The sequence below is a fragment of the Anomalospiza imberbis genome, chromosome 3 (assembly GCF_031753505.1).
Source record: "Anomalospiza imberbis isolate Cuckoo-Finch-1a 21T00152 chromosome 3, ASM3175350v1, whole genome shotgun sequence".
NCBI lineage: Eukaryota > Metazoa > Chordata > Aves > Passeriformes > Viduidae > Anomalospiza > Anomalospiza imberbis.
This window is the reverse complement of record NC_089683.1, coordinates 51,711,777-52,865,209: the sequence shown is the minus strand read 5'-3', so window position 1 is coordinate 52,865,209 and position 1,153,433 is coordinate 51,711,777. Positions and strand designations below refer to the sequence as shown.

The following is a 1,153,433-nucleotide window of genomic DNA, read 5'->3' as shown; positions in this document are numbered from 1 at the left end:
ATTGTCTGATAGCACAAATGTATCTGAGCTGTGCCCCACAATCTGCTGTGCTTAGGCAGGACAGTGAAGCTATGTCCAAAAAATCATAAAATTACCCTCCAGGTTCCTGCAGACCAAGCCCTATTCAGACAAATAAAGAGAAGTCCGTACATGGTGGTTGTAGAATTGTGTCTTTCATTGTTTTCTTTGAGTACAGCCCTTCAATAGAAGGGATGGTCACAGTCTCTTTAAACAGCAGAAATGCTCTAGTAAGAATACATAAAAGATACCATCAAAAAAAAAAACAAACCAAATTACAGAAGACTTTCCTTTAACCCAATTACCTACAGAAAATTAATTACCTACAGAAAAATTACTGAGAAAGTAAAGCAATGGAAAAAACCCTTGAGATTTAGTGTGATCACTTTATGACTGGGGAAAAATCCCAAGAACTTAATCAACAAAAAATACTGATATATTGACTAATGTGTTAATGAATTCAATTTTTGTTAAATATATCAGCATGTTAGATATTAAATGGAAAAGAAACAGGGATGAATAGATGGCCAAATAGTCAATTGAGCCTATTTTTTTCCATGGTGAATGCAAAGTGTGTGGCCTTTGTTCAACAGAATGGCTGGGAGATGAGGTTTGGGACTGTGTTAAGTTACCATGAATGGCAGAATCCAGGCAGGGCAGATGTGATTAGTGGCCTAAACTTGACTGTGGATATATTCCTGTGAACCTTTTCTCATCCTGTTCCATGCAGCAACATTCTAATAGCTAAATATTTACTATAATGATTTAAAAATGTGGATGAATGTGCTGATTTGTAAAAATAGATATCTTGAGGTTAAGCAGAGCCCTTGGGTTCAATGAGTATGAATATGTTATATATGCTTCACTTTGTGCATTAACTATATGTATTTCTAGTTGTTAAGGTGGTTTGTTGACATTAAAGCTCCGAACAGCCAAAATGTCTCTTTTGAAGTGGTAGAATTATAAACCAGTAGGATTGTGTACAGTATGCAAGTTACACTTAAGTGTAACTCTTGTTCAAGGCTTTTGTATAAAACGAAGACCTTATTTACATGGGAAAAACAAAACCACCAAAGGCCTTGCAGTGAGAGTTGTACAGTTGTTCAAGACACTGAAGTAGTTTATTAATATAGGTTTTTAAAGCAATGCTGATGTAATTTCTAATGTAATTTTAGGTAACACCCACCTCCTGAAACTTTGCTGTCTCTGAGAAAGGAGATAGACTACACTGAAAAACTGAGGACACACATGGAGTAAGATGAACAATGTACACATGTACAATGTACATATGTGCATGTACTGAAAAGGTAGGTAGTCTTTAGTGAGATCATTGCCTCCTCTTTTTCAGAAAAATAATGTTTTCATTATGTGGAGACATCTGCAAGGGCTTCAAAGAGAAATTGGTGAGGATATTGGTCAGATGGATCAGAATATTTTGCCTGTACTAGTCCAGGGAGGTTTGAAGGAGAAGTAGAACTGAGGTAGAGTTAGGGTTTTTTTCTTTATTTATTCTTCTTTTTTTTTTTTTTTTTTTTATTCTGAGACCAGAATTAGTTTACTTTTCTTCATATTGAAGCGGTTTTGTACAAAATACTTTAATTATAGCCTACTTAGTAGGAAGAACAGCCTCTTCATAGCAATGAGTAAACTTCTGGAGACAAAATGATGCTTGTAATCTCCTTACTTCAGGACGAGGTGCATTTTTGGGGTTCTTCAAAATTCACTCTTTCATTGATGTTTTCATTTTTCTTTTAAGCCATCATGATAATGCATAAAAATTAGACAGTACTGAGATTTTAACTTTTTTATTTCAGTCCCCTAATAATAGAGATATTGCAGCATGTAAGACAAAACAATTCTCAGAAGATACAAATTTAATTGACTGCTACCTCTTATCAAGCTGTGTACTAATTCAGATATTGGAATTCATGCAGATTTTAATGGGGAATCTCAGTTTTCAAACCTTTTTTTAAGTAGCCTGAGAGGAACAGTAATAATGATTTAAAATTGTTATCTAACTTGATCTATGTGGGAACTCCTTAGAAAAACTCACTGTGTGTAGTTTAGACACATTCTTGAGTGGTTTGTTGTCCCAGGGCCTCTCAGACCATGCTGAATGTTCTAGGGGATCATGTGATTTCCTTGCTGCAAACCTTGAATAATGAAATCAGGGACACAGTAAAGTTGGAACCCATCTTTCCATGGCTTTGTCGTCAACTTTCTTTTCTGTATAAACTTATTCTTTGAAGTACTGATGAGAAAATTCGTGGTTCTGCTGCCTTCCCTGCATTCTGGAAATGACTGTCAGGTTGGTAAGTTATATATCCAGTGGAAATATTGAAAGAATTAAGCTATCAAGACTGAATTTAATTTTCTTGTACTTCTAGAAAGGATTTAATTACATTAGTGACAGTTTCACGTTTGAATTTTCATTTGCAGAGTTGTAGGGACAACATGTGAAGGACTTTTTGTTAATGAAATACTCACTTAACTGTTTGTGTTTCCAGATTTTCCTCTGTTAGTCCTCATTAAATGCACAAACTGGTTAAAATTCACCTCTTTGTGTTTAGATATTTGGCCCCATGTTGACTGTTTTTCTGAGTGTAAGACCTTTTGTAAGGAAAAAAAGAAGACCCTGAAGAATGTGAAGCTACTTTATGGAAGGCAAATCTTCTATTTCTACCCTGACATGAAACTCCTAAAGGTGAACAAAGAGGGAGACATGTCTAGAAATGCACAAAGAAGCTGAGCTAATTAAGAGAGCACCCACTGCCTCCCTTCATGAAAGCTGCTATGCTTTTGAAACCCAGGAGATGATTTCACTGTGGATTCGTGAGGTTAGGAATACAGCTGGGATGCTGAGACTGTGGGCTGGGTGGTATGTATAGAATGTGTTTGATCAGTTTGCCTGGTTGTATTAGAACGAGATGGCATAAAACAAATGGGGTGGAAATAGGCAGAAAGGATGAGGAGCTCCCTCTGGGATAGGTCTGAACTGATTTAGATTGTGGGAAATTTGTGTGCTTATGTGTGTGTACTAAATGTATTTTTCCTGGAGATTTCAGTGACATTTTTTTTTTCTTCTAATCTTTATCAATGTTACGGAAAATGTATTTGAGCCTTCAGAAACATGAGGTTCAAACCTTGCAGTTCATTCCTGCAGATGTTTGCATGGCATGCTACAGCCCTGCTTTCTGTATGCTGACATGCAAATAGCTTGTCAGTCTCATCTTGCACCATTACTATGATTCTTTATTTGGTTCCTGTCACTTCCAGGTATTCAACACTGTAAAAATACTTTCCTTGTCTGAAGCATCATCACAGACAGTGTACTTGAACAATGCTGTCTCTGGGATAAATATATGTGATTGTGGCATTTTGGATAAATAGAAGCTGGGTGATGCAGGACACACTGCCTCTGTTCACAAGCCACTGAGGATCAGTAATGAATATTCACTGCACCACATTAAATCCACCAACGTTAAGGCTACCCAGGAGATCACAACACGCTGGTGAGGAGATTCACATGGCAGTCAGTCCTTTTGGTCATATTCACAGGCAACAGCTCCTTCACTCTTATACTTTGATAAGAATATAAACAAGACCTTTACACTGTTTTGAAATGCATCAAAAATCCTTGTGTCTCCTCTTCCCTGGTGAACCTAACTCTGATCATCTGATTCCTGTATCAGCAGAAGGATTTCCTCACTTGACAGGAGCATGGATAAACTTGGCAGAAAGTAAAGAGTATTAATAATAGCAGATGTTGTAATGTTCTTCTGTGTTTACAATAAGCCTGTATGCTCCATGTATAATTTGAAATTATATTGAAGTTATTGATTTTTATTTAATTACTACAAGATAAAACATTTTCAGAACAGCTTGAAGGTTTTTATTTTTAAATAAAAAAAACCAGAGTCTGTCTGAGAATTTCTGTGCTTGAACCTGACTCCACCCATTAAAAACAGGTACTTAGTTAAATGGAAAAATATAATTTTGCTTTGGTTTTGTTTCTTTTCTATTGTAAAGATGAGAGCTGCACTGAAATTCTACTGGGAAATCAATACCAATAAAACATCAGAATTAAAGGGGAAACAATTTTAAAGTTTGCTTGAAAATTTTATGCGATCATATATATATATGTCTGCCTAATCTTTCAATCTATCTTCCTTTTGTCTTTTATTCAGCAAGCTGTTTAAGCCTATGTCTCACCTTAAGCAGGCAGCAGGTTAAAATCCTTGTTGAACTGGGGTAGGCACAGTTACATGTTAGTTCAGCTCAGAATGATAAATATTTGCTCATATTAGTGTTATGCAAACCTGATTTTTTCCTCATGGAAACTCTGTGACATGAGCAAATTACTTGGAGAGCTGCACAAGCCTCTTGAGGAGAAGTCCCCCATACACACAATGCTTGAAGGACACCTTTATTCAGAAGCAGCCATGGGTTTGTAGATCTGTGATGATTCATTGAGCAATTTCTAGTGGTCCTGGAAACCTGAGTTTCCTGAGGCAGCAGAAGGACTACTAACCCACTTGACAAAGGAAATGGACTAACTTTGCTTTTTCTGCCAACCAGGGTACACTGCAATCTCCCTTAGGGTGTCAGCAGAGGGTCTAGCAGTCAGCCTTTGAGTCCAAGATCCTTCCTGCTTTCCCACATGATGCTTGGCAGGACATGAGTGATGGGGCACTAGGGTAAGGTATATCCACTACAAGCAAATATTAATTGAGTTTGCAGTTTTCATGAAGTGAATAGAATAATTTCATTTGAGTTGTAAAACTTTGGTTGTAAAAGACAGAAAACACTCCACAGCCCAAAGCCAAAATTCTGACCAGAATGCAGTGATCAGGAGCACTCTATAGAGTTGCTGGTTTTGCAGATTTGGCCCTGGTGAGCCAATTCCCCCAAGACGCAGAGCTTCCCATTGCCTACCCTGTGAGAAGCTGAAGTGATGGAGCCTCCTGTGTCAGCCCTGAGAAGCCTGGGCAGTGCCAGCACTGTCCCTGCATTGGGATGATGTGTGCCACAGCTACTTGGATGCCACTTTTAGCAAAAGGCTAGGAAATTCAACTTAGTGAGGAATTAAAACCTGTGCTCTGCAGTCCTACTTACGCAAATACCCTCTTCAAGATGGATAACCACTCTGTGTACCCCTTTTTAAGTACACCCTTCTAAGTGGCAGAAATCTTCTCTTTCCTTTTTAGCAACTGGAAGATTTTTAAAAACGCTTTCCTGGCATCAGGCTTTGAGCAGACTCAAAGTAGTTGAACCATACTTCTCACAGGGCAATAAAAGCTTGCTCTGGTTCAGCTGTTCTGCTGTTCAGCATATATCAAAGCCCTTTATTGTTTTTTGTTTTTTTTGTCCTCCCTGTCCTAGACATATTCAACCACCATTTCCAAAACTGCTTCTTGCCTACACTGCTGAGAAGCCTTGATCTGGCTTTACATTAAAAAATACTGAAGTCAGATGAGTACTTAGGAATGTGGAGGCTGTGGAAAATTTGAATCATAAGCAACAGTATTGTTTGGATGAGACTCTGAATTTGAAAGAAATACTCTGACATTTTAGGTATGGGGTAATTTTAATTTTTTTTTCACTCTTCTGTCCCAAGGTTGCAATTTTATGGCTTAGTCCTTGTATGTCCCTAAATCCATATGCCAGTTTGTCATCCATAACAAACTCTTGCTTCCTTTGAATGTGGCTGGGTGCTCCTTATAGGTGGTGCCTCAGTCTTGAGGTGCCTCAATCCAAATCTCAACTACAGCAACAACACTGAGGTGAAGCAGTGTTGACAGATTTGGGATCTGTTGGGTTGCTACTCTGAGCTTTGTGGGAATCCAAGACACATTGTGGTATTTTGGAGTAAACATTTCAAAGTGAAAGGACAATTTTTGGTAAACTGTAGGGAATGTGGGAGAGCGGCTTTGCTCTTAGAATAGGAAGCTGGAAATAAATGTTTTTGTTTATTCCTGCATAGAGAGGTCACTCAGTGTCTCTGAACTTCCAGTTAACTCCAATTAAAAATATTACGGCTGTTAATGTGAACCATTGTAGTGCCCAAGTACAAAACTGGACAAACTAAATGGCAGAGCTGGGCTTTGGGAGTTTTTTTTCTGTTTGTTTGGAGGGCGGTTTTGTTTTGGCTTTTTTGTTTGGTTTTTTGTTTGTTTTGATTTTGGGGGTTGTTTGTTGGAGTTTTTGTTGTTTTTGTTTTTGTGGTTTTTTTTTAATCATCTGTAAAGAAGAAAAAAAGAATAAAATAAGTGCAAATTATAAAGCCTTTTCTCTCATTTTTAAAGTGTTGTAATGAAAAAGGCCAATATATAACAGCCATACGGAGAAAAACACAGGAGGGGAAAGGAATTGTAAGGTTAAGAAGTAGAGCTCATTAGTCTGGGTGCAGTATGGCATTAATCATAGGATCATAGAATCATTTAGGCTGGAAAAGAAAGACCTCTAAGATCTTTGAGTCAAGCCATTTACCCAGCACTGCCAAACCCATCACTAAACCACGTCTGCAAGTGCCATATCTACATGTCTTTTAAGTACCTCTGGGGATGCTGACTCAAGCCCTTCCCTGGGCAGCCTGTTCCAGTGCCTGACAAGACTTTCCATGAAGAAATTTTTCCTAATATCCAGTCTAAACCTCCCCTGCAGGATTAAATCTCCCTCCCTGCAGTAGCTAATTTTTAAGTGATTTGAGGATCTCTGCAGGCTGTTACCAGTCCTGTGCCTTGGGATACCTGCTTCCTATGTCTGTACCCCTGCTCCTGGGAAGTGCTCAGCTGAGAGCAGCCCCTTTCACATCACAGTTCTGCAGCTGGGGGCAGAACTAGCCCAGTCAACTTGGCACTTCCCCACAGATCCCTGGGCTGGGAAGATGAGGGCCAAGGAAATGTATGCACTCCTGGAACAATTCTGGCCATCTGTTCCTGATTAGCCTCTGTTTTCAAGGGACTGCTAGGCAGTCCCTTCAGGCATGGGTCTGTCTGTCCCCCAAATTGGGTGACAAACCCAGCTGTGGAGTTAGAGGGAAGAGAAGGAGGCAGCAGGGTGAAACTGCTTCTCCTGGGCAACCCAGCTGGGTTATATATGCTCCTAACTGCCTAACAAAGAGGTGGGAAATAGAGGATATAACTTGTTTCCTGCATACCCAATGCCTCTGCACAAGCACAAGCACCTTGGTCGGGCATTATATTTTCTCTGGAGTCCTCTATTTCTCTGGCAAGCTGGCATTGTCATGGCATTTGCTGACAGCCAGCTGTACTGCTTGGAAAGCAGCACTTTGCTTCTGCTTTCTGGTTTGCCAATCTGCCCCAGCCACAGAGAAATCCTGTGGAAAAAAGTCGAATATCAGGTTTGTATCAGAATAAATGTATACGAGGATCTCAAATTAACATTGTGTGGGGAATCATAGTTTTATGCTTCCTAAATTTTAAGTACCTGACTTTGCACCTTATCAATATTCACAGCATTTTTCGTCTTTTACATTTTTTTGTCATGGGGAGTTCTTGGCTGGTGATTAAGTACTGTGAGCAGTCCCGAAGAAATCCGCAGACTATTGGGAAATATATTAATTTGTTCCAGATCTCACTTTACTTATCATCATTGGTTTTGGAAGCCAATAACTTTAAAGCAGACTTGCAAATCATTTCAGCATGTTAAAACCCACAGTGATGTGTAAGTTCATGTGTGTATGTCATGTCTTAAACACAGATGTACATTTTTTGTCAAATGACCATGTAAAAAATGGGATTTTTTTTAAATTTTGGCTGCTTAGTGTTTGATTACATTTCTACTATATAATAATGACATCAAGAGCTTTGTTAAATTAACCACAAGATCAATATGTATTTCCTATGGCTTTCTCAGGGGACATCCAGTACCCAAATCCTTCCAAAAGGCAACATGCTAAAATATTGCAGGGACTGAGTGCATGCAGAGCAAGACTGCAGCTGACAAGTGACTGTCAGGTGCTAAAGTCCAGTGTAGATCTATGTAATTTAGGATTATTGCTGCTGTTCTGGAATGTGAAATAAATATAACACCAGTTTAATGTCAGCCCTTTGGGGTGAATGGATCACTGGAATGTGTAGCTGAGGATTCTCTGCCCATGCTGGGAACTTCATGGCACATCTGTTTTCCTATCTCTTGTGTCCTATATCATTGGGTTTCAGTACTGAAAACTGCTGCCCAAGGCCATGCACACATTGGCTGCTGTTTTTTGTATGTGTGAATAAGTCTGTCTTTTCTCAAAGATTCAATTAGAAATGACTGCTTCAGTTCCACTGTCTGTTGATGAATGGTTTCTGTTTCTGGTTGTAGAAATAATATCCTATGACTCAGGTATAAAACAAATAGCATATTCCTCAATAAAGTGTTGCAGTGAATTTTCTGCAAGTGAGGAAGCACAATAACTGTCACTAGAAACATGCAGTTTACACAGACATACAATGACAATGATGACACCTGGAAACACCCATAGCATGTGTGCAGAGTGTGGAAAAGCCAGGTTTTTGTATTGTACCTGCATCATATATTGGTAATAATGGTAGGGTTCAATTAAGTTTTGTGGAAATACCTAAAAAAAATTACAAAATGACTAGGCTTCCAACAAGTCATTCCTTCACGGTCCTTAGACATATGTATCAGTGGTACATCATCTAGATTTTGGTGAGTTCCTAGTGAACAAAATGGAATAGTGATGCCTTGCCCTAAAGTATCAGCATTTTAAAAGATGAATTATCCCAGAATCAGAGAGTCAGCTAGGCTGGAAAAGACCTTTGAGATCATTGAGTCCAGCCTATGACTTAATACCACCTTATCAACTAGACCATGGCACCAAGAGGCACACCACTCTTTTCTTAAACACCTTCAGGGGTGGTGGCACAACTTCAGGTTCTGCTCACCTTCCTGGGCAGCCCATTTCAATGCCCAATCTCTCTTTCTGCGAAAAAAAATTCTTCCCTAAGCCTCACACTTCAAAAGACAGATGCTGTTGGGTTGCCATTACCTAGCTGACTGAGCTAATTGAGCTTGCAAAAGTGGTAATTGTCTATGTAGTCTCCTTCTGTGAAGGCGAACATTTACACCCTGGATAATCAGCAGCTGCTGATGTTCCCCTTGGCAGAGTCATCAATACATCAGTTAGGCAGGTGTAGCACAGGCTGGGCATCACTGCTGTAGGGTAAGCCCTTGACACACAAAAAGCTGCCTCCACACTCACTGGTCAAGTATCCAAGCCAGTCAGAGGTGTGTCCCGCTGTAGAAACCATTCTGGTTATGTATTCATTATCACTATCAGTGTACCACAGTTAGTAAAGTCATAATTTTTTTACGTATTGGAAATGCAAGGGAATAAATCTCTATGCCCAAGTGACTCCCTAGATTATCATCTTCTGTGGTAGCAAGGTGTGCTCATTCCTAAGGTCTTAGCAGAGTGCCCAGGACAACTGTGCTGTAATACAAGATCATGATAAAGTGATTTTGGGACGCTTACTTTGTATTGCCTGTTTAACCATGAAACACCAAATACCAGTCCACTCCATGAACAATTGCAAGCGAGGGAAGACCACATTTGTACTGACAGGGGACTGTTTCTGGTATTTGTCCACTAGATGGCTGCAATTGTTGAAGGTAAGTACCTTACATGCTTGAAAGGGGCTTCAGATGCCAAAATTGACATTCCATTCTCTCCTGAGCTGCTGTCCTTCCTTTCATTGCTTAGAGAACACAAAGAACTGAGAGGCAGCAGTGGGCTGGAATTTCTCGATTCAGAGGTGTAATATTTATATCTATGTGTAAAACATATATAATCTACCTCAAAGATGTAAAACCTATTTCATCTTTGGTAAGGGGCAACTTGCAGAAAGGGTCCCATTTGTGGCCTAATGATTTGTTGTGTCAAACAAGAACTTATGAATGAAACTTGAGGGCTAAAAGAAATGGAAAAAAAGACTGATCATGAAATAAACCTTTTACTGATCTAGAAAATGTAGGGACAAAGTGAGAATTTCCAGAAAAGAAGAAATTACAAAAAATGACAGCAGGTAAAGCAAGTAATGTAAAGAAAAAAAAAAAAAAAAAGAGAATGTTTATCTAATGTGCCCTAAGGATATTGCAAGGTTTACAATAATCTGTATAGCCTGTAAAAGCTGAGCAAACACTTTGTCTCAGCTTTCAGTAGTGATGATATTGGCCATGAGGTAAAAAGTGGGGAAGTGAATGGGAGTAGTTACTGTAGAATGAGTGTAGCGGAAATAAGACTCAGTCAGGAAATAAGGAAGTGTCAGGAAATAAGACAGTCAAGTAAGATATAGTAGATTACATAAGTATATGAGTCAGTTTACTGGGTTTGTTTGAAAATTCATCTCACCATGCTTCCCAATACAGTATTAGTTTCTGAGCCTCCTGCAGTTTGTGGCCCAGGGACTCACGTACCTAGTGTAAATGTGGGGAGGGTCATAGGTGCTGTCCTTCAGTTGTTTCCTCTTTCATTTACTTGTTCATGTACCCTCTCCCCTGTTTTTATCTTTAACCATTCACAACATCTCATGACAAGGAATTCCAGAGGTTGCCTGCAGCTTGATTGAAGTACAACCTTCTTCTGTTTGCTTCAAATGTGTCTTCTGCTCCTCAGATTGGAAGACACAGTGAAGAACATGTGGTCTCTAAAGCCTCTCCATGTACTCCAGTTAAGGCACTGGACAATCTTCACCCATGAGACCAGATGGAGAAGTGTTAGTACTATTTGCAAGGATTTTTTGTACAGTTTACCGCTGACAAACAGAATAATTAAGCAAATTGAGATAAATAGAAAGCATGATTAAAAATTATCTTGGTTGAATAAAGCATCACAAAGTGTCTCTTTGAGATAAGTAAGTGATTTTCTAACTGAAGAAAATATAATGAAATCATGGAATCGTTTTGGTTGGAGAAGATCTTTAAATCACTGAGTCCAATGTTAACCCAGTGCTGCCAAGCCCATCACTAAATCATGTCCCCACATCTTTTAAATTCCTCCAGGGCTGTTGACTCCCAAAACTTTCCTGAGCAGACAGTTTGATTATTCCTGGTCTGTACTGAAATATTTTATATTGTACCTGCTGAGAAGCTGTCAGATTGGAAACAACAGAGATTAATATGAGAAACCCGAGTTGCACATAAAAGTGACGGGACAACATGTTGTGCTGGAAAGAAACATGTCAGGCTGCAAGGAGGTGTCTTGAGACCCTGTCTTGGCACTAGTGTCATTCAGTATGTTTGTTTTGTGAGTTTGGAATAAAATACAGGAATAAGTTGATGAAAATTACCAGTGATAAATAAAAAGAGAAGCATGTCAATACAGAAGAAAATCAGACCATTGCATGAATATGACTCTGAAGACTACTTTGTTGATGACTTGAGCAGAATTGAGAGGGAATTTAATAGTACAAATAGATAATCATTGCATTTAGGAGGTCATTGAAACATCTGTTATAAGCTGGATCTCTGTAAGAGGTAATAGAAATGGGAAACATTAATGTGATTTGGAAGTGAAAAATGCTTACGCTCAGAGGTTTTATCAGGTCTGGCAACTCCGGTGGAGGTAGAGAAGTATTATTTTGCAAGGTGCTTGTGAGCTAGTATTTGAAGTTTCATTCTCACTCTGTTTACCCTACTTCAAGAGAAACTAGATTAGACCAGAATAGATGCAGAAGTGTAAAAGGAGAATGGTCACAAAATAGAAGATCTTGTATACAATAAGAAAATAGCAGAGGCTGGTGTATTAGCTTAGTGGGGGGGGGGGGGGGATATGGTTACTCTCTGTAAACACTGGAGAGGAGAAGATAAGCTAAGTAAAGCTAATTTAGAAAGAAACTAAATACCAATGTAAGCATAAGAACAAATGGCTATAAACTTACTGTAAGTAGGCAGCAAAAAAAAGCCAAACTTTTTTTTTTCCTGGAGTTAGATAAATGCATAAAAATATGCTTCTGTCAGTTCCTCTGGTGATAAGGGAGAGTTCAGAAAAGTCTTTGTTTTATCATTTTTCTGTCGCAGGCTGATGAGCCATTTGCCTCTTTGATGAGTTTGAACTGGAAAAGCATGTCCCAGAGAAGGGCACTGACTACTTGGTGATACCTTTCCTGGTATGGATTATGTGCCAGCCTTGAGCAAAATGCCAACAAAATGTACAAGAGTCTTGGCACATTTGTTTGTGGTTGGTCACACTAGTTTCCAGAACACAGTGTCCTTCCTGCTCTCTTTTGGAGAGTCCTGTCTCATGCTGCCTATTTTTAGATCCCTTTTTGCCCACTGTCTGTGGTGGGGGGTTTGCCTTCAACCTTCAACCTCTTAAAATGCTCTTCGTGTTCTCCTTCCATTTCCTTAATTTCGTGTTGTTTTTTTTTTTTGTTTTTTTTTTTTTTTTTTTTTTTTTTTGCAATCCTCTTTTCCCCTCACTAATTGTGAAGCCTGCACAAGGCTGTCTTTGAGATATTTCAAAAGGGCACAACACTCCCTAAACAGAAGGTTTTCAAATGCCTTTCTCCTTTCTGTCCAAGGCCATATGATCAGGTACATCTACATTTTGTCAGATCAGCTTGGTTGCTTGCTGGTCCTTCCTTTAAGATTCTGAGATTCTTTTTTTTTTTTTTTAATGGGATTATAGGGCTGGTTTTGTGGTGTCTTTTAAATGACCGTTGAAGAGAGGGATGCCTGTGTACAGAATAATCTCTCTTCCTTTTCTATCCTGGTCTGCTAGTTCATGAAACATGGGATCTGTTGGAAAATGCTGGAGCTGTCTTCTGCAAATACATGTGCCTTTCCTCACCTTGGGACTTTAGGGCATGAGGAAGGAAAGGAGGCTCCACTTCTCAGTCTTGTTTTGGCTGCCCCCACAGTCAGAGTAAGGATTGTGGGCTTGCCTCAGGCATGGAGCTGGTGCTGGGGGACTGGTCAAATAGCATAGCCTGGTGCTATGTAAGTTCTCACCTGTGAGTAGAGTCAGTTCATCTTGTGTTTGTTTAGATTTGTTCAGTTCATTTTAAGGGAGGAGCACCAGAAGCACGGAGAAAACAGCTATTTTACCCAAAGCTGTAGTGGGTCTGGTGAAAGACATAAGGAAACTTTAACCCCAGATCTAGAATTAAAGTCAGATAAGCAATGAACTCATCAACATCACATTTGATATTGAGATTTTTTTCCATATTCTTCCCTTTGTATGACCAAGCATGCAATCTCCCCACTCTTCATTTTTGTATGTTGCATGCTACATGATGAAAACACACACATGGATTTCAGAAAAAGAAAGGCTTACCATTATTAGGGAGGCATATGAAAATATGCCCTTGGTTGTTGGACTGTTTCTCATTGTATCACATAGATTAGCTAATGTGATGTTTTAGCGGGGCTAATGAGGAAGAGTACCTATGTAAAGTAATAGGTGACAAGCTGGCCCATGGTCAGTGTTATGTCACTCTTCTGTGAAATGCTTTGCACATCACACTTTAAATGACAAATGGTGACTCTACCAAATTATTCCATTTTCTATGCAAGATATACAAATTTAAATCAAAGAAGTCTTTTGGAAGCTGGCTCTTATTTTCCGCATTTCTTGCAACAAAGGACCTGTCTCAAATGTCTGTGGGACATCTATTCCAACACAAATACACCATGGTTAATGCTTGATTTGAAATCCATTATAGACATCTGAGACTAGAAAACATCCATCGTTTGTTTCTTAGTTTTTGTGCCAGTTTGCTAAAAGCCCTCCCAAAATTTTCTATAATCCTCTTCTTTTCTATCTCTGTGGAAGGGAACATTCTGAGAAAAATATTCTTTTCCCAAGCTTCAAGCTGTGTCACTGCTGCAGGCTGCAGGATGTAGACAGATACCTGGGAGTGTTTCTGTTTAACTGATTGTTGTTAGGTAATTTTAGTGGAAATGGATAAACTATGCTGAGTTACAAATAACAGCAACAGCTGTGAGCTGGGAAAGATGTGGAAGGAACTGAATTAAACTACCAACTTGGTATCTCCAAAATGCACAGAGATTGGGGAAATATTTCTTGAACTATTTAAAGGAATGTATGGACATTTTGAACGTATGCCACCAATCACTAGTGAGCAGATGACCCTGGGTCACAATGACAATCAGGGGGACACCAGAGAGATACTGTTAAGGGGCACTGTTCTGCTTTGGCATAGCTGATGCTTTTCCAGAACAATGAGAATATTACTTTGAACAACCTTCCTGAAACTCTGCATTGATACTTGATATTCTCCAATATAGGGCAGTGGCTGTTCTGAGATTGATTTCTTGTATTGAACTTCCTGCATGACTTCTCCCAGCAAAGCTCCCCCCAGTGACTCAGAGTGCTGGCTAGCGCAATACTGGGCTCATGGCAAGGAAAATACCACTCCCTTTTTGTGACTGAGTCCTTGTAGGCTCCCCTTAGTGCATCTCCTGGCAATGATTAGGAACATCTACTTATTTTTTTAAAGGCTACTCCCCCTCCCATAGACTTCAGTCCTGTGAAGTCCTTAGGAAACATACCAAGATCTGAAAAGCTATTGTTTGGTATTTCAAATCCTGGTCCCTTTATGTCCAGCTGGTGGGAAAAGAGGAGAGAGAGACAGAAAGAAAATAGGAAGGCGGCAGCAGGGAATGCGGGGGAGAGTTAGAAGTGTAGCGCAAAATGGAAAGAACTAGGGATAAATGGATCCAAGGGACAGAGAAAGTGGGACAAAAGTTGAGGAAAGTATGCTTAGTCCTGGTCCTGCTGGATGTTTCAGTAGAGACTTTATGCAGCCGCTGGAGGTTTTCTCTTACGAAATAGCCTGTAGGAAGAGGTAGTTAAAAATATAGGCACCTCAATAAATGACGTGAAGATTAAAAAAATGAAAATCAAACTGAATACTAGCAAGAAAAAAAGCAAAAATATCTAAGAAGCATGTGGATTATAAAGGCAGGAGTAAAAAGTGAACAAAAAGCAAGTATTCTGTAGGTGGCTTCCTGCCAAGGACAGATGATTTTATCTCTCTGTGCCATGGTCCTTCCCACTGCAGAATGGAGCTATGAATGCTCTTCCAATTTTTCAGAAATATTTGAAGTCTAGGAGTTGTTTGGATTGCTACTAACACTGGATAATGTAGAGTGGGAGAGGCTTGCTGCAGAGATGGAGTAATTTTGGGACTATCAAGACAAAGGAAACACCAGTATGTGACAGTGCTACTGAGCTTTAGGGACGAAAATTAGGACATACTTAATGAAGAGGAAGAAAGCATTAACAACATGTATTAATAAGAATAATATTTGAATGCAAAAGCCTGATTTGACATGTAACTTTAGCATTTTCCCCTCTCATATTTAGAGAATTTTTTTTTAACAGTTTGAAGTTTAATACAAACTTTTGTTTTGCTTTGACTTACTCCTCCCATTCCCATCTCCAAGCTGGAGGTCATCAGCTTTGTTTACCATCTATGACAGAAAAATCTTCAGAATAAAATATTGTCTCTGGCTGTTTGGGCAGTACATTTTAGGGAGTCTGATATTCTGTGGCAAAGGCAATCACCATCTGTCTGATAATCTCGCATTGTGCTTCCAGTAGACACATATAGAGATGTACACACTACATAGGAAGCTTTGTATGGAATCATTTGGCACATGTTTGTGTCCTTTCCTGAGCTGAAATAAGTTTGTGAAATGGCTTCCACTACTAACAGCTGAAAATCATAAAAATTTCTTTCATCTCTGACACCACTGAAAACCACATGACTATTCTTCATTGCAAAACTCTGATGGTCTCTGTCAGTTTCTTGAAACTTTGGCTGTGGTTGTATCTTTCTTTCTGACCGTGCACTATCTAATTTCATATTTACCTCATATATTCATGTTTACCTCAAACTCTTGGATGATGCCTTATTTTTTGTTCAGCACCAGTATGTCTTAAACTTCACTGGAGTCATGGCAAAGTTTGGGCCATGCTTGGAAAAACAATGTCAAAAGAAGTTTGGATGCACTTCAGATCTCTCATATTTCAAACAGTACTTGGCTGCAATAAGGACAACAAATTGTGACCAAAGGATTTTATTTTCAATGCTTAGGAAACGAAAAAAGATAAAACAGATAAGAAGAAGGATAAAACCATAAGGTTATAGTTGCATTTGTGCATGAGCAGCAAAGAATTGAAATACCCATATTTTTGGAGGAATGAAGATCTGTTTCTTTGTCTCACAGATAAGTATGTGCAGAACTGTAATTAAGGATGGAATTTCTTCTGAACTCCACTCTTTTGGCTGCATGGGGAGACCTGCTGGTGGTTTTGTTTAATGAGGATAGTCCCACAGAGTTTCTGTCTTCAAAACTCTGGGATTAAAAAATAAATAATGCAAAAGCTATGAACACTGAGGAGGCTAACGTTTTTCTTATTCCACTGATTTACAAACCAAGTGTGACTACTTGTTGTTTGGAGCTGGCCTATGGAACTGTCCCACCAGTATGAGGTTTTGAATTAAGAAGTTGATGACAGTGTTTTCTGATGGTCTGCATGGCTGCCTGACTTCGGGATCTACTCATAGGTTTGACATCGATTTTTATGTATCACTCACAGTAAGAAACACCCGGGTGTCTTCTGGTGATGCTTAAGAGTATCTGTACAGCTGCAGCATGTGGCTCATCACATTCTTCTTTAACAGAGCTCCATCTTAGTATGACTGAATTCAGGATACTGCATAGTTCTCATCAATGAAAACAAGGACACTTTTCCTTTTCTCTGGAAGTATAAAGAGTTGATGGAAACAAAAGTAGTAGTCCTTTCTATAGGATGACAAAATAGCTACCAAGTGCTTTTAAGTATTGTTCCTCCATAATGAAGAAGTTAGGTCATGCTTCATGAGCTATGCTGTGAAGGGCTGAGCAAAAATGATGGCTTTTATGAACACTGGGTTCCCTCCACAAGTTTTACCTCTAGCTTTGTGATCCTTGTGATCATTTTACTGGTAGAACTTATGGTCAAGCCAGGAATGAAAGGATTGCCAAGATGCACAACGTAAGATAATTTCAGGTTTGATTGACATGTCAGAATCTGTATTGTGGTGTTAGGGATTGCTATAATGTTACTTTCAGTAAACTAACTACGACCCCATGGCCAGAGATTTTAGGGTAGAAAAAGATTTATTAAAAGGGCAAAGTGCTGTCAGGCTGTCATGCTGTCATGTCAAAGTGCTTCATTGGCAGAAGAGAAATTTGAGAGGTAACTGTTCATAGTTGTACACGTGCTTGGAATTTAACAGAAGTATATTCTTGTAGCAAAGACTTCATTTTTGTGCTCCAAGACATTCTGCTCAAGGTTGCTGCAGAGATCCCATTTCTGGGGTCTCTGTTGCAGTGGACTGAACTATGGTTAGGTGATGGTAAGAAACACCTTGCAGTGGGATATAGCACACAGGGCAGGGGTACCTTCCTCACCTCTTCCACCCCTCAGGGAAGCTGGGACACCAAGTAAAAGAGTAATGCTCACAAAGTAGTCTAAGCAAGAAAATAAGATGGTCTTCCAAGGACTAGAGACAGACTTGCCAAGAGAAACCTGGGCTGCTGCCCTGCCTGGACATGGTCTGTGAGAGATGGTGAACCTGGTATGGCTGTGGGACAACATTCAACTCAAGGGAAAAGGGAGACAGAGAAGTCCTTACCAAGGGCATTAAAAAGATAAGAAAGGTATGAGAGAGATACTTTTTTTCCCTTACTTGCTGTGTTTCAGTAGGGTGTCTGTTTGATTTTTTCCTTGGCCTGAGTTCATGATTGTATTCCCCCCATCATCTTCTTAGGACTTTGTTTCTAAGTCTTTGTGTACTGGAATGTGAGAATTGATGTGGGGAATAGTCCAAGGGGAGAAACACTGTATTTCCCCATATTTATGAATTAGTCCAAGCCTACAATCTATCAGCAGAAACCCCCACGGGTGCCAACATCTAAAGGGCTCATGGGAGCCTGAGGGTGGCCCGCTGCAGACTGGTAGCAGTGCAGCTGGGGGACGCTCAGGCAGCTCTTTCTCTTCCCAGACTGTTCAGTGTGGCACAGTCTCCAGACAGCATCCCTGGGCTTATCTCAGGGACTGGCAACACCAGGTTTAGTGCAGCTCTTCTAAATCATTGTCTTCTTTTGGGGTGAAACTTCACAAACTAGCTAAAGACCTGAAGTGGAAAGAGAGAGCATTTCAGGAAATATACTGATTCTGTTTTTTTCCTCTCCTTGCATTCCTACCAGCAACTCAGATGGGACCTGATGACTGCTTTCTGCTTCCTCCATGGAGTGAGGGTGCTCTCTGTGCCACAGTAAACTTTGTCTCTGTTAAATCAACCTTAGAGGCTTAAAATACCCTTCTAAAGGATCTTTTGTCTCACTGGTGCAATGTCCTGTATCCCTGGTGCCAATCACATTATGTTGGTTTTGCTTGCCACTTTTGGGCTATCTTAACAGCATTTTATTTCTGAAATCCTTTGCCAACAATACAATCACACTGTTACCTCCCTATTGGAACTGTGAAAAAATATTTTTAAAGTATTATTACTCTCTCTTTAAACCCAAGATTTTCTGCAGTACTTTCAAGAATGGGAGAAACTAGTGAACTGACAAGATCTAGTTGTTTTAGATGAGAAGGTTTCACCAAAGTTTTAAATGGGCAGGAAACACAGCTTGTGGGATATAAACATGTGTTATCTCAATAAGCTCTGGCTTTCTCCATCAAAGTACAAGAGAGAATGTTGGGAGGGTTTAGTTGAAACCCAAAATACAGAGTAGCTCTCCAGTGATGGCAAGGTACTAAAGTAGAACTTAATACATAAAGTATATATAATATATATGTATATACTATATTGATTTTTAATATAAAATTATTCATACATCTGTATTTGCTCATCTATTTATTTTTTAACTTGACCACTTTCTGGGAAAGAAAAAGAAAAGCTCAGTTTCTAGTAGAAGAAAACCCACAGTTAACAGAAAAAGTTATCTATCCCATTCTTCAGTATAATGAGATTTAACAATGCTTCTCCACCACCTATTAGTGTACAAAAACTTCCTTTTTACTCTAGTCATGTGGGGGAAACACTGATGGCTCTGTACATAAAAACTGGAAAAGTGAATGCTGTATTTCACTACCCTCTACCCTGTACATTCTTGTATCTGTTGCAATGATATTTTCTTTGAAGTTCAAGGTGTTGTATATTCAAAACGAATGCTGGAGGTATATATATAAGTCAGCATGTGCCTTTCATAGCTTTAAATGTAATCTATGCCCTGTTTTCTCTAGGGAATATTTGACCTGACACTGCACAAATTTAAGAGATTGAAATCCCTTCATAAAGGCAAGGGCTGAAAATTTATTACATCTGTTTCACCTTTTGGGAAAATTATGTGGTTTACAGAAGATCTAAAAAACTAAATTAAAACACACAACATGCTGGAAGCAGGTTGCTTCTGATGTACTTGGAGTATTTTCTTCTGCAACTGCACAGCAGCATGCCTGGCCAAAATATGACTGAAAATAAAAGAATCTGAAAAGTATAGGCAGAAGGAATAGAAAAGTAATTTAAGTTCCAAAGTTAGCGCTGGAAAAAAGGGTATCAAACAAAGCCAGCCACTAATTTTATCTACAATCAGAGCAATTTTAACACAGCTATGACAGTATTAGGTGGCTTACATAGGTACCATATCAAAACATTAGGATGAAGTGAACAATCATGAGCATTTAATGCAGCTGCTGCTCAGGAAAGGTCTGAATAAGAGACAGTATGGTTGCTGTATATTTTTTTTTCCTATGACACCACTCATACTATTCCTTGGCAGAAGTATCACTTCTTTTACTCCCTGTGTTTCAGCTCTCAGCGTCTTTGCCCCATCCACTGCCGTGCCTGAGCTCTTTCTCATGCAGCCAAACAGCGAGATAAATTTCTTCAGCCAAAAACCAAGGAGGGGTGAAAATGAGCTGGCTGCCTGAGAGGAGGTGTTACAGCAGCACCACCAGCACTGTCCTCCCTCCAGCTGGTCGCTGCTCCCTCTTCCCCTAACTTCTAATGTATGGCACTGGGGACAGAGGAGACTGCTCAAGCAGGCACCAGGGAGTCCCTGGGTACCAAAAGGGCTGCCTGCACATCCAGCTGCTGCTGCGACCCATTCACAAATTGCCCTCAGTTAGAGCACGTGGAAAATAGTTCTTAGTCTCTTACTGTAGATGCAAAGTGAAATACCAGGATGGGCTGAGAAAACCTGTCTCACAGCAGGCTGTACCCAGCAGCCACAGTACTCTCTGCAAAGGTTTGAAATCCAAATTGACTGTGCACTTTTCCTCATTACCCAGCAGTGACTCACAAATAATTTATTTGGTTCTTCATTCTAGTGGTTTTCCTACAATGAAGATAATGTGATTTCCCTACAATCCCATAACTTTTCCATTTCCTGAAGGTATAAAGGCAATTCAGGTTACATGATGTGAGATATTGGAGCACTGGAAGATGTCCAATTTAAAAATGTCCAATTTAAAATAGTTGTCAAAGATTCCTCTGTAATTATGGGATAGATGGGTGCCTCAATTGACTCATTTTAGGAACCATTTTAAGATGAGGAAATTGCATTCCAGAGAAGATGTTTATCTCCAATGACTGTGCAATGTAGGTTGTTAATGATGTGTGACTTTCGGATGATCCTCACTGGGTGGCATGAATGTCCTTTCTGTGTTTGCCCATCTGAGTCCTGTGAATGTTCAAGGTTAGTTTCAGCTAATTCTTTAAATATCAGAGGATAAAATTAATTGGGAATCTGATTTGGAAAACAACAAAAGTAAACAGCTAACTTTTCTACATATTCTCTACCCAGTATCAAGCTGTGATCTTAGCCTGAGAGCTGAGTTCTGATGTGGCTTTTGTTATTTGCCTGATTGCACCCAATATTTGAATTGAAGGCTGATGCAAAGGTTCAATATTTTGCCTTTGTGCGGTCAAATGGTGTAGTTCCTTCCACACAGCATGGTGGTCCAGCTCTTTTCCTGTCTTCTTCCTACTAATCTAACTGGAGTATGTATTTTTGTTGTCTTTTATGTCTATTGGTGTGTGTATGCTGTAGAATTGTAATTTCAGCCATGTAATAATCTTTTGTATGATTATTGCATAGCTGCCTTTTAAATTCTGACATGACAAATGTTTTAAGAACAACATAGTGAGATTAATTCACATAATAGACTAATCTGCTGCCAATGTCCTTTTAAAAAGTCTTTTATATCACTCACCAAAGAGGGCATCAGGCAATAGAAGAAGAAAAACAACAGAGACAAAACCGAGAAGAAATGGGGCTCTTCTTAACATTACATGGTGTTAACAGATTTTTTCCCCATATTTCTAGACTGACACTGTTTGGCATATATGTTCCAGAACAAATTTGTATTGTGATCATGCAAGCAGGCTGTTTTGCGCCAATGATCTCAAACAAGTAATTTTTTCACTGCAATATGGTGATAGTTAACAAAGTGACTTTAAAGAAATAACATGAATGCTCTGATACAAGATCTACTGCATATATATCTAAGCAGTATAAAGGCAATCATAAATAAACTGACATCATCATATCCTAGCCATGTAGGAAAGTTCTACTGCCAAAAATACTTCTCTGGCTAATGGAGTTGTATCTGGAGGTTTTACCATACTACAACAGCTTAAGTACTGGAGCTTGTGTGTGCACAAAGGCAGTGCACGTCCTTCGTTCTGTCGGTGCCCCTTGCATTTCCAGGAACTTCTCACGTGCATCGGGCTGTGTGTCTGTGCAGCTGCTACGTGTGCTGCTGAAAGCAAATGAGACAGATGCTGTGTGTGAGGCTAAGCACACAGCTGTGAAACATATCGTGCTATCAATTTTAAAGCACTGTTGAAGAAGTGATGGCACAGAATGGCTTTTAAAAATAAGTGCAAAGGATTAAGTGTCCTAAGTGGAAGGCAACAACAGGAGTAATAACAGTGACAAAACTTTTTATGACATTTTCTAACTGCTAGGCAGCCTTTTCCCCATGTCCAAGATAGCCAGGCTGTGACATTTTTGCAAGCTAAGCATGGCTTTTGGCATGGGACAACTTGCAGGAAGACTAAATGCTACATAAGGAATAACGCTTTCCTGGTAGTTAATTAAGGAAGAGGTCATTCCTCCCTGCAAGTGAGGAATGCCAGTGTCCTGGCATGAAGCTCAGGGTTCCAGATCTCCGTGCTTGTTGACAGAGCTTCAGTACAGCTTCAGTACAGCTTTTTGTAACACTTAGTTTCTCTACATTTCAAACTGAGAAATTATGCTCTGGTTGTCTGTTTTGCTACACTGGTTTTATTTGGGCATGATATAATCATTGTCTGTAGCTGTTGCAGTGTTGCTGTTTGTTCTCATAGCACACAAAATGTTCCACCTCAGAAGCAGCTGCTTTTCAGGGTAAATACTGCCAGCATATGCAGCACATAAAGTCCTTTAAAATTCCATACAATGAAATGTCCTGTATTTTGAGGAGCTGTGTTCTTGTTCTTTTAGGCCTCAAACAGGAAATGTTTAAGCACATTTTCAATTAAGTTGCAATGAAGTTAGTTTAATTGATGTCCATGTTTTTAGCATGTGTTTCTAATTAAATACATCCATAGATGCTGTCCTGATCTGAGGTCTTTTAGCCTGCAAAGCGTGAAAGCTGAAGCATTCATGTTTGGCTGCTCTGGGTGTTTGCATACAGACATTTGAAAGCAATCATCGTATTCCATCCTTCCTTAGCACTAGATCTTAGACCTGAACTGGGAACTGCAGTTGTACCTATAGAGTTCCAGTCTCAAGGCTATGGGTTGCTCAAAGCAGTACTGGAATGTATGGTTCTTGTATGTTACACAGACAGTAGTCAAGCACACACATAAAAAAAAAAAACCAAACTGAAGAAGCACTGGAGTGGAAGGTTTCACAAATTAATTTAATGTTCCTGACATGCTGGTTTGAAAGGGCACACCACACTCTACAGGACAGAGAGCCGGTTTAAGCCATCGCTAGTTTACTTTGTCTGGAAAAACAGGAAAAAAACATTCACAATAAAGCACTGATTTGGGCTAAGCAATGGTAAAATGTTTTTGCAGCATAAACCAGAGGTACTTTGAACTTGTCATTTAACACTACACCAGGAGGAAAAAGAGCAGGGTGCTCACACATTAGGCATTGGTTTCAATTGCCTGTTCATTACAGTGTTGGGTCTCTGTGACAGCCCTGCTGCATGAAGGAGATTTTGAACTTTTACAGCTTGTGATCACTAAAAGAAAAGCTGAATCAAGGACTAGATCCACCTAGATATATATTCTGAGGTACCTGGCTGGTTGGATAAAAATGTTTCTAAGTGCAAGCTGCATGCTTGAATTGACTTTTATTATTTAGTCTATTACGTCAAGTAAGGAATATGGCACTGTTTCTAACCTTTTTTCACAGGTTTGCATAAGAACTGATTTTCTTCATCATCTATAGCTAATGAGAGCAGAAATTCTTTTTCAAAAAGAAAGGCAGGATCTGATTGTGTTTTTTGTGAAAATAACCTGACAGTCATTTCCTGGCTTCTTTTACTGTGCTATTCATCTCAAGTTTTGAAGAGCTCATCAACTTGTAAAAAAATCCCCCAAGAACAGAAGGAGATTTCGGCATCTTTTTCTGAGATTTTGGCATCTTTCTCCATCTCTGTTTTTTTAGAGAAATTTTCTCTTGCTTTTTTAATTCTGAGCTCTGAATAGCTGTAGTATTAAGGGTTTACCATATTTCTACATTTTCTTCTCAAAAGGTGTGAATGTTGATGTTTGAAGCCATTCTGCAGTTGCTGACAATCACATACTGCAGCTGAAGCCTGAATGTTGCAGTGCTGCCAGACAGGCACAAGGCTTGAACTTGTAGATCTTGACAGCTCCACTGTGCCCAGGAAAGACGGTGCCATAAGAAGCAGCTGCCCTCTAGCTTGGCCCACAGGTGATCTTGATAGGTCTTACATAGGGTTTTGACACAGAGGACAAAACCGAGAGGCTATTGAAGGATGTGCCTGTAAAATGTCAAAGAACAGACAGTAAAATATGACAATAGCACTACTGAGGACATTCAGGGAAATGTTTGCTCAATGATTAAGCAAACCAAATACTAACTCTCTGATTTTGTCTTAACAAAGCAGAATATGATGTTTGTCACTTTACTGGAGAATGAGCACACTGCAGGATCCCAACATGTTTTGGCTTCTGACCATATAAAGAACACCATGTTTGTTAACCTTGCAAAAAATCTTGCTCTGGTTTCTCAGGGTAGTGGCAGCCTTAGTTTATGTACTGTAGTCCCATGCACACTGCTACTGGAGCTCCAACTTGTCCCTCTGCATAATTTTCATAACAGGGCTGAGTTATCAAATACTGCCTCACTGGCACTCGACCCTTCCTCATGACATCCTTTGTCACCTTTTGCCTTCCATCCTCAGTTCTTTTGAGATCAGTTCTGTGATTTTTTTCCCTTTCGTTTTCTTTGCTATCAGCTGTAGACTTCAGCTTTTCTTCCTTTTCTTCAGCCAAGCTAAAGCATCATATAAGCAGTTATCTATAAACATACTCTTGGGAATGCTCCAGGGTTTGTGATCTTGCTTGCAGCAGGAGGAACATATTTGCAATGCCTCCATTTCAGAGAAGCTGAACAAGCTTCCAGCAATTATTACATGACCTTAAACCTTGTAGGAGTTATTTAATATTGTAATTATTTTCTTAACACATGCCACAATGCTGTAGTTCTTATTTAAAAATTTTCTGCTAAAAAAGGTCATTGTTTATGAATTAATTTGATAATACTTGTATAAATAGAGTAGTGACTTTGCCTGTAAACTATTTAGCCTTTTTCGTAGGAGATCTTAGTGTTAAAGACTCCTACCCACCACATAAATCAGTTTCAGTAGTTCCTCACCAGAGAAGATGACCCAAGGAATATCAGCTTGTTGTATAAAGTCATATCAAGTATTTGCACTTTTTGAACATGTGAAGTGGCAAATTCTTTGCAAGCAGAGATATCATTGTTCATTTCTGCTGTCTATCTCTTCCACCCAAAGCTTGTGACATTAGTCTCAAATCTGTTAGTCTCAAATTATTTACTGAGTGGTTGTATATATGTACTTCATAAAGTTTTACACTTCCAAGAGGTGACATTACAGATCTACCTTTAATTGGCTAAATATTCCACATTAGACATGTAAGGATGCCATCTGCTCTGTAGAAGTCTCCTTTGACAGAATGGGTGGAGCTCTTTTTCCTGGCTTGAGATGGTCAGGTTTCCCTATCTCCTATAACATGTACTGTAATTTTATCATCTTGATAGTCTTGATGAGAATCCTGTACACCTCAGTGTCCTGAGATATATCTCTTAGGCATGTTTTATAGTGCCTAATTAATGTGAGTCTTTCAGTAACTTTCAGAGCTCCACCATGTGCCCTTTTGTTTGGTGGGTAACATCAGTGTGCAGAGAGTTGGCTCCTGAAGGTGGATGAGCTGAGGAGTGAAGGAGATCCCAGAGTGGATCGTGTCCTCACCAGTGGGTGCTGTCCCAATGTCTGATCATGGTGGGCAGGTCTGGAGACTGTGACAGACCCATCAACAGATCTTGACATGGGAAGTGACAAAACAGGGCCAGGACCCATCCAGGCACTTCTGTCAGAAGCAAGAGGAGATGGAACTAGCCTAATGCATGGCTCCAAAATCCATCCAGACCCAGAGACAGGACTGGAGACAAGCTGCCATACACATCCAGGAGACAGGCTATTTATGGCATAGGTCTAGATCTTTCAGAAGATGGGGTTGGAAGCCAGCATTGCTGTGGCACCATTGGGGCAGGGACTGACCACCCCAGGCTGAACTGGAACAGGGCCCTGGGATGTGTGCCGTATAGGGGTAGTCCTAAGAGAGGCTGGTTGGGAGCAGTAAGGCTTGTGGGTGACCTTAGCACCATGACAGGTATGGGGGCAGCTGACACTACTGCCAACAACATTACTTGTGATTTTGCTTTATTTACTAGCTGGGTTTTCTAGGAAATAAGGCTCCCGCCATACCACTCAATGTGGCATGCACGTGTTTGTTCATATTCACACCCCTTGATAATTTTCAAACCAGCTGGCAACTGGCCAGCTAAAGTTGGGAGGAATCACAAGGTGTTAATGACATTCCTGCAAGCTTCATGAAATCACACAGGCCTGTTGCATAACACCAGCTGAGAGAAACACTGCTGGGGGAACACAGCTCTAGTAGACACTTGAGAATCCGCTGGAGACAGAGTTTTCCAAAGAAGAAACTTTACTCCTCTCAGGACACTGGCTTTGAAATAGAATTCTGTGGGAAACCATGTGCCCTTTGAGCTGGCACCTGGAGTGACGCATTTGGTGGGCACTTCAGTTTTCTCCCCTTGCCCCTGGTTTGGCAGCAGCTGACTGGGAGCAGCCAACTGGTCTGGTCAGCCCACATTGTTCTTGCTTTTCCCTCGAACATAAAGGTACATTCATTATTCATTAATGTCTGCAGCTCGTACTTTTTGTGCATTTACTTATTAGGAAAGGAATAAGTGGCAGCAACAGGTTTTATTGAGAAATGAGGAAGAGGAAGCAATCTATGCGGGTAATGCAGGATGCCAAAGGAGCAGCTACAAACCTTCACATTCAAACTTGTGCTTGACAAGGAAAGCAGCTCTTACACAGCACAGTTCGTCTTCTGAAGGGGGCACAAAATTCTCCGTCCTCTCACCACACGAGGGTAAGAAGCATTATTGATAGTTTAAAAAAAATCCATAAGACATCAGGACAATACATGCAGAAAGACACACAAGAAGTAGCAGTGCCCCAGTGTACAGGAGGAATGAAAAAGAAATGCTGCCCTCTTTTTTTGTGGGCTCCCATGAGGCTGGGCTTGTATCATGGAGAAGAACAATCCATCCGGTGTCCAGCTGGATTCTCAAATAACCATCTCATTTTTCTTTTCCAGTAACAGGGCCAGTTTTGTGGCAAAAAAGTAGACATAGAGGTCCAGAGAGAGAAGAATTGTTAAACCCATGTGTAAGTGCAATTGCATTTGGCAAAAAAATTAAAATGAGTTTTCTTGAAGTAGGAGAATACTTGAATATAGAAGTTGAAGGCTGAAGATGTTTCCAGGGACAACTTCTGTACCTCATTCCCACTGGCACCTTTATGTTTTTATGAATATGTCTCATAATGGACAAACATAATATTTGAAGAGTGCAAAAAATATTTTACAAATGTGCCTAAAAGGTTTTTGACTGATGTGGTACAGTTTGGTTTGTCCGCAAAATGAGATTTTATGCACTCTGCCATCAGCTTACAATTGAGATGATTTGCACCTCTGAGGACGTCTTCTCTATGGTTTTTAATACCTAATAATAAACTAAAAAGTCATAACTAGCTCTGGTACAGTGCCCTTCTCTGTTCCTTGTCACTCAACCACTGAGCTTTGGGAAGCCTTCCAAGTCCCTGACAGCAGCTTCTTCTTGTGGGAGCAGAACTGCACAGTTTGATGAAGGGGAAGAGACAGAGTTTTCATATTTTACTCGGATGTCAGCAACAGAAACCTTCAAAGTGGACGACTACTCCCCAGCTGTGGGCTGAGTTGCTCAGGAGGTACCACTCCTGTTACACTGTCAACTTGATCAGGGTAGGAGAGAGCTCTTTTTCCAGGCTGGGTGCACTGAAGAGGCGCCAGGGCCTCCCACCCACAGTCCTCATTAAAGAAAAATAACAACAGCACAAAGCCCAAGGATTGTTTACTTATTTGTAGTATCTCAGCAACGGCTACTCTCTATCATCTGTTTTTGCTTTGGTGATTTCTTTTTTTATTAAAAAGAAATGCCACATGTTGCCACACAAGTAGCTAACCTCCTGCAGCCGGTCAGAGGCTGCCCGCAGTGCCCAGAGCATGAGCTCTGCTCCCCAGCTGTTCGACCTGGCTTAGAAGGAGCTGCCACAGACCAGGACTTTGCAATTGTTCTCTTTTCCCCAATAAATCGAGCATGTGCCCAAAAACTCAGGCTTGTGACACTGGGTCAAGCAGGACAGCTACTTTTGGCTGAAGCAAAAATGAACAAAGTTAGGTCTGGAAATGCCCAACTGGTTCATTTCGACATTTTCAGAAGGAAACATTGAATTTTGGAAGGCTCGATCCTTGGGGCAACTTAGCAACTTCCACAATGCAGAGAAGAGGGAGAAGGTTGCACATCCCTCCCTTGCAACTATATTTTGGTGTTTACAGCACTTGTCTGAGTGGGTAATTAATTACTTTCTATAATTTGGTATGAAGCTTCAGTTAGGAATACTAGGTGAGCTGCACTCCACCTTTTCTGAGTGTTGGGACAAGTTCCTAAGAGGTAAACTGCCCAAATTCAAGCATGTTGCTCTCTGCAGTAGAGTCACAAGGAGGAGTGTTGAATTTTTTTCTCCTTGGTAAATACTGCAACAAGAAAACTTTGCTGATTAGGGATATAGGCTCAGGGAACATGTTCTTGAGATTTTTAAATTAGTTTGGTAAATCCAGCCTTAAATTTCATAATTTCTTTATATTAAAGTCCTTTAAAATCAAATAATGTTTCTGGGAAAAAAAAAAAAGTCAAAATAGCTCTGAGTCAAACATTGAATTTAAAATAATTTCCAAGGAAGCTGTAGTACAGGTTAGCAGAGGCAAGGGTGAGCACTGTATGAAGGGTGAGCTACCAGGTTCTTTGAGATTAAAATAATGTTACTGCATTTCTATCTGCAACAGATGGCACCTCACTGGTGTAAAGCTCTGTGTGAGTGCTGGGCAACTATTTTGCAGTAAAACAGTGTAAAACCTTAATGAGTTGTGGAGGATGTTTCTGGCCTATGGAAAAAGCTGTACTTCTGCCTGTGATGGTGAGTCTGCCAAACTCCTGTGGAGGAAACCAAAGGAATCCAAACCAAACAAAAAAGAAGTAGGAGAGCGCTGTCTCATAGCAAGCGATTGTCCAGAGAGGATGGCAGCACAGTGTGATAATGCTGAGCTCAGTAGCAATTATTGTTAAAAGATAAAACATGTAAGTTTTATGTGGGCATCTCTCTGGCTGTTTTTTTTTTGGACTCCCATGCAGCCCTCAGAGATGTTGCTGTCCCTGGGGAAGGTACTGCATAAACATAGGGAAAGGCACTCCTAGCCTGGGGACCCACAGCTATGACACACAGTGGCATAGATACTGGGTGGTTTCATTCCTCTTGTGTTAGATTTCTTGTCTCACCCAGCATTTCACTTAACCTCTAGCTGAGGCAGAGACTGAGTTTAAAGCACCTGGGCATCAATGCTCTGACCTGCAGCCATGTGTCAGGAAGATTCAGAGGAACACCAGGACAGCAAGAATGACTGAATGAAAAGTCTCTCCACAGGCAATTTCTGTCCCAGCCACCAGAGCACAGGGGATTATTCCTCTCCCTCCCACACTCCACCACACAACTTGCTCACAGGCTCCTTTGTACTTGCTCCCTTTGGTTAAGGGACTGCCCTGATCAGGCTGGTGGGACAAGCTCTGCATGTACTGGTGTAATTGAAAATGGTAAGGAGCACAGCATGAATTGTTCCTGAGTACTGGAAACAATACTTACAAAATCACTTCACAGTAGTTGTAACTCAACTTGCTGGAACTCAAACAGTTTTGAAGACCAATGGCTACTTAAAAACCACTCTGAACAAAGAAGTGTTTATGCCTTGCCACATTCAAGTCTACCTGTATTTCTGATCTGCAGCAAAGTGTTTTAAGAGAAAAGGAAGGTGTCAGTGCATTCTCTAAGGAGATACATGAGTGCCTCTCCCAAGGGAGATGGTGTGAATATATGTGATGATTTTACAAAGGCCAAGAAAACTGAGGGCTCAAATTTTTATTATCAGCCCACTTTAAGGAGCATCAAGGAGGAAAATTATTTAGTAACACATTTAACCCTCTGGCTACTGATTTTCTCATGCAATATAGATCTTTAGTACAATCTCAGGTGGCCTCCAGGGCTGAAAATCCTCAGGATATCCACACCATCCCTTTACACTAGCAGTCTGGAAATGATGCTGAACGCTCTCTACTTTTCTGTATTTTCCAAGCAAAGTTGGGGGGAAAAAACTAAACAAAAACCAAAATCCAAAACAAAAACATTTGGTGCCCTCGCAGCCCCAAGTGCTGAACTTGTCTTTCTGAAATGCTGTGTCAACAGCTCTTCACTCACAAGCCCATTATTTTTATTGGCCACAGCTCTTAGGCTGGTGTTGACAGGTTAATTTACAGTAACAGTGAGAGTCACCTTTACTGACTATACCCAAAAGCGCAACCCACACTGTACTTGAATGCCACACTCTCGAGAGCAGGAATGTTGAGGGGCAGAGAGAGAGAAAGAGCCTTGAAGCCTCGTGCAGGCGCTCGGGGAGTTGTACAAAAGAATGCTCTTTTGGTGAAATAATTTTTGCCAGCATATGCAACTTTAGCAGGAATGGTTGCAATTATTTCTTACCGTGCTTGTTAGAGAGGACATATGGGAAGATTAGCCTCAAGAATGTCATTCTTGGACATGGTCTTCTCATGGGGATTATGCCACAGGGTTTTTTTCCTATTCCTTTTCCTCTTTTCTTTTTCCCCTTCTTTTCAATACATCAAAGTTCACTGAGAGGAATTTCCCTTGGTAACATGTACAGATAAGCAGGTCTCAGAAGATATGTTTCATGGGGTATACTTTAAGGACTTGTTTCCCTTTTGCTCTTCTCTCCTATCTTACTATATTATCTCCCCTCCTCTCGTGTCTTCTCTTCTTTTTTTCCCTTTTATTTTAATGTCTTCCTAAAAGAGTCTTAAAAGAGCAATCTTAGCCATGCGTAAGGAAGATATAGGTTGGGAGAAAGGCCTTTTCTCTAGTTTGTAAGGTTGTAGTGCTGCTGACACGGTACAGATGGTGAAGACTCCATGACAAAGCCAACGGAGAACACATACATTGAAGAAGTAGGAGGAATTCAGAGCAGCTAAGTGAGAGGGGTAAGTGCTGCCAAGAGGCAAATTATACCAGGTTGCAAACTGACAGACCTTTCATCACAGGGGAACTGAAAAAAGAAAAAGCCAAACAGCATCTTTCTAAATGGTTTATGTTTTTATAGTACTGCTTCGTTTTGTTTAGTTTGATATTTGTTTTTTTTTTTAATAGGACTGCCATGTAAAACCTTGTGAATTTTTTGATTGTAGAACTACCAAATACCAAAACTCTTGCAGTATTCTTCAGTCTAACCCTAAAAATTCATCATGTTCTGGGATTACTTACCAGCACAAGGCACCACCAAGGCTGGATTAGATACAGTCTTTCTCTACTTTCAACACTGGTGGACAGAGTGCTGCTGAACCTACGGCCCTCAGGTTAATATTCTATTTTGTCTACATGACCATTATAGAATCCAGAAGACATGCCTCTGAGGTTGTGACCATAATGGAATTTAGGGTGTTTACACTCTGCTGAAGTGGTCCTATGAGTTTGAAATACACTCTTTTTCCAGACTAGCCATCAGTCTGACTTTTATGGTCTCCTGACACACTGAGTACAAATGTAAAAGCAATATATATATTTAGTCTGCAAATCACAGAATCACAGAATGGGTCAGGTTGGAAGTGACCACAGTGGGCCAACTTCCCTGCTCAAGCACACTCATGCTAGAGCTCATGTCACAGGATTGCATCCAGACAGTTCTTGACTATCTCCAGTGAGGGAGACTGCACGACCTCTCTGGGCAACCTGTTCCAGGGCTGAGTAGAGGGGCAGGATCCCATCCCTCGACCTGTTGGGAATGCTTTTTTACTGCACGCCAGGATATCACCAGCCTTCTTGGCCTCAAGAGCATACTGCTGACTCACAGATGCTTGTTGTCCCCCAGGACCCACAGGTCCTTCTCTGCAGAATTGTTTCCCAGCAGATCAGTCCCCAGCCTCTACAGGTGCCCAGGATTATTCATCCTAAGGTGCAGGACCCCCCATTTACCTTTGATGAATTTCAGGCAGCTTCTCTCTGCTCATCTCTCTGACCTGTTGTGGTCCTTCTGAAGGGCTGCATAGCCCCTGGGGGACTGGCCACTCCTCCCAACTTAGTGTCATCAGCAAACTTGCTGAGGAAGCATCTGCCCCTTCATCCAAGCCATTGATGAATAAATTAAACAATACTGGGCCCAGTATTGAACCTTAAGGAACACCACTAGTGACAGGCCTCAGTAAAACCTCCTCCTTGAAAATCAGGCTGCTTTAATATATTTTAACATAGACACCACAAAACTGCGGCCCACTTGAAGCCATGCCACAGAAAGAAGTGATATGTGAGAAACCAGATTAGGAAGAAAGGACAAAACCTTGGTCTCCTGGGGTAGTGTCATGAAAGCAAGAAGGCCAGGACTAATGGCATGACATGTCATGTATAACAGCTGCTGCAGAGCCTGTCTGGGCTTGTAAAGGCAGAGGGTTCCTTTGCTGATCTATATCACTTCTGTAGCTCTGGTTAGAGGGGCCCTCTGTTTCCATGGCCAGTGGATGGAGATGTTCTCACAGTCTCCTTTGCACTGCTGTAACTCAATCTCTGTGTGATAACAGACAAAGGCAGACACAGAGACACTGAATCAGAAAACCTCTTCTCTTTTGAGCCCCAGTCTCTGCTACACCATCTCTCTTGCCCACAGCAAGAATGCCAGGGAGACAGAGTTAAAGACACACCAGCACATCAGCACAGGAGGATGCTCCCCTGATGTTGAGACTGTCCAAACTGAAGGCAAAGGCAGTAACAGAGTTCTCTTATGCAAGGCAATAGCCCTTATAGTTTTAGGATGAAAATTCCACTCAACATATGTGTTCCATGACCTACTATGGCAAAAGGATGTAATAAAATTAGACAAGCTTTGTCTGCTCTCAGACTGACAGTGAGCCAAGCAGGATCTGCCACTGTCCCTACTGTCATTGCTGCTTCCATGTAAGTATCTGGGGAAGAGCATAGAAGGGACAGATTACATGCTCCAAGCAGAGCAGCCCATCATGCTGCTGCTGGGATGTTCCTGTGCTGCTGTAGAACCTGTCACCTTCCACGTGAAAGGCCATGGGGGGTGATCAGTTTAACAGCAGCCTAGGATGATCCCAATAGCCCCTTGAGCAGAAGAAGGCACCTCTAGCCTTGCAGAGAGGGCTCCAGCCTAGCTGAGTCCTCCCAGGGCTGCCAGCCATGGTTGCAAGAGGTTTAGCGGCTGCCTTGAAATGGGAATGTGCAGCTAGAGGGAAACCCATGTTTGAGCAAAGTGTGTTAGGCCCAAAATGTTTTTGTCACTGATCTCATGACCAGCCTTGGGTTGGAGGGCTGAGATATTTAGCATCCTGTCATTCTGACACACATCCAAATGCTCTGTTCAAATTCAGAGCAGAAGTCTCTGACGGAGCTGAAAATGGTTATAATTTTGAGTTTGGTCTCCCCACGTTGAAGGCTACACCCCTGTTATGCCTTTTTCCTGAGGAGAGGAGCAGTAGTCTGATTAGTGCTAGACAAGATAACTAAAGTATTTCTGTGAACTGAAAAACAGACTTCACAGAATCACAGAATCACAGAATAATGAGGTTGGAAGAGACCTCTAAGATCATCAAGTCCAACCTATGCCCTAATACCTCAACTAGACTATAACACCAAGTGACATGTCCAGTCTTTTTTTAAACACATCCAGAGATGGTGATTCTACCACCTCCCTGGGAAGACAATTCCAGTGCTTTATTATTCTTTCAGTGAAAATTTTTTTCCTAATATCTAACCTATACCTTCCCTCACGTAGCTTGAGACTGTGTCCTCTTGTTCTGTCAGTGGCTGCCCGGTGGAAGAGACCGACCCCCACCTGTCTACAACCTCCCTTCAGGAAGTTGTAGAGAGCAATAAGGTCACCTCTAAACCTCCTCTTCTCCAGGCTAAACAACCCCAGTTCCTTCAAACGTTCCTCATAGGGCTTGTGTTCCAAGCCCCTCATCAGCCTCGTTGCCCTCCTCTGGACACGCTCAAGCATCTCAACGTCCTTCCTAAACTGAGAGGCCCAGAACTGGACACGGTACTCAAGATGTGGTCTCACCAGCACCGAGTACAGGGGGAGAATGACCTCCCTGCTCCTGCTGGTCACACAATTCCTAATGCAGGCCAGGATGCCGTTGGCCTTCTTAGCTACCAAGGCACACTGCTGGCTCATGTACAACCGGCTGTCAACCAGCACCCCCAGGTCCCTTTCTGCCTGAACACTGTCCAGCCACACTGTCCCCAGCTTGTAACGCTGTAGGGGATTTTTGTGGCCAAAATGCAGAACTCGGCACTTAGACTTATTAAACTTCATACTTATTATATAGACTTATTAATATAGACTTATTAAACTTCATAGCCAAGTCCCTAGTTTAGCAATCTCTAACATCCGTGACAGATTGTTAAAATTAATATCTCTGCCCTGGTGGCTTTCAAGCAGCAGGAAAGTTACATTTTGCCTTGCACTTTGGATTAATCACCTTCTGAAACCCAAAAAACCATCCATGACTCACACCATGCTGGAATCTGTAACTGTTGCCCAGTGAAGAAAGAAAAATGTGATCAATATTCCCTTCTTGGATTATGGCTGGGGCTCTTCCACAGCAACAGTTTCATCTACAGGTAAGGTGAGGCCCAAAGTGTTGTTACAAAGTCATGTTGGAAAGTATTGTGGCAGTCTTTTAGAACCTGCTCAGGAGTCTCTCATTCCCACAGTCAACAAGCCCAAAGAGCCAAAAGAAAGTTTTCCATCATCTAGAAACCTGGTGTTACTCAGTACCCCTCTCAGTAATGCTGGGGCACATGTAGGGAACTCTTTGATGCCAGTTTCAAGAAACCTTTCAGTATCTTTGCTGTTATTGCTGCTGGACAAGGGCTTGCTCTGATCTCTTGCACCACTATTCCACCCCTGTGACACCTATGTTGTGACTCAGGGGTAAGAGAAGCCATTTTTTCTTTATTAAACCTCTTACTTTCTCCAGAGTAACATAGTGATTTTAGTGGAAGCTTCAGACAAAGAAGACAGAAAGCACTGCAGCCTTCATTTAGATAAGCACTCCAGGTGACATAGCAGGTCTAACTAAACAACAAAAGAAAAGTACAAGAAGAGAAAAGTTACAGTGAGTGAAAGCAGTTGGGAAAGACTGCAAGGATCTGACCTCTTGACCAAATCAGTGGGACTGCCTTTTTCCCTTCTGATCAGGCCCACATTGCTCCCTGCCCCTGCTTGCTGCTGTTCCTGCCGTGCTGGAGGTAAAATCCCTGGCTTCAGGAGGCCAGAGGCTGAGCTACCCTGCTTTCCAAGCTTCTCTCTGCTCCTGGCAGAATCAGAAGATAGTGTAGCCATTACTTTGAAATATGTCTGCACATAATTGACTGAGAGATTCAAATGTCAATGGCAATTGAAGCTCTCCTCTCAGATGTCATTACTGTCCTTAAAAAACTCTTACAATCTTCTTCATTACTCTAGGAGTGTAAAAGCCCCAAACTCCCAAATTTTTGTAAGAGGCTATTACTTGTCACAGTCATATATCTCATATGTCTTTACTCTTAATACAATTATTTTAAGGGCTAGTTTGTTTATAAGGGACACAAAAGAAAACCAGAAATGTATGACTTATGTTCTTCAAAAGCAGTTATTTATAACTATACTAATTGTTTTGTTTCCTTAAAAGCTGTGGGTCATGGCAACACAGCTGCTTTTGGTCTGGCTAATAAGCCTTAGTTTAGGACTAATGTCAGGGAAGTAAGTTTTCAAGCCTGCTACACACAGCCCACCAGTAGTGACACAAAACCTTAATCTGCCTGCTGTGATCTGCTGAGAGACTGCAAAGGTAGAAATTTATTTGTGCTTTGAATCACACCTACTCTTTTTCTTCCAAGTATTTAATGACACATCTTCCCTTTATTATACCAGTCACACGCAGGAGAGGATGAATTTGTTAACCGATACCAGGATTCCTCTGTAACCTTTCAAAAAGGCTCTGCCCTATCCTGCAGGAGTCAGTAATGCCTGTCAAAGGCATTTGTAAGGATTAAAAAATCAACCTAGTATCTCAGTGTCATTAAAGGAAAAATATTTAATTATTTAATGCAAAAAAAGTCTTCAACTGATATTTTCCTGTTAGACACTCAAACATGTATACATTAATGAGTGATCACCAAGTGAATGAGTGTGCAAGCTGTGTCTGGCTCCTGACTTGGTTATGGAGCAGAGACAAAAAACCATTTGCTGGATACTAAATGTAGCTCACAGTTCACTGACAGAACAAATGGCGTTTTAGGCCAAATAAACTAGACAAAACCCAAGGATTTGGGGAAATTGTGGTTGCTGTAACTATAGGACAGTGTAGTGACTTACATCAGAAGTGGTAAAGGCAGGGGTCCTACTTTTATTTTTCTAAGGGATCCTGCACACAGAGTCTTGTGGAGTCAGAGATATGGCCAGGAAAATCTTCTCATGGCTGGGGAGCACACAGGTGTCATGGGAGTTGGATACTGTAATTAAAATCTAAAGCCTGAAATGTAGTGCTGAAGTGTTGCAGCTCAACTAGTAGAAAGAATAAGTTAGTGAATGAGATTAGCAGTGACCACCCCTGCTAAATATTTTTGTTCCAGATGTGATGGTGAAAAGGGAAAAGATGTTACCTTGAGTCTGATTTTAGAATGATTCCAATATCTCTTCCTTTTGAGGTCATGGTGGTTCTCAGGCCAGTACGTGGCTCATCCTGTTCCCTATCCTACCTTAAAAAACACAGTCAGCAGAAGACACTTGGTGACAAAACCTTGCCTTACACAGGCAGACAGATTTGTGTTTCCCCTCTTCAGGTTTATTCCTTACCACCAATATTCAAAGCCATCTAAATCCAAAAGTAAAGGGTTTAATGTCTCATTTGGATTTTTTCAGCATTTCCTCTTATATTTTTATTCTTCACATAGCTGTTCAATCTCTTTTTCATAGTTTGAAATTTCAACAGTTTGAATTTGTCTCTGAGGAACATGAAATAGATACTTTTACTGAAGCCCTCCAAAATTTACCTGAATCTTCTTTCTGGTCATTAAAATAAGTGTTACACTTCTTGGATGCTAGGTAGGAATTAAAATTTGCTCTGCCTTTCCTGTGTCACTACTTTGCAATTATCTCAAGGAAACATCAAATCCACTGATTTGAGAAGACAGAATTTTGGAGAACATTGTTAATATCACCACATTGAAAAGTAACTTTTTATGGATCTTAGATTTTTCCTCTCTCTGCAGTTTTTAATTTGTAACTGGATTCCATGTAGTACCAGGAGAATAACCATATGCAAAAATGTTCTATTTTATTATTTTTATTTTTTTCAGTTTAAATTACTTTTTTTGATTATTATTGACCTCAATTCAGACTGAGAGAGATCCATGTGGTTGTCTGATATGCAAAGTTCATTGCCCACTGTCTTGGTACCCAGTTACTGTAATTGAAATAAATGTTGGACGTTTCCTTTTCCAACTCCCTCCTGCTTGCACTTCGAAAAGGGCCAGTGCTTTTAAAACAATAGTGATAGAAGTGTATCACAGCACTCACAAAAGGGAGTCCTACAATTAGAATTTGGCTAGGCAAAATGCTGCGAGTAATGGAGCATATTCCAGCTTTAATCTCACCATCCTGGAGCTGTTAGGAGGGAAGATGGACCTGACTGGACATATTCATTGTAAGGATAAAGGCAGACCAATTGAAAATGCTAAAGTGTAATGCATTTTGCTTTCCAGAAGAATGTGATGCATGCATACCAAACAGTAATAAAGGAGATTGGGGTAGATCTTAGAAATGATTTTTAATGTGCAGTCAGCTACGCACCGAATTATGTTATCTGGGGAAACTGAAGAATCTCCATCATTTGAGATCTTAAAGACAAGATTCCATAAACATACCTGGAATAGTTTAGGCATAACTGGTCCTTCCTTGGAGACAAGTCAGAAAACCTTTACAAGTCCTATAGTCTGTCTGTTGTTTAAAGATCTCCTCTTGATTCTCTTGTGATGCCACCGTCACAAAATCCTGTTTGCTACTTGCTTGTAAACTGCTTAGTTTCGAACAAGTCCCCTCTGTTACTGCTGTGACAAGAAATTCTTTCAATGGTGCTGTTTCCTGACACCAGCCCTGAATTGTTCATATACAAAATATATTGCTATAAAATTATTTTTCTGTGTAACAGGTCATGATGACACCTATTTTGTGATTCTTTTGTTTCTCTATTAGTCTTTGATATGGAACCAGCCCCATCCCTCTGAGAAGCTGGCTTTGCTGCTCTCTATTCTCCAGAAAACTTGGCTTACTTTGAACACCAGTGTATTTGGCCTTTGAAAGTTGGCTTGCAGTTAGCAGACAGAAGCAGGGTCAGAATTAGTTCAAAATAAATTAATAGTCAGAAGTTCTAACTTGCTAAGCTGCATGCAATCCACCCTTCAAAGGATATTCACCAATTGCTGTAATTGCTTTCTTCAAGGGCTTCCAAAAATCCTTGGACATGCTAATTAATGCTGTTTTAGATATATGTTAAGGTATTTGACCTGAGAGTTTAATTCTACAGTTTAATTCTATAATGACTGTAAATAGTAGGACTGCTGCATATTTAAAAGAACATTAGTGTGAATTTAACTAGCTGTTGGCAGTTTAACAGTGACTAACAGATATTAAATAAGCATGAAATTCTGGTGGTGAATGACACTTTTACAGGGGCAAGGGCTGGGAGTTGAAGGTAGGAGAAAATATTGTAACCATCCATGGTGACCTTCCCTTTTCCCTGGATATTCCAGAATCTTTATACAACTTTCCCATCATCGGGACAAACCCGAGTTGGTGGAAGGGCCTTGTCCTTGCAGGCTTGGACAGCACATGATGAACTTGGTGGAATTGGAACTTGTTGATATGCTGAAGTCATTGACAATCCCTTGCTAATGTCACTGACACCAGGATTTCCCCAAATAACTGAATATTTCAGCCACTCACAGATAATCACATCTTCCAGTGTCAAGAAAGAAGTGTGTAAATTCTATCCCTTCTTCTGCCAAATTTTCTTTTTTTTTTTTTTCTTTTTTCAAAGTGGGTGTCAGAAGAAATCAATTGTTAGAGAAACAAAAAGAAAACAAGTTGATCCTTTTATTGTTACTGTTCAAAAGTGTCTCTTTGTTTTAGGAGCAAAAATGGTAGCAAGTGACTTTTTTCCACCCCTCAGTGGCTACATAAATTTCTGCTACTAAGGGACAAACATCATTGATTTGACCAACATATTCAAAATAGGTCATGGAGCTACAGCTTGTTGTGTCAATTTTCATCATAGACTGATGTGGCAGGTTTTATGAATAAAATATGGGCAGTTGCTGTCTGGGAGGATGCCACATCTTAGCTACCCAAAACCCTCTGTCCTTGAAAAGCAAAGCTTTGAAAAATTAGGACCACGTTTCAATCCAAGCTGTACAATATGCTTTTCAATGAAGTGTAATATATTGTTTTTAGCTGAATAACTTTCTTCTCCTCTTCTCCCCTCCCCCTGTCCCTCCCCTACTTAGGGAGAAAAAAAAAAGCCATGCCATCTTAAACTAAAGCACACTTCAGTCAGTCTCCCTGTGTGTGCTCTGTGCCAGCAGCCACAGCAATTCTTTCATCTTGGCTTCAAAGTGCTGAGAGGGGGAGGGGGGCATCTAATGAAAGAAGGGAAAACAAACAAACAAACAAACAAGCACAAAACGGGGGAGGAAATGAAAAATAGCAGTCTACCTTTCAAATCTGAGTTTTGCCTGCAGGCACGCTCATGCTCTGCAGTGGATGTTGCACTCAGCTTCAGCCCCTTGTATATTTTTTTTTGTTATTGCCACTTCCCATGCTGGGAAGATTCTTGTCATCCCTCACATATTTTATGTGCAGAAAAGGCTGCCCTGCCCTATGCTTGGTGATTGAGGCTGTGCCCCTGGTGTGCCACACTATCAGTGGTTCCCAAGGCTGCCTAGCCTGGGAAAAGCTGCATGGAAACGGTCCAAAATCAGCATTACATGCATTATTGTTCTTACTCTCTCTGATTAGAGTGCACACAATGAAAACAACAGCAACAGCCTCGTTTTCCAGCTCTCCTCCCAACACAGGGCTGTTCTTAGGCTGTTTTTTTTTTCTCGGAGTCTTCATAGAAATTAACTGCTTCTGTGCTGGTAGTTCCCAGGCATCCCAGCAGCTTCTCTGGGGGGAAGCCCAAAGAGTTTAGTCTGTCTGGGAGTAATTTCCAAAAGTGCCTAGCTGACTTGTGAAATCCCGTTTTTTAAAAACAGGTCTAGCGGTAGGCTGCCTTGTGGACCACTGGAAACACACTGCTTGGAGTCTGTGGTAAAATGCAAGGCACAGTAATCCCTATGAAACAAAACAGAATAGGCTGAATTTAGGCATTGGTCCCTTGAATACTTATGCTTTGTGTTAAATGCTGGAGGCAACACACACAATGTTCTAGCAGTGTATCACAGCACCTGGGTCTCCCCCAGCCCAGCCACCATAATTTTTTCTCTTACTCCCTGGTCAAAGAGGTCCTGGCTGAGGAGTGCCAGAACGGACTAGCACTGCTCTAGTGGCTAAGCAGTCATTTGGCACACAACAGTTTGAATTTCATGAGGCTTGTTCCAAGTCCTGGTGTAGCCAATTTGGGATGGGATAAAGTTCAGCTTGTTTTATGAAGAAATGGTATCCAATACTTATCCCAAGCACAAGGAAATGCCACTTATGCGTCACTGGGTGAGACGTGGCATTTCAGGCTTAATCTGATTTCATATTTCCTGAAATATATTAGGTGGCATATCAAACAAAGGAGGCAAAGAATTTTCTTCCCACTTAACAGATTATACATATTCTAGAGCGTCAAGTACCTGAACCTTGAATGTGCACAAGTTTTGATAGGAGGTGAACTCTTAAAGCTGCTCAAGAAGAGAGCAGTAGATAGACTTGGTACTAAAGATGAGAGAGAAAGACTGTGTTTTTAGACATAAAAATCCCACAGGGTACATTTTTGTTTGGTTGTAATAGGTGTTAATCTTTCTTTTTTTTTTTTTTTTTAAAAGCAGGTCTATCTTGACGACACTATTGGGAACACAAGTAGGAACAGACATATACTGTAAGTGATGTTTTGTTTTAGGACCTTTTTATGACTTTTTTCATATGCCCCAGCTGTATTGCAGAAAGGGATCCTTGATGCTGTATTCTCTTCTTCACAGAAAGAGAGCTGGATGCTCTGGGTTACTCTGCAGCCAAGGACTACCAAGAGCTCCAAGCATCTCTTGCTATGAGGGACCTCAAATCTGCAGAGGTGCCTGGGGGGTTAATGGTAGATGTTCTTAAATTGCCATCCAGCAGATGAAAGACAGATGTTTACTTTAAAGACATTTTCAGACCAGGGAAAAAAGCACTTTGAAATTTGAAGAAAAAGAAACAGCTCTCTAGTCAATGCCTTGTATAGTCTTCTGCTTGTGGAAGGAATTAAACTGAATCATAGAAAACAAAAATGTAAAGTTGCAGAGTTCTGGTCTGCCACTTGTTTCAGTGTCACAGTGGTTAAATCTAAAACTTTTTTTCCAGGAATTTTAGGTTCAGCTTGAAATTTCATAATCTTTTGAGAAGGCTTTTTTGTGCCTTGTACATCACTCATGGTAAAGAGTGTGAGAGGAAAACCAGTTCACTATTTTTCTAAGATTGTAATGCACAATGAAGGAAAAGATTTTGTTTATTCTTCAAGAGCTCTACTGACATCATATTTCTCTGAAAAATAATGTCTCTTTTTATGCTAACAAAGTCCTTATGGTCTAAAGGCAAAGCTGAGTAAAAAACTGCTCGTCTTAGCTGACTAATATATGTTTGGGCAGGATTGACCCTTTGGTTATCTTACATGTTATAACTCTTTTAACTTTCAGGGGCTGCATAAAGAAAAAGGTGACTAGAAGGCTGTAAGAAATAATTTTAATCAGCTTTTCTGTACTTTTCCATGTTTGAAAAAGAACTTGTGTTACTTCATATGTGAACTTAAATACGACTGGGATGGGACTTCTGTATCAAAAACATTTCCTCAGTTAAAAACCTGGAAACTGGCTGTCATTACTCTTGCTTCTCTTTCTTCCCAAATCAAATAGTTGTGCCAACTGCTTGTTTTGTTTAACAGTCCCAGTCAGAGAGATATCATGGCTAATCACAGTATCATTTTCTAATGTTCACTGGAAGGAAATCTCAAATTGTTCTTGAGAACCTAAATATTAGGCTTATTATAAATCTGATTAAGCAGGGGCACCAATCCTTGAAGGCAGGATGAATACGACTCCTAGGAAATTGTGGGAAAGAAAACCAAGCGTTGCTGAACCATACTGTTCACAGATTGTTGCTGGAGACTGGTCTTCCAAAATGTGTGTATTTTCTCTGCTTTGATTAATAAATTTATTTTTAGGTTTCTTTTTCATTAGTTATAAAAGATCAAAATTTAAAGAGTACTGGCAAAACTGGTCCCTGCACTCTTTGCTAATATGCCCAGCATGAACTGAAGCTCTTATTTTCTCCTGTGTGCCAGGCAGTGACATAGGACTCAGGCAGTGCCCTGCAGTGCCTGTGACCTTGTGTTCCTGTCTTCATTGCCATATGCCAAACAGAAGGGATATCCATGGATCGAGATGTGCAAAGCCCCGCCACATGTGAAGTGATCCAACCAGCTTGGAGAAGCTATTAGCCTGACAAAGAGCTAGAGGGAGGCAGGCCCTAAGGTAACTTTGAAAAATGATGTTTAGATTATAACTCAAACAGGTTCTTTATAAAAAAAAAAATGCCACTTGAAATATACCAAGACCAAAGCTATTTCTACATCTACATGAGATTCACATGGGACATCATATCTGCCTGTGGTATTGTTTGTGCCATGTTACCATGTTGGAAAAACATCTGAATGAACTCATGAGCATGCGTTATGGCCCAAAAGAAGCTCCCTTGGCATTGATTTGGAGTCCTGCTGAGGTACGTAGGAGCTGGATGTGACAGAGATGCCACCTGGGTTAAACTGTTATGTAACTCTGGTGACCCCCTTTCAGCAGCTGTGGAGGCTGAGAGGGCTGTTTCTACCTCCAGGGCAAGAAGGACTGATGCAGCCAACAGCTCCCTGCTGTGGGGGGACAGCAGGTCTGGGATAAATTGCTGAAGTGTGCCTGCATGTCAGCCAGGCCCCTGACCTCCGCCTTGCTGCAGGGCCATCCCATTGTCACGGTGCCCTTCACCTGACCATTGTCTGAGCTCATTTGTCATAATTTCTTGTTTCCACAACAGCCAAGGAGTTTGTCCCAGTCACTCTGCTTGAGTACCTCAAGATGGGAGAAATCCTGGCAGTAAACAGGCGAGCAGACAGTTTTCTTTCTTTCTTAATACTTTATTTATGGGGAAGAGGCCACACGAATAATTGAAGATGCCTGTTTGCACCCACTGCAATCTGTGAGTGGTTTGCAATGTAAACATGTCAACTCACAACTGGAGCTTGAGAAACACATGTGCCAAAGAGCCTCGGGCCCTTTGTCTGTCAGTCACACTCACCTTCCCAGCAGTGCCCTCCTCTCACGAAGGGCAAGCCCAGTGTGGGGAGCTCCTGTCCTGTGTGACGCTGGTGCAAGTTTCCATGGAAAAATTGATGCGGAGGGGAACGGGAACACGCACATGGCGTGAGGTGAACTTATGGTGTATTTTACGCAGTAAAAAGCAAATGGGATTTCAGACTGGTTTTATTTTTTTTTTTTTTTCTTTCTTGTGTAACATACAAATTGAGATCAGCTGAGGCACCAATAGGGTTGCCTTTAAAGAAACTGAAATGCTGTGCAGAAATACTTGACAGAAACAGCAGACAAAAGGCCAAGAGGAAGAAGGAAAGAGGTGGAGAGGCCTGGAGCATTGCAGGGGGATGCTAACAATCCTGCTTGCATAGAACTAGTAAGGGGAAACAGGAGATAGAAGTATTGCTTAATAAGGGGCTACAGGAAAACAGAAATAATGCAAAAGACCAGAATTCTCTAAGAAGTGGCAAGATCTCCAAAATCTTCTAAATCTGATTTTGCTACATAAGGGCCAGATGCTGAATGGATGAGGTCCTCAATACAGTTCTTGACCTGGAGTGCTTTATGAACACAAGTGTAAACTCGGTAGTAAGGGTGTCGTGTAATGAATAAATTCCTATAAATATTAAAGAAAGATTGAAATTTAAAACTTCTGCTATCCTAAAACCCTAGAGCACACAGGAGACAGCATTTCATCCCCTCCAAGCCTAGTACTTGGAGGAGAGTTGTTTTTTAGATGCATTGGAGTAAAACTGAAGAATTTGGAAAAAATCAGGAGAATATTTTCCATACACATGATGGTGAATTAAAAAAAAAAAGTGAGCATGTCAGACCCAAGAAAACTTATGCAGGAGACTGTTATCAGTGTACAGAAGAAATATTAGAAAAGTCTCTGTGACAGAAATATTCAGACAGTCTTGATTGCTTCTTTCCTCTTTGCAAAAAGTGGAATGTGAGTGAATAGACTTTCATAGAAATTTGTGTTAAAGTTTACTGAATTGAGTCAAGTCAAGAAATGTATTCTACCAGAAGCTTCAAAAATATGTATATATATTTTTAAAAATGAGGTGTAAGTGAGCAACAGCACTATGTTAAGAACAAAGTTGATGCAAAAAAAGAGCTCTGGTGTGGATTTTTCACCAACTTTGCACTGACGTCACATTGTTGGCTATAGTGGACCCAGCCCTGATTAATTGTGCTTGTCAGTCACATCCTGGGAAAGAGTCTTGAAGGCAGACTGATACTCTAAGGGCACGTCAGATGTGAGGTTATTTGATTAGTCTCTTAGCTGAGAGCAGACTTAAAGTGTTTTGAGTTGCTGGGCATGTATACAGGTTCAGCCTCCTATTTCTTCATGCAGCTGAAGGCCTCCCTCCAAAATGTGTGCATATCTCCTGCTAAAAACAGTGGGGCTTCTGTGAAATTGTTGGAGGATGATATTATTGAGGATTGTTTTCTGCAGCTTAAAGCTTTTATATTAGAGATAATAATCCTTAAGATATTTTCTTGCGCTTTCCTAAATTAGGACATGCATCACTTGTACCTAAATTTAGTTTGGATATGACTGCTGTAATATTTTTTCTTATTTTATATTCATCTCTGTTCTGTCTGCTGGCTTAAATTCAGACAAAGAAAGTCAATATTTTCTCTGCAAGTTATTTCATTTTGTTGGTCTATGATATCATAGCAAATGTCAGCTGATCTTATGTAATATAGAGTTGAAGTCTGTTATCCTTCCTTTTACAAATAAACAGATCTAAATAACATAGGTTCATGGTCAAATAGAGTATTTTTAGAGCTATTAAAAGAGCAAAATAATTTTCTCTGCTGATGAGAAAGTCTGCCTCTTGTCCTGGTGGTCTCTTGTTTCTCCCCTGCTTGCATTTGATCTCTAACACTGTGACACTGTACCATTTTTCCTGTAACAAAGTCATCATTCACTCATTATTTAGCAAGTCTGAGCACATTTTATGGTTGATAGCTGGATTGCCAGCATGGTTCAAAATTAAACTCTCTCTGCTTATTTTTGCTGAGCTGTAGGGCCAAGGCAGTACAAAACTCCACATATGGCAGGAGGCAGCACGTAATAGCCTCTGTATTTTGCTAAACTGAAGGGGCTAAGTCCTCCACTCTTGAGCGCAGGTAAGTCTGTGGTCAGCAGAAGGAATTAATGCCCAACAACACTGAGAACCTCACCATTCCCTTAGTCTGTGATTTGGGTAGGAGATGGATGTCTGAGTTTACAACTGCAAGGCAGCCGTAAAATGTCCACAATACATAGGCACAACAGCTTCTTGCCTGCCCAGGGAGTGGAAATAAGTGAGTAGGATCCCTAGGAGGATCAGTGTTTGCACTGTGTTGCCCTTTTCCTTGGTGGCCACAGCTGCGGGGAGCAAGAGCCGAGAGGGTTCCTCGGCCAGATGCAAACTGCCGGGAGATGCTGGAGAGCCCCAGCCATCAGCACATGGAGCTTTTTCTCTCCCAGCACATTGGATTAATTCCTGCTGTTGGCAAAAGGGCAACACAAATGTATTTTAAAATCCCTTCCTCTGCATAATCAAAAGGAAAGGAACACGACACGAAAGCTGCCGAACAAAGAGCAGACAAGCGCTCCCACCCCTCGAGCCTCCCTTTCAGTCACCCGTGTGCCGGCTGGCTCTCAAGGCCTGTCTAGGTCGTATTATGACTCCTTTATTAGTGTTTAAGGTCACCAGGAGACATGCAAGTGCATCCTATATCAGGAAGTGTAGTATGTCTCTAGAGTGAAATATTTGGCTGTTAGCAGGAGCTGTGGCTGCGGCTCGGAAATCCCGGGACGCGCCTGCGGGGCGGGCGGGCTCCCGGCGCCGCGCTGCCTCCCAGCAGACAGAGCCGCCGGGAAGCGGGGCGGCTTTCCTGCCATTCTCCGCACGGGGCTGCCTTCCTCCCAGACTTCCCCACCGAGCCCCGACAGCTCCTTTGCCACTCTGGCCAGCTGCCTGTGGGCTGCAATTCCAAGGAAAAGGCCTCCACTAAGGCAGGTACCCAGCACAAAAATGCGCCGCCGTCTGCCCCGGCAGCGTCGCTCCTGCAGGAAGACTGATTAGGAGCACGCCAAGCGGGCCGGGAGGCGGTGGGTGCCAGCCCTTGGTCCTGTGTGAGCGAGCAGCAGATTAATGCTGCGCTGTGAGCGCCGGGACGCGGGCAGACGCGGCTGCCGCGCGGAGCCGCGCTGCCCTGCGGCACGCACCGCCGGCGGCAGCAGCGGGACTAAGCAGGAGCTCCGGGGCTGGCACCTGTTCCACGACCTGCTTAAAGTCAAAGCTGGACGCCTTTCTGGCGCTGCAGGTCCCGCGGCCAAGGTTAGATGGCAAGTGAGGAGATCCTTGGAGTGTCTTGGGTGACAGAGAGTGTCACAGCTGCCTTCGCTGTACCCACATCCGATCTGCCAGTCTTTTGCTCTAACGTCACTCGAGCATAAGCTCCACTCAGAGCATACGCATTTTTTTATGCATCATGCCTGACAATAGCTAAATGAAGCAGCTGTTGGCAAAATGTGATGCAGAAAGGGAGGCAGAAACAGAAACATTTTTATCTTAGCTACGTGAGTAACTTCAAAATATTTATGTTGTATCAGTATGTGCAAGGATAATATCCCCTTTCTCTTTATTGTCCTGATGTAGAAGAGGGATGCAGACAAGGTTGTGTGTCAATAAAAACAATTCAAACACTGAAGTGCTTTTCATCGCCTTTAGCTCTGGTCTTGTAATAGGGTGGAGGATCCTCTTAAAAATATACCCAACTACAAATAAATAAATAACTCACTAAAAAAGTGAGTATGTTTCCCCCAACAGAGGAAGAGACTATCAAGAAATCATTGTCTCAGTCTAATAAATTGGAATTACAACAGCATCTCCAGGTCCTTCTAGAATGTTAATTGCAATTAGATGGAGAAAGCAAACTCCTGGTAACATTGATGCCTATTGTAGCTACAGAGTTATTCCACCAGAGATCACCATTTTCAGGCATTTCTGACTTTTTGTTTATCCGAATTGGCCTTGAACAAATAGTATACGTGTGTGTGTGTGTGTGTGTGTGTGTGTGTGTATTTGTATATGTTTTTACATATATATATGTGTGCAGACACAGCAAAAGTATCTTACTGTCTGATTTTTTAGCTTCAGTGAAATGGACAGTCAGCAATAAATAAGAGAGTGAAGCATAGAAAGTGTTGAGGCTGATTTGAAATGGCAAGGATTCTGTTCTGAAATATTTTTCATTTCCCAAAAATGTATTTGACATTTTAAAGGGATATTGTCATTGAAATTTCATTAAAAATCACACTTGAAACACAATTTCAAAGGAAACAAACCAAATAACCATCTTAAAAAAAGCTTAGTAAGGCAAAAAATTGGCAAATTATTTAAGTGTTAATAATACTTAGATTAAATGTCTGACCTTGAAGGAAAAACTCCAATAACATCACCAATGTGTGGCCAACAGTCATCTTCCAAAATGCCAGTTTTTCATGACGCATGTGTTTTGAAGTGTGTTTTGGTCAGCTGCAGATTAATTTCCTTTTTACTAATTTTTTTTTTAGCACAATAAAAAGAGGAGAAAGGTCACATTTTAAAAATGCTCAAGCCTCGCTGTTAAGGGTGTAGTTTTACCTTCTTGGCTCTGAGTAAATCTTCACACAACCAGAGACATTTTATTAATATAGTTCATGTAGGTAAAAAGTGTGCGTACATGCAAGAAAAGATTACACTGGAGGGTCAGCTTTCCCTGAAGGGTTTTATCCCATTTCAAAAAAAAAAAAAAAATCCAGTGCTAGGCTGTGTGTACGACACATGGTGATGTGCACTAGCAATTAAGTACTGTCCTTCACTCTCCTCTGTCCTATGGGACACCCGCCTGTCCTCACAGGGCACCTCTGAGCATCATCTTTGCTCTGGGTAGCCGAGACAGGCATGCACAATTGGGCCCCTGAGCACCTTGGGCGTTCAGCTCACAGATGGAGATTTTCTTGCGTGCTGATTTTGGCAGTCAGATCAGATTAGTCAGTCTAACTTTATGCCAGCTGGTTTTGACAGGTTCATTTATTACATTGTTTTTAATTATTTATGGCTGTGCTGCAATAAAGCCCGTCCATGCCTCATATTGTTGCCTTTAGAAGATCATCTAGCACTAACATTACTGATAGCACCCAGAAGGTCAGATGGAGACTTTTTGGAAAAGTTAATCTCATCAGGTGTCATATGTGCTTTGCCCTGCTTCTTCTTACCTCTCCCTGGAAAGATGTCTCTATGGTGGAGGGAGTAATGATACCTACATAAGGAGGTCGTGGTGATGGGCTGAAGGTTGTCTCCTTTCCTCTTCCACTGGAGGAATGCTGTTCTTCAGCATAGGACGTGCAAGCCTTCACAGGCCTGGAGGAGCTACAAAGGGTTGTGTGCAATCTGTTTTTCTCACAGAGATCTGAGATCCACAGCGTGACAAACCTGGCTGTGTCATACATGGCAGGCTCAGGACATTAATAAGCACTTTTCTTAACTGTTGCTGTAAGAGAAGTCTCTGCTCGGTGAATCTTTTGAAAGATATTTACTGCTTGAATAATAAAAAAAAGAGCAAATGTTGGACAGATGAATCTAATTAAAGACTTCATTTTACTAACTAAAATTTCATATTTCCCTCCACATAAGCTATTGTAAATTGCATGATGACTAACCTAAACATTATCACACGGCATGCTGTCATCTTTCATGAATAATAAAAGGATTGCTGTAATCCTGCATAAACCCAGCTTTGGATGTTGAGAAATATTACACAAGTGTCCAACATGAAAAGAATCATGTTTCTTATTCCACCACTCTGGCCAAATATCATGTTGTCTTTACTGGAAAACTGTGTTCATCAAACAAGTTTAAAGCTGAGTGGGAGAGGGTGGGACATTACATTCCTGAGAAATGACACTATAAACAATACGGTACCGCTTTGTGCTGTCAGTAAATTGGGGATATTCTAGAGTAAACAGGGAGAGCACGCCATGGTGTGCTTGGGCTCCATCTTTGCTTTTTTCTTCACAGAACTCACAGACTACAAAAGATGATCTGCGCTCACTGGGGCTTCCCACTCCCTTCTTCACTTCCCTTCTGCTTCACTCTCTTTATGCTTAAAGCTCTGGATCAAGAGATATGAATGTTTTAACCCATAACTGAAAACAAGAAAGACGGGGAGGGGGTTGGAATAGGAAAGACAATTCAGCATGGCTTTGCTTTTATTTCTATACAAAAAAAAAAAATGTTGTTGAGGAAGGACAAGGATTTTTAGAGGCTGTAACATGCAAGTGTTGAGGTATAAGCATTTTTTTCTGCATGTTACTGGCTTGCTGTGGGCTACAAGTCCTCAAATCATAAGCATTGACACATTTTAAAGGTGCCATTTTTAATCCATTATTCACAACTTTCTTGATGTAGAGTTTTATGCATGGGAAATGAGTAGACTCCTCTTTTCAAAAAAGGATCAGGACTTTTCCATTTAATTTCTATAATAGAGAGTATTGTATTGTGTGTTTACTGTTCACTGCATAAAATTAGCTTTCACTCTGCAGCCTTGGAGGCCTGCCGTACCAGCAAATGCTGCGTGCTTTGGGAGTTTTGAGGAATATATCAGTCTCACGTGGACATGGTCCTGATGCGTGCTCTCATACACAGGAACTGGGTGGAAGCTATTCAGCTGAAAGATGCTAATAGCCTCCTTTATCAGAGGAAACAAGAGGCAAAACAGCAAGTGTTTTATTAATCTGTTGTATATGCTTCTTGTTTTAATAATTTCTTATATGGTTTTCTATGTCTCCCATGGAAACTGGATTCCAGAAATCCTGGAAATTATCTGGGTATAACAACAGTAAAAATAAGAGGTTTTTAGAAGTTTAAATCCCTTTTTTGTGGGAGCATTTTCTGAATGGTCTAACAAGTTGTTGAAGCTTGCAACTGAAAAAAGTGTGACTAGGCTGCACCAAGTCCTAAGGGTATGCAAGGCCCTTCTCCCCCTTCCATATTTTATCTCTTGCCATTTAGCTCTCTCCTCCCCTCTTTCCATTTTGTCTTCCCTCCCTCTCCTTTTTCTCCCACCAGTACACAGCTTTTGGGAAGGAAAGAAAAAGACTGCTCTGTCTCCCACCTTGGTAGGCACAGGGAGAACAGTGAGAAGGACCTTTGCTCATCATGTCTATAATACACTGTCCTGCTGCAACCTCTACACTTAAAAACCTGGTAGATCATTGGAGCACTACAGATGACACAGAAACAGCAGTTAACCACGACTGTAATGAAGAGAGAAAAAGGGCAAACAGTTTTTCTCCTTCCTTTTTACTTAACAGTGAGGAGAGGAACTGAGTAGATAAATTGGAGACAAGGAATTGGTAAAGCAGAATCAAGGTGCTCTCGAGCCAGTGCTGGCTGGCAAAGGATGCACTCTCATCCTGCAGAGTGAGGGATATGTGCATGGCCTGGTGCTGGCCCCAGCCCCAGCTGTTTTCTTGATAGCTTTGTAAATGCTATTGATATTTGAGACAGGTTTGAGTAAACACTAATAGCTTAAAAAGCAGAGTATAGAGCTTTGTGTTTCTCTCTGGGGAAATTCCTGGTCAGGTTCTAGCAACATTGGGCAGAAGAGCGCACTGAGACATGTTTGGGAGAGATTGCTAAAAGAGCTTGGAAGTGGGCTGGGCATTTGCTTATGAGCTTATCTTTATTTTGTAAGCATGCAGTATAGAGATATGAATGAGAAGACAATGGGCTGTGGTTTCTATTCCCTGAGAAGCACAAGATAGACAGCTCCTATTCATCTACGTATTTGTTAGGCTCATGTAAGGTAGTGAATGACTCAATCCTGACTAATAAATATCTGCTAATGAATACTGCTCCCAAACACTCATATATCAGTGGTGAATATCAAAAGCTCAGGCCAGCTTTCCTATGCTGGTCCGGCCTATCATTCAAAAAGCTCTTGGAATTCTTTCCTGAGTCTAAAACCTTTTATCTAAACTTTCACTGAAAATACTTTTCTGTGGATCTGTGCTGTATTTTTGTCACTGATCTGAGTCTGTGGTCTCAGTGGACAAAACTGCATCTGCAATTCTGCTTATTTACTACAACTGCATGCCAGAAACCCTCATCTAATTCTGGGTAAAAAAGCTGTATGCCAACAAAGTATAGGATTAGAAAAATATTGAAGAGCAATAGCTATTTTGTATAAATATAAGGTGAACCTGTAAAAGAAAAAAGATATTATCTGAGAATAAGTAATAAGTTTTAAGTCTGGGAGCATTTTCTTGCTTCTTCTAATCTCATATATTCTTGAACATATTGGGTTTTTTTTAGCTCTTGATACTAAACATAAGCATTAGGGTCAAATTTGTAGTGCAAAATACAATCTAAACATCAAAAGTAGAAAGACATAACTTCTTTTTACAGCTGCTTATGAACAGAAACAGTTTAAAAGTGTTCAGAAACAGTTTAAATGTAAACAGATCAATAGGTAAAGTGTTCTGGTTTAATTTATAAACAAATTATTTCCCCAGTCTACAATAGCCCTGAATAAAACTATTTTGGCTGCAGTCTCCTCCTGAAATGCCTCCCAGCTACCCCTGTGGCAAACACAGAAGTGAAGGCTTTGGGTCACTCTTGCAATACTCTTGGGTCACTGTGCCATACTGGGAGCAGAAGAAAGTTTACTTCCTTCAGCTGTCTCATCCAGTCTGTCACAGGACAGTTTTGAGAAAAAAAAACAACAAAAGGCTTTCTGATATCTTACCAGTGTTTTGTGCAGCAAAACTTATGCAATCAGTCCTGGTTTTTTCCTGGGAAATAATAAATATAATGTGGAATAATAAATGTACTGATGAATTCTGCAATTCCTTCATAATAATAGATATTTCAAAGGAATATAAGATGGAGTGTGGAATATATAATCTCTTTTTTGGAAAGCTTCATTAAATTATTTGGATTAGTATTTAATGATATTAATTCTTGCAAGCTGAGCATTTTTTCATGACAGATCATGAAGAAAGACTACAGAACTATCGAAAAACTACAGAAAGAAGAGGATGCCCGAAATGCATCAGACAGAATTTTGGCCTCATTTTCTCAGGGTCTCAAGTTGTTAGCAGGGCAATACTGATAATATTCCCACTAATAATTCCAGGGTGCTATCTCATTACTTGACAATCTGGGGGCATGTAATGGGTGTACCTCATAGGCTGTCCATTGCCAGGATAGACTCTTACTTGTCACTAGAATTTTTTAAGCCATGATGGGTCATGATGGGTCTTTCCAATAGATTTTCTGGAAATGAGTGGGATCCTGGTGGAAGAGATGAAATTCTGATGTCATTAATAAAGGGTAAATTCTCATCTTAAAAAAAATTAAGCCAGAAATATATAGAAATCTAAAATGAATAGTGCAGAACTATGTATCAACCTTCAAAAACTATGTTGTTTTCTTACTCTGTGGTAGTTAAAAATATGGTTTAAAATGCATTTTATGTATTTCCACATTGTATGTTTGTAGCTTCCACAGTTGGTAAATTTGTTAACAGCCTGGCATAGTTGCTTAATTAAGACTATAGATGTAGTTTCGACTTCATATTTGAGATAAACTCTTCTGTTTTCAAGTCATGCAGACAGACAAAACAGTCCTTGATCCATGCTTTTGTTTTGTTTTCATTTGTGTGCAGCAAATTGTTTTCTCTAAAGTGCCTGTATGGAGATTTACATGAATAGAACTGCAGCAGAGAATTTTAGCAGAACTCTATGAAAAAAAAATAGAGCAATACAATGAAAAGCATTACAAATACTTGCTGTTCTGCAGAGAACTTAGATATTAAGCTGCAAGAGAAAGAGACTATGAGGACCTTTATGCACAAATACAATCAAATGCTCACTTCTGCTTTGCATCTCTTTATGCTAATGTGACTTCAGTGAAATGTTTCTTTAAAATAGTGGGGTTATCCTGCAGGAGAGAACCTGTTCCAGAAAGCACCACAATACATTGTGAGCTCTCTCTAACTTATTGACCATAGAAAATATCTGTGACCATTTGTATTTTGCATCTCCATGCAAACTGAAAATACAAGGCAGAGATAAAGCACTAAGCATTTTGGGAGATGAAACCTGTTGTACATTATGCCAAAAATAATAGCAGTGGAAGTAACTAAAAAACATTCTCTGAGGCAAACCCAGCTTTAGTGCAAAGAAAAGCTGCACCCGTGATCATATCAGAATTTGTTCTCCCCCCTGGAGCCAATAACATGGTTTCCATGAACTAATGATATTCAGGTTTCTGTCCTTCAATTTATACTGGGTGGCTTTGAAGTATTACCTCCAGTTCCACAAAACGAGAGAAATTTTCTCTGCAAGAGAGATAAAAGAGATACATCTTCTGGCAAAGACCTAAAAGTAGGTAGTCAAGGGTCTAGAGGGCCTTAATCTTTTCCCCTCTAAGGCAAACTAATTTTAAAAATATACTATCAGACTTACAGCAGATCATAGAAACTCTTGAGGGCACATTTGGGTAGTAGATCAAGAACATTAGTGGTGTAAAATTGATTAAAAGAGCTGTGCAATCGGAAACATAGAGAAAGGTTATGGTGAAGGTCCTGCCAGAAGTAACTTGTTATTAACCCATTCAAAAACGCCATACTAGTATATAAAAATTTAGAAAGCACCTTTTTCTGTGAGATACTGACTCTTGCACTCTAAAAACTGTCAGTGGTAAACTCCAGCAAAGAACTCTCAGAGTTCCCCTACTAGAGAGTAACTTCCCTGTTTTTCCCCAGCTGCACAACACGAAGGCAGGGTAACTGGACTGTATTGCAAATCAGTTCTGCTCCCATCCAAATCTAGGGACAGGATGCTGAAGGCTCCTCTGCATATAAAGTTCAGTATTATGTTCCTGGCCTAGGTTACCAAAAATATAAGACACAAAAGGGAAATGTGAAAAAGAAAGCTAGATAGTGATAAAATACAAATTATAAATATTTAGTTAATGTTCTGGGCAATATGTTATGGATAATCTCTGAGAAACTTTTACTGTAGGATGCTAAAGTTGCTGTATCATGTGGAATGAGTCATGTAATATGTCTCTGCTCTTGAAAAATGTTTTGCAAATTGATCTCTGAACAGATGAGGACCTATAATTTAATTAGTAAGATCTGTGAAGATGGAATCCATCCCAAAATGACACATGCTACTGTGATAACTGTGATCTCCTGCTTGAATACGCCAGGGGAGTAAGAGTCAGAATGTGTCAGAACATGTTGAAGTAAACAAAAAAACTGCTATAGATTGAGCTGGATTCCTGAAGAGTTAAAGAGCAAACATGGATGCAGGGTGCTTTGCAGAAACTTACTGCTTCCCTAAGCCCACAGCCCAGCTTCTGATGTCATTTAAAAGAAGCCAAGAGTCAATCTGGACTGATAGAACAATAGCATAAGTAAAACTGTGTTGGTCAGGTGTTGGCCAAAGCTGTCTACACTCTAGGCAAAAATCCATTCATTGTTAGCATGCGGTTTCCCACCCTCCCAGCTCAGCCCCACCTCTTCTTTTCCATGGAGAACAGCAGCTAAGGCACCTGTGTAGTTTCCCCTCATAACAGAGAAACCCTCACCTGGTGTTTGTTTCTTTATTCCTGCTTCATTTCTTTCAGTTAAGATCTAATGTCTTTGAATGCTCTCCATAGTGTCACTCACTGCAACCTTGCATCCTGCAACTGGGGGAGCTTTGTATTTTGCTAGGAATGGAATTGCCTCAAGGTAACTGGCATTTCCTTCCAGGAGCAGGATTCAGACTTTGACTGTTGCTTGGTCATATGATACCACTCATGATGAGTGAAATCAGTCGAGTTGCTAACTCTCTATTGGATTTCATTCACATTTCAAAGAGGTTTAAGAACAATAGGTGTTATATTATCTACTGCCAGACATACTGCCAAATTGTCTGAGTCCTCTAGAGCTTGTGCATTTAAAAGAAAACATTTTTCTCAAATGGTATCTACTTCCAATCTGCAGAGTAACAGCACTGAATATTAAATTAGGAATTTTCTTCATTTACATAAAGGTGAGAATTGTGTTATAATATTCATTGATAAGCAGATTGAGTAATTTCCAGTATTTTATTTTCCTAAACTAGAATGAGGCATCATCAAGAAATGTTACTAACTTGGCCGTTCTGTGCAACACATACTTTTCATTTGCCTGTTATCCAGTTTAAAAGCATGTGATGACTTCGAAATATTCAATAGATAAAGATTTATAGCATGATATTAATTCCTGAGAAAACTGGGACAAGAAAATGTAAGTAAATATAGAAATGCAGAAAATGCTCCCATTTTGACAGCTGTGCTATACATTTTTGTGGTGAGAAATCAAGTGACTAAAGATGACAGGGAACTAATAGATTTGCCTACAAGGACTAGAAATATGCAGTGTCAAGAATCATTCCAGGATGAAGATGGTTACACTAAGGATCTCCTTCCACAGGTAACAATCAATAAGTGAAAAGAAAACGACCTCAAGTTTTGCCAAGAAAGTTTGGATTGACTATTTGGAAATATTTCTTCATTAAAAGGGTGTTCAAGCATTGGGACAGACTGCTCAGGGAAGATTTTGAGTTGCCAACCCTGGAGGTATTTAAAAGATGCGTAGAGGAGGCATTTATGTTCAGAGTTCATTGGTGGACCTGGCAGTGCTGGGTTCATGATCTTATAGATCTTTTCCAGCTTCAATGATTCTATAATCCTGTGATGATAAGCTTTAGTTATAAAAATTCTTACATAATAGGAAATAAATTTACATGGCAAATTTCTGTTATTAAATGGAAAAGAAAGCCTTGCATTGAAGGTAGTAAATTGAAAAGTACCTTAGTAGAAAGTGATATAAAATGTTACAGGAGTTGCTCTTAGTTTGGAGAATTTGCTACACTGGATAATTCATTACTATTTTCTTGCTAGCAGGACACAAGAATACAGTTAATTATTGCCTCTTCCATTCTCAGTTTTGTAGTTTTCTGCAGAAGTAGAAAATAAGGCCAATATCTCCTAGAACATCTTCTTTGGAGACCCTATGATCCATGGGGTCTCAGAGGAAAGTGTCCACACATGGTAGGAAATCACTGCATCACTTGAGTGGAGCTAACAAAATAACCCATATAAAAAACCAGCTGCTTCTTTCCAAATGGAAGAGGAGCACAGACTAGAAGGATGCATGAGGAGCAATGTTACTGGTTCTGCTGTTGTCATCTGCACTTCACCATCTATCTCGCAAATTGTATGTTATAACAATTGCTATCTGAGCAGTAATAGAGAAATGGAAGTGTGAAAGAAGATGTAATGATTTGCAATTACTCCAAAGAATAGAATTACAGGCCTACAATTTGTGTGTTACTAGATACAAAAAGAATGCAAAATATTGTTTCCTGCAACAGGCCATTCTAAGAACAAACATGGCAAGGATAATAAATCTAAAGGCTTCCAAAGACAAACTTGTTAAAAAGTTTGTTTCAGCAAGGAACCACAGTCAAACCACTAAGAACAGAGAGATCCAAGTCTCTTCACATTGCAGTTAGTGGCTACACATCGTGCTCCTGATTTGGAGTCAAGCTTTCACAGTAATGATTTAGGAGCCAAGTCCCATGAACATTCCCTGTGGCCACCCTTGGGTTAGAAGCAACAAGCAAATGCATTTCTTTCAGGGCTGTGAGGAAAGCTGAAGAAACCCCTCTTCAGCTGCTCCCAGCCAACCCTGTTAACCTGAACTGGTTTAGGCTGTGAGGCAGATGGCAGCTGAGTCTGAGTGCAGGGGTGGAGAGATCCTGGGGACAATAACCTGTTAGGAGTTTTCATCCCACAATTCCCAGAGCTTCTGAAAGGACAGTTGGAGAGGGACAAGCAAGCAACAGAAAATCCTAAACATCACAGAGAACAGATAGAAATATCTTAGCCAGAAATGTTAGACCAAATTGATTTCTCTGTATGTGCTCTTTTATCTCTTTTCTTTTTCTGTTTTAAGGAGAGATTTGTGATTAGTTAGATGTGATTAAAGAAGGCTGTAAAATTGACATCTGGATATTTATTTTATAGTACGCTGTTATTACTTTAGTGTATTAGAGTAAGATGCAATTTGCTATCTATTATTTCACTGCCTTTGGGTGAAGTTCTTCAAGAAATGCCACCATGGACACCCAGGGTTACACCTACATCAGTAAACAAAAAGGACCAGGGATTTCTTTCAGCCCTTGAAGTTAGTGACTCAATCACCTTCCTGGGGAGCCTGTTCCAGTGCTTGGCGAACTTTTTGGTGAAGACATTTTTCCTGATATTTAATCTAAACTTCCCCTGGGGTAACTTGAGGCCATTTCCTCTTGTGCCTGTCCATGCTGTCCAGACACTGCCCTGGGACCTCCTGCATGGGCACTAGATGTTCAGTGATACCCGGACTGCTCACACTCCTGGTCCAGAGCACACAGGTCCCACCTGCCTCCCACTCTGTCTTCAGTGTCCTGGGGGCTCCATGATCTTTCTGTGCTTGTGGGCAGGCATCCACGGGCATCCCTCACAGGGATCTTCTTCTCCCTAAAGTCCCTTACACCCAGGGTGGGTAAGGGAGCCTGGGGGCCCTGCACCTCTCCCAGAGCTCTATAATCATGCCAGATGGCAGTTAAGTTGCTAAAGGTAGCTGGGAAAGTGAGAGTTTTTCTAAGTACTCCTCCTCTTCCACTTAAACAGGTTAGAAATAGTCTCATTTGTATAAAGTGGCTTGAAGGGACTGTATTTGGGAAGCAACTTTGACTAGACACACCCACTGTATTCTTTTAATCTGAAACAAGTTTTTATGGTGAAATAGTGCCACCATTCACACCAACCATCATTCAGGCTTTTGGACTGAATATGATAATATTAAGGAACTGATTAATTAGCTCTGTGTTGGCTTGTAAAAGATCATCAGATACTGTACAGCAGTTTCCTTTTTATTTGGTCTAAGTGGTATTCTTGCAGACATCTTGGGACTCGAACCAGGATTTTCCATGTTGGGCAAAAGAATATTCACTTAATAGGGGGCAGTATTGCATTGAATTTTCATGTACCATGGGCATATACAGCAAATAGATCTCAGATGACTTTACTTCAATTAGTACTGCTGTGAATAAACATTTTAGCTTTTGTTTCACACAGTTAGAGTTCTCCTTTCTGAGTGCTGAAGGGGATTGTACAGGGGTGTGCAAAGGTCAGGAAGAACAATGTTACCAAGCCCGTTTGTGAAAAAAAAAGCATGTAAAAACCTTGGAGTACTTAAGAGCGATTTATGGAGCCATCTAGATAATGTTACAGGAGTTACTGTTATGCCAAGGGCATAATACTGTGTTAGTCCTGCTTATCTCGTTTCATTTACTTGACAGACAGTTCTTGTACCAGACCAATTCATGCTTGTGTGAAATAAGAAGAGTTGCACAGTTGGTCTTATTTTAATGTTTTTACCACCTGGAGACAGCAATGGGCTTTCAGTGCAAGGAACAAGGACACTCCTTTCCTATTATCCTAATGAGCTCATGCTCCCCTGTTTGACATCATGATGCACACAGCATGTTTTTCAACAGATGTTGTAGAGCCTATTGATGAGTATCTGCTTTTTTTTTAAAGCTGAGAAGGTATTCTGCTGCCCAGAAGTGCAAATAGAGATGAGAAGTGAACTCTCTGTAAGTAAGGATGTGCATAATACCCTTTATTCACTTTTTTGAATGTGAGTTTATCTACTGGAGTCTTGTTCTCTAATAACATTGATGACCCATTTTAAACACTGAAAAAATTCCACCCAAAACTTGCTGTGGGAGGCTAATGTAAGAAGCCTGTATCAGTAGGGGTGCATGAGCAGCAGAGGGACCAGCAGAGCAGTGAATGCTCTGGAAGACCAATAAGACCCATAATTCAGAAAAGGTAAAGAACACAATTAAGAGTTGGATGAAACTAAGAGTGCCCCCTCACGACACTGTACATGTATTCTTCATCCCTGAGATAATGGCAGTGGCAGCTTTTGGAAGTAAACTGATGTGCTTGCTTTCAAATTTACCTTGTCTCAAAGTAAATATGAGTTCAGAGATTGTGAAATTGTTAAAAGTTTTCCTTTTGATTTTGGAACTTCATCCATAAGACATTTAAAACATCTCATTCACGCAGAATATCAGAAAAAGAAATACCATATTAGACTGTGTTGCATTAAATCATGGAAAGGAAGACAATATGTTGCTAAGAATGTAGAACGTCAATCATTCTTTTTATATAAGTGGCAGTGAAACCATCAAATCCCCCACACAACTGAAAATCAAGCATTAAAATGGAACTTGCATCACAATCCTAGCTAAAATAGGGATTTATTGAGTTAATAATTCTGTAAACTTTAATCCTCTGTCATTCTCTTTCTGCCAGTTACTATCAGGGTGTCTTTCTAACTCTTCATGGATAATATAAGGATTTTCTTGACAAGAAAAAACCCACCACTAGGGTCATATGATGTAAAACACTGATTAAGAAGATATTCACATCATCAGCATAAGTGTGGCAAAACCCATTGACCACCCAACTTTGCACCAGGAGGATTTATGCCAGATCTTGTATTATCTTCCTGTGCTGCTCTAGCTTTGTGCTGGTTCAACTATTTTAAGTCCTCTTAAAGTCAGAACAAAACAGGCAGAAAAAGGCCTAAAACTGGCATAGACTCTGTAGTGAGCTCTGGTTAATCAGACAGAGATGAGGATGGAGCTTGGGCTTCACAGGTGATCTGATAGTGTGCATATCTCTGAGCACTGTTGAGCACAGAATGCAGAAAATTTGAAGTTGGAATTGAGAAGAAAACTTTCATGGGCCAAACCATATCCTTAGGCTGGAGTTCCTGTCAAACATGCAAAGTGCCTTGGCCAGACTCCAAAAGTCATTGCATGAACCTGTTCCTTGCAGGGATGAGAGAAACAGACAGCTAACACCTAGCACTGGCACTGGAGAATAAGAGGATGCACCAGAGATACCAGAAAATTATTCCTCAGATGATCAGGTTAGCCCTGATCATTTCCTGAAATGATCAGCTCTTCTGAAAGAGTAAATACAATTTGAAATAATTTTATCAGAAATATTTTTCTTTTAGCAGAGAAGGGGTCGTTCCTTGCCCCCATGAACTCTCAGTAATTTTATTTATTACTTTATTTAAGGTCCCTTCAAAGGGACTACATACAGACATCAGGCAGTCTTTGCTGGAAGTACATTTGAATGGGTTCTGTGAGAATAAGAGAAAACTCTGTTAGCAACTTAATAACAATTTTTTTTTTTCAAGGAAGGAGTAAAGGTATGAAAATACTTTTAATCTGGTCTCAGGAGTGTCTTCTATGGCCTTTGGTATGGAGATAAAAGAGTCTGTGTGATGTTTACACAGCCTCCCGCAGAGTAATTGCCATAGCAGCTCGTATAAAAGCGACAGTAGAAAGGTGTAAAAGTCATTTGCTGGGAAGAAATAGGAAGCAATCAGCAACACTTTAAACAAATTATTGCCATGAAATCACTCTCTCAGCTTGAGATAAACACTCGGGGTCTGTTAAAGCTATAACAGGACTGTGGCTTCTTCTCCTGAGACATTTCACTGTTAAGTTTTTTCATCAAATGAGGGGATGCAGTGGAGTTATGCTTTAAGCCAGCGTTGAATGCAGCTGTTAACCCCACCGTTTGTGAGTGCGCGAGGGTCCATGTGTGTGCAAGCACTTTTCAAATGTGCAGTTAAGTGCGATGTCCTTTTCCAGCAAAGCAAAAATCTGTACGGCTTAAGCTGTTTGGAAGTAGCTGTTTGCAGAGGAGCCTCTGCAGATGTCTGTGGCAGGCAGCAGGGCTCTGAGCTGCCCTGAGAGAGAAGCACTTGGCATAGGTGAGCTGGGAAAGGAATATCCTTTCTGTAGAAACATAAAGGACTGGAGGATTTTTGAGGCTGCCTATGAACCTGGGCCAGCTCTGTGGCCACCCTGGCTCCCAAGGAGAGAGATGTTCCTGGTGCTCTGCCTTCAGAGAGAGAAAGTGTGGCTCTTGTGAATCTCCTACCCTGCCCTTGGCGAGAGGCCACATCCGCACTGAGCGTTTGGCTGCTTGTTCCAGCTCCTGGTTACCACATCCAAAGGGTGCTTGAACTGTGAATCCAGTTTGTTGTTACGGGAAATTCAGAAGTGTTTGCTTTTTGATTCTGCCATATTTCTGTGTGTGCACGTCTTTTTGCTATTGTTTCTTAGTCTCTTTTTTTTTTTAAACTTCTTTCTCTGCTTTTTTTTGAAAACAGATGGGTGTGGGTGGATACAATGAATATAAGACCACTCACTTTTGCCTTTTACTGAAAATTCAAATGTCTGCCCATTCCCACTGATGTCACTGGTAGGATTAGGAGTGCAGGTGGGGACTAAACAGATGAGCTCTTGAGAAGGAAATTCTCATTTTGTAAATCTTCTTTCTGAAAGAAACTTGGCTGCCTAGAGCTGCAGGGCTCCAGGGTTATGATTCAAAGGAAAAAACAGGGATAGCAGTGGACTGTGGTATTACACTGTGTGAATATATACAGACCAATATGTTAACATGAAAGTAATCATGAATGAGGTGCAGTGGTCCTTGAATATGGGGAAGGGGCAGTGACTGAGAAGGATGGGAGGTTACAGGGCTACCTTTAGTGTGAGAAAATGGTTCTTGGCATTTGCTAGCCATGCCCAAGCAATGCAAGCAGGCTCAGAGGCAGCTGTGGGCACGGCTCCCAGGAGCCTGCTGACAGCCAAATGTCAGAGGCAGTCATGGGCTGGTGCTTAAGCCTTTTGCTTTGTCTTGCTGAATTCACCGGGGCAGGCATAGCCAGAGCAAAACTGGCATGCAGGAGCTAGTTTGAAAAAGAGAGATCTCTGTCATGAAGAGGAGAAACAATCACAGTATTTCCAGTAGGAACTCTGATATTGCAGATAAGTCTTAAATCAATGAGAAGAAAATGGTAATGGAAAGGAAAAGTGCCAATCAATCCACAGCTGCCTGGTTTTAGGTATCAGTTTTTTAATTTAGGTGCCCAGGTGTGGTTGCAGGGATAGCCCCTTCAAAACACTTCTGTTTGAAGAGATTTGTAGGTGCTAGAGAGCATAGTTCATGGACTTTGTTACATAGCATTTAGCAAAGTTCATAGACTTTGGTATAAACAAGCTGTGGTGGACTCTGGTTATTATTCTGTGCCTTTCTGACCAGCTCAGCACCACCTGCATTGCAGCACTCACATACTTTCCAGGAGGTAAATAGACTCAGAGGGGAAGTGTGAAAGAAGGATGCTGTTGGTCTTTGTTGCTGCTTTGCTACCAGCCTGGGAACTTTCTCATACTGAAAGGTGCTGCTACTTGTGTTACTGTAATTTTCCTTTTCTTAACCACATAAAAGTTTCTGAATGTCTTACTTGCATCTAAGTATGTGACATATCAGGCTCATTTTTAGTTTTGAAGTATTACTGAAGTTGGATTCTGTAGAGAGCGTGGGACTCCAGGACGGTTTGGATGGATGAGAGATCTCTGAAGTCAGGTCTTAGATGATGTGGTTTATTAAAAGGGGTGAAAGGCCCTGCTTGGAGTTGCCAGGCACAACTCGTGGCAGACCCAGGGGGAGAGGGAGAGGGAGAGAGAGGGAGCGAGGGTTCCAGGTGAGGGTCCCAGGGGAAGGTCCAAGAGAGTGTCCGGTCCCTCGGGCACACCTTATCAGGGGGCTTCAAGGTGGGCTGGAACAGGACTTGGGCCAATGGCGTCACAGATACCTGATACTTCAGGGGAGAGTTACAGGTGTGGGATAAACCATACATTGGGGGGTGAGACAGAGCATTCCATTTGACCTTTGGACCTATCTGCAGGTAAAGGGCATTGTTTAATCAGAAGGGGGGATTGCTTTCGACCTGGCTATACTATTGTTTTCTAGTTATTCAGTAGTCAAGGTTTGTTATTTCAAATCTAGTTCTCATCTCAATGTCTGTATTTTCCAAATCTTTTGCCGGGCAATCATATTTATAAGGTTTTCCTATTTCATCTTCCCCAACAGGATTCATTTGACATTTTCTTACCAGTCACTGGTTGTGTTCTGCATTTTCTTCAAGCTACTTTATATTCCTTGCTAAGGATTTGACTTCTGTTAATATTAAGTGAAGATGAGTCCAGATCACAAAGATTGAATCCATCCAACTCTGGATTCAAACTTCTCCAAAAGTCAGGAACAGTGCAAGATAGAGTTTGTTCAGGCTCATGCCTGAATGTAAAATATTCAAGCCTGTCTCAAGGTTTGTTTACATGGTTTTTGATTTTAATATTATATGAAACAACTACTGTTTAATTACTGAGGCATTGTAGAAATTCTTCTTACAGGTGTAATTTCCTTTGATCTCTTGTCTGAGGAAGGAGTTTAGTAATGGAATCACTACTCCTTCCTATTACAAGCACACATAATTGTAGTTGCTTTGTCCTGGTTATGGACTAGGTTATTTCTCGACTGCTTTTTAAATATTGCTTCTTCCTCTCACATAATTTTTCTTTCAGGAGCTAGCCACACATCTCTTGCTTCTTTACTAGTCCATGATGGTGTAGTCTTCATGCTTCATGCTGCCATTGCTTTTTCTATTAGGGTCTTTTGACTAAGAAAGTGATTAGTGAACATCTTTTGTAAGCTGTATGCATAACCTCATGGGATGCTTCACATTTATTTTACATTTTTTTACATCTGTGTGGAGAATGAGCAACATCCAACAATTCTTACCTATGCAATTAACAAACTTAGAAGAGTTGCACATGTGCAGTTATTTACTTGTTATGATGGCACTGCCACTTTGGGGCTTTCTGGGGCACCTATCCTGCTGACCTCTTTGGTATTAGGTGGCCCGAACCCTGTGCATGACACCCTGTAAATGTGTTTACTCTGGCAGGAAGCAGTCTGCCTGGACATGCTGTCAAGCAGAGTGCAGGAGGTGAGTCTGGCCTCTTTCCTTCAGGAGAAACAGCTGGGCTGGAGGCAGGCAGGGAGGAGAGGTCAGCAGGTCAGCCTCAGGTCAGGGATGCAAAAACCTGAATTTGAGTAAAGTCCTAGTTTCCTCAGACACAGCAAATTTTCCCTCCCACCTTTTCATCTTTCATCTCTTCCCTCTCCTCCCCAGCCTTGGCATCTGTGGGGCCATGTAGCTCATCTTTCAGCACCAATCAGAGGAGCTGTTGACATCCTCACTCTGTATGCCTTTTGCAAGCTTGGCAGTAAAAATAATCTCCATAGGTAGACCAGACTACAGCATAAGGTGACCCCAAAAGAGAGGCTTGAACCAGCAGCTGAAAGGGCAGAGCAGGCTCTAACCCTTTAGCAAGGTGTACCTAGTTGCATAAAAAAGGAAAGGAAGGCTGCAAGAGACAGAGAGAGGCAAAAGAGTTCCTCCTGTCCCTGTCCACCATCTCTGCTGAAGGGATGTGTGTGTGGGAAAATTTCTCCTGCACCTGTTTATGGTACAAACTGTGGGGGATATGGAGTGGACCATATGTGTTCACTTGGGGTGATTTCACCACTGACCTGAACAAGTTTTTTTCCCCCTGTAGATTATCATGCACTCTTTTCCATCACTTTCTGAGAGCCTGGACTGGGACCTTCAGCTGCTCCCCCAAATAAATGCTTAGCTACAGCAAAGCATGGCAAGAAATCACCATTCAGTCAATGCCAGAGCTTCCTTTTTTTCTCCTCTTTACTTGCTTCTTTCTGTGCCCACTGCCTCTGAAGTTTAGCATCCACTCTTGCTTTTAGGAAGAGCAAACTAACAGATGGAAGAGAGCTGGTGAAACAGAAGAAAGCTCCTTGCATGGTGCTGTCTCTCAGCACAGTCTGTACCTCACATTCACACCTGTAAAATGGGATTGAAACTTCCTTGCTAAACAGAGTGACTGTAGAAATGAGACTATGTCAAGTAAGCAGAAAGACAACAGGATATCATGTCTGAGGAAGAAAACAGGGCTGAGCTAGTCTTCTTGGCAAAGCAAGATTGAAGCCTTGATTTAATAAAGTAGGATGACGCCATGTACCTAAATGAGCTGGCAGCTGTGAGAAAGAGGGTAAACCCCACTTGGTGTGCATTTATGAGCAGAGCTTTTGCAGCATCCTGCTAGCACATATTGCTGTGTCCTTCTTAGCTTCTTGCTGAGCTCAGACTTCAACCAGGCCCTCCTGACATCTGGACAGGGACCTCACTCTTCTCATCACACAAAGAGCTAAGCAAGCTGCCCAACTCATCTTTTGAAGAAATATAACATTTTCTGCAGGTCCAGTGTTCTCATTCTGCATGTAGATATATTTGAAAAAGCCCATACAGGCTTTGGTATGGTTATTATTACAGTCTGGACCTCTTGGTTGGCACACACTCTAGGAACATGTGGCAGGAGTTTGCAAACTAAGTATCTGTGCTGCAACACTATATTGTAAAGCTTCCTGATTATTGGTGGAACAGAAAATAAATAAACTTCATTGTGTCCCAGGTGTATTTTGGCCTGAAGTCAGCAATGAGACACTCAAACCCCTGTGAGGCTGTCAGCAAAGACATGGTCAGGCAGGGGTTGAAGAGCTGGTGAAGGGCAGAACGGGGATGAAATGAGGGTATGCTGAAGGCAGCTGTCCTCTTCTGCCAGTGCCTGCAATACAAATGTGCCCAGAGTTATCTGAGAGCAAGTGCTTGAGATGAAGGGAAATAGAGAGTAAAAGAAGGTATGAAGGTAGAACATGGATAGCCTTTAAAATTCCACAACTTGAGGAAGGAGATAAAAAAGATATATTTCTCAAATGGCTAAGGTATAACAATGGGGGAGATAGGAACCAGTGGGAAAGGATTTCTTTTTCTCTTTGTCCCTTTGTTGCCCTTTTCTGTCCTACAACCTCTTGCTTGACACAGTGAGTCACAATATGTGGCAGAGGGATGAGAAACCGAGCCATAGAGCCTCTCTGTCACAGCCACACTTCCGACCCAAACTCCTGCTGAACTCAACTCCACAAAGCACTCCTGCAGCTGCTTTCAAAGCAGTGCTCACCACCTGGCTGCCTCCAGACATGCATTTTTTGGGACACCCACACCAATAATTTACATTGTGGTAAGACCTCAGTCGCATCATGGCTCCTGTTTAGCTGTAAAAGTGAGGTAAAAGGAAGAGCCCATACTTTAATCTTTCCCAGACTGTGGATCTTTTTCTGTTCATTAGAATCACCACGGGACATTATTTAGGCAAATGCAGGCCTGTTAAAGGCTAGCATTTAAAATGGCTATTCAAACACATCAGAAAAAGACAACAGGGTGCTGAGACTATCACAGCAGAGCTGCTGTCCCTGCTCAGCTGGTGTCCCCTGCAAGGTCTTTCTGGCCCTGGGCTGTTCTTCAGATTACTCTTCAACTTCAGGGGCAGCCAGGTACCTCACCAGGCAGAGCAGACTTGTGTAGTATCAGGCTCATTTTGAACATGGGGAACCAGACCAGATAGGTATCAACAATACTGAAAATCCAGTTTAGACAAAATCCTCCCTCACACTCACATCCTCAGTCAGGATTTCAACAATTAAGTAATAAACTGGGGAATAATTAGTAGTCACCGTTGTCACATTCAGAAGTGAAACAAACCCAGGCTACATGTGATAGCTATTGATGCTGGAGAGAAGTGTGTCAATTAGTTAAGAAGGAGTTGACAGGTTTTTCTTTAGACTAGGAAAATTTGCACTTTCCCTTGTAGTTGCACAACAATCTGTTTTATCAACATATACAATTATGAATATTTACAAACAATGAATATTTACAAATAATGTGTACCTAAAAATGCATGGTGATAACATATTAAATCCTGGAATCCTTGCCTCAAGGCCTTGACGTTTGATAAAAATGTTTTGGGAAAAATGGAGGATAATTTAGTTATTTCATAGGCCATAACAAATATTAAGAATATGAAATTTATGAAAGTATATAAGGAAAATAAATTTTCTTAGAAGCAAATATACAAACATTTTCTGGAAGTTTAGAGAGCATTCCAATTTTAAGTCTCTTAATTCTATTACATATATTAGGCTTCAAAGCTTTAATTCATTCAAACATGCAAGTAAAAAGCAACACCTGAAATAACCCAGATTTATAAAAAATGGCCTTTAGCATTGTCCTGTTCTTTATTAAAGACAAGCCTTTTTTTTAATATAATCAGCAGCTTGTGAAGGTATAAATGCAAATGACAGTAGGCCTGACTGGGGGGAAATTTTCTGCAGCATCACATCTATCCCATAGAGCAGAAGAAACTCTGATATCTCACCTGGTTAAGGCATCTACAACAATTTCTCTCTTGTCTTTTGCTCTTTGCTGAAAAAACATCTCCCCCTCTTGTGGCTGCATTTCACCCCAGGTTTTTCCTTTCCACTTTCAAGTTGTGTAACAAGTCACAGCAAGGGCATCTAATCACGTCTAGCATGTGATAACATTTGGTTCAGATTCCCTTATCAGCATCACCTTTCCTTCTGTCCCTGCCCCATCCTTAAAGAAGACCAGGCAGTGGGCCTTGGAGATCAGTCACACGTTGACTGCTTCTTCAAACACTTCATGTGGGAAACCATTCAGGGGCACGGCTGCTGAGCTGCAGACCTGGAAAACAGCTGTCATCAAGACCTTTGCATCTGTCAAAGGAATTTCAGCTCAGTGACACAGCTTTGCCTCTATTTTGTTGTTTGATTTTTTTTCTTTTAACTCCTGAAAGCCCTTGGATTCTCTGTGACTTAAAACTACCACTGTGGGGCATTACTATGGGAAGAACTCTTACTTCACACACAGATATTAGCCAAGATTTACTTACACACATTTAAGATGAAAGAGGTCTTTGTGGCGTATTTTGCTCTGACTTAGATGAAACCATATGCTTTGTTTCCATTGTTCCTGTCAATCTGTGGAAAATCCTGTGCTCCTGCAGTCCTTTAAAGCCAATTGCAGCTGGGTCTGAGCTGGCGGGGCTGCATGAAGGGCAGGGCAATCTCCCCTGCCTTGCTGCCCCATGGCCCCAGACAGCATCTGTAGAGGGCATGGGCTGACCTGGGCTCCTGGCTGCCCTCCATGGTGAGCCAAAGGAGGTTCCAGCCCTTTGCCTGAGGACCAACATCAGCCAGCAGGGCTGGGGCAGGCAGGGAGATAGTTCCAACCCCAGCCATACAAGGTGAGGAAGGGTTGCTCTGATCCTGAATACATCGCCTTAGCCTGAGCTTGACTCTAAATATAAGGTGAAAACCTCCTGAGTGTGGTGTGACTGAAGCTTGACTTGGTGGGTTCTGCTAGATACCAAAATTCAGGTATGTTATCACAGATTTTGTTGAACCAGGACCTGATTGTGCTGAAACATGTCTCACTGCAGAAATATGAAGTGCTGCTGCATTTACTATATATGTGCATTATAAAGTATAAAACCTGTTGGAAACTGACCTCTATTTCACTTTCTTATATCTTAAAAGATGCCACCTGCTTCCTACATTAATGTTTTTACATGCAATGGCATTGGAATATAATGACATTTAGAGCCTTACAGCCAATTTGGAGATTTGTGCATAAATTTTTTTAGTTCTTCAACTGTGATCATTTAGGAGTGGCTTTTGTGAGTCCTACTTAAATCTCAGTTCAAAAACCCCTTTTGAAAGCTGTGCGCATATATTCTAAAACTTTGAAAAAAATGTAAATTACATGTTTTGAATACACTTAAACACATCAGTATTGGCTTGCTGCTATCACTGTATATGGAAGCCAGGAAGCATTTTGCTCTCTTACACAATTTGCATTTAAATTCTGTTGAACCTTTTCATCAAGCAATCTTTTATTTTTGCTTTAGTTGAATACAAAATCACATCCAAATATTGAAAGTGATGTGCTTTGAAAACAAATAATATCTTGCGATTTCTTCCCTGGTTGATCATAGCAACCTTAAGAAGACTTGTTAACGTTCATGGGGCTATGTCCTTTTCTTTGTAGAATACAAGGCAGAATGTCTAGTAAGTCTTAATAAAAACATAAAACCTAAATCAAGTTTCAGCTTTGACCTAAGCATCCTCCTCACAGTATGATCCTTTGTATACTAGTTAATGAGTTATGCTTTGAATTCACATGACTCCTTTTTCGTGACGATCACACAGAACTTGAAATAATTATCCACCAGAAAGAACTGCAACTATTTACACATGTCTCTTAGCTTAATTTAGATATTATTTCCCTGACAATGTAAGTGTTGTTGTGATATTTTTGCCTCCACGTAGACCAGAAGAGTAGCCAAGCTTAGCTGGAGAGGGTCAACACCATCAGCCTTCCTGTGAGGTGCTCTGGCAAGAGGAGGTTGGTTCTGAATGTGGTTACACCTCTTCAAGCAGACAATGAACACAAAAAGGATATTTTTAAAGATAGTATTTGTATTTCCTTCCTTCCTTCCTTCCTTCCTTCCTTCCTTCCTTCCTTCCTTCCTTCCTTCCTTCCTTCCTTCCTTCCTTCCTTCCTTCCTTCCTTCCTTCCTTCCTTCCTTCCTTCCTTCCTTCCTTCCTTCCTTCCTTCCTTCCTTCCTTCCTTCCTTCCTTCCTTCCTTCCTTCCTTCCTTCCTTCCTTCCTTCCTTCCTTCCTCCCTCCCTCCCTCCCTCCCTCCCTCCCTCCCTCCCAGATAAAGTATATTACTTCCATTCCCTAAAAGATTTCAGTGATGTTTCACTGCCACATATGCAACTCTGTCATAACTTTAATCCAAAAAGTTCATATTTGCATCTGTTTGTTACTCATAAACCATTCCTTTTTAGCTTGCATGGGGACATATGGCTTTTCTGGGAAGGTTATTTTAGGCTGTTGGGGTTACAGTCAGACCATGATGAGGAAATGCAGAGGATGGGTCAGATCCGGAGGATAGCCCCTGCATTCTGGGTTGAATACAAGGGAACTGGATTAGGAGAAGATGAGCCTTTTAGTGGAAGAAAAAGTCAGCTGCTCATAGTTGGCTCAGCCTGTCAGTCACCAGCTGTGGCTATGGGGCTATCAGTTTGTGTTTCTGCTGAAGATGAGGAGATAGTAGCTTATTCTCAAGATACCTTTAATTTGCTTTAGTCTGGTAGCACAGAGCGCTGATAAGTTATCAACCCTTTCTAATCAGACACTAGTTCTGTTCTCCAGCACACAGCTAGACCAATTTAGGTAGTGGTCATGTGCCTATATGTGGAAGCAGCTGCTGCAACAAGAAGTTATGTTTAAAAGTATGTCAGTGAGTGGCTGAAAAACTGTCCTTCACCAAATAAAAAAAAAATCACATCAGAGGAAAGAAGACACATTCCCAAAGGGGATGTGCTTTGTTTGTGTACATTGCAATGTGGCAGCCTTTCTAATTATCACCTAGTCAAAGAGGATGTTTTCTGTTTTGTGCGTATGGCGGCATGTTACTCATTCCTGGCTGAATTCTCAATCCTGTATTTTCAGCACTCATCTGGACTGCTGGAATGCATGCCCAAAGAAGAAAGCCCATGAGAAACAGATTTGTGAGAAAAAAGAAAGCAAATCCCCTCCTCCTTGAAATCTGTAACAACACCCCCCTTGTATGGATATGAGACACTTCAAAAAGATGGGTGTAGTAGAAAATTAAAAACATGCTTTGGCTTCATGTTTCGGAAGCGCTAGTTCAAGTAGCAGCAGGTATCTTGCTTTTTCTGCTCTCAGTTTCCCCACATCAGATTTATAATCTATTCCCAAACACGCACTAGAAGTGCATACCAAGCAGATACTTTTACTTTCAACACAGATGCATCCCATCTCCTTTGTACAAGACTGTGACCATAGACAGAAGTCTCTTGCAGGGACTCTATTATTAGTAGTAATCTCATTAGTTTCCTCTTTGTTCCTCCATTTTTTTTCTCTTTCAGTTGAAACACTGACAGAATAGTGAATATATTTAATAATCCAAGGAACATATTTGTTGTAGAAATCTCTTACAGAAATTTGGAGTATAAATTATGCAAAAGCTCTCTGCTTCTTTCTTTCACTGCAGACATATGACAGGGTCTTCTCTGTTTGCATAGTTCTGAATTCAGGTGTTAACAGGCAACTTCAGGAAAGAAAAAATGCCTCATATACACTGTGTTGTAAAATTAAGGTGTCATGTTCAAAAGCATGGAGTTATTGAAATCTGAGATAATCTATTTCTGTATTTCTTTAGTGTGAGCTGCACATACCTGCTTACTATGATACATTGCAAAGCCCCAGTTCACCTATCATTCAGAAGCTATCTCAGCTCAAAATTCGGTGGTTAAAGCATGCTGCACATCCTGGCCCACTTGCAGACCTGCTTTTCCTCAACGCAGGAACCACAGTATGCAGAGAGGTGGAGAGCAGATCTCTATTTAGAATCCCCAAGTAGCCACCTATTCTCTTTTGCCTGCCTGAAGTGAGAAAAGGGGATGTTGCAACAGCATATATGCAGCCCCAGCATCTGAGCACCTTGGTCATTCAGGAAACTTGTGTGACTTGAATATTCAGATAGATGGATTTGTCCCAGCCTCACACAAAACCCTCTTCTTCTTTGAGAGAGTGGACAAAGAATTGCACTACCTATACTTCTGACTCATTCCTGTATTACCAACTTGCTTTTCTTCCCGTCTCTTTAGGAGATAACAGAACTGCAGGTTCAACCCCATCCCCTGTCTGTCTTGAGTGGCTCATTCCTGAGCTTTTGCTCCTCTTTTCCCCAGGCTTGTTTGCAACGTGTCAGTGATGGTGACAAAAGTCAGCTGAACTGAAGGCAATGTTAACAGCCAAGTACTGTCTTCACGCTGTCCCTCTGAAGTGCCTCCCAGAAAGTCTGGGAAAAGGGATGTAAATAGATTATTAAGGACAGTATGTTAAGGACATAACTACCTTTTTGGTAGCCTCTCTGGAGACTTGTAACAAGGTTGCTCATTCCTTCCATGACAACAGATCATTTGAGTGTCCCTTGTCTGAGAAGTGGAACAAGGCTAAATTAAATACAAGGCACAGCTTAGTCTTCTGACAGCAAGGCTTCAGCTGCAGCTTGTGATGGCCGACGTCCATCTATGCTGGAGAGGAAGGAGCTGCTCAGTGCCTCAGGAGACCAGGCAGCCCCTGTGGCCTCAGGATGCTCATATTCCTATCAGATGGGCTCCTTTAAATCTGCATCTTTACTTTCAATTTATTCTTGGGAAACAACAGGCCCTGCAGGAAAAAAAAAAAACAAAAACCCAAAACAAAAAAAAAAAAAGGAAAAGAAAAAAGCTTTCAATTCAAAGCACATAGTTGTGAAAAAGCCATGCTTGAACCAGGGTGAGAGAAAGCAGCTCAAGGCATATATTCTACCCCAGCCTGTATTTAATTATGTGTTTTGAATTGAAAACAAACATATTTAAAATGGCTACTGAGACGCACTTCTCGAATGAATCCAAGATGGTGGCAGATGTTACGGCTTCTGTGATAAATGATTTCAAAGGCACACAGGCCGATCACCATTTTAAAGTGACAGCACTTGGGTCTTTACAGCCACTTTCCAGCTCTCCAGAAGTTTCTTCACTTGACGGTTTTGGGATGCTTTTCCACCCTGTTTCACAACATTGCCACATCATTCAAGTGGGATGAAACTGAGCCGTTTCTGTGACATTCGTGCATAAGGACGGCCACTGTGATCCTAAAGAATGTGGCACCCACAAGCAGACACATGGCTTTGATATTTTTTATTTTATTCAGAGCCCTCTAATTTAGAAAGCCATGTGTCACCAGGCAAAACCGAATGCTTGCTCGCAGTGATCACAGCCTCCTGCCTCTCTCCCCTGCAGCAGTTAATGACTCAAGAAGTTGCTAGAAGAGTTCCTCAGGAAAGTCCTCCATTTTTAAGAAATTTTGCTCACTGGCGGCCAGTTAGCCAAGAGGCTGGAAGACACAACTGGCCCAGCACAAGCCTTAAGAAATAGTGTGCTCCATAAAAAGCTCAGAAGGTCATAACCAAAATTAAACTATCAGCTTTCCCTTAGAATAATGGAATACTGGGTAGTGGCAGTGGGAAGAATCAATACGTTCAGCTACAACAAAAGAGTTCTGAAAAATGAATGTATTCTAAACACCATTCTACGACTGCCACATATAGAATATATGGAAAATTAGTAACATAGCAGTATGGGAGAGGAAGAAGAAGACATAATTTTGGCCCAAAATACAGTGTATTGGACAAACAAAAAAAATGTCATCTATCTCATATTTCCTCTTAGGATGGAAGACAAGTCTCCTCTCAAACAACTTGTAATTTTACACTATGTCCCTTCCCTTCTTTTCTGCAACTTGCCAGTGTTTTGGGAGAAGGCTTTTCTTCCTGGTTTCCCTAGCACAAGCAGTGTTGCTGGCTGTAGGATGCCCTGGGAAGGAATATTCCGTTACCTGTATAACATTATTTTGAAAAGATCAAATTTGGAAAAGAGAGCAGGAGGACAAATTTACTTGCATTCAATGAAATAAGTAATTATTTAGCTACTAAATTTTATTTTGGTGGTCCTTTTACACTGATAGCACCTAGAGCCTCTGTGGCTGGGAAGACCCATGAAACATGCTGAGCCTCACCCAGTTAGTTCTGCTTGACCTCCCACTTGACTCTGTTACACCTCGCCTGTGATGGAGACCATGACCTGCTCTCAGGTTTCCCACTTGTGAGCGTTGAAGTGTTAGTCCCATAATCCACTTTGTAAGTGGGCTGTAAGATGGGTGCATGAGGCACAGGCAAATTCCTCCTGCGAGAGATAAGTCTCCAGCAGTTGTAGGCATGTGGATCAAATGGTGCAGGCAGGGGTCAAGGATCCAGATAAGCAGAAGGTGAGGACCAGGAGCATCCAGCTCCCTTGTCATGAGGATAGCCTTGTAGTCCATTTTCCTTGTTATTTCAACTTGTCGCAGCCCAGAAATGTCTTCAAATATCAGCTCAGTCTTGGAGTTTCTGAGTATCAGTTCCCATGATAGTAATACTGTGATTGGTAAACAGAGGTGCTTTTTGTATCAAATTCTTTATTCTTTGGATACAGAACCTACTGGAATACAAGGACTAAGCAGCAGTGGTTCTCAGGAAATCTAGGAGAGATTAATCCCAGCATAGCCATCAACCAAGATGAAATTTATCTTCATCAGTATTGTAAGTTATTCAGAAAAACTTATTTACTGTTAAAAAAAATTAAAAAAGAAGAGAGATATGGAGCTCTTGTACACCTTACTAATCTCTGCCATTCTGCCAGGAAGAGCCTTTTGGAGGATGAAACACATCGCTACATATATGTAATGGCTCTAGGCTTATGCTGGGGTCTTGAATGATGTTTAAGAAAAAAATAATAATGAAAAAAAAACCTTAAAAATTTGTTAAGTAGAAAACACACCCAAACATCACTTCTCTGCAGGCGGACTTTGCAGTGTTCTGACACTTCATACCTCCTGCAGTGTGTGTGTTCTTGTGCCCGTACCTGCTGCTTGTGCATACATGTTCAGCCATGCACACAATGGTCACCTGTCTTCCAAAATATCTTGGTGTTACTGCTCAGTTGTGCTGTATTATAAGCACACGTTCTTTCCTGTTGGTTTCTTGACCTGGGCTAGCTGTGGAGACAGCAGTCATAAGGCAGCAATTCCATTAATATCTGTGTTATTTCTTTCCTTCTGTGACTTTTAGCTCTCTGAATTGTATTTCACAGTTAGTAGCTGTTTGGAGCTAGGTCCAAGAAAAAGACAACACAACTACAAACTGTGTACTTGGCCCCCAGAATGTAATTTGAAGGTGAGAGTTACATCTCTCTATCGCTTTAGCAAAGTGTCCTGAGTACCCTGACTGTAAAGCCATCTATGGTCAGCTAATAGAAAACAAAAAATGTGGAATTGCATTGGAAATCCTGTCCAGTTCCAGCTGCCAGAGACAATGTTAAGGTTGCAAAGATGTCTTCCTCCAGAGAGGAGAGAGAATCTGTCCCTTCGTGGGACATTTTCTATGCTCAAAATGAGATGGGCACATTGTGGCTACTGCTGCATTAGATCTGATGTTCTATTGCTTAAATGATCCTCTTACTCAGACTGCTTAGAGAAAAGAAACCAGGGGACTCATTCCACAGTGGGAAGGGATTCAAGGCATTTGAAACTGGACATACCATCCTGGCAGCCTGCTGTATTTGTGCCCAGAGGATATTTTGCACTGCCCTGCTGATGCTGTGACTGTGCAGAAGAGCAAACTATGTAAGGAAGGACAGAGACCCGCTTCTTGCCTTACAGAGACTTTGGATGAAAAAACGGAAAGCCAGAAAAAAGGCTGACAGCAGAGATCAAGACCCATCCCATCTTAAGTGTGGCAGCATCATGGGAAATCCCTGCACAGGAAAGGGAACAACACCAAACACCAGGCAGAGCTGCATTCCTTCCTCCCCATTCCCACTTGTGGGGCCGTAAGTCAGCGCTTATGAACTGTGATGAGGAGAAAGGAAAGCCCCTTCCACAGATGCCACAGTGTAAAATGATGGTGGGAGAGGAAACACCAGAGACAGAGGAAGTAGGAAAGGACAGTGCAACTTGCACAAACTGGCAGATAGGAAAGCACAACAGGGAAAACAAATAAGCTGTCAGGGAAAATAACAAATTAATAGAGAGAAAATACCTAGGAAAGAGACAACCTGATTTAGGATTTGTAAGCAGGGAGTTTCCCTCAGCAGTATTATTTCAGGGAAAGGTTAATCAGGAAAACACTGAGAGGCTTTTTTAAAGCCATTGGCTGAACTAAACAGCCCTTTGTCTGGCTCCAAAGTTGGAGAAACAGCCTGGCTACATCTGTAGCTATTGAACTCTCTTAACCCCCAAAGCAGGGTGTCCATGGGTAGGCTGCCTGTTGGGAACAGACCCCATGTGAGCTGTGACCAGGAATGCCTTGGGAGAATTGCTAACTGGCACGACTAAACTGTGCCAGGAACATTTCAGAAAGTTAAAAATGTTCACGATTAAGAATAAGGTCCCAGATCTTAGCATGTGTTGTCATCACAGATACAGTCATGGGTGCCACTGCATTTTGCACTCCCATTAGAAGCATCAGCTTCTGGGTTGATGGTGGGTTGCAAGGACAGAATTTGAGTTGGGAAAAGTATGATGCAAAGATGTTGGGGACATGGGAAATGGCAAAAGTTCTCTCTGTGATCCAACATCCTGTATTGAAGAGTAGGCAAAGACCAGAACTTTGAGAGGAGGTTGGACAAGCTTATAAGAGAATAGGTGACCCATGGACCAATAAAGCTCTGAGAGTGCACAAGTGTCTGTCACTTTCTGCTGTAATTCTGTAATTCTGAATGCGTTACCTTACAAATCAGTTTTTTAAAAAGTAGTTCATATGTCTTCTGCCTTAAAGAGATTCTAAAATGCAAAACATCTTTAATATTTATCAGCCCATTGTATTTTTATCATTATTTTGTCTGTTCACTCACTGGCTTGGTCACTTGGAGCATCCTATGATTCTCTTTGATGTGAATACCATTGACTTTTTTGTCATCAGTGTGGTTGCTGCTTTCTTTCCACCTCTATGGTATAGCAAGACAGCAAAGAAAAATGTCTCAAGAAGTTAAGTTAGTGGGCAATCTATTTTTTTTTTTTTGTATAATCACAGAATTACAGAATAATTAGAGTTGGAAGGAGATAATCTAGTCAAACACCCATGCCAAGGCAGGGTTATCTAGAGCGGGTTACACAGGAGCGAGTCCAGGCGGGTTTTGAATTTCTCCAGAGAGGGAGATTTCATGACCTCCCTGGGCAGGCTGTTTCAGTGCTCTGCTACCCTCAATGCAAAGAAGTTCTTCCTTATGTTAAGGTGGAAGTTCTTGTGTTTTAGTTTATGACCATTACTCCTCATCCTGTTGCTGTGCACCACTGAAGAGACTGGAATCATCCTCCTGGCACTTACCTTTGAGATATTTATATGCATTGATAGGATCCCCTTTCAGTCTTCTCCAGACTACATAGGTCCATTTCACTCAGTGTCTCCTTGTGAGAGACAAAGTCCAGAACCCTAATCATCTTTATGGACCTCTGTTTTGTGACCTTCCATTGGATCCTCTCCAGTAGCTCTTTGTCTTTCTTGAACTATTGAGACCAGAATTTAATCCAATACTCCAAATGTGGCCTCACTATGGCTCAGTAGAGGGGAAGGATCACATTTGTTCTGAGAGAAATTGCTTTAGATTATATCCAGGTGTATCAGATTTGCTGTTGAACTTGCAAGCACCACAGAAAAATAAACCACAAATGGTACCTGCTAGCAGTGTATTTAAAATGGTCTTTTGAAGATGATGACTCTTCTGAACTAATTAGGCTTCACTGGAAGCAAGATAGGAACTGTTTTACCTGTAGGAATATTTGTGTTACTACTTGACAATGCCAGACCAAAGCTGACAGAGGATTTCTGTCTGCTACAGATGCAAATCAGAAGGCGTTTTAAAATCCAAATTCCATTGATTACCTTTAGCAAGTATTCCTGTTTTTCAGAAGTGAAAATCAGAGTCAAATCTGCTGTATTTTACACGTTGAACCCATCATAAACTAATGGATGGATCAGAGGTTATTGGACAGTCAGAATGAAAAGGAACATGCTTCCTTCTTGCCCAGGTCCTTTTGGTGAACCTCAGCTTTCCAGTCACCTCCTTTTACTGTGAGTGCAGTTCTCTCCACCCTACTGAAGAAAGATTACACTACTGCTACTCATAGTTGGGGTTATTTTGGTTAAGTCAAACTTTTTATATAAATGACTTGGACAACAGTGAAGTCTTTGCAGGGCAGTGAGGAAATAGAGTTTTCCTTGCATGCAGAGCTGGAATGCAGTCTCCAGTGCACTTGCAAGAAAGCATGGTAACATCACTAACTGCAATACAACTTTAGTCCAGTAAAAGATACAGTCTGGCCACACTGACCTTTTCTTTTTTTCCAGTCTGGACAGGCTCAAGCTCCTTAATTGAAAGAAAATAATGAGCCCTGAGGTCAGTTTTGTTATTTTGGGTAGAGTTCCTTCTTTCAAGCAAGCTTCTGCGTAGCACATGAGAACAATTTCCAGACCCTTATCAGAGCACCAGCCAAGGAGTGTCTAGCCCACTATCTGCACCTTCCGAGAGAAACAATGAGAACCCGAAGGCAGACAGCGAGGCGAGCGCCAGTACACCCTCCCTGGAGAGTGGCAGCAGGGGTGGGAAGGAGGGGCAATCATCGCCCTGTTGGGAACATAATAGCCCCTGGGTAGGCCACTGCAAACAGGAAGGGTGTGGACAGGATCTGAGTGCAGCTGCTGCTCTGCTAACAGCATCTGTTCCCACCAGCTTTGATCCGGGGGCATGCGGCATTCTGTGCCGTGAGATAAACACTCTTGGAGTGGGGTTTGTTTGCCTTACACGTATCTTCCTAATGAGGTGTGTGCCCAGGCAGCCACACACTCTGCATCCAGGAGCAATGAGACCGAGCCTTTCTGGGAGGATTGCCACAGGTCCTTGCAACCTTTTCACGTGTCTGGGAAAGGTGACATCATATGAAAACTTCTGGCCAGCCCCAGGTTTCTCACAGACCAGCACAATCACAGCCCTTAGTGTTGCTCGTGCCAAACCAGCCAGACTTCTCTCGCTCTCATCTCTGTGATTGAATCCCTAAGAGCAGGGCACCCAATTTAACCTAATTAGTTCTCATGAAGAAAATTATTCTAGTTTGCTTCTTGGCATGGCTCAAGCACTTTGTCTGCCATAGCTGGAGCTCTTAGGTTTGGAAAAAAGCAGGGAATCCCAAATTACCTATTTACAGGGACCAGAAACACTCCCTCACTGGGGATAGATTTGGAGTTGTACCTGCAAGCCCAATCCAACACCCACTGAAGGCAATGGCAAGCTGTTCAGAAACTTCAAGGTGTGTTTGTGAGTCCCTGGCAAATGAGGAGGGAAACTGAGTGTCACAATGCCAGAAATCTTCAAGATCTCTTACCTTCCCAATAGTCCAAAGGTTTGCACAGAGGAGAAGGGAGAACAGCTGAGCTTAGCTGCCTCATTCCCTTTTTCAGAGGTGAAGGATACCATTGCAAATAGGGATGTTTGCATTTGTACAAGGCATTTTAGAAATATGGGAGTTCTTCTTCACCAGGAGTGTACTTGAGACAACGACAAGCTACCTTCAGATTCTTTGCTGGAAGAAAGGGCGGGGAAAAAGTTAGTAGGTCAATGTTTTCTGATGAATCATACTTGGATCTGCTGGAAAGTTATCTGTAGCCAAAGGGCAGTGAGTCCTGCCTGTCCTCTTTAAGAGTCCCCCTCAATTCCTGAATTCTCTGTAGAGAGCAACCTGTTGCAGAAATCCATCTGGAGTTGTCTTCTTCCTGCACTCAACAAGAAGCAGTGATATGTATGATGTGAAGATACTATATATGGGCAGGAGAGCAGCTGTGAAAATGCTGGAATTTGGGGACAACCACAAGGAACTTTTATATTCCTTCTATTGACATTCAAGGCAAGCATGTGATGGTATTACAAGGTGATGTCCAGATTAGTTGCACTCCTGGGAATAACCATCAAACTGAACTCTGTACAGTAGCATTTGCTGAAAGCTTGGTTGAACTGAGAAGAAAGACTTTCCAGATGTGAAAGATGAGTCAGGTGGACACTAAGGGCTTTGATTATGGTGCATTTTGAAAATAATTTGTATCTCTGGGAATTTAAATGAGATTTTCATTAAGGAAAACAAACCAGCAAAATTCTAATTTGCAGCTGCCCAAACACATTTGGCCAGATAATTATGTGGTAGAGGGCTGCTTGTAAGCTACAACAGACCAAGTCCTTCAGTTTCTACCTTTGATTAATTTCATTACACTTTTCCAGAGCTGAAAATGAACTAAAACCTTAGTATATGGTTCAATATAATTAACACCCTGCCATTATTTTGTGGAGTGTGTAAACCAATGACTAAATAGATCATGAGCTGTCAGTGTTCACAAGTTTGTGGCTCCTTCCAGTGAACAGCTGCAGGCAAATACTTGTTTCTGTCTCCATCAAGGATTAGACTTTTATTTTTTTTTGACTGTGGAATTTAAGCTTTCCTCCCATTCTCTGGAATTTGTTCTGTGAACTGCAATGGTGCTGCATCTTAGTAGATTTTGTGCCTTCTATGGCAACCATTATGGCTATTTCAAAATACTTTTCTTATATCTGACTTTACTGACATTCACTGAAGTCAGGGGAAAGACACCCTCTTTTGTCCTTATGGAAGAAGTTTAACATGAAGTGCACAGGCCTGTCAGGACCCAATGCACTGTGCTAATCAACGCCTTGAAAACACCGAGTGTAGCCACTCTGCATGGGCAGCCACGGTGGGCAGCTAAACCTGGAACACCAGGAGCACCTATAGGGCTCAGACAAAAGCTCCACAGCACATTTTCTCTTCATCTTCAGAGAGGTTTGGATCAAACTCCTCAAGCACTTATTTCAGAAACACAAGACTGTGGGAAATAGAAGAAAAAACATTGGAACAACTTTTTGCTTTGTTTTGTATTGTTTTGTCTTGTCATTTTTTGAAGTTCCTTTTATCTCTGACTGGCCTAGTGCACTTTCAAAAGATTATTCCTTCAATATGTGGACGGAATTCAATATCAATAATTTTACAATAACCATATTTCTCTGATTAATAGCAACATTATTAAACATAGTACTTTTTAGATAACAATTTAGAAAAAACTTATTAGATAAGCATTAAAAAAACTTTACCTTTGAGATATATATATATACATATATATATATGTATGTATGTATATATGTATATGTATATATCTTTCAAAGTTTATAGCAAAAATCTCACCAAAACCACTGACTAAAGTAACTGAAAATATTGTAAGAGTCTCTGGGTTTTTAAAGAGAGGTCAGAGATCATATATTTTGATCACAGCAGAAGGCTATTTTTTAACTCTGTCTAGTGGTGGAAAGTATCTGCCTCCTCTGCACCAAAGAGGAAAAAGCACAGAGAGAGCTTCAACATCTTGGAAGATAAAAACAATTATTTGGTGAAGTTTTATTGCATGTAGGATGTTTCAGACATTATGAGGAATAAATATAAGTTCCTCTGTATGTTTAACTTGGTGGATGGGATACTCAAATCTCAGAAAAATAATAATTTATTTCATATTTCCAGAGGCATGCAATTTATTTGACATCTTTTCACTTACTAAGTATTTGTGGAAGCTTCATTTTATGCAGGAAATAGCTATAATCACCAGCAAATGTGACTTTAATAACTAAGGTACTGGGAGCCATTTTTGGTTGGCACTAAACCTCACACACACTAAAACCTTGTGATAAAATGGTCTATTTTCTTATCTAAAGTTGAAAGTCAGGACAAATCCAACTGATTAGGAAAATCTTCAAGCATGATACCATATTTCCTTTCTAAAATTAAACTCTGGCTGAAGATTCTCTTACTTGTGCTAGATGTCCTCAAAATGCAAATATTGGCAAAAAAATCTAAAGAATATTTTTGTTTTAAAGTAATAGTCTTTATCTTATATGACAAGTAAAATAATATAAAACACAGCTTGGAAAAACAAATTTGTGAACCAGTACAGACAGTTGATTACCAATAGCTTTCACTTTGTAACTTAAATACCAGTAGAATGGTTTTGATATTTTTGTTCTTCCAGCCTCAGCAGGGCTTGTGTGAAAATATACATGCATGTGCAGGTTAGGACAGACAGTGACCGTACTTCCATGGACATGAATGGAGACACTTCTGTCATTGGGGCATTAGACTTTAAATAGGATAATGGAAATGTTATGGAAAAGACTGAAGCCCCTTGCGAATAGAAGCCTTGGTGGATTTATTTCTCACCCATCCCCACTGCCTGTGGGACACATGACCTCCGGCTCCCTAACCAGACAGTCAGACACACAGTAAATGTAATGCTGGTCCTGGGAATCATAAGGGGGGAAAAGGACATGTCCATAAACAGGGACAAACATCTTTCCCTAAGCAAAGCTGTCAGATCCATTTAAACAGAGACCTGCTCAATCTTTTCCTCTGGGGCCACTTTTTCCTGTCTGGGAACGTCTGTGGTATTGCCTGTCTGCTCCCGAGTGACCATCACTGAGAGGTTTAGATAAGGCAAGAAATTGCACTCAACAGTCTACTGATCCCAGGCTCCAAGGAAAAATGGGAAGGCTGTACTTTTGCTACCACTCTTTTGGTGAAAAAAAAAAACACCCAACAAAACCCAAGCACATATCAACTGAACAAAGGCTATATTGTCTGCTGAGAAACACAGATCCTTAGCAATTGTCCTCATTTGTATTTGTGCTCGAGAAGTGCTTTTAGGTGGTCTAGCTCAAGTATTAGTCTGTGGGTGGCAGCTACAGGCTTAAGCTATGTAGCTGACTCTAGAATAAAATAGATGAGGCAAAGGAAAAAAAAATTACTACCTGTGACAACATTAAGTTGTAAATACCTTGGAGCAAAACTCATGTCCTGTGTTAGAATACAGGGCAGAACACCATAACTGCAGACTGCAAATATTATTAATTATACCTTCAGGAGCCCAAAATTTGATGGTTTACCTTTAAGCAAGAAACAAACCCATTAATTCATCTTAATACATACACAGTCAAATTCATCAAACATTTACATATGAAATTATATTAATAACTGAATAAATATAAGCATGTCCTATGCCCAAGCACTTGTCTTCAAGTGCAGCTCAGATATAGGTAGGAGATTCTTGTGCCTTTTGTGTGCAGTACAATGGTCAGAACCCCCTGTGTACCAAATACCTGTGTATGAGGAACTGAAGGGAGCAGCTTTCTGCATCTTTTAGAGTTTAGAAGGATGCCAGATTACTTGGACCAAACCACCTCTGACATGCAAAAACACTGCATGGATCTAATGCATTTTTTTAATTTGCACTGGGAAAGGGCCCAGAAACCTTAATCACATAATGGTGTCTGATTCTGAAAGACCCTGTAAAATAATTGTAATGAGAAAACTGCCTGTGCTCCACAAACCTTGAGAGGCAGGAATCTCTTTCTGTTTTTAGAATATGTAGCAGCTGTTGATAAAGGACTGCAGCACAAAGATACTGATGCAGAGTATTGCGGGCCATGCCTTTGGCTGGTATATATTGGCACAGCTCCAGAACATCACATTATGTGCCATTCCTTCAACTGGTATATACTGGCACAGGTCCAGTGACTTCACAGAGTGCTGCTAATTTACACCAAACTTATCTGGCTTTATATCCGTAATTATTTCCAGAAACAATACATAGTTATAAAGGAGAATTATTGTTTGAAACCTTGAATGAGAGCAGACGAGATGCTTTCTGTCTCCCAGGAGAAGACACATGCTTTTTTTTTCCCTTTTTCATCATTCAGGAAAATTGCCAAAAAAGGCTCAGGCCAGCACAGGATGAAGTCAGTAGAAAGTTTCCCTATAATACCCCGAGATTTTTGCTCTTGGATGTGACACCACTTCAGTGGTGGGATGAGTTTGGCTTGGTGTAGGTTCAGATAAACAAGTACTTTTGATAGATATATAAAATGACATTGGAAATATCTATCAGAAGCAGGCAATTTTTGCTCTTTGGATAAGATTAGACTAGACATTTAATCAAAATCAAAGTCCAGGTCTGAGCCATACCTGTCCTCTTTAAACTGTTAAATTCTAATGTGAGGTTCACCTGGAAGAAATTTTCTTACCTTTAAAGTGTGATGTGAATGGAAAGAAAGCCATGGGAGTCACGGGGGGTATTTGCGAAACCACAAAAACCTAGAGGGACTTCTTTCCTTCATGTGGTTTCTTTTCAGGAGCACCAGGACAACCACGAGCGCCTCAGTTACAAGAGAAGGTTTTCAGCCTAGAGCTCTCAGCAGTATGTTGTGTGGCCTTGCACATGTTGCAAGAACTGGATCTGTTGGCATGGAGAATTGATGCCATATGTGAGTGCATTTAGATGTGCTCTGGTGGGAATCTGGGACCAGCACCAGTGGATGGGCATGGTGTGTTTCTGGTTGTGCTTTAGCAACCAGCACTGGCTGGCATTCCCAGAGGGCAGTAGGACAAGCTTTACTTGGAATGTCCTTTCCTGTCCTGTGTTCCTGGCTATTACTCTGGCCCTGTTAAGAAGTGACAAGGGTAGGTGTAGCTGCACATAACATCCCACCATAATGAGAGAGAATCCCTGAGCTAACTGGAGAAAGCAAATAGCATCATTTGAATACTATTTTTGACTGGTTGAATGAGATAGTTTGTAGCAGTTAGAACAGCAAGCATATTAAACATTGAGTGAAAATACTTGCTATTTGGTAAAATGCAAAGGATATGATTGCACTGCCAATGAGAACTAACTTTATACTTGTTTAGTGGAAGGAAGGGTGAAACTTAATCTTTTAATAGCATGCAACTGAACCAGAGGTTTAAATTTCCTTTGAATCATGAACGGTGTAGTGGAGCTGAGCAATGCACATAGCTGACCACTACTAAATAAGCTAAATTTCCAAATTAACTTAATCTAACATCACTGTTGTGGCTCCATGTAAATCAAGAGAGGATTGCACTCAGTTATTCTACCCTTGGCTAAAAAAAAGTGCTGTTTTTGGAGTTGTCCATGGCGACTACTGAAATAACTCTGAATATAAACATCAGTATGGAAGTGGACAATGCTCTCTGATTAAAAAAAAAGTGCATTCAGGTTAACCAAAATCTTTAATGAATTATTATTTATGTTGTTAACTTGTTTCAGTATGAATCCTCCCTCTCTGATTCTATAAAGTTCATCTGTTTTGTTCAGTTAGCTTCAATCTAGATTTGTGTTTCAGCCTGATTAAACTGTCTTCAAATTTTTTGTAAAGGAAAGATCTCAATTTCCTTTAAAAATATTATATCAAGCCAAAACAGTGCTTTGAATGTGGTTGTTTGCTGGAAACTTTTAAAGCCATTTGAAGCTACTTTTTCTAGAATTATCTCAAAAAATTAAAAAAAAAAAAAGATGGCTGTGAACTTTAGGAGAATACCTCACTGAGTCGCAAAGGAGATTTTGAATTAATTTCCAGTATAAGTGATTGTAATTTATTCTTCTTTTCATTTTGACCTTGGCGTCACAGCACAACATCATTGTGCTGATATGAGTGATCAATGAGTGATAAAAGAAAACTAACTTGTGTCAAGATTGTCTTTGATCCATGCTAACAAAAGTCAAAAAGGACAAAAGGGCTTCAGAGCTACAGTACCTATATCCCATCCACAGTGAGCTCATAAGATTATAGAAACTAGGATCTTAAGATAAATATTGTGCTGTCTTGGGAGTTTTTCTACTGATGAGCTCTGTCCAAGATTTCACCCAGGACTGTGATGTTCTGTCTACAGTGACTCTGAAACAGATCAGTAATTCACAGGAATTTCTTGATTCATGCTGCAGAACTAAAAATGAAGGAAAGCATTACAGTGCTGATATTACAAGATGAAGATGCCTGCTATTTTAATAGTAGTTATTCCTTTAAGCAAGAGTTATATAATCTGCTTTATAGACATGACACGGCGATGTCAGCCTTTGGAGACCCGGATGAGTTGAGCCTGTCACTGGGACTGTGAAATTTTAGAAATTGCAGAAGAATATCTGTCCAGTTTTCATGTTTAAACAGCATTAGTAGGAGGGATTTTTATGAGTTTCTTCAGAAAAGGGAAACTGTGCTTCATTGTCGTGCTCTAGGGCGAAACAGGTGCAAACAGCAGGCTGGGGTCACTTGGGAGGTAACTGCTCACAAGAAACACCATTTGGCTTCTATAGTCCAACAGGTATATTCTTGAAGAGCAGAAAAAAGACTTTGTTTTCCACAGCTTTAAGTCAACCTTTTCAGATTCCTGAGTTTAATGGGCATCTTTCAAATGCAGGCTGCTGCAAGACATGCTGTGATAACTGATGGTCTGTCTACCTTGAGAGCGTTTTTCTGACTCTGGCAACTAAGTGGGCAGGTTCTGATGTGGGTGCATTTTTGAATATATTCTCCATTGCTGCAGTTTCCTAGTTCTGAGATATAATGGGAAAAGACAGAATACCTTCATGTCATAAATCTCATGGCCACCAACCTAAACAGATGAGTATGAACACCAGGGAGCAAACTGAGTCCATTATGTCAGGAGAAGCTGCTAGATTTCCAGTAGATATTTGGGAGCATTATTTTGGAGAAGATTGTTGTATAGTATGCTTATAATTAGCACTAATTTCTTTCTTATTGTCAAGGTGGTTATTTTTAAATGACCCACCACTTTCTAATTTGATGTTTGGAAAGCATACCATGCTTGACAATTTAGATTTTTCTCCCTGTTGTTTTAAAATATCCAGGAAGGACTTGCCAGAGGTATTTTTAAGTTAATTAAGGAATCAGTCGGGTTACAAAAAAAAAAAACAAAAAAAACCAAAAAAAACCCAAAAAAAACCCCAAAAACAAACAAACAAAACAAAAACAGATGATGTTGTCAAGCAAATTATATTTTTGGTAGAAGCAGTCCCTAGTGTTTTTCACTGTGATGATTCTCAGATCTCCAAGATCTCCAAGATCCTTGTCCAAAGAGTACTGATGTTACTCACATTGGCACTGAAGGAGACAGTAAAATCTAACACCAGTACATTCACTTTGGTAGAGGAATGCAGTGGCTGTTTTTCCTTAAAGCACATGAGTTGAAGCTTCCAAGCAATACTTAAAATAAGAGAATTGAATTTCAAGTAATACAGTAGCTAGTCTACTAACAGAAAGATGTATCATGCAGTGATGCAGGTTATTCCTATGGAAAGCATGAATGATTTGGGGAGAACCCTAATCAAAGCTCTGGAGCTGACTGATGAAAGCAAACAAGGGCTGACTGCTGCCTCCCAGGCACTGGTGTCTCCTGTGATTCTGTGCACAATAGCAGCCCCCATGCCAAGCTTCACAGGAAGCTGAAGGGTGAACTTCATCCACAGATTTCACAGGATCAGGTTACTTGCATTCATCAAAAACCCATAGGTACAATTAACTTCTCAGCTAGCCTTCATTAAAAGGCAAACAATCCCACACTGCAGGTTGCTTTCCCTCCTTCCCACACAGGTTTTGTGTCATCCTAGCTTCCAGAAATGACACATTACTAGCGTTACAGGCACTGAGATCAGCATCTTAAATTACAAAGCAGCTCACTGGATTTGGGGTTTCCTGCTTTACTCAGACATGTTGCTGCACTGCTGCTGGCTCCCTATGCCAAATTTCAATCCACAGTGTTTCTCATTTTATAAACTCCATTTCTTTTTGTTTAGGGTCTTTTGATTGGTTTTCTTTTCTCTTCTTTTATTTCATGTCCAGAAGGGTGGTTATATAATTATTAAAGGCTATATACTTATTTCTCTTCTATTTCACCAAAAATACAGAGTTAACGCACTGAGAGATAAATCACAAATTATTTTGTGTGGGATTCATCTAGAGTTAATTAAGTTTCCAAGGAAAATGTTTCCAATAATAAGATGTCCCTGCTCTCTTCCCACCTATTTTAATTGTCACACTTCCTTATGCCATTCTTTTTTAATTTATTATTTTTCTTCTTGTATAAGGTACAAATTAAGGCTCTAAGAGCAGGCTTGTAAGCCTGATCAACTTTAAGCATGTCCTTTGCATATAATTTGTGTCATTAAAATGAACCATTTGCCCTTATATTACAGGGAGGAAACTACAAATTATAGCCTGCCAATGAAGTGATTCATGTAGAAAAAGAAAAGGAAAGGAAGAAGTGAATGACAAAAAGCTGACTTTTTTTACAGCATGTAAGAGAATAGGCTTGGCCCCACATATATATCCTAAATTTAGTCAGGAGCACATAATGTATCTTGGGGTCTTAGAAACGTGGGAAGGTTTGAAGAAAAAAATTATGGAACTGGAAGTAGCTTTAGAAATGAAAGAAAACCCGCTAAACAAAGGGTAGTTGATCCCAAAACAAAAAACCAGGCAAGTACTAGGCCACTCTCCAAAACATCCCAAACTCTGAAAAGTCAAGATCCTTGTTGTACAACATATTTTTAAGTCTCATATGACAACAGTTTCCAGACCCCTGCCATGTTCCTTAACAAAAATGACCTTCTTTCAGACTTGAAAACATATCACAGAACTGTAAAGTTCTTTTGCATTTAATATTGCATTAGCTGGGACAAGGGTATTTGTATCAGTTCCTCTGTAACAGAGTGTTCCTGGCTTGCTGGAAGTGTTTGACTGACCAGTAGTGACAAATGGTCTAAAAAAGGAAAATACTCAAAACAAGAACCACTTGCTAAACAATTCCATAAAGACAGATTTTCATTGACTTGAGAGGAACTTCACCCGTTTACCCACAGCAAGAAACTTGCTTGCTTTCATGGGAAAGCTGTGGAGACTCTTACCATGAGAAAAGTTCTTGTTCTCAAACTACAGAGGATACTGGCTCCCACCTTGCTCAGTATTTAGCATTAAGCAGCAGGAAACTTGATTAAGAATTTAAAGGAAAAAACAGATACTTTACCCCACCCCCATTCCTCAAGTAATATATTCCCAGCCTGGACATCTTATAATTACAGGCAAAAGAAGCCACCCTCAGCCTTGGATATTAACTACAATGATTGAAATCTTATTTACAAAAATATAATAATAACAAACAAAAAAAAATTCAAAAAGGAAAAAAAAAAAAAGAAAATCTTCCCAACCCATGGAGCATTAACATTGTCAGAATTTGTTGGTGGTATGCACAGTATTGAAGACACTTGCAGACCTCTGGCCACACTTCTGTCTGACAGCCAGCCCAGGTAGGAATGTGACAGCCTGGCAGTCCTGGCACTTAGGCAATGTTTCTTGCTCTCCAGATTACTCTTGCTACAGCGCTTCAACTCTTGAGTCTCTTAGCATATTCAAACTCCTGAAGCACAAAGTAAGAGATAATAAGCCTCACTTTATCTGTTCAGTATTTGTAGCTCTTTCATGCATCAAACACAGTCCTCTGCTACTTGTTGTTCATATTTTTTCATGTGGGAATGTCTTGTTCTTCTGTGTTAGCAGCTTTCTCTATCAACCGCTGCAGTCCAGATACAGGAAAAAATTTGAAGGATTTAACAATTCTGTTTATTACAACACTTGAAGAACATAATGCAGCCTCTTGCATTACATGATCAAAATATCCTGTTTAGCACTGTAGCTAAAATGTAGAAAACTAATTATATAAATAAAACCACTACTGCTGATTTATTATTATTATTATTATTTTTTTTTTTTTATTTTTATTTTTATTTTTATATTTTAGCTATAGATATTTTAGCTAAGATGGTTTGATCAGGTAGTTAGACAACAATTCTTCCAAGTCTTTTCATCACCAGTAAAGTAGTCACTAATCAAGGGCTGCTGAAGACAGCAACAAGGTTTATAGGGCTGCAGTTGTAAGAAAGAGCAGTGCAGGGATAGATCCTTTTTTCATATCTCTGCAATAGCACTGAAAACCCAAAGAAGGTTTAGGGAAGCTTTTGGCCCAGGATTACATGTGGGCACAAGACAAAATATCTTCCATAATTATTACACACTAAACCAGTTCATTTTCTGTAGGAGGTTCATTTGCTTCATTCAATGGTATGTTGGTTTCCTTAATTAAATACCAGATTTTATGTCAGTGTGGTCTAGGAGAAGATATTTGCTGTTAGTATCCCTATTCCTTTCCTCTTTTGGCACAGTCTAATTATTCCAATCCTGCTGCTTTCTTCTGAAAATAGAGGTTCCAAGCTCAAAATCTTCATTTCATTGTATTATTATTATTACTACCCCATATACAAACTGCTGGCAAACGCTAATGTTTATTAGTGATTTTGAGCTCCTGTGCAGAACAAGTGGTGCCAAAGAGATGAAGAAATGAAACAGGAAACATCACAAATCACGGTAACCTGGACAGTCAACTCCATCTTACTAACAGGGAAAGTAAGCGACTAAAGGCTTATTAACTAAATATCTGATTAATTCTATTAACCATAAATTACAGTAATAGTATTATTACTGTGAGCAGGATAATATTATAAAGCTCCAATGAATCTCTGGACCACTGGCAGTTTTTTAAAAAGGCATCAGAAAAGGGCTATGGAACTTAATCCAGTTTAAAACCTCAGATCAGGCACTGCTGTTGCATGTATACTAAAAGTTCACTTGCTTTCTTTTTGCATACTTTCTCCAAAGCTGTTGTGATGTGAAGAAATTTAGCTGTATAAATGAAAACAAACAACAGGTATAAAGCTACTCAGAAAAAGGAAAAATATTTTGAGTACCAAAAGAACTTGTACTCCTAAAACTCTGTATGGGACAATCAGGAACTGTCTCCTTCTGCTCATGGGGAATGAAGGGGAAAACAAAGGTAAGAGGCAAGGAAGGAAGAGCTACAAAATGGGCTCAGTCTGAGATGCCATTAGAAATCAGGAATTGTTTTGCTTCTGTGGTGTCTATACAGCAATTACTGGACTCTGTGTTAAATTTGATAGCCTGTATCTTAGTGATGCAAAAAGATCAAGAAAAATAAAACTATTAGACAATACTAACATTTTCATAGTCCTTTTTTTTGTATGGCAACCTCAACTCACACTTGTGGTCCATAGGCATCCTATGGACATAAAATTATTCAGAATATTCACTCTGCACTTGTGGCACAGCTGCTAAAGTAGGCATTGCAGAGCTTAGAGCAAATCTAATATCTCACTGCATGCAAACTTAATCAACAGAATTTACAATTGCTCTTGTGTTACTGGAATGAAGGACTGATTTTTTTGTGAGTTGGAAGATGGCTTCTCTAATCCTTATTGCCTTGAAAGGCTGTATTGTTGTTTTCATCACTTGACCCATTACTCTTTTCATAATTTAATTAAATTATAAACTCTCTTGCTGATGCCAATTGCTTGGATATTTTCCCAACCTTCTTTGTATGAACTCCTGTCCACCTACTGCTTTTTCAATTTTTTAATCTGCTTTGCCACTAACATCTCTGCTGGAATTTAAAAGCTGTCACACAAATTAATTTAAAGTAAAGTCTGGGTGTATTTTTGATCTGAAACATATAAAAAAAAAGCCTTATGAAATTGTACCATTTCCTCTACTTTAAGCAAGTGTAAGAAGAATAAATACTTGTCTGTTCTCTCATGATGTGTAGGAGGTGACCTGGGCTGCATTGTAAATGAGCAGAGTTGATAGGCTTTTGGAGGTATGCTGTAAAACAGTCACAGCTCTCCACAAAAGGAACACATTTTCTCCTTCTTTCAGAAAAATCAGAATAATTTTTGCAGATTAAAACCAGCTCAGCAACTTTCCACTGACATGTCAAGGAAAACGTTTGCAATATTTTAATTTTAATTTTAATGCCTGTTCAATGTATTACATCGCCAAGCTCCCCTCATAAGAGGAGAGAAATCTATCCCCAAAGACTTAGCTGATACCCTTTCTGCAGAATGAGAACTTCAATAAAGCTGATATTTGTCAATGCAGCAGAAAGCCTTGCTTCTTGCAGAGCTCTGGATTCGCACACAAGGCAAATGAAGTAATTTGGCTTGTGTTTGTCTGTTCCAGTGCTACCATGCTGACAACTTGCATGTTCAGTGCACTATGCAGTGCTCACTACAAATTATCAAAAAAGTTTGTAAAGGGAAGTGCTTTAGCTGATCACAGAATCAGCTTCCTACTGTCTTTAGACCTAAGCAGGTCTAAAGTCTCATCTGTATTTATTTCACTGTATTGCTGAAGGGGAATCAGGTTCTCTGTTTCTCACACACAGATCTAAGAATTGCCAAACTGGCAGGCATGTGCAGATGCATCAAAATAATTTTCTGCAGTTAGAACTATTAGATATGGTCCACCTGCATCACCACTATTTGTACTGGTAAGAAGTTTCTTCCCTTAAAACTTTGGTTGAAGTTGAATGCTTTCATTATTAGCTGTGATCACCCAGGCTGTACTCCTGTATCATTACTCTTTCATCTGGTTTCACCTTTGCTTGCTGAGAACAGCACCTTCTGTACCATTTGTGTTATATATAGCAGAAGCCTTTTGTAACTGAGCTGATTACTGCAATCAAGGCCAATCTGTTAACACTGAATGTCAGAGAATTTTAAATGAGGGTGTTTGCAAATCAGGTAAGGTAATATTACTTTTTCCTATAAACACTCTACTTGCATTGAAATGTCTTCATTGGCTGCTTATCCCACTTGTGAATTTCTTGAATGATAAAATAATAGGTATTTTTCTTCTAACAGGCAATTACTTTTCAAGCCTGGAATCAGACCCTGTAAGTGTTCAATATAAGATATTCAGTCTGTTTGCATCACTGTCCCCTTTCTATCATTGCCTCATTTAACATACAGTACTGTATTTCCAGGATGATATTTTCTCATAAAAATTCATCACTACAGAATGCATTGAGATAATTATTTCATTTTAAAAAATAGTTTATAATTAATTTTTCTACCTATAGCTGTATTATTATTTGTGCTGCTGTGTCCTTCATGAACAGACCTCACAATCCTAGGAGATGTCTACTCATCTAACAAAAAGTATGTACCAATAATCTGCTGAAAGAAGTTTAGCCTTGAATAATGGTGAGACACAGTAATTGAAATGTACCGGTTGCTGAAGGAATAGAAGACAACAAATTTTATATAATAATCCAAAATGTCAGCCTACCAATTGCTCTGCAGGGTGTTAATGCACAAAACACAGGAGAAAACTGCCCTTTTTTCTCAGCTCTTTTGTTGTGGACAGTTATTTTGTTGGCTATGTGGTTTGGATAACTGTGGTGTCATGATGTATTTACATTCAGTATTTCTTACCTGTTTTAAGCCTGCTGACTGTTAGGAAATACATCAGTTACTGGAGTTTTTCCCACAGTGGCTTTCTTCTATCCATGCTCCTGTCCATGCATGCACCAGTTCAGACAGGTTTCCAGAGGTCCCCACCTCTGGAAGATCTCTTTTATAGTTGTAATGAAAATACCACCCTTGTGAGAAAAACAACAAAGGTAAAAACATTATTAATTCCCTTGGACTGGAAATTTGCATCTGGCCACCCTACTCAAGGCCATTCTTTCTCTCTTCTTGCTTCTCTGATTTTTCAGATTGCACAAACTTGTACCACTTTCCTCCCTCATGCTTTCCCTAGCCCAGGTTCTGGCAAACATCAGGGGTGGCTCTGATGTTTTGGTTTAGTGTAACAGCCAGCTTTCCAATTTGGTATGACTGAATGGAAAGGTGACAGGCTGAGTAACTGATTGCAGCCAACCTGTATCTTTCTCAGCTAAGTGGAAAAAAAAGCACTTTTAGAAAAATCCTGTGCCAGTCTGCTGTAGAAACTCAGATATCACAACAGACTGAAAAAACACATGTATTCTGCTCCACACGCCTCCCTAAGGAGATTTTTAAACATAAAAAATAAATTAATGAAAATCTAACTGTTTTGAGTCATAAAACAATAGTTGTGCTTACACTGTAGAGACAGCTAGATCAACATTATATCAACATGTCTATAAGCTTTCTGCGTCTCCAGGGTAACATTGGAAACCAGTTCCATTCATCTTGGTCTCTCTCTGTATTAAGCTACTGTAAAATGAATGCCCTTTCCCCATGCTGTTTGTCTTCCAAATCTCCTCCACTGACACAGGTGTGCGATGCCAAACAGCAGCAGGACAGAGGTGTGGAGGGAGGGCTCACCCTCCTGGGCTGTGTTTAGGCTCCAGCCTGTTATCAACAGGCAAAGGAAATTCTTCAGTATGAGCACTGAGGGGAGACAGCCTTGAAAACCACTTGCAGCAGCTAAACTGCTGTCCCAGCAGTAGCACAGGGAGGAAATCCATGCACACAGACTGTCTCAAAAAGCAATAAGAAAGTAAGGATCAAATCAAACCAAATCAAAGGCCTGCCTTGCCCAGGGTCATGCCTTTGACAGCCATCAGTGGAAGGTGTGTAGGAAAAGTATAAGATCAAAATAAGTATGCAGTGGTACATCACCTGATGTTCTCCTAGCTTCCAGCGATTTGCTGTTCTTAAAGGAAAGGTTGCATTTTTACATTTAACAAACTCTTAGAGAACTATCTGAACTCTGTCCAATTGGTTTTGAACCTGTATAAACTTTAATTGCCCACAGCATCCTGTGTCAAGGGAACTCACAGCTCAGCTACCTGGAATGTGAAACAGTATAACTCTCTCTATATAAATAAATATATATATAAAATAATGATTCTAGAATATTTGGGTCTTGTCTTGAAGCTACTCTGCACTGCTAATCATCTTTGTTCTTCCTCTCTATGTCTTTTCTGACATAAAAAGGCCAGAACAAAGAAAAAGGCCTCAGCAGAACAGTACTGAGCACTGAGATGATAATTTCACATATCTGTTTGTTATGAGATAAATACTTTATTCCTCAGCATTAACAGCAACTTGGAACTTATCCTAGTAGGTGTAAGGAATGGAGTTTGTATTTATATGTGTTGAATTCCACCTGCCAGTGGCTATGACAAGGTTCTCCTGCAATTTCGCATAATTTTTAGCACCAATTTGAAGCAAATCATCAGCTGCATCCCGTGTAAAGAAGCATACTAGTGTAATAACATTCCCAAGGTGCTGCAATGGAAATGTAATTTTGCACTTGTCTTCTTAAAGAGGATGGTTTTTGGCCCTTATGACTAAAATAATCTCTTGCCCTACAGATTCTCTGGCAAGATGCCTGTTCCTAAAACATTTAGAAAATGATTTATTGTGTACGTCCATGTCTTTTGCAAGTGGTTTCTCAAAATTCCTGCCTTTGGGTGAATTCTGTTTATCCTTCCAGATTGAATGATGTTTTCTCAGAGGGATCTTCTGATCTCTGAGATCTTCCTCAATGAGTTGCCATCATACCTGCTTTCTTCTGGTCTTTATATGATTTTTTAAGGGTCTGGTATGTATTTTCTCTGTGCTCCTAATACACCATTATTGTGGTATAACCCAGCAGGCAGCTAAGCACCACACAGCCATTCACTCACTCCCTTCACTGGGCTGGGGGACAGAACTGGAAAAAAAAGGTAGAACTCCTGGCTTGAGATAAAGACAGTTTAGTACAACAGAAAATAAATGGATAAGAAGAATAAGAAGAAGTATAGATGAATATACAAAACAAGTGATGCACAACACAATTGCTGCTCACCACCTGATCGATGCCCAGCTGGTCCCCAAGCAGGAACAGCCACTCCCTGGCCATCACCCCCAAGCTCTATGTGCTGAACATGCTGCCAGGCAGTCTGGAATGGCCCTTTGGCCAGTAAGGGTCAGCTGTCCTGGTTGTGTCCCCTCCCAGCTTCCTCTCGTTCAGTATGAGAAGCTGAAATTTCCGTGAGTCTGTGAAAGCGCTGCTCAACAACAACTAAAACATCAGTGTGTTATCAACATTATTCTCATCCTAAATCCAAAACACAGCACTGTACCAGCTAATAGGAAGACAATTATCCCAGTCAAAACAAGGACAACTATCTTTGAATTATCTGCATGCCATCTATACTTTACTCTTCAAAAGCTGGAGGTTTTCTTTTTTATGCAATCCTACATGTTTTTAAACATATTTTTACTTTATTACCTTTTGAAATTAGGCCTGATGGCATAGATATCGTGTGGTTTTATTGCTCTGTTAGTATGTTGGATATGAGCCTAATTTGGTCCCTGTTATGGAGTGCCTGTTCCACAACAGCATGTATGGACCAAGTCCAGTGATGCTCAGAGCAAAGTAAAGAGCTGATCATTCCATCTAAGATTCTCTGAGTCCTTGTTCCAGGAAGAAGTCATTAAGAATAACTAAATACTTTACTCTGATGCCCCATCCCAGCAGAGCATTAGCCAATGCACCAGGAGTGTTTGCAGTGTCCTGCCACAGCCACGTTTCCTGATCTGGGGTTCTCATCTCCATCAGCATGTCACAGGCACTGCTGCATTCCAGGGATCACGGGGTTGTGTAGATATACTATGGGGGACAGAGGAAGGGCAGACACACTAAGCATTGCCGAAAGTAACGCAAATGACAAGAGGACAAAAATATTGCCAATTTGCTTAGAAAAGTCAGTGAAATTTCAAGGTTTGAAACGAGCAGACTGATGAGTATAGAAATATAGAGCTTGTGTTTGAACTAATACCAAAGAAGTTCAAATACCTATGAGGGTTTTGCCCACTGTAAGTAGCTAATTTGTAGGCAGCTTTGAATATATCACCCAAGGGACTGTATCCATGTCTTTGCACTGCATTACCCTATAAAGAGATGCAAGCAGACATCTGTTGATTAAGGTGGTCTTATTACAGTAGTGGGATCCTCAGAGTCTGATATTCTTTAATTAAACTAAAATAATTCATGCACAAGTCAGACTATCTACAACAGCTAGTGAAGGTAAGGATAGCTGAACAGAATGAAAGGGTATTTAAAGAAATGGTACAACAAAAAGAGGGATAAACATAAATAAATCATTTGTCTTGCTAATCTTGAAACATTCATGCGCTTGTTCAGAAAAAGTTGCCCAAGACAAGTAGGCTATTGTACTGAAAAATATTGGCTGCCTGATGATTTTGGAAAAAAATATGCCGTATTCACAAATACCTCCCCTGACCTGTTTATTAAAAAGTACAATAAATGGCTGAGCAGTAAATATTCAGAGCCTGGGAGATTTTATCAGCATAATGTTTCTGAAAAAAATTGTGTGATAGAGTTGGCTGTGGGAAGAACTACAAGTTCAGATCTTTCTCAGGTCAGCTGATTCTGTTCATTTTCTAATTCCATGTACAGTTGCTATTTAACATTTTGCCAATCTTCTGGGAAAGTTTGTCAAACAAAGGTTTTGAACGTGACTTGCACAGATTGCTGACTGCCTTTCACAGCCTGGACGTTTTATGAAGTCCTTCACGGGTGACTGTGTTTTGTTTTATTTTTAAATGTATTCCATAAAGGAAGAATTCTGAACTAAGCCACTGTGATTGCACTTAATCAGCTTGCAAACAAAACACAGAAAAGAATTCATTATATTACTATAGTGCTTTCCTGCTATTTAAGGACAGTGTCATTATGAATAGAGCTTATTGGAACAAAAATGCCTGAATTTATTTATAGATCTTCTGTACAAATGAAAGAAGCAAAGTAGTTTTAAAACAGACAATACACTTGCTGTGATATTGGCTTTCTTAAAAGTTAGCTGCAATAGAGGCAAGTCACCAAGGGTGAGACTTTTTGCTCAGTATTTGCCTCTACCTGCTGCTGTTGAAGATTGCAGGAAATCTTCATTTACATCACAGGAAACAGAATCATGCCAATGATAAGCTCTTCTGAAAATAAGTGCTTCTAAGAAATGCAGAAGGCTGCAGCTAATGTGACTCCAGTGTTTCACTAGCACTCGGAAGCAGCATATGAAAATGCTAAGCATTTCTTCCTTGAAACTCCAGAAATGCTTTAGAAACCAGTGCCAGGAGTTCAGGGAGGTTGATTCCAGAATAAATAACCTCCAAATAACATCTTCTCCCTGTGCTATGTTCCTTAAAGGTACTTCTCAGAAAGCCCCAATATCATAACAAAATATGTTATTAAGCTAGGATTCTTTTTATTTGCCTGGCAAAAAGTGGCAGCCTAAATAAATTACAAAGAGAAATTTTTAGACCATATTTAATCCAATGGAAGAAAGATGAGCCACTTAGTGGTTTCAAATATTTTATACCACTGTGGTGATATCTGGTGCCAGCATCCTAACAACATCTGTACTGTTTCTCAGAAAGGAATGCTACAGGCACTGCATATGCTACCAAACACTCACAGCTTACAATGAAGTAAGCTTGCTCCACTGCACTGATGTTAGTCAAGAAGAACCCCACAGGAGCCAGTTGAGTTACCCCAGCAGATAAGAGTTAGATCAGAATCAGACTTTGTATCATAATGTGTAATTCATTAATCTCTTGAAAATAGCTAGTAGCCTAATTCCACCTCTTTCATAATCAGGGAGTTAAGCATTTCCTGGTTCTGTCCCCATATATATAGCATGTCAATTTATTGGAAGATCTGCACATATTGACTTCTGACAACTGTTGTTGTGGTTGTTGCTTACTTATGATAATCAGCACACACACAGCCTGCTAGTCACGGTCCCAAAGAGCTTACCAAAAGAGCTTAGTCCCTTGCCCATGGACCTCCAAGGGACATGAATTGAAGCCAAGCAGAGTTGCAAGATGTTTTCAGTTGAGGGTCATATCCTAGCATGGAATCTATTTTCAGCCGAGCTGACTAGGAATTTGGCTCACTTGCATGGTGGTGTTGCCCATCAGGTTCACGATGACAAGTGAACAGGAAATTTCACCACTGCGTCATCAGGATGTTTCAGATTGCTCCAGGTGCAGCATGGAGCCAGCCTCTCTGTAGAAATCCTGAGATGTGAGACACAATGAAATCACTGTCTCTTGCTCTCCAAACAGTGTGCCTGAATAGGCTGTGGCGAAATCTCCCCAGGGAGACAACGGAAGCCCGATCACTTCGGTCATTTAGAGCTGCATAGTAGGAAACACATGAATGTACTGTAGGGAGCAATTCTTCTTGGCAGAGTCTGTGTTAAGTGATGTAAGAGGTGGCTTTTCAGCTCTTATTTCTATGCCTTTGAGGATATAGTGTTGCTATTTCCCTTTTTAAGCAGAGGCCTGAGCCTCAGAAGGAATGATACAGAAGAGGAGATAATCAAATAACTGATTTCCTTGCATGCTTTCTTTGAAGTGTTCAGAAGTGAGATGCTGGGCTAAAGGCAAACACTGATAAGAGTTACAAGGAGCTGAGAAGCAGAGTGTTTATTGGTGTCCCTTTGGGTTTGCTTTCCATGTTGCCACCTTCATATTTTCTGCTACGCCACCATGCAGAGATACTGTCCTTGAATAACACTGGAAGTTTTCAAATCCATGCCCAAGACTTTTATGTGCTGGGACATCTACAAAGAACTGGCAGATAATCATGGCTTTGCAGATTCAAAATGGGAATAATGCAATTAAAAAAACTGGAGACAAAATATTTGTTACTAATCAGATGGTGTTCAATGATAAATATACAAATGCTGAAATCATGTTCATGCTAGTTCTTGCTAATCTTCTATCAGTCTTTTTTTCAGACTGTTTTTTTCCTCTTCGACAAGTTTTTCATTAAGTAGATGGAGCTCTGCCAGAGTCAGCTTTCATTCATGTTATTTTAAATCATGGTTGAAACCTGTGGTATTATTCCTGTTTTCTCCACGTACAACTTAGATGAGCTTTTAGGCTGTTGCCTTAGGGCTCAATACATCTTGATACTTTTTGAAAAACATCTGAATAGTGAAAGAACAGTTTTGAAGCTTCTTTCTTTCTTTCTTTCTTTCTTTCTTTCTTTCTTTCTTTCTTTCTTTCTTTCTTTCTCTCTTTCTCTCTTTCTTTCTTTCTTTCTTTTTCTTTCTTTCTTTCTTTCTTTCTTTCTTTCTTTCTTTCTTTCTTTCTTTCTTTCTTTCTTTCTTTTTTCTTTTCTTTTCTTTTCTTTTCTTTTCTTTTCTTTTCTTTTCTTTTCTTTTCTTTTCTTTTCTTTTCTTTTCTTTTCTTTTCTTTCATTCTTTCTTTCTTTTCTTTTATTCTCTCTCTCTCCCCCTGTCTCCACACCCCTTTCCCATCTGTGTCTTTCCCCTCTTTCTTGTCTACTGCCCTAGGCTCATGTCATCTTCCCCGACTTTTTAAAAATGTAATTGTGATGAGCTAGTGAGGTAATTTGGAACATCTCCCAGCACTTCAGCAATGTTGTGGTAAAAATCTGAAATACCCACAGTTCACAGTTGCTACAATAGCATACCTGCCATCTGTTTGTAGTCTCACCTGCAAGCCTGTTCACATATTAAAATCCTCTCATGTCTAAAATCATGCACACTGTTAAGCTTCATAAAGGCATGAAATATGAGACACAAGTAATAGCAGCCTACTTATATAACAGCATTTGCACTAAGATTTTCTTGTTGCCTTTGGAGGAGTTCAAGTATTTGCTTTTGTATCTCTGTCTTTAGGGAAAAAATTATTGAATTTTTGCCTTTTTGGTTGACTCAGAATCTGAAGTTAGTGTTATTCAAGTATCCTGAATATAATTTTGAAGTGTCTCAGACTTTTGATAGCTGGACAATTTTATGCTAAAGTTGTGTTATACTGAAAGAATTCAGGAGCATGGTCAGTGGAGCACTAGGCTACTCAATGAATTATGAAGACAGATGTGCTGTGGAAATACCTAAGTGATTGCATAGAATAGATATAGTAGGTGACACATTATCCCCTGACTGAAACTGGCTTCCAGTCCTAATTAAGTTGCAAGTGAATAATTCTAAATTTCCAATTCAATGTGTCATAAGTGCACAAAATAATTGCCATAGATGGCAATTTCTGCTCTGTAGCTGCTGAAGGTGCAGTCACTGGACTCAGAACAATGATGTTCCCTAGCACTCCAATTGAGCTTACAAAGGTGAAGCACCTCCAGCATGTACAGGTGCTCAGTATTTAGCCTGGCACAAATTTGCACCATTTATAAGGCACTGTGCTAACAGGGTGCCCCAGAGTATTTTGCTCCTAAGAAATTATTTCTTCCTCTTTCCTTTCTGCTTTCTTCATGTCACCCTACTAAATCAGCTCCACTACACACCTCAAAATAGTCGCTACAAGTCTTGCTTGTAACAGGGCAGCAAAACTTTGCCAGGGACAGAACCTTGGAAAGCCAGGAGGAAGACGGTGCTGAAGAGCAAGGCAGTTTCTGCTTTCAATTCTAGCATCCCTGGAAGCTGTTCCTATCTTGCTCCTCCTGGTTTCTTCCTGCACCTCTGTTCTTTCTCTGACCATGGGTGAAAAAATCAGACCCTGCCTAGCAAAAACCCTCGTGTCTGGGGAAGCAGACATCAACTTTGTCTACGCTATAGGTGAGTTTTGAACTCATTCTTGTTACGTAGTCATGAACATCAAGTTTTATCTCAAAAAGTATGATTTATTTCAGTTCTCTCTGCATCTTCCTCCGCAGATAGCACTGTCCCTTAGTTCACTACGCTTTCATAAACCAAGTATTGCTTGAGATGGGAGATCACACAGTGAGTATATGCATTCCTTAAGGACTAATTATTTGAAATTGGTTTCCAGCACTTTTTGTTCATATAGTCTGGGGCCAAAAGATATATCTGTCCTTAGTGTTTAGAAGATGCTAGATAAGGAGAAGCTGAAAAAAGAGTGCTATATTGAGTCCTCTAATTGCTGACACATTCTTGTGGTATACTTGATCATTAGAACAGCTCACTTGAAACAATATTTTCTTTATAGAAAGGAAATTGGTAATCGAGTTGTTGCGCTTATCTGCTTTGCATTTTCAGTTTAAATATTCAGCTGTCATACAGTGTAAGGTTACTGGTTACCAGAGTGTGTTGATTCAAATTTTCATTACCCAACTGCAAGCTGATTTTGTTGAATGATGCTTAAGCACATGATTGCTGCAGATTTTCATGTATGGGCCTTTTGGATTTTAGTTGTGAATATGTGCCATTTAAAAATGCTGTAATCTATAATTGGCTGTAACACAGATTTGGATTTGGTCAAGTCTATCTTCAAACCACAGTGACCAAAATGAACTGGTTGTAAAACCCATACAAGCAGATACATTATATAAAGTGCAAATCCAGCCCTGAATTATATCAGGCTAAGTGGACTCTTGCCAAAACATCCCATTTTACTGTCTGGGGATGACCTAAACCTGTGCTATTGGTAAATTTCATGTGTTTGTGGCCAGAGTGTAAAGTGGTATAGGGAAACAGTAGTCCTACACAAGTCCTACTCTAAGCCCTTTCCCTCTAAGATGATAACCAAGTTGTTCCTACTATGGTCTTGTCACTCCCCATCACTCAGTGTCATTCTGGTGGCCCAATCATTCTCAGTCTCAGCTGTGAAATGCCATCATCCCACTGTTGCCCTCGCTGCACAACAGTGTGTGAGTCTCACCTGAATCCCAGGCTCTTCTCTCTGAGCTAGTGTCTCTGCTCAGGCTGCCTGTGCCCATACCACCTTTCTTCAACTCTTTTTGGGCACAGTGGAAACCACCAGAATGCATTCAGAGGGGTTTATGAGATGGAAACAAAATGAAGAGTAAGGGGAAAAGATCATCTCTATACTGTGAAACAGTGTTGTTCCAGTAGAAAGGGCTTTTCTCAAAAAAGCCTCGAGGTAGTTAGCATCTTCCATGAAACTTCTTTGAACAAGATCCTGCTCCAAGAAAATATAGAATATGGGCTTCCTTGTCTTGGAGTTCATTCGATCTCTCTTCAAGTTAGGTGTCTTGTCCACATTTGCTGCCTCTGCTCCTTTGGAAGGAAGGATACCCACACCTGAGGAAAGTATTTCAGTGCACTTATCTGAAACATCTGCTTTAAGATGGGATTACCTGTGTCTCTGGAAGTTGCATAGACAATTAGCTAAGGCAAGGTGCTAACCTTTTATGTCTTGGTTTAGGTCAGCTGAATTCTGCACAAAAGAGTAATTACAGAAGCTACTGAGTGTGTTGGACAGGAGAGGGTTGCATTTCTAAGCAGGAATTAAAAAAACTATTTACTATGAGATCAATATTTTTCAACACATACAATAAAAAGTTAAGAAGTCACCCTGAAATGAAGTCCTACTGGATGAGTTAAACCTATGTGCCTTACTTCATAAAAATCACTGTCTTTTCTATTACAGAAATAGAAAATGAATACCACAAGACAGTGCTGGAAAATCCCGAAATATTTAATGCAGATGTAAGTTGCCTGGGCACGTCAGTTAAAACTTTAAATCCTGCATACTTTATTTAAAAGACAAGTTAAATCTCACAAAACTACTGAGATCCATTAAAAGAGATGTGTGCTCATAAAAGTCATCTAGCCTGTGGACTAGAACTTTTGTCAGTAGTGACTCCCATGACTCCCTGTGCTCCCTGGTGTTGTTGATTGAAATGCATATCCCTGCCATGAAGCATTGAGTTCACACCATACGCAGATTTTTTTGGTGAGGTCTGTACTCTTTTAATATTACTTGAGAACACTTTTTAAGCAGTATTCCAAGTCCCATGAGATCTGATGCAATACGAGTCTTCCATTAATGAACATTGAAATAATAGGTATGTTTGGACTGATCACCTTACTTCCTTTGTACATCAACAGAAAGAAAAATTCACATCTTATCTAGAAAAAGCACACAAACAATTGGCAAGCTCTTTCTACAAAGGATACAGGGGTACATATTTAGGTTAATAACATTTTGTTAGTCTAATGTCAGGGAAGATGTGCAGAATACTCTTCAGGTTAGTAGAACACAATACTTGCAAAGCAAACATCTAATCAGTCAGCTGGAAATTGTGCAGCAGCACCGTGTCTGACTCCTTGCTTCAAGTTTTAGCATGTGAAACTATTTCTAAGAAATCTAATTAAAAGAGGATTAAAAATTTCAGCTGATATTTACAGATGTTACCGTATTGCCCTACTTCCAGAGACATACACCTCTGCTTGCAACACCTTTTGTTGTTTGAAATCTATTTTTAATCCAAGTGTTCTTAGAAATTCTTCATACTGTGGAATATTTAACTGCACTGGCAGCTCAGGAAGAACAACAGTGAAAAATGTCCAACACAGATTTCTTGAAGCTCCAGTTTTCTTTTAGACACTGTTATAGGACTATTGGATTGGTTTTCAAGCCAGGCTTCAGAAGAGTAATCCAGTAACAAAACTGCTTAAGATTTAATTGTTAAGTGGAACAATTATTACATAATGTGAATGTCTCAAGTTCAGCCTTCCAGTACTTTTTGAGCTTGAAATGCATTGCACCAACAAATGGCCTCACAATTTAATGTAAGCAAAACCTTTTAGTGGCATAAATTTTTCTGTAGTCACCACGAGGGAAAGAAAAAGGGAAGGATGGTGTTGATTCTCCCTCTCCTATGTCTCAGATATTGTTTATTCTGCAATGCATTATTTATTTTAGCTTGGTATTTCTTTTTAAAATGTCTACACTAGACTAGACCGCTATGATTTTAAGCCTCACAGGGAAACTTTAGCGAGTTATGAATAACCAGGGAGTGGGATTTCAATGTAATTCAGGAATGAGAACTAAGCAAAGAAGAATATTCAACCTTTTCATGGAAGGATTGAGTATTCTTTTCAAAGTCATATATCAAAAAGCCACATACAATGGAAACATTCTCTCTCCCTAGAACATAAAAGAAGAGGGAACTGCCTGTTATGTATTCTGAAATGATCCCTTTTCATTACAACTTCAGAATTTTTCTCTCTGGGGATCGCTGACTTCAAACCATGAAGAAAGGGAGAAACGACATCATACTATTTCCATTAAAAGCAGCCATGTGTAACCTATATTTTTTCCTTTTCCTTTTTTGTCCCCCATTTCACAATAATATTTGCATTCCAAAAAACTTCATCTCTTTTTTTTAATGCACTGAGGTTAAACAAATGAGGTTGCTGCTGACAGTGTTGTTCATACCACTTGCGTGCTCCTTGTTTTAAGCCAGTACGAGAGAAACTGCTACGTCTGTGTGAAATTAATTAGAAAACAAAACATTCCATCTTTCTTCATTTGTCCTGCTCCTTCTTGTTTACCATAATTAAGTTATGGGAAAATCATCTTACACACTAGGAATACAAAATTCTCTGACTCTTGTAAATGCATAAGCTAGAACTGACTTGATTTTTTTGAGTGGTCCTACATAGTGCATATTGAGAAAACTCTTGTTTTCAGTCAGAAAAGAAATAAGAATAAATGATTCAGAGAAAAGAGAAGAAATCTGAAGAAAAGGGAATAAATATTATGAGGCAAAGGTTTCATCTGGCTTTTAATAGCGTGAAGAAATATAAAATTAACAGACAGTATAACACAAGGAATATAAAAGAAAAATCAACATAGTCCCATAGAAGGATTTTTCTAGGTTCAATAAGACTGACTCAAGAAGCTGACTTTGGATTTATCAATAATAGAAATATAAAATAACTGTAGGAAGAGTTTAGAGAAAAGAGGTAAAATCTGAGTGTGAGACATAGCCTAAAAAATGAAAGAGAAAGCAGCTCTTACAAGTCACACATTGTTCTTTAGATGTTCAAAGCAGTGTACAGACATTATCAATTAACTCCCATATAATATCAGTTTAACACAAATAGGTTTTTAATTCTCTTTTTACAAATCAGGACACTGATTTGCAAAAATGTAAAATAGCTTGACTAGGGACCCCGTAATAGGATGAGACCATTTGAGTCTCATTCTTCTATTCTTCCCCCCAGATGATAAGACTACTAATCAAAAGACCTGGGTAAAGCATACTGTATAATGCACACTTTCTATTTTCCACAGTCAAATCACAGCAATTACAGGGGCCATGCTTTATGAATTTCTGAAATGTGAGCTATCAGAAGAAAAAAAAAACATAATGAGATAATGGCATAAAAATATTAAAATGTCAAAAAAAAGCTATATTAAAGAGTATATGTTTTGTAAATCAAAGGCAGTATGAAAACATTCAGATGGATTTGTCTGGAGGCCTGAGCTGGTTTCTCAAAGCATGTTTTACCAATTCTGTTGCTGTGCTAACTTAAGCCTGGACTCTTCCAACTCTAAGCATTCTGACAAGATGGTGCTAATACTATCTAAAGCAATTCATGGGCTACAAGCAAAATTAGCAAGTATATTTAAAATCTGCATGTTGATGAAGGTCCATGATGTTTGATGTAACTTGCTGGAAGCTTCAAATTACTGATCTTTGCAACACACACAGGGCAATTGCCTTTCTGAAGTCACACAGAGATTTGTATACGTAGCTGGAATTGCTAGTGAATATAAGGAAAAACTGCTTTGAGTTCATTAGAAAAAATCCTCTTCTCTGAGGGTGAAGACTAATTCTTGCTATGGGGGTTGATATTAAAAGGCACTCTACAGATGTTCATTGTTACCATCAGTGGCACTTACAATACAGTGTGTTTGTACAGGGTATCAGATTGTTATTATCACATCCTGTTTGCTAGAATAACAACACAGTACTACAGCACTAATTTTGCTAAAGACTAGTATTATCCTTTCTGGAGTTTAGGAGAATAAGATTGGATACTGAAAATACTTCTGTTTCTTCCTGGTGCTTCCAATAGGCATGAGTGTATTTCTTAATTGTTATTGAATCATTCTCTCATGTGTATTGGTTTTCAAAATGTTTTGAAAAATGCTTGCTGAGTAGCTGTGGGAAGTGAACTGAATGTCCAGTATGCTCCAAGTGATGTTAGATTTTTCCTTTGTTTTATGAAAACTGTGTTCTGTATTATCCCCAGCCTTTAAGTGGTTTATGATCTTTTCCCACTGCAAATCATCTGCAAAATTGATTAATATGCTTTCTTTCAATCATTCCTGAAACTACTGCACACAGAAAACCCCCAGAAGGCACTGTCTCCCAATTAGCACTGGGGTTTTTTGAAGGTATTTCTCTGCATTCCCATACTACAGATTATAACATCAAAAAATTGAGATTAGGATCAGCGTCTGAACAAGCAGGAAGGACATATGTTCTTAGGGGAAAAGATCTCACACACAGAGATATTTTCAGTAAATAGCAGATTATAAAAGCTCAGAAAAAGCCCAGGCTTTAAATTGGCTTATTTTAAATGCTGTTCATTCCTCTGCCACTTTTAAAGCAACATTTGGTCCTTATGAAGACAGAAAACCAATAGCATGTGACCCAGCCAGCCCTGCTGGAGTAGGCACCTCTTACTCATATGGAAGCTTTTGCCAGAAACCCAAGCACATTACTGCCAGCTTTTGCCATGTTTTCCTGAGAAACTGAGGCGACTTGCTCTTGATTTAGACCTCAAGCAGTTCTAAGACGGCCAAGAAGAGCCCTTTGTTATGGTTCATCTCTTTTGTTTCTGCCTCCAGAGGAAGAATAAACCAGGCACAGGCAGAGGCAGGAGATGACAAAAGGCATTTCCTGAGGGAAGGCAAGTTGAATCTGACCATTCAAGTTGTCTTTTCTTCTTGTGTGAGTAAAGGTGGGAGGAGGAGAGACATTTGGGAGTCCCACCCAGCCCCACACCTCTCCTTCCCAGGGCTGATGAGGAAGCAAGGAGGTGAAATAAAGGCTAAATTCCCCAAAACACTAGTTGCTTTGTGGTTTTTTTGATCCTTTTTAGGTCTACCAAGGCACTTAGTGTAGGAGACTTGTCATTGTTCTGGAGTTCCTGCTTTATTGAAAGCCCCATATTTTCTTGGGTATGGAGCACTGTGATAAGAAGAAAAGTAACTGCAGTTCTTGTCACTGGGGTGGTTCTTTTATTTTCTGCAGGGTTTTGCATAGTGCCATGGTCAAAGACAGGCTTCCAGACAGACGCCAAGCTCCTCATGCTGAAAGTTTATTTTTTAATAAAAAACTGATCAATATGGGTCATGATTAATAAGTGATGAGATCTGATATATTATTCTATAGGTAATTTTTAACATTATATGATTTTTAGGTTGATGGCAACATAAAAGTATGTTTGATGATACAGAGTAGCACAAATTAGTAGAAAGGTTGCCTCACCATGTAGATCTCAAAAATGTTTTTTGGGTTCAGATATCTTGATTTTGAGGACTCATTTGCCTTCTTGTTATCTATTTAAAACAGGCACAAACTCATTGAAACACAAGTGTGATGACATTATAAATTAGGGCCTGTATTTTGAGAGGGAATTATATTAAACAAGTTTTTTTTATAAATGAAAAATTCTAAAATTTTAGGATCCCTTTGGTCTCCCCAAGCCAGTACCTCCTGGGCATTTTCCTCAGGGATGTACCTTTGTCCAATTAAAAAAAAAAAGCTAAGCAAGTGGTGAGATTAATTTGAGCATTCATTATTTCCGTGGCCGATAACACAAGAGTGGCATGTCAATGGAAGCATCAAAACAATTTAACTTCTCCACATTATTAGGAAAGCGCTGTTTGTCCAGACCCAGTACATTAAAATGTGGATGTTATTGCCTCAAATCACAGCTATCCCTGACTGAAACTGTAAGAGAGTGGAACCATCCAGGAGAGAGTAGTGACAAGTGTATTTTAAACTTTTCTTCTTGTCACTTGAACAATTTTCTGTTTTCTACAAAAAATTTAAGACAGTGTGTATTTTTAGGGTTTTTATTTTTAAATTACAGTGTTTGCACTGCCAACATAAAAGGACATTTTATTACTTGACTTGACATTTTGCACGAAACTCCAAGCACATTGTGACCTTCCTTATAAGCACTAATTTTTAGAATGTGTTTTAATCAATCTAAAGCTTAAAGAGTGATCAGATGAAAATGTTTGTTTCTTAATACCAGTAAACTGTATGCTTAACCACTTAATTATCTTTTACTATAATTCAAAGGAAACAATTTATCTGATCCAAATGTTTATTCATACTCAGAGAAGAAAGCTATCTTAAGACAAAGAAAATACTTTAATTCTGTGGTCTGGTCTTATATTGTCTGGATATCTGAAAATATCATTCTAACATTTCCTCTGAAAGGGATTCTTTCATACAGAAAACCAAAAGAAAAGGAAGTGGGAAGTTTGTTGGGCAATGCTTATGTTTTGTGAACCTTCAAACCCAGGCTACAGTTGGTTTATTGGGTCAGATGATACTTCATCACATGAAAAAACATCTTTAAGAAATTAAGTACATCCTAGTGGATTAGTATATGCATTCCATTTGTTTTTGAAAGAATTAAACAATGCGTTTTCTTGAGAGGCAAAAGGAAACTTTCTTTCCCTTACTCTTCTGATGTTCAATTTTAAAGTTTTCCAACCACATATGGTTGATGTGCTGGAGCAATGAAACCGAGAATAAGAATTTAGTGCTATAATTTCATGAACACTAGCAGACATAAGAGCCCACTGTTAAGTGGTTCAGCCAGAAATCAATCTCTTGATTATAGATGCTTACTAGTTAAAAAAATATTATTTGATTGATTACAGCAGCCTCCATTATGCCAAGGATTAGAAGCTGATTATTGTGCTAATTACTGCGCAAGAATAGGTGTGATACAAATGAGAGAGTTAAGAAATCATATGGAAAAACAAAAGACAAATTTGATTGTATACATGTTCACTACCACCTGGAAAAAGAGTAACACAATTTTGGTAAAATAGGACTTTTTCCTGGAAGCACAAAAAGTGGACAGCACTTTTGAGGACAACCCTAAACTAAGTGTACTGATGTCTAAGAAGCTTGGGAGTGTTAAAAGGAAGAAATAAAAGGAAGATGAAAATAAGATATAATTCCTATGCTTCTACAACGTAATGGCCCAGTAAAAGAAAGGGAAAGACATCAGCATAGGAGTGCTTGAATTCAAACAGATACATTTATCTGATTGTTTTTTTTTTACTCCTGGGACTTACAGAAAATTCAGGAAAGAATTAAAAATGGTAGGCTAATTTGGTAGCTGTCTTTTCAAAATCGAAGTCTTTCTTCAAAGGCCAAATGCTAATTTCTACCTCTTTGGCTGGGAAAATTTGCAGAAAACTCTTGAAAAGTTCCACTTTCCTAACTTTAGCTTGTAGATATTTCATATAAATTGATCTGTAGGAATGATAATAAAGGCAAAATTTGGAAGAAGAGAACTGAATTGTGCTTAAGCCAAGGGCTGAATACAGAGTGAGGCAAAAGTGAATTAAAAGAATTAGCAGTCGATTTGAGTTCTGTGGGCAGAGAGATAGTAAGTGAAAAAAGTTAAGGGATATGAAGATTCTTAGCAAACACTATATGATCTGATTGCAGTTTTCTCGGTACTTTGAAGTTCAGTGAGTATGGCTTCAGGAGTCCATTAAAATGAGAGTTACAGTAGCTGATGCAGGAAATAATTATGATGTGACCATGAAGGATTTTTACAGAGATGGAACCTGGTAACATTTCAGAAAAAGTATCAGAAATTCAGATAAAGATTTTTTTATTATATTTTAATATAAGGATTTTAAGACAAGGATTTCCTATTATATTTTAAAATAATTTGTGGTTTCAGAAGTTCAAAACTGAGATACAAAGAGCAGAATTGGTGTCTCAGTGATTGAAAATTTTACTGAGAAAATAGCTTCATTCAAAAAAAATAAAGTACACAGAGAAGCTGAAAATCCAGGCAGCATTTCCGTTCCTGGTTAAGGCTTTACTTCTCCTTGTCTTTCCCTTGAGAGAGTGTGCAAGGTGCTTCTTTATCTTTCTCATGGTGAGTCATGGCTAGTGTCAGCCCTAGTCATCCTTTGCACACAGAAAACAAAATTATATTAACCTTTAATCATCTTGTTCTTCTCTTAAAATACTTAACTCACAGAAGCAAAGCTCCTAAAACACATGCCAACTCATCCAAAAGTATGATTTTTATTTGCACCTTGTCTGTGGAAAAACATTTGAATAAAGCAAGAAATGCAGATGTATTCAGTTTACATACACCACTGACAAATACCACTAAAAGCAAGGTTGACAAATAGAGTATGATGGCATTTTCATTATTGTCACCTCCTTCTATATAGCCTAGAACTTTATACAAGTTCTAATGGAATCTAGTGGCAGCTTGGCAGTACATTCACCAAATTTTAAAACTTTAAAATTTAAAGAAAACATTATTTCTGTGAAATAGCACTTTTGTATTAAATGTATTCAAATATTGATTAGCAAATATTGTTGTCCTAACCGTAACAAAGCTTGTGGGTTTCTACCTTGTTTTTGTTTTAAAAAATTTCACATTTTTAGGATAATACACTTTTTATGTGCAACTTTGTACTTATCATTCCATTTTTCAATTAAAATAATGATGGAAAATTTCCAGTTGCTCTATCACCTCTAGATGGCCCAGTCATATGAAGGGTAAAACATTTTTGAAACTGTGCTCTTTCTCCACACCTTGACAGCACTTTATTTTTCAACCTAAATAAATTGGATGCATCAAAAGATTTTATGCTGCTCTTCCTGTTTCATCCTGTGTCAGTCTCATTACTTCAAGATACACAGCTCTTCCTTCCTTCAACAGTTCCCTTCAACATTTCTACAGTACTTTCTGACTGTAGCAGGTCCCTGTTTTTGAGATATGTTGATATAATTTGGTGGTCCTAAAAACTTATCCTTTTGTACTCGTGTTTACTGAAACCCCATTTTCAATGCCTCTTTTGACATTATTTCTATGAGACCACATGGGAGAACACTAAATACGCTTCATAAATTCCCATGCTTAAGCATCAAAGAATCTACATCAGCCCTACTGGCATTGCAAGTCATGTTACAGCTTTTGTAGATTGATACACATCTGTGGGGGGCAAGGTCTTTCTCATATATCTTTAAAACTGTGGCTTAAAACTTAAAAAAGAGGAGCTAATGTTTTAATACAAACAGAAGAACATAATTTGCTTGTGAAAATGCACTGAAGTCATCCAGAACAGCATACTCCAAACAGAAGTACACCACATAAAACACTCCTCCCTCTGTGGCTGCAACTCTTTGTTTCATGTACACAGATGTTAGTGTGGACAGTATAGGGAACATCTCATGTTGCACTCTGATGACTACAGAGAAATACTACTGACAGTCTCTTCTTCTGACCTCTCTCCCTCTGCATTCAGCTCAGCTCTCTGCTCTGCTGCAGGGAGTTTACAGTATACATTACAGGGACACTAGAAACTTCTGGAGGAGTGTTTAAGAGGACCCACAGAGGCCCAGGGCTCTTTGCAGAAAAGGAGGTGTTTATGCCAAAATTCCTGGTTCTCGGTGACTTAAGTGGGAGCCACAGGGCTGTATTAGTCTGGAAGGTGAGGGCAGAAGGCTGTGTGGCTGAATGACAAAACCTCAGAGTATACCAGGCAATGCTGGTGGATCACCCATCCTCACAGGAAATATTAAACTGCCCTTCGAGTTAGGTCGTTGTAACTGAGTCCTGTCCTTACGTACACAAAAATCTGAGCCTCACAATGCCTATATTTTCTACAACACAGAGGAATTTCAGAATCCCTGTTTGGCGCCTCAGATTCCCTGTACTGTACTTATTCAGCATTAGCCTTGGAGCAAGACACTTTTGAGTAGCACCTTGGTTTCCCCACCCTGTGGCACCCAAAGAAAGGATCAACCTAAAGTTAGCATGCTAACCTTGCCTGCATCTGCAACTAGAAGAGAGAGGGCCTGCCTTGGAAGATCCGTTCCAAAAAATATAATTTTTGAAGCAGCAACCAGCAGCTGTTCCCCAATTGTTCTTTGTTTTTTTCCTGCCTTCTGAATCCAGCATCAACATAAAGGCAGAGACAGCCCCTTTCACACTAAGATATAGTCTGGCAGTCAGAACAGTTTTGTAGGATGTGGGGATTTGAAAGGAAAAAGGCAGGCTCAGGTCCCCTACTGTCTAGCAGCATAATCAAATGGTGAAATTATTATTTAAAGGGATTGATACAAACCAAACCAAAGCAAACAAACCCTGAAAATCAGTGATGCTGTCTTAAAGTAGTTTGTTCATAGCAGATATTTGAGACTGTTCCAATAAAACTGTTTGATTGAACATCTCTCAGGACCTAAATGTCTAGACCTTGATCATGTTTGGAAGTCAATTGGAACTTGGCTGCCTTTTGTTAAGATATAAAGTTTCTCTAAGTTTAGGAGTCCCCTGGATTAGGCTGAAAATGCAAAAACACATTTTTTATCTTTTCATTTGGTTGATCAATTTTGTATCAACTTTTATTTTCTTCCTCTAGATCTGGCAACTTTAGATTTGTTCACTGAATGAGGAAGGACTGTGATATGCCTTGCAGAAGGAATGAATTTTGCAGAGTTCATCCATTGTGCCATTTTTCTTCCAGGTAATGGAAAGGTTTCATGTATTTCTATTTTTTATGTGAACAGTTTTTCTGCATTCTCTTTTATGGAGAGTAATTGCACTGTTAGTTGAAGAGATGTTCATCAAGAAGAATTGGTCATGGGAAAACATGCACTTTGACATGAACCAGAGCAGGAAATGGAGAGAAGAGGAAAGTGTCTTAAGGAATAGGAGTAAGGAATTTGATTTTTTTTTTTTCCTGAGAACATGAGGGCATGAAAAGTAAGCAGCGTTGTTCATTAAAAGAGCACAACATTGTTCAGGCATGACCTTGCTCCTTCCCAATAAAGACTGTATTGACATCTGATCTGATCTGGGGAAAAAAGGCTGATGAGAAAAAGGATTTCAGTGAATAGATTTTCATTTAAACCTACTGACAGCAGTACAATAGGGAGATATAAGCAGTTTCCTTAGACCTAGTTCAGTAAATGTTGAAGGAAACAGGCTCTCAGAAGGCTGATGCCGTCCAGTGGCAGGTCATAGAGGGCCTCCAGCGCTTCTGCAGTAGATCTGTTACTACTTAAAAATAGCAGATACTTGTTAAAATGTAGCTATTTCTCATCAGCTTTAGACTGGTACTATTTATTAGTTCAGACGCCACTGATTCCAAAAGGCCAAGGCAGTTCCTTACACAATTAGAAGAAAAATATGCTTTTGACTCCCAGTAAAGTTTCCCTCCCAGCTCCCAGTTTCCCGCTCAGGCTCTTTTGTGAGGCGAGTGGTGAGACTGGCTTTTGTGAAGAAGAACCACACATGCAACCCAGACTCTTCGGACAAGGCGCCATCATTCATGTTGCTCGCATGCTGACAAACACTTTGGTTGTGTTGCTAAGGCAATGGTGCTGGTGTAGCAAACACATCACTGTTAAATACCCCTCCAGGGCAATGGGGACGGAGGGCAGCAGAACCAGATGGTTCCACTCATTCCCAGCAGTTGGCCACCGCTCTGTGCGGGGCTGACTGGGAGCTGCTTTCCAGAAGGACAGCCAGTTCAGAAAGCTTGTGGGCTGCTTTTCTTTAATTACCTCTTTTCGAGAAACATATCAAAGGACATTTTCTTCTTCTAAGCAACACATTCAGTCACTCGAAACATTTCCAGGCAGCGCGGGCTGCAGCAGCAGTGTGAGGGACCACTGGAGTGTTGAAACACAGATGTGCGAGGGGCAGGAGCAAGAGGCAGGCAGTGTCTTGGGCTTGCAGCCATAAAGGGTTGCTGCCCTACCCTCTTTGGTGTTTGCCAGTGGCTTTCTATATGGGACACCTCTCCCAAAAACCCCTAGGTATTCTCACATGTCTGTGGTGACGGCATAGGAGCTGTCACAGGAATGGGAACAGGAGAGCATGCTGATGCCAGAAAAAAATGCGATTAGATGCTTTCCTTTCTTTTCCTTTTTTTTTTTCCCCACACAACAGTTAGAAAAAAAATAGTAATGTGTACCTGCTTTTATTCCATTCCTTTTATTTTCATTTCTCATTGCTTGGAGGTAGGAGAGGGAGGTGGAGCACTTTGATTGAGGGGGGTTGCCACAAAACATGAGTTTCTCATCTCGCCTGTGTGTGCGGATCCAGTTTCCTGTCCTTGATCCCAGATTATTTTCTCCCGTCAGGAGACAGCTGGTTTGGCAGAGCTGAGCAAGGAGCGGCTCTGCTGGCAGTGCTGGGGTGCGGGGCAGGGGAGGGCTGCCATGGCCGGGCAGTGGGAGCAGCGCTTGAGGCCACGTGCGGGTGACCGGTGGCAGCGAGAGGTCCTGTGAAAGCTGGCGGGACAGCCTCCTCTGGCTGTCCTCCAACCCACGCTGTTCACAGGCTGTTCTCAGCCTCGCCTCGTCCACAGGATCCAGCCAGGAACAGAACGTGAATCCTTTCTTTATCGGCCTCAAAAGGCTCCTTTGATGGGCAGGCCCACGCCTGCCATCGCTGTTTGATCCCCCGCTGCTGAGCCAACTCTTTGCCAGTAGCAGGTGACATTCCATCATCCCACAGGTGCCCTGAGGGGGTCTGAGCCCCGAGAAGGGGCACAGCCAGGTCACAGCACCTCCACTGGTACTGTGCTCAGGGCTGAGCTCTGCCTCCCGCACAGAAGCAGCTTGTTAGAGCTTGTCTGCTGTTCACAATGTGTTTGCCTGGTGCGATTTTTGTCTTTCACCCCACTACTGCCCTAAAAGACTGCAGTTTTTTGGAGTGCCTGCCTGCCTCTCTAGAAGGCACAGTAGCTGATTTCCCCAGGCAATCATGGCAATTTTGGGCCCCTGGAGCAACCATCAGGGAGGCAGACATCCCCCCAGTGCCACAGCACAGGCGAGCCCACACAGAAGTGGTGCAAAGAGGTTCTTTGGCATCGTGTCGTGTCTGGGTTCTGTGGTTGGGCTTTGGAGAACATATATCCCAGCTTTTGTGCACCTCAGCAAAGGAGCAGGAATTGACTCAAGGAAAATAAATAAGGACTTTTAAAGACATGTTTGTTTATGGACAGGCTTCCATGCATGCATCTTATGGCACTTGGCATAAAATATAATTAAAACAAGCATCACACTGAATATGACTCAGAAAATAAAAATGTCTTTAAATACAATTTAGCTGCCAGCAGCTGAACATTCTTCATTCCTCTGGGGAAGGAGTAAGGGAGACATGAAGTTATGTGTCTACAGAAGTCATAAGACATGGGTATTTTTAGAGGAAGTACAACTGGGGAAACAACTGACCTGTGACGAGGGTTTAATACCAGAAACGCTCCTGAAGCCACCTAGCTCCTAAGGGCAGTTGGGCAGCCTTGGTCAGGCCCTTGGGAGAAGGATGGAGAGGGAGGTCAAGACCCACCAGCTCAGCTCCTGCAGCTGGTCTCAGGCACCCCATGGAGGCTTACCTCCACCCAAACATATCTTCAAACACTTCTATTGACAGGCTTGGCTGAAGGCTGGTTAACATCAGTAAAACAGTGTGAGATCCTGAATGCCTGCCACCAGTTTTCTAAGGTTTCTGCCTTTTTTTTTTTTCTCTGTTCCCATTCAGGTCTTCAGGCGGAGAGGCAAGTAAAGCTGTCTTGGGAATACCCTGCAATATCACGCAACTAGAGATGCTGGGGGTGCTTCCTCAGTTCCACACCACACCTTCCAGTGCCTGCTACCATCCCAGGACAGTCAGAGCTTGGTCACAACCCTGAAAAAATGGAGATGCTTTTCTGCATTTGTCACCTTTTTTGCCACCAGCATTGAGATGAACCAACACATTTGCTCACAGTCTCTATTGAGAAATCAAGGATGAACACATGCAGAGGCTGAGGAAAACTCAAACTGTAGATGGAACTTTTTTCTTTCCTCATCATGCTCATATTAACAAAGTCAGAAGAGTACTTTTCTGAAAGCAAAGACCTGTCATGCTGCGGAGCTGAAAAGGAGGGTATTTATTGGGTCTCACACAGTTTTTTTACCTATAGATATTTTACCACTTGTGTGACTTTTCAAAGACATTTGCCAGCATTCTTTCCACTAAACATACAAGGACAAGGGTGTTTCTCAAGGAGGACTTTATTTTCAATACCTCTGGAAAATAATATGTCAGTCTAGAAGTGTCTGTGATTTTCCCACATTCTTCACAGCAAAATAGGGAAACTTCAACCTTTCTTCCCTGTTAGTTTCATATTTTATGTTTATTATCTGAATGTTTTCTAGTGGAAGACCCTCAAATTCATTTTCATAGAAATGTTGTTTTAAACCTGATGCAAGAGTATGCAAATATTGTGAGGTTGTTTCATGAACAAATTAATTAATAATTGTAGGTTTAGGTTTTTTCCTTCTTATGTATTAGAAGTCATCTCAATATAAGAAACATAATAGATGCCTGTTTTGGATTTCCCCCTTCTGCTTGCAAAAGAAAATGCAATTATGCTACAGTTCCCGTTGCAAATGAGGGCAATACCAAAAACCCAAAAGAACATGAAAAGAGTGAGGAAGAAACTTGTTTAACTGCAGAATCTACAGGGTAAAGTTGCTCTTAAGAAAATCCAGTTTGAGATTACAGATTTATGAAATCAAAGATCTGAAGTGATTTATGCTTATAATTAAAAATTCTTGAAAATCAGATATTCCTATTTTTTGTCAAAAAAAACTAGATACTGTACCTGCATAATTGTAATTTTACTGCTGTAGCTCAATGTCTTCTAGAAAATGAAAACTGCATATAGAAGATTGATGTATGTTCTCACTATTTCATTTTAAATGTGTTTTCCAAGAGGTTAGATCCTACTCTGAGCTGCTTTTTCTTAAATGAAGTGTTCAAATTTATTTCTAAATGCATGTATATGGTATATGGGTCCTCTACTTTGATGGATATCCTTTCTATTCTGCATGCATGTAACTGGACAAAAGATTATTCAGACATCAGAAAATGAAGCCAACTCAAAACTGTGTATTATTGTGTTATACAAATACAGGGGCTTTAAACACAGTATTTTTAGTCTTGAACTTCATCTTCCCATTGCATCCTGAGAGAATAGTAACAGGTAAGGAACTGAAGAGTCAGCCTTGGAGCAAGGATTTCTCTGCTGAATTGACTGGAACTTTGCCCCTGATTTTGCAAGCAACATGTTTGAACCCTTCTACTGCACAGATTTAGCTCTGCCACATATTCCAAGTTATACACAGTCCAGTGGTTTGCATCATGGGGCAATAGATAGTGACTAGGCCAATGCATTTGGTGTAGGCAATGCATGTACTAACCTCCGTTTCCACGAATATACAGACAAATACATAAACTGCAAGAAGACAAACAGACAAACCCATAAAGCTCATAAACAGACTGTGTGTGGTCGTATATTTAGGTACACAAATACACCAGTAGTCAGGGCACCAGGGCACTGCCCAGGTGCTAGCTGCTTGGTGTGCATCTGCAGGTTTGGAAGAGGAAAGGAGTCAAACAGTGCAGCAGGATGGGAAATCTGAAAGGTGCTACAGTGATGCAGGAAAGTATTCAGACTATTGTGCATAACAGACATTCTCTTTCAACTTGCTACATTTGAAGAACTTCCCTGGTGTTTTTTTTTTTTTTTCCTGTCTGTCCATTTATCTGCAGTTTGGTGGTCTGAATAGAGAAGAGAAAAGGAAAAAATGGCACTTGCAAACAAAACAGCAATGTTGAACATCCTTTATAACGCTTGCAGATATAATTTTGTCTCCTTGGAGACCTTAGACTCTGCCACATATTAACTTAATCTACAGAACAGAATCTCGTGACCAGTGTAAAACCTACAGGCAAAAATATCTCAGAGTGCTGTAAATGGGCTCTGATATTATCCAACTGCTTTTTTCAGGTACCTGAATGCAAGTTTGTTAAAATTACATCTTGGCTCTCAAGGTTAAAAAAAGGATTTGGTGTTCCTTACTGATCACCAGACATCTCAGCTCTGTCCAAATGCATGGTGGCATTTTCCCATGCACCAGGAGGAAATGGAGCATCTCATTGCCCTACAGCTGTGACTCCACCAGCAGTGAATAGGCGATGACAGATGGGATGTTGGGTTTGGAATTCACATGATTTCTGAAATCCCATGTGCTTGCTGGTGGGCATGGCAGTGTTTCTTCTCATCATTTTACACCCAAAATTTCCCTCTACTGGTTTATCTTAGAACAGATAAAGACAATTACTCTATGTATATGTATACATTACTATTATTTGGAAAAAACCCTCAGATATTTCCTGCTCCTTTTCCACTCCTGCCTCCCACCATAGACCAGCCCAGCCCACCCTGGGGAAACACTCTTCATGCTGAGGGCATGCATTGTGTGGGTGCTGGCAAGTGCTCAGGGGTTACGCCAGGAGGGAGACAGCAGCTGAGTCAGAAGCGCTACAGCAGCGCTGGGCTGGGGGCAGTCAGCAAAGAAAGAGCAGAGAGACAATTCTTCTGTTTCTGGCTGCTAATGAGCTTTCGGGTGGCAGTGTTGTTCTCATCAGGACTATTTGTTTTTACAGGCTGCTCTTTGTTGACTTTAGGCTTGTTTTCCTTGCCATGCAATACAAATATTCTCAGGCGTTAAGCTTTCCTTGCCCCTACTGCCTTCTTTTCATGTGGGACCATGTAGGACCTAAATTTAAACTTGATTGATAGCATTTAATCCAGGGAGGGTCAGAGTGCTATTTTCCTGTTAAATATTCTCTGGTTTGCTTCTTCTGTTTACAATCATGTCTTTAAAGTACTGTAGTCAATCCTCCTTCCCAATGAAATCTTTTCTGCTTTCCTTGCCGCTGTGGGATAGTTGCTCTTAATTATGTGGAGCCTCATGCCGCTTTGTCTGATCCTAGATGGAAAAGAACAACAGCTATGGGCCTTTAAACCAGATGATGCCATGACTTACATACTCACTCCCACTATAATAGATCGCAGGCCCTGAATTCCACTGCTGTAAACCACTAAACATGGAAATACGAAAGCAGTCCTGGTTGTGTTTTCCCTTTCCTGACAGTCTTTGAGAAACATCTTCCTTGAGCAACCACATGCTCAGCATAACCATATGAGTGCATTTTATAGCTCTGAAGACAGCAACCTTAGTGTCTGTGTCAGTACTGGATTTAAGTAAAAATTTTCTCTCTAACAGATGTCTGTGCAATCTTATACTTTTAATTTCACATATTTTGAGCGTGATAGCTCTTGCTGATGTCAGCTAACTACATGCATAGACTTTTAATGACTCTACCTAGTTTATACTGTCATTGCCTTTGTGGCAAAACTCTGACATTCTTAGTAAGGTGGAGAGGTTTAGCACTAGAGAAGGAAAGGGAGGGCACCCCCATTTAATGCTCTACACATTTTTTTTTCCCCTGGAAAATACATGTTATTTTATTGACAACTTGCAGTATTCTGTTTTCAAAAAGTTCCTCCAGTACTGATGAAATATGCATACATGCATGCACACAAGAGCAAAGGAAAGAAAACCCCCTGAACTACTATGTGAAGTTGGAGTAATTTTGAATTTTTTAAAAGCCTTTTCCATTTGTTTGCCGCTATAGTCATGTCATATTCTTCAAGACCTACCTGCAGGGTTCCCTAAAGTACATTGACAGTACTCTGCCTACACATGTGTACAAAGTTAACTCATTGGTGCTTTTCCACTGTATAGTTCATCAGGGTTAGGAATTACATTTTATAGGCTGTTGACAAATCTAGCCTAAATAACACATGTCCTGACTGACACTGTTTGAGCAGCTGGTATTTTCTGTTCAGACAACCTGTGAGAAAAATGTCTTTAATACACAGAATTTTGTGTACAACGTATATTTAAAATATATAATGGCAGAGAGCTATCTCACAGTCTACAACCTTGACATTTTGTACAGATGGTTCTGCATCTGGAGGAACATATTCAAACAAGCACACCACTTGAACTATGCTGTTAGGATCTTTAGGGCTTAACTGATAGGAAACCAACAGCACTAGACTTGCTTATGTGTAAAAAAGATATTGGATGAAATATTATTTCTCAAGTGGAAGTGGAAAATTTGGAAACGGAAAATTGGTCTCCTGAGAAATCCAAAAACAAAACACCACACTCATCACCCACCCCTCCAAAAGGGTGACAAGAATCCCTCCAAAAGCCTGACAAGAAAACATGAGGAAAGTACTTAGGAAGAACTAGGGATCAGTATTTGTCTAAGACCCTGTGAGCCCATGAACTGCTTGAAAATGGAAGAAGGGTCAACTAGTTTATCAAGAAAGAATCACAAGAAAAAAAGCTAAGTGCCTCTCTGCATCTCACGAATTTAAGAACAGACACCTTACCTAGTGTGGTAAAATAAAAAATTAAAAATAAAAAATTCTTTGTCTATCTGGAGTTCATTCATCTGACTTTACAATCATGGGAGGCAGGAGCAGCCACAGGAATGTCTGTACTAGTTGAGAGCAAATGGTCCTTTTAGTTGGTCTTCCTTCTCCCTAAGTGTCCATATATGGATGATAAAGGGTAAATACGGACAGGACAAGAATGCGTGGTTCTTCCCTCTTTAGGTCTTCTGACATGTCCAACTTTTTTTGAGTGACTAGAACTTTTGGGGACCTGATGCAATGTTATTGTTCAACAGCCTTCAATGGATCCTTGCTCCTACTACTTCTCCAGTCTGTGCCCATATGAACTCTCTCCTCAGACACAAACAGCTGCATATCTTTGTCCCATGAAGAACCATCCCCTTTTGATTACTCCAACTCTGGATCTCACAGCCTTGGTATGATGGTTAGTACTTCATACATGGGAGTAGACGATAAAAAGTTAAATCCTTTTTTAGACAACTCATTATTTTGTAGAGATCTATCATATCTCACTCAAATTGTCTCTTTTTGAGTCTGAGGGCTACTACTGCTACTTAGTTGTACCTCTTGGAGGAGGTGTTTTGCACCATTCTCATCTTTATTGCATTCTCACTGTTTTAATAAATCCTTTTCAAAAGAAGGAGACCAATACATCACACACTGATAGAGCATTTAGTTTCTGGACTGTCTAGAGGGAATTTTGCAACTTCCTAATGGGCTACAGTAATTTAGACTTGGTTTTGGGTACTTCAGCATTTGCTTCTTGTTCTTGGCTTACTTAAGTTTTTGTATTTGATCTACTAGAATGCGTATTACAGTGTATGTTCCTTGCCTGGATACAACTTCATCTTTTCAGAATATCCTGTGTCTATAACAAAGAGCCCAATTTTGCTATTTAATCACATAAGCGTCCCTTTAACCTTTTTCAAGGCTTACCTAATAGATGAAAATTAAGGAACCAATAGCAAGATTTCAGCAGCATCTTCTATCTTCTTTTTTAACAAGCCTCTTTCAAAAAACCAAACAAACCAACAGCCAAAATCAAAACCAAAGCAACAAAGCCAACCAACCAACTGAAAAAAACCCCTAACTGCCTTGGAAAACACAAAAGAGACCCCAGAAACCCACTGTTATCCTTTGTAAGGCAAGCACAATGTTTTGGACTTTTTGATCTTGATGTTCTGAAAGACATTCAGAATAAACACACCAGAATCATGATACATGGAGAAGACTTGCAGCCCCAAAGGGATTTTATAGAATCATAGAATGTTAAGGGGTTGGAATTGATCTTAAAGATCATCAAGTCCCAAGCCCCTTGCCATGGGCAGGGACACCTCCCACTAGACCAGGTTGTTCAAGGTCTTATCCAACCTGGCTTTGAACACAACCTCCCCAGGCAACCTGTTCCAGTGCATCACCACCCTCACAGTAAAAAAATTCTTCCTAATTTCTAACCTAAATTCCCCCTCTTTCAGTTTGTACCCATTACTCCTTGTCCAGTCATTACAGATCCCAATGAAGGGTCCCTCTCTGCTTTCCCTGTAGGCCCTCTTCAGATACTGGAATGTTGCTATGAGGTCTGCACACAACTTTCTCTTCTCCAGGCTGAACAGCCCCAGAGCAGCCCAACAGAAGGTTGCCAGGTTTGCTCACAGACCGGGCACAGCCAGTCATGAAACCTCACCCTTGATTTATAAACACTAATTATCTTTTAATGTTACCATTGTAATTAATACTCTAGTCCAAGTTCTTTGTTTATATCTCTCCCTGGGGGAATAATTTATATTTTCATTGTGTTTCTTCATAGACAAAAGACTAAGAACTGCATTTTAAAAATGCATGAAAGCCTAGTAGTCCCTTCATACCCTATTTTAAATCAGTTGGTGTTAAATGTCTCTCAATAACATTACCTTAAATCTTAGTAACTGCATTATGTCTGTGGCTAACGCAAAATTGCCTAAGTCTGAACACCAGTGTTTCCTTTGTGCAAATGTAATGAATGTGGAAGGAAACCTGAACATAGCATTGAAACTCAGGTTCACACCTTTGCTATCCTACATGAAAATGTGAATTTCTGATAAAACAGTGATGATGTATATGTGGGGTTCTAGCAAAAAGCAGCTGAATTTACTGGGCTCCTGCTGGGTGTGCTGGCTTCTTTAGGAGAGCATCAAGGGGAAACTTGTCTACTAATAAATAGCATTTATGAGAAACATCATGATAGCACATATAAAAGGCTAACATAGAATAAAGTGGGAAATGTCTTTGACTTCGAAGTGAAGACTCAGATCATGACACTGCATGAATTTTGCTTTCACAGAGCAACTTATACAGAGGACAAAACAATGCAACCTCCTTTGAATGCCTTATCTTTAGTATCTCAACTCTCATATCTTTTAAATGAAGGCCTTTCTGAAGTTAGGTCACAAATGCCTGAGTTTCCAGGAAGTGCTTCTAATGAAAAGCAATGGTGCCAGATTAGATAGCACTCAATAATTTACAGCTTTCAGATCGTCCTCTTTCCATCCTGTTTAATGTACCTATTACACATAGGCTTTGCCCAAGTTCAGAATTATGGAATAATCATTCTCTCCCTCTCTTATTACTAATGGCAATGACAAAGCTATTATTCGTTTCAGTGTTGTAGAGCTAAAACCAAAATTACTGAAGGTTCTCAAAGCAGCTAATCATGAACAAGATGTAAAAACCCCTCTTCCTCCATCAATGTGTTGCTGGGGTTAGTTAGTTCACAGTTTGAAATTTTGTAGGTCACACATTAAGTAAAATCTGTGTCGGTGTGCTCAGGACAAGACCCAGTATCAACTGCACTAAGTGGGCATCATCCTATGCATTTTAATATGTTGCTTTTGAAACAGGTTTTCCTGGCATTTCTGGGGTACTTTCCTGCTACTTTAAGATACTCTGCTTAGAGTATCTGTCTCCTCTCCCTCCTTCCCTCCTTCCCTCCCTCTTTTTCATATTCATTGAACCAAAATGTCCAAAATTAAAATAACAGATATGGACACTACACAGATGCCAGGGCAGAATGTCAAACACTTCCTGTTTTTACACCAAGACTTAAAAAGTGTTTCTTCTCTCTTTCTCTGCTTCTGTGTCTACCAGCTGCTTCAGGGTTGTCATTTTACTAGACTTTGACAGCCAGTAACTGAACAACCAACTTCAGTTGTAACAGCATGGCCATAGATAAGGTAACTTCTGTAATACTTGTGATGGTCTGAAACAAATTACTTGGCAAAAAAAATCTTTCATTAAATGGGAAGACAAGGCGTCCTTTGAGGTCTCAAAAAGTCCAAAATTTACAACTTTTGTCTTGGATCTCTCCATTTCATCCTGGATAGTAAAGGAACAGAATAGTACAAAAATAACCCACCCAAAACTTCTGAATTTCTTTCAATCCACAGCAACTGCCTCAGGGACAGTTTTGTCTATTATGTGCTTTTCTCATAGGCTGTTTCTGGTAAACAGTTTGCTTTAAAAATGTCTGTCATTATTATCCCTGCACTTACAGGGAATGCTTTTATTCTAAATGCACAAAGTACACTGCTGAGACAGCCATGTAATCGATATAAGACTGCCTGATGATGTTCTGAAAAATATTACTTGAGGATCTTTCCTTGTAGCTATATCTTGAACTTGCTTCCTGTGGTAGAGTGTAATTGCCTGGATTTTTCCAATAGAGAAACCTTTATCAAAACATAAATCCTGTATAAGTAGCCTGGTGAGATGCATAAAGACTAGAAACTTTGCACGGGTTTTTCTTTGCAGAAGTCCTTTTTCTTTTTTTATGGTGCTACTTAGTTACTCTGAAAGATCAGTGGCCATTTCTTAGTCTTTCACACATGAGCTTTCTGAAAATTAAAGCCCACAATGCGTGTCATTCCTGTCTTAATTGACAGACAGATTGCATTTCTCTCTGTTAAATTTACTGATGGAGAGAACAGGTAAAAAATCAAAATCACTGCAAATCTAGGTTTACGATGGTGGTGTATAGGATAGGATAGTATAATAAGAAGCATGGAAACAGGCTTCCCTAGGAAGTGGTGGAGTCAGTCTTTTGGGAAATGTTAAAAAACTGAGCAGAGGTGGTACTGTGTGATATGGTTCAGTGGGCACAGTGGCATTTGTTCAAAGACTGGATCAGATGATTTTGGAGATGTTTTCCATCCTTAATAATTCTATGATTCTAAGTAATACAAGACTGACTGACTTTGTCAAAGTACTACAAGTCTATCCTTCTACCATCTTGTCCCATCTGGAGGCAAAAATATTTTTACAGTACAGCTCTGTTCATCAACCAAAACTGAAGATCAGTCATAAAAAAATTAATTTGACCAGTATATATTATACAGTTACAGTTCAGTTTGAGGAGAGTCCACCAAGATCCTTACATCCACCAGCAAGGTGAAGGAGGACCTTGGGATTCCCACCTACATTTTATTTTTAGTTATTGTAGATGAACATTGTAACAGAAAAGAAGAAAGACTTCTGGAGTGCAGCTTCAGAGCTTTCATTTGTAAAATGCAGGAGGTTATTGTCTCCTCTTCCCCTGAAGAGAAGTAGTCCAAGCCTTACCTAGGGAAGTAAAGTGACCTCATGTGAAGTATGCACTAAGAAGAATAGAAGGAAGAAGGAGCTGAGGGTAGGGAAATTTGACTGATGAGAATGGTCAGAGGAAGTGAGTTTGTTTAGTCTAGAAGGCTTGAAAATGAGGGAGGACATGGTGGCAGTTTTCTAATATGTAAACAGTTATAAAAAAGATTAATTTGTTGTTCATTATGTTCACTAGTCTTAGGACAAGAAATATTCAGATTAAGTAAAGAGCATTTAAGTTATGTATTGGGAAAAAGCAATTCTTATTAAAGAAATGTTGCAACAGGTGGTTCAGGCAGCCTAGGCTGAATAGAAGTCTTCCTTCACTGGAGATTTTTGGAAGATAGATAATCCTCCCAGTCAGATCATCTTGGCAAGTATCATCCCACCTCTGAGTAAAAGGAGGGCATAGATGATATTCTGTGGTACTTTGCAGTTTTGTACTTCTGTGATTCTAGGATCCATTTTTGGAAACATGTAAAGTTTCTAGCAGCAGCCTGCTCTTTCCAAAGCTGCTCAGGAGCCTTCTCACCTCTCTGGAAAACCCATGGCACATGTGGTGCTAGATCAAATACCCTTTTCCATCTTGGCCACTGCCCAGAATCTTCCTATGCCTACTGGATGCAGAGAGACGGTGTTAATAGGTAACCAGTATACTCTACTTCACCCTGGAAGAGCCTGGTTTTGTCTTATGTTAACCACCTACAAAAGGCTACATACAAAAAATCCACAGACTGCATGGGGATAGAAGAGCAAGACAATCAACCAGAACCTTACAGTTTTAATATACAAATGTCATGGCTGGACACAATTTAAGAACAAAGTTACGTTTTCTGTCTTGGAAACCTTAGCAATTCCTCTTGAGGCCTTGACCAGATTTGTCTGGTCAAGATTTCCCTGCTGCTTTTTGCCAAGCTTCTGCCTTAAATTAGAGCGGGTTTTTTCTGCTGTCTTATCAATCCTTTGTCTTCTTGCCAGAAAACATCAGAAGTGCCCTGTAGAAAGGAGGAATCTTATCTGTCTCTGCTTACTGCATAGCTAGAAGCATCTAAATTGGGAGCCAAATTGTCTATTAAATTCTGAGGGTTGAACATGAAGATGGTTCTTAAAAATTGTGTCTTTTCTTGCTAGAAATTCATTGGTTCTATTAGCCTCTCAAATCAGACCTGTCCTGTACTTAGCAAAATCTAAAGCAATTGTAATGCTGCTCAAAAAGAGAAAGGCAAAAGTGGAAAAGAAATGTTTTGTTACTAGTGCAGCTCTCTTAAAATCCTTCAGCTGTCTTCCATGCTTAGAGGTCCCTGCTGAGTTGCATAATCAGAGAAGTTCCTCAGATTCCTTGTGAATGTGACTGATTCCAACTTTCTAATTCAAAATTAAGCCTTGTATAGCCTTTCCATCACCATCTTTGAGAGCAACCTCTGATGAGTCTGTGAGGATGCCTCAAAAGTCTCTGCAGTCCCACACTGTAACAAAGCATATATGAATGCCCTGTGAGAAGGAATGCAAGCTCTGCTTCATCAATTTGCACCATCCCATTGGGGAGAATAAAACTCTTACATTTTTTTTTTGTTCTATAGAGTTGTCTTTACTCTTCTAATTACAACTGCATTGTTGAGCAATCAAGTATGTGATTTCTAACAACCCCAGACAAGAGCCATTGACCCAGCCTCTTAAATCTGGCTTGGAGCAAGCTCTTTATGTTGCTCAACTCCTCATCTGATCACGATATACACAGGCAGTTCCATGAAATACCTGCTTGTCCTCTTAAATGCAAAATTCATTGCTTTTCTTCAAAACTGGCATCCCAGTACATTTTGTTGCTCTTTGTCATGGCATGCTATATTTAAGACATTTCATTTTTAAAATTTCTTATTGTGTTGCTGTTTTGCTGCCATCTCACTGTAGCTAAAAAATTACTCCCAGTAACAGCAAGTCATGTTCTCCTTGATTTTCTTTCTTTGTTTTTTTCCTCGGGGTGTGTTGTCATATATGAAAATGGGCATGTCAAGCTGAAAAATTGCCTGTAATCCACCCATTCATCTTTAGTGCTTCAAATTCCTGCACACTTTCCCTGTGGAAGTTTCTTCCCATATTACTCTTTGTTTTCTTGATCAACAGCTTGTAAATCTTCTCCACTTTAGCACTATTCAGGGCTCTTCATTGCCTCCTTGCTCTCTGTCCCCTACTCTCTTCTTCAGCAGCATTCACAGTTTATTGTATCTGCAAAAGTCCTCTCCTCCAAGTTTGACACATCTCGTTCAAAATGTGACCATGACCAAGAGTTGCAGTTTGCTCATTAATTGGTCACCTGCAACTATAGCAATGATCCTTATGCAGTCAATGATGAAAATTATTATCTGTTTTTGTCTGCATGTATTCCTCTCATCTCCATTTCAATATTTATTATCAAATGCAGCTCTCCTGGTCTCCACTTACAGGCAACAAAACAAGTACCCTTTGCTCTAGCTCATCCTTTCCCTTCTTCTCAGTCCTCCTGGTTCCCTTGCTCCTTGGTCTCCCTGAGTTCCTACTCACCACAGGGTACAGGGTTGCTGCCTGTTGAAGCAACAGTGCTCTTAACTTTGGTTGGTAAATCTTTGAGTTTGGCTGTCTTTGGGTAGCAATTTTAGCCTCCAGGTGCAAGGAAGGAGCACCAGGTCACCAAGATGCTTAGAACAGAACCTCTCTGCTCTCCCCCATGGGAGGCTGCATCCATCTCAACAGGGATGTGAGGGAAAAGTGAGATCTTTTCTCTCCCTCTAATTCAAATATCCTCAAAATCAGACACTGCCTTCCTCAGCAAGTAGGGGTGTACAGCCCACTCTGGTGGTTCTTAGCAATGAAAGTCAAATAATTTTTTTTGATTTTTCAGGCATCAGCCAAGCCCAATCCTCTAAGTGTGGAGCTGGCATGTACATGAGTGGCTGATGAGCTGCATCAGAAAAGCTTGACCAGGACACAGAGATGTGGCTGTGGGTAAGTCTGATGCAATGGTATGATAAGACCAGACCACAGGTCCCAAACTGGCAAAGGAAATGCAATGGGAGTGAAAGTTTGTAATGTAAGGGGAAATGTCTTATCCCTTCCACCAAGGGATGAGCTCACATGGAAGGAGGAGCATTGCTGCTGCCCTCAGCATAGACATGCTGAGTTACAGTGGTCTGATTTAGACATCTGTGGAACAGAAGATTCAAGAGAAAAAGCTGTGAGTGGATCACTCATATAAAATTAATTTGTTACAGAATACAGACTTACTAAAATTGTAGCTGAAATCCAAAACACAGGGTGTCTGAGTCTGCATCCCAGTTAAGTATCATATATATCATATACATCATACATGCCTTTAAAAGATGCAAACTAGTAAAAATCTGAAGGCAGAGTGACAGAATTTACTCTGCACATATGGAAATTTAAAGAAAGAAATTATCCATTGTGAATATTACAATACAGCATTTGCCAATATGGTGGGCATATCCTCTTAGCATTTAGAGTAACAAAAATAATGAAACAACCCTACACTTAAATTCCATTCTGAGTGTTTAATTATATTAAATTTGAATTTATTTTTTCCTGCTTTGAATTCCTTGACCCAGATAAAAATTCCAGTAACCAGTTTCACAAAGGCCTGAGTAAGGCATGGAGAACGGGAACCATTGTTTTTATATGATAGTTTCACAAATAGATGGGCATGTCTTTGAATGGGAAACTAATGGGAATAATAAGCATTGCCTTCTGGGAATATTTAACATGGAGATTTTAAGCTGATCTCCAAGAACACAGCTATGTGTCAGGTGCTATTTTCTCTGTTTCTACACATAATTCTGCAAATGTGTGTTGGGCTACCGTGGAATAATTTACTCTCATACTCCCTTATCTAAAATGGTACTTAGTAGTTTAGATCAGGACCAGTTCTGTAACGTCATCATTCTTTTTTATCTTAGGATTCAGTTTTAATAAAAGGTTTGCAGAGGTGGAGGCACCTGGGGTGTGTAAGGCAATGTGGGAGAGGAAGCTGGAAGGGAGCATGTAGACCATTTTTGGTTTCTCCTAGGAGCAGAGATGACAGCTGGGATTTGTGTGCCTAAGCAGCGTCTAATGTGGGAATGCTCACCAGCAAAGTGCCATGCCACAGGCTACGGCATAAGACATTGAGAAATGAAAGGAATAAAACCATGTAAAATCTGCAAGTTACTTAAAATGTAAGGAAAGAAAACTTTGCCTGTCTTACACAAAATACTTACAAAAACAAGCCTTAAACAAAAGGATTTTTGGAAGTATTCTCAATAGATTCAAATGGCATGCTTCCAAAGTGTCTTTTGAAAATAAGGAAGGGCAGATTTATTGAAAGGTGCCTGTAGGGGGAGATGGTTGCCCGGGAGATTGGCAGTAAACATTTCATCTCCAGGTCACCAGCTCAAGCCAGCTCGGCTTACTAGTGGTCAAAAGCCTACTGTATTATTGTCATTGGGAAAGGACATGAATCATTCCCGAGTCTGTGGAGACATGAAAATGTCTGGTTCAATAACATATATAAATTATTTTCTTAGAATGCTTCTGGGGATGAATAAGCAGTGCCAGGACTTGGACTTAATGATCCTTGTGGGTTCCTTCCCACAGGATCCAGTATATTCGGTGATTTTGTGACTTTCTGGATGTTTAGAAAAATACTAGTCTAGAAAATACTAGTAATTTTTATTTCAAACAAATCAACCCATTAACTACATAAAATATACATAAGTTTTCCCTTCCCTTCCCTTCCCTTCCCTTCCCTTCCCTTCCCTTCCCTTCCCTTCCCTTCCCTTCCCTTCCCTTCCCTTCCCTTCCCTTCCCTTCCCTTCCCTTCCCTTCCCTTCCCTTCCCTTCCCTTCCCTTCCCTTCCCTTCCCTTCCCTTCCCTTCCCTTCCCTTCCCTTCCCTTCCCTTCCCTTCCCTTCCCTTCCCTTCCCTTCCCTTCCCTTCCCTTCCCTTCCCTTCCCTTCCCTTCCCTTCCCTTCCCTTCCCTTCCCTTCCCACATTCTTTCATTTGCTCATTCTTTCTCTTATTCTCTTTTCCCTCCTGTCTTTTTTCTTTCTTTCCTTTTAAAGAATAATTTCAATTTACTTACGAAGTCACTAAAAGAAGACATAAAATTTTAAAGGAAGATTTTATCATCTGTTTTCTTTCAAAGTATTGGAATTTTAGGAAAAAAAATACATTTGGGACCATTTGTCTACTAGAAAAACAATAATAAACAAGGTACTAAACAAAATGTTTTGCAGCAGCCACTGTCTGAAGTGTGCGGCAGCAAGGCATGATATGCTAAAAGGAAACTTGATCACATTTGATTCAGGGTGATGTCTTTCATTAATCCACTGGAGAAGGGAACAAAGCTTGAATGATTTTTATTTAATAACAAACAGACAATAATATCAACAGTGCTTCCCATTTAACTTTTGGCAACCATTAATAAGTGCTGTGCACATACCCGAGAAAAAGAGACATTTTCCCCATTTGGTTGGTTTCATCTTTTGAAGCATGTCTCCACCAAAAAGCAGATTTCAATTTCCTTTGGGGACCACAAAATACCCAGCTCTTTTCCTCTCCCTCACTGTGGTTAGAAGTTTATTTTTCAGTTGTGGTAAGTGCTTTGCACCATATTTATCTGCATGTTGTTTGTTTTAGGAGTGGAGCACAGAACATACAGACTTCTACCAGGGGAAAGACTAACAAGCAAAAGACTGCACAGAAATAGTTTAATGAAATTGTTATGGGTAACCATACTGGTTGAATCAGAAAGTCTGCAAGAGTCTCTAGACCGTAGCTGAGGAGCTGCTTCGGCAAAAAATATGTGTCTGAGGCTTGCACACAGGCCCAACCAGCAGTGAAGCTGGGCTGTCCTTGTTTTTTTTTACCTAACCCCAGGCAAGTCACTTCCCTTTACAGAAGCTTTGTCCTCATAAGGCAGATTTGCTGTATAATTTCTGACCTTGCTTCTCCCAGTGGCCTTTCACATACACACTGGTCTTGCAGTTTTATACTGGTGCAATGGCAAATAATTGACATTGACGGTTAAAGTGCTAAATCTCATGGAAAGCAGGCAAGGTGTCCTAGGAGAACTCTCAACTTCTGTAATTTGTGTGGTGATTCTACCAGCAATTTTAATAATTACAATACATTTCTAATTGATTTGCAGTTATGTAAGGCTTAATTGGATTTGGCCTTCTTTTGGAGGACATCAGAGAGATGTGGAAGTGATCTCTGTGTAGTGAGATTAAGAGGTTTGTCATCTTTTACTCTATGTAGTCTGAGGCAAAGAGAGAAAATTATAGTTAAATCAACATGAAATTGTTTGTTAAGTATGTTTGCTTGCATATGCCCATTTTTCACATTACTATATTTTTCTTCCTGAAGATTTATCTGCACGAATGGAGAATAAATATTGTAAGGTTTCTCTAAGTAAAGGCTCAGCAGTTTGGGAAAGAGGATTTTTATCAACTGTGTATATTTATTTATTATTAACATCTCTTCAGTGCAGACACTCCATAAACAGTTGAATGAGATGACCCAGAAGATGTTTCTATATGGAAGCAGGAAAGAAGCAGAAAAAAATACATCCATGTAAAACTCACAAGGAAAGATGCACATGTTTCTTGTTTGTATGTAGAAAACTTACTTTTCTTAATTCTTTTATTTGCTTTATACATTTTTGCCTTGAATTTGCTCCCTCAGTTACTGGCCTTTATTTTCCATGTAAACACTGGCAAATTTTGCAGCTGTAGTAATTTTCATCCCAGTTTCCTTCGAGTATCACTCTCCCATCTTCTGTAATATTACGCTGAATCAGAATAAAATCAGTGTGTCTCAGTCTTTTCACAGCATCCCTCTTATACATCGCTACTCTTTTTCTGAAGTGCTGTATTCCAAATGTATTTTTATGAAAATGCATTTTTGTATCTTTTTCTAGAAATCCTGCCCTGTTTTGTTGTTGAAGTCATCTTTCATCCTTTCATCTTTACCTTTTCTGCCCTCCCTGAGTTATTTCACCTGTGATGCAAACAGTACAAAAGATTCTTTGCCTTCTATAGTTGCCTGTAAGGGTGTTGTCCTCATGCAGACCTGCTTTAGGCAGCATCACCAGCAGGGCAAGGGAGGTGATTCTTCATCTCTGCTCAACTCTGATGAGTGCTGCCTCCAGTTCCAGACTGCCCTCTACATGAGAGACAGGAGCATCCCGCAGCCAGCCCAACAGCGGGCACCAAACTGGCTGTGGGCTGTTGCACAGGACTTTGGAGGAGAGGCTGAGGGAGGCTGGACAGCCCAATGTTTCACCATCCTCACAGGAAGGAATTTCTTCCTAATATCTAATCGAATTCTGTCCTCTTTCAGCTTAAAGATATTGCCCCTCATCTTACCCTTACACTCCCTGGCAAAGAGTTTCTTCCCATCTTTCCTGCATATCCCCTTTAAGTACTGGAAGGCTGCTGTAATGGCTTTCCAACAAAACGTGAATTTGTTCCATTGAAAATGGGGTCTCTTTGTCCATAGCTGAGAAATCTTTGGCTTTCATTAGTTTTTGGCACATGGAACATTTTGGAAGAAAACATTCTATTTAATTAAATAGAATAAATGGATAGAGAGCCTGAACAACGAATAAAATATATTAATGAAAATGGATGGGAAAATAAATGGACATTAACTGACAGGGCTACTCTGTGGCATTTTTCAAATCTCCAATCCAGTTCATTTTCCCTGCATTGTTTTTTGGCTTGAGTTTTGGGGGTTTGTTTCATTTTTTTCCCCCATGTACTTGCATGTGTGTATTGGTACTTAATATAAGCCTGCAAAGAAATGTCATTTTTAAAATGGAAAGAATGGAATTTTAACAGCTCTACTTACCCTGACAAAAGCCATATTCCACAAAGCACTTTCATCTAGATCCCTGTTTAAGCAGCATTGAGAAGTACTAAAGGTTTATGGAGGCAAAGATGAAATTAACTGATTTTTTGGAGGGGAGGGTGTAACTAAAAATGAATCACATAAAACAGCCTTTACAGGTTTTGCAAAATCACTTTGCAGGAAAACTCCCACTGATATCAGTGAAAGCCTTGACTGAGTGTAGACTGAATTAATATTAAGAAATGCCTGCAGTAATGGCAGGAGTGTTTTACTGCAAGCCTATAACACACTGTAGAACATACTGGTTTAGAGCCATTTCCAAGTTTTTAAAACCCGCATTTAAAATAGTGATTATTTTGCAATACCTAGTTTCATGTCAGAGGGATTTTAGGAAAGTTTCGTGCTAAATTGTGACACATCATTATTAACGCGAAAACTGAACCCCCTTTCTTTCTTTCACTTTGTTATGTAAACATGGACCACTGTACTTCTTAGTCATAATATGAAAAAAAGTTCCCTGACAAAGTGAAGCTTCACCGAACCATTCAGAGCAGTGGCTCTTGCACGATTCCGGCTTACTGAGCCTCCCCCCAGCTTCCCGGCTGCTGATCCGGGGTACCCATCGGCGCAGAGCCGCCGGCTGCAGCGCTGCCCTCGGCTGCGGGCTCGTCGCCAGCAGCGCTCAGCTTCGGCTGCAAGGCTGGTGTGGGAGGCTCGGCAGGAGCACGGCGCTTCCCCGCAGGAGTGGGTGGCAGGAGCAGGCAGCAGAAGCGCTGCTGACCTGCCCCGAGATGAGAGCACTTCCCCCAGGGCAGAGACGTCTACAGAGAGCAGCGGCCGATGCCAGGCACGATGAGGCTGTCCCGTGCTATGCTCCAGCTCTGCGTGAAATGGCAACGTGGGTTTCAAATAGCACGGCTTTGGGTTTTCATCCAGGGTGTGTTTACACACAACCCCCCAGCTCGTTACAACACCAGTTGGGACATAACCTGGGGCTTTCTTGCTCAGGAAAACAGTACATGGCTTCCAGCCCGGAACCCGTCAGCTGCTATAAACTCTGCATTAAGCAAAGATGCTGAATAATATAAGTACTGTCAATGATGACAGGCCAACAAAAGCAAGTGGTCTACAACCTAGCTAGCCTAAAGAGACCTGTAACTTTAGCTGGAAATGCCTGCAAGCAGGAAGAGCTTCAATAGCAATGATGGGGATATTTTGGTATTCAGCTATTTTTGCAGCATAGTGGTTATTATATACACATCTAAATTGTTTACACCGTTTACATAGCATTTTAACAAACACGTGATACTATATCTTAGAAGTACTTTTGCATAGAGAAATTGACTAGTGAGTTCTGGATCTTAGCTGCAGGGTGCTATACCCCATTGCTTGATGTTTGGCCAGTATTCTGCTGCCTGCCACGCTGCCTGAATGAAGAAAACTTGAGTAATGAGTCTGATATCAAGTCAAATTTGTAGCAAGGGGGAGGTCTTATGTCTCCAGTTAATGGGAATGTTAGCCCTGGGAGAAAAAGTCATTTCCCTCTCCTAGGAATCCTAACTCTATGCCAATGCCTTCTCTGCAAGACCAGCATTGTCTCAAGCCCTGATTCTAATCAGAGACCAACGCAGAGTCTCCCTTGTTCATGCCCAGCTCCCTTTCTCCAGCAGCTCTCTTAAAGCAGCTAACAGTGTCAATAGCATGTGCTGCTAGCATGGAGCTTTTGCCTGCACAAAGGCCCTGTGTAGGGTGTACATTGGGAACAGACCTTTTGCCTAAAGGACCCTAGATCTCTCTTGTGGGCATCTAGGGCTTTCTACCATGACAATAGCAGTCACTATTGTCAGTCAAAGCTATTTAGCTCGTTTTGACATTGCTTCAGGACTCTGCAATGAGAAGATAGGATGCCATATGCTTCCCAACAGAACAAAGGAAAATTTAAACATAGACCACTGATTGAGTAGAGTGTGTTATAAAGTTGTGAGTTTCAGTACACTCCACATTACTTCTCTGACTTAATGGTCCTGGGAGAAAAGTTTCCTGAGACTCTTTCAGCAAAACAAACAGCCAATTCACTGAAGTCAGAAGAAAGTATTACAGATTGAAACCTGCTGAGGGTATGGGGATATTCCCCTCATCTGACTGAGAGGAAGCAGCTATTAAGCAGCATTAGGAAAGAGTTAGAAGAGCCAAGTAAAGATGTGATTGCCTCATATGATTCTTTTCTACTTCTGGAGTGCTGGGGTAAACATGATGTCAAAGGGCAATATTCGACATCCTCCCTGTATAAAGAGAGCAACTACCTAAAATATAAAGCAGCAGCACCACGTTCAGTATTTTCTGCTAAAATTGAGAGAAAATTAGGTTTATCCAACTTTTGTTACTTATTCTGGAATTTGGCCAAGTTAACAAGGTTAATCTCACTCTTGCCAAGTCTATGTCACAGGGTATGCATGTGGTCAGCACCTTGGCAGCTACAATGTACACAGCCTCTGTTTAGATAATTCTTTTCATACACATACTGTAAAAGGGCCTGGCTTTTACGTACAAAGTAATTGTGAACCGGAATGTACTTATTGCATGAGTGCAGCAAAATATTTCTGGAAAATTATTTTCTTCCTCCCTGCTAATCGGTTAAAATCACATGGGATAGCCAGGGTGTAGTGCAGATGGAAATAATCAGGAAAATATTCAGTTTCCATAGGAGATTTATTTTTTTTCCTCAAAGCTTAGAGTTTGACTACTCTTATTTTCATGTTCGCCAATCTCTTACAGCAAAAGGTTATCCTCTTCTCCTAAGAGCATATTGATTACAAGTTTTGGACTTTGGGTTTGAATTCAATAGAATTGTTGACTTTTTTAGGAAGAAAACCCATGTCCTGCCCAAAGTGAACTCTTCACAGACTTCAACTTACAATCAGTGGAATGAAAGTTGCTCCTCCTGCCAATGATTCACAGCTCCCACTTCAAGCTCCTACTTTGAATCTGGGGCAATGACACTAAAGTAGGTGTGTAAGGTGAGGCCAAATGAATTCTTTCCTTTGGTTCTTTCTGGTGACTAATGAGCCATCTTGTAGGAGATTTGCTGAAGCATCTGCTTGTTTTCAGAGATAACAGTTAATATCCAGATAAATGGTTTAGACATGTACAAATAAAGCAGGAAAGTACCATTCCTCATTGCCACTTTATGCCTGATTGACCCCTGCCTTTTGGCAAGAAAAAATATCAAAAATACCACAAATCTCCCTGACTATTCCTTGTACCAAAAGGCTGTCCTCATGCTAACCCACAAACAGAGTGTTCCAGAAAGAAGGCATTTTGGGGCAAGCTGAGGAAGAGAGACAAAATGCCTACAGGAATTTCATATGCTGGTGATTTTGTAGAGGGTCATTCCAAAAGGGAAGCCAGCTGGGGTTACTGGTACTGTACCAAGTTGATGCCTATCAGTCCTTAAAAAAAATAATGTCATTATCCTTGGCAGAGGGATATATTTCCCTCTTATCTTTAACATAAGCCAGTATAGAGGAAAATGTACATAAGGGAAGGCATGACAGATGTGAATCACCTCTATTAACTTGCAAAAGTCATGCACATGTGTCAAAACAGCATATTAAAATGGATTAGCCATTCATACAAATAAGAACAACATGTGCATTTGTTTTAGCTAGGATAAAAATCACAAAGGCAATCAATTCTTGTACAGCACATGTGAAAAAAATTCTTGGTGCAAACGACAGCGTACCCCAAGTGTTCAGACATGTGTTTCAAGTACGCAGATTTTTTTTTTTTTTTTTATCTTTCAGGTTACTAGTTTGCTCCAGAAGGCCATGAGAAACCACAGCTTGAAGGGAGACATAATGACTTTACACTCCCAATGTATTCTCTAAAGTCACTATTTTTTGTCTTGAGCTTTTTTCCATGTGGATTTGAATCCTACTCACAGAGCCATGCCAAAATGACTTTAAACTACAGTACAGTAAATACAGTTGTTTGGATAATAAATTTGTATTGGGGCATGTTTTTTCTCCCTGACTCTTTTTAGCTAGACTTTCACCATACACAGAGCTGCCACTTAGCATGCACAGAGCACATTTTCTACCAGTTGGACTCCCACTGTCAGCCATGCATGACAGCCATATTGACAGATGGACTATATTTATTTGGTAGGTTTTGGGCCAAAGAAGGATATTACACCTTAGATGAGCATAAGTATTTTGTTATTAGCACATAATATTCCCAATATTTTTCCCCCTTATTGGTGTTTTGTTTCAGAGGTGACAAGAAGCATAATTTGCTCATTGGTTTTCATATGCAGCAAAAAATTTTTGGTTGTCCAAGAGTATGCAGCATTGTCACGTGAAAAAAATCCCAAAACACCGGGGTAGAAGAGCATTATATCTCTTGGTAAAGATATAAACTCCAAAATCACTTTCATAAACTCAGCCCCCTCCCCTTGCCTTACAGCCTTCTGAAAAGTTGTCAGATAAAAAATGGGTAGACAAAATCAAAGTGGTCAGTTCTCCCTCAGTTCCTCTGGCAGCTCAGCACATCTACACATTGCCCACTCTTAAATTAGACCCCAGTGATCTGCTTATTTCAATGTCAATGACAACCTTACCGAACTACACTGTTGCTCTGGAAAACAATTCAAAAAGCCTGAGATATTTTGGTCACACATTGGGTTGGTGTCCTTGCAACTGCAAAGATGCTGCCACAGCTGTCCCATGTTTTCAGCATAGAAGTGCCCTAGTTTCTCTTCTGAAGTAGAAGCACTTATGCATTGTGCAAATTCCACTGACACACAGCTCTGACAGGTCATGCTGTCTGCTGGTGGAGACAGGCTGCGTGTCAAGGGGAGAGGGAAGCCTCAGGAGTTACTGGTGGTTTTTGTTGAAAGTTGGCTCTATTTAGCCCAGGGTAAACTGTGGGAATGAGATGTAACCACAGTGGCAGCTATCAGGTTATGGCCATGTGCAGATTGCTGCCCACTGCTGTTGAGCCAAATCAGCTTTGCCACTGGTATCAACAGCAAAGGACTTGATTCTCAGGCACCTGCTGATAATTCACTTGAAATATTTGACTTGTTTTCAAATAATGTCTCTTTTCAAATATACTTAAGTCGATCACTTTCATGTTTCCCTTTAAATGCCAGAACTTAAATGAAATAAAAACTACCTCAGCCATCCCTGAGCTTCTTTGCTTTCACATCGTTCAAGGGTGGAAAGAGTTTTCTGTTTTAATTAACTGGAGAATAAAAATCAGTATCCAGCTGAGATGTAGGGTCTCTTTTTTCCTGTGGAATCAATTCTCCCACAAAAAGTAGATGTTTGTGCTGGAAATGCTGACTCACATGAAATCAGAAGACTGATCAGGGATGTCATGACCACCAGAGATTAATATTGCATTAATTCCTTGAGGCTGAAAAGAAGGCACAACAGTCAAGCCCCTTGTCCTTGGACATGTGCTGCACTTCACTGCTCCCCAGTTTCTCCCTTCTTTCTCATATTTCACTATGTGAGTATATATGTGTGTGTGCATACACATATGTGGGGGGGGGCAAACTGTGCTCTCATTGTGCTCTGTTTCCTCTGGCAGTCCTGGCCTCTTCTCTGCTGCCTGCGCTGCTGTGCGTGCCAGCAACATCGATGCACACTCAGTGAATTATGCGGAGTCGCCTCCGAAGCCAAAGGAGGAGGTGACAATTGGTGGACATCTTTCTCTGCCTGACAACATATGTAGAAACAATCCAGCTGAACAGATTTGTGTCTGTGCTAAGGGGACCAGCAGATTATTTTTGCCATTTATTGGCTTGAAAGATCAGTATTTCAATGCCTCCCTGACTAGAAAGCTATTGGGCTCAAAATCCTGAGAACATAAGAACTGATCTTGGAAAGTGGTGTTTGTGCCTCCTATTTTTCCATCTTTCTCTTCAGCAGGCAAAGAGTATGGGCAATGTTGAAAGGAGAGGTGCAATAATGCTGATAATTTATAAACTGGCAATGGGATGCAATTTATAAATCAAGCAATTGCCATTGAAGTTTCTGGAAATCCCTGTAACAAGTATAATTCTATATGAAATTTTGTCTTCCTCCTGTCTCAGAGAAATCTCAGCTGGTAATAAACAGAAGTGGGCTGTAGTTCACAGAGGTGTCCCCTTCATTTCAGGTGGAACCACAAGGGCAAGAAAGGGGCAAAAAGGAAATACTGCTGCTTCAGTAGTCATAGCTACAATTCTCTGGTGTCAGTATCAGATAATGTCACATCTTTCAGGATCTGGATTATTTTTCAACTCTTACAAGTGTTGAAAGGTTACAGGTATTTTGTCTAAAGCAGGATGTGCAGGGGGTAGGAGGAAGAAGCTGTCCTTCTGCCAGCCCCTGGTGTGGGAGCAGACTGCTTGTTCAGGTACTGGCCAGTGAGTTTCCTGTCAAAGGCACTCATTTTGCTCTAAAGGTCTCTCAGTTTGCAGGGGAATAATGTTATTGGGGTGGACTTCTACATGTGATAGCCTGCACTGTGCCTCTGAGGCCCTGCCTTCTCTAGGAAAAAAATAATTAGTCCTCTGGGCTCCCTGCCTTAGATTAAGCATCCCTAGGGGAGTAACCTTCATGCTGGCCACAGGGTCTCCACAGAATCACAACTAGCACTATCAGTAATGGTATTGCCAAAAGGCCCTCATCACTAACCCTAATGCCAACCCCCAAAGCAGCAGAGATGCTACAAACCTCTCCTGGGCTGCTCTTGCAGAATTTTGAGCACCCCTAGGTGGTGTGGAAAGACCAGCAGACAGGTTTTCACTCCAACTGCCTTTGCAGGGGAATTGTGTTAGAAAGCAATTGTTCTCCCCAAACCTTGGGGAATAGTCTTTTTCCATTACAATCATTGTAAAGGCACTGACCTAAATGCAGTGGTGCTTGCACACTGAATGCACAAGCAGCTCTCCAGTATCTCCTTGTTTTTGAAAAAGAAGCTGCATTTTGAAGCAGCATGTCTGGGTACAGGCTTTTTGGGCAATTAAAGGATATGTAATATACAAATGATATTTTCTTTGATAGAATAAATCCTGGTGCTTTTAGGAGAGCCAGGAGAAGTTATTTTTAATTTCTGCATTTGGCCAAACACCAAATCTTATGAACCTGACAGCTCCATATGAATGTTTGACTTGCCATGTGATTACTCAAGTGCTTCAGCTGGGACATGCTTCACCATTTTCCTGAATTTGGTGTCATACAGGCAATTACCACGTCCCCGGCTGCCATGGAAAATATAAACTTTCTGCTGCCCAGATCAAACTGGAGTCTCTCAACTGTGGGATGGCACAGATTTGAATTCCTCTTTGCCTGAACTGTGAGCGAGTTGTAATCACAGGGGTTCGTATGATGTCATTAGTGTGCATTTTGTAGGGCAAAGAGCATGGTTTTGGTTATCTCTTAACATGTGAAACATCACTCTCCCCACTGTTACAATGTTATAATCACTCATCACATCTGTCCCAGAAATGTTTGTACATAGAAATTTAATCTTGATATTTTTTCACTAGTAGGCAGTTTCATGTCTGCAATATGCAGATTTTATACAGAATGGGAAATCTTGAAAAAAAATCCCATAACAGAAAGTAAAAAACAGAGAGATAAAGAATATAAGAAAGCTTGGTGCTGTAAAATAAAGTGTTTTTTGAGGTAATCATGCTCCTTGTAGTAAAATAAAAGTTCTTTACCTCTGACAAGTAGAATGACACTTTTTTTTTATTATTATTCAATTTTCTCTTTTATCATTCTTCTTTCAAAAGGAGTCACACTAAAAAAAAAATTTCACAGAAAAAAAAAGACTTGGATATAAATAAAGATGAGGTACAACAGATCGGGGACACATTAACTTCCAAATGTAGAAAAGAAACAACCACAAAAAGTTCAAAATATTTTATGTTAACATATCAATGAAAGGAAGTTCTAGACTATGATCTTTTTCAAGATGCTTCCTAAACCCGGCCTGGAGCTCAAATTAAGTCACATTGTGTACTTGCTTGGAATTTTTAAATCCAGGTAACTAAGAGGGCTTCAAAACACCTTTTTATTCATGTCTTTTTAGTGTTAATTTAGAAATAGAAGGCATTACTTTTCCAAGACAAGAAAAATTTTCTAAAGCAAACAAAGTTTTACTGCTCCAAACATTACTTATTAACCATCCTACAGGAATCAAAAATGGTAAGTAGGTGTAGTAAAAAATCCTGCTTGTTTTGTCTATTCACTTGAGGTTATTTGGGTATATAACTGCAAAGCTATTTTATTAATCTAGCCTGGGTATGATGTACATGCCAGACAATTCTTAGAGCAGGAGGCACGTGCAGCTACACTGGGGGATCTCTGCCACCATCAGGGAGAGGCAATTTCTGCTTCTTGCTGCTATTGCCACTTCTTTCACAGAGCATCCCCTGCAGCATTCACACACAGGCTTCACACCTTCCAGACACACAGCCATAGCCGCACACAGATACAGACGTAGGCAATGTACAGCCCACAGATCATTGCCAGTACCCAACCCATTCTGACTGGAAAGGTCATTACTACATATGGAAGGCTCAACTAGACTGAGCAAGAAGTGATTTATTAGCCCCATATTTAAATTTAATCATCATAATCTAGGAAAAAAGTGCTGTCATTCTTTTCAACAAGGTTGCTCTGGGTTTCTCTGACAACAATCTTAGCTTTGCAACACACCTGCCTGCAGAGAAACTCCTATGGTCACTTCTGATGGCATCTTGAACTCTGGCACAATTTCTTTTGTCATAGATTATTCAACAATTGTAATTATTTACTGCCAGTCATATTATTCCTGCACTTTCCATGGATCCTACAAACAACATTTGGTTTTTTTAGGCACCAGTGGTTCATCTGACATTAACTGAAGTCAGATGAAATTAAGTTTGTTGTTAAGAAGTATCCAGAATGGATACTGGGCTGGGCTTTTTCTGAAATTTAGTGCAACTGCTAGAATGACAGGTCAGTGCTTGATATTTCAGAAAACCTCAGAAATAAATTCTGCAGAGCTTTCTGCAAGTCTTCTTAGTTTTGAAGACAATGGAAACTTGAATGCTTGATATTTTTGAGCAAATGGAGACAGGTCAGCTCAGTGAAACCTTTCCAAGTAAATTAAATTCCTTCAAAAACATTCTGACAAAGTCAGGGTAAGAGACAGACCACAGTCCCATCCTCAGTCTGTAGAACTGGGGCCCACATCACATGGTGCAGGAGCATGTGCCCCCACCAGTTAAAGAATGGAAGGAGCCAAGCTCTCATAGCCTGCCTCTGGTTAACCTCCTCTTGTCTCAGACACATCTGTTACATTTTGATCACAACTTCTATCTTCCTCTGCCATGTTTCTGTATTTTCCAGTAGCCTAGATAAAAGTAACCAATCAGTCTGAAAATGTCTCCTAGCCTTACACAGTGTGAAGGCAGGGAGAACATTAGTGCCAGCCACTGCAACAGTGATTTCAGTGATTTTTTTGTCCATGTTACTCCAATGGCTGCTATCATCCAACCCCTCCACAAGCCTCTTTCTGCTTTAGCCCATGCCCCTAACTGCACTCACAAGGCTCTGGAGGGTCTCCAGGAAGGCTTTCAGCAGTGCTTTTTCTTCCTTTCTTTTTCTTTCTTCTTTCTCCTTCATTGTCGTACTCAGATAGTGCACTGTGTGCCAAGTCTCAAGGTGGGAGCGAAGAACAAGGAGAAAAGGGAAAAGAAAGGAGAGAGATGAGTGAGCATATAGAATCCAGGAAACATATTTTGAAACTAAATATGAAAGCAAGACACACTGGGGCAGCTACTGGGTTCATCTCTGCCTGCTGCCCTTGTGTGGTGTGTGGCAGGAGGTCACGCTGCCACACTGAGAGCAGTTGTAGGAACCAGCTGTGACATCTGGCTTCCATTGAGGAATCTGAACACTGGACCCAGACAATGTTTGTTTTTTCTTGCTTGAGCACGAATCAAAGTTTTAATTAAAGAAATCTCAGAGATGCTTTCAGCAAGACTGCCCAGGGTCAGTGTGCAGAGGGTGCTTTTTCAGGGATATGAGCTGGTCGTGGTCCAACCCACTCCCTGAGGTTCTGGGTGTGTTTTGGGGTGAGGGAGAAGTTGCAGAGCCTAAAGCAAAAGGGATCAATGACACTCAGAAAGACCCTATCATTGTCTTTGTGTACATGGAGGCCCAGACTCCAAGGAACAACCATTGCCTCCTCTGTGCCTTCTCGTTTTGCCAGCAGCTATTCCCATGGCTGATCAGCCTCACTGCCCTTCTCTTTGCAAAATCATTCAATCCTTCCTGTGGTTCTTCCATCCTTTAAAGCCAATCTTAGGACCTCCTCTCCCCATTCCCAACAGAGCCCACCAGAGCTATGCCCTCTGACACTACTGGCTGCAGCTCTGTTGGTGCTTGGCTACCACTGTAAACTATTAGTTCTCCAGCTTTTGTATTAGGCAATATTTTTTTCAAATAATTGTTTTTCAGACTGTTAGTAATCCTTTAGGATAATTTCTGAAATAGAACAATACTATTCCCACTTCTGATTAGTCAGTGCCAGCACAATAAAATATTTCAAACATATCAGATCTCTAGAAACCCCTTAAATTGGTTTCCAATCCCCATTAAAATTGCAGCAGCAGTTCATCTCTCCAGGGCTATGCTGGTTTGGAAAAACACCTGGCACACATCCTATTCCTTCAGTGCAAAGCACACCCTGTACAGCTGCAGTTTAGGCAACAACTGAGAGTCACAGTCAATCTGTAGCAACAACTGAGAAACAGAAACCCAAAGCAGAGGAGGAGTAGGTTCGTGGGATCCCTTTCTACAAAGAATGGTATTAAAAGGCATTAGTCTGTTTGATATAGCTGAGACTTCTAGAGTGGCTGCTGGCTCACAGCCACCCATGTGCCCTATAAATCTATTTTTTCTTTTTATGTGTAAATGATGTAATGCTCACAAACTTCCTCAGTCAGGGTTCATTATTTAATTTCTCAGGTGGCTGAAGTCATAGGCTTTGTGGCGTCTATGACCACCCACAATGTGGTCTCACTGCCCAGAAATGAACTTCCTCTTAGACCTTGGATTCTAACTGGTATCTGCAGAATTATAAGTCCACTGACCACTTCATGTCATGGGAACATTTTGGAAAGCATGTCTGGAATGATAAAACCATTTTGATCCCGAAATAATATGTGTGCTTAAACTAAGACCTTTTCTGATAGAAAAAAGACAACTAAAGCCAAGTTTTGACATGATACCATGTTAAGATAAACCCAGCTTTCATAAGCAAGTATCTACTTGGAAAATAAAATCCACCAAGCATGATAAAATCCTTGCTTCACTTAATCTAATATTCCAGATTATCAGAATTTTATCCCAGATTTTCTTTACTAAATGAAAGTGCATCTTTACTAAAGTCACTGGGCTCCTAAATAATTCCTGGGGGTAGTTATCATCAGTGGAGTAATGAGGATTTATCTGTCTCCTTTGCCCTACCTATTAGTAATAATCATATCTCATGCTTTCTTTTAATACTGCTAACTCACATCCTTGGTGTTGTTTTACCTAAATATAAATCCAAGAAGTAACCATGCATGAAAAACAGTTTCCTGGGCACAGAGACTTCCCTACACTGGTCCAGTTGGGCCTGAGAAATTAGTCTTCTCCATAATACTGCCTAGTGTCATGGTACTGAACCCCGTCGTTTTCTGATAATATCTGCAATCATTCCCTTTTTGTGAAATTGAAATAATGTGCCTTATTAGCAGTTAAAATAAATTTAATGGAGTGGTATAAAGGACAAATTATTACTGTATAAACACTGATCAGCATTCCCCAAACTGCATAAATCCTTAAGGTCTGAAAGGGTAATCTTCACAAATTTTTCATGAATCTAGAATCAAGTACTTTAAAAAAAATAGATGAGTGTGGTCCAAAACACAGCAAAATCTATAAAGATTAACTGCATCTCAAAGACATAACTTCCTCACTGCTAGAGTTGGGATTCTTACTGAAGAAAAAGAATACAAACAACAGTAGATAAAAGTATGTATTTACATAGGAACACAAATATATTTGCAAATACATTACATGTTTGCAGGCAAGTACATCAATTATTCCCATCTCTAAGAAGGGTCAGAAGGAAGATCTGGGAACTACAGGTCTCTCAGCCTGAACTGAGTGCCAGGGAAGCTCATGGAGCAGAACAGATTGAGTGCAGTCCCATGGCATGTGCAGGCCAGCCAGGGGATCAGGCCCAGCCAGTGTGGATTTGTAAAAGTCAGTACCAACCTGATCTCCTTCTATGACAAAGTGGCCCAGTTAGCTGATGCAAGAAAGATTGGCTTGTATCAGAAATCCCGTGGCCAGAAGGACCAGGACCATGACCATCCCCATGTTCCTCAGTTCTGGTGAGGCCACACCTTGAATCTTGTGTTCAATTTTCAACACTTTATTGCTAGAGAGAAACTGAGGCACTGAAGTAAGCCCAGAGAAGGGCAATGAAGATGGTGAAGGGTCTGGAGCACAAGTCCTATGAGGAGCGGCTGAGGGAGCTGGAGTTGTTTAGCCTGGAGAAAAGGAGAGTCAGTGAGACTTTATCGCTCACTACGGCTGCCTGAAAGGAGGCTGTAGCCAGGTGAGGGTCACCCTCTTCTCCCAGGTAATGAGCAATGTAAGTAGAAATGGCCTCAAGTTGCACCAGGGGAGGTTTGTATTGGATATTTGAAGAAATTTCTCCCATCAAAGGAGTTGTCAAGCATTGGAACAGGCTGCCAGGGGAGCTGCTGGAGTCACCATCCCAGGAGTATTTTAAAAGACATGTAGATATGGCACTGAGGGACATGATTTAGTGGAGGACTTGGCAGTGCTGGGTTAGGGCTTGGACTCAATGATCCTAGAGGTCTTTTACAACCTATACAGTTCTATGATTCTATGATTCATTCTACAACAGCAGTAGAGTAATATGAGAGAATCTTCAGATAGTGGTTATTTAATTTAAGCTTATATGCATCATAAATATTAAAAGAAGAAAAACCAAACCATTTTCTCACGGAAGAAAATCTGATTAAGTGATTCTTTCATTTACAAGGTTCTGAGTGACTAAAACATATTTTTTATTTTCTTCAAGAATTTCAGTAAAAAGCTAGCGCCATGAGAAAAATGGATGTTCAGGCTGTAGACAATAAAAGTGGCTCCTATCTTTTCTCAGGATGAAAATGCTCAAAGAATATTTTTGGACAGAATGTTTCCATCAAAGAGTCTCAAACCAACCTTTTATTTTTCCTCTGTTGAATATAAAACAGAAATTAAAATTAAAGGAAATTTTTGTCCTCAGCAGCACCTTTTGACTCAGAATTTTAGCTGTGGAAGAAGAGGAAAGATCAAAGGTTTATTTGGCATGTGAAAGCAGATTAAATTATTTGCTCCCAAATATTTCTTCATGTATTTTTATTCAGTCTTTTCTACATTGGATGGCTATTTTCCAGGGTTTCATCACTGTAAACCTGTTCCAAATATTGCAAAATCCATTTCCACAAAGGGCATGAACAGCGACTTTGAAAAGAGACACATGCTCTGCAGGAGGGCAGGTACCTAGGGAGGTCATCCCTGTGCCCAGGTCCCAGATTCAATGGCAACACCTGGCCAGCTGGAAAAGTCACCTCACTTCAGAGATCTGCAGCTGACATCCAGAAAGCTGCACTGTGATGACAGCCAGGCCCAAACCCTCTCCTGCACACACACAGGGTCTGCTGCTTCCCAAGTCTTGAGATGTTAGCCTGGACCCCAAGGGTTTCATTGTGCAGGCCAAAAACTCAACAGCCAAGTATTGCAGGCTGCTGCCGGGCACCCTGCATTCCCATGAGAAACTCGCAAAGTCGGATGAACTGCGTCACAGCAGCCTGCAAAGCGGAGGCCTGGTTTAAAAATACTGCCTAGTGCTGATTTCCCAGGCCATATATAGTTCACACATCTCAGGGTAGCAGGAAGGAGCTGCAAAGACACACAGAGACACAGAGAAGGAAGAAGGCAATGAGAGACGCGACTGCCAGTGAGCAACAAAAACAGGTTAAAAATAGCTTGGGCTGCAACAGCTCCCTCCTATCCTGGGAGTATGTGGGCCACTGGTCCTCCCTGGCCTCTCTGACCTGTCTCTCAGCTGCCTATTTTCTGCCAGGAGGAAAGGGCAGGAAGGAAATTTTTGGTTCCTGTAGGCAGAAGAAGAGAAAATGACAGCCCTGCTTGTTTTGACACTGAGCAGGGTCCCCTGGGCTTGCACAGACACCTGGCCAGTGCTGTAAGCTTGCCCTGAGAGCATGTGGAGAGCACAGGATTGGAATGCCTCTCTCACATCCCGCAGCAGCAGCAGGCATAACCCCACGGGTGCCACGCTGCTGAGATGAGGTGCCAGCAGAAAAATACACTTTGATAAGGGCTTTGAAACAGGTCTCATCTTCCCCCCACCATCATTTGAACATTGAGTCCTGTTATGGAGTCAAAGCTAAGCTGGCCAAGCCTACTCTAGTAAATTAAGTAAAAAGCAAAAAACCCACTTGTTCTGTCCATTGCCTCTTCTCCTCCAAAGCCATTGCCAAGGGAAAGCAGCCATGTGCCAAATGGAGTTATCCATCTGCAAAGATCTTCCCCCTTACTTCTCCTATACCAGTCCTTTAAAAGGAAAGCATGAATATGAAGGTGTGTGCCATCCAGGATAGGATGTGTGACCCTAGACTCGTGGAATCTCCTTGCTTGTTGAGATTTCCAGTAGCCAGGTGAGCACTGCCTGACCTGTGGCTTGTGTGGGAAGAAAGATATGTTGGTATGTCTCCAGGGCCCAGGCAATTCCTCATGGGGCCAGCTTAAATTAGAGGGCTAGACTTTCTTTATTTTATTCCTGGTCATTTGCATCTTGTAGATCTGGCTGCCTCAGCTGCAAACAACTTCTGTCAACTCCTAGATGCTGACACGAGGCACTGAGAGGGGTCCAAGCCAGAAGTCCAGATTCCAAACATCACTGAACTTTGGTGAAGTTCAAATCAGAGCACACATCTTTAGTGAGAAGAGGAAAGCTGTAACATGATCCTAGCCCTGGGCAATAGAGGTAACACTCCAGTGTGGTCTGAAGGTGACTTCCAGAGTATGTGGTGTGGAGCAGAGCAGAGGAGGAGAGGGAAAAACAAGAAGGAATTTTTCATATGTTTAAAAAAAAAGTTCTAAGGGGGAACTAGATGTCTGTTGTCTGTGGGAGGGTGAGGAAGGTTGCTGACAGAGTAAAGGGGGTTAAGAGAGGTGGATGAACTCTGAATGGAATAAGGAGTGATACCAAAGAGCTCTGTAGGCTGTCAGAGAGGTGTCTGTGAAGGACCAGAAAGACCAAGAATGCCAGCATTCCAGGAGAAGCCCATCATAGTACATCTGCATAGCTATGAGATCTTGAGACTAAAGATGCATTCAGGCTCATACACATCTCTGCAGTGCTCTCTGCCTGCCTTTCATGTGGATCAAAATCATCTTAATGCCTCACCTCCAGCTCTGTTTGCAGGGGAAGAATGCCTTCAGTGAGAAGGGCAGGGCTGGGCACTGCTTGTGTCCTTGTGGGGGACTGCGAGCAGCATCAGCCTCTCTGCATGCTGCCAGCAGCACCCACACCAGCATTTCCAGCTTGTGGGGCAGTGTGGATCTTTCCCTCTGGAGCACAAGGAGCTGTGTTCTGCTCATCTAGCTCTCCGTGGGCTTGTGCCTCAATTTAGCACTTGGGCTTGCAAGAATCAAAGTTGGGCACTAACCACACCAGGGTGCAGAAGTAGAGATGCCTTTGTCACTCCACGTCCAAATATGGACTCTTTGATCCTTATTCCCAGAAAGGCTCCCTGGATGGCCAAAGAGAAGCAGCAAGCAGCCTAACTGGGTTCCCCTAATTCTGTATCAGTGTGCTGTGTGTGATTAGATACACCAGTCTCTGTGCATCAGAGGAACCAGTTTTAACCTGAATTTAGAGGGCACCAGTCTGCAGGACTGGGAAGCCAGCCCCATCAGATTACACAGGGTTAAGGTTTAAGGTCAGAGCAGCGCACAGCTTAAGGCAGCAGCAGCTCAGGCCTTGCTTGCAGGAAGGTGGGATGACAACCCCAAATGTGACCATGGATGGGGTGTGCATGCAAGGGTGACTCTGTGTGCCATGCCTCTCCCATGGGCCAGAGGAACAAACTCCTTTTCAATATCTAACCTCCCTTCAGCCAGCTGATGGTGGCCGGTTAGATGGCTTTTGTGCCATGCTGTGACACTGGCCACAAAGAGTAAAGGGTTGCTTCCTGGCTCTCGCTTCCTCAGTTAATGAATAACACCACTAATTAACTGACAGTAACATGGAGCTATTCTTGGCCATAGGTAGATCTTACTGAGGTCATACTGGTTGTGGGTAATGTAATTTATTACCTTATGAGACACTTTGGGATACAGAATGAGAAGGCCACTTGGAAAGTGCCAAAGCAATAATCCAAGTCAGAATTTTCCCAGCAAGGTAATATGTTCCATACTTGGTCTGCCTCTGAGAAATAAAGCATCAAAGTTGCATTGGCTCTAGTGGAATGCTGTAAAGATTTCCAAATACATTGGTGAAAACAGAGGACTACTGTGCTCATGAGGTGGGTCCCTCTTTGGAGCAAAAGAAGTGCAAGGCATTTTGTTTTTCTTAAAGCAGCTCTGAAGACAGAAATCCCACATGATGGAAAGGCAATTGTCTGCCAAAGGGAAGTGCTGTGCTTTGGGCAGGCGGACAGCGCAGCACGAGGTCACGCCATCTGGCCTCTGTTAGGGCTGGAGCTGTACTCTAGCTGAACTCTACCAAATTAGCTGTACATGATGCTGCATTCCCTCCTTTCTCAGAGGATCAAAGTAGCTGGATCCATTCCCAGCTTTCTGCAGATAAGCAGGTCACAGGACTAGTTTGCACCTCTATGCTGCTTGTAATACACTGTGTTACAGATTCCTCTGGATTTCCTAGTTTGTGCCCATATACACTACATACTGCTGGTCACATTTTTTTCCTTTTAGTCCTGAGCTAATCTAGGGACCTCGGATAATTCTAGAGCCGCTTCCCTGTACAGCTCTCTGGCAGTGCTACATCTGGTTATAAACTACTACCACTGTTCTTGCTCAAATGTTTTTTACATTTTCTTGTTTTACCTAAAACGTTCATTCTTTCCTTCAAAAGGCTTCTCCCACCAGCAGTGTGAGGGCAGGCACAGCAGCTCAGCAGCCTGGCTTGGATTAAACCCTTGCTGAAGGGTGGAGAGAGAAAGGGAGAAATACAAGACTATCTGGTTTGGTAAACCATGAGGCATCCCTCATGCCTAAGAAAAATGCAAGTGGAGAAGAGGGGGGAGGGGGGAGATAGCAGTAATTGGAAATCTATTTCACTTGTATAAAAGTGCTAATTAGTTGTTTATCTGTAGGCACACTGCTGGATTCACAAAGGCACACACAAGTTACAGCGATTAATTACCAGCAGGGCCTGGAAGATTGTCTCCATAATTCAAATTTGTGATCAAGCAGCAGTCATGGGTGATTCAAAAGAAAACAGCAGAACATATATATATATATATATATATATATATATATATATATATTTAAAAAGATAATGTGGTATTCTTTCATAGGATTGGGTGATAAATTTATTGTAATTTTAACCATTGCTGTTGTTCAAGCAACAGATATTTATCTAATATGCAAGTAGTACCTTTGGAGCAAGTAAATTTTTTTACCTACATAGCTTATCTGTCAATAGAAGGGATGCAGGTTGAAATTATGCAAGGATTTATGTCAAATTTGAAAAGAGTTTTGGATGAAAAAATATAACTAAAATGTAGAAAAAATATTTTCAGAAAGATTTATTTAAATTTTGAATGATAGTTCATGACTTGGTATTCCTATTTTAATTTAAAAAATGAAAACAAATTACTGATTTGTCCAGATTACTCTGTTGATTTGAAGATAAGTATTTTTTCCCAGTACTCACACTCAGTATAACAAGCAATTGATAGCACATGCTTGCATTGTCTATCCTCCCCGGAACATAAAAAGGTTTTAAGGACTGAATGAGGAAGAAATTTAAACAGAGGCATCCTCTGAGGAAAGAAAAATACATGAAAATGCATTAGATAAAGAATTTACCCATTTATCAATATACTTTGGATAAAACATTTAAATGTTTTATTTCATTTGTTTAAAATACATTGATTATGATAATCGAACAGCACTGAATTAAACTCACACAACTCCAGTGGGATTGGAAGAATCCCAACTATTTTGGCATGAGATCATTTTTTTACAACATATTTTTGAAAATATCTGATACTGGAGCAGTAAATATAATTCCCTAAATAAAAGTGCTTTTCATAATTATTTTGGTAGGCTATTTTTGACAGGTTTGCTTATTTGCAAATGATTCCCAATTAGTGTATTTTAAAAGTGACACATTTGCATTTTCTTGTTGTGAAAAGTTGAAGTCATGAAAATATTTAACATTAAAAATTACTCATAACCTCTTTAGCAAAATATTTTTTGGCCAGAAAGCTGTTTAAGAAAAGCCTAGAGTGTTGTCCAGCCTGTATCTCAGCTGTGTTCCTCACAGACAGTATGAATGTGGCATTTTCTGTGCTCTGCTGGGTGACCAAAAAACACCTGCAAACAAGATTTTGGAGGCATCACTTCCAACCACTCATTAAAACTCCCATTTCCATGTTTTGTAGGTCACAAAAATTCTCCTTTTTTTTTTCCCCAGGGATACTGCAGCCAAGAAGCCAACAGAAAGGTTTACTGAAATGTTTAAATGCAGAAAAGAGAAAAAAAACCCAGCAGAATAAAGTTCAAGCTGATGCCAACAAACTGTATTTGGTACAGTACAGCCTGTTGCTCACAGCTGCTTTCAGAGGTGAACAAAACATTTTGCTGGGTCCAAGGACTCCCTGCTCAGGAATGGGCTTCCCGCAGGGATGATGCACAGTGCCGCGTGAGCACTTCACTGCTCGCAAGTGAAATAGGGGATCATGTGGCAGCTGCTCACTGTTGGTCTTCCCTTTTAATGTGCATGTGGTAAGTCACAAATTCAAAGCAAAAAGTTGCACGAAATGGAGCTGTAACTTTATATCTAAATCTGTAATTGAGCATCTTGGCCATCAGCCACAAAACATCTGATTAATCTGTCTAAAAAAAAGGAGCTCATATTTCAAAAATGAGATGTTAAAATCCAAGACCAGCCCATAATTACCAAGCAATGACCACAAAAAACCTTACAAATCCCAAATTCAATTAAGTGAAATATTATTACTCGATAGTACTTTAGTCTTCTAATTTGGACATTAAAACATTCCTTAGTAAGAACAGGGAAGGGCGAGACCAACACTTTTTCCTCTGCCAACAAACTGAGTCTTGCAGCTTTTGTTGAGCAAAACACTTTTTATTTCAGATTAATACCTACTTAGACTACTTAACCTTATAAAATAGCTGCCAGGAGCTATGTTATGAGGGATCAGGAAACTGGAAAAAAAATTGAAAAGAAAAAGAATTGAAGAAAAAACTGAAATAAAAAAGAAATCAAACAACTGTTCAATCATGGAAAATAAGTTCTGTGGCTTTGTGAGAAAGGAAGAATTTCTCTTTCACCTTTCTGCACATGCTTATTATTTTTTAAATTTTTATACCAAAATGTCCACCAGAGAAAGTGAAGTAACAGTGATGAATAATGGACACATTCCAGGGTAAAAAAAAAAAACCTCAAAAATATTTACGAAATTGGGTATTTGAGGGGGATTTATACCTATCCCTTTCAAAAAGAAGAAAAAATGCTTACCATTAGTAGAATCACAATCCATATCAGGAAAGATAAAACCTATAAGATATGAACAAACGCTGAGCTAAAAGTCATTAATAAATTAAAAGAGCCAAATTTCAGTCAACCAAGTAGAAGACTCCCCTTTGTACCAGTTAGTTTAGACAACCAGTTCTATCCAGCTCAAAAGCCATCTGCACGTCTTTAAGTTGTCATATTTAGTTTGATTGAAATGCTCACACAGAAAAAGAAAATACAGAACTTTGAGAGATCAAGAATCTTACTGACTAGCTCTGTAAAAAATCAAACATTTTAACAAAACAAAACAAAACAAAACAAAACAAGAAAAAACCCCAAAAAAAGCAGCCAAAGAAACCAGCAGACAAACATTTTATTGGGGTAGCTTTTGTTGTGAATTGTGAATTGCTCAGTTTACAAGTTTACCAGTTTACAAAGTCCAGCCAGATACCTTATCCAAGACAATCAGAATTTTTGCTTCAACAATTTTATAATGCACTTCTTCTGTGTCATTAATTTGAACGACCCACTGAACAGTCAAAAAGCAGGGAGTATTTTCTTGTGGAATCATCATTCCAGCATCGCTGTCATCCTCCTAATGTCGCTGCACCAACCTGTCAGTGCACTGGAACACTTTTGCACAGCAGTTTGTCAGGGCACCTGGCACAGGGGTGCAACTTCCAGCAGTCTTGAAATGCTTTCTTCAGTCTTTGTATGCGTGCTGTGCTGCTCTCACACTCTGAGAGCTCTCTGGCAGGGATCTCACTCCTCTGCTTGTGAAAACATTCAGTAATTTTACTCTTAGCAAACCAATAAAAAACTAAATACTCAATTCTCACAGAGAAGATATACAACTCCACCTAGGAAGGCATGTGTGGATGGTGTCTGTCAATGCACTTGGCCAGAAAGCCAAACTGAGATACCCACTTCATAAAAAAGTGAGTCTTCTGTTTAGATATGTCCATACAACTCACAAACTGATGAAAAATTTGCATTAAAACATAAAATACATTCAAGATCAAGTGTCCAAAATAAGTCTTTCTCCAAAAACAAAAACAAAACTAAACAAAAAACCCAAAAAAACCAAAACAAAACAAACCAAACAAAACAAAAAATAAACACTCTAAATAGTTGACTAATCTAAAGAAACATTGTTTAAAAGGCAGGTAAGTTAAAATCACTATTTTTATGCACAGAAGAAATTCAGGTTGATATTGCTGTATTAGATTTCCCATACGAAAAACACAGGATATGAAAAGCTGTGGTACCTCAGAAGACGATTTGTAATAATGAAAAATCCATGGGAACTTTGAAGGCATATGGCTGCATGCTTTAGCTTCAAAAATTTTTTGGGATTTATGATCCACTTTCAAAGAAACACTAAAGTTGTGGGTAAAAAGTCACTTAATAAAATCCTTGTGTAAATTTTTCATATAACTAAAGACTGTGGAGTCAGCAAAGGAAAACCTGGAAATGTTAACATCTTTTTAATTCTCATGTTAGTGTATCCTTTTTTTCCACTTAAACAGATGCTGATGGGAAGTTCCTTTCCTTTTAAGGCTGGCACAAAGGGATGATATTTTGTCGCTGAAGATGACAAATAAAGATTGCAGAGTCTTCATCCTTGGAGATAGTCAGAAACGGTATGGCCATGGTCCTGGATCACCTGTCCTTGCTGACCTGGCTTGGGCAAGCGGTTGGACCAGATGACCTGCAGAGGTCCGTTCCAACCTCAACCATTCTGCCATTCTGCGATCTTCACTAAAAAGAATGATTTGTGATGTTGCAAGTATGTGCTACTAATCACTTACAACTGAATACTGTGAATGTGATGTACAATAAAAAAGGAAGCTAAGTATTTTTAACAAGGGAAAAAAACCTCAAAGAGATAATTGTGATTGTTTAAATAATATTTACTTATTAAATTTTGATTTCCTAAGAAATGTCTTTCAGCTGAATGCCTGAATGTATTTTAAATGTTGTAATACTGAAGAAAATATTCTCTTGCCTGAGTTCTCTAAGTTGTTATTTGATGATGAGCAGACAAAACAAAAGTTGGTAGCTTACATCTTTAAACATTGCATTTAATTGATGGTTCATCGTGGTATACATGATCTCACTTGTAACTGGTAACAAAATTGCCATTGCTCACCCCTACTCTGCTCTGTGTTTTACGAGGAAAAACTCAACAACTCAAGGATGTAAACTCATATTTATAAAGTTTCTATCGCAATCATCAATGGGGCCTTTCCTTTTCCCTGGCTAGTGAATCTGTGTAAGATCCCAAATCACAGCATTTGTTTTTCAGTGCATACCATTTCTCGTGCTTTCTCAGGAATGCTCACTCACTCTTGGCTCCTCTAGTTCCATTTTATTCTTTGTACTGGCAAAGTGTGTTAAACAGGGACAAGTGGCTGGACTTCGAATGTGTGGTCATTCCAACTAAATTTACTGTGCAGTGCATATATTCCATCACTCTGTTTCTTCCTTGCCCATCTCCTCGCCAGAAAGAGCTCTCCAAAAGCCCCAGAGTGACTCCCCACAGCTTGCATGCAATGGAAACCAGTCACCCTCACATTGGTAGTTGAGCAAAGGCACAGCCATTCCCACCAAACTGTGCCTGTAAGAAAAAGGGTTGCTGATACAAACTTGAGGTATGACAAAAGTCACATCTGGGTTAAGGAATGTTGGATGGTTGTAAAGAAAAGGTTAACTTTTCCTACCTCTTGGAGACTGTAGTATTTTACCCAACACCCCCTTCATAGTGCCCCATAGTTTGCCACTGTATTTGATAAAAGCTTACCTTCCACAGCCTGAATGTGGAAGAGATTTGTTTTTCTGTCATGTTCATTATTATGGGATCAGACAGTAGCAACCAACTGCTGTAACTATGATGTGAAATGTGGAACGTGTTTAAGATTTACTGCCCACTGTCTAAATGCAGCTAGGAAATATATTCCTACAGGAATAAATTTGCTTTTCAATTTAAAAAGTATAGTATACAGCTTGCTTAGGGAGAGAGGAAAATCAACATCGCAGGAAATCCCCATGTTGACACACTCAGGTTGGTGCCACTGTTCTGACCTAATCAGGAAAGGAAATGACTTACAACAGACCTACAAGCAGGGGTCAGCAGCCTCTGTGAAGCCACAGCCAGGGGTGTTCAAGGCTTGGGCTCAGTTCTCATGGTAACATTTAGTCACATCTATAGCACCTTCTCAGACTGTCACTCTAGAAATAATAGAGCCAGAGATCAAATTAGATGAAAAAGGCTACAGTGGAAGCAAAGAAAGCCTGGCTTCCTCCCTGCTAAACTGCTGTTGACAAACTGCTTTATTTCCTCATGAGTTTATTTTCTTCCCAAAAGATCACGCACTCTTATTCATCTTTGTAGATCTCTTTTGTTTTGCCTCCTACAAGTGCTTCACAATCTACCGATCCACCTTCTGATTACAGATGTCCCTTGCCACAAAAGAAACTGGTGATAATCCCCAGGAGAGCTTGTGGGGCAAAGACAAAACTGCAGGTGGGCAGCATTGCACATGTTTTGGGTTTTGGGACAGTGGGTCTGAGTGGTAGGATGCAAGTATTCCTTTCAGCCATTTTTGGGGTGGAGGGTAAAGACATAAACACTTCAGCCTCATCACAGGGTGCTCTGACCCAGCGTCAGTCAGTGCTAATGGGGGACCAGGACCTGGGGAATACTGCTGTGCTCTCTGGCAAGCCATTGCTGTGCCCCATGGGGATGCTAGCTCCTCCTTAGGGTAGGGCAGGATGCCAGAGTCTCAGTGAAACCATATCAAAGTCTTTTCCAACCTAAATGATTCTGTGATTCTATATGGAGACTGTAACACACAAAATGAGGCCTATGAGAGAGGAAGCAAGTCTGGCATCGCTTCTCCATGGTCCATGTCCTACACAGGCTGGTTCAGACACAGAGACAAATTTAAGGAGTGGTATCAGGGAATCCAAAAACCCTGACATTTTCTGCTGTCAGAGATTGTTAGGATTTTACCTACATGCCTTCTCGCAGCAATAGAATCCCAGCAGCACAGTGCCTCACTACACAGTATCAGGCCCAAAACTGCTGAGGGTTAGGTGCCCCCTGGGCCACCCAACCCCCTCACAGCTACATCAAAGCTGTGAGTCCTCCCCAGAACTTATTTGTGAGTTTTCTTTAGAGTCTGCCCAGCTGAAAAGTACAGTGGCATTAAAATGTATACACAATTTTTTTTTTTTTAAACAAACAAAGCCTCCAAGCCTGACAGGCAAGGGCAGGGATGGGATTAGGCAAACATCCTATACAGACGGTTCCCCTTTCTGCCTGTCAGCTTGTAAGTGCTTTCTCTTCTGGAACTATACAGTACTAACTGAGCCGGAAACAGCTATTTAAAAAGTGATTATAGTGTGACATTTTTGTTTGACCTAACATCAAGCCATGTGCAGTTAAATGTCAGCAAAGCTATTTACTACAGGGAAAGACAGGCCCGAGCATGCTTAAATCTACCCAGCATCTTAAAAGTGGTTGCTGTCTCCACTCAGTGCACATGAATGACACCGAAGCCAAGATGTGAAGTATAGCGCTCTGTAAGCTGTGATGATTGACTAATATGCAGGGTGGCACAATGCATTCAGCAAGAGGCTCACAGGGAGGAAGGCAAAATAATGGATAATTAAAGTCAATCACAGGTTAGAAAGCAGAGGCCCATGCAAAAGGCTCCCTTGGAACAGAAAGGGCATGCCTAAGGCTGGTGTGTTTTGTTCAGCGATGTGTGAAGGGCTCAAATATTGGGATGAAAATAGAAAAGCAGAGATTTTCTATTAGTGTAGCAGCTGTATTGGTCGCATGAGAGATGAGGGACTAGCACCTCCATCAGTGCCCAGCAAGCCTGCCCTTAGAAGACCCCGTGAAGCCCATGCAGCGAAGCACCACAGCCTCAGGATTTTTCCCCTGCTCCCCCAACAAAAACCCTAACCCTAACACTAAACCTAAACCCCAACCCTAACTTTAACCCTAACCCAAACCCTAAACCCTAACCCTAACCCTAAACCATAACTCTAACCCTTAATCCTAACCCTAACCCTTTGTGCAGGGCACAAATCAGGCTGCCCAGCTGCAGCTGCCAGGCAGGGTGACAGAGGGGAAGGGAGGCTCCAGAACCATCACCAGAGGTCAAAATAATAGCTGAGCAGTGTGAGAGGGGGGCAGGAAGCTAAGGCAGCTAATTACGGGCATCTGTCCCTGTGTGAGAACCAACAGGAGCGCAGCGGCTTCAGGTCGCACCAGGCTGCAAAAGCATGCACAGCCATAAAGTGATGGACAGAGCTGGGCAGTGTCAGGAGCTCTCTCTGGAAGACAATGCACTGGTGTGCAACGGATGGAGATAAGTACGTTCATAGGTCCTTAATGGGACTAGAGGCATATATTTGGACAGGGTTCCAGTCTGACCTGCTTCTCAGAGCCTAAAACAACAAACAAATCAGTGTGCCTTTATTTTGAGAAAACATTGCTCACAGTAATAAGGGAGGGTGGGGGCACCCAAAAGGAAGCAGACTTGTGATAAAACTTCCATTTCGTTCTTTCTTGCATGTCAGGGAAAAAAAATGTACATTATAATTCAGAGTGCCTTTCAGGGTTTATTTTTCTTTACATTGTTACATGCCTGATCACGTCTGATTTTGGAAGCTCAGCAGGGTCTGACTTGGCTGACATTTGGGAGATGGCTGAAAAGCAAGAGTCTGAGCAGGATCTGTGCGCTCATTATATGAATGTGCAATGCTTAAAGGCATGACTGGGGGAATAACAAGAATATTCACAGCTTTTCTGTATCTTAAAATACTGTTTTTCTCCATCTCTAGCAACTGAAATAACACAAGGATGGAAAATAATATGATGAATATTGAATGAGCATTTTTTTAAAATAATAAAAATACACTGCTTGTGAATACTGGTTAGTACTTTACAAAAAGCACAGAAAAATCCTTTGAGCAAACTGATCATCAGATCATTAGAAATAGGAAATAAATTATTTTATTTCTGTTTGCTTGCTGTTTACCAAGTGCTGACAGTGGCAGGTGATTGTTAAAATCCCGTCAAAACTCATTTAAGTACAATTAAGTGAAAACAATATAAGCTTTTTAACAGAAATTATATGAGAGGTAGCCAGAGGATTTTTTTACATGGGATTTATTCTTGTTCTTGGTGTTTCCAGTGGCAAAAGGCTTAATTATATAACAGAATGGTTCCCCCATTGTTGCTTTACCACAGAAAATTTCAGAAGACCAAGGCTGCTCTGCTACAATTTTACTCTGAGGCTCACAAGAAAGAGGTATCATCTTAAGGAAAGCTTCTTTGGTTAAACATGTTCCTTAGTTAAAACAAATTCAGTTTTAAAAACAATAAAAATTGTAACCAGAACTCCTTCTCTTGCTCTCTTATCAAATGTCATCAGCAGGTACCTCTCAGATTCTGAGTGGGCTCTGTGGGCCAAGGTGAGCTTCTTTTTTTTTTTTTTTTTTCTTTTTTTCTTTTTTTTTTTTTGTTACTTCCTACCTCAGACAAAATTAAAAAGGCAAAACCAACAGGGAATGCATAATAAAGAAAACAAACATGAAACAGAATTTGAGTATCTGTGTTCCACCTTTAAATAAGAAATAAATATGATATGGCAAAGCGAGGCAAGATTCACATGCTGTGAGCCTCTCCCACATAGTGCCCAAGATGGCCTCATTCAGTTTTCCAGTCCTTCTTTGTTATAGCAAAATGTGAGGGATTTCTAAATCCTGATTTGGATGCATCCCCCTACAGCAGAGACAAACCAACAATTACTGAAGCAAGACAAGTTGTTTTCAGTTTAGCAGGATTTTTCTAAGCCAGGCTTGTGGTGTCATTTAAAGTTTGAATGCTTCCATTCTCTGAGAAGACCAGTGGCTTTTCAATAGCAAAAGATCAAATGATGTTAATCAGGCAGTGTGACCTAATCCTCTAATTCAGCTGCCTTTTTACATTAAAAATGTTCTGCTCATGTAAGATTGATTTGCTCTTAAATTGACGGGTTTTTCTCCCAAAATATGCTAGTCTAAAGTTCTACTCTTGGCCCTGCAGATCCATTACACATATAAGATAAAACAACTTTTTCTTCATTTTGAAGGTTTAGATAGGCTAATCCTACAGGTTGATAGAAAATCTCTTGTGAATCACAGAAAGCCCATGATGTTATGCAACAGCAGCAAGAACATTTTTCTTTTGGGTAGTGATGCCACTGGTTAGCTACACCGAACAGGGACACACTGGACAGTTATTGCTGACTTCTGGAATGCTACCATAAGTGTATGTTCTCCTCAGCCTTCTAATACAGAGAGGGATGTTTTACAAGGGCACGTAGTGATGGGACAAGATGGAACAGCTTTAAACTGAAAGAGACTACGTTTAGGTTAGATATTAGGAAGAAATGCTCTCCTGTGAGTGTGGTGAGACACTGGAACAGGTTGCCCAGAGAAGCTGGGGATGTCCAATCCCTGCCAGTGTTCCAGGCCAGGTTGGATGGGGCTTTGAGAAAATTGCTAAAATGGAAGCAGTCCCAAGTCCCCACCCATGGCAGTGTGGTGGAACTAGATGATCTTTAAGGTCTTTTCCAACCCAAACCATTCTGTGATTCTATGAAGTCTCAGCAGGATATGTCCAGCCCTTGGCACAGATTACAGTGCACAGTACCTCCCTCAGGTGTCTCTCACCAGCTTTGAGAGCCCACATAGGGGAGAGTGGGGGTCCCTGGGGACAAGGACACACAGTCTAGCATTGTGAGGTGCATGGCAGAGTGAAGGGAGCCACATGGCACACATGTACTCTCACCCTAGAGGTTTGCATTTCTGTACTCTTACTGGAGAATTCTTGCAACAGATTTTCACTAGCTAACTCTATATAGTTGCTAAGATTGCCTCAGACAAAGGAAGATATTACAGTCTGGAGAGCTAAAATGACCATTTATAGTGTCTGGCAGGTGCTCATCAATCATTTTGCTACTAGGAAGGGCATCAAGGCTGCTATTCCTTCCTGATGGGTCTGTGATACACAACCATTTTGTCCTGTCCACTGAATCACACAACATTTTCTTTTCCTTTTTTCTTTTCCTGTCAGATAGTAATGAATGAATCCCATCAATTAATTACTTTTCCTGAAGATATTTTGCCAATACAAGGTTTACTGTGCACATGCTAGCAGAATACGTAAGTGTATTATCATTGGTGCTATGTTATATAAACCACAAACTGATTATGATCCACCTTAGGAGTAATTACCGGGTCTGCTCCCAGCCACCTGGCATTTAGGGAGGTGATTTTCACATTACTGCACCAAGTGTGCAAAGCAACTCCTCAACCCCAGCGCTATTTCTTAAAGAAATGGAAGCACAATTTCAGTCTGGCATTGGGTAACAGCAAATGCGGTTGAAGCAGAAATCTGTGGGCAGAGAGCGCCATCTCCAGCTTATAAATCATAATTACTCTGCGGTAACCAGCTTAATTGGGATTTTTTTTTTTAATTGCCATCTGTTCTGGCAAAAGATGGAGAAGAAAGCCAGCTGAGACTGATGAAAGATTGAGGCTTAAGCCTTAGCACTACCCTAATATCCTGTAGGGAGACTTTGCTAATCCTTGCTGAAGTTTCTGAATTACATAAAAAACCTGCTTAAAATTGTATGGAGGTGATTTGTTTCTGTTTTCAGGCTAGTTACTCAGGAGTAAAATCGTGGCAGAGCTAATATTTGTACTATGCTGGGGTCCTCCGGCCTACTGAGAGTCCATGCATTTTACACTACACATGATGCATTTGATAGGTACTTGGAAAAGCACATAAATGGTACCTCTAGGTACTGTCGAAGAACGACTGGGCAGAAAACCATTGTCAATAAGCACAGTGCAGAAACAGCATACAAAGTGCATGCAGAGGAATTACATACATATAAATGTTACAAAATTGACAAATATTACAAAACATTACACTGAGGCCAGTGCCTGTGAGTCCAGCCTCGTGGTTATCGCTGAAGTGTTCATTCTAAAGGAGGTCCAAAGAGGACATTATGAAACAAATTACTCACATGGAAGGCAGACAGCCTGGACAAAGTATGAAATTCTTATTATGGATGGTTTCAAGAGCTGTCAAGACAACAACAACAGATGCGTGATTCACTTCAACCAGGAAAGCTGTACTGCAACACCCAACGCATCTGTGATTGTGTACACAGGTGTAAAGGTGATGATTTTCCTGGTCCTTATTGTTTTTTATTGTGGGAAAACAGCCTTAAAGTGGTCACTAAAATGTTGTCTGGACTTTATTGTTAATTTAAGAGTTTAAATATTTGCACAAACGAAAGTAAAATACTCTCCCATCTGTTGATAGCTGGCAAAACTGCAGATGTTCTTTCCTGAAATTATTTCATCAACACATTGAAACCATTATCCGCTATTTCAGTTGGCAAGATAAAAGTAGCAAAGAAATGCAATGTATTTTGAAAATCCACCAACTCTCAGGTAAGTCACCGTCATTTATTCAACTCATAAAAGTGACGGATGTGCTTGTACCAAGATGCCAGGAGTCCACAGAATAATTTAAAACTCATCAGCAACTCTGACAACTCTGATAACTATTCGCTCTTCTCTGAACAATAAATGCGAGTTTTTTTGTTGTTGGTTTTTTTGTTTTGTTTTGTTTTATTTCATGGTAAAGGTCACCGAGATGCTCGGTTTTGACAGAAGTGTGAGCTATTCCTACCTTCGAGGCTGCCTTTCGCTCCGCCCTGCTGGACCCCAGCGGAAGAGAGGAAAGGACACGCCTGCCACCTCCCCTTGCCCAGTCCACAGCGCGCATACCCGTGAGCAGCCCGGCTTGTTTTGCCGCTTTTGTCGTTCTTTTTTGTGGTTAATGAACCCCGAGGAGCCAGCGCTTTGGGGACGCGGTTCCCCCACTGACGCTTTCCCCACACGCCTGCGCCCGGGCCCCCCTGCGGACGCGTCCCGGCAAGAGGAGGAGGAGGAGGAGCCGCGGTCGAGGCCGTGCTGCCGGCGGCCGATGGCGGCGGGCGGCGGGGTCGGGCTGCTGCCCTTCCTGCGGCTGCTTGGGCAGCTCAAGGTGGGCGCGGGGCAAGGGCCAGGCGCGGGGGCTGGGGCCGGGCCGGGCCGGGCCGGGCCGCGTTCCCTCGGCAGTGCCCGGGCTGGCAGCGGGGCCGGGGCTGGCAGCGGGGCGGCGGCTGCCGGAGGCCGGCGTGAGCCGGGGCTTCCGCCCGCGTTGTGCCGGCGCAGCGGGCCCGGCCGGGCCGGGGCTGCGGCGGGCACTCGTGGGTGCCGCCGGGTCCCGGCCCTTCGGCTGCGGCCGGGCCGTGCTCCTGGCCGGGGACAGCCTTGGGGGGCCGGGCTGGGCCTTGGGCAGGTGCTCGCTGCGAGCATCAAAGCTCTCCGGAGCGTGGAGGCCATGGTGGGGCGCAGTTTCTGCCGGGGTCTTTGAAACGAGGGCCTGCAAAACCGAGGGTTTAACCTTTACAGTGCCGTGGTCTGGCGCTGTACTACCAGCACGGTGGTATCCGCCCAGAGGTTGGACTCGATGATCTCTGCGGCCTTTTGCAGCCTAACTGATTCTGTGGTTCTGTGACACGGGCGCAGAGAGTACCGCGGACAGGATGGGTGTACAGGAACGTGGCAAAGCCAGAGAGCGTCTCCGACCATATGTACAGGATGGCGATGATGGCTTTGGTGACTGAAGACAAAAGCCTTAACAAGGACAGGTGAGACTGCCTCTGCTTATCACGACCATATGTTAATGTTGTGGGAGAGCTGCAAACAAAATGCTAAAAGCTGTCGTCCCGAGTAAGAGCTTTTAAATCACACTGAAGGAATTTGAAATACTTTCTCCTCTTCTTTTTCCTCTGTCCTTTGGACAGGGTCCTGTTTACCTGGTCATTTGAAAGGGACTAAAAACTTTATTGCTTAACTGTGAGTGTTGAGGCAAGTCCTTAGTGCAGACGCTCAAAGCTGGTCTTCTTTCAAGGAGTAAATGAACAGGCTGACGACCCTTGTTAAAAACCACCGTCAAGCAACAGCCAGCCATGTCAGAGCCATAGACCATGTTGATTTTGACAGGCTGAAGGAGCAGTCAGCAGCAGTAAGGAGCCACAGAAATCCTCTAGGATCGCAGAGAAAGCTCTAGGAGCTGATATGAAGGCTTTTTTTGACTATTCTACTGCAGACTGGCATAGTTGCAGAGCTGTGAGTGACGGATTATATACTGAATTTAGGATTGCTCCAATGAGATTAGCTTCTGCCTGTTGCAGGAATAATGTGAAGTGTATAAGGTAGTTAATTACCACAACATTTCCAAAAGCCAGGTATACAAAAGCTAAGTACATTACTTTTTAATATTATGCTCTGGTACACAGTGTATTTATACTTAAATCTACATTTACAAGCAGTAGGGATTATAAATCAAAAATCAAAATCATGTCTAGGTGGAAAGTACTTCCCTTAACAAAAAAGTGAAAAAATGTTATATAAAGTTTAAGAAAGGCTCCAGCTAACCTTTAGAGTATATGAAGGGGGATAAATTCTGCAGTGTCTTAGCCTATTGGATAGGTTTTCAATTTTAAATGCTGAAAAACTAATTATTCTGTCCCTCCTTCTTGTCAGATGCATACGATTAGCTTTGGTTCATGATATGGCTGAATGCATTGTTGGAGATATTGCTCCTGCAGATAATATCCCAAAAGAGGAGAAACACAGGAGAGAAGAGGTATGAATATAAGGTGTGAAGCCACAGCTACAGAGCATTCTGTGTGTTTTGATGTTCTGGTGGTGGTGAAGGAACACTCCAAGCAATATTAGAGTGTCACTGGCATTGGACAAGCCTGCCACAACCAAGTAGGGTTTTCAACTCATTGAGATTTTTGTACCTGTAACATTACCAAGTACAAAGTAATGGAAGAATCTTTGAAATAATCTTCACTTTGGACATTTATTCCTGAACAAGCTGCAGTTTTGGTAAGCCTGAATTAGTCATGTTCAGCAGCCTTACCAAGAGTTGAGGAGCTGGGTGTAGGTGCACTGAGTAGGATGGATGACAGTTCATGTCAGATCATGTGTGTGTGGTGTCAGATCATGAGGTTGACAGAGACTTCATTTAAACCTTCTGCACAAAACCTCAGATGCAGGTGTCTCTTTTGTTGTTGTGATTCTTTGAGTGCAGCATGCCTAGAGTCACTTTATTTTTGGCCTTGCAGTTATCCAAACTGTTGGTTTGTGGCATTATTTGAAGAAAATGTAAACCATTTCTGTAGCCACAGCTAGAGGGCAATGTCATACCTCAGAAACTCTGCAGAGGCTTTTTTCATTCAGTGAAAGAACACAGTAGGAAGTATATTAAAAAAGAAACACCAAAATTACAGTCAGTAAAGATAGTACTTCAAGAATGCCAAATGCACCTTAGATCTTCAATTTCCACTTTCTTGGCAAAGAGCTTACTTGTAGAGTTAGTAATGGCCCCCCAGCCCCTAGTTTTAACCAGATAATCATAAAAGGGCCCCCCTTTTTGGGTGATGAATAATCACTGGAGTGTTTGTTACACTCTTCAAAGAGCTTCAAAACACTGAACAGAAGAAACCTCTTTACTGGAAGCCTTTAAAGGTTGTTGCGTCACTGAGGATCAGACTTCAACTTTGGTCTCGTTTGAATTTAGGCAAGGAAAAAGAGATTTCAATGCCTAGGAATGTTTAAGAAGTTTTCTTAAGTATTTGCAGCTCCTTCTGCTCCCATTTCAGTCAGTGAGGACTTTCTTTTGACTCTGTGAGAAGGAAAGTAAAGCATTAAACATTTGGGATGACTCTGAAATACTTGGTTGTAAAAATAGACCATGAGTAGCCACTTCAGGAGGTGGCTTGAGGTGAGTTATCAATATTCTGCTTCCACTGCAGAGTTCTCCTTTTTTCTGTTTACTCTACAGCTGACACTGAGCTGGCTCCTTGTACAGTAACTTTAACCAGTGAGTCTCACCAACACTAAGGCAGCAGAAGATGAACCTGATTAATAAAAGAAGTTTTGGGGTTTTTTTTGGAGGAGGGAGGATGTAGTTTGGAGTAGGAATTTTTTACAGATAAGTCATTTTAGCCACCTAACCTTAAAATCTGATGAGTTCCAGAGCCGGAAAGAGGTGAGAAGGAATGAGACCTTGATGCTTCAGTGGTGGCAAGCAATTTGGAACCATATTGTGACACTATATCCTGTATATGAAGTGGAGAAACAATCATGGCATGAAACCTTTGTCTTGCCTGTGATGTTGGTTGTTTTAGAAGCAGCCCCTCATGTCACTGGGCAAACAGTAGAGACAGCACAGAAATGAGACTGATCAACTGGGAGAACACAAAGAACATGCAGAACATGTTTCTGGAGTCACAGGTTCTGTCGGGAGCCTGCTCCAGTGCAGGCTTCCTACAGGGTCACAACCTCCTTTGGGTATCCCCCTGCTTTGAATCCTCCATGGGCCCCGGGTGGATATCTGCTCCATCATGGACCTCCAGGTGCTGCAAGTGGATCTCTGCTCCTCTGTAGGGCTGCACGGGCACAGCTGCCTCACCATGATCTTCCTCATGGGCTGCAGGGGAATCTGCTCTGGCATCTAAAGCACCTCTTCCTTCTTCACTAACCCTGGTATCTGCAGATACCTTCTTCCTCTCTCTTCTCACTCCTCCTCCTGGGTGGAGTTGCACAGGGATTTCCCCTCCCCTTAAATATGTTATCCCAGAGGTGCTACCACCTGGGCCTTGGCCAGAGCTGTAGCCAAACCTTGCCATGCCAATACAATACAGTAATATCCTGTGTAGTGGATGTTTCTGCTAGCTTGGTAATAACTAGATATTTATTCAGAAAAGATAATGCTAAAAGTGTTGCTCAGAAAATAGATAAATGGAAATAGCGTATTTTTTTTCAGACAGCTATGCAACAACTGACCCACCTTCTATCAGAGGACCTCAGAAAAGAGATCTATGAACTCTGGGAAGTAAGTTGGCATTCTTTTAATCCTATGTTGAAATTCAGGGTGACCCATTCTCTTCTTCCCATGTACCTGTGAAATTGTGCCATCTCTTATTTTGACCTCAAGAAAGTGAGATTTATTTGCTTAGAAGATAAAGCTTAACAGTATGAGTCAAGGTCATTTTAGGGTCCTTTTCAAACAGAAACCCTGGGCATCTGTAAAATTACCATCTTTTGCCCCTAGCCTCTCAGAGTTCCAGATCAACCTGTCTAGGGCTTGGTTTGTACAGCTTGGTTTGTCCTCTACATCCAGCCCTCTGGATATAAATCTGATTTTTTATTACATTATCACTTTCGTCTATATCTGGCCATTTGCAGCTTTTAATACAGGAAAAAAAATAATGGTAGGTGATGGTGCTGTGGTTTATCTTCTGCTTTTAATGCAAGTAATTTCTGTGGCTTTCATTTCTTTCTAATAAAGTCCATTAGACCAAGATATTTAGTAGTAATTTAAAATGATTAAGTAAACTAACATTTAAAATTAAATGTGACAAAAAACCACACTTTTCTACAAACGCTGGAGATTTCTGGTCTTGGGCTCTTTAACAGTTTCTATTAGAAAATATTTTTTGTGTTTGAAGGTGATTTAACCATTTTTATGTGAACCCATGCTGTTAATTAATATGATCTTTTATACTTGCAAATGAGGGATGATTAGATTATTTCCAAACAATTCAGGTTTATAATTACTGTGCTTTATCTCCTCCTGACATACGGTCACATGGGGGGAAACTGTATCCACAAAGTCTAGTCCAAGCAGTCTGTGTTTCTTGGACTATATGATCTGGATCTGTATCTTACATTCATATATTTTTCTACTTAGAGTATATTTAAATTCCAAATATTTGCATCCAATTTCTGTCTTTTGCTTACCCTATTTGTGGTTTTGTTTTAGGTTTAAGGTTATTTTTGGGGTTTTTTTTCCTCGTTGTAGTTGTGTGGTTGAACAGGCAGTGGGAATGAGATCTCAGAGCTATATTTTAAGGTAAAGAAGGTAAACCAACATCATCAGATATAGGAAATAATATGTATGTATTTTTTTAGGGAGCATTGGTTCCTTCTCCCTTGAGAAACTCCTTTCTCCCTTGAGAAATTCCTCAATTATTTGAGGAAAATGAGGTTTTGACAGATAAGGTTAGTTCTGTATAATTGTTTTTTTTTTCTTTGCTGGTCTCAGTCTTCTTCAGTGACATTGTAAGAGCTGATTCAGTATGGAGTCAGTTCTTTAGCATGTTAGCTTTGCATCATTCTCATTAACCATAATTTAATATATGCACACTTTTGATAATTTGGTCTTTGTTTCTATCTTCAGGATTATTTATTGGCACTGTGTCTGCAATTCATTAGCATGAATGCAACCAACCTGGCAGAGAGGGTACCCTAAAAATCTACTCTTCACATGTAGTCCCTCTAGTGTTGTTTTAAGTGGAACAATTAGTTGCTCCTTAAAAAGAAGAAGAAAAAAGAGATAAAGAAAATAGGAAGTCTCTGATAACTTGGTGTGCTGCTCTGCTCTGAGCTAGCCAGAGACATTTCCCTATGATTTTTTTTTGTCAGTGAAGGTGGTTATGGACCAGAGCTGAACAGTGCTGAGCAGTACAAGATTTCTTGACACTCTTATCAGGTCCTTCCTGCTCTGCCCTGCTCTTGTCTCTGTCTCTCTTCGCTTTTCAGCTTTACAAGGACTGCTGCCTTGGATGGTGTTGGGTACTTGGCGAGTGTTGTGTAGGGGAGAGGCAGCAGAAAGATGCCTCAGATATATTTTCACTTTATAACTTAATCCCAAATATGTTTGAAAAAACTGTAAAGTAAATGAGTCAGCACATTTCGGCTCTGTCCTGCTTTTTTATTCTCAAGTGCAAAAAGCATGGGAATGATTTTTAAAAGACAACCTGTGGTGTTGGAGAGACCAGTTAGTGTTTTGCCAAAATACACTGTTATTTCAGAGTCTTAACCACCTGTGGGGAGGAAACAGTAAGTGTTTGTTTCAGCACTGTGCACAGTTGCACATGTAATAGCTGATGTTTCTTGAGGGCAATGTGAGCTGAGGTGTGAATAACATCGGGTGTATAGCACAGAGGTTGGCAACAGATTGATACTCCCACCTAATTGTTGGAGGTGAGACCGACTTTTACAGGTGAACAGCCCTACTTCTTCATTTCTTGAAGTTCTCCTTTATAATGCTGCCAAAAGTTTGTTGTCTTTGAGGAGCCCTTCCCCCACAAAAGAGATTATAAAAAAATAGAGTAGAAATAAATAGATTAAAGAAAATAAGTAGTACTTAAACAGCTTAAAAATGAGGCAAATCTCAGGTTGAATAGAGAAAAAAACAAGATAAAAACACTGAAATGAAATTTATTATTAAAATAATTATGAAGATGTAACTGAAAATTCAAAGTACCATTGAAATCTAAATAGAATAGTAAACCACTCAATCATGGCTATCCAGAAATCTGAATTTCTGACCTCAAAGGTAAAGTAATAAGCCTAAGAAAAGGCTCCTAATAGTATTCAAGACAAGGAAATTACTGTCACACTTAACCTGAGCATCAGTGTGCTGGAATTATAAAGCCGGGGTCTTTTCACTGTGAATGACACTCACACCACAGTTGTTGTCTTAAGATGCACAAAGAAATGCCAGGTTCTGTGGTCAGTAGGCAAACCTCTTCCTGCACTCATGTTGCTCTTCTCTGCAGAAGTGCTATGATCCACAGGTTCTGTGGATCTGGGAGCTTAGATGGTCCCAGTGTGTACTTTGGTGTGATTAATGGTGGTGGGGATGATGAACAGGGTCAGACTTGCCAATGGTGTCAAGGTAACCTGCACAGAAAAAACCCCTTTTTATGGGGTTGGTTTTGGAAGTCAGGAGAGTCAGGAAGACCTGCTCATGAGACATCTCATAGAATGCAGTGGATTTGGAAAAGAGAAAATGCAATGCCAAATCTCTCTGCAGCCATCACTGGAAGCAAATGACAGCAAAATTGTTCAAGTTGAGTAGAAATGTGAATCACTCATAAATATATACTGATGATGACTGTAGAGAGGGGAAAGATAGCAGAGAGATTAAAGGACTTAAATTCTGAAGGGGAGGAAACCCCTTAACCACTCCCTATCTCCTAGGAGAGACATAAGGACATAAGCAGCTCAGACAGATTAGAGCAAAAAGATTAGTCAGGAATGACAGGAGAAATACAAAGAACAACTCCATATAGAAACAGTAAGTGACGAGAAAAGTGCAAAATAGGTCTTAAAAATAGGTGGTGATAGTGCATAGGCACACACTGTGGTAATTAATAGCCTTAGCCAGGCCTGAAATTATCTTTCTACGTAAAATTCAGTTAAATCAAACCTATTGTTTAACTTGTATGTCACGCAGAGTGGCTTCCATATCATCCCTGATTCAGCCAAAACAATTGGTATATTTAGAGTTAGATTATGCAAAAGACTGTATTTTACATTCCACTGCATTTAATATAAAATTGGCACATATTTGAAGTGTGTTGCTGACCATTGTGTGTTTGTAAAAACAAAGTGAAAGATGTAATTGTGCTGAATATTTCTGGAGTGGCTTGTACTAATGAAGAAAATACTAGATATATAAAGAGATTTTAATGTTATGTTTAAGGGTAACAAAATTATTTTCTTGTAACTGCAAATATTTTCAGGAATACGAAAACCAGTCTACTGCAGAGGCCAGGTTTGTAAAGCAGTTGGATCAGTGTGAGATGATACTGCAAGCATTTGAGTATGAAGAATTGGAAAAGACACCTGGCAGATTGCAGGATTTTTTTGATTCAACTGCTGGTATGACATTTGGGCTTTTTTTTTACTCTGTCATAAATGAAATATTAATTTCATAAATAAAATATTTCATAAATGAAATATATAAATTCCCTTTTTTTCCCTGACATTCAGAGCAAGTGAGAACTAGTTATTTTACTCAGTGCTCAAGTCCCCTAATATTTCTGGGGAAACTTGATGCATTGTGAACCTACCTGACATTTATCTGTAGGTATTAAACCTGAATTTAATTTTTGCCAAATTTCTTTTACATCACTTTTTACCTTAGAGAGAGGCTGAGCTTTCATTACACTTGCATGTGTGTAAGGATCTCCCTGAAACATCGGAGTCTTCAGTGTTCACCCATGCTTTGACAGCAGCTTGTTAGCTTGTTTGTACTTTGTCAATATTTCAGGAACCAGTGAAGTAGGATTTGTTATCCCCAAGTGAGCTGAGTGACCAGCCTAAGGTTCCTGTGAAAACCACCTCAGCGAAATGATTAAGTTGCAACTGTGTTACTTTTTATTCTATCCACTGCTTTTCATCATCTGCAAAATACACTGGTAGTTAAAGCAGAGATAGGTAAAATAATAATCTTTATCATTTTGGCAAGGTAGTTGAACACCAGAGGAGGACTGTAACTAACTCATCCTGTCCTGGGAAAAAAAATAGGGATAGACAAACTCTAGGGATAAGAGGACCAGCAGTCACCCAACAGAGTCCCTGACAAGTCCTATTTATACTTTGGTGATTCCCCAGGGAAATAATAATCTCTCTGTAAGACTTTGATTAGCGAAGGAAAAAAAAAAGGACAGTGTGAACGAAGCTTATAATGCTTTATTTTCTAACTGACATCTTTGCTCCCCTACCAGAATTCAACAACTTAAATTGATCTGGTATCTGAATAGAGCCTACAGCATATATCCCAAGTGCACCTATAACTGGAGTGGTTTCCGTAGTGTCAGATTTTCTTGGCCAGGGTGCATCCCGTTTTCAGCTCTAAAATGTCTTAATAGAGCACAAAATCCAAGCTTTTTGTGAAGAAGGGCTGTAGCTACACTTACTCCATAGTTGGATTGAACTGGGAGCATTCACTTTCTTAAAAGAATAATTTGACATTTATTCTGAGCCTAAAGTGACATCTCTGCTATTGTTCCATTTCCAGCCTTTCACACATGGCAAAATGAGAGCATTTTTCATTAATCTTCCCATTCTTTTGTTTTGCAGGGAAGTTTGTTCACCCAGAAATACTTCAGCTTGTATCTCTGATTAACACAGAAAGGAAAAAAAGAATAGCTGCCACATCTCATTCACATTCCTGAGGTGCTCTTAAATCCTGTAGCCATAATAAATACTTTGGTTTATATTCTGGTTGTTATTTTTTCTCCTCTAACATCACTGATTCTGCTAGCAGATGTTTTTTCCTGTGCATTCACTGCTGAGAATCCCAGGATCACTTAGAGAGGACCAGGTAATGTAGTTGCCTCCCAGATCAGAGATTGTGTCAGGGAATGAAGAATTAGTATATTTGCGAATATAGAATAAGTATAGAATAGAATAAGTATATCCTTCTTTTTAATCAGCCTCTGATTAATGCAGTCTCAGTTACAAATAGATTCTCCACTGGGGAAATCCATGTACATTTAAAAATTAGTTGATTGCAATCTAATCTGTTCATGTAATGCACTGTGTGGGGCAGGTGGTCTTGTTCTTTGAATTTCTAAATATGTATGGATTTAAGTACCTTCAAAATGGGTTAATATCCACTCAGTGCTACACAGAAATGAGACCAATGAGCATGTGTCTGTAGGAGCTCTTGACTGAGCTTAGAGATGAGATTTCTTTGGAGTGCATAAGCCTTAAGTGATGGTGCATAAAACTGGTAATCTCATTAATTATATTTTCTCAGTATCTTCTTTGTTTCATACAGCTTTTCCCCTGTTCATTTGTTCATTTGTTGTATCAGGGAATGGTGCCAATATTTCCATAAGGTCTGTATTCCTCACTCCCCCTCACCCCAGACTGGCAGTTTTACAGATTCCTTCACAGGTAATTAATAATCACAGAATACCTGAGGTTGGGAGGGACCTTTGCAGTTTGTGCAATCTAATGCAGAAGCCTTCATATCCATGTAGAGCTGGTTCCCTTCTCCAGGCTGTCACATGCTGGTAGCAGTTCTGTCATAAATAAGTTTCTGGAAGAAGTAGACACTAATGTAGAAGTACAGAATGATTGTGACGTAAAGCTGTAGTGGTGGTAAATGCCATAATGAGGCCAGTGTCTGCACACCCAACAACTGCTGAAGTGTGTGCAGCTGGAGATGAGGGCAATGCCATGATTACCAAATAAGCAAAATTTGCACCTGTAAAAATTACATGGTAGAGACTTGGCGTTCTCTGTCTTCTACCTCATGTCAAATGAAGCAGCATAAAACTAAATTCAATTGTCATATCCTTTAAAGGTAGTTAATGTATCTGAACACACATTTTCAGGCACCATGACTCAGGAAATGCTTTCTTTACACAAACCTCAGGGGCCTGACTGAAGCTCACAAAGTGTTCTGTGGCTGGTGCCTTTCCTAGAGCAGAGAGTGCTGTGCAGAGATGCTGGGAGCTTCTTGCCTCAATGGCTGGCACAGTGCTCAAAATCTGCGGAGTGTATTGGTGTGGTTCAGAGGAGATGCGAGGTGCCTGCTCTGCTCAGGAACCCCCTGGGGCAGCAGTCATGCCCCGTGGCAACCCTGGAAGAACAGGTTGCACTTTGCTGAGCTGATTAGTGGTTCCTGGCAACAGACTGTCATACTGCAGAGGGGGATGGAGTGGGGGTCACCGAGCTTTTGTCAGCATTTTTATTCCACCTAGATGCACACAAATCATAGTGTCTTATTAGTTTGCATTGAATGCTGTGTGTAAAAGCTACAGATGCATAGAAGGGCAGAATTGAGAACGTTCTTGACAAACTAGCAAAGTGGCCTTGAAGAGATGTTTGGTAGAAACACACGCAGCACAAATACTACCCTAAGCAGGAACAGTCCATTCATGCAGCATAGCAGGAGTCTTCCCCATTCCGCAGGGGACTGAGCGGACAGCATGGAACACCATGCACAGTAATCATAGAGTGGTTTGAGTTGGAAGGGACCTTAAAGATCATCTAGTTTCAACTCCCTTGCCAGTGGCAGGGATATCTTCCACTAGGTTGCTCAGTACTACTGGTAAACAGAATTAAAACATCACAAAGGGTAGAAGAGAGAAATTTATTTTTAATAAGAATATCAATAACTTAATTTACACAAACTAAGTTGTCAATATCTTCCATTTATAATAAATTCACATTTATGCACAAAACCACATAAAATAAGCTAGAAAATTGTCACAAGAATACTAGAAAAACAATTAGATTTGCTTCCATGCTAAAAATCACACTAAAGAGGCATTTGATATAAATGTCCAAAGTTAGCCTAGACAAAGTTAGTTGTCCAGTAGAACATTACAAAAGGACTTTCAACTTTGTAAAAACTAACAAAAGCCAAGAAAAAATGAAAATCACTTAAAGCCACATTTTCTCACAAAATTTTAAGCAGTCTGTAATGTCAAACTCACTAATACTGATTTGAAGCTTTGGCGTATGCTCAAAAAATTCATCCACTCTTAAAGTAGCCAGGCTCTTTTCCATCCTGTTTACTGATAACGTTGTGCCCACCTCTGTGTGTGGTGAGCTGAGCAACGCAACATGCGGACTGACACGTGCTCACTACACAGCAAGACAGTGTCACAAATGTGCTGCTCTTTCTTGAGAAAACATGTTAAAAGAATGCAATTCAGAAAACATGCTGAATCAAAGCTGAGAGATGTCTGGCTCTTGGTGACTGAGCAGAGATAATGCAGTTGGTGGAATTAACATCCTGGAGCAAAGCACAACAAATTTTGACACCAGAAGTGAAGTTCTAACTCATCCTGTGCATTGTCAGGTGACAGGGTCTACGCTAGCAACTGAAGGCATGGGCTCTCTCACCTATGGCACATCTGAAGCCAAATGTTGGGTTTGTATTCTTTCACTTAAGGCTGTATCTTGACAGAGGCTCATAAATATATTTTCCCGTGGTTTTGAGGGGAAGATAAGGAGGCAGAAATACTAGAGGTTCCCTCCACTCCACTTGATTTTTCTAATTAAACTCACTGCCAAATCTTACCAAATCAAAGAGAGCAACTAATGGTGCACATTTTGAAACTGAAACCTTTCCAGCCAAAATGACAATCTGAACTCAGCAGCTGTGATAGGTTGTTTCTGTATGAATAATCAGATGTCTCTTCCTGCCCTCCTTAACTGCTGCCTACTGGGTGTAGCGCAATGCCAGGCCGTACCACTGAAAGAGAAACAGCTTTTTGTGACAGTAAGTGATTTTAATTCTGTTAGGAAATAGATGATGTACAGACACTCCTGAGCAAAGGGCACCTGGTATGGATGGTAGACAGCTGGTGTATGGGCTACTGCTGGCAACTGAATGCTTTGCACAGCTCTAGGTCCATCTGTCTGATGTGGCACTGGAGGGAGGCCAGAAACCAACAGATATAAAAAGGTAAACCAAAATAAATAAGAAACAGAGACTAGGAGATTGTTAGAGGGAAGTTACATGTAACTGAAAACTATTTAGTCACTTAACACAGAAGTTAGTGCATTATAGCCAATGACTTGTGTGTGGTTTTGATGATGTACAAAGTACCTGGTGATAAAATGGCCCATCTAAAATAGAAACAGGGAGAGAAAACACTTCTCCAACACAAGAGCATGATGGCAGTTTTCCAAAGCTGACCAAACCTTGTTGCGCAAGTTGTGTGGTGAGGGAGAGCTGAAAATCATTGTCTGGGCAAGTCTCTGAAGAGAGGCATGTGGGGCTCAGGAGGGCCTGTTGTTTAACACTGAAGCTCTTCTTCACTTTCAGGGAGTCGGGTGCCAGCAAGGGAGCTCTGAGCACTAGCATGGGCTGTAGAGCTGAGAACTTCTTCAAAACTGCCTCCCGTGTGGCTTGTCCCACCAACCTTGGTCTGAAATAAGGCAAACAGAGAACAGCAAGATCCTCTGCTCACACTGAAGCAAATCCCATTTCCAATCCACCCCATGACCAAGGAGAACAGGGAACTCTTCAGGCAGAGAATGCATAGGAATGGTTCCTTAGAACAACAGCTATAAAACCAGTCAAATAAAGCGACTTCTTTACTCCACAATTTCTAAACTAGGCTGCCATCTGACAGTGGCATGTCTCATATGCTTAAAGGAGACAGTCCCTAAGTAGATCCCAGGTAGGATCCTAGACCTTAGCAGTAAGCCCAATGTGGTTGTTTACCTGAGTAGCTCACACTGGTTTCACTGCTTTTTTTTCCAATTCTTTGTAGGCTGGATAAGAGATGGATACTAAAATGAACTGGTTTATTTGCTGTGTGGTCCACATGCCAGCTATAGCAACACAGCTGCTCGCAAAATTCATAAACCATACTGGGATTTTGGACAGCAGAAGGAATATAGTAACCAAAGGACCTGAATCCCTTCAGGCACTTGTAGCTGCCTAGATACTGGAATATAAAACTGCCAGTGGCATTTTCATAGGGGAAGGCAGAGAAGAAATACCAAAATACATTAATCAAACATATCCAGTGTGCTTGCACATCCACTTCCAGAATGCTTCAAGTCACTGAATTTGTAATAAGTATTAAAAATAAAAATCAGTAAGACTAAATCTCTGAAAAAGAAGTTTCCTAACAAAGATAGAGCTGCATCTAAGCATTCAGAAATGATAAGACTAAGTGATGAAGAGACAAAGCTATTGTGACTTGGTTGTCTTGGTAAGAGAACATTCTTTTGTGGCTTTGCTTGCTGATATGCTTGCTCCAAGTTGATTCAAGCCTGAAAATAGGGCAAAACCTTTTACTCCATCCTAGAATTGCAGCAGAATCCAAAGACAACCTGACATTTTTTCAACCTCTCAGCCACTAAATGCTTAGGAAGATTATTTTAATTAAATGAACCTTGTGTTCTAAGTTTCCAAAGGGTTAATCCTACGTAATCCTGTTTCTTTAGCTAGCACAGCAGTTTACCTAGCTTGAAAGTCCAATAAAACATTTAATTTGTGAGAGTTCAGATTTTCAGAAAAATTGAGAAGAATGAGGCACCCTGGTCCTGTTTGATTTCCAAGGGAAAATGAACTAGTATACTCTCCCAAGAAAGCTGCAACCCAAAGTCCAGACTCCAAGAGCAAATAAAATCTAATTTGAAATTTGACTTCTAAATGTTATGAAACCTGAACATCAGTTTTGGCAAACTGCAGAACACTAGGATCACTGAAGATTTGTTGCTGATATGGGGGTTGGAAAGATGATAAGACTACTGCTGTTCTTTTTTCAGGGGCGTCGCTGGGTTGTTCTCCATTTTTGAGACCACAACAAAACCCTAGAATTGAAGGGTAACTCCATGATTTCTTCCCCCATCCCCTGTCTTCCTAATCTTGCAAGCCTTGGAACAGAGGTAGGAAAAAGGAGGAGCAATGCTGAAACATTCCCGTTTGTCTGCAGTCTACCCTGGTGGCACCCTAAATCTATGACTACAGCTTCCCTTCCCCATTTGCATAAGGAAATGAAAGAGAAAGAAAGAAAGGAAAGAAAGAAAGGAAAGAAAGAAAGGAAAGGAAGGAAAGGAAGGAAGGAAGAAAGAAAGGAAGGAAGGAAGAAAAGGAAGAAAGGAAGAAAGGAAGAAAAGGAAGAAAGGAAGAAAGGAAGAAAGGAAAGAAAGAAAGAAAAGAAAGAAAGAATAGAAAGAAAGAAAAGAAAGAAAAGAAAGAAAAGAAAGAAAGAAAGAAAGAAAGAAAGAAAGAAAGAAAGAAAGAAAGAAAGAAAGAAAGAAAAAGAAAGAAAAGAAAGAAAGAAGAAAGAAAGAAAGAAAGAAAGAAAGAAAGAAAGAAAGAAAGAAAGAAAGAAAGGAGAGAAAGAAAGAAAGAGAAAAAAAGGAGAAAGAAGAGAAAGAGAAAATATTTTGAGAAAATGTCAATGAGTTTCTCAGTAAAGATAGACAATGAAGATTTCATGAGATATGGAGGACTATTTCTGACTCAGAACTTACTGTATTGCCTGCTTAATTACAGATTTCTTAAAGGATGATCTAAGAGCACTCTGAACACAACAGGCTGAGCTGGCATGACAAATACTCTCCTCTAGAACACCTTTGCTTAATCAACAAAATAAGATCAGGCTTCCCAAGCAGATCACTGTGAACGGAAATGGTCTTCAGAGCTGTGCAGTTTGAATTACCTTTTTCTATTTCTGAATGCCACATTGGGACTGACTGGGAACAGACACTCCTTACCACCACTATTTTTGGCATTTCTGAGACCACTTGCTTACTTTGGTAGGCATCAGAAATAATTTCTTAGCAACAAAGCAAAGGAAAACAATTTCTTTGCATATTGCCTTCATTTTCCATTAGTGCTCAATGAAATTCTTGATGGAACAACAAATTAAATCAGTCTCCTGTACAAATGATAAGGACAACTAAGCTGTTACACTTTAACACACACAGGCATGCAAACTCTGCCCCTAACCTTTACCTTAAGGCTTGTGACAGTGGTTTCAACCTTCTCCTCAAACGATTTGAATGTTGGAGAATTCCTAGGAGAAATAAAGTTGAAGGGAGGAAAAATAGTCAGTTGCCAACATCATGGGATAATTCCACAATTTGATCAGTTCTTACCAGGCAACACTGCCAGCACAGAATGAAGGTTGGCTGGCAGCACAAGGCTATGAACACTCGCTTGTGCTCTGTCAGTCAAACCCAATTATGGCAATTGGGTGAGTACTTTTTAGCTACAAATTTTCAAAAGTAGAACCTGCCTAGTAATTGAAACCAAATTATAACTGGCCTGCCTACTCTATGATACATTGTCATGTTCTCAGAAGAACAACCAGACAATGCTGCCTGTAATGCTGCTTTTCTATGGTTTTATCAATTTGTATTGTTGCTGTAAAGAAATAAACAAAATTTTCAGGTGACGAGCAAGTTCGTAACCTACATTATTAAAAAGATTCCAATTTTAATGTCCTAAGGTTGGGAAGAGGGAGATTAGAACCACATGGGAAGTGGGTCCCAAATGTCTTTGAGGAATCCTACCCCCCTGTCCCTTTCCTGTGATTTTGTGACTGCTGCTTTCAAAGACAAAGACTTTAGAAAGACTGTGTTCCTAAGGTACCTCTCTGACTAAGCTAAGCTTTTCTCTGTGTTCACCCAACACAATGGAGACTTGGACAAGTCTACAGTGGGTGAAGGGGACCTTCTTCTGGTTCTCTGCTCCTTGCTTGGCACCTGAGAGCTCATTTAAAGCATACATTGTGCTTCGTTATTAGTGAATACTCTGAAGCTCAGGCACTGTTGTCCAGCACAGTTCCTCATTCTGCAAATACATTTTATATCATATCCCCCATCAGGCTGAGTTAAAATTACTCCAATTTAAGGGAAGGGCAAACAGAAGCCAGTTGAAAAAATAGTGCAAATTTAGTTTCTGTTATTTAGATGACAGATTTTTTCATAGGGTAAGAAGGATCAAAATGAGAAACTGAGTTTTATAACACATATTTGATCCGTAGGTCACATCGGTGAATTCTTGCCTTAAACTACCCACTGCTGAAGTTGAATGAATTAGCATCTATCATTTAGTTGTGAGTGTTTTTCATGCATGCTTGGCACAGAGTGGGGACAGTCATGTATTTAGAGGCCAAGGGAGTAAAAAGAAACATGGATACTAATTTTATTGAAAACAGAGCTTTACTTGAACAGACGTCAATATTTGGCTGCAGTCAAGTAAAGCGTGATTATAGCCATTAAAATATGAAAGCACTCATGTAAAATCCCTCCATAGGAGCATGATCCAAGCCTATTGGAGTGGAAAGCATCTCTGACATTAATGGGCGTTGGATGATGTTCTAGAGACAGCAAAACAACTGAATTTCAGATTCAGTAATACAAACCTGATAACAATCAGCTACCCAAATAAATCTCAGAACTGTTTCATTTACTCAAAGGCTTGTACAAGAGATTAAGCAGTTAATACAATTAAAATGAAAAAAAAAAAGGCTGAAACTGCAGCTCTCCTGCAGCCCTCATCTACATGAATAACCTTAATTGATTGAAGTGAGACTTTTCATCCAACTAAAAACTGCAGGATCAGGATCAAAGTATGCAAATTCCTCCTCATTACTCTGTTCAACATCACCATCGCAAATACAACATGGGTAGCACATTACCTCATTGCAGGCATGCTTATGGAATGGCGAATAGAATAGCTGTGGGATGAAAGCAAAAGATAAGAAAAAAAATCTGTAAAATCTGATTTCCAAGATGGTTATAATGTATTTTTTAAACTTAGCTTTAAATGTACATATACATATAGTCAAGAGAGCTGGTATTCCTCCTCTTCTGGTGGCAAGGGCTTGTCAAACTCTCAGCACTAAAGATCTTACCGCCACATTCTCATGTCAACTGACCAGCAATGGGGCTCAAAAGAATGATGCAAAACAGCTCCTGGCAAAATCCCTTTAAATGGTGCAGACCCCGACTACAGAGACACATGAGAGGGACACAGAGAGCCACCTCCATGTCCTGCAGTGACAGAGGACGAGCTCTGTGTTGGGCAGGAAGGATACACCCCAGGATTGTGCGCATCAGCTGAGCTGGTTCAGCTGACTCTCAATCTGAAAAGGCTCCTGCACAAGTGCTTACCTAAACAAGAGGTTTCTTCAACCAGACAGGCAGCGCTCTCACATATCTGCACCTCTCCAGGACATTTCACTTCCTCCTTCACTCCTCAACTTTACCAAAGGTACAGAGCTATTTTCCACAGCTCTCATCCAGCTCTCTTTGTGACACTTCCCTCCTCAGACTTCCCAGAAGCAGGAGTATTGGAAGGTTGTGAGCAGAGGATGGCGCCTCTGCATTACTCAAATATCCCCAAATCATGCTGCACACCTTTAGACCTCCAGATGCCACCCACACTGACTGCTTGACTTACATGAGCCAAATTCTCCCACCTGAGACACCAACTCTGTTTTCATAGCATCACCTGTTCCCTGCTGCAGGGAAGCATCATGCTTGGTCCAAATAGGACCAAATAGGTCCAAATATTTGAAGCTTAAGAACTTTCCATAAACACATTTAGATCTGAGCACTTTAAGTAAAGTGTGTGATGCAAGAGTGTGGCTTTTTCCAAAAATTCCTGCATTGCTACTTTCAGTGTTGACTGACAGCTGCAGCCTGGTCTGACTGAGAACAGGGAGAGCTTTACTGTAAGCATCACCAACACTTGCCTGCAAGCAAAGCACGATTATAGCATTAAAAAAATGAAAGCTCTCATACAAACAGCACATGTGTTTGTTATAAGCTATACAAAATCAGAGCATCACTGAGTCTATATACAGATTTGTTTTTCCAGATTAGAGATTCAGAAATGGGGGTGGGGAAGGGAGGGAAGAGATATTTGGCAAGCATGTGGAATAGCGAGATCTAATACAAACTGTTTGCTGTAGTATATATTTTAAGGCTTCTGCTAAGATCAGATAGACAAGAACTGACTACAGACAATGCTAATGCTTCATGTTTAATTTTTCATATAATTTTTAAGACTTATGAAAGATTAGCCCAAACATTTCACAAGTGCAGCAAATCTTTAACAGTCCTCATTAAATTAAGCAAGCATCCTTGCCATTTTAGTTTTGCAACCTACAACAAATAGACAAAAAGAGAGTTTCGAAGTATTTCAGCATAGACTGCACCTCTTTTAATAGCAAAACATTCCAAATATAAAGGTTTAAATCAGAAGATTAAATTCATATACCTAAGAGATGGCACATGACAGACAATCAAAATACTAAATGCTTATTTTTTTGAGTTCATATTTTAATTTCTCTAAAGAGTTAAGAATGCAACTTATAGAAACAGCACAAAATCTTCTATAAGTACAAGCCTAAAATATTAAACTTTTTTTAAAGACATTAATGACTGTGATAGTTATCATTGCAGAGAACAGGGATCCTTCCTGACAGAGGTCAGTAAATATTATATTTTAGTTTCACATCAGAGTGAATTTAGAAGTTCAATCTATGCTGTACTTTGAAGTTTACTCAGTGAATTAGAGTCCTTGTTAAGATAACTAAGCTGAATGGAAAAAATGCTCTTGAGCTTTTCAGTGCTTTTCAGTGAGATACTACAAGGCCAGAGCGACTGGCAAGGCATTCAGGGCTGTTCAGCCTCTCTTCAGGGTGAACTGACATAAAGCCCGACTACTTATAGAATCTATGAGAACACAAAAAATTGTTTTCTAACAACTTTTTTCATCATATATTCAAGTGCTTTACAGAATCAATAAACTCAAACTCTAATTATAAAGAACTCTTTTATCATCTTCTGAACTTGGAAATTTCTGCAAGACTCAAGACTTTTAAAGAATCATGACTAAGATACTTTTCCTCTATTGAAGACGAGGTAATTAAATACTTCATATAATCTTTACAAAACTCAGCTGAATAGAATTTTTACTGTTTGTTGCTCATGTCCAAACCTCTGACAGAAATAATATGGTTGAGAGAATGGGATTATATATAAGCAGGTTTTCCCAAGACCAATGTCTTTTGAATGTGTCCATTATTTGAATTTAAGACTAATCTACTCAAGGCAAACAGTCCACTTTTCTTACACTGACCATGCTGTAAAAATGAGACATAACAGTTTAAGCAGCATATAATGATGCTGAAAGGAAAGAGGTAACTGCATTACAGCCCATAAAACAAATCCTGTCAAATACAAAGGCAGTATTCAAGGAGAGTAATGTGTCTTACCCAATTGAATGCGATCTGGGGTGGATGCACAAGGAAAGAAAAGCAAGAGTTAAAAGTATTAGGAAAAGGTAACAAAAATAGACATACACATCTGTAGCATGTCAAACTGTCCAAGGAGAAAAATAAAATCATTTGCATTCAAATCTTGATGCTGGAATTCACAGTAGAATGTGGATCAGTTCAGATACCTCCAAAGCAAACATTTTCACACAGTCCTTCACTATGCAGTCACCTATTCTGTATGCATTGAAAAACAGAAATTTTATCTTTAAAAACTAAATTTTCTGTTCTCTTCATTAGTACATATTTAAACAATGCTAACTGGCTTCTCTTCCCATAGCCTCCCTTAATATCATTAAAGAGAAAGTATAGGTGAACTGGAATTGTACAGGTACATAAGAGCAAATTATTTTCCCCCCTCTGAATTCCTTAATCATCTCTCAGTTAAAAAAGGTTATGGAAAAAATAAGGAGATTTTAATTCCTAAAATGACATTTTCTAAAATACTTGCTCCTTGTTGAAAACAATACTTGAAACACTTTGACACTGTGTTCCACCTCACAGCAAACTTAATTAAGGCGGAATTGGGAGAGACACACTGATATACAATATTCAAAGGATGCCATTAATGTTCCAAAGTTGAGAAATGATGAGGCAGACAAGCCTCTCCTTCATCTGTGTTACTGATGTAGTCTTTAATTACAGACCACTTCAAGGGAACACCTGCCTCATGCAGTGAGCCAGAGAAGTAGTGCACACTTAATGAACATCTCTTCAAATACTTATTTTTCACATCCTTTCTCAATGTGTGGTGTGATGCATTATTTACTGTGCAATGTTCATACTTTGCTCCAAAGAAAAGCATTGATTTCTTCAGTTTTTTTTACAAGGTTATACACATCATCATGTATACTGATGCTTTTCAAACATTCAAGGGTTTGTCTTCACAAGGCATTTCTGCTTAGACCCTTTTAAGTAATAATTTTACTACCTGCTGGCTCCCAGTAACAGCCACCCCCTTCTCCATGCCAATACAGATACCTGCACAGACAGGTATCTTTTGCTGCAGACCGCTAAAAAACAGCACAAATTAAGGGGCAAATGTCCACGGAAGTGAGAGAAAACAACTTCCTCATCCATCAGCAAAAGAAACGCTTATGAACTTATGTTCTGAAGCAAGGTAGTATTGCTATTTCCTTTATAGGGTTATCAAAAGAAAAAAGGTTTACGAGTGGTAGTTTCAGGCATGACAGCTACAGCATTTGAAGGAATTCTGATCTGACAGCAGTTTTAAGTGGCCAGAACATCCCTACATCACAGAAATCCTAAAAGACTGCGCAAAAACTCTGTCACCACAAACAACAACAATAAAACCCCTGAACGGCACAACAATAAAGGCACAGCAAAAATCAACTCCCAAAGTGCTAAATCAGATTAATCACACCTGAAACATCACAAAAAGGTTTTGGGCCCACCCGCTTCTAAAAACTTTAAATAACAGAGATTTCACAGCCTTCAGAAATAAGCCCTGTTCAGCTGTACTCATAAACCACAAGGCTAGACTTGCTAGCCCTTCTGTGCAGAGCTGCCTGGTCAGTGCTCCCCATCTCTGCTTTTGAATATTCCCCCATTTGGCAATAAAGCATGCTACACTTTCCTACACTTAATTTTATTTTATTTTATCATTTAAAATAATGTGGATTTCTAATCCTGGTGCCTAAAGTGCTTGCATACTCTGCCACTGCAGTCATATGGGAATGCTAAGTGATGCCATCCTGGCACTTTCATCTAGCCCAGCAATGAAAATGCTGATGAGTAACAGACTCAGGACAGATGCCTACATTATGGTCAGCTACTGAGACCTATTCTTTGGATACAGTTTTCAATTCCCTATGCTCTCTCCCTGCTAAAGCAATAACACCTAAGCTGTATTTCTCTAGTTCTGCAAGAAACAGTACAGACAGCCTTATCAAAGTCAAGCTCTATCACATCTCCTACCTTCCATCTATCCTCTATGACAGGTGCTGTCAGTTCAAGTAATTGTTCTTGACAAATCCTTTTATGTTTTTGTTATCATGCTATCTTAGAGATGCTTAGAAAATAACAGGCTAATGTATTCCTCCAGTATCTGCTTTGTAGTTCCCAGAACCCCCCTTGCACCTCCGGAGAGGAATTAACTTTGCCTTCCTCCACCCCTCTGGTGCCGCCTATACCTTCTGTGCAGATCTCTGAGGGACACAGTCAACTGCCACAGTCATGCCCCCAGGCTGTCCCTCTCTGCAGTCTTTTCTGTCTTTCCACCTGTGCCTTCCAACTCCTGGCAGGAATGAGGCATTATATTACCTTCATTCATCTTGAGAGCTGGCTCATCCCAGGCACTGAATTTGAAAGGGGTCTGTGTGATCATGTAATTAAAGAAAATGTACCAGACAGCTGAATGAAGGAGCTATACAAAATGTAACTGCTGACATCTTAATTTGCATGCATACCTTTGTTAGCTTAATCTTTAAATACCTTTACTTGAGTAGCAGCAATGTATGTGGTAGTGTGCATATAGTAGTGTAGTGTACATAGTTTATTTTTTCTTTCTTTCATTTTTTTTAAAGCAGCCCAAAATCCAGAAAATCTCTCACTTAGTATCACAACTTGTTTCTAAAAAGGTCATCAGCAGGGATGAAACATAGATCCATATGAAGAACTGCAGAGTAGTCCAGCAGTATAGCATGAAAATATTCAAACTTTAGCAGAAAGCAAAGGAGAAGAGGATAAAGACCCTCAACTCTATCACATCTGTGCTCTTCTTAGCAAGAGCCACATTAAAATGTCGGTGCAATCTCTAATACCAAGAGATCTGAGCCTCTGATCAATGCCCTGCGAGTGACCTGTGACTACCTCCTTCCTCTCAACTTTCTATAGCAGATAAATGTTAAAAGAGACAACATGAGCTGGACATGGAGGAGCAAAAAAAAAAAAAAAACCATGAGGGCATATCATTGATCCCAAGGCCTATTAATGAAGAATCTATTATCTTTACTATATTGCTAGTGTCTGGTTTGTATCCTAAAGCAGAAGTATCTGTACACTGGTTTTATATGCATTTCTTGTATATCTAGAAACACAATATTAAATAGGATACATTATGACTGCAAAGAGCCCTTACAAGCTTAATATAAAATTCAGAAAATGTAAAACGTTAGTGATTATTCATGCACAAAATGAATTAGAGTTGCAACACTGGGAAGATGGGGTGGGGATAAAAGAGAAGCCCAGCAGCTGCAAGAAATGTACTCGGTCCCTTAAGGGTGTCATCTGTTCTTTCAGAAACACAGAATTTTGTCATTTTTCTTACAGATTTTATCTTCTTGAATGCTAACACAGCAAAATAGCACATTTGGGTGGGTCTATCTGGCCTGTTTTTATATGATATGTTAGTAATATTTTTAGAGATAAAACAAAATTAAAATTAAGACTCAGCAACTTCAGAACAGAAACATGTTTTTCATGTAGTGCTCTATATAGTTGACATAGCAGGTAACATGGAAAACAGAATTTTGTTTCATAAAGAAGACAGGTTTCAGTATTTAGTCAGTCTGTCTACGAACCCTTTCAAAATCACCATCACCAGGGGGTAAGGCTGCTGAACATACTGGGAATTATGATGACATCTGGATTTTAGAAATCATTTTCAAGTGTCTGCTCTGAGTGAAAGCAGAACAGGGATTTGCATCTGGATGTCATTGGTGACTATCAGCCTTAATGCCTAACCAAGAGAATTAAGCTAGAGTCTGATGTTTGTTTAAAACGGCAGTATGGGAGGGGGTGGTGATAATCCATACACTAGATCACTGGAATAAAATTATTTGGATTATCAAAAAAAGCAAGCCAACAATGACACAGAAAATTCCTGCCTCTTTACAGTTTACTTCCCCAAACACAAGTGAGATTGGAAAGGGAGGGGGAAGACTTTTAATAATCAGGTTATTTAAGTGATAAGGTTTGTAATGTGACCCCACAGAGAACTACACCTGGCCAAGCTGAACTAAGAATTTAGGCCAGCTTTGTTGTTGAGGGAAGCATACTGACCATCACTCCAGATTTAGGATGCACATCAGATGCAGAAGGTCCAAGTCACGCCACTCTCTGTTTATAACTATGGGAACCTGGCTAGACCACTTGCTGCTTCATCATCAAGCATCAAGAAAACTCTCCTGAGAACTTAAGTGAAAACAGCAAGTATCCACAAAAAAGGCAGCACTGGTAGCTCATATTTTCCTGAAAATTTCCCAACCAGGTTCAAGGTAATAATTTCAAAGAAAGCTACTAGAAATCCTCTTTTTGATTAATCAAAATGCTTTTAGACTCAGCCTCTGCTTTGAGCCCTTAGCTAAAGGGCTAATGGGATAAACACCTCCCATCTGCCATGTCAGAAGCATGACTGTCATGGGCATGAGGGCTGATACTGATAGGTAAGACAAAGGCATTTGATAACAGTGATGGATTAAGGGAAATATTAAAGGCTGAACATGCTGTATTTCAGTGAAGATATTTCTGCCTTTGCAGTTAATCTCGCATCATGTGCAAAGCACAAGTAATAGGACCTGAGAAATCCTGAACCACTAAGTCATCCTTCCCTCTATAATCCAGAGCCAGTGCTCAAGGTATTCGCACAGAAACTCTTCGGTCACTGCTGAAACTCTTTGGTCACTGATCTAAACCATGGACCTGTTTGATGAGCTGTGGGCTTGTCTTTTTTGGAAGAGGAAGTGTTAAGAAAACATAAAATAAAACAGGGAATATGTTGGTGCCACATGCATCACATGCATCTTATACTTTTCTCAAGAATATAGAATACAACTATAAATGCAGGGAAGGAAGAAAGAATTAACAAAGATAACAAAAAGGCTCGTGAAAGTGATTCATCCAGCAAGAGACTGGAAAGAGGGAACTGAAGTGAAATACAATAAACCCACAAGAAATAATGAGTGAAATGAAGGTCACAAGATTAACTCACTCACTGTTTCTCATAATGGAAGAGCCAGAAGGCACCAAAGGAAAGACCAGGGAGACTCCAAATAAGGAATGAATGAACGAACAAATAAACCACAGACTCCACATAAATTTCTATTCCTCCAGGGAGACATGAGGTGTTATGAATTTCAAAAGCTCATATAAGTTAAAATAAATTCTAAATAATGATAAATTTATGAAGAAAAACCTTCAAGAAACTTTTAAATGAAGGCTCAAATTTATGTTTTAGAAAGTTTTCAGCTCTTAGATTTCTGAACACTAAAAAAAATACACTAAGAAAATATAATTGCATGCCTGCTTATTCTTCTGTCCTTTGATAGGCATATACTACTCATGAATGTTTAACTTTATCGAGTAAAAAATTCTTAGTTATGCAAGTTAGCAAGTCATTCACTAAATTTCCATTTTGAACTGCAGTGTGTAAAAGACACTGTAAAGCAGATGATACAGTAATGAAGATTTTCCTTTTTCAGTTTCACCTAGAAAAACATTAGTACTTCTTCAGAGGATTTATTAAGCTGTATTTAAAAGGTAGATATTAAGGGGGGGACTCTAAAGATTTAAGATCCAGAATAAAAAGGGGAAAAAAGGTTTTATTGCCATGAACTAAGCTTCAGTCATTTGCAGCACACACAGATCTTAGGATATTGTTACCTCAAACATTACAAAATAAGAAAAAAGTGAGTACATACCAATAGGATAATATACACTATTAATAAATGAGCCTCTAATTACACAATTGTAGAGTTATCCATGTCCACTCATAACAAAAAAATCAACTCCTTCAAGCACTCAAGAAGTTCTGTAATTCTACTACCTAATGAAAACTGGAATGCTGGTTTACAGTATGCAATTTCTGCTCTCATACTGAGGAACTTTAAAGCCAACACTTTAAAAGATACATCAACATATGAAACCTGACACTGAAGTTGCCTTTAAGAGATAGCTCTACTGACCTCAATTCCTGTTACTTCTATCATATCTATTTTTATACTTCTGTCATATCTATTTTTTTACAACTGCAGAACAAAACTTTGCAGTATATCTTCAATTAAAACTGATTAAAAATAGCCTGAAATATCTTTTGTTTTAACACAAGCTGCTGCTAGGTAGGCTTCTTTTCTTCAGATGATATTTTTCTCCAGCATCCACATACGAATAAAATGGGGTTAATAAAGATCTAACAGCAATTTTTGGTTCTATTTTACTTATATATTTCCTTGAGTTTGTAAACTCATTACAAAAGGATTTCTGACTGTATTTAAAAAAAAAACCGACAGGACTAAAATAAAAATTCTATCTTTGGTCATCATTATGCCTTCTTTTCAGTTAAAAACATGAATGTTATTAAATACTCTTACTACAAACTACTTGAACCTTTAAAACACTAATGTAGAAGGAAATGAAGAGCTGACAAATGATTTATACATTTATTCCTCTAAATAATAAAACCAGAGAAGCAGCAGATGCCAATACCTCATATCTCCAAACTTCTTGCTGATAGCTGTTCCTACATTGCTGATAGCTGCTGTTGCTTTTTGCCCCGCATGGCTCAGGGTCTCATGTGTTTTCTTGTAACTGGAAACAAAAAATAGGACAGAAATAGTGATAAGTATTAAAAAAGAGAGACTAGAATCTCTGCAACTAATTTCCCTTAAAGTCCCATCCACTGAAATGTTAATAAACATAGCAACTGTGGCTCAAAATATACATGGGTGAGGATGCCCATTTCTGCACACCTTCCTAAGTGCAGTGTTCTTCAGAGCAATCCTTAACTTAGCAATCCTCTCTTTCCCCCTTGCAGATCACATCCCCTAGATGGGCCAGTGCATGCTGGTTAAAAGCAGAATGCAGTGATTTGTTGAATACTTACTTGATACAACTTCTGTTTACAGAAAATCATATTTATATCAAGTAATATTCTTTCACCAGACACTGACCTTCTGGCAAAATCTGCTGTCTGAAGCACAGAAAAGAATCAGGACAAATGCAACTCTGCTCTTTCAAGCATATACATATTAGGTACCTTTAACAGATACACTTCAAAATGATTCTGTGATATTTAAAATAGAAAAAAAAGTCTTCAAATCTGTTTCCACATTCCACGATTTTCCTTTTTTTTCACTTTTTAAAATTTCTTTAAAGGAAGAAGGTTTGGGGAAGGACAGAAAAAGAAAGATGAAGAAACCTATAGAGTGAATGCATATTCTTAGTAGGACTGAATTATTTTAAAAGATGTCGCTAATTTCACTTACAGCATGTGGATTCAAACACAATCATCTTAATTTACTGATTCAGAATACATGCTCTGACCCATACAGACCCTTTAGTAGAGGTAACTTGCACTCAGAGAGTAATCAGTAAGCTTTTCTGCACAAATGATTTTCTGCTGACTAAACTAATTCTGAGCATGTCAGAGGCTTCCTTCTGATTAGTGGCACTCTCAGTGATGCAGACAAGCTTGGAATTAGAAGTACTGACCTAGTAACAAAAGGAGAGCACACTATAATCAGTCTTCTATCCTGTGGTGTGTGTTGGCAGACAATAAGAAATGATCATGAAAAATTCAAAAATAAAATTCCACTGGTTCTCATTCTCCTATGAACAAAAACTATAGGATTACGAGCATGTACCAAAATACACTGGAATTTGATTAAAAAAGTCCTTGATTTTATGTTCCTAAGCCACAACATTCTACTGACCTAACAAGTTCTTAAACTGCCAAGTGAAAGGGCTCCTTCTATGAAGGTGCTTGTCTCTGTTTCTACTGACTAACAAAGCAATCCACAGGAAGCAACTGAAGACTAGGGTACAGAATCTCTAGCAGTTTCCAGTTAGATAAGCTGAACCAAACACATTCACAATGTTGAATGACAAGGGCTAAAACATTGCAACATTGACAGAAGGGACACACATTATAATTAGAAAGGAAGAAGCAATGGTTATGCTTGCTTTATTTATTCTAGTATAATACAGAGAAGATGGAAAATATTGTCTTTTACTGAATCTCCTTTCTTCTTAGCCAGTCGTCCTTGGACATAGCAAGAATGCAATACTCTTATTTCACTGAGCCCTCAACCTCTAGCTTAACTAGTTTAATAGCTAGGTCAGTCTCTTGCTGACAGTAGATATACTCTCATAAACTAGAATGGGATGAGACCCTAAAATAAGGATGGTACTGTCAAACTATAAGCACATAGCTTTTTGGTAAGAGTTGCCTATAAAAAAAAAAAAATCAAATATTCTATTGCCTGTGGCATATAATTCTTAAAGAATTTGCTAACAGAAAAGCTTCCTAAGCTATTCAGCACAAGTGGAATTTTGCTGATGACAACATGAAGGCCAAGATTTGACTTCCAAGTCTAAAAGGTCCTCTGTAGCGCAACCTATTTATGTACAGGTTGAATGTACATAGTAAAAATACTTTTCTGATATCCCTCTAAACTGATTTTTTGAAATGACACCTTGGAGTTATTTTTATTTATAGGCACATTTAACTTTATGAGAAAATATCTCTATGTCTTACCTTTCCACTCCAAGTTCTTCACACCGTGTAAAACTACTTAGAGAACAGCCCAAAATGCGCCCTACAGCAGAGACGCAAAGTTCACTGAGAAACATTAGAGTCCCCTACATATTTCTGAACATTACATTGGCCAGAACATATCTTTGGGGAAGTGGCTGAAACGACATTGATTTTGACATTCCAGCAATATTGTGTTTTCTCTGTAAATCCCATAAACCAAACATCCTCCAGTATTTCCACTAGCGAGGAAGACATGGAGACTGCATTTTTGTTCCTAATACTTTTGACATTACATAAGAGCATAAATCCAGCTAAAACTGTTACACAACTAGTCTTTTTTCAGCACCAACTTCAGCAAAAATGACCTATGACATGCCCCCTCCTCTCTTCAGCAATGCTGAACAAGAGCTTTAAGGAACAACGAAATAACAAAGGTGAAAATGGAGCACAACACGCAATACCTGTCAGCAGAGACAAGAAAAAATTATTTGCATCTCAACAGAGCTCTCTGATAGTTTAAAAATCAACACCCCTGCCCATTACCACCTCTCCATCATTACATGTTTCACTATGTTTCACTAATGTTTCCACAGAGCACATTGCCTCCCTGTAGTTAGTTATGTGCTGTTTTGATATTTGGATGTATGATGCACTGTATTTTGGCTCAGATATATTTATTCTCATAGTTATTTCATATTTACAGCATCCATTTGATATCTCATCAAGTACTCTGGTAACAATGAGCTCTTCAACATATTCTCTCTGTCATCTGGGAATCTGCTCAGTTGTATTGCATATTAATCATCTGACCAAACATTTTTCATCATCTCATGTAACTCATAGCAGTTTGTACTTTTGTTTTAATGCACTAAACAGCTTACATAATTTTCAGAAACCTTTTCCTGCAGAAATAAAGTTGGATATTCCAGGTAAGAATGACAAACAGTTATTAACTGGAAAAAGTGCTCTATGTATGGTTTAAGTCCTCCTTGCACCACCAAGTGCTTTGCATGCTAAGTCATCGACAACACCTGGGCACTCTCATCCTTTCAGCAGCCACTGCTGACAATCAGTGAGTGCTTAGATGCATAGGTGAGTGCTGACCACTAGCTCACAGAGACAGCTGACAGCATCTTAGGAATCAGTCAGCCAGCAGCTCAGGCCAACCAGTGACCCCAAAACTTACAGGCAGAAGTGCTCCAGCAAAACCACAGATAATTTAGGATACAGGGATTCAAGAAAGACCACCTTCCGTCCAAGCCATTGAGTGCATTTTTACACAAATACATCATTACACTCATACAAAGGCACCATCAGCAGTACACCAAGTAGCATCAGCAAAAGTAGAAACAGCCTACTCAGTTTTTTCATTTAGAGTAGGAATTCCTGCTCTGATTTTCTCAGATCTGAAAATACTCCATAGCACAGAAGAATTGCTGGTAATGGTTAACAAGGATCATATTCTGGGCTTTCACTCAGCACTTAGCACTAAATATTCATAATGTATTTCATAGACAAGAGCGATTAAACAAGTAAGTTATATCAACTGCTGTCTCAATTGTAAACTTGTAAATAACACTCACCTCTGAACATTTGAACATTACCTTTATATATGACATTAACCTAAGAATTTCACCCATCAACTTCTGATTATAATTTTGTTTTTAAAATACGGTATTTCTTTAACAGAAGAAATTATTTATAAAAGTGATTATCAGAGGTTATCACAAAACATGCTGATATTGCAGATATATTCTGATAACATGCTCAACATAATTAAAAGGAGCTTTAAAGATAACTCATGTCTTCAGTGCTGTAACATACTATTTAGACAAAGTAGATTTGCAGCATATTTTGACTGCACTTTCACTTGACGGTGTCATATACTACATTTAGGTTATGCTATCTTGTGACAACCAGATCTCACTATATATATATATCTCACTGTGATTTTTACAGACAGTGAAAGGAAATATAAGGAGATACTGTTTCCTAAAACACAACATGTGAAGGAACGAGTGCTTTATAGAAAGAACAGGCAAGCAGCAGCCATAGAGAACTAGATATTTAAGAGGCCAACATCATCTGCAGGATATGACAGGACAATCATACTCATCTCAGTACAGAATTGCCCTTCACCTGGCAGAGTTAAATGTATTCTTCATTCACAGGTGCAATACAGAGCGTACTGACAGAAGTAGGCTACACATATAATATTTATATTTTGCATGTCATGCTGCACGTCTGATGTACTGCAGTAAATGATAAAGAATTTTAATTCAGCTTCTGTAAAATTAGTTCATTTGCTAATTAGTACATCTTCATTCATCATTATGCCTCTCCATCAATCCTTGCCGGCAAAATTAATCCATTTGAGAAACTCTCGCCTCTGATAAGGCTCACAGAAGATGCAACGGAATGTAAACAATTAACAACAAACCGTACAGTAGAGCAGAGCCTGGTAGCACAAGCTGTGCCCTATGGAGCTTACTTCTTTTCAGTTCTCAAACCATTAGTCATCTTAAGAATGACTCTTCTGGAACTGATCGAAAGCATCTGGATCCCTAAGAAACTCTCAGCTACAAAACTCTTTTTCTGTTGATTTTCTGGGAGAAACAGGGTTCAGCATCAACTAAATTATGCTAATGCTCAAGTGAGATAAATGCATACATGACAGATAAAAGGTACATAAAACATTCTCTAAGAGCATTCTTATTGTCATTTTTTTGCCACAAATTAACTCTAAGCTGTTGTGCATTATTTTGGGTTTTTGTTTTGGTAGGTTTTTTTTTAGTACTCTCCTGAAATTCATTCCAACTTCAAAACCAAATGACAGACGTACTTTTTGTCATCCTTCCCATTGCTAGGAATGTTAAGAATTAACTGAAACAGTGCTGGCATATGCCTAAATCTAAGGAAGTATGCCCCAAGTAGCTCCTCTTCCACAGAGAGAGGAAGGAGAGAACTGAGGGAACTGAACCTCTGCAGGCTGCAGCAGGAATCTGTGTGCAGCACTTGGAAGGTGACTTGAACGTTCAAAAGGCTGGAGAGAGTCACAGATCAGGAAAGGTGCCAGACAAAGGTGACAAATGTTCTGGGCTGTACTGCCCTGTAATCTTCAAACATGTGGGAAAAATATGGGATACAGTTGTTAGAAATGCATTATTTGTGCAATGCATCATAGAATTGGGAGGGCAGGGGGAGGGAGGGGGAAGTGTGCTACAGCTACACTCCATGTAGAAAAGCCAAAAAATGTTTGCTGAAGCACAGATGATCTTGAGACATTAGAGGCAATTCATCCCACCTTAAACTGTATAAGTAACACTCTCTGTGGGCTATGTACTGTACATTATATTAAAAAAATTATGCAAGATTAAACACATCCCAGTCTCTCTTTTCCTTTCTTCCCCTCCCTTTCTCCTTTCCACACTTTCATTTCTTTTCCCTTCCCTTTCCCCTTCTTTTGACTAACTCTTTCCTGGATATTTTTAATCCTTGTAATTTCAGATAACTCAATTTACCTTCAGGCCTCCCTTCCCATCCTTACAGCTAGATATACACACATAAAGATCTCTATAATACACATGTATATATATATTTTCTGGTGCCCCATGATAATTACAATGGGTTTTTCCCTGAGAAACTAACATCTGGAACAGATCACCTGACCTTGCTGTGGAATTTCCATTAGCTGAAGGTCCTCGTGCAAAAAAATGGACATACACCTTTTGGACAAAGAACAATGAGAACAGACTAAGTTAACTTCTTGAAGTCCTTTCTCCTTATTACTCTACCCTTTAAAATTAAAGGCCAGAGACACATGTGGAAAAGCAGCAAAATAATTTTCTTTGAAGACAGCATGAATGTTGCCTGATCTGAACCAAAGGAAGCAAAGGCAGTGGAAGGGAGAGGCTCCTTTTACTTCCATATAGCACAGACTCACACACAGGTAATGTATGTGCTAAAGCCAACACACAATTTCTTCACTTACAGAACTGTTACATTTACTTGCAAATTTAGAGAATAAAATGTCAAAAGGTGATTACATAGTGCAATGAACAGAAACACCCACATTTCTTTTACTACCACTCACAAGAAATACGTGTGTGGGAACACAGTTTACTTAATTCCTAGAAGTCACAGTAGGACTGTGGCTGTCCACAAATTATATCTGACTTACTGAAAAAAGTTCTGAAACTTTGGAACACATTACTATATATTTAAAGTTACAATAACAAAGACTGCCTGTACCATAGATTGTAAGCCTAAAACACATGCAGTGCAACTATTACCTTCTATTTTCCTATGACCTGGCAGACATTTGAACTATAAAACAGTAAGTTCCCAATGGTTGTTGAAACCTATGCAGTTGTCCTCAGGTTTCCTATCAGCAGAACTAAGCTTGCTCACATAATTCAGCCAGTACTCAATGAATAGATCTTTATTCTAACTCTGGAGGAAAAGGCCAAGTCCATGTTGAATGTTCTTGTCCCAAATCTTAATTAAATATCACATGTAATAACAGAGAAACACTGAAATCTTCCTAAAAAGGCTTTAAAAGGCAGTCACTATCAATAAAAGCCCAGGGCCCTGTCTAGGAAACATGCTGTTGGGAGCCAGCACTTAGAGTTCTCTTGATTTTGGCCTATAATTCATGAGCTTTTCCCTTTCTACAAGTGAAAATTTCTATCTGAGGTCAAAATATGAAAAGCCATTTTGAAAACAGCTGTTTTTAGATTCCTATCCTGAGTATTAGCCTTGTGTGGGTCTACTTTCCATCACACCAAAGGCTTCCCAGTCCCCCTGTTGGAATCACTAAGCATATTGACTTTGAAACAGTTCACAACATTTCACTACTGCAGCCCTTGAAGATAGAATGGGTTTCCTCTAATTCTCTAGCTCTTCTAATAATTTATTTGCCATGGCGGTACTGATGTTTACAGTGGTCTGAATGTCTGGAGTATTTCTTTTTTTGGAGAGGTTTAGTAGCAAACCAAGCTTTTTCATCTCCCTAGAAGCTCTCTCCATAGTTATTATTCTGTCCATGGGTTGAAAGGTTAACCATTTAAAACAGAGGAGGTTTATGTTTTATAACAGTTGATAACATTTTAAGAAAGGATGGCATAGAAGTTTGTGGGAGCTATTAGGCTGGAGTGAGTTTATTGGTGGGTAAACTGATAAAACTGCTCCTTAGAAACTCAGTAGAATTTAAATATCTCCCAAGAAGACAGAACTACAATTTCTTATGTGTTTTTTTCCAAAGAACTACAGAAAAGCACCAAATGAAAAGCTGAGAGACAAAGCTGAGCATGGTTGCAACATAAATGCTCAGCAAAGGGCAAGACATCTTGTGGATCTATGTCTTTAGTGCTTAATATGAGTGACTCGTGAAAGGCTAAAGTAACCCTTGCAACCTTCTCCATATATAATGAAATGCAATTCTGTAATTGCATTGAAGAATACAATTACTTGGGACTTGGTCTGAAAAAAACCCGAGGCAACAGGAGTCTCGGTAAATTCAACAAAGGGCAATGCAGAGTCCTGCAGGTTGGGATTAATAACCAAGTAGAGGCTAGGGATCAAGCAGCTGAAAGCAGCCTTGCAGAAAAAGGCCTGGAATCCTGGTAGAGAACAAATTGGACATGAGTCAGCAATGTGCCTTTGCAGCAAAGGTTGTGTGAAGTGATCCTTCCCCTGTCAGCCCTGGTTATGGCCACACCTGGGTCCTGTTCTGTGCTTCCCAGTACAAGGCAGACATGGATAAACTGGAACAAGTCCAGCAAAGGTGCATAAAGATGGTAAAGGACTGGAACACCTCTCATATGAGGAGGCTGGGAAAGCTGGGACTGGTCACGTTAGGGAAGGATCATGGAAGGATCTCATCAATGCGTATAAATAACCTAATGAAAGGAGGAAAGAAGGTAGAGGCAAGCCCTTTTGAGTGGTATTTAGTGAAAGTGCAAGAGGCAACCAGCACAAATTCAATGCAAGACATATTAAAATATATTGATATTTTAATATTTAAGGAAAATGTTTTTCACAGCAAGGGTACTTGAACACGGAACAGGTTGCCCAGAGAGGCTGTAGAATCTCCATCCTTGGAGATATTCAAAACCTGACTGAACATAGTCCTGAGCATTCTGCTCTAGCTGGTCCTGACTGAAAGAGTCAGTTGGACTAGACAGTCTCGTGACATTGCTGTCAACACCTCAAATATTCTGTGATTCTGCATAAAACCAGGTTAATTTTCATAAATACTATATTCTACCTTAATCCTCTATATGGTGAAAATCTGAAGTAATGGAAGGTAAGGAGAGCTGTGAGAACTTTACAGAAGCACTACCAAAAAGCTTCAACTGAATACAATGCATTCAGGTTATATAAAACCTTTCTTTTGTAGCAGAACAATAATTAGAAAAGTTCAATTATGGTCTTTACAAATATCCATGTAAAGACATTTGCAATTATTTCTTAACCTAAAATAAATAACCTCAAAATCCACCAACATGACCCTGCTTCTAGCATCTAAATAAGAATGAATTATCTATTTTTAAAATATAAAAACCCTGCATTGCTAGAAGTTGAATATCCACGCACCTCTATTCACTGAAAATCCAATCATTAAAAAGGTGTGTGTGGGAAGTAATTCCAGTTGAATGCCTTACCACCATGAAACCAAACCAAACTCAAAGCATTTGCTCTCTAGTTACTGATGTCGTCTATAGCAGAACCTTTTGCCTCCCCCAACACATAATATTACAATATAATAGATTATACTAAACATCAGTTCACTGAATAGAATAGTAAATTAACAAGGAACTTGTGACCAACCATTTAAAATATAAATGCTTTAAAATAGTCAAAATCTCAAGTTTAAATTTACTCAGTAGAGGTGCCATGCATCCTATAAGTTAGGTCATGACTCTTAATTAGTGGTCAAACACAGTTTACAGGACTGTTACTGAGAGAAGTCCTCCCCTCTTCCTCTAAGTCCACTCTAAATCTAAGAATGCATCCCTAAATGGAGAGCTTAAAAACATTAACAATAAGTGGACAAAAACTTTGGTGCTCTGTGGGTTTGAAAAGTTCCTTGCTAGAGAAAAGTAGTTTTAACTTACAGAAAAGCACATTAGCTAAGTGAAAGAAAATTTCACCTCTTAAACCCAGGAAATTTTAAAATTTAATACGAATAATTGTAGATTTAGAAACCTAAAGTACAAGCATGTAAATATTTAGAACTACTTTTTTTTTTAAACAAGCTTTTCATTCTTCCTAAATCAGAGAATCTTGGTGAATAATGCTGTCCCACTGCTATTTTGGTACAGCAACAATGACTCACCTCCATTACCCAACACATCCATTCTTCAGAATGCTGGATTATGATTTGTACCAGCACTGGTGTTCTGGCATGAGAGTCTAACAGAATTATACAGTATTTGGACCATAAACATGAGATTTTTCTGTGGCACAAATGGGACTCCGTCTGCTCAGTTCCACGTAACAACTTCTGGTCACCACCTAATGGACTGTAGTTTCTGAAACTCATCTCAAATAAAAAGTAGCAGCTATCACATTGAAAAAGTCTCCTAAGTCTATCTTTGTGGAAAATGTCAATGGGGAGGAAAAATGAAAACCTATCTGGGAACTTGCTACCAAATTTCAAGTGAGAATGAAAGTTTCTGCTTCAAAATTTTGCTAGTCTCTCCCAGTAATTCTAGTTCAGATGTCTTGTGCCCCTCCTCTCTTCTAAAGCTTAGTGTCTCTAGACTATTCTCTCCTAGCACATGCCAGACATCCTCACCAAGGCAACAGTGATACCCCTGCTAATGACATGTCACGGGAAGTAGGGCCTAGATGAGAAACTGTCCAACAGTGAGAGACAGGAGACATACAAACTGTATTTTTATTAAGGGGTTTATGCCTTGACTTCTCATGAAAATAAAAATAATAGTTCTTTCAATGTACATTTTAACATATTTTACCAAGTCTCTGTCAGCACCTTGAATGCACCGAGAGGAACTGTTAATGCTTTTTCCCCCACGCCCCTGAACTTGGCAGCTCAAGGCGAGATCTGGCACTGGACAGCTGTGAAACCTTGAGTAAGATTGTGATGAAAATGTTGTGCAAGAGTTGGGAGAACCCTTGTTAAGAACCTTTTCCCTTCATTTGGGACCTATATTAAAGCCTAGACTGAATTTAAGGTCAAGTCATATTACTGACATGCCTGTATCTGGCCAGGTACCTCACAGATCTTGAACTCACAGATTTGACTCTCTGGCTTGACCTGGACTTGGCTCATCAGTACAGAGGCACTTGGAGATCTGAATTCTTGGCTTGACCCTCTTTGCTGTCATTGGACCTGCTCTGCTCTCTTTGTTCAGGTATTGTGAGACTGCTCCTTCATGGATGATGCACGCCACTGCCCCCCTGCCTTCCTTACTGTCAACTCCCAGCTCAGCTGAGTTGCAGAGAAGCTCACTTTTCCTTCTCCTTAAGTGTCAAATTCAGTTGTCAAATGAAAAGGGAAAAAAAAGCAAATGACTTTTCAGACAGCACTTGATGAAGGTGGGTGGTTCTTTCTACCAATGTTGCTATTAATTCAGCCCAAAAACTTTTAGAAAAACATGGTATGTTCATATGTGTAGGTATAAAGATCAGTACTCACGCAGAAGTTGTCTGCATATCATGCCAGCTTTTGCTAAAGTTCTGCTTCAGTTCATTCATCAGACTTATGCCAAGTTTTTGTTTAATTTCAACCAGGTGCTTCTCTTTGGCTGCTAGCACTTGCCGCAAAGTTGAAATTTCATCCTCTAGCTGAGGGAAACAAGGAGAAAGGAGTTAGCCTGTTCCCACAGAATGATAAACACATACGGTGTTAAGAGGCTAAATGAATGTCACAAACTGGTGCTTTTCGTAGGCACCTAGAGAGATTGAGTCAAGTGCTTGTGGAGGTCACAAAGGCATGCCCAGAACAGAGCTGATACTATGTTAAATTAATGCCTCTGTGTCATCTATGTTCACCATCACACACACGCATCTGATAAGAGAGAGAATTATCCAGTAAGGAAGCAAGTTCATCCAAATCTGCCTTAGGGCATTAGGAGTCTCAAATACCAGCTTTTCATTCACTAGTAAAATGGGAATTGACAGGACAAGAGAAAACTGGAAAATTCAAGCAAATATCTTTCTTTGAATGCACAGGCTTTTAACTCCATACTTGCAGGTTTTTAGTCTTTGGTCTCAAAAAAAAAATGCAAACTCTTAGGAGCAGGTAAAAAAAATAGAAAAAGTTGCATGATAATATATGACTTGAGAGTACCATCAAATGTTATATCCTTGTCATATGAGTTTTATTTATGTATTTTAGGCCCTACATATTTCAAAATTGTAACATAAGGATTTATAGTTGAACTATTAACATGAGTGATCAGTACCTAAAGCATAAAAGCACTCAGAAGACAGAGCAGATTAGTCTTTCCAGAGATCCTAGTATTTAACCAAACGCTGCAATTTCAAGCTCTAAGGATATCATCCAGCCCAAACAGAGGAATATAATTCTCCCTGCAGTTTTTTGAAACATTTAATCAAAGCCAGTGTTTTATCAAGGCAAGAACCAGAAGATAGGACTGTAAGAAGAGAGACTCCAGAATGGTCCTGCCACTGGCTCAGAATCCTTCTCCTTGGGCAGCACTCCTGCAAGTGAGCAGGGTTTGCATTTTTCACCTGGAAGCCTCCCAAGCCAATCTATACAAGCAGCACACTGCTGTGAGATACTGAAGCTAACAAGGGCAAGTGACACCAGAGCAGCTGCCTTTCACTTCAGGTTTAGACATTCCCCTACCAACTGTGTTCCTTCCTCCATATGTTAGTACGTTAACATATGGCAACTTATCTGATTGCCATATGCTAAGTTCCCTGGAAACACAGTCTCCTTCTGATTTAACTCCATTGGCTGCAGGGAATGATGCAAGCACCAGCTGAAGCAGTACTGACCTCCAAAGCTATATTTAGGATATCAGCACCAGCATTATTTTATTTTACACATTTATGCATTCTGCCTCACTGTAAAACTGGCTGCAAGCTCACTGTTCTTGGAAAAGTCTCATCCTTGAATCCCCCAGCTACCAGTTTCTTTTGTCATTACCTGCTATTTCAATATACAAGCAGCTCAGGAATTAAGCAGCAAGACTATGAACACAAAGCAAAATCATGACCTGAGTGAAGCAGATTTTAGTATTCACCAATGCCTGTGATGCCAACACCTCAGCAGTACTGCTGTAAGATACATGGCAATCCAAATTGCTTTGTTCCTCCCCATGTCCTTTACGCTCCACTATATTCCTAACCTGCAAATGGCATACTGTCAAGAGGCAGGTGTCAAGAGGCTCTCTTCTGAGAAGGTAATTGGTTATATGCTTATAGAAAGAAAGCACAAATGTCAGCATTCCTCAGGCAGCAGTTCAGAGCTCCTTTTGGTTGTTTCTCACCAAGACCAAACCCCTTAGTGTACGACTATCTGTGCATCACTGCTAAAGAACTTTACTTAAACTGATGCCAGGACACTTATGGGCCAGCACTAGGTTGATCATCAGGTACTTGGATACATAAATATTTCAGGTCTTCTATTAAAATTACTTTCCATCTGTTCCATTGAATAGACATCTTAAAGCTGTGATAACCTAAGCAAGCATTAGCCATGTGCTTAATGGCAGAAGTATGAGCAACATTTTTGATTAAAGAAAACTAATTTATTATTAATAACACAGAAATTAGTTTTGAATTGACAAAATCCTCCTCAACTTCCATCATTTTGAAATAATGACAGATACAAAGCCACCCTCAAGTGCTCAAGCATCAGTGACGACTCTGAAGTAGATAAGAAAGGATTAGGGACTTACAGTAGGATCTTGAAAAGCATTTAAGCATGTTACATACCTAACTCTCATGGAAGTCAGGCATCACCTGTTTAGGAATTTTTTAAATCCACTTTTGTAAATGTTTATAACTCCATCATTAAACTAGGGCTTCAGTCAACAGAATTACAAGCTTCTAGTTCTCATGTTTCCCTTCTTTCAAAGTGCAGCAGAGTGAGAAGAATATAGGTATATCATACAGAGGCAAAGTTCCCTTAGGCACATCATACAGAGGCAAAGTTCCCTTTTCCCATAAGTTTGCAGAAAAAGGTATTATTATAATCTTTCCTCAAACTGGGAACAAACATGCAGTAACACACACTGATGCTGTGCATCAGCTAGATCAAACCAGATAGCTCCTTCTGGGAAGGTGTGGGAGGGGGAAGACACCAAAGAGTAAATGACTACTTTGATGAGTGTAATGGAAGGACAACTGACAGCAGTGAGCAAGGTAGCTCAAAATCTCAGCCCCCAGCATGACTCAAGAGTCATTGTACAATGCTCCTCACAGTGGGGGTGGGGCGGAGGGAATCTGTTCTGCTAACAATCTTCTGGCCTTATGTAAAGCTTTTGGGCTACAATTTTCTGCTGTTATTCTGAAAAGTCAGACTGACCTCTGTAAATTCAAATGACTGTTAGAAGTTTCTGTAAGAGTTACTAATTTTAGTTGCATTGTAGAAATCCTAAGGCTTGATTAGTCAGAGCCCTGCTGTGTTAGCTAGGCTACAAATACAAGAACAGAGCAAGTCCAAGCTCTGAGAAGCTTCCAGTAAAAAGAGATTATTAGCACGAGAATAGGAATAGAGGATACAAAAAAATCCTGCCAGAAAACCAGTAGTTCTTGTTCCTCTCCTAATGTCAGAGTGAGAAGGAGGAAGAAAACAAAGAATATATATATTAGATACACAACACAGAGATGAAACACATATTTTCTGCTTAAATAAATGCACAACAGGTGCTCACAAACAGATCTCCATTTTATCAACTATTGATAGAAGGATTAAGGATGATTTTTACCCATCAGAACAGTAAGAGAGGTTCTTGTTCCTACAGGCTCAAAGAGATATTACTTAGCACGTAAGGACATGGAAGAAAACAAAACAATCATTGGTGAAGCAGAAAGGGCTTGTAAGTAAAGACTAACAGATTTTCAAAAGGAAACATTACCCAATTCCCACATTAGCAAATTTTTATTTCTGAAGGAGGCAATGTCACACATTTTTTGCAGTCTTTCATAAGAGTCATAAGCCTCATTTAACTTTAGACTTTGTTCAGACTTCATTCACTCTACATTCAAGTTTTCCAAACCTTTCTTAGCATAATTATCAGTTTTATTTTGCTTTTAAGCATCAGCTGCATGCCAGTAAACTGCTGTGAGGAATTCGGAAAATAATTCCTAGGTCGGTCAAGATCATAATATTTGACAGGCAATCTCTCACTTGCATGTTAGTACAGGAATTAAAGCATTTCCAGAATGAGCTAATGAGAATTCTCTCTCCTGTGGCAATCAGTAAGCAGAAGGGATACCCAGAAACATTTGAGATTAATTCTGTTGAGAGAGGCGTATCATTCTCAGATGATTGCAGGAAGTTCTGGCCTTTTTTTCTTCCTTGTTTCTACCTGCCTGTGAATTCCCTTTTACCAGAGAAGAGAATCACAGAATGGCTGAGGCTTGAAGGGACCAGTGTAGGACATCTGGTTCAAGCCCTACCTAGAGCATGTTTCCCAGGACTCTACCCAGACAGCTTTTAAATATCTTCAAGGATGGAGACTCCAAAATGTCTTGGGGTGCACTGCTCAGTCACATACACATTAAAAACATGCTTCCTGATGTTCAGGGGAACCTTCTGTGTTTCAGTGTGTGCCCACTGCTTTTGGTCCTCATAAAAAGCCAGTAATGAATATGCCAACTCTTAACTAATTTGATAAACTGAACATGTAAACTTTCAGCTTCCTTCTGATAATTTACAGATGTGACATGATCAGCAAAGAAGCAAAAGTTAACTAGCAACTCAGAAACACAAAGATTAATAAAATATTAAAGTGAAAAAAAAGTATTCTGTTTCACTTGAAAATCCTGAATCTGCACTGCAGGTAAATTACTTGAAAGTCATTATAGATATTACTTCTTAGAGTACTTTGTAAGTACTCTAAGCACTACAACTTAATATCAATTTCAGTGTTCCAGTTAAGGCAAAACCAACTCCTCACATTCATATGGCTGTGATTTCTGTTATTTGACTCATATTTCAAAAAAATTAAACCCACAGTTTTCCCCATTCTCTCATTTTCCATTCTGGAATTTCACTTTTCTTCAGTATTCCACAGCAATAATTAAAACTGAATCCATCCTTCCATGGTAGACAAAATATAGACAATCTCTTTAATCTTTGTAATAAAGAGATCATGTAGTTCACACCTTTTTTCTCCCATCTCCTTATTATTTTTAAGCCTCTTCACAGTGTCCTGAGTTCCAGACTCCTGAAAAAAGATACTACCTTCTCAAAACACATCAGTGCCAGAAGAAACAAAAATATGATAAAATTAGTGTGCTTGTTATCATCAGCCTCTTCTGTAACCATCATCATTACCTTTTCCTCTGAGCAACACAAAAAGAAATTTTTCTATCAGGTGGCACAGCCACTGTAACAACAATACCACAGATCTAATGAGAACACCTTTCATTCTTTTTCAAGGAACATTTATAGATAAAGACACGTCTTGACTAAGATGGGAACGTGCATTAGACTTTCGCAGTACAATCACCAAGTAGAAGATATTTAACCTTCAAAAATAGGTATATAAGAAAGTTATAGGCTACATTATTGTTGCCTAGAATAATTTTACCAAAAAGGAAAGGCATGCCTTTATGATGTATACTTCATCCTAAAATTAATAGCTTCCAGTTTAAGGAAGTAGAAACAGTAACACTCACAGAAATTCAAATTCATTACCTTGGCCAGCTCAGTCTTTAACTCTTCTTTTTCTTCTTCAGAAATCATATTGGTGAAATCAACATCAGTGACCACATCTTCATCTGCTTCATGGAACGACTGAGTTTCTAACAGGCCTTAAAATGTCAAAAGGTGAAGACAACCATTATTAATTATTTCCATTATTGTATTGGCCTCCCCTAAAATCTAAGAATTATATAGTATTTACCCATTAGGAAAAAAAAACCACAAAGAAAAACCATCCTTTTCCTGCCACAATCATTTGCGTTTGGCTTCTCTTCGCTTCTGAAAAGCTATTGGAAGTATCACACGGTAGTGTCTCCACAGGAACAATTTAATATGTGTAAGCACCACTTATTCCCAGAAATTAATCACCTTGGACCCTACTAATCCCTGATAAGGCATTTTCTTGCTTCTAACAATACAGAAGAAAAAAAAAAAGAAAGCTTTTTCTTCAAAATAAGAAAGCTGCCTAATGTGGATCACTGATGTGAAGAGTAGCAATAATACACTGAATAATAAAGGAAGTCTATTACAGAGCCAAGTTTTCTCTAAAAGTACCTCTGATTGCAGCAACCTGAAACCTTACAGATGCATAGAGTTTGCAGAAGCAAATGCCACACCTATTGTTTGAATTTTCTGAATGTTAGTGAGAAGCATTCCTTGATTGCTCAATCTAAGCCTGTGAAGGGGGGACAAATACACTGGACCTTGTTACTTTCTTCTTCTGCATGCCCAAGATCAGGGTCAGTATCTATAATAAGCAAGATAAGTGTATACATAAATGCTTGCAAGACCAGGGCCTGCCTGGCATAATAGGTACTAATGAAACAAAATATTTCCTATCCCCCAATCATTCAGTGAAGAGAAGATTGCTGGGGCTCCAGCCACTAAGAGCCTCTCACTCTTTATGGCCTGCAGAAAAAACAATGCAAACCATGCGATAATAGAAAACATTCTAGTTACTTTAGAACTCTTTTTAAATTCTAGATCTTCTTCTGTTGTGGAACAAAAATCTCCTCCAGCTTATACCTGGGACAGCACTTTTCCCTTTATTTCAGGTCCCTAGCAGGGTAATAAGCCATCTCTGCTGACTCCTGAGACCTGTATACTGCTTAATATGGAAGATAAAAATTTCTTTCCTAGCTCCACAGAGGCCTGTATACTCTATTATACGGAGATTAAAATACAGCCTAGTTAAGTTTGGGCATTAAACAACAGAGATTACAAGGAACAAGTCTGTTGAAATTGAGTACTTTACATTTTCATTCAGAAAACTAAATTCCCTCCAGCTTTCTGCCATTTCCTTCACCTAGAGTACCCCAGTGTACCTGGATTTCCTTCTATTTAACAGAACTGATTCAATTCATACCATCAACTTCCCTGGAACATGATGGAGTGAATTCAGCCTTGTTAATAACAATCTTCCCTGAGTGGGAAGATAAAGAGCAGTAACACAGGTGCTGAACCCCTGCCTGGCACTGTGTGCAGAAATAGATCACCACCTTAGGACAAAACCTTTTTAAAACCTGACAGCATACAGAAATAGTTGAAATCTTAGCTATTACCCAAAAAGCAGCTTGCCAGGAAAACCTAGATTGCTGAAATGAGGACAAAGGAAAGCATATTTATTCAGTAGGAACACTCCCAAATCACCTTTATTAACACCCCTACATCTCTAAACACAATTGTTATTTGGTATTTGTTTGAGGATTAATAGTGTTGCTATGGGACTCAAGATAAACTCGGTCTGCACAGTCTTGAAAGCAGTCTATTTTTTCATGGATGGAGGAGCAGTGGTAGAGGGCAGCTGTTGGAAATGCTGGGAAGGATCTAAGGGGCAAGAGGGTTGAAAACCCTTAAGGGAAGCCTTGGGATAGATGTTGAGATGAGGTGATCTCAGAGCAACTGATCCTTAAGCCAAAAAGAAGGCAGATCCATGCTCAAGAGACAAAATTAGTTTTGGAATGGCTACGTAAGAGATGGAAGCCAACATGGACAAAATCACCAGAAACAACTGAATAACACTTAACACTTGGCCCAATGGCCAAGTTTAAACTTCAAGCCTGGACTGAAATTACAATCCATTCCAGAACAACAAACACATGTTGATCTTCTCTATGATACTTTGCAAACTCATCCAATTTCTCTCCCAGTTTTTGTCCTTTGCTTCTTGTTTAAGTCCTCTAAAATCAAGTCTGATCCTTCAGTCTCTACTCTCTTGTTCAAGCTACTAGAGTCCTCCATAATGGTCATTGCCCCTCTGCAAATGTTTCACTTTGGTCATCTCACAGTTCCAGTCTGAACATCTCTTCAGCATACCGTGGGTCACAGCCTTCTTTAGGCCAGTCTGAGTTCTGAAACTTCCTCATGTGAGAATACTTAGATTCTAGCAGCAACAATAGCAGAGTGGTTACAATTAGAACATTATATTTAAAATGGAGCACAGTGGAGGTCAGTATCCACCAGCTCAGACTCATACTGTACTAGCTCTCCACTGGAGTTACAGAGCTCATCAGCCCAGGTGTGCTGATAACCTAGCACAGTGCTTTGGATCACAGGTGTACCTACTGCTCAGGATTTGTGGGTGTCTCTGCACTGTGTGACACTGCAAGGGCAGCAGAACATTTCCTCCAGTCATTGTATTCTATCTCTAGATACTGCCATCTCTCACATGCTGGTCACCAGACTGAAGGAAGTTCTGTGATTCCCTGATCATGCAGGAGACAGAGCAGCCTAGCACTCTCCAGTACAACTGATGGGATATAAGCCCTGCAAGTTCTGATCTTGTACAGTCTCAAAATCCTGGGTGGGCATGGAATAGAAGCATAGAATCAGAGACTATTCTGAGTTGGAGGAGACCCACAAGGATCACCAAGGCCCAGCTTCTGACCCTGCACAGGCCAAACCCTAGAATCATACCATGTGTTTCAGAGTGCCCAAGCACTTAATGAACTCTGTCAGGATTAGAGCTGTGACCACTTTCCCAGGAAACTTCTTCAGTGTCCAACCACCCTCTCGGTGAAAAACCTTTCCTTAATATCCAAGCTAAACCTCCCCTGAAACAGCTTCAGGCTCTTCCCTTAGGTCCTGTCCACTGGTCATGAGAGAAGAGATCAGTGTCAGCCTCTACACTTCCCCTCATGAGAAAGTTGTAGACTGCTATGAGGTCTCCTCTCAGTACTGAAGAAGACTGAGGCATTTTCCTCTCCTGCCCAGATACATAACCTGACAACACACAGGAATTGCTCTGGGGAAAGACAGTCTTTTTGCTTAAAGATGCATAGGTATTAGTTATGAGCCATGAAGGCTTGATCACTCTGGGAAGGGAGTTGTACAAGTACCTGAGTTGTTTTCAAAATTAACATAAGGTCATTCGTAGCAGGAAAAAAAATTGCCTTCAAGTTGCATTCCCTTTCCTCTTAGCCATTCCTCTCAGAAATACTGAAGTTCATGCCTTGCTTCCAGCTGTAGTCAGATCTGGAAAATCTGGGATTGTGGTTAAATTGTTATTAATTGTTCAGATGCAGAGCTGCTATTATTTCCAAATTGCACTAATATCCAGGTATGGAATTGGAAATTAACTTTGCACCCTTTTAGAAGAGCAATCCAGTTGTCGGGTGGTTGAATAACTTTTGCTTTACCTTGTATAGGTGTTACAAGCTGAGTGAATTAGGAGCTCATCAAGCAGTTTACCAGCCATTTACAAGAACCTGTGGCATTGGTGATGTCCTGTATTTCTTATGTCCTTTACTAACAGCACAGTATTTTAGGCATTGATCTCCACATATTGATCTAAAGCACAGGTTTTCCAAGTTTCATTCAAGCAGGCCACTAACAGGTAAGGCATGAGCATAGAGCCTAGACACTACCACTAACTAACATCTGTTTTCTTCTTCTACTATATCTTATACTTAATTATGTTGCTCGTGAATTTAATTTCAGTTGCTGTGCCTGCCCAGCAGTTCTATTACACTATTAAAAAACAAAATCACACAAGAGGCATCAATGGAACAGAAGCTGTCTTAGAACCTGTTCTTTGAACTTCCCCTCCCTCATTCTCCATGGTCAGCTAAGGAGTTCTCATTACCTATCCCCTTCTCTCCACTTCTCCATTTGCAATGAAGCTCAATCCAGAGCTTAATCTATTAATCAACAATTAGCTCTGAGATATGCTGTCACAACATTCTGACCAGAGACAGATGCAAGACCCAGCCCACCTCCCTCATTATGTCTTCCAGACAGCCTTGTCTTGCATTGTAGGATTACTGGAGACAAGACTGCAGGCCCTATGGTCTCATACAACCTCCTGTTACTACAGCAAATTACACTAATAATATACTCATGTTGAACTCATTTATCCTCCACAAACAGGCAAACTAGTGATTTTCTGGACATATGTTACTTCAAAATAACAAAAAACCTTGCCACCATAAAGTGTGGGAAATCATATAATAGGTTAGAATCAATGCAAAACACTGTTTGGCTTCTAGTTTAAAGAAAGTTTAAGTACTTACTGTCACATATATCATTAGATAAAATATGAATGATACATTAAAAGTATGGGATTATCAGTAATTATGAACTGCAAGTCATACAGAAGGACCCAAGCTGAAACAAATGAGCAGAAAACCCTTTGTATTAGGAGATTTATGTAGAAAGAAGTAGGAGGAGGTGAATAGCTGGGGAAGCACATTTATTGTGTTCTTCTGAAAGGTTCATACAACAAAATAATACAACAACCATGCAAGTAGTTCCATTGTGCTGAAATGGGCATTTTTGATTTTTCCCCCAAAGTTCATGGTAGTTGTGGCTAAGACTAGTGACCCTAATTCTACAGTCTGCTGTTAAATCTGATTTAATGCAAGGGACTGTTTCAGCATCGATCAATGCCTGTGCATAGGTTTGCCAGTAGAATTGTAGGGATGACAAATTTAATAAGCCACTTTGAATCTAGAAGATCTATAACTATTCTACAAAATTTAAAATAACCAAATAATACAATGATAAAATCCATGACAGATTTTTTTTACTTACTCAGGTATCTAAAGATTAACTACATAAAGATATTTTAGTTAGCGCTTTTTATATATTTTCTCTGTATTCATCTCAGACCCATGTTCTAGAGTAGTACGTATCAGACTATTTCTTGTTTGTTGACTGTTTAAAAAAGAAAAACAACCCCAAACTCCCCCCAGAAAAACGAACAAAAGAAAAAGCTTACACTATAGGCACTGATTCTGTTGAATTAACCATAATGACAGCAAAATTAAGGCAAAAACCATCAAATTTCTGTTTATGTACATTTTCTAACATTCATTCAAGGAAATATATCGATGATCCTTTATGTCAACAAAGCATTTAAGAATCGAAATGGTTTTATTGCTCTGCCTTTTGTTTTCCAACTAATTAAAAATACCATATCTATCTTGTTATCTAGCATTCACATCAAATAGTGAGAAAACAAATTACATAACCCTTCTAGTAAGCAAAATGACTTGCTACAGCTTCTTTTGCCATGTCATTAGAGTTTCTTATTTAAATTTGGAAAACACTTGTTCACAAATTTAAATTGCAATTAAATCTTCAAAGGGATGAAATGGTAAGCAGAACAAAGGAACTGTCCAGACACTGCATTAGTGTCTTTGATCTTCTTTATAATGTAGTCTTAATGCCAGATATAGAGATTAAGGTGGGGGGAGAAGGGGGACTAGAAACATGTACTAAATAACTAAATTGATCAGAAAAAACTATTAGAAGTTGCAAGGATTTCCATACCATTTTTTCCACTACAAAGTTATTACTGGAAGATCAAAATAGGAAAATATGTTATCATTTAATTCATCTAGAAAACAAACTACTGAAGGAAGGTCTTCCCTTCTTTGTCTGGTTCCAACTGTGGACAAGTCTGAACTTGTCTTGAACTTGCTTAGGCTTGAGCCCAACAATTACATACAGACTGCCACTCTCCTAAAGGACTTAGAACTGAAAATATAAGGTTGATTTTGAAGTTATGATTGAAAAACAAGCTCAGAGGCTGGATTCACCTTGGCTAAGAGAGGGAAATATTCAAGATACACAGGTGATGTAGACTAAAAATGTAAACATTACAGAAAAATGTAGGTTCTACTTTCTGCAACCATGTGGGCTCAGTCTTCTTTTTGCTCTGAGTATGTTCCTTTGAAGAGAGAGAGGGATGGGCAAGTGTCTTCATTCCCTCTCTCAACTGAGCTTTAGGCTGGCAGTAATGTCAAGGATAGGGAGAGACTACTTTTGGGTATTCAAGAGTTCTAGGATGTAGTCTAAAATCTCAGAGTAGGTGTCCCTGGTCATCCTGGAGCATCTTAGTACTGACTTTGTTAAAAATTTGCCTTCCATCTCTTAACCCTTGCAAACCCATGCAGTAAGAAAATCTATCCATAGCTATGAGACAGATTGGCAGATTTCCAAACAAAGGAAAACTTTTATTTGGAGCTCCTGGATAAATAGCCAGTTTTACTGTGCTGATTCTTTTCTCTGTTTTAGTATAAAAAAAAGAAATTAATCATACTTTGAGGCTGTCTCTACCTTCTTTTTCTCCCAGAAACCACTGACACAACTGCCAATCTATGCCAGTGAAAAGAGACAATCTACATACAAAAAACTGGCAGAAAAGAGGCTCAACAGCTTGACCACTGCACCAAGAAACCATACACATTGATAAGGAGTTTTATAATCATGGAAACACAATGGGTAAAAGTGAGAACCATTTTAAGAATGGTTAAAAAAATACATATCACTTACTTCAACCTAAGATTTCAACATGGGAACTGATCTTCCAAGCAAAATAATTATCTGAAATGTCCAGGAATGCAAGGATGATCTTGCACATTTTACTCTATAGCAAGATCTCTTTACATAGAATAATAATTCTAAATGCCTGGACAAGACAAGGGTAACAAGTTCAAGATGTAGCTATGGAAAAAAAAAAGCAATTGTTGTGAAATGTAATAGTTTAAAGACAGTAGAAGGTTCCTTCTATTATGTCAAACTGAAAGTAATGACAGCACTGTACCACTTTCTGTGCTTTCTATTGATCATCCTGCACACCTTCCTGTGAAGTCAATGATAAGAAAAAAATGCCTCAAGTGGAAGAGTTGTCATCTCTTTTTCTTTAGGAAGAACAGGGAAAAAGAAGGAAAAAGATGAAGTCACAATGGAATAATATGGAATGAGAAAGTGGATAACACTGCATCACAAAAGGGACTAGTTCTCTACAAATAAGGTACTCTAGAAACTGTAACACAAATAAAGCAAATGAAGGAATAATGCATGTATAATCAAACTAGAGAAAAAGCAGTGTAGGGGAAGATAAGAGCTATGACAGAGCAGTGCAGGTAGTCAGAGGTGGAAGTTGTCAGTCACATTTCTTAAACCCACCCTTTCATACTAAAAATACATGACAGTACATTTTTCTCATCTCTGAACAGAGAGGCTCCTGGGGTCCCATCCTCAGCTGGTAGAAGTGACGGCAATCCCATCAATTGTATAATTAAGATCATGCATCTGCTTCACTGAATCAAAATCACTGAAACTTAATGGCAGGATTTAATAACCTTTCTCTCCTAAGAATGAATCAGTTTATTGTACTTTTCTAAAGCCAGCTCCAAAAAAATATAATTAGATAGCAATCTAACTGCAGCATAATTAAACTCAAAAGCCTCCTCAATTAACTTCCAACAATGTATCTTTACTGCAAGAAGTAATAAAATTATATACTTTAATTACAAAATAAATTCTTCGTGTAGTCATATTTTATGTCCTTTAGATCACAAAACACATAACCAACAAGATCTTTAAAAGTGTAATTTAAAAATGTACAAAATCGTGCTGCAGCCAGCAGGTTGTCTGCTTTTCTTACACCCCCTTTCAGACATTTCAACATGTAAGACAGATGTGTCACTTTTGGTCCTGTAAATGTGCTAGGGAAAATACACAGGAAGCAATTATACTTGGGTATAGGATAGATTCTGTATCCTCTTCAGGCTCAAATTCATTACTTCCATTGTTTTAATACAGAATAAATGTCTCTACATTGTTACATATACTGAAGTTCACATTTAGGAATGCTGGGAGAAAAGGGACAAATGATCTTTCCCCTCTGTGATCAATCTCTTATACTGGGAGAGTAAAGATCAGTTTTAAAGGGCCAGGACTGCCTTATTGCGTACTGCTTCGCACAAAATATCTGTGATCTGTGACTAAGCTTTGTAGGCAGCATAATTATAAATTAGCAACAAGAAATCATAGAATAGTTTGAGTTGGAAGGGACCTAAAAGATCACCTAGTTCCAACCACCCTGCCATGAGCAGGGACACCTTCCATTAGACCAGGCTGCTCAAAGCCCCATCCAACCAGGCCTTGGGCACTTCCAAGGATGGGGCATCCACAACTTCTCTGGGCAACCTGTTCTTTTGTCTCACTACCCTCACTGTAAATATTTTCTTCATGGTATTAAATCTAAACCTACTCTATCAATTTAAAGCCATTTCCCCTTGTCCTGCCACTACACACCCTTGAAAGAAGTCCCTCCAGTTCTCTTGTAGACCCCTTCACGTATTGGAAGGTGCTGTAAGGTCTCCTCAAAGCCTTTTCTTCTCCAAGCTGAACAACACTAACTCTCTCAACCTGTTTTCTTAGAACAGGTTCTCCAGCTTTCTCATTATCTCTGTGGCCCTCCATGCCTTTCTTAAGTTGGAGGCCCCAGAGCTGACATCACTCCCTAAGCTGGGACAAAGGTACAGTTCCTTTTCCCAGAGTTTTTCTTAATTTTTTATGTTACATTATGTAAAAGCTCATGGCCACCAAAATGAGGCACTATATCAAACACTTCTCAGAGCCTACATGTCTTGTGTGTTGTGTCCTCCTCCCTCCCAGCCCCCCATTTTTTAAGCACCACATGCTTCACCCTTTAATCCCTTGGTAATTAAAACTAGCTACTTTGTACCAGGGCACTTTTGCCTTCCTAATAGGGTGGGGGGGGAGTGGGGAGGGGAGGTTGTGTCATATGACAGTGGAAACTTCACCTAGTCTTCCCTAAATAGACTTGACCTACTTTTGGATGCATCTACCTGCAATACAATTTATTTGAAACCGATAAAAACAAAGCTAATTTATATTAATATTATTTGAAAACAACACATTTTAATAGAGACAATGGCCATGTTCAGTTGCACAGGCCCTCTATTCAAGGTGAAACGATTTTTTATTTTTTAAAGGAAATACTCCAAATATATTGACAAACAGCTCACTTGAGTACCACGGCACCTCCTGCAGATATACTGCTTTTCAGCCAGGATGTCTTGCTGCAGTGGTTTGCCCTGATAAACCTGGAATTTGGAATTAGTGTAACAGTTATTCTCTGCACACAGGCCACACAAAACACTTCTCAGTCAGAACAGCACCACCTATCTGGGACTGTCCACCACCAAGTTTCACTTGTTTTTCCCACAAGCTTTTTTGCCAGCATCCTGAGGTGTGAAATGAAGCACTTACTATTCTGCTCCTTGTGTTAAGCTCCATGTTAAGGCCTTCAGAGTTTTTGGCATTGTTAACTTTGTGGCTTTGCCTACTCAGTGTTGTGTAAAATGCCCTTACAAAGAAATGTGTTTGTTTAGTGGGCCTCTGAGTGGAGGCCCCTGGGGTTTAGGGCCCTGGCTATCTGTGTAGAAACAGATGGCATGCCCCATGCAGCCATCCTAGTGACACAAAGACCATGCTTCAGGAAGAGGGGCTATTGATTGGACCTGGACGAAGAGACGGGCACATCCAGCCGCACCATACAGCCTCAATGTTTGAGGTTCCCAATTCACCCTCAAATACCAGCAGAAAATGGCAGCTGACACATGAGCTGCCATTTTTTTTTTTTTCCTCCTTGAAGATCAGCTGAGAAGATAAGCCCTGAACAAAGAGGGTGAGCTTCTATGACAGCTGCTGTGGGCACAGGCAATGGCAAGCCAATGGGCAAGAGATGGATGGGGTTTAGATAAGTACATGGCATGAGTTGCCATGCTGCTGAGGTTGCATTGACCACACTCAAGTGGCAAGAATATAATTCAAAACTCCAATCTAGAATCTTTACAGATCACCCAGTGTGAAATAATGCCTGTTTTAACTTCAGTACCTTAAAAAAAGTCTAGAAAATGAGCACAAGACAGTCCTTGTTTTCTCTTCACTCTTCTACTACCTTAAGTAGTAATATTTTACTGAGAACTTGTTGCAAGGGGAACATAACACAACATACTTTTCTGAAATAAACCAGAACTCCAATACTTGCATCTCTGCTAATAGCTTTCATTCACATCTTCATCCCTACTCAACTTAATTGTTGAGTATCCTCTTCTTACCCTCCCTGTCCTTGACTCCTATGCACAGCACATAACCATGACCAAAATACTGCTGCTCCTTTTTCAGGACATGTCCATGCTCCATATTTCTGTGCAGAACTGGACACAGCTGAGAAACCTTCTAATTCTGGATCTAGGTCTAAATCTGGTTCCTATCTTTGAGCCTCTCCCAAATAGGTAAAAACTATTATCATTCCATACTCTTCTTTATTCCTTGTGCTTACTGCAGACTTCATCTATATTGCTGATTATCTGTGCTTCTCTGTTTTCTGAAGCAATTTAAAACCAAGAGAACACATTTTTCCTCCACCTGTAGTATTTGACTTCCAGTTTCCTGATAAAATCTGTTATTTAGCTCTGCAAAGACCTTATTTAAGTCTTCAAGTCTGCATTGTGATTCAGTTTATATGAATGTCTGAATGACATTATTCTGCAGCCTTTTTTTCTTTTTAATCAGTCAGGCTATTCAAGTAATTGCTCCTTCTTCACCGTCATCTTTTCTTTCCTATCAAGAGTTCTGAACCACCTATCTCACTACATGACTAAAGGATTTTCTCTTGCAAGAGCACATGGCTTAACTAGTTCTTCATACGCACATAATAGTGCACAGCACTGGTTAGGTAATGACATGGCAAACATCATTCTCTCTGATTATGACTTTGATTCCTTCCTCCCACAATAATAAGTTAATAGCTGCTATCTACCTAAAATACTTTGAGCACAAGATAATCTTCTGTGCCTGGCATAATTGCCCTTCTAACTCTGTAATGTACATATATTTTACTCGTCTCTAAGGAAAATCTCGATGTGTTTAAATACAACTATCTCTGATCACTTTTAAATGAAACTTTAGCCTGCAACAGCCCAGCATGCACCAGAGAAAGAATATAAAGTATCTACTGCTATATAAACACTTGGTGCAAACACTTTTCACTGGGAAAATCAACACCATATCTATAGGCACTTCACACTTGTATGAGTATCAAAAGTATTTTCCGAATGTAGCTTTAGGTCTCTCTCTGCCTAAAGCACCACTAGTGTTCTAGTTTCTGTGTACTTTTATTATGTTCTTGGTGGACAGCAAGGATAATTGCTGGCTAGAGTACATTAGTGGTGAGAGCAGGACAACTTTACAGAAACCAAATCCTAGAAGACCAACAAAAAAAACCCCAGAAGTATGCATTCTTCTGGACAGCCCTTCTTGCTTCAGAAGGAACTGACTGCTCAAGACATACCATTGCCTTCCATTTCTGGAAATGACACAAGTCATTAGACCTCCATCTGTTCTTTATACCCCCCAGCCAGGTTCTCCGAGCTCCCTGGATTCTCCTTCAGTGACTAGAAATGCAATGATGTAAAAAAAAAAAAAAAAAAAAAATCCAAGAACTGGATTCCTGACTACATAGCTCCTAAGCATCTGGAAGCCTGTTAGTTGGAGAGCAGACTAAATGAGAGAAGCTATTTTATCGGGATACACACACATAACCATGACTTTTCCTTTTCTCTGTAAACATGTCTTTACAAATTTTACTGCTGTATTATTATTTGGTTGCTGTAAAAGACTGGGGGTTTACCTACAAGCATGAGATATTTTTCAACAACCAGCTTACATAAGAAAAAATGACAGGTAATGTGAAGAGAATACAGAAATTCCTAGTATTTTATGCAACTATTTGCAGTGGAATCTTTCTTGTCTGCTTGGGGATCCAATAGTGGGTCCTTCACTTCATCATGCCATTAACCACATGCCATTAATATATGCACAATAATATTTTGGTGGAATAAGTAACAAATGATAAAATAGTTCAAGAAATCTTACACTGAAGTAATTAATTAACAAGAGCAGCCTTTTAGGAGCCCTTTTTATTATCCGGTGATTTAAAATCCTAAAAGCGCAGAAAAGGTTAAATGTACCCAAGCAGGAAAGAGAAAATTGAAGACACTGCAAGAGCTTTATCATCACGGTAGGATGGCACTTCAGGAAGTATCACTTTGTAGTTGTTGCACATTCTTGCACTTGTTTTACACTTTTCAATAAGAACATTTGCAACAAGATCCTCACTGCTGCCATTCTATTTCTCTGTATGAAGTGAAAGAGGGACTGAGAGACAGCACAAGAGAAAGAAAAGGGAGATTCACTGCTAAAGTACAATATAAGCACTTGCTAAATATGTGGTTTGCAATTACTCACCTGCAACACTTAACCACATAATGGATGCAGAAGTATAATCATGATAGATATGATTTTGATCCACGGACCTCAAAGACGGCTAAGTATTATTACCTATGTCCTAAAGAATGAAACAAATCCACTTATATAGTTTTGAAGGGTTTTGAAGAAGGTCAGTGTGACATGATACTAAAATACATATTTGTCAGTCCCTTCTCACCATTTCTCACACAAGATGGGTTTAGAGCATGCAGCAGCCAAAACGCCCATTTTAGACAGTAGTGACATGACTATAGCATACTACATATATAAAATTTGGCATTGAAACTGTGCATTTCTATGAGATACAAATAAAATCAGATAAAACTAGCCTGCCCGATCTCATTGTTATTTATTACCTCAAGAGGTATTTTCTAATTAGAAAGCAAGAATTAATCCTACCCTGACACTTTCTGAGTCAAGGGTTGAGTACATTTATTCTAAATCCAAATTCCAGGATTGCACTAAAACAAGCTACCAATTGATGCATATTTTTTTAATATGGCAACATTCCTTCAAACCCTTTGCAATCTTCAGTCAAGGTTGTGCCACATTCTTCAAGCAGCACATGGCTTAAGCAAAGCACCTCAAAAGTTCCACTCATTTCTCTACTGTACTAGTCAGTGAGGCACATCAGGACAGCATCAGCATACTCATCTTTCCACTAACGCACTTTAGTACACAAAGCAGACTCAGATTATACTTGTGCTGCTTTCTAGAGTTCATACCATCAGACTTTTGAAAATAAGACACAGGAGAAAAAAATAGAGCAAGAATTTTAAAACATGATTTTGGGTTAGATGTCTCTGTTTCAGCATGTTCTACATTTTATGTCCTCATGGCTGCAAAACTGTCAAAGTTAAAAACACTTATAAGATTGGTCCTAGATTTTAGATGAGGTCTCTTTTTTATATCTCATTTCTGAATCCCACAGTACACAGTATGCTATTTTCAGTTCTCAGGTATAGCATGAAACCAAATTTTCTCAGCCTCAGCAAATGGAATTTCAACCTGTGACAAGAGTAATGAAGCTGAAAACAATACAGGTACAAAAATATAAGAGAAGCACTGCATTTGATTTCAGACATTTACTTACTTAAAATCTGATCTACCAAATAACTCATTCCACACGTGCATTTTCTCTCCTTGTAGTATAAAAACCATGAAAGAGCTATTATTTTGAGCTTTGTGCACTGTTATTAAATATTTAAGAATCCTATCATAAATTATAACCCTGCCTTTTTCACTAGACCTCCTCTACATGTGGTCTTTTTAACACAGCAGATGAAACTTCCATCATGCAGTGAAATAAGCAGGTTATCATTGGTTGATTCAATTACTCCAATATCCCCCTGCCCCTTTGCAAAGCCCTCTCTCCTCTCTCCATTGCCCCTCCACAGTGGGGCAATGCTGAGCTCTAGAAGGCAGTACAGAGACAGCACAAACCCCTGGAAAACTGGAGTGAATCCTGATGCCTCAAAATGCACAGGTGGACAGGCACTTCCAATAAAAGTTAACACTAAATCAGCTCCAAACCAGTAGTGGTACTCTGTCCTTAGGGAAAAGGTGAACAATGTAGATCAAAACAATCAGTGCTCCTTGGTAAAGCACCAGACCCAAACACAAGGATAGGGAAGATGCTGTCCTCTCCATCATGACACTGCTTTGGTTGATGGCTACAGCACTGCTGCTGCAGTAAGGTAGCATCACCATGTGCTCTCTATCCCCACCTTCCCACTGCAAGACTGACTCTATCCAGATTCCTATCTGGATTAGTAACCACATGAGTAGCTAGCAAGGAAAGATAATGCTGACCAAGCTGCCAATGCCATTTTAGCAAGTCTTGAACACTGTATCAAGGTAACACAAGTCCTCCTCACCACTGCCTCCCACCACGGAGACTTCAGACCACCTGACTGGCAGGTGCATAGAAGGCAGGTGCCACTGTGGCAGAGAGAGGGCACTGGGCTAATGCTGTGACTTCTGATGATATTCCTCTGATCACAAGCTCCACTCAAATGCATGTGCCAAGGTGCTGCCTCTCTGCTCTGTTACACAGGACAGATGCAGCTGGCTTGAGGATCCCAAAAGGAGTGTGCCAGCTGCACACAGCAGAGGGAAGAAGCGAGGTGCTGCAAGCCTACAAGATAAGGCCTTGAGAAGGAGTCATACAACATCTGAACTAACCACAGCTCTCTCCACAATACCTGGCAGGGGTGAGTGTAGCAACTGCAAGCTATTATGGCTACAATGAACAACTGACTGGGGATGCAGAACATCTGTCAAGAATAGCTCTAAGGAAAAATGCTAGGACAGAGTCATGCCTCTGGGAGTCTGGCCTCCCTTCAGAGGCCAGGAGTGCAAGCAGCTGGCTGAGCTACCTGTGTAGGGAAAAAGGGAGCAGAAAGCTGCACATCAAAGCTTTTTATCAGAGTAAGAATCAAGAGAGGATGTGACAGGGAAAGAGGGTACAACTATATCTGGATGCATGAATAAATGGAGAATTATTGCAAAATAAGAGAAATGTGTAATGAGCAAAGCTCCAGTATTAAAAAGTCACATGGGATCCTCAGATGGGAGACAGAGTAAGATATCCACGGTACTGTCTTTATTACAAGACATTGACAGTTTTAAACTGGAAAGCAGGACTACATGTGATAGTCAGTTAATCTGCATCTGGAGTAGAATGAGTATGATGAGAGGCAAATAGCTTGGATCTTCCTCCCTTTCAAAGAGAAACACTGTTCTTCAGATTTCCAAACTTTTCACTTGAGAAATGACTGGCAGCCATAGCAAGGAAAACAAATATGCTCTTATGAAATTTTTAGCACCTAGTACAAGCCTAGCTGGTGTGTTCCCAAATCAGCTCTTACATTAAGAACAAGAAGTAATCAAAGAGAAAAACACCTAGAGGCTTAAAGATAAAGTTTATATAAAATATTTTTTAAATTGCACATATAAATTTGTTTACATGGAAGATGTGGTTATTTATTTTGAAAATAATTTTAAGATTAATTACTATTACCCTCTGTCTAATTGACTGTCTTATCTAGTTCATCCACATAATGGTGCCAGACACATTCAAAATGTTTAAGTAAAACAGTAATTCTGTTTCAGTCCAAGAACTCTCTCTACTACTTTAAAGTAAGTATCAGAGCAGTTAATTTTCACAGTCTTCGGGGCATGGACAGATACTACGTTGTGCCTTGAACCACCCAGAAACTCATGGAATGTAGCTGTAACCTCTACCCAGTACTTTGATACATTTACATGTAATACTTTTCTTTTGTCCACAGCTGCATTAAGACTCAGGAAGTTAATTTATGCTGCTATATAAAAATGCTGACAAAAAATATTTTTCTGCTGTGGAGAAATCTGTTTTTTATACTTGCATGCATTTCTTGAACATAAAATTGCTCTACTCAGGCATAGCCTGCCTTAAGGACAATATAAAATGGCACAAACAACACAATTATGCTTTAAAATGCATAGCTTTTTCTTTATGTTTTCAGTTGGAATACAATACCCCAGCAGAGCATACTGGAACAAACCATTCAGGATTCATTTCTCTGTGGCCATCTGAAAGTTCTTTAGAAGCAATTAATAAACTCATTCAAAAGTATACACATTTCTCCTCCTGTTTAAGGAGATATTGGAAGTAAAGCAGTCTTTCAAGGAAATTGCTACTGTTTTGTTAGTAAAGTGCTATAACTGTTCTCAGCAAAATGTATAACTGGGATTGAAAAGTTCAGACTTCTGGCTAGTGCTTAGATGTACTTAACTGAATTTGACAGCATTAGACACATACAGGTCAAATTCCTTTTACCAGGAAGTCTCCATAACTGCAGTAGCATGCACTAAATTAAGTCTAGTAGGAAAGGGAGGGTAAAAACAAAGGTTTGCTGGCATGCAAATAGCTACCACAAAAATCTTGGATTGTACTGCTTGTTTAACAAAGCAATACTCTTTTTTTTTTTTCCTCTTAGTAATGGGAGACTGTAGAAATAAAACACACAGGTGAGAAACTGAAGAAAAAAGTGACTCAAGAATTGAATACAGGTAAAATTTTACATTCTCTCACTAGCCAATAGTCATCCAGAAGAAGAATTCATTCAAGACTTTGGGAAATAACAGAGCTGCTGGCCTGAATACACATTAGCAAAACACATTTATTGACCTAAATTTTAACACACACTGAGAACACGTGTGTTTACTCATCTTACTAGTCAGAGAAGGCAAAACATTCACGTGTACATACATCACTATCCAGCTAAGCAGAATCCAATACTGTTTTCCATCAGCTCTACAAAACAAGAAATTATCCAAATTCTGTATCATATGGAGGTCCTGTTTAATGAACAGGAGCTCCCATCATAGTAGCTATACCGATGTATTCAGAAAATTAGTTTAAGTAACAGTCCTATGCTGTAGTCTTAGACTTCTGAAAATCCTGAGAACTGGCCACAGATCTATTTATTTTAGCAGGCAGCTACAGCCATGCATCCATTGGGACAGCACATGCACAATGCTTGCCAGAAAGGCTCTCATTCACAAGCATCATGAACTCCAATTTCCCACTGTATTCCTTTATGTAAAGGAACGCATTTGCAGCCAACATTGCCTCTTTTAAGTGTATTTGTTTAAGGCAGATTTTAACTATACTATTAGGAATTAGGAAGCCTATTTTTTCAGTTAGTTTCAATGAGCATATGTCTCCTGCTTATTTCATCTCCATGTTTTATAGATGACATGAAATGTTTACTAAACATTCTGATTTTGCAGAAATATTTGTACCACCTGCTTAGTCCTGTGTGACAAAGCCACGAGGTTCTTTAGAAAACAGAAGGAAGATTATAAAGGTGAGCAAGACCTGTCTGTGCTAAATCTCTTTGGCTGACACAAACATAATTTGTAACTTGCACGAAAAGTTTCTTCCCTTCTTTGGCCGGCAATTAACTTTATCCAGAGAGAGATGTGAACAGCTAAGTAAGCCGTAACTGTTGCAATAGAATATGCTCACTTAAGATGAATGAATGTCGTGTTTGCAAAGCTGCAGAAATATTTTAGCGGATCCGATTTTAAGCGGCTCTCGGTGGATCCAGAGCTCTGCTGGAAGCCGAATCCCAGGGTCTCTGACGCTGGAGGCGGCTCCCGCCCTCCGGCTGTCTCCGGGACAGGGGTGGTGATGCTGGTCCGGCTCGCACCGTCCCGCTTGTCTCCGGGAGGCAGCGGCTGCAGCCCGACCGGGAGAAGGGGACGGCCAGCAGAGCAAGACACACAAAAACACCTCAACCAACCAACAAACCTCGACGGCACTAACTTAACACAGAGCTGTCAGTCTGATCAGACCTGACCGCGAAACGTCATAAGCCAGCAGGAGGAAAAAGCGGCCGCCAACATCCCAGCCGTAAGGAAAGCCAAGGGCATGCCGGCTCGGGATGGAGGACGGGGCGCAGGGCGAGGACGCCCCGCCGGCCGGGCCGGGTCACGCCGCGTTCCTCGGCCGAGCCTGGGGCTGCCACAGGCGGCGAGCGCCGGGCAGCGCTCACGGGGAGCCGCTCACCGCGCTCCTCTCACCGCCCGTGCCCCGGGCCGCGGCTCCCTCGGGCTGTCCCCGCCCCGGGCACCCCCCGCCCCAGTTCGCGCTGTCCCCGCTTCGGCTCGGCCCTCCCCGAGGGGTGAGCGCAGCTCCGGGCGGCACGGACGGGACCCCGCGCTGCCCCGGAGGGCTCTGTCCCGACGAGACTCACCGCGTGCCTGCGGCTCCATGGCAGCGCGGGGGCTCAGCCGTGCGTGCGGCGCGGAGCCCGCTCGCAGCCCGGCTCGGGCGGCGCTGACAGCCACAGCCGCGGCCGCGCCGCCACCGCCCCCCGCCCCTGCTGCTCCCGCCGCTCCCGCCTCCGCGCCGCGCCCCCTGGCGGCCAGGCCCGGGCGGCGCCGCTCCCGGCCCAGCCGCGTGCCCGCGCCCCTTCCGCCCCGCGCCCGCCCCGGGCCGGGCCGGGCCGGGCCGGCCCCTCGGCGCCTCCGCCGTTCCGCGCCGGCGCCTCCGCACAGCGCCTCCGGCTGGCACGGCTGGGCCCCGCTGAGGGGCGGCGCTCGGCGCTTCCCCCCAGGGGAAGCCAGGAGCCGCAAGGCGCCGGCGGCACGGGCTCCCCACCTGAGCAAAGGCGTACCTGGTGTGTCAGCGGCACAGTGCAGTGAGCGGTCAAGTGCCTGACATGAACGAGTTCATGGCTTATCTGAGTACCTGTGGATGTCAAGTTCTGCTACCTCTTATGGCAGAAGCATGGGAACACATGCAAAATAATGACAGAGCCTACACTATCATGTATACTTAGCAGCTTAAGTAAAAATTATATTTTTTCCCAGCACAAAGGTCTGTATCCTGCTATTACTGTGTGTCGTGACCACACACAGTTCACACTGCAGCACTGATTTACTCTAGGTTTGCCCGTGCCATCATAACTTCCACACTTTGCTACCAGTCCACCTTCGCTCCTGGAAGGGTCCAGGATATTGTTTTAGCAAGGCTGCCTTCTCCATGGCTGATTATCCATGTATTTATCAGTCAGACACTGTATCTAATTTGAGTGTATGATGCAACTTAATGCCTCCAGGACACACTGAGGATGCATAGCTTCTGAAGGCCTGTGCTACTAAAAATTACAAAGCTAGAGAGTAAGGGCACATGAAAGAAGTATTAGGCATTTGTTTGTGAAATTATACAAATGGGTTATACTCTGATTGAAGAAAATTATCTGAAAGAAAATGATTATGTGGTTTGGTCAAAGAAAAAAGACCATTTATAGCTAGAAAATAAGAGTTTATTTTTCCCTTAAAATTCTGTAGCAAAGCATCAAAATTATTTATTTCCCAACTTCTTTTTTTTTTTTTTCAAAAAAAAAGTTAGAAAAATAAGGCCAAAGCAGCTTTAATTTGTACTTATCTAATGAGGTTTTCCTTTAATACACACACACTTGTGGGTTTGAATTTTAATTTCTGTAAGGCATGAATTATCTTTTTTTTCCTAGGCAAACCTCTCTTCATTGTGATTTGACATCTCCTTGAGGTGGAATTTACCACTGACAAAAGCAGAACAGAGGTTGTCAGAAGAATGAATTCCTGCACTCATGTCATTTCAAATGCAGAGACATCTTACCGTGACAAGATTTGAGCTCAGAAATGCTAGCAACTTTACATGAAAAAAACACAAAGCCAAGTCCAGCCACGAATGCATGAAATCCCTGAGAAATTTCTCAGGGAAAAACTGTGAAATTATCAGCATAATTAGAAAATGTACTTTCCTGCAAATATAGGCAGGGCTTTCTAAAGCAGCCTAAGCAGTTCCTATGAAGCATGATGAAAACTCAGCACCCAATCTACTTACAGGGCTACAACCATATTAACAATACTGTTTATGTACAAGCCTAATTATAAATCTTACAGTAGCACATGCTATTCAAATTACTGAACAACAGAAAATTTTACCAGATGCTTATATGCTGAGTTTGATTTATCCTTTACATTTAGATACATGACTTCTTTTTCCACACCAGGAATGCCCTCTACTGTAAAGAAAATCCAACCAGTGTTTTACCTAACAAGTTATGGGGAACAACAAAACCAGTCCTGCATTTAAGAGAGCTATAAATAGGAAAACAAACCTGTAAGTCTTGAGTTCCACAGTAATATGTTCATCGCGTGGCATGTTTGACAGGAAAAAGAAACCAGTCTTTAAAAATATCCTCCTGCAACATGCAGCTAGGAAATCAGCATTTCAAAGGCAGATTTTATTAGGAAATTACTATCCCATTGAAATGATGCAATTTAGTTGTAAAATAGATGATTAATTTTCTACCTACAGTACAACAGGATGCATTTTCATACTGTCCCACATATATCACTGATTTAGTGATATTCCTCATCAAATTTGCCTTGCAAGAGATTTTGTTTCACTTCTATGTCTGAAGAGACTGGCATAATTCAGACTTTGTTTTCTGTCTTGAAAGGGCTCAATCAAGTTGTAGGAGCTTAGTTGTTGCTTGAGAAAGGTCATTGTCTCTCCCATCATGCTGAAATTAAAAACAGTTGTGTTTTGTTTGGTTTTTAAGAGGTCAGACAGAATAAAACAAAAGCCAGATTATTTTGGTTTTGAAACAATTATGTATTATCACACACTTCAGATTACACAATTTTCACAATAAAACAGCAATAGGCTTGAAACAAATGTATCATGTTTATGTCATTGCACTGACTGGTTCTTGTCCTCTAACACAAAAGTGACAACATCTAATCTCGTGCCAGCCTTCAGTAGATGTCTCTCTTCTTGGAGGGAGTAATTATATGCATTTTGGAGATGGGGATTAAGGCAGGATTCTGCATAATAATGAGTATCCTAAACTCTTACTGATTTTCCATGGAAAATAATGGGGAAAAACTACTGAATAATTCACAGGAGTGCAAACCATCTAAATACTGTGAAATACCAGTGGAATTTGTTGGTCCTAAAGGCCAATGATTGTTTAACAGGATGGGCTATGGCATGTGCATACATGCACTTTGCAGAAAAGATGGCAGGCTGCAGTGAAGCACAGCATTCCAGTAGTGATACAAAGTTAGATCTCCAGCAGCAGGTTAAATCTTTGTAAGAATATGCCATGGATGGAAAAACCAAGGGTATGCTCTGTGCCTTCTTCTACAAGGTTCAAAAACCATGTGTTCACACAAGACATTACAATTTATTTCCTTCCATTCAGATGTCATTGAGTTATTTGCCAAATGCTCTATGCTAAATGTTCGGTTCTCAGAATATTGTGGGTTCTGATATTTGAAAGAAATACTGAAAATTAAAATAGAATATGCTCAATCTTTTTAAGAGTTTTTCTTTAACCTTTAGTAAGTTCTTTTGATTTTCCTCTCTTATTCTTTGTATACTTAATGCCTAGGGCAATGTTGCAATTTAGAACATGAAGTGTGAAATGAAGTGTTACTGCAGTGTACAACAGTGACATGTTACTTGCATTGTGTATTTTACAGACAGGGATTGTAGTTTAGCCTACAGTTTCATACAGTGGGGTTTTGGCTCCATGGGTCAAAAGGTACTAGAAAAATACTAGAAAGATGCTAGTAACACTATAAAAAATAACACTGAGCTAAATTATAAAAGTACATTATTAAAGAACAATATTGCACACACTAGACCTTACCATTTAACAGTAACTAAAACTTTTAACTCCATTTTCCACTGGTGCTAGAGTGAGAGGAAACGTGCCTAAAGCATTCCATAAGCTCATGAAGGTAAACTCTGATGAGGACTCAACCACATTCCTCAGGAGATTGTTCCAGTGAATAATTACTCTCATTGTAAAAAATGTCTTATATCAAGATGAAACTGCTCCTGGAATCTCTTCCAAAATCTCTCTCCTTTACCTTCTTTCGTAAACCTAAAAAAATAATGTGTAGCAGAGGACAGGGCTGGGTCTGAGAACATAATGGAAATAAGAAGCATTAAATTAATTTTATCACATATGTGACTACCATAGGACAATATTTTCCTTTACACATGTATCTGATCCATAAGATTATATGAAATCAGAAAAACAGAATTTTGATATTGGTTTAGGAGACATTCTTAAGTTTTCTTACATGCTGTAAGGATGCATATACTAGGACCATGCAAAATTATTTGGAATACAATATAAGCATGTATTTATTTTACCATCATTTATATCATACTACCTGTAACTGGATGTCATGCCAGGCCTGCAGAAGAAGACAAGTTTAACAAAAAAAAAAAAAAAAAAAAAAAAAAGGCTGAACAGGTTGCTCTTTAGTGATTTAATCTGAACTTGAAATTTTAAATTTACATTTTTTTCAGCAGATTTTCATTATTGTCCTAATGGTTCTGAAACTAATTCCTCAATTATCTAAATGGTCTGATGATAAAATAGTTTCATTTTTTCTTTTCCTACCATGAAATGTTTTTTTTTCCTCCATCTGTAACTAACAGAATGTAAGAATGAACATACAAACCTTGTGTGGTATTTTTGAGTGTGCTTAACTTTGTATGAAACATACTCTGTGACAGAATAATGAGCAGAAAATTATTTTATTATTATTGATATGAATTAAAAATATCTGCCTGATTTTTAGACAGCTCTGTTTTCCTTCAAACATCCTGACTTCTCATAAATGGGATTAGTGGAACCGAACTTCGCATCAGCGATCCAGCATTGATCACTATGCTCCTAATGTCAGAGAACCTGAATCAAGATCCTTTTCTGATGCCAACGTCTCTATTAAAATAATAAAGTTCTGTTCATTCATTGAAGTGTCTTTGATAAATATGTAACAAGACTACCAGTGACAGTATTACTCTGTGTTTTTACAATTCACAGAGGTTATTTAGAATATTTTTGAGATGTGAAATACTTTTTTCCCCCATTACTCAACAGATTTCTGGCTATCCTATCAATGGAGTCTTTTCTCCTCTCTCTCAAATGTTTTTCCAGTTTGGCTGGGATGAAAATGGATACTGTGAAGTGAAAAATGGAGGATGAGCAAGTGGGAAGGCACATCAAACTCTTCACCACAATCCAATAAAAAAGAGAGAGAGAGAGACTGAAAATAAAAGTTGGTTCAGACTAGAATTTATACATGAAGTGATTACAAACTGCTGACACATATCCTGGGGCTTGTGGATACCACAGTGTGAGTATGTGTTGTCATTAGGCTTTCAGAACTTTCTAAAAGATATATATACTGCCATAAAATTAATTCCTATAACTTGTGAGATTAAATATTCTATTTTTCAATGTAAAGGCTCATCTCTCATGTTAAAATACAAAAAAACCCCAGCATTTCTAGGCGTAAGTTCATGCCACCTTGACACACAGCTTTAGAGTGATTCAGATGAACTGCAATGGCGAGAGCTCAGAGCTGATTCCCTCATGGCATCTTTCAACACCAGATGGCACACGACTAAACTTAGCTGCCTGAATGGAGGAAGGCAATTAAATGTCTAAACACACATACATAGAACCATTATAGATGTCCAGAAGACCCGAGATACCCACATGAGCTGGCATGTATCACATAGGATCTGTGGGATTTCTCTGAAATGTCATATTGGGACAGCCAGGATACCCTAGGACTTCTAAAATACTAGTGGATATTTAACTTTAAGCACTTGAAATATTCAGTATGGAAGGCATTCAGTTACCTACAGACAAACATCCAATGCCACTTGGGAGTTCCTGGACAGTCTCGGATGCCTTGATAGAGCAGAGATGTGCAGCCCAACCCCAATGTGAACCCTGAACTCTCTGGAGCAGCAGCAGCTCCAGACCAGATGAGACTCCTTGCAATATCTGAAGTGCTCTTCATAAAACTGAATCCTGCTTTGTGCAGCTAGGTGTGGGCTAAATGTCTGTAGGTTGAGTCTCTGTTAAGATGTACTTAATGTCATGTTGTGTTTGTAGAATTGTTGCATGTTCAGCAGGTCTGCCTGACAATGTGCATCCACCCCTGCCAGAATCACCTCATTCCTTTCAAAGAATATCCTTGTCACTATGTAAGCTCTAAGTATCCTGGTTTGTAAGTGAGGTTGCCACTAGGTTTTTGTTCAGATCAGCCGCTAACCTTGCACAACTTCATTGGTGGTGTATGGAGTTTAAAATTTGCTGGGTTTTTAATCCTGAAGCTGTCCACCTCTCCAAGAACATAGTCAACAGCCCTCCTTCAGAAGTAGGGCATGGACATTGCTGCTATACATGTCAGAAACTAAACACCAGGCAATCAGTTTAACTTGCGCAGATGAAAACTTTGTAGAAAGCCATTAACCTGAGGAAAAGGAAACCCACACGGCCCAAGCCTGCACACTGGGATAGACTCACAGGCAGCTGTGAGTCTCCCATGGCTGTGGGAGAGGGAGGTCCTTCCTCAAGTCACCCTCTGTGAAACCTGGAGTGCAATTTATGATTCAGAGGCACATCATCTGATTCTCCTGGTTCATATAGTCTGTTTTTGGAATCCTTTTTGGAGCTCCTCTTTGTTGTACCCATGCACGTCCTTTGGTGAAATTTTGTTCAGGTTTTCCATTTTTTCAGACAGCATTGCCTCTGTGTTCACCAGCACAAGACAAAGCCCAGGGGCTGCCCCAGTGATACTGCAAGCATCAAGTATTTATACCCAGTGATGAGATTCCTCCTGAGCCTTCAAGCTGAACAATTCCAGCCTTCTCAGCCTTTCCTCAAATAACAATCTCTCAATCATCTTCATCATCCGTTGCTCCAATATGTCCATGTTTGCCCAGAACTGGACTCAGCACTCCATGCATGACCTCACCTGTACTAAGCAGAGGGAAGATCAACCCACTTGGCTTGCTGGCACCACTCTACCTGTTGCAGACCAGTGCACCCCAAGTAACTGGCCTCCAGCTGGGCTTGGGCTACTCTCTTTGAACCCTGTCTTTCAGTGAGTTTTGGATCCACCTCTCTGTCCATTGATCTAGCAATGTGCCAATCCTGCTGTGTAACAAACTGTACAATAAACTTCCAAGTTTGGCAAATGATGCAAAATGAAGCTATATTAAGCAAGTTGGCTTGGTGAATCTATATTATAACAATTAAATTTTTAATGGATCAAAATCTATCTTTAATACAGGTAAAATAATCATGATAGATGTGATTTAGTTTTCACTTAGCAGAACAGATGTGGTTTCTCCTGTCTTCTTAAAATGTTTTCTTTACACCCAAAATATAAGAAGCCATTGTAAAAGCAAGGACAGAATTTAGTTTTCACACGTAGCTCAGAAGCAGATTTCTATTGGTTTAGAAAGCACTCATTTCTGTATATGTGCACTGGGAATCTGGTACAAAAGCTATCGCTGAAAAGCATTTAATTCAACTTCTTAAAGGAGGTTCTTCTTTGAAGTGCTATTGATACCGATGGAATGTCTAGCACATGGAATTATTGCTGCATTGCTGGATGCAATACCCATTACTGGGGTTTAAATCCTACATCTCCAGAAGTGGAAGTGCATCCTGCCGTGTGACTGGGAGTGACTGAACCAACCTGGCAACATCCCTGACTATTATCCATATCACCAGGAGAAAAACGTAACATCTCTAAAAAATCGCAGACAGAAACAGATAAGTACTCTATTGTAATGTCCTTACATAGGTATCCATTTAGCATCATGATGCAAAGATATGAATCACACTTCACTGAAAAGTTAGGTTTTAAAAAAAAATTCCAATTTATGTAAAACCCTTAAGATGGATCCTTCTAAAAATGGGAAAAAAACCCTAAGATTTCTTTAAAAGGAGTTCACAGTAAAAAGGACGCCTCTTAAGGATCAATCATAGAATCAGCAAACATGAGAATAAAGTATCATTTCCTTTTCTCTTAAAGAATAAAAGTTAATAAGGAAGAACTGCCATCAATCTATCACAATGAGCAAAGTGTATTCAGAGAATTGGATGCCCAGTTAGAATGACTTCAACCTCCATAAGAGCACAACTGATTCCCAAAATTAGAATGCATTTAAAACTGAGTCCTGTCTCTTTAAAATCTCAACTACTATAAGACAAATCACTTGATATCACATGTTATCTACTCTTGTGCTATCACTCTTTAAAAAAAATTTCTTCCTCTGTGTCAGGTACAGCCATTGCAATTTCAGAATCTCTCTCCTCTTTTTAGAAAGTGGCTGCTCTGCAGCTGTTTGTTGTTCTGCACTTCGCTTTAGCTTGGTAAACATATACTTATAAGAAAGCAGAACAACATCAACACGAAGATTCAAATTGTAGTTAACTGGCAGCTTACCTGTAAGCCATAATTTGGGATGCCACTATTCTGGGATAAGAGGTAGCTTGCTTATTGAAAATCTGCAACATATTCTGACTTCATCTTTTGCTAAGTAATGAGTGGTGGGAAACAGAGGAAATACTGAATAGCTCCTCATTTTTTACCTAATTTATTAAAACAATTAAATCATAGACTCCATATTCTTTTTTGACGTGTCTTTGTACATTGCAGTGTTTTTTTTTAAGCACTTGTTAAGCCACGGCTTTATCCATGTGACAAAGTGGCATCCCTGCATGCTCTTTTGGTTTGGCAAATTCTAAATTCAGGGAGAGTCAAGATGACATGAGGGTCAAGCTGAAGGATGTGTGATCTACAGAACAGATTCCTCTCAAAGGTGTGAAATGAAACACCCTGTTACTCAGACTGCCTACAAAAGCTTCCCGAGGCTCACACGAAGCGGTTTTCAGTGCAGCCTGCCTGTGCTCCAGCTCAGAGGGACTCGAGCCAGTCCTGCACTGAGCCCCAGCCAAACAGCTGAGCTGGAGGCAAGGTCCATTAGCTTGGACTCAGGGCTGTGCCAGCGTGGGGATCCATGGCTCCTGCTTGCGAGTCTGGCGTTTGGGTGGAGCTGAGACACCGCTGTTGGCAGAGCAGCGCTGCCATTGCTCAGATCATCTTCCCTGCTGATAACAAAGCCTGCAGCAAGCCTACCTCTTCCCCACCAAACGTGGTGTTTGGGAGGATGACAGCAGAGTGCTGCTATCAATCACTCTCTTATGAGTAGTGGCAAGGCCTCTACAAGGGAATTACACCAAAATATTATTGAAGACTTCATGAAGCTCAATGCATCTCCCTTGTCTCTCTCCCCATTATTCCCTCATAAATGTCTTTTTTTTCTTCTATGATACTTTGACACGGCACTTGTGTATTTTGGTCCCGATTAATCATTAAGGAGTAACGTTTTGTTAACTACCACACTTCTCTGCATTTGTACTTGGGATTCTAGGACCTAACACTGGGACAAACAGTGAGAGGGTTTAGTGCACTTCTGCATACTGCTGGAATCACTTTCCTATTTCTCTTTGAGCACATTATTTCCCGAAGCTGGACAAGCTACTACAATCAAGTGCATCCAGTACTTAAAAAAAAAAAAAAAAAAAAACGACAATTTGGGAAAAAAATTTCTGCATGTAACATCCTAAAATTTGGTCAAGATGGCACAAAAGGCTCTTCAAATTTCCCTTCCCCTTTTTTGGAAGTCCAAGACGTATACAAAAAGCATAATGTTACAAGCTATGGATACAGGAAGATGCTGGGCATCCTGATTTTCAAGGAGTCTGCTGCCGTCTGCAAATGCTCTACCCTTCCCATTATGAGAATCCCGGTTTGGGCTTTTGGTTGGTTTGTGGGTTCTTTGGTTAGTTATTTGGTTTGGTTTGATTTAGGATTTTTTAAGAAGAAGAAGGTCTTTTTTAAATCTTTACTTGATAAGCACACACTGACCAAATTAAAAACATTTATGTGACAATCAACCAGAATAATTATAGATCATTTTACCCCAGAGGTAGGTCTATTATTTATTTGATCAAGTATGCTTATATTAAGTTTTATCTGTACTAAAGCTGGTACTAATTGAAATGATGCATGATTGCAGCATAATTTAAAATCTCTTCAGATTTCAGAATTGGGTTTGGCCTAGCAAAAAACATTGTTGCTGTTATTATTTTAGAACCAAATGAATTGTGCTCTTTTAAATTCTGTATTTGATTTTTACTCAATTTACCTGCCTACAGTAGCCTCTTTTGCAGACTGCTTTTAACACTGGCTGGCCTCATTCAATCCTATTCAATGGCCAGAAAGAAAAAGCTAAGCAAGTCTCATAACAATGCAGGTTACTACTTCTGCTTCCATTTTATAGAACAATTGTTTTAAGACATCACCAAGGAGAATAATAAAAAAGTTCATACTAGCTTCTGTGCTAAAGTGAACATTATTTCTATGCTGATCGCATGTAAATAGCCTCAACTTCAGTAATTTAGACTGAAAAATACTGAAACTGATTGCCATGATATATTAGTGGAAACAATGACAGATCCAACTTGATTTGCTGGAAATAAAAACATTTAATTCAGTACTTTTCCTGATAAAACCTCAAAAACTTTTTTTAATAACCTTGATAAAATATATTCAAAAGTCTCTTTAGGCTCCTTTCTAATACACAATTACATCATTGTTCCCTTTTTTATTACTGAGACTGCTATGAAGGAGCAATCCACCGTTTTACCACTTGATGGTGCCAAGTGTTTTGCACAATCAAAGATAATAACACTTTAAAACCAGGCCATCTTCTGAAAGAGTTTAAGTAAAAGTTTGAATTGTATTTGCTGTTCATGGGAAACATGAATTTATCATTTGATATCAGGGCTATTTAAAGATTAGGCATTATCATTCACTTACTGTAAATTCAGCACTGAAAATTGTTTTTAAATGTGTGTATCTTGTGTATATTTTGTATGTGTTTGTCTGTGTGTGTCTTAAATATCAGCACAATCTGCCAGCAATTTCTCTAGCCTCCGTCTCTGTGACGTTGAGCTATTTGGTGTTTACATCCTCTAGGTAAGGACAACTAGGCATGTACAGATCTCCAGCGTGCTCCTTTTTCCCATACACATCCCTGCAGTGTGTCTACTCCATAGTCACCTCCTTTCACGAATCACCATCATGTCCTTGTCATTTGCAGCACTCTCATTTATATTTGAGTCCAGGATAAAATTAGCTGAGCAGGTTGACTCAGCAGTGAAATGTGACTGACTCATAGGGCTTGGCATAGGATCACCATGAGCAGAATTTGGCAAGAGCAAGCACAAGATTGTTCAGGGGGCTCTTAGCTTTGGTTTGCATAGAGAATTTTGGTAGGATTGATTTGATATTTAGGACAGTGAGCTATGATAATGCTTAGCAGCAATTCAGCATCAGAAGATGAAAAATAATTAGAAAGGATATGGGTGGAGGTCTGTGCTTGTTCTTTAGGACTTGGGTGTAGTGAAAGACAGTGGGGTGAGAGAAGGCACTTGTACGCACTTGTGCCAAGGAGGCTGCAGGCAGAATTTACAGGCAAGTTGACATTTTGGTGTAGTGTGGCTGACTTTGAAGAGGTTATAGGAAGGAGATTACCAAGGTGCTGCTACTGCTAACCTTTTGCACATAGCATTTTTTAGGGCACAGAGGAAAGACCTCCACTGGCTTGCTCTGCTTCAGGATGGATGTGAACAACATGCTGTATGTTTATAAACTCCTCTTGAATACTAATTTCCCTAAGGGAAATGAAGTTAATTATGAAGTTGCAGTAAACATTCTGTGCAGGTCTCCTTTACAGCCCACAAGGATGGGCTGTATGCTTATGGAGGCTATATGCTTAAAAAGGTCTGTGGGTTCCTTCTTGAGAGTATGAAAGAGGGAGAAAATCCAGGTTGACTTGCAAAGGGAAACTGAAACGTATGATAAACGTAGGATGAAAAAGTGTAAGGAGGGAAACTGCAGAAGGCATCTGTCTCAAGGACACCTTGTATATGTTAGGAAGCTGTTTAGTTGCAAGAGAGTTACACCCAGGTGCAAGATGAGGTGTTGAGTGGGCACCATTCCATGCACTTGGGCAATTACTACCAGTCCTGTGAAAGATGTCATATGACTTACTGCAGTTGGGCAAAGGGATTTAGCTACACTTTCTGACATCTGTGCTATAGTAGAAGTGTCTCAGCCATGTCTCTGCAATCATCTTCACTCTTGCTTAATTTCTGATCTCCTGGTTAGCTTCTGATCAGAGTGAGATGCTGGTGTCAGAAGCTATGTTCAAAAATGCAAAAAACTTATACAATTTTTAGAGTATTTGCAAAAGCTGTTTGCATAATAATCTCATTACTATTATGCACGGCATCTATCTGCTACTTTTGTATTTTTAATTTGATTCACAAAAGTCTAATTGAATCATATTAAACAGTGCCTGTCCTCAGCCAGTGCTCCAACCCAAGAACTTGAATACATAAGCTTGTTAGAGCACAATTAGAATCAAATTGTGAAATCACACATCTGCCTCTCCAACTCCAACATGCTCACAAAAGCACTTTTCAAGGCAGGTTTTTCCTGGAAAACAGTTCATGCTTCCAGCTGCTCAGTTCCAGTTTTTCAGCTGTTGTGCTGAAAAGAGAACATAGTAATTAAAAGTTCAATTCACACTATTCTATTGAAAGAACATTTCTGTCTTCTGTGGCAAGACCTCAACTGTTACCACTCCTCTTTCCAATTCTCACTTTTAGCACCCATCTGTTTAGCTGGGATGGGCTCCTGGTTTCAGCCTAGCACTGCTGACACGCCCTGACATGTAAACGTGCATTCCCAGCTAATAAACAGACATGTCCTAATCTTAGGTCAGCTATGGTGGGAAGGATTTATTAGCATACATTGCCACACCACAGTTGCACATACAGTTCAATACAGCATTGTTGCCAGTGCTGCTACTTAAATGTGTGTGAGAATTAATGCATGAGACTGCAATCAGATGAACATGATTAAAAATTGGCAATACTTAACAGGATTCAAATTATACACATACATATATATATAAAATGTACATAGCAATATATGCTTTAATATAATAACTAGTACTGCAATTTGTAATAATGAGTATTTGTTTATGTGTATATATGTATATAAGCTAGAGGGAAAATAATTTGCATATAAAAATACATAATTTGATTATTTTACTGTTTTACATATATGTGAAAACCAACCAAGTGAAACAAACCACTCAATCTAGAAGCTTGGCTATACATATATGTCCACAATGTCAATAAGCAGGCTGAATTTTTTTCTGATGAGTTAACTTACTAGTGTGGGTGGAGAAAACGATAGGATAGGAATTTTCCTTGTGAAAAAAAATCTGCTGTTTAGTTTTCAAGGTGCATAAGAAGTCAGTGAATGGGTGAAAGTGGAACATTTTGAGTCATTTAACAAGTAGGATTTGAAAACTGATTGAATAGAGACGAACACCAGAACTGTGAAAAAGGCCTAAGAAGGACCCAAGCCCTTTCCCAGCTGGGCATATATCAGAAGTTCACTTTCTGGTATTTAGAGGGAAGATTCTTTTCTCTTACCAGAATATTTAGCTTCTGTCTGGTGCATAGTTTCTTGCAACTCTTTTGGAAGCAATAATCAAGAGGGCTCTTCACTGCTGGAGATGGTAGACTAAAATAGAAAGAGTAACTGCTATAATTAGAGCTATTCCTCAGATTATTGTATTGAGGAGACAGGACATATCTATATATAAGCTTAAAAAGTGAAAGTAAAGTCTATAGTTGAGGAAACATGGAGCAATAAAGAATCTAAAAAAAAAAAAAGAAAAAAGAAAATTGCATCAGAACTAAATTTATTTTCCAGAAGGAAGAAAAAAGTTAATCAGGAAGAAATTGAAACAATCTCCTAGATTCTAGAGTCTCTTCACCCTGTCTGGCAACCTATCCAGATCTCAATTCAGTACAGACTAACTAGCACTCAGGAATGAGACCTTGGTGTTTGAGTGGGACTTTCAAAGAACTTTCACTTTCTAACTCAGTAGCAGTCAAAAAAGCCAGCCATGCATGAAAAACAAGAAAGCCATTATAAGAGTCCATAATTTCCCAGATATTCAGGACCTTGTGTGTGTCTCATCTATGTTCTGTACCACCTATCTCAAAAACAAACAAAAAAAAAGTAGAACTGGAAAAGGACCAGAGAACAGCAATGAGAACAGTCAAAGTATTGGAAGCATTGCTGCTGTGTGAGCAGCTCACCGGCTAAGGCTCTTTAGCTTGGAAAAGAGATGTTGGGTGAGGGAGAACAGGGAGAATTTTACATAATGTTATATGAGCAGGGGCATACAAGTCTCTCAACATGGAGGCAGTGGGCAGGGGCTGACAGTTCACTGTCTCTTCCTATACAGTGCATATTGGATTCTAGTGGTAATTCCAAATTAAAAGAAAATACTGATTCAGGTAATGTGTGCTAACTTTGCACCTCCCTTGCTGTGGAATATTGTGATTAATAAAAATCTGCATTTATTTAAAAGTTATTGGGAAATTTCATTTAAAAATACCTGTAAGGCAAACAAAACACAAAAAATACCACTTCTTCCCCAGCAGATCCTGCAGAGCCTCAAAGAGTGCTTAAAAGCCCTGACACTATTCAAGTTTTGTGTTACCACATTTTGTTTGATCCAGCACAGCTGCTGTCACAAGTTCCCAAGGACCAAGTATTGATTCAGGAACACTGTTGTGAGCTACTAGGAGAACATTACAGGGTCTGGAGGATCAGAAATCTGCCTCACTGTTCTCTTTGTGCTGTCCTAACATTCACAGTCTGATGCGAAATATTTGACACTTCCAACTGAAAGGTAGAAAGGGACTGAAAATCTGTTAGAAAAATGACATGTGAGAGACCAAGAATTAGAAGCAAATATGTTGCCGTCTGGTAGCAAAACAGAGGATATTTATGATCAGTGGAGAGATCAGTTTACTAAAATGTAAGTGGTCTGTCAAATTGTGTGTGGGAGAGGGAGATAATGAAAAAAGGCATTTGTGAGACTGAAAAAAGTATTTATCATCTACAATTTCCGTCTGGCTATTAACACACTCTTTTTGGTGTTTTTTCTGCTGAAAACCACACTCCTTTTGCTTTAGTTCCAAATGGAAGTTGTCAGCTTGAGATCATAGTGCCTAGAAGAAAATATTTAGTGTTTTATGGTGGAAGTTTAATTCATCTCATTAACTGAATGTTTCCATGCAAGAAGTCAGCCATCTGCCTTATTGTCTCTGAGGTCAATATATTAATAATCTTAAAAATTATATCATAGTGATTAAAAATGCATTCAGAAAGAAATTTGCACACTTGGTGTCTGATAGCATTCCACAAAGTCAGCCTCAGACTGCTATCACCTTCTTGCTGAAAGCAGTATGTCCAGACATGCTTTCATCTACATCAGACATGTATAATTTACCTAAAAATATAATTTTAGACATAACATCAGAACATATCACTCTAAAAAAATCTGTCTGCCAAGACAATTTTTTAGAATGGATAATGGAATGCTACATAATTTGCTTTTTCACCTTCTAAAAATGCTGGGCCATTTTCAGCTGGCCTTGACTGTTATGCTTGTTTATTCCTAGTTGCTGCTACATAACTCCTATCTAAAAACCTCTCCTGGCTCCTAGTAGTCCCTCTAGAAAGATCCTGATTATTCAGGGTGAATTGGATTGGGACTCATTTACATTCCATGGGAGGTAATGCTAACTTCAAGTACCTTTGAACACATGAACAATAAAATGGAGAGTATGCATCAGGCTAAACTCAATTTTGAAAATATAATTATAGCCCATTATTTTGCAAAAAATCTTTCAAAGATGTGCGCTTTACCACCCACTTTCAAGCAGTTCTTTGCCCTTTAATACGGAAGTTTGGGCAGCATTTTTCAAACACATAAGGCTGATGCTAGGCTCCCAAGTACATGGCATCTTTTCAAAAATAGTTTGCATCCATCAAATCCACTGAGATCAGTCATATAGTGACCCTACCCCATTTCAATGCCTTTCTGAACAGCACTCTAGTCACCATGTGTAGTCCAATTTAGTTTTCTGTTCATGAGAAAAGTGTACAATATTCTTAAGTGAAATGGCTGCATTTTTTCCTTTTCATTACATGAAAAACATCTCATAAAAATGCCTTAATTTGATTTATAATAATGAATATGCTTGATGTGCTGTTCTTCTCCAAGATAATTTGTTAACAGCAAAAATTTCTTAAATGCCTGGTCACAGAAGAGCATGTCCTACAATATTGTTTTAATGTGATGTAAACCACTAAAACACAATAAATGTAATGCCACATCTCTTAACCCAGTTGATCAAGTCCCTCTTCTGGCATGGTGGGCTGTCAATAAAATAAGCAGGTATGAATGTGAGAGATTTAGCAAAATGAAGTGCTTTGTCTCCTAAGGCTTCATATATTTGCGAATATAACCAGACTGAATAAGAAAGCTTTTCCCACATTTAGTTTATATCAAACTATATATGGAATATATAATGATAATGATGATCATTATAATGATAATAATAATTTATATGGAATATATAATGTACCTATATACAGAAAAAGGGCTTTGAAAGTGAACTCTTATCTTACTGGTTTTAGCATCTATCTAGGTAAGAAGACAGACTTTGGTGAACTGCATGGCCTAAACAAAATGATAAACTGAAGGATAAAAGCACACAGTTAAGCTTAGCAGACATGCAATAATTTGAAACTATTTTAATAAGTTCTTAGAATTAGACATCCTTTTAAAGCAACTTTTTTACCATTAAAAAATATCCAAAACATCACAACTCAAATATTTTAGGCTAGACCATTTACAGAATAAATCTAACCAACACAAGAGTAGATCCATGGCTTTTTTATTCTGCACAACTGTGATGATTTAAAGTTAAGTTTGCTAATTATTTTTTCACTTGTTATATAAATGCCACATTTTTTTTAAATGTAAAAATAAAGAAAATTTATTGCATTGAATAAAAAATGAAAAAAAAAATTATTTATTTTTATTAGCAGTTTTCTATACCCTTCCCTAGCAATTGTTTGGCTGGTGGCACACACAGCACCAGAAGGAGATTTGAAAATTCCAGTTACAGGAAATTTTTGCTGGAAATTCATTGTAGTTTCAGACTCAAAACTTGAAGAAATATAGTCTCCAATAGTCAGGAAATATCTGGTCAAAATATCAGTATCTCTATCAGTACTTTTTCATTTCTCTTCCTAGCTTCAGAATTTGTTCTGTGTTTGTCCATGCACCTCTTCTCATCTTTATACTTTTTCATACCTGCTTCAAGTAGCCTTATCCAACATACAGGTCGTTCACTTTCCATGAAGCAATTACCATTGCTGTGCTTTAATATTAATGTTCAAAAAATGAAATCTCACATTGAAATTAAAGGGAAAACCTTACATCTGCACATATGAAAATCTCCATTTTTTCCTGGGATTCCAAAGAAATGAGGCTTAGAACACTACATTGTGCGATGGCCTAGAGCAACCACGCTCAAACAGGATGTTTGAAAATCAGTACCTGGACAAAGGCAACTGAAGTAGGAGTGCTTCAGCTGGGAAAAAGAGTGAAGCACCCAGTCACCACTTCCTGATGGGCAGCCAGCCTATCTGACAGCTCCTGGAAATTGGTCTGGCAACCACCACAGTTCTAGAAGATGATCAACTGGCACCTATGTGATTTGGAAAAAGGTAGAGCATGTGATAATTCTTGCTTAGATAGAGATGGGGAGAAGGCACTGTGTCAGAATTTAGGGAACACTGGGCAGAGCAGAGACATTTAACAGAGAGAGGTAAGTTCATATAGGCTGTACCAGCTGAAGATAGGTTATAATAGAAGGGCACAGAAAATAAATTCACAAGGAAACAGACTTCTAGTTTTCCTATTCATGGAACAGCTAATTTTAATTTTAAATATGGTATGCCTAACAAGCTCAGTAGCCAGCAGAAGCAATGACAGGACTCTGCTTTTAATCACTGAGTTGTATAAAAGTTTTTGTGCACATCAGTCTAATGTGGTCAGTCTTTAAGCTAAACAATGTACATTTCTTGTCAGATGTGCCTTCACGTCAGCAGTTTTCCTTTATCTGGTACTCCTATTTTTCTATCATCTTTATAACTGAGAAAACTTTTTTTAGTTCTTGTTTCACTTTTTAATATACACAAATTCAAATCAACAACCACCTTCCAGGACCTTGTTCTTATCTTAAAGGAGGTAGACAATCATTATATAAAAAGGCAATTACTAAAGCAAAGAAATACATTTGCACATTGGAATGCAGATAATTCAGTGCCAAAGAATGCCATTGAGATAAGCAAATTAGCAAAAGAGTAATAATAAAAAATCCCTAGAGGTGTACACGAACAATAAAATAGGCAGGTAAATTATTTTACTGCAGTTCTTTTGTTATGCAGCATGACAAACCAGCAAGGAATGAATAATGCTGTTGGTTTGCTGTTATTATCTACCCATAGATGAGAAGATATCACAGAATAACAGAATGGGTCAGATTGGAAGGGACTACAATGGGTCATCTGGTCCAACCTCTCTGCTAAAGCAGGGCCATCCTAGCGCACACGGCACAGGATCGTGTCCTGATGGTTCTTGAACATCTCCAGTGGGGAAGACTCCACAACCTCTCTGGTCAACCTGTTCCAGTGCACGGCCACCTGCACAGTGAATAAATGCTTCCTAATATTCAAGTGAAAGCGCCTATGAATCTGGTTTTGCCTGTTACCTCTTGCCCCGTTGCTTGGCACCACCAAGAGCTTGGTTCCATTCTCTTGGCACGCTCCCTGCAGATACTGACAGACGTTGATGAGGTCCCTCCTTCTCACTTGTCTCTTCTCAAGGCTGAACAGGCCCAGTTCCCTCAGCCTGTCCTTATAAGAGAGATGCTCCAGTCCCTTAATCCCCTTTGTAGCCCTCAGCTTCACCTGCTGCAGGAGCTTCAGCTCCTCAGCTTGTGCTGAGGAGGCCAGAATTGCACACAGCACTCCAGATGTGGCCTCACCAGGGCTGAATACAGGGGGGGATCATCTCCCTCAACCTGCTGGGAATGCTCTCACCGCAGGATACCACTGACCACTTGGGAACAGTGCTGGTTCATAGGCAGCTTGTTGTCCACCCGGACATCCAGGTCCTTCTTTGCAGAGCTGCTTTCCCATCAGTTCAGCCCTCTGCCTATACTGGTGTCTGGGGTTATTCCTCCCCAGGCGCAGGACCCTGCATTCACCATTGTTGAATTTCAGATGGTTAAAAAAAAAAATATATATATATCAGTACATTATAACATAAATTGCTACATATTACATACATACTTTAAAAAAGTAAGAGAGCAAAAGCTTTCATAACATATGCATACACATAATAAACTGAAACATGTAAATGTATTTTTCTAAATTCTGTCTTAACATAGGAAATATTTGTTGCCTGCATTTACAGTAGGCAGAGAAACTCTGTGCTGAAGGATGTTGATAGGTCTATGAAAAGATGTTAGTTAAAAAAATTACCCTTAGTAACAGGTTACCTTTATGCACATTGACAGGACTGGGTCCTGTCATGTCTTCCAGTAGCAAGACTGGGATGTGCAGGGCTCTGTTATGACTTGGCTGGACCAGTGGCTCAGGAGGGCCAGCACCCTACACATCAAATCCAGCGCCCTGGGACCTGCTGAAGTTCCCATGCACACACCCCACACTTACCCAAACAGCTGGAGAAAATGGCAGCTCAGGACAGGCTGCCACCAAAGCAACAACCACAGTTCCCATTCAGCCCCTTTTTTTCTGAGGAGAATTCATCTGACAGGCTGTCAGGTGAATGAACAGAGACAGCTGCTCCACTTATCCACCATCTGGATCCACCATCTCCACCAGTGGAGCAGCAGCAGAGACAGCTGCTCCACTTATCCACCATCAGCCTGACAAGGGGTCCCCACAAAGGTTGATTTTTGTGAAGTACAATTCTGACAGCCACGTTTAGTCCCTGAATGCTCCTTTGTGGGAGAGGAAAAGTCAGCCTTTGTCTATCTTGTCTCCTTTTACTGCTACGGGAGAGATAACATCGCTACAATCATCTCTAAGGTTCAAAGCCATAAAGGAGCTAACTCAAGATTACAATACATAAATAAATGATAGCTAAATGGAGGCTTAATGTTGCCTGAAATCTAAGAAATCTGTTTGTTAAAAATAGCATCAAAAAGGGAGTGGTGACATAGAGTGCTTGTTGTAAAGGAATTTGAGAAAAAAGCAAAAACAGACACAGAAGGTCTGAAACACTGAAGGCGTTACTGGAAAGCTCTGTTGAATTAAAGTTTGTTTGATTTGGCAAAGGTTTGCCACTAAGCCTTTTATTATTAGCTCTCACTTGTCCATCATCTCATAAAAGTCAAATGAAATTAAAATGAAGCCATGTCTTTGAAAGTATTTTTTAATAAACAATAAACATATGATCAAAATAAAGGTAAAAATAGACATAGTTTGAAAATAAGAAAGTTAAAAGCAAGAAGCAGGGAGAGCTGTGGAGAGATGCCTGGAGCAGGCTGGGGCAGAGGGAGACAGGTGCCACACCATACTGTCCCTGCAGACATGTGTCCTTCCCACCACTCCTCCCAGACACTATTTTCTGCTCCGTGTTCTGGGCTGATGTACCAATGACTGGAGCCTGCCATTACTGTTATTCGACAAGGTATGAGTTAAAAGAAGAGAATCTACAAGGCAGTTCTTAGGCAAGAAAGGGCTGAACAGTCAGGGACATGAACTGGCCATGCTCCTGCCCCAGGGAATGAAGGCAGCAAAAGGTGCCAGGCCCGGCACCATTGGGTGGATGCTTTATCCATCAGACTCTGTGTGACTTGGGAAGCTGTGCATCACCATCAAAACCCTCTCTCAGCTGGCTTCAGCCTCAGGCTTCAGCCTCAGGGAAGGGCGATACCCCATCAGCCAGTAGATGCTTACAGATTCCTTCACAAAAACCAAACAAAAAAACACCCCAGCCCCATGGTCCCCTCATCCCCCCAAAAAACCCCAACAAAAACAAAAACAAACCAAACCCAAACACCCAAAACAGGTTCACAGGTAACATTTTAGATGTGTCATGCACATGCTAAAAAAAAAAAAAAAAAAAAAAAAAAAAAAAAAAAAAAAAAAAAAAAAAATTAAAAATGTGGAGTGTACAATTATCAGGCAGGGGAATCTCTACAGAGTCCCATTTAATCACAGAGTGCTGCTTTTCTGCCATTGTAATTTTATTTTGATTTGCTGCACTTTTTCTCTTACCTGCTTGGAGTTTTGAGAGACTGTCCAACAGTTATTTAGTATAAAAGAGAACAAAAGAGAAAACATAATTCACTAAATAAAATGGGATTAATGAAATAGAAGGCAGACAAAAGTGGGTAAGGGACGCCTAAAATGGCATGCCATTTAGAAAAAAATATTTCTAGAGAAGTAGTGTTATTCATTTATGTCCAAACTGGTCAAGGAGTCTAAGTCTGGGTCAGCATAGAACACAGATCTGGATGCATACAACACTCTTAAAAGCAGATCTTAGCTTATTATTTCAGTATTCCAGTAAGGGAACTATTAAGGAAGAGGAAAACAGCCTGGGAAAGGATGAGATGATCGTGAAAACATCCCAGAGAGAGTAAGAGGACAAGCTAGGTGGGAATTAGGTTGAGGCAAGAACATTGCAGAATAGGTGGAAATAATTAGCTGATGGTGAGAACAGTACACAAAGGTGCCAAGGGGACACATTTGCACCACTTCACTACTTTGCAAACCCCTATCAGCCCATCAGCATCTCATCCATGGTAGAGTGTTTTCTATGGTGAAGTAGGATGGAAGAGGCCATATCCCTCCCATTCTCATTGGATCACTGCTGGGATCCACTACAACATTATCCCTACCTAGGGAATTCCAATTAAAGGAAAATGACCTAAAAATACTGGGACAGAGCAATGCTTCAGGAAGCCCAATAGTCTCTCAGACAGTAAATAAAACCAGGTATCTGGGGGCAAATGCAAAATACTGCAAACAAATACTACCATCTACTACAGTTCAGGCTTTCAAAGATTTTTTACTCATAAGACTTGCTGAGTTAAACTGGGTATTCTATACATTTAGTGACTTGCCACCACTTTCTCTCCTGTAGTTGCTCCAGTTTTCATGTCAGCTCTCAGCATTTACAATATCCTTTGGCACAAGACTTCACCAGTCTTTCATTGTTTCATTAAGATTCACCCTCCTTTTTTGTTACAGATCCCATCTGATGACTATTTTGTCTTTCCTGTATCACTTAGAGACCTTTGGTACAAGCACAATAACCAATATCCATCAGTCATATAATTCCATGCAAAGAACCTACCTACTTCTATTTTGCTGTTGTCCAAACCCCATTTATTTGATTACTGTAACTAACTCTTATCTCTACAATCCCAGGTAACCCAAGATTGTTTATTACCCCATTGCTTACCTTTTTCTTACATAATTTGCCAATATATTCAAGAGCAAAGCCAAACAAAAATCTCTGCAGAATTCAAGCAAAATCCTCCCTTCATGGCAAAAGCTACTTACTACAATCAATTTGTATGTTTCAATCATACTATACCCACCTCGTCCATGTGAGATCCTCCTTCCTAGCCCATGTCTAGGGCAATTTGAGACTATTGCTAGGAATTACAGAACTTGCTGACCTGTCAATAAACTTTGTGGTTGATAAGACAGGACTCCTTCATAAAAGCTGTACTGACCTTTTATAAGCATAACAGGTTTACATGGTTGCTAATTCTAATTCACTATTTCACATACCCCACAGTGATTCATTTCACTGCTCAAGCCAAACTACTAAGTAAATTATGAAAACCCTCAAAAGGACATGTCAATCAGCTGAAGGGGAGCATCTAGAGATTGCAATTCTGTATCTGTAATCTCTGCGGAGCACATTAGTCCTATTTACTTGGGGAAATACCATACTTATAATCAAAGTCTGCCTTCTGTCTTTTGTCAAACAGTTTGAGATTGCATTTGAGAAGTTTAGTTTAACTTCAGTTTCAGCTCTAGGGCTATCGATTTCTTTGGCCTACGGACTATCCTTCCATTGCTGCACACTGCACGCTAGAAATCCTGCAGATAAGGAACCTCTGCTATGATGTCCTTGACATTTTGTTGCAAATCTTGACTGTTTTGAAGGGGCCTCGGGAGAGGGCTGAAAGGTTTTTTCTCCACCAGAGGGACAAAGCCTCAAGATTTTTGCTGAGTATTTCTCGGCAGGGAATTGGTTTTCAGCTTTATTTCCTAGAGAAACAAAGTGTAGGCAATGGTAATACCTTATATGCCTGCTCATGAATGTGCAAAAATCCCCAACACATTAGAAAACACATTCCATCAATACTGACAGCTCATCTACTAAGGAAACTGAACACAGCTCCTTTCCAGAGAAAAGAGGCAACTCTTTCAATTAATGAGTTACCTATTTTCAAGTTTACAGCTACAGACTGCTTTCTCTGAAACCCTTTGAAAGTGATAAAGCTTTATGAAGTAGTCATAAAAAGGGAATGGAAAAATTGGATTCCAGCAATCTTCTCCTCATTTTGTGTTTGATTATTTTAAGCTAACATTTTAACATTTCATGAGAAGGTAAAATTCTGTATTAGGATGCTTTTAAAACTGAAAGCAGTAGCCAGAGATGACACCACACAACACGGAGCATTTCATATTAAAAAATTCACCACAGTAAACTGGCTTTTTACCTCTGCTTTCATTTTCAGTGTTACAGCACCTAAAGAGTGAAGTGACTCTAATACAATGTAAAGGATTTGAGAATACGAAGATTCTGAAGTTTAAATTATTTAGTGTGATTATTTTTAAAGATTATATAAATATCATAATAAGTATTACAAATTTAAGCAAGACTCCTTGGAGATCATCAACTATCCTTCACGCATAGAATTGCTTAAAGAAAGAGTTAAACATTCAGGCAATTTAATTTTTCTTTTTCAAAACTTTATTAGGTAGACATTACTAGATGACATTGTAAAACCCCTTGTGTGCAAGTGAACGAACTCTACAATGTAGGTCTCCCCACAATTAATCAAATCCACTGCCCCCCACCCCCATTTCTGAATATTGATTCTAAGATGGGTGGAGTGCATTTGAATACTACTTTACATTCTTCCATTTCATCATGGGGAAGCACTTTTTCAGTCTGTTGCTAACAGGGGCTTGGATGTCAGCGTAAGTGAAAGGAATGCCTTTAAAGGAAACAAAGTACCGTAAGTTTTGTCTTACGAAATTCAATCTCATACGAACACCAGATTCATCGCAGAGTCTTTTAAAAATTAAACTGCCAACTGTGATTGTATTTAGCAAAGTGAAGCAATACAGAGACATATCTACTACTGAATACTAGTGAGGTAACATTTTGAAAATAAAACTGTTAAAAAATTCACTTACTTTCGAAAGGTCCTGTCCAGCAGGACAAACATTGGCAGAATACCTTCCCTTGTATCCATGCATGTACATGTGCATATACAACCTGTGTCTACTACAGCTTTTTAAAGAACAAGATTTTAGTTATACATTCATCAGGACAAGTTTAAAGATCAGACATTACTATGGTAGATTCAACAGAAGACTTCAATGAACCATCTTTCTAGACCTCCTAAAGGCACTCTGAAGAGGGCAGCAAGAAATAATCCTTACAAAACATTGACATGAACTAAAGCAGCCACATAGGTAGCACACTCAACAGTGATTATTGGTATACATTTAAAATACCAACTTGAAGATGAATTATTTGTAAAATATTGCCCAAGACTACTGAATATTTTATCAAATTATTACAGCATAAAGACCATTGTTGCAATACTAGGCAACAGAAAATATAGTTTTAGCTAAATTCAAGACAAAGACAATGGGGAAATCTTATCAGCATTTTGGTTGTGTGAATGCTGGTTCTAGGAGAGAAGAGAAAAATAATTCATTTAAGGAAATAACTAGTAAAAAAAACCTAACTCTTAAGGTTGAAGGAGTATTTTGACACATGGCATCTTCCATGTAATGGATTATAGAAGGATCAGATTTTTAAATTTTCAGATAATGCTGAAATAGAGTCATTAAGATATGTAATAAGTCACTTATAATTTTATTGCAGTGGCTCTAAATTTTATGGCTCTAAATCAAATTCCTTATCACCAAAACCTTTAGATATGCAAGCTGAATCCTGACTAAATAGTTACAGTTAGTGTTCATAGTATGTGACAGCTATATTACCAATTAGTAACTCTAGGGTGGAAAAAAAGCCCCTCGTACAGTTCTGAAAAACTCAAGAGTTTCAGGAAAATAAAAGGTTCAAAGGGATACCAATTTCTCCTGCTTTCCTTTACAAATGCTCAGTGGAGGAAATTGAACATATTAAAACCATCTTGTGATCATGAATCTACAAAAAATAAGACCTTCTAAGCATAATTTTTCTTCTTACCCTGCCATTAACTCAATTTCCTTCTGATAATTACCTTTTACACTTCATTTTTTGACAGATAATTGCTATCATGAGCTCATGAAATTCAAGACAGTTTTAGAAATTAGCTTATTCCTGACTTCAATAACAGATGCACAACAGTGGCATCAATATTAGTAAGAACAAACAGATCCTTTAGTAAGTTTAGAACCTAAAGGGTGAAATTCCACTGTCTTCTGGAAAACCAAGTAACAAGAAATAAACCCCACAACACCCATTTTGAAGCTATCAGAAGATGGCAAAATGAGTAATACTTTTTCAGATCACACTTCCCACCCTGCAGTGAAGGGCTGGGCAGAGATCCCAGAGCTGCGCCACCATCTTGATTGATGGTTTTGTCCACCGAGATACCCAACCAAGAGGAGTTACCAACTTGTATTAACAGGATACGTTAGTTCCAGTTGGATAACAGTGAAATGCTCTCAACCTGTTTTAAGTCCCAGCCTAGTTGCAGTGGACCTCCATGTGCCATATTCCTTGGTGCTTCCACCTCCAACAATTAGTGTTAACAAGGCATGAGTGAGCCCCCAAGCTGGCAGGTACAGCCACAACAGGCTGTGCTTAATCCTCCTCTCCAACAGGCTGCATTTCTTTCAGTGGCTGAAAACTCATGGCTTCTTGTGTTGGAGGAGCCAGACTTATTCTAACAACTTATGATGCATTTCTGCAGAAGTCTAAAGGAAGATGGAAGTCAGGGGGAGGGATGGGGGCAAAGAGCAATTTAAAAAAAACACAGAAATGAGATAATCAGAATTAAAATAAGCATGCCAGATTACTTTTATGATAGGCTAACTTCTTCCCTAATATAACATTCGTCAACTTTCTCAACAAACCAATACTCATTACTTTGGCTTAATGTAACTGTAGGAGTCCACGGAACAGGAATTCCCACATTGCTCTGTTGAGGGGTATGAACACCTTTCATTTGTTTCACACAATAAGGCACTTACATATTTAAAATCCCTCATTATACAAAACACTAAATACTGGAATTCAAGTGTTGATTTCATGGGCATTGCCTTCTTCCAGTTTTTATAAGTTCTTAGTCATCCCATAAATATACTACAAAAAGTTCCAATTACTGATGTATCTAGCTTGTATGCTGCCTAAATGCAGAACTAGAAATTGCTTTCTTAATGAATCCACAGTGTCTGGCCAGCACCCTAGTTGTGCCAGAAGCCTGTACACTAAAAAGAATACGATCTATTATCTCACTACCCTTACCCCTTGCCATTCAAATTAAACCTATTTTAAAGGGAACCCTTCACCCTAACATACACAAGAGATGGGGGCAAGGGAAGACATCTCATTGAACTGTCATGGAATTAAATTCAGCTTGTACTCCTCAGAGATAATTTTTTCTTTTTTTCAACACTATTCTCATCTCTACCATAGTGACAAGAATTAACAAATACCCGAAAATGTTATTTTGTACTCAGATGGTTAGTTATGTAACAAAGATGACTGTGCTGTTTAAGTAAGTTTTTAAAAATTCAAAATTAAAAGCCCTGAAGAAAAATAGATTTCAGCATCTTGCTCTTAAGTAATGTAAATATAACAAAATTAATATTTTGCTTATATCTCAGCAAAGCATTAATGAACCAACTTCTTATGAGATCACATTTTACAGGTCAAATTTGATCATCAGCCTTTTTCACAAGTCAGTTTCAAATTATGGAATTTAGAATGAGAAGGAGCGCATAGAAACAAAGTGTGTAAGAATGGAAATATGGTAAACAATTTATTATGAGATGGTAAACAGTGAAATGTAAATCTACCCCTGTCCTTGCAATTTCTGGACACAAAGCAGCAGGATGCAAATTGACATGAAAAACTCTTAAGAGTGCATTTTTTATGTAAAAACATAGTTCATGACTAAAGACTGAATCCATCTGCTCATCCAGAGCTTGCATAAGGCATGAAGATGTTTTCTGACTGCATCATAGTTTTACAGGACGGGTTTAAAACACCTGAACAGCTTCTCCGAATTCTGTAAATATATTTCCTTCTAAAAATGAGGTAAATGTGGCATTGTGTTAGTAACATCAAGCTCTGTGACAGTAAGTTAAAAATTTCAAAAATACTGTTTCCAGTCTGACAAATTTTCAACAAGGTGAAAACTGAACGGGGTTGGCATGCAATTGTGTTTAAGATGTGCAAAATTCACATTAATGCTAAACAAATATTTTTACACAATAAGCTTCTCTTCTGACTTTAATCTATCCAAACACTTCAGATTAATTTCTCATGTTTTGATAAGCCAAATAAGCACCAAAAAAGGTTTCCTTTTGCACAATATGCATATTTTAATAAATGCATCACTATTATGACTATTGTGTTATACAGATAGATTTACAAATTAACAGCTGGAATTATGTTTCAGAATGTATGTATTTATTTTTTGCTATGGAGTAATTAAAACTTATTACACATTTTTAACTTTGAAATCAGAGCATGCACTCTTAAGATCAGTTTTCATTTCCCTACCTTATGGCATTTCACTACTAGGCCAAGAGAAGAGAAGCATCAGTGATTAACTGCCTAATATGTGCAGTCCATTCCTTACTGCAGAGAGAACATATGGTTCCTGAACTCTTATGCACAGAAAGGTAAGGAAGAATCAGCGAGGAAGCTTCAGTCTGCAAGCAACTGCATTTGTTAGTTTTATTACAAAAATGTTTTGGAGCGTTAAGTACTCAAGCTGTAACAACAGTGAAAACACATTGAAAGACTTCAATTGAATCAAGGCTCAGCTGGTTTTTCATGTAACAGTAGCAAGATAAACTACCAAATAGATCAGCAACATAACTTTTTAGATGTTATGCACCCTCAAGTTTGTGTGTTAAGTCCTAAAAAAACTGAACAGCTGCAATTCCATTTCTTGCAGTGTGCTGCTATTTGTTACACTGAAGAAAGCAGAATCTGAAGATATGTTATTTAACACTGTCTTTGGGTTTTGTTTCTAATTTTATTAGTGACTGAAAGCATTAAGGTTTCTTTATTATATTAAAAGCTAATATCCCCTCTCCTGACAATCTGCTCTAATGAGAATGTTGTTTGGAAATTCTTCCCAACTCCTTCCCTCTCCTGTGCTTACTAAACACATTGGCATCATTCTGCAATGAGAGGAATGGCTCCATAGTAGTTCACACTTCTTAAGAAGTGAACCAGGTTTTCCATGGCTATCAACATGCTTCCAGATGTTTTTATAAAAATACTTGTGACCAAATTCCACACTGGCATAAAAATAGTTTTCTCTGGTTTAATGGGGCTGTGACTGATGTCAGGAATGAAGCTGACTCACTGCAAGTATAAGGCTTAAAAATTAAAAGAAAACAAGAAATTATCTAATAGTTTCCTCATGTAGGATTCTTTCCATCAGCAGAGATCTAATATAGATTATAACAGTAACAGCAATCTGTGGTTCTTATCCACAACTTGAACCTATACAATTAGCATACCAAAAATTATGATGTAAGGTTTGCTCAAGAAACAAAGTAACACAACTGAATAAAAAAAAAAAAAACAAAAACAAAAAAACCAAAACAAAACCTAACAAACCAACCAAGAATTTACATGACAATCTATTTGGCCACTGAATATTAAACAGTTTCTCAAATCTAATGTGCGTAAGAAACCATTCCATCACTGGTGAATTTGTATCCTCTGGTAGAATTACTGCCCCACCTACACGCCATTTAACATCACACAAACTGTGACAGTCTTTGGAAGAGCAAAAAGCCTCTTGGCTAAAAAGAATACCTGACAGTGATCCTAAATGTTTTCTAGTTAAAATTGGCAGTAGTCCCTGCAAATTAATATTTTTAATAAAGTAAAACTTTTATAATGAATAAATAGGCATAAATTACAAAAACCCCTAGCACATCAGGAAGAGTTACGAAGTCAGCATTAGGAGCATCAAAACCAAACACAGAATCTTACCTTACACATTTGCACTGCCTCAAAGGAAGATAATAGATCACTCAAAGTGCACTGTACTTTAGTGACACTGAACAGGTAGGAATATGCTGTTTATTATAGAGGTGGTGAGAACTGAAGACTCACTGACTTTTGTAGAGAACTAAGCCTGATGGGTCAGCTCAGCACAAAGCTACTTGGAACTGTTTTTCTGCTTCTTGCTTGTATTCCCACTCAGACTATTAGTCTCACTGGCTAATAGACTAACATAAGGAAAAGCACAATTATTTTCTAGTCATAAGCTCCTGGATAAACTCTGTACATATACCTAACTACGCTCTGAGATGCCACAGGACAGAAAAGGATCCTGCTGCTGATATGGCTAAATAGCCCTGGGACTTGACCCCACTACTGAAATACAACTGAATTCTGCATAGTGGAGAAAGGGAGAACAGCTCCTGTGGGGTGGTGTGTCCAGCCAGCCCTCCCAGCAGGAGCAGGATGGGGAACACACAGCCACAGCACCATGGGGAGAGCCCCATCTCTGACTGCGTGCCTGCACACAGGACTGAGCACACAGGCATATCCAGCCCCAGTGAGCTTGTAACAGAAGGCTAGTGTAGAACGGATTTAAGCATTTCCTAGTCTGAACACAGGCATTGATGAGCAACATCCTTGCACACAGATAAATAATCTTAAATATCAACTGTCGTGAAAGCGAACACAATGACCATGATGATCAGCATACAGTAGTGTGGAATCTGCCTTAGCAGGTAAATATAGCTGCCTGATGAAGTTTTTTGCTAATAAACATGGAGTAGAACAGCCTGATGGTTTCTTTCGAGTAGTTACAAAAAACACAAAACACTTACATAATTTCCTTCTAAAGTTCATTCAGTTTCTTTCCAATGAATAAATTAATGTTTTAAAACAAATGACATGGCTTTGATACAGATAAGGTTTGCTGTGACGAGTTTCTTAAAAGCTAATGTTTAACTAAATGAAGCTTTGTACTGAGCTACTTCTCATGCTTTAGTAGGTTATATTATATAATATTGATAATAATTGTATTTATGTACTTTTCAAGTGGAAGTATTTTTATACAGATGGAAGAAGACTTCCATATCCGTATTATGCCTGGTTCTTGAACATTTATCCTGTTCTACAGAACAAAGCATTGTAATTCCTTGCAATTACAAAATTATTAATTGCAAAAATTATTGTAATTCCTTTTTTTTCTCTACAGAAAAAGCACAGACTCACTCATCTTTACAAGGTCAAAGATGTCTCTGCTCTGTATAGAAAATGAAGAACCATTTCCCTTTGATTTAATCTGTTCTGATAAAATCAAAATGGCCTAGATGAAATGATAATGTAGAAGCTGAGTTGTATGTTCCTCTTCTCCTCCACAAGGACATACTGTCTGAATAGAAGTGCAGATCTATTATCTTCCCTTTTATGTTCTTTATTCTAGTATCTTAGTTTCAGATCTTACTGAACTCTAGTTAAAAACTGAAAAAGGCAAACATGGCAGAGTGAAAACAGCTACAAAGACTTTAAGAATATCTCTCACATTTATACAGAACCAGGAAAATAAAGGAAATTAATCCACTGCGTAGTTAAGATAATCTCAAGTACTAAAATATTCTCAAGGGGAACAGTTTGACACCAAGTTATAGACTGCATTGCAAACCCAAATATATCTATATATATCTTGCTCTCTGAGGTCTGAAGGTTTTTCTAACTAATACAAAAATATCTTCATTATTTGACATTTAAAGAGAGGAATAAAAATCCCTGAGTAAGCCAAGACAACTGATATGTATAGCCTCAGAAAACACTCAAAACCAAGACCAATTTTAAGGCAGCTTCCAGCTTCAGACAGAACACAAATAGAAAACTGATGTGTCTCAGAAGAAAGTAAGTCTAAATAAGAGGTGAATTTGCATTGACAATAGGCTTTTGAATTTTATTTCTAGACATCATTGCTTCCCTTCTTAATTTGAAAATCTTTGAAACATACTATTTCTACTGTTAGGATAACAGGGTAAACATGCCCTTAAATTCAAATGGAAATTATTAAATAGTTATGGACTACTATGGTGTGCTTGAAGAAAAAAAACGCAAGAAAACAAAACCAGAAGCTGACAGAAAACAAGCATACTATAGCCAACTATGGTAAACTGATATTTCTGTTTCCAGGTAAACAAAAGTTATCAGCTTCTTCCACTGAGGCTTTGAAGTCAAAGTATCTTGCAACAGTATTATGTTGGTGGGGCAGAACACTATTTGCTTAAAAATTACAACTGGATTCAGATTTAATAACAATTTTCAAAGAAAGCGGTACAAAGTATATCCTTTTAAATGATATGTCTTTTGCAAGCCTAAATTTTGAAGTCAGTGGACTCTTAAGGACCTTTCCCATCTTCCTGCTTCCCCTTTTCCCATATATACACAAACATATAAATAAAAATATATGTGTATCTTCAAACACACAAACTGAAAAGAAGTACCTTCACAGTACAAATCCAATCTTCTTTTCTTTAAGATTAGCTTGTATTTTTACAGTATGAAGTAGATTTTTTTTTATTCAGCTCCTTTATTGTTTCAGTGTTATGTCTAAACAAATTTATTCTCGCTTTTAAGTTATACTTGTATGATAGATTTGGATTAAAATTAGAAGTGTAAAAATTCTCACTAATTGACTCCTTATGCTGAATTACATTGCTTTTGTCATGATGTACTGACGTTTGGTAGCAAACAGTCCAACTTAAGGAAAAAAGAGCAAAGATAGCTATTTTCTTCAGAACTGTCACGTGCCAGGAAGAGAAACACTGGAAGCAGAAAGAATGAAGTGGTCTCCTAAGAATTTATGATTGCTTCCCTTACCCTGGATTCACAAATTTTCCTCATAAGACATCAGTGGATACTCCAAGACTTATGTAGTAGTAGCCTACTCAAGGGAACAAACAAACAAAATGTGCTATTTATGTTATAAAATTTCATCAAGTCAATCCTCACACAGGTAGTGTGTAGCATGTGTTACCATATTCCAAGTCAGGAAAAAAAAAAGCAGGTTTCCAGCTGCTTTTCAATGAAGACACATTTCTGGGATATCTTGGGACAGATTAGGCCACTGACACATCTTGTTATCTAAACCCTTCAAATTTTTTCTGTACTGTGAGAATTTAAAAATGAAGTCCTGTTGTAAGAAAACTTGTCACACCCTCTGCCATTAATATTAATAGACTGTCATAAATAAATTACTGAAGTGAAACCAATCACCATATTCTTAAGTATCACGGCGCTTCAGTACTAAGGGTATTTCCCTCTGAGGCACTGCAGTTTGGCGGTGGCAATGTGCACTCCACTAGCAGGAGGACTCAGAAGATAACCAGCTGTCATGCTCTGGTATGTGATGGGGTTTCGTTATGCTGAACAGAATGCTGTGTGATGGAAGTTATTTACAGAAGTAGTTTTTAATACCAAAAGTAGTATGCTCAGTATACAGTAAGAGTCCAAACACTTCTAAGCATTTCCACCTTAAAGGCCGACACTGAAGTTAAACAAGCAACATGTTAGCAATTAAACGCTTTCTTCACAGGCCAAATCGGTAGTAGAGTTGTGGCTACAATACAGACTTGGATTGTCTGGTTCAGAAACTCAGACTCAAAAAAAAAAAAACCCCAAAGTAATAGCTAAAAAAAAAACCACAACCAAAAAAGTTTAAAAAGCAGCAGCCAGGGGGCCCATCTTGTTGAGAGTGCACCAGAGCAAAGAGGCTTTCTGGTCTGCAGTAGTGTTTTCAGCTGAGGGAAGATGGCAGGAGAGCCCCCATCCTTCTTCCAGGGCGGAGGCTTTGATGCTGTAACCAGCACTGTATTGCTCTGTTGCACAAAACACGGATAGCCCTTGCAGGACCAGCTCAGTTCAGGCGAGTAATGTCCGTCCTCACCAGGGCATACCTGTCCGTGACCTTTTCCTCTGCTTTTTACAAAGGCAATAGATAGGAAATACAAATAAACCTGCCAAAAGAAGGAAACACGAAAAAACACATAATTAAATGCAATCCTTTGTGCATGTGTTATGTTCTTTAGATATATGTAATCAGATAGAGCTTTTCATGTCTGAGGAGAATTTAGACCAGGCATTTGGATAAGCAGAAAAAAATACTAGCTTGCAACAACCAGTGTCTTTGATAATGAGTTAAGCTACACTTACTCTTTCCATTACAACAAATTCCTGCTAACCCTACACTCACCTCTGACAAATTAAATTCCGAATCATGCTGTTTGGTATATGGTGCAAACATAAAACTATTAAAAGCACTCTGGAAATTCTTAGATCTAAACTCAAAGCTGATGTAATTAAGCTAGTTTTCAATCAGATTCATATGCAATAGAGACACAGCATGTAATAGTTTTACTTTCTATTTATTTTTACAAGCATCCTTATCTACGATGAAGTAATACCAAACGTTTATCTTTAATAATATCAAGTGTTTATCCTTGCCTGGACAGGGAACTATTTATTCTTAGGTCTTTTGAGAGAAAGTTGTAAAAACAAAAATAAATAAATACATCACAATCATTCAGGTGAAAAAAAGTTTGTCAAATAGTCTGTACGCTTTCAAACCCAAATGAGAAGCATCTTCCTCCTTCTCTTGCCACCAGCTGACTGAAATGGCTGAAGATTTTCTTTTCAAACACCACTGCAATAACAACATAGAACAAAAGACTACTACAATCACAGGGTTGTTGTTTTGCTTAATAGCCTTGTAAATAGTGCAGTATGGTTTTCAGCTATGCAACTGAAATTACTCTAATAGTGGTTGGCAGCAAATATTGCTCTAATTACCTCAAAATCAAAACTTTTCGAAAAATAATCAATGTTTTTGGAACTGCTCATACTGCTGGCCTTGATCATATCTTATCCAGCCAAGCCTAGGATGAGACTTCAATGGCATTCTGATTATTATTGCAAATGTTGTTACTATATTACTGCAAAACCCTCTTGATTTTTAGTATATTATAAAAAGTGGGTTCCCCCCCTTCCCCCATAGATTATACCAGATTGCAGACCAAAATAAGATTAACTGGCACTAAGAAGCCTTTATTGTTTAAAATTTTGGCATAAAAATGCTATTGAATAGAAAAAATATTTAAAATAAGCACCGCTCACTCTCTTCAGAAAAGATGGTTGGTCTAAATACAGAAATTACAGCAATATTCCTAACTTGGCCAGATGTAGTCTAGAAAAGCTGTAACAGTATTTTGGTTATAGGTTGATTGGTTACTTCCAACCTTATTAATATAGCTATACTGGTGTATTTTGGCTTTGTTATATCAAAATAAAGAAGCCACATCCCAATATACCTCAGGGCTGGGCATGCACTGCAAGTTCTCAGTGGAATAAGCAGTTTGATGAAAAGCTGTGAAGCAGCATGATCCCTCAATGATATATTGCTGCCAACATAAAGAGTGGATATGCACTCACATGAGCAAAATTATACCTTGTCGTCACAGCTAATCTCCTTTCTGTGGGAAAACTCAGTTAAGCCAGGCAAAGAGCAGCTATGCTAAAATATCTGTCCACATTAATACAACCACATTAACAGAGCTCTGATACTGTAATCAAGTGAGTACAGAGTACCAGTTTTTGTTACAGAATACAATTTGGCAGCCTTCACACTGGATCATGTTTTGAGACTGACTCATCCCAATTTGCTGCTTTGTTGCTATTGCATCTTCAAGCTGAGTTCTTGGGATTAAGCCTTAGTTCCCTAAAAATCTTGTCATACACATGACCAAGATTATAAAATTGTGATTCAATGGGGTGATTATAAGGCTGGGTCCAAGTCAGTCAGCCCCCAGGATTACGTTTAAATTACTCCGGACTTTTTTGCTAGTTTATCTACAGCAGTTAAAGACATTTATTTGAAAAATTAAATAAATGGGAACAAAAATAAAGCTAGCAAGCATAAATTTAAAAAAACCCTCTTTTTAGAAAAAGGTCATGTGCTTAATCTGTGAAATCTGTACTTTGTCTGCATGTCTTTGAGAAGTCATATAGAGAAAATCACTGCATAATCAGGATTAGTTTCATTCACATATGTAACTCTTACCTATTACAACAGCTACAGCTCCCAGTGCCAGTCCTAGAACCAATATTAGGGGTGTAATGAGTAGTTTTCCAGCTGAAATGCAAAATTCATTAAATAGTTTAAAGAAGGTTTTATTTTTATCTTTACAACAATTCATAAATATTTCAATATCAGAAAATATTTTAATCTTTTATTTTAAAAATAATATTTTTTACCTCTAAAAATAGGATTCCTGTCTGTAATTTCATCCTACAAATTCACCCAGGAACTACCACAACACAGTCAGCTCCCTATACACATTTCTCTCTGCCCTGTTCACCCACAACAACTCTCTGAGCACAGCTTATTTCATACATTAACAGCTTGCATTTATTTCTGTTTCCATTCTGAAATCCCTCAAGCATCGACAGGAACATGATAGCTATAAAGTTACTATAATTTGGCTTCTCTGGAATCCTACTGCACAGCAACCAGCCTGGAGAGATGCCAAGCAAATTAGCATCTTGGAAAGTTTAGGTTAGCTCAAGGTGATGAGACCATCACCTTTAAATACATATCTGCTCACTTTAAAAGGTTACAGTGAAGTGCTCATGTACAGCTGTGATTTAGGTCTAAGTCAAACCACAGCCAAGTCTATTTTGGATCCACATTTATAAGGATATTTATAAGGATATTTTTATAAGGATATTTTGTGGCTCTTACATGAGTAGGGCAGTGGAGTGGCATACTTGCTAGAGCGTAAGACCACAAACAAATAAAGCATGTTCATATTTTTTACTTTCTGATGAGTTCATGATTTGTAGAAGTTCACATAGTGAAGGCAGAGGTCTTGCTGAAAAAGTGAATTTGAAACTGAATCAGAACACAAGCTATCTTCCTTGCACTGCACGCTTTCAATGGAAGAATCTCCCTGGCTCTGTTTGCTGAGCAGTTGGGTCAAAGACATCCCTTAACTGAGCTGTCTGAAAATGCAGTAGGGCAGGCATTTTTACTGATACACCAGAAGTCTGAGCAGGGACTTGAAATTCTGCAATTCTCTAAGTTAGGTATGTGTTTGAAAGGTCACCTCTAGAATGGGAGAAAAATTGAGTTTGTTACCTCTCTCTTCCCTCCCTCAAGTCACTCATATCAGATTTCAGTAAGTGGATTACTACATTCAATAATGATGTAAACCCTTCCATAACCTGAGACACTAATTTGAGCAGTCTGAAGGAAAAATGAGATATTTTGGAAATATTTACAGCAGTTAAATGAACTGGTCCTTTTCTTGCTCTGTTTTGATAGCTTTTAAATTTCATGGGAGCGCAGTGGGTGGGAAACATTAATTCCTAGAAGAAAAAAAATTGGCAAATATTTGTATTACTCTAGTTGCTAGGCATCCTAATGGAATGCCTTCCTGGGACTCCACTGAGCTGTGTTCTACACACACAGAACTTGTCAAATACATTATTCAAGTGTAGACAGAAGAATGAATGTAACATGATGGAAAACCTCAAGAAGGGTCCAAAAATAAGAAATTAAAAGCATTTTAAAACATTACCAGAGTCTTCAACAATTTCAAGTAAAGCCTGTGAAAGATTAGAGGCTTAAGGTATGAACTCCTGGTGACTTAGTATGCAGAAACAGAGTCTATGGGAAGGGCTAAGCTAGACTTCGATTGGAATAAATTCTTTTCAGACACAAAGAACAGTTCCTGAGCTAATTCAAGAACTTGTTCTCTTACATTTGACAAACTCAAAGCTGAAATAAAGCATGAGTAGTGTCTTTCCTTCTGCCTGTGAATATGAAGTTATGAGTACTGTGTAGTTATCTTTTATAATTTATCTCATAGAATAAAATGAATTCATCATTGTGAGACCATATCTTCTTTTGGTTAGCATTTCTAAAGACCAAATTTCAAAACAAATACATTTTCTACTTAAATATCTGTCACATTCAAATCCTTAATATTTCTCTGCCTTTGTAAACTAAAATTAACAAACAACACAAGGTGAAAAAGGCTTGCAAATGTTGCCATCAGGAAAAGTACAATCAGCAGCAATCACTGGTAAAGCAGCAGGTATGTACTACTTGTTCCAATGGTTTTTATCTGCATTCTATAAAACAATTACAAAATGCTCAGTTTTACATGTCAGAATTGAAAACTAATTTATATCTAATTCCAGTTTGATAAACATTGTTTGTCATAGTGCAAAAGATTATGAGGCTCTTTATCATAGAGGGAATCATGACACACCAAGAAATGTCACTGAAACTAAGGCTGCTTGCTGCAGGCACTAAACTGTCCTATGTCTGTTAGCTCTGACACTGAGAGCACAGAGAGCAAATGTAATGCCTGTTTCAGAGCTGAATAAAATCTTGGGTCATTAGCCCATGTGGTCATGTCAGCAGTAGGCTACGACAGCCAGTTTTTGCTGTTGTCCCAAGTTAGCTTTTAAGGATAACTTAACAAAAAGCAATTGAAACAGAGCCTTTTTACAATTTAATTCAAAGTAATTGCAAACAATTTCTCTACTGGGTGGCCCAGCATGAAGATGCAGACATTTGTGGTACTACAGCAACTGTATTTGCAGGTGTCTCAGAGGGTTTGCCTTATTTGTGATACAGAGAACCACATTCTTCTGCAAAATAATGAAGCATTTCAGGAAACATGAGGGAATACTTTTCCTTTGCGTAACTTTGGGTTTAGTTACAGTTTAATATAGGGTAATATATCCACTGTACTGGTCACAGAACAGTTTCCCTAAAAACCATGCTGGCTAAAGGGAAAGAATGTCAGAGATCACTTTTGCTCTCAGATTTTCTTCTCCCCGTGATTACTATCACCTTTACATAACAGCTGGTTTATGAAGAAAAAGTATGTTTAAAGTTATGCTGCCATAGATATCTTTCCCTTATTTTTTACTGTAGAGCAGTTTGTGACTGTATGCACTTCCTCCTCAACAGAAATCATGACAGCATGCCAGCCTGCCATTCAGTGATCTTTCTGCACACTCCACCTAGCCGGATTTTAGGAACAACCCAAAAAACCTTCACTCCACATGGCTACAAAACCACATTTATTAAATTATTTCTTCTCCATAGCAATAAAGTAAAAAGTCATACAAAACCCCCACATATCTAACAACTTCTCACCAGTCTCCCACATAGCCAAGATAACATTCCTTTAGTTTCCACTACTTAGCTAACTAGCAGAGGCGTTTTTCTACTGGAAATCCAACCTTTGTTTCTCAGTACATGTTACTAAAATTTAGAGTCTATGCTTTTAATGGCATCTCTGCTACCATCTCTTCTGCTGACTTGCAGAGCAGAACCAAAACCCAGGTTTGTGCAGTAATACCTACTGATGATAATGCTCCTCTTTTGCCTGATAAAGTATTTACATATTTATATTTTCAGATCTAGCTACTGGGACCTCCCTGAGCCTGGTTGGGATCCTTCACTGGAATTCAACCTTTTTGGGTTTTAAATTTGATCTTAAGTGATTAAGAGTAGAAAGCTTCAGCTCAGCATAGAAAACACAAACAAAACAAAAAAATAAATCAAGTATCATGACAAAGTAGAATCTGATGGACGGTCCATGAGAGAACAATATGTAAAGGCCAGCAAGCTATTATTATTTACTCAGTTCCAGGATAACAAAAGTAGCCAGTGAAATTATCAGGAATCAATAAAAAAAAATCCAGGACATCTTCCGCATGACACATAGTGAAATCCTACAGCCTCTACCAGAAATGTTGGGAAAATTTAAATTTAAATACTGTTAAAACTAGTGAAGGATCCATCCACTGAGGGTTATAAAGCAAAGTTTCAGATACAAACCTTAACTAAGAAAGTATCTAAAGAAATGATTAGTGGAAACAAACAGGGAGTGAGATCTTATTTCTAACTGACCACTGCTGGGGACAGACTCATTAGGCAGACCTTTAGGCAAGCCCAATTAACAGCCACAGATCAATTCTGTTGAATTCTGTTTTACAAAGATAGATGATCCTAGCAAATTTCCAGCATTGAAAATGGCATAATCCACAAACAAACTGTATCACAGTTTAGGATTATATCTTCTTCAAAAGGTCAGGAAAAAGGTCAGGAGATACAATCTTACAGCAATATAACACATTTTTAAAAACCAATGTGAAAATCCACACGTACACTTGTGTAGAAAAGAGTACAAAAACCTAGACTGGTTCACACATGCAAGGCATAGCCAAAACCTACTGCAATGGTAGAAGAGTTGTGAGCACAATTCCCAAATTCAAATCTGATGCAAATTTCTGAAGATTTTCATTTTTTTTATTTTCATGTATGAGTTCTGTCAGGTCTCTGGAGTATTTTGGTAGTTATTCATAAAGTGTATCAGAATCAATATTCAAATCTAGAGCTGTAGAAATGACAGAGACTTAAGGTCATAAGTACCGATGAAGAATTTTCTGAATTCTTGTCAACTTGAGTGTTAACAAGCTATTGTAAAAATGTGGGCACTTACTACATGTGCTGACAGATTCAGGTACCTTTGTCTCTATTCAGATGATGACTATTCTTGTGAAAAACCACATCACATGACATAGGGAGTTTTGGAGAGAATTTTTAACAGAAAACCCTATAAGAAATGTAATCTGAGGCTTTGAGCTTTGCTAATCATTCTTGGATTATTAATTAATGCCGTGGTTTGACATGAAAGTGAATTCTTTCAGGAAGTTGGGTCAAACCAATCAGTGGTCAAGTTTGGATATTGGCACCTGAAGTGACCACTGAAGATAGGGATACGCCTCTGAGAACACAGGGGGTTAAAAGCAAGAACTCCCAAGAGCTCGCTCTCTTTGGTTCCGGTCAAGGTGCTGTGCAGACCTCCCCTGCCCAGCCATGGGGCTGGGTGGGGGAGGGGAAGCCATGCGGCCTGGTTGAGGTGAGCTGAGGGGTAGAAGGACTGGAACCGAGCCAGCTCCTGTGGACGGAAGGGTGGATAGAAGCAGAGATGCCCTTTGTTGTCCCCCCACCAGAGGGAAGAGACAGAGAGTCCGGACGGCACCTGTAACTTTGCCAGACGGCACCTGTAACTTTGCCGGTGGAGGAGAAGGAGAGGGGGGGAGGAAGGTGCCCAGCCTTGGCCTTGGGAATCGGCTGCTGGGCAGAGATTTCAGCCGTCCAGGGAGTCTGAGCTTTTAACCCTTTCCTGAGAAATGAAGGCTTTGTAAAATATTACTCCTCCTTGATTTGAAGTAGAATGGAGACAGTCTGGGATTCGAGATGATGGAAGAGGAAATTTTTGAGTTGGAAGGAGATGATGGAGTGGCTTGTGGCTGGACTTCTCTTGTTAACCACAGACTGAACCAAATTCTCCTGACAGAGGCTGCATTTAGGGGGTTGCGTTGATGGGCCAAGAGACCTGTTTCAGTGATTACAAACAGCGGAGTGGAGAGAACAGAGGAGAGTTGAAGAGGGTGTGGAGAGGCCCTCTGTCTTCAGAGAAGAAGAAGACCTTTGTTCTTGGACTCTCGGCCCCAGGGGGAAATGGGGGGGACTGTAGTCCTGAGATGAGAAACTGAACTGTTGTTTCTTTTGGTCCATGGCAAAGCATCCTTAAAAGAGACCTATGAGCAGTCTGTCCATGCACGGTGGTGAGAGCACTGTGACATGGAAAGGAGAGTGTCACACCGGCAGATTTTCTCCGGGCGGTTGCCATGTGTGACATGGAGACACAAGGGTGGCAATTGTGTTTCCTGGCAGGGTCTGTGGCACAGGAGAGACTCCTGTCTCCCTTGATGGACTGAGTATTGATTATCTGAAGGGTGGCAACTTGGTCAGGATCCTGGGTGGTGTCTCATCATGGGTTTGTTTGGAAATTAGGTGGGAGGAGGGGGAGTGTTTTGGGAGGTCTTCATCCTGGGTTTAGTGTTTGTAGTTTTTATAGTAGTAGTAGTTTAATAAAGTTTTTTTCTTTTGTTATTAAGCTTGGGCCTGCTCTGCTCTGTTCCTGATCACATCTCACAGAAATTAGTTGGGAAGGTGCATTTTCATGAGGGCGCTGGCATTGCGCCAGTGTCAAACCATGACAAAACCACAAGTACACTTGCAAATAGGAGTTGAAAATAAAAATATCTTATGTGTGATCCTGTAAATATGAGCATACACATATTTACCATGGAGCTTTAATATCCAAGACCAGGCTGAATAGGGCTCTTAGCAACCTGATTTAGTTGAAGATGCCCCTGCTCATTGCAGGGGGCCTTTAAAGGTCCCTCTCAGCCCAAACTAGTCTATGATTCTAATAAGGTTACCCATGACTCTGCATGTGAACAGCACTGATTTGGTAATGTCTCTGAGTACAATCTGTTGCTACAGCAGATATTCATTACACCAAATATAACAAGATCTATTTAAAAAAATGCTTACATTGTTTGTCATTGTGGCTATTACTGAAAGCTCTTCTGAAATATTACTAAGTGCTTTGAAATAGTTCTTGAAGTTTAAGCCTAAATTTTTAATAAACGTTTATATTCATGTGCCCTAATGCCAGCATTGTCTTTCATCTAGACTAGATCTTCTGTTGTGTTGCAATTCATCTCTACAAAATGTTCAGAGTCGGCACCTCCAATCATCTTCAATTTTTATCTCCTTTCTAGTTATTTCTGTATCTTTAAATCACTTCTTTCAAAGTTTGTTACCAAAGCCTTACAAGTTCCTAAGATCAGACTAATGGGCTTGGATGACATATTGCCACTTTTTTAAAACAAGCATTCCAGGTTTGCAAATCCCCCACAATGCAGAACAGCAAGACTGGCATTTTCATTACCAGGTCTACGAGTTTGTGTGTCAATTCTTATGTTACTCTAGAAACCACCTAGTTTTCTTACTGGAACATTTCTGGCTCAGGAGTAATGCTTTCACTCAGGCTTGCTTTTTCCCACATGTTCTGTCTCTTGCCTTTACCTCTACAATCAAGCTCAAAGCATTTCCTCATACTAGGTGAACTACAAGTCATCTCCAATTTCTATGCCTTAATTCAAAGTACGTAAAGTTCTATTTTCCTTGACAGGTACCCATTTTTTGACAGTCAATACATCCGTTTCTTGTAACATTATAGGTTGCCTTACATGCTGTAAACTCACTACAATGACTGAACTTCACATATATGAAAGACATCACAAAATATAAGAGTCTACTTTATTATCTTGTGCTTCTGTAGGTTGAGACAGATATCTAGCTGGCTCAAAAGCAAATTATGAGTGCCTTTTGGTTTAATAAAAATACATTTTCAGCATCATACTTTTGTGAGCAAAATTAATATATAAAAGTTGTATTTTGTTTCAAGCTGATTTTATCTGAACTAAAGCTAATAGTTAAAATAGTGTCCTCCTATTTATATGGGAAAACCTTGAGTTTTTCTACTCAGATCAGGTTCAAATCCAAAGAGCACTTTATTCAAACGGACTTACAGCAAGGTTAATTTAAATAAGGTTTCTCCTCTGACCCATTTCTCCAATATACCTTGAGAATAATGAACACAGCCAGCGACATGCATATTGACAGCACTTTTACAGTTTGTTTATGTATTATTAAAAAAATTAAGGAAACAAGCTATCAGAAGAGGACACAATACTTAATCTTACACAGTCCATCTAAAAAGGGAGGGCAAGTGCCATATATTTTAGTATACTTAATAAGCCATCTTTTGAAGAACTAAAAAACAACCCACCCAGCCAATCCTTTAAACCACTAGTTTTAATTTAACTCTAATTGCCCTATCCCCCCATCACTTCATTGTGCAGCTCTCCACAAGGAGCATTAATCCACTCACCACAGACAGAGCCTCGCACTAATCTCCTTAAATGTGGTCTCTCGGGGAGGTAGCGGTATTTGCATCCAAAGATACTGAGGTTTGACGTGTGGTCTCCAAAGAAGCGGAGCTGGCGGTATCTCTCCCCACAACGATAACAGAAATTAGTGTTACACTGCGAACAGGTCATGTGGTCACACCCTTCGGTTCTCTGGATGTGGATCTGTATGAGCAAAAGGAAAGAAGAAGTGTTATTTTTCCCCCCTTCCTAAGCACAGGAAAGCGGGAGCTACCCAGGGCACTTCATGTGCCAGATGAAAAGAAGCTGCAAGCAACCCCCTGCAAAGTCAGTGCTTGCATTCGTACTGCAGCTGGCTTAAGACAATAATGGTTTTCTTAAGCATGTTTCAGAGCATTAAATGTGACTTCTACTGTTTCCAGATTACCATTTCCTACATAATCCTCCTTTTTTTGTTTGAATGCTCTTCATATCAGATGAGAATTCTTGCCCTTACTGAAATTTTGGTTTTACTGCTGAAGTAGATATGTTAGCACCAAACTTTATTAAAAATAAAAGCAACACAGTAAATATAGTTATGAACTCTGTTTGACCCGTCCCCAGACGGGTTTCCCTCTTAGGCCACCTGTGGCTCTACTCCCTTTTCCATCACAAATTGATTAGGCATTTTGTAATAAACACCAGAAAGACACTGCTGTTACAGTACATGATTTGAGAAGTATGGATACTTTCTCCTTCTTGAAAAAACAAACAAAAAAAATTCCACAAACTATATGTGGAATAAAAACTTACACCAAGCTTTCATGATACCCACAGCACAGCATGAAACAGGGCTGCCCTAGTTCTATAGCCATCTTTCTACTCATTGCCTGCACAAATAACTCCCCATCCAGCATTCCAAGACCACGTTCCACAGTGGAATTGTAGATAGCCTAATAATTGAGGTTGAAAGTGATGCTCAGGGGTCATCTATTTTAACCCCTAACTCCAAGCTGGGATAACTCCAGACAGATCACATTGCTCCAGGTCTCATCTCATTAGACTTAGAAAATTTCCAAGCATGGGTATATTGCAGCCTCTGAGCATTTTATACCACACTTCACCATCCTCCCTGGTAATACTTTTTTCCATTACATCCAATTTGAATTTCACCTGTTGAAATTTGCAACAGATAAATCAATGCCTCCTGAAACCTTCTATACTTACCTACATGTATTTATTTTGCAGGGAATTACACGCAAAGACATGGCATGACCACGCAGTGGCCCTGCATGAATCAGAGGCACTGAAAGCTCAGTGAGCTCCAGAGAAGCTCATGACTCCTGGGGTATCTGACATTCTCGAGAGGGTCAAATGCATTTGTTCTTTGGTGTTGATCAGGGGTGATCTGGGCTTACCTTGCTCACCCAAGCATCTACGGACACTGGCGCTTTATCCACGTAACAAAGTGATGCCTTCCACCTGCAACACTCGTGGTGAAAGTTACAAGGGTAACACTAGTTCCAGCTACACCTGCCAGCATTCCTGTGCCACAGTAGTGATCTCAGGATTTGCTTTTCTATGATTTCAAACACTGCTTTTATACAAAAGAGGGGAAAACATTCGCAAAAGAGAGAACTGGGCTATTAAAAAAAAAAAAAAGCTTTCTTGGGCAAATATTCTAGTATACTTTAAAATTTGTCTGACTGAGCAAACATACCCCTTTACCCCAAGGAATTCTGCTGTATTACAGGTGTCCTGCTTTCCAGAAGCATCTGAAAAAACACCATTGCTGATGAGCTTTACAAGCCACTTGACTTCAAAACTTTCACAGTTTAGCACTGATAGCAGGCAAAGCAGAAAGAGGGGACATTATATTGTCAGTTTGAATTCTTACTTCTCAGGTTACATGTGAACAAAGATGTTACTCCAGTTCTGGAGCCATAGTTTATTTACTGTAATTCCCCAGATTAACTTGAACTGAAACAAAGGTATTTTAATAGTGACTTAAAAGTATTTTGACAAATTAACTTTAAAATTTAATTCAAATTAATTTTTCAGGGGACCAACTCAGACAGCAACTACAGAGACTTTTGTAAGTTAAAGGTTAATTTCCCTCTCCTGCTGATTCTATCTTAAAAATGTAAATGAGGGAACTAGATTTTGTGACTAATAAGAATTAAATGGTTGCTTTATTTTTTTTTTTTTTTTGAATCAAGACTGTTGAATTCTCCTCTCTCTTCTCTAATTTACCAGCCCAATTACATTATCATTCATCCTAATGGTAATTCTGTAGAATCGTGGAACCTATAAAAATCCTAGATTCAAACCAAAATTACTTCACATTCCAAAAATAAGTTAATTTTTATTGGTAGTAAGAACTTCAAGGAGATGCTAGCAATAGCCTTTTATGTTCTACCATTCATATCAGAAATATCCACCTCTTAGAAACTGCCTGCCATCCTTCTACCCATGCTTTCCTAGAAGCCTCCCAGCTCCAGTTAGTCATGAATTACACCTGAATCATTTTGTCCATCTACCTGTTCCTGCTCCAAATTCTCCAGACATACTGTCCTCTTGAAACATGAAAGAAGTTGATAAGGATTTATTATCTTACAGACAAATGCTGCAACTACATGCACTTCATATTTGCTTCTTCAAAAAGCAAACCATGAAAACATTTTAGTCAATCCTCATCTGCACATATAACTGTCTTCAAATGCTGCAAATCTGGAACAACCAGCTGTATTCGCCTAGACATTTTTATTGCAAAAACTTTTTTTTTTCCAGTGAGTAAAGACTTGATTAGAAAAAAACAAAGTAAAAGGGCTTGAACTCCCTATCACATGCTTTGCAGACTGACAATGCCAGGTGAACTTTGTATCATTTGGTCAGGCTGCTTTCAAGCCTAAGACATGACATCTCACCAGATCAGCTTCATCTCCAGTTCACACGGGCATGCCTCCGTGCCCTCCAGATAATCCACTGACAGAGATGGATTACAAATCTATAGGTTGAGAAAACGATCACCGATGGCTCGGATATCACGAGTGTTCCTGCCCCACTGATAGCACCACGGCACACAGGAGGCAGCTGGGGGAACACGTGGGGCCAGGAATGCCACTGGCTGTGGGAAGCTGAGGCCGTGCGGGGCCCGGTGCTGTGTGACTGCAAGCTCCCCTGCAGCATGGCCACTGCAAGCCCAGTTTCTGCCTCCAAGCATTCAGTCAAAGCTACAGGCTTCATTCTGCACCCACGGCCTGTTCAGAACCAAAGATGTACACCCACCTTACAGGGGAAGGTTAGCCATTCAGAAACCCAAGAATAGCTTCCAGAACAACAGGGGTAAAAACTACACACCAAGGGCAAACACATCCAGTTTGGAGTCTTAAGGAGGACAACTGATGTAGCACAGTGGCTATTTCAGACCCTCCTTTTACCCCCTCTGCATATTACATGCCCTCTCATAGAAATCTTCTAGGGAAATCACTGCCAAGAGTTCTGAGGATGAGTGGCCATGTCTCCTCCACCTCTGAAAAAAACCTGCACAGCTTTATCACTTTGTATACAAATAAGGACTCTCCTCCCTCCAGAGGATGAGGATTAATTTGCAGAGTGCTTCCAAAAACTATGCCCTGAATTATTTGATAATGCTTATATGAATCAGAACAGATAAGAAGTACACACTCCTTTATTTGCATTGACATGCTTGCTCTTAAATTTCCGCTGCTGTTCAAAGCTTTCTGAGCTAGAGCAGCTACGTGGGGCTTCCTCAGATAGTGCTGCTTTTGAAATCTGTGGTAAGATAACACCAACATGGAGTATTTCCTTGGTTTGCTGTACTGTAAAAACACTTGTGTAAACAAAAGCGTTTTGTTGCCAACATACCAAGAAACTGTAAAAAATAATCCCTTGAAACAGTACTGGGGAAAGACAAATAATGCTATAAATTTTGGTAAATAACATCCAATAACATAGTAAATTTGCACTTATTAGCCAACTTACTCTAGAACAAGACCAGCACTTTTTGGACAAGTCTTGTTGAGAAAAATGGTCTATACTGACTCTCAAAATAGTGTATAGTAAATTTGAAAAAGGCTGTATTAAGAAAAAAAAGTCAAAATAAATTACGGATACAGTTAAAAAGTAGCATTTCTTCAATATTTCCATACTGACACACAGTCACAACATGAATCTACAATTAAGTATTTGGACTGTGTGTAACAATTTGATTATTTTACGTAAACACATCTTGGAGAGACCAGGTAAATATAAGTGATTCCTATGAGATGTGCTAAAGGTTGTATCCTACTACAGGAAAAAGTAATCAAGTTTAAGCTAACAGTCCCTGCTATATTGAACTCACAAAGGATTATATTCTTTCAAATTACTTACCCAAACCACTGAAATACTCATATTTGCCTGAGGATCTGCCTCTTTTGTCACCTGCATGCCCAGAGAAGATAATGCACTTGATTTCTCCATGGTACAGCTAAAAAGAGTCAGTGTGTGTATGTATCTGTAGGTATAAATAATTATCTCCAGAAGCCATCTGCACAATGTGGTCACAGTTTACACTGTAATCAGTATCACACTTGGGAAGTTACCAGTAATATTACATATTACTTCAGTAAAGAAACTACCTCTACTTAAGTTTCTACCTTTAATTTCTATTCATTTCAGTTTTAGTGTAGAGATAAAATACTAATATCTTTAGACACAATTTAATATTGACTTTCCTCAATCTGTTTGTCAATTTTGGCTGCTGCAAATTTTCAACCAAAATATGAAAGATGTTAAAAATAAAGTATGTTTTCATCAGAAACATTGCTTCTGTGGACCTAGAACATGGATAAATCAAATAGTGTGTTAGAAATTATTTTTTTGTCACTCTTTATTCTATTTGGAAATAGGTTTCTCATCTGATTCAATGTTATTTTATATACAGGTTTTGGAGGGAGGGAGGGAGGGATGGGAGAGAGAGGCAGAAAAGTATTATAGCTAATCCCCCTGACTTCAAATTGTTAACTGTTGGAATGCTTATCCCTACATGCCCAGACAACTACTGAAGATTTGATGAAGAATACTGCTTAAGATGTTTTTTTTTTTTAACTACCCAAAGATGTATTTTTTGAACTAACTGCCAGCTAAGTGATACTTTTGATTATTTGCAGGTTATAGATTTGATTTAAAAATAAAGTATGATGAGAGAAACATTTTGGACATTGTAGGCAGGAAGAACGTTTCTTCTGAAGAAAAAAGTATCAAGAGTTGGGGTAAAAACACAGTTTAATACAAGGTTGAAATCCCTCTTCAATATTCACTTACAGTGCCACATTACCAGGAAGGACTTAACAGAGGTTCTTTTTCTGTGCCAGTTTCATAAGTTTCCATACTGCCTCCCACCAGGTAGGAGGTTTTATTTTCCTTTGATTAAGAAAAGAAACCTCATGTATTTTTTAAATTAGCAGTCAAACTCATGCAAACTCATGCTTCAGAATTAGTAACACGCCATGTAAGTTTTAAGTGTCCAGCCTTTTCTTTTGAAGATGGTGAAAATAGTTGAATATTTAAACATGGCATTTTAAATTTTAACTTATTCATGCTGAATGTTAGACTTAGCAGTTTTAATTCCTTTCTCTTTCCAGCTATCAGCCTTCTCACCACTCCTGGTTTTCCACATTCATGTATTTTTTTGGTCGGTCCACTTTCTTAATCTTTTGGACAGTTTATTTAAGTTACATCATTCCCATTGTCATACAATCTGACAAGTCAAACAAATCAAAACAGATTGTTCCTTTCAGAGTCAGAAGTAGTAAGTATTTTACTTTAAGACTTCCCAGAAAGTGAATATTTTTAGAACTGACTCAAATCTATCAACTCTTACCAAAAAGCAAGCTCCAAAAACTCTGTTAAAAGGTCACGTGTGCAGGACAAAGGTTAAACAATCAGCTGCTGTTTTCAGAGCTTTACAATTTTGTTCTGTGTTTTGAAATCTTTCAATTTTAAGCTATGGCATCACAGGCATTTCCTTCTCAAAGACCAAAATATGACACTTAGTGAACTGATGAACATTTTCTTATTTGCACAGTGCAAGGCTCCAAGTATTACATATACTTTGTATGTTTATAAGTAAATCTTCCCATTCAGTATTAATTTTCTACTAAACAGTCCAGTTTTGACTTACTACTCTGTTGGTAGCTGTGAAAAAAATTGTGAACAAATTTAAGAGTGGCCTTCATTAAGGGCAACTGGGGCAGGGATGTGCAGGTCTGTTGCACCTCATCTGAGTAGTGGGAAATTCTTCTCATCTCCAAAGGGATCTATGGCATTTTTAGGGTGTGGAACTGCATTTCAGTGTTGAAAACTAATAATGAGAAAGACTTCAGAGAAGGATCCACATTGGAAAAGACCTCTGAGATCATCACCTCCAACCTCCGATCACCATCTTGTCACCTGACCATGGCACTGTCACATGCAGTCATTTCTTGAACATCTCCATGGCTGGTGACTCCATCACCTCCCTGGCAGCCCATTCCAGTGTTTAACAACCCCTTCTGCAAGGAAATTCCTCCTGATGTCCAGTCTGAACCTTCCCTGCAGTTTGATGCTATATCCTCTTGTCCTGCCACTGGCTGTCTGGGAGAAGAGGCCAACCCCCACCTGCCTACATCCCCCTTTCAGGAGGTTTAGAGAATGAAGAGGTGCCCCCTGAGCTTCATTTTCTCCAGGTTAAAAAGGAGGCTCAGGGGAGACCTCAGCCACCTCAGCCACTCCTCACAGGACTTGTGCTCCAGACCCCTCACCAGCTCTGTTGCCCTTCTCTAGACTCACTCCAGCACCTCCAACGTCCTTCTTGAAGTGAAGGGCCCAGAACTGGACACAGCACTCGAGGTGTGCCCTGTGAAGTCCCACCTCAAGGTACAGCTTATGAAGTAGTAACATTCGATCCTACAAAACTTACAGTTTTGCCAAGTCTTAGTTTCCCTTAGTTAACTTGTTGACAGAGTATTTCCAGCCTTACTCAGACACTGAATACACACTCAAACTCTCTGGAAAACCTGACAAAGGGCACTGAATTTCCCTAAAGCTTTCCATTTCTTTAAAGCTTTATTTTAGGATTAATTTATTTTTTAATTAATTAACCCAAACATTTCTATGATTCATCAAAGCCCCCTCTTAATAATTTCCATAATATTTCTTTACATGCAGATACTCTGCAGAATCAGTGCAGGAACCAGCAAAAAAATCTGACCTGTTTTTCTCAATGGGTCATTAACAAGAAACTGCACAGCAAATGTGAATTTCATTTCCAATGCTGAGCAGAAGCTACAAGTATTTGTTTTAAATGTATATTTGAACAGTTTGAAGCCACTACCTGCAAGCCAAGGGAGAGCAGCTCACCTTGCATTTTGGACACTTCTGGGCATTCCTCTGCCCGTGTTCGATTTCGTTGGCCCAGTGACGTAACAGCTTGTCTCCCTTCTTGTATTCTTTGCAGTTAACGCCTTCATGCCAGGGAGAGTGGCACTTGAAACACCAGACAAATTGGCAAGATGGACACTGGATCTGTATGAATGAGAAAACACCACACGTTTGCAAGCTGGGTGCTGATACAACTAGAAGGCCTGTTTTAAAACCACTGCCTTTCAATTAGGAGAGCAGCTGCCCAGCAAAGATCTAAGATCTTTTGAAAGCTCTGTTTTAAAAACACAAGAAGTTGTGGAAGCTAGCTTGTTCTTTTCCTTTTTAAAAAAGAGAAAATACAGAAGTAATTGCTAAAGCTGGGAAAGGCCTCCATCAAATGAAGCACAAGTAGCTTGGCTTAATCACAGCCACTACTTCCCAAAGTGATTGTGTGGGTCAACTGACAAAAGGCAGGGTCCAGAAAGCTTATTCAATTGCCTCCAAGACATTTGTGAAAACACCTGAAAATTAGCTGACAGTTTTCAGTGCAGTGGATCTGTCTTTCTCTAGGAATAAACTGCACTGCCAAGGCTATTACAGAAAGTACTTGGTTTTCTGAAGGGGCGCTACAGACCTCAGCACAGGTTATGATGCTTATATTAGAAATGGTCCTGGGAAAAGGAGCCATGAGCAAGGCTCTCATCCAAGAGCCACAACTACCAAAGGGAAGTCAGGCATCTCCTTTTGCTTTTGATTGCGTCAAGGCAAGCTGAGCCTGTGCCAAACAGCCCACTTGCTACAGACCACACCTAATGGCAAAACCCACAAGCCATACTCAAACTGAGAAAGGATCTATTCTTTCCACTCCCTCAGTTTTAAATAATTGTGTCAAACAGGTATCTCATCATCACATCTTATTCCACAGCCTGCTTATTTTTTTAATGAAAAGCTAAGGCAGCTGCTGTGTTTGCAGGATAATAAACAGAGGCACATTGCAGCTGCTTATCTGACAAAAGACAGACCTCCATCCTGGATCATAACTAAGGACAGCAAGTACTAGAAGACACCTTAATCTCAGGCACATCCAGGCTTCTGACATATGCTCACTTCGGCTGTGTTCAGCAGCAAAAACATCTCAGCCGCTCAAGTGACTGCTGAGCCCTGTCCACCATCTCCAGCTGCAGTCCATGTCTGGCACTGCCCTGGATTTGTACCCAGCAGATGGATGGATCTGAGGAATTCAACCAGCCAAACCAAGCATTTTTGGTTATATCTGTGTCCAGACCAGATATAACCAAAACCACAGAAAAACCAAATCAAACCACCAAACCACAGAAACATTTGTGCTGCATGGTATGGGGGTGCTTCTCAAGAAACTACATCATGCGAAGTCCCCAAAACATATTTCTCAAGTTCTCACTCCCACCAGGTGCTGTGCCCTCCTGTTGAGTCATGACAACTGGTGTTATGTTTCCTTGACTACAATTAAGAGTCCAAAGTAGGTGCTCTGATCTCCCTTACATATTTTGCTGAGGCTAGCCAAAATTATTTACACATGCAATCACTACATCTCATTTAAAGAGAAACAACACATTAGAACTGAAACATGTGGATTACAAACATTGTTAGTTTTTACCTGAAAACTCATCCAAGGTCATATTAAACAAAAGCAACACAAAATAGTGCCCTTTCTCAAAATCTAATGAGCCAGTGGCCAATATACTGGATCAACGAAAATATACTAACTTGTATCTCTGCTTCCCAGATGAATTCTCCTAATAAAACCAGCTTAACAAAAAAGAAATTTCCTGATCTGAGGAGCCTAAAGAATGATATATATATATTTCTACTAACCAAACTAACAGAGAGCACTGAAAAATATTTACACAATACATTAAAAACCAATAAGCACAAGACAGTCATCTAACCTATCCTAACCCATATCTCTGTATCTTTTTCCCTTTTTCTCTTCCACTCCCTCCCTGCATTGAAATAATGTCTTTCAACAACGCAAGTCACTGTCCTACTGCTGGGAAGACAGATTATAGCAAGCCTCATATTGAAGGGCTCAGTATTTGTTATGCCTCAGCCAAAGATGGAGCTTGTAGCCACAAGTCAATGTTCTACAACCTGAAAAGTTTTATCAGTTGCAGTATTCAGACATTTGAGACAGAACATGGTTGTTAACAAGTACAAACCCAAATCAACAGGTCAGGAAGTTAAAGCTTCTTCCTTAAAAAAAAGGCAACGTAATTTAAAGCACAAGTTCCGTGGGTTGGTTTTTTGTTTGGTTTGTTTTTTTTGATGAATATCTGACAAATTATTTGTATACTCTATCTTTCTATTATAGCATGTACATAAGTGAAAGTAATGCAGCAGCCACCAGGATATGTATTTAAACTTAAACACACACACTGACATCAGGTGTTTCCAAATACATTAATCAGAAAGTACTGAAATACAGGATGAGGCTGTAACCGCAGGAACTCAAAATAACATTTCTTACCACAAATGGCCCTAACTGAACTAGTGAGAACTCTATGTTTCATCATTACAAGTTTCCTCTTCACCTGTGACCCTGACAGCACGTTCCTCAAAACTGAACTTGTAAATAGTTTTTGTATTTTGAATGGGCCATTGCACTTCTCTGTGGGTTCAATGCTTCCTGAGCATAACTGAAGGAAGCAAAGAAAACTGTATGCTTTAAGTACTTATGAACCTTATTTTTCTTGGAACTAGTAGCTGCAAAACAAACCCCTAAAACCATTCAAACTTGGATGCAATGTGATGCCCTTTAAGAAACAAAGGGAACAGGACAATAAAAGCAGTCTTTCACATTCTTATTCAACTTTTTCTCTGTTTTTCTGAAATGAAAGTCAAATGTTATTTGATTCATGCTTCAGTAGTTTTGCATGAAATCACCATAGCAAGGACACAGAAATGCTATCTACATATGATTTTAAACCAGTACAATATATTATAGTCCAGCAAAGACAAACTACATCTGCAAAATGAAACATTAACCTTGTGTTTTTTCAAATATGTTTTTTCTCACACAAACATTTTCCCACTTATTTTATGATTTCTATTTCTGTTGATTAAAATTGAGAGAATGGACATATACACAAACTTCTATGCCACCTGGGGATCAGCCTCCCTTGAAATAGAAAAGATTACACAATTCTGTGTTCTAACTCTTTTGGTTCTCAGCTTTCTGAAACACTGACCTTTGAGGCTAACATTTTTCATTTTCTTAGCAAGCCTCTTTACTGCAAGCTCCTTTATCTATTAGTTTCCTCACCTCACAGGAGAAGACTTTTCAAAACTGATAGATAATTTCAACACAAAACACTACTCAATTGTGACCTGATGATAGCAAAACTGACTGCTCATAAAAATATTCCTATAACCTGAAGGTAAAAAAAGCTTAGTGGGATTTTATAGTGCTTGATGGAACAGTAGTTATATAACAGAGTGGCCAAATTAATTATGCTATTAACTGATTACATGAATTAGTCTCTAGCTGCAGACACTGTCACTTGATTTGAAAATAAATATGGGCTCCAGCCAAAACATATTCCTTCTCTTCATCATCAACCCATCCCCTCTCTTGAAAAAGCTGAAAATAAACAACAACAAACCAAACAAATTTGTACCCCATTAGGGCTGATCTTTGATCCAGCTCCCAGTGTGACACCAAAACATCAACATAAACAAAAGCAGGCTGGCAGGATTGAGCTACTGAGAGAAGGAGGGAGAGCACAGCAAAATCACATCAGCAGCAGCTGAGGCTCAAGGTAGACTGAAGCTATGTATAGCCATGAAGACATCTGCCACTTAAAGTTAAATTCTGATCCAAAAGTGGGGAGCTAACAGATCAAAGCATCTCTGCTGGTACAAATTCCTGCTAGTTCTAGAACAACTTTCAGAAACTCTTTAGTAGTTAAAAAAAAAAAAAAAGATAGTTTGTGTAACAATTGCATTGAAAAAACATTTACATTTGCAAACCCAAGCACTCAAGTCCTCATTTATGTAATGTGTATCTCTTGACAAAAGTGAACAAGAAAACTCCATTATGAATCTCACAGAGCAGAGTATTGCTTCTCCATGGCAAGTAACAGGTCAAAAAACTAACTGGCAAAAGCCAGAGCTTCTTCACAAAACAAGACTTCTTACTCACTCTTGTGAAACCTTTACCTGTTCCATGCACAGGAACTCAACCAGCAATTTTTCAATTTTTGCCCATTTCCACTGCTCTTTTGCATAACAGCTCTGAGCAAAGGTCTGTTAGGGTCTTGCCTGCAACCACATTACACTCTCAATTCAGGATGTATGAGAGGGGGCAAGGAAATTTTCAGAGTTAATGCTGGATCCATTTGTGATAAAAATATTTTATATAGAAAATTAAATAGTTCTATTGCTGTTCTGTATGGCTATAAGTGGCACTAATGGTAGAAGAAAGGTTTGGATAAGCAAGCTCTCCTTTTCTTCCCCTCCTTCTTCCTCAACATACATGTTAACTTTCTAGGCTTAGTACACCAAGACTTGAATCTCAGCCAATTGAACTGCTGGACCTAGCTAAATCAGCTTAGCTGACACAAATCAGCCAAAATAAGAAAAATTACTTTATAACTTTGCTGCCTCTTTAAATTTCCATGTTAAAATTTTAAATACTGTATAAAATTTTAGAAATGGCATTAGCATTTTTAAAGCATCAGTTCAAATAAACTTCAATTTCAGAGTGCTTTCTCCTTGCAGTGTATAGGAGAGTGAGTGTACTGGCTGTGCTGTGATCCCACCAACAGGCTTGTGCATACGTGTTCCCCACACGACTCAGATCTCCTGAAGCCAACACTTGCAGTGCTGGTGCAGAATTCATCTGGTGCAACTGCTGCTTATATTACTGGCATATGAATAGGGCAGCCTCAAAAGCCTCCAGTCAGATATCTTCTATGCTAAACACAAAAGAAAATGCATCTTCGCCTCCAAACAGGCTAAAATACAAGACACAATGTGTACATGAAATCACATGAGAACCTAAGAAAACAGGTAATATTGGTCCACAGCTATGTGTGTATGTAAATTACCCACATATACTCCATGTCATATACAGTCATCTTTTTAAACTTACTCCCTGCAACAAAACTTCTCCTTGTGCTAATTCTTAAATCACTAAAACTGTACTTACATTAGAAAACAGTTGAGGTTCAAGGAGTATGCTGAAGCCCTGTGGACCGCAATCATCCATACTTCTTGTCAGCATTTTCCCAATTATATTTCTGACTAGCATCAACTAGACATTCTTGCACACAACAACGGGGCTCAGCTCAAAGGATACATTTTGCCCGAGTCTGTTGCCAGGAAATTTAAACTCTGCACATCACAGGTACACACACTGAACCACCACATGACCAGTGAACTGCTCCTGGCTTGCACTATGCATCACACAGTCTCCCATTCTTTCCCATTGTGGTTTGTAGGGCAGTTGGGAACATTTTAACTGCAGCATTTTAACGCATAAAAGAGCACTGATTGTGCCCTGAGGAATGTTCTCAGATCTGGCAGGCCTGTGATACAACAGCTGCACCACCAATGACCCACACTTGTGGGACCCTAACAGCCTCTGACGCCTTAAGACAGAAGGCTGCCAAAGCATCACAAGCTCTGATCTACCCTGGGTTACACCTGATGTGTGTTGATGATGAAGCAAATGGGTGAAGGAGAATAACTTTGGGCAGAAGGAATTTTACTTGCAGTTTCAGATTTTTTTTCACCTCAATGTAAGATAACAAAAATTTGAAAACACTGAGTCCAACAGAGTGTGGCATGTAATTCATGCCCTACACAGATATGCACAAATAGCTCATAACTTAGAATTAGCTTTACCAACCTTTTAACTCCAATGAATACACAGCCTTCCACCTTTTAATCTTCATACTGGGCTGAATCTTACGCTGTGTAATTAGGGCTATCTAAACAGTCATCTAAACTCCTACTGAGAAGAACTGGTTTGTCCAGGAAAGGTCAGCTCAATCATGAAATTAACCACAACAAATCTAATAACCAGATGGAAAACTATCACAGAACATGGTGCTGTAGACCACTGTTGTCTTTTGGAATTTAGATGGCCTTTCAGCAGCTCAAAGCTTATTCCAAATTCTTGCTTTATATCTTTGATTAAAATCACAGTAAAAGCAACTCTTCTATGAAAAGAAATGCTGCAGAAATGGCTTTCCCCCCGCCACCCCTCTATTTCTCCAAATTCTGCATTGTGAATGATGAGACTACAGTAATGTATAACCTCTGGTAAGGGAGTGGAGAAATCAGAATCAACAAGCAGGACAGACAACAGCTCTATTACTAAGGAAGAAGCAAAGCCAACAGCCTAACATCATAGATGCCCAGAATTCACTCACCCAGAGTTTCAGGGAAAACTTAAAAGTTGTGTGTCTAAAATTATCGGTTGTAGTGGTAACTCCGCATTCCCAGCCTCTTCTGACTGTGACCATATTGTTTGCATGTCAGAAAGAAAACACTCCTTAAATTAAAATGTATGTTAGGACAAAATTATGCCACCTACCAAAAAAAAAAAATACAGCAGCTGAAGAGTTCAGCTGCTTGAATTGTTAGAAGTCATTTAAGTATTTAATCAGTGATGTACTACAGGTTCATATTCCTAATTACAGCTTGCACACAGCTCCAGTGAAACAAAAAAGTTCATTTAATGCTCACCAAATGCTGTCCTACTTTTGCAGTGCCATCTAACCCACAGCCCCGGCAAGCATGCTCACTTTGTATTTGTTCTCCAATTTGGCAGGGGTAGGAATGTGGCCTCTCCTCCGGAAGGTTGTAAAGTGCTTGCACTGAGGGCATGGCTTGGTGCTGGAGTCAATGCGGCTGAGTTCCAGGAAGTATTTATACTTGATGATGTCATCATGGGGCAGGTTATAGAGGACAGTTGTTTCATCCAGGTGTTCGCTGCACTCTGTGATGGGGCATTTTATATCCGCTTGTCCCAGCTGCACCTACATATGACAAAAAAAGAGCTGTATGACCTTCTGACTGGGAAAGTTAAGCAAGCACTGGTCAATTTTGTGAGGAAAATTAACTTCAAGTACTGTAACAATTCAGAGACCACCCAGCATACCGTCTTCAAATTATTTAATTTGTCCTTGGTGGAGTTACACCAAGCACACTGCAATTTTTCCAGAGAGCATTTTCAAATCCAAACAGAAAAGCTAATTACCCTGACAAGTGCATTTATTATACATATTCTCTCAGTGTATGTACCATGGCTACATACACCACAAGACCAAACACAAGTCCTAACTAACGATGTCCACCCCAGACTTTGGGTGTAATGGTTAGTGCACCACAGTCAAGGCTCACAAAGGCTGTGAGAAAGCAGACAAGGGAAACATTTGCATACTGTTGCACTGCAAAATGACCTGAGAATCACAACACAGAGAAATTAAATTCGATTTAGGATCAGCAGCTCTGACTCCAGAACCCTGAGCTGGTTCCTGTTCAGTACTCTCAGCGCCTCTACAGTCTGCTTTCAAGAAGCTCCTTACATGCCGTACTGCACATGCAGAAAGTTTTAGTTGAGCTTGGGGCTGATCAAGCCAATACATTTCCCCAGAACTCATGAGTTGAGAGTTTTAAAAAACACCCACCCCAACAACAATATTAAAAAACCTTAATAAAAACCAAACTAAAACCAGACAAACAAACAAGCTTGAGGTTAACAGGGCAGAAACTTTTGCCAATCTAATGAGTCCTGATGGTCCCAAGCTGATCCATATGTTCAGATATCCACGTGTTTCTTGAGCTCCTGCATCCAAGAACTGCACTGGACTCAGATCTGCACCCTTCACGCTTGGCAGGCTTTAACTGCTCGGACTCCATGCCAAAACAGAAGATCCTACTCGGTCTGGGAGCACCACAGTTGCATTTGCTTGGCAGTGAGCCCAAGTTAATAAATGCTGCTGGGTCTTGAGAATCTGCAATGACCCAGCTAGAGCATGTTTGTGTCTACCACAAGTGATTTTGAACGAGTGAGTTTTGACTGCACAAATGCAGCTGACCACCAATTTAACTCCTTCCTTATTGAGCACCTCCATGAAGAGACAAAGGGTGCAACCAGCATCTCTTTCCAGGAATTACTATTTGAAGGTTGGCAAGTTTGATTTCCCCACACTGCTTCTTCTTTAACATCCTCAATTAGAGAAACCTGCTGAACAATACACTAAAGACAGAAACGCCTCAGATTTGGATGCAGATCTTGTTACTGCACAGTGGTACCAGAAGACACAAGGACTCTAATGCAGTATTTAAGCTAAAAAAGGAGGGCAAAACCCTAAAAGTAACACAACACAACCCTGTCATTGTTGCTTCAGCAACTGAGCCACATGAACTCTACTGAATGATAATTCAGTCAGGAACCAGAGGATTAGAAGAGTCATAACAACATGGTATCAAACCTAAGATTTATACTGATTAAAAAAAAAAAAATCCTACTGCACCACCTCTGTTGTCTCAGCAACATAGCTAAAACTCAGGAAAGTAAAGAGATTAGGTACATGTTAGAGATAGAAATGCAGGGTGTGGATGGTGGCAGCGAGTCTCAGACCAGACAGAGCAAGGTGGAGAACACCTCAGAAAGCGTTGGTGCCCTGAGCAGCCTTGGCTCATGGCACAGGCAGGTCAGGATGGAGGCAAATGTGTCTGCAGTACGGAGAGGCAGCTCCCCAGTAATACACCCATTCTTAGGAGGGAAATTCCCCACATTTCATTGCCAGCTCTAAAAGGTGAGCAGAGCTCTGCCACATGCAAACAATGCCAGGCTCAGTTTGGCTTTTACACAGACAAGTACAAGAGGAGTGTGTATTCAAAGACATTAAAAAAAAACAACCTAAAATCCCCCAAACCTCACATACTACATGCTGGGGAATGCCAGCATTTTATACCTGTAGGACACTGATTCACCTGCAGCAGGATGTAAAACTGTAACCAAGCATACGGACCACTGGACTGTTCTCAGAAGAATCACCCAGTGCATCAAGGAGCTGTACTTAAAAAGCAGATGACAATCAGTACAGCACTACAGAACACAAGCATGCTGAACTAAGAGAACAGTTTGCTACAGAAACACAAAAAGCATTAGGATTAGCATCAGCTTTTGTTTTGACAATTATAGGTACACTTTAGAATCGAAAAGTCTCAAATTAATCCTACCTATGTCTACTACATCATCAAAAAAAAAAAAAAAATTAAATATGGGAGGTATTAGAAGAGCCATATCTTTTTGCCAGGAGTAAACCAAGCTACAACGGAGTAGCACTACATAATGAGCAGATGCATTATATCTGACAGTACTAAGGCATTGCTTATATATTAAATGCTAGTTAGAACAAACCTGCATTTACAAAACCAAGGAATATAAAGCTCAACATTTTCTGTACTTCATGCACACACAGAATATGATTAATATATGTGGTAAGAGTGAGGTGTGGTTTCAGTGTTAATTTTGAAAATATGTTTTACACCCACTTGAAATAAATAATTTTTAAGCTCTGTAATAGTTTCAGCTTTTCAAGTTTGGCAAAGACTGAGCCTTTTCCTGTGTTTTGAATGGGACTGAAATGAACAGAGTTGGCCTGCTTATTAGTAGTAATTTCAATGGAGCCTTGTCCTACCAAAACAGTCCATCTTTGTGCACTAACATCAGCAATTGACGGAAATATAGCTTTAGAAGTAGCCTGTCAGGCTACCTGCTGCCATGGACTCAAGACATGCTACAGAACGAGAAAGGAAAAACAAAATAAAACAATCTCTTATGACACTGGTACAAATAACTAGTTTTATTATTTTCCTTAATTTTCTTTTTGTTTTGCAGAGTCTTATCCCTTCAATATCAGCTTCTCACAATGCCAACTCCCCAAGTTTTAAGAAAACCACTGTGTATTAAGAACTTTAGAGCCCTCAGTATATAGAACAGCATGGTGTACTTTCACAGCATGAGGAAGGACCCATGTCTAAGAGCAGCTGAACTGCAGCAGTGTTAAATGTCAAGCAGCATCTAGCTCTTATACTCAGTTGTGTTTCACTTCTGTAAAGCATCTCAGGGGGGGATACTCTGCTTACAGTTCAGAAGAAGAAAGCAGGCTCTAGCTCCTTTCATCCTACAGAAAGATAACATTTAAATTATCAGGAGAACAGTATGTACCTCCTCCTGTCAATTCCTGACATTTTATTTTAAAAGTATTTTTATTGGCGGGTGGCAGGGAGGAGAAAGGGCTGGGGGAACACAGACAGGACACACACATGGACTGTACACTGATTTACTTACAGCCCAAGAACGCAATGATACCACCAACAGGAAACAGAAACAGATGGCATGACACTTTAAGTGAAAAAAAGAAAATAAATTCCACAACCTGAGCCTTCTTTTAAAGGAAATCTTTGTTTCACATTTTGCACAGAAAGCAAAGTTCAAACTAAACCAGAAAGCACTGATTTATTCCTGTCATTTGGCCTGCCCCAGGCTGGATGTAATGTGACATTTGCAGGCTGTACTTGCGCTGCTGCACTGCAGCTATATTCCTTAAATAAGGGGCCATTCTATTTAAAAACATATATCTACAAACAAGCATTTTCTAACTGAAGCTTCACTCTTAGTTCAGAGATGCACATGCTTAATTGCTCTTAATTCTTAAGGCTAAAAGTGAACACGGCCATGCCAAAAACACACTTCTGTAGAGAAATTTAATTTCTATCAGTGCGGCCACATTGTTCCTTGTAAATTACCAAGAAAGTTATGCGTTAAAAAAAATATTCTGGAAATGTGCAGATGCAAGGGAAGGGACAGTCTAGTCTAGAGGACTTTTATATTCTAGGTAAAGAAACAGCTGGATTAAAATTCCCTTTATTTATAAGCCAAATCCTATTCCTTTCTAGTTCACTGGAAACATTTCTTTCATTTTCATTGGCAAGTTATAGAGCAGTGAAGAATTACTTTTCTTGTACGTCTGGAAAGTGTGTCATTGTCAATTTATTTTCTTTAAAAAAACAATAGTAGTTTATGGAAAATACTTGAAGGAATCACCACTTTCTGGGTGATTCAGAACTCCACAGTGGCAGGTGCTAGCCAAATGAAATCCAAGTAGACATGATTCAAGAAGTGCAAACCAAAGACAGTTCAAACTTTTATTATACATTCTGCACCTGCCTTTATGGCATTTTAGTGTTTTTAGTACTAACTTCATCAGTCTGGATCCCTGATTTGTGCCAGTGATATCCTGGCATTCTCCACCAAAATTCTTTAAAAAAAAAAAAAAAAACAAGAAACCTGTAAAATACATTCTCTTTTTCAGTTCATTCATCCTCCCTCCTTGTTCTCAAACATACAGATCCCCAGTGGTGCTGCAAGACAAGCAAGAATAAACTGCTAGAACTTAGAGTAATTAGATCAGCAGCTATTTAGGTTGTATCACTACCACATAGAAAAACATCTTCTGTTTTGTGTGTGTCACCTCCTTCACAGAACATTTTCACACAACTTCTTGCCTGTTGTTCATTACTTCACAAACTATACTCCATAGGGTGTTTCACTTTTACTCCCTCTTTAATTCATTTCTCAACAGACTTGCAATAAATTACTTCCTGAATGCCTGTCTCATTCCGTTGCTCCACCATCTTCTCTGACAACCATCTGTAACATCACTCAAGAGTCATCACTCCTCTCCTCAGGAGGGAAAGGCTTCACTAGCCTTTATCAGGGCATGTATCACTGACCTCAAAAGAATCCCGAAGGCGTTCAAAATAATATATTTGATCTGTCATTAAGATCATCTAAAGGCTATTTGCTATTAATAAAAGTTGAACCAGAGTCTTTTCTATTGTGTCACCAGCTCAGGTTCATGAGGATGCTCCCCTTCACACGTCCTCCGAGTCTTTGTTCTCCTTTCACAAGTATGGCAATTGCGGATGCAGCCATGACAATGACATGGTGATTCCTGCTCCACATAACATTCAGAGAGAGAGTCACTAAAGTACAAACACTGCAGGCTTAAGCAGACACCACATCTTCTAGTTTTCACAATAATTTGTTCTGAATGAGTTCTGCATTACTTACTACACTGTCAACACTAAAAAAGACACAAAAAAAAAAGCAAAGTCTCAGGGCCTTTGAAGTACTTGCTAGTCCCTCATCCTTCAGGTGAAAGGCACTCAGAAGTGAGAAGCTGGGAGAGAATCTAAGTGTACATAACTGCATCCAACCACCACCAGCACATCAAAGGTCTGACCTTTCTGCTCCAAAAGCAAGTCTTCTGAATGCTTTAAAAAGCATATTTGAACACAGCATCAACTTTAATTCTCAAAGGTTATCCAGTTTTTACAACTGGCCAGAGGCCGAGATTCCAGTTCCGTTCATAACTCTGAGGACCACTGTCAGGAGCACACTTACACACATCCATGTCCCCAGCAGCACTGTGGAATGGTGCAACTACACACCAGCGAGGGTCACAGCCAGCACCACCTGTGTGGGAAGAGACCAGAGTGGCTTTAGCCCCAGAAACAACCCAAAACTTTAACTGGCAAAACTCTCCTAGGCTGCCTGGAGCAAAATCCCACACCATTTTGTTTGCCACCTGTTCAAACTTCTTTTTCACTCCACAGTCACATCTACAACTCTCCTAAAAAAACTCTGAGGATAAACTAGAAAGATATTCTTCAGAATGGACCTAAACTCCACTAAACCCATTTCTTAAATGCCTCCTTATTTGCTTTCTCATTTCATGACATGGCGACACATAGCTCTACTCCTTTTTTCTTCCACAGAACTAGATGTTACCTGCTCACATGGATCTGGTAGTAACAGAAACATTCAGATTTTACTTGTCCTCACCACACAGGAATAGGATTTACAGAAAATTACTTCTAGAAAAACAAATACTGAGATTCTCCTTTGCAAGAAGCGAACAATTATCAACATGGAGAACTCTCCCTGTCTGTTCATCTCATGTTACTTCACTGAGTGAATTAAAAAAGGAAACAATTTTATCTCAGCAATGCATTTAGAAAAACTGCACTGCATTAAATCATGCCTCTGCCTGCTACTACTCATCAATCCTAGTGCACATCACCAGCAAGCATGGGGAGGTTATCTGCTTTCTCTTCTAGTGTTCTGAAACCCACAACGAGCTGAAACCCAGAGCAGAGGTAAAGCTTAGTCCCATGCCTGGACAAAACTAGGGCTGGTACACCTGGAATGGCTGCCCATTGAGCTGGGTCACTCTCTGGCAAAGAGGCATGCCAGAGTTAGACCGACTGACTAGCTAGAGACTGACTAACAGAATGCTTCATCTTGCACTCTCCAGAGCTCCCAGAAGTTGTGAAAGTTATCTTTCACCTCTCCTCCCCACACGTGTGTGAGGGCAGAGGGAGGGGGAAATCCCAGTGGAGGAAATTAACCTGGGAACAATAATGGCAGAAACCGTAAACTTTGGAAGAATCTAACCCAAACCCACAGCCCTCTCAGCATTCATTAAGGGAAGAAGGAAAAGCTTTCTGATTTTGCCCAGGTGTGCTTATTACCTATGTAAGTATGCTTATGCTGGTTTTTCTATTCCTTAGAACACATATTCACTTTTAATAAAAGATCCAAAGATGCTCTTGAAAGAAGAGCTTTGAGGACAGCAGAACAAGCCAGATACCTGCCCTTTCTCAGCTGGAAAAGAGAGGCAGTTGCTCCTGCCTAGGAGAACAAAAAAACCCATATTAAAGGGAGCATGGTGCAGGAATGGATTTCAGAATAGAAGCAAGGGCCAGGAGACCATTCATGTACCATGATAAATTTAAATAACCTGGGCATTTCAGGAGTGAGCCCCGCTTGGAGGATCTCAGTAACATTAGCAGATAAAAGTAGCAAAGAAGTGATACTTTTGTTGCAATGGTAATGGTTTGTTAGGCTTCCAGGATGGTATAAAAACATCACAGCCAAATAACACAGAACTACAACAAGCCAAGTCTCACAGCTGATTTTTGTAAAATAAGATAAAAAGCTATCAGTTACCTCTTTAATTAACAGTCTTAAATTCAGAGGGGGACAGCCTGTTCTCCTATAGCCAGCATAAGACTTGTAGAAACTGTCATCTGTGTTTGAATTTGCTACCAGCCAAACCTAACCCAGGTATATTCTGCTCATCTGAGTTCTCTGTTAAGGCATAAACTGCAAGAGCCCATGCTTATACAATGGGAAAGTGAGGAGGGTACAGGTTGAACACAATGGGATACAGACACCATAGCAGCCACTGACCACTCGCCTTCCCCTGCCACTGGGCAGCAACCCTCACTTTCAGCACACCTGAGCTCCCAAAAGCAAAAAAGTCATGATGTGTTCACTATAATTCATTTAAATATTTACCCCAGAAAATAAATTAGAAAGAAAACAAAATAACCTAACTCCCCCAAAATCAAAATCCAATTTTCCCAATTAAGGATATTAAACCTAAGTATGCTCAGTTAGTTCAGCAGGTAATTTTTATGTCTATGACACTCTCCCACAGGAACAATGCTTAAAAAAGTACATAGCTGTTTCCTTGTCTTGCTTAAAACAGAAAATCATCTACAGTCAAACTCCAACCTCCACCAGGTTCAAGCTGGATTAACCCAGGTTAAAATCTATTCCAATGGAATAATACGGTTAACTATTAACAATAACCAGTATCACAATCAAAACCTCTCACGTGCCTTTCTTAAAGATGGACAGAAAGTTAATGTCTGCAAGATGACCAGCAGGCTGGAGTACCTCTCTGATAAAGGTAGGCTGAGGAAGTTGTTCAGCCTGCAGAAAAGAAGGTTCCAGGGAGACCCTAGGGCAGACTTACAGTTCCTAAAAAGGGCCTGTAAGAGAGCTGGAGATTTCCTACAACTGCATGGAATTACAGGACAAAGGGCAATTGGCCTTAAAACAGAAAGAAGGTACGTTTAGATCAGATGTTAGGAGGAAATCCTTTACTGAGAGGGTGGGGAGATACTGGCACAGCTTGCCCAGAGAAGTTGTCAGTGTTCCATCCCAGGAAGTCTTGAAGGCCAAGTTGGACCAGATACTGGGCAAACTGGTCTAGTGAGTGGCATCCGTGCCCACAGCAGAGGGCTTGGAACTGGATGATCTTAAATGTCCCTCTCAATCCAAACTATTCTATGATAAACTGTTATAGAACAATGAAAAAACATGGTCCCAAGCTTCACTTGGAATCACCACTTTGGTCTTCAGCTGGAGACAAGAAAAATCCATAAACTGTGAAAATGTATCCTACAGTTATTTATATTGAAAAAGACAAGATCAAAAGTTCATTCTTCTACTATTCTGCTATGTAGTAGTCAGGTTCCCCACGAGACATGAAACCTGGAATAGGCTCCTGAGCTCCCATTTGCTAAGCAGTATTTTATTTATTTCAAATAAAATAGGGTAAATCACTGCATATTTGCACAGCCTATTCACTAAACTGTATTACTGAACCTCTAATACAGATAAGCCCAACTGATATCATCAGCAATAAGCAATCAAGCCTTGGTTTCTCCAACAACAGCTGTTATGTTTTATTGTTGTACCTACAGAAACACTTCATGATGTTTGATATTCTTCCAACAGAAAGTGGCACTTAGCATAAAATAAGAAAAGCTCTCATAATCAAGTAAAGGAGGTAAGAGAAGTACATTCTTGCTTATCTCATTATTACATCTCAAAAGACGACTACAAAACCTGACAGTTGGCATGGATGTGGGTGAATACTTAAAAACAGCAAGAACTTTTAACACAAATGTCTCAACTATTCTCTTCACCAACCTGATCATCTACATTCCCCAGTCCATAGAAAAAAGGACACATTTTATAGCTGTTCCTAAACTGTCCTGCTTTCCTTCAGAAAGACACCTACAACTAGTTTCCATGCCTTTGCTAGTTTTGAGTTTTCTTGTGCATGTAGTAATAATCAGTATTTTCATGCTTGACTATCAGACACAAAGCCAAATTGTGTCCTCTTTACATGATGAATTTAATAAAGAAACAGCAGAGTTGCATAGGTACAAGCAAAAGCAGAAGAAAGCCTGAAAAGTATTTTTCAACTGGCAGGTCATTGTCAGGAGTAATAGTAGACATTTCTCAGATTCAAGGTATAATGTATGAAAAGGTATAATGTAATAATAAAATACCAGCACTTGTCTTCCCCTACAAACAAGGTAACATGAATAAACTTCTTTGTATGATCAAGTTGTTACAAAAGAGCTAAGTTTTGATTTATAAATAATTATTTTGGTCTGCCTTTTCAAAAAGTAACCCATCTCATTGTACCAGTACCAAACACAGCTGGTTTTGATGAAAAGCTGTGCTAATAAAAAGTACCATGAAGTGACAGAAATTGGTAACTTTTACATGGCTTCAATGATGCATGTGCATGCTGACCCATTTGCAGGAATAAATCTAGGAAAGGCTAATGCAGTACAAACTTTCAAGCTTCTCCCCACATGCCATCACTTGGACAAACTGTAGATACTGTGCTATAACTCCAGTGTCACACTACTTCATCAAGTTTTCTCACAGTGCATTTTAAGTTGAAACCACATTTCGATTCACATTTAGTGCAATGATGGATACAGCCACCACAGGGAGCAAACACACAAGATAAACAAGTGCAAACAGTACCGCCTTCTCCAGGGAGCTGAAGCAAAAGCTTAAACAGTGATTCTGATCCATACTTGAGGAAGCAGAACTGAAGTCAAGTGTCACCCCAGCTGGGAGCAAATTACCCATCACCAAGGAGTTAAACTGTTACCTAAGATACCTCAGCAGAAACCTATAGCACAGAAGGAAAAAATTATCTTATGAAAGTTGAAAGTACAATTCTGTCCCATAATTGATCTAATCCTATACAGTGCTGCACTCACCTGGTGCACAGTAATTTTTAACAGCTTATTAAACAGCCAAGCTGTCAGAATTAATTCTCCTGATGATCAAACTCTGCCTGTAATTCTGAGGTTGTTATTGTGTCAGGTCAGTCTACCCAAGAATCTGACAGAACAGGGTCCCCACTGAAGATGGAACTTCAGCTTGATTAAAGGACAGTTTGTGTATTAATTGCTGCAGGCCTTTTTTTCAAAAGCAGCTAGAATCTTTATATCATAAAGCCATTAGAAACAGCAAAACAAGGGGAGAAGCAGACAATACAGGTGTTGTATACTAGGAAAATCAATCTGTGACTGTGTTTAGAACAATATATTACACTTACCACTTTTCTCCTAAAGCAGAGAAAACATGAAGCAAGTTCATTTAAATTCCTAAAGGCAGTACTATCAGCTGACAAGGCTATTAACATACTCATTTTTGCATCAGGTTTACAACAGGAGGAGAAACTACAACTTCCTATTTTTTACAAATTCTCTTTAGAAAGACAAAACAAACCCACTTCTAGTTATCTCAGCTGCTGTTTATAAATATAAATCTATGTTTAACAGAAAAGGATAATATAACATGACCTTTACTACAAACCTTTCACTATTTCAAAATATTGATATGTATTTGACAAAGATGTTGCAAGGTAGTGTTGTGCTCCAAAAGCCTGCTTTTATGATGAGGCAAAAATGAACAAAGGTAGAGTATATCAAGTGCCCTGGGAGACTCAGGGCTAAAATTGCAGTGTTGACAGTGAGAAGGAGATTTGATTTGTGCAAAAGTACCACTGTGATCAGATAAGGCTGTGGAAATACTTGCATGCAGGGAAAAAAAAAACAACAAAAACACCGCAAGATAAAGAGAAGTTTCCTTTCCCTGCCTTAAGTTTTTATTCACTTTGAGAGTAACAGCAGTCCCAAAGAGTGAATGAATATGGAAAGGTGGATAACTGTTGTTATCACTGAGTTCAGATCCCTGCAATCATACTTTTTGGTTGGCTAGAAAGAATCACCTGGAATAGAAAGGCAAAAGAGGACTCCTACCCACACAGACTTCTCTTTCTGGATGATATGCCAGGCTTACTCTGTATCACCAGTTTAACCCAATGGCTCCAGTTAAGCCATCAAACACCTACATGGACCTGAAAGGTTTGGGGTGCAGGTCCACACAGACCTCTCCCATACCGGCTGTTGCCAGTATCCCTCCCCTGGTCTCAGACCCCTTCAGCCACTCCATCAGGTCACAGTCAGCCAAGACTGATATTATCTCAGACTCCACCATGACTAAAGGACAAAAAATTATGGAAGAAGTCAATGTAGATTTCCCTTCTTCCTCTCTCTTTTAGAGAGCGATTTCAAGGCTGCAAGGAGAGAAGTTTCAGTTAGCTAACACAGGAGACTGAAGTGTTTTTAAATTAAGTTTGCTAATTGATGAAGCAGCTGAATTAATTCCCCCTGTGACACATGATCACTAGTCCACAACCCAAGAGAAAAGTGGGAAGCACACAGACAAGGAGAGACTCTTGCAGAGGTAGCAGGCAACCAGTTATCTTACCTGTCATGTCAATCTACACCTTCAGATCAAGTACCAAGCACATCTCGTGTTAACTGCATTTACTTTTAGGAAGCTATAAGCCCAAAATATGTTTAGCAGCTCCTCTCAGTAGAAAAGAAAAACTTAATGGCAACTACAGCACCAGGGTTGGAGGAGTGCACTTGATCACTGCCTCCATGACAGCCTAAGCAGCAATGTTTTCTGCACAGGCGCCAGAATTTCTGTTCTTCAGAAAGCAGCCTGTATTTTGTTATAGCTAGGTGATTATTAGGTTTATGAGTGCTGAAGTATATTTTCCCATTTTGCACAAGTACTTAATATGCTCAGCAACATGCACTAACATCCTTCACTGAGCTTCAGGTCTTAGCTCAGCATCTGCCCTAATATTCACCCCACAGCCCTTCAGATAGTTTTCAAGCTTTTCACTTTTGTAGGCACAATTCCTGCTCTCCTCTCAGCTGTCTCCCTGAAGGATACAAGAGTCTTGTCTGTAAAGCTAAAGCAAGAGGAATTGTTATGAAGTAAGTAGGTTTTTCAGTATGAAGAAATACATGACTTGTAATGAAACAACTCAAGTTAATAGGTAACCTCAGCAACTTTGGACCAAGAAGCAGAAAGGAACTCTACCAGTAATTGTCTCATATGCTACAAAACACGGTGAAGTAGCCAATCAGAATAAAACAATGATTATTAAAAGATCTACTGTGAAGAGGACATCTCATTAACTTGACATATACTGCAAGAAGTTTTTACTAAATATGTTTCACTTTTCTATTCCAAGAGTAAATATGTTACCTCTGGAGACTCCAAGTTAAAAATGGTTATGGTAGGAGAAACTGCTTACAATCAAAAGAAAACCACTATTTTTTATTTCTGTAAGTACTGCTTACCTCTTTATAAACAAAAGCAGTTCAACCTTGTCTCAACATCACCCCCTGCAATAAACCAAAACCCAAAACCAGAATAATCAAGGATTATTGAGTACAAAGGTTTGAAAAATGATGAACAGGTCATTAGGCACCTGGATACTCCACATCTGCCAGTGTTAAACTTTTGTGGGGCTGCAGAAACTGGTTTGTCATACTGAATTTTTATAGAAGCATTTTTGCAGTACGAAAAGGTAACAGTTTTCAAAGCAGCACCAGAAAGGACTGGGAACCAGGAGATGGGCAGGTGAAGTGAGGTGAAGAAGGTATCAAGTCAACTTACATGCATCTCCACTTTTGAAGCTACAGACTCTAGTAGTAATTGAATTCAATACCAGTTCAGGAAATTCTAGTTTCATTAATTATTTCCAAAGAATTTATAGTCCTAAATAGTACTCAGTTGGAGAAAAGCCACTAATTAGGAACTGAAGCAGCACAGCAGTAGATGTTACAAAGCACAGTAACAGAACACAAGAGGGTCTGTACACAAGGACATCTCCAACTCCAGATTTTGCCAGACCAAAAAGAAAGGATCAACAGATTTTGTAACAAAGAGACAAGCAGATAAACAGAATGATAGTTTTTAAAAGTTTTCTCCTCTTTGCTAACAATCTGATTTACATTTAATTGGCATTTTCATTTAAATGGAAAAACCCCACATGAAGTCAAACACTGACCGGTCTAGCCAAAATACTAGTTTTGTTTCAGATGGGATAAGAATACAGTTTTTTAGAAAAAGAACCCAATAGTTCTTCTAGATCTGCCCAGTGTGATTATTTCCTATGGTTAAGTAATTACCATTTACCACCAAAACAAGCTTCTCTAGAGGCCTGGGTAGCTGCAGTGTTTCACCTTAGAAAGGGGAAAGAAGCTGCAGCTTTGATAGCTTGTTTGGGAGAGGAGGAAGAGAAGAAAAGAAAATTCAGGAAAAAGAAAGAAAAGGGACTCATATCAGCTTTTCCTAGGAAATCCTGCTTTTCCCGTAAATTGCATCTTTTCTCTCCTGCAATTTTCCCCTGGAAAATAACATGCTCTTGCCTGACACTCATGGGGGGAAAAAGTCTAATCTTCAAAATTTTCTGAATCCACCTACTTTTCCTGACTTTTAATAATACACATACAGGCTGGCTCACCTCTGAACTGTTCCAGTTGCTCCACATTTTCATCCAGTGATGACTCTGCATTTGTAAAGTCTCTTTTTAGCCAGCACCAAACAGCAGAAGCTGCCACTAAAAGCTGCTGCTGTTGCTATGCAGGAAACTGCTGTCCGAAAGCACACTGACTTTCTGCACAAAATAAAGGCAGGAATATTTGTATTTGTGACTAAAGTAATAATTAGCTGTATTTTTATGCATAGGGTAACCTAATTATAAAGCCATTTTAAATAAGGAGTTCTTTGGAGTCTTCTTTCAACCTGTACTGAAATACCTGTCTAGTAAAACATTTTAATGTAACTATGGTAAGAATTATAGAAGACCAAAGAAAACACTAACATATAGTTCGAGGGGAATAGAAAAGTACCTGAGCCTTTCAACTGATCAATGATTCCCCCAAATGATCACTTACATATCATGTTTTCATATGCAGAATAATTATGAAAACTTTGCACAATAAACAACTTAATACGTATGAGAAAGTCTGACAAAACTATGTAACTCAAGAAAGCAATAAACATTTTAAAAATCAGGAAAAAAAAATGAAACCCCGTACCAGTGCTAATTTCCATACACTTGCAACATTTTGTGTCTCTAAAGTACAAACAATTATGCTTAAAAGTGCAAATTACAGTTCTGTTTGATTTCTCATTTGCAAAACTGTAATCAGTAAGAAAGAACAGGCTAGCAAGTCTACACAAAGAAAGATAAATTATGAGAACATTTTTTAATGTGCCCCTTCAGCAATTTCTGCACACCAAACCTCTAAAGAAAATTATTCATTTCTCACAACAGAATATAGATGTCTTGCAAGTAAGAATGTATTTTTCCTAACACCAGCTTGATTGACCTCAAAGCACAGCTCCTAGTGATTCTGAGTGCCAAAGGCGAGTTCACAAACTGAGTCACTGCACTAAGTGGTCATCTGTGAGAAACCCCCAGGGACTCCACTGTGATCATCCTGGAGGGCTCTAATAGTACCAGGAAGGGGAAAAACTGACAACACAGTTCTTTTACCTTCACTATTACATTATTCTCTCTCATCTGATTGCTCCTAGTCTCATGAAAGTTGTTAATAATCCTCTACTCCTCAAAAACATTTCTATGGACGACTATCAGCTTCTACATACTTTTGTCAGCAAGGTAGAAATTATCACATACAGAGGAAAAAAAACCGTAACTCTTGATCAAAGGGAATAACTACTAGGAGTAGCAGGCAGTTACCTCATGCCGAGCAGCTGCTAGGGAGATATGTTCCAGGAGAGATCACATCCCAGGCAGAGCAAATGAAGGGAGTAAGCAGAGCCCTGCAGCCTGCAAGCACCCAGCCTCTCCTCTGCCCTGCTCTGCTGTCTCTGTTCCCCACATCTCCTCTTGTCTCTGTGCCAGGATTCCCACACACCACACTGGTTTCATTCCTCACCAAGCCAGACAGCCTTCATCCTCTGCATCAGAAGCCTTACTGGATGTCCATTGGAACTGGCTGCCTTCAGGGACCATGCTGTGGCACAGCATCCAGAAACAAGGAGCCCTGTCCCATGCAATTTAATCCACCACAGCATATTATACAGATGTAAAATTGCCAGCATGGACAAAAAGTGCATCTAGTTTAAGTCCCACAGGACTGGGATACCTCCATGCTGTAAGAATTAGTGAGTTAAGCCACCTAATGAAAATATCTGCAGCTAATACATGGTGAAAAACTGCAGTTAAATATTTCATTCCCTGTGTACAGCATTTGTAAACATGATGACGACATCCTGCAATACTGAGTTCCTCACTCAGTCACTGAAACACTAAAGATTTTTAGAAAAATAACCTAAATGTGATTGGTTGGAGTGGGGATTGTGTGCAATTTTTTCTTTTTTCTTTCTTTCTTTTTTTTTTTTAATTTTGTTGTTTTGTTTTTTTAACCACAGGAGCAACCAAGTAAGTGGGTTTCTCCAAAGTTCATGCTAAGACTTAGATTCAAGTAGGATGGAACATTTCCATGTGGAAGAAACCAAGAAAATCTGTAAGTCTGTGTTAGGACTCTTAAATTCTAACAGCAGACAATAAATTACACCTGTGATGCAAAAATGATAATTTTAGTAACTTAAAAATACACTTGCTGAATTCTCAAGGGACTTCACACGATTTTCCTCCTTAACTATGACCGCAGACAAGTATCTTAGGATAGAAGACCTCGGATTCACATCCTACATGAGACTAGACAAACTGCATATATGCAGTACTGAATACCACAGAACAGAAGTACTTTTAAGAGACCCTTGGAAAGACCCATTAAACTGCAAATTTGAGTGCAATACAGCAAAGAAAACCTGGCCAACCTGCAGAAACTGCTTGAGATATAACCAGAAAAGTGGAATAAAAAGCAACAATAAAAGTCCACAAGAGTAGACTAGAACTTTTATTTAGACCCCACTAAAGATGGGAGCACCACAATTCTGCCTATATTCCAGGAACTTTACATTTACTAAGGTGTGCAAATTCAGAGAGCAGAGTAGACCTAACAGCGGGAGTTCAAATGCAAAAATCCAAAAGAGAACATGAAAGGAGAAAGGAAGTTATGCAAAATGTATATATTTCCACTTTTATTAGATGAGATGTAATTTAATTTTAGTATGAGAGTTTAATTATCATCATATTCATATTATTACCATGTTTACCAGATTCAAGGAAATTTCAACAATCAGGTACCAGTTCCCCAAATTTACAGTTTTTGTGGGGAAAAAAAAAAAGTTTGGAATTTTACAAGTTTGCGGCTAGTTTCACACAAAACAAAACCAAAAAGCAACATGTTTTTCCCAAAGAGTTAAGGCAAAACTGTTTTTTAAAGTAGCTTGAACTGGATCTGCTATTACGCATGATTCCAAGGATTTTTCACTGAGGTCACCACAGGACAAGTATGACTGAACTGCTCTCACTTGTTTGCTTGGGTTTGCACCATGTAGTATTAGCACCACTAATTTATCTCTTATACAACCTGAGACATAATATATGCAGATAATTCCTCTAAAACCTACACCCCCAAAAAATTTTTCTAAAATGTGAGTATGTAGTGAAAGCAACAGTATGCCAAAACAACACTAAATTTCTTGATGCTATGTGATGTGTTCTGTAAGTTGGATAGTGACAGCTTCTCTGTTATTAAAAAAAGCCCCCTTTTTTTTTTTCTGTCTCATTAGTGGAGCCCTACCTGCCCAGCTGTATTAGTCACTTCCTGCACAAGGACATTTGGACACCTACATGGCATTAAAACACCTCTTAGTCCATCCAACACAGTACAATACAGGTTTAACTGAAACATTACAGGTGCAATTGGAGTAAACCTGTCTCTTGTGACATCACACACAAGAACTCTACTGCTTCAGAAAGATTAGATCTTTTTCTCAATGCCCTCCCACCCCAATCAAATTTTGTTCAATGAGAAAGAGAGGAAGAGGAAAAAAGAAAGGGAAAGAAGATAAATGAAGTCTTAATCGCATGGTTATTCCATTATCTTCTCCTTACTTATAGAGCTTGACAGGTAAGAAAAGGGAGAACAAAATCTATCTCTTCTACTACTTCAAGGAGATGGGAAGGTATCTTACAAAACTTTTGGTAAAAAACAGTGCAACAGTAAGATAACTACTACATGATTTTATACTTACAAATTTCACAATCGTTCCACTTTGGAACCAGAACTATTTGTGTAATAGAAGCAAAGCTATTGAGCTCTGCCTTCAAAACCTGTGTGCTGGAATCACAGTTGAGTTACAGAGTAACACAGGCTAGCCCAGAACTTCTGCAAGCTACAAGGAACAACATTTCCCATGACCATTCACTGCTTTGAACATAGCGGCGTACACCATAGCAAGGAACAGAGAAGCCAGCTGTAAATGATGTGTCATGAAGGTTCAACCTTGTCTTAAGTGTCTTAGCTAAACACAACAGAGTTGCAACAGCAGTGCAAAGCATGGACAGCTCTCAGGGAAATCCACTACCTGCTCTAAAGCTTTCATGAGACAAAAGGATGTGACATATAATTACAAAGATACTCCTGCAAGGAAGTCTCTCTCCTGGTCAATTAAACATTGCCAGGAAGAAAAACAAAACAAACACTTCAAGACAACAGAAATAAGAAAAGTTCACAATTGAGTAATTTTCACTTGAACGGCATTGATGAGCTATCTATAATGTGATCAAGTTTGTCTTCAATTCTGTAAACCTTTTCAGAGTGCTACTACAAACCGTATGCAAAAGGATCACTGTGAAAAGTAAACTGCATTTTAAAAAGCTCCTGACAGGGGAAAGGAAACTTATCCAGGAAAGGGAAGAAGAAAGAGAGCAAAAGTTGGAAACTTGTGAGAACAGAGGTCACTCTCCAGGATCTTCACAGCACTCACTAGATAAGCATATATCTTTGAAGAAGCTCAACTTCCTGACATAAATAAAGGTTTTATAACCCACTCAAAATATGTACCAGCCAGGCATTTACTTCTTTTCATCCATCTTATTACTTGGGCAGTAGCATTGCATTTTTCAGGTACTTCAACAGATCATTACGCAAGATATACTATTATCTGATGTATTCCAGAAAGAGTTCCCATCAGTTTTTCCACCATGGCTTACATATATGAAGAAATCCATTAAAACTATATAACTCTCAGAAATATTTTCAATGTTTCAACACCTGCTGGTGTCAGCATATGTCAGTTTTCATGTTTGTGCAAGCTTTGTTCAAATCCAGAAGTAGGCTTGTTGTGATCCAACTGGTGGCCATACTCATTGCAGAGTCAAAAATGGCATCTATCAGTGCTTCCATTAAATTTGTCTTACCAGACAGACTTCACTGGTGAACTCGGAGACATTAAGTGATATAACCCTGCAGGAGACCAGTTTAGTCTCATATAAACCTAACTTAACAAGAACTGAATAAAAAAAATTCATGTTGCGCAGCCTTCAAAGGTGCAAACACATACAGAACATTAAAAACATAAGGAATGTATGCACGGCCACCGAGCCTCTAACTCTATGCAATATTTATTGATGTTCCCTGCGGATCTAGCTTCTACACAAAGCAGCTATAAAGAGCACAACAGCTTCAACAAGTTCATCTAGATAGTTTGCAGATGTATTTAATGACAAGTACAGAAACTCAATGTTTATTGCATCTCAGCAGCAAAGCCCTCCCTATGTACACCAGGTCAGGCATGCAGGCAGGATGGATTCAACCTAATCCCCAATGCCTCACCTTGCAAGCACCCTGAGCTTCCAAAGGACTAGCCGGCAGCCAAGATAAGTACTCTAAGAATGCCAAAATCTTTCCAACAAACTTGACAGATATTGGTATTAAAAACTAGAAGAAAAAAAAAATAAAAGAGAAAAAGAGAAAACAACAATTTAGAATGAGATACCAGGAGATAAATCCAGAATGATAATGCTGCAGTCTGTCAACTGAAGCACACAGCTAACTAACAGAAAGACAAGGACATTCAACAACCAGCTACTTCCTTCCAGTAATTTACAGCAAAATTGCCCAGGTGGTAACAGTTTCACAAAAAAAATTTCTTTTTCAAAACAGACCCCACACCCAAACCACATGACTTCAGAGATTGTTTTTCAGTGTTACATAGCTCTTCCACCTTAACCATCTGTTCTGTTCATTGTTTTAATGTAAAAGCAATCAGTGGAAACTAAAACAATCACTGGTCTTTGCTAAATGTTCTCTCTCACAAGTTTCATTATACAACAGCCTGCATGCATTCCCTTGGAGAGTTATTTCACAAAGGCATCCTCTATAGCCTAGGTCAACTCGGGTAACACCGATGCAGTCTCTCCTCTGCCAGCAGAGGGAAGGAATCGTTTGGAAATTGCTCTGATTCAGCCAAACAGTCTCATCAGAAACTGCCTCAAAAACTCAGGTTTGAAATTTGAGAGTTATTTCTCCTAAAACCAGTGTGAGATACTTGACTTTACCTTCCATACGAACAACATAACGCCAGATACAGAGCACTGTTTGAAGCCTGCTGCAAACAGGTACCCATTGGATATTACAAAGCATTTTACTGTTTTCAATGGTCAAGAAGAAAGTAGTCCCAGAAATAATATTCTTCTACCATTTCCTCATTGGACTCCAGCTTCTCAACAAAGTGCACCGAGAAGCACCGGCAGCCTTACCATCCAACTGGACCAAATTCAGCACATGGAAAGCCTTCTTTTGAGAGTACTGAAGGTGGTGTGCTGGCTTTGCAAACTGCTCTGATACTGCACCTTTCTTCCCAATTTCAGAGACTGGAAAGATGCTCCCAGTAGAGGCTCCATTGCAATTTTTAGAGTTTTGTGTTGTGCCAAAAATTCTTCAGAAGTGCCTACCCGAATTACAACCTCTTGCTTTTAGACAGAACAGTTATTTCTTCTCCCAGTTCTGCTTATGCTCAAGTAAAGAGTTCTGCATCTGCACAACAGCTTTTTTCTCCTTGCAGTCCTCCTTGGTTCCATTTTTCTTAAACCAGATTTATTTGGGTTACATTGCCTGGTTTGTCAGGGGTGGTGGCGGGGGAGGGATTACAGGGGTGGCCTCTGTGAGAAGCTGCCAGAAGCTTCCTCCATGTCCAGCAAAGCCAGTCCCTGGTGGCTCTGAAGACGGATGTGCTGCTTGCCAAGGCTGGGCCCATCAGAAATGGTGGTAACACCTCTGGGGTAACAGATGTAAACAAGAGAAAAAAATTGTTGTGCAGATGTAGCTGTGGCCAGAGAAGAGCAGGGTGAGAATATGTGGGAGGAACAGCCCTGCAGACACCAAGGTCAGTGCAGAAGGAGGGGCAGGAGGTGCTCCAGGCACCAGAGCTGGGATTTCTTTGCAGCCCACGCAGCAGACCATGGTGGGGCAGCTGTGCCCCTGCAGCCCATGGAGTTCCACAGCGATGCAGAAATCCACCTGCAGCCCACGGAGGAGATCCACGCTGGAGCAGGTGGATGCCTGAGAGGAGGCTGTAACCTGGTGGGAGACCCATGGAGAGAGAGGCCCATGCTGCAGCAGCTTGTCCTTGAGGGACAGTACCCTGTGGAAGTGTGACCCACACTGAGCAGTTTGAGGAGGACTGTTGCCTGTGAGATGGACTCATGTTGGAGAAGTTTGTAGAGAACTGTCTCCTATTGGGAGGGACCCCACGGTGCAGCAGGGGAAGGACTCCTCACCCTGAGCAGCAGGAGAAACTCCTGATGTGATGAACTGACCATAATCCCCATTTCCTGTCTCCTAGCACCCTAGGGTAGGAGGTGGAGCTGGGAAGGAGGGAGGGGTGGGGAGATGGTGTTTTAAGGGTTTATTTTACTTATTATCCTACTCTGATTTTGTTAGCAATAAATTTAATTAATATCACTAATTTGATTCAGTTTTTCCCATGATGGTATTTGGTGAGTGATCTCTCTCTGTCCTTATCTCAACCCATGAACCCCAAGTTTTTTCTCTCTCCTGTCCAGCTGCAGAGGAGAGACAGAGAGAGGCTTTGGTGGGTGTCTGGCATCCGGCCAGCATCAACCAACTACACCCGAGACTCCAAATGAAGCCTCACCAGATACAAGTGTCTCACTGCTCTCCTCTCTGTACTAGAGCCTCAAATTGCATTCAGATTTTTAGTGGTTTCATCATTACCAGCCATTTACATCATCTGTCATCATTCACCCATATCTGCTGTCTCCTACTCACATTCCACAGCTGGACAAGCTAGTACTTGAAAAATAAAAATAATCAAAGACCTCTTCCTTGCCCCTTTTCACCATAAGGACAGATAAAATTCTCCTACATGGAAACTCAATACAGAAGCAAAACGATAAGCTAGTATCATAAAACTTATCATCTGGTGCCAGTTTATTACTGATGTTATGACATGGGACTCCTCCTTTCTCCAAACATCTCAAAGCTGCTCACTAAAAGACATGGTTCTAGCCTGTGAAAGCTGTAGTCACAGCCCAGTGCACATGCTAGAACTTTTCTAAAAAATCTAGATTAATTTTTAAAAGAGGATTAAAATTTTTATGGGTCAGTACACCTACAGAAACATTTAAAAAATCGATTAGAGTGGAAAAGAATATGCTGGAATAGTCATTATTTTGGTTGTCTTCTTCAACAGAGATGTTAGGTTTGTTACTTATACCAACAGACTGTATGACCAAGCTCAGAAGAACCTTCACTATCAAAATCTAATTACGCATACTAGTTCTTCCATGACAGTGGCATACCTTGCTTTGTTGTACGTTTTTAAATGTCATATTCAATACCAACATGCATTTTGTGTCTTTGCAGAAAAAAAAATCCAAACAAAACACCAAAAAACCTAACACCCCTATCCCCATCCACCAAAAAACCCCCAAAAACACAACATAACCCGCACAATAAAATCCCCAAATTCTTCTATAATTTTAAGTTGTGCATCTTTTCACTTGTTATTCAAATGGATTAGGAACAACAAGAAACTTCCTTTGAGAGCTCTGTGGTGCAGAAAAACATTTCTCTCAAGAAAATAACAACCATACTTGGCATTGCTTGGCTGCAGCAAACTAAAGCTGTTGAAACAAGCAAGATCAAGAGAGAGGTTCCTCATTTGCAATGATATTCACATGAAAAATTTAACCTGTAAGACTATCTTCAGAATAATCTATGTTACAAAATACATGAGGATGCTTTATAATTCAGATAGTTGAAAGCTCATATGTAATGATGCCACAGGCAGTGGAGACAGGACCAGTGGGTACCAGCCTGGGCTTGACTGGGCACCTCGGAGCCGTGAGCAGCTTGAATAACTCCCTGGACCCTGCCTGTCCAAGAACTGTGGGTGCAGATGCACCTTCAGGCGCTGGATAAGCCGTAACTTCCGTCTGGATTGTGAAAGAGGAAATGATGCAGCAAAAGGACCAAATTGCACTTTTGATTTCATCGAGCTACGATGAAAACCCCCATCTGCCACCTTTGTGAACATGTCATTTTCAAATGTTTTGGTTTGACAGGCTGCCACGGTTGCCAAGATAAACTGCTCGGCTTAGCACTTTATTCACATCTTATGGTGAAATAAACATTTGTATATTGTGCATAACACAATTAGAAGCTTGGTAAGAATAAAAGCAAAAAATGACTGTGAAAGGTTACTTTTTAAACCAGATCTTTTTTTCATTTGATGATGGATCAAATGATGCACAAATAGTAGGGAACAAGTAGCAGACTGGGGTAAGCAGCACTGCTAGCTAAAATCACTGTATACCAATCAGCTTTAGACAAGTTTTCTTTTCTTGTCATGGAGAGAAAATAGAATGAGATCCAGAACTCATTTTAGATCCTTAATTTACCAGAAGCGATAGCCTGGCCTTGTCTAACTACCTATCATGGCTTGGGTGAGGTTCTCATGAAGCATTACACTCTGGGATAATTCAGGTAGGATTTGATGAGTTGCTTTCACTGAAAGAACAACAAATCAAGCCTTGACATGAAATACCTACTTTGCTGAGACAAAAGCACTCAGCAATGTCCATCAGTAACAGCTGCAACTCACTGCAAGGAAGATTTATATCTTACTGACTGGGAAGGTGCTAGTAATTTAATATAAAGTTAGAACTCCAAATAACGTTTTGAAAGAATAGATATCTTCAGAAGTTTGAAACTCAATGTTTACTCTTTAAATGTTACTAAGAAATACAACAAAAGCAAGGCTGAATTTACTTTCCATTATACAAATGAGTGAAAATTTGTGAGTCTGCTTGAATTCCACTTCCCTTATGTAAGCTAAATGGGGGCCACCAGATATGTGACTACTTTGAAATATCCAGATTTTAATACTGTATTTCACTTTGGCCACTTTGAGGTCTAGGTGCACCTGTCTATGTCAATATGCATAAATGTCTTAACAGAAACAACGCTTAGACTGAACTCCAGTGCTTCACAACTCATTTTCTAACCTCCATATGGATTAGTTAATCACAAAAAAAAACCCCATATTAACATGCACATTTTGTACTTGGTATGCAACACTAGGCATCTACATACTGTGGGCTATCTTTGCTCTTCTGCAGATCCGTCCATTCCAAAAAAGTCTGAAGTTGCGCATTCTTTCCCATTTTTAACCTGCATGCTAATGCCATAAAGTTAACTAAACAGAGTTTCCAAGCTATTGCACAACTGAACTGCACACACATGTAAAAAAGCACTGAGCAATTTATATGCTTGCTCCTGTGAGGTTTCTAAGCGGACAAACTTTACCCGGCACTGCACAGGTGCACTGGAATGCAAAGACATAAGATGTCCTCTCCCCAGTAAACATTCTCATAGTGAACAACATTAAAATGGCTGAAAGGTTAAGAAGCCCTTCCCCACATTTCTCTGCCCTGCTACAGCAGCAATAGTACTGACTACAGTGAAGGACCCTATATTCTTTTTGCTTCTGCAGGGAAATGGCACCTCATAGGCACTCTGTAATCGTGTCACAGATGGGACACTTTACCTACCTACTCTACCCACCCTGCTGCCAATGGGGTAGAGAAGTCTTCCAGCAGCTCAGTAAAACACTAACCCATTATTTTCCTGGAAGTTCTATACTTTAAACTGTGTTTAGAATCCTTACTATTTTTTTTTCTTTTTTAAGGCTAGATTTATTTCCTGCCTACCTCCATCCAACAGGAAACCAGAAAAAGAGCTAGTCCTATTTCACTTTCTGGCCACCATTTACCAGAATAACTGGCCAGTATTCAGCTGCAGCTTTAAATAGAGGCCAAGGATCCACCCTATATGGAGGCTGTCAGTCTTCACAATTCCCTTTTGTTTTATGAAAGCTTACCCTGAGCAAGTCCACCTTCTGGAGCAAACCAATTCCTACATGATCATCATGCCCTTTCCATCCCAACAATCTTCTTCTCCCTTTTCTTCCTTCCTTGTATTGTGTGAGCAACCCCACAGAGCCATGTCACAGCTGAAATAGTTTGGATAGGACTTCCCTTTCCTACAAGTTAAAGGGATAGAGTCACTCAGATCCCCATCCCACACCCCCAAGCTGATACATCACCATTCCTACAAGATCAGGAAGCCAAACCAAGTAAACCAGAGAGGTACCTGCCTTTGCTGCCATCCATATCATGTTAGTGGTAAAAAACAACACACAATGGCATCAGAATGACTAAACTTGAGAAAATAAAAGTTTGCCCCTTCTATTTTTCAGTGCAAAATCTTAAACATCACTGGGAAAAATGAGTCCTCTGCGGTCCACTTAGCAAGATCGTAAGGAAATGGAAGTGTGATAGACTTGGAAATTTCTTTACCTTTTCATGGAATTTTAATCTTGAAACTGCACATCCTTTCTCACAATTAATAAGTAAATGAGAGCAACAGTACATCCCAACAAGGCTGTCAATGAAAAGATACCTCAATCTCAAATCAAAGCAGTGAGGTAGTGTCTAAGGTAAACGTGGACTTGAACATGGAATCTAAGCCATTTCTGATTTAATTCCAAATCCGGCCTAAACTACTGTTAAACTTCTGACCTTCCACACTGAAATCCATAAAATTTTCTTCTGAGTAAAGTCTTGAATGTTTCACTCTAATTTTTAACTTCCAAGTAAAATTAATTTCTTTGCCTTACCAAAATTTTTCAAGTACTTAAAAATGGACCCAAAAATTAAATAGCCTCTTCACCACTAGGCAAATTAGTCACTTTTTCTAGTGTAGAAAGAGTAGTATTTGGCTAATAAAATCCTATAGACAAGAACTTTTTTACTTTTAAAATATAATTAATCAAAAAAGTACTTGATAAAAAAAGGAGCAAGAGAAACATAAGCACAAGCAGATAAAGCATACAGAAAGATGAGCCTGGGTGGGTAAGTAATGTACTTCTTTCAGGGGGAAGCCTCCAGTTTGAATTCTTTTAAAGAAATTACATCCCTTACACCTCTTAATCATTTTGACAATGTACTGACATCCTAGCCATTTAAAATACATACTTTCCTCGAGCCTGGCTGGTTTAGACAGCAGGAAGCAAGATATTTGTACAAGAAGAAAAGAGGAATGAAGGGCCAAGAGGCCCCAGAGCAGTTGGAAGAACAGTTGCTCTGGGTGGAGAAGCAGTTATGGGGCAGAGGTGAGCTGAAGGCCTTCCCAACCCTCATTTAACTCCTTCATTTCTTTTTGTTTGGGCAACTACACAGCAACAGTTCAGTTTTCAACTCATTTATTTTACATTCCCTGGACTGATTCCATACCTGTGCCTGGTAGCACCTGTGAAGAGCTGGTGGGAGCAGTGGGAGGGAGGGCATGCAGCAGATGATCTCCTGATGGCTCAGCCTGTCTGTGGTCTCCAGTGTCAACACCACCCACAGACCAGCAAGGTGCAACACACTGGCTGTGAGAGACAGCTGACAAGGAGGGCTTCTGCTTCACAGAAATAACACATTTTCATAATTAAGTCTCAACCCCAGCTAAAACAAAACTGGTTCTCCATCTCCCACTGCAATTTCCCATTCATAGGAAAACTTTATGCCTCAAAATCAACTTTACTACCAACATCAGCTGAGTCACGATATCACCGTTGGACCCTCCATTTACCCATACCACTTGCTACCAACATCAACAATTTCATGATGCCATTTATCCTCCACTCAGGAACTCAGGCCTTTTTCCATCAGCAAAACCCTTCCTGCAACTGTTCAAACGTGACAGCATCTTTTCTATTCTCAGCATATTAGATCCCAGAGTTTTACTGAAAATGTTCTTAGCTGTAAGAACAGCCACTGTCTTACGCTTCACTTCACAACAGCATGGCTAAGAAATAACAGCCACAATTCCAGCTCTACACCTGCCAAAGACTTATCCAAACAAGAGGAAGTCATAGCTAGCCACGTAGAGTGAGCTTGAAGCTACTCCTGCACAAGGAACAAACATAACACATGCAGTGCTCATATGCTGACAGAGTACCTAGGCCTACACACAGTGGGATAACCAGGCAGTATTATCATTCAAGATCATTTCTCAAAACTAGTTTACTTTAAAATTAATTTCAAAGCACTTTCATCAATGCTGGATTTTGTAAACTGTTCCAAACTTAAGTTTTGGCACAAACTGGTTTCACCAAGAAGCATATAAGATGGACTTAAAGTCTGCCATGTATCTTGTCAACTTGAAAGACTAACTCTCACAATCTTAGGGGTACTTGGGTATCATCCTGCACTGTGACATTTGCATACGCAGCAGCATTTTGATGCTGGTAATGCATACAACACATCAGGAGAACACGACCAACTTTCAGAAGTCGCTTGCTGAAAATGTCAGAGAAGTAGTTTAGGTGCTCCAGCAGCTTACAGGCTGCTTGCATCTGATGGACCAAGTCTATCTGCCTTCTTCTCCTCGGGAACACAGCCAGCTTACAGAGGCTGAGGCTGCTGATTTGGTTTAGAAAGCTTTTAAACCAGCAAGTTCTTTTCTCCTCCTGCACCACTCTTCCTCCTTTTGAAACTTCTGCATTCTTGCTGGAGGGGTGGTTCCTCACCCTGCCATCACCTCCTGGTAAGCAGTGTGCAGCTGTCCCAGCAACTCAGTAGCTGGTGCTAGAGCAAGGTTTTAGATTAATTACCCTTGCAAACACAGAGCTGCTTCTGCACTGAATGACAGTGGCCTTTCTGAGCTCTGGTTTGACTCAGGGCACAAGCAGCTCATTAACCATCAGATGATTCAGCACTTGGTGCCTACATTTCTGCTGGCTGGTTTTCATCAGCAGACTACAGCTCTGAAGATTTATCATCTATGTGATACTACCAGACACCTGACGAGACACAAGGTGTCAAGGCCCTCCAGCTCCAAGCCAGTACTAGTTTTATGTGATGCAGACTGCTCCTCAATTTTCCTCTTCACTATGCATGTTTATAATCACATTCCCCACAAAAATCCTGACTGTAACAGTTAGCAGCTTTTTTTTTTCTCCAGTTCTTTCAGAAAAAAAATTATGCACAGAAAAGAGAAGGGTCAAAAAAAAAACAAAAACTCAGGGACAAAAGGACTGAGGTCCTGAGCAGAGGGAGGATGATCTATATATTTCATGTTCAGAAGAAAGCAGGATTCTTGTCCCACCAAAGCTAACCATGCACAAAACGCTGTCAGATGCAGTCCTTCCCCACCGGCAACTATCCCTTCTGATTTACTCATGGCTACTAATCTCATTAGAGTTCCTATAATTAAAGCACCATAAAATCTGATGAAGAATACAGCATGGTGCTTAAATTAACTCACCTGAAGTATTTTACTATAAGAATGACTACTCTAACAGAGTTACATGATTTACAAAATAAAGCATCACTAATGAGCACAGGATCAAAACTGGATTATCAAGTTTCCCTATTTGCATGTAGAAAAAGCAGGCACTGAGGTTTCAATAAAACTTTTGCAGCCATTTTATAGGAAAAGGGAAATGCTCCCTCTGACATAAAAAAACAAGCAGCCAAGAGTGGTTAGGAAGTGAATCACTTTTTTAGCAAACCTCGGTATGCACAGTTTCTGAAATAACCTGGGTTTGGCGCCATGTTTAATGGAGAGAAAGATGGGAGGTGAAGGAGATACGGATGCAATATTACACCTGTGAGATTAAGTGTCCTGGTTTTTGCTTCCCTGTCCCAAGTCTGTATCCTGGATGAAAGAGTGCAGAAACCCGCAGCTTCCAGGTGAAGGGGAAATGGTTCTTCCACACTTTTGATCCCAACCTCACTCAACATATACCTTAAAGTCCATGGAGGGAGAATACTGGCCTTTCAGACAATCAAACTATTCAACCTCACCCATTAAGCATAACAAACAACCTCTCTGGGCTGTCTCAACTCCTGGAGAAAGGGCTTGCTGGGACCTGAGTCAGGCTCTGTGGGATCCACACCAGATCCTGAGCTGCAAAAGCCACAACCTCTTCCATGACAACCCATCACCCATACCTATCAATTACCATAACATCAATTTCTTTGAGTCCAAACATATGGTCACAACATTTTTTTGTGAATGGTAGATCAACTGGTCATACTCAGACCCTGAAGAGTCCCAAGTGCTCTGTGACTCGCATGTGAAAGAGAATAGCTAAATGAGGCAGAAGTAACATTACGTGATTTTCCAAAGTCAGGCTCCAGATCAGCCTGGGCATTCCAGGCTCGCCTGCTAAACTTCTCCTCCAGCACTAAGCCTTTGAAAGGGATTATGCAGCAAGGTGCCAGTGATAAGAAAGACTGGACTTGACCTCTAAGGACCTTCAAATGTTACCCTCATTTTCCAGCACGATAAGCAACAACTCTGCAGTTGGAGTATTTTCATCTGGCATTCCTTTTAAGAATGCCTGAAACTTCAGTTGATTTTCTGATCTATAAAGGGCTTGAAGGCAGAAGTTCTGATGCTCTCATATATTTGCATAGAAGAAAGCAGGGTGCATTAACAGAGATTTTGCTTTGCTACTCCATTAAACATCATTTCAGGAATCACAATGAAGCTATCATGAAGAATACAGCTTTCTTCAGGGAGAGAACACACACAGACATCAAAGGCTACACAAATTACTTTAAGTGCTATACTTCTGCCAATATATTCCACATTTTCAGCATGAGAGACTACTCCTTCAGAGATGTAGAGTCAGCCAGGGCAGAGATTACTATTTCTCTGACAAGAAAACCAGACCTAAACTATTCACAACGCTGTTTGGGGTTTTGTTTTTCAGTAGTTTTTTGTTTGTTTTCAATCTTAGGTACATTCTTAAATCAGGCTGATCATATCCCAAAGCAAGACCTTTTAACATTTTCAAACAAAACCAGCTTTTCAGCATTTATACCTTTCTCATAAATTTTCTTTTTAATTTCCTATAAAAATGCAAAGTCTCAAAGATGAAAGGTAACTTGATTTCTAACCTATACTGGCATTTCACACATCCTTCCCAGAAATTCTCCTCATATAACTGACATGGAGATGCCTTTCTCTCTCCCCAGGATGACTCACAGGGTCCTTCCAAAGCACAAAGGAAAGACAGATCACTTCTTGTTCTTCTTGAAGAAATAACACTTTCTTGTCCTTTTCAAAAAGGAAGATAAGGGAAGGACACATTGGACTGTTATTGGTTGCATTTTGTTTCACTTTTCCCTAACAAATTTATCAAGCAGCTAAAATTCTGCCTGGTCATAACAGCATTTGTAACAACATGTCCACAGAAGTGGTATGTGAATCTCACTCCTCATGATCAGTATCCCTGCCCCACCTTTAAAGTACAGGAGTTAAGTACCCATATGGCTATGTGCCATATGGATACCTTTCAACAGCTGCTGGGAGCAGCTTTGCAGGTGCTTAGCAATAGTAGTGGCTTCCTTGAAGGGCATTCCTGCACACACATCCAACACCTGGCCAATGCTAAACCCAATTCATAGCACATGTACCTGCTTCCTAGGCCAGCCGGCTATTTCAGCCACCAAGCTGCTGTTTCCTTCTCCAAGGGTTCAGCCTAAACCAGACAGAAGAGTTCTTCAGTATGGCTTTAGATATCAGACCATGTAAGTTCCATTACATCACTGTAAACTGCAGGCACCTGCAGAACATGGGGAAGATCACTGTGACATCACAATACTTGTCAATTTCCAGCTTAAATGAAAGTCAATATTCTCACATATGACCTTGGTGGCAGATTATCAAAAAGGCACAAATGTGCACTGACAATATAATCTAAAAACTTAGTGAGAATTTGCAGTCTACCACTTACCTACAAATCAAATCATTCTGTGCATGAAGTCTCGAGAAGGCTTATTAAGTGTTCCTGAGTTTCAGTGTTACAGGAAACACAGAAAACATTAACTCTGGCCATCCAATCCATCAGTTCCCAAGTAAAGCCATTCGCTATTATCTAAACATATCCAAACAAGATAACGAAAATGCTACTGAGTTTACTATTAGCCAGAACAAATGGTACCGGTACCAGCACCAGCAAATGCTACATAGGCCACCAGGGCCCAGAGAGGAGCATGTACTTGACTTCTGGTAACACGTGCAATTTCCAAACAGTGAAATGTACTCTGGCCAGAAGAAGCCTGTCAACTATTTATGGAGTGCAGGGGTAGCTGTAATGATCCATTCCTTCCCTACAAACACAGCCCAGCAGGAGGACAAACTGCCCCAGCACTGCATGAACCCCCAACAGGTGTAAAAAATCATTCCACCACCAAACTAGCACATTTCCACCAGGCACATCCTAAATGCTTCTGCTGAATAAAAGCATAAAGGCGGTAAGCAAAGGGTTTAGTTGGTTTTGTTTTTCCCACATACACCATACTTCTCCCATTGTTCTTCGTGTTTAGGGTATTACTACACTAGGGTAGTCACAGGGTAGTTTAGGGTATGACCACACAAATATTCTGTAGAGCTAAATTAACTATAGATTGCATTAGCCAAGACAGAGCTTAGTTATCAAGCTGCTGATTTCGGTTTGAAACAGCAGCTCTGACTGACAAAACAACGACGAACATGTAAGCATCATATATGCCAGCTATCGGCCAGGATAAGCAGTCGCCTGCTCAGGATTTAAAAGCTGTGCTTTCAAATGTTTTCCTCCAAAGTAGTTATTGTTTACTGTTGTTAACTGCAATTGTTCACCAACAGTCACACAAACACACTTTTAATCTAGCATAACACCAAACGCGATGTGTCCTGCGAGGAGCAGGCCGAGCGGCTGCACCAAGGGCCCGAACATAAAGCGGCAGCGGGCAAAACCCCCGGCTCCAGGAGCCGCTTCGGAGGCGGCTGCCAACGCTCCCAAACTCTGCTCCTTATCGCTCCTTGGCCTCCTCTTAAAAGAAAACTGGTGCCGCCGGTCAGGTAACAGCAAGAGTTTGAGATTTCAAAGCGAAAATTCTTATAAAGACTGGAAGAACCTAAAGACGCATTAGCGACCAGCCCGACCAGCCGCGTACGAACGCGCAGAGCAGCGCTTCGAGAACGGGCGGTCGCTGAATCCGCAGCTCGCACGCAGGTGGCGGCCGAACGCGTTCCGTACCGGACGGGAAAGGCTTCTTCTCACTCCGCACTCCGTGGCCCTGCCCGGCTCGCCGGGCCCGGAGCAGCGCTCAGCCCGCCAGGCTGCCCGAGCATGCTGCGGCCACAGGCCCCCCAGCACACCCCGGCTGCACCCGCTGGGAAGTACCTGGGAGCTGAGGTACCGCCGGAGGCACTCCTCGCACACCGCCTTCTTGCAGCAGGACAGGGGCTTGATGGGCTTCTCCTCCAGGCACACGCGGCAGCTCAGCACCAGCAGCGGCCCGAACTCGCCCGCGATCAGCCCGGAGAAGGGCTCGGGCAGCAGGTACAAGTCCACCACCTCGATGCTGCCGCCGGACGACAGCGGGTCGTCGCCCGACACCACCCCGCGCCGCGCGGGGGGCTGCCCCACGCCCGGGCCGCCGCGGGGGGAGCCGGGGGCCGCCACCGGCCGGTCGTTCTCCACGCAGTAGACGGTGCAGTACACGTGCCGCCGGGGGGGGCGGCGGCGACCGCTGCCTCCCTCCGGCCCCTCCTCCGCCGGGGCCGCCGGCTCCCCCGAGCCCGGCGGCTGCTCCGGCCCGGCCGCCGCCTCCGCCTCCCCTTCGGCTCCTCGCCGCTCGGGGACGGCGGCGGTCGGCAGCAGCTCCTCGCCTCTCCCCGGCCCGGCCGCCCCGCCGCCCGGGACCGCCTCTCGCGGCGAAGGCGGTTCGTCCGGGCCGGGCTCCCGCGGGTCCCCGGCCGGGCTCGGCGGCGCGGCGGCCCCTCGCGGGGTGCTCAGCGAGCTCTGCTGCTCTCCCATCGCAGCCCGCCGCCGCTCCTTCCCATCCAGCCGCCTCCCGGCCCCGCTTCTGCTTCCGGGTCCCGAGCCCCGCTGCGCCGAACCCTGCGCTGCCTGCCTGCTCGCCCGCCGGCCCGCGGGCGCCGGCCGCCGCCGCCCGGCCTCCCCGCCGAGGGGCTGCGGGCGCGGGGGAGGGAGCGGCGGCAGCGGCGGGTGCCGCTCCGGTCAGCGCCGCCCGCGGGGTGCCGGCCCGAGCCCGACCCCCATGCCGGGGAGGACGCGGGCAGCCTCCCCCGGTGCCGCGGGGCAGCGCGCCCGGCCCGCCCCGCACGTCACCGCCCCCCGCCCGCGGCGGCCGCCCCGCCGGGCGCGCCCGCCTTCCTCGCCCCGGCCCGCCCCCGCCCGCGCTGACGCGGCTCCTCGGCTGCGCCCCTCACTCTGCCGTAAACATTGCGTGGCTGCCCGCACGCCAGTGCCTGGCATCGGCACCGCGAGCCGTTGTTGTGATCCCCAGGTTCCCTCCGCCGTGCTCTGGTACCTGCGGCCCGGCCGCAGAGTAATGTCTTCTGAATAAACTGTGAGCGTCCGATTAAAAATTATCCCTGAAGGAAAAAAAGTGTGTTGAGCATCATCAACTCCCCTGTGAGAGCCACTCACTAACATCAGGGCAATATAGTGACATTCACAAAAACAATTGAAACTGTTAACAACAGGAGTATCCACAGAGGTCCAAAACAGTGTTTTCTTCTTCATGTACTCAAGGGGATTAGGGGGATGCACATTCTGCTTCGAGAGTTGGCCAGTATGCCAGTGCCTCTGCTTGAAGATGGTATCTCCAGGCCTTGGTGTCATCATTTACATCATCATGTAGGGAAGATGTCATGGAACTGATGCTGCAGCAACTGAGTACCTTAATATGGATTGTGCAGCTTCCATCACGAACGTTGTGTTACTCAGAGGTTAATTAGTTGCTCTGCTTGAGAGGACATGGTGTTTGGCTTAACTAGAGTTGAGAGGAGGAGTCTGCAAGTCGGGAGATGACAGTCAGGAACATCATGTCTGTGTGCATGCAGTACCCTCAACCCCAGTGAGCTCATGAGCTCAGGCTCATGCAGAGAGCAGCTCTGTGCCTTTGCCTGGCTTTTGTTTGAGCTCAGCAGCACAGCTGCTCAGCCACAGTGTCCCAGAGTGCAGGGCATCGAGGACACTGTATGTGGCCAGTCCAGCTTTTGGTTCCTGTGCGGCACTGAAGTATATGTGCACTCTGGGAAGGAGCTGAGCCTCCCAGAAATCCACACAGGGTGGCTGCTGAAGGTTGGCAATGGAGGCACCACAGGCTCTGTGTAGCAACTGGAAACAGCTGCTGGCTTGGGGGGGCTCTTCGCCTTGAAAATGCTGAATTTCTTGCAGACCCAATTAGATGTGAAATTTGGTGGGTATCAATTTGTGCAATGTCAGACTACAGTTACCCCTCCAGGAAAACAATGTAGAGGAAGTATTTCTTTTAAACAATATGTATAACTTTTCTTACTTGAGCCTTTAGGGATTATGATCCCAAAGCTTACTTTGAAAATATGAAGTATAGAACTTCTAATGATTGAATAAACATTAGAATTTCCTACAGGTCTACCACTTAAGAACTTGTAACTTAAAGCTAGAAAGATAGCATCATTACGAGAACCAGAATGCTCCACTGTTTATTTGGAAATGTGCGTGTTAAAGCACAGCAGGGGAAAAGCGTCCTTTGGGAATTCAGGATAGCAATGATAATCATACTTAGCTGAGGGGAAGCATGAAGCAAATAGGAGTTACAGAATTGCCTGTGCCCTACCAGCCAATGGTCCAAGGATGGGTAGTTCAGTGGCCTGTTCACTGACCCCAGCCATGGGTTCTCGTGGAGAAGAGTGAGCAGATGTGCCAGCCGAGCTGTTCCCAGGGTCCCCCATTGTCTGGGATTGCAGGATTGACCCCGGCCCTGGCTGGTGAGCAGCCCCCAAGGGGGCTCTCCCACTCTTTGACAAACATATTGACCAAGTCTTTGCAACAAGTCTTTGCCATATTCTGTATATCTTCTCTCAGACATATTGAAAAAGTATGAAATTATACAGTAGTAGACAGAAAAAAATATAGGCTTGAGGTAATCATAACATGACCTGCTAGTATGTACTGATGGCCTTTCCCACTGTGCCTTCACACAGACTCATATTTGAATGACATTAAGGGAGAATTTTCCCAAAAAGACCACCCTAGCCTCCCACCAGCGCCCAACAATCTGACAGAATAAGATTTTGTGTTGCATGACCCTTGCTTATTCTGCAGGAGAGCTGGTGGGAGAAGGAGTGGTCAGTGACTGGTTCTGTTGCACTGCTGGTTGGTGCCTGGGTGCACGAAGCAGGGGATGAATGTGTGGATCCCAAAGAGGCTGCTGTTGACAGGCTGCATGATGTGTCTTAGGCTGGCTGTTGCCCAGGTTTTGAGAAACCATGAGTCAGATTTGCATCCAGAATGAGTCTTGGTTTAAAAATGTGATTTCTTGGTTTAAAATGTGATTTTAGATCCACACATTTTACACTCTTTGTAAAGCATGTCTAGCCTTACGGAAGATATTAGAAAGATAGCAGCACTGCTGGATTTGCATAAAATAACAGATTAAAATAAATTATCCTACAGAGATAAACCTTTTTATCACCAAACTGTTTGATTTACAAGAACTTCATTATGTTTGAGCACAGTTGTGTAGAACTGAGCCTAGTTGCTTAAAAATCGCTTTTCTCCCTGTGATGTACTGCCAAGTCAAACTCCACAGAGATTCACACATTTGAACTCTGCAAATGAAGTATGAAGAAGCAGCTGGCAGGGCATTAATTATTTGTGAGACATCCCTGGTTTTGGAAAGCTCTAGTCAATGTTGTCCACCAGAACCTGGATTTGCTTATCTTTGGGGACGTAGCAAATTCCATAATACTTTTCTTCTCTGTTGAAAAAATTGGAGGGCTTGGTTTGAATAGGTATGTTTATGGCTGGTCTTTTTACTCATGCCTGATTTTAAGGTTCCACAGCTTAGAACCAGGGGAGACACTTGTATTTTCAAACAATTAAAGTAATTGGCTGCCACTGTTCTAGTAATGCCCAAATTTGGGATTGTTTTGGGGTTTTTATTATTATTGTTATTAATTATTCACACTGAACAAAGAAGTTGTGATGGCTCTTGCATCAATTAATTACATTTTTTCCAAATTTGTAAGATTTTCCAGAGTATTGCCTGAGAATCTCCGTCCTTGTTTCCTCTCAGTTCCTTCCTTTCTTTCCTTTAATCAAAGAGCACAAGATAACATAAAATTTCAGCAATAGAGAGTACTGGGCTATGCAGCATATAGGCAAACTGCAGAACTCATTGCTACACACAGTCACGAAAGCAGTTCTATAATGAATTACAAAACTGATTAGATACTTTCAGCAATACAACAGAGCTAAAGCAGTCTGTGCTGTTTGTGTCATATATCTATCTGTCTGTATGCTTATATGTGAAAAGAGGATTTAATTTCCCAGGGCTGTAATTCCTGAGACTTCTTGAAAATTACTTTTACTAAAAATAATTAATGTTTTTAGGATAAGTAATTAACATTCATTCTTCTGGGTTTATGCTGATAGCCTCTGAGGAAATGTGAAGCCTTCTTTTTCTATGTAGTAAGTAACTGGCAGTATGGTACTGGGTCATTGGGTGCAGAACTTACATTTTGAGGGGGATTCTTGGGCTTGTGTTCATCTTGTGAGGTGGAAGATTCACGTATATTTTACAGAAAGTGTAGGTTAGAAAAAGGCATGCACTAGAATAATTTCTGATGAGCATCCTAATTAGATCAGGAAGAATGACTGTGTGCCTTGTTTACTTGTTACAATATTTTTTTTTGAAAACAGTCTGTGCCATTATTTTTAGCTAGCACTATGGAAACAACCTTCAAAACATAACTGTGTATTTTACACATAGCTTAAACAGATCAAACCCTTTGTACTACCTATGGTACTTACTGCCCACATCTGGGCTAAGGAGAGAAAATGTTTTCTAGAATTTATGCATCTTTCCAAACAGATCTTATCAATGTCTCAAGTCATATTTTAAAGGGCACTTAAATCTTGATGCATCCTCCTTAATTGCTTCTCTTGTTTTGGAATTATTTATTCTACACACTTCTTCAAAGTCCTTTTTTCACTTGAAACGCTGTTTTTATTTTCTTGGTTTTCTGCCTGCATCACTAATTTTTAGTATGTTTATCCTTTTTCCTATCTCATCTTCACTTCCTAAAATTGTCACAAAGATCTGTATTTAGCATACAGCTTTGTAGAGAGACTCACGCCTTTCTTTTTGTTCTGGATATTGCTGAATCCAGTTTCCCACTGAAGGCTAGACCAACCAGAAACTTAAGCTGATGGAAATTACTTCCCTCTCCTCATCATTCAAATCTTTTATTTTCCCAAGATTTTCTGACCACATTATGTCCCTTATGTCATCCAGGTTCATTAATCAGGAATCACTTTCATCTTCAACAAATGCAAAGAACCATTTGAGTGAAGTAGGAAACTTACTTTTTGTAGAGCAGGAGTATATATTTTCAAGTTCTTGAGGTTAAAACTGAGAAACTGAGCTAGGAATCTCATGACCATGGCTTGCTTTCCCAAGTGAACTTATTCACTATTAGTCCCAGAAGCACACCGGACTCAAGCTACACTCCATGTATCCCACAATCACTGTTTTTTTTTTTCCTTAACAAAAGGCAACACCCAAATAATTTATCAGCATTAATCTGGAATGAAATGCCTCGATGCACAGCCTGGGTGCAATGCAGTCATTTTGGGGAAGCAGGAGTTATTTACCACCATCAGCTGCAGTACAGCCATGAGACCATGCTAAATTACATCAGCATTTTAAGATTCTATCAAAGAATCCTTCATCAATGCATTATTTTTATTAGTATTTCTTTCAATTTATTTTTGTAGTAGTAGTTGGCCACAGGATTACCTGACAATACCACAATGAGAGTAAATTCTGCTGAAGGGCAGTATATTTTATAGCTATTATTGCTTTAATTAACTATGCAGAAGGACACACAAATAGAATGTTTTGTAGAATAAAGACTTAGCATCTTGTTTTTGAAAATATTGTGAGTCATTCTCTGATGTGCAAATTGCTATCTTTTCCTTCTTAGCTTCAGGCCTGAAAAGCAGTTGAACATTTGTTAAAACAATTGTCTACCCTTATTACTGGATTATCAAATTGTGCTTTTCTCATTTTGTACTAGAGGGTTTTTTTACAATGCAAATAATTTAAAGGGATTTCAGAAAAAAAAAAAAAAGCAGCGAAATTAAGTAATTAACCTGATCAGATGTTGGGGATACACAGAGCTATTCAAACTAGTTATTTTTTAATTATGCTGCTTTGCTTCTTAAAGCCAAATTTCAGAATACTTTTGAAGACCTCCTTAAATTCATCTCTGTAATTCAACAACCCCCACTGTTATCAGCAGAGACTCCCATTACACGCTTTGTGACTCCATGGAGACTCACCACGTCTGCACAGGAAGCTGCTGTAACAAGTGGAGCTGCTTTTGCCAGCCAGGCAGGGATGTGCAGTGAGTTCTTGTGGTGAGGGCACAGGAGTGGGGACCTGGGGGGCCCCTTTTCTAATCTCAGCTCTGTTACTGACCAGTCGTGTGACCTTGGATGAGATACTCCTATATCTCTCTTTCCCCTTTTACCCTTTGCCTGTCTCCATTATTTAGACTGTAAGCCATATGTGACAAGGAGTGTTGGCAGCTGCAGCACTGTGTAACCCAGTGAATCCTCTGGTCTTGGCTGATGCTGGAGGTACTACTACTGTATTACAGACAAAACACAGTCATTTCCTCATCCAGAGTGCCATGTGAAATTCGCTCATTAATAGCACATTTTATAGTTAAAAGTAAAATTACATATGTTCAGATACTTCTCTCTATTTTTAATTCATTTGACTGCAGAACACCACAGTCACAAGAATTTTTCTGCTGGGCTGTAGTCATTACTGAATAGCACTGTGTGCACTGTGACGGTTTTATTTGCATAAGCTAACACCAGGAACTTAACTCACCTTCAGCCTCATGCTCTTTTTGTGTAAGAATGCAGGGAACTAAACATGTTCCCTTGCTCAGATCATGTGTCCAGATTTCCAGTGGGATTTTATCTAGTATTCCAAAATGGGTATTTAGTAGGATATGCATGATAGTTACACCAAGGAAAGAAAGGCCGGAATAAAACCTAATGCACTAGCAGGATCGAAATACTGTAATTTCTCTCCACAAATTAATTTTTGTTACTGCCACAAGAAGTAATGTCTGACTACACTCACTAAGTCATTCTGCAGAGTGAGATGATGCTGGTTTCATAACATCACAGGTCAAAATACGGATTTACTTTATGGCTTTGTCCCTAATTTGCAAGTCCCTGTGCTTTCCAGCCTGTAGAGCTGGCTTCACTGTGGAGGTGCCATGATTAGAAAATTTTCTCAACTGGATGGAAAAAAGGAGTCTGAATTATGAGTCTGCAGAATTAAAGTGGTGATATATTGATTATATGCTCGATTGACTATTCTATAGATAGCTTGACTGCAGTGGGGATTGAGAAGCATCAAAAATGGAAACAGGCAAGACAGCAAATTGCCTTAACAAAACTTAATACTGAAAACTTAATAATTGCTGCTACACAGATCCAGTGTGTGACACAAAGCAATGTCAGGAGCCATGTCTTTTCTGAATTGCTGCTCAGACACAGCAATTAACAAGGAATCAGTTAAATTATTCCTTGAAAGGTAATTTAAATATTTTTGCTATGGGCTGTTTGTTTTTATGGAGCATTCTTGGCTTGTCCACGCTTTAATCTAAAGGTTGATTCTTGAAGCCTTCATTGCATACATTGAAAAAGTTGTTGGTAAATGGCACGTATTTTACCTTAGGAATTGCTGTATACAACTGAAGACACACTCTTGTTCATGCATGAGTAATGAGTCTGCACACAACCTTGTGAATCTTTTTGCACGTAGTACTCAGCAATGTCGAAAAAACTGTTCCTATAAGTCTTTTCCTATATTCTGTTATCAAACATGTCTTGTTTGAAAACAGGCCCTAATGATACTATTAGAGATGCTGGCCAACTAGAACAATCTACAGACTGCAATGCAAAGCTGTTTTGAAAGAGAAGTTCAGCTAGGAGCCTGATAAATATAGGTGAAAAATGGTTTGCACTCTCCCTTCAGAAGTTGTTTCTTAGTAGCCATTTTAGACACAACGTTGCTACATCATGCCCTAACAACAAGGTTAGCTGTGTGGTTTGCAGATTAAGTCCTGGATGGAAATGTCAGAACAATCCCTGGTGTAATAAAAGGGCATCAGTAACCTTCTTATCCTAGGGAAGCCTGACTTGGGGGAAAAAATGTAACATTTGAAGACACTGTCTGGGCAGAAAACAAAATCCTTCGATTGTCAGAGTGGAATATGAGACTGCTGGCAAGCCAAAGCTTGCACTTTGTTTTGTAGTTCTGGTATGCTTATCAGCAACATTAAAAAAAAAAAAAAAGTCAGAAATGCCAAGCTATCACAGGAGCCTTCCCAAGAAGCCACTCACGTGGCTGTCTGCTGGGAAATCAGCTGTTATGATGGGTTCTTGTTACATGATTTGTGAGAACGAGAACCAAGCCTAACTTATTTGATGCAGCTGTGGAGCACTAAGATAAAAAATGTTGATTTCACTTTAAACCTTAGACAAACTTGAAGTGGATTAGTGGAGAAAATTCTCAGCATCATGTTCTTCATAAGTTTCACTTTCATATGAACAGTGGCAGATTTTATAAAGAAATAGTAAATATAATTGCAACAGTGTTCTTTCTATTAATTAGATCAGGCGATATCCGGCAACTTATGATTGCTTTATTTAGTGTGATCTCACCTGCTACTTGGAGTGATTTGATCTGCTTATAAGAGAGAGCATAAAAATAAAGAGGGCAACTGTGTAGTTGCCATCAGATTTGTCTTTTAAGTTTTTGTTGCTGATAAACTTTTTGGCATGTGAAAAAGTCTAATGCTAGCAGACTACTGGTTAAGCAATTAATATGTGAAACAGTTGTAGGCTTGCTTTATTCTGAGGACGCTAATGAAGTGCATTTATTGAGTACTTCTTATTTTCCAGTGAAAACATTTATCAGTTGTTCCTTTGGGACACAACTATAAAGTAAATGGAATATTTTTTTCAGCTAAGAGTTGATCTGAACATAGCACTAACAGCATGATTTTAGATCTGTGAAATTAAAATGGTGCAATTCAGAGGTAGTCAAGGTAAACTGGCTTAGCTTGCACCAATGCCAATGAAAAAATATCTAAACCAAGATGTGTTTATTTAAATAAATCAGTTAGTAGTGTATGTTAACATAATGTTCTTCTAGATAGTGTCTTCTCAGCTTCTTTAGTAATCACATCTACAGTACAATAAATTGGTCTAAAATATCTAAAATTGACTAAGTATGCACATATTGAAAAATGAGTAAAACATTTACCTTATTGTTGTGTAATATTATTGTTTAAAGCACATTACATTGCAACAGAAGTAGTATACATGTAAAATAGATGAAAAAACGGGTAAATTAATTCAAGAAGTAACTATAAGTAGGGAAGGATCATCAGGTGGGGCTGTTTCCAGTAGAGTTCAATGGGGATTTGTGCGAGTTCTGGCATTGCTCAATTATTTCATGAACAGGAAGAAAATATATGGAGTGACTAAAAGCTAGTGAGTAATAGCAACAAAAGCCAGCACATTTTTACAAAAGAGTTTAACTTGACTGTGTTAGACTTGTTTCAATAAAATGCCTTAATGTAAGAAAAAATAAACTGGTATGTTTCAACATAAAAATCTAGTTTGTAACAGACTTTGTAGTGCCTAGTCCCCAAGAATAGATGCTTTTCTAGAAATTATCTTTCCATCAAAGATATATTAAGTGTACTCTCTATATATTGAATAAGTAGAAAATGAGACTAAAATCTACTAGAAAAGTAATTTTTTTTTGTTTTTATGGATCTGTTTGTTAACAGCAAAACTCCTGCACATTTATCAGAGCTGGTAAAAGGAGCTGTTTATTGTCACCTGAGTGTTTAGGTATAGTGCTGCTGCAGGAGTCTGGGATTTTTCTGTGCAGCTGTGTCAAGCATGAGTTAGGGTCCCAACTCTGCTGGAGCACTGGAACACACAGTCTTACTGGGAACAATCACAGCAATTCCTGCAAACAAACAATTAAGGAAGCTTTTTCCTGGTTAATAACTTCACTTGCAGTGCAATTTTTTTCCCTGGGAGTTATACCAGGGAAAAATGTTTGCTTTCACATTTGTGGATGCTAGCAAAATTTCAGCTTATGAGCTTCTTCTAGGACATTTTGAAATCTTTATACCTTTATTAAATACCAATGAAGAATTGAAAGTGCAGAATAGTAAAGCTTAATATTTTCCACATATTTTTTATTATTAATATATAAAGTGTGTGTGACAGAAAAGGATTACAGATGAATAGCACCACTTCCCCTGTAATCTTTATCCTTTTCCTGACTAAGTGCTTTCTGCTAATACAAATCCCCAAGATCCTGACCTTTTTTTTTGCTTTCCTTCCCTGCAAGCAGGGTGGAGGAAATGATTCCTGTCACGTAGCCAAAGGGGGCATATTTACATGGCTCCACATGATGTGATGAGGAAATCCTGTTGCAGAGAATTCAGGAGGGGAAACAAGTAGGTTGCCAGTTTGTTGTTTTTTTTTTTTTTTTTAAAGTCCTGCCTCCACTCCTCTACAAGTTTGCTTCCTGAAAAGCCACTTCTGTGACTTTATCAGTACAGATCTCTTTGTTTCTCAGTTTGCTTTCTCCATTTTTGTACATGGATGTTTCCAGCACAATAGTCTCCTGCCAGATATCTTGCCATGTATTAAGTGATTGTGGTGTTATCTGGTATGGATTTTTGCTTTGCAGATTTTGCTTTTAGTACTTGTATTTTTATTATTCCTCCATTAAATATCTCTAAGTTCTGCACAAAGTAAGGGACCACTGTAAGTGCTTTAATTCTGGTCTCTTCTAGGTTAGGGGAAAAAAGCCTTCACTACATACAGGAGGATATTGTAATTTCAAATCCTAAAGCATTCAAACAGCTTTGGCTGTATCCTAGAGGAAATCAAACATTAAAGGTTTTTATTATAAAATGCATTTAGTACATATGAAGTTCTATAGTTAATATTTTCTAGATAATATTATAAATTATATATGAAAACTCGGTGTGAGAGCTTTCCTTCACCTAGGCTAAATTCACCAAGGCTGAATTTCCTTTCCTACTGACTTTGAGACCTGCAATCAAAAAACCAGTGAAATGCATCAGCTGACTAGAAGATAAACCTTTCATGTATGTAGAACCTGGTGTAAAATCAACATGGAACATATGCAAAAAAGCAATTTTACTAAATGCATGAGGCACTGAAATCTAAAGAGTGATTGTTGAGAGAGCATGATGGATGTGAGTATCATTCTGCCATTTCAGACTAGGAACACGCTCCAGGGCTAACTATGCCTTCAGCTGGCATCCAGGTCATGTGTGTGTACTGGATCTGATCAGAGTTTAAGAACAAAAACACTTTCCCATGGTAGCATAAGTTTTGATCCACAGTGCTGTCCATTAAAAGCTTTAAGCTTTGGGAACATTTGGATCTGGACCCAAATGTTCCCCACTTCATGCCTCAGAGCCACTGCTACTTTTGTTCAACAGACCATAGACTATTTAAAAAAAATATCTGATTTCAGAGAGGAGATTTTCTAAACAGAAAGATTTTTATGTTTTATTCCAACCCCATAATTCTGCTTACTTACTTTGGTCTGTCTCTTGTCTTTCAGAAGGACACAGAAGAGACACAGTAGTCCTTCAGTGATCAAATAAAATTTACCAAGATCAAATAAAATTTACCAAGATCAAATGATGGTGCTATGTTTTGCCTTTTGCCAATCTCATAATATGGAGTGTGAGATCCAATTCCCTAGTCTGGCATCTCCAGCATGGCACTAATTTAGAAGCACCAGGAACTAATGGTCTTATTATACCAGTTAAAGCGACTGTGCAACCATTGCTTATTTTTTTAGTGATTTTTCTTCTTTCCGGTGATACTGGAATTTATCCAATGCCAAGAACATTTATTACTTGCTTAGAGATATTTGGGCTGAAAACCTGACATCTTGTGTTAAAGAGAAGAACTACTAGGACAATACTGTCAAGCAACACCCATCAGACTTCCACAGTACAGAAGTGCACAACTCTTGGATTAGAAAGCTGTAGAATATCATAAACACTTTAGGAGAAAAAGCAATATTTTCCATAAATATAATAAAAGCATTGCACTACTCAGATTAGGAAGAGCAAAAATATAAAGACCTCTCATTCTGAAGTCTAGCTCTTTCACCTCTCTTCTTCAGAATGCAATGTAAAAAAATTTAGATGTGGAGTACAAGGAAGAAGGCAAGAAATATTAAATGTATAAATATTCTTTGGATTTTCCCTACTTTATTGGGGAAAAAGCCACAACAAAACACTCAAGAAATTTAAATTCCTGTTGCATTTTTTTTATTAACAGATCTCTTTATCTCAGAAGGTTAAAGAACCCTGGAGATGAGGAGACAATTTAAAAAGACAAGAGATACAGTTCTAGTGCTGCCTTAGATTTTTAAAGGGGATGAAACACTACTATAATGATAGACTATTAAGTTTCAGCTTCTGTAAGATCAGGGTTTTCCCCCTTGCAATTTTCTTTCAGCAAGTGTGTAGGGAATGGTGACCACCCCTAAAAGGCCCGAATTGAATGAGAAGGTGGCACTATGAAAAAGTTCACCAGGGCTGCTCATAAAGACCAAAAGTACCTTGGCTATTGGGCCTGTGATTTGGAGAGGTTTACCACATGCTCCTGGGACATGGGACCAGGGCTGAGCAGCCGCATTGTCTATGTGGCACCTGCCCCACGTGTGGCCCTCAGTTCGCTCAGCAATGCTGTGGGACAACAGTGTATGCACTGGCCCTGCTCTGGTGACAGGACACTGCAGGACACACCACCTACATGCAGTGGGATGAAAGCTGACAGTGTGTGCTGCTGATGTTTTAAAGTGAAGTAGGATTTCTTCTAAAGATTTGCTGAAATGCAACTTCAGCATGTTTGACTGCTACTTTATGAAGCCATCAATTTTTAAGAGGGTTTTATGATGTCTTGATCTGGGCAAACATAGTTTTTAGATAGCTTCTGTCTAGTTTTAAGAAGAAAATAAAAACTACAAATAAAATAATGAAGATGTGTAATAATAAAAACCCGTAAAGATTTTGTGTATGTGAGGTGAAGATTTAGGTTTGAAGTTGACTGACAGAAAGAAAGGGAACTGTAGATTTCTAAGATGAATCATTGTCCCTTGTTCTTCATAAAGTTTAATTTTCAAGTAGTTTAGCAATAATAAAAACCCTTAAGGATTTTGTGTGTGAGGTGGAGATTTAGATTTAGTTTTGACTGACAGAAAGAGAGGGAACTTAGATTTCTAACATGAATCATTGTTCCTTGCTCATCATAGAATTTAATTTTCAAGTAATTTAGCCTCAGATTACTGGAAACAATTTCTGGTTCCACTCTAGATAATGTCAATGAGACAGCTGTAGATTTAAGGGTCATTAAAGAATTCTTATTCATAAAAGTATGCACTTACCTTTAATCACATATTTAAGTCTTATTGAAGCTAATGGGGTTTAAAAATATTCTTCATTCCTTTCCTTTTGCTTTCAATGGAACTTCAACATTTTTTTCAACTCTAGATTCCCTTTAATATTTTTCTTAATTGGGGACTTTTCCATCTTCCTGCTTTGAAGAGTCAGCCTCTAGGTCATTCCTCTTGGCAGGCACCAGCCTCCCTGGTACAGGGAAGGGCAGAGAGAACCAGGATCTAAGTGGGAAGCAGGGCAAGGCTCTACCAACTCCCTCTACTATGTAATGGAAGACATTCTATGGGCACCACAGGCTCTGCTGTGTGCCTGTATAGTGGACGCTCTGGAGCCTCTCTGGTAAATCCACTCCTGAGTTCCTGCTCATGTGACTCAGGCAACAAGTACTGCACCTTATTTTTCCTGCTGCAGGTAAAATTGAAGAGGGCTTTCCCTGAGTTTTTACAGATCTAGAAAGATGGAGGTGGTTTCCATTTTTATTTTTCTGGTATAAGTGCATTTTATGATGAAGTATCAATTAGGTAGTTGATATTCAGTCATTTATCCTTAGGATTTCTTTAGCCCTGATGTGTTTTCTGCTCTGTGGGGGATTTCCCACTTCATACATCCAGCAAAACATCCCCAACAGTACACAAGAGAGTAAAACCTTAATATTTAATTTTAGAAGATTTTATAAAGAACCATAATGATGATTATTGTTTACTATTTTATTTGAAGGAGAAACTCCATTCAGGGACAAAGAAAACAACCAGTTTAACAGAGCTAGTCAAATGACTTTCCAGGAATGTTAACATCAGTGGAGGCCCTGAGTGACTGATACTTCAAAACATTTGGCTTCTGTGGTCATTTGGTGACAGAAATATTGAACCCTTCTGCAAAATTATTTGGAAGAGACCTAGCAGTGAATAATCTGTTTTTTCTGTCAGTTTTTCCATTCCCTCTGAAATTCCGTAAAGCTCTTAACTCAGGCATGGTGTAGTTCTACCCACAGAATAAGAAAAAAAAAGGTTAATAATAAATATGCCTGAATATATTTTGACTAGAAGGCCAAGATGGAGACCCATGGGGCTGTCAAGGAGAAACATGGGTAAATGGATTTTATCTACTCTGCAGAACAATAAAGAAATTATTTCTTTTTTGCTATCCATCAAACAGGCATGTTTGCCTAAGTTTTTATTTACCAAATAACTAGCGTGTCTTTTAAATTAATTTTTAATTTATCACTATGTCACTGGAAAGAAAGAGCATAGTTTCATTTCATTTTTCTTTGCTATCTAGTAGATATGTCCTGATTTGTTTTCTTAAAACCTGGAAAGAAAGAGATATAATAATACAGTTCTTTATTATATTACTTAAGCATTTGAAAGAGCTTAACTTACTAATTGAGTCCAAGAGGTAGTTATGCCATGTTTCAATTTGTACCAGTAGTACAAATATCCAAAGGACACTAGTTCCAATGCCCCAAATAATTTTTGCTAAGCTATGCTGCTATTTTATTTAAAAATTAACAAAAATTGGCTTTGCAATTCAAAGTTTCGCCAAGACTTTGAATATAATCACTGTCAATAAATCCCAAATTATTTTATGAACTTAGGCAAATGGCGTAATCCATGTCCCATATCTATCTGGGCACAAGCATCTGTGTCTGTCCTACAATCTTTATGCTGCATTAAAATGTCCAGTTGGAATCACAGTGCTGTTGTGGCTACCTGCTGTTCCTCTCAACCTGGTTAAAAATATCCCTGTTATCACTGGGAGACCCTTTTCTTTACTGAAAACAGCCCATACCTGAATGTGCCACTTACAGAACTGGCTCTGCTTGTCCTCTGTCAGTACCCGCCTGTCTTGGCACTGGTAGAAGAAACCTGGGGTCTCAGGAGTTTTTCTCAGGGCTTGTTTGTGCTCCCACATGGTTTGTGCTCCCATCAAAACCCAAGGACCAGAGAACTGTGGTGTCCCTCTTTGTTTCCCAGGAACCCCTCCTTGTACCACACCTAAAAGTTTATAATTTCTTGGACCAGCAGAACTGACCAGAGCCAGGAATGTGGCTGTGAATACCTCCCTTGGGTTTATGGGCAGGGTAAGCATAGGATGGCTGGGACTCTGAGCACAAGTCCTCTTCTCAAGAAACCAGTCAGGGTACAAATGCTGTGCACTATTTCTGGCAAAAGACTGTCATGGTTTAACCCCAGCCAGCAACTAAGCACTACGCAGCCACTCACTCACTCCCTGTTGTTGTTACTCAGTTCCCAAAATGAACTTTTTTACCACAGAGGTTGAGGTGAAGATGTCCCCGATGCTGCAGAGAGTAGCCTCCCTGCAGGCTCTGTGCCCCACAACAGCTGCTTTTGACAAAAGAGCTCCTGAGTAACTCTAGAATAGCCTGAAGCAGATCATTTCACAAGAAAATAGAGCAGGCCTTAGGCTTAGCGCTGTTTCTGGGTTTGTGCCCCTGAAGAAGCCTCATTCATCTGCAGGGACAGTGCGATCCTCTTCTCCAACTCACCCAGTCACACCCTGGAGCTGTGGGTGAGCTCTGCCTGGGCACCCACTCCCCTCAGCTGCCTCCAGCAGCACCACAGGGTCTGCTAAGAAAACCAGCACCGGTTATGCCTCCTTAAGGACCTCCTCAACCTGCTGTGTCTTTATTCTAGTCCAGTAGGAGTTTTCAACCCTCAGCTGCACAGAGTGTTTAGAGGAATACCAAGGCAAGGGTTCTGCTCTCTGTTTCAACAGTGTTTACAGAAGCAAAAAAATAAAAGCTAAGTAAGATTGCTGATGACACAATTTGAAATTGGAAGCAACTACTGACTCTCTCAAGGGCAGAGTGGCCCTGTGGAGAGATCTCAACAAATTACAGAGAGGGACAGTCACCAACTGCATGAAGTTTAACAAGGGTGAGTACTGGATTCTGCACAGGGCAGCCCTGGTTGTGTTTATAGACTGGGGAATGAGAGGCTGGAGAGCAGCCCATGGAAAGGGGTCTATTGGTCCTCATCAGTGGAAGCTGAACATGAATCAACAGTGCCCTGGCAGCCGGAGGACCAAACTTGTCCTGAGGTGCATCAGGCACAGCATCACCAGCCAGGCAAGGAAGGGGATGGTCCTGCTCTGCTCTGAGCTGGGGCTGCCTCACCTCGAGTGCTGGGGGCAGTTTGGGTGCCACAACATAAAAAAGACATTTTGCTATTAGACAGTGTCCAAAGGAGGGCCATGAGGATGGTGAAGGGCCTTGAGGGGAAGACTTATGAGGACTGAACTTTGTCTGTTCAGCCTGGAGAACAGGAAACTGAAGGGTGACCTCATTATGGTCTTCAACTTTCTCATGAGGGGAAGCAGCTGGGCAGATGCAAATCTCTTCACTTTCATGACCAGTGACAGATCTTGAGGAAATGGCATGAAGCTGAGTTAGGGGAGGATTCGATTAGATAACAGGAAAAGGTTTTGCACTGGAACAGGCCCTCCAGGGAAGTAATCACAACACCAGGCCTGACAGAGTTCAAGAAGCGCTTGAACAATGATCTCAAGTACATGGTATGATTCTTGGGGTGCCCTGTGCAGAGGTAGGAGTTGGACTTGATGATCCTGATAGGTCCCTTCCAACTGAGCATATTCCAAAGATTCCCCTGCAACCCCCATATTCTCTATATATCTTCTTTACATCTTTGCACTCCAGAAGATTTCCTGAGAGGACTCCCTTCTCCAGTCTAATGGTTGGCCCAGGAAAAGAGGACTTTACCATGACTAGGATCCATGCCAAAGCCCAATGGAGGAGGAGGAAGGTGGTGAGGATGAGGAGAGAGCACTTGCTAGTAGGTGGCACTTATCCTTGGTTGCAGTAGAGTGGAGCAGTGGGGCAGAGAGAATACAAGGATGTTAGGCTTGTTCCTGTGTAAGTATTCGTGCATCTGGGCTATGAGCAGAGCTGGTGTCTGTTTACAGTGACCAGCTGGCCTAAAATAAGTTTCAGTGACTTTTGTTTTCTTTCAGACTGGGGGTGAGAAGCAAAGGAAAACAAGGTGCTGCCTGGGAACAAAATTAGAGTCAGAAACACACACTTGTGGGATGCCAGCCAGTGAGGCATGATATTATCTAGAGCTTTTCCAATTCTGCTGAAACTGGCTGCCTGAGCGATTTTATCAGCTGATAATCACCAGTAAGAGAGAAGAGCTCTGGATGGAGAATGGAGGGGAGATGCTGTAAGTGTGAGGCAAGAAGCCATGGGAGAGTCCAGACATTGCAACCACGCTACCCTGGAAGGTCACTGCCAGAGTGGTGTGAGAGAGTCATCTTTTGATTCTAACCTTAGCCCATCCCTGGTGAGAAGAGCATGTTGGCTCAGCAGGGCATCTCTGCACAGCTATTCTCCTGCAGCTGCATGTGGCGGGGAATTGGGACTCTGCTGGCTGCACTAAGAGGGTCAGCAGCTCAGCACATGTGCAAGCATTGTGAGTGCCAGTGAGGCTGTGCTGCTTTGTGGATCCTTCAACAAACCTAAACTTTCTATGTCTCCTTAGGCCTAGAGAGTGTGCAGACCACCTCAGTAGGTGGACATCTAGGGCCCTATGGGTTTTTTTCCCCCCAGTAATCAAGGCAGAATATTCTTTCTCTGACTCTGCTTAGATGCAGTCAGAAGTTGCAGAAGTTAATTTTCTGTAGAAAACAGTAGGAGGGACAGCCTAGGAAATCATATTAACCTTATTGTCACACCTTGCTCTCATGTTTCCAAACCTGGTTGCATACTATTTGCTTTTACTTTGACCATCATATGTATTCTGGTTTAGCAGCAGACCAAATGTCTAAAATGCAGTAATTAACTAGCAACCATGGAAGTGAAGATGTAAAAACCTTGTTTAGGAGTAGGAAACATAAATTTCAAGTCAGTCCTTGAAGGCAAAAAGACTTGACCAATGTAGTTCAGATCCATCCAGATATCTGTTCTGTTTAACATATTCATAAACAACCATAATTAAGACAATGTCAAAGATTGAAGATGACCCTAATTTGTTTAAGGAAGTAGGGCTAATTGTGGGTTGCAGGAAGAATTCTGAGACTGACTGAGCTGGCAGCAAAAAGGCAGATGAAATTCAGAGTATGTGTAAAGTAAGAAAGTGATTCTTTCCACTGTGAGACATGAACCCAACTTCTCTACCAAAGGAGGTGAATGTTAAAAAGTGAGCTGGAGCAAATTGACAGATTGTAAAGAAAGTATATCGAGCCCTGAAAGTCCCCAAGCTGGAAATAATTGATGTCTGGAAGAGCTTTAAATGTGTGCTTTGCATATACTTGTTCTGTTCTTACTCTTTGCTGAGCAATTTTTTATGGCTACTTTTGGCAAGAGCACAATGGGCTAGATGGACTCTTACACAGCACACATTATACAAAATAAACCATGAGCATGTGTAGCATAATGCTTATTGTTCCTCCCTGCCTTCCTACCTCCCTACTATCCTCCTCTCCCTAATGCAGGAATTATGTAAAAATGCTGATGGTTAAAATTTTCAGCAGCTGCTCTTTGCAGGAGGGAGGGAAACAAACCCAGGTGTTTCCAAAAGGAAACTTTCTAATTTCTCATGATGCTCTCTTAGCATCCATTGCATGCAGATGCAGGCAAGGAACAGGGTTGCCTTCACTGAGAGACAAAAGATGACCAAGACAGAGAACAAATTTCTTCCCGTTAGTGTAATGATTTAAGGTTTTATCCTATACAAATAGAAACACTGATGTAATTGTGATAGTCTAAGGATGTAGATGCAGCAATATTTGAAGAAGAAATAATAGCTTTAGTTAGGCTGGCTGACACATCAGCAAAAGCCATTGGGCAGTGCTGGTGCACAGGCTCTGTGGCCTTGGGCACACAGCCCTTCCCCCGGGCAGGGACAGATGCCTCTGTCTGGGACACACCGGCCTTTCTTTACCCTGAATCGGGAGCAGTCCTCTGAGACGGGAAGAAAGGCTTCTGTGCTCTGTTTTCTGTAGCACTACCAGCTGGCCTGATACAGGAGCTTATACCTCACTTAACTTGCTGCTATATATGTTAGGGATCTCACAGATGAGGTGCCAGAGATTTCTGCACCATTTTTGAGTATTGCAAGGCTATTTAGATTTTTTTTTTTTGCATATGTCTTCTGTTTACATTGGACTTTATCATAGGGATTATATTAAAATCAAGAATAAGGCACCAGAGATGAGTAACTGACAACAAAAATGCTGGTATATACAGTAGCCAGTCATTGATTATGAAGACTTCCCTTCAGAGAGACACCTGCCCAGCTCGGGCTCAGGCAAGCTAGCATGTGCCTATAGGAGCCCCCTGGGATGAGCAGTGCTGCTGGCTGTCTTGGAAAGTGGGGATGAAATGTGGCAAGAGCCACAGGTTGTCATGTCCTCAGTTGTCTGAAGTTTACTTTTTCAAGTGGTGTAAGTGTAGCCAGGATGGTGCCATATTCGCAAAAGCACTTTGCAAACTGAGGAATGCAGACAGAAGAATCAAGGGATTTACTTACCCTGATGTAGAAAGGTAAGTCACAGCTCACGGCGGCACCAAAGTCCTTAGTTATGTCCAAGAGCAAATAATGAAAAAAGATCTTTATCTTTGTGTGTGTATCCTATTGTGGCGGGGTCGATTGTCTCAATCATACTCTGATCACTCGGCCTCATTGAAACTGCAGCATAAGAGAGCTGTACTCACAGTCATCACACTGCCAGGGATGGCAGCTTCGGCTGCCTGCTTCTCTACTGAATTGCTTTGATATGGATCTCCTACATCTTGAGTGAGCTATCTATTAAGTCACCTACTGTGTAAAGCCTGGATATAGTTCCCCCTCCCACTGTATTTTTTAATGAAAATAACTGTGACATCTGCTTTAGCCAGGCTTTCAGGTGCATAGCTTGTCTCATCTCACAATGGGGCCTGGGAAGAAAATAAGAGCCAAAATGTACCTAGCTTACTGAAAGAGTATGTAGGGAATTTTTCAATCCAAGCAAGGTTTGATTTGGCCTTGGCTAGGGATTTAATTTCATCTAGCATCAGTCACCTAAAAGGGAGGCATCTGGTCTGGTTCTGACATTCTTTCAAGCAATGGAGAAAGTGCCTTGCAACAGTTATTCCCTCTCATCTAAGTCTATTTTTAGGGATGGGGTAGGAGGAGCCCACTTCTCTTCACTTCTGTGGGTCTCTACAGCAAATCCAGGTTTACCTTGCTATGCACAGAATTTCACAAATATCCATTACTTTGTCTCACAATTACACATTGTGTGTTATAAGTATGCACAGGCTGAAAAATGTAATGGTCAGCTAAAAAGCAAACATAAGTCATTACTATTCTCTAAGAAAAAAGGTAAAAAACCCTATCAAGTATTCCCTCTGAGGTAGAACAAAAATCTAAAATACTTCCATGAATTAGCTGTTGTCCAGCTGCTTCAATCTAAAGCACCAGTTTCTCATTACCATATAAGATAAAGTGATAAAACCTGCAAAAAAAAAAAAAAAAAAAAAAAAAAAAAAAAAAAAAAAAAAAAAGATTCTATAGGGTTGGTTTCCTGGGGAAAAAGACATATATATTTCTTTCTTTTCTGATTTAAAAGACAGAGTGTCTTTGCTTGGAGTGTGCTGGTCCAAACACATCATAAGTATTGACAAAAGGGATCTGTAGTATGGGTTTTAACTCTGGTAATGGCACCAGAGACATCTGAAATGCTCTGCCATAGTTGCATTAGTCTCTAAGTTGTGCACTGCAGAAGACATAGGCTCCCAAAGGTCAGTTTAAGAAAACAAACTGTCTGAACTAGATGAAGTACCCTGCATGTGGGAAACAAAACATCAGCACATATGTTACAGTTTTGGAAAACTGTAAAGACATGATAAATACTCCAGGTAAACATTGTTGGGAACTTTCTTTTATACACAAGGAAGACTTTATAATAGATTCTTGTGTTTAAATCTGCTGAAGTAATCTTTTTGGTTCAGTTTTTAGAATATATTTCCGAAAATTATCTCATGGTGCAAAGTTTAAGCCACTGTAATCAGATGGGGGGTAGTGTTAAGAAAATGATAACTTCTGGGGGATGCAGCCATTATTGCTACACCACTTGCAAATAAAGTTGTAGAAAGTCTAAAGAGAAGCAACTTGGAACAGATCTTGTGCATGCAATAAAGGGACAAGGACATATTAAGGCAGGAAATCTGTTTTTCTTTTTTACCTCTAAACTCCATGCTTCTCCTGAACAAATGTAAAATTATCCTGATTGCTCTCCAATTCCCGTTTTTCAAGCTGACCTATCTCAGCAATTCCAGGAGCCTGTTTTCCACCTGACTTCCTCTTCTGCATGGACTAACACATGCCATGCTGATCTCATAATCCTAGAAGGCATTTTATGTTACACAAAGCAGTCAAGAATCTTTGTAAGATATATTTCTGTAGCTGGAATATACAGGCAAGATTAAGAGCATCCATTGATGTTGGAGGGCTGTAGGGCTAGCTACAAAACTATTTAGAGACATTTTAAAAAATAGCTGACATTAAAGCTGTTTTCTCATTATTCCTATAATCCTTTAGTCATCATCCTGTGTTCAGCTTTGCAAGTTTCCTTTAGTGAAAATCAGTCTAGTCCTACAGCCCCCTCTCCTGTGCATTTATCATCAGTGCAAGAAATTCAGCAATTTAGTCAGCTCTATAACATTTGTTTCTTGCATAGTTATGTAGGGACTTAAAAGTTTCCTCAGTATTTCAAGTTTGAACAATATGTAGCGAATAGTGAATTTATAGTTGTTGCACTTCAGTGTGTTAGGGGAGTACTATTAAAGAGAGCAGCTAAAAAGGAGGCAGAAATAGCTACATTTATTAAAATACTTATGAAGATATAGATCATCACCTGCTATGTTATTCAGAAATGCCTGAGCAAGCTAAGTACTTAATTTTCAAAGGGAGTTTATTAGAACCTGTTTATGCTTATTTGTCTGTCTACCAAATGCCAGCACTCACCCTGGGGTTTCTAAACACCTTTGAAAGTCTGCTTGGAGAAGAGCTGAATGTCTAGTCTGTGGTGGCAGCATTAAAACAGCTGAGATCAGGATTTAATTTCTCAGTGTCACTCCAAGGTAATTCAGAACTTTCCTAGTAGAACTAGAGATTAAACCAGGGATTTAATAATGAAGCTATCATTCCTCAGGTAAAAACTGAAACTGAAATGCTTGCATTTACTATACTGATGGCTCTTCCTCAGAAGCCACCTCTGCCCTCTTTGTCGCCTATGGACACTGTGGCTTCCGTCACCCAGGCAGTGCAATAAGCAGCACAATCATGGCAAACTCCTGGCCAGCCAATAATTGGTGGAGTCTTCTGTTCCCTGGATGAAGCTTTTCTTATGTGCACATTTCATTCCAGTGTGCTACACTCCTGATTGTCCCACTGGTTTTGTGAGATATCCTTGTGTGACATACAGATACATGCAGAAGATCTGCTGCCATGTGCCTTCTCAGGTCTTGCAAACAGCTGTTAGAACTAACAATATATGCTACTACTACAGCACTACCTTAACTCTTAGCTTGGTAGCCTCAGCTTTGCTTAGCACTGTTCAATACTACTCAGCCCAAAACACAGCGATAGACTTCTAACCTATAGTTATGTATGCTTCTCATAACAAGGGTGTCACTCCCCTTCACAGCACCGTCCCTTACGCTGAGCTGAGGAAACAAAAGAGTGGAAGAAGAACAAATGTGTAAGAAAGTATATGGAAAAGACACGTGAAATAACATCTTTTATCTTGTGTATCACAAAATCCTTGCAGAGGGACTGCAAAGAAACTGCAGAGAGAATATAATTCTGTTGCCATATCCCAAAATGGGAAAAAGGTTTTCCATTCTGAGGACATTTTTAAAATAATCTGGTAAGTAGGGAAAAGCCACAAGAAGATATGATGTAACTGCTGCAGGTGGAGTATTCATATTATTTGGTTTAAAATAGTCTTTGCTGTACTTGTGAGTTTGTGATGGTCTTATAATTTGGCCAAGTTTGGGGGAATTTTTCACATAAATTATCAATGTTGATAATTTGATGTTAATACATGTTGAGACCGGTCTTCACTTGAGCTGTAAGCATCATTACTGTCTCTATAGTCAGAAAGTCATAAACAAATTGTCACTACCAACTACTTGCTATAATGTTTGTTTGTTTGTTTTTCCTTTCTTCTTCCTGAGAATGCTGCAGATATCAAGCAGAGTTTTGCAGATCCTGGCCAGAGCCCAGCATGGTGTTGTCAATTGTGCCACTATGGAATAGCCACAACATTTGTTTTTCAAAAATCTATCAATTCATCATCATCCTGTCATTGTTTGGGAGTGAAGTTCCATACCATTGGGCTGAGAAGTTCTCTAGATACTTGCCCATATTCTTCCACATGCTATGCACCCCATGATCATCTTCTCACGGAGACTGAGTCCTACTCCTAAATTGCTCATTAATCTTAGACAAAATCAAAGCAATATTCCCAGGAAATGCCAGTATAGCTATTTTAATTATCCAATGATGTTCAAGACGCTGGCAATTTGTTGTAATGAAAGAGAAAACATCACAGAAGAAGGTAGGGAAGGTGCCACTCTGTATTTCCTTCACAAAAGCCTCATAGAGGAATGAATATAATTGTCAATTGTCTCCAGGAGATGGTACCGAAAGTACAGTAATGACTTCTTATAGGGCCCAAAATTAAGCATACCAGATTAAGCTCAAGGCCAGTGTTTTAATTTAAAAAAAAACCAAAAAACTTCCAGTCAAAATATCACTACTCACTACAAAGCACAGCAAACTGAAAAAGCCAACTCCAAGCTTTAATATCTACAGCAAAAAAATTGCATGGCACAGATCTGATAAACTAATATTGAGAACATATGAATCAATGTTGTGACCTGCAATTGTCAATAGATAGAAATCGTTTCTAGTGCACTCTGGTAATCTGCTATAATCTCAAACTCTTTGAGCTTTATGTTGGGCACCAAAAGAACTGTCATGGTTTAATTTGAGCCACCACACAGCTGCTTACGCACTCCCCTGCCCCAGCCCTCAGCAAGTTGGGGGTAAAAGAAAAAGGTAAAAGGGAGAAAATCTGTGAGTTTAGATAAAAGGAGGTTAATAATGGCAAAATAATAATAATGAAAAAGAAAGTAAAATAGGAAAGATAAGAGGTGCAAACAAAAACAATTTCTCACCACCAACCAACTAATGCTCAGCAAGTCCCCAGGGAGTGTCCTCTGCCCAAGCTTCCCAATAGCTTTTTGCTGAGCATGATTTCAGATGGTGTGGAATATCCCTTTGGTCAGCTGGTGTCAGCTATCCTGGCTGTGTCCCTTCCCGTCTTGTCCACCTCCTTCATGGTGGGATGGGGTGAGGAGCAAAAAAGGCCTTGGCTCTAGGAAGGTACTGCTCAGCAGTAACTAGAGCATCATGTGTTATTAACACCATTTCCAGCACAAGTCCAAATCATAGCCCCATAGCAGCCACTATAAAGAAAATGAACTCCAGCCAGAATCAGCACAAAACCCCTTCTCTGCCCCTGCCATCACAGTTTCCCTTCTTTTTTTTCCTGTTCCTGGAGTAGAGCAGTGCCATTCTGCTGAGGCTGCAGCATCACATGTGACTGCAAAGAAGAGAATGTCATGCTTTGAAATAGGAAGGTGTTAACCTACATCAAGACTGAGTGTAGGACACCCCAAAAGTGACTCCATGATTAGCACATGTGGATCTGTATGAAAAGCTGCAAAGAGACCTTTCAGGAAGCACTGATGTAGAGGTTGTGAAGAAGTTGTCATGTACTGCCTGTTGTTGGTAACTGGTTTATCACTGCTGCTGACCCATGCATTGTCCCGAATGCCAATGGTGACTATCAAATCGAATGGCTGATTTGAAATGAAAGCTAATTTGATCCTAATAGCCAGTGCTGGCAACCAGGAGCAAGCTGCTATGACTGGAAGCTGTTGTTCTGATAGGTGACCTGACACTTCTGCTGCCCGCTTGTGACAGTGGAAGTGTCCCCAAACTCAGTTTTGCTGAGTAGCTGGCCAGTCTGCCAGCCACAAAGCTCCCAGATAGGGGATCCTCCTACTGCTCCCTGCCAGGACCCAGCCCTATTCTGTACCATGTACCCTGAGAATCCTGTCTGGAGCTCGGAGATGTTCTGGTTAATATTTGGAGTAAAAAATGTTTTGGAGAACGTGATTTAAATTAATAGTTTTTAAGCAAAAACTTGGTATGAACTCTTGAGTTTCCTGGAATGGAGTTTTTAATTTCCCATCTCATCTATCAACATCTGGCCCAGGTTGTGGAGTGGTAGCATAATGGTGATAACAATCTAAATACCTCCTGCTGAAATTACTCTTTTTACCCTGAAATAAAAACTGCTTCACGAGAATCAGAAAATAAAGAGACCATTCTTGCAGTTGAATAGCTGGGATAACCCTATGTTTTCCCTTCTTGGCTCCAAGGGCTGCTCACCGACTTCATACTGTGTAACATGCAGGCATGAATGACATGAATAGAGATGGCTCAGAGGAAGGATAGGAACTCAGGGATTCCTCTGTCAATATAAATTCCTATCATATTTCTTATGGTTTTCCTTCCCATCTTTCCACAATGTTTTCTTCTCGTTTTCTATGCTGTAACTGAACAAAAAGTAGATAGGATACATGAAAATAAAATTTCAGTTTTAGTGAAGGCACGGTACTTTGGGAGGCTGGAGTTGTTCAAATATTGCTTTCAAATATCCCTTACTGGGAGAAAAAACATGGTAAACTCAAAAATTACAGTGTCATTTAAATGTTTATAACCAATTTAACTAGTAATTCAGGTATATAAAGAAAGTGATATTTTTATACATTATTTTTTTATTTAATGGAATTAATTAAAAATAATAATATTCAAAAAAGTGCATAACAATGAAATGTAGCATTAGAAACACCTTAAAGACTATTTCATTTGCCACATAAGTACTGCAGGGTTCTTGTGGAGGCTAAAAATTCTACTAACCCCTCCTGATATTTATGAGATTGGGATGGGGTGGGGGGAAGGGTAGAGCAAATATGTATTTTTATCCTTCTTGTTTTTATTTTCTTATGAGTCATTACTCTCCTCTTCTTAGTGCTCCTTATGAGAGTCTACATGACTCTACGTATTCTCTTGGCTTATTTATGGATGCATTAAGTATTTTTCAAAGTTCAATGCATTCTCAACCCTCCAAGCTACTCAAGTCCTTTTATTACTTTGTTTTTCTGAATCACTAACAATATTTTACTCTGATCATTACACAAAAGTAGCTATTATATGGGAAGAGAGATATGAGGAATCACTTTCACTTATTTTCCTGGAATGAAAGCCTCATTAGCAAGACTAATTCTGCTTTGGCAACTGCTTGTTTTAACCCTGGTCTGAGAAAATATATAATGTTGTGTGCAGCACATCACTATACCTTGGAGACAGGGTTTTGTTGTGTATGGTCCCAGTGGGGTGTCTATCTCAACGGGACACTCATACCTGCTGAGAGTCTCTAATGTGATTCAAAGACAGGAGCAAGGTTAAAAGCTCAGAAAAGAAGTATCAGTTGTATTTTATCACTGTACACAATCAGATTGTGTGGGAATAAGGTAGCCATGAATAGATTACAGTTTTCAATTAGTAGAAAAGGTCTAACTATGTGAGAGAAAAGGTTCAGAGACAGCATGTTTTGGCAGCAACACAATCTGACCAGGTTTTTTTTATCACTTGGGTTATTGAAGGACAAGGAGAGCTCATCTGCTACGCTGTTCCTGCTCTGAGGATGCTTGGTTTAGCTATTGCAGAGTTTTAGCTGACTGTGCCCTTGCCTTATTTCTCCTGCCTCCATGCTGATTTTCTACATGGATTTAGATACTGCAGTGGGAAGGTTAAGCTGTTCCTCTGATCTTTCTTGGTCTCTCAGGCTGCATTCCCTGTTCAATGTCTATCACTATCTTTCTTTCACAGGAGACTTGCACTGCTCTCTCAGATCCTGCCCTGAATTGCTGCCTCCTGTGCCTCTGTGGTTACCTGAGAGGTCTAACTTATTTGACAACACTCTGGGAGCAATAGCTTTGCTTCAGAAAGAAAAGTTATGCACAGAAGCACAGACATTAGAACAGCAGAGTCATGCACATTCACTCCCAGTTAACAACTTTCCAAAGCATTGAGTCCCTGAATGCTGCCTTATGTAATGGCAAAACTGTCTCTTTGCTCTGAAATTTATAATTAAAAATCCAGACCGGTTCCTTGATCTCTTCACTTAGATCAAACCACGACTGTTTACCTGTCTATAGCCTTCTGATGCCAATGACTACCTCCAGCAACAGTAAACTGGTCCTGCAACATGTTGGAGACAGAATAGAACAGCTGTGAATTGAATAGCTCCTAACACTGTTTTACAAATGTAAACCAGAAATCCCACAGCCTTAATGTTTATTTTTGCAAACCTTTTATTTTCTCTCTTGTTTCTAGGTAAGTAAAACCTTTCAGATGGGAAGTTTTAACAATTTCATGGAGGTTTGCATTGGTTTTCATCAGAGACAGGGCAACAATCACATCGAGGTGTCAAGGAAAGAATTTAATGGAAGTGTTGAACAGGTGGCATTACATTGAGTGACTGGATGGTATTCAAACATGTGAGCTAAGGCTCAGATCCCGATGGAGGCATCTAAATTCAATATCACATGAGCTTGGTGCCTAGACTTTCACTGTTGTCAGAGTTATTTTGGATGCCATTGAATAGAACAAAGACAGGTGTCTTGTTTGGAGAAAAAGTCAACCAAAATTTCCATGCATGATATGATCTAGTGCCTTGATTCAGCTGTCTGATTACAGGAATCCAGTGTCACTTGAGATGCCCTCAATGGTTTGGCGAATATGACATTTGAGCTTCAGAAGCCCATGCCCTTCTGGAAGAACAGCTGGAGGCCAGTGGGACATTTCTGGTTGCATTGCTTGACTCTTGTGCTTGAATATTTCAACAAAAGTACTGAACCCTTAAATTCCACTGAAAGCCAGCTCACATGCAGAGGTTTAAATAGGTTTCCTGTTTTCAGGAACTGAATCATATCCGTAAGTGGCTTTCCTGGCTATGAGAATACTGGGTGAGAAATTAGGCATAGCTAGATGGCTACAGGTCTTTCTAGTGTCCGGCGAGGAAAGCCTCCTGCCATCTGATGTGGATCCTGGGGGACTCCTCCATTCCCTATTGACATTGAGTATAAGGGAGAACTGCTACCAAGAATCCAGTGGAGAATGAGACTAAACAAAGGCATACGGTGAGCACAAGAACCGCTCCTGCCTCTTGCAGCTCCCAGGAAATCTTCAGAGTCCGGGAGGAGGGACAGACATAAAGCCCAAGCTCAGCAGAAGTACCACAGAGGCTCTGCGGTGGTTTCTCTCTCCTGTGCTGGCTAGCTGAAGGTCGTTGCAAGAAATGCTTTCAGCTTCTACTTTCTTGACAGTAGATGGCACTCAGCAGTTAGCAAGAACCACGGCTGTTTATGTCATTTTTGATCAGTAAGTAGATGGTTTCTGTACTCAGTGCTATGCACTTTTTATGTCTTAAGATCACATTTTCACAGATTCTACCACTCTTTCAAAATTTTCTTAGTTATTAAGAATGAATGATATAACAAGAAGCTGGCAGATCTGACAAGGTGCATCAGTAATAGCAGGCACTAAGATTCTTTAATTAAAATTATAAATATGGCCTGCAATGTCAATTTTCTCTGTGAAAACTCTGATCCAATCATGATTTGCCTTGATTTTGTTTATAACCATGATTTCAGATCAAGCTCTTTAGCACTATTCTGAGCTGAAAAGGACACCTCGATTGAGGCTATTGACAGGATACATTTTCTACTTTAATCGTGTATATGGGAATATACCTTATAAAGAATGAGATGGAGAAAGGAAAAGGTGGCAGTGGGAGAATCCCAGGAATTACTGATCCTATGAATAATGTGAAGCTATCACATGCAATCAGAAAGGTGAGCAGACTTGATATCTCTTTTGAGAAGAGACAGGTATTACAATCTTACCTGTAATGCTACAGCTTTTTCCCTCAGGTCAAAGTAGTTAATCCCTCTGCTGCATGTCTCATTCCCTTTGTAACTGTGTGATTGTTAGAGAAAAGCAAGGAGAGAGTTGATAAGGTACTTTTAGCTCTTGTAAAAAAAAAAAAAAAAAAAAAAAAAAAGGTTAGGGACCATAGGGACCAGGATTAAGATTTTTAAGAAGGTACAAGATGACCAACAGGAGCAGATCCTTCTATTTGTGCCCAATACACAAGGTACAAATGGCTGATTAGACTATTTTGCAGGGCACTCTTAATGGCTTTTGCTTATACTTGCTGGGTCTGGCTCCTCCCTTCTTCTTTTATAAAAAATAGATAAGCTACAAGAAACCTTATTTTGGAAGGAATACAGTCTGCCACAGTCATTAACTGCTTTTAAAAATAGAATTGCAACATTCATGAGTGAAGGAAAATCTGTAGATGTCTGTGTTTGGATTGCACTCACACCTTTAATTACAGCGTCGCACAAAATTGTAATCTCAAAATTAATTCAAATTGAGTTGGAAAGGGAAGCTTGTCATGCAGATTGAAAGCTGACTGCAATGCCGTAATGAAAGGGTGATAGTAAATATGGATGTACCTCATTCAGACCCAAAGGCTCATGGTGATTCTGCAGACTGATATCATTTAACAACTTAGTGAATAATCTAAAGTGAGAAGCAAAGGTTGTAAATGTCTCTTGGCTGAAACTCAGGACTGGAACAGAGCCCCTAAAACTTGAGATTGATACACAGCCTGAACTGTTGATTTGGGCTGGAAAACAACTTTTGTGCTCCACAAATTGAAGCACCAGGGGAGTTTTTTCTCTTCCATGCAGCAATGGGATTGATAGCATAAATACTGTTGAGATATGTAGGTACAGGGAATAAATGTAAATACCTAGGAAAACAAAGAAAAATGACAAAAAATAATAACAACCTGATCTCAAATCTCAGAAAAATAAAGGAGATACCCATCGGGAGTATCTACATTTGTTTAGGTTTTTTCTTTTTGTTTTTTGTAATATCCTTTGTTGGTTCAGGTTAGGCAAACAACAGAATAGAATTCAGAATAAGACATTGAGGAAGAGGCTGGCTGCAATAAAAAAAGCATGTTCAGTGGAACGGAGGAATGTAGAAACACTACAACTGAAAGAGAAAAATGGATGATGGCAGACAGCAAAACTGTACTGATCTGAGGGCTTCTATAAGCATCTTGTCATACTATTGCTGTGAGGAATCAAATCATCACTGGGAAACAATGTCCTCAATAATATTTTATTGAAATAAGCATGCAAACTGTGGAAATATAAAAAACTTACATAATGTATTTTGCAATGAGTGCTTACCACTCTTGTGCTTATCACAATACAGTGTCCAGATACAGAGATCTGCCACAGATACAGTCTCCAGCTGTATCTTTCAGGCACTACATAATGTCTAGTGTCTCAGGCATCCAGAGAGTTGATCATTGCTCTCTGAGCAATGATGAAACCTGGTTTTAGTGTCTGTCTTCAGTGCAGATGCCAAATTGAAAGGTGGTGTTAGCCACTCCCTCAATTTATTTTCAATCCTACTCAGCTATCTATAAATGCCTCCAACCCAAACCCCGCCTATCCACTTGACAGGAATCAAGTAGAACTGTGATCTCTTCCCACTGGCCAGTTTATTTCAAACAAATTCAGAAGTTTTCATAAGAAGACTTTTACTTCTGCCTTTCATAAGAAGGCAGAAGTAAAAGTAGATCACAACTATGTAGTCTTTGTTCAGAAAATTCAGAACTCATGCAGAGCCAAGGAGTATGACAGAGGCCTGCTTGGTCAGATACCTGACTGGTTTGTGTTACTTAACCTGAGCTGAAACACGAAATGGCAGCTCTTTCCTACTGAGGTATGCCTAAGCCCTTTAAAAACTGAGGTCTTCAAGGGCTCTATAAGCTGCAGAATAATCATGTATAAAATAGTGAGGAGCCATTGCTTGAAAGTGTGTTAAAGGGTGGAGTATCAGGAGGTACTAATTTCAGAACATCTGAACATGATGCATTTGTAAGCAGGCTGTTAGATTACTCCTAAAAGAACAATTATTTTCTTCCAATTATATTACAACTTGCAGATGTGCAGGCCAGAGTAAATGTGGCATTGCAGTGTAAATCCAGCAGACTAAGTACAGAGCTTTCCTCTGTACTCTTGCCCAAAGTATCTTCCCTTTCACCAAGGGAAGAGGGGAGACTGGGTGATTAAGGAGGGTTGGAGGGTTGTGAGGTGACACTGGGCACAATGGAGTCTGTAGATGTTCCTCACTGGAGCTGCTGCAGAGTTTATGGGAGAGCAGAGATTATGGGAGCTGCTCCTCCAGAGGCTGATGGCATGGTGGCATTGAACCAGCATGTCCCACATTCACCCTGTGCTTGCCATGTGGATGGATGATTCAGAAAAGTCCAAGAAAGCTCTCTTCTCCCTGCCACAATATCCCAAGTGGTTAAATAAATCTGATATCAAACCATTGAGCAAGTCTTGAAATGATGGCCTGCCTTCTCCTGCTAAACAGATTTACAGATAAGTACCGTTTCCTTTGCAAATCAAACTCCTTAACACTAAGCAAAGTAGTTGTAGTGGGTCTTCAGTGAATTAAATGTATTTACTGCTGATGTTGTTTTTAAAATAGTTGTTTACAGGGCGTCAGATAGTATGGCTGTGTATAATTCATAGCAAATGACTGCACGCCAGAATTTTTAACTCTCCTTGCATGGTGACTTGCCCAGTGGCCTGCTTGGGTGGAAGGAGAATACTTAGCTTTCTGCTGTAAATATACTTTACAATTAGCACTCTTAAAATGGAAAATGGGAAATGCAGCATAGCAAGCTCTGTTAACATTCTTATAAACACCATTCATCAAGACCCTTCTGTATTGTATTCCTCTTGCACTTATGTTCCAAATTGACCATTCTTTTCATCTTAGAAAACATTTTCTGTTACGACATCTTCTCTATTTTTCAAAATTGTTTGAATTCCATTTTGATGACACTGATAGACATCTGGGACATTTTCAAATATGTACAACCAATTACTTCATTATTCATTACACTGTAACTGCCTAGAAATGAATGGAGGACTCTGCTCCACTTGCTATTATACAGTTGATGTAGAACCTGATTAAACCTGCTAATGTGATGCATACATGGCTGGACATCTGCTCTGATTTTTTGGGTCCTTATAGAAACTGCTTAGGTGCCGGGTGGCAGCTCTTTTGAGCAGTTTAGACAAAGGCAAAACTAATTTTTGTAGGCCATTTATTTTACCAATTGGAATGAATGATATCTTCTGCATATAGAAAATAGTGCCACATATTCTTTGTAGGACTACTCAGCTGCTTCCAAGAATGTTTTCTATCTTCAAATCAGATCCACAATGGTAGAGGTAGTCTAGGAAGGTCTGAGAGAAGGTATCTGTCCTTGCTACCTGGTCAGTGGCATCATCAAAGGACCAATAAAGCAGGTGTTGGTTAACTGGTGTAGATAGCTTAAGCTTTCCTATAGACAAAATCTACTTTACTTATTATTCCAGGGGCTAGAAGAGAGACACTGGATCTATATCCATGCTCAGGATAAGTTTTTTCATTTTGCCAACCTTCAAAAGATCTGTACACTTGAATGAGTATGAGATCTGTACACTTGAATGAATGTCTCACTGAGGTGAGACATGAGTTGTACTCTTGATAGACAAGTCATCTGCAATATTTTCATGAATTAACTCTCTCCCACAACATACATACACATGCACAAACAGACAAACACACATTCACTCAATTTCTGCAACTATTTCCTAAATCTTTAGGTGTAGATGTTATTCTTTGAATCCTGCACTGAGCTTCTTTATTCAGCCTTCTGAGATGAAAATACCTCCATGATACCAGAAATAGATTTGACTAAATTTTGCTTTAAAATTCTTCTGCAAATCAGCACTGAGGTTTGTGCTTGGATGATGATAAATTCTGACCTCAAGACAGACTTGTAGATCTCCAAGGCATACATCATTCCCACAAAATTAGCATACTATGGACTATGCTGGAACTCAGAATAATGACATTTATCCAAAACTCATTAGGTGAAATGTTGGGTATGTCATTCTGTTTAACAGCTACATTTAGCAGAAGTTCATTTGTTTGCTTCTTTTCATAATGAAAAAAATGCAGAAAGATAGCTTTAAAACTGGTACATAAAACACTAAGGGGAATACACCATGGGCTACTTTTTCTGCTATTGTACTTATAAATCTTAGAGTAATGAAAGTTTTTTTTTCATTACATTAATTTATTTCCATGTTTTTTCTCTTTTCATCTCTCATCCCAATTATTATTTTCTTTTGTAATGCTCTTGTTAAGTACTTACAATCCTGCTGTAATCTGTTGCTGCAGCATTTGCACAGCTGAAAAGAAAACATTACAGAATTGTCAGCATGTTTTCAACTTCATTAAAGTTGACAACCTGGAAATCAGCTGTACAGACTGTACTACTACAGCTACAGGGAAATCTGAGCTACTTTCCTGCCATTACATCATCTTAACAGCAAGCATCATACTCCAGAGTGAAGTTGCTCAGCTCACACTTCCATATTTCCTAAATAAGCTACATTGAGAGAATTTGAAATTTGTCTCATCCATCTCTCTGGAAAAAAAGCTGCTCCTTAATCACTGTTTGAACTAGTGATAAATTGTTGGTTTAGCTGTGATGAGTTTACTGGGGACAACTGGTTTTGAGATTAAGTTTGAGCTGCTTTTACTCTTATTTTAAGAACTGAAATTTTAAGGAACCAAAAGTCCTGTTAAAAGAGAACTGACTTGCTACATCTAGCAAACTACATCTTCATTTCACTAAATTGTGTTATTTTGGAAATGTCATGTGTAGACAAGTAGGTTGTTTTTTATTTTTTCATAATCTGGCAATTCGAACCATACTACTTTCTTTCAGGAATGTTTTGAAAGAGTGCAAACACTAAACTTGGCACAAATGAAAAACAGTACAGCCAAGGAGGATTCTTTTCCCTAAAATAGGAAGAAGAAACTAATTAGTGATGCATGACTAGTCCTTCAGGATTAGGACAAAAGTATTTCAGGATTTGGTAGAAGAAATTAAATTACTTGATGCTAAGTTTGCAGTGTCCATGCAAAGCTTGAAGGTTAGTATGGAAGAAAATAGAAAGGTGCTACTTAGAGAAAAGTCTAATCAGAGTTCATCAAGATGGGCAGAATTGAACTGTGGGAAAAGAGACAAATTTTTTCTCAGACACAGGCAAGGTCATAGTTTCTATAGGAAATAGGAAACAATCTGAAAGTGATACAAAGGGACTTAATAGAACAATTTTAGAGACAGGCACAAAGATATATGCAAAATAAATGGTTCTTGGGCATCAGATGAATTCAAATCAAGAAATATAAATAGAAGGAACAAAATGACAGCAGCTGCAGTAGTCAGATGAAACTCTCTAAGAGAAAAATGAGAGCAATTTCAGACAGGGGAGGACACAACACGGGTGAACAAAGACAGGAAAGGAGCCAAAAATTACTTCCTGGGTCAAAATAACCATTCATGATATATATGTGATGGAAAGCCATATAACCAGAAATAAATGAAAAGAAAAAAAAAAAAAGAAGTATGGAAGCAACAGCAAGGTACAAAAAGCAGTTGAAGGAATGCTTGTGGCAGAGCACAATCACAGGAAGCATGTAGTGTCTGTTGTTGGATAAGGAAATTAATGAATATAGCAGAAGCAAAGGCTTCTGCATGGAATAGGCAGAGAGAAAAACACAGTTAAGGTCCTTGCAGGAGGGGATGGAAGATTTAGCAATAGTGCAGCCACTTTCACTTTTGCTGCAATGCAGTATGAGAAAATGTACGTAAGCCTCATGGTTGTTACCTGAACTGCCCTGCCAGAATGGGCAGAATAACACAGAATATTGAATCTAAGCCTCAACATCCATATAGCTTTTGTCAGCAAGGCTGATAATGTCATAAAGGCCTACTGGGGAAATGCAGGTTTAGATGTAAGCATTTGGACAAGTCTTAATGCCTGTGTGATAGCTGTGACAAAAGAGCCATTCCTAAGAATATTTGTCTTAGCTTCAGGAAGAATGATAACAATTTTATAGTCTATGATGCCTGAGAATTTGGCTTCCAGCAGAAAAGATTGAGGAACCTTTTCTTGGTGTGTTTAAGTGATGTCTGATGGCCCCCCGACTCCAGGGATTCAGATACTTCTAAATGCAGGGGACAGCCAGCAGCATATGGCTGAGCATAAGTCAAAAAGGGGGAACCTCAGCAGTTGGGATATCCAACACTGGTGTGAGATAAGGGAATACGGGCCTTTTGTAGCTACCAAAATCAAGTATCAGAACTAAGAGTCTCTGCTGAGCCTGATCTACTGTCCAGCATCCAGACTTCTCCCTTTTTCTGCTAGATTATGTGATTTTACAGGATCTCATCCTTGGGCCAAATGTCTCACTTCTCCTTTCTTCTTCCCTACATCCCAGCTATGGTCTAACCAGCCTAAAGGACATCACATACGTGTCCACTTCAGCAATTAAAATCTGCTTTGGGACACCATGTCAGATTGGACAATCTGAAGAAGAAGGAATTGAAGCACACACTTTTGTCAGTCTGGAAGACAACTCTCCCAGAATATACCTTTTCCTACACTCATATAACACAAGTCCAGAAAAGGTACAGTGAAATATTAAGTGGAATAGAAGTCCTTGCTGTTGACAACCTAGTATACAGAGACACTCAACAAAAACCTCTTAAGATGGAGTGCCATCTAAAACTGAATCACAGCAGAATAAAAGTAGGTGTTGTGTGAGTTACTTTGGCCAAAACTTAGGATAAAATACCTCTGGACCTGTTCAAACAACATGAAGACAATAAAGCATTCTCAAATCTCTTTTTGCTAGAAAAAATAGAATCCATAATAAACACGATAGTTTACCCGTAACAGATTTATACAGATCCTTATTATGAAGCCCAAAATAGAAAGAATATCTTATTGGGAAAAATGATGAGAACTTTGAGAACACAGGGGCTGCATCATTTTTAAACTACGGCAACAAACAAATAAATGGCAGCAACGAACTCACTGGATGTGTTCCAGGGTATGTTCCTAGAAATTCAGGTCACAACACTGAAAAGGTAGATAAGCCATAAATAGTGGACAAAACAGTATTTTACAGGAGGCATTTTGGGGGCATAAGGATTGAGAACATAGAACTATCACAGGAAAATTATACTCAAATAGAAAAAAATTTACCACTGTCACTGGATGTCAGTACATACTGTGCAGTATAGCTGAAATAGATTACAAACCTTAGGGGATATTTTTGACAAATCTTAAGCTTCTGAACCATCTAGACTTTGTATATGATCATAAACCTACAGAGGCATGACTTCAAAGTGAAGCACAGGTCCAGAAGATAAATTCCTGTAGCAACATGAGCTGGTGTCTGCAAAAAAAAAAAAAAAAAACCCACCACAAAAAACCCCACAAAAAACCCACCAAAACAAAAAAAAAAAAAAAAAGAACCAAACCCACAAAAAAACCAACAACAAAAAACTGCAGAAATTCTAAAGAAAAATAGAGAACATTAATATGATGAATCATTTAAAGAAATAGGTCAGGATGTCATGATTTTGTCCAAAACCAAGTTCTCCTTTTCTATCAGGACCTCAGGATTATGAAAAAACAAAGTTAAGCTTGAATATGAATGTAAAGAAAGCAGTGACACCTAAGAAAGATTATTCCAGGCATCTGCAAACATTTATGGATCAGACAATGATGTTATGGGAAGTATGAGGATCAGACATACTTTGCCAGTTTCAAATGTACATGAAAGACAAAACATGGTTAGGACTGCTGATGATTTTTAGATTTTTTTCATATGACAATAATATGTGCATAACAGCATCTGAAACATTTGAATAAGTTGATCTGCATTAGTGAATTAATAGATACTTCCATTATGAAAACTGCTAGAAGCAGAAGCAGAGGCTCTTATACTAACAGATGATGTACTTTAGAGAGCCCAAGAGCAATGGATAACTGATTTAGAGGATATCCTTAGCCTGATTATTATGACAAAAATATGCTTGAGGCAGCTCCAATAGACAATATACTAATGATCTCTGGACTGGGTGACACAAAGGAGATGTTAATGAGCTAAAGCAGCAATAACAACCTCCCTTCACACAATGAACCACAGGGTATATTTGAAAAATTTCCAAGCATTGGTGTTTGGTTTATGTGCAGGCACACACAGACCAAGAAGGGCAGAGGCAGCCACTGGCTCTCCTCACCCTCCCTGGGGCTGGCTGAAGGGCACACAACTCTGCCAGCAGATCCTGATACTGTTCAAGGTGGTCAAGAATGCTACATCTTTTGTTTTATCAAGCTGCTAAAACACACTTCTGGAGTCAAACATTTCATCTTCACAGGCAAGCAGAAAGTACAAAACTGTAACCCCTGTGAAAAGCCTGTGTTTTCCTTCCTGAAACCTTACACCAGGATGAAATAAAACAGCTGAGTGAACAGAGGGAAAAAAGTAGGAATACTACTGGTGATGAAAGTGCCAGTATACAAAATTCCTTCCAAAAGAGGATTGTAAGAAACAGTGCCACTCCAGTGAGATAACTGAGCACCCTGGGCTGGGTGTTTCTGAGCCAAAGGAGGGGCTCTTCTCTGTGTGAAATGGCAGATGCTTAAGACCCACTTGTGTCTGTATGAGTATGGTAGGTGTTGACCACACAGGCTCTGTTATGTGTGGAAGGTGATTCCCATCAAGTCATCTACCTCTGGGAGAAAGCAAACAACATAGCTCACAGCCTTGTTTAACCTTAATATATCAGAATGGGCAGAACAAACCATAATACAGATGTGGGAAAATTACAAACTTAAAAATTAGGGGACTTTTACAGCATCTGCTGAAGTGTCTCCCTCCTTGGTTTAACCATATTAATTCCTAGCATCCTTATCCTGATTAAGATCCTGTGGTTTCCTTGAGTTTCATCTTCCCTATGGAAATATGTATAAAGAGCTTCTGGTCAGAGACCCCCAAAGATACATTCACTCACAACATGAGACATTTACTCTACACAGCAAGTTTCCTAAATGCATGTCCCATGCCTGGGCTTGTATTCTTGTATTCCCCATGGAAGGAGTGAACTGCATTGTTATACAGACTCAGATGGAAACTGTGTCCCTCTGCATCTGGGTAAGAAGTGGGGGAACTAACTTGTGGTTTGATCTTGTAAAAACTAACCAGTTTTTTTCTTGATATGAAATATTCTCATCTGTGTCTCCACCTGATCTAAAGCTCCCTCACTCTTTTGGGCTCTTCCTCTGCCATGCATATGTCCCATTCCTAGTACTTGCCTTCCTGTCTAAGGTCTTGACGAACTTGTAGTACCCTTCATAAGAACAGCACCAACCACCTCCTCAGGGTGTCTAGGAGAATTCATCCTACACAGGAGCTCAGCATCTAGCAATTCACTGTGATAAGGTCCTCCAAATCTCACAGGCAGCATTTGGGGTACTCTCTATTCCAGACACCTTACTGTCCTACATCTTGAATTGTTTCCTATTGCCATTTATGCATTCAAGGCAGGTACTGAGCTGCATGCTGATTTAAGTATTCTACAAGCTGTGATTCTGGAACAGCATGTTTTTCACTTTTGCATGCTTAATTTTATGTAACAGAGAAGTATAGAGACACTGAGTTTGTAAGAAGGGCCATGCTTGCCTTATGTGAAAAGTTCTGTTTACTGTCTGACAAGAATGGCTGCTGCAGCTCAGCAAGAAGCCACATTTGCCTGAGTTACAGGATGGCTGAGATAGGAAGGCACCTCTGGAGATAGGCTACTCCAACGTATGGCTGAGCAGGGACACTGAGCAGGTTGCCTAGGGCTCTTTCTCATTTGGTTTCTGAAATGCCTTTACATATCAGAGGCCAGCATTGTGACAAACAGCCTTTCACTGACAAGAAACTTCAGGGCTTCTATCACTATTTTAAATTTAGTACCAAAATTACAAATGATGGGATGAAAGAACAATGCACTTCCAGTCCAAGGGATCATTTGCAAATAAAAAGACACAGTAGCAGATTTTTTTACATCAGTTTACAGTCTTATTTGGAAAGACAACACCCAAGAGAGGTGATCTGTCTAAGGAATTAGGCCCTAATTCTGATGAGTGTGAAACTGTCATGTCAGATTTGCCAGTTGAGCAAACCAAACAACACAGCCCAAACTCAGTCAGCACATGAAGCAGTTTTAAGTTGTGTTACCATTTCATTTCTTTGTACTGAGTTTCAAAGCCAATAAGTAGTTCCCCGACTTTTTTCCATCAATTTAGGGAAAATGTCTCCTCGTGAAGTTTTCTTCCATTTCAGAGGCTATTTCAGGCTGGTCTCATAAATATTAACCATTTTCCTCTTCAGGTTTTGAAAGGTTCCTGGAAGATGCTGATTGTAGCTAGGACATTTCTCTGCTAACCAATCAAAACAGGTAACAAGGGCTACCAAGGTGGTGGCTAGAAACAGCCCCTGCTCTCAGCCAAACACAGAGATCAGGCATAGATGGCCTGGAAGCTGAGTGCTGTACTGACTCTGACACCTGATTACCAGCTGACAGCATGACTCACTGGTGTGACTCAGACCTGCAAACTCATCATGGATGTGTGAAGACTGCAAATTCCTCAGGGAGAGAATGCCCCAAACTCCCATGTGCTGGATTAAGATTCTCCAACTCCCCAGCTAATACGTGCCACTGGAGTTCATCTACAGCAATGTAGGTGGCATCTGCAGACCTCGTGTGACAGAATGCAGTTGTATTGCAGCAATGCCAGACATTACATATCTGTAACACTACTTTTTCAAGAGAATAATTGTGAGTAACCCTTAAGTAATGCTTCTTGGTCACTATCAGCATGTGGCAAGCCTGCGTTCCTTCTAAAAGAAGGTCTCTTAAGTTGTCATTCATCTGAAATCCTGTTACACTTCTTTCAGGCTAATCTGATCCTAGATCACTTGTTCCAGATGCCAGTGCAGTAGGACAGCACTGTCAGCTGTCACAGCCAAGAGAAATAGGAAGGGGACCTTTATTCTGAGTCTGTCATTGCATGGGTTAGTAATTTGTTCCTATGTAACACTGTTGATTTCCATTATATTCAGAGCAGTTAAGACCAAAGCCTTACACTAATCTGGATGGAAGTTAAAATGAAGTTAGGCTGTTCAAGATGAGAAATAAAACAGAAAAGACTCTGGAATTTTCACTCAGACAGCTATTAAATGACTTGGTACCTGATATTAAATGGTAGCTGCTACTTGGGAAAAAAATACTATAAATGCTGTAAAAAAAAGTTGAAGGATTCTGAAGTTGCTTATTTAAATTTTGATTCTGTAAAAGCTGTCTGGTCTTCTTTGAGAAAGAAAAAAATAATCCTATTGTTGTAAAATCAGTTTAGGCTCTCTATCTTCAATTTTAACTCCCCATACCATGCTACAGCTGCAGTACATACTACCAGATACCTTGAAACCAACTTCTCCAGGCCACCAGAGAACCATGCACATACCATGACCCTAGATTTAGGTCCTATTGCCAAGTTTGTGGGCAATCTATACCTCCTCACTGATTTTTCCCTCTTTAACAGAAAGTGTCAGCAGCAAACAAGCCATGTGCTGGAAGCATTTCTGCAGATAGCTGTGCACAAAATCCAAAACCTGACAGTTACCTTGGGATTATCTCATTAAGCTTTTAATGAATATACTGCATTCTTCAATGTCTGTTAATCTTTTTTTATTCTTCTGCCTCTCCTCCTCTTCTCTTGCCCTCTGTGCAGGAATGTGAATTATATCAAACCCCAGAAAGGGTAAGGGAGCTGCTCTGTCACCCAGCAGAGTGGTTCCATGGTTGCATTTGGCTTGAAAAATCCCATCTTTCAAACCCTCTCCAAAAAGGCATTGCTGTGTATTTTGGAAAAAAGAAAACAGCTACTGCACCTGTTGTTACTTATGAATAATAATAAAAAGCCCTGAAGAAGGAGGATACTTAACCTGCTCTCCTACTGAGAATTGGATCAGGTTCTTGTTTTCCCTAAGCTGCTTTTGTATTCTTTTAGCAAGTGCAGGGATCTTCAGATGGGTGTGTTTTACAGTTGCTCCTGTGAAGGGCTATTTACTCTTCCAGAGAGGCACAAGAGGGTCCCAGTAGCAAAGGTGGTTATTATTTAATGAGAAGCAGTCCTTTCTGGTTTGCACATGTGCCCTGTGTGACCAGGATAGCAGGAATGGTCTCTAGGGAAGACTTGGCTCTATGGAAATATTAACAGCATCTGGTGTTTCAGCAGAAAGATTTCAGTTCTTTTGGATTAAACAGAGAACATATACACCCAGTATACCCAAACTGCCAGGGAGGCTGGTGCCACATTTTAATGCACACCCTTTTTTACTTAAGGGGTTTTCTTCCTCCTTAGCTCCTCAGGTAAAAGAGCCTGAGTGACAGATTTTCCCCACTGTTGTCCAAATCTCCAGTATATTCCAGACCTGTCAAGAAGACTGTCAGCTATTGCATTACTCTCCTGCTATGGATGTGCCTGTTTGGAGACAGCTGCTAGCCTGGGTCAGGCTGCCTGCACTGGTCCCAGGTGTTCCGTGGGCTGCAGCACTGAGCTGCTGCTGCTGCGAGCCCGCAGTAGGTTTTAGAGAGCTGGGGAGGGAATTATGGTGACTTGCTGCTGGCACATTCCTGTTAATGTGTTTACTCACTTTCTTCAGGATCTTATGAGAATTGCCAGTGAATTCAGATAACTGACAGAATCTTAGATATAATTAGTAGCAACTTCCATTCTGACACATGGGAAGGACTAACAGCATTTTTCTTAAGGCAGAGTTGTTATGCTGTCCTCCAGAGAGGTATTTAAAAAAGTACATTTTCTAGCAAAAAGCCTCTCCCACTTGTTTAGGACAGATGGGAGAGGAAGGGATTCTGAAGTGATGGAGTTTGAGGGTAAAAAATTATTGTACAAACTGTCACAGAGCGTGGGCTTTCACACATCAGCTATTTTTGTTATTACAGACATGCATCCATTATATCAGGAACTCAGCATCAGAGCAGATGTGGATGAAGTTTATATTTCTTTGTTCATAAAAACTGTGAAAAATCACAGGGAAATTAACAGAGTGTAATACATGTGGAGACCTGAAACTCAAGGGCTGAGTCAAATTACTAAATTTATTTTGCCTGATGAGCAAAGTGTACCTGTCCACAGGGTCTAATCACAAGGCACTGATTTTCAAAGGTCCTTTTGTTACACTTCAGAGGAATTTGAAAATAAAAATAAACATTAGTGGGCATTCAAAAAGGCTCAAGAAGCTAAATACCCAAGAAGAGTTTAAGATCTGCTGCCTTTCAGTGAAACAACAGAGCAGAATATGGGTTGTATCAGTGGCTGTCAGGGTGGGAGTCTCACTCAGACAGTTTTGTCAGGAACTGCATTTCAGGCTGTAAGTTAATGAACAAGAAGCATTTTGCACAGGAGAAACTCCAGACTGAGAAATGCCTTTGGCAAAAGTATTGGATTTCTAGAAGCACTGGATATTATTAGACTGTCTTTTGAGTTGGTGCTTTATCTTTCTGTTTATGTGAAAAAAATTCCCTACTGCTGAATTTGCTCAATGGAAATCTTATCAAGTCTGATGAGCTCTATGCAACTGAGCAAGAAGCTAGAAGTATGTGAAATACTTATACTGAGAATTCTGGGTTACAACTAATATTTAACATGTATTTATAAAGGGAAAAGAGGTTATGTAGCAGATTCCTACTATCACATTGGCCAAATAGCTATGCAAATGTCTTTTGATTTCTCCCTAATGCTCATATTTTGCAGAAAGCCTCCCAGGGTGTTAATAACCTGGGTGATATTCATTCACATGAAATGAAATACACAGAGGAGTGGGAAATATAGAAAGATTTTACTGGCATAAATATGGCAATGAGCAAGTTATATGGGTCACCACAAGTGAGTACAGATAAAATTTTTATATCACCAGGCCATGTATTTCACAAATGCTGGACATGAAAAGGGAAAAAAAAAATCTCATTTTTTGTAGAGCATTTAAAATGATTGAGGATAATGGCAGTGGGTTTTTGTTTTTCAAGGAAAGCAAATATTCAGGCATCTTCATCACAAAGTATGAGATTTTGAAATCTCATTGAAAGAATCAGCAAGATTTTCACTAGCCCTAATGGAGCTGGGATTTCATCCAACTGGCCAACTATAGGAGACTCAAATAAGGGAAAAATAATAACCAATGCATTTCAGAAACTGATGGGGTTTTTTTCTCTTTTAATATGCAGACCTGTTATTTTCACTCCAAAGGTTAATTCTGAGACTACCTCGGACCAAAAAGGAAGATTTTTGCATCCTTTTGAGATGCTAGGAGTATTTCCAATGGGGGAAAAATATAACTTGAATGAGAGGTGAATCACAGAATCAGAGAATGGTTGAGGCTGGAAGGTGCATCTGGTAACTATTGACTCCAGCAGCCCTACTCATGCAGGGCCACCTACAGAACGTTGCCCAGGACCAAGTCCAGTCAAGATTTGACAGTCTCCAAGAATGGAGACCCCACAACCTCCCTGGGCAATCTGTGGCTCGGTGACTCTGACAGTAAGAAAGCGTTTGATGACGTTCAGAGGGAACGTCCTGTGTTTCCATGTGTGTCACCTGCTATCACTGAGAGGTGTCTGTCTCCATCTGTCTATTATCGTAGGTTTAATAGGTAGGGTGGAGTTTTCTAAATCCACATGATGCAGACAGACTGCAAGGGCTTTTGTTACTGGGTCTGTGATCTTTCAGTCTTCCTGAGAAGTTGTTCCTAGCCACCTAAAAGTGAACTAAGAATTTGACCACTGCTGAAGATGCCTGGAAATCTCACCCATGCTCAGATATGCATGCAATGAATATGTTAATTAAAAAAAATAGCAGTTCAGTGTTCCTGAGAGTTTAAAATAAAAATATTTGCCCAAATGAGACTCAACACTTAAAAAGAATGGGTTTTCTTCAGTTTCAATTCTCCATCTTTCACAGACATCTGTTGTGCCCAGTATCTGCCATTTTGAAATCTGTGACTTGTCCTAATTTGGCCATTTCTATGTGTTGACTTTGAAGCACATGCTGTGACAGTATTAAACCAGAAAATCATAGAATCATGAAATGATTTGAGTTTGAAGGGACCTTAAAGATCATCTAGTTCCAAAACCCCTGCCACGAATAGGGAGACTTTTCACTAGACCACATTGCTGCTACCTGCTGGGATAAACTAAGCAGGCTGGAGCCTGTGTCCCTGCGTGTCTCTGCTGCTCAGCATTGTAAGCAAGGCAATGAAATAAATGCAGTCTGCATATAAGCTGTGGTTTGATGGTTGCCTTTTGGTTCCTGTATGTGCTGATTTGCTCACCATTCAACCTGGTCCTGAACACTTTCAGAAATGGGGAATCCATCACTTCTCCAGGCAACTTGTTCCAGTGCCTCACCATCCTCAAAGGAAAGCATTTTTTCCTAATATCTAACCTAAGCTTCTCTCTTTCAGCTTTAAAACCATTCCCCCATGTCCTATGACTTCTCACCCTTGTAAAAACTTATCTAAACTTATGGAAAACATTGTGAAACTGCTGACATTCTTGCACTGTTTTCCTGGATTTGAACTACAAAATATAAGGAAAAACCAAAGAGGGAACAGTTATTCTATTTACCATCAAGAGTGTTCAAAATGCTTTTCATAGTAAGTTTCTGTCTAAAGTTTAAGCAGGAGGTTATGCTAGACAAAAGCTTACATCTTTGCCATGTAGAGCAGACACTAAAAGCAAAGATTAAATGGAAAACACATCTTTATATTAATTATAGATGGCTAGTGTTTCTCAGGACCCGAGGGAAATAAACAAAAGTTCTCAGCTCCTGAGAGTTTGGAGTGTACTGCTTTAAATCCATAAATGTGGACAATTTACATGCCTAACGTGCCACATATCAGCATGAAAAGATTTGGCAGAAACTGATGAATGAAACAAGAAGAATAATGAAGAAAAATGACAGTATACAAACCGTCCAGAGAGCAAAATAAACAATGTAAGTGTTTGGTAAATAAATCCCTGCAGAACTCTTAGAAATGAGTCACTGATTAATTGAATCAATCCATCAACCTTTTGTGATGACATCAATATGCAGTCCCTTTGATGTTTGTTCTTCTTCCATAGCTATGTTTAAAATTACTTTAAAATGTAAGATAAAATATAAATGTCCATATGGAGCTACCATAAATTAATTGGATACCCTAGTAAGATATAATTGGCTGATTCTTTTACTTAATTCTTATATGTAATGCTGTAAATAACCATATCACCTTCTCCTTTTTCTGAATTTTTTTTGTCACCCACTTCTTCAACTAACTGAAATTTAACAGCAGAGTGGGACTGTGAGATCGTATTTTTCTTTTTTTTTTTTTTTTTTTTATTTCCTAATTGAAATGTTCTCATTAACTTTATTTATCACATAAACCCTTTGTAAAAAGGACTGTCTTATTTACTCTATTCACATGTTGGACCATGCTTGTATATCCAGTAATTATCAGAAATAATAATTTTTGTGTACTAAATGCCTGTCTAGAAAAGAAACACTTAGGACTTTGAATGTCTTGAGAGGAGGGATAGGAAAAGCTAAGCAGAAAAGAAGACAGACTGTGTGTGGTTATGTATCTCCACCATAAAATATAGCCACCTAACAGGTGTGTGTATGTGTGCATGTATGTGTGACCGAGTGAACTGAGCCAACATTTAGCACAAATGCACACAGATGCATCAATATGGAGAACCCTATGCAAATTAAAGCAATTGCACATACTTACATGCTCTCCTAGGAACAAAATATTCACCTGCATGCATAGAAATCAACTATGTAAATGTTTGCAAGGGGAAAAAACACAATCCTGAGAAAATTCTTGAAGAAAATGAAACATGAATCTAATCCAGTAAATGTGTTCACAAACATTTTTTATCAATTTCTTCTAATTCACCTGTGCCTTTTGTAGCTCTGGATATTTATGACTTTACTCAGTGAGCTATAGCTTTAGCAAATGTAATTGCACATGTGCTAATGATTCCTACCAGGGAAGCTGTGACTCATGGCTTCTGTAATGCTGCCAACCTTTACCATTCAACTATATGTCTCCTTGTCTGGGACTTTTTGAGAATGTGCATAACCTTGTCCTTCCTCTTCTTATCATTTTGCACACATCCTTAGTGACACTATCCTCTCCAGCTGCCATCACTACCTTTATGTGAGCTGGAAACAATGGGCATGACAAAGAGCAGTATGTAATTTTGGGAGGGTATTTGGGGTTGTGTTCAGGAAGAGAGACAGTGAGAATGGGACAAGAAGATGGTGACAGAGAGAAAGAAATTAATTAGATGTAAAACATCTGTGTGGCAGAACTGGAGGCTGTTGGAGAGCACATGCTGAATGTGAACATACTTCTTCATCCTAAGCTCCCCATAACCTATTTCCCATCAGGACAAAGGCAAAGCTGGGAAAATGATAAGGTACCAGATGGCAGGAAAGATCCTTTTCCATTGGTGGATGGAGAAGCATGGCTTTTGTAGAGATTTAATTTTGAATCAGAGATGACCACAAGCATTATTTATTTTTTAGTTCTCATGTTTCATAGTGCTTCTATCTATCCAAAATAATAATCCCAAGGCATTTGGAAGTCCCAAGAGCTAAGTCTTCTACTCAACAGAGAGCAGAAAAACTGTTGTTTTTATTGGATCTTTTATTAAAAAATGTCTTTCATGATCTTGGCAGGATTTTGGAAGACACTTGTAAAAGACTTAATCTGTTTCAATCTGTTTCTTTATCTGAGAGATAAAGGAAAAGCACATTTTTAAAAGACCTTTCTTTTGTACATATGGAGAGAGAAGTGCAACAAATATATGTATGGTGCTACTTAGAACTTAATATTTAGTTCAATATCTTCCTAAACCACTCAGCTATGCCAAGGTCTCAGCTTTAACTAGCTGTAATTGCTTCTCTTGTTGAAGATGTGAACAGAGGGACTTGTCAGGACATGAGATCAAACAGAGCTGATTTCTCCAATCCATGTCAGGAGATGAAGCATATTGGTGACTACAGGAGGAAAATCTCTTTTACTGGTTGATTCTGTGCTGTGCCACTTCTGTATGTGAATGAGTAATTGCAGTCTAAAGGGCGGTTTCATTTGTGCATTGTAATTGCATTTAATACTGCACATAGCTTGAAGCAGACCAATTAGCTTAACAACTGTCTTAATCTTTCTCCAGGGAGCAGTGCTATCTGCAGTGTTGCTGTGCATTGGTTCTTCAATAACACCTGGCTTACCTTTTGTATCTGCTGTCAATCCACATGCTCTGGGAAGAAGCCAGATTCAGAATAGCTAGAAAACAAACTCAAGAAGTCCATCACTGTCATCTCAGCTACTCATCGGTAGCATGTCAGCAAGAAATACATATACATAGACTATTCATGGTGCTTTCCATCTTTGTGAGAAAAGTCCTCCTCCTCTTAGTGTTTGCATTTAAAAATAAAACAGAGGACTGGAAATGAAAATATTACAAGGTGAAGTGATTCACGGAGTGTGCAGTTTTGCTTTGGCTACTATCAATTTGCTCAAATGGAAGGTGAGCATGCAAGTGATGAAAGGCTTCAGACACTGAGTTAATGGCCATTCCTATCTGGAGACATCCAGCAATCAATACCTAACTGTGCCAGACTTTGTCAAAATGCTGTGCAGCAGTGGAGTATTATAAACAGTACTTAGATTAAGCAAGTGGAGCACAAACCACTTCTCCATATCTGACTGAAAAGTATCACTTGCAATATTATGAAGACCTGAAAAATCCTAACGAAAGAACTCTCTTTCTAAGGAGTCATCCTAAGAGAGCATGACCGAGTATCTCAAAATATATATCATTCTGCTCCACCTTTATTAAATGACCTCAGGCAAGCTGTCAATATATGTGAGCTCTATAAACATTTTGCCTAAGACAGGATTCTATCATTTTTGTGTAGGGACAATAAATAGCATATAAAAGAATACAAATTCAGAGGAAATATCCATGTTACATAGCTCCTTCTTAACAAGTATTATTTTTGCAATACTTAACACTGGTGGCAACTCTATAACTATCATGGGCTTAAAATTCCTGATGAGTGGGCAAAACGAGCCCTGTTTTCTAAGTAAAGAGTCTGTTGCAGTCAGCCTTGTAAAAGAAACCTTTTAGTGTCAGTGATAATGAAAATACCTGGTACATATGACAGCGTTAAAATGGTGTCATGACCTGGCAATTTCTATTCAGTGCTGTCACATCCATGCACTGCACAGATCGGGATTGTCATCATGTAAATGTAATAGGATTCTTTATCCTGCATTGTTGCTCAGCTGGGAAGAGTAATTCTGAGTTTCCTGTAAGTTCTGAATAGCAGCAGGGGGCCATGAATAGCTTGGAAACCTATATTTTTCCATTTATTTTTTTTAAATGCAAATTACACTAGTAAGTCAAAAAAATCACTTTTGTTAAAAATACATTCAGAATTAACAAATGCCAAAAAGAAAAGGAAAAAAAAAACACATTTGGATTGTATCTCTTGCCTTTTGAATATTTTAGTTTATAACAAAAGCCCAGCCTAGAAAAATAACATTCTTTACTGGATTTTGAGGAGGATACAGCTGTACAAATCAAAAATGCCATCCAGATATTCTCACATTACTGTGCTCTAAACTGCTTCCAGAAGAGATCTGTCCATTAATCATTTAGTTGAGTAGTCAACAGTCCTAAGTTTTTTAATGGTGGTGCTGCTCTAACTGCAACTTAAGCAGGGTTATGAATACCAACTTCATATAGGTATGTATGTGTGTGTGTATATATATATATACATATATATATATATACACACACTGTGTGTATGTGAGTGTGTGTATCTACTCTATATGTATTATATGAATACACATTTATATTGCAATCCATAGTAATTAGATGTGCTTCCTATTTCCTAAGCATTTTACAAACATTAACAATTCAGGCCTCACAAAAAACCTGTGAGGCACATATTATTCCCGTATTATGGATGGGAAGACTAAGACACAGAGAAATTAAGGCCAAAAATTTCTAATTTAAAATCAGGCCTATAAGCTACGTGTAGACACTTCATTAAATTGTCTGACTTCTAAAATTGCTAACTACCAGTAGCCACTGTTCCATGGGAAATCACTGAAAGGTATGAAAAATTATCTTCTGAAAATTGGATTGCTGCTTAGGTGCCTAAACTGGTTTCTTTTCATGTTAAAAAATGATTTTTATAGAAATATCATTTTGATTAACTGGTATACAGGGAAAGATAAAATAACCTGTTATGACATTTTCATCCCATTGAAACCTCTTCATTGTGTTTAATGCTATACATCTGCTATATTTAATACTACATAAAAGTAGAAACTTTTTTAGTTTTGCAAGTTATGGGAAATTTCAGCCTGTCACTTTGAAGTTGCATGGGGTTTCCAGGGGGTGAAAAGCATCTCTATCCAGTAGGAACTCATATTTTCAGGTACTCAAGTATGAAAATTTAAAATTGAGATCCAAATCAGCAATGAATGCTTCACAGGATCAGGCCTAGGGGACATTCATGTTTCCTGCATGAAATTCCCAGCAGTATCTGAGACGGGAACCCTTGGTCCACTGCATCAGAATCTTCCTGGGTGATGCAGCCCCCAAAAATAGTTAGTCCTGTGTATTTTATATACATAGACATACACACACCTTCACACACTTACATATATATATATCTATCTATATCTATATAAATCTCACTGAATCAATGTAGGTATAGTTCCTGACCATGTCCTGTATCTTGTTTTCACAGGTGAATGCCTTTTCCTCTGTCATTGTCCAGAGCTGCTGCTTGTGACACTGTACATCCATGCAGACACAGCAAAGGGCACTGGCTTGTACAGGGATGGGTGAGTGGTGTGAGCACAAAGGCCTCTGGAGCAAGGGTTTGGCCAGCAGGGAAAAGGGAGCTGCCCAGGGGTGCCTCGGACATTTCCAAGAGCTGACCTTCCCTCTTGCCCTGAAAAGCTACGTGGTCACCTCAGGTGTGGTAGGTGCGTGCGTTTGTCTATGCAAGGTCTGAGCAAAGAAACAATGACAATCCAAGTTTCTGAAAAACCTGAGCAAAATATTGGGTCTTCCTAGTGAAAGCCATCTACGTTCTTGAAAATACAGATCAGATGTAGAATAAAACATATGTTCCTAGGAGTTCAGAGTATTTCATATACACATTGACCTACTAGCAAAATTCCCAAAGGCATCTTGTTGCCAACTACGTAACAGCACAGAGAGTTTTTTCAGCCACAATAATACAGGAAGATAAAATACACGTTCTAACACACAACAGATCCCCCAAATATACCACAAAAGGTCTTCAGTATTTCTTCAACTCAACTAGTCCCTCCCTGCCCTCTCCAACCAAAATTGAGAAATAAAATATGTGGATCCCTTATGGTGCAATTAAAAAAAAAAAAGCTCACTTTCAGAGAGTTTTTAGTCAAAATCAGATATAAAAGAGTAAACATAGCTAGTACATATTCAGTTGGCCTTTGTTCATAGAAATCTGCAGATGTCTCTGTAGTTAGTAAAAGATGTTTAGAGATAGCTATAAAAGCACCTACACTGCGATAAATAAAACCAGCGGGATTAAGAAGCACTGTTTCTGCTGCTTATGTCCAGTAGGTTCAATTATTAGTTTCTGTTACCCCTTTCCCCACCCTGACCCCCAAAAGGTCTCATTTATTTCTTTCTTTATTTTTCTTTTTAATCATTATAAACTGCTTCTTGACCACTGTGGAGCCCCAAAAGTAAAGCACTTATCAGACAGCTGGCAGTTTTCTACTTGGTTGCTCTGGAGCCATGGAGCAACAGAGCCTTATTCCCTGACATGAAAACAAAGCAAAACCAAACAGAAGAAAACCACTGACTTAGAAATCGTTCAGAATTAACAGCAGCATGTTAACTTCAGAAAGCTTGCACGTAGTTTCTCTAATGTGCAACGCAGTTGGGTTAAGGCAAGTATGAACTGTACAGCCTTCAGGGCAAACAATGCGCTGTCTATTGACTTCTGCTGCAAGGTCATCCTGGTATTTCAGAGTTGTGTTGACTGAGGAGACTCAACATGGCCCGCAGTGTGGAGGAGGCTCCCACAGCACTGACTAGGCTGAGTTCATGTCTTAATCCAGATGGGCCATGCTGGCGGTGGCCAGGGAAAGAAAGGGACAAAAGGTGCCACCAATGCCTCTGCTGTGTCCCTCTGGTGCTGAGAGGCAGGAGGTTCAAGGAGGGAGTCTGGGGCATCTCCTTTAGTATCTGTTAGAAAGAGAGGCTGAAGGTCTCTGTTGTTTTCTGTCTCACTGTTCAATCAGCTGTTATACATTATTTTTAGCACAAAAATTGGATTTCTTTTCTCTTTGAAGAACCAGGAGGCCATCCTGAAAGAGATTTTTGAACAGGTCCTCCAGCCCACCTTGAGCAGTCCCCATATTTACTTCGACCTAGAAGAAAGAGAAAGAACAACACTTATAATCCAACATATGCTTTTCTGATCCCTGCCCTGCTGCTCTGGTGCCCTTTTGCAAGCAAGTGTAATCCACAAACCAGTAACAGTTCAGATACACATGGGATGAAGAGGACAGAAAGACAAAGTGTTTACTCAAGTAACTGCCTGACTCTCTCTGGAACATTGTCAGAGAAGTCAGCACAGTTTTTCTAAACAATCTTAGGCAGGAGTTATATCTAATTATAATCTTAACTGTATGTCCATGGGTCAACTGGAATATGACCTGATTTATATAATCCATCAGATACATAGCTGTCATTGTAAAGCCAAGAAGTGACATAGTATGAGGACAGAAGGGCTGGATTGCAGGTGCAGGGGAAAGCTGCCCATGGCTCACTCACAAAGCAGAGACCCTGTGCAAGTGCCATAGCCTGGCCACCTTAACAGTGTTGTCCCAAACCCATGTTTTGTAACTAAAGCTTTCAGTCTAAAATGGACAAGATGTTGTTTGCTGATAGCGAAAACTTAGGTGGTAGGTTATTTAAATGTGTCTGAATCTCAAAACATGAGGAGATAATCACACAGAAGATTTGTACCGCATGAACTTGCAAAGTGTCATGGTGGTTACTCAAGGTGCTAGTTTTAGTGTCTTTTTTTTTGTGTTTCATTTATACTTTAAGTGAATGGTGAAGTAGGTAGCACTTTCAGTATGTGCAATTATCTGGACAAATGCCTATGTGTGTGTGTGTGTGCATGGGAGTGCAGATACTACAAATATTCTTAGGCTTCACAATAGGAGGAAAGAATGCTTCACTTCAGGGCTGCACTGCTTTTGAGCAATTTCTCCAGTGCATTAGGCATCAACATCAGACATGCATGGGTTTTTTTGCTTCACTTCTTCTTTTCTCGAACAAACAAGTTCAGTGTGAAGAACATAAAGAAAGATCTCTCTCCCCTCCCTCCTTCCTACTGTTTTTAGAGCAGTGATCATGCAGTGCAGTCTTGTTCCACAACTACAACTGTTTTTTTTCATGTGCAGCAGAATCAGTGTCAGGGAGTGTTTAGTCACCTTCCTCCGTCATCTCCCAAGAGGAGAATTTTGTCTTGACAATTGATTTCCGCCATCTTATTGTATCCTTCTCCCATGGTCTGGAAATGAGCACTGGCATCTCCGGCACAGAATGCCAGGAAGCTGCTTTTGAGTACATCAGCTGTGGCCACACTGCAAGGAGGTACATGAGCATCGGTTCTGTCCCGTTCTGTTCAAAAAGCGTATTCGTTTTGAAGGGACTGTCTAGGCTTCTTGGCTTGTACAGCATAGAGCACACTGTTGGCACTTAAATAATAAAAAAATCCCATTTATAACAGGTAGAGAAATGTCACCATAAGAATTCTTCCCCAAAACATCAGTGTTTTATTTAAAACATAGTTTTAAATTGCATATATTTTTCACTTTAAAAAGTAAACTGATTTAAGTTAAATATTAACTTGGAAGAGGGGATAAGGAAAACTGTGATTGGAATTTAAAGCCTAAAACATAGAGAAAAAAACTTCAATGTGAGCCTGAATCTAGTAGTTCTAGACTATTAAAGGTAACAGTAGCCAGAGATAGTCACTCAATTAACTACCTAAAGATATTTCTTTTTCAGAAACCAAGGTTTTGCTTTTCCTTAGATATCCTGTTCATTTAAAGTAGTTTTGCATAACTGCTGAAACACCACACAAAGTGACTATGTGTGTTTAAACTGAATTAGAATAGCATTCTTAGAAGTAGAGCTTGATTGATGAAAATTGAAAATGAAAAGTAATAAATCTTTAGATTAAATAGTCCTGACACAATAGAAATGTAAATATGAGAAGCCTGAATAAATCAATATAATTTGCACATGGAAGTTGGTGTAGGTTCAATATAACCTCCACATTAACAAAATGAAGTCCTAAATTTAGCACACAGGAAGAAACTGGTTACAAAACAGTATGTTTTAACAGTTAGCAATGAGTAAACCCAGCATTCCTTCAGAGGAATAGTCAAATAGTGAATGTATAAAGGAGTTAAAATTGATTTCAATAACTTGGATGAAAAACTGTCTGACTTCCAAAGAAATAAATTTCTGTTGATGGACTTCTGTCATTGCAATCCACTAAATCAATTCACGTCAGCAAGCAGTATGTGGATAATGACTGAGACCTAAAATAAAATTCTGTATGTCTTTAAGATTTGTACTAGTTCTGTATATGAACCAATCTGGCAAATACATAGGGGCTTGTCTGTTCTGTATTACTGAACTACATGTTGAAATTTGTATTTTGAAAGAATCTGAACAGCCATTAGAAGCTGATATTGTTTTGGTGAGCTCTGCAAAGAGGAGGCATGTGCTCTCCTTCCATTTTGCAGCATGCCCAGCACACCACAGCACAGAGAAGAAACTGCTGTTGTGCCTCTGCATATAGTTAGCAATCAGATGATTTAAAGGCACCTGTCTCCTGTTCAATTTCTCTAATAAATCCAGAGCTCCGTATGAGATGTGCCCAGTGCGAGTCTGAATAGGACAGGATGCAGTGGTAACAAAAAGTGATCTCTGTATTTTCTTGACCTTCTGCAGGAATTAGATGGGATGATGCTTAATATATCTTCTGTTGCCTATGAATCCAAAGGCATTTTGTAGCAACTGATAAAGTTATAGAAATGATTATATGACTACAGATATATGGACATATATAGGTATAGCTGTATCCAGGATGGACATGATTACGGCTTGGAAAGTGGTGAGAGCATGGCAAGGGATTGTGTAAAGCAGAAGGTCTCTCCTCTCCTCTCCTCTCCTCTCCTCTCCTCTCCTCTCCTCTCCTCTCCTCTCCTCTCCTCTCCTCTCCTCTCCTCTCCTCTCCTCTCCTCTCCTCTCCTCTCCTCTCCTCTCCTCTCCTCTCCTCTCCTCTCCTCTCCTCTCCTCTCCTCTCCTCTCCTCTCCTCTCCTCTCCTCTCCTCTCCTCTCCTCTCCTCTCCTCTCCTCTCCTCTCCTCTCCTCTCCTCTCCTCTCCTCTCCTCCTTGGTTGTGTTTTTTTTTCTTTCTTTCCTTGAATACTGTAAAGGCTTACATTGGTGATATTTGGGGAACAAACTCTATAGGGAACCAAATCTTTCCTCCCAATAAATAAAGCTTTAAAATACCAAGTATGGCCTGCTGTTATAATATCAGCATGTTTTGATTTCTAATACATAATATTGCTGTAAATAGTGCTACAAGCAGATCAAACCTTGACTTGATTAACTTGACATTCGAATTTGTCACTCTACTACCTAATGGACTGCCTATGTTTACAGAGCAGCTGCAATGTGAATACATATGCATGTGTTACTAGTGTGCCTCAGCTGTAAATAAAAAAAGGTATTACTAAATGCTGTAAAAGCTTCTTAAGGACAGATTGCAGCAATCCTAGAGAACCCTGTCAAACACTATACAGTCAGAGGGAAACATGAAGTGTCTTTATTTGACTGTGGCTGGGACATGGCAATACTTTTGCAGGTTGATTGGACAAAATGTCCACTCACATTCTGATGTCTGTCTCTTGGTTAAGACAGCTAAATCACCTATACTCCAGTGAGCATGCAGCATTGAAATAAAAGAGAACACAGTTTACATGGATTAATCATCTATCTCTTCATCTAAGCTGCAGGCTTGAAACTATTGCCTTCTTTTTTTTTTGTTTTTTTCTTTTTTTCTTTTTTTTTTTTTTTTTCACAGGTCTATCTTTCTTTACAGTCAGTATGAAGATGCATAGTAAATGCAATCTGCTGTTCTGGAAGAAATACCGAGAGCATAAAGAGAATGGGATAATAGCTAGAGGGCTCCATATGTTGATGACAAGGTAAGGTATACTGAGAAAGAGATAGGATTAGAATTGTTCTAAGTAGCTATGTGCCTCATATAATACTATGAAGGAAATAACATTTTCTAAATGTGCAGCACTGTGCCAAAAGTGCAGGTGAAAATTATTTACTTGAGCACAGACAGATGGGAAGCTGAAGTTAAGTCGACATTGGAGATATGCACTATTGTAATTTGAGATTATTAAAAAGCTCCTAGCAAAGCTCCTGAAGGTCCCAGTTCCAAACACCACCACAGAACAGACTGTACCACTGATAAAGGAGTAAATACAAGATTCAATGCAAAAATACACAAATCCATTAGTAGATTTGATTCCACTAATCAGAAGAAATGAAAATGCATTCAAAGGTGAGTGGAATTGTGTGTTGGGATGGCTACTGTTTGTTGAACTTAGTTCCTTACCACAAAAGAAATGTTCAGAAGAGAAACAAAGGAAAAACCATAACTGTTGCCCCTTTATGAGTTGTGTGGTGCTGTGCTTTTAGTGTGTAGGGCAATTGATGGCAAACAAAAAATATTTCCAAAGGCTGCAGCAGTGAGGTAAGATTTATCTGGGCAGTCAGGACTGTTCTGCATTTCAGTTGACATTAGTACAAGAAATATTGGGAGACGATTGTTCCTGGGCTGGTCTATGGTTCTGCGTCAGCTCTAGTGTGAATATACTCCAGCTGCAGGTATGAGCTGAGATTTGTTTATCCATTTCATACCCAAATATATCAGACTGCACTCTAATATGGAGTGGTCACTCAATGGTTAGGTAAAATACTGTCTTCTATTCAAACTAGTTTTAAAAGCCATATGTTATTACATTTGTTTTGGCTTTTTTAAATGTGGAAACTGGAAATGAGGTACAGAGGTGCCTTGGTAAACAGATGCTCTGGTATGACAAATGCTAAATGCATCCGCTAAATTATCAAGTTGCTGAACTTTTGATAAAACTTCATAAAAATCCACTTTTTTGTCACAGCCAAGGTTTGTCATATATGATTAGTGTTTTTTCTGCACCAAATTGTCACTGTCTTTGAGTGGCATCTGCTTGAATGAAAATAGGGAAAGATCAGGTGAGAGTTGGATGCTGTTTGAACAACTGTGACACATGATCTCCTGCCCCAAGGAATCATTATAATTCAACACAAGAGTAATGTTGGTTCCTAAGTGTAACTTAAATTTAGTCCATCAAAAAAGGCTTCTGACTATTCTGAATTTTTAAGTCACACTATCTTTCAGCTTAATGATCCTTCAATATCAGGCTGCCACTCTGCTGAATATCCTAGAAGTTAAATACTTACATATACATGGGCTGTAGCTGTAAATGAGATGTCTTCTGTGGGCCTTGATAGCCGTAAGAGTCAAATCCACCTATGAAATCAACTGAAAGGGGAGAAATTGCTTTCATTAGCAACATCTTTTCAGAACTGATAGGCACTATCATTCAAGAAGCACCTAGCACACAGATTATTTTTTACAGGTCCTCTAATAATCTATTAGCATTACACCAGCTAATTGGGAAGATACAAAAAAAAAAACAGTAAAAAAGTAAAGAAAGGCAAAGTACCCCTTTTTTCCCTTACTTTTGAAATCAATTAAATTTTAAAACCACATAAAAACAGTAAAGGATTTATAACAGCCATCTTTCCATCAGAAATAACTACACATCCCTCTTTTTCAAGTAGACCACCTCACTAAAACAAAAGAACATGCAATTTAGACATTACAAATGCTGAAAACCAGTTATTTATTGGCATGAATGCATTGCTTCTGACTGTGATTACTGTGTCTGGCTTGCTGTCATACCATGGCTCAGTAGAGGATGTAGAGGAGGGAGTACATTGATCCAACTCCATCTGAGAGACAGAAGTTTCTTGACTCCCTGTTTTGACATTTGGATTGAAATGCATGAACAGAGAGTTGGAACAATTTATCTGAACTTCAGAGATGAAACTTCATGGATGTAAGGAAACCTGCATTTCTCTCAAGATGCTAAAGGTCTGCGAGAAGGTTAAGAAGGTTGTAGGGTGGGAGTTATTTATTAATTCACACAATTGCCAGTTCCTGATGGCCTTCTTATGTTTGTTTTAAACAATTTCCAGGAAAATTCAATCTCATCTGAGCCCAAGACCCCTATATTTCTGCTAAAACACTTTCTTTGCACAGGTAAAAGGGTGCCCTTTCCTTCCTTTGTCCCAGGAGACTCAGCTAGGTTATCTGGGGGCATTTCTCATCCCTGAAATATTATCTCTTACATTGCAGATCTGAATTGGACTTTACTTTGATAGAAAAGGGCCAAAGAGCTCAGGTATGGAAGTGCATTTTTCACATGTCTGGTCACTGCTACTGACAGGCTGATTCTGTGTACATTAAAAGCAAAAAGAAAAAAAAAAGAAAAAACCAAGGCTATTTGATAGACAACAACTTCTTGTAGATCTAAAATGCAGTTACAGTCACAAACAACAAAAAAGTAAATTTATATGGTTTGAGAACTTCCACAATGGTTGGACTCCTTAAGACTTGCATTTATAAAGTTGTTTTCATACTAAGGTACCCCTCAATTTGTGCCACACTTAGTCACACTTATCAATACAGTTTCAGCCATTCCAGACATTTACCAAAGAATCAAATTCTTGTACGCCTCCATTCACCACTCTGCAAGCAAAGAGCTACCAAAACACTGGGACTGGCTGGCTACAGTATGTCTCCATTGAAAATGCACACATGTTAAATCTGTTATAAAGTCATTCTTTGCTGGCAAGAATGGCCCCTGCAGAAATAATTTAGCCAATTCTGTGCCCTGTTGCAGCATAATGTGTATTCCTATCCCAGAAAGATATGTTACTAAATTAATCCCTGACATCTCTAATGAAGGAGGTTCTATAGCCTTTCTGTGTTGCTTTTCTCTGTGCCTAATTTCCTAATGTCTAATTTAAATGTAATTTCCTGCAAATTTACTTATCTATATTTTGGGCTTTTCTCCCCATGGATATGAAGAAAAATGAGCCTTTTTTTTTTCTCTTATAACTGTTTTAAAACCTTTTAAAAAAGTATTTCATGCTATCCATTGTTTTCAGGCTTAAGTAAACCTAGTTATTTGAAATTTTTCTCACACCTCATGTTGAGACCATCTACATTTTGAAGCCTGAAGATCCTTCCTCAGTTTACTTATGTTTTTCTTACAGTGGGGTGCACAAATCAGGACTAACTGGGACAACTGCCATACAGTCTTCTGTTCATTACCTGAAATAATTCAGTAGGTTTTAGGATTTTATATGTTTGGTTGGGATTTTTTTTTCTTGTTTTTATTGTTCTTGTTTTGTGTCATTTGGGTTTGGTTTCAAATTTCTTTTTTCAACAGCATCATACAAATGCTTAATAATCAGCTCTTTATTTTTGTTTTGACACTAACTGTAGCCTAGCCTAGTCCGTATTTTATTTGAAGATGATTGATTCTTCCCCACAGGAGTTCTTTTGCACTTGTCTGTACTGAATTTCACCTCCTTGATTTCAAGCCACTTCTCCAGATTATTTTGCCTTCTAACCCTATATTCACAAGTGCTTGTACCCTTCCCAGTCTAGTTAATCTTAAATTTTTTACAAACGCTCTCTCTTCTTCCTCATTGTTGTTAATAAAAATAATGAAGATAATTATTTCCCTAGCTGAGGTTCCAGTGGGATCCCATCTGAAATGTCCCATCTGCTTTATAACTACATTTCAAATGGAGTTTTAAACATTTCTGCTCCCCACCTGTGCTGACTACATCTGGACAGTACTTTCCTGAACTTCTTACAAACCTTTTATAATGTCAAAATCTTGCTAAAATCAAAGCAAATGCTATTTGTTGCTTTCCACTTAATCAATGTCTGTAACCATCAGAATACCTTTATCAAAATGTTATCATGTCTTTGGGAACATACTAAATTTACAGGCAGAAAATCAAGAATATTGTTTAGTGAAATTCTAGGCTGGGAGGAACACTTCCCCCCATTCAAATACAGAGATTGCAGAAAAAAAAAGATGGATGTATGGTTTGCTGCAGGTATGGTTTATTGTTTGCTTGCCCAATTTTCTTTTCTTTTTGTTACTCTTGATCCCTGACAACAAAAGTCAGAAAATGCCTGTGTTGGATCAAGTGCCTCACTGTTGTCAACGCATGTCACATTAGGGATATTGCTTGTACTCATTTGTCCAGATTTGCATTTCTTCCATACTTACCTAGAATATTTTTTAAAGCAACCTATGAAGCATTATTAGTAGGCTGCAGGCATAGACACTCTGCTTCGCAGATGTGGGGCAAAATCTTGTCTTCAGGGCTGTTTTTAGAAAGCTAAACCAATGTATTAAGAAAAAGATTTATTTGAGCAAAATTATTTTGTGTGAGCATGAGGGAAAGATGCGTACTGAATATCTCTTCATGCATTGTGGCTTTGCCCTGCTGTACAGAGCAAGCACAGAGTGTTAGTAAGCCAGATTGCCAAGTTACAAACAAAGCAAGGTCGTAGAGACATTTCTGTGCTCAGCTCACTATAGAAGTTCCCATGTGTGTAACCAAATGATGGCAGGGCAGTGAGTACAACCATGACCTCACTGGAGACATACAGTGGCTTCTTACAGGCAACAACAAGCTTTGCAAGGTAGGTGAAGGCAGGTAATAGAAAGTGAACTCCAATACAAAAGAATTTCATCAAATTGTTTATAGCAAGGTTTCTTCATGGCAGCTGCTTCTCAGCACTGCAAACCCTGTGGTGTCCAGACTGTGCTAAAAGCTCCCTGTGGACTCTAAGCTAGTTTCTTAAAGCATGCAGCAGGCTGCCCTTTCTGCAGGCATTTTATCCTGGCTGTGCCTGAAAGGTCACTAAAATGTCATACAACTGATATATTCCTGGCAGCCATAACATCAGATGCAGAAAACAAGGCTCATTAGCTGAATCAGTACCAAGGTGTCCATCCTTAGCCTCATACATCAAACACTTTTTTTGACTCTTCTATCTTACATTCATCTTACATGTCACTGTTATTACAAGAGGCTCATGTTGTGTTTCACTTTAGTAAAAGCACACATTAACAGACAAACATAATCCAATTCCTTTTGTGGTGGGTTGACCTTGGATGAACATCCATTGTCCACCAAAGCTGCTCTGTTGCTCCCCTCCTCAGCTGAACAGGAAAGAGAAAACATAACAAAAGGTTCATGGCTCCAGACAAAGACAGGGAGAGATCACTCAGCAATTACCATCACAGGCAAGATAGCCTTGAATTATTACCAAAGAAGAGCAGCATAATGAGAAATAGAGCCAAATATTAAACCTTCTTCCCAGGCTTAACTCCTGATTCTCTGCCTTCTCCACCCCAGTGACATCAGGGAATGAGGAATGGGGGTTGTGGTCAGTTCATTACATCTCTCTGCTGTTCCTTCCTCCTCAGCGGGAAGACTCCTTACATGCTTCCTCTGCTCCAATGGCAGGTCCCTCCTATAGGAGACAGTCCTCCACAAACTTCTCCAATGTGAATTCTTCCCATGGGCTACAATTCTTCATGAACTGCTTCAGTGGGTCCCTTCCTTGGGGTGCAGTCCTTCAGGAACAGACTGCTCCAGTGTCTTGCCAGCAAACCTGGTGTGGTGTGGGCTCCTCTCTCCATGGGTCCACAGATCCTTACAGGAGCCTGCTCCAGCACAGGCTTCCCACAGGGTCACAGCCTCCTTTGGGCACCCACTTCTTCTGCCCTGGGGTCCTCCATGGGCTGTGGTGGATCTCTGCTTCCCCATGGACTGCCCTGGGCTGCAGGGGCACAGCTGCCTCACCACGGTCTGCACCAGGGGCTGCAGGGCAATCTCTGCTCCGGTGCCTGGAGCAGCTCCTCTTCCTTCTTCATTGGTCTTGGGGTGTGCAGAGTTGTTGCTCTCATTCCCATTCCACTCTTCAGCTGAAGTTGTTGTGCAGATTTTCCCCCCTTCTTTAATCTATTATCCCACAGGCACTACCCCTGTCACTGGTAGGCTGAGCCTTGGCCAGCAGTAGGCCCATCTTGGAGCTGTCTGGCATTGGCTGTATCAGAAGCCACAGGAGAAGCTTCTAGTAGCTCTTCACAGAACACAACCCTGTAGCCCCCTCAAAACCACCTTTGAAATATTATGTGTTGAAATTTTTATTTTCCTGGCTGGACTTAAACAGGATAATAGCAGTATTACTTATCTGTAAAATGTATTATAAAAAGTTCAGAGCATTTTCTTCTTTTGTTTGTATTAAGGGTCTTGTCAGACATATGACAGTTACAAGTGTAACACAGGACATATGGCTCAAAGTAGGGACATATTTTCTACCAATAATTACCCACAGGAATGTGAAGTTTCAACTTCTGCTCATGGTCAGAGTCCCCACTGTTTCTGCTGTACATCAGGACAGGATGAGAGGCATAAATGGGTTTCTCATTTTTCATTTCTGGAAGTCTGCAGTATATAGAAGGGCCACTAAAATGCGATGCACAAAAAAGACCCAGTGCTTGGCATTACGGTAGTCCTTAAATGTATTAATGAATCTACTAAAAAATATAAAAAAACCTAGAATTACCCATGAAAAAGATGATATTTAACAAAAGAGCTCACAACCATGGATGTGTAGGTGCATGTGCACATGGATGCTCCTTGCATGAGCATGCAATGACTGGACATATTTCCTGTGTGGTATAGCAGAGAGACAACACATGATGCTCATATTCTACATCTGACCTACAAGGTCTTAAATTTATCTGCCCTCTCTCCAGAGGCCAAAGACTTGGCTTCCTGGACTCAGGTTTTTGAAATTCTGAAATTGAGCTTCACCGCCACAGCAAGGCACATCACTGCAGGTGTAGCTGGAAGGAAGGAGAGATGCCAAACCAAGTACAGCTAATAACATTACTGAAAGCACTGCTGGTGCAGAAGTGAGTACGTGAGGCAAGAGAGAGCGATGCACAAATAGTGGTAGCTAAAACCTGGCCAAATTGAGAAAAATATATAAATGGAGGGGAGTAAAATTAAGTTTCATTTTAATACCTTAGAAACGACATATGGGGCAAAAATATAAAAGAACATATGGGACACCTTTGCTCTTGCAGCTTTGCCAGTATCCTGCTACCCAGCTCTCCGTTTAGTGAAGACACTTCCAAACAATTCAGTGCTGATGTCTTTTTATGGTGTGAGCATGGTCTGGTGGCAGTTCCACTGAATAGCACACAGGAGGAGATTTGCTTGAATGTGATCTCCATAAAGTTTGTTTACAATGATAATCAAACATTATTGGTCTTTGTGCTGAGTACACAGTGATTTAGGCTCTCAAACCACAGTAGAGCCAAACACCGGGGAAACATGGGGAAGGAGACATCTGCCAGCACATGAGGCTGTGCCCTTTCTACTGTCACAGGAGGATTCAGGAATGGCACAAGAACTTGGACATGAGGTCCATTTCTTGTGGTGCAATGAGCAGCATTTCTGCCAAGCAGTCAATAATGAAGGGCCTGTGAGTGCTCTCAGCTCAGCCATTTGCAAGGTGAATATAAAACCTCAGATTTTGAAACTGTAACTTCATGGCATTTGTGAGCTCTACGATGGCCACTGTAGCTGCAAAGGGAAGCCCTTACACAAATTTGGATGGAGTTCCTCAGCTCAGACTTTGCTCCACTGCCACTATTTTCATGCTGTTTACTTGTATAATAATAAAAATTATTCAATAATTTTTTGCTTCACAAGGCCTTGTCCTCCACTTTTTTCTCCTCTTATCATATTTCTTGTTGGTGTAAGGCAGCATCTTCTGTTTCTGCTGATCCCCTGGCTGAGTCTTTTATCAGCTTTTCTGAGACAAGAGGTAAGAGTGGGGAGGTACTCTGGTTTGTGAAGTCTAATAAACATGATCTGGTGTTTCTGCCCTCACAGAAATACAGGCAGGGATCTCTGCCTGCTGCTCCTTAAAATTAGGAAGCAACAGGTATGCAGATATTGCTTTCCAGATGTACCCAGCAGAAAATACCAAGATGAATCGTGCTGTGGGTCTAGAAATTAGAACAAAAAATTAGACCAAAGTCACAATTTATCTCAGATTTGCAGGTGGAGAAGGCGTCTGGTTGGTAGCAGATTCTTGGACCATGACATGAGGAAGACCATGCTCTGGAGCAAGGCCTTTGCAAGGCAGGGCTGGCCAACAGTGGGAACCATGTTGAGAGGATGGGAGCCAAGGTCCTTGCTGTGCAGAGAGGAGCCAGGATGAAAGTAGTCAGGAATAGCCAAGCAAGAGCTGGAGGCATGAGTAAGTCTTCAGTAGCTGAAGGCAGAAACTGAGACCAGGGATAAGGCAAGCAGGAATAAGGACCAAAGGGTAGGCGGAAACAACTGGAGCATAGCTGCAGCAATGAGAAATACTGGACTGAAATGGTCAGCACTGCCTTTTATACCTGACAAATACAGCAAGCCACCTGTCAACCTGTACACCTGGAAATAGGGTTGCTGCCTGACCTCTGCAAGGTTTTGCAAGGATTGTCTCTAAACTTGCAGAGGGGATTGTCTGATGCTTAGTAAAGAAAGAATCAGTAAAAGACTTCCACTCAGCTAAGAGAACAAGAGAACAATAATAAGCTAAGAGAGCAGTCATAGTCTGAACAATATATTTTTCTAGACCTGAACATTGCTGGATAATAGCCATTTGCTTTCCAATTTTCATCCCTAAGTGCTGAGCAAAAAAATAGAGCCTTGCAATATAGATTTTGACTGACAAATCATTCTAAGAATTAAATACGTGGTAGACTGAATTATTGTAGAAGTTATCAAATGAGTCGTTTGGAAAAATTGTTCTTAGCCAAATCACTGCTAGGGGCGAGCAATAAAGAGAAGAAAAAGAAAAAGGAAAAAGAAAATGCCTGGGGCAGTGGCCTCCAAATGTGACTGCCACACTAATAAATGAGAAAAAGAGTCATTAGTAGGTGCAACAAAGGGGAGAATTAAGGCCCAAATCTATGAAAGTTAACAATCCAATGCTAATGAAGACCTATCTAGATATTTGAAAGGAAAAGTAATAAGGAAAACTTTAACAGGAGTCATGCTGATAAAAATAATTTAGTACAAAGCTATGTTCATGGCATGTAGGAGACTGCAAGGAGTTCACACTGACTGTCTCAGCAGGAAGGACACTAAGGCTATGGGCAGGTGTCCTTCTCAGGGCCACTGGAAATAATTAATTAGTCTGGTTCACCCACAGCAGCTCATCACCATTCCTCTGAAGACTCTGCTATCTGTCAGCCTGGAGTGAGCTTGGATGGCCGTTCACCCACTAATTTTGGCTGAAACTCTAAGGTGGCAGCCAGCTGCCCTCAAAGGGTGGGACACCAGGGTGGGAAAGGGAGCCAGCAGCCCCACGTGGCCACTTGCAGGCTGTTCCTCTTCAGAATCCAAGCTGCCTCTCCTCTGCCTCAGGGGATGACAGAGGAGATGCTCCCCATTGGAGGGTCTTTCAAAGACAGCCCTTCATGTTCAGTGCAAAGTAGCAGGAAAGGACTGATATTGAAAGGGAGTCTTTCACCAGCACCAGAACAAAACATGCCTGAAAGTATTTTGCAGGCAATTTTCAGCTTGTGGAGAGTTTCAGGTTTTGCTAATTTTTTCCTGATTTTGAATATGAGCTTTGTCTATTTTTCAATGTCAAAACATTTCCATGTCCAGGAAGACCACACCCTATTCAGCTGCATCAACAACCTGAGCATTGCTTCAAATGAACTGTAGCTTTTGTTATCAGAACCATCACTAGTTACTACCTCATTTCAGCTAATGGCTTGACACAACTGCCTGGGACATTGTTTCATCATCTGAATGCCTTTGTGTTCCTCTCCTGAAATAAATAATTAATGACAAGTAATATTTTCCCAATGGTTTGGTATGAAATGTATCTTTCTTCAAAAAAAATACGTTAGCAGTTCATTCACTATTGACGTGTGCAGATCTTCTCCAACACTTCTGCAATGTCATTCTTGAATAGATAAAAATTGTGTGGTCTATAATTAAAAAAAAAAAAAGTAAAGTAAATATATTTCCCTGGCTGTTACAATGCATTGATTTTATTAAGCAGTATTGCATTGTGATAAGCTGCTGGAATGGAAATGTTACTTCTTTGAAGCTTTACGTTATATTATTTAGACATTTTTAAACTTGAGGTTGACAATCCCCACAGGATGTGGTGATGGATGCAAGGGGAGTGGCAGGGAAGACAAGCGAGGGAGAAAAGAAATTATCATAGATGAAGCTTGCAATGCCACCATTTTCTCTTGTGTGATTTTATTTATATATTTTTCTCATAGCACAATCCTATCTCCTAGGGATTCCTTGAACATCAACTTCATTAGTTACAAAGGCAGCAATCCATAACCAATTTTCTTTTCATGTCAAGCTTGTTCATGTATAAACCCAGCCCTTTTGTTGGAAACATTTGCAATTAATCCCACAAACAAAGAAAATGCAAATCATACAGTCTACCCTGAGCAACCCTTCTGACTCAAGGCCCTGACCACCATCTATTATACACTAAAATGAATTGAAATTCCCACTTTGAGTCTAACCTAATTTTCTAGTGATAATAGGCATGGATTCCCAGAAGCATTCTATGCATCTAGATAGTAACATCCTAATTTCCCTTCCTGGTAAATGTTTTAAATAAGACTTTAGCACCAAAGGAAATTAACCTTTAAATTAATTGTAATTATAAAATGCCATGACTGATTTTGTCTTCAGACTAATTACTTGCCATTATTTAAACAAACTGCACCTCCTCAGAGCTTTTAAGTTTGTTTCCCTCTGCAGTGCTGTGCCAAATGATCACAGAACAGGCTGTGTAATGTCTGCCAAGCCCTGTGACACCTTTGACTGCTCAGGTCCATTTGCATCTCAAATGCAGCTGGTCTCACTTGTCATATCTTCCTGCCATGAACGTGTTCCCCTGTGTTTCAGCCTCGAACTCTGCAGCTCAGACGTTTTCAGCCTGTGCCTTGGAAGCAGCGAGCATGCCTTAGGGGGCAAAGATTGCCTGTGCTCTGTGCTGAGGAGAATGAGACGCTCAACACCAGCCTTCTGCTCTGTGAGGGGCCCCCTCCAAGACAGGACATGACTGGAAATAATAACACTGGAACCAGCTATTGATATGTGCAAAAGATTGATGTTGTACAGGCATGTCAGGGAATTTCCTAAATGGTCCTGATGGCACCATGGCTCTCCAAGACAGCTGTCCTTAGCATGACAAACATGAAGTAGTGCCTTGGGATTTCAAAGGCTTCTCTCCCTCCTCACTTCTATCAGCATCCTGACAGCCAAAGGCATCCCATTTTCCTGCCTCTGCTTTACTTAGATCATGTAGCAGTCACCACACTAAATGAAACAAGTAAATGGAAGAAGCTTCTAATTGAGCTGCAGGCTGTAAATTGAAGAGCACAGCTGAGCAAAAACAAGCTTAAGCTTCAAAATTGTGTATTCCTTGCATTCCCATTCACAATGACCTGTTCAACAGTTTGGAGAACAACTGTGTTTTAAATATTGTCTTTTATTTGTTCCTATTATTATTTGTTGCTGTGCTATCTCTGCAGGCTGTCTAAGCTGTCCCTAGCACCAACCAAACAAGTTAGACCAGTGATTCCCCCTTTCCTGAGAGAGGTGTCTACCACAGATAGGGCAGATTGCTCCTTGGAGTTACATCCCAAAGCCTCCACTGACTGTGGTGGAAATCTTGATTGTTAATTTAAGCTACAGGCATACTTACATGTGGCTGTAGGAGTGTGAGATGGATGCCACGTGTGACAGCATGGAAAAGGTGAAGATGGAACCACTGGTGTTTTCCAGAGAAAGACTCGGAACACACTACACAAATGGTAGGTGCAAAACTAATGAAGTGTGTAACTGAGTTATTGGATCTCCTTTTCTCAGGAGGCTGTTTTATAAAATCTTTCTTGGTTCAAAAATAGTTGGACACTTTCAGGAAGAAAAGACCACTGTGGGAAACTAAATACAGCTAGACCTTTTGTGGCTAAGAAAGTCCATGAACAGCAAATGACTGTCAAGAATTTCAGGGAACCACAAACTTGGGATGGGAAACAAAGAAGCAGAATTAATACTTGAATGTTTGCTACCAACAAACTCTTGTTGGTAGAGTTTCTCTTTGTTTCTCTTTCTCTTTGTTTTAGATATTTTTTTCTAAGCAGGAATGGAAGCTGAGGTATTATTTCTCCGTAATGTCTTGCTAAGCAGATTGTGAAAAGCATTTGGCACAGAAATAAAGCGATACCTGAGCATATTCTGCACTTCAATAGTGCCTTTCATCCCAGACGCTCAAAGTTACAAAGCAACACGCCTGTGAGTTTGTCCCTGTAATTATTTCCCATTTTAAATATGGGAAACAGAAGTATGGAGAGGTTAAACAACCTGCTCAAAGGTGGAAGGTTGCCTGTAACAGAGATAAAAAGAAAATGTTTTTCTATCTATCCCATATGCATGTCAAAATTTCACATCTCTCACATATAATGAATTTAATACTATCTTTTAAAAGAAAATCTTTGTCATCGCTTTTTGTACTTCCCAGGTCAGGCCTAGGATCCCAGAGTGGACCATTGTTTGGCACCAAGTTTATTGGCACATAATACTGTATTGCTCACCAGAAGATATTTCCTATCTAGGGTATTACTGTCTTGCTGAACATTTTCAGTAATTCAAATGGAGTCTTTAATACAAATTTTTACTGGAGGGGGAGAAGTGAAATAATTTTAAAGGGTTATATAGAGCTTCACTTCTGTGCCAAGACATCCCCAGTAGCAAGATTCCAGGGACTATGCAGCAAAAATCTTCTAGACAAAACTGCAATTTCTTTTGCTTTGCAGTTTAACTGGAAACAATGCCAAGAGAAAAGAAGAAAGTGCATGTGCAGGTTGGATCCCTGCTAGCATCAGATGGTGCAAAGGTTGTACCTCATGGTACGCAAGGGAACATTCAAAGGGGCCATATTTGTTCTCTGATTGCCTTGCCATTGCCTAATAGTAGGTAAACACTATTTCTGCTCCCTCTCTGGGTCAGCAAGAGAGCCTTCTAGGTTAGGATTTTACTCTGAGACACAGACTAAATTAGAGATTTTCTCTTAGCTGGGATTCATTTCTAGCCAAAGCTGTCCCTCTAATAACAAGCAAGTCTTCTTACTCTCAACAGAACCTGTAAGGTGAGTGCAGAATTCCCATTCCAGTAACCCAGGTTTCTTTCTTAATTGCTTAGAGATAAAAAGCCCTGGGAGGATGCTGCTTGACTGCTTATATTCCAGTCTTCCTCACAAAATGTTTATACAGTTAATGAAGTTTTCAGAAACACATTGAATTTTCTTTTAGTAAGGCAGTAGCAGCTTATAGCAGAGAGCCAAATTGCTAGTGAGCAAATGCACATTAAAGGAACATTTCAATGTTATTAAAAATAATGTGCAGCCTTTAAAAAATGCAGGCCTAACATGATTTTCGGAGACAAATGAGGAGCGCCAATAAATTCACAGTCACTGAATGCCTCCAAGTAATGGTTGTTGCTGACATTTTCATGTTTTATTTTTAATTGCTGCAGCTAATAATGCTAATGAGCTAAAATGGCAATGGCTTAGGCATTCCAATGGCAGTGGTGAAGAGGAGAGTGTGAAGTTGGCAGCGGTGCTGCTGGGGACCCATCCTCCCTTGTCTTTCCCAGAAAAAGACCTGAGGCACTCCAACCTTCAGAGTTCCTCCTTCCTATGCAGCCATGGGCAGAATGTTTGGGAGTGGCAAACCTCCACTGAGAGAAGCAGCCATGGAAAAGCTGCTCTTGTCTGCCCTTTAAGCACGGGTGCTGAAGTTTGACTCTGGGGCACCCCGTGTTAGAGCACTTCTGGGACTGTACCAGGACAGAAAGCAACTTCTCTTTAATCCTTGGTCCAGAATTAACCCAAAGCAGATTGTTCTCATGAAAGATAGCACAGACTTGAGCTTTGATTTAGGGGGCCTGTGGCTGGATTTATTTCATGTGTGAGTAATTAAAACCTCTAGATTTGCTGATTCAGTCCTAGTTATGACCATGATTTGATCACTGTATTGTTCCCTTCCTAACCCTTTAGTGAGGTTAGAGCAGGTTAATCTTAGTGAAATGTTTGCTTAATACTACCCTCATTTGTTCTCTTAATAAAATCTGCATAAAGGATGGAGAAATAGTAATTCTTTGAGCTTGTTCCAATTACTCTGAGAGCAAAGCTAAATCAGCTGAAGCAGCTTAAGAGTAACTTGACTGTGTTTTTACAGTTGAGGCTCTGTGCCAACAGGAGATAAGACATGTTCTATACTGCAGAGCAGTGTCAATATCTTCATCTGGTTAAAATCTGGAACATGCCCAGGTTTGGCTCTTGGATGTTGCATGGCTTTTTCTCCTGTCTTATGCCTTGCTGCTCAGTTCTGCCAGGTTCAGTGTTTCTGCCTCTTTTGCTCCTCTTTTGGACTGCTGGTGTTCCCATGGCCCATTAGCAAAGCGGAAGAAATGGAATTGAGTGTATGCTTGTTCACTTTGTCCATCGTGAAAAGCAAAGACTTTTTCTATTGGTTCTGTCTCATCAGAAGGGATTTGTGGCTAAATGACACTTTGGTATAACCCAATACGTTTATCCTTATAAATACTAAATAACGTGACATCCATAAGGGAGACACTACTCAGAAGAGCATGATAGAGGTATGTGTTGCCAAAAGGCATGGAAAAAGTGAGAAAATGTATCTAAGAAAATAAAAGAATTTTAAATTAAACCTGAACAGGAAGTATTTGTATAGACTGCAGGCCCCGGCTCTCGCAGTGAACACTTGGTACATGGCAGAGTGGATGTCTGAGCAGAGAGAGAAATAGAATCATTCTTACTTGCTACTTCATGAGGCCTCTCAGCAGAAACTAAAGCTGTTTTAATTTTGTGATACCTTGAGGGGCCAGATCCAATCTGAGCATTATTACACTGTTGGCACAACTCAGCCACAGAAGTTCCCGTTCCCTTTTTTTGCCAGCCAAGCTTCCAAACCTCAGCAGAGGGGAAGCTGCAGCACCTGAGCTTGTGCTGGCTTCACTGCACTGGGTGGGAGTTCACCCTGGTGCCTCAGAGAGGTGCTGGCAGACAGGTGAGATGCTCTTTGACTAGATGAGGAGACCTGGCTGGGTGTTCACAGTAGTAATGAAATCTAAATGACAAAAGTAATGACAAAATAGTCAAGGTGATGGCAAGAAAATGTTCAAAGAAGCATGACAATCTGTGGGTGCTGAACAACAGGGAGCTCTTGGTGAAGAGAGAAGAAAACAATACCATGTTGGCCGTGGCACTTTGCTGCCAGGAATGCCACTTTATGAACCATGGGAGAAATCTCACAAATGTGCTTTGACTTCTGTGCTTGATTGGTGAGCCAAGTCTCAAGTCCCTCCCTCGCTTTTTACTTATGTCATGCCTGAAAGCATTACAGAATAGTGAAAAAAATATTTAAGCCCTTAGAAGAGAGGGCAGAACAGTATTGAATGGGATTTCATTTTGGGGGACAAGGAATAACTCTCTTCCAGCTCTGTGGATAAAGAATGCACTTAATGGGAAAGCAGGAGAAAACACATATGACTGAGTACTTCCTTAAACAGAAAAGTCTATTTGTGACAAACCTTGCTCCACACAGTTTCCCAAACCCTTTGTACTCTTTATACCTTCCTCACTTCCACAGAAACACAAAGACAACTGAAATGAGCATAGTTGAAATGACCTCCAAAGTGTGGTGGTTTGATTTCAGCATTAAATCTCCCCTTGATGGTTCACAGTGACACTGTATTGCCAATAGATTACAGGGTTGTAGCTATTTTCCACGCAGGAGAACACACAAAGGAACCCCCGCCAGCCCTAGCAGTGCTCTCAATCAAATAAAAACCCTTTAGCTTCCTGTTGCGGAGCTCTCCCTAGGATTCATGTATATTTTATCAAAGTTACATGCAGTTCTGATACTTGTTTCTAAAGTGCTTTAGTATGAATCCCAAGATGTACTGAAATGATGCAGTGGATCTTTTTAAAAAAATCCAGGTTAGAGTAGAGAATAAAAATGAAATGGCTTGACTCTACAGCATGCAATAACAGCAAATTTTGCTCAACAGGCTTCTATTGATATAAATAAGCAGAAGAAACACAAATCTTCATCTATATGAAATCATTTCACTTCATGTAAGTGCAACCTGGGAGCAGCAGGAACAAAGAGGAGCTCCACTGTTTAACCTCTCATAAATTAAAGTCCTGTGATGATCTAAAGCTATTTTTTTTGCCAGAATTGCTCTTACAAGACAACATACATGCCAACACAAAAGAATTATAACTTCAGGTGTAACCAATTACTCTGAAAATAGTTAATACCAGCCTGAAGCATGGGAAAAAAAAAGCTTTTATTTACTAATTAGGACTTTTTTTCTTTTATTTTATTAAAAAAAACAACAACAACAAAAAAAAAACCACCCTTGTTTTATGTCTTAAGCTATGTTATGAGATAAAGAGTTGCAGTGATCTTTCCAGATGAAAGGTGTATGTAAATTTAAACCAGTATTTCTCTCCTCCTTTGTCTCTCAGACATTTCCAGATTTTTAGACCAAGAAGGATGGACAGAAAATATGATCTGGCCACAGTATAATAAGGCATTTAGGTTGATGTCAGAATGGCATTTAGGTAGATGTCAGCATAGTGGAGAGGTGATAAAAAAAAATCATTTTGTATGTAATAAAGCTTTAGTACTTACAGCTGTCCTCTTCTTCAGTAATACACTTCACAACATAACAGGCATAGATGAAGCCTGCCAGCTGAAACAAAATGTAATAGTGTTAGATGTAAGACTGATACCATAGAGAAACAAGAGATGGCTTTAGAAAAGCGACTACAGAAACAACAAAATTCAACAGACTTTCTTTGAGGAGGTAAAGACAATTCTCCACAACAGTTTAATAATTTTAATTAGAAATAGGGGAATTCTGCATCTTTCTTGAAAAACACATCCTTCAATAAAACTTCCAAAAACTGACCAAAATTTTTCCAGTATGTAGTTGACTTCTTTTCAATTATTGAAAAAATAGAAGAGTGAATGAGTACTTGGATGAATGAGCTATTAGCTACTGAAATTGTAAATATTTCTGTCAAAATCAGATTTGCTATCCAACAAACCTGACCCTCTAGCAGAACTTTTTTTAAAATCAGATCTGTGCCAACTAAATCAAGGACAAATTCAGTGCACTTGTAAACCAGCTTTATAATGATATTTTATCAGTTGAAATTAGGGCTGTGGATTAATGGAACTTGTTCCCTTATCTGCAGTAGTCCCCAAGCCTCATTACAAGTCACTTTGGATAGTTCTGGATGTGTTTATATCAACATCTCACACAACAGCTGGCAAATTTGTATCTTATTCCCTACAATCCTCTCTGCTGATCATGCCCAGAATTGAATTGTAAACAGGAGCAATGGGATTTAAAGAAAATGAAAATCTGGAGTAGTTATTGAAGTACCACCTGAAACAAATGATAATAAAGAAGGAATAAATGGCCAATATCACACATGCAACAGGCCAAGTATCATGTGAGTCAGCTGCTGCTCCCTCCAGCAAGTTCTGTTGTTGTTAAGTTAGACCAGAATTAAAAGAACAAATACTGGAGCAGCAACACGTGTCACATGTTGCCTGCTTTACACAACTTCCTTACATACAGGTCTGGAGAGTTTTCTCTACTCCATTACAAGAAATCATTTTTCATCCTTTAGCTCATTACTGAAGTTTGCATGGTAGGACGTCAAAAGAATTCCAGGTATTCGATCTCTGTGTAGTGAAAAGTGAGCCGTGCTGCCAAAATGTGTTATTCTGCACAGGCCACCTCACAGAGATATTGTATGGGCTACAAAACCATCTGTACACTTTGGGAATTTGTTATTTATATGGATAATAAAAATGCCTAGCGGCTTCAGCCAGGACTGGGCTCTCTGTGAATGGTGCAAAACCCATAATCTCCGGCTGAGGGAGATAATGATCTTAACTTCAGTTTGGGTAATCAGTGGGTTGGACAGTAGAAGAAGTGAAATTTGAGAGACCATGTATTATGAATGCTGGTTAGTGAAAATGGATTTTTTTTTCATTAATCCAAGGCATATGCACAATCACTGCAATATTGTGGGTTCTTAGAGCCCTTAATATTACCCATTTATAAATTAAATGCAAACAAATCCATTCTATTTCATAGTGCCTTCATACCTGAGGCAGTAACTATGCCTAGTTTATTCCAGCTCTTACACAGATATTCCTGGCATTTCTGTCAGTTTTCTATGTAGAAAGCTACCTATACCCACAAATGCTATCTTCTAATATCTGTATTGGTAAGAGATGGCAAAAGCGGAAAAAAAAAGGTCAGCCTCAAGGCTTTCCTAAACAAATCAAAACTTGATTTGGAGATCACACTGAAGCCAGCACAGGTGCTATCTGCGTACAGTTTAAATTCCTGTTGGAAGCCCAGAAGCTGCATTACAACGCAACTAAACCATTAATTTTGTCATTTATTATAAATCTGCCTTACAGTGCTGCTGGGAAGATTTTACACCTGGGAAGGATGAAATATTCACTGCTGGACACAAAGAACGCACTGTACCAAGGAGTGGTATTCAGCTAATATCAGCATTTCATCTCTCCTTTATTGGATCACTCTTCCCTTTTGTTTCTTGGCTTCAAGACAGAGGGCTAATTTGCTCCACTGACTTATGCCCTGCATAACCCCATTGACTTCAGTGACATTACTTGAGGATTAATTCAGCAACGAATTAGGCCCAGAAAGGTTGTTCATAAATGATTCCATTCTTGGATGTGAGCCTTGGCTTAGTAGTTTCTCTGTTCTCTTTTTACAGACCATCAGATCCAAGATAGCTGGATAGTTGTATCTCTAGCAGGCTCCTATGGTAATCCTTTTCTTGCACTATAGTTCAATACTTTACTGTCTTGTAAACCACCACAAGTTCATGTGTTATTAACTGAACTTATCTTGCAAAGCACAGCAAACAAACTGTATCACAAATGGTGTTTACAACGGATCTTTTAATTGTATTCAGTTACATCGCTTAAATCTCTAGGGAACTCCTTTGATATATAAGCAAATCCTACAGCATTTCATCAGATGAGCTTGTTGATTAAAAGAATGCCTTAAAGCTCAAATTGTTGTCATTGAAGTAAGAATGTCAGGGTTTTTTCCCATGAGATAATCAGAGTTCATAAAAGAAACCTCCCCTTCTCCCACATTTATCCAACCCTTTGCTTGGTAAACATAATAATTTTGTTCTTATTTGAATCTCACATTAGTTTTTTCTTCTTTCTCTTTTTTTTTTTTTTTAACCAAGTAATTTATCAGTTCTGATACAGTGACAATCATTCAAGATTTACCTTCTAATTGCATCAGCAGCAGTGGGCACACACTGCGAGCTGAGGCTCAGAACCAAAAGTGGCAGTTTTCACTTTGATGATACTCAATGACCTGAGCCCATGGTAACTGCAGAGATCCCCAAGATAGAGATTAGGAACATGTTTCCTCCCCTGTGGACTAGGACTTCCCATAAAAAGGGTATAGCTCATCTATGCAGATAGCAGAGATTTCCTGGGGACTTTAGTCAACTAAAATATTTTATGAATTCCCACGTGGATTGATAGGTCTCCCAAAATTTACCACCTTTATTATAGTGCAAGATACACTTCTTTAACAAAAGAATACTTTTCTCTCTAACAAAAGCATACCAAAATATACCTTTGTATCACAAAAAAAACTCCCCAAAACCCCCAACAAATCCAAACAAAACACTGAATAACTCCTCATCCTGGAGAAGAATATGAGAGAAGAAACCCAAACCAAAGCAAATGATAGAAGTTAGTCACACTGCTTAATATATTCCTGAGACGTCCTCAAACACAGCAGTGCTCAGTTCAGTATGAGAATTACACAGAGCAAAGTCTTCCTGATTCAGTATCTCCAAAAGATTTTTTGTCATACATAAGAAGGAAGGAAATTAGTCCTCAGAGATAAAGAAGAGAAGGAGTCTGACTGTCTCAGAAAATCATTTTAAAACTGGGAAAGTTAGCTTGAAAAATCTTGTTGCTTTGCATTCCTACCTTTTTTTTTTTTTTTTTTTTTTTTAATTAACTGAGCTTTGTTTTTTTATAAGCCATGCAGTGATAAAAAGAAATAGGTGTAATGAGCAGAAGATAATTTCTGGATCCCAGCCCCATCAAGCTCAGGTGTCTACATCTGTCCCACTCACATTTTAATGCTGTGGTATGGGCCTCTAGAGGAGAAGGAACCATTAACAACATTCCTGCTCATTTAAACATAGAGTGATTAGTGAATGCATGTTTTTATGAACCTCATTTTCTGCACCTTGAAAAAACCTGCTCTTTACAACTTTCTCTGATATGTCCATATGAGAGCATAAATGAGTACTACTCTTTCTAAAAGTGACACATTATCCATGCCTGCACCAGCTCCGTGGATGTACTTTGACAGCATCTGATGACCTTAATTTTAGAAACAATTATCTCAAACACTTAATAATTTTGTGGGGTGTTTTTTTAATTGGCTTTTGCTTGTTTGTTTTTTTAACTCTATAAGCATGTTGATAATATCATTTTCCTTCTGTCAAGAAAAAAAAAAGAAAACAAGCAAAGCCTAAAATAAATCACCAATAAAACAGCATTACTGAAGCTTTGGTAATAAGATTACCTACAAAATGAAGTTAATGCATTTTATTGCCTTATCATAACTGTATAAGGAAAACAAAAAAGTAGAATATTCCCACCTAAGTCAATGATGTCCCATTACATCTCTAAAGACTCTCGGCAGATCCTGAGTCACTGTGAGTGTACTTCCAGACTTGCTCAAAATGTCAAGTGCTGTGATCAAACTTAATCAGAATCAGTATTGATTAAAATCCTATCGTGCTATTTTTTCTCACTTTCATGGAGATGAATGTTTTTATATACTGCAAAGAGCACCAGACTTGGAAAAAAGGCTATCATATAAGAAAACATAATTCCTGGTCAAGGTTCCCACACTTCCCTCTTCTAAAGCGATATCTACATAGGTAATTACTACAAGTTATGTTTATTAAGCTGGGAACTTGAAACAAAAGAGTGACAGCAAGGAGGAAACAAAAACTAAAAGGGGATCTAATTGCAATAGGGTGGTGAGGAGCAGGCTTGAGATGAGGATTAATGAGTTAAGGGTTGTGGAAATAATACATAGTCTTGGTTTCTTTGAATGAATGTTATTATTCTATAACCATAATTGGTCTAGTGAAATGGACCTTAGACTTAAAACCCACAAACCTATTGTGTTTTCCAATGAAAAAATGTTTCAGTATCTCTGAAACAGCTAAGGCTTGTGCATTTGCTTTTCATTATTAAGTTTTTGCAGGTGTCTATAAACACTCTGCTTTTAAGACTTAAGCAAAATATGGGCTAATTCAAGTGATAATATGGCAGAAATACATGGATGTAATTTTGGCCCTGGGAATGCTCTATTGCAAAGCTGTGATGTTACATGTCCAGCCATGTTCAGATTAATCATATTTCTTAAGCATACAGTGGTCTGCACACATAAAACATTTCTGGTGATGTGCATTTAAGGGGCAATGTTTCTTTAAAATGGATTTTTGGAGTCTGGAGATATATTGCTATATACACACACACACACACACACACATAATGAGCAACTGAAGAACTGGAGAATTGCTGTCTAGAAAGCTTCCAGTGTATTGATTCTCAGAAGAATCATACTCATTATTTACCAGGAAAGGTGAGGCAGAGACCTTTCTCTCAATATCTGTAGATTTAAGTTGGTGTCATGGGGGTTCTAAAGCTGCCCCCTGCAAAAACCCTTTCAAGCTTGATTTCACTGCCTTCAGCAGTGCCGCACCAGTGAGTGAACATCATTGCTGGAGTTTAATATAAAAATCAAGCTGCGTTTCATGGAAACTACTCTGTTGAGGTATGCTTTTATTTGTGCTTGCATTTAACATTATGAGAACCCTGTCATTCCTCCAAGTTTAAATCTCTTTCATCATAATAGGAGAGAATAGGAAAACTATTGGTATAAGGACAGATTCCTGATAGGGAAGGTAGACCGTGTGGCCTTGCTGTCATTCTTTTACAGAATTAACTATGTACTATCCAGAAAGAAGATTTCATTACTATGCCCAAGTAGGTTTATTCTGTACAACAAAATAATTATTTAAAAGAGCTAATGTCAAACTGACATGTCCACAATAATATCTAGTGGGCACTTAAAAAATTTAAAAGCCAGCCAAAATGATAATTTCTTAGCCTGTGTAGTCATCAAATTATTTTTCTTTCCTCTCTTGAGCTGAAAACTCAGCCCCAAAGGTTTTTGTTTTTTTCTTTTTAGCGGACACAGTAAAACCATGAATCATAAATTCAGATAAATCTAGGCACATTGGAAAAGAGAAGTGTGATAAAAATTGCATTTATTTCAACTAGTGCATCATAATCTTTTTTTATATCAGCTGTCTAGAAGGTGCTTAACATAAAATCTTCCTTTATTTCTCAGTGGACTCTTCAGTTTTCTAGAGATTTCCTTTTTGTATAAGCATTTGAAGATCCCCATGAAGACCTGCTAGAAAGCTTTTGTTTGAAATGCTGCTGGGTGCTTGAGAGCAGTTCTATCTTGTTCAGGGATCCCTGAGCATCTTCCCTGGCAAGCTTCTGCACCTGATGAATTGAAGAGACTACAGGGGCACTGAAAAACCACAGCACTGTGTCTTGTCACAAAAGAACAGTGCAAACCTTTAACAACAGCAGAAAGCAAGAGATACTTACCTGTTTTGTGGCTGTATTACAGACATTTGGCTTGACCCAAATTTCCAGAAAGTTTAAACTTTAGCAAGAGTTTTCTCCAATTTTGACCTAAAACTTTCTACAAGTCTTCACTCTTCCTAGGTATTTCAGTGATTGATGCTTTTGATAACCGCATGATATTTGGCACTTTTCCATGATTTCATCTCACCGCTAAGGAGTAGCATATCCTTTTTTCCTGCCTCAGACTTGAAAGGTAACCTAAAATACAGGGGCTACCAACTCACATAAAGTAGACATGGGAATCACTTACTGCTGACCTCTGTATTAGCTGAACTGTGGAGTATCTTGTAGATTCAGGCTTAACACTGACTTTCACATTACTGCTCCCACAGGTGAAATGCCCCAGCCAGGATTCTGCTGTATTCCCTCAAGGAGCTGAGGCAGGCACATCTCATTGGACAGAGGGTAGGCTCACCTGTGCAGATCCCCAGGTGACAGCTTAGAGCAAGGATGGGGCTGAGAGGCCAGGAACAAATTCCCCACCTGCATTCAGCAGGTACTAGGTGCAGCTCAAATGTGCATTGTTCAGGGCAGGCTGAAGGCATTAGTGATGCCAAAAATATGTTAAACCTTGAGAAATTTTAATTTTATATTTTCTGCTCTTTTGAATTGTTTATTTTTGTTAATTCTATCCAATCCAAGTGTACAGGAAGTCCTGAAGATGGAAAAGTCTATTGCTCTGTTTCCTTTCATAGTGTAGCTCTGTAGTGCAACTTGTCATTGAAGGAACAGAGTTTTGATTGTACAGGGGTCAAGTGTGTGTTGTGTATGGTGCCTGCTCTTCTAAAAATTATTTAGCTATTAGAGTTGTGTAGATTGCGCAAACCAATCCCATTTATTTTTAAACAAAACTGCCTCTGTCCTCTTGGCAACAGAAAAAAAAAAACAACAAAAAATTAAGCTCAATCAAACAAAAAACTAAAGTTAAAGGTTTTAAAACACACATCACCCCTTTTTTTTCTGTAAATAGTAAGAATGGGTTATTAAAGCAAAAGTGTATATGTGTCTCTATATGGTCTTTGCTCTGAAGGTTTTATAGCATGATAACTTCTATGAAAAAAACTTTGGACCTTTGCCTCGTCTTGTCTTCTGGGAAAGCTTTGGAATGGTTTAATCATCTGGCTTTGGTATCTTCCTGCCTTTGGCAGCACTAGCTTTTCTTATCATTATGTGTAACTGTGTGTCACTTTTTTCAGACAGCCATAGGATTAGGATAAGAAAAATTGGTTCTTTATGCTGCAGATCTAACAAAGCCACAGACTCCTTTCAGCCCACTAAATGAATGTCTAGCATTTTAAATTGAACTCTGTTAGAAGAGACAGTTGATTATAATGCTACTCTCTCTTCTGAGGAGCTGTAGGAAAAAAAAATTAAAATTTGTGCATATTGTATAGGGGAAAATATTTGAAGGTGCAAGAGAGCTTTGAGTTTCTGATAAACAAACACATATGAGAGTGTCTGTTCAGTGAAAATTCATCCCTCCATGTTGAGGCACCCATATGGCAAATAAACTTCAATCCTTTGAGTGTGAACACCAGGCCTTTGGATCCGGGAAAAAGAAACATTCAGAAGACAGTGAGTAGAAGATGAGAAGGAGAATAATATGTTTTGTCTGACAGTTTCTCAGGACTGTGGACAACCACAAACATTGTATAGAGTAAAAGTTTAGAAAGAAAGCACAGGTAATTTTCTCTTCTCCAACATCACATGTTAGATTAAATTAGATCATTGCTGTCACACAAATGACAAGAGCCAGAACATTTCATCAGAGGTAAGAGACTTTTCAGTAACATCCAACTCTTTCTCTGTGATGATATTTCTTTTCGCTGTGATGAGTTGCTGTTTATTTGAAGGCTCTGATGATGGTCACAGGGTCACGAAACTTTATGGAACGTGACAGCTTTTGCACTGCACTGACTTCATGGTGGTGGTTATGTTGTAGCAGCCTAATAATGCTCTGATCAAAGTGTTCCTACAACAGCTGGTGATGGTGGTGCTGACAAGGCAGACGGATGCACGGTATGCAAAGTGCACAGCTCAGCTGAGGCAGCTCTTCAGCAGCAAGAATAGTCAGGCTCATTACTTTAACACACAGAAAGAAAAACAAATAAGGCATTCATAGGAACAGCTCTAAAGAGTGTGATCAAGATGAATAGGGCTTGAACTTATGAAACCTGAATGCTGATGGATTATCAAAATACAATAATAGTTATTCAGCAGCTCAGTAGGAATTGTGGACTAACAGCAGAGGAATTGACAGATCTCCTTGACAGTGCCAGCAGCAGCAGAGCTGCCAGGAAGGTGACTGTCAGGTGGAGGCTTTGCCTGAGCCCCCTGGCTGTTCGTACCTGTGCACAATATGGAAAAGTGGGATACCTGACAAGACAGCCTCTGTCTCTGGAAATGCATGTAAGGAAGAAGAGGATAAATGAACTTATCTTAACTGAATAACTCCCTTAAGGCTCATGATCAGGAGTAAAGAAATAGAGGTATCTCAGGAAGGTACAAAGCAGCGTGCATAGGGTGCTCCACATCATTCCATCTCCTTAGAGTCCATACATCTAGCAAGTGCATTGCTTAGCACAAACATTTTGCTCCAGGTGCACAATATAACAGCATCGAGTGTCAGGGGGGTTTCAAAGTCAATAAAACCTCTTCCTGTGGTGTCTAATGTTTAAAGTAACTGAGCTCAGCTAATGTTTCAATGTTATTTTTCCTCTCAGCCTTAGCCTACTGCAGGCTTTTTCCACCTTTGAAAACTATAATAAAAGATATGTTTTAGGGCTACCTTTTTCATTCAGCAAAATCAGCTAAGCAGGCTTCAAAAAGCAAATGCCAAAGTGCTTTGTGAAAACCCTTCCTGCAAAAGGAGAACCACTGGAGAGTTTAAATGAATATCACACCATGCAGTCTAGGCTGGTACAAAGAGAGATTACACTCTAGAGGCTCCAAGCAGAACGACAGATTGAATTCTGTGGTCAAAGGCACCTTTCCCCTTACAGACCTTCTGCTTAAGGGCAGGGGATCACTCTCTTGTTTATTCAGCATGAAAAATAGTGATCTCCTTGCTCCGAACGGAAATAGTTTGATGGCAGACACCCCAGTCACCACCTGGGGTGGCAGAATACATATGAATACATTCTGCAATATGTGTGACCAAAAAAAAATTGAACCTTTTAGCTGAAGATTCCAGTAACATCATATTACATGAGGCATTTTGGGGGAATGACGAATTACAAAGAGAGAACATTCTCGGAAAGGCCACGTCCTCAGAGTCTGTGCCTCATTGCAGAGAGTTTAGTGGATGAGTTATATCTCTGACAGTTTATGAACCTTGTTAATATAATGCAGTACCTGGGACTGTGCCAGCCACGGTGATCAAGGAAGTCTGAATTAGACCTCTGCCATCGACAGACATCACATGCCCATTTAAAAATAAATGTTTCATCTGAACTGGGCACATTTCTCTCTAAAGCAGTGATCACCAGCTTGAAGTTCTGAAGACCTGTGCGGCTCTCAGTAACACAGCACACATCTCTTCCCTAGGTTTCAGTAACAGGCTGTTTAACGTGCTGATGCAGAAGCTTCTTGGTAGGAAGAGCACAAGTGGCAGCAGTACTATGACATGTTAGTCTCTATGAAAAATGTGAGGTTTGTGTTTTCTTTAACCCACATGTGGTGCAGGCTGCAGCTCTGTCACCTGTTCCAGGCATGGGTCACTCAGGGCAGCCCATCCAGTGGCAGATTAGGTTGCCTTGGCCCCAGCAGGAGAGGTGAGGGAAAGCTTCTGCACTGACAGAGAAGGCCAGTCTCCATAGAGCCTGCACACTGGCAATGGACTGCATGAAGTGAGAGCAAAAGCCACAGACCTTTTCCTTCTGCTCTGACAACTGCACACAAGTAGCCACCATGCTGGTAGAGAAGCTGTGTTTCTTCTTTGTCCCTGGAAATACTCTGCTTTTCTTGCCTCCAGAAAGTCCCACTTCTGTGATGCAGATCCCTAACATGAATATGAAAACAGCATAATCAATCACGTTTTGGTAATTATTTTTCCCTCTCAAAATCTGTAACATTGAGATAAAGGTGCCTGTTTTTCCAGGGCATTGCAAAGTTCCTGTAAATGTTATAACTTTTGGTGTCAGTTTTTGCATGGAAGGCATGAAAAGTGCTACAGCAACATGTACTACTCTATGTTGTTATATATAATAATAATACTCTCTGCTATAATAATACTCTGTTCAGAATATCAGCAATGTGTTAATGCTTTATTTTTAATGTTGTTTTTATTTAATTTGTGTATTCCAACTGTTTATGGCATCACTTGCAATTTTCTGTCATAAATATATATTTAGTAGATAGAAATTGAACAGATGCACCAAGTCTTTGAAAAATGAAAGACGATGTTATTTCCTACTGAATGTTAGAGAAAATTTTATTTTTAGATGTTTGGTTCCTCTACTTCATCAGTTCATTGCCAGGATGGAAAAATATTTCATCTGGCTGTATTGAATTGGAAGAATAAAGGGTAGAAGGATAATTTAATTGAAGAGACATGAGAGAACACAGCACAGCAATGTGCAATGAGATCCATAGCCATCTTTGCAGACCACTGAGCTGTGTAGCTGCATAGCAGCAAGAAACATAGGGTAAAGTTTTAGTGAGTGTTTTCTGCCCCCTGGTTTCTCATATAACTGAAATAAGTGGAAAAATTTCAATTGAAATATTTAGAAGTTAATTTAAATTGAAATCTTTAGAAGAGTTTTTAGGGACAGTGTGCATAAAGTTGAGTTTGACTTCTCAAAAGACGGAAAAAAATTCTGTTTTCAGAGGTCATGTTTTCTATGATCTAGCCTATTTTCAAATATCAAGATACATGATGCTAGTCAGCGGCAAAGTTGTATCTACTAGGAAACATCAGGAGAATGTTGCAAAGGAAGAAGAAAAACATTATTTGCAGTATAATGTGCCGGAGAGCTGCTTAGAGTTGTCAGAGGGGAAAAAAGAGTGCCAGCACAGATGGAAAGTGGGACCAGGTACTCAAGTGCATATGGGCATGCTGACCTACCTTTCACTGGTATTTTTCTCTGGTGCCCTAATAAATTTCATAAACTCAGATTTATTTGGTTTTTCACATTTAGGGCAGTAAAACACTAGTACTATCTTTAAATAGAAGATACTTGGAAGTCCTTGGAAAATGAATAACAGTATCAGTGGGCAAGAAATCATGAATCTGTAGGAACATAAGATTGCAGCATGAACCCAGAAATGTACAGGTATAACACATTAGGTATGAAAGCCCAGTGGAACACCAGAGACATTGCAGAATAAATTCAGAGCTATAGAAAATGGAGGAAGAACAGAGTCTGAAAACCCCCCAGATATTTTATGCCAAGACAAAATAAACAGCAGCCAAAAGTTCAGTGAACAGGAACTGGAGTGGCAGCAGTTATTAGAGATAAAAGATTTGCAAGGTTTGCCATATGAATGTGCTACCCAAATAAAATAGATCCTTTGCTTGGTTGTATGTGAACCAGAGTAGATACAGGTCCAATAAGCAGGTCTCTTTTCCCAAAAATCTGAAACATATCAAACACATTAATAATACTAAAGAAATAAGTTAAAATTTAGTTGAAAATACCAAAAGCCTTCACACACAAAATTCATTAGGGCAGAAAAATCCAATTTCCAAAATTGTTGTAAGTAGTGTCTAAATGACAACTTTAGCTCTAATCTGATGGTTTTGGTCCCTTTGCTTGAATTACGGGGGCCTGGTTGGACAAGCACCGCTTCTGCTTAGCATGTGTATCCAGATATTTTTTCCTGTGGAAACTTTGGGATCAGGAAGGAGGAGATAAGTGAGCTCAGTCTGGGCTTGTGAGAGTGGAGATCTTTTACAAACTTCACAGTCCTTTGTTCAGATTTGCAGAGGCCTGCTGTTCCTCTGCAATGGAAAGGAGATTTGCAGAGGCAGGTGGCTGCTTATGTGCCCAGAAAGTCTGTGTGCTCACAAGTTTTTTATGAAAACTCTGCAAAATTGTCAGTGAAGACAAAATTCCACAACAAGGTGTTAGACCTCATGCTTAATATGTGCCTAATTAGTAGGTGCTTGTCTCTGAATTTCACAGTGGTCTTCAGCATGCATCAATGTAGATACGAAGGAAGACTTTACAGAAGTGGGCAGCAAACGGATGTGAAGCCCTACTGGTATTCAGAGACATGTTAGTTGCATAATTCATGAAGATGTCTATTTTATCTGGAGGATGGCATGTAGCACAAAAACCTGCCTTGGGATCCTTTAGCTTCTCATGCTGATCATTCAGCCAAGCCACCTCATTCAGCTTCAACACAAAATCTGGATAATGATCCCTCATCCATCTGACTTGAATCTGACAGAGCCATCCTAAAATTCTTCTGTGTTCTTTTGGAGATATCCTTCCAAATTCTTTTTAGGTCATTGCATTTTGTACCAAATACAAAATGATGATGTCCTGATGATGGCATTTTTTTTTTTCATCATTCTGATATTGATTTACTTGATTTTGAGCTCTTACTGAGCCCACTAAGTACTGCAGTTGTCTTCATTGCCCTTGTTGCTGCTTCAGTCAGGCAAACTTTCATTACTGATAGCAATATTTTTTCAATCAATTTAGAGTCATCTTTTGCATCTCTCACATGCACCCTTTTGCATGCTTTCATTATTTATGGCTTCTTCACACTGATACTGTGTGTGTCATGGGGAGATTCTGTACTCTAATAAAATGTCTTTTGTCTTCCATATGTCAACTAGTCTGTTTCCTGCTGTCAAGAAACAAAAATTGTGGCCTTATAGTTTCTATTAACCATCTAGTGACTTCTTGTGCTATTTCCACCAACTCTGTTTTTCCCCTAGTCAGCCTCTATATCACACATGAGAAGATGTAAACAAGTACACTTGTATGCAGGTATACAAATAAAGATGGAAAGGTGTCACAAGTACACTGTAATGTTGGATTAGCAGCAGCATTTACAACTAACCTTAGAGTAACATTGTTTGAATGTAATGACTGGGTTATGCTTATCAACTTTGAAATACTTTCCAGTTAGACCATCTTTGTCATGAATTATTCACTTTTCCAAAATGAACAATGTAATATCAAGGAAATCCCTGTGCTTAATGAGAGATAATTGGAATACCAATACACTGATACTCCTTCTAAGAGCCAAAAATTCTTGCTTGATGCTTTACTCTCTGTGACATAGGAGAATGGTCATGATAAAAATGTCACAATTAGAGTTTTGCCTTCAAGTTTTACTTGTCTTGCAGGTTCCAAAGTTTTCACCTCAAAAAATACTTGGTGACAAATATAATTATCTCCCTTTTTACCCCATAAATGTGAAAACAAATGCCAACTAGCTTTCATTCATAGTCACTGGAGAGTCAGGCAGCTATAGAAAGAACAAAAGTTCCCACCTGTCTCATGTATCTAAATTATCCAAAATAGGTTTGGATGAATCTCTGCTGAGATGTCTCTTTTGTTTCATGTCTGGGAAAGAAGCCCCATTGCTGTCTAGCTTCAGCTAGATGCCAGCTTTTAGAAGACTGAAGCCTGATGATTTGAATGAAGCCTATTCTAGCAGAACAAAGTAAGATGTTCAGAGTTTCTATAAGCCTACAACAATCTTAAAAATCAACTGAATTTAGAATATGCAGACTGGAGGACTGACACTCCTTCAGAACAATCTGGACATCTTGATACTGCAAGTACAAGCAAATAAAGTGTTTGAACACATCGAGGCAGGAAAGCCTGACTCACAGATGGGTTGTCTGTGGAGTAGTGACTCCAGACCTGTGGTTCATAATGCATAATTAGCACTAGAATTAGAATGTGGATTCCCAGTTTAACACAGCTGTTGAGGAATAGATTTAGTGCCTTTAGCTTGGTGTGGAGCTGTAGTGTAAGCTGCAGGGGCTCTGTGGGGCCGGAGTCTGAGGCAAGAGACCACAGAGTGGCTCCTGGTAGTCAGACAGGAACATTCCCTTAGCAAAGTAGCTAAACAGATTGTGTAGTTATTTAAAAGGGAACTGTGAGTCTAAACAAGGATGTTATATTTTATCTGTTCTAAACAGCGGTACTATACATGCTAATTTTCAAATTATTATTTTTAAGTCCACACTCGAGGAAGGATTTTGAAACAATGGAGGAGGTTCAGAGAAGAGTTCTGAGAGTGATTAGAGGGCTAGGAGGAGATAAAGCAGTTTGACTGCTCAAAGGAAATTAACTGTCATCATAAAAACAGCTAGTGAAATATTGCCGATAACAGGATGATGTACTTTTGCAGATAACTGCATTGTAAGCACCTGGACAGAAAGCTAGATATTTAGACAAGTTAAAGGTAATTTTTTACAAGAATTGTGGTGAACTTTCAATTGTGGGACACTTTGAGATCAATGTTAAATGTTTTATAACTTGAGACAGGAATTAATTCAGGCAATATCTATGCCCTGTGTAATCTAGGACATCAGACTAGGTAATTGCAGCATTGTCCTCTGTCTTCATGGTTTTCTACTATAATATGGTGTATGTAATATTGCCATATAAGGATTTTAGTATATAAAAGTCATTGTGAAAGAAATTAATTCTGAAAACTGGGAAAAATGAGCATTGCTTTAGTGGAAGAATAACAGTGAAACTTGTAGTGATAGTAAAATATTTGTAATTAGTATCTAGCTCTCTCTGGTACAGTGGAGTACAATTACCCTCAACTGTATTATGATTTCTTTTACTTTTTTCTTCTTGAGTAAATTAACTTCAATTTGCAGACTGAGTAATAAGTAGCACGGTGCATATTACACCATTATTACAACACCTAATTCATTAGATATGTAATTTACATTGCTATTTATGTAAGTGCTGAATTAAATCCAAAGAATCTCAGGAGAAGGATAACCAGCTTGTTCCAGATCTCAGCTTAATATTTAATATGGAAATATGGGGAAAGAGGGCACACCTCAAAAGCTTCAACCCTTATGTCAGGAACTTCATGTGAGTTTCCAGAAAGGAAGAAAGTAGTGTCTTAAAATATACATCCAAAACAAAATGCAGAGGATTTAAAGAAGGTAAGGATCACTTGGGAATATGCCAAAGAGAAAACTGAGGAAATATATCACCTTGACTCACTCTTTCACTTCCTTTTTTTAATTTTTCATTTTTTATGGAGCAAATTATTTCTGACTAGTCTATTCTACAGAGGGCTGTGGATTAGTATGAAATGTGCAGAGGGACAAAATTTCAAAATAGACATTGTACCACTGGCAGGCAGTTGCCTGAGGCAAACACAGCTCCTCTCTGCTGATCACCACACAACCACAGTGTCAGACATTTCCTCTTATGAAATGATCAGGTGCAGAAATTTCAAGGCTACAAGAACACTGGGGCAGCCCATGGATGGTGGAGCCCTCCCTTGTCAGCAAGTAGCCTTCATGAAACATATTAAGAGAAGTGAACTGTAGAGCCAGCAATGACAGGGAGCTGTACAGTTGTGTAAATCAAGTATATTACAGAATAGGGCCCTACTCATGAAGCAGAAATGCTGCAGAACTGAAAATATTTTATCTTTGTAAAGCACAGTACATTCTTGGGACCTGGTAAATTAATGATGCAGGGAAAGATACTCTGGATATGGCTATGTTGCTAAAGAAGAAAGGGCCAAGAGCCAATCTCTGTTTCCCAAGCCAAATTTTGTAGACTGGCTTTTGACAATACTGCTTTGGTTCAGCTCTAGCTAAAGCACAGGAGCCATGCACAGACTGCACAGCACCTAAATGAGACTCCTGTGAGTTCAGAGTGGTAGAGACTTACAGCTCTGAGGCAATGCCATCTTCTCTGAGGTGTTACGTTTCCCATTCAAAGTGTCTGAAACAATGAGGGCTGTGTCACAGCCCAGCAGAGGGTTACTTTGCACTTAGTTTACTGTTGCTGTACTGTAAAATGGCTGTCTCAGTCCATCCAAATTTTTCTCATAGTGAAAGTGGCAGGACAGAGGAGAGACAGCAGAAAATATTCGATATTGATGTCTACATTGAGATGGTTCCTCAGTTTTGTCTTTAACTCTGTAAACTACGCTTGGATGCATGACTGAGGATTGTGTCATACCTCTTGGAAGTAACAGGAGAGTATGCAGGGGTGCTTGGGGTTTCAAAGCATCTGAGATAACACTGTGTAAACTTGAAGGAACAAAGAATGGTCCTGTCTTATCCATTCTGCCTTCTGGGAGAGTTCTCTGAAAGGAGCTATCTCCAGAAACGTATTTATGTACTGTCATAGAAAATGTTCATGGGAGTACTCCAAACAGAGGCAGGGTGTAAACTGAAAAATAAGTAATGTCATTTATCAGAAGGCCAGTGCTTGAGTTTTCTCTCTGGTCCTGTCTCACAACCAACACAAATATTCCCTTTGAGGACACTTGCATTTTAAGCATTTCAACATCTGTGATCCAAAGGGTTGCCAAAATACTTGAAACACATATTGTTACTGTGATTATTATTATTCTGTAAATCTCCACAGTCACAGTAGTATTTACTTCCCTCAGACAGCCTTGCTGAGATTAATGGTCTCCTGAATATTAATGCAAACTAGTGCAAGTAAGAGCTTCACAACTGGAACCAGTCAGACTGATTAAAAATGGAGTTTCCCTTCAATTTTTTCTACTGACCATGTTTAGGATCTTCCTTGTATCTGTGTGAGGATGTACCACATCTCTCAGCTGGAAGTTCGGTCTCCAGCATTTGCATTCACATTACTCTGTGAGCTGTTTGCCCATTTGTACAGTGCATAAAATGGTGCACCTTAGTAATTTTAATTTTTTTTTTTTCTGGGATGCTTAGATTTACTTTCAGACATGATTTCCCTTCCTCCTCTATGACATCTTTTAATAAAAGATATAAAAATGATTAAAGTAATTGCTAGACATTAGCTGATTTAAAATCTTTTTCTGCAATGAGTATGTGCTTATGCCTCTGTGCACACATGCATATGAGGACATGTATGACAAAGAGGGAGGAAAGATTTTGGTGCAAAGGGACAGGCTGTACTTGTTGCTCCATTTTAGCTACTTCTTACAGTTTATGAATTTCTAAATGCGGGGACTATATTTTGTTTCTCAGACTGACCACAGTGAAAAAGATGTCATGTGAAACACAGTCTGGCAGCCTCCCAACATCATTCTTCAAAGGCTTTGATATCATAGCATACCGACACCAAGTATTAACGTCATCCAGGCTTTAAGTCCAGCTTTCGTTTAGTAACTGCTTAAGTAAATATTAAAGTACATGGTCAATGAAAGCTGAGAGCTGACAATAGCATAAAAAATAATATATTCTGCCATGTCTGTTTAACCTTTCTGTCCTCACTATGAGAAAAATGCATATGGATGTGACATGGTATTTTATGGCAGTGAAAGAGTGCGCCAGCAGAAATCAGAACACTCAAAATAATACTGCAGCTTCTTGAGCCAATTTTGAGATTTAGATTAAATACAGTAAAACCTGCCCAGCAGAAGCTTTCAGCATGTAACACCACTTGTCCATCTCTCCACCAGAATTGATGAATCTGAACAGTCTTTCCCACATTCACCTTAAAGCCAGCAAAAACAAGTAATTCCAATATAGTTCTTTTTTCTCCCTCCATAAAAGCCAAGGAATTTACAATGTTATAACAAAGTAGCAGGCAACTCATTACCTCTGTTTTCAAGTGCAGAATGGGAGATAACAATGAAATGGTTTACCAGGCCGTCACTGTGTATTTATACTCTGAGCAGAATTTAGGAACACAGGCTTCAATCCTGACTCAAAGGCTGAATTTCTGTGCAATTTCAGGTATAGATAAAACTTCTCTACAAGCAGAATTTGAACTCCTTAGTAATTGACTCCTGGACAATATTTAATTCATCAGATCTGAAGGAAAAGAAGGTTTTCCTAGGGAAAACTTGGAATATTTTAGAAATAATTTGGCAGCTGATGCCTCTACTCGGCCAAGTTTTCTGCCGCACATGTACACACAGAGTTTGCAGCAGCTTTTTCTCATTCTGGTTTGAGCTTCATGTGCTCACCACCACCACCTGTGTTTTACCACTTAACACCCAGTTCCGCCCATAGCATCATATGACATCACACCTCCTGTGACTCTGTGTTCATTATATTCTGTAATAGCCATTTCCAGAAGGAATTAGAAATGAAAAAGTAAGTCACTTCTCTGGCCTGTCAACCACTGCCTTTTACAGTCCCAATCCTTTCCATATTCTGATATTATTTCCTGATAAATCTTTTTATCTCACAAGCCTCTCTTCCTCATTTTTACTCTTACTTTAATGGTTTTACATTAGATCTATGCACTAAAAGGAAAGCATTTTGAAAACACTTGACCTATTTTCATAACACCTACACAGCAGTCTGCTGTAACACCTAAATTTTTCTTTCACCTTGTCTTAAAGCACCGTAGGTTTTTTTTTTTTTTTCTTGGCACTCTTGCATGTTTTGGTTTCTTCCTTATTTTGTGCTAAGCTGTTTCTTGATAAGGTTCAGCTGGAAAAACTCATCTCTCTGAGGACCCAATCAGGGTTTTACATCAATTAGGCTAATTGACAGAAGGCTTAACATATTTCTTCATTACGATAGCAAATACCTTCTTGGAAGAAACCCCAAAGCGCAGGAGTTAAAAAATAATAATGAAAAAGACACCAACCTATTTTCTAGTAAGATAATTTTGGAAATATTTTGGAGGTAAAACACCAGGAAGGAAGTTTCCTAAGGGATGGCTACTTCACCATGGTTAAAACTGCTTTCAGCCAGAAAGTTTATGCCACTCCAAAACTATCACTCTATGCCTGATGGTGAAAATGTAAATAATCACATAAATAATCACAGAGAAAGAGAGAGTAAGGTGAATATAAGGGAAATACAAGAAGACAGAAAATATATAACTAGCCACCAATCTACCAAAAAGCCTCCAAAACTAAATAAAACTTCTAATTCTTCAAAAATCTACTGGACTTTTTTTCTGAATTTATAACAGGACATCTGAAATAATTTGTGTTTATTTACATAAGCTGTCTTGATTTCTTTTTAACTTATGCTAAACCTCATTAAACTAAACCTCATAACTGAGACATCGAGCTTAAGAGACAGTTTACATTATAATTCAATATTGTGTGTTAAATTAATCTTTACCCCCTGTTTGGGATTCTAGTCTTTTATATTAATAGAAATGATATGGTGTTTACGAAAGGTAAGGAACTGTGCTTTCTCAATATTTCTGTTACTGTGTTTGTCATTCTGCCTGTTTCTCTGTGCTCTATGTGAAGCTGTGGGAAGGCAACAGAAAAAGGCAATTCAATACTTTTCAGAATAACTTACAGTCATAAAATATTTTCAGAAAAGGAACCCCTGCAGAAGGTATTTAACCTTAGTCAGTGCTGGTGTTTTTGAACATCTGGCCACCCTACTTGATAAACATGATAGCAGTGTTGGGGTTATTGGAATGTCTGTGCTGCACAAACCCCAAACAAGCAGTTCAGAGAATAAGAGCCTTTAGAGAAGGGTATTTAAAGGAGTACAGAGGAGTTCTGTACATAAATCCTGTGGATATATTTTCTGTGTGGTACACTCCAACCCGACACTCTATTACTTAAAATTTCTTCACTGCAGTTGGAATCAGTATCAGCTGCAGCAGTGTTTTGAACTAAATGGGCCATGTTGCAGTTCTTGTGTGTATGTGTGAACACGGAGGAAGAAGGTCATGACGTCTCTAAGTGCATATGCTCCACACTGAATCCAATTGCCAAAATGCCATTTCCTATTCTAGCTACACTGCAGCATCACCATCTTTTCCCTTTAGCATGGGATATGTCCCACATCCATACTCCTGAAAGCTTTTTTCCTAGAGCTTCCCTCAAAAGTATTACAGCAAGCAATTCTCCCCTTTCAAGCCCCTAATTCTGAATAATGGGAAAGATGAAACTTTTCCCTCTAGAAAGTACCCCCAACACAGCAACAACTAATTTATGCTGGAATAAAATAATATAATTTTTCTCATATGTTTTCTATCTCTCAGGTGGGAATTCACTAGCCCTAAGGAGGGAAAGGACAGAAAGATGTCATGGTGCTTTATTTCCTTTTAGTTGGTTTGGAGCTTGTCAGGACTGGAGTTGGTAGTTGGGGCATGTAGCAAGAGCTTGGGGTCCTAGGCTTTTCACCACAGGCACTACTTCATGTAGGATTTGCTCTAGATTAATTCAGTGCAATTTAAATTGTAGAAAGCTTCAGCCCTCCTTTTAATATATGTGAGGCCTCTCCCTCCCTGTGGAAATAGGCAGGCTGCTCTGTGAAGATCCTGGTGTATGACAACATATTCCATTGAAAGGCGAGGACTCCTCTTCCCTTCTTTCATTCCAGCCTAGATACTTATCTCATTTTCCCTTAACAGCTCTAAACATTTCTGCTCCTTACTCTATATTGTCCTCAGCAGAAAGGCAGTATATTTTTCTAGGACAGGTTTGTCAACTCATGAGGTTTGGCAGCATGGAAGTATGGAGAGGTGTTAGTAGCAAATCTGTCTCTTTGCGACTTCCAATGCTTTTCTTTATGTTTTCTTTAATGCAGGTCAAAGGGCAATGCTGCATAGTGGATTAAGCTCCATTCAGTAGCCTTTCAGTGCTACTTCTGTCTCTTCAACTCAAGTTAGATTCTGTGCACGGAATGAGTACAGCCATGGTGCACAATCTGTTTTGCAGGCAGCCTCTCTCCAAATCCACCCTGTGAATCCCCTCTCTTGTCTTAGTCTCTCTTGGTCTATTATCCCACACCCCAACCCCTGATTAATAGTGAATTAATGGGGGACAGAAACCAGGCAAAAAAGACTCAGAACTATTATGCTTCATTATGGGTCTTCACCTATGCACTGCCCAGATCCCAGTACCTGAAGGTAACATGCTGTGTCCAAAAATGCTGTGGAAGGGAAGCCCAACATCACAAGCTTGGAGAAAGTGTCCAGTGAAGCAATAATAGGAACTCAGGGCCTGTCTTAGAAGAAGGATGGAAACCACTGTATTAAGCCCTTTTTTCTCTCCTCTGATGTAGTGATATAAGATTTTTCCTTGTCTAATCATATATACATTTCCTTCTCTTTCACATGTGTGTGTGTGTGTGTGTGTGTTTGTGTGTGTGCGTGTATGTGTGTGCAGAATTACTTCCTGGATCACACTTCTCATGATTACAATCCATTTTTAAAGAACACTTGGGATCATATGAAAGAAGGGAGAAAAGCACATTTACACATATCTGACTTTTCCAACCTCAAGGCAGAGTTAGCTCTACCTATACTCTTCCTGATAGATGTTTTGCTGGATGAGTGAAAAATGCCTCAGAAACCTCTCCTGCAAAAAATCCTTTGATTAGCCCAGTTGATCCATATCAGTAACTCTCCACTTCTATGCTCAGCACAGAACTATGGTGCTTCTGTATTTTCTTCATTGCAATTTAAACCCAAGGTTTGCTGCCCTAGAAAATCTAGATGATGAGAAATGTATTCCTGTTTTCCTTTCTAGAGTTCATTTCTGAAACAAAAATTTTCTAAGCGCAGTTTCCCATGGCATCCCCACACTGCCTTCCCCAGGGGCACATCCCACTGGTGGGAGAGGGTAGAGTCCAGAGTTCTGATCTCTTCAAGAAGCTGTTTGCAAGGCCCCTAGTGCAGATCCTGGCCTCTAGCTGGGTTTGGGCTCACATCCTCTGCCTCTAGCATGACTGCCATCAAGCTTGTTGCAGCCTTTTTGCCCCCAGCTTTAGCCAGAACTGAAATTGTGAAGTCAGAAACAAACACACCACTATTTTGTCTTTGCAGGATCAGTTTTCAGCCCTTGTCTTGTTTCTAAGCTGTGTGGCTCTTAAGTGCCCTTCATGGGCACTGTGGGGTCAGTAGATCATCAGAGCCATGTTTCACATCCAGGCATCACCTCCAGTTAATTGTAAAATCAGAGCAACTGCAAAATCAGAGATCGGGGGCACAGACTTTTTACAGTTACCTAATGTTCAGTGACAAGGAAGACTGATACTTCTGAGCCAGTCCAAAACATTAGATGTTAAAGGAAGTCTACTGGTGAAAACTCAGTAGGCTCCAGGCACTCACAGGGTGAGATGTCTTTGCACCTCAGCCAAGCAAAGGCAGCAAATAGTTAATCATGCTATGTAGTAATGGACATCTGACTGATGCTCTGAATCACCTCTGAGCCTACTCTACACTATAGAAAGGATTTTAAATTTCATTTGACATAGCCTGAATCTCACTAATCAAATGTGAATAGCCCTACTCTGCCAGAGCCCTCTTTTAGATGATTAGGCTCTTTGTAGATCTAACTGCCAGCGCTAGTCCTATGAAAATAGCAGTAATAGCGAAAGCAGCAAAACAGAAATTCATGTTTCTTTTTGTTGTTGTTTGCCTGCTGTTGACTGCAGAATTCATATTTGTACTTCAAAATGGTTTTGTGGAATACATTGCATAATAATTTATTGAGTAGTTGATAGTTGTTGTTTATCAGACTTGCTGATGGCAACTACAAATCTACTCTGTTAGGCAAAAAGAAAACTGATTGGTTTTGAGGTTTTTACAGACTTTCTGAAATGCTTCATCTCTTCATCAACGCATACTGTTCCCCAGCACAGCATTACCTTTACAGCAGGATTTGAGCATGGCACAGACAGAATATCAGTATTTGAATCTGTTTACTGAAAACCAGTATTCTGTAATATGTGGCTTGAGAGCATGCAATATTTATTTTTTTTTTTCTGTTGCTTGCCACTGGTGCCCAAGAACTGGTGTCAATTAAATTGTAGATGAGGGGGCCTGCAATCATCCTGATATGCTTCAGCAGCTGTAATTTGGTTAAGGCTCAAATCAATGTTCTGGTTTTTAACATTTCTTGAATGTGTTGAAAATCTAACTTAATTGTGAGAAGCAGTTGTCCTGTCTCTGGGAAGTAAACAAAAGGCTTCATTTAGGCTTGAATGATAATGTACACAACTGAATTTTACTATCTTTTTGATTTCAAATTTTATATTTTTTCTTATATATGTTTTGCAAATAATCATCTAATTTCTTCATTATATCTGTAATTAGATAGTGGATATACCTTTTTTCTGTTTTCAGCTATACATGATAAACATATAAAAAATAAAATGTTAAAAAACTGAGGATGAAGATGCAAAGTTAAACTCAAAGGGAAGAAACTGGATGTGAATAGAAAAATGTAGCAGATAACAATATCACCCTACGATATCATCTAAGATGTTGAATTACATTTAAAGAGTACTCGAGTACCCTCATGAACAGAAGATTTTACAAAGGCAATATGCCTTTCTGCCCCAATATTTGGCATGTCTTGTCTTGTTTTCCTCCACTATAAACCAGCTATCACTGATTTAAGTGCTGATATAATGACTTGTTTCCTTGATCAACAGCTGTTCACAATTAGTTATTGCAGATTATTTCCTCTCTGAACTTCTACTGAGGGTCTAGAGTGCCTTAGACCTTTTTGCTTAGAATGTTAAAAATAATAATTTATCCACATTATTCATATTCATTTATCTCTGAGACTGTGCCATTCTAACACACTTAAGAAAGAGGTGTGAAGTCTGACAGTGATTTTTCTGAGTGTTAGATTTGCAGGCTGTAAATGAAAAATTGTGGCAGGCACCACTACTGAAAGCCTATTAGAAAACGTGACAGAAGGAATGTTTTAGGCATGATAATCATGCTATATTTAAAAACACAAGAACAGGGATAGCAGTCAAACTTTCATGCAATTATTTTTCAATTTTCAGATAAATTTCCATATGGGTTAATGAAAATCAAAGCAAAGTGCAAATGATAGAGAACCAATAGAGTATCTCACAATGCTTTTGGATTTCTAAGCTGTTGGATGCTAAGGAAATTATTCATGTCACAAAAACATTTCTTAGAGGAATAAATGAAACATATAAACTATGATGTCATGAGACCACTTGCTGGACCAGATAAATATTATTTATTCTTTCCAGTCATCACAAAAGGTGACTGTATGCACACTAAAGATAAAACCCAAGTAGAACTACTTACTCTGCTTCCTTATTATGCTAGAGGACAGCTAACCTGGGAATAAGTGCAATTGATGTACATCCTGATTCTACTTGATAGTCTAGAAACAGAAAAATGCAGCTGTTCCAGGAGGATAGCTTGTTCAAAGATCAAAAGAACTACTACTTTAAACTGAGCCCAGCTACAGAAGTAGAGAGAATCACAACCGATGGTGTGTGTGTGCTATTAAAAATCCCCTCTTATACCAGAAAATAAGATTTCAGTTTTGTACTTCGTAAACTAAGAGTAAATGAAAGAAGTAAAACTTTTTTTGAGATGATGAGGAATTACGAGGCCTCCAACAGAAGGCTCTTGCAGAGTGCCCAGATGATTTATCAGCTCATTGAGAAACTCTTTAATATAACAGAGAAATTTCTTTTTTTTGGTTTTGTTGGTTGTGGTGCTTGTGGTTTTTGTATTTTTTTTTTTTTAATTTTTTACACTGTGGGTAAAATGAGAGCAACTAACAGTGCTGTATTGGCAACTGGAAAGCAGATAAATTTTTTTTTAATATTACTGAAAGGTGGCATATTTACAGAACACATTAGCTTCCATTTGTTTTCTTGAAATAAGAGCAAGCATTGGTGATAGGGAAATTTCTCATATTATTTTTCTGTGTTCCAAAAGACAGCCCTCCTTAAAGAATGCAATTTTTCAAGACTTAATTTCCCATGGTTAGAAAAGCATAAATCCATGGAAGAAAAAACCAAAAATGGCAGGTTCTTGAGGCTGTTTTGCCAAGGACCTTGGTTTATCAGCACATTAGGAAGCGTCTCTAACTTCTTTAAAGATTTTAAATATCCAGACCATGGGACTTGATATGCAGATACTAATGACCTACACCAGACACCAGGTAATATGTTTCCATGCATGGGCTGGACCAAATTGTCAAAAAATGAATGACTTTGACTAGAAATAAATTAATAGTAGCTTACCACAAATTGCATAAGCCAATAATAAAATCAGTTAAGGAACTGTTTGCTCTCACCAGATGTGTGCCTGGCATCCTTTGTACTCATATAGATTTCAGTATAATTTTTCAGACTCTTTTTCTTTTCCTTCCTAACTTACAGAAAAGCATAAACTCACATGGATGGCACTTATTTTCTGGTCTGGTCTTGCAAGTGCCTTTCAGAGCAATGCAGAAAGAACCTGCTGTACTACAGGATGTGACAAGTTATTATACTCCAGTCAGCCCTATGGAGAATTAGTAAATAGTGGCAATACAAAAGCAAGTCAGGGCAAATCAGACCAGAGTTTTTTTTTTAAACCTGAATAAAACCTGGAAAACAATGCCAATACACAGCTTACCACTGCGTGTGGTATATGTCTAATTAAAAAGGTAACACAGAAATAAGACACAATAAATTACCTGCGGTAGGGTGCAAATTGGCATCAGACAGAAATCACATCATTGTGAACTCAGATTTTAAAAGAACAAAGCAAATTGTCCCATTTGGAACTGTAATTCCATGTATACTTCATCATTGCACAAAAGGAATTGTGAACATCAAGAATGGACGTAGATGTGATCCTATTAAAGCATTGCATGTAGGGTTTATTGTAGCACTCCCAGCATCCCCTGATGCACTTACATTCTTGTAATTCCAATTATTTACCTATCCTTTAAGACTCTTCATAATTCATACTGTCACGTGTTGTAGCCTATTATGTCACTGTGATACCATAAGGATTTGATCAGTGACTGAGATGCTTTAACTCAATTAAATATACTTGACAAACTGTGTGATTCTCTAAGTTTTACAGAATTATTTTTAACCATGACAAGATGACATCATTGTCTCTTGACTGCTAACCTGGATTGGATGATACCAGCTGATAGTGGAGGCTATCTCAGATGACATGTGTACGCAGCAGTAATCGAGAATGCATCATGCTATTAAGCTCCTACAATTGCTTTACTGCTGTTATAAATGTCAGTTCCAACCTACAATAGCAAAATTTTCACAGCACGACTCTTACTCACACTTTTTTGGACATTGAGACTCATTTTTCTAGCAGCCTGAGCATTCAGAAAATCTACAAAGATGAGAGAGTCTGAATTTCTTCTAAGTCTTACCCAACAAGTTTAGACACAAACTGAGATCTATCTTGCAGTCCTGAAAAGTGCACATTTACATTGCTTCTATAGAAATTGCATTTAGGTGTTGCCTGTACAAATCACTGAACAGAAACACCTGGTTATTTTATTTATATATATTTTTAATGAAGACTAGAATGTAAGTATCCTGTAACTTACATTTCAGTTCTGTCTCTTCCATGGACAAGACCATATTTCTGGCTCTACACCTTGCCCCCATGCTTGCAGTGATGCTTATGGCCTTTGAGTATGCAGGTGTTTACCTATTCAGCAAGCAAACCAGGTGGTATATTTTCTAACTAGGTGTGTGATGGTTTGAAAATGGTACATCCAAAGGACTTCCCAGTCCTGCAGTGTGGGGGCAAGTCTTGTAAGCAACAACACTTGCTGAGGTGAGTGCAGAAATCTTTACCATGATCTGAAGGTGTGTACCCATTAGCCCTCAGGTGGTGTCAGTGGGGACAGCCAGAGTAGGAATGAGAAGAAGCTCGTAATGCAGATGTCTTAGTGTGAGCAAACCTAAGGAGAGAATAGTTATGTGGACAACCTACATCTTTGATAACTCTCTATGGTATTTGATTTCTGTGTTTTGATACAGTTTACAATTTCAGGTGTCTTAGTGCCAGACCTATATATGCTAATGATAGAGATGAATGGCAGTGTAAACATCTTTGTTGCATTTTAAAGAATGTCAAATTTTCTTCATTTTTATTTTCACATAAATAACATATTTTAGTAATGAGTTTTTTCCTCAGCTTTCTTCATTCTTGCCTTTTCTATCTTTTCTTTCATCAGAGGAAAATAGGATAAGAGGAAATATTTTCCCTCTAGTAGGCTGTGATAAATGGGTATCTCTGAAAAAAAAGAAAGTATATTGGGAATAAGCATAACTCTTTCGATCATCTTTCAGTATTTCCAAGGTATTTAATTATAAAGCCTGTCTTTTCAACAGCAGGAAGGCATACTGCATTTCAGTTACCCGTCTTTCAGACTGTGATAACATACAAGTAAAACTGACATCACAGCCTTAAACCTAGAAGAAGACTGAAAGGATGAATGTAACACCACAGAAAGAGGTACATACTGGAAAGTTTTTGCATATTCAGACCTTCTAATAACTGGATAGACTAGACTATTAGTATCATTGTAATTTGACTAGTTACAATTGTTGTGTTTTGATAGGATTGTTAAATCATTAATTGGTCTCAATAAACTCTTAGCTGCACATATCAAGCATGTAGTACTTCAAGTTTGACAACTGTGCAATTTAATGTGCATTGTAACTGAGCTAAAAAAATCGTTGTCTCACAGGCAGATAAATTAAGACAGAGCACAATGTTTCCAGCCTATATACCAGCTGCTCACGGTATTTTCTGGGTATTTCTGGGTGGTTTCTGTTGTGTGAGGTAGATGTACTTTTTCTTTAAATGTCCTCATTTCCTTCTTACAGCTCCCTTAACACTGGACTGATGATCACTGTGTTATTATAAATGAGAATAAAAAGAGATGCAGGTACATTAATCTAACTCAAGCAACATTAGTTGTTTTTTGTTCACACTGTTAAAAAGTCTTTTGAGGTTCAGTACAAATAAGAAATACTCTGATCATGAAGAAAGAATCATTGTCATCTTCCAAATTAACAACAGATGCTGCAATACAACAGGAGTCAGAGAATCACAAAATCACAGAATAAGCTGAGTTAGAAGGGATCCTCAAGGATCATCGAGTCCAACCCCTGACCTTGCATAGGACCATCCCCAAGAGTCCCACCATGTGCCTGTAAGTATTGCACAGACACTTGAACTCTGTCAGGCTTGGTGCTGTGACCACTTCCCTGGGGAGCCTGTTTCAGTGCCCAACCACCCTCTGGGTGAAGAACCTTTTCTTGATATCCAGCCTAAAGCACTCCTGACACAACTGAGGCCATTTCCTCAGGTCCTGTCACTAGTCAGAGATCAGTGCCTGCCCCACCCCATGCCCACCACCCCCCCACCCCCAGGCAAAAGGGCCACAGAGAGAAATGAAATAATAATTTTAAGGGCAATGGGTGCAATATGCATTTTTTCATATCTGGTATATATATTGGGACTGCTGGAGCAGGGTAGAATGGCTGTCAAACCCTATCAGCCCATCCAGGAGGATTCATCATTTGGTTGTGGGATAGCCAGCTGACCCTGTTCTCGGTTGCTGCTACAACTACACTGGTGGCCAGGCTCTCCAGTCTCAGTTAGGGCTGGGAACAAGCTGGTTCTGGACCACAGAAGAGTTACACAGATACTTGTGTACATGGGATGACTTTACTCTCAAATGTGTTTGATCAGTCATTTTTCTTTTCTGTGTCCAATGAATGTTTTTCTTCCTGAGCAGATATTCTGACACAGGAACAAGACTGAAATGTGCCCCTACAAGGTTTACTGATACCAGCTACAACTGGATGTTGATATCTGCTCCAGCCAGTTAGAGATACCAGCTATTTCCCAGAGGATTTGGAGTGGCAGTGGACACTGGTGGAAGTTTGGTTGGAGATGATCATTATAAAGTTTGGTTTGTTTGGACACATTAGTCTGTACTAATACACTGCTCTGTTAGTGAGGGTGTATGGGCAAATGAATGTGGGAACAACTTGAGATATGTGATGTCATTCTGCATAATAAAAATAAATGAAACTTTAGTCTTTGGTGCAGTTGTGTAATCTCAGCTGTGGGGCTCCCTCCACTGCCCTTTTAGCCCATGTAAAGCTATGTGTGTCGTTAATCAAATGGCTGATAAACCCATTTCCAACCCAGCTGTAACACTTGTCTGTCTAAATTCCTGCCTTGATGTGGCACAAAGTGAGTGTGTCTAAGCTAAAACAAAAGGGATACATTCTGTACAGCTGGCTCTGATGGTGTGTGCCCACAGCTCAGTAAGCAGTACCAGGGCAATGTGAAAGACTGTCACAAATAGGTTTATGCTACTTCAAAACTACAAATGAAGAGAAATTGAGTTCACATGCTGCAGTGAAGCAAATCAAACCCCATAACGTTTGTATTAATTGCCAGAAGCAGATAGTGCCTGGGAAGCAGAATAGAGGGTGGAAATGCAATAAATCCTGAAGCTTAAATCTGGAAATGAGCCCAGGTTTTGGGGAGTTAGAGTCTAGTCAAACTTACTTTTAAAAGTATAAATCTATCAGAAAAAAAAATCAATCTGAGAAGTATATTTTAGATCTTTGGTTATTTTTCTTTGGCTTTTAGCCAAATATTAATTGAAACTGTAAGAAAGAAATGGTCTTTTTCAGAACAACCAAATGCTCTCAGACCCTTTGTTATATCTAATATATTCATTTTATATTCTATTTAGGATAAAAATACACATAAACCATTATATTAACAGTACAGTGATTTGGAACTATTCTAGGCTTTTACTAATGAAAAAAGAGTTGAAATGAAACCTATAGCATTGCTGTGCAGTGATGCAGTAAAAATTTCCTTTTCTGCAGAAGAAGCAGCAACAGAATTCCTGAGTTCATGACAATTCTGAGTCAGGTGAGGAAGCTCACAAACACAACCATAAGCCTAGAGGAGACAGCCTTGACCAGAAATTGTTTATCAATACAATACAGGTGATGCCCTCCAGAATCAAATAAATATTGGAGACCTGAGAGAAGTTCATGCTCTGGGAGGTAATCTTACTGCTCTGAACTTGATGAAAGGTTGAATGTTTTCTCACATAAATGAGGTGAAGATTTGACTGCACATGTTAGGCAGCTGCTGTATTCTTCTGTTAAATTGGCAACGAGAGGAAAGTGAAGAGGAACTGACAAGATTTGGGTGATGCTAACAGCAAAGGGATAAAACAAAGAAAGGGAACTAAGAGCAGTAGAAAGAAATTTTGCTTATTCCACTGCTAGTACTTGACCTTTTCTTTTCCCATTCTTTTTTTCTGACATCTAGGGCTCACTGCATTTTGTCTTAAGTAACATCCTGCTGCCTACAGGTCATTAGTTGGATGGCTTTATTTATAGTAATTATATCAATGAAGTCACAAAATATATTTTGCAGGACATTCTAGTGCTGCTAAAATTTATTTATTTATGCTCTAAAAAAAAGGTTTCTTTTATTGAGTGGAAAGGCAAAGGATTGTGTTGCTTGCACTGAAGCATTTACTCAACATTTTTTGCCTACAAGCCAACAAAGTAAGGAAAAAGCAGCGGTATAACATTAAAATGGAAGCATATATCTGCACTGAGAATCAATACAGCCACACAAGCAAAGGTTTCTAAAAGAGATGTAGAATATATTGGCAAATCTAGTTTTCTGCTGCTATAGTTTAAGTTGTTTTCACTACTGGATTTCAGATTTATTTTAATACAATAACATAAACATCTATGTTTTTGCTGGTAAAGTTATACAGCTGGGAGCAGGAAAATAAAATAATACCACAGACATTCATAATGGCATTCCACGAATTTTCATATCCTTATTCCAAGGAAATCCACATAGTCTTTTCTCCTACTTCACACACCCCCATCCTTGGAAAAGTTTCACCTATATAGATGAAACATTATTTGCTTGCCATACTTTTCAAATAATTTCTGACACAAATCCATGCAAGTTTAATGGAATTCAAACATATCAGGGCTTAAACCAAAACAACTTTCTGATATAGTTATTCACTAGTTCTGATAGCTGTCAGTCCCACCTAATTTGCTTGGGTTCCTTTCTGGTAGCTTATGCACAGTTTTTTTAGCCTGAGAGACAGACAGAATGGGGGAATAAAAAATATTTTCTGGGTGACAGCACACATAAACAGAGACTTGTCAAATGCTAGATCAGGTAAGATGTCCCTGGTGAGTCCATAGCACTCTAGTAAGGAGAAGCAGTTGTGCTGGTGTTTTCACAGAGATACTGTTGGGATTTTCTTTTCCTGCCTCTTTCTGTGAAGGCATTTGACATAAGGTTCTATGCTGTTCAATTACACATTTATTTTCCAGCCCAGATAGGTTTTTTCATTTATTTGTCATTTCCCATTCTTAACTAGAATTATACTTCATTCATCCTTCCACATAGTCTTATGTTATTAATTTTTATCAGGGATTGGAAAAATTTAGTCTGAAGAAGAAGTTTAATCAGCACAGAGCATGGCTTAGAATAAATTTCCCATTTTAAATGGGCTGGGGGTTAGTCACTAACATAGTTTTTTCCATGCACTGAAAATGTGTTTAAAACGATGTCATTTGATTATCTTGTAAAGTCTGAGAGTAGCTAGCAGATTCAATTATGGATTCAAATTATGCAACTAAATTGGTCTAATTTTTAAAAGTGATGAATGGAGTGCATTAAAAGAAAGGGATAATAAAGGTCTAAAGAGGAATTGGCAAGGATTCTATTAATTAAAACTCAATGAACAAACGCATACCCTTACGTGAATGGGTGCACAGCTATAAATACATTGATTTGCATCAAAAATCCAACTTGACATAATGTTTACATTACATTGGGTTTAATTTCCTACATATCTGAAATCCATTTAAATACATGTTAATGATGACAGGAGATATTAGAAATCTGCTCCTAATATTGCAACAAGTAATAACTCTATTAACTATATTAGGGTGAAGTGTCTTTCCTGGAAGACAGCTGCTAAAAAACATATTGAAAATCTCTACAAGATATAATATTGTCTGACAAGACATAAAGCTGTCTGACCCTAATTACAACTCTTGGTTGTGTTCAGCAAGGCACAATGATAAAGTTGCTATCTAAGAATCCCGAAGAGAGGATGAGTCACAGAGTTGTAAGTGCTGCGCCCATAGACCAGCTCTCAGAGGCACCCATGCCATCAGCAGTGTTTCCATGGGGGTCACATCAGCCCCTGCCACAGCCCATGAAGAAATGAGGAACATGAAGACAGGAGGACACTTAAAAGCTGCAGAATCACCTCATGGCCTCTGCTACAACTTTCACTTCTTGGGATCAGGCCATGTTTAGATCCACCTGTGTTGGTGATGTTCTAATTCCATCTCCCTTTTTTCAAGGATGGAAAGCACCTTTTCCAAGACAATTGTTTGAAATGACCACTTGTTCCAATGTGGATTTTCACACCTCCCTTGTAGACAAGACCTCAATCTCTGCAGGTCCTTTCCTGCACTGAGAAAGAGCCCAAACACATTGTCTTGCAGGTGAACCATGGCCCAAACCTATATCTGCATTTCCAGTACATTTCTGTTTTATGTAGAAGGAGTATCTAAGAACTGGGTGACCCTCTGGAGTATCCTTCTTTTTACCTTTCTCCAATAACTAAAATCCAACACCATTTTTAGCAAACTAGATCAGGACTAGGACCTGCATATTGGCCCTTTTCATCCAGCCTTCTTGTTATTTTTAATTTTTAAATGATGAGCTTATTCTTATCAGTTGCTAAAAAGCTGGCACACTTTCCTGCAGCTAGTGAAGAGAAGTACCTGCTTGCATGCCTGCAAAGCACAGAGCTAGCTCCTCAGGGACAGCCTTTTTCTGACAAATGCAATGTGCATCTTCTGCAAACACTTAATTACATTTTCAAGATGAAAGATTTCAATTTCAAAGGTTCTTACAAGTAAATATCCAACTGTTTAAATTTAAAGTATTTTCAGAAAATAATTTCTTTTTAGTTTAAAGAATTTGTAGGAAATAACTAAAAATGGGATGTTTCAAGTCCTTTGTGGGTGAAACTTAAATGGCAGCTCAGAATGAAAAGGTTATGATGTGATTGGTGAGGTGGGGCTGGAGACAGGGTGGTGCACCCACCGACAAGGCAAAACAAATGGTTCTTGTCAAAATCATGGAGAGACAGCTTGTGTTGCACAGGTCAAACATTACCCTAACCAAATCATTCGCAGCTCGTAGCACAACCCTTGACTGGTAAGACTGTCACATAACAAAGAGGACAGTTGGTAGCCTGTGAATGGATGCTGCCTCCTGTCACGAGTCCCTGATTCACCCAGTTTAATAGCAGCTTTCCCCACAGTCTTTCAGGCGTCCCTGCTTCCTGCTTCAGAGACTCCATCTCTTGGAAATAGCCTGTCAGATCCCATCTGTTTTTTTGTGAAGCTGCCAGCCCCCTGAGAGAGGGTCCACCATTCCAATCTCCTGTCTGATGCTGGAAAACCAAAGGGGAATAACCTCTGCAATCTGCCAGAAATTGGTTTTTTGAAAGCAAGGACTCTGCTTCAGAGAGCTGCAATCTACCACACTTAAAGGAAAATTAGTTTTCTAAGTACAGTGCTTTCTTCTGTTGACTGCTTCAGCCCTCTGTGTCTTCCTGTGCTTCTCCTCACAGTGTGGCTTGTGGGAGCTTAAACCTAAATAACTCATTAACAAGCAAAATCCAGTACACTGTATTTCTTATTCCAGCAGGTATTGTGAAGGGAAGGAAACAATGACAAAGTAACTTTCAGAAAACTCTTGCTATTTTAATGATAGTAAAACTGCATGAGCACTAAGCAGACTACAGCTGGTATAATTAACAGCTGTTACATTTGTCAGTACGTCAAAAATTATTAGCAGGTGTCCTAGCTGATTCGACAAGTTCATTAATCATCGGAGGCTTTCCTTCAAATTGACTTATCAGTCTTAATATGCCTTCACTATTGCTTTACAGAGGGCAATAATATTACACCGAGTATTATAAACATAAACAAACTGACGTTATGTACCCCAATGGACTTAGCATCTGAATAACAAGACAAACATGCACAGTAAAGACAGCATGGAGCAAAATCTGAGAAAAAGTATTTGCCATGAGAACGAGACGGCAGAGAGTTTCAAAGTGGGCTTTGGAACAGAGAGTAGTTTCTAAATGGAGTGGAATGGTTAGAAAACAAATGGAAATTGTATGACAAGGAAAAAGATTAAGGTGGTCATACTCAGAATCCCTTACATAAATTTGAATTTTTTCAAAAGCTTTAAGATAAAACATAAGGTTTTAGAGTGACTCAGCAAAGATGGTGAAAGGTGAAAGAAAAATGGCATCATTTTGCATAAAGGACAAGGAAGACAAGGGAAAGGCTAAAGAAACAATGTTTTGGAAGTGCAAAACTGAACTCTTGGGAAATGATAGAAAGAGGACATACAATTTCATGAGCTAGAGCATCCCCAGTGAGTAGAGGGAAAAAAAAGAAGTAGCCTAGTGTGCATGGAAAAGTTTCAGAGGTGAGAAAAGGACTCTCAAGTGATTAAAGGAGGCAGGATGGGTGGATTTTCTTGTGGCTTTCAGTTGTTCTGCTTATTTTTGTTTTGTTTCCTTTCTCCTGGAAAATGAAACAATTTGGTACTTTCTTAAAGGCTGACCCATCCTCTAGCAAAAATGTCTCCTTTCTCATTCAGGCCAGAATACAAAATTGACCCAATTAATTCATTAGGGAACTGAGTTAACTTCTAGCTTATTCTGACACATTGTTCATTGGCAGTGTGAGATTGGGTTTTGAAATTGATGGACCCCTGAATTATTCTGATGTCTATAGAACAATGTCTTTGCTGATTTTCTACAACTTCTTATCCAGACAGCAGACATTGGGTCTGAAGCTGAATGCAAACAAATGAGTGACACAAGGCATAAATCTAGGCAATTTCTTTTCATGTTATACTAATGTTCTACTGGACATTGGTTATAGATCTCCTCTGTATGGACTGCAGTGAATTCTGCTTCATTTGTTTCATACACACACACACACAGATGTGTATGTGTGTTGTGTGGATGCATATTCTTGCTTCCTACATTTGCTCTTCTCTGCACTGTCTCTACCTTGCTACAACAGAGAATCATTTTTGTAGGGGTCTTGCATACTAGTTAATAAGAAGGAATAGATGTCAGCTTCAAGAATCTTAGCTGAACTCATGCTACCTCCAAGCAGGGCTAAAGGTGCTATCATGTCCTCTTTCTGTCTAAACAGTAGAGCTGTGAGTGAATTTGTTACTAAATTTTAGAGCAAAATACTGAAGAACTGTTCTAAAACTATGCCAACTTCTGCCAGATATTCCTAAAGCTTAACATCTATTTGTACTTTAAATCTTGAGTACTCTTGCACTGTTGAAACTCTCCAACTTGACAGATCCCAGAGGTGGAGAGAAGATGTTACTGTTGCTGGCAATAGCTTTACTCAAGTTGCCTGGGCAAAAGAGGTATTTCTTTGCCTAACCTGAATGTCAATACCAATTCAAAGGCTCCATTACATGAAAATGATGCAAAATTTTGTCAAAAAGTGAATTACCAAGACAGGCACTGCCACTAAAAAAGCAGAACAAACTCTGAAACGTTGGGATAATTTGTGCACTGTTATTCAAAGGTATCAGCAAGCAGACACTATTTGTATGGAAAAGCAATTATTACAGGAAAAATGTGAGCTTGTAAATGTAGCACATATTGCTTTCCTATGCTTTTTATGTAATTGGTATCATTATGCTACATAATGACACCAATTACTTAAAAATTAGGCATACAATAATGCATACTTCATATTTATTATATTCAGATGGAGTTCCTATCTGCAGCACTTCAGGGCCTGACATCCTTTAATAAATTCAACATGTGCCTTCAGTATTTTCTCTAGGGTTGTATTTTTTAATGCTTACTCTTTTAGTGGGGAATCTCAGGCATAAAATATTTAAAAGGTCAATTTTATGATGAAACACGTGAACCTGGATATTCTAAGTGGCACCCTAGACTGCAGAAGCTAATTGCTTTTTGACTGAAGAACTCTCTTAAGTGCTCACACTGGAAACAGGTTCATGTGAAAAGCAGGATGCATCTCTACTCTGCTTCCAAGCCTGCTGGGATTTGTTGAGATGAGTGATGCTGTGAAAAATAGAAATCACCTGGAGCCTGTTAATATCATAATCAAGTGAAAGCACAATTACTGCTGTCTTAATCCATCTGTCTGTATGCATCCGCTCCACTTCCAATCACCTGCCTTAGTCACTGGTGTATTATTATTGAGATGGCTTTAAAAAATCCAAGGCATGCATGTTCCAAATTGATGTATGCTCTTCCACGTCAGTCTGTCTGTGTCTGTAGCTTTTGTGAGGCCATTTGTCAAGAAGGAGAGCAAACAAAGGTCCCAGATTGCATGAAGTAAAGCCAAAGTACCTTTGTGTGTGGAGGCTGGCTGAATGATACCCAAATTTAAGTTAGCAGATAGCAATTTTGACAAGTACCATTTATGTTAAATGAAGGGAAAAAAAGTCAACCAGATGTACTGAATTCTAACAACTCATGTAAAGCTCAATAATGCTCAATAGATGCCACCTCACGTATCTGGAACACTAAGGTAGCTTTGGTAAACAAACATAAATTTGTAGAATATGATGGCAGTTCTGCAAAAACAATCTGATGTGATAATATGCTTAGTTTTTTATTTCACCCTGAATGATGTTTGATAGTGCAAGTGATCAAACTGAGTGACAAGAATTCTACATGATAAAATCAAGTTACAACAGCAACAGCATCAACAATCAAGCAAAAACAACTGCAACAAACAACACAAGTAGTAACTTATAATTTAGAATAAGAAAATGCTAACTGAACTAAGGGTATATTTTCAAATTTCGGTAGACAAGCTATAGGGAGGAATGTTGGATAGTTTAACAATTGAGACGTTCACCATCTCCAGCTAATAGGTCTTTTTCATGTGAAAATCTCTCAGACATTCTTTTGAAAAAGCTGAATATTACTCACCATGTGAGTCTCTCATTTGCTAAATGCTTTGTATAGAAAAATATTAGATCCTAGGATTCATATAAAAATCTCTACATCTATAATCAAAGAGACTCTTAGAAACCATTTTGAAGATCATCAGAAGAATGGTTTTTGAAGGTAATTGTAGATATTGGAAAAGAATGGCAGGTTCTTGTACACTCCCTTAAGATATTAAAAATAAAATTCTAAAAAGAGCTAGCTTTCAAAAAGTGATGACAAACACACTGTTTTGTGTTTATGTGCACAAACCAGGAGTTAATCTGTAATCTCTCAGCAATTTAAAATTCCTTGTTCTTTTCCAGTTGACAGTCTGTTTGGGAGAGAAAAAACCCTTAAACAGTCTTTCAGAAGAATGTTACCTTTTAATTTCAATGAAGTTTTGTTTAAAGACCTGAAGTTAGAGGAAGAATTATAAACCTCCTGAATGGTCTATGCAGCTGCATATGCTGACTCCAAAATGCCACCAAATCCCTCCATAAGGCAGCTAATGGCCTTAATGCTCTTCACACTGCCTTCAAAATTCCCCCGGAGACTTGTTCAAAACTCTATGCACTGAGTTGAGCTCTCTAAGGAGCTATGGATCAAATGGAGCCTGTTGCTCCTAAGTGTGTTAGAGCTGAGGAAGACACCTCTGCAAAGTTCAGCTCCGAGTTCAGACCTGTTCTGAGATTAAAATCCCCAGATCAAACCTTGATCAAGTGTATGGTGCATGTTCAGTCCGCTGAAGTCATCTGTGGCTGCTTTTGTCTAGAAATCCCTTGTCTGGAAATAGGTGGGATTAATTTTGTTTTTCTGGAAGTTCATGAATTCGTGGTAGTTATGGATCTCACTATGCAAGGCAATTCCCAGCAAGTGCACTAAATGATAATACTTTCATATGATTTTGGAAACAAACCTGTTGGACCTGTTTGGATTCTTTTGTTTGTGGCATTTTTTGTTGTTGTTGTTTGTTTGGTTTGGTTTACATACAATTACAGGAAACAAATAAAAAAAACAATCAACCAAAAAAACCCACCCTCATTCCTTTTTCTTTTTCAGGTTCTTTTTGACTGTTTTAATTAAAATAAATCACAGAGTTTAAGGAAGCTAAACAGCTACACAAAAGGAGTATTTCAGGATAGAAAATACAATGTACTGTGGAGGGATTTGGTTCATCCCCATATTTAAAAATCATAGCATTAAATGACTACTACTTCTGGCAATTTTTAGGATCTTCATAGTGAACCTCTCATAGCAGTATTATTTCCAGAATGAAAAAGAGACTGAAAATGCAGCATGTATTACTTACATATGTCTCAGATATAATCAGTATAATAATTTTTAATGTAACTAACCTCTGCTACTCAGTCAGAGCTTCATAAGTCATGTGCAGAAGACATTTGGAAAGATCTGATACTTTAAAAATGACAATCTGTTTCGTTCATGTAATTCGCATTTCTGTAAAATTTGCTGCATCTCTATATTCTGATGGTTGCAGCAGGAAGCAATAATCATGGCAAAAAGAGCTAACAGCCCCGGGAAAAATCCTTTTCTTATGATACCCAGTGATTTTAGAATCATCTTTACAAACCTCAAAGCCACTGAAACCTAAAATGTAGGTTCAGACAGAGTACAAAACAATGATTTAGCAGATTAATGTTTCTGAAGATGATATCAATTCCTGCAGTTTGTAACAGAAAATGTTTATGCAAGTCCTCTAGAACCTTTGAAATGTATCTGGGTTATGTATTTTGTACCATTGCTGCCTAGACAAAGCAAATTTTCTGCAGGCATCTCTAATGGAGAATCAGGAGGCTGCCATCTGAAAATGAGGCAAGCACCACCAGCTGATACAGCAAATACCAAGTGGCCATTTAGCAGTGCCAGCTCACGATAGACTCACACAGAAAAACTACCTGCCCTCCTCCCTTTTGTACCTAAATCTACAGGAAACTAAATCACTTCCTAAAAGCAGGGATGGAGAAAGCAGTCTATTATTCCCTGGCAGACCACAAAGGATTGCCCATATTGACAATCTGTTTTGTGTAGGCAGGCTGCAGAAGTAATAAATCCTATTAACCAGTTCAAAGTCAAATGAAGACATTTAGAAAACAGAACTGCTATTACATGGAGTGGTGAAAGAAGAGCATATCAAAGAAAGGTTAAATGGATTCATCGGTATCAGATTGTGCAGCTACAACTGTAAAATTCCCCCAAACCTTTCTATCATCTGCTATTGCCCTTCAGGATAGTAATTATATCCCCTTCAAGCTAACTAGCTGACCATTCAAATACTATCTTCTGTTCTGTCAATGATAATTTTCAAGATAAAAAATCAATTTCAAGCTAACAGGACTTCTGTGGAAAATGCTTATGTTATACTATAGTTTTGCTAGTGTTGGCCAAAACGTATGCCATTTTGTGTGTACAGACCATTCTGGAGATTTACTGTAATTATGCCATGATGTGCTTATTGTTATGGATTCGGCAGCCTTTCTGCCTCTCTACCTGTTTTGTTCGAGAGCAGCTGCTAGCTTCAAGCTGTTGCCTGCTTCCAGCAGCAGAAGCTGAATGAAGGAGTGCTTTCCAGGGAAGACATGTTTTGAAACAGACATACTGACAATAAACTGGTTCACTAGGGAGGTATAACATTGACTAGATAAAATTTGAGTAATCATTCTATGATAATTTACTGAAACTGGGTGCAATTTGCTTTAAAATAGAAACTCCCTCTGTTGCTGATGTTGGACTTGGAGGACTTTTACTGATAAAAGCGTGGCATTTGCTTTTATGAAGTAGCTGATCTTTGGAGATTCATTAAACCTCATTATTTTTTCTTATGCATAAGTGACTGTTAACACTTATTCACTGAATGAGAGGAATGGGAATAATGGAGTTGTCTAAAGCAAGGCTTGACAGTGCTTCTCTTCCTCCAGCTCTCTCTGCTCCTCGTGACTGAATACACGGAATTGAATTACTAAGGAAAGCCTTGATAATCTCTTGGGAAAATGGTGAGCTTTTCAGGTGAGGCTGCCCAGCATTGCCTTGATTTCTGTGCCTGGTTTTCATCGTGAATCAGATGTGTGCAGTCAGTCCAGCTCCTCCCAGAGCTGCTCTTCCGTGGGAGTGGGGGGGATGTGCTGAGGATCCAGCCCCTTGTCGGTAGCCACTTCCCAGAGCACTCCCAGGAAACAGGGCTATCTGAACAGCAGTTTACCTGAATGGAAGGTAGGGAATCACATCCTAATCCCAGGTCTATTTTTCCTAATCTTTAGGCAAAGAATATGTGGAAAAGGAAACAGTTAACTAATTAGGTGCAAAACAACAGTGCAAAGATGTCAGAGGTTTCTCTACCATGTTCTTGTTATAACCTTCTCTTTGGAAATGGCAGATATTAATATTTTATTGACTTGAAGCTCTGGGGTAGATTCCAGATGTCACTACTTGATCATTGTGAACATATAAGGAAAAATAAATTCTGTGATGGCAATGTTGAATTCCCATATATGGACAAAATTGTTACCAGAAGATAAATGCTCCTGTGGCTTTGTAGATTTTTTTCCTCTGGTTGTGATTATGTACACACGACTTATCTGTTTTCAGAAAACATGGACATACAGAAGGAAAATAAAGCAGAGGAAAAGTCACAACATTTAATTATTAAATTGTATACATTAAGAAATAACTATTTCCTTTACTGTGCTCAGACCAAAATAGAGGCTGACAAAGGCCAAAGGTAGAGTTAAAAGAATGCTGCCTGCTGGGAAAAAAACCTGCTCCAATGGTTTTGAAAACATGAATCACTTTATGCCAGTCTGTTTCAAGCAGTTGGGTACTACAAAACTGATGTCTCAGTAGTGCTGCAGATTAGGTGAAAGGTGCTGCTCAGGGGCACACCTTGAAAGCCCCCCAAACACATCAGAAGTGCATGTATGTGCTCTCTACCTGCCCAACTGGTGCTGAAGATAACATCTATTAAGGAAGTGGTGAGAATTGGCTGATGTCTACTGAGAGTACGCGCAAAGAACAGATAACCACTGATTTCAAGGGAAAGTAATTTTCTTCAGTTAGATGGAACAATGACTTTTTCACTAATGAGTATTACCTGCCACTTAAAATCTAGGCATCAGGTAGAAATTTCAGAAAATTGACAGCAAAAAGCCTCAATTTTCAATCTCAGACTCTAGTTGCCTTAGAACTGCAGCACTGCAGAAGTCAGAGAGCCAAGAATCCTTAGGGCATGTCTACAGAGGATCTTCATTGGATGCATTGTTTCGTATGCTACATAAACACTAAAAAATTAAGATATATGATAAACTTTCCTCTCCCAGTACTAGGATTCCAATTCATGTTTCCTTCCTGAACTGCAAGATCAGAGTCCACAGCGTGACTCAAACACTAGCTGGAGATTTAGATATCATTGGTGTTGCTAAATGTCCAGGGAACACTGAGTGTGCAATTGCCATGACTTTGTGAACATACAGAAGTGTGTATATAGACATAGTATCAGCTGAAATAACCTACAGACTGTCTTCTGATCTAGAGGCCACATGGTACAGCACAGCTTCTGTTCACACAAATAAGCTCTTTTTCTGCCTCAGAACAAGATGAGCAGATCCAAACTGGCTATCAGAGATGCTCCCCGATTTGTGCTACCTTTGTACCCATGGCCCAGCAGAGTTTGGGACAGGGATACTGGTCTGGGCTGAATGCATGACAGAGACTTTAGCAAAAGTCAAACATTGTAAATAATCATGCTTCAGTTTTTAGGATGAGCCCTGTCCAAGTATAAATGTACTATGAAAGTCCAGACCCCAAGCACCCAGCCAAAAAATCTACCAGAAAACCAGGTACTATGTTAAAGATCACTTGCCTGCACTTTAAGTGGAAATCATGACACTGTTATGTTAAGACAAAACATTTCAGGGCTGATGCATTTTTTCAAAAGAATCATGTTCCTTCAGAAAATTCCCAATTAGTTCTGATTCTGAGATTATAAGAGAAACTTAAGTTCTCAAAAATATTGCTGGAAGTTTTCTGACCCCAATAACTAAGCCTGACTCAGACACTTATTCCAAAGGTACACAGTTGCAGGAAAGCAAGGTACTTTAATTTTTTTTTTCTGAAAGGCAAAAGCCTTGTTATGCTGTCTGCGCTAGAAAATGGGGGAAAAATTTTGTAATGTCATATAATTGTTTTTATTGTACACACACTAAAGATCAGGAATATCTAAATACTTCCTAGATTTTTTTTTTCCTTAGACATAGTTATTATTTTAATGGGATAGTTAGCTGTACCAGAAGCACTCAAGTTGGATTATAGAATTTCAGGAATCTATCATTGATCAGTGCCTTCAATACAAGGTTCAGTTACAGCTGCTGACATTGTTTATCTTTGGTGAATTTTACAGACCAGATTTTGAGAACCATGGTATTCTGACCAGAATAGTCAAGACTAAAGCTGCAAAACAGTTCATTCTATGTTTTCGTAACACTATACTTTCATGTGCTCAGTTCATCTTCTGCTCAGGAAGCTGTGCAAACAGCACAAAAAAATGAAACATGAAGAACGCTACCTAAAGTATGCCATTTAAGTTTCACCACAGATTTAACAAACAATCATATTTCTGTCTTTTTCTGGTTGTTGGTTTTTTTTGAGTTTTTTTGGTTTTTTTAAATATGTTTGTCTCTATAATGAAGTGAGGAAGGTTGTTATATGTTTTATGACTCTCTATATCATATTCAGGAAAAAATCACTTTAACTCATAAACTGAGTCTTTGTACTTCCAGAATTAGAGGGGCTTTTTCTGGGATATGAAGCAAAATGGCAATTGTCACTTTTGTATAAAGCAGAACAAGACAGTAGTGTAATATCAGCAGGAATACCAAACATGGTGACACTAAGGCATAGCTCTACTATGAATGAGGTTTTCAATATTTCCAAGGAGCAGCCCTCATTTTTATTGTACCTTCAGAACCAGCTCAGGAATGGGGTTGGTGAACCTGGAACTCGACTATGAGTTTTCAGTATGAGGAGGTAATGCTTTTTGTTTGACTACATGTTGTAAAAGAATACTTATGATTACAGCAGCTTGCGCTACTTATTATTATTGCTGTTCTTCTCAGTACTATTCTTACATCTCAAATAAATATAATAAGCTTTTTCTACCTTGTGAATTCCTTTGTATAGAGAGAAAATCAAATGGACTAGTCTTTTTATCCAGAATCTCTTCAAAGACAAAGACTCACCAAGACTAGGTTAATAGGCCCCATTCCAAGTCATCTGACCCGTATATAGCTGGAACATGTCCACATGCAGCTCTCATGCTATGACAGTGAAATAAAAACAGGACTATGCCAATACCAGAACTGAGGAATAATTTAAATGCCAGCTGTGGGAGGAAGCATGTCAGAAAGAAAGCATCACCAGTCAGCACAGCACCACCCACATCACACAGCCCCAGGACAGCCATGAGGGACTGAACCTGGGGATCCATAATCTCATTGCTCTATCATATCACCACGGGGTCGGCCAGAATTCAGAGTCCCCTGTTTCAAGGGACACATATGAGGTGGTCAAAACAAATTCTCAGGAAAATTCCCTCAGGCCTCAAAGTAACAAGTCCAATGTTCAGCTCTTTGTTTTCATAATTCCAATCCCACTCAAAAAAAAAAAAAAAAAATTACATAAACTATTTGCCTTTGCTAGTGCAAGAACATCTGTGAGAAGCAGAACTGCTTCTTCCAGTCTCAGCTCATGCTGGTGCTGTTGTCTTTCTTTCCACCAGGGAAATAAACCTTTCAGAGACAATCCTGTTTGCCTTGGTTAGGTAAGTCTGTTTAAAACTTGCTTCTCTCTTCTGAGTTGGAGAAAACTTTTTTTCCGACAATTACATAGCTTAGCTTTATACAAACACAGCTTATTAAGAAGGGAAGCTTTTAGGGAAATGAATGAGGACAATTCTATTGACAAAGCAACCTACTCATTAGGAAAAATGTTTATGCTTTGATGTGTAAAATTCAGTTTTCTGTAAGAAGTAGTGAAGAAATGCAGGTAAAATTTGTGAGAAGGAATAACAGATAATACATACAGACATGAAAAAAAAATCTCTCATAGCAATCCTTCAAAATACTAATGACATACGATTTAGCATTATTGTCAAACACAGAAACAGCAATATACTGGGCTCTAAGCCAATGTCAAAGATACCTGAACCTGATGCCTGTCTGCTAACACGGCAAGACAGTATTATTAACACTTTACAATGATTCATACCCTCTTCACATTGTACTGATTTTGCCCAGTCCCACAGCAAAAAAAAAGACTTTCTAAAGTACCAATCTATATCATTAAGAATCAATTTTCTTTCAACCGTTGTATTGCCCTAGAAAAGAACTTTGCCTTAATTAAATAATGTTATTTTTCTCCATTAGGTTCAAAGAGTCACAATTTAATTACATGAGCTCCCATCTCCTTACTCACATATAAGTATTGTCACCACTCTAAAAGCACAGGAAGAGATAGCTGATGTGCAAAGTGTGTGTATGAGTATAAGCATGTAGAAGGGGTGGAGGCTGCTGTCAGAAGGAAGGTGCAGGAACAAAGTTATCAAGGACAAATCTAAGAATGGGCTTTTATCTGCAAGATGTACTTCCTGCACAATTGAAGACCTTTATATTGGGTAAAAAGGACTGGAAAATTAAGAACAAAGCATTAGGTATTAGGTTTACTGCTGCATTTGATGTTTTGCAAGAACTTTGCTGCATTTTTTTTCTTCCCAGCATATCACACTGTATGTACTTTGAGCAGAGGAATGGAATATGCTGGTTTATTGGCAGAACACAAGGGCTACATCAGTAGGTCACTCTTCCTAAAAGATGAGTATTATCCACCTGAGCACAGTGAAGGCTGTTACTACAGTACAAGTTCTTAGAATATTCCTTTGCAGCTCTGTCAAAGGGACCTGCTTGTTTAATTTTAGAATTTCAACTTGGAATAGCCAGGGCAAACCTCTGTGTTGTTTCCACTCATGAATATTTTGGGACACACAGAAACACTCTTTTGCTGTTTGCCTCATTCCTAATGACATTATTAGTTAGGCAGCTTTTATTTTCCATGCATTCCTGTGACTACTTTCCACATCTCCCCTGCCTTTGCTGTTTTGCCTCTCCTTGTATCATGCAGTCTGTCCTGCTGATATATCTGCTGCCTGATTCTTTCAGTCTTGCTCTATAGTTTGCTGGAGTAACTCTGGCTTTTTTTCTCTGCTCAGGTATAATCAATATCTTCCCAAATAAAAATAAAATTAAAACCACAAGGAGAAAAAAAAAAGAGATCAAATGTACTTCCCTTGCAGAAGGCTTGTTTTCTCTTTATGGTCTAAATGCCAGAGCTTTACAAGCTCTCTCTTTAACCTTTGGTGTCCTTCTTATACCCTCTTGATATCTCACTCTGTGAGCATCCTGCTTTTCCTCCTGTGCCATGTCTTCTCCTTATTCCTGAAAACACCCACTGCTGGGATTATTTTCCACCTCTTGCTTTAAAACTTCCATTTCTTCTCCTTAGTTTTTTTCCAGTTATATTCAAGCACTTCATTCTCTTGCAAGACTCTCTGTGGCCTGTTCCACCTGGCTTGTCTCCTCCTGCCAGTATGAAAGTGCACTGCTAATGAGACACCAGCTTTTTGTCAGATAATTCCTAAATTTCAAACTTTCACACACTTCTGTCTTTTACTGCTTTTTGGGATAATTTTCTAGCAGATAAAACTTATCAGAAGTTTACTTATTCTGAATCATAGGACTTTTTTATTATGCCTACAGGAAAGCTGACAATAGTCAAACGGGAGGTCTGATGAAACCTCAAACTAGTATTCCCTCTCTGTCTTCCTGTCTTTTCCTCCTTTCCTTTCCATATGGGCTGGCTGGCTTGTTTTATACTTTGAAGATTAGTTCTTTTGGATGGGAACCACTGCTTTTTTTCCCAGTCATATTTCCTCAGCAATGCTGAGGGCCTTTAAGTGTAAGTCTCTGAGTAACATATTTGAGCATGGAGGTCTAAAACACAGGTAGACAGTTCAGTAAATATATTCTTGTAAAAGTACACTTTTACTGAGTATTGCAATCTCTCCACCCACGCATGAGAGTATTTAATGCCACTTGTGCTATGCAAACATTAAAGATTTTAAGTCTATCCTATTCTAATTATTAATCCTTAAGAGAAGCAGGGAACATTAATGCTATTCTACTGCACTAAGTGCTAAAATACATACACAGACCACCTTTCCATAATATTGGATTACCTGCAATGTTTAATGGAATTGTCCTGGCAGCATCTTTCTGAAATATTTAAGAACCACTATTTGTACAGTACGGACAATAATTGGCATGAATTAAGCACCTTGCCAAAGGTCTTATGGTAAGTCTGCAACAGAGCAGAGATTTTGATGCTGGCATCCTAACTTCATAGCTGTACTAGTGCATCTTAATAACACAGTTATGTTTCATGATGTTTTAAATCAATCTGACAGCATCAGGGCTTGAAAGGTATTGTGCCTGATGCAGACTTTGCAGAAATCCAAACAGTATATATTTACCGTAAATACTACGGATGGGTAATTACATATTACAAATTTTGAAGCATGAAATAATAATTTTAATGATTGCATGAAGCATGTACTCAAGCACAAATACAGGAAGGAACAAAAAGAAATTCAGACTAATATATAGCACATAAAAGTCAGTGGACAGGATCACTTTGAAAATCATCAATACTTTTATGTAACAGTTTACTTATGGTTTTATTTATTTGGTATGTAAATTACCATCAATAATGCAGATGCAGTACATAAGAAATGCCTATCTTCCATTTGTTTTACTGGAATAATATTACACAGTTCATCTTTTTGAGAGCTATATAACTAAAACCCAAACTGGCTAAGGTGATGCCTTCACATTAGTCTTATTCCCATAACTCAGGCACTTATCTCCACTAAAATCAATAGATTTTTGAGTGTGCGAGAAGTAAAAGACAGGCATACTAAATACTTTTAATCCTGTGTTGGCAAATAGATTTGTAATTCTGTTACACTTATCTCCAAGGCTGATCTCTATTTTGCATATTTTCAGAGTTTTGATCTACAAATGGGTTTTAATTTGTTGACTTTTGCAAGAACAGACTTGTGGCAGTGAGGGCAGGTCGTGCATAATCAAAGAGTAACACAAAGACAAAAGAAAGATGCAGAGAATCTGAGCTCAATTTCTGTATGAAATACAATTAACATTATAATTTCCTTGTACCACTCAAAGACCTTCCTGTACTGGGTGTCCTGCATATTTAGGGGCTTTTTGAAAGATTCAAGAGATGTCTATCTAGGCAAATGGTACAGGGTTTTATGAAATGAACATGAAAAATTTAGGCATGCTTTTCTCTCTCTTCGGCACTTGGAAAGAGGCACAGAAAGATGAAAGGACTTTCAAAAGAACATTGTGATAGATCTGGAAGCAGAACCCTCTGACCCGAACCGCAGCTCAGGGTCTGAACTGAAAAGCTTTTCACCTTCTCTTAGAAGACGAGAGTTCAACGAACTGTGGAAATGAAAAAAATTGTACATAGACTCTGTAGGTGGAATTGGACATTGATATGTGCGAGTGCTTGAGAAACTGCCAGCTTATGAAAAACTTTCAGCTCTATGACAAAAGACTGGGATGCAAATGCTATTTATACTCAGAGCCAATGAGTACCTTAAGCCCTGATACGGCATGCCAAGATTAACAGTGGTGTATAACCTGCACTGTGTCCCACCCAAGCTCTGCCCTCCCCATGGTGAAGTGGCAGCTATGCCTCCTATTGTTTAGAGGTAGGAAGTTTCAGTCAGACTCCACTTTGCAGATACTATATAGAATACAACTCAAATAGCTGCAAATCAAATCCCCATTAGTACGACTGACCTCATTCTTTACCTGGAAAAAGTCTCTCCAGAGATCAGTCATTTAAGTATATCTATCCTTGATAAACCAGTAGGCCTGAAAATGAAATAGCTTCTCTAATGCTAGCAACAAGAATCAATAACCTTTAAACACACAAGGACATTTTATTGTCTGAAGTGTATGAGTATATGAGTCATGCCATCACTAGACCAGTTTATTTTTGTTATTTGTAGACATAAGGATGGGCAGAGCTGTAGTCCTTGCAGAGCATATTGGATGGGCCAGATGCTCAAGACTTGGGAGCTCTGTAAATGAGACTTCCCTGGGAGAGAAGTGCCTAGTGGAGAGTATGTGAGCACAGGCCACGTTAAGGGTTAGTTCTTTCCAACAAAAATATTGAATTAGTTGTGGCCAAAATTGTGCATTTTTCTCTGCATTTATCAGCAAACCTTTAAATAGATGTTGCTGTCAAAGTGTGATGAAGCTAAGATCTCACATTTGCAGATTCAGCTACAATATTGATCAAGAATTGGGGAGGGCAGGAAATGAGGGAGTTGTTCCATGGAAATACAGAATCACAGATTCACAGAATTGTTAGAGTAGGAAGGGACCTCTGGAAATCATCTAGTCCAAGTCCACTGACAATGCAATTCCTTAGGAATTCCACTGATTGAAACAAGGAAAAGAAAAGGGGCGAGGTATATATTAGAAGGGGGTCTTAGGTGATTCGCAAAGTCTATTCCTCTCAAGTAGCTCAGCCAGTGGGGAAAGAGAGTGGGAAATGTGGCTTGGAAATTAAGATAAAAAGGAGGCTGAGTCCTCTAACAATTAGAGAAACCCCATGGGAAATGCCCATGACCTCTCCCTTTATTCAAATAAAGTAACAGGACTCCTCTGTCTCCTTTTTGGACATAAACCTCTGGTGTTTGTGGATTAATTTTCCTGACACAAACAGTACTTTTCTTCTTACTTTGTGTTATATATCACTGAGTTTTACCAGTTACTTCCTCTGGTTCCCATTTAATCACATTTAATATGGGAGTGAATTTACACTAGCATTTCTATTAGAAAAAAATAGCCACAAAAGGAAATGTGAAAGTGATGTAAACAGTAGTCAAGCATAAGGTTTGTAAAATTGACCTGTACTTACTCTGTGCCGCTCTGTACCTGCAATAACCACATTTGGAGTAACATAAATGGGAGTATAACACAGATGTAGTTTGCTACAGCTAGCAGATTATTAATGGCTTGTTATTTTGAACCATTACTCTGACTTGAGAAGAATGATCTTATCCAAAACCACAGCTCTATTTAAACATAGACACACAAAAAACCTTGTTGAATCAGGACTAGAATTGAGCTTGAACTACATATACCTTGAGTTTCTTGTTCCTCATTCATTAAATTTAAAAAAAAAAAGGCAGAAAAAATAGCCTGGTTATCTGTTTTTGAAGGCTTGAGAGTAGGAGGGCTCTGCAGATGGATCTGGGAAGGCTGAATCAATGGGCCAAAGCCAATTGGATGAAGTTAAACAAGGCCAAGTGCCAGGTCGTGCACTTGGGTCACAACAACCGTAGGCACTGCCACAGGCTGGGGGCAGAGTGTCTGGAAAGCTGCCTGTTGGAAAAGAACCTGGGGGTGCTGGTCAACACTGACTGAACATGAGCCAGCGAGTGCCCACGTGGCCAAGGCAAATAGCATACTGGTCTGGATGAAGGGAAATCAAGCTTGCACCAGGATTTTATGTTGGATATTAAGAAAAAATTCTTCACCAAAAGGTTTGTCAAGCTCTTGAACAGGCTGCCCAGGGCAACGGTGGAGTTGCCTTCCCTGGAGGTATTTAAAATATGTGTAGATATGGTGCTTAAGTGCAGGCTTTAGTGTTGGACTTGGAAGTCTTAGGTTAAGGGTTGGGCTTGATGATCTTAGAGGTCTTTTCCAACCAAAATTATTCTATGAAGCTATAATTCCACGAGTCAAGCTTGAGTGATATAAAATGCTGGAGAATAGGTGGAAAAGTTGCCCACTTTTTGGATAGCTGTGGGCTCCATTATACAGTTTTTTCCCCCAAGGAAATAGTTTTCACCCTTTATAAGTTTTCTGCAGTGCAACATTGGATTCAATTCTTGTACTTCTAAAAAAATTTAAGATCTTGGGTTTTGATTTTCATATAAGTGTAACTTTTTCAGGAGGGGAGGGAAAACCTCTCTTATTGTAGTCTAGTGTCAATTAATACAGTTAAAGACAAATTGATGAGATTTGAGTCCTGTGAACTGAACAGTGAATCTATTTTTACTGCTGGTTTGTCTTTTGTATTCAATTTCATATTTAATTTGGCTTTCATAATAGCTGTAACTTGCTATTATGTCAAAACTTATAGTATCAGGAAAGCAGAGTGTGCCATGTCAGTAGTCCTTAGTGCAATAATAAATATGTATGTTGGAAATTTTTGCATGCAACTATCTTGAACTGGCTGAATGACAACTGAGTTTCATAACTAAACTAAGACACAAATCCAGGGTTTGTGAGTGAATGTCACAATCATCCACTATTCCAATAAAGACAAGAAGAAATCCTGAAAAAGTGGTGAAATTGAAGTTATTTGTAAACACTTACTGCAAGGAAGATCTGAAGAGAACTGTGAGCCACTTCTATGTACTGATATTCAAGGAAACACCCCGAGACAGTGATATAACGATGATCCTCTGGTGCCCAGTCCGGTGCTGGGGTTACTGAGGTCACGGTGCAGCCTGGTCCATTCTCCATCCACCAGGAACGATGCATTGAGATGTTAAAGGTCAGAATGAGATCTGTTTCCTGCATAAGAACAAGAGAAGAATTAATGTGTGGGGATGGTACTCTGGTATCCAATGCCTCAGCAAGGGATTTCACAGCATGCATAAAGAAGCAAAGAGCTGCAATAAAACTGCGCTGTCACATGAAAGTTAGTGGAGCTTGCCTGCTGCAAGCAGAACTAGCTGTACCTTGTCAGGCAGAAATGCTTTGGAGCAGAAAAATAATCCTGCAAGCCAGGATCTGTTCCTAGACATCATGGCAGCCTAGACCATAGCACTCATTTCTGTTGATTGCCCATTTTCCAGTGGATACCATAAGGATAGATGGCCCATGTTTTGTTGGTCTGATGTACCAAACAATAAAAGCATCCCCCAGAATTAAGACTTCATACGTTTTAATATACACACATCATCTGCAAGTTTTATTCTCATGGACCCAGTGAAGGGGACCTATGGAAGCTCTACTGAAATATTGGAGAAGATTGAAGAAAAGGATCCTGCACATTTGCTTGCAGGCAAATCGCTTTACAATGTCTCTGTGTGATTACTAATTTGCTAGGATCCTGTAAGGAAGTAGTGAGTGTTGCCTTGTCTAAAGACTACTGGGCTAGTTAAAAAGAGGGGCAGAGGTGTGCAACCTTTAAGTCCCACACAGCTAGTGCGGTGGAGTAACTAGTCAGCCATGCCTTCCATTAGGATTGCATTTATAAATAGTTCATAGAGGATTAATAAATTATTAATACACATCATAAACAATACTACGGATATTACTTTCATAAATTATACGTGGTTGCACATTACTTGAGGGTGTTACACATAGCTATAACAAAACTATGGACTCTGTGGATTCTGTAATAGCCTACAGTGTTTACCAACATTTTATAAATAATTTATAACTGTAACCTCATTGTAAAGTGTGACTATCTAGTCTGTGTGCACATGTGCTCAGTCATGCAAAAAAAAATTGCTTTTAAGTAATGTCTTTGCAGAGCTGAACTCTCCCCACACCTAACCTACATTTTTTCAGCCTGTTGATGTCATTAATAATTAAGATTCTCATAAAGATTTTAAAATGTAACTATTTAATTAGGCTTACCGTGCCAAACATAATAGATTGCTATTCTGTAGCAGATAAGTTGTATTCACATTTCCCTCTCTTCAAAAGAGCTGTTTTTTCAGTCCTACTTATTTCACTTTTTTGCACTAACTTATGAAGAGGTAACTCCATCCAGAGAGGTTTTGGATAATGTCACATGTCAATTGATCTGTGATTGCACTTGACAATGCAGTGCAGCTTAATATTTTTTCTCTGATTGGCAGTTTGTACCAAAAATATGGAAATTTTCTACAATAAAAAAAAAAATCAATCACTACCCTGCATAAACGCATGCAGCTATCAGATGGCAGGAAGAACCTTAAATATGTTTGCAATGAATAATTACCCTTCATTCCCACAACAGTCCAATCCAGCAAATAATGAGCAGTATGAGAAAATTTAAAATGCTTCATATGAATTTAATCATACAACTAACTTCAAGCATTTGTTAGTTTTGATCAAAGCTACAGCAAACATTTCTATAAAATATGCAAATTGTGCCCAAATATATATATATATATATATATATATATATATATATATATATATATGTATATGTATATATATATTGATGTATGGTTATAAGTCTTCCCCCAAAAACCATCTCCTTTCTCTGGATTTTTCCCGACTACAGCTATAGATACTGGAAAGTGTCTGCCATGTGGTTCATGGAAATGGGAATTTTTACCTTCCACCGAAGCCAGAAGATTATTTTTTTTTCCAAAGGCAGGGCTGCTAGAACCCCTCAAGTAGAACACTGGTCTTCTCACTTGGTATAAGAAGTTGGAGAATAGACATCTTTGGAGTAACTTTGCTTAAAGTAATAGATTTATTCCTAAATGACTGAAACTGGAATTCATCATGTTATTGTCAAAAGAACTTTCAGCCATTATAGTTACCATGGAAAATTCAAAACCTCTACTCTCTTATCACAGATGCAGCACAAATGAATAGGGCTCATTGTCTATTTCTATTTTAGCTTTGCAATACCTTAAGAAGAATCATGATGGACTAAATATGTTTTACAAAGGGCAGACTAGGGATGAAAAATGTATTCCTTGAAAAATAAAGTGATAAACTGGCTTGCAGGAACTGAGTATTTGTTATGCATCTGCCAGATGAAGTGAAAATGGATCAAGAGGAGCTAAATATAAAAATCAAAACTGGGCTCTGTATGTAGAATATAACTTCTCTAGGGGCAGCTATTTTTGCTTACCACAGATTCAATAATCAAAAACTTTATTAGTTAAAAACACAAGTAAATTTCCAAGTTACATGGGAAATATAATTACACATTAAAATATTTAAGATTACATATGTAAATAAAACCTTCACAAAATCCAGCTTTCTTCCATCCCTGAATTTATCCTCAGATGATTTTTTGAAATATTTACAGAATTCCTTTGCACTCAAATAATCTTTTAGCAGTTAAGTTGAATGCTGTGATTAGGACTTGTTTTGTTCAGAAATAGTCTTTGTGCTTACCAGTGAAAAAGTTATAGATCTTTAATAGACCTATATTCTATTTCTTTCTCTGAATAATCAGTAAAACACTATTCTGTTTTTTTTTTTTTGTCTTAAAATAGATCTGATACCCAGCATAGAAATGTGATATTCCTTAATAATAATAATAATAATAATAATAATAATAATAATCCTACTGAAAGTCACAGCTTCAAATCTTAAAGAACTCTGAATTATGTGATTGAGAAAACTTTCAAAAAGCAGCTGTTACACACTGAGCCAGTTAAGTAAAAAGGTCAACTTCAGAAAGCAAAACAATAAAACATGAAATCTGGTTCTGTAAGATTAGACACCATTCATGTCTCAGGTCCAACTTGGATGGATTAAGAATAACAATGAAATAAAATCTTGAGAAGTCAACATGTAAGTCAGACATCGCTAATTTCTATCCCAAAAATATCTGGGATCAGAATAAGCATAGAAGGAGCCTATTAACTACAAAGCTGCTGCACAGTAAAATCTTAGGTATAAATTGTTATGTGCTTTGAACTTGCCTATAACCTTCAAGCCATGTCCCCTTTCATGCAACCACATTAGCAGAGCAGTTCCTGTTGCTCAGTACTGAAGGTCACCAGCTTATGAAAAAGTTTCACTTAGTGAGAAAACACTTAAGGAATTGAATCCTCTTTTAGAACTGTGGAAGCCAAGAAGGGGATGATGTATCTATCATTAACATCTCTTCTACTGACAGCATTTAGAGCTATTTTTGGACAAACTCTGCTTGCTATTTACTTTGTTCACTGTTTGAATACAGTTTTAGTGGACATAGACAAAGTCTACAATGGAAGCTGGGGATTTATTATGCTCTCTAGTGTATTTGCCGTCTGTTTCCCTTCCAACATCTGTGGCTCAAACTTTATTCAGAAATGCAGAGAAATGGTCTGATAAGCCTTGAAGCTATGAAAACTAACGAGAATTGTTGATACACATTGGGCAAGCCAATATGTTGTTGTTCAAAGTCTGTATGTCAAGGAAGATTTCATTATCCTAAATTCAACAAACAGCTGCTTCCTTTGTGGACATAGAAATACATCTGTAAGGGCTTTATTGCTGATCACTGTGCTGCTTTTGTAAATTCTGCTGGTATTTGTAAAGCTTTTTAGTGAAAATTGGTGCATTAAAGTAGATTTTGATACTCGAGAAAAAAACCCAAAGGAAAACATTTTGTAGGACATCTTTGCTGACATTCTGAAGATGTGTTGATATTTGTAGTGGTCAGGAAAAATATTGCTAAATTAGACAAATCTTGAAGTTTGGAGGTCTCAGAGACTCAGATTTCTGAGATTAGGATATGAGACATCTTCAAATTACATCTGTAATTTCATTTCAGCTTAGTTGGTAAAAAATCTGAGCTCTGATGGTTTAGTGCCTATGTTTAATAGAGTAGATGACAACATTTTTGGGGGTCAACTGCACAGTACATATCATTTTCTGGCTGAGGACAGCTGATAACAGTACATGGCAACTTAAAGCTTTGTAAAAGCTGCCAGAAAAAGAATAAAAACTTCTTTGTAATCAGACACAGCAAGAGGACAGCAGGGCTTATAAGGAAGACAGCTCTTTGTGTATTGTATTAGTACTAGCACATATTAGTAAGTGAGCTGTCTCTTTGCAGAAATCACAAGATGTTACTGTTTCAATTATTTTTGTTCGTTGCACCTCAGAGAAGTTAATTCCAAACAGTGCAATGAGAAAAAAGAGGCAAGAGTCGCTCAGGGTGATTCTCCTTGAAAGCCCAGGAGACCTCGCAGACTCAGGGAAGTTGAATTGTACTGATTTCAATGGCTGTGGCTTGCTGTGTCATGGGAAATGATTTCTTCTATTTTTCTAATTAGGAATTGCTGAAATCTGTGCAAACCTTCCAAGCCGCTGTACATTTTTTGTCAAATACAAGCGGGTAACCACTTGTTCCATTTATCAAACTCAAACTAGCAAGAACAGGCTACTTGGAGAGTGAACAATCACACAAGGTTTCAGTGATAAAGGATCAGGGTCTGAAAGCATTTTTAGTCTTGGATGCCTAGGATGCACTGAGCCTCTACAGGATTTTTTTTATTCTGTTATCTCACTTTTCTACTAAAACTAACTCCCACCAGGCAGTACCATTTCCTCATGCAAGCAGACTTTTCCCTGTCTAAAAAAAAACTCTCCTCACAGAAGAACCAAAATAGAGCTTGTCAGCTGTGGGTTTTTTTGGTGTGGTTTTTTTTTTTTTTTTTTTTTTTTTTTTCTTTTAATTTCAAAGTTGATATATAGAAAATAATTATTGTATAAATCTTTAGGGAAAACAGATATTTACAGGTAATATTTTTCTATTTTGTTGCATTTGAATTGGGTTTTTTCCTCTCTAATTTTTGTATGTATGTGATGTTTTCCCTTTAATTTGAATTTTTTTTTTCAGTAACCTGGAATTCACTTCTTTAATTTCCTCTGGTAAAACCATTTTGTACCAGTATAATTGAAAATTAGTTACAGAATCCGATTTACCTGTGTCATTAATCAGATAAAGTTTAACCAGTTTTGAATCTACCCAACTGATATACTTCTGAAGCTCATCAATGAAAACTAGCAAAAATTGTCCCCTTGTTAGATTTTTTCATTATTCTATTTCTCAGTTAAAAATGCTACAAATGTATTTTAAGTGATTTCTGGTGTACCAATGTACTTCCGAAGGATTTAATTATAAAGTTACCAGCATGAAAGAGATGACTCAGATGTCCTGATTTTCTTCTCTAAAATGAAACTAGAATATTATATTAATAAAATACTATAAATAATCCTTAAAAAGTACAGGCACTGCTATACAGAGTTTGACATTGTCAATTATTATTTTGTTATATCTTACCTGTCAATTATCTTCTGACATTAGTAAAGCTACAATCAATGTTATATTAATTTAGATTTTCATATTTTTCTAGTAGTTTAATTTGCACATTGAAAAACCTAAAAATTTTAATCTGCTCTGCTTCTACTCATTAAAAAAAAGACACCTGCTAGAATCCAGAATATTAATTTAATTAGTTCAGTGGCATCAACATTTTTATTAACATCATTCTTCAAAAATTTTCTATCTATTTAGTTCTCCAATTAAAATACAATGAAAAAGGAAGTAGAAACTTCAGTTTATATTGCAAAGTTAACATGATTACTATTGCTCCATGAATATTACTCTTCCATGAATATTTTTTCATATTTAAACTGAATATTTTTAGAATGTTCTGGTCTAAGATCCATTGATTTTTTTCCTTGTGCAGAACATGTGAATTTAGCCTTTCACAGTAGCTCAATGTCATTTATCATGAGGACTATGAAGTTGCAGTCAAATATAAATTTTAACTTAGCTATTGTACATATTTATTGAAGATCCTGAGAAGTATAATTTTTGTAATTTCTTGGAAAATTACTTTCTGGAGGATGTAAGCTTGTGCAATGATAAAACACACTGAAATGGAAAGCTAACTGGAGGCACTCACATCCCACAGTAGTACCTAACTGTCGAATCTAATTTATTTCCCATTGTGCAGTAATCAAGGATATCATTCTGGAATTGAGAAAATTTGTTTAAGGAAATTGAGTTGAATATAATACATTGTTTTGACAAATTGCCATTCTCTGACAAAGACATTTTATACCCAAGCTCTGATAATGTGAGTGTACAGTGGACAGTTTTCCAGGTGATCTACATGGTTCTGTCCTTGGGATTACCCGATCTCATCTGTGTCCCATGAAGCAAAACTGGCAAATAATTTTATGATTGAACTAAAATCAGCATGGTTCTGGGTCTCTCTCAGAGTGAAGTGAATGTTCTGATAAGTTTACAAACCTTGGCTATTATTACTGAGATGAAAATACCAGATTACACTGCTTTCCCAATATATTAGTGCCAGTTTTTTATGAGTTAGGCATAATGCTTCTACAGATGTTTAGTTCATTATTCTCTTGGGACTTTTTTTTCCCCTTTTGTTTTTAAACAGTAAAGGAAGTGTGTCTCTCTCTTGGTTTACCCAGGCAAATACACAGATCAATAGCACTTAGAATTTTCAGACACAAATATACATAACCTCTTAATTATAAATAAAACCCCTCTGAGCACAAGTGTTGCCTATAAAAGACAAAAACTTTCCAAACAATATTAAGAGTGATAATGTGAAAAGCAGATCCTTAATGCAAGATTTCAGGTGCACAAGTATGCCTGTACACATGCACGCATTGGATTTACTACAAATGTTATAAGGTTAATTAGTGTTGGAGTCCAGAGCATCCCTTTGGGTGCCCCAGATGCCTCGAGACCCTGGCAGGGGGCTCAGAGACCTTGGCAAGAAGTCAAAAACACTTGTGGCTTCGATTTTAGCCCATGGGAGAGGCTGCCAACCTTATTTGAGGAATTACAAGCTAAAATGTTTTGAGTAGTGTAATAGGGGAATTGACACTGGGTGAAAAAGTGGAATTTTGGGGTTTTTTTAGAATGTAATTCAGGCGTACAAGATGGAGAAATCTGGGCGTGCCCTAGCCTTTTCTTCCTTCTTCTTGTCTTATATGTCTTGGTGTGATAATGACACATTTCTATTGGTCTAGGATAGGGACAAACTGTCCAACATAGATTTTATGTATTGGTACAGGAACTGTAAACATGGTACATGTAATTTTGAGTATATAATGTGGGAGATGCCCGGGGCTCGGGGCAGACTGCCATGGCTTCTGTACTAGGTGGACCTCGTCAGGTCAGAGAGAAACTGTTATAGATAAGAAAAAATAAACAACCTTGAAAACTCGGCTTCACGCATTCCAGACCTTTTCTTTGGCTGCTGGGCTAGGGAAAAAAGGACTTTCACACTTTTGGGGTCTTGCCAGCAGACCCTGACAAATTAGTACATCCAATAACAAAGTAGTTGCCCCAGCAACCCACCGTTGAGTCTGCCCCTTGGAGTTGTTCCAGGGGCTTCTTTGCCCTATTTCTTGTTATGTCATCTAAGTTCTAGTGCAAAACAGAGTGTCCTTGTCAGAATTTCTCTTCTTGAGAATAAGATGAAACAGAATTTCAGGAATGTCTTAGAGAGGGCTAGCTTATTGTTCTAAAATGTGACAGGGCAGGAAAAGTACTACAAGCTATAAAACCATGTATTAACAGTCTACAAAGCTACAAGTATATGGTAATATGTATATAAAAAGCAAAAATCTTTCGGCATCGCAAGGACACCTTATTCTTGGAGTATATCCAAAAGAGTATGCAAAGCTTCCAGTGAGCTGGAATCACCATTCTGAAGGCTGAATACAGAAAGGTCTAGGCCTTGATTAAAATTGCAGCGTGAAATTAATATTTTTTAAATTATTTTCTTTTTTAGAATAAATGGTTTACCAAGTTATCAAACCATCTCAAAAATACTTTGCTTGATCATCTCTGTCCACAGAGTAATTTTAGTATGGCCCAACATTTAGTAAGGAAGGATGCAGAAGTGTATGATGTAGAACTTGCGCATCAGAAAATTTATAGAATGTATGTTCATTCCAGCTGGTGCAGTTTGTTCAGTGTCCCCCGGTGTTGGTTATTATTTATTGTTAGGTACTGTAAAACAAAATGCATGTGTACAGTGATAAATTTATGATTTCTGTTTCCTATTTTTTTATTATCTTTTAAAATGTAAATAATTATCTAGTGCCTGTAGTGTGTGCAGGAAACAGTAAGATTTCGGACAGAGTTCTAAATCCACAAAAATGGTGTTGCTATCCCAAAAATGCTGTTGCTGTACCAAAAAAAGTGTTAGGAAACCTGAGATTATTGTAACACAGGTGGGGTTCATGAAATACCAGGCTGAGGAGAAATACGTGTTGTGTACCTTGTGCTCTAAGGCCCAAGCATTTCTAGTAAGTGGTGATTTTATAAGCATTAAGATCTCAGAATGCTTAAAATGAAGCCTAGATAAGTTGGAAAATTACTAAAAAATGTGGAGTAATCTTTCTCAGTTTGATTCACATCTGTTCCAAAGTGAATAATTTCAAAAGGATTTACTTCTGTTGGGAGGTTGCAATGATCTAAAGCATCAATTTAAAAAGCATAGCTTGTTCTCACAACCCACTTGCATTCTCAGTGCAGAATAAAATATCCACATTCAAATGGTTTGAATTCCTCTGAAGTCAGTAGAAATGACCCAGTTGCAACAGAGAGATAAATATTCCTGCAGGACTCTGAAAAGCTTGTTTTGAAACCTAGATGCTGAGCAGCACACCAGCCACAGAGTAATTATCAGGAAGCACAGAAGGAGAAGTGTGGGCTCTCTTCACATAGCCCTTGGGCACTGTTCAAGAAATTATGTGGAATAACTGTACAGCATCAACTACTTCGGGCTCTTTCACTACAACTTATTCCACTACTGACCAGGCTGACAGATATCATCCAAGTATCAGATTCAGATCTGAAGATGTGTAACATTCATGTACCTTGCAAATTTGGGCCAGTAAAAGAAAATTCAATCTCTGCAGAAACATTGATACATGCCCAGTATGATGTGTGCAAAATCTGCATGTAACAGTCTCTATTGCAACACTGCTGAATATCTAAGGTTTCTCACCATTAGTTTAGCATATTTTACTCCTCGCTAAGACTTCCACCAATTTTAAGGAATTGCACAGCTACAATCCATCACACAACATGGGAAAACCTGTGTCACAGTTTTCAATGCTTTCAATGTATGGCAAGAGCTGCTTTTGCCTGAGTTATACGTATCCTACAGACTTTAAAAACCACCTTCGGTTCCTGTCTGAAAGATCCTATTTGATTTTTTAAATGGAAAGATATCTGTCACAGGAACATGTTACATGACTCAGATAAACTTCAGTTCATAAAGTGTTTATTCCTGTCCATGTAGGTGATGATGGTTATTATTAGAATACCTAAGGCTATATCAGATTTGATAAATCAACTTCTTTTCAATTTACATGAACTAATTAATTTAGCAGTAGGTGAAATTGCTCTCTCTTTTTGTGGTGTGATATCATGTGACTCAACCTGGACCACAGATTAGTTTTATTAAAACTAATTTGACTATCCAATACTGTCACTTAAGTACACAAATAAGAAGATCTAGATTATTTTGAACACAGAGACAGTTATGGGTGTTTCTTACATTGGCTGCTTCCTGTGTTTGAAAATTATTTTAACTGATTTTAGGAAACAAAGTACGCAGTTGCTTCTGTCCTAAAGCTGATAATTATTTTTCAGGGTTTTTTTTTGTTGTTGTTGTTTTTTGTTATTTTGTTCTGTTTTGTTTTGTTATTAATCTGTGCGTTGGAAAAAAATTTGAATAATGAGACTACTATGGGTGAAATCCATTTTTAGCTAGTTTTGGCTTTCAAAATGAAAAGAACAAGAAAACAAACTATACTGTGGAAAATGTGTTTTAGCATTTCCATTGTAAAATGTTACAGTTTTCCAAACTTGGGGTGCTTAGGCTGCATTTGCAAACTGGAAAATGTTAGCAGTCCTACATAGCCAGTGGAGGGGATACCATTCAAAACCTTGAATCAGAAATTTAAAATAAGCTATTCATAAACTTCTATTGTGACATTAAAAGTCTCATGGAAACAGATGAAAAGAAACTTAATCACCTACATTAATAAACAAACTATAATCTCCAGCAAGCTGATAGCAAAACTTTTCAAGTGGGTGTCCTTTCCTCTTATGAGCTGCTGCTATGACGTGACAATTCCACCACTGTAGTAAACCACAGCCTCCTAAGGACAATTCAAAGCCATTTAAAAAGACTCAGTGCATAACTCTGGATAAATGTATGGGTTTTATTACATTTTCAAAAGCACCCCCTGAGGAATAATCTTATGATACCATGCTAGATTTTTTTGCTAGCATGCAGGAAAGCATCTCATGTACGGCAAAAGAAACTGCAGCAATTTAAACCAGTTAAGTACTAATCCACATATGAATAGCATGTTTCTCTTTTGCCTGTTGTCTGTGTGGCATGTAATGCTGCTAAAGCCTAAGAGGACTCCCTGCATACATAAGAATATATGTGTTCTTACATATAATGCAAGAACACCTCAATTAAGATTAAGATTAAGATTTAAGATTTAAGATTAAGATTAAGATTAAGGACAAAATCACCTCAACAAGTAGATCCATTATTTTCCTAATCTTAGCACCAGTTTGTACACCATATACAACTATATTTACAGTATACATAAGATGTAGAAAAAATATGCAGATTAAGTGTGTGGGGTTACAGTTTTGAACTGATGGTGTTATTAGGTGGCAAAAAGTAATTTTCCAGATATCGCACTCTTTCTTTCTAAACCTCTTTACATCTGCTTCTCTTTCCCATTATTTAAGACTCTTTTCTCTTAGATTCAAATATTCTCATCTGATATTTTGTAGAAGATACAGTGGTTAACAGATAATTATGTTACTTAATGACAGACCAAATGCTGTTTAGTCTTGTATTTTCCAGGGTGGTCTTAGAGAAACTTTATTCTATTTTTAAGAGATAAATTAAAATTTATAGAAAGAGAAGTTATATGGACAGATTAAAATCTAATCAAACCACTTTTTACTTCATGTGTTAAACAAATGTATAAGAGATACTTCAGAAAAGACAACACAACAAACCCTGCTAATTGAAGAGTAGGATCTAGTACCTGGCAGGCATCCTTAAATATTAATTCCTAGATCAGCTCTGTTTTAATGACAGTTCACTGACCGTTCATGTCAGCTGTCAGCTGCACTGGTACTGAAGATATGTTTGGATGCTTTGCTCCATCTCCCAGGGCTGTGGAAAAGGGAAGATTGGCTTTCAATTAATATTAACATTGAGTGCTCAAGAGTGTTTGGATGACTGTGAGGGGTCCTTGGCTCTTGCTCTCAGACAGGACTGTCAGTAGTTTACTCTCTTTTCAGAGAGAATGGAGCTCTTCTCCGCGGCTGAACACTGACTGGCATGGGAGCAGCTCTGCAGAAAGAAACCTGGGAGCGCTGGTGGGTACAGACTTCTGGGCTGTGTTGGGAGAGTGTCACCAGCAGGCTGAGCAATGTGGTTCTTCATCTCTGCTCAGCACTGGTGACAAAACACCTGGAGGGCTGGTCCAGTTCTGGGCTTCCCAATCTGAGAGAGACACACAGAGTGGAACCAGTCCAGCAAAGGCTTCTAAGCTGGTTATGGACTGGAGCACAGGACATTTGAGGAGAGGGAGAAGGAGTGAGGCCAGTTCAGGATTAATAGCTGAAGGCTTGTGAGGATGCGACTACTGCCCATAACCACTGAAAGGGAGAGCTTAGAGAAGGCAGAGGCAGCCTCCTCTCATAGGTCCACACCAGAAGGACAGGAGACAGCAAACATGAACTGGAACACAGAAAATTCTAATTATTTTAAAATACTTTTTAAAACCATGAAAATTGCCAAAGACTAGAATGAATGCCCAGAAATGAGGTAAAAACTCCATCTTTGGCAATATCCAAAATATGACCAAAAAAGCACCTGAACAATGTCATTTAATTGGCCCTCCTTTGAGAAGAGGGTTACCCAAGGTGACCTTTCAACCTAAATCTGTCTTTCCTTGAAGGCTTACAACGGTTGTTGCTGTTCTTCAAAAAAAAAAAAAAAAAAAAAAGCCCCAGGCAATCAATGAATCAACCAACCAATCAACCAAAAAGAAATCCTGCCACCCCCTGACCAGTTATAGAATGGATTGTCTTCCTGAAGCATGAATATCTACGGGGATCTCTCAAAATCCTACAGTAACATACTGGGGACCATGGTAGTAGTGAAAACACAGTATTTGGGAATAAAAAAAATGAAAGCGTGCAAAAATTCAGGAAGTTTATTTCAAGATATTTTCTGCCTTTTGCCTCCATTCCTTTTGAATCATATCACAGTTCTTCAGTGTTCGTATTTTACTTGCAAGCATTTTCTACTGGCTAGCTAAAATTTACTTAAGAAAATCTCTTCAGTATCTAGCTCTGTTCTCAAAGACCCTCCAATTTCCAGCCAGGATTAAGATGAAACACTAGGAGCAATGACCTTTAATGAACACAGATTGAGAGGACTACCTAGAACATAGCTCTGTCTCTGTAGACCAAATCAGTGATTGAAAACTTTATTTAAGAGACTGATAGGGAGTAGATTTACCATTCTAACTGTAGTGTCTGTGTCAGTTTCTTAAATTGAGTTTTGAGGAGCTGATTTAGCCCAGGGAAATGGAGAAATCTGGTTGAAGCATCTCTTGGGGCTGCTTATACTAAATTTTTTGTTTGTGTTTAGTGCTAATGCAGAGTTAGATGAACTCCACTGCCAAGATTTCAGAAGATCGATGCTTTTATTACTTCGAATTGGAAAGTTGATGCAACAATAGAACAGTCACAGGGAGAAGAATGATACAAAGAGCTCTTTGATTTCCTGGTGCTTAGGAATATTGAAAAATGCTGTGAATTCAAGGAAGCAGAGTTGATTTTTTTTTAGTCAAGAAATAAACATATCATATCTGATTTATTAAATTTAGACTGGATAAAAATATTTTCAAGGAACTGTATATCTGCCCAATGGAAAAATATATAAAATTCAATAAATAATTCATTTTTTCAGAATCTATAGAATTCCTTCACTGTGAAATGCCATCAATACACCACATGTGCTTTGTCTTTTTCTTTGGAGTAAAACTATCATAAAATAACTATGAGAGGTGTCTTGTGTTTAGACAAAGATGCTAAATTTTTACATCAACATCACTGATTTTTTCTTTCCTGAAGAAAAGCATTGGAAGTATTAATGTTTCTCTGAATTCCCGGGATCACAGCAGTTTTCTACCATGTGTGTTAGTGCAATTCTGACTTCACTGGAAGTGAATTTGCCCAGACAATGCAGCAGTAAAGCTCTATATGCTTTCAATTGAAAATAAATGCTTCAATTTAATCTGAAAAATGAATCTATAAAGTATTATTACATTAAAGACATACACCTCTTAAATAACAAAAAAAGGACCTGATATCAAAAATGAATGGCAGAGTTAAGAATGGAAATAAAGATTACATGGTTATGTCCTCAAAGGTTAGGAAATGACAAACTCCTTGGTTCTGCCTTAGTGCGCCTGAGCACTACAATAGAGTATTAATTGCATACAATTTTTTATTGCCTGGGCTGAGCACACAGCATCCTGTAAAACTTCATCATTAAGCCCTCATGCATTTTTCAGTCTTTTAACCTGTAGAGACTTACAGCTTAATCCAAGATAACTTCAGGATTTTTTTCTTTTTTTTTTTTTTGGTACTGGAAAAAATTCCATTAAGTTAATGGAACTTTCACAGCATGTGAGATTAAATTTGTTAAACTGAGACCAGACATTCAGAGAAACGCTTCCCTAGTCATTACTATGTTTTATATATATTTGGGCCCATTAATATATCTTTCCTTATTGATGGTGATATGGCTGGTTTTTAATTCTGGGTATGGTTTTCTTTCTGATTTTGATAAATATACTGTGATCCCTTAGCATACTGAAGTGAATGCCATATGAGACTAACAATTCAAACAATTCAACAATGTCAAGACAATTTTTATTCTGACTTACCCATTGGAGATTCTGCAAAAAAAAGGGGAAACTATGTCCAGAGGGAAATTTCAGTAGTTAACAGTCATATTGAAAAGAAATATGAAATTATGCTATACTGTCATCTATTCTCAGCCCAATGGTGATATATTTTAATTAATTATGTGAATGACTGAAAAGAGGAAAGGCTTGTTACTATATGATACTGAGAGATTGAAAGAACATTTGAGGAAAGGACTGGCATTCAAAATCATCTTGAGAAACCTCAGATTTTTCCTGTAAAGTGCTATTCAGCAAGGACAAGTTCAAAAGTTCATTTGTGTTGAAATAACTAAACATACAAACACAGTATGGGTAACAAAATTCTGGATGTCGCTCTCTTACAAGGAAGGGGAAAGTTATCTCAGCACAAACTCTCTCTAGTATTGGCAGGGTTTCAACTCAAAGGACTTCAAGAAAAACTGTGGACTAGAATGAGCAGATGTCTGAAAATGAGACCTGTGAAGAAAGATAGGAGGAACTGGGGTTTCCTGGCTCAGAAGCCTGGGAGCATGACTGGCTGTTGGAATGAGGTGAGTAGCCTCTTTCCATGCCTGTAGTGGAGGTACATCATCACTGGCCCAGGAACTTGACTGTGTGGCAAAGGCATTACAAAGAAAATACAAATTTGATCTTGGGGGAGAAAGTTTCTGAAGCCAAGGGAGAGGAAAACACTGGAGAGACCTGACTTGGGATTCTGTGTGATTTATTGTTACTGGATTTTAAGAACAAAATAGACTAAGTTCTATCATCTATTCATGCATATTTAGTCTGATGACATGTACTAATTGACCTTCTGAGCCATTCATCAGTGTGAATCTATGATTCTAATAACCCAAAACAGTCCTGGGAATACATAATATTTATAAATATGTAGCACTTATCACCAGTCATCCCACTGAGATTTGATATATTTAATATAATAATTGGAAGTACCCAACATGTAACGCATAAACATAACTGAATTTAAATATAAGACTTTTCCCTGGAGCTTTCTAAGAGATATGAGCAGATTTAATGCAAGAAAAGGAATCTTGTTTATAGAAGTAATTTTAAGGGAATGACTATAAAAATTTTCTTCATTAGGTTTCCAGCTTTTGATAAGATACAATACAATATTGCACAGTCCACGCAGTGGAACTCTTGAGAGTATGATCTGTAAAGCTGGAATGCATTTCCCTAGCTTTGGCTGTCTACTTCTGAGCTAGCTGCCTATGGAGCAATGAAGCAGAACAAGCACTGTGAGGGTATGAGTAATCTCAAAAGGTGTGGAGGTTTTCTTCAGCATGAGGTGAATCATGCCTTACAGTCCTTTGGCTTTAGAGCAGCTCATGATACTTATCCAAAGGTACATATCTGCATTCATTGCAACTCCATATACTTAAGAAATAAAACCAGAAGTATGGCTATTCTGGAGTACAAAGAAATCAGATTAAAAATAAATAATTATATGTGTGTATATATATATATATATAACCTGTGAGCCAGATGCAGGTTTTCTGCAAATAGATGTGCTAAAAAGGCACTTCAACTAGAAATATGTGGTATTAGAGCAAGTATTTGATAAGTTGGAAATTCCCTCATGAATAATAATAAAAAAAATTGTTTTAGTTAAATATATAATGTGGCATTTCCTTTGGAATAATACTGAAGTTCTACTTGAAAATTAAGAAGATTATTCGCTTTGACACTTACGTATGATTCCAAAATTCCTGAAGGTTTTTGGAAACTTGGCCTTAAACAGCTATGAACTCATGCGGCATGAGAAATTTGAGGACTCTAAGACAAAGTTCCTGGGGGGTCTGCAATACTAGAAAATTGATTTCTGAATTAATCACCTAAATAGTTGATTTTTGGGTGTCTGTGAGCTCCAAGAACTGTGGCAGTGCTGTAGGCAGTTCCCAGGATTCTGCCATCATTTTGCCATGAATGTACTGCTTTGGATTCAATATCCAAACTTCATAACTTCCCCATTGGAACACCAAGCTCTCTGATAGATATCTAATATCCCACCCAAAACTGGAAAGAAGACAAGAGATACTGTGTGCATAATTATATCAAAACTTTCTATGGAATTTTTGGTTGGCACCACAGAGTTGATAAAGGAGCCAAAAAATTTTTACAGGCAACTAACTTTTACCTATTTCTTTGAAGAGGAATTGGTTTGCAAACTGAAACTACAGATTGAATAAAAGGAGACAATATGGAAATTTAATGCACCTGATTCTTGTTGGGTTTTCTTTTTTGACAGCATTATCTTGAACACAGATGTTAAATTGCCATAAAGAAAGTGAAGTCACGAACTATCAGTTATTAAAAGTCCCAGATAAAAATGAACAATGCAACACAAATGAAAAATGCTGGGATCAGAAATAGCTTGAAGTATTATGTAGTATATTTGGTTTGTGTATTATTCAGAATATTAAAATATGATATGACTTGATTTTGGATCTTTAAATCTGCCTACAAATTAAATGGTCCATGACACAGTTTAGATTTTTGCAAAGGTGAGCTAACCTGTAAATTATTTAGTCTGTTCTAAGTGAGACAGGTAACCATGTGCAGAAGTTCATCTTTCTTTGTATGAACCTGAAAGTTATTTTTCTATTTTCAAATTTCAGATGAAAATTTCCATAACTGTTAAGTCCTGATTTCCAACTTGGTATTATTTCACTTCTTATCTCCTGTCATACCAGTTGCCTTTATTTTGAATAAGTCCAGTTTCAACTTCCTTCTCGACCAGCAGTAATTATCAGCCTATATTCACAAAACATACCAATGATTGCATTAGATTTAGTGGTTCTTGATTCCTGTACAGAGTTCATATGCTTTTGAAATATCATCTATTTCTCAGTTCAAATTATATCTTAATCATTAGACTAACACGCAATATGTCCCCCTGACAACAAGCAGATTAAAGTTTATGATTCCTGTTCCATGTGCAAGGGTCATGTTCTGTTCAATAATGCAACTCTCTAAATTGGTCTTTAGTGGCAGTGTTTGCTCAGTAGTCATGACCACTTTCATGGGATCTGGATATAATTCTGTGTAATGGAATTTCTGATATTACCACTGAATGATGAACTGAAAAATCATACCTTGTATTTTCTAGTGAAATTCAGCTATTACTTTCTTAGAGGCGTAGTATTCCTCCAATTAATACAGAGCAATGTATATTAATTTGCCTTAAATAAAAACATAACAATATTTTTCTTCATCAAGAGGCTACCTGAAACATTTTCATTCATTATATGACGGCTTTTTAAAAATGGATAGGAAAATATGAACAGTATGGAATCTGTGAAAAGTGTTCCTTATTGTGTTATTGTTGACAAACCACAGTCAAAGCTGTCTTTATTCATCTGATCTCAGAGTTAGAAACCTATTTTTAATTAAACCATCAAGATAATGTTTCCTTAGTTTAGGATGCAGGAAAATTATAAAGCTTGCTAAATATACTTATTAGCAAAGTCCTTGATGTTAATGTGCTGTTCAAATCATCACAATTGGATCACTAAAAAGAAAACTACAATTTAATGTGAACTTTCTTTAAAATTGGATTTCTGATTTTGCTTCATTCACTTTAGTAACATTTGAGTATAGGAGTATATGTGTGCCTGGAAACTACAGGTCTGGTAAAATTGCAATCTGACATTTGGGAAACTTTGCAATCACAGAGTATTCTGAGGAGCAAGGGACCCACAATGATCATTGAGTCCAGCTCTTAGGACAGTGGGCCCTATAGGGATCAACCTTGGCATTATTAGCACTGTGTTCTAAACAACTGAGCTGTCACAACTCAATGAAGAGGAAGGTTACAGATCATATGGATAAGTATGTTGCATATGCAATATGTACCGTGAAAACAAAGAGCAGAAGGACCAGCCACCTCTATACAAAAATACAACCCAACATTGGTATATAAAGTCAGCCTCCTTTAGCACATGTAAATTCAGAACAGAAACCTTACCATTCAGCCCTCCTTCCAACGCCATTAGCACTGTACTGAGTATGCAATATTTTGTCAGAAAGCTACAGTACAACTTATAGATCCCTCTGTAATCAGGAAACTATATATTAAAAACAAGCAAATTCTAATTCTATTTTAACTGATCCAGACCCTGAACTTTCCTAGATAACCATACTGCAGTTGCTCCAATGAATATTTAGTTTTATAATAGCTACTGAAATTCCATCTATCTTCTAGTCATTATGATAATTATGTTACAAACTGACATGTGAGTTATTGCAGCATGTTGGCTCATATTAACTAAACTACCCAAAGAGGAAGAATTTGTCTTGTGACATTGAAATTCAGTGTGCGTTTGCAGCTTAGATGTATATGTCTTGGTTAGCTTTAATTTAACTAATTAAGGAGATGCACAGAATAATTCAGCCACTTGCTTAGAGACCCTAGATAGACTTTGGGCCGTAAGATCCATATTGCTGTGACTATATAATATGGCTATCTAGATTTAACATTAAAAAAAAAAGCTATCATGGGTCTGACTACATCAAATTACATAAAATACCATCTCACATGTTACTTGCAATTAAAATTATATTTTAGGTCATACTTCATTTTCTACTTCCTTTGCTCTGGTTTGTAGCATAATACTACTATTTTCCTGGCAGAAAGAGTATCTGAAACAACTTTAAGTGTTTGAACCAATATGCTTGTCAGGGAGGAAAAAAAAGACCTCATGTTTTGTCATTTCTCTTTCATTGTCCTTCTTTTTGATAGGCATCCAGTGAGGCAGAAGTAGCAGATTATGAATAGCATAAAGTAGCCTCATTACCCAGTGAATAAAGAGGGAAAAGAAAAAAGGAAGAAAGAGGGGAACACTAAGTTATCATGATAATGTTTATGTGCAACAAGGCATGAATTGCAGGTGTGTAAGAAACTGATTTCAGGGTTTTCAAGTATGGAACACTTCAACTTCCCAAGTATTTTTGCAACGGATAGAGGTTGTGAATAGCCTTATGTGTTTACCATATAAACTTCTGCAAACATATCCTAGACTTTCTGGGTTGATTGTCAACTACAGGGATTAAAGTGTTGCTACAGATAATGTTGCAGAAAAGTCCTTTGCAGTCCTGTGCAGTTTCACATGGGTCAACTATATTTTTCCAATTTGTTTATAGGTATGGATTCTAAATTTGCCTTCTCTGGTATATCAAGATCTTAAAATGCATTGCTATTGTCATTGTTATTTTTAAACATTTTTTTGATCCCTCTGACAGATTATTTCTAGTGTTCTTTTATGGGATTTCAACTAGATCTTTCTTTAGATGCTGTGTTCACTTATTTTTACTTGCTAGAAAACCCTCCAAGCCTTCGAGCTATTTGTCATTAAATAGTAATAAATTTGGCTTGAACATACACATGCTAAAAGGCTTAGTTTGCAGAGTCTTGACCTCTCATACTCTGTCATCTAAACCCCTAAGCTTTATTGTTAATGGCACAGAAATATTCAGTTCAGAATAGCATTTAATACTTCTTTCTTTGGGCAAAATTCTATGAAACATGTGAAATTAATCTGAGATAATGTAACTCACAATAGCAGGTGAGAATATTCCCTTATTATTTAGCAGTATCCAGAAAACCAGGAGGTCACTAATAAATGGGACAAAATGAATTCTTTTCTTTCTGCCCATCCTTTTGTATTTTACAGAGTGTGCACATTTGAGACAGAATGATGCAGTGCAAGAGGACTGAGCTGGCATGGGCTACTATGACTTTATGATTTCAGCCAGTATGTTTGATTATTCATTTGTGTAGCATTATTTTTCTTGATGTCATTGTGCTTCTTGAAGCTGTACTGTAATTTGTCCTAATGCTTTTCAGGAGTTGGCTGGCAAGATGGAAGCTTAATAAAGAATTTTAATTGTACTTGCATTAACACTTCTTTTTTTCAGGCAGGGTTTTTTGGGAGGTTTGGTTTGTTCTTTTTTGGTTTTTTGGGTTTTTTTTTACCAGATGGAAATTAAAAATGCTTATCTTCATGCACCTGAAAACCTTAAAAAACAGAATATAATTAAATCAGTTTAATTCAGTCAGTTATATCAAGTCTATTAACAAAAAAGACAAGAAAATTATAGGTTTCAGAAACACCTTTTCCCCACTGTTTCTGGACTAGATGAAAACCTCCTCACTTCCACAGTGTATTAGAAGTTACCGCTTTCTTGGATGCCACATTTAGTCAAAACCAATGTTACCATAATCAGTCAGTTTAACAAAGAATAACTAGCTACATTATTTAAACTTATCTGCCTCTCTTGAACATCAAAGAGACGAAGTGTTTCAGAAGGATATAATCAACTTTGGCAGACGTTTGGATAATGGAACATATTTGGGCATCTGAGATCCATGGGGTACAATCATATCTGAAAAGTATGGTTAAGCAAAGCTGGTCAACACCATTACACCTGGCAATCAAATAATAAAAATATGCAGCCTTGACCAGCACCTGTCTTTTGATTGTATGGGAAAAAAGCATGTCTAGAGTGCTGTGACCAGTGACCAGCTTCTACCAACCGTGACAATCAGTTTCCTGGAGGCCTGGCTTGACCATTGAGAGTTTATTTAGCATGTTCATTTATTGTCTCTTACTGATAATTACAGGGGTCTTATGGTGGCTTCCAACAATCTATTCCTACTTCCAGTTCTTGCTTTTCTTTGTGCTACCTCACTCAGGACTGCATGCCTTCCTTTTAGATATATCTCAAATCTCAGCTCTTCACAGGTCTGCTGTTTTACCTTTTCACCTGGATGCCAGCCTAGCATTTACAGTTTTAGGCCTGCCCGGCACCTACTTTTGATTCCCAAGGCCAAGGCTGGGCACTTTCCCCCACCTCCTTCTCTCCGAGCCAGCAAAGTTACAGGTGCCGTGTCCGGACTATCTGTCTCTTCCCTCTGTGGGGGGCAATGACAAAGGCATCTCTGCTTCTCTCCACCCTTCCGTCCACAGGAGCTGGCTCGGTTCCAGTCCTTCTACCCCTCAGCTCACCTCGACCAGGCCTCATGGCTCCCCCTCCCCCACCCAGCCCCATGGCTGGGCAGGGGAGGTCTGCACAGCACCCTGACCGGAACCAAAGAGAGTGAGGTCTTGGGAGTTCTTGCTTTTAACCCCCTGTGTTCTCAGAGGTGTGTCCATACCTTCAGTGGTCACTTCAGGTGCCAATATCCAAACTTGACCACTGATCGGTTTGACCCAACTTCGTGAAAACATTCACTTCCATGTCAAACCATGACACTACTGTACTCAGAGGAAGAAACATTTTTTTTGTTGGTTGTGTTCATGTGTTTAATGATGACACAACAATCTGGAAAACCTTCTGAAACAGAAAACACATTGTGAATTGAATGCCTCCTCCACTTTCCTAATTTTTGGTGAGAAGTCAGCAGATTGGTGCTTGTATAAAGTAACTAATTTGAATTTCCTGTGGCCTGATTCTACATGCCAGTTGTGTAGTACTTGCATCTCTTTATTGATACTGCAGCTCTCTGATATGTCTATTGTTTAGGGCAGCACAAGAAATAGTGGTGTTTTCACATTTACTGCAGAGAAGAGCACGTGATTCTGGAACTTCACCTATGTTAGGTAGTGCTTTTTGTCTGAATAAAAGCACTATTTTATTAGACTATTTTGTCTAATAAATCAAGACATTGTTATGTTCTAGCTCTCCCGTTTCAGTAGAATAATATTATTTTCACATTTTTTCTTTGTGGAGAAGTAAGAATTGTGCAGGATTTCCATGATGTATAAAAGCCTACTCCATTGTGATGGGTATTTAAATCCTTTAAAAAATCTGTATCAAAAAGACTTTGAGTGATTAGGTTTGTGACAAAGAATAGATCTAAACCAGCCTCCCAGAATCCAGATTGCTGATTTAACCATTTGATGGGTTTTACTCTCAAATGGGACTTCCCAGGAATAATCTCAGATTCTATAAATTTATATGTTATTGCTTTACTACTACCTTTAGATTTAAATAGGTCACCACACCCATAGTTTATTGAAAGATAATTAATTTTTTAATTTTAATGGAATAATAACCAAGACAGTTGCTAGGTTTTCTTTCAGAGTGCAGGTCATATCTTTGGGGGTTTTATTCCTCCACCAATGCAACCGTTGCAATGACATGATCTTTTACAATCTACCTGCCACTTACAGAATTTCAAAGCACATATTTCTAAAATAAAATCATGTCATGCACAGAGATGCCACATACAATTACCAGTGATTTCCACTGAAATCTGAACACACGTAGCTAAAGGGAATATTTGGGTTTAAGAACACACAGATTAAGGATATATTACAGATCTGGTACTACCTCTATTTTTTAAACTAGCTATAGTTGACATTGATGAGATTGCTGGAGGCTTGCATTGATACTTTCAGAAAGGAGATTCTGCTAGATAGTGTAGAGATGAAGTTGAATAACAAAATTAATTTGTAAATAGAAGGGAAAATTATTTTCAAAGTCTCAGATCTGATCATTTAATAGACTAAAATATTTGGAAGTCATTTAGGTGCATTTTAATGAACTAAAACTTAAATAAATTTTCACAGTTGCTTATTTCTTCTATATTCAGATAGGTTCTGATTGTCTTAGTTTTGCTCTCATCATCACACTGCACAGATAATAGCATCCTATTTAATTGCTAATTATTCTTTGCAATTCTGTTTAGACAGTTTAATTATTTTGTTCATTGATTTAATAACAACATTTGACTCCTTATATTTTCAAAGAACTTTAGAATTAATGAGTAGCATGGGATATATAGCAGGAATAATAAAATCATGATAAGAGGAGAAATCCAGACAGGAAAGTAACTTAATTCCGACAAATTAGGACTGGAGAGTTATTCTTTTCCAACTTTGTTTTTGGGCCATTAGACCAAATCCTATCTTCCTTATTTTCTTTAATGAGGATTTAAGATTACAATTTGCTTTAGTTAACAGTAGTCTAGAAGTTCCCTTCAAAAGACAAAGATACTTTATTAATTTAATATATTAACAATAGGTACAAATGAAAAAGGAGCAGATCCAAAATGTATTTTGGGCAATTAGAAGCCTTTTTTTTCCATGAGTCTGATTGAGTAGGGAATTAAACTCTTAATGTAATTTCAATCACTTTTTATGGTGCTGTAAGTGAAATGCTTTTAGAAAAGTACATTTTGTACAGGATGTTTTGACCTATTTTTAAATTCTCACCTCCAAGAATTTCAGTGAATACATAATTACTTAATATTGAACATATCTAGATTATTGCCACTTAATGAGTAGACTGGCATAAAAGTAAATAAATTGTTCTCTCTGCTAATCATAGAGGTATTAGCTTTGTTCTAAAAGGGAAAATACAGTTAGAATTAATTACAATATTTCTGGACAAAATATTTTTCAGAGAAAATCTTTCTTAAGAAAATCCTACAAAACCTCAAACCACAGCCTAATTTACTATCATTTATATATTTGTGAGTTACCACATTTAGATCCATGTCAGACAACCACATTGCATTTTAAGCTGTCAAATTACTTGAAAAGTATCAGTGCAAGTATACACAAATTTTGTAAACTCTTCTGTACAATATGCAGAAGGATGTTCCTTCAATAGAACCTACAGTTCAGAAGAAAAGTCTGCTTGATCAAGACTATTTTATACTCCATGTTGCTTTTAATCAATGTAATATATTATCAGTCTGTGGCTATGAATGCCAGTTGTCAGCCCACAGGCTTCTAGACCCCACATTCATCTTCCTCCAAGTAAACCACAACATTGAATACTGCAAAGAGATAGATACTCAGATCTTATAAAAACTTCCTCCTCTGGTGGTAGCATCACCACCAGAAGGAATTCCCACCCCTCCTTCCTGGTAAGCATTTCAGCTCCATCTATAGCACCAAATACCAAATGAATTGCGTTTGTTCTCAGTTCTAACTGGATGTATGAAAACTCTTGCTATGGAGGAAATTAGAATAATAAAAAAAGTTTTCTCATGCTGGATCAATTACTAGCTATATTTACAAGGCAAATTTAACAACCCACTCAAGATGTAAACTATTAAAGTAACCTCCAGGTGGCACACAGTTTTCTCAATTACACACCACCACAGCAGCTTACAGATTCCTCTTTTTTTTCTTTTTTTTAAGCTATATTCTATTATTAGATAATTCCTCACGAAGACATAGATTTTTTTCTTTTTTTTTTTTTATGGAAATACACCTCACGGTTCTTGTTTTGGTATGCATAGATATTGCCAGACATCTGCTGCTGAATTTTTATCTGCTTAAAAAATCTTATGCGTTTCTCAAAATTTATGAATTTTAGTGACAAATGTAAAGAGAGAAAAAATTAAATAAAATGAAGCTTCTGACAACTTTCATCGTTTTTCCAAGCTACAGAGATGAATTAATGAGATCTAAGGGAAAAGTTTTAAATTCATAAAGCTGGATGCTTTTATTTTGATACTTTACAGAATGTGTTCTGCAATGGGTCAGAAATCTGGTTTTGTTTGTCTGATCTGTAGATTTTTTTTGTTTGCTATAATATCCCAGATTTAGGAATGGATTCATGGAATCATTATTACATACTATCTTTTCCTGAATTTATAGAAAGTGAGGAACACTTGTGCTGCCCAATCCAGGAAGTAGTTTCCCACCTAGGCACAGCTTGTTTCCTTCCATGGCTCTATCAGGTGTGCTGACCCCCTTGCTGGTCCCAGCCTCATCTTGAACATCCTTGTGGAGTCCAGACTTTTGCTGTATTGCAGTGAGGAACATCGTCAGTTATATAAAACGAGTAAAACATATGAGCTCACTGTTGCAAACATTAGAAAGAGGCAATAATTTGGCTTTTTTTCAGTGTTTCTTTCCATTCTAATTGCCTTTCTACCTACCAAAGAAGTACATCTGTCAACCCTGCCTAAAGAATAAACATATGTTTAGATATGGAGTTCTGCTCTTCACCTCTAAAAGGAAAGGGACTATAAAATCCATTTTCTATAGGTCTTAGACTTTCTTGAGGATTGATTGGAGATCTTTAAGAACCAGATTTTAAATAAGTGTTTACAAGGGTTATATGTAGCCCAGGATGTGGATGGGAACAAAGACTTTGCAGCTGATGGGAATATGCATGAAATCTGCTGGAGCTAATGATATTTCCTCTTGTTAAGTAGAAGTACCACTCTTTAGGCTCCCACAAGTGTCAACATATATTATAAAACAAGGAACATAAGTGTGTTTGTAAGGACACAAGAAGTCAGACATTTTAAGGATTTACAGTTATGTTTCGTTCACTAAGGAGGTTTTGTTGTGTTGGAGCCAGAAGCCTTGTGCTGGAGTCACCCTGCAGCTGACAAATTCTCTCTCTCTGACCAAACTTAATAAAAAGGCAGAGCATCTTTAGGGTTTAGGGTTTAGCATTAGCAGCAGGCAGAGACCAGATACAGGTGTTCCAACTTCTGTGCTCATTTGGGGAATATTACTGTGCTACTCCTAAGATTAATGCTGCTTCATTCTGCAAGGTGACAGCATTAGCAAATTACTGACACAAAAGCGCACTTGCGTGACAAAACCTGCTGGAATGGTGCTGTCTGCACAAACCTCACAGGCAGAACCAGGATGAGTGGTGCAATAAAATGCTTCATGGCACGTTTGTAGGTGGCCTGATGACACAATTATGTTTAAGTGACCCAGTGCTACCTTAGTTCTAATTTTTTAATTTTTGCTTTTCTCATACAGTTGTGTGCATTCAGATAATAGAGTAAGCCTTCACAGTCTATTTTGCAAGGGGTTCAAGATTCCAAACTCACCTTCTGAACTGAGGGTTTTCTGTACCCTTACTGTGAGGATGAACAGCATGTGGCATAAGAACACTAAATACAGAGAAAAATTATTATGCTCATTAACATACTTTCTGCATTATTCTTCAGAAAGCTGAAATTAATTGCTCTTCTGTCATACCACTCCTTGAAAAAATCCACAACAGTTACCAGGTTATATTATTAAAATTTTTAACGAATTATATCTTTGTAATTTTTTCCATCATATAACACATTTGATGTCAATACTTTAGTAAGGAATAAACTCTGCCATTATATCAAGCTTAATTATATGCCTTCTACAGGGATGAAAGCAAAAAACACTGTAGTAATGAAATAATAAAAAGCCACATATCATCCTTCTGTGAAAAATGAAGTAGCACTACTACATAGTTTAAGAAGCATCTCTCCTTACTTAGGAGAGATTTGCAGAGATTTAATAGTAGTGGGGAAATGAGGATGAAGTTAAGACTGTAAGTACTACTGAAAATTTTCAAAAGCCTATCAATTGTTGCTTAAAGCTAGGGAGAAAGCATGCACAAATGAGCTGAGGGGAAAAAATGTTCCCCAGGATTTGTAACTTGAAGATTTGTCGCACAATATTGATTACTTCCAAAGAAATGCCTAGAATGTAACCTTATTTTACTCTTTAGTCACTAAATTTGGAAAATTACTTTTTTTCAAATCTACCTCACAATTTTTTGAGTTTAACCACCTAATGAGAAAAAGTTCTTGATTTTTTTAGATCTCAAAAATGAGTAATATTTTCCAGACCCAGATGTCTGGCCTCCATGAAGCATATCAATGTATTAATAAGATACAGTAATACAGAACCTTCTCCAAAATGTGTGACAGTTACTCATCACCTGATAACTGCCTGAAGACATTTTCTACCACAAGAATATAAGCCACTTTTTACAGCTTCAGCTTGTTAGTGTAAGTTCAAAATTAATTAGGTCAATCCTTTAGTATACAATCTGCCTCTAAATTAACCTGAATGAAATATTAACTTTTTCCATTCCAGGATAAAGCATCTTGAAATAATGAAATTATTATCTTAAAATTTTCAGTATTAAAATGTGTTCTATATTTGTACAAGGTTTTGCATAATGAGGTGTTTTTCCATTCATAGGACTCATTTTTTCTATCCAAAGCCAAATATAAAATGTACCACTTTATTATGTGATATAAGAGTACTTCATAAATGATCCTATTAGAATGTCTTTAAAAGTAATGAACTGGACCTTTTCTTGTCAGCAATTAATTACAACATTTGCTCCATATTTCATATATGTCTGTTCTCTGAGTATAGTACTGTGGTATTTTTTACCCCAGCTGACTTTGTGCCACACAGAAATTAAAGAATGAACCACATACATTTCAATGGCACTGTGGGCTCAACTTAATGAATAACATGAAATTTTCAATACTATCCTACACAGAAATGGTTTGAAACACAGTAGGAATATATTCTAGGCACATGGTTTACTATTGTCTTTTTATCATTTTGGTGATGCTTGATTCTGTATTAGTCTAGTATTATGCACCAATCAACAAAGTCTAGATATCTGCAAAGGCAACTGTCGCATACAAATGTTTTACCAAAGACCCCTGTAATTTCTTAGAAAAGCAGTGGATTAGAGAATAAGAACAAGCTGCAAAGAGAATTCAAAGAATTAACCATTTTATGCAAATTCAGACATTCTCTGTGAGTGAAAATCTATCAAGCATTGTAAAGCCAGCAAATAATTTCATACTAGCCCAGGAGACTTGGTGAGACTGTCCTGGTGTTTTAAAAACTTCTTTCTTCTCTCTGTAACATGTTCTATAACATTAGGGAATCTGTCTGTGTCTTGTATTTCAGTGCAGAGTAAAAAGATGTCTTTGTTTTCTAAAATCAGGAGCTTTGCTTTTATGGACATCTGCTAAGTCCTCCATTTATAGATTCATGTTTTCATTCAGCTTCATGAAGTTTTTAAGAATCATGATGTGTTTAACCCAAAACAAAACAAAGCCATTAGCCACTGATATAAGCTATGCAGCTAAAACATGAGTGTGGGTGCTTTTATGACCATTTTGTTCTACCTTGCTCTGTGCACCAGAACTTCTGTCACAAATTCAGCCTCTCTGCTGTCGCTAAGCAATTCCATTTCATTAGATATAGCAGCCTTATACTGATCTCATCACTGTAATCTCCAGCTGCTTTCCAGTAGTGACTAAAACAAAATTACCCATGTCTGTGATGTGTTGTTTCCTTTCCTATTGTTTGGAGGGGGAAGGGGTGTGTGCGAAGTAAGTTTTTGATTTCTATTTGTGTATATAAACCACTTTAATTGCATAGTATAATACATACTGTGTATTTACTGCTTTTAGGATGCCTGACTGAAGCTGTAAAATTTTTTTGATGTTGGCATTTACAACTCACTATATTGCTTTTTCCAAGGGAAAACAGTCCTGCTTTGACATATTTTGAAATGACCTGCAACTTTTTCCTAGGTTCTGTTCTGTGCAATGGTGACAATCCTGCTCCATTAATTACTCAGAGTAACTTTGCTAAAAAAAGACCTTAAAAAGTTATTATGGACAAACAGGACAAAGCAGAAGGCTTTGCCCAGTTTTATAGTGGGTGCAGAAAACTGCACCCCTACTCAAACTCACTGTCAGCAATTCTGAAATTACAGGCATATACTTTTTAAAGCATGCTTATACATATTATTGCTGATATTCTGCTTGTTTCCCTGAGAATGGTGGTTTTACAAAAACCTGGGGAGTTTTGCAATAATTTAGGCCAGTAGAGAACTCATTCAAAATGCAGCTTTTTTTCTTGAAAGGATCTTAAAACATTGGCTAAATAGAGAGAAAACTTGGCATGGGACGCTGGGGTCACAGCCTTGGATCATCCAGAAGAGAGTTTGTGAAATTTGTCAGGGGTTTTTGGTGAGATATAGAAAAAATATTTGCTGTCTGCTTACAACATAGTAGTTGACAGAAAATAATATAAAATTGTGAAGATAGTTGAAGGTATAGATCTATAATCAATTATTCCTGGAAAAACTAGATTATCATTCAAGTGAGAGTTCTGTCTCAACTAATTCTTGCCCCAAGCCACATAGGAAGGATCTGCTGATCTTAAGCCTCTCTACTTCTGGGATGTGTTCTCTGCTCCTGGGGGAGCTCTAGTGGGCTCAGGGCAGTTTGCACACTGTGAGACCAGAGCAGGAATAAGGTGCCTGGATTAAGCACAGGGGATCTGTGGCAAACCCTGGCAGCACAGACTGAAGATGTGAACCAGGAGATTTTAACTCTGCTAATTTGGCCAAATCTGACTTTCAAATGGGGAAGAGATGTGTACCCAACAGCAGTCTTCACTACTATTGCCAAAATGCTGTTCTAAAGTATAAATGGTCCAGAATGCATTAAATACCTGAGAATTTGATTTGGTAAAACTACTATCTGCTCTCATTCTTTGAAGTACTTGAATGTCTGCTGAAATTTAACACCCATCTCCCTAAAAGAAAAAATCTGAAGTATGGAGCAAGTATGGAAAATTTTAGTGTGAAAAGGTGACCTAAGGCAAAGTCATAAGCTACTGAAAACTGGGATTTCTTAGTGGAAGGTATTATGCAGCCTCAAATACAGATTTCTTATACTATCCAACGCCACTGCTACTTTCATTTACTTTCAATAGTTTATTAATGATACAGAATTTTTATTAGAATTTCCTGCTGAGGTAGCAGTACAGAAAGACAGCACTTTATTATACAACCTGTGTTACAACTGATAAATACAATTTTTAATCTAATGCTGACAGTTTGATAGCAAGATTCCATAGCACTATTATTCTTGACAGGTGGCAACCAGTGGGCAAAAATATTAGCTGCTTCACAAAGTTCCCCACTTAACTGTTGTTTATAGAAGTTTCTTTGACCTCAGTGCAGAAACATCAGTTAACTTAGCTTCTAATAGAAAACAGAACTTGAAGCATCTTCCAGAATTCAGTAAGTTTGTAGAAAGGCTTTTATAAAGTGGGGGTTTATTCTGAAACTTTTGTTTGGTAGTAAGACCATTAAGCTTGCAGTTAGATGCTTTGCAGTAGGAAAGGAATGACTGCTTGACAGGTTTAAAAAGTCACGCTTGACAGAATAGTTAAAGCTGTTTTATAGTCAGATTTAAATTTTCAGCTTTATTGGATGACAGACTGAAGAACAGAAAGACTATCAAAATAAACCTTTTTTTAATATATACCCTTTTTTCCCTACTTAATAATCCAAGGTTAAACATGTTTTTGAATCCCAAACCCTCTGAACTTTCCTGCTCGGTCAGGGAAATTAGAACAAATTTAATGTTCTTTTCAATGCATTTGTCAGTCTACATACTGAAGGTGCGTTACATAGCTGTGTGAGCAAAGACAAAGCTTTTTCTTGATTATCTAGGGATATTGCCTCTGGACAAAGCTTTTAAATGGGAATTTTAGACTTTTTAAAACAATCAGAGTTGTGAATTTCATTATCTCAAAGTTTTCTCTCACATTTAAATTTATTACAAAATTTGGGGACAATTAAAAATTATCTCAAATTCTATTTTTTGCTTGATATTTCGACATATTCAGTAACAAAATAAAGCATATTTTCACTCACTTTTGTTAACATGTCTGATTATTTATATGAGTTCTTCTTTTTATCATATGTTAATGGAGAGCTCAGTCTTGATCAGCTTGACGAACGGGTCACATTGCACAAATTTCTTTGAACAGGGGATGTTGTTGAGGATGAAGTTAGAACATTAAACTCTGTTTACTGGCAATGACATGATATTCCTCAGGAAATTTTCATTCTTTAAAGCTTTTGCTGTAGTACTATTATATCAATCAATAAATATGGCAGGTTCCTTGAATTGCAGCTGAGGGATTCAAAAGAAGTGGCTTTTTTCAGTATATTTTAGTACCTTTCATATTGATATTGATATTAATTTTAGTATGATTATTATAACTGTATCTCAAATCTATTTTTTGTTTGCCCTTCAGTAGCAATCACTAATTCACACTGAGGGAAAAATTGCTATGAGGTTATATTTAGAAAAATAAATTTTCATCTCCACTTTTTCTCAGCTATATGAGGATGTTTTTGTCAGTGATAATATTTCTGCCTTAGTGTTTATTCCTATATATTGATTACAATGCACTATTTACATATTCAGGACTATTGATTGTACATAAAAGGGTCATTCATTTGATGCTAAAATTCTCCTTAAAATGAAGAGAGAAGAGAGATTATTTTTTGAACTTGTAAAACAGTTTTAAAAATGCAGTCCATCTCCCATGTTGCTCCTAAGGATTGTTATAAAAACCTCTGAGACTTCATTTTTTTTTTCATCCTTTAATTTTCCCAGTCACTTGGCAGTAGGGAAGAAATATTCCCCTTTGCAGCTCCCATTATTCTTCATTTATGCTGCAACTAGAGCCCTAGTCCGGGAAATAGCTGAACACATCCTTTTCTCCTATTGGGCTCAAAATATTTTCACGTCCTCTCTTAAATATAGGTCAAATTTTGTATACATTTCTATACTGAAATATATATAACCCTTAGAATACATTGTATTGCAAAACTATGTGACTGATACAATGAAATAATTAGAACAAAAGCTCTACATGAGGAATATCTTGGTCTATATAAAAAAAAAGAAATTAAAACAGTGTTAAGGATTTATTGCAATGGTCTATGTACAGTGCCTGAAATCCCAAAAGATTCCACTAGTTCACTATACTTTCAGAATAAACCAATTCCAGACATAATTATGGACTGAGTCCATAAGTCTTCCCTTCAGCTGGATTTATAATTAGCTTGTTAGTCCTCCTACAGACTAAGAGAAATGACCTTTTTAGAGACAAGACATTCTTTCTCATGATAGCATCAGAGTTATGAGAGTAAAAGATGACATTAATTTGTTTATTGGACTTGCAGTCAATTACAGCTCTGCCTCGTAATATGATAAGATTGTTTTTTAAAGTCAAATTATTAAAGAGTTAGAGACTATTTTTGTGAGAATATTATCACCCATGAGAGAAAGTATAGTGCAAATCACATCTGCTATCCCAGGCAGATATTCATCCTGCTATGTGTTTTTTGTGACTGTGCAAATGTTTCACCTAAAGATCAAAAGGAACTGTATCACTGGAGAAATAAGGATTAGCTGCATCAGAAAAACAATACTAATTTGTCAGTGATTTTGCTGACATATCAAACATTTTAAGGAACTCTCTGGCAACTTTCTCTAGCATCTTTGCCAATGGTTGGTGGTGATTCCACAGAAATGGAGATCAAAACCATAAATGAGGACCTGGCCTACCTTAAACTCGATTATAAAAACTATTATCTTATAAAAATATTTTCTGTTCAGAGGCTCAGATAAGCAAGGTACTCAGGACTCCAACAAACTTCAGCTTGGCCTGTAGCCTAATGCTTTTAAATGGCAAAAGCTAGGCATAAGCTTAAACATCTCACTGAATAAGTGTCAGGAGAATGACATTCTCCATTGTTTTCTTTTTTTGAAACACACTGATCTTTTTTCTTCCCAGTGTGATATTTTTGTTTCTGAAATTGCAGACAAAAGCAAGAGCAACAACTAGGAGGATGAGGTAACACAGGCTGCAATTTCCCTTGTACTTGGAGAATTAATTCTTGAGATTTTTTCAAAGGTTTTATATATTTCCGAAGTCAATCCATCTGAAATGCTATCTATTTTTTAATTTGGCTTCCTTTTTTTGGTAAACTTAAGTGGTCAAACCCTGCTCAATAGAATTCAAAAGAATCACTTTTTATAAATCATCCTATCAAGTTGTATCCAAAATACAGAAAAGAAAGGTACAATTACTATACCTTTGTAAGAAAAAAACCAAAATGAAGTCAAAAGGCATGCAGAACATTGCTTAACATAATGGCAAAGTACTTAATAAAAATTCTTTGTATTGGTGCAAAATAAATTATTTCTTCTAGCTTCATGAGAATGTCTGGATGCTCAACAACACTTTTGTCAAGAAACAAAATGTTTTTCCAGTGGCTGCCCAAACAGAATAAACCAGAAAAAGAACATTATTTTATATACGTGATCAATCTCTTCATGGTCTTTGAGGCTCATTTCATAACAGATTTCTGCAAGGCTACACCACTAAGTCTGTGATGCATGTAATAGAATCGGAGTGCTCCAATACAATTCCAGACTGGGAGAATCCCTGTTTATCTCCAAGCTCACTTTTTTAACAGCAGGTCTAGATTTAATGGCTTTGGTAAGTTTCAAAATACCAATAAGCTGACCTCTGAAAATAGGTTTTACCTGTTTCCTATCTGGTAGCTAATATAGGTTTACTTAGAAAACTGAGGGAGATGACAAAGCTCTGTTACATAGATAGCTTCTTCACATATAAGCAGATTTGACTATCCCTGCTGCAGTATTTTCTCACAACTTCAAGTACAGGAGAGTTTATGCTCTAAAAGGAAACTCACTGAATTGCATTCAGTTGCCTTGAGCTGTAATAAAGAAGGTCTTTCTGGATACCTCAGTGGAAGCTAAGCAGTGCTCTGCAGTTCCACAAATCAATGTAGGAAGACATAAAAGGTTTCTTTAAGCAGATAGTTCAGCTCCACTCTACTGTTTCTTCTTACCCTTTCCCATACAGACAACTTCATTATTCACACAAATTTCATAGTACATGAAGATGCCCACAATCATAAAACACAAAATCCTCTATAAAGGGAAACCTTATTTTCATCTAGCTCCTGCCCAATATACTGAGAGAAATTAATACTTACTGGAAATTAATAATGCTCCTCTTTGTTCTGAAATCAGCTTTTTTAACCTTGACCTTGAAGTGTTACTATTGCAAATATTCAAACAGTTGAATTGTGCAACCTACATAATAATGTGAAAAATAGACTGTTGTTCTGACCTGCCTGCATTCACAGCACACTTTTAAGTTTGTGGAAAAGAAATCACATGAGCAGATTCTTGGTGAAGAACAGACAGAAAAATTTATCAACTACCAATAGCAAGAACATCAACTTCTATTGCTAATAGAATATGTAGTCCTTCATCTGCAATTTTCACTATTGAAAATTCTTACCATTTGACTGATTTATAAAAGCTGTAAAACATTTGCATTAATAAAAAATCAAAATTAATTTTACAAGTAAAAATATCCACTTTTATACTAGATATTTTTAATTTAATTTAAAAATGTAATTTTTCTACACCTGCTTGAAAACAAATTTGAGTTTTCAGAAAAAATTACAGAACTGGTTTTACAATTTGCCTCATGTTCTCACACCTTTTTTGATCCTAGAAAGCAAGTGAGGAAAAGGAGTGTAATGAAAATAGATTGAAAATCTTAGGGGATTTGGTTTCAGATCTATATCCAAAGCAAATATTTTTCCTAGGGATCATTTGAGAAAAGTCTATTTGAAATTTAAAACTACCCATGAACCTTGGACATTTGCACCAGTTAATTTATTCACCTGCACTTCCAAGACAAATGATACAGATGGAATTTACTCTTATCAACACACTGTAATTAATGGCAGAGCTCAACTTTTTGCTCCAAATCTTGCCAGGCAATGTAGTCCATATAGCAGGACTGAGCAGGATACAAGCTCACTGAATTTTGCTTATAATTGTTCAACAGGGTGTGTGACACATGTGAGGGAAAATTCCAGAGCAAAGAAGTAAGGCAGAGCTGGTGTCAAAGACTGATGATAGATAAAAGAACTTATCTTGCATTCATTTTTTTTTCATTGCTGGGGGGATATTATGTACAAAATGGAGCAGAGAAATCACCACTATGTATCTATATTTTAAGATCAATGTTCAAAAGACAAAAATTTATGGATGTAAAAACTTTGTCTGGGCTCCCTAGCACAATCTGCACAAGGACTTTCTTCCAAACCAGAAGAGGAGCAACTTGTACGAAAAACTTGTAATGATGATCACTGATAATCCAATTTAACGATTATAAAAATGTTCATCTAAGAAGACCCTGAACTTGCTGTTCTTCAGCAGTAAAATATTAAAATACCCCATAGAAAGATCATGAAAATAGATTAGAATAGAATAGAATAGAATAGAATAGAATAGAATAGAATATTTTGGAAGGAAGGGACATACTCTGAAGGAACATATTAGTCCTGCTGCCTGACCAGTTTAGGCCTGACTAAAAGTTAAAGCATAATATTAAAGCATAATATTTGTCCAAAAGTCTTAACACTGACAGGCTTGGAGCATCAGTTTCCTCTCTAGGAATCCTATTCCAATGGTTCGCCACCCTCTTGGGAAAGAAATGCTCACTTAATGTCCAAATCTAACCCTCTCCTGGCACCACTTTGACCCACTATTGCTTTGAAATACTCTTGTACCTACTTCAGTGAAAGGTACCTGCTGGCATCTGCCATCTTAAGGCACTCTGTGACTAAGGACAACTTTGTAATAAATAGGAGCAATTTTTTCTGCAGAGGTTAAGATTCACCTCACTTATCTTTGGCTGACTAATCAAACTTAGTCAGGTTTCTAGACAAAGCTAGCTGTTTAGGTTCCTTTGTCAGGATTAAGGAGTGATGGCCACCTTCAGTGGATGAAGCATCCCACATACCCAGATGAATACCTCATCCAGGATTAGGCAATTAGGATATCAAAGTGATTAGCTTCGCTTTAGACAACTCACTGTCAGACAGCTTCAGCTGGTCACTCCTACTCAAAGTAAAGCCAGACTTTCATACATTTAGACTGTAATAGAAGATGAGATTACATGATTTTAGGCAACTATTACACATTTGGGAAAGCCCAAAGACAGATGTTACAAGAAACAGGAGCTTTCCCTCTTTGACACCTGTTTGATGTCCCCGTGCCACAGGTGATCAGACTCAGTTTGGGAATCCTACTGCCGATATTGTGGCCAACTCCCCTGTCCCTGCTGCCTCATTCTCATCCTTCCAGAATGATCAGAAACCTCCAGCAGGGAAAACTACTTTTAGGAGAAGCTTTTCCAGACTGTGAACAAAAGACAGTTGGTAAATGTTACAATACCAGCCACCAAATGATCAGTGGAGCTTCCTCAGTACTCTGCTGCTACTTCCTCACCAATTTCATTATCTGTGTGCCTTGCCTTACTTTCCAGACTTCTAATGCCTCATTGTGTTTAAACACAATCCAAACATATTAAATTATTAAACCTTACTTGTCCTTGATAAAGTTTAATTTTATTGGTAGGAAATAGTAGTTTTCACATAATAGTTTTGAATATAATTAATTCTGTATGGACTAAAACAGTATTTAGTACTCTTACACATTGTACTGTTACATTAAACTATATGCCTTTCCTATTAAGTATCTGAGTCTGCCCTGGAAATTCAATCAAAAAGAAAAGATTTTTCTGAAAATCTGTACAGAACCTGGAATAAAGGGACATACTGAACCTATAGGTACTTAACTATAGGCACACAAGGTAATCAACAGCAACACTGAAACTTTTTGAGACATTTTTTTGAAAGCAGATCTTTTGATTCCTAGAATTTGAAGCTTCCTTCAGACATTTCCTTCCCACAGCTTTCAGGCCTGTCACTATGTGGAAGGGACTGCTGTACAGGTTATTCTCTGTGAAGATGGGCTTTGTATGCCCTGGGTCATAGCTTCTGCAGTCAGCAGCTTTGCCCAGAAGCTTTTACTAAAAGAGCAAAAGATAAAATGGAAAAGAAGGCTATATATCAAATGAAAAAGTTGCATTGACTTTTTTCTTCTTTTGCACTTTTGCATTCTCTGGATGTTTATCGTCTTTCAGATTATAGACTGTGTTGGTGAGGGATTGTATACTCCTCCCTGATTTTATTATATATAGCACTGTCTCTGAGCAAGACTGTACTTATAAAGTGCACAATGGTTTTGTGTTCAGTAAGACATGAATAACCAACACTTGCTTTGTGCCCAGATAGGTATACAGATGCCTGATGATGAAGAAGTAAACCATTTTTTTCCTGAAGTTGAGAGCTAGACAAGTCTTTATTTTCCTTTCTTTGGCAGCAGTAGACTTTGATGACTAAATATATCATTCTATAATAACGAAGAAATGAACCATGCTGCAGGTTTCTTCAAGGAGATGAGTCATCATATCTTACATGCGGATCTGTCCTGGAGGATGGCATGACCTCAGTTGAAGCTGAATTAATGGTATTGACCTTTCTTTCATTTTCTGAATACTACAGACATCAACAATAATTTTGGTAAGGTTCAGTGAGAAGTGAGAGATTTACAGCACAAAATGTCTGAATTAAAACCCAGGCAATACAGATTCAGAAGCTGTCATAAGACAAAGTTGTGCTCTGGATGAACAGTCTCAGACAAGGTTTAGGCTATAGTAAAATCTGAACTGGTAGCAGTTTCTATAATTTGCTCTGCCGAGTATATAAAAGAAGGGGAGAAACAGGTTCCCAACTCTAACCATGAAGCAGAGAAAAAAAAATCCAACCTGTTTTAAATATTACCATCCTGAAATCCAAGGTAAAAAGTTCAGCTATTATTTTGTTCTTTGTATTATTAATCTCTATGAAAATAAAATGGCAAAGAAAAAGATTCTGAATTATTTCTGTGGTTAAAATTGACCCCCAAAGATTTATCAAAAGCTGTGCCATGCCCGTCTTCCTAGCAGAAGCCACAAAAAAAGAAAAGAAATCCAGAAAATCAAATAGTGCATTAATTCTGTCCTTTGTCTAAAGTCTGTTGAAAAATGATCTTTGGGACTTTCTGTCACACAAAAGCGAATATGAAGATGTACACATGCCTATCCTTACTGTTACATAACTGGTGTTGGATCACCAGTTAAATAGCATATTTTCCATTGATATAAATTTAGAAAATTAATTTGTAACTTTCTCTGTGTTGGAGAGCTTTTGATGGCATTAGTTGGCATTACATGACAGAAAATCATAAGTTAAAATACAGGCTATGCTTGATTAACAGCTATAATAATGACTATACTTTTTTCAGTATAAGAACTGTTCAATCACTGCTAGTGGTTGGATTTCTCTTGACTGTTAGAGGAATTAGACCACATCCATCAGCAAAATAAAATTCTACAACAGAGAAGCCACAGCAATTAAAACCTCTTGGTTTGACAGCTTGAGAAGTAAGAATCTGTTAAAATATCAGAATAACTTTTAATAGTACATTAGGCTTGTATTAATCTACTTAGGGATGAAAATTTCTATAAAACATCTGCTTATTGATCTCTCCAACATGATGTCATTGGCAGTTTTTCCCTCTGAAAATTCCTATATATAGAATGTGGATGGAGCACCATAAACGCTAATCAATTCTTGCTCAGATGAGCTGAATTGCATGCAGAAATATAAGTGGGTCTGGCAGGAATAAAATTACTATTATGTGGTACTTTAGAGCTGTCCAAACTGCTCTTCTGCTGTCTTGAAATGAGAAGTCTGGTATGTCTCTTCGAGGGTCTGTAAGGAGTCAGTGGAAAATGAACAAAACCCCAACATGCCCTTCCTTCCAAATATGAAGCTCAAAAAGACCCAAAATACTTTGTGTAAGTATGTAACAGCTAAAATTCTTATTTTTAACTATTGTGGGGGCTCATTCCAGTGCCCTGTGCAGCTCTATGGTGCTTGGATTCTGACAGCATGAGCATGGTGGTAGAGCCCATTGCCCAGCACCAGAAAATCAGGCTGAAGAATTTAATTCAGAGGTCTGCTTTCCCCACACTACTTCTGTAGTTATTCAAGCATGGCTGAAACCTCTAAATGGACACTCAGAGAAGGAGATTAACTTAAGTGATACAACTACACTATGGAAAAGTTTATGGAAGTGTTTACAGGGCAGCCAAGCCAGCTGTATGAGCAGTTGAAATCCTGGGCACTCATGAGACCAGACAGTTTGCATCCACATTTTTGTGCAGGCAGCCTTGGAGAAGGCTGTGTCTCAGCAATAAACAATAGAGGACAGGGTCTGGCACCTTTGGGCCATTTGATATTGGATGCATAAAAGCCCTGTAACAGCAGATGAGATGGATGAGGTCTGGCACTGACCCACACGGCAGGTAAATACAACATGAGGTGTTTTGTAAGGCATCCAACATTACCTTAATTTTCCCCAGGTGTGCCAAAGCATTCACAGGACTGCTTCTGCAGTTGCTGAATCTGGCCACAAACTATGACTGTGGAGCTGTTTCTGTGCAGCAGAGTATCTTCAGTCCTTCTCAATTTCTCAAGACTATTGGATGCTTTAGAGGCTTCTAACTGATTTATTTTGCCTAAAGATACATGACGTGCCTATGGTTTGTTTTGGTCTTTCATCAATGAATGGTTTTAATTTATTGGACCAACGATATAGCTCCTGATTGGTCATTTAAGTAAAATATCCATTCATACTCTCACACCGTTAACAGAAGCATTCATAGTCAGCACCATGACTCACTGTATTAGCACAGTAAATCCAGTTCAGTGGGTCATTTCTGGATTTGGGAATCCAAGTCTGAGTTGATCTGTCTTGGTATTAGTCAGTCTAATGATTCATCTCCACTGAGATAAATAGAATAGGCTAGTGTCTTTCAAACTCAGCATTTACATTCTGCTTTCAGTCAATGTTCTCTTTCTTCAAGAATGAGTCATCACAAGGTATCTCTTTGGTGTGGTTTACCATGCTTTCTACTGATATTTGCCCTAAATGACAAAAATCCATGGTCAAGATTTAAAAAAAACCCATAAAAATGCTTCTTTATTTCTACTACATATAGAACTAATTCATCAGCTCTGAGCACAATTATACCAACATGCCTGGCATTATTCATTTTGGCAGATAACTCTGTGCTTATGGGATGTATCTGAATTTGAAACAAACAAGCAAAATATACATACTGTTAAAAAAGCACTCTGGAACAGGCTTTGGGCATATTAAAATGCATTAGGAGGGATTCCAGTGACAGGTGCACCAAAGCTAGTGAGAATTGCTAATTAGAACTTTTCAGAAGAGATAAAAAAATAGGAAAGAGATTACATGAAAATCATAAACCAAATGTAAATTTAGAAATAAAATATGTGGAAAAAAAGACCAAAAGAGTCAAGCTTTTCTTTTGTTACATTATGTTAACTACCACTTGCAATTGTTATAAATGCCACTTGCAGGCTTCCAGCTGTTCTGGAATGGGTTTGTTTTTAAAGCACTGACTGAATAGAATAATTGTTTTGTAATGTTGAACTGTATGGTGTGTTGGTTTTGCTTCTGCTTTTTAATGTATTTAACTGAATAAACAAATAATGTTCATGCATCACATACCTGCAATGTATGTGGTATGTGATAAAATGGAAAAGAAGGCTACATGAATATAAAGTCAAATGAATAACTCAGAGTGAGGAAAGACTCACTCTGAGTATCTAAAGATTAATATTAATTTCAGTGATTTGTCTAAGCTGTATATGTCCATTGTGCAACACATAACTCCTATAACTCTGATCAAGTTAAAGTACTCATGATTCAAGACTTCTGTAAGTTTTAGTTATTGTTTAACAGCTAAATTTCTATTTAAAAAAATCTTTATGTTTTTCTACAATGTTCTTATCTACATTACACTCTCCAACTTTGGCAACACCCTTTCTTAATTAGTATAGCACTTTCAAGCTGTAAGTTTGGTTTTATGCCTTCTCTGATGATGTCATCCATAAATTTCCTTTCTCCTTTTATTGTTGTATAAGCTGGGTGGCCCAAGGCCTTGATTCTCTTGTCATGTTGGTTTTATTCTGTGAAATAAATCTAAGGTCTTCAGGGAAGTTACTTCTCATTTAAACCCACTGCAGAGGAAAGCCAAAGCTTCAGGTTACAGTAGTACAATCAAACACAATTGAATTGCAGTGACTTAACAAGCTGCCTCCTGTCAGCTGAGCAGCGGCAAGGATCCAGGAGCATGTTTTTTGTCCAATTAATTATGAGAGAGTATAACTTAGCTTAAATGAATGAATGAGAGTGAAGAAAACAGAAGACATCAGGACAAATATTTAGTCCTATTTAGTGCTTGACCCTAAGGTATAGCTTTGGTTTGTATCGAAAATCTGTGAACTGTACTCTGAAAGCCAGGCTTTTACAAGCCTGTTGTTCTCATTCTGACACTAGGCTCCTCCATCACCATGTAACAGGCTCCCATTTTACAGCCAGGGGAGGCAAACATCCACTTTTGACTGTGATTTATATGACCTGTTTTATTAGATTATTTTTTTTAGATGAGGTGAATTGCATCCTAGAACATATTAACTCTTTTAAATATAATTCTGGTAACTGTCAAAGGAGAGAAAGCTGATTTAAAGACAGATTTATGCATTGTCACCTGTTGAATCCCACCTGAGTCTCATATAAGCAGGCTCTATTTACTCAATGTAGTAACTGAGACTGAAGTAAGGAGCAGGTTTGCTTTGATCTTTTTTCTGGGCACCGAGGGAGGAATTTGTGGCACCTAGTTTTAAATATGCAAAATGTAATAACTAGCAAAGACAACCTAAGCAAGGTGTGTTGAATCCCTTTAGAATCGAAGGGAAAAAGTCCCTTGTAGAGGTAAAAAAATGTTGTTCCTTTATACATAAATATAGGTCTTTTTCTTATATAATGTAGGGTATCATACTCTAGAGGTAAGTTTTTTTACATTGACTTAAAATGTTAACCTGGATAAAAGGGTCAGATGGAGACACTAAGGAAGAGGAATGTTCCACCATGAGGTAACTGAGAAGCAGCACACTCCAATTTTCTGTTATGCATTCTGTCTTTTCTCTCATGCAGATTTTTTTCTCTCCACAAGTTGAGTGGAGGACCATAACATTTTCTCATTCCATGTAAAAATGAGAAAGTATTTACAGTTAGCAAAGGTTTTTCAGGTCAGGATAATTGTAATTGTAGTGATGAAACATGGCACTGTGTTGGTGACCAAAGGCAGTGGAATCTTTTTGTGCCTTCTCTCCCAGTAACCTCTTTCTTTTTCCAGCTCTCTGATGGGTGATGTTGTTTGTCCTAATGCAAGAACACCAGGTGGGTATTTCAGGAGGAACTGTCTGGATGTTCACATAATCAATGCATTCCAGAAATGAGGGAGCTGAGATGTTTGTGATTGACTTTGATGCACATCAACTTGTAAAAGGGTGTAAAATGCTGCTAGAGACTGGGTCATCTAGTCTAACAAGGTTTCAGGCAGCTTCCAGGTAGATCCCCTTCCTATGTCCAGCTTGAAGATGGGAAACACTCACTTTTGGACAGGTAAGTATAAAGCACTAAGGTCCAGTCAAATATAGACATAAAGTTGTGGCCACCTAGGTGTTTTGTTGCTTTGTATTTGTGAATTCTGCAAAGCCAGAGGCTGTAAACCTGTACATTTCTGGCTGAACCTGCTTATATTATTACCCTTTAGACATAGCCTGTTGCCAAATCTGAAACTCAGTGGACTGAGTCGCACCAAGACTTCCCTGAGAAGTTTAGGGAGCATGTGGGTCTCACTAAAGCTCATGACTCAAGAGGAGGGACCACAACTGGATTATGCTAAGATCCATTGTAGCAGATGATGAGCTGTTTAGATACTGAATTGGCAATATTTAGATGCTTTATTAGCAACAAAGCTAATCATAATCATCCACGTGATCACTGAAACCTTCTTCTTATGCCTGGTCAGGAACCTTTTCTTGGCCACTCTGCTACAGGCACACAACATTGACCCTGCCTGCCCTGTTAAATCTGGTGAGCTTCTTGCCCTGGTCAACAAATCTTTCTACTACATCCAGCTAGAAATTACAGGAAAAGTAACAGCAAACTGGTAACAGATAAAGTCAAATGAATGACTGTGCAAAGGAAGAAAGACTTTACAGGAAGCAAAAGTTCAAAATCAGTAGAAAAAAATAGTGTGCAAATCTGCAGCCTTTACACAGGTAGTTTGCAAAGAATTACAAGAGCAGGGCTTTTAAAATTAATGACAACTCTTCAAATATAAGTTCTATAGACTCATTAAATCAGTAAACAAGAACTGCATGATGTGAAAAGGGAATTTGAATTTTAACTTCACTTTCTGGTTTATTCCATCACAAATAGCTTTAGACAGAGCAGTAAAATATCATAATCTCATTTTTCCCCATCTTAGTTGTCTTCATTCAGTAATCCAGAAAATTGCTTTTCTAGAATATGTAGTATGGCGTAAAAACATATATTTCCATTCCCCAGTTTGATTGTGTCCTCAGCTTCAAGAGGAAATAGAGACTAGAGAAAAAAAAACTTTAGCTAAAATATACTGTGCAGTTTTGTGTACCTACCAGAGCATAAGCATTATATTTTAGGGTTTTGTTCTCCCTGATTTATTACTTGAAAATATTTGAATAGACTCTAAGGAAAAACATGGGAAGCTCACAGTGAAAAAACTATAATTAAAAATAAAACATTTTTAAAGGTTTGTTTTATTTTAAGCAGTGAGATAAAGTCATGATATATTTGTGTGGATTTGCATTTTATGTGTGTTTGTAAAGCACATAGGAAAAATGCAGCCTTCATATTGATAGAGATTGATAGGATATTACTACAACACTCGGGACATGAATAGTAGTAAAGGATTATCAGCAAACAACAGTCTAGCAGAAGTAGACTTGAATAAAATGGCATGCAAATCTCTGAAGTAGACTAAGAATACAGAAGGCAATCATTAAAGATGGGAAACTCTTTAATGGAGAGGCTCATAGGAGAAGTTTCCTCATATATCTCCCAACTTTCTGGTTTTAAATGTTTCATCTGTGGTAAATAAAGCTTTCTTTCTCCTTCATAAAATTTCAATGTTGTGTTGTTCTCTTATCAGTAACAGTTAAGTATATAAAAACACAGTGAAAGAAACCATAAACACTTGTGAAGAGCTATAGTTCCCACAGTATACCTGTGTGTGCATAATTCCTCTTAGAAACATTGTTCAGAGGTTTACACTTCTTACGCCATTACAATTTCTTTTGAATTTTATATTTTCAATGACTGTTACATTTTAGAATGCTTCTTTCAGATAATAGCCACTCTATGCTTTGACTCAAAGACTTCACAGTTGCACATATAAACCTGTTGCATCTTAAGGTAGGTCAGCTCAGAGAGGCCTTTCTGCCTTGCTGCATATCACACTGGGTCATAGGCTTGAGTTGCACTTGCCTAGGGTTAGACTAAGTCCACAGGAAAGATTATCCTAATATGCTCATTTTTCTCTGTAAAAACTAGCAACTTACTACTGGCCTACATTTGCAGAAGTTTATTGTTCCCATTGTTCCTGTCACCAAGTTAACAGGTGTAGGCAAAACTCCCAGAAAAGGTATTCCCTTTTTCCTTCTACATAGTGGCTAGACAGAGAGAAAAGGGAAGACATAAGAAATTAATTCTGCTTAAGATAGACATAAGAAATTAATAACCTCCATAAAATACCTTAATTGATAGACAATCTACCTCTTCATTTTCTTTACTAGAATTATTTAAAAGTACTAAAGGGGAATCTTCTGACATTTGAATTATTACTATTGGTTGAGTTCATTTATTGTAGGTACATGTCTTACAAAGATTTGTTGCCATGATCAATTTCCAGTTTTATTGGCAGAAGCCATCTTGCCCAAGAGGTATAACGTTTCAAAGTGTCCAATGGAATCAGGAAAGTTATGGTGCATTTTTTGTGGTGCTCTGCTTTCTACTGAGTGGTGTGCAATCGTAGATCTGCCAATTTATTATTTTCAGATTTCTGCCTACTCACATAAATAATACATGTGAGGAGAGGAAGAGGGCTCAACTCTTCTTTTCAACTGAAATCACAATTCAAAATCTCTCCGATGCCACGGCGGTTCAAAATTCACATTTTTTCCCTGGGTCATGTTTTGATTTTCTTCTTGCCTACATTAATTGAACAAACAGAAAAGTTATCCTTGACATGTAAAATGATATTAAACGGCTTTGAATTATAACCATTTTCTCTACTCAGAGGTATGCCAAAATATGTCCACCATTGATGAAATGTTTCATTTTTACTAGAATCTAAAGCAGAATTTCCTCAAAATTTCTCTTAGGGAATGTAATTGCATTGTATAAGGCACTACTCAAAATGGTTTTCTGTCCCATCAAGACATTTAACTGACACCTTCCAGCGATTGCACACTAAATATGCTCAATTTTTTTTTTCACAATGTGACGGTTTCAAAATCCTCCCTCTTTGCAGATGTATAGTTTAGATTGTTTAAGTTGGATATTAAAGTCTAGGTTTGTTTCTGTGGGCATGTGTTGCATAAGTGGGTCAGTTGGAGTTTACCAATTTACTTAATTTGACTACATACCCCCTGAGTTTTGAAGTACGTCAATGGACTATTCTCACTAGTCTTTATTCAATTTAAAGAATGGCTGGAAAATCCCTCAAATTTCAGGATGTCAAAATACACATATGAAAATTTTGTTACACTAAAAGTAAACCAGGTTTCAAAATCAAATAGGATGTTATTCCACAAATATTATTTAAACAGTTAAATGAAAGCAGTAGACTATTTTAAGACCACGATGAAATAAAACTTTAGCCAACTACTACGAAGTGGTAGGAATAGTGAATACAATCAGTAATGTTGGCCCTCCTCCAAAGTTCATACCTGACCATGCAGCACCAGTTGCAAGTTAAATAATTGAGCCTTCACCTTCAACTCCTCCTTTCATTTTGAAAAACAAGATCCTGTCTATGAACAACCATTCTTGCACTCTGCAAAATCCCTTATAGCAACAAGTGGAACTGGCCCTAAACTGTGCTGCTTGAATGGCAAGACCAAGCTGGGAATGAAGCTATGGACATAAATTGACCATGACAGCTGACTTGGCAGGTGAGAGCCTGGAGTTCTGACCCCAGGTCACCTATGCAGTGTTAACACAGCTTTAGTAATCTTGAGCAGAGAAAGGCAAGGTTTTTATATTTTGCAGTGGATGTTTATTATTAAATGTTTCAAATCTACATGTAAGACACAGCTGCTCATTGTTTTCAGAATAATGGATTTTAGCTGACATACATCTAATCAGCAGCATGTCTGAATAGTCTGAAGAAGTCACCTAAATGTCCCTTGTGACATTTAATTTTGAAAAGACATTCTTCTCTCAGAGTTTTAAGTCCCCACACTTCAGCCTAAAATCCCGCAAACGGAAGTAAAGAAATTACAATTCCTTCAAATCTGGATCTCTCTAATGCACTAAATTACTGAGAACAACACATTAAATTCTTTGTATTATCTATGGTCTGATATGCAGTTCCTACAGACAGGCTCAAAAAGCAAAACATTACAGAAAAAGAAAGGAGAGATAACAAAGGTCAATATGTCAGATGTATTTTAATACTATTCTATGTAGCTACTTTTAATATCAAGCATTTTTTGTTAAAGTAGAGGATTCAATTTTATTGCACCAAGAAATAAATTTTTGTTTAAGGTATGGTAGTGCTGAATATCATTGCTGAAGAACCAAAATTTAATTTCATAATTTATTGACATTGTTTTCCTCTATCATTCTGGCAGTATCCCTTCATATATGGTTGTCATTTTGCTCTTCTCCCATAAGCAGTAGCATTACTGTCATCTAGCTGAATTCTTTAGCAGAGGTGCAAGTTCATGAGCAAACCCCAAACATGCCTTAGGTGGAGATGCCCTGTTGTGATGACCGTACAGTTATATTTTGATCAAATTCATCAAATGAGAGAATTTATTTTTCATTTAAATACTCAAGACAGTGGGAAAACTATTAATATTTTTGAATCTTAGATAAATGTCATGTTAAGATGGAAATGCATCACAATGCATCAAAATCAAAATGTTTCAACACAAGGTTTTATAGGCAGTCCGGGCTCGCCCTCAGCCCAAATGTGGTACAAGCCAGGCGCTGATGAAGTACAACACGGACATGCACCTTGTTTTATGAGGGGTTTATAAGCCATGTCCCCAGGTCCAGTTCTGCAGGTAGTCTGGCCCATGGGACATCTTGCTTTCCAATGACTGACAAGAGGTGTCCTTGTTCAAGGGGACACATCCGATCAAGGGACCTCTGGATGTCATCTGCTGCACAGGTAGACAGCAAGGAAGCTGAAATACCATGATCCACTTTCACTGGACACACTCTGTCACCTTTCTTCCTTTCAAATTTGAGTGTTTTCTGGATGAAAGATTTCAATTTTCTAAAAGCTAGGACAGGTTTTGCTCTACTTCTCTTCTTGTATGATTCCTAGGGACATTTTTGTGTTTTTCCTCTTAACTGGAAGGCAACCATATTTTTAAACTTATATCTTGTGAAATTATATCACTAAATATTGCTTCTAAATATTTTACCTCAGCTGCAGTGGCTTATTTTATTCTAATGCATGACTAAATACTGTCCTTGAATATTTATCTGAGAGGATAGTTTATAGATATCTATGAAGCTGTTATTTTTTAGGCAACTGTATGGTTGGGGTTTGGGGTTTTATTTTGTTTATTTGTTTTGATTGTTTTAGGACCTGTAATATCATTAGACAGTGCAGGTTTTTCCTTCTCTAACATCTTTACAACCCATTTGATTACCTTCAGGTTTAAGTAGAAAGAGCGGAAGAAAAAAGATCTTAATTTTACTCTGCTGGGAGGCCATGGAGGTGGTTTTTCCCTGGGTGCAAGAAGTGCACCTGTCACACTCTATCTCTGGAAAATAGGTATTGTTCTGAGCTGTTGCAAAGATGCAGTTTGGCTCCTACCAAAAGTTCCTACTAGCGTCCACTTTTGGAGAGGACAGTGAATTTTTTAACTTTAATTTTTATTATTTTTTTTAATGTAAAATACAGACAACTTCAGAAAGTATTATGCACTTTATAAATATCTCAGAAGTCAAATATATGGAGGTTGTGACAAATATGCAGAGATTTTAATGCTTTATTAATGTAGATGTTGGCTTGCTTATTAGCATAATGTTGGGGTTTAAGTATTTCTCTGCAGGGATCTTTCAAACAGGAGGATGTGGCATGTTCAATAGAGTCACCTGACAGTGTACATTTGTAATTCCTTTGTGCACAGGACAGCACACAGCTAGTGACTCTGGGTCTTTGGTCTGATGCCTGTTGAGACCAGAAATGTACTATGAAGAGAAAGACTAAAGGTCTTTAAAGCTGTTAAGAAACAGCCCTGACAAATTTTCATGAAAATTTGCAGGTGGAGAAGGCAGAAATCAGACTCAATTGTGTTTAGGACACAAAATTCCTTTGGACCTCTGGAGGCACCTGTCCTCAGGTGGCAGGACTGCCAAGTAATGCATCTGTGTATTTCTAAAAAAATTAAATATATATTTCCCTGTATAAATTTTGCTGCACTGACTGATTCAGGTGGCTGTGATAACTGTTTCCCTGGCTCTCTGCACCAGAAGGGGAGAAACTCAGGTGGCTGGTAAGACCAAACCAGTTACTACAGCATGTTGTACAGGTTATATAGCCTAAATGTGGGACAAGAGGCTGTAGAGAGGCCCTGTGGAAAGAGATTTGGGTGCTTGGGTGGATGGCAAGTTGAACAGTGTGCCCTGTAGTGTGCCCAGTGTGTCTTCCCAGTGCAGCAGCCAGCAGGGCCAAGCGTGTCCTGGGGGGCATGAGGCAGAGCATCGCCAGCCAGGCAAGGGAGGGGATTGTCCCACTCTGCTCTGCACTGGGGTGGCCTCACCTCAAGTGCTGGGGGAGTTTTGGGTGTCACAATATAAGGAGGCTATAAAGTTATTAGAGTGTACACAGATGAGAGTGAGAAGATGGTGGAATGACTCAAGGACACGATTTATGAGGAAAGGCTGAGGTAATTTGGTTTGCTGAACTTGGAGAAGGCAGAGGGTTTGCCCACCTTGCTTTCTCAAGGGAGACAGAGGAGGGGGAGGTGCTGTCTCTGTCTCTGGCGACCAGTGATAGGACATGAGGAAATGAATGGAATACACTGTGCTTAGGTAAATTCTGATGGACATCAGGGAAAAAGTTCTTCACTGAGAGGGTGACTGGTCTCTGGAACAGACTTTTTAAGGAATTGGTCATGGGATCAAACCTGACAGACTTCAAGGAATGTCTGAACAACATTTGTAGTCATATGGTTTAGTTTTAGGTAGTCCTGTGAGAAGAATGGAATTGCACTCAGTCATTCTTATGGATCCCCTAGAATTTAAGATATTCTACTGCTGCGGTGTGTGGGAGGTGGAGAGATGACATACATCGAGGTTTTCATGCAGCAGAGAGACTATTTGTGTACCCAGCTCTTTTTCTAGTTTATTCAAAAGATTCCACATTCAACTCTGATTGGTCACAACGCAGCCCACGGACCAACAACCAACAGAGTTTGCGCTCATATCAGGGAACAGATATGTGTTTCTCTGTAACCAAACCCCTCCATCTCCTAGGAGGCACACAGTCCATGCCATGCCATGATATTCTATAATTCTATGACTCTAGGTAAGTGTCAGCAGGCTGCAGCCAGGGAACACAGAGAGAGATGAAGAAAGAGAGAAGAGGAGGTACACTAGTGCACTCCCCTGTGAAAATGCAACAAAAGTGAAAAAGACAAATTTCTGTCTGGGCACATGGATCTTGCTAAAAGTGTGTCAACCCTGAACTGCTAAGTTGCTAAAGCTCCTATGCAGTGTTATCTTACTTTACTGAGAAAATAAAGTCAGAATATTTCACTGAGATAAAGCTAGGGACTTAATCTTGAACTTTGGTTTAAGCCCTTGGTTTTAAATGAAATACCAACATTTCCTTTAACTTAACTATACCCAAGCTGACTGAAAACCAAATGTGTCCCCTGAAAAGACAGCAACATAATGCCTTTGTATGATAATGTGTAGAGAAACTGATTTGCCTTAAGAGGGCAGATCAATCAGTCATCTAATCTCAGGACAGATCTTTGAGGTTTTTTATTGTTATTTAACATTTATCTAAACTTTGGATTTAAAAGGATACTTTCAAAGATAGAGCATTTTGGAGGAAATGTTCTAAGAATGTTTTAAATGGCCATATTTATTCAGATCATCAATACAAGAACTTTTATTTCCCCTTGTAGAGTGGCTGGCAGTGTAATGCCATGTTTATAATTCTTCCAAGAATACCACATAAGGTTATTTCAAATAAAAATAAAACATAGTTTAAAAAGTAATTTAAATTATTTATCAATATAATTAAGCTGTATTAATGCCCTTTATTATCCATATTAAAAATTCACAAGTATTTTCATCCCTTTCATCTTTATTAGATGTGTCATAACATGTTATGTATTTTCATGAACTATTGATGAATGTGAAATGCTCAAAAGCAATTTTTCCCTTTTAGTTATAATGACTATATGGGGAGCATATTAATATTTGAACAAGTATATTTCTAGTTAGTGTAATTTCTAGTACTATTCCTTAGCATGCAGTACAAAGGCAACACTGTTAATGCACAAAGCCTGCAACTACTTGTAGATGGAAAAAATATTATGTGGTATATAGCATAATTACCTATGCCTTCTTTCTCATAAAAGTAATATTATTATGACAACATAAATTGAACAGAAGACATTGAAACATTATGATTAAATAGGCATCAGTTTCAGTGTTAGAGGCAAGTTCATGGGGAAGTTGATTTTTTAATGAAAACTTAGGGGTCTTCTCCCCTAAATTAAAGTATTTCCTTTTTTAAGTTAAACTCATTTTTGGAGAGTTAATTACTTACCTGCAATAGAAGGATGGCAGCATAATAATGAAGTAGACAATTAAGAAAGAGGCAGTTTCTGAGGAGTAGAACCTATTCCTCCAGAGCAGCAATACCTGTCTTAGTTTTTCTCTCTCGTTCAGGTTCCTGCCTTACTGTTCCAGCTCAGCAAAGGAATTCCCTCAGACAGCAGTCTCTTTCATTCCTCACAGGTGATTTATCTATTCCACTCTGCCATGAACAAGGCAGAGATATTGAGGAAAAATAGTAAATCATAATATAAATAAAGATGGTATCATAAACCACAGGAAACAGAGGCAAATTAAGGCTTCACAGAAAATATTACTATTTAGATATTTTGGACGAATGAATTTCTGTGAGGGTGGTGAGGCACTGGCATAGGTTGCCCAGAGAAGTTGTGAATGCCCCATCCCTGGAAGTCTTCAAGGCCAGCTTGTAAGGGGCTCCGAGCAACCTGGTCTAGTGGAAGCTGTTCCTGCCCATGCCAGGGGGCTTGGAACTAGATGATCTTTAAGGGCCCTTCCAAACCAAGCCATTTTATGATTCTATGATTCTATTTGACCAACTGAAAGATTTCTCAGGCCAGAGAAAACCAGTAAGTAAATACACTCTTTAGTCTGCAGGCTATTCCACAATACAGTAAGTATTCAAAATAATGTTCTCTTCTGGGAAAAATATGACACATTATAACATGCTCTTTGGATTCACAAAGAAAAGATGCTGCTGCAAGTGTTTTATCCAAAACATAAAATAGAGTGGGTACAGCTCCCAGAAGACAGCATTTAAAAGAAGGAAATATTTGAACCATCAAAATCAAAATACATCAAAAGGCAAATGGCAACCTATTTGTCACGGCAGATCATCCATAACCTAATTGCATGACAGATTAATCCAGAGGAAATTTGAAAGATACTTACAGATGTGTCTGATGGAAATCTTTTGGGAGATAGATGCCACTTTTAGAAAAAAAGACTTTATGGCTGGAAATTGGCTTTGCTCTGATTGTTGTCCCGTGATAAGATGGCTGAAAATATGGCTGGGTTTTCTACAAACAGAATCCAATTTCTTAGTAATGGCATACATTTTACCGTATATTGACTAGGAGGATATAATGACAATATAAAGCCTCCCAGAGTCTTTTTGAGAAAGAATCATAAAAGGACTTTGGTGAGTAATTTAATTTTAAAGAGTATCATCTAGGACTTTCTGCTTATTTTTATGAATACACTGAAAACAGTGCATGGAGTCTGTAAAGGGCTTTACAACCTTCTAACCTAAAGATGTGAATGCATTCTTACTGAGGAAGTGTACCTGCTCAATGAAATTATCTTGCCTTAGACAATTGGTTATCTTCAATCTTGTTTGTTTATGTTACACATACATGTATTTTAAATACTTTCCAATTAAATACAGGCAGTAACTTTATGGCCTCATCTTTATCATAAGCACTTTTCTCAACAGATGAGTTCTCAGAATTCTCAGCTGGATGATGAATCAATGTTTGCAAAGTTCTTAGAATATCTTTTTTAAGCACAGTAAGAACCATAAGAAGTTATATATGATGATGTGTCCCTGGCTGTTAATTAGAGCACTTTGAAGGAGTGGAAAGTTGATTTTTGAAAACTTTGATTTCAAGTGTAGTTTAGTAATTACACCTTATGAAAAACCCCAAACCATGAGGCACTGGATAGGCCAGATTTGTCCTCCTCTTTTTTATAACACAGGGATTAAGGAAAACTGTATGATGAGGTAGATTGACTGGTATGAATTAATGCACAATCTCTCTCCTTATGCAGCCTTCAAAGGCTGGGGAAAAAAGCATCCCTAAGTGTCTGTGAATTGAAACGAGAAAGGAGGATACCATGGGGTCACTGACTACACTCACACAGAAGGCTAGGGATGAGTGGGCTTTCCCAAGCTACACAATTCCCTGATCAATCCCTAATGTGTACATGGCAAGACATAGACAGTTGCTGTTAAGTCGTAGAGACTGCCTCTCACTGCATAATACATTTTTTGTGCCTTCTGTGCAGGATCTCCCACCACAACCCTTTCAACTCCTTTGTATGGAGTGTAAAAGTATTGTACTAAACCTGTGATCAGAAAAAGAGATGAGGACTCTTCCTACTCTTGCAAGAAGAACCTCAGCTTGTCACTGAGGATTTATCTGAAATCCAATTCACCCAACTGATATGCAGTAGCATAAATTGTTTAAATTGGTTTCCACAGAACCCACTGTATCCTGCTACAGTGTACTTACTGACAGCAGGTTTAATTTGCTTGGAAATTGAAAGTACAATCCACATCCTTCATGCAATGCAAAACATTGTGCATATTTAATAAGCTAACTTTTGATATCCTTACTGTGTAAACTGAACCTTTAAGGTTGATTGAAATACGATTTAAATGTAAATCTGTCTGCCTACATTTTTATCTTTTAAAATAGCATTAAATACTTTTTACAGCTATTCAGCATAGTATGTTCCTTTGTAGAGGGGAGATAATTACATATAATTTTTCTGTGAAATTTCATATGAACTACCTTACTTTCTAAGCAGGTACAGCAGCATATATTAAAGCACATCAGAAATTATTCCCTTTGTTGCAAGATAAGATAAAACCCTGATGTGAAATTTGATACAAAGTCTTGGTTTGGGTTGGTTTTCAGGCATCCTGATGTAATTTGGGAGTGCAAAACAATTGAAAAAGAAACAAACAAACAAACAAAAAAACCCAAATGAACAATCCCAAAGTAATTCTGAGTGCAGAAAGTGAAGCTTTGAAATGTGTTTGCTCAGCAGTGGATGCAGTTCAGCACAGTTGTTATTCTGCACGTGGTCTTCATGGGAGGTAGGGTACAATGTTTGTTTTCATCCTCTGCAGGTTGTGTCTGATATTTCACCTTTCCAAACATCTTCCTTGGAGTATTGTGAAGACAACCATTTGCATGTAAATGAAACAAAAATTCTCCCCCCACGTTACTTACAATATCAGCAACAAACTTAGGAGTTTAAGGTAGATTGGAATAGATTGGAGAGTGACTTTTGTATACAGGCTGCCTGAAGGAGTGAATTCCATCCATTCTGAAAACAACACATCAGCCCTGTCATGATTGAATCCCTGGAAATCCAGCATCTGGAATTCAGAATCCTCATTTTCTCTGCTATCGCTCTACACATTGGCCTTAGTGGAGAAGGCATACAATTTCTTCAGAAGAAGTCAACAATCTACTCAGTGGGAAATAAAACAGATGTCTTAGAGGTAGTTTTGAAAACCCTTTGCTACTTCAGATATGGATGTTTGTTGTTTCAACATTTCTCTTCTGTTTAGATATTTCATATTACTTAAAAAATTCCTTGGAAATAAATGACCATTGAAAAATAATCCTAAGGTAAAAAATATTAATCTTAACAGTAGTTTCAGTACTTTTTCTGACTGAGCTTGTCAGCCTCTTAAAAATTTCTCTTTTTATAAAGTAAGCAGTCAGAAGATATGTCTGGCTATAAAATAGTTTCTCATTACTTTTAGGTGTGGAGAAGTGTAAAATATCAGCCACAGACTTCACTAATGATTGCACACTGTATGTAAGCCTGAGGAATACAAAAACAGATGCATTGATTACTTTGGAACAGGTTGAACTATTTAAGAGAAGGAGCATATATCAAAACACACAGAAGTGGCATGGACTTGCAATAAAATAATCAGAACCAGACAACCCTTTTCAAAGACTACTTTTTAAAGATCTTTCCTGTCAGTTGTAAGAGACTAACAATAAAAGCATCATCTTTTTTCCCATCCTGCTTGTTCTTTTTCAGCTCAATCAGTCTTTCCAGAAGATTCTCAGTGTGCCTATAAGCCTTTCCAGAATACTTTTGTTGCATGCCGGGTTGGTTCACTTAGGGGTTTTAATAAATGTTAGTTAGGTCGGTTCTATGCACCCCTATTTCCCCCTCACAATGGTTTGCTCCAAGCTGTATCATAGGAGCTCTGACCTGTCAGTCTTGTAGCCACTCCCTTCTTCTCCACGGAAAGTTCTGTGTCCGTCACCCCACCTCTGTAATCCCATTTGTCCCAGAACGCTGTACCCACCCCTGTTATGTTCCTATAGGTTGCCGTGGTCCACATCACTCCCCTGTCGTCTGTCCCCATTGGGCGAGGGGGGCTTCCGCCCCTGTCGGCCTGCCCCCTATTTAACCCCAGGTTCCCTTTGTTCAAATTGCCATTTTGCCCACGCGCGCACCTGGGAACGCTGCTGCGAGACCGCAGCAGCAACGCGGGAAATAAACAGTTCTCAGCCAGGCACGGAGCAAATTGTGCCTTCCCTCTCCCTTTGTCTCCTCTCAGCGCATGGTTACGAAAGTGGCAAACCCATGTGGAGGCTCAGACCTAGAGCTCCACACCCATGCGGCAGCCCCGGCACTGCTGAAAAGCAGCATGCCTAGCCAGGCACCCCCAGCTGCCCGGGACCGGGGCAAAGAGAAAACCTAATGCCACATACTTTGTCCTAAATACTGTACCTATAGGCTTCTTTCTTCTACCTCTAATAGCAGACAGCCAGAGTTTCCATTCCCTAAGCAAAGAGTAATTTGCAACACTGTTAGATTACTATCTCCAAGTTAACATGCAATAGAGGGCAATAAAATTGTTCTGGTCACACTGAACACAATAAATATTATTTGAACACATAACACAAGATGCTCAAGTAGCAAATGTAGCAGAAATAAGATTCAAATGTCCCTTGAAACAATGCTGCAAATCTCTGGCTAAATAAGTGTAGGAGTATTGAAGAGACCTTATCTAGGTGATTGGAAATCAAAAGGAAAAAAAAAATCCCTGCACAGCAAAGGTGTAAATGCCCACCCAGGCAGTGAGGAGCTCTGTGGCCTGTTGCATTACTTGGGACACTGGGCTCCACCTCGCACCGAGAGCCTTAGCCAGTGCTTGGCTCCTCAGTGGATGAACTCACTGCTCCTGCTTCCTGCTCTGCTGCCCAGGAGAGACCTGACATCCGCCACTGAGAAGTATATCATGCTGAGGAGGGCATCTCTAGGCCTCCTGACAGCAGCTGACTGCCAAACATAACCATTTTACTGTTACGGTGTAAAAGGCAAAATGCAATCTGTGCAGGACACAAGGCTGGGACACCAAGAGAAAAGTAGGTGGGGTGGGTATGAGTGTCTCTGCAAGGACATCACCATGGAATTTTCCATGGGATGCAGTGCTATTGGATGGACTCCTAGGCCCTTCAAGGCTCCATCAGAGAGACAACTGCAATTCCTGCACAGATTTGAGTAGGTCTCAGCCAGCTTGGCTAACTACTGAGCTGCATCTCACAGTACTTGGTGGGGGTAATTTAGCCAAACGAGGCTGTAGGGGAGAAATACACCCTTCCCAGTACATCTATGCTGCTATGGACACATCCATCCCATTTTTTCTGGAAGTACAAACATTGTTTAAATTACAAGAGTCAGGATTCAGGTTTGTGAAGGCCCACAAGCTCCTTCTAATTTTGAGTTCAGATCCACAACTTGCAAATTACAAACCTTTTATTTTTGGTAGGACATTTGGAAAAAATAATGGATGTTACTTCACCTGTCCCCTCTCCCTCATCCCACAGACTTTCTGAAAACATGTTCCTTATCCAGGTTTAACTGGGTAGGATTCTGACCTAATCTAAAGACAAACTTCTAGAGGAACTTAATCAAATATTAGCATTTGATCCTATTCTCTACTGAGTATTTGGCCAGAGCTCTACTACATCCTTCAGGAATTATCAAAATCCACACAGTTATTTCAGCTGTTGGGTGCTTTAAGAAATGTATCTGGAAATTTTTTAATACCTCTTCTACACAAACTTGTTCTGGTTTGATAAAAATAAATTAACTCATCTCAAAAAGATTTTTAAATTTCCAAGTGTTGCAGATGATTTGAACAGAAAATAAATGAGACCTCATAGGCCATATTTGCTCTGTCGTTCTGAAAGATAACCAAACATCTTATTTTTCACTCTATTAAAAAATCCATTGAAAATATCTTCTTGCATTATTTGTTAATGTATATGATAATTACACACAGAACACCATCCTCATCTTCCTAACTGAAAGCAAGGATTGCAGTGCTACATAATGCATTTTGTCAGACACATTTGGAATGCAAAAACATATTTTCCTGTTTGAAAGGTTGGGATTTATGCAGATAGCTATCAATACCATTAATAGAATTACCTGCATAAATTATTTTATTTAAACAGGACTCCACAATTTATAAAGATTTAATGTAATTTTTGGCTCTGTATCTTATTTGTCATGTAAAGAATTTTTTACAAAACGTCTTTACTCAGCTAAGAGAATTTAGTACATCTTGTTTAGTACATAAATCTGATATATCTATTTAAGTAACTTTTGTGGTCTCTTCTCCTATTAATGCCATACTACAACATGTTCAAAAACCTTGTTTGAGCAAAACGTGGAATTTAAAGAGCTTGTTGTTGAGTTACTGGTAACCCAGTAAATCCCACCCAAGTGGGAAAGCATGTGTTTCCTCTTGGGTGCTGCTCAGCTCCTCACTGCAGGGCCAGAGTTCTTAAAGGTCTGATTTTTTATTATAGTTGAAAGCAATAAATGGGATTTTACCATAGCAATTTAAAAAGCTGCCCTGTAGATCAGGTCTTATAGGTGTCATTGTGAAAAAGATGCATTGCTGTCTTCTGTCTGAGGCCCTTGATTCGTGTCCTGGGGAAGCCAAAATTCCACAGGTATGGTGCAGGCAGAGAGGAAGGGGGCACCCTGAGTCCTGGGATCTGGTTTTTTCACACCTGCTCCTGCTCCTTCTTTTAATCCAAGCAATAGCAACAAAATTTAAGGCTGCTGTCAATGCAACAGTAAGACACTAGGCTTCCATAATCAATAAGATGGATTCTGTCATCCCAGAATCATAGAACACGAGGATGGAAAGGGACCTTAAAGATCATCTGGTCCAACCTTTCTTGACAAAAGCACAGTCTAGACAAGATGGCTCAGCACCCTGTACAGCTGAATTTCAAAAGTGTGCAACACTGGGCAATCCACCACTTCCCTGGGGTGATTATTCTAATTCCTTCAGTTCCCTTTCCACAGAGGTACTCGCCAGCTGGGTAGATCCCAGCCTGTGCTACACTCCTGGACTATATTTTCCTAGGTGCAAGATGTTGTTGGGCTTGATAAGATTTTATCCCACTCTTTCAGCCTGTCCAGGTTTTCCTGCAGGGTTGCCTCCCTTCCAAAGTCTTCAGTTTGGTCTCATTGGCAAATGTCATCAAAATACATTTGATCCTATCTTCTACGTCATTTACGAATGCAGCAAGCAGCATTGAGCCCAATATGTCTCCCTGGGGATCCACACTTGTGACAGGATTTACCAGCACGTCTGGTGTTCTGGGTGAGCTGGTCAGCCTCTTCCCCACCCACTGCACAGACCACTTGCCTAGACCATAAACCACCAGTTTTTCCAGGAGGAGGCTGTGGGAAACCATATTGAAAGCTTTGAAGAAATCCAGGTAGACCATGACCAAGGCTTGCTCTACATGAGCCGAGCGTGTTTGTCATAGAGGGTGATCAGGTTTGTCAGGCCTGGTTTGCCCTTGGTGAATCATACTCAAATGACATCTATTTCAAATTCCTGATGGTATCACTGTGTTTTTCCTGTAGACAGACAAATACAGGTGACAGAGGGATTGATTAAATTGCCTGTCTTATGTGCAGTAAGTACCAAAACCATATCTTTTTATTTCCCCTGGATAATCTATTAATCCAGAAAACAGTGCTCAGTTTTTAATTAATTCAAAAAATTAAACCACAAAAATCTAGATAATGCCACAAATGAAGCATTTTTGCCTTTTTATATAAAATGCTGAGTTGGTCTGAAAGCAGCAGGTAAATTCCTTTTTTTAATTTTTAATTTTATCAACCCTCTCTGCTTTGTTCCTCCATGTAGTCAGTTCTCTTCCCACAAGGCCTGAAAAAAGTTTTTCATGGATCTCCCATCAAGACCAAAGACACATGTGTAGGAATTTTCATGTGGGCAGTCTGCAAACAGTGTTTTACCTTTATTGTTTTCCCAAATAAATAATTTTATGATAACACTTAAAGGCTGGGCTTTGAGGTATATCATGCAATGTCATGTTCATTGTACAGGAGTTTAATAGTTGGACAGTATATGACTGAATAAAAATCCAGGAAAATCTACTGAGTTTCCAGTGGGTTCTAATGTAATTGTGCTTCTTGCTTTGGAAGATTTGGGGAGATACAATTTAATAAGGTCATCTCTGTCTCTGCATTATTATGAAAATGCAGCTGTTCTTGTATCTCATGTTCCAAACATATTTGATCTGGTTTTTGGCACCCCCCCAAAAAAAGTATAAAATTAATGCAAGATATCTCTTCCATCATTCAATATTCACCCTTTCAGAAAATGGCTTCTTAGCCTTAGTGAATAAAACATATGCCTGATATGCTCAAATCCTGTCACTGACATAGGAGCTCACAAAGGAAACATAGCATCTGCTCCCACTCTGTTGCACAACACTCAACCCTATAAAGAGCTGCAAAATGCAGAGCAGAAAGCAAGTAACACGTAACTAATTAATATCTCTTTTATGTCTCTGACTGTATCTGGCACAACAATGACACAATTTTTATTTGGTTTTAGTACTGTAGTTTGTTTTTGTTTTGTATTTTCTTTTACTATGGCCATGGCTCTGCTGGTTTTAAACTGCACACACCTGCAGAAAGCAAAGAAAAATATATTCCTATACCATCTAATCCAGTTCAGACTCTGGTCCTACTAAAAAGGCAAAAATTTGCTTCCTCATTACTGTCAGCCTCTTACTGTTCCCCAGAGAGCAGGGAAACCTCTCCACATAGCTGCTATTTTGCATTTATCTGTGTACTGTGAACAGAAGGGACATGAAGAGGCCGGGATGAGAAAGACTTATTTCTGCCTGCTCTATCTCTTTGCACCATGCTGCTCTGCAGAAGCAGTCATGCTGCTTTGAGAAGGGATAAAACTCACCTTTTTTTTTTTTTCTCAGAGACTGTGGCAATACAGGAAGAACATCCAGACTGATAGGGCAAGACTACAGGCTGCAGCAGGACACTGCAGGGCTCCCAGGGCAAAGACAAGAGAGGGGTAGCTGCATGAAGGACCTAGATGCCAGCAGAGGACTGGCCCAGGACTTGCCCTGACTAGTGGAGAAGAGAGGGAGCTTTGTCCATTGGGACTTCAGGACTGGCACCAATGTGGGTCTTCATCAACCCAAGCCCAGTGCGCTTTTGCACAAATACAGCATGAAGCCAACACAGGCGTTGCTGACAGTGAACAAGAAAGAGAGGCAGGAGTTTCAAACAAGGCTGCCCTAACCCAGGTCTGAAGATCTGCTGTGGCCACAGAAGTTGAGTGTTATATCAGGCAATCCCATCTGAGTGATGCGATCACATTGCCTCCAGGCTGTTCAACCAGGAGTGCAGCAACACGCTGCTGTCCATCAGAAAGGCCAGGGCACTCAGCCCAGTCCTCTGCTAGACTTTGAAAGAGATGGAAAGGGAACATTTTCCTTCATTTGCCCAAGGGCCAACTAAAATAGTTACAGAATGACAACACCTTATTTACTATACATAAAACTTGAGTACACTAGGCTACATATAATAGTAAATAATTTTCTGTCCTTCTATCATACAATGTAAAATCCATATTACACAGTTGCATAAAAAGGGACTAGAAACTATACAGAAAAGAAAGAAGATAATATTTGTCCCAAGGATTTTAAAAGGAAGGAAGTGCAATTAAAATAAAGGAATATGTCTCCCTTTTAAAACATTTTTTTTACTATATGAGTGCAATGTAAGAGCCCTGATACAAAATTTATGCCCAAGATTTTTATTTTTCTTTTTTTAGATTCAGCTGTCAAAACTTGTGGGATCATAAAAACGCCAAAACATGTATGTCTGCAACTATTCACATATAACTTTTTATTCAGTTTGAAATTCATGTTCTTAAGTCACAGACACCTGTACACACAGTCATGCATGCAGACAGGTACAATTTTTAACTGATTTGTCATTTGTTTATTTCTATCACAAATACTGTAATGAATTTATTTCTATTCTACGCATTTAAGTTTTCTACACTTTTGAATTATTTCTGAAAAATAATGCGTCTGAGTCATTCTGGAAAGGGAGAAAAAAGAGCGGAAAGCACAGATGCGGCAGCTGTACTGCTCTGTGAGTCAGACAGAGGTATTGGACTGGCATTTGCTTGCTGCTCCTCCCTCACCCCAAGGAGGTCCAGCAGTGGAAGCCAAACAGATGGTGAAATGCTGTTCATTAGTGAGACTCCCACAGCCACATTTAGCAGTCAGAGAAGGTCAGGAGGGGTGTGTGGCACCCCAATAGTGCAGTGAGAGGCATTTTAGCACTACTTGTCTCTTATACACTACTCTGAGCTGGGCTTGCAGTAAGGATGTACCTGATGCCTGCAAACTGGAGTGGCACAGAGAAAATAATGTTTTCCTGACATTTCTCAGAGGTCCTACAGTGCTTTTTTTCTGTCTGAAAATGTTAAAAAAAAGAGTAATGATCAAAAAGAGAAAAGGGGCTGGGAGAAGCCTGCTTTGCACAGTTTGTTCTCTTCCCTCACAGAAAAGTGCCGTATTGACTGTCTATCAGGCTACCTTGTAAATACAAGAAGTATGACTGATCTGGCCATTTGTTCTAATCACAGGAAAATACAGACAACATAATAAATAACATGGGGTGTAGTGCTTGTTTATAGACTGAGTTCTGCTGCTATAAATAAATACTGCAGAACTGTAGTCCATGTGTTCAGTTGGCAAGATCTGCATTTTGGGGAAATTTAAAGAAATTTTCACAGGATTCTCAAGGCAGTCATCTCAACAGACAAAAGGTGACTTGGCTTAAATTTTCTGGCACGGTATTTCATTTATAAAACTAGCTTTATCCAATACTCATTTTGATGTGTCTTTATTTAGTGTTTTGTACAACATCCGACATGCTCTTCTCTCTTGGCATAGAGACTGTTGATGGCCTCTGTAATACTCAGCCATTAGGAAATAGTATTTAAATTGTTTGAAATTTTCCTAAGAGTAGCTTACATTTGCTACAGAAAGGAAGATGATTTCTTTCTTTAGTCCCTTATGAATGCTTTTTTACCACTAGACACAGACTTGTTTTATGGACTCTCTCAGAGATAAGAGGAAGGAAGAAATATTTTGTTGCTTTAAACATCTGATGCAAGGTCAGAGACTGGATCAGTACAGGGAATGAATTACTTCTCTGGTCTCCAGAATGTGTACCTTCATAAAACCCAGAGGAGGAAATTTGTAGACTGGACAAGAGATACTACCTGCATTATGCTGAAGACTAGATACTTCATGCATTATTCTGTAGATTAGAAACATTGAACATTTTCTGAGTACTACACTCATTTTAATTCATAAAGTATGATACAGTAAGAAAACCTAAAAAATATTAAAATGTGCCATTGCTTCCACTGAAAGAGCCAAACATTCAATTATTTTCAAGCAAAATATTGTGCACCAAGGTCTTATCATTTAAATGCAAAAATAAGAACTAAAGTAGTGTTAAATTTCAGGAGTTAAAGATTCAAAAATCATCAATCAATCACTAATGTGATTATTGCATCAGACATATTGCATATTTTGCAACATACATTAGTACTGCAGACTAATACATTAGGATTTAAGGTAATAAAGAGAGAAAAACAACAAATCCTGCATTTATGCAATGAAAAACACCTAAAGAAAAATAAAAGCTTTTATATATATATATATATATATATATATATATATATATATATATATATATATACACTGTGGGGGTTTTTGAACATGGTGTCATGATCACACTGCTGTCAATCACTGCAGCTCTTGTTTTGTGTGAATGCTGTCCTCAGGCCCCCTGATAACACAGCTCCCCTGGCTCACCCTAGGATGATCACTGGGACCATGCAATGGTGTGGTTTTCTCAGTGCCTCAAGGTCATCTCTTTTACCTCAAAGAGTATCTGCAAATATCTTTTGAATAATGAACTTGGTGCTTTAGAAACCTTCTCCAGGCCCTTGTATGAGACAATTCTCTAACTGGAGGAAAAACTAAAAACAGTGTGTAAGGTAGCTGAACCTGCGTATCAAGGCGCTGAGTTCTCAGAGACAATGAATGCATACTTAAAAAGTAGAAGAAAATTTATCCCATGTCACTAAAAAGTAATTAACATAACAGGAGCAACAACCCATAAAGTTTGAGAGCAAATATTAAAGGTGTAATGCAGTCTATTTGTTGCTGAATGCAGAATAGTTCCTCATTTCTCCACGGCTTTCCTACTAGAGGTGCATAAACTGGTGGGATGCACAAATCTAGCTGGAAATGAGCAAGCTGAAAAGGGGAACTAAAAGCGTAGTGCGCCTTTGAAAGTGAAAGGTTTGTCTTATTCACTCAAGGAAACCAAGAGCATACTGGCTCTCACCAAGCTCTTCTCCCAGATGTATAAGAGGTTGGAGAAGAGGAGGAAGGCAATGTACACAGATCAGAGATATCATGCTTTTTAATTGGTGGGGCTTGTAATATCAGGGGTCAGCTGCACCCACTGTGAGGGAAAGGAAATAGGTCTCCTGTCAGCACGTTGCAGCACTTGTGCTCCATCTGTTCCATTTACAGGAAGGACTGGTCAATGCTGTACATGCTGCCAGCACTGAACTCCTGTGCTTAACACAGGATGAAGGGCTTGAGCCATGCAGGCTGACAACAGTACGGCACTGTGCTTCTCCATACCCCATTTAGTCCTCAACTCCTTTTTGTACCACCCATGCACCCATTTGACTTTTAAGGCTGCATTATCTTAAGTTTTATATTTTTAATCCTTTTTCTCCTAAGCTTTGAGGTAATTTATTGATTAGTTCTCTGCCCAGGTATTTCCCTGTAAATATGTTTAGGCAGCTGATATGTTTCAACTCATCATACAGTGAAAATCTGAGACAGAGCTGAGCAGCAACGATTTGTAATGATTTGGCTTCCATAATTTACCTTATAGAAATTGAATTTCTAGACAGTTTTGCATTAAAAATGGCCTCATGAAAATATTAGCATAAGGATTATTTTGTCCTTGAGGCCTTTCTCCTAACATCTCTTTCCTTTGTACCACAGTGACAGCCTCTGTATTTTCTCCTCTTCCCACAAACTCATCCTCATTTCTCTGCCTCTATCCACTTTCTTTCGATTCCTCCAGCTGTTTTCATGTGATTATCTGTGAATTGGCATTTACCAAGTAAGGCAAAGGCACATAAACAGGCAGCCAGATGCTTTTGATTATTGCTATTTACAAAAGAGACCAGAGCTGTGCATATCACGGTCTGGAAACCTCTTTCCTGAGGTAATACCGAATTCTGTGTATTTCTCCACCACAATCCCTTTTTATTTTGCTTAAAGATGAGGGTTGTATTTTCATACCTTGTCATTTCTCAGTCAACAAAAAGTGCGAGGTGTGCTTGGGAGGGGCAAATTCCTGTATAGGGATTCTATTTCTACGTTGGTATATTTTCATTGTTGAGGACACAAAGGCTTAAATTTCTGTGGTCTGGTGCTTTGTGACAATTTTGCTCTGCACCAGCCTCTGTGAGATTTATACTTCTTTTTTCCTTCTTAACACACAACTTCTTCACAGCAGATTGTGAGGTCTTCCACAGGAAACAAAGCAAAGCAAAACTAAACAAAGAAAAACAAAGCAAACCAACAAACTATAGAGCAATAGCAACAGAGTGATTTCAGCATGCAGATCAGCTGCTGCTTCTTAGTTTCAAAACGCACACGATGTACAAATACAAAAGTTAGATTTGCCTGTAGCATAAGCCACAATAGGAAGCAGCATGTTTGCTATACCTGAACAAAAAAAAAACAAAAAAAACAGCTGGAGAAAGAAGAAAACTGATATTTTTTTCTTTATAAGAAAACTAGCAGTTATGTTGAAACAGGAGAGAAAGAAGTTACTTGTTCGTACGTACACGGGAGCATAGCTTTTATGTTGGGTTGTGGTAATGTAAAATAGATTCTTAAATTAAAAGAGAGGGCTTAGACAAATGGTAATGTAAAATAGATTCTTAATTTAAAAGAGAGGGCTTAGACAAAGAGCACTCCAAAAGAAACCACTTTATCATGATCTCTGATCAATAAATGAAATTTATATGATTAGAAAAGGTCTCTCTGTATTTGCAAATGAACAATATGCCATGACATGTGTACACTTTTTTTCTACCCATCATGTGAAATAATGGTTATTTGCAAGCAGGATAGTTCCTAATTTATTTTTCTAATAATCTAGTCACTGAGTAGCTATAATACTTATTGATTGTGATTCTTCCAGTTCAATAACATATTGTCAAAACAATCCTTTAGTTGTTCCATAAAACAAAATAAAAAATGATAAAACAGTATTTTCTGTACAGAAATAGCACCAAATGCTTCTTAATTATGCCATCGTTATGTACTGTTACCGAAACAGACTGGAGTGTAGTCCACCTAATTTTAGTCATCCAAAGGACAGATTTCAGTCTATCATCTAAACTCCCTTCTTATCCAGAGGGTAAGATTAAATGAACAACTTTCTGAAGACCACAAAATCACAGCATCATCAAGGTTGGAAGAGACCTTCAAGGCCATCTAGTGTAACCATCAACCCAGCTCCATTGCAACCACCCCAAACCACATCCCCAGGTGCCACATAGAGATGTCTCTTGAGCATTTTAAGACAGGTGACTCCATCACCTCCCTGGGCAACTTATTCCAATGCCTAACCACTCTTTCTGTGAAAAAAACAGAGACTGTGCCCACCTCACTACAACCTCTTTTCAGATTGGTGATAGATGCCAATATCTCTTTAATAACTATAGAAGTCAGTGTTTTGATGGTTGCTACCAGCTCATAGTACTCAAGATAGCCCAAAATGATCCTGACAGAGCTATTAACCTGTGTATGACTAGATTTTTGTGGAAGGGGATGGAAAGGCTTGCTAGAGAGCACTTCCACTCATGCACAATAATACAGAACATTTATGAGAGGAGTCCAATCCAAATTTCTCCCCATATATTTGGGTTGGTTTACTACCTCAAACATATAAAAATCTTGAAACTGTCTCTGAGAATCCTGACATTAAGTTTAAAAATATGAACATTAAAAAAAAAATTGTTTCCCTTTGTTGGTTTCTGAACCTTTTTAGGTACTGTGCCAAGACTTCAAATGTTTCTTAATGAATGTAAGGGTTGTAATTAAAACATTTTTACTTAATATATTTTAGATCATTCACTAGGATATTCCTATGATCGAAGGGTATTTGCATGGAATACAAATACATCCTTGTCTACAGGAATGAGAATTCAAGAAAAACACAAAATATTGCATAGATAACTGCTAAAACTACAAAATTTTTGCAATTTTTAGGAATTTGAGCAACTGTACACTGATACTTGGAAGAGGCTGAAGGTATTGCTGTGAAGCAGCACAGTTTACTTCTTTCTGTGGATTCTGGGTCCTGAACTCCCTTATCCTATCTCAGCCAATCTTTCCAGTCATTGCCCTGTGTTTTTGGCCAGGACCATGACAGAAAAAACTGCACTCAGACTAATGTGTTAAACTTCTCTCACCTTCTTATGCACATTATGTAGAAAACAAAAGGAATCCTTCCTTAACAAGGAATTAACAACAGAAATATATTTTGACCAAAACAAATTAATATTTAATTCTGAAACAGAAATTTCAGATTCAAGAAATACGTATATATAAAATCTGAAATATATATATTATTTCAGATTCAAAAAATATATAAATATAAATAAATATAAATATAAATATAAATATAAATATAAAATATTTGTGATTCAAGAAATTCTTGTGTGCTGTCAGAGAAATATTTCAGGTAAGCAGGTTAGCAATGGGGTGACTTGCAATATCTAAAATTTTCATTTTCTTGAGACTCAGGATAATTACACACTTCTGTTCTCTGAGGTTTTGTGAGCAATAGCAAACAAAGCAAACTCAAATGTTTTCTGTCACCTAGACAAGTGTTACTGTAAGCTAACAAAAGAAAGATCAAAAATACCATCCAGAGAATAAACACAAGCCTTGTTCACTAAATAGTCATTTGACACCCCTTTTCACAGAGTTAGTTTGCCCCTTGAGCAAAGATCTCTGTGATAAGGATAAGCTCACATTGTAATGCTATTTTATAGCCAGCTATATTGAACTGTGCTAAAGGCAATATTTGTAGCTAACATTACTGTGCAAATTTCTTGCTGTTTTTGAGCTAGCTAGAAAGACAAAGCTGTTGATGTTTCTATCAGAGTAAGATTTCTCTCCAAACTTCTGTATTTTTCAAAGCTACTGGAATTTGAATTTTAAAAGTTATTTTTCTTCATTTTTTGCTGATTTTGCTTTGCTTGAAGACAAAGTTTTTGCTTTACTTATTAAATTGTCGTTATCCCAGGAATTTTCTCACTTTTAGTCTTAATTATCTGTCTCATGCCCCTGGGAAGAGGAGGTGAGCAAGTGACTGCTCACCTGAATGTGGACCTGAGCTGTCCACTGTTGTTAATCCACAACATAATTGTTTTATGGTCAGCCAAACTGAAGTATAATGCCTTAAATTCATTCCAGCTTTGGCTATTACTTAAAATATAAAGTTCATATGAAGTGAAGCTCAACACCAGATCCAGCCTGTTCTCTACCTTCTGGTTATAGAAGCAAGAATGTGCATGAAGAGAGAATGATATTGATTGTGATTTACACAAACCAAGGGTGTTCTTACAATTAATCTCACTGAAATTGCCCAATAAAAAAAGTGCAAGTCATAGGCAAGTTACAATAACTGACATGTGTAGAGGTTCCTGTTTAAGTGATAATATGTCAAGATTTAATAAAGTACTTGATCACTACCCTCCTTCCATGTTTTAAGATTTTAAGGTTTCTGTGTTCCTGTTCTTGACACATTTTTCTTCTAGAAATGCTATGGCCAACATTTCAAAGGGAAAATCTAAAGCCTACTACCAAATCTGTGCAGTCCACATTTTCAGAGATGATCACATATTTTTTCTCACTTGTGGGCACAAAGAGTTTAGGCATCTCATAATCCAATTTTGACTTATGAACACACTGCATGCTTTCAGAAATGTGCTTGCATGTGTAATTAATAGATATGGGGTAATGCTTGCAGCTCCTGCCAAAGCATTCACCAGAGAGCACCCTGGAAAGGAGATGAAAGTGACCAGAGCAGCAGCCAGACAAACTGGAATATGGAGCAGCAACAGCAGGGGCCCAGAGCAAAGGAAAAGTTAATGCAACATTCCTGGGAACAGGATGGGGAGTGTATCCCCAACAGGACTTAGAACAGGTCCTGAGATTGGCATGAAACAGACTGGCAATTGTGAATTACCAAGATACTGTTCTATCCTGGGATTTGTGGCAACTCTGTAAATCATGTTTGCTTTTCTGTCATTGTTTATGATGTCATTGAAAACCCCTGATGGATATATAACCTCATAAAGAAGATTTCCTCTGTTTAATCTCTGTCTTGTGTATCCAATCAACAAATATTTGTTTACAACAAGTCTGACTTACATCTAATGCATTGGAACTCAAGGACCTCCAGAGATGAAAAACAAAGCAATAATCTACAGCTTTCCAAGACTACCAGAATACCTTGTCACAGTGATGGAGGGGGGAAGGGAGGGCATTTCTGCCTGTGTGTCAGTGAAAGAAAAGGAAGGTGGACAAGTGCAGGGCTAGATTAAGCATATGGGAAGAAAGGAAAATACATTTTGAAAGGCTTGCATTCACACAACTCCTTAAAGTCTATGTGAGATATTTGGCTAAATTCCATACAACACTGAAATTTGAGGGGCAAGTCTTTAGCCATTAGTTGTGATATAATTTAGTCTGAAAACTTAATGAGAGAAGGAAAATAGCATTTTGGGGGCAAGGCATTTGCATAGCCCACTTCTTCTGCAGGTGTCTAATTGGTAGTGATACTGGTTTCATTAGAATACGCAGCAGGCTGTGGAGCTATCTAAAATGTCACTGAAGATAAATGCATTTTGTTGTCAGCAAATGTAACTGCTTGCACTGGGAACCAAATGCAGAATATACTGGATGGCAATTAAAGTGCATCCACCCTTTCTTCCAGCTCTGTAGAAAAAACTGGATCACACAAAGAATTATTAACACCTTGTATGTTGCAGAGAAACTAGATTAAAAGACACAAGTATGGAAATCTAAAGTTGGGGTGAGTAAAACCAATGTAGGAGCTTTAGTAGTGCTGTGTTTGCTACAGTCCTTGCTGTAGCAAAAATGGCAACAGACACACAATTTGAAGTTAATGGGCTTCTGTACTTTCAAGACAAGATGTAAGAAGGTAAAGGGGTTTTATACTAAATCCTGTGTGCAGGATATTAATTCTTAGATATGCTGTACTCTTGCAGATGTGCAGTATTTTTGCATAGAAGATATTAAGGATTGTTGCCTGAAGGAGAGAATTTTCTCAGGCTGGGAGCGGGTAAGAAATACAAGTCACAAACCAGAAGGAAATACTACTTTTGGACCACTTCTATCTCTCTACTCTTTGTTGAAATTGAGTGTGATAGCAAATACATATCTATAAAGCAAGTGGTATCAAATAAAGTACTGGCCTTAAGCCCACAAACATGGGTAAAAGTAGACAAAAACAACCAGCCAAAGTAGAATATGGAATAAACAGGTATCACAGAGTTGCAGAGTTAAAGTATACTAAATAAAGTTAATGATCCACACCTCTAGCATTACTGTTATGTTCCCTCGCCTTTTTGTTTTGTCTTATAGTTGAAATTGTGAACACTTTTATATAGGACTATATTTCTGTCATACTTTTGTAGAGCACTAGAGAGAAAAAGACTTGGCTGGTGGCTGATACTCCTAGATAATCTGCTTACACATAGAAGAGGTATCATTAAAAATAAAGCATCTTGCTATCTTATTATTCATAAGAGGTTGGGTTTTTTGGTATTTTGGAGGGAACTGAAGAAGAACTTGGTTTGTATTTTTGTTCTTCTAGCAGTAAGAAACTTGAAAAGTGTTATCACAGGTGGAAAAAAAATCTGAGTTCTCAGCATGCTAGGTGTGAACACTGGGAGGCATATCCATCAGTCAGAAGGTGATTTCTTTTAAGAATCATAACAGTTTACTTGCAGTTCCAGTAATGGAACATATTGGTGTGGGTATTGTTTTTTTTTATTGTTTTTTTAGTTCTGTGGGGCAAGCACATTTCTCTCTCTTTCAAGATTTTTCATAAAAATACACAGAGAGAAATGAAAGAAAAAACAATTTCTATTTCTATTCCTTGTTTTTCTCTTGTAGAATGTATTTAGAGAATTGTTTACCTGGAGTAATAATTTAGTTAAATCATAGTAGATTGTTTAGGCCTGATGGCCAAACAAATCCACCTGTGTCTAGACTCTAGAAAACAAAGTCACGAGTTGTTAAAAGTTAGATATGATAGAGAAAGTAGCATGTAATTTTTAGTATCCTCTTTTATATAGTATATTAATATATTATTACATAATTATAATAAAGAAATCATTCAACCTTCTAAACTAAGTCAGACATCATCATTCTTCCCATTAAGTTCACCAAGATCTACAACAGTTCTAGCATTTTTTTTTTTTGCCTTCAGGAAATGCACAGAAATTTATAACACAGAGACAGACAGGCACCTCACTGACTGGTACAAAGGACATCTTAGTACAGAGATGGAGAACCTGATAGATTTATTGTGCCCACGTTTGCTTTCAATAGGCAGGGCTGCTCATGTCTCTCCTGGGCTTCTTGGCTGCCAAGCAATGAAAAACCACCAGAGCTAAATGTGCCATTCCCATTGAGTTCCCACCAGTCTGAAGATGACATGAGTTCCATCACTACTAACTTTTCTGCAGGCTTTTCATGCTTTATACCTACAGCCTCCCTGCTGTGGCTTGCCAGGATCCTACACTGCATTATCAGTCTTCGAAAAAACTGCTATTTTCCATTACAGATAGTGTTTTACAGAAACTCTGAGAGTGTTCTGAATCCCATATTTTGTGTATTAATTAGCCAGTAAATAAATATTTCAAGCTCTGTACTTAACTATGTATTACAGGAACTTTAGATTAGTTTTATAAGGGAAAAAAAATACTTACAGCATTCCACTGCCTGACTTGATATATTCTCTTTCTGTATAACTCCTTTCCTTCTCCTATGCAATTTTTGAGCCTGCTGGCAGATTTTAATCAAATTTAACAGAAACATTTAGATATTAAAATCATACAAATTTCATGAAGAGAGAAAACAGAGATGAGGAGAAACAACCTATTACTACATCCTTAGAGGGAAGGTCAAAATGTGTCTAAAGCTTTTTCTGTGGGCTGGCTTGGTGGCCCACCAGGCAGCCCATACACCAGAGAAGCAGCACAAACAGAGCTTGCAACTCAGTAGAACCGGTAGGTAGCAAATGTGATGAGGTGCTAAACATTGTGTAAGTGCTTTTCTTTAGGGGTATTGCTGTATGCTTTTTATTTGTTTGTTTGGTTTTTGTTGCCAAATAAAGTATTTTTGCAGTTGAGAAGTGAGGGTAGGGATGATGTGGGGAAGAGCCAGAGTTATTCCTGGAGGCCACTGAAGGAAAAAAGGAGAGTATTGTGGTAAAATAAGTCTTTTTTTTTGGGTGGAGGACAGGCACAGCCATAACTGTAAGGGAATCAAAATCACAGGAAGTCAAATCTTATTAATTACTCTGCCTATGAAACAATTTATTTTGCATTTGCTTATTTATATTCCATCCTTTTAGATTTTGCATTTGCACTTTGTTTTTCTGCATCTAGGATTATCTAAACAGTCAAACTAACCTGTTCCCATTTTTAGCTATCAGCATAAAATAAAGCTTTCCCAACTTCATGGAGGACGGAGTGTATGAACATAAATATGTTCATTTCCAAGCAATGCAATAAAAAGTGAATATTTATTGTATTTACTAACTATGGAGAACAACTTTTCTCAATGAATACCATCATTCTGCTAATTATTTCTGAACAAGCTGTTAATTAAATCTCTGTACTTGTGTATTTGTAGTAGTTTATATGCACAGTTTTAAACCTCTTGTAGAAGCTATTCATAACTGGTCAGTATGATTATTTTCTGTTTAGTCTGTGAACTTTGATTAATCACCGAATCAGATGGTTTTATTTCTGCTCCAAGAATGAGTGACCTATGCATTATAAGCAGGAAAATTGCCTTGCTTGTTAATGAATTATACATGAATATCCACCAGTTTTGATGGCTCTTGTGATAAAAACAAAAAAGAGACTTTAATAAAGGGCTATGATGCTTTTCACTAGCTGTGAATACTCTATAAATCTATTCTTTCTAGTATTCACAATTTCTTGGACTATTCACATGAATAAGGTCTTCTTTGTACAAATGTTTGTGAATAATAACCCTGTGAGTATGACTGAAATAAATCAGCACATATAGTCACAAAACACAGGCAAATATCTTGTTACTTGATGCACCTCCAGTTCGAATACAGTGGGAGATTAATCCTGCTGGCTATTTTAGACAAACTGAAGTTCTTAAAAGTAGGAAAGCAGAACCATTGAAGACCTTGAAGGCAGAGAAAATTGGAATTTTTCACAGCTGAAGATACACAGGAAGCCCAGCCCTGCATTGTTCATTAGCACAGTGTGAGTATCTTATAGTACATGCTGCATTTGAAAAATGTATAGCGTGTATGATGCTACTTGTTAGAGCAGAACAGATTTCTGTTCCTATTGTCTGCATAAAGCAAAGATAAACAAGAATCTGAGGGGTATTTTTTTTAATTGGCATATTAAATTCTGAGAAATAACAGTGGGAGCACCAGAGTGTGCAAAAAGGATTCAATTTGAAAAAAATATTATACTTGTCGTGAAATATATGCTCTATGAGAATGAAGAGGAATACTGCTTGGAAAGAGAGCAATAAATTAGAATAAAAATGCTTTAAAATGCATAATTATCATGCATTAAGCTGAAAAAACAGGGGATAGAAATATCCATGCTCCTCAAAATGTCAAGTTGAACACCTTGCTGTGAGCCTGACTGCTTGATTTAAGTGTGGCTTTCAGTTCTAAACTTCTAATGCATAGAGGACAGCATGACAGGATGTTATAACTTTATAAAAAGGACATGAAAACTGTAACATTTCATTAACATTAAATCAGTTATTAACATGTCTGAAGAATTACATTTTTGAAGTCTGATACTTTGTTCAATGAACACAAGTTAAAATGTCACATGCCTGAGACCACCACTGTGCTCAATGTCTTAGTTAAGGATGCAAAGTCAAGGATCTCTGTGTTCAAAAATATCAAAGAAAGACTTTTTTTTTTTTTCCTAATAAAATAAATCAACAAACTTTGCTAATCTGTGAAGTATTTTAAAAGTCAGTATATTTTTTTCTTTTTCTTTCTGCTCCTGAATCATAGTAAAAGTTGGCAAAAAGATTATTTATGACCCCTTTTATGATCAAAACGACTGCCTGAAATTCAGGACCTATTTTTTTTTTTTTAATGTCCATGTAGCTGTTTAAAAAAGGCAGTTTTTTTTTACTCTGGGCTATGGGTAATTCTCCTTGCTGACTCTGCTGTTGAAAGGCTTAATTGTGGCACTATAACTTGTGATGAGTGATTGAGTGATGTCTCACTTCATAAAAATAATCCCCAAAGACAGTAAAAGCAATTAGAATCAGACTCCACAACCAAGCATGTAAAACACACCCAAACTTTTTGATCCCTGCTTCTAAATATAGCACTTGAAGGGCTATGGAAGCCCAGATCCCAGATAAGTCTATTTAAGTCTGTTGTCTTTCTCTCTTTCTTTCTTTTTTCTTTTTTTTTTTTTTTTTTTTTCCTAACGATAGTTTGATAAAAGTAATCAGTTTAACACAATGACCTTGCTTCTAAGACCTAGGTTACTGAAGATGATTTTGTTTGCATATGTAAATGTAATTATTTCCTGTCTGAACGCAGATAGCTGCAGACCAAACCTCAATATGCAGAATGAACAATGATTCAGGGGTTTAGGTAAGATACCAAAACAGCTGTACATCCTAATTTGTCATACACATCCATAGAAAATTCCCCCTATGAATGTACATACAATCAAGGTTTCTCCTTTGGAACTTGGTTACTCTTCTATTCACTGGACAACAGAATATAAGTGAAATAGGAGATGCTAAATGCCACCAGGATTTCAGGAAGTTGCAGAGTGTTTGCTTCTTGGAGAAATATCTTAATGTTACCAGAAATGTAGTTTTTAAAGTCAGAGGGGAGTGTTAATGGGATTTTCTGCATAACAGGACAAAGAACTTCAGACTGTTCCACCAAGTACAAAGATACTGCTCAGTGACATTCTGCACAGAATTCAAAATAGCATACAAGTGGTTTAACCACTTCAAGTGATGAAGGCTCCTCCAGTTCTTTAGGGAAGGTTAATTACTTGTATTTCATAAACAAGCCCTTTGAATTTATCCACCTAAAATTTTCAATCGTAGTTTTTACTGCAACTTTGGTTTCTCCTAGATTAAAAAATTATCTGCTAGGATTTTTTTTGTCAATATACTGGAGTGAACATACTGAATAAATTGAGTTTCCTATACTTCTTGCTATGTTTTATTAATCACTCTTTTCCCACTGCTCTCTTGTTGTTCGCTACCCTTCTAAAAATGTCAACAGCAGAACTGCATCCAGGAGAGCAACAGCCATTTACAACTGCAGTGTTCTCTACCCACAGGTTGTCCTTATCCTCAGAGCTACAGTATCTAACTGAGACTTTCTTTTATCTCTTGTGCCTCCAAATTTTGTCTAACTTCAATGCAATCCAAAATATTCTCTCATCTCACAGGAACAACTAACATCTCTGTCTCTTGGATGCATGACCTTGGGTTTTGTATTGTTTGCATTTTTCAGATGAGTCTTCTTCACCAAGAAATCCAGAATAATCCATAAAGCTCACTTGACTCTGGGAAATTCATTTGTTTGTTTATAATTTGGTTTCAGTCTTAATCAGATCCCAACTTGTGCCCAAATTAGACATGGAACTGGAAGGTCTGCTTCAGGGCACTGATCCCACAAGTGACCCCTTATGACTTTCAAATACAGCAGACATTTTTTCATACCTTTGTTTGCAGTAGAACTGTCAGGAGTGTCAGTCTCTTGAGTGTACACCTATTTGTTATACTTACAATTTTAAAATATAGAAATAGTTGCTCTATTAACTTCAGGGAGTGTTATACAATATTACATTTTTGTGAAATCATATCTAAATCCCAAAGTCAAAATTTATACAACCTTTCTGCATTTAGAATAGGAAGCAATGTCCAAATCCACAGAGAAGAAAGCTTGCATAAGTACTTGCCCTTGGCTATTTGTGGAATAGGTAAACCTCCCTGCAAACAAATTCATGGGCACTAAACACTGTCCAGAACCACAAAATGGAGTTAAAAATCAAAAGGTAATCTTGAGGATCTTGTGCTAATTCTTTTTAGGAAGCTAACTTGGGGCATGAAGTGTTTCCAGGTGCTTGCAGCAATGATCAGGCACAGACTATGAAGTTTAGACTCTGTCTTACAGAGGGCAGAGAAGGAAGGGAACACAAACACTGGCTGCTGTTGAACCAGAGCAGGGCAGTGGCTTGCCTGGGGTCTGTCCAGAAAGGCTGTCTCCTCCCAACTGCTCAAACAGAAAATTAAGTTCCCCAGACCATAAGATTTATGTATATGCACCTGTCTGACAGACATGCACACATGTTGAGGGGTTTGTTAGCTTCCAGTGATCATGCTTTCCAGCTTTTTTAAGTGAGCTGCCACTCTGTCTGTGCTGAAATGTGCCATCAATATTATGCAGTAACAAGGTCATGCATATAGATTTTTTTTCTGTTTTCTAAATTAGTGATTTGAAATCAGTAATTTCAGATGTTATTCTCCATTCAAAAATAATGATATGACTGACTGGGATACATACTGTATTAATTTACTGTACTGTAAATTTACCTTTAATTTACTCCTGGGATAACAGCTTTATCTAAGACATATCAAAGCAATCCAGCTCTGACTGCTACTATGAGGAAAATGCTTTCTCCAATCTTACCAGATTATAAAGAGCAACAAACGGATAATTTTGGTTTCATCTTGACAAGAACCCAGTTTTCCTGTTCTCTTGAAATTCTTTTCTCTTCCCAGAGTTAGAATTAAAGTAGAATCTTTCCAGGCACAGACACTTAAGAATAGTATATGTGTATCCTATATGTATTTATGTGTATGTCCTGGTCTGTAATTGGGATGTAGCACTGCAAAAGGTTTAAAATCATGTTGTGAATCACATGGTTCATAAGATTGTGACAAAAATTGTCTCAGGAGTTTTGGCTCTAAAGGTATCTTTTATATTTTTTTCTAACTAGCAGTTGACAAGCTTGTTAACCTAAAAGGAGATGCTGCATCTCACTGAATCCAGATGTATAAATATTTTAACATCATAAATGTTTTCCCTAGTGCTGCAGCACATGGTGGTTTCAACTTCTAAGCACATAAGTATAATTCTTCTTTTGGCTGGCAGGGGAGGTAAGATAAAGAGAACAGACATTTCTAGTGGTGAAGGGAAGGCAGGTGAGGCTCAGTAAAGTAAGAAACCAAATGATTCTTTAACAAATGACCAGCTTGGTATTAATTTTTTATTCAATTTTTAGGTTCCACTGGGATGCTAAGGTGCATTTCTGGAATCTATTCTTATTTTTAGTGACTACAAGTTGGTTTCTTCTAGAGTAATTTATACAATCACTAGTAATTTCTCTGAAAAGAATTTAATGCAAAGTAAGAAATTGCTGCTAGCTGTTCTAAATTTTCAATGAGATGTTAAATACAGCCTTCAAGCACAATTCAGAATGTGCTTTAAAAAGAAGAAATAAAAATCTTAAGAAGATACTATCAGCTTCAGTGTAAACTTTGGCAAGGAAATATGCTGCTCCAGTTTGCCGCATCAGAAAAATACTTTTTTTGAGACAGTATTTTCGTAGCCAAATGTAAACGGTTTATTATATAGCTTTCAGGGCTGCTATACAACAAGATAGAAATAAAATTTTGTGTGATAAATGTAAAGATTTATAGTGACAAATCCTTACATCCATCTTTGCATAACAGTCAGCTTCCTATTCACTTGTTCCAGGAATGGCAACTGTACCACCCCATGCCACAGTCCTTCCCTCTTCTGGAAAAGTCTGAGGTTTCCACTGACTCAACAGAAGCGCCACAAACCCCCAAGAAGCCTCTTTGTTTGTGTTTTCTGTCTACACAAATGAATGAGTTTGTGAAGTGGAAACCTCTCTGATTTTCACTTCACTAATCTGTACCAACCATAAAAAAAATATAAAATCTGTGCTTTTACACAGTTTTCAAATTATTCATTTTGTTGAATTAAAGTCTCACAGAACTGAAAAGCCATTGTTTTAACATTACAAACTGCAGAATACATTGAGGACCCTTACCCCGTATGTCTGAAACTGTTATACTTTATGAATAAGAAGTCTGTCTAGCCAGTTACAGAGCAATCCTTAAATATTGATAAAACACACTTTTTGTGTACTTTAACCCAGGGAAAGCAAAGCTTTCTGGTGCACTATTGCAACACTGGCCTTTTAATACCATATGACTTGTGATAAATTATTGACTACATTTTTCTAAATAATGTATCCTCATCAGTTCAAGAAACTCAGTAAAGCATGGTAGAACCATCTGCCACTAGCTTGAATCTGAAATCTGTGGTCCTGTCCATTTAGAAAACTGAGCGCTGCTAGCATTTACCTAAACATATCTGGAGTAATGAACATAACCCTATTGCAAAATACCCTAAGTTGCAAAAAACTGGATCCACACACAGCAGCAGGGCAGACCACATCTAAACCTTTGGCTTGCAGGATTATGAACTGGATATCCTTGCCTTCAACTCTGACTGTGGCCATGTTCTGCTGTTCACCTGAGGGTCCTTGGACATAACCCATTACCTTTTGTCTGTCAACAAGACCTTTCACTGGTGCCATGTGGACCTTACTTGGAGCTGTGCCCAGGTCCTTGAGGGCACTGCTTGTATTGTGGTCACCCAGATCCCCTCAGCTCATCCTCCCACGCCAGGGCAACCCTGCTTTTGCTAATCCCCTCTCCAGCCTGTACCAAATGACAGTTTGGACAGCACAGCCTGCCTAAGGGAAAGTAGGGGATTGACAGAAGTTCTGAATGTTTTCCATGTTCATGTTTTGAAAGCTTTCAGCTCCATCTTGATGTTTCTTCCTTGCATTGTACAAGAATGTACAAGACTAAAATACAAGTTTCATAAAATAAAACCTGTCTACAAAGATACTGCAATTTCCTACCATTACAGCTGTTTACACATGTAATCTGTTTTCCAGGTACCAGTTTCAATCCTTTTTCCTACCTCCTGCTTCTCTTCCCTCCTGAAAATGAGTTCTGCTCGGAAACTTCTGGACTAACCTGCTGGTACCAGGTATACAACCATAGGGGAAAGTTAGTAAAGTGATCTTCATCCTCAACTTTTTTTCTTTTAATAACCAAAACCATTCTCCTGCTGCATTGACCAAAATAATATCCTTTTTATTGTGTTATTGCCACTGAGGAGAGACAGCTCCTAGTCTAGGACAGTTTTTTCCTATTTTAATGTTTTAATGTGTAGTGGTATAACACAATCAGGAGCCTTTGAGACTCAGCCTGTTGTCTTTCACTTGTTTTAGCTCAAATGTGACTGAACCAATCAGGATTCCTCAGTCTCAGAGCCTCAGTTCCTTTGTCATTAAAGGATGCCTGCTTAGCCTGATGTTATCTCAAGAGCTTCTTTGCAGTGTCTGTGATTCCTCTAATGGACATTGCATAATACTCTTTGGCATGAGAAAATGTTTTGCCCTTTTGGTCATTCCTGACAGGCATTCTTGAACTTTTCCCCTATTCCTTTTTCAGTGTTTAAGGGGTTCTCTTCTCCTTCTTGGTGCACTCCACCTACCCAGCTAAGCTTGTTTGTTCACATACAGAAACCACTTTCTCCTGAAGGGGCTGACAGGTGTGAACAGGATCACTGGACTCATATTGGTATTCTCCTATACATTTTGAGATACTGTTTATATGCAGGGCAGAACTCCATGTGAGTCCTTTACTGTTTCCTAGAAGCTTGTAGAAGTTCCAGCATGGCCAGCATTTCCTTTTCTTCACTGATTTACCGTTTTCTTCCCTCTGAGGTGCATTAAAACCAATAAGGTAATGCATATTGTAGTATCTTGTGCTACACTGTGGGATCTATTTCATATTTTTCTTACTGTCCTAGTGGTTATTTCCTAGCACTATGCTTTTGTTTTCTATTTGCAAACTCTACAAGGCCCTTATAACTCTGTTTCAGTTTGACAATATTTTGGTGCTGCATTGAAATTAAATAAATGGATTTCTCGGTCCAGCTCCCTAGTGCTCAGTGCCACTGATGTTTGCAAACATCTATAAACCTTGACTTTCTCAGGAATTTCTTATCAAATTGCTGCATGTTGCCACTGGCATCATAATGTTTTCTTATTCTAAAACACTATGACTTGGTCATGCTCCTTCAGCACAGTACCGGTGCTTTTCAGTGTGGCAGGGGTTACAATGCATCTGCCTCCACAAGTCAGCTGGAATACAATTTTTCACTGATCTAATAGCACAGATGCAAAATGCAGCAGTTGAAAGGATTTCATCCTTTGTAACAGATCAGATGTTTTCAAAGAATACAATAATAAATATTCTATTTACATAGATGCAGGGCACATGAAGAAATATCCAAAAACTATTGCATCACTGTACCAAAAGAGTTAGATGTATTTCTGTGCAGACACATATATTACAGCACATGGGTGTTACCTGTTCCTATATCCATAACTTCAGTGAAGATTACCATAATACATATTGCTTTGATAGGATAAGGGACATCAAATCAGAGCAAAAAAATCACGGACTAAAGAAAATTAGTTCCTAGAGATGCAATAGGCAGTGTTAGGAAAGCAAGGTGTGACTGTAAGCTGCTTATTGCTCTGTGATCTATTTCCTCTCTTTCATTCTGAAAAAAAAATATATATACTGTGCTCTAAAAGCCTGGCCAACTTTGACACTGCCTGGAAGGAGCACCGCTGTTGCTGCTGGTCTCACACAGCCCTGCTGGGATCATCAGAATACCAGAAGCCTTGAAGAGATGGCTAGGATTATTTCTCACTCTCTTCCCACCACTGGGTAGCAAGTGAATGTTTTCCTTCCAGTCATGCTGATCTTAGTGATAACTGTAGTGGACATTGTATGACTAAACACTCAGTGTTTCTGTCCTGCTGCTAGAGCTCTTGAAGCTTAGCCAGAAGCTATTGCTCTCCAACAGGGATCATCACTTTTTAACTTTTACCCTTTGTAGCTTGGTCAGTCTTGTTTGGGAGTCAACAGGGATCATCACTTTTTAACTTTTACCCTTTGTAGCTTGGTCAGTCTTGTTTGGGAGTCACTTTAGTGTAGTTAAACTTGTTGCTTTGAAAAACAATACCTCCTAGAAATTGGTGTTACAAATCTCACATCTGATTCTGACTTTTTGAAAACTTTGTATTCTTCTGCAGTGACTGGTGCAGTGTATCCTAACTAAGAAAAGAATATTAAGGAGCAATATTAGAAAGACAGAATGGCTGTAATGAGTCAGACAAAAAATGCATCCTGACTTGTGTCCTGTCTCTGTCAATGGCCAGAATCAGGTGCCTTGGGAGGCAGATAAGAAGGGGTGAGCATATTGTTTTTAATTTCTAAAATCCTCTTATAGCACAGTATATTATATGTGCTCAATAATCTTTACAGAATTCATTCCCCATGAAAACAATTTCTTTGCATTTCAAAGTGATGAAAATTAGGAGAAAATACCTAGAGCTATTGAAGTACTTGAAAAACTAAAAAACAGCTTTGACAATCATGTTAGAAATTTCCTAGGTACAGCCTTGTGGCAGCTATAGGGATCAGTAACTTCCTGAGAAGTTCCTTCCTTCCATTTCTGGTTCCAAAGAAGGACATTTTTTTTGTTTTTTTAATGTTATCAGTTTGACCTTTATTGATGAAGTCTCTTCCACCCAACCTTTTAGTTTCACTAACACTGAACTAACTGAAGATTTCTATAAGAAATAAATAAGATTTGATTTTTTTTTATTATGGGATCAATTGCTTCTGGAGAGAAGTTTTGTTTCTCTCTAGTCACTACAGAGGGAGTCTGCAGGGATTTAGGTTTAGACTGGGCACCCGATAACTGTAGCAGATCAATTTTCCTTAAAAAACAGCTCATATCCAATCTATTCTCTCCTGTGTGGCAACACTCCAGCGATTGCCAGTCATTTGATAGAAAGTTATGTCTAACCACACTGTCTCAATGACTTCCTAATTTGTCCTTTAAAAGGGATAGCAATGAACTTCATCTCCATAATCTCATATTTTACCCTCATCCTCCATAATTGCTAAAAACACATTTAATTTTTGTCACCACCACTTTCCTGTTTATGCAAGATTGCTTTATTTTCCTGGAAATAAGGATTAGAGGTAGTCTGAGTCTTTCCTGGATGCCTCCTGCTCTGTTCCAATCTGTTGCTTTCTTTTCCTATTAATCACCCTCTCTTCCTTGCTGTGAGAGCTTCTACTTTTCTTCATGCATTGTGCACTATGTAATTACATTAGAGAACCTATTCTTTATAAGTCTGAATTGTTTCTTTATTTATAAGAGCTATTTACAAAAGTGGTAAAATTAGATGAAGAATTCCAGCCCTGTGCACATAGACTGGTGTCCTGTCTCTTTTTCCAAACCTCTTTCTTTTTTTTGGAATTAGTATTTCTTCACCCACATTTCAAGCATACTGCTCATATACACTTCTGACACTGGCCTAGATGTTGGGAATGACAAGCTGAGGAACCTTACAGCTGTGGAATCCTACAGCTGAGGAACTTGTTTTTGAAATACATTTATTTGAGCTCATAAAACTAGACTGATGTCAAAATGGGATTGATTAAGCCACCGTAGCTGGATCAGTACTTGCACTAGAATATGAAATCCTGAGGAGGGTGACAGTTCTATTTAGGTACAAACATTTCCATAGAAGCAGGGAAGCCTTTCTGTTTCAATGACTACTCTGTTTGTTATCATTACAAGAGCTCCAGTTTGATCCTTGATTTTCACTGCTGTAGACAAGTCAATTTATTATTGCATTTGATAAAAGAGACAGTTAAAAAAATAACAATAAAAAAGCAGCAGCAGATATTCTTTGTTTCTATGAGTTCTAAATCAGCCAACAGGAGGCATCCATAAGACTATACTGTACTTGAAAAGCTCAAAACCTTTCAGTGGTTCAGTTTTCTGTATTTTGACAACTGATATCAGAATAAGAAAAATAAAACACCAGTTTTTACTTTGCAACAAGGGTTCACTGGTATTCACCAGAGCACTTGTTATTTAAAACACTTGGAAAGTTGCAATCACATAAGATTGAGTGCTGTAACTTGAGAATAATTTTATTTTGTATGTATGGTTAAGAAAAGGGATGATCAGATGTTGATGTTGTTGATGTTGATGAAGTTCAACAGGGATGATCAGGGATGAAGTTCAAAGGGATGATCAGATGTTGATGAAGTTCAACAAGGTGAAGGGCAAGACCCCACACCTCTGGAAGAGCAAACCAAAGCACCAGTGCAGGCTGGAGGATGACCGTGTGGAAGGAACCTTTGCAGAAGAGGACCTGAGGCCCTGCCATGAATACACTCTCACACCAAAGAAGGCCAGTGGAATCCTGGGCTGCATTAGGCAGGGCACTGCCAGCCATTCCAGGAAGGTGATCCTTTCCCAGCTACTCAGCAGTGGTGGAGTCATACCTGGAGTTCTGGGCCCAGTTTTGGTTTCCCTTATACAAGACAGGCTTGGACATATGGACACTATGAAGATGGAGGGATTGGAGCATCTGTCATGTGAGGAGAGACTGAGAGAGCTGGGATTGGTCAGGCTGGGTAAGAATAGGCTCAAGGGGAAAAGGTGCAGAAATACCTGCAGGGAAGGTGCAATAGGATTGAGACGGGCTTTATTTAGTGGTGTTTAGTTATGAGCAATGATTACAAACTGAAATGTGGAGGTTCCCTCTGAATATCAAGAAACACTTTTTACTGTGTTGTTTACAGAGTACTGGCACAGACCATCCAGAGAGTTTGTGGAACCTCCATCCTTGGAGATATTCAAAACTCATTCTGGGCAATGTGCTACAGCTGATTCTACTTAGAGCCAGAGGAATGGACTAGATTATCTCCAGAAGGTCCCTTTCAGACTAAGTAATTCTGTGCTTAGACCTTTCTGCTTTAAGTAGCTTTTAGGTAAACCCCAAACAATGCTTGTCCACAGAATAACTATCTTTGAAATACAGTAGGAGTGGAGATCAAATGTATCATCAACACTGATGTCATTTCATCCTGCAATGTCAGTCTAATGAGCAATCATAGACTTATGATTGCAATCATAAGTCAATTTTTAAGGCAGGCAATCCCTGCCTTAAAAAAAACCCAAAAAACCAAAGCAAAACAAAACTAAAAATAATAGGTGTTTCTCAAAGTATCTTATCTATCTTGCAGTGATTTATGCACCTTTTTTTTTTTCTCTGTGCAATAATTCTCTAGTGAGAATACAAAAAACAGCCTGGGGATGAGGGCTTGAATTGGTCTTCCCCCCTCAAGGGGAGTAAGCTAACCTTTTGACTAAAGAGTTTGATGCTCTTATGTTACTTTTTTGACTCATGTATGCTTGGTAAACCAGCCTTGGTTTACCCGTTTATTTCCCAGCTGTTCTGTACCCCATCTACTAAAGAAATTTTCCATGAAAGTAGCAGATGAGGATTTGAAACCCTGAAATCAGATTATAGACCTTTTACTGAGATTCAACAAGGAAAATATTTTCATTATTACCCTATTTGTAAAAGATAAGGACTATCATCGTTACGCAAATATCCTTTTCCAGCAGTTGACTTTTTAAAATGAATGAATAAAATGAATGTCTGTTGGGCTTTTACCTAAATTCTGTACAATTTAGCTTGAATAAATTTTTTATGCCTGAATTAGAAACTTAAATTTCAACAGATTTTTCTTTTTACTAGCTACCATGATTTTTGGTATAAGATTTTGCTTGGTCCTTTGGATTTTAAAATAACTTGAAACATTCAGGCCTCCTTTTATTGTTTGTTTAATTTTCCTTTTAGAATTGAAGGATATAATATGAAAAAAAACTCAAAAGAAAAAACTCAAGTTTTTTAATTAAAAAAAATAAAATGTACACTTTAAAATTTAGGGCTTGTTTTTAAACTGATACAGTTTTGTAAACAAAGTGATATAAGAGAAATACTAGTGCTGTAATTTTGTCTTTTGCTCAAAAAGAACATGTCTTGGGATGAAATGTTTCAGTCAACATTTCCTTTATTCTTTTTTTCTCTCTTTCCTTTTCTTCCTTTAAGTATCAAAATGTATGCCACAATAACAGTTAAAAAGGAAAAAATAAAATAAACAAAGCATTGATCTTCCAAAGTATTCTGAAACTGTCATTAACAAAAAAGCAAACAAAAGAAGAAACCAAAAATACAATGACTTCAGTGGAAAAATAAGGACATTTAGCAAGGCTACATGTTAAAATTTTTATCAAAAAAACCTTTCAGCTGCTGCCCATAGTTTCTGGGGATTTGCTACTTATGCAGCAATCTTACTTCAGCAATTTTAGACTGAGGGGAAAGTAGTGAAAAGGAGTCAGTGTCCCCCATTCGAAGCATCATCCTCAGCTGATGCTCTCCTAATTCACACCCAAGTCCCTAATTGAAGTATCTCTATTGATCACACATATATGACAATAGTGGATTTTGTCTCCTGGAGGTTAAAAGCACTCATTCTTAATTATATGCACAGGGCAGCCTCATGAAAGTGAATGTTTCTGCTTGTGTTTTTTACATTAGGCACATAACTCTACAGAACAGGTCTGAGGTCAGCAGGTCTCTACAATGATTTTTTAGGCCAAATAGAGGATCTTAAAACAAAAAATGGCTTGTGAATGCAAAAACTGCTTTTTTCAATATCTGACTACGAGGTCATTCCCAATACTAGTCCACGACTTTGAGGTGCAGTTGCATTCAATCATTGTGCCTGTGTACAGGTAATGGTCTTACAAAAAGGTTTCACTCCAAATATTTCAGAATCTTTTTGGTGTCCATGTGATAAAGCTTTGATCTTGCAGAAAATCTGAGTTATCATTTTTATGCTTTAGTCAGGTAAGGATTTCCCTTCCAGTTGACTTGAAAAATCTTGCAAAAAAATGTTGAAAGAGCAACTGCTGCTAGATCAGTTCTACCAATAACTCCAGTGACCTTATATGCTTAGCACAGCCAAATATTTTTAACCCCCCGATCCCTACCTTTTTCGCTCAGTTATTGAATTCCAGAAAGAAGTGCAATACATTAATATCTCAGCTGGTACAACCAAGACTGAATATTATTGAGCTTATTAAAAGTGGCAGTTTCATCCTGAAAAATCATGATGTTGTACTGTCTGTTCTGACACAAGAGTGTTGCAGCAAGTGCCTAGGAGGTAATACAGTTTAGGAAAAAAATTACATGTGATGGCTGGCCCAGAGCTAATTTATACATTTGTTTCCTTGTTGGCAGGCTGTATTTTTAACAAGAAGTTATTCACCTGAAGCATCAGTGCATTGATTTCTTAGTGACATAATAGACAGAAAGGTTGTTTTCATAATCTGATCTACAAGGACATGTAAGTCTGTCAAGAATGACAGGAGTTGGATGTTTCTGTTAAATTCAATGGACTGTCATGTGAGAGTAAAAAATCACTTCAGCAAAAAAAAAAAAAAAACCAAAAAAAACCCAAAAAAACCAAACCAAACCATAGAATAATCAAAGGGAAGTGAATGACATACTGTAAATTTGGTTATGGTTTGATGTAGAATTACAGATACCATCTCCCTTTATATTCCTCACCCGTCTGAAAACTTTGTGCTCTGTGCAGACACAAGCTGGTTTTCTTTTACCATAGATTCTCACTCTTAGCTTCACTTCTCTGGAGGAAAAAAAAAGTCAATAAAATAGTTTAATTTCCCTAATCACACCTGGAGACCATTTCTCTGTTTCATAAGAAAGTAGCTTGCTGTCCCTGGCCCTTCCTGTCAGTAAGTGGTATGTGAGGGAAACGGGGGACAGGCTGCCCAATGTGTGAGTTGGGGAGTTGTTTCCAATATGTTAGCTCTGACAGCTCTGCATGAACTGCAGTAGTGAATGATGTTTTTTAACTGCTTTGTTTTCTTTGTGACTGAGATACAGCTGCTCAATGCAGAGGCACAGACATCTCTGTTGCCAGCGCTTCTCTTGGTCCTGTATCCCAACCCCAAATCTGTCATCACGGTTGTGCAATGGGGTACTATGGCCCACAGTAGCAGCCACAGTGGCTGCTCAAGGAATAGTCTAACAGTATCCTTCCAGGTTTGACACAACACTCAGGCTTTGAGGACAGCATGTGTGAGGCCAGTTTGCATTGTGGATGAGGCTTGCTTGCAGCCCCCAGTAGGTAACTACAAAGACATCCAGCTTCTGGTCCTGCCAATATTCAGACATGTACTTAATTTTGACCTTTTATTTGCACGAGCTGCCCTGCTGGAATCAATGAGATTACTGTTGTGCTACGAGACATCGATGCTGGCAGGGCCGGTGCGTGAGATGGGCTCTGTTCAAGAAGGCACTCAAGCCTGTGTCTGCCTTTGCCCATTCAACAAGTCCCTCTAATGGAATTCAAGTGTGTGTCTAAGTGCTTTCTTAAACCTGAGCAGTGATAGCTCCCATAATTGGGGTCAATGAACAGAAACTGTATTAGTAGCCACATAATGAATGTCATTTTCTCCGTGTCAAGCACAGATGAGTGTTTAAAAGCAAGGAATGGTATTAGCCATTCCTATTATGTATGCAAAGTGCAAAAATGATACCTTGAAGTAATTGCATGCTGGAAAAGAAACTTTTTTCTTTTCCAGTTAAACCATTCTATTATATTTTTTCTATATTTATCTGGAAAAATGAAGATGTGAATTTTCTACATGGATATCAGTTGGAAAAATAAACTGAAAAGTACTCCTCAAATCAGTGGCAAAACATTAACATCCATTAGAAATAGTTGAAATTGTACAAAAGTAATTTATCTGATTTTCATCACCACAAATGGAATTAAGAATCAAACATTAGTATTTTACTTACTAATGGGATTCAAATCAAAAGCATTTGTTTCATATTGAATGATTGATTAAAACTTCTGAAAAGATATTTCAGAATATTTTTTTCAAACAAAAAGTAAAACAAAACAAAACAAAACAAAACTTAAGAATATAAATTCAAAAGTGATAATTTGATAAAAACATTTTGCTTTTTTTGATCTAGCTCCTTATAGGTGTGGAATGCAGTTTTTAACAAAATTATATAAATTAATCAAACACACCAAATTAGTCAGCTACTATAGGAACTCACTCCCTGGTTTGGGTGAGCTGGAAAGGTGGAAAAGTCTCTCCTCCAGTGTCTCCAAAGAAAGACTCAGTAGTCTTCAGTCATCCGGTCTCAAGGTAGTTTATTGTATGTTATCTAAAAGATTTCTCCCTGAGCTGCTGCGGTCCGTTCAGCAGTCAGGCAAGGGCACACTCTGACGCCCAGGGGGCTGGTGCCCTCTTTTATATCATACATTATGTATTAGATGTTTATAGTTTTTCCCCAATGCCCATGACCTATATTGAACCGTGACTTTCTACTTTAAACCAATCTGTGAATGCCAACATCACCAAGAACATGGAGGTTAGGAAGAAGAAGGAAAGAGGACAGGGCTCGCCCAAATCCCTCCATCTTAGAACTTCTGACCCCCATGTACAAAACTCAGACCCCTCTGTACAAGACCTAAACCCCCCCTGTACAGCACTCAAAAATTCTTCCTTTCACTTTGTGACTACTTCTACTATAATATCTAAACTTTTGTGATTTCTTGTTCTTCCTGCAAGGTTGGTAAATTGTTCCATGGATCAGGTTCAAAGCCACAGGGGTCTGTGGCTGCATTTCAGGGTCTCAAAGGCTTTTGACCTGGGCCTGGAACATCCAAGAGTGTCTAAGGGACATTCTGGGTTCTGACAAACTACAATCTCAGTACTAAAGTTAATTTAGTTCAGTTATCTGAACAAATTGAACATAAAATTATCTCAGATATTTCTAGTTTTAAATTTGCTAGAAATCAAAGTCTGGGTCATCAGGAATGGAAAACAGAGAAGGCCCTTGCTCTCTAAACCCCTTGCAGTGGCCTGCCATGGGTTACTGTTTGCATAATTCATAAAAACAGCAGAGAAAAAAAAGACAAGTACTTTTTTCAGTTGCAACATTACTCATTGTGTTAAAAATGCAAAGACCCTAATGGCACTGCAATGAGTTCTCATCGTTCCAGCAATACAGATTTTCCATACAAAGTAGAAGTGATTTCTGAGTATCAGATGATAGAATTATATGAAGACTTGAGGAGAAGACAACCAAAACTTTTGAAAGACATTCAGCCTGTCTTCAAGTGTTAAGGTATTAATTCAGATAAAATTTATTCTTCAAATTTTTTTACTTTCTGGTTTCAAAGTGGTTCAGGGAGCACTCCTACTAGATCCCTCAGTACCCTTGGATGAATTCTGTCCAGCCTCACAGACCTGTGTGTGTGTCTAAGTGGTGTAGCAGACCACTGACCATTCTCCCTTGGATTATGGGAGCTTCATTCTGCTCCCCATGCCTGCCTTTTGGCTCAGAGGGCTGAGTACATTCATGTTGATGTTCAATTCTTCTAAATTTAACTCCTCTCTTAAAACACAGATGTGCCTGCTAATGATATTCCAGCCTTTCTGCCTTTTCTCAGCTGTATCTTTAAATTTTTTCTTTGCCAGTTACAGAGGGGCTGTTGTCATTGTAAAGCAGGTAGATCTTGTCCTTCAGTTTCCATAAGTGATGCAGAAAGAAGTAAAAGAAAGTGGATGAAGTAAAATGAGGGTTATAAAGCTAACAGAAGTGATTTAATTATATCAAGATGACCCCAGCCCTCAGCTGTGAGGCACTGTCTGTGTCTGTGCATGAGAAGAGGAAAAATCTGTCCCTCAAGCACATGAAGAAATGACTTACTGCTCTTCTGCAAGAAAGGAATTAATAACAACAGGCAAAGAGAGAGAGAATTATTCATTGGCTGCAAGATTTCCTTGCAAATTGATAATTTCTAAAATTTACTATATTACTGGATAGTTCCTGTAGAAGTCAAAATCCTAAATTTAGTCCATAAACATATTTATTCCAAAACCAAAAATAAATTCATGTTGTAAACTAAAAACTTGCCATTCTGCCAGTAACATACAGTGTTAAGTAATCTAGTTTCCCTGCAAAGGGAAGCCAGATTTTTGAGTCTAGTCTGAGACCCTGACATTCTCTTGCTGAAGTCACTTGCCCTTTCAAAATATACTCCCTCTTAAAAGATCAGTTTATAAAGGTTTACATTGATCTGAATAATCCTAATGTGAATGATTTGAACAAGAATACTCTGCTGGTACTTATAAAGACCTTTGGGAGATTCATCATGGTCATGTTCTTTTTTCAAGAAAAAAATCCAGTGCAAGATTAAGACATCTAATTTTGTGTTTTATGTCTGCTTGTGTGATAAATATCTACCTACATTCCCACTGTATGGGCCTATAAGGCTCTGCTACAGTGGATAGAGACAGAGTCAGTGGAGCCCAAGGAGTGATTTAGATGACTAGGGGATGGAGAACTGCTTTTGGAGGAAAAGCCTTGCTCTGATCCCATGGTGGGCTCCACACTGTTAACAATATCACCGGCATAGTTGCATAACGCGGCACACAAGACACCTCTTTATAAAAGGTGCCAAAATTCTGGTGCCATGATATTGAACTAAAGGCCTTGTCCAGGGGATAGTAGGTTTCCCTGATCCAGCTGGGGCTGTGCTGCTTGTGTGCAGCTGCTCCCACAGCCAGGGCAGAGCTGCCTGGCCAGCGCAGGGTAACCAGATGCCACAGGGAATTTCTAAGGCCACATGATTTCATGTAGCTTGCTCAAAACCCAAGAATCTTTTTAGATTTGAAATCCTGCAATTTCCCAGGCTTTTCACATCACAACGGTGAGACTAATTTAGCGTTTTTTTTTTTTGGGACAGGAGGGCAGTTCACCTCACTTTTGGCCTCAGTTTACACTGCAGAGCAGATGCAGAAATACTGCAAGGGTGCTTTTTTGGGCAAAAAACCCCAGATGTGCTCCAGAAGTATTCCAATGACTTCTCACTGCTGCAGGCATTAAAGCCACAGGGTTTGACCCTGAACTCTCCCTACTGTGAGAGTCAGGTCCTCAGCACCAAAAACTTTGCTCTGAAAATCTCCTTCTGGGCCGCATTTGTGGCTAATGGAGCTGTAGGGCCAAATTAGCAATGAGTTCATTTTGCTGCTCCTGTGTTACAAAATAGGTCCTAGGAAATCTGGATACTGAGTTCTGCATGGGGTATTTCAAGAGTGAGAACAGCTAACTCTATGGATCACAGTATGGATTTTTAGTTCAGATGTCATGCCTGATTAACCATCTGGCATTACTTTAGTTGTTGAGTTATGTAGTGATAGGTCTAATGAACAACTTGGCTAACTACAAGTTGTTGGAAGTATTTGAATTTTAACCATGTTGATCATAAATGAAAATTAGACTTGCTGGGTTAAGTAGCCTAAAAATCTCACACAATGACCTAGCATAATTAGGTCACATGTAAAAAAAAAAAGGCTGTATATGAAAAACCACCTTGTGTTAATCCTATATTCACTCCTGTGTTAAGCATTTCTTTCCCTTTGATATCCACCTCCTTCTGTCAGGTCTTCAATGTAAAAGTGAGAGGGAGTCCAACCTAAAATTTGCATTTCCATAAAAAGCACCAGGTGTTATACTCTTTGCTATTCATGCTAGAGATAAGTTCCATCTATCTTTCTGAAGTTGTATCACTGCAGGAAAGGGTATGGATCCACAGGGCTTTGGGAAGTTTATTAATAAGATGACTGTTGAGAGATCAGGGTTTAGATATGTTCTCTGAAAGATGTTATTCAATATTTTAGCAGTGGCTTTGAAACACAAAACTCACAAACAGAACAGAATAAGTATATTTTTCTTATAAAAGGAGTGCATCATTTGCAAAGCTGTAGTTTCTTGCATCCTCATCTACAAATTCCCTCTGTTGAGTTTTTTATTTTAGAATCAATCCTTCAAAATGGTGGAGATTTTTTAGCTTGTTGACTAAGGCGCCATCTCCCAACTCCGAGTATTTGGAAGACATTTTGGTTTTGAATGCTGTTACAGGAAGGAAAGAACTGAATCTGGATGACCTACTTTCTTGGTAGAATACAGGCACACAAAACACAGAGCTTAGGTGTGAAGCAGGATCCTCAAATAACAGAAGTTCTGGACATGTGCAGGATCACTGAGTACTAAAGTGTTTTTAAGTCAGTGACATGTCTGATGATATCTTTGTGGTCAGATGAACCTGAATAATATATTGAATAATAATAACCTTAATAATTACATGAATGTTTTACTTAAACCCATAATTTGTACTTTTGTTGCTCGATACACACTGTAGATCAGCACAATCTTCACAACAACTAAGCTGCAGTTCTTCCTTTATCACTGCTTATGTTTATTCTGTTTGCCAAATTTGTTAGCAAATCTGTGAATGTAAGCCTTCCAGTCACTATTTTTAATGTTGATTTTGTTCACTTGAAGGCAATTTCATTAATATAAAAGGAAATTTTAACTTTTTGATCAAATTGAAGCTTCTGCCTTCTAGTTGTTTTTATGTCATACAGCACAGATTGATCTCTGCAGTGTTTTGGATGCAGAAATGAATAAAAACTACTACTGAATAGCGCAGATGTGAAAATGTTGCTGAAAGGTCTGAGAGGAAACATTAATTAACATGTGACTATATTTCAATAAAGACAATGAAATAAAAGTGTCTCGCAGGATCATCCGACCCATCAATTTTCTGCTCATCACTAGGGAAAATTTCAGTCAGTGGTATATTTGATCTTGTGGAATTCAAAGAAACCAATTTTCTGGGCTTTTTGTGTTCAACACAAATTCAGTCAGTCTCATGAAAGATCAGTGTTTCTTAGTTCAGTTCTCCTTCAAAACAATCCCTTGATTCTTTCTCCTTTCAAACTCAGTAATGCAGAATTGAATAAATTCACAAATTATTTTTTATATAATCACTGCACAATAATCACATTTATAATATTGATTATTGCTTTCACAGTTAGAACTGTTACATAATTACATATAAAATCTGAAAAATAGCATAGCATGCATTATATAGAGATAGGTGGTGTGATATAAACTGCTTATTTTTCAGATTACCTTTCTGAGTTCACCAGACTTAATTCCCTAAAATTTCACAAGTCTCCCCTCTCTCACCTTTCAATTTCCTTCTGTTATAGTCAGGACAGTTACATTCATTTTCTTAATCAAATCCTAGCTTTACAATTTCTTTTATAACACTAAAAATGCTGTTCTCATTATTTTCGTAGTTTTAATTGGTGATTTTTTTTTTATAGATTAAAAATGGATTAAGTCTTATTTTACCTTTTCTGGGATGCCCAAGGACTGGAATACTTCTTTCCTGCCACTGTTTTAGATTAATCTAGCTCACAATATAAATATTTTTCTCAATGGAGCTATTTCTGACTTTAACATTGGTTTAATGCTAGCAGTTATACATGCACAAAAAAAAAGGAAAAAAAAAAAAACCCAAACCAAACAAAAAAAAAATCCACACAAAAAAAAATCATCCCAAAACAAAAAGCCATAAAGAAACATGTGATTTGAATTCTACAGAGGAATTTCTGGAGTCTTTAGGATAATCTGTTTCATAGGTAAACTTTGACTTATGTTTAAATAAATAATTTTGCTTATGAGATGATATTTAAAGCTAAAAAGCTATGTTCACTAGTAAACTTGGAACTGATGCTCAGTATTCTGAATATCTACCATTTCAGATACTGCCTGTAATCAGGAACTGTGATTATAGGCTGAAGTCCATAAGATCTATTTTCATTTTCTCTTTGACTTGCTATTTTAAACTTATATCATTATTCTTTTGACAGCAAGAAATAGATATAAATTGTTCCACTGAAGAGCATCAGACATCAGTTTTGAAGATATTTCTATGATCTCAACAATGTTAAAGTGGCCAGTACAATGCAAGTGATAGCTTACATACTCCCAATGAGAAAAGCAAACCACTTACTCTCAGTGGTCATAAAATTGTGAGGATAAAAATGTCAGCAAAGCCTCCTAATATTATTTCAATGTGGGGGTTTATTTTTATATATACTTATGATCCCCTAGAAAAAAATATTGATAACAGGGGAAGAAGGAAATAGCAGGTAAGGTAATTATGCTGCCATGGTTACTCCAAGAAGAGAAAGCTCACAGCAAATTTTAATACAATTCAAAAAGGATAAAACCAATGGCATTCAACCAACACATAGAATGTCTATGTAGAATATTTTCACAAAAATGTTGCAAAGTCTGCCTAAATTTGTGGGCAATAGATATGAATGAGAGTAAAGTTGTGGCCTGGTGGGAAATGTCCCTAAAAATATGAAAAGAGGCATATTAGTGTCTTCACTGGCTTCATATAGCTTAATCCCTGGATAGAAACTCTAAACCTTGTCTAGAGGATGGTGCTAAAAAGGGGGCAGCATCTAAGAAGTCATCACCCCATCACCGAGGTGAGCCACCTACCCCTGGAGTTGTCTGAATGATCCTGGGCATTGTGGTAGTTCAGAGGAAGAAGGCACATGAACATTTTTGCAGCTGCCTATTCTATTTTGAAACTGTAGAGGAAAGGCTGGAGAGGTGAAGGGACAGCACCAAAAAACTCACAAAAGCAGGCTTGTCTTAAGGAAAGGGGATTCAGAACTAAGGTTCTCCATCATAAAAATAAAACCAAAGAATAACTCTCTCCCCCTCCAACCTCCTGCTTGCATGATGTTAGATTTGTAGAATCACTTTGTTAGACAGACTCAGGTGAGAAAGGTAAGGTCCCTTGGTTCTTCCACTGATATAGTTTGAACATTTATGTGTTTCTGAAAACAGATTGATCCCATCAAGTCTTAAGGAAATATCCTCCTTGGAGTTTGATTAAGATACATTTATACACTCTAGCAACAGTAGAATATATTAAAATGTTTCTGTGAAGAGACAAGTGCACCTGTCCACTCATTGTAAAACAAAATAAAGGCATTTTAGGGTAAGCAGCTCCTTAAGGGACACAGCTTTTGGCTCATGCATCATTTCCATAGAAAAGATGCCTACATTACCCTTTGTTAAACTCAAGTAAGTTTCCTAGCAACCCAGTCATTATCTCTGTGGGGTGTAAAAAGACACCAGCATTACAAAGAAGTTGAGTCTTTGACAGCACTGTGTTTTTTGACCGCAGTTAATAACCAAACCTGCTGGCATCAGTTCGAAGTCCTCTTCTTCAATAAGATAAGTATCAACAAAGTACTTTGTTGATGCATTTTATTTTCTGTTACAGGTTAAAATCAAATTCTGTATGTCTAGTATACTGTACAAAGTACAGAGCATCCTAAACAAAACATCTTCAAATTAACCTCCTGTTTTGCATCTCCAGTGTCAAGGGTAGCCAAACATCACATCACAAAGGTGACTTAAGATTTATTTTATGAGGTAATTAATGGCCTAAAGAGAAAACCTTTCTAGAAAAAAAACTCTGCCTTTTTTTTTTTCCATTTTTGGGTTGTTTGTTGTGCTTAACTTGCTGGTGTGTTTTTTAAGCAATTTTTCTGGCTCTGTAGTGTTAGATAATAGCCAACAATTTCAACTAACTCAGGACTGGCTGCTAGCTCTAGGACTGGAGCAGTGAAGAATGAAATATTAGGATCATTAATTTATGTTGCCCTGTGTGTATGGTTATGCTGTCAATAGATGAAAGACATCTCAGAAAAACAAAAATACACATGTGGACAAGTGGAAAAAGATTCCCCATTATTACTTCAAAACCTGTGTTGAAATAGCTTTATCTTTGTATAGAAGAAACTTGCCTGGCAGTTGTCAAATTTATGGAATGTATAAAGAAAGTATGACATTAAAATTTACAGATCCTTTACTTTTATAGTAGATTATTTGTGTTTGAGCAAGCATGTTCTTGAATAAATCTAGACTTCCTCTCCATATAAAATTTCACCAAAATTTCATCAAGTTCAAGATATCAGGAATTTGCAGTAGTTGCTTTTCCTTCACATTAGAGGTAGGTACAAACCAAACTGAAAGAACATGACACTGCTGACTATACTAAAAATTATATTCATTTATTGGTAGTCCACCACTTTAGGAGAAAAGAAAAAGAATTTAAAGAAGGAAAAATAGGTATTTCTTTCAGATATATATAAGGGACAGCATGAAAAAGAAGCAGCTAATTGAAAACATCCTTTCTTCAGAAGCTATGCTAGTCCCGAAAGAAAAGGAAAAAGAAACCTGTGTGATTTGTGAGGAACCTATGAGAACAGTGCCTATATTATTCCTGCCCTTACAAGCAGAAGAAAAAAGTGGCGCAGGTTTGCTGACTCCTGACCTTTCTTAAAAGGTTTATCTCCTACTTATTTTTATTTGAGTATCTGGACTCAGCCATATTTGAAGCAGTGTTTTTGGGTTTTTTTTTTAGGTTGTCTCTATCACCTACAGTGATACAATAAGGATTATTCACCTATAAGGCAGGCAGTCTATTACACAGATGTTTGTTTTCATCACAATGATTCCCATAATATGCAGGCAACATGATTACTAAACAGAAACTGCAGACACCTCATATTACCTCACTGAGGTTATGGACTAATGTTTTGGTAATCTATAGCTCCATTGCATGTGGTTGTTTAATAGAATTTAAAAGAAAGAAAAAGAACCAAGCACATACAACCCGGTCTGTAGCTAAAGAAAAACTGAGAATACACTTTTTAACTAAATGACCTCATTAAATTTTAGGAGTCTGTTATTTCTTGTCTGATCATTACTTTGAATATAATACTATGGTTTCTGTGACTCATGCATAGTGCCTTAGGACAGATTTATTTTTGATGTATGTATTTTTCTTAATGATGACTAAGCATTAGTCATACTTATCTATGAACACAGATTATATATGGTGCAACCTCTACACCTATTGCGGTATTCTAGAAAGGAAATATTAATATTTCACTTGGTTCTGTAATTAACACTAGTACATGAACCCAAGTAAGTCCAAAATAGCTTTTAGGATTCAGGACTGGATGATTAAAAAAAAATCCTTCTCCTCGAAGTTGTTTCATGGGTACTGTTAGACATAATTTATTATGATAATAACAATTCCTCTAGTTCTTGTAAGAAGTATGATGTAAAGGAAGAAAAATATGAAGGCTAGTGGAGAGTCTCTTCTGCAAGACACAAAATTAGTAGTCATAAAGAAAGTTAATAGTCTGTGCATGCTAAGAATCCAAAGACCTTCAGTTAACAGCTTTCTCTGAAGAAATTAAAAATCACACCAAGTGAAGTGATTCTTGATTGGATCACAGATCTTGACTATGTATTTTCTAGTCTGAATTAGCAAGTTCCATGCTAAGATTTGAATGGGTGTATGTTAGGAGACCAATTGCGAAAAGAGAGCTTCTTTGTTAATAGTGCATGACCAAACTTCAAGTGTAAACTGAGGAAAGGATGTCTGAAAAAGGAGCAAAAGCATCTGTCCTTTAAAAATTGAGCATCATTACTCTGACCTCTTCATAGTTAAACAATTTGTAATGTCCTGAACCTGGGGAAGAACAACTCCAGGCACCAGTGTATACGCTGGAGGATGACTATCTGGAAGGCTTCTTTTGAGAAAAGAGGGACCATGGTGGACATCAAGCTGAATATGAAGCAGCACTACACCCTCATGGCAAAGCTGGCTGACAGTATGAGGAAGTAACAGTATTAGGCTACATTAGGAAGAGCACTGTCAGCCGGTGAAGGAAGATGATCCCTCCCCTCCACTCAGCACTGGTGAGGCCACTCCTGGGGTGTGGAGTCTAGTTTTCCTGAACAAGGGAAATGTGGACATATTGGAGAGCTTCCAGAGAACGGCCACAAAGTTCATCAAGAGTGAGCTGTCAAATTAGGAGAGGCTGAGAAACTCTGACTCTTCAGCCTAGGGAATAGAAGGCTCAGGAAGATCCTATCAGGGTATATACATACTTAAATGGAGGGTGCAAAAAATCAGGGTCTTTTCAGTGAAGCCCAGTGACAGGACTAGAGGCAATGGGCCCACACCAAAACACAGAAGGTTCTTTCTGAGCATCAGGAAACACTTTTTCACTAAGAGGGTGACCAAACACTGGCACAGGTTGCCCAGGAAGGTTGTGGAGTCTCCATCCCTGTAGATATTCTTAAGCTGTCTAGATAGAGTCCTAGGCAATTGGCTGTGGGTGGACCTGCTTGAGCAGGGTTGGTAGATCAGATGACCTTTAACATCCTCTTTCAACCTTAGCTACTCTATGTTTCTGCAATTCTGTTTCATATCCTTTTATAGATGCACCATCCTGTACTATTCCTTCACCTCCTGAGGAATGCATCTTATGAAGTAGCTGAAATGGAACTACATTTTGAATCATTACAAATCCAGCAGGATGTTCTAATACAGAAATAAGATTATAAAATGTCAGAGTAGGGGAAACACAGTCACTAATCCTTGTCTTTCTAACTCCACATAGTAAAAACAAGATAATGCTGGATCTTCTAAAAAGAGGAGAGCAACTTCCCTGGCATTCAAAGTCCTCCTCTCCTGCTTGTCTCACTATTAGCCTTGTGAGGTATTTCGTGATTGGTTTTCTTTCCCTAATCTTAGTGCTGTGAATGTTTTTAAGTCATCTAGCTTTTCAGGTAGGTGAATATTTGGGATTTAAAATTAATGGAAGCATTTTTTTACATGATTGGCAGCTGTCAGTCTGATTATTTTCTTTAGGAGCTGAACTGACAAACTTAATGAAATTGCAAATGAAAGTGAATAAAAATTTATGTGCAAAACAGAAAATAAAATGTCATTGGGAATGAGTGAAACTTTTTATTTCTCCTGGCTGCTTTTACACAACTTAAGAATATCCATGTGATATGACCAGAATAGCCAGTATCAGATGACTTATCAGGAGAAGCTTTCCTTCCTGCTCTGCTCAGGGGAACCTGATATACACGTCAAGTCCAACTATGGAATCATGAACCTCAAAAACCTCATAGTCATTACATCTCAATATGGGTGATTGGCACATAGTTTCAAATATCCATAAACAAAGGATGGAACCAGGGACAGAGATTTTTTTGATCCCTGTAACTATACTGCAAGGCAAAGAATTTCTTTCTTAGTTTTGTGATAGAAACTGAAGCATTGAAGATTAAGGTTGTGATTTGTGTCATAATTTGTAAACATCTATATCTATATTGATTTTGCTCCCTAATGCTCATCACCTGACCAAAAAGGTGTCCCAAGGTGTTAAGTACTGGCTGCAGAACACCTTGAAATATGTGTAAAAAAGCAATTTCTATAGCTATGGCCAATTCAGAGACTGTTTTTTTAAAGTATCCTGATGGTGCACTTGATCCAGTCATGTGGCAGCACTGCTTTAAGCACCCTCAGGAGATTGTTTTTTGTTGCATGCAGTTTTACTGTTAGAAAAATATGACTATACAAGAAAATGTGCCTGAATCCTTCCTTTACTTCCATTCAATCACTCCTGGTTACTTCTCTTTGAGCCACCCTACCTGATTCCTCTCTCATTTACCCCCTTAAAACACTTACAGATATTTAGCATGCTGTTCATGAATCATTATTTAGACAGGCACTCCATATTTAGCTCTTCTCCTTTCCTCATAAATCAGTCCCTTCCAGACCCTCAATCATTTTTATTGCTCTTTCATAACTGCTGATATTACTCATAAATGAAATGTCTGTAATGGCACTAAGCAAGAAAAAGGGAACAAGAGACCAAGGCTGAAGTTAATAAAATAAAAATAATGCATAACCTAACTTGGGCATCCTCTTTATTTTGGCAATCAAATAGACATAAATGGCAGCACAACATGGGAAATGAATTACCAGAGGCCCAGGCACACCTGCTGACATTTCTAATTTCCCTTGTATTTTTTCCATTGTAGAGAGAGAAGCAGAAAAATAGCTAATGTGAATATCTATTTCTGTTTCTTCAAATCAACATTCTAACATTCTGTGGACATGAATGGCTGCTAAAGCCATCAAACTTCAAACATCTCAAAGCAGGACTCGTGTTAAGTCCAACATGTAAGAGAAGTATTTGTTGTCACAGGAAAACTTTCTGGGCACTTTTATCATAACTCTGCTGGAAGATGGGGTACTATACAGTAGTTTAGATACTGTAACACAATATACAGAAATTATAATTTTACAGGAGTTATAATTTTAATCAAAACAGGTTAAAGGCTTAGCATGGAAATAGTCATGCTTTTGACAGTCTGATATTTACAACACTGCACCCTTGTAGTTTTAGTTTAAAAGGGAACCTCAGTTTTGCCTGTGAGGCCAAAGAATGCTGGCATCTTGGATTTTTAAAATTAAAAGGTAAGAAGCAAGATTTAGGCAGTGTTTTAATTTTAATTTCTAAATGACTTTTTATAGAAGAGGTGGAAACTTTATGGAAGTTCAAATAAACTGCTTTTGGCCAGTGAGCTGTTCTCTCTGTGCTGTGTGTAACAGTGTACACATCACAAATTTCTAAATGTATGGAAAACAGGATGTGTGAAGATGAATCCAGTTGCCTCTATTTTTAAAATAGTTTACTGTGCACTTGAAAAATAAAGAAAACTGGATGAGGAAAATTTATTAAAAATATTACTTTATACAGGAAACAGAAAAAATGTTTAAAATAATAACTCTCAGTATGTGTTTAGTTATAGCATGTTGGTGCTGAAATACCTTTTGCAGCCTTTCTTATGGATCCTTTATCAAGCTTGTCTTAAGATTAAATTTTAATTGCCTGTAGCTGGACTGGTTTAGGTTTGTTTTGCACTTAAACAATGATCAAGATGCTACCTCTTAAGATTAATTCTAAATTTAAAGAAGTAGTAAGTGTTAAAATGTTTTGGCATTGCAGGTATGTAAAAGCATAGAACACTTAGAGTTCTAAATGTGATACTGTTAATAAAAAAACCCAACCCAGATATAAATAAACCAACAAGAAACAATTGTCAATCCTCTCTATACAGTCTAGAGCCTATATATCAGATGAGGTCATTCCTTGTCAGCAGATGAAGAGGTAAACATGTTTATTTTTTCAAGCAGGAGAACATCAAATGCAGAAAAGAAAGATTAAAACACTGTAGAAAAATTATTTTAATAATAACAAAATATCTCCTCACTTATATTTGGAAGATTTAGGAGAATATTAGGGGTCAAAGTTATAAGGCTACGAATTCATAGAGGGGTTGCTTATTTTACAAAGAACTCAGTTCCTCCTTTATGCACACACTCTCTTCTCTATTTTTCTCAATGATTTAGACAAAAGGAAAGAAAATGTGCAGAAGTCTCTCAGACCAAAAGTTTCCTTTTTTTTTTTACTTAGGTGAAAAATAGGCTGAAAATAAGCTATCATGATACAAAAGGCTCATAAACCTGCCCTCAGCACTTCTATCAGAAATTTTTCAAACTTTTATCTGTTTCCGACTTAACAGAATACGTTCCTAGTTTGAAGGCTCTAAACTTGTCTAATGAAACATTTATGACTTCAGTGCTTTAAGTTAAAATGGTAAAAGAAATAATCTAGAGTGAGTATTAAAAGCTGAAGCTTTAATCATTACCTCTGATGGAGTAACTCCATTCATCAATCATTCTCTTTCAATGTCCATGAATAAAGAAGGAATATCTATACACTGCAATGAAATACTAGCATCTGATAAGATACTCAAAATAAATTATAGTCTTGGCACCCAGAAATTTTCCTTTTAATTGTAGAGCTATTTAAAGGAAGCAAACAAAGCATATGTTACCTTTGCAGGAGGTCTCAGAACCATAAGAACAATAGAAAAAAATTCCTTAAACAGATGTAGAAGTAGAAAATACTATATTAAGGAGCAAAAGAGTTTCTGAAAGACATGCAAGGCGATCCTTTTCTCATCACAGCACTGGAAATGACACAACCGGTGCATTCCAAACACTTGTTCTGAGCACCAGGTCCCCAAAAAGTCATGAGCTGGCAGAGATGCCCAAGACAGAGCAGAGATGAAGAGCTGCAATCACAAAAATCTGAGGAGAAAGTTCAAGGCTTTTGGCAACATAAAGGCAAATCTAAGTGGGGGCATAGCAAAAATTGCTGCTAAGCAATTGGCCTATTGCCTCTATGTAAAAATAGGACAAACCTAGCAAATTTAAGTAGAATATTTCCCTTTAATATAATAAATACCTTCTAATTGTAAAGGCAAGCTATACAGCCATGATTTGAATAAACTATTTCCTACCTTAGAGCTACATTGGAAAAGCTTTTCTGTTTTGAGGGCCAAAATGGTGCTTGTAAATTGTCCAGGCAATGATTTGATGGCATAGGACAAAAATATGTCATGGACTTGGCTAAACAATGCGCAAATATGGACTTGAACCAGTGATTCAGTCTCTGTCTGAGTTCTTTTAGGTCTAGTAATATAGATGTGGGCTGCATACCAGGACCAGAACCAGTTACATCTTTAAATAAATAATATATGAAAGAAATTCAAGGCTAACTGCTGCAAAGCAAAGCATACAGAGAAAAATATAAATCTCTGCCTATATAAACTCATTGATGACTGAGTTAGGTGTAGCTAGTCAGAAAACAGCCTTTGAAATGATTGTAGACCTAAAAAAGTCAACAAAAATGGAAATACAGACAGAAAATATTAATTATTTTCTAATAAAGAAAGGAAACCTAAAAAAAGAGGACAAATTAAAAAAAAACATAATTATGCCACTATACAAATACATAATGCATGGAAATCTCAATTACTGTGTGCACACTTCAGGCCACTTATCTCAGACATGAAGTTATGATACTACTCACATTACACATAAACTAGCAAGGATGGCTGGTAGTATGGAATAGCTTTCTATATCTCATCAGGTTTCTAATACTGTAAGTCACAGAGGCACAAAGGCATATCAGGAAAATAACACCCTCCTCTAGCCATCTTTCTTACAATTTTCCATATTCAACTGAATAATTTGAATCCTTGCAGTCATTTCTTGCAAGCTCTCCAAACCTCTGATCATCCCAAAAGCTTCTGTTTACATCTTTTGTTTTCAAATACTTGGTTCTTGGCTGCAAACACTGGGACTGTACTCTGCATTTTGTATGAAAATTCAGCCATGCCTTATAAGACAGCTTCAATACCTTCCTACTTCTAGTGGAAATACCTTACCTGAAATAACCCAGTGCAACATCTGTCTTTTTTATGATCCCATTACATTCTTAACAGTCATCCTATGGTCAAATAATGAAAGCTACTGAATCAAGAAGAACAGAAGATGCTTTATGACTTTGAAAAATCAATCTATTTTCATTTAGGTACTTGTTAAAGAGTCTAACAGTCAGCCATCAATTAAAAGCAAACAAACAAAATCACTGAAAACAATGCATAAAAATTATGAAATGTGAATAATTGGAAAAAAGGTTAAAATAAAAATGGAGGAGAAGCTTAAATTATGTTTTCTCTTCTGTTTTCTTTATTCTTTGCATGACCAATGATTTTGTCCATTGTATTTGTGTTTTAACATAAAACATCACTAACATACTGATTGCTAGAGTCCACATTCTAATTTTAATTAAAATCAAATATATCTGGTGGTGTGCATTTTGCTTCAGATGAATAATTGCACATTTATGCTGTTTTAAATGAGAAAAGAATTTAGCTCAGTACATTTTTACACACTTCACTGGCTTGGTACTGAGAATGTCTTACTGGATTGGTTAGACTTTTTCCTCATAAGAAACAGACATGATTATTTTTATTTGACAGTTAAACACCTGGTCACTAAATATTTAAAATTCTGAAATGAAATGCCTCTCAATAAGCTGTGGAGCAATAATATGCAAATACTTATACTCAATTGGCATATAACAAGGTATGAATAATGGGTGTGCATTGTAATGAAGTGATGCGAATGACCTCAGAAGCTGGAAGACACTGCCAAAAGTTTGAATTGTATCCAAAATAAGAATGTCTGTTTTCCCTACAATCTGCTGAATGCAGAACACATTAGTATCTCAGCTCTGCACAGCTGTGTTTTTCTATCAAAGAAGGATAATGCCTGCTTTCAGACTTGCAGAAAAAAATCCTTCCTAATAGAGTTGGGTACCTTTATCTGCATTCAAGCTGCTGCTTATTTATTTTTAAATAACTGAATTCTGGCAACATTTTATCCTGAATAAAATACACAGTTAAAAAAGAGACATTCCATGTCAGCCCTCTGCTGTGAAAATACAGTACCTATTTAAGATGGATCTTTACCCCTTTTTTAATGTTTTCTCATCACTAATGAGTTATGAGAAAACATAAATTTCTCAGTGATCTAACTTATGGCCTCAGGCACTTTCCTCCCTAATGTCTGCTACATTGTTACAGGGCAATCATAACATACAGCTACAGTCCTGCCTTTCCCTGCCCTCGTATAATCTCCAGCTCCATGCTTCTTCTAGGGCAGGCTCCTCTTTTAGAAGGGGAGACTCTCATCTTGCTGAGAAGCTGTCCACCACTTCCTTCTCTAGGCTTTTCTCATGTAAACAAATCCAGAAGATCTGGATTGCTTGGCAAGACAATATCAAAGACAGGGCTTCTCAAGTAAAGGCTTCAATATAAATCTAAGTAATGAATGGTGCCTGAACAACTCCATGGCCTCAGACATGAAGTGTTTGTGATATTTTTGTGAAGCACATCTTCTTCCTTTATCTTTTCCTGGTGTCACAATGAGGACATCTATTCTGCTGCATTTGGCACATGTGAGAGTGCTTTTGAGCTTCCTACAATAAACGTGTTTACTGTTTGCTGGGGAAGAATTCAGTGAAGTCATATATAAAAAAATATATTAAAAAATATATCAAAGCCTGATGAAAGTGATCTTCAATAAAATTTCCCATTAAGTATGATCCATGAATGATATCTATACCAGTAGAAAATATTCTTCTTTTGCAGCAGAGCTATACTACTCCAAATGCCTCTTGTCCATGAAGAGGCGTCAAGTTGCTGAAATAAAAATATTTCCAAGGTACTCTGTTATTCTGAAGTCAAAAGCAATTTCTTTTTTCAGTCATACTCCACTACAACACAGGAGAACCTGTACTTACATGGTTAGAGATAATAATGGTGCAGAGTCCCAGTGGGAGGAAATCCATAAGTATGTGCTTAAGTCTCTCTTTACTCAGGTGTTTGATAGAAGCGAGGCATATGGTTGAAGAATATTAATGGTTTATCTTTAATGTTTTTCTTTAAAACTTTGTTAGTCTGCATTCATGTCTGTGTATGACAGAATCACATTTCAGTAGTATGTTAGAAGAAGGTAGATCGTTATATAATATAAAAATATCATTGCAGTTCCACCATCTTCATTATAGTGAAGAACCTATCTATCACCTGAACCATGATATTTTGTACATTTTATTCTTACCTCTCCCTAATGATACAAGGACTTGCTTTTTAGAGACCTGATTAATTTATTTATATTTTCTCACAAAATAGTTTTTCAGTGTTTAGACTTGCTCTTCTATTCCAGCAAAACCAAATTTTTCTTTCACAACTTTACTTTCTATCTGATATATATCAGTGAAGTACAGATGTGCTCTGATTACCATGTGTCAAATGCGACTTGTTCTGTATTTTTCTACTGAGACGTGGAAACCATATTTAATAATATTTGGCAGTTTTGTTTAGGAAAAATAAAGTTTTGTTCACACAAGAGATTTGTGGGTTATTAAGTTTTTTGTCATAAAGTGAATAGTTAAACTCCACTGTGTATGTATAACTCAGTTTAAAAGCAGTTTGTTTCAGTTTAGCTTAAACAGATCCCAATTTATATCATATTAAAAAATGCCTCATTTAAATTGCAATAAAAGTAGCTGCACAACTCCATTTAGTGTTTTAGTTAAATTAGTTGAATTTATTGCATTTAATTGAACCGAGATAACAGTATCATAGAATCAAGGCTGAAATTTTAGGTTAACATGCAGTATGTCATCTGAAAAATTTTGCCATTTCAGCAGCAGATATCTGCCAGTATTGCTAATTGCCTGGCTGCTTTGGGCAGTAAGTAACAAAGCCTAAGTCTGAAAATGATTACTGTGCAAAGCAATTGCACTATGCAAGTGAGACCTAACAGCATGTTACAAAGATCTACCAAATACTTCTTATCAAGTTGAAATATTCAACAATCCTCAAATGCTATGAGGTGTTTTAAAGAAAAAACTGAGTCTTATGGAGATTGTCTTTACGATAAAGAATTGATTTGGGAAACACATCTTTGTCTTCTGAATATTTTTTTTTTCATTGGTCTCAGTGAGCTCACATTGAAAAGGGCAAGCATTACTTTGAATCTTCTAAGGATTTTCTGAAGTTATGGTTAAGTATAAACCCTAGCCCAGGTGATAAAAACTCACTACTGATGTGAGACATTGCTTAAACTGCATTTTTAACTAGATTGAAAGCTTATTGAAAGTATGGGTGAGGATTCAGCTGAGCAAAACAGTTAGCAAAGAAAGTCAGCTGATTACAAACAGGAGAAAGAAGCCTCTGACTTTAGGGCTCCCTGGAATCTGGGCTCCCATGGAATCTGCCACCAACTTTCCCTCAGGTTCTTGATGACAAAAATGAATTCAAGCACATGCTGAGGTAGCACCTTGTTATTACTCTAATGTATTTGCAGAGATACAAACTTTTGCAGAGGGACATCAGATAGCAGAATCAAACTGCATAAAATTTTAGCTTTACCAGGCAGAATAAATAAACATTCACAGAAAGTATAATTATTCAAACTCTATGAGTAGTTACATGGTCAATTGCCACTGTTCTTTATAGAGTGTTTCCCAAGCAGTCTTTTGAAATGATCAAATAATACCTGTAGCTACCATTTTTTCAACTACTGAAGCCTGGTAATTCAGATGTCACTCAAAACCAAATTGTGACTAGACTCAATGCATTTTTTCTTTATTTATATTTGCTGTTTAAAAACATACTTAGCTTTTCATAAAATTAAACTTTTCATCACAAAGAAATGACAGAAAGCATGAATTCTCTAATTATATTTCACTAATATATATTTTCATTCAGCTGAATAGGGCTGCTAAAAGTATTAACCCTTTCCCAAAGCATTTCTTTGCCTACTTAAGTTATAAACTAAGCACCATAGTGCTTTGTTTTCCCACTACATAGAGTTAAACAAGTCTAGAAACTTTGAACTTATGCAGTCATTTGCAAATATCTGCATACATTCATATGCATAAATACACATAACACAGAAGGTGAAACTCAAAGAATGTGAGTAAGAAACTGAAATTCTCTTCAAGAGCTGTGCTAACTTTGCAGGTAACTCACTGCGCTGTGAGGAAAACCAAGTACCACATAAATGTATACACTTATTCTCTTAAAAAGAGAATCTGCCTTGCAAGCAGATTGCAATTAACACACTACCTTGTCAGCTTGCAAGGTCTAAACAAAGCACAGAGTTCTTTTTTGTTCTCCACCTAGTTTGTGATCCTTTTTTCAGAAGGAGAGAACCTTCTATTTGGAAATTCCATTTACAAGCATTTTCATATCAAAATAGGTATCTTCACATGAAAGTCAGAAGAATATTTTTTTGAAATATGTCCTTTTAAAGTTTTTCAAAGGATTCTTTTCAGAAAAGGCAAGAACCTCATCAGCTCCCACACTCACAAATCTTCAAATGTTGTTTTTGAAGAATTGCATTTAAAAGTATGTTCACTCATATACCAAGCATGAGAAGCCAAAAAAAAAGTCTTTGAATTTGAACTACAGCTCATCATAATCTGGTTAGAATTATCTTCAACACCACCTGTCATTATTAATGCAGGAAGAGAAGCGGAAAAATACCTTCAGCCCAACTACATTATTGCAAATAAGGTCCATCTGCTTTTCACTGTTCCATCATACAATAACAGCAGTTATATTTATGATGGATTTTGCCTGTAGTAGATGAATGCGAAACTGCTTTTATTAAAAATGCTTCACTTTGAAGGTGTGCTACCATTATAGCAGACTTTATACCTAATTTTTAATGAGGAATCCTCAGTCTTTGATATATTCCATTGCTAGGTAAATTATTTTTTTCCAATTAATTATATTCTTATTATAGATATAAGTCTACATATATATAAATACTCTATTTAGCGTTTTGTGGTAAATGGTACAGCTGTGAAGAATCTGATTTAAGGCATAATGGCTATAAGAGCCATTTTATAATAGTCATGGTAAAATATTCATTATCTGCATCCTGGAAGGAACACATTAAAACCATAAAACCTACCGGGTAAGAATTTCTAAAAGAGAAAGCCAGGATCATTTATAAAAGCAAATTAAAAGGTAAAATCTAAGACACAAAATGCTAGCTGTTATCATGTGAAGTGTTCAAATCATATGAAGGAGATTCAAAGTAAACAATGGGTATATTTATGTTAGCCATTAAACTGTGGTGTAGTGCATCAATTCAGGGCCTGTGTTGTGATTTATTCTTGGTTTGCTCTCTGCTGTCCACAAATTCAAGTGACTTTGTACAGCCTCAAAGAGTATTATTGTACAATGAACACTCATCATTAAGATTTTAAACAGAAAAAAAAAAGAATCTATCTTCAATAAAAGATATCTTACAATTAAGAAATTGTAATTTGTGTTCAGACTAGAAGAACAGAAACAATATCTGAGAATTTAAATGCAAAAGCATGACAACACAGGCCAAAAAGAAAGTGTGAGGAAGTACTTTGTAAATGCATTGAAGTTTGAAAACACCCTTTTTTTTTTCTAGATTAATTAGAAGAGTTCAACCAGACAAATAGTTTTCTGTGCCTATAGATGTCAGTATGTTGTATGAGCATTCAGAGATGGCAGAAATTGAGATTTTAAACAGTTAGGGCTATGTACAAACACCTTGAATTTTCCTTAAGGTTAATTGGCACTTGTTGAAAAAGAAAAGAAACAGCACCACTGAAGTATATGGCTGACATTCCAGAGTGTGTGAAGGCAAGCAATCTAGTTTATGTTATCTGTTGCTATCAGGGGAATAACTCATTGTGGTAATGAGTTTCTTAAATTGCTGAAGCAAGGTCAGCTCATGAGGAGAGAATCAACAGGATTAAAGCTCCTGATCAGGCATTCATTCTTTTCAGTTATTTTTCATCTTTAAGGTCTTGCAAAAACCTGCCAAATTTTGTGAGTAAGGAAATTACATTGAAGGGATATTCTTTTATCACTTTGGTTTTAACTAACAATTTGCATTTCATTACATTCAGGTGCAGCAGATATAAACTACAAATATGCAACAGCAAGTTTGCTTTGCTTTTATGTCTGATATATGAATTTGCTTTTTTCTGCTATTCTTGAATAGCTTTGCATAAGGATGGATAGAGTTAACTGCAACAAGACAAATAATTTTAAGCAGTAAAAGAAAGGGACTATCAACAACCTAAAAATGCTAGAGAGACATTTCCTAATCAAAAAGTTAATAAATTAATGTTTAATTAAATAAACTAATATCAGAGAATGCTGAGTTACAATCTTATTCCATAAAGATTACTTGCTGAAATCACATGGTACTGTTAATTGATGCCATTTGAAATACAAACTCATTCCATCCAAAGCCCTGAACAATTATTGATTTTTATATTTTCATATTGCAAACTCAAAACACAGTTCCTATTCTAATAATTTAAGAAATCTCTCCTGAAGGTTTTGTCTCCTCTGCAGTGATGCCAAAAGACTACTGAAAAGAGGATAAAGCATATACAAAAAGCTGAGTTCTCTACTGTTAAAATCACCAGGGATTTCTCCCCTGATTTTTGAAAGCTTTTCAGTAGAAACAAGACAGCAACATAGCAGAATATAGTGGGGTTTTTTTATTTTGTCAGGATAAGGATACTTTGTTGAATGTTACAACTACAAGTCACATATCAAATCAGTTTCACATAAATTAGAAGGTTTTTTTCTCTTTTTCATATTTTTTGAAATATAAGGAATAAAATCTTTATTTTTTTTATAACTGACTGAGAGACAGAAAGGATTCTGAATTAATTTAACTTCATGGATTTGAAATATTGTTAAGTCAATTTAAGAACTGTTGGAAGAAATAATTATTTTACACTTAAACTTCAGTGAATGATTTCTGCTACTATGCATACATGAGTGACAGAGCAGAGGTTTGCTCTGATGTATTCCAGAGAGTATAGCTGAGTCATTCTTTGTGGAATGCTGTAAAATGCAGACCTTATTTCATATTAAGGAAGTAGAAAGATTTATTATAGTGTTTTGCTGAATCTCACTTAAATGTGTGTCAAATACCTGACAAGCCTCCAATTTTGGATAATTCCTTTAGTCTGTTTGAGCATTTTCCACATACCTGATGTATGTATTATGGGTCCTGGCCCGCCATGACTAATGCGTTTAATAATGTTATTATAAGATTTTTTATGGCAGAAATACGATCTTCATTGTAACAAAGGCAGACCATGAAAATCTAACATTTGAAATAACTTCCCTGAATTATCTATTTGAAATGGAGAAGTTCCTACTCAAGTTTCTGGGAAGACCTACTCATAAGCACCAAGTGACTCTGTCTATAGGAGGTGTGACTGAAATGTGGGAGACCCAGATTAAGTACTCAGCTCTGAGTCAGGAAAAAAGCTCCATGTAAATGCCTCCTCCCTGGCAGTCATCTGTGCTTCAGGAGTACTCCAGGGGTGATGTTTCTGGCTTTGATCAGTTAATCTGTCCACAAGCTGCAAAATGCTATAAAGATGAAGGTATAATAAAAATTGCTTTCTCCTCACAAAAGAAAACCCCAAAACAAAACAAAAACTCAAAAAACAAAATCCAAAGAACTCTAAAAAAACAAAAAGACACAACATAAATAAAACCACTAAGTTCAAAATCCTGAAAAAAAATTGAATTTTTAAAATTTTCATTAAAAAGGATTGTTTTGTGTCACAATTGGGATGAAATACCAGTATCCATTTGGATTATGAGAGATCAAAGTTTGATGAAATCTGTGGTATTTTCAAAGTTCAGCTTCATCTTCAAATGAAGCTGAATGTAATGCACGTTTTATGCAAACTGGATGAATTCAAGATATAAGCCATACCAGCAAGGTAAAGCTATATTTGGACAATTTATCTGTGTTGCAGGTTTTGCCTAATCTGATTGCTAACATGTTCTATAAACCAAGGTATTTACTGGAAGAAATGTACATGATATATATTTCAAGCCATCTAATATAACCCAGTTGAAGAAAAAAAAAAAAAAAATCAGTTCCTTACTTCAGAGTCCTACTGAATTACAGATGAAAAACAACTTTTTATTGTGCTCATCTCTACCATGGCTTCTGTGAAGGTTTCAATTCACCTGAATAGTAACAGTCTTTAATCAATGCAGTGAAGGTAGTGGATTCAATGTTTTCATCTGTGGATTCGTATCATCACTCCACTAGCTGTTTTTCTTTTCTGACAGGCTTCAGTCACTTCATTTTCTCACATTTCTGGCTCAACAGCTCAAAATGAAACTTGGCTGATGTTGCAGCAGGAATTGTTCAAGGTTTTCTGTATAAATTTCTTTTGCCTATACTCTGCAGGCTTCATATTTATAAGCATCAATGGTTATTTTTCTCCCTGCTTTTCTGAAGCCATAGGATTAATACACAGGATTTTGCTTTTGAGGCTTCAAGGCAAGCATATTGAAGTGACTGCTGCACAGTAAATAAAACATCAATTTACACTGGATTTTCAGATGTTTACCATTTAAACTAGCAGGAAGATACCTCTCAAAAAAACTGAAAATTCTATATTGCAATTCAAATTCCTACTGTTCCCCTTTTATAAATAATTTTTAAATATCATATCAAAGGCCCAAAGGCCACTTTTTATTTACCATAGCAAGAACATACATAGATACCTCAATCATTCCTCATTCTTTTAGGACTCCACTGCAGATGTCAATCAAATGGCAAAACCAGAATATTTACTTGTCAGAAATTTACATTTGGCCTAGCTATGAAAAGAAAGAATAATATATTTAATAATGATGGGATAATGTTTGCTGCTATTAATAGGTTTTGTTTTCATGTAATTTTTTTTTTTTGTTACAAGTTATTATTTTACATTTCAACAGAATGAGCTACCCAAAATGAAGCGCTGATATGACAGATCTCTTGATAAGGAGTAAATGTGATACTGGAAAAGATGCATTTTCTGGCACTGTGTGAGTTATCTCCAATTAAAACTTCCCAGCATCCTAGGCATATTTTACACTGAGCACTTCTAGTTCTGTGTATAGATATTAATATGCATTTAGCATGTATTTTAAGAAGGAAAATAAGATTAAATTATACACATGCATTCTAAACATACTGGGGATATTCAGGTGACAAACAGCAGAGATATGTGATGAATTCCATCCGCTTTGCAGTTTATGTATTGATTTTTTTATAGCACCCACCACACTAAGTGTGAATTACACATGCAGCTCTGAACACTCCACCTGCACTCTGCCCACTACTGCATTTCTTCCAAGATTACTTGTAACATATCACACCTCTACACAGTGTGAAATGCTTGCCATTTTTATTTCTAAAACCCATCTTCTAAGGAGTTGTTTCTTTCTTTACTGAAAAGTTACAGTTGTTTAAGAGGCAACACAGGCTACGTAGAAAGTGAGAAAAGAGAGGAGTTTTAGCTTTGACACCGTACAACACTATGAGGAAACAGAAGCTACACAAATTCCTGCAAGGAGAGTGGTTTTGCTTCCAGTGGACAGCCATCTTGTCCACAACCATTTTGAGGGGGCCTAAGGATACCATTATCTTTTTTCTCCAACAGCTGTCTCTGCAGTGTCATTTGAAGTGCCTCATGGCAATATAGCACTGTCTGGCATGCGCTATCCAATAACTCCTAGCAGATAGCAGGCCAGCTTCAAGGACATCCATGGAAACTCTGCCTACATTACATTATAACTTTTGAGCTATTATCATTCACATTACTCTCATTCATGCAAAGCAGTTCATTATTAATCTGAAAACATACTACAGCATTCAAAGTACAATGGCCTGAAGAACTCAGGTGCTGCTTCACTGCCTGTGTGATGCAGGAGCTCTCGGCTGTTTAGATCCACCACCACTGTATGTTTCATATGCTGACATCTGCAGAGATTTCTTGGGCCACCTGCTTGGTGTGCCAAGCATTACAGTTACATCCATCACACCCAAATTTAGCACTGAGAAAAGACAGCTTTCACTTGGTAGATGGTATTTATGAGGTCTATGCATGATGACCTCTTTTACTTAGGGACAGGAACGCTTGTGACAGAAGTTCATTCATTTTACTGCTTTATTTAAATCCATTTACTTTCTTTAGTAATAAACTCAGGTTTTATATTATTTAAGCTCATTCTTATGCAGAGATGAGACCTTGAGTTTTGTTGTTTTAGGGATCCAAACTAGACTCTCCAGCACAGTCTAAATGTCTCCACTCTCGAGAATGGCATTTGGCAGTTAGTCACTTATTCATGTGTGATGCTGATGGGAAAGAATTGATGCCATAAGTATGCAGGGGATCACTGCATCTGCCTCCTGTCAACATCTTTCCTAAATGGCAAGGACAGTTTGCTTTTATAGTTCTTTGCCGGAAAGAAGAGGCAGTTGGCAGAAATGCAGCCGTTATGAGAGAAGTATTTCAGACAGGGCAGGGAAGCAGAAAAGAAGATGCTCTCTTCTTTTACTGGTACAGAGATTTAATTCCCCATTAATATTCTAGCTATTTGCAATAGCAAGTTAAGATCTCATAGTGGCATCTGTGGCCAAATGTCAGTACTTAAACCATGTGTACTCTGAAGTTTTTCCAACCGTCTGTCATTAAGTATAACCTGACAAAATTTAAGTCATGCCAATATGAGATGAAGACTGTGCTACTGCAAAGCCTTTTACCCTGAAAAAGCCTTTAATAGCATTTGGGAAACTAAATATACATTATAGCTCTGAGCTCTCAGTTTCCAGAGACTAAAAACAAATTCTTTCCATCCATACAACACTCAACCATAAGAATATCTGGTGTCTTTTTTTATGACATAGAGCAGTTTCAGAAGCTTCAGAGGAGAACATTTGCACACATATATCCAGTAATTCTCTGGTGCATTCTTCCAGCTTTGAGCACTGAATAGGTTACAGACTGATCTGCTCTGTGCATCATGAACCTCTGTCACACAACTGTGAAACTTGAAAACTGGAGAAGAATGCAGAGCATTTTTGCAGTCCAGGTCAAGCAACAGCTCTCCCATGGGATGATGTAAGGATTTAAAGCATGAAGTTTTCTGTTTCAAAGAACAGTCAAGGCCACAGAAGGAGCTACAAGATAAACCACAACAGCAGAAACTTGAGATAAGCACAGATAGCAATATCAGGAAGGTTCTAATTCCTGGCCAAGTGGAGGTGAAGATTTGGTTAGCACACTGGACAAAAATTCCCACTGTGCAGACTGTGAGAAAGGAAACAAATGCTTACACCCATGTGAGCCCATATTGTAGGAACATCTGCGACCACACTGAGGATACCCAGAACTTGAACTGTGTAAAGGTGGTACCACCAGAACGACTCTGAGACCCCCACCACTGAGAAGACTAGGGTGCAGGAGGACCAGCAGGATGTCACCGCATCCATGGGAGGTAACTATCTTCTGCTTGATCTCTCCATTTTTCTCTCTCTCTCTCCCTCACCTCTCTGGCCCCCTTCTTTTTCCTTCTTCTTTCTATTTCTCTACCTCAATTTTGCTTTTAAATAAAATCCATACTATTGACTTCAGCCTATGATCTTGCACCTTAATTAAGGCAGAGGCATCTTTTAATAATTGGATCATACCAGGTGGGGGCAACTGTCAGTGACTTGAGAGTCGGTCACCACTTGCAATCCTTAACTCACTGGGATCTCCTTATCTAGACACTGATCCCATATCCTACCCTCCCCCACCCCTTCCTGCACAAATGCAGTCTCATATCAGAATACCAGGAGAGAGTCCCACAGAAGTTTTCTGCGTTTTCTTTTCATCTTGTCAGGGGTTTATGGCGCAGAAGCTTGAGATATGCTTTTATAAAAATCCTTAAAATACCACACTACTATGAAAACCAGTATGAGAGAAGAAAAAATGTCCATTTTATATGTACATCCCAAAGCAATCTCATCTAAAAAATTACTAGCAATTTATAGTTGCAAGATTACTGGACTTAAATTTTATCTCTTATTCTGACTTTATCTTTTCATTTCTCATCTTAAAGTGCACATACTTTTCAAATAAAATTATATAAACCAAATAATTTACATTTATTTCCTATGGATAACTGCAGTGCAGTTAACATTGAGATGAAACAGATGAAAAAACTTTCAAACTATTTTCAGCAGTAAAAAGATTCTTGCAAACACTTCTTAACAGGAAAAAGCTACATGGATGATTTTGACAGCCAAACAGCTGCTCTAGAAAGATATATCAAGTCTTTTAATGAGAGAAAGAAAGATACGTGTTAATTTAAATGATCTTATTATTTTGTATCAAGATTGTCTCAGATATGTATATACGGCAAGTATCGGCTTCTGGAAATAAGAACTGGCAGTAAAAAGAGGTCTGTTTTCTATTCAGATTACTTACTAAAATGTCTATTTGTGTTACATTTTAATTCACATAACAGCATATCTACTTATATATTCACATATGGTACTTTAAATTAAAGATTATTTGGCAAGTCCATCTAATTTTATAAAGGTATAATTTGATTCTTAAACTTTTGAGGTTGTGGCTATGACAAATTTTAAAAACAATGAATGAATTAAGAAGCAAACTCATTATATTTCCTGATAGATAAAAAAGCAATATTACTTGGGAGGCATATTATAATTTTTTTTTAATCCGGGGGACCTCAAATATTAATTTTCAGAGAAACTAATTTTTTAATGCTACTTTATCATTATCTAATAGGAGGAATGGAGACTCTGAATGAGTTTCCAATGCCAAAATTCAACAATTCATGCAGAAAATTTATATCTTTTGGATAAAATACTATTAAAGGATTGTCCACATTGTTTATAATTCAAAGTATTTTCATTCTTTTTTTTCTCTTTCTTCAAGAAGTAGCCCTAGAAAAAAGTTAAGCTAAATTTGCCTAACTGGATTTTAACCTGAAATCTGATGTGGCTGAAAATTAGTTCATTTAGTTATTTAATCCATGTGGTTTTACTTAAATCAACACTGCAAACCAATGTTTACGTATGATAATATATATGTGAGAAATCACACTGAGATTTTTTCTTAATTGTTGTTTTAAAGATGTCATCATCAGTAGATATGAAAGAACTGCTGATTTAATAACTTTTTTTAAAATTTCTGTAAAGAATATTCCCCTTTCTTTATCCAGTTGCAAAAATTTCAGTCTAATTCATTTTACTTTGGTGCCTGAGTTGGCAATTGAGGACAGCAGACATTTATTGGCAAAGGTAAACTATCCATAAGTGGAAATATAGGTGTGAAAGTGGAATAATACTTTTTTTAGAAAATAATATTTAAAGAACCAGAATTAAAGACATTACCAGTTGTTAGTTTATAGTAAGATTTTGTCCATTTGGAAAATATAATTTACACAAAGCAAAATCATTGTTATAAGAAAGATTAATACACTGAAAACAATGAAATTATTTTTTTCTATAAGGAAAATGGAAGAGGACTATTTCTGTCTGGATAGCTATTAAAGAAAAAAAACACCAAAAACCTCCAAACAAAACAAACAAACAAACAAAACCTAAAACAAACAAAAAAAACCCCACAAACTGGGGGGGTTTCAAACAACATTTGAACTGAATAGTACTGAAGCATGGCTGAGTTTTATTTGTCCATCTGAAGCAGCCCAGTAAAACAATGCCAGATGGTCATGTTATTTCACTCCTAAATTGAATTTTAGATTTGAATCAGATAAATACCTATTACATAGTTTGCCTTTGAAGCATAGTCTGTTGTCTAGGAGACCTAAACAACTTCCATTTTTCTTATCAGCACATAAGAAATTATTTAGATCTAGTATGCTTGACATGTTGAAAGATCACAGATAGGCCCATTGCAACTTGGGGAAGATGTTGTATAAATGTATTGCATTGTTACTGCGCTGAAGAGGCTGTTTAAATTCTCCATTGCTCCTAGGTCAAAACCAGCACATTTTGAAACACAGATCTTATATCTCAAGCAAAAGAGCAAAATCTTGATTCTTCATTACTTCAGATTGTACTTGATTGCATTTCTTCAGATACTGCACTATGTTGCTTTGAGGGAGATTATTCCTTTCCCATTCCATAAATGTACAAAACAATACATTCTGGCATAAATAATGCTTATCAAAATATATGGCTACATTCACCACGTCTGCATCTATTTTTACTTTTCATAGAGACTGAGTATAAGCTTCTGATCCTAAACAAGTGTCTTTACAGAGGCTGAAGAGGTGATGCTGGTGTAATGGAAAGGGATTGTTGGTGAGAACAGCATCTGCAAGTGAATACTCTGTTTTACCCTGAGAAGAAGTGATTACTTCTGAATGTGTCCTTAAAGAACAAAATGCCCCATGAAGACTTCATCTCTGTTCTGTTCATTCATTGTTTTTGAAAAGAAAATCCAACAAACCAACACCATACAATTTGAACAAAAAACATCCTGAGATTTAATATTGCCCTTGCTAAAGAGGGAACACTGTGAGGAAAGGCTGACAGACTTTCTTTTTCCTCATACCATATTAACACTGTGGTATCTTAAACACCAAATTCAGTAAGGAAGTCCTGTATACCTTGAGGTCACTTCACATCAGTTTTCCCAGAAGAGAGTAATTCCCATATTTCCAGTAATAGAAAGGTAATTATCTACATTTAGTGTCATATTCTTAAGAACATAATTGACTTTTAGATCAGTTCGACCTGAAAAAATCACAGGCTAGGCTGGGATTTTATTTTTTTATTTAGTTACTTCTGGAATAGAGACATGCTTTCCTGCTTCACCATAACATTCATCTCGAACTACAACACTTGGTAGGATTTTGAAAAACAAAAACTACATGTATAAATAGAAGAAAACCTAGATTTGTTAATTTTCCCACATTTCTCCTTGTTCTCATGAAGCCACTGCACAAATGGCAGATGTGTGCCAGAATTTTTTTTTTTGCCTATGTACATTTTGCTTTTGGCAGTGCTGGTCATAGAGATTGTTGCAAAAAAAAAAAAAAAAAAAAAAAAAAAAAAAAAAAAAAAGCTGATAAGGAAGGATGCCCCCTGAAACAATCAAATTTTAGCATAAGTTGCAGTTTTGTAACACACAGCAGCAGTACAGTGGGATAGCAAACCTTACAGAAGAGAGGAAGAAGCCTGAATCGGGGTACAGCTTTTCAAAAAAATATAGTTTGAGTGGGGGACAGGTGAGTTTGCAGAGGTGTTAGGTTTTATTTATTCTCTCTAAAGATAGAAAGATTTGTCATCGTTGTATTCAGCAGCACTTGCCAATATAATGAGTGCAAGTAATGTAAAGCATGTTTTTTCAATTTCTGCACATGTAATGTAATATAATTTGAGGTATCTTCTAAGTGTCATGTCTCCTAACTCAACTGCCTAGAATGTCTAACTTGAATAAGAATGAAATATGTGACAGATTCTGAATTTATAATTTTCATTTTTTTAAAATGAGATGCTCATACCGTTTATTACTGAGCTGAGGAAAATCACCTTCAAGTATGAAAGGAATAAAGTAATTGTCCATGCTGTCTTAGTCATGATACTCTGTTGAACACAGACTGAGAATTGCCAATTAAGCCTAATTGTGATAAATTATATTCTCTTTACTGAGGATAATGGGGGACTACTGTCTAACAGGTAATAACCCTAAACCACTCTTCTAATTGTGGTTAAAACCTCAGGTTAGATTTAAATGACCATAGATGTGACATGCCAGTGCTCCATGTACTAGACCATTATTACAGTATCCTCATTTACATACACAATTAATTTTGGCACAGTGTTAGACATTATTTGCTATAAGTATGGCTGACTAGACTTTTGATTACACTGCGAATTTTCATTTGAGTTTTCATTTGAACTCTCTTTTCCTTTGAACTGTATCTGAATATGTGTTAAGAAAGGCAGAGAGACAGGAAATGCTTTTGCATCTTTGCATTGTATCCTCCTTTTCTTGCTTTAAAACAACCCCTGTAGCAAACAGCATTCTGAAATACGCAATAAGTTTGAAAAAAAGAATCCAAGCATAAACTTCCCTCCATATGAGAGAAAAAGCTAGCCAAGAAAGACCAATCATTCTCGCGCTGATCAATACACAGACCTGGCAAAAAAAAAACAAAACAAAACCCTCAAACTCTTCCAGTTGGAAAAATAATTTCCTTTAGGCAAACATATACATTAAGTGCATCCATAAAATTACTCCTTGGAAATATTTCCCAATTTTCCACCAAAGCCAGTGTTTGTAAAAGCCATATTTCCAGTCTTTTGCTGAAGATGAAACATTTCTCTATGAATTTTAGAAAATATATTGTTTATGTGAAAATTATCCATTGAGATAAAAATGATACTACAACAACCAGATGTATTCAGTAGCTTGAAAAACATGTCACCAGACTTTAATGTGCAGGAGCCAAACTTCAAAGACCTTTTCTTCAAAATTTTCATCCAAAGTTTTAATTGATTTTCCCAAAATCAAGCCACAGTAAAATGGTAAAAAGAATAGAGTTTTGTTGCCTAACATCTATAGATGGCATATGTGCTAATGAAAAGAATTTGTCTACATAAAGGAACATACATACTATAATTTGTGGAGAACTCTAAATGTTCTAATTTTGAACATACCTGGATCATATTTCAATGATTATATATGTGTAGAGGGAAATTGAAAAATCCCAGTAAAACTATTATACAGAACAAGCCAGGTTCATTGTGATTATCATGATTTTAACTGGATTTTTCACTAACAGTTTTGCTGACATGTATTTTAGAGGCCTTCTCTATTGGTTCACAGCTGGGCTACATCTATTTTTCATGCATCACTATGAACTCCCACATTGTGCTCCTAAGTGGTAGATTTCCAACCCTTAAGCAATTTGAAACATACACACCTGATGCTCTCAAAAACCATAAATCCATTTAAGAACTATAGAGATTTTGCTAAAAAGTTCAAGAAGATTGAATTAAAAAAACCCTTTTGCTATAAATACCTTTACAATATGGAAAAGGCTGAATGAAATTATGGAAATTCGCAAAATATCGAATAAATAGCATACATATTTTCTCTAACAATCTGTTCTAGAGAAACAACTTTTAATTATTTCTTCATCCTACTATGCATTCCCCATTCCATTCTGATTTGTTAACAAACCTCCAATGTTTTTTCCAAAGCATTTTGCATCATGAAACCTGTGTGCTATCTTTATTAATATATCCCTCAGCTTATTTTACCATCCAGATGAATATTTTCTGAGGAAATGCTTTATCCTAAATATGCATCAGAATATTCAGCATTTGAAGTATTGGACTCAGTGACATAAAATAAATTGATATTTCTATTACTCCATTAATATTTGTGTGACAGTTCTATAAGTCTATGCATGCATTGAGTGTGGAATATGATTGGGATTGAGAGATAAAAATTTATCAAAGATTAATATATTTTTGCTGACAGATTTATTTTTTTATTGTTTACTCCAAATTTGAAAGGTATTTTCAGTTAGCTAAAATTCAGCTTCAGGTTTCAGCGCTTAAAAGTCTGGAACAGTACATAATAAGATTCTGACTTTCCTCTTCTGATATGGATAGCATCATTTAATGATTAAGATCCTTTTTTCTGTGACCTACTTTTAGGAGAAATTCCAGTCTCATAAGCCCAGGGCATGTTTTTGAGTTTGTGATTCAAAACTAAATTTAAAGAATAGGAACTTAATACGGGTGGTTTAGAATGAGTCAAGTACAGGCAGGCATTATCATGGCTTTAAATCTACTTTCTACTAATGTTTATAATTTCTGAGTTACAGAGCAGTGGCACACTAAGAATATTTATGACCTGGTTATATTTCACATATTTCATGTGTTACCTTTTCCCTTTCAGTTTATTTCCAAAAGGCACCGCCTTTGTTACAAGACTGGAGCTTCCTATTACCCACAATGCATTAAACATAGCCTAAAGTCTGATTCATGGTGCCAGATGGGCTCAGTCACTTGTGGAGACCTATCCTCCCCACAAGAGCCCAAAGAAAGGAGAGAGGAGAAAAGACTTCTCATTGATGAAGGAAGGAAAGGAAACTACCTGATGGAAAGGAATGAAGATGAGAGAGCCAGAGTCTTCTGTAGGATCAAGTGAAAGACCAAGAGGTAATGGACCTGAATGACAATTTTCAACAATGGAAAGTGCCAGATTCTGCACCTGGGAAGGACTAACCCTGGATGTACAGACAGACTGAGGAGTGAGATGCTGAGAAGCTGCGCCACAGAAAGGGATTTGGGGGTCCTGGTCGATGCAAAGTTGGATATGTGTCAGCAGGGTCCCGGTAGCCAGGAGGGCCGTCCATGTCCTGGGGCGCATCAGGAACAGCATCATCTTGGACATCCTGTAACGATGACCCTGCCTGAATGGGGAGGGTGAGTGTGGTGTTTGGGATGTGTGGACTAGATGATTTCCAGAGTTCCCTCCCAACTTCACCTCTTCTGAGATACTGTGATTCTATGAGCTGAAGTCTCCCAGTTCTAAAAACCAGCATGATCCAGATTCTGATTTCAAGGGCACTGAAGTAACTCTTAGGAAATCTGATGCCTTTCCCTGAAGTCAAATCAAAACAGGGAAATAAGTTTCTCAGAACAAGATTCACAGCCCCATACAAGCTTGGGCATTCATGGAGATCTTCATTTCCAATTGGGAAATCCAAACAATTTTCTCCCTTAAAGAAAGTAACAAAATTAATTATTCCATCCCACTGGGAAGAAAGTAACATGAATCAAGAAAATAAAAAAGGACAAGCTTTATTTGAGCTTCTGTTTGATTCTTGTGTGGAAAAAAATAACTCTTGGGTCTCCTCTGAGCAGACAAGCCATTTTATACCACTGTTGAAGTAGTCTATAAGCACTGGGATGAAAATTCATAACATTCAGTCAATCACCTGCTATGTGAGTCAGAGAACTTAGCAAGCTGAGCAACTAGACCACCTACGTTGATAGCTTAAATCACACTAAAAGGAAAAAGTGTAAACCTTCAAAATTTAACACAGTCCAATAAACGTGCATTTCACTGACTTTTTTTCTTATAAAAGGGGCAGAGCAAGATACAGATCATAAAAAGATAAGTAAAATCTGACATTACACTGAAGATTTAATACTCACTTTTTTCCCCTGCCAATGTAATCAGAGAAATAAAACTCCAAGTACTACAAGCCAAGAGTATTAAAGAAGCAGAGTTTATCTTCCCAAAACCACTGCATTAATTGTCTTGTCATGTATTAGTAGTAAAGTTTTATCCCTTAGTGAGGAAAGTGTCATGAATTAAGAAAAGTGAAATGTCTGGAATAATAATCATAAAGTTAAAGAAAATGAATGAATGAAAGGATATGTACAATTTTTTAAAAAGATTCGAGATAGTAAAACAAAGCTAAAGAAAGAGAAACTAGTAAAGATAGCAAAGATAGTAAAGCTACTAAGAAAATAAAAATAGAAAAGCCAAAGATATACCACAAAGAAACCACATAAGTTTAGTATAATGACGTAAGTTATCCGCTGCAAACTCAGCAGGTAAATATCAGTAGAAAGTGCACAGAATTAACTCAGCATAAGAGTGTAATTCTACCTTACTCATTTCTTCACAGTGTAGGATAATAAAGTCTAAACAGAATAGAAAGGGATCATCAAAAGCTCAGTGAAAGGTGGAGGAGCTTCACAAAATTCCGCAACACAGTCAGAAATACACAAAGGTAATTAAAATATACCAAGATTTTGGAAACATTTTATGTTACAAATATACTGTTTTGCTATGATAAAAGTGTTCCATGAGAACATTGGCAGACTTAGGCGAGTTTGTTTTAGACAGAAATAAAAATATCTTTATTTTTAGTTGATTTGAAACACAGCTGATGTTTTCTACTGCAAATCATTAACATAAAATTTAAAAGTTTCTTTAGGAAACAAAATATCCAACTGAAAAAAAAGATTCTTAGTGTTCTTATTCAGTGTCCAGTGAAACAAACTATTAATAATGTAGTATTTGTGAAAGCAGTGAAAATCTGTGTCCTTCATAGCTCTGGTAATATACATGATGCATAGCAAGCTTTCTAAGAAAGAACAGACATAAGTACTAAAGAATCCATAATCCCATTAATAAAGACCAAAAGGGTTTTGGTGGGGTTTTTTTTGTTTTTTTGTTTTTTTTTTTTTTTTTTTTGTTTGGGTTTTTTTTGTTTTTTTAATAGTTAAGAGTTATAAGCAAGAATAGTTACAAGTGTTTCAGATACGACATTCAATGGACCTGGTAGTTTATATCAATATGGCCAAGCATGTGCAGAGGCACTATGGTACTGTTGAAATCAAAGTGATTAAGGCAGCCTACTCCTAAAAAGGAATAGTTTGGTTAGGGTTAAAGACTTATTTATTGATACAAGTGGGAAGGAAATCAGTCATGCTAAATACTAACCAGTCAGTGAATAATTAAAAGATGTGGCTGGAGACTGTCATTTTGTGGAACAAGGGGGACCCTCAAACACTCTTTATTTTTAAATGCACATTTTGGACAAATCAAAATAATGGTATATAATGTGCATCAGTGATTTCTAGATGTATCTGTATGTTTAGGCAGACAAAGAATTCTTGCATGTCAGTGAGTTTTCCAGCTTGTTGGAACTGGATTGCTACAAACTCTATGTGACAATCAAATCATTAGTTCTAGTTGCCAACAGAAGTGACAGATTTTCATTTACAAAAGAAGTTTGACATGAATTTGGTCTCTTGTCAGATTTTTCTCAACGTCTTGCAAAAGGGAGCTGGATGCAAATTCTCCAAATGAAAAGTTTGCCACTGGCAAGCATCAATTTGAAGAAATCAAGAAATTTCATACAAAATTGCAATTTCTACTACGACTTTTGAAGATAAGGAAGGAGATTATTCTCCTCAGATCCCTGTGGGCATCTGACACTCTTGGTACCTATGTTCTAAATCATAGGGCCATATCTTCAATCCCCTAAATATAAATGATCAAGAATTTTATGGTATATATCAGGTTATGCTTGAAGGATAAAGAGTATTATTACTTCAAAAGAGAATATTGCTGCCAAATCACTTTCTAATATGGCTGAACATTTAGGGTTGATTTTCCCAAGAGAGAAGGAAAATCTGAAATATCCCCCATGGCAGGTGACTGCCATATCACCCTGTAAACCCAGTGCTTCTGTGCTAAATGAAGAGCCAATGTTCCTGTGGACTGGCTCTCTGCCTGACCCAGTGAGAACTGCCCAGGGTGGCATATGCTTCAAATCAGCAAATGACATCAAAGTTGTAGTCACATATTGCCTCCCCTCTAATACATCATCAGTATTACAACAGTTATCTTCCTCACTTCTGCCCTTGATAGTGTCTGGATCATGCTCTGAGAACCCTACTGATAGGAATGGCAGAGGACTGCCAGGCATTTCACATCTTTTCCCAAGCAAAATGAGTGATTGTTTGAATGTTTGAATGAGCAGAAGTTCTTGTAGACTAGAAAGCAGAAGATATGGTGGAGCTATGCAATGGGGACCATGAGCCAGTTCCACAGTGTACTGTGGGCTGTGAGTTTGGAGACAGGGTGGGAGGGAGGCAGTGCTGTTACCTCTGAACCTGCTATACCTGCATCTCTGAAACTAGCTAAAACAAACTCACAGCTGGAATTGTCCCTTGCCTCCTGCTGATGATCAGCATCCTTTATTTCATCTCCAGAAATATGTTAGCCTAAGCAGCAAATGTAACTGAGAGATGTGGACTCCACTTTGGCACTGACTCCTATTCATTAGGCTTTGTAGCATGTATGGCATTGCAATGTTCAAGTGAATTACACTCACAGACAGGTAGGTATTTCATAATGGTTTGCACCATCAAGTCATTGCCAGAACTGTGTCTGACGAGTAGTGTATATGCACAACTCAATCTCATATCATATAAATTCAATAAATCTAGCCCAGTGTAATTTCCTTAGTTTATTTATCAAGTCATATGGAAAAGAAAGAACAAAACTTATCCTTTCTCTGGAATTTTCTCTGCCATAAGCATGATGGCAGCCTTAAAGAAATCTTCCATGTCAAGACATGCCTTTGCCTTTAATATTTATCTGTTGTTAATTGTGGCCTCTTTTTTTTTTTTTTAATTATGGATTAAAAGAAAGTAACTTTCATTAGCTCCTTTTAAGGTAAGAGAATAAACATATTATCATTAGATAGTTAACATTCAAAGGTTCTGCTGGTACCAGGATGGTATGCTGTAAAGACTTCCTCAACTTTATTATAAACACTTCAGTCTTTCCTCACTGTTGATCCTACTCTAATTCTTGAACACTGCTGGAAAATCTAGATTATTAACTCAAATAAATAAAGCAACAACATGCCTACTGTGGTTCTCATCTAGATGGACCATGTATTGTGTCCAATTTTCTTCCTTATATATTATCCATTACGATTTTACTTCAAGAAATGGAGTTGTCATGTTCCACCTTGAATTGCTGTACAGAAACAGCACTCCATTACTGAAAAACAGAGAATATAACAAAGAAATCTTAGTAGTGATTCAACTACTAGAATGTAAATTATTTGATCCCTGAGCAAGATACACAATTTCTTACCCTGTAAAGGACTTTCACGATAGCCCATGTGAGAAAAGCGGAGTGATACAATTTGGTGACAGATTCACCTATCACTAACTGTAAAACTGCATAGAGATTGAAAATGGCTCAGCTGCATTCTTAGAAGCCCAGTTTTACAGCAGAATTTATATAATTAAGCCATGAATAACTGCAGCAATTAATACGTTCTAGTAAGTTCTAATCTTTTTTACAGAGGCTCTCAACCTGTAACAGCTCTTAAAGTTTTACTAGAAAATAAAATGGAGATAATGTTATATAATCATGCACATATTCACCTGAAATTCTGTAACTGAGAGACTCACAAGATACTTTCTTATTTCTGAAGACAATTTTAATATTTAATATTTGTACAGAAGGGCTGATTCAAGTACAGAAGTCAGGGCATTGTTGCACTGACTTCAAATCCTTTGGTTCTCCATAGACGGTGGTTCAAGCCCCACATATTTGTTTGTGGGTATAAGGTTTTTTGTCCTTGCAAGTACAAAATTAGAGGCAAAGAATAAGATTCTCATTCAACAGGATGTTAAAAAAAATACTAGAACCAGTGCCAGAAATCGTGGAAAGGCACTCAGGCAGGCAATGTGGAAATGCCCATGTGGTACTCTTCAGCTATACTTTCATTCTGCCTGATTATTTCAGTTCTGGTTTGCTTCTGCTGTTGGTCTTGCCAGCTTTCATAGCAGTTCTGTGACACAAATATCTTTCAAATGTGAAATGCGGACAAAAACTGAAAATCCATTTTGTCTTGCATTGCAGATCTGGAATATCATTTGAGATCCAGAATGTCAAAAAGGATATAGTTCATTTGGGAAATATGACAAAAGACTAAAGGTGTACCAGCTCTGTATCAGAGCTTTATAAAGAATATTTCAGAACATTCTTCAAATTCAAATGCTGATTCAGAACATTTCAGAACAATGTGTCTGATAGTCAGTTATAGCTAGGCAAGATAGGTAAATACTTTCCTAGTACTCTCAGTCGAGATGGACACATCTTTAGTGAAATGGAAAACAGTATAAAATTAGACAAAATCTTGGCTCAAATGAGAAATTATTGCCACCTCAAATTTTGGAAGTCTTTATAAATCTATGATTTGTAGTTCATGCTTCATAGCTGAGACTACAAGAAACACAAACCAATTTTAAACTTGAATTAAATTCAAAGAGAAATCACTCCTGAACAATAACCTCAACTCCAGTTATAATTAACTTTATGAAATACCTGCTAGCTGAGAAACCTGACATGTATGGTTTTCTCTTTCTATTTCCCCTTCTCTTTCCACCTTTCCTCTTCCAGATCTTTCCTCCCACTTTTTCCATTTTTGCCTTTTGCCTCATCCCCTTCTCCATTACCTTGCCCTGCCTTTTTGCCATAATATTCCCACACAGAGATACAAGATCTTTAAGAATGTGAAAAATCTTCTGATATTCTGAAAAAATCCAGTTCCAGTGCATGCTCCATGCTTTAGTCACTGGAGAGAGCAAGAAACAGTTGTAGTGAGATAATACTCATGGAGACTTGGTATGTTAGTTTGCTATCCCTTTTTATGGTCAGTTATGTGAACTTAAAAAGACAAAACCTGAAGTGATGCAGGAATCCCTATGAGTTCCTGCTCCTTGCATAGAGAATTTTAAGGATTTGCCATAGGATCACTATCGCCTGTGTTCAGCTAAATGAAAAACCAAAAGGAGGGGAAAAATGTGTGGTGATAGGTTTGTTAGGATTTCTCAAGACTAGATTAAAGTGTAATTCCCTATGTTCTTTAGAGTTTAAGAGGACAGATGACTGATATGAAACACAAGGGCTCTATGATTGTAATCGTCCTATGCTTTCCTTACTCTATGTACACAGAGTTTGATCCATTTATGACACATTTTGCTTTTCAGCCCTCTCTGGCTCCAGGAGAGAGGAATACAAACCAGAAATTGTTTCTTTGTATTTATTATTCCTAGATGAAAAATGGTCTATTAAATGACAACCCCGTTAATCTGATCTGACTTTGAATTTCTTTTTTCTATTTTTGAAAGTGTATTTACTGAGATTCTCAAAGCTTAAGAGAAAAAGATTAAAGATAGAACTGGTACACAGCTTTCAGTCATTTAAGCAAATTAATGATGAGCAGTATTTGAAAAAATAAATGGTACCTATTAGTAATGACAGGACTGGCTCAAGCACATGGGAAAATAACCTAGGCAAAACAAAACAGTGAGCAGTGGTTTAAAAATTTAGGTAAGAAACCATCACTTTAATATTAGCAACATTTTTTTATCTGTACTTTTCCATAAATGTAGAAAGGTTTAATGTTATTCTAAATCTTCATAGCAAGACAAAAAGAAATAAAATAAAGTCTGTCATCATTAGCTCTTTTGGCACTAGGTTAGTCACACCTGCAATGCCTGTATAGCCTTGGTGTTCTTAGATTGCAAAATGAAACACCATCTCAGCCAGGCCCAATACGTAATGAAAGACATATTTGATAATAATTTAAATTCTTTTTTTTTTTCTGTGTGAACTCTTCAATTTTTATTTTCAGTGGGCACATGATGGAAGGAGTTTCTGTAAGTGAACAGCTATTTAAATTTTTTTGTTTTATCTATGGACACAAGCAAAGACTTGGAGTCTGTGTCATTTCTGCAGATAAATAGGGGACAGAGATATATTTCTGTTGACTGATACAGGTATAGTAATGTTTGATTCACAACATAGACTTGCACATAGAATCAGGCAAACAAGACATATCAGGGAGAATGAGAACACCACAGCCTTTTTTGTAACTGTCATATAAAATTCTCCTTTGGGAGTATATCTCTATCTCAAAAAGCAGCCTGGCAATAACACCTGTGAGTTTTGGGCACCACAACATAAAGAACATTAAACTATAAGAAAGCATCCAAAGGAGGGCCACAAGGATGGGGAAGGGCCTTGAGGTGAGGCTGTATGAGGAGCAGCTGAGGTCACTTGGTCTGTTCAGCCTGGAGGAGACTGAAAAAAGACCTCATTGTGGTTACAGCTTCCTTGTGAGGGGAAGAGGACGAGCAGACACAGATCTCTACTCTGTGCTGATCAGTGACAGGACCAAAGGGAATGGCCTATAGTTCTGTCAGGGGAGGTTATGGTTGAATATCATTAAAAGGTTCTTCACCCAGAGGGTGGTTGGGCACTGGAACAGACTCCCCAGGGCAGTGGTCATAGCACCAAGCCTGATAGAACTCAAGAAGTGTTTGGGCAATGCTCTCAAGCACATGGTGTGACTCATGGGGATGGTGCTGTGCCAAGCTAAGAGCTGGATTCAATGATCCTGATTGGTCCCTTCCAACTCAGGATATTTTATGATTCTATAATTCTGTTATCTCACCCTTGTAACACAACAGTCCAGCCTAAGAGAATGTTTAATGCTGACATCTAGGGACCAAATTCATTACTGAAAATAAAGATAAAAGAAAATGTAAATATTTTATCATGAATCAGTAAAGCAAATCTGGATTTCTGTTAAGAAATTTGGCTGTGCAAATATCCTCATAGTAGCTTTTTGTACAGACACCAACAACTGCCAGGAAAGTTCTGTGCAAGAGAAACCTGGCATAATATAGAAGTAATTTATGCTGATCTATTTTAACATGAGCACATACAGAGCAAGTACTTCGGCTTTGACAGAAATGTTTTTCTTCCTGGAACTGGAACACAGATATTTCTAACAATTTGTAATTGTGGCAGATGAAAGTCCTCTTTCCTCTGGGCATGCACAGGTGGCTCTGAGGCTGTGTTTGTATTGCAGTCTTGTGAGACGGATAGTGACAAATGCATTGTATACAAAATCCCAGCAGATTGAAGATTCTTTTGTTTTTTCTGCAAGGGCTATAAATAAGGCATGTGGCACAAAACAGACTGCTGAGTGAAACAAATGCACACCCACAAAATAAATCACAAAAACCTTAGCAGTTTACAAATGGCCATTTTCAACTGGATCCAAACAGAGAGATGAAGGGCTGTTTTTATACAAATGAAAGAACAGCTTTACTACTTTCTACAGGCACTTATGGGAAGAAGCTACTATCAAATATTCATGGTAGCCTCTTGTCTACAGAAGTCTGGTTGATGGAGTAATAGTGTCAACTCACCTTGCACAAAAACTCTGCCATTTTCTCTTTCCCCATCCAGTAAATCTGTGGCTGTCAGTGATAGGAGCTGATGGGAAATGATAGTCTTATTGAGCTGCCTCATGAACTGTAACTCATTTGTTCTGAAGACCCAGACTGACAGCCTCTGCATTTCTCCCTTCCAGCGAAATTGAGTATAAATCACTTTATCATTTTTCCCCATGACAGTTTATCAGAATTCTGGAGTTTTATATGAAGTCATAGAGGCTGGTGGTAGAAATAAGACTTACAATTGATCTTGTTGTTGGAGGGCACTGCATCTTGCAAGGTTTAACAATCCCACAAAAAATTGCAATTTGACTTCCACTAACCAGACACATGCATACACATACACACACATTCTTGACATGTGACAGAAAGGGAAAGCTAATCAGGCTCACTTCTACTGGGCAAATAATCTAAGCTTATGGCTCATGTGAACTTAAAATTTACTATCACTTTCAGTTCTTGGTAAGTTAATTCCTTATTTTGACTTGTAAGTCTCTTAATAGATTCTTAAAATCCTTGTCAACACAATACTACTTCCCTGGAAAAGAAACCTTCTCTTCTAGTTTGCTTTCATTCTTAGTAAGGCACAAAATAGAAGAATAGGATGGGTATTGTAAAGATAAATGTGGATAGTTTGACCTAGAAACTGTTTTTAGGAATTTTTTATTTAGAAAAAATGAAAGACGATCACCATGGATCAGAATTGCATAAAATCAAAGATATTGGTTAGCACAAGAAAACCAGTTAAGTTCATGATTTATCTTCTTTCAAAAATCCTCTGTGAGTTGATATGTACTATTGTCCTAAGGTGACCCAAACCAAGACAACTGTGTAAATATTATTAATTAATTTTAGTAATAAATAACTTGCTGTACTTGAGAAAATAGTCATCTCTGTTAAAAAGGTGAAAGACATCAAGTTAGGCCCACAGACCCACTACATGAAGCAACAAAGGATGAAGACACTTAGAAACATATATAAGCATGTAAAATACAATTACTTAAATTTACGACTTTGGTCATTATAACTTCAAGGAAACTTAGGGATTTGATGCCAAAAGGAACACAAATCATAATAATAAATAATCTCTAGAAACACAAGTAATCATTTGGAGTCAGATTTTTTGTTTGATTACATTGAACTAAAACTTGTTTTCTTGCACTCCTGAAGTAGTGCAGCGATGATGACCTAAGCTGAAATAACTGAATTTTGGGTTCTTTTGGGCTTTAGGACAAGCAAATTCCTCCAACTGATTACTTTTACCTTTAGAAGTAATACATAAAATTTTATTTTCTTGATCCCTGTGGGTAGATATTTAAGAATGTAAACTATTCTATAAAAGTGACAGGACAGTAGGTAATAATTTCTAGAGGTGGGTGACATAATGAAACTATGTGATCTAACATGTTCCCTGTTCTCTGCACTTATTTTGTCAAAATGCAGCTCTTCCAGCTTATCAACTACACTTACTGTGGAAAAATTCACAGCAGAACAATAAATAATAAACTAAAGTCACCCCAGTAAAGGACATGGTTCAAAACTGAAACTATTTTGTCATTAGCGATTAGGCCACAGTGTAATGCATTCCTAAGCTGAGCTTAAAATTGGTTCAACAAGAGCAAAAACCTCATGCAATATCAACCCATTCCCCTTAGAAGGCATGTTAATAACATAAATTGCAAGGGAAAAGGTATTTTAATTTGATGGACTGGTCAGTGTTAGGTTAATAGCTGGACTCAATGATCTCAGGTCTTTTCTGACCTAAATGATTCTCTGATTCTATGATACTTGTAACACAGCAGGTAATGAGCATGTGTCTTAATTATTATAATTGGTTGAATATTGACATCAGCTGTCTGTTTTCTACTCCCTTAGCACTGACTACTGTCATTCTTGACACTCACTTGTGCAGCAGAATCCTCCTCCACCTTTCTTTATTAAACTCCACTAAATGCTATTTCATTTGCTTTTGTATCAGGTTGCATCTATCATTAGACAATGAACACTTGCTTGCCCCATTAACTCTACTAATGACATGGAATTTTGCACAGCTGATGGATCAGTAAGGTAGAAAAAATGTGCACACAGTATTCAGCAAAACATCTGAGATAAATCTGAATTAAATGCAAACTAAAAGTAAAGTATGGGGGTCCCTGCGAGATCAAGATTAGAACCATAAATAGAACATCATTAAATATTTCAAAAGTTTCTCATTAAATCCAATGCCAAAGACATTGAGAAGGCAATTTTTATCCATCACATGAAGCTAAACCAAGACTGAGTGAAATTTGAATGCAATTGGATCCTCAATGGTGCCTTTGTAGGAGAAGAAGAATAGATATATAATTGTTGAGTGTTTGGGGGGGTTGTTTGTTTATTTTACATTGCAAAAATCAAAACACAGGGAGCCCTAGTGGTCAAATGTTTTAATTTTCTGATCTTACTATTGAAGCACAAATTGTAAAAATAATCCTGATAGAACTTCTCCTCTTAGATAAATTAAATTCTAAAGTTCATAACCTCATGAAGACTTCACAGAAACAATTTCAGAAAGTCAACAGAACAAATCTGTATAAGAAATAATATTATGGGGCATAAAAAATGACTTAAAAATGAAATAGATTTTTTTCTGTTCATAAGAATCCAGGCTATCCACAGAAAATACTGCGCAAATGCAAATTTAGTGCATTTATGTAGGCGTACCTTTTTTAAAAATATTGTAAGGCTCTTACGAATAATTATTAGAATTTTGAATTCTGTTTCTGTCTTTAACTTCTGCAAATATGCTGACATTGAACATCACCCTTAGGTTAAAAAAAGTCAAGAAAGTAAATGTTCAGAAAACACACTGCCTTGAAAATGTCATAAGGCTATTGCTGTTTTCATGTGGAGAGTTTTAAAGGCTGTTGAGATGAAAAGGAATTATAGCCAAGTCACTTAAGTGTCATGAATTTTCCACTGTGCTTCAGGCATGTTTTTTGTGAGCTTGTGTGTGTGTCTTGTTAATAGCTTGACCTTCATGGATTATTAAGATGAAATTTTATGCAATGAAAATGCTGATAAATTTGAGCTAAACAGCGTACTTTGAAATGACTATGTTTAAATATGCTAATTGCAGCAGTTTTGTAAAGCAAAATGTTATCATAATTGCAGACAGGATTGAGATGCTGGCTATCACACAATGGTATGCAAACAAGCCTGTCTTAGCATTTTATGGGAGTATTTTCTTCCTTTGGTAGCTTATATTCGCTTTTGGATTTATTTATGGATTGGAGAACACACAAGAGAAACAAAAAGCATCTTTCTTCAGACATTTGTCTGCTCCCACCCTAAAGTGAGTCAGAAAGATAACATTTCTTAGCATATTAATCAGACTGATATTCTTTCATCTACATTCCAGACAGAAATATGCATATTATAAGCAAAGCTGCACTGCTGCTGAAATGATAGCCCAGAAACATAACAAGGCTACTGAAAAAAGGAGACAGGTAAATGGTATCAAGGCAGACTCATTTTTATTGCTGTAGATGAATTGCAGGTGTTCCATGAGGGTCATGGGTTGTGATCAACGAAAAGGATTGTAACATTTCTGAGCCAAAGCACTGCAATTCAACTATATAAGAAAGGCATTCAGATATGAAGGGAGACAAGAATCACAAAATTACTTCTGTGAAAGTAAAAATAGATCTTTTAGAAAAACAGAAATCAAGAGAGATTTTGGAAAGATTATAAGACTGCAAAGGAACAACTGGCAGAAAAGATGGGAATTTCTGGAGGTCAAAAAAAAACAGAAGAGGCAGATGGTACAAATCCTTCTCTTTACATGTAAGCAATTTGGACAGTAACATTTCACTTGTAGCATGTTTTATTTCTTCAGTTTTGTTAATTCACTTTTTTTTTTGTTCTTGCATTTTATCTTTGCTACAGAATGCAAGAATCCATATTTGTGGGACATCAAAGGAGAAGCATGTTTAAACAACTGATTCCAGCATTGACTAACAAGGAGTTCTCTTATGATGTATCACGTGAGAAATTGAAGAGATTGTTTTTTGCCTCTTTTTCTGTATTTCATAGTATAATGATTAGAAAAATTAAAATTAATGTGAAATCCCCTTGACCTGTTTTAGACTCTCCCATGACCTAAATAAATACAGACTCCTATCAGCTATAATGCATGTTGAAACACAAATGTCTCAGACTTGATGGCTGAAATTTCAGGTAGATCTAATAACAATACCTCTTTGTAAGTTCATAGTTGGAAACTATTCCAGTTGGGAGCTATTCTAGTTTGTAAACTGATAAGGTATTCACAGAGTCAGAAAGTGGGAATAACTCCTATGACCCTGTGATTAGGTTTCTCCTATTATCCTAGGGTGTATCTACTATTATGTCTCTTCTGTCTTTTGAGTGGAATCACTCCTTTGGGCTTCACTGTTAGTTCAGTTGTTTCAGAGGGGAGATTCAAGGGGTTTTTTTTCTGATTTTTTTTTCTGATCTGTATCTCTCCCATGATTCTTTCCTGTCTGCAGCCTTTGATTTCATACATTTTATATGCATAGATGTATATATATATATAGATATATGCTCTTCTTTCCATATTATCCAAAAGTATGGAAACTCTCACACAAACAAAGGTGTTTTGGTTTTCATTTGGTAGGACTGTGGTGGTTTGTTTTTGGTTTTTTTTCTTTATTTAGTTTGCTCTTTTTTTTTTCCTATAATCAATAGCCAACCATATAATGAGTTACAGTGTTCTTATACATCCCTCTGCTGTTTACACAAATTTTAGATATTAGGGCTGCCATGTGTCCATAACTGAGATTTATTATCCATGCACTGCAAATATAGGTCCATATCTAGTCATAGATTCTGGCTCACTTAACCTAATTATATCCATCAAATATTAAGTTTCCTTGGAAGCAGATCTAAAAAAATATAGTTCATTTGCTTGTGGATACTGGTAATGATGGGAATGCCTCACCATCTGTGTCTCCTCAGGTTGTGATCTCGTCAGATCTCATAAGGTAACCAGATTCTGACCTGCATAATAATTGGTTGGGACCTTTCCAAAGAAAATCCCAGGTGCTAAGGAAAATAGCACTGATGATTCGGTATTTGGCACTCCTCCCTCTGTTCAGCAGCAGACCACTGTCTCAGCATAATATTGAGAAACCATTTGGTAACTCAGTATGCCAGCTTCCGGGGGGGGACACAATCAGTGCAGACAAGACTTGCAGTTCGAAAATATCTAGGGTATTTCTTGCAATATGAGCAGACAAAATAGCATTTTTGGATATAAACCAAAGATTTGCTTGTGCAGTAAAGTGCTAAACTGGCTGGGAGGATTTGGTACATGCCATTGCAAAGCCTGTTTTAGTGCGCTGAATGAACAACATTAACACACAAACTTCCATGAAATATTTGGGGACAGTTTGTGAAAACTGCTTTGGACTATTGTTGGCATTATTTCCTAGTTACTACTGCTGGCATTCTTCCTAGAAAGGCCAGAGTTTTTAGACTCAGTGTAATTGGATTATTAGGCACCCTTAAAATAAGTAATTTAGATAAAAAGAACAGTTCCCATCAGATCAAGGAGTAGCCAGGGAGCTGAAATGCCTGATTTGTCTTCCTATTCTGTTAATACTGTGCCTGTAGCAAACCATTTGCAAAGAAAACTGGACTGCCTTATCAGGATGCAGTTTGCATAGCTATTTTTAATCTATTCATGTGATGTTTCAGTGGGTACCTTTGCATGCATTAATTTCTGATATACAATAAGCTTTAATTATTAGTTACTGTATTGCTTGCAAATAAAAGTTTATCATAGAAAAAAAGATGTCTTTATTATGGCTAAGCACTGTACATACTCTTCTTAACAAAGGGCTGACTATTCTGTAAGAAAAGTTTGTATTTATAAAGGCAACCTTCAAGAGGACATTGCTATTACTCTATGCAGCGACTGGAAAACAACAGAATCAGTTAGGTTGGAAAAGATCTCCAAGATCATCAAGTCCAACCTTTGACTGACAGCACCACCATACCAACCAAACCATAACACCACAACCAGCCCTTTCTTGGGAAACTTCTGGGAATGGTGACTCCACCAACTCCCTTGGTCAGCCCATTCCAATGTCAAGTGTGTAATATGCAAATGTATTTTAAATCCATATCCAATGCAAAATGTGTAACAAATAAGTTATGTCACAAACAGAAATAACTTGCTTCTGTTTTAGACTGCACTTTGTGCACTTAATATAAACATAGTCCTGATGTAAAAGATGTGTGTACCCATTTATTCACTTTATGTGTAGTATTGCCTTAAGAAAAGGACAATAAATTAGGACTTCCCTTTCCAAATGCCTGAATAATAGTCTTCATAATTCAATAACATGAATTACAATATGGTAGGGTTGGTCATATTTTTTTTCTGGATATACACAAACCTACATGGAATTGAAAATTTTGAATGTAATTGTGAATTATAATCTATCCTGGATTTAACATTTAGTGGACCATTTACTTGATAGCAGCACAGTGAGCACAACTCTTAAGGACAGACTGAAAACAAAGAGTACAAATTTTCTGTATGAAAAGGTGATCCATAGAAAAGCCAGGTATTTAAAACATGAATTATCATTAGCCTCATAATTTCACCACTTCTCCAGACTTTATTTTCTTAAGAGAAAATTACATGCATGTATTACAGAAATAAATGTTCAGAGGGAAGCAAATTAAACATAATTTTAGCCTTTCCATACTTTTTGCTTCTTTCTCTGAGTATACTCTAAGCCATGCCACTAACAGCTACTCCATGTGTTTCTCTTAACACCTTGATCTAAGGAAGAGGTAAATGAGAGATAAGTGTGCAATGATCTGTAATTTTTTGGCAGTATTATTGTTGTTATATTTGAAAATTATTGTTATATGTGCATATCCTCAAAATAGCTGTTGCTCTGTATTTATATTAACAAAGAACAATGTGAGACATACAGTCATAGAAGGAGTTGATGAAGTTTGTGACTGTTCCCCAAAAACCTCATTCTACTCCAATTTTTTCTTGTTAAATAAAGCAATATTCTTGTCTCTCAGAAAAAGAAATCAAAATTAAGGTTTGTCATCTTATTGAAATAAAAGAAAAAAGGCAGAGAACAAAAATTACACTTTCCAATGTGTAATTACATACCAAAACTATTTGGAATGGTAACATTTTCAAGTCATTAAGTTGCATATTCATTATGGAATTTCATATTTGAGCAATTACATCTCAAAAGCAGAAGAAAGGCAAGACACCCTATAAAAGAGGAGTTCTGCCCTGATATGACTGTCTTTTCTCTCTGCCCCTGCTTTCCAGTGAAGATAAAAAATTTAAGGTAGCTGAAGTTCTTCTCTCTATTCTACACAAGACTTAGTAAAAGTAACATCCACCTCCATCTACACCTGTAAATTTTCTTCAGAAACTGATCTCAAATGAGCGCAGGAATAAAGATGTCTCACTGAAAATGAGCACTGAGGCTGTTTCTCCTGTTTTCCTTCCACTTCTCGTATATACCTCCCAAAAATGAAAATAATTGAGTCAATGACACAAATATATAGAGAAACATGGTAAACCACATTCCAACAGCTAGAAACTGATCACAAAAACTGAAATGTGGGAAGGATTAAAAGAAAAAAATTAATCAAATTTTTATCAATGAAAAAACTGCCTCTTCATCTAACATTTTCCTCAACTATTTGCAATCTGTATATTTTATTTTATTTTTTATTTGATTATTTTATTTTATTTTATTTTATTTTATTTTATTTTATTTTATTTTATTTTATTTTATTACAGTGTTTTTACCTTATCTTTCCTCAAAACTATCTGATATGTTTTCCTATCCTTACATATGAAGCCAAGGGACGTGATTAATCTTCACTTTTCCTCTGAAATTTATAAGCAGATATGACTGAAATCTGAACAAGAAAAAAACACATTATATTAACTAATTAAGTTTTCTCCACACCTAGTATGTCATAATGCTTTCAAGTCTGTAAAATACCTTCTAAACACTGGATTTCTACAGAAAGGAAAATAGGGAGGAAAAACATTCCTAATTTTTGTCAGTAAAAAAGCAAACACAAATATTTTTTCTCTTCAAAACGTATAACTATTAAAACTGGACTAATAATTTAAAAATATATGACCACAGTAGCTTATGAAAACTAGACCACTTTTAGACCTTCTATTTAATATTTTGTGGGCAATTTTTATACCATTAATTTTGTTAATTAAGCTTTTCATCAGTTTTTCCAACTACCATTAATGAAAATAAATGAGACTTAAGAAAAACTAGTCTACTTGAGAAATACTAGTCTTACAGAAAAGAATGGAAAACGTACAAGAGTCTTCTGTCTCTTTTCTGCATTGACGTACAATACCTAATGCATGGTGAATTTTCCATAGCACTGGGGAAGTTAACCGGGAGGTGCTGGTTGCTTGGGGCTCTGCTGGACATCAGTCAGTTGGTGGTGAGAAATTGCATTGTGCATCACTTTGGTCTTTTGTGGGAGGGTTTATTCTCTTCTTCCTCTCTTTTTTTCATTATTATTATCACTAATAGTAGTAGCAATGCTAGTACTACATTTGTGTTTCAATTATTAAACTGTCCTTATCTCAAACAGTTAATTTTATGTTTTTTTCTGACTCTCCTCTTCATTCTGCTGGGGAGAATAAGTGACTGCATGGTATTTGGCTGCCTGCTGAAGTTAAGCCACAACAGTCCTACATGCCCTACCCTCATTTTATATCCTGAACATGATATTCTATGATATAGAATAACCCTTTGGACAGTTTGGATCAGCTTTCAGGCTGCTCACTGGCAGAGTTTGGGAAACCAAAAAGGCCTCAATTTAGAGTAAGGACTACACAGCAACAACCAGAACACCAGTGTGTTATGAACATTATTCTCATGATAAATCAAAAAAAAAACCAGCATTGTGTCAGCTATTAAGAAGAAAAGTAACTCTATCCTAGCCAAAATCAGGAAAATAACCTGCAAAGTTTGCAGCATATTCAAATGAAGAAAATAGTAAAAGAAAGATTAGTAAAACAAAGGTTCACAAAATTCCTATATCACCTTATCACCATATGAAGAGATGTTTTTTTGATGCTATTTGCAGACAAATCTCTATCATTCTCATGAGATAATAATTAAAAGATAATATGTTAATAGTACGGATATAAAGTCAGATTTTTGTGGCATGTAGTCTCCATGGAGAACAGACAGGTACAGTTTCAGGTGATGAAATCAGGATGAGACTCTGTTTGTCTTTCTAGATTAAATAGTTGTCTTCAAAACCTGAAACTGTCCATTGAAATGCAAAGCACACCTACAGGAAATCAGACACAACATTGAGGTCTACTACTAAGGACTTACAACAGACTCTGGCCACAAATAAGCACTACTAAGTACAGACTAATTCTAGGTGGAAGTAGGCAAACATAACCTATAAACAGAATAACTGCAATTAGGTCTCAGCTAAGGGTGGGAGTTAATTAGAACTTTTGTAAAGACTGATCAGTATAATACACTTGATTTTAAAAAGGTGAAATTCAAGGACTTTTAGGCATTTCATAATTTAGCAACTGAATTTCTCCATCATATGTGTTATGTTGTCTTGAATAGGCCAAAGAAAATTTGTGTCTCAGATTTAGGACACTAAGCAGGATTCTTTAATAACAAATTTTAATACCTTGGAAGGAGAGTCATTATGATTCAAATTTATCACTCTAAATTAATCTTCAAGTTACTTTGGCCCAGATCACAGATTACACATATATTGTTCACTACAATACTACTATGCTATCTATATATAGATACTACTATAACACACTGATAATACCTATGTTATTTACAGACAAGTCAATGGTGTTCAAGACCAGAAAATTATACGCATACTAAAACCATATATATATATATAAATCTATGTATTTTTTACCTATTATAAATTAATATTTAGTGAAATCACTTAAAAACAAAACACCTCAAACCTATTTTGAGGAATTTGCAAACCAATTCAGGTACCATTTTTGAAAGCATAATATCTGAGCCTTTCCCAGGTTATGGAATCAAACCTAAATATATTGCCTCCAGAATAAGTGAGAAGGTGTTGTTTTTTTTTTTTTTTTTTTGTTTTTTTTTTTTTTTTCACTAATTGGAAGCAAACTTACATAAACATCCAACGAAAGTAACTTGCTTGATTCCTAAAATCAACTTGCATTAGAAATTTCCTAAGACGAAATCTCCTTAGGAGAATTCTGGATCAGAGACGTTTTGTAGACTCCTTGCAGAGCAATGTGAACTACATTAAAAGAAAAATAAGATAGTCTCTGTTATTTCATATAATTCCAAAGAAAAAATTTAATTAGCAGTATTTTTGTCTGGAAAAATATCTTGATTAAGCTTTGTACATGTACATGTGCATGAACATTTGATAGTAGTTGCTCAAGGTGACATCTACTATGAATCCTCAACTGTGGCATAGTATGCAGATGATATTTTACTTTCTCTAAAATTTATTTACTCTTCTTATACATTTTAATACACTTATTTATAAATATGCATAATCAAATAGATTTTGTTTACACTTTTTTTCTTCCACACAGAAACCAGGGTTATTGCACTGTATTTCAATCCCTCTAGAGTTTTGCTGATGTTTGATGTATTGAAATGCCCCCTCAAAATAAAAGGACTTTCAGCATACTATTTTTTGCTGGCACATTTCAAAAACACTCAGTCCTCCAATTATTTTCCAAGATCAAAATGGCAACAAAATGTGTATCTGATTTGCTAGTAAAATTACATTACGAATCATAACTACTTCTGTTCTAAACGCCAACCTCATTTATTGCACAAGGGAAGACTGGCTTTGTAAAGTGGAAAAATTAAGCTTTTTTTTCCTAAAGTGCACCTCTGAAAGGTCAAGAGCAGGCATGAAAATATTAGATTTTTTTCCCCAAAATGTTCTTTTTCTGATTGTGCTACTTTTCTGGGTTTTATTCTTTGGTAAGAAAGAGGGTTCAGAGGGAACCTTTTGATGTATCAATCTGATAAACTTTGGAAATTGTCCAAATGCATGCTAAATACTTAAAGGTGTCAGAAAGGTTTTTGGTAGTGCCATGCAACTCTGGTAACTCTTCCTCAGGAGTAAAAGCAAAATATTGTGTTAATGCCATTTCAGAATGATTATGGCTGCTCAGCTGCTGTAGAAATCAAAATGACATAATGTAATTTAAAAGAGCATTGCCTGTTGACACTGCTTTACCCTTCTTGAGCATCTGGTCCTGAGATGATACCTACAAAGTGATCATGAGATTGAGAACTGCAGATCCATAATAGATAAATATTCTATTTTCTAAATACAATTAAATCTGTCTGAACCATCATCACTGAAAGCAACACATGCTGTGTAGTGATCTTGACCCATCTTCATGGTGTCTCTGGGACATGCGTTCTGTGATGTCCTGCTTGACAAGACAGTGATACTGAGCTGTGACAAAGGCTTTGAAAACGTACCACTGAAAGAGATTATCTGAGATATGGAACAACTTAATGGAGCAGAGAAGGGTTAAAGTAGGTTGTAACCTTTCCAGTAGCATCATCAGTATGCACACTGTCATGAGAAAAGTAAGCGATATTCAGCCTCTGCATATACTGAAGATATTCTGCCCTGTGTTAGACAAGCTGTCCCATGGCCTGCAACCCAAGTCCTTTTCAAGGACATACTACACAAAACTGCACTTTCCCTTCTGTATGGAGATCTTAGGCTATATTTATAAAATATTTATAAAACATAATGGAAAGGAAAAACAGCTGCAATTGTCTATTGTAGTGTATTTTGTAAAGGGTAGATGAGGTGACCCAAATAATTATGGTCTGTTTAGATGAACTTCCGTTCTCGGCAAAGTCACAGAAAAGCTGATGCAACATAAAAGTACTAAAGAAATAAAGCTTGGTGGCATAATTAGTGCCAATCAGCACAGTTTTATGGAAAACAGATCTCATCAGAACTTTTGATGAGGCTACAAGTTCAGTTCACAGAGGGAAGGGTATTGACATAATATGACTTCTGTAAGGGCACTTGTCTGCACAACATTCAGATTAAAAATTAGCACTATGCAAAATTCCCTGTAGCACATAATAATCCTTTGAAACTTGTTCACTGGCTAATCTCTGAAAACAGCTGTTAATTGGGAACCATTATGCAAAAAGAAATTTTTAGTGGGCTAGTGCAAAGAACTTGAACTATATAATATTCATTATTCCAGAATTTGCACATTCATGGTAACAAAAATTTGCAGTTGACAAAAAAATGGTGGAATGATGAACACTTATGAGGAGCAGACATTTGTACACATATACCTACAATACAGAGTAAGGCAGACTTTCAAAATAATACATTTTGAAATATCTTAGAATGAGGAAGAGGGAACACACATCACAGGTTTTCTGATGGATGCCTGAATTTTGGAATCACAGAACCACAAATTATTGAATGGTTGGAGTTGGAAGGGACCTAAAAGATCACCCAGTTCCAGTACCTTTCTCATGGGCAGCGACACCTCCACTAGACCTAATTGCTCAGAGCTCCATACAACCTGACCTTGAACACTTCCAGGGAAGAGTCATCCACAACCTCTCTGGACAACCTGTTCCAGTGTCTCATCACCATCATACAAAATAATTTCTTCCTAAAATTGAATTTTACCTACTCTCTTTCACTTTGAAACAAATCCCTGTTTTTCTGTCACTACATGTTCTAAAGTCTATCCCATTTCTCTCGTAGGCTCCCTTCAGGTACTGGAAGGCTGAAATTAGATCACACCAAAGCTGTCTTTTTTCCAGGCTGAACAAACCCAATCCTCTCAGCTTTTCCTCTTAGGAGAGGTGCTCCATCCCTCTAATCAACCTAGTGGCCTCTTCTGGACTCTCTCCAACAGGTCCATGTCTTTCCTGTGCCTGGGACCCCAGGGCTGGATGCAGAACAGCAGGTGGGGTCTCACCAGAGCAGAGGGGCAGAATCCCCTCCCTGGACCTGCTGGCCACGCTGCTTTTGATGCAGCCCAAGACACATTTGGCTTTCTGGGCTGTGAGTGCCCATGGCTAGGTCATGTCCAGATTCTCATCCACCAGCACCCTCAAGTCCTCAGCAGGACTGCTCTCAATCTATTCATCCCCCAGCCCGTGTTGATACCCAGGGTTGCCTCAACCCACGTATATCACCTTGCATTTGGTCTTGTTAAACCATGAGATTCCCATGGACCCAATTCTTCAGAGTGCCTGGGTCCCTCTGGATGGCATCCAGATGTTCTTCAGATGTGTTGACAACACTGCTCTGCTTGATGTCATCTGCCAATTTTTTGAGGGTGCACTCAATCCCTTCATCTATGTCATTAATGAAGATATTAATTAGCACAGGTCCCAATATAGGCCCCTGAGGGTCAGCAATTTTCAGTGATGTCCATCAGTACTCTGAGCCATTGATCACTACTCTCTGGATGCAACAATCCAACCATTTTTTATCCATTTAAGAGTCCACTCACAAAATCTGTCTTTTTCCACATAGACAGTAGGAAAATCATTCTCAGGTAGGATTTTGAGATCTATAGTGATCAATGAACTAGAATTCACAGAATCAAATAATGAAGAATAAAATACAAATCCCTGAAAATATATGTAGTATGTGCATGTTTGAACTGGACTTTTTATTTACCCTGTTTTTTACATTGCTGAGACCATTACTGAGAAATAGCTCTCATATACATTTTCAAATGGAAATTGAAAAAGAAAAGAGTTCTGTGAAGAGCTCAAAAAGTTATTCTGGATCTAGGAATTCTGAATTACAGAGAGAAGTTTAAGAATTTTAATCTATATCACTTAGTCACTTAATAGCAGTAATTTTATAGTTGAAACTTGGTAAAGATGATACAGGAAAAGTGGTACAAGAAGGAAGACAATATAAATATGAAGAGAACATTTTTGACAAGACACTGAGTTTAGCAGACAAAGGTATAACAAGATGCACAGGATGAAAGTAGAAGACAAATAAATTCAGATGAGATATGAGTACTGTTTTAATCCCAGAGATACCTACTCAATAAAACAGAGAACAATGGATTTTCCATAATTTTAAATCTTTTTAGAGTACAATGAGTTTTTTTCCATAAGATAAGAAGAGAAGCTCCATCAGAATCTGAAAAATTACTCAGTGAAATTCAAAGGAATGTGTTATTCAAAAGATCAAACTAGAGGATCATAACAGGCTCTCACAGTCTTAAAAGGGATTACTTACACCTCTGCTTACAAGTAAGTAATTTTAAACAGAAGAGTCTGTAGCAAGTGTAAAAGCAAAGCTGCCCTAACATTTCAAGAAACACTGCCCTTTTACTATTTCCCCACAAAATATGGTTCTATTTTCTTCCTCAGTATGAGTTACCATTCTAATGACTTTTTCTGACAGGCAATATATATGATGAGGCAAAGCAGGGCCAAATTAAAAGATTTTCCAATGAAAAAGCACCACAAATCCATGAATATAATATTATTGTTAAGAAAAGTCCCATTATTTTTAAACTGGGTTACTTAATTATGTTATCTTTACAGTAACCATAAAAATCTATTTCCCTCTCAAGTAAAATAATTTTATAGCTCTTCTTATGCAGCACTGAAGATCTCCTCTAATTCTTTTCAAATCTCTTTTTTCCTTAACTTCCTTTCTTTTCATATACTATAATTTTCAAAAGCAGGTGACTGCTTGTTGTCTGTTACACTTGCTGACTGTTACACTTATTAAATTATAATTACTGAGAATATTCTAAATTTAAATTTATGTCTGCAGCCTTTGAAAAGAATAAGAAAAACAAGGTGTTTTAAAATGGATTTTCTTAATCACAATTTATGCCCTCAGAAGTAAAAACTTTACCTCGTATTCTGACAAAACATCATTGTTTTCTATCGTATTTAAGTTAAAAAGAGAACTTTAATGTATTTCAACAAAAAGATGTGCTACAACAGATCTGTACATTTCTACTACAAGTTTCAAGATTTGATACTAGAATTACAAAAGACTAAATACGTGGCTCTAATTTTATTTTTTCTAAGTGTTTTCTAGACAAAAAAATAAAAGAACCCAAAATTCAGTATAGAATCTGAAGACAAACAGTGCCTTCTTTTATCATGCCACTACCCAGGCAAAGATTTGTTGAGATATTTTATTTTGAGGTATTTTACATCTAAGACTTGTCAGTAAAGGTTTTCTCCAAAATGGTGTCTAATAATGTTCACAGAATTTTAGATGTTCACTAAATAATTCACTAAATAATGCTGAAGATTACACTAGGAAAAGACTTACCCCTCTGCCTGTACATTTATTTGTACCAACAGTGTAACGAGGCAACAAAAGAAGAACATACATACACAAATTTTGTCAATAAAACAGGAATACCCTAAAATATGAGACCTATTGAAGAAAAATATTTTTTCAGATAATATTTTATACACCAGTTTTTATTATTTTAAACCTGCCCCCTATGTACTTCTTGTGCTAGTATGTACACGACAAAAGTCACCCCATACACAACCATCATCATTCACACACAACCAACCAACCAACCCATATCCAGAAACCATTATTTGAACTAGATGGAAATGTGTCTTAAGCAAAGATGAAGTGTGTAAACTTCTTTATTACATGACTTGTTCAAGAAGAGTTTGACTAATTCCACCAAACATTCCCCCCATCTTGAGGCTGATGTTTAAGTTCTACTTTTGGCTGTGAGATATCATCCAATGTTAAAAAAAATATTGCCATTTTAGAAGCAGAAGTCTGAAAGTAAAAATTCACATAATATTTAATCTACATGAAAATATATTAAATGGACTTGCCAATATTGTGCATTTTTATTGCCACAAGTGTTATTTATGTCTACAGTGCTAAAACGTTATATTCCATGAAAAAGAAAAATTTTGGCGTTAACCACCAAAATTCTCTGAAAATATTTAGATATTTTTACTGTTGCTCCATTAGCATAGAAAAAAATTATTCTTCTATTTTGCATATGTCAAAAAGATTTTCAGCAGTCCAACAAATTACTAACAATTACCACTAAGATGCAGATAGTTTTTTCACTTACTGCAGCATTTAAATGTTACAGACTAAATCAGCAGAGGAGGCATCATTTTATCTTCTGCCATCATAAGTGCACTGCATATTGGAAAGCCTAAACAAAGCCATAAAATGACCTATTATAAGCCAAGCACTGTAAATGTAGTTTTTGATGGCCTTTTATATATGATGACTTAAAAACAATTACAGTATTTCAGCATTAAATTCAAGATCTAAGTAGTCATCACTGGTGCCTTTTTTCAAATAGCAAAAATGACATTTTCTTCAGAAAAATACCATAGTGTGACTTAGGATTTTCTTCTCATAGCTTAATAGTTATTTTAAGTGCATTGCCTATCATTTAAACTGTGCAATTAATGTCAATGTACTGAAAACAGAAAAGATTCTTAATTCAGTGTTTTCAGAATTCTATTTTCATTAGTTTGTTTGCAGTATTTTTAACATTTCCATGAAGTTATAAAAATAAATTGAGATTCCTCCTAAACCAGCCTACAGCGAGTTTATAGCCTGAGTGCTTTGTACACACTAAGTCATTAGGCACAAAAGCTGCAAAAGGAACCGGTGAAGGGAAGGCATCTCAATATTGAAGGAGCGATATATTAAGATCCCCAGCAATCATTTCACATCCAAACTGAAGCTATCACTCTGGCCTATCATTCCTTCATCTTCTCTTCTACAACACATATCAGCAAAGTGGCTCTATTTCCTTAGCCTGCAATTGTATGTTGTTGAAGGCAGAACTCCATAAACTAAAGGAAGGGAAATAAAATACAAATATTTAAATCCTCCCTTCCCTCAACACTTTCAATACTGAGATCATGAATGGCAATGATCTGTAAAGACTATCAAGACAAACAATCTTCAAGCAAGAGCAAGCATGGCTCAGTCTGTTGGCGTGAATTCACTGGACACTATCTTACAATGGTGCTTCAAAGCAAAGATAATTGTGCTCAAAACATGGCTTTTTTAAAGGTAATGCATTCAGTCTCTAGTAGGGAAATGGACTGAAAGCAGTATTTCCAACTTGGGGAGCTAATCTGTCGCAGATGGAGCACTCAGCTCTAGCGGAAAGCTCACAATTTAAAACCATCCATATGATGCCATCTGGTACTAGAAATATCTAGCATTAGATAGGTTAATGGGTTCTTTTTTTCCTGGTGTTCCACTGCAGCCTTCTGATCGCGCATTAGGACATAACTATGGATAGCACATGACAGAATAGGAAAAACAAAGTAAAATATAAAATGTCCATAAATGAACATTTTTTCATAAGAATTTTTATTACATTCTGTGCTTAAAAATCAAGAAATCAGAAAAAAAATCCACTTTACTCTTTTAATACTGTCCTTTAAATCTCATATTGTTTGGATTCAATGTTAGTATAGATTATTTGCCTTGTTATTCTATGCAGACTGAAGAAGTTCCAAGCAACAGAATTTACATATCCAGAAGACTTTAAACAGCTTATAGTCATAAAATCAGTTTCTCATTTTTTGTATGCAGTTCTTATTACATTATTTTCATTAATGTAAGAAAAACCCTGAATGCTCTCAACAGTATTTTAGAATGTGTGTTGCTAAGAAATACAGAATGCTCCTACAGTTGCCTTTCTTAAAAATTAAGCATGTTCTTTCAGTGGCAGGTTTAAATTAAACTGTAATGTTTAGAGAAATTATGGGAATCCACAAAAAGTAGATACATTTCCCTTGCAATATTATACCCTTCGCATGTATTAGGATCTACATTTATGAACATTTTATGGTGGCTGTAATGCTGATAATTACAAATGCTTCATCTGGCTTAAAACATTAATTTGCCTAAAATTGCCTTAGTTTCCTGAGAAAATGCAATATTTGTTGCTAACCCTGTTAAGAGTTAACTGCAAAGATTAGCATGAATTAGTGAAAGGAAAATCCCCACAACAATTGAAACAAGTTCACAACACAGTAACTGCAGGAGAATACTAAAATTTAAAAAACAAAAAAATAACTTAATGTAGTCGTTGCTCCTGTTTTAGCTGTTCCTACAGAAAAAGTAGTATTACTGTTGAGTCAACAAGGCTCTGATTGTTTATTTTGCATGCAGAAACACTCACTCCTTCCGTGAATCTTCACTGTGCTAATCTCCTTGGTATGAAGCATTTATCACCTACCAAACAAGTGTAAAATATTTCAGTCCAGAAGGATTATCACCAGTGTCTTCCTCTCTGCTTTACTGGAGCAGAAGAGGAGAGGGAGGGTAAGCAGGCAGGGTGATTCATCAGCTACAAACAAAAATCCAATTACTAGTAAATTCCTAAATAATTTGGTTCAGTTGTCTTTATCCTTTAGCTTTTTTAGGATGATTTTTTTATTGCTATTTTAAGAGGACAATATTTACAGGCAACAAATCAGAACACATTCTATTTCCTGAAAATCAAAACACATGAGAGCCATAGCCTAAGCTGAAACTATAGCCCTGACAATGTAAGTGTAAAAACAATACTCCAGGAAAATTTTCCTTACTCCAAGAAGTTGTGACAGTCATTAATCCACCATGAAACCAATCTAGGATCCTTGTTCCTTCTTAGAAAATTTCATACATTATTTCTGTTACAAGCAACCAGAATTTGTTGCATTACCTACCACGAGTTCACTGTGGATTATGTCAGTAGTACAACATTACTTGCCTGGTGATCTGTTCCTTTCCTAGCAAATTTTAAGATTGTTTTTTCAGTGTTGAATTGATGATTTCAAAGAACTAGTCACATGATAGATCTCCTTCATAAGTGGTAACAGGTAATTTAGAGGCATTTATCATCAGGGCCAACTTGTTCTATCAGCCACTTTGCAAAATACAAGGATTATGAGATTGTTCTGCAATTCTACCTAGACTCTTAACTTTGGCAAGCCTGAAGTTCTTGATATACTCAGCTATTTCTGTAACCTTATTTTATTCATCATTTTTGCTTGAGCAGTGCTGAATATTCTGCTGGAGAAAAGGTTAGCACAGATCTTGCTAGGCTACATTGGCCAATTCAACCCGTGTGGAAATTCTCTCTTTGTTTGCTATTTTTTGCGTCCTATTTGCCCTTTGATTACCAAATAACATTTTAATTTAAAAAATAAGTTAAAAGTGAAATAAACAGCTTTTTACTTGGAGAGTATTATACAGCAAAGTCCCTGTCTTTCTATCTGATAACATTTGCACCAGTGAAATGACATTACTCTCTAGGTGTTCTTTCCCATGGATAACCCTCAGGTCTCCTGGAGGGTAGCTGTAGGTGGAGGCCACACTGGGTTAAAAAATAATCAATTTTCTGATAGATTTCCCTTTACTGATGGTTCTGATAAATTGTCTCATGCTTAAGTGTTTGTGATTGCTAAAGATCACATCATATTTTTGTAGGGAGGCATTGGCCTCTGTAGCAAGGTAGATGACCAGAAACTTTTAGTCATATCTAATATGGATGTATCATATTCTGCATATCTAAATTATTTTTCTGATGATACCCCTCTTATTCTCTAATCTAAAAATGATTGTTCATACCTCTGCCCTCAGATACTGCTATGGTTCAGCTACAGATTATGTGATTTCTATATCTGTTTACAATAATTCAAAATACAAAAGATGCTTATGCCTAAACATAAATCAGACTTCCTTTTTCCCTCCTGAGATTCTTGTTAAAAAAGTCAGCTGTACTTCATTTCATGCCATAGGAATGACTACTAAACTTCCTTTACTCAGAGTGATTTTCCATATTATTTATCAGGGGAAATCACCTTTTCTGCAAGAAAATATGACACCTTAAAAATTATAAACAGAAACTTTCAGTGAATGAGTATTCATTTAAATTTATTACTGTTGATCTTCATGATTTAAGACAGAATATTTGTTTTGAGAACTTAGAATACTGTACAAATTTTCACCTTGCGTAATCATTAAAGTAAATATAACTTAATAGCTTTATGCAACTGTCACTAAAGTTCTAAAAGAATCTTCAGTTTATCATCCTCTTTTTTCCTCTGTGCCACAAAAAAAAGAAATGAAACAGAGATGTAAGGATTCATTTAACCCAGAAGACTCCATTGTGAGCTAGTTTTTATCTTTACTTGAGTGGGTAAGGATACTGTTTCCAGAAAAATATTGTTCCTATCACTTCTATTACATAAAACACAAATGTAGCAAGAAAAAAAAAAAGGTGCTGTTATAGATGCATGTATAAACCAGACTGAAACGTTGGTCTGTTCTTCAAGTCTTTTTTCCAGATCTGACCGCCCAAAACTTTTGCCCAGGCAAGTTTCCCAGGCAAAAGATTAAAAACCATTACAAGGACCCTGCCACATATTTGCTACCTGTATTGTTTCATTGACTGTCATTCTTGTAAACCCAATATGCCAGACAGACTCATGTAATCCAATTACAATAAAAACCAGTAAAAACAAAAAATATTTTGGGCCAAACTTCAAAATGTCAGTCATTTGGTGAACAGTTTCTAAAAAAAAGATTTTTTCCATAAAGTCCAATAAATAATTTGAATATACAAGCTATGATAAAGTCATCACAAACATTAGCACGAGAATGATTAATTATATTGTTGACTAGTTTTCTTATTAGCAGTAGGCTGAAGATGTACTGAGGAAAGGAAAAATTCATACATGAGAAAACTTAAAGGGACCTGTTTCTATGATCAAGGCTTCAAGTAATTCCACTTTCATGAACAGGACTAGACATGGTGCAACAGCAGAGTGGGGTGGCTCCACTAATACTGTGAGGCACTTAAGGAATACTAATTTAACCTCACTATGGTGGTTTCCTTTTCATGCAGGCAGCTGCAAGCATCTTGTTTTACAGTAGCAGGAACTGACAGCAAAAGCTGAGGTAAAAGCTGTGATTTGCAGGAAATCTGAGTCAGAGCTGAAAAGTGGACTTAAATCTCCCAAGGTTCAGTAAAGTGATTTGAACTACAAAGTTGTGCTCCTGTTCCACCGTTAAGACAGTTAAATAACTGGCTTATTTGGTGAGCAGATTATATTTAATAGATGAATAAATGATTCCTTCTTCATGTACATATTCAGATCCTCTAAGATTTGCACATCATTTATTTTCCCGTTACATAGAAATATGAAAGTGAAAAACCAAAACAGAACTCATACTATTACTCATATGTTTATATGTGTTTTTTGATGATAAGTACACCTTTTTCACTAAATCTAAATTAACGACATTTTGGTGAGGCTGAAAATTATCTATGAATGGCTTTCATAGTGTCAGTTTAGACAATGAATGCTTTCATGATGCTTGCTCCATAACATGATTTCCATATCAATGAAATAAAAATATTCACTTCCATTATGAAATTATTTTTGATGTGCAGAATTCTCGAGACATCATCCTGCTTTTAGGGATGAAACTTGGCACTTTGAGAAGCCCTTGAAGAGTCTGTGTTAGCTCCTGGCCTCATTGTAGTAAATTGAATAAAAATCCCCCCATAGATTGACTTCAACGGGGACATGATCTCACCTGAAGTTTCTGACTAAAAAAAAAGGGAAAAAAAAGCTGAACAAATTAAAGAAAAAAGCTGATGAAGTAACTATCAGTAAGACAGCCACTGTTTTCACAGTTTTAGAAAAGTGAATTAGTAATTGATCTTGAGGTTCTATAACAAAATTTTTAATCAATCAATCCCTGTGCACCTATGAAATAGTAAAATAAATATGAGTTATCAAGAGCAATTCTTCCTAAAATCACTGTCCTTCTTCTGTGACAGGTGATTTGGATGTGGTGGTTTTGGAGAGGCAGAACAGTAGATGAGACCGAATTTACTCCATCTTATGACACTGGGCTGTGTGATATCCCTTATATACTAAGAAATTGCACAGTGCATGTAAATCACCAGAACAACTTCCACAGCTGGTTCAAAAACTGATCAAAAAAAAAAAAAAAAAAAAAAATCGATGTTTGGGTGTTAAGCTGAGAAAAGGTTTGAAGAGGAAGGTGGGTGTCCACTCCGTATTCAACTCATTTTTTCAGTAATTATTGGATGATAGGATTTAACACTGTTTATATAGTGCAGAAAAAGGATAGCAAATGCTGCAGAGGGCAGATCTCAGCAAACTGAAGAACAACAAGGTGAATTAAATAAAGAAACGAGCAAAGTGCTTCTTGTAGGCAGGAGAAATCAGACAGAATGGGAGCAAGTAACATTTGGCAAGGCAGTAAAATACGGCAGAGAACTGCAGGAGATTGTAGTGGTGACTCAGAAATGAAAACCAACACTGTAGCATTGGGCAAAATCAAGAAAATCTCACTCAGTAACACTTAATGGAAGTTATTATAATAAAATTCTAAAGGTCCTATAGGTCAGCTTTACTTGGTGCTGGGGAAGTCTTAACTGAGATAGCTTTTTTTTTTTAAATACTCCATACTAAAAAGACTGCAGAGTATATGGAAAGAATACAGAGGACTACAATAAGAATAAAATACATAGAAAATATGAGTAATAAGAAAACATGAAAAAAACCCCACCTTGTCAACAGCAGTGAAGAAAAATGAAGAATCAACATAACAAATATAACAAATATGTTTTAACATGTAAACAGTAAAATAAAGGGAATGTTTGTCCTGCTTATTAAGAAAAAGTCCCAGATAGTCAGTAAAATAATTTTTGTTGGATACTAGGAAGGACTACATGCATGCAAAACCAGGTTACATGGTAATGATACATATTACTATGTAATGTACACATTAAATTTTATTTGTTGTAGATGTACTTACCACATTTATTACTTTATAAGAAATCACTTAGCTAACCAAGTGTTAAAGAAAGGTCAAATAGCATTATAAACTTCTATGTCCAAGAAATATTTCAAATATTATAAGCAGATATCTTCAATCTTCATGGTTCTGTAATTCTATTTTTGGGCAATTTAACATCACCTTAATAGAGGAGAAAAAGGGACAGGACATTTTGGCCTCATAGGTGTTTTTTCAAAACTTAGGAACAACACATGAATATGTAATTTGGTTATCTGTTTTTGTTTTTTTCTTTTTCATTCTAATGATAAAGTAAATAATCCCAAAGGAGTTTTTACTTAACATAGTTCCATGTGACTCTTCATGCATAAAATACAGGAGTTCTACATTTCTGCACTTTGATATTAATTCAAAAAAAAGTAAAATAAAATATTTATTCACTCAAAGACTTACATATTGAAAAGTTTGCCTCTTTCTCCTTTTTACCTGATCTAACATGTACCATGTAGCCCATCAAAAAGGAAATACTACAGAAAAGAAACAGACGTTAATAACAATTTAGTCTTAAATTTTTCAGTATGCTGAATATATGCCCCTTCCTCATATTGGGAATCTTAGATCTTGTGCTTTGAATTTTCATGCAGTCTTTCAATTTGTCTTGTTATAAGTGTCTTCTATAGTCCAAACAATACAGAGGCACAAATTCTTGACACTGCTTTTTGCTTTGAAGCATGTACTTTACTTCATTTGCCTTTTTAAGTATTTCAGGTTTTGAAATTCAGTTATTCCATGTTCTGAACCGAAAGCTTATTATCCATATGCAAGTCAGTATGGTGTTTTCTATTAGGTTTTCAAAACCGACTCACACTGTTTCATGGGTATGGTAGGTAGGTTTTAATTTATTTCAATTGCGGCATCGCTGCCTTACTCTGAAACAAAATTATAATCAATGAAGGAGTTGAATCAAATAAACTATGTAATTCCAACTGAAAACAAGAAGCCCTTTTTCAGTATGTCTATAAATGAAATCTCCACCATTGCCATTCTTTCTCCTTTTCTTGAAGGCAAATCAATAAATGCAGGATTTTCAAGAAAGGATAAGGATTTTTTTGCTAGAACTCAGGCTTAATTTTCAGAAATTACTAACAGACTAAACAATTAAATTTCTATTTAAATGAAATTTAGGCTCCATGCCACCAGATCTTTAAATATATTAGAAGCTCATTGTAAAGGAAGGTATCCTATTAGTGCCTAAGTAGCATGAATTCAGTGGGTGATAAGCACTTAGGGTTGGATTCAGCTCATTTAACTTCAGCTGCCTAAAAGTCAGGTATCTCCTCTGAGCTATGATGGCAGTCTAGGCATATAGACAGGGACCTCCAAGGAATGTTTCAGTTCAGCACCACCTGCATCAGGCTGGTGTCCAGGAAAACAGGGGAAATGTAAAAAGAAGGAGTAAGGGAGAGTGAAAGATTACACATGGGAAAGGGGCATATCCTATGGGTATGGGAGGTTAGCAAGACACCAGGACATGTCCTGCTGAGAAGGAAGATTATTTGAGTATTTGAAAATAATTTTTAGGCTTAGAATTATCAAAGATCTAAGTTATATGTGAAACAACACTCATTTGCCACAAGTTCTCTTAGTATTTTGCACTGCCTCTATGAGATGGTACTTGACACTTACCAACTTTGAAAACATGACTCTTTATGAAAGGATACAAAGGAGTACTTTCTTATAGAGCACACAGAGATATCAGTGTAAAAAAAGATATTATTTTTATAAATTCTTTTTAATGGAGACATTACTGTGCTGATGAAAAAATGAAAATATTGCCTAAAGCTAAATAAAATGTTTACAGGAATCAAAGAAATTTCCCATGTAAGCTTTTTCAATAAACATTAGTCTTCAGTGATTTTTCATATAGCAGCAACTTTTCTCTGCAGAATCTATCATTAATGCTACATGCTGTGACACAGACAAACATCCTTTAATGGCAAGTTAAAGAATGAGTGCTATACTCAACTTCACTTTGAGACCAGAATGAGAATAAATGTTATTATCTCCTGGAGATGTTTTGCCAGAAATTTAAAATCAAAATTAAATCTTCAGTCTGCTACAAGCTCCTGCTTTCACTATGCAGACAGAGACATTTCTTGAAGTAATCCCTATTACTTTTGATTTGTACTTTACACTATTTCCAAATGTGAAAACCCAAGAGTCTGGCAATTATCATTATATTCTCATTCCTGTTGCAGGTTGTATATGCTAATGAAGAGAAAAAAAACATAATTATATAGTATCATAATCTGTTGTTACTGAGCTCTCCTGTAGCCTCTTCTTCCAAACAGCTGTTTGAGCTCATGACTTTTTCCTTTATTAAAAATCAAAACCACAGAATTCAGGAAAGAAAACACAACTGCCAGAAGTTTAGCTTTAGGAAATATCTCATGCTTTTAACCCCGTCATTGTTTGTCAACCATGAGAAATGCACATTTAGAAGCTGCAAAGATTTCTAATTCTGTGCAAATTATGCTATGTTGAATATCCTTGTGCTGAGTTGGATGTAGTTTTGTGATCGAAATACTTTAAAGGAAGTGGAAAATACTGATGTAATATGTATGTATGTATAAGTCGGTTCTTCAGTGAAAATGAGTAGTTAATTCTCTAGGCTTAAGAAGAAGCTGTTCCAGTGGAGGAACCTCTCAGTATTGCTCTTGGCAGTGTTTCTTACATGGCCACTTGAACACCTAGGATTACGTAAAATTGCATAGATGATAATCACTGATAAGATTTTCACAACCCTCAGTATGAATTTTTACATAATTCTTATGTGAATACTTGTGCAAGTAGTTTTTATATTGTATATTACTTTGATTATATCAGCAATATATTCAACAATGTTTCATTACAATTTCTATTATTATGCCACACACAATATGGCATAAACTTTGTTGCATCTTGGTTTGGGGTTTAGGGTAGGGGTTCTGATCTGTTAGCTAGCCGTGTTCTGTGTACCCCCATGCACCCCCCCGTGTTTCTCTTCCCCCCCTGCGGCTGTTGACTCTGGGCCCCTGACTGTTGGAGCTTCTGCTGTCACTCCTGTGACCACTCCCCGTCCTGCCCGGAGGGTTCAGTGCCCGTCACTCTGATCTCCCAACCCCATTCACCCCAGAGCCCGGGGTCCGCCCCGGTCGCATCCCCGTTGAGTGCCATGGTCCATGTCATCGCCATGGCGCCTGCCCCCATTGGGCGGGAGGGCCCCTGCTCTCCTCGCCCTGCCCCCCATATAATTCCGTGCCTCAGAATGCCGGCTGCTGTTTTCCTCATGCGCCAGCTGGAAGCGGGTCGCGGCGTCTCTGTGCAGCTCCCTGCGACAATAAAGGACTTTCAGCCTTCCACACATAGGGAATCTGGAGGTTCCTTCACTTTTTACTGGTGTCTCTCGCTCGCGGTGGCAAGAATCCGTGGCCAACCCCGCCTGGACAGTGGCATGGAGCCGAGTCCGGAAACACGCGGTGATCCCAGGTCCCGGAGAGAGGTGGTACGCTCTAGGTGCCGGAGCTGCCCGGGGACCGGGAAAACACCACAAGACGCTGCGAAACTTCATATTGTCATTCCAATGAGGGAAAATATATGTCTTTAAGTAAAATTTTAAGATAAATATGTTCCATCTGCTTAACTTCTCCACCTAATGCAAATCTATTTCCATCATTGCAGCTTCAGGACAAATGTCTTGTGATTTAAGAGCATTTGTGGGACACTTTGATTCAAGTGCATTTGGTTACAGTGGGCAGTCAAGAGCAACAACAGTTAGTGTGTTCTGTAAATGGTGGTTAAGAGAAATACTTAAATGAACTCAAATACAGTGTTTCCCTGTGCTCCCAAATAAAAAACACCCCTTTCCAGTTTAGCCAAATCAAGATAGAATACCTCTGGATGTGCTAAGCGTCAGAGGAATGCGCCAGAGGTGAGCAAAGGCAAGATAAAAAGTGATCAGCTTTAATAAGCTGACAGAGGAAAAAGAGAGACATGACAAGTATAAAATTGCCAAGAAAAGAGAGAGAGGATGTGCTCCATGCATCTGATTGGAAGTCACAGAAGGACGCCTTCTATGAGGCTGTCCTACGAAAGAAGAGCCCTTCACTTTTATGATATGATAAAAAGCTTGACAAATCTAACCCCTTTAATTTTTTCATTTGAGTAGTGAGGTATATCTCAAATTATCCATAGATGACGTGCTTTAGATATTTTTTAACACTCTGATCTTATTCTCCTTCTGCATTGCAAACAGCAGCTTTTCTATAAAAGGATTAATTGGCAGTTTAAAGACACCAGTGAGATACTTCGACACAGCACATTGCTGAATTACTCACCTGTTGTAGGGTGGAAAAAAATAGCCTGAGTTATACTTTGGCCTGCTGAAGAACAGGCTCTTAGTGTAAAACCCACAATAAACCACACTTTAGTTCAATTCCAACCAAATAAGGTTACTCAATCAAGCAAATCCTTCCCTCGAAACAGGGAATCCAATTCCTAAACAAACAGGTATTTGTGGTAGTCTGAGAGGAGGGATGTGGCACCATACTACAGCACTCCTGAACAGACCGGATGCCCCTTAAATTACTGCAATTGAAGTAGTAGCAGCAAGTTTTGAAAACAACACTAGAATAAATTTATCCTCTGGGGATAAATTCACTAAGGTAATCATTGAGTTTAATGGGTTATTAGGAAAGGACATAAAATATTTTTCATATATAGTGCTTCATTCTGAGCGTACAGAATCAACAAAACCAATTGTGAGTGTGTTGTCAACTGCAGTGTGACAGCACTGAAGTCAATGGGAGAGAATATTTTTGAGAGATATTACAATTATCAAAAAATCATCAGCTAATCCTACACTGTTATTGAAGTTGACATTAGTTAATTCACTTATCCATATACCACAGACCACTGCCTTTCAGTACCAGTTTTGGAGACATTCTTTTCATGGGAATGAGAAAGGAAGAAAATGACATGAAAAAGATTACTAATATTTAAAATATTTCCACTGTTTAGCAAGCAGAAAAATTAATTTTTGTTTTGTCTTCCAACATGCTTCTTGAAATTTGAAATACCTGTTTAAATGTTCCAGGAAATTTATCTAGTGAGTATAAATTCTCTCATGGTGCAGAAAGCGTGGCATGGCTCTGTGACTAGGGTAGACATTCACTTTGAAATATCTGTGTCAGTTTAAACACATTACTGTCTCCTTAGCTTTCTAGTAGCGCCTTTTGTAGGAGCTACTCACATGCTTCAGTGAAAAGTTGTGTCTGTGTAAGAACAAATTTTATGTGGTTGCTCGAAGTGCCTGAAGGCACACCTGTATTTTCAGCCCGGAGACAGACCATGAGTGTTCAAGCGGAAGGAGCATGGGAGTGGGGGCCTCCAGCAGAAGGACATCTGCAAATATAGAGTGCTATAAGATGATGAACTGCTGTAAAAGGTGATTAGCCACCATAACCATTTTCAGTGCATGGCCTGTGAGCCCGTTGCCCATTGCAGTAGTGAGAAAGGAGTATGGGGTTTCTGTATTAAACAGGATCAAAAACGGAGAGTACTTCATAGCTCACACTGCTTTCCCAGGTTCAATAAATGCTCATCCATATGTAAAAAGATGCTGAAGGCAATAAAGAATTTCATTTTCCTATTGGATTAACACTGGCATAATTTTTAGCGACATAAGCATCAGAATGGCTTCCTTTAGAAATTCCAAATAACAGAAAATGCATGGGTTTAGTGGTGCCTTCAAATTTTTGGTAGACCCCTGGTTCAAAAGATGGACTTTATTTGATAGATTCTAATTAGAAGGTTAATTACATACTTATATTTAGATGAAGAGTAGATGTGGGGAAAATATATACTAGCCATTGCAGATTTAGAACAAAATATTTTGAACAAAAAAATTCTTAGTGTCTATGTTAAATTATTGCACCCATACCCCAAAAGAATAAGTAATGTCACAAGGCTGACACTATGAGACAGTGAAAATTAAAAAGCAGAGCATATTTTGGTATGATTTTACACTTTCACAAAAGATTAGTGGTTGCTCTGGCAGGTATGGTAAATCCTCAAGTATGGTAAAGTTTCAAGTATGGTAAATCCCCTTCAGCCCTTGTCCACAGCTGACTCAATCTAGCCATACTAAAGGTACTGTGTATGAGAGGCGTGGACAACGCTCAGACGAGCTGTCACAGCAAACATGCATTCTGTAGTTGTGATCTTCTGAGCATCTGCCTGACTAGAAATAAATTCAGCTTCTGATCTTCAGTTTTAAGCAAAATCTACAGTTTTTCCCCCAGTGCCTTGAACAACTGGTGAAGTGCTAGCAATGGTGCACTGCAGCATACAGAAGTGTTTTCCTCACCAAAGTGACCATAAAATGCTGCAAGAGTAGGGCTTTGTGTCACTCAGCTATCAATCCTCACAGGCATGAGAAACATGGGGAAAAATAGGACAAGAAAGTTGTGAAAATCCAGACTTCATTAAGAATTCCAAAGATATAATACTGTTTTGGATTCTCACAGCAATCTACTATATTTTGGTTTCCATCTCCCATTCTCACAGAATCACATAGTAAGAGTATGTACCATTTAGGATAAGGTTTACTTATATTATGTATGTCTAGGGCTCACAGTATAATGGCACCCTGATATCAAAATGGGGCCACTAGATGGTACTGCAATATAATTAATAAATATTAAAAAGTAATCTCATAAATATATATTTGGATATTTTTCTGCAATGTCTTGGCTGTAACATTTGAAAGACTTGCAGAACTATTCATGGACTGCCTTTACAGATATAGGAAAACCTTAATGTAACTATAATATATGCAGCTCTAAGGTACATGCTAAAGTGCATGCTTACCAATCTTAACATCATAACTAAGGTACTCAATATGTATGTAAACACACACATAAGTAAATCATCATATGGAATTATCATCTAACCAGTCACTATATTTATTTTTATGTGTTCCGATAATCGGTGCAAAACTATTGAATTGTGGGAAAAGTGAGCGTATATAAATCAACAGGAAGATGTATGTTTATTCATAAACTCAATAAATGTACCAGGATTTTAAAAGATAAAACTGTTACAATTAGGAAAATATATACAATCATATTTCATATTTTTCTATACTGTGAATGATTTGCTATCACAATTTACTTCACCATTAAAAAGATGAAAAATTCCACTTCTATCTAAATGCATTCCACCATATGCTATGTCTACAGTATTAAACAGATTACACTTTATAACCAGTTATTTTCCAGCTGGTAAAGATCTTGAGGTTTAAAAATTGCCGCAGAACTAAATTTTCTGAAGCTATAAGCATGCTTAATAGTATCTACCCATGAAACTACCCCCTGAATAACCTAACACTGCTGGTTGCCAGCACTATTTTCAATTTTCATCTGTTAGATATATGATCAAGCATGTCAAATGTGCCCTAAGTAATAGAAGTGAAAAAATAAAGTCATTTACTTAAAACATTCTGATTGCTATTTATCTGAAAACCCTGGTCAGATTTATTGCTCAAAGGCATTTACCTACAAAGTTAACCAGATGCTTTTGAGATGAAAACTAATTTAATTTCTCTGTTATCTTAACAGGACATCTGTTAAAACAACATCCAAGGAAGGTAATATGTTCAAAATTAACCATCCCACAGGTTGTTTTATTAGAGTATGTATGACATTGACATTTAACTGCTAATGACCACTGCTTTACAAAAATAATTAGCAAATGTGGAATCAAAGCAGTATAACGATTACAGCAATGGACACAAAGTAATGTAGAATGAATGCATAACTGGTGTAAGTTCAATCTTTTTTTCCAAGTTCATTGCTTTGTTACAACCGAGTTATGCTGAAGATGAAATATCCATTTCTTTTGTTTAGTTCTTTCCTCACCTTCATCTATGTATGGAGCCCTCCCTTTAAAATCAGAGCATACTAGCTGCATAGTGTTCAGCACTCATAGCCAGCATGTTTTTTTAGCAGCATGAGTGACAAGCTATGCAAATCATATCCTGAAGTAATTTGCATTATTGCAGTTAATTTGCATATGGATATAAACTGGATTTCAGAGCAACTAGGTATCAATCCAAGCAGTGGTATATGAAAGTCAGACACATAGTTGGATGTGTGCTTGCCAAGCTTGGGATATTCAAATGGAAAAATACTGCTTACTACAAGGTGTCTATTTCTGGCTGGTCCTTATAATTTTGTGCAATAAGATGGTAGGGACAAGTGGGAACAGTTGGAAGAAAAATAGGCTCCCTATATCCTCCCACCCTTTCCATTTATTTCCACCAGCAATGCAGGACTGGCGCTAATTTGTTGACAGGAGGTGCTACAACCATTGCTGCCTCTTCCTCTTCTCATTAGAGTAACCCAATGGAAAAGGAAAAGAGAAAGAATGGGCTGTTCTACAGCCACTAAAAGTCAGCTATATCTATCTAATCCTGGACTAACATCTCAGATCAACAAGGGAAAGGAGGATTTCTCATTGATGAAAAGTTGCTAATGGATGAGCATCATTTGTAGGTGGATTTCTAAACTGCTCATTTCTTCCTTGAGATCATTTGCATCAGCTGCTCTCCCATAGTGCAGGTTGCTGGGTGGGTCTGGCTGGAGGCAGGAGAACTGATGTTTGTATCCTGAAGTCCCTTCTGGCTTTACTTTACTATGAACCATGACCATGAGTACATAAACACTGACTTTAAACAGAGTGCACATTGGCAGCTGGACATGATTTCTTACATTTGTCTTTATTCCTCTGATTTCATCATATGGAAAACAGACCAGCTTGCACTCCAGCTACACAGCGGGCAGTACTTGCAGATAATGAAACAGCAGCAAACTCTCTCCCTAAATCTTCATTCCTCCAGCTCTGCAGAGCTGACTCTCTTTCCAAGTGCATTCCCCAACAACGCCATGATACTGTCTTCCTACTCCTCCTAGCAGTTACTCGGGAGCCTTCACCAAGTTTTGGTTAACCCTCCTGATTACCTCAGCAGGAATAGGGAAGAGATACATATTTGCAGCATTTTACTAGACTGCAGGGTTTATACACAAGATTTTCAGTAGCTTGTTAAATACAATATAAGGAAAATTAAATATTAGTATAAGTTGAATTGTCTTTGAACTAAAGGACTTTAATTCTTTTTGAATGTGTTACTACTTTTTCCAAACATGGACAACCTATATACATAAGATACTATATAGCTTTACATATGTGTGAAGACCGTTCATTTTTCTGTCATAGTAAAGCAAAAGTGTGAGATGTGAAGATATTATTTATTTATTACAAGATAATTAGTGTTTTTCTTGTGAGGTACAACGAACTATCTGTGGTTAGAAAACAGGAAGTCAGCTACAGAAAGAACAAATGAAAAGCTAAATACTCAACTTCACTTAAAAGCCTAAAGGGAATGCTAGAAAACGTGAAGCATGACTCTTCACAGAGGCACACAGTGAAAGCACAAGAGGCAATGCCACAGATTGCAGCAATGTAAATTTCAGCTGCATATCAGGAGAAAAAAATTTACAATGACAATGGTTAAGAAATAGAGAAGTTGTGAAAGTTCTGTCCTTGAAGACTTCTAAAACTCGACTGGCTAAAACTTGGCAGCATGATAGAACTTTTAGGCTGGCGCTGCTCTGAGCAGGAGACCGGATTAAGTGACCTTGAGAGGGCTCTTCCAGCATGAATAAGTCTGTGATTTTGTAAGTCTAAGTTATCTTATATTTCCAGTTATTTGTAGTGGGTAGGAGAGAAAGTGTTCAGTAACCTTTAATTTCCCTTAAAACTTCTGGCAGAAAACAACCTGATTATATATTTTCCTTTATGTTTGCATTTTAGTAACTACAGAAAATTCAGTTCTTTGCATTATATTTAACAATTTCAATTTTAAATAAGTGCATATTTTAAACTTATTCTTTCAAGTTCCCTCTGTTGCAGTACAGAGCAATATAGGAAAAGAAGTAACATGATTTGAATGCAAATAGATTTTTTTTTCTTTTTATTAAGAACAGTTGCTCAGACCTGTGTAATGAATAATGAGAAATCACAGTTTGACTACACCCAGTGATCTATGTACACAATATGACTTCTGTGCTTAGAGACCTTAGGTGCTAGAGTTCTGTACCTAACCTTTGATATTCTTATTCTACATGTTTTCAGATCAGAACTGAAGTACAGGATTTGCATTCATATTGTTACTGAGCTTCTTCTGACAGCTGCAGTATATAGAGGAAGATGCAGTATGGCAGCCTCCACTGCCAAAACTTCATCTCTGAAATAGGCTATGTGGTACAGAGATTAAAAAAAATATACAGTTTTGACTTCTTCATTAAAAGGTATGTAAAAGTGAATGTAGAAGAGAGCTCAATCGTGCTTATTCAAGCAATCTTAATTCTAGCATTTCTTGATATTGGACTGTTTGACTTTCAAACATCTGATTTTTGTGTAAAAAATATATAAGTACAACATAATGATTTAATAGAGTAAATGTAAGTTTTTTCTGTAAATAAGGAAGACATAAAAAATGCCATAAAAATAGAAACTAAGTCAATTTTGACAGTTAAAATGAGCTTTTCAGATATGTACTCTTGGTCATATTCACATAGTACTCTGGGGACTACAGTGAAGTGATTCTGGAGCTCAGCCAGGCGACAGTGAGAGGAGAATTCTTGGATCTGGTCACACAAATAGAGTTGAATGCAAAGAGAACCATAAGTACTGACTTAAGGATGGGACCCTGTGCAGCAAGGGCTGCTTTAAACCATGAGGCCCAGCTGGTCCTCCTAGTCCAGCACCCCAAACCCAGTCTCTGCCTTGAGTTCCAGCAGCTGACAGCACCAGAGTCCCCACTCCCATGCTTGTGATGGCACCAGTGCAACCTCAGGAAAGGGTTTCTTTCAGGAAAAAGTGTTTACTCATTTCAAAACTAAAAATGGGAATATGATAGTTCTTTTTTGCTCATTTTCTGCTTGTGATATCATTAGACATCATTAGGGGAAGCTTTCAAATGCCTTGAATCAAGAGTGCTGTTCTTAATCACATGAGTATTTTTTGCTGTTGTTCTGAGATAGCTGAATTTATCTCCCTATGTACTTTCCCGGGTTTAAAAAAATCATAGGAATATTACATTTTCTCAGAAATGCTTTGTATTATGTTTTCCATTTTTTTTTTGTTTCACTAGTGTACTTCAGATGTGCCTCATTCAAGATAAGAGGTTATGCTTTTCATGTGCTACATTTGGTTAGCCACAGACTAAAATAAATATTACCAGTCCTGACACCTTAAAGTCCTACTTATAGAGAGTATGGCAGTCACCAGTAAGCAAAACAACACACAGACTAATTAAATATTTTTGAAGAATAATACTGAAAAGTAAGTCTGTGAAATGGGTTTTCTAGGCATTTATTCACAGATTCACATAAAAATCAAGGTTAAGAACAAGTGATTGTACTTCCTCTTTGTTACAAATCATTCTTACATAGCCATAAATTTTCCATCTTGCTGTGATAGAGTTTCAGCAAAGATAACTGTGCCTCAAGGACAGAAAAATACTTGGTGTGACACTATTTTCCACAAGATATCTATGATTGTAAAGGTATATAATGGAAACAGATTTACATGGATGTTCACAAATAGTCCTTGAATCTCCTCAGTCTCTTTAGAGATGCTTATCTCATTGTTCTGAAAATTTCTTAGTCTTTACAGACCTGTTTCAGTACAATAAGGAGAAGCTGTAAAAATGTCATGACCTCCACTCCCACAAGTAAAATAAGTATATTAACGATTGAAATATGTCCGCTCCATTTTCTCAGCAGGTGATGATGTACACATCTTATTCTATGTGTACAATTGTTGTACACATAGAATAAGAGGTTTCTTAAAACTTTGGAAAAAACTCCTGCCTTATTTTTATTTTATTTTGTAGCAAGCTATAAATAATGCATATAAAAGAAACTATACCAATCAGAACTATTATTAGGCTGTAATTTTAACCTATTAATTCTTAAAGCCATGCTGCACAGGATCCTCTCTCATGGTTTACAACCTCAGAGGCATCCCTCTGGTACTTGCCTAAAGGTTGTTTTTTATTCTCTAGTTCAGACCCAGAGCTTTTCTCTAGGTTCTACATGCCATTTCCATCAAAGAAAATACCCAGGCTTATCACCACAGATTTAAAATTGCACTTATTCCCAGATGAAAACTTAAATAATAAAGAAGATTCAGTGCAAGATTTATGAATATTCCTGAGAAACACTACACTTGAAATTATTTATTCTGTAAGATACCTACATGTGTAAAACAGCCAAAGCCTCTGAAGGATCTAGAATGGGGGGGGGGGGGGGGGTTTACATTATATCAACCTGAACAGTTGGGTATCTTTGCATTATATGCATATTTCCAAGCACTAGATATTCTAGAATATTTCCCATGTGGGGAAGTCTTGATGTAGCATTTGAGTTGAAAAGGAGAGGAGAATGATGCCTGATGCCCCACATGTGAATTAGATCTTCTGTAGATAATGAGTTGATCTCTACTATTTTTTAAAATCCATTTTTCTCTGAACTTTTCCTTTTATCCCTCTCTTTACCAACTCTGGTGCTCTGAAAACCAATTGAAGTGGAAAGAATACACTCTACTGGGTATTTCAAGGCAGATCATATCACTGGAGCAAATAATACCTCTAGAGACCAAATAAAAAATTAAACTGCATTCAAATATAGGCCTGAACCCTATGGCTGTTTGGGAAACATACTAGATGATGATTTATCGCGGCTGCTCTTTACTTTTGTCTGCCCCGATCAGCTCCAAAATGCCTGGCTTGGGCATCTCAGATTTTCATCGGGGCCGGGGCTCGCTGCAGTTTCCGGGCGCTTTTGCTGTCGCGCTCCGGGGTGGGCTGTTGGCCGCGCTTTGCCGTCGGCGTAAGGGAAGAAACAAAGAGGCAGGGAATTCATCCAGATCCGTCCGCGTGGCGGCTGGATGCTTTATTGGCTGCGAGAGCTGCGATGGAAAGGCTGCAGCCGCTCCCAGCTTCACACGGACGCAAATGGCCTCGAGCATGCCGAGGAGTGGGATGAAATAGGGAAGGGACAGGGTGGACAGGGAGTCCTCCCGCCCAATGGGTACAGACATCGCGGTGATGACGTGTACTACAGCGACCAATGGGAACACGGCAGGGGCGGACACGAGACTTTGGGGTGAGTGGGACCACGAGAACGGGGAGACGGGCACGGAAACCACAGGAGTAGGGAAAAACTCGGGGGATGCACGAGGGTACAGAGAACTGGAAAACTAACAAAGAAAAAACCCATAATGTGAACCCAAACCTAGGATGCAACAATTTATATACTTCAGAAAAAAATAATTTCAAGGTTTAGGTACCGTTGTGGCCCATTTTATTTCCAACTAGCACTTATTAGTGTTCTTACACTGTTTTTATACCTAGTACTCAAACAGCTATTTCTCCTTCTTCCATTTTTCCCACCCCCATTCACTTCCCAAGGCAAGATAAGCATCCCAACATTTCCAAGTTTAGGAACGCAGGTGGCTGAAACAAGCAGGTGGAAAGAGGGTGGATTGAGTTGAGAATAATTGTACAACAGGTGCCGGGTTTGTTATATATCTTAGTTCTCCTGGCAACAAAGAAATAATTTTGACCAAATAAAAGATAATATATGCAAGTTCTTTTATTTGCTATGTTTTTGCAGAGCTTTTACTGAGATTTGGCCTGTCTGAAAGTATAAAACCAGGTAAGGGTAACGTTTTACCTGAAGAAAATTATTTTACACCCTCAGGAAATGAAATTCTGATCCTTTTGAAGTCAGCATCTTTGAAGAAACAGAATACATGGGGATGAAATACCTTGTCTCTAGTAGTTTTTGTACTTTGGGGGTGATTTGAAAGAAGCAACATGCAAGGAAGTATCTTTGCCTCATTTATTCTTCCTATAATCGTGCTTAACCTTCTGAATAAAAAGGTATCAGTAACTCACAAAGGATCAGAGGATTACATCTGGAACTTACAGGTGGGCTAAACTCCCTATAATCAGGTAAAAAAAATTAAAATCTGAGTCAAGAAGACAATATGATGTGTTTGACACAAGGGATTCTCCTTGGTGGTCACTTCACAGCACTGTGAGCATAATTCAGCAATAACTAGGCTCAACTAAAGCATATTACCCTAAAAAAATTGTTGCCACTGCTAATCTTTTATCCCACAAATTGCCAGCTTTCTGGGAACACCTTAGAAAGTAGGAGTGTTGGTATGAGGCCATTACCAACTGCCATTTTATGGATTATCACACTGTCAATAAAACTCTATAAATATGTAATTCTTAGGAAAATATATTTTTCCTATAGATTTTTACTATGTATAACTGTTCAAGGAAAAATTCTTACCAGAAGCATAAACTTAAAAAACACTGATGATGCCAAATGGCAATCTGTTCTGGCACCTGAATTTACATCTGAATTTAATGAAAGATCCCTTGTTTTAAAACTATTATACTACTATCCCTGAAAGAAATTCAGTTAAGTAACAACAAGCTAAAATGTACAATAAATATTTGTTTGCCCCTGAGATGGCAATGTTTTGTATTCATGATATCATTAATTAATGTCTCTCACATGGGTGGAATTTGCATTGCAGGGCTACTGAGGGGGACAAAAAGAGGTAATTTTCTTTTAAAGAATATATACAATTATTGTTGCGGGCATCGGAATGTATACACTCATTACTGTCTGGTTTAAATTTTTTAACATACCTGGAATATTCCAAATTTACATCATACTATGACATTTATTTAGGTAACAATAAAAGAATGAGTAAAACAGAGCACAGCCTGGGACATGTTAACAACGAGTTGATGGCTTAAATGTATCCTGTGGTAAATTACCTTTGAAAGGTCTCCAGCCTCCAAATAGAAGCAGATAACAAACACGTTCCATGTAACCCAAAGGACCAGCCAGACAGCATACTGTAGGGAGGAAGAGAGAAACAGAATTAACAATTTCACTCTCAACTGAGTTAAATTTAGTTCATTAGCTCAATCCAAGACAAAAACAGATTATAAGCATGGTGCCTATGAATAAAAATGCTACACATAAGAGAGAATTACAAATACATTCTTCCCTTTCCCTGACACAGTGTCTAGTGACCTAGTGAGTACTCAGTCACAGCAGAAAACCTGCATCTCAGGAAACAGGTGATACATCTGACATTTTAATTGAGACTAATCTGTATCTCTGTCTTTGTTCAAATGGGAAATGCTACAATAGAGAGGTGTGTAATATCAATTATATTAGTTATTACTAGTAGTTATTATATAATTGCATTAATTATATTAGAAGTGCAGAACTGATCATTCAACTATAACTTACTAAATAACAGCCTAATTGACGTAGCCCTGGATTTTTTCAACACTTCAGATTTAGTCTCAAGAAACCAAGCATATATACCAAGCATATATAGCCTAAAGAAAACCTGTATATCATCTATCTATCTATCTATCTATCTATCTTTCTATCTAATGTTTTGCAATATTTCTACAAAATATGGAGGAATTTTGTGACCTCTCAAAGCAAGGTTCATAATTATTCAACACCTTCAGGAGGCAGACTGCATTTTAAATTGCCGTTTTCTTTGGGGTTTTAATTTTTTTTTTTTTTTTTTTTTTTTTTTTTTGTCTCAGAATGTATAGGAGAAGCATTCATATTTAAGCAATATCTGTTCATTGGTAGTTGACAAATGTCTTATTCATTTATCTGATGTGAGTAATGGTAGACATTTTTTTCTCCCCTTCTGTCCATTATTCTGCTTCTGTTTTGTATACATAAGACTATATGTGCTAGGACTGGAAAGTACATTCCCCTGTTGTAAAGCTGGAGGATCCTATACAATAAAGTTTGACCTGCTGTTGCTACTCTTATCTGATGTTTGTATTTAAGAACTTTCTTTGACAAATTATTCCATCACCTAATAAACTTCAGGGTCTTCAAATGTTTTTCTGATAGCTAGCCATCCTCTAGCCCACAATTCAATTCTGTATGTTTGTTTATTTCATTCCACAAGGCCTTGCATACATGTGCAATATGACACCATTTCCTTCCTGCTATAGCTGAGAGCTGCTTTCTCCTTTTATATCACCACCCCACTTCTCACAAGTATCTACAGACTTACTCTTCTCTTGTAGCCTTTTCTCCAAACCATACTGATTACATTTTAATAGCTCCTTTTCCAAATCAGGAAGCACTATTTTCTGCACACCTCCAAGTGTTCACATTCTGAATAAGCAGACTATATTTTGGACTGTATACGATCCATTCCATACAAAACAATACATGACAAACTATTGTTTGTCATGAATGACAATCTCTTTCTCTTCTTTCAGTAATTACATATGCAGGATTCTTCTTGCATTTCTCTTGCAAGTGATGTTCTGCTTTGCACTGTCCATTATTCAACATGCCATTTTCAATCTAATCCACTAGCTACTGTGAAAATAAAACAACTCTGCCATATCCCAGGATTTAAAGTGAGACTATATCCAATATGACCAAAATTTAGACATGTTCAAATTTCCTATCTTTATAGATAGGATATATCTATCCTATAAGGATAGATATCTATCCTTATAGGATAGATATATCCTTATAGGATATATCTATGTATCTTTATAGATATAGATATATCTTTATAGATAGCAAAATAATTTCCATCCAGCCTAGCAATTAGTTGGACCACATTCAGATTTTTAAAAGTTATGAAAAATAGTTTTGATTTAATGGAAGCTAACACAGCTATAAATGCTTGAATTGCTTTATACAGAAGTAATTTCAGGTAATTTAAAGCATACAGATTACATATGCTTTATAGGTCAGCTCTTTCTGGTCACAGATGACAGATTTATTTAGGTCAGGAGAACTCTGTGGAGGTCACACGGTCCAATCTCTGCTCAAAGCATGGCACAAGTTTTGCAGGGATTTATCCAGTTGAGGTCCGAATATCTCCAGAGATGGCCCAGCTAATCCACATCCACACTTTGAATGCAGGCTGCTAATAGAACTTTGGAAAATAGGAACTTAGTTCAGCTGCAGAATCTTAACAAATTCAGTTTTTTTAAACAAAACTTTGAGATATTAAACATATTAAGTATTTAATTTTCAGCAGCTTTCTCACAGTACACCCCTCTTCACATGTAGCATGAAGCTTTATAATTACAAAAAAGAGAGGAAAACATCAATTTAGATTCAGTACCCTTAATTTGGATCTGTTAACCAACTTTGCAGCATTTTAACTTGTTGGTTTTTGCCAATTATTATAATTCTGAAATTCTTATGTAGAAAATAAAATCATTCCTTCTGACACAGGAAGATAACTGGATTTCTTATAATGCAAATTCTAAATACTGCATGTGGGCTGGTTTCTCAAAGATATGAAATGTGCAATTTCTGTTCCCTTGAAAGATTTTTTGTACTCCAGAATTTTTTTTTTTTTTTAATTGGACAAAAGAATACAAGAAGATTCGAAGATACTTTATTCACAAAAAATTCAGGAAAATGAGTGTACAAAGGAGAATAGACACTATCAAGTCCTTACACAGAAAAAGGCTTACAAGATCATAATTAATCAGTCAACATGAAAGGGGAAAATTATGGGAGAGAGACACTGGAAACCAGGTTTCATTAAGTCAGCTGTTCATAGCACAACATGTCCCATTGGATGTAAGCAACAGCAATATAGGACATTCAACAGAACACACCAAAGAACTTTGGAACTGATTGTGCCAGCAGAGAATCTTATTACATGAAAAAACAAAACTTTTCTTTTTTACTGCCAAGTTTATCACCAAAAAACTGACACATTTTTCTGCCATTCATATACACTCTTTTAACAAGAATCTCTTGTTATTGGACTACAGATAAAGCTAAAAATGTATTTCAAAAGTATGTTTTAAACTCCTTTCTTTTGAAATGCTGTATTAAGTGCTTGTTGCCTGAATTCGGTGGATAAAGAGTGAGTTCGGTTGCCTTGAAATAAAAGGATGTTTCTGCTTCCCATTGCTCCTTATTTCAGAGGCTTCATATGTAGCTCATCTATCTCTGCATCACATGTAGTCATAAATGCCTCTTATTTTCTATGTGCTTCAGCAAATTGTTGAAAAAATTCAGCACTGAAGGTCTGTGACAGTGAACAAATCCCTCTGACACTCTCCATTATATGTATCTAATTAGAAACACATTTTATAAGAGTTCTTCATCGGGCTATAGCTGTATTTTTTTTCTCATATGTGGGAGTTCAAGACAGTTGAAATATCTGACAGAAGCCATCACAATGTTACAGCAATCACATAACAGCAAGACAAGAACTTTGATGAATACACACTTGACCAAGCAGGAGATACTAAGAAGGGGCACAGCAGTGACAATGATGCTTATTATTTTTATGGAGATCCACACTGGAAAGAGGTATAACTACAAGGTTAAGACTGAAGCCTTGAATAGTAAACATGAATTTATAACCCTCTGCAAAGAATTTTGAGAAGAATTAGATATTTCATGATTTATTGATACTGTGTAGTTACATTCACTATGAACCATCAAAAATTAATATAGCATGCATTTTTTTCTTGGGGAATGGAAAACTGAGATATTAAAATACCTGTACTAGTACTGAGAACCTATACATTTCTCTTCACACTTCTGTCAAAGTTGCACTAACAGGGAAACTGGAGGTCAAAGAAATTAAATCACTTCACTTAACACCTAAGCCAAATGGAAAAATTATCACAAGGGCACAAAAAGCAAAGGTTCAGGTAGGCCACTGCCTTTGATATAAACATGGTCAGCAGAGCTCACATCTAATACTCTTGTCACACTTTGCCTGAAGGAGAAATATGTCTCATACCTTTCAAGCATAAATAGTCAGGAACTCTGATAGCTATGAGTATTTTTAATTAAAGCATTATTTTTTTCCAAAGAACTTTACATGGCATTTCTATTGCCTCCAAATTCTTTTCTGATATGTGAATTGGTTACAAACACATTTGTCTGGGGGATACAAGGGCTGAGACCTACATTATGGAATTCAAAGCAATTGAATTGTTCTTGTCATTAATGATTTGCTCTTTATTTTATTTTTAGAAATCTACACAATTTTAGTTTCAGATTCTTCCAAATCTGAAAATATTCCCCAAGATCCTGCTTTATTCAGGGAAAAGAGACTGAAGGAATTTCTAAAATCATAATTACTACATTTATCACAGTAATTAAATATGTGATTATTTATGCTATCTGGACAACAGTACTTGAGTTGTTCAAAGATTACCTAGAGTTCAGCATGTCTGGGAAGAGCATCTCTTTCCAGTAATGCAGTAAGAACTGTCCACAATATAATTATATTTGTTTCTGAAGTTATTTTCCCCTAATTTCCCCAGTCGATGAAGATATATCACTTAGAAATACAATTTTCAAACCTATCTCTTTCCCATTAAATATGATAAAAAGTGAAATTCTGAATACTTGGCATCAATGTACTATCTATGCCTCTTGTTTCCATATGGCTGGAACTGATAGAATCACCTAGATTCCCCTGTGAGAATTCCATCTGAAGCAGAAAGGACATCAGTCTACAGTGGGACTTCACGTGGCCGCTTAGTAGGCACCATCTCTGGTTTCATCTGCTCTGTGCATTTTGCTGTTTCCTTCCTATTCCCATTGCTTGAGGCTTTTCCTGGAGAGCTGATGAGGATATGGGCAGCACAACATGGTGGAGAGTCCAGTTCTAGAACCCAGCAGGAGCCACACATCAGTGGGAAGCTTCTAGTGCAGAGCAGGATCAGAAACCACAGCCTGACTCCAAAGAGGAATCTGAAGTCAAATTCTCACCCAGCAGAGATTCAGTGATTGAATGCGTGAGGACCAGATGTTTTAAGCTGAACTGCTGCTCTCAGGAACCTAACAAAAAGAGCGACTGTGTTCTGCTTTTAATGATTCAGATGAAAGTCCTCTGTGCCCAGCAGTTACCTACAGGCCTCACTGGAAGAGAGCTCAGGGCCAAAACCAGTAGTCTTGACAACAAATAATATTCCTGGCAGCAGAGGATTTTGTGCAACCAGTTCAACTTCATTAATGTTCATTGACATTCCTGAATGTACTGGGAAGGTCCTGCAGAATGACATAGTTCTCTGGATTTTTTTCATTGCTTGTTTGTCACAGCATGCAGTTTCCACTAGTTTTGCTTGGCTGAATTCTTATCATTATATCTAAGTCTTAATATCTTAAGATATTAAGACAATATCTAAGTCTTAATTCCTATCATTAAGACTTAGATATTTCTTGCTAGCTTTTTTTTTTTTCATTTATTTTTAATCATGGCTATAGTTTCAGAGCACTGTCTATCCTTGTGAGCATCTGCTTCTAAGCAAATATGAATTGATTCTGTAGCATCCATTTTGAGTTGCTGTAGTTTTCTATCTCAAATTGCAATGACAGTCTAGTTTTCTGCTTGTGTTTATCAGGAAATTTTTAACCCGTTAGCACTGTGATTCCTTGACTCTTCAGTCTTTCATCAGTCACATATTTATGCATTTTTTTTCTCTTTTCCTTTGTTCCCTCAGATTAAAAAAAAAAAAAATCTGCCTGATATTTTATTTCCTTGTCATTACACTTTAACAATTAGTGCCCTCTTCCAAGACTGACTGAAAGATGCTGAACTGTCACATGCATCAGAATTGGTCACTACCAAACAGAAAATTGCTGTTGGAATGTTTTTTTTTGTCCTCTTGAGCAATCAGTGCTTGCAGATACAGACCAAATGCTGCTTAAAATTTCTTTCCAGAGGCTTCCATACACCCCATGGCTATGTACAAACTTTCAACCTCCTTGAACGCAGTTATAAGCCCTGATTTTATATTATTTATTAACTCTATTTTACCCTCAATGTGCATGAGAAGGATTCATAAGCATAAAAGGTGGGAGGAAAGTAGAGGCACGTTCTGGCCAGGTCATAAATGGATAAAGGCACAGCCCAGAACCAAGTACATTGATATGATGTGCAGTCAGCCCTCAATCTACCCATAGCCAGGGAGCTCTAGCTTGAGTGGGACTCACTGGGCTTCTTTCTTTTGGTTTCTTCTGTTTTGTTCCCTCTTTGTGCCAGAATTATGCTGGGAACAGAAAGGACAGCAGAGATTTGCTTTTTGTTCTGAAGACATGGCTCCAACTCCTTTTGCATAAAATAAGTTGAATTTCTATGGAGCACATTACGGTCAGAGTACTATCCATCTGCCCACATTTAGATGTCTGCAATGCAGATGTCCTCCTCTGAGCAGCATCTAGATTCCCATTGCACTCAATTCAGAGGAAAGGCATTTTCAGAGCTCGGTTCATTTCCCAGTGTCTGTCACAGATCACTCTACACTTGCTGTTTGGAAAGCCAAACTTCTCGCAGGCAAAATTCCCAGTATCACACAGCCCATTAAAAATCTTGTGCTGGTGACATAAAGAATAAGATAGTAATACCTCACTATGCAGATATATACTCCTTTTTTCCCCCCACATAAATAAAAATACCAAAGTAATTTAAACATCAGGAGGGTAAAATATCACTGATGGACTGCTGAAGAGACATATTCTGAGAAGTAGTGTTGCTTATATCCTACACTTCCTGATGGTCCATTAATGCTTAAGCTTGAATAATTCATTTGTTCATTTCCTGTTTCTTGGATTCCCAGCTCTTTAGGTTTTAGTGCAAAAAATTGAGAAATGTGGGTTTTGGTATTGCATGACATACATTTGTTCTTCAGCTTCTAAATCAGTGTCCAACTATACCACTGAAGATATGACCCACAACACTAAACGACAAACTTCCATTCCAAGAAACCACAAACAACTCTGGAGATACATCAGCCCACTCACACAGCTTTCCTAAGGAGGATACATAACATTTTCTCAGTGTAGTCACTCTATTCTTACAAATTATAATAATAATTTCTTTCAATGCGATGTTAGAAGGGTGAATGGCCAAAATGTAGAACTTAGTTTACATTGTAGCACTGTAGCACTGTTCAGTCAAATCTACTAAGTTACAATAGGGAGTTACAAATAGTCTGGATCCCCAAATGAAAGTATTGCAGAACTGAGGAGTTACTTTTTAAAAAAAGTTTTCTTTAAAAAGACAGTATTTCTGCTATTCTTCTGCCAAAAGAGGAGCAAATAAATATTCTTCTTTTCATCTCAAATATGTTCTTCTTCGCTTGGTTAGGGGATTTTTTGTTGTTTTTTTTTTTGTTTTGTTTTGTTTTGTTTTGTTTTGGTTTTTTGTTTCTTTGTTTTGTTTTGGGGTACAGTTTGGTGAGAATTTAGGTTTCTTTCGCATCAGTATGTTACAATTCTGAAGCTTTTTAACAAAAGTGTATTTTATGTATAAAGAAGGTAAAGTAAGGCAGAGATTTTAACAGGACATATTTATTTTATCTTTTGACATAGCAGTAGAAATTTAATTGGTTTGGCTTCACTCATCATTCAATTCCTGTATATCTTTTGATCACAATTTTGCTGTGAAACATTTATCAACAGGAAGTAACTTCAAATATCTGAAAACTCAGTGTATCCAATCAGCTGCAGACACATGAATATACATACATACATTTACAGATGGACTGATATTTTTCCTCTTGTTATTTCCATACTTTTTAAGTACTCTTTCTTTTGTTTGTAGAACAGATTATAAAGTCTCTCAAAGTAGAAATTTGATGTAATTAAATGTAAGTAAGAGGAAAATGATAGTTCTCATTTAAATAGAACTCAAAAGGTTTTCTTTATAACAGAATTCTTGTTATATCTCTGTATTTCAAGACACAACTTGAGCTGGTTACACAACAGTCAACCTTAAGATAGCACTGTTTTGAACCTTTTTTAACCTTTCTGTTTCAATTCCAATATTAATCTACCAGGATCTACTTCAAGAGCAACTACTAGCAGTAGAAATCAATGCTGTTCAAGATATAAAACTTGAAATAATGGCTTTGAAATGACATTATTTTTGACTAGTTCAAATCAGCTGTTAAATTTATATTAAAATTGGGAATAGGAAAGAAAAATAGAAACCATAATGATGTGATTTTGTTATTTGGTTCTTAAATTACAGGGCTAGAAATATTTTGAAAGAATTTTTTCAAACCCTACCTTCTAGAACACTCCTAAAATACTAAGAATTTCAAGACCTAGATTTTCTCAGAGATAATACATAGTTATCAGTCCAGAGATTGCATTCATAGGAATCCAAACTGCCTCTGATGGATATATTTTTTGTAAATAATCTTATGGGAAAATTGAAAGATTTGTTGTGGTAAAATTTCACTGTAACTTGTGGCCCTCCGGAACATTTTACCAATTAATTACCAACGAAAAAGAAACCTGAGCAAGATAATTAGATATTATAAACTGCTTTATCAAAGGCTTCATCTAAGAATCAATATTACTATGGAATTACCACATTGCAAAATAGAAAAAAAATTAATAAAAAAATTCCACAAATTCAGCATTAAAGGGAGAGGTGGCAGAATGGTTTTGTACGTACAAGTTTGCCTCATTTGTTAAGAAATATTTGAAAACTTACTCAAAAGGATTATGTAATTGCTTTTCTGCAGAATATGTGAATATTCCCTTGCCAAGAAGTGGGGTTGCTTGCTACTTGCCATTGCCCAGTCCAGAGATCACTCTACAAAGAGGCTCTGCTGATGGTGCCAGTTCAAGAGGTCACATGGATGGCCCAGCCCCTCTGCAGGGCAGCAGTGCTCCTCCATGTGGGCTCTGTGCTGTGCTCATCTTGCCACATGCTTGCATCCCACCCAGGGTAAACCTGGCTCACCAGCTGGGGACAACTTCTCCGAGCCCTTTTCAGCCTGATGGAGCCTTAGGTGGAATCTGCCCATTCTGCTGAGTGGTCAGCCCTCAGTAGGAATATTTTCACTTCTTCCAGTTTGCACTGGACAATGTGCAGTGAGGAAAGAAAGGTGTTCTCGTCAATTATATGTTCTTCATATCCTCACTGTAATCTAATGAGAAGGGCTTCTCACTGGAAAAATGGGAAGATGTAATTTGCCTCAGATGTTAGCAATTGATGGAGCTAGACATGTATTGACTCTTTCCTTGGTGTCTCTGGGCTTTTCAGCAACACCCAAAAAGAAAAAATCTTGATTATAATTCAGTCATTGAACAGTTTATTTTAATGGAACGTTTAGCAGCTGTTCCCATTTGAATTCTCTATTAAAAATACAAATCAGGACAATCAGAATTCTTCCAATGTTCATTTTTAACAGAGTGCAAAAAATAAAATCAATAGCTACTGTTGCTAGGAACAGAAGTCTGCGGACATTTATTTAGATTCTTTTATTGATGCCTCAGTATTTGAGTGCCAACTACAACTATTTATAAAGGGAATCCATCCCCCTCAGAGAATATACTGAAATGCTTGCTAAAATTAAACCTAAGCCATTTATAATAATATATTTTTGATAAATGGAAATGGTTTTATTCAGCTTCCCAGGTATTATTTTCCTCCTTCAGTTTTCTTGGTCTTAATGGCTTAACAGACAAAGTCATGAGGAACCTGGTGGTTGAGTACACAGAGCTTTGAGTGTGGTCTTTAATGTTCATATTCCAAAGAAGATATAATTTTAACTAAAGATTTACCACATGAAAAATAAATTAGGACCACCAAATTCTTTCCTGCCTCTCTCCAAACTATTTTTACAGCACATTTTTAAAGAAATTCCTTAGACCATTCCAAAATTTTGGAAAAAAATTGGGACGTGGCTAAGATAGTAGGAGACTTTGAGTTTCTGAGTTGCATAATGGAGCACACAGACCTTCAAAGTCACTGGCTGGCAACTCTGTTTTGGGAGGTTAGTAGCTGCTTTGAGAGTACCAGTCAATGGCAAAGGTCACTTCCCATTCTTTGGAGATAACACACAGAAACTGGATCTGCAGAGTGTTTACAGCCAGACATACAATGGAACCAGACTGAATTTTGTTCAGGAGATTAAGGTAGCTGGAGGGAAGGGAGCCAAATTCCAGAGGCACAAAAGCCAGCCTCATGGAACTGTGTGGGGAGTGCAGGGTTAGACAAATCTCCCTTGTGTAGGGGGTGCTTACCTGTGAGAGCATCACTGCGCCCGGTTCTGTGGGACGGACTCTGGGAGTGAGTCTAATGAGCCACAGCCAAGGGAGAGAAGACAAAGAATGCTCTTCCAATTCTCTTATTCCCTTCTACTAAATCTGATGGGCAAGACTGCCTGATTGACAAGATCAGTATGTTTTAATATAACATGGCTTTTTTTTTCAATCTTTTTCAATCCTGAAGGTGTTGAATTAAATAAAAGGGGAATCTGAAGCTTTAACAATGAATGTAGATATACAAACATCACTTTCAAAAAGAGGATAAAATATAAAATGGACTTAATTTTCTAGTTTCTTCAGGGAGATTTAGCACAGTGTTTGTTTAAAAAAAATAATTTTGTGTTGAAACGAAACTGCATATATTCAAATGAAATTAATATTTCTATTCTATTAAATTATTTTAAAAGCATTTTCTTTATCAATCAATCAATCTCTGATTTTTCTCAAATCACCAAAACACATTACACTTTTTTTGCTCTTTGGATGCATTAGGGCCTTCCTCAAGGAGGTTTATAGCTGACTCTGTGTGCAAGTTTGCTCTGTATCACTCAGGAAAAAAAGAAAGTTCCTTGTCTTAGATGATATTAGGGAAACTGCCTTTCCCTTCTCTTTCAACTGGCATCAAAAAAACATTAGCTAAAAATATTCCATGCCCTAGGTTTTTGCAGCTGTGAAAAGAAACTAGAGTTGAAATCAGATAATGTTGTGGTCCAGCCCTCTTAATGTACATAGACTGGTCAAATTCTATTTCCCTAAATGTGATACAATCACAGAATAGCATAATGTTCTTTATTCATGCCTTTGAGAATGTTTCTTTCATGGTGTCACCTCCAAATCCTTTTATTGGTAATACTATGCTAAATGTATATCTCTGATTGTATTTGATTTTTTTTTCTCTTAAAGTACCTGTTGTTTCTCTCCTCTGACTATCTCAAATACCCTGAAAAATATTATCACTTTCTGGAATCTTTGTTTGCTTAGTTTTGGGAGAGAACATGCAGCTGTTTAGAGCTGGGAAAAGTCATTGCTACTATTTCCTTTACTGCTAACCCTCTTGTTCCAAGTATCTTCTAGGTCAAGCATTCACAAAAAATTCCCTATAATTTATAAACAAACCAGGAGAAAATGTCAAACACCATTCAGCAGTAAGGCTGGCATCTCTGTAACTACAGATGCAAAAAACTTGAGACATTTAATCGTTAAGACATCACTGACTGGGAAGCCTGCCACCAACATCCACACTTGATGCACATATATTGTCTTTTGGCTCTCTGCAGCTATGCCCATCTGCTTCAGTGGCATGGTGCCTGCTTATCAGCTAGTTGGATGATTTCAGTACACAGAGGTGCCAAAAAAAGGTTTTACATGAGTAGCCTGTATAGCCACAAAAGTGCCATTTTTTTTTTGTAGGAAGAAATGCTAGAGCTGCGATACTAATAGACTGTCTTTGTTCTTTTTTTCTTTTTTTTTTTCACTTGCTGAAAATGGGTCTTGCCACCACCATTTTTGTATCTCTTTTACAAAGAAAAATATTGCACTGGGAGTGAAACAGAAGAAAATAAGACACTGATGAACAAAGCCACTATGAAATAAAATGAGAGTTGGGCAGGCTATGAGTATAGTTTAAGTATTGTGCACCATATGCCTCTAATTCAAAGGAAAAATGGCAAAAATACATACTCACCCCATTTTACAAAATTTGAAACCAGGAAAGCTTTGCAAATGGAATTGGCTTAGATTGAAAGGAAAGCAAAAAAATTATTATATGAAATCATAGGGCTGAGATAGAAAAATAATCTTCGTTTGTCCTAAAGATATGGCACACAATTCCAACAGAAATTTAAGCATAATTTGTTGGTTTTGTTTTCAGGACCGTTGTTCAGAGTAGATATTATTTCAGTCTAAGGCTAGACCTCATATTCTTCTTATAACACTCCTAACTCAGCAGGTTGAAATCTAAGAAGATTATTTAAGCTTTAAATTAAACAAGTCATTAAAAAAATTATTGAGAAAAACACAATGAGGGAATTAAATTGACTTTCAGTGTACAAGATGCATATGAATATGTCATGTATCATAAATACAATCAATTGCAGCATGATTTCTGATGTAAGAACATTAGGCAATACAGGAAAAATAGTCAAGAAAACTAAGAGTGGGACTGTGGGTCCATAAGTTGCCTTGAAACACCAGATTACAGAACTTTGCTTTACTTTTAGAGGGATATTTGGTAAAATTATTATCAGGGTTTTTCCCTGATTATCAGCTTTTCTTCCGATTCTTTGATTCTTACATCTCTTTCTTGGCATTATGACCTATGCGCAGCTCAGATGGAGAAGTATACATATTATTTTGATAAACACTCAGTGCTACAAAGATCCTTTCCTAGCACTTTTCAGAAAAAGTAAAAATAGCAGGTTGTTGAAAGGATGATAGCTCAAAAAACTATAAGAAGGTAAGAAAGGTCAACAGTGAGGGGGAATAAAGAGCTGATACTTCAAAAGGGGTGGGAATACATCCAGATGTCAAGATGGCATTTGATGACATTAGCAGTGAAAGGCACGGTAGCTTCCACATTGAGGCAGAATAGACACGTAAATTTCACTGGAGCAGCCCAACTTGCCATGCAAAATCTGAGCACGGCGGAGCCAAGAAGCCTTGCCAGTGCCCCTGGCACTGCCACATCAGAGTGACTGCGATGACAGTTTTATGACAGGAGACAAGAGCATGACAAACTGATAAATGTGCTTGGAAAAGCATAGGGTTTTTAAGAGACCAGACTGAATTATTCCTTGTTTTGGAAGGTATAAGGAAAATTGAACAGGTTTCTCCTGCTCTCCAATTTAATTTCAAAGTGCCAGAATGAGTGCATACTCCGCCAGGTATGTGGAAATAAGTACTGAAACACCCAGTAGGAAAATAATGCCATTTTCTAATTTCTGCTGCCTCAAAATCAGCAAGATAATTTTGTGACCATTGAAAAATCTTGTATCTATGTGAGCTAAAGTTCAGGCTTATATCTCATGTTTGAACTCAATTAGAATATTCTGCTGGCCAGATTGCTTGAATATTTCAAAAGTATCTTTCTGTTCAAGCACAAAATGTATTCTAACAATAACAAAAATAAAGAAAAAGGAAAAAAAAAGAAAATATTTCCAGATATTTCCAAGCATCCAAAGGCAAGTTTAAGTAAAGTCCTGGAAAAAATAGAAAAGAATGAAAAGTTGACCCATGATAATTTACATCAGCATCTAATTTTTTTTTTCATATCACAATAGAGGTTCACTGGATGTTGCTTTTAAACATTTCTTTTTGCTTTCACCACCCAGTCCATACTTGTGCTTTATTTACTGGATATCATCTAAATTCACCTGTTTGTTGTATTTTCTTAGGCTAGCTGACTTACTGTAGCTGCTGAGTGCATCTTAAGTACGGATTACCCTCCTAAAGGACTGGCTGGGCAGGATAATAGTTATTAGTCCCATGTGAGAGATGAGAAATTTCTGCCACAAATGAGTCTGGGGTGCTGAAGGCAACCACGTTATTCATTACCAGTGCCAGAAAACCATGTTGTGCACTAATAAGGAGATGCTCACTTTGATCACACAATTAAGGACTGTAGCATAATTCAAAAACACAGGCGGCTAAATAAAGGTCACAGAGGCAGCATCAGTTTTGGAAGTTTCTCAGCCTTGGATGCCCCATTTGCAGCTTTAATAGATTCAAGTGCTTGAAAAAGTGTATGTGCAAGCATTTTCTCAACTGCACTTGTACTGTGGATAGTGGGTGTTACGCAGTCAAGTAACCACAGTTAATAACGTGTGATGAGCAGTGTCTTCCACATGAGCTGATAATAGCTCCCAGATGAGTCTTCTGTTAATACCTAGGTATAAATACTTCTATATTGCTTAAAGGACACATTGAAAACAAAAAGAAACCCAATACAGAAGCCACAAGAGGTTATTGGAGAGTATGGTCACATTTTAAAGAATAAAAGCATAAAAAATGTAATTTTACTCTCAGAAGAAAGAGATAATTCTAAAATGTAGACAGGATCTGTGTCTCATGTAAGCACTTAGGAACAAAAGCCAGAAAGATAAGTATAAAACTCCAAAACTTAAAGGGGTAAAAGGAAAGAAAAAAAAAAGAGAAAAAGGATTGCCAGAGTACCGCTATCAGGTCAGTAGTGATCAGCAAGAAATTAGACCGAAAGGATTAAGAAAACTTCCATGGCAGCTGGATTCTGTCCCAGAACACTAATGAAATGGCAAGAGAGACAAAAGAACAGGTAGGTTATATTTGCAATGTCAGCTGCAGGATCACCCTTCTAACAGAAATGCAGTGGAATCAACAGCAAAGCAGTTTGGCATTAAAACGGAAAGAAAGAAATCTAGAACAACCATAGACTTGTCACATACCTCTAGTTATAAAATTAGAAAACTCTCCCCTACCAGACAGAATTGGTCCAAAGGAATCAGAAAGTCTTGGCTGAGCAGTATAAATATGGATTCATTTGGGGACTTATGTAAATGCTCATTGTATTAACTGGGTTTTTTAGCAGATGCAGACCTAGAAAGAGGAAAATACTTAGAAATCTCTGTCCTTTCCATTACTAAACACTTTCTTGTCTCACCCAACCTCAGATCACACTTGCCTGGAGGTGCTTGGATGGGGAGAAAAGGATAATTAGTGCACCTTGGTACTCTGTTGAGCTCTCACACTTGCAGTGTCATTGGCTGAAATAATTCTGTGGACACCTTGTCTACTCCCAGTTTAAGCGAGAACCTATTGTCATGGTGACAATGCCAGTCCCATGGCACTCGTTTTTGAACAAGATTCTGCAGAAAGCAGACGAAGCAGCATAAGAGGCTGCTGTGTAGGCTCAAATTCTAACTTACATTCCCTATTTTCCTCAGCACTGCTCTAAGTGTGTTGAAGATTTTGCCTACTGAACATGTATTAGGAAGCAATGAAGTGGATCTTTCTATAGTTATCCCATGGGATATACTTGCAGAACATTCAAACTAATAGATGGCAAGTCTTAGAGAAGGTGTCAAGTGCAGATTGCAGATGTGATCCCCTAAATTTCAGTGAAAAGCATATTGGTCTGTACAATTCTTTTGATTCAGCAGGGATTTCTGGCTTAATATCTTATTTTGCTGTGGAAAATAAATGACTGCTATATATATAAACCTGCAGAAATTAGGCCTTAAAAAGCCTCCAGTGTGACATTTTATTGATGAAAGAAAGATATGGGAACATTTACCTAAACAAAGAAAAGTCCTGAATCTTTAACTTAAAGAAACATGTTAGTCCCCTAAATTCTTGATTCTGACATGAATTGCAGTGCTAAGAATTCTTCCTCAAAATAATGTAGCCAGAATATAAAAATCACTGATATGACAGATCAAGTGAGAAGATCTGTTTGGCGTGGCAAGCTCCTTTCCATATGTTTTTTAACACTCAACCTTGTGGATCAAATGTAGCAATAAAGAAATTGGAGGAATTAAATGGCAAGAGACAATATGTTGTCCAGCAAATTTGAAAAATTTTATATAATTAGTTTGCTACCTTTGTTTTCTACATGTTAGAAAGCAATTAAGAAATGGATGCTAAAGTGGATAGGTAAAGTATAGAATTATGGCTAATTTTTTCATTTTATATTAATTCTAAGCAGAAAACAAGGTTTGGGTTCATTTAGTTTCACACCGGAGATACCAAGACTATTAGCTACATAGCTATACTTTGAAACATTTATCACAAGGGTTGTGGCATTTGTGTAGATTAACACTTATTAAAGAACAGTTTTATGAAAACTGGCCTTGATTATATAAAAATAAATATATATATAAATGTTGCTTCATTACAATACTATCCCCCTTTCCATTAATGTGATTTAAAAATATATATTAATAAAACTATATATACAAAGCTCTTAGTCCATTGTTATCTATAAGGATATTTTTGGTTTAGTTCAGTTTCATTTTAAATCATATGATGAAAAGAGTGCAAATATAAAGAGCAAGAACTCCAAACATCACCTGTGCAGACAGTAACATTCAAATATCAGCCAAACACCTTTTCTTTCCAACACTAAGTTTACAACTGGTTTATAATTTTTTTATTCTGTTGTCAGACATGGTGTTGAAATATTTTTTAGTTTGTTCTTAGCTTTGCTGTACTCCAAGAATAATTTTACACTTGTCAGTTGCTTCTGGCATATTTAGAGATTTCCCAGCAGTATGAGATTTCCTGCTTTGTGTTGCTATCCTAAGAAAGATCAGGTAAGCAGTCTTCAATGTTTTCCCTGTCTTAGTAACTACTTATTTTCTTTTTTTTTTTTTTATTCCCATAATGATGCTTTCTTATTTTCTTCTTGTAATTTCCTTATCAAAAAAAATCCAAAAATTGCCTCCCCCAAAAGCCTAAAGTTTTACCTTTAAAATTCTGTTTCTTTGTGACAAAATATGTGAGGAAATTTGATGACTTTATTGACTCACTTTCAAGAACAAGAACCAGAAAAAAAATGTTGCCATATTTTCAAAGAGATTCCATAAATTAAAAAGAAAAAAAAGCAAACAAACAACAACCTCATCTTATTATGATTCATGGCAGAAATTCTTCAAGCCTTTTCTAAAGACAGCAAAGGTTCAAATGACGATGATGGTTTCTCCCTTCATAACAGAACCCTTGTGTTTCTCATCACCCACACAAGCATTCACTTGTTTTGTTTAATTTCTTGTCGCCCAGTATTTTCCCTTTTGCCACCCAAATGCGTTAATGATAAAACCTGACTCACAGTTCACTGGTTTCAAGAGCTAAAAATCAGAGACACAATACTGCAATTTATCATAACTTCTCTGCAAAGTTCTCATTTCTTAATGACCCACAGTGGAGTTGGAGTTGCTGTGGAACTGTTTAATTGTGTTTATACTATGTGTGTGTGTGTGTGCCATATGTCATTCCTGCATGTCCATTTGTGTTTCCCCTTCAGCAAGCTCCTCACAGTGCAAAATTTAGCAGTACATTTTTCTGTGTGATAAGAAAAGTGGAAAAATATTAAGCTGGCACTGAAAACATTTACACAGCATGCTCAGGAATTTCACACTGGATCCTAAATGTAGGTCCAAACCTATAAAGATTTAAAGAGGACAAATCAAAGATTTCTTAACCATTTCTCTTCTATGACAGGATCAAACAGCTTCAGTTAACAGCAATAAATGAAGGAATTCTGGGGTCATCATCAGGTAATATCTACTGCATGGGCAAAGATCCTCTAGACTTTTTTGTTATCTAATGCTTTAAATGAGCATGACAAACTTAATTCTCATTTGAAAATACATGTAAATATAAATTATTAACTTCAAGCAAAGTCCATTGGAATCATTGGAACTTAAGTACTCACTAAGCATGAGATAGCTGGCAGAACAAAATGCAATGCTAAATGTTATATCATTGAAGAATGAACTTTGGGTTTTGGTTTTATTAAATTCAGTGGCTGTCTAACAGACACTACACATCAAAACTTAATTACTTTACCAGTGTTTGCAATGATGTTATGAAACCTCTTCTATTAAAAAAATAGAAGAAGAAGAAGCAAAGAGAAGAGAAAAAACAAAAACAAAGAAAAATATATATAAAATATCTTCCTAAAGCAGCAGATTATGCTGGAAGAAAGATGCTATGCTTCTATCTATATATTTCTTTTTCAGAAATATGACCTAATTTTCTCAGTTTTAAAATGCTGTTAATGTGAAATATTTGTGAAGCACTTAAAAACTACAGTATCGAGTGCTGTAAAAATATCTATTTTGATCAGATTATATGTGGCAGACAGGCCAAAGATTCTGTCATGGAAAATTTACATACATTACTATTGGAACTAATCCACTCTTGCACCTATTGGCCTAGGATGAGCTACCTGTCAGGTTATAATGCAGATGCTAACGCAGATGTCAATTACAGTATGCTCATGGCTGCTCAGAGTATAAAAAAAGCATGACTTAATTTTTAATGCTATCAAGTTGTGTCTTTCCATGATAATTAAATTCATGTAACAAAAATAAAAAGCAGGTCTTGAACTAAATTCTGTACCTGCAATATCATGAGATTTTTGAAAGGGAGGAAGGTGTTGACAAAATAGATACTGGTTATTTTCAGGCTCTAATACAAGTACTCCTACAGTTATGCTGCTAATTTGGTGGTGGTATTGTTATTTCTTTTAATTTACCATGCGGGGAAAAAAAAAACACAGGGAAAAAAAACTCCTCCTTATCAGCATTACTTTTAGCCCTTAACAACAAATTCTTAGCTAGAAAATTCAGTCAAGTTCCAGTGAAAGCAATAGCTTCCCATGTATTTACACCAGGGCTATAATCCAGACAAGGATTTTAAATCCTCGTGTCTGCTGGCCTGTGATAACTGTGCCATCTCTTTTGACATCCTGTATCTGATACAGGCTAGACATTTAATAATGTATACAGCATCTAACATGTCATCTTGTTGGAAAAGGAGACAAAGCTGTAAAGACACTTATCTTCAAGCTCTTATTTTTAAACTAATCAATAAACTCTTCCATAATAATTGTACCCCAGCAGGCTTCAAACAGCAGACACAGGATAGAGTCACAGTGATCCCTCTCTGTTCCCCAGGGAAAGGAGGTAAAACTTCAGAGGGACTCTCCTGCCTTTACAATCACAGAAAGAAGACAGAGAGGGAACATCAGAGTCTGAGACCTTTCTGCAGTTAGGACTAGAATCTGCTGTGCTGAGCCTCTTCATCTCAATGCTTTTCTCTTCTGTTCTAGCAGCATCTCCCAGCACACTGAGAGTATGCATGGGGTGATGCTCCCACTTCCAGAATCTCCAGGGAGTTGGACAATCACAGGAAATCATAACAGAAATCCAGTCTCACCTAGTGCATGGTCATTAGGTGTTAGGATCTAAACCAGAGGATCCCTTTGCAAAATGGCAGTCTGGTGTACACCTGCCATAAAACACAGGTGTCTCCTCATTCTGGCTTGCTCTTGCCTTTGTCTCTGCGATTGCTATGTTCTCTCACTTTTAACTTCTCTCTCCAAGTGACTATCGTATCCCACCATTGCTGTATTTATACACTGCTTAGCACAACAGAGCACCTTCTTGGTTAGCGCTTAGAATTTACTGCAACAAAAGTGATTAATAATGATATTAACAGGAGCAACTTTACAGACCATGCATTTTACTGTGTGATAATTCAAATCCCAGCATTCTGACAAGAAAGCTTAGTTAAACTAAAAGGTGTGAAATTAGTCTGCAATTTTCCGTAGAATGTATAATTTATTACTCATATAAGTAGGTGATAATGCTCAGAAACGCCTTTTCAAAATTGCAAATGCATTGAAACAAAATTTTGTACGCCGGACATTTTTACATTACAATTAATCAAAAGGTATTTTTGTAAATATATTCTCGTATAAGACAATTTCTTGATACATTGGGTACTAGGTACCAAACTTAAGAGTAATACCTTACTACTCTGTAGTTTTGGTGAAGAGAGTACCTAGTTCTGTTGTTCATGTTGTTTCAGAACTCACATGAAAGCAAAGCTGCTTTACTTATTTGAACAATCAATACAGTGACCTAAGAATATTCCACATGAATGCAGGATTTGCTTTCAACTTCAACTAATATTCAAAAGTACAGAATTATAATAATCAGATTGTTTTGTCTCTCAGTTTTGAAGTTTCATGCTTAAGGTCATTTAAAGGAATGCTCCCAGGAAGGGAAGATATGGAGAGCAATGTAAATTATTTGATATGTTGCATAAATATTATCAAAAGTCTTTCTGCAAGATTGACCATATATATTTGTTTGGTAAGATATCTTCAAAATTCCTGCTACAAGTGCACATCTTCCATATATCTGAAATGCAAAGTCATCATTCCTTTTATGAGGGTTAGAAAGCTCAGTAGGCAAAAAATCCTCTCACATTGTAGCTTTGCATTTAAATTTGATTTTATTTAAAAAGAGAAGCTGTTTTTTCTGTTCTGTGTTAGTTGTATATTAAATTCCAGCAGAAATTCTCTTTTCAGCCAATCATATTGTGGATCAGAATTTATAACCACAATTCACCAAATGTGGTCATATTTATCTTTATACCTAAGTAATCCTGCTAAGTTCAGTGTTTTGCTGATAAATAAAAAGTTAAAATGTGCACGTAGGTGTGTGTAGGATTGATTACTTAGTTGTCTGAATATCTTTGTTCGCTTCAGCAAGCATCTCATGACTCCACACAGCTGTCTATTCACAGAAAATTAAAGAACATGTAGTTCAACTACATTCATAAATAAGTGAAATAAAAAACTTCTAATTAGATCTTGTGTTAGCATCAACAGTAATCTTTTTTTACCTTTAACATTCTTAGTATCTTGTCACAATACTTGTGATACTTGCTAAAGGCTGTGGAAACTAGTAAAATAGTGATATTCTGTACCCATTTTATTCTTCCAAAAGGGCTCTTAAACTTTTGAAGAAAAAGGTAGAAGTCAATATTCAAGTTATGCCTGGCATTTTGAGGACTGCAATTTTTACTAGAATCAGGTTGAGGTCACATATAATTTAGTTAGAGCAAAATTCTCCTCATTTGGTAAAAGCAGAGGCAAATTTTTGGATAAGTGTTTATTCTGGAAGGGCATACATTGTAACATCCCATGAACTCTCTCCCCTTAGCCAATTCTCAAGCCCACTGCTCTGGAAAGGGCAGTGACTCTACCTACCACAGAGTCATTCCTACTGTGGGAAAAAAAAAAAACCAAAAAAACAAAACAAGACTCCCACATGGACTTCTGTTTTACAACTTCCCCTGGTTTCCCCTTTCCCTGGTTTTGTAGCCCTGGTGGCCGCCCCCACTTCCCTGGAAACCAATCCCCTTTGCTCTGCCCTTAGTCCCACCCCCCACCCCTTCCCCTTTTTAAGCTGCCTACAGCACGTGGTTGTTCTCTTTCTTGCCGGGTTACCTTCAGGTATCGCATGTTATACTTTGCTGATATAAAACTGTGCAAGAAGGAGCCTTTTAGCCTCTCTCACTGAGCCATCTGCAGTGAGTGTTGTGTGTGGATCTGACTGAATGTTAACCCAAACTTCTTTTACAGGAGAGGTTTGTTGAGAACAGATAATAGGAGCAGCACCTGCCTTTTAACTCCCGCATTTTTAATACATAGAGAGAAAACTTAAAATTTGAGAAGCATTTTAAGATAAGTAGCTAGCCAAACTGCAGCTATTTATTGTTTAAGATGTTGTTAATTCCCTGGATTAGTGAAAGGAAAAAAAGAGAATTTCAATTACAAGTGTTATCTGGTATGTATATTAAAAGCTTTCAGTTTTCACTGGTGACCACCACAGCATACACGCAGCTATTGACTAAAAGCCTTTCATAAGGAGTGGATTAATAGCATTTCTCCTCTGGCAGGTATAAATATTTCATCTATAGCTCAGGAAAACTTCAAATAGTTAAACCGTTAATGATGTAATTCTCCATTCTCTTATCATGCTACTTCTCACAGAAGCTTTACAGCAGGGAAGCCTTAGACAGGTGAGAATCAGATTTCACTGCAGCACAGCATAGTCATTATATGCTTTTTTAAGTGTCCCCTTGTCATGTGGTTTTCTTGGGTTAGGTAATTAGAAGTATAACTGAAAGCAGTGTAGTCTAGCTTCAAAGGGAGACATAGTAAGACAGAACTCAGCATGGCTCTCTTATCAGAGACACACAGAATCATTTATGTGGGGAAAAAAACCTCCAAGATCATCAAGTACAACCTTTGACTGGTCACCATTTTGTCAACTAGACCATCGTACTAAGTACCACTCCCAGTTGTTTCTTAAATGCATCCAGGGATAGTCACATCACAGCCTTCCTGGGCAGTCTATTCCAATGTTTAACAACCCTTTCAGTGAAGGAATTACTTCTATTTCACATCCTACTTGAAGCTCCCCCTGGCGTAACTTGAGGCCACGTCCTCTTGTCATGTCACTAACTGTCTGGAAGAAAATATCTACCCCCACCTTGGTACAACCTCCTTTCAGGCAGTTGTGGAGGGCAATAAGGTCACCCACTCCCAGGATGAACAACCCCAGTTCTCCCAGCTGCTCTTCATAAGTCTTGTGATCCAGACCTTTCATCAGCTTTACTGCCCTTCTCTGGACACACTTCGAAACCTCAATGTCTTTCTTGAAGTGAGGGCTCCAGAACTGGACACAGTACTGGAGGTGTGGTCTCTCCAGTGCTGAGTACAGAGAATCAATCACTTCCCTGGTCCTGCTGGCCACACTGTTCTTGATACAAGCCAGGATGTCACTGGTCTTCCTGGCAAATCTGTTATCAAGATCTTATCAAGGTCCTGCCATAATCCTGTCCTTAAAGGTATGGGAGTAACCTTCTTTTCACAAGAGTTGGTGCAAACCTCAACCACTTTGAATAATTAGAAAAGGGTTTTTACTCTTGGTATAAAAGATCAAAAAAAAAGTAATGTGATTCCCTGTCTATGCTATACTGATCAGCTAACAAGTCCTAACAGGCAGTAGATCTTTGAAGAATAAAAATAAATATATTCTACCAAGCCATTAATTTCCATATGTAAGTTCTCAAAAAAACATTGATAAGTGTAAATGCTTTCTAATAAGTGAGAATAAATAGTTCCAAGTATCAGTGAAATGAAATAGCAAACTATGCATAAGCATATTAATGAATATTTCTGGCTGTCTTAACACAGTTGTCATTGACATTCAGCACTCAGCACTCACCATGCAGCTTCAAATAGATTACATAAAAACGATGGAGAGACAGATGATAGATTATTTATTGAGAGTCAAGCCCTACAGGAAGAGGGATAACATTTCTCTGATTTTTGTACTCCCTCAGGATAAAGGTTACACTGTAAAGAAATGGAAACTGTCCTCCCATTCAACTAACGGCAGGATCCAACTGTGACCAACTTGATAGATTTAAATTAAACAGGAAGAAGCAAATACCACAGTTACTTAGTCTAAAACCTGACTCAAAAGTCCAAACTCAAACTTGCAAACAATTCCCCACAGGATACTTAACACCAAAGATGACCTCCTGCCCCCCCTCCAAAAAAAGAAAAACAGCAAAAACAGCCCTTTCCAATTAGGCAAAATGATATTTCACATTTGAGGTTTGTTTTCAAGGTGTAATGAAGAAAAAAAAATCCAACAAACTAAACCCAAAAAGTGTAAAAAGATAACTAAACAGACGTCATCAAGAAACTGGCCTTATAATACAACATGAGCCCAGAATGTGTAGGAGCAATTCTATAAAGCCTTAGATCTTTTTCCCTCATATCTCAGCTGAACAGTCATTTTTGCATTGAGTAGCTCTACTTTTCCCTACTAGCCTCCCCACATAGCTAGATTTGAATTATCTTGGTAGAAAGTAATTCATTGTCAAAACAAATATGTTACTATGCCAAATTTAAATTGTAATAAAATTAGGCTTCAAGCAATAACAAAACCAAATGAAAAATGCTAGTGAATGAGAGCAATTTTGCTTCTGTCATGAGGTAAACTCATGGTTCAATTAGCAAACAAATGCAGCTTGAAGCATTCCTATCTCCACCCAGATTTCACAGAGAGAGACTGATGAAAGCAAATCCTAACCATTAACATTAATACATGCCATTTCCTGTGAAAAAGTACACTACTGGTAGTAAAAGAAAATTGCAGTATTTGTTGGGCTAAACCTGTATAGTTGCTAGATGTCAAAGCTGATATGGGATATCTGAGTTAGTGTTTTGAAACACATAAAAATACTGAAATATTTTGCCATTCAAATAATGTCAAAATACTTACATACTATTAGGCAACTAATTTAAAAATACTGTCTGTCCAACCTACTGTTCTCCATAGTACCCAAACTCCCTGGGAATATGGGACTGGAGCACTCTAGATTTCTGATCATAAGACAATATTTTACAGCTCATCTTATCAGAATTTTTTAATAACCTGAGGAATAAAAAAAATGTGAAACTCAAGGAGTAACACTTTGCCTGGAATATATATGTATAAGTAAAAATTCAGATGTGGAACTGAATTCAGTTATGTTCAACATGTACAGCACCATATTTGAACCAGACTCAGAGGAAATTAGTGGGGAATAACCCAGTCATAAGAAGTAGTAATTATGCCAAGGAGGCAGTCAAACAAACAAACAAACAAACAAACAAAAAAAAACTCCAAAAGCAATCAAACAAAAAAATTGCTATCCCATTTGATTTGTAGAGATAGGAAGGAAAACTTGAATTTCTAAAACACAACTGATGCTGAAAGATGATGAAAAACTACAGTACTTTATCATAGGAATTTATAAGAAAGTTCAATGGAGACACAAAGGCTGATAAGAGGATTAAAAGAAATGGAAAAACAGAAGGCACAAAAAACTCACAGAGCTGAACCTTGAAATAATAATTTTTACAGACAGGTTAACTACAGCACGGGTCCATAGGCAGCAGAACTGTGTAGACTCCATTTTTGAGAATGGGAAGTAAGCAGAGAATGTGCACCACAGCAAAGTCCAGGAGAGCAGAGATGGTGGAGTATCGCATTATTGCCTACATTAAGAGGCACAAGATCTAATACAGTGCCCTAAGTTATTGAACGGTGAGGAGAGAACATCCATTAAATTTTGCAACTACTAAATGAAGGTTTTCTATAGAGAAACAGGGCCAAGAGTAATACAGTGCAACCAAGTCCATATTCTATTTATTTGATTTTACTCTCAGGATCACTCTGGTGATACACACTCCTTTAAGGCAATAAAAAATAAAAAATCCTTGTGTATTTCAATGAGTTTCAGTCCTCATGATTTTTAATGCCAGAACTTGGCAGTTCTGTTTCTCAGATGACAGAAAGGGATAAATCTGAGAGTCTTATCATCTCTCCTACTAGTGGAATGAAGACTAGTTTTATGGTAAAGATGACATTGTATTTAAAATTCCAAGTCATTGTCATGCATGAACACACACAACACTTCCCTGACTTAACCAGAGCTTTTTAGTTTCTACAGACTCTCTGTGATATGGTTTGTGCAGGAATCCTCCTACTATGCACAGCTTTTAAAGTATATTTGAGTGCAAATCACAGCATATAAGGATCAAAACTTTTTTACCTCATTCCATGGTCAGTGCCTGTTTTCAGGCCTTTTGTGACCATAAATAAAACTGGCCATTTTTAGAATCTGTTATCCTGAACTCAAATATCAAATGGTAAAAAGTCAGTGTCAATAAAGTCGTCAAAGAGACTTCTCACAGAGAAACAGCAATGTATTTTAGAAACAGACACATCACAAAAGGCTGGTTATTCACACCGTGTCTACGCCTATGTGAATTTAACAATGACATCTTTATGAGAGAAAAGCACTGTCAATCACCCTAAGACATGCAGACAAATGCATTAATATTGGTAGTAATTAAATTTATTACAAGGGTAAGTCTATCAAGACAGAAATAGGATCTAATTTTGCTACAGAATTCAGAGCATCAATATGAAATAAAAAATTGGCTTAACAAGACAACTAAGGGGTATAGGACCCAAAACCTTTGTACCACCACCATTTATGTCACTAAAAATTTTTCAAATCTATGAAAAGCTATATCAACAAGACTAAAGACAGGAGAGTGCTTCTTGTTTCACAGAATGTAGAAGTAGTAACTAGGTAAAACAAAACTCATAAATAAAATCAGCAACAGGCTTGTTTCAATATTAAATTTCAAACAGGAATTTGCTCTTCAGGCAGATGCGAAATTAAATATGTAGAGTGCTCAGTGCCATAGGCTATGAATAACTTTTTTTTTTAACTTGCAACAGAAACATTTTGAAGATTACTTTAGTTCCAGACTAAAAAAGCCAAACTGATTAACAGTGATCTGATAAAATTCATGATGCCAATTTAAAATTCATGATTTTGTTTTCAAACTTATCACCTATTCAAACTATTTAGCAAAGGACACATGGCTGCGATGATTTTGCTTGTTTATGCATTACTTCTATAACGTTATCCTTTAACAAAATTGTTATCCAAGGAACAACATATATGCTCTTCCAAAAGATGGTGATTTAATAAACTTGAAAACTCCTGTAGATATTTCTAATGAGTTCTGCCTTTTTCCAATTGGACAGTAAACCCACCAGCTAAATATTTGATTTTGTGAGCCGTAAATGAAAGGAAAAACATTCACTGATTTCAAGGCACAATCAGCACAGAATCTTTAACTGGCCTACTAGCTGACAAAAAACAGCATGAAACCCAAAATTATTTATGTCTCATTCACCCAAAATTGATACTGAAATCAATGAAAACAGCCGCAGAGCTTAATATAATAAATAAATAAATAGAAATCTAACAAACAGGATGATTGAAAATAGTTAAGAAATTACAGCTAGGAACCAAACTGAGCAGTAGCACTATTGGTAGCTCAAACTGGTATAAGGGGAATCATACAATTTAATTGTAGAACTAAAATGTTACTTTATTAGACTTGTATAGAAGTAAAATTTATATTGATATGCAAAATTCTCTCCTTAGAGGCATTTATAATTCAAATCTTACCTGCTGAGTTCATAGCACGTAAAATGAAGCTTCACTATGACCTAACCAACATGACTGTATGTAGCATTAACATCTATGCCTAATATACATAATAACCCATAAAACAAAATGCAAATAAATAGTGCCCTTGACAGCTAAATTATAGAGGTAGGAAGCATTAGAAATTTTGGAACACACTTAATAGTGCATTTTACAACTCTACTCATTGTTTATCCTACCTTTCAGTGTCATTCAGAAAATGTATCTCTATTGGTAATGTTCTCACAGCAACAGGTAAAACTTGAAATAAGTACCATGCCCTGTTTCTTGTGGAGCTTTGGGAGTTGAAAACAATAATGAAAACATCAAAAATTTTAAAAGGTAAGTACGATGGGAAGAGAAAAGCATCTCTGAAGTTCTGAAATGAAGATTTGTGACATGGTTTACAAATGATTTTTATGTAGGTCCTTGTCCAGGTGTGAAAAAAAGGCTACATTTGGAATATAACCGAAGAAAAGCATCTCCATCTTCTCTCAGAATTGGAAATGGGGATTTGTAAATGAATAGGGTAGTATAGCTTTGTGTGATTCTCAATGCACCTTTCTTGTAGCGTAACCTCAGGGTGACAATGAAGCTCACAAAAACGAATCAGCCACATTTCCTAGAAAAAAACCTCTTGAAAAAAATATGAGGGTGGACTCCAGGTACTGTCACGTCATCCTGTACAGAGATATAAGACAACTGTAACTAAAGTCAGCTTTACTCAAATTACTCAAATTACTAAGCTTGCATAAATCTTAATCAGTTGGCCAGAAGAACTTGGTTTCAGTACAGTAATGGTGAGCAGGGCTGCTCAGATTTCATTTAATTTAAAGCTAAAATTTCATTTTAGCTACACACAGTACAATGCCATTTCAAATATACATGTAGAGATTAGCAACTGAATCAAGGTGAAGAGATTAGAGGGAGACATAGAAGTACAGAAGGAGCTGGAATAGAAAGAAGAGCAGCAGCAGAGTTTTTGTTCTGTGATGGTATTCCACAACAAGCCCAGAGCCAGGAGCCAGTTACAAAGGAGAGGCAGCAGAACAGAGGAATGTGAAATTTGAGCAGGTAGTTTGGACTAAAGGCAATGTTTCCTGTTTTTTCTAAGGTATATTTCACTGTGCTATAAACTGTTAATTAAAATATATTAATCCCTTGGAAGAAGCACAACACAGAATACCAGTAGCTATTGCAACAGCCACAGAGTCTGACAAAAGAGTTATCAGAAAGCCAGGTTCAGGCATCAGCAACTTTTCCCTTGCTGAAAGAATGTACCAGCTTTGTCTGGGATAGTTTTCTTCAGGGTAGCTGGTATGAAGCTATGTTTTGGGTTGGTGCTGAAAACAGTGTTCATAATATAAAGATGCTTTTGTTGCTGCTGAGCAGAGCTTGCAGCCCATCAAGAACTTTTCTGCCTCTCACCCCAGCTCAAAAGCAGGGAGGCTGGGAGTGCACAAGAAGCTGGGAAGGGACAGACCAGAACACCCAACCCCAACTGACCCTGGGAACATTCCATGCCATATGACATCATGCTCAGTATAGAAAGTGGGGGGAAGAGAGGACGAGGGGGATGTTTGGAGTGATGGTGTTTGTCTTCCTAAATAATTTTTAGGCATGATGGAACCTTGCTTTCCTGGGAATGGCTGAGGTCCTCCCTTTCCACGGAAACCAGCAAATGAATTAGTTTGTTTTGCTTGCATGTGCAGATTTTGTTTAATCTCTTAAACTGTCTTCATCACAACCCGTGAGTTTTCTCACTTTTACCCTTTCAATTCTCTTCCACATCCCAGCAGAGAAGAGTGGCTATATGGGGCATAGCTGACAGCTGGGACAGAGAGATACTGTTCAAAGACTCTTTTTATGGTTTTTTGTTGGTGTTTTTTTTTTTTTTTCTTTTTTCCTCACAGAAGTATTCCACACTGTTAGGTAGCTGTGGTTCCAGTCTTTATTCCTAGACTTTACAAACAGTTTGTGGAATCCCTATGTTTGCTGGATGCACTGGGTAAAACACTGGCTTGTAACTTGAGAAAAATGGATTCACATCTGTCACAGCCTTTCATCTGATAATGAGAAAATGCCTCAGACCTTTAATGTGTCAGCTTCCACATTTTAAAGCAGTGTGGGGAAATACTTCCCTATTCCAGTAGTGTGACACAAGGGCAGAGACATTAAAAGCTCTGAGGTGGACAGATATCTCCATGAATGCATGCTATAAACACATAAAAGATAAAAAGATGGAGTTATAACCTTTTAGACAAGCAAATGTCAGCATAATTGATATACAGCAAGTAGAAAAAATACTAAATAAACAACGTGAAAATCCACAGTAACAAATACAGGTGTAAGTCTAGAAAATACAAGGAAACCTAATTATATTAAAGAGAAATATTCAGCACTGAACTACAGAGGTCATCTTAGAGCAGTGGAAACATTACCTTATCCTTGCTTGGTTTTTAATTATGTCTAACTGGACAGGGCTAGGGTACTTAAGAGAATTTTAATGCTTTCCACTGCAGTTTAGATCAAGGTAGCAAACCCCATGGATTTCATCTCTAATCTCTTCCTCTACGTATCTGTTTAAAGACTTCATCAGCTAAGTCATTCATTCTCCATGCTCTTTGTAGTATTTCAACTAAGTGCCAATCAGACATTATTTTAACAGAAAGTGTTGCTACCTCTTCTAAAGAGAAAAAAAAAAACAATCAAAAAAACAAAGCACAGACCCCACTGTAGAAAAAAACCACTAGTTATTACAGTGACAAAACAGAGGATCTATTCTAAAGAAATGAAATGCAGAGGAACTTCATATTTTCAGCTTTCCATGGTGAGCTCTCTGGTTTGAATGCAAATAAAATACAATATTCATTATACATTGTTTTCAGTTCTACATGGAACTTCATGGAACTTTACTCCTCAGTGGTGACTTCCTGGAAAACCATATTCCTTTTCAGTGGAATGGGAGAGAGAGACCATTTTGAATGGCTACTTTTTAAATGTGAATACAATTCATTGTAAGGGAATAAAAGCTCTAGGGAAGGATGAATGTAGCTGTATTCTACACCAGTCAAACCTGCCATGACACTAATAAATGTGGATTTAAATGAAAAGTGTCAGTCACTTTCTTGCACCAAACAGGTTCTGCATAAAATTTATCGCGAACCAAAGTTGTACTTATGATAAAAATTATAATCTTTCATCTTCTAATATGCATCATTTTAATAATTTTAAAAAACAGTATCAGCTAAGTGTCTTTAAAAGGACATTTTTATAATGGAAAAATTAAAACACACTCTGAAAATTAGTGAAAATCCATCTCAGTCTGAAAGAAAAAAAAACTCCATGCAGAATGGTTAAAATAAATTCTGTACTAGAATCTTGTCCAGAGTGTTTTTAGTGATACTTTCTGAAAATATATCCAATTAATTTTCAGGAATCAGTGGCTCTAAGAATCTAATAAATTTCATGTTCAAATAAGGGAAAAGAGTATATTGTGTTTTTAAAATGCTTGCTTTTTTAAAAGCCTCTTGGAGTCTGGCATTTTCTCTTTTGCACTTTAGAACTGTTTTCTGACAGCAGGAACTTCTGAGAATGTAATGTCCTACTCAAAACTTAGAGGAATTGGAGACTAAGTAGATCCTATATGGGAGCCTTTCCTTTTTATGTCTTGACTAGTTCTCTGATCAGCAGAGGGCTTGTGTTTTTCTTTTTTTTTTTTCATTGTGCTTTCTTAGGGCTGGCAGTTTAACTGTCTGAGTACGTCTGAGCACTCTTTAATCTTCAAAGAATATTTTACACTTTTTAAAGAAGAGCCATCCTATACATAATTTCCTTTAGATTAATTATTTGTACCCTCAATGCCTCACACCTAAATAAATCCCAGTGAAGAGAGCAGATGAAAGTGGTCAAACTTCACCCAGACAATTATAGGGAAAAAAAAAATTACTCTATCCTGAGTAATAAGACATGTTTAAAATCAAGAGCCAAAAAATGACAGAAAATGAAGAGAAATTTATTGTAGACTATCTTCTTTCATCAACTTCTATACAGTCAAGACAGATGCGCTCTGTATAATATTATACTGGAAGTGATTCTTAAACATATTTATTCAAGGCTTAGCTGAATCTCCAGGGCTTAAGAATTTGAAATCTATCGAGATGTCTTGCAAGTTATCAAAATATATCTAAAAGGAGAGGTCAAAAACCCAGGGTCATCAAATCTTAGACCAACTTTCTGGGCTGATTATCATGCAAAACACAATTTATTTTAAACTGGTATTTAATACTTCACCAATAAACTAACTGATAAACATACAGAAAGAAGTACGTTTTGAACACTGGAATAGTTGAGCTTTTGTTTGATCAAGGTCTGTATGTGCTAGCCATCAGACTCAGAATTTGGATTAGTGCTATGACACTGACCAGCCAGCTATTCACAAACTTCTACTTCCTTCATATTCTCATCCCTACCCTAAAGCAGGCTAGATTCAGTTACAAAAGTAAACTTCTAAGCCTGTCCTTTTAAATATAAATTAAAGTACATTTGAATCCACAGCATACTAAAATCTAGTCTTTTAACACAACAGCAGCAAAAGCACTGTATAAAAACAGCATACCTCCCTGTGAATCAAAATCCCTTTCAGCATATGTTGTTCAAAGTCCAAAGGGCAATCTTCTACTTATATCCCTACTGATTTTTCACAGCATCTCCCAGACATGAGGAAAACCCTCCAATAAAATAACAGTTAGCCAAGTTTACAAAGGTCATTTGTATTGAGGTAGCATCAGTAGTAAAAGGACAGACTATAAAAAGAATCCCAAACTCTACTCTTCCTTGGCATCCAAATTATCACTAATCTTTTATGAGAATTTTTAAGAGAAAAAACTTGCAATAATGTGCTCTCATTCCAGGTATTTCTGAACACAGTTATATTTCAGAAAACACTGACAAGACTTGAGAAAGGACTACTGAAAAGGTGACCAGAATCAAAGATATTTTTTAAGAAGAAAAGCTTTGACAAACATTTTTACTGAGCAAACACATTAATGAGCAAGCATTCCTCAACCAAAATATTAAGTATAAATTCTCGAATGAAAAAAAAGCAAAATATTGAATACTTATCATGGAAAATGCTAAGGAGAATTTATGCTGCTATTCATGGCATGAAAAGCATTTCAAGAAAATGCCCCTGTGCAGAAACTAGTACACTATAAAAATACCAGTCCTTCATTAGCATCAATTTATCTGGCATAACAAAAATTAAGCCATAATGAAGCAAAACTAATTCAGGGCTGAGGTGGATTCTCCAGCACTGTAAGAGTCTTAATTCATGTTACGGAGTTTTGTCAGTGTCCCAAGCACATTTCTGCAAGGTTTACTAGCTTTCAGTTGACTGCAAGCTAGCTAACATTGTCCCAGTTTTCAAAATGGCAAGAAGGAGGACACTGGAAACATGTCTGTCAGTCTCACTTCAGTGTCTGGTAAAATCATGGAAAATATTATTCTGGGAGATATTGAAAAATGCCTGGGGGACAGCGCAGTCATCAGTTACAGCCACCATGGCTTCATGAAGGGAAAATTCTGCTTGTCAAACCTGATTTCCTTCTACAACAGGGTAACCCACCTTATTGATCTAGAAATGCAAGGAAATGTATTCTTTTTGGACTTCAGCAAAGCTTTTGATACTGTCTCTCACAGCAACCTTCTGGACAAAATGTCCAGCTCACGGCTGGATAACTGTGTTATGTGATGTGGGAGCAGCACCCTCATGAGTTGGGCACAACAGATTATAGTGAATGGGGTGACGTCAGGCTGGTGTCTTGTCATTAGTGGGTTTCCATAGGGCTCCATACTCAGCCCTGTACTCTTCAATATCTTCATTTACAACTTGGATGCAGGACTCAAAGGAATAGTAAGTAAGTTTGGCAAGAACACCAGACTGGGAGGAGCCACTCCCTCAAGGGCAGAGAGGTCCTGCAGAGAGACTTTGCAAATTAGAGAGATGGGCAATCAGCAGCCATATGAAATTTAACAAGGGCAAGTGCCAGATTCTGCAGTGGGAATGGAGCAGTCCTGGTTGTGTTTATTGACTGGGTAATGAGAGGCTGGAGAGCAGTGCCATGGAAAGGGACCTGGGGGTCCTGGTCGATGGCAAGTTGAACATGAATCAGCACTGGCAAGGAGACAACCCTGTACTGGGGTGCATCAGGCACAGCATCACCAGCTGGGCAAGGGAGGGGATTGTCCCACTCTGCTCTGCACTGGGACAGCTTCACCCTGTGTACAGTTTCGGGTGCCACAATATAAAAGAGACACTGAGTTATAAAAGAGCATCCAAAGAAGTGACAGAAGGATGGGGAAGGGTCTGGAGCCCCTTATGAAGAGGGGCTGAGGTAATTTGGTTTGTTCAGTCTAGAAAAGAGGAAACTGAGTGTGGCATCCCGGATTTGGGTGTAGATTAGGGGTTCTAATTTGTGTTAGCTAGCTGAACTCTGTGTACCCCTGTGCACCCCCCACTGTCTTTCCTCTCCTGCGTGGCAGTCAGCTCCGAGTCTCTCACTGTTGGAGCTTCAGCCTGTCAATCCTGTAACCACTCCCCGTCCCGTCCGGAGACTTCGGTGTCTGTCATCCCGATCCCGCAACCCCGCTTGCCCCAGACCCCGGGGTCCGCCCCTGTCGCATCCCTGTTGGTCGCCATGGTCCTCGTCATCGCCACGGCGCCTGTCCCCATTGGGCGGGAGGGCTTCTGCTCTCCTCGCCCCGCCCCCGATAAAATCCTGCGCCTCCTGAAACTCGGGGCCACATTCCCCCACGCGGGCACTAGAGGCAGGTTGCGACCTCTCCGCTGCAGTTCTCCACGGCCATTAAAAGACTTTCAGCCTCCCTCGTGGGTGAATTGGACATTCCTTCGCTTCTTCGCCAAAGTCTCTCGCTCGTGGCGGCAGAAAGCGTGGCCAGCCTGCCCGGACTGCAGAATGGAGCCGCGTCCGGGAAAAGCATTGAAATCCAGGTCCCAGAGAGAGGCGGTGCCACTCCAGGCACTGGAGCTGCCTGGGGGCCAGGGGAAAAGAACGCAACGCCGCAACTGAGGGGAGACGTCATTTTGGTCTTCAACATCCTTACAAGGGGAAGTGGAGGGATAGGCACTCTCTGGTAACTTGTGACAGGACTTAAGGAAATGGCATAAAGCTGAGACAGGGGAAGTTTAGGCTGGATATCAGAAAAAGGTTTTTCAACCACAGGGTGGTTGAGCACTGGAACAGGCTCCCCAGGGAAGTGGTTACAGCACCAGCTTGTCTGCGTTCAGGAAGCATTTGGACAATGCTCTTAGGAACATGTTGTGAGTCTTGGGGTGTCTTATCTAGGGCCAAAAATTGAACTCAATGATCCTGACAAGTTCCTTCCAACTCAGCACATTCTATAGTTCTATGATTCTAAGAACAACAGAAAATAATATTCCCATTCATTATTATCCATGACAAACTACTGAATCAAGGAAGAAACTGAAGAATATTATTATTTGTGCTTGAACAAACTTGAACAAACAAATCATCTTTCCAATGTCACAGTTGGAAACAGAATCAGTATCTTGATTCACAGCCTCCTGTGACAGCCACCAGATAGAACTACTACTAAAATGTTCAAGGTCATTTACTTAATTGTACTTATAATATTATTGGGCATTAGCTCAAAATGATTATGCAGAAAATTATTGCTTATGTTCCCAAATTATCATCTGCTCTGAAAAGTTGTGTAGAGCAGAGAAGTAATTTCCATGTCTGTGTGCCTCCTTCTATAAATAAATGTCTGCATTTCACTTGCAACACAGCAAGTACAATTAAGCTGAAGCACTGAATGGTTTGTCTCAGAATGGAAAAGTACTTCCTAAAAAACCTTTTACATAGAGCAGATTCAGGTAGGAGTCTAACTTCATAGACTTAAAAAATTTTGTCTTGCAGGCTGACAAGAATGCCCAATGACAATTCTATTTAATTTCATCATCCTTTTTATTAAATGGTTTTACATATAATTCTTTTCCCTAACAGCTTTAAAGAAAGCAGAAGTAAAATAAGAGAAAAAACATGTTTACTGTGCAGATGAATGAGCAGTAGAAAAAGTTGCTCAAAGAGGTTGCAGAGTCTCCCTCACCGGAGATATTAAAAAAACATCTGGATGCAATCCTGTGCCATGTACTCTAGCATGACCCTGCTTGAGCAGGGAAGTTGGACCAGATGATCCACTGTGGTCCCTTCTAACCTTACCCATTCTGATATTCTGTGAAAATATATTTTTTAACAATTTCTGTGCTGAGCTTGAGTACACACACTTTCTTATTATAAATAAAACCACTATCTGGAAGATAAATCAAATTATGTCAATAAGGTGTATTAATGCCAGAACTCACTTATTAAAAATATTAAGCATAAGAATCCTTTTATTATAAATAACTGTTTTACCTGAAAATTGGTTCTCTTAACAAGATTTAGCAAAATGGTGTTCTGAAATTTTTTCCCACCAAAAATCATGGCCAAATCATTCACCATATGGAGACTGTCTTACTATCTTTAAAATTCAAAAAGATAACTCAGAGGCTTTACAATCTCCCATGGCATGATTACAGTTGTTGGATAGAATCCTGGTATGTACATATGGGAGATGAACTGCTACACATTTTCATGTACTACTTTAAACATTTTTTTTAAAAAAGGAAGACCATAAATTTCAATTTACAACAGAAATATTCCAAACCTGAATTGGTAGAGTCAGGGCTACTTGTCATAAAAGACATTAAGTAGATCCCACTAGGTGTGTTGAGCAATTGACCATGTCTAATCTTTAAAAAGACATGGATTAACTTAACTGTACTCTCTGGGGCTTTATGGTTTGGCAGACTGATGATGCTGTAAGAAACTCAGACATAAGGTAATTGCCTCTTTTTTTTTTTTTTTTTTTTTTTTCACATGTGTATCACCAATTACATGTTAAGTAATGTACTACTAATAATCTATCCTTTTCTCACAGACTTAATGTGACCAGGTATAAGCTTGGAAAGGACCTTTAAAAATACTTTAGTCCACTGTCATTGGCATGGATATTTTTCTCTAGATTAGATTTTTCGAAGTCCTATCCAACATGGCATTTAACACTTCCAAGGATGGGGCATACACAAATTCTCTGGCTGATCTGTTTCAGTGTCTTACCATCCTCATTGTAAACATTTTCTTCTTTATGTTCAATCTAACCCTGCCTTCTTACAGTTTAGACCTATTGTTCCTTTTTCTGTCACTACAGGCCCTGGTGAAAACACCTTCTCTGTCTTTCTTATAAGTCCCCTTTATATATTGAAAGGCTACAATAAGGTTTGCCCAGAGCTTTCTCTTCTCCAGGCTGAACAATTCCAACTCTCTCAGCCTGCCTCCAGAGGAGAGATGACTATTTTCATGGTCCTCCTCTGGACCTGCTCTAACAGGTCCATGTCTTTCTTTTACTGTGGGTCACAGAGCTCCTCTGTTGATCCAACTAAATAAAGGATGAAATTTTTATCATTGTCTTCTTATTCAAACAGTCTGTGATAACTGGCACATTCAGGTGTCTTTTATAAACTCTGAACAAGACAGCTCAATCTTAGATTGGTTCTATCAAAATCAATGAGATGATGCAGAGATGCAAACTCAAAAAGCCAGATGAGCTCCACAGTTGGGGTGAGCTCTAAGAAAGATGTGTGCGAAAATTAGTTAGAACGGTGTTGCACCAACCATATCATTCAGAAACTCATGTGAATGCACTCCATTTATAAAGCTGGTGTTCTTCCCCATTCACAATGCACTTACAGTAGCAGGCCATTTAAGTATAATTTTTTGTTTAGTTCAGCTATCCAATTTATGCTCATGCTTTGTTTTATGCCAGAATAGACTTGAGAGGGAACATTTAACCCTTTATCTTTAACAGATGCTTGAATTTTGCATTTTTATTTTCAAGTCTCTTGTACTGGTCAAAGTACCAGAAATTAAAGGAAACTCCAGTTCAAATGACTCCCAGTGTTTTAACTTGAAGGAAAACTAAATATTAAAGGCTTTCAAAATACTTTTAAATGTTGACAGTAAATTTTTTTGAGTATATTAAATTGTGTGCATGCATAATGGCATCACACATGTGGATACAAATTTTCTGCATACAGGGGATCACAGAGACAGAAACACAGACACAAATGTTAATGTATTTCTCCCAGCATCACAGTAATGCAATATGGATGGTAACACAGGGGTAAAAGCCAAATCTTTCTATATTCTGAGTGTCTGCTGGTATATGAGGGAACAATTAAGAGAGAGACTTTGCAGAAGAGGGTACAGATTCAGTGGAGTTACCAGAGACAAGGGGTAAAGTCTTTAAACTGAAAGAGTAAACTGAGAGCAGGTTTAGATTAGAAATTAGGAAATCTTCACTGTGAGGCTGGTGAGACACTAGAACACATTGTCCAGAGAAGTTGTGGATTCCCCATTCCCAGAAGGGTTCAAAAGCAGGTTGCAGTGGAGTTTAAAGCAATCTGGTCTACTGAAAGGCACCCCTGCCAGGCTGGAACCAGGTGATCTTTAAGCTTGCTTCCAATACAAACCATTCTATCATTTTAAGATCCCCTTGTTTTCATCTGCCATGAAAATATGGTTATGTATGGGCAAATTTTTCAGCTACTATCTCTCAAATGTATACAAGCTTTACATGAATTAATAGTCAATTTTGCCAGCAATATCGTTATGAAAATCTAACAAAAGATATTCTGAATTATGGTTTTTGGAGTTGCTGCTATTCTTTCTTTGTAGAAGTACAAATGGCAAAAACCCCACAAATGCAGAGTATGAAAAGAGGATTTAATTAATACTGCAATATGCCAGAGAGTACAGACCTACTAAGTCTGTGTATAAGGGGTAGCTAAATAAAGAAAGAAATCGATTAAAAATATTAATTAAGGTCCAAATCCTTATTTTTATACTGGAGCCCTCAGTCCATTATTTCTTACCATAACACCATACCTCACTTTCAGGTTGGATTGTAAATTCTAGGAGGCATGTACATAACAGATAAGCACTTTAGCAACATAAGTTAATAACAATAATGAGTAACTATAATGAATCATGCCTCTGTTGGGGAGGTCCAATGTATCTAGGAAAGTTATGGCTAACATTTAGACTAGCTCTAAATTCCCCTAATACTGAAGACATTGTAATTCCTTAAGCTGACTCCATGTGGAAGTTCATATTGTCATGCACTTAATGACCATATTGACTTTTAAATTCTGGAGACTGTTACCAGTTGATTATTGCAGGTGTCCCAAAAGCACAGTGAGTAAATGCAAAAATGTTACAGAAAAAAAATAATCCAAAATAAGATTTCTATTTGCTTTAAGAACGATGGAGTTTGGAGTGTTTTTCTGCTTGTTTTTTTCACATGCACATCAAAGTAAGTAAATGAAATTAAATACTCACTCCTGTTATGTAACGAGGTCTATACTGGATGGTTCCAAATAAGCCAAGTATGACTATAATAATATGTATAAAATTTGCGAGGATGGGTGCCCACTGATAACCAAGGAAGTCAAATATCTGCCTCTCGAGCACAGAAACCTATGATTAAAAAGCAAAAGCATAAATCGATTAGAATAAACCAGAAAACATATATAAAGGTATTTCCCCTTCCCATATCCAAGACAATTACTCTGAGTTAAAAAATAGTTGTGAGCAGTAAAATAAGATGAGTTTGAAATGTTTCAACTTCTACTTTCAATGAAAGCTGTACTTCTCACTGGTTACTGAGTTATATTCTACCAAGATACAAAACTGTTCACCTAGAATGGTATGTTTGCAGGAGGAGAAACACAAATCACTCTTATATACACCAGCAAATGTTTTAGGGTATCAGTGCTGAAAACATGTGATAGGTTTATGACATCTTCTCAGATACATTGTTTCCATTCACAACATCATCCTTTAGCCTGGTCCTGTCCCTTCCATGATTTCACTGCATTTTGATTTTTATCTCTTCTCTCTACCCCAGCTATTCTGTCAGTGGGCTTTTACCTGTAACCAAATACATACAACTTTTTGACCTGGTTCTACTGATAATGACTATAGTTTACCTTCTTTCATTGTCACAAACATCAGCTGAAATATAAACTCCCCCAAGACTCTATGTAAATAATATTAAAAAACATTTGAGGAACCATCCCAGGCTGATGATTACTGTTTATAAGCAATACCATTCCAAACAGACAGATCAGATATTAGAAAAAATGCCTTGCTAACAGTACCAGTAGAAATAATTTCACAATTCCAATAGCAGGTGTCCCTTAACTGGTGTTCTAACATTATGTAAAAATACACTACTGTAGCTCTACCCATAGGTAGTATGACATGTTTTGACAAAAAAAATTATGCTAATATTAGAAGGCAATATAATGGTAAAGTGAATTTAGACAGAAAGATAAAGGAGTTTTTTTGTCAGCATTCTAACAATTTTGCTAACAGGAATGATAAATTGATGAACTTCATGAAAATGTAAATAATGAAAATAAAATTTAAAAAATAAAATTATGAATAATAATAATTAAAATAACAGCAATTTAGACACCAAACACAAAAAAAAAAAAAAAGAGAAGAAAAAGAAAGAAAGAGAAACAAGAAAGAAAGAGAGAGAGGGAAAGGAAGAGAAAGAAAAAGAGAGCAGATGATTGTTTCTTGATTAAGTTTCATTAAATAACAGGTGACTATTTACTGAGTTTATATTATGCTGTGGATGAACTGAATTAGATTTATGTGCCAACCACTCTGTTTACTTAAAAAATAGCACCTTTTGAGATCAAGTACTAAATGAGTAATTAACTACTGCTTTTATATGATACAGATATGGGAGAAATCTTAATTTTTCATGCCACAGTCCACTATCACATGAACACTTTCTTTTTAAAATTAAATAAGAAAACTTTTCATTAAAAGACAGCCTACATTCACATCAGCATTACAAATGTAAAAAGGCTGTTAATTATATTCTATGTACTGACACTTGTTGAACTTTGAGATGGAGACTGCCAAAATAATACTGGGAAAGTTTGCCAGCCATGTAATTTCAAATTTGAGTGTTCAGGTTTCAAGTCAAACATTGAATTTGTCTTTTCAACAAAGACTCCTTTCACACAACACATCCTTCTTATAACCAGTCTTAGTATTTTGACTGCCATTTTATTTTATATATTTACTGAAAGAAATTATGTTCCTACATTATCCAAACATTTCTGAACCATCTGTGCTATCCTACACCTCTCCCTATTAGAGGAAAGTCACAGAATCCTAAGAAATGTCTAATGGTGACAATGGGATGAAGAAGAAATAAAAGGAAGATCAAGCTGTATTAGGAACTTCATGAAAACTCAGATTGTCTGTGCTTCTAAGTTTATCATTAAGAAATATTTCCTTGACTACAGACACAGTAATTTATATTTTAAAAAGGCCTGCATGTGGCATGAAGCAGTATTACATAGGTCAGTGTGAAGTCTATTAGGTGTATCAGCAAAAGACCTGTTACACCTAAGTGCTGTTAAACAGGTAATAGAGGAAAAATGTTCTCTCTGAGCACAGAGTTCTTATTTTCATCAGATAAACAAAGAGTAAATGAGAATAGCAAAGCAGTAGCAAAAAGAGTAAAGACTGTACACTAGACTGCTTCTAGTTTAGTAACAGTAGAGATTCAGCAAGTAAAAAACAATACATGGGAAGATGCAAATCATTCAAACAGCAGGAGATCATCCAGTTAAGTATGCCAATTATAGAGGAAATTGCAGCATGCTAGTTAATTGTATAAAAAGTAGAAAACCTCATGCCCCTGACACGACTTCTAGTCAAAAATGAAACTGTGCTATCATGCATCAACATATTTTGTTTTGCTTGTCTTGGTGAAAGATGCAGTTCCACCAAAACTTGCTTATGGGACTGCAAAGGATAAATGGCTATTCTTTGAGAATCTTTCCTTTTCATACACCAATGTACTGTTTGGTTTGTTCCCATTACTAGCAATTACTTCAGTACCAAGCAACCACTCTCAGATTTTGTGGTCATGTTAAACTTGGGGTGAGTAAATACCAGAAAGCAGGGCATGCAAGACAGGGGGTAAATACAGAAGAAAAAGCCATATCTGCACCACTTCTGTCCATGTATATCTACCTTTCATTTGCCACAGGCAGACTTGCTATTAGATTTTCTCACATCACTTCAAGGAATCAGCTGTGTGCAGGAGCTGCTGGATATGTGAAATGGCAGCACTCTGGTCAGGTAGACACAGGTGAAATGCTGTTGAAATGCAGCTCTTCCTTAGAAGATCACACTAACATGGCAAGGTGCATTGTGGATTTATGTAATGGAAATTACAGGACAGAACTAGATCTTTATTCTCACTTCTTAAAGAGATGAAGGTGGAGAGAAACTAAAACTTATCCACAAACAAACATAAATATAATACCGACTTTCTACATGAGTTCCTTTTTAAAAAGTCTCACTTTGTCTGTGTTTCTAAAAGGACAAAAGTGGAAAGTAGGACAAAGTAGTAACAAAGACTATTAAAAATAGTATTATGTAGCTTCCTCCTCTTCCACAGATGTCAGAATCATAAGGGATTTCCTTACATAGCAAGAGAAAATATAGATCTGATTTTGAAAGCATTTTATCCCTTTACTTCAAAATTTTTGGTTAAACAACTGCACTTCTTCAAATCATACCTGCTAGCTTCAAATGTTTAATGATGTTTCAAGGATATTACAGAAAGACAGGAAAGAGCTAACAAAGAAATAGCTGTTTGGTGCAGTTGACACGCTGGAGGGAAGGGATGTCATCCAGAGGGACCTTGACAAGCTTCAGAGGTCCATTTGTGTGAACCTCATAAAGTTCAACAAGGCCAAGTTCAAGGTACTCCACCTGGATTTGGGCAATTCCAAGCCCAAATACAGGCTGTGCAGAGAACGGATTGAGAGCAGCCCTGGGTAGACAGACTTGGGGTTGCTTGTGGACAAGAAGCAAAACACAAGCTGGCAAAGTGCACTTGCAGCCCAGAAAGCCAGCCCCATCCTAGGCTGCATCAAAAACCAGTATAGCCTGCGGGGCAAGGGAAGGGATGCTGTCCTTCTACTCTGCTCTGGTGAGACTCCAGCTGGAGTGCTGCATCCAGCTCTGGGGTCCTCAATACAAAAAAAGACATTGACTGGTTGGAACAAGTCCACTAAGGCCACTCACAGGGATGGAACACCTCTCCTATGAAGACAGGCTGAGAGAGTTGGGATCTTCAGCCTGGAGAAGAGAAGGCTTCAGGGAGGCCTTACAGCAGCCTCCCAGTAGCAAAGAGGGGCTTACAAGAAACCTGGAGAGGGATTTTTTTAACAAGGGCTTGTAGTGACATGACAAGGGGAAATGGCTTTAAGCTGAAATAGGGTAGGTTTAGATTAGCTATTAAGAACTCTAAGAAACTCTTTCTTGTGAGGGTGCCAAGGTATTGGAACAGGTTGCCCAGAGAAGTTGTGGACTCCTCAGTCTCCAGAAGTGTTCAAGACCAGGCTAGATGGGGCTTTGAGAAATGTGGACTAGTGCAAGATGTCCTTTGCACAGGGGTGTTGGAACTAGATAATCTTTAAGGTCCCTTCCAACCTAAACCATCCTGTGATTCTATGATTCTGGGAAAGAGTTTAAATTGAGAAAAGCAAAAAGGAAAAATGGATGCTTTGGATGAAAAAGTATAATATGGTTGGAAAATAAAAATATGTTTAAATTCAATTCCACTCTAATAATGCAGTGAACTCAGAATGTAGGGTTATGGACAGTCAGGTTCTAATGTTAGAAGATAAACACCCACCACATTGTCTTAGGCAGATTATTTGATGTATTCACTGATAAAATTACAGAAGACTTTATTTAAAGGAGCTATTTAACTAATACATTATTTTTTCCAGACTCTGGCAAACTGTTGTAAAAATAAATACAAAATAAAATGAATCCATATAGTGTCAAATTGGCATAGCTCAAAAACTATTTCCAGATTCTTGTCAGAGGCTGGTTGTTAATAGATTAACAGTGTTACTGACCTTGAGGGATCTATGAATTGAATTTCCAGAGGAAAATGAAAAAAATTTGGAGATGATTCTTAAAGTATATGATCGGACTAGAATTTCAGACAGGAACCATGAAGAAGAAACCAGTCAAAAGATGATTTATAACACAAACTCCAAAATGGAAAATGACTAAGTGCCTTTGCTCAGAAAACTCCTTGAGAAAAAACTCAACCACGACTACTTTACAATGATACAGAATCTAAACTTTGCACTGATATAAATTAAAGTTCACATAGGCAGAGACACACAAGACAATATGTACAGCCCCTGTCAGCCAAGGTCCATGGACAGCAAACACAACACATAGGCACTCATCACACCAGGGCTGGGGCAGGGTCACACTGCTGGCTGAATGGTGGTAACAGGCTCTCAGCAAACTCCAAAGGAAGAAGAGTATTAGCTTAAATTACAGTGCAGGAGAATTAAACAACCATGGTTTATATCATTGAATGACTCACACTAAGAATGAGCTAAAGAAATTAAGCTCTAATCACTAACACATTAAGTCCCCTCAGCAAAACAGTGTTGTGTCAGATGCTTTTTAAAGACTTTCAGTTCTTGCTCTATGGCATAGAAAATTAAAAAAGAGTCAAATAAATACAAGTATCTTTTGGCCTTTAACTTGATGAATGAATGATTTCTAATGCTAAAGCCTGCCTACATGAGTACAATATCCCCAACTAATACTTCTCCAGCACTTCCATCATTTTGAGGCAGAATGCATTTATTTGTGCCATTCCTTAGAGAGGTTCATTTAATTTTTCATCAAAATTTCAGATAGTATCCTGAGATAGAGGGCCCAGTTACTCAGAAAATTCTCCACAGTCACCCAGCAGAAAAACAGATTAATATTTTGAAAGTCAAATTTATATGAAATACACATACACATCTGCAAGTTTGCATGTGCATGTGAATCAAGTCCTTTACTGCAAGACAGCAGGGTAGATAAAAACTTTTTTTTTTTTTTGGTAAGAAGAAAGGCAAAAAAGGCAACACTAAAATGAAAATGAAATCCTGTGAAGAGCTGCGGACATAATGGTGTTCTTGGCACATCTAATATAAACCATCAAAACCATAGCAAGATCAGGTAATTCAAGTTAAAATCAAGAAGGAATTAGTTTTCACTTGTCCATTTGTTCCTCAAAGGAATCGCGTATATAATACTAAGCCACCATCCTTAATCCGTTTGAAGTTGCTGAGAAAAGGAACAGGCCTTCACCACTCTTGATAAGAAGCTAATCATAGTTTTTAAAAATCCTATGTAGGACCACATTCCTGCATTGTACTGTGTATAAGTGGATTTCTGCTGTGACCTACTAAGGACAACAAACCTCTCCTCAGGTACAGAGTGCATTCTTTGTCTCAGCTGTTGCCTTCCCTAACTGAACACAACAATAATAAAAAAATGGCAAGTACAAGTTTTCTGCAGTAGGTTTGCTGTTATGCAATAGTGAGAAGCATATCTACACAGCATTGTACAGATAATTGTGCCTCAAATGGTTATAGTTTTCACTGTACAAGACCAAGCTCACTTTTGCTAATATTTAAAACAACAAAAATCCAGAATTTGTGAGGCACATTAGATTTCAATACTCTTGAAACCAGGAGAGTATTTCAGTTCATTTTTTTGTTACTAAATTTTGTATACAATTGCACACTCGATCCCAATGACTTGCTTAGATGGGTTAGAGCCTCAAGTTCTTGCCACAATTTAGATCACAAATACCAAAATCAGGGTACAGCAAATTGTGTGTGTGTGTGTGCGTGAGCATATGGGTATGCTTTAAAACAACAGAATTTCTCATGTCTGGTTGGCCAACAGTAGCAAGACTTAGAGATGTGTCATAACACATTCTTTTGTGTGTCTGAAAGAAAACTTAAAAAATCCATCTCATGTAAACTCTTCTACCCATAAGACTATCAAGAAGTTAGTAGTTCAGCTACAGGATGAACTTTAGCAACAGGAGCTAAAAGTTTTAATCCCTGCAGTGTATTTTATTTCCTGTTCATGAACGCTTGTAAAAACAATTTGCAAATTATTTAATATGACATATTTACATGCCATCAAACCCAGGGAGAGGTGCATAAAAGTGGTTGCTCTCAAACTGATAAGTTGGGTCAAGTTATGAGGTTCTCTTTTACCTTAAAACCAAGCTAATGTTATAACACAAAATACTCAGCTGCCAAGTGCCAGCAAGGGGGTGTAACAAGAAGGCTAACTGCGACTGTGGCCAAAGGAGTGATCGTGACAGATGGGTTAGTGACCACCAGTGGGAATTAGTTTAAACACTGCCAACACAGGAGTTTCCTTCCATCTCTTTGGCTGACCCTTATTTCTCCCTCCATCTCTCTCTCTTAATATTTCTCTCATCCCTATCCACATCCTTCTAGCAAGAATGTCGAAGCGCTGGCACCCACACCTTGCTTTAAGGTGGCAAAATTCAATTTTACTGACACTACTGAGAAAGCTTGAATCAATTCTAAATGTAAAAATGCTTTTGAATTAAGATTTAATAATAATTTATAATTGAAAAATCTGAATTGCCCTGCAGTAAAGCCTGAAGGCAAAATCAAGCATGCAGAGATCATTTAGAAAGATTAGCCTGATCAAATATTTTCAAATTGTTTCTGTCTTTATGGCTATATTTATCAATAAAATAGGTCTTGGTTTCATTCAAAAAAAGATAAAACTAGTTTCTACACACTGGTTCATATTATGCTATATTACATCTGTAAACTCAAGAAAGATGTGATAATGCTGTCATGGAATTTACAGAAGGAAGTATCTCAGGTATCTTCAGGTAGTGAACCTATCTTCTGTGTATGATTCTCAGACCAGAACAAACTCTGGCTTAATACCTGAAAAAAAAATTACCCTATAACAACAGCAAAAAATTAGTCTCTAGTTCTCAGCAGGAAGGGCACACCTGTAAGAAACCTCATTAGCCAAATTATTTTGAGTGGAGTTGGCAGGGATCACTCATTATCTCATCAGGTCCGAGTCTCATCATAATAATAATAACCAGGCATTTAGTATCAGAGTGAAAATCAAGTGAAAATAGCCAATCTAGAGTCACTAGTTGTTGTGTCCTGGTGGTTTTATTTGTATGCAGGAATATAAGTGTCCACAAAGCAAGAGAGAGAATGACATGGTGAGAGAATTTCAGGTAGTCCATATCAGAACTGTAAGGCACAGAGAACACCTTTGTAATTTCTCATTCCACAACTAAACCTGGATAAGCAGAATGCTGACTTTACTGTCCTTACAGAAATCTCTCTCTTATGATTCTTCTACTGGAGTAATCATTACTACACACAGAATATAGGAAGCACCTGCTACATTTTCATGCCTTGGCATCACCTGCAAACTGATATTTAAACTATGCAAATCACTTTATGGAAGAACGGTAATTGACATCAGTTATAGACAGAAAAGTTTCTACCTGCTGAACTTTGCCTATTACCTGTGTAAAAACCATCCATCCTTGGGGAGCTCCAAGTACTGTGGAAGGAATGAAGGCATCTTATCTGCAGCGTGGCTACCTTAGAGTCAGACTTGTCATCTGGTCCCTACACAGAGTCCAAGGGAGAAGCACAAGGTCTCAGATCTCGTCTTCCAAATGTCCAGTGTTCCCAATTCCTAGGTCCAGAGCCTTTAAATTCAATGGCAACTGGGGAACACCAATTATTGTCTACAATCCAGTTCTACGAACATACATTTCTATCCAAAGCATCAAGGTTTTTGTGGGGTTTTTTTTGTTTTGTTTTGTTAATAAAGAAAATGTGGTATTCTTATAGGCTAGTTCAATACTTAATTAAACTTAAGAATTTTTGCTTGGAACTGGCTAATTTGCATCATATTTCAAAAGTTCATAATTTTTATTCAATCTTTTTTGGAACATGATTATAAGGGGGAAAAGGCAGCATATGAAGCACCCTGTGCTGCCATTGTCATTATAGGAAAACTCTAGGTCATTCTAACTCCCATGGACAGCTAGAGTGACCCAGTCAGACACTGCTCCCATTGAATATTTCAAGGAAAACACAAAGAGGTGGGTTTTCCCTGATTTTGTGAAACAATATGTTTAAATGAGTGGGACCCTAAGTTTTCTGTTTTGAAAAAATACAAAACCAATCACCTGCCCCTGGAAACACAGCCTCTGTAATATAAATAAGCAGTACAGACTATAGTATCATTCTCTAGCCTTTTCCAACATTAACACTTCAATAAAATTAAGAAGCAGTTTGATCATTCCTTTTCCCTAGCCCCTATTACAAATGCAATGAATATAAAACTAGTCTGTAATGAGTAATGTACTAATTAGGTGTGCTGAACTCCTTTTTAGTAGCCAATTCATGCATGGATACAAATATTTCCTTCTCTTAATACATTCTTTCTGAAATACTGTCTATTTGCATCCAAGCTTTATCAACTTAAAAACTAACAAATACAGAAAAAGGGAGAACTATAATAAAGTTCCGACTTGGTGAGACGCAAAGCTCTCCTCCTAGACTGTTATACAGGAAAGTTAAAATGTGAGGGGCACAGAAAAGGATAGATGCAAAGCTCTGACAAGAGAATAAACACACAAGATGAATGCTTGATATATAGAGCTAATAGGTGTAAAAATATACACTTCCATGCAAATAGATTGTCCAGAAAAAATGTATTTAGAATAAAATTAAAAGTTTCAAAAGAAAGTGAGGTCAAAAACAGTAAAAGCAGTCCAAAACATTTATCTGACAATAATTTACATCAACTTATTTGAGACTAAAGTCAGATTTTTACTGGGTGTTTATTCTGTGTATTGAAGGCTAGTGTTGTGTCCTGGATTAAACTTGTTTGCTAACCCAAACTATGCACTCAAGCACAGCAGCACATTCTCAGAAGATATGTTACTGATGACAATATTGTTAAATAACTAAAATAAGACTTTTTAAACTTTCCTTCTGTTCTTCATATGGTAAAAACCTGTCAAAAATATTATACTTCTCTGTATTGAAAGAAGAATAGCATCCATTTGCTGGCACCAGTTGGTACCTTAACATTGTGAGGAAGGCTGGAAAGGGCTGCCTAACAAATCTGCATGGCTGACATGACAGTGTTTGTGGCAGGATTTTTCTTCATAAGGAGAGCCAATCGCATACAGTAAACCAAAAATTGGTTCCTTGTCAGATTTTATCCTCCACCCTTCTGCATTTGCCTTAGAATCTTTGTTTTCCCTACCTCCCAATTTGCTTTCTTTAATTCAGTGCCCACAGCAGTTCTCTTGGAAGTGGCAAAAGCTATAATCTAGCACTGCCGCAAGCTCTCCCCCAGCAGAGGCCTATCCCTGCCAATAGCTGTCATCATTCAAGTGGCACTTGCTGGCAAGATAGCACGGAGTTGCAGCAATTTCTTTCCACTTTTTCATACCTCATATCCCCAGCAGCTGTTCCAAGGGGGTGATCACCTTGCTGGTTTCATGAGGTCTAGAAAACGCAGCAATAATTATTGTGCTGGCAGTGCTGAAGGCAGCCAACATCACTAAGGCAGGAATTGGAATGCAGCCCAACCAACACAGCAGAATCTACTCATTTGTTGCACTGAATATTTTGTTGTAAGAAATAATCATGAGCCTTGTGATAGACTATGAAAGGCAAATTACATTGCCTGAGCCAGAGCCTTCTCCAGTGCTTAGCAAAAATAAAAAGAAAAAACAAACAACAAAACCCAAAAAAACCAAAACAACAACAGAAAATCCCAGAAGCAAAACCGAACCTGACAATTTTGGGTTAGCTGTTTAAATCTAGCCTTTTAAATGCCCTGGCTTGTCAGTAAATTACTGCCTTGAATTTACAAAAAAACCCTATCTTCTATCTTCATGAATTGTCAAAAAAGAGGTGTCTATAATTGATTTTGACCAATTTTGTGTGTATTACACTAGGAGAGGAAGGCTAACAGTGTTCACTTTAATTTCATATCACATGATACCTTACAGAACATTGTAGAAAATCTGACAGTCCACCTTTCTTCCTATAAACGTATTAGTCAATGTTTTAAATGATGTATTACTATGACTTTCTAATTCCTGCTAGACAGCAGATTTTAATACAATTATTTGAGGGTAACTACAGAATCTTTTCCAAAGCAAATTCCTGTTATTAATGGAAAAATAGGAAAAAATAACATTTACATAACACCAAATGCCTGAGCATTTCTTAGTGGTATAGGTGACCTCTCTGGAGAGAGAGTATTTTTAACTCAAGGAAAAGATAATCTGATAATATTGTCCTTGCTGCCTCTCTGCTAAGGCAACAGCATACTTTTATGCAATGAATGCAGCACCTGCTGGTTCCTGCCTTGTGCTGCATGGCACTGCTTTGACTGTGGTAATGGCTTACCCAGTGGTTTGCCTCTAGCCTGATGACATTCTGATTGGAATTCCATTTACAGTGAAGATATGGGAAACTGCTGTCCCTGGCAAACAATGCAGTTATGTGGAAAAGAAACTTCAGTTAACAAGAGCCACTTTCTTTCTAAGCAGGAAAAAGTAACTGAAGCAGAATCAACCTCTTTCACCCCCTGCTGCTCTGTTACCTCAGCCAAGGAAAGAAAGGATCAATGTCCATTCAAGATGCCCTGATATTGACAGGTAATTCTACATTGGAGAGAAGAAGGAATAGATAAAGCTTGTTCACATCTGAGAATATACGAGGAAAAAACAGGAGTCATCAAATTTTCCAGTAACATATCTCACTATACAAAGTAAGAAAAAAAAAAAAACACACACAAAACAAAAACAAAACAAAACAACAAAAAAACCCTCCAAAAAACAACAAAAAACCCCAACAAAACAAACAAACAAAAAAACCCTTTAGGGTAAAGACAACTTTGTACTCTGGGAAACTAATCAAAGATTTCTTAGATTTCTGTTGAGAATTGACAATGGTTGTCAGCACTAATAATACTTTTAGGGATGTCATGTCCTTGCTTTATGAGAAGCTTAGGTAAGAACCATTGGTTCCTGCATAGCTGCTCTCCTCTAGATGGAACTGTCTTCCCTGCTCTAGGGACTGCTGCTAAACTGAAAGTCTCTTCTTCATCCCCTACTGAGCAGGTTTCACCCCACATGTCTGTAAAACCCTTTGAGCTAAGCAAATACACCTTCCTCTTGTAAGGATACTATCTTAGAAAAGAAGCCGCTGGCCCATCCCAATCATAACTTCTCTTTACAAAGCAGAGTTGAGGTCTAATCTACCTAATCTACATCTGTAGCTTCTACCCACATTTTAGGTATTGAATCTCCACCAAATTTCTGGTATACTAAATTAAAGTGTGTGTCACTGTAGGCCTCCAGAGGCAAATCCATTCTGACTAAGTGCAGGTACCTAAGCAAGACAAAGTGAATATGATCCATCCATTTAATCTAAAAGAACCGTATTTATTACTAAATTAATCAATACATGTGATAGTCCAGGAATAGACTACTAGGTCTATGCTGTTCCAGGGACTGCCACAGATTCCCTGTGGATTCAGACAAAATCTTTTAGCTTCAAGGTAACACAGTTAGGCAGTATTTAAATCCTGATCTCAAAATGGAGCCATATGGAACTGTATATTTCATTGAGTTTCTCTAATTATCAGGCTCCTAGCTTAGTCAAGTAATTGTGAATATTTTATTTTCTTTAATCTGTAAGGTGAGAGCTGTTCAAAGGCAATTATTAACTTTCATCATTATTATACACTGGCCTTACTCTTCCACTCTTGCAAAAGTACACCAGGAGTCAGAGGTGAGACCAACAAATGTCTTGTCAACAATCAGTGTGATGGAGTATAAATTTGCTCAAATACTATTTGAACAGTTTGTTCTCTTCCTGTATGAAAGATTACAGGTTAGATTGGGGAAAAAATTGATTAATGCAATTTGTTATGGGAGAATTAACACTATTTTTGCTAAAAGATGTTGAGAATCAGTGACTGAACCTTCCCAGTATAACTTCTTTCATAAAGTTTCAGCAATAATGAACACTTGAAGGAAATATGTTTTAATAGGAAGTTATCTGGGAAAGTGCAGAAACTTTGTGTCTATCCAAATCTGCAAGATAGACAATATTAAAATTGCCAGAATATTGTTGGAAAGGATATTACAACAGTGAATGAGTAGACATCAAAATGATGGATGAAATAAAATCTTGATAAATGCAAAATTATGTACCTACACAAGAAAGAATATTTACCATACACAGTGGATGATTCTAAATTAACAGTCACTACTCAGGAAATTATAAAATTATTCCAGAAAATTAGCATAAAATGTCAGCTTGTTGATAAACAAACCCCAAATTTTAGAAATCATTAAGAAAGAGTGGGCAATGAAACAGGAAACTGCACTATCGAAGAGAGCACCATACTTGCAACAGTAGATACAGTAAAGCTGGAAAAGTACAAAGAAATATAATAGGGATTATCAGAATAGTGAAAGATTTCTACTGAGGACAGACAAAACCAATTAGGGCTCTTAAAGTCAGAAAAGAGAGCTGTAGGGGAATATGAAAAACTCTTAAAAATCAAGGATTACATAAAATAAATAGGTAAGGAGCAAGTTTTATTACTTTTTCTAGCACTAGCCATAGAGGCAGTTGGCCACAATGAAGTGAGAAAAACTGAAAAGAAAAAATAAATATACTTTTATAGGGTTAATAATGAACCTGGGAAATATATTTTCACAGGCTTTTGTGTTTTAGACAGAAAAAAAATGCAGATAATTTCATGGAAAATTAGTCCATTGATAGCAGATATAAATGATGGTCTAGCTACAGCCTTTGGTTTAAGAAGTCTCATAATTACCAACTGCTGAAAGCGGAGAGGGTAAATTGAAGGAGTGACCATGCTCTACAGGGTCCTGCACTGTTCACTAGGAAACTGCAATTGTCTGCTGCTTGAGGCAGATTTCCATACTTAGGTGATCTTTTGTTCTCATCTAATATAGCTTTTTTATCTTCCATTTGAAATAGCTTACAGGTTTGGGTTTGATTGGTTTTTTGATGTTTTTTTCCTTCCATTTAAATTGCAATGACATGACTGCAAAATCACAAACCTTATTAAAATTATGCCCATTGATGGCATATGAGAATATGTATACTTATGCTTAAGTAACAGAACATTATGCTGTCAGACACATGAAGTCTGAAGTGTTAAGATTTAAATTGGGTCAGGAACAAACTCAATATGATCTACAATCATACTGCCTGAACTTATTCATAAAATGAGTTTCAAACATGATCGTGTTGGAGACATTCCCTGTATACATTTCAGGAACTCTGCAGGACAATCATCTCTTTCAGGTCCCGTAGAAAGCTGCTCTCTAGTGGCTAATGGGAAAGACCAAGAATTAGGAGAGTATAAAATGAAATCACATCCTTTATTTACAAATCCTCATCCATTTGTTTTCATTTTCAGCTTATTGCACACATACATAGCCATGATGTTGAACAGCACTATTTCAAAACTTTTGAATGATACTGTAAAAGGCTCCATCTACTTAGATGTCAAGATACAGGGGGAGCAAAGAGGGAGGGCAAAGCTGAGGAACAATTCATTTATTTGTGGATAAAATGAGACTACAAGAAATCAATCTCAAGCTTGGATTTAGTAATCCTTTGTGATGGGTATCTCTTGTCTATCCTGGGATAGGTGTTGCAACGCTGATCCTACTCAGCTATTCCTCTTCAGCTATTCACATCCTCTGTGGTCGTTAGTAAGCCTACATATATAATTAAATAAATTTGGAATTCTGTAACTATGCCTTTTATCCAAAGACTCTTAAGAAACACCACTATCTTAATTTTAAAAATAAGGACTTGAAGAACAAGTAGGCTACAGATCTACCAAAATTCACCCAGATGTATACACCAGCATGGAGCTGACAGTGAAGTATGCAGTCTCTACTTGCACTGAAGACAACTGTTAGGTGGCACTTTTCTTTTGTTATCAAGAACCTAAAGAGAGACATCTATCCATTTATAATAAACATCTAATATTATTACCTGGCTCTAATAATGTATGTCATGAAAAAATGCAAGACTGTCAGGTACATTAACAATAAATTGATAGTATTCCTTAAGCTTTAAAAGCATACAAAATATGAACAATTCCTTATCTTAATGAGCCCCTTCATATCAGCATAGCTAGCATGGCACTAAGAGGTGACACATCTGGTAGCTGCTACAGGACACACCCCCACTCAATACTGACACTGCAATAAGAACAAACCAGTCAGTGTATTTTGAAATGAAAAAATATCTCTCAGATATGGCAGATTAATGCCACATCATGCAAGCTGGAGCACAAGACCGAAAAAGTCTTTTACAAGCTTAAAATGAAATATTTTGAAGATAAAATATATACTCTATGATGTCTGAATAGGAAGAAAAGAATGGCAGATGAAAAACTCCACTGCATGTTTCATGAGCCACCCACCAGCCACTGAATGTTGGCCAGTAAAAAAGGTACACCTTATTAAGTTATAAAAGGGAAGGTGAATTTGGCACTAGTGCAGAAGTGCAGTAATTTTGGTGAATTTGATGAATAGTTGCCTCTAAACAAAAGAAATTCAAGTTCTGCTTTGAAAAGAGCAGACATAACTGAAATAATGAGTTTGGGGCAAGGCACACAAAACATTGCAGATAACCGTTCTTTTAAGTCTTTCTATACAATTAACCTTAAATTTGAAGCTTTTCATACCTAAACTAGCAATCCATTTGCTTTGGGCCAGAGAACATGAATGAACATGAACTCATAAGTTGGTTGAATAAGGGAGTTTCCTAGGACTTTGCACAGTTTCTTTGAGGTGCAGGTAGCTAAGAGCTCTAGACTCTCTGGCTTTGTAAAATTACATTTTGTTATGCTACACAATACATATCTTCTTAGAAGAACAGAAACATTAAAATGAAAAAGGTTATTTTAAGAGACTTCCAAATCACAATTACAGCTCTTTCTTCTTGTGAATCCACAAAAAGAAGTGACTAAAGATAACAGAAAACACAGGTGGTATCAAAAGTCTATAGAAAAACTGCATTATTGTGGCAATAATACAACAATTTCATTGCCTTGGAAAGCACCAGTGATATCAATGGCAAACAGGTAATGATTAATAACAACACAAATCTGGACACAAATCTGGACAAGATAGGGAATCAAACTTCTTTTCCTGCTATTTAAAGGCAGCAAACATGGATTTAAGCTGAACAAGGCTGACACTTAGCATTTGCAAAAAAAGTGACTTATGTACATGTATAATATGGGCTTACAAATCTGTGCTTATGACTGTGTTTTTTTACCCATTTGGTTTATTAATCTAGGCAATGGGAAATATAATTCCACTTGTATCTAGATATTATGACTACCATAACAGGCAAGCTATTAATATTGTCTGAGGGATAACAACATCAGATATCTCAACAGAATCAAAACAATATGAAACAATACACTACACTGTAGAAAAAAATTCACCATTTTTTTCATGAATACTTCAGAAAGTGTTAAGACACAGAGAGATTTATGATCTTATGGTACATGTTAACATGATAGTTTTCATTTCCAATATGTCTTAACTTGTGCTTCTCCACCATGTCCCTGAGCTCCTCATTCTGTCCTTCACTGGCAAACCTATGTAGAGTTGAGGAACTCCATGCTGTCCTTCCAGAGTGTGTTTTATGTGATATTGCCTAACACAAGTTTGTGTGACTCTACAATACTGCTAGGGCAGCATTTCATCACTAAATCTGATTAAACTATTGTAATCCCATTGTTGCAAGACCAGACATTGTTGCAAAAACCAGAAATCATATTAAGCTGGTACTACTCAATCTCTATATATTTTCTTCAGAAGAACTTTTATGAAAAATTCCTCAGGTTTTGGTGATTACCTTTTAATTTAACTAACTTACCCCTATAAGTTAAGAAAGATCCCATTAGTGAACAAAATTAAAAGCCTCATAGTTATGAGAAGTATGAAGCCTAGCCACAAAAAAAAAAAAAAAAAAAAAAAAAAAAAAAAAAAAAAAAAAAAAAAAATTAGATGAATGAAATTCTCTATAACTCACACTGTTTTTATTCTAGTACAGTTAATTAACTCACATTTTACTTATAAACATGTGCTGGGTGCCCAGGTAGTGGGGGGCCTGCCCTGTGCCAGACATGGCCAGTTCCAGTGGGCTCCAACTCACCCATCCTAGGGCAAGACTGAGCCCCCCCAGACATGATGGCAGTGCCTCAGGGAAACTGAGTGTAGGGATGGGCAGGACACAGCCCATCAGCAATTAATGAGGCGAAAAACTACAGCTAGTGGTTCAACACCTCCACAGCTCTCAATTTTCAAAAAAATCTTTGTTCAGAAATGGTTTATACCAATTACATGTATACATAGCACAGCAGCTTGTATTAGTAAAAGTAATAGCATTGATCAAAATGTCTTTGAAAGATAATTTCTGTGGCTTTTCAAAATTTGAGCTGTTTTACCAACCTGCATGACAAACACATTTTTAAAATCAGGAACTATAGTGCTTCTGGAGCCATAGTGAATCTATTCTACGCTGACTTACCTGACTTATTCTATGAAGCCTTCAATTATTTTGGTTGAGCTTGCCTTGTCTTGCTAGCCTTTATAGAAAACAGAAGGCACAAAAGATAACTGATGTTTCCCCATCTGTTTCCTTAATAAATGCCCTTTGCTACAAAGGACTGGTGTGCAGACAAGAAAATAGGACTCACTTATCAAACGATACACTCAGTGCCACCAGAGATCCAAGCTGTGTTTTGATAAGGATTTCCTGGTTGATGTGACAAATTTCTGCCTGATCTCAGAGGTATGTTAGGCATCTGGTGAAAACACTTCATCCAATTCATGAAAACAAATAACTTTTAATTAGTTAAGTCCTAAGCCCATCTCTCCCCACCCCCAGAAGAAACAAAACAAAACAAAACAAAACAAAAATCTTCAACTTAAATAAAATACCTCTGCCTCTGACATTTGGAAGCATGATGCCATGCTATTTCCTAAAGGCCCAAATGACAAGACTAAATAACAGAAAAAAAAAAACCACAAAATCAAAAGTTGACTTGTATGTAAACAAAACCTTCAATTTGCAATCAGAAAAATCCATAGGTGATTACTCCAGCAGACGCTCACAAATTATTAGTCTGGTTTTGAATATATTTTTAAATGCAGCTGTATGAAATCATGAAATGTTTTCAAATACACACAGATAACAGCATTTTTTTTTTTCTGGTCAGATATTTTATTACAGATAAAGCCCTGCATCTTTAAACAAAAAGAAAGAAGACTCTGAATACCCCCTTTATTTAAACTTCCCTAATGTTACTAATTTCAACATACTAGATCTTTCCAATGTGATTGGCCAAAAGTGTTTTTTATGCCAATATTGTGATTGCAAAGCACTCTATCAAGGATGCTGCAGTCCCTGCACCTTGCATGGAGGACAGGTTCTGTTGGAATCTATCCTCTATCATGTATCTGGCTTTCTCCACAATACCCTAAGTTACCACATAACACCAGCTCTTCATCTTTTTTACCTCAGACAAAGGAAATCCAGACAATGGGCTCTCAGACATGCTGCAGTCATAGGTGCACCAATTACAAAAATAATTAAAAAAAAATATTCACAGTCAAGTTGAAAGAATCAATTTATCCTACTTCACTCAGAATAACCCAATTGTTCAGGTGCCATGTGTATGATGTCTTTTTTTGGCACTGTGTGTTATAAGCCACTGCCAGAGGCAGAACTTTGAGATAAATCAATGATCATTCCCACATGCCAAACCAAGAAACTGTCAATAGGGTGAGGCACACTCCACTTTAAATGCCTACGGCACCTTCCCTATGTCTTAGTAAGGAATGGGGGTCTCTGACTGGATTAGTCCTAATAGCTTGGGAAGGAAGCAATACATTTCCCAAAGATCTATCACGTTGGAGAAAGTAGGAAGGAGAGAAAAGGGTTTATGGACTACAAAGCTCTTTGGCAAAAGATCAAACAGTAGATGAGTATAATTCTTCAAGGAGAAAAGACAAGAAGAGATTGAAAATGTTACTTTACAAAGCAAAAGAAAAAGCAAACTCACAAACTGATGAAAGAGCTGAGATAAAAAGAAATCTGTGGCATAACAATTAGAAAATTTACCAGTGCTTTTCTTGATAGATGGAAGTTTCTGGATTTGAAATAGTTCTTTTGGAAAAATATTTCCTGAATGGTTTTTATAGATTCCTTTTCTGGATACAGATCTCCCTAACAACTTTCAGAACTGCAAGAGTGAGGGTAATTGTAATTCTCATATAGCAGACATTTTTGTCTCTGCTATTCCTGAAAACAGATCAAAAAATTAACCTAATATCTGAAATGGAAACAAAAAAAAAGCCTGTTGTCTTGCTTCTCTTGTGAAGACAAGAGATTTTGTGACCATTTTTCCCTTCACTTTTTACCTTACAGAAAAAAAGTATTAATACCTTGGAGTGGCACAGCATGAAAACAGTTTTCAATTCTGAATTCTTCCTGAGATCAACATATACAGGATTGTGTTTTTCTTTTGTATGTACTTTGTTTTGTGTAAAAATGGCAACTTTTAAATAATCTTTGTTGAAATAAGTTCATTGTGTAATTATACTTTGTTGTCAACAAATCTTTGGTAAGCCCTCAGCCAAGCATTTCAGAAATTGTCATTCAATCCATAAAATATCTCTCTCTCCTTTTTTTTTTTTTTTTTAACTTCATAAGGTTGAAAACGGGAAACCAAAACATGCCCATCTCAGAGTTTTCTAGAACAGGCCTAACTCACACCTTTAGCAAGCACAGAAGATTAATTGAAACATCCTTGAAACCATTGCTGCATTGACATTTACAGCACGGATTTCTTTGTGCTGTACGCATTGCTACCTGGGTTTCAATACAACTTCTCTGACCTGAACAAAAAGGATTGATATATAGACATTAAACCTGACCGACTGTAGTGATGGGCAGACCATCTAAATCACTGTCCTTAACCCATCCCTGTCACAACAGCCTTGATTCTTGTTCTGCCCTTTATGACCTTCTGATTGTCTAGCAATAAGTCCAGGTACTAATGTCAACCCAGAGTCTTCAAAAGCACCTTCCCAGGAGATACTAATTCAGCAATGACCTGAGGAAAAGACAAGATTATGCAGTGGTGGTTCTGGGTCATACTGGCACTGAAAGGTGCATATGAAGGTACACTGAATAAGTATTGCTGAATTAGTGCCACCTAGCAGGCAGGAAGCAATACTTAACAGATCAAGACAAGATATGCACCTCAAAGAGAATTCAAAGTTTCATGTGCAATGTTAATTTATATCCTTTAAAAGATGCTCTGTCGTTTGAATGAGCTTGTTCTAAACAATTGGAATTATTAAAATGCTCTTAGATTTCTTGTTTTGCGCTTTCCCTCCTCTTACCTCCTTGGTAGCAAATTCAGAATACATTCCTGATTCTGTAAAAGCTCATTCTTAAACTTCATTTTATATCTACTCCAATACAAAACCTGAATAAAACCAAGCTTTGCTGAGAAGAATGGCAGCTTGGGTTATTTGACCAATACTTAGTGATGTACACTTTTCAATAAAATATTCAGTCAAACATAACCAAATCAGCAAAAAGCATACTGATTTAAAAAACTCATATTGGATGGAACTTATTCTAGAACAGATGGCTGGAATAATGCCAGTGCCCTTAGTGAAGAACTCTTACGCTTATAGACCATTCTGACATCCAGAGATCCCTGCTGCTTAAAAAACTGTACAAGAATGTAACACATAAAACAATATCTCCATTTGCCAAACAACATATGATGCAAATGACTTTCTAAAGAAAATAGAGCAGAACAGCCTTAACATCAGGCTGAGGATATTGACCAATGTTTCCAGATTTTTGAAACACTTGTCACAGTACACCTTCACACAGTTATAAATATTTTTTTCTAAATTAAGAAGACTTTGCTTAATATTCCAAGAATTTCAGAACAATAATATTGGTATTGTTTTACTGTGTTTACACTGTTGTTTGAAGACTGTAGGAGGCAATGCAGCTTTCTTAAAACTGTGGGGTGGCCCTTGCATTGCTCTTTTACTTTCTCATCTTTGGATTTAGAAATGTTTGAGGAGTTACCAGGAAAAAATATTTAGGATGACACTTTGCTGCCTTGGCAGCAAAGGCTTGATTATTTTGCCTAAACTCAAATGTGGGCCCTGAACCAAGTTCCAACAACTCCTTCTTCCAGCAGACTAATTCTGAAATGGTTAAAGTAACCAGGCTGGCTTATCCTGCTTATTCATTTGTGCATGCTCAAAACTGTCTCAAAAGATATGGGAGATGACATTTCTTACCAAAGACTCCATTATGGTCTAGAATCAAGCAACTAGACAATATTTAAATTCAATTAAAATGGAGCTTATCACCTGTTTAACAGCTTAGCAGTTAAGCACAGCTCCAGAAAGCAGACAGCATTCATTCTAAGCTGCACATAGCCTCTGGTGCTCCCCAAAAGTGCATTACATGGAGCAGGGCCATGTAATGGCCTAGTGTCGCACTACGACACGAAATAACTCACACACTCATGCTAGATGCAAAACGGGAAAAAGAGGAAGTTTTATTTTTGACCTCTCAATATACAGAATTCTCAAAGTGACAGTTGATTGGAGGGAGAAATTGCCACCTCTCCAACCACACTGGTTAAACCAACAGTCTATCAATTCTCTTTTCCACAAAGAAGAATGCAAAACAGTCATTATTTACAGGAACAGTGTGTGAAAACTCCAGTAGAAATATGTAAACATCAGAAGGCATAGAAAACTTTTAAAAGAACTTTACAACTTTTAAAAGATCAGGGCGACAGCCTGGTCAGGTGCAGAACCAAAACACTCACGCTAGGCTGGCTAAAGCAGCCATACCAACACTGCAGGTCTTCAGTTGCCTGTTGCCACTTCCTTTTCAAGAATTTTAGGTAGTCAGTATGGCAGCTAGAGATGCTAGTCAGCTGTAGAGTATACGGACACCTGAGACAGACAGAGGTAAACTTTTGATGTACAGCGGAAGTTGATGTTGGGCTTCTAAAAGACTAGATAAGATTTTGCTCTAAATCTAAAATGCATAATAGGGAAAAAAAAAAAACCAAAATAAAAGAAGGAAATACAAGTTTAAAAAATAATAAAGCAAGGATTAAAGTTTCTACACTTTCTTGAATAAAATTGACCAGACAGTTGAATTTCTACTGTGATGTATAATGAGCTCCATAATGACCTTTGCAGAAGTAAGCAAATCCATGCCTCTCTCTTTACCTAGTCTTTTTCCAACTTACAAACCAGGTGCCGAATCCAATGAAGTGTGTGTGGTATGAGAGTTGAGGGTGTACATAGTACAGCATTTCAGCCACTTATAGTAAAAAAAGAGGCAGGAAAAATAAAATAACTAGATTTGGAGGCAGACCTCACTTCAAGATATAACAGCCCAATGACCATTAATCACTAATCCAGGAAATGGGACATGTGATGAGACAGAAAAGGTGGGAAAAACATATATCCCAGCTGTGCAAAGGATTTGGTTTCTAATACAGAGCAGGTAGGTAAGGATATGGTTTCCATAAAAAGAATTAAGTTTTAGGTCCTCACTGACAGAGGGTGTGTCTTCATAACTATAACTGCATGTATTTTTCCTTGTTCACTCTCCCTTCATAAATCTTATATTCTTGGCTTTTTGGTGTAAGAAAGACATAGAAAAACATGAGAAAATATGAAGACAAACAGGGAAGAAAAGTTATGGAGTGAAGAGAACAAGAAAAAGGAGCTGAGGGTAAAAAGCTTAAATTTATAATCCACAAAAAGAAAAATCATTATTTCAGTCTACAAATACATTCAAGTTAACAATGTAAGTATATGGGTGTGTGAACACAGGAAGGAGGAGTAACAGCCTGTTATGAAAAAAAAAAAAAATTAGGCAGAACATAAAATAATGTCTTCCCAAAAATATTATGGAAAAGAAATGGATTCCTCAAGGAAAACAGGCATGACAAAAAATTCGTACATATTCAACAGCTATTCAAACTTTTCACTAGTGAACTACTAACAACATTATCAAATGAAATAAAAGTGACTTTTTAAGAATAATCATAATTAGTTAACTATTTATGTGATAAAAGAACTAGGACTCATGTGGTGCTAGAGCTGAGAATTTATGCAATTACTCATAAAAAAAGAAAACAAAAATAAGATTTACAGCACCTTAAGTTTAGACATACTGTATCAGATAAAAATCCATATGGAAAAATAGAAAATATTATTAGGATATTTTAATAGGGAACAAAGTAGTTTTAAATTAAAACCAAGACATGAAATATAAAAAATAAAAACATATCTCATAATAATTAAATACACAAAAAGTTCTAAATACTAACATTTAAAAAATAGGGATCTAGTGAAATCAATAATTTAACACACAATTATTGTTAGGTTTTTTTCCCAAACTGATGTTAGAACACATTGATGGCAGAAAATTAATCTTATCTCTAAAATAGAACATGAATATGTATACATAGACAGACAGATAGGTAAATACTGAAGAAAGCTTGATAAGAAATTTAATGTAGCATTACAAATGCAGATAAATTATCTATAATTTATTATTAGACTATACATTAGTAAAACAGAAAAACTGAAGGCATGATAACGTATGTGATTACACTGAGCCTCAGTTAATGATATGATTTCTGATTGTCTTAATTGTGCAAGTCTAAACTTGGAACTGAACCAGTGAGCAGCACGATTGTATTTTGATTTACAAATTGCTCTTATTCTATTCCATTGGAGAAAAATTAATTTCAAAGGTTAAACAGTAAGACAGTATTTCAGATATACTTGGTATTTCAGACATAGTCTATAAGAACAAGTTCCATGTTCTGTACGATTTATCTTTTAAGCCCTAAAATGATAATTACATTTAAATTACTCTCCAATTCCATTGCATTAACATAATTGTGTGTCAACTAACAAGATGTACTTATTAAATGGAGAATTTCTGGCCAATTTACAGATGTAATAACATGTTATTGTTAAATTTATTGTACACCTAACAACTTTGCCTAGCAACTCAGTCTCACTGAAAATGATGTCACTAAATAACAGCAGCTCTATTTCCTGTTGACCTCAACAAGCTCCTTAGTGCTCTGTAAAGAATGTATAACTTTGCATTGTGCAACTGCACTTCTTTAAAGAAAAACATACACTTTAAACATAAATCTAGAGTAAGCATTCTCTTAAAACTTCAACACTCTCTTCATGCTAGGAAGGAATATTGCCTTTGCAATAGGTGCAGTAAAAGCAAGAGTTAAGTTTTGCTTTAATTTTGTGCCAGATTAATAAAGTATTAAAATTATTTAAATTAAACTAGGCAATTTCAGTGTTTTGGTGCTGAACCCAGGAAAGAAAATTTTCTTCTTTCCCCTACTAGTACTAGCAAAAGTTCACAATTAATTTATTTCCTCTTTCAAAAGTAAACCTTCAAAGTGAGAATTTAATCATCCTAATGCAAACTGTTAATTTGGCTAATCTATAAATACACACACACACACACACACACACATATATACATATACTTATATAAATAACACTTGTAAAACCTTCAGACAAAGGCTTGGTGCAAATTCAGAAAAACTGTCTGATTATAAGAAATATTATTAGGTTACCATTTACTTGCTTTTCCATCCCAATGCAGAATTGCTCACAACAGTATAAACGTTTCTGAAAGCTAAAATATACATATGGAGTGCTTGGCTTCTATGAAACACTGTTAAATCTAAAAGGTTCTGTGAATTTTGAACGGTCTGCTTGCAAGTTATCTCATGTAAAACTCTGCCTAAAAGACAATAAACCACAAGTCTACAGTCTTGGTATATTTTATTGTTTAAATACTGATTTCTCCATGAAAGCAAATGCACATATTTCTGATGCAACAGTCTGGAGATTTTTCTGCTCTACTCCCAACGCAACACTGACTCTGTACATTCATAAAAGTCATAGAAGATGCCTTGATTTTATTTGTGAGTAAAGTTTCTCACAGAAAATTGAATGTACCCATTTTTCACAGACAAGTTTGTCTATTTTTTGGGATTGTACCAAAAAAAGGAAATACTTCTCTAGTTCTATATTTTCCTCAAAAGTCCTTGGATATATGCTACTAGTTTCAAGAAATTGCTAATTCCTTTAAGTCAAATATTCAATCAGAATGAATATTCAACAGAATATTCAACCATAAAATTAAATCTCCCATTAACAATCAAAGGGTATGCACAATTTACGGGCGAGTGGTTGCTGTAATTAAAAGAAAAAAGTGGAATAGAAAGTGACTTAAATCTGAAAATAGCTACTGAAAATTTTCACTAGCTACTTTGCTAATCCATGCATTCAGAAGGGCAGTCACACTGTGTATAGACCTGAAGATGCCATACCAGAGAGAACAGCAGAAGGGCTGGCACTTCAAGAAGCAGGGAGGGGAAAAATGCTTATTAAATCTCATCCTTTCACTGTCAGTTTGTTCCCTAGAGTATTTTTACTCAGTAGCACATTGTATCTGGTTTTAAATGTCCCAAGAGATGAGGCTACCAGCTTTTTTCTAAAAAGCTATCTCTAAGTCAAAAGGAAGAGATGAATTTTATCCTTTTTGATATTGTATACCAGCACTCTTACAGTAATGTTATCAGTATGCACCACATTAAAAACAATAATGGCAAAGAAAAATTAAATGTCTTTCAGATACTTATACCATGTTTCCCTTTGGTTATGAAAGGAACATTGTAAGAATTTATGGCTGACTGACTTTAATATAGTTCTAGTTCAGGTAATTTATTTTGCGAAGTAAATATGTATTATTATTATCTTCAAAGCAGTTAGTTTCTGGCTTTTCTATTTCTGATAGAAAGCTTTAAACACAAACCTGTCATGATTAGAAATCTATTAATTTCCAGGTTGAAATAATTAACTGACAGTTTGTATTCAACTAATTCTCTTGGTAAAACTAATTTCTAACTTCGTAATTTTCTCCTTTCCTGTATTTATCTTTTTTGTGGGTTTATAGAAAACAATCATGTATGCTTTCAGCTTTAGGTTCTTTCCAGCTTCTTGGTATCTTCTACTTTATTGGCTCTTTCCCCATATCTATTCTTTTGGGATGCTTTAATTCATCGGTTACACTGTGAATTCATTTTTTATTAGATTTAGTAACCTCAGTTTTACAAAGCTTTTCAGAGGAGGCCTTAATACTTCCTTACACAATGACATTAGCATTTTTTAATTTTCAGGACCAGCCCTTCAACTAAATTTGCTTTCTTCTCATCTGAACAATTTTGAAGATTCAATCATCTAATACACCCAATTGTTTTCCCCCTTAACCTACTGAACATCTCCTACTCTAAACATTTGTAACAGTCCCTAAATATATTACTATCCATTGCACTGATTAATTTAATTCCATGTACCCATTTTTATTATTTAAGCCTTAAAATTTTAAACTTATTTCTTTTCCCTTTGGTAGTTTTTTTTTTCTTTTAATTGACCATATGTACTGTAGACAAAACCAATGATATACTTTTACCTTTTAGACCAAGGACATTAAGGAAAAAAAAACTAAATGAGAACACAAGAAAAATACTAAAAATCACCTGAAATAACCCCCTTCCCCTTCAGTGTATCCTATCTATTTTAATATCACACATGATTTTCACCCATTTAATCGTTTGCTTGCAAGACATTAAAATTCTTGTAACAATCCTATTTTTAATTTACTTTTTGGCACAGAATCAAATATTTAACTGTAGTTCTAGTCCAAATAGATGAGTTTTACTGCATGTCATTTGCCTAGAAAATTATTTATCAAAGAAAAATTGCAGTTAAAAACATGTCCTATTTTGTCTTTCTTCTAATTGCCTTCATACATTTCATTATAATTGCCATTTAAATTTGTTCTAAAACTTTGCTTGTGATAAGGGCCAGATGAATCCACTATCCCAAAACTCTAAATTCAATGCAAAACCCTCACTAAATTTCAGTGTAGGCTTTAGCATTGTTCTCTGAGTATATGATATCTGTTGGAAAAGGTTTGACTAAGAATAGGTTAATTGAATAGATCTGTGGTTTTAAACTTGTTTTTTCAAAATTCTGGAATGAAGACTTTCTAATTTTCCCCATCTACTTCATATGGAATTTTTTAAGCTTTTTTTTCTTCTGTGAAAGAGTAAGTCACATTTCCATGTCCTCATTTTCATAATTTTGTTCAGATTAAGCATCTTTGTTTTTATAGAAAGCTTTGATAAGATTTAATTTAGAATTAGGGGTAAAAAGAACCATTTTACCATCTGTCTAATCCTAGAATAAATCCCCTTTTTCTTCCTTTTTTATTCTTAATTTTACATGGCTAAACATTGTTTGTTTTGATTACCTTTTGTATGCTGTAGCTTGGCTTGGATTTTGACAATTCTCACACTCCTAGTGTGTGCCAAGTTCTAATATGTATATTTCATATTGAAAAGTTAAAAAAAAAGCTGTCTGCTTATGATCATTAAAAAAAAAGTATAAAAAATGAGAAGTTTTTTATTTATCTGTTGTGAACTTAAACTATTCCTAATGAAATATTTTCCCTTAAGTATTTTTTGCATTCATGCTTAAGGAAATTCTAACTCTTCCTAATTTTTAAATTCTGGGACTGTCTGGTCCACTTAGTTTTACTAGACAGTCTACATAATTATTCACATTTCCTCTTCTAAAATTAAGTACATTGTATATATTCTTTACATAATCCAGGAAATTGATCCATTTGAGGAACACTCATATGCAGGGTTGTTTTAAAGCAACAGGTTTTATAGAATGACTAGTCAATATAAGATATAGAGTACTCTTTTGTTGGTAAATTGATTATGTACTGTAAAAATACGTAAAACCTACTATAATTTACAGCAGTTTTTCTTTAATCAGGAAACTTCAAATATCCCAAAGGAAATTTATTACTGTAATACTAACAATATTGCATCAAACCTTTTGTAGCCTAACACTGGCAATCTGTAACAACTCTCAAATTAGACCTCTGAGACTTTTCCACACTTCTGTCACTTATCTTGACCTACAGATATTCAATTTTTAATGATCACTGGCCTTTATTACCCCAGCACTTTGTAAACAGTCCTGCTTTAGTAAGTTTGCATTTACATATTCTCTCACTAACCAGTTCTTCCAGTTTTTGGATGCATTCTCTCTGCTAAATATGTTTTCATTTCCTGTCAATTTTAGTTATCTATGAATTTCACTTACATGTCATCTAGTTCTTTGAAGTCATTAATTTGGGTATTAAATTAGAGAGTGCCCTGCAAAAACCTAAGTACTTATCATTAACCTTGCAGATTCTCACTGCATAGTATCTTAGATATTTCGTACCTTTTCAACTGCACATGCATATATAAAAAGTATAAAAGTCTCTGACATCTGAAGTTTCAATTACAGTATCCAGTGAGTTGCTGAGGGTTATCTTTTTCACTCTGTCCCACTTGTCTTTTCCTTCACTGTTGGCTCAAGTACCAGCCTCAATTATCAAGACCATTTCTCTCTCATCAGCCACAAAGACTGAGTTATGCCACTGATTAGCTCATGATCCAAGACTTCATCCAATTACTAGGTTTAAAAAAATCTGTTTCTCTTCTCCCTGTTTTGCTTTTCAGATTTTGGAAGATTTCCTTGTAAATACAAACAGAACTACCTCATTATTCTCCTTCATGCCCTTTTATAAATTTTTTTCTTTTCCTTGAAGCCATCACAAAGTTAGATTGTTAACATACTACCTATCATACTCATCACCTTTGCCTCTTTCATCTCTGATAGGGCAGTTTCCTGACACACAATCAGACCTTTAATGCATCAAATGTCATTTTGTTTGGTATTTGCACATAGAGTCCTAAGCCATGATAGAGTTTTCTACAAAATATTAAAAACAATAAACAAATAAGCCCAGCAAAATAGACACACACACAGACACACAAGAAACCTCAGGAGTTTCCTTCACCTGATTTTTATTGCCTTTGTATTTTTTAAGTCTTATAGCTTGTAGTTAACCGGCCTAATAGTATTCCTCTTTCAGCTAATAAGAAGCATTGCAATGTGTTTTTTCCAGTGAACAGATGCTGTGTCCAATCTTTTGCTTTCACAAAAAATCTAAATTACAGGAAATTATCATATGACTTAGCATGGTAGTCATGGACTGGAAATAGCAAATATTGGAGGCACGGTATTTATCACAAACTGATAAATAGTGATGGTTCTGTAGATAATTTGCCAGAAAGAGAAATTTTGCCCTCACCATGAGAACCTACCTATGGGAACATTTTTCATGGTATTACTGTGAATAGCCCTTTTTACCTTTAGAGAGTGCATGTTTGAGGTGAAACAATGGAACAACCCTGTATCCTATTGCAACCTGACAAATTTTAAGTTTTGTGGCATTGATTGCTATGATGCAATATCTACAGTACAAATTTCACTAGGAAATTTTTGAAGGAACAGATTATAAAGCTATCACATTAAACACATAGTATTTAAAAAACTAAGTTTTACATGGTGCATTTAACTAAGCCAGTGACAGATAAGCAAGATAAAATTCAATGCAGCCAGTGATTCAAAGCTGAGTATCCTGAAAGCAGAAATTCCTATGCAACTCCTAGATGAATAACTGGCAACACTGGGTCCAGAAGATTGCTATATATCCCCAAATAACCCATTCAAATTATGTTTGGTTCAAATTCATAGAAATAAAGGTCTCAAACTAACACTAACCTTTTTCAGGTACAGAGACAATTTTCTAGGACTAATGAAACCAAGCAAAGATCTTCTGAATAATTCTGTCAACCTCTCTGCCTTTGGAACTTTTCTGCCCCCTTCCTTTACGGGCACACTGAAGCTTAGCCAATAAACCATGATAAGAAGACCAACTCCTTACTGGTTATTTGGTTTAGTGGTCTGAAGAGTGTAATGCAAACATCTCTATCCATGGGGTGTATTAGGGAATCTAGTAATTCAACAATCACCATTCCAGACATTTCTTACTCTCTTGTTATCTTTACCTCCCTATTTGATCAATATTGAATTTCAATGTAAAGTCAGTTGCAGATTCTGGGAAAAGAAGAAAAAGGGCCACCTAGGTTTTTAACCTATCAAAAAGAAGGACTTCAGAACCACCTATATATGAAGAGTCTTCTAATAAATTCTAATAATTTTCATGACTTATATATGTAGTTGCACTTCATACAATTTTTTTCTAGATCTAATTTTAAATTTAGAAGAAATACAGAACTAAATTCATAATGAAAGAGTAAAAAATACTCTAAAATGTGCAGCCAGCTTGATTTGAAAACTTTTTTCTTCTCATGTCCTCATTTCTTTATTTTTCTTCAGAGCAGAAAAAGAAGATAATTGAAAGAACAGTTACTACATTTCTGACTAAATCACTTGGTTCTTGAATTACACCACTGTCATAGTCATACTGTCATCAGAAATACAGAAAGCCTTTTGCTTTATATTATTTAATAATTTTTTTCTTCAAACTGACCCTTCACATCATTATAGCAAAGATTTTGATATTTAAACAGGCCTATATTTTCTTTCTCTGTACACACAGGGATTCTCACTGATTCATGTCAGATTATATTTTGTATTTATGCAGTCAATAAAATTTTACAGATGTCAAAATTGTTCTAGAAAGGTAGAAAAGCTGGTACTTCTGCTTCAAACATGATAAGATCTTGTAAGCCAAGAAAACTCCAAAATTCACAGAAGGACATATGCTGCAGAGGCTGAGTGATGGGTGAGTATATGGTAGAGAATTCTGGTGTAAACATCAGGATGTAGGAGGATTTTGACAGCTGGGAGAAAGGGAGAGAGTGCCAGGTCCTCTCTCCTGCTGCTGCTGCAGCCACACAGCACAGTGAGGAGCCCCTGAGAAGCTGGTTGACAATAAATGCTGTTTCTCTCAACTATGCAATATTCAGGAGGCTTCTCTGAAAAACACAAAAGCTTTTCCCTCTGTGTGTCCTTCCACTCCCTGACTTTAAGACACCAGGCTGCATGACTCTAGGTGTTAAATATGAGCAAAAATGATTGCCTTCTTTGAAATCAAGAGACATACTTGTAAGTCTCAGTCTTGTAAATTCCAATACCCCACAGAAGCAGAATATCTGATGGCATTCGAGGCTGTAAGCTTGTAGCTCAGAGCTTGGACATTCTGAATCTTCAAAATTAAGCATATTAAAAAAATGGTGAATCTTCCACAATATTAAGATAAATGCGCCTGTAAGTGTATCTCTGTTAAAACTGAATAAACACAGAGTATCCTTTTAGCCTGAAGAGATGTATTTAAAGTTTCTCCCTCTCAGTCCTCAGACAATCGATACTACCAATTATAGGACTGCTTCTTTAACATCAAGTTAATGTAATGAAAGTACATCCCTACTAGCAAAGGAGAATGAATCAGAGCTTACAGTAGCTACTAGAGAGTTGTCAGAACTACTAAGCTCCCAAACCTCTATTCTGGCCCACAGCCCCACTACCACAAAGCCAGAGTCAAAACATAATTTTACCCAAATTTTCCTTTAACTAAGAGAAGTCTAATACTTTTTTTGCTGAATTCTTAAAGACATTATTTCAAACAATAGTGTTTGGATTGTTCAGGAACTTACTCACATGGGTTTTTTTCTGTTTTCAAACACGGGAAAATTGCTTTAAATACATCAAAATAGTCTGAGTGACAGAGACACATGCAGAGTTGAATAACCTTGTTTGCTTGGCATATCTGAGGTCAGATTCTCTGAAGTTCATGCCTGCATGCTTTTCTCTTATATTCATGTTCTATTCTTTATCAGCTACTACTATCTTCTAAATCTCTTTGTTTTAGATTTACTGCACAAATTTCCCTAGCATTGTTATCCTTTCCTTGCAAAGTGCAGTTACATTTGACCACAGAAGCAAACACACCAACTACAATTTAAATCTCATCCTGACTAGTTCTTATACATAGTGTTCTTTAAGGAACACTTACTTGCTTTAATTAAGATCTTTGTGTCATGGTGAGCTTAATCCCCATTTCAGAGACTCCTCAGAAAAGGATTGTTGGAATGGAATTCAATATATCCAGGAAAGAGATTTCACTACAGCTTAGGACTGTAAATCATACCAAGAAAATGTATTTAAATAGAATAGAAAACCGTGGGTTTTATTTTTAAAAGAATACATACCATTCTTTATTTGGGGTTACTATAGATAAAGGGTGTACATCAGCAGGCCTAAAAGTCTCATGGTCTTACTGAAATCAAGGCATTTGTCCTCATCTTCTTTTCTTTTATTTATTTTTCATGACACCTTTCACCTTTTTGAAGAGAAGAGCTGAACTGCACGGATAATCTCTTTATTAGTGTATCTATTAAAGTACAAACTGAATAAGCACAAGCTATAAAGTGGTCCATAAGAGAAACGTGTGTCTTCAGAAGATAATACGTCCATCTGCTGGAGTTCTGCACAGAACATTTGCTGAGTTCAGCAGAGGGGAAGGAGCACATGGGTTGATCAGTTCCTGCTACATGAGCCATCCTTAACAGCAAAGCATGGGAAATATGGATGAATGCAAGTATTAATTCTGCTGGGTGGCACGCAAAAGAAGACTTTAAAACAAAGCGACTATGTCCACGACAATACATTTCAAGGAATTACTTTATCATCTGAGAACACTATTTTACCAAATAATTTAAATAAATTGCCCATTCAGCTATAAGCAGTATGGAAATGTCCCAGGTCAGGAAGAAAGTATTGCCACTTTTTGACTAATAAGGATGCGGTTTAGATGGTATCTGCTTGAGGTTACTTGCACTGCTATTCGTCCGCCATTTATTAGAGTAAGCAGTCACTCAGGTACTTAGCATTAAAAGGAGAGATTTATTGCAAACACTAACCAAGCTTTCTTTTTGATATTAAGTATCAAAAAATAGCTCTTTTATGAATTTTTTTTTTTGGAAAGGTGGATATCATCTTATTCCTCAAAGTATTTGTGGTAACAACTTTCTCATTCTCAACTTACATCACTATTTGTTTCTGGCAGCTTGACCATTGGCAATGGAAAAAAAAAAAGTGTTGTCCTGCTGATTTGGCAACTGCACACATGCTTTGAAGCATAAAGGCCATAAGCTGCCCTGACTAATCTGCAACAGCTCAGCTTCTTTCCATACCTCATCAACACCATGGCACTAAAATGACATGTCCTATTAGAGACCTATTCAAGCTTGAATTAAACAGGATCTTCCATGACCTAATGGCTTTTAGATGATGTCCTGCAGCTCCTGTTCTCAAATACAGAAATGTTTGGGCATTTTGGTAAAGAACGAACAGATCTATCAAGAGACTGAAGAACTGATGCAAAAGCAATACAATTAAGCCTTGCTTGACCTATTGTAATACATACCATAAGTACAAGGTCACCTTTTAAGCCCACAAGCTGTCATGGTTTAACCCCAGTCAGCAACCAAACCCCACAGAGCCACTCACTCCCCCACCAGTAAGATTGGGAATAGAATTAGAAGTGTAAAGGAAAAAAATGAGCATTGAGATTGTCACAGTTTGGCGCTGGCGCAATGCCAGTGCCCCCATGAAAATTCACCTCCCCAAATAAATGCTGTGAGATGCGGGTCAGGAAGAGAGCAGAGCAGTCTCAAGCTTAGAATCAAAGGAGAAAGAACTTTATTAAGGTACTACTATGATAAAAGACACACATTAAATCCAGAATGAAAACTCTCCAAAACATTCCTCCTCCCCCCACCCAAACTCCAGGAAAGCACAGTGAGACAATACTTGGACCCTCAATCAAGTCATCACCCTTCAGATAATCAATACTCAGTCCCTCAAGGGAGAGATGAGTCTCTCTTGCACCATAGACCCCCCAGGAAACAGAGTTGCCACCCTTCTGTGTCTCCATGTCACACGTGGCAACTGACCAGAGAAAATCTGCCAGTGTGACCCTCTCCTTTCCATGTCACAGTGCTCTCACCACCGTGCATGGACAGACTGCTCATAGGGCTCCTTTAAGGATGCTTTGCCAAGGACCAAAAGAAACAACAGTTCAGCTTCTCATTTTGGGACCACAGTCCCCCCCCTTTTCTTCCTCCCCTGAGGCTGAGGGTCTCAAGAACAGAGATCATCTTCTTCCTGAAGACAGAGGGCATTACCACACCCTCCTCAACTTTTCTCTGTTCACTCCACTCCTGTGTTGGTAGTCGCTGAAGGAGGTCTCTTGGCTCACCATTGCATCCCCCTAAAAATGCAGTCTCTATTGCAGGAGAAATTGGTTCAGTCTATGGCTATCAAGAAAAGTCCAGCCACAAGCCACTCCATTATCTCCTCCCACCTAAAAATTTCTTCTTCTAACATCTCAGGTCCCAGACTGTCTCTCTTCTACTTCAAATCAAGGAGAAGTAATACTTTACAAAGCCTTCATTTCCCAGGAAAAGATTAAAAGTCTCAGACTCTATGCATGGCTGAAATCTCTGCCCAGAACTCCAACTCCCACAGCTGGGCATCTTCCACCCCCTTCTCCTTCTCCTCTGCCCGCAAATTCCAGGCGCCATCAGTCTCTCTGACTCTTTCCCTCTGGGGGCGGGGGAAAAAAAGCATCTCCGTTTCTCTCCACCCTTCCGTCTGCAGGGGGCTGGCCCAGTTCCAGTCCTTCAGCCCCTGGCCTACATCCCCCAGGCCACATGGCTTCCCCTCCCCCACCCAGCCTGTGGCTGGGCAGGGGAGGTCTGCATTCTCCGAGGACCGGAACCAAAGAAAGAGCTCCCCTAGGAGTTCTTGTTTTTAACCCCCTGTGTTCTCAGAGGCATGTCCATGCCTTCAGTGGTCACTCCAGGTGCCAATATCCAAACCTGACCACTGATTGGTTTGACCCAACTTCCTGAAAAAATACACTTCTGTGTCAAACCATGACAGAGACAAAGGCAGTTTAATAGAGAAAGCAGAAGATGCACACACAAGCAAAGCAAAACAAGGATTTGATTCATTGCTTCCCATGTAGTTCATCCATCTCCAGGACAGCAGGGCCCCATCACCTGTAATGATTACTTGGAAGAAAAATGCCATCACTCCAAATCATCCCCTCTTCCTCCTTTTCCTTCACACTTAATATACTGAATGTGATGTCATATAGTCTGGAATATCCCTTTGGTCAGTTGGGGTCACCTGTCCAGCCTGTGTCTCCTCCCAGCTGCTAGTGAACCTCCAATTTCCCTTGTCAGCCATGGCAGTATGAGAAGCAGAAAACGCTTGTGGCTCTGTTCAAGCCCTGCTCAGCAATAAAAAAAAAAAATCTCTATATTATCGACCCTTTGTCCAGCACAAATCCAAAACACAGCCCCATACCAGCCACTGTGAAGAAAATTAATCCTACCCCAGCAAAAACCAGCACACATGCAAAGAAACACTATGATCATCAAGCTGTGCTTGATGCTACATGCAGCCTAGAGCTGAACTGGATTAAAGGGATACAGGCCCAAATGCCCTTTGTCACAAACACAGCACAGCATGGATTTGTGGATCTAAGTCTCTAAGTTGTTCTTCAATTGGCCAGATGGCCAAGTTCAGTGTGGTCCCAGTGTTAATGCTATCTCTTCTCAATAGAAATAGGTTAGAGAGCAGCAACCTATGTTGTTATGCTGTCAGATATAAAAGCAAGCAAGATTCTGGAAAGCAGCAAGATGTAGGGTCACAAATTATCCCACATTCAGATATAGCTGCTAAAATCAGGAAAAGCAAGACTGACTTTTTGACTTAACACCTTTCAGTCAGGTTGACGCTATGACTTGTGATAGGGTGATAAAGAATTCCAGAGCAGTTTTGACCTTCCACAGATTTGGTAATATAATGGATCTTTCTGTCATGGCTTTAACAACAGTTGTACTGATATATCACACAAACAGAGAAACACAGGTTAAAATCAAGTAGATAAAAATTCACCCTGTAAAATCGGCTATGCTACATCCTTTGAGATGTGCTAGGGAAAGAACAATAGAGGAAAAACACTTTGTGTAAAATAAAAAGGAAAAAAAATTGATCTTTATTTCCTATCCAAAATGGAAATGTTTAGCAGAATACTACATTAGCAGAATACTACAAACACAGATTAAGACAAAAAACTCTAGAGCTTAATTGTGCTTTATTCGGCATAAGTGCTCAAAGATTACAAGGAAGACATACATCAAGGCTTTCACAATTTGAAGTATCAGGTCTTCAGTCAAATCTCACTGCCTGAATACTGTCTGACTACTCAGGACAAAATTAGTACCCTTCCTAGGGGAAGCACACTGATCTGTAAGCCAGAAGAATGCATTCTTTCCCTATCTATCCTGGACGCTGTTTATACTTCCATAAAGAGGCTTGTTGAGGGTAAGCTGGGGTTAAAAGGCTGATCACCACTGCCTCATATTAGTACTAGCTTGTAGTGTTGCATGAGGAAACTAATATCCAGTCTGAACTGAGAATTTAGAGAATTCTTGACACTGCTGAATGTGACCTCAATCCAGTAGTCTCATGCAGTGCCTCACACAGCAAATGTAAGAAATTTGTATGAGATTTCTATTAGACCACTTGGTATTATTCCTTAGTTATGCCATTATTATGAAATTACAGTAGCCCTTACTTTGACTGACAGAAACTTGCAATGATAAATAGCTTTTAAATTATGAACCTGTATACAGCTTTGTTTGGGTTATGCATAAAATATTTCGGATTCATAGACTTTTTAAAAATTATTTTTGCAGCCTAGGTTATTTTTCAAGCTAAGAAAATATTCTAAAAATATAATATATTAGAAACTGTGAAAAAAAAAGTTAGTTTACACAAGCAATTATGGTAACTGATAATCCTGACGAGCAATATTTCACTTTAGGGAGCAAACAGGAAAGACTCACCTAGGAAAAGTAGCTAGTAATAGCTGAATGAGAGTTTTGGGATGGCTCAATTTCCTCAAAACTTTGCTCAAGGTAATTTGAAATAACTATTTATGCATGATGAGGAGAAACAGCTGTAGAATTTCCTGCTCTCTTTCATGTTGTGGCTTAAGGTACAGACTGACAGAAGAAAGATGACCTGTTTGGGTGCTCAAACAGGGATTTAGCATCAAGATGTCTGACAAGGGAAACTATTTCTAGGAGAATGGGGTGAGAAGGGGAATATGGCACACTGGTGAGGCAAAAATTATGCCAACTCCCATGGTAATTCCATAATACGTTAGCTGCCATAAAAATATGTTTACTTAAAATTTATAAAAGTCCTCAATTTTTTTTTAATTATTTTGATAAAATAAGCAGTACTCTGTAAAGTTCTGGCAAAGTTTAATAGCACTGCTATTAGACACAGGATACTTGTTTAGAATAATCTATTCATCATATATTTATAATTCTTACATTTTGCTATTGATGTGGCACATTGGTGAGCCTTTATTAGAGAAAATTATTGATGTTTACTATGCTTTCTTAAAAAGGGCACCATCACTGTTATACTTCCTCCTGCTAGCAAGAACTAGTAGGTATCTATTTTTCAAAACTGCCTACAGTTCATCAATACAGATTACAAGTGAAAATTTACAATTGCATAAATATAACAGTTGTGAGAGGCACTTCATATAGAATGTTCAAGTTCATGTCACACAAGGGTTTCTATTATATTTTCCCATTTGTGTGTGTTCTATCTTTAAGAAAAGTACGCCTTACTTGCTTAACTGGTCTAGGGTAAATCACAGAGTAGTGTAGGGATTTTGTGCATTCAATAAGTCAATGGTAAAATCTCTTTATTAAGACATGCAATTTGAAAAAAAAATAACACTTTATGTCATCCAGTCCCCTTCAGCAAAAATTAGTATCATGTGTGGGAGTACTTTAAAGTGTATTAAATGTAGTGCATGCTACAATTTAGGCAGAATGAATAACATGGCTCAGAATATTTGTGAAACTTTTTCAACTCAACTTTTTGAATACATCATTTAATAAACCTTTATACTCAGTTTAAAAAGAACTGGCATAGTACATACTTAGGAAGTGCAATTTGGGATCTCAAAAAGTTCAGTAATTCCTTCATGGCAATGAAGGTTTTTATAATTATTCTTGTTGCTGAGGCTTACTGGACAGGGTTGGGATTTTTTTTTTCATCCTGCAGTACAAAGGACCGATTAACTTGAAATAAAAAGCATGGATATTTAATCCACTGAAAATAACAGCATGAATGTTCTTAATCCATTCATTTTATCTGGTAATTTTATGAGCAGTTCTTTGTACAGCAGTGCATCTTGCAGGAGTTGTAAGCCATTTTTACACTTCATTTATGTAACACAGGAGATGTGATTTGATGATATAATAATTCAGAGAATATCTCTATATTCAAGTAAAATTCTAATTGAGGGTATGAAGTTGCTGCATCATTAAATAGCTTAGAGTATATGATACCAAGGCAATGCCATGGGTGTCCTGGACCAGGAATAATAAAACCTTAATAGCTCCCATTCAAATGGCATCATTCTAGGAAAACAGACTACCAAAGACTAGGGAAAACATTAGATATTAGGAAGAAATTTTTTACTGTGAGGGTGATGAGGGTGAACAGGTTGCCCAGAGAAATTGTGGATGCCCCATCCCTGCAGATATTCAAGGCTGGGCTGGATAGAGCTATAAGCAAACCAGGTCTAGTGAAAAGTGGCCCTGCCCATGGCAGGGTGGTTGATACTAGATGATTTTTCAGGTCCCTCCTAACCACAAAATTTCTATAATTGTATGATTCTATGCATGACTTCCTGCTCCAAGGAGGTAATGGCTTGATTCAGTAGAGAAAATATATGGTATATACTGAGAATGTGAGTGAATCAGAAGTACTTGCGCAGTACTAAATGAGCAACAATTTAGCACATATTAAAAAATTAAACAAAATTCTTAAATAGTTTGCTTTAATAAAAGTAATAATTTTACTGTAGATAGTCCACAGTATGAACAAACTCACACATATCAGCTTGCCTGACTGTCAGAGTCAGTGATGTTTGTATCCTACTGCAATCTGAGAGTCAGATACACAGTCATTACTTGCCTGTGTTCATTTCTATAATAGTATATTTTCAATTTATAATATTTTTGTGTGGTATGTCATAAAGTAGAGAAAAAAAATTATTAATTTTCAAAGAAAATTTCTTGTACGTCAAAAAATTGAGATGTCCATGATATACCTATCTGAAACACAATGCCACCTGTGCAGCATCAGAATACAAGATTGCCAACTGCAGTCAAGTAGCAGGATTTATTGTGCATAGCCACTCTGCCCTTGGCAAAATATAATTTCAACAGCAAAATACTTCAGGCAAGAAATACTAAAACACACTATCACAGAAATGTAAAAGAGTTTCAGCTTTTCTATAGCAGCTTTCTAAAACAAATCAAGTTTTCCAATTACTGCTTTTTAGCATGTGCAAAAGCACACAGACTAAAGTCTTAACACCTGCCTTGACAGAGATATAGAATTTTTGTATGTATGGAGTTACAGCTTGCAATCACAATTGATAAAAAGAAACAAAAAAAAAAAAAAAACCAAACAACTTTTTCTCTCTTTTTTTTTTTAGACAAAAAGACAGAAACAGGAATTTGCAAGGGATCACTGAAAGTACTCTAGTCCAAATTCCTGCTCGTGACTGGGCGAATTTTAAAATTACATAAGTTGCACAGAGCAGGATCTTCTGATGAATTTTGGAAATTTCTAAGGGTGAAGATTCTGCAGCTTCTCTGAACATTTTCTCTACTGTCAAACCACTCTCAGTAAGACTCATTTTTCTCATAACTCACCATAATTTCCATTAATGCAACCTGCAACTGTTCTTTTGCTGCACTGATAAAGAGTCTGTTTCTATCTACAATCTGTGTTTGGGAATAGAAGAGTGGAGATATATTCCTCATTCCCGTCTCTTCTCCTCTTCAGGCTAAACTGGCACAGCTCCTTCAGCTCTTTCTGTGTGTTACCTGACAGCCTTAGTGATGCTCCTTCAGACTCTCTCAAGCCTGTCAATGTTTCTACTTTCCCAAAACATGAACCAGTCAGTATTCAAGATGTAATTCTATCAGTCCTTTGTTGAAAGAATAATCGTGCTCCTTGACCAGCAAGCTCCACTCTTGCTAATATAGACTGTTATTGGATGGGGCTGCTAATACGGTGTTAGTTTTCATTACCACAAAGTCACATTGCTAATACATGCTCAGTTTGGTTCACTAGAATTCCCAGATCCTTTTCTTCAGAGCTGCTCCTATCTATTCAGTCCTCAGACAATACTTCTTGGATTATTCTATCTCAGAAGCAGGTATTTACTTTTTTTTTTTTTTTTTTTTTGAGTTTTGGTGAGATTAGGAGAAGAAACCATTTCTCTAATTTGCTGAGGTCCTCCTGTATGGAAGACCTTTCCTCCATCATTTCAACTATTCTCCCCAGTGTAGAGGCATCTGCCTTTATCTCTAGATTTGATGAACATTTAATTATTCCTGCTGTTGCTGATTTTTTTGGCTTTGCTTTCTTTTTACCTTTGGCTTCATGCCATCTTCCTGTGCCCTCTGGAATCTACATTTCTCCTGACACCAGTCCTCTTGTCAAGTTCACTTGGTCCATGCTATCTGGCCTTTCCTTTCCTATATACCTTACCTATACTACAAGAAACTGTGTTGCTATAAAACCTTTCTTTCATACTATCCATATTTATCTTACCTGAATTATTTCTTATATTTACCCCATGATAACATATCCTAGATTTTGTGTGGGTATTGGCACCTGAAAACGGGGAGGGAGGGATGGAGGGAGGAAGGGAAAAAAGAAGGGAGGGAATCAGGAAGGGAAGAGGATGGTGGCTTGGTTTAAATACACAGGAGCAAAGACAACACCCTGTGGAGATACAATTAGCTTTTCCAACACAATACACTCATTCAGAATTTGATATAAAGTGATTGGTTGACAGAACATTAAATTGGTAATCATTCATGAAACTAATTATGGTAAAACCTTGTATTCTCCAATTGCATTTTGTTTCAGATGCAATACTGTCAGGACCAAGTCAAATGCTAGATATGATAGATTTCCCTCTTTTGTTGTAGAAAAATCACTACTTTTAGCAGTTTATGAAGCTTCTGGTTGTTGCTGTTTCAAGTTATATGTTTGTATGAAGCCAGACCCACCATTCACACTCAGTAATGTAAAGCCTTCTTCCATAGAAAGCTTATGTGCAATAAAGAGGTTATATCAAAACAGAGAAAAGAAGAGTGATTTTACTTTAAATTAGAACAATTTAACTTTAACTATGCAGTCAGAGAGGAGATAAGAATAGCATAAAAGTAGATTAAGATGGTTAAAATAAAATAAGCAAACAAACAAAAAAAACACCCCAAAAGCCTCCAAGACACCCCAAACCTGGAACTCCAGCAATTATTGTAAGAAATATAATGGAGATTATTTTTCTTCCTTTTTAAGGGTCAAGTAAGAGATTAAAGTCATGCAAAATTAATTTTCCTTCATCAAAAATCAGAGATTCAAAAGTTAAATTTGAACTTCTGAAGTCTTATCTCTTGAGCATATGAATATTTTATGTACCTTTTAATTACATAATGATATACTACCCTTTTACTCAGGTCTCTCTTTATTAAGGGAATGTTATTTTTAAACCAATTAAATATTTTGAGCTGTCTCAATATTATAATTCCCATAGAAGAAAGCCTTTTCCCTAGAAATAATATAATAAAACAGAAACTCCAAGTGGAACTCCAAGAAGAGCTAATACTTAGTAAAATGGTAGATATGCACCTGCAGGAGAAAGCCTTCTGGCATTTTCACTCACAAACATAATGATTTTCAAATATATTTATTGACAAGATATCATATATGAGATTGAGCTACACTTCAAAGATCATTTGTAAGGAGATCCCAAATTAAACTGTGTTGGAGAAAGTGCTAAATTTTGAAGAGTAGGAATATGGGTAGAAGATATTCTTAGCTCTTCTTGCTTCAGGCTGATTGATTTGCACTAATTGCATCACTTTGTTTTCTTTCATTATGACTCTTTCATAAAATCTTGTTGCATTTTATAGAAACTGATCTTCATGAGTTTATATCATATATTCACTCTTGATAGAAAGAAAATGCTTCAAAGCACATAAATTCTATAAAAACAAAGCTTGCCTTTTGGGTGATTCTTCAAATGGATAGGTTTCAACATAGAAACTAATCTATTTCTATAGTCAAATTTTGATTGATATTGCAAACTCCATTTCATTTGTGATATTCTAAGTTAATGGCGGTTTCTGAAACTGCCATCAATAACTGGTGCAGATGTGACAAATAGTGATATAAGGTTCACTCTTTTTTAACTCATCATATTTAAAAGCTTTTCTGCTAAATTTGCAAATATTCAAACTGTGGGATGTGTACATGCTGTTTAAACCCGTCAGCTTTCAATACCTAAAGAGGCTATTGTTTCACAACTGACGTAGAAGAGATATTTTACAAAGAATGCTAAAGAAAGGAGTAGCATAAGAAAAGACTCTAATCTGTCTTTCCCTCAAGAATCAACAGTAAATGTCATTCTTGCTTGGAATTATGAGCAAAATATAAAGATGTCTTTATTTGAACAAGGCAATCACTATAGCTGAAAGGTATATGGAAAATATATATTTCCTTCAGAAAGCACTGAGAGCCAAAGCATTTGACAGAAGTAATTTTTTTTCGGTGACTGGGCCTTAATTTTTAGAAATAGGACTTGGAGAATCTCTGTACAAAGACACCACAGGTCCTAATCAGCTCATGCAGGAATCCCCTTGAGTTACAGTTTCCCACAAAATGGGCCTTTACTTCCAAAAACAAAACCTTGATAATCCTCAGAGGTCATAGAAACATAAAGCCAAAAGCTCAACTTCGTGGGACTTATTTTCTCTCTTAGGGGCTAATTAGCTATTTAATTTTAATCTCAAAGCAGGAAGGTTGTTAATCCTTGACTTCAAAGACCCCCAAATCTAAAATGTAATTAAAGGCAGCAACTCATTCTTCCAGCCTGGGAAGCACTGAATTAACATTTCTGTTTCCTTTCTTTCCGTGCTTCCAAAAGAGACTTGATTTGCAGGAATCTGCCATTTAGCTCCTTGAACAGTGCTTATGCAGGTAGGGCTACATGAGTGTTAGATTTAGTTTTTACCCATTCTAGCTGTGGGTTTCAGGTACTGGTGCAAAACAACTGCACAGAGTGGAAATACAGCAACAACATGAAAGCATACAGCACTGTCAATGGTGGAAGGAGAACATACAAGCACATACACTCAGAACTGTCATTAGAGTATTACTAAAATTGCCTTACACAAACATTTCATAGATAACCATAAGGAAGGAGAAAGACCTATATACTGTAACTTAACTTATAGGTAGTATGAACATTTTACAATCTTCTGACTTTCAACTGAAAACAAAGGCTTTTTTAAATTGCAGATTATTTTCCCAAAATATGTTTTTAGTGAATTTCAACAGTACATAGAAGCGTAACACTTATTTGTATTAATTCCTTATTGGAGAATCCATTATGTTTTGTGAAGTAAAAAGTAAATCAGTGTTAGATCTTTTAACTTACAACAAATTATAGCAAGTCGGATCTCTAGTTACCATGGTTACAGGTCCCAACAGACCATTCTTTAAGAATTTTCTCCTTCACCCAAGATAGTAGCAGTCTTTTAAAAATATTATCTACACTACAGCAAAAGACGATTTATAGTATATTTATACTGATATGCAAATTAACAGAGCATTTGTTAATGAGACTGCCACTTGGTCAAAAGCATGGGCATCCTTATACTAAGACTGACAGCTGCTGGAAATTATAGACCTTAATTCTAAATAAACCATGAACACTCTAAAAATAAACTCCACAGAATTTTATCTTGAAAAATATGAAAAATATTTCTGGTAACTATCAGACTAATCTATGAGAAAATCCAACAGAATGACCTACTAGTGTTCATCTCTGCCAGGTGCCTCGGTTCTATTTTGCACTAATCTATAATTCTGATAACTGTCACCATAATTAGTAAGCACCTTTACTCACAGCTTTTTACTACACAATTTAACCTGTATGTTACAAGGGATTTTTCTCTATGTTTTTCTTATCTTCTGGAGCTTTCATACAGGCTCAAAGGAAAGGAATTTAGCACAATATACAAACAAAACATCCCAATTAATTTAAAGGCAAGGTTGTTCATTATCTTTTCAAGACAACCACAGGGAATAATATAAAAAATGGATTTGTAAGCAATCTCTTTCAACAGGTGTGAAGCTTCACTACAATACCCAGGGGCACTCACTGAGTTTTCAGTTCACCCAGATTATCCTTTCAGTTGTAACCATCAGACATACACTGAGACACAATTTTCAGATTTCTAGAAACAATGGCCTGAAATGACAGCAATAATAATAAATATTAATGCCCAGGCCAAAACTAACATTTGCCAGTCTTTTTCAGAAAAAAGTCATAAAAGTCCAATGCTAATATTATTTGCTGCAAATTTAAGAGTGTCAAAGAAACTGGATGGGTTTTAGCTGCTGATGGCTTTGTCTGGCACACATGAAGTCACATGTTTCATTCCCTATTATGTTATCCTGGCAACTTAGGCAATAAAATAAAAACATTGTGCAATATCTATCTACGATGATTTAAAATGAAGGAACAGACATAAAAGTATTTTTGACATTTACAATATTTAGTATGTGTCTTCCATTACACAAAGGTTGTTTCATATATACAAATACCTAAAAAAAAAAGTGATGCAAAATCTATCCATGCATTAAATGTCCTTTAACTATTGTGTTTTCTGATTTCCTACTTATCAAGATTCTTTTCAGTCTATCACTAACACTGTTTCTCATATCTTACAGCTTCTATCAATTCCTGATAAATTTCTATAAATTAATCCTTTTTCTACTTATCTAATCTTAATGTGCCAGTATATTTATTTTGTTTCTAATACAGGACACAATATAAAACATTGGTGACATTAAAAAAACAGTGAAATATTCAGGTAAATATAAATTCAGCAATTCATCAAGGTGTTAGACTATCTGCTCAGGACTAAAGAATTCCTTATCATTGACAATTATAGGAGAGAGTGTGGGCAGCACCTGCTTGCTGTAATGCCATTCAGGTAGATGCATTTTCAGGTGTAGGAGAGAAGTCATCATCCCATGCTCATTTAACAAACCAGACCAGCTATCAAAATTGCTGTTTAAATACCTCAGATCCATCTTAGGTCAACACCAATATACTCCACTTTCTAACTTAGGGTGAGTGTGTTTTTCACTCTCCCTCTTTGAGCCAGACTGTGGGTAGCCAGGCTTGGACAAGTCAAGAGCCAGACGATCAGAAGTATCAAGAAAAAACATAATTCTAGCAAAGTGTTTGGCACTGAACTGGCTCCTGGATGCTGCTGCTGTACTATTTCTTTCTCTAAAGCTTTCCTCCGTGGAGAATGTTCCTGTTCATGGGACTGACCGGGAACCCAGTAGTGTCTATGGTCATAAGGAGAGAATCTCCCCTCTCTAATGAGCTGTCAATCATCGCTTCTGTGCTTCTGTGGCATAAAGTGGAGAGAGAAGCACATCTTCATTCAGAATAAGGATTAGGACATAAAGCCATGAGATCAATCTTTCTTGAAATGAATAATGCCAAGAGCCCAGGCTGCTACTCCAGACAAATGCGGCTTCTATTGCCAGACAGTGAAGGTGGTCAGAAGGAGCAGCAGTAAGGTAGTACCAGACTCCAATGCGTGCACATTCATAGTAGAAGGCTGCCAAATAAAGCTCAAGAAGACATGAACCAAACACTGACTCCTGGCTTTCTATACTTGAGATAGGCATCTGACTTAAAAAAGATTGGACTGCCTCTTCCTACTGCCTGAACTGCATGAACTGCATGTCTTCAGGAGTAGGAGCATTTTTATTATTCAATTCATAGGGTTCTAATGCGGTTTATTTTCTCCCTTCTTCTCTTGGCTATTTCTCAGCAGTTAAACAATATTTATATGACATGTAACCTGCACCTGCAACACTTCTGTGCTTACTATTTCATAGCTTAGCTAGCTAGAATTCCCATAACAATTATAAATTTACTCAAAGATAATAATGGAGTTATCATGCTTCCACTGTAAATTGCTGGAGAATTTTAATCACTGATTAACGTTAATGTCTATGGCCATTCCATTGTTTTTGTTTTGAGCAGAGAAGTATTTTAAAAGGTAATGAATACAACAAAAGCAACAGGCAAAAATTCTCCAAGGCTCTGTCTAAAGATTCAGATGTATGTTCTGAAACTGATTCTCTCCTCTGGTCCCTTAATTGTTGGAACTGTAAATTACATCATGGTTCCTTTATGGCTGATGAACCCAAATTTTCTGTCTGTGGCTGATACTATGTTGGTCCCACCTTGGCTGGAAGTCAAGTTACAAGAAGGACACATTGCACAGATCTTTTTGCTGTGGACACACAGCTTTACTAACTCTTATACCAGCTGTACAAAGCCAGGGCAGGGTAAAACAGGAATAACTCAGGAGGAAATACCAATACAACAAGCATTGAAATCCATTGTAAAAGATAAAAGAGTGTGATATTTAATTGTGACAGCAAAGAGAGAGAGAGAGTTCATAGGAAGAGCACACGCTACTTTACACTGTAGGCATAGTCAGTAATTTTCCTACTGCCAAAAATATTCACCATACTGCTACACAAAAAAAAAAAAAAAATCATCCTAGACCTAAGCACAATTATCCTTTCCCTATTCAGATTAAAATATTACACTTTATCAAAGACACTTTTTAAGTGTTCATGGAATACTGTGCACAAATTCACCTGAATCAAACCCACTAGGCTGGAAGGAGCTGCCCAACAGTACATCCCAGTGTTAGTGGACATGTCCCTAACATGAGCAGAGCTTTGTGTGGTATATTTGTTCTGTAAGAAACCATGAGTTTCTGACTGGGTGGTGCAGGCATTGCACTGCCAATTACTGAATTATAATTCTAAAAAAAAGACTTGTTTTTACTGTCATGGAATAACCTGAAAACAATAAAGCTTATTTATTTCATTGCTTGAGAGATCCATACTCTTTACATAAAAAACAACAGTTTTTCTAGAAATTATCATTATAATCTGCATTCTCATGGGGTAAATTATTGTAATTTCTAATACTTTTTAATGTTTAAAACAGAATAATTATTTATATCATCCACAAGTAGAAGTGTATTGTATTATTTAATTTTCAATTATTAAGCCTTATCAGCTGGTCGAGATAGAAACAGAAATAGAGTTGTATGTACTGAGACTCGTAATACAGACAACTGCAGCGCTCCCAAATTAATGCCACCAACAACAGATAGCTCATTTCCTTTAACTTCAATGATTCTTATTAAAATTTATTAAAATAGCTGGCTTTTTAAAATCTAAGGGTTGCTTCACAGTACACTTCCAATATCAATTATCTTAGTGTGACACTTCTGAAAAGCAAAAGTTCAGCAGCTCCAATTATTTATTAAAAACAGGTGTGAACACACAAATGTGTTATTAGAGGCAGAAAAGAAAATGAGACTGAGAGAATTGTATTAGATTTGTCTGATTTTCAGCTAAGGATTTTCTCACAAAATAAAACAAGAGAGAACTATCACAACCGATCATAAACCCCTATTTTCTAACAATCCCCTAACTTATTTTCACTGTTGCATATAAATAGATGCATTTTAAGAGAATGCAGAAACAAAAGTTATTGCAAGGGTTGGAAGCATTAAATAAGGTGCTGGAAGAATAGCAGAAAATTGATTACATAGAATAAAGCTAATGAACTTTGGCAGCACTGTCTGGGTAATCTCTCTTTTTTTCTGCTTCACTTTTTCATTGTCCATTCAGTTTAGGGCTACTAGTAAAAAAACAAAAACAAAACCAAAAAAACCTATAAGTCTAGTAATTTTATAGGGCCCAAATTCTCAATATGGAATGAAAAAGCATCTTTGGTACCTAACAGTCTTCTGTGAGTTACTTTCCTTTTGTTCCAGTGGCTTCCAGCCTGCTTCTGTATTCATCTTCTGGTCTAAGCAGCAAAATCTTTTGCTTCCTAGTTGTACAGGTGATAGCTGTTCTCTCATGACAAGGCTATTTTCAGTGCTGGTTAATTAGCAAGCACATGGTTGCAGAGCTGTCCATCTTGCCCTTTACCACATAAACCTGGCATTTTTATGCAGCACATGAGGCAAACTTAATATTAGGACAAGTCTTGCAGTAGTAATCAAGTTCTTACAGCTGATTTTTTTTTTTAATGGTAATAATTCATTTCTGAAGTTCCACCTATGTTTTCATTAAGTGATGAAGTGTCAGGGCACAGAGGAGAGTAATCTTTTATGTTGTCTAAGCATAATTTAACTCTTAATTCAGAAGCTGGAAAAGCATAAATACAGTCAATTATTCTCATGTGCATTAGTGTTTTTTTACCTCCTCTATGATCTATGCTGTTAGGTATGTGTAATAGAAGCCTAGCAGCTTTTCAATTTATACTCTAGACAGCAAAATCAGTGACTGAGAAGTCTACAACACCAGCCTTTGCACAGAAGACTTCTAGAGTATGCAAATTGTGAAAACATTACACAAAGCTCTAAAAAATGCAGAGGTCTGAGTTTCTATTATAAAATTATTCTAGGACACTATTCATCACACTTGCTCTCACTCATATAAAATCTGTGCAAATCCTGTAAAAGTGTATAATAACCAAAATCCTGCATTTTGTTCAATAAATGCTAGTAAAAACATCCAAAACACAGCTTAAAAAAGTTTTAAATATTATGCTACTTCTTTTGAGAAAATGAACTTCATAAATTTACTTATGTGATTAATATGATAAAGATTGCATAGTATACAATGAATTCTATATGTATTTGTTAACGTATCAATAAGTTTCATTTTATACATTAGAGAAATATTACCACATTTTATCAAATACATTTATTTACAATACACATGTTAAGTTAGACTTTTAAGAAATAGTTCTCATTTTAAAATGTCTCAAGACAGGTTTATAGTAACTACTTTTTCTTCCCTATCAATCCTCATATAAGTTTTCAGTGGGCCAATTTTAGGCAGATTTAGCAAACGGGAAAAGGCTCTAAAGAACTTGACTTTCCAAAAAATGTCTAAAAGATGTTATAAATTTGGAAACTAGAAAACAGGGAGGTAGACAGATAACTGTGGACACAGCTACATCCTGAGATACAGTATCCTGAGAGGAAGGTAGGCGGAATGTAACAGCTACACACCCTATCTGAAGGCAGCTGGGCCAGGCAATCTGGACATACCTAGTTGCAGACTAATGACAAAATGCTTTGTCTGCAGGGGTGTCACAGACAGATTCAGGAAGGAACAGATGTTATTTCCATGGAAGACAGATCTGAGCAATTACAGGACAAAAGTCAGTAGGAAGCTAGGCACTGTCATAAGCTCTACAGCTGATACAACAACTAGTAAGAACACTCAGTAGCATATTCAGTAGCATGCTTAAGACACCTTCCTAGGTGTCTGAGTAGAAATCTTTTAATGGCCTGTCATAGGTGATGTGTGTACATTGACAGATAATCACAACATTTCTTCTTGTGTGGCTGCCATAGAAGAAGGGCACATGGTGTTCCCTCAAACTGAGAGGTATTCCTACAGTTCTCTTTTGAAGACCACATCGGACAACAGAAAAGACTCAATGAAGCACAAGGGGCTTTGCTGTCCCTTGCAAGATTTGCTAAACAACAATTCTCATACTCCTATTACCTACAGCTCAACGGACTCCATGGTGCAGATCCTACTACAGGAATGATCACTAAATTTAATTTCTCTTCAAGGCACAAACATCAAGATCTCCAGCTCTTAAAATTGCACAAAATACTGAGACCTGGCTTCATTGGAGAATGTCTGCCATGGATAACTTGTGCTTCACATTTAGATACACTGGGAGTCACAATACAGATAACTGCTGTGCTCACAAATCACTGCAACAATAAACAGCTAACTTCCTTCAGGCATGTCATAAAGACATGCTTGCCACAGGACAGGTGGGCAACCCTTTTCAATATATTCTTCTTGTTCCTAAAAGAGAAAGAATACTTACATAATAATAGATAAATTAAACTTTTTTATCTTGGAATCAAAAATATTTAGAATTGTTTTCTCGGTGACTGCAAGACTAATTATGTTCAATTATGTTTAAATTTGCAAGGCCTTCCTAGGCACTAAGGTTTCCTTTTACAAAGGATAGCAAAGTCAATAGCATTAGTAGGTAGACAGCAAAAAGGTAGAATCAGTCAAAGCATATGTACTATGAACATGCTGCCCCTTTCCAGTAAAAATTTGCTATGAACTGCTGAAAAATACAAGTGTGTGTGTATATATACATTTTTTTTCCTTTCCAATATAACTGCTTTAGGAACACTGAAATGATCAGTATTCTATTTTATTGTATTTAACAATATTCCTGACATCCTAATAGCTGATGTACTTTCCTGTTCTTGGTAGAGAATTTTAATTATTCAAAGAGTAGCTGTACTACATTAATATCATGAAAGATGATTTCCAGCTTGTAGAAGAAGTTCTGCATCTTCTGATCAATATCCTGAACAAGAACAAAAATGTTTTTCTCTCAAACCTTTCCCTGACACTTTTTTAGTCTTCTACTGACTCTGAACTGAATTTACTGCTGATCTTCAAGAGTAAGTTTTGTTGTCTGTGCTGAGAAAAGTGACTGATTTTACATGAGGCCTTAACTTGCTTTTTCATCATTTGCTAAATGCTTCTGAAAATTTTCCTGGCTTTGGGGAAGATTGGCCAGCTTTTGCAATTAGAATTGAATGAAAAAAAAGACTGAGGCAAGCATTGGTTGGAATTTCTCAATCTTACATCAATTATTGTCCACTTAAGAGACAAGCGGCAGTTGCCGGTTTAATCATTTTATGAGACTCCATTTATCATTCATGTTAAAATGGCCCTGGGTAGGTTCTTTTTATCCATTATAAATCAAAATAAATAATGAATAATGATAAGTAATTGCAACTAATGAATCAGACATGGCATTCCTTATTCCCACTACATCAACTCTACTCCTGTGCACTGCTTAGAAGAGGCAGAACTATCTTCACAGATAGCAAAAAATAGCAAAGAAGGCAACGCTGTTACTTCAAAGAGCTTTTGCAGCAATACAGTATTTGGCACAAGAGAAGGACTTGGAATTAATGTGGATGCTTTAAAAACAAAGAAAGAGAACAGTTCTGATTTTCTTGTTGCAGAGCTCTGAGGTGGACTTTTATCATGAGTGAATAGTTTTTAACATAGATATTATTAGTGAGTGGGCTACAACATGAGAAATAGTACTCAGGTCTACACTACTTAAAATTTTTCATACCATTTACATAAACCCTTAGTTCTATAAAAATAGATTTGTGGATCCTGTAATAAATTGACACTTTTTCCATTGACAGTTTAGGCTAATATATATCCCATATGGTGGTGAATGAAGTTTAAAAAACTATGAAGCACTCTCACTGTTGGGAGTAGCATAGGAATTCTAATGATAGAAAGACAAGAAGATAAAAATAAGTACAAGAAGATAAAAATGAGTAGTTGATACACAAGTGCTTGTCATTACTTTATAAAACCTCTAGGTCACCCAAAATACAGTATGTACAAAGATCTTAATTAAAGGAGTATATGACTATTAGAGAAGCATTATACTCATCTTCATTAAAGTGTAGTATCCAAATTAAAATGTAGTATTTGATGCAGTAGGAATCTAAATAATAGACATAGCAATTCTGCATGCAATGTGAATTGAGCCATGATCACACTGTTTGGCAGATAAATACCCTATTTTACAATAAATTTTGAAAAAAAAAAAAAAAACTTAGCAGACAAATTAGGAAAAAAATAGAATTAAAAAAATTTAAGAAAATATTTCAATTGATTTAATCTGAAATTCATTTCTTTTTGTCAAAAACTTGAGAAATAATGACTTTTTTAGGAAAAAGTAATTTGAGATGTGAAATGGGAATAGCCTTTTTCAAGACAGATAGTTTTTATGTTTTCATTTTTTCAAATCCTGTGAAACAAATTTACCAAATTCAATAGAAATTGTTTACCTTAATATAATGGAGCACCATGCCTCATTGGAAAGTGGCATGTCAGAAATTTACTTCTCCTATAAAATATGTCAAAAAGATCTTTATGAAAGTATTCATGCTATCTTGGAGGAACAGATGAATGATAAGTTGATATGTCTCTGTTATAGCCTTAGTCATAATGGAGTACTGTTATGAGGGGGAAATATAAATACATTAATTTGACATTTTAAAGTAACACAGGCAAATAACTAATGTTTGATTTGAAAGAAAACAGGAATAAGAACAATTATTTGAACGGTACTTCTAATAAAAAATGGTATGCAGATTTTTTCCTACATTTCATCCATCACTTATCAGAGACTCTTTTCACAACAATGAAGAGCTATCCAGCAAGGAACTAAAGGCTTGCTTGAACAAAATCAATCGCATCCTCCAAATATCCACTGGTTTTGCCATGATTATTTTCCCAAGGCACTGCATTGATCATTGCTGGGTTGATCACTATGCAGTCCATTCAAGCATAAACTCTATTTGACGTGTCTTCATTCAATTTTCAAAGCACTACCTATACAATTCCTTTCCTATGTATTGTTTTCATTTGTCACAGTTTCTATTGCAGACCAAATTATGACATTGGTATTGCTACTAGATGTATTTTCAAACATACAAAGTCTTCAGAATTATCTCTAATGTCTAATAGGACTTTTACTGTAAGCATCCACAAAGATTTCTCTTTAACCTTATTTAAGTTCTTCCATGAAACACTGGTGCTAGACAGTGATTAAGTTGCTGGCAGGCTGGTAATGCCACCCCTCCATCTAAGCAGGTCCACCGTGTAGTTTCACCCTTGCCCATTGACTGCACCAACCTGCCATCTTTTGCCTTATAAACCTATCTGAGTGAGAATGACATTTTCATGCCATGTTGATATACTACCTGGTGCAATGGGATTCTGATGCATAAAAGATTCATAAAAAATATGCATAAGTAAAAACTGATGTTTTTTTGAGTTAAGCTTCTGTTTTCTAATTAAAGCAAAATGTTCAGCACCGCAGAGTGAATGGAAGCAAGTCTGGCTGTAAAATGTCAGTGTTCTCTGGGGGCTGTGGGCTTACCATAAAGTGTGGTTGTATTCTGTATAAAACTGGGAAGAGAGAGGAATTTTTCTCAGGTAGGGCTTACAGAACTCATTATCATCAAACTCACAGAAAATGCAGAGGACTTAACCAATGGTGCATTAAAATGCTTTCTTTGCCTCAAGAATTGCTAACCAGGACCCACAAGAACCCACTGGCAACAAATTGAATATGTTCACTCCATTGCCACTGAGAAAAAGAATTTCCTTAGTACAGGAGGGAAAAATTACAATTCTGACACAGAGGTACACTAAGTTTGCATGAGGATCTGTCCTTCAAAATTGGAAGAGAAACAAAATATTTGTCCATCCTGCTTTATCAAAAGAAGTTACTTAGAAGGCAATGCGTAAAAATTCCTTTGTTATAGATGGGCAAGACACAGATGTTGCCAGTACCTTGTTTGGAGTCTCTGCTCTCATAAGTCAGTATTAATAAGTACAAGTGATAGAACTGAAATAATATGCCCAAAGTAATTCATTTATACTGGCTAGAAAATTAGACAGAAGCACTGAGTCTTTCATTGTCCCAGAATGAAAAAATACCTTGCAACAGGAATGCAATTATTGAAGAATAACAAACAAAAGGCATGCATCTACATGACATCTGTATTTATAGGATAGAAGCCAGAGTTTCTAATCCATAAATTCATAAATTATATATATATAAGAATTACTTACCTGTTATATTTACAAAAAATTATCTGAATACATCTTTTTTTTCATTCTGTAATAGGAAACAGCAGAGGTGCCTTTGTAAATCAGACCTGAACTATTAAACCAGGAAACTTGACATGCAATGGAAAACACAGGAGCTAATATGATTCTAATTCTTCTTCACCATGATAACTTGCAAGTGTTTTTTGAAACCAAGAAAAGTGTATGAAACCAAGAAAAGTGTGTGAAAAGGAAAAAAAACAAAACAAAACAAAACAAACCCAAATTATGTCATAATCTTCCATAGTCTTCTCTCAACTAATAAAACCCCAAGATACATGACGTAAATAAATTTTTGGTATGCTATAAAAAGATTTTAAAAGCAGCAATTTTCCATACCCTACAGATAAACCAGTTATTTATCACAATCTAATGAATGCCTTAAATGACAGTGTTGTTATATGAAGGTACTTAAAGAAGCACATTCTCTATTTCAGCTGGCAAAAGTTCATGATAAATACCTCAGGTCAGGTCAGTTTTGCATTTATTCTCTATTTACAAGTTCAAAAGAAAAAAAAAAGTCATTAATTACTAACATTTATTTTTCCCTTTTAGTACATGGGTCCATCAAGAAAATACTTGTGACTATCGTCCATACAAGTATTAGCATTGATTCAGAGAAACTATTTCAGTAAAAATCAAAGCTTTGAGCAGTTATTGATTTTTCATGAGTCTACATCATTATTGGTGCTGACAACTTAGATATATTTCTGACACCTTAGGTATTCTTACCTTATTTACAAAGCTATTCAATAATCCTGCATTAAACTACAAAAATGTGTTTACATACAAAAAAGGTATAACTGCTTTGCCCTCTTATTTTAATGATAATTCTGGAAAGAAGAATCCAACAATTCAATAGTCTTAAATTATTTATAATAATTATAATTCTTCATGAGGTCATCATCAATCTTAATATAGCTCTTACTATACAGATTAATCTTTTTTATGGAGCATCTATGCAAGTAAATAACTCACTGCTGTAATGATAAAGCCTCATCTAAGCAAAAAAAAATCAAAAACTATGCAAGATAGAATAGATAGAACAGGTCAGTCCTTCTTCTCTTTAAATGCTTGAATTTTCCCTTGTAGCAAAAATGCTGAAGAGGAAACAACATATTAAATGTCAAATTGACCTGGGACAGATAATATTACTGGATTTTAGCCATCAAATATTTCCTTTTATCTTAATTGGCTATTAGTCTCTATGAACACAAAATGCTCAGGAGAAAAAGCTTTTATCTTTGTTTTCGTCTTGGAGATTTGGTCATAAAGAGTGCACAAAACCCAGTAAACCTTCACACAATGTACACCAGGTTCTTTATGAAGTGTGAGACTTTGAGGATTTATTCTTCTGAACACCAAGGATCAGAATAGAAAGAACAGAAATGCTAGCTAAAACAATTGCTTGTGCTACCCATGTGAGCTGCATATTTTCACTTCCAAATAATTATCTTTTATAACTAGCAGTTAGTGCAAGTAAAGAAGCTCAAATCAAATGATGGTTATAGCATCTAATCAAATGCCCAGATGGTTAGTAAATAATATACAACAGTGATTAAACAGGACCTAGGAATGAATGTGTCCATTTCAGGCTTTTTGTAAAATAACTCTAAAAATTGATTCCATCGATGGTTAATAACTACCTATGGAAAGTTAAAGTCAACGGAAATTATTACTTTAAACTGAATAAACAACGTATGAACTCCTGTTTTCTCAGAATCTATGTCTTGCAAATTTAATAATGAGGAAGGCTTGAACCACTGCTGTGTTCTTCAAGTTTTATGTTTCTGTCACTGCATAAAATTACACCATTGTAAAACTAGAAATTATTAAGCTTCTAGCATTTGAATTTCTCTAACAAACAGTTTGAAGCTATGAATTTTAGAAGAGCTTTGGAGCTTCTCTAATAGAGAATCAAGTAAAAGCTAAACCAGAACATTTAAATTAATACACCGGCATGCCATGACAGACAGAAAAATATGATGGAATAGAAATTGCACATTTCTGCTAGCTGAAGGCTTTACAGATATGGCAAAATATCTAAAAGCTCTGACCTGTAAGAGGTGAACACAGTATGAGCTAGACATCTTGTCCCAACATTATAAATCAACTAGCAGAAGTAATTTCAATTCCAAAATCCTTATTAAAAAAATACAACAGAATAACAGAATCACCATTACTGTCTTAAGTTGTTGCAAGTTGGCTGATACTTTTGGATCAACTTAAGACCAGCAAAATCAAAGAAAAACCTTTAATTTTTCTGACAATTACAAATTGCTCTATCATATCACAAGGTATTTTTAATTTAAAGCCATAAAGAGCTCATTTCTTCCTTTTAATTTTTAAATAATAGCTTTGCTTGTGAAAGAATACATTATAACTGCAAATGTGCCTATTTGAATAATTACAGATACTGTATTCCATTGTTTAGTTACAACAGAGAAGAATGCAGGCATCATAGAAACAGGCACTAAACAACACCCAACACCTCTCCCCACTTAGTTTTACAAAGCTTATCTCCTCTGACATCTCTTACCAGGTCAAAATAAAGCTGACATAAAATCCAGCATATACTTTTTTTGGGAAGTAAAGACTGAGTTCTGTATCATTTGTATTTTGGTTTTGGAACATGCTTCCTCTTGAGCCTCTTAGAGAATATTTAATTCTGTCAAAATAATATTAACCATTCCATGATACATTTGGGTACTAGAAAAGAGTTCTAAGGAAGATTTGGCTGAATGGAAATGGTGATAATAAACACAGCACGTTAGTAAAAAATGTAATGAAACTAATGTCTGCTACTTTCATATTGCTGTTTTGATTAGATTTTATGGTGCTTGCATGCTACTTAGTCCTGACAGTGTATGAGTCAATATAATCCCAGTTCTCTAAGGTACTTAACACATGCACTAGGTTCCTCTGAAATCAACCACTTGTGTCTGAAAACTGGGCTTGTTCTTAACTACTTGCTGAAGAGCAGTCTCGTTTACTTTTCATTAAAGTTGATGGAAGGGCTCCCACTCAATTCTGACAATATCCAAGTCTTAAACCCCACATCTTGTTGTGAATTATGCATGGGTAGACATCTTTATCCCACTCTTATTGGTCAGGCATAATATTATGTCATTGCACCTTTATCTGTTTCTCACACACTGGAGAGCTGGCAAGGTAGCTGCATTTTGTCCCTAACCTGTCCCTTCTCCTCTGTCCCACCACCCTCTGCCGTGGTCCCACCGCTGGTGATCTGACTACGCCAGTGGAAGGTATCAACTCTCTACAATTGCCTTGATATTAAAAGTGCTGATCTAAAGTTCTTCAATACTTAAATTTATCCCCTTGCCCATCCAAATGAAATGTTAAAGACAGCATTATCTGCTTCTTTGGCCTTTGCAAAACTTAAGGAAAATTGGAGCCTTCCAGGTAGGTAATCAGGAAGAAGTAGTAGGGTGACAGAGGAGCTACCCACAGTAAACCAGTAACAAGTGCTAAGGGTGCAGCAGAAATCCTGCCCAGGCTCAAATGCAATTCAATAAATGTACTTTCCATTGTATAATTCCCCTCTAAAGAAAAGCCCTGCATTATAAAGTACTTTGGAGACTTTAAGACCTAATTTTTAAAATAAAAGGAAGTTAAGTTACAAGGTCCTATCACATCAATAATAGTCTGTTGCAGTGATAGTTTCAGATTAGAACTAGTGAAGTAACGTGCACCTTTCCATTAAGAACTACCCTTTCTGTCAGAAAAAAAAACCAAGAGTGAGGCGATTAATTTGCTTTATGCCTCACCATAGCAGGAAGCATTGTGTCATTCACCCTTTTTTCAAATACAGGAACTAGGAAGTAACAAATGAAACCTAAGAAGTAGCAAGCCAAGGGAAATTCTGATGAAATGTGTAGTTAGTCCATGGAAATACTTTTTCAGAAGTAAATAGATGATAAATAGTTAGACGAATATATCGGGAGACTACACAAGTTAAGAGAGAAAGAATTGTCAGATCTAGTAAATGGAAAGGTATCCCCTTAAACATAATGGCTGATATTATTCTGAAGAGCTGTTTTGACCTGCTTATTCTGACTCTGACTATTTACTTTTGATAACCACTAAAGGTTAGAGTCAAATAAGTTAAAAAGTACTTCTTCTCTAATATTGATTCCATGGAAGCGACCAAAAAACCTGACACTCAGCTGAATTCAGGAAGACAGGATAACCTTCCAAATTTTCTATGTTATATCTAGTATTGGATCATGAACAAAATTGAGACCTTATTTTCCTGAGTACCAAAGTAACATGAGAAATTATTCCTGTAAGGGGCCACAGACCACCAGAGTTTCTGCTTTTGTGTAGCAGCCCACATGAACAGTTGCAGAATCCAATAAACAAAGTGCAACAAGTTTGTAAAGCTTTGATTTCAAATTCTGAAATAACAATGATGAAAGAAGGGATCATTAAAACTATTAATTAAATACACTTCAAATATTTCTAACTGCTCTTCAATCTCTCATCAATAGATTGGTTAATTAATTCCAAGTATCTTAAATGTTTCACTATGTTTTTGAATGTTTTGGTTGTCTTTATGTTTCAGGTGAACATTATTTTTATTTTTCCAGCCAATTTTTAAAGAACAAGAAATGCTAAAACAACAACATTTTAAAAATGACCTTTTAATTTGTGAAAAATTTGAGAGCCCCTTTTGAATCCAAAAATAATTTGAGTTGAAGAAGATTCAAAAATGGGAAGTCAAGCCAGTCCTTTTATTGTATATTGGGTTGTATTTCCTTTGGCTGTTGAACCTTTTTCTTGCTTTCTGTAGTGCTTCTTGTCTCTGTTCTCCGTTATCTGTATCACTGATATACAGCAAGTGAACTAGAGCAGAACTCTATCCTTGATAGAAGGCAAGGCAAGAATTTACAGGAATGCCTGTCACAAAGCTTAAGTTACAGTGTCTGAAAAGTTCTTTAACACAGCCCTAATGTCATTAAAAATGTTACATTCAAAACACTGCACAGTGTACTTTTATTAAAAAGTTGTAACACTGTTTAATTCCAGAAAACTGTCTCAAATGGAGAGCATAACAAGATTCCTTATGGAAAGTAATGAACAGCTATAGAATAATCTGCCTATTGGGAATGTTCCTTCTTAACTCTTAAGCCTGAAGGCATAATGCTTGCAAAATATTTATTTGTTATAATACAAAATCAAAAGAAGCATGCAAATGTCTAATTAATTTACAAACTGTATTAATATCTTGGCCTCAATTCTACTCGGCCTGTGAAAATGAGATTTACACATAGTTTGTGCTTACAAAATTTGTATTTTAGAAAAGTATATATTTGTTCTTTATTTTCTTTTAGTTATCCATTCTTTTTTATACCATAACAAATTTAGGTATGAGAGAGTACTTTATCTTCCTTGTGTGTGTTTATATTATATCATTTATTTTCTTTAATCCTTTCAAAATAAAAATAATATATTGAGTCTTTGTATTGAAGTCTTTATATTCAGCCTCCCTTCAAAAACCAGCTTAGTGGCCTTTCTCATATAAACCAGTCTTCTCTGATGGAGTAACTACACTAGTAGACAAGGGAAGGGCAACATCTTTCTTTCTGAATTGGAGAGAAATGGGCTCAGCTGATGGACTGTTAGATGGATAAGAAATCAATTGGATGGTTGCATCCAAAGAGTAGTGGTCAATGGCTCAGAGTCACAATGGACATCAGTGACAAGTGGTGTACCTCAGGGGTCTGTAATAGTGTTATTTACTATCTTCATTATTAACAGAAATTAAGGGATAAAGTGCACTTAGCAAACTTGCAGATGACAAGAAGAGTGTTGCCACTGACACACCGGAAGGATCGAATAGCCTCCAGAGGACCTGTGCAAGGCTCAGTTAGGGCAACCCCAGTATCAACACAGGCTGGGGATGAACAGATGAAGAGCAGCACTGCCCAGAAGCACTTGTAGATGCTGGTGGAGGTGGATGAGAGACTGGACATGAGCTGGCAATATGTACTTGCAGCTCAGAAAACTAACCATATCCCAGGCTGCATCAAAAGAATGGCCAGCAGGTTGAACAAGGTGATTCTTCCCTTCTGCTCTGCTCTGGTGAAATCACACCTGGAGTATTTCATTCAGTTTTAGGGTCCCCAGAACATGAAGGACATTGATGTTTTGGAGAGAGTCCAGAGGAGGGCCACCAAGTTGATTAGAGGTATGGAACACCTCCCATATGAGGAAAGGCTGAGAGAACTGAAATTGTTCAATATGGAAAAGAAAAGGCTTCAGTGTGACCTAACTGTGGCCCTACAGTACCTGAAGGAAGCCTACAAGAAAGATGGAGAGAGACTATTTCCAACGGACAAGAGGGAATGGATTCAAATTGAGAGTAGAGGTTTAGAATAGGTATTAAGAGAAAAAGAAAAATTACTGTGAGGCACTGGAACAGATTGCCCAGATAAATTGTGCAGGCTCATGCCTGGAAGTGTTCAAAGCCAGGTTGGATGGGGTTCTGAGCAAGTTGGTCTAGTGGAAGGTTGCCCATACCTATGGAACTAGATGGTCTTTAATGTCCCTTCCAATCCAAGCCATTCTATGATTCTGTTATATAGCTACTCTCTTTTCTGAATTATCTTTTTTGACCAGAATTGTCTTATTCCAGCTGAGTTATAATTTATTCATGTGTAGCATAGCACTATTTTCTGTCTGTTTGAACACCCTGTTTGCTTTTTCACTTCCTGCTGCAGTCATTGAACAATCTTTGACAACATCAAGTCTTCACTGCTCAGTTAGAACCCAGCAATGTGTATAGCTAGCTCAAATTATGCCTCTCAATGAGCCCTAAATTTCACTTGTCAACTATGAGGATGTAAACACTGAGATAGTCACTCAGCTGGCACTGACATACCTCTCCATACTCTTTTCCAGCCACCACTGGTTTGCAATCTTATGAGTTATAAAACTGGTCCTATTTTTTCCTAGTCAGCCACATCTGAGAGAGCCAAGGAGATACAGTTAGAGCACTGACACATTTGGCTGGTTATAGCTCACCTGCTGTAAAAGGGCTTCAGGAGACAGCTTTGTCCAAACATTCATGTCATAGAAGATGTTCTACTGTCTGTGCTCTCCTGTAGAAGAATTCTGGTTCACTGAAATTGCTTCATGGAGTTTATCCAGTTTTTGCCAATTTACTGGAACACCCATGTTTTCCAATTCCACCTGCCAGCTTCCGATACTCAACTGAATATCTTGATCTTCCAGGTCTTATACTGTACTAGGCAGAAAAGAAGACAAGAGCTGAGACACTAAGAGTTGTCTCAAAAGCTCTAACTCATCCTATAGCCTAGGTAAAATCCAAGATGAGTTTTGGTGAATGCAGAAGGTCTGGATACATGCTTCTGAACAAGCTCAAGATTTCAAGCCTGGGTGGAAGCCACCACTTTTGCATTTTCCGTGTCTTGTGATTCTGAAATGTGTAATTCTACTTTCAGGCATTAAGAATTTATTTTTTTAAATATTTCATTCCATATCGGAATGAACTTTATCTTTAAAACCCAAAATCTTTACAGTAAATTTCTACTTCACTTCAACTTTACATGAAAATTTAATATTTCTGATGAAAAGAGAGCTTCCTATACATTTTTATCTCATAATCTTGCCATACATTTTGATAGGACTGAGAAAACTGTGCTCAATTACATCACCAGTACAACTGCTAAACCTGCATAACTTTTGATGAAAGTTTATATGCTCAGAAAGAGACTTCCCATTTCTTGTTATAAAATAATTTCTGTATCAAATAAATACTTTTATTCTATGGCTTAGATAAAGGGCTGGAACAACTTGAACAGATAAGAAAATTTTTGACAGAAAAATTTCCCATCAGAAAATAAATATGATTGTAAAAAACTACATAAAAAGGCATACTGTCAATGATGAAACTTATTACACCAGTGTACACTTTCATATCAAATTTCATTTTGGGAATGGAACATCTGTTTTTAAGTTCACAGTAAACTTCCTGTTTCAGCACATTCCTATGTTACAGCAAAATATCTTTTTAAAGGTTAATTATGTTTTGAATTTTTATTGCAATTTTAATTTCAATTTTCTGCCTTTGAAGCTTGCCAATTTAGACTTTGCAGAATACTATGCAAAACTGAAATTTTAGTTTGTAACAATTCTAGTCAGAGTAGATTTTCAGGTTCTTCTGTACCTGTTTCAAGAGAAGACTGCAGTCACTGCAAGCAATCTTGTCAGCTTCTAAGCATCAAAACATGGTACTGCTATTATACATTTTTACAAGCTGTATTGGTTGGGAGTCCTCGTACACTGGGAATAAAAATGGGTGGAAATACTGATTGCTAAACTTTCTCTGACTTAGATGAAAAGCCTTCACGTATTTCTGGAAGGCTGTGCAATAAATGGCAGTTATGACTACTTGGCAAAAGACGGGATTGCAATGTTTTCAAAATAAGGGTAGGATGTGCCCCTCTGGCAAAGCCCACCTGCAGCAGCAGCCATTTAAAAATTTTTGTCCAGCTCTGAATTAATTTTTGCAACATTTGTGCCCAAACTTTCTTCTGCATCATCTGCACAAATTAAACTCTTTCTAACTCTACTGCACTTAGAAAAGACAGACTAACACCCTGAAGATGTGCACGCACACACACACAGAAGAGCAACTTTCAATTTTCTTTCTTTGACACTATTTCAAACTGCAGAGAGCTGCTGGCTGTTCTGCTGTGAGCCAATCTATATTCAAATCCTGTGTGAGCTTTGAGTGTGGCTTTTAAAACCATTTAGCACTTCGTGTGAATCGTGAATCGCTTTTTGGGCAGAATCCACAGATAAACATGGCAATAGTATTAAATCTACACTTACCTTGACAATTCACAGTTCGTTTTTTTAACTTGTACATGTCGAAGGGGGGAATAATAATAATAACCTGAAAACTAGAGACTTCAGAATGTCCAGAAAAGGTCACCTGGCATACACAATGTTATCTCCAGTGTCAGGACAAAACCTTAACAGTCAAAACACTAAGAAAGCCAACTTAGTTCATTAAGAAACTTAATACAAAATGCATTGAAAGCTAGCCCCAAATAATTTATAACAGTATTAACACTTGTGGTGAAAAGGCTGTTATAATCATGCTCCACTAGTAAAATTCAAGCCTGGATTAAGCCCCAGGGGTCTACTAAAACTAAAGTTTGAATAGGAAAAAATCTAGTTTGTTACTGAAACAGAATGTAATCACCCAATTAGAATCAGTGTAATAAACGTTTGTGCAGAAATATACACGGATTTATGCACGCATGAGTTTTATGAAACAAAATTCTCATCAAAGGACATTAAAATAGTTGCAAGGTTGAGTACTCAAATGCAAGGCAATTCTAGAGGCTGTATTTTCCATAGACCCTTCTGCATATGAACATGATTATGTCTTTGCATGCTGTTTTTTTCCACATAATCTCCACTTTATTTGGGACTCTTGATGGGCAGTACACACCTGAATAAGTAATAATTCAATGTTTTCCTTTCTTTTTGGTTTTCAACACATGTTCTCCATTCATTACCAATAGCACATTATTCACATCCTGCTCTGAAGACATAGTTTTTAATTTCTTCTAAGAGTTATTAATTTTCTCATAGCTATTTTCCTGGTGCTTTTTCCACATGAGATTTTTTAAAAAATTCATTAATTTATTTTTGTAGTAGCCTTTTTACTACTGCCTACTACAATTGTAGCACAGAGAGATCAATGCCAAGGCTTCCTTTATTGTCTGAGTGTCAAATGATTTTCAAGGTCTCAGTACATACAGCATTTCATACATTGAAGCCCATTTTCCACATCTGCAAATCTGTATCTTAGGTTAGGAATCTTAAAATGAGGAATATACAATCATATCTAAGAAAAATCTGCTTTCATCTCTTGTCACCAATAGGAACTTGGTGTTAGTGACTAGCTTAGAATATAATTTCTCAGAGCGAGTGCCATCTCCTTCTATCCTGAAGTGAACACCATTCTTCTGCATTCCTTTGCCTACTTAGCCTAGGCTTTCCAAATTTTGCAACAAGTGATGAGGGAGTCAGTTAAAAAAAATATACTTTGATTTCATTACCCAGAACTGATGAATCCCCGGAGTAGGCCCATCCTTCTCTTTGCCGGAAGTGTGAACAACAAAAAACCTAGCAGATGTGTTAGAAGGGGAGGACACTGACATTATAGAAGCATCTATAACATTCTAACTTCTAAATGCTAAGCTCTGCTTTCGTCACTTTAGTTGTATTCTTATTTCTGCAACTGATTTCTCAATTGTCTAGTTTGATTTTAAAAGCAGAGTGCAAAACAATACCGCCTACCTGATACTTAACTCAAATTTATGTTCCAGTATCAGCTATTTGGGGAACTTTTAGTTTCCCACATAGTTTTTCTAGTTAAGGCAGCAGAGCAAGTAGCAGTAGTGGATAGGTGACTGCTGGTCACCACCAACTGAAACAACAGTCCAGAATCTGCTGGAGATTTATAGAAACATTTACAGCTACCAGAACAACTGCGTTCAGTCTCTGTAGGCCATCTCAAGGCATTGACCATCTGGGGAACAGACCCTTCTGCCTGATCTTCACCGGCCTGATATTTCCTTCCATTCTTTTTACAATCAGCTCTTCTCCAGCTCCTGGAAAATATGTCAGCCCACAACTTGGACAGGTGTGCTGTACACTGGATCAAGAACTTTCTGAGTGGCCAGGCCCAGAGAGAGGTGGTGAATGGTGAAAACACTTTGTGTCTGCTCAGTAGTGGTGTCCCCCAGAGATCTGTGTGGGGCCAGAGCTTTTTAATACCTTTACTGACAATCTGGATGAGAGGATTGAGTGAAGCCTTAGCAAATTTATAGACTACACCAAGCTGGGTGAGAGTGTTGGTCTGCTGAAGGGTAGGAGAGCTCTGCAGAGGGACATGGACAGGCTGGATTGACAGGCTGAGACCAACAGCATGAGATTCAACAAGACCAACTGATGAGATCTGCACTTTGGCCACAATAACCCCCTTCGGTGCTACAGCCTGGGTGTGGAGTTGCTGGAAAGCAGCCCAGAGAAAAAGGACCTGGGGATGTTGGTTGACAGCAGCTGAATTCTCTATAACTACCTGCAAGGATACTGTAGACAGGTAGGGGTTAAGTTCAATTGACTTGTCATGAGATTTTCTTTGAGGTAAAAGTGCCAGACATCTAATGGTAAATGCTTACTGGTCATGGATTTAATACAGTAAAAACTGATTGTGTAAAAACAATTCAACGACGTAAGTTTGGATTTGGGCATAGCTGTCAAGTGTTACAGTCTGGAAGTTCAAGCTGAATTTTGCAACTACATCTAAAATTTAGTGATATCATGCATCACATGGGCCTCGTACTGTTCAAGAACTTGTTACGATATGAAGGTAATCCTGTTAAAAGAATCTATGAGTGGAGAGAAGCCATACAAATATTTAGGGAATAAAGCACATCACAGTAAATGATTTTCTACAGTACATTTATTTATTTATACTGCTGATATCAAAATCATATCCTTCAGTTCCATTGTATCACATCTCACATTAAAAAAATAATAAATCTCTCCTTGAGCCACAAGACATGAAACTAAAAATATTTCGACTGCTTTCAAGGAGCATATCCCCTAGCCATTAAAAAATAAATAGGACATGAATTTCTCATGACCTCTAACACAACAGGCCAAGAACCGCCACTCCCCTAAAAAAGGTTGCAACTGAGTTTATTGTAAGTCTAAATTAATCCTTCCTAAAAATACGTCATTCTTTCAGCAGTAAATTAAATTCAGGACCTAAGTAAATTTTTGTACAAAACTTGAAGTGACTTGAAGAGGTTTCTGAAACATTATTTTATACTTTATTGCAGAGTAGCAAGTAGGTAGAGAAAAAGAGTAAATAGAATAAATTTAAAGGCAGGTTAGCTGCATTTGTTTATACAAAATGCAGACATCAAATTATGTTAAAAAGCAATTATTAAAATAAATATATTAAATATGATTAACAGTTATAGAATGTGTTAAACACTAGAGATCTGAACTTGTATTTGGCAATAATTAAAATCATTCCTTCCTTTCATCTGCTCAGGGATTTGGTAGTGTAACCATCCCTGCAGGTATTTAAAAAATATTTAGATGTGGCACTTGGGAACATGGTTTAGTGGTGGAGTTGTCAGTGCTGGGTTAACAGTTGAACTTGATGATCTTACAGATCTTGTCTAACCTAAATGCCGCTATGATTTCCAAAGATAAAATATTAAGTTCACAAACTCAAATCATCAATATGAAGTACAGGTCACCAAAATGGTTATCTCGTACATATCCACAAGAGAATGCTCTGCTGGAACAAAGTATACTAAGAGGTTGCCATCTTCTACCATTCTCTCTGAGAAATGTGCACAGTGTCAATATTTCACAGTTATTTGCTAACAAAAAGGGTTTGAGCATGTGCTTTGTTTAGCCCTCCTGATCTCTTTCTCACTTTTTAGTTCCAGCATCCTTCTCTGGGACCCTAAATTTGAAATCTCGGGGACCCTAACTTTGAAATCCTCCCACTGCCATTCTCTCTACCAGAGGCACAGATGTAAACTTAGATTCTTCCTAATCTGAATTCATAATTTCAAAAGAAGTTTATAACCACAATCTGGTATATCCTGCAATATCCTATTAAAGTTGTTTCCTGATGTATGCAGACTGAAGGCTTGCAGAGAACACTAAAGGACACGAATCCAAACGTTTCAGCTCCTGTGCCCCCAGCACCCCCGCACATGAGAAGAGCTGCAGTTGTATGGAGTGCACAGCTGTTGCAGATTTTTGTGAAGGTGCTGTCAACACCTATTGAAATGCTGAAGAATCTGACATAAGCAAATTCACATTTCTGAAGACTTGAGTGCTTGAGTGCTTTTTCCTCTAGTCTTGGCCCATGAACTGAAAAACTGCTTCTCAATTTCCCTCCCTCCTCTCACAGCCTCTATCTTCATATAGACAGTGGGCATCAATCTCTTTCTCCCTGCTCCTTTTTTCCACTTGTCTCCAATTTACTCCATTGGAGGATTGTGGAGCTACCCAGAGTAGATGAGGGTATGGGAGACAGGGTTCCTGATCTTTCCATTCGAGTCAGGCCACCAGGTTGTCCAGTTTTGCATAGTGATAAAATTAATTATGTAGAAGTCTTAACAGTTCTTAAGTATCGACTTTCTAAGTCTTTCTTTGAAGTTTGTGTCCGCAGTGGTCACTATGACACAGGCACTTTGGGAAGAAATAAATTTAAAATCTGTATTTCTGAACATACATTATATATACATGGGTAGATATGCTTTATAATCCTACCCATACATTCATACATGTGCAGATTTTTTCCTTTTACTCAGGCTTTGAAATCAGCTGTTCTGTTGTACTAACTCACCTTTAGGGGAAAGGAAGTCAGAATCGCAAAGATAAAAATTAATCCTAAACAAACCAGATTATTCATCATAAATTGCATACCCTTATGTGGTCTGATCTCTTGTTTATCTTAGATCAAAAGTCTCCAAGTGATTTTAAGCACTGACCCACCAGATAGCACCAGGATGAGCAAACCCATCAGCTTCAGATGTTTTATTCTAATGTGAGGTGTGTATCTCATTAATAAAATCCTGTGAAGCTTCTCAAGGCATTTCTGCCTTGGCACTTCCAAGGAAAGGAAAGAAATAATTCCCAATCTATGCTTCTTTAAAGCAGTTAAAGGTCATGAATAAATTACTGAAAAATTCAGCATGGAAAGAAAGTGAACTGGTGCTAAAATGAAAATGTAAAGATGCATTACAATTAAAATCCTCATTACACAGAAACATGTCTTTACAATATTTAACATTTTGATACCAAGGAGGCCAAGGTTATAATGCCGTAGCAAAAGATGACCTTTAGTTGTCTCTGTGAACAATAAATAAGCAGGCAAAATGCAAAACACTGCTTTCTGCATTTATCTATATTAGGCATTTCATCACAGTAGCTTTCTCTAATGCCTTCAAATTCTTTGTGTTCCCATATATGTGCATAGAAAGCACTTACTAAAATGTCTAAAGTCAAGCTATCTTCATTAGGTGGGAATTAAAAAGGCAAAATTATAATATTAAGTAAATAAAAAACATCTCCCAAATGGCTTCATATTCATTATCAAGTGTATTTAAAAGATCACTTCAGGTAGCCATTTTTACTTGAATTACTGTGATTTATTTTGTTCCAGGAATAGAGTGTAGTTTTCCTCAAGGAACCTCCCAGAAACCCCCCAGTTACCATTCAGCATCTTAGTTTCTACCGCTGACCTCTGCAGCCATTAATCCCAGGGAACTTCAGCAATTAAAAAGATTGAACATGAAGGCTCTAGAATTTGTGAGGCTTTTTCTCACAGCTTTGTGACAAGCTACATCTTCCTTAAAGAGCAAGAATTCTATCTGGTGTAGTAACACTACACTCTGTTTTGTGTTTTTACAATAATATTTTTTGGAATTTCTTTCTCTTACAACTTAACGTAGGACTGTGAAAATCTCAAACCATCTGGAGATTGACATCTCCTAATTTAAGTTAGACATTACAACACAAAAGGAAGACAAAAGATATTTGGCTGCTATAATTATAGCGAAAGAAAAAAAAAAAAGTGTAATAGCAGAGAATGAACTGAGCAGACAAAAATGAGATTCTCACCACAATAGGAAAACCCAGCCTGACTCGAGTTTCAGTGCTGAACAGAGCATCTTACCTTACCTTACCTTCCATCTGCAGTCCACATTCCTAAATGTTTTTCAAGGCAGGTAATGAAAGCCATGATTAGATCAATCAAACAAACCAGATTAAAATCAGATATCAAGTGTCACTTTAGTTCAGACGTTTTTCCTCACTATGAAGTCCTCTTGGGGGTCTCTTAAGGAAGCCAAGAATCTGTCTAACTCTGCTGTGAAGAAGTAACTAATAAGATGCAAGGAGAGTGTTTGCTGCTTCAGTACAGTGAATGCTATGCAAAGTATACAGCTGTGCTCAGAAACTGGCCTAGGATGCCACTCATGCCAGAGCCTTTGCAGACTGCTGAAGCCGGGCTCCCGCTGCTCCTCCCTTCCTCGCCCTTTGTCCCTTACATTCCCAGCTGCATGGTTACCAACTCCAGACAGGGGTAGACCCCACGCCTATCCTGCCCACAACTGCATGGCCACCAGGGGAGCTGAGGCAAGAATTCAAGTCCATGAGGGCTGAAGAAAGTTGAGGTCTTCCAACTGACATAGAAATCTCCCTTATCTCCCCCAGTGTGACTGAGGCTCTCATTATTTTCTGCCAAACTGCACTTAATGTGGGGTAGAAATAGTAAGGCTATAGACAAGCAAGGATGCATTTTTGACTATGACTTGTGGGGAGTTCTGAATTCATCCTAAATTCTTGCTGAAATTTCCACCTTACAATTTTAAATCTCATGCATATTAGCTTGAATGGGAAATGGACCCTGTCCCAAATAATGAAGTATATTTACTGGTCTAAAATGAGGAACGTGCAGTAATATCCTACCTCACTATCAATAAAAATCCATTAAAGACAGAATGTATTTTTATACTTGATATTTCTCTGTCCCCAGTTTTTCAGCATTATATTGTTAATAGAAATTTATATATTTATATGTAAAAAAATAGTCTTTGAGAAGCATTTGAAAAATGGTTAACAAAATTCTGTCTTAGATCCTTTTTTAGAGCCTAAAGCAAACATGTATTAACAAAGTCCAGCTCCAAACATGTCCAGATAGAGACACATATTAAAGGAACACCATATGATTATCTGCTGCTTAACCAAAATCCCAATATATAGGTCAGCAGTCTTGGCACCACCAGCACCTACACTGCAGTAAACCACTATGCTGTGCCAGTGCTAAAAGAACTTCTTATTGATTTTTTTTTTTTCTTCTAAGAAAAGGATGTGAAAGTAGTAAGAAAAATTTAGGCAACAGAAAGCTAAAGGCAGTAGTCAGGGAAAAAAAAAGTAATTCACAGTGGAACACCATCAAAGTGAAAACACAAAATGTCTAATACATCACCACTCTGGAAATACACAAGTAGGCTTTTCACAATTCTTTCAAGTTTTCAGGTGACCACAACTAATTGCCAAAAGAAGAAGTCATAAATCTTCTATGAAACAAATATAATAATACACAAAAACAGTGTGTGCCCCATTCTTCCCTTTCTTTCCTGCCTGCTTCTCCTGCTGATTTCTGTGAGTGGTGAGTATATGTACATGAGAATATTTGGTCTCTGCTGCTCATAAGAGAAGACAGAATGACAGAATTGCTGAACTAAGACCTAGTATGGCCTGTTAATCTGATTCTAAATCCAGTGTGAATAAAGCACTTGAATTGCTGAAGCTTCACCTAGACACATCAACCTTCGCTTTCCCCTCCTCCCCCCTAGCAAGGATGTGGATGTTGTTATATGTGTTAGTGTTATGGGTCCTACAGCATTAAAAAGCTAATTTTGTGTTAGCAAATGGTGCTGGATTTACAGCTCTGGAGGATAAAATGCTTTAAAATGGGTAAATAATTTGACGTTTATACAGTGACTTTCGTCCTGAAGATTTGCTACAACGTGCTTATCAAACTGTACACATTTGGTGGCACTGAAATACAGCCAATTTGGTGTGCAGCCCAGAGCACAACAAAGCAAGATGAGAAGGAAGGTGTTTAACTAAGTACACCAGGGAAAACCTACTCTCAAAACCTTTTTTTCTTTTGGAAATGCAGTGTTCATATTGACCAGAGGAAGCTGTGGATTTCAAAGTTTCAACCCCAAGGCTATCACAAAGACAACTACAAAACAGGTTTGCATTTTCCCTCTCTCATTCAGACAGATACAACTCTCTATATACAATGACACTGTTTTCTATCTTTAAGTGTGGACCATTAAGACCTCAATTTACACTAAGATGGTGTGCAAACTGCAGAACAGCCTTTACATGCCTTCTTGCTGCCAATCAGCTCATTTTTGTTCACCAGTACAAAATATCTCGAACTTTAAATTGGTATTTCTAGTAGGCATAGGAAATTTCTGTTCTGTATCCTACTTGATATGCAATTTCTCAGCCAAGACTACAAGCAAAAACGGGGGGAAAATGAGACTGAGTTTTGTGACTCTGGTCCTGACCTAGTAAAATTTGAAAGATGAAATACCCAAATGTCATACTAATACAAAAGATCAACTTAATTCAACCTACTCTGAATTTGCTGCAATCCCTCCAAAGTTCCTAATAGCCTGTACTTGCACAAAAATGTGAATGGACACACATGTACATATAAATGTCCACACATATTTAATATGCTTAGTTAGATTTTCAAGAAAGCATGAACATACAAAAAACACAATGTAGGGGTAAGTCATGGACTGCCACAAATGTGATAAGAACAATGCATAATCTAACAGGTCCAGGCTGCAGTCTGTCAGAATGATCCAAGAAAAAGATAGAGAAACTAGGAGTGAAATTATTTAGATGGTTGTTTAGAATGTGTAGGACCTAAGATTGAATGATTCCTGCTGCTAGAGAGCTTTCACGCTGGTTTTGGGGCTTTTTTTCATTAATTTGGAAAACTGAATGAACTTGGTCTTAAACCCATGCTTTCAAAATGGAAACTACAACTGCAGTGGACTGCAGTACATTTATCTAGGGTTTTTTCTGAAAAACTGAACTACAGTACCAATAAAGTTTAAAGAAGAGGAAAAGAATTTGGAGTTGATGTAAAAAGAGGCTTATAGCCATTTCCAGCAAGAAATGGTTGAAAGAAGTCTCCTAGTCCACGTACCTCTGATTTGCTTTTGAAATATCCCATCTTTTGTTTCATTTCATTTGAATCTCTGCAATAATTGTATGAAAGTTTCTCTATTTTTGCTCATGGAGAAAGCAGGCCTCTGCGTAAGGTCACACACTTTTTTCCCTCAGTCTTCCTTCCATGACCAATATATACTGAAGTGGGATCATGATGACTTTTCACTGCCAAATGCACACAGAGCAAAGATTTTATATACTACACAGTAGATACACCCTCTACTGAGAGGAATTTTTTGAGGGGGTAGGGTGGGGGGAAGATTTACGTTCATGACCTTTACCAGCATCTGAAAGCAAACCTCTGCAGGTGTCAGTTCTTTAACATCTTGGATAATGATGAGAGAAATCATCTAGGACTAGAGCCTTAGACTATCAAAAGTTATTTATAGCAATTTGATTAACCAGTGAGGCTTCAGAGAGACTACTTTACCTCCCTCCAATAAACCTCCCAGTCATTCATTAAAATTAATACACATTAAAAAATCCATTTAAATTACAAGGTTGTATTTGAGATATTAAGAATGAATCCAATCACATATTTTACAAGCAAAAGATATTAATGTGACTTTCTGGAACTAAAGCAAGATAGTAGCTATTTATTATTACCAAGAATATTCTGTTTTTATTTACAGACTTATTTATGTTTTACAAGTTAAAGTGTCATTACTTGGCAGCTGACTATTTGGCGTTCATATAAAATATGCTCAGCTTGAAAATTTTCTTAGCTCCTTGAAAACAGTGAGGTCCAGCCATACTCCTCTCCAGAAATATGTTGTCCTAATGCGAAAGCACACATAAACAGGTTATCAAGTCTACTCACCACTAATGTTGATGAAACCATCTGTGATCACAGCATACTCTAGAAATCTTCTGATGGAGCCCAGTTACGAGTAAAGAACACTCAAACTGATTCTGCATGGAAGCTTCAGCATGTACATCCTGCAGAATGCACCATCACCAGAATTTTCTGACTGCCATGCTCAAGAGAGGATTTTCAAGGGAAAATCAGCATGTCAGCTGCTGACCTCTGAATAAGCTTGGTCATCAGTGTCACCATGTGCCACACTTTTGATAAATTGAAAACAGGAATTTAAGTTTTTCAAGCTCTGTGACCCACAAATGGACATTGAGAGCCTAGAAATGTGGCCCAGGACTCTTCTGAATGCTTTATTTCAAATGTCAATGAAAATAATTTTCTTTTGGCCAGAGAGGAGTCAAGAACAGAAAAAAGTTTCACAAATAGCTATCTGAATCTTGAAGTACACTAAACTCCACTGTATCCTTTTGCTTCTCCCAAATATTTAAGACTACCAGCATGATCAGAAAGGATTCTCATAATCTGAGATTTTTTTTTTTCAATTATACACTGTGGGACTGGAGAGTTGCATCAACTACTCCAGGATTGTCAGTCAACCAGATATATAAAAGAAAGAGCACAAGATTTCAGCTCTTAGAGTTATCTGGTCAATGTATAGATCACTTGATTAGGGTTTTTGATCTCCAGATTTGAGGATTGGATGGAATTTGTCATGTCAGTTGCTGTCTCCAAAGATGTAGCATGATGAGGACAGCACACTTGCAGGCATGCAGGGAGGCAGTTATGACACTAGCAATGCCTTTATTCTCTTCTTTACACTTCTTTTAGTGCGGCACACTAGTAGGGGTTGTTTGTTTGTTTGGGTGGGTTTTTTGTTTGGTTTGGTTTTGCTTTTGCTTTAATTTCTATCTTCAATCCTTTAAGCCTTGGAATTGATATAAGATAGTGGAATGCTTTGTGGCCAGTTTTGTAGGGGCGGAGGTTTTGTGGACCACCATGATGTGTATTGCTGCTTGCTGCCTCTCTGCTGTTGTAGAGTACTGAAAGTAAAGACCTCCTTAGCGATCTCCAACAGCCTTCTGTTCCTACCAATTTTCAAATTAATTTTATAACTACCATTCAAATGCATTCTTAAATGCTAATATTTCTTCCATGAACATCATAGCCTATGAAATATAATTTTATTCTAGTGATATTGTTTTGATTGAGTAGGTTTAAAAGGAGAAGGAATTTTTTTTATATCGATTTGAAATAATTGTGCTTGTTCAAGCAACCAGTTTGTATCAAACAAAATTTGCCTATTTAGGAATCAAATATTACATTCAGTTTAGAAATAGATTTTTGGGAATAAATTTGATCATTTTAAAAGTGCATTTTGAAAAAATTTCCTATATGTAAGCTATCCACTAGCTCAATTATTTCTTTTAAATTAAAAATTCATTAGAAATTTGTAAATAGTTTCAGTCAGGTTGTGTTTATTCTTTAAAAGAAACAAAGTTTTCAATAAAAACAAAGTGGTCCAATACAGTACTCTCTTCATGTTTTCATATGTGGTAACTACAACATCACCTAATAAGTTTCATGAAACCTATTTCAAGCAATTAGCTCTCTAGCTATTTTTTCAGCCAGTTTGTCAGTACTAGAGTTTATGACACCAGCATAGATGGCAATAATAAGCAAAATTAACAAAGATGTACTTTGATCTTCTGCATTGCTATTAAAAAATAGAAATGTTCAATTTGCACAAAGAATATAAGCAGCAATAGATTATAACTAGTTTTGCCTCAATCTGTTCACCTTTTACTCAAATGTAGTGACAACTAATTTGACATTAAGGCAGCATAAACACTTTTCTTTTTGGATAGCACCATGTGGATTTTGTATTCTCAGAAGACAAGACAATGGCTAGAAGTAAATCTCCAAGGTCACGTGCACTTCCATAAGCATTACATTGTACTGATTCAGGGGTATGAATACAAGAGCGCAGCTAATTAAATAAAACAAATTAATCAATAAATGAAACATTAAGTGCATCGACTTTGTCAGATGCCAAGTAATCTTCATCATCAACAACATGATCAGTTTAAAAAATCATATCATTTTTCAAATAAAATTTTAAAATGAGAATTCAGAAGACTACAGCAAGGATTTTCTCTTCACTCTTGATTTTCTTTTGCCTTGTAGCAAAAAAAGTATTTAGCACTTTAAGCAACTACCATATACTATACTGTGCATTATCAAAAGAGCTCTCTAGATGGCAGAAACCATTCCTCAAACCCTTTTTCACCAAAATATAGACACTAACTCAGAGAGGACAGGACAGATAATATCTGGAGTCACTTGCTTTCTTGTTCTTGTTTTGTGTTCCTTCTCCCAGAACTCAAGTTTTGGTAAAAATTACAACAGGAACAACATTCAGAGGAGAATTTCAGTATCAGAAGAGATGAATAATTCAAACCAAAAGCAGAAGTAATAGAAATGCCAATCTGAATAAGATCATCTAATGACTAACAAAATTTATGCGTCAAATCCAAATTCTAAGAAAAATACAAGATGATAAAATTTGGTGGATTAGTAAATTATAAGTGATAAATGTAATGTGGGCATAAAGATTGGAAATTAAACCCTACTCTGACTCTGGTAAAGGAAATATTAAAGGTAGTCCACAAGGCACTGGCTGGGCTAAACTATGAATATTGCATTCAGTCCTGATCAATTATTCTCACAGAAGTCAAACTGAAAGTTACTCCTACTTTTGTCATATATATTATAAATTGAAAGAGAGAGAGAGTGAGAAAGAATGATATAGTCAAATACTATGTTTACAGGTAACTGTCAAATGTTTTTTACAGAATTGCACATAGCAAACAGGTTTTTTTTAACTATACTGATTTTTTTCCTCCCTGTTCTACTTCCTGAAATGAATGAAGTTAGAAGAAAGATTTCTAGTCTTTACAGCTCTGAAGAACTTATGCTATGATACAAAAAGAAGAGTACTTCTACCAGGATGTCTAATGTCTTAAGTAAAAGAAGCACAATTTGCCATGGAAACTTACCTGGTATTTAAAATCAAGAAAAGCAAACCCTGTTTCTCCACAAATTCTTTGCTGAATCAACTAAGAAAAAAAAAAAAAAACACAAAAAATCCTCCAACAACAAAAACAAACAAACAAACAAACAAACAAAAACCCACCAAAAACAAAAACATAAAAACCCCCAAGAAAAAGACAGAAAACCCAACGACTCCCATCACAGCATCTGCAAAGCTCAAGAAATCACTCCCTGGACAGGTTCAGCCCCTAAAGTAAAGATACAGAATATTATCCCCATGGTTAAAGATTTATTAATAGAGACATTATTCCAGCTTCTTGCAACTACAGCTGTTTGCAACCTTTTATTCTACTTATTTGAAGAAAGACTACTATCTCCAAACCTAGTAGAACTGGAAAATAAAGCCTCCGGAAAGATGATTAACAGTATCAACCTGCACTAATGTCAGTGCAAGTATCTCTTTGTGTCAGAGAGATCTCCTTGGTGTGGATACTTTTAACTGTTCTCAAAGACACTGACTGGAATCCTTCAATGAAACAAATCATCTCATGATGCTGTGTGCTGCCAAACATAGGAATATCATGGGCAATGTTATGTTGTACTCTTCAAGAAAAATGTTGCAAAGGCCTACATATAAAAAAAATAAATAATAATTTTTGCTCCACATAGTAAAAAAACCCATAGATAGAAAGGACACATGAATAAGGCATAATCCATAGAGGGGTAATTGCAAACAGCATTTACTATCTTTTGTCTTAAGGAAGGTTTCTCAGTTAAGGAGAAAGCCATCAAGATTCTCATGTGTATGTAGGAGAAGTCAAACTCCCTTTAAAATGCATATTCAGGAAAAATATATATGACTGAAAAGAACACCGAGCACCTTGGTACAACTATCTTATTCAGAATTACACTGAGATTTCCAGTAGCAGATAATGACATTAAAATATTTAAGAACTCTAATCCTGTAAGATTTGTAAGCAACAGCTAAAATGCATTCATTAAACAAATCACTGATGGTGGATAGACACCATGGGGAAAAATAAACCTGATACAAATGAGCTTACTCCCAAGATTAAACATATATATGCCTACAAGATTCTGCCTCTGTCCAGTGCTACTTTCAAAATACGAATTATGCCCTGGAAAAGGTGGAACAGTCACCATAAATACACATCCTTTAAAAGATTTCATCCAAGAAATGAATGAGGACATTTGTATACTTAAGACTTTGGTAATATGTACTGCTTTTTTTGAAAACTGTGTCATGTCATAGATGGAAATGATCATAGGTAAGATGTTTATATGCTCAAGTTGCCATTCATAGCTATCCTGATCTAAGTATTGTATGTGCCAAAGAGAATCCACCCCTTATCCACATATCTCTTTAGATACAATCTGGTTTAGTGTACCAAGAATAAATCTGTCCTTCATCTTGTGTTGACACTTCACTGGATGGACTTTTATGGTAAAATGTAGAAAAAGTAGAATACGACATATTACAGATAACCTATGTAAAGCTGGGAATCGGCCTGTCAGAAAAATAATAAAACTTGCATTATGTAGGCAATCACAACATTTTCTAAAGCCAAAATTTAATCAGAGCTTTATCTGTCTGGTAGGTCTGGCAAAAAGACAAAGAAAGTGGTAGTGCAGGAGGGATGCACAGGGTACATCTACACAACCCACTTAGTGCACTAGAACCATTCTGTTCACTTGCTTAGTGACAGAAATGCATTGCATTATATCTGGATTTCAGTCCTGTGGTATGGACTTAACTGCATCTTGAAATGCCCTTAAAATGCTTTCTCCTGAGGTGGAACCAAGGCTGAGGTAATATGCCAGGGTAGAATGATTCCCACAGGCTAGGAAACAAGATGATGCCTTCCTCAGGAGAAAAACATCCTCTCTTTTCCAGCAGTGTACTCAATCCATATGCATGATTTCTTTTAGTAACAGCAAGTGCAATGGGGATAGTCATCTAGGAGGGCTGTATAAAATCTACTTTGCATCATCTGCTGGATGCAGATTCATCTTTTGTAACTAAGACTAGCAACTAGCAACACATTCATTGCCAGCAAACAGAAAACACAGATATACAGTCCTAGAACAGTATCAGAACATGATAAATCAACATTGTCTTTCTTTCTCGAGGTTGTGCCAGCCACTCATAGAGAAACAATGTAAGGATGTTGGCATGATGGAATATAGGACATGTAAGGCTGCATCAAGCAGCAAGAGGGACATTATATAATTTATGGCAATCCTTTCCTAATGGTAAACATTACTTTTGTTAACTATTATTTTGATCACTAAACATAACTGCTCTGAGATTTACTGCTGTGATAAATCAGATTTCATGACAATAGTTTAATTATCATTACTCTTTCTGAGTGACAGGTGATCAATTTCATTAACTCCTCTTCATTTGCACTTGTACTCTTCTTCATCCAGATATCCTTGACTGATTGTCTTTTTCATCTCATCACAAATCTCAGTTTACTGACTTGCTTTCTAGTTGATACAGTCTTCTGTTGCACAATTCTCTTTATGAAACTGACCCAGCCAGTAGACTTTCTCAGTGGCCATACACTTCTAAACAATTCTCTGTAAGACCTAGTTTCAAGCGCCTATTAAAAAATAAAATGAATTTTTAAAAAATCTGGTGGTGCTGCACTCTGACTCCAAAAAATAAATTTTACATTGAAGTTGAACAGTCCTTGATAAGCCTGCCAGGGCTTTCTTTACTCTATCAGGTAATAACTGAGCCTATATACCAAACTTTCAATATGAATAGAACACTCTCCCTCTCCATCAGATTCCTGCTCCTTTGGCTTTTGTCTGCTTTCTTTTGGCTATTGAGTGCAAATCTATACTATTTTCCTATGATATGCATACTTTTGTTCAACTACAATCTTTCATTCCTCATCTTATTAAGTATACGAATTTTTTATAATTCATGTACCTCCAATTAATGGAAAATCTATTGTTCATCTTGAAAGATCTCTAAATCCTTCCAGCACCTTTTTTCCTTTCTCTCTGTGTGTTGAATAAATGAGGAGGCATTGTACATCCTCACTTTAGCCCTTTACTAACAGCAACCCCTTTATTAATATTGCTTCCACTTCTTAGATAACTTAAACTTAGTTTTGCTGGTTCTTGAAGGACTCATTTTAAGCCCTAAGTACTACTGCTAATCTGTATATAAAGAAATCTTCTAAATAAAACATGGCCTTTTATTATTTTTTGTAATGTTGTTTTCTTCCTCATAACTATGCATCTCTTTTAAAATTTTAAAAATATTCTTATTTTTGTTGTAAAAAGTCACCTAGTCAAAGAAGGTTTGAGTGAAAAGAGAACAAGTATTTAGATTACCAGCAAGGAAAAGATTTAATTATTATGTATGAAGGACTCCATGGCACAAGGACATATAGGTGAAGTAGCAAAAAATGTTGACTGTGCAACTGGTTATATCTCTAATGGATGCTGAAAGTTACAAGCAATCAGAAAACCTTGTACAGGCACTTTGAAGGGCTTAATCCTACTATCATATATATGGGTGACCATCACTGACAACAAAATCAGCTAAAGATGCTTTCACATGCATTTTTGAATTCAGAACAGGTGGAACTATCAATATTGGAAAAGGGTTTAGAACGTATTTAGAATTTGTCACCACAGGTAGATTCAGGTACCTTCCAGTTTGAACTTGCAGTGATGTAGGAAAAAAATAAATCTGTTTAGTTAAGTACATGGACAAGATAGAGATTTTTTTTGAAGTCGCTCAATATGTTAATGAAAACAGACAGAAACAGCAATTCACATGAATAAACCAATGCTGAGCCCTAAGAGAGAGATTTTCCTCCAATCTGAAACCTTTGATCTCTGATTACATTTGCTTTTCATTTCCTATTTAGCTGTAAACTTTGGAATTTCCTGTGCTAATCCATCCAACCCTGGACCCTACCACACCTTTGAAAAAAAAGCCTTTCAAAGCAAAACCAACATCAGGATCAGCATAAATCCAGTTTCAAATAACTCTTCTACTTCTATGCCTGAAAAGCATATTTCTCCCAGGAAATTTTTCTTTACTAAGTGTTAAAGGTAGAAAATACATCAGGGATGGAATATAGCAGCCATTCCCATGAGAAACACAACCTGTAGACACTGGTCTGTAACATTTGATCTGGGATGTGACACCACATGAAGATAACTAGCTCGATTTGCTTGACAGCTTAGTCATTTCCTCCTTGAAGTGAAAGCATGTGCTGGTTTTTAGCTGGGTTTTATGCTGTCCTGCATGGAAGAGATATATCAAAACCAGAATTTATTATTTGCTTTAGTGTCCATGAGTATTTAACATAATGTGGGTGTATTAGATGACGCTATTACCTTGCATCCTAATGGGCTACCTCTGGTCAAACACAGATGTTTGTGTGTAAATAAAATATTAATGTTTTATAATATTAAAGAAAAGGACCATATGAAGCTAATGTCATCACTTAGCGGCTGGAAAGCTGACCTGAAAGATCACACACTTCAGCATCTTTCTGACAGAGTAGCTACACTGATGTAACCAGACAGCTAGTGTCAGAGAACAGAAAAGATCACCATCAACACATTAAATTTTTCATAACTTTGCTTAAGTCTCCCATAGGAATCAATAACCTGTGAGAGGTGGAGGAAGGAGGCTTGGGTTTTGGTTTTTTTAAATTACTCTGTTCAGTATTTTCTCCACTGTTTTTAATTTAGGCTATTTTTAAATAGTATGCAAATAAAGCAATATTCAAGTTTAAACCATAGTAGTGCTTTGAAATAAAGAGTAGCTGAGATGATTTTAAACTAGACAAAAATCAGCAAGAATAGAAAGTGCTAAATTCGTTTCTGCCAAGTGACTTTCCATGGCACAATTATTTTGGTCTTTTCTAAAAATCTGAAATATGGGAGTTTTTGCTAGCTGCCTAATGCTATCCATCTTTAGAAAGTTTAATTCCTTCCAAAATACACATACCATTTCCCAGCTTCAAGTGTCTCTGGATTGCTACAAGAACACATAGTTTCAAAAGGTGACAGAAAGCCTTTGCTAACAGAACTATAGCTCTCTTTCCTTTGTGGTATTATTCGTCTCTCTCAATGGTGTGCAGCTGGAGAGAGCTAAAGAGACCCCTATGACCCCGTCTGAAGGTTTGGACCAGGACACGGTGCTGCCATTAAAGCTCATTGTGTGGGAGGTGAAATTTTTTGTATGCAAGTAAAACGCATGGTTCTTTTCCGGCTTTCCTTTCTGAAGCTTGCATTGAAGCTAATTTTTCCCTCTTTTAACTCAATTGCCATTTAGCAAATGCAACCTTACTAGTTTTGCAGCATGTGGGAGTCAGAATGTGTACCTTATCTTGTTGTTCCATCGCATACAAGGAGAATATTTTTAGCCTTCAGCATCTAATTAACAAAGGTGAAGCTGACATATTCTTCCACGCCTGTGCTAGTTGACACAAAGCATTGCAAATGACTCTCTGCTGGGCAGAGGGAAGGTGAGCTTTGGCTAGCTTTGTGCTTCAGTTACAGTCCCATGCTGGCAAGCAATTTATTCCTGTTGCCAAAGCCCTTGTTTTCCCACATCCCATGCCCTGGTTACAGAGACCATAAGCTCTGCTGGTATTTGGCTATGAGCAACATAAAGGAGAATCTTGCCTTTGCTAGAATGAAAGAGGAATTAATGGTTAGACCTCGGAGGGATGGAAGGCAACTTTAATTACTGCCCTGATCCCAATGGAATTTAAGAGATGGTTTGAACTCTCACGCTGCTGCTAAGCCACCTCAAAATTTTGGGATTAACAACATTGCTTTTGTTCCATAAATAAGAAGCATTAATTTACATTAATTTCCACTCCCAATTGCACATGTTTACAGCTTTTGCTGTAAAATGTACTATGCAGTTATCTTTGTCCCTATACTTGTCTTTTTTTATTATTATGATCTTGTTTTATCTTGCAATTTCTTAATATACCCAAAGATTTTAAATAATGGAAATAACAGATTAATAATAATTACTTTTATTACAATATTTTGGAAATTATTTGAAATGTTATAGATCTGATTTTAAGACTAGAAAATTGTATACAATGGCTTTAAAAATGGGATTAGATTTGCTTTGTTAACAGAAACATAAGAATAACATGCTAAAAATGTAGATTTTATTATCCCAGTATATTGTAATTTCAAAGTGCTTTCTGCAGAACTGTTTTAAAGGAGTTGCTCATCAGCACCATGTTGCTACACAACCTGAAGTATACAATTTGCTTGCTTTAGAAAAAGTGCCCTTGTTCTTCTGGGTCAAGGAGGTATAATACCAATTAAAGTACTAAGAGAAGGCAACATAGTCTATTAGAAAGCTGCATTTATCTTTAAAAAGCAAGAAGAAAATAATACATTAAAAGAACCACAGAATCAAGTGGTAAAAAAGAAGAAAAATTTCTAAGCAAAAGAAGAAATATATTCTAAGTTGTTTCTTTTTCTTTTACATTTATGTTTAAGACCCTTTAATATTACTTTTTTAATGCAAATGCATTAAAAAAGACACAAAAAAGACGAAAACAAAGACCAAAAAAGACAAAATACTGTGGCCAGGTTTAAAACAGATGTAAGCAAACAGGGAGTAGAAAAGGCAAGTTGTGGTGCGAAAAAAGAGATGCACAGAGACAAGTAATTAACAATTAAATGTTAAAAAGTAACTAGAGTGATGTTACAGCAGTAGCAGCACTTGGGGACCATAGTTAAAAGAACAATTAGATTTCTGCTGTTAACAATAACAATACATGTAAGCGTCAAAGTCTACAGGGAAGGATGGGGCTCTTCAAACAGTTGCCTTATTGAGACTTCAAATGTAGGAGAGAAGCCTGATTCCAAAGAGCACCTCCATGAATAAAAATGAACTGCCCTTAACCCCTACATGTCAGTATTTTACACTACAAGTCAGATTCATCAGGAAAGAGTGAATACTGAAGAAAAATAAGAGATTGATCTTAAATTAAGCTCTCCTAGAGAGGCATCCCTTTTAATCCCATCCTGACCTCTGGACTTCCTCTGTGCCCAAAAAGGACAAAATGTTTCTGCCTAGAGGACTAGGTTGGGGTACTTGTTAAAGGTCAGATGAGTGAATCCCAGTTGGAATATTTTCAGAGAAGACACAAGGAAGTGACTCTTGTTTCATATGATCCTGAAATATGTTTGCTGAACCACCTTGGATAAATCAAGGACCTAGACTTAGCCATTAACAAAACAAAGCCAGACATAAAATCTAAAGAATGTTACTTTTCATACTAGCAAAAAAGTTGGCACAATGCAGAGAGCAGCAACAGAGCAGGAGAGATGAACAAAGAAACTAATGCTTTTATTGGCATCAGAAGTTCAGTGATCATTCTTCTGTTGCATAACACTTTTCTCATAAAACCTGCCTGAAACTTGTGTTGAAAATTATTGGTCTCTCAAATTAACAAACAAGTCCTTTAGCTACTCTGAACATAAAGAAATTTTTGTTTTCCTAAAATGGGATCCCACTGTACTAGTTTTTCTGATTTTTTTTTTATTATATTTGGCAGAAATAATTAAATTGATGCTAGGTAAATTGTGTCAAGGTAAAAGTAAAAGAAGATTCAAGTAGATGTCACATCAGCCAATAGCCCAATCTGGCCAGCAGTAGCAAGGATTTTTCCAAAAACTAACTCATTAAATTTATTTTTGTACATATCCAGGGCTTTTTCTCAGGATGTGCACTAAGCACTCTGAACTTGCAGAGAAGGTGTCTGCTTGAGGCTCACAAAGTATTGGGTCAAATGAGATGGAGACAGGAGGACTCTTAGCAAATGTCCTGCAAGCACCCTAACTTCCCAGAGGGGAAGGAATATTGGAAGAGTGCAGTCACTGCAGGAGCTGCCAAGCCAGCTGTTTGGTGGGCATCTATCCCCAGACTCTCTAATTTCCTCTTATCACTGTCAGCAGAAATGTGCAACAGAATGTTAAGGAGCATTACAGCCCAAACTCAACACAAATAACAGTAAAATTGCTCCTCCCCAATAAACCATTTGTGAGAATTCAGACACAGGCATCCCTGGTGATAATCTCATTCACAAGATTTAATGGGCAAGAAACAAAGCAAAAAACATGGCCTCCTTCTCTAAAGAAAAAAAAAAGAAAAAAAAAAAAAAAAAACAAAAAAAAAAAAAAAAAAAACAAAAACAAAACACTCCAAACACTTAAAGTTACTGTAGCACTTCATTCTGCAGTCATTAGAGCAAAAAGGAACGTAACTCTGCTTAGGTCACTGGAAACGAAAAATCAAACCGTAAATTTTTTCCAAACACTCCTTTTAAGTATTTACTAAGAAGGAGAGATTTTTTTCTATTTTAAGTGTGGTGTGCATGGTTACCACTGAACAGATTTTGAAAGTAACTTGCAGTTTCCATTAGTTCAGGTTTGTTTGATCTGAAAGCATCTATAGGAACTACATTTAAGTTGAATTTGTAGTGTACCCTAAGTAGTCAGAACACCCACAAGAACATAATTGCTTTATTCAGCTTTTTCAGATCCATTTTTCTTTTCAATGTTTGAATTTCTGTTTACAAATTGACAGCTTAAATTCTTCCTAAATTGCTTTTTATACTACTTTGGAATGGGAGAACCATATAGGTAGTTCCTTTTATTTTTATTTGTGACTATACTTCAAAACATTCATCTGCTTTCAGTTTATGGTCCCAGAGATCATCTCCCACTCAGTCTTGAATATTTGCATTTAGGGCCTATTAAGGTACAAAAAATACATGTAACTCCTCTTTATGATATAAACTATGATGCAGCTTGAAGCATAATAGAGATCATAGTGAATATAGATTAAAAAAAAAAAAAAACAAGTTTAGGGCTTTTCAGGAAATATCTGTTTTCTTTCTGTTTATGTGTTTCTAGACTTCTTTTCTATATTCACACTTTAATTAGACAGACCATAATCATAATCCTGTTCAGAAAATAAGAGATGTGTAAAAACAGAAGTTTTGTGCAGAGGTTTATCTTTCACTAGAAGTGCCTGCTTCACTGTTATTTGGAGAACACAGGTATGCATTATACTTCTACTGCAGTTCATCTGCTTATTTAAATATTTATTTATGGGAACTTCTTTCACAATAATCAGATATAAGACATATTAGATATCATGAATATTCATAGGTTTTCAACCCCACTATAAATAGCAATACAGCAACCTGCCTCCATGAAGGAAAGGAGATCTTAAATATAGATTATTAAGAAGAATATATGCATGCCTCATTACTTAGTTGGATTTGCATCCACATCCATTTAGCACATCCTATATAAATAATAACTTAAAAACCTGTAATCAATAAAAAAAATAAAGGAACTTGTCAACCTGAGCTCTTAACCAATGCAACAGGTCACATTATAAAAGGAAAAATATCTGCAGAACAGGGATCTTGTTTTGCATCCTAATCAAGTCCTAGTACAACACATTCAGCATAAAAATTATTTTATATATCCTTGTTAAATACATAACTATGATGACTAGTGGGAAAAATTTCTTGCAGTGTTGAAAAATTTAATCCTTTACTTGAGTTAATTATTTTTATTATTTCATTAACACTAAAACTACAGAAAACCAAATTCTTCTCAGAGACTACTACAAATAAAACACAGTGAGCTGAGAAGGTGCAGGTTTTATTCCAACGACTTTCATCCTTAGCATCCACGTGCAGTCTCGCCACTGTGTCTGCCTGAAGACTGATTTCTCTACCAGCTTGCCTGTGACTTCTTTGTCCTCAGATTTTGTCATAAAACAGGCAAAACAAATTAAGCATTACCAGTTCTCTGAAATATTGCAGTTATGAGAAAATTATTGCCTATTTCCCCACTATATTTGTTTTCATGAAACAATGGCCTAGAAGTTCAAACAGCTTTGCTACTGCGATACCATGAAATTGGTGATTTTTCTTTCCTTCCATTTATTATGTACTTGAGCAGCATATGAGGCTAAGGGGTCAGGGGAAAATTTAAATCTCATATAGAAGAGTTATCTCAAATTATAGCAGTCCTGGCAAAATATTTTTCATTCTTTTCTGTAATAATGTTCTGCAAAATATCTGTTTTGCTTGTAATCTGCTAAAACACAGAATCAGTCTTAAAAATTAGGCAGAAAATATACTGAAAGTCGTTAGAACCAGGAATACCTTCGGTGTATTTCTATTTCTGTACCTCAGAAATTTTTTAACTTTCTTTTCATGTTTGTTTATTTTCCTTTAACCCTCCCTATTAAAGAATGCAAAACATACTCTGATATTAGTTCAAAGCTTCATCTCCTTCCAAAAATTCTTCTGCTGATGAGATGAAACCTCAGCAAGTTCTTTATCGCATTCAGCTTATGCAGTGCAACATACAGATGTACATACTTCACTAACTCTAAGCCTGCAAGTCCTGCTTTATGTTTAGAGTCTTAGCTCCAAGTAATGTAGGAGTTTGCTCTTTATAATTGCCATTAATATTAGTGAAAATAATCACACATTTTATGCAACCTCAAAGCAACAGGTACAGGACTTCTGTGTTTCTATGAAAATGGTAACAGGACTTTTCTGAAACACTGTCTGGGAATTCAGTGATTTTCCTTATGAGTATGCTACAAATAATTAATATTACTTTTTATTTCTAGAAAATAGGAACAATGTTTTTGAAAAAGTATACCCAATTCAACAATATACACTGTCCTTATCTGTATAAAGTGCCTTTTATAAATGTGCTCTAGTTACTTCTGCTAAAGGACTTAATGTCAGCTCCTGAAATGCCATAGCAGCAATGATGCAAAGGGCATTTTAGGACATGGTGGTCTTGAGTAAAATGCGTCAGAACCTATTCAAATTTTCAGTTAGATAAAGGATAAATTCAGGATTCCACCAGAAGAAAAACAGAGAACATGAATTTAAATTAATGTTTGACTACATCTTTTAAAAGATGTAAATTGAAGGAAAATTGATGCTACATGTCTTTTTAATTGATTTGTTGTGGTAGATTCAGCTAAAGTATTTCAGATTTTTCCCTCCCACAATCTACAATGAATTAGTTTTGAGGTTGTCACTGAATTGAATTCCAAAAGTGAATACAACAAAACAAAGAATTCAGTTTCAATGAAAAGTGAATCTGGAATAGGTTTTTTGCAGGTAGCATGTTTACTGTAGAAGGCCATAATAATCTTTAGCTCAACTAAAATAAAGTTTCTTAATTATGATAAGAGGCAAAAAGAGATGCTTTGTTTTAATTTCATTTTCTTGTTATATTTTTCTTTAATATGTAGTAATTATATGGTGAATCTTAACCAGCTTTTAAGCAAAATGTTACTGAACAGGAAGAAAAACAAACTTCACCACTGATAATTTCAGCAGGTATCAGTAATTCATCTATCTCAGATAGGGCCAAACCTCAAATGCTCTTCCATGCAAGTGACCATAGGCAATGGGCATAGCTGCAAGGCAAGGAGATTTGTCCCCACTTCACTCACACTGTCACTAATGAGATTGTGGAGGGTGATAATTAAATGGGAGTAAAATTTCTGTGACCATACACAGTGTTGAATGGGATTAGGGCACTTGACACAGATGCAGGGAAAAGATAAAAATTGGAAGAACTGAGGGCAGTCAGAATAATTTATGGAAACAACCTCATTGTTTTTGCTTTGGTTTGGGCATCTGTAAATGTCCCCTAATTATTAAGGATCTGTAGTGATGGAAGAAGTCTTATTCAAGGAAGAAAATTATTTGAGAAAGGTGGAATAAAAGGAAATTTTCTGTCTAATAAGCTAATAAATGTAGACGAGAAAAGGAGAAAAAAAGAAAAAAGAAGAGGAGGAAGATGATGGCACAAAGGTAACAATGACATTGCAATTTAGTGTTTGGTCAGTGGTTTATATACATATGTATATAGTAAACAGAGATGGTTTATTCAGTGACAAAATAATGCAGACTATCTTCAAGATATCATATTTATTTTTTAGGTTAGATTGGCATTTGTATAAAAAAGTAAAATTTAGATATCAAGGATGTGCAAAAAGACAAGAGCAAATGAGGCCTCACATGAAATTAAAACCATGGTGTAAGCATTTCCTGAACAGCAAAAATGCCTTGTCTTTTACAACAATTCCAGTAATATATTGGGATGTAGATAGTCATTGAGATGCCAAACATCTAGAACAGATGGACATCAAAATCCAGACTGATTTAGCTTCAACTGTCCTGTGTGAAAGCATCAACAAAATTTCTGACACGTCAAATTTCTTAATCTTCCATTCATTGACTGGTTTGTCCAGAATGAATGAGAAATAATTCAAAGTGACCATATATGCTTGAAATAAATTCTCTCTGTAAATGTTCTAGAGAACAGAAATGCTAAATAACTTCAGTCTCATTCTGGGCTACTATCAATAATAGTCTTTATAGAACTGAATAATCACTAACTAATTGATCCAGACAATAGCTTTGATGCAACAATTAAGCATTTCCCCACTGCAAGGGAAAAAAAAGAGAAAAAATATAAAATTCTAATTGTCTAATGCCTTTTTTTATTTATAATAATGGAAGTGTGGACAACTTAACATCAACTATAAGTTAGTGGCTCATATTCTTTAGTTATTTATTCTGATTTTTTATCTATCAAGCTACTTGGGAGTCTCTTGTGTAGTAATTTCATTGGTCCTAAGATGCCATCCAGAGACATCAGAATTGTATCTGAGTTATACTAAGGCAAAATAGGTGATCTCTTTCTCCTAATCCTGTTCCAGTGCAGTACCAGCAAGACTGTCTGAAGAAACATATTCAAGAAATACTACTAGATGAAGAGGAGCTCCAGAATAATTGCACAAATGCAGTATGTATATATTATTTTTTAATAATATTTACTAGTTATTTTGGTAAGGCAAAATCTGAAATAAATCATTTTAAGACTGAAAAGGTTTTTTATACTTTGAACACCTTCAGAAGTTGAAATATTTTTAAAATCTAGATAAATGAAATTTAAAGAAAAACTATAACCACTTTGGCAAAGATGTATGGCATATTTTTTTAGTCTTCAAACCACACTTCTGAGTGACAGAAGAAACATATGCAGGAAAAAGGGTTTGTGTGCCAGAAATCTTGTCTGACTCCCTCCTCCAACTCGATCAGCTGCTCTAATAAAATATAGATTCCTTACAAGCATTTTCCTACTTACATCATTAAACAATCATAGCTATACAATCATTACTTACTCCACAAAAAAACATAACACATACACAATCCAAGTTTTATTAAAATGTTTGTCAGATGTTTAATTATTGCTTTCATGATGAACATTTCTTAGGAAGCGATTACTTACTTTTGGACTTCTGAAGATAAAATATAAACATAAAATATCCCCCAAACACAATTTTTTTTAAATGAAGCGAATACCTTGGTGTGAATTCTCTGGTTCACCTTGCTTCCTCCATTTGAAAACCATTTCTTCATTCCTTTTTGGGTGTGGCTTTGACAAAATGACTGCATTATATTTCTTAGCAGTTTCAGTATTTATGACTTGCCATACTGGTAGACGAGCATCCATAATTTACTAACCGTACAATTTAAGGATTATGAAACTTCAGGAAGCATCTAGGTTGGCTGCAAAAATATGCAATAAAAATACAACACACAATTACACATGGTTGCCTCAAAGCAAAATACAGATTAATTCTTTCATCAGGCTGTGTCCTGCTGTGTTATCCTTGGTACAGAGATAGGAGTGGGAGCTTTGAGTGTGCAAGAAAGGAGTACTGTGCACACATTAAGGAAACACTCTTCTGATGCACCAGCAAATGGGAAATTAAATGATTGCATCTGTATCTATCAAGCAGTGTCATAGAAATGAAATCATGGTAATGGGACTGTTATCATGGGATCAATGCTGCCTGTTTTGAAATTTCTTCTGATTCACCTTGTGGCCTCAGCCTTTATGCAGCAGCAAAAAGCCATTATCTGTTCTATTTCAGTGACATTTACTCTTTCTCCTCATCTGTTCAGATGTCCATTCTTTGATGGCTCTAGTATATCATGCATTTTGTCCTCTAGCAGATATTTATGCCAACATTTTCAACTTCTTGAATGCTTTGTGTGAGAGAGGCTTTTTTTCCTTTTTTGCAAAACTTCATCATAGTTGAAATTCTGTTGGTCTAATTAAATGATTGCATTTTCTTTATCTAGTTAGTGGCTCCATGAAATCATATTAGTGCAGTACCATATCCGGATCACCTAGAAAAGCTTTCTCATCACTAATAACTATGAACTATAATTTAAATAAGTTACAAAAGCACTAGTCTAGTTGTAAAAGTAGTCCCTGGAAAGTATAAATGAACTCAGAATTTCCATTTGCTCACCGATTTCACTGCATCTCAGTTACTTTACAAGGATCATAGGCTTGTGCTATTAAAAAAAAAACAAAACCAAAGTACAACTATCATAGGGAGTAACTCTACACAGAAATCAGGGAATTTTTCTGTATTATTTATGAAGGATGCAGAATATCTGGGAAAAATGGTGTAGGCCAGCTGAAAATTAGCCTTTCACTGTAATCTTCAAGGCTAATGGAAGGATTATGTATTGGTTTGGAGTTCCTTAGACTATTTTTGTTCCTTTTTGAAACAGGAGGAGCATAGATTTTTCATTGAAACTTGAAAGTACACTGATGCCTTCTTCTAACCTAATCTCTGAAACTGCAGAGAAGCTGGCTGTGAATCTATAGTAGGTATTATAGGTACTACTCTTTAAGTATAGCATTAATATTCCCCCAAAGAGCAAACTTGAAAGACAACACAACTCTCAAATATTCAAAATAGTAATTTAACTATAGCAAAATGACTGTTTTACTAGTACAACTACCAGTAGTAATGCTCCTTTTAATTTATGCAATTAGAGGTGACATATATGGGATACAGATATTCTGTAGAGTTTACAGATTTTTCTGAGACTGGCAAATTGGTTCTATGATTTTTATTATTCAAATTCAAAAGGCTAAGCCTTTGGAGGAAAAAAAATAATGACATAGCAAAAAGAGGTTGCAATTTACCCAGTGGAAGTCTAAAACACCAGGTGCAGAAGAGAGACAAACAGCTTTCAGATTTTTAGTGCATTTCCTTTGCGAAAACATGTCCTCAATCAGCACAAAAAACCTGCCCCTTCATTGAGGATGACAGCAGCAGCACAGCTGTTGCTCCAGGGAAAGCACCGAGCAAGGCAGGCTGTCAGGGGCTGTTACAGCCACTTCAACCGCCAGAGACACCTCAAAAGTAACCCTGTTACCTGAAAATGAAAACTCCCTTCAAGGATACAATGTTTATAACTTCATATTCGGTTCACTAATTATACTCATCAGACAGTTGCCATACCAAGAAAACACGAGCGAGACTAAGATGTGCAGCACAGAATATATATGCTAGAACTGGAGTTACCAGCACTGAGACTTGCCTTGCCTGTTGCTTGTAGATTCTGCTACGCATCCACTGCTGGTGCAATCCCAGTATGGTGCATGAGAACACCAAATCAGCACAACTGAGAGGACATATTATAGAGTGATACCACATCTCATCTGCAGTTTGTGCAGATTAAGAGAAGAAGCACCATGTTTATGTACTTTTTAAAGAAATGTATCAACTTTCTTTTCCAGTTGTGGATGTCCCATCCCTGGAAGCATTCAAGACCAATCGGGTTAGAGCAAACTGTTCTAATGGAAGGTTGGAATTAGATGATCTTAAAGGTCCCTTTTCAACACAAACTGCTCAGTGGTCCTGTGATTATGAACTGTATCTAGAATAAATCAGCATATAAAAACCTCAGATACTTTGAAGAAAAAATCAGTTATAGGTTAACTATTCAGTTAATGATTAAAATAAAATAATGATAAATTTGTAAAGCATATGAAGGTAAACAAATTCAACTGCAGATGGAAAAAAAATGACAAATTAGGTGGCATACAAATGGTCATTAAATAGGAAATAAGACTAAAACTGCTGACTCTTTCCAGAAACGCGGCACCAAATAGTACACTGTAATGATTGTGATGGTCTCTGTTTGAAGAAGATATGCACAACATAGAAAAATGTAACAAGATCACACTACTACTGTAAAACATGCTGTTCTCAGAACACAGCAGGCTAAGGAAGTTGTCAAAGGATTTTGAACATTACCACCAAGAACAGTAGATGAATGATAAAGACAGGTAAGAAACAATAACATGTTCTCCACATTTAGCTAAAATTTGGTGCAATATAAATTTGTTTCACATCCAGTGCAAAATTTACAAGTGTTGGATTAGCTATATATTATCTAAAACAATGCAACAGTGCAGCCATCTTTTTACCATGTTCCCATTTCTCTTTGATAGGCTGACATTCCTAGTGAGTGAAAGAAAACACCTCTTTTCTGAAGGAAATCGAGCACGTCAGACTGGGAGAAACTTCTGCAGAGCTGATGAGGCAGTTGATAAGAAGGGGAAAGGAGGCAGGCAACATGCTCTTGGGACACTGCTCTGAGAAATAAAAGGTTTCCTGCAGTGGTGAGATGACCCTGAGAATGGACAGAAAGCAAGGGATCCTGGATCAATTGGAAAATGAGCTAGAAGCAGAAAGGATCTGCAAGGCTTTGTTTTCAGTAGGTCTCAATCAGACAGCAAGTCAGTATGACAAATTACTTATGATCTACCTACAAGTTTATTTCTCTTTAATGGAACACTATTGAACACTTGGGAGCCTTTTGGTATCTTTCAGCTTGCTCTCGGTGAAACCAATCCAGGTGCTTCCATTCTTAGCCTGGGGCCAATTCAGGAATTTTTTGCAAATTCCAAAAGAATTTTTTATACCTAGGCAAAGTTGTCTTGAAATGAGACATGATAAAGTTGTCTAGAAACAATTTTGTCTTTCTAAACACTCAGAATACTTAGACAAATACGTGACAGATTTAAATGGATTGATGCTCTTTCATTTTATACTTAACAAGTATGAAAATTTATGTCTGATTATCATAAAAGCCCTTGATAAACTTCATACACTGCTGGTCTGTATCCACTTATTATGAGGTCAGACGTTTTTCCTTCAGTGAAAGGCTTTACAGAACTGCAAAAAATACACATGAAATAGAAATTGGATAGGAAAGCTATCCTTTATCTAGGCCAATGGAATCATGCTTTACACCTATATTTTCTTCTCAATTTTGTCCCATCTTCAAGGGTGCATCTGAAGTTGAACCTTTAATCTCTGTCCATGTCAGAAAGCAGTCCCATGCTGCTTAGGAAAAGCATTTCTGTGATCTTAAATACTTGTTATTTTTGCTACAGTTTAGGAACTCAAAGAAAAGGTTTGCAAAACTATCACTGGTGGGACATTCTTCTTAATTTAATGGTGCAGTCCTGGATGACAAAGAAAACATACACATAAATTCATAGAACAAGAAACGGTATGTTCTACAGTAAAACAAACAACTAGTTTGGCCTATCTTGTAATAGGACAATTAGCATAAATTAATTTTCCATTTAAAAAATAGCTGTGAATGTATGCCAGCATGAGCTGTTTGCCTAGTCATCAGGATTTTTTTTTAATTGAAAAACTGACAGGTGGGGCTACACAGTTGCTTCTTCTTCTGTATCCTAATTTGTTTAAGTCCAGACAACAACCTCAGCAACTTTGCAAACAGTTACAGAGTTTGCAAGGACAACATTACAAACCATCATGATCTAATGCAAAGCAGAGTACTGCAAGACATCAGAGGTAGGACGAAAGCTGCAATTGTAGTCTATCACTTTCATTTCCTCTGGCAATCAGTTTAACAAATAGACAGAGCAATGACTTATTCATGCAAACATCTTTGTTTACTTCATTAGCTAATCATTTACTTGTTTCTTAGTGGTTTTGTTTTGGTTTGCATTTGGTTTTGATTTTTTTTTTGGGGGGGAGGGAGGTGAGAATGGCACAGGTGATGGTGTTCCTTTTTCTTTTGTGTTTTCTAAACTAAGCCTTCCCAGTTCCTACAAATGATCTTGTGTAGTTCACAAACTATCCGTGAAAACGATACGATCAAAGGACAAGCAGAGATTTGAAAAGTGCTCATGCACGGGTAGGAATGTGCGGCAGTCACACAAAGAGGAACACTCACATTACTGTGTACACGATGCAGCTTCACCAACTGCTATTTCCAATGGCACAGCAGCCATTATCACAGTACATCTAACAGCACCCCTGGGAACTCCTGAATTTGATGTTTAATACAAAGCAGATTGCTGAAGAATCTGATCACTTCCTACTCTTTTTCCAAAAGGAAGAAAATAAAATTAACAGCTGTTTCTTGTATACTGACAGACCGAAGGCTTCTCATACTACTCTTACAGAAGAAGGAATGTTCAGTAAAATATGTAGATATTCTTAAACAATAGAGTGCAAATTTACAAGAAGAGGCAATAACAAGACAGTAGATGCTTGAGGATATGGGTGCATTTAGAACAATTAACCACATCTGTACATTTTTTTTCTCCTACCTGCCTGATAAAATCAACTGCTCATTCATTCACTCATTCCCATGAGAGATGTTTTAACATTTCAAATCACTAAACAGCTTCATAGCACCTTCTGCATGCAAAAGATTTTCCACATGTTAAACATTTTCTTTTAAAGCCCACGAATTCTTTCTCCTGGGAACCAAGATTTTTTTTTTTAAATATTAACAACAGCAAAAACCCAATCAGGAAAAAAAATTAAAAACACTCAAAACAACCCCAGAAACCCAAACACAATTTTAATATTACAGAAAAAAACTTGAACAAAACCAAAACCCAAAAACAATTCAAGTGGTGTGACTTATACTCTTGAAGAAGTAGAAAGTAGATTAAGTGTAATGAAGTATAAAACCCCAAAGGAATCAGAATATTCTAGTTTGCAATCAAGGTAGAAATTATTTTTATGCTATGTAGAAGCTCAAGAAAATGGACTTTAAAACGTGTTTTGCATTTCTTTGCTACACAGTGATCAATCTTATTGTATAAGATAATGATATGGATATTTTCATATTACTGAAATTCATGCGATATTCATATTACATATTCAGATGATTCATTTTACTCAGACCAAGAACAACTAAGGCATGTGTCTTTTCAGTCATTAAGATATGAACTACAGCTCAAACTGGAATTAAAGCAGTAACCCTTACAATAAACAAAAGAAAACCCTAAAATGTTTGAAGCTGGGAAAAATTTTCGAGATATAAAAAACTCCTAGCAAAAACAAACAAAAACCCATACCCAATGCAAATTGAGAATTAAGCATATTTTCAAGGTCAAGTAAGACCAACTGATTATATTGGTCTGTTCATTATTTTATTTTTATTGGAAACTTCTACCCTGGAAACAATAAGAAAATAAGTACTGTCCCAGAGACGATCTCAGTCATCCTTTATTCTTAATGACACTCAATCCTAAACCCTCTGAAACTATATCCCATTCAAGAGCCTTCATATGTTTATACTACTGCATCTTTCCATGCTCACAGAATATTCATTAGAAAACTCAGCTGCCTCACCATGGTCTTGCACCAGGGGCTGCAGGGGAATCTCTGCTCCTGTACCTGGTATACTTACTTCTCATCCTTTTGCACTGATCAAAGGATCTGAGGGGTTGTGTCTCTCATGGATTGTCAGTCCTCTCTCCAACTGCCCATGCAGTATAATAACTTTTCCCCCTTTCTGTAATGTGTTTTCCCTGAGGCACAACCACCACTGATGTTAGGGTTGACACTGGCAGGTCCATCCTGGAAGCAGTGGCACTGGCTCTGTTGGACAGAGAATAAGCTCCTGGGAGATTCTAACAGAAGCCACCCCTGTAGCCCCCTGGCTACCAAAGTCTGGTTATGTAAACCTGATATACTTTCAAAGTTGCAGACAAAGTAATTCTTCTACCCATTAGGATTCTTCTGTCCACTATCTTTTAAATGTCTTGCTTGTATATTTAATCAAATCCAACTTTTCTAGCTGCTATCTTTTCTTAAAACACCCAAACTCATTGGCCTGTTTTGAGCACTTAGCATGAATGAAAATCCTCCAGCTTCCACATTAAATACCTCTGATCTGGTAATGCTTGTATAACAGCCCTCCCTGCCTTAAGCAGGAAGTATTTGGTAGAGAGGGGTAAGACCTCCACAATGCATCCTTTCCTCTGAGTAATTTCCAATAATTTTAAAACCAGAGTCAAAATGAAATCAAAACACTGCAAAGAGCTTGCCTTGTCTCAGCACAGACTTACTTTCTTACAAGGGCACTGCAAGCTGTCACCCTTTAATATACAGTAAACATCCTTAAAAGGATTAAAACCCAAAAAAGTCAAAATGATCCTTGTACACAATGATTCAAGAGCATGGGGTGGGTGGAAGCAAAGTGACACTAGGCCTCATAAATTAGTACGCCTGCCTCATATGCAAGTGGGAAGGCATTTTATAACCTCATGGAGTCATTTACATTCTACCATGAAGGATCTCCTGCTTCCTGCTTGCCTGTCATGCTCCCTCCCATATGATCTTTACACTCTTGCCTCCATGTGAAACAATGGATTTGGGCTTCCACTGATAATTGGCTTCCTTCAAGACAGCTAGAGGCTCCCAAAACGTCGGCGAGCTTGTGTACAATGCCACAGACCAGCCTCTGCCCCAGTGAGAAGGCTCTGTGTGAAGCCACAAGTCCCATCCTTTCATGGAACACGAACTGTTGCCTTCACAGAGACAAGACAACAGTAATCAAATAATCAATATCACAACAAACAGTGGCTCCTATCTCCTGCGGTGCACTGATTCCTGTAAAGTCAGTTAACAGGAACCAGGAGGCATTGATCCCACAGGAACAGAGTAACTTAGCTGCCTGGAACACTCTTGCCACAACATATCATTGCTTATAGAACAGAAAAAAACCAGGGGCATAGCATCTCCTCTGATCTGGAAACTGGGTAGATACCACCCCGCACTAAATTACCAGTATTATACACAGTGCAGTCCCATTAGTTTCTTGCTCAAACGCTGAACTCTGCTAAAGCCCAGGAAATACTTGTGTTCCAGAAGAATATTGACAGAATTTAGATTAATATATTTGAAAGTACCAGACCAGCCTTACAAACACAAAACAACACTTAAGAACAACATTTTGCCCCATACTGGACAAAGCCGCTATCTGCTTTTTGCCTTAGCACTCTTTGGATAGGCAACCAAGGGGACAGCAATGCAACCTGAAGAAAACTGCAATACAGAGGAGGAGAGGCAGAAACAGGTTAACTTTAGAAGTTAATATATAAAAAATACAAATCTCCCTCCTCGGGAAAGCTATAATAATTATATTATTAAGAGCATATCCAGGCTTCAAACGCAGCAATACTAAGTCTCTGGTACTTCAGCCAGAGAAACAGAAAATCTATTTTTTTATTATTTTTAGAAAATTATAATACTTCTGTTCATACATCCAAAATTTTACCTCGTTCCTCACATCTTGCATTTCATATTGGTCAATTTAGGTCTTCATCAAAATAACAGAAAACTTGAGGCTGTATCAGTGAGGCAAAAGTATCTAGTCTTTTTCCTCAAGGACAAAATGTGAGACAATGAAATATTGAACTGATTATTGATGCTAAATTAAAGTGCAACAGAGTAAAATCTGAAGGAAGTGGGCATTGCATTGCCATCCCAGTGAAGGGTAGAAATGCATTGCTTTGCTTATTGCCAGCACAAGATGTATCCCAAAACCTTCAGCCTCTCCTTAAATGTGCATGCCAGTGCACAGCATGACCACAGCAGTGAATGTGGATAAATGGGGATAACAACTTTTTTTCTCAGGCAAAGTAGTGACAGAGACAATTCCAACTCCACTAAAATATTAATGCCAACCTCAGTTGAAAATGCCATTGTACCCATTAAAATTGAAGGAAGTTTTCAGTGGAAAAAAAGAACTGACTGGGTCTAGCATTTTATTATATGTATAAAGACATAACAGGAACAGGAACAAAAGAGTTTCTCCTTTCTTTCAAGGTTTTTATTTTAAAAAAACAGGAATCCTTAGAAAAGTCAGAATATAATATCCCATTGGTAAAGCTAATATAGTCTCCAGGAATTCAGTAACAATTCTTTCTATATCTCACAGAAATTAAGGTATACAAGATGCAATTGACAATGGGACCTTGTAAGATCTCTAAGGTCAAACACATAAGAGAGAAGCTTCTCCTAAAGTGGTTATGGTGCACTATGTACAATTACAGGAAGAATACTTTATCTGATAGTGTCAAAAATAAGTGTGTTTTTAAAGCAACAGACATTCCCAGACAGATCTCTATAGAAAAAAATCCCTATGTTTGTCTTTGAAGTAGGATAGCAGCCCTTGGTCCATAACATACAGAAACCATTAAAAAGCATTGTAGAGATCATATTTGCTATTGTATGCATGTGTCAACAACAGGAGGATGTTGACTACCCCTTTCAGCACACACACACACATTTTTCGTTTATACCCTCTCCATATCAGCTGGGATTGATTTCTCCTGAAGCACTTAAAATCATTCACTGACCTGTCCACAGAATATCCAAACTCAGAATCAACATATTTGTGTGGGTTTTTTTCCTAAAATTTCTCTATACTCTGCGTGATGTAAAAATAATTAAATATCCACCCATTTAAAGTGTAGACAGAACAGTGCACAGACTAACTGAGCACTTACATGCATGCACATTTCTTATTGGCAATCTGAATGTTTGTTAAAAGGTAGAATTGTTACTTTTAGCACTATTGTTACTCTGCCATCATACACAGGTCTTATTGTTTCAGGACACTGCTGTGCTTATTTAATCTTTGTACTTCAAGCTTTTTAATTTACACATTTATTAAAATATTTTAAGGTTGCTAAGATATTCCTATTTAGAAGCTATTTTTTTTCCAACACATATATTTCTTCTTATAAAAACTCTGAAAAACTAATTCCACAGCAATGCACAGCCTTACAAATGAAAGGAAGCTTCCTAAGAAGTGACTCATGGACAGAAAATGTATAGATTTTTCAATTCAGAGCCAGCATAAAAAAATCCCCACGGTAATGCGATTGCAAATGCTAATTGCATTCCAGTAAATTGCTTTACATTCATCAAACAACAATCAATGGGAGACACTGCTATCTTCTTTTATTGTAGTGATGATGTTCTCAGCTATACAGATAAGGTACTGTCAGATAGCTATAATCTTTCCCCTTGCTATTTTTGGGGGCTTATGATTTCAGAATAAAAAATTTATGCTGAAATTTAGTAACTCAGCCCAAGAGTCTTTCTTTTTAATTGAAAAGTGTGCTAGCATATATCTCGGAGAGATAAAGGAAGACTAAGACAAATATTCCAAGTCAAGTGCATAAACTAAACTAATTCAAATATATTATTAGAAAAGCATAAGTTCTTCCAGTCTCTAAATTTCAGAGGTACTCATCCAAAGCTCCTTAGAAAACACCAACCTTCTATTCTAACATGCTTTTCTTTGTTTTACTTGAAGAGCAAGTTCAGAAAGTAAGCCTGTGTGATTTGGAAGTTATATTCAGAGCTGCTAACCATGACAGTTCATTAAGGTTTGTTACAAATTAGCAGCCCTGTCTACATGTATGATGCCCACGTCTATAACTTTTAAAAACCTCTGTAGATGCTGCAAACACACATGTACATGCACACAGAAATGTATGTATATGCATATAAAAAAAAATTGCCAACTCTGTTTTTATTTCTAAATGTCACCTCAATTTCAAGGGTCTCTGTTGGCAGTATTTTATTACCCAAATTTCAAAATATCTTGTGCTCCATTGTCTCCCAAGATAGAACAATGGACATGATTCATCAGATGGTGACACTCTCAAGTAAGGAAAATACTAACAGTGGGACAGCACAATCTATATAAATCTTGGCTATGTGAATGAGCTTAAAGCAGTAGATGATCATAAAAACTTTTTTAAAAAGGAGGAAAAAGAGAGAGTTGAGAGGAATGGAAAATGAACACAAAAATACTCCCAGCCATTTCCTCATACTTTTACTAAGTCCCCATAGCTAGTGAGATATTCAGATAAGATAATAACCAAAAGGAATGTCTTCTTACTACTTGAAGTACAAGTTCTACACTGAGAGCATTGTACAGACAGGGCATGTGAGGCATCAATAAGAAGATTGGAGAGTGAGTATCTGCAAACACTGAAAAAAATATTATTATGAATGTGTCAGAGTGGTTAACATAGAGGAAATATTTTAATTTGCAGGATTTTCTTTCTTTTTTGCTGTTTCTTGCCTCCTGCAAGAGTGAACACTCTACCTTGCAAAATGTTGCTTTGGAGATGCAAGAGCATGGACATTCTCTTCAGCTGTAATGTCTCCAGAAGTTGAGCTAATGGCACTGTATCATGGAAACCTTGACTGGTTTTCACCTGCCCACTCTACTCCTTATACCTCAACACATTTTCTTGTTTACTGACACTTGCTTTTATCTATTATTTTTAAACAAAGTCCTTGAATTCTGTGTATCCATCTACCCTCAAAATTTGCCACAATCCCTCGGGTGAACTTCTGCTGCTTTTCTTTTCTTCAAGTGGGACTTGCATTGCCCACTGGGTAGGACAGCTCTGACAGGAGTGGGAAGAGAAATTTCTTTCTTCTGTTGGCAGCCAGTCATTCAGTCAGCTGAGCAATGTGTAAGCTAGTGCCAGATCAGTGTCTCATGAAACCCTTCCATGAAAGGGGTATTACATGGAGACTGTCCTCCTCAGGAAGGAGTCTCAAAACTCAGAGATGGTCTTCCAAATACTATTTATGCTCATCAGATTAAAACACAGCAGATGAAGGGACAGAACAGCCACAGTAGGTCAAGGAAGCCTACAGAAGGAATATAGGTTGGTGCCTCAAATTCAGAGATGCTTCAGAAGACCAAGGAGTTGTACTGCAGACAGCAGCACTTACAGTTAGGTACCGACACAGAAGTAGAAAAGAAAGGGTAGAAGAATAAAGGTAGAGGGAACAAGTAGGGACAACCCCCTAAAATACAGCTTCTTAAAGTTCAGAATTTCATAGGATCACAGAATGGTTTGTGTTGAAACAAAACTTTAAAGTTTATCTAGTAATAATATTGAACACAAAGACTGAAAAAAGTTAGTGAGCTGAATTGCACCCAGTAAAGCCAATGATAAGTTCCAGAGCAAGCAAAGGGGAAGTCCACAAGGTGTAAGACTGAGGCAGAGGGAGAAGCTTTGCCTGCCCCTTAAGCAGGTTTAAATTGTTATAATAAATCAGTTTTAATGGTTAACATTCACTCTGGAAGAGATCTGTTGGTTTTACCTGCATAAGCAAAGTGGTAAATTAAAAGTTCTGATTTAACAAAACCTTTAAAGAATATGATTAAAAAGCACTTTAAAAATGTAGTTTAATTCTAATAATTTCTTTTAAAACTTGGGTACTTTTAGATGGTGAATATTTGCTATTTTACCTATTATTAGTTTCTGGAAACAGAATGCAGAACTGATAAAAAACTGGCATTAATGGGCAACTCCTACAAGACATACTCTCTATATTAGATCCTGTAGTAAACAGTTTTTCTTCATAATTTATACTTCAGTGTTTTAAAACTGAAGTTTCTGCTGTTGGCTGTCAATTAGATTTCTGTTTTGAATTTCATGACATTTAAAAATGTTATAATTTGCTTTCTATCAGCACAGACAATTAGTGATTTCTGTCAATACACTTCAGTACAACTGATGTTTCCAGTAAAATTAATTATAAAACATAATATATTCACATTTGTCATCTTATAAGATTTTCAGTTTTTATATAAAACCATATGAAGTATTTTCCTTTACAATGGAAAAGAATGTTCCAGCTTTTGGTCTGGAGGTTCCTGCCAGGAAGCATCACTGCATACTTATAAGATCAGTTGTATGTTGGCATAATTAACTTCCAGGTCAGGTGAACTAGCTAACATGAGAACTAATATAGTAACTTTTAAAGCTCACTCGGTACATGAAAATAGCAACCTCCCCCACATTCACAGTCTCTAATGGAGACTATGGCTGATAATTTGTTCTATGTATATTGCCATCTAAAAGAAAGAAAATAGCAATAATAATGTTTCTACACCAATTCTCTAACGGCATTTATAAGATGACCAGCATTAGCAATTTAGTTATGAAATAAGATGCTGAAAAACTACAGTCTAATACACCCTTTAATGCACATTTTTCTATAGAAATTCTAATCTGGTCAGCTGAGAATTAGCTGGTTTTTAACTAAATGTTTGCACCATAAAACATCACTTGAATTAAGAAAATACTCTGACTTCCCCCATCACTTAACTTACTTATTTCCAAGTGAGTCCTTTTGCATCCCAGCACTCATGTTATTAAAACAAATCCACAATTCCCAAAATATAGGCAGAAAACTACTTCCCATTCATATCCACAAAGAAATAGTCTGGAACTCAAAATAGTCCAACCAAACAAAAGGATTTGTATACTATTAGTACTGATCCAAGATTTGAAATTTCTACATGTTGAGCATACTACCCTTTTTCTCTTGCAAGATATTTAAGTCCTGTACTTAAAGCATACAAATGTTTTCACAGAGGTCAACAGCATTCGAAAAATACCACTAATTACAGGTTGCAGTACTTAAACCTGATGGAAAAGCCCTGCTGTCCACTGCAGGTCATTCTTTTCCTATTATGACACTACAGGGACCCATCTAGAAAAGTTTGGTGCTCCGTTTGAGTTGTAAAGCTCTCCTCCTGCACTAAATATCCAGGCTTAAAACTCCCACAGAATCCACTGCTTCATTTTCCAGAGCATTATTTATGTATTTTGTTCTTGTTGATGGGAAGAGTGGAGAATAGTTATTAAAATACAGCTGCAAAGTAGGCTCCTGTAATGAATATAACACATAAATTAATTTTCATAGAACTGATTCAGTGAGAGTAGCACCAGTAAGTCTCAGCATCAAGATGATCCCCATTTTACATTCCGTTTCCCAAAGGCTTCTGCACACCTTCTAGGCAGTCCGAAAAGGACCAGTTTCAAAACCACACGACTCAAATATGTAGCAATCCTCAGTTACACAACAACAATTCCCTATTTACCAAGAGCCACATCTGAGTGGGAGACCATAAGGACACGTGGACTAAAGAAGGAGAAGGTGTTCTTGCATGTTTATCTCATTTCTAGAGGTCCTTTATGCAGCTCACAACTCTGCAGGGAGAAATCTCACCAGCATGCTTCATCTACTTTATCAGCAGACACAAATGAACCAGATCAGCTAATTTTAAACTGTAGAGCTCCAAGGGTGGTAAACGTTAGGCACTCAACATCAACCAGCAGTTGGGGAGTATTGTCTGCAGTGAACACAGCTGAATTTTGAAGACTGCACCTGTCCCTGTATTAATTTCTAAGCTTATTTAGAGATGAAATGTTGCAAATCCAATTAATTTAAAAATTAGCTTTAATTGCTACAGAGCATGGCCCTGGCCATCCCTCACCATCACCTACAAGAAAGGCTGGGACAGAAAAAAAATCATTTAAGATACGGCTTGGAAAACTGGATAGGCATTGGTTGCCTGGATTCTGGTGTATTGCCATCAAAGAGACTATCCCAAAGCAAATACAATAATTAAAACTCATTTTGGCATAGACCTAAAGGTGGGAAGAAGGAACCAGATTGTCACAGTGATCACCAGCATGAGTAACACCAGAGCTGTTATCATGCATTGTCATGTTTCAAGGTTTCAATTTGACTATACAACATGTGCTCACGCAGGGGTGCCGGGGCTGGCAGATATCTCCCTGCCTCCACCACCCAGCTGCTGCCAGAACCAGGACCCAGTCTAAGAACGCTGCCAAAAGGGCACAGGTTCCTGGCATTTTCTCTGAAAGTGGCATGCAAGTCTTTGATCTTTTCCACTGGCCACACACTCTAGATACAAGCATACTGCATATGCCAAGGCTGATGATTATTTCTGATATCTTTCTTAATGTCTTCTGGGGTTTGTGTGAAACCCAGGTGGGAAAAAGCTGTTCACTTCAATCCACCTATGCTCCTTACACATGCAAGCTATATATTCCTAATTTTATTCCATATGTTACAGGACTGTGGTGGGTTGACTCCATCTGGATGCCATGTGAACACCAAAGCTGCTCTCTTCAGCTGGACAAGGAAGAGAAAACTATAAAGAAAGGTTCACAGGACAAGGTAAGAACAGGGAAAGAGCACTCAGCAGCTACCATCATGGGCAAAACAGACTCAACTTGGGGAAAATAATTTATTACCAATCAAACCTGAGCAGGAAAATGAGAAATAAACACTAAATCATGCAACACCTTGCCTCCACCTCTTTGTTTTTCCTAGGCTCAACCTCACTGCTGGTTCAATACCTCCTCCCCACTAGCCATGCAGGGTGATGGGAATGGGGGTTGCAGTCACTTTATCATGTGTTGTCTCTAGTGCTCCTTCCTCCTCAGCAGCAGCAGGACTCCTCACATGCTTCTCTCATGCCAGCATGGGGCCCCTAAGAGATGAGATAGTCCTTCACCAACTTGTTCAGTGTGATTCATTTCCACAGGCTGCAGTTTTTCACAGACTGCTCCAGCGTGGGTTCCTCATGGGGTCACAAGTCCTGCCAGAAAACCTGCTCCCATGTGGAGTCCTTTCTCCATGGGCCCACAGATCCTGACCCATGAACTCCTGGGTCACAGCCTTCTTTGAATATCCACTTGATCTGGTGTGGAGTCCTTCATGGGCTGCAGGTGGATCTCTGCTCCACCATGGACCTAAAGAGGTTGCAGGGGAACAGGTCTATACCAGGGGCTGCAGGGGTTCCTCTGCTTCAGAGTCTGGAGCACCTCCTCCTGCTCCTTCTTCCCTGACCCTGAAGAGCTCTAGCTGATGGTGACAAGCTCAGCTTTGACCAGCACTGAGTCCATCTTGGAGCTTGTTGGTATTGTCTCTGTCAATCACTGGAGAAACTTCTGGCAGTTTCTCAGAGAATCCAACCCCTGTAGCACTCCCACTACTAAAACTTTGCCACACAAACCCATTACAAGGAAATTTTCTTGCAATTTTGAAGTAGTTCTTCTACCTACTCTTAACAAATATTTTCAGTAACCATTCCTACCACTGTTCTCCTTGGTTCATACCTTAACCACAGCCTTGGTAGTACTCACATGTTCTCCCTTCCACACATGTTCATTACACATTGCTTATTACTCATTATAAATGACTCATCTGGTCTTCTATAATTTGATGGTATACAGTCTAAGAACATGTGCTAATTTCTTCCCCCCACCTCTCAGTTCCACTGAGCAAACCCACAGGCAGTTTTAATACCCTAAAAAAATATTCCAATGTCTGTCTCCTGGCCACCATTCCCCAGCCTTCCCCTCCAAAAGCAACACTGAGGGGATTCTCTGATCTAGGCAAAACACACTGACAGTGATAACCCAGTCCCCTAGAAAGAAAAAAGCATCAATGTAAGAACTAGAAGAGGCATTGACTTTTCCAGCAGCAAAGCCACAAATTGTGCAGGGTCAGGGAAAGGCAGACCTCATCTTTCAGATGGTCCCTGTAGAACAAGGCTGCTGTAAGAGATTGGAATAGTTGGCACTATTTCTGATTAAACAGGTCTGTCGTTTTCTGGTCATGCTGAGTGGATAGAGGCCAGAGCTCTTCCTACTCCACCTTCAATGAATAGTAAATTTAAAATTATTTATAAATTAATGTGCTTCCTCCCTCTTCTCACTCTGTAAATAATTGCAGCTTTTGATTTATCTGTGTGAGAGAAAAATTAAAGCTGGAGAGAGTTTCATGCTAGAGGAAAATAAGCTAAGCAGATGATGATAAAAGCAAAAAGGGGAGAATATAACATCAGCTATGTTGATTAGCATAAGAAAGGCAAGCCTCTAAAGAATAATTCTCCATACAGTGAAAGGCTGTCAACTGGGGAGAGGTGGGTGCTGAGGTGTACAAACACAGCAGTGATGTGCTTGCACTCTGTTCCTCCACCTCCCAGACATGGTACCCCAGCACCACTGACAACCCCTCACTCTGCTGCTGTTGGCTCCCAGACACAGGGGAGCGGGGAAGCCCAGGAGGAGAAGGGGCATGATGAGAAAACCAGATGCTTTAAATGAGCTCAGAAACCCCACATCCATAAAGTGCCTGGTGCCTCATCTGCTGCACTCACTCAAGACACCACTGGAACAAGGAGCCAGCATTTAATGATATAAATTACTTTTGGAGAAAGGAGCACATAGGTCATGCTTCTCTCTTTTCAGACTCACTAATTGTCCAACTCAATATGAAAATGAAGCAATGTGAACCATATTGTATGTATGTGTGTATGCATAAATAAATGCCAAGAAGCACATAATTATTCTCTGTGCTAAAATTCTAATTTTTGCAAATATAATTACAATAACCAAGTCAAGCAAAATCTCTTAAAGAAACCCCAAGATCTTTGATCAATGAAATTAACCTCTATATTGCTACTTCTGAAGTCGAATTTTACAAATAGCTTGTCAATGCTTTAATAATAAACAAATTATTATAACATAGCACTGTTTTTAAAGCAGTACTAAAATAATCACAGAATAGGTCAGGTTAGAAGGAAACACAGTAGGTCATCTGGTCCAACCTCCCTGCTCAGGCAGGGTCATCCTAGAGCACATTGCACAGGACTGTATCCAGACAGCTCCTGAATATCTCCAGTTGTGGAGACAGAGACTCCACAATCTCTCTGGGCAATCTGTTCCAGGGCTGAATAGAGGGGTAGGATCACCTCCCTTGACCTGCTGGGAATGATCTTTTAGTGAACCCCAGGATACCTTCTTGGCCACACGGGCACACTGCTGCCACATGGACAACTTGTTGCCTTAAAACCCCCCCAGGTCCTTCTCTGCAGAATTGCTTTCCAGCAGATCAGCCCCCAGCCTGTACTGGTGCTTGGAATTACTTATCCTAAATTGCAGGACCCTGCATTTGCCTTTACTGAATTTCAAACAGTTATTCTCTGCTCATCTCTCTGACCTGTTGCGGTCCTTCTGAAGGGCTGCATAGCCCCTAGGGGATTGGCCAGTCGCCCCAGCTTTGTGATAATAATGATTAAAACACAAACAAACTTCACAATTTGAAACCTAATATGGCCTGGTGTTTCCATCTTTGTGATAAAATTACATGAGGGAGAGGGGCTGGCCAGTTCACAAGATGTCAATTGGAAATATAACAACAGATTTAAACATATAAAAAGGCTGTATCACTCAGGAGAATCAACTGCTCTCTCAATCCACTGTGGACAAGTAGCAAATGGGCTTGTAAATCCTATGAAGGAGTTTTAAGTTGCCTGGATATATATAATCATACCCAGATATAAATAGATACCTGTGTCTATGTCCTGCTGACAAACACACTGAAGTACTGTAACAGATTGCATGGAAATGTTGTAATTGCCTCCAACATCAGAGGATTTCAAGATCTTGCAAATAAGATGGATGAAGATATGATGCTTTCCAGGGACAGAATGATTGACTTGATGAGTGTCAATCATGCCTTTTTCTATGACTTTACACAGCTAAATTTTTTTTTTCACTTGTATGGTACATCTTTTCTAATTGCAGTGATACAACAGATGACAAAGGAAACAACGAAGAATAAAGATCTAGTACAAAGCACAAAGGGATGCAGATATCCCAACACATTTGCAATTCTCTACTTATTGCATCTCTCAATAAGCAGAAAGAGTTAATGGCATAAAACGTTAGCTTCCATGACAAGGGAAGCCCTAGCTTTCTATCTGGAGCAGCACAACTGTGTTAGAAGGCAGTCTTTCAGTTAACCTCTGGGCATAAAGAAAAGATGGGTTGGAGAAAGGAGAGAAGCAGTAGGGGAGAATCAACACAACAGCCATTGATAAAATTATTGTAAGCAAATGGAAAAGCTAACATGGAAATGACTTCATGTCAGTTGGATAATACATGATCAAGTGAGAGGCTGCTGCTTCCAAGCAAGTCTATGAATGATTAAAATCCTAGAAGCACATTCACAATAAAGCTCTTTTATACAGTTAACATGAAGAAAATGTACATGGAGAAAAATTCTGTGTAAAACCTTTAATTCCCATCTCCAAACTGACACCACTACTTTAAATAGGAATATAGTTTTTGGTAGTTTAAGTATCACATAATAAACAGGAAAGAAAACAGCACAAAAAAAAAACAAAAAAACAAAAAAACAAAAAAACTACCATGACTTTATCACTTGGGTGTGACTAGTGATTAATAGAATCAGTAGATTCCCAGTAGATTAGCACTAAAACCTGAAATATCTCAGGTGGTACCAAGACTGCTACACTCCTCAGTTTCCTACTAAAAACAGATTCTTCAGTGTACTGTCAGCAGAGACTCTTCACCATGAAAAAAAAATGTCAGAAGCTGTTCTTTTTTCTTTTAGTAGGGTCTGAAACTTATATATAAAAAACCCAAAATCAAATAAACAAACAAAACTATCTAACAATAAACAAACCACTTTTAAATGAGTGAAAACATACTGCACTGGAGAATTGAAAGGCAATAAACTTTAGCTCCTCTTGCAATTACCACTGCAAACTATACATATAAAAACTGTCTATTCCATGAAACAAAATACCAAAATGCACCTTGAAACATTATTTCTAAATAGAAGCTTAATAAGAATTTTGTCCAAAGACTTTTTTTGGTGCAAACAGAATCACTACAGCTTTTACCATACATTACAGATTTAGACTTCTCTGTTTTAATAAAGAGACCCATAGTTTATAATGGTGATTCTCTAACAGAGTAAAGCCTATTAATCAAAATGCTGTTTTGATGGGCTGTGCAAATAAATAGCAATAAAGTTATGTTTAGGGTGGCTATGGTGCATGAAAACCTACTCCCAGAAAAGCTGGAATGAAGAATTGTTCATTTACAGTTTCTAATCACATCCAGCATCTAGAATAAAAATCTGATGTTTGTTAATTGCTTTGAGTATATTATTTCATTTTTCAAAACCCTATAAACAATACTGACATTACTGGCAGTTTCACATCTATAGCATTCATTCTTTCAAAATAAAATGTTCATTACCCCTTGCTTTGTACAGGAAGAGTCTACCTTAGAAAACAGATATAAGGATGACTCTAAAATATGCCCCATAACAAGTTTTCATCTTTTCTGAAAAGTTAAAAAAGCAAACCCTACAGGTAAAACTCACCATATTTCTCATGCATAAAACCTAAAAGGCAAAAAAAGCAGTGTGATTCCTCTATGAGGGAAGGGAGGATTAGTCTCTCAGGGCTCCCGCAGATCAACAACATTTAAAATGATTTGGGGGCAAACTCAGGTCTGGATAACCAGATCTCAACAGAGATGTTGCAAGGATAAATTCAACTCAGATGAGGTCTCAGTTGTAAATGTGAGAAACTAATTACTTTAAGAGGTGACTAAAAGGAGCCTGAGCCCTGGTGGGAATAGCAGGGGCATTCACTTTTGTTAACCAAGCAGCCAAGTTTAACATCTCCAAAGCAAAAATTTGATTTCTATGTTTTTAACAAATACAAATATTATGCCCATAAACCAAGCTCTGTTTATTTTAATATCTGTGGACCGCAGCTGTGGAAACTAGACCTGATCTTCCTCACAGGAAGTTATGCACTTGTGTTTTCAACTTTAAGTGCAGAATTATTTTGCTTCTGCTCTCTCTGACAGAAATGATTGCAGAGAGTATTGGTCATACTCACATAATTTTTTTTTCTTTTTAGTATAACTTGGATAAATATACTTGCCTTAAATTAATCTGAACAGGGTAAATTTTATGTGTCATAGTTCCATTACTCAAGAATTTTACTCTCCTTTTATTTAAATCATGTTTTGGCTTGGTTTTTTTGCTAACACCTTCAGAAATACAGAAGTAAACTTCAAAATAACCTAATTCCTAGGTTAAGTGTTAATGTCTAAAAAAAATATTAAAAGATATGTGCAACTTGTAGCGCCTTCTGACCATTTAAGTAATGCAGAAAACTGTCATTAGGGGTGGATTTTTATAGCACTTTATTTTCATTCCTTGTAACCAATTTCTTTTGACATAGTGGTGAATCATCAACAGTAAGGTACAGCCTTGACTACTCCAAGGTATAATGATGAAGCACAAAAAGTAAGGACACTGCACAGCTGTTAACCAGAGCCCTTCTGCTTGCCCTCCTGCTTCTAATATCCTTAACAAAATACATGTTCTTTTGTCTGTGCATTTATGACCTCTTACTTTCCACTTGTCTGCTAAGCATTATCATTTCTCGTGTGACTTTTTCTTAAAATGAGCTAATCATTCTGTATCAGCTTGGACTGATTTAAAAATAACCTCTATTGCTTAACAGGTGATGAAATTACAGCTACACAACTTGTCCCACCATGTCATTTTAACATCTACTACAAAATTAGCCAGGGCTTGTCTACCTGACAAAGTTGTATCAGCAAAATGTGAATTTCAGGTTCTATACTTACATATGTTCACATATTCTTTTGTGAGCACTTGCACTTAATGATTTTTTATATGGTTTCAAAAGACATTTAGTACCCAAAAGTAAGACATATGTAGGTATGTAATAGCTCCTAATTCCATTACTGACCTGGTTTATTAAGTCATATACGTATGACTTACATATCAGGGTTAGCATTAGGTTTAAAGAACGTTTTTATTTTCTTTACAAGTCTTCTCTACTTTGGATTTTGTTTCCCAGATGTGTGAGTATCAACCTACATGGAAACACAAAGCACTACAAAAGACTACAAAGATGTAGCTCTTTACAGATTTTCTTCCATCTTGCAATGCCTATCTTGTTACCACCTTATTTGATGCCTGAACATTTTCCCATCTCCTAAAAGTCACACTTTCTACATATCTACATATTTTTACAAAATGTTTAAAGATTTTCTTCACTAAACAAAACTTTGATCTAGTTATTGTGTTTTTCACTAGATTTCCTCAGTTTCCTGCAAATATGATGTGGACCATGGCTCGCCAGTGTCTCTTGACAGTCCACACTTGGGTAAAGCATTTTACAATTATCATCACTAAAAAGGAGATAAGAATCAGATTCATGTTCATAGAAGAATCTATTTTTTCTATGAAAGCATTTCTCCAATAGGTTAGTATTTTCCCTTTCTGAGAAACAAACTTGAAAAGAAAGAAACAGTCACTGAAGATGGTTGTACATCTATTTTTTCTTAATATACTGTGATATTATCTGAAACAGATCTGAATCTGTTTCAGATCTGAATCTGAATCTGAATTATTCATAAAAAATTATGCTCTTTTTTTCACTTTTAATTTTAAAATACTCTCTTTCTTGACAATTCACAGTTCATCACACATTGAATACTACATGTAATCTTCTAATTTAAATCTTCTAGATTAATCTATTAATCATGCAACAGTGGATAGATATTGCTTAAGGATCATTCATGACACATTTTTAAGGTATCCTTTAGAACAACTAATTAAAACTATAAAAAGATCAAACTAAAATAAAAACAGCAGGTACATCCATAAATCCATTTTTTAATGGTTGATCTGGTTTTCCTACAGAAATTCTTTCTGTTGCATCCACAGAAAACTTCTATTTCATTTTGAAGACAAATGAACAATATGTGGTCCTATCCCTCTCCCAAAGTGGAGAACTCTCTCCCTAAAGAAAGCACATTTTTGGTCTTGGTTCCTAAAACTTATCCCAATCTAGAAAACAACTTAAGCATAATAAATTAATAAAGTTAAGTTCCAAGTAGTCCTCCTGATGCAAGTGATTTCATACCTAAATCACCAGGTCAGGGAACTGCTAGGTGTATGAAGCAGTATAAGTGCCTTAGTGGTCTGTGTCCAGGCAGCTTATCTCCTGCACAGCTTGAAGAATCTACATTCTGTTTGAAAACCTTTCTTTTACATATTTCCTTGCTGAAGTTTATCAGCCGTATTATTCAATTACGAAACATTTGAAGCACTTGGGGGGAAAAAAAGCCAACAAACAAAAACCCACAGCATAACATAACAGTACTGGGAGACACCACGCTATTCCAGTCGATGACAGTTTGCCTTCTTTTGGAAAGCCTGTGACACATATTAAAATCCTCTGCAAAGCCTTTACCATAACAATCTTGCAGAAACAAGCATCGATTCCTCAAATTAATGCATTTCTCCCCTTAGAGAACCCTTACACAAATACTGTCCTTTTACATACTGTCTCCAGGCAGCAGTGAAGCACTTCTGCCCTAATAAGCACTATTTCTTTAAATTATCTTGAATTACAAAGAAACCCCAAACAAATCAAACTAAATATTCTTTTCTTTGTGGCAATATATATCTGTATATATGTAATTTTACATTCCAACAGTAGATGCATGCAAGTTTAGTCAGACTCTTGAGTAGTGGATATAAAACATCATGTGTAAAATTTCATCAAGTGCCATAAACCCCTTAATATTTTGGCAAACAGTCAGTTCAGAGTAACTCAAGAAAAAATTCTTGTCCTTACTTGATGGCTCATGGTCTGAAGTAAACTATAAACAGTAAAAGAATAGAATTGTTAAACCCTCTGGCTTTAAAAAGGTTGACTATATGAAACAGATTTATCTTGTAGAAATATCTTTTAGCCAAATTCTTATTTCACCAAGTCCTTTTCTAAGCCTTTACAAAAGGTAATCCATATTTCAGGAAAGTATAAATTCATGTATCTTCTGTAGGCTTCAGTAAAGTTCTTTCAGCTATTTCAGCTAAGAATTGGGCCTTAAAATCCTTTTACTTTGAACGAGATTTTCAATAAGATTTACCTAATTCAGCTGTAGTCTTTTATATGAGCAAAAGAGTCCCATCAACATTTACTTTCTAGCTTTCATTTTATGTGAACTCACACATCATATAAAATTTTTACAAGCAAATTCAGTAAGTTACATCCCCCTCATATGACACTGAAATGCTAGGACCCAAGTACTTGGATGCTCCATATATATTGCATGAAAACATACCTTTCCACAGCAGTCTTAGTGAGCTTAATAGCCTTTTGTCACTTGAGAGTATTCATGCATTTTGTGTTACTAGCAACCTTTACCCAGGGAGATATCACAAAAACACAATAGCAAAGAATGTTAAAATCCTCTGTGGCACATTACATACATTGCAATGTACATACAGATGACACAGTGAAGTTGTATGTACACATCAACATCATCAAACACTTCCAGCCCTACTGAAATAAATGTGATCCTACTGGAAGGGATTTTGTATGGATGGGCTTTAAAGGAACTGTGCTGAAATTCAGACTGAATGAACTACACTGGGTTCCAGGACTGTTGTAGCAGCTTTATATATACTAACTTGCTCAGAGAAAAAGGCAGAGTTACAGTAGTGACCAATGTATTAGTAAATGAAAGAAGCTAAAACCTCAACCAGATTGGAGAAAAAAAAAGCCAAGAATGCAGAGAAGTGGAGAACTTTTCATAAATCAGATGTTCAATAACATATTCATGATTAATAGACATTCTGTATTGTAGAGGATTGTTGGTTTGTTTTTTTTTTTTAGTTGTAGTTCTTTTAAAATGTAGATCATTAAGAAAGCATTAAATTGAATAGATCTGTGGTGCCAGTTAATACTAGCTGAGCATATGTGGCTGTCCAATAACAGAAGAGCACCAGATCAGACACTCCTTCTTAAAGATGTACCAATTCCAACAGCTGAGGCCAGGACCAGTTAGACACATAATCTCCTAGTGAACCTGGGCTCATTTTTAAGTTATTATGATGCTGATGATGGATTGTGGCACAAGGAACAATTCTGATCAGTGTAGCCAATGCTGAACACATCCAGTTTTAAGAAAGATGAATCTACAAGTTTTCTCAGGTTATACGTCAACCTGTCCAATTTACACTTATCCAAAAAGTACAGACTTCTCTCTACAACATATTTGTGGGTGAGCTCAGAGCAGCTTGACAAAAAACACTAGTTAAGATGCTGACTTCATCTTAGATATTGAATATAAAACGATAATTGGGAACACATTCATTCATCTGCATAAAGTGACATCTACCAATTGTTTAACTTAGGGCAGCTAGAAATTGCTTTGACTTAGACAGAAACATATAGAAAGACATTTTCTTCTTGGCTTTCTTTCTCATCTTATTTTTCTTTTGCCGCATGAATTCTGAAGCCTATTAACCCTTTCCTTCACAACAGATTCCTCTCTTTTTTCAAAAAGCAAAGAAGTTCTTCCCTAGTGGAATTCTACTGTATTTGAGAGTGTCTAATGGCAATGATACAGTGCTTAAGCCATTAATACAAAACTATTTGTAGTCAGCCAGCCAGGTTCCCAAGATCTGAAGCATGACTCCCCTTTTCTAGCTTTTGTAACACCAAGAATTTCTTCAGGCATAGTCTCAGAAGGATGACTGTACTGTTGTGAGTCATCTTCATTGTTCCAGGCTTTTAGGCGCTAAAAAATTGGCACCTTGGGGCTGATTTCCTCAGTTGTTTTGTGTGCGTGTATATTTGTGTGTGGTGGTAGACAAACCAGTGTTTCTGTCTAGTTGGCTTCTTAGATTTTTTTGATGTACCATCTGTGTCCTGATAAGCTGAACTCTCTTGTTTTACACATGGAAATAGCACACAAACCTGTTCAAGGAAATAACATCCAGATTCAAGCGCCTCTTAATGATACAAAAGATATACAAAAGCAAAGCCCCATAATAGAGCAATGATCTGAAAAAAAAAAAGCCAAACCCAAAAAACACACTGACAGAAACAACACAATTACCACATCAGTGGCCAAAAGGAGTATACAGGTTGGTCATCATGTGGTATAGCCAATCCCACAGTCTTTGAAAATCCCTGTGCAAAAACAGTGGAAAACCATCTAAGAGAGGAAAATACAGCTAGGACAAAGTAAATTGCTACAATGTGGTGAGAAGCCACTCTGACTTCAAGTACCAGAGCCATGTATTTTTGAGGAATCTCTACATTTAATGTAAATATACTGTATCCTGAAATGACTCACTACTGCATATTTTGACTGAAATGCATTATTCTTTTGCCATGAAAAGGTTTTTTATGGACTATAAGTTATGAGCATAACAGAGGATACAGACTTTAGATTGGATGGTATGATTTTATAGCACACTATGTTGTTATGTTCTGGCACTTCAAAAGGATTGATTTTTTTTTCAAGTCTCCTGTTTAGCTGGAGGGCATGCAGATATATTTTGCTAGCAAAACGGTTAATAGATTCAACCTTTTGAGAAAGGTAGTCTTTACATGCATATAATACGATGGATAGTTAACTGCATGCACATTGGTAAACAGAGGTAAAAAACAAATTATTGGAAGGTATAGAGTTTATTGTTTGTTCTCTGTTTGATAGATGGATCTCATTATTTTCATTGGACAGAAAAAGCCATAACAATTTCCAGAGAAAGGAGAAGTGGCAGCTCCAGGAAACTGCTTACAGATGGACACCCAGCAGGCTAAAAATATTACTTCTGTCCACCTCATCAATAAACTGCCTTCATGCAGAATGGCAATTATTCTTTTCTTGCTCATGTTGCCCTTTGTAAGGCATGAGGACTATTATTGATATCAGGGTATGGAGTGCAAAATATATACAGTAACTCAAACTCATTTACTGTGGTAAATCCATACTGGATAGTAATGATGCCTTTTATGCCATTATTTAAAGTGGCAGTGTGCACTCATCAATGTCCAAAAGGATTAAGTTGATCCTGTGTTTTGCTACTGGCCTATTAATGATTAATGATACAGTTATTATTTGCCTGTGTCAGACATAGCACATTCTGAGCCGAAAGAAAAAGAAAACTCTGTATTATGTCTTTAATGGATTAAAATTTTGCAAGCAGCAGGATTTTCTGATCTTTCTTTCACCCAGGGACAGATCCTAACTGTACATAACCTGGAGAAGACAAGTTCCCTCAGATAAAGGCACCAGGACTACAAATGTGCTTTTCTGGGGCGTCAGCAGTGCTGTCACTCAGCTCTGACCACGGGGTGGAACAAGCCCCACAAAATGCAAGAAGCCATGAGACCCTGAGAGCAAAAGCTTTTTGAGAAAGTGACCACAAATATTTTCTGTATGAATTGCTGACATGCACAAATGGCTTATATACATTTACAGTCCTCTACCTTTTCACCCAAACACACTTTCTGAATGCACAACAAACTGAGCTGATTCTGTATGAAGAAGTATGATCAGTGTTCCTTATAGGGATCCACATGGATCTGTTGACTACCCAGCTAACGTCATGTGGGAGAGGCTATGCAAGGTTTTCAATACTTAAATGTCAATTTCTATGTGGCACATGAATTTTAAACTGAGAAACACTAAAGGCACGTTGCTTAAATATACCATACCCATACAAAGGGAAATAATTAAGGTCTGGAGGTATTGTAAGAGCTGCAATGTGCCTGAGGATAGGAGATTTCTGCCCATAAAGTAGGTTAGATGGACACTTGATCTTATTCATCCTAGAAGAACTTTTCCTTTTTCAGGAAACGAGCTATGTGACAAGAAATGTTAATTTGATCCGTAACAAAATCATTACTCCATGAGGTCCAAGGTGAACTGCCCTTCTGAAATGAAGAAAGTTAAGATAATTAGAAAAATTGGAAATTAATTCAATGCAGAGATTAAGGCAGATATAGAAGGCTGCATCCAGAAACCACTAAAGTCAGTGAAAATACTGCCACTGAATGAAGTACAGTCATGTATTAGCTCACTGTTTCAGAGAGAATTCCCCTACAGACACAGAGTTGCATGTTGCCTTGACAGTTGCTAGTGTTGCTACTACTATTGACATCTATCCCTTACAAAGATCCTTACACCTGTGCAGTTTATAGCAATTTTCAAATATTCTGTAGTTCAGATTTTTAAAAAAATGTATGAAATTACCTGTTTCTATTTCTGATCTCAGCAGCCCTGTTGCTTCGTACAACACAGTCAGGGGTCCTACACCCTCACTAGATAAGTCAATTTAAATTTACTTATCTGTGTTAGTACCTGAGAATCCCACCTCAGCAGCTCTTTGGTATATGCATATAAACCTCATTTATCACATTCATTGTGTAAAATAAAAAAAAATCTTTGGTTGTTCATTGTTATATGAATATTACAAATGTTCAGAGCCCAAAGCCTGATGGCAGCTGTGCTTGTGGAACAGGCAAGGTGACACCACTCAAGAGTGATTTGCTTGGAAAATAAGGACACAATAGCACGTACTTGTTAATTTGCTCTATTTAATGACCTGGAAGTCATTGCTGTATTTCCATTTCATCCAGTAGATTCAATGTATTAGTAGAAAGTAAAAACCTGAAGTTTCACTACATATACATGCCAAAATAAAATCTCTATGCTTTAGAACTTTTACAAAACTAACCAGCATCATGCCTTCCGAACACAATTCAAATACGACCAAAAAAACTGTTTTTGACAGAAAACACTACTTTTTGTGTTGTCCTCGTGATGACTAATATTTAAGATTCCTTCTCAGAAGTAATCTTACGTACCTCAGAAGAGGTACCTCTCAAAAAGAGACACTGTATGCTCTGTTTTCCTAGACCCAAACAGAAATTACAATTATGCAAAAATGTTAATCACTGTCATTGTCTCAAATTTCTAAGAATTAGTAAATTCAAAAATGCATAGCCAGAACTATGGAATCATTAAAAATATATTAACAAGCTCAACCCCTACCAAAAAACCATTAAAGTATCCATGATTCCCAGCTATTTGCCAGAATTTGTTTTGGACTCAGAGCTCTGCAGACCTGGAAGATAAGGCTACTGGTTCACTTATTAAAATTTGACAGTAGGTCTTCATTCAAAAGTATTTTTACTGCCCAGAATGACATTCAATCTACAGTAAAGTGATATGTCCAATTTTTATTGGAGAATGAATTGAAGATACTATTTTCTAGTAAAAAAAAAAAAAACCCTCAAAATGATAATTTTTAGAGGGTTTTAGATCTGGTTTTTGTTTGGTTCTGGTGTTTTTAAATTGTCTTTGCTTTATTTTTAAGGAGACAAAGAAGGGCTAATAGGCATAATAGGCATTTTCCTTTATTGTTGTCTGGGCTATCATGAAACCAACAAGCAAAATGTGGATAATATCAGTAAAATGTAAAGTTACTGGAAAAATTTACTAGCTTTGTATCATATCTAGAATAAAAAAAATAAGTCTCTCTCTTTTAGAACTACTGTTACATCACCAGGTCTGTGTAGTAATTCACATTGCCATTGTTTAGTGTTGGATGATTTTACCAAAATATTGTTTCATCAAGATTTCACAGTTTTGCTCTAGTAGGAGAAAAAAAGCAAGCAGATTTTTAAGGGTTTGTTCCCTCCCTAAATGAAACATCTCACACTGCTTTAAACTCAATATTTCTCATGTCTATGCACTTAATGCTCTGCTAGTTTTTATGACACTACTTGTCTCACAAGTAAAATCAGGCTAGTGGTCTTAGCATTCTTACTGTTCTCCACATATGGTTATCTCCTTTATGACCTAGATGAATTACAATTGTTCCCTATCTTCCATGTGTTAATGAACATCTTTGTTTAATTTTATTCACAGTCACAGCAGCTTCTATTATTCATTCAAGCCTTGAAAGGCAAGTTATTTACCTATAAGCAGAGACTTTTCCCATCACATTTATAAGCACACATATAAATTAGAGTTATTATTTTGACCATGCAATAAAGTTTCCTTAGAGTTCTCTAATCTCTTTTAGGATTATACTGTAATGAAAATCTATTACTCTTATGGTGCTTTACACAGTACAAAAGTAGCATTTCTAATGTCACTAACATATCAGAGCAGGATGGTGTGGAGAATTAACCTTTCACCATTTCTAAATAAGATAGATAATGAATAAGTGGCCAAAATATCTTTTTAAAAGTTATTTTTTTTGTCTTTAAGAAGTAATTCTGGTGCTGTGTGCTGGTTCTGGCCAGGACTGGGTTCGTTTTTGCAGCAGCCAGGGTACATGGTTTAGATGTTATTCTATCCCACCTCACATCATTGTCAGGCTGGAGAGAAGGGGCTCCTTCTGGTCGAGTGAGCCTGGCAAGCGGAGCCATCGGAGCCATCGGGTGGTGTTGGTTTTTGGGGGGGTTTTGGTGTAAACTGTTCCATTCTTGTACCCTTCCTCATCAATACTGTTCCTGTTCCAGTAAATCGTTCTTATCTTAATCCATTATGTTTATCTTTTGTGCCTCCAATTCTCTTCTCCAACCCCCTGCAGAGGGAGGGGATGGTGAGGGAGTGAGGAAGTGGCATGCTCTGGTGGATTGGAGAATCTTAGTGGGATCACTAAACTAGAGAGTAGCATTCCTAAATCCCGACAATCTGTTGGTAAGTACAACATGACCTCTACTTGTATGTCATCACTTATAAATAAAACAAGCCATGAGCTCTAAAAGACAGATGAGTGGCTGTACTTCAACAGTCCTTCTATTTAGTACTATTAATTCATTCCTAGATGGTGTTAATTTAGTCATGTAAATAAGAAAAAAACATTTAATTTTGATGAAGAAAATTCGATGTCTAAGAAGCAATGGGCAAAGGGGAAAAATACCCAAAATCAAGTATTCAAAAGGGTTTTTCTCTTCTCCTTTCCCTTTGCATCTCTCCAAAAGTGCTTCCAACATGACATAACAAAATAGTTAGGTCAAGGTGACTGTTGGAATATTTTAATATTTTCCTAGAAATGTCTGTTTTCTAAGTAAAGTATGTCAAGATGCATTTTTTCTAAATGAAAATTTTGCCTTACTGTAGGACACCACACTTGGCAGAACAATTTTAATAGACAAGACACATCCAGAAATTGTAGTTCAAATTTTTGTACTGAAAATTTTGTTAGCAATAAAATCTGAATGCTTCCAAAATGTAATACTGATGAAAGACTGTGGACTGTGTAGCTATTGAAATCCATTAAAGTCATGCTGTTGTCTTGAATGAGATTTTTTTAAAGACCAAATCTTGCAAAAAGAAGAAAAAAAAAAAAGAAACCCCAAGAAATCCATTAATTACTTATACAATTAAAAGAATTAAACATCTGAGGAATTAGCAACAAAAACATTCCATATTCCTTTTGTATATCTAGATATCTATAGAAAGGAGAGCACTCACTGGCTAAATATTGTCTTCTATTGCATTTGCAATGAGATAAACAGAACACAGGCACACGCTGGATTTTCATGACAATGCTAACATATTTTAAATACTATTTACATATTAGGTAGGGAGAAACAGGCAAAAAATGAAAGGAATTTGTGTAGCAACCCTGATCTTGGTTTAGTTGAGTATTGCAGTATATAAATTCTGATATCTTAAAAATGAGTTAAATGCAATTTAAAAAGAATAAGCTGAAATACTATAATTACTATCACCATAAAAGAACCACTTAGCCTCATTTTTAAGCCTTTGAGACAAAAGTTACTAGGTTACCATCCCTGTTTTTTATCAGTAAAAATTAAGATCCTGTGCCTGAGGTCTGCAGCAGTTGTTCAGACAAGAACAAACATATATGATAATGAAAAGTAGAAACTGATTCATTTTGTCCAAACAGATACAACCCAAAGTATGAATTTCATTGCCAATATTATTTAATTTTTCTGTCACGACTGCAATAAACAATTAGCACTGCAGCATATTTCCATGGGTCCATATCTCACTGGAACCAACCACTACCATGAACCAAGCCTGATTTTCTGTAGAACAGAGAAAGCCCATGGGTCAGAGCTTTACCATTTAATATGTGTCCATGGAATATGGCTCTAGGCCCTAAAAAAATATTTTCATTCTGTAAATGGCCATTCAGTATTGCCATTCTGGCATGGCAAAACAAGTATGTTAATTTTTTTACTCCACTTTATCGTTATTTAGTTTATTACAGATATAAGAAGCTTCCTGAAGGGGCATCTAGAGGAAAAGGGAGATTAGGAGGTAAACTGTATCCTACAGAGGTGTTCTTAGATATCCTGGGGCTGTTTCTCTCAGATGCTAAAGAGCTTGGCTGTATGGACTAGAGCCAAACTGAAGGCCAACTGAAGCTTTTCTAAAGGCAGCACAATGTAACTATGAATGTCACCCCTAGGGGAAAAAAGCAAACAAATAAACAAACAAAAACCCTCTCAACTATTCACATTTAAAAGCAAGTATAACTACCCAGTAGGATACATCCTCAGAGTCTGATGGTTGCTAAGTTCTCTTAGAACTTCAAAAAGAAAATAAAAAAAAAAAAGTAAAGACATACACAGCACCAGGAAGTGCCTCTTTAGTCAAAAGTAAAAATAATTTTTCTCAGTGGAAGTCAAAAAGTTTTCCCAAAGTCTTCAACAAATACACAATAGTATTTTCTATACAAGAAAGTGAGAAAAAAAGCGGAAAGAAACAGCAAATTTTGTTACAGGCCTCAGTCCAAAAACTTCTTACTATTGGCCTAGATGTGTATTGCAGTTAAGGAACTCCAGCAGATAAAGAAAAACTTCCAAACGTTGACAGAAGCAAGGAACATGTCACTTTCATAGGGGTCTGAATTGAAAACTACCAGAGCACAGTTTTATTCACTTATTTATCCTTTAATATAGTAGAACAACTGATGGAAAAGATCCTGATCCTTTTAACCCTCCAAATTAGTTCCAGGAAGAGAAGCAGTCATTCAGTGAGTGCCAAGGATTAAATAGTACATGGACTATAAACTGGGATGTCTCCTGACTGCCCAAAAGTAGCTGTAAGAATAGCAGTGTAACATGTTATTAATATGATGTAATATGTAATTTGAAAGGATTATAAAAGGAAGAAACAGCCTCCTCAACTAACCATATTAATGAAAAATGAGCATTTTGCCATAATGGCACTTCCCTGCATAAAACTGAAATAAGTGAATATTGTCACTTTGATAATTAGTCGTAAGTAAAAGATATTAAACGTGCCAAGCTTAAACATTTTACTATGCTAGGCAGACAAAAATTAATTACTGATGATAATATAAATACATAATTATTGAGTTCCATCTGTAAATATGGAAATTATAACTCATAAAACTGGAAAAACTCCTATTTTTCTATTTTGCCTAAGCAGTATGATATAGAAATAAAAGTATTTTCAGCAGTTTTGTAAGTACAAAAAAAAGCTCTTGGGAGCCTTTGCTGGAGTAAGCACACATGGATCAAGGCACCAATGGCCCCTCTAATCCAAATATTTGTCAGACACCACTGCTTTCCCTTGAAATCTTCCAACTTCTGATGACCCAGCTTTTGAGCTAAAAACTAATAGCACCATTTGCTTTTTAAGTATTAGAAAAGTGATACTGCCTGTTCTTGAAAAGTTTGCTAGATTGTAAGCACTTGTAACTATTAAATGCTAGAACAGAAAACATTCCTTCCTCATGTTATCTCTCTTCATCTGTGCAACTTCTTTGCCATACAAAATTCAGACATTCATGTTTGTGCTTTATGCAAAGCATTCTTGTGCTAATTACACATAATGCCTTTCATGCAGACCTTGCAAGACCTGCAATCATGTTTGTACTTCACAGTATCTTTTCCTTCTCTTGCAGCAAATGTCTAAACAGAAACAAATGAGAAAATTCTTCCCTAATCATCATCCACCAAGGTCTAGTAATGCATATAAAATGACTCTTTAAATTACTGTTTAAGGATTTCCTTTATGCAATGATCTTTTTCTATCCATGTTTTCTACCATGTTTTTCTATCACTCAAGTTACTCTTGAGTAGTTGGTATCAGTTGACACAACAAAAGCTTCTTTGCAAAGGGATATAAGCCACCAGTGATGAAGAATAAGCCACTTTAACTTTCTTGGACAAAAAGATCATTGGTTTTGAGAACACATCCCAACCAACCAAAACTACCAAGAGGTTCAGAGACACACACTCAGAGACACTAGCAATTGATACAAGAGCACATATTGTTAACTCCATATAAGTGAGTATATTAATGATATTAAGTTGCCTGAAGACCTCTGCAGTTCCTGATCCTTAGCTTTGAAAATCACTACTTTTAATTAGATACTGAGTTCTTCTCTTTCCAATGAGGTGGCATTCTTCAGTAACAGAGATTGAGTGCTGGAAACAAAACATGAAGTGCATTGAAGTCATGTGTCGTGGTTTGACATGGAAGTGATTTTTTCAGGAAGTTGGGTCAAACCAATCAGTGGTCAAGTTTGGATATTGGCACCTGAAGTGACCACTGAAGGTATGGATACGCCTCTGAGAACACAGGGGGTTAAAAGCAAGAACTCCCAAGAGCTCGCTGTCTTTGGTTCCGGTCAGGGTGCTGTGCAGATCTCCCCTGCCCAGCCATGGGGCTGGGTGGGGGAGGGGAAGCCATGAGGCCTGGTCGAGGTGAGCCGAGGGGTAGAAGGACTGGAACTGAGCCAGCTCCTGTGGACGGAAGGGTGGAGAGAAGCGGAGATGTCTTTGTCATTCCCCCCCACCCCCCGCCCCAGAGGGAAGAGACAGAGAGTCTGGACGGCACCTGTAACTTTGCTGGCGCCGAGGAGAAGGAGCTGGGGGGAAGGCGCCCAGCCTTGGCCTTGGGAATCAGCTGCTGAGCAGAGATATCAGCTATCCAGGGATCCAGGGAGTCTGAGCTTTTAACCCTTTCCTGAGAAATGAAGGCTTTGTAAAATATTACTCCTCCTTGATTTGAAGTAGAAGAGAGACAGTCTGGGATCCGAGATGATGGAGGAAGAAATTCTTGAGTTGGAAGGAGATGATGGAGTGGCTTGTGGCTGGACTTTTCTTGTTAGCCATAGACTGAACCAAATTCTCCTAACAGAAGCTGCACTTAGGGTGGTGCGTTGGTGTGCCAGGAGACCTGTTTCAGTGATTACCAGCAGAAGAGTAGAGAGAACAGAAGAGAGTTGGAGAAGGTGTGGAGAAGCCCTCTATCTTCAAGGAAGAAGAAGAGGAGAAGAAGACCTCTGTTCTTGGACCCTCAGCCCCAGGGGAAAATGGGGGGGACTGTAGTCCCAAGATGAGAAGCTGAACTGTTGTCTCTTTTGGTCCATGGCAAAGCATCCTTAAAGGAGCCCTATGAGCAGTCTGTCCATGCACGGTGGTGAGAGCACTCTGACATGGAAAGGAGAGTGTCACACTGGCAAATCTTCTCCAGGTGGTTGCCATGTGTGACATGGAAACACAAGGGTGGCAATTGTGTTTCCTGGGGGGTCTGTGGCACAAGAGAGACTCCGATCTCCCTTGAAAGATTGAGTATTTGATTATCTGAAGGGTGGCAACTTGATCAAGATCCCGGGTGGTGTCTCACTGTTGAGTTTGTTTAGAAATTAGGTGGGAGGAGGAGGGGTGTTTTGGAAGGTCTTCATCCAAGATTTAGTGTTTGTAGTTTTTATAGTAGTAGTAGTTTAATAAAGTTCTTTTCTTTGTTACTAAGCTTGGGCCTGCTCTGCTCTGTTCCTGATCACATCTCACAGCAATTATTTAGAAAAGTACATTTTCATGAGGGCGCTGGCATCGCGCCAGTGTCAAACCATGACATCATGCAAGTTGTTATTTTACATAGCGCAAAAGCATTTCACCATTTAGACACTACTGGAGGCTAGCTGAAGTATGAAATTATATTGTGTGTGTGTATTAAAATAAATAATTTTTATTGTTGCCCAGCAACACTAGGTTACCCCAAGTCACACTAGGTGCTGGGAAATACCTCTGCAGGGCATAGAAACTTGAGGGAGTAGACAATAATGAAAATTTCAGAAAAACATCAGAAGTTGATGACCCGTTGTTCATATACACATTGTATATATGCACTGCTCTCACATGCATATACAGTCTAGCTCCTCTTTAATCCACAATTTTGTTGCGAAGGTCACGAGAGTTATGGGCTGGCATGAATGGCATGTGTTATATTTCAGTGATAGTATTACTCTGAAAAAATAAAAGATATCAAAGTCCATTTGATAATCTGATCTTCATTTACCAAAAGAGGTCCCATTAAAAGGCACTAATAAATATATTTGCATTCTTCTTTGAGTCCCCATTATATGCAAGTCTATTGTAGCTTCCTCTAACTGTATATGATATTAAAGCAGTTCTTCAGCTGTGAAACCTCCAGGGCCCCAAGTTTAAGTGATCACTATGGAGAATAAAAAATTGAAGCTTTTGACTAGATAGCAAGAGGGAAAACAATCAACCTACAGGGAAATAATAATTTAATACATAGTAGGAAGGGAAAAAAGATAATCAACTACAAGAAGAAAGTGAGTAATTTCATCTGCAGTTTTGTAGCTCAGTATTTTTTGAGCTATCCATGAAATGCAAGCACATCAGTATTCTTACTTCAATACCATATTTTAGGGCAAGACTGAGATTTTGATAATTTGAATGCACTGTGATAGTGCATCAAATTAATTTAGTCCTGAAGAGCAAAATGGTTGTGTTTCTGAACCATAAACTGATGGCAGAGAGAATATGAGCTGAAAAAATTAAAGCTTTATTCCCCCCTTCAGAAGACAATCTTTATAATGCTTTCATTAGCAGTTAAAAACTACTACTTTGAAATAGAGAAAAAATGAATTTGAATATCCTGAATACTATGGGGTATAGTTTTGCTTCCCCATTTTACTAACAGGCAATGTAGAGAGTTTATTTTATTGGTGTTACATTTGTAAAAGGTTTGGTTGTAAAAGAATCAAACAAAAATATAACCAAAAGGAGCTGCAGATTTTTTATCTTCTAACAAATGTAAAAGGGAATTTGCTCCTGCATTTAAGAAAGATGAGGAAGTACACTTTTTTCTAGAAGAGGATTCAAGAAGTCTAGGAAAGAAAGTGATTTTTTTCTAGTGACCATGGGTGGGATAAGGTTGTTTAGAACTTAAACAAGCAAACAAACAAAACCCTAATATATTAACAGAAAAGAAGCCCAGCTGAAGGAGATTCCAGCAATGTACATATCACAATACATAATAAAGGAAATTTCTGTTATGTGAAATAGTAGATTTCTACCTGGAATATTAATTTTATTCAAGCTTTGTAATCCACAAGAAAATTCTTTGGGATCTGAGAATGTCTGATTGATAAAGCAATGCTTTATTTTCCTATCCAGTTAAAAACTATAATTTTGCCTATACTTTGTCATTTTGGTGTATTTAATCTGCATAGATGCAGATTTAAACACTTCAGTTATCTGAATTAATAGAAGGAAATGTGCATTTCCATGAAGTGAGCAGACTTGCTCCAAAAGCAGGTATTTACACTGTGGGATGGAACAAACTGCTTCCTTGTGCTTGTTTCCCTCCCGCAAGTATAGAGGGGCTCTAGACAACCAGTTGAGTGAAATAAGTCAAGTTTTTCCTCCATTGTTAGGGCAACACTAAGTCATAGAAATACAGCAGAATTGTGCTGATGGAAAGTTCAGCCTTTCAAGCACTGTAAAGGAAGTACATAAAGGGGTGAGAAAAGAGAAGCAGTGACTCGGAAGAGTCACAACAGCAATCTATTCTTTTCTCTATTGTACATTTGAGTGATAAAGATCAGCCCTAAGGACATAGTTTTCACATGTATTTTAATTTGTCCACTCCAAGAATATCAGACTGGTACAAAATTTTATACAAGACTAAGGAAAAGATAAAAAATACTTTGGTAGGTATTCTATCTATAATGATGACAATTCAGGAAGACCTGGCTTCAGGTACCATAAGAGCCTGCTGTGTATATGTAATATGGTTAAATCTGAAATTCTCAAGACAGCTAAAACTTTAAAACCTAATCTTGGATATTTTGCCAGTCAAAGGTTATTGCATGCCTTCTGATTCCAGGCTTCCCATCAGTTTTATTTCTTGCAAACTGTCCCAGAAAATCTAGATTACTCTATCTGAGATTTGAGAACTATACCGCTATTAATAAATGTTCAGTGTTACGATTGCTCTTACTTAATACAAAAAATTTCAAGAGATTGGTTGCTAAATAACAGATCCTTTAATATTTGGTGAATACTGATTTATAGTTATTGATGGTCCTATACTGTCTTACTCTCTACATGTCCAGTCAAACGAGTGAAAAAACAGTGAGTGAAAAACTTTTGCCTCATCTTCCTAACTAGTGCTAGCATACACAATAAGAACCAGGAAAAAAACAGATGAATAGTGACCAGTTATCCTAGTAGATAAAGTTTTGAAATATAAATATTCTTTTGTAACAGCTGTTTTAGCCCTCTTCCAGAAGGATGGTTTCCAGATAAGCAAATACTCAGAAAAAAAGGTAAGCTTTATGGACCAGCAATCATTCTAGTGAGCATGTCACTGAGAGTTTTGAGAGCTTCAGAGCCATAGAATCCATTTCACAGCTTTCTACAGCCCAAGCGCTAATGCGGGCAGGAAAGTCACCCTGCCAATCACAACCCCATTTCCCAAAATCCTAGACTAAATCTTACTCCCAGTCAAACACGTATGCCTATGAGTCTCAATTTACCCTTCCAGGTGGTTGTTTTATGACCCAGAACAAAAGGAAGCTGCCTCAGCCATTAGAAGTACCTATTACTGGTCCTGAAGGGCATATGGCTAGCAAAGGAGGCAGACTAAATAAAAGTCTAAGCAGAAATGATGATACCTAAACCACCTTGAATTTTGGCTCACCAAACTTGGAAGCTAAAGTGAGCTTCATAACACTATTAATTGTTTGCAAATTGCCAAGATATCAAAGGAATATTTTAATGAATGGGTAGAACAGGAGAAAAGATGAGGAAGGGGGAGAATGATGAAAATCCAAGGAGTTTCTCATTAATCAAACCAGAACCTATAGATCAAGATTCTAAATGAAAACCTAAATTGTCCAAGGCTGCAAAGAGTGGTCGTAGAATCTCCTTGTCTGGAGATATTAAAAACTTGCCTGGATGTGATCCTGTGCAACCTGCTCTAGGTGAACCTGCTTGAGCAGGGATTTGGACTAGATGATCTCCAGAGGTTACTTCCAACCCCAACCATTCTGTGATTCTTCAATTTGCCTGTATTGAATAAAAAAAACATTACTGTGTTTTCCATTTGCAAACACAGCTCAGCTAATAGACACCAAAACTATGTAAAAAGATTTAATCTTCCAACCTAGGCTGTTGTTTAAGTTATTCCTGTTTCCCTGACAACTTGTCAGCATTCATGACCCAGTGAAATTCCCAATTGAGTTGCTGATCAGGCAGTTAATAATTTAGAAGTTTATTTCTTCTATGGGCTTGTGTTTGTCATTAATGATAGAGCCTCTACAAACAGTTCTTCATCTAGTCTATAAATGGAACAAGTGTGAGGTAACATCAGTCACTAAATTAGCCAATTCTTGTCAAATGTCAATGCCTGGAACCATAGTAAAACAAAGGACAAGAGCTCTGCTCTCATCAAGAATATGCCATGAACATACCTAGAGTTATCATTAGTAGCTTCATCCTTTTTAAATGCTGTTTTATCTCAAACTAGGATGTGAAAATACTCAGAATAGAGTTATCAGCCAATTGCCTCTGTTACTGGGCTTTGTCTAAAACAGACATGTCATTTCACAGACAAAAACCTTATTCTAAGGAGCATATGGCTTCACAATTTTTTTTTTTGTGTGTAATCTCTCCATTGAGCAGAACAGAGGAAACAACATAAGGGTAGATAGAATTCATAAACAAAACCTTGAGCTCAGAAGTCACCGTGTGTCCAATTTTTCCTACATATTTTCCTCGTTCTCCTGAGATACACCAGGTTCTTCTCTTTTTCTAACCATGTTTGGCAAAGATATTTGCCACAGTGTTGCTTATTCCTGCACATCCAACCCCAAATACCAGTGCAGCTGTGTGTGGGAGTCAAGGCTATGAAATAGTTGAAATAATGATGCATTTAGCTCATGGAAAAAAAACAAAATAAAATTACCCAATAGGACCAAATGTGTTTCACTGCAATATGAATAAGTGGCAATTTCCTGGGTGCTTTGAGTCTTGAAGTTTCTTCATAATTGAGTCCTTCATTAGCATTTTTTAAGCATCTCTTCTTGTTTTCATTGCTTCACTGAAAGAAAATTATGCTTCAGCCTTACTTTATTTCTAACATTAATACAAGTCAATATTAATGCCCCCAGCACTCTCCCTTCAAGATTGGGATCTTCTTTTATGAAAAAAAGGACATCTTCTGAAAGCCTGGATTCTACAAAAAATACTTTCAAGAGTTTCAAGAAAGTGAAACCTGAAATTTGAAAGTGTCTATATTTTGGTACTATCAGGAAATTAAAATAGCTTAGCAGTACAAAGACTAGAAAATTAAATTCTCTAATAATAGTACAGTGCTATTTAACTCCACTGGCTGAAGGGAGCTTAAAGAGAAGTAAAGCTTAAAGTGCATGAATCTGTATATTTTAATCATATTTCCTTACCTCCCTCCAGTGCAGGACCACAGCATATTCAGAAAGAATGACTGCATTAAAAGTTTTTCTTCCATGTTAAGTAGAACCAATGGGCTCTTTTCTGACTTTCTGTGCCATAAATTCTTTCACAATACTTTAAATATTTCTTGTGATTTTTCAGAAGACCTAACCATAAACAGACACATTTTGTCAAGTTTATACATTGCAATTAGAATAGGCATTGCAACTATGACCATTAAAATAGCTGAATTAAAAAATATATCAAATGTGTATTTTGGTTTTACTTTTATTTAGCTGCAATAACACTTTCTTTCAGAGCAGGAATTATACAGTCATTTGAGAGCCTAAAAACATGTAGCTAATGCTTTAAAGTATCCCGAGTGCTCTCCAGCTGCCAGTCCTGAAGTGTCTCCCATTAATCACAGAGCCTAGCCGCCCAGCCTCTGTTATGTCTTAGATTATATTTTGTGTATTCCTCTGATGCCTCTGCTTAGGCACCTGGGTTGCTCCTTTTCAGTTTAGTTTGCCTGTATGAAAAAAAAGAAAGGTAGGAAGGTCTGGTGCACCATAAACCCAAAAAGAGGTTTCAAGAGTCACTGATCAGCCTAAGAAATGTGAAGAGGCGGCCAAAATTGGCTTCAGTAATTTGGTACATTAGGAAAGTAGGGGATTTGTTCAGGAAGGCATTATACTGTGCTACTGATGAATGGGAATCAACCTGCATCACTGAACCAGAATACACAGCCCAAGTAGAAATGAAGTGCTGAAGCACCCCAGGTGGTGTGGTACCATTAGGAGAGGAGTTAATAAGAAAAATCATGATCTGGAGAAACATCAGGAAAAATTAAGTCGAAAAAGTTGTAAGAAACGAGGTCTGGCTGCAGTCTATCAGAAGCTGACTTTGAGCCTAAGGAAATGCACTTTATCTCCCAGGCAGGTGGTTCCAACTGAGCTCTAGAAGAAAAACTCTTAAGTGAAGACAGACAATTCTAAGAGCATATGAAAAGACAGAATAACCCCAGGAAATGATTTATGTTTTCTATATTGACAGTGAAGTATGAGATGCAGTTCAATGAATCAGGATGGAAATATAAAAACATACTTTTCTTTTAATATTCAATATAGTAATAAAATTAGATTAATTAAAGTGGAAGTAGCAAACTATAGAATAAAAATAGAACAGGGCAGCAATTTTTGGAGGGATTTTTTTTCTAAGTTCTTCATTCAAAGGAACGTATGCTAATGGCTGTTTAATATTGAAGTAAAAAAAAAAAAAGAAACCAAAACAACTGAAGCTTAAACAAAAAATATCAGCATTTTAATTTTTTTTTCTTTTTAAACAGAAAAAATATGTTTTTAACTGATTTTATAGATCTTTGTCCAAGTTTATTTACTGTGAGCCTGATCCAGCATACACTAAAGCAACAGGGAATTTCATAAGACAATTGAAGTCCAGGAAAAGGTCTTGGGAGAAGATGTTTTAACCTCTATCACAAAATCCACATATTTCAATAAAGCATTTTAAAGATAAACATGAACACAAAATCTCTAATTCTACTTAGACTTTTGAAACAGTGGCAGTGCTATTCCTGAACACTTTAAAAACGTACTTATCTAATCTGAAAAAATCAAGTTCATTATATGCAACAGTAGAAAGAAACAACAACAAAAAAAAAAAAACCAGTCCAAGAACATCTAAGAAACAGTGCATCACCCATATTTTTTTAACTATTTAACCATTAGAACCATGCATGTGTGCCAATTACTTACAGAATCTCTATGCTGTGTTATCTTTTCTAAGCAATAAAAGTTATGGCAGTTTGCTATTTCATCTTTCTGCTATGATGTTCTGGTTGGATGCTGGCTTCCTTCTGGCTTATCTTTCAGATCTCACAAAAGCACCCTGATCTTGCCACCACCCTAAGCACCCAGCCGCAATCCTTGCCAGGCTGAGTCTTACACATTTTAAAGGGTTGTTTAATCTTAAAAACATTACAGGCTCTAAATAGACACTTCTGTATCCAGCCTTAACTCACACAGTAAAGCTTTGCTTCACAGAATTTGACCATAACACTGTAAACAATGGGGGGGGAGGGGGGGGTGGAAATCAAAACCCCGCCCCAAAAAAAAAAAAAAAAGGCTGAAGTTACCCTGCTGCTAATACAAATCATTCTCCTATAGAACTCTCTTATATTTCAGTCTTTTACCTGCTTTTAGGAACTGTGCTTCAACTCCTACCTTAAGTCAATTTTTAATTCCTGTAAAAATTGTTTCATTGGTTGTCACTAGGTTTTACCTGGAAAACCTGATACACTGCTCACAGATTAACCTGTTGTAAAGCATATTGCTCAATATTTCCCTAATCTTTCTAATGGGCTGCATTTCAAAATCTGCTATCCACAGATAGCAAGGCGGTTGTGTCAACCTCATTTTTTTGCTCCTATGGAAGTTTGTGGAGTAGAAATTAATAAGCAAACCAATGCTAAGGAAGCAGAGATCAAGTAGGGTTTTTTTGGCTGCTAATCATTATTCCTGCCCATGCACATACAGATAACTTGGTCCTAAAACACACCCAGCCCCTACTCCTACTGCATGAAATCTCCCTGGCACCTGGCAGCTTAGCAGGCTACCTTATTTCTATGGCAGTCACATACACAGTGAAAGGGCTGGTGCCTCTGAAAATGAATGACCCACTAAAATGTACCTGGTGTCATGACAGCTTACGTTTCTAGTCAAGATGTTTCTATACTCTCTCAAAAATAAAACAACAGCCAGAAAAAAAAAAAAAAAAAAAGGGAAAATATTGGGGAACAAGATTTTAGGGGTGTCTGCTTCTTTCTTCTGTTCCTTTTAGACCTCAAAATAAATATCCTAATTTTTATCTGTTAAGCGGATCTTTTGTTAGTAGGCTGGGGTTGTTTTGTTTTGGTTTTTCGTTGGTTTTTTTAGGGGGTTTGTTTTTGTTTGGGTTTCTTGTTTATTTGTTTGTTTGTTTGGTTTTTGTTACTTTGTTTGTTTGTTTTTGGGGTTTTTATTTGTTTGTTTGTTTTCTTTTTTGTGTTGATGGGAGGGTGGCTGTTGGTGTAGGAAGGCAGAGGAATTACCACCACATTTTCTGCCATTATGTCCTAACCTGCTAGCAATGTTTTCCTCAGTTTATGTATACCTATTCCATCAAACTTTCTTTGTTTAATAAAAGGAAAAATTCAGAAAGGACAGTAGCCCTAGGACATAACTAACTAATTCCCTAAGAATGTGTAAAAACCTCAAACCTTGCTGTACTCAGAATCACACTACAGCTTGTGTGCCTTTTACAACCTCCAGGGATGGTCAATGGCTTGTTCTTGACAACAGGCACAAAGATCCTTCATATTTGTAGAAGAAATTTTCAAAACCTTAAAGTGAAATAGCATTTACTACAGGCATGGTTCACTGTAACCATTCTTCTGGTTAATCTTTCATAAGTGCTAGATGGAGAAGTAGAATTATTAAAAAGAAGGTAAAAAAATCTCTGCTATTTATTTCTACAAGTGTATATCATCAACATTTGTTTTTATGATCTCTGGAAGCTGATTCGGGAGTTGTTTTCCAAGAAAGACAACAAAAAAATAAAACCAAATCCCCCTTATTCTTATAGAAAAACATACCTAAAAGGCCTGCTTTAGACTGGTACTTGTGCTTTCAGGTTTTTGAAAAAGCAGTTAATGTTTTTAGTTAACATTATGAAGCCAACATTTTTCTTATATTATTTGCGTTCAAACCTAACCCTTTCCAGGAAAAAGAAGGAAATTATATTTACTTCATAAGCCTCACACTACTTCGATAAAAAATGTGTTTTGAAGGTGTTAGCCAAGGAAGTGATTATAAAAAATGAAAAGACTAAATATAGGTTTAACGCTAAGTTGCTTCACTGGTTATTTATTATCAAAACCTATTTGAAATGACATCTTATTGTATCTACAAAAGTTAAACAGCAACTGCAGCCTTCAATACAGTGTTCAAGGCAGTAGGGAATTCTAAGGTATCTCTATTTTGAGCTAAAAATACTAGCAACACATTTTGAAATGTGTGGTAAATTGCTGTTAATCAAGGTAAATCAAGCCTTGCATAAGAATCCCTTTCAGAAATAAGTAAATAATTCAGTTTTATTTTCCATCTATATTTTGAGGATATCATTCTTTGAAGACGGAGCATCAAACTTTTGCATTTGGAGATGAATTATCCATTCCTTTTTCTTTTTTAGGGAATAATTTAAAATAATTTTAAATAACAGGCAAAGGAAAAAGCAGTTCAATTCAAGGAACGTGGACACAAGATGAATGAGACGTTACTAATAATGGTGCTGTCACAGTTAAAAATTTTACTGCTTACTAGAGGCATGGCCAGTTAGGCTAGAATTACTCAGTAGCACAGTCTCTGCAACCCAGTGGTATTTTTATTTGCCACTCAGCTGCTGGAGGAAAATGCAAGTGTTTTAATGAACAATGAAATCAACCAGTAAAACACTTCAGCTTATGAGACAGGCTGACTAGCATCAAGGTGATGTATCACACATGCAGGGTGCTGCTCAGTCTACTGTGGTACAGTGAACTCAGCCTGCAGAACTACAGTATCCACCAGCAGGCACTTACCAATAAAAGCTTTCCGAGGCAAATGAGGGTGTCTGAGGACAGCTTTAAAATATTTTATTGCTCTTAACTTCGCAGAAAGCACAGCAGGGGTTGGAGAAAGGGAAGGGGTTTTCATTTCTCTTCTTTAGTGACTCCACACAAAATTGGGTTCCCAACATAAATCAGATCCTGATTCTAACTACCAGCTATTTCTGTATAAGGAAGTTCTGGCTGGGCTCTTTCTAGCAGAAGAATCCTTATTACTTAAAAAAAATAGAAAGAACATTCCTATTACTTGAAAATAAAAAGAGCACTCTTGATCACATCCTTTATCAGGCATTTCTGTCATAGTCTCAGATAATTCAATGTTTATAATAGAAAAGAATTCTGGGTTTAAAATACCATCATTGTTTTTTGAGAAAGTACAGTTGGATTAATTGTACATTAAAATAGCATAAAATTGTCCTCTGATATCAGAGCACAAGGAAGAGACAGTGAACAGATTGAATCACCTAGCTTTTTTCCTTATACATGATTTTACCAGATAACATACAAAGCAAGCAAAAGAAGTTAAAACCCACCATCTTTACAAACTCATAAAGCATGTAAAAATATTCAAGGAAGTCATACCTTCCTGTGCTAGTCATACTAATGATAGGAACCACAACAGATTACGAGGCAAAGGCAGAGGACAGATGATACAATAAACAGTATAAAATTGACAAATTTCAGAAATAGCTCTCTTGAAAGGAAACATCACTTTATGCAACTTGCATGTTAAAAGATAAGCATGCTCAGGAGTAGATAAACATATGAAAACTTACAATTTTCTAACAACAGGTACTTCAGGAGTGCTTCAGCTTCCTGCTGAAGCTGTTACACTTTTCCTAAGCCAAAGAAAGGGTAACCAACGTTCTAGAGGGCAGGTTTGGGTCAATGAATTGAGAGAACGTAAAAAAAACCCATCCAGACTCCAGCCTTTTTATCAAGGGCTGTTGATGATGCCTTGACTGCCCAATAGGTAATGACACTGTCAAATCATGCAACACTGCCATGCAAAATTCAGTGCAGCATTGCTCTGTATTTTTCCCTGCTGACCAACCAGCTTAACTTTTCTCCATATCTCAGTTTTCCTTCTTTAAAAGAAGGGAAACAGGACACAAAAGAGTCCCTAATCTAAGAGAAACATTCACAAGCCTTGCACATGTTAGATTTGCTTGGCTGGGGGCTGGACTGAGTGGAAAAGTGTGAGCAGAGGTGTAAAATAAAGAACAGAAACTTCAAAGAGATGTCTTTCAGTTTTAAATAGAGACATTCTGAGAATTAGCACGACTAAAATAAAACTAAGTACAGGACCTATGTAAGAAATATGCATCTATACACATAGAATAGGCAAATAGCTCATGATAGATGCTAAGTAGAGTCAATGCATCTATAAACCAGCCTTTAATTTAAATTCTATTTCTGGTGTAGCATACTAAACCACGTTACTCCACACTTACAGTTTTGGTTTGGCTTTTCTCAGTTTTGCAGACTCCTTCCTGAAATTTCTCTACAGATGTGATGAGAGATTGCTTGAAAAGGCCAAAAAAAGTGCTTGAGTGGACTCAAGTCAGCTGTTGCTTAACTTGTACAAGCAAAAAGTAAGTTCAAGCAGGGGAGAGGAGATTATAGGAAATACAAAATATTCTCCAAAAGTCCCACACTGAGAAGATAAAATACTCCAAGTAGTCAAAGCAGTTGGATTTTCCACCATCCGGTGTTTGGATAATATAGAAAGTATCTAAGGTTCATTAGTACAAGCCCCAAGATCCCAGTAAAAAAATCTCACTACTAGAACTGTTGACTCTCATTCCCACCCTGGACATCCACTACATTTTAAACATCTTGCTGTGCATGCTATCAAAAGAAAGACCACCAAAATAGAGGATCTTTTTCCTAGAAGGAGAGAAGGTTTTCTAAAGCTAAGCAAACTTTTTTACAGAGAAAATATGTATCATCATGACACGTTAGCTATTGCAATGTAAATATATGAATTCATTACTTATTTTGAGTGACAGCTGTGCTCTTTGCAAACTGCACAATAGAATCCTTTGATGTCCCACTGCAATTAATTATTGCAACAGTGGAAAAAAATCTCAAAGCTCCAGTCCTCCTTGTCAAATTGCAACTATTTTTTGTTTAATGGAACAAGATTCTTAGGTCCTTGGTTAAAAAGAAAAAAATAAAAACAAAACAACTTTACATGTGGCATTATAGAGTCTTATTCAGTGGCTAACATTTATTTTGAACATTAGAATAAAGGGATCAAAGACATGAAGTGTACTTGTGCTTTGTAATGCGGCCATAAAAGTGATATCATTATGGTCTATGCTCATTGTACCTCAATGACCAAGTGTGCTTGATTTACACTTTTTTTTTTTTTTTTTTTGGTCTAACTTCCAAAATAAACTCTACAAGGGAGGCTGTTATGTAAATGTGTACTACACTCAGCAGTGGCACAATGGCATTAGAACAGTCACACTGGAAGATGGGTATGTAAAAGAAAATGTTAATTTCAGGAAATAATCACAAGAAACATGCTCTCAAGCTAATATGACATATTGTACAGACTGGTAGAATATTTTGCAATAACAATATATTTTGGTTTTCAGTGTTTTGAGATAAGAAAACTGAAGACCATATTCTTACTTTAGTGTGAGAGACCTGATATTGCCCCAAAACATTTCATCAACTACAATGGCTGCAGTTGCCTTAAAAAATTCACAGCTCTGGCATGTTATGAACAAGACAGAGGGACAGGAATCAGAACAGAGACTGATAAACACCCAACAAGAATGGAGATCTCACTTGGAGAAAAAACAAGCTTAAAACTTGCCTGGAAGCTTGAGGAAGAGTAAGAAAATTGCTCAGAATGCAGTGTGAGGTGAAAGAACAAAGATAATTATTGATAGGTTTTGTTTGGTATTAGTTTTGTAATGTTTCATGTTAGTTTGTTTCTAACAATGTTAATAATTGGATTCATATAGTGATGTGAGACCTTATGACTCAGAGAACTGCAAATTTTGCAGTTTGCTTTGGACAAACAAAAAGGACCATGAACACAAAAGAATTTATAACAAATTAAATAGTTTATTTAGTTACTTTATGATGGAAACCCTAGCAGCAAGGAAGCTATAAAAATTATCATGTCAAGGGGTGAATAGCTCTCATGGCATCAGTTAAACAGCATGTATGTTCTTAGAAGGAATACCACTAGTCTCTCCTTTTTACAGATTAAACACATCTGTTTTTACTTTATGCCTAAGTGGTTATATCAGTGCTGCAGAAAGCCCACAAGATTTAGAGTTTATCAGGCAGTGTCTACCTAGAAATACACCTGCTCACCTGCTACCTGAAAATCCGTCATATGCCGAAGGACCTTGGCTGACCACCAGATTAGCACAGACTGATCCTTTCTCTGTTCCATTGCAAACTATCTGCAACACCAGACTGTATATTGTGTCCATTTTCTCCCTTAACTTTGCAAAGACAGATCCCAGAATGTGCAAGCAGTCATGTATGGATGTTGAGGAAACCCATCATGCTGTGTAGAAAATAAATTGTGCAAATGCTGAAGACCTCTGCACTCCATACAAAGGCAGTAATTGCACTGCCTTGCATCCTTATGCTCCCTCTAAAAATAGTTCATGGTTAGATAGAGTCCAAAACTGGAGACCAACATGCTGCTGACACAAGCTGAAGGCTCTCAGCTCTCCACTGGTTTATCATTGCCATCTGTCTTCTGATGCAACATCAAATTACTTGGAGAATCAACAGTGCTGTGCTCTGATTTTGTTTAGCAGCAAAACACACACATTACCATTTCTCATGTTTGGTGAGGGGACTGTATCAGTCATATCCTAAAAAGCTAAAAATGACCACCTGAATTCAAAACTTCACACATTTGAGATATGTATTTATTAAGTCAGTAAAACACGTACTTAAAAGGAGGCAGAAGAAATGCTTGTCTGCTCCAGGTGGCAGTCAGGGAGATTACGCAGAATTATTATTTAATACACAAAGAGTAACATGCCTTAATTTGATACACTTCTGTTCCACCTAGGATGGCGATACACTGTTCAATATTCTTTTGATAGCAACTCCACAGGTACTCTAAACAGACTCTGCTGACTCTTAGATCCAAGTCATCCCCTGCAAGACAAAACTTACTAATTCGGGCTGGGCAGCACATAGCACTGACTTTACTGCTGGCATCACAAAAATGCTGCATTGACCAGTGTGTTCAGGTGAGTACCACCTTGAGGTACTTGAGAGCTCTGCTGACAAAAGCAAAAGAGTAGGTCTTGCCATTTCACCTCCCTTAGACCACAAGAAAGAACAGCACCTGTCTTCTTCTGGATTACATTGGGATTGCTGCATTTGAGCACAAGAAAGGAAGAGTGAAGAAAAGGGCCCAAGAACTGTATACATTTCCAGTCACACCGAGCACATTTCTCTGGCAAAAAAAGATCTGTTTTCTGAGAATGGAAAGTTTTTTAATCTACTCCTTCACTGTTTGTAGGGGGAAAAAAAGGCGCCACAACAACATATGGATTTCTTTTTCTTCTACAGCTGTCAGAAGACTCCAAATAAAACTCCTGTCATTTTCTCTTTATTACCAACATTAGAGCTCTCACTGTAGCTACATATCAGTAGGACTTTTCTGGAAGCGCAGAACAAAATGGATGCATTTCAAAGCTAACTACAGTCTATTTATAATCCAACTGAATGCACCTTCTCATCTACAGTGGGTTTGTGAATTCATATTCAGTATAAAACTGCAGGGGCTGTCAACCCTTTCCAAGACATATCCTTAGTGTTATTCCTCTGTTCTCTCACAACAGTTGTGCTTCTTGCAAAAACAAAACCCTAAGTAATAACAAAAGTTTCAGCAATATATGTCCAACTCATCACACCCAAGTACACTTTATACTGTGGAAGTTTCCACAATTACTCAGGTATTTGGAACAAAAACTTAAAGCAAAGATTCTTTATTGGTTTCAGTATGATGCTACTTTGTGATGACAATATAAAATTACACGTATGTTCATAGTTACTTTGACAGCACCAAAGGCTAGAGAGAAATTTACTTTCTACCAAAAATCCTGTTAACAGAACCTGAATAAAAGATATATAAAAGATATTTTTAGACCTCTCATGATGTTGAGACTCATGATTCATTAATATTTTAACATTCCAGCCTGGAATATTTTATGTTCCCCTTTTCATTTAGTATCTGAGTAACCACTCGAGTAATTTGAGTGAATATACAGTTATCCATACATGTTTAGGTTTCATTGATTCAAGAACATGTAATTTCAACATTCAAGAGCATGTAATTTCCCGGAAAAGAAAGCTGTTATTGGAATAGATCAAAAACAATTTTATGTTTTACCTTTCAGACAACTTTGATTTCTCCTTATCTTACACATTCCAGGACATAAAAGCTTTAAAAAAACAAACCAAAACAACAACAAAAAAAAAATCACCAAGCAATCTCCTCCCTCTGATTTTCAACAAAGTCCAAGATGAAGACAGAAATCAAAACGCTCCAGTATCCTACAAAACCTTAACAAGATTCCCTTTCATTTCATCAGGATGAGATTTCACATCTCTTGCCTTTATGAAAATAAGAATATTATTAAACTAAATCCTAGATATAGAAAATATTGTCACTTGTGAAGAATTTTTCTATGTTCTTAAGATTAACTTCAAATGGAAAAAGATTAATTTTAAATAAAACCTTTTAATTGGGCAGTAGAGATATTTTTGTTTCATACTGAATGTTTCATTTCATTAGTTTCCAAAGATCATTCCTCTCACTTGGTAGTTTTCTCACCTGAACAATTCACAGGACAGTTTGCAACTCAAACCTGGGCCAAGATTCTCAGATATGTTCAGCTTCATTTCAACACCAAATATTAACATGTTTATCACACTGGGTTCTAATCCCTTTTAAAAATCAGACCTGACAGAAGAAGTGAAATCCTTGGCATCACTGGTCAGCTTCTATAAAAGAGCTCATCACATATCAGCTGCTCTAGGGAACTCCTCTCTCCTAGATATAATTGAACAAAACTTTTGAGGCAGCAAGCAATTACTAATCTATACAGGGAAAGCATTGTGTGAACAAAATGTAAGTACTGATAATTAAAAATCAAATCCTGATACTACTGTAATCTTAATAAATTTCTATTTACTTCAGCAGGGTTGAGATTCTGTCATACTACTATAAATATATTCAGACATTGCTGTGTTCTCATTTCTAATGATGTACAGAGATGGTAAAAAATGGGTTGCACTTATGCCCCTACCCAGCCCCACCACTGCAAAGTCTTATAAAATAACATTATGTCAATGACAAAGGCATTCAGAAAAAAAAAAAAATCCGAGAATGTTTACCTCTGCATACACATAAACATTTGCAAACTGCATCATGAAAGACATTATTTCCCAGGTAAGGTTCAAGCAGACATATCTGCATACCTTTTGAAGATGGCAGTTTGGACTCCTTCCATTATCTGCAACATGTAAAAAAGGTCTGAACAACATTCCCATTCTATTCAGTGGCTTTTCTCCAAACAGAAATTATGTTCTTAAACAAAATACCATAATAGCTTTACAAAGTGTTTTCAAGGAGTCACAAACACTGGTCAGGATGTGAAGGATCTAAATGAAGCACATTAAAAATGCATGCAGTTGTCCTTTCAGCTAATGGCCTGCTAGAGCTCAGCTGTACTAGCTGGCTTTCAAAAGCTGTTGCAGACACTGTGTTCAGAGGAAATTTATATTCCCACCTCAGTTAGGCCTTTTTTGTGGGTCTGTCCTTAATGCCTTGTAGAAACTGTCTGTTCTGCTATTTTTCCCTAGTTTATACTATCTGATTTCTCAGGGAGTGTATTATTGAATATCTTGACATTTGGAGAGGACAACAAATGCCAACATCAATTCTATTGTTATTTCCTAGGAAGTCTTTGTTGTTGATTTTGGTTTTTTAAAGCACATTGAAGTACACTTCAATTCTTACCCAAATATGGAAAAGAGGACAAAAACCAAACCAGGAAGCTGCTACCTTCAAAATAAATGTGAAGGAAATGTAGATGTAGTAGTATTTCCCTAATGAATTCCACTACCATCAGGATGAGGTTGCTGTTTTGGTTTGCAGGCTTTCAAACTTTGTGCCGACAAGCTTTTGCATGCACTTCAGATGGAATTTCTACATGATGGAGATTTTCAGTCTGGTTAACTCTTAATGGCTCAGACTACCAGCTAGCAATTTCTGTGAACAGTCCAGCCTCAAGTTACTTCAGCTCTGGCTTTCCATTTCTTTGAAGCTTTATTTCATTTGTTATTTTAAAAGGAAAGATCAAAATAACACAACTCATCTTCACCTCTCTCCTTTGGTTTATGTTAATAAATCCTGTGAGGTGCCAAGTCCTGCACTAGCCCTGATGACTGGAGAATTTAGTTCTACATATCAAAATAAATGCTCAAACCCCACATCTTCTTTCTTGAGGGAACAAAACAAGACTTCCTTGGTAATGCCGAATCAGATGATACACAAAGATAATTTTTTATCAGAGAATTGAAAAAAACCTAATCTTATGTGGAGCCTCATTGTTAAGTATCTGCAGTTTTGATGATGTGGCTGTTAAACCTATTTAAATGTATAGAGTGTGAAAACACTAATATCATTTACATCTCACAAACTGAAATGCTTTCAAGTCTTAAAAGTGACTAAACTCTCAATCCCAGCAGTAAAACACAAACAAGAAACACATCTTACTATGCAGATTTTCAGATGTGATATAAATATATAGCCATAAATTAAATTTATTTTTCCCTGTAAAGAAAAAATATTAAAAGCCATTCTGTAAAGCACTTTTAATAACAGTTTGTGGAGACCACTTATGAAAACAAAATTCTCTCTACTTCTCTACTTCATTGTGCTCAGAACACACACTGTGACTAAAGCTATAAAAATCTAAAGAAACCTTTTCACAGAAATATTTAAAATTATTTCAAACTTGTAAAGCGGTCAGGTGCCATGCCATATAAATTGACAGAGAAATAACAGACACTCTAAGTTTTACCTAAAGGGTCAAGAGGACTTCCCACACAGCTGACTACATGCTGTGCTTAATTTCATGGTCTGCTTGAAATACTTTAAATAAGTATTTTACTTCTCAGAAAATTCTCCATCTATCAATATATGCATTCATTAATATTCATTATAACAAAGTGTTCTTTATGCATCTGAATTCTGCACAATGACTACTGGATACAACACAAGTAGGACCTTCCTCCCATCAAATCACACTACTCAGTAAATATTAGAATGACAGTCTTGAGGGATTTTTGGGTTTGTTTTGGGTTTTTTTGTGGTTTTGGGGTGGGTTTTTTGTTTGGCTTTGGTGTTTTGTTTTGTTTGTTTATTTTTGTTTTTCTGGGTTTTTTTGGTAACTTAACTTCTTGCCCATTTACCTTCAAAACTGCTACTTTGCAGCAGCAATGTATGATGGTAATGCCAGCAAGGTATGAAAGGTAGTTCCCAGGGCATCATGAAGAAATAACTTGTTTCTGCAGGAAATGTTTTTGTTACCCATTGTCTGTCAGAGGCCCTGGCTGAAGATCATTTAAGAGTTTTAATGCCCAAGCAGCAGCACTGGAAGCTGTCCATGTCAATGCAGTTTACCATTATCTCCGTTATGGTTTCTCTGTGTTATCTGTTAAAGACTTCCCAGACAAGATGTAAGATAATCACAGAAGGCTGTCTTTTGCCTACCAATATAAATTACAACAAATGGTCAATCTGGAGAGATTCAGCTCATTAGGCTGAACTTACTCCTTCTGACCATCCTCCCAAGCATCTCCAGCACAACTTGTCATGATATTTGAGTAATAACAGGTTACCTTCTTCTAGGCTGTATTTTATTTATAACCACAATGACAGTCATATGCATCCTCTAATGCTCAGTTTCACTGCATGTGATGCTTTTCTACATTTCTTCAAAGGAAATAGCACAATTGTTATCCCCCTACAAGCACAAACTCTAGTAGCACTGTCCACTGCAGGATGAAATGATGAGCTTTGACAGCTAAGTGCAGTTTGATATTTCCCATAAACCATTACTTGATTCTAAGCAGTCTCTCCACGGTCATCCATGACCTCCTTCCAAGGCTCTCCTCCAAGAGAGCATGATTAGTTTCTAGAATTGTGTGCATATTTTTATGGCTGGGATATCTATTCCAAGTAGACTTAGTCTATTGTCAACTTTCTCTTGTCATTATGATTTGAGGTTCTGTTGCCAGATGGAATTGATTTGCTATGAAAAATTGCTATGAAAAGAAGAACATACCCTAGGATCACCATGATTCTATTCATATGTCTACTACTGACATTAAAGAGGTCAACTCATAAGCAGAAAAATGAATCTAAGAGAATGACATTTGTACCGTATAAAAAACTCACATAAATTATACATGGATACCAGTGAATCACATGCCAACTTCAAAGCTTCCAGTAAAGTGGGTTTATATAGAATCATTAAGGTTGGAAAAGAGCTCCAAGACCATTGAGTCCAACCTCTGAGTGAACTCTGCCATGTCAACCAACAAAGGTGCTAAGTGCCACATCCTTGAACATGGCACTTTCTTGAACACGTTCAAGGATGGTGACTTCACCACTTTGTGGGGCAGCCTGGTCCAATGCTTGACAACCATTTCAGTGAAGAAATTCTTCACAGTGTTGAACCTAAACCTTCCCTGGCACACCTTGAGACCATTTCTTCTTGTCCTGTCAAGTTATCTAGTTGTCTGGGAGAAGAGACTGGTCCCCACCTGGTTACAACCTCCTTTCAGGAAGTTGAAGAGGGCAAGAAGGTCACCCCTGAGCTTCCTTTTCTCCAGGCTAGACCACTCCAGCTCCCTCCTCCTAAAACCAGCTCCTTTTCTCCAGGCTAGACCACTCCAGCTCCTCATAAAACTCACTCTCTAGACTCTTCACCAGCTCTGTTGCCCTTCTCTGGACTCACTTCAGCACCTCAATGTCTTTCTTGTACTAAGGGGCCCAGAACAGGGCACAGTAATCAAGATGCAGCCTCACCAGTGCCAGTTCTGGCACTTCTGTAGTCTAGTCCTGATGACTACACAATTTTTGATAAAGGCCAGGATGCCATATTAAACTTTTCATACAAACTACTTGCTTGAAGCTAGTAAACTGTGTTAGGAGCTCTGCTATACATTTTTTACTGATAGCAAAATGCATGCTTTTTCATACACTTGCCTAGGACAGAGAAGTTTCTGTACTGGTAGCTCCAAAAAGAAGAATTAATTTTCCAATGATCTGACTGTTCGAGAATACTTCAACACAGTAATGAATATGCAGTTACAGCTCATAGAGATGTGCCAACTCTTATGCAGCCAAGCAGATGCTGCCAATGGTGCAGACACAGCCATGAAAAAAGCTACTAGGGCTGGCAATAAAACTTTTCAAGAGGCATTTTCCTTTAACTAAGCTGACAAATTTTTTTTCTGAGGAAAAAATATTCCTCAGATGATGAGAGGAGTGGTAATAGAGCCATTATGAAGAATTCTAACTGGCTTTTCAGTTTCTACATACCAATCTCTTCACTCTTCTCAGTATTAAGTCTTACTCAGCATTATGTCTCACAGAAAGAAAGGCAAACTATCTGAAAAACAGTGACAAAAGGGAGTAATATACTGCTGAGGCAAAACAGCTTCAAGATATGCAATACCATAAAGCATGTTTCCACACTTTTATTTCTGTTCTTTCCAAAAACTAATTTAAGAGTGTAGCATGTAAATGAATTTTTATTAATGAATCAAGCGTACAGCAGACTTGGAAAACAAAACAAAACATGCAAATCCATTGAATTTCCATATTAGTTCCCCAGATAACAGGAGAAGCTGGTTTTGTGTTAACACTTTATTTCACAGGTAAATGTCACCTAATACTCAGAAAGAGAAGTGATCTGATGAAAACAACTAAAAAGACAGTGTTGAGTACTGCTTTGCATGTGTATGCACTAGGAACAACCCAGCCTTTACTCAGGATAAAAATAATTCCCCTAGCTAGAACAAGTTATCCAAAGGAGCTACTCCTGTATAGCCTCATGGTAATGCAGAAGCTGACAAGTGACTGAATATTTCAAGGTTCAGGAGAACCAGGTAGTCTGTTGTTGGTGTTTAACAGAGGCACAACAATTCTTTGCTAGGTAAATGTAGACAGTCTGCTGTCACTTCTCATCCTGGTTATAAATATTCAAGAAATTATTGGCACAGAGGAACCTACCCCAAAAAAATCCTGGCTTACTTGAACAGGTGACGGCATGCACCTGTTTATTGGGAATATTCACCCAAGCACCTCATCTCCTGATCTCTTCATACACATAAACACAAATACTTGAGAATTCTAGCTGTTAGGCAAAAGCAGCACCTGAAAATGTGTAAACATTTTAATGAAATACATGTTCTCATTCCAAAGACTCAGAAATTATTTTGAATATAGACACAATCAGCATCCATCCTAAAAAAACATCCTGAGTGGCTACAAAAAAGTTTGGTACAGCTGAGAGGTTTTATACTTACAGAGAGAGAATGGGCTGAAAATACCTTGAAATTGAGACGTACTTATTTGAAAAAAGGTCCCTAAGAGTATGACTTACACATGCACAGACCACAATCTGTGCTGGTCCAAGAAATGGCAACCTGCACATAGTCAATTTTAGAAGAACTGAAATTAAAAAAAAAAAAAAAAAAAAAAAAAAAAAAAAAGTGAAGGATAACAATAGTTAGCAGTATCTGTAGCAGAGACAAATTGCATCTAGTTCCAAAGAGCAATGAATGGAAGGCATTATTCTGCAGCTGACTTTACTGCATAATCACATTGTTATTTTCATCATTTTTCTAGAAATCAGAGTGTAACCATTTCACTGAACACAGAAAGTTTTAATTGTGGGTGGCAGAAGATACTTATCGCTCTCAAACGTATCAAAATACAATTTAGAGAAAAAAGATACTATGTCAAGGCAAATCAACAAATGTTTATCTCTTCTGTGACTCAGCTAAGGAAATTTGCAGAGATGCAACTGCAATTTCATCATGTCTTTAAATTAAAAGACAGCTAATGAATTGTAATAGACATTATTCTACAGAAATCACAGAAGCAAAAATGTCAAAAAAATTTGTGTCACTTATAAAATAAAGTAACCTTCTAATAACACAAGAATGAGACAATGCTTGTACCTCTTTCAAGTGCAATTTTCTCTCTCTAATGTGTTGAGCATCCCTGTAAACAGTAACTTAATTTGGAAGAACAGCTTTCCCCCTTACAGTCAAAGAATGTTCTTGAATGCATGCAAGAGAAGAAAGCTCTTTGCATTCAAACTATTTCCTGTACTTAACTGATTCCAATTTCAAACACAAGGCAGAAAGAAGATGCTCACCTAACAAACTGCTTGGGTTTACCTCTTAATTGGTGAGCACCCCCAGCATTAGAGATGTCAGCCAGCAGTGTAACCCCTCAGCTGCCCCCCAGCCCTTCCAATGTCACTAGAGGGCAAGCAAAGCCCCAAGAGCTCCCAATGCTCAGGTGTCCAGCAGCAGCCTTGGCACCACACCTGCACTAAAGCTGATCCGAACGTGTCAGAGGGATAACAGCAACAAGACAGATGCAAGTATAGCTTAAGGCTGATTGGGTAAGAAATATTATTAAGGCTTTTGTTTACCAAATTATTATTATTATTATTATTATTACCACTTTTTTGCTGTAATAAAGTACAACACAGACAATTATAGACATCAGAGGAAGTCTGAAATGGTAACTATTTAAGCTTTGAATCTAATGGAACATAGTTGAATAGAATAACCACCTGTGTATTACTAATAATAGCTGCACTGAAGACAAAGGACATGAGAGTACAATTATATTTTAAATTATCACATTCCTTCTTCTGTTCTACAGGTACGAGATTGATACTTGCGCTAACACCCATTCAGTTTCAGAGTTTTGATTTCTGGGACAACTCTAATCTGACTTGTAGCACCTCAGGTGCCCTAAGGGATGTTCTTAGGCTACTTGCAAAATGCTGTTTTTGCTTCTATCTGTCTTGCCACGATAGAAGGCTACAGAGATTTAACAGTGGCATTTTGGCATCTCTCTTCCAAAGGTTTGAAGCCCTATTGGATAGTATGCCCTCATTTAACTACCATACCTCTATAGAAAACAGTGCAAGTAAAGGAAAAGGAAAATAAAAGAGAAGAAAAGTTTTACTATTTTTAATCTTCAGTCTTCTCCTTCATTAAGCATTAAAGCCAGGCCACTCTTGCATAAGATATCATGAGGAAGAAGTTTATAATTTTTTTTCATTTTCCTTCATCATCTAAAGCATTTATACTGGGAAACTTCAAGTTTTCACTCTGCCGGTATAATATAAAGTTTTACCTTCCAAAAGCTAACTTATAGGCATCCTTGCTACTATGGCTCCTCTTCCTCAGCATCAAAAATTAATTAGGGAGAGAGAGAATTGGGTACTGTTAATGTAGGTATTTCCAGCTTTCCTTTGGGAAAGATATTTGTCACATCACAAACAGGTATGAACTGGCAGATGCTAAAACCCTGCTGGCTTTTCAACATAATCAGAGTTGTCACATCCTATAGCTTCCCTTGTGTTGAGATAGTAGCACATTCAATTACGGTGTTACCTCCTGGCCATCAAAAAATGCGTATTTGTTGCTAGCTTCTTTATCAGTTTTGGCTTGAAAAAACAGTACTGAGGTTCTTTTCTTATCACAAAGACTGTTTTAATCTCTCAGTAATTAATGGCTGCACAGCTACTTCCCATCCTTCTTGGTGAAGATGAAAAGAGATGAAAATTTGTATAGAGAATATAGATCTTCATTAAAACTTCAAACTGCTCAGATAAGAGAATTTTAAAAAGAGAAGAATCATCTTCACTGTGTATCCAAATATATTTGAGAATACCTTAAAATGGATGTGGACAAGAGTTCAGACCAAGAAAAAAGGATTAGTGGCCTTCCTCTAGGATATCATAGTTCTTGATGGAAAAGATGCTGTACTTTTGGCCTGCCTAACTAATCTTGCTGGGACAGCCCTACCTTTGAAAATATTCTTATTCTTCACAGCCTTTGCACAGGCAGTGCTACAGCAAAAAAAAAGAGCTGACTGATGTGGGGTTTTTTTTACTTAAAAAGGGATGTTGAATGGAAGTTCAGTGATTTCTAGATGTACACCTCACTTTGGCACAATAGTTCCAACAGGTAAAGATTTTATAATTTTTATCTACCCTAATAATTTCTAAATGTGCATCCATACACTCCTATACAGCTGCACTGACCCTGTTCTAAATTTGGGTTTATGCACGTTCATCTACTTTTCTAAACCACCAAACTGTATTCTATGATGTGGTTTTCAAGAGCTGAGTCAAAAAAACCCCCAACTTTCACTGCGCTAAAGGGCTAAAGAAAGGGCTTAGGTGGGGGAGCAGAATAAACTTTAGGAATAAAAAGAAATAAATAAAAAAGCAAAGAAATCTCCAGTTTTTACTGAAGTCAACTAAAGAGGCAAAACATAGCCAATATAAACGTTAAGGGAAAAACAAAAAAAATGACCCAAAATACAGCCTTTCACAGACAATTAAAAGAAACAATATGGCAAGATTGCCATGTAATTTCTGAAAGCAATCATTTCCTGTGTTAGCCTTTATCAGCCTTTCCTGTAGCAGAACCATTTTCTCAGTCCAGTAAAAAGCTTACACTAATAACAATGAGCTAAATATATTTCCACTTCATTTTTCTGTTCCTTTTTTCTTCCCTGTACCTGTATAGAAATAACAGATGCAAGATGACTATCCTTCTTTTCCACTCAAGCTGTGATAAAGGACTTTTTACACAGTCTAGGCTCACTGCAGATCAAGAGAACTCAGACAGCAACACCACTGTTTCTGCTAGGACAGGGATTCCTGTGGAACCTGACAGATGTCTTCCTGCTCTGGCTAGAGGAGTTTGCAGGAAGATCACCTGCCTGCACTGGTGAAATGCTCATCAGGATACAATTCACCAAACATTTTCAGGATCAATGAACTGTGGTGGGGTTTTCTCCCACTTCACATTTTTTTCCATTTTGGGGGCAAAACTAGTTTTGTGAACTCCTAATGGATGAACACTTTTTTTCTGCATGCACATATATAACAAAATTACAAGCATAAAAAACTCCTCCCAAATATGACAAAAAATAAAGATATTTTTTGAAATTACCCCACATGCAGCTTTCTGTTATTTGAAGGATCCTATTGTGAACTGACATTCAAAACATTTTTTTTTCATTTCATAATTTTCTTATTATTTCTAATAAATATTTATGCAGAGACTAATACTGGCCAGCCCCAAGACAGCTTGCAGATCCACAAAAATGATGAATGTAATGGGGCAGGGAGCAGGGGGGAAGGAGTAAAGTCTGTATTTAGAGTGCCTTTGGAGCACCCCCTCCAAACAGGTGCCTGGATCAACAAACAAGTATAAACTCTAGGACAGCCTGACCACCTGCAGGGAATTGCTATCTACAGATAATCCCCAAATTAATTGAGTCTCAACCTAAGTGAATCACAACTCTTCCATTCTCTTTCCAGCATATCTAAGAAATATGACTATATCACTTGAACCTTAGGGATGATGAAAGTGCTCCTTGAGATCAAACTCAAGGTAAAACTAGCTGTGTTTCACTGATCCCTAAGGTATTTTCTGTGCCATAAATTTAACACTTGCATGACTCTTGGGGTTTTGGTGACACATATAAGCTGGCTCCATTTAAGCAGTACTTAACAGCAATGACAATAAATCAAAAGTGAAATTTCAGCAGAGCTGAATGCAGAAGCATCGACATCTCCAGACATGTGTCTTAACTATTAATAATGTTCATTGAAAGCTTAATTCCCCCAGACTGAAGTAGAGTCAAGTGAACACAGGAAACAGTAATGCTATCTGACATGCATGACCTTTCTGATTAAAGCAACTTGTCTTTCTTAGAGAAGGGAGCCACAACAGCTTATTAACAGCTTTGCACTCTATTATTCAAAATACTGTGTCAACCAATTCATATTCTTTATTTCTGGTGGCATTTGGGAAATGTTTCAATTTCCTCTTGAAGTTAATGAGAGATAAGGGGTATTCAGTTGTAGGTCAATTAAGATGGATATTGCCATATGATACACCCATCTCTTTCTACAGAATATTTTGGGCCTTCTCCACTTCCATTGCCTTCCCTTCTCCCATTCTTGAAAAATGAACAAACTTATCATTAAAAGGTCTGGGTAATAGATAAAAATAATTTCACCATTTTGCTTTTACATCAAACACAATTATCAATGTGATTTATAGAAATATATTGCATTTTAAAAAGAACCAATCATGTTACTGTCATAGGTGTTATCAGAAACCCCAGGACATAATCAGAAGCCCAAAAGAGAGATGATAAACAATGCTTCTTTCACTAATTCTGCTTTCGTATCTCAGTTTCAAAAACACACCATTGATCACAGACCAGGAATCTCAAACACAGAATTTTAACCATAGTTGTACAAAACTCACTTTGAAACTCTAACTTTTCAGAACACTGATTTTTAAGTACATAAAAATGAAATCTTTTATCAATGTACTGCACAAAAGAAAACACATAAACTGTCAGAACATCAGTGTGTATCTTCTAATGGCACTACATTCATTTCAACAACTGACTAACCTTTCCACTACAATTCCCGTGACACCAAAGAGCTAAAATTTAAAGAACATTGGCACAGGGATTGAATTCACATCAATTATATTAATTTTTACAACCTTGTTGCCATCAGCATCCTGGGCTGCATCAAGAGCTGCATGACCAGCAGGTTGTGATTCTGCCTCTCCACTCTGCTCTCATGAGATTGTAACCAGAGTGCTGTGTGCAGCTCTGGGGTCCTCAGCACAGGAAGGATATGGACCTGCTGGAGATTTCAGAAGGGGGCCACCAAGTCAATCAGAGGGATGGAACACCTCTCCTATGAGGAAAGAGCTGGGGCTGTTGTGTCTGGAAAAGAAAAGGCTATGGGGTGACTTAATTCCTTCCAATACGTGAAGGGAGGCTACAATAAAGATGGAGAGAGAGTAATTAGAAAAGCATTTAGTGAGAGGACAAGGAGGGATGGTTTCAAACTAAGCCTAGGTTTATATTAAGTGTTAGGAAAAAATTCTTTACTGTGGGGGTGGTAAAACACTGGAACAAGTTGCCCAGATAAGCTGTAGGATTCTCATCCCTGAGTGTTTAAGGCCAGGTTGGATGGAGCTCAAGCAACCTGATTTAGTGAAAGTTCTCCCTGCCCATAGCACGGGGGGGAGGGTACTGGATGATCTCCAAGGTCCCCTCCAACCCAAGCCACCCTGATTTAGAGATGCTGTGAAACCTGCATTTTTCTGGGGAAAATCTAACAAAAAGTTGCATTTGAAGCTTACAAAAATGAAATAAAGATTGTTTTCTAGCACAAGAAGAACTATGTACATGTAAACTAACATGAAAATTAGATATGTTGTTATGGATATTAGCTTTCCCTCTTGTACAATGTTTAGTTGCCTGATTACAACCAGGGTTAACTTGGAACAGCTATTGAAAATGAAGTGATCTATTTGACACTGATAAAATAAGAGCTATGGAAATGCTGTAAGCAAAAAGCTATTGCTCAGTATTTGTGCGTGCTATTTGGGATATAAAACTGACAGCTTTTCCATTGCAAAATCCTTGGTGAATAGCCACAGTTATTTGAGCATATTCTGCGATAAAAATCACATTTAAATGGTTATTTAAAATACACAAAACCTGCATGTGTGTATTTTTGCAGTTTCCTCCTCATTTGCTCAAACTAAATCCAGTTTTCACTAGAAAAAAAAAAAGGGAATTTGCTTTTCCACAGTAGTGTCAATTTCAGCTTTCTATCCCCCACCTCCCTGACTAGAGGAACATTTAAGCACAAATCCAAAGAGTCACTGAAGAGGAAAGGCTATTTCCCTTACCTTTCATACACTATAAATGGTAGAACTGTTAATGTTGCTAAAAATCCACAATAAAACACCACCAGAACCACATTCAGGCAAGAAAGATGACTGGAAAAAGTCAGGAGAAGGAGGAAAATATTACAGAAGTTTATGAGCAATAAAGAAGCTTGGAATGGAACCCTAGTTCACATAAACTTAATTTCAACTGGTAAACCTACAGCTAATTGCTGTAGCACTTTACAAAGCTTTCACAAATACTTTTAGGAAGAATTATAAATCGTGCAGTCACATTTCTTCCTATAACTTCTAGGACACACAGAATGTATTGTACAGATCACAATCAGGCATTGGCCCTGACCCAAAGGTTGCAAGTGCCAAATAGTGCAGTAATTCTGCTACTGAGGATTTAACACTACATGTTGAAACAGTACTTCAGGTTCTTCAACCCAAATGTTGACTAATTGCCTGGAACAGTCACACTAGTACCCAATATTCTGTGAATGATAAGTGATTTGATAAACAATTTAAATTTCCAGCATACAAACACCCGCTTGAGAAACATGTGGCCATGATATCAAGTGGCCAGCAAAAGCATTACTGAATGTTTCTCCGAATGAAACAGGCTCAGAAAATGTTTATGGAGATTCAGCTCAACTTGGAAAGAAGATCTTAAGTTTTGCTGACCAAACCAGTAAAACATCCACTAAATCCCATCAACATAAAATACCAAGCTGGGTATGCATTGATAGGACTGCTATCTAACACTGCAAGTACTTCAGGGCACAGATTTTTAATTTTACCCATACTGAATCTTGAATGCCTGTCCTTGTGGTGCCCAAAATGAAAGTTTATGTTCCTCAAAAAAAACTTGGGAGAAGTTTTACTCTGCATCAGTAAGGAACATAACTGACTTCAATCTCAGAAACACATCTGTTTAACAAGCCTATTTGTAGGTTATTGTAGTTGACTACATTTAAGATGCTCACCATAGGTTTTGGGTTAATTTGCTGTTTCGTGTTTGGGGTTTTTTGAGATCAGAGAGAGAAACAGATACAACCTGGTAATGATCCATTTTATTAAATTACAATCAAATACAATTAAAATACAATAAAACAGAAAAAAACCTACAATACTCAAATTGCATTCCAATTAGTTATTTTTATTGCATAATCTTTTAATAAATCAGGTGTTGCAGACACATCTCCACATTGTAGGTACCTAGAATTAGTTAAGATTAATCCTATTATGAGGCCTCTGAGCAGAGATTTGAGTGCCCTCTATATGTGATCTAGAAATTTTACTACCAGATCTGATTCAATTGATGATGTCATAATGGTAGGTCGTTTCACTGGTGAAGTCTCCTTTGCATATGATGTTAAAACAAAGCTCATTGATTTCTATGGAGGCAATCTCATTCCAGTTTTGGGCATGGTTTCCTTTTGCTGAGTAAAAATGACATCTCATGTTGATTTAAAGCAGGCCAATTTCTACTCCTGGGGAGCCTCTCCATAAAATAGAAAGGGGGGAAAAAATGACTGAATTTTCTAGTCTCTGTCCCCTTGGGGCTAATATCTGCCTGGTGTTTCAGTAATCATGCCTTACATTATTTGGCTGAAAGAAAGACAATATGTTTTAGATATTCTTTTACTGATACATAAAATTTTTTGGTTTTTTTCTGACATATATATTTCCCCATGGACCTTGACTTTCTAGAGCTACAGAAACCAGATCACTGAGGGTCAGGGTTAATTCTTCACTGCCAAGGCCACTGCTAATGTCTTATCTCCAGAAGAATATCAAGTAAGGAGTTGCTGCTAGGGAGAGATAGAATATACTGTCAATTGAATTTTTACTTTTTATGAATTTATTTTTCATATATTACACCAGAAGAGCAATGCTCTAGTATAATCAGTGGATTTGGTTGGGTGGGGTTTTTTTTCAGTGCCACATCATTGACATTTCAAAGTTTTCCTTCAAGGACCTCTGAATTTATCTACTTGTCTTGTCCTAAGGGGAAAGAATCAAAATCTTTTTTACTATTAACTTTTCTCATTTTTCAGCTTATTTCCTACCCTGTTCCCTTGCTTTTCCAGCAGCAGCTCTGGAATTTTTATGACTATTTGACTAAAGTATCAAAGAAGTCCTTTGGGAACAATCTGTCATGAGTTTCTCCTTTAAAATCCTGTGGGTCAAGTGCCAATTCCTCAGCCTCCAAAAAAGGAAGAAGCCTTTGAGGAGGGAGATGACCAAATGAGTTCTTAAGCCTCAGTGTGCTTCTGAAATTTTTATTTTCTTTTTTTTTTTTTCCTTCTCTCTCCCTTTCCCATGAATTAACTTCTTCTCTATTCCTAATTCTGAAAAGGAAAGGCTACCCTTTTGGATTAATAGTTTTTTCAAGGTCACTGTGAAGTCTGAGCCAGATTCCACATGCCAGTGTTTTCTGCTCAGAAAATCTTAAGTGAAGCTGTACTGGAAAGGAACCTTATGTCTTGCAAGGTCACAGTGATGTGCCTTGACATTTTTTGGCGGAAAAAATTCAAAAGCTATCTGTGTGTTTGCTAACTGCAAGGCATGTGCTGAGTAAGAAAGCACAGCAAAGCTTCTTGTTTATAAGTCTTCCAATTTTCACATTTCCTATCCAGCTTGAAGAAGGTCCTAGGGATCCTAGGGAGGATGTTTAAAAGTCTTGACCCACATTTTGTGCTCTTATACATCACAACATTTTCTTTCAGTCTCAGTCCTGTGCTTTTTTTTTTTTTTTTTTTTTGTGTCAGCCTTTTTTGTGGAGGGCACAAAGCTGATAATCTAGAGACAGGTCCAGACTGTGCTCTACAAACTAAGGGCTCTCTTTGTGTCATTTTGGCCTCCTGTGTGCTGTCCATCTGCTCAACTGCAAATTTTGCAAAAGCTCAGAATTCCCCTGTTGAGTTAAAGGGCTGGCAAACAGTCCTCTGTTGATGAGAGACAATACCCTCTTTTTCTCAGCCAGTAAGAGGCTTGCAGGCAACAAATATGAGAAATTAAATGAGAAATTAAAACCGATGTCAGGGATGTTGAGGAAACTTCAATGATGTTTTTTCCACAGTTCTTTTATCTGATGTTTTTGGTGCCCACAATGGGCCATAACTTCCTCCCAACTGCAACTGACCCATACAGCCAGGCAACAGGCTGAGTATAGTGGGATAGCAGCAGAAGACAAAGGGATATTTGTGTTTTTAACTATCAAAGTAGGAAACAGGGCAAAAATTTATGAAGGGTCTCATTCAGGCATTCTTTTTCAAGCATCTCTCCAAGTAGAAACAGCAAGAAAATCACAGATTTAATAGTTTGGTAAACAGAAATAGTCCAAGCAAATACAAACATTACGGCTGAAATTAATTCTAGTTCCACAAAACCTTAATCCTACAAACACCAATGTTCTCAGTTTTCATCTTGACTGCCTGTTCTTCTCACAACTGCCTCTGAAAAGGCAGCTGAAGTAGTAACTCTAAAGACAGTATGAAGCTTTAGATGATATGGGAAAAACAGCAGCACTGAAACTGACATAATTTTCCCATTTGTTTTTCACTTCCAATGATTTGAATGAAACAATCTACACGGTCTAAATTTTTCATCCTGAGAGCTAATTTGCTTTTGGGTGCCTCGCCCTCAAGCAATTAACTAGAGGAGGGAGTTGGAACAAGACAATACATAGAATTCCAGCTGATGCTGGAATTCAAGCTTTAAACATCAAGTATTAGAGCCTGCAGTTTTGCTTTCTTGCCCTCTTCTGCTGGCTGCCACCTCCCTAATTCTACTTCCATCTGTTGATGGATGGCCTCTTGAATTCACCATGTTGTTATCAGAGAGGCTCCCATTCTGCCAATTTCCCTATTCATATCAAGCACGATACCTCCTCTTCCACCACACATACACAGTGTTTGGGAGAGAAGAACATGTCTCAAATCACAAAGCTGAGATTTTCACAAAGAGCTTAAGCATTTGTAATCATATTTACTAGGTTTTAGCTTCCTAAATATACTTGAGTATCAGTTGTCTGGTATTTCTGGCACCTCCAATCAGCCCGAAAATGCACAAGGGTTTTCTCTTTTCAGACATCAGAAAGCACATCCTCCCAGCCTGCACCAAAGTGCTGACAACAGCTATTCAACTGGTCCTACACAGACACAATGAGTAAAAAATAAAATAAAAAGCCTCATGAGAATATGTTACCTGTTTGCCTCTTTTTATGTGCAATCACTTTATGACTACAGGAAAGTACAAAAATTACCCCAATCAATCCCAAAGAGTAGGATGAAGCAATCAGATGGAAAACAGAAAGCCACAACACCCACAGTGTTAGGGAAACCGCCCACACCGCTACCTAGCTAACATATCAGAACCCCTAACCTAAACCCCAAACCGTGATGCAACATAAGTACTGAACGGTAGATGCTTTTCCCCTCATTTGAATGGAGTCACAATTAAAATGAATGGTTCTCAGTTACAGCTAATCTTCCATTATTGCCAGATTATAAATACTAATGTATATGATTATGGGCTGAGTAACACTGTAAAGTGCATGTATCCTAAGGCTGATTAAAGACTGCGCACACTTGAAGGGTAGCTCTGTTAATCATCCTCATTTTCCAAGAACTTTATTCTTCCTCTTATAGTTCTTTAGCTACAGTATTAATTCGTAGAGTTAGGCAGCTCCCACTCTGGGAATTTAGCTATAAAAGTAGTTTTATCTTGGAAAATTGCTATATTGCTGTATTATATCTTGGAAAATTGCTGTATTGCTATAAAGCCTCTTGAAGCTTTTGTCTCTAGAAGCACAAAAAACCCTAAAGATTTTTATTTTATATTGTAAACACTGTTACAGATTTAAATGGCGCTACAGTAATTTAGTTGGCCAAAATAAAACCTTTTAATCTAAAATACTTCTTATGTGTAATATATCTTTTAAATTGAACACTAACTCCAGAGTTCTGCAAAATGTTCTCCAGCTGTAACCAGTACATTCTCAAAAATATTGCAATATACATAAAACAAAACAAAACAAAAGCAGTCATCTCCCAACTGGAAAAATTAACAGGAGACTGATTTTCACTAGTTGATTTTAGTGGAGCCACATTACAATGACTGATCAGCAGATGAGCCATCTCATATTTTAATTTTGTGTTCCAGCACACAAAAATAAGTTCTCAAAATGCAGCACTCTCCGTTTCTCAAATTTGCAGATCATGCTATAAATTTGTATTTTGCAGACCTGCTTCTATTTCACAAAGTTAAGCAAGATAGAAAGAAAAAAGTTCTTAACCAAGCCCATCTTTCCAACCACAACTGATCCAATTTTCTTTGTTCCACAGCTGTTCTTCAGTGGCTGACTGCTAACTTTTTCTAACACTAGCTTGCATTTTGGAGAGATCATAATTTTCCTTTAATCAGTGAGCTAATTTAGGGGGGAAAAAACCCTACTTTTCTTGATTGAGAGTGTTAAGTCAAGGACTAAGTGTACAGGATGAAAAATTTTAATTGAACTTTTCTGCTGTCAATAAAGAAATTCCATTGTTTCTAAAACTCTGATCAGAAGCATTTCTTTATTCTCCTGAACATGTAGAGGTTTGTCATAAAGCTAGAAATTTTTACTTCATTTAGTTTTCTACATAAATATTTCTTTAGATCACCTTCTAGACCACCAGCAATGGAGGTATTAGGTCAATAGAATTCAATTATGCAAAGTCCAATGCTTCTATTTTTCTGCTTTATGTAAAAATGATCATAGGTTCAATAAATCTGTACAAATCTATTCATTAGCTAAATCCTCAGCAAGGATATTTTTACTAGCTTGGACCCAAGGAAGAAAATTTGTCTTTGGTTCTGCAGGCTTTAAGTGTGATTAACTAGAGTTACCTGCTCCAGAACACTAGCCAAGGAATGTCACACAGTGATTCCTCATTAAAAGAAGAGCTTTTAATACACTAGCCTTTGAGCAATTTCTTAAAAATGAAAAAAATTATCATCTTACACCAAATAACTAACATCATGGCCACATCTTCACAAGTTAGAATTCCCTAGCTGGAATTCTATATTGATCTATTTTTGCTCTCACTATGAAATCTCAGGTCAAATTATATATGTTTCCCTTCTTCCCTACCACTTAAACCTACGCTGTGGTTCACTTGAAGGTAGAACCAACCAGTAACAGGGAACAAGATTTTTTCTGATGTAAAGAAGGTCCTTTGCCCCTCTTCAGTTCATTTGCAGAAAACAAAGACGATGTACAGCATATTCACAAATGCACATGGAAAGCAAGAAATGTTTTACCCTAGAATCATCAACAAAATACACCTTATTGTTTAAGCACACTCAAACTAGCAGAGGTTAAAACAACTGCCGGATTTGGCACCTGGGACAGGGCAACCCTGGATGTACATACAGACTGGGGAACAAAAGACCAGACAGCAGCCCCATTGAAAGGGGTCCTGGTTGAGGACAAGTGCAGAAACAGAAACTGATCTCTTCTCTGTGGTGACCTGAGGGAATGGCCTCAAGTTGTGTCCAGGGAGATTTAGATTGGATATTAGAAAAAATTCTTCATCCAGAGTGTGGCTGGGTACTGGAACAGGCAGCCCAGGGAAGTGGTCACGGCACCAAGCCTGACAGAGTTCAAGAAGCGTTTGGACAATACTCACGGGTACATGGTGTGACTCTCAGGATTGTCTTTGAAGAGCCAGGAGCTGGACTATGATAATCCTAGCTGGTCCCTTCCAACTCAAGATATTCTATGATTTCTTATTTATTTTTTCTATATGCAGAAATTGTTTGGGTCACCCTACAAATCAGGTCTATGCTTATCCAAAGCCTAGTCTGACTTCTCACAGTGGGTAAACTCCGACCATTAATAGTCAAGACACTTAAAAAACAAGTTGACAACTTAATTCATCAATGTAGTATAATTTTAAATATGCAGCAGACTATTTGAAAGCAAACCTCAAAATACATCACCCCTATATTAAAAATCACACAGAAACCTTCATGTAAAAGTGCTTAAATATTTGAGTGTGCACAGACCATGCAACATGACAAAGGTTTAATTCTATTAGTCAGAGAAACTTCTTCCTTTGACTTCAGGGGAGACAGTTTTTAATCCTATGTAAGCAAACAAGCCACCATTATGCTATGTATACATACACAGAGAGAGAGATACATAAAAAGACTGCATTTCAAGAGGAAAAGATCGCTTGTCTTGCACATTTGCATAGATTATTTATCATTTTCTTTAGGACATACTACTTCACTGCTACTTCCTCTTCCCCTATATTCTTCTGTTTCCTACCACTCTACTCAGAAACAAATTTATTTCAATTGAGACTCTAAGAACCATTATTCAGGATTTCCCACTACAGTATGGGCGATGAGCTGTTATATCTTCATGCCTCAGGAGATCAGAGTACTAGTTTGGCTCAGGGGATCAGAGAACTAGTCCAGGCTTTATCACTAAGAGGTTATACAAACAAAAAAGTAAATTCCATAACAAGATAAAACCCCAGTAACCATTACCACTCTGGATTTTCATTCACATCCTGGTTTTGTTACCCCAGGCTGTTTAACACAGTCTCCCTGTGGCAAATCAACCCTATAAATCTATAGGAGAGATAGCAGTGCACAGTAACACCTGCTGAAGTCTTTAACCCTCTATTTGCCTTAAGATTCAACAGGTTTCTCTATTCCCATGCATCAACTTTCTACCATTAAAAAAGTCACATAAAATAACCACAGCCAGTGGTAAACCTCCTACATCCAGATAAAAAAAATGCAATTTTACTCCAGCCATCATCCCACACACTCTGAGTAACAAACCTGAGATAATAAGAGAGACCTTCCAAAGAAGGATAGAAGAATAACTCACATTGGAATTTAATTTAATTCACCCACCCACACAAACCACTCACCCTTACCAGAGGTGAAGAACTACCTGAACTTTTTTAAACCCTTGGCCACAGAAACATCTTTATAAAGCTATGACATTACAACCATTGCAGTGCTAGCCTTCCATACATACAGAATCTCACCTTTCTCATTTCCTCATAGAAAATCACTAACCTGAGTTTGCTGAAGCTTTTAGTCATGTCCATCTGGGAGCATCTCATAGCCTTTAGATTCTGTTTTCACTCACATTGGTAACCAGTCTAGGTTCTGTGGTGATGATGAAACTAAATCACTGAAGGATTGAAAACATTTTAATACTTCTCCACAACACTTCTTTTTTTGGCAGATTCAGGAGCATGAACTAGCTCTTCTTTAAATCGTCAAGTGATTCTCTGCAAAACACCTGAGCTAACAGCTGTACAAAATAACCCAAGCAACAACTCTCCACACAAGCAGTTCGCCTTCCTACAATGACTCCTTATGACCCCTGCTGGCACTGAACAAAGGTCAGTTAAAACCTTCACATTTGGCTACAAATTACTTAGGCTAATATGGGGTGAAGACACACCAAAACCAATCCAGAAAAATTCATCCTAAGTCAAAGTAGAAGAAAAGCTTCTAATCACTTACTTGCTTCATCTACTGTAATCAGGTGTTCTTCTCATGGAACAGCCATAAGATTACAGTTTATATTTACGGGCTTACTGACTCAAAGAATAATGTCTCTCCAGATATTACAGCAACCATTGCACAAATCCACAAGTTTGATTTTAGCAAGAAAGTGTTTAATGAATCAGGAACAATAGCAATATACAGCAAGAGAGCATTATGTAAAGTTTTAAGACTTATTTCCTGAAAATAAGACTGAAGGCAAGTCACTGGATTTATGGCACTAAATTTTTCCAGCTTTTTCTTTCTTCACAATAATATCACATATGGATTTCCAATTACCAACATGCATTTTCCATTGAGGAAAGGGGTAGCTGCAATCAAAGATAACAGAACTGTGAAAGTGAAGATGTGCGTATATTTGGCTCTAGGTTTCTTAACACATGAGACTCAATCTTTTAACATAACTTTATTGTTCCAAATATTTTCAACAAGATTATCTCAACCTAGCCTTTTCCCCCACCTTGTTTTTCAAATATTTACCTCCCTTGAAAGTTAATAAATCTTTGTTCCAAATGATCTAGTCTTCACATCCATGTGAAAGTAGGTATTTTATCCCACTTGTCTTGGATGGTTAGTTCCAAAATAACAGCTGCTGAATGTGATACACAACTGCACCATCCTTCTCTCCAAAGGAAAATCTTGGAATGAGTTGGAGTTCCTGATTACCTATGTCCACACTCAGAAGAGTTTTCTGTCTCCAGTGACCTCTGGCTTACCTTACCTGGTATAAGTTCTGAAATGCATCAGAATAAGATAGGAAAATGAAAAAATTAACCACAAACAAAATGATTTGGGGAGGCATAACTTCTCATTATTTTTTTTAAATGTCTGAATGTTTTTCCAGTGATACTTTATCTGTATAAAGTAAATTACTTAACAGGTGAAATTGAGTGATAGGTTTTACTCTATTACATGGTATTTTATGCTGAAATCCAATACAATAGTTTAATGTTTCAAAAATTCTAGCTAGTGTTCTTCCATGTTAGAGCTCCTTATACCTTGACAATGTCTGTTATAATCACCAGGCTTGTCTTCTAAAACTTTTGTGTTAAAGAACACTCACATGTTGACCATTTCTTTAGAAAAATGTTTTATTAAATGGTTTTTTAATAAGTTCAGATACTGGATGTATTGGATTTGATCGATGAGATCAAATATTCTCTTGCAACCTTACTTTTTATCCTTTTGGTGCGGTGAAGATACTGGAGACTAAATCTTACCAGTTGATTATCCCTCTCATATTAATGAACTGCAAGCAGAACATTATCTTGTACATGTAGCATTTACCTAGCCCACCATTGTGTATTATCAGGATTTTTTCCCCCATGTGAATAATTTGTTTTCTTGTACTCTCTGTCATTAGTATCACTGCTGTTACTGTTTGTTTCCTTATCTCACTGCTGTTTCCAGTGAGTGGTGTGGGGGCCTTGAAGTGGAGAGTACCATTCCTAAACCAGGACACTCCTCCTAGCAAAGGGACAATACGCTCAGTTGTAGAGACAATTCACTTGACTGCTCTAACTTGGGCAGATGCTGGTGTTTGCAAGGACAAGCAGTGTGACCTTCTCTGCCACACTGTGCAGATACTTGGTGCAGCTGGTCCACACATTGCCATTTTGATAGTTCCACTCCTATAAATGATAGTGACAAAGCTGTTAAGACAGATCTGTTTGGATCCAGAGAAATCAAATAGGAGGATCCAATAGAAATCAAAAGCTTTTGATAGGAGTGTGAAGGCAGTGCCAGTGAACCCAGCTCCAAAGCACCAATGTCTTGGCATGAATTGCACTGGCTGCAGAACTCTGAAAGTTACCTCCACTCATCCACAGGCTTTAAGGAGATATTTAAATTTTGCTATTAATGATGGGAAAGCTAGTCCTATATATCCCAGTCATTCTGACATCAGGACCTAGCTAGACAGAGACACACACACATATTTGCACATGAGTACTTTAGAGCTATTCTTCATTCAGATGGTCTATACAGCTTACTTAGAAAGAAAAGCTCTAAATATTTTCTACAAAAAATGTAGACTGTGCAGTGTCAGATTTGTCTTAATGTGGTAGCTGGTACTTTGCTCACCTGTTCAGTAACATATATTATGTTCAGAGGGTTAGAATTCTCAAGAAATGAATGCATTAAACAATATAAACTTGTCTTTCTTTGCAAGATCTCTGGCAGTCACTGATTGATGAGCCATAAAATGTTCATTCCTTGCCCAGAGCTTCTGATGAGTACTGAAGATTATACCATTTAACTCTCCCAAGAACTGCAGCAGAGCATTAAGCAAAATGAGAATACTTGGAATTATATTTCATCCAAATATAGTGTCTTTGGGGTAAAACAAGCAGTTAATTTACATACCTCTGATTTTGCTTACTCTGTATGTGAAACTATAAGTGATTTCCAGGACTGAGAAAACAATCACACATTTTCTCAAAGTCAAGCAAAGTGTAAACACATTCAAAAGAATCACAAAAGTAGCTGAACTGGTAAGCACTAAAGAAATGCCCAGAACTGAAAGCAGAATAGACTTTAGTGATTAATAGAAAATATGAATACAGCTTCTTGACATGTTTGCTCTTCATCCCAAGGATGAAACAGTCCATGAAGTATTACCAGGTTTCAAAGTGTCAGTAAGGGAATATGCTGCAGTACCTGGCAAAGTTTGCATTGTGATCTCTGTGCCTGGAAGAAGAAAGGTAAAGCTACATTCAGGTCTTTGTCTATTGCAGAATACAATCTTCACCATGGTTTGTAATGCTGAGAAAGAAAAGCTAGCTACAATATGTTATGCATTATTATAAAGTCATAGACAACAAATGCACAAGAACTCCTGGTGCTGTACAAGCAAGTAGATTTTCTTTCTCATTCAGAGTTTATAATGCTTGCTTAATGACTTAAATGCAGAGACTTGAGCTAAACACCATGGGGATTTGGAGCTACCCTAAAAATAGACTGCAAAATACTACTCTTACAGAATGAGTATGTATCGTGGAGGACTCCTCTAATTAATAGTCCATAAAATTTTAAATAAATCTGCCAGTGAGTTAAATGCCACTCAAATAGGTAGTAAAATCTCTTGTTCCAACTTGATGTAACTGTATCATCCTGAGGCTCTATCCCAGTTACCTTAACATATAGTTTTATAATCACTCAAAAATTTCTAGGTAATCTTTAGATAAACTTCATAACAAAATAATTAGGAGTCTGATGGAAAATCTAGAAGGGTTTTTTTGTTTTGTTTTGTTTTTTGAGTATTTTTTTAACATAAAAAGACTGAAACATCTAAACACTGAGATTAGGGTCTCCCTAAACAGATGACTAGTGAAATTATGCAAACAAATGAGATCTATAGGGATGCATTTTTTAACAAGAAATCAAGATCTGGATAAGAAAAACAAGATGAATGACAAAAGTTCCAGGAATGCCTTTACCAGTTCAAGAAATCCCTGTAGACATACTAACTATAAAGATGCTGTCTCTGATTTATAACTGAGATCACAGAATATTCTCAGCTGGAGGAGACTCACAAGGATCATCAAGTCCAACTCATAACTGAATGGCCTGTACAGGGCTTGAACTCACAACCCTGGTGTTATTGCCACCATGCTCTAAACAAGTGAGGCAGTCTCAGGGTCAACTCCTGGAGGCAGAGAATATTGTGGCCTTTAACTGCACCGTTCCCGCTGTTAAAGTGTTGGAAAGAGCATTATAGGCTACTTAGAGTTTAGGTCTGTCTTTCTATAGACTTTATGTTCTTATATCCATTATATAAAAAGACAGTATCATGAAGATTTATATCTCCTAAACCACACAGATCATCATGATCTTTGTAAAAAAAATTATCCTCTTTGTCTTTACTTTGCTAGGACCTTTGTATCAGAAGTAAATAAGAAAAGAACTGTCAACTCTCTAAATTGTGTCTGTAAGATGTTTTTAGGTAATGTTGCTTATCTAGCATAGACACAGCTAGGCAGACCTGCCATACAAAAAAATGCAAATGAGTCTGTAGGTGTTGTGAAGTATTTACTATCATCTGAAAATATAATAAAGTGTTGGAGGTCTTTCTGTATTAGAACAGTCTAATGAAGGGAGGGAGGGCTGTCAAGCCCTCCTTTGTGTGGGATAATCATGAAACAGTGTGAACAGAAGGTCTTCCTTATTCAAGAGTAACTTCCTCCCTTCTTGAAGATCACAGAGAAGATCCACTTCCTTTAGAGACAAATTCTGGGAAAAATGGATTCTAAGGGGAAGGTAAAACTGTTGGGGACAGGTATGAGGCAACCTACAACGTTCTCTGACCTTGAAGTCTATGTTCTTGAGTACGTCAATATCAAGACTGAGAAAAGGTAGCTTGTAATGCAAGGAAAAGTGACTCAAATCCACAAACATGGCAAAATGGTTGTTGTATTGTGTTTTTATATTTCTGTAACAGCTCTGTAATTGTTTTCCCCTTCACCCTCCATTTTCTCCCAATGGTTCCACCCCGAGCTTTCCTGCCTTTCCCTCAATGCCAATCTCCCTGAAAATGCTCAGTCATTCCCCTGTCCCCTCCCTGGCACCCTGTCCATCACTCGGCTCACCATCCCACTCTCCCAGAATCTTCCACCTTAGGCGTCGAGTGAGTGGACGAGGGCCAGGGGTCCCTCCCTTAAACTTCCCCCATTGGTTTATGTATCTGCCCATCCTTCCACCTTCCACTCCCCCAGATCCCCCCACTGGTGAATGGGCGTCCCTTCCCCCTGGTTACCGCCCGGTATTTGAGCTGTTGCTAAAGCCTCGAGGGCGCTTTCGGCTGTCAGACGCTCTGGCCTTCTGAGCTTCTCAGAGCTCAGATTTAACCTGAGACTTTTCCCAGCCTTGAGTCGGCTCCCTTATTACCTCTTTGGACACCGCCTCTCCTCCATACAAGGCAGACAGCGCAGTGCTCTGTCTTAGCCGCTCCCCTACTCTCCTCGAGACACAGGGGAGTGTCCCCTGCAGCCGACCGTGCCTCTGCCGGGCAGGCGAAGCCAGGGAGCTTCAGGGTGGGCATGGCAGCAAATGTTAACTGAAAACAGAGTTGTCAGGATTGTTATTAGATTAAATCAATAAGAAATTGAGTATTTCATTATACCTTGAGCAGGTACTAGGATCTTCTGCCTTCCCAAGAAGAAATTTCTCTATTTTTTCCTACCCTGTACATGGACCAGCTTTCAGAAAATTCTGTTCTTTCTTCTGCAGTCATATACACATTGAAAGGAAAGAAATATCAAATAAATCCTCCAAAGTGTGAAGGACATTGCCCTTTTTCATGCAGAACTAATCTGCATCATCCAAACAGAAGATCCTTCTCTGATGACTACACTGCTCCTGGGATCTCAGAGCTCCACAACCAAGAAGACAGAGGCTCATTACCACACAGATTTTCATTGACTGTAAGAGAGTAACTGCAGCATCTAGAGCTGTTTATAAAGGTGCTCTTGCTGCTCATTGTCCTTCAGCAATTAGGGATTTAAATTATTTTCTATGCTCCTGTGGTGACCTCATCAACAAGATCTGTAAACTTATTATAATTAAGAAAATCATAACATGCCAGAAGGACCTAATAATTTGACATTCTAAATTGCAAGCTTGCCAATGAATAAATGTTATGGCCAAGCAGATCTGATCATCTTGGCTCCCTCTCAACAGGAGTTTGCATCAGTCTGTTCTGTCCCTACAAATGGCACACAGTATATGTATATATTTTGTTGTTTCCTGCCTTTGAATCTGCAATGACAATTCAAGGTCCTTGCCAGATATTTTTACAAGTTCCAAAATGAGGCCTCATTAATGAAAGCTCTTTTCTCCACAGCAGAGAAGTGTGCAGCATGTTCAACAACCTACAGGCTTGATGCATATTCTCATGGAAAATTTTGAAAAATTTGCTTCTCTTTCTCACAAATTTCTGGAAACTCCAAGAATTACCTTGGATTCAAGTGTACTAGAGGGATCAGCTTGTATTCTAAATTAACGTTTGAATGTTTTTTTGTTCTTAAGTCTCAAGGACAGCCCTAACAAAATTCTTTCTGCAGCCGTTTATAGATGCCCTGGTGATATCCTGGAGATCAATTTAAAGTGGATATGAGGCAGTAATCAAGAAGATTACTTAAAGTATGTTGAGTCCTTTTCATGTTTTGCTATCTATTTTCTAAAAATATTTGGTCAGGATTCCTTAAAATATAAGAAAATTTTACAGTATGATGAATGCTTGATTTGGGGAAAATAGTCGAAGTTTAAAACCAGAAGACATTATTCTTGTCTTAATTTTTAGTAATTAAGAATCATTAATTCCTTGTACTTGGGACACCTAGAGGAAACTGTTTTTACAGAAGAAGAAAATACAAGCAGCCAGAGTCCTATGTGCAACCTGCTGCAGGAAAGCTGCCCATGAAGCATATCTACTCACCTCTGGTGCACTAGTCACTACTTTAAAAGGACTGTAAGTTCTGCTGCTACTACTGAAGCTAGGAAAAGAGCAAACAACAGGAAAAAATATAATATTTACCACTTTTATTACAGTTTATTATCTGTATTACCATATGGCTTAGAAGCCCAAGTTATAGACCTAAAATCATTGTGAAAAAAATTTGAAATTTGGGAGAGGTTTCATATTTGTTTTCCTGAAAACATCATAAACTACTCATCTAAAATACTTAATCCATACTGTATTCTACGTTATTTACTTACCCTGAACTTTCATTAGCTTGAGTAGAACTCTGAATCATGTTTCTTTTAAAAAGGTACAAAGCATTATTTAATTTTCTCCAATAAAAACCAGGCTGATTAGTTTGCATGTTAAAGTTGTGCATTCTAAAATCAACATAATGTTTTTCTGTTTTCACACAATGTTTCTCAGTCTAGTGCATACATGTTAGAAGTACTCTTATTGGTAAGACATGAGCAGAAATCATAATTTCCTCACAATAACAGCCATTGTCATAGTGATTCAGACCAATTTACCGAGTCCAATACCCTCTTTCTGACAGAGACCAGCATCAGAGAAAAGGGCAAGAAACCATGAAATTGGCAATTACGGAATTATCTTTCAATAGGTAAAGTTGCTTCTTATATCTGAATTTAGAAGTGAAGAGCCCTGAAACTTGAGCGTCCATAGAAATTGTGCTAAACTTCTGACACATGTGGTTTCTTATGGCAGCAAGTTCTAGGCTGTTCAAATGTATTACTGTACTGTTATTTTATAAGCTTAATTTCAAAAATATTTCCTTCTGCTTTTAATTTTCTTGCACTTTCCCTCTGGAAATGCAAAAGATAATAAGAAGTTTTTGTGGCTGTAATTTAAGCAGCTCCCGTATTTGTGCTTAAAGCAAACACAAACCATGTTTCTCTGCTCCTAGAAGGAGAAGTGAAGGGAAGCACATAACATAAAAGCTTAAAAAAATACTTTACATTTAGCTACATCCCTTTACTACTCTCTTACAATTATGGTATACATGCATTCATATACATGTGAATATTTATTTCTAATAACCAGCCAATAACACAAGTTCATAAACTCACATGGACATAAATGTTAAGCTCTCTCCATTTCTGAATTCAGTTTTAAACACAAAAAAGCAGTTTAATTAGCCCTTGAAGAGAATAGTGAAGAAGAAAATGGAAAAACAAAAAATTTAATGGACATTGCCAAAACGGCCTAACAAATTTAGCCATGTATTTAGTCATTAAATGCAACTGAAGAAATGTGGACTTTAAAACTTCAAAAACACCAGCTCAGTTGTTTGGAAGCTCACTAACAGAGGATCCATTGACTGCAGAGCAAAGCAAATAGAAAACCTCCAAGACAATCAAAAAGTCATATATACAGTGCAAGTCTCTAGAAGACAACTTTGAAAATCAAAACCTACCCAAGTAGCAAAGGGAAAAAACTAGATACTCTGCAAAGGAATGATCCCTCTATATGGTACAGTACTGAACGGATCTTTTACAAAGGTTGATGCATTGGGTAAAGTTGTCTTATGAATTTCCTTATTGAGCTGCCCTTGTTGAATACACACTAAAAATACAAGTACTGAAGTCAGTGCACCTGATTTATAGGAAAACTAATATAAATTGTATAGATATATGTAACATGCTCATAAAGCCGAGTAATGTGCAGTAAGTATTGTATCTTACAGAGAAAGAAAAAAATAGCTGGAACAGCTACTGATACCTAATAACAATTTAGTAAGAGAACCCTACTCAATTACTACATAAACCTGAAACTTTATCCCCAAGAGTTCAGTTGTTCTCACCAGACACTTTCAAACAAAACAAAATGTTCCTGAGAGCCATATCAAACACTGGCTGAAATTCCAGGAAAGACTCCCATTGACTTGAGTAGCTTTTGAATGGAGAACAGAAATTATTAGATCTGTTCTCTTTGAAGAGACTGCAAAACGTCGTATTTTTGGTTAGTCCTATGAACAACAAGTATTTAAGAAACCAGTCCACCTTAATGACAAATCACACCTCCAAATTGCTTTCACAGTGGTGATACCCTGGAGCTATGCAAGACCCTGAGCTGTCCTTCAGTGTTTTGCCACCAAAAATATTGCCAGTAAGTACTGCTCTGTTTCCACCTGCAGCATACTCTAAATGAAGGTAAATAAGGCATTCATGCAGGAAATTAACACATGGCATAAAATAATACTGAGCTTCAGGGTGAAAGCTAGCATCATGTTAGAAGGAAAAACAGAGTGTAACAGTATGTGTGCAGTCCCAAGCAGGGGCTTTGTAAGGCAGCTCAGACCCCTAATAAATGTACTGACAGATCAGGCACACAAACCAAAACTAACATGTTGTCCGTTGTGCTACGGCCTGAAAAACCAGATGATTTTTCTTAACTTTCCCTGATTATTGTAATATTCATGTGTTCTTACCATATATTTTGTTAAATTGTTTACAAAATTCACATTCAAGTTTTTAACTAAACTATCATAATATATCCTCCACAATCTATGTAGGTTTATAAGCAATGTGATGCAATTCCCACTTCTAGTACCAGTCTGTGTGGGTTTTAATATTTGGGGTAGGGAGGGAGAACCAAGTTAAATCCAAAAGTCTATGGGAATCTCTCTCAAAAGTGAGGCACAGAAAAAAGCTAGAGTTGAAGTAATGTAAAATAATGTGCCCAGCATCCTGAAGGGCTAGCAAACAGGTGACAAGTGACCCTTCTCTCTTTCACACTCCATCAGAGGCCAAAATATCCTCTAAGCTTTAGATTTTGGTTAACCCCAAAAATATTCATGGTGCATTTACGACAGATTAGCCGGGATTCCACCACCAGAGTGCTCGAGGTATTTCCTATTTCACAAGATTTCCAACTTTCAGATTCAATTCTGGTATTTCATCAGCCCTGGTTCTTCCTTGGTTGGCAACTTCTTACACAGCAAATAAAGTGATTCTAAACTGTGTCTATGCCAGTGGCACTACAGCCTGCTCACCCATGGGTATCAATAATACCCACACAAGACTATGGTAATATTCAGTGCATGCATAATTCATTAGGATTTTTAAACTTCCAGCAATGTACATTCACAAACTAGTCTGCAGTCAGACTACAGCACAGGAGTCACAGGGAAGACAGCTGAGTTTTTGTAGCAACATTCACACAAAAACCTGAGAAACAATTTGAGAACTAATTCAGAGTTTATCTGAAAAAAAAAAATCTATGGACAGATTTTTGCCATTAATGCAGATAAGAAAAGATGTAAGAGCAATAACATCTTTAGAGAAGCTGCAAAGAAGTTTCCAGTTCAAAAAGGTGAAAATTTCAGGAGAAATGCTTAAGAATGGAAAAAAAAAAAAAAAAGAGCTGCTGTGAACAGGACTAAATTTGCTATTCCTGCCACTAGAGAATGAAGCAAAGGTCAGGGTGAACAGGGGGTCACTTAACCAAGCCAAAAATGCAGAGTAGGTGTTTTGGATGATGCAACACTGTAAACCAACCACTAGGAAAGGAAGGGAACACAAAGAACCTTGTGTTTGCTGATACTGATGCAAAGGGGCCAAAAGCAACAGAAAGCAACAGAAAGAATATTTCTTCTCCACAGGTGGCTCAAACTGCAGAGGAGACGCCTGGGGCTGGGGTGGGGGGGAAGTGGGACACTGCATCCCTTAGCCAGCTGACCTCTCCAGTGCGCTGCATAAGGGAGCTTAGGAGATGAAAGTTTGGGGCCAGGCCAGAGCATCATTGTTCAAAATGGTTTCACTGAGCCAAAACTCTCCATGGAACAGCTGGCTGTATTTGCTGCATCCCCGTACTGTGAAGCAGAAAATACAAGTCCACTGCCTGCTGTTTTCTAAGGAAAACTCTCTGTAAGCCGTTGGCCTTGTATTTGTGCTTTGCTCTATCAATTTGCTTAGGTTTTTAGGAAGATAAAAAGGGGCAAAGCAAAATAAAACAAAGATCCTGAAAAGTAAATGGAAGATGTCTGAAAGTTTACAATGAAGAGAAACCTGGGGGAAGAAGAGAAGATGGACAGGGAGAAGAGGTGAAAAAGAAACCTTTTGTGTAATCTGATTCATAACACTATGTTCCTGTTAAGGTTATAACAATCTCCTTTATTTTAATATATTCAGGAAATTACTTTATTTCAATCAGAATTGTCTCAGGCTGAAATGACAACTGCTAATGGCAGTCTATAAGACCCAGACATTCTCTCTGACTCATTATATATATTTTTAGGGGAAAGTAGAAAATCATCTATCTATTGGGAGTCATTGCTGTCTCTTGGCCAGGCAAACATTCACCAGCAAGCAGCATGGAAACATCTTCCAGGAGCCCCTGCTCTGAGCAAGGGATTACTCCATGGGTCCAATATCTCAATTCTCTGTTTTTTAATTGACAAGTTATAGACTTTGCACTTCAGCATTTTCCTTCAGGATATACTCCAATGAATGAGTTTATTAAGAAGATTTTCACAAAAAGAGTATCTTTCAAGGAAGTTAAAACTTTGTGTTTCACGGGGTATCTGTTAATAAAGGCTAGGAAGTCAATTTTCCATCCAAAAAAGCTGATACCCTTTCTAGGAATACTATCCAGTCTGGGGCAGAGATGTGGACTGGACTTGATACGGTGTTTCTATTCTTCAAATAAAGCATGTCTGAAAAAGAGTGAGTACAAATTTTCCTAGAGGATATGAATGAAGTTCTCAGTGAAGAAAATTACTTGGTGCCCTTAGTACCTTACATTTTTCTTCATCTTAGCCCTTTTTGTTAAAGTAACATTATGAATATTTCAAGGCTACTAATTACAGAAAAAAAATGTAAGGTTGTTGTGTCTAAACGCAGCCAAACATAAAACAGATTTAGTTTGCAGTAAATCCAAACAAAAATCACAGAATCACAGAAACAGCTGGTTTGGAAAAGACCTTTGAGATCATTGAGTCCAACCTATGACCCAACACCACTGGACCATGACACTAAGTGCCACATCCTCCTCCAGGAACAGTGGAGGATAATTAACCTGTCAATAATTACAGGTAACTGATTTTGCTGTTGCCCTGTACTGAAGTACAGCTTTGTACAGCATAAAACTTTCAGTGGATACTAAATCTTCCATTTGAATATTTTTTAAGATAGGGAGTTATTTATTTGAGTTATTACTCCGTGAAATTATCTTTAGATAGTATACAATTTTAAAGGCTTGTTGTTACAATTTTTTGAGGCTTTAACAGGGTCTTGTGGCTGAAAATGTTGCAACACACTAGACAGATTATGTAATTCTTGTTAGTAATGCTACTCAGTATTGTCTCTCAAAGCAACAGAGAGCATATTCCTTAGAAAACACAATTTCTGTAGATGTCTAAGAGACCAGAAAAAAGCAAATAAATAGTATAAGTTGAAAATGAAGTTGACATAAGAACATGTTGACTAAGTGTTTGTGCCTCACACCATTAGGTCACAGCAATTCCTTTAGATAGTTACAATGTACTTTTATTTGTTTTACATTATTTTACTAACTAACAATATTAGTGCTGTACTTTGGGTCATTTATAAAATGTTACCTTCTTCCACTGCACCTTTTGTCATACAAACAAGATATTTTTCATTTCAAATGCAACAACTATTCAGCGATTTTTTTCTCTTTCTTTCCCCCCGCACCCTTCTCTTGCTTTGGCTTACTACCCAAGATGTGTAGGTTGTTGGGTTTCCCCCCCTTTTATCTCAACTTATAAATGTAATAATAGAAGTAATTAATGTTTAGCTGTTTAACTTCGATTTTATGCAGAGTAGACATCTGATGATCAAATCCACCCAATGTCTGCAATTAGAGTAACTTGTGCAGCTGCACTTCCTCTTGCTAGCTGGAAAGCTCTTCCCTTTTGCTCTGAACCGATTTGTGATGCACTTGATGTACAATGTTCTATGTACAGCTTTGAAATAAATGTGGGATATTATTCTATCTTCAAGGCCATAACAGAGAAAGGCTGCATTAAGCATTTAAGTGGGAGAAAGAGAGAGGGAGGGAGAGAGGGAGAGGAAAATAAAATGAAAAGGCAATGACTGCAGATGCCCAGGCTGTATATGGCACAGGAAAATCATTGTCAGCTTTGCTGTCACTGTCACACTAAACTTCCCAGATGTTCATATCTGGAAATGTCACAAAATGTCATGGCATAAGTTGCTGTATTTTGTTTTCTGCAGAAAGAGTGAACAATAATAAAACAGCCTCGGGAGTGTATGGCTGGCCAACAGCAGCTTGTAAAGGTCTCAGTAAAACAGCATGTGTGCACATTCTGGAAAATAAGCAAACATCAGCTTCTTTTTTTCTTCCTTTCTTTTTCTTTCTTTTTTTTTTTTTTTTTTTTTTTTTTTTTAACTAATAACAGTGCTTGAGCTGATAGAAATTTAACATTTAAATTAAACACAAAGAAAAGACTCTTATGCAATCTTCTCCTGAACTCAAAGCTGCCTTTGTCCACAAGCTAAAATGCTGATGTCAGATTAGTTATTGACAGAGCCAGTACAAATTCATTCCATGTTCATTTATCTTCTGGAATTTGATGTAGTGCTCTACAATTAAAAGCAGAAACCTCTGTGAAATAAGCTCTTTATTGCTGACATCAGTGTGGGAGAAAGATTTGTATTTTAAAGAAAGACCTTTCAAAGCACAGATTTTATCTTCTCCACAAGGTTTGTGGTTTTGAGTGAAGTCCAGGTCAGGTTCTCTCTGTAATCTTCTTTCTCTCAAATTACTTCCATCTGCTTTTCAGAAAGCAAAACCAACTATACATGCATAAACTCAACAAGACACCCTCCAATTAACCATTAAGATTAAGCATTATAAAATGGTATCTGCAGTCTATACATCCAAGTAAAACAACTTCGGATAAAATGATTTTGGCTCCTTTACAAAAGAAAAAAAGAAAGGATATCAATCATCTGTTTTTCTGCTCATAGAACTCTGCACATCCTGAAGCTACAGTTAAAATCCTTTCCTTACAATCCTGCTCTTGCATGTAATTAAGTTCATTGTAATACGTTAATATTACAATGCTGTGACCTACTTACAAAGTCAGAACTGTCAAATGGCTAAAAATGACCCACTCACTTTCACATCGATTTTTACGAAGTCACTAAGTCCCTTGGCTGTTTCGTGAATCATGTGACTCTGCTTTATCTACACAGCATGTGTGGGGCACACACGCTAGTGCCTTTTTATAACCAGCTACAGAACAGAGGTGGGCACAAGGACCTAAACAAGAATAAATGCTGAGCCAGAATCATTTGTTTTCAAAGATGTATTTGCTCCAAGACAGTGACTTATTTCAATGTCTATTTTATATATGCCAAATGACTCAGATGTCATCATTTAGTCTTGTAGTCCTTGGTACATTAGTCTAATGTAACATCACTGAGAAGACGCATTCTCCTTTATTTGAAGGACAGGTGGCAGCCATACTTTGGTCAACTGTAAATTTGTTCACTCCAAATCTCTTATCTCTCATCACACTTTGTTTTATTCTATATTGGTCTAAATATTCTTTTTCATTTTGTTCATTTTTTGTATCCCAAGCTTTTATCAGTGTTAATGAGCAATCAAGCTTAGAAACATTTAGATGCTTTTCAGTTATTTTATTAGATGCTATGTTTCAAAAGAGAGGTGAACCACTCTGTTTATTTAATAAAAGCATATCACCAAGTGATGGATTCTGCACATCATTCTGGTCCTTTCTGCTGTCATCTGAGGACTGAAGATTTTACCTGGAAGCAGCCATTCATCATCCACCATTTCCTAAAACAGGAGGCTTTGCCTCCCACACTCAATAAATCCACAGGATTGACTGCCAAACCCCTTTAAACCAAACAATATTATATTTGTATTACAAAGGGGAAACAGACTTTCATAAGGTCAGATCTGTCTCTTTAATTTTTTTGTTATTATTATCTCCGTCTTTCCACCTCTTCTTAAATTCTGGGCTGAACAAGAGGCTGTAATTCCACTTCAGAGTTCTCCTCACAACCATTCTGACTCCTAGTACCACCTGGCTTCTCAAACTCACAGTGCAGCTGCCTGCAGTGTTGTCATGTTAACTCATTGCTGAGATGGCCAATGGCAGGCTGATTAAAGGCACCCGACCTGATTTATGCATTTGCCAGTTGCAGCATGCATATTCTCTGCTGAGAAGGGGTGTGGGTCTCTCAGCTGGGAGTCGATGATGATCCTGAAGTGGATGTGTCTGAATGCAGCATAGAGCAGGCAGAATACACAGTAAGCTAGGGGCATCCAGCAAAAGCAGCGATTAAGAGGCTCCTAAAACAAGCTGGGAACAGCCTCAAAGCCAAACCTCAGAGCTGATGATAAAAAAGATACACAGAGGTTTCACAGATGTTCAGAAGAGTCAATGCAGAATTCACTGTTCCTCAGAGAGGTGATGAAAGTTGCTGGAATCACAGCAGGACAGAATTCACTCAACAATCAGAGTAGGCTGCGAGGGGTAAGAAATATGACCAATAAGCCTTGAATTTTCTCTGTTTCAAGAGCTTTTCACCTTTAGTGGTTTTGGGTTGTTCACTTGAAAGAATAGGTGTGGCCAGATCTCCATGAAAGAAACAACTAAGTTGTCAGAAAATAGAGGAAATATCTGTATCACTTCAGACTGTTCATTATAAATGTCTTCCTCTGCTTGGGCTTAGTTAAGTTCCCATTTAGCAACATTCACAAGCACATTCCTTGCAAAAGATTAGGTAGCAGCCACTGTCAATTCTATATAATGGAATGGCATAATTCTACTCTTCATTTTACCTTTTTCAGCTGTCTGTTATACAGACTCTTTTGGGGACCTAAAGAGCTACATTTTCAGGGAGGGATTAGCTTACATCTTCCACATCTTTAGATAAATACTATACAATGTGACTCCTTGAAAACATGCATAATTCCCACCATACAAACTTCCAACAGCAGATAATGTCAGCAGGAAAGTGATGAAGCCAAACAAAAGAGTACTTACACCACTGTCAGGAAAAAAAACAAACAAACAAACAAACAAAAAAAAAAAAAAAAAAAAAAAAAAAAACAGAACCAACCAGATCCAGATGAAGAAAAAGGGTAAAAATAATGCAAGCATAAACACTGCTAAGAAATAGTTTTGTGTTAAGATACCCCATGTGGCAATAAGTGTTGACATAAGAATGAAACTTCTAAGTCAACCCCTCACTTTGTTCCAGCTTCTACTATACTATTTAGTACTCTGCCTAACAATTAAGATGTTATTTCTATTTTATGTTCTAATGGATGTGTAGGCAATAGCTTATTTCATTAAAGGAACAATGGAAAAGCAGTGCCTGGAGTCTCCTCAACATTTCAAGGTATTTAAAAAGCTGCAGGCTTTTCTTCTTCCTTGTCAATATCTTCTTTAAGGAAGGGAATGACTTTCAGGCTTTCAGTGTACTTGAATACAGTTGTCTTCATTTATTAATATCAATACTATTGAAGCTGCATCTGTCTATATTTATTGAACTGAAAAAGCCTGGAGATACAAAATTTCTAGTACAAGAATTCTTATCTCTCTAATTCATTTTCAGAATTTGTTTCTTGGTATACAGTATTTACTTTTCTGCATCTCAGATTCTTTGCTTGAGTTGTTACCTGTTCCCTTAAGCTTTCTAACAAATTAAAGTGTTGTACTAATACCTGAGGCAGAGTTTCCTGATAAAGCCAGTCTACTGTGTCCTTTAAGATGAAGGTAGAAAAGCTTCATTCCAAAACACTAAAGTTTGCAAATCTAGCTAGGATACTACGTATCTTTATAAAACATTTTATTTCAAAGTATATGGCTGTTTTTTGAAGACAGCTTTTGACATTCAAAACTCCAGAAAGTAACTAAGAATCTTAGTTCTAATTTCTTATACTGAAAAGTTCAATTTTTCATTTAAAATACCATTTGGCAGGTGTGGGAATTTATCTATAGCAATGCAATAATACAAAAAACTGAAATAATATTACAGAATTATTTCATTGTACTTCAACCAAGAACACTCTAATATTATGGAAAAGACTAAATAATTTTGAATTTTTATCCCAATTTGGGACATTATTATTTTTAATGCACTTCTGTTTTTTAGAAGGTCAAATAATTATTTTTCATTCAGATTTTTCTCTAGCTATAGAATCTTTGAAGGGCTCCCTGTCCCAATTTTCAAATCCTTTCTTATATTACATTTTTGGATGAGTAGATCATGACCAAACCTCAATATTATCTGTGGCTGTCCCTTATCAAAATCTTTGTTCTAAGACAACAGTGAAGGCAGTATAATTCTTTTAATTTCTTGTTTTATTGTTTCCAATACTTAGTAATATATCTTTCTTCCCCACCATGACTATATATCCTTATTGTATGCCTCAGCCCATAGTGGCACACACTATGTTAATTCCTAAGAAACATTTCTGGCAATGTGACAGATCAACATAAACTACTTGCACTATCATTTTAGAGGTATTGGTTACTGCATTTTAATGCACTTCTAGGAATCATGCTGGAATTTCAATATCAATTTTTGTTTCTGCACACATGAAGGGTAGGTAGAATTACACAATAGGAATTGATCAGCTCTGATGCAATCTTCAGTCATGAAATTCCCACAGAAGATTATATTAAGGATCCCTGACACGCACGTCTTTCTTTTGGTTCCTCTTTCTTTTGTAAGATGTTATAAACTGAGAATAGACTGCACTATTTCCTCCTCCTTGAAAAGGCTAAAGCTGAATATATTATTGAAAGCCTGTAAAACTTTGTACTAAAACCATGCCTTCAAAAGATACAAAATTAAAAAGGGTTCCTTTCTGTCAAGGAGGACTACAGCTCTACTGTAGGATTCTGTGACCTAAAAATTTCTCAACAAAAATGAGAACATAATCCTATAGTTGCTTTTTCTTTTCCCTTCTTTAATTGTAAAGCTATTTATTTTTCTACAGAGACCGGTTAGAAGCACCAAACTAAATGTCAGTCTCCCACATGGATGCATATTTATCTGTTGTCTGGGGGTCACTCTGACACATCCTGTGCTTAGCTGAGTTATTCAGCAGAAGCCATCTGCTTCAGCCCTGACCTCCCCTAGACTAAAAGTGGTCAGAGCTGGGACCCAACACCTGTTTGGACAGCATATGCTGGAAGGCTCCATTACCTTACAGGTGTGAGATTAATCTGTGGATTCCTCACTTTTCAGATGACAAGCTTTATTTAGTGATTGCAACTGACAATTCAGAATGTGCTTTTCATAATCTAAAGCTTGAAGTGAATACAGAGCTGCTAGTTGTAAGAACTTCAGGTCACTGTTTTAAGCTGCAATTTAAAACAGTGCCACTTGTGCTTTTCTCCTTAAAAATTATAATTTAGGTGATCCTATACCACACTTTAATCCCTCACACAGCTGCAACATGACACTTAGTACATTTACTTTTTTGCTTCTTATTTAGGAAGAGGCCAGAATTCCTATGTTTATATATATAAAATAAAAGCATAAAGTAGTGGAAAAAGATATGTAGGTCACTAAGAAAATCCAAGATCTACAGGGAATATTACTGGGAAATTTTCTTCTTCCCTTTTTTTATTAGGCCATTCATCTAAGTACGACTACTGGAACAAAGGCTGCTGAAGCAGTAAACTGGTCTCAAGAATCCATCAGTTCAACTGGAGTGCACAGTCTCTTCCCAATGAATCAAACAGGGAAGAAAAAAAAAATTAAGTGACACTCATTTTCTTACCTTTTGAATACCCTAACTCTGCATTTGTTCAAGCAACGCTTAAGGTAAGGATAGCCTTTGCCATTCCCTGATTAGAGAGAGTCAGCTGCTTAGCTCTCACAAATCACATTAGGTCTTCACTTCCTTTTTCTGTTCTCTCATTTTCACCAGATACCATAGTGTCCCAGGATCTGCTGCAGGCTGATGTGTTTCTGCCTTGTGTCTCTTCACATTTCTCTGGTGGAGTTCTAGGAGAGGGAAAATCTGGCTCTGCTAGCTGCACATCAACATAGCAAAATGTATCAAATTTCTGATGTCTTTGCCCAGGCAGATTGACTCAAACAGAGAAGAGACCACGACCTTTCCATTTCATTCTTCCTCACTGCCATGACATAGCCAAGCTGTCCTATTCATCAGAGCATTTAAGTGTGTGATTTTAGTTATATACATGCTTTGCTGAGTCCTAGCCTCTACAATTATGGAAAAAAATTAACAATTGCTTAAAATACAGTTGTATTTTCCATAAATGTCAAAGGCATTTCCAACCCCAGATGGGTGCTCTTTAAAGTGTCAAATAAATCTAAAATAAATACACACTACTGGAATCCACAAAAAAAAAAAAAATCAAAAATCAAATACATTTGACTTCAACTAGAGCAGTTACTTCTATAAAATCAACATTCTGGCCCTTTCACTTGTCCTCAGAAAGAGATTTTTTTTCATCTGTGCAAATGTGGGAAATTAGCCGAAAAGGAAACATTCTTATATAAATCTTACATTGTAGCTTCTTTCCTCACATTCTTAGTCCACATAAGTAACAGGTCATTGTTGACCTAAGGTCATTGAATTGACACTAAGGGTCATGCAGGACAGGGAAGGAGCTCTGCTTTACAAAATAAATAATACTCTTTCACATCTATTACTATTCCTACAGGGGAAAAAAATCCCAACTCTCCCCACCCAGAATCCCCCAATATACTCAAGAAACCCAAAACAAAACTAAACAAAAACCAATGCCCAAATGCATTAGAGAACAGCTTTTATTTACATCTCAAAGGGAAAAAAAAAGCCGTATGGTTTCACACTTTTGAGCCCTGAATGCACTCTATATGAAGTCACTACAGTCAATTTTGTGCTACAGATTCACTGACCTAGTGAAAACTCATGCTTTTAGATTTAAAATATCTTCCATTTTCATGTTTTCTTTCTTCCGCCCAAGGAAACTGTATTACACAAAAGATAGAAAGTATCTCATTGCTTTCAACTGTTGAAAACAGAGAAATGAAGCTGTTGGTTACACTCATCCATTGGTGTTAAGAAGTCATACTGTGGCTATCCATTATTTGCTTTTTAGAGGCACTTAATCCTCATTAGATTCATAATCTGATTTTTTTTCTTGCAGAGGCACTGTATTCATTCTAAGTTCAAAAGATCATTGAAGTAAACAAGCACTTTCAAATATTTTTAATTATCTCTGCCTTTCAGAAGATTCAGAGGAATTGATCAAGATTGATCAAATGAATCAATAAATTTAAGAAGTATGTAAAAGTGCTGAAAGTCCTATATGCAAAATAGTTATTAAAGAGAGAAGCTAACTTATATAAATTACACGTAATTTGAATATACTTAATAGAAATAGCCTTCAGGCAAAAATATTCTCATGTTATTCCATAGAGAGTACTTAAATTAAAGGTAGGGATCATTAGGTGACAACTAAAAATAATTTTTTCTTAAAGTGATATCTCATTATGCCTAGTCACAATAATATATTACACCTGTAACTTTACTTTCAAAGAAACTTTTTGAAAAGGAAAAATGTGCAAAAGTACCACATTAATAAAGGTCATTCACTTCTCCATAAAGATAAATGTAGCAAATCAAGGGAAGTCTTATATTCTCTTGCATGCATAACCACAATTAAGTTAATGACAACTAAGAAGAAATACATAGACTAAATCATGTTTAGTTGATTCAACAGAACACCATTACATGATTCTAGAGGAACCAGAAACCAGGAGCTCAAGAAATCTTAGAGGGTACTGGGAACATGAAATTTGTTCACTCTGCTGCAAAAGCTTATTGATAAAAAAAGACCCTAGAGTTTCCCAGTAAAAATTCTAAATCATGTTGTAGTAGAGATATACTACCACAAAAATTAACTGAGATTAAGCAATAATCAAATGGCATTTCCCCCTTATGAGAGCAGGGAAGAAATCATCTTCAGTCAAGGCAGAATCAGTAAATAAGCAGACTTTCAAGTACACCAGTCAATGCAGCAACAAAATTTCAGCAGTGGGGTTACTTCAAGTTCCAGACTGCCCCGGAAACATACTGGGCAAGGAAGGTACCTTGAACATGCACAAAAGCCAAGAGATAACCAGAAGCCAAGCTCCTCTACCAGCTTAAAATGTATCAGGCTTTTTCCCACCAGGGGAATCAGCTGCAGCTGGTCTGTTAGAACCTGATGGGAGATAGGGAACCAGCTGTAAAACCGGGATTAATCTTTACATGCACTGAGAAGTGCATGTCCGAGTCATTTTGTGGAATGTCTCATTTCACACTAGTACCTCAAGCACAGTAAAATAAAAATTTTAAGGGAAAAGGGAACAATTTCATTTGACCCTTCAGTAAGAGCTTGGGAGGGGCCCATCTGCTGCCACAACAGGTGAATGACAGTTTTGCCTTCATGTTTCACTATGATTCCCATCAATCAAAGTGACTCAGGTGAAAAAAAAATGGAATAAGGGTAATGATAGTCATCCAACAATCTAAATCCAGATGCACCAGCTTGGAAATTATACACTGTTGTTTACCATGTCAACAGCAATGACAAGGCTGTTTGCACCACAGAAAGGTAGGTGGTGGGTTGGTGGGGAAACAGAAGAAAGCCAACCAGAGGTAGTCACACTGTACCTACCTCTGGGCTCTTCTCAGTTGTAGCTTTTAATCTTAGTTTTGTTGCTATATTCTAGGGTTTGTTTTTTATTTCTTTCCTGAATATAGCAAAACATACAGCAAATAATCTGTGGTCATTCAGTTCAAATAACTTCTGTAGGGTTGCACAGTGGCTGAGGATACTTAAATCCTGTCTGTAATGGATCTACTGCTAGAAGAAAAATCTGACATCTTTAGCCAGAAGCAGAGATAAAGACTTTACCAAAGGATGCTCCAGAATCACTTAGGTATGTCATGTGATGCGCTGATGGCCTGATTACCCCTTGTAGCTTAAAATTTAGTGAGTAATTGTAATAAAAAGTTCCTTTTAACAGAAAATACTAAAAAAAAACCAAAACAGAAACACAAACAGAAGACTATCTTAAAATCCTGGGAATTTACATTTAAAACAATGTGAAACAAATTACTTAGTTCTACAGTGAATACCACTCTTCAGGACAATCCATTTGTCAGACTGGCAAAAGATAAAAAGAAAGGGTGTACATGCCCCAGTAATGTTTTCAGAAGAGCTTCTATAAGCTAGGATATTTATCTATATTCACTGTTATTTATTTTCCTTTGAAAACAGCATCCATTGCCTCACCTACCAAGGCTTCTGCATTAACTTCAGAAAGAGCATAAAAAATTTCAGAATACAGATCTGAAAAGACTATAAAACCTAGTAGCTGCATATGTCTCAAAGGAAAAAAATCATTTTGGCAGAAGAGAGTTGTTTTCAGGAAGGTTTGGAGACTGTTTTCTGAAAGACACTTTGAATTACTAACTAATTGCAGTCACATTATTTGCCATATCATCAATGGTGAGCATTTTATGGCTGGATGCAACTAGATTAATATCAATTAAAAAGATGAGGGCTTCCTTATCATGTATTTTTATTTAGTCTGACAGCTGCTTTCTGAATGGCACAGAAGAGTGCCTATGAAATAATAAACCAAGTGAATAAATAATAATAATAATCAGTACCCTCTCATATATTCTTTAGCTCTTTTATAGGTGATATACTTCATAACAGAGGCAGTTCAATAATAGAGTTTAAATTGTGCCAGTTGTCATGCTTGAAGTTCCATCCCAAAACTAAGCAATCTGTACTGTCTCAACTGAAACAGGGCATATTGAAAGCAAAAGAATGAGGAAATATTGCTAGAAATTACCAGGTATAGAGATATCACTGAAAAGCTGAAAGAGGCTAAAAAAAGAAAGCAACAGAGAACTGAAAGGAAGGATAGGAAATACTAGAGGAATGTTGAAACTGCTTCTTTTTCATCTAGCCTTTTCCTGGTTTTTGCTTTCCTACGATTGCTGTACCTTTTGAGACCTTTGGGATAAATAATAGCCACTTACACAGCTTCTTTGTGCGTCCTGAAAAGTAAATAAACATTTAATCAGCTCCACATTTGTCACAAAACATTAATATTGCTTTTATGATTAAAGCTGCACTTCAAAACACTTTCAGCAACTGAGAAAATAAAGAACTACTGCCACTCACCAAACGAGACATACTTCAGCCTTGCACGAAGCTTCATCCCAACTCATGTCATGCAGAGCTTGCCAATATGCTTAAGCTGGATTGTTTTGCTAGGCAGCAATTCTTACACTTTTGTTCGCACATTTCTGTTGAACTTTCAATTCAGGTTGACCTTGCTACTGACACCAACAATGCAACACTGGCAAGACAAGGAAGATGAACTACAAAGTATTTGCATGGTAGATAACAAACAAGGGAACTTGTAGAATTCCCTAAGCTTGTACAGGTATCTTCTATATCAACTCCTACTAAACAAAAATGAAGATGACAAGATTGATTCTTTGGCTGTCAATTAAATTTTTGGTTGTGACTGCCTACTGAAATCCCCAGTAGAACCTGCCAGCCTCTTGACAAGCAATCCAGAAGTTACGACACAAAAACCTTTTAAACATCAATGGTTTTCTATGGTTTTGCTCAGCTGATGTTTTAGGTTTGTTCTTTGTGTGTTGCTTGTTTTGTGGTTCAGAGTTTTTGGGGTTTTTTTTGGAATTGAAGGTGAGAACATTTTTGCAGTTGGGTTTCTGTCAATATTACAAGTATATTCTACATGGAAAAAAGTTGAAGAAGGAACTCCAATATGACAGAAATAGGAAAGCTTCCTAGGGTTAATGCTTGAAAGGCAACTTTCTAGTACAGGTGGAATATCAAATGAAATTATGTCTACTTAAGATATAAAAAACCCAAATATTTTCCTCTCCATGTAACTAAGCAATGTGGTACATAATTACTGAAAGAAAAGAGCTGTGGAATGCAGAAAAAAAAAAGTCATTATAAAACTTTGGTGCTGCTATTGCCATATTTTAACAAGACTTTGCTTGTTTATATATAGAAAGCAACTGTGAAAATGCACTACCCATTTATCAATGTGCAGATTGTTTTATGACTCCCAAGCAAAAGAACATCCTAAGCTTAGCTAGTCAACAAATAAGCAAGCCTGGATTTCTTAGGGTCCATCATTTTTAACTGTCAGAATAATTTAGGAAAGGTACTGTGACTTTCACACTTATCATACCCCTACCTTTTCAAAAATATGTACAAGTCTACTACAAGCTGCTTAATTTTTTTCTCAGTATAGGTTTCATCTTTAGAGAGCTTTAGTGCCTCTACCCTTCGCCACTAAGCTGTATACTTCACTTTATTAATTAGAAATATTCTGGAGGCTATCACATGAGCAAAACTACTGTTTGGTGATGAATCTTTTGACAAAGCTCTCTATCTTCACATGCTTTGATAGTTATCTCCGTGAAAGAATAAAAGAAGTAGAAAATCTCTTTTATTAAAGGATAATTATTAAGTGAGATATTGGTCATCATGCATGACCATCATGCATGACAGTTCTCATCCTTCTTTCTTATTGGGCGTGTTTCCAGCCTACGCAGGATCCCTACATCTTTTTTGAATCTAAGGTATCCCAACAGCTAACCCATATTAAGTGTTTTGGTTTTCCTTTAACCCTTCCTTTCAGTTCTCTCATTTTAGTAACATGATCTTACAGTAATATTGTGACGTTCTTGCAATTTCAAGATTGCTCAAACACTGCTTCCAGAACTTAATCATACATTTTTAAGGAAGAATTCTGATGTTGGGCCTGCCTATCCTGTAGCTAAGGAAATGTTTTTCAATTCCTGGTCAAATGGTGTTTTTGGGGGTTTATTTAAATAAGCATTCCTGCAATTTGGTTCAACTCATCTAAAAACCTTCAGTGACAAATTATGAACTTGGAAGCAGGGATCAAGAATACAATGATTCTGCCTAAATTAAACAGTGATAGGTTAGCTAAGACTAGCTGAACTCCAGTCTAGTTAATCTTCTCTAATCAATGAGAGAAATAGGCACATATGAAATGTGTTTCATTTCATCATAAGGACATGAGATGTTTGCCATTACTTGATGCTTCTCTCCATTGGGTAAAAGAAGTGAGTGAGCCTCTTGGGATGAGATTATTAGCTTTTAGCAAGTGGTGGGTGAAAAGGATCTCCATTTACATGTCTGAAAAGATGGAATGTGTGACCCCAGCTGATAGAAATATGGTGCAAGAAAACCTGAATCTAAAATAAGAGCTTCTTTCTCAATACTGTTCAGTGGTATCAGGGGTAAGAGTTGAAACACAGATTACATTGATTTAAAAATGAATTTATAACTTGTAACTGTACAGATCAAGTTGCCCTTTTTGACTATCAAAGAATTACTGAACAAAAACCCCTAATGTCACTTGTGGTGCTGGCACATCTAAGTCTGCTGTGTATGAACTCCATATTGAATAGACCACGCTAAGCTGTAACTCAGACTGATACCTTCAGTGGTTTCTCCTGCCAGCTAGATCTCTTGGCAGTTAGCTCTCTTCCACAAATTTGCCATTAATTTAGCTCTACTCCAGAAGTGCTATGACATGATGCAAATATATTACTAAGTCTTCTAAAACACAGTAATAAATAGCATAACAGCAATTAATTCAAATATGTGATCTTAACACTGAAAAAGGCAATGATTACTTTTGGCATGATCCCATAGTGTGCTGAAAATCTAACATTTGGAAAAGACACCAACATACTAAAATCAGGCAAGAGCTACAACATTTATTTAGCAATTTTGAACATCAGAAAAAATAAAAACAATGTGAAACAGAGACACAGAATATCACCTATGAGAAGACAAGTCAAAATCACCAATTTTATTTTTAAATACTATTAATTCTCTCATCTTTGTGCAGTTGGAAACTGCATTATCTAAAAGGAAAGGCTCTTCAGGTGAAAAGACTTATAAAATACATAATCTCATGGATGTCATTATAGTCACAAAATTCAACACCACTAAAGAATAAACCTCTTACCTTGAGGTCTGCAATTTAGATTATGCATTTCCTGTAATCTTTTTGAACTGTCTTTCAATTTCAACAGTTTTTATTGTTCAGTAACCTGTACTGAAATATCAGCAATTTAACAATGCTGAAAGGCTCTCAGACTTGCACCTGGTCAGAAATCTCCCCTCCTTCTCTTTAGAAATCCACAAAATTATGCAAAATCACCATGTAAATATAAAGCAATACACATTCAGCTGAAGGTTTGCCACAATATGGGTGTAGAGCTCAGCTACATTTTTAGTATAAGAATCCTTCCAAAATCACAAAAGGTAGAATTTTGACAGGAACTGACAGAAATTGGTACTTAAGGCTAGGTAGGAAGATTTGAACTGCCTGCATCATGTTTCCTATACATAAGTTTATTTGACAGAAGACAGCAAATTGGGTCCAAAACCCAGTCAAGAAAATACCACAAGAAAAATCCCATCTCTACAACTTTGTACCATCACAACAGGAACAGCAAAATTGCCCAAGATTAAACAAATCTTTGAGAAAGAGCTATTTACCATTATTAAATAGGGCTCCTTGAGATGGAAGGTAAGTATGCTGACAAAATAATGCTAGGGAAGGAAAGCAGTTGTTCATGTTGTATCTCTTCTCCTATAGGTACATGCAGCCTGAAAGGCTACTCTTCTATTAGGGTTAAACTCAGTAACAGCAAGACTACATGAATACACAGCAAGCCTGCTCTAGAGTATGAAATCAAGCAAAAAACTTAAATCACAAGACATTCCTTTTCTTTAGTCGAAAAGTCAGGAAAAGTAATGGTGAAATATTATTATCAAAGCCAGATCTAATGTGAAACAGAATCTGAAAGATCTGAAATGCTACATCAAGGCAAAGTAGAAACTAAATGGAATTTCTTTGAAAACTGATGAAAATGTACAGTAGTTTTTAGTAGTAGTGGTTGATCCTCAAAAGTATAACCAGCAGCTACCAAGAAATTCTGGTCTTTTTCCATTTCCTGGTCCCAGCTCTCAGATATGTGATTTTTATGACAGAGGAAGAGCTGACAAGACAAGCATTGAATCACCAGTACTTTGTACTCCAGCACTCTCACATAGGCTGAGATCATGTCCTCAGCAGTCAAAGTCAGTGGGAGCTGTGCCTGCTCTGCCTGAAGCTCTGCTTCCTGTGGTCCTCAACAATTGACCTCTCCTTGCCAAAGGCTGCCAAAGTGGTGCTCAGTACAGCCCTCGATTCATTCTCTCTTTAATTGTCTCTGCTTCCCTAAGCTGAGTCTTTGATGTAGCTCACCTTTTAGGGGCTGTAAGCAGATTCACACAGTATCGCAATCTCTGCTCTGGCTCAAGGCTACTTCTTGCACACAGAGATTGTTTCTGTGGCCATCAGGTTCCTTTATGCTAGAAGGGCAACCTAAAGAAACTTTAACATAACTGAATCATGATGGCTTCTTGCTACTTGCCTTTTTCAGAAGTAGATTTATTTAGTAATTTGTCCCTCAGCTCCCTAAAGCAGGACATTAACCACCACAGATGTTCCCAAAACCTTTTCTGACTCATCATGAAAAAAGGGATGGGCTGTACTTCCATGGGTTTCAGTTCAGAAATGAGGAATCACAGCACCTAAAGGGGAGAAAATCTCTATTTTGCATGACTCAGACCAATCAGACTAACTTTGAAAAGTTCATTATTGCATTTGGTACTTTCAAATGTCACCACAGATGATTTGAGAGAATATTTCCAGCAGCCTCATCTACAGTCCTAGCATGCCTTCTGTAATGGCTTTTCCTACTTTTGCTCATATCCTTCAGGGCTGTGGGATTTGGTATCTACCAAAGGGAAAGTTGATAAAGTTAGGACATTTTCAAAAACCAACACGGAATGTTCTTACAGCCTTGGTAATCGCAGGGAGCCATTTCATGGAAGATTTGAATTTAGATCTTGGGAAAGGGTATCTTGCCTCTACCTGAGATAATATATCTTAATCTTTGAAAAGAACAACATGAATAATATTCTACTTTACAACAAAAATAAAAGCACAGCACCTCACTGCTCTTTTTAAGAAAAATATCCAGCAGCAATAGTGCAAATAGTAGAAACAGACTTGATTAATAATTTATTGAGCTTTCAGAAAAAAAGTCTGAAAACCTCCTGCTAATATCCTTATGATCTCAAGTTTTGGTAAGAGAGACGTTGTACCAACTACCCTGCTGCTTGCCACTGTAATTCAAAGAGTTTTAGTACTTGTGCTCAGTTGACAGAAAGTCTAGTTTTAATGTGAAACTTGCAGCAAATCAGTATAATCTCCATTACAATACATGGTCTGATTCAAGTGACAGGACACTTTTTAATGATCTCCCACTGCATATTACTTTTATGTTTTATTGCTGAAATGTTATTTCAGTACCAGTAATCTCACCTGAACATAAAAAAAAAAAAAAAAAAAAAAAAAAAGAAAAGATTGCTTTTGTTTCTACCAGCATCAGCTGCTTTATTTCGGCATTGTCTATGTAACATTTTCATTGAGTTCCAACTTCCTCATAGAGATAAAGGCAAGGATGTATGTTAAATTATGCTATTAATTTGATGTATGTTAAACTATGCTATTAATTTCATAAAGTATGCATCAAAAAACCCCAAGGAGTAAAATATATCCAAATGCAAACACAGAGCAACTCACAGATAGATGACAAAGTTTCTATCTACATAGTACTCTCTCCCTTGAAACTAAAGCCTAATGACCAAAAAGCATCTACTTCTATTTCTTCTAGCAAAGTAGTAATCCCTTTCCAGACATTTTTATCATGATGCTAATGTTTGGTATTACTTTTTGAAGCCATACCAGAATTGACTACATAATTTCCCTAATCTATCCTCACTGAAGAGGAAAAACTAAAAATTAGAGAAGTGAGATAAATAAAGCCATGTAGTAAGTTGCCTACATTTCCTGATTTTTAAAAATATTTTGTATTTACTCAGGATTCTATAAAATGTCATCTTCTTATATATATGACATGTTTCTTCTTACACAGAGAATAATACATTCAACAAAGTGGCTGAAAATTACTAGTTAAGACATCAAGGTTTTGTCTGCACTTTAATTTACAAATCTCAAAACTAACTAAATTTGGGCAAAAATTATTTTTTTCTCTCAGAGATTCATAAGCAGCCATATAGGGCATTAGATAATATGGTCAATCATGAGGCCCATGGTACACCCAAACCTCAAGTGCAATTTTCTTGACTCTTAGTTGTAGCCTATAGTTGAGACGTTAAGAACATTAATGAAAGCCAAATTAAAGAAAAAATTAGAATTACTTAAAGGAGGGCAAAACAGTAGTACCAGTAGATCCTTGACAATTTCATGTTACAGCCCTGCAATCTTTCTCATTACAAATAGCCTGCAATATCATGGAGAGTTATAACCTGCACAGAAAAGGTTAACATTAATAAGAATATAAAGAAGAAACCTAAAATACTTAAGAAATTAAAGGGGAAAAAGCACTGTCTGAGCATGAAAAGGCAAAAATATCCAAGCCCTTTGAAAGACTGGTAAATTCTTTTGCAGGAAATTTCTGATTCACCTTCAACCATCATAACTTACTTGATGATTAACTATGAAAGAATTTAGAGAATTAAACTATTGGCTGACATGTTAATAATAATGTCTTCATGTCACTAGAATCTACAAAAAATCATTTTGGAATCAAAGAATGAAACACCTACAGAGTCCTGTGAGAAAACAGTGTTGAGTAGTCTGCAATCCTAACTTTTTCAATGACCATGCCTTTCCAGCTGGCTGATCAGAGAGATGTACAGATCATGAAAGAACTCATCTCTCTGAATCTTTCCTTTTCTGTCTTCCATGAGCAAATAATTTTTCCATTTTAGTTTCCATAAGGGTGCTAATGGAAACCCATATTGGGCTAAACAGATGATTAAAGCTAATGGATTGCTAATGCACATTACTAGCAGAATTTTACGGAAGTCAAACTCTCAAATTCACATATGCACAAACAGTTGAACATAGATGTGGAGAGAATATTAACAGTAGAGATTTATTTCTGTGCATGAATCAAAGGGAAGTTACTCGGGGGAGGAGAAGGAAGAGAGTAACAGCAATGAAAACAGTCAAGATGGGCATGGCAAAAATGCAGCTTTGTTACATACTTATAGCAGTGTACTGCTGTGGAGTAACTTCTGTTTCAACATCTGCATTTATCTACTTCCAGTGTAATGGTGACCAAAAAAATAGTTATATCCTGCTGCAAGCCATGCAGCATGGTTAGAAATGCAGCATGAGATGATCTCAGGTGTCTGTATGGAGCTGCAGAGCTATTCTAATGATTTGTCTTGAACACAAGAATATATCATTCCTGTTCGCTTCAGAAGGAGAAAAGTTAAAGAATCTGTAGGGATTTCAAGCACAGTATTTTGCAGAGAAAATACAGACTCACAGACAGCTCTGGGAGCTTTCAAATGAACATGTTCTGCTTAGTAGTTAAAGTTCTGTTTAGATCAGTCCTGAAAAAGATTTCCAAAAATTGAAAGAAGAAGCATTTCTGGAAAGGCCATAGAAAGTATTTATCACAATAGCTTTTGAAAGATACTCATTGTTCTGTCACTGGAAAAACAATCAGATTTATTTCTAAATCACCTCTCTGGATCATATGTTTTATGCTAACCACTTGTCCATTCTGAAGCAGTAATTAACCAAGAAAAATAACTGACATCCAGTGTAATGGACAGAATAATTGAACAAAACAAATTACTTCAAAACTGGAAAAAAAAATTAGCATTTCTGTATTATTTTTTTCCTGACAAGAAGATAGCAGGAAGTTACTGACTACACAGGTGCTCTTTAACATTTTGGTTGTATGCTTGATACTTTATGCCCGTTTCATTAGCTACTGCTGAAATACCAGCTGGATATCCTGGTTTGGTTGTTTTTTTTTAATGTAAAATAATTCCCAGGGAAAAGTCTACATAGTAAAGTTTTCAATCTGACAAAAGTATATTGGAACTTATACAAATGTTTCAACAGCATGCACTAAAATGCCCATATCACAAACAGTGAAGAATATATGTTCTTTTGGCATATGCATGCAATATCTGTTGAACCATTCAATGTTTAACACACCCTAAATTTATCTTTTATATTGCTGCTGCTTTTAGACAATATGATGAGATACACTAACAAGATGAATTTCTATCATGTTATGTTTGTGTCATATTTTTATGTCATTATGGTGCAGGTGGGCTATATTTAATTTATTGAGCTCTTAAGAAAACAAATTCCAAGCAATTATTTGAAATATGTAAAGAGAAAAAAAATACAGTCTTAATGAACAATGTCATTTTAGTGTTCTCTGTATAGTTCATGGATTTGACCCTTTTTTAATTCCTTGGTGGTATAAAATCACTCTGAAATGAGGGTACAATCTCTTAAGAGAAGAACCACTATTTTTGGGAATCAGAAGCAGCTCACTCTATATGTCAAATTCACCTCTGCCATCTTCACAAGATTTTTCATCATCTTATTTTCCTAGTGAAAATGCCTTTGTGGTCTGTTTTCAAATTAGTAACTCATTCTGGTATTAGTATTCCCCAGAAATGACCCTTAGAATCATAGGTACACAGAACCATAGAAAGGTTTGGTATGGTTTAGAAGGGACTTTTAAAGATAGTCTAATTTCAACTCCGCTGACATAGGTAGGGAGACCTTCTACTTGTCCAGAATGCTGAGAACCCCACCCAGCCTGGCCTTGAACATTTCCAGGATGGGCATTCACTACTTCTCTGAGCAGGCACTTTTCCAGTGCCTCACCCTGCTCACAGTCAAGAATTTCTTCCTAGAATCCAATCTAAATCTACCCTCTTTCTGCTTAAAGCCATTAGTCCCTCTTATGCTTAGAGCAATTTTCAAATACTAGTCAGGTTTGACCTAGAACAGATGAAAATCTCTGAAATGTGAGCCAGAAAGGCATTCCTTTGTTTTCTCAGGTATAACTGTTCTAAGTATATGACATATAACCTCTCCCTTGTAATAGTCTATTAAGATACGCTGTGCAGTTCCTAAACGTATCCTGCGTTTATTTCAATTTTATTTTTTTAATAATGATCAGAGCACAATCTTTCCTTCCATTTGGAAAAAATTTCTTGCCAAGTTACACAAATTTTTATGAAATTTTTATTAAACTCCTTGCATAATATATATGATATCTCACTAGATCATTTTAGTTCTGAGTAATACAGCAGCTTAAAGTGTTTGCTCCTAATTATCTTTTAACAGAGCAGCATTTTCTCATAGAATATTCAGTATCAGTAATAAGGTACAGGTTTTGTCCCAGCTTTGTCTTCTATAATAGCCATCATCTGTTTGGACACATAATCTTGTGTTTCTTCAGAAGTCTGTATTTGTTTCACAGAGATCCTTTTTTAACACATTTCCTTGCCTCTGACTCGGAGGCTGCTGTACTAGTGCCCATCTGCCCCTCTTGCTAGAGGTTTGTGCCATAATTCCCACAGCAGTGTTAAGGTCAGCAGTCATCAGATGTGATTTTATGTGGCTCAAGAATTCCACCTGAATACCCATGTGAGCAGTCTAACTAGCACTTGGATGGCTGTCTACTGGTTTTGATACAATGTTTTCCCAGCAGGATAAAGTTATTTGACCTTACAGCTCCTGTGATTTGACACAAATGCCAAATCCAACCATTCAGTTTTAAAACCCAGTCCTAATTACAGAGATGAATAGTTGAGGAAGAGGGTGAAATCCTATTATGACTACTGGCAGCATGTTCAGACTATGAGATTTTAAAACATGATGCTTTTCTTTCAATAGAAAATGCTTAATGATTGGTACAACCACCTTCCCAAAATCAGAAGATGGTTTTTCCAGACACTGGGCACACTAATGTCTTTTGGATAGCGAGGATTAACTGAAGCCTATTAAAGGAGAGCTTGGGTGATGTTAATTGAACCTTCTGTAAAGTTTTATTGAAGTTTTGGGAGCTTGGGTGTTTTCCTTCTCTGTACATAAATGTTTCATTGTAAAATTCTGAGAGGTATGAAAGGATAAGAGATCTATGAAGCAAAAGAAATGTAAACTTTAAAACTGAAGAAGAGAATAGAAATTTTCATCTTTCACTGGAATAATATAATTTATTTTTTATTTTAAAATATTCATGATTGAAAGTGTCACATATACAAAGAGAAAAAAAAAGTAAAAAAGTTGTTGACTTCTTAATAAATTCTACTGTAGATATAACAAAGATAGAGAAAATAGATGAGATGAAACTGAATAAATGATCCTAAAGAAATACATTCTGGCATGATCAGTCAAAAGTCAACTAGCTCTTTCCCTAGATGTCTTGCACATATGATAATCTGATCTCTGCCAACCTGAAGACCAAGAACCCAACATAAAACTTACAAAATAGCATTTCCATATGTTCCTGTTTAGGTTATCTATCTATCTATCTTTCTATCTATCTATCTATCTATCTATCTAACTTGTGCTCTGTTTTCTGCTGGAGGCAAAAGCAAATCTTGCAGAGAATCACTACAAAGCTTATGAGTCACTCAAGTCCTACTTGAAACAGTGTAAGGACGAAACTCATTCCAGTTTAATGACAGGAATTTTGGTAAGATAATGCAGACCAGAATGCACATTAGTGGTAGATTTATGTGGCTTGTTAATTGTAATAGTTCCATTTCTACATATTGCTAGTGGAAGATTAAGGCCACAATATTCAACTTTTCTATCTTATTTTCACAGATCACTTTTAGAAAAGAACTGAAAAACAAACCTCAACAAAAACACTGTGGCTGCCTGAGAATATTTAAAATTTTTTCAGGTGGAAAATATGAAGATAGGGTTCTGTGTGCTGCTCAACAACATTGTGCAAGCTTTTCTGTCAGAAGTTTGCTATTTAGCAACTCTTCCCTACTCCAAGCTCTGGAGCTTCCTGACAAGCTTGTTAAAGCATACCAATAAATTAAGCAACCTTTTCAAATGTGCCCATGCCCCAGGACACCATGTATGGAAGTGAACTGTCACCTCCCTGAGCCAAAATGTTGCAACCATTCTAGGTACACTGCTCAAAAGCAAATTGCTATTCCACTGTCAAATTGAATGATATCACCACCCCTTGCTCTTCTTTTTAATAATAATTTTCTTCACTTCAGTAGTATTTACAACTTCTTTCCGTCTCATACAATCTCAAAACACAATTAACAAAATTGCATGCCTCTTCAAGAGCATTAACACAAGTGTTGGCAGATACTGTGCAGTCCCTTGGTTCCAGGTGGCATAGGAGAAGAGAAGGACTGCTGAAATGTGTCTTTTCAACTGGCAAATTGCATGTACAGCTTTGGGATCACTCTGCTGTACACCAGCTGGCAAATATAGAATGAGAGAGAAGCAGAGCTTTACTCCACAAAACTATCAAGGTTTCAAAATCTTTCTACCAGCATGGGAACTAACCCAAAATCTTAAAATAAACTAAGGCAAAAATACTGAGCAGAAAATAATCTTGAGATCTGCACACCTTCTTGACACCTGTGAGTCCAAGCTTTAAATTAAGCACAGCAGAGAGAGTAACCTGAGTTCCATCTCCTATGGAAGTGTTTCAGCACAAGCTAACCCAGGAAGATGTATCTTGGTAAGACAGTATGGGTGCTTGTATATAGTTCACTCTACAAATTTCACCAAAAATGTAATTATGACAAAGCTTTTTTGTCAGAACAGAAGGGTTTTTTTCTGAAAAAAACATTTTGACAGAAAAGGTCTGCACAGATTTATTGATGATACTCCCAAGCCACAACTTATTACCTAGTCAGAGCTGCTGGACACATTGCAGGAATTCACAGCCATTCATTCACATAGTCTGGCTTATAAAGTAACATTTTGCAAATCTCTTCCTTTTTCATTCCTAGCCAAGTACTCAGAGAAGGGACTAACTCTTTCTACAATGTCTTCATCACTATTTTTTCCCCAGTGTAGAAAATTGCATTGTTAGTTTTGCAGGTGATCCTGAGACACACTGATACCATTAATGGCAATTCCAAAATGCCTTCCAAATGTGACTGGAAGCCCGGTTCTTCCTCCTTTTTAACCAATCTATACTTCATGTCTTTTCCCCCAAGACTCTCAAAGCAAGTGAAGATGCTGATTATTTTTTTTTTTTAATTTAGTAGGGACTGGGTTTAATCTCAGTATTTTGTGAAGAGGTTCAGATTTCTTTGTCTTGCATTTTAAGTAAGTTCATAAAACTGCCAATATGTGCTGATGAGAATTATACTCCAGAAGCTAATGGTGACTTGATTCAATTATCTTCTTGGCAGCTCTGGGTGAGTCATACGATTGTAATTCATGAACAGGGAGAAACAAATCTGATGTATGGCTGGAGCTCAGTAGCGTGCTGCCATTTTCAAAATCAATAGGTCTGGAAAGGCAAGGATGAATCAGAGAAAGAATAAAGTAATGATCAGTACCTCTTAAAGTAAAATAAGAATGAACACAAACTACCCTGTATTATACAAAGTCCACAAGTTTCAGCTCATGGCAGAATGGAAACAGAATCACCTCAGCGAATCTTAGTGCACAGCCCAAAGAAGAAAATTTCTTCAGACTTCACTAGCATAAAATGTAGTGACTCATTGTGATGCTGAATCTCAGCTCTGTGAAATTACTGACCCTCCTCAACCGCTTCTTCCAATCCATTGTCCGCTTGACTAGAGTAGGAGAGGAATGGATGAAGAGATACAGAGTGGAGGCAGGGGAATGCATGAACAGGAAGCAGGAATGTCAGTAATGTCTCCAGCTTACATAGCTCTGACCATTTGGCATGCTTAATGACAGTCCCTCTCCCCACCATGTCAGTTTGTCTGACTGAATCACCCACACTCTCAACATGTGCAGCTCTACCTACACATCTCCAGCATTTTCCTGCGGTTCCCTGTGGCCTAGGATGACCACGTGTTCCAAGGAGAGCTCCAGTCCCAGCTCTCCTTCGGGTGCTGTCTGATGACCTGGCACTTTCCAAGCCACCTGCCTTCCCTGATTGATGAACCTTCCCCATGCCATTATTTTAAGAAGTGCACTGCAAAGGGTGTTTCATCTGTCTGCTTCTAGAGCTGTAGATAGCAAAGGTTATGTCTAAGAGAAGTTTTTTTCCCTCTGCAAAAAAATATTCATTTAGTAAAATGACACCATACTACACAGCTGAAGAATTTAGAGTTAGTTTTGGTGTTTTCATATGCTAAAGAAGTACACAAATAAAACTATTTTGAAACTAGGTGCAGCCTGAGGACTTTGAATGTGAGCTTCCTGCACAGGCTATTTTTTTATTGTTTTTTTTAACAGAGAATCCTCAAACAGACATTCTAAAAAGGGATTGATTTAAGTGATACTGGAAATACAACTTCATCTCTTTTATTGGAGGTGTTTACAAAACAATAGGGGATTAACAGAGTTGGGACATGGGGTACAGAGTATGATTTTATCCATGCAATTGAAGGAAGAATCAGTCTTGGAATGAACAACAGATTAGCAAAATGTACATTGCTAGGATGAAAGGTTTTCCATGCACTTTCTACTGATGTATGTTCTACTGAGAGGCATTTTGAAATGTTGCTTACTCTGACACAGTAGGCTTCACGTTGAACACACAATGACTTTCTTTGTTTGCCTTACAAAGAGCAATAGAATTAACTTCTAAAAGTTGCTGTGCACAAAATTACGTAGATTTCTGAGCAATACATTCAATATACAATGAATGAAAGTGAGGCACAAGGGCTTTCATAGTTAACAAAGTCATGGTGAAAACTGTGTCATCTGACTTCAAAACCCTATAAATAATTTGGTTACATTTTAACTAGAAATTCCATGCTGCCTATGGTGAGTGGAAAGAAACAGGTTCATCCTGTGGACAATTCATTTCAACGTAAGACAGAAGCCTGAACAGGACAGACACTTCCAAACAACAATTTGCTTTTTCATCCTCCATTGCACCAGTAAGCAATTTTATTTTGATGGGTCATCTTTAAATATGCAGCCCTATTTCACATGCCACTTCCTAGGGAAAGGGATATTTTGTTTTTTCTCTATCCTCTCTTCAAAAAATCTTTGTAACAATGCTCTTCCGAATGAAGGTTATCATCTTGAAAGATATGACTTTGTCTACCCACATGTCCCTATGAGAGTTAGAATTCTGATAACTAAGATATTACCTATTTTTTTTTACCTCTTTCAGTGACTTTCATTTCATTTTAGGGGGGGAAATTGCCAAGCTGAATATAGGGGATCTGTCTTCTTTTATTTATTTTCTTTTTATTTTTTTGCATAGATGATTATGTTACATATTTTTAAAGAGGGTAATTCTGTAAAGCTCTAGACTGTAAGAGCCTGATGTAATGTAAGAGTTTCAATAAAGGTTTCAATCAGTGCAGCCTGTGGCTGTTTTGATAGTTCTGGAAAAGGCCTGTTCAAGAGCTGAGAAGAGATGGAACATTATTCATCTCTACCAAGTCAATGCCCATTAGTGACACTAGTAACAAACTACAAACTGGATTAGAAACCAATCAGATATTTACAATGTTGCCTTATCATAAACTCTTCTGTGAATGACTGATAGAAAAGATTTTTATGTTGTTGCATCTAATGGTCTTTTTTTATACAATGGAACATCAACAAATTAGTCAGCTAACGAAACATCATTACATCGTAAAAGCAAAATTAAAGGCATACATAAAGTCTGACAGTGTTGTTATTCCCAATTGATGGTGCTGTATCTAACTTTGACATCCATGCTGAAATTACAGCAAACTCTTCATATGCAGCACACTCATCTCAAATATCTAAACAGATTGTTGCAGTTTAAGAACTCTTAATTAAATTCTCCAACTTGAATGCTAGCTTTCTTATTTAGCCACAGTAACTCTCCAAATTCATCCATTCCTCATTTGTGAGAAACATTTTTCTTTGAACTTGCACTTGAAATTCAGATATTTGCAATACACTCATTGAAATGACCCATCTCTTTTCCCTTACAAAAAGATTTGTTTTGTGGTAGAGTTTGATTTTGCTTTCAGGCACTTGGTAGACATAAGCACTTATTACAGAGCAGAACAATACCCTCTTCTCAGTCACCAGAATATATGCTGGTTTTTACTTCATTAGTCTTATAAGACTCAGAATTTTTATCACTTTTACTCTTCAGACATAATTTCTTGTACATCTGGATGTAGCTAATTAAATATAAGAGAAGTTAAATGAAACAATGTAAATGGAAGCTTTGATCTTCTGCTCCCACACTGCTCAGAAGCACTACTGATGTCTTCACAATATTGTGCATTTTCTCCCCTTTTTACTGGAGAAATAACTTCTTTAAACTAACTTCTATTTGCTGCCAGCTTTTAGAACACAGAAACCATAATGTGACTTCTGAAGAACTAACAAAATATTTCTCCCATTCTTGTCTCCACACCACCTGCCAGATGCTTTCCTTCCCCAACATGGACTGCCAGCTAGATTCACCATCCAATTTGGCAAGTGCTTCAAACATGGTCCTTCTTTTTGATGCCTAGCTTTTTCTGCATATCTACACAGCATTTCTCTCCCCTATTAATGAAGAAAATTGGTCCTGCCCTGTCTCTGTTCACCTCTGGCCTAGAAAGAGGTGAAAGAGTCTTATTAAGAACACGGTCCTAGTGGTTTGAATGTCAGGCACCTCAGTGATCAGGTCCAGAACTGAAACTGGGAAGTTAAACAGAGGAAAAACAGTGTTGGCTATTACCAGTAACTGCAGGCAGAACAGACTCCCTCCCAACACCATTCCTGTCCTTTCTGATCCCCAGCTTGGCAACCTTCCCATATCAGTACTTGAAATCCTAATAGCACCCGATTCCTAAAGTTTATAATAAAATCACAGAATAATCTGAGTTTGAAGGGACCCACAAGGATCATCATAGTCCAACTCCTGGCTCTGCACAAGGACACCTCAAGAGTGTCTGAGAGCATTGTGCAAAACCTTGTTGAACTCTGTCAGGCTTGGTGCTGTGATCACTTCTCTGGGGAGTCTGTTCTAGTGCCCAACCACCCTCTGGGTGAAAAACCTTTGCCTGACATCCAACCTAAATCTCCCCCACCTCAGCTTCATGCTGTTTCCTTGAGTCCTGTCACTGGTCACAGGAATGAAGAAATTGGCTCCTGCCCCTCTGCTTCCACTCATAAGAATGTTGAAGACTGTAATGATGTCTCCCCTCAACCTCTTCTTCTCAAAGCTGAAGGGCATCCTCAGCCACGCCTCATACGGCTTCTCCTCCAGACCCTTCAACAGCTTCATGACCCTCCTTTGGACACTCTCCAATAGCTTAATGTCTTTTTTTCATATTGTGGCACCCAAAACTGCACACAAAACTTTAGATGAGGGCGCCCCAGTGCAGAGCAGTGAAGGACAATCCCCTCCCTTGCCCAGCTGCAATGCTGTGCCTGATACACCCCGGGGCACAGTTGGCCCTCCTGGCTGCCAGGGCATTGCTGACTCATGTTCAACTGCAACTGACCAGGACCCCTAGGTCCTTTTCCATGGGGCTGCTCTCCAGCCTCTCATTCCACAGTCTATAAACACAACCAGGGCTGCCCCATCCCAACGGCAGAATCCAGCACTTCGCCCTTGTTAAACTTCATATGGTTGGTGATTGCCCAGCCCTCTACTTTGTCAAGGTCACTCTGCAGGGCTTTGTTTATGTTTCAAATGTTAAATCATGTAAATATTTTCTTTCATGAAGTTCTATATTCAGTTAGTCAAATTTAGCTGCAAAAATGTTGAACTGGGGTCATACAGCTGAAAAAAAATCATAAAATACCTAACAAAAACCTAAACCCTATCTGCCTAAATCAGTAAAGGTTTCTGTAATCCAAAACAACATTTGAAGCCTCCCATAGTGTGAAGCAACTGCTTTTTCTATTAAGAGAAGATCATTTTACTATTCTTTCTTTAAAATGAGATGTGGGCATGTGGACTCCACACAGCACCCACATTAAAACAGCACATGTTGGCTTCAAAGGAGCTATTATGCAGTCTATAAGTTCAATGATCTGCAAAGCAATAAAGAGCTTCTTCTGTAGCCCTCACGGCCTATTGAGTAAATAGTAAGCATTTAAGAAAACTCCATAATTACATGTTTACACACTGGAGCCATTATGGGCAATCTAAAAAAGTACATGTAGTTTTCAAAAAAAAAAAAAAAATCCCTAATCAAATTTTTTACATGATTATAACTCCTTTACAGCCACTAAGGACTACCAGCTACAGAAAAGACAGACTTAAAAAATCACAGTTACAGTCTGTGTTTATAGGCAGTGATGACATAGTAAGATGTCAGTTGAATATTTTAGATATTAAAGTCTAATATTTTAAGTTAAATACATTCTGCATTTCAGATGTGCCAAATGGTAAAGAATTGGTAAAAAATTAAATAGCTTGATGCTTTTAGCTGAATCAACTGGAAACCCCAATATTTGCATTCATGGAGACCTGTGTCTTGGACTCATTTCCCTGTCTGTGAAGCACATTTCCATGTCGAGAGAGACAGTTGCTCTACCTTGGTCAAGCAGAAACTTTGGGTGCAAAACCAGCCTGCTTAATCTCTGCCTTATGTAGAAATTTGAATTTGAGGATTTAGGAGACTGTATCATATAGATGGAATATGCCCTGAAACTGAATTTGTATTAGCTTGACACAGTGGTTCATGGGTAAAACACAGAGTAAAACAAACAACACCATCCATTAAGAATGGGACTGACCATGTATTCTTCATATGCTGAAGACATATAGGGCAGATAAGCAATTTAGAATTGATACTCATCACTCACATGCCTTCAGAAAACCATTTGCAAACAATTTACATCAGACAAAATGCTTCTTATACGTTTGCACATTTCATGCTGTAACAGTGACAAACTATTCAAATGAGAATAATTTAATCTATATTAAATATAAATAAACAGCATTTCTGTTCCTTTATTCATATTTTGTATTCTAATTAAACTATCATTTTTTATATTTGTAAAACAACAAAAGCCTGTTTACCAGCTGAAGAGAACATTTCATGTTTTATAGGAACACAGAAAAATCCCGAAGGAAACATGAGTGACATGCTCCTAGAACAACAGTGGTTTAGGATCAAAGACATCCTTTTATCTTGCAAATACTACCACACATACTGGGGGGAATTCAGTTTAATCTTCATATGAGTAAAAAAAAAAAGATTTCCCCACTTTTCTCTTAACAACAATTAATGATTAAATTATGGGTCATTTGGCTTTACAATAATTCAGGTACTTTGGTCATCATAGTATACTTCTACCTAAACTTCCAACACAATACATCTTTGGAAATTGCTTAGGAACCCATTTACAGTCACAGGTTACAAGCAGCGCATTCAACCTACTGCTCCTCTGCAACATTACAATAGCCTTAATAATTTTGACAGAAGACTGTGCAGACCAATTAAAGTAATGACATTCAAATGAACACCTACTCAGCATAGCGTCACATTAATTTAAGACATTGAATAGCAACATGTGCATTCCAGATGCTGAGAGACCTAAAATGTCAGGCAGTAGTGATGTTTAATGCACAACACAAATGCATGTGCCTACCGTCACATCAGATAGTGTGTTATAATTACCATATGCCATTAACTAACAGAACCTGTAACAACCACAGATAATCTATAATATCCTGAAAACAAAGATTGATGGAGAACGTAGAATTCTAGCAAGGACACTGATGCTGAACAACAAAATTCTCTGCCATTAAGTAATACTGTCAGTTGTACATCCCTGCTTGACAAATACACAGGAGAAGTAGGACTAAAATTCACGTTGGTATTAAAATGCAATTTAACAAGAATTTCTGTTTAAATTGGTGTCTAGCACAGATGTCATAGGTCATACTACCTTGACAGTAATTTTTTTTAATATATTATGTATTTTCCAAAGGTCATTTTCATAATAAATGAGGATATTCTCTTTCAGTGTATTTTTTATTTGCATAGCTCTTCCCACCATTCAGATGCCTTTGCAGATAACAGTAGCATGCAAGACAGCAAATATATCAATGTGTGTTAAATAATAGAGATGTGTTATTTAAGCATTTAACTCAGTGAAATCAGTAGTAGGTCAGCATTTAAATACCTTTAAAAACTGATTGTGAGAAAGTTTTCCTTACTCAACAGGTCCATTCTGCTTAAGTAGTCAGGATCATGACTACTCTCTCTAGCAACAAACTGCAGTCTGCACCACAGTTCAGCCCCATGAATTCTGGAAAGACATCTGCCTTTACTCTGTCTTTCTCATCATCCTATCATTTTCTGCAGTCTCTTTACTAAACTCCTCCAGCACAATCATTCTACCAGTATCTTCATGCTTCTTGAGGCCTTTTTCAGGTAGGAATCAGTTGCAATGACCCCAGCCCAGTTTTTGGCAGAAAACTGGCCATAAGGCAGGCCACAGCTCTCCACTGGGAATTGTTAAAGAAATACTACTGCAGAAGCAAGATGAAGCATAGTATTACATATCACATGCACTAGTGCAGTATACAGTCAACCAATATGAAAATGAAAGCCGCACTTTGGTCCTATGAAACCTCCCAAGCTAACACAGACAGCACAAATTGGAGTTTTTCATTCCTGAGTCAACAGGACAGCTTGCTAACTCTGATCTGGTGCAAATATAAAGGCCCTGAACACGATTCACCTGGGAAAAACTTCTAGTAATATAAACTAGTGGTCAGAATCTCAGTCCTCAGTCCCAGATATGCTGGGAGACAGTTAAAGATGCATTAAAAAAATACTGCTTTACTTGTAAAGTGTGCATTTATGAGAGGCAAAAAGATGATACAAAATGGAACCTTATTATGTAATTTTCAGAGAATTTCTTTTCAAGTAAGAACTACATAAAATTCAACACTCACAGCACAGGAAGGCTAGAAGTAACACAGAGAAGTGGTTTTATACTTTGTTTTAGTATAGTTATTTCAGAAAGTAGTTTGACTGTCAATAAAGTGGTAGTCTTATTCATAGAATCATAGAATCATTGAATATTTTGAGTTGGAAGGAACCTACATGGATCATCAAGTCCAACTGTTAGCCCTGCACAGCACCATCGCAAATAATCGCATCATGTGCCTGAGAGCGCTGTCTAAACTCTTAACTCTGTCAGGCTGTGATCACTTCCCTGGAGAGCCTGTTCCAGTGTTCAACCACCTTCTGGGTGAAAAACATTTTTCTAATATTCCATCTAAACCTTCTCTGACACATCTTCAAGCCATTTACTTGGGTCCTGTCACTGGTCACCACAGAGGAGAGATCAGTACCTACCCCACCTCTTCCCCTCACAAGGAAGTTGTAGCTGCAATGAGGTTTCCCCTCAGCCTCCTTCTCCAGGCCAAACACACCAAGTGACCTCTGACAGTCCTCGTACCACTTTCCCTTTGTTGCCCTCCTTTGGATGCTCTCTAATAAGTTTATATGCTTCGTATTCTATGGTGCCAAAAATACAATATTCAAGGTGAGGCTGCCCCAGTGCAGAGCAGAGTGGGACAATCCCCTCCCCTGCCTGGCTGGCCATGATGTGCCTGATGCACCCCAGGGCAGCTTGGCCCTCCTGGCTGCCAGGGCACTGCTGACTCATGCTCAACTTGCCACTGACAAGAATCCCAGGTCCCTTTCCAGCATCTCATTCCCCAGTCTATAGACACAACCAGGGTTGCCCCATCCCAGGTGCAAATCAGGCTGTTAAACAATGAGATTTATGTACATTCTTCCACCATCAGTAACACCATGTGTCTAGATTTGCACACATATTAGAGGGAGAATAATGCTTTTTAGATGGCCAACACAGACTATTTCCACCACTTTGTGCTGGATCCAAAGTTCAGTAAAGACGGACTCAGGATTTGAAAAATGTGCACACACCCAAAAACAGACAAAGCATTTATACTCTTCATACTTAACAGAAGTAGAATACCTGTGGGCCATTTGCAAGTGACTATGGTCTTTTCAGAAAATTGGCTTTTCTATGTTATTCATTTTAATCAAGTTACTTTCCTCTGGAAAAGAAAATTATTCCTCTCATACAAAGATTTTATGTTCTCTTTTTCTCTCTGGAATACCAAGCCAAAGGAAACACAGACATAGGTTATTTATATAAATTGTAAATATATGAAAAAAGAAAGTGACAAAACAAAATTGAAGAGTAAGTAATTTCAGGCTATCAACTCAATCAACCTCGTATACCTTGTCCTTGCTTTCTTATACTACATAATATATGATGATAATCACAAACTCACAATTAGTCCCACATAGCAAGCTGACATTAAAACAGTCTGGAGGCAGATTATTTTCACAGGTGCTAGGAGTAGCTAGTAACTTCATCAGTTAAATTACATTGAGCTGTATTTTAAAGGCATCTGCATTTCAGACATGTCCTATTGGTAATCTCACTGAGAAGTAAGAAAGCACCATCCATCCATCCATCCATCCATCCATCCATCCATCCATCCATCCATCTTTAATTAAGAAGAATATTATTCTTAGTGGATATGGATTATCATAGGGCAGATAAATTATAAATGACCACAATCAAAAGTTGAAAGCAAAACATAACAGAAGTTTCATTAAACCTAAAACACATGAGTTCAATACAGAATTCTCTGTGATAGCCATTTACTTTGGAATGACAAATAATTTAAGTATAGAAACTGATTTATTATTAGCATAATATATTTGATGTTATAATTACACCTTTGCTTTCTAAAATACATTCCCTCAAGAGGAAAATCTAATAGGGAGAAAATGCCAAACTTCACATTTTCATATTTCAACTTTATTATGGATCAGAACTTTTAAATGTGTATGTTTAAATTATCAACACATTACACTCAGATGCTAACATTTTTTAACTTGTCAGTTACCTTTTTCCTAGAGTTCAATCTTAAAACGGCAGTGACAAAATCCACACTTTTCCTCGCTCATCCTATCAGCTACTAAACTTCATCTTAGCTTCTTTATAAGCTCCATTAGAGAGAAAAAAAAAACCCAAACCCAAAAGTAATACATAAACACGCACACAATCTGTCTCCCATCTTACTCTATGCATGCCCTTCTTGGTAATTAACTTTTCTGAGTCCTTTGTTCTTGATGTTTCAAATCACTCAGGGTCTGAGGATTTTATTTTAATTAAGGACAGAAAACTAAGGTGTTGATCTGGTTTATTTCTGGCAATTGGTTGGTCTGATCAAAAAGTTGTGCCTTTTGAAAAGCTGCAGCTAGGGGAAAATGACAGAATCAAATGGTGCTAGCTATGATACACATTAAAAAAGGGGCCCCAAGCCCACTGCCTTCAAGACTCATAACAAAATAGTTATCCATGCAGGAGATACCAGTCAGACCTTACACCTCAGGGAGCCAAAGGAAATAGTTTGTAAGATGTGGATAACTCTTATCACCACTCCCACATCTCTGCTTCCCTGTGAGGTACAAATGGCACCTTGGGGTAAGTCAGCTTCTTTGTGCAGCTCTGCTTTTGGGTGAACAGGTCACACTTAAGGGCCCGGACCAGGGGACAGCATCACAGAGCAGCTTCTGAGCCCCTGCAAATCACAACTCATGGGAGTCACACACACAGTCCTGTGCCATGGCACTGAAGGGGTAAATAACCAAGATGAAAGTGAAATACTCCATCAGTGAAACACTGAGGGGCAGAACAATTTCCTATACCATAAGTTTAATATTATGAGAAAAATCATTTGCCTTTTGTCTTCTTCATGGGGGAGCTCTCCAAAAACCGAACAGCTTCCCAACAATACCGGTCAGCAGAGTTTGCTCTTCTGCTCAACCGCTGCTCTCCATGTTACGTTCTTTTCCACTAACAGTGGGTATGAGATAGTCATTAGTTGGAGGAGGTAGATTGGCCTTCCCCCACCTCTTCCCTTAATCCTGTTACAAAACAACCAGGAAATTCATATTACCCTGAATGTAATCCTTCATTCCAGTGTCTCTTTGCAAAGAGAAAACAGAACAAATCATAGTATCTCTTCTTGTCTGTAGTACGTGAGGACAGACGACAACACAAAACGCTTCCACTGTAAGCCTGCTTAAAGATTTTATTTTAGTCCAGTGATAGGAGTATCATAACAAACAGTAGTAAGAGCACAAAAGATAACAATCTGACCTGCCCCCAAAACCAAACAAATCAGCAAAACCCCCAAACGACCCCAAAACATGCTATCTGGCTTCAGGTAAGACAATATGAAATTCTACTGGAATAAGAGTTTAAATAAATATCCAGAAAAGACAATGTGGAAATACAGTTTTAAAATAATTTAAAAGGACAAGTGCCTGAAAACTACGTGAAAATCAAACATTCACACACCAGATTCAGGAATCAAAGGAAGAATATATAAAAAATAAGAGAGACTGAAAAACAGAGATATTTGCAGTTATTTTACCAGAAGCTAATAAACCAGGCGACATTCTAGAGCTAAAAGCTTCCATGAAAAACAAATAAACAAACAAACCAAATTGAACAAAACCCCAACATACTAGTAATATAATCTTCCTCATTTAGAAATTTCACAAAATGTCTCTGAAATTGCAAACACATGAGTAGAACAGATAACTATGTAGGCCAGCCCAGAGGCTTTAAGTGTATTAATGAAGAGATCACCAACTTTCTAAGGATTTCACTTGATCCTTGTTTAAGTTTCCACTCTGAAATGTAGTAAACAAATCTGTAAAAGGTTGATGCCCAGGAGGATGATACAACCGTTTCCCAGGATTGTGCATTGAACAGATTTCTAAAATCATCAGAACCCACAGGGCTACAGATTTTAATATAAGTACTATTTGCTTCAGCCATTTGCAGACAACAGGGAATTAATTTAAAAGGGCAATGAAGGACAGGATTGTTTTGTTTTTTTTTTTTCCCCCAGTAAGCCTGCCTGCCCCACAAACAAGATTGGGAATGCAGGAAGAGGGAGGGAAGGAAGCAAAAGTCTGTGGAAGTAAATCAGCAATGGAAGTAAATCTTTTATAAAACAGAAAGCGAGAGCTTAATGTAATAATAATCCAGTTTGTACAGAGAAGTTCTGCATATTTTTGATTGCCTCTATCTTGGCAGATAAAGAACTAATCTGATGGAAACAAGCTGGCTAGGCTAGTCAAGTAATTAAAAATTAATTTTAATTTAAAACCGCCAAAAAAGACAAAAAGGGTGCAAAAACATCCATTCTTGCAACATAAAAACAAATTGTCAATGTGAAAATGCTCAAATGTCAAATTTAAAAGAAAAATATTACAGACTCACTGATATCCAGAAGCATAAGGGTAGGTGGGGAGAAGGAGAATATCATAAGCTGATCAAAGAGCCTAGGTTGAAGGTCTGACATATGCAATCTGGCAAGGAGTTATCACTAATCAGTCAGAGCAGAAATAATAAGCCAAGTACTGCAAAGCCAAAGAAAGCAATGTGTAATGGTTTCATGTCAAAATTTATTCTGTCCCTTTTGGTTTGCTTTGATATTGGAACTTCCCAGATCCATGTGCCCACAGACAGGTGTTTTTATGCACCTATACATCTATATGTGTGCATTACACTATTAATTACAGTCTTGTTTTACAAAGCAAAAATGTTTCACCAGTTAGTGAATTCTGAGTCCCTTTGTACCACTGATGCTGTATCTCCAAAACCCTGGTGACCAGTAGCGGTTGATCTGCACTTAGCATAACTCCTTTCTCCTGCTACAAATCATGCGTCTTCTGTACTTCTGTACATAGTACTGATGAACATGTGGGCCTCCTTATGTTTCTCAGTTATGAGCTTTCTGGAGCCAGGTGAATAAATAGGGAAAATGAAATACCAAGAAAAAAAAAATACATTAAATGTGTTTTTTAACTCAGATTGCTCACATTATGAAGCTAGGAGATGCACGTGCAACATCTTGCTCTTTAGTCATCATGATATTTCTTTTAGTTAATTAATTGCATTTTAGTCTTTCCAGCAGGCCTCTGGAGTGTTCAAGATAAACCATGCCTATTACTCAAAGCAGGTCAGTAGAAAATAGTGTGGCACAGCACTCATGTATTTTTGAACACAATAATATATTTTGGAAAAGAATGCAAGTGTTCAAAAGACTTCAGCTGCCACTGAGATCCTGAGAGCACCAGCCAGTAGGCTGGGGACAAAGCAGGCTCCAATTTTTACATCATCAAATCATTTTGACTGGTAATGGTTTATACTGTGAAAAGTGTGTTCTCCTGCCGGAATTAGCCCCATGTCTGAATTTCTAGAGGATCTAAGAATCGCTATTGTGCTTGAAAATCAACAGAAGTGATGAGCTAGGAGAATCTATAGCCTGACAAAGATACCTGAAATATTTTCCTTCCCATTTTTAGTGCTAGCAGTGCTTCAGGATTAGTGATTGTATGATGTAAGAGCTTTGAAAGCAGCCTAATTTCAAAGCATTAAATACTACAGTGTTGCTTTAAAAATTTAGTTTCAGAGAGAGAGATGATTACATCAACTCCAATATAAGGAAGAGCATGGTAATACTGGTGTTTTTGCAGTATGTAAAATCCATGTTAGATCTCAGGACTCAGCACAATGAAAACACAATGTATGATATTAAATGAAGCAAAGAGCATATGGCATGTAAGGAAGGTAGCAGAAGGATACAGACAGTGAAGATACCTCAGTGAATCAGATAGCTATAACCCTGGTCAGCACAGCAGACTGCAGCCTCAGCCTACCTGCTGGCACACTAGCAAAAACCTTGATGGTTTTATGGAAAGATATGGAAAAGGCCAACTTAAATAAAAATTGTTCCAGGGAAATAACTTCTTTCCTGTGCATGTGAGCTGTAAGAGTTGGTGTGCTTTTTTTAGCAAAGGCAGGGCAAGAGCAGAATCTGCAACAGAGCAGGCGAGCACACAGGTCAGCAACACAGCCACTGACCGTTCACTTGCAATACTTTATCACCTGAGAAGCAGGCTGACTCCTTGATAAAGAATCCATCTTTCTAGGTCACTTGGCTGAAGTTTGCTTTGCCATACTCTGCTGAGAACAGCTGACAGCCTAATAGCAGTGCTTCTCCAGATATTGATTCCCTGATTATTTTTTTCCCTGCAGACTCACTGTATATCTACTTTACTCTGCGCACCTAATGAATACATACCAGCATTGTAAATAAATGGTACAGCATTTCACTGATGTCCATCAGAGCAGTGAAAAGAAGGTAACAAAGTTAAAAAAAGCAAGATGTAGTAAAGGGTCCTTCCGCCCCCTACTCTGGATCACACCCAGCAAGGCACAAAAACATATATGCCAGAGCTGTGGCACTCTGGGCTCGAGGCACCACAGACCTTTAGCTCTGGCTCCCTGCGGAGATCATGCTCATCACGTTTTCAGGTCAAAAGCAGCAATGTTCTGCTCTGTGGCCCTCCCACCCTCAGCAGTGGCAGCAGTCAGCCCCAATTTAGCTTCAAGCACTTAACGCTCGCAGCAAAAATCAGGCACTTTAAACAGACATATGAAGGATGACAACAGTAAGCTACAGAAAATGCACATTATCATAAAATTATAACCAGATCCTTGTCAGGGTTGCCACATGTTCCAATAATATTCATTGTAAATGATCAGAGGTAGCATTGGAGAATAGCAGCAAAACAGACTCCCAAAGGAATAGCGAGCCCTCTGTGCTAGAAATTACCTGGTGTAAATCCAAGAGCTCCATTATCTGATCCCTTGTCTAATCTATCTGTCTACAAATACCTACCTTTTAGATATAAACTCATCAACATACTTGTTCTTTAAATGCTTTCTGATTGTTGCCCTAAGGTCCATTCTACACTCACGTCTGTATTTTTAACTTAATTCAATACATCCTGTGCCATCCATTGCCTTCCTTTTTACCCCTGCTGAGAGGGAAAAAAGACTGAATTACATAGACATTCAGTGAAAAGTAAATTTCTACTCTTGTTATTATCAATGACTCTCAATGAAAACTGCAAAGCTGTTATTCTTAACTTACTTAATAAGTAAGCTACAAAATGTTTTTTAATTTCTATAAATGACAGTCTCATAATCAACTTGCAAATTCCACTAGAACAAACTTTCAGTGATGCAAATTAGCATCATATCCTCTTCTTGCAGTATATTTCTTTTACTTTCTCTCAGGATTGAATAAAATGCTCATATTACATTTATTCAAAAACTAGTGTTTTTTTCTAATGCCATCATACAGGGACTGGAAGTTCATTTTCGGCCAGTATTTTTTGCAAGGGAACAACGACTTCATAAATCCCATCAAGTAAATCTGTGGTTTAAAATCAACTGTTGCATCCAAAATTCAGAGTACAGAAAACAGAAACTGTGGCTATAAAACCCAGTGAAATTACATCCTGGTGTATTTAAAGTCATACATTTAAAACTGAGCTATCTGAAAGCAGTGACCACATCTGAAAACATGGTCATTCATCCTCCTAAAACATTTTTCTAATGCTTACGAGTATATCTACCAAAAAAGGGTACCAGAAAGACAAAGGGATATGATTTTAAATATACAGAGCATACTATAATGCATCAGCTGACACCAGAACTTGCTTGTGCTTATGAATCACTTGTCAATCACTTGCTTGTGAAAGAGCTGTGTTAACTACCTCCAGCTGCCCCAAATACTGTCCCTATCTTGTCCCCACTTTCCCCTTTTCCCCCATGCTCTGTTTCTCCTGAATCTTCCCTGCTCCCACTGTTCTCTTTCCTTTCCTTCCTACCTGGGAAGTTCTTCAAAGGATTAATGATATTTAATTACTCTAGGAAGGCACAGAGGAAGAGCATTGCCCTGAAGGGCTGCCAGAAAACCAGCATCAAACTTAATGTCAGGCCTTGTATTATTCAGCTGTTTAACTTACCAATTAATTATACAGTAAATAAAAACTATTTCCATGGGGAGTCAAAGTGCAGTCCTGACAATCTTGCAGGCAACTACACATCTCCATATCAGGGACAATCACATTACAACAAACTTTGTGATTAATGAATTCATGACATTCAGGTAGTATGACAGCTGTAGTATTGCCTGTGGCCATTGCTCTGTAATTCCACAGCTGCTTAAAATCCTGAGTAACTCATGGAAGGGACTATGACTGCAGACCTTGGGCCTGTTGATGAAATTTTGGACTCAGGATCTTCTTCACCCAGAATTCAAACCAATCACTTTAACAGTGAGACTGAACTACCTTTGTGTATCTGCTATGCTATTGGGGCGGTACCCCAGACAATGTCAGGACTGGTTCAGCAACTACACCCTCAGGAACTCAGTAGCTGCTTCATGAATCAACCTTGATTCCACCAGTATCAGTGAAGCTCCAGTCAGATGGGGACCCCATAGCATATGGCTCACCCCCACTACGGACACATCCCTTGTGACTTCCTTTGGCCTCAGCAGCATTTAAGCACTTCCCCCCTCTGACTTGGAAACTGTCAGGGACCATGACAAATACTTGCAATGTCTATCACTCCCATCCATTAACAGGTGTTGGTCTGACTGCCAGTATCTTAGAAAATCCAGTGTTATTCCCATTCCTTTACTGCAATCAGAGGTTTTTGCAGTAAAGAATGAATAGAACAAACAGTATGAGGTTCTCTGAATAAGGTGTACATTAAGGCACACAGAGGCATTTTCAATTTGAGTAAGAATGAAATACTCTTCCAAAAGATGTCATCCAAGCCTGTGTGATGTAACATCACACAGTGATTTTATTAATCACTCTCTCAGGAACATAGGAAGTACCAGAATTCAATACACACTCTTTAAAAATTTACATTTGTTTTATTTAGAAAGTGACAAAGTAATCTTAATTTCAAAATGTGGACTGGAATGTTGCCTAAGAGTTTGTAAAGTCAGACGAAAATACATTCCAATAATTATTTTTTTCTCCAAAATTTAATTATGCAATTAGAAGTTTAACAGCTTAAGTTCATGTTTGTTTTGTGTTTTAAAGAACCACTTCTCATATACTGAACAAAATCACATGCCAGAGATTACAAGTACACATGAGAAATTACTCTTGCTTCCAAATCACCACTGGTCTCACCAGTCAAACCTTTCTCATTTACAACAGCATTATCAGGTTAGACATCAGGCATTTTTCACTCCAAGGCTGTTGATTTATGAGGAAAAGTTGGACTCCTGACATGGTTTCTGCTCCAATAGCCACATCTTTCTTCCATACATGAGCTGGTAATCTAGGGAGGATGTCAGACCTCACTTGAAACAGTACCAGGATCTTTACAACACACATCCCACCTGATGTGCCTACGTACAATGAATATGAGGAACTGCTTCAAATGTGTCTCTGAGGTAGAAGAGCAATATCCAGAAGAGGTTGACAGATGACAGCACCACCTGACTTCAATCCACTTGGGTTTTTTCTGTGTCAATGCAATAAAATGTTGTTTTAACTCGCTTTCAGTCATGCCAAATGATACCAAATGAAGGAAGAGGCAGCCTGACACCCACAAAGCAGAACAAGGAACAGGGAAGAAAAAAAGCTGTAAGAAGAAAAATGAGGCAGGACTGAAATGAAGAAGGAGGCCTGGAAGAATGGGAAGGATCATGGTGGGTGGAAATGGGGAAAGTAGAAAAAGAAGAACATACAGTGAGGTATGAAAAAGGGCTCAGATTATGTGGTCCAGATAGACTAAATTGATACTAGGAGAGAGAGACATCATACTTTATCACTTTTAATACTGAACCATAGACTAGAGCAGAGCTCTTTGCCTTTTTATTTTAAGGGGGCCAAATTAGGAAAGCGAGTGAGTTAAGAGTAGGTGGGTTGCAAGGATACAACAGATGGGACGTGGACAAACCTAGTACAGAAGTGGGAAGGGGAAAATGACACCCTGTGCAGCACAGAGAGATGAAGGAGGGAGACATTTGGTGCAGTATGAGGCAGGATACATGGTACAGATACTGTAAGTCTCATGATGTCACAGGAGATGCTGGTGTTGAAGTCCTGCTGTCCTCCAGCATGTTTGCAATACACTGAGCACGGTTCTAGACCCTGAAGATGCTGAAACTCAGGAAATTGAAATCATAACTAATATTAAAGCCTATCCAGGAAATGGAAGTTTTCTTTCCCATCCCAAGTTTCCACTAAACCCCTCAGTTCATATGACAGGTTATAAGGTTACTAATAGCAGATGATATGACAGCCAGAAGAATGAACAGAGCATGTCATCAGTGGCAAGAACTTGCTATTTTGAGCAGCTGTTTCTGGAGGTAGGACATTTTGACAAAAGGACCCTTAACTGCCTGCTGAGAGCAGGTAATGCTGAAGACTTACATCTCCATAGTCAAGCTCTATGTTTCACAGGAAGAATCGCTTGGCTTGAGATGGACATTTCTGCATAACCCAAAATCAATGAAACCGTACATCTTGCATGTTTCAGTGCTCTTCAGCTGCCAGCATACAGCTGTGAAACCCATCCACAGAGCACTCTGCAGGCACTAAACACTACAAATGACTGACGTGAGGGAAGACAAACAGCACACAACAGCTATCAAACTCTGCACACCCCAATAACAGCTAACAGGGGTTGAAATGAAGGAATTTCATGTCAGTGGTCAATGCATAACATGTAGTGTGCACTTAATACTACTACTACTACTAATAATAATAATAATAATAATAATTTAAGAATTCTAAAAATTTTATAAGAAAGTCTGAAGAAAATGCACATACAAATTTTAGAAAAATATCAAGAGGCATCCTCTGCAGATTTAATATTCAGAGATTATGGTACACTATTAAGATATGCATAATGATATTGTCTTTAACATATGATCACACAGTTCTCAGCACATATTTAGAACATACTAAAAGTACGTGGATAAAAATTGCCTTTAAAAATAATGAGAGCCAAAATAATCAGACAGAATTCTGGATAATTGCTTCAGAAGTCTGTTCTTGTATCCCTGTTTATCAAAAGCTCTGGCTACCTTTTCAAGTCAGAATCTTGTTAGGGAAAATAAAAGTAATAAAAAAAACCTAAATTTTTTTGCACAGTTAGCACTTGTTAATAATAAATTTGAAAGCTACCTTCGATAGAAGAGCAAAATTGAGGAATCACTTTTTTCTTCATTTTGTCCTCTGTGTTCTGCCATTTTTTAAGTCAGAGATGTAATTTATAAGTAAATTTTTCCTGAATATCACTTCAACCATTGAGAAAAAGTCAATATTTTAAGAACAGTATATAATAATTTGGTAAGACTATCTAAGTACTATTTAAAAAAGAGTTGTAATTGAAAAGAATATAATATTAATCAATTATAACTTTTATAGTATGTGCTACAATTTCTAGGTCAAAGTCAAAGAATAAATGAAACACCAAAAATATTTGAAGCTAAGCACATATTTAGGTGAAGCAAACATATATATTAGGTGGTGAAAAATAAAGTAAATATTAAAATGAATTCTACCAATTGCAATTTTTATCTTTAATTAAAATCTGAACACTATCCTCTGAGAGATTCCTTGAAATAGATAGACTGATTAGCCCAAAATAAAGGTGCTAACCCAGACTGTGTTTCACTACCAGAATAGCTGCAGATTTGATCGCTGTTGCTCTAGATTAAACATGCCTGTATATTTTTCAAAAGTTAATACATCAGACCAAATTCACATATATCTTAGTAATGAGCATTTCAAAATACTTGTTTGAATTGGAAAACATGAGTGATTCACTTTGATCATTCCAACAATATTTATTTCTGCACCTTGAAAATAATGTTGAAGAAAAAAATTCTCAGACGACTATTTTGCATTTTGAAATCAATTGACAGCATACTTCAGTACAATTATTTATTACAGTTTAATTAATGTTGCAACTTCAGATTTTCAGTTCATATGAAATGCAGTGAGACAGCTGTCCTTTAAATATAGTAATGAGTTAGATTAGCATTGTAAAAGAGTCTGAAGATGCAATGCACTGTGAGAGTATACATATACAAGAGCGAGAGTGTTTGTCAGCAACAGAAACTTATACTTTTCTAGATTGGCCCTCAGAGGTTAAACTCTACATGTCAGTTACAACATCACATAGATGGTAGTAAAACAAAGCCATTTTACACTATCATAGAGCTCAGCGATAACAAGCTGGCCCTCGTGAACAGATTTCTAAAATGAACAAGCATGGTGACTTGTTCCCTCAACCTTTAGTTCAAGAATGACCACTTCAAAGCCAAGTCACCTTCTCAACTCTGTTTTCAAGACTGCTATCATCTGAACTTCCATCTCAGCAGGCATCATCACTGGCAGCAAACTACAGTGCTTTAAGAAAATTTTCAAATCTATAAAAGCATGTCCTTAATACTCTATTGTTTTCCACAAACCTTTCATGTAGTAGGCTGCAAAAGATAAGGCACCATGAAGGGCAAAACATCCTTTTGCTTTCCAACCAGTTATCAGTAGCAGGGGTGGTGGCTCTGAGATACTGTACTTAAGAAGGGGGAAAATAAAAAAAAAAATTAAAAAAATAAAAAATAAAAAAAAACCTGAGCAACTTTGACTAGAGAGAGAGAACATATGAGGACAACAACTCTGCAGACTCCAAGATCCAAGGAAGTGCTCCAAGCACCAGAGCAGAGATTCCCATGCAGCCCATGGTGCATACTATGGTGAAGCAGCTGTGCCCTGGCAGCCCATGGATCCACTGGGCAGCAGAAAAGTGCAGTCCCTGGAGTGGAGCAGTCCTTGGAGGACCCCAGCAGTGCCCAAAGGAGGCTGTGACTGTAGAAACAGTTATTGGAACAGGCTCTTGGCAGGACTTGTGGACCCATGGAGAGAGAAGCCCACAACAGAGCAGGCTTGCTGGAAGGACTTGTGGCCCCAAAGGACATCCCCACTGAAGCAGGGGGCCTGAAGCCCTGAAGGACTGCACCCCACAGAAGGGGCCCGCTGGTACAGCTTGTGAAGAACTGCAGCCTGTGGGAAGGACTTATGTTGGAGAAGTTGGTGGAGGACTGCCTCCCATGGGAGGGACCCCTCACTGGAGCAGGGGAAGAGTGAGGAGTCCTCTCCCTGTAGAGGAAGGACCAGCAGAGACAACATGTGATGAACCAAATGCAGCCACCATTTCCTGTCCCGCTGTGCCACAACAGGGAGGGAGGAAGCAGAGAATTTGTGAGTCTTGGAAGAAGGAAAGGTTGGGAAAAAAGTTGTTTTAGGATTTGCTTTTTATTTCTCATTATCCTACTCTGACTTGATTGGTAATAAATTTAACTAATTTCCCCAAGCCAGTCTGTTTTGCTCATGACAGTAACTGGTGAGTGAGTGATCTCGTCCTGTCCTGATCTCAATCGACAAGCCTTTTGTTGTATTTTCTCTCTCCTGTTCAGGGAAGGAGGGAAAGCGATAGAAATACTTTGGTGGGCAATTGGCATCCATATACTATTACTTATCAGTGTTCCTTGAAGAGAGACTAACTAGTGCATGAGTAAACAATCCTATAAGGATATATTTTAAAGATACTGAGATAGCATCTATCACGCATATAATTACCCATCTGTTTCTACAAATAACATTTAACATAATATTTAATCCCTTCATAAAGAAAAGGAAGTCAGGCATATATGCTTCAAAATTTTATTGGGAGATGGTATAGAAGTAAAAAGGAAGAAATTTTAACAATACTTACAAATGCTAATATAGGTGAGCAATGGGAAGTAAAATAAAAAATCAAAACTGAAAAAGATCCCTGATTGAGGTGTTTGCCAAAATAAGATGCAGCCTAAGTTTTACAAATGGCAAACATCATCTTCTGATTAATTTTTATTTGTATAATAAGAGAAGTAAAACTAAGATAAGAAAAAGAAAACAAAACAGATGTGATTAGAGGAATTATAGCAAGCAGCACATTTCCAATTAAGTAATCATACTTTTTATTACTGGTAGTTTGGATGAAAAACTGAGACAAGACAACAAAGCTACTACACCATTGTTTTTGCCAACGAAAACAAAACCATAATAGTGGCTACCAATAATTTCCTTTAATCAATTGTCAGGCTTCATGGACTGTTACTTTAGCAATGGAGACTCCATAAGCTAAGACTTTCAAAGCTTTCAGAAAGGCATTCCGGTGTCAATTTTATATTTAAATTTTAGCAGATTTGAGTCACTGAAAACAGAGGCAGCTTTTAAAAGCTTGAGTCTTGCTTTCACAAACTCAGAACTGGTCTGCTGAAAGCACACTTGCCTGGAGTAAGACACAGGAAATATGAAGATCACTGACCTTTGATAAGACCAGAAAGCACTATGCCCATCTTACAGTACCAGAACTGTACTTAGGAAGACTGAGGGTCATAAAGAGATACATTTCGGCAGTAAGGGTTTGGGGTTTTTCTTGTGGTGTTGGTGGTGTTTTGGGTTTTCCCCTTTTCTGTCTGGCAGACAGCAGTAAGATTAAAACAAAACTATCAGATGGGTAGGCAAGAAATAAACCACATCCTTTTTCTACCTCAGATTCAAAGAAAAGTGCAGTTAAAGAGTTGGATGGGTCAGCAAATGAACTGCTCAGCTCTGTGGGGCACCAGGGATAGAATCATAGAATGCCTGAAGCTGGGAGGAAGCCATAAGATTAATGTAAAATATGGGACAATGGTCAACAAAAAACCAATTCTGTGAAGAACATTGTCTAGCTACATTTAAAAGAACAACTAGGAAAGATGACTCTAAAAAAAAAATCTTAATTCCAACATCAGAAAATTTTCATCAGGTCTGGACATTGCTGTAAGGAGAAAGAAAACAGCCACAGAGGGATACTCAAAGGCAAAAGGCCATATTCTGGCAAGGAGTGACAGTGCTCTGGGTGCTGCCACCGGCCCCTCCCATGTGGCATTCCACATCTGAAGGACTCTCACACAGTCTGTGGTGGGTGACACACTCACGGCACTGCCCTGCACGAGGGGTGCAAAGCTAAGAGCATGAACAGAAAGGAGCAATGTTACGAGAATTATCATCCTGTCTATGTGCAAACCTATTCAGTATTTCTCTTAGGCACACAGAACATAAAGTATACTCATTTACTGTTATTGTTGAAACTGACTTAATGTCTCACTGAATAAAATCAGACCATGAGCAGTAACCAAGCAGAAGGAAGCAAGCTTAAGATATTTCCCCCTTTTAAAGCTTTTTTTAGATAACTATTGATGAAGATAGAAAAAAACACAATTTAGAGTGTAAGGAAAAAAAAAAAAAAAAAAAACGAAAAAAGGTTAAGCTTGATCTTTTTACCATAATCTTGCATTCCCTGACAAAGCAACTCGGTGTTGTAGCAACAGTAGTCTTTATAAGGTATCTTCCAAGGACTTTAGCTGATATTTTAATAAGACCTTTTGCTTCATACAGAGGCTTTTGTCCTGGAGCTTAAATCTACTATTTTGGTAACAGAGATGATTAATGTAGCTAATCTATGAACCACTTTACTGAAGAAGAAATTAAATAAGATCAGTCCTGAAAGGGAAAGCATCAAGGGTTAAGGACTCATATCCAGTTCTCACTTCTTGATGTCATGACTCTGAGCGAATGACTAAGATTACTTCTACCTGACTCTATACCACACTAAACAAACTCCCAGTAGAGATCTGCTTTTAATACTGTTTATGCATCTTATAACTCTATCACAGAAAATTAGTAGAGTGGTCCAAAGAGCTGAGTCCAGGTACATTTTTTAGGGAACTCTTCTATTTTACATAGAGGGAGCTCAGGCATCTTCTTTCTCTGTCTTGTTCTTGGTCTAAACTGAGTAAGAGCTGGATAGTTCCCATTGGTCCTGGGCTGCTGGCAAGGGTACTTACTCGGAAAAGGACTGAGAAATGAAGGCTTCAGCTCCCAACTTCTCAGGAGGGCAAACAAACAGATGTGGTTTTTTCTTGTGCACACAAACTAACAAGTAATTTACTATGTGGAAACTGGGCAGCCTGACAGCTACCACTATTCCTTTTCCAGACACATCATGTCGCGTACCAAGACTCATCTTGGGGATGACAGAGCAACCTCAGTTCCTTACTCAAGCACAGGTTGCAAGTGTGGATCTTAATCCCATGTAGGCACCTAATGTGCGCAGTGGTTGGTCACTTAAACCCAGCCAGGAAGGGGAATGAGAAGACTTCCACACCCTCAAAATGACCCAGGAGTACTTCTGCCTGCTCTGCATGCCCTGTTCACAGCAGACAAACCAAGCAAGCAGCCCATGTTAGGACCTAAGGCACATCCATGGAAAAGATCTAAACAGCTTCCTCTATGCTGACTATTTCTTATCTTACCAAGTAGCTAAAGCAGGAAAGTATCCAATCTTTAGGTCTGAGTAGAAGCTAATATAAGTAAGGACAATTATAGGAAAGAGAATTAAGGGGAAATGATCTAGCCTAGGTGCATCAGTATGATACCAGTAAAGCTTCAAGGGAGTTTAGTACATACTTAAATTTTGATCAAATTTTTTTCTTGGAGATGATTGATAAACTCCAGGAAATAAACACAAATATATTTAAAGGAGTACTGAAATCAAGTTAGGAAAAAGCAACATTAAAAGCTCATATCAGCCAGAATTAACCCCCCGACAAAATTAAAATAACATTAAATATTATACATTCAGCAACTATAAAGCATGTACTGCTTGACAAAAAGTGAAAGGAAAAATGGAAAAGGATATTTATTTTATGTTTTTGTAAGATAAGTGAGTGAAAAAGCAAAAAAGAGCAGGTTTCCTAAGTAGAAGAAACCTGCAAACTATTACCTTGTCTTAGCCAAATGCTCCCTCACTGTGGGTAGTCTTAAAAATACCATAGTTGTTCAACTGTAATGCATTCTTTCCTCTATCATGTGTCTTGTTTGTGCAGGCTTTAAAAATCAACATTTATACTATTTTTGAATAAAAGTGTCTAATTGACCTTACACAGGGTGCCTAACTTATGTTGATTCCTTTATTGTAAAATCTGAGCTGAAGCTTAAATTTTAATAGAGTTTCAAAATACATTCCAATATAACCCACAGACTTTATCACATTTTTTATACTACTGCACTAAGTATTTTTAAGGTGTTTTTTTTAAAAAATGAAGTTTAATTGTGTATGCTTGCTGATAGGACACATAAGCTAAAAGTATGGGGTTTTTCTACCCCCACTGCTCAAATACCTGAATTGATTTCTGTTAGGTGAATAAGCCATGGGTGATTGGAATTAACAGAAATGCAAGGTATTTGTCCACCAAAAGGAACATCATTTCTGATGGACAGCAATACTGGTTACTGGCATAAAAATGCCAGCTCTGTGGGCGCACAATAGCTTGTCCATCCCTACCAACAAACCTCTCCTTTCCCCAGACTGCAGACCTAATGCCTCTAAAGAACGTCCAGAGATCCCTGGTTAGCAAGATCCAGCAGCAGAAGCCCTCCATCTGTTTTTGCTCCTGGAGATTATATCACCTCTGAAGAGCAGTTCTATATTTCTCTGAAGAGCAGTTCTGTATTTCTGTGTTCCCAGAATGGCCCTGAGTCTTGAAGTCTTCACTCATCACCCAGGTTATTTTTTTTTCTTCTGCTCTCCTTCCTTTTTCTCCCAAATTAGCAGTCCAACACTGATAATAACAGTAGGAAGTGGCTGAATGAAGGACCTTTCCCATTTATTTCAATTATATATATATGAAACATTTATCATTTTCTCAACTTGTAGGTCTGCTAAAGACAAATTCACCCATGACACATGCAAGATAAATTCATATCTCTTTCTAATAGACTTCCATTAGTATCAGACTTATCATCCATTCCCCTAAAGTCTTGAGTACCACCCATGCAGCGTAGGAGATTATGATTCTATTCAGTTCAACAGGATTCTATTTTAAATACACACAGCACACACATTCAGAGCTGTGACTTCATTCAGGCATATTTTCTTAAGCTGCTGTCTCCTTTGTTGCAACACTGAGCTGAAAATGGATATGTAATCCACTGCTTATATGCACCCTCTATTCAACATATTAAGACTCTGCCTGTGCCTAAGCTTCATCTACTTTTCCCCAGAAGCCAAATTTCCCAGCTCAAGTGGTAAAGTTATGTGAGTTTTTCTTTGTAAGTCCACAATTCTATGACACATTCAGTGTCATGTATGCACTGCAGTACACCTGCAGTACCTGACACATCACTGCTTAAAACATTAATTCAATGTCAAGTATGACATCTTCCCACATCACTGAGACATACACATTTTTTGCTGTTAGATAAACACATAAACATACATTTCCTGTATATATATACTTATATTGAATAAATATTTCAAACTGACTTGCTTTCTTCAACCTCTTTATCTCATCTGAACCACAAATCCCTGAAAAACTGTTGTCCTTTTTGATTTCAGACCAGTATAAAAAAAAAGTTAGTCTAGGGGAAAGAAACTCCTCTGAGAACAAATTCCCCAAATTAAAACCTAGTCCCATTGCTTATGTATTTTCTTTCTTTTCTCTTCCCTCCGTCTCTTCTCCCCATTCCTTCACTCCCACATCCCATAGTAGCTGTTGCTATAGCAGAAACCAGTTCTTATTTTCCTACCTGCACTTCTTGAACTCAATAAGCCTTACTGTCATTTCATTCAGTTATTATCAAGGGATCTTCTTTCACTAAAGGTGCATTTCCTCAAGATGTGCAGTATTTGGGGGAAACAGCTCTACCTCTTTTTCTTCTGTCATGCTGCAATAGAACTGATATTCCCTCACATTGGGAATGGGAATACCTATGGGAATAAAGATGATAGTCCAGTGAAATACAGATGGGTGTATTTGGCTACACATTGCCTTGTCACCAACTAGATCACTGACTGACTGCAACCAAAAAAATTAATGTAGACACAGTAACCTATGAAAGAACCAGAAAGTGATTCCATTCAGAAATATTTCATGTTTATTATTAGCTACTAAGTAAGCAATCCTTGCTGTTTATATAGCTTAGCTTATAGCTCATGGCAGCAGCAGAAGGCAAGCTAATATAAAAAAATACAAACTAAGAAATAGCTCCATGCAACTTTTCTTCCTTCTAAGACATTTCAAGGAAGTAAAACAAGTAGGACTTGAGTAGTCAAAAGATATGAATGGTGACAAAAAGAAGGTATAAAAAAAAAAATCACACTTCACGTACTCATTAGTGCATGTCAGCTCTTGGAAAGCAGAGACTCAGACACCATTATGAGGAGATGAACTTTATTAACTCTATTTTACAGTTTTCCTGTTTACAATTAATTTACATCCATCTTATTGCATGAGCGAACCTTGAGAAATAGTGAAATAGCCTCTTGTTTGTTTTTTCCTTGATGTATTCTGCAAATCCATAAGGAGATAATATAGCTAAAAAATCTGATTATGACAAAGCATGTGCTTGTCAAGAAGATGGGGCCTGACTCTTTTCAGTGATGCCCAGTGACAGGACAAGGGGAAACATGAACAAACTGAAATATACGAAGTTCCACCTGAACATGAAGAAAAACTTCTTTATTTTGAGGGTGTCAGAGCACTGGAACAGGCAGCTCAGAGAGACTATGAAACCTCGCCTGAACACGATCCTGTGCAAGCTGCTCTAGGTGAGGCTGTTTTAGCAGGAGGGTTGGACTATGCAGATGGAGAGATCATCTCCAGAGATCCCTTCAACCCCAAACATTCTGTGATTCTGTGAAATATAAAAGGGGGTAAAGAGAAAGGGGAAAAAAAAGAAAAAAAATTATCCGTATTTTAACTTATTTTATATTCAGCACCAAGTATATATCAAATGTGCATGGGAGCAGAAAAAGCACAAGTATTCTGTGGATTCCAGACACCTAATTTATTACTCAATATTATATACCAAATTCATGGAGATACTTGCTCTTTCAGAGCATGATTTAAAGCACCTAATTAAAGTTTCTACATGCTAACAAAGCATAGTGAATTCACCTCCAGGAACCTGCCTGCCTCCATCATCCAGAAAGGTAGCCTAGGCACTGAGGCAGGTACCTGGAGGGAATTCCCCTCAGGTGCTTGCACACATGGGAGAGTATGGCAGCAAATAAAGCAAGCAATACAGAAAATGACACAGATCTCCAATAAGGTGCACTAGAAATACTTACTTTAAGATTATGCTACCTGATTAATGAAAGACTGTGATTACCCACCCTTAAGAGGAAGGAAGCAACGTGTATTACTTCTACAAGCATAGGGAGACTATGTAGACACAAGAAGAAAGGTTTTAGAAAATACTTGTATGATATATTTCAAGTATGAGTACTCTCCTTAGAAGGACTCTACAGATGCATCTTCCTACTGATCATTTTGAAAATGCTTCCCTTTCCAAGGGCAACTTCCTTACAGTAGAAGTACTCAGTCTGTGGGGTTTCCAGTAAAACCACTACAGCATAAAACATTCTTTTTCAAGAAATTAGTAAGCTAAAAATGTCCACGCAAATATTTATTTTTTTACACTGCAGAATTTTCTAACATGCTTTTAATCAAAAATAAGTATAGTCTAACATTCCTAAAGCATTAATGTGGAGACAAAGTATGGAACAAAAATATAGGGTAAAGCTATGTACAACTATGCACAAGATGTGCCAATCAGACATATTTACGTAAATTTGTAAACAAGTTTTCAGCTCACCATCAGCTCCTGCTGAGACAATTATTGATCAATATTCTAAGTATAACATAATTCTAAAGATTTATTTTGTTATCCCTCACTTTAACCTAAGACCTGTTGAATTTCAATTGAAGTAAATACATGATCTTTACCTTTTTGACCTTTAAAAAAATTCACTAAGCACATTTTATCTCTATCAAATTTGATGTTCAAAGAGATTTTGGTGGCTGTGTCTGTATAGTGACCTTATATAAGTCCTAGGATGGCTATGATGTAGAGGTTCCTCATAAATGTAATTTGATGCTTTATATGGAAACACTCCTGGAAGATTAATCATTCCTTCGCTCAGCAAGCATGTCTCAGCACACTCCTTAACAAATTTCACATCTTCAAGATAAATGGGATAAAAGCTCTAAGCTTCAATACACTGCAAAAGAAGACCAAACACAATCCAGTGCAAGAGTCTCAGGCTTCTGCACGAGCACAAACTTTCAGTGGCTATCGTTGCACTGAGATATGAAGAGTGCCAGCATGACTCAGTGCCCTGGATGCCACCATTCACAGCTTACATGGAAGACATTCAGTATGTCGCACTACAGGGCACTACCAACACAGGGAGACATCTATGAGAGCAGAAAAAATCTTGTCCTAAATTGTGCAGGTGGTCCTAGGGTGCAGAGATTAGAGTCATGTTCTCATGAAATCCATAGAGGCAAAAAAATGAGATTAGCATCTTGTTATGAGAGACATACCTTCCAAACCTCAGAGAGGGCTGTTCTGAAGTGCTCCTCAGGCACCTGTTGGTATCACCAGCTTTCACTCTTAAATATATCTCATACAAAAAAAAAGTTAATAAAGCTTTTAAAGTTTACTACTGACACACAGCTTCATGCCTTTCCCTTTGGTCCTGTCATTGGTCACCACAGGGGAGAGATCAGTGCCTGCTCCTCCTCCTCCCCTCACAAGGAACCTGCTGTGAGGTCTCCCCTCAGTCTCCTCCAGGCTGAACAGACCAAGTGACCTCAGCCGCTCCTCATATGGCCTCACCTAAAGGCCCTTCACCATCTTTGTTCCCTTCCTCTGGATGGTCTCTAATTTATTTATATCCTTCTTATACTGTAGTGCCAAAAATACAATATTCAGGGCGAGGCCACCCCAGTGCAGAGCAGAGTGGGACGATCTGTTGCCTGGATAGGCTGGCAATGCTGTGCCTGATACACCCCAGGGCACAATTGGCCCTCCTGGATGCCAGGGCACTGTTGACTCATGCTCAACTTGCCACTGACCAGGACCCCAGCTCCCTTTCTGTGGGGCTGCTCTTCGGTGTCTCATTCCCCACCCTGTACATATATCCAGGGTTGCCCCATCCCAGGTTCAGAATCTGGCACTTGTACTTGTTAAACTTCCTACGGTTGGAGAGTGCTCAGCCCTCTAATTCGTCGAGGTCTCTCTGCAGGGCCTCTGCTTTCAAGGGAGTCAACAGCTTCACCCAGTTTAGTATCATTGTACTCATGCTGAACATCAAAGCAGCTGGAACCTTTAGCACAGCCATTTTCCAGAGAGCTCAAAATGACAGGTAGCAATGAACTTACTGTAAGTCTAGGTTTTCTAATTCATATAAAATGTACTAGCAGTTTGTCAAAAGTCAGCTAATTTTAAATGGCATAAGTATAAAAGGAAATGTCAAATATTAACTGTTCAATCCATTCATCACTGTAGCTTTGTATCTTGTCTGAAATTATTAAGGAAACTGTCTGGAATAGATGCTGCAGTTTCAAGATGAATAATTTTCACCTTCCAAAAAAAGTCAGGGCTTGTGCTTACCCAGTAATCTAATTAGTCATCCCAAGTAGTGCAGAATTTCCAATTTACCCAAATTTTGAAAAGAAAACAAAAAAAAAAAGAGAAACTTGCATGAACATAGAGGCATGTGTTTACATTCCTTGGCCAGTTTGGGTTCCTCACCAGGCAGCTCTGAGCCGAGAGAAGCAAGTGCTTACAGATTTACATATGCAGCACATTACAACAGCTAAAATGCCAAGAGGTGGTTCTTGAGAATATGTTCTTTGGCTTGCCATGGTCAATAAACCTTGCTGTTCACTGCAAATGGTTTTCTCCAGCTGAGTTTACATTAGTTCTTAACAGCATTATGATGGCACTGTGCCATTGCTATGTTCTTTGTTCCAATTCAGTCCATTTCTCAGCAGAAGTGACAGCAGCCAAAGCATCATTACAGCATCTGAGTTGTTGTAGATGTGCTTACCACACTGAGTAACTTTGGAAAAACCTGCTGGTCACTCCTTTTCTTTTAATCCTGATTGGATTAAAGAGAGACCGAGGAGATACCACAAAATGCTTACAAGATGGAAATATCTCCTGCACACCAAGCTTCCTCAGACTGCTCTTGGGCTGATGCGGTCCTGAATACCTGGCCTTCTAGTGAAGACACTCAGCATGCACTGAAAGACTCAGATGTTGTGTATTTGGACAGTGCCTTTCTTACTCACCTTGTTAAAAAGGCCAGCTAATAATTGCTGGAAGTTCAAAACCTCCTTACAGACAGTGAACTCTGAATAAGCAACTGAATAGCTGCAGATCTGTCACTGTTTCATTCCTGACTTTATATCTAAGTTATTTAACTGAAACCACGAGAACTCCAGCATCCCCCGTAATGAAAAGGTGAAATGAAGAGGAGGGTAATACTCACAACTTCTATTATCATCAGTGGTAGTTACATACATGTGCTGGGCAGAGAAGAGCAGCTGTCCTCTAATAAGGTGCTAGTCATGACAAATACTGATATGGGATCCACATAATTTTCTTTACAAGCACACTGCAAAGCAAGAATGATTGCAAATGCCAGGAAGCAGGAAAAAAACACCAACATTCTCCCATGGTTTTTTTAATTTCAGTTCACAAAGAACAGCACATTTCTGCAGCAAATAGAGCTTACTAAACCAGCTGCATTTTGTTATTATCCTTATGCCTATCTGTGATATTATACAACAGATACCACTTTATTGGTGTCCATAAATAACTTTTATTATGCATCTGAAACAGCACAGTTTAGCACGCTGTACAACAGACATTTCTTCCAGTTGCTGAAGCCAATAACTTTACTTCTGTACCTGCTACTATGACCCCCACCACTGCGTTATGGCTTTCATTTACAAAAAAGAAAGAAAAAAACAAAAAAATATTGTACAGACAGTAGGCCTTCTAAACAGTCTGAAAAGTTGCCAGGACTAGAAATAGGTATTATTAGGAATATTGCTGAACACTGCATCCAACTCCAATTTGTTGTGAGCTTCCTTCTAGAAGTATCAAATTTACTGCCAGCTCCACACTCAGGAAAGCCCATCTGATAAAATCCAAGACAGTGAACTCTATTTTCAGGATACTGAAGTCCATATCTTATGTTAACACAACCAGTGCCATCATCTGGCTTGTTACCAGCTGCTGTCACTGTCTGTGACTGCTGCAAGTCTCAAAGAAAATAAAAGCTAACTGGCCTCAAAGGCATGAAATGGGTGTGGACAATAACTTAAAGGTAAATTAAAAAGAAAAGACAGGGAAAAGGTAAAATCAACTTTATAACTTATGACAAAAATAATATCTAAATTCTATATTGTATTTTATTCAGTCAAGCCTCTTACTGTTTTGCATTCCTTTAGCTGCTAATGTTTTAATTTGTTTTAATGCTATTTGCTCTGCCAGTTTGAACAGTGATGTAATGACATACGACTCCCTCACATCCAGTGGTACTCACAGCACCTTTGTCACTGGTGGCTCAAGAGCACAATGAACAGTATCTTGGGTTTAATGTATTTCTGGCTTTGTGAAGGCAGCAATGACACACAATGGGTTTTTTTTCTCCTTTTGTTTCTGTGTTCTGTAATAGAACACCCTGCCACAAAGACTGTGACCAGAATATAATGAAAAATGCTAAGCCATTGTCCGTCATGGCAAAATTTGCAAACTTTACATTTTGTTTAATTACTGAAGAATGGCTTTTCAAAGAGACATGCATTGTTCTAAAGCAGCATCACAGCATCTATCTTCCTCTCCTCACAAAAGCTTTTTATCTTCAAACAAGAATATACTTGTTGAGGGCCAATTACTAGTCTGTCTATGAAGAAGTTTAAAGGAATTTTTAATTAGTAAATTGATCCATACTATGAGTCACCTGGAGAGGAAGGACATCATTTCCTAAGACAGCTAAGCTTTCTTACACAAATATTAGTCAGTACCTTAGATTCAAGACCCTCTAGCTCTTAATACTATCTTGTTCTTCTACACCAATTTAATTCACTACTGCAGCATTACTCAGAGTGACAGTAAATGCTACTCAAGGTGAACAGGGCAACCCTCTGACCCTTGTTCTAGGCCTCTAGCATGACTTCCATTCATCCAGAAAAAATGTTATGCATAACTCAATTATGTTCTGCTTGAATTCTAAAAAAAGACTTTGACAGTCTATCTAATCTTCTTTAGTACAAAGATATCATCAAAAATAAGCAGGCTTAACTGTATAATGAGGTTGATAAAGGTGCATGCAGAAGAGAGGCCTATACAGTCAAAGAAAACAGGCAGCCACTTCCAGAAGGTGGTTCAGAGCCTGTTCATTACAGGTTTGAATGAGGTAGCATGAGTCTCTCTTCCACTATCTGCAAATGGTGCCGCATTTTTTGCCTTCTTAAAGGTGATGTAATGTATAAACATGACAGGCATGATCATTTCAACATACCTCTTAGAAATAATAGAATTAACCTCACATGCTGCTTTCTGTAACAAACTCCACGAATGAAAATTCCTTCATAAGAAAAGAAGGGTGAGGAGAAAACCAGAACTCAATCTGTTATGGTATGATTATAGAATATGACAGACTTTTCTTATTCCCATTCACACAACTGGTAACTTGCCAGTTACATGTAACTGGTGACTTTCCACCAGAGATACTGCCTAACACCCCAAATACAAAAAAAAAAAAAAAAAAAAAAAAAAGGAAGAACAGCCCCCACACATACTGCCACCCCAAACTCTAATATTAGAAACCTATTTGTTCAAACAGCATAGGAACATACAAGATTCATTTTTGTCAAATAAATGGGGGTTTTTACAGTTTTCAGCAATCAGTATAATAATCACCATTTCCTAAATACTTTATGTCATTATGTAGGCAGTAAAAAAGCAAGCTGTCTGTAAAGATTCACCTTAATCCAAGCATCAGTGAGAGATATTTTCAAGGTATCCAGATACATGTAAACGTTCAGCAGATCTCCAAACTGATAAACATTTCTCATAAGTTATGTATGAATTAAAATCAAGTTTTTATTAAAAATGCATAAGTATGATCTGTGGTGAATAGAACCATTAGCTATGCATGTTTACTCTTTAGTGAACACAGAAATCAGTAATTTTCTTCTAAATGTCATTTCCATCAGAGGGTTATAGAATGATAAAATGCTTAAATGATTCTCAGATGCCATCCAGCTGGTACATGTACAACTGGGGAGAGGACATAAAATAATGAACTGTGAAATGTTTATTTGCCACAGGGGCAAGAAAATGTCATTTCAACTATTGCACCCATTCTACTTTACAAGCCAGGTAGCAGTCAACAGTCCCTCACTTTCACCCACCGTGATAAAACAAATAAATGAATACTAATCTGGATTATAATAAATTATCTGATTCTTTAAAGTTATTACATTTTTAGCACACTCTTTTTGATCGCACGTTATTTACAATGCTCCCTGTCTTCTTCACTCCTGTAGGAAGCTACAGAAAAATCATCCAAACCCCAAAGTGGGCATAAATTGGTTTTATCCATGTGATTTTAGCATCATATTTTAGGGGATCATAAGGGAGGATGCACAAAGGCTGACATTGCTCCAGTGGAAGCAGGCTCCTTAGTTTCTCTTGATAGTCAATGAAGACACAAACACCTTTCCCAAACAGCATTGCTCAATCTGTAGATCACAGTTGTTCTTAAAATCAAATATTCCTCATGAAAATAACAAGTGAAAATGCAAGAGTAAGGAAAATATAAATAATAAGTACTATGAACGACTAACATCATACAATGGGTCTGTGATTCTTCTTCTCTCTCCCACTCCCAAAAAGCCTACGTTAGTTGAAATACCACTTTACTTAAGGCACAACTCTAATGGTCAGTTTAAGCCAAGAAACAACATTAGGCACTCTGACCTACCGCCTGACAGACTCCCTCTTCTGATTGCAGGGAAGCCTAGAGAGATTATTATGATTTAGTCAGATCACCAATAGTCTTGTCCTCATCCAAATCTGAAAATACTCACTATTATTATTCTCCATAAAATATCATTTGAATTCAGAACTTTAAATGAAATCCTGTAAAAATTCAAAATTTCTGAAATACCTTTTACAAAAGACTACAGGAATCTGTTGTCTCATCTGGCATTTTACACCTGGGATAATCCCTTGAGCTCAGTGGGACCATGGAACCAAAACTGAAGTTTGGAGTGTATTGGGCTGCACAAATAGTTCACTGACATCAGCCTCCAGAGCAAACACAGTCTGAATCTCACCAGTCCCTAAGCTCAGGGGAGTTTCTAAAAACGTCATGCTAAATGAAACTGGATGTTGACATCTGTGTCATCAAATGCACCAAAGTATTGAGAAGATCCCATATGGATTTAAATTAATTTCTGGAACTTATCAAGTACTTGTTTTCACACCTTATCTGCTGCACTTTGCACTGTGTACATTCTCACAGCCCAGCCTGGGACAGTAGTCACTACCAACTTTAAATATTATGTTTCGGTTTTCAATCACAGAACCTGTTCCTTTCTGTTAACTACAAAATGAGGTATTTCCCTTCACTGACTAGACACTGACTAGAGGAAACCTTCAGTGTATTTTTAAAATGCTTACTTAGTGCTCTTTGTAAAGCAACAGAAAAACAAAAAAAGTGAAACAAAAAACCAAAAAAAAACCCCAAACCACAACACCATCCATTGTTCAAGGCGCTAGCTCAAGCCTCTGTCAATATGAAATTAATTCCTACTGTCACAAATTTTCCCCATGGCTATACAAAATATACAAAAAGAGTAACTTTGTTAGATATTCTAGGTGCCCAAAACCAGGTTGTTCAATCAACTTCTCTCAAACTATTTAAACCTTTCCTTCCTACCAAACAATACAGTATGAGAATGTTGAGTCTGCTAACTGAACTCTAAAGGAGCTTCAAAATGCAGCAAATTAAAACTGTTATCCAGCTGGTCTTAAATCTTTTACCCCTGTAACTTAACACAACACACTCCACTTTTCTTGAAGTGCATAACCAGTTACTCATTATTATTATTCATTTACACTTCTACAAAAAATAATACTGTCCTACTCATAGCAAATGTCAAGCCACTAAAATTAAATTATATAATGAACTGTTATCTCAGGCATCCATTTTTTGCATTCATCACCCCTTTTGAGTTCAAGTTATAAAGAACAAAAAAAGTTTGGTTATGAATCCTTGGTATTTTATCTCAAAAACAGAATTTTTAAAAAAGTGCTTATTTTTCTACAAAGGTCTCACAAACTTAAAAACATTGCTATATGCTTTCTCATGACAAGAGATGTTAGCTTTCTGAATTCATAATCAAGTTTCTGGTTTATCTTCCAGCAACACCTCAAAATTTACTCCTTAGTGTTATACAATAGCTCTCAAACACACATCTGCTGAAAGTCTGCTATTCACAGACTGTTTCCTTTTCATTGCTAGTAGGATCACAGGTTTTCACAAGATACAATGAAACTTTCACTTTCCTATCAAATTTGAAACAAAGCAACTTTAAAGGAGGAAAAGAAAGCAGGACATTAAAGAAGGGGCAGATACAAGTTGTTGACGTAGTCACAATTTCAAAAGTAGCACTTAAGTATTACCCAAAACTGAAACCAATTCTTTCTATTCTTTGCAGATTGATAAAACTACAGATCCACAGGCTAAATGCAATAACATCACTTCCCATTATACATGAAAAGCCCACGTTTTTCATTTCCCTTTTGCTAGCAGAAAATGTAGGAACATGTACATGTCATCAGAATTTTCCACTGCAGACACTTCTCTCCTAAAGCTCCTATAGAAAACCATTGGCAACAGTGACAATGAAACACAATCAAAACACACATGCAAAAAGAAAAAAAACCTCTCCCCCAAACCCAGCAATTAAAAGCAAAGTCCCAAAATTTCACTACCGCTTCCCTTTAACAAAAAATGAAAAAAAAAAAAAAGACATTCTACGTTCACTAGTTATGTAGTCTGGTGTACTATGGCAAAGTACCCTGACACTATGCACGGTGTAAGACCCTATATTAACAAAAATATGTACTTTATTGCATAATACTTCAGGATAGCTAATTCTAAAGAATATCCACTGTGATTGCCTTTGCTTTGCTCTCAGTGGGAGCTGAGCTCTAATCCAGCAAATTTCACTCTCTGAAAGTCCTGAGAATTAAACTTCAAAACTGTTAAAACATGAGGTTTTCTCCAAGTAAGGGTATTCATTATATTAAACTGTATTAAAACTTGTAGCTAGATTTGTGATATAGACTAGAGCCTGTCATGATCACCATTCCTGAAGTGTTTCAATGAGCATAAAAATGTTTGCTATTCATATTTTAAAAAGGCAAACCTAAACTTTACAAGACCTCTCGCTAAGGTAGACTTTTTCCTCAAGTGTCATGCTCTGTTCTCCTCAGTTACATGTGCCGATTTTTAATAATGCAAGGGAGATTTGGAAAAGTACAAGGAACTCTTCAGTCTTATATTAATGGTGCAATATTGATTAGGGACATCTCTTGTGACACCTCTTGTAATGGAAGAAATATGGTAGATACTTCTTTCCATACTAGTATGTATGTAATTAATTTCCTATGTTCCACCACTTTACCTGCTGCAGTTCAAATATGTATCTTCATGTCCAACAGGCAATTAAGTATGTGTTTATGGACACCAGTATCACAGTTAAGTATAGAAATTACCTCAGCTGAAACAGTTTTGAAACAAAGTATTTTAATTTTCTCTTAATTAGCATTATTCATTTGTGGAAAAGCACAGAACAAGGACAATACAAACCATTTGCATTTTGATAATTTTTTTCATTAGCTCAAAAGAGTTGGCCTCTTAGCAAACCAACCAAATCTGGGTATCTTTTTCGTTCTGCTTGGCCAGTGCAACAGACTTGGACAGTGGCTTCAGCCAGACCTGTAACAGTATGAGTTCAGAAAGAGTCAACATGAGCTTGTGTCTCAGTGTGCTCATAGCCCCAACTGTGAAGAGTCAGCAAGTTGAAGGAGAGACTTTACAAGCATCATGTACTGGTGTTTGTGAAAGATACCAATTTTCAGAGATTCAGATAATGTATGTACATTATAATACATAATTCTTTAGAACATCAGGTTGAGTACCTCACAATCACTAACTGACCCTTTGCAAATATATATGGCTTGTTTATGAATTTTGTATGGTTTTTAATACTTAGTTGGAATATCTCAAGAGCAATATAGTTTACTTAAAAAAAAAAGAGGAAGAAAAGAAAAATAGGCAGAATGGTCAAATTTTATAGAAATATTTATATAAATGAGTTCAGCAAATTCAGATGGAAACTGAGAGAAGGGAGTGTAAAAGCTGAATTATCTGTTATCTAATTTGCCTTGGGAGTATAGCAATCTTTGTCTGATGGTGAGAAACAATAAGACAATGATTACCAGGGACTTAAAGTTTCCTTATGAAATACTGTCCTTCCTCATCACTTCACTTGGGGGGGAGACCTTCTAAGTTGAAAACATGCTGTACTTTTTCTTGTTTTGTCATGCTCCAAGTTTTCCCAAGCAGCAACAATGGGAAAGAAGAAAGTTTCAAACTTGTTTCTGTGGGGCTCTTAAAAACTTCCAGAAAGCAAAATAATCTTGGCAGTTTCATCTTTGCTGCTCTTGCTATTAAAAAGACTAGGCAACAAGACACTAGTGCTACTGATGCAAGTCATTAATAGAAAAGGAAACACCCAAAAATAAAGAGGTTTAAAGGACAAAATGAAATAGCAGAGAAGTCATTTATTGCAAACAGTATAGTTACCATACAACAAAAACCACCAGAGCCCCTGTGCTGAGGGTTCTCTTCAGAAGGGAAGTGAGCAAAAGAGACCAAAAGTAGTATCTATATATATATGTATGGAGAGAGAGATATAACTAAATTTGTATACAGAAGGCAATGCCTTGCTCCTAGCATGAGCAAAATTAGCTTTTACTTGCTGTTAATTTTTCTCATTGGCTACAAATGCAGAGGAAAATGAGCTGTCAAAGGTTGTTTTCCATAGTACAAGTGAGAGCACAGTCAGGTATATGTATGTTAATAAGAAGAGAGCAATGATCAGTATGCCCTTGAGAGCAGAAGCATTCCTTGAGGTTTCTGATAATCTGATGGCATACAGTAAGTTGCCTTAACTATGAGCTCTTAAAAGCATTTATGAAAATAATTCTGGGTCTCTCAAGGTATTGCAGCTCTACTCCTGCACCAGTATTTGAAACAACCCCCTTTTTACCCATTTGTGACATCTACACCATTTATGTATGTACAATATGCAACAGCTTCTCTAATGAACTGCAGTATTCCACAATACAGTTTATTGTGCAGTGCCTACAAAGAGCAATTAGATCACCACACTGTAGCTTTGTAGAGATGGAAGAAGATATTTACATTAAAAAAAAAGAAAGAAACCTTTCTTCTTACCAACTTTTTTCCTCAAAACAAAAGTATACTTTCTACCCAAATATGACCATTTTAAAACTGCATCCCAGGTACCAGTAATACATAGTCTTCACACTTCAAATTTTACACTTTTTTTTCAACTATGGTTATCAGTGTGGAAATGCTTCCCACACCCATCTCCTCAGGCCAGAGGAGGCTAACTACTAGATCCTTTATTTTTGACTTGCATTTTCATTAACGTGGCTGATAACTTCAGGATGAATCTTGACAGCATTTGCTCCTTTAAGTAGTCTTTACCTAAAACAGTACTGACAACCAACTAATCACCCATGGGCCTACTGAGAAGAATTAAATCTCCTTGACTTAAAACTCATAACCTATTCCCATCTGATTGTATGTGGCACATGAAGGAATGTGACACGTGATTTTAATAAAATGTGTTTTTTCTATTCCATCTCCTTTTTCTCATTTAAATGATTACTCCTGCTTTTAACCTATCTAAATGTCATGACACAGGCCAAGTGTGATTCAGAAGTTTTCATTGCTGTTAGCACATCCTTTTCTTGCTCAGTAAAAATTTTCAAGTTGTCTTTCAGTTTATGATTCTCTAAAAATTTCCTTAAGCTACCCCAGAAAACAGTATTTATTTTTTAAAAATATGTTTTATTTGACCCTCTAGTTTACAATCACTTGTAGGAAGCTTCATGTAGAAAGTAATGCTACAGCTCTGCATCAGCTTACCTGCTCATCCACCTGCTGATACATTCCTACAGGGAATTTCTGTTGATGCTTTCATGAGTTCTGCATGGTTTTTTGTCACCATGAGTTAGCAAATATGCTTTCCTTCACAGACTTTCAAAAAAATAACAATTTAACATCCTAGCACATTCTATAGTCATCATGACCTCCTGGTTGTTAAATGCATTAAAAAAAAAAAAAAAAAACCTCCGTAAGAGGCACAATTTAAACCATTTTTGTCCCCTTTGGAGGAAAAAAAAAAGTACGCCTCTGAAACTTAAATGGATCTGAAGAACTTCAGTCATTAATTTTATGTTTCCAAATTGCTGTAAAAGGCTACATTCCTATCATTCCACCCAAGAGTCACTCTATTACTACAATTCAAGATTCCTTTTTAGAATATATACATGAATAAATCATGTCTGATAAGATACATCCAGTTACAAAGAATTAAATAATTTAGGCGGGGAACAGCATATAGAAATAAAATGTTTTCCAGAATACAAAATACAAAATTATTAAGGATTGATGACAACTGATGAAAAGATCACAGACATTTTGAATTTCTGTCTGCTAATACATCTTTCTTTCTTAGGTACTGTTTTACTGGTTTGGTTCCTGAAATCTATTCTTTTTCTTCTTTTGTAGTTCTCTTAGTACCTGCCTCGAGGAAAGAAATTGGCAACAATGTTGGTTGCTATTGACACTGACTTACACTTTCTTAGCAAAACTATTCACTAAGAGGTAGAGGGATGGAATACCATGAAATATTTCAGTTTTGCCATAAGGTTAACTGCTTAACAAAGGTGCTTCCAGCATCTGTTCTGCCAGCACATGAACATTCAATATAATAAGAAATGGGGCATATTCCATTGATAAGTTTTTATCTGTATGTCATTGCATCCAAATCCACAGGAATTCTTACATCATGTATCTGATTCCACAACAATGAAATAACCCATTCTATACATTACAGAAAGGGATATGAGTTCCTTAACTTTAACCCCGGTCTCTTTCAAAGTGCCACAATACAATTGCACAGGCTAACCGTCTTGCTAAGCAGACCTATTTTTAGGCAGCTTCTTTGTTATTGTATCTCAGTGCCTACTTTTTAAACTCAATCTAGTTTCGCTGGTAGCTGAGCTTACAAGTGCTGCCACATGTCTCTTTCAAAGGTAAATATAAATATATGGCTGAGTTCTGAAGCAACATAACGATACAGTGTTCAAATACACTGGACAACAAGTCTGAAAGAAAACAAACAAACAAAAAGAAAAATACACATCTGCAGAACAGCTCAGGCGTGACAACTTCACACAGACACACACCTGTATGGCAAACTGTTTGCAAGCTGCGCATCACCCCTGACACGCGTCTCTGCCTTACACAGGGCCAGTCAAAGGAAACCAGGTACCAACTTGACTCAACGCCTGGGAGAACTGCCCGAGTTTATTAACTCCGTCGTGCGCCCACCACAGTCTCCCCGGCAGAGTCCCCGCCAAACTACCTGTAACACAGCCCCTATTTCCCACCCTGCCGCCTCGCTCGCATCCCGATCCCGGCCCCCCCGGCCCCTCCTCGCCCAAAGCGCGGGCGCTGCCTTCCCACCCTGCCCCTCCCCGAGCCCCCACTCCGGGCAGCGGGGGAGCCGCCCCGCCGCCCCCTCCTTCCCTCCCGCCTTCCCCCCACCTCCTCCGCGGGCCGCCCCCGCCGCCACTCACCAGCTGCGCGCCGCACACGGCCACCAGCGTGCACCGGCCGCTGCAATAGCCCATGGCTCCCGGCACCCCGCGCCGCCGTCCCGCGCCGCGCCCACTCAGGCGGCGGGAGAGCACCGCCCGGCCGCCGCCCGGCTCCCGCCTGCCGCCGGCGCTCCCCAGCCCGGGACCCGCATGGGGGCGCGCCCGCCGCCTGCCCGCCCGCCCTCAGCCGCGGCCGCAGCGCCCGCCGCCTCGGCGGTCGCGGACAGCGGGGCCGGCCGCCCCCGCGGAGGGCGGCAGCGCCGGGGGGAGGGCGGCGGCAGGTGCCTGCAGGAGCAGCCGCGCTCTGCCGCGCAGCCCCAGAGGCATCTGGGCTTCAAAGTTTGCCCCCTCAACTCCGCTCGCAAACCATCCGGGCTCGCAGGCGTCTGCGGCGGGGGGAGGCGGGGGGAGGAGGGGAGAAGGGAGGGAGGGACGGACGGACGGGGAGGCGAGGCAGGCGGCGGCGCTAAGCTCGGTTCACGCTCGCTGAGCGGCTTCCCTCCTGCCCACGGCATAGCTGCTCCCCCGCCCGCCTTCCTCCTCCTCCTCATCCTCCTCCCGGTAGGGCTCAGGCAGCCCCAGCTCTGGGAACCCCTCTCCTGGGGGCTCCCCCGCGGGAGGGCGCGGAGACGCAGCGCAGCGACGAGGGGCGCCTCCGCTTTTTCTGCGCGGGCGCGGCGACCGCGGCTGCAGCTTCCTGGGCGCCTTTGTCTCGGCGGGACACCTCTCCGCACCCACCCCTTGCGGAGCCCATCCGCAGCGCACGGCGCCGGCCGCAGCCCCGCCGCCGCGCAGGCACAGCCGCTCCGGCAGGGTGCGGCGGCGGGGCACGGCCCGGCCCGCGGTCGCGGCAGGGCAGCAGAGCGGGGCTCGGCCGCGGGCGCGGAGCGGAGCCGGCGCGGCCGCAGCTCCGCGGTGCTGCCGCCTGGCGGGCAGCGGGCGGCGGTGCAGGGGAAGCCGCCCCAGCCGCGCTTCCTCCGCTGCAGCCGGCACCGGGGAGAGCTCCCCGGGACCGCCGGGGACTCGCCGGCCCGCACCTGCCCGCCGCACCGGGGTCACTCCCACCCTGAGCAGAGCTCACAGGTGGAGGCAGATCAAAAGAGACTGACCTGGAACACTGGGAGAGGTCCGAGACAGAGGATAGGGGCTAGAGGGTGAGGGCAGGAAAAGAAGGAAAAGAAGGACAAGACTGGTCCTATTTAGAAAAAAAAAAAGAAAAAAAAAAATTAATTGGTGTCAGGAAACTGGTTCTGCCCACAATTACGATGAGGAGCGTTTGCACTTAGTGACTTGATCTGGCCTTCCTCTTTTGCTAAAAGCATTCAGAATACATCAAGTTGGTGGGAAATTATGTGTCAAGATCTGGTGTGTCAATCAGCCTCCAAAGCGTGTTAATTACTGTGTCATCACCAACCACCTTGATATTGCATTTGGACTAGGTCACTCTTACTGAGCTGCCCATTAAACAGGAGTAGTTTTATCCAGGATGTCAACAATTATGAACTTGAGGAACATCACTGGGTTTCCTGAGCACATGTGGATATTTGTTTGCAGCAGAAATACCCTGTAAAACTGGAAACTCTCTGGGAGCTTAGAACCCCATGTAGCTTGCTCTCACTTTATAAGCATGTTTGTGAAAATAGTTGGCAAACTGTCAAATGATTGGTTATGACTCCTAAAATTCTTGTAATGAGCACTCCACAGGGAAGCAAAACACACACAAAAGTGACAGTGTTTGTCCTCTGTTCCATAAGTACATTATTCTGATTGTTAGCCTCTATGCTGTCAGACACAGTGTGGACCAGTCAAATCACTGGGCATGAGGAATACCAAACACAGTGGACATACTCACTTGAGCATCTAAGGAGGCAACTACTAGGTATAGCCATAGCTGAGAACAAATAAAGCTGTGTAACAACTGAGGCTTAGAAAGCAGAGATGTCCAGCAAGTGACAGAGAATAGTTCAGGTACCTCTGAACTCAAACAGTCTTTCTTGACTTCTTCAGCATACCATGCTTACACTTACAGGATCACAGAATGGGTAGAGTTGGAACAGACTACAGTGGGTCATCTGGTCCAAATTCCCTGCTCAAACAGGGTCATCCTATAGCACATGGCAGTGGCAAGAACAATGTATCTCATTTTCTGAGATTGGGAGCTGGGAAGCTAACAGAAAGGGCAATTTGTACTTATTTGGACTCTTGTGAGGAAGCAAACAGTTCTCTCTCTGCGCCCATAACTGATCTGGTTGTTCATTACAGTGGGAGGTTTCCTAAGGAAAACGTGGGCAGTAGTGGAAGAGTCCAAAATTACAATCTCCATGGACTCTAACAGCTTCCCAAAGTTCCCTGATCTTTTGTCTTCTCAACACCTTCTCCTATACCTTTGCATTGTAGTAAGAATATCAACTTGTTTGCCTTCTCCTAAGTACCTTTAAAGTAAATGTGTCTATTTCTGTGCTATTATCCACTTCTCCCTTATCTGTGGCTTATCTGTCCACACAAACTTCCTTTCTCCATGTCACTTTTATCTGTTTAATCTCTTTTATCAAGAGGACTCGAAGTGAACCACAGGATTGAGCTCTCGTTGGGTCAAATGCTCAGGTCAAGGCCTTTCTGAGCCCAGTCTGAGCTTGTTCTTGGGGCCCTGCAGCTTCAGCATGCAGCACAATCAGCTGTGTACACACAGCAATACTGGTTTTTTTCGTTCCTACTTAGACTTAACAGAAGGCCTCTTATGTGTGCTCAGTGAGTAATTTTCAAACGTTCATAACTTTGTCATAACAAAACCAATTTTCTTCGAATGCAGGCTGTGCAGTGCTCTTCACTGAAGGTTATTCCATGCAAAACATTGACTTGTAGGTTACAGTGCTTTCACCAGTTGATTTGTAATCATAAAGAGGTAAAAAAAATCCAAAAAACAAAAAAAACCAAACCAAACAAAAAAAACCAAATAAAAATAGGTTTCCCTGTTTCCCTTCAGTCTTCTCAATCAAGTGGAATTTTATTCCTATTTCTATAACTCATTTCTGGGAGGAGGTCGGTTCCAAAGTCTTTGACTGTCACTAATGACTGGAAACAGGAGGTTACAGATTCATTTTACACTTCCAGTTATAGGAGCTCATTACTAGTGCCTGTACACTCAGGATGTCTGCTCTTTGGAGACGAGAGGGGAACATGCTTTTTGGCAGCTTAATGGTGAGACCTGTGTCCCCTAGAGTTCCTTCCCTGTGATTTGACAGGACTAACTAACTGGTTTTAAGCCTAACCCTAGCCTGATCCTTCCCTGAGCCTGGGGGAGCACCTGGGCAAAAGGGAAGCCCAAGGATGGCTGCAGCTGCCAGCCTGCTGCATCAAACCAGTAGCCACAGAGGAGAACAAGGACTTGGGAGAACAAGCCACAGGCCAAACAGACAAGCAGGAAGGGCCACTAGTGGCTTAGGGACCGTAGCTTCTGTATCCCCTTCCTTTAATAAAGCTTTCATGTGAAATCCTTTAAGCCAGGACAGTGTGGGTTCAGCCGCACGTCATCCCAAGCATTCCAGCCATGTAGGAGCTTGCTGCTGCCAGCACCACCTCCCCAGGCTGTCCCAGGTGCCAGTAAATCAGCATGGGCTCCTACCTACTGCATCCATTCTCATATAAACCAGTCTGAAAATGCTTTGTAATTGATAATGTTGTCATCAATAGTAAAGGGAAAATATTGTTTCAATTTAACCAACACCTTGTTAACAGAGCAGACCTTGCTGTGTGATGTGCATGTTGACTTTCCGAGGAAAGAATCAATTAGGGGAGAAAAAATAAGTGATTAAAACATAATACAAAATTATTGCAGGCTTAAGCACACTGCAATAAAAATTCTATTCAAACCTCTAAGACTGTAGCAGTATTAAATTATTTTTTTGAACATCATCTCTACCATGAAGATTGAATGTCAGGTACTTTTTTTTTACCTCCTGCAGGATTTCAAGACTTGATTGCCCAAATGACAGTTTACTTATTTTACTGTCACATACTTTTGTGAAATGCCATAACAAGTTGATTACAGGTTTCACATTTTGCATAGTGACAAAATCATCTGTCATATAATAGTCTGATGCCTGAAAAACCATTTAACTAAGAAGCAGTTACTACTGAAAATAATGATATTTGAAACATTAGGTGGGTTTAAATGTGTACATTTTCTAAGTAAGTCTTTGTTTTAACTGAATGAGAAGAGCAGTGTTATCCCTTTCAGTCATGAATTTAAGACTTGTAAAAGTTACCAGACAACAACTAGCTAGAGGGTGAGATAAATTAGGAGGGGCATCATTTAATGAATTAAATAAAAAATAGAAATGGAAAGCCTAGTGATATATCATAGCTTCTACAAAGATGAAAAAGTCCTTGGCTCCTATTTCCAAAAACTGTTATTCCTACCAACCTTTGTTGGAGATCTGAGGCCATGTCATGCACTCTGGCTACTGGGAGTAGAAACAGTCTCCCTTTCCCTTATGGAGAGAAATATAGGGTCTCTGGAACGGGGATGAAGAAAAGAATAAGATTTTGCTTTCTTATTCAACAATATCCATACCTTGGATAAGATGTAAGTAATAACAGTAATAAGGATAATCCATTCATTTAATGTATTCAGTTTCTTGACTGATTCTAAGTGACTAGATTTTGGAAATAATGTGATGTGTCATTTACTTAGCAATACTAACCACTAAGGGAATTTTCTGGGCATTTTATTTCTGGTAATGAGTGGATGAAGTAATGGTAGTAGCAATCTCCCTTCTCATGTGCAGGCAAAGGACAAGCCAGTTTTCAAAATGAGAAGGGAATAGGATGGGAAAGCTCAGCAAGCTGTTAGATTGAAGAAGAGAATGATGTGTCCCTGGCATTCTGTCATATACTGACTTCGTAGGCAATGCAACCATCACATACCTGCCATTATGAATACTGGTAGAAAATCATACTGAATTATACATGAGGATGAATGCTGAACCTATCTGGAGGGGTGCTGCACCCAGGTGCTCACCACAGTGGGCTGCAGCACAGGGTAAGACTAGAGATCAGCAGAATAGTGTCCAAGGGTGTCTGACCTTTCTGGGCCACCAACTGCAGCATGCCACAAGTGGCAAAAACCCTGCTCTGGGGCCACAGATCAACGGCAGCCAAGTGCTGTCACTGCATCCTTGCTGCTGAGTTTGTTTTCTACCCAGGCTGGAGAGACATTAAGGATGCAATAGCTTTGGCATTTTTCAAACTGTTCCACCTTCTGTGGGAGAATGGGAAAAATAGGAATTGGAGGAGAGGAGGAATTCCTTGCCATGTTGTCTTGCTTCACAAAGGAGCATGGTTAACAAATTTGTCGACCTGGAGGCTTATCACTGCCCTCTGTGGACACAGTACAATGTTTTTCTTAACTAACACTGTAATATTCTGTGCACTTATTAGTCTTTCTGGGGAAAAAAATAGTCTAATAATGCTATCACTGCTTTATTTTTAGTCAATGTTTTCTCACTTTTGGACATTAAAGCATTGTATAGTTAATTTAATATTATTGATCCTACATTTCAGTAGATCTGCGTACAGAGATTTGAAACACTTCATATGTTAGGTACTTTGGACATCCACACAGTAGATTTTTCTTATCTGTCTCCTATAAACTTGTGTAACCTTTAGCAAGTCGATTAAACATTCTGCTTCTTATATACCTCATCTGGAAAATAAATGTGTTCTCATTTTGCCTAAGGCAAGGTAACACAAGGGAGAAATCATTTTCATGGCATTGGAATTTCTTCTCACATTTAAAATTGGCCAGTGAAGAGGTCAGATTATTCTTTGTGACCATTGTTTTTTTGTTTGTTTCCTTTATTCCATGAAATCATGGATACATATCCATTAAAATTATATTTTTAAGCATTCTGCTATAAATATTATTGAAAGTTGCTTTTTTCCTCAAGTCACTGTCAAATCAAATATTCATTTATCAAGCTTGTATTCAATGTAATCTATTTAACAAATTATTTTAACATATTTTAATTCTGAAATAAACAGGTTCTGTTTTCAGCAAATATTTTGATTGCCAGTGAAACTAAAATCCTGACGTTTTGACAAACAAAAGGATGCTTTCTTCTGTGACAGAAGTGTGACTATGGTCTTTGAAGTGGAGAAAAATGGACAGAGGGGTAAAATTATGGCTTGTATTCAAGGAGGAGATTTGACGGGCAAATAGAAGAAGTAGAATGAACCGTCGTACTGCCAATCTCCAAAGCTCTGAGCAGTGGGAAGAGCTCTGGTAGTGCCCAGCTGCAGCTGAACCTTGATATTCTTTGTAAACTGAAACCCGCCAAGAGAGGGCAGTGCGTTCATGCACAGACACGGCGCCCGTCGCCGGCCGCTCTTGCGGATAGCTGTGGATGCGCAGGTTCCCAGCCCGCAGCGCTCCCACCTGCCCTGCCCTGTCCTGCCCTGCCCTGTCCTGCCCTACAATGCCCTGCCCTGCCTTCTCTGCCCTGCCCTGCCCTACAATGCCCTGCCCTGCCTTCTCTGCCCTGCCCTGCCCTGTCCTGCCCTGTCCTGCCCTGCCCTACAATGCCCTGCCCTGCCTTCTCTGCCCTGTCCTGCCCTACAATGCCCTGCCCTGCCTTCTCTGCCCTGTCCTGCCCTACAATGCCCTGCCCTGCCTTCTCTGCCCTGCCCTGTCCTACCCTGCTCTGCCCTACCTGCCCTGCCCTGTCCTGCCCTGCCCTGTCCTGCCCTACAATGCCCTGCCCTGCCTTCTCTGCCCTGTCCTGCCCTACAATGCCCTGCCCTGCCTTCTCTGCCCTGCCCTGCCCTGCCCTGCCCTGCTCTGCCCTGCCCTGCCCTGCCCTGCCCTGCCCTGCCCTGTCTGCCCTGCCGGCCCCGCCCCGCTCAGGCCGCCGAGGGACGGAGGAAGGCGGCGTGGATAGCACGGAACCGGAGGCAGCCGTGCCTAACGCGGTCTTTCTTTGCCCCGCAGGGAATCAATGGGCTTCCTGAAGAGTGGGCTGCAAGAAGGAAAAGGCATGCAGCAGGTCTAATGATCTCTTCTGGACTCCGATCTTGGAAAACCCTATTGTTTTCCTGAGATCATGGGTCGCCTTCTAACTCACACGACACATCAGAGAGAGAATAAGCCCAGTTATGTTTGTTTATAACGTTTTAATGGCTTTCTAGTTGAAATGGAGTCCCTTTGTTTACCCAGACTGGCCTTCTGCAAGAGGTGATAGGACTTCCTTGGGCTGATTTCTGATTGAACTAAATTTGGGAAATACTGTTCCAGATATTATTTAGAATTTTCTAAAAACAAGAGCTACATAAAGCATTCTGTAATCAATCCTGAAGATCCAGTAGAAGAAATAATATAAAAAATTACATTTTATCTCTAGTCTAAACCTTATTTTTAAAGATCTGCTTCTTACTCAACTTCTAACAGTAACACTAAAAATTTCCCTTTAGAAATCAAAAAGGTTTTTTTCTTCTCTCTCTAAGCTTGTCTTGACTGTTGCCATTTTAATATATAATCTCCTTTCTGATAAGATAAAGACCTTGGTCTCCCTGTGCATTATATTTCCAGGTAGATTTTTCAGTTCTGCAATCATTTTCACAGATTTTTTTTTTTTTTTTTTTAATCCTCCCTAGCAGTTCAATATTTTCTGGAAATTTAGGTTGTGGAAGTGAACACAGTATGTTATTAAGGAATGCAGCATTTTCAAATGCAAAAAGCCTCATATCAGATTTGCTTTCATCATCCTCATGAAATGTCCTGTCCATCTTGTTCATCTCCTTTGCTGTCTAGAGCTCCTTCTCGGTTCTGTTTCCTGAGATAGGCTTCTCCATGGATTCCCTCTGAATTGCCTTGTCTTTTCCTGGCTATAAGACGTTGTGTTCTCCCCTGCTCAGATAAATGTTTCTTTATGTTCAGCTTGCCAAGTTACCCAAGTTATATAAAACAACCAGTCCTCTTCCCTATATGCCACTGAAGCTATCTTTTTATCTCCAAACTCTATTGATAGCAATTTGCTTTGTTTTTCCTTTTATGTTGAAATATTTAAAATGGTAGCTAGGTACAAGGTGCTATTGACTTGATCAGAAGTTGTTTTCCATTTAAAGTTCTAATTTGAGATGTATCATTAACTAGATTTTTTTGCTAATTTAATATGCTCTATGTTGATTTTTCATCCTTCTAGTTTTCCTTGTTAAATGGTCATCAATATGAGCTGAAAAAATCAAAAGTTTTTGAACCAATATGACTACCATCATCATCCAAACTTGTAATCTCCTCAATAAAAGCCATCAAGTTAATTTCATAAGGTCTGTTTTCCATACACTCATGTTGATCAGCATTAATTATTATTGATGATCAGCCTTAATAATCCACTTTTAATTCTTTATTGAGTCTTATATCAGCCATTATATCATAGGAGTCTTATATCATTTTTCCTCTAATCAATGTTAGACTGTCAAGTCTTCTCATTTACCCCTTAAAATATTGGCACAACATTAGCTTTCCTCCTTTTCACTGGGGCTTTTCTGGTGCTCCAGTTCTTATTGAGAATCAACATTAATGGTTCAGAGAATTTCTTTACCTGATTTTTCTAAAACTTTTCAATGAAAATTACCTGGATCTTTTTATTTGGAAATGTGTGCTTTTATTAACTGCCTTTTAATTCTCTGGAGTGACCACTGGAATGGAAAATACTTCAGCCTTACCTTATGATAAAATTTATACTTTCTCCCCTCCTAAACAGAGAATGGGGCTATGCACTGAGCACACATGGTTTGTCTGCATTATTATTCTTTATTTTGTATTTCCCATCTGCTAGTGCAAAACCAATATTGTTCTTCTCTTTTATTTGCTTTTAATATCCTTTTTAAAAAACCCAAATAGTCTCTCTTCTTATTGACCTTAGCAACCATGGCAAGTCTTATTGCCTTTTCAATTTTGTAATTGATTAATCTTGATTTACTTGAATCTGAGGAGGTCCATTATTAAATGATTGTGTATTCTTTTACTTTTGTTTCCTTTATCTATTTTATTTGGTTCCTACTTCTACGTAGGCTCATTATGTTGTGATACTATTTCCCTCCCCTTGCATTTAATATGGTTCTTAATTGCCATCAATTCATTGAAATCAACCCATTAAAAGCAATACAGGATCACTGCTGACTGAGTTTTGTTTTCTGTGCAAAAATCAAATCTAAGAATTTGTACTAATATAACCATGATTTTTACCTAGTAATGTGTTAGAAATTTTTACCTATAACTTTGAATTCTAGAAGAATGTTAACAATTAGCATCAGAGTTTCTTTACCATATGTCACTCAGGCTGAAGTTCCTGTGATTACACAGCCATTTAGCTCTCCTTCACTATAGACAGGTGCTCACCTGAGCCCGGGGCGTCCTACTGTGATACGGTAACTTGCAGCCAATCCCAGCTGGTACTTTGTACTTTGCCAGTTAAATATTCACCCCCAAACTTCCAATATTTGTCACTTCTAGACTGTCAGCACTTAGTAAGAGCCATTTTTGACATGAAGTGTCTTTTTGTGCTCTTTCTCCCAACTTTTTCTTTCCTAAATAGATTACAGCCAGTATAGATTTCAGTATTCCAGTCATGCAGATCACCCAATCAAGTTTCAGTAATGCCAACTAGGAAAAATTCATGCTCATAAATGAGCCATTCCAGCTCTTGTTTACTGAAAAGGCTCCTAGCCTTACAACATAGGCAATTAAAGTTTTTTTTCTTCCTCGTGTCCTTTGGATTTTTGATTAATTTTGTTCTAAGTGTCTTCATTTTTTGCTACATTTGATGTTTCTCTTCCCCTCATCCCTCCATCATTCCTTCTTGTTATTAGTTTGTTGTCCTCAGACAGCACTTACAAAAGAGCTCTGGTGCCTTGCTACTTGGTAAAATGTGAAGTGGAAGTTCCCAATGCAACGTATGTCAAGAGGCAAAAAATGAATTTACAACAGCAAGTGCAGAGTGCTGTCAAAGATAGGCAGTATGAATTTTTCCAGAATCTGTCATCTTCTTTGACCATGATTGACATTCACTCACAAGTCTTAGGATTTAATTTCCCATTATATTTAGTAGTATGCTAGTAGTAAGATCAGTGGAAGGAGTTCCTGTTTTACCCTCTCAATAAGGCATCCCCCACGATGGACCACTTTCCCAGAGACATTGTACAATCCTCAGCATTGTTGATGGAGAAGACATAAGCAAAGAGGTCTCTCTTATGCTGCTACACTCCTGTGCCTGGAAAGCAAACAGCACAAGAGGAGCTTCCAGCTCTGTGGTTAACCTAATTCACAAAGAATCAGGAAAGGGCTTTCTTTAATGGATCAAGTTTTGCTGACTGGCTTAAAATTTTTATCAAATAGCAATGTCACATTTTGTGTCTCAGCATTTGGATAACAGCAAACCAGTTTATATTTACTTGAAGGTGATCCTTTCTATTTATTTTTCATGAACGGTGATTTTCTTCAACTATATAGCTGATACAGAGATTTGAGATAGATTTAATATGTGGAGATAATAGCAAGATGTTATTGTGCTAAAAATGTTCCAACATGTATCTACATGTTGGAAAATTATTAACCTTTCAGACCATATATAATGTATATAATAAGAGCAGATAATGTATATTAGTTTGGGGTGGGTTTTTTTGGGGTTTTTTTTGTGTTTTTTTTTTTTTTTTTTTTTTTTTTTTTTTTTGTGGTGGTTTTTTTTTGGTGGGGTTGGTTTTGTTTTCTGTTTGTTTTTTTTTTTTCCAGATTTATTTTCTTTTTCTGCTGAAGTGAAATAAAAGAAGTTTAGGTCAAACACTTCCTTGGGACAAGAATTAGATCTTTTGGTGGAAGAAGATATAAAAAACTTATCATCATATCATATCATATCATATCATATCATATCATATCATTAAAACTGTGAAATAAACTTCTTCCCTGCTGTCACCCAACTTCACAGACCTGTGAAGCTAGTTTATGCCTCAGGTATAAGTATGATTTTTTTTTTCTTTTCAGCAACAGGCTCCTGAAATATCCAACATCTGATTATTTTGAAATAATATTATCTGATTATTTTTAGAAATTTAGGGTTTATTTTGTTCTCTCTCACACATTTAATTATCTTCTTCTTCTTTTAATTGTTATTTAAAATTAATCTCTGATATGTTTTTTCCAACATGAAATATAGGTTTCACATACTACTGAGACACCTGTAAGCTCAACAAGCAACCAGCTGAACAGTGTAGCCTGAAACTACCAATTCCAATTCTTTTTATAATTTTTTTTTTTTTCCTAAGCTGTGCTTTAAATATAAATGGAATTCTTCAGGACAGGGATTGGGCCTTTAACTGTATCATAAAATGTTTAATACATTTAGGCATTTAAGAAATGACATTAAATAGGCTAGGCCATTAAAAGCTGTGTTCTTTATGCTCCTATTTTGTGTATCCTGTTAAGATTTATTGCAGAATTTTTCAGTTCCTCTTAAATTCACTATGTATTTCAAAGGTATTTAATTTCATTTTTTTCTTTAGCTGTGGCAGATGTCAGCTCTCTCAGTTTTCTTCCAATTAATGCTCTTACCAATTTTTCATGTTCTGCCTTGAGGTTAAATTTGAATGAGAATGATTTGTCAGTTCCTGCAGCCACCAAATCTGGAGTTTTATTGTTGTTGTTCCTGTACTTTTCTGTACGGTTTGTATCTTTTTATTTAAGATTTGCTGTTGCTCCCTTCTCTATATGTCTTTTACTGATGGTCCATGGTGTTTCTTTATCTCTGGACAAACCCTTCCTGCTTGAGAGACCTATTTTATTTGCTATGTGGATGCAAAACACTCATCTCTATTTTTGCATTTAGGAAAATATGTGTATTGTTTCTTCTTTGTCATTGAAGTTCATGTGGTACATTTCAGTTTATGCCCTCACCTAACCATACATATGCTCCTCCCCTGTGTTTCCCATCCATCCCTCCAGCCAGCTACTTGGTATTACTATCCCGTGTGCCTATTCTAGAAGCACACAGAGGTAGACTAAATTTGACTTGATGACTTCTGAGAAAATGCTAATTTTGCTAACTTTTTTTTCTATAGTTGTTTGGAAATAATGCAAATGCATTCTCATTTTTACTGACCCCCAAGAAACAGAGCAGTAGATAGTAGTGAATAAGAGGGTAAATAATGTAAAAGACTTTATTTCTGAGGACAAGAGTTCAGTACAATTTCTACCACTATATTCAGTAAAAGGCCAAAATAAATCTCCCCTTCAGTCTATTTCTCAGGATTATTTTGCCTAAGAAGGTTTAACCAGCCTGGAGTAATCTTTCAATACATGTTAGGAAGATTTCACATAAATAAATCATCCAGAGTAAAACTGTAGTCTCCAATTACATTGTATTTCTGTTCCTCTTCTTTCTTTCTTCATCACTTTTCCTTTGGTTGTTTTACTCCCTGATACTCTTGAATGTGTTCTTTGCTCACATATTGACTCACTTTCTCTTTGGTCTCACTGCCTCTAGGTCTTGCTTCTGTCACCAAGCTTTCTTTGCTTCACAGAAGTTCTTTCTTCAGTTGCTAAAATCCCTTCCATACCCCAAAGTTTCTTAAGAACTCTGAGCTTCATTTGCAGATTTCCAGCAGGAAACTCTCAGTTGATCTTTTCTGCTAGTCCTGGGGCTTTCTATCCCACTTATTTGTTTTTCTTGATTCTCAGAACATTAGTCAGAGTAGTCTGATTATTGCTCGAACAGCACTGGGGGGAAAAAATTACATAAGCTGCACATTCAACATCTGTCTACGGGGTAAAAGAGAGGAAGACTCAGAGATACTGGATACTCTTCCCACTTCTGCTGTCTGTTGATTTTATCAATTTGATCAAAATATATTGAAAACAATTGAGAAATGAAGATACTTCAGTCATGCAGGTTTTGACATTGCCAAAGGTCCCTATTACAAGTGAATCTTCAACTTGATCCTATATGTACCTTTATTTTTTAATTATCTAAGACTGAGATGGAAAATGAAATCTAAGTGAAAAAAAAAAAAATATCAGAAGTAAATACCCAAGCTATAAACCTTCATTTTTCTTCTTACAGTAAGCAACTTCTCCTGTAAATATGCAGAGTAATAAAGTTATAACACAGGAATAAACAATCTTGTTCTCCATGTCCTCTGCAAACTATATTACTAAAGCGATTTTCATTTCATCAAACAAGATTCTAGGAGCGGATAGAGCTGACTGGGATAATGCAAATCATCACAAATAAAGGAATATGATCAGTGTTACCATTTTTTTTTAACACCAGCCTGTATGAGTTGAATTTATTTTCCCCCACATTTGTCTGTTTTATCTCTTCTTGATACATTTATTTTGGATGATTCATTCAAGGTGATCTTTTTAGAGCACACATATGGCAGTTGCCATCTCGGTCAGCATTGTGGGACAGTTTTAAGAACTGTTCCTCACCAGAGGCACAGTCAGCCTGTAAGACCATAGGCTTTCCTTCCCTCCCTCATATCTCTGCACATCCACCCAGCACACCATGCAATCGGCTTATGGATACATCAATTGCACAGCAATAATCTGCTCCCCTGTGGGCTGTGGCTTTTGCAAAGGACTAAGTCCTTCCTTTTTACATTTTACAGATGTGTGGAGCTCACCCTCACAACCCTTTTCAGTCATAATTATTCTTTCCATGCAGGCCCACACAATTTCTAACAACATTGCAGCCAACTGAAACTTCTGATTAAGAGTTTTGCCTTCATGTGCTGGGAAGCAGAAAGTAGCTCTGCACTGTTGAGCTCAGTTTCTGGGCTAACCCATCTGCAGCTGCACAGAGATAGCAGCTAGCATCTGGTTTTCCTTGGTTCACGGGCTTTTTTATTAGATCTGATGAGCAACCAGCAGAGGGGAAAAGTGCCTTCTTGGTTGTATAGGCTAACATTTGCTGTTAGCCTGCTCCACGTATGGATTCTAGGGCTGCAGAGAGAAATGAGTATAAAACTGGGTCTCAGAGAAGCTGTCTTTTGGAGCTATTCAAGGGAGGTCTGGACTTCAAAGGGTGTACCTCACCTATATTGAAAACCTAATCCTGCCTGTGATAATAGCCTGTGTATGAATAGCCTGTGTATGATTCTTTTTTCCCTTCTTGTTCATGCAAATGGAGTAAATAGATACAGGTGAGAGAAACACAGAAAAGTCGAGGTGTAAATATTAGAAATCTACCTGGATTTCTTATGTTGGCAGAGCTGAGATTCATAGACATTTGAGATTGACTGCATCCATTTTCCTATATTCAGCTGGTATATCTTAAATCTGGGTGGTCAACAGAGCATAAATATGTTGTGCATGTTCATTCTGACAACACATGTATCAGAAGAAAATCTCACTAAAAAGCACATAAAACAATTGTCACAAAAACATTTTTTTTTATATCACAGCTAGTCATCTGTCAGAAAGATGCCAGGAAGAGTGTTAAAAATACTGTAAATATTCAGCTCAAAATGTGTTTACATTTGCAATATGTTCTTTTATGTGAAAGAACATAGACAGAATGAAAGGAGAATCCTCCCCTTCGTAATGACTATTTTAATGTCTGCTCAAAGCTTTGTAAATAATGCAGCACTATAAAATTTAGTCATAAGAAGTAATCATTTTCTCTCAATGAAAAAGAATAATTTTTCCATTTGACCTGACATATAAATGTCTATAAACATTATATTTATCTTTAAGAGTGTTCTCTCTATTCATATGGTAATACAGGCAATGTGAAGATTTCTAACATCTCAGAAAATTACCCCACAGTGCAGCCAGTTGCCTGTAGTTTTTTCCAAAAACTGCAGTCTTGAAGAGCGATTTTTATGCTTCCAACAGATTGGGTCAAAGTCAGAACATACAGGACCTAGAATCTTCTTTTGATTGCTTCAAAACTTCCTTCATCAGTGGCTGCTGAAAGATACATTAGTGAAACATGCTCCTGTTCAAATAGGCCAAAACCTTTTTTCACAAGATTCTCAGATGTTTCTTTGAGTCATGATGAGAAAATTTTGGAGGATTACATTATGTCTTAATAGAGAATCTTTTAGTATGGCTTATTAACTGGAAGAAAAAAAAAGAAGCAGGTGATTATGAAGCAATTTTATGTTACACTGTCTTGAGAGAGAGCTGGCACATGATGACTGATACATTGCCAAGGAATTTTATTTTCTTGTTTACATATAGTGTGCTGCTGTTATGTGGTCACAAGATGTGACACATGCTCTGTGTGCCAAACTGGGAAGTATTTTCATTGTATTTGTTGGCATAGTGAATAAAAGTGCATTTTGTGTGATACATTGCTTACAGTTAGATAAGATTAAAAGATTTAATGTAGGAAACGAAAACAATAGCAAACAGCATGATACAATACACAACACCAGTGTAACAAAGGATGCATCTGGGGCTTCCAAGTTTTTAATTCTCAGGTCAATCTTGAAGTACATACTTAAAAGCTTTAAGGTTTCCATTTGCAGAAAGAAATGAAAGACGAGGTATGAGTCATGAATGCTGCATTATGACTCAGGCTTGGAGTCCTGATTTGTAGAAAGAAAAGCCCAAGCATAGATGCATCAGGTTATCCTGTTGAGACAAGAGAAGGCCATGTGCCACCTCTTCTCCAAACTTTTCTTCTCCCCACACTTCCACACATGCTCCAGTTTCTCTGCAAAAGAAATGAGTGCACTTTCCAGATGGGATCTCTGATGCATTCCAAGCAATACCAACCAGCATGCTGCAGGCCTCAGGACTCCACATGCTGTGCCGCAGAAGACAGCAGAGAAGCACCCCCAGAGGAGTCACTAGGTCATGCCTGCGTATTTATGAGTGCTTTAGGGAGTTGCAAGTTGAGGTGAGACAGCACACTGAAAAGTCTCGCTTCACTCTTATTATCTGAAGATTTCACAGGTCTGTTTTGTGTAAATGTTGGTAACCAGAGAGAACAACCTGGGGTGCTAATAAAGATTTTTCCTTTTCAATGCCATACCTCCAGAACAGAGCCTCAAAAAAGAGCCTCAATAAAATGTCTGAAAGAGGCAGTTTCTGTACAGATTACAAAATACAGTTATGAGCAGCAGTTTCTTAGATCTTTCATACAAATAAAAAATCAACAGGAAATACTACAAAGATTTGCTAATAGCCATTTCTTCAGTCTTCAGTTGGTATATGAAAATGGAAACAAGCAATCAAAAAATGTCCTTCTGCAATTAGTCTTTTATGAATTTCATTTAGGAAGGCATAATTGGTCATTGATGTCTTATAAAGTGTGAGGCAATGAGGAAAATGTGATTGCATGTCTCTTGTATATAGCCTGGCTAAATAAACTTTTTCACCTCTGTTAATCACATAATTTTGTATTTTGCTTGTAGCTGCTAGGTCTTGTGAGACTAATCTGGAGAAGCAGCTATGCACTGCTCTGTTGTCAAGGAAACTCTCGTAATCACCAGTTAAACCATAGTAGTAAGATGTTTCTCATGTTCATGGTAAAAATGGGACATCCTGCAAAGATATGGGAGAAAGGGGAAACCAGTTGTAACAAACCACTGAAAAGAGTCCTTAACTGGGAGAGAAGATACTTCCAGCTTCTGGTTCCTGCTCCAAATAATTTTGGTGTATTTTATCGTAGTATTATTAAATATATAGTCTTGGAAGCAGAGAAGTCTAAATCTCCAACTCTACCCTGAGAACTGTGCTGGATTTCAACTAGAATTTTACATAAGGGACAACAAACCCTACCTAAATAATGTGAAAATATCTTGAGTATAATCACAGTTGTGCTTTATTTTTTTCTTAAAAGTTATGATATAATTACTTTTAAAACAAGGAAAGAGATATAAACCTATATGACGATTTTACAAGAGAAAAGTCATATAACCATGAAATGGAAAGGTTACCTATGCACAGCTAAGATTACTGAGATGGCTCTTACTGAATCAGTGATAAATCTTTTTGGTTTTGTTTCTAAAATAAAATCTTAGAATAAGAGGAATAAATGGGATATTAATGATCTAGGGGACAGTGCACTGCATTTTGAAGGGGAATAAATATTTGCTTGACATGTGTAAAGAGCATGCATTGACATGGAACATAATTACTCCTCTTCTGGTATTCTGGTATTCTGGTATTCAAATTACTAATTCCAGAGATCTCTATACTAGGATTACATTGAAAAAAAAAAAAAATAAGGCAAGTCTGAGAAGAATCTTTTAAAGTTTTTTAGCAGCTTTGGAAAAAAGTCACCAAGGAAAGTAACAGATCAAATACAGTATGCATGTAGAAAGCACGGACACCTAGATCATTCATCAGCACTGAAGAATCTGACCAGTATAAATTCCCAATTTAATTCAGAATTCATTTTTTCTCCCCAAAACTGTAAAATAATCTAAATTTGGAACCTAATCCAGTGAGTGTGCACACAGATGCCAATCTTTCAACAAATAGCAGTAGATTCAGCCTAAAACTCAAAGATGAAATTGAGTCTAATATTCCAGTTGTGGTTATCACTGAGTTTCATGGATGATAACTTTACCTCCTCACTTGTGTATACTCTTATTTTGTAAAGGAAGATCAAAATGAAATCTGAGAATTATTTGGATATGTAGGAGTAAAATGTTTGATGCTTGAAAGAAACAACTCTTCAGAGAAAATTCAGAGGAACAAGATCATGTTTTCATTTTTTTTTCCAGATGTAACTACACTGAGCAATGGTGTCATTATTAAAATTGAAGTAATTCTAGAAATCATCTGAAAAATCATCATGCAGTATCTCTGTAGTCAACAGAGGTCTGGTAATAACAATGAAGAGAAGCTATAGATGCATTTACTTTCTCAACTAAAGTCTGTGTTGACTACACAGATTTTTTTTCTTTGACAATAAAGCCAGTGTGTTTAAAGCAACAGTTTCATATATAGTCATTTACGTTGTGGGCAGTTAAAGTCTGGGTCAGGGAAAGATGCCTGAATTTGGGAAAACAACATTTCTGACAACATTTTAGGGTTATGTACATGGAATAAAGATGGCAACCTTTTTCATGTCCTCTGCTTTAAACTAGGAAAATAAAATGTCTGGAGAAAAAACACAGGGAAATTATCATGAATATAAATGCCTTTCAGTCTTTAGAACATTAATGGAACTAATGTGGGAGCTTGGATGTTTTCCTTTCAGGTCAATTGGCTGCAATCTGGCCTCACTCAGCTTCTCCCTGTGTGCTGAGATGAGATATTTTCTCTGTGAATAGGCTCAGATCAGTCTTGCTTCATTCCAGTATGCAATGATATACTATGACAAGGGAGCCTTTGCATTACACTGTTGGTGCACTAGGGGTGATGAGTTCAGTAAAAAAACGCCTAAACAATGGACTTGGCAATACATTTCCTCAGATGTATTGCCAAGTCTTGTGGTATACATGCTCCTATAATATAGCCCAGAAGAAAGAGAAATGAGTAGCCAAATTGTAAAAACCCTATGGGGATTCTGAATCCAAAATCTGGAGAAATTGATTTTAAGCTGGAACAGATGACTAAATAAGTTATGCCACAGTGGTCCATTAGAGTATAACAATATGTTGCCTTTTAGATAACTTTCAGTTTGCTAATTTGAAAATTGCAACCATATGAAAGCTTTCAGAGTGACAGCACATTTGTTTGTAGTCTGGTATTTGAATATGCCAAATATTGGTTCTATTAAACTATTGTAAATCTAAACATCTACATCAGACACATTTTCTTTCTGCATGAACACAAAGGCATAATGTACCATGTTTTGCTGATATCTGCATGATTAACTACATTTGTTTTCTCTTTACTACAGAAAGCTGTGCTCTGGAAAATCTACTTGAAACATTCAAGCTTTCACACAGGGACATATCTCCCTGTATAATGACCAAAGAGCAATAGAGGTCAATAATCAGGAATCTCTAAGGATACCAATTTTTACAGCCTCATTAGTAGGGTCTTAATTAGTTGTCACCCAGGTTAGCCTGACTTGTTAAACTCGTACAGAATGCACTGAGGGGCAGCTGATGTGCTCTCAAAATGTCACATCTTGTGTCCAGGCTCCATTTTATGACACTTCTCTTTGAAAAGGTTGGTCTAAGCAAAAGACAAGTGGTTTTCTGACCCCTTTTATATCTCTTAGTAGGGTCTGTGGATTTGCCCTTATTTCATGAGGAAAAGAGTATTATTTTACAACATTTCATATAAGAATATATTTTTTAGAAATGCAATTTATCATATATATATATATATGCATATTTATACACTCTTTTATTTATCTTTCCAAATTCCATGTTTCTATCTTTATGTGTGGGATGTGTGTGTATATACATCTTTGTAAAGAGAAATGTATATATATTAGAAAGGTAACTGAGATATGGTGTTCTTTAATGTATAAAATTGCACAGTACTAGATTATTTTCTCAAAAAAGTTCTTCTTTTCCATAGCTGTCCTCATGCTAATATAAATAAATTACTTGCTATTTCCAGCCTAATTAGTGAATGTATGTCTGCATTGAGCAAGGAGGGCTGGACAAGTTGACCTCCAGAAACCTCTCCCGATCTAAGTTATTCTGTGACCTTATTTATACAGAAAAAAAAAAAAAAAAAAAAAGTGTGTGCACACACACATTTCACAAGTAAAAATTGATTTCAAAAATGCCTTGATGATGAGTAATTGTCTATTTACATGTCTCCAGAATCTATCTTGGTAAAATGGAGATTAAAACACTCAAGTAAAGAAAAGATACATACAAGTTGTGGATATGGTAGTGATAGGTGATCAGACAGGGGATGCCTTTTGTGGCTTTTAACCTTGGATTCCATGGTTTGGAAGAAGAAACTTCTGTACAGAGAGTAAGCTCTTCAAAAATATACATAACAGTTGGAACAAACAGTTTTACTTCATATTAATATTATACACAAGCTTAATTATTACTATAATGGTATTATTATTGTTATTATTATTATTACCTCCTGATAGACTTCTGAATGACTTCGCATCCTGATGTCAGCAGTGATCTTTACATCTCTGTGGATGGATGGCGAATTTGGAAGGCAAAATATATAATACATATGTTTAAATTTATGGATTCATATAAAGGAGTTATGGGTGACACAAACTGTGTTAATTTTTCTCTTAGAAATGTAATCTTGAACAACTAAAACTATGAAATCTCAAAAGATTTTCTAAAGAATACTACCAAATTGACCTTATAAGTCACAAGCTATAGAGATACATTCAAAAAAGCTACATTTGAGATCACAGGATTGTGGTGAAGGGATTTTTTTACTTGCTGCTTCTAAATAATGTTTGAACCATACTGGACAAAAATTTCCCCAATGTATTTTCTGACTGTGTGTCAGCTGCCCCTAAAATAGACTGGCCATACGTTCCTTTAAACCTTTAATCAGCAGTAGTAAAACTACCTGTGAGATGAAAGAGCTATGCTACTTTAGACAGTAAAATAGCTCAGACTATTACCAGCATATGTCTCACACAAAACTATGTTACCCTCTGTCCTCCACTGACTTGCCAGACACCCTAATGGAGTGGGTTATAAAGGCAAGGGAGAGAAGTTCTCAGTGAAAGAATAGGTGGAGAATAAATTAAATCTCACTTGAAATAAATGAATATAAGAGCCCTCCACCTGCCCCATCATCATCTGCTGGAGTGACACATTGGACACTTACATTCAGTGATGAAAATAGTCCCCTGGATAGCTGAGTTTTTAGGTGGAGTAGTAGTTGGTGCAATAATATGTATTTCTAGTAAAAAAAGACTTTTTCTCTTTCCTGGGGAGCCCACTGATGTGTTCCCAATATCTTGAAGGGATTCCACTCAAAAAATATGCTCCTAACACTATGATAAATTATTTCAGTAAGGATTTTGATTACTGAGTAAAGGCAAGGTAGCAGGAGATATCTTCATTTCCTTGCTTAGGCAGAAATACTTTATTAGAAAAAAATATCAAAAGAAAGAAGGGACTCACTAGATGTTTTTTTCTCATAAACAACTAAGAAACATTAAATTGAATTTTTTGTCATATGATTTGTTCCTGAAAATACCTCTCATATATTTATCTTTTACAACAATTGGCAGATGTTATGGTTCAAAAGGTTGGATTAATTAAGACAATTTTTAGTACAATGTATCAAGATCCCTTTGGTCATAAGAGCCAAAATAAAAGTATTCATTTGTCCCATGGTAGGGGTCTGAGTCTAGGGAGTGAAACAGGTTCCTTTCTTCTTGCCTCATGGCACTATCATAGCATTAAGTAATTATATGTATTTTGCTCTGCAAATGAAAACACCCAGTTGTTGCTTCCTTGTCAATCAGACATTTCAGTGGGTAATTATCTGACTCCTCTTTAAGAGCTAGCTGAACTGCTGTTGTGTGGATCCTGCTAACAAATTTTGAGGTAAAACTTTACTTGTCCTTTCAGATCACAGAAGGGCCACTAGCTATTAGAATGTTGTTTGCAGCCGTGCACACTCATACCCATTCCCACTGCTGAACAACCATCTGCTGTACATGCTGCTGCTACTGGTCAGTCACCAATTATTCTGAAAGATTTTCAAAATGTAGTTGATTTCTGAGGCTGGATGAACTCTTTCACTCCTGCATCTAGTTCTTTTAGCCTTCCTTTATGGTCATGAATTAAATGAGTCAAGCAGCAAATTGTAGTCATATACTTACTGAGAGTTATTGTTATTTTATAGCTTAATTAGTATAGTTAATTATATTTTGTAATTACACCATGTTTTGTTTCTATAAACATGGAGGTCATATTATGTGTAGTCAGATCAGCTGTAGAGTTTAGGCTAATGATTATTTAATTATGAGAACATTTTTTTTGGTTTTAAGGCTACATACTGGCAATAGAAACTGGGGATAATGTCCTGTATTGACCCACTTTTCCCTCCAGGAAGGGAGAGAAGGCTCTGTTGTCTAAGACTCATTGTTTTGTTGCTCTTTTGCTGAAGATGAATACATTTAATGTTTAAGTTTTCTCTGTGATCTCTAAAATCCCTTATGGGAATCCAAAGGTATGAAATAAATGGATAATATGAGGAATTTTATTTACTTACCTGCTTACAGATGAAAAACTAAATGCAAGAATTGTTGAGCACATATTTTTTTTTTTTACTGTGTTAATGTTCCATCAAAGTAGTCTTTTATTAGATTATGTAGTGAGGGTTTTTAATGCTCAGATGTAGAAGTTAATATGCATGGTAGTTTGATAAAAGATGTAGCAAAAACTAATCAACTTTTAAAGTTATCTTTTATTTTATTAGTAGAACAAATTGTGCTTTTGCATCCAAATGCATGCTGATAAATACAGCAGCATAAAAAATCCACCTCCCTGAAAGAATCTCAGCATACAAATGTGACTTTGATTCAGTTTGGGGAGTAAGATTTTAATTATGCAGTTCTTCAAATTCAGCTGACATTTTTGATTGCTATTTCTGTTCTATTCTCTTGATGATTTTGATCGTGATAAGGTTTTTAATTTCATGACTATATAGCACTGGTGAATATGACACTTTATTCTTTTATGAGAAGAACTCGACAAAAAAGAAATGTACTCTGTCTGAAATCTCATAGCACTGAATTCATCATATATGCTATGTAATCTTTTAAGAGAAGTTGTTATGATAATGTATGCTGATATAATCACATGAATGGATGAATCATTCAGAGAGGGTCTATCAGCATAATAGGTATAATATCTTTTAAGGAGCGACAAAAAACTTGTAAGCAAATTCAGAGCTAGGATGGCTTTGCACTGCAGTTCAGTGCACAGGTTTACTGTAACAATGCTTGCCTAACAGCTTGCTTATCTAATGCCAGACCATCTCACATGGTTTGTAATATTTAAATTTTTTGCATTTTTATGCTTCTGAAGACAATAAACTTTACATATAAAAGCAGAAAGAAAAAAATTGTCATTAAAGATAAGCAATTAAATAATTACAAAGTTCCAAGTCTCTTGAAATTTTTAATGCTATTATGCCAGCACAACTGAATAACTACTACAGAGAAAGTTCCAGAAGATATAATCAATAATGCCCATGCTCTTTTCAGCCATTATGAGATAATTTTTAGCTGGTTTTCAAATGCAAAGAAATTATTAATGTTATTTTATACTTTATGCATATAATGTTTGAATTTAGTATTTCCCATGTTAATAAATTCTCTTTACAGACTGTGAAACATAGATTTTTTTTAATGTATAATACAGCCAACTTCATTTTTCAGTCACACATCTTGGTTTCAGTCAGCTGAAAATTTTGTGATTTGCGTTTATGACTCATGTATGAACAACAGTGACCTCATGTGGCTATTGCTTCAGGGATACATATGTCAGGCAGTACAAAAGGAACACATATCTTCATGGCAGGAAAATAAAAACATAAAATGATGCCCACTGTAGTTCACTATGGTTATTTTTCTTTTTTTCTTAAAACAATATTAACTGCAATATGTTCATTAAAGTACCTGAGAAAGGAGCTTGATGAATGCAGCCATGAATTTGGCCAACAAACTCTTATACATAGTTAAGATTTACCAAATACATGCTCAAGACTTTCTGTTTTCTTCCCTGATACCTTTGGTGATTATTAGCTAGTGAGCAAAAAGCCTCTCCTCTCCTCTCCTCTCCTCTCCTCTCCTCTCCTCTCCTCTCCTCTCCTCTCCTCTCCTCTCCTCTCCTCTCCTCTCCTCTCCTCTCCTCTCCTCTCCTCTCCTCTCCTCTCCTCTCCTCTCCTCTCCTCTCCTCTCCTCTCCTCTCCTCTCCTCTCCTCTCCTCTCCTCTCCTCTCCTCTCCTCTCCTCTCCTCTCCTCTCCTCTCCTCTCCTCTCCTCTCCTCTCCTCTCCTCTCCTCTCCTCTCCTCTCCTCTCCTCTCCTCTCCTCTCCTCTCCTCTCCTCTCCTCTCCTCTCCTCTCCTCTCCTCTCCTCTCCTCTCCTCTCCTCTCCTCTCCTCTCCTCTCCTCTCCCCTCCCTTTGCAGACACTCAGACTAATGCAGCTGGAACCACTGTGATGATTAAAGACTGGAGCACATGACATATGAGAGGAGGCTGAGAGAACTGTGTTCTGAATGGGGTTCTTAGTCTTTTAACATCTAATGGGAGTGTGCAGAAAACAAAGGAGCTAGACTATTCTTGGAAGACAGCCATGAAAGGACAAGTCCCAGGTTACAACAGGGGAAACTCTTAATATGTAATAGAAAGAGCAACATCAGAGTGAGTGTAATCAAACTCTGGAATGGGTTTCCCAGAGAGGCTATGAAATCTTGCCCTGAACCACCTTCTCTAAAGCTGCTCCTACTTTGAGAAAAGATGGCCTCCAGAGGTAGAGAACAAAATGCAGGACTGTTTTAATTGTATGTAACAGATTACAAGTTCACAAAATTTTTCTGATTTGAATGAGATTTTGATCAGCTCCATAGAACTACTGGATTTGGATAGAACATTACTGAAACTGATGAATTTAATGGTTTCAGTTTACCAGAAATAGTGTGCTTTCAAAGGAGATATCTGAGTAAATGACAGTCCCAAATCCTCAGTACAAAGCACTCATTTCCACCCAGTTCAAAAATAGAAGGACATTTCTCAGTATTTTCTTGTATAGATAGATATATGCATGCATATGTGTGTATGAAGACAGAGAGAAAAAGAGAGGGAAGCAAATAGAAAATCAAAGAGGAGTGGAAAGTATCATGTCCACACTGTACACCTATTTAAAAAGAAAGTTATAAAATCAATACTCTGACAGAAAAAGATTTAAGAATGTGAGCAAGAAAACTTTATGGTGATTTAATTTTTCTCATATTCAAGATCACATGATGATTGCATTCATATTAATAGAATATTGTAAAAAATGCTCGATTTCATCAATAGATCATCCTCAGAATTAGAACTATCAGGCTGATCTTTATTTTATGGGTAGTTAGTAAGGAAATAATAATATGTATTTATTACAAATGAGAAAAACTATCTCTATGCCTAAATTCTGCAACCAGCTGTTTCTTCTGCTCCAACTCGGACAAGTGAATTCTGTCATTTTTATTCAAACTCTCTAATTTTAAGATTCTCACAGTATTTATCTAGAAAGTGCCTCTTTTAACAACACTCACAAAAGCTGTTGTGAGGCAGTGGCCTAGATTATGCATCTGCTTTGGCAGACAGCTATGAGCTGCTGAATTCCAGCTGCAGAGGGAAAAATGCAAGTTGCCAAAAATATTAACCTGTTTTTTTGGCCAAAAAACATAATGAAATTTGTTTTAGATGAATGCTTGCTTTCCTTTTCTTTCTCTGCTTCTTGAACTAATGCTCTTAAGCTGGGAGGGAAAGATTGTGTGAGAATGACAGTGGAAAAAAAGGAATAATGTTTCTTTTTTTGTTCTTTCTGACTCACAGTACAAATCAGCCAAATCTGGCAACCATTGTTCTCCTAAATCACGAGATTTTGGTCTAACAAAGATTCCTGTAAATAAGTGGAATTTCACCTTAATTAAACATCTATTTCATTTCTGATATGTGAGAAGTTTCACAAGCAAAAAGCCTTTTCTAGACCACAGTTTTCTGCAGATTTTTTTAGGTTTTCGTCCTCAGCTCAAAATCATTTCTATATTTAGTACAACCTTTGCAGCAAGAAAGCCAACTGAATTCCAAGATAACTGATATCAGTATACCTTGTTCTTTTCAGTGGTGAAATCTTCTGCCCGCCAAGTTTTCCATTTCAAAGCAGAGTTAATAGTCAGGTCCTTTAGTTTGGAAAGGTTCTACCTGATGATTAAGAGAAGCAGGATTTCACCCTGTGTCTTACAAAAGAGCTCCTACATACATTTACTGGCTGCCGGATTGCATTTTGAACATAAGAAGTAAGTCTCAGATTTTATGCATAAAAGATATTTCTCTGAGAGAACATCACTCTTTTGTCCATAACCATCCATCCTCTGCAAGACTGCAGATCTTTTCTAGATGTGAAACTTTTAGAAATAAAATAAAATAAAATAAAATTAAAATAAAATAAAATAAAATAAAATAAAATAATGAATAGACAATGAGACATATCTAAGCAGGCTAACAGGGGAAAGGAATTGATTGTTCTCATCTATGCTTCCTCTCCCTTTTCCATGGAAGGCTGGACCTGATGGTCTTTGAGGTCCCTTCTAGACTGGGCTATTCTGTGAATCTATGATCCTGTGACTTCAAGTTATCCCTTAAAAACTACAAGGGTGCTTTTTTCACAATGAAGTCAATTGCAAAACCTTTTCGACTTTGAAAGAAACACAGCAAAGCTGGAAATTTATAAAAGTACATTTCCAGACAGAATAGAATGTAAATATAGATAATGAGTTGGAACTTCTTCAGCTACAGCTTTAGCCTTGGAAACAACTGATTCTTTCTGAAAGTCTTTGTAGCTGAACATGAAAATTCTTGCAACAGTAGAGCAAGTTGACATCACACAAGCATAAATAATGACTTGTTCATCAAAGAAAGAAAGCATCTTCTGTTTGTTGTAGTTCTGGAGCAGGGGGGAAAAAAGGGTCCATCATCTTTGTCTAAGTTCATTATGAATTAAAGTTTCTTTTTTATATGCTTATATGCTTTATATATTTACATTGCATTTTTTGTTTCCAATTGCTTCTTTGGTTCATAAAATTATCTGAAGAAAAATTGACCATACTCTTAGGACAGTATGCAAAATTTAGTTAAGAGGTGGGTTGATGCTAGCAGTGAATAATTTGTTTCCATATTAAGAATATAATAGTCCTGAATACAGATAATCCCTAATTTTCCTTTTTTTCTTCCATTTTCATGGTTAAAAAAACAAAAAACAAAAAAAATAGCAAGAAACTGCTGAGAGAAATAGATATGAATGAATCATGCTATGTCTGTTTACAAGTGAAAGTAAATGTCATGGCTTCAACCTGAGCTTATCTAAAGCAGGAGCATAGAATTTATTTTCTATCAAGTCCTATAAAGTATGTCTGGCTGATCCCAGTAGATGAAACATTACACAAAGAGGAATATTCAAACAAGTAATGCTTTCCTTATTGCTGCCTCTGCTTTTTTTTTTTTTTTTGCTTTTTTTTTTTTTTTTGATGATTTGGTATTGCTACATAATATACTACAATAATCAGATGCTGAAAAGCCAGCTGCTTTCACAGGCAGCAGCCATATCAACCAATCTCTTCCTGGATTGGGAGATAATTCCATAATATACAAGTAATTCCATGGATTTTTTTTTCCTGTATTATGAAGCCAGTTGAGCCATCCGATAAAATCTTAAACTTCAGAAATATACATTTGGTTGTGTTAAGACAGTTGAAATTAAAAGGAAATTCTATATATTCAACATGACTGAAGTCACAGTACTGGTCTATGAGGAAAATGGGTTTTTATTCTCATTCCAAGACTAATAAATTATAATTGATTAGCTAAATTATACCTGATAGTATAATTTAGCAGTAATAGTCTTTTAGTGTGTTTCTAGATCCAGTCTTGTAAGAGTCTGAAGATGTGGTCTGGTTAATATCAAAGCTGCATAGAAGACATCAGAAAAGCTTATAAATGACAAGTGTGGCTCAGGAATCCATGTGATTAATGTTCAATTCAGTGAAAAGGAAAAGTGTTCAATCAAAGGCTGACTTTGATTCTTAAGCACTATTTATAATAAAATCTGAGTTGATGCTGAAGACAATAATATATTTTTAAATACCAGTTAAAGAACATGTCATGACAATTCTCCATTTAATATTACATTACCATTTGTTGAAGGAAACCTCTACATACAGAGAAAAACATTTGTTTTCCATTAGATTCTCAGTGTAATTGAACAGTTTTCTCACTAATTTTTAGACAGTTCAAATATACTTTAGAAGAGAAGAATAAAAATTTTCAAAGAAGTGACTATCCATGCCACTGTTTTGGAAGATGTCCTGTTAATGTACATTATTGTTAGTCTTAAGCAAGTACATATATCTTAGACAAAAATGCTGAATATTTCAAGGGTATTGATGAATTTAAGTCAAATGTCTACCATGAAGTTTCAGGTTCATGACTCCAAAGAAGAAACTGTCCCCAACCACCTGTGGGATCATGTTGTGAGGCAGTTCTTATTAATTTACTTATATTTGCTTTGTATAAACGGAAACTTTGCCCAGATATTTGAGTTTGGAAACATGATCATAAAAACCTTATTCTTGCAGGGTAATCTTTGTTTTATAGTTTTAGCTAGGTTTGTAAGCCTACTAAATAAGTTGCATAACAATATAGCCCAATTTCTAAGTTTTTATCACAGAGTTTGAGCCAAACCCAGAATTTTGTTCAAGTCATTCATTAGCAAAGATCTTTGAATTGCATCAAGATGACTGGAATGTTTATATCCATGTTAGCCCTGTTTTACCAAACAATTATTTTTACAAGTGTCTGTGTTACAGCATGTATTAATCTAATTAAGAGATAGTATGAATCAAACAGGACAGTCACATGATAATAATCTCTTCCTTCTACGTGGATCTAAAGCATTAGATTAAAAAAACAAATAGTAAAGGCACCCTAAAACATTAATTTTCAAAGAGCTATTTCTCATTATGTGGTTCTTGTTATTTGGCCCTAATAAATTCTACTGCAACAATGTTTTTATGTAAGTCTGATCTCGAGCAACACCTAGGACAATTTGATGCTTGAAAAGTAAGGAGTTAAACTGCACTGTTTTGTTTGGGGAGGAAAAAAAAAAAAGGAAATGTTTGTTTCTAGTGAACTTTAAGTTCTCATTTTTTTCCAAAATACTATTTCCCATTTTTTCCCTAATTTTGCCTCTTTCAGAAATTACATGCTTGGGTCATTTCTACCTAATAAGTTGGTCATAATTGAGCCTCTTCTCACTGATTTTGAACTCACCTGGCTCTGACATATTTACTGAAATTTTCTATGGCAGACACTATCATAATTTAATCTTTTCACCAAATAGCCCTCTTTAAACCTCAATGTTACTCAGTTATTATTTCTACCATGTGAGCTGCATTTGATTTGGATTCTCCTTTGCAGTGTCCAAAGTTAAAGTGAGAAGATAATTGCTACTTAAAGTATGTAAAGATAAGTAGTGGGTCAACCAAACAGTTGACAGGAGGTGTTTGCTCCTGGTTTGATTTGTTTTTCCTCAATTTCAAATACCTAACTATTGTGCAACTATCATCATAAGTTTCTCACATTCCAGTATAAAATGGATTCTTTTTCTGGGTCACATGCTGAGCCTTTTGGAACCAGCTCTCAGGATCATTAGATAGCTTCTAATTTCCAGCCTGAATTAATTCCTCACCATTGTAAACTAATTTGTTTTATGTCAGTTCTGTCCTTCATTGTAAATCACTTTTACTTCTTTCTTGTATTTACCCTGTGAGTGAACAATTAACTCTCTTCTCAGACTCTTGATTTTAATAGCATTTACTCTTAATTTATATCTGGAAAAATAAGATCTCATGTAAAGTCTTTCAGGAATTTTGCCCTTATTTTATTAACAGTACAGAGTTCTCTAGAGTGATGGTAAATCACAGCTGTGAAACATCTTAAATCACCTTCCCCAAAAGAGTTTGACTTCTATTGATTCTTTTGTCTCTTTTTGTTCGACTTATTACTCTGTAGTGTTACATGGCTTTAGAAATCCCTGTGAATCCTGTTATTTGCCTTTATTTCTACCTTTTCTGGTCAGTTTGTACACTGCAGCACCTGTGCTCCACCACATTCACGTAACATTCAGCTTTATGTGAAGAACTGGTAGCAGGATATTACAATTAAGCAAGTAATGTCATTTCATGAAGAGTTAGTAAATAGATTAATTCTCATTAAATGCAGTTTTAATGAACAAAAAAAGAGAATAGAATAAAATAATGAAAAAAAATAAATAAAAGCATAGAATAAAAATAAAAATAAAATTTAAAATTAAAAAAGAAATATAAGAATAAAAAAACCTGATGCAATCAGTTGAGTCCAAGTTTTCTCTCTGTAGATGGAGAATACACTGGAGTAGGTAAAGTGTACAATGAGGACAATCAGATTAATGAGTGAAGAAAAGTGACATTATGAGACTAACTCCTATGCAGAATGAGAGCTGCTACACAGATGGTGTTATTCTGCATTGGCTCAGCTTGCAGGTACACCATAGCTCCTAATTACTCCTTGCACAAAATTCCTTCCAGGCTGTTCTCCTAGGGAGGACTTTCAAAGACACTTCCAGGAGGACTTTAATGTGCAAATCCTTTGCCTGTTCTTGAAGATTCAAAACACAATATGTGGCAAGAAGCTTTGGAATGGAAGTCTTCTAAAAAAGAGTATTTCTACAATTCTGTAGTTTACTTGTAATTTTTCTTCTGTACTCTAGCAGATTTTTGTAACTATTTGACATAGTTATGTGAAATGTGTAATTTCCTTCTATTTTTTAAAGTTTTCTTTATTCTTGTTCCTTGAAAATCATCTTATTCTTTATGGTATTATATAATTTTAAAATGAATAAACATCTAAGTGTTAATTAATGGAACCATCATATTCTCTAAGTACAAGAAGTCAAACAAATGACAAATGACAAATCAATGTCTGAAATACTTAAGATCTGATATGCAAAAATCAGCATGTACCATGAAAATAACTCTAGAATAATCTTGGTAGGATTACTGTTCTGATAGAGAATATTATACCTGAAAGAGATACGTTTTAGAAATTGAGATAAATTAAGATACCTCCCTACTTAAAATCTACTGCAATAAAGAATAATTAAAATAATTAAAATTTTCTAATCTAACTAGAGTAAAGCAGCTCCTGACACAGCATCAATTTGCTGTTCTTGTAGCTTATAAGCCAGCTGCTGAGTTGATGTTTTATGCTTTGGGGGATGCCTAGACAGAGAATAGAGAAGCTGCAGTACAGTTGCAAGAATATCTTTCCAGATTCTCTTCTGCTCCATTGTCCTCTGTCAAATATCCTGAAGAGGAAATTGACCATGTGTTTTTGTTTTGGGGTACACAAACACAACTAAAAGGAGCATACTTTCAGCTAGGTTTACTACAGGAACGCAACAGTAACCCCAAGGAATTGTTTGAAAAGTGTGGATCATTTTCTCATTTCAGCTTCTCTGGTAAAATATAGGAGTAAATCAATTATCATAATAAGATTTAAGCTAACCTACAGGAGTGAGGTAGATATTTTGGTTCTGGACTTTCTCTACCCAATATTTTTTTTTTTTTAATCTCCAAATTTAGCTCTAAAGTATTGTCAGAAAGACTTTGGTTAAAACCTAAGTCTCTGTGTGTGTGTGAAGAAATGTGAAGCAAATGATGAAGGTAAAATGAAGTTAAGAATAAAGTAAGAAATGTTATTTTCCTCCTACTTCCATACGTATAGCATATTTAAACAAAATTTCTGGTTTAGTGTTAGCTCCTTCCAGCATTTGTGTTATTTAATTAAAATGCATTGAGTAATAATATATGCATGGCATACACATGGCACATACAAAAAAAAGTACCTAAATAGGCTAATTGGAAACTTAGCTGTTACAATGAAGAATGGCTCCATCTCCTGCTTTTAATTCATTTATCATTATATATCAGTAGGGACTAATTTGTAAAATGCCTCACAGACTTTGATTGACATTGACTGGCTAGCTGTAGCTGCCTTAATGATAGACATTTGCAATAGTCTCAGGGGTAAAAAGATCAGTATTATGCAACTTCTGATATAGCTCACTTACACATGTTCGAGTCTATGAAGAATAATGTTAAAGCCATGGAACATAATGTGGATTGACATTTTCTTCCCGAGTCATGTCATATGACAAGAGGATTCACTTTTGTCAGAAGTATTTAACCTTATTACAATTATCTTCTGACATGTTCTTCAATTAATGGCTTTGGTTTGTCAGTGCAATTATTGGGTTACTATGCAAAATCTATGGTTCTCTAAATTCACCTTATACAGAGATTTTTAAGCCAGTATTATACTGACTGTGTCAAGCTGTTCTTTTCTTCCAAACAAACAAACAAATCCCAAACAAAACCCAGAGAAACACAAAAAATACAAACAAAACTATCCACAAAGAACTGTGCCAAATTCATGTCTGAGACACAGGCGTATGACAACTGTGGGACAAAAAATTGGTGCATTTGGTGGATTAAAAAAAAAAATAAGAGGACAGGATAATCCAACCAAGCTTCTTTACTGAAAGAAGAAAGATCCACTCCCCAGGGTCCCACACCCAAGTTCTTTGGAGTTCCACTGTAACAGCCAAAACTTTCAGACTGAGATGTGAAAAATGCCCTGAACATACCATGCCAGATGAAGACAACTAAGTGCAAATGCCATCTTCACAGCATGACCTAAAGCATTAATACCACCACCTCTTCCTTCACATGTTTATCTCAGTTTTCTTTTTCTGCTTTTTTTTTTTCTTTTCTTCCTTTCTCTTTTGGTCTTCTGTATTAAAAATGGCCTGGTTTTGCCAGCTACAGCTTCATCTCCTAGACGCTGCTGAAGAAATATCCTGCTGATGATGGCAGTTTTATTAACCCCACACAGAGACTGTCTAGTGAGCAAATACATCAACCTTTTCTGGCTGACAAAAGGATCTTCTTCAGAAAAGGACATCTGTCTGGTGGGGGGATGAACATTGTGGATTAGCTAAGGCAACCTTCCAACTCTCTGTGTATCCAAGTGTGCTAATAATTTTGAGGAGCCTTCCTATTACAGAAGGTTCACATCAACTTTCTGAAGGGTGGATTAGAACCGTATGACCTGTGTCCAGGCCACTGGACCACCTCGTCTCATTTTGGGCAAATAAACTTACATATCCTCAGACATCTTGCCGAAGACAAACAGGGAAAGGAAGCCCCAGTGCAGGACTTGAGTCTTGCCCTGGATTATGCAAGTCCAAAGCAGGAATATGTCCTCTTCAGATCAGTCAAAAGGAGAGCATGCCTTTCATCGTAATTTAAAAAATAGTTATAACCTTAATCTAGTCTATAATTCAAAAGTGAAGCTCAGAAACAGAATCTGAATTTTCCTTCTTTTTTTTTTTACTGCACTTTTTATCTTCCCTTTGCTTCTGCTTATCCTCTTTTGTTCTGAAGGACACAGACTGCAAAAACAATCTTATTTTAAACCACTCTTCCTTTTTTTTCTCTAACCCAAATGGACAGCTACTACCATCAAGAAGCTAGATATAAGTCTATTTCTAAAAGCTTTAGAGCAAAAGAACAAAGTAATAGGATAAATATGTTGTTTAAAATGAGCCTTGTTTAGTTCCTTATATGTCGTAAAACATTAACTGTTTTCTCTGGTTATTTCTATATGTTTAATAAAGGTTAAAAAGATTTTGGATAGTATTTATTATCATGACACTCAGATTCTGAACTTTACTTAACTGTTCACAGTATTATAAAGCGAGTGTTACGAGAACAACTTTGTAAAGTCCAGTCAACCTATTCCATTTGAATTAGTGCAGCACCACTATATTTTTCTAGGTTTTCTATTAACACCCTTCATTGTACTGTCCAAACTCCTAAACACATTTTTAGGGAAAAAAAAAATAAACAGTTAAAAGACTTAAAGACTTTAATAACAGGATGTATATAAATTAACCTTATAAAATGGGTATTTTAAGATTTTCAAATTGCCATCCCCTCTCTGCTTTCAAAATTCTATTAATATGTCTCTTCTCTTGTCTCTTACTTGTAGGATTTAAAATTGATTCCTCTCTTAAAAAATACAGTGATTTCAATCCCTCCGTCTGCATTTCTTTGTCCACCATAGAAGACAGGGTTTACCTTAGCTGGATGCACATGTGTTTTGTTCACACAGAAACTTTTTATCCCCAGAACCAATTTCTGGAATTATAATTCTGATTTTAGGAAAGTTTCATTATTTGAAAACACATTTCTAACATAAATCAAATTCAGTTATGCTCAATGTACTGGTTCCAGACAAGATGGTACATTTTGCAGTAGCCAGGAGTGGGCATGGCTAGGACACAGAAGTTATTCTATGTCACCTCATGTCCTTACTCTCTTCAGCTCAGGGGTAGTGTGGCAGTGGTTCAGGAATTGCAGGTTCTCACGTAGTGAGCTTTTTTCCTGTGTGAATTGTTTTCCTTTCTTGTACACACTTTCATTAATATTGTTGCTGTTACGATTTGTTTCTTATTTCATTGCTGTTTTCAGTAAATTGTTCTTATCTCAACCCATGACCTTTATCTTTTGTGCCTTCAATAGTCCTCTCCATCCTGCCACAGGAGGACAAGGATGAAGAGGGGCGATTGAGCAAACTGCACATGGTTTGAAGTGTTTTAGTGAGAACATTAAACTGGGGACACCATTCCTAATCCACAACAGACTTATTTGTCACCCAATGTGGGGCACGAAGTGTTACGATAACAACAGGTTTGCCCAGTAAGAGGGCTGGAAAATATTTGATCTAAGCATTTGTTGTGTTATGAGCAAAGACACTGGTCACAATGCTTGAACTGTTCAAGTGGTTGTGGTACACAACCCTATATATGTTTCCATATATGCAGCATGGGACCAAGGCTGTGCAATTTTTCAGAGCAGGGAGAGGGATCAGGATTGCTATGTTGCTGTACTATGTCATATCAGCTTATGACATGAGAACCTTATGACATGAGAACATCAAGGCCAGTGAGGATCATTTGGGATGTGTATTCAGTGTTGCTCTCCTACCCTTACTTTGGGTGCTACCTCTTGACATCTATTGATAACCATACCTAGTCTATGGAGAGAACAAGGGAGGATGATCTCCCCCAGCTTTTCTCACTCTTTTTCTACTTCAGACCTGTTACAGCAGCTTTTGAAAATTCCAAATTCCCTTTAGATGTTAAGAAAAGCACGCTGCTGTTGCTAGGTGTGCGCTACATATTCTCAATATGGTCTGGACCAGGTTTAGAGTCAGTACAGTCAACTCCATGTTTAGATTCTGGACAGAGATTTCCAGAAATGTAATTCAGAGATCGGCCCTGAGGGTGGATAGTCATGAGTAGCATGAAAGATGGGAGAAAACAGGCCATCTTTTGAAGGGCTATTCTCACCAATGGTTTGGAAGTACACCCTTGAACAACTGCAGAATTCTGATTAAATGACAGAATACTTGCAAGGAGAATGCTTTACTTTTCTTCTACACCCTTTTACAAATATGTTGCTGTTACTGTTTCATTTTTGTTTCACTACTGTTTCCAGTAAATTGTTCTTATCTCAACCCATAATTTCTGTCTTTTGTGTCTTCAATTCTACTTTCCAGCAGCCTCAGCAGGAGGAGATTGAGGGAGTAATGAGTGAATGGCACACGGTTTGGAATGTTTCAGTCAGAACACTGAACTGGGAACACCATTCCTAAACCAACACTCTCAGAAAGATTAAACAGGAAACTTCTTTTTCTGTCTGAAAAATGAAGTATAAAGAAGGATATATTCTGGAACACATGGAGCTGTTTCCTTTCATAAGTATTATTTTTGACACAATTAACTTTTCGCTGATTTTTTAATGGTGTATTTAGTCTCAAAAAGTTACATTTCAATGAGAAGCCTTCCCATTTGCAGATAACCTCTAAAAGCTGCTCCCAGCAGAAGAACAAGGTCTCCAAAACAAGTTCTTGCTCAGCTTATTCCAACGGGAAGAACACTCCAAGATGGTGAACGATGTAACCTGAATATTTCTGATGGCTTTTAAAATAAGAAAGGCAGGATCTGGTCATTTTGTCCACAGCTAGATGAATGTTAAAGTACTTGTTCATATTACATAGGACATGAAAACTGAAAACTTCCTATATTATTCCTGGTTATCCTAGTCTGAGCTTTTCTGTTTAAATTACTAAAAATCTTTCTCTCATACCTCGTAGGAGAGTCTCTCAATCATTGCTTTTGTGGGAAAGAATTTACAACCACAAAGACTTTTTAGAAACCAGCCCTTTATTTATTTATTCTATATAAATTAACAAAAAAAAGTCCATTAGTCTGCTGTTAATGAACATAATAATAAATATTTATTATTATTTTTACACCAAGTGATTTCTTTTTGCTTTTTGATAAATGAATTCTAATTTTTACTTTTTGCATTCATTTTCTGCACAGCTGAATTGCAAAACACCCCTTATTTCCCAGCTATCACTTTGCCATCCCTTTGCCATCCTAACAGAGCAACACATAAAGAAAGGAACATACTGGCAGTCATGTAAACATTAAGAGAGCCATTAAAATTAAAATACTTGTGCTCTAGGTTACATTCTGGAGTTCCATTTATGGGAATAGATGATTGAGAAAAAGAATTAAAACCATGATCTCAAAAAATGCTCATTTTCTAACGCAACTGCATTATATGTGCATTTATTCATCATGTAAGTATTTACAGGAGTAAAATGGCTGATTTGAGGGCAATAAGAAGACTTGGGGAGAATACTTTGGCAAAAGCTATCAGTGCTCTGAATGCTCCTAAATGTTAGGATAGCAGGAAACTTCAAAGTTTGCCAAGCATTTTCAAGAGAAAAGGAGCTCTATTCAGAGAGAGAGATACATTAATAAAATTAATGAATACATTTACTTATTTGAAGACTGATTATTTGTAATGCTCTCAGGAGAAGAGCAAGGGAACACTTATGTTCCCAAACTTCAGTTATCAGGTGTGTCAAAACTTCAAAGATTGTTAAAACAAAATTTAAAGGTTTTCTAAATGCCAGATAAATTAATGTTCCAGGCCATGGTGTCTCATAGGAATGGTTCCAAAGTCTTCAAATGTTGTAAAGTCACTGTAAGAGATACATAAAGCACTTAAATCAATTAAACATGTTTCAAATGTTAGATTTTCACAGTCAACAGGAAGCTGCTTCTCTGAAAGAACAAATAAGAACTATTTGGTCTTTTAGCTATTGAGGTCAAAAAACCCTGACAAAAACTCAAATTTAGCAAACAAGTACCGAGTGTAGTGCAATGAGTACTGCAATGAACACTTTTTGGAAAAAGAACATTAACTTCTCATGTGACAATTGTGGACCATGATCTTAATAGGAAAATGGGTTCCCCATTACATCATCTCATGCTCACAGAGTCTGATGGGATTATATGCTGATTATTCCTTGAGAAAGAGGAAGGAATAGGGGAAAAAACAGGCCAAGAGTGACAGCAGAAGGTTGCAGTCATTAGTGGAAGGGACAAGGGATGGGAGCAGCTTTCCACAGCAGCATCTAACACTGAAGAGGCTGCATTGCATTTCAGGGACCTGGATACACAGGACTTGGCCATATCTAACCTGAGGCAGCAGCGCCACAAGTAGGCAAAACCAGCAAAGATTGAACATGAACCTGAGGCAATTTTCACTGTAAGAAAAAGAGAGAATTAAATGCATACTGCAAATAACCTGATGATAATGGGACTCTTTGTGGCAAGCAGTGTGCATAGCAAAAATAGGAGTACATACTCAGCAGGTCATGAGCATGAAATACAGAAGGCAGTGAGTAGGATGTATGTGATGAGAGCCAGAGAGACAAAGTCCAAACCAGGAGAAGAATAGAAAGAGTAAAGGTGTGTTTTCTGCACTTCCACACCTTTATTGTAGCTGATCCAAAAAAGCCTTCACAAAATGCTGAAACAGTTGCATTACTTCTCCATGCTCCCCACTAAATCTAGAAAGTTGATTGTACACAGAGAAAATCCAAACCAATATCTTCATCACACAATATCCTACCAATATGCAAGACCGAATCTTAGCCTCATGAAAATTAAAAAGAGTTGTGTATTTCTTACTTTATTTACTTGATGATGTGTTTGAAAAAGAGATAGATATATTATGTTTCGTCTGAAGATCATGGCTTTCACACACAATCACATTTCATTTCAGCTTTATAATTTTGATTTGTAATTTTGAGGAATATGTTCTTTTGACTCATCATTTAATTAATTTTCTAGCAGTAAACAGAGTTTAGTTTGCTAAATCTTTCTATTCATGGAAAGAAAAAGAACCTGGATCTCCAATAGTTTGAAGTGCTTTGTGCCCTTTTTTTAACTGCTTAACAAGGATTAATTTTTACTTCTTGAAGACAGTAATGGATGAAAGAAATGCATTTAAAAAGGCCTTTGTTAGCAGCTTGGGAAGAATTTGCATGGTAATCAAACAGTGTGGTTGTAGATTAACCAGAAGCGATTTATAAACAGCTAGTTCTGACACCAGTACCTCTGTAATGTAGCAGTACTCTGGAGTTCAGTCTAGTGGCATGAATCTTAGCTAAAATTTCCTTTACATACAGTGGTTTTTTCCAGTCTGTAGTTACTCTTTCTTCTCTATTGTGTTATGGCAAGCTAAATAATCCCTGAAGAACAATTTTTTTGCAAGAGTTTTCCTAATGCTGTCATGGCACCACAGGTTTCTTTCAGACAGAAAGACATAACCTTCATTATAATTTTTGTGACTTTTCAGTTTGGAGTTACTAGGACAGCAGCCTTCTGTAATGTCTATGACTGGGTATTCAGGTATTAATGTCACAACCATTAGAAGTGGCTTGATGAAGCCACCTTCTAGGGCAGAAGTCCCACTAGATTGCAAAAAATACTTGCAAGAAGCAGGCTTCTCAGAAAAATATTTTTCTCTGGGATTGTTGCCAAAATTTTCAGGGTGTACTGTCACAAACATAGAATAGTACAATTACTTAAATAAGAAATTATGCAGTCTTAAGCCTACAGTGTTTTCCAGGTCAGGAACATTTCCAATTAGGCGCCAATGAATATAGGTTTCCATGGTGATTAGCTAAAATGTGGAATGAACTTAATTTCGTGATAATTGCTGCATATTTGTTAGTGAAGTGCGTCTTTCATTTTCAGCCTGAGATTTTCAGGTCTAAGTCACAGCTCTGGATCTGAATCTACTGATGAAACCTATAAGAAAATGCAGGGCTATCCTCCATTTTTGTGGAGGCAGGAAGATTTACAGGAGACTAAATATGATTTTTGTTAATACTTTTCTTTCTTCTGGCTTCTCCTTGGTTTTTTGTGTCATCTTTAAAGAAGCAGTACATATTATATTTTTTAAAAAACCCAAACTTTTGTTAAAAAATCCCTTTTTACAACAATTGTGAAAGTAGGCAGTATTTTGATTACCTGTCAGTAACAGAGTTTCATGTTTCTGGTTTTCTCAAAGCTTACATGTAATGCTACCGTTGTTGAATTTCACTATAACTCTTTCATCCCCTATACTTCCACATATTTTACATCAAAGTACACTTGCCAGTAAAAAGTAACAGCACACCCTTTCACACTTTTATGGCATTGTGAATGTGCAGCAATTAGACTGTAATAATAGACGTCACTTCTTTAATAGCAATCTTGGAAGCTATCTTTTCTAGGAGGAATGAACATCTATTTACAAATCCATTTATCTTCCAAATTTAAGTTGGGGAAAGATTGTGGGGAAAGATTAGTCTGTTCAATTAGGCACCCATGCTGATTCAAAATTGAAAGGTCTGCTTCTCTCTTGAAGGAATGTGGCATACCCCTTAGATTAGATCATATCCAATTTTGGACAAAAAACTCAATCTTTTTTTTTCACTGGTCTCTGAGTTGTGTAGCTGATGGTAAAAAAAAAAGCAAAAAAAGCTTTTGCTTTCAGCTACTAAAATTTCTTCCTTGAACACACCTTTTAAGGATTAATATTGGCCACCCTTCCATTGTCATGCAGAATCTGATTTCTGTAGATGTCAGCACTGCAATAGTCACAGATCCACCCTGGGAAACTGAGTCACTGGCTGTGAGGTGATCCTTGAGAAGGACACAGAGGTCACTTGTGGGGCTGTTGAGCTCCAAACTCTTGGTCAATATGCTCCAAAATGCCAAAATCATGACTGTAGGTGAATACCTAAATGGCTTCTGTCATTATATGATGGACTATGTTGGTATAGTATAAAGCCAAAGGTGTCTGGGAAGAGGATTTTACAGACTTCTGAATTTTAAAAATCTGAGGCTATATGTCATCCATCAAGGGATTAGGTTTTGTATAATTTGTGCTATTTGCAACTGCTGGTATTTTTCATTGATAGCTCAAAAATGGGTGTTTGGTAATACTAATATTTTATTTCTGACTATTAAGAGCACCAATCACACTATGAAGTCAATTTCTTACTGGAATCCAAAAAAACACTCAGTTCCTCATATCTATTGTCCTCAGTGATTTGCATAAATTAGCCAGCAAATGTAGGAAAATGAAAACTGTAGCATAGGGCTTTTAAAAATAGTTAGATCAATTTTATCACCAGTGATGGAGGAGTTATCTGGCTGATTATTAACAACAAATCTTTCCCTCATGTCAGGAAGTCCTTAAAATTTTTTTTTTTTTTAAAAATCCATTTGTATGTTTTGCCCTTCTTCTTTTCTTTCTTTCTTTCTTTCTTTCTTTCTTTCTTTCTTTCTTTCTTTCTTTCTTTCTTTCTTTCTTTCTTTCTTTCTTTCTTTCTTTCTTTCTTCCTTCCTTCCTTCCTTCCTTCCTTCCTTCCTTCCTTCCTTCCTTCCTTCCTTCCTTCCTTCCTTCCTTCCTTCCTTCCTTCCTTCCTTCCTTCCTTCCTTCCTTCCTTCCTTCCTTCCTTCCTTCCTTCCTTCCTTCCTTCCTTCCTTCCTTCCTTCCTTCCTTCCTTCCTTCCTTCCTTCCTTCCTTCCTTCCTTCCTTCCTTCCTTCCTTCCTTCCTTCCTTCCTTCCTTCCTTCCTTCCTTCCTTCCTTCCTTCCTTCCTTCCTTCCTTCCTTCCTTCCTTCCTTCCTTCCTTCCTTCCTTCTTTCCCTTCTCTCTTTCTTTTCTTTCTGAAAAGAAACACTATTGCTCTGGAATAGAACAGCCTTTAGACAGAGATGGAAGTATTACTAGGCCAGATTATATAATGCAATTCCGCTCTTGTGGACTGAAAGGCAGAAGTTGTCATTGCAGTGGAAATGACAATACACAGTTTTTGAAGCAAGCCTCTGATTTCCATTTTATCTATGATTAATGTGTCACAATGATCAGTAAAAGGATGTACTAATGAAATAACAGCTCTCTTAATCACTTGATTAATGTTGCAATAGGGCTGTATGCAAGGGCATGTGAGCCAAATTCACATCTGGCATAAGAATAGAAGAAGAATATCTGAAGATAAGTGGATGTCTTTGCAACAGGAAATTATGTTTCCCTGTGATTATTTCAATTTATTTTCTGAATATTTTTGAATTGCTTTTCTTTAAAACTTACCATAGAATATAAGCATGTGTTTTGATAAAAAACAGAAATAGAAATGATCTTTAAGTGGATTTGATCCTATGACAAGCTTTGCACTACAACAAAATAGCAAATGTACATAGTTTTTATTAGATAATTTGAGCCATAGATTAAAAAGTATTTGTGTGTTTCTTGAAGAGTATAGAGGCAATCAAAAAATAAATTAGAAACAGTGTGGAGGATTGAGACCCAAGAAACCTGGTTTACATTCCAAATTATGGTGTTGGGTAATTGATGATCTTGGTAAATATATTTTTCTCTCTGTGGTTTTGTTTCTTATGCCTGGAAATCGCAGCAATGAGGTTATTTCATGACACAGAGCTGTGAGAACCACAAACAAAGCACAACCTATAGCAGAGATATAAATCATGGCCAAGGTTTGCATACTTTCTACACTTTCTTTTTTGTTAATCATGAACATTGAGTGTTATATATTGACAGGGAATATGAAAATCATGTCATGGAATATCCTGGTGGGAAGTGACCCACAAGGATCATCAAAGATCAGCTCCTGAAAAGTGTCTTCATCAGTTACATAGAGTTCTGTAGAAGCATTTTTTTCTGGCTGGACATTCTTTGTATTTATGTCTGCCTTACTTTGTAACTTAAATTAACTTGAATTTGAGGGTGAAAATATACACCAGTGAAAACTACTAAAATATAGTTTGCATACAAAACCCTCCCTGCAATCTGCTTATTTGACTGCAAATGTTTCTTATTTCCTTCAGCTATTAATAACCTTTACCTATTCCTATCAGTTTTTGTAAACCAATTAAAAGCTCATGATTTTTTCTTGATTCAAGAATTCCCAAAGCTTATAGACAGCATGATGGGTTACTGTTAATACATTTTTAATCTGTATTCTTTCCATCTGCCACACAATGTTCAGTAATTTAGATAGAAAATATAAACACTAATGGAAATATGATGACTATTATTAAAGTTCTAGCATTCTCGTACACATGATTCAGAGGTGAAAATACATTTTTACACTCTGTATATGAAAGAAGGTGTGAGATTTTTCCAAAATAATTTCTTCTATTTCAAGATTTGTTAAAAAAATCAGGAATGCTTTTCCTCTCTAAAATCAATTGTTTAGCTTTCTATCTGGAATTCTGCTCATTTTGCAAGACAGGCAAAATGGACATTGTCCAGAATGCATCCCTTAGGATCTTCACAGTGATAACATGGAAAATGAATGTGTAACTCAGCCGTTAGCATTTACTGTGATGTTATTTATAACTTGGATTGAATACTGCTGTGAAGGCCTAGGGGAATTATCATCATGTTATAATCAAACTCCCTGTTGTATGCCATTGATTAATAATTTTTCCTTTTTTCCTTCCCTTTTTTGAATTTAAGGCAGTTTTCTAGAAGTTATTTTTCAATTCTTTTATGTATTGTTTTTTAGATATTTTTGTACCTTTTCAAGATTTATATCTGTTTTTTCTGGTATTTTATTTGGTTTTATGTAATGTTAACTGATCATTGAATATATAGAAAATAACACTGTACTAATCAAATATAAGAAATTTTGACAAAAATGGCATATTCCACTCTGTGAATATTATTTTATTTATCTATTAAATGAAAAAAAAAGATAAAAAAATAAAAGCTAAAGAGAAGACTATTAAATCTTGGCTATTTGACATGAGCTGATCTCTACTTTGATTCCCCATTCTTGTGATAAAGACAGACGTTAGTGATGCATAAAAGCTATGAAAATTCCAGGGTTTTGACTCAGAAACTAAGGAAAACAGAAACAAGAAGGTTCTTTGCAAACTTTAGAGCAGTCCTGCAGTATTTTGAGGACAGAGACAGATGGAGAATGGCAGGCATGGGATTGATCTTGGCTATCCCAGTGCCCATGGTGGAGTCCACTGGAAGTGAGAAAAGCACCATTTTGAGGTATCTTGTAATAGTGTCAAAGGTATTCAGGGTGTTATTATTAGCTTTAAACATATCCAAATTAGTATGCAACTGGAAGTAGAGTTGATAGGCATCTCAATAAGGATTTTTATTAATCTTCAGAACTGAACATTCAATCATTAGTTCCATACTTGGAAAGACTTTATATGTATTACTTCTTTAACGATGCATAGTAGATTGCTAAGGAGAGAAATCATCTCTTCTGAGGCTCCTGTAGCACTCCCTGGATCCTGATCCTGATTCCAGATGGAAGGTCAGGTAACATCAATATTTTAAAAATTGAGTAGTTTCCTTCTGTTATGGGGGTGACAAGAACCCCTTTATATCAAGGTTTCTCCCATTCTTCCACAGTTCTTACCACTTGTAAGTTACAATTTGTCCTACTCTGGCTCAAAAATGAGAAATAAAGTGACTAATGCTTGTTTTTTTCCCAAATATGCCATTCTCTGAGGATCTTTAACGCATCTAATATAGGTTGATTTTTTTAAAAAGGTCTTGGTCACTGGCTGTACTGCATACGTGTGAGAGGGAGGTGGTAATCCTTTCCTCTTTTTCTCTAGCCTGTCTATAGGACAGATGGCACATGCTGGTGGACATTAATGACCACTTTGGCAAAACTCCATCTCTACTACACTCTTTGTACCAGTGTACTGTGGAATGAGTTGGCAGGAAGAAAAAGTAGTGAGCAATACAATCCCTTTTCCAGTGTGAGTGAATGCAGACACTTAAATACCAACATACCTATAATATTCTAGTCTTGAGCCGCAAATGAAAAATGTCTACAATTTGATCATGGAAAAAATCTTCAGTACTGAAATATTCTCAATTTGGAGCACTGAAAAGACCTAGTAGAGATATTTGGCTTATTCATGGCAAAATATTCATTCTTGTTTTTCATGTTTTACCTTTTTTTAGACTGTTCCGTTGAGTTATAAGGTCAAAGTTCTTAAAGACTTGAAGCTATAGCTATAATAAAAATTAAAGATCTACTATTATCTGTGCAAAAAATGCAGTTCTGATAATATTTGTAGGAAAAAGATAACAAAAATTCTGTAGTTTATACCTCTTGTGCTTGCCTACTCAAAAAAATAATCACTCTTTCAAAGTTTCCAGGTTCAAATGCATTTAAAATATATTTTAGTGAATGTGACAGAAGGTATTTCCTACTATTTTTGCCTTAAACATGATAAAAGTCTCTACAGGGAATAGGTATACTTATGCAGAACAAGAAGGATCAGGGTGCTTGAAGTTCTAAGGAGATAATTTTTTCATATCTGCCAATGCTTTTCTTTCTTCTACCTGTCTAGAACAGAACATCTGGTTGTCACTGACACATGAGGAATTAATTTCTTATTACTCAAGTTGTTATCTTATGCTACTAGGAAAAAAAACCCATAAGTAATCACCAATGGAATAAAAATTAAGAGTCTAACTCAGGATGCAAAAGGGTTGAATTAAGAAGTGACATTTAGACACTCTTACTGTATTTCTGGCACTGTAAACCCTTCACCTTTTACTGACCCTATTAAGTGCTCTTTCCTAGAAAGTGTTCACTGAACCTCTGGTAATGGGGTGCCTGTAGAAAAATACTTCAAAATGGTTTTCTCCAATGGCAGTGAAGATGGAGGATATAACAATTGCCCTCCAAAATTAATTCCCTTTGCTCCCTGTTATTAAATTTCTTGTTTATATCTCCCACTGCATTCTAAAACTGCATTTTATGACAATCTGACTTTAATAATTTTGAAGAAATTGTGTTTATTTGCTTTTTTCTGGGGGCTTCAACTGTCTATTCCCCCTGCTAATTCTCTCACATTCCCTGAGAGGTCAGATATAGAAATAAGGGCTCGTTTGCAGGGTACTGAAACCTGCCTTTCTACTGAAACACTAAACACTAAGCACTGTCTTTTTGAATTCAGGTTAGGAGAAATACAAAGGTCGCTAAACTCTAAATCCCTTTAGGGTGTTTAGGTTTCAGTTTCTCCATAGAGACCTGACAAGAAACTGCTAAAAACTAATCCTCTGCTTTTAAACTTTCCTTCTCATTCCATGTAACTTTTAAAATCTGTTTTAGTTGCAGTAGTAGTTACAATAAAAATAATATTTATCATTATATATATATCATATAAATGTGGATACTAGGTAGGAGAATATTGTTATTTAGTTTTTAGTCAGTGAAAATTAGTAGAATTATTTTTATTCAGTTCTCAGATACCCCAAGCCAGTTTTCAGCCAAGAGGTCCATCCATATTTGAAGCAAAGAGAGAGAGGGGGAGAGAGAGAGAAACAGAGAGACAGAGATTACATACTTTTACTCTAGGAAGAAATACAGTAGAAGTAAATTGATTCATGAACTCGTTATATCTTGGTGCAAAGAAATGCATGTCAAGATGATATCCTCAGTGATTTCAGTAATAGACAAGCTACCAAAATAATTAATAAACTTAAAAGAGAAACCTTGTCAATAATAGAGGCACCTTCAATATGCTCTGAGCCAAAGGATAATTTGAGTCGGCGGTAAACTGTAAACTATGTAAGAGTCTGGAGTCCTGAGAAAAGGCTTAAATGAAGGACAAAATCACAGGACTATTTTGGAAGGGAATATTTCTATTTATCACAATTCTCATGAAAAATTTATTCTCTCTTTCAAAACCACTGTTACACTGCATTGAAGAGCGACATGGGTAAACTGATATCACTACTCATTCACAATAGAGTTAAAACCTGATGCATCTCAACTCCTTAGAGTGAAAGCAGAAGTAGTTTCACAGGTCCCTTTGGTCCTGATATGCACTGTTATATTTTTTTTGTAACTAGACTGTATTCAAATCTTTGCAATGGAAAACCAGTATAATTTTGTACATTCAATTAGAGGTGTTATAAATAAGCTTTCCCATGGAATCTTTTGCTACTACCCACCACTATCAGTGCTCCAATACTTTGTTCAGAATAATAAATCTTTCCTTCTTCAGTAAATTTTAACCATTGGCTTTGTCCTTTATTTAGTTTTTAGTCTCCACTTTGGGCTCAAATTTGAAATACAGAGATGTCCATATCTTGCACCTGAATTCTGATCCTTAAGGAGATTTGGCAGGGAGAGCTGAGATGAGTGAGCTGAATCCCTAAAATGGAAAGAGTAGAAACACTGATGCCACTGTCTCATAAATTAGGAATGCTGTGAAGTCAACTGGAAGTAGGTAGTTGTGCAAAGACAATGAAGGTCTCAAAGGATGGATGTGATTATCAGCTCCATAATTTTGTTTTGCAAAATGGGACAAACATTGAAATCAAGGCATAAGGTACTTAGTGGGTTTTGATTTTGACTGGTGCTTATATTCAACCTTACATCTGCAGACTGTAAGGTTGAATATACATCTACAGTTATTGGAGATTTTGCAGTCATTATGGAAGTTATTGTCATTATGTGAGACCACTATAAACATAAAGGGGGAGCTGCCAGCTCCCTCCCTGGTGCTGGGTGCATTCAGAGGGAAGATGTTTGTCAGCAGCTGCTTCTAAGTTCCCTGATATAGTGTATTAAAGTAACAAAAAAACCCTGCTTTAAGTGACTGGTGTGGCTCCATGTGGTTAGAAACAGTACCTGGAGACTCACAGGGGAACACAAGGCCTGTGGCTAGCTCTGCCTTTGTCTGGCCAATGTCTGTAGCAGGATTTTTGGTGACTGAAAGAACTGCATCAGGATAATCATTTTCTTCTGCTCCAATAAAAAGTCAGCTTAGTCTAACTACTGATAGACTTGGAGATATTTTGTGTTGTGCAGATCATCTCCAGTCTAAGCAATACAACATGGCAATTGTACAGCTTATTTCTGATCCTTGCAACACAAAGCGATCGACTTCTATTCATCAGCCCATGTATCCACCTCAGTTCCACAGAGCTAAGGAATAGAATTGTTGGGGTGGTAGAGAGCTTTCACAGGAGCAATGGGCCTCAAAATGATAGCAATCTCATAGTGTTCACTGGTTTGGATTGTCATTGGTGGGACTGGTGCTCCAAGGTGAGTAAGGGCAAAACCTGATGGAACAGAGGGAGCAGGTCTGCAGGGCAGAATGACTGTGTGTCCTTGCAGTGTACGCAAGCTGTAGGAGGACAGTAGATGTGTGAAAAATACCAGGGAAATATTTTGTTCCAGTGTTTCTTTTGTGGCAGAAGATCTCTAAAGCTGAAGGAACAAATGATAAATTTAAAGTATTTTTAATAAGGACTTGGAGATAGTATAGTGAAACAAGGCTATCAAGAAGTGCCTAACTTCACCTCAAACTCAGTGACAGAATCAATCCAACATTGCAAAGATTCAGGAAATGTTTGAAAATCTGGAAGACAAAAGATCCAATTTGTGAATGCAAAGTTTTCCAGAGGGAAATGAGAGAGACAAGAGGCTGTCATTTTATAAATAACTTTTAAAGGAATTCTTTACAATCAAGTATGTGTGTGCCTGGTTTTGCAATAAAAAGCCAAGCCTTCAGCTGACAAGTCATTAAATGCAGTGATAGTAGAGTTTCTGACTCTCCAAAACATGGTGATGGTTTTAAAATTTGCCAGGAAGGGAATGTAAAGTAGATATTGATCTGTAAAACAGCTGCAGTATATTGATACAATCTAACCAATGACCTGACATTTTGGCTGAAGAATGATTTTTCTATCAGCAGAAGAAATACACAAGTTGGCTCACATCAGGTGTCATCATTTTCTTATTTCTGGGTTTTTTGGTATTTCATTGGCAGGTATGACCAGACAGTACATTTTAATACTGTGCTGAATTCATGTCTTAGATTTTCTCCCTTTTATGTTCGGAGATTCTTCAGAATTTTCTCTCTTCGCAAAATTAGTGTATTAATTGCACAGCAACCAAAGATACAAAAATCAAAGAAAATGAGGGGATTTTTTTGTTACAAGCTTGCTTTGGCTCATTGAGATCACCAGGGCTCTAACCCCATATTACCTTAAAGGGCACGTGTGCTTAACACCGAAAACTTCAAATTCTGATTATTTTTTTCTCTTTTCAAGTCAGGAAGGATAAGAGAATAGTGCATCTGCCACCCTTTTTCTACATATAATGTCCTCTTGATTTTGAATTTTGACATTCACACTTTCTAAACATACTTGTTCATGCAGCCAAGTTTGGTTCTTTTTTTCTGAATTTGGCAAGTACAAAATGCTGGGAATTGTCTCTGAAGTCATAAGGTGTGAGAAGCCATTATCTTCTGTAACAATGAATAAAATTTCAATTGCCACTGGAATTCCTCCACCTCAATGACACTACATTGTGTGGCTGTCAGAAGGCTGAAGCACAGTATTTCTCTCACCAGTGGTTCCTTCTAAACAGCCTCAAAATACACTCCTATTCTCTGTGTTACATAAGTATGAACAGTATATAGAGCAAGGCGTATGTATTTAATTTTGCCCTATTGGTTGTGACTGTAAAAATAGAAGCTTGATTTGAAAGGAGATCCTTTTAAAACCCTTTCAAGACTAAAGTGTTCATACAAATCACTGTGTTAATTATATATCCTAAAAATTATGCAAATAATCTTTTTAGTGGTGAATTAATAATGTTAATTATTTGAAAAATAGCATCTAAGAGTGTTTTTTTTTTTACAAAAATGTGTCAAAGTATTTAAAATTCTCATGCTGAGTATACATTTTAATAGTTTTGATTTATTTCTTTTTTAATAATGACAGATGAATACTCCCTATACTATTTTGATGTCGAGCAGCAGGCACAGGAGGCAATCACAGATGTAAAATTGTTACTGGGATCCAGATTCTTGCACAAATTTGTTAAATAATAATTTAGATTTCACATCTTAATGTTTCAATTTATTTGCCTGTGGCACAACTGAAATAATGCTAATGGAAACGCAAAAATTGTAGCAACTAAGAGAGACACATTCAAGTGAGGCTCTTAACCTCTGCTTTAGAGTTGTGGACATAAATTGCTGCCCAACCTGAAAATTTGTCAGAAAATAGTTTTCATGACCAGGGCATCAGTATGCACCTGGATCAGAACATTTAGTTCATAAATTATTTGATGTTCCCATATCTTTTTAGTGTCCCAAAGGCATGCTTATGTGTAATACTTCCTCTGGTGAAGGGTAGCACAATCTAAAAATCAAGGTAACCACTTACCTGTGCCTCCCACAGCTGGTGCTATAGCAGTAGACCCTTGCTTTCAAGCATGTTTAGACACAAGTACCACAACACTGCTACTGTTCAAGCTGGGGCTCTCTATAGCTTTACAACTGGATCACTGATGTAAAGCTAATCAAGGGACCACCCTTTGAGTCCAGAATTTTCCAGTATTTTGTTCTGGGATTTACATAACCTGTGACTATGCTGAGGTAGGCTGCTACCACTGTATGAGACTACTAGATAACACTCAAATCACAAATTACTGGATTTTGTACAGTGTATCTGTAGTATTCCAAAGAAGAATAAAGCAAACTAGAAAAGTTTACAAAATTAAAATACAATCTGAGAGACAATATCCTAATACTCTCAGTTATGGAAATAAGGTTTCAGCTCTGTGGAGTGTATGACAAGATTATTTTATAAATAAATAAATAAAAGTGGACCACAAGGTTTGTAAAGAAATATAACTAATATTATACGCCCTCTTACACTGAGAATAGCAAATAATAAAGGAATAAAATGTGTGGCTACCATTCATTCATTCACACATTCTTTCCATAACCTGACTCAAATTCCCAGCTACGTTGTGCATTTTATGAAGGACAACTGACCAAGTGACGGCAAAACTTTCAATAACTCAATGAAATTATCTTTCAGTATAATCATGGCATATGCATATTTTCAATTAAATTATTATGTTTACAATTATTGATTGCATATGCAATGCAAATATACAAGCAATAAAGTACATAATCAACATTTTTGTTTTGAAAATTCCCACAGTTCTCACTTGCTTTAGATGAGATCTTTGAAAACTCTGAAAATTGGACTTTAATTGATCAAGTTGGGTGAGAAAGAGGTTCTTTGGTGACAGAACCTCTACTGCAATGCATGATCAACATCTAACAGAAAGCTTCTTCCAGATAATTATCAGAAATGACTTGCACAGCCAAATATTTTTCATCTGATATCACAGAGATGAAAGGGGGAAAGGTATGTTGTACCATAAATTAAATGTTGTGCTTGCTCTTTTTTCTTCTTAGTGATGGTTCATTTCTGGTGGGCAACTGAAGAAAGTTTTATATATATGAAGAAAAAATATCACAGACACAGGACTGTGATGAGAAGTCTTTTTTGTTAGTAGCTTGTATTCAGTTCAGTCCCCTGAGCTATTGCATCAGATAATATTGCTCTTTCCCAGGACTCAGGAAAAAACAATGTGTGGGATCATTTTCTAACTTCTTGAAAGAATGCTTATATTACATCAGACTGTCTAACATATCTGCAACAATCTTTAGTTTATCAGAAAGTTTTTGAGATTTTCCACAGGAAGGAGATTCCAAATTTTACTCTTATTCATCCCTGATTAAAACAGGCAATGTGGAAGAGCCTGTAGCTTGGGTTTTACACCTGAAGGTGCAGGAGAGCTTGTAACCTGGCAGAATCCTTCCCACTAAGGACTCAGAAACACTAATAAATGTCAGTGACAAAATCCTAACTGCTCAGCAATGACTGACACAGATGTTATTTTTGCAGATAACAGACTTATGGTACATGAAGCATTAGTCATATCTTTTCAATAATTCAGCAGAATATTAATATACTCCAACTGGCTTGTTCTTAAAAGTGACAGGTGTGTTTAAATTAATCCCTCAAAAAAACACCCAGACATGAATTTACTTCAGGACCACCAGATTTAAGTGCCTGATTCTCCACAGTTTTTGACTCCAATAAAAGGGTTGATAGATATTGTATACTCAGACAATGTAAAAGAGTTTTTTTCACTTTCTGTTATGCACTGATGTCAGTCTTTTAGGAGGAAAAGAGCAAGAGTAAATTTCTGTTCCTGTCCACTGGTGTTAGTATGGAGTGGAAAACTGGAAATATTACTCAGAGTGGTTTAAAAAGACTATTAGAATTGAATCTGCCAGAAGTTTGCCTGTTGCTGTCAGGGCACTACTGTGACAAAGGAAAAGTGGGGGTTTTTTAACTAAAACCAAAATTTGCTGGTGGGGAGAATGGGGGTAAGAAGGACTCATTTGACAAATGCTTTAAAGGAAGTGGGATGGCATTATTTACAGAGCAGGTTTGTCAACTCAGATAACATAGGGGAACTGGGACCATAACTCTGCCTGTGGTATGAATAACTCACTACTTGCAGTCTTCTTCCTCTGCAGAACCTTCCCAGGGCTGATGGGCTAACACCCACATTTCTGTCAGGCACATCTTTGCTGTATATGGGTCACAAACATGATTTTGAACATTAGCTCAAATTTAGTGATGTGTGAAAAGTGTATGTTCTGGCTGATTGTGCATATTCTGGTGGATTGTACTTTCAGTCCTGTGTTTGTGTATCTGATGTTGTGCAGTCTTTGTTATTTCTGCAGCTGAACCATAGGTTTGCCCCATTCAGATGTCATGCTCTGGTTCTTATTTGTAGAACAGATAACTTTTTTTGTTGTTACTCTGAAAATGTGGAAAATAGAAGTATTGTTATATCTGCCTTCCTCAGAGATTGACTACAAGCCTAACTACTTTCCCTCTCTTAAGGAAAAAAATGCACAAAACCACAAAACAACAAAACCAAAACCACTTTCTTAATTGTCTGTACCTATGTAACAAGAAACATATTTTTTTCCTTGTTAATCATAAGGCAACATTGTTAGGTGAAGCAGAATCCAAATATTCAGACTAAATTTTCTTCACAAAACCTTTCTCCTGACATGAATTTGTGCAAAACCCTGAACTTTCCAGGTAGCTGAGGAAAGCGGAAGAAGCAGAGGCGACCAGAGAGAAAAATCGTTAAGGTATAAGGCATATAAAATAGGACTTTAGTCAAATATCCACTTCACAGACTGCCTATGAATATAAAAAAACACAGCTTTAGTTATAATTACTTCCCAGACACACAAAATGATCTCAAGCACAAGCCCTTATACTGTAGGCCAAATCCTCCATAAAATATTGGCATCCCAGGCTGGATTGTTTTACGGTTGCACAAGAGCCTGACGTGCTGCCCTGCTGGCTCTGGCTGCACGGCCCCTTCACCCCACAGGGAGCACCTGCCAACAGCTCCTTGGCAGCTGCACTTTGTGCCGGTTGTACCAGCGCTGCACGCTTTCCTCAGGCCCTGGGAATGCATCCGGCAGCTTCCAAAAGTCCCCAATGCCCTTGCCTTGCCTTCTGAGTTCTGGGAACGCAGCTGAGGATCTTCTACTTTTTTTGCCTCTGGGGTAATACTTTTATTTTCGTTTAAACTGGGAATTTGGAAAAAGAAATGGTGTAACGGTCCTTTAAGGATCACTGTAGTCCTCTACATTTGGTCTATTTGTGTTCTGCTCTTTCAGGGTGACTGGAGAGGAGAAAGAAAGACCTAGCAATTATTTTCAGTAAATGCTTTGCAGAAAAATAGTCTTTTTGGTTTGCCTTAGGAAGTTGACTATGGACATGTGTTGGAGCTTGGGCAGGAATATAAATTGATTGACAATGACAAATGGTGTATTATTGAAGGAAAATTAATATATATGTGCTCTGATGAGTTGTAAAGACATCAATGCTCAAAATTATTTTTCCTTTTAAAAGATCCTTTAATTTTTAGACTTACGTTGTTCAGTGCAGTCACAGCTGTCAGCACTGACAAGGTTGAATTTACTAATTCGTATCTTTCACTTCTACTCTGTAAAGAAGCTAAATTGCCTAACGAAAAAGGTCCCAGATTAGATTTTCTTTTTAAATAGTGATGATGATGATGATGATGATAATAATAATAATAATATTAATAATAATATTAGTAGTAATAATAATAATAATAAAGTAGGTTCTTCATCTGCAATTCCAGCTTTGATGTCTCCAAGACTGTGACTAGAATGTAGGAGAAAGAAAGAGGAATTACAAAGAAAAATTATGGCTGTTGTAGAAACAAACTTTTTTATAAATCCACTTTCTTTCATGTAATTTGTTTCTTAGAGATGGCAATTGCTGAAATAGTTTGTCTGCTTTATATTTTTCTCCTTTGTTCTCTATCTGTCTCTCTGTATATTTGTGACAAATAACAGATTCAATTTCTTCTTCAGCATTTTGCGTCATATGTACTGCTGGATGGGTGACTGTGGCACATAGAGTTAATCCATCTGCAGGATTTTTATTTCATTAGGAAATTATTTATCCACTTCCAGGAGCTGATATCTATCATATCTGTGGAAATGCATAACTCAAGCAGGTCCTGATGTCCCTGGGCAAACAGGAACCTGGGAATAGCAGAAAAACCTGACATTCAAAAAAACCCAAACAACACAAAACACAGGATACACAAACTCTCGGCAAAACCACTCTTAGACCTGCAGCTGTATTGCACACAGTAATGTCCAGGAAAAGAAAGTGCTTGAAAATTTCTTCTAATTCACTGTGCCTAGATACTGTGTCAGCTTTCAGAAAAGTATGAAAGTGCCAAAATCCAGATGGACCTCCTGACACTTTGACTGGGTTTATTTACATGGCAAATATTTTGGCAATGTGACTAGGGGAGGTCCAGCCTAGCCTGAATGTCTAAGACCATGTGGTACATAATGTACCATATCAAGCAGAAGAATAAGCTATTAAGTGGAAAGGAAGATGAGATTTCCCCTGTGTTGTGAAGATAAGCCTCAGCAGATAGTTTAAAGCATCTCAAAAAGGGTTCACATTATTGAAGATACTTGATACTTAGTTTTACTCCATGTTTTTTTCCTCAAGACTTGGCATCAAAACATTTATCTGTCTTTGTCTTTTCACATCAGACTTTTGTTCAAAATTTTCTTTCTTTCCATCTGTTTTTGGCAATGTGTTTGATTATGGTCATATCTGGAAAAAAATAAACCACTTAACGCAGATTTATACTGAAACATCTCATAAGTCTAAGATGTGAAGACAAATTTAAAATGTATTACTGGGAATTTGGAACTGGGTGTGAAATTTGAAGTTCAGGAGCAACTTTGCTCTTTGTCTAGCTATTTCTGTGTGATATATTTCTGAGTCTAGTTCTTTCAACATAAAAACTTAGTTTCAAATAATGTTTTTTGAAAGTCAGTGAATTTTTTCAGAAAATTCCCATTCTTAAGGAAAGTCATGGGAACTGAAGTCACCTTACTTTGCTTTGACCCGACACCAAATATACTTTGGTATATTTGAACAGCTCTCAATACTCAACAGCAGTAATTCATATTGTGTCAGAGCCAATCCCCATCTCTAATAATCATTTGGCAACTTTTTATGTTCTGTCCATGGTCAAGATTGGATAGAGATTGTCCTGAAGAAAAAGACTATTATAGTGTACTTTTTGCAATTGTTTCTTAAAAAGGGTCAGCTCCAGATATTTCTTTTTCAGTCTCATAGAACTTGTCTGTGAAACAGTTTCTGTGTGATTTTCTAGATGTGAAAGTAAAGCCACAGGTGGTAATAAAACAATACTCATTAACAATAGCAAGAATAATCAAAGGAAAAGGAAAAGCATGTTACACGGAGCTGCTAAAGGTCATCCAAATGCAGTCTACCTGGACATGCTGCAATAAATGCCCTTCCTGAACCTAGCTTATAGTAATGTAAGTTATATAAGTAATTCAGTAATATAATATAATTTTTATTATATAGTAATATAGTTTTTATAGTTAAAGCAGAGTACACTGAAAACACCCAACTCTCCTAAGCTAGGGGGCTGCTTTAGTTTGATTTCCTGCCATAGACTGCCTACTTGGCCAGCTTGCAAGAAGACTAAGTGAAATGTTCTTGCTTCCTGTAAGTAGTTTTTTTGGTCTTCTTGGATGTTAGAAAATGTTCATTATTCACACACCTTGACTGAAGCTACTTCAGCAGTTTTGCAGTGCAATGACTAATAGGGATATCATCCATAGGTCAACAGATTAGTCAATATCATAGATATTTTTTGTACCTGCTGTGTTTCTACCATATAGCTTTGGAAGTGTCCTTTAATGAGCTCAGAGTGCCAAGGTGATGTGACCCCAGTGTGCATGTCAGCTGTCCCCAGGCAGAGGCTGATTTGCATTCATACCAGTCAGCCTACAGGGACAGAGCTCCTTATCTGTCCATCTGTAGTTCACATTAAATGATCAATTTGAGTTCAACCTACTGTCTCCTACATATTAAATAACAACTTGTTTAAATGCTCTATGTATGCAATTCTCTGAAAAATGGTGCAAATTGATTTATGAGACAAACATATATATGCCAAGATTTAACCTAGATCAGATGTGATACCAAGGTCTTGCTTTGTTTTGTATTTTGTGTGTGCTTCAGAATATCCAGAATATGTCTATATTTTTGTCATGTTGATTCAAAAAATCTTGCAAACATTATTTATGAAACATCAATCGCACATGGAAAAAAATTACTTGAGAGTTGTCTAATGGTCCATAGAAAGTCACAGCTACATCTTTGACTGATCAAGACTTCAAAGGCACCAGAATGTGTGATCCTATTCATACTGGAAAACACGGTATTACCAGTGGGGCTGAATGAAAATCTCATTTTGAAGTAACAGTATTGCTAAACAAAAATAAAGCATAAAAAGTAAAATCTGTTTCAGGGGAAACCAGCTTCATATGCACATCAAAGCTCAGTTGGCAGACATCACTCTAATCCTATATTAGCTTCTGCTTATGTCTTTGTTACTCACAAGATTCAGTACCATTCACTCTCTCCTTGGCATTATACTTTCATCCTGTATTTAGTTCTTATCAGTTGATTGCTGGGTGTTTCTGATAACAACATACCCCATCTGATCTGGGGATATCATTGTGTGTATCAGAGTTAAAGTTAAGTTTCCTTTCCTTGACCCAGCTGTCCTGCTGAGCATGCACTGGGATACAAAATTCTTTTCTTATGAATAGTTTGATTCTCAGTAGGACTAAACTCTGAGAATTCATCAGTAACATGTTAGCAGACAACTAAAATGTTGCCCTGCATTTTCTTGTTGAATGACTCTTATACGCAATTCCTCCAATATTTTCTTATATCAGTATCAAAGTCTCTCCTCTTTTTACCTCATAATTTCATGTGAACTGTTGTCTCGCCTAATTCCCTTTCTAATAATATCATCAAGACAACCCAAAAATGAGCTTATAATGTATTTGTATATTCCTACTTTGATTATATGAACAACCAAACTTTTCACTAATAGGCAGTTTGCATTGGAATCTGACAAATAGTAAACCTCTGGCATTTTCCTAGAAAAATTACTCAAATCATTGCTTTACTTTGTTCCATCAGTTAGAGCCCTAAGTAAATATGCATTATCTGACATCAAGGCACATGGTTACTTACAGACATTAGTAGCAGCATATAGTATCCCCTCTTCCTAGTATTGTTACTTTTTTCCCTATCCAGGCAACTATAGAGAAAAGAGAACTGTCATTTTATTTTACCTAACAGACTTGTGTATCTGAGGAATCTGGTGTGAGGGTGTAGCTGTTTCTACACTTCCCTCCCTCCCTTCCCATCACTGAATGTGAGAACTGATCCCAGGACAGTTCATTTACCCTGCGAGTAGGAGCAGAATATCTATTGCTAACTTGAGGCGGTAGCATTTTCTCATTGTGCCCAAATCATTATCAGAAGAAATTATGGAAAACCTGTGTGTGTCAGGTTTAGATATCACTTGCAAGAACCAAAGTAGTTTTAGATTTTTCAGTTTCCATGTTGTTTGAGGAGCAAGGAGAGAGAAAGGACATCTTACAAAAGAATATTTCTGGTCAGGTTAGGCAGAAAAGGCTCCCACTAAAATGAAATTTTCAACATATAAACTAGGTCAGGAAAATATGTTTACTTTGTTGAAGTAAAATTCGTATAAAATTTTGCAGTTTCTGTATACTGTGACTTTCACAGATTAATTAAAAAGAAACTCCTAAATCAAATCAGGAGCTAAAGTTAAGATTTTGAATAAAACTTCAAACTTGCCCTAAAAAAAATTTCAGATTTTTGATTGCTTAGACTTCTAAAGAATAAATGTGACATTCTTTATAATTTCCAGATGGCAATGTTTGTTTTTCAGATTGAACATATATACACATACACGTAACTTGTTTTATTTTAGTTCTGTGTATTTTCATGAAGACTATGATTATCTGTAATAAATATGACACCCAGATCCCTTGATTTTTTCCTCTTTAAAGGGAGCAACTGTGTAACTTCCAATACAGTTGCCTAAAGCCACACTTATATATGTAAGATATTGTTGCATATGTCATCTTTAGCCTGCTTCTCAGAATTAATATTTTGTGCACACAAGGGATGCAGAGGGTACCAACCACTTCTCTCTCTGGCCACTGGGCTGATGTTGTGGAAAATTGGTTTCAAATTGGATTCTCTCACTTCTCCTCTTATATTTTGATTTCAGAATAAGAGCCCATGATTGAGGGTAAGCATAAATGGTAACAAGGGAGTAAGGCATGGAGGAAGGAGGGCAGGTGGTAGAAGCTGAAATGTAAAATGGTGAGGGACAGGCAATCATGCACAAATAGTTATACAAACACCTATGTCTTGGTGTAGTCCATAATCTCAGGATCTTGCTACATAAAACAAGAAAAGATTCAGGCATGAATTTTTCCCCATTTATCTCTCTCCCCACATTCCAAAATGAAGACTTTACTATTTTATTCAATTTGAATAAGAATACAAGTGAAAAAAATCCTGACTTCTCAGGATTGATTAGCTCTGTGTTTCAGGTATTCAGATAATCTGTCTCACTTCTCAAGCAAGTAGTAAAGCTTTCAAAACATTGGTGACCCCAGATATTTAACTGTTCATATAAAATGGAACTGCTTCAGCAGAAGAGATATAATTAAGAAGAACAAGGGATTTGCCTTAGTATCATCCTTTACTAACCACTGACCTTTTGTGGGCAGCTCTTTTGTTGATATATGAGTGTGACTCCTCGGACCATTCTGGTACTCATGAAAGAGTATTTTTGAAGAAATAAGGTTTTACATAAAATCTCTTTATCAGTCTTAGTGAGGAGGATCTACTGAAGAACAGGCTAAAGGAACAAACAGAGGGCTAGAGGGATGATCAGAAAAACACTGAGTACTTAGCATCAAGTAATCAAAACTTGTCAGTGCAGAACATTTCATCAGTAGAGCTAAAGAAGAAAGGGGCTCAAGCACTGATTGCAAGCTTTGGCTAGAAAAAGCTACCATTTTCAGGCAGGTGGCAGGTATGAAGTGTGTTAGGAATAGAGGGAAGAGAAAAACCCAGTGGTGGTTTTGCTGTTCAATGAACCTTTGCTTCTCCATCTTGTGCATTGGATAAATAGATTCCTTTCCCAACACTTTGCCACAGAGCCAGGTGCTTATATCTCCTGGGGGGAAGATGAGAAGTGTAAATGCCAACTCATGTAGCAGAGACAAGGTGACTATAGGTTCACTAGCAAGAGCTGTTTAAGATGGTTTCTGGTTTCATGTGACGATGACATTTATGTAAAGGTATGCTGGCTTGAGGGCACTTTTCTGCTAATTTCATTTTCAAGCTATTGACCACATACATAATTCTACATTTGTGGAATTGCAAGCAGTGCAAGGAAAAGATTGCTCAGGTTTTAAAATAATTATTCTTATTTGAATTGTTAATATTTTGCTTTCTCTAAATGCTTTAAGAATCTATTTGTTTTCAGTTTTATAAAATATTTTTTAAAATCACAGAATTTTTGAGCTACTTAAATATTTCCATGAATCAGAACCAGAAAAACAAATCTGGTGTAATTAATATTTTTGCATATTGCCTTCAAGTATCTAGACTATATAAAATATTGTTATTAAAATTTTTTGCAGTGTTCTGTAATACTTAGATGAACTTCTCAGGTATATGTGATAATTGCAGCAAATCAGAAAAGGACCAAAAAAAGATCCAAGCCAATTGTATTGCTTTAAATTGGTATCTTAATTGGTTCTGAACTGCAACTAAGAGTCGAAGTGGAGAAAATCACCTAAATTTATCCTCCCCCTTAGTCAGCGGTGAGCTCCATAGGACCCTCCCCAAGCCATATAAGGCCAGGAAGAATGTGCTAAGCACTGAGTGTGCTAAGAATAAAGTTGTACTAGGATGGATAAGGTTACTTTGAACTCTATATTTCATGTTTCCTGACATACCCTCCAAAGAACTGCAATTATGCTAGCAAGGCTGTAGGAGCACTGAACAGTTCTTTCCCAGTTCTTTTGATTTTTGTTTCCTCTCTATGCATTCCTGTCCTGTTTAAAGCTGTGATTTTTTTACATTTTATTTGTGATGTGCATGGTTCCAAGGATATTAGAAAAACGTGCTGAAGGTTCACTCTGAGGCATGGCTATTTTTGTTAGAAGCTGATACTTTAGACTGAGCTTTAAGTGTTGCCTCTGGAAGGCCTTGGATTGTTTTAGGAGGCCAGGTCTGCAGAGGAAACAGACTTTTCAGGGATCATAAAAGAAGAAGGAACACAATTAGAAAAAGCAGAGGACCTCCCTCCTTCTCATTCTGCAACTCCTGCGAGAGTCAGCAACCCAGAAGTACTATCTAAGCTGCCACAGTAAATCTTGACCTTTTAAACAGAGTATCTCTTACCGTCATCATGGCCGAGATAACAGCAGAAGGTACAGTAACTCTTTTCAAATATAATTAACCAAAAATTATATGTGCTTTAACAGTATAATTGAACTAGCATGTCAAAATGATTTGTTGTTCTTAGCAAATAATATTTTCACTCCAGGATTCAATTTTATTTTTCTTTCCTGTTTTTTCTTTTTTTTTTTTTTTTTTTTTACTTTTTTACTCCTGTAGGCTGAGTTTTTACAAGTTACTGAAGCAAACTCTGTGTACGCCTCTAAAAAGAACCTTAGTTTCAATTGCAGAACACCATTATTTAGGCAGCTCCATTAGAGTGATACAAACAGGGAAAGCCTGAAGTTCAGGGTGTTCTATTCTCAAGCCTTTGCAGAGAAAAAGCTTTGGTAGTCCCTTATAATCAGAGATTTACCAGAGTCAGAATAGCTTCATTTGTTGGCCCTGATTTTTTCCATAGGGAGCACAGAGTATTTTTGGACTGCACATGAAGTTACTGAAGGGTAAAAGGTAAAAAACCCCTCTGCTATCCTTATTTAGGTAGACTTCTAAGGGAGTCAGTGAAAATTGTGCTGAAAAAAATATGCCAGATGTTGGCCTGAAAATATGAAAGGCAATTGTATTAACCAATAAATACATATTCTAAAATGCAAATGTTTCATGTACTTTAGTATTTCCTGACCTTTCATATTTAAATAACATTTTAGATGCATAACAATATTTTATCAGCTGAAGTCAGAGGGGAGGATATATTTAAAATGTAACCATCTTTAATACTGAATATTTTAGTTGAATTTCACTCCAACTTTTTTTTTCACTGTTTATCCGAATTTAATAATGACAAGAATACAAAAATTGCTTTTTAAACAATCTTCTGAGAATTACTTTATTCTGTTTCTCAAGGTTATGTGGTTTTTCAGTGCATGAAAGACGTAGTTTTCATTTTCCATTTTTTATTGTTCATACTTGTGATAGGATCTGCATTAAGTGCTATTAGAAGGTGATCCTTTTCCTTGCTTGATGTCTCGTTAGCCACATCATGGAGGCAATGTGATTTTTTAATCAGCAGTTGGACTGATCTATAATCTACTTCTGGCTGCAAATACTGCCAAAACAGGTGGCTCAGCCTGACAGCCCTAACCCAAATACTAACACTGTTTTTTTCAGATATTCTTAACTAGGTTTGTTGAAAACATTGGTTATTTTCTAGCTGTTTTGAGGCAAATCTGTGAAATAATCAAATTAGTGAGATTTTTGATCCAAAACTAATGGCAAAAAATGTAAGACTTTCCAACCAGTTTGACTTTTCAGTCTTTTAGCTTATTAAAGAAAGAAAATTAAAGATTCTAGAATGAAATAAAATGCCACACAATGAAAGAAATCAGAGTCTGAAAATGTTTTTATTTAGTTTGTATAGTGTTTTTACAAGAGTGTTTTTACAGCTGTAACTGTGTGTCTTGTGTGGGACTTTTTGTAAAGCATAGACTTAGATGATAAGAGGCATCAGTTCCCCAGTAAGCTGACCTTCCACGTGCCAGGGAAATAAACTATATAATTGGTTTAGTTTAGTTATGTTTGGCTTAGTTTCATTTTGTTTTCATGTACTTGGAATGCACTTGTGGTGATTGACTGATTTTTAAACACTGTATCCACAAGATGGAAATTTTATTTATGGCAAAAAGCAAGAATTCAGCCTGGAGGTAATATTTCACAGCAGTTTGTTTTCCTCTGGGGTTAGTACTGGCACTCACAGTCTGAAAGTTTAGGTATAAACTTCAGCAACATATAGTTTGGATAAACAAAAAACTATTCAACTACCTGTTACTTCACACAATTTATTTTGTTTTCCATCCTACCTCCCAGCCCATTATTTGCTGGGCTCTTCATGACTTTGCTCAGACTAAACCACTTGCTCCTTGCAATAGGTATTTATAACTTTTTTTCCACTGTCAGTCACAGAGCCAGACACTTGGGCTCCTTGCCTTTTGGGGTACCATGCTGGCACATCAGAGAGCAGGGCAGAGCAGCAATGCAGGCACTGCCATGGACGCTGTGGTTGCTGGTTTAGAGAGATGGCCCAGGCCTGGCAGGATGTGCTGGTGCACATCTCTGGGTTCTCTTTCTGGCAGCCTGTGTCAGGACAACAACCTATTCGGAGACGAACAGAAGCAATGGGGAGCTCTTTCAGGTCAACAGCATGATAATGACAATGAGCTTAAGTAACTTAAATATGCAGCCAATAAGCAATTAACCTGCAGTGTCTATTTGTACAAAACCCACATGTGCTACTTAGTCTTTTACACAGCTACAAATTGTTAGTTGTGGAAATACTGGTGAAATGTACACTGTGAAAGACAAAATGAGATCCCTGAAGACAGCAATTCATAAATGTCCTTAGAAAGTTGGCAGGACCTATGTCTCTAGCTGTCAAGTATTAAGGAGAAGATTCCAAAGGATTATCTTCAGCATTCTCATATTACACGTCATTGCAGTCACAGACATGTCCTATTAAAAAGTGGAAGTCCTTAAAATTGTATAAAAAAAAGTACAAAGACTTAGTACAGAGACTAAGTAGTCTGCCTTTGCTATACTCTCAGGATCTAATATTAATATTAGTATCAGTCATATTATTAAAATGAATACTAATTATTGCTCTTGTTATTATTACATTTAAGCAGTTACTGAGTATTCTTGTAGCAGCAACTTAAGACTGTCTAAAAAGCCATGGGTCTCAAACTATGCTACTCCACTGTGTCTATGAACACAGGAACACTGGACTCAGTGGCAGATGTAGTTGGAGCTGCCACCACTGAAACATGAACAGCAAAAGGCTGACACCTCTGAGAAATGGCTTCTGCCAATGTACAGCTCAATCTGTATGTGCACAACAGCTCCAACACCAGCCCTGTAGCTGGTCCTTTCTAGTCCAATCTCCTGCAGGTCGCAGTGCAAGGTTGATGGGCATCCCCTGACACTTTATCCACCCACACAGGGAAGAATGAACAGAGACTCAGCTCTGCTTGCTGCAATGCTCTGGAGACTGTGCACTGATCTAATACAGGAAGGCGAGGAGAGCAGAAAGACAAGGTTTCTGTGCCAGCTGTTTGTCTGTCACAACTTATTTCCCCAGTGGAGCAAGAGAGAAGCAGGAGTCAAATAGAAATGTGACAATGAGTCACAGTTTGGTCCTTATTTTGCTGCTGAGAGCTGTGCAACTACATATTTCCTCTGTCTGGAAGCAGGCTGCAAGGAGACAGGCTAGCCCCAAGGCTACACACAGCTTGTCAGTGACAAAATCAAAATTAGCTTCTGCATTTCAGCCTTTTTCTCAGGCTATTGGATAACTATGGCAAGTTTTAAGATGTAAACCATTTCAAAAGGCAAAAGATGTATATGCTTGAAGATTAACAGACACAAAACTACTAATGTATGAGAAATAACACACAAGAGCCAGAGGATAAAATCCCAATTATTTCATGAGTGTGATAGTCAGAAGCTAAAAGAGGTATTCAATTGGCAAAATGTTTAATGAAGGCACACTAAAACCAAGAGGCAGATAGCTACTTCTCATGGTAATTCATGAGTTGCTGGTAGATGTGCCAGTTGTGCTGACTGCAACAGGGACCTAGATGAAAAAATTGGATTAGATTATTCATTTTGATGGCTCAAGGCATAAGAGGTGTTTCTTACCCTCCTTTCTTAGTGCTGTTTATGCTTGGAGCTAGGATGTTTATATCGAATCTATTTACACCTAGCAAATTTTCAAAATGAAAAGGTGTCTTCTTTTTCTGCCTTTCAATGTTTATGAGGAAGAAGATGTACCTATTACAGTAGGGTAAGGAAAATACAACAATTTTAGCTATGATTTTTTTAAAGGAATCTGTCTGTTCTTGTTCAGAACAACCAGGTAAAATCAACAGCCAAATTACACAAAGTAAAAAAAAAGTCAGAAAACCCAGGCCTGCCTGTGAAAAAGTCATTGTGGGGAACAGAAGCTCCAAATTCTTACTGAAATTCCTTAAAAAATAGATTCCCCTGTGACTGTGGGCCTGTACAACTGTGCTGGTTTGGCTTCATCCTTGATGTTTTCTCATAGCCTGCTGAGGCAAGCATCAGGCCAGATTGGTTAGCTTCCCTTTTAGGTTTAAGAATTTGTAGACAACACTACTCAAAGCCCATACAGTATTTATGTGCCTTCAGTTGGTACAAGGCAGCACTTACATACAATTCATTACCTTAGGTAGCCCCTTAGAGAGTCAGAGGTTTAGTGCTGGGCAGCAGGAAGACTGAAAACCTATAAAGCAGAGGGTCAAGCTAATGCATCCTGTTAGTACACGACAGGCTAAAACTGTGTGTGTACAGTTAGCTCCTATTGTGGGCAAACAGCTAGACTGAAAGTCTGGATATTTATTCACCTTTTTTTGAAAGATCACAAAGAACCTTGTGATCTTAAGTATTTGGAGCTTATTTTATTGTTACTTATATAATGAGAAATGTTTTTTAAAATCCTGCTAGCGTTTTCAAGTTATTGGGAAAATCAGTTACCACTGACCTAAAAATGAAATCTGTGCAACTATTTACATTCTCAGAAATCACATTGAAAAAAAAAAAATCTTGTCTAGAAATATTCTGAGTACTTTCACCCATTGCCTGCAATATAAATACGGAGTAAGAGGTAGATTTATTCTCTTTTTACTGCTCAGTTCTGGAAAGCAGAAACTGTTTTACTTTAAAACATTTCATAATACAGGCCTGGCTTCAGTTCGGGGCATACTGAGGAGAGAGAAACAAATCAGAGTTGCCCCATTTGATGCAGCTCATCCATTTACAGAAATGAAAAACTTTTTCCTTTCTGATGCTGACAGTCACTGGTTTCTTCTCTGTTTAAAAAGATTGAACTAGTGCAAACTACTCATTTTACCAGGTAAACCATATTACAGTGGTAGAGAGTGAATTGCTTTAAATCCAGATGTTTGAAAAGACTTTTAGATCATCAATTTTAATCATTATTTAAATCAACAGACAAGAAACCTGGGTTTCAAAATAGCAATTTTCAAGGTTTTTGCAAATGTCATCTATCATTTTTTTTTCCCAAAAGAGACTAATATGACAACCAATTACAGCCCTTCTCAATAAATGTGTGCCTTTTAGAGAGAAATATAACCTAAATATCTGTCTAATAAAAAATTCTATATTTTGGGAGTCATTTATCCAGATTCTCAGTTTTTTCATACTGTTTTTTTGTTTTGTTTTGTTTTGGTTTTTTTGTTGTTTTTTTTTTTTTTTTTGCTGTTGTTGTTTTTTAATGCTGGAGAATGGTAAATGGTGCATTTCTCTTTTGCTAGACAATGGTTGCATTTTTACTTGTGGTTTCTGTCAAGCTTCATTAGGATGGAAATTTTAATTCAATTGAAATGGTACAAACCCAGCAATTTAAAAATTGTTTATATGTGTATATTTACACACGTAGATAATAGAAATACGTTAAATAGAAAAAGTCAATTTTAAATATAAGCTCTCTTGATAAGTTAAATGATTTATTAAACAAATATGGTGTTATTTCTAATTTAGGTTCTTGGCGACTGCATTCTATAAGAATATATAACTGAGAGAGCTCATTTTCTTTCATATAATGTTGATTCAAGCATTACAGTTTTTCAAAGGTTAAGGAAAGAAAATTCCCACTTTTTTTTTTTTAACCTTATTAGTCCTTGATATAAATAAGATAATAATTGAGTTCAAATAGTAAAATAAATTGAAATTAGGAACAGATTCTTTGCATTTGCAAACAGGCTATACTCTCAAAAAAAGGCTGCCTTAATTTGACTCTATCTGCTTAGCCAGTGATTTCCAACAATTCAGTGATTTCTTTAACTCTTTTCACAACTGTCATGACTTGATCATAGCTTTTTTTTTTGTTTAAATCATTGTGATTTCTATAAATTGTAATGGAAAATTGTAGTGTTATGAAGGTGTGGTCCTTAGCACAGGGTTTTCTTAAATTCATTTTTAATTTTAAAGAGCATTTTTTAAAATGACATTTATAGAAAACTTTAGTTTATGAGTCAAAAAGCATCAGCAAATATGTTCCCTGCCTATATTCCCCCACTGCAGCCTCATTTTAGTGGGTCTTAAAAAGGAAGATTTTTGAGCAGTAATACTGAAATGTCTTCAGAGAGATGTCAAAGAGGAACACAGTTTTTTACTGATTTAAAAGCAAACCAAAGTTATGGTCGAAGAGAAGTTGCAGAGACAGACAGGCTTCACATCCTTGCTGCTTTACATTGACAGACCAGACTGGTCATACAGTACATGAAGTAAATAAGCAAGAAGTAAGATATAAAGTCACTCCATATAAACACTTAGCTTAAAGCTACGGACAACCTGCGGTGCTTATTATCCATATTATCCCACCATGATGTTCTTTTGTCAACTTTAAACATTTTTTAAAAGTATTTAATAATTTAGTCATATCCCTGTACCTTTATATAGTATGTCTTCCTTCAGTGCATTGGAAAAAACCATTCAGACTTGAGATTCCTGAGTGGGAGTGTGTTTAAGCTCTATGTGGTCAAAAGGGACCAGCAAGATTTAGCTTCTGGTTTTTTTCCTAATACATGCCTGTAGCACACTTGATTTATGTAAGAAAGTCTATTTCGGGAATTGTGAAGCAAGTAAATGGCTACCAAATCTTTGACTAATGGTAGAGATAGTGACACCAATAGGTAGCAGAAATACCAGAGGACACTGCTGACAGATCTTGTTCTGTCCCATGTTCTATCCTTTTCTTCATAGCTTCTGATACTTTTTTTGTCCCCCTCCTCTAAATGTAAAACATAATGAGACAAACATCATAAAGCACACTGTAAGTAGCTACATTATTCTTTAGACTCATTATATTTTGAGTAAAAGAGATGAACTAACAAAACAGGTCATGCAATGTAGAGGAGGCTAAATAGAAAAAAAAAAAACACAGGAGGTAGTGATATTTTTAAAATATTTTTATTTTTTTATTCCAAATGGTCCATATGCTAAAACATACCTATGTTATACTTTCACTCAAATCAGTTCAGTTGCTCAAAATCATAGTCAGACCTGAGTTTTCTCCTTACGAATCAGAATGAAAAAGCTGTGGCTTTAAGTCTTGAATAAGCCTCACTTGCGTCCAGGGGCAGATTTAACCTTCTTTAAGAATAAGTCTGAGAGCACAATATGATCTTGTATCTGGTCTAGAAGTTCTGCTTGGTGCCATGCAAAGGCATTTACCATAAGAAAGGAAACCTTTAAACGCCAGGCACAGGAAAACTTTCTCACCGGAGAAGTCTCCTCTTTCTATCTTCAAAGATAGTTTTAAAAAATCCTTTACAAATATGTAATGAGTAAAGACCTGCTACTCCCTGTACGTGCTTATGTTCTCACTACTTCAAAAGTATCTCTGTACCTTTGCCTGGAGTCAAATTGTCAAAGGCACAATGAATATAAGCCTTTGTAGCCTCCTTTGGTATGTAAATCAACTCAATTTTTTCCTATATTCCATTATGTAGATTTAAGTTGTGGTTCTCTATGCATGTCAGAAAGGCTAAATCTTATTTCAGTCTTTGCTGAGAGGCTATTCACAACTGACACAATTACCATAAATATAGTTTTCTGGTAACTATTTTACTGTTTTTAGAGGCATAGTTTAATACATCTATACAAATGTTAAGGTCCTTATTTTGCATTGACCTTTTCCTCCTATACCAGGTAGGACCTTAATTTTGACTTCAGGTCTATCCATGCAACTCTTAATGAAGTCAGCTGTATTAGAACATGAACACATTTGGTGTAGGATGCACCTTAACACCCCAAAGAGGTGATAACTCATGTATATGGTACAGTTCAGGTTATATACATTTAATAGTTTGTAATCCCAATATTTAAACTCTAACTGCAACATAAATTTAGTATAATTTCAATGGCTTTTTCTAAGGAAAATGTTAAAACTCTCTTTTTCCTAGAAGCTTTTTGCATCACCATTCATGATAGAAGATGTGAGCATTGTACAGGGAGACATCCAAAGTTAGACTCACCCTTTTACATATTTACTGTTGATTTGGTTTGTTGGGGTTTTTTTTTGGTTGTTTGGTTTTTTTACCAGGAGTGTTATTATAGCAAAAAATCTGTGGTAGAGTTTGAATGTGAACCCTGCCTGCCTGGGACAGCTACTTGACTAGATGGCTGATGCATCCTGTGAGTTGGAGCAGAACCACTACTACTTTAATCTACATTTATCTCACACTTTATTAAGTTGATGAAGCTGTTATTTTTCATTACAAAGCGAATTCTGAGAACACGAGTTTTTACTGATTCAAAAATGGAAGGGCACAAAAACCTTTTCTTTTTGTTTTGAATCAGTAAATATGCTTGATAAAATTTTAACTTTAGTATGGGGCACAACTTAAAAATAAATACCAGCTTTTTATTTTCCCAGCAAAAAAAGAGCTGCCTTATTATTTGATGCTCAAACAGAATATGAGATATATTTATCCTAAAATGCATCTCTTGTTCTAACATTGTGATTTTGTATTGATTACATAGAAGCCATGTGAAATGCTCCAGAGAATGTAAGGCTCCACTCCACTGTTAGCAAACCAGATGAAGTGATGAATTTCCAGATAAGTAGAAGTGAAAATTCTCCCAACTCCCTCTCTCCCTTTCTTCCCCTTCCAGACCTAAGTGCAGTGTGTCCCTCTGTTCAGAGACACAGCTCCATGCCCATTCCTTTCATTTATCACAAGGGAGATATCCATAGATTTTGTAATACAACTTGATTGTATTTTGCCTGCAAGTTCCTATTGAACCAGAAGTGTCCACGGATGTGTCTTTTTCTTTATAAAGAGCTCATGTAAGAACAATCACAAGGGAAATTTTGCTAGGTCATTATGTAATGTTACTCTGTAAAGACAGGAACTTTGGAAATTTTGTGGAAATTATTACAGATATATGAGAATGCAGCTTTGGGAAATCATGGCAAGGTTAGCTACAGATATTGATGAGGTTTTGGCATACACTTAAAATTAAAATTAAATGTGAATAAAAGTGTGCGTATGCAGATATTAGTGCATTGGTAAGGGGAATCAGCAATTTTGCTAGAGTTAATGAATTAAGATAATTTTAACTATACAGAGAAAACAGTGATGTGAGCTAGGATTCTGTCTTAAAAACTAATTAGTAGAAAACTCTTTTTCAGCATATATTTGCCACTGTTTAATTCATCAGTCAGGATAGGCAAATGCATTTCATACTGTGAATGCTAAGGGCAGTTTCACAAAAGGGAAAGTTAGTCAGTTGTAAAGCTAACTTTTACAACAGTGTTGCTATCCACTCTGCAGTATGTCATTCTAAGTATAGACCAGAAATAATGCCACATCTGTGGAGGCTGTCAGGACTATAAAGTGGCACTGGATCTAATTTTTTTCCCCTGTGGAAAAAAATTAGGTCGGGGCTACATTGGTTTAATGACTTTACTTCATGCAGCTGGAAACAGTCTCTACACTAGAATCCTAAAATAATTTAAAGATTCTTTGATTTCCTAAATATTTTATGGAATAAAATAATTTTCATAATTATTTTAAGCTCCAATGTGCTACTAAAGTGAATATTAAACTACACAACTATAAAAAAGCACCCTCCCTTGCCTGGAGAAAAAGAGGTTCTGGGGAGACCTTATTTCTCTCTTCCTGTAAGGAGGTTGTAGTGAGATGGGGTTCAGCCTCTTCTCCCAGGCAACAAGTGACAGGACAAGTGGAGATAGCCTCTAGCTAGCTGCACCAGGGGAGGTACAGGCTGGACTTCAAGAGAATTTCTTCATGGAAAGGATTGTAATACATTGGAATGGACTGCCCAGGGACTCTATCCCTGGAAGTATTCAAGAAACAACTGGACATGGCAACCAGTGCCATGGTCTAGTTGGCAAGGTGGTGATCAGTCAAAGTTTGAACTCAATCTCAGAGATCTTAACCCTAAATGATTCTGTCATTCTGTGATTAAATTCTGGAGAATACTTTTAGTGCTTACTTACACTGTTCTGATATCTAAATCATGCTTTATATTTTCCGCTCAATGACTGGGCTTTTTACATGAGTAACACAAAGAAGAAGAAATGTAATTACTCCACTCTTCATTCTCCTGGAGATGACCACATCTGGTAGGCTTCAGGAACTATGAGATTCCTCACTACTCCCTGCCAGAGCCATTTGCAGTGGGATGCCTCTCCTTCCAGTGCTGGATGGCTGCGGTCGTCTCATGTCCCCAGGTGCAAGGAAGCAGGCAGCTGAGCTGGTGCTCCCCACTGGCACACACCTCTCCAATCCACCTTCATGCCTCACTTTCCCCAACTTTTGTATTCCCATTAATCATCTTGTCTATTAAATCTTAGTTCGGCTACTTCAAATCAGTGCTACTTCAAGCAGAATAGGCAGCACAGTACTTCTTAGTTCTTGTAGTCACAGTGTTTTTGAGTTTATTATCAAATATCAGAAATCCTCATATTCTGAAATAGTTTTTCAGGATAACAGAAATTTGTCTTAGATATTGTAAACTTCATATAAAATTTTAACTAACCCTCTCCATTATTCTCTCTATGGTACTGAGACATTCAGAGCTCTGAATGCAGAATATTTATTTGCAAATATCATGAAGTCGTAATCATTGATTCCTTGTATCTGCAGACTCTGCCACTTTCCCCTCTGTTCTTTCATCAAGCTGTTTACATATTCTTGGCATTTCTCAAATGTGAATACAATTTTAACTTCCAGATGCTCCGTCTTCCCCTGAAAATGCTCAGGTAGGCAGATATGAATTGCATCTTCTTCTGAAAACAGATGTTCCTTGGTTTCACTGGAGTAATTCTAGTGTCGGTCTTGTCCCACAGGAGGAAGCAGCTGTTCTTCAGGTGAAACTATTTAACTAAGAACAAAAAAGCACCTTATAACATGTGTCTGTTTTCTAGCCCAGAAATCTAATTTTTAGCCAATTCCAAATCTCCCTGTTTTTCCATCATTATGCAAATAAGCAGGAAGTTAGATGTTTCCTCTTGTCCTGTATAATGTCTGCAAAAAAATTCTGCAGAAGTCTGAGATCTGGATCTTGTGGGTACACAGGATATAAGAAATAGTTATAATTATATTAGGTTCCTGTGCTAAAATTAGAAAGAAGTAGTGAAATAAAAGCTTGTAAGTCCTTAAAACATTCTGTGGATTTTCTTCCTACCCTGACTACTCATTTTCTCAGTTGCCTGGTGAGCAGCTTGTAGTTTGCTACGTGAAATGGAAATCAATCTTCAATCTGCAAAAAAACCCAACCAACCAAACAAGCAACCAACTCAAAAAAGCACCAATAGGTTTCTTCCTTTGCACAAAAGGAGGTATCAAAAAAAAGAAAATATATAAAGTCTGCTAAAAAATTGAATGTTTACAAAAGCCTGTGAAGTCCTGGTTGTACTTGATGTACTTCTTTTTTCTCTTCTCTTCTCTTCTCTTCTCTTCTCTTCTCTTCTCTTCCTCTTCTCTCTTCTCTCTTCTCTCTTCTCTCTTCTCTCTTCTCTCTTCTCTCTTCTCTCTTCTCTCTTCTCTCTTCTCCCTCTGAATGCAAGCAATACCAAAGCCCCTTCTCTTTTAGGGTATACTTTACTTAAGTCAATATAAATTAAGCATGAGCTACATTAACACACTTTAAATCAGAATATGCTGTGTATTCTGCAGACAGAGAAATGAAGGTGTTAAAATCATCAGACTTTGTGCACTTCACTGAAGAACTGCACCCGGTCTTAAAGTTTAGGTTGTAGAAGAATATTGTAAACTTCAGAAAGTTCAGTGTATTTTTCAAAGTATATTTTAATATAGTAGTTGTCTCAGTAGTTCCCTCACTGAAACAACTTTCCTTTTTATTTCTTTATTTATTTTATTTAAGAAATATATGAGTGAAACCCACATTCCCATAGATTGAACTGGTTCAAGTTAGTGGGAATGAAAATTCAGCTAATATATTCAGCTTTCACAGAATGCATTCTCTGTACTCCAATTCTTGAAGATAATATTCAAAGTTTTTTTTTTATTCTTTCTTTGAAATAATCAAGGTTTCCTGCCACATTAAATATAGAAATACTACCTTTTATTCTCACAGTGATTGAATCACTTTGAATAGAACTAGAACTGTGGTGGTGTCTCATCAGCTGAAAAAGAAGAGTATATATTCTATGTGAAAAAGCACATATTTTGAGTCTTCTATTAACATTTAGTACCTTTCTGATTTACTTTTGGTTGAAGAAACATAACTTTTGTTTTAGCTTTACAACTTACTTAAATGCCAGGGTGATGAAGAGGGAAGATAAGGAAATAGTAAATTACTTTATTCTTCAATGATTTTATAACCAAAATTTAGTGAACACTTTTTTGGACATAGATATTAATAATGTAGACTTCCAGACATACAGACTAATAATTTTCTGTGGATCTCTTCTAAAAATATCATTTTAATGGCTTGTATGTTAAAATATCCATTATATGAATCTGCAAATGCTTCAGCACTCTAATTCTTTTTAATCTATACTTCCTTCTGAAAAAAAAGTAGCTCCTGACTAAAGGTGATGTGAATTGAAGGATCATTTTGGACAGAAATACAGGAATTATATAAATCATACCAATATTTCTCCCTGACAAATAGATCTTACACTTTTTAATACATGCAGACTTGTTATCAACATTTTCAATACTTGATCATGGGAATGGTGACTTTAGCAAGACCTTGATGTCTAATGTCCATTTCTATAGAGGTTTATTAGGGAATAGCACCCTCTGAAGAGTAAATACCAAAGAGACTTCTCATGTTGTAGTGCTCCACGTCTGAACATTTGCAAATGGAATGAGGACCACGTACCTAAGCCTGCATATTTGGGGTCAGGGAAAATGTTACAGTTCTCTCTTATAATGAATATCTCATAGATGTCTCTTAAAAACTAATACTGATCCTGCCCTGATCAGCAAGATGAATAAAAGCCAGCTGTTGATCTGGACTGTTGTTCAGGCTCAGCTGTATGTGAGACTAATCTCTTATTGTCACAGTTTCCAATGATGTAAGAACAATAAAGACACTTTAGCTTTTCTCCACTTACCTGCCGGAAGTACCCTGCCTGTTCAGGTCCTGAGGAGTCCACAGCATGCTGTGTGGTATGTAAGTGAAGTTCTTTAAGATCATCCTATACAGTTTATTTCACACTTCCTACATGACGCTTGGCTTAAGGTCTAAACAAAGAATTATTTAAACAAAAAAATATCCCAAACCAAACAAACCAACCAACCAACCAACCAACCAAATAAAATCTTTTGAACTGTACTGAGGCAAAGCTTTAACATTATGAAAGCTTTTGGGACTGATCATGTCATTAAAACAAGTGGAAAGGTCTTCTCTTCTAAGATGTATCACTGATGTGTTCTCTTCTAAGATGTATCACTTGTGTGTTTTCCTGTCTTCCACCGTAAGAGTTCAATAGCATTGTGAATGTATTGTAGCTCTGGGGGCATGGATTGTGTTAGTGAGAGGAAGATTATCAGTTACATGACCATAAGAATATAGCAAATGTAAGCTATAAGGCTGAAATATTGACTGTAAAGTAACTGTTAATTTTCAATAGATGTGAAAGTATGCATTTTTTATTTATTAGCACTTACATTACTACAGTTGAAGCTGCACTTTCTTGATATAATAGGAAAGGAAATTAATAAAGAAAGGTTAGATGATAAATAGGCCTTTGACTAGAATATAATAGCCAGCAAAATCTTGCAAACATGTAGGCAAAATAACTAAGTCACTCTCAAAAGCTTTATTAAAAATTTAGAAAGGACCATCAACTTCTGCTGCAGAGGACATCTCTATGTCTTTTCATTATACTGGCGAAGTTATGAGTTGAAACTGCTGGACTAATACTAAAGAAATAGAAAGTTGAAAGTTGAAATTAGCTTGAAGCTTGAAAGTTTCCTGAAATTAGATGGTAGTAATAGGTTAGGTATTCTTAAAATCCAAGCAGGAAATGTTCAAGAAACTTTATACTTATGCTGAATGTGTAGAAAAAGCTTAAAATAAAGAAGACAACTACACTCATGGGAAGCCTATGTTATGTTTAGCATAGAGGAGCAGTAAGCCAGAAGTTAGGAGATTCCCATTGCTTCTTTTTTTCAGAATGAAATAATATGGTCTTGCAGAGAGTGTGATCTAGAAGGAAGATAGATATTAGAAGACTAGGGGCAACTAAATCCAGATTTGAAAATCTATAAAAATACACAAAATAGAAATCCACAATTTGAATATGACTTGAGACTATATGAAGATTTACTAATAAGAAAACATTGTGTTTATATGGACATGTTTGAGCATAATTAGAAAACTTGTTAACACAGGACAGGTTTTTTGGAAAAAAAATACCATCTCTATTTCATTTGTATGAAACAAAAGGGATTTTCTGTAGGATTGAAACCATTGGGACAAAATTTGGACAAACATGCATAAATATCCTTTTCATGATTGAACTTCAGTCATAGGTATGTAACTTTGTTCTTTTCTTCCCCTATCCCACCAACAGTCAGAGAGCAAAGCAGAAAATAACGAAGGTCAAGGCAAGATGCCAGGAACATTACAGAGGTCCTGCAAGTGTCTGATGTTCACGCAAGGAGCTCAAGCTGGGTGGAAACTTTGCAGCACCTGCTGTTACTGTGGGCTAGGAATACTGGAGCTATATGGATCTGCTCTACAGGGAATGTGGGGAGGTGTTACAGCTCGTGAAGCATGGCTGAATGTTTTTGTGATGACTTTGTGCATGTTTACAGCAGATGCTAAAGATTAGTTGATTTAGAATCCATGGGAGGTAATAAGGAAACTATCATTCCAACCAGGTCAAAATTTTTCCTTGATGCAGCTCACTTTCAGTTCCAGTTAGCAATAATAACATTGAGGGGCCTCCTCAAGATAGTGGGTTTTTTTTAAACTTGAAATAAAATCTTTTGAACTGTACTGAGGCAAATCTTTAGCATTATGAAAGCTTTCAGCACTGATCATGCCATTAAAAGAAGTGGAAAGGTCTTCTTCTCTCCTAAGATGCATACTGAGTTCTGAAGGACTGCTCTGCTGAAGTCTTCTTACAAGTTAATTAGTCTTCCACTGCCAAATTTGGCTGAACCCGATGTCCAACATTATAAAGCAGTCACAGGAATTGCAAGAGCTATGAACTTCAGAAAAATTCATATTCCAAAAATACAAGGAAATGGATTCCCCATCCATACATAGGGCAGAGAGTTGCCCAGAAAGAGGAACTCAGACATTTCAACACATTTTTTTTTTCCATTTTTATGCCAATGTTGACTGGAAAAGTGAAATGAGAGTAAATTAAAATTATTGATAAATTTGCAAAATTCTATGCTGTTGAAGAGTCTAGAGCACAACCCTTATGAGCATCTGAGGGAACTGGGGGTTATTTAGCCTGGAGAAAAGGAGGCTTAGGGGAGATCCCATTGCTCCTTGAAACCACCTGAAAGGAGGCTGTAGCCAAGTGGTTTTTGGTCTCTTCTCCCAAGTAACAAGCAATGGGATGAGAGGAAATGGCCTTAAGCTTTGCCAGATGAGATTTAGGTTGGATATTAGGAAAAAAAATTATTCATGGAAAGAGAGGTTAAGTACTGGAACAGGCTGCCCAGAGAAATGGTGGAGTCACTATTCCTGGAGGTCTTTAAAAGATGTGGTGCTGGGGAGCACAGTCTAGTGATGGCCCTGGTAGTCCTCAGACTTAATGGCTGGGCTCTGGATAATCTTAAAGGTTTTTTCCAACCTAAAGGATTCTCTGATTCTATTCTCTGCCCAAGAAAGTATAGTTTGAATTTCTTTTCTAGAATTTGGAACCTTATACTAAGACAATTTTACAAATATGTCTCTCAGTAGACAATAATTTTTACTTCACATAAGCTTATAATTAATGTATTCTTGCTGGTTTGGGTTATGTATTTAGGAGCTTAATGTAAGTAGGGTAAAGAAATATTTTAGACACAGTCTATATGGACAGATTTTTTAAATAAGTCATCTTCTGCTTTAGGAATCTTTTCATTGAGAGAATATTTTTATTTTATCAGTCACTGAATAAGAACTGTTAATAAAGTTTAAAGGACTGCTAGCCTACAAGTAAAAAATTTATGTGAATAATTTTCAAAATTAAGATGGCACTTCTCTGAGACACTTAACAGCTAAACCATAGATCTAATTTTTTTTCCTCTCCTGAGGCCTAAATCCCATACTAAAAACATCCTTCTTGATTTTATCATTTATATGGATATTTTTTTATGTTTTCAAAGACATAGCAAAAAAGCTTTTTTTTATTTTATAATTCAGAAAATTTATACTGAAAAATGGATATATTCACAACATTAGGAATTTGTTATGTAGTACTATTAACAAGTTTTTGCTTGGTGAAAAAAATCTAATTTTTTTTCATTTCTTTATATGAAGATTAATAATAATGAGTGTTATGGCATGTATACTTGAAGAAAATAAATTTGAGGTTTGTATCTACTCTGTCAGATGGAAAAATGAGCTAGCATCTTTTGTAGGAAACAGGAAAACCTTGAGCTGTATTAATCAGTTGATAACTCTGCCAATTCTTTCTCTGTCACAGAAGTTTTATAAAGCCATTATTATACACTAGAAAAGACTAAGCAAAGAGAATATCCTACCCTATAATATACGCCAAAAAAAAAAGTACTTTAATAAACTTGCATTTCTTGATATGTTCCATACATATTCCCATGGCTATCATACAACTTGGATGGCATTTCAAGTTAGAGTTGACATAGAAATTGGAACTTCACTCATAGTTTGCAAATGAAACAAATAGCCTTTTTAAGTGCACACATCAAAGTGTTCCTTTTCAAACATTCATTTTTGCAAGAAAACTTCATAACAGACACCCAAAAGCTGAATTTGCATTCCATAGTTTCTTTTGCCAAGTGGGAGTAGAGAGGTATGGAACTGTACTTACTTGTGCATAGATTTTAATCTAGACTTTCCTGTAATTTCAAATTTTATTTTAAATGCCACATAGATATCTCACTTCCTCATGGGGAATATTTCCAGCAATTATTATAAATATTGGCTCAATTTCTGGAGCCAGATAATGTAGCCAGGTAATCACTTCTTGCATTTATCACTGAGATAAGTTAGAGACCCAAATTTCATATTTATGTGGTCTGTTGAGGTCTTTATTATAACATCATGTCTACTCTGCAGAGGTCGGAAGGGGTGTGATAGGAAGACTCAAATGGTAAATCTCTATCCCCTTATAATAAACAGGTTTGGGACCTGATATCCAGGTCACAGACACATGAGTCCCTAAACCAACCTTTAGGCTATTCATTGTTTCTAAGGGACTCGCTTGCTTTTTTTTCTTATTTTGGAATGTAACAGTGTGCAAATCACCAATATTATATATTCTCTGGACTTAGGTATGGGTACAGGACGGATTCATTAATAGACTCATTTGTTGTTAATTCACTAGTGGCTAAAACTCAGGTGTTGCTAACAATTTCTAAAACCTAGTCATGACCTCATTCTGCAGATTGATTTGGGCTGTCAGGAGGAAGGGTGCAGAGAATGGATACAGTTACTGAAGGAATTTTTGTTTTTCCTCAGGTAGACTTCAAAGAATCCTAAATTTTCTTGGTTTTTTTCAGTGTGTACATGAGGTTCCACAAAAACATCTGCATAAGGAGAAAAAGAGACAAGGTACCTAAGGCTCTGCACTTGTACATGAATATTATGTAATGATTTTTCTCATTAAACTTACATTGAAAAGTTTTTCACACATTCCAAAACTTGGTCAGAATATAATCCTGAGTAAAATGGATTAAAATATGGCTAAATTACAGTAACTGGTTCAGGAATGCATCTCAACAGTCTCAAAAATATCCCATTTTTCCAAATTACTTAATACTGATTTGAAATAAAGTTTTCTTCTAAGATATGATTATCTGACATAAGATTCTATTAAATAAATCTTTGGAAAATAATGTAAGGACTTCTCAGCTCTTGAGGATTTCAGAATACATGTTAGATGACAGGTGTGTTGTGAATATGATGAACCCTCAACAAAGATCAACTGTTCTCACTGTGACAGCATATCCTACATGTCTCAGCTGCCCTTAGAGATCATGCCTTTTTCCAAATCAAGATTAGAGATGAATGATACTATTAATTTAGTCTATCAAGATTATACTTCCACTTCAAATTACAATTTTGGGTATTGTTATTGCAAAAAGAAAATTATGAAACACACTAATAATTTTTACCTAAACACTGAATTCTATTCTTCTGTGTCAGTTTAAGATCCCTCTTGTGTCTTAGAATTGAAAGAATATTTTCCAAAGGATTTTTTCAGACCAAAAACAGAAGAAAAGAAAAAAAAATAAACCAACCCAAATTCAAAGCCTTCAGATGAACCATTTCTATGATTGCCACTGCTTCCTAGAATTCTTTTTTTACAGGAATACACTGAATACAAAGAGCATATCAGAAATAATTTTGGGTTCATATTTCAATAGGAAAATAACTTTAAAATCAAGTTTCAGAAAACCTAATTTCCCTAGTATTTTAGGTGCCTATGTAGTGGGCTTGCCTTTAGCTATTCTGTAAGTATACAAATGGAATACTCCTGCATTTATTCGAAAATAACTCCCTGACAGAAGATAGACCTTGGTTCATCTGTTTACTGTAGCTAGCTACTGTCTCCAGGGAAATTGGTTATCCTATTTTGTAAGCAACATAAGTTTTCTTCAGCAGCTCACTTTCAGTTTTCTCTCTCATTGACAGGATGACCTATAATGTAGTTGTAAATTGCCATTTACAGGTGAGATCTAACAGTCATATAGATGGCTAACTTGCCACAAGCACTTATTTTAGTTTTCCCCTTCTGTCAGATGAGAATTTTTTACTCCAATTTTTTTACAAAGTTTTCTCTCTCTCTCTCTCTCTTTCTATGTATATATATGTACTATATAACTTACCATTGCAATTTCTGTTTTTTTACCTTCATCTTCTGTCTCTGGTAAATGACCTGCAACCAAGTTTCTTCAATATGACTTATGAGTATATGCATTCAAACTATGCATGTGTTGAACTCCATATTTGAGTGCTGTAGCGACTGGGTGGCTCCATATAGAAGACTTGTCAGACTTGAACCATAACTTGCAGAGAGTATAATAAATTATTGTTAGAACTACTTTTGTTTTCAGAGTCTGTAAATGCCAGTACTTTAAGACATATAAAATTGGTCCAAACTTCACAGTCATGTTAGCTTGGAATAAAAGAAATCAAGCAAATAATCATATTAAATATTGCTCAATACATTTATTTGAGAGAAAATTGAGAGAAAATCCTTCCATCAGAGGAAGCACAGATCTGAAATTGTCTTTATAGAGTTTCTTTATACTGGTAGACTTGTCCAGAGTGAAGATAAGAGTGTGGAACTTACTATTTATTCTAGTAACTTTAATTATTTATTAGGACTGTCATCATTTTGCAGATGAGAACGGATTAATTTTTTTTCAAAAATAAAAAATAAGTCAATGTTTTTTTTCTAATCCCTTCTGAATATTTCAAGGACGTGTAGAGTTGAGTTTCCAAAATCTAATAACAAGGGGACTGCACACAGTACTCTTGCTTCAGAAGGTCTACTGCTATTTAGAGATAAATGGCAATCATTTTTCTCCAACTTTCATTTTGACATTTTAAAAGATAAGATGTACCTCTCAGCTTATATCAACTCAGAAGTGTGTCTAAATATCCCTTTGGCATCTCTTTCTGAAATGTCAGATTGCTAAGATGAACAGGAAGGTAAAACTTTTTACTGTTTCAGAGCACCAATTTATTTCCAAAGAAAGGAAGGTATTACTACCGATCAATAAAAAAATTCAGATGTGGAACCAAACAAATAATGGATTTTTCAGGCTGCTGCTAGTTTAGGATTGGGTGTTAAGAATTCAGTTGCATTCTTATCGCATTTGCATACTGAGAAGCTAGAAATGAAACATTTGATTTTTTAAGGAATCACATTTCTAAGACAATGTAAAAAAACGTATCAAACTGAAGAGATACTTAAGAGAGAAAAATGTAAATTTCCAACTTTCAGATTATGAAAATGTTAAATCTGGTGCTTTTTGGAAAGGAAGCAGCCCAGTGTCCCTTTTCCATATCTTAGTATTTAGTTCAAACTGCAGTAAATTACATTTCTCTTGTTATTATCAATGGCACATCCTCCAGTTTTGATTTTATAAAATAATTTATCCTATTTTCATTATTATTCATCCCTGTGGTCTGCTAATATCTCAAGAAATTATTGCAAAAAGTGATATAGTTGTAATTAAAATCTGTAAAATTTCCCAATAAAACTGGGAATAAAACATCATCTTTTAAACCTGGTCCTCAGGTCTTTCCTTACTATTATTTCTAAAATAATTTCAGGTATGAATTATTGCAGATAGATTCACAATATTATCAGTCATATAAGACTAACAGCACAGAAGGTCTTTTAATTACTGCTAATGCTTTCTTTGTCTGAGATACTTGAATAATCAGAATAATGTAAAAAGCATGCTGAAATTCATATGCACACAGGAAACAATCCCACAGAGGAGAAGGTTAAAGCTCATATCAGTCTAATGTTCTTTAGAAGCAATTTTGGAGTGAAGACATTTTCATACTTCCTTGCTAAGTTATGAGACAAGATTTCTTCTGCTTAATTTGAAGCGTCAATCAATGCTCTACTAGAGTATGAAATTCAAACATGTAAGGTAAGATGAAAAGTCAGCTCCAAATCTCAGAAGTTCAACTTCTAGTCTGATTTAGGGTTCATTTTGTATGAACTTTCAATGGGATGTGGGCACCTAAATCCTTCAGATATCTGCTGACCTAACCAGACCTCTGAAGACAAAAAGTAAATCAGCTGAGAGAGAGTTAACTTATTCTACTGCTGATTGTATTTTAAAGCACAGTGTAATTTAGGTCTGGCTGAAACTGGTTTTCCCTTCCCCTCCTTGAAGTTCTCAGATTGCTTCAAGACATCTGTACAAAAAGGTAGATCTTCATATGTAATTTATCTAATTCTACATTTTGTATCTTGGCCTATTCAAGAACAAGCAATAGCTAGTATTAATATTTCTGCAATAGGACCCAGTGATGTATTCCTGAAAAATTGAGTTTCTTTCCTGCAGGAGCAAAGAGACCTTTTTGCAGTTATATATACATTTTCCTTTCCAAAATCTTCTAGTGATATTTTTTATCAGTTACACTGGTTGTTAGAACAAATTGATTTTCCCAGCTGTGCTTCCCAGAATTTCTTCCCTACTACTCCATTCCATTCTCTGAGATTTTCTAGACAAACCATGTTCTATTGCTACCGCTTGAATTCCTCTCCTTGATCAGTAGGGAGGTGAAGTCCAGATTGCCCTCAGGGAATTCTGACTCCTTTTGTACAACAAAGGTCCAAATCTATCATTTGAATCTGCATGGCACATATGTCAACTTCTTACATGCGATACAACCAATCTTTTATATATATGAAAGTTTTTTTAAGGCAATCTTTGCAGGTATCCCCAGGGGAAAAAATATTAGATACATGCATTCAAATAATTTTAGCAGATGAAAAATGAAGGTTTGAAAGTATCTTGTCTTTTTCAGCAGACACTCTTGAGGAAAAAGTTTTGTTTTAAATGCGTAGACTCTGCCCTGCCAATATACTTGCTCAGCATTCAGGGAAATGAAATAAAGAAAATTCTTGAGTCAGAGATTGTATCTTCATATTGTAGAGTCCTTATTCCTTACATGTAGTTGTCCAGTCCCTAGAGCAACCTGGTTGTACAACACTGAAAAGCAATTTTCTGATCATACAGCTATGGATGCTTTCTAGTTAGTATTAGAAATTTTCTACTGAGATCCTCTACTTTTGTCCACATAGCCCATGGGAGTGTACTGTATCTGTTTTCATGGAAAGATTTTGGTAGTGGGGGAGGATACAGAGGTGGTTCCTGGATGAAGTTGCCAGAAGCTTCCCCCATGTTTGATAGACCAAATATCTGATGGACCCAAGATGGACCCGCCACTGGCAAAGACTGATTCCATCATGATGAGAGTAGGGCCTCTAAGATAAAAGATTTAGGAAGAGGAAAAATAATTAAAAAAAAAAAAAAAAAAAACTTCAGCCAGAGAGAGGAGAGAGAATAAGTGAGAGGAACAGCTCTGCAGACTGCAAGGTCAATGAAGGAGAAGGTGCCCCAGACACCTGCAGCCCAGGTTTCAGCCGATGGTAAGGCAGGCTGGCTCCCTGCAGTCCTACAGGGGAGCAGATTTTCACCTGCAGCCCCTGTAGAACTCCACACCAAAGCAGGTGTGAGCCCACAGGAGGCTGTGAGCCCATGGGAATCCCATGCTGGAGCAGGCTCCTGGCAGAAGTGCGACCCTCTGGGAATCAGTGTTGGAGCAGCCTTTTCCTGAAGGACTGCATCCCAGAGAAGGGACAACCCTAGAGCAGTTTGTGAAGAACTACATCCCATGGGAAGGCCTCAAGCTGGATAAGTTCATGGAGGATTGTCTCCTATGGGAAAGACTCCATGCTGGAGAAGGGGAAGAGTGTGAATCCTCCCTCAGAGGAAAAAATGTGGCAGATACAACATGCAATGTACCGACTGACCACAACCCCCATTCCCTCTCCCCCTGCACCTCTGCAGGGAGGATGCAGAGAAAATTTGAAATTAAATTAAGGGAGTAGTTGAAAAATTTAGATTATATTTCTGATTACCAATTCTGATTGATTCAACTAATTTCCCTAAGTCCAGTCTGTTTTGACCATGGTGATAACTGGTGCTTGTTTTCTTCCTGTTACTATCTCAACCCATGAGCCTTTTCTTACATTTACTATCCTCTGTCCAGGGAAGGAGAGGAGTATTATGGCTTTGGGGAGCACCTGGCATCCAGCCAGGGTCAACCCACCGCAGTACCCTAAGCAACCGCAATTATTACAATCCCAAAATATATGTCACATGTATTAAGAGTTTCTAGTTTTCACCCCATACCAGCACTATTAGTATTATTTACTGATACTGTATGAAGTACACAGTTTCTTTGGACTTGATAATGAAATGGCTTGATAAAATGTATCTTTTCTTTTAAAAGCTGCTTATTGAAATCGATGAAATGAAAAGATTGCTGTACATAATTTCTTGGACAATGAATAGAAAGATTAATACTATCTACTTCCTGAAATTATCAGATGTTCTGTATTGATCAAAAATAAAGCCAATACAGATATAATAACAGAAAAGGAAATTAAAAACATACAGAGGACCAACCACCATAATAATTATAAGTGCCTTTTCTGAATCCAATCATTCAGCTAATTTTCATTCACCATCTTCTTCATATTCCATAACCTCTATTCTAATTCTTTTGTTATGTAGAATTAGTCGCTGCATAATCTCCAGCCCTGCTTTCCACATTTCATAAAGATTATTACATTTTTATAACTATCAGTCACCGATAAATCTGCATGTGTTCTCTCATATACACTCCCACACACAGCTTTCTAAGCCTCTAGTCTGCAGCAAAACTACCTTTAAGTCGGAGAAGTTGTGAATATACACAGGTGTTGAGAGAGCAGTGCTCTTGCTCTTTCTTTTCTGAAATATTCTGCACTTGATTGTTGGCCGTTGTCCAGTATCTGCATTTTTGGCCCCTGATGCTGGCCAGATAAGATGATAGAGGCTCTCTGTTCAGTGCATACAGTGGGTCTTGAAGGTGTCTCTTCTCTCTGCTCAGCATTTTGTTTTCACATAAATATATAAACAAGACAAAAAGCATGAAAAAAGTCATTAGGTTGCTTAAGGAAAGAATATTATTACTAATATTTTATTGTAAGGTATTAATTACTGACCATGGAAATATTTCTGCCTTTTCCTTTGTGTTCATATAAGCCAAGGAAAAAGAAACCCTAGCAGAGATATTGAAACAGGAGGATGTCACAGTCAGGCATAAGTATCACCTGAACAACAGGTGTAGGTGTAATCCTTTCATGAGTTAGAAATTATTTTTCTCACATGGGGAAAGATTATTGTGATGCCTGCAGGTCTGTGGACTCACTAAGTGTGATGTGCTGAGCTTGAAAAAAATGCATCAGATTATCTTATATCCATTGCCCACTTCACTGAAGGGTTCTAATCCCTTGTCCTCTTCTCCCTGCAGTACCCTACTTACTGTAGGCTGAGGCTCCTGCCTGCCTGATCCCAGCAGTGCTGGGTTGATAAGGTCACCATGTTAAAGCCCAAGGCTTGAGCTGGTGCTTAACATACAGTGTCGATTTATACAGCCATTTTTTCTCTTTCTTGCTTCCTTAATTAGTATTTAAATGTTCCAAGTGAAGTGGAATAGGTCAAACAGAAGCCATTAATGACCTGAATCCAGAGTACTCTATAGCCTATTTACTAGAGTGCTCATCTGGGGAGTACAACAGACACATCAAAATCTACCAGCTCTCTCATTTAGAGCAGACTGCGCTGAGGTTTCTCACATCCCAACTGCATTGCCCTAGCAACAATAGTATTATTTAAAAGTGAATAACCTCTTTTTTTTAGTATTGTGACTACCCCTCTGCTTTTAATATGCATAGCCTTAAAAAAACATTGCTAATTAAATATTTTACTTTTTTTTGTCCTATTGGCAGAATAAGATTGTTATACATAAAATAATTGTGAAGTAACATAAATACAGAAAATTACTCTTTTCACCTGAATGAGTCTGAAAAGAATTGGTTTATTTATTCATTTTGGATGTTTAGTTTTGTTTTGTTTCATTTTTCTGCTAGAGTAGCAGAAGATGTAGTAGTTGAACTGTAAAATCAAATCCCCATCCTTAACCATGGACTCCTATGCTTATTAAGTTTTCATGTAAGTAAGTAAATGCCTCAGCCCACAAATACAAAGGGTATTTTACCTAAGCTGCCAGGACTACAAGCTCACTCTGGATTCTGAAAGTTACACAGTGTTCTCCTCAAAGTCACCAATTGTCAAGGTTTATTTATACTTACAGGACTTTATGGGTCTTCAGATTGTATTCTAAGTGACAACTCTGAAACCAGAGGAATAGTAAGAATCTTGGAGTTTAGCTGTTTGGAATTTAGCAAATCAATCTGTTGATGTAAAGGTGACATTTGCGACCTGATGGGGCAGTCCTGTGTGCATGAGAAATTGTGATGTGCAGTCAGAGGTATATATCCCTGGAGTAATCTTTTTATAGAAATATATATATATAATGTTTTTAAGTTCTCATCCTCATTGAAAATCAATACCAATCACAACCCAAAGTGCCAAGAGGCTCTAGCAGACATGTGGCAGTGGATTAAAATTGGATGGCTGAAATTGTAGCAGCCTTCAGCTGCACCCTCCACTCCTGTGATGGATGTTGCCTCTCCCAGAGCAGGGACAACTGATCTGCCTATGAATCTCCTGATCCACTGCAGTGCTCATCGAAAGTAAACTGACTTGGATTCAGGCTGGCTGTAATACGGACACAGAAATTTGTCTTGAGAGAGAAAATGTTTATTATATGGATGGCAAGGATACCTAAAAAATGTCAGCAATTTGATTTTAACCTGCTTGTAAATGTAGAACTCAATAAGCTCCATCAGGTGATTTCAAAGCAACAAAAATGCCTGTCTTTCTCAGTCCCTCACTGGGCACCCAAAGCCTCACTGACCTCTTGGGCAGGAGTTCTGCCTAACTTTGGCACTTTTCTGAGTAAAAGGAGAATCACTGCTGGCTGAACTAATGAAAACATTGTGTGTACATCCCCTTTTTCTCTGTTGTCTAGCTTCATAAATATTATCACTGAAGGCTTGCAGAGAAAGTTAGAACTGGTAGGAGGTAGACAGAAATGAACAGAGAACCTAGACACCCAAAAGTAAGAAGGAGTCAGAGAAAAGCATGAGGATAACCCCTTGGGTAGTACAATAATAGAATGCTTGTGGAGAGAGGGAGATCATCTCAGTATTACTGTCTCTTCATTTTGGAGTCATGAAATGATGATGGTATCAATATACAATCCACCCTACATGAGATTATGTAGCAGCAAACAATGTTTTTCTCAGGAGTCATCAGATAAAATGCTCCAGTCAATTTTGTTTATATAGGTATATAGGGACATAAAAATCTAATTTCTATTTGCTTTAGGACATCTTCTCTGTTTTTTTTTTTTTTTTTTTCAGGCAGTTCCAAAGTTACTGTCCTGTAGATTTTGCCTGCCAGTCCTGTGAGGATGTTTTTGATAATGTAAAGCATTTAAAACAACACTGGAAAACTTTCTTAGGCCCCTGAATAACAATGCAAGCACCTGTATCAGGAACATCCAGCAGTATAACAGTATTTTCCTAGCTTGATTTCCAGTCAAATTTGAATCAATAGCTGTTCACTCACACTTTAATGAATGTCATGACAGCGATTTTATTGTATAACATCCTGAGTTTTTAAAGGGAAATCTGACTGGACTACATCAACAGCCAAAAGCTTGTCATAGATAACCTTCTAGCATACTTGAGCTCTGTCTCTGCAGCATTACTCTGATTGATAAATCACCAGTTACTATTTTCTTCAACAAAGAAGACACATAGTGGTCTGAGCTTAAAAAGTTAGGTATATTAAATAGTAAAGAACTATTGTTACATAGCAACAAACCTAGAGGAATGATCCTTTGACTGGTAATTATAATTCTATATCTGTATACACACATAGAGTTTTAATTGTTTGTATTATAACTGCAAATATCTGCCACTAGGATGTCCTTGAAGACATGCTGTGGTACTAATCAGATTTGTCAAGATGAGACAGTACCTTTCTATTCTCTCTTACACATCATAAACTCTGACTGATATCCCCAAGGGGAAAAAATGCATAATGTGTCATTTATGACCTGATACATGCACAAATTACTTGCATCGTGTATGCAGTAGAATAACAAAATGCTGTTGATTTTGAATTTGACTTAGGAAGCTGATCTTTATTTTTAGTTGTCACTTGACAGATCTTTCTTCCTGCTGTGAATAGTTGGATCTAAAATTTTTGTTTGGAGAAATGGAAGCAGTGATGGTTTTATAATATTTTTTAAAAATTGTATACATTCTATCCTAGGAGATAGACATTATTTATAAGCAGAATAAATATTTTATAAATAAGAATAAATTTCAAATAAGTAACAAAAAACATGTAATATGCCAGTCTTGTTTTGCTTTTACAACTCTGTTGTGTAGCAGAGCAGTTTTTCAGGGCTGGAAGGCAATGATGAGCACTAAGATGCTTGTGCAGAAGCAAAATTAAAAGGCAGAGCGAAGGCAACTACTCATTAATACAATGCACTTCATAATAAAATAAAAAAAGAAAGAATTCTAAAACTGATTAGGATGTGAATTTGAAAACTCAACAGGTATGACAGGTTAAGAATTAGAGAACCTCTTCCACCAAAATTATCCTACCCAATTTTATATGTTTTTGTCAGATGCATAAAGGGGCATTTCATTATCACGTCAGGATATTGTTTTAACATTCCACAGGAAAGGAACAAAACCAGTATTCATTAGCATAAGGATCATAAGATTTGTTTGGGCAAAATAGGAAGGAAAGATGTATTTATATATGGTAATATTAATGATTTTATCCTTTTTTCATTTATTTCTTTAAGAATATAAATTTTGTGATTCTCAAAGAGAGTCTAAATAGAGATTGTGATGGTAAATATTGGAAATCTTCAACAGCCTGTACCTTAGCTCCAGCAAAAGTTTCTCAGTGCCTATTTGTCATTTTCTATGTCAAAAGTGAAATTGAATCTGCTTACCTTCATATAGTGCAACTCTGTCACGCAGAAAATATAATTTTTATAGGTTGTATCAACTGTGACAAGTGAACAGCAAGCGAAAAGCAAAGATCTGCATAAACCAGGTGTCACCTGATTCCCTGAAATTTTAGATGTCTGTATGGACAAGAGTCTCTTAAATCATTGAAATTAATTTATGCAAGTCAATGTCAACAACCAGACCAAGAACACATGTAGTATATCTTTGAAGATTTGAACTGTAACACACAAAAGATATTGTAAACTAAGTGGAGATACTGTGGTCTTCTACTAATTTGAACTGTGGTGTTCAGAATACTTTTACTGTTGTTATTGTATATAATGGAAAGAAAAATTACCTCCCTAGAGTGTATAGGTTATCAAAATGTATTTTATGAAGCAGATTAAGTTGAGAGCTTTCAAATATGGTTAGGTTTCAGTTACCATAATTTTGGTTTGTGTCCAGAATTAGCATTATGTCCAGAATTAGCATTTTTAATATCTCAGGATGAAGTAGGTTAAGTTTCTACTGTTACTGTCCATTACTACTGTCAGCTGGTCCCTTAGCTAAGTAACATTCAACTTCCTACCAGTTTTTTATTACTAAACTTATGCTTTCTGGAATCAAGTCTGCTTTGGCGTTTTAACTCTTGTTTCTTAGGAGATTATTTCCTTAAGTGAAAATTCCACAAAAAAGGTATTTAAGAATCAGCTACATTTTTATTAACAACTTTTAAGGATCCTGGACATGGAAATCATTTGTGTTTCTGTTAGATTAAATTAACTATATATATTTCAATTGCTACTGATATGTCCTTTACAGCAGAATTCCAGCCAAACCTCAAGTGGCATAGATGCATTAGCTCCATTAAAGTCAATGGAAGTTCACTTAATCACATCACCTGAGAATCTGGCCTACAGCCCGTAACAAGACAATCCTTTGGAGGGTAATAATATTTTATGCTTTCATCAATCACTCTCCTAGGCCTGTAGCTATTTGTGGCAGACTCAAAACTGTCATACAATAAAAAAGGCTGGTTGTGACTATTTCTTACAGAAAGTCCAAGAACTCTTTTTTAGCAATACAACATCTATATTTATTTTAAATATTCTGATGACACAACAATTTCAAAGCAGCATTCATATTCTTGGCTTTAAGGCTCCAAGTTACACTGTTTTCCTCTGTTTTGTCTGTTTGTATAGGACACATGTCAACAACCACGACGATAATAGATGGTAAGAACGGATCCGTTCCTTCACCATCCATGAAACTGGGCAAGAAATCAGTGACAGAAGACCTCGTGACAACGTTCAGCTCACCAGCAGCATGGCTTCTTGTTGTTGCTCTGATTGTTACCTGGTCAGCAGTAGCTATTGTAATGTTTGACTTGGTGGATTACAAAGATTTAGCAGGTAAAACTTAGCATATTCTGTTTGACACCTTGCATATTCAAATTTAAAAATTTATTAAGAAGCATCTATTACCAAAATATGCCTGTGTCTCACCTCCTTGGGGACAGCACAGTGTCTCTGCTGAGTTTATCAAGGCAGAAGATATTATAAGAAATGTCAGAACACATTTGTTTACACCTCATACACCTTTATAATTTAAGTCTCTCCATTTTGCAGCCCATCCTCATCCTGGAAAATGAATATGTTTATAGTAACATAAAATATATATGAGCATGTAAAATCAAATTTCTGTTTTCCAATTTCTATATATTTTTTTCTAGAAAAATGAAATTAGTATTAATTCATATTTTCAAAAATATAGTCTTTAATAGTTACCTTGAGTATTCTGATATTTGCTTACACAGTTCAATGATCAGAAAAATGTAAAAGAACATGCTAACCCTAAAACTGATCTTCAAAAACCATAAGTACAAAGGACCAGATTCTTAATATTAGCTAAGGCACACCCTTGTCTTCAATAATCTATCCTAGTTTTAAGACTTGACTAGATAAATGAACAAGATCAAGCTTTATGGTACATATTGATTACCAGGGACAAAGATTAAAATGAAGTAGGACTGTGATCACAGTACAAGGACTGTAATTCTAATTGAGGAACATAAAATAAGAGTGGCAAATAAAAAGAAATTAAATATTTATGTCTTTATTTGGCAGTGATATATAATGGGAAATAAATTAACTACCTATGAATGTAAAGGGTATGTAGTGTTCAGCAAGCTTTCAGTAGTAAAACCTTTGTGAGGCTAACAGCTGTTAACACTTGGGAAACACGTATGTGAACCAGAAAACAAATTATTAGGACTCTTGTCTTCCTTAAATGAGAACTCCAGATAACTCTAAAGTTATCGCATCTGTCAGAATAATTAACTAGGAATTGAAATTCGGACTTCAGCCTTTTAATTCAAAAGAAATTGAGTTGATGCTTTGGAACAAATTTCCTGGACTTTATTAGTTTACTGATAAGTTCATAGATTTTTTTTTGTCCTGCTATATATCAATATCGACTTCAAGATTTACTTAGAAAGCTTTTGAAACACATATAGATCTTGATAGAAAACAACAAATCCTGGATCAATAGACATCACAGAGCTTGAAATGTGGAGAAAATGTACCACAAAACTTTCTGAAATTTTCTTCTCATCTGTCTTTGTTTTCAGAAGGACATCTCTGCAGAACCAGGAAAACATAAAGTTATTTTTGAGACATCTTTCCAAAATAAGCATCAGATTTTAGTCTGGACACCAAACACTTGACGCTACAACAGAGAGACAAACTAAAAGAAACTGTTATATTCAATTTCAGTTTTCCATATTAAATATTAATCAGTCAATCAGTCAAGTTAATCAAGTTCTCAATATGTTTTCAATGAACAGTCAAGAACCAGGGCAAAACTCAGACTAAACTCTTAAACTCAGAAATTTCTGAACTTGCTATAAGGTCACACATGCTCAATAAACAAGTCAGGTTAATGCTAAGCAATAAGAATCTGTATCTGTACAAGAGTCTGAAGGAAACTTTCTAAGCAGATAGAATTCTGTTCACATTGTATTGGTTAAATGAGCTTAAATCTCAAAAGTGTTGATGGAAACTGCCGTTTTCAGACCAGGATGTAGAAATAAAAAAATGTTAAATTTAATCTGCAGGGTGAGTTTTTATTTTGTGAAGGTCTCTAAAAGATACTTCAGTATTTAGAGCTCATGAGTTTGTTTCTTTTCCTTCCCAGCAATATTTTTGTTCCTAAGTGATTAATTAAGCCAGCATTCAAATCAGGTCTTGATAGTGAGACATTAAGAGAAGGAACTGCTGTACTTCTTTAGACCAAGATTTATAAGATGGTTTTCTGTATTTACATACATATAAGAATAGTTGCATAGCTGTTATCCTAACCCATAGGTTTCCACTCCTGATTTCTTACTGGTTTTTTTTGAGCTAAACCTAGTGATTTGTAAAAATACCATGGAAATAGCTGAAGATTGTACATAGAATCATGTAGCTGGCATTATTGATACAAGAATGATTTTCACTTTTGGACAGTTTGGCTACAGTGGAAGCAATGCCTCCTTTTCATATAGAAAGTAGAATCTGGGGCAAATTTCTTAAATCTAAAATCCAGTATTTTTTTGTCTAGGGTTTAATATTCTTTGAAAAACCAGACCTACATAAAAAGAGCAAATAGTTAAATTTGGGACTGTAAATTTAGTTTTGCAAGCATGATTAAAATTAATTTTCTAGTTTTCAAATGCACATGAGAGATGCCAAAGAAATTCTATTCAACTGTGTGCTTTTTAAATCCATAAAACACAGAAAAAACAGTGTATTTTTTCCTCAAAGAACACTTGCCTTTCATATGCCAGTGCTTTCAATCTCTTTCCTGTTTCTCTACCTGAAGTTCCATGAAGTTCAAGTTTAGAAAGTATGGACAGCATATGAATGAGGCAGGCTGAGAGAGCTGAACTCAGCCTAGAGGAGACAGGAGGGTGACCGAGGAGCAGCCTGCAGATTTTTGAAGGGCAGTTAAAGAGCTGACAGAGGATTCTGATCTAGGGGCTCCCACAGGGACTCTCACTGAGTTTCTATGCAAGAAGTGGCCGTCTCCATAGCAGAGCTGTAGCAGTGACTGCGCCGCACAGGAGTGAGCGCAGCAGAAATCAGGAGCAGGCTGACCTGGTAAACCATTCAGGGAACTGTGTGGCTGAGGAATAGACATGGATTTTTTCCCCCTGATTGCACTACAGAGCTGCTAACCTCTGAAAAATACAGGAAGTGCAGTGCCCTAGATTATGAGTTGTCTAGAGTACACAGAGATTCATGGAGCTCAATAAAAACAGTACACATGAGCTGAGCTGGAAGTACTTTAAACTTGAACCTGAGCTTTCTTTTTCTTCAATAATTAACAATTTTACTCTCATTACCTGAAAGGCAAATAACTCCAAAAATACATAAATTAAGTATAAGTATTTTAGCTCTTATATATTTTTGAATTTATCAGTATGAACTTCACACTACCCTCTGTGATTAGAGTGCCAACCCTTAGATTTTGCTTCTTAATTGCTATGCTTTCACATCCTTTTAAAAGTAAACTATCAAGTTTGTGAAATTTTGACCATTTATATAAGATGAAATTTGTCCTGGAATGATATGAAAAAGAGATGTTTAGTTTCATCCTAAAGTAGATGTGGTAAATTACTTTTTGCAGGCCCTCTTTATTCAGCATTTGTAAAGTAGTTTATAGACCTGAGGGAGGCTGAGGGAGCTTAACATTTAGAGTTTAGGTAAGTGAATTTAGATTACATGAATTCAAGCTCTGGTCACAGCAAAATTTAAGACACAGTTTTGTGTAATTTTACACATCCAGAGCATGATGGCTGTAAATTCTATAGCACTCTGTATTATTCAGGAGGTGCTGGTTATGACATAAAATATAACAGGGGGCCTCTGCATCACAGTTTGCATGTGTAAAACTTTGCTTCCTGGGCGGTTATGTGTCAGTTTGTACAGTAGTTAGGACAGGGATAGAATCTACAAATTAGCTTCAGCTTTAGCAGTTGATTTCAAGGAAAGTATGAGACAAGAATTAGATCTGTACTGAAAGTTTCACTCCTGTTCTATCTACCTGGAAGAAGGAAATTAAATTTTGCAGTGTTGTGCTTTAGTGCATTATGCTCATTCCTTTGAGGAATGAAATAAAAGCTTGCATTCCTACCATGCTGTATTGTATAGCTAGGAACAACTATGAACATGACTGAAATATTTTGAATATGGTATGAAGGTGACATGCATTAAAAAAGCTTGAGAGAAGAAACTACAAATCTCATGCAGTACACAGCGTGTATGAATATGGAATAAATAGTATATCACATTGAAAAATCTCATATATTTTCAGAAATGAAAAAAGTTATTTTTGGTTTTATGTGTGCTTTGCAACAGTTCATTACTTCCATCCTTTGTGTTAGAAAACACACCTTTTTAACAGGCTTCATAATTAATGAATGTATTTCATGCGTTTCTTGTACACATAACTGGATTATACATTTAAATTGGTAAATGCAACTCAATAATTAAAGATTATTTTAGTCCTTGATTGCCCAGGAATCTATACTTGCTAATGGGCTAATAGAGAATTCAAAATTCCCTGCCATCTCTGTGACCAATTACAGCTAATTAACATCCCCCTAATTTCAGATCCAGAGTGCTCAATATTCAGAGTAAATTGACAGTGATTTAGCCAGTCACCTAAAGGCCAGACTAAATCAAACCTAATGAAGCCTCACCAAATCTATGAATGCAAAATTACCTGCAAAATAATATAGGCAAAAATATAGAAAACACACTTAGTAGACACACTTAATAGAATGAGTTGGCTATGTTGTTTTGTAAGTAATAAAATCTCATGGGTACGCTCTTTGTTGGGGCTAATTTGTTTTGCTCAAATAAAGAGGCTTTTTAGAGACCTGTAGCAAAGGCAGACCATTGTGGAGGTAATGCCTTCAGGAATGGGGAGTTAACAGTGCATGGAGCTCCCATCTAGTCAGATGCTTTCTTTAATTATATATCTTTAATCCTTTTAAGTTAATGCAAAAAATCTGGCCAAATGTTGTGGCACTTCCCATCCTAGCTTCTGAATAACACAGTCTGAAGTCATCATTTCCTTGCCCAAACCTGTGGTCATTTTTATTACTGCTTTGCAGTCACAGATGGATTTTGTCTGGCCTTGGGGAGTATATAATAATTATAAGGAATATGCACATACATTTTTCCTCTGCAGTATCATCTCACTGTAGTCTCCCTGTTGGGCTAATGTTCCCTGGAAAATTCTAAGAACTGCAAAAAGAAGGGTGTACCTATTTTTGCTTTTGTGTTTTATGACTATATATACACCAGTTTTTAAACTGAAAATATATTTGCATTTGTCAGGAAAAAGAATTAACTTCTGGATTAGTTTAAACCACTAGCAAACTTAATGGAACTTAATATAATTTTTTCTCTTTTTCAAACATGCAAAGCCTTAGACAAACCTCCTACTCTGAAATTTATCAAAACAGTGCTATGGTCTCCTGAAATATATTTTGTATCATATTTATAAATGTCAATTCAAAGCATGATTGAACAGCCTCTGTTTCAAAGCTCTTAATGAAGTTCTTAATTGAATTATATAAGACTTCAATTAATGTACGTAAAACCTACAAAACATTTTTTCTCTCTTCTATGAAAAAATCCTAATTCCTGTGTAAAGAAAGGCTGCTCAGATGACATCTGGTTTCTTATGTTTCAGTCTGCAGATTTCATAGCTGAGTTATAAACTCCTAGAAAATGAGTTTATACTGAAAAGAATGACAGTCTATGAGCTATTGCAGTATTACATGTGCTGCTTTCATCCCAAAAGGTTCAGTGTACAAAAGATGATAAATTTTGATAGATCAAACTTTGCAAGGTTATGCAGTTGAAAATATGAAACTCCAGAAACTGTCTCAATGTATAGGGAAGAATCTAATTGGAGAATTCATGCTTAAATATACTTCATGGGACACAAAATACAAAGCAAATTTGCAGTGCATAATGGTATCTGTGAAATTTCTGATTTTAAACAAACAAATCAAACCAGTAATTCATTCCAGTAACAATTGCAGTGATGCAATTCTTTGGTTATTTTCTGTTGAAGAAATTGAAGTAACTCAACTAGAATCACCTATATGCAATATATTATTTTCAGCAATAGAATTTTTTTGTGACTTGTGAAAATAGCTGTGCTTTGTTCAACCACATTTTTACCTTGCTGTGATTCACACTGTATTATCTCACATCTACAGTATACTGTTTCTCTTTTTAATGAAGTCAAATTTCTGCCACATAACAGGAGCCCCATAGAGATTAAACAACTCCTCACTTCACTCTTTAAGTGCTTCCTTTAGCCAAGAGACAGCTGATAACATTCATTATTGCTAATGGTGTTTCTTTGTTTTTTTTAATTGACCTTTGTGGGGTTCATGCTGTTGCCATCAGGTATAGCCACCTATTCACAGCATTGCGATGATCCCTGTTTCCCTCCTGGTAAAGACCTTCTGCCTGCAGTGGTCTGAATATGTGTGTGGATGATAACAAAGCATGGGCACGAGAAGAGGCTAGCACACGGCAGCACTGCTTCTCAGCTAACCCAAACTCCGCCTGGCTGGGGCTTGCAACAGCCTATTCCTCATTTTCTTGTCATGCTTGAAGTGGATCTGACAGCTAAGAGATGCCCCCAGCCAGGAGAGTCCCAGGAAATGGTGTCAAGCTGAGGTACTAATTTTACATTTTTAATGCCTTTTAAAGGGCATTACAGATGCCCTTATAGGTCTGAAGATCTGTGTTCTTAGTCAGAGAATTGAACCCATGGAATGAGAAAAAAATAAAGCTTCAAAATATTTTAGATAAAATATGTTTCAGAAAACACCACTTAATGAAAATCTGAACTATCAAATCAAAAGCTTCCAGCTGATATCAAATCAAGTCATATAAACTACACTTAAAGCCCACCCTAAACACACACTCCTATCCACATGTAGGACTATATCAAATGGACCTGAAATTACTCAATTACTTTGTGAGAGTTTGTGAACTTCTTTCTAAATTTTGGCAAGAAAATTCTAGTTATAACTGCTTCTTTGTTCACTTTCAGGTAAGGTTTTCTCTATGAACTTGACCTCAATATAATTATCTAAGGTTGATATTAGAAAGAGACAGCCACAGGCTGTTAATATTTACACTATATGTACTTATTAAATGGACATTACTGAGAAAGCTGACTCTGCACTTTTTTGACAGTTTTTATATGTAATATAATTAAAAATTCAATTAGTATTTTTATACTAATAATTCAGCGGTATCAACCAGAGTTATACCTGTTTATGGCTTAGAGCTATAAGGATGACAAAAATGTTAGTCTATGAAATAGAAATATAAGACCTAAGGACAGTTATGTTGATAAACTGGAATGGTAGTAATAGGAGACGATGTGTATATTGAGTTCAGTATCTTAGATGCTACTTTTCAAAAGATCAAAGAGTATAAAGAAAGAAACTTACAAATATATAAACTTTCAAATTAAAATATAGGTCTCTATATTTATAGTAGAATATTTTACTAAGAATAGAAGATGTTTTATTACCACATGCTAGTGTTAGGCTTTTGTTTTGTATCAAACACAACAGAAATTCTCTGTCTTCATCAGCTGTACCTTGTCAATGTCAATGAAGTAGTTTATATCTCATAGATCAATCTTTGCACTAGATAATTACTATCATTTTTAATTTAATTGCATTCAATTCACTGGAGTCAAAATATGTAATTGATGAAAATCCAACAATTATTAACTAATTTGCTGTGATTCATTAAAAATAAAAAAGGCCATCTTAACAGAGGTTGAACTCTGAGTATACTTTTAACCATTTGACAAGCAAAAAAGATTGATAGGAAACTTCATTTCTGGCAGAGTTACTAAGATGTGAATAATGACTGAAGTGATTTGCACAGATAATCAGTTAGTCACTTTTTGTTATACACTTCACAGGAATAAATAACACAGACTATTAAACATAACCAAATTTTCTTGAGTGGCTACAGCAAATCATACCATGTGATTACTCAATTCTTGTATCCAAACATCACTTTTAAAGTATGCGTTATCAGTCTTGATGAAAAAAAGGGGGTTTCTGTTCAAAAATACTTAGTCACTTCATGAAAATTATCTTCTCTCTTCTTGTTACCAAGAGCATGCCTAATGCCTATTGCAGGAATTGAGATCTTTGTCATTGCCTGGTTTCAAGCAGTTGTCTTATGTGTGAGTTATTAATTACAATTAAAATTAAACATTTGATTTTAAAATAATTTGGAGTTAAGATTGTGAGCCAGAGAGACTTCAGAAATTAAGAAATTAATTGTTTAGGACTGTTCTCACATTTTAATCAAAGTACTGTTTCTGTACCAGTAATGCTAGAAAGCCACAAAGAATCTTAGCGCTTGATGTGCTATTTCAAATTACACAGGGATTTTTTTAGAAGTATTTAATACCACTAACACATATGAAATTATTTCTTAAATAATTATTTTAAATATATTTGCATATTTTTAATACAGAAAATTCAAATAATCTTCCAGATATCTCCAACAGCTAACAAACATTCTCCAAATTCAATTGAGTTGTCCTAGAATAAGAGTCCTTTGAAAGGTAGTATACAAATTCCTTCCATTTGATTGGAATTCCTCCTCTGTCAGGTTTAACTCTTCTAAATGTCATAATTTTCCAGAAGATTCTGGAATTCTGATGTTTCCTCTGAAAACAAAACAACAAAACTGTTACTATGCTCACAGCAATGAACATGCCAGCACAAGAGGAATTTTTAGTGATCTGAAAAACATCTTTTATACTATACCAGGTAATAAAAAACTTTGACAAATAAAACATTCTGGCAATGCATTTTTGTGGAATCGGTGCTGTTCTGGAATGTAAATAATTTATCAAGGGGAATAGTTGCGTAGACCTGGCATTAATTATGAATGTAAAGTTACAAATCTAAGTGCTTAGCCAAAGTGTACAATAACAAGAAGGATTTGAATCTTAAACAGCATCACTAGCAGGGTCCATGTCACATACTTCAGTAACAGGAAATTAAGGTGACATGTCCATGCTAGTTCTTCAGACTTCATTCCTAGTCAATGGAAAGGAGTGGGTATCTTTGGAAATGAATTCATGTAACCCTAAAAAAGAGAGACACTTGTCTTCTGAAGGTCGCAATGTCTTAATGCACTGGCTTTTCAGGGAGTTTAGGAACACCAGGGATTAAGTATACTTCCAGGTATATTTCACTAAATAAGATAATCTGAATTTAAACTGTGATTAAACTAAATTCTTCAATATTAATTGTATGTTTCTTGTCCAAATTTAACCTCTTAAGTAACCATTTACTTCCTTTCCCCTCCTTCAACAGACATTTATTAATTGTTTAATATTTTATCTAAGATTAAAAAGTTAGCTCAATCCCTATTTAAAAGTTAAACAAAAGCTTAAACTTCACAAGTCTGTATCTATTTGAGAAATATTCTGAGAAATAGCCTCTTTACAGTTTAAATGCAAAATCCTGTCCCCTCTACTTCCAGAGCAATGGATTTTATGTGGTATATGATGTAATAATTACAGTTTAGATCTATTATATTAATCTATATTAATATTAATTATAGATGTAGATTAGTTAAAAATTCTATATTACACACCATATTTTGGCAAAGGAAATATATTGTGAGCTTACTTTTAAAATAATTTGTCTCCTAAGATTTGATAAGAAATGAGAAGTTGGATAGAAGACTGCTAATTCAGTCAAATATGTTGACTACAAGATGATTGTAAAAAAAAATCTCATCATGCTTTCAATTTCTGGACATCTCTAAATTAAAAAATATGAAGCTCAAACTTCGTTACAAAAATCTGCATTCTTTCAGCTTCACTCTTGAAGCAAGAGTATGCAAATCTTCTGGAAGTGGTTGTCTCTCTTTGCATGTGTGTGAGGTAAATTGAATCTTTCTCTGTACTTAACACCAGAATTGTTTCATTTCCTTTACATTTCATTCTACTAGAGAGCTTGTAGCACCTGGTGTTGTCAAAGTTGTTGGGAAAATTAAAATCATGGATTCAATCAGTCTTAATTTTCATTTCAGCATTGGTGAGGTGTTCTTAAGAATTCTAGAACATAACATTACTATTAACACTACTCTTAAAAACGTTGGAAATACAGCACAAGTTAAACAGAAGATCTGTGCAAGAGGACATAATTTTTCAGGTTTTTGCCACTTGCATCAGACCTCAAGTGAGCTCACAGTATTTTTTTGAATACAAAATTTCATTTTGCAAATATCAATAAAGTGTTCTCTACACAGCTCCAAACTGATTTTTCTAAACTTTCTATGTTAAACAGGATTTGCAACTTGTGCCTGTTAGCATAGGCATGACTGGACACACAATTTTGCCTCTGGACACTTAGAAATTCTAATCCCTTTTTATAGTGTGGTATGAAGATGTTATGAATTAAAGACCAGGATATGATGTTGAAGACTGATTCATCAGCAAAGATGGCTTGCCCTGGGGTGGTTGGAGTAATTTCCTCTGCTCTTGATCTTGCACTTCTCTGAGCATTTCCCTTGCCTGCCCAGGGGGACAGCTCTGCTACCTGTGAAGCAGAAGCAGTTCTTAAACTGCTAGTTGATAGACCAGTATATTAAAATAAATTGATACCAATTCTTGTTTAGCTTATAGCTGTAGTCCTTGCAGCTGTAAAAATCTGTGGCTGTAAAAGCAACTGAGCCCTCCCTAAGCAACCAGTGGGTAAAAGGAGGGTGGATATCCACAATGAAAATTAAGGCAGCTGTCCAAAGTTAAACCATCCCTGCTTGTGAATCAAAATCTTGATTCCTCTGGCCATGTCCATTCTATTAGTCCACTTTGACTCCTTAGCACCTCTAGATTAGAATAAAGTGTAAATGGCATCAGGGGTCAGGTCACAAATTTACTTTTTAAGACCCTAAGTATAGATATTCCTTCTCCTGGTTAACGCTTGAGAAGACAATTTGTGGCAAATCACTTGAAAAAATTAAATCTCTACATCTCGATGCGTGAAGACAACGCAAATAAGTGTCATGCTAAACAAAGTAAATATTTGCTGGTTTACTACTCAATCTTTCTGAATAAAATAATGTGCACAGTAGTGCACTAACTTAATTTTTTTACAACTCTGTCATTGCATCATGTCACACCTTCAATTTATTTTATGTGTTGATTGTTCAGCAGCACATATCTATATAATACAATATTCACAAAATATTAACTATAACATTTCTTTGGTCTGCATTATCAACAAGCGGATGCAAACCAGTAGAAAGCCTGGTCTCTTGTGTTTCAGAATAATTAATTGGAAATAAAATGAACATGCATAGTGATGCATTTATATTTCAAATAAAGCTACATCTAAGTTTTGTTACAACACTTTTAAGAAAATGGCTGCTCATACTGCTGTCACTGAAAAAAGTTACTTTAAGCCTTCACCTTGCATGATTTTTAGCCTGCAAGTCCATGTGAGACTGCATCTGATTAATGCTGAGATTTGGCTTGTGAGTCAGAACACTGCAATCAGAAGTAGTCCTGAAGAGACTTGTCTTTAGCTTCCTACTAAAATATTTACTTACAGAAAGACAAAAGAGGTATGGTTCCCATCTTGATTATGTTAAATTCAGGATACATGTTTCCACCAAAACTCCTAGGAGCAACACTAGGTCAAAAGTTAAAATCACATTTGTAGCCTTCCTTCAGTTGTTTGTATTTGTGGGAAAGCTTTGCACAGACCAGACAATGACTCAGTCTGCAGTTTCAAGTACAGTGGGCAGTATCGTAGACTGAATGAGGGTTTTCCCTCTTCCCAAGCAATGTTTGGTACAAAGTTCAAGAAAGTAGAAAATTGCTGCACAGAATGGTCAGAAGAAGAAGCCTGTCAGAGATGGGAAAGTCCCTCTGAAGTAGTGTGTCAGGTACAGAGAAATCTGGTGAAATCCAAATTGGAAAAACCTTTAAGGGAGTATTGGTATAACCCACTGATGGCTGCACTGCCTGGGTGTAGATACAGTGGGGAGCAGAAGCCTCACTTCCATCAGAGGTTCCAGGAAGGTGAAGGACATGAAACTGCACAGCTCCCTTGTTTCCCAATTTGCTTGTCTACAGGGGCAGTGAGACCAGAACAAGTATGCACATGTGCACAGGTGTTATGTGAAAGAAATTCTAGAAAAGTTGTGAGAGAAGAACCAGAATCACAGGAGTATGTGTTTGAAAGCAGTTGTCTCTGTGCCACTATCTGGATTTGTATCCCTGTTTATTCTGAACTCAGGTTAGTTTTGGCCTGAGCTTTCTTCTTCCCATCCTGTATGTGTGGTCCATGACAATGATGTGACCTGTCTGAGCAGCTAACCCGAGACCCGAGGCTCACCAGTTTCTTCAGCCAGGACTTGTGTGAAGGAAGGAGCTCAGCGGGGAGACATGACACGAGTGGGACTGAATCCTAGATGCGCATCAAGAGGCAGGGGATCTGTCAGATTAAAACCTGAAATGATTATCTAAAATGAAGAATATTAGAATGATATCTGTATTTATATTTTGCCCAGCCAAGCCCTAGAAGGAGAGCCAGAACCTGGAGTACATCAAACCAAATTGTACACTAGGTCCTTAATCACTCTGTGAACAGCAAGTGCAGTAAGATACAGTATATACCAGCCTTCCACAGGAAGGAGAGCTGTCCTCAAATGCTTGAATAATAAAAATTAACACTCACAATCCTTGTTTCTGCTAAAAGAGGTAGTATAATTAGTCCTGTATAAAATAAAGATGAACTTTTATTACTGAAGGAGTTGTTTGGCTTGAGTTCTTTTTTCAAATCACTTTTGTTTTAAACTCTGCACTCAGGAAGATCTGTTCACAAGCTCAGCACAGAACCACTGAGAATCATTCATGAGACACTGGAAGAGTCTTCTGATTGGATTTATGGCTTTTTTTCTTTACTGTCTGACATCGTATGGAGTGATGATGATGACAGTGATGAAGGTATTTGTAATGTAAAGACTTCTGTAACTGCTCTAACTGCTGTTTTACACGTATTAAAATGGCTTACTCGGCTTTTAACATCACAGACAAGAAGGTCAAACAAAAAGGAAAAGTGAACATTGTTGCTAATAAAGTATCCACTGGCTATTCCAATCAGTAAATTGGTCTCTTTGTTAGCTTTCATCTCATGTTTAATGTACTATTACAGAAAAGCTGTCAGAATGAAATATTACCATTAGTACATCTTGAAGAAAAGAACACTAATTTATATACAACTTCAAAGCCACAACCAAAATATGCATCAGGAGATTGCTTCAGAGAATGGAAATGGCTACTTTCTTCTAATCAGCAAGAATCTAAAGAACCCTGGAAAATATACAAGATACATCAAGAAATTTAAAACTTTTTTCAATTTGACATATTGATAATGGGGCAATATATTGAAATGAAAAAAATATATAGCATTTCAACTGAACTTCCATGATTTTGGATGACATATTGCAAATAATTCTGTTTACTAGAAATTATTTTGCCATTATGGTACAATTCTTCATCAGATAAATGAAAGCAACTTACTAATATTTTGATTTTGGAAATAAGTCTCCTTCTGTTAATAAAAAACAAAAAAAAAAACAAACCAACCAAAAAAAAAAAATAGTTCCCCTGTATGGGCAGAGACTGTTCACACTCAGTAGTGGATCATCATGTCACATCATATTGGTCATTCTGACAAGCGATAAGTTTCGGAGTGACATCTTCATTTCACGGTAACTTATTTTATATTCCATTTGGCTACACCAGAATATAATTAAAAAGTGACATGTACTGAAACTGACTTCTACCCTTTTGTTCAGAAACCTGAGATATTACCCAGTGTTTACCTTTTAAATTTGTGCATGAGCTTTTTATATTAGCATGGTATATGAATGCTAATAGATAGGCTGCTTCTTGTGAGTCTGTGAATTAGGCATCCTATTCTGAGATATGATTCATAACTAACAGAAAGTCAGTCTCTCCTAAGGCTGACAAATAGAAAAGATAAAAAATAGCTTGATAAAATTTTATCAGTGTGCGGTTTTAACATTTCATAGCTCCCAAAGCACGTGCAAACTTTCAAACACTCGAGTGTCTAAGTGCTAATGACAGTAGGAAAAGCCATAAAATACTTGACAGACAAAAATTCGAGACCTGATGTTCACTAGATTTGGAAACATTAGCTCTGGCAGTGTTTTGTCCAAGTGGAATTTCATCATCAATCAGGAGTGTGAATAGGCACTAAGGTATCTTACTGCACTATATCATAACAATTAAGTTCTTTGAGCACCTTGCCCACTCTGTGCTCTAGTCAGTGTAGCTGAAGCTGCACACTGGCCAGGATCACTCCTTCAAATTCCTTGTCTTACATGGAGGTGCAATAACATATTGCAGCAATCAAGTGCTTATAGTTACACTGAAATGGGTTATTTTTTGCCTTGGGTTTCACTGGAAGCATTGCTAGAGTTACAATTTTGTTAAATTTCATATGTACTTTATTTGGAATTTAAAAAGAACCATCGAGCCTTTCCTTAGAATGTGAAAGCAAGCATAAAGTAAAGGAAAATTTTAATTGTAGTCACAAGTTAATATTCAGAAGCACAAATAGAGATTTGGATATTTCCTTAGTTACTACTGCATCTTGAATTTATCTATCCAAAACTCTATGGAAAGTTAGATTTTTAATGAAAAATCCGGAATCTCAGAATAGATGCTTGTCATTTAGCATATAAAGAAGAAAAAATATTTTTTGAAATAAAATAAGCCAACATGAAAAAATGTGGTTTTTTTTGGTTTTGTTTTGTTTTGTAAGTTGTTTTCATTTTGGTTTTGGATTTTTTGTTGTTTTTGTTTTGGTTTGGTTTGGTTTAGTTTGGGTTTTGTTGGTTTGGGGTTTTTTTTAATCTTTCTCTGATACCTGTTTTTTTCTCTTGGTTTAGGTGAAGTGGAACCTTCCCTGAAAAAAGGTTGGTCAGTTACTTAATAATAGAGGGAAAATATTTTGTAATCTTTTTAAGAATTAACTGTATATCTGTGATATAAATTCTGACACTAGTTACATTGTCAGTCTACTAACTTTTTCAGCTGTGCTCTAGCAAACCCCTTAAATGCAAACCACAAATCATAATATCTACTGAGCTTTTTGTTGTAAGAATTTGTAAGGATTCTTTACTATTTCGTTATTACTTGAGTATTTAATTATTTGTTATTATTTAATTATTACAGATAATCTGAAAATTTTTAATATAAAAATAGAATTACAGAAATGTTATTTTTATACTTGTCATGCTTGTGGGACTTCTGTTAATGCAAAGGAGTTATATGTATGTCAGTATAGAAATAAAGTTCAGGAATAATAATATGGAAAGTATATTTAGTGAGAAATAATGATGAGGTCTGTCAAGCATTTTACCTGAAGCCAACACAGGCCCCTAAAGAAAGGACTGCGTCCTAATCTTCTGAAAAAATTACTCAGTTATCACTGAATTTTTAAAGCAGACAAGTGAAGGAAGTAGGATTTATATTATAATCTTTATGGATATTGAAATTGTTTTGCTGAAATGTAAAACTTATATTCAACTTCTATTAAATCAAAATGCAAATGTATTAGAAGGCTGGAATTACTGATGAAAGAATGTAAATCTTTTCAAAACTAAGGCATATTTCTTCTCCATATTGAGCAAAGCTCACGAATAGTAGGATGTGTAAGCAGCCCTGTGTGAACTGAATTTGGCATCTATCAACTTCTCAAGGGGTAAATGCCCATATTGAAGAATCTATCACCTCGGTTGTTTCTGAGATTAAAATCCAGTTTTCTCTGAAGTTAAATGGAATGGGATCAGGCTTCTATTTCATGAAACAATCTGTCAGTCTCAATCTGTAATCCAAGGAATTAATAGGCTTGAAGACCAAGAGCAGTTATCTTTCTATTGATGACCCCTCATGTTAGGAAAACTTACAGAGAGTGTAGGAAAAGGTTCCCTCTCTTTACTTCATCTGTAAGAACTGTAAAACTTCATCTCTGTCTCTTTTCCCATAGAGACAGGTGCATTTTTAATTTTACAGAGGTGCACAGACTCTGAAGCTGTAGCACATTGTTGGCAAGGATGTATGTGGGTGGAAGATGTCTTCTCACCACAGGCCAGGACAGGGGCCAGGCTGAAAGTGCTGTTACTGCATGGCTAGGAAGGCATAATCCATAAAAACACTATGGACAGCACCACGCTCCACATTGCAATCCCTTCTTCTCTGGAAATCAGTGACATAGGCCTTACCCGTTGCATTGGGACAGAAAGATGTAGAAACAGAATTTGGAGAAGCCATATAAACAAGCTCTAGGCTGCCTAAATTATAAGCAATTGGAAGATACTGTATAGTTGTTTGGACCTGAAATTGCTCCATCAAGGAGCTGAGTATCTAGCTGCCAGTTGGGAATGTTTTCCTCGCTAATCAAAGCTCCTGAGTCTGGACATGAATCCTGAAAGGGTCTTCTATCTTTGGTATAAAGGAAGCAGACAAGAACCTGGTGATTTCTCCAGATCTGGTACCTTACAGGATAATACAGCCACACAGATGTGAAAAGGCCCAAATTCAAACATGTTTCACCTTCTAGAACAGTAAAACATATTTTGAGTGTGTTTTCCCACTTCCTGGATGTGTGCTCAAGATTCTCCCTCTGTCTTTTAGAGTATAAGCATTCTCAACCTTGTCTCCCTGCAAAACAGTTTCTCTTGACTGTGCCTGCTGAAGATAGCGTCCCTTTCTGTCATAAGTAATGTCATAAGCTTTCACATAGCAACATCCTCAAATAACTTACCATCTCCAGGTGACTGGAGGTCTCCATTTCATCCTGGCAGCCAGGATCTGGCCTTGTTTATACTTGATTTTGTCACCTCTTTTACTGAGCTACAGAAATACAACATATGTGGCCTGAAGCCACGAGTCCATTGGAAATGTGAGTGCAGAGTACTGCATGTGTCTCCTCAGTGACTGGCACCTCTCAGCCCCTCAAGAGTTGTTCCTGTCTCTCTGCAGACTTCTCTTAAAACTATATAAACATCAAGGAGCTTAATTGCCAGTGTCTAAAGCTTATCAGAAATTTTCTGAGTGCTCTGTGGTGTAGTCTAGTGAACAGCTTTTCTGCTTAGGCACAGCGAAATGCTCTCCCAGAGCTGAAGCTTGTGAGCACAGAAGGCAGAGCCCTGGGAGGTGAGCTGGGGGCTCAGGTGAGCTCCTGCAGGTAGCACTCACAAAAATCACAATCTGTTCCCCTGAGCACAAGGTGCAGATCTGTCCAAGTAGCTTTTCTCAACTAATTTGTGCTGTCATTTACATGGTCCATAAATAAGACTTCTGGAAGAAAAGCTTTCTAAAACAAAACAAAATAAGACACAGAATTGGTGATTTTTCCATGCTACTGCCCTGCTACTGTTAGGGCTGGACCCAAAGGAGGACCATCTATACAAATATATCTGGGGATTTTTGGGTGTCAAAACGTTAGGTTTATTAATGAAATTAGAACCAAATTTTTTGGTTATGGAATTTTCTCTGCCTATTTGTAAAGGGCCATTTCTGTATCAAGATCCCTTCTACTCTGAGCAATAATTTTATCTATAGCTTTATGAAAGATTCTTCTTTAGGTGACACTGTCATTTGAACATTCTAAACTAGAAAACAAAAATTCCAGTGAGATTGTGCAGTGCTATTGCTGTCTCCAGAATATGAACAGATTTATGTTTTTTCATATTTTTATGGAAAATCTCTCTCAAATTTCACTCTGGAAATGTGCACTATGATTGCTGTGCCTGACATTTAAGCATTTGTATTGGATCTAACTCACAGTTATTGTGGTATTCATGGATAGAATGAGAATTTTTGAAAAATCTCCATGTCTGTTTTTACTCAATAGACAAATCTTCACTCTAGCAGCTTTTTTGAATGCTAAGATGTTTGCACAGCATTTACTTTATAATGGAATATAGTAACTGAAAAATAAGATTGCTGATATCACAATACAATTGTATATTGGAAAAAAATTCAAGAGGAGTGGCAAGGACATTGTCTAGCCATGAAAGAGGAAAAGTCCAATCATAATTATAATCCCAAAGAGAGCCAAGATCACTTTCCTAGAGATGTAAATTAAAAGCAAAGATAATAGAAGTACAAGTAATGACAATGGACTTCCACAGGCAATGGGATTAATATCAGATTCAGAATCCTTTGAAGATATGAAAATATCTCTCAAGCACCTTTTTCTTATTGCAATTATTTTTGCCAGTCCAAGCCTTATCAATAATATTTATCTTCAATAATTTGAAAAGAATGAACATTTAATACTCTCTGGCAAAGCAGTATTCTTCAGTGGACATGGTGAAAGGTTATTCCGGAGGGGACTTTGCAGTCTTTGACAATGTATATTCTCAACATACTAAAACTATTGAGCATATTCACAAATGACAAAGAAGTTTAATTCTTTCTTTCAGGCTTAATTTTCTTTTAGCTTCAATTTTTTTCTATAATAGTTATGAGTGATAATCTTGTTCATTTTTTCAGGTTTAGTTTCACCTTTAGAGACACGTTCTATTATTTGAGAGCTGTACGCTTACATGTTTTTACTAGAAATTATTGCTATAAAAAGAAGTGGGGGGTTTTCTATTTGTTTGTTTGTTTGTTTGTGGACACTACTGGCCTCAGTTGTGAGTTTGGAAAAGAGTTGAGAAAACATAAAATTGGAAATAAAGATGTGTAAATAGTAAAGAAGTACAAACCCTTCAACATTGAAGACCATGCCTGAAAAGGTCTTTATTAAACTGTAAATAATTTTAATTACTCTAAATACTATTCAATTAAAAAGCAGAGAAAGAAATAAAGCACCATTGTGACAGTTATCCATCTCTGTATTATCGAAGAGTTTTATTGTTGGCATAAGATTATTCTTACCTACAATCAAAAGAAACATTTCCTTCAGGGAGAGATGGATCTCTAATTTTCTGTGAGTTAGTCTATATGTGAGACAGAAAAAGCCAACACAGACTAGAAATTTCTGTTAAAGCTCGCAAGAAATTTTGTAAAGGACAAATAAACTTTTTGGCAAAGCACCTTATCCATCCATCTTCAGTTCAAATGAAAGTATCATTGCCAGAGTATTACGCTGGTTATTAATATTCTGAAGACGCATCATGCTCTTAAAAGACATGTCAGCTTCGAAGGGGATTGTCAGTTACATTGACTCACCCTCAGCAGCTCTGGCCAAGGTATAGTTCACCCAGACCTGATGCCAGACACCTACTCCTATTAACCCCTTCTCAGAATTTATTCAGCACAATCTATTGGCTTGTTCAGAACTGGGTATTGATCTGTGCTAATAAAGAAAGTGCTGCCAAAAGGAAAGGTTCTCAGACCAGACAATTTCCTGCATAGTTTTTTGGTGCAGTGATCAAGTGAACAAGTTATTAGTGCTACAATTTATCATGTGTGTCAGGGTGTTTTTAACTATTAAAGTACCTAAGAATGTAGGATTAGATCAAAAGCCCAGCTGACTCAGTGGATTGGACAGAAGTCCTCATTGCTGTGTGAGTGACCAGTGCAAATGCTTCCGGAAGTATATCAGAACTGTTAAAAATATAGTTATAATTTCCCAAGGGAGCTCTCAATACTCCAAACATTTTCCTCAGTGAAGGGACGCAGTGTTTGCATGGTGGTAATCCATCTACAACTTCTTGTGAACACAAGGCTACAGACAGTTTGGAAATGAACTAGAGACAATAAATTCAGAATACCATAAATGGAACCAGAAAACTGTGTTACCAGTGTAGTTGTCATTTATATATGTCTTAAAAAATAATTACATAATTTCATTCATCCCTAAAGTATATACCTATTTGTACTGATAATGCCTTCTGAATTCAGTTTCTTTTATGTTGCTGTATGGTAATGTTAACTTCTCTGTATATGAGTTGCTATTAAAGATCTCACTAAAAGGCTTTTGCTGTTTCCCTAGGTTATACTTTACTCTAAAGCATTTTGCATATTGATTGGTTCAATTCTCAGATGTTAAACTGCTTTTCCAGATATGTTTTTTTTTTGCATTTTTCACTTTTGTGGCATCCATTTCTGTTATTAATGTTCTTTTAACAATTTCATCTGGTTTTACTTACATTGATCAATACAGCAATTGCATATCCACCATAAAATAGCATTTTATAAAAGAAAGAAAATATTTTCCATATTACTCATATGAAAAAAGGCAATATACCACAAGGGTACTGGGATGTTCAATTATAGTTCTTTTTTCTTTTCTAGAGTAGTGATTTGTTTTCAGCTTGAGCTGAAAGTTTTCAATCCAAATTTACCAGCTATATTTTAAAAGAGAAAGAGAGAACTTCAGGCCATAAGGCTAGTAAGGACCCTGGACAGAAGTGTAGAAGAGAGTTTTCCAACTGTTGAAGTTATCCTCTTAAATCAGGGAAAACATTACTTGAAGACATCCATGCAATCTTCATGGAAATCTTAATATGTGCCCCAGTAATGGAGCTCTAGGAAGAACTCAGAGGAGAGGGTATTAAGCAGATCCCCACTGGCTGGAGTCTGCTGTGCTTGACCTGGAAAATGAACAACTTTTCCAAAGCTCAGTTAAACCCACAGCATCAAAACTGGGGGGCTTGCATATTTCTGAGTGAACTCAGATCCCTTCACAGCTACTGCTGTGCCAAGGAGACGATGTAGCAAATGGAGCCCATGCTCATGACCCACAGAAATTTCTCTCTTCTGCATGCCAAACCCCTGAAATAAAATCGATTGGATCCAAAAGTGATTGAATTTGTCAAGGAATGACTATTAACAGACTAATACAGTAAAGTAGAATCTGCAGAGTTCATGTTTTTGAAATCTTGGTAGAGTAACTGAGTCTGTGATCTCTTTTTATTATATTTTTAACACCTTTCAGAAACAAAGAAACAAAACCAAAAGATCCAACCAAACAACAATCAAATAGATTCATAAGGAAAAATATTTCTTTGATGCAAATCAATATTAGAGATTTTAGGTATAGTTGCATACATAATTTTGATCTAAGAGGTCTACAAGACTTGCCTGCATTTTTTCTTTAGAAAATTACACTCAATTAAATGCAGACTGATAAAATTGGCTGTGAAAAATTTCATTTACCACTGGACCAATAACATCTTTACAGACTGGCATCCATAAGAAGAAACATGTCAAGACAGTTTCATGTTCCACTGGTTTTGATCATGTGTTCTATCTCTGATTTTTTTGAGTAAAGAGGTGTTCTGTCTTTTGATTTTTGGTTTTAATCAAAGTGCAAGTAGCATTCCTTTTTGATTTTAGAACCTAAAGGTACAGGACTGCTGCATGGGAATGAAAAACACAGCCTTAACATCTTTATATATATTAAGAATAAAACTTAACTTTATGTCAAAATGTTTAGGAGTGAAAACTTTTAATATCTTCCACTTTCAGTTCTTTCAAAAGCCCAGTCATTAAAATTCCACGATAAAAATCTGCATATGGTCTCCCTGAAGAATGCCAGTGCTGCTTACGGGAAAATTGCAAGTACCTCCCTCCCTGTAAAAACCTTTCTGATAAGATATTGCTTTTCTGTTTCAAATGGAAACCTTACCAGAGGAAAAATAAAATATAATAATAAAATTATTTAGATTTTGTAGGGAAGGGAATTCTCAGTTTAACAAGGCAAATGGAACTTGACATAGCCCTTCCCTTCCCTTCCCTTCCCTTCCCTTCCCTTCCCTTCCCTTCCCTTCCCTTCCCTTCCCTTCCCTTCCCTTCCCTTCCCTTCCCTTCCCTTCCCTTCCCTTCCCTTCCCTTCCCTTCCCTTCCCTTCCCAGAAGGAAACCTTTATTCTCACTGTAACTTGTAGTTGTTTTCCAAAGAGATGGTTTAAAAATTCTGAAATCATATTTAACAGGCATTGTGGTCTGGTTCCTCATGTCGTGGATGAACATAAAAACTGCTCAGAATTTTCATTGACAGGAGCAATTTGTCCTCTGTTGCATTTTCAAAAAAGCTCTTTTGATGCATGGCTTCAGGAAAAGTTATGATGTCCCCCAGCCTGAAGTTGCTTTGAGTCCCCAGAAAAGGAAGAGATCTCAGAAAACACTGGAGATAAGACTGTGCTACTGGCAAACTGGTGGGAAAGTCACCTGGATAAGCCATATATGTCACTCAGAATTTCCAACACTGAATGCTGGTATTTAAGGCCTTCTGTGACACAGTCATTGGTTCCTGGATATGGGCACAATTTAATTCCCCAATTGAATATTTCCTCCTCTCTCTCTTTTTTTTTTTTTTTTCTGTCCCTATGCTTTTTTCCCTCTTGCAAGGTGCTTTTTGGGTTTCCTGTGGGTGTTTTTGCCTGTAGACACAGCTCCTTGATGTATTAGTAGCCAGATAGAAATTGCTCTAATGCACAGCTTCCTTTCTTCTCCTCCTGGCCCCGCAAGGATAACTGTCACCCTCACCAGCTGGTACTATCTAGATTAAAAATAGACATCAGCAGCACAATTGCAAATTTCTCCTGAGGATACCAACAGCAACAGTTGACTACAATTTTTCGCACAGACAACATCTAAAAACACATTAGAAATTACATCTCTCCCATCTTCTTAAGCTATTAACACCACTCACTCTGGCCTTGCCCTCAGGATCGGTTTCCACCAACTCTTAAGGATAATCAGCTGCCTGCTACCAATTAGTCCTGATAAACTAGCAAGAATATATCCCCACTAAATTGCTGGCTATAGCTATAAGGATTTTAACTGCTCAAAAGCAAATTATTAACCTCTGGCTCATCAGACTCTGAGTTGGACTAATTTTCCTTTTCACGTTTAGATATTTGTAATCTCTTTTGTAGAGAGAATGTCAAAGCACTGAAGGTGTATATGGCTGTGTTACCTGTAACAGCTGATGAAAAAGATGACCAGCTGGTAAAATTTTTTAGGAAAAAAATCTATTCTCATTTCATAGAAAATTCCATCTGCTTAATTATACCTTTAAAACACTAGATATATTAGAACTACATTCTTTCTTCACTGCAGTATTTAAGTAGAAACAGGTTGGCTTTAAACATGGATGGTAATGTTGAATGTCAGGTTCAGAGGTAAATCCCCAGTTCTTTTGCTGACTTTCTGGGTTACCTTGGATAAAGCATTCTTGTGTTTCAAATGGGGACTCTTTTTTTTTCTCACTTTGTCTCTTATATCATGGACAATTTTTATATGGTTTTGGGGATCTTTTTAAAGATATATTTCATCTGTAAGATGGAAACTCAGTGAAGGGTGAGGTATAGGTGTAATTTCAACAATGCCAGAATGCTACTCACCATTTTATCCTCTAATGAAGCAAGATGCAAGGCTGTGCTTTCCCAGTAAGAGAAGAAATGCATCCCTCTAAGTTTGAACTCCTGTGTTACAGAGATGAGATATTTATATCATGTCATAGCTCCATGTGGTACCTAAAGTAATACATGTAGGCTAAGGCTCATGAATGCTATTCTAACACAATAAAATTAAAATAGTTGAGAATAATGCTATCCATTTTACTGTGTTAGAAAAAGGACATAATGAAAAATCAAAATCAGAAACACAAAGGCAGACAAAGAAGGGAACCAGGAGCCAGGAGAATCTCCTCATGCCCTAGCATGAGGGGCTGTGCTCTTCATTCACACTGATGTAAACCTGCACAGTGCTGACCCATTAGTTCACACAGATTCAAGGGACTGAAATGATTTTCTCCCATCCTGATCTTCTCGGAGCCAGAGTGCACAGCTAGTGCTGTGCTCTTGTTAGACACTGTCAACTGCTGTTAATGAAAATTAGCTGCATGAGGGGTGGGGAAGCTGCTGCCCAGACTCTTTTGTTCAGCAGGGATTTCCAGTAAAGCTTCCTGCAATACTGATCCTCAGCTGACTGGTAAGGTCTGTTTTGGGTCAACAGGATGCAGATAAATCAGCCTGACAGCAATATAGTTGAGTGTGTCTCCTTTCAGCATCTTGACATGGTCAGTGAGAAGATTCCTAGCTTTCTTTCTTGGACCTATTTAAAATAATCACCCTGTATGTTCTGTATATCTGCACAAGACCTGAGCTCTAGAGAAATTAACATCAAGCAGTGTCCATATTTAAGGTAATAATTATCTATGCAAAACCCAAGCAACACAAGGGGAAAGAAAATTTTTCATGTCTGTCTAATAATTTAAGAAAACAAACAATGAAATACAGCTTTTAAAATACATTCTCCCTTACAATAATTTAATAAACTGTGCTGTCATCTCATAAAGAATCCAAATGGTTGCTGTGGTGATAAAGATTACCCTTGCTGCTGCTTGATTCTGTCATTTTTCTAAACATGAATTTATAATATTTAGGATTTATTAACAATGTGTCACATTGATAGAGATGAATTACATGCTTTAAACTGGCCACATAAGTCTTCTATGATATTACAACCACTTTGTCAACTCAGCAATAAGATATGATGTGATTACTACAAAATTAAAGTTATTTGTCATAAAAGATGAAGCAGATGAGTATCAGAACTCTCATAAAAGAACAACAAAATGTTTCCAATAATCTAATGTGTTTCCTGATTTTAAATACTTTGAAGTTAACAAATAGTTACTGTTTTATGTTTTGTAAATTGTTTCAGTTTAGCTTATATTAAGACCAGATTTATTTGTACTGGTAAAATTTGGGATGTAATGTGTCAGAATCTATGTGATTCAGGCTGCAATTTTTTATGATGGTTCAGGCTGTAATGGGAAGTTTGTGAAGAGACCTTAATGATGGGACACTTTGCAGTGTGTAAAAGCATATATACACACACTTGTGTGTAAAGAAAATGTACTTCACTTCTAGGAATTTGTGTATGTTTCTTTGTGATGTGTGGTATCCTAATTGTAGCAGAAAATTAGATGAGATTCTCAGTGTGGCTGTCTAAAAAAGTATCTTTTTGTGCAACTTACTGGAATATTTGTTTGAAGCAAGCTTCACTGCTGATACAGTGTGAACCTGATTTAAATAACCAGCTCAAGAGCCATAGCTCCATGGATATTTTGGAGTCAAACTAGCAGTAATTTGCCTAAATCAAAAGTAATTTTATAACTTCTTTTTATTTTGAAATAACAGAGATTTATTCTTATTTTATACTTATTTTTTCAAGAAAAATAGGCCTGTTTTCTGTAGTGAGACATGTAATATATGGTAGAAATGCAGCAGAGTGAGGCATTTTAAAGCAAGCAAGGAATATGCGTCTATGTGACTCTGCCTGAAGAATATGAATTATTCATATTCATCTCTGTATGTAGGGTGGCTGGTTGAACTAGGTGAGATATGTCTCCACTGAATGTTGCAATGCAGAGGAAGTGACTCAGCTTTCTTTACGTCCCCTGAGTCAGTGTTTGGAGGCAGTCTGGAACAGTGGCATGGAAAACTGCTCAGATGTGCCCAGAATTAGGGAGCAATCTTCCATCTGCTCCTGTCTTGCACTATTCTTACCACTTATGCTACCTAAACTAGACCATGTAGCCATTTAAGCAAAACAAGTGGGAAAAGTTTGAAAATCCAGCATCAAGATTGTCTCAGTCAATAGAAATAAAATATCCTCACATATTTGAAAGAAAAATAATCCAGGCTCAGGTGAAATGCAGTAAATCAGTAGAGCATATTTCTTCCTATTCTCACCCTTTGAGGTTTATAGAACTATAAATGAACTGAACACCCAGACTGAAAAGAGCAAGATGAAAAGTGAATAAAAACTTCTTTTAGCCTAATGACATCACATAATTGGCTTAGTTATGTTTCCATACATTAGTGGATAACAGTGATGTATTTTACCCTTTGTTACTCTTTGTCACAGTGAAATAATAGTCTCTCTATCTGAAAACAACCTAGCCTGATGTCATAGAATAGTTATGTTTTTGCAAACCACACACAATAATTGTTTCAGATACCAAATACTATACAATAAAAACAGTCTGCATTATCTTCAAGGACTTATGTAAATATCTGGGGAGGGAAAATTCTGTTTCCTACTGGATTTCTTTGGCAATGTGTGAAATTACTAAGGTTGTAAGTGAAATATTTCAGTTGTCTTCAATAGGCATTAGAGTAGCTTCTTAGACTAGAGATGCAATATGCATATCTTTTCCTCTGTTGGATTAATTTTGGGGTCAGTGTTCTTGCTATTTAGACCCTGCAGACTACAGGTAACACTGACACACAAGAGGCATCTCCCACAGAGTCTAGAGATATCTGCATTTTCTTTTGTCAAAAACAAATTTCGTACAAATTTCATTTTAGAGCGTTTTCCTACTGCAGGAAATATGTGCACAATATGATAACCCAGGCACTGTATAGTCCTAATGACTTTATTGCACAGCTATAATAAATGCTCTTTGAATTTCTACAACTGTGTGCAAAGAGGGCTATGCACATTTGATTTAATTCTGGTTTTCTTTTTCAAAAATTCAACATTTTACCTTCTTTTATATTATCCTGGTTTTGACACAATAAGGACAGAAGGAAAAATATTTATATGCAGGTATATAGCAGCAATTTAATATCAATATTACAGCTGAAAAATCTCATTCAAAAGGAATGGCATAACAAGGGCAGATAAATACTGTACCCCTTCCTCCTCTAAGAAGACAATTCTCTGTTTTTGGTGTACGGCATGATCAAAATGAGTCATTCACCAAGACCACAATCCCTAACATGGGAATTTTTATCTCTGTAGTTTGTATACAGCATTGAGTCTACCTTTATTGTGTGTTGGAGATACCAATTCAGTATGTGAACTTTAAATTTTTTTAGAAAATGTAGTGAACAACTCAAGATAAATACAAAAAATATTTAGTAAATCATGTTTTTCTGAATCATGACCAACATGTGTTACTGTATAGCTATTACAGATCAGCAAAACCTATTCTTGCCTTTAAAAGTAGTTGTATGGCTCAATTAAAACCAGAATAATGATTAAAGACATTTAATGTTGTGATTTTTATCCATATATATTGTCTATATAGATATAATAAATTGAACTATATTGTATATAACTCTGACTATGCAGGTGATAAAGCCATGGTGCAGCCATAATATTTTAAGCACTTTTAAATTATTTTTTTAATATGAGAATGCATCTGATATTTTTGTATGCAACAATTATTTTAATATTTGCAAATCTGCATTGCATTTTTTTCTTCAGAAATTCAAAAACAGAAAACGGAGAGACCTGAAAAACGAGCACCAGTGAAGGGTAACTGATTGTTTTGTCTGTTTTCCCACATATATTTGTGTAACATACAGTGTCTTTGTTAACTACATAATTTTTTTTGTTAACTTGGTTAACTACTGCTGTTGTATCATCGAAGCATTCAAAGATCAGTTGGCACACACTGCAAATGATCAAAAATTCATTTATACTTTAGCATTAACAAAAAAAATTTAATTTTATGCTTGTGTAGATAGATTGAAAATGCACATTCATAATAAGATTCTCCTGCCCAAACTTTTCCAGAAATCTTTTTTTCTAGCAAAGGTGCAAGAAAGTTGAGTGTTGATGAACTTCCTCTGGTGCAAAAGGCATGAAGTGTGTTGGGCAAGGAAAAAAGCAAATTTATAGGCCAGTGGGTGCCATCCAAGTTAGGAAGTCATAGCTAAGAGTGAGCCAGGTGTGTATCAGAGATAAGAAAACTTCCATTTTAAGAACCTGCTCTTTTTCAGACTGTTTAATCTCCTATAACTGGCACTTTCCAAAAATGCACAGAGGAACTGGTTTGGACTGGTTTTCAGAGGTCATATAAACAAAGGTGTTTTCTGGGATATCTGAAGGCTTTTTCTGCCTAACAGAGCTCCTCCATAAAGGCTGGGCCACATAAAACTTCATGAGCACCCCTCTAACACACCGGTGCTCTGCTTAATAGTGGCAGGAGGAAGCAAGAAGGAGGCTTATGAAAAATATTGTGTATACACATACACCCTCCCTCATGCAATTATATTCATTTCTATCTGTGTTCTTTGTGTGCTTCATAGTATTTTACACCTCTGTAAAATGTTTTTATAGTATTTTTCAGCTCCAGTTTTCTGCCAATCAGGGTCATCTGGACTGCCTAGAACTGTTTCCCAACTACTTAATAAGTCATGTTTTATCAAAATGAATTTTTTAGGGTACCAGTGGGCAAGCCAGGCAATACTAAACTCAGATCCATTAGCAAGGATCCCAGTTAAGGTGTTTTGGAGCAAAATAATCTAAAAACATAAATGATGTTGCAATCTTGACCAAAACAGCCTCTTGTGTACCATTTCATCTATACAAAAGTGCATTTCTTTTCACAAAACAATATGAACATTGCAGAAATTATTACAAAGAAATTTTAAGATGCCAGAAAAAAAAGTGTTTAGGTGTCATTAGTTAAATTACATTATTTATGTGCCTGATAATGCAGTCTCTAGTTATACAATCGGTTGCTGAAGCACAAAACAAAATTTTTTTCTCTATCTTGCATTCATGTTTTAACCCAACAAAGCAACTTGTACACAGGAGGAACAATGACAAGAAAACTTTCTGTCTGGCCTCTGTCTACAGTGTAATAAAGTCATGAATTCTTACGGAATTTTACTGTTACCTCCTAAAGTACTTTCAGGAAATATGTACAAATACAGTCTTTTATTGTTTTTAACAGAAAAAAATCCAGAAGTAAAATGAATATTTTTAATAGCAGGAAGTGGAAAAAACATTTCTGTCTTCTGCCCCACATGTGGGAACACTAGAGTTTTAAAAATAATTTAATTATATTTTTTTGAATAGTCAAATCCTCTGAGTACAAGTCCCACAGTTTACAAGAGAGTTCAATCTATAAGCCTAATTTTTGAAAGATTGAAGTGAAATATGAGGAACGGTTATAATGAATAAAAATCCCAGATGGAAGTGACTGAAATTAAAAGATTCAAACAGTATGGAGAACCAGGCAAACTGGTGCCCTAAAATTTGCTTTTAATTAAATATTTTGATAAACTACTAACAATAATGTCTATTTCAATTATTGTGACAAATTAAATTCTGAAAATAAGAAATACTTTGAGAAAAAATTTCACAAAGCCATTGGTCATTCTTAATGGCCCTGAAATCAAATTATTTCCTGAAAATGCATACACATAAGCACAAGTTCACTACAAATTAAGGTCTTTCCAATTTGGTTTTTGAGGTATTACTAATTTCACAAGTGTGGTGGCACCTGGACTGCATGACCAGGAGCTTCATCAGCCAGCAGAGGCACAAGGGATTGATTATCTTTCTGTACACAGCTCTCCTGAGCATCTAGATATTGTGTTCTAGATAGATTTTGCAGGACTTTGAGTCACCGCTGGAGCCTTTTTAAGAAATAGGCAATATAATTGTTATTACTATTACTATCAATAAGAGTTAATTATGCATTGTTTTGACAATAAGAAAGAACAATACTAAAAAATATGGAGATAAAAGTATATGTAAATACAGAAGTTCTGTCTAATGGAAGGTCCAATGACAATTTCTGATTTTGATGGAAAACTGATGTCACCACTGAAATGAATTGCCCTGCCTTTCTGGGAAATAGCTCTAATTAAAACAGGCATTGAGAAGGAATAGGAAAACATTTATTTACTATATGGCTTTTCCCAAAATCACTTCACTAATACATTGCTGTTGGGATGAGGTATGGAAGAAAACGATGGAATGTAATTATGGTTAATTTGCTGTAGCTGGAAGAAAAAGTATTTGAGACAGATAAATATATAAATAGAGCTAAACCATACAAACCCTAGTGTTCTAGAGCCCCACATACTTTCACCAAGGTAATAAATTAAAAGGCATATTTCATACACAGACAAATCTGTCTAGCCTGATTTCTCAGGGTAGAGCTACAACTATGCCTGTATTAACTTTAAACTGGAGAACATGGTGCAGATGGCAACATAGCTGTAGTTTCCTTAAATTATTTATTTGGACTTGGGAGTCTATGCCTCTCTCCAGACCAACCCCTTTTTTTTCAGTGTTTCTTCAGGAAGAATTAAGTTGTAGCCATGTAAAGTTGCTTTGCTTCTGAATGAAAGCATCTAGGCAGAGATGTAATGCTCTCTGACTAATGCACTCTAACTTCATTGTATTAGTTCATTTATCTTAACTTTCCTGAGAGTGCTGCTCTGTAGACAAGCACTTAGTCTGTTAGCTGGAGCAAGCAATCTCTGCTTCATGCTTACTGCACTCATCACCTGGCTTTGTACTAAGCAGCAGACTTAAGACTTACTGAGCTAGAAACTATTTTTGCTTCTCTTAGGTAAAGGAGTAGTGCCTTACTACACCTCTTCTTTTCACTCTTTCTGTTTTGGAAGGTGGAATATCTTTGTTGGAGAACTTTCTCCAAGAAAAACTAGATCACGCCCCTCTTCACTATGTCCTCAATTTGATGCAAATAAAATCTGTGATGATGATTGAAATTAGGAAAATCCTCCCACATATATGCGATGCTTCCTATTTTTATTTTTATTTTTCTGTGAAGTAGATAGCAATATTAAGTCTGGAATACATTGTTAAATTTCCTTAAAATTTTCCATTATAAGCTTCTATTTTAGATTATTTATAAAATTATCACACTCCAGTCATTTAGGATGAGATTTCCCATGTTCATCTTTTTTGCCTCAGGCTGAATTTTCATTCAAAGACATGCAAAAATGTTTCAGCAATTTCCAAAATCTAGGTTAGTGAAAATTAGGTTGGGGTGTTATATTTTTTCCAATGTTAATAACACTTCAGTCTGAGCTTATAACTTTTTGGTATTTGCAAGGAAGTCCAAGAAAATTTCTTTTAATTTGTGGAAAAATTTTAGCTTCCAATTGTCATAAATCTACTTGTTTTTTAAGTATAGTTATTATTTTAAATCTACTTGGTTTTTAAGTATAGTTATTATTTTCTCTTATGGCTGTCACCAGCATCCTAGTATGAAAAATAATAAAAGAGGTGATTTTTAATTACAAAATATATCATAAAGTGAATAAAATAGTTGAATTCAAATTCAATGAACAGTTTTAATTTCAGCATTTTTCAGCTGAAGAGTAAGTAGCATTAAAAACACTTTTGTATGCTTGTGTTCTTTTTAACCTTTTTTTTTTTTTAATATGGAAAAGAAAATCCAATCAACTCCAATTTTTTTTTCACAGAAACATGGCAGTATGGCCAGCCTGGCTAATTCTAAAATTGAATACTTGCACCTAGAATTGTGGGCTTGAGAAAGGGCACGTATTAAGTCCTTGAAAAAGAAAAATATATCCCAGTGGCAAAATATGGAAAAGATCTCTAAGCAGTGATGTATTTTTTATTATAGAGCTTTTATAACTACATATGAAGTTGAACATAAAAATATTCCAGGGGAGAGTTAATATGTAAAGAAATACCAGACTTAGATTTGTCAGAACAAAGGCTTCAGTGGATTTTGTTGGTCTTGTGACTGAAGAGTCAAAAATGGCCAGTGATCACAGCCCTGAAACATGAACACTTTAATTTTTGGCAGCACCTGCCCTTCCCAAATAAGGGAAGCCACAGCTCTGACAGTGCCCATAAGAGGTAATGATAAACATTACAATCTGAGATTAGCAACCTCTGAGGCTATGGGGATATCAACACACAGGATAAGGCTCTCAAACTAACCAGAGATCACCTTCAGCCTATAATTGGGAAGAGAAAAATAGCTTATGCTTATGCCAGCCTGGTCTCTGCTTATCCACATTCCAGGCTCCCTGCCCAGATACATCAAGTTACTTTTCTTTCTCAAGAAGGGGCCAACTGATCCCTTCTTCATGTTTTAAGCTGTAAGCCACACAGATATTAGTATTTCCTTGTATTTTTGCTGTTTGCATAATTTTGAGGATGTGAAACAAATTTAAATTAGATTTTTCTGTCCATTTTCAGGTCTACTGACATTCAATTCAGTTAGTGTTATTCAAGGCTCATTTTATGGGTTTGCTGTGTGGGTATGGGTTTTGTTTGTTTTGATTTATTTTGGGGTTTTTTGTTTGTTTTCCTGTTGTTGTGTGGTTTTGGGTTTTTTTTGTTTGGTTTTTTTTTCCCTCAAATCATGAAATAAGGAAATGTTATGGAAAAACTACAATTTTTTTTAAATCCACAATAATTCCTCTTACACAAGTAAGATGCCCTGTGGATAAAAACAAGCTTTCTGATTATCAATCTGTTCTGTATAGTTCAGCTGTATTTTTTGGCAGAGACTACAAGAGCTTTTGTCTGAATGTGCAGAAGCTCATGTTTCACTCACTTTGACCATCACAGAGCCATTGTTTGCAAAATTCTACTGTTGGTCCAGCCAAAACTGACAAAAGTGTTTTGCATAGAGCCAGCATCTGCTAATACAAATGCAAGATGTAAAGCATGCTACAATTTCTGCAAAAAATGCTCAGTTTGGGGAATGATTTTTTCTTGGTATGCTCCTAGATGTGCTAAAGTATCTGAATGAGTTGCAATCTGTAATTCATTCAATAAGATATTGCTGGTGCTGTTTTCTTCACAGCCTGTTTTTTTTTAGTGTAAATTTGCTGTCCACATTCTTTAAAGGCTTTGAAATATCTCTCTTCAATAAAAAAAAAATGTATGGCTGTTTGTTAACTCAATAATTTACTTGTTATGGCTGAAAATGAGTTTTGGATAATCCAAACACATATAAGACATAATGAATTTACTGAATTTTCTGAATGATTTTTCTTAATGACTACAACCTGCTTTTTAATGTGGGAACACTCAGCCAACAAAAAAGTGCTTGCACTTTTGTGAAATGGCATTCACTGCAAAGCTGGTTAAATGAATGGCTACAAAAGCATAATGTGCTTGTTTATAAAGCTCACTGTCTTCTAATCAGAATTTGTTTTACTTTTTCTCAGAAGCCTAGGTACAGAAAAGAAAATAATATTTCCCTGAAATTGGAAAATGCTAGTCTTTTAGTAGTAGGGTTTACTAAGAATAAAATCATTAGTACGTGGGATTGAACCACTTCATAACATGGTCTGAGACCTAGATGGGCAAGGGAGTCTGTAAGGATCCATGTTTGCCTGCCTCTTGCAGGGCATGGAGTCGGTTGTGTTTTGAGCAGCTGCTCTTCCTGAGGTTACACTCTGATTAAAAGAGATGTTTTCTTGTTAATCCATCCTGTGACGGAAGTGACAGCTAAAAATAAAGAACAAAATAGCATAGAAAGAAGCATGCTGGCCGGTTATTTGTTAAGAATAGAAAGCAATGCTGTCAAGGGCTGAAAATAATTTCCTCTGTCAGAAATCTTAGAGTCCAAGTGGTTGTGTAACGGGACCAAAAGAGAAAGGACAGATTAGATTGAGATTGCTGAATAATCACTTCTTTCAGAAAAATATAGTCTGATATCTGAAGGTTTATTCAAGAAAAATATTTCTCTTGGACCTGGAATTAAATGCTGACATTCAGAATGTCTATACGTCATCAAGTACCTGTGACTCAGAGCTAAAATCCATTATTTGGGTTTATGAATGCTTTTCCTTGATCACTTTCATGAAATAATAAGTATGCTTAATACATTTGGATTACAGATTTATTGTGAGCTGGAGTTTATTTATTCATCTATTATTTGCAGCAACACACAGAGACAAACCTGAAAAACAAGAAAAAATTGAGAGGAAGGAACCCCCAAAGGGTATGTATTCAGCTATTGATATTCCTTGCCTTTTTATCAGTGATTCAAAACTGTCTAATATTGACTCTTAGACTGTTCTTGTAGATCCCAATAATGTTTAAGGATAGAGGAGTTGTTGTGAAAGCCAGCTGGAAGGAGAATGATGTTCTTAAAAGCAATTTGAAATCATCACTGTACAGAAAAGCTGAAATTATATTCAGGTATTAATTAATAAATCTTTACTGTGCTAGTAAGTTATGTAAAAAATGCCCAGAACAGAAATAGGTGTCCTTTTTATTCTTCTTGAATAAATCCAAGTATATTATTTGCTCTTGAGAATGCTTCACACCAAAATGTAATTAGTAAATTATAACATACTGGAAATAGTCCCTGTAGACATTCTGCTACGGAAATCTGTTTTTAAAATAATAAAAAAAAAAGAAAACTAATTCCTCCAGCTTAATTTCAGATACACTGGGGAGAGGTTTTAGAGAGAATCTTATAATTTCCTGGTGGTGTAAGCCAACAACAAATTACCGATCTGTTGTAGGAGACAGAATCAGGATACTGCTTACTCTCCACCCACAACTCATGAGTCTCACGAGTTAGCTCTGGGTTACAAGAGCCACCATCTAGTTTTGCTTTCTTAAGGATATTTTTGCAAATTGGAATTTTGGTGGAGTGCACCTACTTGTCAAAACATTTTTAATTCTTCTGAGAACATGTATTTTGCGCTAACTTATGGCTAATGAAGTCTTGGGCTGGAGGAAGAAGAACATTCTGGAAGAGCAAACAGGCCAATGATAATAAAGTACAAAAAAAAAAGAAAAGGGAAGACTGAATATCCAGCCACAGCAGACTTATTCAGGCCAAGAACACAATTGAAGTTGAGCCTCCTGAAAGCTGTGCTTGACTAGGCCTTTCTAACAGTCTCTGATTGGAGCTTTTCCATTTCATATAAGTAATTCAAAGTGCCTTGAGCTAACAGGAATGATTTTAGAAGTTAATGGCAGGCATATAAATTGAGGCGCCTGTTAGAATGAATATTTATTAGTAGAAAACAGAATGCTGATAACAAGGGAAATTTTTTCTGGTGTTTGGAAAAATGACAAAGCAAAGGAAATAATGTCCTATATTAAAACACGAATTTATCTTTAAGACTTCTGCTATAATGTGGAAAACCTGTGGAACTCTTCAACTTGATTTCACAGGAGAACAATATTTAATGTTTTATTAAGTTTCTTAAAACAAGGAAAAAATTATCCCAGGCAAACTCAGATAGCCAGTGAAAAAAATGACAATTATACTTTCTTAGCTTGCCATAAAGCCTACTAATATTTTATCAACCTAGTGGTATTTTTTCTTGAAGTGAACGATTAGTTTTATTTTGTGAACTCTTGCCAAAACTGCTATGGAAGCACTACTGTGTATAGAGCATTCTCTCTATTCACAGTGCTAATAAACATTACTTTCAGACTGTACATTAAATTTCAAAACTATGAATGTGTGTCTTTCTAAGGTCCATTTCATTATAGTGTGACTGGGAGCCTCTAGAGACTGCATCCCTGTATTTTTGCTGCTTATTGTCTACATTAAATACATTGCCTTTTCAAGATTGAGATAATGGAGAGTATAAATAGCATCCTATTCTAATCTATAATCAACGTCTGGAATGAAGTTTAAGAAAGTTATTTAATGACACAGAGAGTAATCAGAAGCGTCTCAGTCACTTAGCAGTGTCTCAGTCAGAGATGTCAGCCATATTCTTATGTATTTCATCAATGTATCGCTTAAAAATGTAGAAGCCTGAATATTGCCTACCACTCTTCTTTTGCATCCAGTTGCATATGGAATTCATGGTACTGTAACAGAAGTTTCTTATCTCCTCATGTTAGACAAAAGGAGTTTTACTAAACTTGGATGAAATCTCCACAGGAGTTAGACTTAAGCTAGCCTCGCATTTTCACAGCTATTCTTTCAGAAGTGCTCTAAAACCCACACACTTATTTTTCATTTTCTGGAATGTTAAGGTGTAAAATCCTAAGAAAAATGAGAAGAAAATGTTCTGTGAAAGAGTGGGTAGCATAATGCAGTTTCCACTGTCATAATGTTAGTTTTACTTTGCACATACTTGGTATCTAATTATGGTTCTGGGACCATCATTGCCAAGGACTGATCTCAGCTAGTGTCCGTGGCTGTCTGTATCCATTACTAACCATCCATATCCATTACTGGTTACCCGTTTCAAGCCAGCTGGCAAATCACAGATGTATCATTTGCACATGTGATTCTCTTATGCTCCAAGATTGATTCTAGGGTTTTTACAACCTGTGTCTGACAGAGTATGGGGTGGCCAAGGTGAAGCCCTCTTCCTTTCACAGGCAGCAGTATTTACTGTGAGCTGTGCCTTAGTAACCAACAGTTTTCTTGAATTCTTCTGCAATTGACAGCCAATTGCAAGAGATGATGTTATGCAGCAAACAGCTGAGGCATGTTACCATGGCAGTAACTCGTTAGCCAGAGCTGGCTGCTCACACCCCTGTAGTATGATGTACACTGTAAAAATATGCACAGGGCAGCTCAGCAGTAATACACTCTGCCACTTAGCATCCTAAGGCTTATCTTGGTGAAATTGTTTTGAATTCTTAATTTTTTTCCACTTTTTTATTTTTTCTTTTTCTTTCTCTCCTAGTGACAAGTAAAGACAAACTGGAAAGACAAGAAAAACCTGAAAAAAAGGAAAGGCATGCAGGTAATTATTTAATGTCACAATTTATTTTACATTAGGAGGTAGCTGAAAAGTAATTCTCTACTCAATTTCCATTTATGTATCCCTTTGGTTGGAGAAAAAAGTGTTATGAAATATAATTAATAAAAATAATGAAATCATTAAAAAATTGCAGCCTTACACACTAAGTAGCATTTAATATTCCTTCTGCATGCTTTTTGTTGGTTTGTTTTTTTTCTGGGGAAGGGGGATAATATATTTTTGTACTCTGGATTAGTGTAATTTTATAATAATCACTGAGTACTTCCAACACTTGCAATAAGAATGGTTGCTAAGACACTGTGGTCATCCAAGAAAAAGTCACCTGACAGCCCTTTCACAGAGGGAATCAGGAAGGTCACGTGGAAAAAAAAGCATTTTAAATAAAATGCTGCATAGAGACATTGCATAACCACTGAGTAACCCAGGACTAATTATTTCAATAGTGACTTGCAATAAATAGGTATCTAGCACTGTTCTTTCTTTCTTTTTAAACACCAGCTCCATACTCATGCATACATTTTTGTGTTCCTAGGATAATCTCATACGTCGTATTCAAATAGGGAACTGCATGTTTTCACACACATGATCCCTGTAGGTCACCTCAGGGCACATCAGCTCCTGCATATATCAGTCCTGCACATCCATGGACAAGCTACTGTGCACACATTAATCCCCAAAAATTAGCAAATCAGAGCCCACACAGGAGAGTATTTCAGATTACCCACCACTCAGTGACTACCGCACAATTCGGGTTTCTGAAACCTGAGCCAGAAATCTAGGAACTACAGAGCAGTTAATTTCAATTTGTAAGGTGGAAATTAAAAGCAAACACAAAGCCCTGAAGAACATTAGTTATAATGTCACTGCAATTAGATTTGTAATTAATTATAGTGCTTAATCATTCATAGCTGGAAAAACTGTTAGTTGTTCTGTGGAGTTCAGAAAATCCTTCAGAAATTAACCAAAGTAATAAACAAGAAAACTAAAAAGTAACAATAAACCAAAATATATCAATACATTACAGGATATAAATATATTAAAGAAAGAAAGAAAAAACCAATATAAGTAAGTATGACTCTTCTTGACAATCTTCTTTCATGGGATTACACTGGAGCTAGAAAGGCTGCTGCTCCTCCAGCCAATGGTGAAGACCTCAGTGATGGCAGATAAGTTTTTGAAAGTTCTAATCCCTTGTTTTGGCATCAACAACAAACAGCAACAGTTGAATCAATCTTTCTCATTCTTTGCATACATAACCATGGTGCCTACTTGTGTTTCTTGATCCTTTTTCTCATTTAAATGCAACTTTTTTTTTTCCAATGACCATTAAGATTATTGGTTTTATTTCTAGCTGTTCACAAAGAGAAACCTGAAAAGCCAGAAAAACAAGAAAAGAAAACACCGTCTAAAGGTATTGAGGATCATCATCAAAAGTTGTACAGTTTAAGTACTTGAAATCTTGGGAGAGTGTGGAGATAAGTATTTAAAGTACAAAGCTCTTCTACTTCATGTTGAACATTTTTTGGATGTTGTCTCATTTGCTTGAGCAGGTCTTGATCAGCCTGAGTGAAGTCTTGCTCGGCAGATTTTTTTGCTTTACTCTTCTGTTTTGATACACAGAGTTTAGTACAAATCATTCTTACACAGCCAAAGAATGAAACCTATGACTATTTTCTTTGCATTTCCTGATGCCTTTTACTCCACAAAGGGATTCAGTAATTTGCTTGCAAAGAAGGTTTTCTCTTATATATTAGTTTTCAACCTGATGCAGACCTAGTGCAAGAGTATTTACAATCTCTCAATCTGGGTCTTCCATCATATCCAAAAATAGAATTTCATTTTCTTGCCTTTATTTTTTTCAATAACTTTTAATTTCAGTATATGATTTGCACTGTCTTATATGGCTGCAGTGGCTTTGGTTAAGATTTACATATCTAATAATTATCATATATATTCTGAAGCAATGTCATGGGTGTGTGAGGGGTAAATTTCACTATTTTTTTGAATGATAATTCCATCTTTGGCTATGGTTTGGACAGGGAAATTTAAAAATCCAATACCTTGCTCTATTATGCCATTTTTTAAAGACTAACTGTTATTATTGCTTGGCATTTGAATGTTTTTCTCTGAGGTTAGATATTTCTCTGTGGCAGATATTTCTATAATGAAGTTCAGTTTCAGTCTTTGTCTCTTTTCATTTTCCTTAGTTGGCACTTGAAGAAACTGTATGCAACATATCTTCATGCCAGTTTGTTATGGCATTGAGATTAATCCCATGATGTTGAGATGCATGAATTAACGAGGATTAATTTGAAAGTGTTCAGACAATATGGATACAAATATACAAATCACCTTTTTTTTTACTTGACCATAGGAGAAATGCAAAACATAAATTTAAAGTGAAGAAAAAAAAGACTTAAAACCTTAAAGATCTTTGAAGGGTAGCCATTGTCCAGTCTCTCTTTTACAGGGATATTATTCATTTTTTCTACTTTCAGTGTATAGCTTGAAAGTGTGGAATTTTTTTTTTATAAAATGAAATCATGAAGTAAGCCTGAGAAAAAAAATGCCCATAGTGTCTGTGTTGATTTGAAAAGCAAATAACTTCCAAGAATCACTGAGATAGTCTTAATAAGCAGCCAGCCTCTTTACCCATTTATCTTCTGCTAGCTAACCAAATAATCACTCAGAGCCTTAATGTGTTTAATAGCAGCCATGACTCCAGTCACTGGCTGGAAAATTTTATGAAGAATTTGGACACTGCAGCTGTGGAGCTTTGTAGCTGCAGTGTGACATAGCCATGATGCCCTCTCTTGGGTAGTTTCCCTGCCATGAGCCCCTCTGGCATCGGGGCATCAGGACAGTTTTCCTCAGCATGTCCAAAGGTGCTTTTCTGCCAGCAGTGTTTTGCTGAGCTTTCTATTGCCAGGTCTACCTCCCTTTTCTCAGGGGTCTGCTCTAAACTGGATTACTACCAGCAGTGCTGAGGGGCTGTTTCAACCACCTGCAGTCTCTAGGAAATGAAAATGTTCAGGTTCTGGCCAGCTCTGGGGAATGGACATACTGAAAACTGTGTGGCTACTTCCCACAGAGTCAGCAGGTTTTCTTTATGCTCATTGCAAAGACTCAAGGTAATTCTTCAGACTCTGACAGAGGTTCCAGAAAGCCTCAGTGATTTGAGTGTTTTCCAAACACATCATCTAAAAACATCTTAAAAAAATAAAATCAAATCGAAGTATCAATTGTGTCTCGTACAGGCTAGAATTCCAGGATGGAATTCAGTTAGAGAGGATGTTGCTCTTATATAGTTATCAGCTGAAAGAAGTGTAATTAATTCTCAAGGCTGGTTTATTCTGGTATTCTGTCTGGATGGTGACCAGAAGGGCAAAGATAGAGGTCAGCATAAAATTTTAACAGCCTTTCTGGAACACAGTTTTGTGTGTGTTTACACAGTGTATCTTATGCAGACATTAACTCTCTCAAGCTGGGCTCTGAAGTGAGCACCAGACTTATGGCTGTGTTTGTTGACAATGAGCCCAAGCTAAGAAAAACACCTTTCTGTAAGACAAATACAGCCACATGGCTTCCTGTTGGCTGGAGCACAAGACCAAGTCCATGTCTGCTCAGCACTTAACATGAGCAAGTTTGTTTCATCTGGAATGTGTAGTAAAAATATTCCCTAGGAAGCTTCAGATCTGTGTGACTCACTTGTCTTCTGGTAAAGGAGCCTAAACAGATATTTTGAAGTTTTTTACCCTGCTATATGAATCTGAAAACAATTTTGAAAACTGAAAAACAGAAATCATAAGGAAATGTGAAATTTCCAGTGATTATGGTGTGTTTTGGCAATATTTTCTTGTTCTTTGTGAGATTTTTCCCTAATATACAGTTGTTCTTATTTCTAGTAACTCAAAAAGATGCACCTGAAAGACATGAAAAAGCTGAAAAGAAACCTCCTCCTAAAGGTATCTATTTATATATACTACAGTTTTTTAACCTAAATTGATATTGAAATGCATAAAATTTATTTTATTCAAGCAGAGACTGTAAATGTGTGTGAAAAATCAGCAACATGAAACTAAAATGAAATTAATATATAATCAGAATTAAAATGTCTGTAGAACATCCAGGGGTTAGTTCTATGTTGGATCCCTTTCAAAATCTATTGAAAATTCAAATTGAAAATAAAAGTATGAACCACCATTTCACTGAAAAACAATGAAGCCTACCTGTAAGTGATCTGACATACATTTTCATTATAACTAGTTAAGGAAATTAATTCTCCATTAGCCAGCAATACCTGGTTTTGTCTGGGAGTTGCAATGCTCTTATATAAATATCTGAATTCTGGTTTGCAATAGTTAGATATTCCCGTTTACATATTGATAAAATCAGTTTAATCATCTCAGTGATTTAATAGAAATAGAAGTCTAGAACCTTACAGAAAACATAAATTTGGTAGCAGACAAGTATGCCTCAAGGATGGAGACATTTAGATCTATGAAGAAAACAAGAGTATGAACTTTGCACTAAACAGGTAATTTAAAACATATCCAGTGGTAGTTTATACTACTATTGGATTTTCCACTGGGGTGAACTAGAAACACACATACTGGAAGCATGCATGTCTCGGCTGAGAAAAAGTTGCTGCCACATAAAAGCAGAGAGAATGCTTTGGGTCTCATCAAGCTCTGTGTAGCTTCAGTTACTGATATTTACAGTATCAATGGTAATTCTCCTTGGAAGCCTTCTCACTCTGCTGAAGGGCATCTCATGAATTGGTCTCTGACACTTTCAGCCCCAAGAACTGGTGTAGATTCAGACTCAAAAACTCAAAACTTCTTGGACTGAGACCTAGAATCAATTCATGAAAGCAACCCTTAAAAATAACCACACGCTATTTTTTCCAGCTTACAACAGAGTTTAACTGTGAAGTCTAAACTTGTACATATAGTACCTCCCATCTTTGTTTGCTTAATGACCAACATTTTCTCCCTAGCTTATACCAGAAAAACTATCATATTAGAAACATTTAATATTATTTGCCATATTCTATTATATTTAGCATCAGCCAAGTTCGTGGTATAGCACTGAAGATAAAACCTCTTTGGATCTCATATTTCTGTTTAATTCTGCCTGGTTTGAGGGGATTATAGTTTTCATCAGATCTTACCAAGCTGTTATTAATGAAGAAATGCTCATTATTAATAGCTCAGTATAAAGTAAATGGCACTAAATGTTATGTTGGGGGTGGAGGATGACACTGAAAGCTTTTTCTTTATTACCTGCAGAGGAGAAGAAAGTAAAGAGCACTAAAGTGGAAGCAAAAGTTAAAAAGGAAGTGAAGGATGGAAAAGGAGAAGCAAAGACGGCAGAGAAGGTCAAGCAGGCAGAGACAAAAACAACAGAAACTGGGCTAATAAAAGCCAAAACGAAAGTTAAGGAGGAGAAAGCTCTTCAGACTGTAACTAAATCGGACAAGAAAGGTAAACAAATTGAGGAGGAAACAGATGAAGATCCTATAAAGGTAGTAGGGAAGAAGGAGAGAGAATGGAGTTAAATCTGTCAAGGACCAAAGTACACCCATGAAAAGCAAAAGTGCAGTACAAATAAATACCACATCAACCTCACACTGCTAGGATGTGATTACAGAAAATAAAATAAGTTTAATGTATATATTCAGAAGGATCTAGAATTTTGTCATGGCTAAAGTTTCATTTTAATTTAAATTCGTCTTTACCAAGGACCAATTTCTCTTCAGATAGGTCTGAGACTTCATGGATTTACTCAGTAGCATCTAAAGTAGTAGATTGCAAGCAGAGTTATTTTTGAAAATTCAGGCTGTCCAATGACTTATTGTGAATTTAGGTTTATTTCTACATCTGCATATGTCCTCTGTAACCATAATGATAGTAGCAACAGTGTAAAAGGAATGTAGTAATTTATCTAACATCATATTGTACGAGGCACTGTCAGGTTGTCAAGTATTGTACAACATAGGGACATACCTGCCTGATGTAATTTAATGCGAACAGCTTCCAGATTTCTTCTAAAAAGGAAAGAAATGCTATTACTCTAGCGTAAGGAAGAAATTAAATGATAAAAAAAAGAATCAACCTGCATCAACACCATATAGTTAATAAGGTGTTAACTATATACTCCACTTTGTCAGAGTAAGCCTGGGTTCTTCTACTCCCAGGTTGCACAGACTGGTTCCTTGATTTCCCTATGGCATTTCCATGGCACTAAGTACAATTTTGTATGGATGAAGGCAGCAGGACCTGGCTCTCTGTAGGAACTGCCACACTGCAGCCGTGGGATTATCCTGACATTGAAAGAGGCAGCTCAGTGTTGCATAGTGCACCTATCTGATCCTTTCAGCTGCTAACCACAGATAAATTGCTGTGCCTGAACATCAAAGAAGCCATCCCTGCCTGGATATCTGAGTCTGCCTGATCAGATTCTCTCAGACTTTCACAACCATTGCTCTGGACCCCTTAGGAGTTGCCTAAATTATACTTTTCTAGAAAACTGAGAGAGTGTGAGACATAGCCCACTTTCTGACATACATAGTGTGTATGTCAGTATTAAAAACTAGTATTTTTTAACATTTATTTGTGTTCCAGTTAATTTTGTCTTTCACTTGAAATATTGGGACCTTTGAGGCATGGAATCAAAGCAGCATCTATCACACTGATTGCTGTGACCAAGGACAAAGTTCAGCAAATTGTTCAGTTCTCTTTCAATTTTTTTGTTTGCTCTGGCAGAGTTTCAGTGCACAGTGGGATCTGCTCCATACTGTTCAGGATAAAGTTCTCAAAAAGAAATGCTGTGCAGATAACAACAAAATACTTTAAGTAGGGATCAAAGATTACAGAGACCAATAGAATAATGGCGAGTTTTTGTTTGCTGGGTTTTTTGTGGGATTCCCAACAACTTAAGCTGATAAATATTAGCAAAATGATCCACTTTGACATCAAACATTAACAGATCACTTTGCATGGCTGCTTTAGAGTGTGACCCAGTGACTGGGCATGGAATCACAGCGGGTGAAAATGAGAATAAGCAGATGGAGTGGAGGAAGGAAGGAGCCTCTTGCCTTTATCACTGGAGACAGGGCTATGCACATCTAGTGAAAGCTGCATTTCCTACTGTTGTGCTTCCTTTTCCCACCATAAACCACTGCTGCCCAGCTGTAAACTATAAAAAAATTCATTTTTATATTTCAGTCCCACTGTGACCCCAGGTGAACGTAATTTTAAAATCAATGCAGTTTTGCAGAGATTTCCTGATCCTGCAATTTTTACTTGCTCAAGGGACTAGTTCTGTCAGCTTATCTGAAACCATAAAAAATTCAGTAGTGATCACAAAAGAGTTTTTGCATCATTTCATACTGAAATTAAAATTAAAAAGGATAGGTCATCTTCCTGGGTACATCACATTAAGTACAACGACAAAAACATCAATGAGTATTTTTATCAGTAAAAATCTAGTCCCAAATTTTGATGTGATCTTTTAGTACTTATATGAATATTTGTGCCATCATTATAGAGTTATAGGTGATAACTAAAGTGTGAAAGTCTCCTTTTAATGAAGGACTTTAGATTAAAATGGATTTTTAGCCATTAAGAGGCACTTGAAAAATCATATTCGTTTAAAATTCCTTAGATTTCAATCTTTATTGATTGGTAGCATTCCTATGAACTCAAATAGGATGCTATAGTGCACCTTGCTATGCCATATGGAAGTTATATTTTTGTTATTGAGAGTTTTACATTCTGCCTTCAATTTCTTTTATAAATCCCATTTTTAAGTAGAGTTGCTAAAGACATAATATGAGAAATTAATACAAAATCTTATTTCTGAGGTACAATCAAGATTAGGGCTTTTTTTTAAAGTTTATTCAAATTACATTTCCACAAAACAAAATAAACCCACAAAAAAGCCCCCACAACGACAACAACATAAAACAGATAAACAAAATCAACCGCATAGTCTGGTTTATTTGTGGTGTGTACTACTATAACCCACAAATAAACCAGAAGAATAGTTTAAAGAATGGATTATTTTTATATCAATGAAATAGTGTGATTCTAGGCCCTCAGGCTATGTCTATATCACAACACAGATAGAACCAGCACAGGCTTGTGCTCTGCCCTGGGACTGTCCACATAGTGTGTTGTCCCCCGCCATAGTTTGTTCTGTATTCTCTAGCAGTCTTTTGTACAATGCCCCAGATGGTCCAGGAAATCTTCTCAACAGGCAGCAAGGATAGGGGCAGCTTCTTTTGGCAAAAGAGAACTAAGAAAAACAGCTTTTTGAGCAAGAATTGTGCCCTGCCATTTGCCTTCTGGGCTAAAGTGTTGGCATTGCTCCATTTTATTTATAAATACTCACTGAGGCACTATTGCAACTGTGTCAAAATCAGTGCAAACACTTTGCTTGTTTCAGTAGCTTTAGGTGGGCTTAAGAAAAGAGATCTGTATGTGTTTTCTCACACACACACTGTTATTTTTTTTTTTAGAATTATCATATAGATTTAGGGCAGATACGGTAGCCTTAAGGAATGAAATGCAAAGTTGGAGTCAGCCAGAATGATAAATTTGAATTCCCAAATATGAAAGTAAAAATTAATATTAATATTAATTCGAGGTTTTAATGGAAATATTTACAGCCACAGCCCTGAGTACATGCTGAAAGTTATGCCCCAGGCTCTACAATCCTGACTAGTATTGCCCTTGCTATCTCACTAACACAAAACAGCTGCATAGGCTTCTATCAACTAGAAAATAACGTTTGGCTATTTGTTGAGTTGGTAAAACTTTTCCTAATTGACATCTGCATAGGAAATAATGACTTGAAAGGTGTAGCTCTTCATTCAAGGACTGCTGTATCATTCAACAAAAATGCCTCAGCTTCAAGTGATACTGATATAACAGTGACCCATGTATGAAAGTCAATAATATAAGAAGTGTCAAATACTTCAAAAACTTTACTTATTCCAAAGCCAGCATAATTTTATTGTAGAGCTGGCAATGGGGCCAACAAGTGGCTTTGTGAGTAAGACAGAGATGCCACAGGAGTTGAAGAGAGGAAGAGATGTAAATTCTACACTGTAGGAACTGTGCTAGAAGAGTCTTGGACACATGGATGAATATGCTTCACTCAAGGACAACTGAGAAATAACTTAGCTAACCAGAGAGGGCATTTAGACATCAACATTAGCTTTCAAAGCAAATGCCCCTTAGAGTCTAATGGGCCAACAAGATGTTTTTTCTGGCCTGATGAAGAATACAGTAATATTGAAATTCTTTTGTGCCCAGTTAAAGCTGATAACCTTTCCTCACCATTCTTAATGTTAGAAATTTTTATTAAGCTCTTCAGCTCTGCTTATGTATAGGAGAAATCAATAGACAATCAACACTTCTGGAATCAGCATTTTATTTAGATTCAGAAGCCTTAATTTCTGAATAGTGTCGTTTAAAAAATGTATATATATATATAATACATACATATATATATACACAAATTTAATATATACATATGTATTTGTAAAGATTAGTGTTTGGAAAATGATTCTATAGTGAAACAGTAGAATTCTGTGGAAAATCTTGTTGCTATGTGAGTGTAAGTACACAAAGTTCTTTTTATATGATCATGCACTAAGTATACATATTTATTATACAGGTAAAAACATATTAAAAAATACAGCGATATAAAACCTTTTTTTAAAATTTTCTATCAGCTGTCTGTGAAACTGATCTTCATGGATGATGAAAAGTCTATGAGACCTGTAGCCAGGCAGCAGTTTGCACTGTACTTGTGCATGGCGTTAGTATATATGCCAAGAAAAGCTGGTCCAGCAAAAGAGGTGGTTGCTCTGGGACACTGGAAGATGTACAGTTCTTGGCTAGAGGTTTTGAATTAGATCTGGACAACAAATTGTCACTTTCTAAACATGAACGACTTGAAGGTCAGGAAAAAAACACAGATATATAATAAGACGACCTATGAAAAGGCTACTGAGATGTCTTTGCACTGCCACACTTTATCTTCACTGTTAAATAGAAATGACATTTTAAATTTACTTTCTTCATTACTCTTCTTTTCCTTTTTGCTCTGGTAGATCAATATGCATTCTGTCGCTATGTGATTGACATGTTTGCGCAAGGGGATTTTTATCCAGGTACTTTCCTATATCGTTGAACTCTGTTCTAATATTCTGTTTCCCTGCAAGTTTTTGCTCTTTTATGTATTAAAAGTGTGTTTTTTTATTATTGAAAGGTCTCACAAGAGCAACAAAGAGTGTGCAAATAGTTTTAATAAAGCATAAGAGCTAATGGCTGTTTTCTTAAAGCTTCTAATTTTCTGTCTACAATGCATGAATTAAAATCAAGGTTATCTTAAAAGTAGAGTCAATGGAAGGCTGTAGAAATTGTTGAAATTTTCCATGCTTCTTTTGGCTGAGACGCAAGAGGAAGGAGCTTATTGTTAATAGCTTATTATTTGGTTTGTTGGGTTTTTTTTCTCCACAAATAGAAAGGCTTAATTCCAAAATGCTTCAAAAATAGAACTTCCATTGTTGTTAGTACATAAAATACCTTAGTTGATCCACCACTTCTGTGCTTTATCTTCTCTCTTCCCACATCTCGGTGCTAATCTGTTCTAACACAGTTAATTCCTCACTGAAAAAAAGCAGATAGAGCTACTGATGATGACTGAGCATCATCTCATAATATTAAGTCAGTAGACACTGGCCTTATTAAATAAATACTCCTCCTGCTGAGGTCTAGACATACTGTAAAGAGACATAACCCTAGGAATGAAAAGCAATAATATTCATGAAAAGAGTTAAGGAGAGAATATTTAAGGACACTCTAAACCTTACCAGATTTGTTTGTTCAGTTATTTACTCAATAAGCTCTCCACTGGTACACCTCTGAATTTGTTGGTTTTTTCTTATCTCTACCTTGTGGCTTACATCCTCTCTTGACATGCCCAGGCTCAGACAGAACTGGGAAGTCCTAAGGATGTAGCTGAGAAAGAAAGACTGTCACAAAGGGGAGAGGGAGGACACAGATTTTTGTAGAGAGAAAATGAACAAGCTTGGGATTCAGTAGGGAGAGTGTTCCATTAAAAGAGAACAAAATACTGCATCTCCTCTAGGACTTTTTAAGACAACCAGTTATAAACAGAGGGACTGCTTTGGGCTCAGAGGGGGTGAATGATTAGCCAAATCTTCCAGAGACTCAGTCATGCTTTGATTTAAAAAATAACACCTGTACCAATGTGAATGACCTAGTTTCTGGATTTACACAGCTGTACCATCAACAATTCACATAAGAAATACTTTCATGGAGATCTTCAAGATCTCTTTTACAGTTCTCCTGACATTTACAAGCAGCAACAAAAAAGCCTTTTTTTCCCAGGAGGCTCCCTGGCCTGTGTGACCCTCTCCTAAGGCAGAGCAGACATGCTGTATGAAGGGACAGTTAGTGTTTTTTCAGTTTTGACTTCTCCAGCTACAAGGAAACTGGGAAAACCATGAAGGGGAGCAGTGAAATAGAGAATGAAATCTGTAGTGACTTGAATTTCAGAAGATAAAGGACATGACTCTTCCCTTCCAGTGTTTGTCTTGTGTCATACCGGTGTGCTATGACAGACTTGTGGTAAGAAACCACGTTTAGGCTCCAAAAAGTGGAAATACGTCTTAAAGTAACTTAAATAATCTAATTTTTAGGTGCAGTGGAAAAGGACTACCCCTTAGTACTCTCTCAAAGTCCACCTGGGGCTGCACCTGTAAAGTGACTACTTTTTGACCTCTCAAGTCACTTGTTGAGCCCTGAAGTTAAATGTTGCAGATGGTTGTTGTGCTGAAGACAAATGCATTTTTGTGGGAAGGAAAAAAAAAAAAGCATTGCCTTCAAAACAAGCTTTAGTCAACCCACCAGCTGTGAAAGGCAATGCTGGAACATCCAGTATACAGAAACATTACTCAGTGTTTCTGAGAAGCAAAGTAGAGGTCAGGTATGATCAGCATTGATTTATGGAAATCATTGAGAAGAGTGCCACCAAACAGTACTAGATTAGTTTGTTACTGTCTTTCTCAGGCAAAGCGCTCATTTTACACTGTCCTTTTGTGAACAGAAGTAATACTGTAAATCATTTTACTGAATAGGTAAATGTGGGGAAAACCCTTTAATAGCCTTAATATCCAATTAGATTTACAATCTGGTATATTTTATCCTTTTGTTTGTCTATATATTTTATGGTAAAGAACTTTGTCCAGACGAGTTCTGAGTGCAAATGAGCTGATGAATTAAATTACAGTCACCTTGACGCTGCAATTCTTTCAAACAAGGAATAATTTCTATCAATCGCAACATTACCATTTGTGAAGGAGAAAAAAATTTTGTCACAGAAAATTCCTTTGCATAGACAAATTGAGATTTTCTGTGATTGATTGCATCAAACATCAATTTCTGATTCCTTAGGCAAAATTTATAATTATTAGTAATATCATTCAGCATTTTTTCTTACAAAGTACTTTTGTAATGTTTTTATTATAAAAAATTATATACCTTATTCTAAGATTAGGGTTTCTTTTTTATTTTCCTATAAATTTTAAGAAAGATTTTATAGAAAGTAATTAACTTCATATGGCATTTTATAGTGCTCAAACAATTAACATTAAAAGTAAAGCTCAGTTCCTTAAGTTTCATTAATAAATACCCTTCTTCAAATATATCAAATAATACATTTTGTCAGTCACATAGATCTGTTGGAGGTCAGTTAATGCTCTTATGTTGATTTCAACAACTGAAGCTGAAATATTCTCCACCTGCTCAAAGTTTCATCATGACACTGCAGTCTTAGCTGTAAAAAATGAATGAAATGCACACAGGGAATTCAAGGAAGAAAAATTTTGGGCAAGGTGCTTAATGCAACATTAGCTGGTTTTATTGTTCCACTGGTTAGTATTTGTCCTTAATACTGACAAATTTCATGGATGTCCTCCTTTAAAACACAATAGTTGTATCAATATCAAATAACTTCTAAGACATATATTTTAATTTTTATGAAATAGAATTATTTGAGGCTCTCAGCTGTTTACAATGATAACAGTGGAGTTTTAGCCATAAACTCATTTTTTCTAATCCAGAAGTCCTTCCCATGAATATCCTGACTGCAACAGTGACCAGTTGGGTTCTACTGGTATATTTATAGGTAGACCACTTAAGGCCTACTGCACGCAGTATAAAAACTGTTTTCTGATTTTATCTCTTGAGAAATGGGCCTTAAAAATATTTTTTTTATATTTTTTAACATGCTCGTGATAAGTGGCAATTTCTCAGAGGAAATGCTGAACTACCTTTCATTTTCTGGTCCTATTTTTCCCTGGACTACAGTTGCTCAGCAAAGGCAGTGCTGTCTCAGCATTACCAAATCACTCTGGCCAAACTGCTTTGCACTCCTTTTGTCTGCCTCTGAAGGAAGAATTAATATGCATTTCTTTCAGGATTAGTTTTCCAAGTTTTCCTTATAAAGATCAAAACCTTTGGTGGAAAGCTTGGTTATTTAAGAAAATTAGTTCTGATTGGTACTTTTATTTTTCTACTGGCATTTCTTAAGTTCAAGACAGCATTTTTGATGCAGAAGGTCACTGACATATAGTTTAAACGTTATGGTCTATTCCATGTATTTGATAATTTGTTTGATATTCTAGTATTTTGTCCTCAGTGGTATTTCAAATGTTCTTATTCATAGTTTATTTTTATTGGTAGGAGAAAGGACTCTAATTTAGTAGAAATTTTAAAACTTGTTTTCATAACTATTTTGCTGATGTTAGAGATTTTGAAATCCTCACTCATGTGGAGGGATTTCAGGGGCACTAATTGGTCACTCTTTCAGCATAGAGCACATGATTCTCTAAATTAACTGGATCTACTCTATTTTATTCTCCCTGTGCCATAAGCCTGTTTTCCTGCTCTTCCCCTGCTTTCCTTGCAACGCTTGCCAGTCACTCGTGGCAGATCAAGGAGCTGTTCTGATGAAATGCCTTTTTTGTTTTGCAACTACTGAAACTGGATTCTTGCATGTCTATCTTTCTGCATGGCACCTCAGCATGTTGTTGTGCATGCTGAATTAAGAGTGATAAGCATGTCTTGGGTATTTAGTAATGAAATACACTTTTTTTCCTCACAGACATGTTGTCTACTTATAATGTGATTTTGTTTTCTTTATTAATAAGAAAACAAAACACATTACAAGTAGACAACACATTGTCTTCTTAATCACTTAGAAGTTTATTTTGCATGCACAGCTTTACTCTGTTCTGGTTTTGGTTAAGCCACTTGCATTTCACAGTACACCCACACTACTGGATGATTTTTACAGTTGCTTAATTCACAACAAAGACAGTGGGAACAGATGTGGTATTATTCACAATTTGGACTTTCTAAAACCTTAGCACTGAAGCACATGATTGCCCTATGGAGCCTGTAAAACTACATAGCTGTTTCCAATAACGGCTAGACTGCAGAGGAATGTGGCCATATCAGTTCCTTTCATCAATGTACCCTTATGTTTACTGTGTATTTCCATGCCAGGGTCTCAAAGCCAGTCCCAAAGCCAATATGAAAACCAATGTGTTGTAGAGAATTTTACTTATCTTATACTGTTGAAAAAAAAATATGACTTGGGGAAATTCACCAGGATTTCTGGCATGTGTACATTGCAAGAGAATATCCCATAGGGTAAAACAGTCATCCCACCTTCTCATTAAAATAATTATTGAAGTCTCATCTTTTGCACATATGCTCATAAACACACTCCCACGCCCACCCCCCGGCTGACAAACATGAAGAAATTAAGAAATTAAGGCAAATTGTGATGAGTATCCATGGGGAATCTTACAGCCTGCTTGGTCCTGGAAAGTGTAGACTGAAAATCCTTCACGTCTACAATTTTCTTCCAAGGTTTACCTCTTCCTCAGTGTCAAGAAATATTCTGTCAAAGAGAAGGGGCTACTGTTATTACACAATATGGTAAGAGACTTTTCAAGACTATCAGTATAATACATGCCATTTAATATCCAAAAATATGGAGATACTGGTATAAAGGTACATCAACATTGAAAGATCATGGACTATATTACTGTGAAAAAAACCCCAACCAACAAACCAACCAAAAAAAAATCCCTAGAACAATAAGGAATAATTTTGAAAGTAAAAATGCCTGTATTTGCCATGGGTGGGCTGTAGCACTGGAACTAAACACTTGCCCTCCACTGTTCAGATAGCAAAACGCTTTAGGCTCTTGAACTATTTTTAAGTGTCACTCCTACTTGATTAGACGAGGATGTGTTGTGGATATCTCAGTGACAGGGAGTAAAATTTCAACTTGTTATATTACATTTACATGGAGACAACTTTGATATAGTTTCCCTGGGGATATATTTAATGAAGTGCAATTAGGAAAATAAATACAAATCAGTAATAATAAATAAGAAAGTATATTATTAGCTTGCTGTTTGGAGAAATTCAGCATGAAAAATTTTAAACTGAGTTATGGGCTTTCAAATTTGAGAATAAATGCTAAAGGAATATTATTTTTTTCCTACGGAGGGATGATTTCTGGTGCGAGCTACTCAATAGCCCTGTCCTCAATAGTAGAACACAAGCAAGCCAGATATTTTTTTAAGAGAAATACTAGAAAAAAATATGGGAGGTAGTGAAATGTTTCCAGTTTTACTTTTTAAACTTTTTACTTTTTACTGCCTACTGAGAGAAATATTGTACCCCAAAATTTGAAAAGACTCATCTGGATTCTTCTTCAGAGATGACAGTAAATTGTCCATCAGTTTATCAAAACTCTATTCCATGATGAAACCCTTGCCAAGCCATTTGTTTTTGTGGATGGCATAAATGGCAATGATTCAATGAAAGAAGTATTTATTTCTCTAGTAATATCCTGAGAGAGTTTTCAGTACTTTTCAAACAGCTTGAAAGGAAAGAATTCATGAACAGTAATTTTAAATACATGTATGAGAAACTGAAAATTAAGTTTGAGTTATTAAAAAGTTTTCTAACTAATTTAATAATGTGAAATTCTTACAATTAAAATTATCTGTCATTTAGAGTTAAATATTGTTTCTTTAAACTTCTATTCAGCTATGAAAAAATATGAGAGGATATCCACTGATCCCATTTTAGCAAGACTCTTGTCTACGACTGCCTCCCCCACCCCAGAACCTGTCTATTTTGTCAAACTCTGAAATGACATTGATCCCTCAAAGGGGATGTTATCAGCATACAATCCTAATACCATCCCACAGAGGCAAAACAACTACCCATTATTCCCAGTTTATATCATCCCACTGTGAATCAGAGCCAGATGCTGGCACATGAAGCTGCATATGTCAACACTCTTATGGCACTTCATTGTAACTTGGCCAAAAAATTTCAAACTACTGACTCTCTTGGAAACAGCTACACAGGGAATGTGTGGTGTTCTGCTTCTGCAGAAGGGAATGGATGTCTGTCTTCGATAGTTATTTTCTGAGGGACAAAATTATGAGATACAAGAGAAAGCCACAGACCTTTGCTGATGGAAATTAATCTAAATCTTCAATTTTAATGGAAACAAATCAATTTCAGCTATGAAGGCAGAGAAATTAAAGTAATGAAATTATTCTCATAATTGCATTATGTTTATTGCTACTATTTAGTATTAAAATATTTCACATAGTTCAGTAAACAAGTTCCAAATGAAGGGTCATTTCAATGGAGGATCATCAAAAGACTCAACTACTTTTGTTTTGGAAAGTAAGATATTTAGAAAATAAATGCAAAAGTTAAATGCCAAAATACCCCTCCTACACAGCTAATAGTAAACAGTTTCTTATTTAAAAAGTAAAACTAAGTTTAGCAAGGGAATTTGTAAAATAGTAATTGTATTTAATGACTCACTGTTATAATTGATCAAAAAGTAAGTTAAAAAATTGAAGCAGCCTCAAAGTCACAGGCACAGATTCTTAGGAGGTAACTCCCCTGATATGTACTGGAGAAGTAACACAACAAAGCACAAACAGTCCAGGGAGCTCCTCTAAATTGATGACAGCTTCCTGATAGATGTAGTGGAGGATCCCACAAGGAATGGTGTGGTGGTTGCCTCATAGTGACAAACAGGGAAGGGCCTGTCAGAGATGTGAAGGTTGGGGGGCTGCCTTGGCCACAGTGACCATGAGATTGTGGAGTTCAGCAATGGGCAGGGAAGAAGCAGGGCAACAAGTAAGACCCCAGCCATGGATTTCAGGACATGCGACTTTAGCATCTTTAGGGATCTTCTTGGAAGAATCCCATGGCTACAGATCTTGTGGAAAGAGGGGTCCAAGAAACCTGGTTGAAATTCAAAGATCACTTCCTCCAGGCTCAAGAATGATGCACCCCAGTGAACAAGAAACCAAAGAGGGCAAGAGACTTGCATGGATGAACTCTTGTCATTACTCAAGTGTAAGCAGGAAATACACAGGAGATGGAAGTAGGGTCATGCCACTTGGAATGAATACAGGGAGGCTGTCAGAGTAAGTTGGAGGCAAGGCTCCATTGTAGAGTTGCTTAAACTAAATAAGATGGCCAACGACATCTTAAATGCCAACCATTTCAGTAAAGCTGTAATCCTACATGGGTTGCAAGTGAACATTTGCCTTTGATGAAACATGATAACCCACAATCTTCTCCTTCAGTCAGTTTTGTAAGCCCAGGTTATATAACTCTAAAATTATAAGTGAGCTAATGAATCTGTTATCTTTAGAATATAATTCTGAAAATTCTTAGGGAAGTTAGCCATCATACATTGAATCTCTCTCAATTTTAACAACAAGCAATATAGCTGACATCTATGCAATGTGCCTTTAAACACCTCCTGATGCTGAATACACAGAAACATCATGAAGAAGGAAAAGATCTGCTCTGAAGGGCTTCCAGTTTTCTCCTGCATTTTGTGTTAAAAATTAAAAACCTATATCTCTATTATGAAACTATAAGTTACTCTTCTCATCCCAGTATAGAATTTTATGCTGTCTCTGCTGAAAAATGAGAAGGCTCACTTTCAATAACAGTAATGGTACCAGTTCACCATATCACATAGATTAAAAAAGCATAGAAAGGATCTACAAATACTTTGCCAAGACACATTCCATCATGAAGTGTTTCAGCTTAGCAAGAATTCCTCCCCTCTTATGGTCTGAGAACATGAAATACAGTAGACAGAAGAGTGTTCAGCTTTGGTCTCAGCAACACATGCTCTCCCTGTCTTGTTTTATGCCCACCTACTTATGCATCTCATCTGCAGCCACTGGGACTGTAAGCCATGGCAGATACATTCCTTTCACCGTTCTTTCTTCAGGTGCATCTTTCTTTTGATGTCAGCTTTCTTCCTGCATGTATCTGCCCATTCAAAAATACATGCAACTTACGACATATATCTATAATGAGTCAAAACAACTTTATTTTTATTTCATCAGGAACCTCTTTTCCTCCTTCTGACAATTCACCTTCCTTCCTATTTTTTCACTTTGTCTTTCAATACATCCAGTAGTATCTGACAAAGTAAATAACAGAGATTTCAAAAGATGTTCAATGCCCACACACATTATACCTAAACGATTTTTTGGGTTTTTTTAATTTTTTTTGGGTTTTTTTTTTTTTTTTTAGTTAGGCTTAAAAACATTCTTCCTGTATGAGAGATTCATTCATATAATTTTTGGCGAGCATATAATTTTTGGGGAGCAATGTGTTACCAACAGTATTTACAGTGTGAAAAACCATGCATGGCTCTTTTCATCCTGGAATATTTTGGTGGCATGAAGCATCATCTTTATGGACAACTGCAAAATAAAATGTTTGCAATTCATTGCACCTCACTTAGATACCCAAAAGTTAATTGCCCAGCTTTAACCTTTAGCTGTCTTTATAGCTAGTGGTATGAAATGGAGGCCTCCAGAGGACAATTTCATCCTAAGAAAGATGCTTAAGATAGAAAAGATGAATCACCCTTTGAAGGTACCAATTTCTCTCCATTGACTATAAATGGATCCCTTGGGTGACTTATCTAGATATAACTGTCTGAAAGTTAACTTTTTAATGTCTGGTAGTGAGTCAGCCTACATACATTCAGGAAATATGCTGCAAATGTGCAAGCAAGAATTTTGTTCAAATGACGACTTGAAATGTCAAGTTTTCGATAAAATTCCAAATTATATTATCAGGAGCAGCTGTTGATGCAATCAAGGAAACAGTGGTGCCACTTGGAAAAAATGCATTCCAGTTGCTATAGGTTTTGGGAGTGAATGAAAGGGGAAAAGAAGAAACTCAGAGAGAAATATTTTCTTGAATAAATGTTGAAGATATTCCGTATCAAAATGAGTCAAAGAAAAGAAACCTAAACAATTTTTGCATCAGAACAAAAGCTCAGCCTTTAGAGCTTCCACTTTGATGGAATTTAATATTTGGAGTTTTTAGTTGCCGTATGCTTACAATGTTCAATTTTTATTTTTTTTAATTTCTGTTAGATCCATTTATATATTCAATGGAAAGACATGGTAAGTTAAGTCATTTACCCAAAAATCATGGAGGATGCCTTGAGCAAAAAGGTTAAAACTCATGACAGTGAATCCCAGGACCCTTTGTTCTAAAAATAACTTTAAAGGATAGAGCATCTTCCCTGGCAAAACAAAAGGGAAAGAAGAATCAGTAGCTACCAAAGCTTTATTGGTTTAAAATAATGATTATCTCCAGTATTGCAGGGTTTTCTTTCCAGTATTTCTCATATCTACAGCCGTGGAACTTAGGTCCCAGTGATTTCAATGGAAGTGAATAAACAGGAGTTAGGAGCCCATACCTCTTCACCTTTGGGTCCTCCTCTGATATTTGATCTAAGAAAACCTCTCAGCTCTTTTCCCTCTAAATTCCAACTGCATTACTGAAATTCTAACTTCTGAAAAATGGCTATAGATTCACTGTCTTAAGTGATTGTCAAGTATAGACAAGACAGGTAACATGATCCTTGTTTGTCTCATTCTAGCAAAAATACTGAGATATGAAAAACTTTGTGGCTTGGGGACAGAGATACCTAGATTTAGTTTGACCTCCAGTGATTTCTATATTAAATATATTTATTATCCACAAATATCTGGAATTGTGAGAAATTATCACAATTTGTAATTTTATCTGTAATTTGATTTTATCCATGTTAGGCTGTTTTTGTTTTGTAAAAACTGGCATATGCACTCTTTCTTGAAGACAACATAAAGTATTATCATTCTTGCAGCAATCACTTACAGCTTTTCTGACTTGAGCACTGAATGTTTCCTAGATGTAGTTGGACTAAGGATGGCTGAAACAATGATATGTACAGATAAACCAAATGCAAATAACATAAATTACTAAGTAGTACTCACATGGCATATAGTCAGTGTCTATTACTTTTCGTCATAACAGCTTATAAGGTCCCTCTGTTCTGTTTAATTGTTAGCTGCAAGTATTTAGTTGTAGTGTTTTCTTTTCTGCTTTAATTGGATATTTCATATTGTGAAAAAAAACCATCTATGCCAACTCCTGATATTCATGTTAATTATGCTAGGGGTCACTGTATATGATACCAATTTATTAAAGGTTATTTGGGGAGAGAGAGAAAGACTGAATATGTCTTTTCATTTTATAATCTGCATTTACAGTCCTTTTGTACTGCACTATGCATGTAATAACCCATCATTACCACACAATAATCCATAATTTCCACTGTCCTGGTACTCAGTTCTTTGAGATCCATCTTTTGATATTTCTAGACATAACATGTAGGTTTATTTTTACCTGCTAACTACCAATGATAAATAATGAGAGAAAGTGGAGGCAGCAGATTCAATTTTCAATTTTTCCAATTCAATTTTATTTTAATGTCAGGAAAGGCTGTGTGACTTCTTATTTAATGTATAATGACAAAACTGTTGATGCTTAGCTCTTAACTCCTTAATGACTTCAGTCTTCCGAACATAAAAATTACAACATTTTTCACAAATATGGATTGAGCTAAAGAGGGATTTCATGGTAAAAAATCTATGTAAGGGAGTTGTCACAGATATATTTTTGTAAATAGATTAAATTGAAAGCTCTGTCATGCAGTTAAAATACATTGCATGCATTTCTGGACCCATAGTATCTGATTTAACTTAAAACAGGAAAAAAAACCCCATAACACCAATAGCTCTACCCATGCCTCTCTTGCCTACCTCATTTGTACACTTGTTATGCACACTTGCATTGTGTGAGATACAAATGCACAGAAAAGAAAAAATATACCAAACAAATTCCCAGCTGTGACTTTAATTGGATTTGGTGTCTGAGTGAAAACACAGCAACTGATGTTCACACAACCTCCAGGAGTCTGCAACAATGATTCTCACACCTGTTTAATTGCCATATCAAGTATTTTCTGTTCAGAAACATCACTAAATCATAGAAGGAATAATTTGGAAATAGATGATTTTAAGGTCCCTTCGAACCCTAACCTTTCTCTGATTCATTCTAAATAAATATTTATATGTATTTATATGTTCATGCATGCACATGTATATATCATATATTATATTATTACTACATAAAAACATATATAGGAATCCATTATCAACAACAAAGGATGAGCGCAAATCTTTATGCATTAAAAATAGAAGTCTATCAAGTTGCTGATAGTTATTGTTTAGTGCCTTGAGAAGAGAAATTCAATCCTTCCTCTTACTCCCTTTCAAAAGAGCATTTAGACTATCAGTCTGCATCCTTCCTTCCTACACCCTCAGTTTTAACCTATACGTCCTTGCTTTCAGCTTAAGAGATGGATGGACTCCCAAGGTTGTTAGGCTGTTATTTGTATAGGCCTGGTTTTATTGCCAATGTGTTGAGGGAGTATCTCACTATAATGTGCTTTACTCGTAAGTTAGGCTCTATGTAGAGTTCCAAAATTATTTGTGTCATTGTTAATGGATTTCAAATACATAGATATAGTGGACCATAGCTAGATAGATTTGTCATTACCCATGTAATCTCTCCTTTTCTTCTTTTCTTATGCATTGTAAAAAAACCTGGCTGATAGTCAGTGTGACAATACTAAAATGTAAAAGATTGTATTGCTACTGGTAATTACTGCATATACTGTAGCGTAGGTTTTTCTTAAGTAATAGCATCAACCTTATGCAAAATCAGAGTTTCACTTTATGTTGGGCAATTAACCATTTAATAAAGAGCCATCTCCTGAGTGCAATTAAAAAACTGAAATATATGTTGGCTACTAAAATATACTTTCTTAAAAGTCTCATTTTATTATCCATTAATTCCATCCTCCCCTGCCAAAAATTCTGTTCCAAATAGGTCATTAAAATCCTGTTTAGAATGTTTTTTTCCCACTTAACGTAATTTTGTTATGTGGCCGCATCTAGATTACTAAATCAAACTCAAGTGTTCTCCCTCTGAATGTGATTTTTTCTCTCATAGAGAGACCCACATCCAGTACACTTCCTCAAGGTCAAAATGGGTTGGATGTATCTCAGCTATCTATTGGAAGTGGTCCCTGGCCCCTACCAATTCCTGAACTGAGCCAATTAATTTTTTGACACACTGCTGCTTGGCACAAGTCAAAGTTATCAGAGGCTATCCAAAAACATGTTGCAGTATAGGTATATCTGAATTCCAGAGCCCAGTAATGTTTCCAGGCCCCATTTAATTGCCAGACTGCATGAAATCCTTGTCACAGTGTGTTCCTTAGGAAAGAATGCCTATATGGGGCATCAGTATTTTATTTCAAGTAATACATTCCAAAAAAATGAGCATTTGCATTATTCAGTAAAGTTACATAATCTCACCTCTTGATCCTCAGCTGTTCTTTCTTAGTAAAAAAACAGTTTGCTTCTTTCATGCACACATACTAAGCAGAGAAACCCTTCCCCAGAACAGTCCCAGCCTAATGTCTGGAGAGTAATGACTGAAAACTGGGGAGAGATTCACCTTTAACTTGTAGCAATTTAAACCTCAAAACAGGAAGCCTGGGCAAAAGGGTTGGACTCCATCACGTTTTCAGTCCTCTAAAAGCATATTTGGCAGTCTTGCCTCATTCTGCTCCATGCCTTGTTCCAACATTCTTTAAACATTTGATTGGAATTTACTTTTCATAACAAATGACTCTACAAAGACAATTACTTTATTTGAATTATTTTTACCATCACTAGAGAATTATGTCATATCCAAGCAGAATGAGATTTATCTGAAGACATTTTGCTGCACTGAGAAACTGTAACAAGGTATTGGTGTTGTTGGACCATAGGATTCCTGCTGTTCAAGGAACTGGTATATGGATATGAGAAAATGAACAGTCAGAGGAATGGCATTTGCATATATTGCACTCTGTGATGACATTATTTCTTTCCACGTTCAATTGGAATATTCACCAGTCTGAAATGCCAGTATAATAATAATAATAATAATAATAACAATAAATTTTACAAATATTTTCTCTCTGTATCTAGAAAGGTGTATTTAGACACTTTATTAAGGTCGCTGCAGACAAGTTGAACTCAGAAGATCGGGAAAAAAGAGAACTCACATAATTTGATATTTTCATGACAAATCAATTTATACACAATATTCAAACATCACATTTTGGCACACGTAGAAAGACATTTCCTAGATTGAGAAAAGTAAGATAATTAAAGTTTGTCTTGTATTCCTTACCATGCAATAAAAAAATCTAAAATATTAATAAACCAAGCCAGGATTAATTTCTTCAAGACATCTCCAGGAATTTGATCAACACTCATGACAGAAGTTTTCCAGAGCTTGAGGACTGTAGCTCATTTTCAATGAAGTATTCATGTTAGCTAGTTAGAGTCCTAAACCTTCTACTCGTCCTTGCAGCCTCTTTCAGGCTGTGGAGGAAGGTACTCATGTCTTAATGTGACACTTTTTCTCCTGGTGAGATCATTCTCATGAGCTTAAGTCCAAAATATTTCACTCTTTCATTTTTCATCACATGTAATTTGTTATCAGCTTTTTACAATATCATATATGAAGGAGATACCTCTAGCACAACTGCATGGACAGATGACACATGGACGTGTGGATCAACTCTAGGGACAGACTGGCATAGAAATGCATGGACATTTTTGTGCTTGCAATTGTGTCTTTTGGAGAAATCAAAACTTACTTTATTTTTTTTTAAAGCAGCTTAAATGAACCTTAGTGGCTTATCTGGTAGCAGTAAAATTAAGGCTATGTTGGAAATGAGAAACTAATAAGTTCGCAGTGCTTTTTGTGGCTGTGTTTTTTAAAGCAGTGAGATAAGTCTATGTCCAGCAATAATAGTGGTAATCTGGATAACAATTTCTCATAATTCATGGGCTAATCTGATTGTCCACTGAGAGCATTAAATACATCCTACCTTTCTCTCATTTACATCATGGATATGTGTCCAACTAGCCACTGCCAGAGTCAAGATAGTAGACATCATTAATATGAATGGTCTGATCTGTTGAAGCCAATTCCTCATTTCTATTTATCAGTTGTACTACAGAAAACCACTTGTGCTTTATAACTTAAAGAGGAGAGAAGAAGGAAAAGAAAAGAAATTTGACTTAGGTTATCCCCTTTAACATATTTCATCAAAAGAATGATAAAATATTTATTCATTTACTGTCCTTTACATTCCCATCAAAGTGAATAGAGAGACATTTAATAAGACATGGAAACATTAAAGAAGCCTTTTATCAGAGTGGATGGGAACCTGCTCAGAACAAACATTTTGGCCTAAGGGAAAGTTTTTGATCTGTGAAGCTTAAACTTAAAACACTCTCATATTGGATCATGTGGTCAATTTGCATGAAATAAATTATTTGCTTAAAACTTGTAAAGCTATAAAATAGAACTTGACAAGTCATTAGCAATAAGCGGTATCATACTGACATTATGCGCACACTGGTGCTATCATTAGAAAACTGCTGCTACAGCAAAGCACAGGGAGATAATGGGGCCAGTCTACAATTTGACCTAGAGGAGTTAGATTATTGCCCCACACTGTAGATACCACTCTGCAGTCCAAATTATTGACTATCCTTCATCATTACTCATCTACTCAACATTCTGAGCCACTGCTCTTTATCCTTTTTCACACAAAATATTTGTCCAAGTTATAAAAATTACCACTTTTTCTAACTGGGGAATAGGTGGTCTAGTTCTGGAAAGGAAAAAAAAAACAGTGAATAAAAAAGGAAAAAAAAAACCTCATGTTTATTCTAGGACTTTGATTAAATGTAGAAGGAAAAATAAGATTACCCATTCTTCATTAATTGCTATGTTGTTTTTGTTTTCATTCTGAACTGGAAATTCAATTGCTCCAGTTTCTGTGTGCTGAAATAGTAATGAATATAACTTTCCTATTCTGGTTGGCAACAAAGGTAAGCAGCAGCTCATTATTTCAGTTTGAAACATCAAGGGTTTTTTTTTCAGACAAAGAATTTGGAAAATCATGGCTAAATATCTGGATTCATGAAGTTTGCCTAACATTCCTGTTAAGGCTATAGTTATTCTGTGATAATATTGGTAAATATCCACTTGGGTTTATTGCCAAGACCGGAAATACATGGAAAATGTAGGATTATTACCATTTGTTACAAAACACCTTCAATACATTCGTTTTATCAATGTGTTAACATTTTGTCAGTGACTCAGGCACATGTCAAGTTTGAGCAGCTCTATGTTTAATATTTTTTACAAATTACTGGATGAACTGAATTACATGCTTGCAAATTATGTGCCTGCAATTGTACATATGTTGATGAGATGCAATAACATTAAGTCACGATGCTAGAATCCACTGCTGCCTTCAAGATGATGTTTTTCTCATGCATTCCCCATGAGTATATACACCTTTGCAAAATGAGAGGGGTAAGTAAGATGCTGCAGTTTCCAAGGCCCATTAAAACCTTAATTTCTTTTCTGAGTCTATCATCAAGCATAAGGCATGGCTTTGAGTTTCTGATATGAAGCTGGAGCTGAGCTTTAACAGTCTGTTTGCATGTGGACTCTGGTGTAGTGAATGTATGCTGGTGCATATGACTGAATCAATATTATATTTAACCACCTAATTTTATTTCTCAGGTCACAAAAAATGCACTTTCCAAATGACAGTGACAGGATAGCTACTGAGACTATGCCAGTGAAATAAAAGGAAATAAGGAGATTGCAAATATGTCATAAACTAGAAAATAAGGATAAGTAATATGAGTACATTAAATATGTTTGTGAATCTGTGGAGAAATGAAAAGTGTTTTGTACAAAACAAGATATCTGCACATCAGCTCAGACAGTACAGAAGGCCCCATCTGAACACTCTGAGTAGAGGTGTTTCAGTCAGCAGCTGGAATCAGAACCTCATCAGTGTTTACAGCGCATGACCTGGTTGGTATTGGCTAATTAAGAATAAGCCTTAAGGATGAGAAACATCATAATTTTTACTGGTGTTTCCAGGAGCTCATTAAGTGGACTTTAGGGAGCAACTGAAGATCATTTGTTTGACAGAAGAAAATAAGACTTTGTTGTAGAAGAAACATCATGAGTATAGCACCTTATTATTGTATTATTATTGTATTATTATTATTATTATTATTATATTTTGAGTCTAAGGAAGAAAAACAGAACGGTAGCATTTCAGCATATGTTTGAGTAATTTGGACTTCATTGGTTTCAAATGTGATTCTTAAAAATAAATTACTCTATTTTTTGAGAAATAAGTTTCCTTCTTATAGTGTCTGAAAGATATTGGCTTTTATGCACACTGTATTATTTTTAACAGGAACCATTTTGAAGGGAGCTCAGCCTCCCAGGGAAACTGCTCAGCCTGTTGGTGAATACGTTTCTATGCTTTATAATCTGTATTCTTAGGTGCAGGACATAAGGAATTCGCACCACCTCGTCTTCTTCTAGAACACAGTCCAAGAAAGAAACCAGTAGCTACTGATGGCAAGTTTGAGTTTTTCCACTTTTATTGGCTTCTACTTATTAACTTGACTGTTCTAATGGGTGGGGTTTTTTTTGGTTTTTTTTTTTTTTTTTTTTTTTTGGTAAATATAACCTATATTACAAAAGTGATCACATTACTAGGCCTGGGACAGGAATGACATGGGGACATATGCATGACAAAATCTAAATGTTCTTTACAGTAGTCTCACAGATGGCATGGGGGATTTCCTGAGTGAAACAGATTATGGTATTGAGGCCTAATACGTAAAATGCCTTGAATGGCATTCAGCCATAACTTGCTATCTAACTATAAACATAATCAACATTATCCTCTTAATATACTTTGAATTATTCTTTCAGCTATTGTTATTCAGTAATTTTTCTGTGCCTTATTTGCAATAATGAATGTAATATTTCTGGCTCTGCATTTATCAACCCTAGTGCTATTGTTAAAACCACTGAAAGAGAAATACAAAGTCAGATTTTACGTTCAGAAGATTAAAACATAATCCCTGCAATTGAATTATATTGTTTATGGTCTGATCATTACAGTAAAGTGATTGAAATACTCATTTTAATTTTAAAATTAACTATGTGGGATGACTCAGTGCTTCAACTACAATATATGTTCTTGGTCTTTACACCATATAGTTTAATAGTACAAAACATCTGAGTCTTTTAGTGCAATTATGTAGCAGTTTTCATATGATACTTGAGTTCTTCAGTCACGCCATGGCACTTGCTAATTTCTCTCATAGAGGTCTTAGTTCTATGTTACCCAGAAAGCAATTGCAGTCTAAGTGAAGAACAGATGGGGTGGCAGAGAGTAAGTAACAAGAGCTACAAGATTTCCTGCATTTGAAAACAGAAAATGAAACTTAGGATTTGCCAGGACTGAAACAAAGTGTTACATTAATTAGATATTTCTGTAATGTGATTATTGTGAATCAGAATATTTGGATAAAAATAGTTATGTGATTTATTATGTCTTTCCCCAAAAATCTTGTTACGTTAAGTGATTATTCCTTTTTAAGCATCCTGTTTAAAGGAGTATAAAACTGTGGTTATTTTGAGACAGTATAGAAATAGATTTGCACTCTTGCTTACTTTAGGATAATGTTTGAACCCTGCTTATCCGCAGAAAGAAGTCCCTGCAATGTTATACTCCGTTATCCATCAATTAACCAAAATGGAAAAAAGACATAATGGAACAAGGCTGACACATTTGCTGAATGATAAACTTAATCTTTAAATATAACTGTTACACAAGATGAACTAGCATCAAATTAACAGTAGATTCTTGATTTTCAAAATCATGAGGAACATGCAGTTACTGCAATTGCACATAGAAATGACTATTTATGACCAGTTACACATTTATGTGTTTCATTAGCTCATTTATGCATGCAATTCAGGTAATTGGGACTGTCAATTAGACACCCATTTGGCAAACAAATTTTAGGGAAATTATCTGCTCAGAACCATATAACTAAATTCCCTTTAAGGCTCAAGGCCAGTCACTAGGATACAATACTTTTCATGCAAGAGATTTGAAGGACATTAAGAAGGCAGAATTACTTGTAAAACATTATCATGAAAAGCTGTTATGTTGTACTATTCTGTGTTTTCCATATATGAGAAAATATGCCACAGCGCCTTGAGGAACCCTAAACCCTGAAGCTTTATTTCAGCCCTAGAGGAAAAAAAAGTAATTTATGAGAATAATTGGCAAAATGTCAGAAGGGAAAAAAAAAAGGAGTAGGCAGGCAAATTTAAATCTTTAAAATAGCTGAAGATACATCTGCATGTGGCTTCTTAGTGCGTAGATACCTTTATGACTGGTACATCACTAAATATCACTGATCAGGAGAAGGCACAGATTGAAACAAAAGATTCTTCTTATAAATATAGTTGAAAATCATATCATAAGTTGTCAGAATAGAGAACAGACAGAAGCATTTTTAATTGAAAAATATACTTTATATAACATCAAAGACTGGCTTAGCCTTTGACAGAGGAAACCAGCTCTGAAAAAAGGTAAAACTGTAGAAAGTAACAGAACGTTTATCACACAGAAAATTTATGAAACCAATCTACTTACACCCTAGGCTTTCCAACTGAGTGATATTCAGACATTATATACGTAATGATGCAGCTGATGAAGGCTGAAAGGATCTTACTCTTTTTCTAGATTGACAGGTTTTCAGTATCGCTCTATTTTGCCACTGCTGCCTTAGGTAATCTTGGACCATTCTTGTTTTCTGATAAATGTAATAGTGAAATAGTGGTGTATATGTGCCACATACCTCTAAAGTTTTTAGAGTATTTGATACCTTCAAATGGAATGCTTTTCCTGGATAGTATCCAATGTCCTGTAAAAATTATGCTCTGCTGAATTCTTGAGGTCGTAGAAAAATAGCATATTGTTATTATATATTAAATCGCACATTTTTCCCCATTGTCATTGCCTTTTTCTCTTTCTTCAGCTCCATAGTAAATCTTTTGAAAAGGGGTAATTATTTAAGACAATCTCAATTTGTACACTAGATTTGAGTAGTAAGCAATAAATTGCATTGAAGTGTGTGTATGAGTTGAAATTTTCAGATATCTCCTGGTCAAAAAGCAAAATGCTTTGTACTAATCTGGTCAGAAGAAAAGAACAGATCATTGCTTTCCTATTTCATGGTTGGTTGGCTTTTTCAAAGATCTTACCTTAAAACTTCAATGAAGAGTTTGAATTTTCAGATCACGAGCAGCAGAGAATAATAAAACAAAATATAAGATTCTGTAACAGTGAACAAGAGAAAGAAGGTAAAGAAATTTGTGAAGATAAAGGCATTGATATATAACATCTACTTGTATTTCTAGTTTGGAAACCTTGTTTGGTAAACTAGGAACTAAAGAACTAATTTTAAATTCTTTATCTTATCTTTTTATGGAGCTTCCACAAGTACTTGGAAGCAGTGTTCTTACCTTGGGTGACACTGGTGCTGCCATATCAGGACACTGGTGTCACCAGTAATTTGAACAGATCAGTTCTCCACGGCTATCTGAACTTTGACTTTAATATCCTTCTTCTTCCTTGGCTGTAGTCTTCCACACCACTTTTAACTCTAGATTTCTTTTATTTTGTTATTCACTGACATCCTAAAACTTACCTGCAGTGTATACTGCTTATCTGTGATTCTCTCTCTTAGGTCTTGAATTTTTGCTCGGCTCACACAGCTTTTACCTTCCTCCATTTCCACATTCACGTGAAAAGGACTTTCCTTTCTGATAGTCCTCCCATGTTTCCCTCTCTGACATGGCAGGGTAATCACTCAGGAAGACTATGCAGTTAAAGAGAGTGTAAAAACTTAGTGTAACTCAATAACATATAATAACTTAATAACTTGATAATTTAGTGTAAAAACTAAGATCAGCTAGTAACTAGGCTTAGCTACTTATCGGTGAATTCTCATGTTAGTTGTTCCAGAATAGCATGTCTTTGCCTTCTCACAAAATCACAGCACCTTTGTGAGAAGCCTCTACCAAAACCCTTCTCCTGGTGGAAAAAGTCTTAATGCATATGTTATATGATCTCAAGAAGACCTATGCTTTTTACCACTTTGGAGAGCACGGTATGACAAAAAAACATTTGAACAGCATTGTATCTGAGTATGATTTTCCAAGTTATATTGTCCTAAAAGTCTGTTCCTGTATCTTTGAGTGGGAGAGCATTTATCATGGAAGAGTCATCAACATGACCATTCTGATCTCTTAATGATTCATGACAAGCTCTGAAATATCCCCCCTTCCTTGACTGAAGTAAACTGGCCATTCCTTGTCATCTTGATGGTATCTATGATAATAAGTTAGGAGAAAAAAAAATCTATAGCATCTTCAGAGGATCTATGAGGACAAAGAGTATTTTCGCTAGGTCATTGAATCCTCTATTTACAAGTTTTACAGAATGTAGTAAAGCGAGTTGCTGTGAAATGTGTTTAACTTACCACAAAACTCCTGAGAAGGTTAAATTGGCAACTGCATCTGTGTTGCTATATAAGAATGTAAATTATCTGACAGTCTTAAGAAGAATTTCTAGCCTATATCTCTGTTCATGAGCATTAAGGGATATAACCAAGAATATCTAAATTACTGAAGTCAATACAAATTTTGACAAAGCTCCCCTGATGTACAGGACTGTGTAAATCTTGTACAAATCAATCTTCTTCTGTACAGTCTGTCAATGTCTGCCTTCTCTTCTTTACATGGATTGTTCTATTAAAAAACTCTGTTTTTCTTCTATACTATAGGATCAATTACCTTTTAAAAAAATCCTTTCAGTGAGAGATCATGATTCAAGACACAACAGAATCCTTTAAAATGCACAATATTGAAAATTTTCTCCACATTTAGAATATTCTTAGTAATATGAGTTGTGTATGAAAATCCATTTTTCCGATAAATTTTAATCCAAGAAAGAACAAAAACAGAAAAAAGAAAAATATTTCTATTAGAAATATCATAGTACAATGGGTTAGGTTTAATCTAGGTTAATAGATGAACAGTTTAGTTAGCTTTAATACATTGCTGTATTTACAGCATAACAAGTTTTTTTTGAGAAATATGGGCCTTATATCTCCATGAGTCTCTACTGAAGACAGTAAAATCTTTGAAATAATATGAACAGGGTTTCAAAGTGAACTTTTTAATGATTTAAATTAGACATTTAAGCAGTAAATTCTAATGATTTAGCAAAAATGAAAAAACCCTAAATCTTCACTGTTTCAGAAAGCCCTTGACATTTTCCTTAATGACATGAGGCTCTTCTGTACTACTTCTATTCTATCATAAAATTCAAAAAGTTAAACAGACATGAGAAAACAGCTTATTAGTGTAAGAAAAAATATGTATAAAGATATGCATATTTTGATTAGACATTTTGTTATATTTTCTCATCATTTATAATAATACAATTTAAAATGTTAGAGTATGCATTTGAAAATAAATATTCACCCAAGTTTACCCAATAAAACACAAACAAATACCTCGGAGCATTACTTTAACTTTTCATAGTGCTTTTTAAATGTTACAGAAAAACAAGAGTCTTTCACATATGTTGCAGCTGCAAATGGAAAGCACTTACTGGAATTAAGTTAATCTGGGCTTCCAAAGGGAGAACTCCCATGTTTCTTTAGAAAGAAAACAGAAACTCTTACAAAGAGGTCCTGCATAACCTCATCATCCCATCATTAAAGCTCAGACACACTTGCCCAAAACCATGCTGCATAAAAAGTATCAGCAAAACCCTTCCCAGCACTGGTAACAGAATTGGTCCTAACATTGATTCCTGTTGTCCAGTAGGAATGTCAGTCACAAAGATGGAGAAGGCTAGCCAAGCTACCTTAGCTGTGTTAGTCTGGCTCTCACTAGTAAGGGTTGTACCATTAAAAAAATCAGTGCTCCCCTGGGAATTTAAGTATTCATCATAATCATATTTTCATCATATTTACTACTGACCATTGTCCAGTAGAGTTTCTGTTGCTGGTCTTGTTATGGAAGTTGTCCTGGCCTTGTTTTTGACTTGCCGTGCCTACTCTGGCTTCATCTCTCTTGCGGTTTTATTCCTTTGCTCCTCACTGTGCTGTTTAGTGAGGGCAAAATATGGCCCATGCTATTAACAAAGGGTTCTGGTGCTTAATGCAACAGAGACATGAAAAAGGAGTCTACAATCACTACAGGAAGAAATAAGAAACGTTTATGTAGGTCATATGAAAGCATTAGGAATTTCAAGCATGGTATTTCTATTGCACAGATTTTGCAGACCTCAAAAATATCTCCATAAGTAATCTTCACAGCTGCCAAATAGTGTTTCAGACTGGGATCTGAAAACAGTGAAGCAGTTTGAAAAAAAGCAGAGTTGAGCTGGAGAGATTGCCTAGACTTTCAGGATGTGCTATATCTCCAGTGATCTGTGTGCCCCAAGAGTCTTTCATTTGCTCAGTATGAAAAGGAATTGTATTTCCTTTTTCTGCAGAAAAAAAAATGGTGGTGTCATTTAAACAGAGCTTTGCAAATAAATGCACTTCATTTTGGCCTAAGCACTCACCTGTAAGTTAGAGAGAACACGTATGTGCATGTGTGCATGCAATTCTTTGTGCCCCTGTGTGAACAGAAGAAATTCTAAGAACTTTAGGAACTTTAGATTAACACTGTTTAGGTTTCTTTGATCTTTCTTGGCCTTTCAGTAGTTTGGCTGAATCAAGACAGAATTTTTTCTCATAGAGAAAGTAACAAGACCAACAAGGACTCTCTTACCCCAGAAAGAGATTTTTTTTTTCTTCAAATAGACAGCTAAGGTCAATTTTTACTTGAAATTTAGATTTAATCTTAAAGGTATGAGCTTCCATGACATCCTAAACTAAACAGAACTATCTCCTTGCATGGTTTATAAAAGTTTTGTAACTCTTAGGGGATCCTATTTGGTGAATGGATGTTAAATTGTTTATAACCAAAAGTGCAACTGACCAGTCATTGTCAGTCTCTACCCTAAGCAACAAGCCAAGGGGAAAGAAAATATATATCATCAAAAACTGAAATGTAATGATTTATTCTAATATTTAAAAGGATATCCAACTCTCACTGAAATCAACAGCAAAACTTTTATTGAGTCCAGCAGAGAAAGGATTTCAGTCACCAAGTAAAACAAAGAAGAAATGTAATCCCTTCAAAATTTATAAGGAAAAAAAAAAATTAAAAGGCAGCTTGTGTTTTGCTTGATTGGTCTTTTAAAATTATGATAATGACAGCTTAAGGTGTACAGACCTGCTTGGACAAAAATGAAATGAGGTCTTATCCTAAATTAAGTCACTGTGTTCAGTCTGAATTATGGTTTCTCAGGAAAAGCTGAATTAATATTTGCTTTGTTCTATTTTGTATGTCAGTGAGTATACATGTGTCTCTGCTGCTCCTGAATTCTGCCAGGACTAGAATCTGTAGGCAAGAAAAGTTGTTGTAGCGTTTCACAGTCAGGCAATAAATATCCAAAGTCTCTCACAGGAGCTTTCATCCTGAGGGTTCCTGACAAGAGGGTCAGGATAAATGCAGATAAGCCTTATATAAGGATCTGAACTTTAGAAAGATAATGTGAACCCAAACATCTCCAAACTTCTGGCATTCAGTCCCACTAGTTAGTGTTTGCTATATGCATGCCTCTCCACCAGAAGGAATCTGTGGCTATATTTTGCTTCCCTGCTTACCTCAGTTTCTCAGACAGGACAGGATGAGCTGACAATTCCTTCCAGAATCAGACTTTCCTTAAGAACATGGGCCATCTGGAGCAGTTTGGTAAAGAAGCTCTAAGAGCACCTTCTTATTCCAGTTCCTGTGCAGCATTCCTGTGACACTATGCCCTGTAACTCATGTGCATCCCTAAATTTAGATTCCACTCAGCACTGGCAGAGTAGCACACTGGTCTTACCAGGCCTGATTTCAAGTGCCGCGTTGTTAGCATGCTTCTTTTATCTCCCCTCCCACCATTGTGCAAGAATTAGCTGCTCTCCTAAGAGAATAACACAAAGACAAGGTGCTGTCAAGATGGGTGGAGGAAATTCAGATTGAAACGCCCCATTTCTTGGGCTTTGTTGAATCTTGCATTTCTACTGGCCTTGGTCCTTCATCCCTTATTAAAAAATAAATAATTCCATCTCATAGGTTACTTTGCTTCAAGATCTGTTCTGTTCAATCCAGCCACTTTGCAAGAAAATTATTCTATGCTGCTTCTTTTTTATTTTTCACCAAGGAGTTAGTTTTTTACCTGAATGTCCCATTCAGTAATATATCACTGCTTTAATTTGCAATACTCATATTCACTAGATTACTTCTTATACTACATAAAGTATAAGAGTCTACAGAAAAAAAAAAATTGACTAAATGAAAAGTTCATTGCTGGCCTTGCTGACTGAATCTTTCATGTACTCTTCCAGTTGCATATATCCTTATTTCATTCTTGTAAGTGTATTGCAGGCTTTTAAAGGTGAGGTCTTTTTGTACATGTACTGTCCATGAAGTGTGGCTCAGGACTAATGTGGGTGAAAAAATCCTGTTAATTAAGAAACAGTAGCAATAAAAATAATTGCACTTGAATTTCATATGGTGGTCAATGCCAAATCCTACAAAGCAACTTGTGTTTCCTTGAGTAACCCAAAATTTTTGCATATTAGGATCCCTCTTTATGCAGTTGGCCCTTTGTAATTCTGTAACTATTCCTAGCAAAAAAAAGTAAGTGCTTTCAATTAACAGAAGGGGTTCATATTTTACAGTGCAAAAGACCTGCCTAAATTCCTATTTAATTATTTGCTCTGCTTCTTAATTTAGCTGTGTACATATCTACATAGAGCCCACTACATTTACTGCTTCAGAAATAACAAGTTTTGCTGGTGTTAAATATACACTTAATATACGACATTCTAAATGTGAGCTGCTCAAATTGAGAGGAAATAAATTTATTCAAGAAATGGGATTACTTCCTTAATTCATAGATAGCTCTTTCCATAATACCCATTTACCAAGTCCATCATTCTCATTTACAGAAATTTCTCTCATTTGGAGCTGTGAGGGGCACCAGTGGGGCTAGATGCAGATGAGATGTGAATGGAAGCTCAGTGACTGTTTTTCTCAGACTTGAGCAAGAGTGCTTATCTTGCATTAGGCAGCATAATTGGGAAATAGGGGCCACAGTCCTTTAATACTTCTATGTAATCATCCCCCAGAAATTTCATAACAACTATAGACATCTCAAAGTTGCCTGGACACTGAATAATGCAACTTGAGAGCTTGAAGGAAGAAAATTTTGTCAGTGGGATTAATTGGTGGAATGATTTGGCAATGAAGATTCTGCAGCCAGGGACGTCATCATCTTTGCTTGGATTATTGGCAGTAAACATGCCTGCCACTTCCTGTACATCTTCCATACAAAGCTTCACTTTGCAAAGCTCAATGCCTTAGCTTGTGGTTTTCAAGATTCATACAGCTCTGAACCTTGCTATGCAAATTAAGGCAGATTTCATGTGGTTTTTTCTGGCCCCCAGAGGCATGCAAAATGCTACAAGTTCAAAGGCAGAAATGGTCTTGGATTAAAGAGAATCTTGTTGTAAGGACTTTAGGCTTACAAATTATTCTCATGCATCACCTAGCACCAGAAATTTAAGAAACCAAAAAAAATCAATCTAAGTCACCAGAACTGAAGCACTCAAAAAAAAAATGGACATTACAGAAAAAAATGGACATTACGAGCAGCACTTCAACATCTAATTACTATGAGTAAAGTCTCATGGAAGGAAGACAGAAGGAAGCTCTTTTCTGTCAGTAAATGACACACACTTAGTATGTTTAACAGTTTTGATAAATTCAGGCAGAGTATGCAAATAATTAAACCACGTTTTAGATATTAGAGGAGATATACATTACATGTGGAAGTAACCCATTGAAGAGTCATAGGTGGCACAGGAAAGTGGAGCTGTGGAACAGCTTTTGTGAAATCTGAAGGTGAAGAGACTTCCATTTCAACCAGACATGTACATTCCCTAGCACAAGTGTCTGGAGAAATGTGTCAGGGAAAGAGATAGGCAATAACAAGAATATTAAAGTATACAAGAATATGAAGTTCCAAACAAGTTAGTGTAGGATGAGCACTACTCTGATGCTCTACACATACCTAAGAAACCTCACAACACAGAGGAATTTGTAGCTTGAAGTGTAGTGTATAGCTCAGTTTCAGAAGGAAGAATTAACCATGTAAAACTCAGAGAAACATTCTGTAAAATGCATATGAGAATTTTCTGAAGACAATAACAAGAGAAACACATTGGATAAATCTGTTTAAAACAAGAAAGTGGAATACATCTATATTATGCTTAAAATTAAAATGAATTGTCAGAAAATCAGCGAAAGTATAATTTGAGGAGACGTTGAATATTGATAAATACATTACCTCCACAACAGGCAAAATTATTTTCTTAATGAAATCAGCATGGGCAGACTTTGGAATTCATGTACTCTATAAACCCAGTAATTTTTCAATTTTTCAAAAATCAAACAAACATATATCTTTTAGTTTAGGTAAAATGTTCTACAAATTTTAATTTTTTCCCCTTTTTGTGTATATTTTTTCCATGCAGAAGAAAAGTCTATTGTGGTACCTAGAGAAGTGAAAAGTAAGTTAGTTTTTGTTTTGTTTTATTCCTTTATCTTCATGTTAGATTTGTGTAAGGGACAGGACTATATTTGTCTCTTGGATTTTAAACTATTCCAATACCTTAACTATTTTCAATTAAAGAAAAGACTCTTGCTTATAGTCTTATGGGTCTATCTTTTGGAAGATAATAAATCTTGGCTCCTTATCCACATTTGTAACAATAAAAGATCACAAAAAGAAAACTATAGTTTCACTAACTATATTTGGGTATCAACACCTAAAGCCATGCATCACAAACTGAAAGTAACAAATTTGGCTGTTCATGGATGAACAATTAAAAAAGAACTTAGATTAGCTGTTCTTGTACTCTTGTATTCTTTCCCATCAAAAAGGGAATTCATTTCCCAAAGGAAAAATAAGAATCATAAATTTCTCATATCCTTTACCGAACTCTAAATTTTTTAATTCAAAACATTCATGAAATACATAATTAAATTGTTTAAGCTTGTTTTAAAAAAGGAAAAAAATATTCTCCTTATTTCTACTGTTGCCCTGATAACTTCCAAAGTAGAGGCAGATGCTTTTGAAATAATGTCATGTTGTTTTGTAGATGGTACTTTAACAACAACTCTCCGTGAATAACAGAAGTCCTGTAATGACAGTTTCAAAGATACAATTAATAAAAAGTTTTATAAAGGTATATTATATATGCAGGCTCTTCATAGCATTCTACACTTGTTCCCAAGTACCACTTACAAGTTTTGCTATTATTCAGTCAGGTCTTAAAAAAGAAGCAGAGCAGTGAATGGCTATTGAGTCACCACAATAAAGTCTTAGTTACACCAAGTTAATGGGCATAGTTCCTTGAATTAATATTTAAGTAATAATCTGATGTGCATGTTTGTTCCAGTTTTATCCTTAGCACCACATTCACCCTCTGGGTATTAAGCTGTACTTTTGAGCTGCTGGAAATAAGTGACCAGCTTATCAAATCTTGAACATATTGCAATTAGTTGATGCCCCATCCCAAATCCATTTACACATATATATATGCATGCATACATACATACATACATATATACATACATGGTTGTCTGTGTGTTTCTGTGTAAAATAGCCATCTGAACTTCAATTTCTATTTTTAGAGAGAAAAGAGGAGAAGAAAAAGAATGAGGAAAAGAAGACTATGACTGAAACTAAGATGAAAGGTATGGTTTGGAAACATTTCTTAGTGATCTCACTCAGCTTTTACTCACACTTCTGCTTCATTTCCCATTGTTTTCTGTTAGGTTAATCCTATACTTCTGGCTGTATTGTCCTTCTCTTAGTTGTTCAGTCACTATCTGCATGTTTCCACTTCTTCTGTATCTAGTGTCTAATGTATTCAATGTGTTCAGCATCCAATATTACCTAAACTCATTTTCTGACAAATGAAATGTCCTGTTTGGTGGCCATCTATGGGCTTTTTAAACAATTTAATGGAGCCCATATATAACAGAACATAGTTATACTGCAATACACAAAGTTCATGGAAGATAGCACTCAATTCATGGTACCTCAGCTTCTGATGGTGGGGTAGATCTATTTATTTTACAGAATCACAATTGAAACTTAGAGTAACCAAATGCAAAGTCATGATATCCATCTAAATAATATTCTAATCATACATTCTCAGAAAGCATCTAAAATCCACTAAGGTGTTGCTTCATGCAAAATATTTAAGTCATTCATTATTTTATAATGATCTCATTGCTACTGGAATTTAAGTGAAAAGCTTCCACATTCGTGCACTGATGATTTTTGTCTAACTTTTGATGAATTATTAAGGGTCCAAATCATCCATAGTTGATGCATACTGATTAATTTTCATTTTCAGCTGATTGCTTTGTGGCCAGTTGGGTGCAAGTGCTATAAGGGAATAATCTGAACTCCCAAATAAGGCATATTTTTTTCAGTATGTGCCCACCAGGACTTGGTTGACTGCATATTTGAGTGTATGATTCAGAGTTCTATCACATCAAATCACTCTCCTTAATTAAATCTTTGAAAAAACAGGAAAAAAGGAGAAAGCTCATGAGAAGACAGCTGTCCCTGAAATTAAAAAAGCAGGTAAGAAATTGAACTCTGACTTTCTCTGCAATAATATCTATTTAGTGTAATCACTTTCAAGATTTAAGCATTTGAGATAAGGGTGTATGCAGTTCATTAACATTCAAGAATCCAAGTGGAGATACAGATAGATAGATAGATAGATAGATAGAGATGTATCACAGTGTATATATATATATATATATATATATATATAGATACATACATACATTGTGCCCGTATTATATATTATATTAAATTATATTATATTGCATATCTGTATATATAATACACATAATTTTCTGTTCGATTATCTTGGGACTTTTACAAATATAATAAATTTGTAAATTTGTAAATACATTTACAAATAAATTACAAACACTGCCTTCCCTCATATATTAAATCTATCAAGAGTATAATTAATTTCAAAAGTGCATGGCAAAGACTGAATGGAGAGTATATATTTTTTCATGAATTATTTTATAAATACAGAACATTTTAAGTAATAAACGTAAATATTACCATATAAAACCACTAAGTGTGGGAGAAAATAGATGGTTATTTTCTGAATTTTTACTCATTCCCAGAAAATAATTTTTTAAAAGTTTAAGTTAGTGAATATCCTAAACCTAATTGATTGTTTCATGCATAAAAATATAAATATTTCAGTAAGATTAGAAATTAGCAATTTCGGTCTTGTCTACACTAAAAATGCTGTATTTTTATTCCCTGTTACTTCAGTAAATCTGCAAGTATATTTAATGCAGAAATGCAAAAGTGTCTCAAGTAAGTGACACAGCCTGCAAAACTGTCTCATTAAAATCAAGGAGAAACAAAATGTTTAGTCTAGTGCTTGGTCACCATCTGAATACCTAGACACACTGATTCTAATTGATGCTTTATCTGTCACTTTCTATATAATATTCTACAAGCAGTCAAGTATTCAGATTAACCTTTCTGTAGATTAGTGCAATGCCTAAAGCCATGGAGAAAGGTTCAAAATAGGATGTAAGTATTGAAGGCTATATTTACTATGTCCTCAAGGCAAGCCCTGCTCTCTCTTTTCTAATTATTTAAATCTGCTGAATGTTATCAAATGCTGAAAGGATCTATATCCCATTGTTTACTAATATTGTGATTTACATATACAAATTTCAAAAAGCAACCGGTTTCTTTGCCGCTGAATCATATGTGAACTGCATAAATTTTCTTATTCAAGCATTTATGGATGGGAAGAAAAATAGTAATTTATGTTTGGGAAAATACAAAAATGCACAGATTACCAGGCACAACTATCTTGGTAGCCCCATATTTAAACATGCCTTTTATAGTAGGGAGCTGTACACACTGGGGAAGGGATAGGGATAAAAGAGAATATTCTTTCCTAGTTAAGTTGCATATTTTAATGTATAAACACAGTTTTAAAAAGAACATAAGCTAACAATTCAAATATCTTTCATAATTTTATTCTGGTTCTAAGCTTGTATTTCAATTGAGAATACAGAATTGTAAAAGATTACATTTTATGGCAGAGCTGCAGCATAAAATTATTAATATGTTCAAGTTCATAAGCAATTGCTAAATCCAGTGAGTCATCCTACCAATGCTAGAAAGACACAAATTAGACAAACCAAGATATCTGCACATTTATATCCCTTTTATTAGCTCTGTAGGTTGCTGCATTTTTGGAGTTTACTAGCCTTTGTCTAAGAGGATGGCAATTCATAATGTATTCCAGCTACATGTGTTGCTGTTATTCCTCTTTCAGCTTGTTCTTTGAATGCATGTGCGCTTTTTACCTTTGGCAGCACCCACTGTTATCCCTAATATGTTTTAAGCCTGAAATAATTGACATATTTGATCAACAGAATAATAGTGCATAGCCCAGTTTTGGAATGAGGTGCCTCAATGTCTTCACATAATTTGGACAGACACAAAAAATCAACCTTTGAGCACTTGAATCAACAGAATACCTAAGTATCCAAAAGCAAAGAACAGTTTCCAGTTTTCTTACCTTTTCCCTTTAAAAGGCTAGGCAGAGGCTATTGCATTGAAAATAAACTCCTCACCCTGATTTGGTTTGTGTCGCATTTTGCTTCCCCTGACCTTTGCAATCCATGAAGCCAAGGTGTTTTCAGAGCAAGCTGCCTTCTCACTGCCAGCCACACTCATCCCCACACCAGTGGGCAGCTCCTTCTGCTCCGAGGTCCTCCTGGCACCCAAGTCCCACCACTGCTCCTCACCTTTGCATACCTTCTCCCAGAAGACTCATGTCTGGCTGGAGGCCCGTTAACTAGGCATTCGCTATAGAGGAATGGTGACATGTACAAGCTGTCAGGCTCAAGAGAGAGAGAGAGGAAGAGGTGCTCTGAAAGCACTAAGTGATAAAAACATCTCTAAAATAATGTTCTGAGAGAAGCACCTCTCTATATTCCTCTCCATCTCACTTGCTAACAAGGAATGCTTGTAATTGCAAATACTGAATATATTTTCAGATTAATATTTTAGATTGGTCCTTTGGTTAAAGAGACAATTTTATCTCTACTGCTACCAGAATGGAGGTTTTATTATTGCTCTTCATTAACTGCATCCCTGTGATATATTTATTTGCATGCCAGCTCACTCTTTCTCCAATTCTCTCTCCTTCCATTTCACTCTCTCTTTCTCCCTCCTCTCTGCTGCTTCAGAGGATCAAGAGTCATCTAATAGGAAATGTTCACAGTCTTTAGTACAGAGCAAACTGGATGATTCTTAATTAGCTTTTTAAAATGCTTTGTAGATAAAACCACATTAATCCTCTGACCTTCAGCTCATACAAAAGCATTGTGTTAATTGTCCTGAAAAATAGATAATTCCATTGTTACAAACTCAGAGGTCTAACTTAAAAAAAAACATAATCATCAGACACAAGTGTCTGGCACAGTCAGACTTCAAAACCTTTTACAAAAATCTATCCAGTACTGCTCTGGATAGAGAAGGAGCTGCATCTCCAAATCCCTATTAAGGGGCTTGCTACACCTCAGCAGATATAAGCTTTTGACAGGCTCTCCCAAAGTTTGTCATGGTGCTTGGGACACATCAGCACAGGGGGCTCCAGTCTGCAACCTGACAGAGAAAAGGGATCCTCTGTGTTAAAGCTTTGGTGTCCAACCCTACATGAAAATTAATATACAGAGATTGGTGCTTTCAGGCACTAATAGTTTACTTGCAGATTTTTTTCCTGATGGTCTCTTTCCCAGAGTCTGGAACTTCCCTGCTCCTTCTTGAATCAGCTTTCCTAGAAATTATATTCACATCAGCCTTTGTCTTTGTTGTAAATTCCTTTCCCACTTTGTTTTGGTTCTCAAAACAAATCACATAGCTAAAATGAGTTTATCAAGCAATAATGATAATCAGCCTGAATCATCACACCATTTCCTACCTAAAATTCTATTTCAACTGTCATTAATGATCTTCCTGATATACTTGCATTTTTTTGGTATCAAATCTTATAATTGCTTTAGGAAAATCATCAGTGTCTTTTTCTCCAATTTCCATAAGGAAATTCAGGTACAGACATGAAATCCAGGCCAGTTATCCACATATTTATCTTCTGTTTATACATATCTTCTGAAAGCTAAATCAATGCTAGCTGGATTAAAGATCCCAAATTTTTGTACACTTTCACTATTTCCCTTGTGATTAACCAGAGCCATCAGGCAATGCAACTGATGTCTAAGAAGAAAATGATTTTGCTAAAATCATAAAGCCTTATCAACAGGACTAGTGTTCAAGAATCCCTTGGTTCTAACCTCAGTGACAAATATTTAAAGGCCACCACACTTAAGTACCTCTCTGAGCAGTTCTGGTGTTCAGATCTACTTGTCTCAGTTCATGATCTGACTTCCATTTTGTTGTGTTGGTGGATGCATGCTCTCAACAGAGTGTACAAGCCCCTACAAATGAGCATTGGAGACACTCCATAAATAAAGGAACTAGCTTGCAGTGGTTGCACACCCATTTTTTGAATCTACCGCACAATCACAGAATCATTTAGGTTGGGAAAGACCTTTAAGATTATTGAGTCCGACTATTGATATAGCACTGCCAAGACACCCTAAACCGTATCCCTACACATTTGAAAATCTTTTCAATACCTTCGGAGCTGGTGACTCAATCATTTCCCTGGGCGGCCAGCTCCAGGGCTTGACAAACATTTTGGTGAAGAAATTTTTCACAATATCCAATCAAAACCTCCCCTAAACAGCTCAAGTCCATTCCCTCCTGTCTTATTGCTTGATATCTGGGAGAAGAGACCAACACCTGCCTCATTTCCACCTCCTTTCAGGTAGTTGTAGAAAGGAATGAGGTCCTACCTTGAGCCTCCTCTTCTCCAAGCTGAACAACCCCAGCTCCCTCAGCCACTCATAAGTTTTGTGGTCCAGACCTTCCACCAGCTCTGTCTCTCTTCTCTGGATACACTTCAGTACCTCAATGACTTTCTTGAAGTGAGGGGCCCAAAACTGAACAGAGGTTTCAAGGTATGGCCTCAGCAATGCCAAGTATAAAGGGACAATCTCTTCTCTAATCTTGCTGGCCACACTATTGTTGATGCAGGTCAGGATGCCATTGGCCTTCTTGGCCAGCTGGACACACTGCTGCCTTTCTTTCAGCTGGCTGTCAACCAACATCCCCATGTACTTTACTGTCAGTCAGTTTTCCAGCCACTCTTCCAACAGCCTGTAGCACTGCATGGGGTTGTTGTGACCCAGGTGCAGGACCTGTCACTTGGCCTTCTTGAACCTCATACAGTTGGCCTCAGCCCACCAATTCAGTCTGCCCAAATCCCTCTCCAGAATTTTCCTGCCCTCCAGCAGATCAACACTCCTGCCCAACTTGGTATTGTCCAAAAAGTTGACTGAGGGGCACTTGATCCTTTCATCCAGATCATTGATATTCATATGGTAAGGATATATCTATGACGCATGATACCGTGTCATATGTTTCACACCAGGCAGTGTTAGCAGAGGAGGGGAGTGGTGGTTTCTCTCTTTAGAAACCACAGTAAATCTTTGCCTCCTGAATAGGAAAAGTCTCTAGGGGCTTAAAATTACAGACACCAAGGTACGTTTTAATTACGGCACTGTAACAACCAAGTGAAGTCTCTCTGCAGTCAGGAAAAAAGAAAACTAAAAGTTTATCTTGGACATAAAAATTGAAAATAGTATCTTATGACTGCCACGAAACTGAGATAACCAGCTTATTCTTTCTACTCTGTTGCCCAGTGAGATCAAGACAGCAAGAAAGTCTATCTTTAAGTCTGTCTTCTTGGAGGAAGAATGTTAGTAGTAGGTAGAGCAGAGTGGAGATGACCAGACAAGAGCAAACATGACTGACCATGCGCCAGCAAACTTAAGCACAGGTTGATCACAGATGCATTTTCTTTAAAGGACAGTCCTTGCAATTTGAAAACAAACCCACAATGGTTTAGTAGGAGATGGAGGGAAAAGACAATTTTATACACCAATAGTATCTTCTTTATTATTGCCCTCTATACAGGCAGGAAAAGAAATTCCTTTGATCATTTTTAAATTCCTGGTCTGAACAGCAATTTTAAAAATGCATTTAATTTTGTGACTATCTTGTCTCAGCTTCTACCTTTACAGTCTTGATATTAAGCCTTCAATTACAATAAAAGAACCACTACTGACACCTGGTGGCAAGTTATCTTTTTCTTGCAATCCATATGCCTGAGTTGTTTTTTGTTGTTTGCTTTCAAATATGGCTATTTAAAAAGAGTTTGCTGAAGTAATGATGAACCTACTATTTACCTCCCCATGCTGCTTATCCTAGTGCTTTAGTGGCTAGAAATATGTTAGAATGTCATCGAAATGTAACACAATTCTCAGAAGAATAATTTTGGAATGTAAATACTTTCAGTGCCGCCAGAGAAGTAAAAATTAGTTTAAATATATCTTCTGACAAAAGTTATAATTAGGGAAAAAAAGGTGCATGGATAACCCACTGACCTAGAGAAGAAGATGCATACCACACATCCTGAAAAGTTTGGGCAGATCTAACTGCAATAGATTAAATGTTTCATTGGGGATACAAATGTTAATCCTAGGTTTTTCCTAATGAGCAAATGGGCTGTAGGAAGACATTTCTAGGAAGATATTTCTGTTCCCTCTCAAGAGCACAGTTTGAAACTCCTCAACCTACCCTGCCCAGTGCCAGGAGTGTATTTCCAGCTGAGTGTCTGACAACGTTAAGCAGCCCAGCTTGGACGCTGTGATGCGTCTCATGTTCCCTTGGCTGAGAGATGTCACACGACAGATGTCAGCAGATGGGAGGATGATGTGTATTTCAGAGGAGGCCACAACGTAAGATCTGCAATAGCCAATGAGATGTAGAGGCTGTCACAATTAAGGTTGGGTACAAGGAAAAAATGGAATTGTGAAATCAGAACAAGAGAGTCGAAGGTATTTTGAAAGTGATTAGTCACATACAGAAAATTAAACATCTTTATTCACTAATTTTCTTTCTTATTAAACAAATTCTGAGGAAAAGGTAAAAAACTTAGTCACTTAGGAACTGGAATGCACATAAAAGTGCTAAGACACATTTTGGATTGACCAGATGTGTTTTCAGAATGGCTGCTACAGCAAGCAGAAGGTAGGAGTTTTGAGTAGTAGAACCCTGTCTGACTCTTTTTTTATCTTTTTATTTTTAATGAAGACACTGTATTGAGGTGACCCTGGCCAGCTGCTAAACACCCAAAGAGCTACTCATTCACTCCCCTCTTATCAACATGAAGGAGATGAGAACAGGAAGAGCAAAAGTGAGAAAACTTGTGGGTTGAGACAAAGAGAGATTAATAAATCTCAGCCAGTTGAAGCACAGGACACCCTTCCCCTGTTCTTCCTCTACTCTCAATTGTCATTGCTGAGCATGGCATTATATGGTAGGGAATACACCTCTGTATCTGGTGTATTCCCTACCATATATTCCCTGTAATTTAGTTCAGATGTTCCAGCTGTGTCCTCTCCCAAGATTTTCCCAGCTCCCAGTAGGCACAGAGTAGGAAAAAGAAAAAGCTCTGATGCTGTGCAAGCACTGCTTGGCAATCGCCAAAACTTAAATTTGCTAGCAAATCCAAACCACAGCATCATACAGGCTGCTATGAAGGAAATTAACTTCTCCCTCCCAGCTGAACCCAGAACAGGAACCTACAGTTTGCATTTATTTGCAGCTAAATTTAGAAAGATTAGAAGAGACAAATGTAATAATTAAGCAACAGAAAGAATAATCAATGAGTTGCTTTTTGATTCCTCATGCAGACAAATGTATAAGAGCAATAATTAAAGAAACACAGTGTGTTATGAGCTGAGAGCTGTTTTAGGATCAAATCACATTAAAGCGCACACACAAAACAAAGGAGGAACTTAAGGACCTTAGAACTGTGTGATCCTCCTCTAAGTTGTTTCTTATCAATATTCTTTTAACAGTTTTCTCGGCTAGACTACTTATCCATCTATACATTTTTGCAGAGGTTTAGCTTGGTGTGGGTTTATACAAACTTTAGCAAAGACCCTGGCTCTGATTTCACCTTAATTATGATTCCAATTGGTAATATCATTATATGAATCAATGCCCATACACAAAAGCACCTAGTTTTCCCATATGGAAGACTGCAGCTTCAGGTTTCATCTCCTCTACTACAGGCCAATCCATTCCTGACTAATAACTTGCTCATAACCCTATTCTGCATGTCGGGCCCATTCTGATTTTTCCGTTCCTACTGCTTTTCTCCAGCATCCTATTCATAAAATTCACTGGCAGTTTCCTGACATTTTTTCATTAGTAGATGCTTCTGCTTACACAAACTATGCATGCAGCCATCAGCACTGGTAGCATTTACCAACCCACAGAAATGCCAGATTAGGATTCCTGCATAGTTACCAGCAAGTGATGTAATTTATTCTTTTTTTCTCTTACACAAACAGGGTTTAGGGTCATCTCTTAACTTTGATAACAATTTCCTGTTTGTGGGGCTTTGTACAACAAAATCACAGAAAGAGGAGATGGAAATGACCTACTAGGTCATCTAATCCTTCCTTCTGGCAATGTAGGATAATTCCTTACAGAATATCTTCAAGTGCTTTAACCAGTTTAGTTCTAAATGTCTGAAGTAACTGGGCCTCCATCAATTCCCACAGAAGATTATTCTACAACCTCACAGATCTCGCAGTTAAAAAGTATTTCATTCCAGTCTGCCTAAATTTTCCCTTGCTTAATTTTATCCCATTACTCAGAGTTATGTTCTCTTTTGACACCCAAATATAGTCTTTCTAACCTCAGGGCCCAGTTCCCTACTGTCTCATGTTATATTGGCACTTACATTTACATCTGGAAGGTAGCTTTATAACTGACAAGGTGAATGCAAAATTGAGGTTGATACTTTTTCATACAGACATGAAATTATAAACCTTGTAACAAGGGACACTGACCATGGCCACACATCTCCTGTCTATAAAGCACTGAAAAGACTGGAATTTGAATGTAAAATTGGAGGAAGAACAAAAAAGTCACTTGAGTTATTTAGAAAGTATGGAATATTGGTTTTTTTAAATAGAAGAATAAAGTATTCAGTTAATCTCTTCAGAAAGAGGTGATTTGGTTATTGTGGATACTAAGTGCCTTTGCAGAAAAAGAAAAAAAAAAAAAAAAGGATTCCAGCTACAACAGCTGCCTTTAACATAGTAGGGACAGTTAAACAAGAATGAATGACTGGGAGCTGAAGCTAACTGAATCCCGACTGAAAATGAGGTACGTGTTCTTAACACTAAGAGTGATAAACTACCCACAGCACAGGGTGGATATTGCTTTCCCTGGTGTCTGCAGAAGATGATTGTTTACCTAATGAAAAATACACATCAGCTGAAAAGGTGCCTAGCTGAAATATAGGAGTCTCTGACAACAAAATATCAGACTAGAGAGCCTGATGGTGTGTTCTAGCCTTGAGCATTACAGAGGTATACCCTCAGATATATACATAATAAGCTAAAAGAGAATGTAGTGAAGAGCCAATGCAGGAATGCAGCTGGAGACAACTGCCTTGCGTGTTCATTGGAAAAACAGAAATTCCTTTCTGCATTACTTTTATAAGCCTTTTTAAGCTGAACACATGACTGGTAGTCATCCTCTAAGTATTTATTCTTCCATGGAAAATAGAAAATCCTGCTTTCCTGATTGACATTTCCAGAAATCCTCAAGACAGATATGGCTAATTGGTAAAAATCAAATTGTATCTCCCCAAACAGATGAAAACAGAAGAATAAAAACAGATTCACAGTGAGGGAGAAGGGAAAAAACTCTGGGAGAATAGATACGCAAATGCAGCAGAAAGGAAATTCCCATGATCTCCATGTGACTTGTAAAGATAAAAGGCACCTCAGACATGTCCCACATTGAAACTTCAAAGCACTCAGTGGACTGAATTCTACACTCCATCATCAATGATTGACAACATGATTTCAAAGCATGCCTAAAGATGCAGCATATATATCCTGGTGGATGTACAAACACGTCATGGAAGGCCAGACACGTAACTTCCATTGATTTTCTGTGAGAGCTGAGCTCCTAAACACCTCTTCTGCTTTTATAAAAAGTACAGAGGCTGCAAAGTCACCATGGTGTTTCTGTGTCCTATTACCTATTGAAAGAGTTTTTCACCTGGGAATAGTAACATTAATCTATACCAGAACAAAGCCAAACACTAGCAGCATTCCAGGACACAGTTAGCTTTCAGTGTTCAAAAGATAGAAATTAGATGAAATGCAAAGAGAGAAAGAGTTAGAAACAAGTTTTTCCTGCCTTCTCCTTGTCTCTCCTTCACCTCACAATAAGAACTGACTCAGTCTTAAGATTGACTCTCCATTGCAATTGATGTGGTGACTCTCAGGTGGAAGACTCATCTCCTTCTTACTTTACCAGGAATAGCTTTAGTGGAAATTGATCCTTTCCCATCCTTGCTCATTGTCATGTGAAAAAGGGAGATTTTCTTAAACCCTTAATGTTTGATTAATCTGTCCACATCCCAGGAAAACTGAGACCCTTGTGCTCAACCATCCTGTCAGTGTCCCATTACAGGGACTTTTCACTGAGCATTTTGCCAGATCAGAGGGTGCTTGGACTGACTTGGTCAGAGTCACAAGCCAAACAGAGAGAGACCCCCCCCCTCCTGGATCTCCACATCATTACCTCTGCCAGTGATTGCTAGCACCCATTAAGGACTCACATTAACAGTTCACAGAATAGCACTCTATTAATCAAATTGTGACAGGTTTAGGTTGAAGGATTGCCAGTGATAGTGTCTGACTGAAAAAATGTATTTAAAGCAATGTACTAAGGAGATGATCATTCAGCATGCATTGAATACAGCTCTTACCCAATATGCGTCCCTGTGGAGGAGAAGAGAGGTTCAGGCCAACGACTGAGCCCAGAAGTTATGATGGAGTCTTCCCTAACTTTTGCTGATTCTTAATTTACTTTTGTATTATTTATGTACATTCAGGCAGAGCTCGCGTGAGTTTAGGCATGCATCTATATCTTTACTCATTGAGGGGTGGTGGTACCTTCGTGGTGGGTATCTCAGTATAGTATCTGAGATAATCTTGAGATATGCATCAGTCCAAGGAAAGCTATTCTATCAGAGTTTAACAGCAGATCTTCCTCCTTAATCTCTCTTGGTTTTCAGCTCTTATGTGGCTTATCCACTAAAAAGCTCCCTCCTGTGCAAGGGTTTTGACAGAATCAGGCTGCAGTCTCCACTCCACTCTCACTTTCTCTTTGGTCCCACTCAGATTGTATTGTGTGGGGGAGGTTGGATATGTTGACCATGTTCCATCCAGGGAACAGCAACGGTATTTTCCCCTGTAGTTTCCATATTGGCAATACTTTTATTTCCTTTTTATCCCTCCTGTCCCCCCCAGTATGTCATACAAAGAGATCTCCAGCACAGAAAAAGGTCTCACTGTCTGCTGCAGCTGCCCTGCCCATGAAATGTTAGTAGCAGATAAATAAATGCAATGCACTTTTCAGCAGCTCTTTTGCTGAGTATCAGGAGTTGAATGCTTCCAAGTCAACGCAGAGTATTGCTCCATCCAGATCTGATGTTTTGTGTTTGTTCTTTTCCATCTTGGACTACACAAAGTAGGGAGAGATGTGAGAGTGGCAAATAGTGAATTATTTTGGTAAGATCTGGTTGACAAAGAGTTAGAAATGTCAACCCTTTAATAAATACAGATAAAAGGGAGGAGGCTTGGGTTTGCACTACCACTCATTTTTTGATGAGTTGGCAAGAGAATCTTCCTTGAGCAAAGCAGAGGAGTAATTTAGTATCTGGCACTGTACTGTCAAGCTCATAAAGAACTTTTTGGGGAGATATGATACCAGAAATAATCAAGCATGAAAGTGATAAATAATATAAAGCCCACACAGGTAACCAAATAAACAGTTTGCCTTTGGACTTCCAGGTATGTAGAAAGAACTACCTGTGCTGTGCAAGTAGCTGGGTGGCATAGCTTTAATTAAAGAATCTAATTTATTTCCTCAACTCCTTTATGCTGGTTTGGGGATTAATGTAATGTTTATTTTTCCAGTCACATCTAGAAATAACAGGATTAGAATATTCCTATGCCTCAAACAATACAAAGTTAATCTCTAATGAAGGAAAACTGTTCTATGCCCTCAAAATAAGATGTGTATCTGAGTCAGCAGGCCTGATATTTGGGATAATTATTCTATGTTAAATGTCCATGCACAGATACATCTACCAGGTTGAAACTACCTAACTATGCAGTGTTATTTTCTTCTGTTGCTAAATAGACAAGTGCATGGCTTGACTCAGTTAGTCAGGAGGAATCTTCAGAGTCTGAGATCAGGATGATTTTCTTTCTTTTGTTTTGCTTTACACTCAAAAAGACAAAATTATTTTTCCCTTGACCTTGAAATAAAGATTTAAAAGATTTTACTGAGTTTTGATGAGTACATATTAGATAAAGACATTCATGTCACTGAACTGAAAGTATACTTCAGTCTCTTGTGTACATTTCCCCTATAAAGGTTCATAGATCAGAAGTATTTCTGACTTAAAATATAAGCCTTTACCTTTCACTTTTAGCTATGATCCTTTCAGTAAATGTTCCCAATGGCCATGCTTGTTCTCCTGACCTGTTTTCCAAGAAGCTGAGTCAATTTTGTGGTTTGCTATATGTAACTCTGAAAGACTAAGTCAGATAAAGTATTATTGAATGATTAGGAAAATAGAATAGGAAAATGTTCTTTAACAGAAGACCCACACATAACCGTGGTTAGAAAAGCATTGATTTTTAGCTTGATTGCAGTATGTTCTGCATGAAGTTGCTTTCTTATAGATTCTGCCTCACTTACGAGAGTGTAATTAGAGTATTGTTTCACCTATAAAGATGAATGGATGGACATTTCTTTATTTAAGATTTCCCTTCTCAAAGAGTGAGAATGTTGACAGTATCTGTGTTCAGAGATAGGAAAATATCTTCTTCCTAGTGGTAATGCCTATAGATGCCATCTGTACATCTATCTATCCAACAGACAGAAAGAAACGGTAAAGTGTTGAGTACAGAAAGAGATATAAGGATGAATGCACTTAACAAAGCCTATTCTAACACAAAATTCTCTTCTGAATCATTCAAACAGTATTGGTGCTGAGCTTTATTAATAAAAGTTTAGAGTGCATCCTCCAGCTCTTTCAAGGAAAGATAAAAAATGCTCAAGAAAATTCTCATCTCTTATAATATATACACTAATTCAAATGACAGGTTTTTCCAGGGAAATATCTGATTCCTAGGTTTTTAGGAAGTAATCTTATTACTCACATTTGCTACATTAAAAAAACACTACCTTTTCTCAAAAGTGCTGCAGTTTCTGTAATTAACTGCATTTACAGCTTCCTGTGTGTCGATGACTGCAATCTCATATCATGCTCCTGAGTTTTCTTTTTTAAACCATGCCTGATAAACACCTTTTAGACTGTAAAAGACCTTTAAGCTTATTGAGTCCAATCTTAAACCCATCACTGCAAAGTCCACCATTAACCATGTCTCCAAGTGAACACATATACACTTTAAATATCCCCAGGAATGATGACTCAACCATTTCCCTGGGCAGCCTCTTCAAATGCTTGAGCATCCTTTTTTGCAAAGAAATTTTCCCTAATATCCAATCTAAACATCCTCTGGCACTACTTGAAGCCATTTCCTCTTGTCCTACTGCTAATTACCTGGGAGAAAAGGCCAATCCCCATCTTGCTACAACCTCCTTTCAAGTAATTGTAGAGAGAGTGACAAGGTCCCCCCAGAGCCTCCTTTTCTCAAGGTTAAACAACTCCGACTCCCTCAGCTGCTCCTCACAGGGCTTGTGGTTCAGACCCTTCACCAGCTTCATTGCCCGTCTTTGGACTCACCCCAGTCCCTCAGTAATTTTTAAGTGAAGGGCCCAAAATTGAAGAGAGGATTCGAGGTGCAGCCTCACCTGTATCGAGTGCAGGGAGATGATCCATGCCCTAGTCTGTCTGCCCACAGGATTTCTGGTACAAACCAGGATACTGTTCATGTGTGAGCATGTATTTAACATGAATAAGTTTCTACCTGCTCTACAGTATGAGAGACTGAATTAATTCCGTGAATTACAAAATAGAAAGGAGAAATCACCAATTAGTGCAACCATGAACCACTATAATACTTGAAATTGGCCATTCCCGAAGTGCAGGCTTTTTCTTACTGTAACTGAATCACTTGTCTGCTCACATCCCTCCTCTACTTGCTTTATTTTTTGCTCTACTGAACAAACCCTTTTAATGATCTTGGGAAATCTGTTTGAGATAACATTTAGTATTTCATTTATGTGCATTGCCAAAACTCTTTCTGAAAAGCTCTGGGGCTTTAGGTTACTATACACTTCTGATGCTCTGGTGCTCAAGGCTTGCAGGCATTTATTGGCTGCACAGAATATAGAGCTGCATTGCAAAAGGTGGTGTGAGGAGTCACTACAGAAGAAATAACACCTCCAAGGGCTGGTGATCAGAAGGGACTTGGAGACATCAAAGAAATTTAGAAACTATCAAAAAGCCTTTTACTCTGAGTGGAGAGGAAATACAGACAATGCTGAGGTGAAAACATACCCTTCTCAGAGGATGGATGGAAAGTTTTGCATGTTTTTTCCTGCTTCAGTGAAAATGGTCTATCTACATTTAAGAGTACTATCACCAATTTTCCATTGTAATCAACAACAGAGGCATTTTAGTTAGCTAACTCCTTTTTCTACATTATTCAAACATCTTTACATACTGCATAGGTTATCAGTTCATTTTAAGATTTCTATCTTATAGTCCAGTCTTGTGTTGCTTGAGGAAATTTGATGTTAACACCCAGAAGCTTTGCATCTGCCCATTTTACCCAGCTATAATAATATTACCTGCAGTTTCCCTTTTTTTTGCATGCAGAAATCTCTGCAGGCAAAAGATAGAAATGCAAAACCTGTAGTCTGGGATTCAAGGCTTACTGGTCTCTGACAGTGAATTTCCCTGTCATTCCTATTATTCTCAAAGCAAGATAGCTAAACTCTGGTCAGAGTGTTTATTGTTGTCATGTAATGGGTCAGGAATAGCTCTGAAGCAGTAGTGGCAATGTACCTTGCTTTCCCTTGTGGACAACTTGAGCCTCATTGGTGAAATGAGATGCCTTTCTCATGCCCACCAAGAGATGTAATTTTGGAAAGGCAAGAGTTTTTGCCAGAAGTTATCACAGAGCATATGGCAATATCATGCTCAGTGATAAAGACAGGGAACAAAATCAAGGTCCAAACACAGAAATTTTCATGTGGGAGAAATGTTGATATTTCTAAATAGCTCTTTTATGCTGTCAAATTTTAGGGGTTTGGTCATATTAAAAATGTAATCCTAGATTAGCATAAGCAGTTTTGATAGAGCTTTCATAGATTTTAAGTCTACTAAGAAGAAGAAATATTATTTCTTTATTTCTGTGTAGTTGGGAATTTTTAAACTCCTTATTGTAAAATGGAGACTCTACACCAGAAAGGTGCAATTATATAACACCCCTATATGTGGGCATCTGCTGTTTCAGAAGTGACTGAAATCAAAATTTAAAAATACTCTGAATAGCTTTTAGATGCGGTAAGGTAAAAATTACTTCAGTAGTGCCATGTAATTAGTGAACAAAATACCAAAAATAATATAAATTAAAAAGTATCTTAGTAAGAAATTCTTAAAGGCATTTCAGGAATGAACACTTCTCAGAATTGTTGGAATTTTAGTTGAAGTCAATACTATATTGCTGAAATAGTTTTACAAACTCCAAGTAAATGAAAAAAAAAGTTAAACCACAATATATTTGAATAGAAAGTTTGACAATTCTTGCTTAATTACTATATGCTCAACAGCAGTTCATTTTGAAAAATGCTCAGCTATCTAGGGTGTGTTCTTCTTTTACCACCGTAAATCACATTAGCTGCAAATTGTGCCACTTAATAAATTGTTTCTAAATTCTGGTACATCTGCTAGGTTGGGAGCAGACAGTAGTGAGACTGGTCTCTAGGCGACTTTAATTATGTTTTCCATTCACATGATGGAAGTTCTCAGCCATCAGATGCCACCTGCTATAATTTTTATTTCCAGTCATGTGAACCCTTCCTCAGGGCAGCAAAGGGAACCTTAGCTGTCATACTTTTAAGATGCAATGTCATGAAAACTCTGCTGTTGCATTGTACTTGCAAAGCCAGAACCAAGCTCCCAAACCATGCACTCGATTGATTGTGCTTTATTTGGTAATAACAGCCAGGAGTTTTTGGGTTTTTTTTTATGAAAAACCAAAGCAGTTTTGACTTCAAAGCACTGGAAAACACTATATTTATTTTCAACACAATTCTTCCTGATTTATGAAGTTTCTGTTCATTTCTCTGCCATGTTCTCGTTTTATTCTCTGACTTTTAACCACGAGATGAATTGAATACCATTGAAATAAGATTTGTATGAATCTCATTAGGAACACTCTGCTTGGAGAACTATGGTCATGTTGTGTGAAGCATTTTCATAACACAACCTTGTGAAGCCTTCCTGTTCTGAGGAGACTGTAATCTGATTTTAGACTCCTCCTATGGGACACCGGATAAAACCCACGACCCTGGGTCTGCCTCTCTCTCTGCTCTCTCTGCCTCTTGGCTCTAGGCCCTCTGGGCTTTGCTCGGGCTCCCGAGCCTCTGACCCCCTGCTCCCTACGGCACAGGGTGGGGCATGGGGGGAATGAAAAAGAAGAATAATCAAGAATACCCTTGTCCCTGGATCACAATCTTCACTTTAGCTACATGCTGCTACACAACTTATTTTCTGTGGGTATGTGTAGACTATTAGCCAGTCAGTGAGATTTAAGTCCATTCTAGTATGATATCATCATGTAGAAAACAGAAGAAGTTGAAAATGTTAGCTGAGGTTTCGGGTGACAATTCCTTCTTCAGTAACTGCTTAACATTTTAAATTTTTCTTTAGTTTTTGATTCAGTGAATCATATCTTCCAGAGACATCTTGTAATCCCCCAGGGACTTGGTGCTTAGTCCAGATCAGCAGCAGAAGAATCTATTGGGTTACAGCATGTTTGATTAGGATATTAGCTACCATTCAACTTGGACACTGTGTTTGCCCACTGATGTTGAAATTAGTTTCTGTTTACAAATTTGACATTACCAACATGTTCTTTCGTAAGCTTCCAAATAGAAAGGTTGTGTTAGATACAACATATACAAGAATTTTTTTCTAATTAGAAGGGTTTTAGCTGCTATTTTAACATGGTGCATCATTATCCGAACTATCAATATACTGTCTCTGAAATACTCATTTATCTGAATAATACTTTAAGGCCTTTTTAATACCCCTAGGTATGTTTGAATGAGACATTTCTAGGAAAAAAGACACAGAGAAGCCTTTCAAGAGAGTACAATTTGAGATTCATATATTTCCCAGAACTTCCTTTTAGTTATCAAAATTATAGATTGCATTGAGCAGATCTCCTATTCTGAAATGTACAATGTACGCTGTATTATAAATCCATTGTTAAAAAGGTGTAAAAGTTTTGTGAAGCTGAGATCTGGAATTCAGTTCATAGCAGCGCTTGAAATATTCCATTTTGGAAGCTTGTTTAAACTCAAACAACCAAACTGTACCAGTGCACTGGGGCATCCTTCTCTAATAGCTTATTACCAACCTCCTAGGGACTCACTGCCATGAAAGGCACTATATAAGCTTAGAGGGATTTTTTTTCTTGCCCCATGTGTAGTTTAGATGTCATTTGTAGTTACTGTGTACTGGTAGTTTACTTCAAACGAATGCTGATCGAGTCCTGAGGAAAAGATTGAGCTATGTGCTAAAAAGAGGCAAAAAAATAAAATACGGCTTTGCTGTTCTACTGATACATCTCTGCCATCTGCCAAATGCTAGTTCCTAGTTTGAATTCAAAATTGATCATTTTAGCCTGTAGAGATAAGAACAAAGATCGTATTTGTTTAAATATTTGGTGGTTTTTAATAAAATAGTTTTTTAAATATTACTGTACTTTAGTCTTTCACTAAAGAATAAGAGTCAATAAAAGAAAAACCTGTTCATTCACCTGAGGAAAGCTTGTACAAGCATGCTTACTTTTTGAGAATATAGACCAGAATACAATTGTCTTCAAATACCTCTGGAGAATAACTTTAAAAAGAAAAGGGTGCTTTACAGTGTTCCACAGATGATGAATTATTATATCAGCTTAGCCTCTTAAAGTCTGTTGCAGGTTTTTTCAAGGAAAGGAAATGGACAGAGTTGTCAGAGGTACCCAAATATTTGAGTTGCAAAGTATTTGGGTAGTTTACAGGAGCCCTTTAAGAAAATGTAAATATCAAATGTGTCTTCGAAATTTTCTGAAGATATTTGGTTTTTTTGGAAATTCCTCCTCTTAACTAACATTAAAAAAATACTCACCAAGAAGCAAGAGAACATATTGCTGTTGTTTTTAAGAAAAATACATAATGAATATTAAAACCTGATTGTATATAAACTAAGTTCGCAGCCACACTCCCATAGCTTAAAAGTTAAACCCTAGACCTGTGCAAAGTAAAAATGAATGAGACAAATTTCTCACTATCTCTAATTGCACCAGTATAACTCATTGGCCAAGTCATCTTTGTTGTTGTTTTCCATTGAGTTGATAAGCTATGTGTTAATTGTGCCTTACAGCAGGTAACCATACTTAGGGACTTCAGAAGTCCTGATCAGCTTTCCTTCCTTCTGTAAGATCTACCAGCTGTTAATTTCTTTGCAAATAGGTGATTTATTTCACCTAGATGTGAAATGTAAACATTTCAGATGTAGATGTAAATGCTATATACCTTCAAAGGTATTTCCATGGTTCAAAGTCCTACACAACCTGCTCTGGACAATTTTGTGTAAATCCCTCCAGCATAGCTGGATAAATACAGCTTTAGAAATCAAATGTGAGACCTTGGCTTGAAAATAATATCCTAACACTATTTACATTTTCATATTAATAAGTGCTGTTGGAATCAAGTATTGGTAACTTTTCTGCACTTTAAAAACAAACAAAAAAAATACACAAATCCCCCAGATTATGAGATTTTCTTACTGGAAAACTTGTCCAGCTACTTACTATATTTACTATATGTTATATATTTCAGATGATGGGAAAACACATTGATTCATTCAAAATAAATTATGTGTTTAAAATATATGAAAGTATATTGCCCTAACAAATGGCAACTTATATGAAAAAAGGAAATAAAGAACTTGAAGGCTTTATTTAAATCCAGTCTGTTATTGTAAATGATGGTGTCAATTTATTTATTTTTTATAACCTCCAGCAATGGAAGATTATTGTGATAAATGATTCATATCACTGCAATATATACCTTTCAAAATTTCCATATCTGGCAACTAATAGGCACTTCTTGAAGGCTTCAATAGACTCCTTAGCCAGATAACATGGCTGGAAGCTGCTTCATGATTAATTTCATCTAAATGTGGTAATTATCATACTTTGAAGTAATGCCTGCAGAACATGTTTCACAGAGAGTTAGTGGAAGCAGAGGATTAACTCAGAAATATTTCAGTTCAGAGCATCATATCACCCAAACAGAAATATATTTTCTTCCAAATTTTTCAAGATTATTAGACTACTTGGCAGTCATTTGCATTACCTTATCTCATATCAACTTCTTCACAGCAATTTAGAAAGCAATGGAAAAAGAAGCAACTTTGTCTTATTAGCAGTAATGGGATAGTCTTGGATTTGCAAGGAATTTAATTTGACAGTTTCTGCCCTGAAGTATTTCTTATATAAGTGTTTAAGAGCACAATTCATTTATCATTCATATATGTTGTGGACATAACAATTATCCTGCGTACATTCCAGAAACACTATAGTTAATTAGAGAGGATGTTAATTTCCACATAACCATCCAGGAGAGTACCTTCTACCACTGCTCTATGCATGCTTTTGTTCCTGTCTCACAAGATACCACGAGTAATTTCTTGGTTGTGCAGGTGAGACTAGTTAAAAAGGTATGTGAAGCACCAAGACTGTTTCTAAAATTGGGTGATTTTTTACCCAGCTAAAAGCCCTGAGGTAGAATAGCACCAAAAATTATAACAGAGAGAGAAGCTATCTCTGCGTATTTCTGCACACTTATATCACCTCAGTAAAGATTCCAAATCTCTCAGCCATCAGAAGAAAAAAGTCCTGCAAAAAGGTTGCCCAAAAATCCAACCTTAAGTGATACTGAACAGCCTAGTTAAGTCTTTCTGGTAGATTGCTTGGCCATGCTGCATTTTGATTCAGCTAAGTAATTTCAATTTTATTCAAGTCAACAACAGATGAATTTTGCCTGCTCTTCCATGGACCATATGTAGGGCTGAGTCCCTATAAGTTCAATAGAAGTTAAGTGGAAAATCATTTAAAGTAGGCCTCAGTTGTGTGATTGTCAAGAACTGTAGGAAGAGAGTGCCTTTCCTCACGAGCACATCCTCCCTTGTGTTTCTGCAGCCTGACCACATGCACATGGTGAGCAGCCATAGCTCAGCCGCTGCATGTAAGCCATGGTAACTCAGCCACGTGTCAAACCCCACAGATTACCGTGCCAAAATTAAACAAGAGTGTTCAGGGTCACACAGGCTTTCCCGTATTTACACTTGGGGTACAATTGGTGCCACTGTACCATGGAACAAACAGAAGTGGAATGAATCACTGTATCATTTCAATGCGCTTTATAGTAAATAAGTTGTTTCACCTCTAAAGCACACACTACAGTTTTCTGTCCACCCTTTATCTTTACTATGTTTTTATGCATATGTGTTTGGCTTTTTTTCTCTTACAGATAAAAAAGAAGCTGCTGTATCCAAAGAACTCAAAAGTAAGAAACTACTATCTCTTTTATATGCCATGCAGTTTCAAAAGTTCATTTCATTAATCCAAAAAGAATAGTTATTGAGTTGTTGAAAATACCAAGAAGATAGTAGCTACACCATTTATAATTGAAAAATGATATGTTTAGACATCAGCTGCCTCCTACTTTCTTAATCCATTCTTATCCTACTTCTAACTGCACACTCCTATTTATGACTGACAGTTTTGCCTTCCCCTCTTTCCTATCACTGTCTTCAAAAACAAAGGTTTCATAGGAAAGGAAATGTCAGATTGAGGTCTCAACTGAAAGTGATCTCAGTGGCAGCAATTTTCATAAATTGGCTGAGATGGCTCAGAATTGAACATGCTGAGGAACACCAAATTTGTCTTCACAAATGCAAAACAAGGGCCCCACCTGTCTAGATAGCTCTGGTTCCAGCAGAGAAACTTCTGTGGCTGTAGAGAGATGGAATTGTGCTCTTCTGAAAAAAATAGCTAAAAAATGCTCTGAGAACTTGGTATCATTTAAAAGAGAAGAGCTACGTCTTCCTTTTCTGCAAATTTGCAATCAATGCCTCACCACAGTAAGGACAGTAAGGCAGTATCATTGGTAAGATTTCATCTGCTCAGCATTCTGTTCTGATTGTAAAGTGTATAAGAAAAATTAGGAAAAATATGCGGCTTTGAAATCTGATTCAAATTCACAATTAACGAGTGCACTGACTTTCACTTCCATGTATGAACTTTTGTGACTTCTATAGCAGAACAGTCTCCTGCCATCCTCAGTTTTGCAGCAATTTATGAAAAGATTCCTTTTAGCAATTAAAAAAATTATACTTTGGTTTCTCATGCAAATTTTGCAGAAATATCTAACAAAACATTTCATACACTTACTCTACAAGTAATGTCCTGTTAGTAAAATAAGAACCTGTTTCAAGCAGGTCTTAAAGGACCTATTAATTTGCGCACATAATTCCTCAGAGCAGCCTTCGAGTGCCTAAATGGAACCTACAGAAGAGCAGGAGAGGGACTTCTCACAAGGGTGTGCAATGACAGGACAAGAGGTAATGGCTTTAAACTGAGAGTAAGTTTAGATTGGATACTAGGGAGAAATTCTTCACTGTGACGATCGTGAGGTGCTGGAACAGGTTACACAGAGAACTGTGGGTGTCTCCTCCATGGAAGTGTTCAAGGCCAGGCTGGATGGAGCTTTAAGCAACCTGATCTCATGGAAGGTGTCCCTGCCTGGCAGGGGGTTTGGAACGAGATGATATTTAACATCCCTTCCAACGCAAACCATTCTGTGATTCCTTTTGTGGGAGAATTCCACAGCAGCTGTCATAGCAAAACTTCCCATCTCCATGACACGAGTGAAATTTACAGAGTGAAATTTGCAGCTGAAAGTAGTTCATGTAAAGATGCAGAATCATTAGCACTTAAATAATTTGTGAATAGCAAACTGGAAATGGTATACTTGCAAAGGCAGTTTAAATTTTGGGCACTTTTGTTTCAATGCTACTAAAAAGTTATATAAAAATTAAATACATTACAGAAATTTTTAGTCAAACATATCCTTTAATTTTTTTTCCAAATTATTTTAGTTTCTCAGATATTAAATGTTTAAAATCAAAATCTTTGTATAACACAAAAAACCTTAGCTTGTTTTCACAGATGTTATGAAAAAAATTTTTAAAAATTCAATGTCAAGCATACTCTAGCTGAGAGCTCAGAAGGGGATAAATGAAAGAGTCCTGCTGTTTCATGTTAGGTCCATTTGACACTTGAAGAACATCTGTGTTGGATTTCTTCTGCAAAAACAGGCACTCAGAAAAGGGATACTAAGTAAAATCTTCTTCAAGGTCTTCTACAAATTTGCCTGATGGAGGGGTGAGCACCCCAAATAATTACAATGCTGTGATAATAACTAAGTTAGGATATAATTATCAGCTGTGGGCTTTTAAATGGATGGAAATAATGCAATCCACATTGCACATTCAAACTATATTTTGTTTTCATTTCATTTCACAAGACAATCTGATGCATCTTTTATGAACTTCTCAAAAGACTGGAGGGGAAGAACTCAAAATTACATTCCTGATTTAGCCATGTTCTTTTCATTATACTAATACAGTGACAGATGTGCAGGATTAACTAACATTTTTTGGCATTCTGTAATTCAGCTTGTGATTAAAATGATTAGTTATTTCCTCTCAAGATATGAAAATGTGAATTTTAATTTGAAGAACCTTCTAGTTGATACGAAAAAATCTTTTATGACCATTGGTGCCGTTTACCTTATGGATATTTGTTAAATTATTGTGGTTTAAGTACAGGTTGTTTTGGTAGTTCCTGAGGATAAAAGCAATTACTAAATAGTAATAAAGAGTGAATAAATCTAGTAGGTTACTTAGGTTCTTCTACATAGGGATAAAATTCCTCAAATCCACATGGGGATACACACACCATTAGTCATTAGGCCCTTCATTCTGCAAGGACATGCTCTACAAACAAAGACAGTATAATGCAAATGTTTCTTGAAAAGACCAAGAACAGTTAAATGGCCAGAGAGGGGATGTTTCTCTGCTAGGAGAATACAACAAGTGCTCTTTCAATTGCAGGATCAAAAATGAAGGCATTCTCCCAGTGCTACTCCATTCTTCAGGATGGAGGGAGATTCCTGGTATAGCCAACTCAGTGGATGTACTTTGCAAAAGCAGCCCAATTTCATCTCTTCTAACAAGGGCCAGTTTCAGATTAGGGGAAAAGATGACACTGTGAATAGCTGTGGGAGCCCCTGAGGTACCACTACTGAATTCACAAGAGTGAATCCTCAACGGCTGCCAGAGGCTGGTCTAGGACCTTCTGCTCTCCTAACTGCAAGATCAGATGCAGAGGCTCCCAGCACACAGCTGCTGCCTGAGGGGCAAGGCCATGCTGAAACCCCTACATGCCTTCCTTCCTCTGCTTTGCCAATAGATATTGAACAAGTGAGCAGAAAAAGCTGAAAGAAGGGATTCAATGCCTAACAACCAGAGCTCACTAGCCCTTCAGCTGGTAATTCTGTTGCTGCCTTTGAATTTATTGAAGACAACTCAGCCCTTCTCCCTTTAGGTAATCTCTTTGTTTAACTCTTCAGTTAAAAAAATTGTTACAGGCTTCCTCACTGGAAGCCTTTCCTCAGATTTCTGTAGGGTTTTTAAAATATAATGCTTTGTAATAAATAGTTTTTTTCTTTTTTCACTTTTTTTTAAGAGCCAGCAAAAGCTCCTGCAGCCAACCTAGCCATCAAAAAGGCAGCAGCACCAGGTAAAGAAAAAATATGTTTGCATGCAGTGTATTTCTTGTACTCTTGAACCAGTTTATTGCATCATAGCACCATCTGCTGGATTGCACATGAGCCAGTGGTTTTTGTTAGCTGTAGGGGTGATTTTTTGTCTGTTTTGCTCTAAATCATTGTGCTAATTTGTATGTGAAATATTTGCTAAGAAAAAAAGTATTTAGCACTGATTTCTAACATTATGTTTGCTTCTTGTCTTCCCATGGCAGCTGTGAAGTGCCATATTGAGCCCTTCTGCAGGGCTTGAAATAAAAAAAAATTAATAATCTGAATGTAAAGTCTGATTTTAAAAGCAATATTTACAGAAACTAGTTTCCATGTGAAGCTGTATTTGAGCCCTTTGAGAAGGGGATCTGGTATTTCAAAGTACTGATGTCATAGTAGGTTGTCAAAATTGAGCTCTTGGATAATCATAAATATGCACTGAAAAGACAAGCAAATTTTTTTTAAACAAATAATGGCATAAATTCCTATCTGAAATTAGATGGGATTGTAAAAATCTAATAATTTTTATTTATTTATGATCTTATCTGCTTCATAGCCATCTTCAAAAATGCCACATCTCATATCTGCTTTATTAAATAGAACTCAATATAATGAATAAAAACCTGAATAGTTATTATATTTGTAGTTTGACTACATTTTATATTAACTATCAAAAAACCCCTCAGAAATTCCAATATGAAAATGTGGAGAGTATAAAACCATAATACTATTCTAGTCTAAAGCAGGATAGCTGGTGCTGCACCAGACTGTGCCATTGAGCTGTGCCTGGCGCTGGCATCCCAGCAGTGGCCAGCCCACACTTCCTCTGCTGCTTCTTGCCTCCAGCTGATCCCCCTGTATGGATCTAAGATAGCTTTTCCTTTTTTTTTTTCCTTTAAGACTGTTTTCTGGCTATCTTTCTCTAATTCAGGCTATTTCAGAACTCTCCTCCACTGAAAAAGGGAATAACAACTTGCATCAGTAGGGGTGAGTGGGAATTGGTCAAGGATCAGTGCAAGCCAGGAACACCTGCAGTTGTCTCTACCACAGAAGGACTCACAGCCTGGAATCACAGAGGATGTGGGCTATTGCAGTATATATTGTGTGGCTGTACCAGGCACTGTATGACACTGGCCTGGGAAGCACCATTTCCCCACCAGGGCTCCCCATCCCTGCCTGCTGCGTTTGTTTGACACCACGTTCATCTCTGCTAACACAACAGGGGGAGCAGTGTAAACCACCCCATTGCCATGGCTTACAGCTGAAAGCTGTGCTAGGAATGTGTGTGGCAGGGTGTTCAGCCTGTCAGTGAGTCTGGCTCCACAAACATTTACATTCATGTCACTGATAATTTCTTAAAGCAGCTTTGATGCCAGAGTGTGTTGTGTAGCTAGACCCTTAGAAGTCTCAACAGTACTCTGTAAAATTTACGTTAGAACCATATGTTTATAATTAATTCATTCCACCTGCTTGCATCCAATATTTGTGTTCATGTTTGAAAAATATTCCAATAAGTCTGCTTGTTGGCAAGAATGGCGATGACAGTAATCTGCTTAAGAAAAAGAAAGGAAGAAATATGGCATGACTTCTTATGGAAAAATAAAACAAGTTTGTCTGTTCTGACACATTTCTAAATATCTAGTTTGCCTTAAAAATTATAAAGAGAAATAGGTTCTTAGTTCTACATTTTAGTTTCCCTTCCAGTTCTCTGAAAATTAATTTACCACCAGAATAACTCACCATAGCAAAATATTAAATATGCTTGTTTGGCAACATCATAAGTAGACTGCTGCCTATCAGCACAGTAAATTAAATACATTATCCAATTTCATATTTAATTTTCTTCCACATTTCTTATTACATCACAACCTGTACCCAAGAATGCCTAAAGCTCCAAGTTTACTCCTCTTAACAGGTTGAACAGACTGAGAGCACAGCTGGTCATCTCACAGTGCATCTGCACCGCATATGTTCCTGATCTTAATGTCACTGGTTGAGAAATCCCTGCCTAATTCAACACACTATTTTAATCTCCCTACATGTATACAGAGAAAGCAAAGAAAGTGAATATGGAGTTTGGAAGTCTATGAAGACTTCTGGATCTGCAAGCAGACAGCTGCTCTAGGAAACCAGTCTCAATAAATTTCCATCACTTAATTTTGAAAGTGGATATTTTCAAACATTACCAGATTTCTCTATCTGGAAAAAATCACCTCTTTGTCATCAGAAACTGGGCTTGAGATCCCAGTATTTGGCTGTAAAGCAGAACAGTTTAGTAGATATATGCAAGTGATGCTGTTCTAAGTGAAGAAATCAGAGTTGAAGATGTTTTGTTACACGTCTTCCTCTGTAACCCTGTTTTATGTTGTTCCCATTCTAAATCCTGCAGGCATTTCCTATTTTTTTTTCTGCACAGTGCATTGTCTGCCCAGCTGTGCCAGCAGAACAGGGCTGAGAGTGACCTACCCTTACAAAATATTAGTCTGTCCTTTTACCCTGAAGAGTGGCACAGGTTTCTTCCACAGGATTTCCTCATGCACCCCTTGAGTGCTGGGCCCAGCAGACTCTCTCTGAAGAGTTTCTCAGAGCCAGGCATGTAGGTGGTGAGTAGCTGCCTCATCCTGACATCTTCTGTCAGGAGAGGGGGTTAGGAGGGAAATCTCCCTCTTATTGCCATCCCTCTGGAGCCTCACACCTCAATCCTTCTCATGCCCCGCAGTTGTAGCTAATTCTGCTGGGTGAACGTTCCAGCTGCCGGTGGGGCAGAGTCGTCACACCTCGGTTTAGTAAGTTTGCTGGGTCTGTTTTGTCACTGGGAAAAGCCAGTGCATGGAGCTGCAGGACAGGGGAGGGAGCACAGGCTCAATGAAACCATGCAGAGAGCATTTCCAGCTAAATTAGCCAGAGGCTGACCGTATTCTCTGGCAGGCAGTGAGGAGCCTCAGTGCCACTGGTTTGTGGCACTCCTGGAGCTAGGGAGAGGGATGGGAACAGCTCATCTCTGAGTACCTCTCAGGAGACGGCCTCCCTTCATAGGCAAGACTCCTGCACTTTCTCTAAGCACCAGTGTCACTGCTTTCCCCTGATAATTTGCCTGATTTGAAAACCAGCTCTAACTCTTTTCAACACTGCAAACATTAAATCCTAATTGCTGCTTAGAATTTCCCTGGAATGGTCTTGAAATTTTTTATTAATTTTACAGTACGTTTAACAGATTTTGTACTGTCACTTAACTGCTTAATTACTGTGTTTTAATGCCTATTTTTTCTCATCTTCCTCTCCACACACATGCAAAAAAAAATATTTTTCATCACTTGCTTTGGGTTCATAATAGAAACTACTTTTAAGCAAAATTTCCCCCTGGAAAATCAATAAAATTTAGTCTGGATCCAGAAAGAATAAAATAAATATGACAGACAATAGCTAATTTTAAGTGCTTAGATGTCAGCTGCATCCAATCTCCCAAAGTGACTGCCAGTTGTACCAGAACTACTATTACTTTATTATGCCACCAATTTTTCACTGTTTGTAAAAGGCAGAAAGAGGACATTTTGTATGAAATTATGTAAGAAATGGGTCCATGGGGTAAGTACAGAATATTAGAATGCAGGCTATACTGAAAAACTTGGTTGGAGGATGGGTTGTATAGGTTCAGATCACCCTGTCCAAAGCAGGAAGCACTACTGGTTTTACTGGCAATGGGCACTATTTACTTATTTACTTAGCAGGGAAGTTATTTTAACTCTTGGTTCAAGATAAATGATTGTAACTAAAATGGCAGCAGGAAAGCTATTCCCATAAGGTATAACCAGTTTTAATCTACATAAAAAGGGAAAAAAAAAAACCCAGAAGTTTATGGCACAGTAGATATGTCTGAAATGTAGAAAAATTTTGTCAAGGAGCTGCATTATTGATTATCTTTTAATTATCACCTATAGGACACAAGTATATATAAAGCTAAAACCATATGTTACAGAAGAGTAATAAAATTCAGCAATTCTTTTGCATAATTTAGCAATGCAGTGGAACAAGCAAACTTATCATGGATTTTTTGTCAGGTCTCTCAGATTCAAGTCTCAAGTCACATGTCAGGGATGTATTTTACTCACAGCCCCACACCCTCTGCATTATACATCAAACTATGTATTCTCATTTATACTCATGTATAGTCAGTCCAAGAGGAGAGACTTCGAAAATCAGGGTCAAGTTTATGTTACACACCCCCTGTAAGTACTTCTGGAGAAAGGAAAAGGCGCCTGTCTCTCTCTTTCTCTGTAGGGACATAATAAAGTTTTCCATCCTGCATTCTCATCAAGATCTTATGTCTGAGGGCCTCTGTGTGCCCTGAAATTTCTCTTCATAAGCAGCCACTGCACCTGGTGAAAGCATCTATGCATGTATTTCTGTCGTACTGATGTTACCAAGAAAATTATTCTGGTAGCTGGAGTAGACAGTTAAATTTTCTGTTTCCTGAAGTTAACCCTCTCAGACTTTTTCAGAACATAAGCACAGCCATTCAGTTTATATTCTGGGTTTACAGTCTATCTTTTTGGCGACAAATGTTAGAGGTAACTTACTGAATGTAGAAGGACAAGCTTTGCAGTTTATTTCTGTAGAAAATATATCTTCACTCAGCAGGTGTTTATGCAGCGGTAAACAAAATACTGAAGCCCTACCTGTATTAATACTGCTGCTCAGGATCTTTGAATTTAGACCCAGGATCATTCTGCAGTCCTTCTGAATCACCAAAACTTTATTTTCTGTCAATTTTAGCATAATTCTTCCTCTGTCCCACCTTAGCTTTTTGGGAAGTTAAATATCATATCTTCTCTGACTTAGTAATTTTCTTTCTGGTTTCAATGGGATGGTTCCAGTCTTGCCTGTTTTTGTACGGTAGATGGAGATTATCTGAGCTCAATCTCCAGCAATATGCCGAAGGAAGGAGAATCTGAGTTTTGTTCCTCAGCTGTTTGTCCCAGGGTGCTTCCACTTGGCTTTATTGAAGCCTCAGAGCTGACTCTGCTTGTGGTACGCCAGGAATGCACTGCACCCTCAGCAGCTAAAATCTTGTTGCTGGTGCAGTAGTCCATCACTCAGTCACTTAATATTTACAAGAATCTCTTATGTGGATGGAGATGTACTCCACAAATCATTTCAACCCACTGACATTTCCATCTCAGTTGAAGTCTGAGAAAATAACATGATGTCTTAAATTGTCCACAGGATTATGTAAACTGAGCCATTATCTGACTCTGAATGGAAAAGGAAAAATGAATTCTTTACTTATGTCACAATAGATGATGCCCTGTAAGGGAAAGAATTTTCTGATGTTAGAAGATTTAACTTTACAACCATGAATTCTTTATACATAGGATTTATTTAAATAGAGCATGAAATAGCTTATTTTACACTAAGCTTTCTAATCTGAAATCCAGTTTTAATTCACCATTTCTAAAATGTTTTTGAGTAAATGGCCTAAAATCCATGATATTTTTTTCTACTTTTGCTGGGATGTTGAAATCCCCAGTCTCATAGCTTGGCACGTTATTTTGCATTTATACTTTCCTTAGTGTATTCTCTCTTCTAGGATAATATAGAGTTAAAATAATTTCCAGTACTTCCTTTCAGATCACAGTGTGTGTGAAGACACTTGTACTGTAAATGCAGTCTTGTTTCTTTTTTTGTCACCAGATATTTGCTATGCATCAAAGTACTCTTGCATTGCTAACACAAAGACAGCACTACTTTAAGAGCAAGGCAGGGGGAGCAAGTTAACTACAAAAATTATTTTTATTCATACATGAAAGTAAAAATAATATCAATAAAAGAGTGTCAAATTAAGTGCAATTAAAAAATTGGCGCTAACAGGATTATATAAGTGTCCACTCTTTACAGAAAAGGCATTTTAAGGTGCTTTGTTCTGAGGCTGGCAAACTTTCATAGCCCTGAACTTGTTTAATTATTCGAGTGCACTTTTGCCTAGAATTGGGCCCAATTTCAACAAAGATTTAACATATCTTTAACTCCATCTTCAGTTCACAGAATCACAGAATTCACAGAATAATGAGGTTGGAAGAGACCTTCAAGATCATCAACTCCAACCCATCCCCTAACACCTCATCTAGACCGTGGACTGAGTGCCACATCCAATCTTTTTTTAAACACATCCAGGGATGGTGACTCCACCACCTCTCCTGGCAGACTATTCCAGTACTTTTTCATTCCTACCATAAAAACTTTTTCCTCATGTCCAACCTGTATTTCCTTTGACACAGCTTAAGGCTGTGTCCTCTGGTTCTGTCAGTTGCTGCCTGGTGAAAAACACCAACCCTGACTACAACCACCCTTCAGGAAGTTGTAGAGAGTGATAAGGCCACCCCTGAGTATCCTTATCTCCAGACTAAACAACCCCAGCTCCTTCAGCCATTCCTCACAGGGTTTGTGTTCCAAGCCCCTCACCAGCCTTGTTACCTCCTCTGGACACGCTCAAGCATCTCAATGTCCTTCCTAAACTGAGGGGCCCAGAACTGGACACAGCACTCAAGGTGCAGCCTCACCAGTGCCGGGTACAGGGGAAGAATGACCTTCCTGCTCCTGCTGACCGCACCATTCCTGATACTGGCCAGGATGCCATTGGCCTTCTTGGCCACCAGGGCACACTGCTGGCTCATGTTCAGCTGGCTGTCGACCAGTACCCCCAGGTCCCTTTCTGCCTGGGCACTGTCCAGCCACGTCATCCCCGGCCTATAATACTGCAGGGGGTTATTGTGGTCAAAATGCAGAACTCGGCACTTGGATTTATTGAACTTCATCTTATGGGACTCTGCCCATCCATCCAACCATCTCTAGGTCTCTTTGCAGAGCCCTCCTACCTTCCAACAGATCGACACACGCTCCCAGTTTAGTGTCATCTGCAAATTTACTAATGAAAGACTCAATCCCCTCATCCATGTGGTCAATAAAAACACTGAACAGAACTGGCCCCAGCACAGACCCCTGAGGGACACCACTGGTGACTGGCCCCAGTTGGATGCAGCACTGCTCACCACCACTCCCTGGCCATCCAGCCAGGTCCTAACACAGCAGAGAGTGCTCCTGTCCAAGCCATGAGCTGCCAGCTTTTCCAGGAGTGTGCTGTGGGAAACAGTGTCAAAGGCCTTGCTGAAGTCCAAATAGACAACATCCACAGCCTTTCCTGCATTCACCAGGCGGGTCACCTAGCAAAGCATTCAAAGGCATGTTTAAGCTTTGTTGAATCCAGACTATCGCATACACTACGGATATAATTATCTTTCCAGGCATTAATGTTCTGGAAGTGGTACCAACTTCATTTCGCAATAATGGAAATGAATGGGCCTCATCCAGTTCATTGTGGTCATTATGAAAATGTCACTTGATTTGCAGGGGAGCAGTGGTGTGGATTAGACTTTTCTATAACATATATTCTTATATTATATCTACAATTTATGATGGACAGTTTTAATGCCATTGCTTTCTGCCTGTGAAGAAAAGCCTCAGATCAAAGAGATGGAACTGAATGCAGTTGCATTTCATCCAGGCTTTTCTTTCTTTTTTTTTGCACAAAATTTTTATCTGATATTTCCCAACAAGGTAGCAGATTTCTGAGAAAGATACAGAAAACTGTAACCTGCTTTCCTTTTCTTCACAAAAAGCCATAAGGAAAACTTTTGCCCTCCTCAAAAGATGATAATATATAAAGGAGTGAGTATATGTGTGGCATGATTTCATGATGTAAGAGGTTTCCTTGGTGTCTTCTCGTTCCAGAAAGAAATGTATTTGTACAGTTCATGATCTTTATAAATAAAAGCATAAAATAGTGGTGAGGTTTTCTACAATGAGCAAGAAAATAAGAATAGCAGTGAAATATAGATAAACACATACTCCTTGGAAGCCGGAGAACAGGAAAAATCTAGTTTGATGCAAGACTTTCTCATGTGGATTATCTCAGGTCTAACTACATGATTGAACATATATTGCAACATTTCCCTTCAGCAGAAGGGACTAAAGGGATCTCATCTTTATCTAAATGCTTTTGTTCGCAATATTCTTAATGACAGGATAACTTGGAAAGCTCTACCACTCTGTCTCATTTGGTTTTATTTAACCAACATGATATGAAGTTCCAAGAAGTTTTATGTATAGCCTATAAAACCAAGATTACAAAACTATTATACCAAGCTAATTTTCTGATAAGGATTTAAGTATCTAAGACTCTGCATAGACTATGACAACAGTAGGCTTTGCTGAAATATTTGTGGTAAAAGATAAACAGCACTGCAGATAGCACCATTTTCTTTTCAGCTACTGAGTGCAAACAAAATGGTGTTGGTTAATTAACATGTGGTGCATCCCACACAACAGCATATCCACTTGAAATGCCATTTATTTAAACTTTTCCAGTCTGTGTCATTCCCAATAAAAATTTTCTTTTCCTGAACCATTCTTTGACATGAATACTTTATCTGAATTAGGAAACAACAGGTGCACAAAAACACTCATACATGTGTGCACATACCTGTATAAATTATGACAGGAAATCAACTGTTCTTTCCTGTCAGGTAGCAGAGGGTCACCCTTTGTGACTGTCTATTCTGGTACTAAAGATTAAAATACACCTCAGCAAATTTGCCAGCCTAGATGCTTTTCAGCGCTGTTTTTGCTTTAGGGAATAATGTGGCTTAGGGAAGAGCTACAGAGGCAGGTTCACGTTTTCTTCTCTCTCCCACCTACTCTGAGTTGCCTAGGAATATGTCACTAGTAATGAAGCAAAAAACACATTTGTATGGTTTTATGAGCAACTTATACATAACTGTGCCAGTTTTCATAAAAAAATAAAAGCCATTTGTTTAAAGCATCAGAGCAAATAAAGATGGTAAAATGTCAAACTAAATCAAATCTCAATTCCATGCATGGTAGAAAAATACTATATTACCAGCAAAACTTCCCTGAATAAAAATATGCTGTACTGTCTCATATACATGCAAAAATGGTTAAACATAAAAATAATGACAAATGCCATGGCAAATATTTGACCTGTTTACAGCTGGCAATATCCTTTCATGTGTCATACTAACTACTTGAAAGTACAAAAAAAAAGTAAAGCATAAGACATTGAGATCAAGGAATGATAACTTTCAGCAAACAGGAAAGACCCAAGTCTGAAATTTCCTTCAGTTTATGGCTTGTGCAATAAAAGTTTTCAGTTAATTCCATTCAAATATCAGGACATGAATCACGTGGAATCTCATGTCGTGTCAGATTTCCCAGAAATGCTTAATGTCAAATTCTATGTTATTCATTTTTATAAATTTTCTCATGGAAAAGGATTTTATTTCATATGCTTCTGGAAATAAAACTGTTATGAAAGAAGCGCTATAGGCCTTACCTCATGTTTTCAGTTTAGGGAAAAAAATGTGAAATAAAGCTAAATAAATGGATTCTTTTAAACTTTGCCAAAACACTTGCTTGAGTGTTGCTAGGATCATTCTGTTCCCTGATCTCCTGAGAGCTGAGAGATCTTAGAATGAGAGAGAAAAATAATTGCCTAAGAACCACTAAAGACTGAATTACATTTCCTTTAGTTTCCATTAAGCTGTCCTGAGCAACAGTCAAACAGAAACCCCCACAATACCAGTGAAAATTATAATTTCCAGAACAAGTCCTAAAATATCTGCAAGTGGAGAGTCTGAAGAGCACTCGGGCTACACAAAATCAAAGCTGCAGATGTTGCCATGATTAAGAGCATTGAGCCAGCCAAGCCACTGAGTCCCAAACTTTTGTCCTCTCAGTTTTAGCTATATTTTTCCTCCTTGACCTGTACTACAATTACAACCCAGGGTAGGATGCCATCAAGAAAATACATTTATCCAGGCAATAAATACCACCTTGCTCTCTATTTCCATCACTTTTTCATATTGTGGGGAAAATCACAACCATGACTCTTTTCTTTTGATGACACAAACCAGCTCCATCATCATTTCCACTAAAACTTCATTTCTCATATAAAATATGTCTTTAAAGAGCCTACAATATTTTTAACATTTGTTATGCAATCAATATATTAAAATATTATTTCTATAACTATATTAAGACTATATTGAGCCTATATTAAAGTTCATTATTTCAGTCAATTAATCTTGATACTTTGAAAAGTAAATTCTGGCTCAAAGATATTGTTTTTGAAGTTGTAATGTAATTCCATAAATGATTTGGGGAAAAAAAAATAAAAATAACTTTTTGTTTTTAGAACTTGGCTCAAAGCTTTTTTTTGGAAACTACATTTTTCTTTGAAATATATAAAAGATGACTCTTCAGAGAGATCTGAAAACTCAGACAAAAAGGAGCATTTTATTTCAGATAGAATGGAAATGTATCATTCAATATAAGCTTTTTTGGGGTGGGAATATGGAGTAATGACATATTTTGGTTAAAACTTAACAATTGTGGGGTTTTTAAGATCAATCTGTCCTTTCAAATATTAATTTTTTTCATAGCTTTGCATGAACTATGTATCTTTTATTTGCCCACTGCACAGTCAGTATTAGCATTGATTACAAATTAATATTTAATGGAAATATTATTCATATTAATGTTGTTTATAAGTATATTTAATTTTATGTTGGCTTTTCTTATTTCCTTTTTCTTATTCAATTGAGTGATAGGTCACATCTGTGAATAAGGTTGCTTTTAGTGAGGATACAACATTCAGAACCACTTTCAACACGGAACTTTATATCTTGATTCTAGAGTGGAAGCTGTTTAAACATTAATGTTGCTCAACTCTATACCACAGCTTTAATATAAATATAAACTGTAATAAGCCTGGAGAAAATACAGTCATTAGATAGTGGTAAGCAATGAGCTTGTATTTTAAAGTATTCACCGTGAGTCCTGTGTGCAGTTTTGAGCACCACAATATGAGGATATAAAGTTATTAGGGAGCATCCAGAGGAGGACTGTGAAGATACTTAAGTGTCTAGTGGAGATGTTACATGAGGAGTGGATGAAATTACTTGGTTTGTGCAGCCTTGAGAAGAGGAGACTATAAGTAGACCTCATTGCTGTCTGCAACTTCCTCTTGAGGGGAAACACTAGCAGACACTGATCTCTTCTTTGTGCTGACCAGTGACAGGACCTGAGGGAATGGCCTGAAGCTGAATCAGGAGATGTTTAGGCTGGATGTCAGGAAAAGGTTCTTCTCCCAGAGGGTGGTTGGGCGCTGGAACTGGCTCCCCAGGGAAATGGTCACAGCACCAAGCCTGACAGAGTTCAAGAAGCATATGGATGATGCTCTCAGGCACATAGTGTGACTTGGCACTATGCTGTGGAGAGCCAGGAGCAGGACCCAATGATCCTTGTGAATCATAGAATCATAGAATATCCTGAGTTAGAGCTCAATAATATCCCTTCTAGTTCAGGATATTCTATGATTTGATGATTCTATGATCTATCTTGTGATCAGTCAGCTCAGATACTCTTGAATTTAGGAAATGTTCTTGTGTGGATCCAAACTTGCACAGCACAGCCTTTCCATATGCTGTTTAAAAGCATCTGCAGATGGAAAAAACTATTTTCTTTGCTACTGTGAATGTCAGCACTGGCTGGTAGATGTTGTTCAGTCTCTATCTGTGACAGGCTGCCCTGATGCCTCTGTGAGGGGGTGTTAAAGCACATTCTTGCAGCATGGAAAGAGGTGTTACAGAAACTACCATTAAAAAGTAGCTGTCCTCAAGCACATATAGTTGGGTTGCAGACCTCCATTTAAACCACCCTGAAGCAAAACTGCAGATGTTTTTACATACACGGTTTTTATGGTTTCCTTTTAGAACTTTATTATAAAAGTTGAATCCTTTGCTCTCCCTTATTAACAGCTAATCTGACCCTGTGTATCCAGTGTGAAAACCACTGAAGAGATTGATTACAAATATAAAGGCTTTATTTTGACACACTGGAAAGCAGGGAAGGACTCACTGAACTGAGAGTCCATAGAAATGTGTCACATCCAATAGCCAACAGTAACATTAAAAATAATTGTCCAAGGCAATCAAACAAATCATTACAAGAAGCCAAATGTACACTTTACCTTTTTTTTCTTTTCCAGAACCACATAAAACAGAAAAAATAATGGAACCTGGTGAATATTCTCTCCATTTTATCTTACTTTTTAAAAATTCTAATATTTTAAATTAATTCTTGTCAGAAGTTAATATTTGATATTTTAAACATTTGTTTTTACAGGCAAAACAACAAAGAAAGAAACAAAAGTACATGGTAAGTCCTGTAAAAGATTGTAAGTTTTAGAGTCTCATTTATCTGGTTTGATTATCAGTTGAGACAGGATTACGTAGAGGAATTTAAAAAATGAAACCATGAATATAATTTTGCTGGTTTTATTAAAGTTACTTAAGCAATTGAATTGATGTGAAGCCATCATTCGGTCTTCTGGAACTGAGATCTAATTAAATGCTGAGAAGAACAAGAGGGAAATGATTCTTTATTTTATCTTTTAAAATCTTTCTCTTTTCAAAGAAAGTTACAGTAAATGGATGGAGAAACAAACACAAAATACAAGACTCAGAAGGTGGAGGGTAGGAAAAAAAAGTAGGCTGTTTAATTTTTTTTTTATGCAGAGCACCCGTGCATTTTATTGTTGCAGCAAGGTGCTCTTGTTCCCATGTGGAACCCACTTCTCCAGTTTATCCAAATTTGGGAGAGCATAAAGATTTTCTCCTTTTATAGCCAAGCTTGATGACTCATTCATCAGATGACTCTATTTTCTCAGATACAAATTCAGAGCAAGAAATACCTACAGTAGAAAGTCAATTTGCAGAAAAATGAATCTGTCCTTTTCTATAACATAAAAGCCTGTCACAGGGCTTCAGAATGAAGGTGTGAATAATGAAAAAAAGAGAAATGTGGTAGTTCACTTAATTTGCATTTAGTTAATGCAATTGTGAAGAATAGTAAAGAAATGAAACTAAGAAAACTTATATAAAGAAAGAGTTTTGAAACTGGATCCTCCTCTGTATCAATTCTAGAAGTTTCAATAAACTCAAAAAAAAAAAAATTAAGTGCAAAAATTTCTAGCTTCTGCAAATCACTAAGATTGTTAAAAAAACATTTCTATTGCATGTTGCATGTTTAATATATGCTCATTCTGGAGCTTATTTTACTCCTTGTCTCATCCTCACACTTGAAAATAGCAAAGCTACTGAAGCTCCATATATAACTTATCTATTGGCCTTGTTTTCCACTGCTTTTAATCTACAGGTTAATTAGTCATCTGCCATGAGACTATCTAAACAAGCAACACATGCGTGTGTCAGCTTTTGTCTACATAAAAAATGAAATCCTGCTCAGCATAGATAAATAGCATATTGACAAAGGGAAGAGGTGTTAGGATCAATTTTATTTCCATTATTCATTTATGCAATTTGTTTCTGTGAATGTTTTATTTTACAGCAGCTGTGGAAACTCCAAAGACAAAAGGTGAGTAATTTGATTGGTTTTGAAAATTGAAATGGAAGAATGCTGCTGTTAACTTTACTGTAATGAAAAAAAGCTGCTTGTGAAAAAACTTTTAACAATATCATTTATTTGAAACAGACAACTTTTTAAATTATAATGGTGTCTTCCTTGCAGCATCTCAAAGGAGGCATCTTTTCCTCAAATTTTTCATGGACTAACTGTAATTCTCCAACAATCTGAAATTCAGTTTCTAACCCTAACTCAAGCCATAAGGCTTTTGTGATAGGCAGAAAGGAGAAGTAACCAATCTTCTACAGAGGCATGACACAAAGCAATATTTCTCTTTTTGCCATTCAAACTTCAGGACAAACCCAGTGACTGAACAGTTGTTTTCTTTAAGAAGTCTAGGGAGTTTTGCAGGGAGGTTTGGTGTAACAGGTTTTGCCTGCCTTTCATACATGAACTGTCAATGGCAGAAGGTAGGAGGTGTGAGAGCATCAATTCTTACTCCAAAGGTTCCTCCTTTCCACAAGGCACAGGGAACTGGGACTGGTGAGCAACATCAAGGACGTAAATTCAAGCTGAACAAATATAGCAAATATTTAATTCCTTCACATCAGTGTCTGGTTTTTGCAGACATACAGTGTAAGTTACTAGCTCCAAATTGCCCTCAAGAACATTACAGATTTCAGCTGGAACTTTAACAAAAATGGAAAATGGAATGTCAGGTTACAAACTGCCCTTCATTTGTAGTCCATATTTATTCATGTCAATGACCACCATACTTTTATAAGCATTCCCTTTCAGACAAATAGGAAGAAAAAAAAAAGTTTTAGGTAGTTCAGTTAATTAAGGATAAGTAGAAACAGTGGGTTTCCATTATATAATATAGGAATAATTCTGTTATTTCTGTTATCAAAAGAGCAGTCTCACGACTGAAGGTGCTGGCCTCAGCCATATTAGTTTCGCTATAGGATCAATGTTATATTGAACCTGAAATTGTTCGCCAGTGTATATGTAATGACAACTTTGTTTTATTCCTCATTAAATAAAAATGAGCTGATTTTAACTCTGGGGAAATTGTTGATTTCTTAAACATTTTTTGTTAGCATGTCATCTAAGTTTAACTTTATGTTGCTAATTTTGAAACTCAAACTTAGCCTGTATCCCAGGGGGAAAATCATATTTTTATGAAAATGTTACAGCTGTTCCTTTTGCCACTTAGCAAGAATCACAAAGGAATGCTGTTATTTTCTTCTATATTCCTTTGTGATGCAGACAAATTCTTGTCTGCAGTAGTGTTTAATACTAGTCATTAAGTAGTGTTTAATCTTTCTTCAAGTCTGAAGAAAATAATATCTTTCCAAACCATATTTCTTGGTTCTACATTGTTGCTATTTATTTTTTTTTTTGTTTCTCATTTTTCTCCTGTTAGTCCTTAGAGACTTAGCAGCTCTCTGGGCACAATGTGATTTTCAGTATTCAGTAGGTGTTGGCAAATGTAAAAATTGTTTAACATATTCATGGAAGGCAAACAATTCTGTTGTGAAAAAAGCAAGGCTTTTGATGAAATTATCTTCTTTGGTAATTAAACAAAATTAATCTGGCGGCATAGAAGGAGGTGTGGGACATTCCCACTACCCTGTACTTCTTATGAACTATCAAATGCACATGGAGCTTTCTTGCATTTTCTCAAAAGCCACTACAGCATGAATTTTTTAAATTTCTCTATATAATAGAACAGTTCCTAAACCATAACATACACTTCTTAGGTTAATGATTTCTTGATTTTTGTGATGTCATAATGAGGAGCCTCTGACCTCAGGGTTCAGTGAGTGAAATGTTGTTTGTTTCCAGTGGGAATGATTTCTTTCAGTCTTCCATCACACTGGGCAAATATCTCAAAATAGCTTTAAAATCAGTGACATTTTAGAATGCATATTTTTGATGTTGATGCTAGTTATGCAACCTGTCTCTTTTGGGATAAAAATATTCTGACAAATTTGATTGTAGCCTACAACTATTGAGACTGCACAAATATTTGACTGATTAATTGTTCTCCTGGCCACTTTCAGCATAAAAAAATATCTGCTGAATTGTCTCTCATTTGTTTCCTAAGAGCTTATGATGGAATCAGAGAAACAATTATAAAGTAAATTGCCCATTTGACTTACATTATGCCAAGTTGTCAAGAATTTTGCTGAGAAATGACAAAATAGATGTGGGAGTATTTCTCCACTTGTTTAATCTATTTTTTGAAACTATATTTTACTGAAAATATTAATCGCTGATGAATTCCTGATTTTACCTTCATTTTATTTTGTATTGTTTCATGCAGGAGTTTTTGTGGGTTTGGTTTAGGATGGAGGGTTGTATTTCTTCTTTATTTTTTTAATGCCTGCCATTCTACAGAAGAGAAAATTATAATATATTACAACATTAATATTACCTAAGTCATATGGCTAAAAGATTAGCTTTTCAAATAGGGAATACTTAGAACAGGATCATTTTTCACAAAGAGATCATCTTTCAGGCTGCCATTCAGAAGTGGCAAGAACTTTGAAAATGCCCAGTGGAAGAGATGACATCTTGACCTACTCAGAAATCGTGTCTCTATTCTGATCGAAACAGAGACAACCAAACCTTCTGAATCTTATTCCAAATACTGATTCTACATGGATGGGCTTCCTGTTTATGGAGACTTTCAAAGTGACAGCTATTACCTTCATGATAAAAGACCTCTCAGCATCATCAAAGTAGCTCATGCCTCTCTTCTGAAAAAGCAAAGGGAATAACAGAATGTCCTATTTGTCCTCCCAGACAATAGGAGACTCTCCCAGACTGCTCTGCCATGTCTGGATGATATTACTTGGCAGTTCCCAAAAGTTACTGGAGCTCTGTTCTGTCTAAGCAAATTCTTCCTTACAAGCACTCACTCATGGAAGTGGTGCTGTATTACTGAGTGCACTGAAAGCCAGAATACTGTTAATATATCTATAACTGGTTGTTATAGCAGCCTCGATGTTTCTCAAGGAATGGAGGTTCCTTCATGATAACCACACTCTTGGTCTACCACCACCACATACATTTGATGACTAAACACCTGATTTTCTCAGAAAGCTGCACTGTTCTTCTAGCCTGCAGTTCAGTATCCAGAAAAAAAATACATTTATTCCATTAGTATTCTGGCTTTCAGAAATTTTACAAACCAAAAATCCTTTCATTTCAGCTAAAAAGGATGAAAATGCTTTGAAGAAAACAATAGTTCTCAATAGCTTATTTAACTCTTGTCATAGCTGCTTTTGCAGTTTTAATGTGAAAAATATATTTTGAAATGAGTATGGGACATGTTTCTGGTGTCCCTTTTCATATATTTCTTTCCATATTCAAATAGGCTTATTCTTCAAGATATTGACCACTTCAGTAAGCATTTTAGAAGCACTGTGATATTGATTTGCTCAGTGGCAGGGCTCAGTGCTCAGATTCATCTTGGCTTATCAGAATCTAATCCATGGTTAGTATAAGTAGTACTGCTGATCTGGGCCCAAGTAATATGGATGACAATAGCAGAGGTCTACAATAAATATTAAGGGTCTTTGGTTCTTTTTGGCTTTCTCTGTGTCTATGAACACCAATAAAAAATTAGGTACTCAGGGAAAAAAAAAGGGAGTATTCCATTTCTATCCTTGAGGATTGAGTCAGACATATTTTCAACCTAGATTTTATTTTCAGGAAAATTGAAGATTATCTTCAATAAAATAAGTTCCCTGAAGTAACTGAGGTGCAGAAGTGCAATATTTCACTATTTACATTGAGCTTGCTCACAAACACTTAAGTGATGCCTGTGAGTGGGTTCATCCCACACAACATGAAGCAGTTCATCTATTGATACCTGACTTTTCACTGAATCTCAGATTCAGGGAATCTGGGAGCAGAAGATCATTCCTTTGGTCACCAGCCCACCAGCAGACCTTGCAGACAGACCATAGCTTATTGACTGAGTTGATCTGCTTGAGCCATCATGCCCAGCAGTTCCAGAATGCTCTCGAAAGCATGTCCTGGTGGCATCCCTGAGGCCAGACTTGCAGTCCAGGCAGCAGGGAAGCAGTGAGCACACATGGAGGTACTTCATAGGTCCTTTGAATTCCCTGACTTTCTCAGGATAAATAATAATAACAGAACATGACCCTCAGATTTTACTTTCTCTCTAAAAGCCAGACTCTTAATTTTCAACTGTGATTTGTTTTAATAAAATGATAGGGTGAAATAACAAGCTGAGAGGTTGTTATATGTACTAATGACCCCAAAGCTGCAGTTATTTTCTATACCCAACAGATATAAATTAATTTTCACTGTCCATTTTACATCCTGCCACCTATGCTGATTGTTTGTTCTTTACTTTCAAACAATGAGAGTGAAGCTTATTTTCTTAATGCCACATTTTTTGTCTCAAACACTGTAAGACAATAGCCTTTTAAATTAAAGCAAGGATTTTATTTATTGTAATAATTACAAATTATGGCTACAAAAGCTTGGTTTCACAGAAGTGAAGTCTTGGAAGTGCCACTTACAGCTAAACATGTATATTTATAGATTTACAATATTTAACCACAAATAATTCAATGAAATAAGAAATATATATGTTGTCCTGAAGATATTACCTTGTACATCACCAAACCTGCAGTGTAAATTGTCAGAAACTATAAAAGATACCCATATCCATGTGAGCAACGTCTAATGGTGCCCCTTCTTGCACCACCTCTTCTTAGATAGTTTTATCCTTAATATCCCTTGTCTCCCAAGATGTGTAAATGAATTTACAAACTGTGTTTGCCAAGCTTGTGAATAAGCAATTGGCTATGTCCATGCATCCTGACTTGGGCTGCTACAGCTGCTTCCTCTGGTGTCAGTAAAGGTTAAGCAGCCCTGCTTCACAAGTGGTCTGGTCCACACTTCTTGCTTGCCCACAGAAATCTCAGTATTCGGAAGGATCAAGTTAGAAGCCATAGCATACACTCCATTTGTGGCCTGCTTCCTTCACTGAGACTAACCATGTGCTTAAAGCTGAGAATATGGTGCAATGTTGTGCTGTGTAAGGGGTGCAGAGTGGAAGTTTCTGCTGGTGTGAACAGAAAACCATGCTTGCTTGGGGAACTCTTAAATGGCTGGGCAAGGTAAAGATCTGCTTGCTTTGCTCTCTTCTCCATTACAAAAGATGTGCTGCAGGTTATCCCCTGTTTCACGTGACATCACAGAATAATGTAACGGTTTGGGTTGGAAGGGACTTTAAAGACCATCTACTTCCAAGCCCCCTGCACTGGGCAGCCCCATCTTCTGTTTGATCATACCTACTATGTATTTTCTGAAAGAAAGTATAAAAAGAAATCACTCTTCTTTCAGACAGATAAAAAACATCTATTATGTATTCATATCTCGGGGGGAATCTCATGATTGGAAACCTTTGAAATCTTTTGACTGAAAATAACATGTAAGGAATTAAGAAGAGCTTTGTTTGACGTACCAACACTGCTGACTAGAAATCTTACTTAAAACATATCTTTTATTTGCAGCCGGACTTGAAAAAAAAGAAGGAAAAGCAACAAAGGCAGCAGGGCAAGGTAAAAAGAAAAAAATATGTTGGTGTTATCTCTCTTAAAACACAGTGGCACAGAAACAATAACCTCAGATTCAGAGCTGGATGACAGCAACCTTTAAATCCATTGGTTCACCAGTATTTTTTCAGACTTCTACTGTGTTTGTCAGAGCAACAGGGAATTTCCATTATAAAACTGGCTTTGTCCCACTTCCACAAAACTACCACCCCAACAAAAAGCTTCAGGTAGATGGCTGCCCACTTCAGATGAAAGGTTCTGTGCTGAAACTTAGTGTCCTACTGATCTTGCAAGAGGCTTCCTGCCCCTGTATCCTGGACAGGGATCAGCCTTTGCTACTCTGAGAGAGTAACTTACAATGAAGTAAAGGGGCAGAGGCTCTCCGAAGTCAGCTCAGCTACCCTTCTTGTCCCAGATGAAACATCAGCCCCATGAAGAGTCGCAAAGGTCCACTGCAGAGAATCGCAAAAACTTTTGAGACCAGACCTTGTAGAAATTTTTCACAAAAATCTTAGGATTGGTATGGATAAGGCATGAGTGGGAATGTCTGAGTGGGAGCACCGAAAGAAAAGCTGCAAGAACCAGGTGTGAATGACACATAGTTCAGAGGGACACAAAGTCTATATCCAGTGTCCCAAGCCACCAACAACAGGAATACCAAGGAATGGTCTACACTAAGGCCAAAACAAAACTCAAGCCACTGAGTGAACACAAAAAGAGAAGGATTGATGCCTTAAACCATCTAAAGATGTCTTTTCCAATTATACACATTTATATTAGTTATTATTATTGTTATTATTACCTTCAGCATTATACCCTGCATACTTGCTTCTTGTACGCTTGTTAAATGCAATCCATTCTTTTTTAGGTTAGTAGGGTAAGAAACAAAGTAATAAAAAGGGTGTCTAAATGCCCAAAGCTTATCAGTTCAGGCTTCCTCTATGTGATTGAGGTGATTTTTGTACTTACTCAATCTCAAATTGGCAGCTAGAGTCCTGATGATGACCTTGCCAGTAACCCTTAGTATAAAGGTGTAAGACATATTTACTGGCGTAGCTTTGGTCAGTCGAGCTATTATCCCTTTTCTCCAGTCTCTCAGCTTCAGCTTTATTCAGAATTACTCAAGCCAGCACAGACACCCTGCAGCAGCTGTCAGCTGCTTGGTAGTTGTCAGGGAAAATGTTATAATTAGGTGGGCCTTGGCCTAGATTTCAGGCATTGTTAGGCTGGGTATCTGCATTATTTCCCATTGCCATACAAGTACTCCTCCAGATATCTACACTGCTTCCTCTCTTTTTGTCTGCTTCATGCAGCAATGAAGTGTGTGGTTGCTGTAAGATTTATCCTTTCTCCAATGTACCACCATTAGCTGGGATTTTATCTGCCAAACATTTTAACTGTGTCATAAAGAGTGCAGACTGGGCAGTACAAACTATAGTTTCACATGGCTGGCATGGAGCAGGGTTTTCTAAACCAGAGGTTGTGATACCCAAGGAACTCAAAATGGGGGCAAACTGTTTCCCATGACAGCAGGCAGCAGCAGCAGCACTGCCTCCCCATGCCAGCACTATCTAGTCTCTCCAAGTCAAAGGAATAAGAGCAACATGTAATGTCTGTCACAACTATTTCTGCAGCTTCTTCCCAGTGCTGGCAGCAGCTCAGTTCCTTTGATGCACAGAAGTGAGCATAAACACTTTCACACAGCAATTCCCTCTTCTTCTCATTTCTGCACGCTATATGTTTGGAGCTACTGCCAACACATTGATCACTCAAAGAAAAACAAGCAGAAAAAAAACCCTTTCTGGATGCTTTCTGAATATTACTATATGCTTATATTATTCACAGAATTTGCATCAGAACACACTTCAGAAAATAGAGGGATTTAGTCGTGGTCAAAACCAGGACTTGCAATCTACGAAAAACAGTATAAGACTTGCAGGAAAATCTGGAGTGTTATAGACTGGATGTACTTAGCAATCACTACATAACTTCATTGTTTCAAATAAAGGTTTTAGTGATTATTGCAGCTTTGACCTCAAACCCCCACATCTGGAAATGGGCTGAAAGATTGTAGCAATAACTCAGTTCAATGGTCTTTTATTAGTTATAAAGCCAAACTACAGATAATATTTGTAACTGTTAGAAGATGAGCCAGAACGCACTTAACCTTAACTCCATTTTTTGAAAAATGTCATGAGCAAATATCAGATAGTTTCCAGCAAGTTAATGCCTGTTACTGAGAATTAATATTTAAAAGAGATGATAAACAGGTATATTTTTTTTCTGGTGGTATCCAATAGGACTAAGAAAGGAGACTTGCCATCAGTTAAAGAAGATCATATCAAACATGGGGGTTTCATGTTCTTTGTGCATGTATGAAAGGCAAAAGGTGGGAACCATGAACTTTATTCACATACTCTGTCAAGAAACAGTGGAGGTTCAAGATATATTTAATCTCTTAGGGTCAACATGCATTTAAATACATTTTCATTAGTTGATTATATTTTTTTTAAATTTCCCACGTGAACATGTATTCTAACATTTCCTTTTTCTTTTCTCTTTTCACATTTGTTTCCTTTCCCTTTTCTTTCTCCAGACAAACCAAAGATGAAGCAAGGAAGTAAGCAATAGTTTTACTTATTAAAGTAACATCTTCCACAAGAGTTTGGGTAACTGTGCTCTTAATAATGGAGGTGTACAACAGCTTTAATTTCTTACTGGTGGGGTTCTGAAAGTAAAGGCCTTATGTCATGCTTTAAATTACTTATTTTGGCTGGAGCTCAGTCTTCAGCTGTCTTCTTTTTTTTGTAGACACTATTGCACTGAACATGAAACCTCATGGGAATTTTTCATTACTCATGAGCATAGAAGAAAAAGTTTTTCAGTCTTCCCATTGAATTTTATTTCTCTTTGCAGAGTCTTTTGTGATTAACTTAATATTTAAAAAATTGAATTATTTTTTTATTAGGACTATGAATATGTCTGAATATGTCCACCAAATATGCCTGCAGACATCTGCAGTAAATTTGTGTATTTTCTCATTTTGAAAATAAGGGCCTGAATAATAAATTGGTGAGTACAAAACATGAAGGTCAAAGCAGGAAAGCAGGAGCAGTTTCTGAAGCAGATGTCTGAGGTGTAATGAGGAATAGAAGAGAGAGCTTTATTTCAACAATATTGCATTTTTGACCTTGTTCAACAGATTTCTTTCCCAAGTCTTCTCCTTTAAAAATTATATTGTATGGAAGTATCTAGTATTGTCTTTTTAGAAACACAGTGTAGAAGGAGAAAAATAATGAAAAATTTATCTCTTGATATCAGTCCCAACAGAAGAGGTCTTTCAATGTCAACAGCAAATTAGGTTTTTCCACTTGACGGCTATTTCTACCATAAATAAAAAGTTATTATTTATGGAGTCCTTCAATTCAGATTCCCCAGCACCTCAGTTTCTCTTAGTCAGAGACAAATACTAAGCCATGAACAAGAAGCTTTATTGATATCATGATAAATTGCTATAGGACACAGTCTCTGTTTTTATAATAAAAGAGACAATTTGTGAACTGTGTGTCATTAAGGCAGTAAACAATTTCCACTAAAACTACCTACTGTAGCTTATGCAATTTTCATATCTATCTACTAAACACAACCTCCATCTCCTAAACACAAACTCCTCATCAGGAGTCTTGACTTCTTATCCTATGTGTAGAAACCAAGAGGGTCTTCTAACAGTTTTGTTTAATATCTCCTGGCACTGAATTGCTGCTGAGTGTTTCCATAGAAGGAATTTTTGCTTCATATGTGATGGAGAACCTAGTATTTTTTAGTTTTTTCCAGAAAACACCTATTAGCATTTCTCAGATGACATGGATAAAACAGTTTAACCAGCAGTTAGGTGATTAAATTATTTAAAATGCAGGAAGTCAAAATCCAAGTCTCTGATCTTTTTGAATTGACTGTTTTGGGACAGTCTTGCCTGCCTTTTTAATTTTGTGGTAGAAAGCTTTGGAGATCTTTCATCAGTCCAGAATAATGATCTCACATTTTGTCTGAAACTAACTCTTTTCTGTTTTCTATCTGATGCAAATTATTTCTTATGCTTTCCTCAGGGGACTACCCTTCCTTGAGGAAGGCTAGTGTGGCCTAGCCATCTTCTCTACCTGTCTCTAGGCAGAATGAAAGCAACTTTTCACCCACCTATTTGTCACTGATGTGTTGCTCACTCACTTTGATCAGCATCAGCATTTTCAGGCCTTTAGAAAATAATAGATCCAATAAGAAGACCCTTGGCCTTGCTCAGCAAGAATGGGCAATCCTAGACGAGGGAAGTAGGTCACAGTCAGCTCCAATGAGTCAAACTTGGCAAAGCATCAGTTTTGACCTTTCTGGTTAAGAACACTGAAAAACTGTCCTTGTCTCATACAAGCTGAAGTTTGCAAATTTTATAATTAAATCTACAATAGTTAATCTACAAAACACATTTTGTGCACTGAACTTTCTGAATGATACCCGATGAATTTTGTACAAATCTTCCAATAACTCAATTTTAACCATGCCTTCCACTGTATACTTTTAGTCTCTCACACAGTCTATATGCTTCATTCTCTCCTCTGGTTAAATCTCATTGCTTCACTCAGTTGTGGCCTCTGACTGTCACTTTATTGGTGTGACTGATTCTTTTACAGATCCTGGAAATGAGAAAGAATTGAAATCTCCAGCTGCCACAAAAGATAAAGGTAATATGGCAAGATGAATTTGTATATAACTCTAAGATCTATGTGCATCCAAAAAAAAAAAAAAACCAAAAAACAAAAAAAAAAAAAAAAAAAAAAAAAAAACCAAAAAAAAAAACAAAACAAAAAAAAAACTTGGAATGCATTGCATTTCGATTTTTAAAGTATGATTTAGTTAGGAATTTATAAACATAATACTATTTTAGTAAATTTATGATGAAACTTAATTTGCATTACCTGAATTAGAAGTGCAAAGAGAGCACTGGTTACACTGGTTATGAAAATTTAGAAGGCAAAACTCAGAATTTAGGAACACTTGTGAACATTTATTATGAGCTGCAAAATGAATTAAGTTTTGCGTGATCATTGTTCTTTCAACAAATTTAAGAAAATTTGTTGTTTCCTTTTGTGAGCATGCTAAAACTGATGAAAATTAATTTTGTGCTACACATTTAATTGGTATCTTGTGTCAGTTGGAAACCATCAATCATTCAATCAATCATTATCCTAGAGGCATTAGATATTAATCATTTACCACCTTAGCTTGAAGATTAATTAATTATTTTTTACAGAACATGCTAAAGAAAAGGAAGGGAAGAATCCTACATCTTTGAAAGAAAAAGGTAAGAATGCATAATAAAATACTGGCCTTGCTAAAACCACACAAAGTAGAATGAAGATGAGAATTTTTTAAACAATCATTATCAGTCTTTCCATTATAAATCTTCACCTATCAAAATTAAATTAGTTAAAATATTCTACAGGATCTACAGCATTAAAAAGGTAGGAGGGAATATAAACAAAATACATCGAGACAATTAAAGTTCAGAGTTCTCGAAATTAAGTACATAAGTATCATAAACCACCCTGTGGAATAGTTAAGTACCTTGCAAAGAAGGTCTGAACAATGACAAGTCTTTAACAGGGGCCAGTTAAGAAATTTGAACTGAATCTTTTCACAAATGTGTGAACAAAATAGGAAGAAAGTAAGGTTTATGAGCATATGAGTGGGAAATATGCTTTCTATATTCTTTAAAAGTTATAGCTAAAACCCCAGAGATTCATCCAGTCAACCATCTGCAACATGAGAGCTGGTCTAAATCTTTCTTGTACTCCTTTTTTTGTGTTTTTTTTGGCAATTTGATCAGTGTAGATGGTTAACTCAGTTAAATTTCCTTTCATCAATTGTTTTATTGGGTGCTTTTTATACATCTTATTTCTTCCTTCCTTTCTAGAAATAACTTTATTTGGAAAAAGTTACTTATGAATAAGTCTTATTTGACATCTTCAGGATAAAAAGATCTACAATAGTCAAGTTAATATTTATTCTAAGTTATAGTCTATAACTATTATGTATATAGCTATATATAGATAGATATGGTCTGCAATATATCGACTTTAGTCTATAACTATTCCAAGTTACAGTCATTCTATGCAATTTCAAAGAACTGAATGAAGAGATAAATTCAAGCAGTATTGAAAAATGACAAAAATATATACAGCAATGGAGGAATAATTTATTGCTAGACATATTTCCAAAATCCTAGAAACTATTTTCATTCACTCACTTCTTTGTTCAAAAATTTAAATTAATCTATGACAATCTGCAAATTCTATGGTGCATATATTGTTCTTTTGTGTGTGTTCTACTGCTAATGTACACGTGCCGCATTTACACAAGCTTAGTTATCTGGATCAGAACTGTATATCCAAAATCTATGGGGTCCTGTGGTCCTCTCCAAAGACTGCCTATAATCTGTGTCTGCCTGATGGTGTTGTGCTGGAAAATTAAAAGAAGCACTTGAGTGACAACTCTGCCCCCTCTATCCCTGCATGGAGCACATATATTCAGCCTGCTGCTCCTTTCAAAGCATTACAGGGAGGCAGGGACAATAGAAAAAAAGAGAGAAGACCCAAAACTTTTTTCTCTTTGATAAGACTTTCTTTAGAGCAAATGGATAGTGGTTTGCCAGCACTGAAAAAGTTTCCATAGTGTGTCCTTTGGTGAGAGTGGCCATAGCACTGCTTTTTGTCTCCTATGCTCATGTTTAACTTATCAGCAACTTCAATTACTAAGTTACCAGTAATTAGTAATTACAGGTCCTTCTAACATGACGAGGGAGGCTAGACTTTCTCCGCCCAAACTTCTGAAAAGAGCAGGTAGGAATTTCTTTTAAATGTCAATACAGCTGAAAACTAGCTGCTGAATATATCTGCAAAGCCATCACAGGCTCCTGACCCCCTGCAGCAGCACTGATATCCAGCCCAGCTGAGCCTGTCCCTCAGATCCTGAGAGCTCTTGCTGATGCAGCCATCACTGTTTCCCATAATAGGCACCAAACTGGCATAATTCTGTGCCTGTGCCTAAAAACGAGGATGCTGATTAGTGAGTTGTAGAGCTCAGTTGAAAATATGTCAACATCAAAGACTATAGGGGCAACTTACAAAACTGTGGGGAGAAATTTCTAGAAACCTTGGTGCCTTTCTTAGTTGTGTATTTTCTTATTGCATTATGCATTACTCTGCTTCATAAACATATATTTCACATTATTTGTCTCCCATTTCAGTCATCATATCTGCCCAAACTGTGGTTAATAAATTAATCAAAGCCTATTTGCATGCCATTCCTTCCCCTCTCCATCACCTCTTCAAGCCTCATGAGTGGGCCTCTGTAAATGTTATTGACCAGGTCACTGGGGACTTCTTTTTACTCTTTGCGACTTGGTGTTTGGCATTTTTTTTCTTAAGGTGGATCTTTCTGGAAAATACAAATATATCAAAGGACACAGGAAAGTAAGGATTTTAAAGACTGCATATACTTCCTATTTATGTATCTTGGGAGCTTGTTACTATTCATGTAAACTAAATAAAGGAACACTTCCAGGTGAAGTGTTAAATACTTGTGGTGATTAATGTGTGTCTGGCACCTTATGCAATAAAAGAGGTATCATCACACCTCATTCCCTTTGAAGGATGGGCTAAGTTTGAATGGAGAAGAATGATTTCCAGACCAAAAACCTTATCCCAAAGCAGGCTATTTTTCACAAACTGAGGCATAGTGGTTTTATTTAAAGCAGAAAAAGGAAAAATAAATCCCTGAATTTGGAGTTGTTGCTGGGATACTTTATAGATCATAACCCTACAAAGTTACTTTATCTATTTTATGAGGTGAATAAAATGTCTTCAGTCTTTGGGCCTAATTTTATTGAGAGTAGTTAAAGAGAGCACTGGAATAATATGTTTTCCGCTTCTTAGTGATACAGGACATCTCAAGACTCTGTCTGAATTTATAACTGGCTTTTCAGCTCTTCCCTGCAGTAAAGAAGCCCATTTGTACTCACAAATATAAAAACTGATTTTCTGTTGGCGTAAGCATATTCGTAAGCATAACTTGAGGCCAATGAAACTCTAAGTTATAATTTGCCACGTGGTTTTTGGGTAGGTATCTTACCCAGCTAACCAGAGTAGAAATTCATTCATCCAGAGGGTGTAACAGTGGCACTAAAAGTTTGTAATATTTAATATATAACTCCTCAATGGATTTTTGTTAGATATTTGCATTGTGCTGAGTTATTGACAGCATTTATCCTGTATAGATAACATAAATTCCTTCTCACCCTGTGTTCCATGATTTATTTTCCAAACAATGATTTTTTTCTTCTTCTTTGCAATTGACATGTTTTGGGATGTCCTTGAATATTTTCTTATGGCAGCTATGTGTGGTACTATACCTATTTATTTTTACCCACAGGTTGATAGGGGAAATAAGTCAGTAGTGTATATTTCTTTCTTGCCATATATGTTATAGTATACTGTCATTAAATAAACAAATGAGCTGATTTGTACTTGCTATGCAATACTAACATTTCCTTTAAAGCAAAAGTAACATGAAATAATATCTTACCTGTGGCTTTTTTTTTCTTAACTTGTAACATACTTTTTCCCCTTTAAAATGGAGTTATATTGTGAGTAGTAGCAGTTCACATTTCTGTCTATTTCCATTTATTTATCTGTCATCATTGTCATTTGCATGAGAACTATATCTTTATCCTGAGTATAGCACACACTGCTGCTGCTTCATCATCCTATACCATCTTCCTAACCTGACCCAGCTTCACCCCCAGATCAGAATGTGGAAGGAAAACATTGACCCAGCTTTATTTTTTTCCCTTCTGTGACCAGCAATAAAGTGGTCAGTTGAGAGCAGAAGTTTGAAAAGTCATCAGTGAGTAGCTGTTTAAACTTCTGAAAATGAAAACCTGCTCCCTGGAAGAAAAGCAGACCTGGTGATCTCAGTGTCCTTGGCTCAATGGGTGGGGAACTTGGTGCACCATGTAAAGTGTCCTCCACTGAGAGTTGCATCCAAGTGTTGTAAGACTCAAAAGTGCTGAACCTTCTTTAGGAGCTACATATTATAGGAAATCTGAGAGAGATCTGCTACATGGATGGCAAAAAACCAGCATGGGCATATGGCACAAAATCCACAAGACCAAAGATTGTGGCTGTGGGTGTAAGAGTGGCTGCTGATCCCTGAGATCACTAGTGTGCCCAAAGTGGACAAGTGGGGCAGCTGTTGCCTCAAGTCTTTTAATATACTCAAAACAGAGGCTACCTCAAAGGGTTTCAGGCTTCACACTGGAAGTTTTCTCTCAGTCCCATGAAGAAGAGTCCACCTGCTGCTGTGAAGATCAGGCTCCTAATTTCATAACCTATCCCTGTGCAGTATGGTTTATCCAACAGCTCCAGCCACCCTGGAAGTGATTTTTTTTTTCTTTTACAACTCACACTTTAATCCAGATGGATAAGTGGGATCACTTCCTGGTACCATGGCAGCCAGGAGGATGTTCAGAGTTAAAATTATTTTGCAAAAGATCTTTTAGCTTTTTCTGTTTTACTGAAGATTTGGTTTACTTTTATTTGGAATAAATGGTATGCTTTTTTCCTATATGCTTAGATGCTATATCCCATCAGACGGAATGCAGCTGGATCTATTTAGTATTTTGCAGGCTGTGATATTCTCTCACTCAAACTGCATACATTCAAAAGCCTATCAAATTATTTCTTCACTTTGGAAAAAAACTATTTTCTCCTAATTTCCCTGATAAAAACACTTAAGATGTCAAGAGACTGTGGCTTGAAAAAAAAAATTAAACATTAGTTATTTATATAATATAGTGTATGCTTTTCCTGTGCTTGCTGACCCTGAATGCATATTCCCTGAAGGACCGAGGCAAAAAATATAGTCTTCAGACAGAGAAATCAAAAATTTTCTTCGTGAAGTTTTGGATAAGACCCAAAGAATTCCTAATCTTGTTTCATGCCTGCATTTTCCTCTTTTGAATTTCTCTCTTCTATGTGGTCCTTACAGACAGTTACCAAAAGCAATTTCTATTCTTGCTTTTGCTACTAATGTTATTGCACCTTAAAAATATGACAGTCTCTAGAGAGGATATAAAGAGAGGTCAAGCTTGCATCTATTTATGTTCACAATTTTAGTCTTGGTTTTTAAATTTTTCTTGACTTTTCTTTTAAATGTAGAAGAGTACTCTTGTCTTCTAAGTCTCAGAAACATAATTTTCTTCCTACAGATTCCCTGAAAGGAAAGAATCCCAAGAATCCAGAGAGCATAAGAGAAAAAGGTAAGTGAAGAAGTTAAGAAATTGATACCTGAATATCAGAACAATTATTCAGTCTAGAAAGAGCTCTTGAGTAGGTATATAGACGTGTGGAAAACCAAACCCATCTTGGCTCCTGTTTAGATTATTTTAGCCATTATATTGTTTTTAATAATATTTGTGCTGTACAGATCCCAGTAGGATCCCTAGAAATCATCTGGGCTTCTTATAAGTGTGGATATTTGAATTTACATCTTGGGGAAAATACTAAAATTTTGGTTTTATACCAGTTTTGTATGTTAGTCTGTCAAAAATGAGTTGTCTGAATCCCATAATGGGAACATTACTGAAGGGAACTAGACTAAATCTGGTTCATGTGGCTACAGATCAGGAATGTGGGTGTCTGAGAATGAAACTGACTGAGCCTACTGTCACATCCAGGCGTTTGAGGGTGACTGATATGACAAGATTTTTTCTTAATTTGTTGGCAATGTGGGCACATACATCTCTTTGTCTAGTCATTTCAGCTGCAAGACCACTGCTAACTGTTCACACAGGTGTCATGGGTTGCTTGATAGCATCTATTTGGAGCAAACCGTATTTGCAGCAATGCAATGTGTATCGAACACTCTCTTTCTGGAGAGTACTGAAACAGCTGAAAAATTTAAATGAAACAGCACAGGCTATCAGTACTGTGCCTAGTTCCTGAGCTGGAACAGCACACCTGAAGTCCAAATTGTTGCACACCTGAAGTCCAAGTTCCATTTTTTGGAAGCTGGACATATTCAATGCAGTCCAGATTATGGCTGCTGAATAGATATAGAACACACTTCTGCAAAGAATATATTATTCCTTGTAAAAACTGTAAGAAATGAAGCCAGAGCATCCCTTGTGGCTGAGAATTCTCCTCTATGCCACTGCTGTCAGTCCCTGTGGCTCAACTGAGCACCAAAAGAAGATCATAGTTTTCCTTTACTTGTGCTTAGCTAACTCCTGAATTTTGGGGGAGCTTTTGGGGGATTTGGTTGGTTCGTTGGTTCGTTTGTTTTTTTTGTCCTTGAGTTCTGCCTTGTCAGTTACTAGAAAGGGACAACTGGAATATCAGGGTTTTTTTTTCTCATCTCATTAATACTTTGTCATATTCTGAAAAAAAAAATTAAAGATACAATTAAGTCCCTGGACTATTCATTTTGACATAAAATATATGAATGTACATTTGTACATGAGCACTGCTCTTCTTTTATAGACAGTGTGCCTGCCATTTTTGAAAGGCTATATATACACAGGAAGTGAAATTCTGTTCACAAGCAATATCCATATGGCCTCTTCAATATTAAGAGTATTGGAGTCCTGAATGAGTAGCTGGTCCTTTTGTCACTCCGGAATAAAAAACTCCCACTTACCTTTGTCATCTGCCTCTGGCTTTCAAGAGGAGTATTCCTAATATTTCAATTGTATCAATGTGGATTAATTTTCATTTGGGTTCAGCAAAAGAAAAAATCATTGATGCCAACTGCTCTGTAGAATTTCTTTCTTCTTTTTAAGTAATTCTTCATTGCCTGCATGAGAGAGGGTTCCACAGTTTCCTTAGAATTCAGAGAAACTAATGACATTTTGAAGGCTTATTATTTTGCATATCCAAGACTAGAAAGATGAATGGATGGCCTTGTTTTTTTTTGTCCTGTTCTTTATTTCCATGCTGTTAAATCCATTTAATTATCACATCTCTTTTGCTCTCCACATATCAAATTGTTTGACTTGCTTTCTATTCAAGTGTCATCATATTTCCCTAACCTGACTTGTGATAAATGTTAAATGTTTCTTTCTAGAGAGTGGAAAAAGAAAAGATGTGAAGCCTCCAACAGCCTTAAAGGAAAAAGGTAATGTCTTATAATTATGTGGCTGGCAAATAACAAGTCTTCTGCTGGTATCTCAGTGCAGTTTTGATATATCTTGAATTACAGGCTGTTGGTGAAAAGGGACCAAACCTAGATTCTTCTCATTTAAAAGATCTGATATATTGAAAGGAGCAGTGTCTGACATGATTCAGAGATAATAAAGTCGTAACACTTCTTATTGTGGTGTTCTTTAACTGCTGTCTGACCTGCACAGACAATATTGCAGTGGGAGTGCAGTCTGTTCTCAGTGAATTAGTAACAGAGCTGCTACTGAATGCACATGATGGGCTGAAATGATAGGCTGCACAGGAATAAGTGCATAGTTTGACCTGCAGAAATTTTGCCAGCAAATTTAGTGGGAATTATTTTTGGCTTGCTTTCAACTTTTGTTTGTGCCTTTTACTGAATTAAATGGAAATTCTAATTCTTAACACATCTCTTTTATGCATTTGGCTGATCTGGAATTATGCACATTTGTTACAGTACCAATGAGCACAGTGTATGTTTATGTAGCTCATTTTCTCCTTTCATTTTGGCGTTTGATTTCTTTTTCAGACTCTTCAAAACGAAAAGAAATTAAGGCTTCAAATAATCCTAAGGAAAAAGGTAACAATCCCAAGTTGAACTGGGCCTTAACATAAATTTCACTTGAGAAAATAAATCCTTTGTGCCAGGAGTCACAAATTAAATCCTAGTTTCTTTGGTTTGCTATTTCTAAATATCCTTGAATGGCATCCTTTGCTGCGGAACATTCTTTTTACCTAATTGAAGAAGTGACAGGTGTATATGAGACTGTACAAGCAAGTTGTAGCCAGGGTATTTTATAGACTCTAAAGTCAAAAGGAACTAGTTTCTTTTTTCTTGATTTTGTCTCATTCTTTCTATTTAAATTAGTAATTTCAGATTGCATTTTACTTCTACATATTGTTTGATTGCACTTTTCTCTCTCTTCTTATATTGAAATAACAGCACTAGCCATCAAATAAAAATCAATTACAATTTATAGTACATCTCAAATACTAGGCATATTTAGACACTGTAATTAAAATTAACCAGCTATGTTCAGGTTTATTTATTCACATCAAACAAATTCAAACAAAACTTAGTTTGCTTTTATCCTATTTGCATATGGATTAAATGCCACTTTTTCATTATAAAACAGTTGCTCAAGTTAAATTTGTAAATAATTTAACATGGATAAAAATATATAATATCTTGTTAGCTAATAACAGTCGTTTGAGTCATGGGAATGTAGTAGTCTATCTTAATATCTTCCAGTTGGTTTTGAAAAGTGTTTCAGATAATTGAATAATGCTGCTTCCTATCTTTAGAGTTTCCCTAAGGAACACTAGAAACATTGAGACAATATTTTCTCTGACAAAGTTATGAAAGACAACATTTACAAGTTTTTAAGTGCAGCTATTTCACCTAGTGTATAGCAGAATAGCAGAAATCAGCTATTACTTTGCATAGTTGTATCATTCTGAATCAAAGTAAAGGCTTAAGTGCTACCAGGAAAAAGTGCTATTGAGAGTAGCCCTGTCAAGAAGGACTTGGCAGTGCTGGTGAATGAGAGGCTGGACATGAGACATCAAGATGCTCTTGCAGGCAAGAGAGCCAGTTGTATCCTGGGCTGCATCCAAAGCAGTGTGGCCAGCTGGTCACAGGAGGTGATTCTTTCCCTCTGCTCTGCTCTGGTGAGACCCCATCTGCAGCGCTGCATCCAACTCTTGGGTCCCCAGCACAGGAGGAACATGGACCTGTTGGAACAAATCCAGAGGAGGCCACCAAGATAATTAGAGGGATAGAGCACCTCTCCCATGAGGAAAAGCTGAGCAAATTGTGTTTCTTCAGCTTGGAGCAGAGAAGGCTTTGGTGTGACCTAATTGTGGCCTTCCAGTACCTTACAGGAGTCTTCAAGGAAGATGGAATGAGACTATTTACAAGAACATGTAGTGACAGCACAAGGGGGGATGGCTTCAAACTGAAAGAGAGTAGGTTTAGATTAGATATGGGGAGAAATTTTTTACTGTGAGGTTGGTGAATAGGTTGCCTAGAGAAGTTGTGGATGCACCCCTGAAATTGTTCAAGGCCAGGTCAGATGGGGCTCTGATTTATCTGGCCTACTCGAAGATGTCCCTGCTGCCATGGGAGGGGGGACCTAGTTCCTAGGGTTGGAACTAGGTTATCTTTAAAATTCCTTCCAACCCAAACCTTTTTATATTTCTATGGAAATGAACTAGGGCTTAAATAGTCTGAAACTCCTTTTAGTAGTCAAAATAGATGAACCTGAATTGTCAGATCAAAGTCCAGGGCATTAGAAAAATAGGGACACATTATTGTATTTAATTTACTTTAGCCAACAGGGAGCAATAACCCGCCACAGATAGCGTTGGAAAGTGTTGAAAGAGGCCATCCAGAGAAGCAGTGGAGTCATCTTTCCTGGAAGTATTAAAAAATTTATGGATATGGCATTTGAGGACATGGTTTAGCAGTAAAAAATGGTGATGGTGCTAAACTACACTTGGACTTGATCTTAAAGAACTTTTACAACTTTAATTTTATGATTCTAAGTGTGGGCAGATTTTTATATATTGATTATTGGTTTAATAGAACTTGGTTTATTATTTTGAGCTTGAGGCAAGTAAGGCCTATGGTCTTCCTGTTAGGTTCTTGCAAAAATGTCCATGAAACACAGTTAGGTTAATAAAGAGTTAAACATTAATTAGACCCTTAAGCATTTGACTCTTGACCTTATCATTGAGTTTCTTCTCTAATTCTTCTCTTAAATATTTCTGGTTGGAAGATTGATCTATTTAAGTGATAATGAGAATAAAATCCTATTTACTTCAAAAGATCAAGAATTGTAAAGAAGAAATACATGTCTGTAAAAGCATTTTAATAGCAATGCTAATGAATTAGCTTCAGTGAAGTGTCAAACGCCCACTCAACTATGCAAAGAATAAGTACTTAAAAAGGACTTCATTTACTTGGTTTGATCACACAGTGAAACAACTGGTGAATAACAGCTCCTGTCAAATTCCAAAACTGAATTATTTCAAGAAAGGACATGTTTAATTAAACACTGTAGACCCACTGGCTGCACATGAAGCTCAGTATATTTGAAAAGGAAAGTTACTACCCAAAAGTGATTAACTCTACTATCTCTCTTTTCTTTAAGTAAAAGTCCTCTTCCTGTAGTACCTGATAGAACATATGCAAGATTTTTCTTATGGTATAGCAGTAGAAAGTATGAGCTATGTTCAGAAATGAATTTTCATTTCAGGCAGATTTTTTTCTACACAGCCTAACTTTTTGACCTATAGATCAAAACACTGTAAGAAACATAAAAATCTATGTTGTTGTGTTGTCTTACAGTCTTATAGTTTCCTGCTTGTCAAAACACAAGAATGAAGATTTGAATGTTTAGTGTGAATTATGCTGAGTTTAACTCTACTGAAGTTTAAGATCACATTAGAGACACCTATGATTTTTCTGTTAAAGAAGTGTGTGTGAAATCCAAAGTAGAATTGATTGGTTTTATACATGCAGCAGGATATTTGGATGAGCAATGAACTCATAGCCCTGGGTTTGCACAGCCTTTACCAGCTTCCCAAGCGAGATGAGCACTACCCACTTCAGTTATTCCTACTGGATTGAATACAACCTTGTATGTCATCTGTGGATGTACTTGATGCCTTGCACAGCTCACTGAGAACAAATGATATCTCACACCTGAAGTAGCATCTCTCTTTGATTCTAGCTGACTCTATAAGAACTTAAAATATTTGGATTGGATTCTGTCAAAAACACAATTGGGCCAACTGCCTCCTAAGTCTTGTGTATCTTGGGTCTGCCCAGTTAGCAGGACTATAGATCCTTCAAGGCCCTGAAGCAGGACTGCAACAGAAAAATTGAGTAGGAAACAAGTTGAGTAGGAAAGGAGCTTAAATGGGAAGATCTCAGGTTACATACTCATACATAGTGTCTCTACTTTTATGTCAACAATAGGATTCAGTAATTTGCTAGTCATCAAAGTTAGTGATACAGCAAATCTTATACAATCTTCCTTTGGAGGCAGTTCAGATCAGTGGCTGCAGGTTTTTAAAAGTTGTTTCTGTCTTTTCTGTTTCATGTGACAGATATGCTATTTCTTAGCTTCTGGGACTCAAACAAGTGCAAGATTTCCAAAAGCAAATACAACTAACTCAAGTGACACTGAATATGCATGACAAGACATTGACATTTTGTCAGAAGAGTGTAACCCCAATGCATAAAGTGGCTTTAAGCATTCAAGTGGGATGCTGTGCATCACTAACCCTCTCTTTCTTAACAATTATTAGTGACATGCCACATATATCAGGCAGACAGTTTGGGAAAAGCCTCTCTGGGGAAAAGTATTCCAGAAATTTTGTGGCCATTGCCCTGTAACCAAGTGTGAGCAGGAGGTCACCTTTATGAGTGCTTTGTATTTTTAGCCAACTGACAGTGCATGGAGTGCTTCCTCAGAGGACATCTCAGGTTAAACTAGCCAACCAAAAATGCCTTGAGAAATAACAGTGCTTGGATTAGCACTTGCTACTTTAGAGAAATCTGTCAAATCTAGTGTAAATTGCAGTAACAGAAGTGGCCTCAGTGTAACTTATTTAGTTAGGATCAATATATTTCTGAAATGTGAAAACCAAATTCACAGAAATTCAATGTATAATTATAATATAAAAATAGAGAACTTATATGAGAGAACTAATAGAGTACTAAAATGTAGATAGATTTGATATGCAAAAATCTCAATATCAGCCTGTTCAAATGACCCGTCCATTACAGAACATCATTGCTTCACACTGTCGGTAAGAAATACTTCAAGAAAATACCAGAGCTTTAAAAGTCAGACTAACATCATGACACATATATAACCAAGATTGAGTCATAACAGCAGGTATAAAATTCCCATTTTGAGTCAACACTTCTCTGTAAATATTCTTCAATAGACATTAGAAAATAAGAAAAAAAGAACAGAAGTAATATATATAATACGAGTGAGCACCAAATTAGAAAAGGGAGTTCAAATTTTAATTGCAAAAATTATGTTATATAAAGTATGTATTTTGGCAAACTACAAAGTGTGAAGTTGTCCTCATGGCTTGATACTTTATTTTTTTATTACTTTTCCTTAACAAAAATATTCAAGCTGAATAATATTCACCTGCATAGGTATGTAGAAATACACTTTTGGTAGTAAAAACAGGTTTGTAAATGAAAGTATATCTACAGATACTTCAGATATTTCCTGGAGTTAGGGACTGCTACATGCTACTACAACCAGAACCCCATAATTGCATCCTGAAAAGTCCTCTGAATCACAAAATCACAGACTCCCAGACTTATTTATTCTGGAAAAGGCATCCAAGATTATTGAATCCAACCTTGGACAAAACACTTCATTGTCAACTAGACCATGGCACTAAGTGCTATTTCCAGTTGTTTTTTGAACACCTCCAGGAATGGTGGCTCCAAAACTCTGGGAAGTCCATTCCAGTGCTTAGTAACCCTTCCTATGAAGAATTCCTCCTGATGTCCAATATGAACCTTCCCTGGTGCAGTTTGAGGCTATGGCCTCTTGTTCTAGCACTGGTTGCCTGAGAAAAGAGATTGACCCTCACCTGCCTACACCCCCCCTTTCAGGCAGTAGTAGGGAGCAGTAAGGTTTCTCCTGAGCCTCTTTTTCTCCAGGCTAAACACACCCAGCTCCTTCACCTGCTCCTCATAAGACTTGTGCTGCAGATCCTTCAGCAGCTTCATTGCCTTTCTCTGGACACACTCCAGCACTTCAGTGTCCTCCTTGAAGTGAGAGGCCCAGAAATTTGTCTATTTTTTTTCATGTTTATTCAATAAATCTTGATGCATAATATTATTGTTTCACATATTATTTTAGATCAGAAACAAGGATTCTCTCTGACTGGGATAATCTGCTTCTCAAGAGCTGACAGAATCAGGCTTATTCTGTTTTATTGCCATTTTTCTCATAGACTTATAGAATAGTTTAAATGAGGAGGGCTCATCTAGTTCTACTCACCCTGGCAAGGGCAGGGACACATCAAACAAGACCAAGTTTCTTAAAGCCCTATCCAACCTGACTTTGAACACTTCTAGGGATGGGTCGTCTCTGGGCAATCAGAGATGACCAGAGATGAAACCAATCAATTTCTCTGAGCAACTTATTCCAGAGCCTCATCACCCTCACAGTAAAAGAATTCTTCCTAATATCTAATCTAAACCTACTCGCTTTCAGTTAGAAATCTTTTCCCCTTGTTCAGTCATTGTATATTCTTGTAAAGAGTGTTTGTCCATCTTTCTTGTAAGCTCCTTCAGCTACCAGAGGCTGCTAGAGGGTGTCCCCAAAAATTCTCTTCTCCAGGCCAAACAAACCCAACTCTCTCTGCTTATCTATATAGCACAGGTGGCTCCAGCCTTCTGACCATATTCATGGCCTCCTTTAGATTCACTGGAATTCTTCATGTCCTTCTCAAGTTGTGGGCCCCAGAATTGAATGTAGTACTGCAGTTTGGATCTCACCAGAGTGTGACAGAATCTCCTCCCTTGCCCTGCTGGTCGAACTGCTTCTGATGCTGCCCCAAACAGGGTTTGATTTCTGGGCTGTGCATGCACATTGCTGGGTCATGTCAAACTTCTTGTCCATCAACATCCGCCTTTGGGCTTTCTCAATCCATTCTGTGCCCAGTCTGTACTTGTGCTTGGGATTGCTCCAGTCCATGTGCGGGATCTTGTGCTTGGCCTTGTTGAACTCATGAGGTTCACACAAGTTCTCAAGTGTGTCACAGTCTCTCTGGATTTATGGCCCGAATTGTACTGGACCAGGCTCCATACACAGTCAAAGGGAACTTGCTCAGGAATATTACCACACTCTTGCCACTTCTACCAAGTGACTTTACAGAGAGACGACTGTGGTGATTTTGGAATGGTATTCCTCAATTTAGTGTTCCCACTGGAACACTCCAAACCACGCACTGCTCAGTCACTTTCCCCTCACTCTGCCACTGTGGCAGGCTAGGGAGGAGAATTGGAGGCCTGAAAGGTACAGATTGTGAGTTGAAATAAGAACAATTTGCTGGAAACAGCAATGGAATAAGACAATGAACAATAACAGCAATGATATTAATGGCAGAGTGTACAAGAAGAAAAACAAGTGAATGCATGTGAATGTTCCTTGCAGAAACCCCAACAACTGACCTCTCTGTCCACCACCTACCCCATCTGGAATCCATCTCTACTTCCCCAGAAAATCCCCAGAAAATTATGTGGTGTGGTGTAGAATTACCTCTGGGTCCTGGCTATGCTCCCTTCTGACTGTTGAAAAAATTAATCCTATCATAGCCAGATGCAGCACATGGGGTTAATAATCCATACAGTGTGAATATTGATAATTCAACTCAGAGTTTGTACACTTCCCTTCTAGACAATATCCTTGTGTATTCTCATTCAGACATTGCTGGTAATAAAGAGAAAAACACTGTAAAGTTTTTGGTGGTTATTGAATAATTTTTTTCTTAGTAGGTCAGCAGCTATGTCTTACAAATTAAGGCAAAAGGGATAGGCAGGTTATGAGGGAGTTCAACTGTAACATCATTCTTGCCCATTAGTGATAAAATGCATGAATATAATTGAATAAGATGTTATTTCTCTGAAACTGTTCATTAAAATCTGGACCAGAGGACAAAAAGGGCAGGAAAGGTTTTTCCTGCTACTGAATGAGAATCATTCTAAATAACAGATGCTCCAGCCAATTTAAAGGCTAAATTCTCCTCTCTGATACTCACTATACTGGTTCTTTTAACTGTGATTTCTTAACATGAGTAAGATTTCACTTGACATGAATAAGAGAAATTCTGAACTCAAAAAGACTGAAAGAGGGAAAGAAAATATCTTCTAGGAAGGTTTGAGAGAAATATCACTTTGTATAGCTCTTAAATATTTTAAAACAATATCTTCTTCTCAAGCTATGAACAGATGGACAATTTATGGTGAGATGGGCAAAGACAGTATCAACTCAGTGAATGCCAGATGCTTTGCTGTAGCTGTCTACATGAGGTGGTTTTCAGTTCAGCATAACAGCATGCATATGAACAGTTATCACAGAGTACCTGACTCATGGGATGAGTTTGCATTTGATCTTGTTTCCCCACAGCTTACATGTTTCTAAGCAAAATAAATATAAGAACTTAGTTAAAACTTCAATTTCTTTCAGACAAAACAGTTACCATATCAGTGCAAATACACTTAAATTACTCCAGAGTTATTCAGAAATTAAAAATCTATCAGAAATTTGGTGAATTCATAATTAAATTAAGAACAAAAACAAATATCTGGGAAAATGCTGAGTTCCAGCCTGTGTTGTATCTAGAAATGGAAACTATGTCTTAGTAATAACTGTTTCCAATATATTAATAAAGTAATAAGCACAGCATTTATTTAATGGTTTAAATAGACCTCTATAAAGTTTCATTATAAGAATTACTACAGAAGCCAAGGAGATGCTGCCTAAGACCTACAGGATTAAAGAAAATAAATATCTGGTTAGGAATCAGAAAGCAATTGATTAATTTTCATCTTGCAGCTTGTTTACAGAATAATTGCTTATGATTCCATGTCTGGACTCATGTTATATTCCTTAATTAACAGGATAAGAGAGAAATAGCAATGTAATGAAACTTTCAAATGACAAAATCAGTTAAAGAATTCAGGATCAGAAGGGACTGTGATACATTGAATTTACAAGGTCAACAAACAGCACAATGTCAAAGAAAATTTAGTGTCGATAAATAGTATTAAATATGTTGTGGAGGAAAAATATTAAAGTATGTATCTCTAAATTCACTATGTAAATTCAGGAAAGTTCCTAAGTATTGCTGCAGACAAGTCAGTGAAAAACTTTCTTACATATGCAAATGCATTAGGAAAAAGGCATATAATGTTCTAAGCTATTGCATAAATCAAAGCTGCATCTTGACTAGAGTGTTGTGTACAAAGCCCTTATATGATAATGTGGCATTGGAGTGGGCTAGGAAAAACAACAAAACTCTCATACAAAGTGAAATAGGAAAGATTCAAGATTTCCTCTGAGATTAATTAGTATGATCATGATAAGACTGAAAATCACAAATCTAAGTCAAGGGCTCTTTAAAAATTATATAGAGGAACTGGATATCTGTATGGAAATGTACTTTTCATAATTAATTGCACATTTAAAAATAAAGTTAAACTTCCTGTTTCAGAATGGAAACCAATTGCTTCTTATAAGAAAATAAGAGGAGAATTTGTAGAAGAAGACACTTCTGTGACAGTATTTAGACTAAATATCTGTTCCTGGCTATTGCTGGGTCATAAAGCTACATAGAAAGGATTGCTTTTGAGTAGGAACCAGTGTTTTTAAGATTTTGGCTGCTTTCAAGATATCATCACAATTTTGGAAAGGTTTGTGTTTGCTCAACAGCTCAGAAAAAGTCCTTTGAAAACACCACTATGTGTGAGATTGAAGGACTGCTGGTGATCAAGGTTCAAGTTTCTGATAAAAGTCCAAATAGAACAATCTTAAACTTGACTTTTTTTTCCTCCTTGAAAACACTTACTGCATTATCACAGTTTTCTGACCTTTCTGCCACTGTAATTTACCTTTCTTTTCCCATATTACATTAAAAAAAAAAAATTGAACAAGGTCCTCCATCACTTGTAATGATTTTTTAACCTATACACAAAACCTAAAATATGACAATGCTCATTTCTGGTTTCTGGAATAGTTGTCAATCTAGATTTGTAATTCCAGAATATGTTGAGTATATTATTGATAAATATGTTTTGCTTTGTATACCATCTATCTATATTAACTGAAAATTTATGATTGGATTTGGATAGGCCTAGAAAAGACAGATTGTGATTTAAGGCTGCTAATAGAGTTCTCTTTGAATAGCTTTGTGTGTACAAATTCCTAATTCAAGAACTGCAAGACAAGTCTCTTCAGTACAGAGCAATGCATGTTGACTCCAGAATTTGTTCTTTCTCCAAATAATCAGGGTAAAAAGCACATGGCCAAGAGCATCTCTTACATTGGAGCACCACATTTTCTAGTTCATCACTCTGCTTCATGCCCTTCCCTCCCTAGCTACCGTACATTATTGAGCAGGTAATATGGCTTTTTATCAACAGCAAACCAAGTTCCTTGGGTAAACTATCCATCTTTTTGCTGCTTTTCAAATTCAGACACATTGCTCAATTTCTGAAAGGGCAGTGTAAAGGACAGCGTTCTGCTCTTTTTCATTTATTCCTTATCATTTTACATTTGAGTAGCAGGATTTGACCAGAGCAATGCTACTGGCTACTGTAGTTGAAATAAGGCCTTTTCTGTCTCATGAGATTTGTTGAGTATTTACAGTACATTCTATCAGAAAGACTGTGGCCAAGGTGAAAATTCCAGCAGATATCCCAATAGGATATAACGGCATGATAACAGAAGCTGGCCAGCCGTAAGTGCAGCGGCAGGCATGGAGGGGCCCGGCTCTGCCTGGGGAGCAGAAGCACGGTGAGCCACATCCTATAAGGTGGCAGCACAGAAGTCAGGAGGAGCCCAGAGGTGCACTGCACGTTCACCTATAAGCCCTTCCCAGAGTCTCAGTAACTGGGGTTTCTGTTGATTCGGGAGTCACTTCAACACACTGCAAGTGGCTATCTAAGTATGCCTTTCAAAAGCCATTGAGACTCCTATAGCAGTCTCTGGGTGTAAAAACTACTCAATCTTCTGTAACCAAACTTTGTGAAATGTGCACAGCACAGATTTGATACACATTTTACCTAAAAAAGGGAAGTGATTGCAAAGAGGGCCAGATCTCAGAAACCTGTTGCCAGTTTTTCACCAATTCTAGTCATAAAACCTTTTTTTTTTTTTTTTGAGCACATTCTTGAGATGCTTAAAATTTATCTAATTCTCAAAGGAGGGTAAGTGGTAGGAAACATGAAAAATCTTTGAAATCAGAATATTTTTGCCACAGGCCATTGATAAATAGCATTTTAGCAATTCAAGGTTCAACCAGTTCCTTCTTGATCCATTTTATCCAAATGTACAAACAGTTTGAAGTAAAATGATTTCTCATTTTTAGAGCACTGACGAGACAGAGATCAGCACACAAAATGCAAACATTTGAAACTACTAGGGAGTGTCTACCCTCTCCTGACCTCATTATCCTTGATTTCTGTCCTGTACCAGGGCACATTATCGAATAAAGGGCAGAGTTACACTTCTGCTTGTTTCAATTCCAGTTCCAGAGCCACATCAGCTCCATTCATATCAGCAACCAGATGCTGAACACCCTTTTCTGGGAAGTACAGGCTCTGAATCTTAATTCCTTTCTCTTCTTTTGCCTGCAAATGCTAGCCTAAGGCAGAGGCTTACTAAGACCGCTTCTAACAGATATTTCAAAATAAAGTGACATCTGTAGCTACATTTTTAGAAGTTTCAGTCCTATAAATGTGGGCTGGGGAATGGGTACTGCATGGATTTTGAACAGCTATAAGAATAAACTTGGCTCATCTCCATCAGAGTTGCAGCAGTGATCTGTAAATGCAGGTAACTCATTTTAGCCACCTCATCCCTTTTAGTAAAAATTTGTTATGATTTCACAGCACTCATTGTAGATGTATGCAAGGTTTTATTGGAATACTGGGCTGAGTTTTACGGGGCTTTTATTCTGTCTCTAGAGTTGGAATACTGGGCACACAGCACACCTTCCACTGAGAAGCTAATTCCAGGTTTTTCAAATTTGGGTTAAATTTTAAAGTATCAGTTTTCTTCCAGTCTCTTTCCCATTTTCCTTCCCACAAAATTCATTATATAGGGTTTAGAGGTAGGATTGCTGGATAATCAGGTCTTGAAAGTCTCAATATTTGGCAGAGGCTTAGAAACATAATTTCAGACAGTTTTTTCCTTCCTATTTTATGCATATTTTTAATACTACAATTTCTAATAGTAAAAAAGCACACATTTCTCTTAAACCGATGATGTCTCATAACCTTTATACTCCTCTTACCCCTTTATGCCTTGCCATTTCAATCTATCCTCCTCCTTCACTGTTGATTTTGAAATATTCACTCTATGACTCTCTCCCATTATCAATGTCTAGGAGGAAGGATGAGCATGACTAAAGTTATGTGTGAGAATGTAGAAAACTGGAATAAGCTCTCATCAATAGCAGAGCTGGGTGTCTGTCAGGAAATGCTTCAGTTTCCTCATCTGGCAAAGAAATTTATTCCTTTATGGCATAATATATGTGTGGTTTGATATATGTACACAAAGGCTCATATAGGTGTTTGAATTATTTTTACTGATACTGCCATTAACTTCAATTTTGAAAACACTGTATTTTTGTTTTTGTTTCAGCTGCAGTGAAAAAGGAGGGGGAGAAGAAAGGTAAATCAATCTTTTTCCCTTGACTGAAAGGTCTTTCAGGCTGTGACTGCTGTGAGAAATGTTTCTTTCGTTCAGTGATACAATTGCGATGATATACAGCATTGTGATGACATACAGCAGCTCATGTGCTACCATCAGCCAACTTTATCTGCTCCTGCTGTGATAACACTATTGTCACTTCCACTGTTGGTAGCTCCTTTCTGAAACAGGCCAATACAGACCAGTATCAGATGCTTCATCGTTCTGGCTGGGAGGAAAATGAAAGGCCTTTGTTACCACATTAGGATTTGTCAAAGAGAACAAAACTTGAAGTGCACCATGCATGCTGACCTGGCTGCTTGCTCTTTGCAGAAGTTGCTTTTCTAGGCACATTTAATTTCCTCTTTTCACATATATATGGAGCTTGCATGTAACCTTTGCTGAAGTAATTCTCTGATATTTTAACAGATTAGTGGAAAAATTTGCCCTAAATCAGAACCTAAAGTATTACTTTTATTTAAAGATAAATATAATGTATTGATAAGACACCTAAATATCTATTTATAGTGTTGTTTTTTGGAATAAGATTTGCTGAGTTAAAACCTTTTTTTCCTAATTTTCTGATTTTATTAAAATAGCAAAAATGATGAAATATTTACACTGAGGTGATTTTTTTTTAACCTATTCAACTTTATTGAGTATCGGGCTTATAAATCTTGTATTTCTTACCAAATAGAGCAATGGGAACATTTTCTGAACATATCCATATATTTCTTAGGATTATTTGAGATTTTTTTTATTCAATGAGAAAAAAATAGCTCTTTATTATTGATGGGAGATTTGGTAGGGGGAGTGTAGGGCATGTCTTTTGCCATTTGGAAATTCTGTGATTCACATAATTGAACAATGGAGCCATCCTTTACTGTCTATACACGAAGATGTTTTCAATCCTACTAATTTATTATTTTTTTCTGTTATCCCTGTACAGAGCTGTTAACTGAACTGGAAAAAAAATTTGTAGTCTCAACTGTTTTATCAGCTCATGAGTGAAATCTTGGCTGTGTTGATGTTAGTGGCAAAATTCCCATTCACTCCACTGAAGCCAAAATTTTACTTTCTGTCTTTAACAGAGCAATAAAATTAATTTCAGTTATCAAAAACAACCATGCTTAATAGGTATCAAGCAGGACATTTTGTCCAAAGATTAATTTGCAACTGAGGCGTGAAAGGTAGGACATGAAGCAGAGAGAATCAGAAAACTGGCAGCTACTCATAGAGCCATTGGTTTTCAAATATCAAAATGTCTGCAGTGCTCAAAAACATGAACTGCTGCATCCTCGATGGAAAGAATGAGGTAATTGTTAAGGGGACTACTTCTCTCACCCTTGTCAGGTTATGGGCCCATTCTTTTACAGAACACCAAGGGAATTTGTTTGAAATACCTAGTGCTCATTTTTCACCAGGTAGGATTTTCTTCCCCCTTAACCATAATCTTCCTCAACAAAACTGATTGAAAAATGCATTTTTCATTAATATTCTTTGAAGTTAGATTGACTTTTCCATTTCATTTTATTTTCTATATTTCTTTTGCTTAAAAATATTTCCTTTGATTCCTTGGTTGAAAGGATTTTGCAACAAGTATGTGTAGACTGCTTTCATGCACCTGGCTCAGGCTGTATCTCACCCTGCTGATTACCACCAACCTATTTCACAGATACATGGAAGTATGAACTGAAATTCAGTTTTAGTCATTCTTATGATTATCATCCCTTTATTTATTTTTTTCGATTAAACCTCCCTCTGGTTTTCTGAGATCATAACCAACATTGTCAGCAAAGAAGGTAGTGATTCTAGTGAAAAAAAATGCCAGAAAAATGAAATCTTCCAGTGACTAAGGCAAACTGGTTCAGTGATGTTCCTACCTTTAGTAGATATGTGCTAAACTGAAAAACTGGAGAGAACTAATAAGGCCTCTTCCAAAAAATGAACATGCTATGTTGTAGTTGCCATCCTTTCTCATCTAGCTTCCCCTTCTCTGCAGGTCCCACATGGGAAATATTGTATGCTACTAGCTAACTCCAAATAAGAGAAGGTTTTATTTATTTCTGCTTGTTCTGTTGTCATAAGAAATTGCTCTAGGCTGCATGTGTATTCCTCTGACTAGCAATAAAAAAGGGTAATGTTCACTGGTTTTGCTTAAGGATACAGTATTTTTTGCACAGCTGCAAAGATAATAGAAGTGGCCAGGCAGCGCTCTAAATTGACTGGCTCATTATCCAAAATATATTGTGGTAGTAGCATGCTCAGTTCAAACAGCACTTTACCATTTCTCTCGTGAATCATACAGCACACAGACACTGTACTCTACATGAAGCTTTCTCCAATTATTTTGTCCTATTCAAATACATCCCTCATCTAGAAAAACAAGAATAATGAGCCATACAGAATGACAAGGCATCATAAAAGAGAAGGAGATGGAATGACGTGTTCAGTCAATGGTACATTCAGTGCATAGCATTAATCAGACTTGAAGGAGCAGGCAAGAGACAGAAAAGAACAAAATTAAGATGGAGAAAAATTACATATTGTGCTGATTTCTCCAAATATAGGTGATACTAACAGGAACCTTGAGGCACAATTAATGCATGAAATTTAGGCATTCACTGTTTCTCTTTCAAAGGTTAGGTCTCTAGGACTTTGTGACCAAAGTCCTAGAAAATGGGCAGCTTTACCTTCCAGCATCATGTTACGCCTTCTTTCAACATGTGTGGGATAGAGAAGCTGTCACAGAAATGTGTAAATGTTGTCAATTCCAAAAGGGCAAGAGGCAGAAAACCTTTGCATGAGGAAGGCACTTCCTAAATTTCCCAAGAGGAAATCTGGCTGCCAGTAGACAAAAATTTTTAACCCTTGCTAATAATTCAAAGCATGTGAGCAAGGAATCAAGCTGATTAAAAACAGACACAGGGGTTGGTAAAGTGATACAAATCCCATAATTTCCAGGACATCCCAGAAAACAGTAAACAGCAATGTAACATGCTGAAATATTTCAGCATTTTTTCACATTTAATTGCCATTTTTAAATGAAAGAAATATTAGTAATTATTTTTTTAAACCAAAATAGTATTTTCATATTTCAAAAAAGTTTTATAACTACAGAGGGTTACAAAAATCCTTGTTTGGAATAGAGCCAGATCAAAGAAAACTTCAAATTTTCCTAGTTCTGCATAAAGTGGAACTTCTTATTTCAATTCATGCCTCCCATACCCTGTTTATTTCTGACTATAGAGGACATAGACTGAGTTGGGGATGTCAAGCAAGAGTAGTGATTTATCTCTCCAGTCACTGTCAGAAAGTCTTGTTTTGTAAAGATTCTTCACATCTGTGTTTCTAGTGGACCAAACAGGATTCAGCCGTGACACAATGCCTGTGGTTTCTCATTAACACAAGTATGTGTAAGAACACTCTCGTTGAAAGTGACTCATGAACCTGAGCTGCCAGGGAGCTGGTTTCTCCAGCCTACTTGGAGCTAATAACCAAGAGACAGAGAACAAACTCTGCCTTGCTTCTGAGAGCACATCTAATTCAAGACCTCTGTGAGTCTCACCTGCTCTGTAGACTGCCTACAGTCAGATATTATGAAGACTTGTAAGTTAGTGAGATGCAGGTCCTAGTTGCCTGTCAATAGCAATACTCCCATTCTGATTTTCAGCACTAACACTCTGACACCTTGTTCTTAAATTAATTTACTAGTTTTTAGAAAGCAAAATGAAAATCACATTCATATGACAAGTTTCATCAAAATAAATTGACAGGAGAGCATGTGGGATCACATTTAAACTTTTTCTCAATAAATGCATCATGGTGTAAAAAATGTGTATCATCTGAGTTCAGTTAAAATCAAACAAGAGGAGAAAATGGTTAAGCCATGTACATTCAAGATCCAAACCACATCTTTTTGTCAATTCAGTAAAGAACAATTTCCTCCTAGTACTCCTTGTAATGGTGCTGTATGGCTTGGAAACTGCTGTTCTTCATACTGGATGTGGAATAAACTGGTCAAGGCACACTGGCATCCCTTTTCAATATACATAAAAATGAAGATGCTTTCCAAAATGAAAAAAACCAAACCAAAAGAAAATGGAGGGATTTCAGAACTGCTTAGTTTTGTAATTGGCCAGAAAAATTGAAAGTCAGCCATCTTATTCATAAAGCAAATGGTCATGGTAGCATGGGATTTCTGCTCAGCTGCAGATGCCACTGGTTCAAGATGAATCACAGCTTCATTATGCCATTTTCTAACAAAAGTCAAAGGATAAGAAGGTAGATTATCTGATTCTATAACTGTGAAGTGTATTACACAGCCTCTTAAAAGAACTTTTAGCCCTAAACAAAGGGATTAAAAAACCCCAAATCATTATAAATACTTTAAAAACAATTTTTTTTAATAGAGTTAAAATTCTGTATTATATACTAGAAAATAATAAATACAGCCATATGCTAATATGCTGTTGAAACTATTAGTGATATTTTGACCAGCTGAAGGCAGGCATCTCTCTCAAAGGTAACAATCACTAAAATAGCCACAAGATGGAGCCCAAATGATCTTCCAAACTGTAGTTAATATTGTCATCCTGCATCAGATTAAGAGTTAAATAAAGTGATTTTACTCAAGAACACTCTACAGAAATCTTGAACTGCAAACAAGATGTTTTTCAATGGAAATCCACTCCTGACTAAAGCTGTTTTCAATTTGCTGGATGGCTACCCATGCACTGGTGAGCTTTGATTTCCCATGCTAAAATAACAAGTCCCCAGCATTTTCAAGGAATATTTATGAACAGCTAATTTATATTAAATAAAGAAAATTATCTGAAAAGATTACATCAGTTAACTGTTAAATTTGCTTGACCTCTGTTTGCCTTGTCTCAACTATCTTACGGGCATAAATAATTTATGTCCATTTTAGAGGGTTATGCAAGACTTAACGATCTGCACAACCTCTGTTTAGTGATGGACAGAACTTCCCATGTTGCAGATATTTCAGTGGGATAAGACATGACCCATCCAATATAAGCAGGTAGAGGAATGACTGTCTCAAGCTCATGACTATTCACTGAGTTCATAAATTTTAAGATTTTTTTTAGATACTCAGGTTAATGTAAACATTAAGATACTTTACCTCATGCAAATTTAGATGTCTAAAGTTGTAAATCTACATTGAAACTGTTCATCCTAGTCTCAGTTTAGGGCTGATAGAGAGAAATAAGCATCTGCAAGGAGCGTTTTATCTGTCTTGTATCTGTGTCAGAATGCAGTTACTTATCCCTCTGAAGATATTTCTATTTCTCACTTAATTACAGCAGGGAACATAGTTTAGGTTTAGTAACAAGAATAGAAAACAAATGTCAATGAATATTAGGATTGTTTGTTGCTAATTTACAACTTTTCCTCTCTTAAGAATCTGACACTGAAAGCAAAGGGAGAAGGAGCAAATCATTTGTAGATCTTAAAAATTGATTGAATATCCACTCTCACTGTACTTAGATGGAGGATCTAATGCAAATATTTAATCTAGACATTTTAACAGTAAGGTGAAATCTCCATGTTTATCTACCTAACACCTCTGTGTACTCATAGTTGAAACATAAAACTAATGATGCTACCTTGCATCCATGTTTTTTTCAAAAAGTGCTGATACTTTTATTTTTAGTAGGATTTAACCAAAAATCTTGACATTGGTTACAACTTTGTAATCTATTCAAGGTAAAATTGAGATTACCCTCTTTTATATAATAACAAACCTGTAAAATTATTCATATTGATAGACCTGGCATAGCATTTCAATTGCAGTTACAATTACAACTTGTATTAATTGTTCTTAGTTGCATTAAAGTACTGTGGATATTCTCAGTTCAGTCAGAGAGAAAAAGAGGTTTTCTAACCAGGCGAGAGCCTGGGAGACAGTTGGGAAAGAATGTAAATAATTCTCTAATCTATCTTGTTGTTCACATTGTTTATAGATATGTTCTGCCACTGTGCGTCATTCACTGCACACCAATAGTGTGAAATGTTTTTACTCTAAGACCAATAAAATTAATCCACACGATGTTCTCTATACATAGAGCAGTGCATTTGAAATCATTCAGTGTTCATTCTCTTGCCTTCGACTTGCAGTCATTTTTGTTCCCGTCCTGCTCTACGGCGACAAAGTACAACAGTAATTTATGCAGCCCCTGCTACCAAAAACTGGAGTCAGACTACTGTTTTAATGATTATGAAACAGCTGGGATTTCTGAAAAAAGAGTGCTCTGTGAAATTGGTGGCCTGTGTTGTTACTGTAAGTTAGGTATAACATATATATATTGGCATCATGTCAGAAATACATCTGTCAATCAGCATAATCTGCTTGAACACCTGCGTATCCACACAACACATGTTTAATTGGCTAAAAATTTCCCCATGGGATAAACTAATACTTTATTGCTCTGCACAAAGATGTGTGCAAATGAATGCTCAGAGGTACTCTATTCAGATGCAATTCCAGAATGAATAGTTCTTCTAGTGTCAATCTACATTTCTTTTTCTTATCTATGCAGACATAATTTGCAGAAATGTACTTTTGGAGCCATAATTAAAGCAAAAGCAGTGATCAGCAGCATTTCATGAGGAACAAAGACGGTTCAGTGTGTTATGCCCCTAGAAGTTAGTCATTAGCCCTTTGCTTTAATCACCATGTTAATTTGAGTAACCCACTGGGAAAAGTCCATTTTTTCAAAAGCCAATTAATTTTTATTGTTCTCCACCCCTTATATCAACTAATCTCTCCTCCAAAATTCTTTTTTTTTCTAGATTTCCATAGTCATCTTATTCTTTTCTAGTTTATTATCATCTCACATTTATTTAATAACATATGTAAATATATTTTCAGCCATTATTATACTTTTACAAATCCAGTATAGATAAGAAGGACCTCAGCTAAAAAGTTACTTTTCAAAGTATTTGTAAGGAATCTAGACCCAGGGGGGTTAGTTTGCCAGCTTTCACCAATAACAGGCATTATGACTGAAGATTAAATTATAACGAATATTAACATCAGCAAGAGGTGCTACTTTTGACTCCAATTTTTTATATAGAGTGGTGAACATTTTTTGCATAAACTAACATCTATATTCTGAAAAATCATTCTAACGTCCTATAAACTTCAGCCTGCCTGATTTCACTCAGTTGGCCTTTGCGAGTCAGTAATTCATGTTGCAATAAAGACAACCCAAGCTCCACTGTGTTTTGCCTTAGCTATATGCAAATGTAAAACTGATATTTTTAAAAGTGAAAGCTTGTTAGCATACTCTCCCTCATCTGTATGTTCCCATCCCACAGTTTCAGGGAACAGCACATGAAAACGTCAGAAGCTGAGGATGATACTGAGAGGAAGCTCTTCAGGTCTTTCACCACACGTGCCTAAAGATGAAATGCATTAATGCAGCAGATGTACCTCATCTACATTTGACTGAAATTTTATTCTTTCCAGCTCTGTCGATGGAAGATTTGTCCTCCTGGGATATTAGGACTTATAGTACTTTAAAGAGATTAGTTTTCAGTTCCATCATGCAAGACTGCTGTTTCAACAACTTACATTTCCCAGAGCATTTCTAATGTTTAAGTGACTTTGGGAAAGAGAGAAAGATTGGGATCATTACTAATGATTCCTAAAGGCATGCATCTCAGATTGAAGTTGAAGCAATTCCTCTTATTAAAAGTCATTTTAAAATGTTGGAAATGTCTCTACTTCTTTGCTACTTCTAGTATATTTACACCATTATAAAGTTTTTACCTTCCCTCCTCTCTATTACTTTTTGGTTTTTCCTGTTATATAAAGTACTCTTGAACTGCCAGTTATAAAAAAAGTCTTAAAAAACAAGTTGTTCTAGACAACGTCAACAAAATCCTTCAAAACCAAGAGTCAGCTCATTTTTCAATATGTAGCCCTGAGGTATAAAACAAACCAAGCACCAAAGACACAAACACAACAGCTCTAGGAAAGCAGATAGATAGCTTGGGCTAGAAAATAAAGCCAAAAGAACTATGAGAGCAGCCTGACAGCTTTTTTAGTGGAAAATGGCAATAGGAAGATCAGTCTGTTGCAAGTGAATACAATACAGGCTCTAATATCAATGGTTAAGTATTAGTAATAATTGAAAACCATGGCATTTTATGAGGGTTTGTCTTAACAATTTATCCTATTATCATCCTTCAGCCACTACTGATAGAGTGATCCAAGTAAATCTGTGGAGATGCACAGACCCAGAGGACCATTCCTAGACCAAGAGTAGGAGTAAGAAGATCAAGCTCTCTGCTTCCCTACAAATATTCCAGACAGCCTTAATCACTTAGCATTTCATACTTGTCATGTTAATGTGGTATCATATTTCCTTAATGTTTAGAAACCTGGACAAATATCCTGGAAAATTCTAGGTTTAAGGCAAGCCAGAAATGTAAAATGGATGTTGTAGGGAATTAAGAGATCCTGTGAGGACAAGGCTTGTACAGCATGCAGTGTATTTTAGTCGTATACCAGCTTCCCCTATTTGTGCCACCACCACACAATTCTTGCTTTCTTTATTTTGACTCAGCCATGGGGTAACTCTTGGTCATACTCTGTCAAGGCAATTTTTTAATGTAGAGCAGAGGTCAGGAGGAGCACAAGCCATTTTCTTTCCAGGAATCCTGCTGCAGCTAATCTGTTTTTTGAGTCACTTTTTTAGACATATGCTCAGTAGATTGGCCTTGCAACACAGTCTGCCAACTGTTCATCTAGCCAGAAGAACTTGAATGAGACACGGGCAGATATGACAGATCAGGTCTGCAGATCTAAAAAACTTACGCGAATATTTGACTACTTTGAATGACAAAGAGTACAGACAACAACTTCACAAATGTAGGAAACTGCTCCTTAACAGAGTGGTAAACACTAATAATCCCCTTTTTTTCTGACCTTATTATCTGAATCATGTAAGGAATGTATTTTATTCTGTTTGACTTATTTATAATACAGTTGCTTTACAGTTTGAAAAACCTTGACCTAACTAGACCAGACCTGTCTTATTTAAATTATGCACAATGATGCACTCTTATGTTCTTGAAGCTTCAATTTGGGATAAATGTCCACTAATTTGTCTAAAGGACAAATAGTTTGTTTGCCCATAGTTCAGGTAGAATGAACTGATATTAAATAGGGAAATCAAATTTTACCTTTGTCATGATTCATAAACTGGAAGGTATACAATTCAAATTTGGATAGTTCTATTAGAAGATTCCTGTTATCTTGATCTTCTTCTTGGCCTGTAATGTAGTTACAGATTAACATTATGTGTGTGTATTCATACAATGTCCAGTCCAAAATATGGCAAAGAATCTCTGTGCTGGCTTTAATGGGAAATAAACCAGGCTCTTACATTGTCTAATGGAAAGTAAACTTCTTATTTATAATACACCTGTAACTATCTAATTGGAAATAATTTTCCCCAGCTACAGCATGTGTTATTATTCTGTTTTTCTTAACTAAAACAAGTACTTCTGGCATAGCTTTTATTTCCTGCACAACATATTCTTTTCTTACAGAATGTGCACACTCACAAATGTATTTGCTGTCTGAATGGCAAATAACTGTTACCCAGGTGGAAAATAGACATTATAATCAAAAAGCACATTCTGCTTTTAGCCTTACCAATTTATCGTTCAATAAAATGCAGAATTTCATTTCTGAACCCATATGAGAATCTAATTTACAAAAATATTCCATATATAATTAATACCCTTGCGGCCTTCAGAATAGCAGGCAAGTAAAAAAAAAGTTGAAGTTAAAACCAGCAAGATATCTATGAAGCCTCTTTTCCAAGTTTAATTTAGAATGGCAGAAAAGACATTCCAAATTTTTGCTGAGAGTAGAACCATATAATTTCATTGATCCAGTTCTTATGTAGCTTCAAATACTTCTTGAAAAATCCAACTGTTTTCATTCTATTCAAATCTGACGTCCTCTAGTACAATTTAAGTATTAAATAAATGAAGATAAAACACTTACTTAGGACTGAATTTTCTACCACTGTGAATAAGTACTTTTTTACCCAGCAGGTAGTCCTGTTAACTAATGACATCAGAACAACGATTTGAAATGAGACCAGGAGTTGATTTAGCTCAACACCCTCTCGCCATCAGTGGCCAAAACAAAAAATGCTTGTTTGCCCTTTCAGTGCAAGATACTACATGAAGTGTGTGTGATTCCCAGAGCTGCATAACATAGCTTTTAATTTCTCACCCTTTAGGCTAAATTACATATATCATTACACACTTTGCAGAGTCTGACCTGGACTATTGTCTTGCCATTTTCACTAAGTAGAATAAAAATCAAGGTATCCATGTTATAGATAATTGTGTTACGGTAAAAATGAATTTAATGATCTTGGGATTTCATTTTTTAACTATCTGCTTAGTCTGTACATCATTTGAGTTGCATTTTTTAATGAGATAATGACACACAAAAAGGATAACATTAATATTGAATTGAATGAAATCACAGTTAGCAAAACATACAGGTTTATTTTTATGGCCCAAATACCATTTCAAAATTTCACCTTGGTGTTTTGATTTGGCTTTTTTTATAGAAAAAAAAAATATATATATATATTTTAGAATAACCAACACTCTAGAGACTTTTAACTTTAGAACATCTACATTATTTCATCCAAATATCTGGTAGAAATATCTCTGAGTTTTATGCCAGAAATAAGGAAGCTGGACTTTCAGGCAAAGCACAGATAGCAGTAATCTGAGTCTTCAATCTGTCTTGATGCCAACATTATACAAGTGTGTCTAATTAAGGCCTCCACAGAAAAGATTAAAAAGGACAACAGAGATATTTTCACAAACTTCAGGGACCAGACTTTAGCTGAGTTCCTATTGCTTTAAATATTCTCTGTGATTGATATTTACCAACCTAAAAGGGGAAATAACTGTATTGGCTTCACTGGAAAGTTAAGGAGTAATGGTTTTGTTTTGATTTTAGCCAAATCTTAGATAAGGATATTATTACAAAAGTTTGCTTGTAAAATTTGCTAAGCAGTGTCAGTAGAGAGTCCTTAAATTAACACTGTTCATATGTGGCCTAGCTCTGATTATTTTGGGTGATTGGAAGAGTTATATGACACATATAACTGGAAGAGTTATATGACACAATATTCTGTATTAGTTATATAAGTCATTATATTAGCTAATGGTTTAATGTTTGATTTGATTTCAATATTTACTTTGAAATTCCTTTTTGAAAATTGAAATTCATATTTCCTGAACATATCTCACTATGTCTTTTGGCACAATAAAAAATTAATTTCCTCTACAAATTTCTGACATATTTCACGGAAAATCAATTGCAATAGAATTTGCCTCAGCTTATGATGCTTAGGGAACTATATTTTGGTTGGTTTTGCAGTGTTAAATGAGCCTAAATTTACAAAAATATTTACTCACACACATAAAAATAACAAATGTGTCTTTGTCCTAGGACATTTTTTTTCTTTTGAACTCCTATTTCTGATTCCTCAGTTCGGAGCAAGCATATACACTTACTTTGTATCTTTACTCTTTATTACACACAAAAATGTTCCAGGTTTTTTTGACTTTGTTCTGTACACTATCTACAGTTGCTGTCTCCTTAAATGCACAACAATAACTTGGATTAAAGATTGGATATAAAATGGAAGTGGATTTTATACTGCAGGGAAAACAAGTGAAACAGAAACGCACATGCACAGCAGTTTTTGTCCCAAGTGGGAGCTGGTGAGCTCAGGAGTTCAGTGGATCACAGCCTGGGAGCTCACAGCAGCAGTTTTATTGCTTGTGCTGCTGGGGCTGCAAAGGCAGCTCATCCCCCACCCTGCCACATCTCTCTCTGGGATTACTCTCTCTCACACACAGCAGACATGCAGTGGTAGAGCCTTTTTTCTCTTGAAAACAACAGCTGCATAGCAAAAGTCAAGAAGAAAAATCCAGCTGGAGGGCTAGGTCTTGGCATTTCACTTCCTTCTGCAGAACCAATAATGACATTGGGTACAGCTGACAAGCTCTCTATTTACCTGAGGAATGTTGTCTTAACATCCGTGGAAAGTATTAACTTGGTTTTCAGCTTTATTTTATCTGGGATTTTTTTTTTCTGAAAAATGCAGAAAATGAAATGGCACAAAGTTTAGAAGTTGCAGCAGTGAAATTCTTTTGTTTCAAAGTGGCCTAATGAAGTCATTGAACATTTTTAACTCTCTTTCTGCTTCTCGGAGTATCACTGAAGCCATCTGAAATTCATTGTCCTCATAGAGGAGGTGCAATTGTGAGGGACTGTCATGTTTAGACTGCCCTAGCTGTTGTTTCCTCACTCAAACTAAAATTCATTTTCTGTCTTTGTCTAGTAGAGACCTTATGGTCTGAATTTGCCCTGTCTCTTAGTGGGCACTCGGTAATCTAAGCACCTTACTTAGCCAGATAGTTTCCCTAGTTTTGGTGTACAGTCAGTGTTTAGTGAGGGTGACTCAGCCCTCAGAAGAGGTGCAGAACTTTCCAGGGGTGCTTATACCAAATTTTAGCTTAAATGAGGAATTCAGGGTGCCTGTGTTGCTTAGCTAAGTGTCCCATTTATGCATCTGGGGTTGGCAGTGTAACTGTTGCACACTTCAATACAGATTTCACTGAAATTTTATGTCTAAAATGCCACTAAGAAATGAACTAAATTCTGTATCACAGCGACAAAAATATTAAAATACGCCTTTTTGTTTACTTCTAGCTTCCTCAGAGAACCCGCATGAACACAGTAAGTACCAAGGCAATATAGAATATTGCTATTTTAACTTTCAGAAGGAAGGTATTTCCTTATTTTTACAAAGTTTTAGCAGCTTATGGTGGAATTCATCAACTCAAACCCACACAACACTTTGACTTGTGAAACTGGTTTCCAATGACTTGCTCTGTTAATGCAGGACCAGGTGTGTTTGACAGGTTCCAGGTTGCATGGAAACCGTTTTCCAATTCAGCTGAGGCCCACCTATGCCTTTTGTCTCCATGGCATCTTCGCACTGGGAAACAATCAAGGCGACCACAGATGGAGAAGGGTCCCTGCAATTTTCTGGCCAGGCCTCTGGTCCAGGTTTTAGAGGTTTATTTCTTGGTATGCTGCAATGGTCACCTCGTGCACAGCTTAGACGTCACAGCTACACATCAGAATTAAACGTACTTTTAACATTCCTCTGAAATATTTTCTGTCTCATAATGTTGGGATTTGGATAGCACAAAGTTTTTAAACAGCATAAAATTGCATACACATTGTATTGTAATATGGAATAATATCCATTATTGTTAGTGCCTCATAATATATTTATGGGATCCCCATACCAGCTAACATGAAGAAAATTATCTCTAGTCCAGACAAATCCAGGAGAAAGAAAAACATGGAAAACTTTTTTTTTAATTTTCCTTTATGCAGAATACTGAACATTTATTTGTCATTCTTCACAAGAAAACCCCACTTCTGTTATAATAAAAACTGCCATCATTTCTTGATGTATTAAACATCAAGGAGAATTTTTCTATACAGAAGATCAGTGACAGCAATCACAATTAATACTAGAAGCAATTAATCATTTTAGAAATTCCATTATATTTCTAAAAATCCACAGAAAATAATTAAACCACATTAAAAAGTAAAACAATAATTTTCATTAATTTTAATTTTATAGGGAAAAATAAACATCATTTCTTGAGAATTATAGTTAACAAAAAATTCTTCACAAGTCTAGTGGAAATATGTAATGCAAAGTCATCTTTTAAAACTACAATGAGAATCTTTTATTTTTAAAATCTTCTAAAAATTAAAAAGCCTTCTAATGTAGGGGTTCTTATTTTCAGAGCATGAACATGTTAAACGTGAAAAAGCTGTCTCTCAGACTAAGCCAGGTAGGTTTGGTAAAGTAACCTGCATTTACAGCCAGCTCCACTTAATAAGGATATGTGTGGTCTGCAAAACTTGGACACTTCCTTGAGCTAGGCACAGATGTTTTGCTTTGTGCCATTGGGTTTTTTCAGTGTCTTGGAGAGGAACAAAAATGAGGGTGACATTTAATAAAAAGGATTCGGCTGTCAGTTTTTGACTGTTCTTCTGACTTTTCTCACTGGTGTAGTAAAAAGCATTAGCAAAACCCATTTCCCAGAGTGTGAGGAAGGAGTGCTTTAATTCCCTGCACTATATCAAAGATGTGCACTGGGAATTAACCCTTCTCAACCCTTCCAGTTAGTTATTACATTAAGTGAGTGGGGGCTGCCCAAAAAGGAGAAGCTACAATCTCATTGAGTACACACTCTGCAGTAGAGTCAGCCTCCAGCTCCTGAAACTCAAAAGTAGCAGGAGCTGAACTAAGAATAGCAATACTAATCCTGGACTGACTGCGCACTCAGGTAAACTGTAAGTAATATTTGGCTGCAGTAAGCAGGACAAAGGGTCCCCCTTTCAAACCAGAGCCCTGTTCTAATCATGTTTTTTGAGTAGGAAGGTACTCAAGGATCCACAGCTGGGTCTGGTGTGAATTACCAAGACTAAGAGAGTAACCTCATAGAAAACTCAGCTACTGATGCTCAGCTTACATCACTCCTGAGTAGTTTTCCCATCCCCAGTCCAGAAGCAGTGGGGCCTGGAAAGCAAGTATCCACATCAGATTGACCTTTGCTGGAAGTGCTGCTGTTTGAACTTCATGTTGAAATGAAGTGCTCATGAATAAGTGATTAAATAAACCATTTAAACCTTATGTGTTCAATGACAAGCAAGCAGGCTTTATATTATCACTTTTTTTCCTTTTTTTTTTTTAAGAAATAATTTATCTTATGTATTTAGTACTTTTCTCATTCATTTTTCTAATGTACAATATTCTACCTTGTAAGTTAAATATCTTCATAGTCATTTTCAGGTTTCTGGAAGCCTTAAGGATCTGATTTAGTGAAGATGTATTGGTTTTGAGTCAATAGGGAAAAAATATTTCTCTTCTTCTTTCTAAGTCACATAAGCCAAGCTTTTTATTTAACTTATTGATCACTTTTTGAGTATTAACAGCTAGCAGAATGCTTCAGGCAATAGGTGAATTCATCCAAGGCAGGAACGAGGAAGCCAAGCTTGGTGGCCACAGTGGTAGCCAGAAAGTGGGTTGCCTGGATGGGTGATGTGACCACTCACCTTTCCTGCTAAATGAAATCAGTCCTGCTGCACAATTAGCCCAATCTCGTCCACATAGCAGCAGCAAAATAAATTGCCTTGGTAGGGCATTCTCAAACATCAGAGCACTGTGTCACAAACCAGTATATTGGACTGATTAGGATTTTACTCTTGCATACTACAGTACACTCCAGAGCCCAAGCCCTTGGTATTTAGGTGCTTGAAGGAAAAAAAATAGGAAAATGCTTGCTAAATTTCCTTTAGCATAAAATCTCTATTCTCAGATGATAAATGGTTGCTTTGGAGAACAGTGGCTGTTTTGAGTTTCACTTGATGACTGAAAGTATTAATCTGCAGGCACTGGTGGTAATAGTGCTTCTGCCTGCTGTGTGCCAAGGCGTGCTCTTGAGCTAACAGCTTGAATTATAAAAGCTTCATTCTATACAAAACAGTGGCCTCCTTTTTCACCTTGATTCAGTGCAGCTTCAAACCATTTTTCTTATGCTTCCTGCCATCAGACTTACAAGTATCACATGACTGAAATACTACAGAATTTCAGAAAATATATTGATCCCATAGGGAAAAGTTTAAATTAGAGTATTCTGTGTGTGTCAGTGAAAGCAAGCAAGCAAGGGAATTCATTCCTGATGTAATTCTGCTGAAACTGCCTGCAATACACAGAGAAATTTTTACAGCCTTATTTTTTCCATTTAAATTAGGTATATCAGAGAAAAAATTAATATTAATGCTTGTAGGACTACGAAACTAGAACCCTGCAGAGCAAATAAATTCTCTTAAATGGAAGATTTAAGAATTTTAAACTTTGGGCTTGCTCAAAATCAGTATTTTTCTTAAATATTCATAACATTTATTTTTTACTCTTTATAGCTTTATTAAGTCCTCAAATTTGTTTAATTTTTTATTTTAAATACTCCCCATGGCAAAAAAAGAATACATGAAAAATCAGAAATATTACTTCTGTTATTGGCAAAATAATACATTGTATCCTCATCGTATGTTTTTCTCTACTTTTCCTCATAATGAATGTGGTGAACAGATCAATTTTATGAAGCTTCCTGATGTCTTGAAGTGTATTCCCTTATAGAGACTGTTCTCCTTAAGTCTGGATATTCTACTCCTTCAGTTTCCCTTCTGGCTACAACCAGTGGCTGGAAACTCAGAGAAAAAGCCAAGCAGCCACCACCTATAATTCTGCCAGGGTGTTCTCCAGTGGAATCAGCCGACCAATATTTGCTGTGTGGTTAGGTTGCAGAATAGGTAGGTGAATTAATACCAAAGAATTACTGTGTTCATTCCCAGATGAATGCAAATCCACAGGCCTGTCCAATTTTCAAGATAAATTCATTCTGGGAAGAAACACTGCCCCTACTTCCAAATGAATCAGATTTGCCATCCACTCACAAACTTATTTCCTTATTTCCTCACAGACTTGTTATCCCAGAATTACAAAGCAAATATTGCTGTACATTCTCAACAGAATTAGGAAAGGAACAATATCTTATTTAGTGTTCAAAAGAGTCAGGACAATATCCAAAGAAAGAGAAGCCTTTTTATTTTTACATGTCATTAATCCAGGGCACGTTACAGGGCCTTGGTGTAAAGGCAGCATACCAGGTTTTCTTCTGTATTGGTACATAGAAAGTTTAATGTCCCCAATCTAAATTAGTGAAATGCACTACTGTATGTTAAAGCTCCTCTAACATCAGAAAAAGGACACTTTCACTCAATAAGTTGCATATTCAAGCTGCTAGTTGTGCTATAAAACATTTCTAGTTCCACAGGCATTCACAGCATGGAGATGAGATTTTAATTCACAGCTTTCATAAGAAACTGACAGTAACAATAACTGAATAAGGAGGATAAAAGTGCCCTAAACTTAATACAAATGAAGAGATATTAAATTGACACATACCAGAAAACAAATGAAAAGCATAGTAATGCAGAGCTGTGTTTAATTTACAAATAATAGAAAATATTAGTAATTAGAGAGGTTTATCCCTCCCTATATTTGACCCCATCAGTACTGATTTTCTTCCAGAAATAGATCAAACAAGCAAGAGAAGGGGACCAAGAGATATCTGCCCAACCTGATCTCCACAGTCATTGTCAGCTTTGATCTGATGCCTTCCAGAGGTCTTAGTGGAAAGGAAGGTTCTAGAGGTGGATGGCTGCAAACTGCTTTCAGCAAGAGGAATGGCAAATACAGTCTCACCGTGTCTTAAGCATATTTAAGAAGAATTTAGGAATGTATATGATTGTTGAAAGGTAGAGTTTAGGAGAGGAGCTTGAATTCAATTATGGAAAAAGACATAAAACTGAGTAGAGCTACAAAAGAATGAGGCAGGGTGAATTTAAAATAAATCAAACTGGGCAGAGTAGAAATCTGAACATAAACATCTCAGTTTCCACCTGACTGGGATGTTGGGAAGGTAAAACAAACCCCACTTGATAAGAAGGCACAATCCCACCAACTTACTTGAGAAGAGGAAGTTCAAGTCTGGTGGCCGATGTTGACATGAGTCCACTTCATCTGAGAATTGTGCTGAGCAAATCCACAGGCAGCCCAAGAGCATGTGGGCTTGGGCAGTTTTTCCCATAAGATTAGCAGAAGTTCAAGGCTGCTCCAAGGTCTTGTGACAGATGTCCAGCTAAGTCTAGGTAGGCTTGTCCAGTAGCAGGTGGTATGGACTGGCATTTCAGACTGCCCCATGTTTCCTCTGTGATCTGTTGTGTGCTTGGGCATCTCCACACCTTTTTCATCTTCAGAGTGCAGACACAGGTGGATACCTCCACCCACGTTTGTAGTTAGGCAGTCTCTAAAGTTCTAGAGGGCATCTAGACATTCTTAGTGCTGTTTAACACCAATATACCAATCTGTTGGACTTAGACACTCACTCACACAAGGTGCTGTTGGCAATGATGTAATGGATGCAGGAATAGGATGGCCTCCACCTGAGTGCCTGCCTGAAAGATGCTGAAGGGTATGTGGCTGTTTTCCAGCAGCTGAGACATTAGGTACAGTAATTTACTTTTTCCATGAACATGATCTCACCTTGCAGTCAGAACTCATAATGCCTACATGCTGTTTTACAGTGCTATAATGGGATAATGATGCTGTAGACATGCATTTATGTTGTCATTGTGAACCATATGCATAATATCACCTATAGAAATATTTTTCCAATTATATGAACCTATGCTAACACATTGTGATTTTAATGATGTTTTCACGATACAGAGGAGAAAATGAAACAAGAAAAAACTACTCCCACTGAAAAGTCAGGTAAGGATAAGTAATTCTCTCCTGATTGATGCAGGGGGAGGGGGCCATTAAACACTATTCAGCACTCATCTAGCGTAGTATACTTGCATTGCATTATTTTTTACAGTGTTTTGAAATATGTAACTGATAACAAAGCAAAACCAGCAGAGTGGAAATTGTAGCTTCTGTTCTACTAAGAATTGCCTTTCCAATGATGAAGACAGGTCAAGGCCTTTCAGTTCCTTAACTGCTTGTTCCAGCCTCTCATTAGCCAGAGCTGGGCTAGTGAAATGAGGTATAGCTTTAAATCAGACCTCTAAAAGGATCCCAAATATGAGGATAAATTACCAGATAGATTAGAACTTTGGATCCTTCCTATGGAGAAAATGTTTTTGGGACTAAACTCTAAATCTTTGGGTTTTATCTGTGATTAAGACCGTATAGTTTTTAAATGTAATGCTGACAGGAAAAAAAAATCAAGTGACAATGCGTGTTCTAGAAGCTGTGAAGAGTCAGACAAGGAATTATAACATTCTCATCAACACTGACAGTCAACACAAAGCTGTCTAAACTTTAGGAGTTCAAATGCTGTGCATCCCTGCACAAGTAGGGGAAGCTAAGAACAAGTGAGAACTAAAAAGAAAGGGGCAAAAAGAGTATATTTTTCTTCTTCTTTATGTATCTAAATATTACAATTTCACCTCTTTTGTCTTCTGTAGCCCAGGCAAAGCCAGCAAGTATGTTATTCTTATCTTAATCAGAAAAATTCCTTTAAAATTGTTGGACATGTGTATCTTTTTTTTATTTTTACATAAGGAAGCATGCCCTTGGGAATTTCTAGTTTTGCTTAAAATTATAGAGTCTTTATCACCATGTCTACCATTCCTTTCATTTAACATACTGTCTTGTCATTGCTATTTAAAAGCCCATTTGACATAACCAATTGCTTCAGTGCAGGAGCAACTTCATTCTATGCTTCCCATATCAAAAGACCCATCAACAAAAATTTATATAGGAGTTACAAGTCTTTTAAAATCACTATTAAAAATTACCTGGATTGAATAAATCTTCCTGCTAAGTTAAAAAAAGAAAAATAGAAATTAATTTAATATAACTGCATCCTGAATTCTTCTCAGTCAAAAAGGACTCAAGAGAGTCAATACCTTAACTTACCACATAGCCTGCTTGTTGATTTTCTATACCTTTGACACATTCAGAATGCAGATTCAACTACAATAATAATAATGAAAACTGTCATTATTTGCCAAAATAATTTAATGATAAAAAAACTCAAGATATGGGAAATGAATCACTCTTCATTGAACTAATTTTTCATTCATCCTTCAGAAAAGCATTTCCCATTAGAAATTCCATATGATGTCTTCATCTCAGCATTTCTCAACTTGTCTCCCCACCTGAAATCACAGTTACTAGGAGTTCAATAATTCATTTGAGTAGCAGAAAGGCTGAGGCATATTGCCCTTTTTTCAGAGACCATTCACATTTTCAGCACTTTCCACTTTACAGTATGCTTTTGGGTCCTCATTTCTCAAAAGGAAAGTAATGCACAGTCCTTGAGCTGTGGGAACATCACCTGGAAACAAGGCCAGCAGAGATGTCCATTGATTCCACAGCCATAAAATGTATTTTGGCCCCAGTTTCCATCACATAGCTGCTACTGTGCTATGAGATCTGTGGGGTGGAGTTTTTTCTAAGTCTGATTTTTGTTTGCTAGAACTATTTGAAAAAAAAAAAAAAGCTTCTTCAACTTTCCTATTTCCAGCAACATAACATAAATTATTATTTTTTCAGTAATAATTATGAAGTAGAAAGATGGGAGGAGGGGTAGGGAAGCAGACATGTGGAGATGAGATGCATTTTCCACACCTAAATATAATTTATTCATATGTAATAGTATGTGTCTAAGACTTTGGAAATTCCACTCAAGTATATCTGAATCAAGAACAAAGGATGAGTGAATGGTTGCTCTGAATGAGTTTACTCTGCACTCTCCTTTCCAATAACCAAAACTGAAAATAGATAAAAGTTACATTTCAGAAATTACAGAAGACCCTACTAACTTACTTCTTCCTTAAGACACATGCATGACTCTTAGTAGCATTAATAGTAGCTATATTTGTGAAGGTATGTGCAGTACTAATGAACTTTTGTGGCAGATCCCTCAGTGGATAATCTTTTAATAACCCTTCATTTGTGGGTTTCTTTTTCAAAATAACAGCATGAAACAAGAGAAGGGAAATGCTTAATTCTGAAAAACATACATGCAATCCTTCTTACTAAAAAAAAAAAAAAAAAAAGAAAAATGTAACTTAGAAATATTATGGCAATTTTTGTTATTCTGTTGGTTTTTTTTAGAGCATGAAGCAGTTAGACATGAAAAAGATGTCCCTCTTACAAAACCAGGTAAGCGCTCCTGCCTTTTATTTTACATATTTATTTTGAAAATGTTATTTAAAGAAATAGTGAAATACAATTGCATATGACAAATGTCAAAACGGTTGTCCTGTGATCTCTTTTGATGTATAGAATGGCCCTGACATGCCATTCCACAAACTGAGTAGCACAGTACATACTTGTAATGCTGCTCATCATTTTAAGATACAGATATATGTACACATGAAAGGTCAAATTTCTGCCTCTGTAATTCCATTGATGTCAAAGGCGTATGTCAGCAAAGACTTTGAACTGCTTTCTGAAACTGCTTACTTTAAATGGTTCCATTTTGCTAATTGTCTGTGGGGGTCTGCCTTTTATATGGACTTCACAAAACAGTTAACCTCCCAGGATGAACAATACTTAAATTTTCATCCATTGCAGGCATCATATGATATGGGATTTAGATCTTGATCGGCACCCTCCATAATCTGTGGTAAATGTCTCTGCTATCACAGCTCATGCACATGACAGAGCAAAATTGATGCTGGTATAGGAAGGAGCATTGTTCAGTTTCACTGTAGACTATCATCATGGGTTTAAAAGATGTCTGCTCCATGCTTCTTCATGAAAGAAAATAAGTGAAGAATTAAAATATTTATTGTTAATATTAGTCATCCTTAACTCTAGCAAAACAATTACAGTAAATGAGAGCACCCCTACTAATATCATTCCTTATTATATTGTTATTAATTACTGTGAGATCAGTAAAATTGTGTTTTGATATGTGGAAACATATAGAACAAATAAAGCCATTCTCTGCCATAACAATATTATGCCAAACCTGACTGTTTTGACCATTTTTCTTTCCTCTTTTTGCTTCCCAGTGAAACCGAAAAACACTGCAAGTACGTGTAATGACTTATTTCTTATGGAATACAAGCCTTCTTTTCAGATGCATGTTCTCTAAATTTGCATTTTTGCAATTTTGTCATGTTAGACAATGCTATTTTCTTGCTTATACTACAGATACCCTTGTATTCTGTCTGCTTACTGGCAGCCAAACACAACAAAATCAAGCACATTTATAATGCAATATTGTGAAGATGCAAGATTCAAACTCTGTCTGCAATTTTTGCTCTCTAGAAAAGAACATAAATTACAGGTAGCAAAACTGATATTCTGGTGGGTTTAGATGAGTGTAGATGTATAATTTATATTTATGCAAATATACTGTTTATTGAAAACAAGAAAATAGCATGTAGCATAACTGAATTAGACAACCTTTTCCTTAATTCTTTTACCATTTGGAAATTACTTACATCAATAATTCACTAAGCATGTTGTTGGCCTTGTTCCAATAAAAGCTTTTTTTAATAAAAAACCTAAATTAAATTAAAGAAGAGGATCAAATATTTCCAATTTAGATTAGTTTTAAGGATGATTCAAGGGGAATTTGTCACATTGCAAAAACTTCCACTGAAGTCATGGGATAATGTCCTTTATAAGGTCATTTTTAAGGAAGGCTTCTGAACAGATGAAGACTGGTATCTATGCTTATTGTGGCATAGATTCTTGGTCAGACAAGAATCAGGACAGTGTTTGTACTGCGTGCTTTCAATTGTAAAAATGCTGAAGCATGGACCTTCAAAGATTAATTAGTTGTTGCTTCTTTAGCACAGGATCTGTGAGGGGTTTTTGGTGCTGTGCCTGGCACATCAAGACCAAACCATGTGTTACTCTGGTGGAAAGTAAGCTGACGACAAGGCAAAGCAAAATTATTACCTTAAACTTCCTAGTCCAGTCACCTGTGCTAGGAGCTTAAAGTTAGAGAGGATGAATACCTGCTCTTACACACCTGTAGGAAAACAGTGTTACTCTGAACCCCAGATGTAAAGTGAAAGTGTGAGCACAAGGCATCTGAAATGTGCTTACACTGAAGGCTGTCCTTCAGCCCTGATCTGTGATGTTCCATTTTCAAGTTATTATTGCAAAATTATTACTTTCTGTGAAGCTAACCATAGGCTTATTTCCATTTTTGCCAGTATTTTAAGAAAATTTTGCTCTATATAATTATATTAATCACTTTTGCTCAGTCTTGTTTTCTCTGGATCTGTTTACTGCCATTACTGTAATGTCTTCTGCAGTGATTTATCTGAGACCCAGTGATGGCACTCACTACTCTTAGAGGCTCATCACAGATTTAAGTGACTAATTCCTTATGCTTTCATCACAAAAATCACTGTCTACAATGCTTTTTTACCAAGAGCTATATTACCCTGGTATATTGTGAATATAAGGAATAGCCAGGATATTTTTCCCTTGACCTTTGCAGGGGGATGTTTGTACCACATTCTTGAGCTTATATTCTGCTGCTTGAAATGATTATAAAAGTTATCAGTGCCTTCAGAAAAACAAAAAAAAAAAAAAAAAAAAAAAGAAAAAAAAAAAAAAGAAAAAGAAGGAAAAAGCAGGAACAAGTAGACCTATGGTCATTTACAAAAGTAATTCTCTATACTTGCCCCTTTTTGAGTAAACCATCCTTGAATAGATCAAGCTTAAGATTTTAAACACCAGAGCTGTCTATTTTAAATTTATTTTCTCCACTTAAAGGAGAACACTTAGTTGGATCACTGCCTTCTTTATTTATAGAGCTCTATATAGCTTTGCTTCATGTATTTCTTAGTGAGGTGTACAGTGTACTTACCATAAAAGCCATGTAGCTTTTGTGTAATTCAGTAGGAGATGTAGCAATGGATATGAAATACCCACTGATTTTGGAGTTCAGGTCCAGTGGAATGTAAAATAAATTAAGGTATTTTTCCTGGGCTGAATTCATTCACACATTGTATCTTGTTCAGTCTTACTGTAAAAGCAAATGTGGTTTAAGTTAGTAAAGAAATTGGATCATTGGGGGATGCAGGTATAAACAGAAAGACAAGGCTGAGTTTGAAAAATACCCAAATTAATGACACAGACAATTTCATAGTAGTAACTTGCTGCTGTGATCTAACCTGGCAGGCAGGTATGTTATGCACCACACAGCCTCTCACTCAATTTTAAAAGCAATTAGTAAATCATCTTATTTTTCACTCTTTCTGTTTTAGTGTACAGCAGAGTCTTTGACAGCCATTGACCATACATCAAACTTGAATGTGTAATGGAACAGAATTAACTCCCTGCATACTGATTAAAGAATCACAAGTTGTGAGACATTACCTTGAACAGAAAACAAAGCTGGTGGCAGATCTTACACATGCAGGAATACCAAACTGTAGATTGCAGTCAAGAGGAAGAACATGTAGGCTGATATTTAAAAACTACCCTAAGAATTAGTACATTATATTCCCACTTAGGTTTATCATAAAAGCCCCATAACAGGGGTAATATATGTCCCAGTGTTCTCAGAGTAAGTGGAAGTTTGATGATTCATTGAGAAGAGGAAATGGCCCTTACATTTCATACAACAGAGGGTCAAACCTACTGCCCTTCAGGTCAACAGTCTTCCCATACCTGACTGTCCAAGGAAATCAATTAATCCTAAAGTAGGGTAAATGCACATAACTGGGTCCATCCAAATCCCTCAATTAAGAAGTGAGAGCATGAAACTCTTTCCTAGATTTAGTACCTCAGAAAAAATCTTAGTTTTTTCTTCTGAAAATGGAAAACCATATTAATTATTCCATGGGTCACAATGCAGCAATGTGTCATCTTTAAGAAGCTATGAGTAAAATCATAAGCAAAAAGGTAAATATTAAAGAACTTTAGCATGCTAGCATTTAATAGCAGCAAAACTGGCCTTTGTTGAATGCCCATGGTGCCTAAGCATTGAGCGCTGACATTTACAGGTCTCCGTATGGGCCAAGACTTGAGTGAAAGTTTCCTGGGATGCATTAGGGAAAATGATGCTTAATTGCTCAGCCTTCCTTTGGAAAAAGCATTGATTGAAACATTTTCGCCTTGGTGTGAGCTCATGTTTATCTGAAGACAAAACTCAGCAGGAAGAAAGTACAGAGATAGCTCAGTCAAAGGAATACCCTTAAATGCTTTGTGATCTTATTCCTTTTTTGTCCTGCTCTAAGGAAAAGAGGCTTTGCTTTTTCTTTCAAATTGTATTCTTACATAAAACTGTGACTAATGAAGTAGTGATGGGTAAAAATTATTGGATTCAAAGTTACAATGTAATTAATGTCTTTGATTTAAAATGAATGATGATGATTTACACCAGAGAATTTCTATCTGTTGGATGGACCAGTTTTCATCAATTATCTTGGGTATTATAATAGCACGGGAGTATATGCTTCTCTTGTGCTAGGTGGTGTAGAAAGATGTCATCAAAATCTCTCAAGAGATTTTATTCTTAAAAGGCAAGTGAAACTGCTAGTGTGGGAGAAAAAGGGGTCAATGCCAGATATTCAAGGTCAGTGTCAGTCTTTGGTTGGGAAATGTGGATGACAAGAAAAGAGAGGTAACAATTAAAGTGAATACATTTTTTGGAAAATAGCATAGTCAGCTATAACCTTAAGGGCACACTTAAAAATGAGTCTGTTTAAATATTTGTTTGCTGGAAAGCTTTGGTTGGCGCAGTGTTTGCATTTGCAGGAATCATTGTATGCCAGATTACAGTACATCAAAAAGTGAGACTCTTAGCTGTCAGTGTGAAATTCTACATACAATTAACAATTCCCATTGTTAAGGCACATTTGTTTGTAAATTAATACCCTGCAGAAAAGTTGCAGACAAAAGAGAAGATCTATTTAAATGGTTGCTTGCCCGGAAAAAACATGGTACTGAAATTCTTGTTCTTTTCCTTCCCTTCCCCGCTCCCTTTCTCTTCATTACTGGTTGTTTTCCTGGAGAACCAACAGCTGAAATCCCAACATCAGGTAAATATTGCATTTTTCTAGTATGCCTCATGGAAAGAAGTAATGAACATACCAGTGTTGATTAATGCATGTTGCTCATCAGCAAGGAACAGTGATAACGTAAAGCAGCATGAATCAAGTGACAGCACTGCAGCTACAGAGGTTGCTGCCATAGGCTCTTCTTTCCATCTGATTATGTGATTTTCACTGTTCACCTTCTGCAGCATGTTTTGGTGAGCTAGACACAGGTGATCCGCCCTGAAAGAGCTGGTGTGAATCAAGTGACATAGGTGCCAGAGGACAGTGAAGAAAGCATTATTACAGCTGGTTGGGTGATGCAAAGTGCAAATGAACCATTTGAAGGCAGCCAGCTATTTTTCTGCTGTAGTCAACAGTGAATCCTGAAATGGCCTCAGGTGCCTGAAGTGATATACTTCGCCTAATTTCAATCTGCCTTGATTGGAGTCACAGACCAAATGCATTTGCAGCTGGGGAAAAAGGATGCGGAAAAGGAAACAGCATACGCTCTAAGTGAATGTAGACTAGGATAAACACCCCCAATAAAATAATTCACAAACTATTGCTTTGGGACTTCTGAATGATGACATATGGCAGTTCTAAAGGTCCATCTAGCTCCATATCCTGGGGATTTTTGTTTGTTTGAGATGTTTGAGATCACTCTGGGAAAGAGAGTAAGAAGCAAGCAATAGACAGAGCTCTTCACTAGTCTATTTTGGCAACAAACAAATAGGTAGATCTGGCAGCAGTTAAGGAATTGCAGAATTCAAGTGATAAAGTCTTTATCAGGATTTTTCTAAACTACTCTGCAACCAGCAATATTCAAACAATTTCTAACCACTTTACGCAAAGCCCAAAACTTCTAGTGCCACTAAGTGTAGCAGGCACTGTTGCAATATTACAGACATTGTAAACATGCCATGAGACACATTTACCACAGTAATTCTTCCAGGGAAATTACCAGTGAGAGAATCTTTGCACAATGTACTCATTGTAAAAGCCCTGTATTTCTGATGCCTGTCGCTTAACGTTATTTCTTTGCAAATCTTTCTAGTCACAAAAAAACCAAAGACAACTAAGGAAAAAGAAGGTAGGAATTTATTCTATATGTTCATATATATGTAGAAGATCACAATAAAAATAGCATAAGATTGCAAGTTTGCATGTTTAAGGCAATGCATGTTGGCAATTTGTTTGAGGCAACCCCTAAATATCTGTGTTAATTCTCAAAGAAGTCTCAAAGAATTTTACTTGAAAACTCTAGGTAAAATCTATTCAACAGTCAGTTTACCGAGCTTTAACAGTGCTACTTTCTCTTTGTAGAAAAACCAACTGTGAAGAAACAGCCGAAAGATGAAAAAACTAAAGGTAATAAAGTGTTGAAAATCTCTGCAAACAGCAATAAAAATGCAAACATTCAGGTTTGGGGGATTTTATGGGATTAGAAAGAGGAGCTTTTTTAGTCTTTCTACATACATGCAAATAAACCAAAATGATGAAATTGTACATAAATCCCCAGTAAATGAATGTGTGGTGGCTCCTTTGCATAGGAGTATCAAGGATTACATCAGCACATCCAGTCTGGCTGCAGCGGTGCCCTGTCTGTGACCCTCCCTGGCTGGCACAGCAGGGACCTGTCCAGCCCCCACCACTGCAGCCCCGGATTAGCGGGCCCCACCCAGTCTGCTCTTGTGCTCCCTGAAGAGGTAGAGCAGAGTTCATCTCCGTAGCTTGTCTGGTGCCTTAGGTCACCCTCTTCATTCCTTAAAATAACTTCACTGATACACAAAAACTACACAAGAAGCCCTTTTTTACACACAAGACAGACTTCATGAACACCCATATTCTGGCTAAATTCTTGGCCACAGCACTGCCTTGATTGTTTCCTCACAGTAATATGCAAATAGAGAAATTCTTTCTGTTATACCTCTAAAGATGATTAATAGCAATAAATTACAGTATTTTATTAGGTAAGTGATTGAAGACATAAATATCTTCTCTACGTTGGTTAAATGCAATGACTTGCATATAAAATTTGCACATTGAAATCTCAAACCTCAAAGGATAACAGTGGTGCCGGTGCCAGTTCGCTAAACTACTGTCTAGAAGCAGTTTGCTTATATGGTTACACCAGACAGAAAATGTATCTGTTTAAATTATTTACTAGGAGAGTCAGGCTTTAAAAAAAAGTATAGTTTGTAGAAATTCTTATCTGAGAGATTATTCCAAGAAACAAACATGTTTCTTATTGAAATTTATTTCAGTATTTTGACCTGAAACTGTAGAATAATTTATTATCTATGCTTTTTAATGTGTCCCACCAGTAAAGGAAGATCCACGGCATCAAAACCTGACATCAGGTACAAAATTTTTCTTTATTATAAAGGATTCAGGAAAGTTGTAGTTTGTTGTTTGGTTTTGTTTGGTTTGTTTTGGGTGGTTTTTGTTTTTTTTTTAGGGAGATCACACAATATTTTCACATTTCTAATTCAAGTCTATGAAACAAGATGTGAGACAAGCCAGGCAAATAAAATCCATAAATCTTGTTCCTGTGAAGAATGAATTGCTGAAATGGTATTGCTTTACGACCTTTCTAAATTTTTAAACATATATTCATCTAATTAATCTAATTACCTTATAAAACAAGAGGTCTGTAATTAATACGGCAGTGCAGTATTTAAAACTAATATTTTCTCCTCATAGAAAATCTTTTCCATGACAAGGTCACATAGGGAGAAACATGTTCAATTTGTTTTCTCTCACATTAATAAATATTGTCTCTCATCACAATCTGCCCCAACTCCAGCAAAAATGGTGAAAAAAGATGGGTATCTCCAGAGAAAATCTCCCTCCATTGTGTAATCATGTTTTTACTAGTTTACAGCAAAAGGAAATATATTTTCCAGGTTCTTGACTAGTATAAATTAAATTAATAGCTATTACTTCAGTGGAACTGCATTAATTCATGGCAGACAAGGATCAAAGTCTTTAATCTCACCTGACATCTAACTGGTTTACACAGAAAATATGAGCTACATATGAATATGGTTCCTCCTAATGCAACTTTTTAGTCTTAACCTGCTGAGGAAAGTATTTCACTTCTAATTATCCACACTATTTTATTGTATATGCTTTTTTGACTTCTTTACTGTAAGTAGAATGATTAAGAGTCCTACAATCATGATATAAAATGTGTAACATATGTGCAGTTATATGTATCTATTTATTTTGAAATATCTATTTATCCATATGTAGAAACTTTAAATCATAGAAAAATAAAAAAGATACATAAGTATAAACAAATGCAGAACAATCTGTTTTCAAGGAAGAGAGAGTAAAAATTAAGTGCTAAATAAAACTTGGATTTGTTACCATGTGTATTATATGAAAGTATTTGCACACATGGCTCACTTTGTTTTATAAGGGCAACTACATTTACAAAAAAGAACAGCTTTATTTTTTTTCATCTTATTTTCTTTAATCAGGAACACAGAGATATGGAGTCAGATATAGACTTTTATTCCTCTTGATTATTATGTTATCAACTGACAGATATAGAAGGCAGAATCCAGGCAGTCAAAAATGTATTGCTATTTAATTAACACAGAAATTTTTATATATCAGGAAGTGCTAATCACAATATATAATCAGTACATTAAACTGGATATTTTGTCGTGAGAGAAAAGAATTCTTCTATGCATCAAAATCTCAAATTTAGTGTAAAACAAAAATGTACTAAAAATTTTCATTTGCTGGATTTTCATTTGCCTACCACCCTCCTACAAAGTTTGCATCATTCAAAAACTGTTTCTGTGACCTTCATTTACATTACTTATGATGATTGTTTAATTCAGTTTTATGTTATCACTGGGCAATTATTCTCAACTGGATGTTTCTCAGATCATAAGCAGCTCTGTGCGAAATCAGTTCTTCATAACTGCTTTGCCAACAGAACTTACTATGTAAGTGGTTTTAAAATATTCATTGTCCACCAAAAGAATACTTAGTTTTCAGACAATGGATGAAAGGTTTCCAGAAGAACATCAAAGCTACTCTTTTGGATGTTGTTTTTCGGTATTTGCTCAAATTGAGAATTTAAAAGTTTAGACCAAGTTCTAGGTCATGTATGCTTGAATTGGAACTTGATAACTTTCACCTGTTATGTTTGCAGATTAAGCCTGTATTTTTCCCCAGTTCACTGAACACTAATTTTATTTTTCTGATAAATGAAATTAGAAAAGGATTTACACATTCTGAGCTAATCTAAAACTTTAAATAGAAAATCTTCATTCAGCCTTCAAAAGCTGAATAGATTCCCATGTTCTTAGATTTTGCTCAGAACTCTTCAACCTTTCCCTGATACTAAAAAACAATCAGATAAAGAAGATTAAGCAATTTTAAAAGCTGTATATAGCTGCAATTTTAGAATGCACCACATTTGAACAGAATTTTAAGCACTACTGTACCTTTCATAAATAATGGTGCGATGTAGAGTAGATGCTAAATTTCACTCTCTTGTAGATCTGCAAGCAATTAATTAGAGTGCTTTCCTCTTCTTTTTTCTCTCCTAAATGTCACAATTGACACCTGTACTGAGACTGAAATTTACCAACAGCAATAAAAAAGGGAATTCTTGGAACTTCATTTTCATTTCTATCTTATAACAAATGTATTTGCAAGCACACAGAAGCTTTTTTTTTGACTCTTGGAATGAAATTTAAGGAGCGCAAAAATTCAACTCTCTAGTGAGGATTATCTACCATAATCTTTATATGAACAGCTGTACACTTATACATGTTATAGCTTTTTCAAGGCTAGCATAAGAGAAAAAAAATCTAAATGGATCAAAAGTTTATTATATTTATCCTAATTACCTTCCAACTGCCCTTTTGAATGAAAACTCTGAAACTGATGTATATTGCATTTATAATACAGCTGCAGGGGTTGATGTTTTTACTGCCCACAGATGTGCAAATGTGGCAGAAATAAAGAGAGACTGTGTTGCAAGAGCATGAAAAGTGAGAATTAATTAAACTGATACTATTCTTACATGATTTGGGGTTTTGGTTTTTTTTTTGTTTTTTTTTTTTTAATTAGAAAAAAGTGTGGATTACTGTCAAAGTCAAGTGAAACCAAACTAGTCATAACTTCCTTTTAGATGTGTCATAAATGGACTTACATCATTTATGCATCTACCCTCATACATTATTAGAGGTTTGAAACTTATCTTTGATGTGGGAACTGTTATACTTACTGTTTAGTTAAAGAACTTGTACTTTTGTGAAAACTGAAATTAACATGAAGCAGAGCTGGAACACTGCTTATATGAACATACTATGCAAGAACTTTTATGGAAGGAAAAGCACCTCAACTAGATTTTTCATCTACTTCTACAATGATAGAGATTCTCAAATACAATACCTATTCTCAAATATTTTCTAGCATAAAGAGCAATCATTTCATCATGCTATCAATATATATTCAATGTCATATATTAATCACCACATGAAAACCTTAACTACAGGGAGTGAATTCATTATATGTCTTATAAGCATGTGGGAATTGGTTTATTACTGAGGTTGTTTCAGTGCTTTGCACTTTCTGTCTAGTAATATATTTTCCAAAGAAAAGATGATTTCCAAATCTGCAAAAGCAGAAAGTTTTGTTTGATGTAAGGTTTGATATGACAGCCATTTTGGAGACTATGAAGGAGGTTTCATCAGTGCTGAGGGAACATAAACTTGTCAACAGTGCAATGTGTGAGATTTTTCCCATATATAATTATTTTCAAAAAGAATAAGATAACTTCATTTTTTCCTTGGTTCTGGAGCATTTGAAGACTTTAGAGTAAAACATGATCTTTTTCATCATTTTGGAGTAGTAAGTTTTGTCAAATTCATTAAGCACAAACACTGGTAATATTCTATAATACAGAAGCATTGAACTACTTTAAAAATATTGCAGAATAGTCAAAAGAGAAGGCAAGAACTTCATCTCTGCAGTGCAGATAGCTCTCACCTATAGACAGGTGATGAACTGCAGATACTATATTCTCTATTGCCACCCAGTCTCTGTGTCTCAGATGTATGATGGTTCTGATATACTCTCAGCGGCTTCTTCCAGAAATTCAGCTGCATGAATTTGTACTGACTAGAATTTTCTCACCAGAATTCAGCAATAAATCACTAATATTTATGTTGTTGTTTTCTGGACATAAGAAAGTTTGGTGTTTGCTAGACTTGTAAAATATCTGTTCTCATTTATTTGCAAGACCTGCGTCTCTGTAAGTTATTCTCATTAAGATTTTCATCACACTCCAGTACAAGAATTCAGCATTAGAGCGGGATGAACTGTGCACTAAAGCTGCTTGCAGGACAGTCCATGTAGAATATCCTCCATTCTGTGGATATACAGGAATGCCTCAACATTTCATGTTGGTCAGAATTGTGAGGACCAAGCCTGTAGGCCTTCCCGCAATTTGCTATTAGTCATTCCATTATCCTGAAGATGGGTTTTAAGCAAATACTTGGAGACTAAATCTCATCAGGCTTGTCTAAATGAAGACATGGAGGAATACTGCCCATATAGAAGATGCATATGTTTAAAGAGCACATGCTAAATGCTGCAGTGGTCATTTATTAAGAACTAAGGTGACCTTGATTTTATTTAGTTTAACCTGCGGTGAAATTTTCACTGAGGCTGCTTTAATTCTGAATGAAAATCTACAAAACATTTTCTATGAACTAATCAATCTCTTTTTAATTTACCTTGAATTAATCTTGCTGATTTTTTCTATGTAAAAAAGACGTCCAAGGGGGGAATTTCAGCCAAATTTTGGTAACTAGGTAAAATGAAAACTGGAGGATCTGTCCTGAAACTGATTAAATGACACTGGAAAATTTCTAATAATTGTAATAAGTTTTGAAATTCAAAATCTGTAAAGACACATCAAAAGGAGAACAAAATATTGGGTTTTATGTTAACAATGAGTTTATAAATAGCCTCTCAGCATAGTGAGATTATAATTTAAATTATGAATTCAAGAGATTCTACTTAAATGCTCAAAGGTTTACATTTTATCTTTCAAAACAAAATAACTTCACAGTGAAAATCTACAAGCACATTGATTTTTTCCACAGGAGATTCTTTAACATCTATCCCTTGCTCTGAATTATTTTTTACTTTTGGCTATATTTGGTATTTTAATTACCTTATCTTGAGTTTATTTATTGTCTAGATTTCTTTACAATTGTGAATTACTGAGATTGAATCTCAATTCCTGTCTGCCAGACATATTTTGAGTACAACCAAGCCACCTTCATCAGGCCCTTGACAAAATGCAGCTGTAGGTACTTTGCTTTTAAAATTATAGAGACAATGATAGTTCCTTTATACATTTGTAGTCATTGTGCAATCTTTAAGGGGTTAAGATGATACTCTTTCAAAGCCCTCTTCAATTGGAAAGCCTCAGTTTTACAGTTTCTATTTTCCAGCAGGACACTATGGCGTCTGAGTTACAAAATAATGTAGGTGGAGTGCAAGCTGCTTGTTCCTCTCAATTTTTCACAATTCCAGATCCATCAATACAAGAGTCATTGGTACTGAGGTGATCAGACAAGAAATCTATTTGATAAGTCTGTTTCTGTTTGAGAAACCTCTTTATGTAAAATACTTCAATACGGTTACCGGGTAAAATAATTACAGATTAATTTTTATGCTCCCAGGCACACCTAGTAATGTATGGAGATGGCTCATTTGGCTCATGAATATGCACAGCACTAAGTTTAATACTTGGAGAGCACTGCAGTTTACACTGGAGCGCTATTTCCTGTTGTCATTGAAGATCTGCTTGGTGAACATGACTTCAAATGTGGGTGCTGGTACTCAACCTAAATCTTGCTCATAGTGTCTGAAGTCTACCCTGTTGGTCCACAAACATTATTAGACCTCTCCCATTACACTTGATTATGTGCCCCATGAGCTTGGAGTGGTTTTCTATATCAAAAGAGGATGAAAAAGGTTCTACCAGAGAATACACTAAGGGAAAACTCACAGAGAGTGATCTCAGAAATAAAGGACATTTGGAAAAAAAAATCTAATTGGAGGATAAGCAAAAATTTTAAATGCACAATGTAATCGAAAGCTGTGGCTTTTTTACAATTAACTCATTGATTCCTTCTTATGTTAATCCCAAAATTTATTTGTCTAGCAAATTATTAAAGAAACAACTATGTTTTCTATAACCTCAGAACAGATTGGTGAAACTAAATATACAAGAGTCACAGCCTATGGGAAAAGGAGAACGACTATGAAAAAAATTTATTATTTAGCACACTGGTTTTGGTCCAGTAAGCTGTTTTGCTTAAATTTGAAAAATGAATCCAATTAGTAATGTTATTTATGCCTGCTTAACAATGAGTTCATTCTTTTCCCCTTACCTGGGTCAAAACATCATTTTAAAAATAAATCAAAAGTCTCCAGACACTTGTAAATATATATGAAATTTATTTCAAGACAAATGAAGTAAAATATGTCTGTACAAGTCTGAACAATTTTGCCACAAAAAATATAAATATCTAGTATCTTAGTGAACATTGTTATGTTCATTTTGTGTTGTATGCAGGTTTTGCCCTTTAGTTTGACTGGTATATCTTCTTGAATCACATTGCAAGACAAGAGAAAAAAAGTACATATTATGTATTCCCATTACATACTTTGTGGAAGTAAAGTTATATCAAAATGTAATTCTTCAGCAGTTTTCTGAGCCAGAGATTATTTATCTTTGTTTCAGATAAACGGCCATTTCTTCAAATCCCTCTTCAGCTTTAGGAAAGTAATTGCTGTCATATTTTTTCATCAGCATGGGTTTTGTTTTTAAAAAAATATCAGCTGAAACCAGGCTTCCTGATATTGGAGTGAGTTCATGTTTCCAGACTATTGTCAGTGTAATGAAATCCAGTGGAAAAATCCTAATTATGTGATGCAATTTTTAAATCAATGGCAGCATATGTTGTGAAATATTTTAAGACAGTTTATTGAGTTCCTACAGTTTCTTCCTGTCTTTCCTTATTTCCAGAACTGTACAAATTCAGAGTGAAGAAAACATTCTAATTTAGCTCAATTTTTCATTTTAAGTAGCACACGGGCACAGATCTTATCTTTTCCAATCTTAAGCACTTAGAAAAGAGCATATTTTCTCCATGGTAAATCAGAGAGGAACTTCTCCAATGGGCAACTCATCCCTTCAGAATCTGAATTGCCTCTCAGCTTTATGTCACATGGCTAGAGCTAAATCCAGGAGGTAGTGCCTCCAGTGCCTGTTGTTTAGCAGGGTGAATTTGGTTCTACCAGGGTTTGCCAGCAGTTCAAGTTTATCAGATAGTTCATCACTGTCTCTTTACTGAGCTTTTATTGTCATAAATAAGTCCTGCTGTTCCCAGCAGAGGTATTGTCATTGAGGAAGACAAGTGTGTGAACACAACACTACACAAAATCCAAAAATCCCTCAAACCTTTGTTTAATAAAGATTTCAGTTAGAATGATAACTGAAATTAAGAAATCATTCATTCAAACACCAACTTCCCTTTCATTAGCTGCTTAACTGCCTTATCATACACTGTTTCCCTCCTCTCCCTTCTCTTCTCCTCTCCTCCCCTCCTTTCTCTATCCCATGCCTTTACAGTGAAATAAACATACGGCATTAACATTCAGTTACTTAGTATCCTTTCTTATTAACATAAAAAGATCCCTGATTGCTCCTTCTTTGGTTTTATCCTTTTTTGTGCACATAAATGTGTTTGTATGTAAAATTTAAACCAATCTCTAAGGGAATGACAAAGATTTAGAAACAATGATTTTCTTGCAATATGTTGAGGTTACTTTTGTTGGATGTACTGGACATAGGAATATGTTGACAGAGACAATGTCATGTCAACATGCCTAAATTTCATGTCCAGCACACAGTGTGTCCTACCATAACACTGTCAGTGTTTATTGAGGAATAACAAGAGAATCCAATTCGATTTTGCTGCCCACCAAAACCACTGTACTATTACTATTACTGTTGCACTGTGAAAAAATTCAATAACTTCTGGTCCCTTTTATATATAATTTTTTTTAATGATTCATCCATTTGCTCCTATGTTTCAGTAATAAAATAAATCATGCTAGTACTGGACTCCTTTAAAAACTCAATGCTAGCAAAATTGTAAAGCCTGTGTGTTCTGATTATTGCTATGCTTTGTTGGAAATGTCTGCCTCACCACATACGTGTTGTACTGTTACATCTTGCATGGTTTTACTGTCTAACAAAAATAATTTTTTTAATGACTTTTAGGGGAATGTCACTTTGGGGATATTCACACATTTATGGGAGAATTACGTGGTTTGTGTGCAGTGACCATAACATGGAACGTAACAATATTCCATAAATATACAGCTGATCCATTTAGCCTTCTTACTAGACAAGGCAAGAGCCAGTTAACAAAAATGTTACTTTTTTCCTTAAATGCTTATTAGATGTAATCTATCACACTCAAGCTAAAAGATGAAAATAATAAATTTCACCTTCTATTGCAGAATTGGTTTTCTTAGAATAAAGATTAGGATCTGTGAGCTTTGTTGTTATGTTTCAAAAACTGACTTTGACAAGTGACAGATCACAACTGTTCTTAACCAGTTCTGTTCCTTTAATCTTATACATATTTTTACTGTGGTGATATTTTCCCCTCTAATGACATTAGCTATAATGAGAGTGCCCTTCTAGTGCAATTGATTTGATACATTTTCATGGTATTTTATACTAAGAAAGTGTTATTAGAGACATGTACTACTGACTTTGTAATGGTACTTTTTTTTCCATATTGAAACACTGATATAAGCTGATTTCTTTTGTGTATTCAGCAAAATTTGGGGGCAAATTGGGACCACAGTCACCCATTGGAGCAATCTTCTGGGTGCTTTTTTTCTCATTGTTGAGCATTATTTATGAGAAAAGGCATATTAACTTCTATAGAATAAATATATTTTACCTTCTCCAGACCTTGCTGGAGAAGTCCCCCAGGGCCCGAAAAAGAGCTCTTAAGGAGAATCTGAATTCTCATGGCTATAATAACAATGTTACTGCTAGTATTTAATTCTGTTCCTCAAACATCTTTAGCCCTTTTTCAATAAATAACGTATTATCGTTCAGACCCCTTGATAAAAGGGATATGAAAACTTGGATGGTCTTTGCAAAGATATTCAATTAATTGCATTGCATTACAGACACTTTGAAAGTAACTTGGGAGCTACTGTCCAAATATTCTACATTTTTTTTGTTATTCAAGACACAAAATAAGATGCAAAAGAGGTGTCTTCATGGTATAATTGCTTTATTTTTCCTGTCTATGTACTATCTATGCAATGCTAGAAAAATGTCATTTGAAGAGGATGTTTTTAGATATATAGAATTGAAGTGATAATGGTATTCCTTGTTTATTTGTAATGGACATATAAATGTTTTCTCCTCTTCTTTTTCCTATCCTTCTCCCCATTAAGCATTGTAATCTCTGAGAATTACAGTACTATGACTGTATAGCGTAATCAATAAGAAAGGAGTTGAAAAGAATTTATTTTAAAATAAATAATATCATTTTTGACCCAAACATGTTGTTTTGAATAGCAGGTATCTATGGGCCATGTTGTGAACCTAAGAAAACAGTATTTGGTCTCCTGCAGAGGCCCTCAGCATTCAACTTTTCTATTGAAGAAATAAGATGTAATTAAATGTGATTAAATTAAGACATAATTAAAAGCTGCACAGGGCCACTAAGCACAAAGACTTACATTCTTCTTTTTAGCAAGTTGGAAGGCAAAATATTGTGATATTTATAAAAGATTCCACATTACTTCCCTTCCCCATCTGCCCTGTTGCTTTGTCTGGTCACTTTGTCATACTGTAATGTTACCGATATATTTCGTTAACAGGGCTGAAATTGACTGACAGGAAAAGAAGGGGAGAAAGGGGGAAAGTACTTGCTTTTATTCCTGACCCTTTAGTGAGTGAAAAAAACTTTGGTTACCAAGTCAAGTTGGAACAAATTTTTTTGCTGTTGTGTGGTTCAGTTTTGATTGCTGAAATTTGTTTGCACTTCATGTGCATTCCTGAGAAGCAGTCACAAGTAAATGAGTGTAGTAGTTAAAGTTTTTCTTTTCTTTGTAATTGCTTACCGAATAGTAGTTTCTAATGCTATGATTGTGTGAATTTTTGTGTTTTTTGAATGGCTTATTTCTATTAGGACAGCCTCTGAGTGAAGAAATTGGATTCAAACTAGGAAACAATTGTCACACATTGTCTGTAATTTTCCCTTAATAACCAAACTGTTATTGCTAAAAGAGTTTTCTTTTTAATGAATATTTATTTTGGTAACTTGCATTGAAAACAGCTATGTGACCCTTGTAGAAAGGAGACTTTAATCATTGTAATACATAAAGAGGAACACCTTTATACTCTTTAGTATAATTAAATTTCATTTTAGGATGTTTTCCTCCTTTCTGCTAAAGAACTGAAAACTCCAGGATAGTGCTCTTGCAATATTCCTCATATTTCTTGAACCCAGCCCTCTGTGTGGCATTCATATCAATTAGAGATCAAGAGCACAAATAAGCTCCATTGAATATTTGTATGCTTTATTGAGTAACAGTGGAAGATACGTAGCATTTACACAATATAAGCCCTAAACAACTTCACACAATCTTTAAATCCAGGGGGTTCTGTTTGTTTCTTTTCTTTCTGGAACTCATCTTGGCTGTTCTCTCTCTGACTGATTTCCATGCTGGCAAAAATTACTTAAAGGAATACTTTTTTTTTTTTTGTTCTTTTTTTTTTATTTGGATGAAAGAAAGTTCCTCTTCCTTTCACAAAGAGAACAAGAAAGAAGTAAATATCCCTTCCTCCAGCCTTTTAGAAATTAATTCATCTTAGGTACCAGATTTCCTCACATAAGGGTACTGGTTCTAATGTGTTAAAAAAGCATTATGACACTTTTCCAGCACTGACTTTTTTGTTTCCTCAGTAGCACTCATAAGGGGAATTTAAGTAATTATATTAATTCTCATAAACTACATCCTAAACAAAAGTATAGCCCAGATAGAAGGCTTTTTTTTTTTTTCCTGCTTAAGCTGATAATAATATCTAATATGTCTACTGTTAAACCACATTTTTCTCCTACTGTTCCTTCTTTTTCCTTTTTGGTAACATTTGCTCTAAAGATATGAGACAATACAGTCAAAGTGTGAACTCTCTTCAGTTTAAAAGACACATTCTGCATTCATATTGAATGTGGGAATTGCAAAAGCAGTGTGGGATGTATTTGTATTCTTATTTGCATGCCAAAATTGAAATTGTTCTCTTGACTATGGTTTGTATCATAACACTGTTGTAGACACAGTTCCAAAGATGTCATTATTTTCTGAATGAATTTCTTATCTGCATGTTTTGCAGCTGAGGTTTGCTAGATAAAAAAGCCTAAGAAGGCTACCATGAAACAGAAATTGTAAAGAAGGCATAATAAAAAGTGTAATACTGAAACGATTTTGTCCTGTATAGCTTTACTATATGGGCAGCTGATTTTATTTTACCTAAAAAGTTTGAATATGATAGACACAGAAAATTCAGTTTTTAAACAGTATGAAATTCATTGGCCATAAAAAAATGTGAAATACCCGAACATATGGAAACTTGCAGTATGTCTATTTCAAATATCTGATTTTTTAATTAGCTAAAATATAAAGGATCCATTGCATGGGGGAATGATGATGAAATTTGCTTTCATAAGTGAGTAGTTTTGCACTGGGAGAATTAATAAGACACAATCTACAAAGATAGTATCAGAAAAAGATTTTTTAATAGTTTGACTATTTCCAAAACCTGAAAATTACATCTTTCTCTACCTAACTTTTGAAGCATAACACTTTGCTTATCAAATCTTGAATTCTTATAAGTGTAGCCACTAGATCACACATACTCTACAATATATCCAAATACTTCAATCTTTTATCAAGTGATTTTGCTTAAATTTTAAATTAGGTGTAAACGTTGCCTTAGTATTAGGATAAAATCATTAAGCATTGTGCCTTTAGTTTGTCTAACCCCCAAAAGAACATTTGAAGAAAATGGGGACTTTTCAGAATGAAATATTTCAGATTAATTCCAAGGAAAATCCAGTTTAAAATTATTAATACAAACTTTTTTTCATATTTGTAGATTGTCAAAAAAAACCCACGAAAGTCGTTTCCAAAGCTCATGGGTTGAGATAAAGATAGTTTCATAGATAAAACAAAAAGTCACATGCTCAAGCAAAGCAAAGCAAGGAATTCATTCACTCCTTTCCATGGACAGGCAGGCATTCAACAATCTGCAGGAAAATTGAGCTCCACCATGCATGACCATTGCTTGGGAAAACAAATGCCATCACTCCAAATGTCCTCCCCTCCTTTCTTCCCCCAGCTGTATCTGCTGAGCACGATGCCATACGATGTGGAAAATTCCTGTGGTCAGCCGGGGTCAGCTGTCCTGGCTGTGTCCCCCCTTACTCCTTGTGCACACACCGCCCCTTCTCTGGTGGGGTGGGGTGAAAGGCAGAAAGGCCTTGACTGAGTTAGTCCTGCTCAGCAGGAACTAAACCATTCCTGAATTACCAACATTGCTTCCAGAAGAAATCCAAAACAATATCCTATATTACCTACTACAGAGGAAACAAAATCTACCCCAGCCAAAACCAGCACATCCTGGAAGAAGCATGATTGTTTTTTCCTCCTTACCTTAAAACCTGTTTTACATATCCTGCCTTTTCTAGTTCCTTGTTCTTACTCCTGTTCCATTTGCACTCTTTATCCTATCTTGCTTCTACACTTCAGGCAGAGAAATAAAGAAAATACCCTGTTGTTGGGTGGGGGCTTAGGGGAGTTTTGGGGGTATTTGATGATCTATGCCAAAAAAAAATTATATAGCCTGTAGCTAATTTCAGCAGTGAAAGTTTCACAAATTGGAAACAAATTATGTTAGTCTGATGAAAACAATTAGCAGGAAAATTTAGAAGTCATTACTACTATCCCTATTTCTCCTGAACTTTCTCTTTATGCAACATTTTTCTGATGTTTTCTAAAGATAGATGATAAGTAATATGCTATATAAACATTTGAATATCACTTCACCACATTAAAATCAACATGAGTACATACCAGCCAAAAAACTGGTATCACTTCACAAACAGTGCAGATAGAAATAACACAACAAAGCATTAATATTCCACATAAACAATTATAAAGTGATATTTAGCATTATACATTCAAAGTAAACATGATTCCTAGATAATATTTTTCAAAATAATTAATTTCTGTCTTTTTTTTTTTCCAATTTAGAATTATGGGCCACGTAATTATTTTGTAGCTGATAGCTGAGCTGTAAAAATCTTAGAGTTTGTCCTTTCCTTTCCCCTGCATGAATTTAGTGGCTTTTAACAATAGATTATACATGAGGTTTTCAAATGGAAGATTGCAGCAACTGGTTCTACTAGTGGTTTCAGAATAATGACCAGGTAACACCTCTGGAAAATGGTGTCAGGCATGCTATAATTACAATACATAAATAACCTAACCATGTTTAAAATACTTGCAAGTATGTGTATGCATGTTAGTCTT

General features: G+C 37.6%; 7 protein-coding genes, 4 long non-coding RNA genes and 1 pseudogene across 18 annotated transcripts; 6 read left to right on the top strand and 6 right to left on the bottom strand.

Annotated features, from left to right (window-relative positions):
• Nucleotides 1-33,634: 33,634 nt before the first annotated feature.
• LOC137470016 (uncharacterized) lies at nucleotides 33,635-34,421 on the bottom strand (annotated as a pseudogene).
• A 6,756-nt stretch (nucleotides 34,422-41,177) lies between these two features.
• Nucleotides 41,178-43,846, top strand: LOC137470760 (uncharacterized). The gene is made up of 2 exons (XR_010997241.1): nucleotides 41,178-41,235; nucleotides 41,340-43,846. It is a non-coding gene; the product is annotated as an uncharacterized lncRNA (long non-coding RNA).
• Nucleotides 43,847-96,370: 52,524 nt separating this feature from the next.
• Nucleotides 96,371-159,825, bottom strand: LOC137470759 (uncharacterized). 3 transcript variants are annotated; one of them, XR_010997239.1, is made up of 3 exons: nucleotides 159,334-159,825; nucleotides 126,464-126,610; nucleotides 96,371-96,774 (listed from the first exon to the last, which is right to left on the bottom strand). It is a non-coding gene; the product is annotated as an uncharacterized lncRNA (long non-coding RNA). The 3 variants fall into 3 exon arrangements; XR_010997238.1 differs by lacking the exon at nucleotides 96,371-96,774 and adding an exon at nucleotides 116,751-116,827; XR_010997237.1 differs by lacking the exon at nucleotides 96,371-96,774 and adding an exon at nucleotides 117,776-119,961.
• Nucleotides 101,320-103,585, top strand: LOC137469912 (uncharacterized). Its single transcript, XR_010996783.1, has 2 exons — nucleotides 101,320-101,731; nucleotides 103,527-103,585. It is a non-coding gene; the product is annotated as an uncharacterized lncRNA (long non-coding RNA).
• Nucleotides 159,826-163,712: 3,887 nt separating the features above from the next.
• On the top strand, nucleotides 163,713-173,034 carry HDDC2 (HD domain containing 2). Its single transcript, XM_068184383.1, has 6 exons — nucleotides 163,713-163,944; nucleotides 164,472-164,593; nucleotides 165,492-165,594; nucleotides 167,785-167,853; nucleotides 171,554-171,692; nucleotides 172,896-173,034. Exons 1-6 carry the CDS (start codon nucleotides 163,738-163,740, stop codon nucleotides 172,988-172,990), a joined length of 735 nt encoding a protein of 244 aa, XP_068040484.1. The 5' UTR covers nucleotides 163,713-163,737; the 3' UTR covers nucleotides 172,991-173,034.
• A 2,426-nt stretch (nucleotides 173,035-175,460) lies between these two features.
• Nucleotides 175,461-224,418, bottom strand: TPD52L1 (TPD52 like 1). 2 transcript variants are annotated; one of them, XM_068184381.1, is made up of 8 exons: nucleotides 224,301-224,418; nucleotides 205,957-206,072; nucleotides 200,755-200,903; nucleotides 190,040-190,141; nucleotides 183,536-183,550; nucleotides 180,950-180,988; nucleotides 179,260-179,320; nucleotides 175,461-176,710 (listed from the first exon to the last, which is right to left on the bottom strand). In XM_068184381.1, exons 1-8 carry the CDS (start codon nucleotides 224,317-224,319, stop codon nucleotides 176,579-176,581), a joined length of 633 nt encoding a protein of 210 aa, XP_068040482.1. In that variant the 5' UTR covers nucleotides 224,320-224,418; the 3' UTR covers nucleotides 175,461-176,578. The 2 variants fall into 2 exon arrangements, with proteins under 2 accessions (XP_068040482.1, XP_068040483.1); XM_068184382.1 differs by lacking the exon at nucleotides 183,536-183,550.
• Nucleotides 224,419-247,961: 23,543 nt separating this feature from the next.
• RNF217 (ring finger protein 217) lies at nucleotides 247,962-314,205 on the bottom strand. The gene is made up of 6 exons (XM_068184380.1): nucleotides 313,449-314,205; nucleotides 281,494-281,727; nucleotides 274,700-274,864; nucleotides 267,319-267,520; nucleotides 259,542-259,613; nucleotides 247,962-257,442 (listed from the first exon to the last, which is right to left on the bottom strand). The coding sequence occupies exons 1-6, from the start codon at nucleotides 314,082-314,084 to the stop codon at nucleotides 257,369-257,371; spliced, it is 1,383 nt and encodes a 460-aa protein (XP_068040481.1). The 5' UTR covers nucleotides 314,085-314,205; the 3' UTR covers nucleotides 247,962-257,368.
• Nucleotides 314,206-362,491: 48,286 nt separating this feature from the next.
• Nucleotides 362,492-880,203, bottom strand: NKAIN2 (sodium/potassium transporting ATPase interacting 2). Of its 3 annotated transcripts, XR_010997234.1 has the most exons (8): nucleotides 879,487-880,203; nucleotides 642,678-642,815; nucleotides 604,287-604,367; nucleotides 436,889-437,089; nucleotides 386,262-386,322; nucleotides 370,777-370,858; nucleotides 366,670-366,936; nucleotides 362,492-365,595 (listed from the first exon to the last, which is right to left on the bottom strand). XR_010997234.1 is itself a non-coding variant. In XM_068184378.1 (7 exons), the coding sequence occupies exons 1-7, from the start codon at nucleotides 879,538-879,540 to the stop codon at nucleotides 365,586-365,588; spliced, it is 627 nt and encodes a 208-aa protein (XP_068040479.1). In that variant the 5' UTR covers nucleotides 879,541-880,187; the 3' UTR covers nucleotides 362,492-365,585. The 3 variants fall into 3 exon arrangements, 1 of the variants encoding a protein (XP_068040479.1); XR_010997235.1 differs by lacking the exon at nucleotides 642,678-642,815 and having other exon boundaries at nucleotides 879,487-880,199; XM_068184378.1 differs by lacking the exon at nucleotides 366,670-366,936 and having other exon boundaries at nucleotides 879,487-880,187.
• A 58,861-nt stretch (nucleotides 880,204-939,064) lies between these two features.
• TRDN (triadin) lies at nucleotides 939,065-970,539 on the top strand. Its single transcript, XM_068184379.1, has 3 exons — nucleotides 939,065-939,529; nucleotides 968,634-968,843; nucleotides 970,061-970,539. Exons 1-3 carry the CDS (start codon nucleotides 939,508-939,510, stop codon nucleotides 970,090-970,092), a joined length of 264 nt encoding a protein of 87 aa, XP_068040480.1. The 5' UTR covers nucleotides 939,065-939,507; the 3' UTR covers nucleotides 970,093-970,539.
• Nucleotides 970,540-980,348: 9,809 nt separating this feature from the next.
• On the top strand, nucleotides 980,349-1,087,316 carry LOC137471936 (triadin-like). The gene is made up of 15 exons (XM_068186642.1): nucleotides 980,349-980,586; nucleotides 981,376-981,513; nucleotides 1,002,151-1,002,279; nucleotides 1,004,951-1,005,010; nucleotides 1,006,380-1,006,439; nucleotides 1,008,934-1,008,993; nucleotides 1,010,320-1,010,514; nucleotides 1,015,155-1,015,214; nucleotides 1,032,010-1,032,091; nucleotides 1,043,414-1,043,472; nucleotides 1,064,807-1,064,842; nucleotides 1,068,088-1,068,141; nucleotides 1,080,416-1,080,448; nucleotides 1,081,640-1,081,666; nucleotides 1,087,216-1,087,316. The coding sequence occupies exons 1-15, from the start codon at nucleotides 980,349-980,351 to the stop codon at nucleotides 1,087,299-1,087,301; spliced, it is 1,317 nt and encodes a 438-aa protein (XP_068042743.1). The 3' UTR covers nucleotides 1,087,302-1,087,316.
• LOC137470754 (uncharacterized) lies at nucleotides 1,032,165-1,039,863 on the bottom strand. The gene is made up of 4 exons (XR_010997236.1): nucleotides 1,039,329-1,039,863; nucleotides 1,037,583-1,037,804; nucleotides 1,034,800-1,034,872; nucleotides 1,032,165-1,032,939 (listed from the first exon to the last, which is right to left on the bottom strand). It is a non-coding gene; the product is annotated as an uncharacterized lncRNA (long non-coding RNA).
• A 2,752-nt stretch (nucleotides 1,087,317-1,090,068) lies between the features above and the next one.
• LOC137470748 (triadin-like) lies at nucleotides 1,090,069-1,131,757 on the top strand. Of its 3 annotated transcripts, none has more exons than XM_068184373.1 (10): nucleotides 1,090,069-1,091,990; nucleotides 1,092,560-1,092,610; nucleotides 1,094,088-1,094,147; nucleotides 1,097,576-1,097,626; nucleotides 1,099,432-1,099,482; nucleotides 1,100,056-1,100,106; nucleotides 1,111,943-1,111,972; nucleotides 1,124,781-1,124,807; nucleotides 1,125,899-1,125,946; nucleotides 1,130,452-1,131,757. In XM_068184373.1, the coding sequence occupies exons 3-10, from the start codon at nucleotides 1,094,099-1,094,101 to the stop codon at nucleotides 1,130,508-1,130,510; spliced, it is 366 nt and encodes a 121-aa protein (XP_068040474.1). In that variant the 5' UTR covers nucleotides 1,090,069-1,091,990; nucleotides 1,092,560-1,092,610; nucleotides 1,094,088-1,094,098; the 3' UTR covers nucleotides 1,130,511-1,131,757. The 3 variants fall into 3 exon arrangements, with proteins under 3 accessions (XP_068040474.1, XP_068040475.1, XP_068040473.1); XM_068184372.1 differs by having other exon boundaries at nucleotides 1,090,072-1,091,990; nucleotides 1,094,079-1,094,147; nucleotides 1,130,452-1,131,083; XM_068184374.1 differs by lacking the exon at nucleotides 1,111,943-1,111,972 and having other exon boundaries at nucleotides 1,094,079-1,094,147.
• The last annotated feature ends 21,676 nt before the right edge of the window (nucleotides 1,131,758-1,153,433 follow it).

What these genes read in the sequence shown, in the direction of transcription:
- HDDC2 (XM_068184383.1), top strand. Translation starts at nt 163,738, where the DNA reads ATGAACCCCGAGGAGCCAGCGCTTTGGGGACGCGGTTCCCCCACTGAC. An exon ending in AGATCTATGAACTCTGGGAA is followed by an intron (nt 167,854 to 171,553) that starts GTAAGTTGGCAT and finishes AAATATTTTCAG; the next exon opens with GAATACGAAAACCAGTCTAC. An exon ending in TTTTTTTGATTCAACTGCTG is followed by an intron (nt 171,693 to 172,895) that starts GTATGACATTTG and finishes TTTGTTTTGCAG; the next exon opens with GGAAGTTTGTTCACCCAGAA.
- TPD52L1 (XM_068184381.1), bottom strand. An exon ending in TAAAGACTGAGCTGGCCAAG is followed by an intron (nt 200,904 to 205,956) that starts GTAATGAATTTG and finishes TGTTTCCCTCAG; the next exon opens with CTAGAGGATGAAATTTCAAC. An exon ending in GATATGCAGACAACTTCTGC is followed by an intron (nt 190,142 to 200,754) that starts GTGAGTACTGAT and finishes TTTTGTTTCCAG; the next exon opens with TTACAAGAAAACACATGAGA.
- RNF217 (XM_068184380.1), bottom strand. Translation starts at nt 314,084, where the DNA reads ATGGGAGAGCAGCAGAGCTCGCTGAGCACCCCGCGAGGGGCCGCCGCG. An exon ending in GGCGGTACCTCAGCTCCCAG is followed by an intron (nt 281,728 to 313,448) that starts GTACTTCCCAGC and finishes TGTCATATGTAG; the next exon opens with GTGCAGCTGGGACAAGCGGA. An exon ending in AGAAGTGTCCAAAATGCAAG is followed by an intron (nt 267,521 to 274,699) that starts GTGAGCTGCTCT and finishes TTGCTCATACAG; the next exon opens with ATCCACATCCAGAGAACCGA.
- NKAIN2 (XM_068184378.1), bottom strand. Translation starts at nt 879,540, where the DNA reads ATGGGCTATTGCAGCGGCCGGTGCACGCTGGTGGCCGTGTGCGGCGCG. An exon ending in GACCTCGTTACATAACAGGA is followed by an intron (nt 604,368 to 642,677) that starts GTGAGTATTTAA and finishes TCCTCCCTACAG; the next exon opens with TATGCTGTCTGGCTGGTCCT. An exon ending in CTCTTCAGATCTTCCTTGCA is followed by an intron (nt 386,323 to 436,888) that starts GTAAGTGTTTAC and finishes ATTTTGTTTCAG; the next exon opens with CTGGCAGGCTTCATCTATGC.
- TRDN (XM_068184379.1), top strand. Translation starts at nt 939,508, where the DNA reads ATGGCCGAGATAACAGCAGAAG. An exon ending in GGCCGAGATAACAGCAGAAG is followed by an intron (nt 939,530 to 968,633) that starts GTACAGTAACTC and finishes CTGTTTGTATAG; the next exon opens with GACACATGTCAACAACCACG. An exon ending in GGATTACAAAGATTTAGCAG is followed by an intron (nt 968,844 to 970,060) that starts GTAAAACTTAGC and finishes CTTTGTTTTCAG; the next exon opens with AAGGACATCTCTGCAGAACC.
- LOC137471936 (XM_068186642.1), top strand. Translation starts at nt 980,349, where the DNA reads ATGTTTGGTACAAAGTTCAAGAAAGTAGAAAATTGCTGCACAGAATGG. An exon ending in CCATCAGAGGTTCCAGGAAG is followed by an intron (nt 980,587 to 981,375) that starts GTGAAGGACATG and finishes CTCTGCACTCAG; the next exon opens with GAAGATCTGTTCACAAGCTC. An exon ending in AAAGAAACCTCCTCCTAAAG is followed by an intron (nt 1,008,994 to 1,010,319) that starts GTATCTATTTAT and finishes TATTACCTGCAG; the next exon opens with AGGAGAAGAAAGTAAAGAGC.
- LOC137470748 (XM_068184373.1), top strand. Translation starts at nt 1,094,099, where the DNA reads ATGACGAGGGAGGCTAGACTTTCTCCGCCCAAACTTCTGAAAAGAGCA. An exon ending in AGAGAGCATAAGAGAAAAAG is followed by an intron (nt 1,097,627 to 1,099,431) that starts GTAAGTGAAGAA and finishes GTTTCTTTCTAG; the next exon opens with AGAGTGGAAAAAGAAAAGAT. An exon ending in TGTCTCTCAGACTAAGCCAG is followed by an intron (nt 1,125,947 to 1,130,451) that starts GTAGGTTTGGTA and finishes TTCACGATACAG; the next exon opens with AGGAGAAAATGAAACAAGAA.